Here is a 995,835-nt window from a genome sequence, read left to right as displayed (position 1 = left end):
GACCTGAGCCAAAATCAAGACTCAGACGCTTAACCAAATGAACTACCAGGCATCCCAAGAGCAGAGTCTTTTCACCAAGGAATTTGTCCTCTCTGGTTCCTTAGAGCCAGGGTCAAAGGCTCCATGAATGACAGAGACTAGCAGTACCTTTGTGTCTCTTGTGCTCATGGAGATTGAAAGTTGCATCAACCACGCTAAACAAAATTGTTTGCCCTGTGAAGTTCATAGCTACACATTCACTCTAAGAGGGGCTTGGTATTTTTTTAAATAAAAATGTAGTTTTTTAAAGAAAAAAAGGAAAATGAATATACTAGTATGTTATACCAAATGGCATTTTGGTTAAGAATCCCAACTCCATAATCAGAGTATTTGAGTTTGGTGGATCCTAGATCCATCACTTAGTAGGTGGTATTTGGGCAACTTAACTAATCTCTTTAAATCTCATATCATATGAGATATTATTATTATATTATTATATGAAATCATATGAAAATGAGAATAATAAAAATCTTTTTAAAATAAAAATATATATATTTTAAATTAAAAAATTCACAGCATGCTTAGGAGAAGTAAGAGATAATTATATAAAGTACTTAGTCCAGAACTTGTACATAGAAAGAGAACAGTAATGTTAGCTTTTAATAACAATATTCATCCTCCAAAATGCCAAAGTTAGCAAACCCACTGTAGGGTCGAATATTTTTTATAAAGTACAGGCTGAAAAAAGAAAACCACAGAATCCATTTTCAGTGTCTCTTACACTGTGATCTTTTAAGACTCTTATTCTGCTGCTTTAATTCTTTGTGTAGATAGGTTTGTCTTGATAGACTTAGTCTATCAGTTCTAATGGTGATTTAATTAGTATAACATTTATTAAAAAACACTGGCTTAATAAATGAATTTTCTATCATTAGCAATAATATGTTAAGTTCCAGGCCTTCTTCTGTTAAGAGGTATGCAGATAAGATGGAGCAAAATAAGGGGACAGGGACAACCAATGAGGGAGCCAGGGAAGATGGTGAGCCATCGAGGGAATGGCATCCTCCAGAGGAAAGACACAGGGAAGATCAGTGAGCTTCAAACATTTGAAATGTTGGCCTGGAAAAGATGCCTGTTTGTTAGGAGCCCACCACGAGTGCTTGGGTCCAATGGATTGAAGGTATAAGAAGGCAGATTCCAGTTTAAAAGAAGGAAACATTCTGAATGAACAAATCTAATCAGGAATGAAATGAGCCCTGTTCGGGACTGGAGAATTCTCCAGTATGTTTTTGAACCAGTGCAGACATCCACTTGGCCATGTTCTGGAACAAAGGGTGCAAGCACCAAATTGATGATTGGAAGAGTTGACTTCCAACAAAACCTGAGAGTCTGTTTCCAATTAGACTTTTCTCCCTAGATCGTAAGACACCTAAAGAACTCTCTCAGCCCTAACTGAAGTATTCCTGCAGGGTGCCTGGCTGGCTCAGTCAGTAGAGAGTGAACTCTTGATCTTGAGGTTGTGAGTTCAAGCCCCACACTGGGTGTAGAGATTACTTAATGATTAAATAAACAAACAAGCAAACTATCCTTCTAGTTTCTATTAATTCTGGAAAGCTAACGAACTTTAAAGTAAAACAAACAAAAAATCTAAGAGGGTAACTTGGAAAGTATCCGAACATCTAGTACAATTATACTCCACTGAATCAGACACAAGGAAAGTAATTAGATAGGCCCCTCTTTCTATTCTTCTGTCCTCTTAACTCCCTAATATTTGAAGATTCCCACATTTGTCCAAATGTTGGGAGACATAACTAAGTAATGCTGAGGAGACCAAGCTTTGGAACCAGACAGACCTGAATGCAACTTCGAATTCTTCCACATACTAACTATGTGACATTGAAAAAGGAGCATTGCCTCTCTGAGCCTTACTTCCTTTACCTGTAATGAAGATAAATTTTATTTCATGCAGATTAGAGATGATGGTATAAAACATTTATCAAGATGCCTGGAACAAAATAAAGGGCAGTAACCATAACTATTGCTTCACTCATTCAACAAACACCTCCTGAGAGTTATCTATATCAGTCTTTGTGCAAGTGTATCGAGAGGTGCTGTCTAAACTTTATAAGCATACGATAGCCACGAAGCCCACAGATACCACTGCTAATCAGGACCATAAATTGTAACTTCAGGGGATCTGCAATACTTGTAATCACAGAAAGGTGACCTCTGGGACAGCTCTGATCTACATTTTATAGATCAGTGCCTTGAGAGGAGCTGAAATCCCTCCATCCAAAGCCTCTCTCCCCAAATATGTCTACACACATCATCTCCTTTCACACTGAGTGCTATGTACCCTCCTCGCAAATAAGAGCAAGGGTGCTAGCCTGCCCTAGGAACTTTCATTCAATAACTCTTGGAATATCACATTGAAGCACCTCTTAGCCACTGAGCATTCTCAGTCCCATTCGGATATGAGTATACTCAGCAAAGTGGGCAATTTACCATTCTGAACTCACTTTCTCCATTAATCTGGGGTTCTGGAAATAGTTCTGAACCATAACTGGTGGCAAAATTATGCCAGTGCCATACCTGGAACTAGGCAAAGAAACAAAAGACATTAAAATGCAGTTCCACGTGGCTTGAGGCACTGTCACATTAATGATGGTGAAAAGAGGGGAAGAGATCAGCAGGCAAATGGGGTTGGTGGATGTCCTCCCAAGGTCAAGGCAGCTCAGGAGGCTGGACCAACAGTTGCAAGAACAATGGTTGGGGAAAAAACTATGCCTGAAGGCACAACCTGAATTCAGGGATCTGAAGACAAGAGAAGAATAATTTCCAATGTGAAATGCCTACCATTTGTCCCAACAGCTATGCCACAATGGGTCCCTACAGTGCTGATCCCACCAGGAGTCCATTTCTAGCAAACAGCCCCCCAAACTAAAAGAATTACATATGTATGTATTAGGCTGGAATGACCAGTCTTCCTTAGGCAAGAATAACTTACATTATATAATACCTCTCAGCCTTCAAAATGATCTGTATCACAGCCATGCATTTTTATTAATATTGTCAATAAAAATGAGAAAACTGATACTTAACACATTTAAGACAAATAACTAATAAATAAGTAGAATCTGGTTTCCAGAGCAGCTCTTCTGACCCCAACTCCAATACTTGTTTCTCTAAACAACTGCCAATTTTCTGAAAAGGACTATTCCCACCAGCATATTCTGCTATAAATAGGACAATCCATCTGCAATGCAAATAATCATCACTAAATTATCTATTCAGATTTCATAAGCCTCTTTTTTTCATTAAAGAAGAGTACCCTATACTGCAAATCCCGAGTGGACAGCTTTCAGAGCTGCGAGAAACACCTAGGACAAGCCTGTCCTTTCACTGAGGAAACTGAGACTCAGAAAGGTCAAGAGGCATGCCAGGTTGGACCCAGAGAAATAATAATAGAGCTAGATATACAATATTCTAAATATTTGATGACACCACCAAAAAGCCTTCAACAGAAACAAAAACATTTTCAGTGTTTAGGAAAACTCAGCATTCATGTTAGGAGGTTTTCCTGAGCACCCTCTATGAGGCCTATCTACATTCTGCAGGATCTATTTTGGAATGGGTAGAGATATACGTTCCTATCTACCAATATGTCACTTTCTACTTTTCACCCCATTTTGAGAACAATTATGTGTTCAAGGCTCATTAGAAATAGGTACAAATCATTAAACAGTTCCAAATATGTATGTTAAAATTCACCCAAATTCTATCCGCTGATATTAGGGCCTCTGGTTTCCATCCGACTTCTTTACAGCTCTTGTCCTGGGTGAGAAAGGACATCAGTGTACACCATGGGGATTTGGGTTTCAGGGGGTGACTGTCATGTTTCAATGATCTTACTGATTACCAATGAACTTCACCATTGCTGGTTAACCTTGCATATGTTTAAAGAAGTGTTTTAAGCAATGAAATCATTTGGCTTATTGGAAATTATTAAAGTACTAGTAGAAAGAGAATATGTCCTAAGAGTTACTTAAGAGGCAAACCATGAGAGACTATGGACTCTGAGAAACAAACTGAGGGTTCTAGAGGGGAGGGGGGTGGGGAGGATGGGTTAGCCTGGTGATGGGTATTAAAGACGGCACGTTCTGCATGGAGCACTGGGTGTTAGGCACAAACAATGAATCATGGAACACTACATCAAAAACTAATGATGTAATGTATGGTGATTAACATAAAAAAAAAAGTTACTTAAGGGGCACCTGGGTGGCTTGGTCGGTTGAGCATCGGACTTTGGCTCAGGCATGATCCTGGGGTCATGGGATTCAGCCCTGGTAGGGGTTCCCTGCTTCTCAGGGAGTCTACTTCTCCCTCTCCCTCAGCCTCTCCCCCTGCTTGTGCTCTCTCTCAAATAAATAAAATCTTAAAAAGAAAAAAAAAGGAGTTACTTAAAAATTGTTTTAACAGTGGTGCCTGGGTGGCTCAGTCATTGGGCATCTGCCTTGGGCTCAGTTCATGATCCTAGCACCCTGGGATCGAGTCCCACATCAGGCTCCCTGCTCGGCGGGAAGCCTGCTTCTCCCTCTCCCACTCCCCCTGCTTGTGTTCCCTCTCTCGCTGTGTCTTTCTGTCAAATAAATAAATAAAATCTTTAAAAAAAAAAAAAAAAGAATTGTTTTAACAAATAACCACTATACCATTTCTTGGGCTAATTTTTACCCTATATGTTGGCTTCAACTTTATCTTTATGCTAATGACTCTGAATTCTCTAGCCTCACCTCTCATCTTAATCCCAAACTTAAGGCCTGTATATTCATCTAACTATTGGACATTTCTACTTGGAGCTTGCACTTGGTTTTTTAAAAAATAGATGTCATCACCTTTCCTTGCTAACTGGCTCTTACATCCCCTGCTGGAATTACCTCAGGGATCAGCCCCACCCCTTCTCCCAGGCACCACATCCAGAAGGGGTCCTTTATTTCTTTATTCCTTCCTCTGTTCTCCACTTGCAGGGAGTCACCAAGCGCTTTCACATTTGTCTCCTACATCTCTCTGTGAAGTTGGTTCACACTACTCTATTCTTGGTGCAGGTAGGTCGCTTCATCCGGATCACTGCAGTATCTCCCTCCAAGTTATCTTGGCTTATACTCACCTTCCCTCATTCCACCGGCCACACGGGCCAAAACGGGCTTTCTAAATGCAAGTCTGATTAGATCACTGTGCTGAAGTGTCTCCCCAGCATCACAGCGTTGCATACAAGGCTCATCTTGGCCTGGCCCTGGCCCGCCTCAGCAGCTTCCCCCATTACCATCCTCCCATCCTTATCCTTTGCTCATCACTGCCCCATAGCCCTTGCGGCTTCCCCGCTCTGCTTGTGCCCGCGTGCCAATGCACGTGCTATTTTCTCTCCTCCTACAGCCTTGCCTCTCACTTCCCTGGCAGACTTCCATGTATCTTTCAGGACTGATCTAGTGCGGGACTTTAACTTGACCAGCATCAGAGAGCAGAGCACATCCTTCATTCACTACAAAATTTCCTCCTGTAATGCTTTTGTTTTGGTTTTTGTATTCAAAAGTGTGAACTCTAGTTAAAAATATGCTTTACATTTTAGAATTCCAATTCTAAAAATTGCTGTAAAGCCAAAAAAGCCAAGGAGTATGCACAGGACAATGCTTCTATGCTGGTATTCTCCTAGTCCATGTCCTCTAGATCTAGAACCACCTAAGGAAAGGCTCAGAAAAGGATTAAGGCCAACTATGTTTACAGGCTATGAACAGCCATTCCCAGTGCAGCCCCGTTTCCTTCTTATGTAGCAGAGGCTCTGGAAATAAATGTTTCTTCTTTATAAGGCTCTTACTCTTGACATTTTTCTGCAAAGCCTGAAGACCTAATTAAAGGCTCTTTGTTAAGCCTCACCCCAAACTATTTTTAGATGAAAAAAAAACTCATCAACTCGGATAAGAACTGCTTATAGGACCCTTCTCTTCAGCCCTCTTGCCCAGCTGAACTAAGCTTAACAACTTTCTTGACTAGGACAAAAATGAAAACCCAAGAATAGAGTGGATCAACCTCACCTACACAAGATACCAACAAAACCTAGAGTAATGGTATAAATCTTACTATTAGCAGGAATATTTATTTGCTGTCTGGCATGGTTAAGGGCACATGGTATCTAGGCTTTGGGCCACTTGCAAAATGAATTAAGTCAATTTGTGACAGTGAACATAAATAAAATCAGAAAGGTAAAGTCCTCTGAAAAAAATAACATAGGGGCGCCTGGGTGGCTCAATTGGTTAAGCATCTGCCTTCGGCTCAGGGTCATGGTCTCAGGATCCTAGAGTCGAGCCCTGCATTGGGCTCCCTGCTCGGCGGGGAGCCTGCTTCTCCCTCTCCCTCTGCCTGCCACTCTCTCACATCTCTGTCTCTGTGTCAAATAAAAATAAATAAAATCTAAAAAAAAAAAGAAAAAAATAACATAAAGGAAAATACTTCATAGCAGGTCATGACTTAAGAGTTTAAGATTTAAAAGTTGGTGAGGGGGCTGCAAAATACTACGATTTGTCTGGCAAATCTCAGAAATAAAGATTGACATGGGGAAAAAAAGCAATTCACAAAGTCCTTCTCCTAGTTCAGGATGACATATATGGCCCTCGGTGATCTGGCCTCTTGTCTACTGATGGCCTTAGTCATAGAGTGGTAACTGGATGCCTAGCCTCCGCTGCAGCTGGGTGTGGCCATATAACTATATTCTTCCAAATGGAATTGGAGAAGTGATGCATACTACTTCCAGGTCAAGGTCTTAAGTCACTGGCTGGGTATGTGTTCCTCCATACTTTTTCTTTCCCTGAAGCTGTATCGAAGTAACTACAATCCAACTGTGACCATGCAGACAAGAATAATACTGATGCTACAGCAACAAAAGAAAAAGGCCCTGGAACCCTGAATGATCCTGTGGAGCAGAACCACCCCTTTGACTGAGCCACTCATCTTGCGTTATTAAATAAAAGAGAAAGAGACTTCAAAGTTCTTTTAGCTACTGTATTGTATAGTCTCTTTGTTACAACCTTCTAGCTTTTACCTAACTTATTAATAAGCACACCTATCCAGCCTTTTCCATTCCTCCTCATCCTTCAAAAACTAGCTCTTCTGTGGAGTGTTTCTGTGGCACCAGAGCATATCCATGCCTCTTTTGAGTCTCCACAGTCCTCTGTTCTCACATCTATGACAGCGCTCATCACAATTTATTATTTTTTAAATTTTATTTATGTATTTGACAGAGAAAGCGAGAGAGCACAAGCAGGGAGAGCAGGAGAAGGAGATGGAGAAGCAGGCTCCCCGCTGAGCAGGGAGCCCGATGCAGGGCTCGATCCCAGGACCCTGGGATCATGACCCGAGCCGAAGACAGCCACTTAACCATCTGAGCCACCCAGGTGCCCCACAATTGATTTCAATGGCTTGCTTACCCTTCTGCCTCCCCTAAAGTACAAACTCTTAGAAATCTGAAGGCAAGAATTCATCACATGCTATGTTTTTCACAATGCATGGCACAAATTGGTAGCTTAATGAATTCTAAATGAATAAATCCAGTTGGAAATATCATACAGACTTTCCTCGTGACTGACGGTAAAGAACAGTTATTGATATACACATTTGTCAGCTCACAGTCAACAGGAGTCATGCTGCTTAAGCATTATAAGAAAGGTTTGAGTCTTCTTCAGAGCATGGCCTTTCTCTCAATTAGAAATACAAGTAAAATATAATGGTTGCCTCATCTAAAAATCACAGTTCAAATATATAGGAGAAATGAAGATTTTAAAATAACTATAATTAAATGGAGGAAAGAAATGGCAAAAAATAATCTTTGATAGATTACATGAGCAACAGTTATTTAATATTGATCATTTTTATTACTAAGATTAATATGATTATCCATGATAATGAGTTATAGTAGCTTTGGCCTTCTCCCCAATCAATTACCTTTTCAGTTTTTGCAATTGACATCAAGAAGTAATATGAACTTTACTGCTGTCTAACTTCTGGCATGAATGCCAATGATACCAATATTGGCTTGATCTAAGCATTACTCTGGATTTCACTGCCTATGAAAAAAATACTGCACAAAAGCCAAATATAAGAAGTATATCATGTTTGCAGACATATGAAAGAGAGGAAATTGAAGATGAGGCAATGTGACTAAATACTATGAAGATATTCCTTTGCATATGCAAATGCTTTATCAGAATATTTTGTGCCTTACAGACATATATTTCTGGATTTTTGTAAACTTCCATCAGTCTATTTTATTATGGTAGGACAACAGATTTTTAATTTTGAACTCTTCTGAAATTAACTGAAAACAGGCCTTTAAAATCAGTTTATATTTAATGATCATGTGCTGTGAAGTGCTGCTTCTTTTTTTTTTCAAACTCCAGTAAAAGTTAACAGCCTTTGTCATGTTGCTCTTTCTGTCTTAGGAAGAGAAGTAAACAGGTAAAAATCACAAGTAATCTTGACACATGTATTCTATTCATTATAACAATTAAATTTACAGAGTTAGGGAAATGCTCTGGAGAATCTGCTTCCTCAAGTTTGATTTGGGTTGAAGCCAAAACATTTCAGCTTTGGTACTCAGGAGTATTATTTAGAAGATAAATTGCCTGATATCAGATTTTGGAAAAGGTAGAATTACCATCAAGTCTTGTTACACAACAATTCATTGGAGGGAACATACCCTGTATTATTCAGTTTTGCTTATCATAAAAAAGGATTACTACTAAGGAGAATTTAATTGGAATAAAATATCACTGAATTATAGTTTAGTGCAGTATTTCAATAACAAATACACCACCTCCTTCTCCTGAAAAAAAATTAAAAAGTTTTATTTTGAGGTTTGGCCATACCACTGGAATGTAATATATATTTAGAAATGTGTTCTTATCATAAATCTTTTAACACTAAAGTAGACTGTACCAACTAATAGAAGAGCCTCAGTATTGATCTCCACTTTTTGAATGACAAAAATGGTTTCAACTTTCAGTATGGCAATTTCTCAAAAATAAATTTGAGTGGAGGAGATTACATTCAACTAAAACTACATCATGAAGCAGTAGCAGCAAGGTAATATAAAGTACTTTTCTTGGTTATATTTGAGATCTGTACATATTTTTCAGTTTCTTTCAAGGTCTTGATTCAACAAGATTTATTAGCACTGTCTTCTTTAAAGGAAAAAAATGGCCCTGTATAAAAGTCTGTATTTTTCTGTCTGTAGAACCCACATTTCTGTACTCAACTGTCTCAAAATAACCACTGTGAATAAAAGGCTTTTCTTAAGTTGGTTAAGCTGAATTACCATTGAATTCTAGCCAAGATTTACTCTGTTCGTGGAAAAACTCTTAATAGGAATAGCAGACCTTCAAATTTGGACTTTAAAATTGGAATGCTAAAGTGTGATCAAGAATACTATTAATGCTGAGACCAGGTTCACAATGGGTTCAGTGAAGGGGCATGGTGAAGAGCAAAGCTAATAATGCATATAATTAAATAGGATGGGGTGGAGGACAAGAAATACGTCTCCGTTCTGTTGATATTTTGGCAGAGGATGGTTTTATTTTGGCAGGGATTTTTCACATCATTCTGAATAGATAGTGTTATGTTAAAAAAAGATTTTCACAAAATGACCAAAAAAAAAAAAAAAATTCCTTACATGCCTGGTGGGTGAGCAAGTAGGACTTGAACCTATTTGCCCTTCTCGTCATGGAACATATCCATGCTTGGTCATCATAGGTGCTTCTAAAAAGACAATTCTACACCCAGGATACAAACATCCATTTCGTCAGTACTTTTTTTCCTTCCGTGTGTGATTTCTAATTACTTAGGCAATCCATCTAGTTGAAATATCCCCACAGGTGCCATGATGAAGCCTTAATACAACAGGAATTGTCCTGTGGAATATCAGGAAGCCCCCAGAGTCAAAAGTTTCCTTGGACAAAGGACCCAAACTTTTCCTCTTAAAAAGATGTGGAAATATATGAGAGTACATGCTCTATGTTTGGTATTTCCTTCTTTTTGGCTGATGTATCCCTCAGGTATCCTGTCATTTTTTTTTATTTACGCTTTAAAAAGCACTGTTTAATGTGGCCACAGAAGAAAATGTGACATATTTAGAAAAAGAACATGACAGTTTGTTGAGGACTTCCAATTTGCTAATTCAAATAATTCCAGCTACATCCTATCATGAAGAAATCATCATCACCACAAAATCACTGAGTCTTAGAGGAGTCTTAGTCAAGGTTTGACTGTATGTCACTATATTCATAAATATCTCCCTGTATTCAATACTCCCTGCATTGAAGTATATATGTTTATGCATTTATAAACATAATTCGTCTTGTACATAACTGACCTGGAGCTGTCCCAAGACCGCACATTATAATCACTAGATATTTAGATAGAACAATGAAAAAGTCACTAGAGACTGTCTTCTTAGTATGTAAATTTTAAAGGAATTACTTCATTTGAGCAATTAGAACACATGAAGAGCCTATGATATGTCTCTACCTTTCAAGTTTGGATGCTAATAAAAGATCCTCAGGGATGCCTGGGTGGCTCAGTCGGTTAAGCATCTGCCTTCGGCTCAGGTCATGATCCCAGGGTCCTGGGATCGAGTCCTGCATCAGGCTCCTTGCTCTGCGGGGAGCCTGCTTCTCCCTCTGTCAGCTGCTCTCCCTGCTTGTGCTCTCCCTCTCTCTCTCTGACAAATAAATAAATAAAAATTAAAAAAAAAAAAAGATCCTTACCTCCTAATCCACCACAATAAACTCTGGACTAGCAGTCAGCTGACTTGGTTCTAGTTCAACCACCAGTGCAGCCTTGAAAAACGATTTTGTGTCTTGGTTTCCTGTTCAAGAAATTGGGACCAGCAACAAGCCCTGGCTGTCTACCAGTGTGCTTAAGAAGGTCAGAGGCATGGGGAAAATCGCTGGAAACTCTAAGTTCTGTGCAAATGTAAAGAGTTGTTATTAGTGCTATAATTACCTAAATCTGCAACTGGAAAGATGTTAAAGATAATCTCATTCACTAACCACATTTTACAGGAGAGAAAACCAAAATGATGAGAGAGATTAGAAGACTTTGGTAAAGCACACTGCACTGGAAGTAGGTTGTATTAACACTTCCTAGGGCGCCTGGGTGGCTCAGTTGGTTAAGCGACTGCCTTCGGCTCAGGTCATGATCCTGGAGTCCCGGAATCGAGTCCCGCATCGGGCTCCCTGCTCGGCGGGGAGTCTGCCTCTCCCTCTGACCCTCCCCCTCCATGCTCTCTCTCTCATATAAATAAATAAAACTTAAAAAAAAAAACACTGGCAACAGGTTTCAGTAGCTCTTAATAGGCTGTGTAAAGAAGTTGTTGACAAGGGCGCCTGCGTGGCTCAGTTGGTTAAGCGACTGCCTTGGGCTCAGGTCATGATCCTGGAGTCCCGGGATCGAGTCCCGCATCGGGCTCCCTGCTCGGCGGGGAGTCTGCTTCTCCCTCTGACCCTCCCCCCTCTCCTGCTCTCCCTCTCTCATTCTCTCTCTCAAATAAATAAATAAAAAAAATCTTTAAAAAAAAAAAAAGAACACTTCCTTAGGACTCGAACGTTCTTTCCATGATTCTACTCCACTTACGGAGTGAAGTAATAAACAAAATCATATATTCATTCATGCCTCCTTATATGTTGATGGATGTGTGTGTGTGCGCATGTGCGAAAGCCGCGTCAATGATGCAATCGCCATTATATGGATCACTGTGTGGAGAGTATGTGTCCTTCATTAGTAAACAAATTTCATTTAAATAGCACTGACCAAACACACATAAAAATGACTCATTTTATATATGAGGGTTTTACAAAGTACACCAAAATCTACTGTTACCCTTATTTCATGCCAAGTTATTTGGAAAAATTCCAGGCTGACCCAGCACTTCATTCATCCTTTGATTTCTAGTCTGGTAAAGCCAAGTAAAGCAATTCAGCTAATTATACATTCATTTTCTTAGCACGCATCAAAACGCCTATTAGTTCCTTGATACAATAAATTCCTCCATGAAAGGGCCTCCTGAAAATGGCTGAAATGCTATCCTAAGATACTTCTACTTCCCCCATTTCAGTTACAGAGTGATCAAAAGGTGAAATATTCCTGCAGGGGACTACCACTCCTTCCAGTAAGTCAGAATCCTAACAGCCTAAATCTGGAATTTCATTAGTAAAATCCACTCCATCGAAAAGCAAGTATTTGTCAACTAGTCCTTCCTTGTGTTGTAAGATCTTATCATCCAGTATTCAAAAATGTTTCCTTCAGAAAAAAAAAAAGAAATAGAGCTTCACCTGGAAAAAATAATAATATATCAACAAATAGAACTCTATGGAGAAAATAAAGGAAATGTGTAAATATACCTCGTGTCTCTTCCCCCTTCTCTACCAACCCAAACTTAGCCAGAAAAACACAAGGGCCTGATTGCCGGGCCCTAGGCCCCTGTGTGTACCCTGCACATGTACCGTGCCTGCTATTGAAAGTGTTTAATAATAGAGGAGCTTGCACTTCCATGTAATTCATAATTAGAAGACGACTACAGCTGCATTATTTAAAATCAGGCCTTTGTTATCAGCACCAGTTTTAGACAGAAGCTGAGACTCATTTGTGAGCTGTGGCAGGCCCAGACTGTTCAAAGCAATTGCTGTTCAGCATGAAAGCTGCAATGGAGGTCACAGAACAGGTCAGGAGGAAAGATAGTGTATCGATTTCACACCAGGAATAGAGGCAAAGAGAGGGCCCACGGTTGCTGCATGTGATGTATTTCACTTCAGTTTAAGGCACATTTCATTCCAGTCCGAGAGGGGGTGGGGGGCAAAGGGCAGCGGATTTCACACTGAATCATGATGAATTCTGGACTCGTGGATTCCAGTAAATATCTCCTTCCTGGCAATAAGTATTTCTGTAGCAGAGTGAATATAATGGAAATTAGGCTTCCATGGGTAGCAAGGATGTACCTTAAAAAAAGGTAACCATGTTGTGGGAGGTTCATTTCCTTCACTTATTAAAATGTCATAAAAGCAGACGTGAATGCCAAAGCATAAGATGACAAGCTCTGCAGAATGACCTCACATTGAGCATCATTTAGGTAGTCAAAATGATGCTACAGATCACTCAATGAAAGAAGTCGATTCATGGAAACCAGCCTCTCAAAAAAGAATTCTTGATCATGGCCTCACGGGTAAATCTTTGAAGTCACACATAGGATATTGATGGCATCCAAAAATGTCACTTTGTGTTCCCATGGCTGCACATGGACTCTTCTTGTTCCTCACCTCTGAAAAGCCATCCATACTCAATAAGATCCAGGAATCAATCTATAACAAACTGCATCCTGCTTCAAGTTGTCCTAAGATAACTAGTAAACTGTTTCCAATAAAATGCCATTAATTTATGACAACGACCTTGTATTCTGCCTTGACTGTGACCATCAACATTTCCCCACCTTCAAAACTTACATCAGTTGGGTGAGCTTAGGAAAATAAAATAGCTGCTGGATGTTTATGATGCTAAAAAACTGGAAACAGGGCTTCCTTGTATTTGCCTTCCCATTGGAGAAAACTGATTTTCCCATGTGTGAACTCAACACATAGTACAGCTAACCCAAATGCAACCAGCTAGTGTGGAATATAATTTTCTTGTGATGATAACAGCATTATCCCTTTAAAAAATACTAACTTTGCTATGCATAGTATGTATATTTCAAACATTATTTTTGGAACACTTGCTTTTCCTGTTCAGAAACATAAATATTTTCTCTTTTTGGAAAACTGAGATTTTATCAGAAAGAGCACAGGGACATCCTCTTAAATTATTTATATCATTTCTCCACCTAATCATTATTTCTGTTAAACTGATACCAGTTATCCACGCAGGCCTTTCACTGCCTCTTCTTCCTGCATGCCTCTTGTTTGTTATTTATAAGTGAGGATCAATTTGCTATTTGCCACAGAAATAAAAATATGGCAAGTAAGGCATATATCTTGATAGATTCTTGAAATCATTCCATTCGTTCCCAAGCCTCCTTCTTTAAGGGGTTTAAAAACTGAGAAAGAATTAGCACACTCCCTTTTTATCCGACTAAGGAAAACTAAGAAGCTCAGATAGGGAGAAATATTAGAGAAGAGGAAGAAATAGATTCCCCCCTCACCCCCCCCCCCCCACACACACACGAGTGAAGCTAACAAATAAGAAGAAACTACCCACGGGTAGGGAAAGTAGATGGAAATCAAGTGACATGACCCTTCCCAAGACCAAACTGTCTCCTTTGAATCCAATGTATCAAAAAAGTCCAAACATCCAAACCAAAAAGTCCACGGGAGTTCATAAGGATAATCAATCCAATCGGTCATCTAGGAAGATCAGTTTAATAGAGTAAAACAACTGAAGTAAAGAGTAATACAGAAACTTGCCATTAAAGTATTTCTGCAATTTAGCTGATGTGTCACCATTTCTCCGAATGGTTTCAAGGCATGAGACCAACTTTTCTAGGCATTTCACAGAAACTTTTGTTATTGGAAATATATCTTTTGGGAATCTTGAATATATACAGTAGGACTCATTTCTCCAACACATATTTTGGCTAATATATCATCTTGAGAAGTTTAGCAACATCCCAACCACCTATCTGAATATACAATATGAATTTAGAAAGGATAGATGTTAGCCCAATATGTATTCGAACTCACAAACATACTGTTAACATTTTTAAGCCTAATTAAGGTAGCTCGTTCGCATATTCATTCCTGAGACGATCATTCTTGGCTTCTGTTTTGATACTGTCCCCACTCTCTCTGCACTTTCAATCAGGAACCATAGTGCCGAAGTGCATTCTAAGCAAGAGCACAGCAGTTCAATCTCCATACCAAAAAAAAGCCCAAAAAAACTCCCAAGCGATAAAGACGGTGCTTAGTCACGAGTACCGCTTTAAACTGCAGCACCAGTTCATAAGATGGAGATAGTTTTTCTGCAATATAATAAAGATGATGCCTTGAGTAAGATGCCCACGTGTGTATGCAGGTAACCCCTTGACGGGTCTGAAACAGAACAGGGCAATTGCATATTCTCATGTACTTTGTTCAACTCAGGTACCTGAAAACATCCATTCTTTCTGCATCCTTCAAAGATACTCTTCTCTTTCTCAACAAGGTTTGATTTTTTTTTTTTTCTGTGTTTAATGTGGAAGTAGACAACATTATGTCCTTCCATGCTATATGACAATCAAGGCTAGGAGTAAGTTTGCTATGCCGTGAGCTTTATTTCACTTTATAAATCTTCAAGTGGCCTTTCAGAAAACCTCTGCTTCAGGTGTTACACACCACGGTAATCGATGTTGTGCCACCACATTGTCCCAAGCTTTATTTTGACCCTGGCAAAATGATAGAGTCCAGGAATTCTGTGATCTGTACGGCTCCTATTGGCCTTCCCCCCCCCCCCCCCCTTATATCACCTTTAGGCATCCACTACTCTCTTTCTGGTTAAAGGTCTGTATAGTATCAACCCTGTAGAGTCCCAAGCAGCAATACTATCCTCCCTCCTTCCTGGCTGACCTCCACCATCACTTTGATCACTGTTCTTTGTGAGCACTTTGTCCTTCCCAAGCTGCCATCACTTATTGTATATTTTACTAAAAATTAATCCTCCCTCTTCAGAGAACTGGCCCAGAACTCATGGCCCCTGAGCTCCCTAGCATTACTGAAGCCATTCTAGAAACTTCAGTAAGGATTACAGCACCCTGCCCTCCCCATCCTCTCACCCCGCAGAATTCCAACACCTCTGCTTTCCAGAGTCCCTTGCTTTGGAAGCAGACTTGGGAAAAGATGAAGAATATGGCTATGGCGTAGCCCAGGGATCTCTTCTCCCAGACATCAGTAAAGGCCACCAGAGCACTATAAGTTGTGCATAAACTCCCCCCAGATTAAAAAGGAAATGGCTCCCAGGGCAGTATCAAAATAAATTAGGAAAGCATAAGGTGCTTTTGTTTTTGTTATCCTACTTCTCTGATCTTCCTTCAGACCAAGAAACTAGCCTCCCATATCACAATTCTATGAAAACCACATATCCACAAGGAAGTGATCAAAAAGCATGGGGGACATCCATAGAGGTAAAAGTGTCCCATTTACCCAAAGCCCAAGAGTGCTGGGATGCTGCTAAGAAGGGTAAGGCGCAAATGGTACGAAGAGAAGAGCTCATGTCAGTGAAGTCTGTTTACCCTTAAAGCCATATTGGTAGCCCAGACAATTCTAAAATGTCCCTTGGCACTCTCTTGTGCAAAGTAATTGGAAAATGCTGCCCCAACTGATAAAAAGCATTTCAAGTTTCTGCCTAATGTCTGTTATATATTTTCAAAGCCCTGAATGGCAACAAAGATTAAAACTAGTTCTGAAATAAACAACAAATATTTATTGAGCAGCAACGAAGAGGCACTCTGCTGGGACTCCAGGGGATTTGAAGATGTATAAGACTGAGCTTACAATTTAGTTGGGAAGATCAGGCATGTGCACAGTAGAGGTTAAGCTCTAACACAACATGAAAATACTTGAAATGTCAAAAAATACCAGCAAGGGTTTCCATCTCGGGGTGCAAGGCTGTTATTCTCCCAAGGCAAGTTCTAGCCCCATCAAAACAGACAAAAATCTGCCTTCAGGTAATAATAACAGATAAAAATAAGTCAAAGAGATCGCTGCCAATTTTAAAAATGTCCTCAAAAGGCCCTTGATTTTTGCTTGCCCATTTAGTGAATATTATGTACGTTTTAAATAGATAGTTTAGTCGGCTTAATTTATATGCAAAATTCACTAAATACATTCAGAAAATAAGACCAACTCTTTAAATGATGCTCTTTCATTAGGTGTCTGCAAAATATCAAAATAAATGATCAGTTCAGTCATTAAGTAAAAGAAAGTCATCTAATCAATGTGATTGGCATTGATTAAAACACAGCAACCAGCCTGACTTTTTTTTCACTTTTCTATGAAATTGGCTTCTTATAAACTGACAGACGATCTTAAAAGAAAATAATAACTTTGTTTCAACAAAACTTTTCCAAGGAATCAGAATTGCTGAAGTAGGCTCAGAAGACAATGAGCAAAGTGCCCCAAAGTGTTAACCTTTCACTGGTCCTGTGGTCTCTTTAGTAATGTCATTATCTAATCCTGGCCTTAGTTCTCTTATTCAGGAAATAAGATCATTGAGTGAGATGTTTCTGAGGGCCCTATAATCTACAATTGCTCCAGAAAAAGAGTATCTGGTGTTACCAAATTAAATATAATTACTTTAATATTTATAGTCAAAACTTTCTTTGAAAATATCCATACCATGCCCTAAAGTGCTTTTCACTTTCTTAAAATAAAATTATATATACATAAATGCATATATATTCTGTAGGCAAATATATTAACATTTTAAATGCCTAAAGTAACCACTATATAGTAGCAATTTCATAGTTTTACATATTAGAAAACCATCTTTAACTTTATTTTCCAGTGCACCACCAAGTATAGACAAAGTTAATCACATTTTAATAGAATGAGCATAAAAAGACTCAAGGATTTATTTACAATGTTACACGACCTTTTTTGCAATATTTAAGATAAAATGTTCCTAAAAATTCAGACTGTTATTCCTACTTTAGAAATACTACTGTAATTTGACTCCTGATTTCATGTAATAATGTGTAATATTTTCATCGCTAAATTCTATAATTCTATAATAATGTCCTTAAAGTGAAGAAAGCAAATCAGAAATAAACCTGAACCCCACATTGAAAATAGCCCTTCACTCAAATTAGAAGAAAAAAATTCCATACACCTAGCACAAAAAGTACAATTAAACACCACTATTTTTCCTCAGGGTGACTGATTATTGATTTATATAATCCTCATTACTTCCATTTATTATAACTTTGTTTTGCTATTTTGGTTTTAAATAACATCTCCAAATATCACTGGATAAATGTAGTGGTACAGTATGCATAAGGCTCAAAAGCTAAGGGTCAGTGGACAACTGTGACTACAACGGTAATTTGGGTTTTTATTTTAACAATTTACTACATATTCTTAACACATTACAGGAACATCAATATGCCAACTATGGGGACAAAGGAATAAATATAATCAAGGCTTGACATTTGGCCAATGTTAGAATGTAATTGAGAGGTAACTGGTATAGCTGTGGACTGTAAATATGGAAGGTATCATTATTATATGATGTATGATGGCTCTTAATGGGAGAGAGTGGTCATCAGTTAAGCAAATGAACCATTGGGCACAGAATAGATGTGACACCGTGGGTATGATCTACTAATTTTCTAATAGGCAATGGACATTAACTGGTTCACAGATTTTAACGAGGACATATACAATATGTAGTACATATGTGTGAACAAATAGGTCTATATATTTATTTGAGTGAAATGAAGATATTAATATAATACAACTGATTAATTTTACTTCTACATTCCATCGAAATGTTTTCAGATCTACACTTGTTTGTCTACACAAAGAGACTGGGCCAAATCACTGCTTAGAGTTCCTGCTTGATTTGATAATATGACTTGGGTATCAAGAGATTACAGATATGCTGAACCTATTTCTGGATGAAGAAAGGAACAAATCATAATTTCTAGTGTGAACCAAAGTTTGAACTTGGTGCCAGTGAAAGTTTCCGACTCAGTCACAAGATCAAATGGGAACTTGAGTTTGTCTGTTTAGGATCCCCAAGAAGCAGACAATGAAATAAAGATTTGAGTGCAAATCATTTATTTGGAGGTGAAGGAAATACTGGAAAGCTGTTGGGGAAGTGAAAAGCAGTCAATAAGGATACAAAATCAATATGACCACTATGGGCCACTAGAGCTTAATCCCGCCAAGGAACTCTGGGAGCCAGTGTAAACTGCACCTCAGGATTACCCCATCCACGTGGTGAAGAACCTGGTGGACTAACATACCATCTCCATCAGTCACTGGGGACTACGTTAATTCCCTGGCGAGGGCTGCAGTAGCCAGAGAAATTCCTGGAGCAAGGACGCTGGTAGTTGGAAGTCAAGTTGTTGACACACATCACATGCACTGTGATGTTCTAATGCACTCAGAAGCTCCACTTATAAACCCACAGACATGCTGCCACCCTAGTGAGGGCCTTTATTTCCTTTTGCCTTGAATGTTGTAAGCACTTCTAACTGGTCTCCTCATGCACCTAATCTCTCCATTTCAATCTCTCTGGTGCACCACTGCCAAATCAACCTTCCTAAAACATGGTTCCAATCTGTCATTGCCTTGCTCAGAACCTCCCAGTGTCCCCTTTGTCTGCAGAATTAAGTCAAATGTTTCAGGCAATCCTTTTCCGGTCACATTATGTGCTGTTCTCCTGCACTTATCTTGTATTCTGGTCAATGTGAGCAGTGACTACTCATCTGAATACACTTTTGTCCTTGCTTACATCTTACTCTTCACCTGGGAAGGTCTAGACCTCATCACAGTCGATTTCAAAGGGTGACTAAGGTCAACTATGGTGACAGATGGTAGCTACACTTGTGGTGAGCATAGTACAATGTACAGACTTGTTGAATCACTATGTTGTACATGTGAAACCAACGTAACATTGTGTGTCAACTTAGACTTCAGTAAAATAAATAAATAAAAAATAAAAAGATGAGTCTCTTTCATGCGGGCTTCCCTTACACATGCACCCCCCCTTCCGTACTTTCACAGCATCTGATTTCCTTCCTTACTCTCGAATCTACTGGGTTTGGGATTATGTCTAGTTATATGCAATAACTGTCTACATTCTCAGCTCCATGAGCTCAAGATCAAGATCTTTATTTTACTCACCTTGTACCACCTACCCTATCTAGAAGAATGCTTGGCATGCAATAGATGCTCATAAAACAGGTGCTGAGCTGGACCTATGAATGGAGGAATTATGTCATGAAAAGAGAACTGAACCCGGAGTCTGACATCTAAGCTGCAGTCATAACTAGGCATGTGACACTGACGTTCACTTAGCCATTCTGCATCTTGGTTGCCTCACCCATAAAACTGGGAAATGAACTACCCTCTGCCACACAGTTCACAGAACTAACTCAAGAATTAAATAAATTAATGAAGTTGGTTTGATATTTTTCATGACAGGACATCACCAGTCATTGGTGTTAGCAGAGTGAGGTACTATCCCTTGAGGTGATGATGGAGATGACTCCAATCCACTATACCGGGAGTAGCTGCACCAGTAACTGTCCTGACTGTGCTTTTTCAGTTCCAGCTCTCAGAAGCAATGCCTGCATGTAGAAGTTGACTAGCCGGGGAGAGGGATCGGTACTTGAATTTAGTTTGGAGCAGAGTCTACTGGCCTCATATGGAGACTGATAAAGGATTCTGACCTCATGAACACCATGCTTCAACCAAAAACGTCAAATAGGCATTTGTGTGCGTATATAAGTATTTTTGTACATATTTAAAAGAAAGAAGAAATTCGTAACACTGGCCTGCTTATCTACAGTATATACATAGATGATGTTCATAGGATACGCTTTGAATAAGTGTACAGATAAAATACAGGCATGTCCTCATCCTCCTCTTTTCTAAACGGCACACCCCAACTTTATAGGACAGTCATACACTGGCATTGACACACCTTTTAAATATTACTAAAAGGCTGCCTTTCTACAGTGTATTAAGCAGCTGCTTGCATATGAGTATCTTGTTGTCCAGAGTGACAGCTGTATTTTCGCCTGTTTTGACATTGAGTCTGATCTGGGTGAATAGCTCATATCCATTAAAGTGCTATTACAACACTGAATGACTGCCAGAATACTTCCTGATCAATTTTAAAAGCCAGCTAGCTGTCATCATCTAATCGCAACAGCAAAAAACAAATCTTTGGGGAATAAAATGAGATTTTTAAACATTTTTAAGGCAGTGTATTAAATATAATCCCTAAAAACTGTTTGAATAAGAATAATAAGCTACAGAAATGGGAAGGTGGAAATAATATTTTCTGTACTTTGAAACCCCTTACACTTGCATATTGGCAGGCAATCTCAAATACTCCTTAAATTTACCATTTCGACAATCACTGAGTTTGAACTCCTGCCATTACATAACTTAATAAAGCAGCTCTGAAAACAATCACCACAGAGTGCGATTGTGCTCACCATTAAATTTAGTTCTATAAAATTTAAGACTGAATTCAATCATCTCTCTGTCTTTGCTTCAATGGTTGAAATCCAAGTGTTGGGGTTTACTTTTTACTTTTCTCAGCAGCCAGAAAATATGCATATTTTTAAAGCTACAACGCTGGTATTTTAGATCTGCATTTATTAAGCACTGTCAAAGGGAGGTAGAACTCACTGAGACAGTTAAGACCACTTGAATCATCAGTTTAATTGGGGAAGTCTGATTCAAAGTTGTAATTCTGCCGCCATTATACTGACAATATCAACAAATACATAATGTATAAATTGGCATAATCCATTTGGAGGGCAAATATTTAAAGGACGTCTTTTTTTTTTTCAGTACAATTAATCATTTGGGATGGTTTCTTAATGGGCAGTGCTCAGTTCTTCTCATTTTGGTTTTAGCAGTCAGTATTTTCACACCACGATTATGCCAGTAACACTTACTCACAATTTGGAGTGGGCTTTCCCAACCGCAGAAAGGAAATGACCCAACTCCGTCTCATCAGGAGGCTCATGGTCCTCAATTCCATCTGGGACCTCAGAATCAGAGAGTCTGAACCGAAGGCTAGAAATGCTACCTTTCCAACTCATGTTTTATAGTGTGATAAATAGTAATATATCGTATTTTTAAAATCCTTCAGAATGCACGTCTCCTTAATAAAAGAGAACCATTAATGGAAATACTGGGCCGATAAAAAATCATTATTCTTTTTGGAGATTCAAGAGCTCTCCTGAGAAACTGGAACCTATGTAACAAATAGCTTTCTCCAGAATGTTAGATGATCTCCTTCACTTTTGATCAAAGTCTCCCTTCATTTTTACTTTAAAAGACTGTCTTCACCTTTCGATTCATTTTTAAATATTAAAATCGATGGTTTTCTAAGAAACCAACTCTATCATCTTCTCTGCTTCAAATGTCAATGCTCCCCATTGCCTAGAGGAGAAAGTCCAGTCACTTCGCCCAGCATACCATCATTTCAAGCGCTGCACTGCCAAACTCTTGTGGCTCCCTCAGTCCTAGAGATCCCTCCGCCTAGCCCCTCCAAGCACTTCCCTACAACCCCGTCCCTCCAGGCCCTTCTGCAATGCTGCCTTTGCATGTGCTATGCTCCCTGGCTAAATGATTTTCTGATCCCTTCCACCCAGTCCAACTCCTATGTCTTCAAAATACCGCCCCTTCACCTCCGCACCTCCTCCGTGAAGCCATCTTTGATTATCCCAGGTGAATGTATTTCTTCCTTCCTTGGTGTTCCCACAATACTGGCGCACAACAACTCCAGGCCGGAAAGTATAAATGACATGTTAGTTATTTCTCTATCTATCTGCCTATGTTAACTGCCAGAGATACTAGGTTCTGATGGGAACAAAATAAAGTCAATTCCACAGAGTCCGAGCTTATCCCAACTAATGAAACTTATCTCACATGGAGACCTCAGCATGAAAAGAAGAAGAAAGCGGCAGCTGAATGATGTTTCTGGTATCAAGTTCACTTTTGTGTTTATTTTGCGGTTTCACTCACTTGTTCTTTTTTCAATTAGCAATAATCGCGCCTCGGATAAACCTCATTGGCTACAATACTGCCACTGCGCAAAGCTCACTTGTTCTTTTTTATTCTATTATTCCTACCACCGTGCAAGCTTTTTGCTTATAAAGTGGAATATCGAAATCCATCTATCACAGTTTAAATATAGGGAATAGCTGGGGTCTAGTTACAAAACACACCCCAGAAACGACAAAATGAAAATGTCAATGGATTTGAGATTGAACTGCAGAAAAGACCCAATATTTTTCAAAGCTACATGTCATTCCTAAAGGCAAAGCTCCTGGTTACAAGGTATAACTGTATTCTGCCCCTTGGAGGCAAAAACTAAGTGTTCAAAAAAAACGAGAGTAACTAAGATTCACTACAGAGACTGAAGTATAACTTACATGATGGTCCAATGCATGAGCCGCTGATGTTTACCCCCAATAAACTTCTTAAATTTGTAAAAGAACAAGTGACAATTTATGAGCAACCATGCATTGACTGAAAGTCGCCTAGGTTCTATTAGATTCAAAACTCATGACCATGGATGTGATTTTTTTTTTCTTTTAGAGGTTTAACTATACTTTGGACAGTACCGTGTGGTAGAGGCGAGAAGGCACTGGAAAAGGTTGTAACTGAGGTCAGCTATTTGTGCCAATCCCCATTTCCTTCATATCCAGTCCATGACTCTCAGCACAAGTTAGTTCAGCCTCCCCACGTACTGTTAAAAATATGTATATTGCTTCTGGGAAATCTACTGCCCCTTGTAAATTCACATATTAAAGGGTAGCATAGAAGGGAAAGGAATCTGTAATAGAGTCATTTATAGCCAAGCACTAAATCATATAATACAGAAAACAAATGTAGATGGTTTGGAGGGTGGGGGCATATATATTACCTCTCCTCAATGAACATTCATAAAATAAAATGGGATCTCCAAGCTGCCAAAATTAAGTGGACACTGAGCTACTAGAATATCAAAGACCAGGAAATAAAAAGAGAGAGAATGAGAGGAAGAGAGACCCACTTCACCTAATCTGAGTAAGTAGTTAACCAGGTATTCAATATTTGAGAGCTTTTTAAGATAAAATTCTTTTTGGACAATCCTGAAACTCATTACACTAATACGTATCTCCAGAGGGAGAGAGAGAGAAACCTATAAAAGGGTGGGGGGGAAGCCTGGAAAATCAGGAACGAAATGAATAGACTACACTTCTCCAACTCAGCCAGGGATTCCTATTCCTCCTGACTTGGTGCCCAAACACGTCTTTCTCTGAACTTCCCTGCTATTTTGCCAAAAGAGAAAACTTATTTTCCATCTCTGTAAACCCCTAGGAGAGGAGGGAGCAGGAAGACTACTCAATTCAGCCCAAGAAAAATAGAGCCCTTGTGCATATGTCCACGTGTCTGGCAGTGACCCGATCCCCTGCCAACGCTGGTGGTCCGGGCTGGAGGCTATGATCTGACCTAGGACTAGGAAGCATTTTGCTAACCTTCCTTCACTGGGTCAACTGGAGAAAATGATACTCTTAACAGGCAGGAAGGAAGGGCATGAAGCACATCACATTTAACACCACCCCTTTCCCTGAGCTGGCAGGTCCTAGAGAGCACCTGGAATTTAGCTGCTAAGGATTAAGCCTTGTGTAATGAGAGAAACAGCCTCCGAGGGACAGAGGGAAAAGGGAGGAAAACAGTCACAGGGAAAGGATGAGGAACTCGGAGCTCTGGATTCAAGAAGCCAAACCTATTTTCATCTACATGAAATGTTAAATAATAGAATCAATCAATCAAAAAGGTAAAAGAGAGACTAGACATATATTTACACTGGCTGTCTGATGAGCTGGTATACTACAGCTAAGAGGAAGACTGTAAGGTAGACATGAGTCAACTGGGAGCAAGAGTATGCAGAAGGATAAGTCCACTGTGAGGAAGAAATAAAATGGGGACAGGTAAGATGACAGATTTAGATTCTTCCTTAGCTCTTCAGGAGAATGTGAAAACACAGCAAGAAAAGTACTATGGACTGAGAGGAATAAAAAAAAATGGAAAAAAATCATTTAGACCATTGTTAGTATGTAGGCTCCATTAACAAACAAGTGAATTCTGCCCAAAAAGTCACATGAACAGATGCTAATTGAATAGCTACCATGAGTCAAAACTGTTCAAGACTGTGAACACAATAAGGACCATAGAGTCCTTGCCCTCTGAAAACTTACATGCTAGCTGAGAAGGAAGACAGTTAACATATACTTAAAACTAAGCAAGATAAGGGGCACACAGAAGGGTCAGATCCAGGCTTGAAGTGTCTGAGAAGATGTCCCAGAAAGTATCATCAAGGCTGAGAGCTGACAGTTGAATAGGAGCCAGCCAGAGGACAAGCAGGGAGGAAGTGCTCTCTGTTTGCATTAAATAGTCAGCTGATATAAACAAATTTATTTTGATTTGGCATATATAGCTTACTACCTAGAATCAAGATGAGATCTGGAATCTTATTCCTTTTGGAGTAGAACGAGTCTAGTCTGATATTAGCCAAGAAAGTCTTCAGTGAGGATGGGACTGAGGGTTGAAACATTTTAAATAATCAAATTCCATATATCTTTTTTCCAGTATTTTGTCAGTTCCTTCCTTGCAGGGGATACCACTCAGTCAATGTTTAGACTATATGGTTGGGAGTAAAAGAGGTTAGGCAGAATAACAAACATTTATTGATCAGCTACTATGTGCTTCATGCCTGGGATCTTACAAGTACTATATACTGAATTCTTGCAACAACCTAGCACAGCAGATCTCCATATTCTCATTTTTCAGATGAGAAAACAAGACTCAGAAACTTAAAGTGCTTTATTCAAGGTCTCATAGAGACCTTTTTTCAAGCCAGTAAGTGTCAAAGCCATGATCCAAATCCAGATTTGACTGATCCCGAAAACTTCTGCTCAAAACCAATTAAGCTTGCTGCCCTCTGTTCTCTAAAATCTCAGTGATCACTGCAGCAGTAGCAGCCCCTCTGTGCTCTCTTTTTTCTGCTAAGCTTCTTATTTTATTTATTTTTATTTTTTTAAAGATTTTATTTATTCATTTGAGAGAGCGAGAATGAGAGAGAGCAAGCACATGAGAGGGGGGAGGGTCAGAGGGAGAAGCGGGCTCCCCGCTGAGCAGGGAGCCCGATGCGGGACTCGATCCAGGGACTCCAGGATCACGACCTGTAAGCTTCTTATTTTAAAATCTATGAAGACACATACGGTATTTTTATTGATGGGCGTAAAGACCCATTTCAAGAGAGCCTTAATAAATTTAGAAATGTACCAATAGGTTAAGAATAAAGTGGTTTTGAGAACATAGCTATAATGTGTATTTTAAAGGTAAAACTACATCAGATTTACAATTTAGATTTTAAAAACTTATTATAAGAGCACTGCATTCTATAATATTAAAAAGATGAATTTTCTCCACGTTTGATGTTTTCTGCTTATAAAATAACACATGTTCATTATGAAGAGTTTGAAAACCACAGATGAATATAAATAAATAAAGGTCATCATAATCTCAACATACAGATTTAGTCCACGTGAACATTCTGGTATATTTCTATATTCCTGTATGTGTATCAATGTATGTGCTTGTAATTTTTAACTAAGATCAAAATTGTGAATAATGTTTGGAAACTGACTTTTTTCATTGAATACTATATGGTGTTTCCCTACAACCTCATAGTATTCAAGAACGAGATTTTCAGTGAATGAATTACATTCTTATCCTATAGACCTGTACTGTCCAGTATGGGAGTCACAAACCACATGTGACTATTTAAATGTGTCCCACCATTGTGTCCTGTCTTAAAGATGTACGGAGTTACTCTTCTAAAAACATAGTACAATATCTGTTTTTCCTGCAATTTATCCACATCGTGAATATGTAAGAGCCAAATCAGTGTCTTACTCATCTTCTCACCTCTGCTTTAGTGTCTGACACATAGTACGTGTTCAATAAACATTTGCCGAATTGATCTGAACATATGCCTGTCTGAGATTTACAGGGTAATAAAGGCAAGGCTACACATGGTAGATTTTTGTATAATCTATAAATATATGCATAATAAACACATCTGACCTCTCAACTTTAACATAAATATTGTAAACAAACACAATGTAATATTCAAGACAAAAAAGCTCATATGTGTTAGTAATTTATATCAAGATCAGGAAAATGTTTCCCTAAAACCCCAAAACCATTGAAGGATTTAAATGTCTAATATGAAAAGGATATATTCTGAATATTCTTCCCATCCACTTTACCAGGGCCACATTCAGGTTATTATAAAACTACAGAATCAATCCACCTTTAGAATGCATTTTTAGAATGTAATAGGAATGACAATAATTGTTAACAGCCTACAGATCTATTTCCAGCAGCAGAAAGCATCAACATATGTATGAAAAAAGGTGATTCTGACTCAAAGTCAAATTAGGAAATAAGATACATAGAAGAAATATGGAGATTAGGTCACACCTTCCAATGAAAAGAAATATTCATTCCAAAAGTGATGTCATGGGTCAGCTTTGAATCCAAGTGTAAGGTTAACATTTTGTCTCACTGGAAAAAAATGAATTTGACCTTGTAATATTTACATCACACAAAAACTACCACAGACACATTTCTTTCTGAAAGCCTTCAGATTGCTTCTTGTCAAACCGTCTGTGTCAGAGATGTGAAATGTGATCTTAACTGGTAGCCATATTTGATGGTGACAACCCAGGAGACAGGGCTGAAAAGGGTTTTAGTGTGTCCTCTTTTTTTTTTTTTTTTTTCCTAACTTGTGTTTGCCACTATTTTTATTATGTCTGCCTGGAAGAGTACAGATGTCACTGAGGGCAGCTCTTGGATAGAATTGCTTCTTTTTACAAAATTGTTAACAGTCTTGGATTAAAAATTTAAAGGCAATATATTCCGTTTGCACTCAGAAAAGCAAAGTCACACACCCCAACTGTTGACTAAAACACTGTAACTCACTGCAAAGCAAACCCAGAAGAAAAGATTCTGAGCATGACACTGGCAAATAAAATAAGGTATCATAAGAAGTCTATTTTGATGAACAGTAATAATAATATAATATATTCTTTATTCCTTTCAAAACTGATCATTAATTATGGGAAGGAAGGCATTGCAAGGTTTATTGATACACACTGATTAGACTATGAATAGTGTTTTCTTATACAAAAGTAATATTTTAAAAATCTCAGCAAATGTGGGGCACCTGGGTGGCTCAGTCAATTAAGCATCAGACTCTTGATTTCGACTCTGGTCATGATCCCAGGGTCCTGAGATCGAGCCCTGCATCGAGCTCCACGCTCAGTGCAGAGTCTGCTTGAGATTAGCTCTGTCTCCCTCTGCCCCTCCCCCTGCTCGTGCTCTCTGAACATAGATATCTTTTTTTTAGACAGATGTTTATACATATATTTAAACACATAAATATATACTTACTTACAGATAAAATGCATAAATACATAGAAAAATCTCAAAGCATATACATCAACTATTAATAGTGGTTACTCTTGGGAGTGGGAGTAGGACAGATGGATAGGGAGGGAGGAAGGCCCGTATACTTTTTACATTATATGCTTCTGCCTTGTTTGAATTATTTGTAATAAGGACGAATTATGTTATGATAAAAAATACGAAGAAAATTTTCATATAAGGACCAGGGTTTGTAGAACCTGTGTAACTGCTTTAAAATATGTCCAGTGATTACACTTCTTTTTAAACATCTCTGAAACTGTGCCATTTCTAACAACTTTAGTGGAAATGCCTTGTAGGATATTCAAGAGGCTTATATATACTTTTGTTTCATCTGCAAGACTTATGCTGCAATGCATTCTTTAATTTATTTTGTATTGAATCCTAATCTCTATCTTCATTATTTTCCTATAGACATGAGAAAATTTATGCCTTGTATTTTGGAAACCAATATAAATATCCCTATTAAAGGCCACACTATACCTATCAAAGGTGATTTCTCTGACATGCTTAAAATTTGGTAAATGAGCAGAAGGCTACAGAGAAGAGGCAGCTAGCTGAATGAGGTGGGAAAAGTATGGGGCTTGGGTCTGACAGACCCCGGTTTGAATGTCAGGCCAGCTTTCTGTAACTTCTGGCATATCACCTAACCTGTGGGATTTCATTTCAGTCCTCATCAGTGCACTGGGGAGGATGATACCTGCCTTGATACGTAATTTCATGGGTAGCCCTTTATATGCATAAAATGTGTTCTTAATAAGTGGTAACAATGATCGTGTATTACCCCTCCTCCTACTATGATTATATTGTCCTTTACGACAAGAACCTAAGTGGATAATGCATGGCACACAGTCGGTATCACAAAATACTACATAATTTACTTAATATTATTATGTATGAAATTGTGTGTAAAGACTAAAGGACTGAAGGAACTCACAGCAGAGACCATAACACGAGGGCGAAAATATTAGGGATAGTGTCAGTGAGAAGAGACATCACCTTTGTTTTTAAAAAGATAAGACTGGGAAGATTGGAAGGCTCGCAGAGTGGGGCCACATGGGTGAAAGGCATTTTTATGTGAAAATTCCTGGATACTAAAACTCTGTACCTATGTCTGGAGGCTGGTTTTGACCCTTGGGCCCTAATTTGTGACTCCTGACACACAAGAAATATACATATTTGGAGAAAACCAGAAAACTGCTCTCTCAGGTGAGGGTAATAGTAAAACTAACTACCACTTTCTGAGCAACTGCTATGTGCCAATTACCCTCTGTGTCTCAATTTCTTTGTCTATAAAATGGCGATAATCGGGTTTTTTAAATTGAAGTAGAATTAACGTACAATATTAGATTAATTTTAGGTGTGCAACATATTGATTCAACAGTTCTATACATTACTCAATGCTCTACCACTCACCATCTGTCACCATAGGCCATTACTGCAATATTATTGACCAGATTCCCTCTGCTGTACTTTTCCTCTCCGTGACTTATTTATTTGATAACTGGAAGTTTGTACCTCTTCATTCCCTTTATCTATTACACCCATCCCCCACCCACTTCCCGTCTGGCCACCACCAATTTGTCCTCTGTGTTGTAGAGTCTGTTTTTCGGTTTCTTTGTTTGTTTCTCTGTTTGTTCATTTAACAGTTCTCAATTCAGGGAAAGCACTGAGAACCTTGCCCAAGACTGGTGCTAGTACTCAAACATTGGCTTTGACTTGGTCATGAAAACAGGGATGGAGTACCAGGCCCCGTGGGATGCACCTGCCTTTCATGGTATCATCTACTCCTCACATGAACCCTGCAACTCACAGGGCAACATATGGGAGGGAGGAGGTGGGCGGAATGGAGTTGAATAGAAAAACATTGGACTTGTTAAAGTAATCACTGTGAAAGGTTTGGGGGAGACCAGTATTTCAAAAGGATTGGTCCAGCTGGAGCAAGGTGGCTGGGAAGCAAAATTGGCACTGAGATTCTCATCCAGACAGTAAGGGGTTTAGGGACAATTCCAGGCATTAGAGATGGATGCAAAGAAGACATCTCTGATCATTAAAAGGAGGTGGGGGGAGACAGGATTCTTGTCATTGTCTGTATAGTCCAACATTTATCATAAAGTGCTTAAAATGTGCCAAAAAACGTGTTGATTTTTTATGCTATTTCATTTAACTATCTCAGCGTTATTCTGGGGCAGTCACCCTTATCATTTGCATTTTGCAGATGGGTAAACAGGAGCTAAAGTTTACAGTACTTGCCCAAGGTCATACAGCTGGTCAGCAGTGGGGCTAGGATTTGAACTCGGATTTGTGTGATCCTAGAACCAGCATACTTGGCCTCTAAACTCAGCCAGCTCTCACATGGCTATACTTCAGATGATAAATTTGCTGTCTGGTTGTAAAAATTAATTGATATTGTTTTTTTTTATTCTTCAGAATGCACCTCTTTGGTATCTGAAGTTTTACCCTGTACTAGATATTGTCACGGCATATCCATTTTTGAACAAAGAACGCAAATCCAATTGCCAATCATCAATATTTTGCCAGGGATAATGTTATCAACAAGACATCTGAAAAAATGTGTCAAGGTATACAGATAACACCCGTGATGTTATTCATTAAAATAATGATCACTCCTTCTTTTCATTGGGTCCAGATTTGTAACCAGACAGAAGAGAGACTCAGATAAAGGAAAAGCAAAAGAAGTTTCTGTACAACAAAATAAAAAGTTAATTTCGTGAAGCCAACTGTTTTAAACAGGGTTGTTTTGGAGACATTGTTCATATCTACTCAAATAGACCCCAGCCCAACCAAAATGTTCATCTGTCACTCCTAACTGATCTTTTACAAAGCCTTAGACCATTGTTTACAAAGGGAATGTAGGTTATTACAGTTGTTGCGCTCCAAATGAATATAGATTTCAATCTCAGAATGCTAGGAGAGGACTTGCATCAATTACACAGAACATCAGAGTCATAATGCAAGTTACCTAGTTCCAGTGATGCACAAGGCAGATCAATCCTTCACTTTCACACACCTTTGAAGATACACCAGCCACCATGAGCTTCCTTTAGCTGACCCTTAAGATAAGCCAGGCAGTGCAAAAGAGTGATAGAAAAGGAAACCATCCCCAGTTGTTAAAAAGCAGAGGCTACTGGCTACCATCAGAAAGCCATTATAATTACTCCTTTTCAAGTGGGCTGTGTGTTAATACAAATACAAATGAGGGGGTAAAAAAAAATGAAGCCCTAATGACAGCATTATGAGGGGAGGTTTCTTCTTTACATTATTTATTTATTCAATGGAAAATTATTTGGCAATTATGATAAAGCAACGAGATGACAATGACTTTCCTTTGAATCACTAATTAAAATGCTGATTGCCTGTGGAGTGAGATGTGCAGTTATGGTCAAACAAGAACTTTCATTGTGCTAAACAGCTTGGGCTGGCCTGACACCTGGGTAGGGAGGGGAGGGTATGAATCAAGCACACTTCACTACTAAAATCAGACTCATTTTTATTCAGCAAAATCCTAACACAGCGTTATGATTCTGGACAAGATAATACTGTGACCAGTAATCTTAAGAGATTTTTTCAAAGAAGGAAAATCCGGGTTCCAAAATGAATAACCGTATGAAGTCTAAGAGTATATTTGATACATATCAAATAGCTTTTCATGTGAAAGTTATTTTTTATAAGTTTGCACTTCTTGTGTTCTTACATTTCTCTACAAGCTACCTTTAGGTACACACAAATGTCAAAGAAATGTTACCTTCTTAACTCAACATAAGTGCTCTTTAAACAGACAATTTCTCTTCAATAATGGAAGAAATGTCTTACAATTAATCGTGAAGAGGAAATTGCTTTTCTTGTAATGTAATGAATTCAGTGCTTTGAATTTTAGTAACTAAAATTATGGTTTTCCCAATAACACTGAAATAGTCATCTTTTTCAAAAATGAAAAATATATTTCTTATATTTACAACTTGTTTATGTTCTTAAAAAATCAATTAAATTCATAAAGTTAAAGGAGAAGAGGTGCCTTACACTAGTAACATTTATCGTTAGGAAATGCATTATTTTGAAAGATTCGATCTCTCACCGAGCAATAAATTCTTAGATCACAAAAGAATGGAGAGGTCATCTACCCCCATCTAACTTAGAAATTCCCTCCACAGTATCTCTCAGAGAATCCTGCCTTCACCAGGACTTGGAGGAGATGATGTTTACCACCTTGAAAGGCAGACCATCCCACTTCTGAATGTATCTGAAGGTCAGCAAAAATCTAAAGGTCAAACTGGCCTTTCCATAACTTCTACCCCTGTAACCAATTCTGGAATACCACAGAATCAATCAATCCCTCTTCCAAATGATCCCTTCTAAATATTTTAAGACCGCTATCCTGCTTCCTTCAAAGTTTCTGCATTTCCCAACTTAGGTTCTTCCAGCTAGTCCCGATGTGCCTTTGTGTCTATCCTCCACAATCTGCCCCTTTTAACAAATGTTATGAGGAAAAACAAAATAATGCATTATAGATGTGGTCAAATTATCCAAGTGTAGGAAGACTGACTTCTTTTCTGTCTATATTTCTTTCTCTTTTTTTTAAGATTTTACTTATTTATTTGTGAGAGAGAGAGAGTGTGAGCACACACAGGGGGAGGGACAGAGGGAGAGAGAGAGGGAGAAGCAGACTCTCCGCTGAGCAGGGAGTCTGATACAGGGCTGGATCCCAGGACCCTGAGATCATGACCAGAGCTGAAGGCAGATGCTTAACCGACTGAGCCACCCAGGCGCCCCTCTGTCTATATTTCTAAAGTCATGATAGAAGTGTGGATCATATTTATCTCTCAGTCAACTAAAACCTCTAGATCAATTTTATACCAAAGATTTTTAACTGAAGTACAAAGTTTATGAACTTCACATCCATTGCTCTTCCATTCCATTTCCTTAGTCCATTATTAACCCTGAGGAAACCCATTCCTTTAATCTTTCTAATGCTTAGTTTCCTTGTTTACAAGATGCTCCCACAGCAACTTCTAGACAGGTACCAGCTACCATTTGCGAAGTATCTGCCAAGGGCCAGGCACAGTGCTGAGGGCCCTATGTGCACCACACACACACAGGCACTATTGCTTCCATTTCACAAATGAAAAAATGAAGGCATGGGGAAATTCAGTAATTTGCTCAAGGTCACGCAACTAGTGACGGGGCCAGGGTTTGAGTTTAGGCCACCCTTAACCACCACATCGTCAGTGACCACACTTCTTAATTTTGAAACTTGTAAAACTTTAATAAACGGACCCACGATAAAATTGTTGAACAGAGCCAGATTCAAACAGTGTCTCTTTATAGATCAGCATCCAGTTTGATTCACTTGTCTTTTGGGACTATTATTCAAAAACCCATGAATCCCTCATCACACGGTGTATACATCCATGAAAAGACCACAATTACGACATAAGATACAATCTCAGGGACTTGCACAAACTAAGATAAACCAACCCTTGAGAATTTCCCTCATCAACAGATTCAGTAATCATATTTTTTAGAAAGGAAGTGAGGTTAGCTTGGCACCCTGGCTGACACCTAATGACTACTGTCTTTTCCCAAGCACGGTCAACTCATCCATTTACAAGTTCCCATCCTGGAATGGGTCTAAGTTTAGGCATCCACTTTATTCAGAATATCAGGATACTGATTCATTTCTTCCTTTCCTGGTTTTTCCAAACATTTCCAAAAGTAGTTCCCCAATCCCAACAGAAAATATCTTTAATACAATGGATGAATCTGCACCATCTTAAGACAACCTAGGAGCTCATTTAGAATCTCTACACCTACTTCAGGTTTTCAGGCTCCTTTAGTTATGGTTGTGCTGCCATTTACAATTTGAAAAATCATTATCCTTTACAGAGAAAACAGAAATTAAATAGAATTTTGTAGCGTTTCTTTCTCTTTTGTTGTTTTTTAACATTATACCATCTGTTCCAAACAACGCAAATCGGCAAATATTTACGGAGCACCTAGAATGTGCAAATATATTTGATGAGAATGAAGGAAACATAAAAATGACAGTGTGGTTTAAAAACCTGGAAGGAAAGTCATAGAGAGAGACATGGTCAAGCGTAATGCAAAGAGAACTGAACACACAGGAGAGCAAACAAGCTGCAAGGGATCCCACAGGGGGAGTGGTCAGTTAAACAATGAGCTACGTCTTTTATTTTCCCTCTTTTTATGTTTCCAGACATACCTTTAAGTCCTTCTTCACAATCCTACATTTTACAAGTGTACTTTGAAAACCTGTGCGTGGTATTTTTTGGGTGACCACTCTCTTCTCTTTGGAGTCATCTATTATGTCAGGACATTATTATTAGAACCTCCTGTACCAATAGCTCATCTTCACTCAATCACTCTTTCATTCTTTCATTTCTTCACTTGTTAAGAAATGTACTGGGTCTACTAAATACCAGAAATTCCTTTAAAGTCCTGAGTCGCTGAATCACACCTATGATATTTTTAGATTATTTACTATGGGCCGAGTGATGCAGGACCACCGGCCCTCAATTTACAGAGCTAAAATCTTCACTTGGATTTTCAAAGATCTGCTCCCTGAAGTCTCAGATTACAGTTCTATGTATAGTTTTCACTAGCCCATTACTCCATTGTGTCCTCAACTATTGGAGGGATTTTTTTTAAAGACAAATCATATTTCTTTCAGAATCTTGGCAGTTCATCTATAGAGATGAAACTCCCCAGGATGGCTACCGCAATGACTGTTTTATAATCTCAATAATTAAAGCAGCATCTTAAAGGTGACCAACTACTATTAATTATTTCATCCACACCCAAATGTTTTCTTTTTTTTATTAGAGGGAGGGACAGAGAGACAGAGAGCATAAACAGGGGGAGGGGCAAAGGGAGAAGCAGACTTCCCACTGAGCAAGGAGCCGATACAGAACTTGATCCCAAGACTCTGGGATCATGACCTGAGCCAAAGGCAGACGCTTAACTGACTGAGCCACCCAGGTGCCCCCATGCCCCAATTTTTTTCTACTCAAATGTGTGTTTTGCTGTTTCTGGTATTTAAAAATATTACTTAAGTACTATTTTCATTTTCAAAGTAATAGATGCTTACAGTTGAAACATGAGAAAATATACAAAAGCAGGGAAAAAAAAGAATTAATCAAAATTTTCCTGCCTGGAGGTATTTTTTTTAATATTTTTTGTGTATTTCCTTCCTGAATGTATGTAGACATGTAGATATGTGCTGGAATATGCACATATGTGTTTATATATACTTATATATCCTGTGTGTATGTGTACTGTTTGTATTACCTATGTAATATACAGTGAATCCTCGCTGTATTATTTTTTTTTAATCTGTTTCTTGCAGGAGAGAAGTCTTTCCATTGTAGTCCTTCCCCTTAATCCTTGGGCCAAGATTTGCTCACAGCCCTTATGCCATAATTAATTTTCATCTTAAAAATCTATAGCTAGCATAGTGACATTGGACCATATTGACTTCTTCCCCATTAATATGCCCTGCTATGGTTTCCAGAGAATTTCCAGGGTCTTCAATCAAACTTCTTCTTCATTAGTCAAGTTTTAATTCTATGTTTTGCTTATTTTGTTTCATTTTCTTCTCTTTATCAGGCTCAAATTTCAATTTAAAGCCCTTTGGGCCCTCATAAGGAGCCCCTTGTCCAGCCCATTCTTCCCAGACCTGAAAAGTGGAAAAACTGGTGAAGACACTATGTATATCTCAAGCCTTATAAGTCTGCATCCAGAGCTTTGGAGACACATTCTCAGGCCCTTCTCACCACCTCTCCTCAACATGCATTCATCAACCCTCAGGTTCAAAGAGATTTAAGAGACCAGCCATTAGTTCTAATTTCCTCACTCCGGGAATATGATGTATCTCTCATGAAGTCATTTCAGGTCTACCTACCACCTCTTTCCACCTCTCAAGAGAGACCACCACACTGTCTGGAGTCACGCTATGAGATTCCTCCATGAGCACTGCTCACCGTCTGGCACAACACAGAACAGTGCTTCCTCAGAAGGCCTGGCCTCATGCTCCAGGAGACCACCTCACATCTGCTGCACAGCTTCAAAGGGACAGAGCTGCCTCCTCTCTTCTATGTGGAATCAAATACCTACACTCACCAACCTCGTGATGTTGGATTATTACTGCCCTTGGATCCTCTTTTCTTCTGTGAATATCTGTTCTATTCAGTTGCCCTGGTCAAAAAATAATCTAAGAATGAGTGGGGCGCCTGGGTGGCTCAGTCAGTTAAGCGTCTGCCTTCACCTCAGGTCATGATCCCAGGGTCCTGGGATCGAGCCCCGCATTGGGCTCCCTGCTCAGCAGGGAGTCTGCTTCTCCCTCTCCCTGCCCCCCCCACCCCCGCTCATGAGCGTGCATTCTATCTCTCAAAACTGCAAAAATAAATAAAATCTTTAAAAAAAAATCTAAGAATGAGTATTATCTCCCAGATATCTAGAACACTAAACCTCTCCATTGCCCAAAAGTGTATTCACTAAAAAGAACAGATATGGTTTTTTATTTTAATATACTAAGCTGTGACTATACATCAGTTAATCATTTAAGATATGTTACATATCACATTAAAGAGACTATATTAATAATGATTTTTATTGGTATGTGATCATTTCAAGATTAGTTCAAAAGAATGGTGTGTAACATTTCATTATACTTTTTATATTTGAGCAGTTTATTTTTAGTTAAGGATACTAATTACAAACATATCTCTATAACTTTAACAGGAACAAAAGGGAAACATATATCTCTACAACTATTATTTCTCTCTTTTTTAATACTAAAATCATGATGTTACGAAACACAATCCTTAAACAAATAACCTACGATTCCCTCTGTCCCTTATCTGTCTCTGCCACAAAATGTATATTCACATCCTCACAAAAATAACATGACAGTGTGCATTTTAATATTACCCAAAAACTAACATTTTCCCTTTTTTCCTATTATAAACAAAATTATGGGGGTAATTTTTTTTTAAATATTTGCTTTTCTGATTTGAGTAATGGCTTACAGGAAATAAGCAGTAAGATCAACTCCACTGATCCTGTACTGAAGATGTTTCACATTGATTTTGTGTGTGTGTTTCACTTGAATGTATCTAGGAAAATGAAAACGGTTTATTTCTTATTTCAACTTTTTGTGACATCTCCATGTTATTACTAACATGAAAAAAAAAAACCAACCAAAATTCTAGAAGACAGCTTGACAGTATTTATCAAAATTTAAATGCATATTCTATTTCTCTAAATTTACCTAAAGCAAATCTAGTAACTGAACAAAAACACAAATGCAAAAACATATCCACAGAATTGTTAATAAAAACAAAATATTGAAATCAGGTTAAACACCCACTAATAAGGAACTGCTTATATGAAACACTACGCAATTAAATACTTTGCAACTATAGAAAATGATGATACAGAGTGATATTATACATAATGTTAATTTAAAATACAGATTCAGATCCATGTGTAACAGTAAAATACAATTTTTAAAAATGTATACCTATCGATGTAATAAAAGTCAAAAGTTACCACTAAAATTTTTTAAATGGTTATATTTCTGTAAGGTAGGATCACAAGTAACTTTGTCTTTAAATGTCTATGCATTGTATGGCATACCATGTGCATGTGTTTCACTTATAATCCAAAAAAGACAATAAAAGCTCCCAGAATATAAGATTTGCCTTTAAAATCATTATCTTAAATCCAAAAACTAATTAAATGAGCAAAACACAGGATTCTGAAGCCCATTTGAAACATTTTTCCATAAGAATACCAAGTCTGTCTAATTTAAAACATTTATAAGGAACCTACTATAAACATTTCAGAACTAGAGAAATATACAAGGCAACCATGAGGGATAAAGAGATCCAAGTATTTATGATGTAACAGCAAACAAACAATTTCATTAGTTTTATAAAGAAACCCTCAAATCTGATTTGCATGTATTCTTTAAGTATGGATATTCCAACTGAAGAAAACAATGCTTTTTCTAACTTCTTCTCCTCATTTAATCAGTGTATCTAATCAGCAAGGGGGCAGAAATCCAGTGGAGTAGACCATTAGAATCTGCCAACCCTCGAAGGTACTGATCATTCTGAGTCAAAAAACCATTCATTCCCACCACTTTCTTGGCCTTCAAGAACGGTTAGATAGATACCATCACTTATGGTACTGATCAACAAATTTAGACTGTGAGTTCTGCCATGCTTGGCCACTGTTTATATATAAACATGTTGATCAAAAGATACAGCTTTGAGGTTGAAAACATCATACCTTTTTCCTGATAAGAGTTTAGTCTGAAGATTTTCATATGGTCTAAATCTAAAAAGTGAAACTCTCACTTAAAAGACTGATAACATATCCTCTTCTGAGAAATGTGGCCCTAGTATTGAACAAGTTATTAATTCTCATTAAACTTTAGTTACATTCCACAAATACAGCATGCCTTTATTGAAATAATGATGCAATATTAGAAATTAAATATTTAGAGTAGATAGCCACTAAAGACTGTTTAATGCAAGGAGGGAGCTCAGCTCTCCTCTTCTATACATCCCTACTGACATTACTGAGAAGAGAAACACATCAAAACCTATATCAAGTGGTAAGAAAACTCACAGTGCCTCTGTACCATCAATGACCCTGTGATGTAATTTTCCTGTGCAGAGGCCTGGATGGTGGATGCAGACCATGGGAAGGAAAGGCAGGCATGGCCCAAGCCCCCAGCCAATCTGAGGGGCTCTCCTTTCTATTGTACATACTGGGATCCTGCATAAGCTCATTTGGAGAAATCAGCCTATTTCTTGAAGGGGGGTAGGGGGTGGAGAACAAAGAGAAAAAAGACCTCAGGCCTTTCTCACCTAGAAACTTGAATTCTTGATTCATCCCTGCCACAAGGGAGGAATGAACCCTGGGCAGGCTGCCTCAACTGTCACAGCATGCAACAGAAGTAACATTAAAGTGAAGAAAAGATACCAAAAACAAAAACAGAAAAGGAAAGAAGAGCATAATTGGCCTAATTCAACTATTTTCCATGCATCGGTAAGATACAAAGATTTAAAGACTACTGGAAAAACAAGTAGGAAAAGGCAAGGTCTGGTTTCTTGTAATTGATGAACATACATCTTCCTACATAAATTGGCTCAAAGTTAGTCTAAAGGAGAAATGGCTTGGACATTTCTCACTTTGCCTCCCAAAATGTTATGGGTGTTATTTCTTTCAGAAGGCCACTGCCCCTTAGCAAAATACAATATATACACAGTTAGATCTCAACGCGTTTAAGAGGGGCTCACGCAAGCTCTCTCGCTTGGTTATGATCCACATCTTCGGGGCAGCTCTCCAACCTGAATGTAAATAGAGACACTCCTGCTAACCCGGCAACATGTCCCTCATCACATTTCAGATGTATCCAGCAGAACAAATGTTGAAGCAATCATCTAGACTGACTGTTTGATGGTAAGTGATAACAGTTTTTTATTTATTGGACTCGAAAATGTTATTGAGTGTCTACTATATCCCTGACACTGTTGTATGGATTCTCTCACTGTCTCATCTGCACAGTACAGTCATTAGTCCCATTTTCTGATGAAGTAACTAAACCACAGGATGAGCATAATAAATCTTAGGGATTGTGTTGTCCGGTATCTTTATTTTATGATGGAAAAAAAGTGAATTTTGGGGTTTACTCGCTGTCAGAAGCTGCAGTAGACCGTGGTTGTCTTCTGGGTTGGCTTGACCTTAGAGGTTTGGGGTTTGAAGTCACAGAGCTAGTGTTTGCCATTCACCAGCTAAACGTTCTTGGGGAAGTTATGTTACCTCGCTAAGCCTCGATTCCTCACCTGTGTGATGGCGGGAAAGAGTTATACCATGGCCTTGGACTTAGTGAGGATTGAAAAAACTGTAAGAAACACTTAGTATCTTCCCTGGCATAAACCTCCCGGTCAAAAAAAATGTGACCCTCGTATTATTACTACTCTTGTTAATGCTACCAACCCCTCCCCTACCAGGAGCATCGGCGTTGGCGTGATTGTTGCTGTCACCATCATTATGACTACACCACGCTCCTAGCCAGAAGAGATGCCTAAACTTGCTCTCCAGCTCACTGTCATTAATCACAAGCTCCCTCCTTCTTACAGTCTGCCTTCCTACCTCCCCAGGTAGCCAAACTTTACACTGAGGCCCAAACCAAGGCACAGCTCTCTTAAGAAGCTGACCATCAACTGTTCTAGCCCACACGGGTCCCCTGCTCTGCTGTATATATTTCTGGATTCTCAAGTGGGTATCTGAAATGTGATGTCTGTTGGCATTATCTAGTTTTCCTTATCCCCCAATGAGGTGGTTTGCTTCATCAGGAGAGAGGCAGTCATTCACATTTTTTTTTTTTATGTCACCTACTTCTCTAATACAGTAGTGAAGAGTTCATAATAGGTCTGCAACAAATACTTGCTAGATTAAAAATATAGCCCCTTCTCCACCATAAATGAGCATCTTTTTGCTTTATACCATCCCTCCTATGTCTAGGCTCACATACTATTTTAGTTCACAGCAGCCACATTTTAAAACAACATGACTGTGATAAATTGAGGTACACTGGCATCAAATGCTCACCTATTTCACGTGAGATGGTGGCACGTTACAAAATTCCTTTCCCTATAGAAGTGTGACACGAGCAGAAATGTAAATTCCTCACTGACCATAACATGGACATACAGCTCATAAATTGCTGCCCACTCTGGTGGTCAGTCTACTACCTTTGCAAAGTTACTGAGTTTCTCGAATTTCATAAGGTTCAAAGATTTTCTGGAGATCCAAGGGCTACGCAATAAATAAACCCATGCCCGTTGTCCTGGAAAGTGGAATTCTTACCTAACATTCATTTCCCATAGAACCCTCAACATTATAAAGGCTGTAAATTTTATTTGCTCTAATTTTAAACTTGCAAGTTTCAAACTTAAAAATCCTCATTCTTGGGCACCTGGGTGGCTCAGTCGTTAAGCACCTGCCTTCGGCTCAGGTCATGATCCCAGGGTCCTGGGATCGAGTCCCACATCGGGCTCCCTGCTCGGCGGGGAGCCTGCTTCTCCCTCTCCCACTCCCCCTGCTTGTGTTCCTGCTCTCGCTCTCTCTCTCTGTCAAATAAATAAATAAAATCTTTTTTAAAAAAATCCTCATTCTTTATCCTGTTTCAGAACATAAACATCTGTCTAGCATTTTTTCACATGCCATTCTCTAATGTCATTTTAAAATTTGTGGTTTCACATTCTCACACCCCTAAACCCGGCTCCTCCAGAGAGGTAATCACTGTTACCAAGTCAGTATATATTCCCCTAGAGCTTTTTTCTATAAACTTCCAAACACACATCTGTATCGAGAGGATATGCAGTATTCTTTTGTGACTTGTTTGTTTGGCATAAATGGTGTCATATTGTACATACCATTCTCTAACTTGCGTTTTTTATCCTTCAAGATAATGGTGTTGGGGAGAAATTTCCTTGTTGGTAAAAATACTTGTAGCTCATTATTTTTAATGGTGCAGGTTTCCACAATTTATTTGACCAGTTCTTTATCGGTGAACATTTAGGTTGTTTCCCCTTTTTGCTATTACGAATAATGTTGCAGCGATAATCCTTGCCAGTACTTCTCTATTGTTCTCTGACATTCTATTAGAAAATATTTTAATTAAACATACATCCTAATAATACATAATTCCTCAACAAATGATATGATACAAGGGTTGGGTTTTTTTACTTAACTAAAATAAATTTGAAATAGAGCTTTCATCTGTGGTCCTATTTAATTTAGAAACCTATCGTCACAAAACAACAGGTGTCGGCAATCCCATCCACTGCCTGTTTTTGTAAATAAAGTTTTAATGAAACACAACCGTGTTCATTCTTTTCCCTACTGTCTCTCACTCCAACAGCAGAGCTGAGTCATTATGACCCACAGAGCTAGAAATATTTACTTTCTGTCCCTTTACCAAAAAAGTTTGCTGACCCCTACACTAGAATATGAAGTAGTCTTCTTCCTCTGGAAGCTTTTTCTATCTACACAAAGTACAAGTTAAAGGATCAGTTTCTTTAGGTTTTAAGTGTAAGACCTCTGTAGTGGCTTGCAACTACAAGACAAAACCCGTATCTGCTGAACAAAACAGTATCTCTCTGAATTCCACAACTGAAAATACGCCACATAAAGCCATATCTGCTTCTGGTCTTGTTTTGTTTTAAAGATTTTATTTATTTATTTGACAGAGAGAGAGAGAGAGCACAGCAGGGGGAGTGGCAGGCAGAAGGAGAAGAAGGCTCCCCGCTGAGCAGAGAGCCCGATGCGGGGCTCGATCCCAAGACCCCGGGATCATGACCTGAGCCGAAGGCAGACGCTTACCCGACTGAGCCACCCAGGCGCCCTGCTTCTGGTCCTTTAATAACTTTCTAAAGATAGGGAGTAAATGAATTAAATTAGGGATTCCACTTAAAACAGCAGATGCCCCTAAGCTTGCTGGTGATTCAGGTTGCCACAGTGAGGCAAAACGTTGTAATGATTTACCTATTATAGCCTAGTATCATTTACTAATATTTGTGATGTGGAACGAAATCATGGAGTGAAGCCGCTAGTGATTCAAGCCAGTGACATAGGCTTCTGGGCTCTCCTGCACCCTCTGGCATCTGGGGTAGTTGCACCAGGTGATATCAATATAATTCCCAGTGCTCACATTCTGTGGCCCCTGCAATTCATCTTTTTTTTTTTTAAGATTTTATTTATTTATTCATGAGAGACAGAGAGAGAGAGGGAGAGGGCCAGAGGGAGAAGCAGGCTCCCAAGGAGCAGGGAGCCTGATGTGGGACTCGATCCCAGGACCCTGGGATCATGACCTGAGCCGAAGGCAGATGCTTAACCATCTGAGCCACCCAGGCGCCCGCCCCTACAATTCATCTTAAAAGGAGGTACTTATAATACGAACTCCATTTACTTAAATTAATACTTAAAATCACCACAACATTCACTGACCCTATATTATGTTGTTGCTGACTGTAAGATTTAGGTTAAAGTTGGAAAACAGATCCTAACAAATTAAAAAAAAGTCCTAATTTTAGTTTATTTACTCTTTGCTCAGGTCCAATGAACCAGTATTTACAAAGTTATTTACTAATAAATCTACCACTTACTTAAACAACATGAGGAGACCCAAAGCAGGCACAGATGAATTTGCTCTTATTGGAAATATGTTTTATTTTCAACTCGACTGTCCAGACTGTGCCATACTTCTAGAAAAAGGGCATCATGCTCCCAGTGTTGTAAACTTTAAAGGCTTTTTCAGCGTTCCTCATTATGAAACTTTACAGAAACTATAAAGAGGGTCCCAACAGTTGTACAAAGGATTGAATTCCCATTTTGTTCTTCCCTACACAGAGAAAATAATGGAGAAATAAGTCTACTGGTTCTGTTTGATCAAAAATACTAGCAATAATGAGTTCCCAATCATTTGCTGACTGACAGTTGACAGACATTTTAGAGACCTCTTTTGGTGACCTGATTTCTTAGTCTCTCAGATGACCAGGTTGTGGTAGCCCAGGGTTGCCCCTCCCCCCAGCAACTACTCAACAAATCAGTGCATTAGTTTGTTGGTCGTACTCTTGTTGAGTAGAAAGAATAAAGAAAGGGGAGGGGGGGAATACTGCTTTTCTATAAAATCTTAAGCCTAGAGTGGACCCAGGACAACCAGGTTTATACGTGGTTGTCCTAGTCTAATTATTAATAACCCCCCACTTTCCCCTCCAAATGTCCGCAGCTGAACCATAAACCAGGTGGTGGCCCTGTTTAAGCCCAGCCTTTCTCCCTTCAACCATGCCTCCTCCACTTTTCTCCATCTCTTTTTGGAGAGTCCTGATTAGGAAAGTGAAGGGAGAAAGAGGAAGCACAGGAGTAGAAAAGGCAGTGGACAGTGCTGGCAATTGCAAGGGCTCCCGAAATCCAGAGGACAAGAGGAGATGAAGGAGTGGTAAATGATATAGAATCGGGGGAAGTACTAGGTCAATGTCAATGGCTCCCCACAGTGTCAGTCAACCAGCTCAAGGGGAATGAATGACAGGCTTCCGAGGCTGGCTGTCTAGGCTGCAGAGTTACGGGTTGTGGCAAGGTTTCGGTAGGAAGACTGTACCAGGAGGACAGCTTCCAGGAAAAAGCTGGAAAGCCTGAAGGACGGTGTGGCTGGGAAGACTCCTCGGTGCTGTCCTTGATGCTGATGTTGGAAACAACGGGAGAATCTCTCTGAATCCTGATGACCCAATAGCCAAGCAATGTTCAAGGAGCAGTTGCCTTCACAATTCTGAGCTTTCCATTGTCTTTAAAGCTAGAACAACTCCCCCTGCAACTCCAGTCTATTGATCCTCTCCTTTAGATTAAAAGGTTCCCTCTATTTTCTGACATAGGTTATTTCAGAGTGAATTTCCTCTTCAGGAGTGTCTTTCCTAGTTGGAAAACATTGTCTGGCAGGGGTTCCAATGTTCTCAGCATCTGGAGACCCTCCTCTCAAACCTACCTGTCGTATTGATTGTCATCAGCTAAGTACTGCCACATGACTCATGTTCCCGAGAAATGGCAATTGCTATTCTGAGTGATCATCGAATAGCCATACAAAAAATGCCTATTATACAAATTACTATTATAATCATTGCTATCGTAGAGCTAACAATTACCGAGTGCTATGTGTCAAGCCCTACTCTAACTGCTTCACATTTAATCTTCATACAACTCTAAGACTGGTGATATTATACCCATTTTACAGATTAGAATCACTGAGGTGAACTGATTTGCCCCAAGTCACATGTTAATAGGTGGTATAACTGGGATACAAACCATAAGTAATCAGGCTCCACACCCTACCCACTCAACTACTTTACTACAGTAACTCTCTTACACTGAACTCCTCTGAAATTCTGGGGGCAGGTGGGATGGTCAAATTTAAGAGACCACAAAATCAAACTGCCATGACCCAAAGTAACTCCAGTAAATCACATACACTATTCTTGAATTTTCTCCTTAAAAATTAAAATTAAAATGGAAGGGGAAATGCTTTGGATTTTCCCATATTCCTATAAAGCAAATCATAATCTTAAATCTTTCAACTGTTACAAAGCTTACCCTGTGTAAATCTTACTTGGATTTCTTCTAAACCAAAATAACCGCCAAAATATTCAGGGAAGAGAGCTCATGATGGTGTTATATTCCTTTCTGTATGCTTCATTTAGACACCTACCAGAGTTCCCTTCATGGACACAGAAAAATCTTAAACTGTCTCTATTTGATTGTGCTTGCCGAAGGCATTAAGTCCGATCCACCATGTCGCACCTCAGTAACTCGACACAGACTAGAAAATTCTTACAGTCAGCTTCCCCGAGGGATTTGTTAAGTTTCACATGCATTTAGTTGTGCAGTTGGCCTGCTCAAATTGATAAACTTGTAGCTAAATTCTTTCTGCAGCAATGGGCTGTTGGGCTTTTTTTTTTTTATCACTAAGAGAATAAATATTGCAAAAGGAGCTGTTACTATGTGTTAGTGTTACCCATTAGTTTTTAACATAATTGAGCTTACATTCCAATTTCTCAGTAACTGATAAGTATTTATTTTGTGGATGTGGTTGAAAGGGATTAAAAAGAGCTAATACTGAAATATAGCAAAAAAAAAAAACAGAAAGGAAATTTTGATGTCTTAAAATGGAATAGGAATGAAAAGGAATGAAAAAAAATTATGAATAAAATTATTATTTTTATTAGAATTCCCAAGTTGCTGGGATACCCACCTAATGCAGGTGAACTCTTGGCTCTATGCTCAGTAAAGTCAATACCCAATGCAAAATGGGTTGACTTAATAAAAACATACTAAGACTATTTGGAATGCAAACTGTCAAGTGGTGACTTAGAAAACTATAGGTTTTTTTCTTCCAGCTTTTAATTCTCTTCTGACTGTGCTTCTCAATTCCTGGAGCTGAGCATCAGCTCACTTCTTATCAACTTTCACCAGCATGTGATCTTATAACACACTTTACCAAGGCTTGCCCCACACCACCTTCTTCTTCACAGATGACTGCAGGTGAGAAAAGCCACGGACAACTTCGGTAGCATTTTGCAAATTCACTCTCATGTCATACATGGGGACTCTGCTATTTTAGACAACATCAGTATGTGTTAAAAAGTCAGCAAGTTTACTTTTATCAATTTTAAAAGTCACCACATCAGTGCAGTGTCTCTGCTATTTATTTTCTATGTCCCCTACGCCTATATTATCATCGATTCATTTACATATTCAACAAACATGATAAGCATCTACTATGGGCCAATTATTGTTCTATACCCTTAGAATAGATAGTGACCACATCTGCCCCCATGGAAAAAAATGAACAAATAAATAAATGTGCACTGAAGAAAAAAAATAAACTAAGGAAATGGAGAGTGAAAAAAAAAAACTATTTTAGATAGGGTAACCAAGAAAGCCCTCATGATAAGGTGACATTAGAGCAGAAACCTAAGTAACTTTAGGATGGGAATCATGAATTATCTGAGAAAAGAGGAGTCCAGGCAAGTGCAAAAGCCCTGAGGTAGAAACATGTAGGCACAGTTAAATAAGCAAGAACAAGGGTGGTAAAAATGCCACTAAAGAGTGAGCAGGGGAATAAAAAAATGCATGGCCTAACAGGGCACACTAATATTGCTAGAAGATTTTGAGCAAAAGAGTCACTTGTTCTGATTTTTACTTTGAAAGAATAATTCTGCCTTCTCTGAGAAGAACAAACTGTGAATGAATGAAAGTGAAAGTAGGGGACTAGCTGTCGGGTGGGGTAACATAGTGGCTTTAACACAGCTTGCTACGGTGGCAAGAAATAAACGGATTTGGGATATATTTTCAAAGCAGAGTTGAAGAGATGAGCTGAATGTGGAGTATAAAATAGATGATTCAAGAATAAAGGTGATGAACTAGATGTGGACTATAAGACAACGTTTAAAGACGACTCCAAGGACTCAGATCTAAGCAATCTAAATTCTTCACAAGTAATGAGAACATCTGTAATCCTATAGCTCCTTACTACTATGCTTTATTTTTTTGACTAGCATTAATAACTATATAAAAAGTTTAAATGATTTGCACAAGGTCACAAACCCCCAATGACGACAAAGTCAGGACTAGATCGTCAGTCTCCTAATGCTGCAGTCAGAGTTCTTTAAAGCATACGATCCTGCCAATGTCTGCAGAACATCTGCATTGGAAAGTCCTGGTGCAACTTGAGACGGAACTTGGAACTCATATTAAATCAACATTACAGGGGCGCCTGGGTGGCTCAGTCAGTTAAGCGGCTGCCTTCAGCTCAGGTCATGATCCTGGAGTCCCGGGATCAGGCCCCACATCTGGCTCCCTTCTCAGCGGGGAGTCTGCTTCTCCCTCTGACCGTCCCCCCTCTTGTGCTCTCTCTCTCTTGCTTTCTCTCTCTCAAATAAATGAATAAAATCTTTAAATAAATAAATAAATAAATAAATAAATAAATAAATAAATAAATCAACATTACATTCAAATTATCACTTATTCCCAATTTGTTCCAATCAGTATGATGCTATCTGATTTTGTGGGAACCATCTCTCCTTTGCTCTCTGGGTGTCAATGACTAAGTGACTTACTTTTATGTCTACAATGCTTCCTAGGAACCTTCCGATGTCTGCCTTGTCCAATCCTGTAGGGAACAGGGCCCCAACATTGTTTACATGACACTGCAGTTCTTTGCTTTAACTCCATCTCCAACATTTTGTATTTGTCTATTTTCACCTTGACAGGATCCTACATACAATTGTGATCTTCTTCACTGAGTAACTTTTGATTCTGGTTCTCAGAAGCCACCAATGTCTCCCAACTGCCTCTTGAATCAAATGAGAACTCCTATCCAAATGATTATCTTCACACCTAAGTACCTTCATCTCCATTCCATGTGTTTATTCAGCAAGTAGGTACTGAGGAATTACCTTGTGCCCAGTTGTATATTAGGCCCTGTGGGAAATTATAAGACATATGACATAATCCCTGCCCTTATGGATCTTAACAATCAATGAAGAAAGACAAAACATGCTCACATCAAACAGTTTTTAGAGCAAAACAAGGCTGTATGTGACTAAGGGCCCACCGGAGTGAGTGGAACATGCAAGTAAAAGATTACTAAGAGCCAATGTGTTTGTGCAAGGCTTTAGGAGCTGGGGCTTGTTCCCAAAAAGTACAGATTAGCACATTCTCCAGGGGAAGCTCCTATCTCCAGGTGGGAATTAGATCCTGTAAATTCAAAGACTAATGAGACCAGCCTGCCTGGAATAAAGCCTTCTTGTGCTCAGGAGTCAGAAAGGAGGCGGGAAAGGAGTTAGAAGCAGGGTAACAGTGAATCTTCAAGGATAACTGAGGAATTTGGGATTCATCCTCACACCAAAGGGAGGAAAAAGGATTACTAAGCGAAAGAGTAGAAAGATGAAAGTGATTGTTTATCTAGCAGCAATACTGAGGGCGGAATGCTAGGTAGGAAATGATCAAGCCAGTCCAATCACGAGGAGAGGGGGTCACTGACAAGAGTGTGCAGAACATGGATGAAGGAAAAAAAGAACATACTGAAGAGGCATTCTGAAGGAACATTGTTAAATATACAAAGTAAAGAAGAAAAAGAAGTTAACAGTGACTCCACAGTATCATGTTAAGGTAATGAAAGAATGAAGAAATTGTTGATTAAAAAAATTACAAATAACAAAGTTAGGAAAGAAGGGGGTTGGTGAGTGAGGTGATGGCAGGGCATCTAAGCTCACCAGGCAAATTAAAAAGAACAAAGTAAATTTTAGGTGAAAAATAAGGATGTGATCTAGATTTGGAGGACACTAGCATAAAAATGATAGCAAGAGACTACTCTGTATTTTCCCAAACTCATGCCTTTTTTCTCCTGGGCACCCACCTAGATTACTTTCCCCAGCCTCTGACATAGGGGCATGGCTATATGCCTGCTTTCTGGTCAGCAGAATGTGTGTGGGGTTACTTCCAAGCTGGGCCCTCATATTCTTCCCTCAGACTATCCTCCCTTTTCTGTCCCTTTCACCACCTGAATGAAATACTCTTAGAACCTAGAAGACTCCCAGAACATAGAATTTAGCTGGAAGGAGCCTGGAACCCTGAATCAATGCAAAGAATAGAGACCCCACCCACATGCAGATTCCAACTGGATCTGATGGAAGAAGCAACCTTTGATTGCATTAAGTCACTGATATTTGGGATTGTTTGTTACAGCAGTTAGCCTACGCTAAGGGTTTCCAAAATAAATCTGATTCTTATAAAACCTCAGCTGTTCAAACAAACCTTACCACGGTCTACCAAAAGCCTGCCTACTCCCTCTGTTTTCATTTATTTTACTCATTTCCATTCATACTTCCTATAATGATTTCCCCTACCCTAATCCTTGTCCTTCCTGTCCTTCACATTTTTGCCTAAGTTTCACATCCTGTATTGAAACAATTCCTGACTTACCCCGGCTGACAGTAGTCACTGAAATCATTTTCCCAACCCCACAGCACTTGTGCAAATATCTCTATCCATCTGTAACTGGTTATGACTATGTTTTTATGTTTATTTTATCTGTTACGATGTATCTCCATTTATATTTGTTCCATTAGATTATAAACTCAATATGAACAAAGATTGTGTTTCCTATTTCCTTTGTAATTTCCTACATGCCTCATATATTGCCCTACACTGTCAGTGCTTCATAAACTCAACTAATTGAAGTTCGAACCTCTACTCATATACTGGCACCAGACGTGTAACAACTCACAAGATCCGGGTCTATAACATAAATAGGGGCACAGTCTTGTGGTGGCACCTGGTTTATCCAGCGTCATCAAGGAAGGAGCTGGTCCACAGAGTGAAACCTGGCAGTCAGATCCAACGCAGCACGGGAGAACACAGAGGCTAAGCAACGGAGCACATTTAGCTGGTGTCTGAGTCTAGTGGTAAATGTGGTAAATCTCATTTCGGCAACAGTCATTAAAATAGCGATATTGTTGTCATCGTGATGCAGTTGGGACGGATGGCAGCTACGCTCATGGTGAACGGAGCATAATGTATCAACTTGTCAAATCACTAAGTTACACACCTGAAACTCATGTAACGTTGGGTGTCAATTACGCTTAAATAAAAAAATATATATTACAATGGGAAAAGTAAAATAACATGGGATTTGACAAGAGATAAAGAAAGTCAGTTTCTACTAGATATTTGGTAGCATAGAAGTTCAAATTGATCAAAATTGGTTTACACATGTCTGACCTGGACAACAACTGGCAAAAATATTTTAAGTCGGAGGCTGCTGACACTCTCCAGAAACCACTAGACCCTGTTGCCACAACTCATTCTTTAAAACTCAGCTGTGGGGCACCTGGGTGGCTCAGTCAGTTAAGCGTCTGCCTTCAGCTCAGGTCATGATCCCGGGGTCCTGGGATCCAGCCTGGCATTGGGCTCCTTGCTCAGAGAGGAATCTGCTTCTCCCTCTCCCTCTGCCGCTCCCCCGCTCACTCCCCCATCCCACTCATGCTCGCTCTCTCAAATAAATAAAATAAAATAAAATAAAATAAAATAAAATAAAATAAAATAAAATAAAATAAAATAAAACAAAACTCAACTATGTCATGGCACCAGTGCCACCTCCTCTGTTCCCCCCAGCAGAGTGACGGTTTCCCTCCTTTGTGATACCGCGTCATTTTGTATAAACGTCAATTACAGCATTCATCACACTGGGTGGTAACTGTGGGCTTTCCTGTTTGCTTCACCCCAACCCACTGCCAACACTTTGGGACAAGGACTGAATCTTACTCCTATTCAAAGCTCCAGAGTAAATGTGGTGATTGTAGCACGCTAAGTTGCATTATTTAGGATATTTTTTACTACCAGCAACAGAAGCTCATTCTAAATACACTTAAGGGGGGAAATAAAAGGAACCAAGTAGCAGTAAGGATAACTGGCCTAGGAAAATATATCATTAACAGATCTTCTCCCCAAAATATGTCATTTTTTGGGAGCACCATTACCAAAGGTAAGAGGCTTAAGTTAAAATTGTTTCTTCTCCAAAATATCAAAGGAAATAATTCTTAAAATATATCTGCAATTACTAGAAATAAAAATAGTTCAGGATGGAGACTTACACTGAATAATCATTTACAAAATGCAACTGTATTTGACAAGAAATATAACATTTATAATAATCCCCATCTCATTCCTCACAATACTCTTATTATAAATCAAGGGATAGAACAGAAGTTCAACTGGATTTTTTCTAAACCACAGTCAATAATTGAAATTAAAGAAGCAAATATTAGTCTTTAAAAATAAAACACAGGAGCCACCTTTGAGTACCTACTGTGTTCCCTGCATGAGGAATACAAACATGAAAGAGGCAGGAACACCACTAACCTAGATACAGCACCATGCAGGCTGGGGTCAGGTCTATGACAGTAAAGAGGGGGGAGGGAGAATAGCAATCATCCGGTTAAATGGCAAGAGTGGGGAATATTTCACAGAGGAAATTCTGGTATTTCTGTTCCTCCTCAAAGGATGCAATTGGGCTTTACCAAGGGAGAATGGCATAAGCCAAAGCTGAGAATGAGGAAAGTACACGGTATTTAAGGAACAGCACCTATTCCCATATGGATGGGAAAGAGAACTTCAGTCTGCACATAAGGGGGAGCCAGTGAAAATCTGTTGTTGCTTTTTTAAGTTGAGGTGGAATGCACACAATATAAACTTAATCATTTTAAAGTGAACACTTCGATAGTATTTACTGAATGAGCTGTGCATCCACCATCTCTATCTAGTTGTAAAGTATTTTCATCACCACGAAAGGAAACCCCACACCCACTAAGCAGCTGCTCCCCATTCCTTGCTTGCCTTATGCTCTGGCCACCATCAAGCTGTGTTCTTTCTCTGCAGATTTACCTCTTCATATAAATGGAATAATACACTATGTGACCTTTTGTACCTGGCTTCTTTGACTTGGCACAACATTTTTGATGTTCATCCATGTCCATGTGATACCATGAAGTATCACTACTTCATTCCTTTTAACGGCCAAAGGGTGTTTCATTTTAATGCATATACCACAATTTCCTTATCCATTCATCTGTTGATGGGCATTTAGGCTGTTTCCACCTTTTGGCTATTGCAAATACTGCTGCTATGAACATGTGTGTACTTGTAATTGTTTGTGTACCTGTTTTCAAATCTTTCAAGTAGATACCTGTAATTGCTAGGTAACTTTGTGATAAACTGCCAAACTGTCTTCCATGGTGGCTGATATATTCCCATCAGTGAAAGTTTTTAAACAGGCCATGACATAGAAAGAACAAAGGCAGTTAAGAGGCTATTCAGTTACCTAGATGAAAGATAGCAGTGCCTTAGCTAGGACCACAGTGATGGGACACAGAAGTAGAGAGAATTAAGAGCAAACAGGAAGTTATGTACGGAAGAGTCAGTGGTGACTCCTAGGTTTCTATCTTGAGTAACTGGATGGATGGTTCAACCATTAACCAGGTTACAGAACAAGAAGGAGAAAGCCCTTAGTGAAGGCACAGAGTTAGAAGGGCTGATTTACAAGAGCCGAACATCTACCACAGATGTTCAATGGGCCATGAGGAATTCTGATCAAGTGATGAGGCTGAGTTTCAATGTAAGTTTAGGAGTAATGGAGCCAGAGCATAGTTGAAGGAGATATACAGAACAAGGTAACTCCAGGAGAGATTTAGAACAAGGAGAAAAGAGGGCCAAGGAAATCAGTTTGGAAAATGTTCACATTCGAATGCAAGGTGACCTAAGAGCATGATTGTGAAAAGGAAGCAGAGGAAGAAAATAAATGGGCATGGCTGAAATTACAAGAGCCAAAAATGAGATGTAAAGGTTCCTTGTTGGTATCTCCCCACCCCTCCCCCCAAAAAGGCTGGTTCCCAATTCATGGTTGGTTTTTGCAGGAGTGAAAGTACTCAGCAGGATTTCTCCTATTCAGAATCATCATGTACTGAATGCCTCCGGTGCCTGACATATCTACATGCATCATCCTGTTTAAAGCCACAGAAGCCCTGTGTGAGTATTATTGCCAATTTGCAAGGGATAACCTGAGGTGTGAAAGGGTTACATAATTTGTCCAAAACCACACAGCTAGTATCACAACGAGGGTTTGAACCTACACTCTGTCTACTGTGCTGAGCTGCCCCTGCTTCAGATTCCTGTTGAAACATTCCTCTTTCTTTCCTGTCGTTACAACATCTTCCCAAGACTTACTTGCTTCCTTAGTGAAATGACAATTATTTCAAGTAGAGAATCTTGATTCAAGGAACTCAAGGTGCTTAAATGTTTGAAACATAAATACTAGGATGGCTATTCAATTTTTTTTAATTTTAAGGCCCTAATAATAAATAGTTATCTTGCAAACTTCATCAAAAATTAGTTTCTTTTTATATGAAGTCATTGTTATTCAGTCCAATTACATTTTTTCATGGAGGAAAAATATTTTGTACTCTAGTCTATATAGAAGTATTGTATATTTAGTTACTGTGGTTTTGATTTTTTTTTTTTTTGAAGGAGAGGTATGAGTAGCATTAACCAATCTTAACTCTTTGTTGACAGGGTATTAATTCATTATATCTCGGGAGTCAGTTTACAAGAATCTATTGTATTAGATGGAAGAGTGAGGTGCCATAGAATCCCAATATAATTTACATTTTTCCTCAATACTATGCATTCAAATACAAATGTAAGTACTTTCATATTTATGGTATCCACGGAATTCATAATATCATATCTCAAACAAAATAACAACTAGCTATCCCAGTCCATCACCTTTACCTCCTCCCCCCAGCCCCGAACCCCCTCAGAGCACCCAGCCTCTCTCTCTATCACCTCTTTTACTTAGAAAACTCAGAGGAAGATATCTCTGCAAACTTGCTGGTTCTCTTTCCCTGGGGCAGAAGGTAATTAATTTGACTTAAAAATCCTCCTCTTCAAATTCCTTCTGGGCTGTGATAAGCTAAGATACTGTTTATGTAAACAAAAGTGCTTTATTAAACAGAGTATCTGATAATATCAGAAAGAACTAAAAAGAGTCTCATGCCACGATTTTATTAATCAAAATGTGACTATATCTATGAAGCCATGAAGATAAAACCGTCTTTAAAAAGGTAAAAATATTTTAACTTTCTAAAGCTTTTCTTTCTTTTTTAAAAACTAACTTCATTCAAAACCTAAATCATATTCATCGAAAATAAATTGGAGAGAATAATTAATTTATGGTGGGAAATAAAGACCACAATCTGTTGGTGAAGTACAGAACTTCCGCCCGTCAAGTGGAAAATAACCCATCGTTGAACTAATAAAAAGCACAAAATGGCTAATAAATGTAACTTTTGCCATATGTGATATTAAGTTCAGGGGCCATTTCTAGGTCCAAAATCATCTTTCCTTTTTGTGCATTTGCTTACGATTTCCTCTTATATTTCTTATCTCCTGGATCACCTGACCTTACACAAAGCAGGGAAATTGATTGCATTTGATTATATTTTCCTCTAGCATTTCTCACCTCCTTGCATTTCCTGACCCTACACTTCAGCCACTTCCTTAAAAGTTGTTTTTGTTTTTTTTTTTTTAATTTCCTTTGGAGTCTCTCCATTCTTACTACTCTCAAACCTCTAAAACTGGTCACTCACAAACCTACGTCTGCATCCCTGTGCTCTCACACAATTCATAAGCAACATAGTCCTAAGAGAATTATCATTTTCTTTGCCAAACTATCTCTGTATCTCAGTCTACCTCTATTGATTATTGATATTGCCATTCTTCTAGTCATGCAAAACTTTGGAGTCATCTTTGCCTCATTCTTCTCCTTCATGCTGAATTGTATCCTGACATGTATATTTCATATAATCTTTCCCAATAAAGAGAAATCATTAGTGCCTTCATATGATCTTGATATTGGGCTTGGAAAATGCGGTCACCACACACTGTGGCTCCCTACTTTCCCCTACTTCTAAAATGAAGATAACCACAGCAACTCACCTCCCAGACAGCCCCACGTCAGGCTCTGTGACAGGTACGGCTCCAAGGCTGGGGACAGGCAGTGAGTCAGCATTTGCTGACTCAGTTCTAGACACTGCCTGTACCTGGGGGCTAATCAGCGGCACCGTCCAAACACCTGGAAATTAAACTGCTCTATGAAATGTCTACTGTAACAATAACTAATAAATGAGAACCAAAAAAGGCCAAGTCATTGTAAAGAAACAGCATGACTTCTCATCAAGATTTGTTAATGACCTGACAACCTAAAGAAAGACTATGATGCTCAGAAAGGGATGCCTTAGCCACAGACACTACTTAGAAAACGAGAGCACCAGAGATCAATGCTGAATGTTCCCTTCATGGAGGAGCTGCCTCAGTTAACAGACTTGAGCAATCCTGTCCTCCTGACCAGTCTATGGCCAGCAGGCAGCGCCAGGCTGTTAGTCTGATTCATCCTACTCCCCCATTCTGATCCCATGCCCACTGAGCCCCTTCTCAGTGTGATCTGCTCTCCCTGCCGGAAAAGAATGTGAGGGTCTTGCTAAGACAAGCATTCCATCTGTGTGATTGTATTTCTCATTGTAAATGAATAATTTGGCATTCTGGTTCTATTAGCCTCATGAATGTGGTTAACATGAGTCCACTGGAAAGAGAGGGATCTGCCCTCTGAGTGCTGACAACATCAGACTTCCGGGCTGGCCTGCTGAGTGACAGAGCCCATGCCACCACCAAATAACCAAGGCAATGAATGTCTTACTGTGAGGCTCAAGGGGGGATGCAAAAGCAAGTATTTTTTAACTAACCCTGAATGATACCCTGTAATGTGGAATATCGGGAATGGCACTTGCAATTCAATCAAATTGCTTTGAACTAGTCATGGGTTATGATCTGAATGAGGCAAATTAAGAGATGAAAAGTAATTATCATCAAAAATTTTTGTCATCTAGTCTTTAAATGAATGATGTGTGTTATTTTATAGAGGGCTAGAAGGAAGAATTCTACCTACATTCAGTCTCTACTGCCCTTGCGAACATATAAACCAGTACCTTGTACAGCTTCAAAAGACAATGCTTCTACCATTGCTGAAAAACCATGGCAGATGGACAGAAAGCTAGAAATCAAGGCTACGTTTGCCAAAGGGCCAGATACACCTCAGCCTGAGGACCTTGATTCGTCCAAAGGGAAAGCCTCCAAGGTAGTCTTAGAAGGAGACATTACCCCTGGAGTCCAGATTATTTCTTACATAGGACTCAATTTTTCTAGAAGTACAGCCCCAATAACCAGGCTGGCTTTTCAGGGGGAACATGAATAATAGCAATCCTTATCACAAAATGATCACAAATATACCACTATAGGGCCATTTACGACCATCTCACTGATCCTGACAAGCCTCCAGTAATAAATCTCACCAAGAATAAGCCTTGAGTCTAAATGGATTAATCCTCCACCAACTTATAAAAAACTACACTCATTCTTAGTTTTCAAGTTTTTTATTGGTCACTTCTCCTCACATCTATTCTTCTACCTACTGGGTTCACCCATGAGTTGCCTTCCATTGTTATGAAGAAATGCAAAAAATAGGCAATCAGGGAAGAGGAAAATGTTAGCATAGCACTCAGACTAATCAACTTTAAGTGCAGGGTTATGTATAGTCACATTAACCTATTTGGAAATTTTTATGCAACAAAAAGAATTGTTTCTGTGACTTCTACTTTTGCTTTTATAATAATTAGAATGCTTTTTATCTTGCTGTATGGTTTTAAAATAATTACAGCAAGTCAATAATAGTCATTTAAAATGTAATGAATTGATGACTAATCTACACATCCATTCAGTCATTCAACAAGCATTCACTTATCAAATACATTCAATTATTTTCATATTCTGGATTTGTCTACAAATACTTGAGTTTCTGCCACTTCACATTTTAATGGAAATCCTCAGTCGCAAAATGTCCAAAATAGGACTCATCATCGTCTGGCACAAATCTGCTCCCTTCCCTACATTCCCTGTTTCAGGGAATAAAAACACAAACCGATGACTCAGAAACCTTTGCTTATCATGACTATCTCCTTCTCTCTCACCCCTCACATCCCTCCAGCAATTAATTTCTATAGCTTTTGCCTCCTATAAGTTATGAAGCCCATCCCCTTTCGCACTACTTTGATCAGGGTACCATCTCTCGCTGGGAGGACCACATCACCTCACATTGGCATCCCCTTTTTCTGATCTCACTCCCCATCACCACCAGAGCTAGTTTTCTAAAATTCACATCTAACCAGCTCACTCCCAAGCTAATCCTTTGCAGCTTTCAGTTTAATTCAAACCACAGGCACTGTGATAGGAAGTATAAAATAAAGTTCCAAATTCATTGCCCAAAATATAATTTTAATGATTTCCCAAACTAGAGCTTTTCAACCTTGTTTCCTGTCACATGACCAAATGTGTCAGGTTCGCAACAGCCAATGTAGATTTCCCTATGGCCTTTCTGCCCCTGTGCCTACAACGTCCTTCTCCACTTAATCTACTTGCCTACTTCTTGCTTTTTTATTATTATTATTATTTTTATTATTATGTTATGTTAATCACCATACATTACATCATTAGTTTTTGATGTAGTGTTCCTTGATTCATTGTTTGAGTATAACACCCAGTGCTCCATGCAGAACGTGCCCTCTTCAATACCCATCACCAGGCTAACCCATCCCCCCACCCCCCTCCCCTCTAGAACCCTCAGTTTGTTTTGCAGAGTCCACAGTCTCTCATGGTTCATCTCCCCCTCCAATTGCCCACCTTCATTTTTCCCTTCCTGCTATCTTTTTTTTTTTAACATATAATGTATTGTTTCAGAAGTACAGATCTGTGATTCAACAGTCTTGCACAATTCACGCGCTCACCATAGCACTTACCCTCCCCAATGTCTATCACCCAGCTACCCCATCCCTCCCACCCCCCACCACTCCAGCAACCCTCTCTCAGTTTGTTTCCTGAGATTAAGAATTCCTCATATCAGTGAGATCATATGATACATGTCTTTCTCTGATTGACTTATTTCGCTCAGCATAATACCCTCCAGTTCCATCCACGTCGTTGCAAATGGCAAGATTTCATTCCTTTTGTACTTCTCTCTTATCCTTCAAGATTGGAAGGCTTCCCATCCCCCTGACATCTACTCCTGAGCCTCTACAATGAGTCTGGTGTCCCAATTCTAAGGCAGCACCAGAACATTTCGTACCTGCCTCTTTCACAGCATACGTTACACTAGTTGTAGCTGTTGCTTTGCACGCATCTGTCTCCACTACTGCCTCTCCTCCCAGGGAGTCTGGCAGGTCCTAGATGACAGATCTCAACCTCCAGGGTCCTCATGAGAAAGATACCACATAAATACAAGATTTTCTCATTCTTCTCATATAATACCAGACCAAGCAAAAGCCTGAATCCTAAATGGGTATATGGAGTAGTCAGATTGTTATCCATCATTATATCTTAATTAATCACTGTTAATATATCAAGGTGTCTGTTTCTATACTACTGACATAAACCAGAAGGAATTACCTTTCACAAATTTTTTTAACTAAGAAGATGAAAGATTAAATAAAATTATCCTATTGACTCTTTTCTTTGACAAAGGTCTGCTATGAACATGCAGAAAAGCCAGGCTTATAGAATTTTTAAAAAAATCATTTTTTTCAGTTAAATCATCACCAGATTAACTATGCTAAATGCTCAGCTAGAAATTTTTTCTGTTGTTCCCAAATTATCCTGAATGCTATAAACAGTTACCAAATCCTTGAATGTTTTATAACGTACCTACAAAAAATGCAAGCACAGTTGGCCCTTAAAACAACACAAAGGTGGAGGTGCTGACCCCACACACAGTAGGAAATCTGAGTATAACTTTAACTCCCCCAGAAACTCAACTACTAATAGCCTACTGTTGACTGCAAGCCTTCCTGAAAACATGAACAGTCAATTAACACGTATTTGGTATATGTATTCTATACCGTATTCTTACAATCAAGTAAGCTAGAGAAACGAAAACATGATTTAAAAAATCATAAGGAAAATACATTTACAGAACTGTACTGCATTTACTGGAAAAAAAAAATGTAAAGTGGACCCATGCAGTTCAAACCTGTGTTGTTCAAGAGTCAACTGTAGCTACCTATTGGAGAGAAATTAATTAGTGAAAAATCTATTAGAAGGAAAGTCAAAGAGGCCATGACTACTGAGGAGTAAATGTCTTCAATCCACAGTTCAACTGGAAAACTTATCCAGAAGTGTATCAGAATTATTTGCTTTATCTTCGGTACATATAATCTTTCCCTTATTTTGTTCTCATATTGAAGTCTCTATGTTCTTGCCCCGAGAAAAACATATGGCCAAGAAGCATAAACGAAAGGTCTCTCCAGTCTCATCATTTTCTTGTCATTACTAGAGGCTCAGTTTCCAAAAAGCACACATAAAAAGTAGACGGAAGTTGCCTTTTGCCAGCCTCAGGCAACTCGGGAGACTGCAATGCCTAGTTAAGTGAGCAGACCCTCCCCACAAACTCCCCTTTCCTACTCAAGAGGCATGCACACTTTGAACTGCCACAGGATACGGTGAAGGCACTCCCTGGCCTTGCTGTGCCAAGTCTACGTGACCCAGTCCATCTGGTCCTTTCCTTACTGTTTGTTTGCCCTTTCCCTGCAGGCAGAAATCATTTGATCCATGAACACTTTTCTTGGTGTAAAGTTTTAGCATCTATTACTTAATGGTTGTTAAAGTAATTAAACAAGGATGCCATTAGCCTGGGGTGGCAAGAATGTCTTGGTAGCTACCTAAGTAAACCAAAACCTAAGCCAGAGTCAAGCTCTAGAACCCAACAGAGTGAAACTTAAGAACAACCAATCACCAACGGCCAACTTGGCTTTCCCAAATAAGGCACCAGCTTAAGCAATAGCCAACCAAATAATTTCTTTGCTTTGTTTCAGCGTTCTGCTCTACAAGAACCTTGCCCCTAGCTCCTGCTGGTGGAGCGCTCCTAACCACCTTCAGTTTGGTGCTGTCCAATTAGAATCGACATATGCTCAAATAAACTCTTGAAAATTTTAATGTGACTCAGTTTACCTTTAACAGGATTAAAACTTTAAGCCATAACTGAACAGAGATTTGCAATACTTAAAGATGATAATTTTTAAATATATAGTCAATAAATCACCAAAGCAATGACTTCTTCAGTCTGATTTGAATATTTTACATATTGGCATTTTGATATATTTTTGTGAAATTGTACTTGATAAAAATTTTCCAGAACTTCCATTTTCTATTGATGTAGATAGAACTAAAAGTGGAAATTAATAATAATATTAACTTTACTAGGATATTGATAGTTTTTTTAATTCTTTTTTTTCTATTTCTCTCATAGATTAAGCCATGACAAAGTATTTGTTATTTTAATTAATATCCACTTTACCTAAGTATTGGAAATTTTATGGAAATACTCCAAATTAAGCCATGGTACTACTTAAGAACAAAAGAAATTAAAATTATTTTGACATATAATCATTTATTAATCTTATAAATTCATAAAACTATACTGTCTAAAATCAAAGATGCAGTACTTAAAATTTACAATTTTAAGTATGTGCTTTTTACAAAATTTACAACTTTATGCTATCCTACTGTTGTTATTACTATCACTTGTTTCCTAAAGACCACAGGACATCTTCTGTTTGAGGAAAAACACTATGTTACTAATGCTCAAAATCCAATTCCAATTTTAGTGTGTCTCTGATCCCTGGAAATAACAACAAACTTCTGTAAAAGTCTACACCTAACTTCCCCCTCTCGGGGAATCATCTTAATTTTTTTAATCCATCCTGAAAAAATGTAACATTTTTTTCAAGCAGCTGATGCTTTTGAACATGCTGGACTGGGCTGAGCATTCCTTCGTCCTGATGTCATGCACCAGCATTTGTCTCAGAAGACATCTTTTGTAGTTGTAACCAAAAGGCAAAAGAAATCAGAGCTGTGAACAGGGAGAGAGGGAGAGAGGAGGAAAATTGCTTAGCCCAATTCACTAAAAAGAATTCCGACACAAACCTGTATATTTTTAGTCACTCAACTTGCATACTTTAAAATAAAGCCTTCTGACTTTTGTAAGGTATTGTGCATATTTTCACACTATTGGTTTTAAAAATACTCTCTGCTTTATGGTAATGTGTCACAGGGAAGTTAGCTATAGTTTCATGAAAGACGTTTTCATCCCTGACTGGCATCTCCTCAATAGCTGGGGCCCAGGCACACCGCTCTCTTCCCGGCAAGGCCCTCTGCGCTGAAACAGTGCAGCATTCATAACTTATTCTCAGCACCGCGGGGCAGCTCCACAGAAAAGCTTCTCCAACCTAATGGGTTACATCACTGAAAAGTCTTCCATTTGGCCTAGGTGAAAAACATGAATGCATGCCTCATTCATTTCTCCACCTTAAAAAATATAATAAAGTAAAATCATATCCACCCTAAGCTAAAGACCCCCATTCCCCTAGCCCAGCTCAATCAAAGCTACAATACTCCTCTTACCGAATCTTATTTAGTGGTACGGCTAACTTTCTAACCCTACCAGTAAGCTACAAAACAAAGTTTATAACTGTGCCTCTACTAAAAATGCCCAATAACATCCCCAAAATAAGTTAATTCATGAAGAAGCCTTTGACTGGTGTTTCGCATTGCCTTTAGGTTTAAGTCACATTTAAAAATATACTTGACACACAGTAATGGAGCCCAAAACCTCATCCTCCCCACTGACATCAACACACATAAACCAATGCACACAGAGTTTTCCCGTTCTCCTTTCTCCATACTTTCCCTGATGGTCAAAGGAAATCAGCTGCATCCAAATCTTTTCAGTGTGCTAAATAGCCATGAACCTTTGGAAGGTAGACGCCCCATAATCTATCCAAAATGTTTTCAGTTGCAGAGAATCCGCTTCCCTGTCTCCTCATTAGAGCATGCCTTTTAAGGCTGAACCATGATGAATGGCATGAGAACACTTCTATCTTATTCTCAAAACGCAGGTACATAGTAACCCTTGGGAAAAAAAAAAAAAAAACCATTACTCATATTCTGTTCTCTAAACAATACAAATGAGAAAGGGCAGCGTATAGCTGGTGCTCCAGGCATGATTTTTAAAAAGATGCAAAACATCCAAAAACACAGCTGCACACAGGCTGCAAGAGGCATACAAGTGTTCTGTACTGAGTTCAGAATCCTCACAGCGGCGTCTACGCGGGCTCTCAGGACTGCTGGGACAATGACAGCAGCTCCCCATCCTTACCGCTGTCTGTATGAATGACAAGGGAAAGCCATGTCAATTATGAAGAATCGTGGACTTTATGACTAACGACTCACTCACAGCCATTTATATCCTTGATCGTGTAAATCCATCCTCGCTCACCAACCCATGACATGATAGGACTTTATAGCTTCTTCCAAGCTATTTCCATGCATTAGGAAGAATCAACCTGCTGCCATCCATATTCAGAATCTGAATCCTAAACATCCTTGTGAAATGCTCACAGAGATCGACTATTTGCACTCCTAGAAGCCTGAGATCTCTTTTTCTGCCTTCTTTTCACCTCCAAAATGTGTCCTTTCTTATGAATTTGTGGATTTTGTTTCATTTTGTTTGTTTTTCAGACATAATCCCTAGCTGGCATACACGCCAAAAAAAAAAAAAAAAAAAAGATATCTTCCTCAGAAGTCTATACTGAGAATTCCAAAAGAAGTTCAATTCCCTAACTAAATATAACATACATTTGGGCATTAAACTCTTCACAAAAAACAAGCATTAAGCATTAATTCCTGAAACACTAAAAATCCCAGTTTGCATGGGAACAGCCTAACATCAATAAGGCAGACTTGTAATAACCAAAGATCCCTTTACTAGGTTATATGTGTGGTATATATTTTTGTATGCTGTAAATTTCTGACTTTTCAAAAATATTCAGTAGCCTCTAGACCATTGTAGCTGTACCTCTCTCCTCCAAGACACATCACTGAAGCCTCCCTAAATTGAATATATAAAAACCACTGTTACCAAGCCCACATACAGGATTCCTTTCTTTGTTCTCCATTTCTTTATCGATATATATTATTTGCTTGTTTGTCTAAGTCTGAGTATAAGCATATCTTGCTGAGGCAGTATTCTGGAATGTCATGCCCAGATGGCCCTCATAAATATCAAGTAATAATCATTACCATAATTTAAAGAACTCCCTTTATGAGAGAATAGATACAATTTGGCCCTCAGATTCCTTACATCTTTATGCACATTACACCCAGGATTTAATTGGTTGGCAAGGTAGACATCAAGTCAGAAAACCTCCCTTGATGTAATCGTCCTTAACAATTAAATCAGATATTGCACTTTTAGAACACAGGAATGACTAAACCAAAGCTGTAGACTTGGTGGCCAATCCTCCAAAAACCCTTTTAAAGCAAAAATTCACAGAATATTCACATGACTAAGGATAATTAACGTCAACTGTTTCCACCCTACAAGAGAAAATAGAGCTTCTGTTAAGAATGAACAATAAACACATTATTTTGGGTCCATTGTTGTTGTTGTTTTTTTTTGAAACAGTTCCTATCTCTAAAAAATACATGCAAACACAACAGTGTTCCAGCTATCCCAAGGTTATCCAATTTGCTGATAATGTTAGAATACATTTTGTAAATATTAGAAGAAAATAAAAACGTGTTTTAAATATTATTTCCATTTACAATACAGCATAAGAAAGGCTTATCAAAAATTGAAACATAAGCATGTAGGTAGTCAACTTACATGGCCACATCTCCAAATAAGGGTGACAACAAAATGTTGATAAAAGAACACCAGGTCTCTGTTATAGTTCATCTCTTTCTTTTTTTGTATCTAGTCCTTTGTGAGCACTTTCAGTTTATACAAGTACTAAAAATTGGCAAGGTTTATATAAGGGCATCACTGACTCCATCCAAGTGGAAGATCTCTGAAGATCTTTGGAAGACTCCTCACTCTGATTCTAATTCCACATGAAACTCTAAGATACAGCAGGGATTAAAGTCAACCAAAACTAAGATTGAGCCTTTATAATCCAGATCAGGGTTACATCAAAACATTATCCAACTCACTTTCAGAACACGGGGCAACTTACAATGCATTATATATACTGAATCACTGAGTCTAGTCAGTCAGGCTTTCATTTTAAACCATGTTGTATTAAACAATTTTTCTTCTGAATGAGCTATTCTGCACTACACTTAATAATACTATTTCATTTGATAAGCTTTGATACACTACATATAGTATAGCATCACTAATTTACAGCCATCATTGGAGAAGGAGGAAACCCAAAACACATCCTATAGTTTCAGCCAAAGATTTAAATTTATCACATTGGCAAGGACTTTTGGAATGAATACTGGTATACATATTTTTTCATTTATAAAGGGAAATTTTGCATTCAAGATCATTGTTGGAAGAACAAAATTAAGGTAAAACCTACAATGCCAGGGATAAAAGTGTTCATCTCAAAAATGAATGATTTAATACGAGTGTCCTGCTCCCTCAATATACTGGGAATATATACATTTAAATAAATAAATCCATCAATATAAAGCACCCACACACAAATTTGGTGGAGAGAATTTCTCAAGAAAAATACAAAATTTCACAAGGAAAAAATTTTCAAGTTTGTAAGCCCTACAAAATACTCTAAAAACACAGAACTTGAAGAATTCATTCATCTTTGATGGAGAATATATTCACTATAATAACTGGCTAAAGACAGGGAAAATACTTCCATGTAATGGCAATATGCTCTTCAAACATCCAGTTTTGTATGTTGGGATTTGTTTTTCTTCTTTAATTACACCTAAAAAATTGTCCTTTCACCTTCATTTAAGATCATTTATAATTCCATTCCATGCTGTGAACAGTTACAAATGGCCGAACCAGACACACATCATTTCTGGCACAGCCTCAAACTTTTAAATTTGTCCTGTCACTACAGAACAATAACGGAAAGCTGCAAGTTACCCACAGCTTTACTTTAGCCGATAGTTTCAACTCTGCCTCCACCCTCTGAGTGATATTAGCAGGTGGGAAACTGAATGATTTTGGTTTCACTTTCTTTCTTCTCCTTTATCCCCCGGTTAACAGTAAAAACCCATTGACTGGTTCCTATAAAGTAGTGGTTAGATGTAAGGGACCAAGTACACGGAACTCAGGAACAAACTGGATTTGGGAAGGGGAAGGTTGTCTTAAATACTGCCAAGTATTGAGCATATCTAACAGAAGTAAAAGCACGAGGTGAGATTAATTAAATAAATAAGAATTAATATAAGAGTTAATATTTAAGGAGCACATCCAGAGAGAGACATTATTTTAAGGGGCATCCTATTGGGGAATTTGGTGGTGCTGGGTCGATACCTTGAGAGAGGAGAAAGAAAAATACGGCGGACACTGAGGCAAGCCATGGGAAGCAGAGATGAAACGTAAGGGGCCATCAGCCTAGAGCTGCTATTTGACACCCTAGGAATGAATGAGATCACCCAGGGAGAACGTGTGAAGGGAAGAGACACTGGCCTGGGATTATTTGCATCTGTGCAATGAAGAGTTGCGTGTGCTTTGGTCATGCCCATCAACTCGGCGTGCTGCTGAAGCCCTAACTACAACTCCAACCAAGAAGGTGAAATAAGATGCGTGGCACTTGGACACCTGAGAGACACCGCTACGATACCGGAAGGGGATCCTCCATGGGTTGAAAAAAAAGAACACAGGAGAGATTTAGTTTTTAAACAGTCAACTTTCTGCGAATTTTTCTAATCAAAAAGAACGTGTTATTTTTCAGTAAGAATAAAACTATAGTCTGAAGATGTTAATGTAACATATCATTTAGTTTCTCAGCAAAAATATTTACTGCATAGAGATACAACTGTGCTTCCTATGTACCCCGTTAAAAATAATTAAATGGCTGCCACATTTCACCTCAGAGGTGGATTCATTTCCATATTGGACTCAAAGATCACTTTCTATAAAGTAGTCTCAAGATGCATGTTCCGTTTACAAAAGCTCTTCAGATGAAAGATGTTTTTGCAAATGCTAAATATGAATTATTGTCATCATCATCATTTTTATTGTGCTAGGCATGTGAATGGATTTTGCATCTGGTGGCTCTAAGGTTTTACCACAGCAGGGTGGCTGGGTTAAAATCTAAATTCCTAATGCAATACTGTAATACTTTGAACCATAGTGACATCCAAGAGGGATAATGACTTTCTGATGAAGTGAGCAGCTCCTCTGTGGTAAGAGGAGAAACGCCAAACCTGGAACCGGGTGCAAACTCACTGCTAACTCCTGACTGGAAGTGGATAATAAATGGCTGCAAGCATTTCTTAGTTCTCCCGTGTGAACCTCCAACAGCAAGAACCACTACAGGCCACAGTGCCGAGGAGCCTAACAATTTGAAAATGTGTGTGTGTGTGTGTGTGTGTTTATTGCTAAAAAATTAAATTGAAATACTATTTTCTAAATACCTTCCACAACATAAGTGGCCTGTATCTTCTTTCAAGACAGAGTATCAGTTTATTTCAAATTTAGAGATACTGGCCTCGATTCAAATTCATGGCAGTTATAGAAACCAATGTTCCGTGCCTTGATTCAGGTGGCAAGCATTAAATCTTTTTCCGGCTGTCATGCAACAACAACTTTAATACAAATTAGCACTGCCAAACTCAGTTTCCTGGGCTCAGAGGTCCTTGATGCTACTCCGTGAATTTTATTCAGACTTTCACATCAACGGTGCTCTTTTGAAATGGTAGCCTCTGAGAAGAAAAACCTAAACAAAAATACATTCTATTCTCAATTCAGTATTCTAATTTACAACTCACTACAAAAAAAAATTAATATCTCCCTTTTTTGTTATTCTGATTAATGTGAAACTTAATCATTATGTCATACAAGAGGATATTCTTAAATGCAAATTCCGTTTCTATAACTGCAGTTCCCCCTTCAAGCTGTTTACATTGACTAGAGACCTGTCAATCAATACTAATTCAAAAAATACAGTGCTTGTGTTACTATCTCATGGTTTCTGAGTCAAACCTTTCCAAAGCTCACAACCATGGGAACAACAGACCAAAATAAAAGAGTCACCTCTTCTCACTAGATAGGAAAACCCAATTAACTCTGAACCTGACACTCCAAAACAACTTTGGGATGACTTCCAGCAAGGAAAGATCCGTCAGAGAAACAATATTTCAAGCTAGGAACGGATGCTTCTTGTTTCTCAAATTGGTTTTTAATTAAGACACCCCAGGGAAAAACGTAGTGATAAAGTAGTTAGTTTTAGCTTCCAGGTCTCTGGATATGTGATATGTTCAAAACCATGATCCTCTGGCATAATTTTAACACTCACAGAAACTCTATCTAGCTGCTTAAAATTGACATAATAATATGCCATTTCTTTCCTTAAAAAAAAAAAGTTTCTGACAAGTCAATTGGCATGATTTTAAACCTAAATTCACCTCCTCCTTTAGAAGCTTTTTTTAAATAACCACTTCAAAGCCCACAAAATGGGCAATGTAACACAAAAAAGACCCCATTCCAAACTTTGGTTAAATAGTTTTACTCTTTCTTGACCTGAAAAATCCAGGATCCACTATGTTTAGACTGGAAACAAAGTCTGAAAAATGTAAAAACAAAGAGAAATTTGGGGAAAATGTGATTCTCTGAAATGTTCATTCCACCATGATGATTTAAATACCTAAACAGAGCAAATTATGCTAAGGTACCTTACTATACTGCAACTCCCGGGCCCAGAGAAAGAGATGTCACAAATAATTGCCCACAAATGTGTATGTATGGTCCTTTTAAATGGCCTTAGGGATTGTAAAGTACAGGAGAGTGGCATCAGACAGCGGCTACTTCCTACTTATGTGATCTGCCACTGAAACCACTCTCTGAGCCCTAGAGTTCTAAGTTATAAAATAACAATGGTGCCTACCTCAAGAGAGTTTTGCAAGTGCTAAATAAGAAAACAAGCCTAATTCAGTGATACATATAATATGCACTAAATAAACTGCAAGTTCTGAACCTTATTTAAACATAGCAGCAATCAGGGAAGCGCACATTATATTCCCATTTTACAGAATAAGAAACTGGGACTCTGATAGCTCAACTAGTTTGTTCAAGGGCACACAGGTTTTAAGTGGCAAAGGCAGGAATAATGTTTTAGGAACAAGGAGCAATAAGCAAAATAATAATAACATTAGTAGCAAACACTTATTGTGTACCTACAATGTGGCAGGCACTATACTAAGCTCTTTAAGATGTTAATCAATGTCATCTTCTTAAGCACCCTACCTTAAGTATCTCCATTTTATAGGTAAGGGAAAACTGAGGCTCAAAATATGTGAGCAATTTTAAGTCACTCGGCAATTACCTACTGAGTTCTTAAAATATTCCAGGTGTGGGGGATATAAACATGAGAGGATAGACAGGATTCCTAACCTTAAATCACACCTAGACAATCTTAAAAAGTTGTCACCTTAGGGACTGAGGAAAATACCAATCTAAAACTGAATCTAGTCATTATCTGACACTTTGTGGGGAAAAAAAATAACCGACCACTTGAAGACCTTTTCTTACTAATCCATGCAACATTTCTCTAGTACACAAAACACTGATCATTTCCATTTCACAGAGGAGTAAAAAGAAATACGGAAATATTAACAGTCTTGGATCTATGGAATAAAAACATGTTTTAAAGGTGCAATTAGAACATTTCCTAGGGATTGGAACACAGATACCCAGTGAGCCCCTCCAATGCCAGAAGCCCAGTTTCCTCCATGAGGTATCTGGGATGCCCTCCATCCACCCAGCATCCTAGTGCCCAGATCTATACACAGCTGTTAAGATTTATATAGACAGGACGCCTGGGTGGCTCAGTTGGTTAAGCGACTGCCTTAGGCTCAGGTCATGATCCTGGAGTCCCTGGATCGAGTCCCACATTGGGCTCCCTGCTCGGCAGGGAGTCTGCTTCTCCCTCTGACCCTCCCCCCTCTCATGTGCTCTCTCTCATTCTCTCTCAAATAAATAAATAAAATCTTAAAAAAAAAAAAAAAGATTTATATAGACAGACTCCATTACCTTCTTTCAACCTCCTTGCCTGAGACAGAAGCTCCCAGCCAGTACCAGCACTTTGCACAACTCTAGGGGGCACCATTCACCTCAGATACAAGGGAAAGTATGCTCTGTGAGTTGTACAAGGCATGGCCATGCTCCCAGCTGTGCATCTGGGCTTTTCCTTGGGGTAGGATACGATGTATTTGTTTTCCCCAAAGTGGTCTAACCCCACCCCAACTCACAATCTTACAAAGAGTCAAAAGCAGAATACATCCATCCTGCTAAACAACACAGTCTCGCACATCTGGAATCCAGCCTCTTCAATGTACTAGCTGAATGACTCACCTCCCCAAGTCCCCATTTCCTCGTCAGTAAAGAGGATAGTAACAGTAGCACCCAACTCATATGGTTATTGTCCAGATTAAATGAGATAAGAAAGCACCCAACACAGTGTCTGGCATCTAAGGGCTCAACAGTGGTCAGTCCTATTCAGTATCATTTTAACTCCAGTTTTGCTATTCCTCTTCAATTTACCCAGATTCAGCCAATAATACTTCCGAGAAATACCAGGAAAAAGTAGCACTAAAACAAGAAATAAAATTTTTAAAAGGAAAAAAAATTTTTTTAATGAGATTCCAGACTAGATTTCAGACCTTCAGTCATGGCACGTGGTCTGTGGCTGCTAAAAGAATGACAATATTGACAGACACTGCTCAAATTTTGCAAGCCAACAATTTATGTGGGTTTTTTCCTCCTCTATTGACAATTCAGTTGAATAAATAGATTAGGGGTGTGTGTGTGTGTGTGTGTGAACACTTGTGAAAAGTAATAATAGCCTTATATCTAGAAATACCAACTAGAAGAACCTGGGATAGAAAATCATGGCCTCTTTGGATCCTACCGTCTGTTTCTTTTCTTTTTTTTTTTTTAAATATTTTTTTTTTTTAAGATTTTATTTATTTATTTGAGACAGAGAGAATGAGAGAGACATAGAGCACATGAGAGGGGGGAGGGTCAGAGGGAGAAGCAGACTCCCCGCTGAGCAGGGAGCCCGATGCGGGACTCGATCCCGGGACTCCAGGATCATGACCTGAGCCGAAGGCAGTCGCTTAACCAACTGAGCCACCCAGGCACCCCCGTCTGTTTCAAAGCACAGGAAATATGAGGTGGTAAAATCTTGGTACCAGCTCCAAATAAGGGAAATGAAAATTTTACTTAATGAATTATACTCATAAATATGGTGACAATTGGTGTTTTTGGCTGTTGTAATCTAAAAATATCTTTAAAGATATAATTACATGCAGTAAAGACAATGCCCTTTTTTTTTTCAACCTTGAAGAGAGAGATACGTAATAGGAAAGAATCCTTTGAGCACAGAAGAGAAGGGGCTAACCCCAGGTTTAAAGACAAAGAATGAGCTGTCTCTAGAAAATCCACATTTAAACATATCCACTCTTGAGTCTCTGGGTGTGCTCTGATGAGACGGCAAGCTCTGCAAATGGCTGAAGTGATCCATAACCTGAGAGACTGAAGTTACTTTGATTCTTTTCTTGATTCCTCGGTAAGGGTTTGTTTAAATGAAGGTGTTAGATCAGATAATTAACCTTAGTACACAGATATTTCTACCTGACATAAATTGTAAAGCCCTTCCCTCCTCTCAATCTTCTGGTATGCTCTGTGTTTATGTATACACTAATAAAAGAAGCAATGACTAATGTCGATATCTAAATGAAAAACAATTAAGGAGAGAGGTATGGATTTGGGTCTTGTAAATCATTGAAAACAGTCATCTCTAAACTTCGATTTTGCCTCAGTATCAGTACAACATTTTCTAGAGTAGGCCTTTAATATGTATGTACCTATCCATTTCTAAATTATAAATTTGTACAACAGTGCAAATGCAGCATGTCCATTGCAAAACACAAACAAGAAATAAATTTTAAAAGGAAACATTAAAAACTGAATATAAGTAGAATTCTCATTATTTCCTTCCCAAACCAAAATGGGTCTTCCTACAAAGCACCTGCAGTACACATGTCCTATTTTAGAGACCCCTGATTTTAAAGACCCAGAGCAGGTGAGACACATGAAGACCTACTGTGGGGGCTACCACCTCACTGACTGTCTACATGAATGTTTCTTAAACTGGAGTCCTGGGGCCACCTCCCTCAGAACTCTCTGAAGTACCTATAGATTCCCAGTCTCCATTCCTGCCTAACTCAATCAGTAGCCCTGTAAGCCTTACCAAGCTGCCCCCACCAAATTTTTATGCACACTATTGTTCAAAAGCCACTGATGTACACCAATCACAAGAGGCTGACTGCCTTTCCTTCTTCTTCATTGTGGTCCCCAAGGAAGCCAGAAGAAGAATCTAGGGTTAGAGCGGTTCAGGCAACACACCTACACCCCTACCACCACAACCACCATAACAACAGCACAAAAAAACCTCCACTGTGCCCTGGAGGCCCACGTCCACTGAAACAAGTCAGCCTGAGAATCAGTGCAGCAGGCCCCTCCCCCAGAAGACCAGCACAAACAACTCTCTGGAACCAAGTCTACTGATCCTGGAGTGCTGCAAAGCTTCAGCTCTAGGGGAAAGAGGATCTAGCTTCCTTTCTTCTTTTAGGCTTTATTTTCTTTTTTTCTTTTCTTTCTTTTTTTTTTCAAAAAACCTCCAAGGAAGAAAATCACCTGTAAGAGGTAAAGATGCTGTCAAAAATGTAGAACTGTTTGCTGTTGTTCTGTTCTATTAATTATAGGAGCTTTCGATCCTCCATGATCTGCTCCATTTGTGGTCTTCCTTTCCTACAAAGGACTTACATTCCTCTACCAAAAAAAATTATAAAAATCTAAAAATTAAAAAATAATAATAACTGATGGGATACTAATATAAGAAATGGTGAACACCTTTTGCTCCATCCCACTGGTTCAGTGATTTAAAGGTAGCAAAGAGGCTTCTTTATAAATCTCCTGTGTTGACAACATCAACAAATGTGCCCCTGACCATTTGAAAGAAATAATGGAAACAGGTCTCTTCTAGAGACTGGGAGGGAAAAAAAAACAACCACCACATTTTCTCAAAAGAAGATAAGGAATCACTCAGCTGTTAATAGAAGTTCTCCAGGCTGGGACTATTGAAAGACTTGGTCTGGAGAAAAAGGTTCTTGATTCAAATACCCCCCATCTTTTAGAAGTCTTTCATCATTCAGGTGCTTGTTGCAGAATAGTATGTCAAATTTTGCTAGTATGGTACAGCAAAAAAACAAAAAACAAAAAACTATTCTACCATAAAGTCTAGAGATCATGATTAATTATCTACTAAATTCTGACAGATTACTCTTTATTGATCAGACATCTTTCTGTATTTATTCTCATTAGTAACACTAAAGAAACCCTACTTCAAAACCTTCTTTAGTTTGTTCTTTTGTGTTTTTGATTTTGCTTTTTTTTTTTTTAATGCCTTTCCAGTATAGTTTGTATGGTACTATGGTAATTAATGGTGCCCATGTAGCATTGATCTGACCAATGATATGTAAGCAGAAGTCAGCTTGGAACTTCTGGAAAAGGCTTTGCTTTTCTGATAAAAAGCATAAAGTGGCCTCCACTAGCTTCCACCCTTTCTGCCTTGAGTAGCTATAGTTACCTTCTAACCACAGTGTCTTTGGTTATTAAACCAACAACCCACCTCTGTAATTCTTATTATGTAAAAAAAAAAAAAAAAAGACTAATCTTTGTATAGACTGCCACTAGCTAATTTTTCTTTTGTCTGCAGAAAGTATCTCTTTACTGATATATACCTTCTTTTTCTTCATCACATTTCCAAAATCAAATGTCACCAAACACCTGAATTATTCGTACTCTTCTAAACCACTAGAACACTTAATCTGTGTGGTATAGTTGTGGCCCTCATCCTGTTTTAATGTGTGATTACTATGACTATTTCCCCACTGGAAGTTGAGGGCTGAGGTCCTGATTCATTCATCTTGGCTCCCCCAAAAGCACTTAGCACAGTGACTAGCAATCATAAGTGATCAGTTTAATATTTATTGAATGAATTTACTGATAATAAAGGATACCTCCTTTGTCACTTAGACAATAATAATTAAACTCACAAATTTATTCATGAAATGGCTCCTGCTGGAGATTGTATATACTCTATCTCTATATAACCATTCACTCATTCAATCCTTAACGTTAATTTATTAATCTATGTGCAAGGCAATATACTATGTGCCAAAGGAGCAGAAATCCATTTGATATAGTTCTTGACTTCAAATAAAGTAATTTATTGTAAAAAAATAAAAATATATTCACTTAAGTTATGCCCTATGGCCTATTTCAGATGTCAATACTTGAAAGGGTTACCTAATCTAGGTATCCCTGCTGTAGAAATGACATTCAAAATTCAAAACACACTGTTGAACTACAAACAGATTTTATTTACAAGCAATTCCAAACTTACAAACAAATGAAATTCTAAAAGTACATTTTTATAGGAAACTTGAAAAATTTTTCAAACTAAAAACTTTCAGATTGTGGTCAGGCATCTCATCAGCCCTAGATGACTGTTTAACCTTAATGTGGCAGAATTATGAACAAAATATTCCCAGCATGAACACTGAGTAATTGAAAAAAGAAATTTAAAAAAATTAAGTCAACTCCACTCTATCCCACTCTTTGTTTGAGTCTGGAGTTAGTTCAAGGCAAAAAACTTCAAACAGATGAATGTGTTCTTATAATTTTTCCTCCTTTTAAGTCTTCTCTTTCCCAAATACTTAGCTGAAAGTGCCTTCCTTCGAATCTTAATGACCACATCCCTTCCTACATCACAGAAGCCCCGCCACCCACACCACCAACAAAACGACTCCCTTGCCCACCTTTACCTGAGGTAGAAGAAGGAAGGCAATGTGATCCCATTGATTTTCAAGGGTGCTTTCTGTAAGTATCTACCTTGTAAAAAGAGAAATGTGTGCTAACCCTAATGTATCGAGCTGCTGAGTTTCCCTCCCAACAAGGTGAGGTGAGCGGTTCAGGTAAAGCAGAGCAGCAACTTCCCACTGTGGGGAGGAGGCTCTCCTGTGAGCAAACAAGGCTGGAATGAGTGGACTTTGACGGTAAGCTACCTTATCCTAATCCTTCTATCAATCCTTCTAACCATTTCCCATTCCTGAACTCACAGTTCTCAAGGACCTTCTAAAAATGTATTTTGTTCAACAAAGAAATATGAAGGATCTACTATGTGGCAAAGTGCTGCTTTTTACCCCTCTCTCTACAGTAGACACAGAAGAGATTTTAATAAGGGAGAGAGCAATGGGAGAACAGGGCAACCTGCCGGATTTATTATGGGTCATTTGAAATTTGGCAACCATCTGTACTTATAGGGTTGAAGACTTTAATTAAAAAAAAACATGATTGGGGCGCCTGGGTGGCTCAGTTGGTTAAGCAACTGCCTTCGGCTCAGGTCATGATCCTGGAGTCCCTGGATCAAGTCCCGCATCGGGCTCCCTGCTCGGCAGGGAGTCTGCTTCTCCCTCTGACCTTCCCCCCTCTCATGTGCTCTCTCTCATTCTCTCTCTCTCAAATAAATAAAATCTTTAAAAAAAAAAAAACATGATTACAAGGAATTTAATGTAACTGTGCTTTCATGCTGCAGACTTCAGCAAAGACTGTGTGTGTGTGGGGGGGGTGATGTGTGTGTGCATGTGTGTTTGTTTCATTGAGCAACCTTGATCTTTAGGAATCTTCAAAGGAAGTAACAGGCATGAACTATTTTCAGTATTTTTTTTAAACCTAAGAGAAGTCTTACACTTTTTCCTAAATAAGGTTTGACAAGGAAACTAAAACATCAAGTATCTTTGATTTTTAGCTAGTATGATACTGGCAGTGTTTTACTACACATGATATCTTAGGCTGACCAACAGTCCCACTGGTAGACATCCATCACTAACCAATAAAGAATGCTAAGACCTAAATATATCTCTTTTTTTTAGGATATACAGATATTTTAATGAAGTATAATTAACATACAGTGTTATGTGAGTTTGGGTGTACAGTGTGATGATTCAACAATTCTATACATTACTCAGTGCTCATCACAACAAATAGACTCTTGAACCCCTTTATTTCACCCCCCCACCGACCTTCCCTCTGGCAACCACCAGTTCGTTCTTTATATTTAAGAGTCTGTTTTCTTTTTTTTTTTTTTTTTTTTTAAGATTTTTTATTTATTTATTTGAGAGAGAGAGAATGAGAGAGAGCACATGAGGGGGGGAGGGTCAGAGGGAGAAGCAGACTCCCTGCTGAGCAGGGAGCCCGATGCGGGACTCGATCCCGGGACTCCAGGATCATGACCTGAGCCGAAGGCAGTCGCTTAACCAACTGAGCCACCCAGGCGCCCCAAGAGTCTGTTTTCTTGATGGACCTAAATGACTAAAATAAGTCAAAGACTATTATACCTATGATTTCACTCATATGTGGAATTTAAGAAAGAAAAAAAGAGAAAGACCTGAATATATCTTAATAAGTGTTATTTACAAGATTAAAATATTTTGAAATTTGTTTAGAGGGGACATAATAATTTGAGTTGTTAGTAATGAAAAATTTGGAAACCATGATCATGGATTTCATTATAATATGAACAAACTGAGAAAATATAATACATTTCAGGAAAGTTCACAAAGATATTAGTCATCAAGGAGGCAGTCTGTATAAAAATGTGATCTGAAATGCAGCTTCCAAAGTATTAATTCTATTTTGCCTGCTGAAAGTTATAAATAGTATTATTTTTAGGTTATTTACTTTCAGCCTTAAAAGTAGGCATGTTTAATAAATATTGCCCCGGGGAATTGAAGGTAACATTATTCCTGGCATATAATTCCCAGTCCCACTTTTTTTTTTAAAGATTTTATTTATTTATTTGAGAGAGAGAATGAGATAGAGAGAGAGAGCATTAAAAGGGGGAGGGTCAGAAGGAGAAGCAGACTCCCTGCTTAGCAGGGAGCAGGATGTGGGACTCGATCCAGGGACTCCAGGATCATGACCTGAGCCGAAGGCAGTTGCTTAACCAATTGAGCCACCCAGGCGCCCCTCCCAGTCCCACTTTTTAAAACTTATCCATTTCATAAATGAAGTCTTGAACAAAAGCTATATTTTTGTTAGAGATGATGCGCAAATGGTAAAACTGTAAAGAAAAACACGGAAATCATTTTCACCGAAGTCCAAATCAAGGTAACCACGGGGAAGAGAGGGAAAGCACAGCTCCAAGTGGTCATTTCTGGGATGGTGCTATCTGTCTTACCCAGCATAGGTGTAGTGATAGCAAACTCCAGTACCTCAGAATGTGGCCTTACTTGGAAACAGGGTCTTTGCAGATACAGTTAAGGTCATCAGGGTGGGCTCTAATCCAATATGACCACTGTACTTATAAAAAAGAAAAATTTGGGAGAACACCATATGAAGATGAAGGCAAAGACCGGGGTGATACATAGAGAAGCCAAGGAATGCCTAAGATGCCTAGCAAACCACCAGAAACTATGAGAGGGGCCTGGAACAGCATCTCCCTCATAGCCTTCAGAAGGAACCAACCCTGTCTACACCTTGATCTTGGACTTCCATCCTTCTAATTGTGAGACAATAAAGCCCTGTTATTTAAACCGCCAGTTTGTGGTGCTTTGTTACAACAGCCCTAGAAAACGGATAGATAGATAGATAGATAGATAGATAGATAGATAGATAGATAGATAGATAGATAGAAAATGAATACACTAGGGTAATTAATTTTTATAATTATTTTAAGACTGTATACATATGTTATATGGACTTTTCCGAATATACGTTTTAATTAACAATGAAAAGTAAAAAGAAACCCCATTCCTTTTAGAGATGTAAGAAAAAAAAACTATGAAACTGCACAAGGATCAAAATGGACATATTAGAAATTAACAAGTCAGGAAAGGACAGATGTTGGCGGGGATGCGGAGAAAGGGGAACCCTCCTACACTGTTGGTGGGAATGCAAGCTGGTGCAGCCACTCTGGAAAACAGTATGGAAGTTCCTCAAAAAGTTGAAAATAGAGCTACCATACAATCCAGCAATTGCACTACTGGGTATTTACCCCAAAGATACAAATTTAGGGATCCAAAGGGGTACGTGCACCCCAGTGTTTATAGCAGCAATGTCCACAATAGCCAAACTGTGGAAAGAACCAAGATGTCCATCGACAGATGAATGGATAAAGAAGATGTGGTATATATATACAATGGAATATTATGCAGCCATCAAAAGGAATGAGATCTTGCCATTTGCAACAACTTGGATGGAACCGTAGGGTATTATGCTGAGTGAAGTAAGTCAAACAGAGAAAGACATGTATCATATGACCTCACTGATATGAGGAATTCTTAATCTCAGGAAACAAACTGAGGGTTGCTGGAGTGGGGGGTGGGGTGGGAGGGATGGGGTGGGGAGGGTATGTGCTCTGGTAAGCGCTGTGAATTGTGCAAGACTGTTGAATCTCAGATCTGTACCTCTGAAACAAATAATGCAATATATGTTAAGAAAAAAAAAAGAAGAAGAAGCTAGCAGGAGGGGAAGAATGAAAGGGGGGAAATCGGAGGGGGAGACAAACCATGAGAGACTATGGACTCTGAAAAACAAACTGAGGGTTCTAGAGGGGAGGGGGGTGGGAGGATGGGTTAGCCTGGTGATGGGTATTAAAGAGGGCACGTTCTGCATGGAGCACTGGGTGTTATGCACAAACAATGAATCAGGGAACACTACATCTAAAACTAATGATGTAATGTATGGGGATTAACATAACAATTTAAAAATTTAAAAAAATATATTCCCAGGGAAAATTTAGTGCTCCGATCAAAATGTGCCGTACCTGGATTGCCAAGCCTTAGTAAGAATAAAAGAATATAAAATATCTCACGAATGACTTTTAATATGGAGTGCATGTTTGATTTGTAATAGTTTGGATACATTAGGTTAAATAAAATATATTATTCAAATTAAAAAAAAAATGGACATATTAGGTTAGGACTCCGGGCTGGAAAATCAATGAAGTCATGGAGCTTGAGGGTAATAGAAGCAACTCAAGACAGTAACAACAAAACTTTAAGGACTGACATTTTGCCTTTCCTCAAAAGCTGAGAATTTTTACATGTTAAGTTAACCTATCTCTAACCTAGGATAAACTAATAGAAAAGGAGCAAAATGAACTTCAGTTGCTTTACTATTAATGACCTTTGATTCTTTTTATCCTGTGCTTTGAAACTTTCTTCCAGGTTTATAAAATCATTTTTTTTTTAAGATTTTTTATTTATTTGACAGAGAGAGACACAGCGAGAGAGGGAACACAAGCAGGGGGAGTGGGAGAGGGAGAAGCAGGCTCCCCGCAGAGCAGGGAGCCCGATGCGGGACTCGATCCCAGGACTCTGGGATCATGACCTGAGCTGAAGGCAGTCGCTTAACCAACTGAGCCACCCAGGCGCCCAAAATCATTTTTTATTAATGCCAGTTATCTCAATGTGTTTTAAAAGTTTAGTCCCCACTATTGCAAGTGCTAAAAAAAAAAAAAAAAAAACAGTTTAAATTTCATCTTTCATTCAATCTACATGCTTGTGTCTCTTTGCTCTTCTCAATTAGCCTCATTATATTAAATTATTAGTAACATGGATGTCTTTTTACTTATTTAGTTATAAGAGGAAATCCCACCTGAAATTCTTTTCTGAACTATGGCAGAGCACTAAAAACTAATTAATTTTAATGCATCTTTTCTTTAAAAGTGTTTCTGAAAATAAACATACTTTCATCTACTCATCTACTAATTCTACTATCTACCATTTATTTTTCATTGCCAGACTAGAATTTTTACAACTAGGATCTCGCAAGTCTACAAGACTAATACTCATCTTATTTCACAGATAAGAAAGCTGAGATTCAGAAGTGGTACAGTGGGAAACAGGAACATTCAAATCCAGCACTATAGTTCTTCCATTATAAAAATGGCTTTTTAGTCTGATATAACAAATTCCATCTAAACCTACAAATTCAATTCAACAAAATCACCAAGTGGTATCCAAGATTGGAACAGGATTTGGTTCAGACTTTTTTTTTTTAACTACAATTTTTGTTAACACAGTCTGGGCAATATCTCCTCATAAAAACTTTGGAACATCACTGGTACATCTTTTTCCTAATAAAATACTTATGGTAATCAGCCTCCCGGATGGTTCCCACTAATTCCCCACCTCCTAGTATTTCATACCCTTGCTTAGTTCCCATCCACACTGTACCAGGGTTGGTGTCTATGTCCAACAGAATATGGCATGACATTTTCAAGGTTCTAAAAGACTGCAACTTCCATTTATAGTCTCTCCTCTCTCTCTCCCTCCTCCTCTCTCTCCCTCCCTCCCTCCTCTCTCTCCCTCCCTCCTTCTCTCTCTCTCCCCCCATCCCTCCTCTCCCATCACTCACTCTGATAAAAGCCAGCTGCCACTGTAATGACACTTAGGCAGCCTAGGGAGAAGTCTAAGGTGAGGAAGGAGACTTCCAGCCAACAGCCAGTGAGGAACTGAGACCTGCCAATAACCATGTGAGCTGAACCATCTTGGAAGCTATACTCCAGCCTCAGCACTTGACTGCAATCTCATGAGAGACCCTGAGCCCGAATCACCCAAGGAAGGCATTCCAAGATTCCTGCCCCTCAGACACTGTGTTAGATAATAAACGTTGTCATACAGTGTACTGGTTATAAAAAGTAATGTGATTTAAAACTTGAAACTGTACCATTATTAAACTTTATCGCTGGATTTAGGAACAAGTAATCCATAATTATATTTCAAGTATAAAACTGGTAAATTTATTGACTTAATATAGTTTAATCCATATATAAGACACCAACCTGGATCATCTTGAGAATTTTTAAGACCAATGGTCCAAATCAAAGCATTTTATGTACATTTACATTATATGACACATATACTAAGAATTTTTTAAAATACTGTTTTGTTAGACTTTCACAACTACCATTTCTTTATGCTTCTCTAATTCTACCTTTTAAAATATACAAACTCATCCTCTGGCCAAATAAACAAGCTCCCTGATTTACAATAGAGGCTTCTATTAAATCTTTATCATTTCTTCTACTCATATAGAATTTTAAATGTCTTCCCTGAGATACTTTTTTCACTTCTATTTACAGCACACTACAAGTACATATGTAACAATTGGCTTTTCTGAACTTAAAGAAATAGTCAGAATAATGGGAAAAATTTGGCCCATTTCCCATAATATATATGGTATATCACATAGGAACCTTGGATCTGGGGCCCAGGAGCCCTGGGCTAGAATCTTGACTATAAAATTTACTAGCTGTGTGACCTCAGGCAATTTACTTAACCTCTCCGTACTGTTGCATCCTCATTTATAAGATGGCAACAGTAACACCTATCCCATAGGGTTGAATAGGGAATGAATAATGCATAATACATTCTTAGCACAGAGTCTAGCATATAGCAAGCACTAAATCAATGGATGTTTGTCATTGTTTTAGTGTGGTAAAAAGTGAAACAAAGAGCTGAAGAAAATTTCCCAGTTGGGGCCAATATTGTTTTGAATATTATCATTTAGTCCATATTCAATCATTATTTTTATAATGTGTGATCACGTTGGAATATGTGTTTTAGTGAAGGCAAAGTAATTATTCTTTGAATATAATTTTCAGGTATATCAAGGAAGAACAGACAGTGAAAAATGGAATCTTCTGTTAATGACTGGCATCTCAGACCTCTCAAACCATAGCTTCTCCCCAGTCTATTTTTCTCTTTTTCTGTAACAGTAACAAGAGTCCTAAATACTGAGCGTGGGGATTATTTATGTCATGCAGTTGTCATATTACTTGGTATTTATAGAGAACTTTAGAATCTATAAAGCATTTCCCCATGCATTATCTCACTGAATCATTTACTAAGTTCTAGTTGAATACTGAATATTAATTTCAAATGTAAAATTAATTCAAACATTAAAATGGAGAGCCCAATCCTATCTAACTTCAGAGTTGATCACAGCACTAATGACTGTTTCTGTCTCTTAAATGATTCTTCCAGGGGAAGAGCGAGATGAGCTGGCTGGAAGCTACAGGCCACCAAGTCAACAAGTATAATTCAAGTCAGTAAGCAGAGAGTCTATATATCCTCCTCAGTGTCAAGTATATAAGTCACACCCACTTGACGCCCTCCCCTTGCAGCTAGTACATCACTGAGGTAAAAGGAGATCATTCTTTGAAAAAGCTGGAGAACCCAGTTGCAAAGTTTCTTCTCCCTGCAAATTGCTCTGGAGTAGCCTGGATCCATTATCTTTTTTAGCGCCCATTATTTCAATTTAATGCCCTCATCTGCTGTCTTCTTTCCACTTGGCAAAGCTCCTCTTATCAAATGTTACTCTGTATTTAAAATCTGGAAGTTAGCTAATATGGGGCTTATTACAGCAAAGAGAAAAGACCGGTTTTGCCATTATTTATTTGCATTCAGAACTGCTTGTGTGTTTAAAGCAACTTCTTTGGCCCAGAAAGTGTCATTTTTATCACTAAATTCTATCTAGACTTTCTTCAGGATCGTCATCTATCACCACTAACAATGAGAAAAGCCACTGGGTACTCCCCATTTAAACAATAAATAGCTCTAGAAGGAAAGGAGATGAAGGGGTCTTGAATGAGAAAGAAATACGTATTTCAAAATTGTGGTATTCCACAATTCCTAAACTTTAGTATATTCTTAGACTTCCTATAATGTTAGTAATCTATTTCTTGTTAATGCTTGCACTTAAAACAGTTTCCATTTATAAGCACAAACTCTTCTCATTAAGATAACATTTTCATCATTTATTAATGTGTTGTTAAATGGTTTGTCTAGTTCTACCTTTAGGATGATGTTATTTCTTGCAGTCTGAAATAAATCAGTAGTGCCTAATAGTTTCAAAATCCAGTTTTAATAACTCAAACCATAAAAATCCAGGCTTTATATTTTTCAATTCAAACTAATATTAATCAGCCAACTCATTGTTTTGGGCATCCTCCTTTACAGGTAGGAGGACACTTCAAAATATCTCCTCACCATCGTGGCTTCTCCTCCCTTTAATCCAGCTAAGGCCCTAAACTCAGACACACACACATACACAGTTTCTCACAGCAACACACCACTGTACCAAAATATTTGTTTAAAAAAAAAAAAAAAGCTTTCTTTTTTTCTAATTGCTCCTTTTGACTCCATAACCGCAAATGAAAATTATTTGAGGGGTTTTATATTTGTGTTTGATTATCTGCCTAAGAGGATTTTAGCTGATGTTCTCTGCAGGCAACTGAGTATCATATGCTGTTCTGTATCTGAACTTCTGAACCATTCTCAACTCTTTTACTTTTTATTCACCACTGAAATGTAGCTTTCTAAAATAATTTAAGTAAGACCACGACTGATTCGAGGAGAAGACTTGGCTCCTCATCCATAAAATGGATTTATGATCTCTTCCTCAGAGGGTTTCTGAGGGAATTAAATGAGATAATGTGTGTAAAGCTCTTAGCACATTGCCTGAGATACAGAAAGAATTCAATGCATTTGCCTTCATCATGATGATGATGATGACCCTGATGGTGAGAATGGAGGGTGTGGCCACATAAGATATCAGACAATACCCACACTGTGAATAACTGAAAGGCATCCTCAATTTGAGATATGGAGCAATTTATCACAACATGTTATACAGATTAAGTATGAAAGAGAGCAGAACCAATATAAGATGGCAGCACTACAATCAGATATGAATTCACATTTTTCAGAGAAATGTTATTAGGTTTCAAATTACTGGTAAAATATTACTTTGGGTTTTAAATGTTTGTTTCTATAATGGAAATAGACACAAAATATTTACAAGTTTAAAAATATTTATTTCAAGAACTGCCATGAAATTACCATTTACGTGGGGAATTAAGCAGCACAAACATTTCTCTAAATAATTCCAGAGGTTGGTGAACATGTTTAAACACATATGCTGGGAAAACACAATAAATCAAAACACAAGACACTGCAGTTGTGGTTCTTAGGATTAAATTAAGCTGTCTTATTGCAGGTTTTCATCTCCTACCATGTCTTAAAGAATCATTATTAAGTTTTATGTGACTTTCCTTTTTCCTAATTCCACATTAAACATGTAAGTATACATGTTGTATGAATAAAATTTATGGGTAAGAAAGGATTTTATTCCATAGTAAGGGACCAAAATTATGTTTTAAGACCCAAACAATGTATGACTACATTTGACTGATAGAGTAATGAGGAAAAGCCATTTTTATTATTTTGGAATTAATAAAAGCTATAATAGTGCATAGAGTAACTGCCCCCCCCCCAAAAAAAGTCTATAACTTGATATTCCATTGTGGTGTTCCTGGTGATTTGTCTAAGATCTCTCAGCCAGCCACCATTAGGGCACAAGAAGAGATATGTCTCTTTAGTTTCCATTTGTATTTGAACTGATTCTTCTTATATTAATGCAGAATTTTACTTTTATTTTTCTCATGTTCCAAGAAATATAGAAGGCTATAAACATATAATAAGCTATGGCTTCTCCAATAAATACTGTCTTTCCTGCTTCTCTCCTAAACTCATTACATGAGTTTGGTAATGACTGTAAAGAATATTTAAGTCAATGAAAAAAAAAAACCTATATAAATACAAAAAAAAGCATGAAAGTAAGAAAACCTTCTTGGATGATCTTCCTTTTAAAGTTTTTCCATGTGTTTGAGGACTGCCTTAAAACCAGTATATTCCCTTCCTTTCCAAAGGAAACATCATACATGGTGTGTCCTTTAAGTCCTTTAAGTAATAGTCATAAAATGCTTATGCTGGTTTCCATAAGCTATCTGACTATTTGCTCCTGTAAATGTAAACATGGTTTTCTAAAGGGTTAGCTTATTGCAATTGTACAACCTTAACACTAGGCTCAAGGTCATCACTCATCTTTGGAGTCTTTATGTGAACTACAGTTAAAGCACCCATGTACAAACACAAACACAGACACACATACATACACACACATTAAATAGCATGCATCCCCTGTCAAAAATCAGGCCAAGTCTAGGAATAAAGGATCTGTGGTTTCTGGGGCATAAGAAGCAAAAGTTTAGGAACATAAAAATACGAGGTGTCCAAGAATCAGTCAAAATAACCAGTGTGTCTGGAAACCAGAAGGTCAAAAGAGAGATCAGAAAGTCAGAACAAATTTCAATGATCAAGGCAGTCAAGAGTCTCTGTGTCATAGTTTGACAGAGCAAGATAACAGTATCACCATCAACATATTATCACGAGCCACTTCTGGGGCCACCTTTCCTACCCATGTATTTATTTATTTACCAGTCCCTTATCTGGAAATATAATATATACTGAACACATACTATGTGCCAAGCACTGTACAGTTAAGTTTCAGGTCCCTCTGAGCTTGAGGTGCCCAAGCGACAACTGAATGGCTGTGCCCAATACACAGCTGTGTGTATGGGTTTAGCGATCAGGAGAGATCCCGGTTGAACACGAATAAATGTTGTGCTGTCAGCATCTCTGTTTCCTTTTACAAGTCCATGGGCATGTATGGCAGATTCCTGTAGGGAGTACAGAATGAGATGAGTAGACAACGAGGCCAGAACCCTGAACAACAAACAGAGATGGGAGAAATACCAGAAAAGCCCAGCATCACAGATGTCAAGGGAACAGAGTATCTCCAAAAGGAAGGGGTGACCAGTGGCGTCAAATGCCGTCAAGAGATTATGGAGATAAAGACTGAAAGTACCTATTGGTAGAAGCTCACCTCAGGTTTGGAGGTATACAAGGAAGCAGAATACAGTTGGCTAAGAAAAACCGAAGATGATGGTAGGTCCGTGGTGTAAGAAAGAACGTATTAACATTTCTGGAAGCACTTCAGTTATGGGGGCAGGGGAGGAGAACTGTCATTTTAAAGAACTTATAACAAGAAATAAAAATCAAAGTAGAGAAGAAGAGGGGGCACAGTTTTTTTTCCAAAAAGAGAAATAAACCTCTGAAAATGGAAACAAATTTGAAAATGGAAAGTCTCAGCTCAACTTTAAGGGAACTGAAGTATGTTTAAGGAAATGCTGAGTGAGTCTGAGATAAAGGAGTATAGCAAGAGTGGCCAGTATGTGACAGCTAAACCAAACACCCTTGTGCTGAGCTAGGGGTGGGGAGCAGGAGTGTAACCACAATGATTCAAAAGCTACGGGTACCACATTTAGGCAACAAAATGTCCTAACCTATAAAATCAGAGAAAATGAGAACTTCCCTAAGCCAATAACGCTTAACGTGATGTTACCACCAAATCCGGGATTAAGAAGTGCACATTCCCCAAATTGACAGACAGAAGTCAGTCCAAAGGATGAGGGAGTGACTTGGTGAAACAAAACTGAAATTTCTGCAGCTTTCAAAATTTCTACAAGGGACAAATGTAATGTAAATACCTGGAATAGAAAATGAATGCTTATAATGAGCAACACTGAAAGATACCAAAGATGAAATTAACAAAGTAACAAATTCAAATGTTTAGAAAATTAAGATAACATGTCAAAGAGCTTATTATTAGTATGTGTCTGACACATAAAAATAATGCAATAAACAGCAACTGTTAAGATATTACTATTAAAACTATAAGGCATATGTGTAGTTTTTTTGCTCAAATTTTCCAGGTAGAAAAGCACAATCCAGAGATAGTCTGTTTTTTCCGGAAGAGAGCAATCTTCCTAAATAGATACTGGATGTAGAAGACCAACTTCATTTAGAGCTGGGAAGCCAGAGTGGATCTGGACAAAATAAATAAAATCATCATCATGCCAGGACACCACACCAAATAGCCATGGATGGTTATATGTGTTTCTGCAACTCAGTGGAAAGTTTTTGCCCATTACACTGACTTTTCATTATTAACACTGAACAGAATTTCTAACTGTGTTATAGGGTAAGGCTCTGTTTCTATTTGCACAGGGTGTGTGTGTGCATGCATGTGTGTGTGCGTGTGTTTGAACGTTTAAGTATATGTATCAACATGTCAGATGTTATTTTCGTTTCAGAGAATTGGATGTGTTTCTTTACTGGTATATTAATAAATTTGTAGTTAAATTTCATCCCCAAAATTATTCAAGACATATATCAGTATATCTGAATATGGATCATATGCATCAAAGACAAAATTTAGTGACTACAGGTAATAAACTTTGGAGAAAGTGAGCAATGTTCAGAGTAAAGAGAGAAAGGAATAAGTATATTTGAACTACTGATCCATTCTTTCCCTAGAGTCATTAATTATTTCATTTCTTTATATATATTAAGTTCAAGCAAGTTTATCAACTTTTATCCCTCTACTGGTTTGTAGGAAAGTGACAGTGTTCACTACTATTACTCAATCATGGTAAAGAGCTAAATTAATCATGGTTATTCAGTGTATCCTTACAGGAGATTTTCTGTGCAAAGATTTTTGTTATAGATACTATGTACACAAGGCCACGTGATGACTGAACCAGGCTATTAGAGGAGAGATCCCTAGAAAAATGTCAATTCTTTTTGTAACCTGTTCTCTTTTACATGATTGGATTTTTAAATTTTGGTCTAATCAACTTAGGTTATTATAGGTACAATTTTGTGAAATATAGAAATAATGGAATTCAAATTTTATGAGATTATAACTATAAAATGGGTTTAATATCATTCTTTTTTCAATATCTATTTTTTTATTTTATTATGTTATGTTAATCACCATTCATTACATCATTAGTTTTTGATGTAGTGTTCCATGATTCATTGTTTGCATATAACACCCAGTGCTCCATTCAATACATGCCCTCTTTAATACTCATCACCAGGTTAACCCGTCCCCCCACCCCCCTCCCCTCTAGAACCCTCAGTTTGTTTCTCAGAGTCCATAGTCTCTCATGGTTCATCTCCCCCTCTGATTCCCCCCACTTCATTTTTCCCTTCCTGCTATCTTCTTTTTGTTTTTTAACATATAATACATTATTTGTTTCAGAGGTACAGGTCTGTGATTAAACAGTTTAATATCATTCTAATTAGAAATATTCCATTGTTCCAGAATTCATCTATTTGGTAGTATCATTTGGTGGTAAAGAAACTATCAGTGGTATATTTGGTTCTAATTAAAATTTCTTGGTTCCTTGGTTAATGGAGAGTTGTGACACATCTTAAAATCATTCTCTGTAGAGTTATAGAGTTATAGTTTTACTATAATCTTCAGGTAATCCAGACCAAACAATGTAAATAATTCAGCTTTGAAATTTTAGAATACACTAGAAATTTCTAAGCATTGGTAAAATATTCATAAATGTAAAATACTTAATTTTCCCTATTAATTTCTTTTTTAGATCAGAGATCATGAGGTATGCAAAGTATAGTTGTAGGTTTTTGACAGATATGGGGACTACCTGGGATGAAATGTAAATATGCAGTAGACATAATTAGAACTGGCATTCATTCCTTCATTCATTAACTCTGTTCCAGAGTTTCACCCCTGGGTGAAATCCCTGGGCATGCACAATGGGGGACAATGATTTCTTCCCTTTCAAAGAGGTCACAATCTATGTAGAAAGACAAATACCCAAGAAATTATAATTTATTTCTTCATCATCCATCATTTTGGTTAATGGTCCTTTATACTGGTTACGGATATTTAGAATTTTAACAATAGATTCTGATGATGAATCTGCTGTCAACAGAAAGACGATTTCTATATTCCATTGTCACTCCCTCAAGAGCATCTTCCGGTTTGATATTTTAGCATGATCTTCAGATATTTTATTGACATTTATGTAAACATCTCCATTGCAGAGAATGAGTATAGAATGTATCCAACAGAGAATATTTGGGCCAAAGTGGTCTTGTGAGCTATTAGATCATGTTTTGGTCATTAAATTATAATATCATGGTACTGTTAAATCCTATGGGATAAAAATGAGGCTAAAAGACTGGAAAATGGGACAGCAAAGTGCCAAGTCACTGGGCATTGATTGGAGGTGACCTTCTAATTTATAAGTGGATCAGAATTGACCAGAAACCACTGTCATTTTAACCAAACCTTTTAAGCGTGCTATATCAACCAATTACGGTATATACAAAAGTGCAATGCGATGCAAAAGATAGGGATACATTATGACCCACGCCACCATAACTCACAACATGTAAATCTATTCACAACTGAATGTTATAAAAACTATGCAGGAAATAGAAGTAGAGATTTTAACTTGCTAAATAAGATCATAATCTCCTTGTAACAATCTCCAATGTACTACTTTACCACAAAACTAGGTATGACCTGTAAACCTTTGGTTGACTTGTTTATGTTGTCATTGTAATCACTAGCTTTACAGAGATGGTCACTACAAAATCAGAAGGTGATGATTCAGTATAATGTGGGGGTACAAAAAGATTCAATACCTACAGGTCCATGGCAGGTATTAAAAGGCAATGTGTAAGAAGGGACCTATAGTATCAGCTGGGCCCATATGGGGTAAGGACTCGGGGACAGCTAAGGGAAAAACATTATGAGGCAGGAAGGTGATGTGGGAAAATGGAAAAGCCCCAGAAGAAAGAAGAAAAATAGAAAACAATTCTTCAAGAGTCAGAAGGAAGCTGGCATGATCAAAGAATGTCATCTCTATCATGTAGTAAGTCAAAAGACTGAGGCTTAAGTCCAGTTCCAAATCCTTACTGTGACCTTAACTATACAGTGGAGATATTGACAGAACCTATCTTACTGAGCTATGGAGAAACCTAAATGATATAATGCAAAGACACAAACTGAACTATCAACAAGTTAAAATTTATGGATAGGGCGCCTGGGTGGCTCAGTTGGTTAAGCGACTGCCTTCGGCTCAACTCATGATCTTGGAGTCCCTGGATCGAGTCCCGCATCAGGCTCCCTGCTTGTCAGGGAGTCTGCTTCTCCCTCTGACTCTCCCCCCTCTCATGTGCTTTCTCTCTCTCATTCTCTCTCTCAAATAAATACATAAAATCTTTAAAAAAAATTTATGGATAAATAGAGCAAACCAGGAAGAGAGCATACTTACAAAACAGGACAAAAATCAACTGTGATAAAATATAAGTCATGGGAATGTTAATATATTAATGTTAAAAGGACCTATCCACTACTGAATCAACTAAACCTATGTAAGATTGATGTACTACATCATATGCCATTTTGGAAAGCTTACATATTTGGAATCTTTGTCATTTTCTCTCAAATAGTTGGCTTCATGTTGCATTAAGCTCAAAGAAACTTGAAACTACAGGACAATTACATCACTACATCCTCTCATCCTTCTAAATAATCACCATAACAATGGTGCAGACTGCTGAGACATAAGTCTCTTGCATTTCTGCACATCTTGTAGGCAAGGCACTAACTACCCTTTGTACCAGACTATCTATTCAAGTTGATTTGTATAAAGGACAGCCTTGGAGAGTAGAGCTGGTGTTTCTCCCTCCAGAGCAAAGGGAAGACATATTTACTGTCCATTCTAAAAAATTCAGGTTCCCTAAGTTCAGCATTCCTCTTGTAACACAACCTATTACATATACAGGTATTACATGGCCCTCTTTTGTAAGAACTGATGATCAGAGAATTGCCTTAAATTCTGATACATTGGCTGCTGCTAAGGCTGTAATAAACTTTTCTGTCTCCAATCCAAGGATAATGTATCTTCTACCAATATCCATTAAATTGTGGCAGGCTAACTTACTAGTTTGCAAGTAGGGTAAAATCTCAGGCTCTTCACAATTCTCAACACAAATTTTTCAGGGAAAATATACCCCCTTAAGTAACTGATAAAAATATATGAATATGCCATTTCAGGAGACTCTTCGGATCCCCTGAAGCCCATTTACTGACTGCTATAACGTTATCGGACCATGGGTTTAAAAATCCCTGTATAAGTCAGGAGAGGCTATAGTCAGAGCCTATCAAAAGTCTGCGTGACCATGTAAGGAAGAGATGCTGCCAGCAAATGAGTAACAGCAAAATACAGCTAGATGGTAATGTGTGCCCTTGGAACAGGACTCAGTAAGTGAGCCTGACTACAGAAGAAGCAGGACAGGGACTGGCTCTTTGAAGTCTCTTGTGGTTTGGTTCAACCCAACTCTAAAGACTTGATGCGGATTCCTTTCTACAAAGACCTCTACGGCCATCTATAAATTCCACATTTAAATCCTACTTCGGCACTGAGCGGACACTTCAAACCTTAGTGTCACAACATACCACTCAATTCTCAATTTCTTTACTTGGTGGTAGCTCTTCACCACAGTGAGAGACTTTTAACTAGATTTTTTTTAAAACGTTACCAATGAAAATATGTACAGCACATGTGTTTAACCCAGTTCATGATATCTGCCCATTTTCATACTCAATCATGTGAGAAAACTAATGTATCATTTCTAAAACACTGTCACCAGAAGATAGAAAATTGTCAGAAGAGGTATTTCAAAGTGTTGACTAAGGTATCTCTTGGGAAGGGGTATATATGTGTGATGTGGAGAGACAGGCAAGGGCACATGGAAGATTCTCCATGTTCTAATAAATTGAAATTTTGGTATTATTGCCTCCTTTTAAAAAATGAAAACAGCTTCATTCCTAAATGTAAATTGTTCTAATCAGATTGATCTGCTAACACTTAACCAACATTAGCTCTGAGAAACTACAATCTTGATGCATGAAGACGGACAGATAGGAATTACAGAAGAGTGTATACCAGGCTATGCTTTCTTTGTTAATTTTCCTGGGTGTTTTCATAAGAGAAAAATGGAAAATTATCTTGTGAGGAACAGAGTGTTTTTAGGAAAAAATATTTTTATCAGTGGTGTTAAATTATCACTAAGTATAAAATAGGTTTAGGGGATAAAATGCTCTTAAATCTACAGATAATATATAAAACATAGGCATTATACATAGAGAAGTTAGGCAAAAAGGTTAATTATCTCAGAAGAATATACCTGCAGTATCTATTAATGTCACTAATTAGAAACTTTCAAAGGAAATAATAAATGACTAAATGATATATGTATTTAAAAGTCTTTAATTTATTAGAAGAAATCTTATCCAATCATAAATATTTAAATCTGTCTATACTACAAACACCAAATCAGTTCACCTTTATAAGTAAGAGAGAAGAATTAGAAGAAAGCTCCCTGCCTGGGTGGCTCAGTCTGTTAAGTTATGCATCTACCTTCAGCTCAGGTCACAATCCCAGGATCCTGGGATCCAGCCCCACATGGGCTCCCTGCTCTGCTCAGAGTCTGCTTCTCCCTCTGCCCGTCCCCCTGCTCATGCTCATGCTGTCTCTCTTGCTCTCTCTCAAATAAATAAAATCTTTAAAAAAATTTAAAGAAAAAAGAAAAACAAGGTTAGAAAGAAAGAAATAATTGTTGTCGTTTGGGCAAATAACTCACTACAGAAATTTATTTCTTTATAAATGTTTTAGGACTACACAAAATTTTCAGAGATTAGTTATTCCCCTAAGTGCTCGCCTGTCCATCAAACATTACATTGTTAGCTTCCTTCTTTGTGGTATATCATCTGGTTTTCAAATATTTCCAGAGTTGCTCTACCGTCTCAATTGAATTTAACCAACAAATGTATTTATCGCTAAACACTTTTAGTGTTTTCCTTTAGTGCTACCTTGAGTCATGTGCATAATATGTCACTTTAAAATATAATTTAATATAGCCTATAGCTTCCACTGCAATGTCTCTCTGGACATTCTTGCAATAAAAAGTTTCCGTTCAAAGATGTTTTTGTGGAAGAAAAATATTTCAATATCCAATATTTTATTGATTGAAACCTGCATGACAAGCATTGCATTTGATCTAAAAACCGTAATAGTTTCATAAATAAGGAATATTTTTAAGTACTAACACCATTGGGGGGGGAACCATAGACCTCAACTCATTATTTTGTATCATATATCCAAATAATTCAAATCATGTAGTCACAGATTTTTGTAGCTGGAAGGAAATGTTAGCAACTGAATATACTAAGAAACTAAGGCTCTAAATGGTTAAAGGACCTGTGTAGAGAACACCTTCCTTTAAAGATAATGAAACCAGTGACCAGGATTTAGGCCATTACCTGTTGTTCTACTGGCATTCAACCAGCAAGTGACCGATGGTACTTCATAATGTGCTGCCCTGACAATCTCGATCTCCATGGGCCCTGTGTTAAGTATATATCTATTACCAAGGAAGGGAATTCTCCTTGCTTTCTGCCTGCCATTTGTTGTAGACCAAAGTCCATACCCTTTGGTACAGCTGTACTTTAGAGCTCTCTACTGACTTACACTCTAAGGTATTTTAGTAGCAGTCTAATATCCTGTTCCAGGGAGGTTACAGTGTTACTATTACAGTTAATTCTTACAATATACAAAACCACATTAGCGGAAGGATGGTGTTACTATCATAAAAAAGGCTATGCCCCAATCATTTGTTTAAGTTTCTATGCAGCTACACCAATATTGTGCAGAAACAGGCCTTGGGAAACTCTTAATTTCTGAAGACAAATAAAAAGATGTGCAACAGTTCTTTGCTTTTGGTAAAAATGTTCTAGCTTGTTAGTGGTTGTTTGTGTCAAATCCGAAATGACTGCCAAAAGACACATCTAACTTTTTACAGCTATCAGCTTCCCCACATGAATGGGAAGGAACCCATTTTATTTTTTAAATGATTCTGATTTTCTTGCCCTAAAAACAAAAAAATAACATATGAGATTAAACCCTATGTATGAAACCATGTACAAAAGGAGTATAGGTTGTGGGGAAATATGCTATCATAATGTCTTCTGCTATCTGTGTTGCTAACTATAACTCTTGCATATATAATTCCATTATACTTTTATAATTCAGGGTTTTGAAAATGCTTTTGAACCATTAATATATTTTCCTGGTTAAAATTCTTTGAGATGTTCCTAACAAGAGTCTTAGATAATGAATTTGGGCAAACTCTGGAACAGTCTTTACAGTATTATCATTCTCATTAATTTTCAGAACTACCCACTGTGTTGAGATGATTGTCATGGGCCTAAGACTTCAATTTGGCTAAATATTTTTGCATATATTTCAACATATAAGTAACTAACAGATGTTTAAATGTTAAGTTCATATGGAAGAAATGGTTAAATGTGTTAACTCTAATCTCATGATTTCTTTGCAACACTAACTCTTATTTGACTATTTCTTTATGTATTTCACAATTTCCTCTATGCTTTGGTCTACAATGGGCCAATAATTCCAAAATCTCTTCAAAGATAACAAAACAATCCTTTAAAACATTCTGGAATTTAAGTCATTTATGCATGTATAATATTTAACATATGTAGCATCACTAGTGTTTTGAGAGAAAACCTTAAATAGTAACTCAAAAATTATTTTTATAAAATATGCAGAGTTCATATAAAGCCTAGGACTGTACTTTTTTTTTTTCAGTTCTTTTATTTTTACAGAAAGAGAATTTTCCATTTATATTCTTATTTGGCTTTAGCAACCTGATATAGGAGACTGCCCTAACCTGCCAGAAAAAGATGGGTAGGAAACTAAAAACAATATTACTTTTAAGAGAGGTAATGCAGCACATAGTTCCATACTTTCATCCGGTTTATTATTTTTTTTCTTTGCCTTTTTGGTTATCTCTGAAGACTGCTTCTGTTCCCATTGTTTCATCCTTCAGCATTCACATATCACAGCAATAAGTATTTCATTACTGGTTTATCTGTCCAGAGGCTTGAGAAGCGGTAACAATTAACCCTCCCTTCACAGTGATTGATACAGGCTTTGCTTTCAATTTGTTCCACTACACAGATCATGAAATTCTGAATGCAATCATCCTCATTGACCTACACTTTCAAACACACGGCTACAATGAGACGAAAGTAATTATTAAAAGGAACACTGGACTACTGAGATCTGAAACAAAGTCTTTAAAAAAATCTGTTAGATGACCTTCTGGTGAAATTGGCAAATTTTGATGTTAAGGAAAATGATAGCTTTGTGTCCCTGTCTGGAAATATTCAATGCAAGCTGATCAATGTATATTACGGTGATTGCACGGACTACAGTATATACTCAGGAAATGAAGAAAGCCATTTTAGAACTGTTACAAACAAGAGTTAAACTGTTAACATTATAGCTTAATCTAAATTTTTTTTCAAGGAAATCAAACTTCCTGATTTGTGTAAAAAGAACAAACAGAGACTACAGCAAAGAATGAAGGTTGGAAAAGCAATAGCTTCACTTTATAAGAAGAGTTACCTACCTGAGTCCTACATCTACCCTCTCCCCCTCCCTTTAGATGAAGATTCACAGTAAGAAATGAATACATTTTTCACAAAGTCTGAAAAATAGCTTCAAATAAATATTAATCTACTGCAATCGATATATATGAGGGATGGAGAGGGGCTAGCAGGACAGTGGTGACTACAGAACTATATTAAAACAAGGGTTGCAGTTAAAGAAAATCAGGGCGGAAAGCAAGGCAGCAGGCCTGAGGCTCTAATCACAGAACAGAGTGATGGAGATGAACCAATACTGCATGGATTAGCAATGAATTATTTTGAACCATAATCATATGCCTGCACAGAAGAGAGGCAAAAACTAGCCATTACTCATAAACTGATCTGCTGATTTCTTCGGGGGGGGGGGGAGGGAATGAGAATAAATTCATATGCTAAACTAATTCAGAATAATGAAAACCTAAAGATGTGGTTACACTTCAAGTAACATTCTATTTTTAATGTCTGCCACCTACCACATAATATAGGGTGTTTAGAATATAAACTGTAAAGTGCTTGGATTTGAGTAGGTTTAAACCAACCATTTCTTCTAAGATTAGGATGGGATATAGCCACTCTACTCTCTCCCTATTCTTCCTTGGCCAGTAAAACTGTTTCTGGGCAACTTTAACATGCCCAAATGTAAAATTTTTGAGTATTTGGTTATAAAGAAGCAACAGCAATCAAGAAATTAATTTCCTTTGGATCACCTAAAAAAAAATCATACCAAATGAAGATTCAATTGTTAGAATTAATTTTGTTAGGAAGAAAAAAAAAATCAAAACTGCTGGTAGCAAGAGATTCCTGAGATTCTTATGAACAGACTGTTTAAATGAAGAGCACTTTAATCAGTAGAGGAATCCTCACGTTTCTAATGTCTTGCTGTGCATTCTGCAGGTTATAGGAGCAGCTGGTAGAGGTCATATATCTTTTGTGAGCATCCCAAAAAGGCTCACTGCCAGACTGTTAAATTATGAATAAGCAATGAACAAAAGAATGCAGATACGGTGGTGACAAGATAATCCAAGCAAATTTATCTATGACAAATTTCACAGGATTAACAAATTACATTTACACAGAACAATAAAAATGTGTAAAAAAAAAATGATGAGCCTACTTTTCCTTACAGCATTAGGAAAACAAAAAAGTCACCAATTCACTGCATATATGTAAATTTAACTCAATCTAAAGTAAGACATTTATAATATGTTCAAGATATCTTTGTAACATTTTTGCATTTTAGGTAGATATAATAAAAGCATGGTAGATCTGATTTATATTTTATATATAAGTTATGTTGTAAACAGTATACATGTAGGTGTTACATACAAATCATGCAGGGTATACAGAATCTTGTGCAATAAAAAAAAATCATTCCATTCATATATGAATAGAATATATATGTTTTTCAGAAATAAATTCTGAGGAATAAATTCTTTGTATAGGAAAAATACTCCCTCAATCAGTACAATACATATAGTTACTAAAATACCCTTGTCCTTTGATGTCTCCATTTTCTAGGACCAGCGAGACAGGTTCTGCAAACAGTTTCAATCATTCCATCCGCCCCTACCAAAATACCACACTCTTTCTGTGTAAAGTGCTCCTGAGTGAAGTTTAGAACTAGTATCCTTTGCTGTGGTGTTACCATGGTGGAAAGGAAAATTCGTAGATTGGAGGGAAAGAGGGTGCCAATTTGAGCTATATTCACATAAAGATGACCCTTAATCCAGTATTACATTTTTCTTTATAATAAAATTCTTCTTGTAAATCTTACAAATGAAAAAGCCCCTGTCTATCAGAAGTAATGGGATATAACTGAAATGACCTATGATTTCATAAGTGGTCTTAAAATGCTATGTGGCACTACTTTCAAAAATATGTGATAAAGATTTAAGCTTTAATGTTATATATAACCTAGGTACCCAAGTCGGAGCCCTTTAATTCTGCATTAGCATACTGATGATAATAAAATACTGTAATCAGTAGTAATTTCTTTTAAGATGATCTGAATGCTATTTTAAATTTTGTAGCTTATTTTTCACTTATACTTCCTATTGACTGCTGCTTTTTATCTTCAATATTTTAGCAAAACATCTCTCTAAATGAGCCCTTTCCAGCGTTTTATAAGGCAACCTATTCTTTATGTAAACAAGAGATTTTCTGAATGTAAAAGTAAATATTTTATTAAAATACACAAGCAAAATACTCAGTTCTTTCAAGCACAAATACTTAAGCACTGCTTATCTAGTCCTTTCAAGGTCTGGAATTCCTACTATACCTTTTTTTTTTTTTTTTTTAAGCTATGTGGTTGACACTATTACATCCAAAAACATAAAGATAAATGCGGCACACTTGTCTACTACCTCAAATCCAGCAGACATTCTACAATGAGCAGTCATGGTGTCAGATGTTACAAAGTTTCCCAAAGTACAGCTTTTGTCAAAAAACTGTTACATGCCAGACCAACCCCTAGGATTCCTGGCCTTAGAGAAATTAAAATGTTACCAAAGACTCTCCCTTCCTGAAGACGCCAGAAGTGTCTTGTGTGCCCACAAGGGAAGAGGGACTAAATAATGAGAACTTATCATTTATGTATTTATTGTGGTCCATTTTTAACAAGTTTTTAATTAAATGAGTTAATTAATATATGTAAAGCCTTTAGACTAGTACCTGGCACATAGTGCCATATAAATGCTTGCTGTCATTATTAAAATGCCAGATAATTTGGCAGGAGGCCAACTTGTATGAGTCCTTATATATTTCAAAAGACAATATCCAGAAATACACTTAAGTACCAAAGTGTGTTATTCAGAAAGTCTGTGAGGCTGTTTCCACCCACTCAGTGGCAAAACTATCACAAAATAAGAATGTCTCAACTGTAATCTTTAGACAAACTGTGGCGCACTCTGAGGCATGGATAACAGGAGCGGAGGAGGTCCTGGAGTACTTCATGGTCTATGACCAAAGAGGTGTGTGTATGCAGCAAACCGATTCTTTTTTTTTTTTTTTTTTTTTAAGAGAGACAGAGAGAGCACAAGCAGGGTGAGAGGGAGAGGGAGAGGGAGAAGCAGACTTCCCACTGAGCTGGGAGCCTGACGTGGTGCTCGATCCCAGGACCCTGGATCATGACATGAGCCGAAGGCAGATGCTTAACCATCTGAGCCACCCAGGCGCCCCGCAAACCGATTCTTCTAAAACCATTCTGTAACAAATCTTCCCCGAAGTACACATAGCTGTGGAGCTCGCCCACAAAACCATGGGAATGTGAAAGAGAGAGGGAAAGTCATTTAAACATGAATTCTTCTTCTGACTTTATGAACATTGCATTTCTGAAGTTCTGCAAACATCTGACAAACGACCAAGAAGCAGAGACCTAGGTCACTATCCGTAGTGCTCGGGGTCTTCCTGCCACAAGAGCTCTCTGGCATCAGTGCAGAAATCCCTGGCTCCACAAAGTCCAAAAACAGAACACCTGCACACTGCTGTTAAAGGTACATTCCTACAAAGAAGAAGGTAGCAGGAGGGGAAGAATGAAGGGGGGGAAATCGGAGAGGTAGACGAACTATAAGAGATGATGGACTCTGAAAAACAAACTGAGGGTTCTAGAGGGGAGGAGGGTGGGAGGATGGGTTAGCCTGGTGATGGGTATTGAGGAGGGCACATTCTGCATGGAGCACTGAGTGTTATGCACAAACAATGAATCATGGAACACTACATCAAAAACTAATGATGTAATGTATGGGGATTAACATAAGAATAAAAAAATTTAAAAAACCAAAAAATAAAAATAATTAAAAAAAAAATTTTTTTTAATTTTTTAAAAAAGGTACATTCCTACAGAGACAAACCCAAATTCAGTCCCTAACTCTATTACCTTCCTTGGGATGATTAGCGTCTCTTTTCTTGATCAAAAGTGGGGATATCAGCACTGGCCTCCCAGGGCAGCGGGGAGCCATTGAGAAAACTACTGTGAGGTCTTTAATACAGGGCTCGAAACACGGCAGGACCCAATAACCATTGATTATTATCATGTGTGATCTATTTTTAGTTTTTGAATCCCACCAGAGATTGTTTCTAAAAATCGTCTATAATTTCACTTACATTTATGTGGCATCGTTTCGTTTCGTTCTTTCCTCCAAGAACCTCTAATCAGTTTATAGTCATAAGTTATAATATTTTACAACCTGGATACCTACACTCCCCCTCCCCCCCCAACACTAAACTAACAGAAGCCCAAAGAGATAGAGAGCCTTATTTATATTTCTATGAATTCTGCACTTCCTCCTCTTGCAGAAAAGGGCGTTTTCTGACTCTCTATAATATTTTGCCTGTCTAGTATAAGAACAAGTCTATGACCAGAGCAACTGCTCTTACAGAGTATTCTGAACTACCATCTCTGGCGCAAGTCATGATTGTCCGTAGTAGAGGTTCAATAAATAAGGCTGAGTGAGTGAACCAATCAATAATTATACTCGAAGGCCACGAGCACTTTGGGCCATAGTAATATGTGATTTTCATCTTGTGTCTCATGATTTTATACACAAGACCACAAATATTCCAATTAATTTACCAAAACATTACGCTCTAGAAATGTATACAGACAACAACTTCAACTGCTGTTTAATCTTGTTACTACCCTAGTCATTTCAGATACAGTAGTAATCACTTTACTCTTACTAAGCTATGTCCTGCTTATGCACTGTAGTATTACTAATATTACTACAAATTATTCTAACTATGTAAGGTTCTATCAAACTTAATAGTGCAAACATCCTATTCACACTAATGGGGCCCAGAGCAGTAAAAATACCATTCAGTTACAGTTGGTTTATTACACTGCCCAATGAGGAAAAGAGCGGGGGGGGGGGCACTATTTACTGTGAAAATACTAACATCATTAAACGCAAAGCAATGTAACTGAATTTTTACATAAGTTCTAGAAGTAAAGATTTAAATATTAGTACGGATCATAGTACAGATTTAAATATTTCAAGTTTCATATCTTCCATTATGTGCAACTTTGGTAGCATTTAAATTTTAAAATTAATATTTAATCAACTAAATTTTCAACATACCAACTCTAACTTTCAGCCTTATCTAGTGTAAACAATTAAGGAATGTCTGTAAAACACCTGAAGTTAGAATCTTAGCCTATGCAATGCAAAATTTTTAAAAAATTTAACTCAAATGATGAAATGTTACCCGGTAGAAAGAATGGCCATGTAAACATAATAGGAAGGGCCAGTTCTCCTCTCATGTGCTCTTAACTTTCTTTAAATTTAGCGAGCAGCATTCTGCAGAGGAAAGAGGATTACAGGAATGCAGGAAAAATAAGAAAAGAGAAATAGAGTATCTAAGGTTTACATTGGGGTCATTATTAATAGTAAAGCACTTAAGAAAGTTCATAGGGAAAAACATTACCAGGAGAGGTTTAGAAATATTTGTGACATATCCCCCACAAATATCTCACAAAATACAAAGCTCTACAGCTTTAAAAATAACTAAATGAAAGCTACACTGCCTAAATCCTCCCCCAACAGTGTTGCTTTACAAAAGCACATATCTATACATCTTGTCATAGAAAACCTCACCACAGAGCAGGAGATCCTGGACATCAGGGCCCATTTCAAACAGACACAATTTTCACATGCCCCTGGATTCCATCCAGACTAAAATCTGGGACACAGTAAAAGTACTGAGGGGTTCATGGAAACTCCGGCATTCCCATAAAATAGCTCTATTGCAGGTAGGGGCAACCATTGTGTAGAATTTCAGGGGAAAATCAAACTTCGTATCACTAAAACTACCAAACCGATCCAATGCGTAGATTATATTTAAATCACAATGCAATTCTTATCAATTCATTTCACATCACTTTTAGTCAAGTAAAAGTCATATTTTTAAGAATATGCAAAGATACAGGGACCAAAACTACTCATAATACCACTAGTAACTTTTTTTTTTTTTAACCAAAAGTATCAAGTAATGCTGATGTCAAGTTTGCTTCTTGTAACAGATCAAATCTAGTAACTGGCACATTACAGATTTGGAGTAGTTATTTGTCTCTCAATTCATAAACCAGAGATTGAGAATATAGAAAGATGTTGTAATGTGGGAGGGTCCTACATAATAAAGGTCATTATAACTCCTGGCTCCAGAGCTATACGATCTAATATCCTCTCTGGTGCTTCTATGATATGCCCATGCATTACAGTTCTTGTTGACAGTCTGTTGCCTTGGAAATATTTCATTATTTCAGTTTTTCCATTTGTAGACCCTTGGCCTTGTGATACGAAGGCCATCCTATTTCATATTTTCGATTATCATTTAAGCAATCTTGTGGAGCTATTTATATATAAGAAAGTGTTAGACAACGCATATCATCATTTATCACTGTGTTTAAGCTTACAATGTATAAAGAAATACCTCCAAAAAATATTCTCCACCACCACCTTCACTTTTAAACCAAAGCCCTGTACTATGGGAATATGCTTTGCAAACCAGCATGGGCACATCACATGCTTGACACTTCTATCTGTCTAATTTTCTTGGTTATACATCCACATAGTGGAAAAACTCTGTGGTAGTGCTACATAATTTGCAGCCTACTGGAGTTTAAAGAAAAATCAAGCAAGTTTAAATACACAAGGTTTTCAACTTGTTCTCTCAGGCTCTCAGGCTCTTTCTATGTGCAAGAGTCAGAGAAATTTAAGCAGTACTAAATAGTAACCAAAGACATCAGTAAGAAAAAGCTTCTTTTTTTCCAAAATTTACTCTGTAAACATTATTAGAAGGAAATAACTTTTGTACTGTACTACTAAACTCAGGTCAGATATTTTATAAATTAACAAGACCACTGAAAAAATATCTCTTTTTCTTTATAAGTTTGTGATTACTGGTGTATTTGAAAAGCAGTAGAGAGTAGTGTCCATATATGCCTTTATGAAATCAATGATTCGGAAACCATTTTGTAAATAAATGGGAGGATATCACCTAAAGCATGTCCACAGAAAGTCATCTTTTATAAACATATTTGTGTTCAACTGTTACAGAGAAATACTACTACTAACCAACAAGTCGCAGGCACAAAATTCACATAAAGGTGAAATTACTTACTTGAAGCAAGTAACTATGACAAACAACCCCCTCCTGAACAAACCATCTGACTTTCCATTTCTCATTCCAAAACCAAATCAACTAACATGTGTCATGTTTACCCTTAAAGTGTTAAGAGCATTTAAAGCCCTAATAACAAAGTGAACCCTCGGGACATAAACCAACTGTTTGGGTAACGGGCCAAGTTTGTGGTTTATTCCTGTGTGAAACATTTAGTTCATAACTCCTTCTTTCCCGTATATTGCTCCTTGGGGCCCCCTACCTCGTTATTACTCCTCCCTCTCCCTACAGGTTAAACCTTCTCAGATCCAACCTTTAAAATGACAGCATCCGAGCTGAACAAGAAGATGCTATTAAAGGGCATTAAATTAAATACAGTATATCCTCCTACAACTTCAATCAGAATTTCAGACCAAGTGTTATTTAGTTCAGCTCTCAAGTGAAGCAGAATAACAAATCGTGCACTTTGATTTACCTTCTTCGAATGCCAAATGGAGACAGGTGATAAAGAACGCGCTCAGGCACAGGCTATGAAGTTTCCTCTAGAAATTAATTCTATCTTCAAGATTCCTATCTCAGAAAGATTCCCAAAATGGCACACAAATAGGCCTCTGCTAGAGAGATTACTGGGGCCATCCCAGTAAATACATTCACTACCAACAGAACTGGGGAAGGAGGACGGGTGGAAGGGAGGAAGGAAATCAATTATAAACCTCTGATCTGAAAAGGTATTCATCACCATGTTAAATAAAAAATAATTATTAAAAGACCTGCACAGTGCTCTGAAAAAAATTTTTCTTATCTACAAGAGCAATGTACTTAATATGTGAATTCTTCATAAAACACTGAATATGCCTTTTAGCTAGTATGAGTTGTCAGACAGTTAAGGCTATATACATTCAACATCTTTAAAAATTGGATCATGTGTGATTTACTTTCAGGTATAGGATTTATATAGAAATTATCCAGAGTTTAGAAATTCGTCAATTATGCACCTACCTAACAAAATTTTTCCCTTAATCCTGACAATCCTGCTGAAGGAAACAAGCAATAGTGCAACTGAAGCTTTCTAATGAGTAGTTTGTCTTAAATCTCTGTCTACCCTCTTCTTGATGTAAGCTATAGGTTAAATGCTATGTTGTATCAAAAAATAAAACCTCCTATGTGATAATAATTAAATCTTGCAACTACTATGAACTTCCCTCATCTTTTTTCTCAAGTTCACTTACACCTATGAGGGAAGTGGGGGGGGGCATATATCTAAGAGCATTTGTTTTCCTCTTGAGGCAATGGGTAACATTTCATACTTCCTACTGAGCATTTCCTCTTCGGAGACAGAAAAAGATACTTTGCACAAACCAATATGCTATATGCAATTAATGTCATTAACGCTGCCAATTAATAGCAAATAGGATTCCAAACAAAGTAGGCTGGGTGGACAGCAGGAGGGAAAACCACGTGGGGCGGGGGGGGGGTGCTTAGTTACTATGCAATCTAACAATGCCATTCACGTAGGACGGTTAAGTATATTTTGAATACAAACTCCCTTTCCCTTTGGCTTTAGTTTAACTAACTTCAAACAGACATGCTCGGCTGAGCCCCTTGCCTGGATATGCAATTCTCACCAGGAACTTTTTAAAACACAGATCCCCAAACAGTAACTAACTGGGCATAGACCGTTCCAACTGTTGGCACATTTTGAATCTCGCTGTTTACTCGCTAATTTGGATTTGAGGGTTTTCTTCTTCCTTTTTCTTTTTTTTCTCCGGGGAGCGGGGGAGTGGAAAGGAGGGCAAGATGAGAGCAAAGCGGGGCAAAGCAGGAGACCCACAACTTGCCAAGGCTAAGGGCGCAGCCGGGGCGGCGGGGAGGCGGCGGCCGCGCGCCTCTGTCCTCCCGGCCCGGCCTAGCTGCTCCGCGCGGAGACAGCCCCTCCGCGACACATTCCGGGCCTGGCGCGAGCTCCGCTCCCCGCCCCCGGCCTCCTCCTCCTCCTCCTTCTCCTCCTCCTCTCCTCCTCCCCCTTCTCGCCTGCCTTCCCTCCCCCTCCCCAGCCTCATTCCTTCCTAGAGAGCAGCTGCCAAGGGACCTGCGGCGGCCCCGGGGATCCCCCGGCCCCCCACCCTCACTGCTGTTCCCCGTCACACAGCAGCCCCTTCTCTTTTTTGTTTCTCTTTTTTTCTTTTCTTTCTTTTTCTTTTTTTTTTCTTTTTCTTTCTTTCTTTCTTTTCTTTTTTTTTTTTTTTTTGTCAGCGAGTCACTCCATTCGCCGAGCCGAGGAGGTGCGACTGCTCGGAGAGCCTGGCGCCGCCGCCGCCGCCGCCGCCGCCGCCACCGCCGGAGCCCGCTCGCTGCCGCAGCCGCCGCGGGCGGACAATGCGCGCGGGGACCGCGGGCGAGCGCCGAGCCGCAAGCCCGCAGACGAGGTCCCCGTGGGCTCGCGGCCCAGGAGGCGGACTGCGGAGCGGGCCCCGCCACCTCGGCGGCGGCGGCGGCGGCGGTGGGAGCAGCCGCCCCGGCGGCAGGTTCAATAAACAGAAAAGTGTTACCGTTCTCGCCTGGAAGGATCCTGCTGAAAGCTGGGCTTGGTGGGCGCCATCTTCCTGCTATTTTTTTTCCTCTCTTACTTTTTGCCTCTCTCCCCCCTCCCGGGGTGGGGGGCGTGGGGAGGGCGGGGGGTGTGCGTGTGCGTGGGGTGGCGGGAGTGAGTGCGGGCGTGCGCGGCGCTCAGCGGCGGCCCGGCGGGCGGCGGCCGTGGCCCTGGCCGTGGCGGCGGCGGCGGCGGCGGCGGCGGCGGCCGTGCTGCTGAGGCTGGGAGGCCACGGAAAAGTAGTGGGGCCGGAGCCTCGCCGGCGGCCGACCGTCCCCTCGCGCCGCCGGTGCCTCTCGCCGCAGGTCGCCGCCTCCTCCGCCGCCTGCGCCTTCTCCTCCCCCTGCTCGCCCGGCGCCGCCGCCGTCCATGCGCCGCAGAGCCCCTGCGGCCCGGGCCGCTTCGGCTCCCGAGACAAGCCCAGCGCGGAGACAGGCGACCCGCGGCGGCGGCGGCGGAGGAGGGGGAGGCGGCGGCGGGGGGAGGCTGCCGCGCGGCCCCGCGGGCAGCCCGGCCCAGGGCCCCGCCGCCTCCGGGTTCTCACCCTCGCGCGCCGCCACACCCCCCACTGTCGCCCCCCACCGCCGCCACCCGGAGCTGGCCTGGTGGCAGGTGGGGCACACACCCTCTCGGCGGGGGGCGGTCGGGGCCTAGGCCAGGAGGGGCCGGGAGGGGGAAGACACGCAGGGGGTTCCCAGCTTGACCGCTGTGAAAGTATTTCTGGGCATTTTCCAGCTGCTTTGCTCCAGAGCGCTCTCTCGCACGCAGACACACCCCCCCTTCTCTCTCCCCGTCTCTCTCTCTCTCTCTCTCTCCCCTGTTTCTCTCTCTCTCTCTCTCTCTCTCTCCCCTGTTTCTCTCTCTCTCTCTCTCTCTCTCTCTCTCACTCTCTCTCTCGTGAGGGACTGGGAAGCTCGGCTGCCAGCACAACAACGCCACTCAGTTGCAGTTTCGAACACTTCCCTTCTCAGGAGTATCGCAACCAGGGAGAAAGAGTCAGAGAGGAACTGGGAGGCCACGGGAGCGGCCTCGGACAGGACGCCGTCCCGGGAGCGCCTTCTGAGACAGTGGAAATAAACGCGGGTGGGAGTGCGATGGCCAAGCCAGCGAGCCGCGAGAGCCCTGTGGGCGGGCGCAGCGGCTGCACAGGCACCTTAGGGCTCCGGCGCTCGCTCTCACCAACGCTTCCCGAGCTGGAACATCTGCATTATTCACGCGCATACGTATCTGCAGACCCCGGGGTTCACAGGTGAATCCCCAGGAGTTTCAACGCAGTTAGGTACGAACGCCTGTCCCCACTTGGTTCCTGGGACCTGGGACCGGAAGACTACGGACTCTGGGATCAAGCTCTGTCGTTTCCCCCATTTTACAGCTCAGCGAGGCCTAGAGAAAGGGCCACTCAATGAAGGGCAAGTGCTGGAATCCCATTACCTGGGTAGACCCTGGTCAGAGCGCCCTCTCCACTAAACCACTCTGCCGGGTGTGGGCAGCTTTTCAGGCAGAGACTTGGGTCAGTCATATGTCAACCAGGAAAGCAGAAAGGACTCCCAACGCATTTCCACTTTGAATAAATGAAAGAGCCACACAGAACGCATCAGTCCTATGTGAGGCTTTGCATTTTACTTTCAACTTAAGAAAAAAATAGACCTGAAAAGGGGTCCCCTCCGGTCCTACCGTTCCAGTAAAGTGGGGCCGAGAGTTGGAAACTTTGAAAACACAAGTGTTTTTTCGTGGCAGAGGTGTTTAATCTGCGTGATGGTGTTTGAGTTCTCTTTGGAGTACACTCTACAGGTAGAAGATGAGAGTGATTGAAAAATGAACTGAAGTGGAGAGTATTGAATACAAGATATGCATGTGCTGGCAGGGAGGGGGGAAAGTTGCCAGTTGGAAGTTTTGGCTCCAGGACAGCCAGCCTAGGGCGTTTCTGCCCAAAGATGACAAATGAGAGAAGCTGTGTTCTCCCAACAGGCCACTCTTGCTTGAAAAGCACCCAACTCCTGTCACTCCTTCATCAGACTCCCAAAAGCACTTAATGCAAAAAGATATTTCAGTAAAATGATGTGTCACCATTCACTTTAGCAAACATATCCAGGTTTTGAAGTGGAAACTAAGTCTGCCCCTCATAGCCTCTAAAGCCTCACATGCTAGTGGCCTGGTGATGTAGGGCCAGAGGACAGGGGACTCATGACTCAAACCCTCCCTTAAGCATGGCTCACTCTCCAGTCCCCAAATTAACAAAAATTAAAGGCAGTAACAGGTGTCATCATATCTGACTAATGAAACCAAAGAAAGCTCCATTTTTTTCACAGCCGGCACCTTCTCTTCTGTCAGTATGACTGAACATAGAGAGGAAGGAAACAATATATCCCAAAGGCTAAAGTTTAGAGTTGATTATTTTTAAAGCTTTAGTCTTTAGAACCACAGTGGGATTCAGAGACTTGATAAAGTAGCCCAAATTCAAAGATGAAGGTGGAAGGCATCAGTGGAGTTTTCAGCGCTGGAGGGGGAGATATGGAGGATTACCCCTGAAGGCTCCTGACGTATGGGGGAAATTGGCCCTGGGAAGATCTTTGTGGTGAAGGACACCAGCACTCTGAGAGCAAACGTAAAGGCTGAAATTTCAGGACCACCTCTTATGCCCAATTTATATCTTTTGGATTTGTTGGAGGTCTCTGAAATTGTCCACAGGCCATCTGACATTTCTGACCCTTGACTCCCTACTTCACAGACCATACTATTGTAATTATAGCCTGCACTTCCTAGTTAAAGTGACCGCCAGATTATATTGTCATTTAAATGTTTTGTAGGTGACAAAAAAAAAAAAAACACCTTACCTGAACCATGAAAAGGAAAAAAATCTAATTCTTTTCTAGTCCTTTATGTTTGAAAGATTCCCAGATCTTTTGTATTAAAGGTTCTTGTAATCACTGAAAACCAGACTAAAATAATTTAAATTAAAAAATCTCTTTGACCAGAAATAGCCTGTTTTTGAGTTATTTTCAAGACTCTCTTTTTAAAACTTCCGACAGTACTCAAAGCATATAATGAAGTCTTCTACAGAATATTAGCAGTACTGGGCATCAACTTGGAAAACACTCAGTGTGTTATGCAAAATCTGCTCTGGTCGCTGGGCCATTGGTTAGAAAGCACAAAATATGGCAGTGATAGATTATCTTAACCTTTTCAGTTTAAACACTGTTGGTTCAAATCAAAGGTTCTCAAATCAATGAAGTTTGAAATACAAGGTAAAAATAGGAACTGTTATTTGAATTATGCATTGTGTATTTTTAAGTTAAATGCCATTGGCAAATCTCTCAGATATTTAATCGTGTGCAATCTGGGAAACACAAATATTTAATTTCACACTTTCATGTGTTCTTTTTTCTTCCATCTTCTATAAAACTGAACCCCACAAATGGGAAGCTTACCTTTCATACTACATTGTCAGTTTTTCTCAGCACATTGTTGTGGATTACATTTTTTTTTTTATAAAATCTTGGTAGATCACAACTTGTCCTTAAGGAAAAACTTCAGGTTTCTAGGGCTGTTGGTGGTAGTATCCTCCCCCCATTCCTTTCCTAATTGAATCAAAGAACGTCTACCAATTCAATATCACAACTATATTTTATTAAAAATCTATAGATGTTTGGGAGAAATGCAAACAAGTAATACTTCAAAACTTCCTTCTCACCCACCTAGCCTAACTTTGTAAAATTTGCTTCCTAACTCGCATCTCTGAATCTTACGCATTTGCATTATAATGCATTTAAGATGAATACTTAACAGCGCCGAGGAGACTCGGATTTCATGCTGTATTTCCCTGTAGTAACAGGTGACATGATAACACTATTATGTAGAATTGCAAGTCTACAGCTACACGTGAAAATCGTTCCTATTCTGTTTGGAAACAAATGATTAATCAGCCTCCAGTGATCAATCGCCCCCCCAGGCTGCCCGTCAGCTCGGGTTCGCACCCGGCAGAGGCAGGGAGAAAATTCCGCGGAAGGGGACGGGGATCCCAAACTTTGCAAAAGCACCTTGTGCTGTGTCTAAGACTTCGCAGCAACTCCTAGGCTACGCGGGGCTGGGGTTCTGGATTTGGGGCCAGGCGGAGGGCAAAGGATGATTTCACTTCGCCAGTACACTGGAGTGCCTTTCAATCCGAATTGAGAATTTTTTTTTCTTTCTCATCTGTAGAACGAGGAGCCAGCAAAGTGAGCCCTGACGATGTGCATGTGTGTTGTAACGCATAAAACAGGAGGCAAAGTGAGTCCCACCCCAGCACCCCGGGGCGGGGGGCACTATCCCAGCCCAGGCGGGACTACTCACCGCTGCTGGTAGGAGGTGATGCCCTGGACGTTCTGCGGGGTGCCGTTGGCCGCGGCGCCGGCCCTCCCCATGCCCGCGCCGGCCGGCACCCCCGCGGCCGCCCCGCCGGCCGCCGCGGCCGTCACCTGCACGCTGAAATCCGGAAAGATTCGGATCATCGCGGCGGCTTCGGCCCCCGGGCGCGGCGGCTCTGGGCGAGAGCTGGCGGGGGCTCGGGTTTGGGCTCCGGCGGCGGCAGCAGCAGCAGGGCGAGCAGCGGCGGCGGCAGCAGCGGAGCCAGGCACCAGCCTGCAATCCCATTAGTGAGCCGCGGCCACTGTGCGCGGCGGAGAGGCGCTTTGATGTGCGCGCAGCGGGCTGGGGTGGGGGGGCCGCAAGCGCTAGGAGGAGGTGCGGGGGGCGTGCGAGGGACTTGCAAACAGCAAAACGTGTCAGGGTGGGGCCTTTTTTCCCTTTTGGGGGGCGGCGGTGCTCCCCCCTCTTTCCAGGATGTTGCTCTCACTGGCTGCTCCGGCTGCGCGGCGCGAGCCCAGCTGAGAGAAGAAGGGGAGGGGTGGCGGAGGAAGGATGCACCGGGAGGCTTGGCGAGGACTTGGCCGGTGCAAGGGAATGACGGGCAGCGGAGGGTGCCTTTCTTTCCCGCCCCCTCTACACACACACACACACACACACACACACTCACACACACACACACACCCCGCGCACTTCCGACCCAAAGTGCAAGACTGAGGCGCGCGCTCTCCCCTCTTTTCTCTAGAGAAATAACCACCATCCAAGCGGGCTCGCGCCTCCCGCGGCTTCCAGCAACCTGGACTTCAGCCCGCGTGTGCAGGAATGGGGGCTCAGAGCTTCCCCTCCCACCCGGGACCCCTCTCTGCCAGTCTTCTGCACACCAGGCAGTGCGGGGGTTGCCAACTGCAAGTTGGACTACTAGAGAACTTGATGCTTATCGAGAAAGGATGGTGTGCAAAGGAGAATGGGGGGGGAGGGGGTCGGGCGGAGAAGCCGCTTTTGTGCAATGGAGAGTTTGTTCCCTTTATAAGAAGGGACTCTCCTCGCTCCTGGTGGGCGGGCAGGTTAGTCTTGGACAAACTTGTGAACTGGGGACTGTAGGTCCATGCAGAGAGATCCGGGTGTGCCCCTGATGACCCATCTCTATACGCCCTTTTCAAACGTTGAAACGAATAAATTAGCAGCCACAGCTGAGGCGAACTCTGCAAATTCCAACACCAGGGAAACAAAAAGAGAAAACACGTGCATTTATTTCCTCGTGTCTCCCAGTTACTTCTCTGCATTGTTACACTGGTATTTCTTTAGGGGATGAGGAGGGATGCTTGTGATTCGGGCGCGCCTTTTTAATGACAACTTGCACTTCTTCTCGCCCTACTAGTGGGTGGGGGCGGCGGGAGCGGATCGTTTCCCCCACCCCCTGCCCAGGACCCCCTGTTGCCCCACTTCCTCCCTCTTTCTTCCGGCTTGCGAGCCGGGACGGGAGTTGCGGGGCAGAGGCGCAGCCCCTGAGCGACGCGGGGCTCTGTAGGGCTCCCCTCCTCTTACACGCTCCCACCCGCGACCCACTATGCTGGTGCTGATGTGGGTTTCCCCAGCTCGTTCTCTCCTTTCCTCTCCCCGCGCGCCGAGGCCCGGGCCCGGCAGCCGGGGGACGAGTGGCCGCCGCGCCCGGCGCACGAACCCAAGTTGGGCTCGGCGGAGCGTGGTGACCGCGGCCGCGCCGCCCCGGCCCTCGGCCAATAGCGCCTCGCCGGGCGAGACACCTGCTTAACCCTTTGAGCCTGGGGCGCAGCCGGCCGGCGGGGACCCAGAGGGGCAGGGCCGATTGGCCAGAAGTTGCCAAAGCCGTGAGCGGCACAGACCGCTCAGCCTAGCGTTCCCGCACGAGGTCTAGGGGCCAGACGCCTGCCCTCGCCGCAGAGCTGGACGCCCCCTTCCACCCTCCTGCCTCTCGGGAAGCAGCCGAGCGGCACAAAGGCCGGTCCGCGCCGGGGCTGCGTCCCGCGCTTGCCTAGGCAATCTCTGCACTCCCCTAACCCGAGTCAGTTTCCGGAGGAGCCTCCCGCGCCCGGCAGCCGCAGGGAGACAGAGGGAGGGAGCCCCAGCTCTCGCTGGCCGGGCCCACGGCGCAGCTGCGTTTCCATTTTCCTCTCAAAGAAAATGCTTTGGACGGCAGATAATACCAGGAGATATGAAACTGCTTCGTCCCCCACATGTTGCACGTAAAAAGAATCGTAATGAGCATCTGTGGCGTGTGCTAGGGATCCCACGAGTTCGTTGAAGACCTAACCGAGGTCCTGACTCCTTCTCTCCTGGGAAGGAGTCATTTTCTAGTTTAGCGGCGTTTCATTCGGAGATACTTATTTTTCAAAGGCCAAACTCAAGGTCTTAGAACGGGATGAGGGGTGGCTGTTGAGAGAATGGAGGGTCTGAGTAGATGGAAAGCCGCCTTGTAAGGATCTGGTCACAGATGGGGGTCACTGTCCCACACAGAGCACCGCCGCCAGGCGACGCGGGTTGACTTGGGTCTCTGCGCCTTCTCCTCCCCACCTCTCATTCTCAGGGCCGGATCTGAAGAGAGAGATCTCAAATACCATCCGTTGACTCTAAAGCTGGCTTTCCAGTTGAAAGAAATAGGAGTTCCATGGCAATTCTCGAGAGGTCAGGAATGTGTTTTAGGGATTTGGAAAAGTTCTCCTCTGACTGCATAAGTCAAGGCCGGCAGTACTACAGGCCAAAGGAAGCCAAGTAAATGGCCGATGAATGAAGCTAAAAATGAACCCAGATCCAGGCAGTGGCTTTCTATAAAATAGCATTTGTCTGAATTTTTGGCCCATTGTGGGGTGGTGCCGTGCTTGCCACCTGATACCTAGGTCAAACAGTTGATGGAGGCTTCCAGCAAACGGCTCCAGCTTCCATATGTACTTTGACTCCAGTAGCATGATGCAATATTCCAAGCTAGATCCGGTTGATCCAGAGGCAGTTCCAATGCGCCAAATGATGCCAAAGAGGGTTTCCCCTCTTTGGCCAAAAGAGCAGACTTTTTAGAAAATTACTTTCCCTTTTAAAGTCTTTCTGCACAACCAACAGGGAGTTATATTTGTAGACAATATCACAGTTCTTCTTTGTTTCAGTACAATTCTATGGATAAAAAAGACCAGCGATTATATTTTATTGACTACTTATTTTACAGAATAATTGGTCTGGAAACATGTGGCCCTGCTTTGCTTCCCTTCTGGAAGGCATGTTTTTCTTGGAAGTTTAAAGGGCAAAATTGTCCCAATAGAAAGAATATGTGAGATCTGTTGTTAGACATTAAGACTAGATATGCTGAAGCTCTCTTTCAATTATACTTTATATTATTAAAAGAGAGTTTAATGAGCACATTCAACTTCAAAGTTCCAAGCTGTCAACCCCATATTTAAGAGAATTAATATAGCTCCTGCCCTCCAGAAAGTTTTTTTCCTAAAATAGAAATACACAGAATACTCAAAGAAGACTTACACCGTAGGTTACCTTAGAATGACTATAAACGTGTTTCAGTATTTTGTCCTTACATGTGTAATTCCAGAAGTTTGGTTTGCATGCATGAGAGACAAAGTCCTTATTGGATCCGCTTATCTGCATGTTCATTAAGGACCTTAAGCAAAATATAAGTTTATTCGCTCATTAGTAATTCAGATTTCATTACTCTTTCAGTTAAAATCTTTACATGCTGGCAGCTATTTTGAAATATTTTGAAAGTTGCTTTGGCACTCATCCAATGAAAAGGGTGCCAGTTAACATTAACCTGTATACTTCCTCATCCTGTATTCTCCTCCCCACGAAAATCTACACATTAGTGTATGTAGAGATCTAGAAAGAATTTTATGATGTTTTAACCCTCAGTGCATGCATATGATATATATACAGCTACCACAATTACATATTTACATCTTCATCCTTGTTGTCAGTGTACAACTATGATTTTTGCTCATATGATAAAATATATACTGTCTGGAAATTCATTTCCATATACTTAAATGGTTTGACTTTGAATTTTCACTACTGGCTGTCAGAAGCTACCAATGACAGGTAGGAGAGAGGAGTTACAGAGCTTGATTGTATCTCATTTTGCTTTACTTTGGTCAGATACTTAAGAGGAAAATAAAACAGTGCATAGAGATCAGGATAATATAAAGCAAAACAAAATAAACAGAATGGAAATACTATATGTAATGAATAAGGTAAGAGATGTTTTACTATGAAAGGTTGAGTGTTTTATGAAAGTGATCATGTTGCAATGAGAGATTTTTTTTCTATTAAAAAAAGGAAACCTCATGTGATAATTTACAACAATCTGTGAGATGAGTCTTCATTGTAGGAAGAGCCATGCACTAAAATTAAGATCCCTCCATACCATGGGAAAGAGATTTTACATTCTGTAGAGGTGTTAAATATTTGATTTAAACAATTTTCCATCTTTGCTCCTCAATCCAAACTGAATTCAAGCTCTTACTGCTAAATTTGCCATGTTATTAATACGCCCTCTAGTCCGTTCAAAAGGAAGACCATAATGTCAGGGGAGAAAAAAAGTTACATAAACTTGGCAATATATACTTTCTTGATATTCCAGAAGAGAAACTAAGGAATTAAGAGAGAATATCTAATAAATCATTATTTATAATATATGTATGTTCATATATAATATATACAGAGAGTACTGAGGATTTTTCACATTAATACTACCTATATCAAATACTGAATATCTCAAGCTATTATGCTAAACTAATTCTCAGAGGACATTATAGATATATAGCTAGAAAGAGAAAAGATTTAGTTAAGAGAGGAAATCCTTTAGCTATTTTTTGAAGTCAGCAGCAGGCAATAGGGGAGGAGGAATTGTTTTTTGTTTTTTGTTTTTTAAATAGGGTCACCTGGGTGGCTCAGTCCGTTAAGTGGTTAAGTGTTTGCCTTGGCTCAGGTCATGATCCCAGGGTCCTGTGATGGAGCCTCACATAGGGCTCCCTGCTCAGCGGAGGCCTGCTTCTCTCTCTCCTACTCCCTCTGCTTGTGTTCCCTCTCTCCTTGCTGTGCCTCTCTTCATCAAATAAATAAAATCTTTTTAAAAAAATTAGTGAGAAAGGGTCTCAAATCCGTTTTTTTTTTTTTTAGTTACAATATGCACACATTGTGGCACCTGTTATTCCAAAGCATCTGCCAATCAATTGACTCTAACTAAAGCTAAATTTAGACTTAAATGCAAAATAACCAGGTACTCTCAACATATACAAAAGCCTAATTTGTCTTTAGACAACAATCTTAAAATTTGCTTTTATTTTTTTTTTATGATTGTGGGTTTGATTTTGGAGTTGAAATATTTCTAATCTTTAGGAGACAATTTAAAATCTACCAGTGATCATAAAGGAGTTACAAATGTTGGTTCTAGTTGTTTCTTCTATTACTTTCAGCATGATTGGAACTTGCACGAAGTCACAAAGTGTGAGTTGGTACTTGTACCACAGATCCAGTGACCCATGCACTTTTTTTATTCCAGCGAAAATTATACCTAGTGCCAACTGGAAATTTCATTTCTGTTTGACTTGTTTCCTTCAGGTAGGCATACGTATATAGCCAATGGAGTCTTTTCTTCACTGAATTTTTTTGAGTCTTCACTTCAACTGTATTATGCAAATCTTCCAAGTGTTAACACATTTCATTGCACAATATCAAAAAATCACATTTATTAAGATCACTACCAAACTGATCAGTAAAGTCTTTACATACTGGGAAGCTGTCAAGCTCACAATAGCAAATACAAGTTTCCTAAATACTAATTTTCACTTGGAATTTCAAATATTATTATTGGCAACCAAATACCATCAGTTGTACCTTCAAAGTGATAGATGGCATTTTATTCATTTTCAAGAAAATGTCTGCTAAATACCCACATCTGAATAACCATCGTGTGTCACTTATTCTTTCAAGTATAAATTGTGCTCCATGAAAAAAATGGCTACTTCAGCTCATAACTCAAGGAATGGCACAAATATTTTTTTTTGAGAGAGACTTATAAATTTGCAGCAGAAGTGCTTTATGTGTACTTCCCATTTCATCGGAAAGAATATTTTAAAGATATGTGTTTAAGGGTCCAGACTGAATAAAGTTAATGATTCTTACTGCTTCCTCAAGGACATTCTTCAATAATACTGGCAGCTTTCGACTGTAAACATGTGGCACAGAAGAACACAATGACTACTAGTACAGCTTGGTGCGGTGGCCTTGATTCATGCTAACACCATTTTACTCACCATTGCTTTGCACCATCAATTCAGATGCCCACAGTGAAGAAGGCAAATAGCGTCTTAGTATTATTGTAAAATAGTGTGACCTCATGGATACCCCGAAAATGTCCTCAACCTACACTTTGAGGACAACTGCCTTAATAGTAAGCAAGTCTCAAGTTGTAGTTATTATGACCGATAAATAAAAGGAAAAGATTAAACTCTTCATTTGCTGTATTTTTTTAAAGAGAAAATACACTTTGCAGGTATGTGTTGCTTTGCTATCAAATCATGAATGGATTATTATGAATATATTAGCATTTTGATTTTGAATAGAACTCAGAAATAGGTACTCTGTTTTCTCATACCGTTGTCCAGGAAGTGGGCACAGTTTGGAGCAAAGCAATTCAAATACTTAATGATGAAGATCTGGGACCAGGAAATTAATTCTCCCTCTATTCTCCAAAAAAAAAAAAAAAAAAAAAGAATGAGAAAACAAAAGCCAGAATGACACTCCAGAAGGATGGAAAGATGAAACACACAAGGAGCTAGATGAAGTTCCATAGCAGAAAGACATTTTCCATTATACAGAAACTTAAAAGGACCACTTGTGGAGGTACTAAGCTTCCCTTACTTGGAAGTATTTTAGCAGAACAAGATGACCACCTTCTAAGAATTCAGATAAAGAAATTTTTCACTAGGGGTCTGTTGGAGTCAATGTCCCTTAATTTCATAATTTTTATAGATATAATCTTTAATTATATTATCTCTATACCACAAGCAAAACATCATAACACTGTTTTCTGAGTGTTGTACAATCTTTCTAACATGGTTTACACAGGTAATCACAAATACTTTATTTATTGTTTATCATTATTCTTTATTCTTTATCATTATTCAAAGTCTTCTTCAAAATGAAAAAACTGAGTTATTGTGAAAATCAGCTTCATTTTATCAAAACCCTCAATCCAGAAAACAAAAGGAGAAAAAAAATCTGTAATTTAAGTATTTACAGTAATTAATTTTGTTTAAGTACCCTGGACAGCTGCTCAAGATACAGACCAAGTAGGAAGAGGTAACTGAACTTTTGAAGTTAAATCATTACTTGTTATTAGTGATTCATAATCAAAGGCATATCTCAAAGAGATGATAAACTACTGGAGAATTAATCATTTAATATATAATTTAAAATAATCTTGTTCAAGAATTGTATCTCCACTGTCAGATATATACTTGATGAAAGTTCCAGAAGAAGTAGCTTCTTGGCTAACTTATTTACAGAGACAACTTCCCAGTGTTTGTGCCTCAGGGGAATCAAGAAAGGATGTTATCAGAAATGTTATCTGTGTATCTCTGCCCAAAGCTAAAACACTTAAAACCCTGCTTTAATTTTACTTATTTTGACTGAGAAATCATCCCTCCTAAAAAGTGATTTGTGTGGTCAAAGCCAAAGAAAACTACAGATTTGAGGAAGATTCATTAACAATTATATGAGGGAAAACATCTAAACCAATTGTTCAAATTTGAAAGTTTTGCCAGTCTTATTTAGTTTTATTTTGGAGAATGATACAAAGTATCTTCACATGGAAATTGCCTTGTTGCCAAAGATCTTGGCTTATTATGATTTCCTCATCTTTTTTTCAAAAAAAAAAAATTGAACATTATAGAAGTAAAACAAACTGTATATGAAAACACTTCAGCTTTGTACAACAAAAACCAAAGTTAATAATTGCTTATATCAGGTAGAAGTATTTCTCTCTCATGTAAACATTTGGAAGTAGGTGGTCCAAGATAGATGTACCCGAATTGTCATGCAGGGACCTGGGCTCCTTCCATCTTGTTTCTCTATCATGCCAGTGCTGTCCAAGATGATCAGTTACCACATCTACATTGTACACAGCAGGATAGAAGTACTGGAGTTAAAGGAGAGAAGGGTATGGATCTTCCTCATAAGAACATGCTTTAGAAGTGACACATACTACCCTTACATTTCAGTTGGCAAAATTTACTCACATGGCCATGAATGGCTGCAAGATAAATTGGGAAATGAAGTCTATATTATAGAGTCATGTGGCCAGATAAAAATCAAGAGTTCCACTTCTGTAGAAGAAGGAGACAGTCCAATGCAGAAATCCACTTGACATTAGGAGAGAAATCCAGAGAAGTAACTCTTCATTGAAGTTTATGAGGATTAATACCCAGTAGTGCAATTGCTGGATCATATGGTAGCTCTATCTTCAACTTTTTGAGAACCTCCATACTGTTTTCCAGAGTGGTTGCACCAGCTTGCATTCCCACCAACAGTGTAGGAGGATTCCTCTTTCTCCGTATCCCCACCAACATCTGTCCTTTCCTGACTTGTTAATTTTAGCCATTCTGACTGGTGTGAGGTGGTATCTCATTGAGGTTTTGATTTGGATTCCCCTGATGCCGAGTGATGTTGAGCACTTTTTCATGTGTCTGTTGGCCATTTGGACATCTTCTTTGGAAAAATGTCTGTTCATGTCTTCTGCCCATTTCTTGATTGGATTCTTTGTTCCTTGGGTGTTGAGTTTGATAAGTTCTTTACAGATTTTGGATACCAGCCTTTTATCTGATATGTCATTTGCAAATATCTTCTCCCATTATGTTGGTTGTCTTTTGGTTTTGTTGACTGTTTCTTTTGCTGTGCAAAAGCTTTTTATCTTGATGAAGTCCCAATTGTTCATTTTTGCCCTTGCTTCCCTTGCCTTTGGTGATGTTTCTAGGAAGAAGTTGCTACAGCCGAGGTCAAAGAGGTTGCTGCCTGTGTTCTCCTTTAGGATTTTGATGGACTCCTGTCTCACATTTAGGTCTTTCAACCATTGTGAGTCTATTTGTGTGTGTAGTGTAAGGAAATGGTCCAGTTTCATTCTTCTGCATGTGGCTGTCCAATTTTCCCAACACCATTTGTTGAAGAGACTGTCTTTTTCCCATTGGGCATTCTTTCCTGCTTTGCCGAAGATTAGTTGACCATAGAGTTGAGGGTCCATTTCTGGGCTCTCTATTCTACGTGCACCCCGATGTTTATAGCAGAAATGTCCACAATAGCCAAACTGTGGACAGAGCCAAGATGTCCATCGACAGATGAATGGATAAAGAAGATGTGGTATATATACACAATGGAATATTATGCAGCCATCAAAAGGAATGAGATCTTGCCATTTGCAATGACATGGATGGAACTGGAGGGTGTTATGCTGAGCGAAATAAGTCAGTCAGAGAAAGACATATATCATATGACCTCACTGATATGAGGAATTCTTAATCTCAGGAAACAAACTGAGGATTACTGGAGTTGGGGTTGGGGTGGGAGGGATGGGATGGCTGGGTGATAGACACTGGGGAGGGTATGTGCTATGGTGAGCATTATGAATTGTGCAAGACTGTTGAATCTCAGATCTGTACCTCTGAAACAAATAATACATTATATGTTAAGAAAAAAAGAAGAAGAAGAAGATAGCAGGAGGGGAAGAATGAAGGGGGGTGGAAATCGGAGGGGGAGACGAACCCTGAGAGACGATGGACTCTGAAAAACAAACTGAGGGTTCTAGAGGGGAGGGGGGTGGGAGGATGGGTTAGCCTGGTGATGGGTATTAAAGAGGGCACATTCTGCATGGAGCACTGGGTGTTACGCACAAACAATGAATCATGGAACACTACATCAAAAACTAATGATGTAATGTATGGTGATTAACGTAACAATAAAAAAATTTTAAAAAAAGAAGTTTATGAGGATTAGTTCAAACAGTATTTATTTGAAACCTACTTAACCACATTCTGAAGTATTCACCAAGGAAGCTGATATGCATTCTGATTGCCATTGAAGCCAAAGAGAAAGGGATATAGGAATAAAATGTGATTACATTTTTTCTTTTTTTAATGGGAAGATGACACATTTTTAAGAATTCCAGTATAATAAGAAATTTTGTACTGTGAGGTGTAATTTTCATTTGATCCATGGCTTAATAAAACCTAGACAAAGGTGCAAATATTATTTATTCAATAGCAATGTGATCAACTATTGTGCTTTTGACCCATATTCAGAATATGAGGGAGGGGTATCAAGGACTGAGATTATCCCATCACCATGTTCATACTTTGTAGGATTTAGAGGGAACAAGGACTTTAGGAAGTCTCACCCATACCTTTCATTGAGGGAACAGCTGCAGGCACTCAACAGTTTTAAGAATGGGAGAATCTGCTTTTGGTATCTCAGATATCCTTACCATCTGGTTCTGCACAAAGGCAAGATACAGCTATAGAATAACTTGCTCCCCCCAACCATTCCCTACTAAGACTCTCTTACTTCCAATGCAAGCTTATTTTGAACTTTTCTCTAAATTTCAATTTTCTTTTTCATTGTTACCATTTGAAAGTTATAGAGAAACTCAGATAATTAAAAATGGTTTAGAAAGGTCCATATTCTGGAGTGTATGCTAAGGGTCAGGAGAGGAAAAACTTGAGCCAGAGCACCTGGATTTTAACACGGCCAAGGATTGGAGGGAAATTACTTAACCTCTCAGGGAAGAGTTGCTTTCATTCATTTCCTCTCAGTGATGCATAAATTTATTTCAATACTCCTTGAGCACCTACTATATGCCAAGTATTCTTTTAAACAGTGGGCCTACAGCAGAATATAAAACAGAGCTGCTGCTAATGGAGCTTTCATTATAGGGAAGAGGAGATAGCAATACATGGGCATCTGTAACAACTGGAAGAGCCAACTTCATGGGACTGTTATAAGGATGAATTAAGGCCAACAATAAAGTGGTTAGCCTAGGTCCTGGCATGCAAACATATTTCTAAGTGGGAACTATTACTGATGATATCACATGGATTTGGGAATAGCATGAATCAAAAAATTCGAGTTTGCAGTAATAGTCTAAAATAACATGCCTAGTGGGGCACCTGGGTGGCTCAGTCATTAAGCGTCTGCCTTCGGCTCAGGTCATGATCCCAAGGTCCTGGGATCGAGCCCTGCATTGGGCTCCCTGCTCAGCGGGGAGCCTGCTTCTCCCTCTCCCACTCCCTCTGCTTGTGTTCCCTCTCTCACTCTCTCTCTCTGTCAAATAAAATCTTTAAAAAAATTAATTAAGTAAATAAGTAAATAAAATAACATGCCTAGGGGCACCTGGGTGGCTCAGTCAGTTAAGCATCTGTCTTCAGCTCAGGTCATGATCCCAGGGTCCTGGGATAGAGTCCTGCATCGGGCTCTTTGCTCCGTGGGAAGCCTGCTTCTCCCTCTCCCTCTGCTGCTCCCCCTCCTTGTGCTCTCTCTCTCTCTTAAAAAAGATTTTTAAATCTTTAAAAAAAATTTTTTAAATAAATTAAATAAATAAATACATAACATGCCTAGCCTGCATTGAAGGTGTTATTCCTGGGGCGCCTGGGTGACACAGTCAGTTAAGCAACCGACTCTTGATTTTAGCTCACGTCACGATCCTAGGATGAAGGGATTCAGCCTGGTCTCGGGCTCCTTGCTCAGTGGACAGTCTGCTGGAGATTCTCTCCCTTTCCCTCTGCCCCTCTGTGCGTGTTCTCGCTCTCAAATCAATCAATCAATCTTAGGAAGGTGTTAATCCTATTATCTCATTTTTATTTGGTTAAAAAAATTCTGTAATAGCTAATGAAAAATAACCTCACGTTAAAATATTTTGTACCCCTCCTTTTTTATTTCTCTGATTTGTCAGAGTAAAATGTATTTTTTAAAAAAATACCCCAAAAAGGGGCGCCTGGGTGGCTCAGTCGTTAAGCATCTGCCTTCAGCCTAGGTCATGATCCCAGGGTCCTGGGATCGAGCCCCGCATTGGGCTCCCTGCTCCGCGGGAAGCCTGCTTCTCCCTCTCCCGCTTCTCCCGCTTGTGTTCCCTCTCTCTCTGTCAAATAAATAAAATCTTTAAAAAAAAATACCCCAAAAAACTAATAGTGTTAAAATGGATAAAGAAATGAAAATGAAAAATGAATATTTCTTGATTATGTGCTGCTAGGTGGACGCTGTTTGGCATTCCACACACACACTTTCTTTGAACCTGTGCAACAATCCTATAAAGTACCTCTTATTAGCCCCAGGTTTACAGATGGAGAAACTTCTAAATTTCAACAAACTCCGGTAAATACTTGAGGCAACTAAAGAAAAAGAAAGGCAATGAAAATAGCTTATGGTTTTCAGTTGCCAGTTATTTCACAAATAATTGGCCACAAGTATTTTTCCTGTAAGACACAAAGGAACGTATTGTCACCAATGAGACTGAGAAGATAAATGACAATTTTTATATGTTGCTAATTCATTGTCCTAAAATATACCAGGATTTTTTCCTTTTCCTATTAAATTCACTTAGGGTTATAATTTAAAACAGTTATAACACTTCAATTCAATTAGGAATGCTCATAGGTATTTTAAGAGTCTTTTTTTTTTCTATTGGGTAATGGAAAGATTGTATAGATTGAGAATTCTCTAGGTATGTTCCGAAACAATCTTCATCATCATCATAGAAACTGGTTAGAAAGGCAAATCCTCAAGCCCTACCTATTGAATAAAATCCTCTAAGAGTGGGGCCTGGCAAGCTGTGTTTTAGCATGTCTTCCAGATTATTGTGGTGTACCCTAAAGTCTGAAGATTACTAGTGGTGTCCACTAGACGACGTCAAGGATAATTACAATACTATCTTTTTTTCTGGCAAGAGTCTCTCTTCTTAGCCTAAAAAATTTATGTCATTAGTTTCCTGCCCTGAAAGAAGAAAGTAGAAAACAAGACATTCCTTTATAGACTCCAAATTTCAATACATTTCCAAATATCACCAATTTGGGAACTGTGCTGATAGTAAAACGGGAGCAAATATTTCAAAGACAACTGAAGACCGATTCCCTTTCTAAATTCTTCTGCTTCCAAAAGAGTAGGGAATATATTGCAAAGACTTAAGATCCTGAAAGCACAGAAGGGAAAACCCACAGAAAGAGAGAATACAGAGCCCTCACAAACGTGCTTTAGAGACTTCCTTTCCTACCTAGAGGGCCAGAAGGAGCAGGTCCTGTTCCATATGTAGGAGGAGGCCAGAGAGCGGGATTGGTTTGTTAAAGCTGTCATTGAGATTAGAGCTTCCTGAAGCTCCTGTCCTAACATCAAGTCAATTTCTTGCTAAACTCTTTCTCATTTTAAATGGGAAAAAGATTAGGCTGTTGAGTGCTTGGGGAAAAATATAAAACTGGCTGGTAGGCAAGCCTTCTTTTTTAAAAGAAAAATTCTCTCAGCCTTCTGAACTCAAAGATAGCTTAATAAAAGTTACAGAAAAGTCTAGAACGAGTGGGAAAAAAGTGAGAGGGTAAGAAAAAGGAAACCAGATCCCTCTTAAAATCAGTGTTCCTTCTCAGTATTGGTGGAAAAAAAAAAAAACAAAACCCTTCAAAGTTCTACAGCAGTACTGTTGAGACAGAGGAAGAAACTAAAAAATAATTCAAAATAATATTTGGAGACTTGTACTTCAGGATATGGTGGGAAACACAGGACATAAGGATGCAAAACAATGCTTGACAAAGTAGCCCTAGTTCTCATACATACACTTGTCCTTGTGTGGTATGGATGCCCTTCTCACCATCTCCTTAGCAACTCCTTGGGCAGAGACCTGTTGCAAAATATAATAGAAAGGGAGCAAAGAAGACTAAATTGTATTTTCCTACAAACATAAAAAATAGTAAAGAAAGTGTTCCAGGAGCTGAAATTATCACCCAGTCTGTTTACCGCAGAGCTTTGGCTTTACAGTAGAGTTCTAGAAAATGAGGCTATGGTGAAAGTCACCGAAGCAAAGTTCCCAGAGTTAGTTTCCCCGGGTGCTGCTGAACATGTTCCATGAACTAAGCTGGAGGAAAGGCCAAGTGATCTTGAAACAGGTGGGCAACGTAGACTTTAGCCCAAATCAGGATTTTATCAACCTATTTCGTTAGTTATTACTCACTGGGAATTAAATGCTAAGATGAAGATAGGAATTTGCAAGAGGTTTTAAGGGGTGTGTGGGATGGGGATGGTAATAATGCCCATGAAAAATCAAGAGACAGGAAGCAGGATTTGGTAAGGAAAGCCCCTAGACCAGGAGGATACAAATCTGAGATTTGTGAAAGGAAAGTGGGGCGGGGGGGAACTGGTCAAGGAGAGTCTTTTTTTTTTTCTTTTAGGATTTTATTTATTTATTTGAGAGAGAGAGAGAGAGAGAGAGCACATGAGAGGGGGAAGGGTCAGAGGGAGAAGCAGACTCCCTGCTGAGCAGGGAGCCCAATGAAGGACTCGATCCTGGGACTCCAGGATCATGACCTGAGCAGAAGGCAGTCACTTAACCAACTGAGCCACCCACGCACCCAGTCAGGGAGAGTCTTAGACTGTGAAAAATGGAGAGTTAAATCATAAGTCAGAGGAACCCCATGTTGTCAGGCCCTGGTTGACCCACATTGCTCAGTTACCGAGGACCACCAGGGAAGAGTGTGGTCTTGGTTCAAAAGTTGTGCCATATTCCAGAGGCACTGTCCTGGAGTCTGTCAACCATCTTCATTCCTTGAAATGAACAGCAAGTTCTTTCTGAGGGGAGATCCAAGCAGTACATTTCTATGGCGGCCACAGGCCACCCTTGTGCCATCTGGATCCACTTCTCCATGTTTTTACAGCCCCTCCAGGACTCCTGTGGGTCTCTCTTCCTAACATAAAACTACCATCCTTTTTGCAACTGGTGTTCATCATTGCCCTTCTGTACTCTTCATTTAAGTTGTCCTCAGTTATCACTTCTCTGGTCTTGATGGTTTTTCAAAAGTGTCTATTTCTCTGCTGCAGATAGCTTGGACTTTAGAACCCCAGGGTCCTGTGTTGAGATTCTCCAAATAGGATTTGCCATAAACTCCACTGTATCTTTTCCCTAACATCTTCAAAATTATGGAGTTGCCTGATCATATGGTCCAAGCAGCAGGGCAACTTGCACATGCACTCTGGACCTGCTCTAGAGCCTTGCCCCCTCATATTTGGGCTGAAGCAGTATTCCTAAGTATGGAATGTGTTGCCTCCAGAACCCAAAGCAACTTACCAGGCATTGTGCTTCTTTCTGTGCTGTAGGGTATACAAGAGGCAGTAATTTGTATTTTTTTTCTGCTTTGTATGGGATGTCCTAGCATGTCTCTGACTACTGAGTCCTAAAATATTACTGATATGATGAGACCCTATATCTTCATGTGGCTATTTCCTGTACTCTGGAGTACATGTGCCTTACCAAGACTTTCAGTATGCTAGCCACCTCTTATTCAATCTGCCTGATATGCATAATATCCTCAATGCAATGGATAAAGTGATATTCTGAAGGATACTGGATGGTCCAGATCTCTTAGGACTATATTATGACATCATTTATATAGCCCTGGGGCAAAACTGTGAATGGATATTGTTGTCCATCCCAGGTAGACCAAGGTGAACTTGTTCATCTTTTTTGATTAGGATAGAAAGTAACAAACACATTTGCCAAATCAAAAGCTGCATGTCTTGAGGTTCTCACTAAGGTGAAATTCTATATTCCAACAGAGTACCCCTAAGTCAATTAAATCTCCTTTATCCAGTCTTATATTCTGGTTCCCTTGGTCCAGCACTTTCAAAATTCAATCCCAGGGTACTTCCCCAGCTTCTGCTGGAATACGCTTACTAGATTTTGTAGCACATTTAGGATATGATTGCTTTCTCTATTGTCAGGCTCAGCACATCTCTGACTGAATTATGCTAAGACTTGATCCCAGTCATCAGTAGGACAGCCAGAAGTGCAAGTGGCAGATTTCAGGAGAAGCCCCCCAACCCCCCCCCCCATTGCCTTGCTAGGAAGAAGATTCTGCAGTGCCTTTGCACATGGGGAGAGTTCTAGCTCTTAATAGGATGGACCAGCCCCTATGCAGTCTCTGAAGGTTCAGAGGTTTGGGGAACCAAAATCTTTAGGGGGATCTACTCTGATGCCCCCACATCATATGTCAAGCTTCCTGATTTTCCCAGCAAGTGCTCTGATCATGAGACTTGCCTCCACTGAGCAGTGAATCATCCAAAGCTCAGTGATTCTAACTCCAGAATTTTGAGGGTTTTGTTTGTTTTGTTTTGTTTGTTTTTTTACTTTTTCTGTTTTCTTCCTGCAGAAGGTAAAGGCTGCTTTTGAAGATGCCAAAGAGGTCCCCAGGACTTCTCCCTTAGTTTTCTGTTTGGTAATTGCCCTTAGCTTTTCATCATTCTTCTCTAGTGTTTCAATTCAGCCCAATGACAGCAAGCCAAATGCACTGTCCTTATAGGGCCTTTACTCTTCACCCAGCTCCTACTCAACATTTTTCGAAGTCCTGAATCATTGTTGCAATCAGGGTGTTGCCCTCTACCGCCATACTGTCCCAGGTCCACCCCCCGCCCCCGCCCACCATGGAAGTTTCAGAAATGGAGTACCACCTTGTGCCAAGGACTATGTGTGCCCTGCTTACCACCCAAGGTGGGGGTTCTCATTGCCAGATAAGTACTGAATAATCCAGGCCCAAAGCCTATCTTATCATTAGCTCGGGCCTTTCAGGTTGGCAGCTGCTGAGACAGAGGTAAGAACGGTTCACCGGGAGAGCTAACACCTGTGAGAGGTAAAAGGGAAGAAAGCAGGAGTGGGCAGGGAAAGCTTCCAGATGAGAAGTGACCCAAATTGCAAAGTTGCGAGGGACACCTGTTATTCTTGTCTGTTCGGCATCCACTTCCCCTGTTCTGAAACTGGACCTTGGTTTCCTTGGAAGAACCACTACTCTCTGTTCATGTGGAAATGCCCCACCACCCCCACCTCCACTCACCCCTAACACCCCCAAGAGAGGTCACTCAGGACTTCTGCCAGAAATAAAAGTTTTTCCCCCCACGGGTGTTGCTTGCTGTAAAGATGAGGTGTGCTAGAGTCAGCAGGGAATGCCCCCTGAGGAGAGCCTGCCTGGGAATGAAGCCAATCACGGGAGCGCAGAGCTGAGAAAAAACTCGAGAAACTGGATTTTAATGATACAGGTGGAGCCCTTGGAACCCTCCAGACTTTGAGACTTAGATCTACTCCTGGACTTTTCGGTTTTAGGAGCCAGTCGAGTCTCTTTTTGGCTTTGGGCTGTTTGAGCTGGATTTAGTCACTTTCAGCTAGAAGAGCCTCCACACAGAAATGTTAGAGAAAGGACCGCACAGTGGCGTAAGCCATCAGCCTCCTTCGTATGGGCTCAAAAAGAGTCCTTTAATGTTAGAATTAGCACAGAAGTCACACAGCATCCAGTTCCAATCCGATGCCTTCCAAAAGGAGGTGACACAAGCTGAGTGACTTACCTAAGGTCACAGAGCCACTTGGTGGCAAATCACATTTTGATTCTGTCTTCAGTTTCTAGGCCACAGCTCTGTTCACTGTAACACTCTGTCCCCTGAGAGACAGGAGATTACACAATGTAATTCATAGAACTCCCAGAAACAGGAAAAGAAATTAATTTATAAACAATAGCAGTCAGCTAATGCTAATTTAGTATTTAATGCCAGTAATCCTGGATAATGTGGCTATTGAAGAGTAGTTACTAACATGGGCTTCCTACTATAATTTAGCATTACTTAAGTGAGAACAAAATCAAAATATGCACTTTTGAACAAAGTGTGAAAAATGTTTAATCCTTATTAATTTTTCTTTTTGTGACTTGCCTCAAAATGTTCCTTTTCTCGGGCGCCTGGGTGGCTCAGTTGGTTAAGCGACTGCCTTCGGCTCAGGTCATGATCCTGGAGTCCCGGGATCGAGTCCCGCATCAGGCTCCCCGCTCAGCGGGGGGGTCTGCTTCTCCCTCTGACCCTCCCCCCTCTCACGTGCTCTCTCTCTCATTCTCTCTCTCAAATAAATAAATAAAATCTTTAAAAAAAAAAATGTTCCTTTTCTTTGTTCGGCATATTTCTATTCTTTAGAACTTCCGTGTAAGACCTGGAATGTTGTAAGATGAAAACCATTTTGGAAAATTCACATGAACTTTTTCTAGTGCATTGTTGTTTACTTAATTATTGTAAAGAACTTCAGGGAGACTTTGCCAGTTTCAGAGGGCCTCTACCTTGTTGTTATAATGTATTCTGGGAGCAGCATTTTTAAAAATCAGCAATCTTAGGTTTTAAAGGTTAAATTAAAAGCTAAATTTTTGAGTGATGACTGTGTCCACATAAAACACCTTAAGGAAAAGGTGAAACATTTATACATTTATGAGTAATTGATTCTTTTATAATTTTTTTATTTTCTAGAAAAGGGCTCATAAACCATCTGGGGATTTCTATTTCGGAGAAGATTTATTTGTAGGTTTTCATTTGTTTCACCTGGGCATTATATTATTTTAATTTTAAAATATATTTTGGGTTTTTTCATATGCCAGATTTTTTTTTAATGTTTTCCAGGTTTTTCTAAAAGCAACATTATGATCAATCACATGCTGACTGTTTACATAATTAGCTTAATGTATCAGTTTTACACACTGCAAAATGGAAACAGAGAGGAACAGACCAAAATTAAACAAGGCAACAAAGAGAGTGTACTCCATTAAACGCACTCCACTTGGCAACTCTCTTAGCTTCTATTTTTTTAAAGATAAATTTGATTTCAGGAAATTCATCTATAATATTCAATTTAAAGCCTCAAGTAGTTCCATGCAAATCTTTAGATTCAAGATGTCATAATTGCAAATGGATGCACTTGAATTGTATGTAAAAGTGCCATCATTGCAAACATCTAGTTAAAAAATATATTGATGACAAGAAAAGCAAAGAAATGAAAATTGAGCATATTAATAAGAAAGGAGGAAAGTTGTATCTCAGTATTTTGCTACTAAGGAAAGCCTGATTTTTTCGTTTTTTGCCTCCTCAGATTCAATAAATTCATTTGTACATCCAAGAAATACTCACTGAGCATCTCTGTTCATCCAGCACAGGAGTTACAGAGATGGACGGAACCAATCCTGATGCCCAAGGAGCTTAAAGAATCAGGAAAGCTAGATGCACGAACAAATGGGTAAGGTGCCATGTGAGAAACATTGCAGTAGAACTTTGTGATGATAGACGGGGAAACAGAGATGAGAAGGTGAAGGTGACCTAGACCAATAGAAGGGAGGATAGGAAAAGACTTCATGGATGAGGAAATCAGTAGGAACTTAACAAGTGTAGAAGAAAAGGACATTCCAGGTCAGCAGTTTCTTGCAGACAAATGAGAGAATGTATGTCTCATGCAGGGAGTAGAACATAGGCAGAGAACAGCCAGGGTCTGTGGTGGGACGTGGAGGTGAAGCAGCAAAGCAAAATGAGCAACAGGAGAGAAACTCAGGTGTGCAAGACAGGCAGGTGCCAGATAGTGAAAACCTTGAATGCCAAACTATGGATCTGAATTTCATCTCATTGTCCATGGAAAGTCATGAAAGATGTTTTTATTTTATTCTATCAAGTTTATGGCATGATTTATAATATAGAAAGATGAAGTCTGCAAGATTGCAGAGGATAGATTAGTGGGGAAAGAGACTGGAACCACAGACCATCTAGGAAAACTGTTCCAATAGAAAGTGGTTTGGTACTCTGGAAAACAGTATGGAGATTCCTCAAAAAGTTGAAAATAGAGTTACCCTATGACCCAGAAATTGCACTACTGGGTATTTACCCCAAAGATATAAATGTAGTGATCCAAATGGGCACATGCACCCCAGTGTTTATAGGAGCAAGGTCCACAATAACCAAACTATGGAAAGAGCCTAGATGTCCATCAACAGATGAATGGATAAAGAAGATGTGTGATATATATATATATATATATATATATATATATATATATATATATATATATATATATACATACATACACACACACACACACACAATGGAATATAATGCAGCCAATCAAAAAAAAAAAAGAAATCTTGCTATTTGCAATGATGTGGATGGAACTGGAGGGTATTATGCTAAGTGAAATAAGTAAATCAGAGAAAGACAAGTATTGTATGATCTCACTAATATGAAGAATTTGAGAAACAAGGCATAGGATCATAGCGGAAGGGAGGGAAAAATGAAAAAAGATGAAACCAGAGAGGGAGACAAACCATAAGAGACTCTTAATCTCAAGAAACAAACTGAGGGTTGCTGGAGTGGAGGGGGGTGGGAGGGATGGGGTGGCTGGGTGATCGACATTGCGGAGGGTATGTGCTATGGTGAGAAGTGTGAACTGTGTAAGATTGATGAATCACAGGCCTGTACCCCTGAAACAAATAATACATTATATGTTAATTAAAAAAAAAGAAAGTGGTGTGGTGATAAACGCCTGGCCTGGGGGAATGCAGTGGAGTCGAGGAGACAGGAGTGTAGGTTGGACAAGGGGTGAAGATCAGTGATGTTAACTAAGGTAGGAAACATGGTGAACTGGAGAGGAAAGACATGTTGGGATTGGGACATGTTAAGTTAAGGTGCCTATGGGTATTCAGGTGGGGCTACCTGGTAGAACACTGGAATATCAGTTGCTGGGCCTAGCTGAAGACCAACATACATGGTACAGAGGGGAAGACGGGCGATTGAAGACCACTCAAGTCTTTCACAGCTATAAACCATGGAAAGTTTTTATCATAATTGTCTTCTGGATGGCTATAAACACACAACAAAACATTGTTGCGTTCATATAGCTCTCATTAAAGAATAGATGCCCAGAGAAAGCAGGTGACATGACTCAGCCAAACAGCGGCTAGGTGGTAGAACCCAGAATCAAACCCAGACCTCTAGGCCAGTGTATGTTACCAGACAAAACCAAAAGAACTGTGATGTCTGAAGTAATTCATGCGTCCAACTCTCTGGGCCCTACCTTCTTCATCTGCGAGAAACTTTTGGATGACATGGTCTCAAAACCCCCTTTGACTCTACAGTTTCATTATTATGTGCCCCATTTGTGAGCAAAACCTCATTCTGGTGTACCACATCCAAGCTGAGCGAATCTGAAGAAATCACAAATCCACCGAAGCCCAGTTTTGTCATTAGGACAAATTGTTAGGAGGATTTGATGATTGTGGCCGTGTGCTTTTACATTTATCACAGTGGTCTTTAAGAAAATGCAAATTAAAACAGCATGAGGCCACTACACATTGTCTAGCGTGACTAAAATGTAAAGGACAGAAAAGACCAAGGGCCGGCCGCCCTGTGGCTCAATTCTCAGTCACTGCCAGTGAGGTTGTAGACCAGTACAACCATGGGACTGAACACAGTGTGCATGCGCTGTGACCCAACATCTCCTCCTTAAGGAGGTACCCAACAGAAATACATCAACGTATTAACCAAAAGGCATATACTAGAATGTTCATGCAACATGATTTGTATGGACCTGTGAAATAATAGAAAAATATATATATATTAATCTCTGCCCATAGTTCCTGGAAAAATGCTCCTAAAACCCTTGTAATTTCCTAAATGATAAGAGCCCTCAGAACATCTCTTGTAATACTTGGTCTTTGTCCCCAGACCCTAACACAGGGTCCTAAAACCCTTGCAAATTCCTAAGTGGTAAGAGCACAAGGAGCATCTATAGTTCTAATGAAGCAGCTCTGGGTGGGCCCCTGGGTGGGCTTCTGAATAGGAGGCTGGTCACCAGAAATAACAAAGCCCTGATTAGAAATGGAATTTTCAGCTCTGCCTCTCCCTAACTTCTCCAGAGAGGGAAGACGGGCTGAAAACAGTTAATGACTGATCAGGCTTACATGACAAAGCTTCCATAAAATCCCAATTGTGCAGGCTTTGGAGTTTCCAGGTTGGTGAATACATCTACATACATGGAGGGCGATACACCCCAACTCCATGGGGACAGAAGTTCCTGTGCTTTGGAACCTCCCTTAAGCTGGTCCTATGTATCTCTTTATCTAGCTCTTCATCTGTATCCTTAGTCATATTCTTTAATAAACTGGTAAATGTAAGTGTTTCCCTGAGTTCTGTGAGCTAGCAAATAATCAAATCCAATGGGGAGGAAAGAAGTCATTGGAACCTCCAATTTGTAGCCAAGTTGGACAGAAGTTGTGGGTAACCTGGGGACCCACTACTTGTGATTGGCATCTGAAGTGTGTGTTGTGGGGGCATCTGAAGTGTGAAGCCTCATGAGACTGAGCCATTAACCTGTGGTATCCAATGCTATACCCAAGTAGATAGTGTCAGAATTGAGTTAAATTGTAGGACATCCAGCTGGTGTCACAGAATTGCTTGGTGTGGGGAAAAATCCCACACGTATGGGGACCAGAAATGAAATGTTCTTTGTGAAAGTAAAAGAGAAAGACACAGGAGGAGAACTGTAGGTTTTTCCAAAACAGAACCCCAAACTAGAAATTGTCCCCAAATTCATCAACAGAATGGATATATAATTATAAATCAAGGCATATTCAAGATAGAAGGAAAATGAAAGAACAATAATGTACAACATGACTAAATCTGACCAGCAAAGGTTGAGCAAAAGAAGTCAGACACAAAATAGTACATACAGAATGTTTCAATTTATAGAAAGTTCCAAAAGAGGCAAAACTATTCCATGCTGTTGGAAGACAGGAAGAAGTTACTCCTTGAGGTGGAAGAATGAGTAGCTTTAGGAATGCTGATAATATTCTGCTTCTGGATCTGAGTGCTGATTATATAAGGATAGTTTGTAAAAATTCATAGAGTTCTACACCCACCATTCTTGCATGTACCTTATACTTCAACGAAAGTTTAAAAACTCTTCTCAGTGTCTAACAATTATTAGCATTCTCTCTACATAAATATTTACTTCTAGATAGACTGTTGATTTTACTATAAATGATGCCTTCTAATTATTTTCATCTGGTAGAAGTATGTCCTATTGATTAGATCACCATGCTAAAAATAACAGAGTTTTATTAATTAAAAGACTAAGGCAGGAAAACCAATACTTAAAATTAGATAATCTTTAAATGTAACACCCCTGAGAGGTTTAAAGCCATGGAAACTAGGGAGAAAAGGGGTGAAAAAACTGAGTTTCAAATACTGTGACGGTATAAAAAAAAAAATCCAGGTTTTTTTCATAGAAGATTTTAGAGAAATTTAGCATATTTTCTTTCAACCATAGTTTGTATAAAATGAGAGAACCAAGATGGGAACAACTGTTTGTCATACTTGAAAGAATGCTTAAGGGGCGCCTGGGTGGCTCAGTCGTTAAGCAGCTGCCTTCGGCTCAGGTCATGATCCCAGGGTCCTGGGATCGAGCCCCGCATCGGGCTCCCTGCTCGGCGGGAAGCCTGCTTCTCCCTCTCCCACTCCCCCTGCTTGTGTTCCCTCTCTCGCTGTGTCTTTCTCTGTCAAATAAATAAATAAAATCTTTAAAAAAAAAAAAGAAAGAATGCTTAAAATTTGTTAAGTAAATTAAAGTTTGAAGATTAGATGTAACAGTACCTAAATCTTCTAATTCTCTAGCCCGTTTTCTTTGTCCAAATTAAAATAAAAAAGGGTTTAGGTTTGAAATCCCGTAGGATTTATTCCTTTATGCTACTTTCTATTTCCAACCCTCTTTTGAGGAGGGTTGAGGAGAAGAACCCTCCTCAAAAGCTTTATTTTAAGTTTCTTGCAAGAGACAAATTGTTTGACTACAATACATTGAGAAAGAGGAGACAATGCTGACAGAGGAAGTCCCACAGTAGCCCACAGAGAGGGAAACCAACAAAAGATAAGAAATGCAGAAACTTACTCTTTTTAATTTTAATACAGTCACTTTCTCTCAGCCATCGGTTCTCCTCTGGAATGTGTATCATGCATGTGTTGAAGGAAAATTCTCTTTAGCTGTCCTCAGATTCAATGGCCAAAAGGCTGGTCAGGGCTGGGGGGTGGGGGGGTACATTTTTAACAACTTAGTTTTATGGGGACATAGACATGGCTTCATATCTAAACGTGAAGAAACCCTTTGGCTATGGCTTCTGGTGGGTCTCTGAGTTGATGAGGACATTCCAGTGCTACCCCTGCTCCTTCCCATACCTCAACCTCTTCCCCTTCTTCCTAACCCCATGGGCAGAAGCCTTAAGGAGTATTTTCCTTTCCAGCCTTTATTTCACAAAAGCCTCATTGAAACAGGATTCTCAAATAACACCCACCACCAGCCTCCTACCATTGTCTAGCAGAAAAATACCAATTAAAAGAAGAAACAAGGTTAATATAAAAATTATAGCTTTTGGAAAACCGACCACTAATTTTCAGTTTTAGAGGAAGTTGGGAAATGCAAGCCTGGGCGAATAGGAAATTGCAGTGTTAAGGAAGAAATGAACGAAGTTTAAAGTAAAAAAATCACCAGTACCAAAAAGTAAAGCCCAAGGGAAAAAAAAAGGTCAAAAAAGAAGGTGACAGATATGCTGATTAAAAATGATCTTAAAAATGAGTTTCTTTTGAATATTAAGTGGAAAAATCCAGAGTTTGGATTGCCAACTGTTTACAAAAAAAAGATTATTCAGAAGAACTACATGACTTAAACAATAACATCTTTCAGATTTTGCTGGAAGATTGGTAGATAATATGAAATTTAAACTAACATTTGGACTTTGTCCATTTTGTGCTCAGTGAAGACATTTTTGGCATGCTATTTAAAATATTTTCGTATCAGTTTATCATTCCAAAATACAGTGAAAACACACACATCTGCAGTTGTATTCTGTAGTATAAAGGAGAAAAATGGAAAAGGCTAAGGCCATTTTACCTTATATAGAAATAAATAACAATGCCCTGTATCCACTTTGCACTTATTTTCACCCTTTAATGTACATAAGATACAATTTTAAGAAATTATTTGTAAGAGCAACATCATCATGAAGACTTGAGCAAGTTGCTTAACCCCTGCCATGCTTTAGTTTTCCAGGCTAAACCACAGAGACAACAGGACAACCTATTTCCCTGGGTTATTGTGAGAATCTGAACACTGCTAAGTACTGAAAACTGCTCAGGATGGTGCATGCGTGTGTACCAAAAATAAAGAGAAAAAACCCAAAATACAAAAGTGAAACAATACTTACTGCTTATTGAATTACCAGCCATTGAAACACTGGTAACTGCTAGAAACAAAAATACACAGAATATGTGACAAAGACCATATGTGGCCTGCAAATCCTAAAATATTTACTATCTGGCCCTTTACAAAAGTATTCATCACTCCTTGCTCAAATAGATCATCTTAACTACAATAGACAATGTTTATTAAGCGTGAGTAATATATATGGAATGCTAGAAATATTTAGATTTTTCTCTAGGGTTACATAGCATTTACTAAGATTAAAAATTGATTATATAACCAAATTATAATTTCTTGTATAAATTCAAATGTCACCAAAATATTTATCAAAAAAAACATATTCTGAATTATGTCTGATGCCAGCAAAATGTTGAGTCAGGTTTGTTTTGTTGTTGTTTTGCTATTTTTTTTAAGCCTGGCCTATGAACATGGTCACCAGGCTAGCGAATGTACATAGATGTGTCAAGAGTATTATTGCCAAAATAGGGGTGCCTGGGTGGCTCAGTCGGTAGAGCATCCAGGTCTTGATCTCAGGGTTGGGAGTTCAAGCCCTGCATTGGGTGTGGAGCCTACTTTAAAAAAAAAAAAAAAAAAAAAGAAGAAGTAGAAGAGTATTATTGTATTATTGCCAAAGTAACCTCATTCAGGGCTGTGGTGGATGCCCAACTCCAGGGGGAACAAGCCACATTGTATTCTATGGGTTATGTTTAGGGGTGGGCTTGTGAGCAAAAGACAATATGAATGAAGCCCCCTGAGTTGAGCAACACAATGGTACTGACCCAAGCTCCTTTTTCAGTGGAATTTAAGTTGGTAATAGGGAAAATAATTCACACAATGTATTTCTCTTTTGATGGAATTTTTTATAAACTCCATCTTGATAACTTCCTATGCAGAAAGAGAAATAAAGTTTAGGTAGTAAAAGAATAATCTGGAAAGGTTAGGTATTTTTTCCAGAAATATGCCAGCTGGTTGGGGGTCTTTGCTGCAGGAAGAGTGGCCTACCATTTGACAGTCATGTGGTCCACCAGGAAAGCCCAGCTTAGTTTGAATCAGTGATCTAAAGGAGGACAAAGAATCCTTATGAAATTTGCTAATGATGTAAAGTTGGGAGGCCTGGAGGATGATAGACCTGGTTTCCAAATGAGCAGTTTACCAAGGACTAAACCTAAGCAAAACAATCATAAGAGAAATTGCTCTTTTGCATTAAGAAACTCTCTAAATCACGACTTGCTCAATATCAACATACATAATTGATTTTTGAACCTAAATGTACTTTGGGTTCAAAAGACTCAAGGAATTTTAAGAAGACTGGGGTAAATATGGAGAACAATAGTTGTCCTTAAATATTTGACTTTTCCCCCTTTTTTAAAGTAAAAGAATATAAATTTAATACATGCTTTTTTTCCCCCAGAGGTGACAATGTAAGGCAGGATTTACCTCAGAAGTTAAAAAACTGAAGGGCTTACAGCCAGGTTTAACGCACAGATGTGTTTATTTAATCTACTGCCCTTGTCCACAGTGTTTTCTCTAACATTTCGGAATTAGTTATCATGTTAAAAAACGACAGATTTCACAGAACTATCTAGATTTTTGGCATCTCTTGAGTCACAGGAAGACTTGGCAACACTGGCCCCTCCCTTGGCTGGCGTATTCAGCTGGAGCAGAGTAGCACCCACCAGGGGCCACAGTCCCCACCACTCCCTACTGGGTCACAGCTGGCCTGCTGCACTCACGTGTATGTACAGGTGTTGGAACTTACATAACTCCTGCAAAATAAAATGATGAAGAAATTCTTTAAAAACACAAAAATCTGTACCCAAAGCTAGTGGGTTACCAGAAGAGAAGTTAAGCTTTCTATCATGGAAGGCAGCATTGTTGAAACAGGTGGGCGTGACTGTTACAGTGAGGATTCTTGTATGGGGCTGGAAGTTAGGCTAGACCAATATTTATCAAATTCCTTTTTTTAAAAAAAGAGATCTACAGTGTTGTTTACTTAAATTATCTTTATTCTAATGACTCAAGCATCCACAGACATAAAATTTGTGAGTTAAGTTCTTATGTTTTATCTCTGACTTATATAAATCCCTAACAAATATTTATTTATTTTTAAAGATTTTATTTATTTTTATCTTAGAGAGAGAGAGAAAGAGCATGGGAGTGGGGGGAGAGGCAGAAGGAGAGGGAGAGAATTGCAAACAGACTCCACACTGGGCATGGAGCCTAACTCGGGGCTTGATCCCATGACCCTGAGACCATGACCTGAGCCTAAATCAAGAGTCAGATGCTTGACTGACTGAGCCACCCAGATGCCCCCAAACAAACATTTAAATTAAATTCCAAAAATCATTGCTGTCAAACATCTACATAAAAACCTTAAAAAACAGTCAAACTTTTATGTTTCCAGATTTTTATATTTTCGTACTTTAATTTGAGTGTTTATGATGTGTGGACACAGACTATATTTATATTTCATCACCAACATAGTTTTGGATCAACACTTAGGCACTGAATTTAGTTGAAACTAAATTTTAGGGTGATTCCCATGGTCCAAGATTCCCATGAAGCTAGGTCATTCACAACCAACATTCAGAAAAAAACATGAAGATGATCCTAATTATGCCAATTTATTCCAATCATGAATTTTCAAGAGCTGGTTTATACTGTTTGGTATTCAGGTGCCCATTCGTAGGTTCCTTTTTCAAATGAAAAGCTCTGACTCATTGAAATGAAGTCAACGGGTATTTGTAGTAAGTACTTAATGAGTGGCCACCACTGTCAGGACAAAAGATGTATAAGATAAAGTCCTCACTATTAAGGAGCATACTCCCTCTTGAAAGACAAGTCCTAAACAGAAGAAATAAATAAAAATAATAAAAGCAATTTATAACCAAATATACTAAAGACTGCTTATACAATAGACATTTGAGGAAGGGAAACATTAATCTGCACTGATGTAATTTGTGGCGAATGAGTAGAGTGTGGATAATCCAAAGGAGGGGAGAGATATTCTAAGTAACAGACACAGGATGTGCTAAGGAACATCCTCCCACATTAAGAAAAGTTTGAGGCATGTGTGGGTTTGTGAGAAGCTGGATTACAGAGGTCCTAAATACCACTTAACGTTGAAACCATAAGCATTCCATTAGTTATCAATGAAAGGGATTGCATGAGGTAATGACTGTGACAGCATCCTGAAGACCAGCCAGGAGACGAGTGCTCTGGTATCAGTGGGGTGTAAAGAGGACTCCTCCAGTAGGCAACAGAAAGGAAATTACAATTTATTTCAAAAGATGAACGCACTGCATTTAGCCATGGGTTGGGGCAGCAGGATGGTGACAAATCAAAGAGAAATGCCATGGAAAACTTGGAGGACTTGGAGCATGCTGGTGTGCTGACACAAACAGTAGGATGAACTCAGATTAGAGCCTGTTGCATTTCTTTTGATATTATTGCCCCAAAGGGTGGAATTAGCCTACAGGGAGGTGGGTTCGTTTTTATTCAGAGACAGAACGAAAGAAAGAGATTGGTTAAAGGTACAAACTTGGGGGTGGAAGTAAGACAGGTTGAGAGGTCTTAGGCTATAACATCAGTCTCTCACTCTTTTTTTGTTTCCTCAGTGAAGTAGGAAGCAAAGCCGTCTATGGAGAACGAGTAATAGGGCTAGGGTGGAAGCATGGGGAATGTGGAAAAGGCATGTAAGGAACGCACTCATCTAGAAATTCAAAAATACACAAATAAAATAAGATTGCTATTTAAGCAGAGATGAAATAGTACAAATTGGCAGCTGAGACTGATATCATGGCTTTGAGATTTTTCTCTAGCATCCTTTGATAAGAACCAAGGATACAGAACCAAGAAAGTGGACTGTAGGTGAAAGAGTCATGAGATTTTGAGGTAGCATCTTGTTTGTTATTGACATGATTTGTCATTTCAAGAAGTCGAGCCTAGGTAAGGAAGCAAATAAAATCAGAATTGCTTAGGTATGGGGTGTGAAAAAGGGAAGTATTGAGGGCATAAGGAGAACAAAGTGAAGAGCAGAAGGAATGAGCAAACAAACGGATTATGTATCAAAAACAAACAAACAAAATTCCTGTGTTCAAGATGTACAGGGCTGGCAGGCCTAGGTGATAGTGTGGCTGAGCCACGGCCGGCTCAAAGTTGCGTGATGCCTAAAGATGAGGAGTTTTGAGACCAGGAAGTTATAGGGTCATCCCCGTCTGTACTGGAGCTGTGGAAAATGGTGACAGACACAGATTGTAGAGGAAGACGAGGCTTTAATGCCATTGAGGAGGTTGGAACAGCATCCTGGTGGCTGGAAGTTGAAAAGAAGGGAAGGGAAAGGGTAGTTTAGGGAGGAGAGGTGATGGATTCCAGAAAATTAGTGACTGGGTAAAGCTAGAACTTTAGTGCTCCAGGTGCAGCAGTGTTTAAAGAAGTGGTTGCCCCTTATTTAGAACACTCCCTGTGCCCCTCTTCCTGTCCCTTTTGGCCACAGCTTACTTCAGAAACTGCTGCAATAACCACCTTCACCCAGATGTAAGCGGACGGCACCCCAGCTCAAGCACACCACACAGCCCTTACCTCCTACCCCAGGGCCTTTCTGGCAGTAAAATATGGCCCTCACTTACACGCAATCCAAAAATAGAGGGAATTAACTCCAGTTAGGACGATATTTGTCCAACACTTAGCTGGCGGATACATGCTCCCGTCTTCCATCCATCGGGCAAACAATTCTGAGGTGCTAACTATAAGGTGTCCCACATGGATTGCTCTCCTCTTGTCTATAGCAATGATCAGTTTGATAAGGCATCTTTGTATTGGCTCTCCCTCCTTCCTGGGGTCACCCATCCCAGGTCCCCACCCTCTTCCCTGGGACTGCTTCTTAAAGTATACCAATTCGGGCAACTGGGTGGCTCAGTTGGTTAAGTCTCTGACCCTTGGTTTTGGCTCAGGTGGTGATTTCACAATTGTGGGACTGAGCCCCACATCTGGCTCCACACTGGGCACGGAGCCTGCTTCAGATTTTCTCCCCTTCCGCCCCTCCCCCACTCACATGCACGCTCACTCTCTCGCGCATGCTCTCCCTCTAAAATAAATAAATAAAATCTTTAAAAAAATAGTTAAAAAAATATACCAACTCAGTGCAAGCCCTTGTGGCAGACCAGCTCTGTTGGAGGAATCTAGGACCCTTATCTGTAAGGAGAAGCCACTAAGTGAGCAATAAGGAAGTTTTCATGGTCAAGTAAAAGTCAATTTTCAGTTAGGTTGAGGAGGAAGGAGCCCTGAAAGACATAAGAGAAATTATTATAGAACATGAGTTTCAAAAGAATCTTCTGGGTGAATGGATGGGTGGCAGATCAGAGCTAGGGCAGAACTGATAGAGATGAGAGCGTGGAGGAGAAAAGAGGGAGGTGAAATATGAATCATATATGTAAAATAATTTCCTCCATGCTAGAAAATAAATATGCTAATAACCATGAAGGTCACGTTTTAGACAATCGTATTTATTGCTATAGCTTTGCATTTGCCTTTATCTTCATTTGTTCCACCCTGGACAGAACATCAGACAGTCTAGCCTGCTGTATATTTCTATTTCTTGCCAACATGCTGATGTCATCCTCTATCCAGCCCTTAAAGTCCTTTCAATTCACATTCACATCTTTTGTCTTTTTCTGGGTGTCTAATTTACTATAGTTTCATTGAACTTGCTTTTCCCTAAGTAGGATACATGGTCAATTCATCTAAGAGAAAATGTCAAGAAACAAACTAGATGTATACACAATGATACCATGTAGTGATCACTGGGGAAAGTCTTAAAAATATGTATGCATATACAGTAATTTAAAAATATATACATAAAAGCACATAGTTCTGAAAGATCATTAGATTTCCAGAGAATTTTTTTTTGTAATATCACCACGAACCTCTGCCATATTCCCTGAACTTTTGAAATTTGAACCAATAAATCTCAAAATATTTTGAGTCTCTTCTGAACTGAAGTTTGTCACTTTTAGACATCCTCGGTTTAAAATTTTAGGTTATAAGAGGCATTGGTCAGGAGTTAGAACAAACAGAGAAAAGACATCTGTTGTTACTTCCTGAACCTGCTGAGTCATGAGCCATGAAGACCCACCAGACCCGTACAGGATAGCAGGCCTGGGAGAAGGGCCGGCATATTTGACACTGACCTGAACCTTGAATTGCTGTTGCTTAGAAAGAGTTCACAAAGGAGACACATTTGTTTTGGCATCATAGAAAACTGAGATCAAAAGACACCTTTCAGGTCATGGGCTCCCCATTTCCTGCCAGTCTTTTATGGCCTGTTCTGTTTTTTGTTTTGTGTACCCTTCATCCTCGCCTTAAATTTCTTCACTGATGACCCTTTATGAAATTATTTCACAGTGTAACATTATGGATAAAATTCCTTTGTAGGTCTCTTGCCAACAACAATTCTAGATCTGGTCTTTCTAATGCCGAGAAAAGTTTTGCTTGTCCTGTTCCCTGACACTCTCCTCCCACCTGCCCACGTTTATGCACATCAGGATCCTCTCACTCCCATAGTCCTGGCTTCATTCCTATCCACAGCGTGTAGACTTTTCCTTCTTTATCCAGGCTCTTTCAATTATTTCTGCTATTTGTTTTTTAATTCCTCCTACTTTACCTCTCACCTTACAATGATGAGGGAGCTTAAGCTGATTTTTTTTTCTTAAATATAATTCATCACCCCCTCATCAGAGTTAGTGATGGCACTTTAAGTTATGGATTTAGAAGCACAATTCAAAAAGCATAATCCTCACCATCCAACAGACTCTAATCCACAGAAACAGTCTTATTAGGTACCCTCCTTCCTTTCTTGAGTAAGCTTTCCAAAAGCTACTTGGTCATAGCAGTGCTAATGACCGAGATTAAAATGTATTTATTAAGCATGCATTGGCAGGCGCTTACTAAGCCCCATATAAAACAAATTACTTTTAGTGCTCTGTCACTAGGAGTTTGAAATCTAAGATCACCCATATGTACAGCTAGTGGGAGGAAAATGTAGTATTTTACTAGCATCTATTGATATGAACTGTGTTACATAGTAGGCTTGGGCTGTCTTCCATAACTAACACATTGATTTGTCTTGTTGTGGAGGAGGGAATCCCCCCTACCCTATGGCCAATCCATGGGGTTTAATTGGAGCTGATCCATGCCCTCCATCTCCCAACACACACAAACATATGCTTACACACATTCACACACACATACACACACACACACAGACTCACTCACATTGGAGGTAGAGGACACCTGACTCTGGCCTGGCCATTCAGACCATTCTGAATGTTTTGGCAATGGGACTGTGATAAAACTCGGTCCAATGAGACTCAGTCCTGGGACCTTTGTCTTTCCAGTGAAGTTGCTGAGAAGACGGCATATAAGCTTAGAACTGTTGGTGGCCATCTTGCCAACTCTTACAAAGAGTCTTCCTGAAGGAAGCAACATAGAGGAGAACAAATCCAAAAGATGGAATGAGAAATCAAGTCTGGATGACATCCTTGGAAAGCCAACAGATGGTCAGATTTTTACTGAAGCCAGTTCTAATCCCATACTTTCCAATTACGTGAGTCAGTATATATCAGCTTTAAGCCAGTTTGGTTTGGGTTTCTGTCATTTGCAGCCGAAATGGTCCTTACTCATGTATGCAGTTTGCTAAATAACCAGTTTGACCAGACTTTTTTTCTTTTCTTTTCCTTTTCTTCTTCTCTTTTTTTTTTTTTTTTAGTAATCTCTATGCCCAACATGGGGCTTGAACTCATGACCCCAAGATCAAAAGTTGCATGCTCTATGGACTGAGCCAACCAGGCACCCCTTGACCAGACATTTATATCATATCTTTTGCATTCTAGCACTTGTTAAAGAAAGATCTATATGCCATTTGCTTCAGAATCACCTGGAATGCTTACAAAATGCGGATTCCTAGACTCTATCCCAAACTTCTTAATCAAAACCTATAAAGGAGGCTTAGACAAGCCTCATGTTTGCCAAGCTCCCTCTGGTGATTTTATGCACATTAGATTTTGAAAAACACTACTGAAGTCATAAATTTCGATTTTATCAGCACAGATCAACCAGTTTTTATCAAATTGACTGGTGACTCTAGTCAAATAGCAATTCTTTTCAAATAATTGATCATCAGATTTTAAAATGTCAGCACTGATGTAGACAGAAAAAAATAGTAAATACTTCAGGGCACGTGTGAGGAACTGTCACAGGACTTACAAGTTTAAATAACTGCAGAAGTTCCTTATCACATTTCACCTGTAATCTAAGTGGCCATTAGAAGAAACAGATAAGGGAGGAGGGGAAAACGAAGTAACTTTACCTTAAAGAGATACAGGAATCGGAGCAGGCCGTAGTAGAGACCCAACTATTCAATGTCTCCTTTCTTGTCAGATGTTGAATGAACTTCACACCTCCCCACTATGGCACTAATTCCCCACACTTGGATAATTCCTCACTTCCCAGAGAGCATTAGTTCACTGGAATGTGGTTTTCATTTCTAAGGACCCTATGGATCCCTCTGCTTCTTTGCACCTTTTCTATTACATTAAAATGCACATGTGTTTAATTAAATTTTTGAAGCAGACATGTTGAAACTTACGAGATTCACTTCCAAATCAGTTTTAAAGATGTGGGGGAAAAAGATGGAAGATGTGGGAAAAAATCAATATGAATCTGTCAACTGATCCATTGATAAACATATTGTGGTATACACTCAGCAAAAAATGTGGAAAGAAACATTCATTTACTTAACTATAGTGATGAATCTAAAAACATTAGGCTAAGTAAAATAGTTCAAATACAAGCAGAGTGCATATTATATGAATTCTATATGAAATTCTAGAAAAGATAAAACCACAGTGAGAGAAAGTAGTCAGTGGTTGCCTAGGGCTGGGAATCAGAAGGCATCTACTACAATGAGGCTCAAGAGAACGTTTTGGGGTCATGGAATTGCTCTATGTTTTGCCTGTGGTGGAGGTTACATTAGTGTATATAATCACCAAAATTTAACAACTGTGTACCTCAAATGAGTGAACTGTATGCAAATATTCCCCACTAAAACTATTATGAAAAACTGAACTTTACATGGAATGGGAACCGAATTTATCAGGACAGGTGAAGTAGGACCCAAAGACAGCCATGGGGAGGCATGGGCTGAAGTCCGGGAAGACTGTCCATGGCCTGGAGAAGTAGTCAGGTCCCAGCAGAGGAAGGACCTTGGAGGTCTAATGGGGAGGGGAGGGAGTCTCTTATTCTCTATTCTTCACTCACTCTTGTTTATGTCACCTACTGGATTCAGGGCCACAAGTGATCAGAGCCTGAGGAGGCTCATAGTTCTATCTAAAGGTGATCATGGGAGGAATGAGGCCTTTTGAATTAGCTCACTTGTAAGAGGATATCAACCTAGAAGGTAAGGACCAAGAAGGGCTATAATAGATGAGCATAACTCACAGAGAGCCATCCCAGTGGTGTGCAGCTAACAGATGTTCTGGGAAGGAAAAGAACATTGCCTCGTCTGGGGAATGTTCATCCAGAGACCAGCAACCTTTTGTTGCAGTATAGTCCCCTTGGAATTATTTGAAAGATGTCCGCAGGTTATTCGCCCAAGACACAAGTTCTAAACAATTTATGAGTGATAAACTAAAGGACACTAGTAAACATCCATTGAATTAGAAAGTTAACCTCTGGAGGGGGAAAAAAAAAAGCTTTGTAAAAAATAGGGAAAATTGCTTCTGAAAAATTGAGGGCATTTAGCATGCAAGCTTGATTACAACCACTTTACCTCAGACCTTCCCATTGAGAATGGAAGGCTTTCTTTCTTTCTTTCTTTCTTTCTTTCTTTCTTTCTTTCTTTCTTTCTTTCTTTCTTTCTTTCTTTCTTTCTTTCTTTCTTTTTCTTTCTTTCTTTCTTTCTTTCTTTTCTTTCTTTTTTTTCTTTTCTTTCTTTCTTTCTTTCTTTCTTTCTTTCTTTCTTTCTTTCTTTCTTTCTTTCTTTCTTTCTTTCTTTCTTTTCTTTCTTTCGAGTGCTTTCCCATAAATATCCTGTCTGCATGCTGAGGGAACAAATGAGAACAATCGAATTCTGTCCATTTCATGAACCCCTTAAAAATAATAGGGTGCCCCCATCAGTAGTGTTTTATGAGCCAAAGGATAGGTTTGGGCTGCCAAGTGGGTAACTTTCTATTTAAACCCTAATTTTCTCTTTTACTCATTTGCTGTCATAAAGCAAGTGAAATTTGGCTTTTAAAAAAAGTGGCAACTCATGTAAAGAAACTATTAGAGGGATTATTAAAAATCCATAAATTACATTAAATTTATAAAAAGCTCTTAGTGCCAATAAATAAGTCATGTCCTTATCTAGACACATTCAAACTGGGCATCCATAAAAAAGCACAAGGAAATGAAAAGTTCAAATGGAAGAAGAATCACTAGATGAATTACTTCATCCTAAATGTTGCAATTGGCTCCTTTTACAGGAACAATTTTTTTTCCAGAGGTGATAAATGCAGAACCTCATCAATCTAGCTCTTTACCCTTGGCGGATACTTGTCTTTCTTTATGCATATTTTTTTTTTTTTTCTCTTTGGCTCCAGACACAAAACAGAGTATCTTTGTGATCCAGGATTTGTTTGAAGAGATTTCATCTGGAAAGAAGTCAAGCAGGGCACTAGCAGGGGAGCTCTTACAGATTATGACCTGTAATCTGGTTAATACTCTGAAACACAAAGATCCAAATGTTGGGATAATACTACTTCATATGCGGCCATGTGCCCTGCCTCCCCCAGCCCCTTTGGAAGTCATCCCAGACACTGAGAAGAACCCAGCTTGCACATGCTGGTGAAGAGGGAAGAGAACATGGCAGGAATGGCATTTATTCCAAATCTAGCGTAGAATAATCATCCAATAATAGGATTCACGTATTCTGCTATTATTGCCACAGGAATCTTTTTTTTTTTTTAAGCGTAGGATGTCATATCCGTGGTATCCTTGATAAAGACAGGTGGTTGGGGTTGAATGTAAGGCTCCATTTTCACTCAAATATTTGGGCTAATCCTTCAAGTTTTCCTTTTTTCCCTGAAAGGCTACATAGAACCAATGTTTACTATATCCATTTGGAGACCAGTAAATTTTAATTTGTCCTCTTTATGGAGCCATCTGCTGAGAGTAAATTTTCAGAGCGTCTAAGTTAAATTGTAAACATGTTTTCTTGAAACCCAAGAAGTTTCTACAAGATTCTAAACGAATATCATTTCTCTATCTAAAAAGAAAGGTTATTTATTTCTCAACTCAGATTTGATGTTTGTTAGGTTGTATAGATTACAAACAGATTTTTTAATGGCCACTTAAAAGTCCTAAGGCATTTAGGACAGATGTTTTGAAAATAATAACTGCTTGTGAGAAACCAAATCTCCAAAACTCTGGTTTTGTGTAGGTCAGTCTCTCAACACATCCACTTGCATACACATGCCCTTTGTCCATAGGAATTAGGCATCCTGACAGTCATTCCCCAAATAAATAAAGGCCTGACCAAAGAACAATCTACATGCAGAAACGTTAGTGGAGGAAGCAAACCCCAAGCCCCTAGTTCCTATGGGCACCATCCCTTTGCTCCCCAGTCAGACATGGGGAGTGACTTATTTAGAGGAATGCTTCGTCCGACAAACACATGAGAGAGAAGTCACGAGTCCTCAGAAATATCTATCCACCTGTTCTTCAATGGAGTCATTGTCCTCTGACTCTGTTCCCTCTGGCATTGATGCCGCAGGGCGGAGAGATGGACGAGAAGCTGGAGTGCCTGTTTCTGCTGGAATAACACTGGAGTTCCTGATTCGCGGTGGGTGAAGTGTTCGCGGACTAGTTGTGGAGCCAGTCTGTGTTTTTAAAAATACTTCCAGAGGGGCGCCTGGGTGGCTCAGATGGTTAAGCGTCTGCCTTCGGCTCAGGTCATGATCCCAGGGTCCTGGGATCGAGCCCCACATCAGGCTCCCTGCTCCACGGGAAGCCTGCTTCTCCTTCTCCCACTCCCCCTGCTTGTGTTCCCTCTCTCGCTGTGTCTCTCTCTGTCAAATAAATAAAATCTTTAAAAAAAAATAAAAAATAAAATAAAAATACTTCCAGAGAAAAAAATAAATTTCAAATTTCAGTCAATTGACTTTTATACCAACTCTTAGACTCCACTCATAAATTGGGGGCTTCTGGGATTATTCTTCTGAGGTCAATTATTTGCTGTATTGGCTGAAAAACTGAAGTTAGGCAAAGTAATTTCCTCAACAGATTCGGAGACCAAAATGACTGGAAATTCCCAGACACGCCTACTCGGCACATTATTCATCTCATTCAACCTGCACGTTGTTATTTTGTTCATATATAAACGGACTTGTCAAAAAATGAGCCAAAGCATTGTTCCAAGTGAAATTTTCAGTGCGAACATTTTTTAAAAGTCCTTTTGGGCAGGCAACACAGTAGATTTTAACTCTCCATTCTTTCACGACTCAATGGAAAGATCAATTCTAATACCACCTTCACCATCCCACAGTGTTCAAATAAACCTCATTTTAAAAACTATGTTTTGCATGTTTTTATGCCTAGTAAGGTAGAGAAGAAAAAGAAAAGGGAAATAGGGTTCTTTCAACCTGAAGATGCATGGCTGATTTAGGCCCTTGGGAAGTTTCTCTGCCCTGTTTTCTCTATTTATTAACCCGGCTTCTCAATGCATTTTTACCATGAGATTTTTAAAAACAGGTTTTTATTTTAATAGGGAAGTACAGAATGAAATTTAAGATATAGTTAACACCTTTCTGGGATAGAGCAAAGTGTTAATGCAAAATGAACATACGTTAGAGAACATGTAACCTTTCCCAGGATGAACTTCCCACATAAATCCTCACCTTTCTCTGGAGGCTGTGAGACAAATATCTAGGCTGTCAAAATTGGAAAGCTTTTGATTACGAGTAATAAGGGGCCTGGGGCAAAGGACATAATTTTTTTATACCGTTGTCTTCATTTGTAAAATGAGAGTAATAATATCTTCCTGTTCTACAACATGGTGAAAACGAAAAAAAATTTTTAAAGTTCCAATTTTGTAGAGGTACACTCTAACATCTCAGTCTTTTAATTCAAACCCCACTGGACCATTTGACTATGACTTTTAAATGCCTGAGTAGCTGAGCTCTATTTCTTTTGCACGTCCAAACCTTTCCCTCCACCCCTTTCTTTTAATCTACAAACTTGTTAAGTTCTACCATTTAGAGTATGATCACAAGTTCATAATACCCTTCCATTGTACATCATTTGATTTGATCCTTATAGCAGCCCTGTGAGGTAAATCGTGGTGTTTCCGGTGAGAAAACTCATGGATGAAGAAGCTGACATCTTGACTGAATCTCACAAGCAGGAAGCAGCAGAGTTCCGCCCTGAACCTAGGTCTGTGGTTCGACTGTCAGGTAGCCCATGAAGGATCATGGTGGGACACAGCTGGTTCCTCATCAGGGAGAAGGCCATGCTTTTCTTTATCCCTCTTGTTCTCAGAGCCCCCTTAAAGCCCACCAGATCAGTGGGATGAGGAGTTCTCAGGTTGGGATATATGTGCGTGTGCGTGTGCGCGTGTGTGTGTGTTTGTATGTTTGTGTACCCAAATAGAATGCAGATTCTGTGGAGGCGGCCAAAGAATTTTATGCAGCTCAACTAAGAACTGCTAATTGTTAGTCCTTTACCTTATTTGTTCCAGATATTTTTTTCAAATGATCAAATGGGGAATAGGAGCAGGAGAGAATGAGCCAGAAAGAAATGCCAGTAATCACGGTGAATAACAGTCGTAGGGGGAAAGTGACAGCTCAAGGCTTTATTGTTGTCATAAAAGTGGAGCAGCTTTAGAGCTTTAAGATGAGCAAATCTCTGGGGTCTACGGCCACCGTGGTTCTAATAGCACAAGAAAGGGTGCGTTGGTATAAACAATAACAAGATTTATGGGAGCACAAACTGCTGACTATTGACTCTGATTTTGAAGAGAAGAGAAAAGAGAAAGCAAAACTAGACTGATTCTCGTTATGCCCCTATTTATGGGACAGTGAGAAACTTGACTGATTCTAGTGGACATTAACAAAGAGAAGGCAAGCAACTGATTCAGATACCTTAAGATTGTAGTCAATAGAAATAAAATGAAAAAGAGACAATAAAACAAAAAAGCTCTTGTGTGGCTATTTTGCACTGAAGGTTTCCAACCATTGAAAGGGACTGAGAGTGAGTTGGATGGGACAGTTGTGTACTCAGGGGAACAAAGACTTTGGAATCCTACTTGGTGGAACGATGAAACATCGATCCTAAAGTGGCTACCAGTGGAAAATAAAACTCAAACATGCTTTTATTCATGGCTTGTCCTTCAGTTGGTAAAATTTATCTGAAGAAAAAAGACCCAGGTTTTGCCTCTTCTGCTTGGACTTGACTTTTAGCCCATATTAATATGTGAGGGATCCCACCTCCTCTACCTTCCTCCCTTCTTTATCAATAAAAAGGACCTTAAACCAGACTCTTCTTTTCTTTTCTTTTTTTTTTCCAGTTTATTTTAAGGTAGAAGAGGTACTTTTCTACTCTGGAAACTTCCCTTTTGGTTTTATGACTACTATTGAGCTATCACATTTTGGACTCATGGATTTATATTAACAACCTCATTAACTCAGGTAGGTCTTTTCAGTAACAAAAGAATGCTCCTTATTACATTTGCTTAGATGAGAAGTACATCTTCTTAAAAGCCACAGGATTATAAAAACAAATATGCAGAAAAGGAGTCTTTGGCCACAGAAGGGAACTTAACCAAAGTGCCATTAACAGATCTTAATAAAAGAAAAATCAGGCTTAAAATAGAGAATTGAATACTTGAACACAAGATCTACTCCTCTAATCTGGGAATTTTATGGCCTCCCTAAAGGAAAGAGTATGTGGTCTGTTAAATCTGATCATAAAATATCTCCTTGAGACCTTAAAATGTAATGTGTCGCATGTTCAATCCTTTCAGTATGGGCCAACGGCATAGCTAAGATGTCAGCCCCCCAGTTTCTAGACAGTCCTTCTGGTATTATTGTCACAATCTACAGCCTTCAAAAAAGGGTGGAAACTATAAAGCAGAGGACATAATACAAATATTAAGATAGAAATATACTGTTGGTATATATTTATTAAACATATTTGAATATCATATCTATATATCTACTTTTCTAGAAAAGGCTTGGAAGGATACAAATCAAAGTCTTAAGTGGTTATCTATGGAGACTGAGATTGGTAAGAGGCAGCTTTTACTTTTCATATTGTCCATTACCATTACTGTATTTCATTTTTTTTTTCCAAGGAGGATTTATTGGTGAAATTTAGCAATTAAAAATAAAGTCAATACAGCCTCTTTTCTAAAGTATGTATAAGCAAGAGGAGACATTTAAAAAATATCTGATAGTCTCAGTTTCAGTGCACAAAGCCAATTTTGGGGGTGATCTTGAGGCTAAAACAGAGATCATGATGTTAGGAGGGTTATTTTTATATTTACCAGAGCAGCTCTGTACATTCACTAAATCATCCTAATTTTTTATTGCCCTTGAGATGCATTTGGAATCAAGCAGTCAGCAATTATTTCTGCTTCAGGAAAATAAATGATTATTCCAGGTAAGCAACTGATCCATTACTAAGAGTTCATCCCAACAAAAGAACATTTGAGAGTATCAACTCTGGGTTGCATGTTACAAATACATACTCTGATGGCTTGGAATTGGGAATTCATGCTCAAAAAGTAGAATAACAGCAAGATTTTAGCTTTTCAGCGAGATCATGGGCAATTCTATGCAACTTTGAAGGTTAGAATGCTCTGGGCATAGAACTCTGTATCCTGACACGTGCAGTGTCAAACTGAACAAAGCCTGTGGTTAAACAGACACGGGGGTTTTATTTGTGAGAATGGAGACCATAACCAGACTGCAGTTAGGTTTGTTTGCAAATGTTTTAAAAATATGTTGTAGAAACAAGGGACCCAGTGCTGAGGTGCTCAGGTGAGGAAAGGGGGACAGTAGAGTGAAGGGGGGCTGGGGTTGGGGGTGGGTGCTTAGAGCTGTTCCAGCCGATTTCCTAAATCGAGGCACTTATAAAAGTCGAAGAAGAGAAGACCAAGTTCACAAAAACCCCAGAAACTGCAGATTTGTAGAAGAGACAGCCTCTCTAAAGCAACTGAACAAGGAGAAAAAGGGCAAGAAAGAGATACTTCAGAAAGCCAGACCTAAACTAATGCTTTTTGCCCTACACCTTCACATTTACACTTAACCTAAAAAGATTAAAATATCATAATAATTCTGAGATTTCTGGCTCTCAAGATTTCCATTATGACACATCAATAAAGCAAGGCAAGGTGACTGAGAAAGAACGGCCGGCTTTCATTTCCTGCTCATTTGAAGGTCACTTTTGGAGATAAAGATTATATTTTTGCAGAACCAGAGGATACACGAACATTTCTAGAAACTTGTAACATCAGATGTTCTGAACGAGCGAAGGAAAATGAATGATCCTATTAAGATACTTCTGACCATAAATCAGAGGTGTTAAGCTCTGACTGGCTAACTTCAGCTTCCCATTTGACTCATTTGAAAATGGGACTGATGTGAATATAGATTGAGGAAAGATGCTCAGTACCATTAGAGGTGGCTCATAAGCTACTACCCGCCAGTCTCCGATTGAAATACAGTGTGCCTAGCACCCGGAGACAAATATTTGCATCGTTTCATTGTTAAGTGACTCTGTACAAGTAGCAGAAAAATGGGTGTCGCGCTTGTAATACACAAGGAGTGCTCGTGTTAAAACTCACGGGCTCACGGGCAAGAGCGGCGAGCGATTTATTAATGTCGAGCGCTTGGGAAGGCATTCTCGTTTTCACGCTGACCCTTCTGCCATTTTCTTTTTTCTTTTTTTTTTTTTTTAAGATTTTATTTATTTAACAGAGAGAGACATAGCAAGAGCAGGAACACAAGCAGGGGGAGTGGGAGAGGGAGAAGCAGGCTTCCCACGGAGCAGGGAGCCCGATGCAGGGCTCGATCCCAGGACCCGGGGACCATGACCCGAGCCGAAGGCAGACGCCCAACGACTGAGCCACCCAGGCGCCCCCCCCCCCTTTTTTAAGATTTTATTTATTTGACAGAGAGAGATACAGAGAGGGAACACAAGCAGGGGGAGTGGGAGAGGGAGAAGCAGGCTTCCCGCGGAGCAGGGAGCCCGATGCAGGGCTCGATCCCAGGACCCGGGGACCATGACCTGAGCCGAAGGCAGACGCTCAAGGACTGAGCCACCCAGGCGCCCCCCCCCTTTTTTAAGATTTTATTTATTTGACAGAGCAAGCGAGAGCAGGAACACAAGCAGGGGGAGTGGGAGAGGGAGAAGCAGGCTTCCCGCGGAGCAGGGAGCCCGATGCAGGGCTCGATCCCAGGACCCGGGGACCATGACCTGAGCCGAAGGCAGACGCTCAAGGACTGAGCCACCCAGGCGCCCCCCCCCCTTTTTTAAGATTTTATTTATTTGACAGAGAGAGACACAGAGAGGGAACACAAGCAGGGGGAGTGGGAGAGGGAGAAGCAGGCTTCCCGCGGAGCAGGGAGCCCGATGCGGGGCTCGATCCCAGGCCCCTGGGATCATGACCTGAGCCGAAGGCAGACGCTCAAGGACTGAGCCACCCAGGCGCCCTCTGCCATTTCCAAAAGCATCTGTTCCTCCCCCTGCGCCACTGTTACCAGCCCTCTCCCCCTCATATTCTTAGTGGTATTTGGCTTTGATCCTCTAATGAGCAATGCTCCTGCCGTCTCTTCTGAGGTCTTAGTTTCCAGGGACTTTTTTCGCAGAAAGCACGTGACGGTCTGGCACTCGCTCATGGGCAAGCGAACAGGCTTTCTGAGCCTCAGTTTTCCCATCCGCAAAATGAAACGAAAACAATCCTTATCCCAGAGGGTTGTTTTGAGGCACAGAATGGGGTCTGTTCACGTGAATGAGACACCTGGCCCCGAACAGGGTGGCCGACTTTGTTAGCCTCCTGCGACTAAGAAGACAAACGCCTTGACAGAAAAGATAGAAAGTGGCGCTTACCTTTGCCTTCCCAGGGCTCCGCTCGGTGTCTGGCACACGGAAGACACGCAGTAATGTTTGCTTCATAAATATTGCGTAGAATGTCCTCTATAAATGCAAATCCGCCAGCCATGTCAAGGGTCAGCCTGGGCAGGAGGCCGGGGGGCGACGGGGGAGGCCATCAGAATAGCTTGAGAAATGTCACCAGTGAATATCATTGGTTGAGGCAAGTGTTCCGGGGCTCGGGGAGAGCCTCTGACTGCCTCCCTCTGAACGGGGTGTCATCGCCTGCCACGTGCCACTAATCAACACAACACGCAGAGCAGAACATTAGAAGCAGCTGCTCAAGGACTTTGCAAATATCACTTCTCCTTAAATGTCAGATAGCGGCATATATACTCCTACTGCGAAGTACAGAACAGAGACACCCAGGCGTAATCTTTATATAATTTTTATTTTATTTTATTTATTTATTTGGCAGAGAGAGGGAACACGAGCAGGGGGAGTGGGAGAGGGAGAAGCAGGCTCCTGGCTGAGCAGGGAGCCCGATGTGGGGCTCGATCCCAGGACCCTGGGATCACGACCTGAGCCGAAGGCAGACGCTTAACGACTGAGCCACCCAGGCGCCCCTAAGACAGAGAGAGACACAGCGAGAGAGGGAACACAAGCAGGGGGAGTGGGAGAGGGAGAAGCAGGCTTCCCGTGGAGCAGGGAGCCCGATGCGGGGCTCGATCCCAGGACCCCGGGACCACGACCTGAGCCGAAGGCAGACGCCTAACTCTTAACGACTGAGCCACCCAGGCGCCCCCCCAGGCGTAATCTTTAAAAGGAACAGAATAAGTATCTGATATTTTCCAATGTAACTACCACAGGCATTATGATTAGAGAAGTCATATATGAAAGTACTCATGAGGCTCATGATAAAAAAGTACCCTAAGAACTAAATAATGACTCAACCTACACATTATAATTTTATCATCTAGGTGGTTTCTTGAACTTGGAGTTGTTGGGAAATAGAAATATTTTTCATACTTAGAGTTTAAGTGATAAACTACAGTCCTTTAATACTAACATATTTTAAAGAAAGAAGAAAAATATATTCCAGTAAAATTCTATAGATTTTTTTATAAAGACTTTTTTGGACAAGTATATAAAATTCCAAAAGAAACACTTCAAATTAAGCAATGACTTCACCGAAAACCCACAGTTCATTCATTTGAACTGAGATTTCTCTTTTTTTTGAGTAAACAAAAGATCAAAACATTGTGTTATAGAATCCAGAAACTCTTTCCATCTCCTAAAAAATTTCCAGAGAGGTTACTCTAATTTTGTTTTGACATGTTTTTGGTGTTTATAGGGATGACTTTTGCACCTAGGTAAAAATATTGTAGTTTGTAAGGCTTTGGAAGTTATTTGTTTCTTCATTCAGTGACAAGCCAAGATTTTCTTTTTCCACAAGACTGTTTTCTTTATTCGAGTCAGAAAATTAAATTTCAATAATTAAAATGTCAAATATTCATGGACATTATTTGGTATAAATGTTAAAAATCACAAATGTTTGAAAACTAAGTTCGTCAATTTACCATCCATGAAAGTATTTTCAAGGTCTTTCAAACTTCATTAAATAAAAAGGGTATTCTGTCTTGTCTTTATCAGATACTATGTACTTAATTGTATACTCTAAGTGTAATGTTCATAGGTTCCCACATTCATCCATTCTTTCATTTGTTTAAAACAGGCAGGTTTCTTTGTTTATTTAAACATTCTACAAATTTTTGTTGTTTCCTATAAAGCCCTAAGCTCTGGATATAATTATGTACAAATTCCACAATACTTCCTGCCCTCGTGGGTCTTACAATCTAATATGGGAGACAGACATTAATTTTTCAAAAGTCACACAAGAGAATGATTGCAAACTATGACAAATGATTTAGAGAAGATGCACTGGGTGCATTGAGAGCATGAAACAGGGGACCTGACCTTGTTTGTTTGCTCAGGAAAGACTTCTCTGAGGAGGATAGCTAGACTGAGGCATGAAGATTACTGGTCATTCACAATGGAAAAAGCTAGAAGTGAATGCCAACTGGTTGGCCTAGTCTGAAAAATTGAGAAGAATCATTCTACTTTGCAGTAAGTAGGAAAAAAGGCCCTCAAAGCTAGAGACTTTGAAGGAATGGTTCTCAACCCTGACCCCACTTGGGGAGCTTTAAAAAAAATACCAGGGCCCAGGCCCCATCTCTAGGATTCAGCTATATTAATTCTGGGATGGAATTGACTGTTCTTTTTTTGTTTTTGTCTTTTTTTTTTTGTTTTAACTTCCCCAGATGATGCTAAAGCATAGTGAAAATTCAGAGCTACTGCCTAGGGAGAGCACGGCTGGAGAAAAAGTCTGGGATTAGGCCTTGTCAGAACATCTGCATGCCTTGTTAAGGCTTTTGGTCTTTACACCAAGAGCAGTGGTAAGCCTTTGCAAGATCCTGTGACAAGTGGCTGTGCCAATGTAATGGCAGCTGACACAACCAGTGGCTTTAATGAGAGCAAATTAACAGCTTTAGTGACCTGGATTCATTTACTCATTCATTTAGTCATCTTTCCCTGTGGAACAAACAGTTGACTGAGATATTAATTTGTGTTTTTCCCTCCTGCATTTCTTTCTCTCTCACCACTTCTATAGGGTAACCTCCCTTGGCTCAGAAAAGAATTTGGGGTAAATGCTCTTACTCTTCTGCACAAGTTTCTTAGCACTGAAGAGATTATTTTAGCAGTCCTAGAGTGGAAGCGAAGAGATGCGGTGTCTGCAAGGATCAGTGTCAGCGGGGGCCAGAGGACATGGAAGACCTCATGTGAGAGTGGAATGGGGTCACAGGTGGTGATTTGGGAGGCCCCCGGCTGAGGACGTGGGGGTGCTGAAGAGTTGGTACGTATACCCGCCCCCCTTTCCAAGAGTCAGTGCTAATGACCTCGTTATTTCCCACCATCCATGCAGGATCTGGGCTTAAGGTTGAGTTTAATTTGATTTAAAGAAAATGTAGACATGTGCCATATGGAAGACACTGCAGTTATGGTTGCCACTTCCCAATCTCTCTATTTCATTGGACCATACATGGTGAGCACATGTATGTGGTGGTCATCATGCTAGAGGCCAGGAATAGAGTAGTGAGCAGACTAGTCCCTGCTTAGAGCTTCCAGCACAGCGATGAAGACAGACAAGGTCTACAATTAATCATTCTGTAAAGGGAAGCCCTGGGGAGAAATCCGCAGGGATGGTGAATGTGCAGGGAGATCAGTGATACAGAGTGGTCCAAGGTGGCCGCGCAAGAAGGATATCTGAGCTAAAGGAGCCAGAAGGGTCCAGAAAAGAGGGTGATGGAAGGAACTGGAGTTGAAAGCATCTGGCCAGCCAAGCTGGCTGTTTTTTAACAAGCACAGAGGAGAACAACGTGAGGTGCCCTTTTAGAGGGTTAGAGTCAGATCATGTAGGGCCTGAGGTAGGGAACCTGAGTTTGGGCAATGGGAAGACGATGAAAAGCTTTAGAATGGGCTGACCCCTGAACGCTCTTCACGGAGGGCACTCCCAGCGGCTGAGACAATGGGGCCTTGAACGGGGAGCCTATCTCCGTGTCCATTGGAAGAATATTTCCATCATCTTGAGAAAGTTCCCTGATGTCAATTCTCAACCCCGCCAGAGGCAATGGCTGTTGTAGATATTTATAACCGTGAATTAGTTTTGGTTAATCTTTAAACTTCACATAAAGGGAATTGTAAGATCTGTTCTCTTTTTTGCCTGACCTCTTTCACTAAACATAATGTTTTTGAGTTTCATCCGTGTGGTGTGTGTAAGTAGTTCATTTCTTTTTAATGTGTGCTATTCTATTGTATTCATATACTACAATTGGTTTTTCCATTTTCCTATAGAACATTTAGGTGGGGTTCAGAATTGGCTATTATGAATAAAGCCGCTATAAGCAAGTCTTTTTGTGGACAAATATATTTATTTATCTTGGGCAAAGACCTAGAAGTAGAAATACTGGGTCATGAGGTAGGCGTACGTTTAAGTAATTGCCAAACATTGTACATTTTCACCTGTCAGGTATGAGAGTTCTAGCTGCCCACCTCCTTTGCCAGTATTTGGCATTGGCAGACCCTTTCATTTAAGTCATACTGGTCACAAATGGCATGTCTCGGTAGTTTTAATTTGCACTTTCCTGATGTCTAATAAACCTTCACGTGTGCTTATTTGCCATTTGTATATTTTCTCTTGTGAAGCATCTATTGAAGTCTTTTGCACCACCACCCTCTCCTTTCAAAATTAGATTGGTTGCTTTCTTATTTTTGAGTCTTCAGAGTTCTTAAATATTCTGAATCGAAATCTTTTATCAAATATATATTGCAAATATATTCTCCCAGTCTGTGACTTACCTTTAATCTTCTTAACTACCTTTTGAAGAGCAAAGGGTTTTAATTTTTATGAAGTTCAATTTTTTCCTTTATAGTTCCTGCTCATCATGTCTTAATGCAGAGATCTTTGCATAAGCCAGGGCCACTAATATTTTTCACCTATGTTTTCTTGTAGAAGTTCTATTGTTAGCACTTATATTTGCTCCTTCTTTTTTTTTTTTTTGATTTTATTTAAATTCAAGTTAGTTCATATATAGTGTATTATTAGTTTCAGGAGTACAATTTAGTAATTTATCAGTTGGATATAACACCCAGTGCTCCTTACATCAAGTGCCCTTCTTAATGTCCATCACCCAGTTACCCTATCCCCCCACCCACCTACCCTCCAGCAACCCTCAGTTTGTTTCTTAAAATTAAGAGTCTCTTATGGTTTGCCTCCCTCTGTTTTTATCTTATTTTATTTCTCTTTCCCTTCTTCTATGTCCATCTGTTTTGTTTCTTAAATTCCACATATGAGTGAAATCATATGGTTTTTGTCTTTCTCTGACTGACTTATTTCGCTTAGCATACTACACTCTAGTTCCCTCCACGTCATTGCAAATGGCAAGATTTCATTCTTTTTGATGACTGATTGCTTCTATGATACATTTCAAGTTAAGATTCATTTTGTTTCTTTTCTTTTTTTGAAGCAGTTACAGGCCCACTCAGATTCCAGGGAAGAGCAGGGAGCCCACCTTCCAATGGAATAATACTATTTACCACTGTGTGTGTATGGTTACATAACATATTTGTGCACCAAGTGCCTGAACTGAAATATCTGTTGCACGCCTAAATATTTTAGGCTGATGGTTGCACTTTATATTATAAATTTAAAAGTATGTAACTTGAAAAAAAAGTATATAACTTGAAATTTTGATAGAAAGCAAATTAAGACATCCAACTTTGCAAAGAGCAAAATTTCCCATAGAAGTATATGAAGAAAATTTTTTAAAATCCCAAAACAAGGTCTTTTATCTTAAAGGAGATAACCTAATAAAGGATATTAAAAGACTTGGAGAATATAAAATTTGTCTCTTTTTTTTAAGATTTACTTATTTATTTTAGAAGGGGAGAGAGATAGACAGTGTGTGTGAGCAGGGAGGAGGGGCAGAGGGAGAGGGAGAGAGAAACACAAGCAGACTCTGAGCTAAGTACCAGGCCCCGACGCGGGACTCCCTCTCATGACTCTGAGATCATGACCTGAGCTAAAACCCAGAGTCGGTTGCTTAACCGACTGAACCACCCAGGAGCCCCCAAATTGGTCTATTTCTTTATCAAATAGTTGTTGAGTATGTGCTATGTGCTGCACTGAGCTGAGCTTGGGCACTGAAAGAGTTCACTGCCGACAGTCCCTGTCCTCGATGACTTTACAGTCTAGTGGGGAAGACTATCACGCAAACAAACAACACCTTTTAGGACAACTGCGGACTGCAGGTGTAAGACCTCTACAGACTACTTAGGAGGGATACCATGTAGTTCCATCTAGTTCACTAGGATGAACAGTGGGCCTGCCATGGGAGCCAGCAGGAACCTCTGTGTTCTAGGCAAGGGAAGGCATGTGCAAAAGAGAAAATTAGAAAGTTTTGAGATGGCATGGCATGTTTGGAGCAGGAAGGGAGCTCTTGCTGTGTAAAGTCTGCCATAGGCATCTTTTCTAGTCCACAGGGGTAAGAGAGCCAATGCTTTCTGACAGATTCTTTTGCTCTTTGATTTGGCACTTTATCCTGAGGACATCGAGGAAGCTACCCCCATCCTCTTATGCCAGTAGTTAAGGATCAGAAGGAATCAGACATCCTGCAATTACCCTGGAATGTGGAATTATTCTAGCATTTCTTTTAAGCAAAATATTGGTGGCTAAATGTTGGGGTTAAAAAAATACTTTCCAAGGAGAGTATCAAATCTACATTTATTATTGTTCACCCTGCCATTTTTCACATGCACACAGAAATTCTAGAGAAATTCTTCTAGAGAAGTTGCTGAAATTATGTAATAGTGATGGCTGGACAGTTCAACATTGCTATAGTCCAGTTAGTCAGGGGAATGTAAGTCTCAATCTTAAGGGTGAGGAGGAACCTGATACCTCAAAATATGGTTTTCTTTACCATCTGCTAAATATATTTGAGAGAGCATTTAAATCAAATTTGCATATATTTGTAAATGAACAATGCTAGGAAATTTTGAAGAAATATGTATTTGAGTTCTATTTATTGAGAAATGGCCAGCTAAGTAAATTGTGCTGGAGGTAAACACAAAAGAAAAGAACATGGAGCTTTCAGGAAACATTTTTATACATGAAGGAAAAGCTATGATGAAGACATTATTCTCAGGAAATAATCCTAAATTCATAAGGGAGGCGTGTTTTCAGTGTTTTCTTTGAAGAAGCAACAACTTTAATTTGATCCAGATTTGATGAATATTTTTCTTCTTATCAGCAGGAACAAATAAATAAATAAATACACAAATAGTGACAATCTGAGTTTCTCTTTAGGCAGCTTCCATTTCTGGAGCTCAGGCTGCAGAGTCCTCTGAGAGAAGCATCCTCTCTGCACTGTGCATTCATCACTGTCATGGTGCACGGTCATCACTTACAGTTTCAGAAAAGTTTCTGAAATATTCCCTTTTTTTCTGCCCAGGCAATATTAATAACACTGATAGAGTTTTCCACTGTGAAATGGATATTTATGGCAATGAAAATAATTTGCCACTATCAAATATCTGAGGGACTCTCAGGAGATGCCACCCAAAGACATTCATGTCCACGTGCCTGTCAGAAAGGAACAGAAAAGGAAGTTTCCGGGAAGGCGTTCATGGCCTGCCTGGCAGCTGAAGCTGTCAGGTTTGGTGTCAAAGTGACTTCTCCCACTCTCCATGTTTTGTTTACCAAGGATTACTCTTTTGTTGTCACAGAATTACACTTCTATAACTTCGTCTTACTGAGTTCTGGGAGATGCCATCTTGCTAAGGTGGACCAGTTGGTGGATAGAGGAGAAAACTTCTCCTGCCTTATTAAAATATCCAGGTGACACTGGATTTATAGCAACCCCATATGTAGGTTCAAGCATTCCAGAGATTAAAAAATTTCAAAACAACCAAAATTTCAGAAAGTTCAAATTAGCAGCTACAAATTAGTATGTTTAGATGTATAAAGTTGTTTTATTTTGTTTTTTGGCAGACTGTGTTGGAGCATGCCTGTGACTGGATATATCCTATATGGTATTAGATTTGGAGATATTGCTACTGAGCACCATGCCAATATTGGATCTTTTTTGATTCCTAGTTAACTATTCTATATGCAAGAAGTCTAACAAACACTATACACAACAATAGCCGTATTGTTAGGAAGTCTAGCACCTGATCATAACCAGGCTCCTCGGGTGTCAGTTTTCCTGTTAGAAACTCCAGATTATTCATAATGAAAAACTCCAGGGAGAATACAGGAAGATGAGGCCTCATTTCTATTTTCTTTACCTCCTATTTTAAGTTATTAGCAAGATATGGGCATTACAAGGAAAAGAATGCTGAGAATTACAAATATGAGGCTCTCAGATTAAAATCTAAGAAGTGTGTTCTTGGGCAGGTGGTCAGGGACAGGTGAGACATCTATGATGGTAGAGTGGGCTCCCTAGAGAGTGAGAATAAAAACTTAAAGAGTAAGGGAATATTTCCTGATGCTTACTTCAAAGATTGTTCAGCAATTTGTTTCAGGTGTCGAGTGATTCATGCCCAAGGTAGGTAGATAGATATATAGGCTTTGAAAAGATTGAGTTAATCTGCTTTTAGTGTGTACAGCTAATTTGTACAGTTCATCACTGAAGCACTAAATGATGGAGAGAACAGTTGATTGTAGGTTAGTTCTGGTTGATCTTTGAAATCCTTGGTTGTCAGCCTGTAAGATGGTCTCCTATGATCTTTGCCTCCTGGTATTCAGGCCTTTATGTAGCATCCTCCCACACTGAAGTATGGCTGGTCTATGTGACATAGAATATGGCAGAGGTGGGGCGTCTGGGTGGCTCATTCGTTAAGTGATCAGAGTGATCTGGACCTGTTAAGTGATCAGGGTCCTGGGATCGAGCGCCACATCAGGCTCCCTGCTCGACGGGAGGCCTGCTTCTCCCTCTCCCACTCCCTCCCCCTTTGCTTGTGTTCCCTCTTTCACTGTGTCTCTCTCCGTCAAATAAATAAATAAAAATCTTAAAAAAAGAGAGAGAATATGGCAGAGGTGACTTCCTGGGCTAGGTCATAAAGGATAATGAAGTTTCTATCCTGTTCTCTTAGATCATTCTTTCTGGACAAAGCCCATGACAATGTCTTGAAGACACACAGGGGGCCCTAGGGAAAGGTCCATATGAAGAAGAATTGGTCCAATGGCCAGCACCAACTTGTCAGCCATGTGAGCCACCTTGGAAGTGGATCCTCCAAGATCAGCCCAACCTTCAGATGACCAAAGCCCCAGCCACTATCTGAATTAACCTCATGGGACACCCTGAGCCAGAACTGCCTAGCCAAGTGAGTCCAGAATTCCTGATTCACAGAAAAAAAACAAAAAATTGTTTCAAGGCATTAAGCTTTGTAGTAATTTGTTACAGAAAAGTAGACAGCTAACATTGAACTTCATCTCCCATCTGATTTCTCCAGGTTACTCTAGTTGCCTCAAAAATACCTAACCTTGGAACCCAAGACCCACTCAGGCCTTGTCTCCTTGTGGTTTGCTAACTATTTGCCAAAGTCTACTTTCTTCAACGTCCTGGGTACACAGCTAGACTAGATCCTCCAGCCTCGTTAGAGGTTAGGTGGGGCCATGTGATTATGTTCTGGCCAATGGAGTATAACTGAAAACCTGGCTCATAAAACTTCACTAATGTGCTCCCCCATGCTATTTTTCCTTTATGCCTGATTGGGATGCAACTCTCAGAGTGGCCTTTTAAGTTCTGTGCTGAAGATGGCCTTGCCACTGTCAGCCCAAGTCTCTGAAAGACTATGTGGAGCAACGTGGACGGTTTTGTAAACAAGAACTGACCTTCGTTTTGATGCCACAAAGCTTTGGGCATCTATTTGTTACACCAACCTAGCCTATTCTAATCTACTCAGTGCCTTCCAGACCCTTTCGGGAAACTTTACCAAATCGTTTTCCTTGAAAAGTTTCCTTTCCTATGTACTATTTCTTGAAAGTTAAGTTCTCTCATAAACTGGTAAACAAATCTGTTCTAAAAGGCTCAACGAGTGGGCCTGTATTAAAGTTTGAGAGCTACAAGATAACATATTACAATTTAACAAGATCTGCTGACAGATATATATTAAATTAAAGAAGCAACTCCAAAGAATTTCAACTTAGCAAGCTAATGAAATAGGTTTGGGAGGAAAGACAGATTTTGCATGACTCCAGTCACAGCATGCAGGGACCTTCCAACATTTGGAGGATGTTGGTGCTGAATTATAATGTATTCTCAGAGTTTTAGTCTGGTTGACTCCAGGGAAGATGAAGGTTTGTCTTTAAGCTTGGTGGGACACCACATCGTTAGGTTTGTTGTTTCTGGAGATTAGTGTTTGTGCTAATTTCTCATATATAGTTGTGGCTGAGCAATTTTAATCCTCAAATGTTTTCCATGTCCTTTAGGCATCAGCAAGAGAAGAGGCCAAATACAGTGATCTGAAGGTGTGAAGTTTTGTGGCATACTAAGACATTGAGGAAGATCCCACTATGATGTGATGAAAGCATTTTAGTTTTAGTTTAGTTTTTTGTTTGTTTGTTTTATGAAAAGGAAATAAAAAAGAAGACAGGAAGGAAGAAAATATCCACATAATGTTGGTCACACCTGACCAATTGAAGGTTATGCCAACTAAGAAGAGATCATGCCAGCATCAGATTTTACCAGATACTTGCCTTCATGCCTCCTTTTACAGATTTCCCCCCAGTCCCCATGTAGCCAGAGAGATGAGACTGGAGAGTATGCCATGTTCTAGCTCCTTCATATCTGCATGTAGTAACAGAGCAGTTTAAGACTGTCTCTTATGGATAATAATACTAGGAAAACATTTTCTATATAATTGTGTCTTAGCCTGGGTTCCCCAGAAAGCAGAGCCCCAGCTACAAAGCCTATGTGCAATTCCTTCATTAATCCCATACAGTCCTGGGGGACAGAGGTGAGGGCAGGCACATTTACCCAATGGTTCCATCAGCAAAGAAGATACACAGGTGGCAAATAAGCACATGAGAAAACACAACATCGTGAGTCATTAGGGAAATGCAAATTAACGTTACAGTGAGATTCCACTATAACATATTGGTATGGCTAATATTAAAAGATTGGCCATCCCAAGTGTTGACAAGGATTTGAAGCAAGTGGAACTCTGATACACTGTTGGTGGGAATGTTCAATGGAATATCACTTTGGGGAAATGGTTTGGTGGGTTTTTGTAAAGTTAAGCATTCACTTACCATATAACCCAGAAAACCCTCTTCTAGGTATTTGGAGAAAAGAAAGCATCTTCACAGGAAAACTTGTACACAAATGTTCATAGCAACTTTCTTTAAAATAGCCAACCCTAAAGTAACCCAAATATCTCAGTGGGGAAAAAAGAATAAACAAACTGTGGTAAATTCATACTCCTCAACGATAAAAAGCAATGAACTTCCCTCACACATAACAACACGGATAGATATCAAAAACATTATGATTAGTGAAAAAAATCCACATCCAAAAGCATACATACTGTGTAATTCTCTTTATATGACATCCTATAATAGGCACAGCCCATCTATATTGACATATTGTTGCTACATAGGCCAGGAAAGTGGGAGACACAAAGGGACACACCCTTCCCCTGGAAGATCTTATAGCTTAATTGTAATAGTGGAGGTAGGGCATATAATTTTTTTAAAATTCCTTGAAATGTAAATTTAAAATGGGTGTATTTTATTTTAAGTAAATTATACCTTAATGAAGCTGATTATCTTAAAAGATTTTGACTCAAATGGGATTTTTTTTTTACATTATTAAAACTAAAAAACTAAAAAGTATCTTGAAAAAAATTTCACTATACAAAAGGAAGCTTTGCTAAAGAAATAAGGACATAGCCTCACGTTGAAGAATTACGTATTTATTACACAAAACGTGATTTCACTTACATGTGGAATCTAAAAAAACAAGTAAATGGACAAACAAAACAAAACAAAAGAGATAGAAATTCATGGAGAACAAACTGGTGGTTCCCAGAGGGGAGGGTGTTGGGGAGGATGGACGGAATAAGTGGAGGGGATTAAGTGGTCAGTCTTCCAGTTATAAAATAAATAAGACAAGGGGATGTCATGCACAATATGGGGAATAGAGTAAAAAGAATGGTGAAGAATATCTAATGACATTTGAAAATGATCAAAATGAATTTTTAAGGGAAAAGTGTCACAGAACTATATGTGAATTGCGTCTCTCTTTAAAATTTTCAAATCAGCCCTCATAGCTTGCAAGTCAATTTCTTTTGTGCTTGCCTTCTCCCTTATATTTTTTTTAAAAATCTTGGCAGAATGCTTGTTTAATTGTGAGGCCTTTGCGTAAATTATTATGTTGCTCAAGGATACATTTTGTCCCTGACTTTATATTCATAATTGAGAAGAAAGAAGAACATAAATACATAATTTGCTTCTTCACAACCTGGGAATAGATCTAGCCACATGAAGAAATACATTTTGCAGGTGTTTTTTTGTTTAACAGAATTGAACCAAACCAGGCACACTGAAAATACTAAATATTAAAAATTTGGTATAAATAATAATGTGTTAAAAACACATTTAGGTAAGGCTTATTGTAATTGTGCTATTTTCTTTCTTGAAAATTAGAGTTCATGAATTTTTGCACAATACATGATTTTATCTCTAAAATAATTATAAACATTCAGGAGAAACCATATTTGACTTTATTTCACATTTGGTCTAAGATTTTTATCATTTTAATTGTCCTTGTGGTTATTTGTGTGTCACAGGAGCATTCCACACCCTAAAAGTTAACCCAGTTTTCTTTAATTGAGGGAGTAGAATCAGAAATGGAGTCCCAGGGCAGAGGTTGGGAGGGAAATTGAATAGCAGCTCCAGTTAGGTTTCACAGAGTTAAAAGTACCAATGATCTATTATAACTCCAGGAATGAATACTCTTACTCATAAAACATTTTAAGAATTGTCTTACTTTGCTCAAAACACCTTCACTACCTCCCAGATGTCAACTAGATTAGAGTCTTCGTTCTGTGTATGGAAGCCAAGGCTTTCTATGACCAATCCCCGGTTCCACAACTTACCAACAATGACTTTGGGCAAGGTACATTTTCTGTCTGAGCTTTGAGTTTCTTAGTTGTTCCTAAAAAATACACAGGGAGAGTAATGTCTTGGTCATAGATTTGTTGTGGGAAATAAATGAAATAGAACATTGAGCACACAATATGCGCAGCATATAGTGGACTGTTTAATAATGGAAGCTATTCATTTTTTGTGTTATTATTATTTTATTTGTTTGTTTATTCCCCTACTGGGTTGTAACTTAAAGGATCACTGTTGTATTTATTTTTATTTTTCTATTGTCTAATGAATGGATATTTATTAAAGACCTATCATCGCCGACATCATGCTGGGTGTTGAGGCTACAGCGGTAAACAAAATGAACATAGCACGAGTGCTTAGGTAGCTCTCAGCCCAGTGGGGAAGAGAGTCAATAAATAAGAAATTCAAGGGGAAAATAGCTGATGGGGGATACTGGCATGGAGTAGTGGGAAGGGAGACCTAATTTTGGTAGCTGTTGTCATCAGAGAAGACCTCCAAGAGGTGAGGTTGAGACCTGAGAAAAGAGTTAGTTATCATGCAAAGAGCTGAAGGGAAGAGGTCCGGGTAAAGGCAGAGTCTGGGCTACAGGCCAGGTTTAACAGAGCTTGGTGTGTGAATGGGCAGAGAGAAGGGGCTGAAAGTCAATGAGTGAAGGAGAGACAGTCCTGAGATCTGCCCCTTGTTTGTATCATTGATATTGTTACTTGGGTTGGCAATGTTGGAAACCTACATGATTACCCTACATGATTATTGACAAGTTTAGGATGCCAAAAATGACCTTGAAGTGGGCACTCAGCTATTTTGCCTTCCGAAGTCTGAAGTCAAAGACAAATAGCATATTTTGTCTGAATATGAAGACCCAAAGAAAAATTTAAGGCATCTCTACTTACTGCCATTGTTTCTGACAATGGACTCCTGTTTTGTTATCATTAGTATACTAATCCCTGGCTGGTTTTTCCTTCTTTTTAAAATTTTCTGTATTCCTTCTTTAGAATGCTGCTTCATGGGAGTTGGGACGCTGTTTGTCTTGTTCAGCAGTGTCTCCTGAACCCAGAAAAGCACCTGGCATATAGTGGGTGCCCGATAAATGTTTGTCGAGTAGATTGGGAGATGGATGGGTGAATGAATACTATGGTAGTACAGGCAAGAAATGATCGTGGCTTGGACTCTTGCAAAAGAAATGGGGAAAGAAATAGATTTGTTTTGCACACAGAATCAACGGCACTAGCTAAGGGATCAAATGCAGGAGATAAGAGCAAATTATCAGGGTTGGTTTCCATGACTGTGGATTGAGAAACTTTTGTATCTTCAATGTTTAGCATCGGGCTTAACACATAGGAGGTGCCTTAGAAATTTTTGTTAAAGTAATGTATTGACTTGAGCTTGGACTTGAACAGATTCAATCAGTAGCTGTGATATTAAGAAGTACCTATGGGCATTATGGACAAAATTTCCCCAAATCTGTGCCGACCACTGATGCTTGATGCACACATTCTTTTCTCAGTGGCTGAACTACGCAGGCTACGGCTGCTGAATGGTGACTGCTGAACATTACTGAGACACAAAAGTATGACTGCTATTGCTATCATTTAACTTGTGGTTTCAACCAGGTTGCTGTAAAGGTAAGTGGTTTGCAGTTCCTCACCTTCTTCCCCGGAGAAAAATGAAGAACGCTAATTCAGAAAAATATGGCAAATATTCCAATTAATTATTGGAACAGTATCTGAACCATGAAAAATTCAGTTTCCAAAAGAGGATTAAAAAAGAGCATACGGCACTAATTGTCATAGAGTCCTCGTTACGTTTTATAGATTTTTCATTTTGTAAAGCAGTGAATCATTTAAAAGAAAAAGTTATGCAGCAATTCCAGCGAAAAGTTAAATTAATACAGACATTAGCCCAGGCTCTACGCATATGATGTTGGCAGGCTACACAAAGCTCTTGTTCCTGTGGACGCCACACGTGGGAAGACAACCTCCCAATTTCTTTGCTACGAAAGTCATTTACTAGAATGTGAACCCTGATGTGTCCTTGTCCCCGGAATTCATTATGTAGGCTTCATGGGCTTGCTGGCCCTCCAATTAGCCAGTTTTCCTGGCTGATTTTTTGAGAAAGGGACAAAGCTATTTGAATGCAGCAGTATCCTGCACAATATGGAGTCTTTATCACGTTCCCCCTGTCGATGATTTTACAAATAATGATGTGGAGAGCACAGGGAAGATAACCATTCCAGCATGTGGCCACCAATCATCTCTTATTGTTTTCAAGGAATGGGCAAGTGTTATTCTACACTTTGGGTCAAAAGAATTTTTTAAAAATTGGCTGGAGTCCTATGCACGCGTATGTAGAAAAGTTTCATTTTTAGAATCAACAAAATCGACATCCCCGCTCTTAACTGACCTCACAGCTTCAAATGCACACTGCCTGAAATGAGTCTGAACCAAGGCAAGCCTGCTCTCCTTCCCCACCCTCCCTGCCTGGCTCTCAGCACTTTTCATGCCCTTCGGGGACAAGCAGGGCAGCAAGGGTAGTGGGAAAACGACAAGCTCTGAAGGGACCAGCCTGACTTCACGGCTCGGCTCAGCCCCACGATTGCTGTTGCACCTGGGGAAAGAGGCTCGTCTTCATCTGCGGAATGGGCTTCATGATCAACGCCGGGCGACGTAACAGGCAGTGTGTGCATTAGAGGTACGTAGGAAGTTGCGGCCACGTCATGAGTGATCACACTGGTCGTTGTGGCCTCACGGCACCCCGAGTTGTGCATTTGTCAATAGGACTACCTTCCTTTGAATTTCACACTGTGAGACTGGCTCCCATTCCATAGATCACACGTCTCCCTGCTGTTCCTTGTTCATTCATTTAACAAGTATGAACTGTGGGATGATTATGGGCCAGGTCCGACGTGAGTCAAGCTGCTTCGGAAATCTCCCTGCCTTTTGGAAGACCGTGTCAAACTGCCTTTTGGTATTTTGTCTTTAAGTCCAGGATATCCTCTATTTAAATAGGTATATTCATTTCAATATTAACCCATTTGTGGAGTGCGACCCCTTTGGAAGGCCTGGTGGTAGCATTGACAGAACGGCATAGAGACCGCTAGGACTTTGCAATCTGATAGTCGATGCAGTTGTATGCAAAGTAGTTCAAACAAGTAATTTAATAAACACATTCATAATTTAGGTCTGGAGTATTACAGTTTACTATCTCTTGGGGGAGGCCATATAAGACTTGAGGAATCATAAAGAAAAATAAATGTATATAGCATGTCCTTCACTTGTGTAAGATTACAACTCTAGACATAAAAATATACCATTTTTATGTTAAGTAGAGTGCCTAAAACAGTTAAGAAATAAATGTCCATTTTCACATGATAGTGTACGGATAACTGGTACCTTCAAATAGTATATAAAATCTCATCTTAGTCAAAAATTATAATATTTTTCCCCACCTAAGTTTCAGCCAGAGCTACTGAAAACACAGATGGAGAATGCCAGGGAGTGGGAGCCCACAGGCTTCGAGCACAACTGCTGGAACAGTGAGAATTTAGGAATGTAGCAGAGGGTCCAACGCTTGGCCTCCCGGGGGAAGCGGGGTGTTTGCCCAGAAGCAGGTTGGAGAGCCTGTTGACCCAGCAGGATTATAGGGCAGCAGAGGAAGCCAGGAATGTGTGCAAGGCCTAAACTCATGGCAGGGGAATATCCAGCCTGCTCTGGGATCTAAGGGTAATTAAAATCCCATCCTGAGAGGAGGGACCCAGTCTTCTGAATGCTCAGAATGCTATATGGACTATCCCATGGTTATTTATTCAATAATAATTAAGTGCCTACTGTGTGCAAAAACTCTATGCATGTGGGCATTTGACATGGCCTTAATTCTGCTTTTATTCTCCTCAAGAGAGGCCACTGGCAGGATCTCGTTGTTAGGGAAAGAAAAGTGCTCTATTTGTCATTTCCGAACTGAAATGCTTCCATCAACCTTGAATTACAGGAAAAGTCTCCTATACTTAGCCATTGTTTGCATCATCATCGTCATCATTATTCTAGGCTCCTGAAAGAGAGCCGAGAGTGCTTCTTTTAATGCCAACTGTGATTTGCATGTTCATAGAAGGTTTGAAGTTTCAGAAATTAAATGTCGGGGTGTAAAATTTTCTTGAAGGAAGAAAGTATGATTGCATCGAACTTTCAAAGTACAATCAAAGTCTAAAGGAAATATAATTATTATTGTCGGTTTATCACTTCAAACATGTTGTTGTAAATGTCATTATATCAGATGAGTTTGGTAACAGGTTTTCCATTTTGCACTTTATTTGACAAGGTGATTCATTGTTTAGTGCAGTTTAAGATGTCAGTCCTTCTGGAAGGAATTGAACTGAGCTGATGTGCATAAGAACATTCTTCCATCCAAGTATATGATTAAAGAAGGGTTAGACTCCTGAAATAGTGTTTCCCAACTTGCTTTGAATAAGTGTAGTTTCTTTGTCGAGATAGAATTTATCACAGCGTGCTACATCTGGGAAAGTTATGTACATAGCCTATCCATGCTGCCTACTGCTCTTTGTCTAGCTCTAAGCCTGTGGAAGGTGATCCTACTTTGGATAAGTTTGTCTGCATCATGGAAACCTATCTAGTAATTGAAATTGTGTACTTTTGTTTTTGTTTCAAATAAAATATTTCACAATAAACCAGGATAATAGAGCAAACACTTGGCTCAACATTACTGCATGTCGTATTTGGATTAGTATGTGCTGGTCAGCCAATATTAGACATTTTACAACAGAGCATCTAGCTTTTGAGCACCTAAAGGGAGCCAGGTCCCTTTTTATTTTTATTTTTATTTTTTTACCATTTTGATGATGCCCAAAGCATTTCCTTTTTTCTTTGTTAACTTCCTATATCAAATTCTAAATAAGAACACAGGATCTTCAGAATAAAGAAAACCATTTGTATCTCTCTCTCTATATATGTGTTTATATATATATATATATATATACATACACACCTACAAGGGGGACAGCAACGGGGCTAATTAATACATTATCTATCATATTCAAAGCACTTTTACAAATTATTTGCATTCTTTTTATATAATCAAGTGATCTAAGGCTTTGAAAAGATAGGTGATTTGCCTAAAGACATACAAGTGGTGAATGGCAGAGCTGGGATTTGAACAGAAGTACTGTGACTCCAATGCCCAGAGCTCTTCCTCTACTGTGTGTATGTCCAAAACATACCAAGCTTACCCCCTTTATAGCAGTTTTTCCTATGGGTTTTACTGCTTGCCTGGGCAATACCTATACTTATATATAGTATCTGTTAAAATTCTACTTGTTTTTTCACTCAGGGTCTTGTTTTAGGAGCAGTTGTGCATATCAAACAAAAGCTGTAAGACAGAACATTTCTTTTCTTTCACCCATTGAAATACATGCTGATTTCAAGAAAAGTCAAACCGTCCCAGGCCTCTTAGAGGGAAATACAAGGGGACTCCCAAATACCTTCCAAATCACATTATTTAAAATTAATTAGATAGAGGGTATTGTGTGATAGAATTCCTTGTTTAAATTGAACAGCCATAAAAAATAGATAGATTAGACAGATAGATGATAGATAGATAGATAGATAGATAGATAGATAGATAGATAGATAGATAGATAAATTGAACAACCTTATGAGATACAGTGACCAGCATTTGAGAGTGTAAAATAATTGTGATGTATTTATGCAGTTGCCATTAAAAACTGACTGATATGTCATAACTGAATAACATCCTCTCCAATCATGAAAGCAGAGGCAGACTTGACATCATGTAGACCTGAGGTTGAAAAATTTTCAAGGTCTTTCAGTTCACTTTGAGGATGGGTAAATCTAGGCTAATTTTCAGAGCTTGTAGCCCTGTCTCAGCTCTGCTGGTTGGAATGGAGTCAAGACACCAAATTTTGGACCTGCTTGAGAACTTAGGTATCTCAAACTAAGAGAAAGGTTGTGGTGGCTTCTGATATATGTTACTGCACTGGAAGTTTTGAACTTGAGGTTTGTTTTTATCTGATCATAGGTTTCTTGGTTTATGTTACTATGAATAAAACCATCCCTGAGTAAGAGGGTGTTTCCATCGTTTAAATTTTAAAGATTTCATTTATTTAAATACTTGAGAGAGAGAGAGCATGCGTGCATGAGCAGTGGGTGGGGGGCAGGGGCAGAGGGAGAGGGTGAAGCAGGCTCCTCCCGAGCAGGGAGCCTGATGCGGGGCTCAATCCCAGGACCCCGAGATCATGACCTGAGCTGAAGGCAGACACTTAACCGACTGAGCCACACAGGCGTCCTGTTTCTAAGTTTTTAAAAGGTGTGTCTGTATGCATATGTCTGCCTACACACACCTATCAACAAACACACACTTTATGGTTTTTAAATTCAGTAACAGAGTTAAAATAGTCATCCCACTTTCTACATAACACATTGCTCAGCAAGCAATAGAGGCTTGGAGAGCAGTGAAGTGCTTCATCTCTGATGCATAGGTTCAGATTCCAGCTCTATTTCCATGCTACTTCTGGGACTTTGGGAAATTATTTAACTTCTCCCTCAGTTTTTCCATATTTAAATAGTGCCTATTGCATAGTCTATATGAGTTCATAGTTATAAAGCACCTAGAAGAGTATTTAGACACATGATGAGTGTTATTTGCTTAATAAATAAGGTTTTTCCGAGAAGCTACATGATTATGCATCACCTCCCACCTGTTAGAACGGCTATCATCAAAAAGGAAGTGACAAATGTTGGCAAGGATGTGTAGAAAAGGGAATGCTTGTACGCTATTGGTGGGAATGCAAACTGGTGCAGCCACTCTGGAAAACAGTATGAAGGTTCCTCAAAAAATTAAAAATACAACTACCATATGATCCATAATGATCCACTTCTGGATATTTATCTAAAGAAAACAAAAGCACTGACTTGAAAAGGTGTGCATACTATCCAGCCATAAAAAAGAAGGAAATCCTACTATTTGTGGCAACATGGATGGACCCTGATACATTATACTAAGTGAAGTAAGTCAGAAAAAGACAAGTACTGTATGATCTCACTTATTTGTAGAATCTAAGAAACAGAAACAAACTCATATAGAAAACAAATTGGTGGTTGCCAGAGGCAGAAGTTGGGTGTAGGGGGTGGACTGAATGGGAGTCAAAAGGTACAAATTTTCAGTTATAAAATAAGTAAACCATGGGGATGTAATGTATAGCATGGTGACTATAGTTAATAATACTCTATTGTATATTTGAAAGTTGCTAAAAGAGCAAATCTTAAAAGTTCTCCTCACAAGAAAAAAATTTGTACTATGTATGGTGATGGATGTTAACTAGACTTATTGTGGTGATCATTTGACAATATATACAAATATTGAATCATTATGTTATACACCTAATATGTTATATGTCAAGTACACCTCAATAAAAAACACATGACCATAATGGATTAGAAAAAATATGCTTAGAAGCATATTTTGAGAAGCATTAACTCTTTTGAAGTTATACTTGGTCCTTTGAAGGAGATAATCAGTACAATTTGAAGTAGAAGTCAACTTTAATGTGAATTGGCTTCCACATAAGGGTGATTACAGAAAGAACCAGAATAATGGATATAGTGCAAATTGGTCTGACCATTATTATTCTGAACTACTGTTCTCAGAAACAGTAAGTAGCCATGGTCAAAGAATTAATCTGCTTGAATCCAAGACCAACCCTGGACAAGTTATCTAATGTCCCTGAGCCTCTGTGTCTTCATTTATAAAATGGAAATACTAATATCTACCTGTTAGGCTGTTGTGAGAATCAAATGGGATAAAATTTGCCAAGACCTTTTAAGTATTGTGGCATCTGGGTGGCTTGGTCAGTTGAGTGTCTGACTCTTGATTTTGGCTCAAGTCATGATCTCAGCTCAGGTCAGGATCTCAGGGTCGTGGGATCGAGCCCCAAGTTGGGCTCCATGCTCAGTGGGGAGTCTGCTTGAGGATTCTCTCTCTCCCTCTGCCCCTACCTCCCCACCCACCTCTCTCACGCTCTCTCTAAATAAATAAATTTTAAATAAAAATCTTTTGTTAAAAAAAAAAGACCTTTTAAGTATAGTGCTTTACTCAATGGCAGCTATAATTTATAATTTGATTATTTGAGTCCCTTGTTCACAGTTTCTCACCTGTTTAAGTGTAAATGGCATCAACTGACCACTAACAATGAAATAATACATGAGAATGTCAGTGGACCACAGTAAGAGGTAAGTAGCCAATATGCATATAGGCAGTGATGGCCAGATGTTTCTGGAATAATTTGCCACTTTTTTATTTCTGTATTTTTAAAAAATTTGGTGAAATCACAGTGAATTTAAAGAACCAAAAATTTAAAAAGGAGATAAAATATTGAGGAAATAGGAAACTGGCCCTGTGAAAAGAGATAGAAAACATTGACCTAATTTACCCAAAGAGACTGACAAGTGACTTACTCAAGGTTTTGAAGGATAGTTTTTATGAGAACGTTGACTTTCATTTATGAGAAGATAAAGGAGCTGACTATAAGTGGCAGAGAGTAAGGTGGCCGACATAGAGACTGTACAGGAACGATTTTCCTGCAGCAGAACAGTCTTTGAACAGACTTTAGAAATCTTCAAACATACAGTAAACAATCACTATCTTGGATATTTCAGAGTAATTTAATCTAAGGCCTGGGAATACAAAACTGGACCTGCTAAGCACTTTCTACTCTAAGATTTGAGTTTATAAACTTAAGACCAGGGCTTCCCAAATTTGGTTCTGACAGACACCAGAATATGGTGCTACTGTTGTGCTAAGGTTGGATCTTCTCAGTCCCCATGGCGGCCCAGAGGGCCTATCACCATGACCAGCTTCCTTCATTTACTCTGGAGTATGAGATGATCACTTCTTATGTAGGTCATGAGGTGAAAAATACAGGAAATCCTTGACTAGGTTGTGTAATGTACTGAAAAAAAGCTGGTATCTACATACAAATATATTATCAATCAACTGAAAACTTTTTGGAGGCTAAATATAACTCCCCAATACACACATGGAAGCCACAACAGAAATGAAAAAAATTAAGGAATTTACAGTCTTCAGACTCTGGGAGTTCTTTAGATTTTAGAGGAACTTAGATTAGAGGAATCCAACTGGAACATTACAGTGGCTTGGCCAATGTGACAAGGTCTGTAACTTCATTTCAAGTGCTGATGGAGCCCATCCATTTTCAAGATCTGTACCTTGGCAATCCAGAGTGATAGGATTCCAAATTTTCTTGACTGAAGGCCAAAACCACCTCTTGAGTTAAAAGACACAGATCACATTCATCACATCCTTTGACTTTTTGCTTCTTTCTTCTGAGTCTCCAAACAGTATGGTTAGGAACTTTATTTTTGAACACAACCAAAGTAGGAAATATTATTCACCTATCTATTCATTTATCCACTATTTATTGTCTATTTATTCATTCTTTTTTTGAACAAAAGTTTAACAGCACTCATATATTTATAGAATTACTGTTCAAAGCTTTGGATGATCCGATATAAAAGAAAACTAATTGGGCCTATAAGATATATGTTAAGATAACTATAGGAGAGTATATAAGAAGAGGCATGAGGATAGATTGAGAAATAGGTATGGATAATTGAAAGGGAGAAATCAGCATGCAGAATATATTTCTGAAGATAGAATGCAGTCTTTCAATCAGTTAGAAGCATTTTAAGACTTTTCATGGAACTTATTGATTTATCATTGGACATTGAATCCATAAAGAGGCCTAAGTGTATGATCTCAACAGAGGTTCAATGCTTATAATTCTCTCTCAGGGCCGTTATTGCTGAACGACATGGCACAAATTAACATGGACAGAAAAGGCCTTCTTTTTGACAGATGAGATGTCTATTTAAAATGGCATAAAACAGGGCTGGATCCCAAGTGCCCCTCTTTTAATTTTATAACTAAACAAGTTGGTTGTTTTTAGATGACCTAGCCACAGCAAGACAAGTACCTCTCATGTGTTGATGACATGCCTTCCTATTTGGTCACAGAAGTGGTTTTGACAAGCAAGTCAACCTAGTGGCCAACTTATGTCAGGAAAAGCCACTAAATATTAATTCTCCTAAGACCAAATGATCCATTTTGGCAGGCACACTTTGACATCTAAATGGATAATATTAACCTGATCTGCTCAACTGATTGCCATATGTAGTGCCTTAGGATCACAATGTGTGATTTACCTGGTTAACCCTTGGTATGCAGTTGGTCTCAAAATTAAACATTTTACAAGGTCATGTTAAGGATCCTCTACGGTCAGGACAGATCTTTGGTACTTCTTATCCTCAAAACCTTCCAAGGTGGGCCATTTCTTTTGGGCTTTATGGTAGAGAAGTTTGGCTTTGCCATCGATTTGTGCAGACATTAAAATGCTTGGTGAGAATTGCCCTTGATGTGTTTGAAAGTACTCAGTTAGCTCACTGTTGTCCAGAGGTAAAATGACTCTCCATTAAGATGAAAATATCAGGCAAGTCCTTTTATCTTCACAAGGAAACAGCATCTTTGCCATCCACACATCAGACCTTTTTTCAATCAGAAATGTGGACTACCTGTGAGAGAACAGGATAGCATTTCCAATTTTGAATCGTCTATTATTCATCTTCTGTCAAAAGCCTGGCTGAAACTACTGATACTTAGAAGAGATTATCGAAGGAATCCACCGTTCACTCATCTGGTAATGGGTATTAAAGAGGGCACATTCTGCATGGAGCACTGGGTGTTATACGCAAACAATGAATCATGGAACACTACATCAAAAACTAACGATGTAATGTATGGGGATTAACATAACAATAAAAAATTAAAATAAAAACAAAAACAAAAGGAAGAGGAAGGAGGAGAATTGTAGGCTTCAGAAGTCAAAAGAAACATGGCTTGCAAGAAAGGTTCCAAGGGCCAGATTCTTCTTTGCTGTCCAGTAGGATTATCATTTCCTGAGGAATCGCGATTGAGCAGTTTCGGAGGAGTGGAAGGGGCAGAAATAAGACTACAGAGGGAGAATGAATGGGAAGGATACACTAGCATAAAACTTCCAAGAATTCAGACGGTGTAGGCTGGAGAGCTATGATGGTAACATGAAGGGAAAGAAGGGTTGAGAACCGAGCTGTGGCTAGACTCTACAGTGCCTTCTGAAAATGATGAAAACTTGACCCTGGGTAGACATACTCCCACATGAATGCTGGCGTGACTTGGCCAGAATACTGGGTGGATTTTATGCTGACTGGCCCCTCTAGCTGGGCATCTTGCTGCAGTATACAGAGGCACCACTCCTGAGAGAACGTGTTTGATGGCAGCGGATAGTTAAGCATGTTTCTCGGCCCAGGAAAAGTTTCCAGTTGTTGGTGGGGGTAGGGGTGGCACAGAGGGTAATGAAGAGACAGGGCGATAGGGATAACTCCTAAAGGAAAATCAACAGAAGCCTGAAATCATGGACTCAAAACACAGCTGCTCTTAGACAATAAACAGAGCAGAAATGGCCATTTACACCAACACCTTACTTAAAAAAAAAATCTCTCGTCATTAATCCTTACACATAATATTGGCATGAATGTACTCCAGACCTCCTTTTGTAGTAACAAAAGGGCTTCAGAAAAGTTGTGACCAGTGAATGCCATATAGTTACAAAAAAGATTGAGGCAGATCTCTGTGAAAGGATATGGAGTGATTTCCAGGGGACAATATTAAATTTAAAAAAATCAAAGGCAAAAGACACAGTAATAGGTTATCTTTTGTGCTAGAAAAGAAAATAAGAGCGTATACATATATCTGCTTATTATTACAGAAAGAAACAAAAGACAAATAAAGCTGAAGACAATGAAACTGTGGAATTACAAGGCTGAGGGGAAATGGGCTTGATGGGCTGGGGGGAGGGGGTAACAGTGTTTTGAATATAACTTTTTATGTAGTTTTGACTTTAGAAAGCATGTTAATAGTCTGCACATCCAAAAAATAAAATTCAGTCAGTAAGAATGGAAGAAAAACAATAACCTAAAACTGAAAAAAAATGAAAACAAATGAACTTAATTTTATTTTAAATGAATGTCATAACTGAAGGGAAGAAGTAAATAAGGGGAAGAAAAGAAGGAAAGAAGGGAGGGAGAAAAAGCAGGAGGAAGGGAGAAAAGAGGAGAAAAATACATAGGAACTTTGAAACAAAATATTTAAACAAACTCCATATTGAGCAGAGTGAGGTGTGTAGGAAGGGAAATGTGGGGATGGGGGAATTGCAAATGAATCCTGAACTCTTTTCAGGAGGCTGTTTATTATAATGGTTCTGAAGCAATTTCTGAAACTATTTTAAATATATTCCATTATTCAGCAAGTGAGTAAATGTATTGATGTTGCTGGTATCCAGGGTTGTCATGGTGGAAGAAGGGAAATACAACTATGAAATCGGAGCAGTCAAGAATCTTGTGGGATAGATTGAAATTGGAGGAACTGGTGAGAACTCCTGATTTCTAAAATAAGTAAACATATGTGTATATGCATGTTTGTGTGTGTGTGCATGCATATGTATGAATATGCTATTGTGCATATATAATTTTATGTATGTATACATATATGTGCATGCACATTCATGTGTTTCCTAGCTTTGTTGGATGAAAGCATCAAGAAGCAAAGACAGCGGGCGCCTGGGTGGCTCAGTTGGTTAAGCGACTGCCTTCGGCTCAGGTCATGATCCCGGAGTACCGGGATCAAGTCCCGCATCGGGCTCCCTGCTTGGCAGGGAGTCTGCTCCTCCCTCCGACCCTCCCCCCTCTCATGTGCTCTCTCTTTCTCATTCTCTCTGTCTCAAATAAATAAATAAAATCTTTAAAAAAAAAAAAAAAAAGAAGCAAAGACAGCCCCAAAGACACCTAGCGCTCAGATCTTTGTCTCTAATGCAGTCCCTACTAAAAAGAACCAAGGCTCTGCAGAGAAATGGCTGATTAAAGGATTGGAGCAGGTAGGTACAAAATTAGACTGGAACACTTTATTATACCAGAAAGTAATGGATTGCTTAAAAGATTCATAAGAATTCAAGAGCTAGGGGCACCTGGGTGACTCAGTCGTTTAAGCGTCTGCCTTCGGCTCAGGTCATGATCCCAGGGTCCTGGGATCGAGCCCCGCATCAGGCTCCCTGCTCAGCGGTGAGGCTGCTTCTCCCTCTCCCACTCCCCCTGCTTGTGTTCCTGCTCTCACTGTGTCTCCCTCTGTCAAATAAATAAATAAAATCTTAAAAAAAAAAAAGAATTTAAGAGCTAGATTGAAGAGGCTTACACTAGCCAAACCTGGGACAATTTCTGTACCAAAATAATTTAAGTGCAGTAATGAATTATAAATAATGGGGAAATAATTCATGAATTTTTATCTACAGTAAATAAATAAATAGGGGGAAAAGAAGGGATCTAACTTACAGGGGAGTATCAAAGCCGATTGGTAAATGGTAGCATTGGAAAATCATAATTTTGCAACCATCTTGGCAAGGAGCAGATTAGACAAGAATTATCCATGAATGCTAAATATATGGAAAATTTTGAGGCAGAGCAGGATATTCGCTGGCTTTAAAGTGTTTCTCCACAAAATGATCAAAATTACCCTTAGTAATGGGGGACAGATGCACTGTGTGTCTCCTGATATGATACCCCAAGAAGGACAGAACACCAATATTCTTATTGAGAATGCATGGCTTCAATCTAATCATGAGGAAAGATAGATAAACACAAAATGAGTAATAATGTATTTTTAAAACGGGTTGGGAGAGATCTATTCTTTGTAATTATCAATGTCATAAAAAAAAAAGGCAGGGGAAATGTTTCCAGATTAAAGGAAGCTGAAGAGATATGACAACTAAATTCAATACCTACTTCGTGTACTGAAGAAGGAAAAAATGCTATAAGGGATATTATTAAGGAAACTGACAAAATTGGAATGTGAAATGATATCAATATAAACTTTTGAAGTTGATAATTGTACTATGGTTATATAAGAGAATATACCTATATCTGTATTAAGAAATATACAATGAAATATTTAGGGATAAAAGGCCATGATGTATGTAACTTATCTTCAAAGAAAGCAAAAACACTAATTTGAAAAGATAGATGCACTTCTATGTTTACTTCACATTATTTACAATAGCCAAAATATGGAAGAAACCCAGGGTCCATCGATAAATGAATAGATAAGGATGATGTGGTATATATATATACAATAGAATATTATTTGGCCATGAAAAAGAATGAGATCTTGCCATTCGTGACAACACGGATGCACCTAGAGGGTATTATGCTAAGTGAAATAAGTCAGGCGGAGAAAGACAAATACTGTACTATTTCACTTATATGTGGAATTTAAACAAACAAAAGCGAACAAAAAAACCCCAAGACTCTTAAATACAGAGAACAAACAGGTGGTTGCCAGAGGGGAGGTGAATGGGGCGATGGGTGAAATAGATAAAGGGGATTAAGAAGTATGAACTTCCAGTTATAAATAAGTCATGAAGATGAAAAGTACAGTATAGGGAAGATAGTGAATAATATTGCAATAATGTTGTATGGTGACAGATGGTGACTACATTCATCATGGTGAGCACTGAGTAATGCATAGAATTGTCGAATCAGTATGCGCTACTGAAACTAATATGACATTTTATGTTAATTATACTTCAAAAATAAAAAAAAATGATACAACAGAGTAAGATATTAACAATAGGTAAACCTGGCTAAAGTGTACTATTTTTATTTTTGCAATCGTTTGTAAATCTGAAGTTATTTTATTATAAAAAGTAAAAAACAGTTGAAATTGTTATTTTAAATGTTTATAATTAAGGGTGTTGCCAGGGTGAAATCCAACAAATATGATCCAGGAACTCTGCTAGCTTAGTAAATATCTCTTGAAAGATAATGAGAAATTTTGAGATAAGTTTTTTGGAAACTGAGACTTCAGTATTTACTCTTAAAGCGAGAGTACCTTTGGGCAAAAAAGACCCATGGGAAGAAAAATCACATAAAGAATGCTAGGAATCAGCAAATCCCACATTTTCATTTCATTAAATTAAAATTTAAGTTTTATTTTATAGAATTGTCTCTCTCTACCACCTCTCTCAGATATGAACAAAATACATGGAAGGGAAATTACATCTTTTAAAGTATTTATTAAGCAAAATGTAATGATAAAAATGTATGTGTCTACCAGAACATTAATCTCATCCTTCATGATTAACTATTGCGCTTTTCTTCCATCAGGCTCGGACCTTTAAGGTGTTCCTGTTGTGTGTGTTTTTAATGCCTAAATTTCTGGAAAATGTACAGAGGTCATAATGAGGCATAATTATATACAATATATAATTTTCTTTGGCCTTTTTCAAGTGCTAATTTAGCTATCATTTCTTCCTATAGAATTTTTATAAGAATTTTTTTTTAAAGTGAAAGTCTTTCCTTCAGTTTTGGCATGAATTATATGTTTAATAAGTAATAAAGACAGGAAATTTAGCAACGTGTGTGTGAATGTTAAGTGAACTCTGTAAAATAACTCCTTATTTATCTAGATGGAAAACAAGTTTCTGAAACAGCATTTTTCCCTCCACACTCTGCTCTTAACGAAAAGGAAGCCAAGAATAACTAGCCTAGCTCTCTTCCTCCTCAGTTTCCTTATTGTAAAATGGGTATCACCAATTAGCCCTGGCCTGAACGTAGTAAGCACCTGGGTGATAATGAGTTATTTTATTATTATTTAGATTGATTTAAAAAATAATATCCAGAGTATGCTTACTGACCTAGCCAGAGTTCCTGTAACTTACTCATTTACTATACCAAGCAGTAATTGGTAATCGCTATGGTGATGCCAAATCATCAAAGATTAAATTTTGTTTAAAAATGTTTGAGTTGGGGGCACCTGGGCGGCTCAGTCGTTAAGCGTCTGCCTTCAGCTCGGGTCATGATCCCAGGGTCCTGGGGTCAAGCCCTGTGTCAGGCTCCCTGCTCCGCGGGAGGCCTGCTTCTCCCTCTCCCACTCCCCCTGCTTGTGTTCCCTCTCTCGCTGCCTCTCTCTCTGTCAAATAAATAAAATCTTTAAAAAAAAAAATAGTTTGAGTTGCCAGTAAGTCACAGGTGACTTAAATAAGCAGACCCTTCGGTTAACGAGAATATTCTGGTTTACAATCATTCCAAATCAATTAGAATCTGTTTTTTCTTTTTAAAAAATATACCTATTGAAATTATTTCATTCCTATTGAAAATGCCTTAGTCTTTAAATAATTAGTAATTTTACTTTCTAAAAAATGTTTCTACATACAGTCTGCAAGGAAAGACATTACTGGTGAGAGAGTGATCCTGAACTTAGAAAGTTCTAGAAGTGTTTAGGAGAGAGCCAAAACGGGTGTACATGTAAAAAAAGAACTGTTTCCTGAAAAGTTAAGGAGCTTTCATTTTACAAAACCTTGCCATAAGCATCATTAGTCATTTGAGATCAGCAGGGATAAGAGAACCTATATGAAGACTGATTTGATTTTCACACCACTTTAATGACAAGATAAATTTTCAGCAACTTGGATTTCTATATAAAAAGACACTTTAAAATAAATGAAACATATTTGCAAGCAAGCAAACACACACACAGAGGGAATTACTTGTTTTGAATTGCTGACAGTGTAAGTAACTTGATCAACTAATAGAACAAGACTAATTCTATAAACTTTAGTGTATTTTTTATAAACCAGTTGTTGGGGAATATTGGGATTTAGAGAGGATCTTTTGCGTTTTTATGTTCCTAATACCTTCTGTCATTTTAGTCCTTGAATAAATTTTGCTGAATAATGTTTGTTTTATGCCCGTAATGGTGCATTTATTTACAGGGAGCTAGGATGGGTTTTTAATGGCAGGATAAGTGTAAGGACAAAGAAATATTTAAATAATTTTAGTGTTTCTTATTAAATCATGTGTTTATTAATTTTTATTAAATTGACAAAATCTATTATTGTACGTCTTGATGGTGTGGAAAAAACACCAAATTACACATCAGTAATCTTTTTTCAAATTTCCACATAAAATGAATGTAGAAGGGAGAGAGAGTAATGTCACAGTCTAATAAAGTTGACGAATATGGCGGCTTCCATGGTAGAGACACAAAAGGTTTTGTGTACATCTGGGAGATATTGATGTTCCATATCTGATGCTTCTGTAGTTAACCAGGGGTGAAGTTATCTGGGCTAACTCAATAGTATCGGCCATTTCTCCAATGTAAATGTGAGGCCAAATTTTGTTGCATTTTACATTTGCTTCCCTTAAATTCAGTTTTTTAAAGAGCGGACTCACCAGAAAGCTTCAGTTCTTCATCATTGTGGAGCATCCAAGGCTGTACATCCATGCACAGGGGTGTCGATTCTCTTTTCTTTGGAAATCCTTTCCCAGGTTTTGGGGCACTTCTTTTCAACCAAGAGAGCACAAGCCTCAGTGATTCTTAAACATGATGTCATAAGGGATTTATAACCAATAATAAGGTACCAATATTTAAAAATAATTTTTAGGGTGTCTGGGTGGCTTAGTCCATTAAGCATCTGCCTTCGACTCAGGTCATGATCCCAGGGTCCTGGGTTTGAGCCCCACATCAGGCTCCCTGCTAATCAGCCTGCTTCTCCCTCTCCCAGCTTATGCTCTCGCACTCTCTCTCTCAAATAAATAAAATAAAAATCTTTAAAAAAATAATTTTTTAAAGTACAAATTAGGTTTGCTCCAAAGCTATGCATAGAGTAATGTCACTCCATTCAGCTGCATTATGATCCCCTTTATGAGTGGGAGAGAAGTGTTGCGGGGAGGGGTCTTTCCTCACTGGAAATTATGAATCCTTGGTAAAAGCCTGGAAGGGCCACACACATGTATCTTCCAACTTGTGTGTGTTACAAAAGAAAAGAGAAGGAGAAAAGTTGCTTTATGTAGGCCGTTTTACTTTAAAACACAAGTACAAATAATCTTTGCATGTTTTCTGCTTTGGTGAGGGCCCATCAGTCAAGGAACAGAATGGTCTCAAGGCATTGGCCAAAATGCCTTTGCTACAAGAAACCATAATAATTTGGGCCTGATGGGGTGCCTGGGTGGCTCAGTCATTAAGCAACTGCTTTAGACTCAGGTCATGGTCCCAGGGTCCTAATCGAGCCCCACTTCGGGCTCCCTGCTCAGTGGGAAGCCTGCTTCTCCCTCTCCCACTCCCCCTGCTTGTGGTCCCTCTCTCACTGTGTCTGTCAAGTAAATAAAATCTTTAAAATAATAATAATAATAATGTGGGCCTGACTTGCACACATCTTTGTGTTATTTTACTCTGAAAATGCAACTACATAGCAAGTCTCATGTTTAGGGGCCATTGCTATATGAAAAGTATGTGGTTGCTTTTTAAGGAAGAGGAAGTGGCTAAAAAAACTTCCTTGAGTGTCCCCTCCATAAGCATGTGGCAGTGGGAGGTGGCAGAGCTCTCGATGGTGAATTAAGGGGAAAAAGTACTAAGGATGGTTACCTTTTGAACATCTTCCATTCAATAAGAATGCCCACCTGTGGCCACAGCAAGGTCTGTGGTGAATACTTATTTCCTTGACAAATTCAGATCATTAATTATGACCGGCATGTGGGAAATGAAAGTGTATCTTACACAATCAATGACCATGGTTTTTACCTTTGGGATGAAAAATAAATTTGAAAAAAAACTGGACTCTTTGAAATGGCCTGGATTTAAAAATGCTTTAGAAAAACATTTAGAGAAAGGATTCAGTTTATCAGTAAATTGAAGTGAGTTTAGGTTATGTCAATTTTCCTGATGGTTCTGATTGAACTAATGACTTAGTCTGTAATTGACTAACCCTCTAAATCAATCAAAGCCAGGCTGTAATAAGTGAACTAAATTTAAGTCCTTAAACTGACGGTGGATGTGGAAAAATCTTTAAGTGTATGAAACAAGGCATACTTCATTTTACTAAAGGTAATATGAAACTAAAATTGAGAACTCAACAAAATCTTGAAAGCAAAAAATAACGATGGCAGGTGCTAATACGTTACATTGATTTTGCAAACGGGAGTCCATCAACCTCTAACAAAATGGTGTCAGAATTTAGAACACTGTAGACCAGAAATAGGAAGGTTTTTTCCGTAGTGGACCAAAAATATTTTTGTAAGTATTTTAGGCTTTGTATGCCACATGGTCCCTGCCTCAACTACTTAACTCTGCAGTTTACAGTGCAAAAGCAGCCATAGACAATATGTAAACAAATGTGTGTGGCTATGTTCCAATAAAACTTTATTCATGGACACCAAAATTTGAATTTCAAATAATTTTCACACGTCATGAAATACTCTTCTGTTTTTTTTTCAACCATTTAAAAATGCAAAAACCATTCTTAGCTCATAGGCCAAACAAGAAAAGGCGGTGTGCCAGATTTAGTCCAAACTGTAGTTTGTTGACACCTGCCTTCAACTACTAAAGCATGCGCTGTAAGAATAACTTGTGAATTTCAAGACACATCGAGAATGTCAGTGATTCATTCATTCTTCATTAAAGAGTAGCTATTGAACACAACACCTGTGCACTATACTTGACAAAAATGTTTACCCTGAGTTGAATAATGAAAACAACAACTGGACACATCCAGATTGTGGGTCATTCTATAAAACTGGCCTGGACTTTCCAGAAATGTCAGTTATGAAAGACCAAAGAAAGAAAGAATAAGAGTATAGGGAAACTGTTCAAAATTAAAAAGACACAAAAACTAAAAGCAATGCATGATTTTTGTTTGGATCTGGAATTAAAACAAACACAACTGCAAATGGACATTATTAGGGCATTTGGAGAAATCTGAATATAGATTTGATATAGATTATCAGATATTGTATCAATGTTACATTCTTTGGGTGTACTGTAGACTTGTAGAATAATACTTTTGTTCTTAGATGATGTAGGCTGAAGCATTTAGATGAAGTGTTAGGATCTGAAATTTAATTTCAAATGGTTCAACACAAAAGTGTGTGTGTGTGTGTGTATAGAGAGCGAGATGAAACTAATGGGGTAAAATATTAACAATATACAAATCTGAGTGATGAGTATGCAAATATTGTACTATTCATTCAGCTTTTATATAGGTCTGAAATTATTCAAAATAAAAATTGAAAAATGTATAGAAAGAAGTTGTAAATTTAGTTGGTTCAGGTAAAAAAATTTGAAATATAAGAATTATACAACACTTGAAAAATCAGGTATTCATCAAAATTCTAAAATAATACTAAACTCATTTGGAGATTAAAATAATTTGACTCCTAAGAAATAGCTGGATTATTTCAGTGTGTTTTGATAGTTACATCTAATTTGTTCCCAGGAATTTTAGCATGGGTAAAACCTAAGCTGGATGAGCCGAACACAACAAAATCATCAAACTCAGATTCTCAAAAGCCCTGAATTTAGATTGTTTTGTTGTTGTGTAAGATGCATATTTATTCAGTGACCAGAAATCTGAAATTTTTTTCTGTAATTAAAATTTTCAGATACAAAAAACATTTCACTTCTAGTAGTCAGACCCAGATAATTCTGCATACTATTTTTGCTCATTAGGTTTTTGAAAATGTAGAGAAACTAGATGGAAAATAAATGGGTCATCATTTAATTTGGAGAGATCACTCTATTCAAGGACATGAAAGGCACTTTCACAAGAAAAACTGTAAACCCTTTGCAGGCAGAGACTATGTTCTAGTTGCCTTTGTATCTCTCATGCCAAACACAGTGCCTCACACAAGTAGCCACTCAATGAATATTTGTTGAATGACTGAATAAATGCATAAATAAATGGGGGGGGCCCTGCTTTATATGGAAACAGGTTAGGTTTGGATGTGATATAAGGAAAAGATTCAAGATGACTCCGGCACTAGACTGGGCCACTAAAGGACATGATGGATTATTTATTTATTTATTGAAATTTACAATAATAGAATAAACATATATCTTGAATATATTTTTAGAGAAAACCACTTAAATATTCAGATATTTTTCTACACATATGATGATAAAGACAGTTCCTCATTTTCAAGGATTCTGTCTGCTAACATTCACTCAGGTTGAAATGGATCTGAAAATCATGACAAGTGAAGGGCAGTTGAGGGAATAAAGAACAGAAATCACAGCAGCTGGGAGAAGACGAGTAACTGGCCTCAGTTATCTTCAAGGGTGCCATGAGAAAGAAGGGGTAAAAATACTCTGAGCAGCTCATCAGGACAGAACCAGAACTGGGAGCAAAATTAAAGGCAGTGGGAAGGGAGCATTATGTAGTTTTTAGCAACCAAAGAAAGTACCTTCTGACAAAGACACACACCCAACCATGGGACAGCTTGCCTTAACAAAAAATGAATCACTCAGTGGAAGGTGTAGGCAGAGTTGGTGTGACCATTTTCAAAGATGACTGGGGAGGTGGTGCCCACACACAGCAAGAGATGGAAGCTATCCCATCCCTTCCAACCAGAAAAAGTACTGTTCAATATAAGTCATTTTACAAATTCAGTGTTAATATTAAGTAGGTAGTTAATAAACAAATATTTGTAATACCTCAAGGTCTTCAGTGAGCATATAACAGGTAAATGGAACGTCATGGTCAGTTTGTTCCAGTAGATGTAGACCTTGGCATTACCCAAGGAAAACTGAGGTTTTCTCAATATGTAAAATACTACCATACCTTAACAGAGATCCCAAATGCTCTTAGGTGTTTCAAAGACTCTAAGATTCGTTCTTTCTCTACATCTCGGGCCACTATCCCTGTGTCCTCTCTTATTTCAAGCCCAGCTAATTTTCTACAGCTGCCTCCTAATGAGCCATTTATCTCTAATCTCTTCCCCCGTAACCATCTTGACCATCACTCCTAGATGTCTGCCTAGAATTTCTTTTGAACTATTACTACCTATTCAAAAGCCTAGAATGATTAATCAATTTAGAAATATGTACGGAAAAGATTAGAAGACACATAACAATACAAATAGTTATTAGAATGGTAAAATTATAGGCTAGTATATTTTAAACGTTCTTGGTGTTGTACTAATGTTCTAATGATAAATAAAATCAGGTGCAAAAGACTTTCCTTACTACCTGCCATATTACATACAAAAGCTCCAACTTAACTTTTTAAAAAAGACTCCTCATTCAGTCTCCCTGTTTACCTTTGCCCACTATCCCTGCAATAAAACTTCACTCATTTTCTATTGTCTAACTTTCTGTTCCCTTCGAGCCCTTCTGTTCTGCCTTATCCCTCTTTGCTACTTCTGTCTTTGTGCCTCTTCTACCACTTTGCTCTCTTCTTTGCCTGCAGGACACTATATCTCATTTGTGTGTTCACCACATCCGTGTTGTAGGTAAGCCTCCTGAGGGCAGGGCCTTTGTCCATCTATGCATCTCCCACGTCTAGAATAGTCCTTGCAGATAAAATGTGTTAGTTAACTATCAGGTGAATGAATGATTGCATTACCTATTTTCCTAGTTGTTTATGTTTTAGTGTATGTCTCTCAAAATGAAAAGGTACATGGCACCCATACTGCCTAATTCAATACTTAAATTCAGTAAATTTTTATTGAATACCTACTGTGTATCAGGCACTTTAGTAGGTGTTAGGATATAAATTAAAAACTGCATTTAAGAAGAGCAATAAAGACCAGATGGAATATTTCTCAGCTAATTTCTTTTAACACAAAATAAATACACCTGAAATCTATAGTCTAAGTCAAAATAGTCAAATTTTCTAGACTTTACTATCATCTTTCTAGCAAACCCATTCAAAAGAATTACATAAAATAAATATGAGACTGACTAGGTAGCCTAAAGCCCAATATTAAACCATTAATGAGAAGTAGAAATAAAAAATCTAGGATAGGTTCTTATTGGCTTAGGGGAACTGGCATTTAATCATTTGTGTTCCAAGATCTTTATGGTGATCAGAAAGATTTTGAAAAGCACGTGTAGTTTAAGTAATTTTAAGCTTCTTATGCAATATCGATATTTTGGAAGCTACTACGTGTTACAGTTTTTCCAGAATCAGATGTAATAATTTGGTAAAGAACACAGGTAGAAGAGATCACTGATTTTCCTTTTCCCCCAATAAACTATGTTTATTATGCCAATTTTAATTACCATGCAATCTAATGGTTTAAGGCTTATATTTTCCACATCACTAGACATCATAAACATGAAAGCATTTTATACTGTCATTATACATCAATGTTTGTACTTGGTTATACATATATACAGAAATTATTCACACATCTTAACCTTGCTATTTCCTCCTTTCAAACCAACATAATTTTACCGTGAAAGCAGCTTTTTAATAAATGGTATAAGAAATACAGCAAGGCACACATTTTTAAAAAACTTTTTTCTCATTACCACCTCAAGAAGCATAAAAAACAAAAATGTTGTACATAATTTAACAGTAGAATGTCACCAGTTTATAATATACAACACCATATAGTTGTTTCTTGAAGTGCTGCATAGATAATTATTTTTAAAATAAAATAAATAAAATGGCGCTTTTAAAAGTTGCTTAATTTTGAAAGAAGGACCAGTGTTTCTTCTGTATGCTGCAATCAGAACAAATGTTGGCCTTTTAGGTAAACCTCTTTCAATAAACATAGGCATCATACCATAAAAAAAAAAAAATCCAGATTGAAACATGGACTTGGTCAAGTACCGGCAGGGGGTCATTCCAGACAGGTGAATGTAATGGACCATCGATTTGGTGGACTGCAGAACTTTAAAGAGTAGATGGGGAGGGAGGAGGCAAACGGAAAAGTCTCGCTGGAGAGGCGGGGTTGGTAGAGGTAGCTTGGGACAGGAATCCGTGGGAAAACGAGCAGCTTTGCCGAACTTCAAAGACAATCACCTAAAGAAAACCAGTGCACAATCCAGATCACAAGGCTCATGTGGACAAATCGCATTCGGAGGGAAGATTCATCTTGGGAGAGGTCAATGCAACAAATGGCAGTGACGTGATGAAACCACAGACTAGCCCAGGGTGGGATTAGGAAGCCAGCCCTGAGTTACAGCCAGGCTTATCTACAAGAAACAAAAAAGGGATAGGAAAAGGTATCAGAAATGTCTGTTTCATTTGTAGAACTGAGCTCTTTGAGGAAGCCTGCCATTTTGGAACTACCTGCTGATATGCTGAAAAAGGATACATAAAACATAGTGATTTTAATAGCCCAAGGTTCATATTACTGACAAAAATGTTTCAGAGTCAATTGAAAAATACATTTTTTTAAAAAAAAGACATGGTTTTAAAGAAAACAAAAAAAATCATCAAGTTTGACCTTTTCTCTGGATATCATCTACTCTTCTGCTTGTGAACTCAGTTTTGAACGCTCAGGATAGCTTCAAATCACTATGAAAATGTGAGGCGGTTGGTGCCAAGCAACACAGCCAGGTGGCCCCAGTGATTCACAGCCTGAGAACCTGGACCCTCAGGTGGTTTAACCTTTCCCTCAGGGACTGTGTGTGTGACAGTGGAACTGAACAATTCCACTATTATATAGCGGTGAAATATGCATAGCTTTGCTGTAATTCCAAATGTTTCAGCCCCTTGCCAGTGAAAGGATATAACCTGGGCTTCTAGCTTGAATATGAATGCATTTCATTTAAGGCCTAGACGTCCTGTGCAAGTAAGAATGACTCAATTATTTCTGTACATCTTGATGGCTCAGATACAAATTTGTTCCAAACTCAGTCAGTTCTGCCTATGTCTAAGGGGTTGAAAACAACAAGTTGGATGTGAAGAGCAGCTAAATTCCAGGGACAGGCAGTACAGGATGCAATTACTTTAGGTCTTCTGACCAGCTCTCAAATAAAGCAGGCGTTTGCTTGTCTGGGTTTAAACCCGAGTTCTGATGTCTGATGTCAGGTTGCTTTATTGTCTTTCTAGAACTAAATAATCTCATTCTCCATCTTTCTCTTTCTCTATAATCTTGTAACCTGTTTACAAGCCAGAAAAGCTTCAGCAAATGTGGTTTGGCTGAAGTCATAGGAAGTTGGGGAGAGAAGGCAGGTTCTCAAGAACAGGGAGAGATAGACAGGAAGAGATGGAACAAAATTTGGTACACTCAAATACTGCAGTAACTCAAAAACGAGCACGGTGCATTGTTCAAATGAGGACTTGACTCACTTGAAACATGGACACTGAGTAAGGAATCCTTAGATGAGGCAAAGCTGGTCTTACTAAATGCCAGTATTTAAATTCTCTCTGGCTAATCAATTCTTTCAACTTGGCCCACTTGGAAAGGGGCAGGCAAAACTGATTAAAGCACAGATCTGGGGTGTGTGTGTGTGTGTGTGTGTGTGTGTGTGTACGCGCGCGCACGCGATGGATGATGACCAATAAAATCTTTGTCATTTAGCATGGCAGAGCTAGTTATTTAGAAGTGCTGGAAAATTAAAAAACATTTCACATCCACCAGAACCTTGACTTACTAAAGTGATTTTAAAGGTAAATGTGATAAGATTACACTTGCATTGATTAGTGAAAAATTAATACACTATCACCAAGAGTAGTTTCTTAAACCTGCTTGGCCAGCTTTGGATCATATTAAACATTTTGTGTCAATCCAACTAAAACAGAATAAGAATTTATGTTGTATACATGAGAAATATTTGCTCTTAAAGTTTTCTCAGTTTGTAATGACTGAGTAGGAGCAATTTTACTGTGTATGCGTATACTTAAGCATGCAAAAATACAAGTAATTGCTGAAAATCTAAAATCTATGAGATACCAACAATCACATTTGCAGACCAATAAAACAGGAAAAGCAATGGAGCTTAAAAGTTCTGAAGGACACATATGCATCCTAAGTAAATACAGCCCCTCCAACACACACACACACACACACACACACACACCATACACAGTAAAACAAAACTGAAAACCAGAGTAAACCAAAAAGGAAAAAAAAAAAAAAGTACACACTGGCTGCATGTGATGAGTTAAATTTTTATACCATAGGATTTATCCAGCCTGAAGTTTACGGTTAAATCATTCACCAAAGATCAGAGGCTTATGATGAGGATTATGAAGAAATAACTGTCAGAATACAGCAAAAAGATTAGTGCAAAGTACATCTCTTAGGCAGGTCCTAGGAGGCACTCCAGACATACATTATGTGCTTCCTCCAAATTAAGCAGAAATATCTGGGTCTATCCAGTTACCTTTCCTTTGATGTGATTTGCTATAACTGACCTCTCTATTTTGGTAGAAACATGGCACATAAATGAAAATAGTGAAAAGCACAGCAGTGTGCCTAGAAATCAGTGCAAATGCATCCTGCGTCAGACCATGTTTAAAACTTCAACAGTTTCAGTGGGTTTTTAATTAGAACAGTAAATGAAAAACCTCAAAACTTTTTTGGAAAAAATTCTTGGTATGGTTGCAGACTGTAGCTGGTGTTCCAAGTTGTAGCTCTTCCAGATGACATAACTTCATCATCTGAGAACTTATTTCTGGAAGAAAAAAAAAAAAGCCCAGCAAACTGAATGCAGTGTATTTTATTATTCTGATAGAGCACCCCAACTGATAGTTTTGAAATTGCTTTAAAAAGTAGAGCTTTTGGGTGCCTGGGAGGCTCAGTCAGTTCAGTGTTTGCATTTGGCTCAGGTCATGATCTGAGGGTCCTGGGATCAAGTCCTGCATCGGGACTCGAGAAGTCTCTGCTTTTCCCTCTGCCTCTGCCTCTCTCTCTCTCTCCCTCTCTTTCATGAATAAATAAATAAAAGCTTTAAAAAAATAAAAAGTAGAGCTTTTTTCCCCCTCTTTTGTATCTTGTAGGAAGAACAATGACAACAGTTAAGCTTTTATAGACATAAAGTCTCATATTTACCAAATAACTACTATGTATTCCTGATATTTAACACCAAAGGCATGTCAACTTTTGAGATTAAATAACTTACCCTGGTTGGTAGTATTTTAACAAAATGTAAATATCTATGCCCAGGTACCCAGTGCTAACGACGGGTGAAAAATTTAGGCATCCAGATATTTGGTGTGCGTGATACAGAAAAAACTGAATAGGACCAGTGAATATGGCTATTTAAATGGCCCTTGGCTGATCACAAGTCACTTGGGGGCGATGTGAGTTCTGCGGAAGTAAAATCTGGCTGCATCTCCCATTGCCTGAGATAGGGCCAGGAACCACCTCTCGGGGGCTCAACAAAATACCGCTGACTGGCAGCTGGGCTAGCTGATGGTTTTGCGTTGTCGTGCCTGTGAAATGTGAGGGCTTGCGCCGATCCAACAGCACAGCATGTTCACTTGCCCAAGTCCAAAGATGGAGCTGCTTATTGTTTACATTTCGATTCTCTAGCTATGTCATGGACAGAAGAAACTCCCAGAGTATCTAAAAGGGAAGGGTGCGGGACCCAGGGGCTTCATCCGTGCCAGCGCCTCTGGAGCTCCGGCCCTCAGCATGACCGCTGACTTGAGGGTCCCAGTCACACAGTATCATGCCCCGAGGGGTGTTGCTTTCAAGCCTTTATCCCCTTGCAGAAAACAAAAATCAGCCAGCCTCCACCAGCCCTTCTGCGGAGCTTGGATGAGCCAGCAGTATAATGGGTACTAATAGAACTTGTTTAGAAGCAGCTTATGGAATTGCAGTTCCTCTCCCTTAATGGTCAGCTCTACTGCATGCTGATGGAGAATGTGATTATAGGGTGGACATATTTCACAGAAAATACATTTCTCTCTCTCCTACTTTTGTTCTCACTTGCGGCCAATTGTAAATTGAGTCTGAAACATAGAAAATTAGTTGAGCTATATTAGTAAGTATGATGTCTTTCTTCAATTTTGCATACTGAGTTTATTTTTAGGGTATATATATGGTATATATTTCCCCCCTCCCCATTTCTAGCAGCTCTACACAGAATCACACATTTTAATGAGCTTAGGGCACAGGTGTTGCAGGAAAAAAAATAATGATGTTTGCCATTCATCTTTCAAATTAAATAATGTGTTTTTAAATAGTAACTTTTTTCATAATACATTATGGGAACAACATTTATCTGTCACATTTTAAAAGATGTATTTGTAATAAATGTAAATTACTTTTAGAAAATCAGTAATTAGGCTCATCAAAAAATAAACAATCTGCCACAAAAAAGATAATCTTTAGCATAGTTAAGTATAATAACTGTTATTTGAATAAGTTAACAAATTAGGGTAGATTGCTTCTGTAATTCATTTCCTATAGCACGAGTTTAGGCATTACGGCATTAAGCTTCTGGAGTGGGGGGTGGAGATGGCATTCGGCACCTCACACTTGGGTGAAATACAACTCTCACATTCAAAAGCTCAAATTTTCTTCTTTAGACTTGATTGAGAAAGTATATTCATCACTGGGGCTTAGAAACGGAAAATAACAGAATTTTTGTGTCACTTTTCAAGCTATATCATCATCTCAGAATTATCAATCAATAGCTGTCTTATTAAATATGAAGAGTGGAATGACTTCCTTAAAAATTTTGATGGAAATCAGCCTGTCACCTTCAGGCAAAATTCAAAAATTCTGTTTTTATCAAAACGCCATTAACTTGTCATGTATTCTCTCTGCATTTGCTTTCTGGGCCTCTTCTCGGTCTGTGTGTGGATAAATAAGAGCCTCTTCTTTAACATCAACTTTCCCCTCCTGTTTGAATCCTCAGCCTTGGCCATGATTAGGAGCTGTGACAGCACAGCCTTCCACTGGGGAAGCAAATGTGATGATAGTTACATTAGACAGAAGTATAAAAGGAAGGCCCAGATCAGGAGATGCAGCTTTAGCCTATCATTGTTCATTTCCAGGCACTGGAGGGAGCGGGCAGCTCTGTGTGCAGGAAACTGAAGTGGGGCGCATTGTCACTATGCGTGCATTTTGATCAGAGGGTATAACTGCAATTGGGAGAACCTTTTTTCCTCCCTCACTGGAAGAATGTGAGGTCCTAAATTACTCGGCTACTTCCTCAAATTTTGTATCCTTGCCAGAATGATGTAATAAGGATACTGTCACTAAAAATGTCACTTGTGCCGGTCTCTCTCCCTTTTGCCTCACAGTTACTTGCGTTGCTGGGAATGTTTCTTCCACCTAAATGTCTTATTCAGATAAATGTCTGCCGTGACCAGTCATTCTGACTAGTCTTCTCCCCTATCGTGGCACTGCTGACTCAAACTCATCATTGAAGTACATATGGATATATATGAAATTCATGTTAAAAATATATTAAGAATATATATTAAAACCTGAGGAGCATACATACCTTTCAATGAGATGATTTTCATGCGTGGAGAGGGTTGCATTCTACCTATGCATATTTTTATGTTGTTCTTCATGAAGATTTAGAAGATTTTCTTCACAGGTTAAAGTTTTGGGGTTGGGAAGCAATGCAGCCTTGTCTTTTGGCTGCTTTGCCTTCCAGGAGAGTTCTGGAACTCCAGGTTTGGCTGCAGCAGTGTTACGTTCTTCTGGCATTCCTGATTCACCTGTGTTTTCACTGCCCAGCCTTGAAGTGGTTAGCTCTGAGCTCTCCCCACAGATTGCAGCTTGGGGTAAACCATCCGCTTCCTTTCTGACGTCAGATTCTTCCTGATGGGGAGGACTCGCAAGAGCCACCATGCGTGCCTCCTCAGCTAAGAGAGAAGTATCGCTGGACTTAGGGGAGCCTGCTGCTGCTTGTTGGGGCACAGCAGCCTCGCCAGAAACGGCAGGTTCATTTGGAGGAGGGCCAGAGAGACAGGGCTCGTCTCCCTCCGGGTCGTCCTCAACACAGGCCTCAAAGAAGCATTCAGGGTCCTCCTTGTCTTCTAAGCCAGAGTCGGTAATGTCCAGTGGCAATGGAGTGTTGCTCTTTTCTTCCACGTAACTGGTGACCTCGCCACAATCACTGTCATGAGAGGAGAGAGATAAGTAGGAATAAAAGTCCCCTTTTCTCAGCTGGATGGGCCGGTGAGAATGTTCCAACACCTTCTCCTTGATCTGACTTAACGAGGCAGGAGCAGCTGCCTCATTTTCAGGTTGAGACTTACTTTTTAGGGCTGTTGAAGCCATGTCGATGATTTCCTTAACAAAGTCGTGTACGGAACAATCCTCAGCATCTTTTTGATGGAAAACATCTGGCTCACAGTCACAACAGGAAATGTTGTCACTGACAGAAACATTCTCCTCTATTTCATTTTGTTCAAGTGCTAGGCAGCAACGAGCGGATTTTCCAACCACACTTGGTGCATCATTAGATGAAGATTTCAGTATATCAGAATCCTGTCTGTTGATAACTCTGGTTTCTGAAGGCAGCTCTGGGCAAGACTTCTCAGTGGCAGTAGAAGCAGTTGTTGAATTTTCAAAATGGTGGTGGCTTTGACATTTCTTTGGACGATGTCTAACAGTCTGGGGAACAAATTCATTTCCAGCAATATTTGCATCATCTGAGCTATCCATAAATACTTTACGCTTACAATGCTCACTGTCTGAATTCTTCTTCCCCGTTGTACCAAGATTTTCTGGTTCCTTCAAAATCCCATTCTGTTTGTCTTTCTGCCTTTCTGGAGTGCTTTCAATATTGCCATTTTCCATGTCAGCCACATATGGGTCTTTATTAACTTTGAAAATATTTTTCTTATTCTCACCCTTCATCCCTAACTCATGGGTGTGGGATAAACTCTTACCATTTCCATTACTTTCAGAGAGACATTTTATGGAGCTGTTTAGTAGAGCCTCAATGTTCAGGGTATCAGAGGGATTGGTCATCTCACTACTACTTACATCCTTACTGCCCTTTATTTCATCACTGAGATTGCACCTTCTCTTATCTTTTGTCAAGGAAAACTTTGGTCTGATCCACGTCTGCAGTTCATTCTTTATATAGTCCAGCCCTGACATCAAGTTGCATTCTTCATAAATTTCATCATCTGTTGCAATACTGGAGTCGTCATCCTCATCTTTGATGCATAGCTCTTCTTCTGTCAAGGTGAGGGTAGAGCTAGAAAGGAGGTCACTGTCATCTTCATCATCAGTGCAAGCAGAGGTGCAAGAGACATTAACAATCATGCTGACATTGACGTCGCTTTCATCAGCCACCGACCGAGTCAGGCGCTTCCTGAATGATGCATTTGATTCCGGGATCTTGTTCTTGTGTAATACAATATCCTCTGAGCAAAGTGAGAGCTCATCACTGCTGCTAAGTTCTGTAAGAGACGCTGGCGAGTCTTCATTGATAGAAGATGCTATGTCCAATGATAGCTGGCCAGTAAAGGACATCTTTTGGGAACTGCTTTGGAGAGTCATATCAGAAACACTCCGCTTTATCTTTTGCTCCGAAGGGCTCTGGATATTCTCCAAACGATTCAGGAGATCTAGTGTCCTTTTACTCAGTTCACCAACTGAGCCACTGCTCACGCTTATGTCCCCAGAGCTGTGACAGCTAAAAAGATCCTCATTGCTTTTATAGGATGTCAACCAACTTTCTAAGGAAGTGCTTCGCTGGAGGCTGTCACCACCATTTTTAAGGATGCCCAATCCAAATAAATCACCCCCTGGAGAAAGGGACTCGATAGATGAACTGTGGGATAACAGGGAGAGCTGTCTGCCATTCTGCATGCCAGTGAATGTCTTCTCTACATCACTACTTTTATATGAATTTCGATCCATTTCATGGGATGCACTTGCCAAAAGCCTTTCATGGGGAGGTGCATCTGGTTGTAACTCTGTAGCCTGATGTTTAGATTTGCAGGACTTTTTATCAAAATAAAAACCATGAAACAGGGGATCCTCCACATGTGCTTTTTCACTTTGTGACTGTTTCATTATCATTGGTAATTTGAGTTTTGAGCCTTGGAGGTAAGAGTAATCATAAAACGTAAACACATCATGTTTTCCTTGTAATTCTTCTCCCAAACAATCAGGGGTATATTTGGTAACACTGTTTAAATCTCCAACTTTTCCATTTACACAACCCACTGGTGAAATGGATGACTGAGAGCTATTTGGAAGCTTAATGTGTTCCTCCTCATCTTTAAATTTTTGCTTTAACGCGTTAACAGCATCTCCCATTTGTGGGTCCAGGTGTTCAGTTTCAGGGTTACTTGGGGACCCATCTACCGCATTGAGCAAGCACATTTCAGAGTTGGTAGTGGTTTCAGTGTCTCCTTCACTCATGATTCCACTCTCACTGCCTGAATTCTGGCTCACGTCACCTCTATGGCACGGGCAAGGCTTTACCAAATTGGAACCTCCTACAAGGTCCGGCAAAGATTTGGTGGATGAAAATGAAGAGTCTTTACTGAGACTCTTCGTTAAAACACTAGGCTGTGTCACGCTGGTGAACTTTGGGTGGTTTTTCAGAAATGGCATGTGGTTGTCCTCATACAGTTCAACATTGTGGAGGCTGTAGACTTGGTAAATGTGTGGACTGGAGGGGGCAGTGATACTCGAGGCATACTGAGATCCCGCATGGTCACCTGCCTCTTCTTCATAACTGGGGTCCTCGCTACCTATCTCTTCAAGCTTTAAGGAAGGCATGACAGGTTGGGGTTCTTGATCAAGGTCATTTGAGTCTTCATTCAAACTAATTAACTTGTTACTTATGTCAGTTTCATCCCATTCCAGGGCATCCTCATTTGTCCCATTTAGATCCATCAAGCCAGGATCAATCACATTCAAAGTCTCCTGTGTAGGAGGAAGGGGAAAAAAAAGAAGAATTAGGGAATAGGAGCATGAACATTTCGTCCATTCAAAATCTCTTGGAAGAGTCAGGAAAGAAATTTGCCCCCAAGCATGGATTTGAAAGATAGCATAATTATCAGCTCTATTCTTCTCTGGAATAGCATCCAAAGTTATTGAAATGGGTTTTTCTATCAATAGTAATTTGTCACTGAAGGCAATAATGTAGATTAAAATGTAAGATTATTACAGTCAAGTTGTAATTTTTGGAATTAATGATTTCCTATTGATTCTTCTACATTTTTAACTTGGGATTGGGTGAAGATAAAACTGTCAGGTAAACGAAGGTAAAAAGAGCCTGTGACATCTTTAAGGCACATTGACTCTGATACTCTTAGTTCTGCAGTCCACAGTGGAATACCATCTGCAGCCATAAATGGCAGACCCCCATAGACTCTTCTATGCCTGGGCTTTCCACTTGACACAGCCTTTGCCTTGGGCAAGTAGAATAGACTTATAGCCACCTGCAGAGGCATGCATGGTCAGAGACCCTTGCTTGTCTATCTTTTCTTCTGCCTTCCCTTTTGGAATTTGGCCCTCTCCCCAGTAGACCCAAGATAAACAACACTTGACTGGTTTCCTCACCTACATCTTACTGGACCCTGAGTCTTAGGCCCCGGTTCTCTTAGTCTCTCTCTCACTTCCCCAGTCTCTCCCTATGACAGAGATTCTACTTTGATCTTGTTAACTTGCCTCACTCTTGTCAGTCCTTTCCCTATTTATTATAAGCAGGAACCCTTCCCTCCAGCCCACCTCCAGCCCTAGAATAACAACTATCTGAAGACTTTCCTGACTCTCAAGTTTGACTCAGCCCAGCTTCTCTTACACTGCACTCTGCATACTTGGGATCCTTGATCTTTCCTTGGACATCCTCGTTTTAACTTGGTTTAGGTAGAGCTTGACACATTATTCTGGGACACAGTGGTTGAATGGGTTCCTGGACTCTGTCCAGATTCCCTCACCATCCTCAACTTGCTGCCCAGCTGTCCTGATTCATGCTAGAGCCAAGAGAGGTGATAGAGATATGCAGGCCCTGACAGGCTCATCTACAGACAGAAACTCAAATAGAACTCTGCAGCTCAGCTTATGTTTATGCAGGGTAGTCAGGCAGATAAGCATGGCTCTAGAACTATGCAAAGTGGTTGAAATGCTGATTTTGCTGCCTACCAGCTGCGGGGCTTTGGGCAAGATGCTTAACTTTTCTGAGTACTGATCTCTTTGCATCACTTGTGAAGGGGGCTAGCACTAGCAATCTTTTGAGATAATTCTGAATACTAATAAGCTAATGCTTGTGAAGGGCTGAGGAGGCAGTCAATATAAGGTAGCTATAATTCTCAAGGCCTTGAGTCGATTCATAAAGGGTTCTCTCTGCCTACCTTCTCTCCTTCTTATCATTTCTTTCAATTTGTCCTAAAAACCATAAGGGATTCATGACATGGTAGGTAGAGAGAGATATCACACAATATGAATAGGTCAGCATATCTGCATTACAATTCAGAATTATTTGAACAGCCTGGTTGAAAAACAGGCCATGATGCTTTTATTCCTCAGTAGTGGGGAAAAGGCTTCACCAGCAACATATTCACAAAACTTTCCCAAGAAGCCCTCAGTCCTTCCTGGAACTAGTAGTTAAAGGATACCACACAACCTCATTAAGGGTAAAATACCCATTAGCACTTTATTATACTGGATATGTAAGAGATTATCTGTATAGCCTACTAAAGTTTAAGAGTCCAGTTACAAAGTAAACATTAATTAAGGGATATTTTTAAATTTTATGACAGAAATCTTTCATGCTGCCAATGTTACAGCAGTTAATCTAGAACACTGGCAGTCATCATACTCACTTGGGTATGGAGTACATTCACTGTGATGAATTTTTATTAGGATTTCTGTTTATTCTTTGCTTGCTGATAAAGGAAGTACTAATGACCGGTTAGTATGGCTAATGAATGTTAAAATCTTCAGCTGTAGAAACAATCAATCAGTCTAATCAAATAGTGTATTAATTTCAAATACTATCTTGCCTGACACCAGACTCTGAGAGTGCTAATAAATAATTGAACTGGTCTTTCAGAGAAGCTCTCTTTGTAACTCTCTGGTTGACTTCAACATTTAGCAGCACGGATTTTCTCTGCGAGTCCCAAACCCAGGGGCTCACACTAGATGCAGGAATTGTGCCATCTGGGTGTGCGTCAGGAGCTTAGCCCAACGGACGCCTATAACTTGGACTTGTCTTCCAGGACACATTTTCTGACCAAATGCTGCCCTTTGTGGCTTTACAAATGCAAGCCTCAGGAAGTAGAAAACTTACAGTAGCACCTAAAAGAACAAATCCTTTGCTCAACTAGTAGTTGTAGTGGAAATTTTCCATAGGAAAAGATGAGACTTTTAGATGTAATATTGTTTTTTCCCCTCCTTAACTCTCTCTTCCTATACATCTCTTAAATTTATTGCAATTGCTGAAATTTTTTGTATGTCAATTCCTGGGACTATCTGACAAGATCTTTTAGAAAATCATTCACTTTGCACTTTAAGTTTTACATATGAAAGAAGTGCTATTTGTTCTGCCCTCATTCACTCCCTTCTGTTGTGGATTAAATTCTGTCAATATTTTCAATAAAATCTCCATTTCCTCAAGATTTAACCTCAAACATAAAATATCCCCTGGGGGCAAGAAAATACGGAAAGTTCCAAGAGGAAGGGCATTGGGATATTTATATAACTAAAAAGTTATCTTTGAAAGAAATGATATGTATATAGAGTGATGTAACTTGCAGGAAAATTATTTGGTCGAATGCTCTCTTTGATGATAGCTCAGCAGCCAGTAATGCTCAAGCTAATTAACCATTTGTTGTTGTTGTTTTTCTAGAGAAACTGGTGCTTTTTTAAAAGGCACAAATGTTCTTGTCTTTGATAAAGTGATAAATCAAAAATGGATTTAGACAAAATCTAAAAATATTTGACCAAAACCAAAAGGATGCTGAGTAGTCCATGAGGTTCCAATAGGAGACTGCAATTCCAGAGATAATTCTGAATTAAATTAATTTGTGTGAGGCTCTTTCATTCATAAACTTGCTTCATTGGTGCAGAATTTGGCCTAAACCTAAAGTCTATATAAATAATTGCACACACATACACACACCCCTTCCAGATCTGCTCAAGAAACAAGTGGAATTAATTGGTGCTGGGTTTTTTTGTTTGTTTTTTTTTTTTAATTCTTAGAAGCAAGTTATTTATTTCAGCACAATATATACAGAGAAAGTAAAAGAGGCTGGAGAAAAGATGAATGATGAAAGAATCAAGATTCCAATTGTAGCAAGTAACATACATCAGAATTAACTTCCTTCTGTACTTGTATGGCTTTAATTGAATTAGGTCTCCCAGGACTGCATTTCTAGGATTTTCTTAAAATTATAGGTTAAAAAATGGGTTTTTATAAGAGATGAGAAACCATTACCAGCTAAAGTGTGGGGATGAAGGAACCTGACATCATATAAAACACCCCAACAGAGATTTGATAAAGCTACCTCTAGATTCCTTTAATTTCCTTTAAAAATTTGCATCTTTTGAAAAAACTAAAGGAGGTCAAAAAGATCAGCATGAACTGAACTGTTTCAGTCGAATTTCTGGTGCTCTAAATGGGCAAAACCATTAGGAGGTCTTGTAATTTGTGTTCCTCCTATTTATTCCAGATCCAGGAGTTTATTAAGAAGCACCACTTGCAAAGTCTTGGGAATAGAGATTTATCTATAGACAAGTGGAATGTAACAAAAACATACAAATAAATAAAAATGATAAAAACAGAAACATGATTAACTGTAATTGAGTAAAGATCTGCGTATTTACCTTAGAGCAAAAAGCAGGCCACATGGAAGTTTGAGATGGTGGACAGGAAGGAGAAATAATACATATAGATCAGGGTGGGGGAATCAAATTAAACAAGGGGAAATTCCAACTTTCATATATTTGCTCTGTTTTTCTGATGCAATTATTTTCTCTTGCCTCCCCCTCCAAATCTAAAACCAGAGTTACTGAGCATTAGATGCAAAATTGTTTTCCTAAATTTGACTTAGGTGGAAATTTTTTAAAAACAAAAACAACATCAACAACCATAACAAATTGCTAGTTCTCAGAAAATGGAAAGACAGCTTTTAAGAGAACTCAGAGTTTGTTGTAATCTGCCTCTTTTAGGGGCAGAGATAGATTCAGAGTTAGATGAAAAAGAAATGGGATGAAAAAAAAAATGTTCACTAAATGTTTATCAACCATTTGGGGATTTAGGGCAGAAACTCAAATAGATCTGAGTGTAAATCCTGGATCCCCTCTCTCACATGTTAGCTCTGTGGTCCTGGGCAAGTTATTTAACAGTTAGTAGTTACTTAGTTCAACTATTTAATAGGCCTCAGTTCCATCAATTGTGTATCCAAGATAATCACAGCACATTGGGTCTACCTTAGGGAGTGTTGGGACCTTCAAACGAGAAAACGTATGTCAAGTCCTATGGGATGGGGGGGAGGCAGGGGGTTGGCACACAGTAGGCGCCAATGACTGGCAGCTATCAGCATAGATTCCCTTTGCTGAAGTGGGACAGGACTGACAATTAAATAACCATAACTATGTTTGCATGAAGACTGGTGGCTGGTTGACTAATCTCTTTAGGACAACCACATGCATGGAATTTAATGAAATAAACATCAATTAGATCCCTTACTCACTCCCACTGCTGTAAATGGGGTGTGGGTTTGTCTTTGTCCTGACTGGGCTTATCCCTTAGGAATAACCAGATGAGAAAAGACACCTGCCCAGCTCTCAGCAAGGCCCATAACTCAAGCACTTTCTATTTCCTGAAAATAATCTTTTTTTAAAAAAAAAAGGCAGGTCCATTGTCTGTGAATTTCTATCACAACTGACACATGAGAGCAATCAAATCCTGCTCACTATCTATCAGATTGACAATAATGTTAAAGTAACTTGTCTCAGCTCAGAAAATGCTTTGAAAGTCTATCTCACACTAATGATCAAAAACTGTTCTAGTGAATGCTCTTTTTCAATAACAAAGCTGATCAGAAACTCAAAACAGACAAGTAAAACCCAAAGTCATCTCACAAATCTCACTAAAATGAGTACTGACATGGACATATTTCCTAGTCTTGACGATACAGACATTTCTGAAATAGTTGAAAATGAAAAATCCATTAGATGTTGTTTTAAAGTGAGTTTAATAATAGCAAAAATTGCCTTAGTTCTCAACAGGGCCCAGGGACAAAAGAGAGTCCAATATTAAGAATCAGGGGCTTTCCTCCCGATGTAAACTCCACGAGGGCAGGGGCTTTGTCTGTCTTCTCTCCACTAGAGCCCCCAAACCTGAAACAGTGCCTGACAGAAAGCAGGTTCTCAAAAACCTTTACTGAGGTAACTGCATGAAGAAAGACTTGGCTGTGGTCTCATGAACTATTGAAGAGATCTGGGGAAAGGTCCCGAAGTTACATTCTGCCATGGTGAAACTACCTAGAAAATTTCTGACTTTCTAGCTGGTGCCACCTCTCAATTATAAAAGCTAGTATCCTCAAAAACATTATGCTCAGTGAAAGCCATAGAGAAAAAGTCACATGTTGTATGGCTTCATTTATATGAAATTTCAGGCTAGGTAAGTCCATAGAGACAGAATAAAAATTGGTGGTCACCAGGGGCCTGAGGGAAAGAAAAGGGAGGCAATTGCTTAACATTTGTGGGGTTTCCTTTTGGGGCAATGAAAATGTTTTGGACTTAGATAGAAGTGATGGTTACACAACACATGAATGTACTCCATGTCAGTGAATTGCTCACTTTAAAATGATTAATTTTATGTTATGCTAATTTACCCCAATTAAAAAAAACAGAACAGGCACCTGCGTGGCTCAGTCACTTAAGCATCTGCCTTTGGCTCAGGTCATGATCCTGGAGCCTTGGGATTGAGCCCTGCATTCGAATCTGCTTCTCCCTCTCCCTCTGCCTCTCCCCCCACTTGTGCGCGTGCTCCCTCTCTCTTTCAAATAAATAAAATATTTAAAAAATAAAATAAAATAAAATAAAATAAAATAAACAAACAATCTAATAGGAGTCTTCAGTCCTGTTGAGTTTCAGAGCCTGTAACACCATCAAACATAACAGGACTTCATCACTCTATTGAGGAACTTGCTTATAAAAATATTACAAGAGGGGCGCCTGGGTGGCTCAGTTGGTTAGACGACTGCCTTCGGCTCAGGTCATGATCCTGGAGTCCCGGGATCGAGTCCCGCATCGGGCTCCCTGCGCGGCGGGGAGTCTGCTTCTCCCTCTGACCCTCCTCTCTCTCATGCTCTCTGTCTCTCATTCTCTCTCTCTCAAATAAATTAAAAAAAAATATTACAAGAGATAATATTTCTGAATTCATTTATATCTCAGTGCATATATTATCAAATAAAGATAATTTTTTATTACACACTCCTTTGGTCTGTGCACATGCTCATCATTCTCAGAAACGCTGAAGAAAAGAGCATGCCGTGTGTACCACTTCTCTTGGTTCAACTTCATTCGTTTTGATGCAGCCAGCAGTCTCTTGAGGAGGGAGGACTGGGATTAATAGAGCCCTTATTTGCTGGGATAGTCCAATCTCCTTTGACCTTATTTTACTGGATTCCTCTGTAGTATTTGACTCCATTTTTCTTGAATTTTTTCCTCTTTTGATTACTTTGATGCTAAGCCTCCTCATAAAATCCGTTTCAGTTGCCTTTTAGATGACAGTATGTCTCACAGTTCTGTCTTGCCTCTTTTCACCCTACAGACTCCCCTGCCTTGAGTTTAGCCACATTGCTGTTGTCTATTATTTTGCAGGGTATATAGGCTATGTTGAAGAGAAAGGAACTCAAGAGAAAGTTTGGGGGGGGAGGGGGACATTGCAAGAAGAGGGAACAGTAAGAAGCAAAGGCACATGGGATAGAGCTTTATGGGTACTTTTATAGGAGGGAAGAGCAACCAGCAAACGAAACAAACAGCAGGAAAATCCAAGTAGGACTGGTATAATATTCTGGGAGCTGAGAGAAGGGGACATTTAAAGCAGTGGGTGCTTAAGAGTGTCAGAACAGTAGAAAAGATAAGGAGAATGGGAGGTGAGGGAAAGCCACCGAATTAGCAAGAAGAAAGTCATTTGTAACCTTAGAGAGGTAAGGTCCTAGAGGCTGGGAGGTGAGGAAATGAGCATCGGATGTGTCAGCCTGAAGGAACCCCAGATCCACAGTAAAACTGCTGTTGAAATTGGGAGCCCTGTCCTACCAGGTGCTCTTCACCACCTTTCTTGTCCTCCAGCATCAGTCTTGGAAGGGGAATAGAAGTGGAGCGACCACGGAAGCCAAAGAATGTGCAAGGTTCAATAAACAAGGTGATCATGAGGCTGTAGGAAGGAATTCCACAGACGAAAGAAGGATCCATAAAATATAAGCCCTGCTTTCTTTCCTTTCTGCAACTTCAGTTTCACTGGAGAGCCTGCCCCACAGGAGGGCTATTTAGATTAAGAAGCAATATGTTTGCGCCAATCAATTAAGGACATTTAGATATTGTCACAATCACTAAAGAACTCGTAGGTGCAGTAGCCTCAGTGTTGGTAGTACTAAAGCCACGTAGCAATAGTCAGACGCCTTGCTCCAAGCTATGTTGTCCTTAAACACATTAATTCTTGTACAAATCATTACTTGTATCTCTTAGGCATCCACTGTGGAAAAAAGGTACCTTCCCACCAAGCTCTGGAGTGTTTTACCAGAAGTAATTAGAAAAACCATCTTACTATCATTGGTAAATAAATTATTCTGTCTTGACTGTTGCATTATATGCAAACATATTGACACTTTCATCATAGTCACAACAGACTAAATAGGAAAATTACTTATTTTTCTCTTCTTCGTCCCTATTTTGTTTCCCTGAAAATTTTTCCCCAGAGTTTCAAGAAAGTAACTAAATTCAGAATTGCTTAAAAATGAATCAAAAAGAGAACTTAGGAAGAAATTTTTAAATAAAAGAATGTCTTTATCTGACCTCTTCAGTATTATAAAGAACGGAAACAAATAAAAGGAAGTACAGAAGAAACATAACTTCGGTAAAGTTGTAAAAACCCAACCACAATAAAATGGTGGCATTTTCTACACTCTAGCACGTGGTAAACCTACTTGGATGACAATGACTGGAACCACATGTCAAGTCTCGTAAACAACTTTCTTCCCCCTAATGATAACATCTGGCCTCATTTTTCTGGCATTGTTTTAGCTGTTTAGTGTTTGCCTTTTGACAGTCAGGACTGACATAACATTTGAGTTTTGTGCCTCTGGATGTTGTTTTTGCCTCACCTTTGCCTTAGTGAAAAGTAGACTCTTGTCGCTCCTTTATAATAAGGATCTCCCATTAATAAAAACCTGCATTTTTTAAAACCTACGAGCACATTCGTAGTAAAGAGGAGGTGAAAAGTGCTGTCAACAAATGAAGTTTCCTAGCACACAGGCTTCTCTGTGACATAGACTTGGGTTTCCAAGTTCAGACTGAATTTTAAGAACACGAGATTTGTGGCATGCTCCTGAGGTAGCCTAATGTATAAGGAGAGCCTTGCCAACATGCTGAGGTCTGCCTGGAAAGCCAAACATCGGATAATGCTCTTTACAAAGTACGTATTAGTTGAGAGAATTGTGTGTCTTTTCATTCTCACCATTAAGAGCCAACACGGTGTTATTATTGTTCTTAATTGTTTGCTCCTCTCAGATAAATAGGGTGTGGGTGGTTTCGTTTTGGTTTTTATTTTTTTTAATTCTAAGACTGTGATTACAACGCAATGTTCGGAGAAAAAAACTAAGACTAAAATGTTGGCCAATTTTGATAAACCAGATTATCAAAAATGGTACATATAATTTTAGTCTCTTTTCCCTCCCAATCAATCAAACTTATCTTGCTTTTCTGAGTTTATCATCTGATTGGCCCAAGGTTTAAGATGATTAACAGGCAGCTCATCTATGATTCACTTTCTTATGATGGCTTAACCCTTGTTTCTATTATCTGATTTTATTTCATTTGATTTATACCTTTAATAGACTCCTTTAAAGGTAATTGCTTTCAGACTTAGGGAGAGCTAAACATTCTCAGAATTGCTAGAACATCTCCCTGGCATTGTCACTATTCCCTCCATAAAAGTGATGAGAGAGTATACAAGTTACACTTGATTCTGGAAAAGCTGCTTGAAATTTCAGGATGAATTTTCCTATAAGGTAATAAACATCTTTGAAGTAAGTTTCCAAGAGATTTTATACTTTTGATTCCTAGAATCCTTAGACACGTTAAAAATGCAGAATCCCTGGGGGGATTTTTCTTTTTGCGATCTCAAGAAATATTAAGGATCCTAAGATCCGATTATATTTAAAAACTGTCTTGATTGCAATAGGAGCTCTGGTCCTGGTCTCTCATGGAGGAGGCACTTGAGAGTTTTGAATGTTGGAACATTAATTCAAACTGTAACCCAAATCAAAGGTTCCCAAGTCAAAGACATATAAATTTCATTCTAGAGAAAAAATGATCTCAAAATGTGAATTCATTTTGTAAATTAAAAAAAAATAAAAAGCTATATTAGAGGTTTAGGGTCACCTTAATCCCTTAAAATCCTTTTGCAAGGCAAAGGCAAAAATAACCAAAAGTAACTCTAAGCCCCAAACCCTTCAGATAGGGATCCTTAAGATGGCAATTTAGAGAATATGCTGAGTTTATAGTCCAGGGAGGCAAGACACCAACCAGCCGGTGGAGCTAATTACCTGGGCAAGACCTGCTGAATTTTCTACTCTAGGCACTCGACAACAGTAGCATTTGTGACTTATCCCTGCTTTGTTTGCAGCCCGTGCATGGCGTAGCATACGTTGACTACATAAACCTTGACTGCTTTTTTTTTTCTTTTTTCCTTAATAAATAGCAAGTAATCAGGGTACTATAATGTAGGTGACCTCCAGCTCTTACCAAATCAACAATATTTTTCAAAGGTCTACTTTACACAAGACATTCTCCTGGCAAACATCACCGCTGCTATTAGGAAGCGTGGGGAATACATGGAGAACTAGAGATCCCTTATGTTTATCTGCAGATAGGCTCCATACCAAGGTAACAAAGCATGATTTTTTTCTCCAAATTTAAAGTCCCTCCTCCCACCAAATTAATCATTTTCTCTCGTTATTTAGCAAAATCACTAGATGAGCTGTGACTCCATAAACTTTAGGAACTCATTTATTATGTTGCCTGATCAGACCTTGCATTTATTTACACAGTGTACCCATAAAACCCAGCTTTCATTAGTGCTGGGGAGGAACAGTCCTGCTCCCTACGCTGGGGAAGGTGAAGCTAGAGAAGATAATTAACCATGAAACAATAAGGAGGCTTGCTGGGTAAGCAGTAGTGTGAAAACAGTTACTACTCACAAAAGAGGGGAAATTAGCTTGCTGGATAAAAAAGGAAGTGTCAGATTGAAGACTGAAAGGCCTGCCAACAGAAGTAGATAGCTCTATGCATCATTAATGAAATTTTTTAACACTTAAACGCCACAGCTGTCCACATTTAAATGCATGTAAATGCCATGTGTTTCCAGAGATTAATATGCATGTTGAAATATTTCTTTTCCCCTTAAACTTCGAGATGTTGTCTCTGTCTGTTTCATTTCACCTACTTTCTCTCCAAGAATAAAAATGCACCAGCTCTCTCAGCATTGTGTCCTCATTTCCAAAACCCACGTATGCCGAGCATCCCCGAGATGGGCAGCACGCTCATTATATTTTAACAAACACATTATTTTACATTCATAATACCGATATTTTAGTAAACAGAAAGTTTGTTTTGATTTTGCTGCTTCACAGAGTGAAGACTTACGATGTGCGTTTCCTTTCAAAACTTCCTCGTGGAGCATTAGTGCTCCCGAAGCAGCCCCATTTTGGCAGAAATTCAGTTCTGTGAAGTGCCCAAAGAAATAGAATAAACAAACACTGCTCCATGCAGCTGGTAAGATAATTTACATATTACTGCACACCAAACATGAAGACCTGAATATGGATTAGAGCGCCGGTGATGACACAAATGTCATATAGATAAAGAGAAACAAAATCCAACACATCGTTGTTTATTTTGCCACTGCTACTGTAGGAGTTCCTCTCAGAAAGAAAAAAAAATACAGAGGAACTGCTTTTGGAAAATTGGATTCCCTTCCCTCATTTGAAGTGGCTTCTTTCAGACCGTGAAACAAGAAAAAGAGCAAAAAGGCCTGGATCCTTTGGATCCCTTCATATTCTGTGCTTTTGTCTTGTGAGTTCAACCGATTGCAATTATGCCTCGATTTGAATGACATGGGTTAGTCATCGTACAGGAATGACCTTTAATATACAGATACCTGAATCCCTACCTCGCCCTCGTGCCGCCCTTGATAATTCTGGCTGAGCGCATTGCTCTTTAAGGCAGGTCCAGTAGGCCATCTGGGCCCATTAAAGCTCTAGCTGGGAACATACCACAGAGTGGACAGAACTTGCCTAGAGTCCTTAGCTAACTTCTCTTCTCTCCTCATTCCTGCACATGCCGATGGCATGCTTGCTTCAAATGAGTTGACCCTTCTTGTTCATGGCTAGATGTATGGGCATCCTAGGGAGGAAGGGACAACTCTAGATATTTATTGCCATAATAATATGGCAACCTTTCCAGTTCTTGGGGATGACAAGAGCTATATGAAGAGCTAAGAAGGTAACAACAAGTGATGATGGTGACAAGGTGAGGAATAAAGAGAATGCCAGATTTTTTTTTTTTTAAGATTTTATTTATTTATTCATGAGAGACAGAGAGAGAGAGAGAGGCAGAGGGAGAAGCAGGCTCCCAAGGAGCAGGGAGCCCGATGCGGGACTCGATCCCAGGACCCTGGATCATGACCTGAGCCGAAGGCAGACGCTTAACCATCTGAGCCACCCAGGTGCCTGAGAATGCCAGATATTTTTAGCTTCCACCAAATTAAAACTTCTTTATCCCACATTGGACAAGGGTGACTTTTCTTATATGCAAAAACTGCTCTTGAAATGGGATTATTTTAGGAGCTTCTAGTACTTTAATATTTAGAAGTAATTGTCATGATACTTACTTTCGCTTAAGTGTAAAAACAAGGGGAGAAATCAGGGCCATGCAGGAGAATCTAGCTGGTTAGATATCGTTAAAGTTTAATAGTCAAGGAATGTTCTTTAACATTGAAGAAACAAATCATTTGAGAAAGGTCAAGGGAGTTGGGAGTTATTTTACCTGGTGGGGGAAAAGGCTATACAGGGACTTATTTTCCACAGCATTTGGAAGGTTACCATGACTAGGACAATGAAAAAGTTCTCTCTTTCCAAAACTCCAAACTCAAGAAATGGAATTACACTGCAGCAAGAAAAAGAAGGTGAGACTCACCAGAAGGATTTGCTATTGAAAGGGCAAATAAACATTCTCATAGACTCCCATGAAAGCTTGTGAAAAATCTATCCCTAGACTTTTTTAAAGACAGAAGGGAGAACAGTGTGGTTCAGGATAATCCTACATACCACTTCTCAAACCAAGCTTCCTAAAATAAATCCTTTCATGGTATTACTCCTGTCATTAAAAACAAAACAAAACAAACCAAACACCAACAACTTTCAGTGGCTTTTTTCTCTTCTAAATTATTCTGACTGACTTTTAAGGCATTCTATAATCTGGTCATATAAAAATGACCAAAATTTAATTTAATGCTTCCAAAGCTGACCTTCACCACAGTAAATGCCCCATGAATATCCCCTGCTCACTCATGTCGCCATGCCTCTGTTCATAGCAACTACTCAATAAATATTTTCTGAATGAATGAATGAATGTGGTTTCTATTGCCCTCACCAAGTCTCCCAAAATTCAGTCTTAAACTCCTCTATAAAGATTGATCTGGATACTCTGCCCTCAGCGGTTTCTCTCTCATTTGATTCATACACCAGTGATAGAATCATACAATTTAGTATTGACATTTGTTTAATCATTCAACAAATGTTCACCGAACGCTTACTGCATAGTACGGCCCAATCACTGAGCAGATAGAAAGGTGAACTGAGCACAGACTCACCTCTCAAGTATCTTGCAGCTTTGTATTTAGTTTTGTAATTGGTGCTGTCATTTTCAGCTCAAACACAGATTGGAATAATTATTGTCTCATTTATGTCAATATTATCTTACTATCGCTCCATATAGCTTGCCAATTTCTTCAGAGTGAAGATCATGTCCTGTTGTACTTCTGTGTAGATAAATCTCTGAACAATGCTGAGCATATAGTAGGTACTTAAGGTACTCTTGATTATGTACCAATAGGTTCAGTCCCTTCCAATTCCATGACCCAATGTAATCAGACAACAAACCTTCCTTGCAAATAGGTAAAATATTCAGAATCCAACTCTTGCATAATCAGCAATGATATACTGATGGTACTATGACTATGGGAAGAATATTTAACCTAAGTTAAAATACCTTTGGTTTTTCAGACTTAGGGCCTATGGATTTGCCTTTACTATCTTGCTTTACTATACTTTTCTATGCAAAAATTTGCTTTTTCAATATTGGTATTTCAATTTTAACCCCCTCAATGACAAAACAAAATCTTTTCTTGACATTCAGCAAACTTAGTCATTTATATGTTAAAAAATCATAAACACAAAACTCTAGTGAAACAACAGACCTATAATATTAGACCTGAATAAAAAAGAAAAGTAGAGTAAATCTGATCTTCCTATAGCAGGATAAGAAAATTATTTGACCCTACTGGCATTTTCAATTAAATGTTTTCTCTTCAATCAAAATTTAAATGTGACTATTGCTTCAAGATCACCGGGTTGGTATTAAGGCTTAATACCTATTATTTCTAGACCAGTGCTTCCCAATCTTTTTCAAGTTATGACATATCAAAAATGCTAATATAGACTTGCTTACCAGGAAGGAAGGAAGAGGTGCCTCACTACAGAAGGCAAATGGCCTGGACTCCTCCCAGGCCCTGCCCAGCATCACCCCCTCTACCCCTCCACCAGGCGGGATGAAGGTTTCAATATCTTAGCTCACCTCTAACTAATTCAAGGTACATGGATGGGAAGCTATACTTGACATAAATATAATTAGAGGTTTCTTTGATTGGGAAAGCCATGAATATATGAGAAGGTGGAGAAGTGGGTCAATGAAGACTGAATTAATGGCAATTTGATACAGGAAGAAAAAATAAATAAGTAGACTAAAGAAAGTTAATATGAACTTTGTAGACAATGTCATTCATTCAACAAAATATATTCAGCAAATTCATTCAGCACATATTTATTGACTGTCCTGTCCTGAATAAAACAGACAAGTTTTAGTGGGTAAGATTTACCTAGTGGGTAAGATTACAATCTGTGATAAGATATAAGAAGCGAACTTGATCTACTCCAAGAGGTCAAGAAAAGCTTGCCTGAGGAAGTGGTTCTTCCCCTGATTTGTGAAGGATAATAAGAATTTTCTGGGAGGCAACTCACAGCATGGTGAGTGGTAAAGGCAGAAGGAACAAGGCTCTCAGGCAGGAGGAACATGCTGCATTTGGGGGCCTGACAGCAGGTAGTGGGTCTGGCCTGCAGAGACAGGATATGTGACTGGAAATAAGTCTGCAGAAGCAGGCAAAGTGGAGTGATCAGAAGAGTGTTTTTTAAAAGATTACATGGGCTGCAGGCTAGAGATCAGACTGGAAGGGGGCCAAAACTTGATGGGAGGAAGACAACTTTAGACGTTACTGCAGTGATACAGGTAAACGGAATAACTAACATTTCCTGAGCACTTTCTCTGTGCCACGTAATATCCTAAACACTTTATGAGAGATGCCAATAGCTCCGACTAAGGTGGCGTAATGTTAGGGAAAACTGGATGGACTTCAGAGCTCTTTTGAAAGTAAAACTAATGGGGCGCCTGGGTGGCTCAGTTGTTAAGCGTCTGCCTTCAGCTCAGGTCATGATCCCGGAATCCCGGGATCGAATCCTGGGATCGAGCCCCGCATCGAGCCCCACATCGAGCCCCACATCGAGCCCCACATCGAGCCCCGCATCAGGCTCCCTGCTCTGCGGGAAGCCTGCTTCTCCCTCTCCCACTCCCCTTGCTTATGTTCCCTCTCTCACTGTGTCTCTCTCTGTCAAAAAATAAATAAAACCTTAAAAAAAAAAAAAAAGAAAGTAAAACTAATAGGATTTGAAAAACATTTCTAAAAAACATGATTTTAATGGGTTTAAATATTCCAACAACTTACAGTTTACTTAAGTACATATTATAAATCCCTATTGTTTCCATTTATGCTTGATTTTTTAAATAAGACATGATAGACATATTCATATAAATGGCTCAGATTATTTTCTGAGAGTAAATTTGAGAAGAATAAATACTAGGCCAAAGGGTGTGACAACTTTTAGGATATTGATAAGTAGCTAAACACGTAATTATGCCAGCTTGCAACCCATTCTCACCTCTCTAACACGGGAATATGTCATTAATTTTCCCTCCTTTTGATGGGTAAGAAATAGCAATTTACAAACTATGTTACTTTGCATTTTTTTCATTACTAATTGGATTGGATATTTATTCATGGGATTAGTAACCATTTGTATTTATTACTTTGTATTTATTTATCATTTGATCATACCCTTTGCCCATTTTTTGAGAATTTAGAACTAACTGGATGGGCAATTATTAGGGCAAATGGTTTATGTAGTGTGAAAGGATTTTAATACAAAATGGAACTGGAGGATAGAGACTGGAGAATCTCACACATTCTCCCTCAGAAGAACAGAACTTAGGAACTGAGAAACTGATTTATCTTAAATTCCTGACTTACACAAGATTGAGACTTATCTCCTGATCAATGATCTGCCAAGAATCTCTCCCCATCCTCAAGTCAATGAACTTATTGCTTGGACTCTGGCTGGACTTCCCAACCTTTATACTCTTTGCCTATAAATACAGCTCACCCCAAACCCTCCGTGGACTCACCTGTAGCTTGCTACAGCATGCATTTCCTGAATTACAATTCCTCTGGATTCCTGAATAAACTCAATTTCTAGTCATTCGAGCTTGCCTCAGTTTACTCCTTACTTAGGTTGACAGTAGTCAGAGTGGGGCTAGTATATGTGGCTTGGAAGTTTATGAACTCAAATTTGCAAGCAAAATGGAGCTACAACATATCCTTGTTCAGGGGGATAACATCATTCCAATGGTATTTCTGTCAGTAAAGCCAGACAGTGGTATGCTGAGTGACTAAAGAGGCTAGTTGGAAATCAACACACTGACAGGGAGTCTACTCTAGCCATTAAGCTGTGCCAGGAGTGGACTAAAACTAGGATGGTGAAAACAGAAAAAGGAGAGTGTGACTTTTCATCAATTCGTCACCCCCAAACTACTCAGGAAATAGAAGCCTACATCCAGCCCCAAACCACTTATACCAACAATAGTTCCATTTCTACAGATTCTCTATCAAAAAGGTCCGCACTCCTTCGGGAATCACTCTCACTGCTTTTGGGCTTACTGTTCATAGCCCTTCTGCTTCAATCTAGGTTTGAAACTCCTCTGCTTGATCCTATCCTGCATCTTAGATTTCTCTTGGATTTACAGCCTGCAGCCTTGGATCAGGTTTGCCCTTCTACTGCAGCTAGTACTAAACTCCGGAGCCCTAGTTTGGGTTAGAACACTTCATTTCTTATTTTTCTTTCAAAGATTTTTTATTTATTTATCTGAGAGAGAGTGAGAGAAAGCGTAACAAGGGGAGGGATAGAGCAGAGAGGGAAAAGCAGGCACCCTGCCTGAGCAAGGAGCCCGATGTGGGGCTCGATCCCAGGACCCTGAGATCATGACCCAAGCCTAAGGCAGATGCTTAACCGACTGAGCCACCCAGGCACTCCCTAGAACACTTCATTTCAACTAGTGCTGAGGACTTCTGATTTTAGCTCTGATAGGTAAAGAGCTTTGGATGTTGTCACTCCTGTCTTCAAAAGAAGGAAAAGCTAAACAAAGTGAAGGCCAGTGACTTTTCTTGTACCCATCCAAGCACTGAGGTTGCCAGGAAAACTGATATTCTGAAATCTTAGAAGCAGGCAAGTCCAGACAATCACAAATGAGATCTACTTACTGAAAGCAGAAGCTACTAGAGCCATAACTGGTTGGAACTCCTAGCTTTCCTGTCTCCCTGAAGGGGTAGGAAAACTAAGAAACATTTATAAAGGACACAGCCCAAGGGCACACGCTCACTAAAACTGAGAGTTAATCTTTTTTTTTTAAGGATTTATTTATTTATTTGGAGAGAGAGAGAGCGTGCACGAGTGGGAAAGGCAGAGGGAAAGGAAGAGAGAATCTGAAGCAGACTCCACACTGAGCAGGGAACCCAATGTGGGGCTTGATCTCATGAGCCTGAGACCACAACCTGAACTAAAACCAAGAGTCAGATGCTCAAGTGACTGCACCACCCAGGTGTCCCAAACTGAGAGTTAATCTTAAAATTATAAAACACTTCTCCTCCCCCGCTCATTATCTACACCACATAGAGTGCCAGTAGAGAGTGGATTACAGCTAAAAGAGTGGCAAAATATCTGAAGAATTCTTAGGAAACCTCAAAAGCAACAGAGGAGATAAACACAAGGACACTAAAGAAGTTTTTAGAAAGAAGGAAAATTACATAGATCAGAAACTTGGATCTCTATAAAGGAAAAAGCAATGAAGAAGGAATAAATGAAGGTAAAATAAAATCATTTTTCCTATTGTTAACTGAGCTAAAAGATACTGTTTATCTAAAGTAGTAATGGAAACAATGTTTTGGGAAATGAATGGCAGTGGTGTTATAAGGGATAGCAGGAAAGAATAGAGAAATCTCTTGTTATAAGTCACTTGCCCTACACTTGAAGGCAGGCTTGGATTAGTTTAACATGTGTCTTGAAAGTTCTAGGACAACCACTATAATTTTTGATTTGCTAAAAGAGAAGACAACATGAAACGATACAAAATGTGCCATTTAAACTTTAAAAAGCAGGAAAACAAGGAAAAGAAATAAAGAACAAATGCAATGAATAGAAAATAGTTACAAACATGATAAATATTAATCCAATTATATTAATAATCACTTTAAATGTGAATGGTCTAAGTACTACAATTAAAACAGATTTTCAGAGTAGATAAAAGAAGAAGATCCAACTATATGTTGTCTACAGAACTCCACTTTAAACACAAAAATTCAGAAAAGTTAAAAGAATGCCAAAAGATATACTATGCTAACATCAATCAAAAGAAAGCTGGACTAACTTTATAAATTTCAGACAAAGCAGACTCAGAAAACAAGGAAAATTATCAGAGATAAAGAGGGGCATTACATAATAATTAAGGGATCAATACCCCAAGAAGAAGCAACAATCCTAAACATGTACGCGTCTAACAAGAGGACATCAAAATGTGTGAGGCAAAAACTGATAGAACTGCATGGAGAAACAGAAAATTCATTACTATAGCTGGATTTCAACCAGTGGCTGAGGACTCCACTTTAGCTCCATTCTTTCAGTAACTGATATATCAATCAGGCAGAAAACCAGTAAGGATACAGCTGACCTGAATATCACTATCAAGCAACTGGATCTAATAAACATTTATGTAAATTTCACTCAAAAACAACAGGATACACATTCTTCTCAAACTTACATGGAACATTCCCCAGGGCAGACCATATTCTGAGCCACAATATACATTTTAACAAATTTTAAAAAACAGAGATCATACCTACAATGTATGTTCTCAGACCACAATGGAATTAAACTAGAGATCAGTAACAGAAAGTCAGCTGAAAAATCCTCAAATATATGGAGATTAAAAAACACATTTCTAAATAAGACATGGATTAAAGAAGTATCAAGAGAAATTTTTAAACATTGTAAACTAAATAAAAATAAAAATACAATTCATCAAGATTGTGAGATGCAGCAAAAGTAGTGCTTAGAGGGAAATTTATAGCATTAAATGCATATATTAGGGAAAGAAGAGAGATCTAAAAATTAATAAACTAAGCTCCTATCTTAGAAAACTGAAGGGAAAAGAAGAGCTATCTTAGCCTAAAACAGAAGACATCAATTAAAGTAAAAATAAGAGAACAATAGAGAAAATAAAATCAACCAGTGCTGAGAGGGGTGTGTCTAGAATTAATTTAACTGGTTTAGGTTTGGCCAATTCTGGCTGGAATGGAGAAGTTATGTCAACCATGGAATCTATTGCACAAGATTTCCTCAGCTACTACTCACTTCTCTTCCATTTGCTCATGTGTTTATTAAGTAAAAAGATATTCATTGCCCAGTATGCCAGGCAATGTATTGATTTCTAGACAATTACAAAGATAAATAAGACTCGGTTCCTGTAATAAATAATAATAACAGCTAACATTTATTGACTCTGAGGCAGCAGTTGTTCAAAGGACTTTGCAACTATTAATTCATTTAAACCTCACATAAACCGAGGTGGATATTATTGTCTACCTCCATCTTATAGATGAAGAAACTGAAGCATAGAAAAGCTAGAAAATTTGCCATGATCACAGTGCTGCTAAGTGGGAAAGTCTGGGCTAAGCTCTTGGTCACGGCATTCCACTGCAATACTCAAGGAAAGGAAATTACTCAACTTCCCTTGAAAATCTACTCTTGTTTACAGGAAATCCTTACACTAAGGACACGTATCTTATATTTAACATCAACCCCTTCAACTTTCCTTCTTTCTTCCTTCCTTCCCCTCTCCCCTCCTTCCTTGTTCTCACTGAGTGGAAACAGGAGAGAGGGAATGGAGAGCTGTGTATAATGCACTTTCATACATTTGAAAAAAATGGTAAAGAATTTATGAAAGAAAAAGAAACTTCTTGGAAATTATTTTAAAAGAGCTTTTTGGTATTTGAAGCTTGGCTAGAAATTCTCTAAAGAAGAAAGCTGTTTTTTGACATGTATAAAGATCTTTTAACAACCATCTCTCTTGTAAGTAATTAAGTACAAGTAATTACATAATTACTTGATTATGTAGCAGCACTAAAATTTTACAGGAGGTTTTTCACTTAAACTCTAGCCTTATAAAAATAATTGCCACAAGTCAAAATTATTTTCTAAATGCAGTAATTCTTTCTGCCTTTAATTTTTTGAGGGGGGTGGGTGGAATCCAAGTCTATTTTTGTTTAGCAACCAGAACCAGAGAAATACGTAATTTAATAATGTGTCATTGTGTTCAGACACTGACTTAAAACTTAGAATTAATCTCCAAGTTACAATGGTGAGAAACACTTAGATAGGAAATGAAATTATAAGCCAAGGCCACTTTCTAGAGAATTTCTTTGGTCATAAATTTCTAAAACCATCAGTCATATTTGGGTGAGAGCGCTCTATTACTTTAGTCACAAAGAGCATTCTAAAATACTTGGTTTCTCAAAGCACATCACCAAATAATAAGATTGAGAGATAGAAAAAGCATTACAAATAAAGACTCACAAAACATCATTTTATGCAAACTCTGCTTACAAGAAACAAGCTTGAGTAACATATTATGTAGGCAGGCCTCCCTTCCTTCCCTTCCTTCCTTTCTTCTTTCCTTCCTTCCCTCCTTTTCTTTTTAAAAGTGAGCTATCTCATCATTGCAAATTTTCTCAAGTTCTTAGAACTCTAATTAAAATGTGGTAATTGGTTATGTTACCTCAATTACCATGATGCATGGACATTGATGCAAAGTGTCACCAATTGAGTCCCTTGGGTGTTTTACCCTGGGGCCATCCCATTTATTGTGGCCTTATTATTTTCAATTATGTGGCTAGATGTGTTGCATACTTTCAAGGCCAATAAATGTGCAGGGTTTTCTGAACTCCAGGTTCTGTTTTCAATGCTAGAGCTCTGGAATGCCAGGGCAAAAAGAAAAAAATAGGAATTTTTTTGTGAATGAAAACATAAAATCCTACATCCACTAAGGAGTCAAAGGTACACTTGCTAAAATAAAGGTATTTCAAAAGAATACAGATTGTTTTCTGTTTAAAACATCTGAAAAGCAAGAATGATTTGTTTGCTACTGATAACTACTCCTCCTAACAAGGAAAATAGTGATGGGACCATTCAGAGACCTTATATGAGGAGTTAGGGGAAAAAACTGAGATAGAAAAGATAAATTTTAAAGGTTTGGGTTTTGAAAAGGGCTAAGCAGAACTGCACTGGGTACTGTACAGGCTTATATTACAAGCATTATAGTATTTTACAGAGATGGGTCCCAGCATGAATGTGAAGGCAGGATCAATCCAAAATGGTTGTAGTATACAGTGTTGCCCCATGGGGACACCACTGGTGTTTGTGGGGAAAAAGCCATTGTTTGTTCAGTGCACTGTTGTTGTCCCCCACGTGCATCCATTCAGTGCTAGTGGTGTCTGCAGGAATGACTCCTGGACATTTCTCCACAAAACTCTAGGAGTGAATTAGAAAATTATTTGGGGACATCACCGATAAATATAATTTGACACTATGTCAAACCAGTTTCATTTCCTGAGTATGATTCCCGTGTCTTCACAAGGTTTTATTTTTTAAAAAATCACACTCTCAGATTTCCAAAAACTGAAGAAAATCTTCTATCCTTTTGCTTATTGGTTTATATCTTGATTTCCGTTGAGTGTTTCCAAATCGGTACAACATTTGTTCAAATGTTGCAGGTGACAGAGGAAACTAAACTGGGAAAGTTGTAAGAGAAAGGAGGAATTGTATTGCCCAAAGACCTCTTATTTTATTTTTCAAAATTTTTATTTTTTAATTGAAGTATAATAGACATACAATACTATATTATTTTCAGGTTTACAACAGTGAATGACATTTATATACATTAAAATAATCGCCATAATAAGTCTAGTTACCATCTGTCACCATACAAGGTTTTTAGAATACTGTTGATTATATTCCCTATGCTGTACATTACACCCCCATGGTCTTATTTTATTTTATACCTGGAAGATTGTACTTCTTAACTGCCTTCACCAATTTTCCTATCCCCTGCTTCCCTCTCCTCCGGCAACCACCAGTTTGTTCTCTCTTTCTATGAGTCTGTTTCCATTTTGTTTTGTTTGTTCATTTGTTTTGCTTTTCAGATTCCACATATAAGTGAAATGATACGGTATTTGTCTTTGTCTAATTTATTTCACATAGCATAATACCTTCTATCTAGGTCCATACATGTTGTCACAAATGGCAAGATTTCATTCTTTTTTATGGCTGAGTAATATTCCATTCCATATATGTTTGTGTGTGTACACACACACTTCTTTGTCTATTCATCTTTTGATGGACACTTAGGTTGCTTCTGTATCTTGGCTATTGTAAATAATTCTGCAATGAGCCTAGGGGTGCGTATGTCTTCCCAATTAGTATTTTCTTTTTTTTTCCAAATAAATAACCATAAATGAAATTGCTGAATCATGTGGTAGTACTATTTTTAATTTTTTGAGGAAACTCCATACTGATTTTCATAGTGACTGTACCAGTTTAAATTCTGACCAACAGTGCATGAGGGTTCCCTTTTCTCCACATCCTTGCTAACATTTATTTCTTGTTTTTTTTATAATAGTCATTCAGACAGGTGTGAGGTGATATCCATTATGGTTTTGATCTGCATTTCCCTGATGATTAGTGATGTTGAACATCTTGTCATGTGCCTCTTGGCCATCTGTATGTCTTCTTTAGAAAATGTCTATTTAGTTCTTCTGCCCATTTTTAATTGGATTTTTTTCAATATTGAATTGTGTGAGTTCTTTATATAACTATTTTGCATGTTAACCTCTTATCAGATATATCTTCTCCCATCCAGCAGATTGCCTTTTTGTTCTGTTGATGGTTTCCTTCACTGTGCAAAAAAGCTCTTTAATTTGATGTAGCAATATTTGTTTTATGGCTTTTGTTGTATGTGCCTGAGGAGATAGAGGTAAGAAAATATCACTAAGACTGAAATAGCCAATAGCTATTTGATAATAGATTACTTACGCCTATGTTTTCTTCTAGGAGTTTCATGGTTTCAGGTCTCACATTTAGGACTTTAATCCATTCTGAGGTTTTTTTGGTTTTTTTTTTTTGTATATAAGAAAATGCTCCAATTTCATTGTTTTGCATGTAGTGGTCCAGTTTTCCCAACATCATTTATTGAAGAGAGTGTATTTTCCCATTGTATGTTCTTGCCTCCTTTGTTGTAAATTAATTGACCATTTAAGTGTGGGTTTATTTCTGGGTTCTTTGGTATGTTCCATTGATCTGTGTCTGTTTTTGTGCCAGTTCCATACTGTTTTGATTACTATTGTTTTGGAGTATAGTTTGAAATCCAGGAGGATGATACTGCCAGCTTTGTTCTTCTTTCTCAAGACAGCTTTGACTCTTCAGGGTCTTTGGTGGTTCCATACAAATTTTAGGATTATTTGTTCTAGTTCTGCAAAAAATGCCATTGAGATTTTGATAGGAGATTACAGATCTTTTCATTGCTTTGGATAGTATGGGCATTTTAACAATATTAATTCTTCCAATTCATAAACACAGTAATTTTTCCATTTATGTGTGTCCTTTTCAATTTCTTTCACCAATGTCTTAAAGTGTTCACAGTAAAGGTCTTTCATCTCCTTCATTAAATTTATTTCTAGATATTTTATACTTTTTGATGTACTTCTAAGTGGCATAGTTTTCTTAATTTATCTTTCTGGTAGTTTATTAGTGCAAAGGAACCTAACAGATTTCTGAAAATGAATTTTGTATCCTGCAATTTTACTGAAATCATTTATTAGTTCTAATAGTTTTTTGGAGTAATTGTTAGGATTTTCTATAGATAGTATTATGCCATCTGCAAATAGTGACAGTTTTATTACTTTTTTTCCAACTTGGATGACTTTTCTTTCTTTTTCTTGCCTAACTGTGGTGGCAATTCCAATACATTGTTCAATAACAGTGCTGAGAATGGGCATTCTTCTTTGTTCCTATCTTTCCTGAGGAAAAGACTATGATGGTACCTGCGGGTTTCTCATTTATGGCATTTATCAGGTTGAGTTATGTTCTCTTTATACTTACTTTTTTGAGACTTTTTATCATAAATGGATGTTGAATTTTGTCAAATGCTTTTTCTGCATCTATTGATATTATCATATGAATTTCTTCCCTTCATTGTGTTAATGTGGTATGTCACATTGATTAATTTGCAGATGTTAAATCATCCTTGCACCCATGGAATAAATCCCATTTGATCATGATTTATGATCCATTTAATGCACTGTTGAATTCAGTTTGCTAATATTTTATTGAGGATTTTTGCATCTGTTCATCAAGGATATTGGCTGGTAATTTCTTTTTCTTTTTTTTTTTGTAGCATCTTTGTCTGTTTTTTGTATCAGGGTGATGCTGGCCACAGTAAATGAGTTTGGAAACATTCCTTCCTCTTCAATTTTTTTGGAACAATTTGAGAAGTATAGATAATAACACTTCTTTAAATGTTTGGTAGAACTCCCCTGTGAAGCCTGGACTTTTTTTTTGTTGGGAGTTTTTTGATTACTGATTCAATCTGCTTGCTAGTAATTGGTCTATTCAGATTTTCTATTTCTTCATGATTCACTCTTAGAAGATTGTATGTTTTGAGGAATTTATCCATTTCTTCTAGGTTTACTTTGTTAGTGTATAATTGTCGGTAGTAGTCTCCTAAGATCCTTTGTATTTCTGTGGTTGAACTTTTCCTCCTTCATTTTTTATTTTATTTATTTTGGGCCTCTCTCTTTTTACCTTGATGAGTCTGGTTATAGGTTTATCAATTTTGTTTATCTTTTCAAAGAACCAGCTCTTGGTTTACTGATCCTTTCTTTTTTTGGATCATTTCTCTATTTCATTTATTTCCATTCTAATCTGTACTCTTTTCTCTCTATTAATTTTGGGGTTTGTTTTTACTTTTACTAATTTCTTTAGGTGTAAAGTTAGATTGTTTATTTGAAAAACTTCTTGATATTTTAGGTAAGCCTATATTGCTATGAACTTCCCTCTTAGAACAGCTTTTGCTATGTTTCATAGATTTTGGAGTACTGTGTTTCCATTTTCATTTGTCTCAAGGTATTTTTTGATTTCCTCTTTTATTTCTTCATTGACCTATTGATTATTTAATAGTATGTTGTTTAGTCTCCATGTGTTTGTTTTTGCTTTGTGGTTTTCTTCTTGTAATTGATTTCTACTTTCGTAGCATTGTGGTCAGAAAAGATGCTTGATATGATTTTAATCTTCTTAAATTTATTGAGACTTGTTTTGTGCCCTAACAAGTGGTCTATCCTGGAGAATGTTCCATGTGCACCTTAAAAGAATATATTCTCCTGTTTTTAGATACAATGTTCTGTGTGTATCTATTAAGTCTATCTCGTCTAATGTGTCACTTAAAGCCAATGTTTCCTTGTTGATTTTCTACCTAAGTGATCTATCCACTGATGTAAGTGAGGTATTAAAGTTCCCCACTATTACTGTATTGCTGTCAATTTCTCCCTTTATGTCTGTTAATAGTTGCTTTATATGTTTAGGTGCTCCTACGTTGAGTGCATAAATATTTACAAATGTTATATCCTCTTGTTGGATTGACCCAATTACCATTATGTGATGGTCTTTATCTTTTACTATGGTCTTTGTTTTAAAGTCTATTGTTTAATATAAGTATTGTTACCCTAGCTTTCTTTTTATTTCTATTTGCACAGAATATCTTTTTCCATACCTTCATTTGTGGTCTTTGTGTATCTTTAGATAAGAAATAAGTCTCTTGTAGGCAACATCTAGATGGGTTTTGCTTTTTTTTTTTTAATCCATTCAGTCTCCCTATGCCTTTTGATTGGAGAATTTAGTCCATTTACATTAAAATAATTATTGATAGGTTTGTACTTACTACCATTTGTTAATCGTTTTCTGGTTTTTATAGTTCTTCTTTATTCCTTTTATCTTCTGTTGCTTTTCTTCCCTTGTGGTTTGGTGCTTTTCTTTAGTGTTATGTTTGGATTCCTTTCACCTTGTTTCTGGGGATCTATTATAGGTTTTTGGTTTGTGGTTACCATGTAGTTCATATATAACAACCTGTATATATAGCAGTATATTTTAGGCTGATGGTTGCTTAAATCCGAACACATTCTAAAATACTATACTTTTACTCAACCCCTCCCCATGTTTTATGTTTTTGTCATCATACTTCACATATTTTTATTTTGTGTATTACAAAAATGACTAATTATTATAAAGTTGATTTTACTTTTGTCTTTTAACCTTCACATTAGTTTTATAAGTGGTTGATCCACTACCTTTATTATATAATTGCCTTGACCAGTGAGAATTTTGTCTTTCAGTTATAGCCTTTTCTTTTTGCTTAAAGAAGTCCCTTTAGGTGTACCTGGATGGCTCAGTTGGTTGAGTGTATGATTTGTGGTTTCAGCTCAGGTCATGATCTCAGGGTTGTGAGATCAAGCCCTGTGTCAGATTCCGTGCTCAATGGGGGGTCTGCTTGAGATACTTTCCCTCTCCCTCTGTCCTTCCCCCTGCTTGTGCATGCTCTCTTAATAAGTAAATCCTAAAAAAAAATTAAAAAAAAAAGGGTCCCTTTAACATTTCTTGTAAGGCTGGTTAAATGGTGACAAACTCCTTTACTTTTTGCTTGGCTAGGAAACTCTTTATTACTCCTTCAATTCTGAATGATAACTTTGCCAGGTAGAATAGTCTGTGGTATAAGTTTTTCCCTTTCATCACTTTGAATATACCAGGTCACTTCCTTCTGGACTGCAAAATTTCTGTTGAAAAACCGGCTGATGGCCTTATGAGGGTTCCCTTTTATCTATTTGTTTTTCTCTTGCCGCTTTAAAGATTCTTTTCTTTTATTTTTAATATTTGACATTTTAATTATAATGTGTCTTGATCTAGATCTCTTTGGGTTCCTCTTGCTTGAGACTCTGTGTGGTACCTGAACCTGGATATCTGTTTCCTAGGTTAGGGAAGTTTTCATCCCCTTTCTCTTTCTCTTCTCCTTGTTGGACCCCTATAATGCTAATGTTAGTATACTTGATGCTGTCCTAGAGGTCCCTTAAACTATTCTCATTTTTAAAAATTCTTTTTCCTTTTTGTTGTTTTGACTCTGTGATTTCTATTACTTTGTTTTCTAAGTCACTGATCTGTTCTTCTGTATCATCTAATCTGTTGTTGATTCCCTCTAGTGCATTTTTCATTTTAGTTATTGTAGTCTTCATCTTTTTTTTTTTAAAGATTTTATTTATTTATTTGACAGAGACATAGCGAGAGAGGGAACACAAGCAGGGGGAGTGGGAGAGGGAGAAGCAGGCTTCCTGCTGAGCAGGGAGCCTGATGTGGGGCTCGATCCCAGGATCCTGAGATCATGACCCGAGCCGAAGGCAGACACTTAACGACTGAGCCACGCAGGCGCCCCTGTAGTCTTCATCTTTAATTGGTACTTTCTTATACTTTCTATCTCTTTGTTGAACTTCTCACTGTGTTCATCCATTCTTTTTATTTTTTAAAGATTTTATTTATTTATTTGACAGAGACAGAGAAAGTGAGAGCAGGAACACAAGCAGGGGGAGTGGGAGAGGGAGAAGCAGGCTTCCCGCTGAGCAGGGAGCCCGATGTGGGACTCAGTCCCAGGACTCTGGGATCATGACCTGAGCTGAGGCAGCTGCTTAATGACTGAGCCACCCAGGCACCCTGTGTTCATCCATTCTTTTCCTGAGTTGGGTGAGCATCCTTATGACCATTACTTTGAACTATTTATTAGGTAGACTACTTAGCTCTATTTCATCAAGTTCTGTTTCTGAGGTTTTGCATTATTCTTTCATTTGAAATATATTCCTCTGTCTCCTCATTTTGTCTGACTCTCTGTGTTTGTTTCTATGTATTAGGCAAATCAGCTACCTCTCTCAATCTTGAAGGAGTGACCTTGTGTCAATGTCCCATAGAGATCAGAAGCACAATCCTCGACTGATCACCAGACGCCAGTGCTCAAAGGGAATCTCCTATGTGAGCTGTGTGTGCGAGGGGAGTGGCAGAGGGAGAAGCAGGCTCCCCACTGAGCAGGGAGCCCAACGTGGGACTCGATCCCAGGAACCTGGGATCATGACCTGAGCCAAAGGCAGATGCTCAACCACTGAGCCACCCAGGCATCCCTATCCATTCATCAATTGATTGACACTTAGTCTGCTTCCATAATTTGGCTATTGTAAATAACGGTGCAATAAACATAAGGGGGCATATATCCCTTTGAATTAGGTTTTTTTTTTTTTGTATTCTTTGGGTAAATACCCAGTAGTGTGATTGTTAGATCATAGGGTAGTTCTATTTTTGATTTTTTGAGGAACTTCCATACTGTCTTTCCCAGTGGCTGCACCAGTTTATATTTCCACCAATAGTGCAAGAGTGTTCCTTTTTCTCCACAACCTTGCCAAAACCTACTGTTTCTTGAGTTTTTGATTTTAGCCATTCTGACAGGTATGAGGTGGTATCTCAGTTTGGTTTTGATTTTCATTTCCCTGATGCTAAGTGATGTTGAGCATCTTATCATGTGTCTGTTGGCCATATGGATGTCTTCTTTTTTTTTTTTAAGATTTTATTTATTTATTTGAGAGAGAGAGAATGAGAGACAGAGAGCACGAGGGGGAAGAGGATCAGAGGGAGAAGCAGACCCTCCCTGCTGATCAGGGAGCCCAATGTGGGATTCGATCCCGGGACTCCAGGATCATGACCTAAGCTGAAGGCAGTCGCTTAACAACTGAGCCACCCAGGCACCCCATATGGATGTCTTCTTTGGAAAAATGTCTGTTCATATCTTCTACTCATTATAAAACCAGATTTTTTTTTTGGTGTTGAGTTGTGTAAATTCTTTATATATTTTGGATACTAATCCCTCATTGGATATGTAATTTACAAATATCTTCTCCCATTCAATAGGTTATCTCTTAGTTTTGTTGGTTGTTCCCTTTACTGTGCAGAAGCTTTTTATTTTGATGAAATCCCAATAGTTTATTTTTGCTTTTGTTTCCCTTGTCTCAGGAGATACATCTTGAAAAATATTGTTTCAGCCACTGTCAGAGAAATTACTGCCTGTGGTCTCTTCTAGGATTATTATGGTTTCACTTAGGTCCTTAATTCATTTTGAGTTGGTTTTTGGGTATGGTGTAAAAAAGTGGTCCAGTTTCATTCTTCTGCATGTAGCTATCCAGTTTTCCCAACACCAAATGTTGAAGAAACTGTCTTTTTCCCATTGCACATTCTTGTCCCCTTTGTCAAAGATTAATTGACCATATAATCATGGGTTTATTTCTGGGCTTTCTATTCTATTCTATTGATCTATGTGTCTTCTTTTGTGCCAGTACCATACTGTTTTAATTACTACAGCTTTTAAAGACTGTCAGAGCAGGGATATTTATGGCAGAATCCCAGACTTTATTTCCAAATCAACACCCAGAAAGCCTGTATTTGCAACACTTCTGAAGTCCTTTTCCATCTAAAGTCATGCATATATTAACTGTTAGGTCATTTTCCCCTTTATTTTTGTCTTTGGATTACAGCAAACTCAAGAAAGTTTTACAAAGAATTTATCCTATTACTTTTAGAAATACTTTCAGAGTAAAAAATATGGAATGATGATGTATGATGACTTTATCCAAAGCATTTCATTCATAAAAATACATGCTGAAATCTAAACTTTATTATTCAAACTTTTCAATTTTTCAAAAGAAACTATTTTCCTCTCAAGTTTTTTCTTTTTTTATTCAGTGATTTTTCATTGTTTATTTTTTCCATATAATCCCAATACTTAACTCTATCCATGTATTCCTTCCAGTGAATCCAACTCTTTCTTTACATAAGAGCCAAAGGATAAGAATGCAGGGAAGCATTGGGTTTACTTTCAAATGGAATGCTCTAACTAAACCTAATTTAGCTTGAGTCTTTAGATCTCTAACATATCATTCAAAAATTCTTAGGAATGACCAACTAATAAAAAATAGTATATTAGCAGAAATTACCGTGTTATTTGTTTATATGATTCTTCTTGTATTCAATTCAAAAAAGAATTCCAGGAAGTGGGGGGAAGGTGAGGCAAGATATTATATCAATAAACCTTTTAAGAGCTGTGAAAGAGCTTAAAGTCCTAGAGTCACGTATGCATGGATCCAGATCTTTTTCCTCCGCTTACTAGTTCTATGACCTTGGGTAATTTACTTCATCTTTCAAAAAGTTAGTTTCTTCATCTACAGTTCTTACAAAGATTAAATGAGACAATGGATGAGAAATGGTAACTCAGTGACTAAGACAAGGTTCCATATTGCTAGCACATAACATAACAGCCCCATCCTTTTAGTGACTGACACTTATACCACTTAGCTTTTTAGAGGGATATTTGACAGACTATTAAAAAAATTAACATGAGAAAATAAAATAAACTGAGAAACACATTTCCTCACAATGTATGACACCTTGTTTTAGCAACATTGGGTTCCCTTGAAGGAACTGGTCTACATTAGACTGAACCTGTCTGGTAAAGGTTTATTGAGATGACATTTGAAAAAAGAAATATGACATTGACTCTGGAGCCAAAATACCTAGGTTTGAATGCCAGATCAGTTACCATACACCACTGGAAAACTGGCCTTCTTAGTACAAATTTCATGTAAGTCAGGAGTTTCTTTGAAGCATGTACCCTCAAGTAGTTATAGCAAATGTTTGAATAAGTATCAATGAAATATCAGTGGTCAACTAACTCACATGGAAGCCCAAATTCTCTCTTCTTTATTTTTTTCCTAGTATTTTGAAAGGGAAAATGCTTGCTTAGTTCTCTTTTTCAAGGTTCTCCATAAAATATTACTGCTTTTCCTAGACCAGTTAGATACGGTTAATTTTTGGCAATTAAAAGTTCTTCAGGGGTACCTGGGTGGCTCAATTGGTTAAACATCTGCCTTCGGCTCAGGTCATGATCCTGGGGTCCTGGGATCTAGTCCCGTGCCCAGCCTCCCTGTTCAGCGGAGAGTCTGTTCTTCCCTTTGCTCCTCCCCAGGACTCATAAGCTCCCTCTCTGTCTCTCTCTCATAAGTAAATAGAATTAAAAAAAAAAAAAAAAACCAACTTTTTCATATATCACCTGTGATAATGAAGAAATTTGATCCACAATTTCCTACAATGTATTGGAAAAGTGGGATGACCTAATTTCAAAATCCAATAGGCTTGATTTATATTTATAAAACTCCTGCTAATTTACTTAATTAAAGCAATAGTGGATGCATATGCAACATTCATATCATTAAAAAAGGCTTCATCTTAAGGAGAGAATTTAGAATGCGGATTCAGGACACTGACTCTGGAGCCAAAATACATAGGTCTGAGTGTCAGATCAGTTACAAACTAGCTAGGTAACTTTGGAAAAGTCGCTGAAACTTCCTTTGCCTCAATTTTTTCTTCTGCAAAACTGAGAAGATAATAGTACATATATCTTATGGTTATTAAAAGTCTTAAGTGGGGGAGCTTGGGTGGTTCAGTCTGTTAAGCATCTGCCTTCAGCTTGGGTAATGATCCCAGAGTCCTGGGATCAAGCCCCACATCGGGCTCTCTGCTCAGTGGAGAGCCTTCTCCCTCTGCCTGCTGCTCTGCCTACTTGTGCTCTCTCTTTCTCTGTCAAATAAAGAAATAAAAAATCTTAAAAATAAATAAATAAATAAAAGCCTTAAATGACTGATCTCAGGATCTTGAGATCAAGCCTCAGGTCAGGCTCATGCTCAGCGTGGAGTCCAGTTAGGACTCTCTTTTTCCCTCTGTCCCTCCCTGCCTGTGCTCATGTGCATGCTCTCTCTCTAAATAAATAAATCTTTAAAAAAGTCTTAAATGACTTAACATGTAACAGAAAAGGCCCTGATACCTATTAAGTGTTATTATGTTAGCTATTATTATTATTCTTGTTGTTGTTATTTGGTCCTTCAGAAAAGTAATGCCCACCCCCCTTTTTTTTTACTTACTTCAAAGCAAGGATACTCACTGTCGGGCTTCCGGGTAATCTGTCAACGCATTTGTAATTACATGTAAAATTCTGTATATGCCCATGTATTTTTTAAAGTTTTATTGAGATATAATTGACATAAAATAACTGCATGCTTAAAGTGTACCATTTTATACATTTTGACATTTGAATACATCCACAAAACTATCACTACAATTAAGATAATGACTATATTTATCATCCCCAAAAGCTTCCTCTTACCCTTCATAATTCCTCCAGTGGTAACAAAGATTTTACCCTATAATTTTTTCCCTTTTTTTTTTTACATTTTACAGTTCAGTGTACGATCCACTTTGAATTCATTTTTTTAGTATGGTGCAATGCAGAATTCAATTTCATATTTGTGCATATATTCAATTGTCCCAGAATCATTTGTTGAGATATTACCCTTGTAATTGCCTTTGCACCTTTGTCAAAAGTCAATTGACCATTTATGTGCATCTCTATTTCTGAAATATCTACCCTATTCCATTGATCTATTTCTTGGCCTTGACATTAATGCCGTATTCTCCTGACTACCATAGCTTTATTATAAGTCTTGAAGTCAGGCTGTGTAGGTCCTTCAACTTTATTCATCTTTTTAAAAATTGTTTTGGCTCTTCTAGTGCTTTTGCATTTCTATATGAATTTTAGGCATCAGCTTATAAATTTCTACCAAAACATTACTAAAATTTGCATTTAATTACATTGACCCTATAGATAAATCTGGGGCGAATTGATTTCTTAACAATATTGTGCCTTCTGATCCATGAACACAGTATAGTTCAACATTCATTTAGTTATTTAATTTCTGTCAGGAATATTTCGTAGTTTTCTGAGTATAGGTCTTCATGTATTTTGTTAGGTATATCCCTAAGTATTTCATGTTTTTGCTGCTATGATAAATGATACTGTTTTTTAATTTCAATTTCTGGTTGTTCATTGACAGTACATAAAAATACAATGGATGTTTGTATATTGGTCTTGTATTCTATAGTCTGTTAAAGTCCTTTACTAGGCCTAGGATCTTTTTTTTGGAGATTCTATAGCATTTTCTACATAGATGATAATGGAGTCTGTGAGTAAAGATAATTTGGCTCCTTAACTTCCAAATGGCATGTCTTTAATTTTTTTTTTTCTTGCTTTATTGCACTGGCTAAAACTTCCAGTGCAATGTTGAATAGAAGTGGTGAAAATGGACACCCTTGCCTTGTACCTGATAATAGAAGAAAAGCATTCAGTCTTTTACCATTAAATATGTTAGCTCTAGATTATTTGCATATGCCCTTTATTAAACTGAGAAAGTTTCTACTTTATTCTTAGGTTCTGAGTTTTTATAAGGAAAGATGTTAGATCTGATAAATGCTTTTTCTGCAACCACTGTTATAATCTTAGAGTTTTCCTTTCTTAATCCATAAATATGGTGAGTTACACTGAATTTTTTCAAATGTTAAACAAATTTGGCATTTCTAAACCTCACACTGTCATGATGTATTATCTATTTTATAAATTGCTGATTTCCTTTGATAAAATTTTGTTAAGAATCTCTATCTCTATTTATGAGGGATATTGGTCTGTAGTTTTCTTATAATGTCTTTGTCTGGGTAATACTGTCTCAGAAAATGAATTGGGAAGTATTCTTATTAAATTTTTCTGGAAAATTTTGCATAAAATTAGTACTATTTCTTCCCTAACTATTAGGAAGTATTCACCCATAAAGCCATTTAGGCCTAGATTTTTCTTGTAGGGAGGTTTTTGACGATGTTCAATTTATTTAGCAGATATGGAGCTATTCAGATTGTGTATTTCTTCTCAAATAAATGTTGGTAGCTTGGAACTTTCAAGTTTTTCTCTTTTTTATCTAAACAGTTGAATTTAATGGCATAAAATTATTCATATTCCCTTCATATTCTTTTAATATTAGTAGGATATGTAGTTATGTCTATTTGGTATTCCTGATGTTCATAATTTGTTTCTTTTTTCCTTTCTTCATGATCAGTCTTGATAGAGCTCTCTTCTCAATAAGACAGCTTTTTGTTTTATTGATTTTTTCTCTATTATTTTTCTGTTTTCAAATTCAGTGACTTCTGCTCCAATCTTTGTTTCCTTTCTTCTACATACTTTGTATTTAATTTGCTCTTCTTTTTCTAGTTGTATAAGATGAAAGCTAAGATCATTATTTTTTTTTATTCTTATGTTAATCCCCATACATTACATCATTAGTTTTAGATGTAGTGTTCCATGATTCATTGTTTGTGCATAACACCCAGTGCTCCATGCAGAATGTGCCCTCCTCAATACCCACCACCAGGCTAACCCATCCTCCCACCCCCCTCCCCTCTAGAACCCTCAGTTTGTTTTTCAGAGTCCATCGTCTCTCATGGTTCGTCTACCCCTCCGATTTCCCCCGTTTCGTTCTTCCCCTCCCACTACCTTCTTCTTCTTCTTTTTTTTTTCTTAATATATATTGCCTTATTTGTTTCAGAGGTACAGATCTCAGATTCAACAGTCTTGCACAATTCACAGCACTTACCAGAGCACATACCCTCCCCAGTGTCTATCACCCAGTCACCCCATCCCTCCCACCCCACCCCACACTCCAGCAACCCTCAGTTTGTTTCCTGTGATTAAGAATTCCTCATATCAGTGAGATCATATGATACATGTAAGATCATTATTTTAATGGCAAATTTTTGTGGCACAAATTTTAATATTGTTTTCTATTTCTATTCAGTACAAAACACTTTATAATTTCCCTTTTTCATTTCTTCTTTGTTCCACGAATTGTATATAAGTGTGCTATTTAGTTTCCATATATTTGAGGATTTTATCAATATATGTCTTTTATTTATTTCTAAACTAAGTTCATTATAATCAGAGAGCATACTTTGTATGATATGAACCCTTTTAAATTTAAGACTTATTGTGTGGCTCACAAAAGAGTCATTTTTGCTAGATGTTCTGTGTACATTTGAAAAGAATCTACATTCTTTCGTTGTGGGATGGGTTGTTTTAAATGTCGGAACAATTTGGTTTATGGAGTGTTTATGGTTTTTATATTCTTACTGATTTTCTGTCTGCATGCACTATCAATTATTGGGGAAAGCTGTTGGAATCTCTGTCCAAAACTCTGTATTCCTATCTTCTTCCATTTGTATCAATTTTTGACTTGTGTAAAGTCTGTTATTAGAACATAAATATTCAGTAGTGGTGTGTCCTCTTGATTAATTAGCATCTTTATCATTAAAAAATGTCTTTCTTTGTATCTTGTAATATCTTTGCTCTGAAATCTAATTTGTTAAATATTAACAATTGTGTTAGCTTAATGTATATTTTTCCATACTTTTAACCTATTTTGTTTTTATACTTAAGGTGGGTTTATTATAGGCAACATATAGTTCAATCTTGCTTTTTTCTTTTAATCCAATCTGACAATTACTGCATTTTAATTGGGGTTTTTAGTCCATTTATATTTAATAGAATTACTGATGTGGTTGGTTTAATCTTCCATCTTGCTTGTTTCTCTTTGTAACACCTGTTCTTTATTCCCATTTTTCCTCTTTTCCTGCATTGTGTATATGGGTTTTTAATGATTTCATCTTGCTTCCCTTGTTGGACTATTAGTTATAGTTTCTCCTGTTTTTAGAGAGTCACAGTATATATTTTATCTTTTCAAAGTCTATTTTTTTTTAATTTTTTTTTTTTAAGATTTTATTTATTTGCGAGAGAGAGAATGAGAGACAGAGAGCATGAGAGGGAGGAGGGTCAGAGGGAGAAGCAGACTCCCTGCTGAGCAGGGAGCCTGATGTGGGACTCGATCCCGGGACTCCAGGATCATGACCTGAGCCGAAGGCAGTCGCTTAACCAACTGAGCCACCCAGGCGCCCTCAAAGTCTATTTTTAAGTGATATTATTTTTTCTTCCTTCTTACATATTTTATATATAATACATAAATATATTTTATATATAAAATATAATTTTACTTCTTTTTTGCATGCTAATTGCTTTTGACTAGATGTTAGATAATAAAAATTTTACCTGTTGGATCCTGGGTACTTGTATGCCTATAAGTGTTTTTGAGTTTTGTATCAGGATGCAGTTTAATGACTTTGAAAGAGTTTCATTCCTTTTTTTTTTTTTTAAGGTGTATTTATTTATTTGAGAGAGAGAGGGAGTGGGGGGAAGAGGAAGAGGGCAGAGGGAGAAGGACATAGAGAATCTCAAGCAGATTCCCCAGTATGGAGCCTGAGGCAGGGCTCGATCTTAAGATCCTGAGATCATGACCTGAGCCAAAATCAAGAGTCAGACGCTGAACCAACTGAGCTACCCAGGTGCCCTGAAAGAGTTTGATTCTTTCAGTTCTTGCTTTTACAGTTTTGGGGCAAGACTAGAATGGCATTCATTTAGTCTTAATTTTACTCCATTACTAAGGCAAATCATTCTTAATACTCTGGCACATGCCCTGTGACTATGAGGGTTTCTCCTGAGGCTGATGGGAAAAGGAACTATTGCCAGCTATGTGTGAGCTCCAGGAATTGTTCCCTGTAATTTTTTTGGATGGTTCCTTCTGCTTAAGACCTGAGAAGATCCCTCTGCAGATGTCTACAGCTCTCTCTCTGTAGCTCCCTCCTCTCTAGTACTCTGTCCTATAGCAGCTTTAGCTGCCTTGGTCTCCTCAGACTCCCAGACCTGTCTCTTCCACTCAGCGAGACTGCCAGGTTCTGCACAGACTTCCTTTCTGTACACTGTGCCCTGGAAACACTAGACAGAAATGTGGGTAACCATCGAATCACTTCATTCATTTCACATCTCTTCATTGCCTCATATTCAAGGTTAAAAATTGTGATATTGTCCAGTTTTTTAGTTGTTTCACATATGAGGGTAAATCTGGTCCCTTACTTTATCTTGGCTGAAAGTGGAAGTCTGCCGATGTATTATTTTAAGCGGAAGAAGGCCTACAGCCTTCATCAGGGAGTTATGGTCTTTTCACCAAAAATCAGGAAACACTGTTCTGAGTGGATTTATAGATTATTGGTAGGGATTATTGTTGTTAGTATGGACTGTCTTACACATCTTAATTTTCATCTATTGTAGGAAGTGATATTTAAACTGTTAAAGTAATAAAAATCCTGGTTCTCTACAATAAATACATAATAAATTTGGAATGCTATTTTGGCAGATGGGATGACTTCAGGTAATACAAATGGGTAGTACTGTCAGTCAAGAAATGGGCCTGAGTCAATGAAAGGTGTAAAAGGAAGAAAGTTGAAGTTTCTTTGGCTCACAAAGAAAGAAGAGAGGAGACTAGGGGGAAAAAAACAACATACAAATCAAATGAAAATTAAAGCTTGAAAAGTACGGACAGAGATCAATTTTACAGGTAACACACACACATAAACACACAAAGTAAGTCTGGGTGAAGAATTTAAATATATGAAGAACAAGTGTAATGTCAAATAATTATGCAATTTCAAAATCTTGATAAGGGAGAAAGATGTTTTTGGGAATTTAATACAAGATCTCTTGCTTTCTTGCAACTTTTAAAAAAGAGACAAATATATTCATTATTTACCTAGTTGGGGTAATAGAGAAGTCTGTTTGACATTTATACACTTACCTGAATTTTTCTGAATATAATGGGAAGGTTTTCCATATTTTTGTCAGTGTTAACTATAAGAGGGAAGGCAGTAATTACCTGTGAATATTACCTAGTCTATAGTTATTTGTACATTTGTATTATCTTTCTAGCTATGCTTTTTCAGAAGGGGGAAGGGATCTTATTCACTTCTGAATATCTAATATTGACTACTATAGAGCATCACATAGAGGAAGTTCACTTATTTAACAAATACTATGAAGTACCTATTAAATCCTAGGTACCACGTGGGACTTTAGGAATGCAAAGGTGAGCAGAAATTGGCTATGTGGCTGCTTTCTGCAGACCACTGGAGAAGACTAATAGTAATCAAATCATCACACAAACAAATATAAATTGAACAATAAGGAGCATAGCAGTGCATGTATGATTAAGTGACATCTCTTATATAAGCTATTTCCAAAGTGACCAATGAAGAAAATTCTATAACGTGGTGATTGAATCAGAGCTTCTAATTCTCAGTATCAGAACCTAGCCCACATTTTTAGAACCCACTTTATCTAATACTTCATACAGAATTTCCCTAAGAAATAACTTTTAAAGAAAAGAGTATACCACAGGGTACTTCACATCATGTTTTAGAACTTGGAAGCATTGTCTCTATCAGACAAAAAGAAAGGTCAGAAGGTTTCTTCATGGTCTCATGAAGGTGAATATTCTTATGGAAATGTAACAGTACTCAAAGCTATTTTGTGGGAACATGAACACTGATAATGAATATAGATATAACTCTAAACTAAATGCCAGAATAAAACAAAATTTATGAAATAAAGCATGTACTCACTCATTTACCAAATATCCATTAAACATCTACCATGTGCAAGTATGTCCCAGGCCTTGGAAACCTAGCAGTGATAGTCCCTGTGCACACGAAGGGGGTGGCATGAGGGCGGAGACATATGATAGAAAGCAAACAGACTACTCAGAGACTTCTGATTCTCTGTATCAGCAGCCTCCCACAATGGTCAAATACTTGCCTGCCCATCAAAGCAACTTGGACTCTTTATCTAACCAACAGAGATCAGAAGCAAGAAATATCTCCAACTTAATGAAGTACCCTGTGCTTACTGTATTGTTGGCGTTAGTCCCATTCTCTTCTATCCTTTTCTTGACAGTTATTTTTAACCTTGTTTACACAGAAGGCCGTATTTGCTACCTCCATCATTCTAACCAACCTACACATTCAGCAGCTAACTTAAAGAAAAGGGGAGACTTTTCTCTATCTGCAATTTATATCTACTTCTATGTATTATCTTGGGCCTCTAAGAAGTAGCCAGGGTTTTAAAGTGAAAACTTACCTTTACCACAGAAGCAGGATAAAAATGTCTACATCTAGTCCACAGAGATCTAGTCCTATATCCCTGATCATATGATTTCAAATAAATCCCCAAAGAAAGCCATTTTTGTCTCCTCCAAAGCAGTTTGAATGCTTCCCAAATGTCAAAGCTTCTCCAGGTGCAGATGGTTTTTATATAAGTTTTATTATGGTCACTACCATGCTTAGAGGCTTCAAACCATAGAGTAAAAAATAACCTCTTTTGACCTTCCCAACACTCAAGAAAGAAAGAAAGAAAGAAAGGAAGGAAGGAAGAAAGAAAGAAGAAAGAAAGAAAAAAGAAAGAAAGAAAGAAAGAAAGAAAGAAAGAAAGAAAGAAAGAAAGAAAGAAAGAAAGAAAGAAAGAAAAAAGAAAACAAACACTCCAGCTAAATAGCTTCAAAACAAACAGGTCATTTCAAGAAAAGACATCCAATTATATAGACTCTGATTACTGGTAATAACTTGGAAGTCTTAAGAAATTTAACAACTTCAGCTCAAAATAATTAAACTGAACTGTTAAGGATAAAATCACCACCTAGACTCAACATAGCTACAGATGCAGAAAGAGTAAGAAGGCTTACTGATTCATTGTCCCTTCTGTTGCCCGTCCCCAATGCCAAATGAATCAGATAGCAAATATTAACGCTTTTTTAAAATTAGAATTCATAGGAGAAGGCTTTTTTTTTTTTGGTCCTCTTTTTTTTGTAGCAAGATTATTACATTTGATTTTTCAATTTTGAATCTTGGACTTTTCAAAGACATAGAACTGATAACATAAACACATAAGAAAAACTTTCCATTCCATGTATGTATGTACTTCATTTATGTAAGTCAAACATGAGACTTAGGCCTTCAACTAATGGACATTGACTTCAAGGTCATTTGAGGAATGTAAACATTTTATCAATAAACCTCTTCCCTTAAGGGTATGAAGGTTTTCTGGACAAGGGCTTGTTCTATATTATTATTATTAAACAAGTCTGACTGTCACATTTATTTCTTTCATGTAGCAACAGCTTGAACTTACAATTAACTTGGAAAATTCTTAAAAGGGATCCCTACCCCTACCTTGAACACTGCATTAAAACTCAAAGAGGAAACTTGCTACCTCTCAGCAACACACCTCTATCAGAAGGAGCTCCAAGAAGGAACAGTGGAGTTTGTTGAATAAATAGTGTTGACTCATTATGTAATGAAAAGGTAAGCAGTATACTTTGTCTTTACCTTATCTGTAAAGCATACACATTGCTACATATGCTTTCAGAGTGGAAAGCCACCTTCTAACAAAATCTTCATGGGGTATTGTATGATTAAAGAATATCATTGGTGAAGGAATGATTGAAGGAATTAATGGCTTAGTTTGGTAAGATTAAGGGAAATCTTCATGTGATTTTTTTGAAAGACAGTGAGATACACTGAAACACTTCTTATTAGTAGGCAAATAAATCTCTGTGCTATGACAAAGGAAGTTTCATTGAGTGGTCGAAGATACCTATCCCTTTAGTTTGCAAAACCACTTGTAAGATGAATACATTTTCCAAGCCCTGAAATATTTTTTTTTCTGAGAAAAATTAGAGACCATTATGCTTAAAAGAAAAAAAAAATCACTCACAGACTCCTTTCCCATCTTCTTTCGTAGCCGTGTTTGCCACTGGACAGCTTGCATGACAATGGCTTCCCACCTTCTTTCGAGATTTACAATGATCAGTTGCATGGGCTGGTGGTCTGCGTTCAGATTGCAAGTCTCCCGGTCATCTAGAAGATGTTGGCATAATCGCAGGACGGAGGCCACTCCACGACGTCGCTGCTTGATTTCACCACAGAGGGACTGCAACAAAGAGAGGGATCGATTCATGGGTGTTTATAGAGCAGAAATCCCTAAAACATGAAACGCCTTCTTCCACCATAATTTCAAATTGTAGTGATATACTTGGCAATGAACAATAAGACAAGAAGGGCTCTGGTTGTCTTTAGATTGGAGACTTCCTATTGATACTCAACTAATGCCAAAGAATTTAGCTGCATCCCATTCCTCTTCCCTTTTTATACTGATTTGTCCATCTAAAATGCTGGGTCCCACCTTGACACCTAGATGATTAACAATTTATAACTTAATGAAATAAATCATGTAGGTCATGGGAATGCCAAACAGATTGACATGCTTTGGAAACACAAAAGATAGAAAAGTTCCCCGAAAGGACATGGAATTTTCCCAAATTTACTCCTAGATTTTTTGGAGCCAGAAGTTCAGTTTTCTACTGGCTGGGAAAAAGTTAAATAAGATTGCCAAGAATTTTGATATATAACATCTATTATTGGGGGAAAAAGGGATAAGCAACATTTCTCTTCCAAAGCTTGATTAACAAAGCAATAATGTTCTGAAAACAGAAATTAGGATACCGGATTATTATTGCACTACTTGTTGGTTGCTGTTTCCTTTAATAGACATTCACACAATTTAAGAAGGATATGCATGCATCAAAATAGCATTTTGCCCCCAGAAGCATTTGTATTGCTGCAGTGACCCTAAGCTGAACAATTCAAGCAAAATAGTGGGTACACATGTCTAAATATATTATATCTTTTCTTTGCCTATGGATAGTGTGTAAGTGATATTCTAATTTGAAGCCTTCAGGAGAAATGATGATTATATCCACAAACATCACTGAATTACTAATCTCCTTCGACTGCTACAATTGGACTGCTCTAACAGTTAACAGATTGCTTATTAATCAACAAGGGTAAACAAGACAATGCAATTTCATTTAGTGCGAGAGTTTTAATGCCTAAAAGTATCTGTGCTTAAAATGTTAATCTAGATAAGGCTTCATTAGAAGAAGTCTTAAAATGATTAAGTGCAGTTCATTGAAATGTGCACAGAGTGGTAGTAGATCAGCAGGTGGACATTTCATACAGATGTTCTGCTTATTGATATAATACATGCTATAGCCATTTAAATGACCCTAACTCAGTAATAGCTGAAATTCTATTATTTCTGTAATGAGAGAACACTGTACCTTTAATATTTCTGAATTTTAAATAAGGTGAATGACAAATACCCAAACCTCTATTTATGGCAAAATATGACTAGGAATTTTATTATTCAATTTATACCAGTGCAGCATTTTTAGTTATGTTTCCTGAACTTACCCTTATTTATTTTCCTAGCATTCATTATCATTTTCCTACATAACTCCTGATATAACCACTAGGTCTGACAAATTTCTTTACTGATGCTATTCATTTGTTCAGTGCAGAATGAGGAGGAAACCTCTGGATATTCAAAGATAAAACTTGAGGGCCGACTAAAGCAAAAAGCATTGTTTCCATCCCCTCCTCCAATACAGCTACCTCCCCACTCCTAAATGCATTCGCTCTCTTTCTCTCTGTCTCCCTCTCCCTCTCTCTCACACACACACCCTTCAATTTCCTCTCTTGCTCTAGAACTTGAGCAAGTCAAACTATCAAGCCAAATTAATTCCTGCCAAATTTCGGTCCATATTAACACTTCAAAATAATAATGTAGCCAACTGAAATTGGTTGAAGTGAGTCTTGTGAATAGGAATATTGAGGATTCCATTTTTCATTTTTGTGTTGCTATAAATTTGTTTAAAATACAGGGTTAGGAAAATCAAAAGTGTTATTTCCATGCCATAAAATGGGATCTTGCAAAACTCTCTTTGCAGTTGACTAGACTAATAACTGCATTCCTCAAGCCAGCAAAAAGTCCCAATGTTTCTTAGCCAAGTGAAAATTTGCCAGGGACAGCACTAACAGTATGTGTGGGGTTACAATGGCCTCACTGGTAACATTTACAAAGTAGCCCAAATGGGCTTCATTCACCTCACAGGCACTTTCAAAGTTCTGAAACAGGACATGTGAGATCACTAGGGGAAATTTTCATAAAGGTCATTGGCCATAATTTTTTTATGAGTATCTAGAATGTATCCAGTATTTAAGTAACCAGATGATCCCCAACTCACATCTTAATGTGAGTCAGTCCAGGTAGTTTAAAAACCATGAAAGCTGTTTTTGACATTCAGTATCAGATTTGATGGGATGTTAACATTCACTATCTAATTTTTGGATCTTCACAATCTTACAATTTTTTTTTACTTTAAATATCCAAAGAACTTAGTCTATATCCTGGATTGATAATTTATCCTATATGCACACAGGGAAATAACACTACTTTGAAAAGGAGGTGAAAATTGAGAATTTTAAATGGTCAACATATTTTTTGACACTTTTTTATATCTAGGAGATATAACTGATAAAATAACATTCTTCTATATATATGGGTTTCCATGACAACCATTAAAATATACATATTTATAATCACAAACACATACTAAATAAGGATTATTTATTTATTTATTTATTTGAGAGAGAGAAAGAGATAGAGAGCATGAGAGGAGGGAGGTTCAGAGAGAGAAGCAGACTCCCTGCCGAGCAGGGAGCCCGATGCGGGACTCGATCCCGGGACTTCAGGATCATGACCTGAGCCGAAGGCAGTCGCTTAACCAACTGAGCCACCCAGGCACCCCAAACACATACTAAATAAAACCAATGCATTTGCTGGCAATGTTTCTTAGAATCAGTAGCTTACATTATTTCCATGATAAACTATGCACAGAGAAATGTTAAATATAACTATACAGGAACAAGTAAGTATTGTAACTATTTCTAGCTTACATTTTCAGAGGAAGGTACTTTAAAACAGAAACCCAAACTAAACAATCTAAGACAGACGCTGAAATAAGATAAACTCATCTCTGTCTCTCAGACCTCCTCAAATGTACCCTACACTTTCCATCTGCTAGGCACTGTTTCAGGCACTGAGGCTTCAAAAAGGAGCAAGTTACTGCTCCTTCTCTCAAGGAGCTGAGAGTCTGTGGAAGGTGGATGATACAAGTAAGTGTGGTAATGAGAGTAATGAATGTAGAGAGGGACAATTTAACAGAAGTTCGTGCAAGTTGCTATTGGAGGAGTTGGTGAAATCTTCAGGGAAACAACGTTGAGCCAGATGGTCTAAGCTGAATGGTTGCAGTTCTCAAGACAGAAGGGTCGGGAAGCAAGTGTCCTGGGGCTATGGGGGCACCTAGAGTGTCAGGGAGAAGAGACAATGAAGCAGCTGGACGGGAAGTAAGGAACAGAAAAGTTTGGAATGCTTTTCATTATTGTCAGTTTGGAAGCATTTTCCTTGATAGCTCATGAGATCATGTTGGTTCCCAAGCATAGTCATATTGCGTTCACAGAAAAGTACAGAGATAAGAAGAGTCAAAGGAAATCTAAAAAGAAAGAGAAAATCTCCACTAATGATCAATATGTCTAAGAAAGAGATTCCAAATGCTTTTGTATGTAGTTGTCCTCTTATTTGGTAACTGTTAGGCAATTTCTTCTTACAAGACTACCTCTGTTAGTACAGAGGTCTTTGTCTTGTATCACTTCAGAATTCAGTTGTTGGAATATGGTTTGGGTGTGCTGCATTTAAATTTCTGATGAACTTTTTATTTGCTTTATTTTACATTTCTACTCAATTTCTTCATGTTATTAAAAAGGCAGGTTGGCTATGAGAAATGTTCTAGAAAAGTAAAATTTTAAATTTCGAAGTCAATTTTTTTTTCTTTTACAATAATCGGATCTCCAACCCTCTAAACATCTTTTTGGACATGCTGCAATAGCGTTGCCAACAGGCGGGAGGTTTTTATATCACACTTATAAACTGTCAATCTGGTTTTCAATTCATCAATGGTGATGCAAAGGAGTGTTTTTGGTTTATCTGGGGGGTTTTCTTTCCTTTTTTTTTTTTTTAATGGGGGTTTTTCTTTTTCCTCTCCTTTCTCTGTCAACCTTTTTGACTGTTTAAAGCACTCTATTATTAAGCCAAATGTGATGTGACATCACTTTTGACACTGGCTTCAGTTTAACACTATGAAAGGTAAGACTTCCAATATTGGTATTTTATTTTTCATTATATATTAAACATAAACATATATATACACACACACACATATATACATATTGTACAACATGATTATAATTTTCTTGCATACCCATATTCTTGACATTAAACAATAATGTCATCTACTATCACAAAAGGATATAAATAAGTTTACAATCAAAGAACTATAGACCAAAACCCAACTGTACAATAAGTAAAATGTAAGAACCAAATAGAGAAAAGAGAGGTGAGGAAGAAAATACAATTTTAAAACTACCAAAACTAAGCATATGTTAAAAACAGAGAGAGAAAAACTCTGAGAAAACTCCAAAGCAATTTGTCTCTATATATCTTACATAATTATATTCAGCAGGTTAATGTAACATCATTAGGTAGGTCAATCTGAACAAAGTGATAGGACTTCAGGTGATCTGTCAACTAAAAACCATTTACAAAGCAATGCCATTTTTAAAGTCAAACATAACTTTATTTTCTATTTTTTTTTTTAAAGATTTTATTTATTTATTTGACAGAGAGAGACACAGTGAGAGAGGAGACACAAGCAGGGGGAGCGGGAGAGGGAGAAGCAGGCTTCCTGCGGAGCAGGGAGCCCGATGCGGGGCTCGATCCCAGGACCCTGGGATCATGACCTGAGCCAAAGGTAGACGCTTAACGACTGAGCCAACCAGGCACCCCTAAACATAACTTTATTTTCTAGATTAATCAATTGTTTAACAATATCTATTGAGTATGCCCTCTCTGTGGCAAGCACAGTAAAGAAGTTTCAACCTGCAAATATGGATACATACCTGCCTTTGATCTAGTTAGAGTAAGGAAATAACAGAGAGAGGGGAAAAAAGTGAAAAAGACAGGCAAGTTCTTCTGGTTTAAATATTCACAAGTAAATAGCTCCATCTCCTGTGGCAAGGGTTTCCCACACTTTTTCAAGTGTTTTTCTTCTTTTTTGCACTTTCGGTATTTTACCATTTTAATTTCATGAGGCGGGCAGTGGTTTTCTCTTCATCTGCTACCTGTGACTAGATGTGTGGAGCAAAGGTTCTCAGAGAGTGTTCCCCGGGCCAAGCAGCATCAGCCTCACCCATGAACTGGGAAATGCCAATTCTCTAGTGCCTCTCCACATCTTCTGAATCTGCAGCTTGGGGATAGGCCCCAATGAGCTATGGTTTAACAGACACCACAGGTGTTTGTTTGAAAACACTGGCCTACAGGAAATGGAGGAACTTTGTTTTACAGATAAGAGAATTAATCCAGTTGAGCAGATTTTTTTTTTTTTAGAAGTATAAAATGGAAGTTACAAGTTCTAATTCTGAAGTCACACTGTTAGCCAGGTGCCTAGAGACCACGCCCATTTGGTGATCAGTTATTTTTTTAATTGTTACTGAATTACTGAAAGAAAATGAATGAATGAATCAATCAACGAATAGATCTTTTTGACTAGAGGTATCTTTATATTATTAGTACTTGCTTGATGATCCTCAGGAATTTTCAATGTAATTATTAAGAATGATAATAATGGGGGCGCCTGGGTGGCACAGTTGGTTAAATGTTGGACTCTTGGTTTCAGCTCAGGTCATGATCTCAGGGTCTTGAGATCAAGCCCCATGCTGAGGCTCCGTGCTGAGCACGGCATCTGCTTAAGACTCTCTCTCCCTCTCCCTCTGCCCCACTGCATTCTCTCTCTAAAATAAATAAATAAATAAATCTTAAAAAAAAAAAAGAATGATGATATATTAGGTTCTTTGAATACCTATTTGATATTTTTATTTTTTATTAATTTTATTAATTTATTAATTAATCCTTTTTATTAATTTTATCAAATTAGTCACTTAGTAATGAATGATTAATACACATGGCATTGTGCTAAATTAAATAGAAGCTTCTCTCAGAAAGTGTATATAGTGAAACAAAACCATGACGATTATTTGGAAGGCACAAGGCATCAGATGCAGGGAATGTTAATGCTGCAGCCATGGTCTAATAAGAACATACAGCAGATGGGGAAAATGAGAGGCAAGACTGTACCTCTGTGAGTCTTCAAAAGACGCTTTTAACTAGTTGATTCGGGATTATTATTTTGGGGCAAGGTTGACAGAGATCATATGGATAGTATTTCTCATAGTAATAAATATTTATTAAGTATCAATTAGGTGCCAAACTCCATACTTTTCATTATAGGATTGGAATTGGTAAATAAGAGGAATATAATAAGATGTGGTACCTGTTTTTAAGTGCCTGTGATTTGGCTGTCAAGAGAAGACTCTGCCTCCTCAAAGTAAAAAAAAAAAAAAAAGGCAAAGGTTTTTGATAAGACCTAACCCATCAGGTTGTTGTAAGTTTTAAATGAAGTAAACACAGGAGTAAATCTTCATTACTTGTGGATAGGCAATGGTTTTTTAGATAGGACATCTAAAGCAGAAGTGACTTCTGACTTCTTAGGCAATGATTTCTTGGATATGACACCAAGAGTACAAGTGACTTTTGGACAACTTAACCAAAATTAAAAACTTTTGGTCTTCAAATGACACCATAAGAAAAAATGGAAAAACAACCCACAGAATGGGAAGCAATATCCGAAAATCATGTATCTGATAAAGGATTTGTATCCAGAATATATAAAGAATACTTAAAATTCAGTAATATAAAGATAAGTAACCCCATTTTTAAAATGGGCAAAGTATTAAATAGACATTTCTTCAAGGAAAACATACAACTGGCCAATAAACATATGGAAAAATATTCATCGTCTGTAGACATCAGGGAAATGCAAATCTAAATCACAACTACATACCACTTCACCTGCACTATGATTTTAGCACTAGGCTAAAATAAAAAAGACAGAAATCACAATATTGGCAAGGATATAAGGAAATTGGAATCCTCATGAACTGTTGGTGGGATTGTAAAGTAGTGCCATTCACTTTGAATTTTATTTATTTATTTGAGAGAGAGAATGAGATAGAGAGCATGAGAGGGGGGAGGGTCAGAGAGAGAAGCAGACTCCCTGCTGAGCAGGGAGCCCGATGTGGGACGCGATCCCGGGACTCCAGGATCATGACCTGCGCCGAAGGCAGTCGCTTAACCAACTGAGCCACCCAGGCACCCTCACTTTGGAAAATAGTATGACATTTCCTCAAAAAGTTAAACATAGAATTACCATATGGTCCAGCAATTTCTCTTCTAGGTAAATGCCCAGAAGAATTGAAAACATACAACCATACAAATATCCATAACCACATTATTCATAATAGCCAAAAAGTAGAAACAACCCAAGTATCTATCAATGGATGAGTGGATTAAAAAAATGTGGTATATCCATACAATGGAATATTATTTGGCAATAAAAAGGAATAAAAGGGCGCTTGCCCGGTTCAGTCAGTGCAGCATGTGACTCTTGATCTCAGGGTCATGAGTTGTGAGATTGAGCCCTGTGTTGGGCTCCGGCTCAGCGGGGAGTCTGCTTGGGATTCTCTCCCTCTTCCTCTGCCCCTCCCCCCATGCTCTCTCTCAAATAAATCTTAAAAAAAAAAAAAGTAATGGCTATAAAATTCCCTAGGATGGAGTCATAACTACAAACCTATAAATCTCAGTCACCAAATAAGACATTCTGCTATATGATAAAAATAATACAGTGCTGTTTTTAATATAGCTCTCCTACTTCTAGAAATATCATAAAACATAAACAGAAAAGTATACATAGAAGAGCATGGATGTGGAAAAGGAGTTGAAGAAAATGTGGAAATTAAAGAATGTTAGTTAAGTCTAATTACTGCAGTGGTGAGTTTCATTTACCATCATATACATCTTATGAAATTGTAATCTATTGTGTTGTTGGTGTCAGGAGAAAAATGAGAAACATGACCTATCAATGTACTTCATGTACTTCACCAAAGATCATTCTAAGTTGGCTATATGTATATGAACAAACACAAAATTTTTAAAACATTATGTTCTCCTCAAATATTTAGTCAAGGATTTACTTGACTGCAAAATAATAACCAACAACCATTGAAGCTTATTAAATTGCTAGTGTACTATTCTGAGTATTTTCTTAGTTATTTTTCACTAATCTCATACATTAATGACAAACATTATTTGTGTATTTCTGTCTGCTATGTATTTTGTTAGGTATTTTATATGTATTGGCTCATTTAATCCTCACAACAGTACTATGAGATATATATTATTGCCATGTGCCTATTTTACAAACAAGGAAATAGAGACAGAGAGGCTAAGTAACTGACCAGAGCTAATGCAGCTAATAAGGATGCTAACCCACGCAACCTGAATCCCAAGCCAATTCGTAAAAGCATTATCTACATTTCCTTTCATAAGAGAGCTGAAGAGGCTTGTAAAATTTCTCCATTTTCAGACTATTCTGGTCCCTGATTTCCAACCAGATGTGGCCATAGCCATAAAATTACTGTTTAAAACACAGCCAACAAGTTCTTCAGTATACCTTTCAGGGATCTATCTTATACCCATTTCTAGGCCATTGTTAAAAATTAGTAATCTATGTAATTCTTAAACCCAGGGTGGTTGTGATAGCAGAGATGGAAAAAATACTAATTCATTCACTGAACAAGTGTTTATTGAACACCTATTATAATGGGCACTGTTCTGAGTGTTTGAGATGCATCTGTGAACAAAAGAGATGAACTTTCTACCCACAAGGACCTCACATTCCACCAGACAGTGGAGGATAATCTCTCTTCTGAGAAAAATGTAAGTTATATAAATAATCAAAAAGAGATTGAACAAAAGTAGGAAACATTCATTAGGCAAATGATCATCCAAGTTTCCAGCAGCGGGTCAGCAGATCTTTTGGTCCTGATGACTCCATTCTTGAGCCAATTATGTGCTTACCTTAACCATATCTAGTATATAAGTATTGCAAATAAGACTTTCCAACCAGGAATTGTAAAGAGGTAATTCTTCAAAACAGCAAAAAAATTAAAATACCTCAAGTGAGGTATGAATGATGACATCTGCATATTTTAACTGATTCCAAACTTAAAAGACAACATCAGCCGATATAGGAACTCAGCTCAGTTGCAAACCCTGGGACTTAATCTATATTGAAGCTAAATATTCTATAAGCATTCAGTGAAGTGCAAAAAATAGCAATTGAAAAATGACATGATTAAATGGCACGACATGCAATCATTTGCTCTCAATTATATCAATGTATCTTCTTCATTTCTAGGAGTCAGGCAGAAATATTGTTTTTTAAATGCCTCTATTAAATTGGTCACCAATAATAAAATAGATGAGAGTCCTAATAAGCTCATTTACATAACATACATCATACACTACAAAACTATTCTCTCCAAACAGTTTTGCTCATATATTTGTCTCCTGGTTGTCATGAGTCTTTGCTACATTAGCAGATTTCAAAAGCATAATTCTGCCTTCAGAACCATTTGTAGAAAAACGTTTATGAAACTTTTCTAGTTAACCCTTGGCAGGATCCTTATTGCTAATTATGGAAAAGGTATTGATATAATATCTTGGCTGTCACATTTTATTATGGTGATGGTAGAAGCAGAATCTAGGTCTGACATTTTGGAAATACCATCTAATTGCAAGTTAGAAACAGAGAATGACAGTTTTAAGTAGATTATAACTTCTTTCAAAATAACAAACTGGTTTATTTAATGTAAAAGCTGGATTTTAAAAATAGCATTAAAGACTCCTGAATTGGTTTACCAAGCACATCTCTATCAGCTTCTTGAAGAAGGTCTGGGATGTGTGCCAAAATAGTTTCAAAACTGTACATGACAATATAAGTCTAGATTCTAACATCAAATGATTTCTTATAACCATTTAAAATCAAAATATTTCCAGTGAATACTTCTATTTTTTAAGAAAAATCATCTCCCCTCTGTTCATCTGGGCAGCAGACGATTGAGGTCCAAAGACCAGTCACCTTAACCTCCAGTCACCTTAACCTAAATAACCTGACCTTTGACTTAGAAAAAAATCTAACTCCTTGCAATCTAGCATCCTCACCAATGAAGCTGAATCATTAAAGGCCACCAGGACTACTAGTTAATACTGCAAATTCTTGGATGAATGGTGTCATCAAGGGAAAAGCTAATCATTCTTTTACAAACACTCATTTGATGTTTTAATTGTTTGTACTTTCATGTGTTGAAAATTTTTAATTATATTTGGAAAGGAGTATTTCTATTTCTATTAGCTATTTTTTTTAGCTGTGGACTAAAATATAATAACCATTCTAAAATTGCAGACCCTCACTGTGTTATTCCATGAAAGTTGTTGTTATCCCTGTGTGGTATTCTTTAATTTTTTTTGTGACTTTCCCTCCATTAGGTTAAGTACTTTTAAATATGTTTGTTTTTAAGAATCAAGCTCAGTGGTCATGTGCTTAGTTCATATTCACATGTAATTAGTAATTTGTTATATACTTCCTTTTCTAAATTAAAAACACTATTAAAATTCCAGACATACAAAACAATATGAAGATTAAGTTACTCTAAAGAAAACTGTAATAGCTTACAGATTGCTTGTATCATTACTAAAATGCCGGTATCTATTACAGAGTCTCCCTGGAATAAAGAATGCACTTTGGCAATAATCTTTTAAAAACATGTCCATTATTGTTAAGATGCTAAACTAGTCTGCAATTATAGGAAGGTAACTTTTAGCAATAAGGGGGAAAGAGTGCTGGATATAAATGCAACTTAGCCATTATACTACAAAATACCTTTTCTTAAAATTCCACAATCACTCTTTTCATAAGCAGATAAGGCATTAATTGCCATTTATTTTTACATTATTATATTTTCAAATCTATTTACAACACCCACTGTGCTTTTTATCTCTATTAGATTCCATGGGAATCATTTCAAAGTAATTCTGGGGAATGAATAAAGGTGATTTTCCTCCTCTAGATTATCTGCTGATCCCAGCTACCTGAACTCATCTGTGCGTTTAATGAATGTTGGGTATTCACCGGCCAGGTAAAAGGAATATTCAGGACAGTCTTGAGGAGAGAAAGAAAAGAATTCTATGTGACAAGGTACAGCACAATACACCCATTAGGCTAAATCCATAAGAGAAGGATCATCGTAAAGATCATACCCGGAGAATGAAATAGCAAGAAAAAGCAAGGAAAAAGAAAGTGAGAGAACACAGAAGCAAGGATGGCCTAAGAGGAGTTTCCAGGGATAGTGTGGAACACATAGGAGAGGACAGATTATTGAACTAAGTGGTTTCATGACTCACTCAGCTCTGTTGCATGGTATTTTTCTAGCTCTCTCATCTATACACGGCTGACTATTCCTTACCCCTCTCCTCTATCAAACCCTATTTTCCCAAATTTATCTCTGAGTAACATATTGTTTATTTCCTATGAAGCCACCCTTGGAACTTGTTAAAAAGCTCAGAGTGTTACTTGAAGTATAACAACTAGGAATTGGTATTTTAGGGAAGTATTCCTGTTATTCCAGAATCCTATAGGTGGTAAATAAATGAATTCAAGAACACTTGGGACACAATAAGAATGCAGGAAGAGAGTTAGGCTTTGGGGAATAACACCACTAAAACGGAGGAAAATGATACTAGGGACAAAAAGTCAACACTGGAAAGACCCTTCTGTTCACTTATCTACTTCTTCCTGACCTGGAAGAGACTGAGGTATAAACAGCTCTAAAACTTTGTATTTCTGACTTTATTTTTATAGCATCTAAATAGGGCATTTTCTTGTGAGTTTGGATCACTAGGAATTTGCTTCTTAGCTCTTTCCTTTGCTTCTGTGGTGGAAACCCAGGGCAACTCTACTCCTTTTCACCAGTTTTCAGTATTCCCAGATGTGCAGTAATACTAACTACACTCTCAGGGTCATTTAGAAGTTTAACTAACATATAACAGCAAAACACTCCTCAACCATTATATTAGGTAGTAGAGAGATGCTGACTAAATATTAGCCAACTGGTAAACTGCTATGATGATTATTTAGCTCAAAGCAATATTCCAGAATCTTGTGAAAAGGAAATATAATAAGAACTTCATTCTTTAAACATTCCCATAGCTAAAATATAAAGCAGAGTCCAGGAGAAATTTTTGAGAGCATTTTCTTGAATAAAGTTAATTCTCATTTTAGAGGATTCTGTTTTCATTACTTCTGAGACACCACATCTCTCTCCTATTTGCTCCCTAAAAGATGACCGAATATACTGGGGGGTAATGCCTTCATTCATCCCAACTAATATTTTGGCAGCAAGGTAGAATATACATCATCTGAGCATGAAGGTGTTCCAGTTGAACATCTGAGAAGCAACTTGGATTGAGGGAAAAAAACACAACTTAGAGTCTTCTCCTAGTTTGGCAATAACTAGTTGTGTGATCTCAAGTAAATCATGTAACTTTTATGTGCCCTCAATACCCTTTCTCTACAATGCAATGATCCTTTAGCTTTTAAGATCTTCTGGCATCAGATTATTACATAAGCTTATTCTGTTAAGTGATAGGAAAAAGATCATGTGGTGGTCTACAATGGACTTGTAAAAAAATAGTAAAATACAACTCTGAATATCTCTCAAATCAGTTGCAAGTTGACTCTCATTTTCTCTGGTGAAATTCTAGTGGTGAAAGAATAATTTCATTTTGTCTATTATTTTTATTTATTTTCCTTTCACTGTCCTGAACTGTAGGAAACTACTTTAATTGGACAAGTGTTTTGTTGTAGTCATTTGTATGAGTCAACCTTGCTTGGCCTCAGATTCTGCTCACATATTCTGTTCATGTTCTAACATCTTCAAAATCTAACTCCAAAAATCTTTATAGTGAGAACCACTAAGTAAAGCACACAAAATTGAAAAGTTGACTTCCATTGTTGCTTTCATAAAGCTGTGAAGTCCGTTGCACCAATGTTTTATTGAGAGTTAAGATGGCATGGTTGAATGGATATCCATTGGCTCTCTTGCTGGTAGTCTTGGCTGTCAGATAAAGGAATGAATGGGTCTCAAAACATCCTTCCAATTCCTAAAAGTCATTTCTTTGTCATGACAGAAGGGCAATAGAGAAGAACATTTTGAGAAAAGGAGGAGAGCATGAGGGGAAGGAAGAACTTGATTTACCACCTATCCTGCACTTCTCAAAGGAACTTCTAAAACCAGACCTGCTGATCCATTTTTACACTTATCCTCATGACATTAAATTCAAAAAGAAAGAAAAATATCCTTGGGGAAGAGAATGAAATATTCTAAATGTATAGGATATAAGTTAGGATTTAATCAACAGTTTAGAGCATCAATGAATTTAAGAGAGATAAGTTAGGCTATTTTTTTCCAGATGGGAATAATGATTTATGCCTCCATCCTATCTTAGAAAGGTTTTGGGAGGATTAATGAGCTAATGTGTCTAAAGCTCTTTAAGCTCCTCATATGGAGGTACAACATAAACAGAAGGTGAAAATGAGAGCAAACTCAACACTGAGTTGAACTCCTGAGAGTAAAGCCCCTGGAAATGAGAAGCTGTTGCAGGTCAAGATGGTAAGTCTCTGAATTCCAATACCAAAGGAGCCTTGGTTTATTGTCATATGTCTTTTTAATACTCTTTAAAATAGGACTTCATAGTATTAATAAGCATTTCTACATTTCCTATTAATCACAATGTCCCTTGTAATGATCATTTTTTATTTCTACTCACCAAATGAGATAGGCTTAAAATTGAGTTGTGAGAATTGCAAAGACATTGGTATTAACTCGTATGAAATCATTGGTTTGGTATTATTGGACTATGGCCTGGATTAGGATTCAGGAAATGTGGGCTGCAATCTGGCTCTGGTTGGGTGGTCATTTAATATATCAGAGACTTGGTTTTTTGTTTTTGTTTTTTTCCTTTGGAATAAGAAGGTTGAGCTAGCTAAGTGATCTCAGGTCCCGTCTCATGATAAAGTCTGCAATCGGCTAGAACTTCTTGAGTATCTAGTGACTCTAAGGTACATTGTCTATGGTACTATGAAGGGTATGCAAAACAAATATTTTAAGATAGTCCTACTTTTAAAAAGTTTATACTCAAAACAACAATGACATATCACCACATATCTATTAGAATGGCCAAAATTCAAAACACTAACACAAAATGCAGAAGAGGATGTGGAAAAAGGACTCTTATTCAATGCTGGTGGGAACGCAAAATGGTACGAGCACTTTGGAAGACAATTTGGTAGTTTCTTACAAAACTAAATATATTCTTTTTTTATTATTATTATGTTATGTTAGTCACCATATAGTACATGATTAGTTTTTGATGTAGTGTTCCATGATTCATTATTTGCATATAACACCCAGTGCTCATTACAACAGGTGCCCTCCTTAATACCCATCACTGGGTTACCCCATCCCCTCACCCCCCCCCTCTGAAAATTCAAATCAAAGCCACATTGAGATACCTCCTTACCCCAGTTAGAATGGAAAAATTAACAAGGCAGGAAACAACAAATGTTGGCAAGGATGTGGAGAAAGGGGAACCCTGTTACACTGTTGGTGGGAATGCAAGCTGGTACAACCACTTTGGAAAATAGTATGGAGGTTCCTCAAAAAGTTAAAAATAGAGCTATCCTATGACCCAGCAATTGCACTACTAGGTATTTACCCCAAAGATACAGTTGCAGTGAAAAATTAAACATACTCTTAATCATACAATCCAGCAGTCGTGCTCCTTGGTATTTACCCAAAGGAGCCGAAAACTTATGTCCACACAAGAACCTGCATATGGATATTTATAGTAGCTTTATTCATAACTGCCAAAACTTGGAAGCAACCAAGATGTCCTTCAGTAGGTGAATGGATTGATAAACTATGTTATAATCAGACAATAGGATATTATTCAGTGCTAAAAAGAAATGAGCTATCAAGCCATGAAAAAGACATAGAAGAATTTTAAATGCATATTACTAAGTGGAAGAGGTCAATCTGAAAAGGCACATACTGTATGATTCCAACCATACAACATTCTGGAAAAGGCAAAACTATGCAGAGTAAAAAGACTGCAGAGTAAAAAGACTGCCAGGATTTGGGGCAGGGGGCTAGGGGTGAGGAATGAATCTGCAGAGCACAAATTTTTAGGGCAGTGAAAATACTTGGTATGATAAACCATAATGACAGATACACGTCATTATATAGCTGTTTAGACCCACAGAATATAAGCATCAAGTGAACTGTAATACAAACTATGAACTTTGAGTGATCATGATACATCATTGCAGGTTCATCAGTTGTGACAAACGTACCACTCTGGTGGGGGAAGTTGATCATGGGGGAAGCTGTGCATGTGTGGGGGTAGGGAGTATAATGGGACATCTCTGTACCTTTCCCTCAATTTTCCTATGAACCTCAAATTGCTCTAAAAGAAACAGAAAATAAAAAAAAGTTTACACTCTAGTTTGTTGCAAAGACACATAGATTCCTACCTATACACACTAGGATAACATTTAAATAAGCACAGGCCTCTAGGCACATGCACATACTATTCTGTTCACTCTTCCCCTCCTTCACTTCAGATCTCAATTCACTCATTCTAGGAATTTCCTTGCCCCTCCCCAGGACACTATGTTAATTCCTACCACATTCTATTCTATTTGCCTGTTGACTTGTTACTATCCCCCTTTAGCCTGTGTGTTCCTTGGAAGAGGACAAAGGATGGTTCACCCCAGTACCCAGCACAACACTTGACACAGGTATTTGCATAAGAGAAAAGTACTGAATAAATTTAAAATATCCTTACCCACACTCCCAAATAATCTTGAACTTATTTCTCTTTTTAGTTACCAGAACCCCGCTATCCTTACACATGTTCTATTACTTCCAATGCTTTTTGTTGAAGATTCTTTTCCTTATTTAAAGGGGACCTGAAGACAGAAGCAACAGCATTCCAGGAAGAGAGGGGCTCTTAGTGGGAGAGAGTCTTGAGAAGGCCTTCTACTTTTGCATCCCTACCAGCATAGCAGTTCCCAAATCCTGTCATCTCTAACCCAGAGGTCTCTCTTAAATCCAGCCTCTTATCTTGCACTCTAATTGCACTATTTCAAGTCCCCAGGACTTATCACCTGAGTTACAGAAGAGCTACCTTCCAATGGGGCTTTTTCTCTCAGAGCTGATGAACACACAACTCTGTAAGACCACTCTCCTGCTCTGGGACACTGAAGATGCCCCCTTAGCTTGCTTTCAACCTCACCTGATATTAGATATGTAGGTGCCCCATGCTTCACTATCAACAGACAATTTGCTATCCCTTGTATATGGTCTATATTTTTCTCATTCTGGAATTTAAATAAAACTAAGGGGAATCGAAATTTTCTGTTTCCTTTTTGTCTGGGCCTGAAATATTTGTACAGGAAGCCACTTACAGAATCTCTCAGAGGACCTATCTTAACACTCAGCCCCAGAAAACGGAACTCCCTCCTTAAGAATAAAGAGACACAGAAAAACCAACACATACACTAACAGACACTGTAGTTCAAAGGAGAGTCCAATCTGAACACTCAAAGCAAAAGACTAATACACTCCTTTTGAAACAGAATTAATACAAGAGAAGAGAAAACCTTAGAAAATTTTAATCCATTTCTCAAAAATATGCACAGAGATATTGCATCCATGGCACCAAGGTAGGAACTTCTAAAAATGAAACAAATTAAGATCGGCAAAGATTGTACAAAGATGAAAAGAACTTTTGGTGAATTAAAGATTGCAATGAAGACAAACTACAAAATTAGATACTGCAAAACAGCCTTGAAAATTCCACCAAAAGTCCCTGTTAAAGAAGTGGAAATAAAAATACATTTCTTTAAGTGAAGGAAAGATCCAGCCAGGGGACTCAAAATGTACAGAATAGGATTTCCAAAAGGAGGGAACTAAATGTATGGAGAACTTGTGATAAACAATAGGTAAAATTCTCTGATGTAAAACAGAATTTCAAGTTTCAAAAGCAATTAGGACTCACCAAGTCCCCAGCAAAAGAAATAAAAAGAGACCAGCACCCAGTCATATACAAGTGGAAAAACAAGGTTACTACGTAGCAACAAAAATCAGACTTCTCCTTTGTAACTATAAATGCCAAAAGGATCATTAGCAGTTTTGATGGTCAAAGGTTATACTCCCCATGGCAAAATTTTATATTTGGCCAAGCTACTGTTTATATGCAAGTTCAAGCAAAATACATTTTTAGACATGCCCTTGCATGTTTGGAGAATATACTAAGAATGTACTTTTCCTATAAAAATTATTAGAGGACAATATAACAGCACTAAGAGTAATTTTTGTAAGAAAATAGAAAACCATGGTATTAAAAAAACTGATGTTGAGCAATGAAATGAGTATTATGAAGAATTAACTCTGAATTATTTTTCATATTCTTATGAAATACAATGCAAACATCAAAAGAAATTATTGCAAGTATGAGAAAGAATGTAATTATATTAGTAAAGTAATAATAATAGCTAATAACTAAATCCAAGATTATATCAACAAAAATGGATAAATAGGGTAGAGGATGCAGAGAAGTCAATTTCTCATTTTAAAAGTGGCATCAGTAAGAAGTCAATTCATTGTTATTGGATATAAAGGATATGTTTAAAAAATTCCAATTTACTAGGGTAAAAAGGAACAAAACAACATGTCTTACAGCAAAATATTTAAACAAGACCACAGTATAGGCTTCATGCATCGCTAACACTCAGCCCAGTGCCTGCCACATGGTAGGTGTCCAAGAAATATTTATTGAATGAATAAATGAATGAACATGATGAAACAAAAGATCAGCAATCTTAATCAAGAAACTAAATGTGATGGGCTTCGTGCTTTTATTAAAAGATATAGATCTTCAGATTTGATTCGAATACAATTTATAAAAAATTCACCTAAAAAAATATGCTAAAAAATTGACAACAAAATGACAGGCAAGGATACATTATGCCTTTAGATACATCGCAAAGAACTTCAAGGCACCTAATATATGAGAAAGGAATAAAGCAAGGGCAGAGTCTCTGATTGTAGGGTCTCTGGTTCATTGTCTTAGATTCAAATCCTCCATCTCTTCACCCTGGTCATTAATTGTATATGTACGTGTGTGTGTGTATATATATATATATTTTTTTTAAGATTTTATTTATTCATTTGAGGGAGAGAGAAGCACAAGCAGGGGGGAGAGGCGGAGGGAGAGGGAGAAGCAGACTCTCCACTGAGCAGGGAGCCTGATGCGGGGCTCGATCCCAGATCCCAGGACCTGGAGAACATGACCTGAACTGAAGGCAAATGCTTAACCATCTGAGCCACCCAGGCGCCCCACTGGTCATTAATTTTAACCAAGAGTTTTCTGTATTCTGCTTCTTACAGACTTGTACGTTTGCTTGTCATCACCATGCCAGCAATTTATTGGTATAGTTCTTTCTACTTTTAAATCAATCAAGTCCCAATGATGTATAAAACAACAAAATCATATATATTAATGTTACCTGTGCCACCATTCTGATTGAAATTCATAATTAGGAAGACCTTTTCTTTCCCATTTTAGACCAGCATCTCTATTCAAATTATAAAGATACAATGTTAGAAAGGAAATGGGTACAAAGACAAAGTTGGCTACTGTAGCACCAAAGGCAATAAACTTCGGTTCCAAAGATGCCTTTGTCCTTCTAAAGCATCATTCTCAATGAAGTAAAACACGACTCCTGGTACACAATATGGGCTATGTTTTGGGAGTTTTGTGCCAGACCGAAAGGGTTGTTTAGAGGAATTAAATGGCATCTATAATTGAATAAATTTATCAAAGGAAAAAGATGCCTACTACAGAGTCACAGAATGCTAGAGGTGAAGGGAATCCTTTCAAATCAAAAACCAAATTCTTTTTATAAAAAAAGAATATCAGCGGGCGCCTGGGTGGCTCAGTTGGTTAAGCGACTGCCTTCGGCTCAGGTCATGATCCTGGGGTCCCGGGATCGAGTCCCGCATCGGGCTCCCTGCTCGGCGGGGAGTCTGCTTCTCCCTCTGACCCTCCCCCATCTCATGCTCTCTCTCTCTATCTCATTCTCTCTCTCAAATAAATAAATAAAATCTTAAAAAAAAAAAAGAATATCAGCAAAAAGAAATTATTTACCAAGATCACATAGCTGGAAATCCTAAATCATAATGTTGCCAACCAACATGACCTAGTGAGGGTACTCAATAAATACCATTCATTGGTAAACTGTAAAAGAATAATGTTGTACTAAAGTTACAGAAGAGGACTGACATGGGTCTATCTCATGACCCTGAGATCATGATTTGAGCCATAAATCAAGAGTCAGATGCTTAACCAACTGAGCCACCCAGGCACCCCTGTTATCCCCATTTTTAAGATGAGAAACCTAGGGCTTTAAGGAAGATCATGGATTAGAAATAGGTAGAGCCACTATAAATCCAAGCATCTTGAACCCATTGGTGTAAGCCTGTTCACTATTATGGGTCAGATGCACTGCTCCCATCCTATGCTTCGGTAAGTGGAGAGCATGGAGACAAGTTTGCAATTCTGTTCTCCCAGTAGCTTCCTAACCTGAGTTTATTAACAATAAAAATAACATTAAGTAATGTTAAGAAATCAATGAAGAATTAGGAATAGAAACATTAATCACACTGGTTTCAGAGCCTAAATGCAGTTCTGTTGATTTCCTAAGTAGCCATAAAGATGGGTGAAACTTCTCTCATCTTTCTAGATTAGCATTGCAGCCTTTAATGTCCATGAATCTGGTTTAACTGATAGCAGTAATACAAATGACACATATGAACTGAGTACACAGCTATATCTTTGTATCCTCAACTCATTCCCCTTCATAGAAACCATGCAGCATCTTCTTCTAGTAAAAGGTATGCTCAGAAAGAATTAGGCCACTGTTGTTCCTTTTTATTTACTTTAAAAGGCTGCACTGGGACTGCCTATAAAAATTTCCTGTGGGTCTTCCTACCACCCCCAGATGGTAGTGTATATAACATTTATTTAAATCTATATTTGAATTTAAACCTTAACCCAGTCAAAATTTTTTAAAGGCAGTTCTGGATTGTACACAGTTACTTAAAATTACTAAAGTGTTAGATGATGGATTTTTTATATACGGTGGGAAAAAATATCTGATAAAAGCTGAATTCAGTACTTTCTTTTAATGAACTTACTTGGTTAATATAATAGCTTTTTTCAAAAAAATTTATCTAAGACATATAGAAAAGATTAAATCCTGTCTGATGTTTGTTGATTTTGAAAGCATTCGCATGCTTTTGTCACAGCCAGATTGAATCACTATAATTCTTTGCAGCTTTGCCAACAACATCATTACGAAGTTTGTAATGGCTCCAGGACAGAGCAACGGGGATGATCCCAGACCTGTAGGAACCATGGCTTCCTTTCACTTATTTGAAAACTTCCAAAATATTCTCTTCTGTCTTAAAAATACGGGTAGTAGGGGACACAGGAAGTGTGATTATTTATGGTGGCATTTGAGATTGGTTATAGTGGACACGGGAAATTCCCTCTAAATGTCTTGGCTAGACTGGTCCAATTTTTTACTTCTGGAAATTACACAGTGAGATTTGGGAAAATATTTCTTCCAGCATGTGAACTGTGTTTAGCTCTTTTATTTATCTCCTTTTTTTTTTTTTAAAGTAAATTAGTGATATTTGTTTTCAGAGTAATTACTTAGTAATGCTGCACATTTAATAGTTAATTTGACATCCTTTTAAAGACTCTACCCCCAAAATTTCGATTTCCAAGATTTATTTTGTTTTTTTTTTTTTTTAAAGATTTTATTTATTTATTTGACAGAGAGAGACACAGCGAGAGAGGGAACACAAGCAGGGGGAGTGGAGGAGAGAGAAGCAGGCTTCCCGCTGAGCAGGGAGCCCGATGCGGGGCTCGATCCCAGGACCCTGGGATCACGACCTGAGCCGAAGGCAGACGCTTAACAACTGAGCCACCCAGGCGCCCCGATTTCCAAGATTTAAAACATTGACTCACTGACTTCCTTCAGCTGGCTGTCAAGTATTCAGAAATGGGATGAGGAACAAAGTAGGCTACAAGTTAATGTGTTTTTTCTCTTTTCAGAAACAGATCTTTGACCTAGGGACTGTTGAGTCTACAAAGGAGAGGCCAATTCTGGAATAGACTTACTAGGTCTGACTATTGGCTCTGTCATTAACTACCTGAATGACCTCAAGCAAATTACTTCAATTTTTCCTGCCTCCGTTTTCTCTTCTAGAGATACGGGATAATAAAATATCTGCCTCAGGATGGTGGTAAGGATTAAATAAAGAAATGCAGGTAAAACATTTAGAAACTGTGACTGACATCCTATGAACACTGGGTAAGTGTTAGTTGTCATTGTTCAAATCGTTAAAGATCGTTTTGTTCCTCCTACTGCAGTTCTAGCACGGTCTCCTTTCTCAAAAGGAGATGCAGATGGTAGCCATTCCCATGTTTATGATAATTTTTGTAATCTAGAGCAGGGTCAGGAACCAAAGGCCTGAGAGCCAAATCTGGCCCACTGCCTGCTTTTGTAAATAGTTTTGTAAATTAGCTTTATTGAACAGACTATATTCATTCATTTACATATTACTGGTGGCCGCTTTTCCACGACAGCAGCAGAGTTGAGTGATTGTGGCAGAGACTGTATTAGCCGGGCTTTTACAGAAAACGTTTGCCAACCCTTGATTTAGAGGACAACAAGGTTTCAACGTTTATTTTGAAGGATCGGTGAATGACTGGCTGGGAGAATACTGGAATTTGAACCCACAGACCATGGCTTTTGCTCTGTCTCTGCTGCTACTGCTGCATGGATTCGAAGAAGCCATGTTGACTTTTCCACCTCTCATGTTCATCATTCATAAAAATAAATACAAACACCCATAAGAAAGTGACCATATTTTCACCTTATATAATTAGTGTAAGGTTTCAGTAGACTAGCTTGGATAAAAGTGCTTGGTCCAATTTAAATTGCTAACCAAATGCAGGGTATTAATCATTGCCGAGCTTACCAAATCTATTTCTCTCATTCACCTCCTTGATGACACAGCCTCTTGGCAGCTCTAAACTTGTCCTTCCCGGGCTGGTTCTGGGCCTGGTCCAGTGTCGCAGACTCTTTGAGCTGTATTGAATAATTTCTCCCCAGTTTGAGTCTTTAACGAATTTGGTTATGGAATACAAGGAACGTAGGATTAAGCAATTATTTTCTCTTTGAAGGGTCATCATTAAAGAGTAGTGCTTTCCAGCCAGTGACCTTGAAGCTGCACACAATAGCTCTAAGGGGCCCTTTGCCAGCTGACCTCATTAAATCTCTGACGTGCTCTCCACATTCGATTGTAATGGGGACGATTCTGCATTTCTGTCCCAAGGGTCTTAGGTTCACACCTTCGAGTGTCTCCGCATGCTGGGCTTTGACTCTTTCTTTCTTAGGTAGGATTTTGCCTTGTGTCTAGTCCCATGTTTATCACACTTACTTTCCTTCAAGAAAAAGAATACATTCCACAATTGCTTTTCCTCTTCTTCTGAACACTTGAGATCCTGATCCTTTCTTTCATCCCAGACTAAACTCTAAGAAGGAAACAGTTGTGCCTACAAAGTGATAGGTTGTCCTTTTTAGACGCAGCACCCTCCCACTCCTTTCTCTTGGGTGGTGCACCCTAGCTTATCTATCACTACTCTGGGGGCATATAAAGGAATTCATTCTGTTAAAAGCCTGAGATTTTAGAGAATGGAGAATCATAAAGCTAAGTCCTGTGGGTAGAGCTTGTCTGCAGTATGACCAATGACGGCAGAAGACCTTTGGGAACACACAAGAAGAGGAGCAATGTGGCAAAGAGTTCCACACATACAGGTTCTCTAATAAATCTTATCTGAGAGGTTTTGTCTCTTAGAAAGGCAGAGGGGATCTGGCCTTTGGATTTGTGGTAAGCAAAAAGTTTTTATTCTGCATATGCTTATTATCAATTATGATTTTGGCAGGTTATAAACATTATGTTACATTATTATTATATTACAAACATTTGGTTTAATTCATCCAATGAATGTGGTAATATACAGAACACTTGATTAATCATACACTGAGCACTAAAGAGTAAAGCGTTCAGAAATATTTAAAATTCTGGCGAGGAAATTCCAACAGACAAGCATACAGCTTTCTTACAAAACAAAAAAGAAGTGCCATCATGCTAGACCCCCTTAGCTTATCTGATCAAACTCCTCAAGGTCAAAACTTTAGAAGGGACTGAAGTTTCAAGTGATAGAGAAAAATTACCAGGGCTCCATAAGCTCAAAAAAAGTTGGAACATTTCAATTTAAAAACTGACACATGGCAAAGAAGTTTACACTGATACAGGATAAAAATGTAAAATAAAAACACAAATATTTTCACCTCCCAAGATCTTCAGTAGCCGAAACTATTTGTATCCTGGCCAAATTGCTGAAGACTGTGACTGATAAACCAACCACAAAGAAATAGTGACATTTAATTGTCTCGTTTTTCCCTTTGAGTCATCCAGCACTGAAGGGCATTCAGTAAATATCAATAAATATCAATTTTGCATAGTAGTTCAGAGGCTTTAGAGTCAGACAGCCCTGGATTTAAAACCTAAATCTACCACTCATTATATGTGGCCTTAGACACACAAAACCTAACCTCCATGTGCCTGTTTCCATAGACACATCCTGCAAAATCAAGATCCTAGTACCAATTTCATAGGTTGCTATTAGAATTAAATGAGATACATGTATATACTCACAATGGAATATCATACAATTGTCAAAATAAGTGAATTACAGCCATCCTCAATGACATGAATGAATCTTGGCGTTATAATATTAAATGAATAAGGAAGTCTTAAAAGATAACATGCAGCATGATTACCTTTTAATAAAGTTAAAAACAACTAAAATAAAAAATATTCTTTCCTATCAACGGAAAGCAAGGGCACAAAGAATATTGGGTTCATGATTATCTTAGGAGAGGAGGGGATGGAATAGGGCTGGGAAACCATATGAGGAGGTGAACATTATCATCAAGGTCCTACCTTTTTTGGGGAGGGGTAGAAAAGTCTCTGTATTTATTATATTATTTTAAAAACAGCTAACTACACAAGAGTAGGCTATAAAAGCAGTTAGTTAATGAATAGTGACCCCAAAAACATAAAAACGCCCTAAGAAAAACAGTCTTTGAAAAAAAGAAATAAAATAGCAAAAAGCATGTGATAGTCCCTGGTAGTTTTGAAATGAAAATTCTAGGATTATTTTCAGGCACTAAAATGCACATGGTAAATAATGAATTAGGTGTAGTGGATATTTCCACAGTGGCTAGAAAGTATTAGCAAATGACTAGGACATCTAGGGATTATCTAATGATCTGAAAGTCTAGAGACTTCTCTCTGTCTCTCCTTGTTTCTGTTTCAGAGACTGTTGTATTTGTTTCTAGGATAGCTGAAAATCATGTTGATGACCCTATACAAAGCTTAAGCATAAAGCTAATGTCTTTTGGAAGCATCAGCAAAATTAATGCAGAACTGCTTGTTCTTCCATTTATAACAATAACAAAAGTGGGAGGGGGGTTGCTTTTAAATATCTATGAGATATGGGGGTAGGCAGGTATATAAATAATTGTAATAACAAACTTCCTGTTATTGTTTCCAATTATTATGTAACATTTTGGGGTTTATAATATTAAGAGATTTCTATCCCTTAAATGAACCATTACAAAAAGTAGAAATAATAATTCATGTATGTAAACTCATAACTGTGTGAGATAAATACTATCACTATCCCATTTTATAGATGAAGAAATTGAGGCACCAAGGGATAATACAAGAAACATGACCAAGGTCACACAGCTATCTGGGGCCATTAACTGGTTCACTAAAGCTGTGATATAGATACTATAAAGAAAAAATATATTTCACATCATCCAGCCTACTAATGACCAGGATGCTTTATAAGGTGCATGTTTTGTTCAAATAACACAGCGTTCAAATATCTGAAGACTCCATCTCCCTGCAATGGGGGTGAGGGCAAGACAAGTAGAGATGAAATAAGAAATCTTCTGGATAGGCAGGAAAACCCATTTGCCTTGGGAAGAGGCTTTCATTTAATTTCCAGTTTGGTCTTGTCAATTCAATGGCAGAAGAGGAGGTTTCCAAAACAATCTGTAGGTGTGTGATGCAGGCAGTTTATTGGGAATTATTGTGGTCTTACCTTTGAGGGCTCCTCCTCCTAGGCTGTGCAGGTGAGCAGGTGCTTGTCTGGCAGATGGAAGGTGAACCACATGGGACTAAATTCTCTGACTGACTGCTGGAAGATTGCAGGGCTGCGAGGGGATGGCGGGGCATGGGGTGGGGTGTGAGGGGGATGAATAAAACCTGGTCCTGTAAGGCTTTGCAAAGAAACAGTTGCTTGGTCCTAAAAAGTTCTTTCCTTCTTGGTTTTCCCCTTTCTCCTCTTTGAGACCATTCATGCCAGAAGGTTTCTTGCCACCAAGTTCTTATCTTAGAACCCCAAAGCCTCAGACTGACCTCAGAGCCCAAATAATCACGGCCTTTACAGGAGGATTCAAGTAGTACAGGCGAGCACAGGCAATAAAAGAAAATACTTGGATTCTAAACTGTTTTTGAGTAGATACTGCATAAATCGCGGAAACCAATGGGGTAAATGCTTCTTCTTCATGGACGCACAGTGAACACGCACACAGCTGTGTGGCTAAGGCTGGTATTTTTCTACGATGGAATATGCCTATAACGGAGGAACCTCTTTCTTCCCTCCATAAATAGTTGATTCTCTCATATGTAAAAATTATGTTTCCTTTTGTTAGCATTAATGGTCTTCAATTAAATCACATGCTTTTATCATATCAATTTATGGAAGTATTTTTAGCCACATTATTTATGGAACATTTAGGTCTGCCTTTCAAAGTCCTCAGTAATCTGTAGTGTTTGCTGGTCTGCTTTTAATTTATCAAAGCCCTCCCTCCACAGGCATTGCACAAAACACACAAGCAGCAGTGATTTCCCCTATACAATGTGTATTTGATAGGCTTAATGTTCATCTTTATCCACACACAGACGTTGGCATACAAGAAATGTAGAGGGTGTCTATAAATCCAAGGAAACATTTAAGTGCCCAGTGATACATAGATACATGGGTATCATACTTTATGTACTTGATAAATATTTCGTCCCTACCATAAAGAAAGCTTTTTATCAACTTTGATTGTTTTTTTATTACCTTAAAGTATTGCAGTTGTTTCTCAGCATTCATTGTTCCTTCCTTTTCTTGTCTCAGGCAGGAATTGAAGATGAAAAGCTCTGTATCTCTCAGCCACCCTTTCAGTTCTTTGATCCTGACCTCCAGCTGCCTCACCAGGTTTCCGCTTTCGGGAGAGAGCAGGTCACGTGGACCAGACCCACTGTGTCCTGCCATTGTGTCCTGGATCTTCTGTCCTAGGGTTTTCTAACGCATCCGATGAAAAACAAAAACAAAAACAAACAAACAAAAAACCACCACCAACAAAAAAACAAAAACACAGATTAGCTTCGGTACCAAAAACATTCCACAGTTTGGTTAGTAACAAGAGCCTCCTGGAAGGTGTCCAGCTGCACCTGCCCCCTCACCATGGACATTCAGTTCAGATTAGCTCATTGTTCCATTTAGGATTTTTGAATTCCTGAGCAGCGTGTGTTGTTCTGACTACCACTAGAGGCTTAAGAAGACCTCATTCACTTATAATTTCCTTTAACAGGAAGGAAAAGTTCACCATGGTCACTGATGAAAATTCATTTGAATTCTCATGACAGGAGTTTACAAGAAAATATTCTCTGCGTAACATTTTCAGGAGATAGAAGTCTGAGTTTAATCAATATACTGAAGAGGCCAAGAGTAGATTATACATGGAGAATTAAATTCCTTTTTTTTTTTTTTTGGTTTCATAAAGTACAATTTCCCCAACCGTATGACTGAGGGCCGCTCAGAAGAGGCAGCTTCCTTGGTGCTATTCTTGCATTTTACCTGACTTAGAAATTGTTCAACCCCACGATGCTTCCCACTCTGCATTTCTGGATGCTAGACTTTCTAATATATGTGTCAAATTCAGTCCCAATCCACTATGCCAGAAGCCTTCTTACATTAACCACTATGGCATGAACGTGCAGCTGAGAGGGATTTTTTTTTTTTTTTTTTTTTTTGGTGGAAAACACTCTGGAGAATCAGTAGGAGTTAATCTATAATGATGAATTAAACCTACAGAAATAAGCTTTAAAACACAAATAAAATTAAGTCAACAAACATCCATTTGCTGTGTAGTGTTCTGTAAATAGTATCTTTAGGAGATCCTAACAGAAAAATAGCCTTTCTTGGCAACACCCTTGTATTTTCATGGCGCAAATATTGATAATTTGAAGACCCTCCGTGGAATCCAGATTTAGCTATTGTTTTTATGCTGTAACAAAAGTAGCAGCAGGAGGTGAAATCAATGCCCTTGGAGGGTAGGGTCACAAAAAAGAATTTATTGCCACTTTTTTGTTCTGGAACAGTTTGCAATCATAAATTCTTCATAAACAGAATACTTCAGAGAATGGTCCGTCTTCATAAATATACGACAGAGGACATCAATTTCATTTAATTCACAATTTGTGTCAGCACAGCAGATGCCAATGCCTGCCTTGATAGGGTTGTTTAATATGCAATTGAGACAGAGTAATATGCAGCACAGGGGACAAAATTTCACAGATTAAACTGTACGCACCACTGACATTTCATTTTAATGTATTTCCATCCACACTGTTCACCTTAGATGAAAGTAATATTAAAAACCATATCCCTCTATTTTACTATTGTTAGAAGTTAAAATCCTTGTCTTTAAATTTTGTTCATGCCAATTAAAATGTAATCATGCCAATTAAAGCAGGATGCCTGGTGGTGATGGTGTGGCAGAGGTTCTGTTAAAATCTTCCCTCTACCCTTCTCTCCCCCTAAATCATTACAGAGCTCTGCATATTGTCCTCAAATGGTATTTTTTGTCAAAATGGCAACCCTTTCTCAGGTGTCTGACTCACAACGGATAGCTAACTATTCTGTCTCTTTATTTGGATATTACGTTGATTTAAAATTTTCGTTGAGGAAGCAACATACAACGACATCACACAATTTTCAAAAAAGATGACTATCAGTTACTTATCAAATTAGAAATAGGTATGTTAAACTATAACATAAACTACTGCTCTTTCTATCAAGGACATAAAGTTGCTGATCTCATCTGTTTGGTGAAACAACCCCTTAAAAATGTCTACACGAACCACATTTCTCCTGCAGGAGATCAATGAATTCTGTGGAATTTACTAGGTTCCAATTGAAATCACCATATTATAAAGCGGAGGCCATTAATTACTATTAAAAAGTAATGTTCCAGTAGGCCAGAGGAAAAACTTCCAGTGTTCTAAGTTACTTTGCACAAGGGTAGAGTGTAGTGAATTTAGATGAGAAAGCAAGGATTTAAACTTGCAGTTTTTTAATCACCTAGATTAAGTATGGCAAAACTGAACACTGGCACTCCTCCAAGTCATCTAGGTACACGGAGAGCTTTTTATTCAAAATATTTTTGGAGTATTATTTCTTTAAAATAAAAAAAAAGGCAGGAAATGGAAGGCATGCAAAATTATGCTCCATAACTGACACCACCCATACTTTGCTGTTATAATTAATCATTTAAGTAATTGACAAATTTAGCTTACCCTTGATTTGAAGTGAAGGCAATTTAGGAGAGAAGCTGATGAAAAAATACAGTTTAACCTCTCTCTCTCAGCTGTCTTCCAACAAAAGGACAGCCCTGTCTCCTGCACAGTGCCATCCTGGTCTCTGGTTAACAGAATCTCTATATTGCCTTTTTGCCAGATTCCTGCATCTCAGTCTTTGGCTGAGACCCAGCCCATCATTGCGTGAAATGAATTACATGAAACTTTTTTTTGGGGGGGGGGGCTTTTGTTAAAAGTGAGCTGGAAATTGGGGCACAAAACAAAGGCCGATTTCATTCTGCAATTCAGATTTGGGTCAGATTTGCATTTTTGTTTTGGTGGCTTTAGTGTGACTTGAAAGCTGTAGTGACAACTCCACTTTTCATCTGAAGGGTACAGTAAATAGTTAAACAGTGGATGTCTCTAACATGTACCTTCAGAATAAATTCTATTAACATTCATTCAAGCATGACAGTCAGTGTATATCAGATAGACTGTATTATAGTTGACTTGGTGCATACCCATAATACATGGCATATTTTACTTACTTTTTTATGTATTAAAGAACCAAAATTATTAAAATCTGAGAGGAGACAAGCTCAGAGTAAAAAAAAAAAAAAAACCAACAGAAGAGGAAAAGCAGTGTTTTTCCCTCATAATAGCATAAATAGCTTGTTTGAAATGTAGGTAGTGAATTGAAAGAGAGATACTTGCGCTTCAAATTAGAAATCAGACAGATAGAGTACTTCACTACACAAAAAATGTACACATAACCTACAAACAGTAATAAAAATGCAAATACCCCAAGCAGTTCCCATTTTTCATTAATTGAATCCACTTTTTCAAGGAGATCATTTGGTAGTAAAACGCCACCTTTCTTCAGAGCTTCAACCTTACTAAGCAGCTCCGTCTTTTTCAGGTCCCTGATGGACATTTCCACACTGTATCGCTAAAACGAGAAGAGAGGAGAAGTATCATTAGGGAGACAGGTGTTCTTAGAAAATCTTTGAGCACAGAGTTAGTGATGCTCATGGGTGTTAAAAGTTTTTGTTTCCAATAAAATGTCTGGGGAGGCTAAGCCTAAGGACCTTCAGAAGTTGAGGAATATTGCTGAAATCAGTCCAAATATATATTACTCACACATACATAAACATCCAAGGTATTCCATTTAGTTGACTAAGATTTATGTCATTTTATTTTTTTTTTAAAGATCTGAAGATTTATTTATTTTATTTTTAGAGAGACAGAGAGAGAGAGAGAGAGAGAGCAAGAGGGAGAAAAAGCAAGCAGGGGGAAGGGCAGAGGGAGAGAATCTTTCAAGCAGACTCCCAGGTGAGCGAGGAGCCCAACTCGGGGCTTGATCCCACGACCCATGAGATCACAATGCAAGCTGAAAGAGTCAGATGCTTAACTGACTGAGCCACCCAGGTGTCCCGATTTATGTCATTTTAAAGTAAAGTTTACACACACATTTGATCTTTAATTTAAAATATTCCAAATAGGAAAATACCTGGTCCAGGGAGATTTAATATTATAGTTGATTTCGGTCAATACTTGGCTCCAGAGTGCTGCCCATCTCTCATCTCTGCCCCACAAAGGACTGGTGGTAGAGGGTCATACAAATAAAATGATCCCTAAAGATTGAGTGACCTTCCTCCTTATCCTGTAAGTCTCCTGAATTCTCAGTTAACACTCCCCCCACCCCCATTTTTCTTTTACTTAAAAACTGCATGGGCTTGGGCGCCTGGGTGGCTCAGTTGGTTAAGCATCTGCCTTCGGCTCAGGTCATGATCCCAGGATCCTGGGATCGAGCCCCGCATCGGGCTCCCTGCTCCATGGGAAGCCTGCTTCACCCTCTCCCACTCCCCCTGCCTGTGTTCCCTCTCTCACTGTGTCTCTCCCTGTCAAATAAATAAATGAAATCTTAAAAAAACAAAAAACAAACAAACAAAAAACCCCAAAAAACTGCATGGGCTTGAGAAGAGGTACATATAGAGAAAAAAGAGCAAACCAGTGCTTTGGAAATGTTTACAAATCTATGCTTCTTTATTGATTACCATAAAATGTCCCCGAACATCACAATTGCCTACAGACACTTCTCCCCCCAATATACATTGTATTCTAACGAACTGCCGAGTGAGTCTCTGCTAAAAGATGTTTTGCTAGAGATAATCTAAGTGCCATTTAATATGGCAGTTACTATAGTGATTCTCTTCAAATAACTCTATTTGGATAACTTCATAGTTAGAAAGCCTTATATTACGAACAGCTATAAATGACTCTGGCTATATTTTTAAAATGTACTACACATAAAAACACCTCTGAGTAGAAAACTAGACTCTGGTTAAAATATTACACATATTTTACAACTTTAGCACTTTTCCAAAATATAATGGCAACCCCCCAGTTTCTTCTTTGAGGCGCGTAATTGGGGCCACTGAGGCCCTTGGTAGTGTTGCTCCTTTGCTCTAACTGAGCTAAGACAGCACCTTATCAGATCTAATCAGAAAAGCTTTTGTCTGGGCAAAGCAGCAAATCAGCCAAGTTCAAAACATGCCCAAGCATGTTATTTACCCTGAAAACATGGTATTATCTAAGATTCCAAACTAAAATACAATTGGAAGCAGCTTAAAGGAAAAGAAGGTTTGAGATCCTTATTTTGCGTAATAGATCCTCAGCATTTACGTGCATATGTTTGCATACTTTTAGTTTCAGATTTTAATCTTTCATTTACACTAAACATGCACATCATTTGTATTATGTAAACTCCTCCAAATGTTAGTCATTTGTGGATCACAGAACAAAATGTTTTAAATGAGGTGATTTAAAGCATTTCATAGTATTAATGAATGTTGATCAGGGTGTCGAAGCATCCAAAATTACATGAATATGCATCATGAAAAAAAATCAAGGGTTGTTTTAGAGCTCCTCCAGAATTTGACCTGTGATACGTTGGAGATTCTGATTGCATTTTCCAACGCCAGGCAATTACCAGGACCCTGTCCCTCCAATACTTAAAAAAAACACTGGCCACTCGAGTTTTCTGGACAAAACACTCAACAAGTATTCTAGAAACCTCGATAGTGTTTTATTTATCAGAGTGATGATTGAGGAGAGGCCAATCTGCTTTATGTAATCAGATTCCCATCTAAAGATGATGCTGCTGACAAAGATTTACGTAATTAATTTGGTAAGACTTCTTTGACATAATATTGGGGAAACCAGAATTTCAGGCAGGCAGAAGAATCTTATTCAAATCTTTTGCTCATGCCACGTGCACTGACAGAAGGAGTCCTCCGGCTGTGCCACCTGGGAGCAGCCTCCACCAGTTATCACTGTCACTTATGACAAGCTCATCCCCTCTCTTTACCCCAACTTTTAATGGCTCCCACACAGCAGATCAGTCAAGACAGAGAACAGTTTAGATTTGTCCCATAAAAATGATAGTCTTGTAATAATAAAAAAATATAAAAAGCAATTAATTTAATTTTAGACATAATAAAATAATTTTCCCTATGAAATGTGGCACCAGTAGTCACTGCAACGGCTATTATAAAAGGTTATTACGCTAAAAAAACCTTGTCTTTAGGTATGCTCCCTGTCATGTCACCGTGTAACCTACTGTATAAATAGCTTGATTAAAGATGTGATTGATGGACAGTGCCTTCAAACTATAAAAGCTAAGAGAATCCAGCTAATTGTTAGGTGTGTTGGTATGTGCACAAGAGGTACTTGAATGTCATGTAATTTAAGGCAAAAATATTTATTTTAATTTTTGAGGGACTCTGAAGGTTGAATCTGATGTGATTAGGACCTCAAGTCGTATATGTATGTAGCGATGCCAGAGGGTTGTTTATGTTGAGGCTCAAGGTGTTTTGCTCTTCTCTCCAACATCTTTCCAGAAGCCTTAGATGGGGAGAATCAACCACCAGCTCTATCAGTTCTCAGTCATCCTATCAAGTAGGGCTACTTTGTCCTGTGGTGAGAAGATAATTTAATCTTCATATTCATTTCACCCACAGCAGTAAGTGAGCAGAGGCTGCCCCATTGTGTCCTATAGTCTGGGGATATTATGATAGAGACTACTCTTCAATAGCCCAAAATGAGATTAACAAAGTTAAAGTCAGATGGCTTTTCTTGAGTGCTAAGGTAAATAAGCATCCAGTATTTAATTTCCCCGCAGCACCTGCTGTGGGCCTCTCTGTCTAGTCAAAAATAAAATATACTCTATTGAAAGGGCATATTTACATTATTAAGTGTATTTGCTTGGCCAATTCAATTTTGACTAATGAAGCCTCCTAATAGATACGTGAATGATCTAAATTAAAGACACAGGCCACTCCTATCCTAAATGCCACTCCTGTGTGTACAGAAGGTATGTAAGAACACTTTAAAAACAGAGTTAAAAATAACCACAAACACTAGCTTGCTATTTTAACCAAAAATTAAAGAAGTTTTTAGAAATTCTTATTCAGTGCTTACTTTTTAAAAACACAAGTGCTGAAATTGAATTATAAAACAAAGCCAGTAAAAACAGGGATTTCTGAAGTAAATATAACTAGAAATGTATAAAGACTTGATTGAGATAACTTTTTTGACAGTTATGCTAAAGGCTCTTTTCCCTCCTAAAATCTTTTTTTTTTTTTTTGTTAAAAATCACACCAAAAATTCTGCCCAAATGGAGACTGGAACAATGCCTTGAAACAGTGTTAATTGTCACCATGGAAACCAGAAGAATAAGCCATTTTGAAACTGGTATAGAAGGCACACATTGAGCAACTCAAGCATTTTTCTGCCTCCCTCAATGTTAAAGAACAAGATGCCTTGTCACTGTGAGGTCAGAGAAAGAAAGCATCATGAAAGGGTTGTAGATGCTCACTGTCTAGTAAATAAAAAAAATAGAAAATAAACTACATACAGCTAATGCTATAAGACTCTACCCAGTGAATCTTTTTGAAATAGAAAGATCATCAAAAGATGACCAGGATGGGGGGATGGATTCCACCTAAGCAAAACTTCAGGGCTATATTATGTGAACCTTGCCCCCAAAGCTCCCTGGGAATTCTGCTGTTGTAATAAAACTTCAGAAGAGGAAAGAAAAAAGGCAGCATGATGGAATTCAAAATAATGCTCTAAAAGCACACAGAGAGATTAAGACATCCATTGTAAGACTTTTGTATGGTGCTTCTGTTGGTTATGCTGAAAAGAGACCAGACATTGCTGAGCAGAGAGTGAAGTTTGGGCTACGAGAAACACAAGATTTAAACCAAACAATTTCCTTGATTATTAGAAAGGGCTGTCCAATTCTGTGTCTTCAGGGTTGGAGTATTTACATCTTATGCCATATTTTAACTGGGCTTTACGTGACTTTCTATTAGGAAGAGTTAAAGCAAGGAAAAGATCTAGTTATTAGAATAACAAGTGTGAGTATCTCTCCCAGTGCAAAGTAATACCGCAAACACCTGGCTAGCCCGCATAATCCCCCTTTCTAGAAAACTCACAACAGAAAGATAGAGAAAATACAGCAAGGGAAAAAAAAAATGTATTTTAGCCTATTTACAAGAAAGCATTATGCTAGAAATACACCCAAACACCAAACTACTGGAAAACTATACATGAAAATACGCATTTTTGCACAAAACTGCAGTGATGTGTCTGTCTGTGACTCCCGTATTGTGCTCCCTGGCTAGTGTTTGCCCTCCTCGGGCGAGGCTTCATGGTGGCCCCTCAGCAAGTCCATGCCTAATGCCATTCAGTGGTGAACAAAGAGTCTTTTTATATGAAAGTCCAGGGTCCACGGCTCAGCTGTACATGCCCCCGAGTGCAGGAATCTGCTAGAGGCCAGCGCCATCTCTACAGAAGCTCTTACGCCGCCCCCCATTCCAGGACACCAGTGTCTAGCCTCTCACAACACGCGGGATGCTTCACATGGAGCCAATATCACCAACACTTCAGGAAGATGCGCAAGATGGAAGAAGGCTCACGCCCAAGACAAATAATAGTCGTTATTTCTTACAAACTCTTTGTATTTTGCCATTAGCAATTTATGGCGAATAATTGCACAGAGAAATTATAAAGACTCCTACAATTGTCCTTGTAAATTAATAATAGGCTTTCTTGATTGGGATAAATTTGCTGCTGAGCCTTTGGAAAAATTAAAAAGTGCAATGTCATTTAAAATTGCCAGAACTCGCACAGCAAATTACATCTGAGGTTAAGAATTGAGTTTTACCCCCTCTTCTAGCTTATTCCATTTGCATGATCTGGAAATCACATTACATTGGCCATGTATTGTTAATTGGACATAGATTGCATTATCTTTAATATAAATCAAACTACAAATATTAAAATGAATTGCAAATTCCCTAATAGAAGATCATAAAACAATCTTTTTTAAAGTATCTCCCATTAATAATTTAATTCCAATTATATCACTCAGAAAACCTAAGTAGGAAACCTGGCAACTTATTTCTCCAATCATTTCTTTTACATAACAAATACCTAAGCCTTTGAAAATAATACCCAGGGCAGAATTCACTGTTATAGAAGAAAAATAAAAACACCAAGAACTGAAAACTTTTCATTCTGATTTCATGTAAAATACTGCATAGGAATACCAAGCCTGCCTGTCTCATCCCTTCCCTACCCACATCAAGGGTGAGAAAGAAGTCTCCACAGAAAAGATTTAACTAAGTTCCAGAACTATTGTAATCTTACTCTCTAAAATTATAAAATTGATTATTAGGCTTCTATTTATTTTTTAAAAGGTTCTCTAGCCCCTTAGATTTCCCTATAAATCTGCTATCTTTCTGAAGCCTTTGCATGGCCTTTAATGAGTTTATATTAAATATTTAATACTGTTTAGGGCATATCCACTACTACCCAAAACAGTTATATTCCCAGCAGTCCCACTGTTTCAGGCAGAGGACTTGATTGATCCTCCTAGCCTGAATTGAGTAGAATGAAAAGAAGCAGTTGGAAAATAGCAGCAATCATTTAATGCAGATGACCTCTGACAGCCTCGCAGCTCTTCTATCTGAACAGAAATTTGCATGGGGTCTCTGTGCAGAGGAACAATGTAACCTAAATGGTAGACAATCTTTATTCTAATGAAGTGGGTGTCAAGGTCAATGTAAAACTGCAATGATAAATGGTGCACCACTAGGCAAGAGAAGTTGCATGGGCATTGTAGTGCTTTCACATTAATTGAAGACTGAAATGCACTGCGTGAAAAGCACAAGCCTCTCTTTTCACCATAATGTGTTAATGCGCCAATGCCGAAATGATTTCTTCAAGATGTTTGCCTGTTGACACGTATCTTATTGCAAAAATAATGCAAATGTGGAATTATGGCAAAAAATGGACTTTTTTAGAATTTAGCTTTTTCCTGGAACAGAATTACAAAAACCTAAATAAAATGTCCCCGAACAACATCCTGACACCTAATGTAATTCCTTTGATCCCCTTTTCTTTTCTTTTTCTATTTAGACCTGTCTTTAATTAGTTTCAACCAGGCAACCTTTATGGACCCCTTCGCTGGGTACTTTTATACTGAGCTAACCGTAAAAGAGGACCGAGGAGAGGAGAATCATTCAAATATTATTTTTTCTTCTCACTTCTAAGTTTTCTGCTTAGTCTGCAGTTAAGATCTTCAGGTATTGTTTGTCCTGAATGAGAATGTATGAAAAGCCTATGGTTTGTAAAAGAAAATAACTATTTTCTAGTGTGAGAAACTAGAAAACTATAATCTGGCCGTTTGACATTGCCAAAATGACTATACAGCAATAATTACACCATTTCTTCAGTTGATCTAGCAATTTTGTGGCAGCCAATTTTTTCTGTTATATAAAAATAAGGACTGTAAGCTGCTTTAAAAAAATCCTGATCTACTTAAGCCTGTCGAGGGGACATTGTTTGCTAATACACTCATTAGCAACCAAGCATTTTAACTTCATCAATTAAACAGGAAATGGAGTTGCACCATTAGTTTCACAATTTGCTAAAATACTGATAAGAGCATATTACGAACCATTTGAGAAACATTTCCAGGCTCAACCCATAATATGTCATAAACTCGATGCATTTTTATGGTTGACATTTTTTTTTTTTTTCTGATTCCGGTAGATGTAGCCACCTTTCTAACACTAAGCTTCCTGCTACAAATAGATTTTAACAATGGAATTACAGTTATACTCATCAGGAACGGTCTGCGGGTCTTTCAGTCTGTAGTCTTGGTGACTAGGAGGCTATTAGTATGATATACTAGAAAATAAATGATATTGCTGGTTTGCAATTCTGATGGAAAACAAAGTGTTTCAAATAGAACTTAAAATTCCTTAAATGGTAATTCAGAGGGAAAAAAAAATCTCAATATGAAGGAGGATAGTGAAAAAGAAAAAAAAGTTACTGATGAAACTGTTTAAAAAACTGTACAGCTTCATCTGTGTGTGATTTGTCAGGTCTGAAGCTTTGACGTGCCCAAGGGGCAGACCCCAGCGGGGAGTAGGCTGCCGAGCTAAATAGCTGTGAAAGAAGTCTTAATGTAGGATGGAATTCAAACTAACCTTGACATGACCTCGGGAAAAATATGCAAAAAGTAAAATGAATGCACTCTGCAAGATACATCCTAATTTTGTGGTGGAGCTGGTTAGTTTTACAAACATGAGACCTTAAAAGAAAAATAGAAAGCTAGTAAAAGGGGCAAACTTTGGAATTCAGGCAAAAAACGTAAGCAAGCATGATGTGTTACTGTGAAGGCATGTGAACCATTTGGAAAGAATCCAAATAAAAACCCACACCGAACAATATTGTTGTCAGCCTGTCTATTCAGGAAAATTGTTTTTTTTTTTTTTTTTTTTAGGTTGAATATAAATGACACAAAGCCAAGATTACATCACTGCATTACAAAGTCTGTTGTGGTTTTTAGCTGAACAAGCCCCATGGATCTATTGGTTTAGGACAGTAATTCAGTAAGGAGGTTTTAATGTGTTATTTTTCCTCCAGTGACAATAAAAAATAGAGGAATTTAAGGAAAAAATTTCGTGGGTGCTCTCTAGTCTATCTCTTACTTTTGATCTGTATTTGATAAGCCAGGCTCACATTTTAGTTGATGCACTGAGTCTTGATTTGACTTTATTATAAATTTTGCCTGTTTTGAAATGATCGGCTTAGGAGGAAGGCATTTGTTCTAGGTCCCTGGCCAAGAACTGGCTAACTCACTGGATATATGGAAATTTTAATTGACTGTCAACTTGTGTAGAAATTCAATCCTAATACCTTCTCAATGCAATTTTGTAGCAATACCAGTTATTTACTACACTATTAACCAGATTTTAAACATAATTAAATTGCTGAGAACATACACACAAAATCTAATGACTTAAATCTCTACAGCAAGGATGTGAATTCCTAGATCAGGTATATTAGATTTTCATAAGCATAAAGTGAGCAGAAGGATGCAATCATTTAGAAGCACAGAAGTACAAGGAGTTTTCCTGAGAACCTGTTGAACAACATATGTAAAGATCACGGTTTCATGGATATGTTATACCACAGGGCTCTTTTTTGGTCTAGTTGTACTCGATATTTTTATTAATGATACATAAAAATAAAATATGTATATGGCATGTTGATTGGATTGCCGGGTTATACTAATCTCAATGATCAATAAAGAATAATAAGTATTTTAGTTCAGAGATCAGGAATTCAAATACATACAAGGTGGCCGTATACTCACAAACTGGCTCTCTGGGGGAAAAAGAAAAAAAAGAAAGCCCCGATTTATAGTGTTCGCCGATTTCCCTGGTGTAAATACTCCAACCATGGCAGATTCCAAACTACCAAAGGTTGCTACTGCTGGCAAAATTCCTGAGTACTGAATAACCAATTCTTCTGAGCCAGGACTAGCCAGCTCCAGTACCCTACTGCCTGGCGGCTAATGGAAAGAAGGTGAGTCGTGCACAGGTAAGTCATCCTTTTTCACGCTAACTGTTGCTAGTGTCTTGGAAAAAGAGAACTGTTTTCTCTACTAAAAGAAAAACAATGCAAAAATGTGAGGATTACTAACATTCAATCCCAGTGAAGGGGGAAAAGGGAGAAGTAGTGTGGATTGTGGAGGGTAGGAGAACACAAGTTCCATCTACAAGGAGCAACCACTACTCAGCTCTGCCCACTGTTCTCTGTTGAGAATATGGCTTCAATACAGCTTCTATATGAACAGGGATACATGTTTAAGAGAAGCCAGAAATACATATTTTCAGGTGAAATCTCCTAATTTTTATATGTTGAATTAAAACTTTTTTTTAACACTGTACAGGCCAAACTATGTCTCTGAGTTGGATCTGATTCATAGGCAACTGCTTCACAATGTGTATTTATGATGATACTATTCTCCAAAGGGAACACAACATGCTAGCAGAGTAGATTAATCTAAATAGGAGATATGATATATGTCAAGCCTGAGATAATAATTTCCCACCAATTAAAAAAATAAAAATACAAAAACTGCATCAACAACAGAAGTAAGTAGGCTTCAACTGTCTTTAGGTTCAATGAGTCAACAGACAGTGGAAGGTAAATATAAAAAACGAAATACGATTTGGGGCTGGATTGAGACAAACACAGGGTTATAAATAAGAAAAGCAACAGATCAGTTTGATTGTGACTTACTAAGCCCAAACCTGCAGTCCTGGTTCTGGTTGGGTTCCATTTTCCAAGCGGGGCTTCGACAATGTCTAAAATGTCCAAAGGAAAGAACTCAAGGAAGGCAGAATATTCAACACTTCCCCAAGGAGCAAGCTGTTGAAGGAGCTGAAGATATTCAGCCAAGGGTAAGTAAGAGTTGAAGATGAGAGAAGAGAGGGAAGGACATGTTAGCAGACTTGGAAAATTGGAGGACTTTCAATAGAAAATATTAATTTCTTTCATCTGGTCTCAGAGGTCAGGCAATGGGATCAAAGGCTGAAGAACGAGTAGGAGTGGAGCTTGGGCGACAGGGAGCTCCCACTTACCACAGGTATTCAGGTAGAGACCAGAAGTGTACGTGGTTGGGAGGTTTTATGAGATAATGAGGCCCTGAATGAGGACTGGCCTAGAAAATAAAGTTTAAAGTTCCTCTCTGTTTTAGAAAGTTGAGCTTCTTTGGGCTCACATCGCCAAATCAGCCATAACAATCATATTATTCTGTGTATAGGAGGAATGCCAAGACCAAAACACACCACGTCAAGGAGAAGCCACCACTTACTGGAACAAGACTCACATAGAAGATTCTCATGTAGAGAAACCTAGGAGAACCACAAGGGAGCAGAGATACAACCACATAAAATGTAAGCTATACAATCAGAGTTCAAGATAGGACTCTGAAAATGAGAAGAAAAGGCAACATTAAATAAAAATCCTCAAATCATCTTCAATCTGTACTACTTTAGGAAAGTATTTCATTGAATTTGAGATATTAAATGAAACCTTTTGGGTCCTTTATTTTGGTAAATATTTTATGGGAAACCTCTATAGAATTTATGCAGTTAAGTCCATATTTCAACAAGGTCTTTCCGGCAGATTTGTTTTATAGACATAAACTTCACAAATGGCACTCTCAAAAAATTTCTTCGATCAATACAGAACTTTCTCTAACAGATTGAAGAAATGTGTTATAACCTTGCTGCCAGCAGTGTGGGCATAATGGCAATTTCTCCTCCATGCTATGAAACTCCATGGTTGTGCTATATTATGTTGAAAATCTGCACATCTCAATGGGTTTTCTGTGCATTCCAATGCACTTCAGTGACGATGTGGATCGTTGCCATAATACATCATGACTGTTCTAATTACGGTTTCATTATGATGCACCATATCAGGGCTGTCGTAATGTCATGTCAGCACATAGTAAGAATAGTTATGCAATTATGTAATATCCGTTAGAGTACGTAGTGTAGGATGGAAAAAAGACACGAGGAGCAGCAATTAATGTAATGGAAACTCAGTTTTCTCCTTTAAAAAAGTTTCCAATTTAGAAGTATTATTTCTTTTGCTTTCCATCCTCTGATCTAAACAGATGCCTTGAAACACATCTATTTTTGTTTCATTGGGTACTACTTTATAATCTAATGGATTTTTTTTTAAATAAAGCAAAATAAGACGAGAAAAAGGAAATTCCTGACTTTAGCTGTTCTCCACATGTCACAGAAGAGTGAGATTTACCTACTATATACTACAAGAAATCCAGTAAAAATTTGAGTGTAGTTAATTAAAGCCCACTGAAGGTTTACTATTATGCAAACTTCAAACACAGTGTCACATTCTTCTATCTTCCTTGATCTCTTGTGTAGACATAGAACTTATTTTACCCCTTAAAACTTGACCAGCTATATCTTAAATAAACTATGATCATGAAGTGAGACAAAGCATTGATATCCATATTTACTTCCCTAAATTATGACCATAAATATACATTTGCCTTTAGCCTAGCTGCCAAAATATGCCCAAATATGTATAAAAACAGAAATCTTATTATCTATCTTATATTTGAAGAATAAACCCAAGGATGAGGGCTATTCCTTTTTTGGCCCATCATGGAGTACCTTGAATATTTGAGGTCTTCAGTAAGCACTGAATCAATGAATACTTTTTCAAACTAAGCCTAAGCGATACATGAATTGCTGTTTGTTGTTTTAATATACAACCATGGGAGAATTTATATACCAAAGCTTACCCCATATCTCTATAGCAGAATTATAGGCTTGTTCAGTGCAAGTATTTATAATAGAAATGCTGATGAAGCCCAAACCATGGACGTATACAGTTGTGCAGCAACAGCCATTTCAAATATAGATATATTTTTAGCATTAGGAGGCACCAAGTTTGTTTAAATCTGGACTTTTTTTTTTTTTTTTTACAATTGCAAGTAATGTTAATAGCACACTGTAAATGTTAAGGCTAAGTGTGCAATGTCAAAATAGATTGAATCTCTCTGAAAATTGGAAATTCAGGCTTTTCAAACGTAATCCAGATGTTTGGCTTTTATTCAGATTTCAAGAAAGAGGGAACTAATATGATATAAAATTCATACATGCATATTTCATTAGTGCCTTTTGTATCGCTGAATTAAACATTCTGAAACGTGCTTTTCCCAAATCACAGAGTTTTAAACCAAAGCAGTTGCCAAGATGTTACGCACCTCAAAAATAATGCCAAATTAATTTCATAAGGAAGAGACGATATATTTCTCATGTTAATGCTGTTGATAGTGTTTCTTCAAAGAGAATATCTTGCTTTCTCTTTGAGGATGACAAGAAAAAATGAGAGGTAGAACACTGTAGCCATTGTAGTTTATCAAAAAGATACTGCTGCAGTACACTGTGACTTCAGAAATCTATGAGAATCAGTGGCCTAAATGAAGGCTGAGAGCACAACCCCCTCCCGCATAATGTCATTATCAAAAGCTATCTTTTCAAGTTTAGGGCACATGGGCATTCCTCAGGGACTGTGGCCACCAGCACTGAGAAACTCACCATGATTATCCAGAACTCACCATGTTTTAGGTTTTAAGACAGAGCCAATCAAAGCATTTCCAGAGTTGTCCAAAACACAATGGAAATGCCATCATACCATTATATATTCACATCAAGATTTTTTTCCTTTGTAGTGTATTTTTGACTTTTTAAAGGGTTTTTACATCTATAATCTTAATAGAGCCAAAATGCCATGGAGTTTTTCTTGGTGAATGCCCAAATCCCTGAACTGTAAAATATTTGATGCCTTAGGCCACTTTTTGAGGGTACTCTGGTACCTTCACATCAGATAGGGATGAATGTAGTTTCAGAATTAGATTATAAGTTCCTACATGGAGTGTATATGGTCAGGGATCATGTGCTGTTCAATCTTTATCCATAGTTAACTCTTAGCATTATGGGTTAGATGCAGAAGTTGGAAAATACTTATTCATTTGAATTTCTCCCAGATAAAAGACCAAGTGAGCCTATATCAGCGGTTGAAATATATGTCCAGTATAGTATTAGTACACAGAAATGAGTGGCATGTGATTGCCTCCATTTATCTTTGAACTTCATGCTCAGTGAAAAACTATTTGATCAGAACCCCCAACACAAAAATATCACTCTCAATTTTTAGACAGAAACTGTGAACAAAGTTAATTGTTTCCCATGGCCAGGAATGGTTAACCTAAGAAAAGCTTCTATAAAATGTATCAAAGAAAAAGAAGACAGAAACCTTTTAAATATTTAAGGACACCTTTTAGGAATTCAGGGTTTTCTCAGAGCAATGATATTTGACCAGGATGCAAGAGGTGGGTCTAATTTCCAGTTCCAACACCAATCTGCTATAGATTTAAAAACCTTTCTGTTCTAGCCTCTTTTTCTTTGGTTTCTTTGGGGATACATGTCCATATTTACTAGAAAGAGATCTTAAGAAAATAAATTTTAGAGATTTCAGGCTTTAAGCTCTGTTGCTCCAGCATCAGAAAGTTTGACTGTCATTTCAACGGATCGTTTTCTTTTTTGTTCTCCTATGGCAAGCCCATGGGGAAAGTTAGTAATATCACTTCTGTCTTACAGATTGGAAATTGATACATAGAAGCTAAGTGACTTGCCCAAGGTCAGTAAGATATCACTAAAACCCAGAAAGAGAACTTTCAGGAGGGATTTCAGTTTAGTTTGCTAGGTCATGCTGTCATTTTTGGAAATGCATCTTTAGATATCAGTCCAGAATTCTGAGAAAACTGGTAGGCCCCGGGAGTATAATGTAAATAAATAAGGTCAAGAATATCATTCAAACTGACTTTGGAGTGGTCAAAACACACTTGAGAACCCCATCCTTGGAGCATCTATGGCCAGATTCATTTTGGTGTTAAGTTCATCCTCCAAACCTCCACAGATTTTTTTAGTAGCTTGAAGTTGAGGCTAAAAGGGCAGACAGGCTCTCACTGACAGTCATACCTGTTGTTCAGAAGAATGATGGCTCACAGTTTAAAGAAGCTCTAGGTTACAGATGAAAATTTATTAGCATAAACTAAGACTATAAAGAGCAAATGCTGGTTATGATAAGTGCTTTTGAGCATTTTTCCAGCTATGTAAGGGAGTCTGCCATAAACATTCAAGGACGTTTATTAGAATAGCTCCATCAAAGAGAAACACAGTGTGTGTGTGTGTGTGTGTGTGTGTGTGTGTGTGTGTTTGTCCCATCACAAGAGTGATAAAAGTCAGAAAGAGGAAGGAGGAAAGATTTAGAGAACAAAATGAAGGAAATACACAGATGGAGGGAGAGAAAGTAATAAGAAAATAGGGGAAGTTACAAAAGTTTCACCAGATAGGGGCAACAATAACTAGTCCACAGAGAATAAATCTAAAAACTACATAAAACTAGAGAATATTGCAGAAGAGGAAGGAAATCACAGCTAGAGAGAAGGTTTTCAGTGACTGGTTCCCCTGAAATAATTGGATGAAGGAATATGATACCGATGACCTAAAAATTAGCATAAGGGCGCAAAAATTCAGTAAGTGGAGATTGAAACAAAAAAGCCCAGAAGTACCAGGATGTGGCCATTTAGTGCAGCTTATAGCCATAACAACAGATAATTGCTCAAGAAGAAATAGGTGCAAAACCTGTGATTTTGAGGATTTTCTCTAAGCACATCAATAGGGAGCCCCTTCACTGGGCACCACTTTCTCTGTGGCTGTTCCTTCTGCCTTTGCTCTATTGGTGGCTTGCTCTATTGAGGGAAGTTATTTCATATTTTCGTGGTCATCCCATCTGTAAAACAGGGACAATGATATCCTCACCACTTACCCACCACAGACGTTTTAAGAAATAAACAGATCTTGTTTGTGTGAAATTTCAGATCTCTACGTAAAATGTGCCATTTTAAAACAAAGTCTTCGATTTTAATACATATGACTTGTAATAAGATAATGTGGTCTGTGGCCCATTTGCAAGTTAAGACCTTGTATTTCCCATTCCTTTTTATTATCTGTCTTAGAAATAATGTATTGGAACTACTGTCCACATTAGAGAATAAAATAGGTCACAATGGGGAGCAGTCATTGAAAAGGTAAACAATATTTATATATAACACATATCACGTATACATATTTATATATAATACATACATATTAACTATGTATATATAGTCCTCATCTTTTAGAAAATATATCAATAAGGTGTTACTATTTTTCTCTCCCCTTAATAAAGGGAGGAGGGAACATGCTGGTATTACCTAGTAATACTACTTCTCAAAACCTACACACACATAACCATTTGATCACTGGGTTCTATAAACATGGTGACAGAAGGACCCATGCCAAGCATTTTAATTTGTGAGTCAATGAGATTCAAGGAGTTTGGCAAAAATAAATAAATAAATGAAAATAAAATATATGCCTGGAATCAGATTGCCCATTGTTAAACTTTGCTTGCATTGCTTACTAGCTGTGCACGTCCCTGTGCCTTAGTTGCTCATCTGGCGATAATACTAATACTTCTTTCACAAGGTTGCTGTGAGGATTGGATGCGCTAATATATGCAAAGATCCTAGAACAACTCCTGTTACATAATAAGCACTAGATACAAGTGTTTGTTCAAACTTGATCCAAATGTTGCCTGCTAAGAAAATATGACCTTTGGCATAACTTTTCTCATCTCTTTTATGCCATTAGTATGCATATTTATGTATATAATTTCCCTTCACTACATGAAACACTGAATCGAGAATTCAATGTTCAATGGACAACAATCTTGCCTTTTGTTGACTTTCATTGAACACATGGATGAAAGCCATTAGGAGGTGCTGCTGATTTGCTCCTCTTCTCCAATGTATCTTCCTGATTTGGATAAAGTCCTAGTCATGGGTCAAACTAACTCCTAGATCTGAGGGCATCCCCCCACACACACACAATGTTGTATTCTTCTGCAATGTATCTACCTCTGTATCTTCATTCCACTTATTTAAATTCTATGCAGCGATGTCCAGTTCAAATATCATTTCTTCTTATGAAGACATTCTAAGAAGACCAGCACTTATTTTTTTTTTTTTGGTACCATACATATTTGCTATCTTTGCTATTATTTCATGTTTTTTGGTTTTGCTTTTCCAAATGGGTTATAAATTACTGAAGGAAAATGATAATCTTCCTTTTATTTTGCTTTTCAGAGCATACAGTAATCCCTAACAGATGCTTATTGCCACATCTTTACGGTCACTAATAACAGCATCATTTCTTCTCACTTTTCCTGACTTTTAAAGGTAAGATTATTAGACTGTTAATTCCTAATATGTATTAGACATGAACATGAGACATGTGAACATATATTGAAAAATATATATGGTAGGAAATGTTTGTGCTTAGGCAAACAGAAAGCAATGCAAATTTCATAAATTATTAGTTGAGCTTGATACTAATTAGTGCAGTTTGTAAAGTGGGAAAAAACTTGTAATCAATTTTTCCCCAAGCAAGTATGAATCTGCCTTTAACCAGATAGCTCTCCAGAGAAGTAGCCCCAGTAGGGAATTTGGAATTAGAGAGATTGCCTGTCACTAGGTCTCCCAGGGTAACTCTGAATTCAAACGTGAGCCTGTTCTTTACCAAAATGCCCTAGGGACAATTCTGGTCCTTTCCTCATAGACAGCTAAATGCCTTTAGCAGTATTTGCCATGACATCCAATGTGACATTTCAAATACAAACCAGTGATGTGCATATCGCAACTCAAGCAGAAGGTAAGAACAGGTTGTTTGTACCATATAGAATGACCCGTTTTCAATGGAAATATAAGTGAATATATCTGTCCTATGCTGCAAAGAAATCTGAAGAGGATTTGATCATTCTGCCCAAAGAAAAAGGTAGGAAAATTAAAATGTGTAGAAAATAAGACGTCAAAGAGAAAGCTAAACTTCCATGACAGATTTAGCAAGACACTGTTCAGAATCCAACTGAAGTTATCTACTACTGAATAAAAGTAAAATGTAAAGGAAAGGGTCTAAGAAGGCTCATAAAATTTGCATTTACGACTACCACCTGAAATGAACTAAAAATAATGTGGCATTTAGAAACTATACGCTTTTTTACGGTAGCTTGCCACAAAATTATATTTACCCATGCGTTTGTTTCCATAGCCTTTGAAATCGAGTTCCTAAAATTCCGGTTTTTGCCAGATGGTTCCTAGCCAAACCAATTACTAATTGGAATAACCTTTGATTTTTCACCAGTGAGAGAATCTTGAAGTTGGAATGGACCTTTAAGCCACCCAGTCCATCCCCTTGGCCTTATAGATGAAGAAGATGAAATCTGAGAGGATAAGAGTCATTGCCCAAGGAGAATCCAGCCTCCTTCTCCAGCACTTTATCACACAGCTTTCTAATCTTCCTTGCATGGCACTGGTCTTTAGCAAAGCTCAAAAATAAGATAAATGAAAATTCAAAAAGAAAATTTAGAGAATTAAAAAACAAAGAAACTGGGGTACTGATCTGAAGTCCACCTATGCTCTTCAAGAAATTAACATATGGAGATCTGAGGGGCAGTGGCCTTTGTCTTTCCTGTGGAAGCTTCAAGATTAATTAATCCTGCTAGGACACAGCTGAGAATAATACTGAGTCATGGTAATCCTCTTACGTGATAGCCAAACTTCTTTTTTAAAAAAACTACTTTGATGTAGGTGTGAGTATGCATTTAAATATTTTTATTTTGTTTTTACTGTTTTAACTGTTTCTAACCCTGATTTAGAATTCATTTTCTAAAAAGGTCAGTGTGAATTTATGTTTCAGGACCAAACATAAAATAGAGAGTGATTTCAGAGTAGCAGAGCCACTGGAGAAGTGCTACTAAGAGCAGAATCACAGCCAAAGTTGAAAGAAATGCATTAGATCCATTTTCTGCTTTCCTTTGGGTCCCACAAGCACAATAGAGTATAGGAGGCCACCTGGTGGTGAAATGAACCAATTAACCATTTAAGGCTATATTGAAGAGCAAGGAAACTGGGCAGACTTTGGGTTGTTACAGGAGGAAAACTAGAACCTTGGGCAAAAGAATAATACTCATCAGGTATTATTGTGATACAAAAGCCAGAAAATTGAACTGGAAAATCATTCAAGTCTGTAGAATAATGTATATTACTGAAGAGTTGTCATAATAGTTATTTATACAAGGGACTGGTGAACTTTTTCTGCAGAGTCAGATAATTTAGGCATGCTGGCCATATGGTAACTGTTGAAACTACTCAATTCTGTTACTGAAGTATAAAAACAGCCACAAACAATACATAAATGAATGTGCTTGGCTATGTTCCAATAAAACTTTATTAAAAAAAAATGAACGGGCCATGGGCTGGATTCGACCTTCAGGCTATAGTTAACCCCTGAGTCTGTATTTTGTCTGGAGCTATTTACCAAGCACAAGGCTGAACCCCTTATATACATTACTCATGGAATCCTGACAACCTTTCAAAGTGGGCGTTATCCCCATTTCACAGGTTTGAAAACTACAGCTTAAAAAGTTTAAACAATTTGGTGGAAAATGTATTATGTTCCTTCTAACATAGAAATGCTTTATGTAGCCTCATGACCATTTTTTCCTCTGTGACTACAGAATTCTGTTCTGACTCCCCCTCCCATTTATCCTGCAGAGGCTGCTTTTGGTTCTTTCCATGGAGACTTTGCTCCTGTTTCTCCATCTTGCGTTCCTTTGAAATGTTGTTTGTCTCTTACCATCTCTTTCCCCATCACTTCTTTTATGTTTAAAAACTTTATGTCAGTTTTCATAACAACAGATGTAAGCAAGCATGAAAAAAGACAAAAGCAATGTATTAAAAATAGATAGCCATATATACAACAATAAGCCAAGGAAACTGTCATACTGTATATGCTCCAAATGGAATATGAGCCAAAAACATGAAGCTCACTCTTACATAAATAATATATTACGCATCCACTGGGAGAAGCAGCCCTGTCCCTAAATGGGAGGAAGATTTTTTAGCCCATTTTATATCATTTTCTCTTCCTTTTCAAACTTTTTTTTTTTTTTTTAGGTATATGATGTAAGTCATACTATCTCAGACAGGCCATATTCCTCTTCCAAACCATCCATGAACTATTTTATCAACTGTTAATAAGAGAGAGTTGAAAAACCTGATGGAGAAATCCATGGAGCTTGGTAAAGCCCCTCAAATATATGGATTTACCAGCGCTATCTCAGTATTAGCATATTTTCTCCTACAACAGAGGATAGAAGTGGTTTCAGTTAGAGTATAGACAAAACTGATATAAAGGACTTTTAAAAGATTTTTTAACTTGAAAAGAAACCTGCAAAAGCCTGAGAAATGTGACTATATAGAAAACAGAAAGAAGAGGTTTAATTACCGAGCATGGATTCTGGCCGATTTGACAATTACACCTAACAACAGAAGGGATTTACACTAGATACAGGAAGACTTTCAGGGAAGGGAGAGTTGTTAAACAGTTTAATGGGAGGCTGTGGAATTTCCCCTGGAAAGATCTTTAATGGAGGACAAATTCTCTCCTATCTGGAATGGATAAAAACAATCTTTGAAAGAGAGGAAATGAAATGAAGGTCCTTATGAGGTCACTTGCAGTCCTGAAACTCTAGGTAAAATTCTCACTTCCCATGGAAATAAATAACTGTATAAAACCTCTAAGAGATTCACTCTGGAAGATTCAGGAGAAAACACTCATTAAGCAGGCAATTTAAATCAGAAAGTATTTATCGAGTGCCTGATATTACCTAGCCCCGGGGAGATGTACGCCCGCAGCAGAGCACAGGTCTGAGCAGCAGTGTTGGACAATGGACAGAGAACACGATTATTCACTTCAGTTAATTTAAAAAAAAAAATCTTTGAACTCCAATCAGCTTTCTGGAACTGTCTATTTCCTGAACTTGGTGAGCTCAAAAAATCCCATAAGAGCTGGCTGTCACATGAGATTTCTGGCATTACTCATGGTATCCGTGGATCTTTTTGTAAACAGAAAAGGCTTCTGACAGTGTTTCCATACTTCATCTCTTTTTCTAACCCAAACTTGGATGGACGGAGCCTCTTAAACTATCATCAAAACATGGATTATAAAATGCTAGCCAACTTTGAGTTATTTTGCTATATTCCCATGCTGCAGAAAAAGAATTCAATTAGCTCAACTCTAGAGATGCATTTATACTTAAGTTTTAATGAACATGAGGATTTTTGTTAATGGCTTGTATGAAATCCAGTGACTCACAGAATGGATCTTTAGCATCAGCAGGCAGAAGAGACTGAGGAAGAAGAGAGAAAAAGCACACAGAGAAGAACGTTCTTCACACATATTTTCAAATCTCAACATGTCCCAGCCAAGGAAAGCTGAGGAGGAAGGACAAAGTTCAATGGGAAGACAGTGAACCCAAATGGATGTCAAGGACCTAAATAGGGGCAAGAGGTGAATTCATCACAAATCTTTATGAAATTCTAATTTTAAATGATACATCTTTTAGCTTTTTCTTAATTGCATAAAATCATTGAAGCTCACAATTAATGGCTAAGTTAAAAATATAAATGACCATATATGAGGATTATTTTTAAAAACTATGAACAGGGTCACTTTTTTTTTTTTTTAAATGAAAGAGTGGGAAAAAGTTTCAAAATTACATTTTAGCTTTCTCCTGACCTTACAGCGGTCAGCCTTAATTTTTTAAGTTGCATATTCTGAATTAGCTAGCTCTAGCTTTGGAAAGAGGAGTCAGTCTTTTATACACCATCCATCCACCCTCATCACGATGGATTTGGATTACTTCTTACTGTTTTTCTCACCTCTCTCATGACTACCTTTTTAGACATACATACTCCTCTGAGGTCAAACCTAATTTTCTACAACAATTATGTCAATAAACTTTCCCATTCACTATGGTACAAGAAAAAAAATGTGCTGATAGTCCTACCATGTCTAAAGACTGTCCATGTTCACCTGCATGTATTGTTCTATTTTTAAGTTTTACATTTGCATGGTACATGGTATTAGTTATATGTGTAATTATACTGTCTACATAATCAAGAATGCACCAACAGGCGCCTGGGTGGCTCAGTCGGTTAAGCAACTGCCTTCGGCTCAGGTCACGATCCTGGAGTCCCTGGATCGAGTCCCGCATCGGGCTCCCTGCTCGGTGGGGAGTCTGCTTCTCCCTCTGACCCTCCCGACCCTCCCCCCTCTCATGCTCTCTATCTCTCAGTCTCTCTCTCAAATAAATAAACAAAATCTTAAAAAAAAAAAAAAAAAAAGAATGCACCAACAAATAGTACAGTTTTGCAGATTAGCCACAGAATTATGATGATTAGTTAAACATTTTTGTACCATTTGTCTCAGACATGGGCATCATGATCCTTCCCTTCCTCCCTCCCTCTTTCTTTTCCTCTCTTTCTCCCTGACACCAACCTGGCTAAGTCTGAGTACCCCGAATATTAAGAACTGCACTTAACACACTTCGGTTTTTAAAGGAGAGAGATTGTTGGTTTTGTTTTTATATCCAATATAAGAGAAGGCCGTGAAGTTTCAGACTGAATGACCACGGCATGAAAATAGGGTTGTTTTCTTGCAAAAGTAATGAATTGATAGCATAGTTCTGATCAGTAGGATTTAATTAATAGCTTATTAAATAAATCTGTTTGAAAAGTGTTTCTCAATATGTATTTATTGGGTTTCTATTATGTGCCAGGTATGGCACTGGGCGGTGGAGATATGGCAATAAACAACACAGACACGAACCTTGCCCTCCTGGAGTGTGGAGTCTAACAAAAATTATAATCATTCATTCTCACATTTGGTCCACAAAGTCCAAACCTACCATCACTATCAAAAAGTATGCATTTAATTATAACGAAGTACTCATGGCTAAATTATCCTCAAGGAGGGCTCTCTTAGGGAGGCACCTATGAATACTGACGGAGTAAAACTATTATAATGAAGGTAGCAAGATTGAATATGCCAAGACTTATAACATAGAAATGAGCTCCAAACTGAAACTTGGCATATATGAAGGAAGTTTGTATAGTTATTTACATATGCATGATTTAAATGTCTTGGGACTACCAGCATATTTGGTCCAAGGAATCTGGTTTCATCCAAATTCAATCCTTATGAAAGATTTTTTTAACTAAATGAGTTAATACTTTGTATATGTGTATACATGTGTCGACACACATAAATGTGTGTGCATAATCACGTGTGTACATGTACCCCTTCCACAAACTTCCTAGTTTTCAATGGATAAAATGAGATGACAAGGGAAATATCACGAATCACAAATTTTCTTTAAGCCAATGTCAATGAGCATGTAGAATCAATTACTTAGGAGAGCGGCTGAAATAGTAAGTTCAGGGCGCCTGGGTGGCTCAGTTGGTTAGGCGACTGCCTTCGGCTCAGGTCATGATCCTGGAGTCCCGGGATCGAGTCCCGCATCGGGCTCCCTGCTCGGCAGGGAGTCTGCTTCTCCCTCTGACCCTCCTCCCTCTCATGCTCTCTGTCTCTCATTCTCTCTCTCGCAAATAAATAAAATCTTAAAAAAAAAAAATGAAATAGTAAGTTCAGAGGAGTTACAGGGGCATACAGATGTCCTTCTGGAGAAAGGCACTGTGGTCTAAAAAAGTTTAGAAGAAAAATTAGACTCAACCCCAGAAGCATTAGCCAGCTTGACTCTTTTCTGGCTTCAGTAAAAGAAAATGCGTATGTGGGTGAGTGTATGTATGTGTGTGTGTGCATGCGCATGTGTGTGTGTGTGTGTGTGTATGTTTATGTTTTGTGTCTTATGTAAATGAACGACGGTTCGGCAGGAAGACCACTGCCTCCCTCTTAGCTTACCCCAGTGTGCCTCATTAGGTACAGAGTGTCGCAGAAGTGCCTAGTTTAAGAATGTATGAGCTTCGCAAATGCCAACATTATTAAAAATATGCTTGGGAATGCCCTTGTTTCTGAGAACTGAAATTGCCTCCTTGACAGGACTGGAAAATGGTTTTTCTGCAAATGATATTCCCCTAGAGTATCTCTCCATGGGGACCCTTCTTTAGTAACTCCCTTTGGCAATAACAGGATCCATGAGGTTGAATCTTCCTAGGGCAATGCTGTCTTTAGTGCATCTCCCCCCCACCGCCCAAAAAAAACATAAATATTTTCAGCCTTAGCGTTCTTGAATCTGACAAAATACAGGAGATTCCTGTGAGGCTCCACATGGCAACACTCTCCTAGGGTGCTGAGGTGCTTAAGAAAGTTTGAGGGTTTTCACAGAACAGCCTGATGATTGGCTAAAGAGTAAACCCAAGTCCATCATGTTTTCTCTGCTGATGTTCCATTTAATATATAGGAACTTCTTTCTCTCTGGCACAAGAAGCTCATGCAGAGGGAGGAAAATGCACTTGCAAGAATTGTGCCTCTTGTAGAGAAGAAGATATGGGGCAATAGTGAGCAGGCAAGTAGCATGTGAAAGATTGTGGGCATTAAAGCCAACCAGATTGGGTTCAAACTCTGATTTATTTACTTATTTCTTGTGGTAGCTACTGATAATAGCAACAACTCTTTCTAGCTTTCTGCCTTTCAGGCATATAGTAGGGATGCATTTCCCCATCAGCTTTGGAGTTAGGTGGGGCCATGTGATTAGTTCTGGTCAATGATTTGGAGAGGAAGTTATGTGTTTCCCTTCCAGGTAGAAGGTTTAATGTCAAGAGGGTGACCCTCCAGAACTCTCTTTTCCCTTTGCCACATTGAGGGAATATTTAAGAGGGTGGCTGGCTCATTAGTCTGAGTCCTGGAGTAAGAACAATACCAAGCAGAGCCCATAGCCAACCTGTGATGGATGTGTAGTATGTGTGAGCAATAAATCTTTGTAACTTTAAACCTTGGAGATTTGGGGGATGTTTGGAATCTCAGCAACCCCTAGCCTAACCTGAGAAACTGGATCTTTGAGGCTAGTCACTTAACCTCTCTGTGTTTCAGGCTCGTATCAATGAAATGGGGAAAATAATCCAGGATCATTGTGAGAGCATTAAATAAGATCATGTGTATAGGGCACTAACACAGTCAAAGAGTAAGATTTGGACAATTTAGTTTTTTTCTCCCTCCATCCTACTCCTATCTCATACCACCCCCCCCACACACACTTCCCTTTTCTAGATTTCTTCTCTCTACCAATTCCATCTTCCCTTCCTAGTGCCCTTCCATTTAAACAAAATGTTAAAATTGGCATTTAATTCAGTATTATTCTCCTACCCCCTGAGAATATCTGCATCCAGTAGAGTGCATTCTTTTTATCTCAACGAAATGAATCTTAAGGATGGGATTTAAGGCAGTATGGACATTTAGTGATGGAAACAGTTGGGTTGGGGAATTCCTAAGACTCCAAAAATGATGTCCCTTGGACAACCACAAATCTACCTCTTTCTAAAGTTAGACATGGTAGTGAGACAAGGACAAGAAAAAAGGGGGTTAATGGGTTTATCTGAGAAAGTACTATGGTTAAGCTTTTCCCACCCAGGGTTTTCTGGACTATTCTGAACAGGTACCAGGGCTTCTTTTTTTTAAATATGGAACGCTTCATGAATTTGCATGTCATCCTTGCGCAGGGGCCATGCTAATTTTCTCTCTGTCATTCCAATTTTAGTATATGTGCTGCCAACAAGAGCACCAGGGATTTTTTGGAAATAAACAAAATACTATCTAGGTACTCTTCTAGCTCCACCTTCCTGTTTTAGGAATAAATTGTAAAAACTAGAATAATCATAAGGACAAAATACGTGGATTCAATAGTATATCTTACACAGTGGGTTATGTTATGATATAACTTATGCTGTAAGTCATGTGATTTAGTGTCATAATTATGATGTAGTTAGGATAACCAATGCCTTCCCAATACAGGCAGTTACAGTTATGACCACCAGTACCCTCCTGATGTAATTACATGGAACATTAAACCTAACATTTATCCCTTTTATATCAAGACCCTTTTGTCAATGATAATACTTGGTTTTCATCTTTAAACTTTGGTAGTCCTTTTTTTTCCAACAAAATAACTCCTAGTTCATACCATGTAAAGTGTAATCACACATCCTATGTTTTTTTTTCTAACTACAAAGCACATTAGCCCAAATATGAATATAACCACTAAAGATAAGTAATTTAAAAATAGGCAATGCTAAAAAGTAGGTGAGGGACATTTCCATGGACTCACTGACCTAAAACATACCACATAGTATGGAGCAGATCTGGAGCCAAAGGTGGTAGTGAACCTAACAAACACCCTTTCTTATAAGTCGTTTAAGTGTTCCTCCAATTTATGTTATAAAAACCAGAAAGAAATCTCTAAATATGTGGGGTGAAAGCCAAATCTCTCAGCTTAACACAGGAGGGAAATACTGCACATTCACATCTAATTAACTAAAAGTCGTTTTTCAAAAGTTAAAGGCTGAAATTTTTGCAATTTAATCCGAAATTTTATTAGCAAACTCAAATGATTATCCTGATTGCAATTAATACAAGCTCCCAAACAGGTCAACTCATTTAAGTGCTATCTGTAATCATTTGGATTTTAACATGATGGTTATTACTTGTTACCCTGAAACCAAGCCGCGCAATGAGATATTGATTACTTTTAACCTTTAGATCCAAGGATTCAAGAAAGGTCAGAGGAGGGGAACACTATACCTTTCTTGGCTGGCAAACGTATTGCCTTCAGGAGAATTCAAATGATTCCCATTGGCCAAGTAGATCCAAGATTAGTTTATTCGCTGGGCTGACAAGAAATGATGATGCTTTTAAAAATAACACCCAGCACGTATTTAGTGAAGTGTTACATTTATATAACCAGTGGCCTCAAGATGTGCTTCACGTCGCAGCAACTCTCGGGCTGTTAACCCTTGGACAAGTTTTGTTCATGGAAACATCTTTGCTGGGAGGAGATACTAAACGCAGTGGCTTTAATTGGAATAAACTCATCTCATTAAATTCCCTTGTGGGTTCCAAAAGGCTGAACACAATCCCTGGCCACTGCTGGCCACTAGCATTTCTTTGGGTTTTCTTTTTCCGTGACAACATTTAGAAATATTTTTCACATTTGTGCCACCGAAAAGCAAGGAGTTCTTGGTGGGGTCCAGCAGAATGACGGGCAAGGGAAACGTAACTGTTATGTGTTAGATTAATTTGCAGAACACTTGGCATTATTATTGCCAAGTCGTCAGATTGTTCCAAGTTGTTCCGGAAGGTTGTTATTAATAGTATGTTTTCTGAGCAAAGTTCTGTCTACTTTTGGAACTGCATTTCTGTTGCCAAGGAAACTCCTTTAAGCACCGTTTTCCAGGAGCACACTGCTGCTTTTGTTTGCCACTGTCCTATTCATATCATCTACGTAAGCGTTTTACATGCTCCAGCCCTCAGTCCCAAATGTTGAAGCGTTAGCCCATTTAAGTTGCTTTTTCAAACACAGCGTATGCCTGCTATGATTTTCCTCTTTCTCTCCCCCCTTTTCGCTCTCCCTCTCCATCCAAAGCCCCTCTCCCCCCGCCTTCTCCCCACTCTCCCTCCAACACGCCCAACTCTTACTATTCAAGGTTTATTTCTTTTAAAACAGTTGCAATAGGGGAGATAGTTTTCACGAGTTTTTGATAAATTAACTTCAATTTGAATAATAATTCCATAGGTTGTAGCATTAGTCCTTCAAGTGTTAATTATCTTTTCACTTTAAAATTAATGTAGTCATTTCCTCCTGACTCCTCTACCCCACTTATTGAAGTGCTGAGGAAAACATGTCATTGAGTCCTGAGCCAGCCCTGTTGTTGTGATTAAGCGTGGTCACATGGCCCATCTCTGCCAAAAGGAGGGCCCTGAGAAAAGGTGACAAAGACAGTGATTTCCTGTCAGCAAAGAGTACGACAGGGCTGTCTAGAAGTGATGCAAATGAGGGGAACTTTCCCCACGGCTTGTTTGATCCACTCTCGGCCAGAGCAGGCCAGGCCAGGGAGAGAGGGAGCCGCACAATACCGCAGAGGCGGCCCAGAGAGCCAACGCACCTTCCGGACAGTAGCTCACCCGCCAGAGACAAAAGCTGCTGGAGGGCCTTCCCTTCCTTGCCCCTCTGCACACAGAGCCAACTATTTCTTGGCTTACTATTCTCTTAACATCCTTCTCCCTCTCTTTTTTTTTTCCTTCTTAAAAAAGAGATTCAAATAGGCATTATAAGCTCCAGCAAAAGCGGCACTTCCTATACTGTTCAGAAACCACATCCATCTACTTTTTCTTCTAAGCATTTTCAGGGTGAGTTTTGTCCTCTCTCAAGAAAGAAAGGAAAAATATATGCAGTTGTCTTCATAAGCAAACATGGATTCATCAAAGCTCACATTAAGATGACAGTTAATCTAGGACTTTGTAGCTTTAATAAAAACGGAACAACAAATTCATTTCTACAGAGCAGTGGAGGCAGCCTAGATTTTCCTATTCTGATCACTTTTAAAAGGATTAGATAATGTTATTTGAAATATTATAATGATTTTAAGCATATTCTTCTTATCTTAATGGAGTTTTAATCTAACATACAATTAAGCTCTACAATTAATCTACTGAGAAAGAGGTAAAAAATTATCATTAGGTTCTTATGCCTGATATATCTGGTACATTTTTACCTTGACTGCTTCAATAACTAGTAATTTGCTTCATTTTGGTACTGAAATTCCAACCTAAGGCCTAATTAACAGAATTTAATTTTTTAAAAAGATTTATTTATTTAAGAGAGACAGACAAACAGAGAGAACACAGGGGGGCGGGGAGGAGTGGAGGGAGAGGGAGAGAAATCCTCAAGCAGACTCTCCACTGAGGGTGGAGCCAGACATGGGGCTCGATCCCAGGACCCTGAGATCATGGCCTGAGCTGAAATCAAAAGTTAGATGCTTAACTGACCGAGCCACCCTGGCGCCCCCAGAATTTAATTTTTTGACACATACTTCTATTCTGTACACCAACATGTAAATTTTCTTAAAAAAAATTTTAAAAAAGGTAATGGATTTTCTTCTATTTTAAGCCCAGCTACTACAACCTGGATTATGAACCAGCCTAGTATTACATTTTTAGGAGCTTACGTTTAGTCATAAAGGTATCAGGCCACATCTGTAATTATTTAGATCAATCTGGTCCAGAACAAAATGAAAGAGAACTATTGTAGAGGGTTGAAATTTGTGAATTTATAAAATATAGGGATAGTGGGATTAATCTGTTTTCTGTGATCGGTTCATAGCCATGACAACATCATTTTGGCATCAATAGTTATAAAATAACAACTATGCTCCATTTTTCTTCTTTTACACTACGTTTCTTATTCCCCAGAATTTCTAATCCTATTCCATACTCGTTTCTTTTAAAAAGTCATAATGCTTATTTTTTAATACATACCCAAATTCTCTAAAAGTGACATTTTCTCCTTTAAAATGTATCCCTTTCTCTTACCTGTTTTTTTTTCTAAAACAATTCTTTCAGTGTTTAGTTCTCTTTTGATTTGTTTGTATTTGTTTTTTTAGCATTTTCTTATCTATTCATTCATCTACCCATGATTTTAATTTACTCTTTTTGTTTTTAATTCTTTTAGGTTACTCATTTTTGTTTGGTTAGCTGTATATTAACTAATTTCAACTGTTTTTCTTTCTCTTCAAGGCTTATATTTCTCCCTCACTTTCCTAATATCCTCTTCTTTTCAAATACATAATATTGATGTCTTCTCTTATTAATCCCACCTGGCCAAACTGTCATTGAAAGGAACCACCTCTGGGTGGGTGAGAGCTGTGCTCAAAGTCTGTAAACATTACCTGGCAACAGAGTTAGAGGGAAATAATTAATTCACTTGTTAAAAGTATTATGTTTAGAAACTTACTTGTAAGAAATATTGTGGTTATTTGTTTCAGAGGTACAGGTCTGTGATTCAACAGTCTTACACAATTCACAGCGCTCACCATAGCACATACCCTCCCCAATGTCCATCACCAGCCACCATATCCCTCCCACCCCCCACCACTCCAGCAACCCTCAGTCTGTTTCCTGAGATTAAGGATTCCTCATATCAGTGAGATCATATGATACAATCACAGACCTGTACCTCTGAAACAAATAATACATTATATGTTTAAAAAAAAAAAAGAAGAAGAAGATAGCAGGAAGGGAAAAATGAAGGGGGGGAAATCGGAGGGGGAGATGAACCATGAGAGACTATGGACTCTGAGAAACAAACTGAGGGTTCTAGAGGGGAGGGGGGTGGGAGGATGGGTTAGCCTGGTGATGGGTATTAAAGAGGGCACATACTGAATGGAGCACTGGGTGTTATATGCAAACAATGAATCATGGAACACTACATCACAAACTAATGATGTATGGTGATTAACATAACATAATAAAAAAACTAAAAAAAAAAGAAATATTGTGGTTAGACATTTCTCTACCATGCCATTCTAATTCCTTACATTAAAAAAAAAAACCTAACAGAAAGTGTTTTCATATCTAAGTATCAAAATAAACTTAATTTCTTCAAAGGAAGTGTAATTTTTTTTCTCATGGGAAATGTAAATTTTGCAACTGAGCACATTTCCTTCTTTGCTTTTACTACCAGGAAACCCAAGGTGTAATTTTAGCATCTTTAGTAAGTGCATAGGTCCATACAGTCTATATGCCTACATATTAACTCTTCTCACTGAAAGAAACTAGTCTATGCATATTTTCCCCAATTCTGATTTGTATTCATGTATTAAAAATATTTTTAAATGTTTCCTGTGAATTCTTATAAGTCACCTCAAATCCAGAGCAGAGTAAAAAAATCGAGTTAGTCTGTTTAGTGAGCATTGTGTTATGCAAAAATGAACGGTCCTTTTCCATTCGCACACCGGACATATTTGTTTAATACTTATACCAACAGAGAAAGATAGAGGACACTTGCATTTTTCCCATAAAAGCAGAACTATATGAGAGGAACTAACCCTCACAATGAAATATAAAACCTTCTGTGTAAATTAAGGGTCTTAGTTAAAATGGGTACTAATGTTATATAATTTTTCAGCCATGTTATTTTAACCCCTTAGAAATCAGATAAGCTAATATTTTATTGATGAGGAGCAGCTAAGCTATCCTCTCAAGGAACAGATCTATAAATGTGGTGTTTTCATGAGCTTCATACTCCCTGAAAACAGCTCTTGTTCAAGTATAACAGTAATCACCAGACCGCAACTTTTGAATTTGGCCCTTGAAATTAACCCTTGGACTCTGGAACCCCACACCAATCCAGGATCACTAGGGGCTCTGTCATCTGTGCTGTGTAGGTGGCAGAGAATGGGCACGGGAAGGGCAAGGGCTCTGCAGCAAGGGAAGGAGCCCCTGACTGGGCACAGCTTCCCAGCAGCCCGCAGTCAGCTGTGTCTGGCGCCCAGGGCAGGACAGGAACGGCAGCAGCCTGAGCAACAGTCTCCCCGATCCTGGGGGTGCTTCTAGGTCACTCAGTCTATGAAATTCATAGGACGGGGGAGGAGGTATCTTGAGCTTCCCTGAGCCCAAGAATAATGCCACCTTTGATCTGTAGAACTGAAAAAAAATGGAGCTTTTCCTTTGCAAGTGGGTTTTAAATATTTCTCCATTAATAGTTAATGCACATGCAGACCAGCGGAGTGACAGCTCCCTGTGATTATGAATTCTGGCTTCGTAACGCCAGTCCAAATAGGAGCTGAACTTTCAAAATCACGGTGGTTACTTTTGACAAATTAAATTGTCCTACTTAGGAAGGTAGGAGGCATGAAGAAAAAGAAAGTGAGAGAGTGGGAGCAGATTCTCCTTGGAGGTGATTCTCAGATTGAGGAAGAAAAAACAAGAAAGAACTACATTTGTGTTTTCTAGGCTGACAATACTGCCAGTGTGTATTAGAAAAGAGCTACAGAAAGTCCCCGCTCAGACGTTGGGCAAGTGGGCCAGACAAAGACGGGAGAAGGAAAGACACTGGCAGGATGGCTCCCTGTCTCAAAACAAGGAGAAAATATGTTTAAGGAAGTGGTCATTTTTAACTATGAATCAGGGTGCTCTTAAGACCCTGCTGTTGAAAATTAATTAGAAAGAAAATGGTCTTAAATTCCTAATGATCAGAAAATAACAAGAAATGGTTTACACAGAAAATCTACTTTGTAGCCCATCGCAATGTTAAGGTTCTAAATTATGTCAGGTGGTGTCAATGTATTCTTTGCCTGTTAAATCTAATTCTTTTCCTTTAAGAAGTCCCTGTGGTATTTTGCTGGTTTGGGGTAACCAACATATCACAATAGGTGCTCAACTCAGGAGGTCTGCTGAGTGAATAGTCTAAGGTATTTATCTGTAGTTGCATAGCTAGGAGTTAAGGCCAGATGATTTTCTAGCAGAGACTAGAATATAAAATAAATAGGTAAAGTCAGGCAAGTAGTGCCTGATGTTGAAAAGGCTAAAAAAATCTTCACTCTCATTGACTAGCATCTTATTATACTTTCTCTAAACCAACATTTCCAAATGTGGACTTTGGGGATCAACCTAAGTATGTGTAATGCACGTCATGAGTCAGGATCTGGACATGACTATCTATTCCAGGAAAGGAGGTGAGTGATGAAATACAGAGAGTCCCCCAAGGAGAGGAGAGAAAAGGTTTTGAATTCTACGGTAACAGGAATTGTGCTTCCGTTCTGGTCTACAGCCCCTGGGATTTTACCATCACTCAGCTGAAGGTCTCTCTGAAAGGTTTCACCTTCATTCTTTATGATAATACCAGCGATCACAAACTTCATTCTCACCCCTAATTTTTTAGTATATGTGTTGCCAAAGCGAGCACTCATCCTTAATTTTTGAACTCAATGACTGTTAATTCAGTATCAGCTATGTAAGGTGTTTTGCTTAACAACATATAAAATCCAAGAGCAAGGCATTTTTCTTAGTGTTATAGAAGTATTTTATGAAAGGAAGATGATGTACATAGGTTGAGCTGGACTGGGAATGCCATGAAATGGGTTGGGCATCCTGTTGAATGGTCTCGATGACTAGGGAATGTGAGTAGTAAATGCCCCGCAGGGGAAGGGGGAGTCCCACTGGCCAACAAAAAATGGTTTTGTCCCAAATGTCAGTGGTGCCCTTGATGATAAATGCTGACAGAGCACTGGTATCTTTCAGGGACAACAAGTTTAAAGATTAAAGTCTCAAATGGTATGGAAAGCCGAGGAAGACGTGGGGACCAACTGAGAAGTGCTATTACTCAGGGGTTTCTGTAATCAGTAGGCTCCAAACGCCCCTGCCCCAGGTCATCAGTTCAGTTGATTCCTGAAAAGGCACATTAGAACAGAGGAATGAGACATGGAAAATGTTGACCTAACCTGAGAATCCCTGAGGATTCTAGACAAAGACCTGAAATTAATCTTCCTCCATCAATTTTTCTAATTTGGGAGCCACCCCAAGTTCTAAATGAGTCCTCAGTCAATATCCTCAGGATTGCTTTGGAGGTTACTAAACCTCTGAAATACTGTGGGGGCTTGTGTAAAGAAAGAGTCTACAGACCTGTAGCTTTTGCCCTTGGTGTGTAGCTCAATCTCCAATTTTGCTTATAAGCCAAATGCAAAGTTAGGGCCAGTCTCATTAACTTAGCTGGGTTGAGCACCTCAGAGCAGAAAGATGATGACAGGACGTGAGTCACAAATGAAGAACCCCAGTATGGAAAATGTTTGGGAAAATATTATAATCCAGGAGTACTAAGTGGGTGGAATAATGGCCTTCAATATGCCAGAATGGGAATTCTTAGGCAGAGCACTTATAAGGAAACCACAAGAAAAAGAAGACTGACTTCCTATTAATTGTGATGTAAATTATATGGATGTGATTTTGACAAAGAATAGCACTGTTACTGAAAAAAAAATAGTGGTTTATGTGCAAAATGCAAAATGCATTAAGAAGAAAAGAAATGTTATTTGGCATCATGAGTGCAATAAAATCTGAGATAATGGCTTATGGTTAGTTAACTTTTGTATTATTTTTTTTCTGTTTCGTTCGATTTTTAATACTTATTAGGAATGAAACTAGTATTTTTATATCAATAAGTTACTAAAGATTAATGAGCATTTTTCATACGTAATTCTCGATCCTGATATGAAATGTGAAATCATCTCGCTTTGTTTACATTAGATGAAGACTGTTATTCCAGACATGTTATGCCAGAAGATATACTGCATAGTTCTGTTGTTAATGTGGACAGCTGTCCATACAGGAAATAGCTAATAGTCAATAAACTTGCTTAATGTTAGACAGAATTCTTTAGGGAATAAAATATCACCATTTGCTGACTCCCTGGGGAGCTTATATCTTCTCTTAACCAAGACGATTCTCAGGGGACACTAATTAAAGTCAACCAGACCCTTAAAAAGTATAAATAAAGATCTCTCTTTAGAGAAGGTAAAAGTTAAAATAACATATTTAGGAAAGGTAACTTAAAACGATAAAAAAATGAGGAAGAAAGAAGACAACTTTTATTTGACCTTGAATGTACTTCTTACTCCATAAGAAATTCTTAAAAGCTAGAGGGTAGTTGTTTCTTGTCATTATACTGTTGCTGATTCTGTGGTTAGTTATTAATTTTATTTTTTATGATTCACAATCTGCTCTTTGAAATATGCCATATGCTCAAAGCAATTCAAGGATGACAACTGTCAGAATTACTCCAATAAAAATTGCCTAAATGAGGAAGATTTACTGCAATCTGATATTTCAGTGGAAAGTCCCTCTACCCTCCCCAACAGCTTTTTCAGACACTGCGCATCTTGCAACCATTTTTTCAGTCAAAATCACATAGCTGTTTTGTAAGAACTTCTAAGACTATTTAAGTAGAATTGGTAAAACATATTAGGCTAAGGGTGAATTAGCAGACATGGGAAAACAATATAGATAGTTATTAGATGGACTGCCTGCAATCAATATATAAGTTCCAAGCCAGTTTTCTTAAATCACATGCAAATGTACTGACTTGATATGACAACGTCTGTTCTGTGTATCACTAATAAACATGAAACTGAACAAGCCCCGTACTCTGGAAGTAGCAAGCCAAACTGAAGGCAAATTTCTTTTTTCTCTGGAAAGATCGGAGAGGTGGACAGAATCCACCGAGTGCTCCAATGAAAACACATTTTGTTAAATGTTACCAGTCCATTTATCCTTCATTTTGTTTCAGTCTATTTATTAATGCGGTTTCATTTATTGCTATTCATCTTGGAGATAAATCTTTGTCCTTCTATAGAATTACACCAAATAGAATGTGATAAAGGGAACTTTCTTGCAATTATGATGTCGGTGCAGCCTGTCAGCACACAAGGGATGGAAATGAGTTTGGGGACAGGGAAGGGAATTCTAATAGACACCATGATACATACAATGAACGCAAAGATATCCTGAGAGAGAGAGAGACTTGTCAGGCTAATCAGATCTTCCACAGCAAGGTAAAGGCAGGAAGGGTAGCTCTAACCTTGTAAAGATGCTGCAGCTGCTCCTCTGACATCATCAGGTCGTGGCTGTCCATCACGAGGGACTCCATGTCAATCAGCCAATCCCAGAGCTCCTGATATTCGGAATCAAAGTCCAGAAGCCTGAAGATAAGGCACAAAATGTATTATGCATAAATACAGTGTAGTTGTTAAAATCTCATATTAGAATAATATATTCTTGAAAACCCATGATGTTCCTAGGTGATACCTGTAAAAAGAGAAGGCAAAAATTCTCTGTGTGGCTCCACGGTGGGCAAAATAGAAACTCAAGCCTGTGACATAGCATTTCTTAGATTTTGAAAACACAACATGTTATTCCAGTGCTCATACCTGAGACATATCGTGACTATTTCCATTCACTAACCCTTTCTGAGGATTTACAGCACTTGAACCAAATGACTACTACTCTCCTTGACGGAGAGCACCGCCATATTTAACAGACTGAGAAATGGAGGGTCAGTGCCTTGTGAAAGGTACACGGGTCCAGAATTTGGGGTCAGAATAGCCCCCTCAAAATTCAAACCTCTTTCTTGTCCACTAGATTTTCACAGATGTCGCATCCGAAATACATTTATGATTAAGAATACTAATTCAACTAATTTCTCTACAATGATCACAATTTATTATCAGATCTGAAATATCATTTTCACTGGGAAATGACTCAATCATTTATTTGTCCCTCTGCTGTCTATCTGCCTATCTCTGCAAACATATATCCTACATTTATTGTCATGGATGAGTAGCCAGCATTTCAGCTTAACACTCAGAGATAGGCTTGAGTGACTCTGGTAAGCCGGGGAGAACCGGGGGCAGATCCAGTATTAGACAGGTGTTCCCCACAGACGTGTAGGAAACAAAGGTAAGGACAGGAAGTCAAAACAATGAATCTTTGAATAGCCAGCAATCATTAAAATTCAAAGGAGGATCACTATGGTTTTCAACAAAATAAATCATTAGAATAAGGAGCTTAAAAGGATTAATGTGATTCTCTATTGAAAGTCTGGTGAATAAGTAAAGCCCAGATTCTTCTTAAACACTGTGATCAGAAAATGAAAGTGCAGGATGAAAAACTATGACTTTGTCCTTCCCCCCTAAAAAATCATCTCCCTAAAAGGAACCCACATCCTTGTCAAACTGTAACTGAGCAAAACCCTATCAGTGCCAATGAAGCAGCAGGCTCAAGAACGAATCTGGATTTATCAAGTGAGTATCTTATTACTACCTTGTTCCTGTCCCTATACATTCAATGGCTACTTTCTACGAAAATGAACATCCACTTGTCATAATTTACAATTTAATCTTAATCGATCTGTCAAAGAAAACTTAAGGTGTGTCTGGTGATAGAGGAGACTAGATCTAGGACTGTCTGTTTTATTTTAATTACCTTACCATAATTATAAAGATTATTGATTAACACCATAAGGATCCAGGGGCAAGGATCGTCATTGGCTGACGCATAGAACTGACATTTAACTGAATGCTGATGCTGGGCACCAGTGATGGGACCAAAAGCTTCAGCAAGGCTATGGTGGCCTAAAGCAGGGTTTCTCAGATTTAATGTGCACATGACAGAGATGAGGATTTTGTTGAAATGCAGGCCCTGATTCAGTAATTCTAGGGTGGGGCCTGAGATTCTGCATTCTTGGCAATGGGCAATGCCGCTGGTCACAGGCCTCGCTTTCAATAGCAAAGTATTCCAGCATACACGAGAAATCTGAAATAGTATCCCATTTCAAAATACTAAAAAACAAAAACCACCATAACAGAGACAGACAAACCACCAAGCTTTCTTTATTAACTCTGTGAGCGACTAATAAGGAATGACTAACAAGCATTTGCTCACATGACAAGGACAATCGTTTAGAAATACTACCTGAAATATGGTCATCATTTCTCTCTCCTTGCACCCTCCCACATTTTAGCCACAAAGACAGGGGAAGGCGCGGGGCACCTGGGTGGTTCAGTCGGTTAAGCGTCTGCCTTTGGCTCAGGTCATGATCCCAGAGTCCTGGGATGGAGTCCCGAATCAGGCTCCCTGTTCCACGGGGAGCCTGCTTCTCCCTCTCCCTCTGCCACTCCTGCTGCTTGTACTCTCTGGCTCTCCCTATCTCTCTGTCAAATAAATAAGTAAAATCTTAAAAAAAAAAAAAAAAGACAGGGGAAAGGGGAACGTCACCCCCCAAATTAGGGAAGTATGATTCTGGGGAATAGTAGAAACAGCAAAGGAGAAGTAAAGGGAAAAGCTCACCCTTGCCATATCAGTGGATTTAAATAAGGAAGAAATAAAGGCAAGAGGAGCTCATGCTAAGATGTGGATCCTTCCTCCTCTTGGACTAAGACCCGGAGAGGAGGTACATGAGACAGGTTGAAAGGAAAGTCAAAAGCACCAGGATATCAGCTCCATTTCCTGCTAGGAAGTCTGGGAAGAGACTTCACCATAACCTGGAGTGGGGATGTTACAGTCAGAGAGAACTTTGGTCAGGACTCCCTTTGCTACCTGTTCTTTTATCCCCTCGATGAGGACACTGTTCTCTCGCTTCCCACCCCCCAAGAGGTTTCTGGGATTTCACCTGGTGAACCTGACAGAGGTGTGGCCATGGGAGCAAAGGCACACTGACCCCAAGGAGAGGCAGGGGGAGCTCTGAAGCCAGACCTCAGAGAGTTGGCAGGGTCAGTGAGGGTTAAGTTGAGGCTTAGTCAGCAGGAAATACCTCCTGACCAAGCCAAGAGATAACAACACAGCCACAGCCCTCTGTGGGGGACAACCTCAGAATATTAAGGGCAAGATCCATTTCAACGAACCCAGCCAGTCCCTATCCAAGGGCCACGGTGAGCCAGGGGAACTCACCACACCCCAGAATCACAAGGTCATGTAAACCCAGATGCTCTCTTAGAAAAAAGAAGGGAGAGAAATAAATCTGAAAAACAGCATTTACCCCAAGAGGTAGCTCCCCAATGACAATATTCATCTACTAGGGGAGGCTACAAGCACTGTGTTGAAGAGCCTGGCCTCTGATCTTAAAGCATTTACCGGGAAATTATGTGTTTACAGTGTTTCATAAAAATCACCAATCAGCAAGGAAAATAAAGGGGCCTGTTTTCTTTTCCATATGTGTATAAAGAAAAGAAATTCTGATTAGGACCAAACAAGTCAAGGGTAAGAGGTGAACTTATCTTTGCACGTCTAGTGCTCAGCATAGCACCTGGTGAATGATGATGAGTGAATGTAGATCATGAAGCCACAGACCTTTAGTGGGGCAGGAGTGACTTCAGAAGAGCAGCATGCGGTAGAGATAATAGTGTCTCCTCCCCAAATGCCAACACCAGCACAACCAGTGCCACACGGATAGGCTCTGAAGGGGGGGGTTGCCTTCGAGTCCACGATAATGGTGCATTTGTTTACTTCAAGATTATGTGCAGTAGCTTCTTGATTAAGGTGAGTTGCCCCACCCCCCCATTCCTTCCACCTCTTCCCCTTTTCTACACTGAAAATTAAAGGAGACTGAAATAAACCAAACATATATACGGGATGGTAAAATGTTCAGAACCATGGACATTTTTTCACTGGCTCCTTACCACTCCTTTAAATCTACAGAGCTGTTCCCTCCTATGATTCCCCTTAGCAAGGGACTTGGAACAAAAACCCATTTCTTCTAATTAAATGCACCTCAGCTTTCTTTACAGGGAGTCTACAGGGAAGACCCACAAGAGGCAAATGGACCTAACACAGATACTCACCCTTTCTTCAGTCTGGTCTATTTTTCATTTTAGCTGAGAAGTATGTAGGCTTGAGTTTGTTAGCTACAGTAAATGCTTTGGTTTCATATTTTGCTTCATTAGTATAGAATCGACAGCAGTGTTTTCCAAACAACAATTCTCATAAGGTCCTAATACTGAAGACAAAAACACTTCTTTTAAGCATTTGTGCCTGATTTCAGATTCTTGGCCACGTGTTAATTCTCAGCTTAGAAAAGACCTCAGAACTTTCCAAATTTAGGGAAATCAAATATGTAACTCCATAGCAAATCACAAACGAATTACTAGAATTTCTTTGTTGGTTCTTCGAAAGCTTCTGAAATGAATGCAATTAAATGTGCTCATTATTTCAGGAAAATTCTTAGGTAAGAAAGTGGTTTACTTTCTTATGCTTACATTACCTGCAAAGGTGTGCGAAGTGTTTTTCAAGTGATTTTGTGAAAGACAGAGTCTTCCAGGCAAAGCGCCAGCTACTATACACAAAAACAGAGAGGATCATAGATGAGTGAATTTATCAAGGGTAGCACAGAACTAGTTAACAGTTTTATATCCCTTTGAAGAATATGCTGATTCTATCAGCGGAATTCAGAACGAGGTTGTTTTTTGAATTCTTGGTGACAAAGGCCCTAGTAGTCTCTCTTCTTAGAAGAGAGAGAGGGGCAACTGAAATTGTGGCAAGTGACTCACAATCTTATAAGGGATATAAATATGGGAACTACTCTTTTGGAAGGATTTTCCTCATAAAATTTTCTGTTAGTTGTGTTTCAGTTGGTGTTAACTCATCCACTCAAATATGTAATCTGTTCGATGTTCAAAGTTCTCAAAGCGTATCTTTTCAATAACCTATGAATCTGGTATATTCTCTATGAAAATGTTACAAAGCAAACTCCTATGTACTCTAGGAAAGTGTTATAAAGCAAACACATCACCAAAATGGTATTCATTTGGATACTTCTCCTTTAAATTGCCATATACTTGATCTTAAATGGGTCACAATAAAAGAGTTGGACATTCTGCTGTCGGTATAATATTCCCATTTTAGGAGGTTGAAAAGCTTATTCATGTTATGAGGAGAAACAGCCTTCTAACTCAAAGTCCATCTTCATTAGACAAGTACAGAATTATGAATGTTTATTTCACAGAGAATTTAAGAGAGATGCAGACAAAGCTATGAGAAATAAATGTGCAAATTTTCTTTAGTGTTTTTTTCTAAGTTTGGGTTAACTACTCCGGGTAATTGACAAAAATATTTCCCAACATCCTGTCCACCATTTTACTCTGTCTTTTCAAGGTTACAAAAAGATTCCAGGGCTTTTCACCGCAGAAATAAAATACTAACAAGCTTATTCAGTATCATTTTTCTGCAGATTGGATAGCAATACATTATTTGTAAGGCTAGCATAGTTTAAGAAATAATCCTTCCTCTAAACCCTGATGGGAGTTATGTTTGACTAGCTAAGTGTTTGAATACATAAATGCATTCAGCCTTTGGTATTTAAAGTGAGCATCATTAACTCAACATTTCAACTTAAACTTTGCTTAAAAGATAAAGTTTCACCCAAGTGAAATCAATGGGAGGTGTGTGTGAATATATGAGGTTTCAACTTGGCCCACTGAGGAATTTTGATTAAAACAGACAACCAAATGAAGAAATCATCAAAACAGAGTAATTATTGGTTGAAGAAAAGATAACACTAAAAAGTCTTGGCGGTTTTTCTACCTAAGTCTCAGTAACATATATTTGGGAGCATGTAAGACTCCATCTTTCATATGCTTTATGGTTTATTTCACACCAACACATCTAAAAACACAAGACGGGTTCCTAAAATACCAGCTTGTCTATAGCGGGACTTCTATTAAATGATCCAATTTTCCTAGCTTCTTTAGCATATTGATTCTTTCCCCAAATATTCACTAAGTGTTCACTGTTCACATTATTTGCTCAAGGAAGTTTGCCTCTGCTTTTCAAAAAAGACACTAAAGGGAGTGGTAACAAAATCTTGTACAAATATGGTTTAAGTATGTTACTGAAGTAAAAGACTAATCATAGATCCGAATTTCCCATCACCCTTCACTCCATGTGGCATGTAAGCCCAGAAGGGAGATGGAACAGGGGCACCTGCCCCAATCATAATATCATTAAAGAATAAAATTTAGCTTTCTAGACATGGAATCTGATACGCCCAGTTGCATGTAGAATCCCTTTCCACTCTAAACATATTAAAGTGTGGACACTAATTTATTATTTTGAATGAAAATTCATGAGCGACTTCCTCATGAGAAAAGCAGCCTGCCTTTGCCATTAATAAATAAAAAGGAATATGGAGTTCTTTCCAGCAGTAATTTTCTCCACTCCCATTTATGCCCACATACATGTGAAAATGCCTGAGAAAAAGAAAATCAACTCTACAAATTTGTTAATGATTGGCCCTACTTTCTCATGGACTCATGGGTGGCCTGTCCATAAACAGTGGTTACTGTAACAAAAGCCATAGGGCAAAACAAAATTCTCATCTCCAAGGTTAGAAAATATCAATTAGAAATATCAATGTAGATTTCTGGATGTATTTGGAGGATTCTGTTAGGCTGTCAGGAAGTCAAACCCTTATCTAACTTTCCAGATAATATAATACACTGGACTAAGTTCCAGCCAAAGAGCTGGAAAACATTCTGAAGAATTTAGAATCAGAAGTGATTCTTACACAAATAGAGGGACGATACAATGCAAGAGATGATGTCATTTTAAAAAAAGAAAAGAATGAATCTTCCTGTGTCACCAGTTGTGTGTTAGAGGGAACTGGATCTACACAATCTGTTGGCACAGTGGGGTGAGTTGGGCAGCTTACCCACCCTACGCCTCACTGGTTCTCAAAGATTTAATAGGCAATAGAGAATATTTACTCTTATGGTTAGGTTAGGGCACGAAGTAAATAATCTGGAAATTATTCTCTGCCTCCTAATCCCTAACAAAATCCTGGTAGCAGAATTAACATAGAGAGCCCACCTAGAATGATTTTGTTTGTCTCCTCCATCGAGGCCAAGCCTGCCCAGAGAGTGCTGAGCTCAGACTACAAGGTTTTAGTTACTTGTAGGACTGCTCTTACTGAATTATGCTTTGACATCACTTCCTCAGCCTAGGTTTAAAAACTGCCTTGGGAATTCCATTTCTCTTGTAGGGATGTACTATCACAGATGCTGTCTTCTCCTTAAAGAGCTACAGGAGAAATTCCTCAGGCCTCAATGGCATAAGAAGTTGTGTTTCCCTCGATTTATACTATTTCTAATCTTAGGACACCATGAATTTTCTGATAGAGGAGACTTTTTTTCTTTTCTTTGGTATGGAAAATTGAGAGCCAAATCAAAACTCCTCTTGAGGACATGCAGAGAATATGCATTTGTTTTCTTACACAGATTTTACTTTTGCTTAACTTACTTCAGTCAAATATTTATCTTAATTTATTGTACATATTTTTGTAAGTTGACTCAAGTCCTTTGTTAAGTAGATGGGGAAATGAAGAAAGGAATAAATTTTAAAAGAGAAGTGTTAAGCTCTGCCCATTACGATGAGGTAGATTAGATTTGTCTTTGGTACCCTCCCATTGTCCCTGCTAGCATCTCTCTGTCTCTTCAATGGGCCTCATCAACTCTCCAAAGCAGTACAAAAATTAAGATGGAAGGGAGATACACCTATATATATCTTTATTAGTTGACTTTATTGTTAACTTTGAAGTAGTAGTTCCCTAGAATGTATGCTCTGCCTCTCTGGTTTGCCCTTTGCTAGATACTGGCATGGATAGCATTAGATCACTCAAGTGGAGGGCTGTCCAGGTCTAAAATTAGTTTAATGTATTTGCACATTAAAAGGGTATAATATTGTGACTCCAATGAATATATTTCTACTGGTGAGATTTTTTTTTTTTAGCCCAGAAAGACCTATTTTAATGATTGCATAGTACCCAGAATCAGTCATCCAGAAGGTAGCCACGTACTTCTTGCTCCTTTTGACTGCATGCTGTTTGTGATCTTAGTATTTAATAACATCAGAGTACCAAAGATGGAGCGAAAACAACATGAAATGCACACCGATCAGCTATCCATTAGATTGAGACAGGACAAGAGTCAGAGGAAGAAAGTAGAAATTCAGGGTGAAAATGAAGTTTCTTTGGGTTGCCTAGTGATTTATCTGTGAGAGCATTCTCAACGTGAGCACAAATGAGAGACAGCACTTCATTTTATGGCTGGTGTGTACCAAAAAGAAGACATTTTATGTAGCAACATTCCAAAAACACCCATTGGGCACAAATTCAAAATGCTCATTCTGTGTGTGTGTGAGAGAGAGAGAGAGAGAATACAAGTAAGCATCTATGTTCATCTACCTGCGACAGCGATATTGTTGGCACGGTGCTCAACAGAAAACCGGGAAGATCACCCTGCAGCAGTAAAATCCAGGGTGATTATATCTCTTCTCAGGTGGTTAAAATTATTCAGTGTATCTTATTGCTTAATTAACTTAGAGAATCAAATTTGATCTTTAATCAAACAATAGTTTAAATAGTGATGTATTTGTTTTCATTTGTCAAAATCATTTCCCTTTGGCAATGCTTTATACATATCTGTGTGTGTTTTTTCATACCAATACAGAGATGCTTCTTTTTCTGAAGGAAAATGGACTCATCTTTCCTGCCAAACTTAATCTTTTGTCTATTTAAAAGTTCATTTAGTTCAGCCTATTGTGCTTGGGAATTATCTATATATCCTGTTTGTATTTGGGAGTAAAATTTACACCAAAACCTTGCATGGTGAGGAGTGAATTACTTGTATATTCTTAGATACAGGGCATAAACCTTGACTATGTCTACATCTGTAGACATTGCCCGAATTTCCCCATAGCCAGAGGAAGCTTAGCATATGGCCAATGAGACTCTCTTCTAGAACTTTACCACAGGAGTATAAGTCCCTGAGAACTCGCTTAGTATTCCCTCCTGATCCCAGGAAGCAGAGTCAGGAAAGAGCTCCATGCCCTTCTGCTTCAATAACATCAAATTATTATTTATAGTAACTCTCAATACACACACACTCGCACGCATACACACACACCCTCCCTACACAGTTACTGTCTTGTGGCTGAAATCCTTACCTTCCCCCTACCCAACCTTTTTCTAATAGCTAATATCTATGCACCTTTTATGAAAGCTCAGATATTCCCTCCCCCCCCATACATCTCCCTGATCAGGCAGACCTCCTAAGTACCCCCATAATACACTCTATCTCGAATTTTACCCACGTTTCATAAGGATGTATCTATCTGAGCATCTTTGTCTTTCTCCCTCACTAGACTGAAGACTATATAAGTTTTTTGTATCTTTTCTATTCCTAGTACCTCATACCACTCCCTGCAACATAGTAGTTCCTCAATGCATATTTCATTAACTAATTTTTATATGTCTACTACATTATAAATATTTTAGATATTTTCTTATTGATTATTTTATTTCTGTGCTACAAAAAGTATATGGAGTAGGGGGGTAGCGGGATGAGAAAAATAGGTGAAAGGGATTAAGTGGTACAAGCTTCCAGATATGAAATAAATAAGTCACGGAGATGAGAAGTACAGCATGTGGAATATGGTCAATAATATTGTAATAACATTGTATGGTGATAGGTTATAACTACACTTATTACGGTGAGCACAGCTTAATGTATAGAATTCCTGAATCACTATGTTGTGCACCTGAAACTAATATAGCATTGTATGTTAACTATACTCTGGTAACAAAAAATAAAAAATTCAAGAATATGAAGTACACTGGGATAACTATTCCCATTTTACAGACAAGAGATATTGCCTCTTGAGGAAGTTAAGTGTCCCAATCAAGGTCACATAGCAAAAAAGCAGCAGAATGCCAACTTGAACTCCGGTCTCTAATTTTTAATCTAGGAGACACTCTCTCCTCCTTTAAAAAAATTAGACTAGAGAGAATTCATGACTATCCCTAAAGGTAAAGATTATTTGTGTCGTGGGAAGCAATCTGAGCAGTCCTAATTCACTCTAATATCTAGGATCAGAAGCTTTTACCTGCAGCTTTTAAAAAAAATTTTTTTTAAAGATTTTATTTATTTATTTGACAGAGAGAGACAGCGAGAGAGGGAATACAAGCAGGGGGAGTGGGAGGAGGGAGAAGCAGGCTTCCCGCCAAGCAGGGAGCCTGATCCGGGGCTCGATCCCAGGGCCCTGGGATCATGACCTGAGCCAAAGGCAGATGCCCCTAACAACTGAGCCACCCAGGAGCCCCTTACCTGCAGCTTTGGGACAGAAAATAATAGGTGACTGTAGCCTTAAATTCCTGCCAATCAAGATACTACCTGGAATTCTCAATGATGGAGTTTTTATTTTGGAAGACTTGTTTAATATAGCAGGAAAGATTCCAACTGAAAGCAAAATGTTCGGATTATCCATACTTTTTTCAAACAAACATTCCTTAAAGATAGCGTCACGTCCATCTGGGTGAGGGAGTAGTTTACCATAAAGTAAGTTCCTACCTCTCTCAGCCTCTGCTACCCGAGAGTTATCACACTGTCCTTGTTCGTGGTTGAGGAGCCCCAAACATTCCTGAGCTCCAGACCTGCTCCCTGGGCATTTCCGCTTGGATGTTCTACAGACCATGTAAAGAGCTATGTCTCCAACACTCAGCTTCTTTCCCCCACTCCTGCTCCTCCCCTTTCTTCCCCACCTCAGTGAGTGACATGTTCATCTGCCAGAGTGCACAAGCCTGAACCACGGAAGTCCATTCTTCAATTCCCCCTCCTTTAATGCCCCCTACCCACTTGGTGCCCAAGGCCTGTCTTCAACGTCCTTCTTTCAGTTTCCATTGGAAACTTTGAGTTTCCATTGCTATGGTCCTAGCTCAGGCCCTATTTGTCACGTGGATGACTAGAATAGCATCTTGATGGAGCACTGCCTATTCTTGCCCATGGCAGTCTATTCTCCACACCACTGCCAGCATATCATTTCAAAACTGACACGCCGGGCAGTCTTTACTGGTACTAGAGGTTTGTACATACTGCTGTGTCCGTGGGAAGCATTCTCATTGTCACTTCTGGCCCTGAGGCATATTCCATGACACTTCTGGAAGATTTTCCTGATTTACATCCATCTGCCACACACTGTGTCCCATTGTCTCTACATCCCCAGTACAGCCTGCACCTAAAAGTTGTTCAACAAATACTCAACGTTAAATGACACAAAAGTCATTTGAATCCAAATCCTCCCATTTTCTTTCTCCTCCCTGAACTACAGTTAGAACATCAGAATGGCTCCTTTCCCTCTCTTCCTCATTCCCCTCACCTGATGGGCCATCATCGATTCTTTCTGGCTTTAGTCTCCAATTCAGTCTCTACATTCTCAATTAATTTCTCAACTAAAATCTTCACTGACTAAAGCAGTGTCCTCAAATAGCAGCATCAGAACCACCTGGAGGGCTCATTAAACAAAGGTTGCTGGTCCCCAGATCTAGACTTTCCAATTTAGTAGGTCTGGAATGGGACTAAGAATTGGCATTTCTGACAAATTCCCAGGAGATACTGATGCTGCTGGTTCAGAGAACACACTTTGAAAACCACTAGTAAAAAAGGTTCTCAGCTGGAAGTGGGCATTAGAACATATTTATATCTTGGCTCAGGCCTGCCTACTGATGCAGAATTTTCAGTGGGGTGGGGCAGGAAGGCATTTCTCGGCTTAAAGGCTCCTCGGGTGATTCTGATGCACTATCCTGGTTAAGAACCATGAATTCAATGATTAACTCCAGGAGCAGGACATCACCTTCTTCACAAGCCTTATTTTTCACATGCACCCAACTTGCCATTTTGCTTTCCAGTCACATGGAACCACAAGGCAGCCCGATGATTCCAGACCTTCGCTCCCTCTTTCTGAGCCCCAGATCACTTTTAGCTACTCATTTGTGCATCCATTCATTCACTGAGCATCTAGCACACACCAAGGACCAGATGCAGGGCAGAATGTGGTGAGCGTGACACATGCAACTTGGCCTCATGGAGCCTACCCTGTTGCTCTAAGCTCCTCTAACACCCTCTGCTTCCCCTTTTCTCTCATTTCCCAGGTAAATACTGGCTTACTGTCACACTTCCTTGCTGGACGGTAAATTTCATGAAGGCAGGGACCGTGGTCTGTCGTTGGAGGTGCCCAATAAACATTTGTTCAGACTAAACTGAAAAGCTCTTCCCCTCACCCAGCCTTCCTTCTTTCTCTTTTCTTTGAGTATAGTTGACACACTACCTTACGTTAGTTTCAACTTAGTGATTTGACAGATTTATATGTTATGCTATGTTCACCATAAGCATAGCTACCATCTGTCCCCTTACATCACTATTACAATATCACTGACTGCATTCCTATGCTCTGCTTTTTATTCCTGTGACTTACTCCATAATTGGAGGCCTGTATCTCTCTTTCCCCTTCACCCATTTTGCTCACTCCCTCTCCCCTCCCCTCTGTCAGTCATCAGTTTGTTCTCTGTAGTTATCATTCTGATTCTGCTTTTTGTTTGTACATTTTTTTAGATTCCATTTATGAGTGGAATCTTACGGTATTTGTCTTTCTCAGTCTGATTTATTTCACTTAGCTAATACCCTCTAGGTCTACCCATGTTGCTTCAAACGTATGATCTCATCCTTTTCTATGGCTGTATAATATTCCATTGTGTATATATGCCACATTTTCTTTATCCATTCATTTACTGATGGACATTTAGGTTACTCCTCTGCCTTGGCTATTGTAAATAATGCTTGCAATACACATAAGTAAGGATATACAATGGGGAAAAGACAGTCTTTTCAATAAATGGTGCCAGGAAAACTGGAGAGCTACATGTAAAAAAATAAAACTGGACTACATTTTTTTTTTTTTGAGAGCGAGAGAGTCGGGGGGAAGAGTAGGGGGCAGAGGAAGAGAGAGAATCTTAAGCAGGCTCCATGCCCAGTGCAGAGCCCAACACGGGGCTTGATCTCACAACCCTGAGATCATGATCTAAGCCAAAATCAAGAGTCGGATGCTTAACCGACTGAGCCACCCAGGTGCCCCAAAACTGGACTACTTTCTAACAGCATATACAAAAATGAATTCAAAATGGATTAAAGACCTAAATGTGAGACCTGAAACCATAAAAATCCTAAAAGAGAACACAGGCAGGCAGTAATTTCTCTGACATCAGCCGTAGCAACATATTTCTAGACACATCTCCTAAGGCAAGGGAAACAAAAGCAAAAATAAACTAGTGGGACTACATCAAAATAAAAAGCTTTTGCAGAACAAAGGAAACCATCAGTGAAACAAAAAGACAACCTACTAAATAGGAGAAGATACTTGCAAATGCTCTATCTGATAAAAAGTTAATACCTAAAGTATATAAGGAACTTATGTAACTCAACACCAAAAAACCAAATTATCCAATTTTTAAAAATGGGCAAAGCACTTAAACAGACACTCTTCCAAAGAAGACATACAGATGGCCAACAGACACATGAAAAGATGCTCAACATCACTGATCAAGCCTTCTTTCAAAAATTGTCTCCACAGTCCTCTCTCTGCTGTTTTTCCTGATCTGCTCCAACTCCCCCCCCACCACAGTCAGAATTGAGCTCTGCCTTCCATGAGCCACAGCCCCTACCCCATAAAGACTTCTAACTTAGCACTTGGGATCCTTTAGTCTATGTTGCTTACAAACTAGCTCCTCCTACCAAACTGTGAGCCTCTCCTTTTGGCCTTTAATCTCTGTACTTCCTATTAGTAATATTTGGCAAATTAATGAAGTTGATTTTGTTTTCACTTAATCTTACTTCCCAATGTTTTTGCCCAAACTTCCTTGTGGCTTTAATGAAATCTCCTTAAGACTCTTCAATTTCTCCAGAGTAGAAAAATATCATAATTTAATTTCATACACTATGGACTATGCACAACGTAGGATTCAGAGGAAAAAATGTTTATCAAGAGTCTGAATGAAATCCTCAGAGAGAAGGCAAAACATGCCTTGATGAACTGTCCACTGCATTCGGACCCAGGGCTTGGCACTGAGGTCTTAGCTCCAACTTAAACAATCATCCTGGGCATGCCAGTCACCCAGCCATTTTGCCTCCCAGTTCTATCATTTATAAACTGAACAAAAGACATGCTTTGTGATCGACAGTAAGTCTTGACAGCAAGTAGGATGCTACTTAATGAATTAAACAGCATCTCTGAAATTCATTTAAAAAAAATGAAATCAGACAACCTCTTGATAGAAAGAGGTGTCAGGAAAAGAGATGGTTACACTTTACAAAATACACAAAAGGGAAGTATTCTTGACAAACTCTGCCCAGGCCGTTGTGCCACTCACACAGTAGGCCTTCAGGGAATATTTCCTGGGCGAAAGAAACAAAACAATCTGTAAGTATTTCATTTAAATTGGCAGGCATGAGAAGCACCAATCTGCTCCCACGGAGAACCATCAGTGACTCATGCATTGCATGTCCCTCCTGGAAGCCAGTTTCCCCGCTTTGCCATGCTGAAGCCTATGCCAAATGTCTCCCATAGGTAAACAGCTCTGTTACTAGTGCTCCCACGGCCTCACATACACTCAGGGAGATCGTTCTACCGCACGTACTCATGACCGTTAAATGCACAGTTCGTAGTTATATATAAGCTCTGTTCTATCACCTTGACACCCAACTTGTCACCAAGCCAGAGAGGTTAAAATTCACTTCTAAGCAATACTGTGGTTACGTAAACTTCCTAGAAATTTAAGATCACATTCTACCTAGCAGCTGAGTCTTCCCTGGAGTAGCTTATACATTTTTTCAGCCACATACTCTTAGTATGCATGTAGACATGGGGAGGAAATAAAAATATATGAATTGCGTCACCAGCTTAATTTTCTCTTTAGTGGATTGGATGTGTGTATATGGAATGAGGACCCTAGAAAGTCCACACGATTCCTTCTGTTGCTTATTGGAAACAATGCTCATTCTATGCAATAAAAGGAATGGTTAATGAAGTTTATGTATCATTGGAGCAGATAATTTTACAAGGCTGTGTTCTTAAGGCTCCAGAATTAAGGATTTGACTGTGGGAGCAGGGAGTCTTGGGGGCAGGACACCCCAGATAACCTCACCCACATGCATTCCTCCAACAATGCTTTTCTGTATGTAAACAGAAAATAGAAAGGAGTATATGGTTTTTGTCCTTAGTATTAAATAGCTGCCTTTTCCTCAGCACACTCTTAAATTTCTGCACAATGCACAGCCTTCAGCACCCCAAGGAGCATAAACAAAGGATATCAGGCAAGTTCACCTACTCCCACATCACAGAACAATGCTTGTTGTTAACTAAGCAATTCCCAGGGCAAATGTATGATGTGTAGAGCCCAGAGTAAGTACTCAGGTTGGGTCCTTGGAATCTGAGGTCAGAAGCACGTGGTGCCCACTCAGTCCCCAGGGCTTTTAGAAAACATGAGAATGTGACCTAAAGTTTGTGCTTGCATCTACACCAAAGACTATTTAGGCATTGAGAGAAATTAAAGCACATTAAAGCCTCAAAACAGCTTATTGTTCATGCTCCAAGATTTAACCTTTTCCTTCTTATTTGCTGCTATGCTTTTCTTCTTATGAGTACTTAGGAATGTCTGCTGAATCACCTAAGATAAATCAAATATATACATAACGTGTCTATGTATAAAATAATCCTGCTAGAGCAGCAAATTATATAGATTTAAAAATTTGAAATTTGAAAAGTCCATTGCCATTTCCTAAATAGAATTATGACTCTTAACCTTTCCCTGGATTCTCAGACCCTGGGTTATATCACAAGACAGAATTTATAATCGGTACTTAATTTGTCCCCAAATATCTGTAACTATAAGCACTTAAAATACAAATGCAAACAAGTGCATGAAAAGATTTCTTTCCTCCTGACTTTTCAGGGAATATTTTGGCTACAGTCACACCCCATAGGTTTATATGATGCTCTTTAACATGTAATGGAACTTGGGGGAACAGTTTCTCCCCCTTGTTGTCTGGCTCATGTATAAAAGTGAAATAGGTTACTGTTTCCATTTTTATGAGTATACTATTATTAAGTCATTAAAATAATGAAATAATTAAATTTACTCTTTAATGTTTTTTTTTTAATTTATTTATTCATGAGAGTCAGAGAGACACAGAGAGAGAGAGAGGCAGAGGCAGAGGGAGAAGCGGGCTCCCCGCCTAGCAGGGAGCCTGATGCGGGACTCGATCCCAGGACCCTGGGATCATGACCTGAGCCGAAGGCAGACGTTTAACCATCTGAGCTACCCAGGCGCCCCTAAATTTACTCTCTAATAATTACCTATAAAATAATAGAATTGAACCAGGAAAGACAGAAAAAGGAAAAACTATATATGTATACATGCACAATATTTGCATAACTTTAAAGCCATTTGGAAATACCTGAATGCATGAGGTAATTATTTCATAGTATGAGAGTTAGTATAAGGTAAATACAGCCACATGTCTCGGGCTGAATGAAACTGGTGGGTCACCAAAGTTGTTCGGTCCTTTCTCGTACCATAGGCAATGCTAGTGCTAGTCTGTTATTCTAATTGACTTTACGTGAAGCCAACTGGCTAACCCAGGGTCTCTAAAGAATTATTAAATATCTACGTTGTCAGGAAAATTACGTGCTACCAAATTTCCAGTGAGCTTTTGATATTCTAAAAGTTCCTTGGATAGACTTTAAAATAAGTGGTAAAGTTTAAAAAGGGGGAAAAACACGGAAAAAAAGATTTATGAAGAAGAAAGACCAACACCATGGGCACAGTGTAGTCCCACAAACACTCCTACCAACTCTGCTTTGAAACAGAGATTTGAAACTTGCAAAAAGGCTGCTTTGAAAAAAAAGAACCACCAAGTTAGGACATTCTGGGTTAGATGACAGGGACTGATAAAATCCACAGTCTTCCATTCTCACACAAATGCAACAGGACATACATGCCTACTCTCCCGAGCCTCTCCTGGTCTGTTTGCTAAGGAGGAAATGCCTGCCACACACCCACCAGTGGAGAATCATCGAAAAATAGAGATTAGTGACAGTCAAACAACAAAAAATAGCTCCCTACCCATTGCCTCCCACTGAATGAACTTTGGACATATCGGCAAACTCTTCTTTCCTCTTACTGCTGCTGGTGTACTGCTCACTGTAGAGCTTGAGGGACATCTGCTCAACAGCATCTCTTTGTGCTTCCAGGTAGCATAGTTGAACCTCAGCCTGGAGAGAGAAACAAAGAGGAACTGCTGTTAATCCAGAAGGAATGCATTTCAAGTGATGTGTAACAACTCAAAGAATGGGAATTGTTCACATCATTATACTGCTCCTTTTTGGGTTGGATTTAATGGGATCAGCTGGGCATAGTACAGAATTATATTTTAGATCTGAATCTTATAAGTTCCTCCTTAAAATACGACCTGAATAAATGAACTCTCAGAAGACTCAGTAAATATCACCAAATATCCCTGAGATCATAATACTGTATGATGGGATTTTACATGAAAATTTTGTGAAATTCCTTAATAATATTCTTCCTCATATTGCCACATATGTAACATTTATTTTTTAAAGATCTCCCTCCTACCCATACATTTGCATGGACACATATTCTGAACGTTTCTCATTATCTTCCCTGAGAAGAATAAAAAAAGCCTAGTACCAATTGTAATAGATCTTTAGTAGTGACAACAGACTTCCTTTATTCCTGTATTATTATCTTAATTTTAAAACAGAAGGAATACTGATTTTGCTTACATGTTGGTTTGAATTGTTACACCTTTTAGAGTTAGTTGGGGCTTACTGTAGTAAAGAGAGGTAGTAAGTTCACCATGCTGTTTTCTATCAAACCAAGGCCAAAAGAATGCTGAATGATATTTGGCATGGAAATGTATTGAATAAATGCTTTATTTATTGCAGCTGTTATGATTCCTGTGGCTTTAGGGTTCCCCAGAACACCAGATGAGACCAGGAATGCTTGCCCATGGTAACGGGGAGGGAGAAATGCTGAGTTCGTATGCACTGTGGAGCAAAAGAACTCTTCTTTCTTTTGGCCCTACTTCACTAAATCCAAGCACGTCTGTTCACATTTCTGATAAGCCTTAAAACTGCTACTTCTTTCTAATTTAATTGCATATTGTGTTAAAAGCAGTTCTGGGTCAGCTGTTGGGTAGTTGCCAGAATTCTATAATGTTGAAGAAAAGCCAAGTCAGACATGACCTTCTGCTTTTTGTGAGCCACCCAAGGCCTTTTGCCTCATCTCTGGCTTTATAGACTTGACCATGGAAGAAAAAAAACCCCAAAAAACAGTGTTATAAAGTGGCAGCTGCTTAAAAGAGCAAATCAGGACTCTGTAAATGAAAAGGGTGATTTATGAAATGTATGATCTCAAGCCATTCTGGAGTTCCTATGTTGTTGCCTTCTACAAGCAGCTAATTATGAATTCTGTAGACTATGGAGGAAGAACTTCCAAAAAATGTGAAAATTACTATATTCTTATCATTGAAGTTTCAGAAATCAGTTAAAAACTGTAATCTGTGTTTGGTTCATGTGAATTTTTCTTGCCCAAACTAATTAGTAACACATAGTCAAAGAACTGAAAAACAATAATCCTCCCAAATGCCAACCCTTTTCTACCTTTCCCCTCAAGACTGTATGGATAATGTGGAGATCATCCCACATCAAGTATTCTATTGAAAACCCCATTTGAATAGTGTATCTCCACCATTCGGTGCCAAAACCCATGTTTGATCCCTAGAGGTTCTCATTAGTTTTTAACCAACCTAAGGCAACAAGCTGGACCACTCCTTGTTCTGGATAATGATCTCACAAACGTGTGCCACTGGTCACAAGAAGAGTCATCAAGAGTGAGGTCAACTTAATGTAGACATCACTACGAGGGAAAAATAATTGGAACTCATCCCTTTGAGATCCTAGGCCGTTTCTGTGTACAAAAGGACACACCTCTCATATAACAGGGATTCATGGAAAAGAGTCCAGAGAACAATGCTGAGAGCAACTTGAAAGATAATTAGTCACCTTATGAAAATGATTGAAATGTTTCAATGTAAGACTTTTATTGCACAATATCTCAAGGCATTTGACATAGGAAACTTCCCTGCACTAACAAAGAGATGAATTAGATGGCCCAAGTCTTTCCTCTCCATCTCGATTTCTCTCTCTGCTTTCAGTGATTCATTCTTAAACGTGATGATAAAAATAAAACCAAAGTAGTTCCTTCTGCTAAGGTTGAATGGCTTTGCCAGTCTAAATCTCTCTACAGACTGGTTAAATTTTTCTCATACATTATATCTTAGTCTGATGATAAATTTTTAGGAGGAAGATTTGAAGAAAATACACTTCTTTAAAAAATAGTAATACTGGATCTCTGACTAAAAGGATTTTATTTATTAGCACTTATGATAGTAGTGGACATTTCTGGACTATATTTTACAAATAGTAGCTCAGTTGATTAAATAACATTCCTGCTGTGTTATCAGCAGAATTGGCAACTTACTCATTAAGGAAAATAAAAAGGAATAAAAGAGAATAGATTCAGTGACAGATCAGTCTGTTACTTCCTGGTCAGAGAGGCCCAGGGTGCCATCAATGGGAGTAGGTGTATAAAAAGAGCACTGTGGATGAGTGAAACAGATGAGTTGGATTTGAGTCTTTTGGTTCAAGGGACTGTTGGAATACTAAAATGAGATGTTCAGTAAGCAAGTGGAAATATTAAGCCCGATATATAATCCTAGAAGCAACAGTTGACATTAGGAGATGAAATGAGAATGCGATGGGAGAGCGTAAATGATGACAGAAAGAGGATCAGCTCTCACTTATTCTACTCGAGGTCTGCATTACCCCTTGGCTGACCTAATGTGATGGATTCTCTACCATTCTCCCTCTTTCCTTCCCCACCATCCCCAAATCTGTTTTACAGATGCTTCATTGATTGATTTCTGAATCATAGCTGAGATCACTGGTTATTGTGGCTTCAGGGCTTAATTCTGGACTGCTTTTCTTTATTTATACTATTTTCCATGGCTTTCAATGCAGTCTATGTAGTAATGGCTTCCAATCTTCTCCTCTGAGCTCCATACTTACATATCTAACCTAACCACCTGACATTGCTACTTGGATTTATTTTAGGCAGAAGAATTCAAAACAGAACTCTCAATTCTCATCGTCACCACACCCCCCAGGACTTCCTGTACTTAGGTCTTTCCTTTCAAGCAAATGGCACCATGTGTTGCTCAGGTCAGAAAACTGAAAGCCATCTTTAACTCCTCCTTTTCTTATTTCCCAGCCATTTACTCTCTAAATTTCATTGATTCCTCTCCCAAAATGTCTCTCTAGTCTGTCTGCCCAATTGCATTCCTGCCAGCCTCGTCCAAGCCTTCATCCCCTTTCCCCTGTGGTACAACAATTATCTTCTAACGTGCGTCTCTCCTCATCCATTCCTGCCCCTCCAACCCTCCTTTACAGTGGCCACAGTGGTTTTTATAAAACATAAGTTGGTTTCATACTGCATTCAGACAAAAATAAAAAAACAAAACAAAACCCCAAAACTTCCATGCCCCAAGAGATTTGGTTCTTGCCTACCTCAGATGTCATTTTCTACTTGTCTCTGTCTTGATTCACCATGCCCTGTAATCCCTGCCTATTTTCAGTTCTTTAAACAGCTCTTTCCTGTCTCAGGACCTTTGCACATATTATTCTCTTTCTCTGGAACATTCTCTTACTAATGTCTTCTCGTCTTTCAGCTCTCAGTTGACATTTTATCTCTCAGAGAGGCCTTCCCTCACTACCCTATCAAAGGTAGATTCACTCTATTTTTTTTCTTTTTTGGAACAGTGTTAATTTCCTTCCCAGAACATAACACAATCTAAAATTCTTGTATTTACTGATTTATGCTTTTTCTGTCTCTGACTCCAGACTCCTAGCTCCATAATGAGGCTGTGTCTGTCTATCTCCTTTGCTATTTTGTATTCCCCACACCTTGGCAGTATCTGGAACATAAGAAGGGCTCAGGAAATAATTGTTAAGCAACTGAATTGTACATCCATACCTCCATCCATTTATTACTCATATGTTCATTGAGCCTTTATCATGTGTCAGGAACTGCACCAGGGACTGTGGGTACAAAGAAGAATAAAACAAGAAGGGACTACTTTTCCCAAGGGACTACAGTAGAGTGGAGGAAAGAGTTATGCCAATAGATAGCTACAAGTATGCCAAGTGAAATGAATGTGGGGGAGGATGGGAATTAAAAAAATAATTGTCTGAAAGTAAGGAATGGGCAATAAAAGCTTGAGAGGGGTGGCATCTGAACCAGATCTGGGAGTATGGGTAGATTTTGTCAAGTGAAGAAGCAGATAGATTATCTTTATAGGCAGAGTAACTTGTCTGTTCAAAGGCCTAGAGTCATGAAAGGATGCGGCATGTTCAGGGAATGGTGGCTGGAGCTTTGGGGCATTTGGATGAAGAGTCTAACAGTGAAGGGGATAGGCTGTAGAGGATGTCAGGTTAGGAAATTTGGATGCTATGTAACAACATGCCAGCAGAAGATGTCACTGTTTCCGTGATGACCTTCATCTATTTCCATCTCCCTTTTTCTGTCATGGCAAGAGACTCATCTGATGGGTTAGTCCAAATATGCTCATAATGCTCCTACCTCCTGATATACTTTGAGAACACTGCATTGAGAAGGGAATCAAATTTCCATCAGGCCAGTGTCCCAAATAAATGCCTAAGAGGTTCTAGTAACTTATACCTCTAGTAAACCTTTAATATAATGTTATTGACTGAGTCCCCCTCCCTCCCAATTCATACGTTGAAGTCCTAACCCTCAATATGACCATATTTCGAGATAGAGTCTTTAAGGAGGGAATTAAGATTAAATGACATCACAAGGGTGGGGCCCTAATCCAATAGGAATGGTGTCCTTATAAGATGAAGAGTATCACACAAAGAAAAGGCCATGCGAGTTCACATCGAGAAGGTGGACATCTCCAAGCCAAGGAGTGATGCCTCACCAGAAACCAAACCTGCCAACATCTTGATCTGGGATTTTCAGCCTCCTGAACTGTGAGAAATAAATTTCTGTTGTTTAAGCCACCCAGTCTGTGGTATTTTGTTATTGCCATCCTAGCAGACTAATACTCATAATAAAGTTAGAAACACTGCCTTCTCATCTGAGGTTGAGTATTATTCCTCCACTGCTTATCATTAATAGCATGCTTCCCCCTTTGTTTTATAAGCACCTAGAGCCTAAGTCACTAGGGATACTCCTCTTTAGATACAGACTACAAATTAATAACTTAATCAGAACATAAGACACAGTGTGCTAAAATATTTCATTTAAATTTGGCTTTGTATGTGGTGATCCAAATTCAATAACCTTCTTTGGGGCCTGAATAATTACTCACCCATATACTTCCCCCTGATATGGTATCTAATAACAAAATAGCTAACCCGTGATAAATTTGGGGGGTTAAATTCCCTAACAATCTTGAGGGATTAAACACATAATTACTTTTATAATCACATATAGACATATCCCTTACCCTGGTCCTAAAAAGCACTAATTTATTTAAGAAATGTCAATTATTTCATCATCACTGCATGTTCCAGCCTCCTTTTCTGGGTAAAGTATCCTGAGAACATTAAAATTAATTTCACTCTTTCTTAACTCATGCTGTTAGAGGTCTGTCTTCTCATTCACACTGTACTTCACAGCTTCCCACTATAGCTACCTGCCTACTTGCATCTGGGTCCACATCCTCTTCCTTCCCCCCTGTTTCTGTGGAAACTTTCCATATTTCTATCTAAGACCAATTCCTTCACCTGTGCACCAGACCTCCTCTTATCTACATAAAGATGATCACTTTTGCAGTAAATTGCCCTTCTTTCCTGCATCAAGTTTTTTTCTCTCCTCTGTATTATTCTCATCAGCACAAGCACATCAGCCAGAAAAATGCCGTTGCTTTTCCCTTGGTGAGGAAAAAAAAAAAAAAAAGGATAGATAATAAATAATCCCTAGATATCAATTGACACTGATCTATCCTCTTGCCAAAGCCCCATACCTCTGTTCTCTGTTACAGCAAAATCACTTTTACATACACTCTCTATATTCACCATGTCCAATTCCTCTCTCATTTTCTCTTGAACACACTCCAATCAGGCTTTTGTCCACATTCCCCATGCCAGTGGTCAGCCGTCAGTCCTCAACCTATCCTGACCTGCTCCAGCAGGGCTAGCAGGCATGCCCTAGGAGCACTTGACCCTGTGTGCAAGACAGCTCAGGCCCTAACCCCCCTCAGGTCTCCACAGAAATGTCATCTCCTCTTTCAGGTCTTCTCTGATCTCCTGCTTAAAAATTCAACTCACACCCGCCTCCCCCTGCAATCCTTATACTCCTTCATACATATTTGCTGTATCTAACCAAAATGTGTTACTTATTTTGTATTGTTCATCTTCCCCCAGTGGATTAGAAGCCTCATGAGGGCAGGGACGTTTGTCTATGTGTGTGTTGCTGTATCAAGAGCACCCAGCACAGCACAGGGTATAGGACAATCACTCTATAAAAATTGGTTGGATAAATCCTACTGAGTTTGAAAATCTGAAATGGCTTAAAACGTACAGAGACATAAAACAGATTGCTTGAAGGCTGCGGCAGCCGCAGCTTGATTTCTGAAACTCTGGGCTTTATTCTCACTTAGAAAGGAGGCTATTTTTTTCTTGGACAAAAGAAAATTATTGAAATATGTATCTTGTTTTCTTTTCTCTAGGAAAAAAAAAGGAGAAGATCTTCTTTAATTCAAGAATCACTTGATAATGTTTTATTCAGCTAACAGAGTGATCTTTTTTAAGATTTTTTAAAATTTATTTATTTGAGACAGAGAGAATGAGAGAGAGAGAGCACATGAGAGGGGGGAGGGTCAGAGGGAGAAGCAGACTCCCTGCCGAGCAGGGAGCCCGATGCGGGACTCGATCCAGGGACTCCAGGATCATGACCTGAGCCAAAGGCAGTCGCTTAACCAACTGAGCCACCCAGGCGCCCTAACAGAGTGATCTTATATGTCATATATTATATTAGAAACTAACCAGGACAGTCACACACATATAGAATGAAAACTTTAGCTCTTGTCTTCATGTGGTAATCTTCACAATGCATTTCAAAACAAGTTTTAAGTCTTCTGGGTAGGAACTTGTTTTAGCTTAATAAAATCTGATTTCTCATTTAAAAAAAAAGGAGGAGTAATTTAAGCTTTTGGAGGAGACATGAACAATGCCATAGTTTGTTTCTGGAAGAGTCCACAGTTAGGAAAATCCTTTATACAATGAGGGGGGTGAGAGAAAGAGAAGACTGTATTTTTCTGGTAATAACTTTGTCATTTGGAAATATATTCCTACTTTTACTACACAGACTTCTCTTAACCTTTGATGTAGTATCTTTAAGCACACTCCTTTTTCTCTTCCTTATATATTTACTATGACTTCTCTCCCCGTACCACCCCCCCACCGCCTTGTATCCCGTTCATGCAACTGGCCCAGATTGCCCCTTCTTCTGGAAGCACCTACAGGTCTCAAGACCCCATGGGTCCTGACAAGGACTTCCAGGGTTGGTGAGAATCTACACTTGTGAATCTCCATGATTTTGTTTGGTAGAGCTCCCCATACTCCTGGATTTAGAGCTATCACCTTTACAGTGCTACTGTTTTTTTCTCCCCCTGCTCAAGATCCTGGTTGTTTGGTACATTTTTGCCTTTGTCATCATAGTAGGTGGTTCATAATTTCCTTTAATAACTCACCTTTGGGACTGAATTCAAAGTGTATCTCCTTTGAGGAGGGTTTGACATAACAGTATAGAAGAATCCTGAACTCACTTCCTCCCATGAACACAACAAATATACAGCTACATATGGAACAATTTCATCTGAAAAGGACCTGAAAGCTAACTGAGCAGCACTTCCACGGCAAAGGATAAAAGGGCCACATTGAGAGGGGTGGGATAGGCAGAGACACAGTCTAGAAAGAAATCTCATCTCAGGTGCCGCTGATGAAGGAGAATTGGAAGGCAGGCAAGCAGGGACAGGAGGCCCCTGCCCTAAGAGGAAACCACCCTCACAAAGATTTTATACCACCCTGGAAGGAACCCTCCACCCTTTCCCATGTGACAGATAGATGACAACAACCTGATTAGATGATAGGCACAGGGAGGGTTAGTCAGATTAAAACAGCCTGCCCATGGGCGCCTGGGTGGCTCAGTCGGTTAAAACAGCCTGCCCACAAATCCATAAAAACCCCTAAAGCCCATAAAACCTCTTGGGTTCCCTTCCTCCTCAGTAGCTTTGTACTATCACTTTGCTATTGTTCAGTAAACCTTGTTTTGCTGCCCACCACTGTGTCTGGTTTTCCTCTTCAATCTTCAAAGTGATGTGACCAAAAACAGCAGGCACCGATAGAGGAAAAACCCTGTAACACCATGACCCACAGTCAAGAGGGATCTCATAATATGAAGCTTATCCCCAAGGAGCAAGGGGTTTTGACACCCTAGCCATTGGGAACTGCAATGGAGACATGAGCCCCTAAAGTGTCTGGTCTTGAAAACCAATGGGACTTACTTCTAGGAGAACCATAGGGCTATAGCAAATGTAAAATCTACTCTTTTTTTTTTTTTTAAAGATTCTATTTATTTATTTGAGAGAGAGAGAATGAGAGACAGAGAGCATGAGAGGGAGGAGGGTCAGAGGGAGAAGCAGACTCCCTGCCGAGCAGGGAGCCCGATGCAGGACTTGATCCCGGGACTCCAGGATCATGACCTGAGCCGAAGGCAGTCGCTTAACCAACTGAGTCACCCAGGCGCCCCTAAAATCTACTCTTAAAGGGCCCATGGACAGACCCAGTAGCCTAGGGACCTAGCACAAAAGCAACAGTTTGAAAGGCACCTCAACCATAAGGGAAGGAAATTCATTTGTTAATATTAAAGTGTCTTCCAGAAAGGCAAGAAGCTGTTAGAATTCTCTCTGAGGACAAAAGCACTAGTGGGCACCATTTTTGCATTCTGTTTTTGTCTTATTGGTGTTTGCCCTGTGGAGGTACATTTTCATATCACCTCCTAGCCTGCTAGCTCTGGTGGGAGTGCCCACCCCCAGTAGCTGCAGCCATGGCCAGCCTGGCTGAACACACTGTCCCCACACACCACAGCCATGAGTCCTCAGGCACCATAGCAGGGCTGGCTGAGTGCTCTCCCCCATGTTTTCAAGTCTCACTCCACCCCACCATATCTGGTGGGAACATGAAACACACACAGGGGATGCTCCTTGAGCATCTGGCTCTGGTGGCCAAGGGGAATGTATTTCTGGTTCCCATACATCTGAAACAATTGAATAGATAGTCTTTGGCAGGCTACCACCCCCAGGGCACTACACAAACACAAGACTATAATATACCTCCAGTCTTCATGTAACAAAGCCCTATCTTCTTGTCCTGGAGCTTCAGGCCTGAGGGGCAGATTTTAGGTATGCCATATATCCAGAAGCTACAGAGGTACCCCCAGGGAACATGGGTGGGAAGATACAATAATTGCATCCTCCTTTGGTCTCACCAAAGCTTGCTGATACCTCCCAGAAAGGTGCTTATACACATATCTAAAGCCATGATACTTGCAACTGCTGCCCAAAGGATACCTCCAGATCTCCTGGTCTAGAAATCAGCATGATTACAGACCCACAAGACTGTAGATATTTAAATATCTTAAAAGATGCTGCCTGAAGTTCTGGCTTACAATTCCCTAAAACTAGGCACTGTCTTAGATCCCTCCCTTTGGAACACTGAGAGGTTTTCACACACTCTTAATAGCAGAGAACTATCAACAACAAATCAGGCTACTTAGATAATCACAAAAGTCTGAGAAACAACTAAAAGCTAGAGCAAAATTGGACAATAAGTTCCATCACCTATACAGGGCCATTCCTTCAAGACTTGGAGAGGTGGCTGTTTCATCTAATACACAGAAACAAAAACAGAGAGTCAAGCAAAATGAAGAGACACAGGAATATGTTCCAAATTAAAGACCAAGATAAACCTCAGAAAAAGACCTTAATGAAATGGAGATAAGTAATCTACCTGATAAAGAATTCAAAATAATGGTCATAAAGATGTTTAATGAACTTGGGAGAATGGATGAACACAATAAGAACTTCAACAGAGATAGAAAACATAAGAAAGTACCAAACAGAACTCACAGAGCTGAATAATACAATAGCTGAACTAAAAAATACACTAGACAAGTTCAACATCAGACTAGAAGAACTAGAAGAGAGGATCAGTGACCTGGAAGACAGGGCAGTGAAACTCACCCAAATAGAACTGAAAAAGAAAAAAAAAGAACTTTAAAAAGTGAAGATAGCTTAAGGGACCTGTGTGACAACATCAAAAGGAATAGCATCAGCATTATAGATGGAGAAGAGAGAGAGAGAAAAGGGGATAGAGAAGTTATTTGAAGAAATAATGACTAAAAACTTCCCTAACATAGAGAAGGAAATAGACATTCAGGTCCAGAAAGCATAGAGAGTTCCAAATAAGGTGAACCAAAAAGATTTACACCAAGAAAGACTGAAATTAAAAATGCCAAAGGTTAAAGATAGAGACAATACTTAAAAGCAATAGGAGAAAAACAACTTGCTACATATAAGGGAGCCCCCATAAGGCTATCAGCTGATTTTTCAGCCAAAACTTTGCAGGCCAGAAGGGAGTGGCATGATATATTCAAATGGCAAAAGGAAAAAACTTCAAACCAAGAATACTGTACCTGGCAAAGCTATCATTCAGAATTAAAGGAAAAATAAGGAGTTTTTCAGACAAGCAAAACTAAAGTAGTTTATTACCACTAGATTGGCCTAACAAGTAATAGTGAAGGGACTTCTTTAAGGTGAAAAGAAAAGGTACTAACTAGTAACAAGAAAACATGTGTAAGAAAAGCTCTCACTGGCAAAAGCACATATATTGTAAAGGTAGTAGATTACCACTTAGAAAGCTATAAGAAGATTAAAACACAAAAGTAGTAAAATTAATTATAACCATAATAATTAGTTAACGGATACACAAAATAAAAAAATGTAAACTAGTATATCAAAAACAGAACACATTGGGGAGGGGAGTATAAATGTAGACTTGTCAGAATGTGCTTAAACTTAAGATGCTATCAACTTAAAATAGACTGTTACATACATAGGATATTACATGTGAATCTCATGATATCCACAAAGCCAAAATCTACAATAGATACACAAAATATAATGAGAAAAGAATCTAAAGAAAACAAAGAAAATCACCAAACCACAATAGAAGAAAGGAACAGAGAGGAACTACAAAATCAACAAAATGGCAATACATACATACCTATTGATAATCATTTCAAATATAAGTGGATTAAATTTTCCAATGAAAAGACAAAGAGTAGTTGAATGAATAAAAAGAAAAAGATCAACCTACATGTTGCAATAAGACACTCATTTCAGATCTAAGGATACACACAGCAAGTAAAAAGCTGAAAAAAGATATTCCCTGCAAATAGAAATAAAAAGAAAAATGGTGCCACTGTACCTATATCAGAAAAAATAGATTCTAAGGCAAAGACTGTAATAAAAGGCAAAGAAGGCCATTATATAGTGACAAAGGGGTCAATCCAACAAGAGGATATAACATTTGTAAATTTTTATGCACCCAACATAGGAGCTCCTAAATATATAAAGCAAATATTAAAAGACCTAAAGAAAGAAACTGACAACAATAAGATAATAGTAGGGGACTTTTAATACCACTTACAGCAATGGACAGATCATCCAGACAGAAAATCAATATGGAAATATCAGCCTTAAATGACACATTAGACTAGATGGACTTAATAGATATATACAGAATATTCCATCCAAAAGTAGAATACACATGCTTTTCGAGTGTGCAAGAAACATTCTCCAGGATAGATCATATGTTAGGTCACAAAACAACTCTCAACAAATTTGAGAAAACTGAAATCGTATCAAGCACCTTTTCTGACCATAATGATATGAAAGTAGAAATTAATTACAGGAAGAAAACTAGAAAAATCACAAATATATAAAGATTAAGCAACATTCTACTGAACAACCAATGGGTCAACAAAAAAATCAAAGAAGTCAAAAAATACCCGGAGACAAATGAAAATGGAAATACAACATACCAAAATCTATGGGATGCAGCAAAAGCAGCTTTAAGAGGGAAGTTTATAGCAGTACAGTCCTACCTCAAGAAACAAACAAAAAGAATCTCAAAAAAACAATGTAACTCTACATCTAAAGGAACTAGAAGAAGAAGAACAATCAAAAATCAAAGTTAATAGAAGGAAGGAAATAATAAAGATCAGATTGGAAATGAATGAAATAGGGACTAAAAAGTCAGTAGAGAAGATCAATGAAACTAAGAGATGGTTCTTGGAAAAGATAAACAAAAATGACAAACCTTAACTAGACTCACCAAGAAAAAGAGGGCTCAAATAAATAAAATCAGAAATGAAATAGGAAAAATTACATCTGATACTACAGAAACACAAAGAATTATAAGAGACTACTATAAACAACTATACAACAACAAATTGGACAACCTAGAAGGGATGGATGAATTCCTAGAAACATACAATTTTCCAAGACTGAATCATGAAAAAATAGAAAATCTGGATAGACCAATTACTAGAAAGGAGATTAACTCAGTAATCAAAACTTCCCAACAAATGAAAGTCTAGGACCAATGGGCTTCACTAATGAATTCTTCCAAACATTCAAAGAAGATTTAATACCTATTCTTCTCAAACTCTTCCAAAAAAGTTGAAGAGGATGGAAAGCTCCCAAAATCATTTTACAAGGCCAGCATTATCCTGATACCAAAACCAGATAAGGAAACCACACACAAAAAAGAAAATTATAGGCAAATATCCCCAATGAGCATTAATACAAAAATCTTAAACAAAATGTTAGCAAACTGAATTCAACAATACATTAAAAGGATCATACAAGATGATCAAGTGGGATTTATTCCAGGGATGCAAGATAGTTCAACATTCACAGATCAATCAATGTGATACGCCACATTAACAAAATGAAGGGTAATTATCATATGATCATCTCAACAGATATCAAAAGGAAAAACATTTGACAAATTTAGCATCCATTTATGATAAAAATTTTCAACAAAGTGAGTATACAGGGAACACATCTCACTATAATAAAGGCCATATATGGCAAACCTATAGGTAACATCATAGTCAATGGATAAAAGCTGAAAGATTTCCTTCTAAGATCAGGAACACTATAAGGATGCCCAGTCTCCCCACTTTCATTCAATATAGTATTGGAAGTCCTAGCCACGGCAAGTAGGCAAAAAAAAAAAATAAAAAAATAAATAGAAGGCATCCAAATTGAAAAGGAAGAAGTAAAACTCACAATTTGCAGATGACATAATACTAGATATAGAAAAGCCTAGAAACTTTACCAAAAAAAGTATTAGAACCAATAAATGAATTTAGTAAAGGCGCAGGATACACAGTCAATATACAAAAATATGTTGTGTTTCAACATATTAATAATGAACTGTAAGAAAGAGAAATTAAGAAAACAATCCCAGTTACAATTGTATCAAAAAGAATAAAATACCTAGGAATAAATTTAACCAAAGAGGTGAAAGAGATGAACATTGTATGACACTGATAAAAGAAACTGAAGAAGATTACAAATAAAAAAAATCAATCAATCCCTGGAGGTATCACACTTTCTGGTTTCAAACTATACAATAAAGTTACAGTAATCAAAACAGTATGGTACCAGCATTAAAACAGACACATAGATTAACAGAACAGAACAGAGAGCCCAGAAATAAACCCACACATATATGATCAATTAATTATTGACAAAGGAGGCAAGAATATACAATGGGGAAAAGACAGTCTCTTTAATAAATGGTATTGGGAAAACTGTAGTCACATGCAAAAGAATGAAAGTAGACCATTATTTTATAGTAGACCATTTATTTATAGTAGACCATTCACAAAAATTAACTCAAATGAATTAAAGACTTAAATGTAAGACCTGAAGCCATAAAACTCTCAGAAGAAAACATAGGTGATAAGTTCCCTGACACTGGTCTTAGCAATTTGGGTCCTTTTTGTTTTTGTTTTTTGGATATAACTCCAAAGGCAAGGGAAAAAAGCAAAAATAAACAAATGGTCTACATCAAAATAAAAAGCTTCTGCATAGCCAAGAAAAGCAACAAATGAAAATGAGAAGGCAACCTACTGAATGGGAGAAGTTATTTTCAAATCGTATATCCAATATGGGGTTTAAATCCAAAATAGATAAAGAACTCATACAACTCAACAACAAAAACAAAAAACCCAATTAAAAAATGGTCAGAGGATCTGAACAGACATTTTCCCAAAGGGGACATACAGACAGCCAATAGTCATATGAAAAGATGTTCAACATCACTGATTATTAAGGAAATGTGAATCAAAGCCACAATGAGACATCAGCTTATACTTGTTAGGATGGACCAGACAAGAAATAACAAGTGTTAGAGAGGATGTGGAGAAAAGGGAACCCTCATACACTTGGTGAGAACTTAAACTGGTACAGCCATTATGGAAAACAGTATGGAGACATCTCAAAAATTAATAATAAAACTACCATATGATCCAGCAATTCTGCTTCTGGGTATTTATCCAAAGAATACAAAAACACTTATTTGAAAAGATAACATGCATGACTGTGTTCACTGTAGCATTATTTACAACAGCCAAGATCTGGAAACAACCTAAGTGCTTATCAATAGGTGAATGGATAAAGATGATATGGAATATATATATACAACAGAATACTACTCAGCCATAAAAAATAATGAAATCTTGCCTCTTGAGACAACATGGATGGACCTTGAGGGTATTTTGCAAGGGAAATGAGTCAGACAGAAAAAGACAAATACTATATGATTTCACTTATATGTGGAATCTAAAGAACAAATGAACGAACAAAACAAAACAAAAGCAAACCCATAGATACAGAGAACAGCCTGGTGATTACCAGAGGGGAAGGGGAAAGGCAAGAGGTGAAATGGACAAAGGGGCACAACTTTGGATAGTAAGTAGACTTACGGTGGTGATCACTTTGTAGTATATACAAATATTAAAGTATAATGCTGTATACCTGAAACTTACCTAATGTTCTATACCAATTTCACCTCAATTAAAGTGCATTCCCCTTGTGCAGAAATGAACTCTCTAAAGATATTTATTATTAGCTACATTCTGGCTAAACACAAATAACATTTGGCATTATAGCAGATGAGAATCTCACGTTGTTTTTCAGTCCTGTGTGCACGACTAAGTGGAATAGCAAAGCCTCCTTCTCCTACAGAATTGGAGCAGGGAGTCACAGGACTAAGGAACAATGTATTTTTTATAGTAGAACTGATCAAGGGCCTTCATTTATTCATTTGACAAATACATCTTGACAGGGTTATGTGTAAGATATTGTGCAATTACAAATCTCGGTCAGACATGGTGCCTGCCTTCAGGGAACCTATAACTTAGAATTACAGAAAAATTACACTAAATAATAGGAGCTAAAATATTCACCTAAGGATAAAACTAATATTACACTTCAAAAATGTTGACAGAGAAACAGTAAGTTTGTTAGAATGCTCTTTTTATCATTGGATAAGAGGGTTATAAAAGTATTTAAAAATATAAATATTTTCCCATTGTTAAAAATTAAATATACATCAAATATTTAACAAGTGTCTCAAAGCTACTTCAATATTATACTCAGCAAAGACTACTGTATATACTAATCTTTGTACATTAGGATACAAAACTCCTATGACCATATTGGCAGCTCCAGAAAACCTAGCCTTAGGTTCCCAAGGTTTATTTACATTTACATTCATGGATACATGGATAATCAAATCAGACAACTGCAAAAGATAACTGATTTAAGTGAAAAATATTATATCTTTAAAACGTCATCTTTATTTCTACTGACTTGATGCTGTTTGCAAGTCATTAAAAACATTCACGATGGGGCACCTTGGTGGCTCAGTCAGTTAAGCATCTGCCTTTGGCTCAGGTCATGATCTCAGGGTCCTGGGACCGAGCCCCCGCAAGTCTGGCTCCCTGCTCAGTGGGGAGTCTGCTTCTCCCTCTCCCTTTGCCCCTCCCCCCACCCCACTTGTGCTCTCTCTCCCTCTCTCTCAAATAAATAAAATCCTTTAAAAAAAAAATTCATGATAATGTTTAGGAAATTGCATTTTAAAGCTATGTCCTTAATGATATTTGTTAAATGGTAAGCATTTAAACAAAGTGGAAAAATTAACATGAATGCTAATTTCATTATGTATTCTGCATTTGTTTGGGTGTAAAGAAAAATGTCTCCTTCCTCCATTTTAATGAAAGATGAGATGCTTACTAAAAACAACCACACCTCCACCCAACAAACCTAAAGAACAAATATATCACACAACCGCATTTGTGGAGAGCCTTATCCACCACCATCCTCCTCTTTATAATGCAAGTAGTTAAAATCATTAAAAATTCGGCATTTTATGTCATGAGCTACAGTGGGAAGGGAGTGTGATTACACTGTGTGGACTGGAGGGGATGATTAGAATTTTGATGTCTCTCCATTACTGTTTCCTTAGCAAATCTCTGCACAATCACACGGGCATCAAGTCTGTGTCTATATTCTCGGGCTGCGCCCTTGTTCCCATCTTCCAAATTCCACTACAGCAAATCTTTATTTACTTTCTGTCAGAAACTAAAAATTAAAGATGTATAATGTGAAGATACAATCTTAGCTTCTCTTGCCCTGCAGGACGGGCAGTTCCTTCCCAAGTACAATTATGCTGGCAAATACTGCTATTAACTCTGTGACTACAACGTGCACTCCAGTTCCTTTGAAATTTTATAAAATAGTTGTCCCGAGATGGTGATAGAAAGGAAGGAATGAAGCAGGAACAACAAGAATTACTTTACATATGAATAATAACAATTTAGTTATCAAAACAGAACTGAACAAGTGTGTCTTTATACTGTTCTTTTAAAAATTTAGCCTCCTACGGTTCTAATAATCAGGGCCCGTGGCTCAGGAATGCACGGTAGCACTCAGTTCGGTGCCTATATCCTCATTTCAAAGAGAATCATTCAAACCGACATCTACCCTGTCAAGAATCTCGACTTTGAGCTGCTAATGTAGAATAAAAATCAATATAAATTTTGATCATTTGATGAATATTTACTTCTTTCTTTAGTGTTTGGGGATTTAGAATTGAAAAGTGCTGAATCAAGTCATTTTATTTTTTTGTGTTTGTGCCAACACCAATTTACTACCCTCCAGAAAGTTCCTGAACAAGATGTCTCAGGTGGCACGTATGTTGGTTTTTCCTGTCAATCATAACTGTATGTCAGTAGGGAACCATAATCATTTCCCTTTCATACTCTTAGTGTTCCAAAAAGGAATATTTTCATTACTTTCCTGGAAAAGGTAAACTTTCTCATTTAGACATACTATTGTAAGCCTGGGTGTCTGTTGTTTTTGGCATTCAGCTGAGCTTAAATTGATACGATCTATTAAAAGTTAAACACTTTATCTTAGGCTCCAAGGGTTGTGCACAATAAATAGAGTTTACAAATGTATTCCTCTATAAGCCACATTCAGTATCACCCCCAAGACAAAGAGCTTTTATAAAAGCTTCCATCTTCCTCCACATGTTTTCTGAAAAATAACAAGAAAATATCAACTGATTGCTCTAATCAGCAGAATGACTTCACAATAAAGATTTCCCACTTTTATTTATAAATGAAACAAAAATGCACTACAGACCAATGACTCTAAAAGAACGTGGCAATTAAAACGTGATTCCAGTGTAAGCCTATTTATATGAGTAGAGGAGCATGCCACCATTTTATTATGATACTTTGATACATATACAACAAAAGCTTACTATTCTTGCAGAATGTTTCCATTGTGATTTTTAAAAGAATGGTCTTTCCCAATTTGAAAAAGAGTAAACTAATTGCAAGCACCAAAAAGGTAAGCTAGTCTCATTTAAAAAAAAAAATAAATAAAAAGGGTGCTGGCTTCGGCAGCACATATACTAAAAAAAAAAAAAAGAAAAACTCCCATATGCCATAATGGCAGAATATTCAATATTAAGGAAACATTTTTGATGGTTCCTTATAAATTAAATAAAAATGGCAGCAGCTGCCTCTCCCAAGGATGATATAGCCCTGGACAATCACTAGACATTATGTAGACAGATGTTTTAAATAAAATAAGTATTTAGATTGCTAGATACCTTGCTATATATGAAGGCAATTATAGGATGTCTTTGTTAAATTACATTTTTCATTTTTGTGAGGGGAAAAAAGAATTGTCCTGGAAACAGTACCGACAGGAAATGATCCTATATCTAAAACAGCTGGAGACTGTAACTAATATAAATTTACTTGAAAATAAAAATGCTGTGTGTCTCTGGAGACATGCAGTAACATGCCATAAAAACAGATGAGAATATAAAAGTATTTAAAAGGAGGGAAAATACATTGTATCTAGATATCATATTGAGATGTGATTCACTGATAAATGAAAAATATTTAAAGATGAAGAAAAGAAAGAGAATTTTAAAACTTATAATAAATATTTTATTTAAAACCACATTTTTAGGGAAAATCAAAATATTTTTCCAGGAAAAACCCTGTGTTTTTCAATATATTGGTTATTAATCAATTTATTAAAGTTATAATAAAAATGTAAAGGAAGATAATTGTGTTTAGTTAGGAAATTCTAATGGAAGCCAAGATGCTTACTCTGAGTAAGACAAGGACCCAATATTGGATAAGAATATTCCATTACATTTCAAAGCCATATGTAACAGCCTCCACACAAAAGCTCCCACTATGGGGGCACCTGGGTGGCTCAGTCAGTTAAGCATCCAGCTCTTAGTTTCAGCTCAGGTCATGGTCTCATGGGTTTTGGGACTGATCCCTGACTTGGCTCGCAGGAAGTCTGCGTGAAGATTCTCTTCCTCTGCCCCTCCCTCTACCCGCTCACATGCACATATGCTCTGGCGCTCTCTCTCAAATAAATAAATAAACCTTAAAAAAAAGCTCCCATTATTTTTGCCCATCCTCCCATCCGCTTTTGTTAGCTATTGAATTGAAAGGATATCAATATATTAATTCATTGTAAATATTCACAGGCATTAACATCGTAACATGTTAGTCATCTCCAAGCTCATAGATTTCAATGTTCTTCATTTCTTTGCATAAATCTACAAGATAACTTTAAGAAAGTTAACTTTAAGATAACTGTAAGAAAAGCTATGGATGAAAATCTATTTTCACAGCATGGGTGAGGAGAGCCTGAAAAAGACCTCCGAGTCTTGAATGTCACCTCCCTCATCTATGCCTAAGGCTTACCCTGCTTCTTTTCCTAGGGATCTGGGTATCAGGCAGGAAGAGATCATGTGAAGCTGGAATTTCCTATGGGGCCCCAATCTGCACAGCCAGGGAAGATCACAGAGCCTTAGAAGTTAGCTTATGCATGGCAACCAAAAGGGAGACCCAATAGGAGGAAAGTGGAATGAGAAGAATAAAGACAGGGAAGAGCAAGGATAAAAAACAGGCATGTATATGAGTATGAAAAATGGTAATCACAATAGTGCCCACAGAACCCGAAATGAAATGTTCTTAAATAAAATCTTAACTTCAATAAAATTATTTTGTAGGCTGAAGTTGCAATATCCTCAAAAATGAAACTCTAGAACTCAAACTAAAATTCAAAACATATTTCCTATAGACTGAATATTTGTGTCCCCCCCAAAATTCATATGTTGAAACCTGATCCTCAATGTGATGGTATTAGAAGGTGGGGGTCTTTGGCAGGTGATTAGGTCATGAGCTTTCAGAAATGGGACTAGTGCCCTTATAAAGACTCCACAGAGCTCCCTTCCCCTGCTGCCATGTAAGGTCACAGTGAACCAGGAAGTGGATTCTCAACAGACACTGAATCTACCAGCATCTTGATCTTGGAACTTCCAGCCTCCAGAACTGTGAGAAATAAATGTCTGTTGTTTATAAGCCACCCAGTGTATGGTATTCTGTTATAGAAACCCAAACCAATTAAGATAATATCCAATAATTCTTCCCTCCTTTCTACAAGCTCCCCAAATATTAAGGAGCTACTGGGGTTATTTTCTGGTGAATCTAACACACACACACACACACACACAAAGGCACAAAACTCTGTTACAGTAGTTCCCATACATTCATATCATCTTTATGACTACATAGATTGATCATCATCACTGCTGCTTAGAGCTCATAAAGGTTGGCTTGTTGCTTAGTTGTTCCTGAAAATGCTCACTAGTTCATTGCTATTATATCTGGAGGAGACTGAAAAAAAAATACAAATACATATTTTTTTCCTCTCCAATGACTTGATACGTACACATCAGGCATAGTGCTATTCTAAGTTCGGGATAGATGAAAAAAATTATATCCTCCTGCTTTCTTCTCACTTTTGCTTACCTCAATTATGTCTTTTCCTGCTCTTTATTTTAGGATCAGAGTGAAAAAATTAACTATTGTTATCTCCTAAGCCAAAAGACTAGTTATATAAGGATTCCTAAACATTGCTCTATCCACAGCAAATTTCTTTTTGTTTGTTTGTTTATATTGAGATATAATTGACATACAACATTATATTAGTTTCAGGCATACAACATAATGATTTGATATTTGTATATACTGAGAAATGATCACCACAATAAATTTAATTGACATCTGTCACCACACATAGCTACAATTTTTTCCTTATGATTAGAACTTTTAAGATCTACTTTCTTAGCAACTTTCAAATATAAAACATAGTATTATTAACTGTAGTCACCATGCTGTGCATGGTGTGCAAACTTTTTATTGAATTATAAAATACATATAGAAAAGTGCCCAAATCTTAAGTGTATAGTTTGATGAATTTTTATAAACTGCACACACCCATGAAACCAACACCCAGTCAAGAACCAGACACGGCTAGAACCCCACAGCCCCAACACTCCCTTCCTCCCACAGCTCCCGAAGGTAACCATGGTCTTAACCACTTACTACCACAGATTAGTTTTGCCTGTTTTTTGTATTTATGTAAGTGGAATCACACAGAATGTGCTCTTGTGTGCTTGGTGTTTTCACTCAAGATTCTCTCATTATGTTGTATGTAGCTGTAATTCATTAATTCTCATTGCATGAATAGATCACGATTCATCCTCTCAGCTGTTGTTGGACATTTGGGTTGATTCTATCTTTTGGTTATTGTAAGTAATGCTGCTCTGATAATTCTTACACATGTCTTTTGGGGAGAATATGCATGCATTTCTGTTGGGTATATATCCAAGAGTGAAAGAGCAAATTTCAACAAATTGCTCCATTATTATTTCATATTTCCATTATTCTGTATTTCCCCCTTGTATTGACAACATAATGGGAGGTGTTAGATACTATGCTCAAAATCTGTTTAAGAGAAAGATCTGACCTCTGCCTCAACTGGTATATTGCAAACATATCTCCCCTTGAATACCAGAGTCTTCAGGGGCCTGCCTTATCTAGTCTTGACTATCCATCACTCCTGAGCTGCTCTCATCCTTGCCCACTTATTCTAGCTACGCTAGGCTTCTTTGAATTCCTTGAATGAGCCTAGTGTCTTCTCACCATGAACACACCATTCCCTCTGCCTAGAATGTTCCTCCTTTCTTTTTCATATGGCTGTCGCCTTCATATCTCCTTTAGGTCTCAGTTTAAATGTACTTCCTTTCCTGATCATCTCATCTAAATCAGGTGCCTCCTATTATTCTTTCTCTCAGGTCTTATTTATTTTCTCCCTAATATTACTATATCTTAAAATTATATTTATTTGGCTGAATAACTTCTTTTTGCTTATTTGCACTCTTGCTTTTTCTGATCCATATCCCACTGAAATGTAAATTCCACAAAGGCAGGGACCTCATTGTTTTTATTCATAATTGTATACCCAATGCCCAGGAAATTGTATACTGAACGAATGAGTGAATGAATGGGTTGTTGAGTGTAGGCTCATGAACAATCTCAGTAGGAGGCCTGAAAAAGAGGTGATGTCCTAGTAGGAAGCAGAGATCTTTGGCAAGTGCTGGCAAATACCTGAAGTTGCCAATCTGAGAGGTAAGATATGAATGGTGGCATTCAAAAGATTTTCTGAGCTGTGGCAGGATAAATACCCTGAAAAGGGATGCTTTGACTAACGTCTCCTGAGATTCCTTCAGCTTAAGACATAGATTGGGATTGTCTATGAATTTCAAACAGGAAAATTTCTGGTGGCTTAATAGCTCCATGCTACACATTTTAATTTAAAGTGATGACGTTTAATTTTAGCAGGTCTCTATGACACTTTCACCCTGGAGATAAAAGACTCAGTTGAGCTCAGACATGGGGAAAAAATATCACATTCCAGGCCACAGTGAGAAGCAGAATTTTTAAAGTCATGGGAGGGAAGAATAGTTGAACAACATATAACAGGATAGGAAAGTTCAAATCACAAGGAACCAAGAGAAAATGAAAATGCTTAATAAATGGTCAAACTTGCTAAGATGAGTTTACAAATCCAAAACCCATCTAATTAGGCTGTCAATTATCAAAGGGGAGAGGGATGGAGCAATTTACCTCTTGAAGTGCCAAGAATTTTTTTTTTGAATTTCATTTCTTTCATTTAGGATGGAAGTCTGAAGTATTTCATATCCAGAAGAGATTCTGTGGATGACTGTCAAGATATAAACGCCAATTATAATGCAATTATACTTGCAGGTAGTGTTGGAGCTGCTCATCATCACATAGAATAGCTTTAGGCCCAGTGATTTTGGAGTTCTTGTTTCTCATTTAACAATATATGCCCTCTACTGTATCCTCGCGATTCTTGACGTGACAGCCTCCAGTAGCTTGTCTTATCTTTCACATGAAACACTAAATTAAGCTGAGAAACTACATCATGAAAGTTGTTGTAAGTACCAAAAACAACAGTTAAGTAGCCTCAAAGTAAGAGCGTAAGAAGTCTCATTTCGTAGGAGCTTCGAGGCTTTGAATTTTTAGCAGTGTTTGGTTGTTCAGGTATTTCGCTTAGGTGCTGTAGCTTATTTAATAAAAAAGCTGACCATGTAAGTTAACATCTGGAGGTATAATGATCAAGATTTTTAGAAAGAACCAAGAAGGAAGGAGTTCTGTGCTTGGGAGAAAGATATGTGAGCTGCATGGGGTTTTTCATAGTCGTGGGCAACTGAACCAATTTTTATTATGAAGTGACATTACAACTATTTTGGTGATCTGCTGTTGCACGTAAGACATATCACAGGAGTAGCTAGGGCCCCATGTATTTGAGTCATTATACCTTCTTACTAGCCAGCTCGTTCAACATTCAACTGCCTGTATGATTACCTTTCCCCTATGATGGCCTACATGACAAAAGGCCTCTCTGTGAAGTTTCTGTGGCACATCTTCTGTCCTATCCCTGTTCTGGTTTAAAATTCAAATAATGACAACAAAGAACAAAAGCCTTTTCGTGGTTGCCATTTTCTTTAGAACAGAATTCAAATGTCTTAGAATAGTACTGAAACACTGTTCATAAGTGGATCCCTCTATGGGGGAGGGGGGGAGTGAATCCAACTGTCCCCATACCCTCTTTGACTTCCTTTTCTGACAAATAGCAAATCCCACTTTTACTCACATTGGACGAAGCCATGTCTCCCAGGTACGCAGCCTTTCCATCTCTGCTTCCCAAGCTTTACTCCATCTCTGCAACTCCACATCCCACACAATCCAACTGGTCCAATAACCTTCCACTCCTCTGAGTTTCCTCAACATATGATATGCCCCTCTATTGTAAGACATGTATCTTTTCCCACCTTTAGATATTCATGATTCCTCCATCCTATTAGGTTTTAAACTCCCCAAGAACAGGATGTGAGCCAGATTTATTTTGATATCCCAGGTTCCTGACACATGGCAGATACTTAGTAAGTACTTGCTAAATGAATGAATGAGGCAAAGAGACAGTCTGGTACAGCTTGTTTCTGTATAAAAATAGCTGAACATATCACTTTAAAAACCCCTTTACAAATCTGGAGCAGGAAAAGAATAAAGTGAGCCTGGGACATCTTGTGCCAGAAAGCAAAGAAGCATTCACTGACTAATGGGATCTGTCAAAAGGATGTAAGAGCCATCAAGATGAGGCTCCTTTTGGCAAATTTGGGACAATCTAAGCATCCTAAGAAGAACTATTCTAATTGATTGTAGCATATTGAATAAATAAAATCAATCTGTAATTATACTCAAAAGAGAGAATGAAAAAAAGTCTCCCTACTAAAGGTGACTATTACAGCAATTCCTTACCACAAAACTTTGTAAGTAAGGAGGACAAACAAGGCATTTCACTTGCTTTTTAAAAGAAGAATTGTAGGGGCACCTGGGTGGCTCAGTTGGCTAAGCATCTGCCTTCAGCTCAGGTCACGATCCCAGGGTCCTGGGATAGAGCCCGGCATAGGGCTCCCTGCTCAGCAGGGAGTCTGCTTCTCCCCCTCCCTCTGCCTCCCCGGCCCCGCTCATGCTCTCTCTCAAATAAATAAATAAAATCTTTAAAAATAAATTAAAAATATAAAAGAGGAACTGTAGTTCATCTGAAGTCGAAGAGGAAGCTTTATAAAAGAATAATACCAGGTAAAAATGTGAAAGAAATAATAGAATTAGAAAAATACCATCTTACAACCCTCAAAGAAATAACTGATTCCAGAAAGAATCATCCATGGATTCTAAAACCATTAAGCAAACTTTTAATGGTGAACTGAATATTCACATGATGTCAAAGCACTGCCCCCCAGATTGCCTGCTAATTACAAGGGAAATCTCTCCTGAAGGTATGTAAGCTGTCGCCACTTTATCGTCACAAATAATGGACAACCTGATGAGATGCCACAGGAAGAACACTTGCCAAAAATGTTTAGCCTTATTCTGACAAGCTTCTGGACAGAATTTACAGTTTACAGGAAATAGGGGGTAGAGGAGAAAGTTACAAGACACTGTGAGGAAACAATCAGACAAATCTAGAACATAAAACATTTCACGTGACGATTCACCTGTGTCTTCACTTTGGTATTTAAAGACTGCTGGGACTTCAGTTTAAGTAGATTTCCAAGACAGAAAGAAACATGTGGGAATAAAAGACGACAGAAAGAACAAAGTCATTTTTATATTGGCATTAAATGCACTGCTGTCTTCAATATCTTACTTTGCAGCTTGAGGACTGGCCTTAAGAGAGAACCATATTTTTTTAAATGATAAATATCTTGCTTTTAATCAGAATTCCATACCCAAAAAGAAACTCTCCACCGTTTTATTGGACATGTAAAAAGAACTATAAGATTTTATATTTACATAATTATATATTTGTGTTTTATAGTTCCATTCCAAATAATCTATTTTCCTTGAAACAAGTATTGATTTTGTTGTGTTATTTGACTCTGTCTGCATAGTAACAGGTTAACTGGATGTGGTGGTTCACTTGTGTTAGCTCACAATTCACTGGGTATCTGAGTAAATGCCTCAATTATCAGTGAGAATGGGATATTGATACTTTTTGATAATAAATTACACTTATACCTTTTCGGCTTATGTGATTTCACATACATTTTCTCATTTGATCATTATAGCAATCTTATGCTGTGCTTGGGTAGATCTGGTATTATTATCCCCACTGAACAGATGCAGAAGCCAGAGATCAAATAAATTAAGTTTGTCCAAAGTCACATAGGTAATGAAAGGAAGATCCAGGGGTTTCTGGCTCCAAGTCCAGTGCCCCCTCTACTACCCATCTCAAGTATCCTCTCTAGCCACAATCTTGCAGCCATGATGTCCAATCCCTAAGCGGTCCCTGACTAAGGCAGATAAAAGAGCTGGGCTGTGGCTCAAAGTCCCTGTGTAAGGTATACACATCCGTCACTTTCCTGCAAGGCTCAGTATACCTTGTCTTGTGATTCTTGGACTCAATCAAAAACAAAACAAAACAAAACAACAACAACAGCAAAACCCTCTCTGCTCCTTCACCTCTAGAAATGACACTGACTATGAAACTTTCGTGGCTAGGTACGACCACCATGTGCTCCTTCTCCGCATACTCTGTCACCTTGCCCTGGTACAGCTCACCGTCCTACCATCTTGTCACTCCTTCCCTTCACATGTCCAAGGTGTGATAAGCCATGCCGCCGTACCGTAAGGATCTTTTTCTTGGCCATTCTGTGGGTGGTTCCCAATCAATGATAATTTGTTACCATTACCATGATGTACTAATATGCAGGGTTCATAGGGGTCCTGTGGTCACAGAAATTTCAGGCTGGGGTTGCCGTACATGTTGAGCCCTTGTTTATGTGCCATCCTGACTCAACTAGACTTGCTCAAGTCTCCCCTCTCCCATTTCTGGCTCCTCACTCCCTCATCCCCTCCCACCTCCCACCTCTCCCTCTGTAGCTGGATTCCACCTGACCCTCTGCTCACAGCAACCTGCCTTTTCTAAAGAGGACATTGAGCCCTAGATGTTTGGAGAGTAAGGTGGTCAGACCCTGCTTATAGTAAATTGTTCCATTCCTTGTTTGAGCCTGGGTCCCAAGGGCAGGACAAGCATACAGTCCAATGGATAAGGGGGAAGCCAGACAAGGGAAGATGGACCTAACATTTATTGAAAGGCTGTACTTTGAACAGTCTGGTTTAATCCTCTAAGTGATCAGGACAGCAACTGGTAAATTCATGGATTCCCTGGCACTTACTCAGATTTCTCTTTCCTTTCCAACACGTATAGGCTTGCATATCCCAACACAGGTCTTCATGGGGCAACTAAGGGCTTGTCTGGTAACCTGTGAGATAATCTGCCCTAATCATGTAGCAGGCATCAGTGGCCTTTGTCTCCCCAAATTCTACCTAGCAGCTCCCTAGGGAACATTGTCCTCACTGTTCCTGTTCTATCGGAAATAATATGTTCCCAAAATGAAATGTCACTCTCTATACGGTGAGTCCTGACAGAGAGGTTATGAAAAGTTCGGTGACCCCTGTCAGAAAGTGGGGGAGCAAGCAAGAAGACACAGACAGTCAAGGACAAATGGCTGGAGTGGGAAAAAAATGAAGAAATATATAGAGAGAAATAGCCAAAAAGCCTTTTATATTTCATCTAGGTTCCAGAAAAGTCATGAGATAGTAAATCAAGAAAGAGGAATGGGGAATTGAGTCATTAAGTAGTCCACCTTCCTCACTCCAGTTTAATTAGTGTTTCCATATTCTCTATGAACACCTAACCTTTCCATATACCCTCAAAATCCTACATTTTAAATATTATTCATAATTTGGTGATGAATCAAATTTCTTCCTAAAGTGGATTCCAGGCTCACTGAGCGGCTCACAGACACCTTTAAAAAGTGGGTTCTTATTTGACACTTGGGGAAAAGCAAATTAATTTTCTATAGTTTTTTTCTGTAATTTTTTCACCAGGCTCTACAGTCACTTATTTTCAGAATTCCCTCAAATCCCTGAACTCAAATGTAGTGCTCCATACAACTCCTTTCTCCCACCACCAAAACACTGAAGTCTCTTTCCAGGCTTTTTGAGTGATTGCCTCACAATTAGGAAAAGCCCAGCACACCCGTTAGGTTGTCACTTCTTACCAGATGTTTTTCAGCTGTTCCCACTATCTTTCTGCTAATACTCTGCCATCTGCCACCTTAATGGTGCCACAGTGGGGAATGGATGCTTTGGTGACTTTGTTCTCTGAGTTGTAAAGACCTGGCCCATTGCCTCATCCTGGGAAAATCTGATCTGCATATTTGTCATGTTCCTCCAGCCAGTTGCATTTATTCCACCTACTAAATACCCAACATGGAACCAGTTGTGACGTGAAGTATGGGAGCTCTCACGATCACATCTAAGCCTGCATTGCTCTTCATTAATGGACACATTCACATCTCATTTCTAGTAATAATATGTCCTGCCATCAGGACGACAGCTGACATATTCTTGCTCCATCAATACTATTCCTATTTACCTTAAAAATAATTTTTTTTTACACCAGCTTGCCAATAGCACATCAGGATAGTAAACGGTGCCTTTTATATCACCTTGTCGGTTATACGTTACACATGGAAATCTTATGCTCATTTGATATTCTCCACAGTTGAATGAAGACAGATCTGCGCCCACTGAGATCAACAGTCAGAGTCAAAGTTTGCCAAGGAACACCAGTAACTGGTACTTATTTCCAGGAGCTGCAAATCAGTGTGTGATCTATTTGTGTATACTTATGGGGGAGATTATTGCTTCCCCTATTATGTAGAATAATGGAAACTATTTTTTCTGAAACTATGATTATACTAATTAGTATGCTTATCAGTTCTCCTGAACTTACTCTTATGTTTGCTGAAGACCTAATAACAACTATTTCTATTGGGTCTTTGGAAAGGATTATGAGCTAATGGTGCTAACCTTTTTGACATCTAGTATAATCATAGTTATCAAAACAGGCTGGCTTCTCAGGTGTGCTGGGCCTTGTAAGGGAGGAAGACAAGGCCTTTAAGGAGCTACTAGTTAGCAAGGGACACAGACTGTAACAAGTAAGTATAATATAAGGCAGAATGGGGTAAAAGAAGAGCAACAAACAGGAGCTGATCGTATCCTTGGAATTGGAAAATACTTTGTGGAAGAGGTGTTGTTTTCACTGGGCCCTGGTGGATGAACAGAATTTGACCAGTAGATAAGAAGTAAATATAGTTAGGCTGGAAAAAGAGTCTCTATAAATTCACCTACCAAGCTCCACCATACTTCATATAATCACTGATATTTTGCACCCCTAAGAGTGTTATTTAAGTTTTCAATGCAGTTAATTGAAACCCTACTAGATGCAAATCAAAAGTTTCAGCCTTAATTGAGATATTTTGAAAATTGAACCCATTGCTTCAGGCAGGTGCTACATGAGATTCCATTAATATAGGTAATTAACATTAGCCTCTGCTTTAATTAACATGCACACTTTAATTAGCAAAGCATTAACCAACATTAAAAAATCTGATCTTCATGCATCACAAAAAACTGCAAAGTTATGACTACTATGTTATTTTTCTCCAAGGTTGTAAATCACAAAACAGCGATCAGTTTTGAAGTACACACCAAATTTAAAATATTTAACAGGGAGATACATATAATATGAGTGAAATCTCTGTTAAAATGAAAAAAAATGTTCTTTAGAAAATACGGAGCCAAAAGTTTTCACATTTTAAAGATAAATTACATTATAATCTTTCAATGATCATTTGGAGGGCAGACTTTGACTTGAAAAAAAAAAAAACCATAGATTGTCACCTTTCTTTCTTTCTTTCTTTCTTTCTTTCTTTCTTTCTTTCTTTCTTTCTTTCTTTCTTTCTTTCCTTTCTTTCTTTCTTTCAGAGAGCGAGAGAGAGCACGCACATGCACAAGGTGGGGAGGGGCAAAGGGAGAAGGAGAGACTCTCAAGCAGCCCCTGTGCTGAGCACAGAACCTGACTTGGGGCTCCATCTGAGGACCCTGAGATCATGACCTGAGCAGAAATCAAGAGTTGGACACTTAACTGACTGAGCCACCTAGGCGCCCCTGTCACCTTTCTTATACATAATAAACAAATGATTGTAATACAGTTAACATTATCAATGTGACTACCCATCACCTAACCTCTTCTTATGCTTCCCAGAGACCAAAGAAAGCATCTGCTACAATGCCATTTAATACTTGCGGTCTCAATGTAGCAGGCATGTCATTTTTATTTTTTTATTTTTTTATTTTATTATTTTATTATGTTATGTTAGTCACCATACAATACATCATTAGTTTTTGATGTGGTGAGCCACGATCCATTGTTTTCGTGGGCATGTCATTTTTAAAACAATCTATGTTGCCTTGCTTTATCTTAAAGATCCAAATGTGTTGGAATAGTTTATTGTCATCCTACCATGGGCTGGACAACCAACAATTAATTATTAAAAATGCATTTTTGTTAAATACAAAACTGACTTTCGTGGTCTTTCCTTAGTATAATCAGCTGGATGAGCCAATTTTCAAGTACTATTAATACTGAGCCCTACCTTTTTTAAAAATAATTGTAATGAAAATACATGGAATAAATGGTAACACACCACTGTATTCTTTTGTCCCAAGACATGTTAAAATTATAGGAAAAAAACACTGCAAGCCTTTCAAAACACACACTTATATAAAAAGTGATCATATTCTGATTAAGAAAAACATCCATAATATTGCACAAAATTAAAACAACTAAGTCCCCACTTATCCTCTACTGTGTATAAGGCAGTATTTTAGACACAGAGAAACCCAAGTGACCATGATAAAAAGTGTCCCTCATGAGTTTACATTTAAATTTGAAACTGAAAATACCAGACACACACAGCCATTGTGATAAATGTGGGTGCAATGAGAAAAGAGCTAGCAGGTTGCATTCATAGATTTGTAGGCTCATTTGCTGTGTTAAGCAGATACTACCATCAAAACTGCTTGCTCCTGGTGACTTTAAAGAGAGTTGGGCTTCTCTCCTGTTCCCACCATTGACCCCTTCACCATAGCCTACCACAGGATCGGCATGAATCAGTATCTTTACTCTCTGAACTCCTTTTCAGCTGGCAAATTAGGAAATGAGTATTTCTTGGGTTTGCAAAGCCCTTCTCCAAGCTGTTAGAGTGAATTCCTTGGCCCTTTCTCCTGTGGCAAATCAGGGCCTGGGCTCCTGAGAGACCATGTGGGAACATTCTTCGTGGATCAGTGCTGAGGGCAGTGCCCTGGAAACTGATGCAAGGGCACCTCTCAATTTTGTTGAAACACATGTGAGCCTTTCTGAAGTTATTCCTCTATTCTAGAGATTATATTATGATAAAATTCCTTCTATGGGGTTGCCATATCAGTATTATCCACATTGGGCCCACTAAATTTACTTGGGCTGTTAGGGAAGTTCAAGGAGGAGAAACTGAAGCCACAAATGCTGACTTAGAAATGTGTGACCAACCCTCACAAATATCCCTTCTGGTGCTAAGTTCCAAGGATCTTTAGAGAAGGCCTTCAGCGATGTCAGAATAGACCCACAGCATCAAGCACTGAGCCATTTATTTAACTGCATATAAATATTTAAGACAAGTGAGTTTGCTCTCCACTAAATTGATTTATTCTCCTTCACTCCAGATAATGTTTCTCAGACCACCAGCTTTACAATCAGCTGTGGATTCACTAAAATGCAGATTCCAAGGCCCAATTAGCCTCAAATGAATCCTAGTTTCTGGGGGTGGGTCAGCTTTAACCAGCACTCCCAGGTGATATTTACTCAAAGTAAATCAGAAGAACTTCTAAGAAAAAGAAACCAGTTCCTTTTTCTATTTATCATATTACAGGAAATGGTCATAAAAATAAGCAAAATATTCCATGCCTAATCTCACAGCTTCCACACAGATTAATATGAGAGAAAAAAAATAAATTTTGAAGGGGAGAAAGATTTATTAAAATAGAGTCACTTTTGACAATTAGCAAAATTTGATGGGCAGATAATAAAAGTCACATAAAAATAGAAAGATTTATGTTCACTTTGAATATATTTTTATAGTCATCTCTGCTGTAAATATTGCTTCATAAATGCATTTTAAGTATGGAGTTTTCAAACACATTTCTTTAAAAAAGTCAACTTAAAAAACAAAACAAAACCAAAACCAAAACCAAAAATCAAAGTTAGCTCTGCTGGTAGAATACTCTACTTTTATTACTTTTACTTCACCAATAGATGGCTAAATCTTTATCATGTTTCATGTCAACCAACTCTTTATGATTTTTACTGAAATAACTAAAAAAGAGAGACTTGAGAGAAACAGATTTATCTTTAAAAAGACATATTTAAGATATATTGGCTTTCTTTAGATGTCTGATTGTATTCCCCCTAACACGATCATCATAAATCTGGGAAAATATAGTCCAACTCACCTACCTACACAAAAAGGTTAGGTTAGCAGAAAAGGTTTTCTTCAGTCTGATTCCAGTCTCCCTTTCCAATCTTATATCCCATTACTTTCCACACAACCCTCTTCCCTAGACCATTGTCTACTCATTACTGGTTCCAAAATAGGAGCTTCTTACCCCTGTGTCTTTGTAAGCAACATTTCTCTGCATGATACACCTTCTCTAGTCTGCTCTCTTACTTACATAAACCCAAAAAGTCCTCTAAGACACCATAAACACTAGTTCCCCAGTTTTAACCCTTATGCTTCTATTCTTCCACTATGTATCACAGACCACCTTGCACTGCTAATGACCTAACTGTTCAGGTATGTGAGCCTTATTTTCCTAACGAAATCATGATCTCTTTAAAGTCAATATCCCGGAGTCCTTAAAACTCTGCCTCACACATCAGAGTTACTCGAAAACTTGATATCAACATTTTAAAAGATTTACAACAACGGGGTGGGTGGTGGTGAGAGGGGGAGAGGGTGGAGTGGGGAGTGAATTGGCTGAAGGTGGTCAAAAGGTACAAACTTGAGTTATAAGATAAATAAGTCCCAGGGATATAATGTACAACATGATGACTGTAGCTAACACTGCTTTATTGTGTATCTGGAAGTTGCTAAAGAAGTAGGTCTGAAAAGTCCTCATTACAAAGAAAAAAATTTATAACTATGTGAGGTGACGGATGTTAACTAATCTTATTATAGTAATCATTTTGCACGCGTGCACATGCACGCACACATATATAAATTTATGTTGTACACCTTAAACTTATACAATGTTACATGCCAATTACATCTCAATAAAACTGGAAAAAAAGTATAGCTTAAAAATCAAATCAAATCAAATCAATCAATCAATAAAAGATTTACTAAAAGATCCAGTGATGAAATGTGCAAATATGCTATATGGCTTTTAAAATTATACATTACCTTGTATTTATCCCACACACACTTCTGAATGATTGAAAATTACTTTGGGGAATAACTTTTCTGACTGCTTTTTATTTTCCTTCCCCTTCTCTTTCTTCTCCCCTGTATTTTCCCTTCCTCTCAAAAATGAACAATATTTGGATGAATAGGAATTACCTATTGAATTGAATCATATTCAGTTTGATATAATCAGGGTAGATTGTTTGGTATAATCAGGGTAGAAAGTAATAGAGAGAAAAGAAAGGGTGATAATCTCCCCCAATTGCAACCAATTCACTCTTTCACTCTGCCCCATTCTCTCTCTCTCCTCAGAGACTGAATCTAACATTGTTCAGATAAAGAGTACAGGGTCTTGTGGCAAAACATGGCAGAATCAGTGGGATACTTTGGCCCATCAAAGAATTTGTAGGGATCTTCTAAAAATCAAACAGAACCATACGTGAGTGGTTTACAATGCATGATATAAATTGAAACTTGAATTGTTCTTAATTGAACATTAAATAGTAAGTTTTATGGTGAAAGCATAGTGATTTTTATGCTTATCAATTCATAAAATATTTTATTACAAAAGGGTCTTTATATCTTAATTCAAATTAAATTATTCAAATAAAACACATTTTTCTGATGAGAAAGTAATCTCCGCCACAGTCAACTATTTCTTAATCTGCTGCATATCCATGCTTTTCCTGATAGTTATTTCTCTTTCAATAATCAATTTTACCCATTGACACAGTGTTTCTATTGATGAATTTTTCTGAATTCAACTCCTCAGTTCGTATTTTCCTCACCAGAATATTTTACAACCAAAAGTGAAGTGTTAAACAAGATTGAGATTGCAAATCCTACATACATCATTTTGTGAATTTATAGAATATGACTTTTCTGTATCCTTTACATATTTTATAAAAATAGCTGTTTAATATTTTTAATTGTGTACAGGTATCTTCCTAGAAGACTATCAGTGGAGTATATCTCGTTCTTAACTAATAAGCCCACAGAATTGTGTTTTGCTTTAATTTAACTGGTATGTTGCATTTGTGATTGGGTTCCTCTCCGTTCACTTTCTCATAGAGGAGAAAATTCTCATTTTAGTCGATGCCTCTTTATTCCATGACAGAACATCCCCTAGGGGAGCCCTTAGGGTATGAAAAATATGCTGTGGGACTGTGGCAGGAAAAGAAACCCCTGAATGTCAGTGGTGCAGGCTTCAGAGCCCAACTCTTGTGAAACTAGGGTTTGTAATGGCCTCACAAAGTCCCCCAGCCACTTGCGAACGACATACCAATATTAAATTGAGCATGACATTTTTTGAAAGAGGAAATTACATAGCAGATATATAGCTGGTAAAAATTATGGGCATTTTATAGGGCAAAGTCTGATTTTTAATAATGATCTAAAATAATGACTTTTAAGTTTGAGCAATTAGTAAGAGTTTAAGGTACAATGGTTTCAAATTAGACTTGTGCACATGGCAGAAGAACCCAAATGGCCCAAGACAGGGGTCTTCTGATTTGCTACTATGAGTCTGCACAGGTTTTTAATAGGCAGAAACTGGATATTGCCAATCATTCAACTTGCATGGACATGAAATGGTAGAAATTAATTATTATGTTTTTCTGTTGAAAATGCTATTTCATGACTATAAACAAAATGAGGCAATCTTTTGTTTGGTCTAGTTTGCTAACACAGAGACCACAGAAAGCAAACAAACAAATACAAACCTGCTACTTAATACTTAACAATTTCTTCATGTTCTTTGAGATAAATATAACTATACCCATTTTATAGATGAGGAAGTTGGTACACAAATCTTATTTATAGATTAATAAAAGGAAAAGGAAAGAAAAAGGGCCAAACAGGATAACTAAACCTTCAATGGTAGAATACCTAAATGGAAGCCAGATATGTACCAATTAATACAGTGACTCTTCTGCACTTTAAATGCTGGAACACATAGAGTTGCATGGGAGAAAATCAGTGAAGTATTTAAAAGTTTGAGAGATGTGCATTCAGAAAGAGGAATGGGGAGAAAATATCAAGTGAGGAGAAAGGCTGAACAAATTCAGAGCAGAGCAGTTGAGTTTTAGCTTGAATGGAGAGTAGTCTTCCTGACTGGAAATGAAAAATTAATTTGGTGTGATGGCTGGAAGTACCTTTAAAGAAAAGGCAAAATAACTTGGATTTAATGCAATGGGGAATGATTACAATGCATGGAATTTCCTTCTAGGAAAACTTTCTGTGTTTTATAAGGATCAGAAGGCAAAAGAATGCTTAAAAGTAATCCAGCTCCATGATATTCTGGGTTTCTAAGAGAAGGAAAGACAATCAGGTAAAAGGCTGGTGGAGTCATGTAGACATAAACAGATTAAGGCCTAGGCTACTGGGACAGCTGGGGAAATAGAAAAGTATGATTCCAAAAGGCCTCGTCAAGGAAGATTCAGTAGAAGTTGGTGGCTGATGGTTCCCATTTGGGAAATAAACAGAGAAGAAGAGTGAAAATGGCCTCTGGTATCTATTGCTAAAGGCAGGACTGGCAGGGTACTGGCAGGGTAATGACAGAAAAAGTAGAAAAGGTTAAGAGCTACATTTAGTTATTATGGAAAGTTTTAGGTGTCAACACCATATAAAACTGGCAATCTTCTACAGGCAATTGAAGATGGAACTGTAGCATGAAAAGTGGGTGAAGACTGAACTGAAGAGCTACATCTGAACACCACCACTTATGGTAGTGGTTGACTTATCACAGATGATGACTCCTAAGAGAATATTTACATAGAGAGACTCAGAATGGACTTTGAAGATAGTCAAAGGTGGGAGGATAAAGCGTAGTCAAAAAACAATGAATCTAAGATATAAGGGACCAAAAGGAAATTGCAACGATTTATTGTTTATAATCTCTGTAGGAAGCAGATCTTCCACAGTACATGAAGCTACAAGGGACCCCAACACAGACTGACTACACTCTCCGTAACATTTAGATACCACACCACCACCATTCAAACAACTGAGAAAGAGTGATGAATCTGTTAAACCCATGATCCTTGGCGGCCATGAGACACACAATCGAACAGGCATGGACACCTTGTTTAAGGTACAGAAAGTGGTTGGAAATGTGGAGGAATGGACAAGGCAGACACTGCAGAAATGTGGGCACTGGGCACCCAAGGTGGGGGCCATTAAAATATGTGGAAGGACAGAGAGGAGCTACTGGGGCAAATTCCTATGACTGGTCAGTATGACAAGCATCACATAACCTATGCAAGAGCCAAGCCTTTCTGTGTCCTCATAGGGCTATCCCTAGTTGTTTCTATGTATTCCAATCAAAGTTAAAATAATTAGGTATCATGGATAATTTTTTCTTTAATACGTCTCTCTTTATGGCTTAGAACAAGCAAAATTTACAACCCTCTTTGGTAAGTCACAAGGATTACATTTTAAAGAATAGGAAATAGAGGAAAGAGAGCTCTTGGAACTACCCAGCCTAAACCAGCCTTCCTAATAGTTTTTGTTATTTTCTTAAAGTATTAAAAAATCTATGAACAGTCTAGGTGAATGTAAAACAGGCCCAACAATGCTGCTTTTGCTATTACTGCATCTTCATGGGGAACCCTGGTCTGATTAAGACATATTTGAGCTGGTAAAGGATTTCTGTTTTAGGTGACACAGATTTTTGTAAATTAATTGTACTTAGCATTTAGAAGTTAGACTGGATCACCAGTATGTCTTTAAAAGGCAAACTTCTGGGGCACCTGGCTGGAGTAGTTGGAGGAACATGCAGCTCTTGATCTCAGGGTCATGAGTTCGAGCCTCATGTTGGATGTACAGATTACTAAGAAAAATAAATAAACTTAAAAAAAAGAAAAAGGCAGGGGCGCCTGGATGGCTCATTTAGTTAAGTGTCTGACTCTTGATTTTGGCTCAAATCAGGATCTCAGGGTCGTGAGATCGAGCTCCACATCAGGCTCTGTGCTCAGTGTGGAGTCTGCTCTCTCCCTCTCCCTCTGCCCCTCATTCCCCTGCTTGCGGGCTCTCTCTCTCCCACTCCTGCTCTCTAAAATAAATGAATAAATATATTTTTTAAAGATTTTATTTATTTATTTAACACAGAGAGAGAGCGCACAGTAGGGAGAGCAGTAGGCAGAAGGAGAGGGAGAAGCAGGCTCCCCGCGGAGCAGGGAGCCCGACACAGGACTTGATCCCAGGACGCTGGGATCATGACCTGAGCCGAAGGCAGCCACTTAACCAACTGAGTCATCCAGGTGCCCCTATAAATAAATAAATAAATATATATATATATTTAAAAAAAAAAAAATATATATATATATATATGTATATTTTTTTTTTAAAGGCAAACTACCGTAAGGTATACTGGGCTTCTTACACAGTACAAAGCTAAGGTGCCGCAAGATGAAGCACTGCAGAGTAAATTGCATATACTTGTCTGCATTGTACATGACTAACATTAAGGGAGTTTCATTTTAGAAAAGAAGAATAAGACCCCAATAACAAGCTACCTTTTAAACTCTGACATTTATGGCTATGAGACAAACCCAAATCTACAAAATTATAATAAAACCCCAAACCCTAGATAATTAATTCAACATCTGTGTTAAAGAAAGAAAGAACAAGAGCCCTTCTTAGGTTCCATTTTTAGAACTGATCTATACAAAATGTAAGCTGAGTGAGCTGCTTAGAGAAACTCGGTGTCTCCAACAAAGACAAGGAACTTTTTTCTGCAACACACTTTCTGCCCTCTCTTCATTTGTTAAACCGACTTAAAATCATTTACCAAATCAATCTGCAAACCTAGCTTAGTGACCAACCAGCTCTTACTTTTTAATATTACTTTTATGAAATCCAGGTCACTTCAAAAAGGGGTTATATAAAATTAACCATAAATTATCTAAAGTGATTTGTTTACTATTGCATATTTGTTCCATATTTGCATATTAAATTTTCAGACTGCTGAAATTTATATTTAATTAATTCCTATTTATAAAAAAAGAAGAAATAATGCATAAGACTTGCTGTAAAAAAAGTCCAAATGTCTCTTTATAAGTGATAAACATAAAATAAAAATAAAATTACATTGGAATCTATTGTAGCCTTTCAGTTCATGCCTTAGAAATATAAAGATATTTGCAGAAATTTAATGAAAACTTTGCAGCACAATTAAATGTAAAATAAGTTTTCACATGCATTTCTCCTGTCAATTGGCATACATAATAGAAAATGGTAGAGAATAGGTTAAACAGTCTAAAAGGATTTTAACCTTAAATTTGACAGAAGTTAAATGGCTGTGACATTGGGTTCTTCTGCTTTATTCCAGCTAGTAATCCACCCTCAAAGTTCCTGTCAGGTAAATGACCTTGTATTTCATTAACTGATAATTAAATGGATTTATTCCACTAACGGTTTTAATTAAAATGCTAGAAATATTGATTACCCCTCTCATCCTTATTCCCCCAGATGAAAAAAAGGTTTTAGGAATGTTTATTTAGAGAAGACAGAGAATTAAATTAGATTGAATCTCTATGAGACCCGAAGACTGGTTCTTTCATTTCTGCTGCTCAAGCAGAAAAAGGTTTCAATTTTTTGATGTTTGATTAATTATTTTGAAATCCATTTATGCTTACCTTGGTGTTTAATTAAAAATGTCATTTTTAGCATAATTAAATTGGCTATCTGTGGAAGACTAACTTCAAACTTATATTTTAAAAATGCAATGCCTTTTTTTTTTTTGGTAAAAGAAACTTTTTAGTTATTTGCTTTTTCAGTAGAGCTACTGCCTCATGAATGAAAAACTAAGGAAAGCTGGAGCTTAATTGGATTTCCTACATTTGAATATTAGGCCACATATGCTTATGACTAGTCTAGGTTTATTTGGCTGTGCTCTTTAATCCATTAGTGATTCATTCATTCTAACAAATACAGAGTATGCTCTTCCAAATGCGTTGGATTTCATAGTGTTTACACTGACAAAATGTACCTCATAAAAGCTGTCTTCAGCATGCCTGGGTGCTTTTCTACAGCACTGATTCAAGTAAGTTAAGATACAGTTTCTACTGTCAGTTCTGTCAAAGCACATACAGGCAATTGGAAAGCATTTTTGCTAAACATCAGACCTGATAATGACAGAGTGGGAAGTGTAATAAACAGGAAAGGAAGACCCGATCCTTCTTGCTTAAGGCAATTGACCAAAAGGGAATGCGCTCATATGTGCTCCTCAAAAAGGCAATTCTAAAAATGATCACCATTATTATTTATAAAACAGTGCTAAAAAACTAATTTCTCCAGAAGCGAAGAGTAATTCATAAAAAAAAAAAAAAGACAACCTGAGAGGTAACTAATGGAAACCAAATTCTGACTCAACAATGAGATATTTTGTTGTAGCTTTTAAATCCAAATCCAGCTCAAATCAACACATTTTCTAAAATGTCTATTTTTTTTAGCAGCTCCTTCCAAATTCTTCCCTAGCTAAGTTTGTGACTTCTTGTATAGCTCTGGTTTGCTGAAGACACAGAAATGGGAACACATGCAATTCTCATGCTTATGACAAGGCTGCAAGAAGTGATGGGAGGCATTTGTATTATTTTGAATGGAAAGACAATAAAGCGGAGAAATACTGATCCAAAGACTTTAGATAAATTCCTGTTTTGGTGCACTTTCATATCTCATGATTTGGGTATCTGTTTGTTTTTAATAGCCTAAAGGTATACCTTTTAAGGATGCACTGACACACTTTCTCTTTTGATGGAGAAAGGCAAGTGTACTCATGCTGATAATATAATTCTTTTAATTCTTCAAGTAACTCCAGAAGGGTTCTTGAATATGTTTGTGCTCTGAATAAAAAGGCATATTTCGTAGAGTTGGGCAGAGTGGATTCGTGGTGGCCCAATGCTCCATAGACATCAAGTTCTGAACTTTAATTGCTAAAATGAATACCTATCTTCCAGCACTCATATCCCTAAATTAACCTAGGAGTGCCAACATTTACTGGCTAGATTTTAGCAGTGTAATTTCAACTGTGTGGCTTTACTCAAAGATTGTTATAAGTCATTGATACATCTTCCTCCTGGCCAAAGCTTTTACCAGACAGCTTCATTCAAAAAGTGAGGAGGCCACTTAAAGTCAGCTCAGACTTCCTAAGAAAAGGTAAGAAAAAGGGCTGCCCATCAGCAAAAAAAGAGGACTAGAAAAACAAAAGTGAACAGGATTCCAAAGCTTAGTTGTCTTACCAGTAAAAAGGAAACATATTTGGTCATACACCTCAGTTTTCTCATCTAGCAAATGGGAATAATGCCAAGGGAGAAGGATCATTCCTTTCTGAAAGCATTGGCATCTGCTTCACTGGAAGTGAAGACCAATGAACACCATTCACAAAATGATATTTGAATCAGCAGTTCAAATTTGCATAGAAGAACAAAGACGCAGAGATAAGAGAAATTGGCCTGAGCTACTACACTTTAAAAATGTCAGGTTTCATTTTCATAATAATAGAAGCAGGGTTTTTCATAATATCTATCGTTTCTGGTATTTAAACAACAACCACTTGTCAAGATTGCTGATAGTCTTAGCACATACACCTACTTTCTTGACTACTGTTTTGGGAGATAGTGACTTGGTACGCCCTCAGATGCATATGGAAATCTTTTCAAGTTACTAATTTGGTTTTAGCACCTTTCCCATGAACTTTAGGAAACTAGCCAGGATGAAGAACTTTATTTTTATCACGGATATATGACATATTTTAACCTGTCTACATACAAAAGTAGCGCTGTTAACAATTGCAACTTTCTTCAAGTATGCTATGAATCACTGTATTCCTTTTCCCTTTTTTCATGCACCATTGCCACTATCTTACCTTCAGCGGTTTTGCTAGATTTCAATGAAGATGGAACTAGAGGGCACACATTAGAATTTTATATCAGTTCAAGAAGGGGAGAGAAGAAAGACATATGAAGCCAGAATGACATTCATTGAAGGTTCCCTAGGGAAGATAACACATGTTTTTGTCTCTCACCTGCTAGGCATGCTAAATCAGTGCAATGATAAGCTAATTTATGAAATATATTTCATTGAAACCTGGACATCTTTACTGTTGCTAGTTTAGCCATTAGAATTTCAGAAATAATGGAAGCCTAATTTTTAAAACATAGAAGACGTGAATTCTCTGTATGCAGCTTAAGATGTCTAACTAAAATAATTGTTAACCATGCAGGTGCTTAGCCTAAACTCAGATTCTCTACCTGTGCCTATCTGAAACTTGTCACACCAGTGTTGAATGCCATTATTTTTCATTACAGTGTCAAAGTGATGGGGCTTTGGGAAATCCAAATATATATAAATAAGCCTACTATATATTATTATATGTGTTTTCAGATGTACCACTGTCATTTAGCTCTTTAAATGTCTTGATGATGCTTTGTAACTCAATTGTCCAAACTTGGCTTCTTCCCTGCTTTTTTAAGACCCCGTCTTGACCCATTTTTCTTCAGAACTGACTTTAACAAAGCTTTTAGGCAATCACAATCAGAAGAGTGGGCATAGAAATGAAAGTGATGACTCAAGCAGTGTGTGCTTCTATGTTTCCAGGTAGGCACCATTAAAATACCATCATGGTAGCCCCTGAAACCAACCCTGTTTTGTTAGCAATAGAGCAGATGGTTTTTCACATAATCAATGCCTTCTCCAAGGAATGGCAAATTAAATGTGGATCAAATTAAGAGCATCTAAGCATAAAATTAGAGTCAAAACAAGAATTTCCCATTAAAAAGTGCTATTCAGCCTTGTGTGATATTTTTTGAAGACTCCTTCTCCCTGCCATGCTTGGATCCTCCTGCCAGGTTCCCAAGAATTGTATACAAAGAGTGTCTGCCTCCCTTACCATCGTCTTGCTCCTCTCGCCAGACTTCTTGAATTCAACACAGCCTTGTTTGAGGCTCAACACGAGTGAGCTCCTCTGTCACCCACACCAAAAAGTGCCATCAGGGAGTGTACAAGGCCATTTATAAAGGAGATTGTTTACCCACAAGTATATTGTCAATCAGCAATGATGGGAAAGGAAGTGCAGCAAACATTACTGATAGCTTAATGGCATTTAAATAAGATACTCAAGGTTGAGGGGCACCTGGGTGGCTTAGTCGGTTAAGCGGCTGCCTTCGGCTCAGGACATGATCCCAGGGTCCTGGGATCGAGCCCCACATTGGGCTCCTTGCTCAGCAGGGAGCCTGCTTCTCCCTCTCCCTCTGCCTGCTGCCCCCCCTGCTTGTGCTCTCTCTCTCTCTCTCTCTGTCAAATAAATAAAATCTTTAAAAAAAAATACTCAAGGTTGAAAATTTCCTTAATGCCACCTTGCTCTTTTAATGGTACACCCCATAGGATGAAACAGGTTTTTTTTGTTACTATGCATAGAGATAAATAATTGGGTTTTTAATTTAATGACCTGGTTCTCCTTGTACACAGAGTCAGAATTTAAGTAAAATTTAACCTTTCAAGATCAGGTTACTGTCTAAAGTAAATATTCTTTTTCTTTAGCTAGATAATAGTACTACCCCAAGCAATGGACTGACTCATGTTTTACAGCAAAGATGATAACAAAAGATTTAGGATTGTCACTGAAATGAATCCGTAACTGAGAGGTGACTGGTTTGTAACTTTTGTGCTTGAATGATCCATTGATTACAGTAAACACACCTGTTCGTCTGTCAAAGACCAGAAGCATCATGGCATGACAGCTTTTTAGGAAAGGAGGGCCTCTCTTAACAAAGACAGAAGCGAATTTTATTGGGATATCATGTGAAGAACTTGAGTGCTCTGCGTAATGAATTAGGGAGATTAAGTGAAAAGGCTAAAAGATAATTTATATATTTAGAGACACACAAATGTTTCAGGCTGTGACAGTTGCTGAGTAGAGAGAAGAGAGAAAAGAAAACAGGCAGAGAGAAACAGAGAAGCTGTGGGATTAAAAAAAAAAATCTTGGTCCCCACAATACAATAAAGAACTAAAACAATCCAAGACTTGTTATATAGACTTTGTGCCATTTTAAAGTAAACTAGAAAAAAATTTCAAGTACTTAAAACGCTTTTTACTTCCTAGGCCAGTAGAACTCTCGGGAACATCTTGGAAACAAAACCCCTTGGGCAGTATTTACAGACAGATCAAGGGAATGTCTCAAGAAACCAGCACTGTGTTAGACTTCCTTTGCTCCAAGGTCACCAGATGAAACCCAGCCAGCTTAGAAATTCCTGACAGCTCTCCTCTCTGACGCTGGCCTAGAAACACTTGAGAGAAGAGAGAAATGACCTTCACAGAAAGAGCCACTTCTCTGGACATTATTTGACAGCCTTTGGAGGGTAGCAACTTCCCATCCCTACCACCTCTTCAAGTTCCTGAAGTGCAATCCCAACTCCATCTGAACTGAAATCTATGTAGATGGTTGGGCTTACAATGACTCCGTATCATTCTGTGGTAAAGAGAAGATCGCCAAACAAAATCAGACCACTTAACATCAAATGATCTGTCAGAAATGCTCTACTCCAGGGAATGTCTCATCCTCAAAGGTCTGCAACTGAGTAGCTTTCATAAGTTAAAATTATGAGCTCTCTCTATGTGTATACATATATATGAGCATCTATTAATGTAGGATTCATTAATATTTCAGAATGTCAGGTGAATATATCTATGAGAAACAAGGGAAAGAGGTAAATAACCAAAGTCAGCATTATGAGAAAATTCAAGGCTATGAATTGAATCCTATGTGAAGGTGAAGAACCATGCATTTTTCATTTCTATTTCAGATGGCTTTGGTTGGGCAAAGAATGAAGACTAAGTACCAAGTGCATTACAGCTCAAATGTCCATTTATGTAAAGGCTATGTCTTATTTTTATGTTTCCCCTGATGACACATAGTTGGCATAAGGCAACACTATAACCCTTCTTCAACAACACAAATGTCTGGGTAAAAAAAAAAAAGGGGGGGGGGACGTACTTATGAATCAGGAGGGAGGAAAACAATTGGGGGGATGCAAAGAAAAGCAGGAGATAAGAGAATGCAGGCAGAAAATGAAGAAGGCAAGATAAAGAAAAGGAGAGAGAGGCAAGCAGGAAACACTTCTCTCGACATAATACACATTCTTGTAGATGGGTTTTACCACTGATTCCTACTTTCTACTTTCTGATTTCAAACACTCATTAGGACAACACAATGGTAAGAGAGTCCCTTTCAAGAGATCCAGAGCATTAATCTTCCTTATTATATTTGTTTCAGAGCTGTACTGAAACGTGCACATTTGTTCTAGTTGCACTAGTAAGTCTCAATTTATCCTCTTATTTTGTCATGAAAACTTCTTTTATCTTAATGAAAAAAATTCTCATACTATGTGAACTTTAATTGTATTGCCAATTTCCTTGTCATACTGTATTCCCATGGTGGAGTATTAACACTGATATACTTTAACTGTGCTTCATATATAAATTTATACACACTGAGGCATATGCATTTTTTAATGGGATTTACCTGAGTAATGCTAATAGGGAGCCACACATGTAAATCCTTGTGCATCGAAATGAAAATATATCTCTACATATTCTCAAATAAGGTTTCTTGGGGGTTCATTTAATGTTTGTGGGGAATTCGTGTATATTTGTAACCAGTTCTAATCACCTGGAGCATTTGGAGCATCTGGAGAAACTGGAGCATTTTTTCAAACGCTCCTTTCTGCGGTGAGTGAATGGAACAGACTATGTTCAGATTTGTTGCTTTCTTCAAAGCCCATCTCAAAACAAGATGCCTAATTTTAAGGACATTTTCCTCCTATTTTAAAAAATAAATCAACTTTGTGGAAGAAAAAATACATAGCTGCCAAGTATATATAAGTTCAAAAGTTTTTCTATTGCCTGAAATAGAGATGCAAGAAATTACATTAAAGTTTTAAACAGAAACACAAGTTTTCAGTCGATGTAGATAAAAATCTATTAGAGATAAAATTGTTTTGACAAAAACTGTGTAAATACAATGCCACTGGCTGCAAGCCTATTATTGAATGCAAGTGGAAAATAAGAATAGCTCTCCTGAAGGGGCATTGCTAAAGTGACACAAAATAAACACAACCATTTCAGTATAATTTTTCACATTAATTATGTTCTCTTATCGTAGATGTATAACTAGCCAAGTATAACAACAATAACAAGATAGCACTGAAGTTATTTTGCAAACAGGAAAAAGCAAATAAAATCATACTGATATGCTAGTTATTAGATTACTAGCCTTTTATCTTGTGGAATAGCTTCCCTCAACAAAAAGACTGTATTAATCATTTCTGTTCCTCCAAGTAAATGATATTGCATTTCTGGAAAAATAATGTTAATAGCCTTTTTCCTTAAAGATACCTTCATTTATTTGCTGATTTGCCATCTCCAAATCTCCAACTACTAAGAATATTTTCAAAAACAACTTTTTGCATAAGAACGTTGACTTCTTTTTTTCCCTCTCTCGCCAGGCTAAAATGTAATACCCTAAAAACAAAATGTTCCGCACCTTCTTTAATGGAAACTCTGCACTGTTATTTGCAATTTTATCAAGGATGTACCTATAGATTGCATCCTTTTTAGTCTCCTCAAATAACCTCTCCTTTACCCAAGTTCTAATTGTAGTTCTCTGTTTATCTCTCACTGAGTGGAAGTTAGGGACCACACTGAATTCAAGCAATGGATGGTGTTCAAAGTTTGTCCTCAGAAGGCCATCATTTTTGTCAGGTAATCTTAGAAATAACTCCCAAGTTCAACTCCAATATGTTTGGTTAACGTATGTCCTTCAGGTTTTCAACCCAAAGACAGTAAAAGTTCCCCTCTTTGCCTGGAAAGTCCTAGCTTTCTGATTTTCTTTATTGTATTGTATATTATTGTATATTCCACTTTGTCCACTTACCTACTTTGTATTCTTCCCTTTCCTTCAGACTTACCCTTCTGTGCACTGAGCATGCCAGATTTAATCGAATGCATACTTGATTATTCATTACCACCACAGAGAGGAGATGGGCATATTTTTTCTTTATTAGTCCCAAAACATTATTTTTAGTGAAAATTCACAAGAATCTTCCAGGGAGTAGGGGAAGAGTAAAACTCTTTCTCCTGCATCTCCCCTAAAAGTGGTATCCGTGATGTGCCTTGAATGAAATTTGAGGATTCTGTGGGTAGTTCATCCAGTGACAATAGTTTATGAAAACATAGTCATCAAAGGGAAATGGCAGCAGCTAATGATTCCTTACTATTTCACAGCTTTAGATTTTTGTTTGTACATTTGTTCATACACTTTTGTTTGTACATTTTTTGACCGTACATTTATGTAAGAGTCCCATACCGTTACTACAATAAATTTTCTGAAGTAGTATTTTGGTGTCATTTCTAAGTCACATTCTTTGAAGCTTAGCATTCATAAGGTTTAGAACCATGGTCTCTTGGGGGGATAATAGGATATTAGAATATACCACGAGATGTGCCTAAGACTCTCAATCAATTGAGGGTTATCTGTGAGGGCTAATGTGAACACAGACAAGAGAGAGTTGGTCTCTATTCACAATGTGAAGCATATTGAATAACTAACTTATTTTAAGGACTGATTAGAATAGATGCTTATGCTTTCATTTTACATATGTAGATATTTATAAATTGTTACAAAAAGAAAATTGTTTCTTTTCATCTCCCTAAGTTAGTTATGAGGAAAATACAAAAGAAATGTTGCGGAGAAAACTGGAAAGACATGGACCCCAAAAAGAAATAAGAAGGCTCAATCCTCTCTAAGGCCTAAATCAAAGCTCTGCAGTATTTTTAAATATTTTTAAATGTTTTTTTTAAAAATGATTTAATATAGTGAGTTGAGATACATTACATTAGATATAATTAGACCTAGACAGGAAAGGTGGTTCTGAGAAGCTAATGAAATATCATTAAGGTTGAATATAAGATTGTTGATTAGGATAAAGCTAATCCTGATTAGGATAAACAAGATAGGAGCTAGAGATCTTATTTTTCCTCTTATTTATATATTTATTTTGTGAGTAAAGAAGAGCTATGCTACCTCACCTTATTGGAAGGAAAAAAAAAGAATATTACCATTTTTACATTTTGTTAAAATATTCCATCATGACGATAATGTCTTTTCCACTTTATTTTTGGGAAAGGCATTTGCCTTGAGATGTATCTATATTAAGGTAAAAGATATGAATACAAATTGAATTTACTTGCTGTATATTATGTCTTCATGGCAAAGGAGTACTACAAGGCACCAAGCAGTCTGGCTGCTCCTTCCCTCCCAGACCTCACCCCACACCAGGGCCCTTCTAGAAAAAGATTTTCAGTCCCTCATTCCCTTTCCACCTTTGTCTATTTAGTACCTAGTCATTATTTAGATCTCTGGTCCATTCTCATTCCTTAGTGAACACCAGCTTGACTACTCTGACTAGATCAAATCAACTACAAGTTCTCCTAACACTCTGGACTTCTCTCTTGTGGTATTTTTCATAGGTGCAATTTTATTTTCATTTGGGCAATTATTTGATTACATTCCATCTTCCTCAAGCCTCATGAGGGGGCAAGTCCCCATCTGGTTTTGCTCACTACTGCTTTCCCAAAAGCTTAGTGTGGTTCCTAGCTCATGGAAGGCACCCGATAAACATTTGACAACTGAATGAATGAATGAACAAATACATGATCTTCACTTTGTATCAAAATGGTTGGCATTGTATGGACACAAACAATCATTGGTTCTAGTCATGAGATAGATGAGGATGACTGTAGCGTCCTCTCTGTAAAAATTTGATGTATACTTGAAACCTCTTCTCCAAGAGTAAATATCTCAGTTCTTTGAGCACATCAGTGATTAACCACAAACCATAATTTCACGTACATTCATGCAAAAACAACTTAGGTATTTCTGGATCACTTACAATTCCTTTAATCATCTTTGGGTCTTATCTGTAAGCATCGATACATCATAACACTGACATATTGTGAACTATTCAATAGCATTTAAACATTATATATTGCATATATGTAGTTCTCACAGATGATGGCAGGGAAGCAAAGTAAGTCCAGTCTATATAAAGCCATCTAGACTTCGAAATTTAGAGACTGCTATTGCCATATTGGGACCAAAATTCCCACTGAAGCACAGAAATTCATAAAGCATTTCATATTCTTTAGTTGCTCCTTCCTCTATACTTCCAGAAGAGATCATTTACTCCTTCACTTTAGCCAATATTTTTGGCTGGCATTATAGTTATAATTATGTGTATCATTAATTTTTTCCTTATCTATAACCACCTTAGGAATAGGAACCAAGTTCTGTTCATTGAATACCACCTCCAATACTCTATCACACCAACAACCATGCACAGTGCTTTGGTAGTTAAAACACAACATATGTGTTTTAAATAGAGGGGAGGAAAAAAAATAAAGTAAGAGAGAGGGAAGGAGGAAGCAAGGAAGAAAGAAGGAGGTAGATAGAAAAACTGGTCTTTCCATTAATGATACCATTTTGCTTGGATCAAGCCATTAGATAATACTGACTGTTTGCTGGAGTTGTTTTGCATAAACTCAACAATTTTTAAGATTTCACCACAATATACAATCACCTACTGATTAGATTTTCATTCCTTCTCACGATCTCTCTCCCCTCAATTATCTGGCTGAAATGCTAATTTACAGTGAAATAAGCAAAATGTTGGATGCAGAAGAGAAAAGGAAACAAAACGGAAACATATAAAACACAGAGTTAAATATATTGTCTATTAGGCCACAGGCTGCTGCCACCCTCCAGTGCGTCTGCCTGTATCAGAATGGAAGTTCAGGACCAGTTAATTCTACCATGCTTCTCATCCTTGTTATGCTTCACAACTACTCAAGAAAGAAACCCCTTTTTCTGTCTTTTCACCTAACCCTCCAACATTACTGCTTTCAACTCCTTTTCTGCATATCTTCACCATCCCTTTCCCCAAAAGTAGGGGCTGCTCATTCTTCCCCTCTCCACTCACCATAATGTGAAGAGAGATAGTCTTTGTGTTCCCCATAGCCTTTTCCAAACTATTGCGCCTTTACCCGAATTTAAAAACATGTCCCTTTAGGGGCGCCTGGGTGGCTCAGTTGTTAAGCATCTGCCTTAGGCTCAGGTCATGATCCCAGGATCCTGGGATTGAGTCCCACATTGGGCTCCCTGCTTAGAGGGAAGCCTTCTCCTCCCTCTCCCACTCCCCCTGCTTGTGTTCCCTCTCTCGCTGTGTCTCTCTCCGTCAAATAAATAAATAAAATCTTTTAAAAAATAAAAACATGTCCCCTGAGACTTATCTTGAATCTCTGTGTATGGCCCATTACTCTTGGATTTTTCCCATTCATTAGTTGAGGATTATGGCACCTGGCTCAGGATCTTTATCTCTCCCCCACCCCAGTCTGCTTTGGAAAATTCCATTTTACATGAGGGTGACTCTTCCCACATTCCAGTTCCCTGACTTCTTCAATTTTGATAAACTAACCACTCTGCAAACCACTCCCATAACCATATTCTTGCCATATCTAGAATGTAAACTCCCATGTCCCACTTCCCTGACCACTCTCTGTCTCTCATTGTTAATGCATTTACTCTTCCCAGACGTGTCTAGAGTAATTATAATCCCTGCCCATATATCAGCAATCTTTAGTCTTCCTGTTTTTTCCAACCTAGATCTCAGAGTTCATTATACCAACCACCTCCTTGCCACTATTCCCTGACTCTTGACTCAACTGAACATAGTCTTATATATGTTACAAATAACCCCCCAAAAAACCCAAAGCAATAAAAGAAAACCTTTATGTAACATCGCCCTGTGGCTGTGATCTTCTTTTTGCCCTATCCTTTCACAATCAAACATCTTATTAGAGTAACCTGTCTTTTCTGCAATTCTTCACTCTGAATTGTTCTTAGACTCACTACAGTCTGGCTTCCGTCCTCCAGGATCCCAGTCCTTCCTCCACAACTACCTACCTCAGAATACACTGCTTTTCACCCACTGCCTCATCCAAAGCCAGCAGTTGTCTCTGTTCTCCCTTCCCCCCCATCAGTTACCAAATTCCACTTATTTACTATGATGTATCATAAGTTAACATCCATTGAACTTATGTTATGTTCCAGCCCCCATGCTAAGTGCTTTATATTTCATCCTCACAACCCTGTGGAGTACACAGTCCTCTTATTCCGATTTTATACATATGAAAAGTATAACTAGAGATGATAGACTAGGCCAAGATCCTTCTACCTCCTAACCATCTCTTGGACCCATCTTCTCTATTTTCCCACTGTCACTGCCTTGTAGCAGCTCAACGAGAGGCTCCCTTCCTCACTGCTTTTCCTTGCTCTATTCCATGTTCCCCATCCGTGCTCTCCACTGCTGTCAGAGACTCCTCTAAATTTCATGGCTTAAACATTTCCACAGGTGCCCTTTAACTGTTACAGTAGAGCTCAGTGGTCATACTTATCACACAAGTCCGTTCATGGTCTGCCCCTTGCCTGCCTCCCTGTCCTCAACTCATGCCACTTTCTTCCTCCCCTACACCCAAATGGAATTACTTACTGTTCCCTAACAGTGTCACACTGTGGTTGCTGCACGAAGTATACTTGCATCCAATGTATTTTTATTCAGTCTTTAATAAGTCCCTGCATGGGAAGCTTCGCGACACGTGGTGTAGACACCTTTCTCCACCATTGTGACTTACCACATTGCACTCACAGCATGGAGTTACATGCCACTTTTTCATGCTCAACTAGGAGTTCCTGTAGGGCTGACAGGACTGTGGTCTTCTGAACTTTGAACCATCAGTTCTACCCATAGTGCCCATCAATATAGAAGAACTCAGATAGTTACTTCTCAATCTCTTCTTTCTAATTTAGCTGTCCTGATTTGAACCCACACATCAAAAGAATGTTTTTCAAATTCTATCATACACCTAAAGAAATGTTTTTATAATTTTCCAAGTGCAAAACAAATGATGTTTTGATAAGTTAACACTCCTAATGAATATAGCATCCATGAATTTAGAGTAAAACAGAATCCATTTGCTTGTTTTGATGGGCAAGTCATTTGATTGCCAGCAATTATGTTATATGTGTATAGATATTTCTGCACATGTACCATTTGCTGCATTTCAAAGTCTGCTATATTTAAAGGTATAGAGATTTTTGGTTTAAAATGTCTAACAGATACAGGGACACCTTTATTTTAAAGAATTTTTAAAATAAGTATAAAACATTTCTGGGCAAAATACAAAGTCCTTACAAATACTAGTCTATATACAACTGAGCAAGAAGACAACTATTTGCATGTAAATCAGTAAGCTTAATGGTGGATTTCAGGTCTCTTGAGAACTATCTAACATAAAGCAACGAATAAATTGAATGGTACCACACTGTTCTCACAAAAGCTAATACACATGGCTTTATAGCACCCTGTTCTTTGAAGTAATCGCCTCTTCTACCATTATTTGGCTTAACATATATATTCCTACAACTTTCACATATGTATTCATACTTTTAAAAATTAAGTACTGTAATTAATCACCCATTTTCAACATTCTTTATGTGTTTAGCAAAATTTGTCCAGAGAAACACAATCATTTTCATATAAGAATATTTGACATTCTTTTCCCCCCACTATACTTATCAATACCTTGAACGTAGCCATTGTCTATTTCTATGGGTATTCTTCAATCAGATTTTGTTCCTATTCATTCATCTCTCCTAGCTCCTCGCTCTAAGACAGCTTCCTAGCCACAGCCTAATTAATAATGGAGTTCTCTGTTGATGGTGGTACTTTCTAAAATTACTTTCAATTTAATAATTACACATGGATCCGTGATGTGTTTGCTTCATGTGATTCCTTTTTTTTTTCTAGTGAATGATACAAATTAAAATAGACAATAAAACATCAAACACAGGGCCCTCATTACTTATGTTGTACATAACTTACATACACCTTAAGGCTTGAAGCAAAGACTTTTTACTCTGACCGTGACTCATACATCAAGCTTTCTATAATTCCCTGTTATTCACAGTTGTATAGAACTGGCAAACTGCTTTTCCATGCCCCATTCCCTCACTAAAATAAATTGACTCCCAGAGTTTCCTGGAAAGGCTGTAACTTTATTTTCCAATCTGAAAACAATTAATAAAGTACTCAGCGGTGAGTCCCAAAAATACAAGACAACTTGGCCTTGGCAGGACATACACTTCATTGGGCTAGGAATGATTTTCCCTTTCAAATCCTCCCTGACTAAACTCAGTAATATTGAGGTCACTCTTGAGCCCCACTGAAAACTGACCCTAACCAATTGTTATGGCTACATGATTCTTTCAAGCATGGGGTGTATTTAGGAAACTGGATGATATGGCAGATGTCAATCATTTTCAGAGTGGTCTGAAAATCAAATCATATTCTGTTAAAACTATGGCCATTTCTACACTGAATCTATCCCTACACCTTCAGCTCCCCTAGATGCCTAGCTCTTAAAAAGAATAACCTCAACAAGAGAATTACTATTAATCAATTAGGTTGGGTAGCCATGATGTCTTCAGCCTATAGAAAGATACAGAGTAAGCTTAACTCATCACTGTTTTCAAAAAAGCCTAAAATTAGGAGGAAACAGTAATGCGTAAGTAAAGACAGTGCCAAAAAATTCTGAGGGAAGACTTCAAAGAGAAAGTGAGTTTTGAACTCAAACTTGAAGTTTGTTTAAAACAGATAAATCTGGGACGCCTGAGTGGTTCAGTCGGTTAAGCGTCTGCCTTCGGCTCAGGTCATGATCCCTGGGGCCTGGGATCGAGTCCCGCATCGGGCTCCCTGCTTGGTGGGGAGTCTGCTTCTCCCTCTCCCTCTGTCACTCCCCCTGCTTGTGCTCTCTGTCTCTCTCTCTCTGACAAATAAATAAATAAAAGATCTTTAAAAAAAACAAACAAACAACTGAGATAAATCAGAAGAAAGAAAATCATTCCACATGAAAGCAACAACATAATCCCAGTTACCACTTACTGATCATTTACTATGTGGCAGGTACCACACTGAGCACTGTACGTACTTAACTTTGGCTAATAATACTACAGCCCTGTGATTTGGGTACTTTTATTATCCCCATTTTGCAGATAAGGAAATTGAAGCTTAAATAGCCTACGTAACTTGTTCAAGGTCACCCAGCTACTTGGTGGTGGGAGCAGGGTTTCCTCCTATGCTGTTTCACTCCAGGAGCCACTCTTCATCACTATATTCTACTGCCCGAAACACAAGTGCAGAGCTTTGGGGGCAACGAGGAAACTGGCCCAACTAGTAATGGAAGCTATATGCAGTAAAAACAGAAAGGAAGTTTGCCATATGAATTAGACTGTAGGCTGCCTTAGAACTAGAGAAGGTTTGAATTTGAAATAAGGAGCTATGGAACGTCTGTGAGCAAGAGAGCAGCATTAGAGGAAGACAGAGCTGGAGAGACATGCAGAGGCACAGACTGGTCTGGTGAAGCTGGGGAAATACTTAGTCAGGCCTTTGGTAACTGTATTTGGTGAGCTTTGCTGCAGTAACAACCTCCAAATGTTGGGGGCTTACAAAAACAAATGTTTACTTCTCACTTACAATACATGTCTGCTAAGGACGGCTGTGAGTGAGTTGTGAGTTTTCTCCATCTGTTTTCTTCATTCCTGAATCCAGGATGAAGAAGCAGCCCTTATTTGGACACGCAAGTCTTGAGGCAGAAGAAAAGAGTGAGAGAGCTGACAGAGAGACACGCAGTGGCTCTTAAAACATCTGCTCACTTACCACTGTCAAAAGCAAGTCAAGTGGCCAAGCTTGGGCTCAAGATGGATGGGGCAAGGGTGCATCTTGCTCCACAGGAGGCCTGCAAGTCACATGGGAGTAGGCAAGGGTGTATAATCCTCTTACAGGAAAGGGGAATGAATCATGGGAACAATAATGCCATCTACCAGAGGAAGCCTGTGCTCTTTAAAGATGCTGTCACTATAAATTAAAGCAGCAGACCGAAATGAGTAAACTTTATAGAAGGGGGTGAAATCTCTTGTTCTCCCCAGATAGAGGGCTCTGTCTTGAGGAGAACAACTGCTGTTCTATTTCCATATTTTCTGATGTAAAAGCCTTATGGTGTATGATTTTATCATCTTGTGCCTAAAATCTGTCAAAGACTGAAAAGTGAGTCAAATATAGTTTATATGAATTGATGGGGTGGATATGAATCCTTTATATTGTGTTTCATTACAATTAAAATGAAATTAAATCAGAAAAATAAACAGAGAAAGGATCCAGTTAACATGTGTCATACCTTCTTGATTTTCTATTGTAGATGGCATTACAATTAAGATGACTTTACCTGCTGACTCTTTGTGGCTGCTGACCTAATAAAATATTCTAGTTGGACACAAAATGTATGTGGTACAAATGAGTGATAGTTAAGAATGACCTAATCTAAATACATTTTGGTGCTAAAGAAGTTGCCCCCAAGTATGGAAATCATTAATGCAAATATAAATGATGTAATGGTATTCTTAGAATGAGTTGTCTCCAAGACTTTCTTTGGAAGTTTTGAAACCTACAAAACTGCAGTCTGAATCTTAGCTTTACACTGTCTGTTTGGTTTTCTTGCTCAAATTTGTTGTCCCTACTAGTCCTTTATAGCTCCCAAGGTCTTTCCAAAAGGTCACTGTTTCTCTGGTCCAAAGTCTGGTTCTTTGATCCCCTTCCCAGTTCCCCCATCAAGCACTCCTGTTTGGATTCTTATACATGGATGTATTTCTCTGGAAATTTACCATTTTATCTGAGCACAAAGTTTGCCAAATCCGGAACATTCCCATTAAAGATCAGTCTTGTCTGATTTTCAATTAGAAAATGGTCTCTCTCTCTCCTTTCTTGCAATCCTACCAAATCTTTTAGGGGAAGCCCAAGTTTTCCCAGAACACAAAACTTGAAAGTTTGGGGAAGACGACATAGTGGGATGTGGGGTAGATATTAAGTACTTGATAGGTATTTGTAGAATAAATTGACAAATGGATACATTGACTGATTACTGTAGAAGTTATGCCCTTCCTACATAGCAAAAGCTCCTAAACGTTCATTCAAAGACATTTAAAGCGAATACAGTATGTGTTTTTCATATAAGATATTCAATAAATATTTGTCATTTAGCAGGCAAAGAGGAGAAAGTATGGTCAATGGTTCATAGCAGAAAAGATGTCCAGTCACATCACCTCCCACCTCCCCCATTTTTTAAAATAAAACAAGCATTTAGAAGCCCTGGGGAAAAGGAATGAATATAATAATGAAAATTCTACCTCTAGGAAGAGAAAGTTGCCTCACACTCCATCACCTACAATGCCATTTCCTAAACACTATAGAATGCTATCAGAATGTCATCAAGGTCTAAGAAGGCTTCTTTTTTGTATTATAATGATCTAGTACATATAACCATATTTATAAAAGAACACTGACAAACCACAGCATAACCACATCTGCAGTATATTGCATTTGCTTTCTAAAGACCTTTACCCAAATTGACAATCGAAATGCTGCTGTAAATTTTTAAATCATTTCAAACATCTCATTTATGTGGCAAATTCAACAGCTTATTCTAAGGCTACTTTCAACAGAGTAACTCAAATCATCTTATGAGCTACATCTTATTGGTGAAATGCTGGAGTGCTGGGTTCAATCATAGCAACAAACTTTGAAGCACTAGAAGAATGTGAATAGAATACCATCTTTTCATGCTGCAATTACGGCTCTCAGGAGATCAATAAATGTATTTCTCCCACTTTTGTACAACTGCACAACTGTAATAGATAGTGTTTACTAACTCTGTTTTGCTACATTTATAAAACCTATTTAAAATCTAACCAATCTCAATCTTAAAAAATCATAAACTATTCAATCATGAAATCCAATCATGAAATCATAAACTATCCAAGAAAGCATTCCGAAAAGTGGAAAATTGGTAAATATAAAACCTGTCATTATAACATCATGAGCTTATTTGCATAAGCACAGAAGTGTGCTAATCTTAATCTTACACACAAACATAGGGTACTTAAAGAATAATTTTCTAAAAATAACACGGTAAACAATAGATGGGATATTTCAAGCACAATGTGCGATTTTAGTAATATAAACATGAGAACAAAGCTCCCTAACAAAATGAAATACTATTTTGAAAAATGAGGCATGGAAAGCATTTTTCTTAATAGAAAATATGAAGTATAAAATATCGTGATTTAATTTAAACCTCTCTAGGTATAATCAGTGAATTTTGAAAAATTCACCAAAATTATTGGCAGTAGAAGAAAGACTAGAAGGAAATATTACACAGAAGAATGTCAGCTATCCTTACCATTCAATGATAAGAGAGTTGTGACTTTATTTCATTTTTACTGTTGTCTGTAGCTTCCTGGTGTTCCTCAATGAACATCCATTATTATTAATATTAGAAAGAACAATGCATCATTTAGAATATTAGAGGAACTAACCCCTTTGAATCAGGAAAGGGTTACACTGTTAAGCAGACCTTATACATTCTATGTGGGAAGGCTTACTTTTTACTTCAGATTTCAAAGAACACTGAAGGCTCACATTATCAGGTTATAATTTCACTCTGCTGGAGTTACTGCTTGCATATAAATCCTAGCAGGAGACATTAGCTGTGATAGGGATATTTTCTCTCTGATCCAAAAGCATCTTGCCTTTTTCCCTGAACTATTGTAAAAATTATTACAAAAATGTCTTGGAAAATAAAATCAATGCTGATACCTAAATCCACTGCATTAACAGGTTTTTTCATCAAATTCTACAAGTAATGCATTATATTGCTTTTCTTTTCCAAAACAGCAACACGAGGTAATTTCCATTATACTCTTTTTATAGTTGGGAAAAAAAAATCCTTCATTTTCTAAATGTTAAACAATACAATAAGCTGCTTGCTTATATTCTCATCTGGGACCTTATTTCTAATTTCAATTTAAAGATGGTTTGAAGTAAATTAAACGGGCCTATTAAACAAGATCTTCTCAAAACCCAAGTTTAAAATGAGATGAGATCTTCAATTAAGAATTTTACATATTATATTGTAACAACATTATTTAATGGTGACAGGAAGAGGCAGCTGAGAACTGCAGCCTCAGTTTGCATACAGGAAAAGAGAAATCCACATATTAGAAAAATAAATTTCTGGCTATTACAAAGAAATGGCCTATATTCACCTAGCAATTGGAAAGCACTTTTCTTTTCCTTTCACATCAAGGTCATTCCAAACTAATTACTTTGTTTAGTCAATGTAATATGGCGGAGGATGGTCATACTTACTAAAGATATCATTTCAAGGTACTGAAGAAGTTTGGTGGTGTTCAGAAATCTAGGATCTAGGGGCGCCTGGATGGCTCAGTCATTGGGCGAGTGCCTTCGGCTTGGGTCATGGTCCCAGGGTCCTGGGATTGAGCCCCACGTTGGGCTCCCTGCTCAGCGGGGGGCCTGCTTCTCCCTCTCCCACTCCCCCTGCTTGTGTTCCCTCTCTCGCTGTGTCTCTCTCTGTCAAATAAATAAAATCTTTTAAAAAAAAAGAAGAAGAAGAAGAAATCTAGGATCTAATCCTTACTGCTGCCTAACAAATGACTGTTTGCATGCAACTAGCTCACTAGAACACGTCATAACTTTACATATATGTTCTCTGATTAGGAACAAAGCTTAGGGTTATCCTCTTACATTTACAGAAAAATCCCACTTATAATACCTGGAAATCCAGAGATGTGGGGCTAGCTTAAGAGCATACTTCTACTGGATCGTGGCGGGAAAATTGCTGAATGGCTTTCATATTGAAAAAAATGTATGCCTGCTTTTTTTCATTTCTCTCCCTTTTTTTCCTTTTTAAATTTTTTGAGAAACTACTACTTCAGCAAATCACATAGTTACGCTGTGTTATGATGCATGGTGTTTTCATAATAATGTGACATGTCTAAATGACAAAACACTGGCTATCTACCAAAAATGTAAAGTAGTTTAAATATTTTTCCAATGGAAAAAAGGCCATTATTAATTTCTTCAGCAAATTTCTTTACTGTAAAATGGCAGCCAACCAACTTAACACCAAATCTTCACAAAGTACAATGAAACAAAGGGTTTTAGGTATGGACGATTTTGTTTATGAAATTGTTCACTACCCACAGCTTCTTCCTTCTTGGCTCGAAGAGGTAAAATTATGAACCTTGAAATTGCTTTATCTCCCCTTTGTTCCTAGAGAAGGAGCAATAGAAGGCTCCCTCCCCAAACTGCACATCCCTCCCTCTTTAGGAGATCTGAACTGCAGGTGATTGGATGTTTTTATTTAGAAAACAACTTATTTATAAATCACGGATGGCTAAAATCTGCCACTGATTCTCCCTTTTGTGTGGCTCAACTTACATATTTTAATAAATGTTTATTGTATTCTGACTTCTCATAGGTACTGCCACTGTAAAAAACAAACAAACAAAAAACAGTGACACACAGATGTGTGTAATTATCAAGAGAGATGAACTTCCTTATAATTTAGAAAGGAAACAAAAAAATAACTCTCCTATTTTGGGGCAAACTTTTTCTATTTTTTCCCCCTTTAGTTGGACACCAAGGAAAGAAACAGAAAGGAAGAAAGGAAAAGAGGAAAGAAGGGAGATGTATACTGTGTTTTAAGGGCCTGGCATATGTACTCAAACCTAGCCATATAGATGAACCCTTTCAATTTGGAAATAAGAAAAGCAAAAAAGCAAAAAACTTCCTTCTGTTATTCCCTCCTTTTTTTCCCTTGCTGTGGTCCACGGTGAAATTCTTTCTGGGAATCACTCACCCAGCCCTAATTCTAATAGAAGACTTCAGAGCAGTTTGTGTCTAATAACAGCTCTGTGGAGGCCCTTGAAATTCTAATAAAGAACCATCAACCTATCAGAAGAACATGTAATTTTATGTTCATTACTTCTTGGTGCCCAGCTGTAGAATTTGGATGGTTGCACCTCAATTAAAAGTTGAATTGAAGTTAATATCATTTAAATAAAAACTTCAATAAAAAGTTAAAAGTTCTATTCTTAATAGCATTAATACCTTCTAATGACTGCTATGGTCATTACCACCAGATAACTGACCTCCTTGACCCTTTCCTGACTGAGACACCTTCTTGTAACACAATTATTTAGCAGTAATGAGCACTCGATGGGAGATTATTGTGTAACCAAGCACCTTGACTTACCATTCTCAGTCATCTCCATTCTTCGACAAATGTTGCAGTTTCCCATTACAAGATTTTCTGTTTCTAAAAGAGAAAGCTGGTCCGTCTCCACATCAACTCCTCCCACCCTTTGCCCTGGAGAGGTTTATCAGATAATTGTTAAAAGCCTTAAATGTAATTAAAATGGTATAGAGGAGGTCTACTGTTCATGCGTAGTGACTGCTGCTATCAAGGACCTTAATCTCCACCATTTGAGACCACTCTAACGAAAAAGAGGGGGGAAAAATGAATGCTTAAAAAAAGATGTTAAATGTGGCTTTCTAAATCTCTTTCCAACTGGACTTTGCATATGGTGCTAAACTGGAAAATATGGAAGACAAAAAGACGTCCAAAAGGATGATTTCAACAGGAGAGACTTCCACAAATCCTTTAAGAACTTCATTTCCTGTTTTCCCTTTCCTGGAGACTTCCATTAACTGGGGGTAGGGCCAGAGAAGAAAGGAAAGGGACACTAACCCAATTTTCTGTTAAAATAACATCCTAGTAGGCTCAGTTTCTGAAAACATTGGGAAATTCTCATTTCATAATGTATCTTATTTTAGAGCACTGTTAAAGGAAAAAAATTAAACTTACACTGCTCTGAAACTTTATATTTTAATTAAGAACAAATCATGTTGATAGAAAATAATTCCGATTTTTGTGGCAACCCAATCTCATGCCCTAGAAAAACAATATAATTCCAAATACTGATGAATAAATAACTAATTTTCTTACAAGTGAAACTGGGCTGCAAACGGAAGTTAGGCAGTACTGATGTATGAGATACCCCTAGTTCAAAGTTCATTTATTTTATTTCTTTGATTTTCACCGTGAGTTTTTTATTGCAGTAGGAGATTATTCAAAGAATGAAGACCAGATAGTCTTCGATTCCTCCGAGGACAGACAAGAGGAACTGAGCATTTGATGGCACTTTCAGATGTAAGCAAAAGAATTTGTTCACAGGATTTTTCCACTAATTTAATGTGTTGCTCTGAGGAGTCATATAATCTCTTTTTCTATAAGTCTGTCAGACTTTAGGTCTATATTGCTTTAGGTCTATATACATGTCCATAAGCTCTGAACAAAGCCAGGAGACTGAATAAAAACTTCAGCTGTTATCAGCCTAAAGGTCCAGTGATTCCCAATCCTTCCAAGATTAAAAAAGAAAAGAAGAGATATCATTCACTCATTCACCAATAAAACAGTACCTACTAAATCCTGTGTAAGGTATTGGTACAAAAACAAAGAGGAAAGAGGTCTAGTTCTTGCCCTCACAGAGTTTATAATCTAGCAAACAACAGTAAGACAGAATGAAATATATGAGAAATAGGTGTTGCTTCCCACAGAAGCAACATGCTGAAGGGATGTAACAGATGTGATTAATTCTGACTGAGGGAGAATTAGGACGACCCTAACGGGTGGAGTAAGATTTGAGAAGGACTCTGAAGAAATTCAGTTAGGATGGTTAGAGACAAGAGAAGAGCACCCAGCCCGAGGAAACAGGCTTGGACCTGTGGTAGAGGGTGGCATTGGAGAAGTGGGGCTGAGAGGATGGGCTGTGCGACAGGACAGTGAGCCCGGAGAAGTGATTTGATGCTGGATAAAGGAAAATTTTGAGTACTTCATTAAGGAGTTCAGATTTATTTGTGCCAAGGCTTTTGAGTTGGAGTTTGATGTGATCCAACATGTATTTTAGGAAGTGGAGTGATCAGTATCCAGAGGTAAAATTGAAGCTGAGAGTCAATGCAAAGTCCTTGAGATTACTCAGCCTTGGCACTGTGGCTGAACACGGAGAGACTCAGGGTAGGGTGGGCACTGCCCACATTCACTACAGGGTTAGAGGCAAACAAGTCAGGACACCCTTAGAACCTCATCTGTAAAATACAAACTATTTGCAACTCCCTGATTCTATCTGTGGGAAATCAGATTTCAAGATTGGTCTCAGCCTGATCTTAATCTGGCTGGAATGAGAAGGCCTAGACCAAATGAGTGGGTGTAGAAAGGAGATGAGATGTAAGAGAAAAGCACCCCTATGGCTCAACCAACTGCTAGTGTTCCACTGATGTGTAAATAAAGGCATTCTTGACCAATCATCCTTGACCCAAGCTGGGAAAACAAACCAAATTAGACATTTATTTGGCATTATATTGGGCTTGCTATTTAGTCCCTATTGGTCTCTATACATATTAGACCAAAGCCAGGCCCAACTACAGTCAACTAAATAGCATCCGGAATGACCCATGAAGGGCTGGTAAAATAGCCTCCTTTTGGCCGAAATGGTTGAAATGGTGCTTGACTCATGTCTTTCCGGTAGATGCCCGAAAGCAGGAAGAGCAATGTTCCCCATGCAGCTGGTGCTCAGGTATGACCACAGGTGAGGCTTCCATAGACCAAAAAGAAAAACTGTCAAGCAAACATTTTTACTACACTGAAAGAAAATGGAGTAAGAAGGCGTTTTTTTTTTTTTATTTGTATAAAATATATTGTTCTTCCAGGCTGCAGTGAAATAGTTTCTATTTAATTGCACAGAAATCCTAAGAAGGTTACAGCAGTGAAACATTAAAATTCTAAGGGCAACTAATAACATTAAAACTTTATAGCCCCAGATAGAATAATTTAGACAAAAACAACATGAACATATGTTTTGTGTAATAATAACAAACATTTATAGCTGTCAAGAGAGAAAAACACAGGTTTATGCACACCTTAATGGTGTGCATGGGTGAGCATGAGTATATTTAAAACATAATATATTACAAAAATGACAGCAGGCATGGCTCTTCTGGGTACTATGTTAAATCAATGAATAAATTACCAAAAGTGAGCTGTGGCTGTTTGGATGTGTAATTGAGCTTAACGTATGTAGTGTTATTTCAAAAGAAACTGTTCAAGGAGTTTCGAGCCCAATCCACTCTGCATCTATCCTAGGCAGTTTACAAATAGCAATAAATGAAACCGTTTCACAGTAGGAAGGAAGTTTAGTTATACACATTACTTAAATGGAGGAAAAGTTAATTTTAATATGCTTTGCAGGAATTGAAAACAAACTTATAATAATTTGCTTATGTTCACCAAACTGGAAATTGAATTGTTAATATTTGAATTTAAATTTATTTTAATTATTCACTGTATGACTCACAAACCCACTAGAAATTATCTGTTCAACTTAAAACAAATACATATACAACCCTTCATAAATACATGTTTATTATTCTACTTGTTTTAATTACATCATTTGAATGCCACACTTTTTCAAAAAATTATTAGGACTACAGAATATGAAGTAAATTTTAAGCTTGTTTGTGTTAACAAGTTAGTTAATGGCAATTGGTAATAACTGTGCTGCAGACAAAGCCATTAATGTGATTTTTAGAATAAAAATAACTTCTCATAATTTTCTTTCTAATTATAAGGTTGTTTGTCTTACTTAGTACTCTACCACAGTTTTATGAAACAGGGAAAGAGGTGTTTTCTTCTTTTTCCCCTGCCTGTTTTTTCTGGCCTTAATCATCTCATATTTTTCTGTAATATATAAAATGCTGTGACCCTTTTACATAGAAAAGCTGAGACAAAATTCCCTAAGAATTAATTCCTAAACCATTTGAATTACAGATCTTGCCAAGTAGCCAAAAGGGCCACTCAACAACTGTAATTTCTTTTGAGGGGACTGCAACTTTAAGCAATTTAAAGTGTTATGATGGGCTTAGGTAACAACCATGCTGACTCCTTATTTTTCATTTCTTTTGTGTTAATAGGGTCATTATATCATGGCAGATGCAGGATGCAGGACTGTCATGTGTTTTATGAAAAGGAGACTATTTTTCTTGAACAGCATATTTCATCTGTCCTATTAGTCCCATGCTTGGTCATCATTTATAGCCACCTAATACAACAAGTATCTTCCAATGCGCTCCACAGTTGTGTGGGGCCCTGGACTCGTAAACCCGGACTCGTAAACCCAGACTCGCTTTTCATTCGCACTACACAAATAGCTTCCTACTAGCACCAAAAACAACTACATTCAGCCTGCACTTAACAAAGATCTTTTTATTCAAAATCACAATACAATGAGATAGGAGGCCATCCTCTGCATCTTCACCGCTACTTTTACTCACTTTGCCACTATTAACTCACTTCGCCACTCTACTCTCTTCTCTCCAAATTTTGCACAAACCAACCAGTTGACTGACTCTGCCAAACACTAATCCCCCAGGGTTTCCAGGCTTCTGTGAGCAGATGATGATTAACACAGTTGGGGCGGTCGGACGCAGACAGAGAGTGGAGACCACTTAGTGCTCAGTGCTCGTTAGGAGACCAAGATGCGGAAAACACTCGGAAATACTGCTTTATGAGCTGGGAGTTTAAAGACCGGGCCATATATGCTGAGATAGGTAAAGCTATTGGAAGAAGCTCCTTATCTTACCCTCTTCGGAGTCCTCTCTGTCTGTGACTGTAGCCGTAGGTCTCTTACCCCTAGGGATGGATCCCACAGAGGTATTGCTGACAGGTAGGCAGCAAGCATCAAATACTTTGCAGAAAGAAATTTACTGAGGCTCCTATGGGTAAGGCCATAAGAGCCAGAGCCTTTCCCTGACTATATTCATTTTAAGCAGCCCATTTTCCTTTCCTAATTTAAACTGAGTCTTACAGAATTAATGGTCAAGGAATGGGGGAATGTGCGAAGTAAGAAAGGGATCAGCAGCCAAGTTAGTGTTGAATCAGCAGCCAACTGGCATGTTTCAAATGTTGCCCTATGAATACTAGACCTACCAAGAATTAAATACTGAACATGGAGTCATGGAAGCAATTTACTATAGATCTCTAGATACGTGTTAAAATCTTAACCTCAAAGACCCTTGACAAGGTATAATAATTATTTCCAATAACAGTAACAAACATTAAAACCATAATTAAAGAGTTCAGATCCTGTACCTTTTATTTCTCAGAAGCTAGTCACCTTAGGGTATAATGCCAGAGTTCAAAAAGTATTAAGACGTCACACATTGAATCTGTGGGATCTACAAGGCAAGTATTTTTGCACTGAGGAGGAACCCCAGGCATCCCAGGATGCTGTGTGGAAGACATGGCCTATGCTGGTTTTTCTGGCACCTTAACAGCTCCTACTGCTACCATCTCTGCGATCACCCAAGGTCCCTGTGTTGTAAGCATATGGTGCTGAGTACAGTTGCCTTAAAGTGGCTCTTTCTAGATTCAACTTTCCATTTTCCTTTTCATATCCATCCACTCCAGTTGTGGGCTCAGTTCTTGCTTCCAGCTGTGTTTTTGGTTCTCATGCCCACCTTCTCCCTGGATGCTGTGATTCTCCTTCATTGCATGTCCCACTTAAAGCTTCTCACTTTAGGGGCACCTGGGTGGCTCAGATGGTTAAGCATCTGCCTTCAGCTCAGGTCATGATCTCAGGGTCTTGGGATCGAGCCCCGCATCAGGCAACCTGCTTGGTGGGGAGCCTGCTTCTCCCTCTCCCTCTACTGTTCCCCCTGCCTGTGCTCTCTCGCTCTGTCAAATAAATAAATACAATCTTTAGAAAAAAAAAAAAGCTCCTCACTTTAGCACAGACCATGGCTCCAGCCCCCCACTCACCAAGCAGGAGAACAGGGAGTCAGAAGCCTACCCTGGCAACAACTATAGGAGTTTATGTATGAAATATCTCTGATCTTCTTAGCAACCATGGATGAATTAGTCAACCATTCAACTCTGACAATACATTCATATGTATCATTCTTTGTTTGCAGGTGCAGAAAAAGGATTCTCTTGATAATCCTTGGGGATGGTACCTTCCATTTGCCTACTGCTTATCTATATAGAGGCTTATTTCAAGCTCTCAGTGATCAAATTCTGAAATATATTTCTTTGTCCCTATCATTATTTTAAGTCCCAAAGTCAGTTCTTTCCCAATTCTGAAAATTATTGATAAAATCAGTCTTGGAAAAAACTTCCTAATTTATTTGCTTCTCCCCTCCAAAGCATATCAATCACCATGCTATCACTACTATATTACATGATATATTCTTATTATAGTTTGTTTAAAATATTAACTTTACCAATTCAACATACCTTTTCCTTTTCATCAGAACTATTTTAAGATATTAACAAATTATGAAGTACTAAGTAGCTAAAATGAAATAGTAGAAACTAAGTAGTTGTACAGTGGTACATACTTTCCTTCAACAACTTTCATAATTTTTATTAAACTTAATGGAATTGTCAAGCATATTTTATTAAGAAATGATAATCTTATAGTGATTATGAGAAACAGGAAAATAAAAAAAAAGAGATACATTTTATTGAAATCACACACTTGATTGTCCTTCCTGAGAACTCAAAAACAATTACTTAAATTAAAATTAAGTGTTTGAAAATTATAGTATTGTACAGCAGCCACACTTTTCATTAATTCACAACTTGTATGCCTAGGGTGTCAGTGAGCTAACTAACTCATAAATAACCCTGCTTAAAATGTCAAAAAAGGCAAATTTCCAAGTATGGGCCTAGTAGGCTGCTTTATTTTTCTTTTTTTTAAATTGTGAAATGCAAAGCCATAAAAGATTTTGCATTAAAAAGATACTTCACCATAGTTTTATATAACTGGCCTAGATTCCATCATATCAATTAAATCAATTGAATCTATATAACTTCAGAGTGTAGATCAATTTACAAAACTGATACAAATATTTAGAGGACTAACAAATAAATAACCTAAAGAATCCCCACATAATATGAGGATTTTGATTTATTCTGTAAATTTTTTATTCATTAACCAGCATTTTTTGAGAGTAGTCTTTGAGGGACATATGCTGAGCACTACAGTCTTCAGAATGAACAAGAAATAGTTTCCCACCTTCAGAGAGCATTCAGCTTGAGGAATATCTCTTTTTTTAAAGATTTTATTTATTTATTTAAGAGAGAGAGCATAAGTAGGGGGAGGGAGGAGGGGCAGAGGGAGAGGGAGAAGCAGACTCCCCACTGAGCAGGGAGCCTGATGTGGGGCTCAATCTCAGGACCCTGGGATCATGACCTGAGCCAAAGGCAGATGCTCAACCGACTGAGCCATCCAGGCACCCAAGGAAGATCTTTAATACAAGATTCAAAGACAGAATGTGCTAAGTGCTACACCTGAGGTAGAAATACTCTAGGCACATTCAGGAAATTGACAGTCACTCTGACTCAGATGGGTCCTGGGTGGGAGTGAAAAGGACAGAATAGGGGCAGATGGGCAAAGATCTGAGGAGCAGAATGAGAAGAGCAGAGAGAAAAGACATGTGGCTGTAGCAAATGAAAACAAAGGAGACTCAAAGGGACAAAGTTAGGAAGGAAGGAATTTGATAGGTAGGCTATGGAGAACCACCGAAGCATTCTAGGTGGAAGAATTACAGTGCAAATGGAAAAGAGGCAAGAGAGTCACTGACAAGGTCAATTGGGAATCTAGTTTTAGAACTGTGCCCTGTGTGAACTCCGAGTTCTGCAGAGGTCGGGGTAGGGAGGGCTAGAGAAGGCTCAGGCGGCAATAAGCAGGGTGAAAAGCCTTGGGGTTCTGAGTCAACCAAGAAATTCCACTTTGGTTTTCTCTGTTTGTGTGTGTGTGTGTGTGAAAAGCATCTTTTATTTTATTTTTACATTTTGGCTTGTTTTATATGTTGGGGCTATGAGTAAGATTTAGTTTGAAATTAATTGGCTAATACTTTTTTAATGAAAACCACCAATCAAGATCACATGTTTTATTTACAGACTGGGGAGCTGAGACTCAGAAACTGTTTGATTTGGTAACCAAGAGGTCATGAGTGAACACTGATGAGGATAGTTTCACTAGAGTACCTGTGGCCAAAGGCACCAATGTAGCCATGAGTTGAGAAGCGGTTTTAAAAAAAGAGATGATGGCTTAGCAGTGAGGAAAAAAAGAAGTAAAAGTACTTTGAACATGAGCAGGTAGAGAAAGATTCAAAGTTTAGAATACTCAGCAGCTGGTAACAATTCATTAAAACAGTGAATTTGTTGCTTACAATTTGTGTGCCCCCAGTAACAGAAAATCCCAGCTCCACTAAGAGAAGGAGCCTAAACAAAGAAGGAAATTGTCAAAAATGCTGAAGGTAGGATGGCTCCAGGGTTGGCTAATTCAGCTCTTCAATGATATAAAAAATCCACATTTCTCCTCTGCCATCTTCGGCATATCAGCCTTGACTTCAAGACAGCTCTATGCGTAATGTGACAAAATGCCACAGCAGTACAGCTTCATGTCCTTGTGAAAGCATCCAGAGTCTGAAAGGGAGTCTTTTCCTCTTACTAGTCTCTTCCTACAAGGAAAAAAAAAACTTTTCCAAAAGCCCTGCAGAGACTTTTCTTCATACCTCACTGCAGAAGGACATCAGTTGGTTGTGCCTCAACAAATCAGTAACATGGAAGGGGAGCCCTCTTGGTTGTCTGACAGACTGTGAGTCACCGCCTGGGCTGGAGAATACGTTCCACCTCCCTGAACCACACAGTACAGAAGGAGGGCAGTAATGGCTGTTGGTAAGGCAGTCCACCTGTCTGCAAATGAAGCCTAATAAGCACTGTCTGATGCTGCTGTTGATGATTATGTCAATAGTGCATCATCCCCAACCCATTTCCTTCCTAGGAGGAGAAGTGTGCCTATACTTCCCAATATCCAATTTTATCACTTATGGGAAGAAAGAACTATCGATTACCTAGGAAAAGTATGCACAACAAGAGTTTCTATTTTAAGGGATTCATTGAAAGAAGCCACTGTGAGACAACATCTGCTTAAAATGCAGGATTTCCAAAGAGATCCTATCTTCAAACTCTGTTACCTGATTCCCCTTTTGTATATTTGCCAAAAGAAAATAGTCGTTAAGCTTTTTGTGTACAACTGACACTAAAAGAATCTGCAGACAACGATAGAAGATGCTATTTGTCAAAGGTCTGGAGCAGAAATACAACTGAAAACTACGATACAATTGGAGAGAGCACAAAAGTAATTACAAAGGAAGAAAACCACTCAGAGCAACAAATTTACCTTTATCCAATGATACCTTTGTTCACATCGCTGTTCTCTTTGTCCTGTGTTACACCATTAATAATTCTTAGCCTTCAACCAAAAAAGGGGGTGGGGAAATTTGCCATTACTGATTAACAGTAGTAGTTACTGAAGTTAGTTACAAAGTTCTCCCCTATCAGGAAATGAGATGATTTCATTTCACTCTAAAATGCAACAAAAATTAATAGTAACACTATTTAAGGATAATTTTAAAAAATACATTTTGTTTTCCATTGAATCATATTACTCTAATTTACTTGAGAGAAAAAACATCATGATATAAGAACTTCATTAATGATAATGGGTAGTGGGCCCAGAAGGTCACCATTTTAGAAATAAATATGTAACTCTTAAAAAAGTTTGCGAAGTAGAGAAACAATAAGTCAAAAGCAGGGGGTAGTGAGTATAAAGCACTTGCTAAGTATACAACAGGTCAGGTTGTGGACTCTCCAAAGTCTTGAATAATGGGAAAAATTCCAACACATTAAGCAGTTGGCATCCTACAATAGTCAGTATCACTGATATTATTGAGCCTCCTTAGCATTGGAATCATGAGTTTACATCATGTGGTTATTCACTTACTTTCAGCTAAGAAAGAAAGAAAAGCTTTGGGCATGAGGGTCTGAAAAAGAGAAAAGAGCTGAGACAAAGAGGAGTTTTTCAAAATTCCTCATAATTCAAAATACATAGCCCTCAAATTATGGATGAACTTTAGAAGGTTCAAATAAGTACTGATGTTCATATATATTAATTTCTTTCTAGTCCCACAACTGGACCAACAATTCCCATCAGAAATTATTTAACTGGTTTTAGCCAGATGGAACTACCCAGTGAAATTCAGTATTTCCCTCCATCTATCTAATGAAAGCCAGAAGAGGCATCAAATGAATGACAGCAGGAAAATAAATTTGACCAAGCTGGTTTGGAAAAATGCATGAGTGTGTGTTTTATGGAGACTCTGTTCCAGAGAAGTGATCCAGGTCATTTTACAGAGCAGAGCTCCTCAACCCTATGTTTCCTCCAAAGGTCCAGAAGAGTATAAACTATATTATGTTAGCTAAACCTCATTCATCATTTACTATAAGCATGTGTATGTACACAGATTATAGTGCACCAAATATAATATGTCAGAGATTAGACTTTGTTAGTGATTCAAATAGTGGTATGATCCAGTTCTGCCCTCCCAGTTTACGTCAATTGAGAGACCTTTACCTTTTCGGGTTCAATCTCACCTAATCTTGTTAGAGAGCTTTAGAGCAGACTACAAATTTCATCAACCAGTGTGCTGGTCAGATGGTAAGTTACATTAGACGCTTTTAGTCCTTTTCAAAAGAAGCAACTCAGAGTATATTCTCTCAGCAAGTCTGTTTAAATAGATTTTTTAAAAAATCTAACAACCTATTATAACAATTAACCAACTAGACCTGAATCAAGAAAGTACAAAAGTAATAATAAAATCATGTTTTTTTTTCTTTTTTGTGGCATAAATTACTAGTTATTTTAGGAGAGATAGGTGAAATGGCTCTTTTAAAGATTGTCTTATTCATAATAAAAAGCAAGAGGCAAAGCAAATGGGAGAGAATTGTAGGAAAAAAAAGAGAAGGTGATAAGATAGAACTGTGCTAAGATAAAGTATCATGAAAGATGAGAACAGAAAGTGTAATTCTGTCCTTAGCTTTAATAAGAATATTCTATATCAACCAATTAAGAATAAAGTACATTTGTAGCCCAAATAATGTTTAAAGTGCATACAACAAAGAAATTTAGGGTGTAAACGCCGCCCTGAGGAGTTTATAGTCATGGGGCATAATCACCTTAAAAGTTAACTATAAAAGATATAAATGGAAGTTCAAGACAACAGTGGAAATGGTGTCACAAGGCTGTGTGTGATTAATCACCAAACATGTTCTACAAATAGTAAATGCAATACAGTCTAGAGGAGATAGCAGTCACTTAGCACTGGAAAATTATAGGAAATCTCTATTGGAATGGTGGGATTTGAATCCCAATCTTGTTCTCCAGTCCCTCCTCACCCCAACCCTCTAGTCAACTAATTGTCTCACTGACTAACCACATTGAATTGTCCTTCATTCTAAATCCTTCGGCTTCCTACCCTCCAACCACCCAATATTTCTTCTTTCTCTCCTATCTCAGAAGATACATCCTCCCTTCCTGAAACTCACAGCCCCACCTGATTCACTTCTCCCTCATTTGAATCATTGTACCAATTCACCTTCCTTCTTGTCTTTCTTCAAACTATCTTCTTCAACTGTCCCTTTTTAACTAGTTCTATTCTTTGGCCTATAAACAAGACAGTGTCCCACTTATTCCATGAAAAGTCCCTTTGGTGGAACCCTCACTGGGACAGTGTAGTCTCAGGACCCTAGGGGTCACAGGAAGACCTGGTGTGCCTGAGTGCAGCAGAGCTCCTGGGTATTGGGGCGGGGAAGCCGGGTGCAAAGACGGAGCCAAGGAGCAGGCTCTCAGCTCGGGGTTGCCATAAAATGTGATCCACGGCACAGTCGGGCCACTGTTCTTCCAGCAGGGACCCAAAAGGCAGCAGATCCAGGGAGACTCCCCTTACTCCCCCGGGAGGAGCATTGTGGGAGTGCATCACAGGGATCTGCTGGGTTTGGTGACTCCACACGGAGTCAGGTGCCAGAGATAGAAACGCTCGGTCACAGGCCGGGTGAGCACAGAGTGTAGTCGGAGACCAGGGAGGCGGGAGTGATTGCTTTTCTATGGGGGCACACTGAGGGGTGGGGCCCCAAGTTCTTGGCTCCTCCAGGGCAGAGATTGGGAGCCTGCCATTTCACTCTCGTCCTCCAAAGCTGTACGGAAAGCTTGCAGGGAACAAAAGCTCCCGAGAGCAAACCCGAGCAGATTACTTAGCCTGGACTGGCAAGGGCAGGGCAATTCTGCCTCCGGCAAAGACATTTGGGAAACACGGCAACAGGCCCCCCCACCCTGAAGATCAGCAAGAACAGCCAGCCAAGACCAAGCTTCCCGATCAATGAGAACGGCAGAACTCCAGCACTAGGGGAATACTGCACATAGAATTCATGGCTTTTTTCCCATGATTCTTTAGTCTTTCAAAGTTAATTTTTTTTTAACTTGCTTTTCTTTTTCCCCCTTTTCAACCAACATCTTATCAATCCCTTTTTTTAAAAAATCTTTTTTATTTTTCATTTTTAGAGTCATATTCTATCCCTTCATAGTAGTTAACCTTATTTTTGGTATATATATATGAGTTGTTCTCACTTTAAAATTTTGGGATACAGCTTCTTCTAACAGACCAAAATATACCCTAAATCTCTAGTGTATGGCTTTGTTCTAGTCTCCTGCCTGATCACATTCTCTCCCCTTTTTTTTTTAAATCCTCTTCTTTCTTTTTTCAACCAACTTCTTATCTATCAATTCCTGTTATAAAATCTTTTATAATTTTCATCTTTACACTCATATTCCATCCCTTCATCGTATTAACCCTTATTTTTATACATATATAAGTTTTTCTTTCTTTAAAATTTTGGGAGGCACTTTCTTCTAACAGACCAAAATACGCCCAAAATTTAGTGTGTGGCACTGATCTATGCACCAGCCTGATCATATTTGATCATATTCTGTTTTATTTTTTTATGTTTGCTTGTTTTTATCTTTTTCTTTTTCTTTTTTCTTTCTTTCCCTTTCTTTTCCCCCAGTTTCAGGTCTCTTCTGATTTGTTTAGTGTATATTTTTCTGGGGATGTTGTTAACCTGTTAGCATTTTGTTCTCTCATTCATCTATTCTCCTCTGGACAAAATGACAAGAGAGAAAAAATCACTTCAAAAAAAAGAACAAGAGGCAGTACCGACTGCCAGGGACCTAATCAATATGGACATTAGTAAGATGTTGGAACTAGAGTTCAGAATGATGATTTTAAAGATACTAGCTGGGCTTGAAAAAGCATGGAAGATATTAGAGAAACCCTTTCTGGAGAAATAAAAGGACTAAAATCTAACCAAGTCAAAATCAAAAAGGCTATTAATGAAGTGCAATCAAAAATGGAGGCTCTAACTGCTAGGATAAATGAGGCAGAAGAGAGAATTAGTGATATAGAAGAACAAATGATGGAAAATAAAGAAGCTGAGAAAAAGAGAGATAAACAACTACTGGATCACAAGGGCAGAATTCGAGAGATAAGTGATACCATAAGATGAAACAATATTAGAATAATTGGGATCCCAGAAGAAGAAGAAAGAGAGAGAGGGGCAGAAGGTATATTGGAGCAAATTATAGTGGAGAACTTCCCTAATTTGGGGAAGGAAACAGGCATCAAAATCCAGCAGGCACAGAGAACCCCCCCTCAAAAATCAATAAAAATAGGCCAACACCCCGACATCTAATAGTAAAACTTACAAGTCTCAGAGACAAAGAAAAAAATCCTAAAAGCAGCTCCAGAGAAGAGATCTGTAACCTACAATGATAGAAACATTAGATTGGCAACAGACCTACCCACAGAGACCTGGCAGGCCAGAAAGGACTGGCAGGATATATTCAGAGCACTAAATGAGAAAAATATGCAGCCAAGAATACTATATCCAGCTAGACTGTCATTGAAAATAGAAGGAGAGATAAAAAGCTTCCAGGACAAACAAAAACTAAAGGAATTTGTGAACACGAAACCAGCCCTACAAGAAATATTGAAAGGGGTCCTCTAAGCAAAGAGAGAGCCTAAAAGTAACATAGACCAGAAAGGAACACGGACAATATACAGTAACAGTCACCTTACAGGCAATACAATGGCACTAAATTCCTATCTTTCAATAGTTACCCTGAATGTAAATGGGCTAAATGCCCCAATCAAAAGACACAGGCTATCAGATTGGATTAAAAAACAAGACCCATTTGCAAGAGACTCATTTTAGACCCAAAGACACCCCCAGATTGAAAGTGAGGGGGTGGAAAACAATTTACCATGCTAATGGACACCAAAAGAAAGCTGGGGTGGCAATCCTTATATCAGACAAATTAGATTTTAAACCAAAGACTATAATAAGAGATAAGAAGGACACTATATCCTACTTAAAGGGTCTATCCAACAAGAAGATCTAACAATTATAAATATCTATGCCCCTAACATGGGAGCAGCCAATTATATAAGGCAATTAATAACAAAAGCAAAGAAACACATCAACAACAATACAATAATAGTGGAAGACTTTAACACCCCCCTCACTGAAGTGGACAGATCATCCAAGCAAAAGATCAACAAGGAAGTAAAGACTTTAAATGACACACTGGACCAAATGGACTTCACAGATATATTCAGAACATTCCATCCCAAAGCAACAGAATACACATTCTTCTCTATGCCCATGGAACATTCTCCAGAATAGATCACATCCTAGGTCACAAACCAGATCTCAACCAGCACCAAAAGATTGGGATCATTCCCTGCATATTTTCAGACCACAATGCTTTGAAACTAGACCTCAATCACAAGAGGAAAGTCAGAAAGAACTCAAATACATGGAGGCTAAAGAGCATCCTACTAAAGAATGAATGGGTCAACCAGGAAATTAAAGAATTAAAAAAATTCATGGAAACCAATGAAAATGAAAACACAACTGTTCAAAATCTTTGGGATGCAGCAAAGGCAGTCCTAAGAGGAAAGTATATAGCAATAGAAGCCTTTCTCAAGAAACAAGAAAGGTCTCAAACACCCAACCTAACCCTACACCTAGAGGAGCTGGAGAAAGAACAGCAAGTAAAGCCTAAACCCAGCAGGAGAAGAGAAATAATAAAGATCAGAGCAGAAATCAATGAAATAGAAACTAAAAGAACAGTAGAACAGATCAACGAAACTAGGAGCTGGTTCTTTGAAAGAATTAACAAGATTGATAAACCCCTGGCCAGACTTATCAAAAAGAAAAGAGAAAGGACCCAAATAAACAAAATCATGAATGAAAGAGGAAATATCATAACCAACACCAAAGAAATACAAACAATTATAAGAACATATTATGATCAACTATATGCCAGCAAAACAGACAATCTGGAAGAAATGGATGCATTCCTAGAGATGTATAAACTACCAAAACTGACCCAGGAAGAAATAGAAAACCTGAACAGACCTATAACCACTAAGGAAATTGAAGCAGTCATCAAAAATCTCCCAACAAACAAAAGCCCAGGGCCAGATGGCTTCCCAGGGGAATTCTACCAAACATTTAGAGAAGAATTAATACCTATTCTTCTGAAACTGTTCCAAAAAATAGAAATGGAAGGAAAACTTCCAAACTCATTTTATGAGGCCACCATTACCTTGATCCCCAAACCAGACAAAGACCCCATCAAAAAGGAGAGTTACAGACCAATATCCTTGATGAACATGGATGCAAAAATTCTCACCAAAATACTAGCCAATAGGATCCAACATTACATTAAAAGGATTATTCACCATGACCAAGTTGGATTTATCCCTGGGCTGCAAGGTTGGTTCAACATCTGCAAATCAATCGGTGTGATACAATACATTAATAAAAGAAAGAAGAAGAACCATATGATCCTCTCAATAGATGCAGAAAAAGCATTTGACAAAGTACAGCATCCTTTCTTGATCAAAATTCTTCAGAGTGTAGGGATAGAGGGTACATACCTCAATATCATAAAGGCCATCTATGAAAAACCCACAGCCAATATCATTCTCAGTGGGGAAAAACTGAGAGCTTTCCCCCTAAGGTCAGGAACACAGCAGGGCTGTCCACTATCACCACTGCTATTCAACATAGTACTAGAAGTCCTAGCCACAGCAATCAGACAACAAAAAGAAATAAAAGGCATCCGAATCGGCAAAGAAGAAGTCAAACTCTCACTCTTTGCAGATGATATGATATTTTATATGGAAAACCCAAAAGACTCCACCCTAAAACTGCTAGAACTCATACAGGAATTCAGTAAAGTGGCAGGATATAAAATCAATCCACAGAAATCAGTGGCATTCCTATACACCAACAACAAGATAGAAGAAAGAGAAATTAAAGAGTCCATCCCATTTACAATTGCACCCCAAACCATAAGATACCTAGGAATAAATCTAACCAAAGAGGCAAAGAATCTGTACTCAGAAAACTATAAAATACTCATGAAAGAAATTGAGGAAGACACAAAGAAATGGAAAAACGTTCCATGCTCATGGATTGGAAGAACAAATATTGTGACGATGTCAATGCTACCTAGAGCAATCTACACAGTCAATGCAATCCCTATCAAAATACCATCAACTCTTTTCAAAGAAATGGAACAAATAATCCTAAATTTGTATGGAACCAGAAAAGACCCCGAATAGCCAGAGGAATGTTGAAAAAGAAAAGCAAAGCTGGTGGCATCACAATTCCGGACTTGAAGCTCTATTACAAAGCTGTCATCATCAAGACAGTATGGTACTGGCACAAAAACAGACACATAGATCAATGGAACAGAATAGAGAGCCCAGAAATGGACCCTCAATTCTATAGTCAACTAATCTTCGACAAAGCAGGAAAGAATGTCCAATGGAAGAAAGACAATCTCTTCAACAAATGGTGTTGTGAAAATTGGACAGCCACATGCAGAAGAATGAAACTGGACCCTTTCCATACACCACACACAAAAATAGATTCAAAATACTTGAAAGACCTAAACATGAGACAGGAGTCCATCAAAATCCTAAAGGAGAACACAAGTAGCAACCTCTTCGACCTCAGCCGTGGTAGCTTCTTCCTAGAAACATCCCTAAAGGCAAGGGAAGCAAGGGCAAAAATGAACTATTGGGATTTCATCAAGATAAAAAGCTTTTGCACAGCAAAAGAAACAGTCAATAAAACCAAAAGACAACTGACAGAATAGGAGAAGATATTTGCAAATGACATATCAGATAAAGGGCTAGTATCCAAAATCTATAAAGAACTTATCAAACTCAACACCCAAAGAACAAATGATCCAATCAAGAAATGGGCAGAAGACATGAACAGACATTTTTCCAAAGAAGACTTCCAAATGGCCAAAAGACACATGAAAAAGTGCTCAACATTGCTCGACATCAGGGAAATCCAAATCAAAACCTCAATGAGATACCACCTCACACCATTCAGAATGGTTAAAATTAACAAGTCAGGAAAGGACAGATGTTGGCGGGGATGCAGAGAAAGGGGAAACCTCCTACACTGTTGGTGGGAATGCAAACTGGTGCAGCCACTCTGGAAAACAGTATGGAGGTTCCTCAAAAAGTTGAAAATAGAGCTACCATACAACTCAGCAATTGCACTACTGGGTATTTACCCCAAAGATAAAAATGTAGGGGTCCAAAGGGGTACATGCACCCTAATGTTTATAGCAGCAATGTCCACAAGAGCTAAACTATGGAAAGAGCCAAGATGTCCATTGACAGATGAATGGATAAAGAAGATGTGGTATATATATACAATGGAATATTATGCAGCCAACAAAAGGAATGAAATTTTGCCATTTGCAACAACATGGATGGGACTGGAGGGTATTATGCTGAGCGAGATAAGTCAATCAGAGAAAGACATGTATCATATGATCTCACTGAAATGAGGAATTCTTAATCTCAGGAAACAAACTGAGGGTTGCTGGAGTTGTGGGGGGTGGGAGGGATGGGGTGGCTGGGTGATAGACACTGGGGAGGGTATGTGCTATGGTGAATGCTGTGAATTGTGTAAGACTGTTGAATCACAGACCTGTACCTCTGAAACAAATAATACATTATATGTTAAAAAAAAAAAAAAAGAAGAAGAAGAAGAAGATAGCAGGTAGGGAAGAATCAAGGGGGGAAAATCAGAGGCGGAGACGAACCATGAAAGACTATGGACTCTGAGAAACAAACTGAGGGTTCTAGAAGGGGGTGGGGGAATGGGTTAGCCTGGTGATAGGTATTAAAGAGGGCACATACTGCATGGAGCACTGCGTGTTATACGCAAACAATGAATCAAGGAACACTACATCAAAAACTAATGATGTAATGTATGGTGATTAACATAACATAACAAAAAATAAATTAATTAAAAAAAAAAGTCCCTTTGACCTACAACCTTACTCTCATCTGGCTGCCAGCATTCTGGAAGTTTCACTGTTGAGCTTGTAGATTTCCACTTAATCCCAGTTTTAATACGGCATCCTTGCTCTCAGTTACTCCAGACATTCCTCAAGGTTCTATCATATTTCTCCTTTATTCTCATACAATAGTCCTTTCTTGTCACTATCAACTTCCAAGGCTACAGCTATTATTTCTATTTTGACTGCCAAAGTTCTGTCCTTAGCATTGAACCCCTACTCCAAGCTTCAGGCTCGCATTTTTGACTGAATATTGCACATAATATATAGATGATTTTCAGGCTTCTCCTATTTCTAAATTATTGTTTTCAAACTTTTTTGCACCTTGGAATCATCTGCAGATGTTACAAAAATACCTGTGCCCAAGTTATATACCCAGATACTCTTATTAATTGGATACCAAGGCCATTATACTTAGCTTTCAAAACTGCCCCTTATCAAAATGTGCCCAACCTCCGTAAACGCTAACATGATTCTCCTAACTGCTCATGCTCAATTCCTTTGAGTCACCATTAACTCTTCCCTCAGCAGCCCCCCATTCTCCAGATACCAAATCCTAATATTTCTTCTTCTATAATATCACTTCTATTTTTTCTTTATATTATCACAGTTATTGCTTTACTTCAGCTGCCTCTAGTTATTGTACTAGATTCCTAATTCAGTCCTTTCTCCCTCATCCTACTTCTGCCATCTGTTTTCTGTGGCTAAATCCAATCATTAAAAACACTCACGGCACACTAGTAAAATAGAAAGTCTTCAGCTGATATTCAAAGTTCTCCATTATATATATATAAATATATACACATACACATAGACACCCTACGCTTGAAAGAGCCAAACTATTCACTGTTCACCACTCTCTAGATGTCCCTCATGTATTCTCTTTTCCATACTTTTGACCATGTTAGTTCCTCTGTCTGGAATGCTCGCCCTCTAATATCTTCCTACTAACAATTTATCAGAATATTAGAGGGCTTCACAAAATCCATTTTCTCTTAGGGGTGGGCGGAGCCTTCCCAGACCCCATCAGATTGCACTAATGTCCCCTCCCCCAAATTCCCTGTCTCTATGTGCCTTATTACAGGATTTATCACACAGCCTGCCTTAGTTTAGAATTACATATGTGCAAATCTGTCTCCACTGATGGGCAGTGAGCAAGGAGAGGTACAGTGTCCTGTCCAGAGGTATGACATCACAGTGTAGTTACATATTCAATATTTATTGATTTTAAGGATGGATAAGAGCAGTATAGATATAGAGAATATGAAAAGCCCTGGGCAAAAAGAAGAAAAGAAAAGAAAGGGGAAAATGCATTTGGAAGATGGTGAACTAACTAGAAGATTTATGAAATGAAACAGTGCATAAATCTTCACTAGGCAGGTGGAGTCAAATGACAGGGTAAGGGGTTTGGCCTTTACCCTGCCATGTAAGGTTTTTAAAAAGAATGAATAAGCCTGAGTATCTTATATATGTTTGGAGCTGAAGTTCTTCCATCAGTAAAGTGAAAATGATTCTAGGAGTAACAAATGCTAGTTCTGTTGGGAGGAAGAATGAGGCTATCCGGGTAAAAGGCTTGACACAAACCTAAAGCATAGTAAGCCCACTCTAAGTGTTAACCCCATTAACAGAGTCTGTTATACACACACACACACACATACACGCCAAGTCTATACAATAATATCTAAGATGTCAAAAGTAAAGAAAGCTTTTCTGACTTTGATTTCCAGAGCTAGAAAAGGACAGAATGAGAGAGAGAGACAGAGACAGAGACATACAAGCATAAATGTCCAAGAAGCAGACTTGGGCAGTTATCTTCTACCATATTTCACTGGACACATACTTCCTTCTTTTATCTTTCTCTTTCTATTCCTTCTTTTTCCTTTTCTCCCCTCTCTTTTCCTTTGTCTTGGTCTCTTGCTTTAGGCTTTCCTTTTTCTCTCTCCTGTTACTCACTCAGCAAGATCCAGGGCCCGGCTTCACCCTGCAGGGGGCAATACTAAACAAGTGTTGGCCTCTGCAGACTAACTAGAAAGACGGGAAGCCACCTCACAACCTTGTGCAAAAACGGCTTAGAAGCTGCTGTAAGATGGCTCCCTGGGCTCCAGCCCAGCAGGACCTCCAATCTAGTTAACGTTTCCTGAGAAACATTAACCCTCATTTAGGCGCAGGGGGAGGTAAGACAGGGAATGTTCTGTGAGTCCTGGTGGCAAAGAGCGCTACGTTTATTACCGAGAAAAGATCCCCATTTCCGTTAGCACCAGCACCACACAGATGGCTACGCTCCAGCGGATTTCCAAGACGGAAAAAGCAGAATGTGGGCATCTCGGTGCTTTTTGACCTCACTGGATGGGAGAGATACTCTCGGTGCGAGAACAGTTAAACAAACGTTTGGAGGATTCAGGGTGGTGAGTGCAGGTGTGTGTATATTTGAAAGCTGCTGTTTTATAAGAAGTCCTAGGTGACTCAATAAACACAAGAGCCAGAGCAGAGTAATCCCGTTAGCAGGGCTCTCAGCTCAGACCGCTCCCCTGCCAGAAACAACACATTCTGGGAAAAAGGGTAAATCACACACTGAGGTAATTGTTTCACACCTTCAAAGAATTTACTTATTAATTTAAAGTGTTTTTGGAAGCAATTCTGTATCTTGCCTTCCGATTTGCGCTTAAATACTTATGGATTTTTTTTTTAATGTTGACCTCCACTATGGATCAGAAAGTCTCTCTTAATGTTTTTACTATATATATCTTTAAAATCGATCAGGCTGAGTTACGAAATGTGAGTTCTGCCAATACAAGAGGGCTACTTTCCATTGAATGTAACTTTGTATACAATCCCATGCCTCTTTGCAACTCTAGGTACTATAGATTCTGAGATTAGGTACTTCCTTGACTAAAGGGGGAAAAAAAAAGACTACCTCCTCACATCAATGACATTTGTCTCTGTTGACTAGAGACACCAAAGAATTTCACTCTGATTTTTGCTGAGCCAAACACTTCTACCCTCAAGGCCACCACCAGCAATGGAAATATAGTGTGAAAAGTTAAGATAAGCTGTGGTCTCACATATCATATAGACCATGATAGGGATGCCCATTAGCTATCCTTTGACCTACTATATATTTTTATCATCTCAAATCTTTTTTTCAGTCACCTTACTAGAGTGGCAGATCATTTAAAAAAATTCCTCATCTTAGTTCCACCCATACATCTGATAATATGCAAATTTAAGTGCCTCAAGGAGATTAGAGGAACTATCTTTTATTTGATTCTATCATAAATTTAGTACCTACAACTGATCTTCAAAGAAATAACTCACTTTTGTTTCTGTCTTTCAAAAACACTCTTGAAGAAAAGCTGCCCTTCGAATAACAAAAAAAGCACTATTGAAGAATCCACAGTAGAAGAAAGGGCTCTCCCTAGGTACTGCATATCAGGACTATGTTTATATAGCTGAGCAGAAAAGGAACTGGATCAGATACTGGCTTTGAGGAAGAATTCGGCATGAAAGCAATGGAATTGGTAATGCATTGACTACTCATTTGCTTGCATCAAGAACCACATTCCATTTCAATCTGCCAACATCCTAATTAAGATGATCGGAATCTTGGGTGATCTATTATTCTAGATCCGAGATAGCCCAATTTACATTAGACAAGATGTTAGATTGCGTGCTTACACTGAGATGATAAGACCACTGAGCATGTCTTCCCTCATGTCTGGCCCAGCACTGGGCAGAGCGTTCTGTCAGCACTCAATAAATAATGGCCAGGCCTTTGCCTGTTGTCTCTCTCTCTACCACTTCAGGCACAATTTAATCTGACCACATCATTTCTGGTTCCTTTTGACACATATAGCCGTGCTCCTTTTTGCATGAGGAAGGCAGTTAAGTCTCTCAAGTAATTCTACATGCATGCGTCCATGTATGTGGGACTGGCAACACATAAATGCAATTCCCATTCATTACTTCAATGTTGTTTCTGAAGATCTTATATTAAAGAACATGTTACCTACATAAGCTTTTGAGCCAGAAAAGGAAAGAATACAAAGACAGCGCCTTGGAAGCATCAGGATCAAATTCCATTCTAGGATAATAATGTCCAGCTGCAGCATTACCCAAGAGGCACTATAGAATACAGAGAAAATACTCTCCAAATCAGCTTCTTTCTCCCCGCTTCAGTTAAAGAAAGTTACCCATAATTAATTATTTTTAAAGATTTTATTTATTTATTTATTTATTTGGGGGAGAGAGAGAGTGAGAGAGCACAAGCAGTGGGGTAGGGGGAGCAGCAGAGGGAGAGGGAGAAGCAGACTCCCCGCTGAGCAGTGAGCCCAACATGGAGCTCGATCCCAGGACCCTGGGATCATGACCTGAGCCGAAGCAGACGCTTAACCAACTGAGCCACCCAGACGCCCCAGAAAGTTACCCATAATTTATTAACATAATACCAGGTTAACACTCAGGTGTCTGATAAACACACAAAAAATGTGTGTTAATATTGGACTTGCCCTCCCTAGATGTCTGAATAAAGCCCAGGTAGCCACGCGTATGTCCCTTCTTAGCCGCTATCTAAAACTGTCATTTGTAAGGCTGAGCAAACATATTTAAGATATGTTCTTAAGCTTGCTCTAAGTGCTATTGTTGAACAGATAACACTGATAAACTTCATCCTCTGAGAACCATTTCCAAAGGGATGACAATCTAAGACGTCAATCTAAGAACCTCAAAGAAGGCAGATAAATAAGCACAACCCTGAAGTTCAAAGCACCCAACCCTCTGTCTCCTTTCACTAAGGAAATGAAGATGTTCGATGGAACCTAGGGTAGGTCACCCTTCTGGTAGCTGTAAAGCTTTCTGAATTTATAATAAAATCTTCAAATATTCTTTGTGCTGGAAATTTATGTTTCTTTTTTTTTTTTTAAGATTTATTTATTTATTTGACAGAGAGAGAAAGAGCAAGCTTGGGGGGTGGCTGGCGAGGGAGAGAATCTCAAACAGATTTCCTGCTGAGCATGGAACCAACACTGGGCTCAATCTCAGGAGGCTGAAATCACGACCCAAGCCGAAATCAGGAGTCGGATGCTTAACCGACTGAGCCACCAAGATGCCCCTAGAAACTCATCTGTTTCTTTAAAGAGGACAAAGGAACCACTGTCCGATTATAGTGATGCAAAGTTTGAGATGTCACATTTGGGACATCCTGGCCTTGATTCTAAGACGGCTGTAATGATGGCTGAATAGGTGAAAAGTAAAGAAACAGAGAATAAGAATATCTTGAGGCAATGTGCAAAGTTTAAGAATGCTTTCTTGCTTTCACAATTTTTGTTTTTTGCCTTGAAAGGTCAAAAAAAACGGGGGGGGGGGGATGCAGCCTTTCTTAGGTGTGGGATGTTTAATGTTTTGAAATCCCTCCAGCTATACACCATTCAAAAATTTAACATACTGAAAGCCTAGTTTTAGCTGATAAACTTTAACCAATCTATCTTAAAATAAAATACATAATTACAAGCATATTTTCAATTCTTGGAAGTGAGTGTTGAAGCTCTATTTCTAGAACTGGTGAATTCTGTTCTCTATTTCCATGTATAAAAGATCTCACAGTCCTGGGAAAACACTTTTTTAAAAAATGAAATACAACAAATAAGGTATGCTGCCGAGTCCTAGGGGAGAAGTTTCCCAGAGTCTTTGAATTTCCTCCTATCCTTCTTTACAAGATTTCTAAGACCAAGTCCTTTTCTGCAGTCTCTCAAACAAGGTAAAAAAGAAAAATACCCCCTAGATATATTCTTTAGATTTTCTATTATGCTTCTTAAGTTCCCAGTAGCTTCTGAAGTAAACTTAAGATGAATTCTGGAGTTATTTTTTTTATTATGTTTTAATTTTAGTTCTCTTTTAGGTCTAAGATGAAATAGATGATCATAACTAATATGCTTGGAGATGCATTTCGTGGCACAATTTGTACATGACCTATGCAAGGTCACGTCAGGAAAGAGAACTGACATGATAGATAACAAGTCGAATCCAAGCTTTTAGTCTTGGACAATTTCAGGGTAACCTATTTAAGCTTGCTCTATTTCGTGCAATATGGCAAGAAAAGTTTTTTTTTAAACAGTACATAGTAGATATATGGTCTGTATAGGGCTCTCCCTCTGGTTTGGATAGTGTCAATTACAGATATATGAAGAATTATTGCTCAAATCACTGACTGATTTTATTTATTTATTTATTTATTTTTGGTCACATCGTGAGCCTCGGTGCAGACTGTGGCAAGCCAGCCTAACGCTTGTCCACAATAAGGTCCCATGTTCCAGCCACGCCACGCCTTTTACACCTCGAGGTCTCTGCACATGTTTCACACTGACAAAAACCCTTTCCACCCCTCATTTAAAACATCAACTCCCCTGTAAATCTTCCCTTCTCATCATTTTCATGCTGGCAAAAATCCTTCCCACCCCTCACTGAAAACATCAACTCCCCTGTAAATCTTTCTTTTGATACCCCCAAACAGGGTTCATTATTTCCTTCTCTGTGTATCATAGTGCTGCATACTTATCTTAAGTAGAGTATCTATCAGATTCTATTATAATTATTTGTTTACTGTCTTCACCATCAGAAACGAAAACTTGTACATATACCCTTATCTGGGATTTCTCATGTGCCAGGCACTGTTTTAAGCACTTTAGATATGTCAACTCTTTAATCTGTATCACAGTCCTTTCACGGGGAATATTATCACTGCCTCCATTTTACAATGAGGAGGCTGAGACACAGAGAAGTGACGCCGTTCTCCCAAGGACACACAGCTAGCGAGCGCCCGGAGTTGAACTTGGGCAGTCTGACATCAGTCCGAGTCTGAGCCTTCCCTAATGTTCTTTGTGTTTGTGCCACAGGCAAAGGCAGGCAGGTCATGGATATTAAACAGATACAAAGAATAATCATACCGATTTCGCCATAGTTCCCTAAGTTTAAATTAGAAGTGTATTACCTTTGTCTTAAATGGATTTCACCTTCACCCTTGACTACGGAAGAGTTCATTTGTCCAGAGAAAATCCAGCCCAGACTGGGGAAGAGAGAGCTAGTTGAAAGGTAGAAGGCCTGGGGTTTTGCTGGCTCTGCCAGGTCAGAGTCAAAGTCTCCGCACCTCCCTCAGCTTCTGCGGCTGCCAAAACCTACAGAAGCCTCTCCAGGAGCTCTTTGTAGGTGTATGACTCTGCACACACAGCGTAACACAGAATGCTTGACATAGAAATAGTATTAACGAAGAACACTTAGGTTATTCTCTGTAAACTGATGAGACTCGAGGAAGGCACTTTTATCTAGGGGATGATTCAAACAGAGAGGTTTTTGTCATTGTTTCTTTAGAAGCGAGGCACCCAAATCGTTAAGAACCAGATGTATTTATTCTTCCTTCTGACCTTTAAATTTATATCTCAAGTCCCCACAGATGATTGTCACCCATTTTACCATTTAAATCACTTTTTAATTCTTGTATTTTATATATATTCTGTATCTTTCTGATTAAAATTTTTACTCATTGTAGAGATTTGGAAAATTCAGAGGTATCTAAAAGTATCTAATTGCATATTATAGGACTGTCCCAATGTTTTAAAATTCTCTTCTAAAATGTTATTTTAAATGGCTGTATAACCTTTCATTAGGATAAGATGAACATGATTTAATTAAACAGTCCCTGTTTTAAACATTTTGGTTGATATCAATTGTTTGCTATTATAAGCAACAATGCGACAGACTTTCTCTCATGTTGTGTGAGGACCCTGGTTGTATGAGAATTGCGTAGCCCTGCAGGAAAAAGGCCTTCTTAGAGACTATACAACAGTGGTTCTCTGGGAGCTGGTGGAATGCAGATTCTGGGACCCCAGCCAGGAGGTTCTGATCTCTCAAGGCTGAGCCTGGGCAGGTGCTCCTCTTTTTGAGAAACGCTGATACTATCTCTCCTTGGATAATACTTTCTCTTCTTCTGGTTACTTCCTTACTCCCTTCTCAATATTAACCCCCCACTCACAAAATGAGCTGATTTCTAAGTACCAAATTCAAATTGGCCCTGGCGAAGAGAGCTACTCATTTTTAGCCTCAGTCTTTTATTAATTTAGGTGACTGCTCCATCTCTGCAGTTCCTCGTTGGCACCTCCCCACCCTGACTCCCACTTACCCCGCCTCCACCCACCCAGGGTCCACACCACAGCCAGGAACAGCTTTTTATGCTGCCAATCAATGATGTCATTTCCCTCCTCACTACAAAACCCTCCCCTGTGCTACCACAGGCCACCCAGCTTCCCTCACACCCTCCTTTCTCTCTCTCTCTCTCTCCAACTGCACTGGCCTGCTCATAGAATGCTGCCTCCTCAGAAAAGCCCTCCGTGATACCCCGATCTAAATCACTTCTCCAGCCCAACCTCTGGCTGCTCCCTTTTCTTTTCTTTCACAGCACATCACCATCTATAAAGGCACGATTAGTATCCCCACTTCACCACTAGATCCATGAGACTGGCCCTGAGACTAATTATTCATCACCAGCATACCTGGCTCTGAGCAGCACCAGTAAGAGGCAGTACTCTAGGCGGCAACCGACATGGGCTCTGGGGTCAAAGGGCTAAAATTCAAATCTGAGTTCTGCTACTTAGGACCTGTGTGACCTTAGGCAAGTTACTTAACTTCTCTGTGCCTCCATTTTCTCCACTGGGGATTATATGGGATCACTGGATAGATTTGTTGTGAGAATTACATGAAAGAATCCACAGAAGTGCTTAGAACCACATCTGGTACGTAGAATGCACCCAATACAGGATAGCTTTCTAAAAGGAAGCAATCAGTATGCTTTGTTAAATAAATAGAACACAACAGACTTTTGAGTTGCGTCTTTTCTCATCATCACTGCCCCACACCCCAGCCGAAGCATTAGCCCCATCAACCTCCCTGCAGCCTGCTCTTTGAGAGGGCTCTACTTCTGCCCTGAGAAATCTGCTGAATACATTCTCCCTTCCATATTATTAGTTCCAGCTTTGATCCTTTCGTCACGTCACTTCCTAAAATGTGTGCTCATGTGCCAAGCCCCTGCTCTTCCTTCCTTTGAGTATTTCCTGAAATGTGACCTCCTCCGAGGAGCCTTCTTTAAGTGGAACTGAGCTCATCATTCCATTCTCTGTTTCCAAGAAGTAAGTTAAAGGTTGTTGTTTGAGGTTCCAAAGCTATAAATCTTCTGAGCTTTTCCCTGGCTGCATGGTCTCACCATTGCAGGGCAGGTGGGGTTTCTCCTGAAGAATGTGAGTCTAAGAAGGTAAAGGGTTTGCTTAACTTGCTCTGTATACATTTCACACAATGCCAATCCGCATGGATGCTGAATAAATGTGACTTGATGATGATTTAATTACTTTGTCCATGCCAGGAATAGAAACCATGAACTCTTAAATCTGTTTCCCCCCACATTGCAATATGTTTCGATGCTGAGTCTATTATGAGACTGGTTTTCTGCATGTACTTTCACAAAAGGATAAATACAAAAGAAAGAGAAATTACATGAAAATATCAAATTAATAAAATTATTTTCCACATCATGAGTCCAAAGATACCTTTAGAACAGCAGTGCATTGTATCAGTGCTTCATTTAAAGTTTAATTGCATATGCTTTACGGGTTATTTTGTAAATCTAAAATAGATAACCAAAGCATGTCAATACTCATTTTTAAAGTACTTGTTGTATTCGGTGCATGCACCATTATGGAGAACTTACACTCAGAGCAAAAAGATTTGTAGCGAAGCATATGACCTTCTTCCCACTACAATGACCATCCCCTAATTAGGCAATGCATCTGATAGTCATTAACAGGAATGAGATAATGAATCACTTTCTCTCTTCTTTGTTAATTTGCTGTAACCAAGCGGCTAATGGATGTCAGAGCTGAGTGATTGCACTGATTATAGTGATTTATAGTTGCAACAAAACAATTTAAAACCATTCTGATTATTCATGTTAAAGATGCTTTATGTTTTGTTTACTAAATGTTTTATGTCCCCCTTCCTCATACCCCTAAAGTATGGTCCCCCTCCTACTTTGCCACTTTTGACAAAAAAAAACCTCTTCCTGGAAAACTTGAAAGTTGTAGCCTTTTTTTTTTATTGTTTTAAACTAAGCCATTTCATTTTGTTTATTTTTTCTCTATATATATCTATATATCCAAATAGATATATAGATATAGATAGATAGATGTAGAAATAGATATACAAAGTTTACCCAGTAGAAACAAAAAGCCTTAGGGGTAGAAACAAAACTTCAGTGGTGCCTAGTTCAAAAGAAGACAGAAATGAGAGGAAATCAGGCAAACTTCAAGCCACTTACCTTGGGGCTTCCAGTCCCGTCCTCGCCCTCCACAGACACATCAGTAGCCAGAATCTCAGCTTTGATGGTATCCAGAGCCCTGAGAATCCAGCTGTGTTGTCGTTTGATTTGCCTCTGCAACTCCTTCCACTGGCTTGCAATCATCCGCAGCATGTCCTTCAGCCCTTCTCCAAAAGGAGGGGAAAACACAAGTTACAGACTTGACTGCATTTTTTACCCAGTATTGTCTTTTAGCCAGTAAATTAGATGAATATTTCAAATAGTAAGCGTAATTTTAAACAACCCTTATCATCACCTGCCATATAAGCATTTGTCCCCAAGGAGAGGGGCTGGGGATTTTTGCCTTCACATAAGGCATAAGGACACAAAAAAATGGGATCACCACATAGATGCATGGTTGGGGAATCGACTTAGCTTCAGTATATTGACTAAAAAAAAATGCATGTCGAACAAAAATCATGATATGTAAAAATTACTAACGCTAAAGCTTCACATTTCAAAGAAAAGGCCCTGTGTATCTGTGTGGAGACTCCACAGTGATCAGAAAGATGTACAGAAATAGGTGAAGTGAATTCGATGAGGAATATAGTAAATGGGCCAGAATTAAGACAGCAGTCTTTTGCGTTAGCATGTCCGATTAATGCCGCTCTTCCCTTATTTAGCTGCGGTAAGCTCAAAGCAAGAGCCAAATTATAATTCATCCTGTCTTATGGTCTTTTACTACCAGGATAAGTATAACCAAATGACAAAACTATTTTTTATTTATAATCTGTTCCTCATAAATACATTAATACTGGGTAAGAGTTGGTTTAAGGCCAAAACTCTGCTAATGCAATGACCAGCAGAAAAACATGCAAAATGTTCATGTGTGCGGATTGGCAGGGAAATAATGGGATATATCTAGACCGTCTGCCTTATATCTGTAATGATATCTATAAGTACCCTAATGCATATGCATTATAACTATTGGCACAATTCTCATTCATTATCTTAATGTTATTTCCAGAGCACCTACATCAAAAAGCATGTCAATGTGAAGTTTTCAGGAATGTGATTTCTATTGAAACTCGGGTGAACGGCAAGCCCAAAATAAAATGAGCAGCCCATTTGGAGGCAGTATTTCATCTTATAAGCATCACAGCATTGTATGCGGTATATGAAACATTTATAAATCTTGAAGGTCAATCTGATAATGTAAATATTAATAATACATAAGGAAGTGAATATATGCAGTAATTTACAGCAATGCTTCTTCACTCTTAATAGTCTGGAGACATAAAGGCTTGCAATATTTCAGGAGGATTTACCTGCTTTGTGAGATGCAATAAGCTCGAGAAGTTGGTGTCCTTCCTCCTCCACAGCTTCCTTGAGAGCACAATGACTGTCTACATTCAACTTAAAACTCTGCAAGGAAAAATATGAGCATCAAACCCTGGCAAGGCAGTTAAACATAAAACATCCATACAAAATGACTTGCTACTTTTTATCAAGAACCACACAGCCCAATTTACCCAATAGACAAACTAATTTGCAATACTAAAAGCTATTGATATTTGGGATCTGGGCTCAAAATGTTTCCATTAGATTAGCAGAGTGCATCTGTTTGGAAACAGCTGACAAATCTAGAAATTCATTAGGTTTTTATGAAAAGTCACATCCCGTAGGCTGTATCAGGAGTAGCAGTGTTCTATAAAATACACTGAATTTCTACCAGCACATATGAGCTCTTTTCTTCACTTTTTAAGAATGTTAGTGATAGCACTATTTATGAAACGATAAAAAAATTGGCAGCATAAAATATATTAGCCTTATGTGCATATATATATAAATCCATTAATAGAGTAAGGTTTGGATTCAGCTGTTTCTCAGATATCACACAAACCAGGGAATATCAAGGTGGATTGAGGTGCTGTACTGAGGAGTCAAATGCTTCCTAAATCTCTGATTTTTAAAAGCTTATTTCTTACCAATGTGACTCTGCTTGAAAAATGAATACATCAAGCACATCAGGGGCATTTTTCACTCACGACATTCATCCAAAAACCAAAAACCGCTGGTATGACTGAATCCCAACTCAGAGCCACTTCTTTCAAGAAGCCTTCTCGATTGCTTTACATGGAGTTACGTACTCCCTTCTCCCTGCTCCTTACATGTGTTTCTACCATAGAATTTATCATCTGTATTCTGCTTTATTTCTATACTTGGCTACCAAATTATAAGCAATTTTAAAGAAATGCCAGTTTCACATTCATCTCCAACTCATGTCACACACAAGATGTTCAATAAATTTGCAGAAATAATGGATATCCATCGAAGTGGATCAATAGCACTCTCTGAAGGGAGAGCCTTCCATTTAGGTATTTCAAGAAACACAGGTGGTTTTCCAGATTCCCCACCTCTGGAATGTTAGAAGGCATTCCAACCATAGGAGGTCCAGTGGAGAGTAATCATAGTAACCAGTCTGTTGAGTCAATGGCTAGTCTTCAGGGCAAAAACCGATTCCTTCAGTTGACTAATTAGAACACAAATTGGAAATGCTGTGCACCAAACGTTGGCTTCTCCATGACGGAGCTCCAAAATATATAACATATTCTGCTGTCACTGAACACTCATTGAGCACAGCACTAAGCTTGGTGTTAAGAATATTTAACAGAAGTTCATGATACAGACCCAGTTGGAATGTAATTTGGATGAGGTTAAACCACCAAACATTGTGAAATTAGGTATCATTGTATCATTCATTCATCCATTCATTTAGAAGCCATGCATCGTGCCTGTTCTGTACACTGGACTGAGTAATACTGACTTAAGGGGTTTAAAAATGGTCTCTGGCATCAAAGGGCAACTAAACATGTTACTAGGAGAACAAAGTACAGCCTGAGTCATCTTGGATTTTCAGTACTGAATCTGGGCTCTCTTTTTCTTAGTCGAGGAAAGGGGGTCTTCTTAAAGCTGAGAAGAAAAAGCAGATTAAAAGAAACTGGATATGAAGGAGATAGGGATAGACGGATCAGACCATGAAGTATAAAGATAAGAATTTTGACTAAAAAAAAATTTTGACTCCAAAATGATGAACCATTTCATCTGACTAGAGGCATAAGAAACAGTAAAGTTTTAGCCAAACACGACAGAAAGAAAACAATATTAAGTTTCCCCACAGGCTGTTGACTCTTTCTTGTATTGTCCTCTTTCAGCTACAGGTACATGATTGGATAAAATAAAGTATGGCAAAGTATGGGAAGCCTAATGCTTCTGGTCAATACAAACACTATGAGATCTATGAAAAATTAAATATTTATTTATATATTTATATTTTGGCTACAGGTACTTTTTGCCCCTGCAGTAGAAATCCTCAACTCTGAAGCAATGCCATGTGGAATAAAGTTCATGTATGTTTCAGGGAGAAGGGACAAGGAAAAGAAAAACACTTGAGATCAATGTGAGAGTGCCACAATTTAGGAGGAAACCTGTCCTAGAGATTTCCTTATAACTGTAAATTTAGCCTAGTGCTCTCTCTGATTCTCTGTTTACTTACAACAGACTTGTGCTGAATGGTTAGTAATCATGAGCTTCTGAAGAGGTGCATCAGGCCTATGTCTCAGAGCAAAAGAGAACCTAAGGACCTGTGAGTAGGTTGGATAATTTGACATAATTGAAGCCAAGAGTATAGAATAGATGCAGCTGGGTCTGGTTCTGCCTCAAGAGGATGTGGAAGCATTTGATTAGGAAAGTGGAAAAGATGAGGTATTCATTATTAGGAAAAAGATAAGCTGATAAGCTTGATGCTGTAGAAAAGACCCATTTAATATACCTATTATCCAAATGGTACAATATTGCTTGATTTTCAGGTGCACCTATTAACCATTAATAATATCAACTAAGGAATTCACAATGGGCCTCTGAGAAGGCAGCCAAACAGGCACATTAACAAAATTGTCAATGAAATTTCTGGCTGCCAAAGGATTCTGTAATAAGCTCTCCCCATTCTGCCCCCACCTCTTCCTTAGGGAAGGAAGCTTAGATGAAAGGGTTTTATTTTCTTTCTTCTTCTTTTTCCTTGAGCCTGATACTTGGACACATTTCCATTCTTGTGCTCCTAACACAATCCCTCAGTGATGCCTTATATCCCTCTGCAACATCCACAGCATTCCCTGAAAATGCACAGCATCCTCTGAAGAAATAATTTATGGCAACAACATTGCCATAGGTGGGTACCACATTCCTATGTCACTGATTATGTGAAATTCTTTAAATATGAGTAATCTGGGTTCTATGAGACACCAGATCTTTTTTAGTGTCTTTAAAGCAGCATGCAATTAAACATCTAGAGATGAAGAGAAGAACTAAGGAAATGGAAAATACAGTGACTGAGACAAAGGACTGGATTATCAAAGAGATGATACATCAGAGGCTGACCAATGGGTATTTCCATACCTGCAATCTCTAGCTTCACCAACTTAGATAGATCTGGGTGCATTACTCCTTGGCAGGATCGAAATTTGGGTAAGCACACCGATTGTACTTTGACCATGATCAGACTTTACAGAACAGATAAAATACTACACCTAATCCTATTCTATTCAAATTTCTGAAGAGCCCCATTTGATGGGAGTATGGTAGTCATGTGGACACAAAATGGAATCAAGGAAATGTATGCCTTGGTGGACAAAACTATGACAAAAGTGAAGAATGATGACTCATGAGGACTCATAAGAACAGCTATGGATCTCCTGGTACAGGAAATAGTGGGAAAGACCATACTCCATTCAGAGGCTTAAGGATCCAAAGTGGCTCAGCCTTAGCGGCATTGTATCGTCAACACAGACTTTCAATCATCCAATGAAATACTGTTAATGTCTGCCAGGTCCATTGAGGTCCATGAGTTTTGGGATGTTGGTGAACAATCAAAGAGGACAAAAAAGAGTTATTGCATCTTTTCTGGCCAATTTCAGGTTTTTTTAAGGGTGTAAATTAATAGATATTTACTGGGCAGTCTTTGCCAGGCTTAGAGATAACAAAAGGTAATAATACACAATACGTAATCCTGGCACAAGCAGCAAATAGTCTTTTGAGTAAAAGAGATTAAAAAAAAAAAAAAAAGCCAGTAGCCTCATATGACCCAGCATAGCATAAATGTGGAATTAGGATTTGGTGTCTAATAGAGAGTGGTGGGACCTTAAGCAAACTGAAGAGTAATATGCCCTACCCAACGAGATTTTTTTTTTTTTAATTAAAGTATCATGCTGGCCAAGTAAAACCAAGACTGTGGGCTGTATTCTGTATGAGTGTGGTAAGTGCTGGATAGGTGCTGTGGGATCCCAAGCTGGGCGCCAGGTTCTGGAGAGCCTTGCAGGGAGCTTGTGGAGAAAGGACGAATTTGTGTGCAGGCCTGAAGATAGCATTTATTGTAGCAGGAAGTGGGAAGCCACAAGCAGCTTGGTGTGGTTGGGACAGGGCATTAGCAGGAGAGGTGGAAGCTGTGGCTATATGTGGTCATTAACTCCAAGGGCCATGAAAGAGTCAGGGAAGAAGATGCCAGCAACACTGGAGAGGGACGGGTGCAGTTCTGTGTTCTAGAAAGCTCTCTCTGGTTGTTGTGCAGAGTTGATTTTAAAAGGGCAGACTGGAGACAAGCAGGCCATTTAGGAGGCTGCTATGGTAATACAGGCCAGATGTTTCTGCATGCTCACAATTTTTTTAATTAAAAAAGGTATGCTTTTCTTTTAAATGAATGAAAGAAGAAAAAAATGGAGAAAATCTTCTGTCTTTTTAAGTTTTTCTCAGTATGTGAGAGCAGTGTGTGCCAGAATTTAGTTCTTTGGCTGTTCTGATGATAAATACCAGAGGTTATTAGTCAGGAGTCTCCCAATGTGAAAGACATATTGAACTGATGAACTTTTACTCCCACTGTCATTTTAAAGAGATGGTATATATGCTGATGAATAAGGCACTTGATGACACTTTTTCTTCACACAAAAGGTTTTTACTACCCTAAGAAAATGAAAACTTGCTTTTTTTTTTTTACAAGGGCAGGAGGAAGAATGTGTGTTCAGTCAGAAAAGCAGAGGCTTAAAAAGTCACCTGCTACCTGCCTCGGGCCATCTCCACCCGGGCTCCACTCTGAGCCATGCTTACACCATCCCATTTTCCTGCAGGGGCTCTTGGTGAGGAAGAAAGCCCCGAGCCCCTGGGTCACGCCTGGCAGGTCCTCTTCTCCTCTCCCCAATGCCATCGACAGAGGATGATCATCTGGTCCTCAAAATATAACATATAGGGCACCTGGGTGGCTCAGTTGGTTAAGCGACTGCCTTTGGCTCAGGTCATGATCCTGGAGTCCCGGGATCGAGTCCCGCATCGGGCTCCCTGCTCGGCGGGGAGTCTGCTTCTCCCTCTGCCCCTCCCCCCTCTCATGTGCTCTCTCTCTCAGTCTCTCTCTCTCAAATAAATAAAATCTTTAAAAAAAATAAATAATATATATATAAAATTACCTTGCAAATGCCATATGTGCCAAGAATTGAAAGATTTTTATGAGTAAACAGTTCTTTGTTTAAGAACCTCCTAAAAACTTGACAAGGCATTATACAGCCATTCAAGTGAAGATTATGAAATCACATGAAAAACACACAGAACGTATTACAAGCCCCAAAAACGAAGATTCAGGATTGAGTCTGTGATGGCGGCACAGCTATGTAAATGAATAGTCCCAGTGCACAGAAACAGAAGACCGCGGGGAAACACAGCAAAATGTTAACATCATTTGCGCAGGGTAGGACTTGGAGTTAACGTAGTCTGGTCTCATGGAATGTGTTCTCAGTGCTTCGGCTTTCTACAACGGAAGATGAAAATACTACTACCTTCTAGGTTATTGTGAGAATTAGAGATAATGATTGTAAAGCACTGAAGCAGAGCCCGCAAATAAGTGGGACCAAAGAAAAATCATTACGACTTTTAAGTTCATTTTCTCTCTTTTCCAAACGTGTTCTGTAGGAAATGGTACTTTATGGCGACTTCAGGTGACAAGGAGCACTTACTGCTGAGGCTCTCTGAACTCTGCAGGTGCAGAGAGCGCATTGTCTTTGCTTCAATGTCACCGCCCAGCACAGGCCTGCCCACAGGGGGCGCCCAAACATAGATGCTGCTATCTGAGATTTGGAGCAGAGGCTGCGAGGACAGAGAGGTCAACGATTTGGGGCTTCCTCTTGCCTCAAGTGCGTGCTCTTGGGCGAAGCATCTAACCCTTCTGGGCTTCTGTTTCTTTATCTACAGTCCAGGCATTTGGACTCAATATTTTCCAGTCCTTGGACGCGTTGATTTTATCTTTCAGCCAGACAGTTCAGGATAGGTGGCTTGAGAGACTTTTTATTTATTCTAAACTAGGAAATTTTCAAAGGGGGAAGAATCCCAAAGGCCATCTAACCATTCATCTACCCCAGGGCAGCTCTGTCCCTCAACCATCCCGGGCAGATGTGGTCATTCTATTTTTAACTATCTCCAGGGAAGTTTCTTCTAACTTCTCATCCTGAGTCCACAACATCTCAGGAATTTGCAGCACGAGCTTTCCTCTGCTTCAGATTCTTTTGCCAAGTCATCTCTCCAGTGTGGGAGTTGGAAATCAGAAACACTGTGAGAATACGCCAACAAAATCCACACGTCCAATCAATCATCAAGCCCTGCCAATTAATTTCTCCATCCTCAACCCTTCCATATTGACTAACACTGCCTCTGAGTCAGGCCCCCAACATCATCCCTTGCCAGGTTGACTTTGACAGCCTTTGGTCATAGCCCCTCAAAACTGCATTTATTCCTTATTTGTGGCATGCCTGTGAAGGCGCAGGCATTGTCCTAAGCATGTGGGATGTGGCTGTGAACAAGGTAAACATAGCCCTTGACCTCACAGAGCTCACAGTTGAATGGGGGGTGGAGGATGTGCATCTTATAAAGAGGCAGTTGCAATTGACTGTGTCAAGGAGGCCATGACATCTTGTGGGTGCTGGGGTCAGCAGGGACTCTGGAGCTGGATGGCCTGGGTTCAAATCTCAGCTCCTCCATCACCCACCCACTGTGTAACTGTGGGGAACCTCTGGGGACTCAGTTTGTTCAACTGTAAAAAGGAAGAAATGTTAACGCCCACTTCATGAGATTGTTGTGAGGAAGAAATGCCTTTTTACCAGTAGAACACAGCCTGGCATATCATAATAGCTCAATAAAAAACACTGTATCACACAGAAAGGCCTGCCTCCAAAACAACTCTGAAAAAGATGCTCCTTCTCTTAAAGTCCTCCAATAGCTTCCCAGTAGTGTGGGATAATGTCCAGCCTCTGGCATGACCTACAGAGTCCTCTAAAAACCCGAAAAAGTCCGCTTCCCAGGTCCCACGTCTGTCTTGAAATGCACCCGAATTGCTTCAAGTGTCCAGTTTATGCCAGCCATCTCGCTCCTCCGAGATTCTGCTCTTGCTGGTACCTCTGGTAAGGACTGGTATGGACAGTCCTCCCCTTCCCCTGACTAACCCCTGCTCATTCTTTAAGATTCATTTCAGGGGTCAATCTCTCTAGCAAGTTTTCCCTGACTTTCTTCTATCTTCCCGGTTTGCACATTTTCCTAAGTATCCCCAGTACCCGTGCAGAGCTCAAACTGTTACTTGCTACCATGTTGGATAACTAACTGGTGATGTGTGTGCTTCCTAGCCATGAGCTCCTTGAGTTGCTTCTCACTCATTTTTGAATCCACAGTGCCTGGCACACAGAACATGCCTAACAAATGTGCAGGGAACAAATAAAGATTCATACCAAAAACCTTCCATGTAGCTTTCAGACTGCCCATGGCACTTTGGGAGATGTTGGTGCAGTCACTCTTCACTTGAAAGTGGTTGATAAATTCCCCAAATTTTACTCAGTGAACACCATGTAAATGAGCTGTCATGTTCCTTCACTTACAAAATTACTTGCCAATTACACTTAGATGATCCCAGTGTAATTGCCATGTAAACTGTACTCTGGCTGAGATAGCCCAAATCATCAATTTAACTTTACCCTCTCATCATATGGTACTTACCACATAATTAAATAAATGGTCAGCCACCACCACAATTGTATATGTCCCCAAACAAAATGAAGTGGCTACATTTGTCACTAATTTATCAGTTATGACAACATGCAACACACCTCCAGGTATAATATCAGAAGCTTAAAAAATTTAAAAGCACTATGTACTCTTGAGAAACAAATTCCAAGTTTGTGATCAAAAAGAGAAGCATTATAAAAACTTTGTTTTCCTTAAAGAAGAAGAAGAAGAAGGAGAAGGGGAAGGAGAAGGAGGAGCAGAAGCAGAAGCAGAAGCAGGAGAAGGAGAAGGAGAAGGAGAAGAAGAAGGCGGCAGCGGCGGGCACTAAGATATAAAGACAAAAAATCCTCGTTCCTCCTAAGGAGACTTTCTTCCTGAAACCTCAGATAATAAAAACATCTCCAAGCATTTGAAGGTGAGTTTCGCTCTTCAAACAAATCACAATTTCTTTCAAATAAACAGTTGCATTTTTCCTATGTGTGGAAGGCAAATGTATTTTACTGTGGTTGACATTCTTTCCTGATTGACTTGCTAATACTTCATGCAAGAATTAGATACATGGGAGAGACCCTAAATGCTGACAGTGCCTCTTAGTGACCACATTTTCACTTGCTTTTCTGGATGCCACCTCCACACCTAGCACAGGTAATCACATTGACTTCCCAGCATGGCCACATTAGGCCAAACGGATTTTCAAACAGAGGTTCTGTCTAAAGGGACCATTTGACTTCCAGAACACACTGCTCTGAGGCTCTGATTGAAAAAGAGGTCAATGCTGGCCCAAATATCACTCTGCCCCCTGCAGTGGAATAATTGATGCGCAGCAGCCCCTCCAGATGTGGAGTCACCGAGGTGATGGATGGATAGAAGTATATTATTCACATGTACATCTGCTAATATACAGGTCCCAGTGCAAACACCAAGACTTAAGAATATTATGTGGATTTAGGAGAATCCCTGAAGGACTCCACTTCCATTAAAAATTTGTTTGGCAGCCTGGGGCAGATCTATTCCAACTCCCACATGCTTCGTGCATTTGAGAGGGGGGGAACCAAACTGCTTTAAAAATAAATTTAATAAATTTTGTAATGTCAAATCATTAACATCCTGTCTAGTCATATCGTCTTCGTATTTTGAAAGAGCAACATTAACCTGTGGAATTTTTTTGGAAACCTTTCTAATATCAGAGTTAACATTTTTATTTTCCTTGGGTTTTCTGCCAAAGGGAATGAATTACATCCTGAAAACAGGCGAAAATATTCCAATTTTTTCCCTCAATAGGCGTTTCTCTTGTCACAAATACACCAGACAATACCCAGAAAGCTCTGTGACCAGAGTCCATTTTGGTTTGGAAATAGTAGAGGAAATAATTTAACTCGCAGACATTCCCAGTTATGGTTTGCTGGTTTACGATACTAGTTATAATTTGCTGCCTGTGATGGTTGCTCCTACAAATGCTCATTCATTCATCTAGCAGCTATTTTTAGTACCTATTATGCACTTGCAAAGCTGGGTGTCAGAGGAGACAACAAAGAGACCCACAAGCCATCCCCTCAAGTAGGTGACAGTCTGCATGGATAGGCAGAAATCCAACCTCTCTAGGGACACCTGAGCTTCTCAAACCACATATTCTTCTCAGGTCTCCCCGGAAAATGCTCACGATTCCCCCCCCAAATGAACCAAGTATCCTCACCTACAACGTGTTTATTTGATCTTCACAACAATCATCAGTAGCTTTAACAGGCACTTTTCTGTGTCAGATCTGTTTCAAGCCTGAAACTCTTACCTTAATACCACTTATATTGAGTGAACTGCTTCAAGATTCCAAAATTCCATGTGACACAGTAGGTAAGTCGGATCCGCACATGGGTCTACACAGGAAGAGAGGCGGGAAGTGACAGCACCCTGGCTCAGGTGAGTTAGGTCACGCACTGGCTTCTGTCCATACAGGCTCCTGCAGCCTGTGCTGGAAGTTTCATGGTACAAAGCCAGTCTGCAAACGTTCTCTTCAGCACTTAGCCTATCACTGCCCTAAGTAGGAAGTGCTTAATAAATGCAGTGTTTCCCTGGCACCCTAATTTAAAACAACGATTCCATCCCCCAAACAGCAATAAACAAAATAATAAATTGGTGAAATGTTTAGCAATTTTCAATTTTCAAACAATGATGAGAACTGCTGGGTGTCACGGCTCACGTCCTCAAACTGAGTCAGGCCAAAAGTATATTCCCAGGTGCTTTGAACGGTTCAGGAATCCTTTTAAACTGAAAACCGAAGACAATACTATTTGTCTCCTAGATGTACGGAATTAGTTCCAGGAGCCAAGGAACAGGGTCCAGGACTTCCACATGGCCAAAACAAGCCTCCCGTCCCCATACATCAACATCAAAATGCTTGCATGCTGATGAAGGCCCCGCAGAGCTTTCCATTCCCCAGCCACCAGAGGAAGTAACTCAAGTCTGGGAGTTGAGTATTTTAAATCCCCCAAAGAGAAGTAATGCTTCTCCCTATGAAACTCTCAGCTATTCACCTTAAGCTGATGGGAATCAAGGGGAACAAGCAAATGGAACTTCAAAGCTCCTACGAGGCCACCAGCCCTGCTCAGCTTGGCTGAGGGAAGTGGCGGCCAAACTCACACAGCTCAGGCTTTTGAAGTCTAACCGACTGCCTCCCATTAGCTGAGCGATACAGTCCCTGCAGTCCCGTGGCAGCCGCTGGTCTTGTGAAGCTCTGCCTTCTTGGGCCAGGGCTGCCTATCATCTCAGCAGAGAAAGGTAGCCGGGGAGAGGTGGGCGCCGCCGGGAAGCGTAAAAAAGGAAAGCCCATCATCTCTTAACTTTAAGCAATGAAAAATGGAGCAGAGGTGGAGATAGGAGGGCAAGCAAAAGAAAACCAGCTGAGCGTATTTGGGAAAATTTTCGTGTATGGCTAAAAACTCTGTGAGAAGTATATTGTTTTGTTTTTTAATGAAACAAATGAAAGCTATTTAATAAAAAATACGATATAACACAAAGTTCTAAGAATATAGATGATAAATGCATGAAAGTATCTGTATGGCGATTTTGTTAGCCAGGAACATTACCAGTTTAATCCAGTCTATCTTTATAAGTACTTAGGGTAATGACACATTAAGGAAAAATTTTCAAACCCTTCAAGGGTACCAAGATTAGGAGAACTGTCTGCAGGATTTAGGTGCTTCTCTGCCACCTTGTGGTAGCCCCCTCAAATTGCAGGTACCAATCCAAAAAAGAACAACGAAGTTGTAGAAGGTGGGCTTTAAAAGCTACCCCTATAAACACATACTCAACCTCTGTGCACACATAAACATGGACCCTACTAACTTTTCCAGACCTGTAGCAAAAGCTGTCCCTAGAGTATGATGGACTTGCATTACCTGGGGGCCCTGAGCTGCTGCTAACAACAGACACTAATGAGACAAGGAGGAGACTTTCAACTAATGTTTAAAAAAAACAAACAAAAAAAAAAAACACCTGAATGCTCACTGCAGTATTATTCGCAAAAGCATAAATAAGGACGTGGCTTAAATGGCCATCATCATGGGAATGATTACATAAATTGTGGCGCATCCACACAATAAAATATTAAGGAGCTGCTAAAAGTAAAATGGGTAGTAGATCTTCATGTACTGACAGAAGGATGTCTGAGATATCTTTAGATACAAAAAGCAAGTCATTGAACATTTAAAAATTCTTAAAATGTATGCACTTTTACATAAAGAGGTCCAAAAGGATAGAGAACAAACTATTTATGCAAGTTATCAAAGGGATAGTAAGACTTTTCACTTTTATTTTTACCCTCTTTTATATGGTTTTAATTTTTTTCCAGTGAATACAATGTTTTCCTTTAACTAGTTCCATAATATCAGCGGCTGCATGAAAGATGAAGTTTCCTTCACCTTCAGCACATGTCCCCCATGGTCACTGAGCTTTTGTAACATCTGCCCCCTCTTTCCCACGTAAATACTCCTTGTGATGTTCACATTCCCTAGTTCCACATACCCCCAGGTGGCCCTAGAGCTTCAGTCCCACTCTACACAGACAAGCTTTCTGCCAATTTTCACACTCTTCAATACATTCAAATCTCGGTCAGATCTGTGTCAGCTGTGGGGTGGCAGGCCTTGCTGTGTTATTGTCCAAGAGGTTAGTAGCCTAAGGGGAGAGTAGGGAAGATGAAATAGACCTTGGCAATGAGGTTTCTGACCATTCAAGAGAGAACATCAAAAAGAGAACTCTGATCCATCCCCCTCTCGCTAATCTATCCACTCTCCTCTGTTCTCACCTACCTTCCACCTAATCCTGACCCACAACCTCTCCAGTTTTCTCATGGTTAGACATCACTTCATCCATGCATTCCACAACAACCTCCCTGATCTTAGGCTTGTTCCACCCATGCCTAGGTAAGCAAGCTCCCTGGAACACACTGGTCTTTCTAGACTAGAATCTGAACATGCATTTGACACAGGCAGAGATCTGTTGCCTGCTTATCAGCCAGGCCTTGATGTCTGTTGAACCCTGGGTTCCTCAAACTGTTGAGATATCCATGTTCTTTTGGAACAGAATCCCCCTCTTAACATACTTTCTATTCACATCATAGACCAGGGACTCATTTCCTTAATATATACAAAACTCCCATAAATCTTGAAGCAAAAAGCCAGTGACCCAACAGAAAAAATAGGCTAAGAATATGAGCAGACAGTTCTCAGAAAAGAAATACAAATGACTCCTAAAAATATGAAGAGGTACTCAACTCCACTTAAAATACAAGAAATACAAACTAAACTACAAGATGTTATTTGTAACTGTCAAAGGGACAAAGATCACCAATGTGATAACATACTTCATAGCAAGGATGTGTAGACGGAGGCATTCTCATGCCCTGCTGAGTATAAACTGGTACAACTGCTATCAAGGACAATTTGGCAATACATAAAAATTGTAAATGTGTATAACCTTTGACCCAGAAATTTCACATGTAAGGTATTTACTCCAAGGATATACTTACAATGATGCAATATGATGAATACCCAAGGATATTCATTGAGGCACTGTTCATAATTTTTAAAAAGACTGCAAAGAACCTAAGTTTTCATCAATAAAGAACTAGTTAAGTGAATTATGGCATATTCATAAATGGAACACTGTGCAGCCATTCAAAAGGATAAAGTAGTTCTACATTTACTGATTCTGAATTATTGGTAACATAAGACAAGGGAACAAAGTTAAGTACACATATGCATTTGTTTTCAAATACCTTGAATAACTCTGAAAGAATATAAAGAACCAAGGAAGACTGGTTGACTCAGAGGAAGAGAATCAGTAACTGGGGGGACAAAGGTAGGAGGCTTACTTTTGAGTTTCTACCTTTTTACTACCTTCCTTTATTTACCTTTAGAATTTTGTGTAACATCCATATATTCATGAGTCAACAACAACCACCACCACCACATCTTAAAAAACAGATAACGCTGTCTGTACCAGCATATCTTTCAAATGTTATACTCAAATCCATTTTCCATTATGCTCATAGTTATTCTTTCTCTAAGCCATGGACCTCATCCAGTTAATCGATGTCAAACTGACCCTACCCCAATGGAATTTACAGTGGATTCATGTCATTCTCCTGTTTTAAAATAAAATCAAACCCTCAGAGAATCCCTTTGTTCCCAGAGAAATGTTCAACCCATTAAAAAGACATTCAATCTCCTTCACCATCAGCCCCAACCTGTAAGACCCCAACCTGGTCTCAGCCACACTGGATGGCTCACCACATCTCCCTTACCTGCCCATAAAATTTCCTCCCATCTTCTCTCCTCTCCTCTCTATCCAAAAAATTATATATGGCCTGCAAGGTCTATATCCAATTATTTCTTTGAACCTTCTTTACTCTCAGGAAGAACCAATGAAACTTCTCTCTGTGCTCCTAACAGTACTTGGCTTATCCTACAAGAAGTTTACTGCTCAAAATTATATTACATTTATCATGCACGGCTCTATAGGGGACTACATTTAATCTAGGTTATCTCCCTTAGATTGCAAATCCCTGGAAGAAAGAAGCCAAACGCATTCATCATGTATTCCTAGCACCTACATAATTGCCTGGCATCCACAAGTGCTTGATATACATGAACTCCTCATCACCATTTCTCCCCATGTTTTCTCATTCATCAAACTGAATTAAGAGTATTGTTCCTCCAACGCTATTTCTATGTGACTGGTTAATGTTTGCCCAATATGACATGGTACTACCTATGCAAATTTATCTCCCAAGTTTAAGCCAGGCCCCTGTGCTTAGTTCTTCTTCCCAACGCTTGCACAACTGTCTGGAGTCAGCTAGACTTTGCTTTCTCCTACTAGATATCTGATTGGCTATAGATGTAAAAAAAAAACAAAAAAAAAAAAAACCTGCTGGTTTGTTTTCCTGCAAGTGGTTTTATATGATGTGGCGCCCATTTGGTGAGTTAGGCATGCATAAAAACTACTTGGGAGATCAGAGTTATCTTGTCAGAAGCAAATATGGATGCGGAATGAAATCTCTAGAGGGAGAAGTTGCTGTCCTGCTCTGCTGCTTTACTCATAAGTACTCTCACTCTGAAGATATTATGAATTCTTGTAAAGGAAAACAGCTAAATAGTCTGCCCAGAACTATTTATGATGCTTCTGTTTATGATGCATCTAGTCAAATGTAGCTTTTGGTGACTTCTGTTTCTTTAGCCACTAAGAAAGGTGATGAGAGAAACAACCTAAATGTCCGTCAACAGGTGAAAGGATAAACAAATTGTGATAAATCTATACAATGGACTCTTACTCCGCAATCCAAATGAATAAGCAGTTGAAACACGCAACATCAAAATAGGTGAAAGAAACCGGGGGGTGGGAGGAGATGAAAGAGAGAGAGAGAGAGACAGATGACAAATTTTGTTTGACTCCATTTGTGTAAAATTCTAGAAAGTACAAAATAATCTTCATAGTAACAGAAAGCACATCAGTGACTGCTTAAGGGTTAGGGAAAGGCCAGGAGGGAAGGGAGGAAAGAATTACAAAAGAGTCATGAGGAAGCCTTTGGAAGTGATGGATACATTCACTATCTTGACTGTGAAGATGGTTTTATGGGTGTATGCATTTGCCAATTTGTCGAAACTTGTAGATGTATATATTTTAAATATATACAATTTATTGTATGCCAGTTATACCCCAATAAAACTGTTTTAAGAAGAAAAGTAGACAGAGGTGAGGAAAAAGGGAATCTGTCCAAGAATATATGTATACAATACTGTTTTAAAAGTGGTTTTCGAAGAAGAGGGATGCTCAGTACTCACAAAATACCTTTCCAGAATGACATTTTCCTGAGAATGTCATTTTCTAGGAAGACAGGAATTGTATTTTTGAAAGGAGCATCCGGGTTGCAAGCAGATGATTAATTATCATGGAAAATCATTGATGTATCATCGCAATTTCACAGTATTTCTTACAGTTAAAATAAAGCTTCTTCGTATCTCTCATAAAGGTATTGTGAAGCTTTAATTGATTTGTGTTGGTAAAAACCCTTGGTTACCGTCATGGAAAATAATTGAATTAAGTATCAAAATATAAATGTACAACTTTTGTTATTGTTTTTATGTTTGTTTTTCTTTACAATAACAGGGTGCCAACTCTTCTAACCCGTTGTTAAACCAGGGAAGACACTGAAGTCGGGGGCTCGCATGTCTGTTGATTTAATGTTAAATTATAGAATCTACAGAGGTGTTTAAAGAAACTCATATAGCTATCTCTGCATACTGGATAATCTTGTACATACCACTCGCCCACTCAGTAAGGAGCAGTAATGACTTATGCAAGTTCAATTCAAGGATATAAATCTCCGGGCTTAGTTGTATACTTTCTTTATGGGAAGGCAGACATTCTTTTGCCTTCTTTTGAGAAGAATAACTTAATATTAACTTAGCACCATAGTAAGGAAATACAGTAAAAAATATAAATGACAGTATCGATCAAGAGGACAATGTAGACATTGTCCTCAGAGACACAGAGTAACTCAGTTTGTTGGAGAGACATTTAAACAACAGGCTATATCTAGAGTAACAGACACTGTATGCAGCTCAGCAGTGACTTAGTAATTGTCCATAGTAAGTATCACTGCTGATCCATGCACACTACGTCTTCACTAACTGGTAGCCAGTATTATTCATAATTTCAGAAGTCAAAGTTGTGATTGCAACTTAACATTCACTGAGCAGGTCTGGAGAGCAGAGTACCTCACTCTTTGCAAAGCAGAGATAAAGATGTTCCTATGTTATCTCTCTTCCAACCAATACAATTAGACATGATAATAGAGAAAACTCATTTCAAGAAAGTGTTGATCATTAGGCAACAACAAGGTTATTCTTTAAGAGATAAACATTTTAAGGACTCTTAGCTATGGATGTAGCATAGAGACTCACAGCAAAGGGGATGGTGGGGTCCACGTTTTGGATGAGACTGTAACTATGAGGCAGGTTTATGTACATGCAATTCATTATGGGCAGCTGTAAAGAGTTTGGCAACTTATTAAGGCTAGAATACAGTAGTCACAGGCTACATGTGGCAATTTACATTTAAATGTAAGTTAATTAGAATTAAAAATTCATTTCTTCAGTTGCTTTAGCCACATTTCAAGTGCTCAGCAGATGCGTGTGGCGAGTGGCTCCCATGTTGGACAGTGCAACCTTGAATATTCCATTCTCACAGAAAGTTCTAGTGAATAAGGGTGGGCTAGAATGAGGCAGAGGCCAACACAGGGATGCTAAAGAAGGAACTCTGTAACAGGGACTTGAGAACGACAAATGTACAACTGTTTACAAAGAGGCCTCGTTGCTCAACTCCCAAAGAGAAGCGAGACCCTAGTTCATACTCTCTTAGCCTGGCTTTCAACAAACAACCTAGAGTTAAAGCACTCTTTATGTCCTCATGCCCTCTGGGACCTCAAAAACTAAATGTGTATTTTCCATAAAATATTAAATCAGGAGAAATTAAGACAGCACACTTAATGTGAAATAAAGTTCATATACTCCTGTTTAAACACAGATTAGAATTTCTGTCAGAACAATGCCAGTGAAAAGTTGACATTCTAATTAATACAATTTACATTATAAAGCACTGAATATCTTTATCTTCCTATTATGAAATGCCCTCTTTAAAAAAAAAAAAAAATCAAGGCTCTACTGAATAGGGAATTGAGTACCAAGGGCAATATTTAAAAACCCATGTACAAGAGAGGTGGTTAGGGTCACTGGCATTTTTACACACCATCCACCCAGGTCTCTAAAAAGGGAAGCAATACACTCATCCTCTTACACATAGTTTTGTCATCTTTTATCATCCACAAAACTATTTTCATGCAGCAATAGGATTTTGAGGCTGTTTTACTTGCAATGATATAAAACATACTGCAAACCGCAAACACCAAAAGCCTAACACCTCCTCGCTCTCCTTCCCCTCTTCTCCCCTGTCTTCTCCCTCTCTCTCTCATCCTCTCATTTAACATCACAGGGAACCGTCAGGAAACCTGTGAATTTGCACACATGTAGGACTCCCACACAATGTTTATTCAATCCAAATTCTGAGTGTGTAAGAGGGGCAGAAAATCAACCCCACAGTTGGGTACCCAAGGATTCGTGTTCATTGCCTTTGTCAATTTTATGCTATCGGTGAAAGGAATAAAGATGAGATCCTTAAAGCCTGAATTTTCATTTCCTATGACAACGTGCTTTTTCTTCATGCTTTATCACACTCCACTACTTGGTTTCCACCCCTTCATAATTGATATCGGCCATTTGAAGCATTCAGTAAAAACCTCATGAGGTTCATCAAATGTCCCCCAGTCTATAATTCTTGCTTCTAACATATTCAGAAGCATATTCATCCAAGTATTTTCAACTTCCCCTCCATGGTTTTCCCTGTGCACAGGGACGAGTGTAATGACAGTTGTATTAATTATATGCTGAAAAAATCACATAGCAGCAAAAATGATGGAGATCATCGTTTTAAATATTTTATTAAAATAACCCAGTGTAGAACAGATAATGTAGACCCTCTTGATAATGAGAGGTTCATTAATTTTACAAGAATTCTAGAAAGCTTAGAATGGTCATCAAAATTATCTCTTTCATTTATTTGTTTTTTCAGAAGCGGAAAAACCTTCAATCATAGCTTTAGAGAACAAGAGTCGAGCAAAATTTCTAAGGTATTTTTAAGTTAATTACTTACCTTTCTGGGAAAAGTTTTGAAAAAAATAGCTTGAAATACGAAGGATTTAAATTTCATAGTATATTACTTGAAATGCCTGTAAATTTTCAGCTTCTGCAGTTTACCCCATTAAAACTTGGTTTCATTAGCATATAATGACTTCTGATAAATAAAATTGATATTCCCCATAAACAAACAAGCAGTGCATTAAAATACTTCCATTACAAACAGCAAAAGTAACACAGTCTTGCCTACCAAGTGTGTCTCCAGGTACAGCTTAAGGCCATCCGTCTCTGCTTTAGGGGGTGTCCAATTCTCAGTGGTTTCCATGGCTTCATTTAACCACTGAATGAATTCATCCAGCTTGTTTACAAACCCCTTTGTGACAGAAAAGAGAAGGGGGGAAAAAGGACAAGAAAAGCATGTTAGTTGATCATTTCTTTAAAGCCAATCTGAAAAATTCCAAACCTCATGGAGGATAAAATTGATACCACTGCCTTCCCATTCTAGTTCCACACTGTGGAATGGAATTTCCACTGTTCCTGACACTGAAATCTATCAAAATAGAAAGACATTGTGCATGACTCCCTCTCAGTTTTTCCCTAGGAACATTTTTTTTCTGAAGAATTTGGATTGTCAGGTGTCTTTATAAAGGTGTCCTCTGATCATCAAAACATTTCTGGTGTCTGACAAGTGCCCCCTCACCAAAAAATCAGGTCAGGCCTGTGAGGAGCACTCCCTGGCTTTGGGGATAAAAGCATTCCCATAAAGATGGTGTTCTTTACTCAGAAACCAATGGAGTTGAGTTGCCTTAACTGAACTACAAATCTATTTTTAAATCACATAAGTGTTTAAAGGGATGTGGATGAGTTCTACTGACAGCCCAACTGTCTGTGGCTGAGCCTGGGTTCTTAGAAGCAAGGAACGGCAGACCAGGTGGGATCAATGAACAAAAATGTAAACACCTGACTCTGGGTGTGTCCGGCACATAAAGAAATATTCTTGGCTAGGAAGCACAAATAACAATAATCTTGCAATTTTTCAAATAGTGGTTATAAAAATTTATTGACCATTTAAAAGAACACATCTGTAGAAACGGAAAATGTTTTGAAAAAAATGAAAGCCCAGCTATGAACCTAAAGGAAAGAAACGGGGCTGGGCGCTTGATTTCCACGTCTAGGTAAACAGCACCACCTGGAGGTCAAAATGAGCAAGGACCGGCTTCTACATTTGTACTCGCTGAAAGGGCTTGGGATGCTATTTCCCTATTACACTTAACCTGTTCTTCAGATTTGCCTTTTGATCAATTTGGGTGATAATCACACCCATCCTTTTGAAAACCTACCCTAATCAGGTTGTTTTGGTAAAGCCAATAAGAAATATCAAGTTAGGGTCTTCTTAATTAGAAGCTAAGGCCTATGCATTTGCAAATGGCTTGTCTGGGAACCAGGAGGTAGTTTAACATGCCTCAAGTCCTAGCCTCCAACCCCAAGCTAATGACATTACTGAGGTTCCTTTAGTCATCACTCAGAAGTGTTTCTTCCAGGTGAGGTGAAAAACATACCCAACAGGGATGGTTTCATGAATTTCACACGACACAGTTCCCTACCAAATGCATTTTTCCGATGATCCTCCCAAATCACCCTTTTCTCTAATTTTCTCATATTGTATTTTGTTCTAAATGCTAGGGATCCATGCCAAGTAATTCTTTTTGCCCTTTCTCATATATTTAGGGTATTGGTTTGTCTGCTCTTTCTCCTTGTCTGCTCTTTCTCCTTTTCTGCATACATCTGAGAGTTGCTTTGTTTTTCATTTCCTCCCAAATACTTGAGTCTTTTAACACAGATGTTACGTCAGTTTCACTTTTTTCAGTCAAGCCTCCCACCTGTTTAAAACATCACTCCCCAAGTCCCTCTTTCTGGAAGACTGCCCACGACTCAGAATACTTAAGAAATTCTTATCTGACTCGAGGTTTACCATAGACCCCTACAGATGTGTACAGTAAATCTGTGAGCAGAAACAAGGGTAGAGTGTGTTAGAACTGAAGTCCTAATTCTTGATTCTCTCATAATTAAATTCAGTGAAAAATTAAGATATTCTTTGTTGGCCAAATGGACTTACAGAAATATCATCTACAGAACCTCATCAGAATATCAGAGTCTAGATGGTTGATAATTGTGAGATGAAATGGTATTTTACATTATTAAATAGTATTTACTATTGAATTTGGACTTCAGTGGTTTTTATCTGTAAATTGGTTTGAGGAGAAAATTAAATCAGGAAGTAAATTATTTTGGAGACTACTGATTAAATCCAAGAAGACAAACAGTAAAAGATGTTGTCTGAAATACAACCAGTTATATACTATTTATTATCTTCTCTTCCTCCAAAAAACAAGCAAACAAGACAATGTGATTGCATGGATACCTCACGACAAAAGGTTAGTCTCGGCCAAACAGTATTAAACAATGTGTGACGGCCTTTCTAATGGAACCATGATTACAGAGTTAGCTGAAATCCATGAGATGCAATTAGGCAAACTCATGGGACCCAGGTGAACCTTTCTGGATGATCTCTCTGCATAGCCTAGCCAGACAGCAAAACCAAGGCTGTCTGACACAGAGGAAACAGAGGTCCAGTCAAGGCTTCCCTCTGGGTCTCCTCTGAATTATATCCCTACCTCACCCATTTTCATTTGTTGCACTTTTTCTCAACTCTTTTCTTGCCAGTGCTAAGAAGTTTCATGCATCACAATAGAAACCTGGAAAATCCTTGTAATCTTATAATAAAAAGCTAAACACACCTCCCTCTTAGGGAGCTCTTAGCTTTCCACCTCCCCTCCTGTTCACATGTGTAGCCACAAAAATACAGAGAGAAATCATAAAGGCAAATGACACTGGGGTCCATCCAATTCTTGATACCTTTGTCACCTGTTGTTTCTCCACTTTTCCCAGTCCCTTTATGTGTTTACTGGCTCCAGCGTTCTGTGTCGTGGACGGTGTACTAGCTCCATATCAGGAGATACTCTCCTTACAAAGACCAACTAAGTGCCACTCAATATACCGAACCACACAACGTGCAGGAGAACTCACACTGAGACGCATACAACCAATATTTGATGCTAATTTTTAGAAACTCTGCAAGAGTCCTTGTGGTGTGAATGAAGGAAAATGAGGTGACATACATAACAACATAGGAAAATGGGGAAAAATACAAAATTTTATTTATTTTAAGATACAGGTCAAGACCTAGCATAACAAATACTGGGCACTCCTTCACTTTTTTAACCAATATTTATTAGGTGCCTACTCTGTGTAAAGCATACTGCTGGGCATTGTTGGGAATAAAAAGAAAAATATCACTGCAGCAAAAATCTCAGCAGAACATAAAGCATGTCTCAGCACTGGCCTACGCAATTCAAGTAATTTTAATAGTCGAAAAATTTTGACAATCAATAAAAGATTTGGAATATTCTCCTGGATTCTTCTGTGAAATGTATTCTGCCTGCATCAGAATTCTGTCTGTATCCAAATTTGTTCTTATTTTTAGTATTTGAACCATCTGCATTTGTTTCTCTAATATTTTGAGTTTACACTTACTTACGCTGAGATTCCAAGATGACTATAAAACTCAGATTTCCTTCATGACACAATCCAATGCTGCATCGCACTACATGAAAGCACATTTTATGCATGTTCAACTCACCACTACAGACTGAACTGCATCTCTGAAAGGCCGCATTCTAGCCTTCACTGTTCAAACTCCTGCCGAAGTATCTTACCTGCTTAGTCTCTCTCCTGTCATTATTCGATCACCAGTTTTCTGGCTGTCCCTTTCCGCCCCTTCTTCCATTACCCTTCTCTGCCTCCCGCCAAGCTCTCCAGGGGCACACTGAGTGGGACTCAGTCCACAGGCCCCTGTCCTCCCAGGCCACCCATTTAATTGTATCCTTCGGGATGGGTCCCTGACATATTCATAACTGACACATGTTTTGAGAGTCTGCAAACTCTTCACTGGAGCCAAGACAGGATTAGACACCCAGAAGAAACCCTGGCCATCCAACGTGTGAGAGAGAACTGCCCAGGCAGCCTTGTTACCACCCACTGAGGGCACACTTCCCACTTTCAAATCATTTGCTTTTTAAAAATCTTACTTTTGTCAATCAGAGAAAGACATGTATCATATGACCTCACTGATATGAGGAATTCTTAATCTCAGGAAACAAACTGAGGGTTGCTGGAGTGGAGGGGGTTGGGAGGGTTGGGGTGGCTGGGTGATAGACATTGGGGAGGGTATGTGCTATGGTGAGCGCTGTGAATTGTGTAAGACTGTTGAATCACAGACCTGTACCTCTGAAACAAATAATACATTATATATTAAAAAAAAAAAAAGAAGAAGAAGAAGAAGAAGATAGCAGGAGGGGAAAAATGAAGGGGGGAAAATCGGAGGGGGAGACGAACCATGAGAGACTATGGACTCTGAAAAACAAACTGAGGGTTCTAGAGGGGAGGTCGGTGGGGGGATGGGTTAGCCTGGTGATGGGTATTAAGGAGGGCACGTATTGAATGGAGCACTGGGTGTTATATGCAAACAATGAATTATGGAACACTACACCAAAATCAATCAATCAATCAATCAATCAATCTTACTTTTAAACTTTCTAAAGCATCAATCTCTTTAAAGACTAAGCAGCACAGTCCAAGTACATGCAAATGCACACTTTCAGGTTTGTAAAAAATGATTTGCTAGAGCCCTCACCTGGTTAACATATATTTGAAGATTCTATTCACAAGGAATATTTACCCCTGAGTCTTGCAAATAGCTACCCTCTCATGACAGGTTAAGAATGCCCGTTACTTCTTTTATTTTCCCACCCATTTCTCTCTACAACAAACCTGGTTTAGTTAAACACAAACTGGAGGTTGCCCTCCTCCAGCAAGGCTGTCGTGTGGAGCAGGACTAAGAAGGGCGTGCCTTCCTTGTGTCAGGGATGGGACCAGAAGCCAGCATTACATTAGGAAATGGGACATGGTCTCTGCCTGACAGTGTTGAAAGCCTAGGGGATCATTTTGTATAGGATTCCATGATTTTCAGACTACATTGAAAACGAAACCTATTTCTCTAAGAGGGTAAATGGGGACGTCTACAACAGGAAATAGATGCCACGCTGTCACAAGTGTGTGGAATGGTGCTGATTCTGGTCATTGTACAGATGAGGAAACTGAGGGTCAAAGAAAGTGAGTGAGGAGTTGGGGCCCGAACCCACATCTCACCCCACAGTCAGTTTCTCTCAGTGCACCACACTGACCTCTAGAAATAGTATTCTCAGAGACATGCCATCAGACCCAGATGAAAGAGAAGCAACAATTCTTCCCAGCCCTACAGTCTTGGCACTGAGGCAAAATTCTCTAAGCTCTCAGTCCTTCCCCTTCACTATTTTGTGCTCGTTTTTCTGAAAGGAGATCTTTGACAAGGCCAGATGCTTAACAAGGAACACACACTTTTTTTTTTTTTCCAAGCAAAAATCACTGTAAACTTCACTTGTAATTCATGGAAAATTTCAATCCAAAATGTAAAGAAGTTACATGCAGGAATTAGCCAATTCTAGCAGTGCCTCAATTACAGATGAATGTGACTCAGTTTAATCACAGAGAAGATGACCCTTGGTTCTCAGGAGTTCAGCCAAGGACCTCAACTGCTAATTTCTTTTTGTGGTTAGAATGTGTGTATGTGTGTGTGTGTGTGTGTACGCCTTCAGAAGGATTCTTATTTCTCGGTGGACAAAGAAATCAAGCATGATGTCTGACCTCATCTAGATCAAATTAGCTGCCTTCAGACACGGACCTACTGAAGGGCATCGAAAAAGTGAACTATGTTCACTATATTTATGGAAAAATTGTTCAGCCTCTGCTGTTGAATCTTTTAAACCTTTATTAAAATGTGTTCTCCCCTTTCTTAGTATTCCAAGATTCAAAGATTCACTGAATGATCTCATCTGAACAATGCTGGCTGAAACAACACGTAATCCTCAAAGTGCACTCACTCTGTGCCAGGACCTTTTAAAAGTATTTTATATACAATAGATCATTTGAGCTTCATACCTAACTTCATGTGAGGTAGGTAGTATTGTGACCTGTTTTACAAGTGAGAAGACTGAGGCTCTGAGAGCTGAGGAGACCCGTTCAGTACCATATGGCTAGAGGGTAGTGGACTAAGAGCGTGAATCCGGACAGCCTCATTGGCACCACATGAAATCATGAAAGGCCTACAGATTTAACAATTTATCTAAGTCCCTAGCAGAAATTAGAAGTTGAAAAACATTTAAATGAGGATTAACTGTGGGGGGCAGGAGAGGTTATATTAAAAGAGAAAAAAAAAAAAAACAACATTCCCATCATGAACCAGTATGGATATTATTAAGAGAACAGTTGCTACAACTCGACAAACTGAATTTGATTCCAGGCTCCATCCACCTCTTACTAAGAGCATAAAGCAAATGAGCTACTTAATGTCTCTGAACCTCATTTTCTTCATCTGTAAGATAGGGACTGTAATATCCATCTTGGGTTTACATGAGGATTTCAAGAAAAATACATGTTTTAAAGCCTGATGTAAAATGAGGGCTTGATAAACGATTTTTTTTAAGATTTTATTTATTCATTTATTTGAGAGAGAGAGAGAGTGTGTGTGTGCACCTGCAAGTCAGGGGAGGAGCAGAGGGAGAGGGAAAGAGAGAATCAGACTCCCCGCTGAGTGTGGAGCCTGACGCAGGGCTCGAGCCCACGACCCTGACATCACGACCTGAGCTGAAACCAAGAGTTGGATGGCACTTACCTGGCTGAGCCACCCAGGCGCCCCTTGATAAATGATTCTTAAAAATCATTCCTAATTAACAAGCTCCAATTTGATCTTTTATCTCATTCACTCAGAAAGTTTTGATTATTCACTAAGCACACAGCACTGTGCTAGGCCACAGGCGAGAAGGATCAGAAAAGTCCCCACACAGCCACAAGGTGAGAGGGGCATGCAGAGGAGGGAGACGTGACTTCTGTCTCAGGTCATCAGATGAAAGAACACGGAGGCGGCAGCTCCTAAGCCTGCAGGCCAGCAGGGATTTCCGTATCTCCTTATTCCACCAGAAGGTCTGAGGGGGATCGCATTTCTCCACTAATAGCCAAAAGTTTAAGAATAATCTGGCTTAACTTTTCAAAACAGGCCACATGCTTTGGAGCCGATCTTTACATTAACAATGGCTACCAACGAGTTATCGCAATCCTCTTACCCGATGCACAAGGAAGCTTTATTTAGGCTCTGATAACTGGAAAAATTAGAACTCCATTTAGAAGCAAAAGTATGCATTGAAATTTTATACGTGTATTTACCAAAATATATATTTAGTCTTCCATATACACATAGTTCCTATATGAAATGCCTAATTTAGATTTTTACACAAGAGTAGTCAAATGCAATTTACCTTTCCTAACCACCCATCTATGTACTTAATGTGCCACTCAAGACCCAGAGGCTCAAGATAAAAGGCCAAGGACTTAAAAGAGGTGCTTTGGATTCTACCACCTCACACATTTACCCATGTTCCTACCCACAAAATCTAACACAGTGTAAGTAATTGACAGAAGGGAGGATATGGTGTGTGCTTTTAGGAAAAAGATTGAAGAGAAAATGAAATGGTTTAAGGCAGTTTTAACTCTGATGCCACAAGAAAACTGAAATACTGAAATGTTTTACGAAATATTTAAGCTTCTTTTCTAAAGGTTGAATGGGATGACTTTAGAATATAAAAATATTCCTGATAAAATTATCCCAGAATAAAAATAAAAGGCTGTCAGTTGGAAAGAGAGAGCACAAAAAAAAAAAAAAAAAAAAAAAAAGGCATGGAATGGTATTATCTGAAACCGACCAGGTGGGAAGTTCTATTCTGAACTCAGTATCATGTAGAAAGGATAAATTGAGCTGATTCATCATCTTCGAATACTGTTGACAGTAGTTTAAACTGGGAAAAGAAAAGCCCAGAAAGATCCCTGATTCTCACAATGGGAAAGAGCGTTCTCCAACAAATCCAGAGTTTAGGTTCAGTTGCTCCCTATTGGTTTATAAAAAGAAGTAATCAACAAATTTAAGGGCAAAACAAGATCAAAATGCATTATCATCAAAGTCTAATAAAAAAACGAATGAATAAAACAATTGGGAATAAACTGGAACAGATAACAGGTCAATATTTATGGAGCACTTATTATGTGCCAGGCACTTACTCAATTCTTACAACAACACTATGCTACAAGATTCCCACACTGTCCATTTTATAGAAGGGAAAACTGAAGTACAGACGAGCTCGAGTACTTACACAACTGTGACTCTTCCACAGGACTAGAGCTGGGGATCCTCCCAGGGAGTCAGGCTGCCGCAAAGCTTTGCTCACTTACTCTGAGGGAGACCTTGCCTCAAGTACCCCAGTCCGCCAGAGGCACTGAATGAGCACATCAGGTCACCTGCCTTTCTCACCAGACTTATTCCCTTGAGGTTCCCAGAGAGAAAAAACAAAGGACAGTAACATCCACTGTGGCGCATTCTTTTTTTTTTTTTTTAAAGATTTTATTTATTTATTTTGAGAGAGAGATACACAGCGAGAGAGGGAACACAAGCAGGGGGAGTGGGAGAGGGAGAAGCAGGCTCCCCGCAGAGCAGGGAGCCCGATGTGGGACTCGATCCCAGGACCCTGGGATCATGACCTGAGCCGAAGGCAGTCGCTCAACCGACTGAGCCACCCAGGCACCCAACTGTGGTGCATTCTTGTTTCCCAAGCCTTCGTGAGAACTCCAGCCCATGCCACCCAGCTTCACCCAGTCCCGTCAGAGCCAAGTCCCCACACTCTGTGCTCTCTCTTTTCAGTCCCCCTTTTTCTCCTCCTTTCTCGACCACTGTTTCTCTTTTGCCTTTTTCTTCTCTTTCCTCTTCTCCTAGTCCCTCCCTTCTCTCAGTCTCCACTCCTCTTCCCATTCTTTTGCTCGCCTCCCTTCCTCTCCTCTTCTCTCTTCCTGTTCACTCTTTCGCTCTTTGTTCTACAGCTTTCGGTCTCCCCTGACTTAATCAGCTGGAGCTAATTAATCACTTTTAATAAACATTTCCCGACATGTCCATAAAGTTTTGGGGCTGCTCAAAAAAGGGGCTGCTCCTTGACACTGAGGTACAGAGCTGAAAATGCTGTTATAATCCTGTATTTAGATTAGCTCTAAATACTTTCCTGATTAGTAAGACCTCCTTGCAAATCAAATATCTGGAAAAAGAACACATATGGCTAGACGGAGGTGTTTATAAAATGCTAAGATTATTCAAAAGATTACCTGTGATTGTTGAGTTGTTATTTATCTAAATATTCTCAACTTTCTTTAGGGAACAGATAGCTCTTTAGTAATAACAAAGTTATTATTTTTAGGAAAAAATTAGAATTCCACATGGAGAGTTTATCATAATGAGTGAACAAGAAAACAGCCAGCTTTAGTGAAAGGCATAAGAAATTTTCAAATGATATGTCCAACAAAGGGTTACTATCCAAAATATATAAAGAATTTATACAACTCAACACCAAAAAAAACAAACAATCTGATTTAAAAAATGGGCAGAAGGGCGCCTGGGTGGCTCAGTTGGTTAAGCGACTGCCTTCGGCTCAGGTCATGATCCTGGAGTCCCAAGATCGAGTCCCACATCGGGCTCCCTGCTCAGCAGGGAGTCTGCTTCTCCCTCTGACCCTCCTCCCTCTCATGCTCTCTGTCTCTCATTCTCTCTCTCTCAAATAAATAAATAAAATCTTAAAAAAAAAAAATGGGCAGAAGACCTAAATAGACATTTTCCCAAAGAAGACATACATGTGGTCAAGAGACATGAAAAGATGCTCAACATTACTAATCAGAGAAATGCAAATCAAAACCACAATGAGATATCACTTCACACTAGTCAGAATGGCTAGTATCAAAAAGTCAAGAAATAACAAGTGTTGGTGAAGATGTGGAGAAAAGGGAACCCTTTTGGTAGGAATGCAAATTGGTGCAACCACTGTGGGAAACAGAATGAAGTTTCCTCTCAAAAAATTAAAATTCGAAATACCGTACGATCCAGTAATTCCCCACTACTGGGTATTTACCCAAAGAAAACAAAAACACTAATTCAAAAAGATATATGTACCTCTGTTTATTTGTTTATTGCAGCATTATTTACAATAGTCAAGATGGGAAACAACCCAAGTGCTCACTGATAGATGAACAGTTAAAGAAGATATGGTATGTATACGTGTATTTAGGAATATCCCTCAGCCATAAAAAAGAATGAGATCTTGCCATTTGTGACAACATGGATGGACCTTGAGGGCATTATGCTAAGTGAAATAAGTCAGACAGAGAAAGACAAATACCATATGATTTCACTCATACGTAAAATAAAAAAGCAAAACAAAGCAAAAACAGATGCATAAATATGGAGAATAAACTGGTGGTTGCCAGAGGGAAGGGGGTGGGGGCATGGGCAAAATGGGTGAAGGTGAGTGGGAGATGCCATTTATGGCTTCCAGTTATGGAATGAATAAGTCACAGGGATGAAAGGTACAGCACAGGGAATATAGTCAATAGTATTGTAATAGCATTGCAAGGTGAAAGATGGGTGTTACACTTGTGAGCACAGCATAATTAGGTATAGAATGGTTGAATCACTATATTGTACACCTGAAACTAATGTAACATTGTGTGTCAATTATACTTCAATTAAAAAAAAATAAGTCATGGAAACAAAAAGTACAGCACAGGGAATACAGTCAATAATATTGTAACAACGTATGGTGACAAGGGTGACTATATTTATCTTGGTGAGCACTGAGCAGTAATGTACAGAATGGCTGAATCACTATATTATACACCTGAAACTAATATAATGTTGTATGTCACTTATATACATCAGTAATAAAGTTTTAAAAAGAAGAAAATTGCCACCTTTCTACCCAAAGAACTTCAGGTTGGTGAGTCAGTAAAGAATAGAAATTCAACTCTACTGCACTATCATTAGATCCAAGAAGGCAGAAAACAGTATTATCTAAATGCATGTGCTTGGAAAGGAGAAAGGTTTTCATGAACAAGTCTACAAAAGACCCTTAGGACCCATCTAGTTCAATGCTCCCCATTTTACAGGTGAGGAAACTGAGGCTCAGCAAGATTAAGTACTTGACTGATAACACACACCCAGTACGTAGCCAAGTCAGAAAAACTCAGGGGTTGTGTATTCAAAATAGAGCTTGAATTTTAAAGTTTTCAGAGACATCTTTTGGATAAAATTCCTAGAGCTCAAAAAAAAAAAAAAAAGGACAGAAATAGAGCTTTTAAAACTAATACAAAATTTCAGAGTACTATTGGTTTAGTTAATTGTGTATACCATTTAAATTGGGTAGCATTAGGCCAAGTCAAGTAAAGACTAAATTGCCTTTTTTTTTCAAACTCCAAGTGTATGTACATACACATGCACATGTATATATTAGGTTCTTAATTCAAAAAGTATTGAGAGCTTACTATGTATCAGAAACTGTATTAGGGCCTGGAACTCACACATAAATGACACAGACTTCTCTCTTACAGAATTCAGAGCGCAGTAATAAAGAGTGTGGTATGTGTAATAACATAGATCAGCTGTTCTCAAACTTTTAGAACTCCTTTAGACTATTATGAATTATTAAGGGCCCCAAAAGGCTTTTGTTTCTGTGGGTTTATAATGATAAATATTCACTTCAGAAATTTTAAAAATATTTATTAATTCACTTAAAATAACAATAATAATCTATTACAAGCATGTTAACATAACACATTGTTATGAAAAATAACTGTTTTCAAAATGTTAGCTGTATGCAAATCTGGTTAACTTCTGGCTTGATAGAAGACAGCTGGATCCCCATTTCTACTTCTGCATTTAATCTACTGAAATATCATATGTCATATAGCCTCTGGAAAACTCTATAATACACAGAATGAGAGTGAAAAAGGCAAACATCATTTTAGTATTAATATGAAAACAGTTGACCTTGTGGGCCCGCTGAAAGGATCTTGGGAACCCTAGAGGTGCCCAAGGTGTCTGGGAACCTCTGTTGTAGATGATCCCAATGTTCAGGAGTCAATGGAAAGGCATTTAACTCAGTCTTGGGCATCGGGGAGGGCTTCTGGGAGGAAATCACAACAAGCTGAGCCTTGAAAGATAAGTGTAAATGATTCAGAAAAAAAATAAATAAAAGGGCACCGGGAGGAACAGAGAAAGACATTCCTGGCAGATAAAGTCTGAGCGAGAACAGCTCATTCTGAGAACTCTAAATAGCTGAGCATGGCTCACACTCTAGAGGCAAGTAAGGAAAAACTGAGAAATGAGATTGGAGGGTCTGACAAGGAGCCAGACCACACATAACACACGCTGGTGTTGAGACTTTATCCTGAGGACAAGGTAGTGGTCACCGGATTTCTGAAGCAGTGTAGAGAGTGAATGGCTGAGTGTAGGGCTGAGACCAGAGAAGCCAGTTAAAAGGCTGTTACACTACACCCTGAAGTAGTCGGTGAGGGTTGGACTCAGGCAGCAGCAGTGGGACATGGAGGAAACGTGTCAGGCCACAGAGAGAGACAAGTTAAAATGGACAGGACCAACTGGATGTGAGGGAGGAGAAATTTGTTAGAATCTGAAATGATTGCCAACTATATGTTAGTTGGAGGTGCCATTCTCTAAAAGATGCAGTAAGAAATTCAGAAGGAGGAAACAGCTTGCAGGCAGATGATGAGCATGGTATTAGGTATTATGAGTTTGCTTTCTGACCTCAGCTGAGGTATGGAACAAGAGAGAAAGCAACATACAGGTGGTCTTGGAGGCCATAAGCATGGATAAGATAACCTAGGGACAGTGTATAGGGGCATATCCACTGTGCCTTCTACCTTACGAGGCCCCAGAGTGCAATGCACTCAACTTGCTTCACTCCAGTCCCTTATCCCCTGTCTGTCTTAGTGATTCTCGACCCTGGCCCTGCCTTAAAATCAACTGTGAAACGCTTTACACATACACCAAATTCAGAGAAGGAGAATCCGCTTCAAAGTCTCTGAGGGCTACAACGATAAAAAGCCAATAGCTGTGGAGCACTAGATACGTTTTAATGTTGATCACTGAAAAAAGTACTTGCTGCCCCTTTGTGACAAGCTTGCAAGATCTGGCATAACCAGGAGGCAGGATGTTCTCACAGGAAGTACTCTGGACTGGGGGACGCAGGTTCTGGTTGCAAAATGAGGCCACCGAGCTGAACAATTTCTCACGCCTTTCTGACTGCTCACATCCGTGGCTCTTGCATACAGAGCCTCCTTCAAAGCTATACATGTTCAGATAATTCACCTTCTCTCTTAGTTAGACAGGAAACTGATCTTGGTGACCTTCACGTACTCTCCCAATGTCTCCCGCTCCACTCACCATGTCTCCCCTTCAAGATCGAGCTCAAATGTCCCCTTCCCAACAAATCACCCCAACCTATTCCTGCCTTTCCAAGACACTTTTTTAATCTTTCCATCTTCAGCAATCAGGGCTTTGAGGGATAATTGTAAACCTACTGGAGGCCCTTCCTTTTTCTTCCTGTAATATATTCTAATGACCCTCCCTCTGGTTAAAGAGTGTTGTGGGAATTATTATTTATAAGCACATAATTATAAATAAATAGTGTAAATATGTATAAATACAAATTATAAATAAATAAGTACATATTATTTATAAGGTTGCTGTGTGACAATATTATAAACTAGAAGCTTGTTTGTATTTGTCTGAACACACATACACAGCATAAATTCCCCTACACAAACTTCCTAAAATGTCAAGAAGTACATTAACTAAAATTATTGGGCCAATTAGAGAAGAATTATCTCTAATACAATATAAGAATCATCTGTCAAGATGGGAGGCCCAGAGTCTCACAGATAAGAGAGGTGTAAAAATCTAGGGCAACCAGCATGGTTCCCAGGAAGAGGGAGAAAAGGTCTTAATCATCGTAGGTGGGGGTCTGAAGCGTCATAATGACCAAGACAGCTGAGGGTAAGAGGAGAAAACAGGGTGGTGACATTTGATCCCCAAAGGCTAAGTGTAGGGCTGAGACCAGAGAAGCCAGTTAAAAGGCTGCTACAGTACAAGGAAGTAGTCAGAAGTAATCGTTGGTGAGGGCTGGATGGAGGCAGCAGCAGGGGACCTGGAGGAAACGTGCCAGGTTACCATCAGAGGGACCTATATGGGGGAGGCTGCTAAGGCCTGACCCCCTCCCCTCCCACATCAATAATAATAACAACAACAGTCACAGGAGCTAACATTTTTTGAATGCATACTACAGAGCAGGTGCTAATCTCAGCTTTTTACACATTTTAACACATTTAATAGTCACAACTCTTATGTGGCAGATTACACTTTTAACCCTAGGAGGAGGGAACTGGGACAAGGCCAAGTCACTTGGTGGAGACAACATAATATTCTCAGCCACCCTACTCTGCCACCATCTAGCACCACAGAAGCTCCCTCACCTGTTAATACAGATGGCTCCAGAACTCTCTTCCTCCCAAACGCACCTTTTCCTTTGCCATAGAGTTCTATTTGCTGACTATTCCTCTTTTTGGCACCTTGAGCAAGGCTACTACTACTCTTGGGAGTTCTTTCCAGCTATATTTCCCTCATACAAATGTGTCTCTAGAAAGAGGAATGGGCACAATATAATTTTTCATGAGTCCTATATCCCATGGAGAAGGCCCTGGTCAACAGTCTCTTGAATACAAGGGCATGCACCAAACAATATAAAACCAAAGATGTAGTAAAGATAGGATAAGGAAAAGGGCTTTAATGAGACTTTATATTATAAGGGTACAAACAGTCTTCTCTATGCTATAGAAAATAAAGAAAACAAAACAAAAATACTTTTGTTAATTCAACTAATCAGCTTTATTTCTATATGGTAATGGGCTCCGGTAGGAAGAAAGGGAAGAGTACTAGATTGTCAGGTGTGTCATATGCCCTTCTCTCTCTGTCTGCCCATGTCTCTCCCGCTCTCTCTTACACACACACACACACACACACACACACACACACACACACACCTTTCAAGTGAGTAGTGCTGAATAAAGTCTCCAGACAAATCAGAAATATCAGAGCACCACCTCTAAGTGGCACCTCTCCAGTTTGATTATCTTCAAAACATTAAAAAAGAAAATATCAACAGCTTCCTCTATTCCTAGATAAATAATGAAGCTAAATGGTAAAACCATTGGCTTCCTAAAACGTAGTGCACAGGACTGAATCAAAATGAGAGACGGAAAGCACATGGGCCTGAGTTTACAGGCAGCATCTTTCCTGCATAAAGTTGTTTATCCGCCATGCAAAACTCAGGCCAATCATCTTTATACAGTAATATCTACAGCCTCAGCCATAGTAGGACATCATGAGTGACCTTGACACAGAACCCACACTCTTGGAATGACTTCCCCACCCCCCCGCCACATTGAACAGAGCACAAAAGCAGTGCTGACAGGTAATTTTAAGAAATCACAATGGTAAGTCTGCCAAGGTGAGTGTTTCCTATCTGCTTCATTTAGCTGACCTTATTTGCTATAATTTCAGGCTAATCCATATCTAATTCTTACTGAGTTACTTGCTTGTTTACCGTCACCATTGTCCCTGGTCTCTTGGCATCTTACAAACTCTAGCCAGGCCCCAAATTCCTCTAGGATGTCTGGTTCTTGTCATATTACAGCGCTAGGAATACAGCATGAATAATGTCCTACCTTCAGGCTCACTGATATCACAGCCTCACCTTCACTTACCATTAGGATCTTCTAAGGAGCAGGCACCCAGCATCCCGAGGAACAGAAAGCCAGCCATGTGGAAGGGATATCCTCCACTGTGTATTTCACTGAGAAATGGCTGCTTAGTCATTGCCTCATAGTCAATCCCATACAATTTCCAAACTAAGAAGTATCTCAGAGGTCATCCACCTCACCTTCTTTATGAACGTTTAGTTTTCAAAACTGAGGCTTGAGAAGTTAAATTTCCAAGGAAACAATGCTACTTAGTGGCAGAATGAAGATTCTTATTCTAGTTCTTTCTACTAAAGCTGATGATGATTACCTGGATTCATAGACGAAGTCACACTAATGATAAGACTAGAATTTATATAGCCTTTAGAGTTTACAGTGAGCCTGTGTTCTTTGTAATTGCAAATAATAATCTATGCAACAGCATGATAATTAACTAACAAATTAATATTCCATTTTAAAGATTAAGAGACTTAAACACTAAACTTTTAAAGACTTATCCAAGTTTTCATAATTAAAAATGTGGGGGGTTGTGAACTGAGCCCAAATTTCCTGCCTTCAGGTCCTATACCCTTGAGTAAATGACCAACTTCTTTATGCCTCTCCATCCTCACTGGTAAAATCGGGATACAATAGAAGAGTGTCTGTTTCAAAGAGGGATTTTTTTTCTTGAGAATTAACATGCAATAATGTGTTGAATGAATAAACATTTTAGTACCTTGACTGAACGTTTGTAAGTGGGCCATAAATATCAAGATTTTGTTTTGTTTTGTTTATTGTTACCTTTCCAAAGCAATACAGGGGCATGACTTCAGGCTTAAGGATGAAGAAGAATTCACTAATATTCTAAGAATTTTTTTAGTTGAACTTAAAAAAAAAATGCAACACTCTTGATTTTCATCATCACAGAAATACTTCCTGCCAAATGTAGTTAGGCACTTTCATTATCTTGATGCTACAAGATATTGTTTAATCATAACCTTTCCTTACTAAGAAAATAACAAAGAACTATTTTTGTTTAATGTGTGAAATTATAAACAAAAAAACTGCACCTCTTCCTTATGCATTTCAGAGGCCAAAAACCAGATGCAGTAACTGGATGTAGCCTCACGGTGGTGCTAAATCATCGTGATAAAGCCTCAGGACCCATCTAAGGCTCTGGGGAAACCAGAGTGACACAGGACTGAAACATTCCTAATGTATGAACCAGGAAGGAATTTGCTCTGGATCCCCACAGTTCTTTTCTACCAACCTTGAGCAATGACCTTGGCATACTGTCTCAACGAATCCATTAGCAATGTTAACTCACAGGTTTCTCCTGGCATTGCGACAAACAAAATATACACAAAATATTATTATCCTTAAAAAAGTGTAGCCTGACCTTTAAAAATGTTATGTTCATTTAGAAGTCTCAGTTTGGATTTGGGCAACAGAGTTTGCATATAAGATAACATTTACCTTTGCCCCATTCACCCACTGTGTCTCTTTTTTTGGGGGGGGGATTTTATTTTTTTAATTTAATTTTATTATGTTATGTTAATCACCATACATTACATCGTTAGTTTTTGATGTAGTGTTCCATGATTCATTGTTTGCGTATAACACCCAGTGCTCCATTCAGTACGTGCCCTCTTTAATACCCATCACCAGGCTAACCCATACCCCACCCCCTCCCCTCTAGAACCTACCTCAGTTTGTTTCTCAGAGTCCATAGTCTCTCATGGTTCATCTCCCCCTCCGATTCCCCCCCTTCATTTTTCCCTTCCTACGATCTTCTTTTTTTTTAACATATAATGTATTATTTGTCCCACTGTGTATCTTAATTTCATATGTCTCTTGGGACCATTTGTTAAACTCCTTTACATCTCTCAGCCCCCAACCTCAGCTTGAAATCTCAACTCTTTTGACCCCTTTCCTCCAACTCCTTTATTTTTAAAAAGCCAAACATTTTTACTGATTTGTCCTTTATAACATCTCCCACCTCTGTCTCTTCTATTTCCTCAGCTGGCTTCTAAACTCACAGTTCGGACCCCTTTACATGTCCAGGCTATTTGCAATAACCTTCCAAATTAGCCTCAGAGCACTAGCTTCCAACCTTGACTGCACATCGTAATTGTTTGAAGAGCTCTTAAAATTACCTGCCTGTTGAGATCCTGATTTAGTTAGTCTGGGGTGGAACCTGAGGTTGGGATTTTTTTCAAATCTCTTCAGTAATGATAATAAGCAGCCACAACAGAGAACCACTTTGCAAGTGGTATATCCGGGCAAGTGCACCACAATCAGATTAACCTTCTTAAACTACACCAACTCGCTGGGCCAAAAATTTTCAGTAGTTTCTCATCTTCACAAAAACTGCAAATTAGTGACTTGCAGGCCAAATCTATCCTACATATGTGTTTTATTTGGCCTGTTTTAAAACTGTTTAGACCCAACATTTTAAAAATTGGGAGATGTGACATAAAACCTGGCTTTCCTACTTTTTTAAGACTTGTAAGATATTGCCACACAGGTCCACATTATAGCACACAATCACTTGCCTTTAGACATGGTATTTACCCCCCAGTTGTTCAGTTCCCGTCCCTCCCCATTTGCCCCTGGCTGGGTGACTCATTCATGTGATCTGTCTGAACTCTTAAAGGCATTTTAGTTTGTAGCTCCTGGTCTATGGGGATAAAGCTCAAATTGAACAATAAGTTCAATCCCTCCCTCGCTCACTCATTCATTTATTCACGGATTCATTGGGCAGGTATTTATTTTGTGTTTGTACTATGCAAACCCTTGGAATTCAAAGTCCATCATACTTTGGCCCTACAACAAACTATTCTAAGCAGACGTCTGCCTCCCAATGTTCCTAGTCTAGAGGCTCATTTCCCAAACTCCTCTGCAGTTAGTATGTGCAACTTCCAGGTCAGATCTGTGAGAAGAAAGCTGGCTGCTCTCCACTTCCCTTCTCTGGTGAGCTGGAATGCTGACGGAATGGGTGAGCCACAGAAAAGCAACAGCGAAAAGGCTCCTGGGGGCACCTGGGTGGCTCAGTCGTTAAGCGTCTGCCTTCAGCTCAGGTCATGATCCCAGGGTCCTGGGATCAAGCCCCACATTGGGCTCCCCGCTCAACTGGGAGTCTGCTTCTCCCTCTCCCACTCCCCCTGCTTGTGTTCCCTCTCTTGCTGTGTCTCTCTCTGTCAAATAAATAAATAAAACCTTTAAAAAAAAAAAGAAAGAAAAGAAAAGAAAAGGCTCCTGGATCCCTAGATGACCTCTTTCCTGGACTGTCTACCTATCTGTTGCTATTTTTTAAAAAAAATTACTTCCATTTTATTATATTTTGGGGTCTCTTTGTTTATAGCAGTTTAGCATATACCCCCAAACACCAAGCATCTCTCTTTACTCTTTCCCAAATATACCTTAAATATTCTTGCTCTCAACCTTGGTTTATGCCAAAGCGTCTGTCATTAACCTTCCACCTCCTCATCTCTGTCTAAATTTTACTCGCCATTCAAGACCCAGGTCAAGTAGTCCCTCTTCTGTGATGCTTGGTCTAGCTATACTTGTTATTATCTGCCTTCCTCTACTCTGCCAGTGTATGACTTTCCACTTGGTATTTACCAAATATTATCCTATGTAATAAGCACAGAGCCTTGAATTAATGTTGTCACAGCTCTCTCAAATTCTAAGTCCAGAATCTAAGACAAAAATTTAGATTGTGCATGGTATAAATAAAGAAGAGTATACAGAGTTCCCACACCATCCTATTATATTAACCTTTTGGTGAATAATCATCTGTATTATCAACACATGTTCAATTTGTGATCCTTTTGGACTTCTAAATCTCCCAATTTTAAGTACAAAGCTGAGTCTTCCCAATTGTTTAAGAATTTGTTTTTTTCCTTAATATTTAAACTGTTTCACAACAGTGAAGTGAACTGAGATCTGTTTCACAACAATGTGAAATCTTTCTTTATTCTTGCATCTAAACAATTCCTCAACTCTCTTCATATGTATTTCTAAGACTAAGCAGTGCACTAAAAGGAACAAGTTCAAGCGTGAATGGTGGTGAAGAGTCACCTAATAGTGCTCTCATATTTGGAATCTGAGAATCTCTAGGACAATATTAGAAGGAGAAAGTAGAAGATGCTCTTGGGGAAAGAAAAAGGGAAAACAGAGCCAGAAAGTGAAAACTATCTGGTCCAGAAAAAAATAAAGAAAAAGGAAAAGGAGAGAAGATGTAAGGAAGAGAAGGAAATCAGGGACAAGAGGAAGACTAGCAACTGAAGGAAAAAGTTATCATATGGAAAAGGCACATACAAAATGAAATGGCAGTGATAAACAGTGGAATCCAATAACCTTAAATGCTTCCTATCTGATAAGATGCTCTTAGGAGATGATTATCAACACCTAAGAGCAAACTACTACTCTACCAACTCTGGGAAAACTGGTACATGGGTGGTATAAAAAAATATCAAAAGTGAGTGAGAATTGAATTTATGGCAGACCTTGACTATATATAGTTGATGGTAAGTTACTTTGGGGCTGAATAAAGAAAGATAAAGCTGTATTTCAAATGAGATTTACTCAAATCTCAAATCAAATAAATAATGCCCAGATTAGACTTTTTAAAAAGAATGACTCCAAGTGTTTTTTTTTAAGGACAAATCCCAGAAGATGACTTGGCTCAAGTTATGAAGCTGTGTCCTATCTTATGAGAAAGCCTGGGGTGAGATCCTTAAAAGATGAGAAGTAATCACATTGAGATAAAATAAAGGAGAACTCAAAGACCTAAAACTGTAAAACTCCTACAAAAAACATACAGGAAAATCTTCATGTCATTGAACTTGGCAATGATTTCTTAGTTATAACACCAAAACCGCAGGAAACAAAAGCAAAAATAGACAATCAGGACTCTATCATACTTAAAAACTTTTGTGCATCAAAGGACCCATTCAAGAGAGTGGAAAGGCAACCTACAGAATGGGAGAAAAATCTTTTCAAATCATATATATAATAAAGGGATATACAAAGAATATACAAAGAACTCCTATAGCTGAACAACAAAACATCAAATAGGCCAATTAAAAATGGACAAAGAACTTGAATATTCCTCCAGAGATGATATACAAATGGTCAACAAATGAAAAGATGCCTCAACAATACTAATCATCAGAGAAATGTAAATCAAAACCACAATAAGATATTATCCCACACCCATTAGGATGGTTACTATTTAAAAAAAAATTGTCAGCAAGGATGTGGAGAAATTGGAACCTTTGTACACTACTGGTGTGATTATAAATGGAGCAACTGCTATGGGAAATGGTATGGAGGTTCCTCAAAACACTAAAAATAGGGCGCCTGGGTGGCTCAGTTGGTTAAGCGACTGCCTTTGGCTTAGGTCATGATCCTGGAGTCCCAGGATCGAGTCCCACATCGGGCTCCCTGCTCAGCAGAGAGTCTGCTTCTCCCTCTGACCCTCCCCCCTCTCATGCTCTCTCTATCTCATTCTCTCTCTCAAATAAATAAATAAAATCTTTAAAAAAAAAAAACATTAAAAAAAGAACTACCATGCGATCCAGCAATCCCATTTCCAGATACATACCCAAAAGAATTGAGAGCTGAGTTTCAAAAGCTTCAAAGAGATATCTGCACACCTATGTTCATAACAGGGCTATTCACAGTAGCCAAGAGGTGGATGCAAGCCAAATATCCATCCACAGATGAACAGAAAAACAAAATATGGTATAGACACACAATGGATTATTATTCAGCCTTAAAAAGGAAGCCTGTCACATGCTACAACATGGATGAACCTTGAGGACATTACGCTATGTGAAATAAACCAGTCACAAAAAGACAAATACTGTATAATTCTACTTACATGAGGTACCTAAAGTAGTCAAATTCATAGAAACAGAGAGTAGATTGGTGGTTACCAGGACTGGGGGAGAGGGAGGAAAGGGAAGTTTCTGTTTAGTGGGTACAGAGTTTCCGATTGGAAAAGTTTGGGAAATCTGTTTCACAACAATGTGAATATACTGTTTTTTTTTGTTTTTGTTTTTGTTTTTTGAGAGAGAGAGAGAGAGCATGTGCACTCAAGTGGGGTGTGGGAGGGGCAGAGGGAAAGAGAGAGAATCTTAAGCAGACTCCACGCCCAGAACGGAGCCCGATGCAGGGCTCAATCTCACAACCCTGAAATCAAGAGTCAGATACTTAACCAACTGAGCCACCCCGGCACCCCCAACAATGTGACTATACTTAGCACTAATGAATTGTACACTTAAAAACAGTTAAAATGGCAAATTTTACACTATGTGCTTTTTATCACAATGAAAAAAAGAAAAGGAAAAGAAGAGAACTCAGGACAACATGCTACTTCTTTAATGATTGCCATCATCAGTGTGGTATCATTGGTGTGTCAACATACCAAGTCAACATACCAAGTCAAAATGAGGGTAAAAGATAGGACAGCTTCTCTCTGGACCCATTTTATCTCTTGGAAAAAGAAATCAGTGCCAAGTTAATCCCAGGACCAAATCTCTCTACAATCACATTACTCGTGATGGTATCAACCAGTTCAGTTTCACTAGATTCTCAAAACTAATTTTGATGTAGGAAAAAAAGCAAACATGGCTAACAAATCAGGACAGTTTGATTCCATGTCAATAAAAAACATGAACACCTAAGTAGATAGGTAGTCCTTGGCAGGTTTTAAGCCAGAAAGTAGAAAAGATCTGACTTAGATTTTCAAGGGAACTCTAGGAACTCTTCCTTTATCTTTATAGGAGACTGAGCTGCTTTTAATTTTTGAAGGGCCAAATGTATTTCATGTGCTGGGATCTGTGTCCTTGCTTCATTTTCCTACCTGGTTGTTGGTATTTTTAGTAGTTTCTAGGAGGTAATCTTTATGCTGCGGGAAAATTAGTCCTTTGTTCATAATATGGAATGTAAATATTTTTCCCAATTTCTCTTGTAACTTTGCTTACGGTGTTTTTTTTTTTTAAACCTTTATTGTAAAATAAAACACATTAAACTGCAAAAAAAAAAAAAAAAAAAAGCAGCCTTTGTGCTGCTACCACAGACTTGACTGTGATTTTTAGTCTAGTTACAAAGAGCAAGCACTCAGCTAAGTAGCTGCTGCACTGATTTTGAAATAACTTATGTGCAAAGACATCCTTAGCTGGCACCAAATAAGTTTTTAAAATCAGGTTACAGATGTCCTGAAGATAAAATGCTAACAACAGCTGAGTCACTGAACTACAGTGGAGATGCCATAATCTGGCATTTGAAGACTTTGGTTGCTGGAGAGAAAGGGAAGCAGCTATGTCATGTATCCATCAACTTGGTACCAATGAGTCCAACCTAATGGAGTAATGTCTTCCAGGCTGAGCTTTGAGAACTTAGTGTGGGCAGGAAGCCTGTGATGTGAGAAGTAGACATTGCACGATATCCCAAAGGACAGATCTCCTGAGATGCTTCACTTTGGTGGCACCACGCTGCACGCATTCTGCCAGCCCCCCTAGGAATCACACAGCTATTAATCTGGCATCAATAATTACTCACCCTGGACAGGTGGCTACTCGCTAGGCAGTTCATTTCTATTCAGGTCGTGAGGAAGAAGTCACACTCTTCATTTACTAATCTAGTAATGGTTTGTAGGCTTTCTAAATAGATTTGATCTGCATGTGTGATTATGGTCTAACTTCCCTGGCATTGGAATATATCTTTAGAATCCTAGCTCTTACACTAGCAGCAGTGTGACCCTGAGCAAGTCATCAGCATTGGAGCCCCAGATTTGTCATCAGTAAAACAAGACCAATAACAGTTCTTTCATAGGGCTGTCATATAAATTAAATGATAGAACCTGTATCAGAACCTGGCACATAGTAGATGCTGATGAGAAATCATTTCCCTTCCTTCTTCCATACTCTAGAGCAGGGATCAGCAAATTTTCTTCTGTAACAGGTGGTAAATATTTGAGGCTTTGCAAACCATCAGTCTCTGTCACAATGACTCATTTCTGTCATTGCAGCCCAAATGCAGCCAGTGGTGATGAGTACAGTTGTGTTTCAAGAAAATGTTATTTTAAAAATTAGGCACTGGGCAAGCTATAGTTTGCTGATCCCTATTAAAGCACATAAGACACCACGCACTAAGTTAATCTTTCATCATTCTGTTTGATTTCATCTGCTCCAGACATGCCCTCTCCTCCTTTCTCTTCATTGCTTTTACCCCATTTCTTGACTGTTCCACAACAAATGGATCTAGTTCAATGGTTTGACTATTTTCACTTTTAATTTTAGGCCTTGAGAAGCCCCCACTGGAGGTGAACACTCAGATTTGAGAACAACAGGTTCTGGGAAAATCAACCATATTTGAGCAAAATCCCCTCAACTCCCACTGAGAGATTGGGAAAGGAAGAACCCCTAGGAACTCACAGAGTTAATGGAGGAATTTTTATTTGTAGAGAAGAATAGGCTGTGACTTGTTTCTCAGGTTTAAAAATACTGCTTAATAAATATGTTTGCATTTGCTTGTGTATGTGTAAAGAACTTCCTACAGGACATATAAACTAAAACAACAGTGATCACCTTTAATGTGGTGGGGCCACAACATGGGGAATGAAGAGGAGACAAAGGTTTTTACTGGATATTTTTTAAATATTTTATTTATTTACTTGAGAGAGAGCAAGTGTGAGAGAGCGAGAGTCTCCCTCTCCCTCTGCCCCTCCCCCCCTTGCGCATGCTCTCTCTCTCCAAAATAAATAAAATCTTTATTTTATTTATTCTAAAGATTTTATTTATTTCTTTGACAGGAGAGAGAGAGAGAGAGTGCAAGCAGGGGGAGCAGCATAGGGAGAGGGAGAAGCAGGCTCCCCACAGAGCAAGGAGCCAAACATGAGGCTCAATCCCATGACCCTGGGATCATGACCTGAGCCGAAGGTAGACACTTAACCAACTGAGCCACCCAGGCGCCCCTGGATATTTTTAAACATATATGTTTTTAAGCCTTGTGAATATATTATATATTCAAAGAAATTAATTTTCCTACAAAATAAAAAAAAATTATACAGAAATCTTTTCACATTCACAAAACCAGCCCACTGTAAGAAAGACTCCAATGTGAGGGGTGGGGAATGATGGGAACCTAAAAGGTGTCTAAGACACTTGTCACTCAGGTGTGATCCCAGGGATTGTATCACAGCCCCATAAAGTCCCTAATGTGATGGTGGGCTTTTACGTACCTTCTACCTTGTATTCTGTGTGACTCAGAGAAGACGGGAGAACTTGGTACATGAAGGGAGGAGGAAACACACCACTCTCCATTTGGAGGTACATCCAGAAAGCAGGATGTATTCCTCAGTGTTTTATAACTTCTTCATATCAGGCCAACATTCTTCCCATGGATATCCACACTCCCTCCCTTCTTGTCTCAGCGTGTGCCACATGTATACATTCTTCCCAGCCACCTCAAACTCTCTAATCTTTTCTAAATGACACTTTCATTGGACTTTACTTTCAACTATCACCCTTTGCCTCATATTGCTCTCAACCCAATTCCTTGAGCTATGAATGATTCTCTCCCTTCTTAATCATCTATAATCCAGCTTCTACCTCCACTCTTTCATTGAGTCCATTTTTCTCTATGGCTCTCATTGACTGTCTCAACCAAATCTAAAGGTTGCTTCTTTTTCTTTGTTCTTATTCTTCTCCATTTACCTTTTGCAGAGAACAAAGCTAACGTCCATCTTACATCTCTTCTCCCCCCACTTACTTAACACCCAAGAATCCTCTCTGTCAAGTGGACCTCTTCCTTGTTCCTGCCTCATAACTGGGCTACAACTTGAGTCTCAGTTCCCACCCCTCTTTTCTCCATCTATCCTCATTCTCTCAAGGAATTAATCTATTCTCAAGACTTTACCTAGTGCGAAGGGTAAAGCACATGGAGCACGTGACTTATTAGCTGGGCAGCCCAGGAAAAGTGATTTCATCTCTCTGCACTCAGTTTCATCCACTCTAAAATGGGGATTCATTCATTCATTCAACAGTCTTTACTGAACACTTACTATGTGCCAGGCACCATTAGAGGTACATTAGATTCATTAGCAAACTAAACAGATAAACATTCATTCCCTCACAGAGCTCCCGTTCTCTCAGGGGGAAATAGGAAATATACTAAAACAATAAGCATACTAAACAGAATTATATAAAATGACAGAATACAGTGAGAGCTGTAGAAAAAAACAAAAAGGGTTCAGGTTATACCTTTTATTTTTTTAAAGATATATGTATTTATTTTAGAGAGATGGGGCAGAGAGAGGGAGAGAGAGAGAACGCTGATCTCACAACCCTGAGATCATGACCTGAGCGGAAACCAAGGGTCAGACACCTAAATGACTGAGCCACCCAGGCACCCCATGGGTTATTTCTTTTAAAAGGCAGTCAGAGTAGGCTTCCCTAAGAAGTTAATATTTCAGCAGGCTCAAAAGAGGTTAAAAAAAATAAGAGCATCTGTTGGAAAGAGTGCAGGCAGAGAGAACTGACAAAGATCCTCAAGGCATGGGCATGCCCAGCTTGTTCTAGGAACAGCAGAGGCTGCTGGGAATGGGGTGAGGTGAGCATGAGGAAGAGCAGGTAGAAATCAGGTCAGAAAGGAAGTCAAGGGAACAGTCTTTGTAGGGCCTCTGAATGCAACAGGAGCTGTTGCAGGGTTTTGAGCAGAGGGGTGATATGATCTGATTCATGTCTCAAAAGGATCATTCTGGCTGCTGTGTTAGAAATAGATTGTAATAGGAGCAGGATGGGAGCAGAGAGACCAGTCAGGAGGCTAGCACCAGAGTGGGAACACTGGAGGGGGGAGAGAAGTGGTCCATTTTGGATAATAAAACCTACCTTGTAGGGCTGTTTGAGAATCGTATGAGAAAATTCCTGCAGGTAAAGTGCCTAGTAGATGCCTGATGCAAAGAAGATGTTAAATAACACCTTCTCTTATTATGTTCTATTTGCAGGTAGAATAGGTTCTCTGGGTCACTATAGGCAGATCAAAGCGAGAGTGTGATATCCAAGGTCAGCTGACCTGGGGGTTGGCAGCTGCCCCACTGAAGTGATAAAGGGAGGTTGGACTGACCAAGGGGCTTAATCTTCGTTTAGCCTTTACTTCATATCCCAACTCCAGGACAGTGTTTCCAACTGCCTACAAGACACTTCCTCTTAACAGTTCTATCATATGATCAGTATCAATGATATTGATCAATGATTGATATTGATCAATGATATTGATCAATGTATCAATTTTTTTAATTTCCTGCCTCCCCTCCACCTCTAGCCAGCTATGCATCCAAACGTTTTCTTCTATTAAAGATACACCAGTCCCCAGAGGCTGGACACTTGGCTTCATCCTTGCATAATAATGGAAACAAAACATGCTACCATTGGAAGCTGGTATTGTAGCCACCCTCTGCTTAAAACACCTCTATTTACAAAAGAAAAAACAAGGCCCAGAACAAAACATGATTAGCCATGGGCCTCTCTAGGCTTTAATGACTGAGCAATGCTTGGACCCAGTTTTCTGGATGCTTCCTTCAACAGCCCTCCCAACCCGTGCCTGTCCCACATCACACAGTCCCTCAGATTGGCTGCCACAGACCAGTTCTCTCTGCCCTGGTCACCATCACAACTGCCATGACCTCCTTCCTGTTACTGTCACCTAAATATTCCAGAAAGCCTACTGGCGGCCATGACCTACTCTGCTTTCAGTGTGCTGGCTCTGGGTTCAAACTCTTACTCTGTGATTACTAGCTGTGAGGCCTAAAGCAAGTTTCCTAACCCTGTTCTGCCTTCGCCTCTTCATCTGAAAAAGTCCTACCTCCCCCCAGGACTTAAATAGAATAAGGCCTGTGAAGCTCTTATCACAGAGCCAAGCACGAAATTAGAGTCCAAGAAGCATTAGTTATTGTGGGTTTTATTACTAGTCTCAGTCACTTGCAGAGAAGTTGCCATGGGTGCCGGGTGAACATATTCTAACTGCCTTGTGCTGGCCTTCAGGGCCTTGTAGCCACCAGGTCTATTATATGTATGGGAACTTTCGCTGCTCTCTGTTCACAGACTTTCCAGTCTGGACAGCTCTCTGTACCTCCCACCCCCCATAAACATGCTCATTCCCAGATCCCTCCTCTGTGTTTTGGTTTATGCTCTTCCTGCCTGAAATACCCACTGTCCTTCTCTCTGTCTTAATCCTGGCATTCCCTTCAAAACTCCACCAAAGGTTCGGCACTTCACAAGAACTTCCCAGGCAAATCCTGACTCCACTGATATCACTTTTTTTTTTTTTTTTACAATACTACAGTATTTACATGCAGTATATATTGATCACTTTCTTACTGAGGCATGGGCTCTCGAGCAGGCTACCTGGTCTCTCTCAGCCTCAGTCTCCTTATCCATACAATGGGGTTAATATTAGGGTTGTTGTGAGAATTGGATACATACATTCTTAGTAAACATAATCATTAATATGTGTTACCATTACATACTGACATTAACTTTTCCTTGGTTTTACACACCTTCATTTTCTTCCTTCAGGTTAGCCTGTCTATGTGTGCAATACTTAATCTAGTGTCTTAAAATCACAGCTTAAATTATGGAGCTCAGTCCTGAGAATTCTGATGGCTGTCCTCAAAGATTTCATCTAATAATCCACTCTAAAAGTACAGATTTGGGGCACCTACTGGCGGGTGGCTCAGTCACTTAAGCGAACTGACTCTTGATTTAGGCCCAGGTCATGATTAAGCCCCACGTTGGGCTCTGCGCTAGGCGTATAGCCTGCTTAAGATTCTCTCTCTCCCTCCCCCTCTGCCCCTCCCCCCTCCCCCCATTCTATTCCCCCATTCTCACTCTCTCAAAAAATGAATAAATAAAAGTACAGATTTATCCCAAATATCAACTCCTCATCTCAGAGCCCATGGGCAGTACACAGTATAGGAAGCACAGTTATTAGCCAGGGGCCTCAAAAAGGAGAAAGATTGGAGAAAAACAAAGATTTCCCCCCAAAATTAGAAATATCTGGTCTATTTCTATAGGGAATTAACATTGGGAATGGAAAGCTCTTCTGGGGTTAGAACAAACAAATAAAAAATCAGTGAGGATGACAGTATTGTATTCGAGTACTCCTGAGGTACTGGTGTGTGCTCGGCTACCATCCGACCTTATTTTGCGCTCCACTCAAAGGGCCCACCATTCGTCAGGAGCCATGTTAGGTGTGAGCAATATCAACAGAGATTCCTACACCAAGCAGGGACACATGGAGCTAATGCACTGACAATGATGCATAATCTGCCACAATGCAGTGATCATTATTGTTTCCTCTTTTCTTCCTTCAAGGAATCAGGCTTATCAAACATGGCAGCACTTCTTATAATGATGATAGGGAGGGACTGACCTTTTCCCAGCATCACTTCCAAAGATCAGGTAAGAAATCCTGCAAGTTAAGAAGACCACCTTACCTCTATTTTTTCCCATATGGCTTCATAGTTGTCTTGGTGTTGAATATCTTGCATCAGTTTCTCAATTAAAGCAGACTTTGTGGCAGAATGGCTCTCATTTTTCTCAGAGGATGCAGCTCTCTCTGACTTCTCATCGATGTATTTTTTCATACCAGAGAGAGGCATGCACAACTCCTCATCAGAAAGAATGTCACTCAGGGGCCCCGATTCCATGCTCTCCCCCAGGGAAGAGGCTATGTCACTGGATGAGCTCGGAGACACTCTGCCTAGCCTCGTATGCTTCTTCTTGACGTGGTATGTTGGATAGATCTCAGAATCCGAGTTCATTTCAGACAGTTCCCAGTCATCAATATTTTGGATGGTTTCCCCTCTGGGTTTCTGAGGCAGAAGCTTTGTTAGGTTCTCCAACTTCAACGCTAAGACTTCGGTCTGCTTCAGATGAGAGGGTAGTGCTAGGTATTCATCAGAGCCATACCAGGCCTCCACCACTTGACCATTCCTGGTGACGTGACTTGGCGAGGAGGAGTAACTTTTTTTGCTTTTGTTTTCTGAAAGAAGGGGTACTGGAGACACGACGTTCTCTGAGCCAACAGAGCATTCGCTACTTTGAGTAAAAGGTGGTGAACTGGATGTTTCTGACTGCACTGGCAATTTGGCCTTCCAACTCTTCTTATGACATGGCTCGGGTGAGGATGTGGAAATGGAATCTGTTTCTGGCCCCTCTACGGCCTTGGGAGTACCTGAAGGAATTCCACTGGGCACAGCTGAGCTCCTCATGCTTTCAGCCTGCTTGCCTGAACCCGCTCCACATTTTGGTGTTCGGCACAGAGGCACCTCTTCTGGGGCCTTGTGTGGCTTTTTAAGTCGAGGTTTCTCTTTATGGCAGTCACTAAGCCTTCCCAGGCTGGAGGATATTTCCTTCACGTGACTTTTGACGGTGTTTTCAAGATTCCCCTCCCCCACCTTGTGCAAACACTCATACGACTGGCTGGCAGCAGAAGGGCTGTTGGGATAGGAAGACTGCAACACCAGACAAAGCTTGGATCTGTCGGGAGGATCCACCAGAGAGGGGGTGCTTCTGCTCATCTCAGGCTTGAGATCAGCCATCTGCTTCTTTCCATCAGTGCCTTTCAGATTATTCTTAAAAGTTTCCTCTTTAAGGAAAAGCCCTCTTTTTGGCAATGTGGGCTGCGTGGGGGAGTCCTCATTGTAATTAAAGCAATCTCGGATGGGTCGCTTAGGAGTTGCATTTTCACAAGGCAGAGGCTGTTGGTTCTTTGTCCCAAGTTGGAAGGAGGAACTGGATTCTTGCTTCACAGGCTCAGGAGGGTGTTGATCGGCATTTGTCAGAGCTTCCCCTGAAGATGACGTCCCAGGCATTAAGCCCAGTGGCTCCTCGACTGTCAAAGCACTGTCTTCCTCACATCCACCTTTGTCATCTGCTGAAAGAGGTACTTCAGATGCCTCTTCACTAACTGCTTCGCTGCAGTTGGAAGGGATGGGGTCGGTCACCACCGTGAGTAACCCAACACTTCGGATGAGCTCGGGGAACTCCTTTTCCATCTCACTGTAGCTCCAAGAGTCAAAGGGTTTGGTTTTGACCTGGCTAGAGGTCATGTCACCTAGGCCACCGAGCAAATCCTCACTTGGACTGTAGTCAGACAGTTCGAAAGCAGTAATACCACAATCCAGAGACAAGTAATTTTGAGAGCATTTGATAGTTAACTGTCCTGAGTCATCCACTTCTGTTAGAGAATCAAGCCGGCCCTGAAACAGACAAGGGCAACAGTTTCAGTAAATGCTACATCCATTACACTCAACTGCTATTCAAATGAAATCTCAGCAGAGGCCACCGTAAAGGGCAAAAATGCAGCAGTCTCAATTGCTTCTGGTTTAACATACAGAAAGGCATATTAATCAATTATATTGCTTTCTATAGTATCCTGTTCTTAAATATTTGGGGATTTTTCTTTAACCTGGAGAATAGAGGCTTGATAGAAATGGTCAAGGTTGAGCCAAAAATATCCATTCTTGCCTAAACTTTCCAATTTAAAATAGCCCATAGTTCATTTAATAAGCATTTCTAGTGTGATGCCTTAAGTAATAAAATTCTGTGAACAAAGTAATATAAGAGTAAAATGTCCATGAACATCTGCCTTGCATATTGCTATCACTCCAGCACTGACCACAGTGGCTGGCTTATAGAAGATGCTCAATAAATATGTTTACGTGGTATAATTAATTACACTAAGTCTGTCATGTTAACTTTTTATTCACAAATCACAGGAAGGTGAACTACGGAATTTGCATACCTCACAGAAACAGTTCAGAACCAGCTTCTCTTTGTACCCACCCTTTTGAAGATAAACACAGGTAATCCTGGAGAAAAGTAATGAATATCAAAACTTACCATCTTAGTCCCTGTCCCCTCTCTTTGCACGCATTTTTCTCCCCCTCTTCCATTTGTGTATGTTACATACCAACTGCCTCCCTCCCTTGTTATTTATAATTCAAGGTAGGCCAGTCTGATTTGAAATCCCCCTGTGCTAAAAAATAGCTTTACAAGTAAGTATTTTTAATTTTTAATCTTTGACTATGTGATGAAGGCTTTTGTCTCATCACTAATGCAGTTTCTTTTTTAAAGATTTATTTATTTGAGAGGAGGAGGCAGAGGGAGAGAGAGAACCCTCAAGCTGACTCCCCACTGACCATGGAGCCCAACTCAGGGCTCGATCCCAGGACTCTGAGATCATGACCTGAGCCGAAATCAAGAGTTGGCTGCTTAACTGACTGAGACTCTGGGGCACTCATCACTAATGTGGTTTCTAATATCACACAACAAATGGGGAGATTTTTGATTAACGATTTGTTTAAGACAGAAGGGCCCTGGAATCCTTTTATGCCTACCAGCTAAGGAGATCCTGATCTGATCTAGCCCCTTAGGAGATGAAGGAAGGAAACTGAAAAGTGAAGGGTCGTTATATCCCCAGACCTTTCTTCTACTGGAGGAGGAAGTGGGTGAGCAAACTGAATCGAGAAGTCATGTGGTTGCTGAACCCTGTGTCGTTCCAGCCAGGTTATCTCAAGATCTGGCCACTCTGGGACCTCACACTGGGTTTTTGTTCATTTGTTCATTTCGCTTTTGGAAATTTTCTCTCCCTTCACACCTTCACCTTGCCTTTACCTCCTACTCCCCTCAATGGTACTCCACAATATCCAGATAAAGAATAATAATAATAAGCCTCATTTAATTTTTCTAAACTTTAGTTTCCTCATGTATAAATGGGGATGGTTGATTACTACTATTACTTTTTTTTTTTAAGATTTTATTTATTTATTTGACAGAGAGAGAGTCAGCGAGAGAGGGAACACAAGCAGTGGGAGTGGGAGAGGGGGAAGCAGGCTTCCTGCGGAGCAGGAGCCCAATGCGGGGCTCGATCCCAGGACCCTGGGATCATGACCTGAGCTGAAGGCAGACGCTTAACGACTGAGCCACCCAGGGGCCCCACTACTATTACTTTTTCATTTAATCCTCACAATAACTTTCTTCTGGGGTCTGTACTATTGTCCCTGTTTTATAGGGGACATATTAGAGGAGCCTAAGCCAAAAGAAGGTACATAACTAGCATATGGCCTTGCACCTAGGGGCCAAACTAGGCCTTAAATGGAGGCTTTCTGACCCAGAGTCCACACTCTGACCTCCGTATAATAATTTTCTCTGATTCATTGGATATGATTTCAAATAGACATACCCCATCCTCCAGTTTGTACTCCACATTGCCACATTGTAAAAAGTAACCTTGGGGCGCCTGGGTGGCACAGTCAGTTAAGCGTCCAAATCTTAGTTTCGGCTCAGGGTGGTAAGATCGAGCCCCGTGTTGGGCTCCATGCTCAGTGGGGAGTCTGCCTGGGATTCTCTTTCTCTCCTTCTCCCTCTGCCCCTTTACAAATTACAAACATGATGCTTAAAGTCCTTTATTAACTTCCTGCTGCTGGGTTAAAATCCCCAACCCTTCCAAGAACATGTAGAGGCCTCTCTCAAGCCACTCTCTCCTCCCCAGCCACAGTGTTCTCTTTATAGTTTTTGAACATAACGAGTTCCTTCTGCCTCAGGGCTTTTGCACATGCTATTTCCCTCTGTCAAAAAAGCTTCCCACTTACAACATCCCTTAACGAGTTCACTCTTACTTACCCCTCAGGCCTCAGATCAAACTTAACTTCTTCAACATTCCAAACTCCCACCTAAGTCAGAATTTTTTTCTTATAAGCTCTCATAAGACTATGTTGTTCATTGGATCAACATAGTTTTATGCGAGCTTATAAGAAAAATGATCTCACTGTTATGAGGAATTCTTAATCTCAGGAACAAACTGAGGGTTGCTGGAGTGGTGGGGGGTGGGAGGGATGGGGGGGTTGGGTGATAGACATTGGGAAGGGTATGTGCTATGGTGAGCACTGTGAATTGTGTCAGACTGTTGAATCACAGACCTGTACCTCTGAAACAAATAATACATTATATGTTTAAAAAAAAGAAGATAGCAGGAAGGGAAAAATGAAGGGGGGGAATCAGAGGGGGAGACGAACCATGAGAGACGATGGACTCTGAAAAACAAACTGAGGGTTCTAGAGGGGAGGGGGTGGGGGGATGGGTTAGCCTGGTGATGGGTATTAAAGAGGGCACTACTGAATGGAGCACTGGGTGTTATACGCAAATGATGAATCATGGAACACTACATCAACAACTAATGATGTAATGAATGGTGACTAACATAACATAATAAAAAAATAAAACTATGTTGTTTTAACTTTAAGCATTTACCTCAATCTGTAAGTAAATACTATTGTGATTATTTGATATTTGTTTCTCCCATTGGTTTTAAGCACCACAGGAGTATGAATCACATAGAAAATGGTTGACTTAACAGAACACTTGCAACACTTAGCATGGTGGTATGCATAGAGTAAGCAATCACAGATGTATCTGTTGAATAAAAGAATGAATGCATGAACGAGGACGTTTTGGAATGTAACTCTATGACTTCGTGTAGTTTCTTCCTCTGATTATGTAGTTTTAGTTGACTCTAGTGATTAAAAGCCCAAGTTTCAGAGTCAAATGTGACCATGAGCCAGTAGCCTGATGTCACTAAGCCTCATTTCCTTCATTTGTAAAAAGCAAATGACAAGCCATGTCAAGGGTTGTTGTGAGTCTTAAAGGAGTTAATAACATGAATAGGTGCTCAATAAATGTTCCCTCTTATCACTTATTATATTATTACTTTTACTAATCAAGTATATTGAGGGGGCAAGTTTCATCAAAATGAGAGGTATCCCTATGCTAAATTACACTTCACAAAAATGGGAAACTAGTATTAACTGCCAATCTCAGTAAAAATTATCTAGATGGAATTGTATGGCTTTTATGCTTCATACCTGGACCAAACCCTTTAAATAACAAAGTCAGAAGCCAAAACCACCAAGGAATGAGCCAGCCAAACAAAAGTCACACTTTATGCAATTTTTAAGAGAGTAATATGGAACCTCTTATTTAAAAGCAGCTTGTAGGGCGCCTGGGTGGCTCAGTTGGTTAAGCGACTGCCTTCGGCTCAGGTCATGATCCTGGAGTCCCTGGATCGAGTCCCGAATCGGGCTCCCTGCTCGGCAGGGAGCCTGCTTCTCCCTCTGACCCTCCCCCCTCTCATGTGCTCTCTGTCTCTCTCATTCTCTCTGTTTCAGATAAATAAATAAAATCTTTAAAAAATAAAAAATAAAAAATAAAAAAAATAAAAGCAGCTTGTATTTATTTAAATTTTTAAATTTGGTTGTTCAGTACTCAGAACCTATTCCTTCACACAATCAGTATTATAAATGATGGTTAAGTTCCCAAGCTATCCCATAAGTTGGTATTTAAATTACTAACTACAGCATTAAGGAGGGCATGTGTTGTGATGAGCACTGGGTGATATACGCAACTAATGAATCGTTGAACACTACATCAAAAACTAATGATGTACTATATGTTGGCTAACTGAACATAATAATAAAAAAAGAAAAGAAAAACAAAACAAAACAATAAATAAACAAATTACTGGCTAGTTGAAATTTGGATTATTTTCTATCATTTTTATCATAAAAGTACAGCACTGCAGCTACTTAAGAAAGGTGAAAGAGGTTTTAAGTAAAAGTGTTTCTATGATGGGTAGAGAAAAAGAAATTTGAGAGTTCAGGTAAAAATTAGACCCCTACAAGTGTCAGTCACCTGTTTCTCTAGCCCTGGGAAAGTATTTGGTGTCCACCGTGATGGTCACAGACTCCTAAGATCAGGAATACTGTTATGCTTGAAAATAACTGGTACTCAATAAAAGATATTAGATGAATACATGGTGTGAGACTACATTTCAGATAATAGGGTATGGCTACATTTTCCTAAGTCTTCCCCTGAAGATCCTTTCCCTAGCCAGTCTTTTGTTTGGGAAAGAAAATACCATACTCAAAAACACTTGGTGCCCCAAAGGGAACCCTCTCGCATCCTGTTCCCAACCAGGCCAACTATTTCTGTACATGGCTGACTGTCACTTAGAGGTAACTATTTTTAATAAGACTGCATTTTTAATGTGGAAAAAATCCCTCCCTGAAAAACAAAACAAGGAACAGCACACAGCGTATCATTTCATATCCTAAAGACCAAATGATAAGCATCTACCCATGCAGTGTTTTTAACACAGTTTGTTATTAAGAACATTCTTCAAAAGTACTTTTTCTAGATTTCACCATGCAATTTAAAAAAAAAAGAAAGTTCTGGGCGCCGAGTGGCTCAGTCGTTAAGCGTCTGCCTTCGGCTCAGGTCATGATCCCAGGATCCTGGGATCGAGCCCCACATTGGGCTGCCTGCTCAGTGGGAAGCCTGCTTCTCCTTCTCCCACTCCCCCTGCTTGTGTTCCCTCTCTCGCTGTGTCTCTCTCTGTCAAAAAATAAATAAAATCTTAAAAAAAATAAAATAAAATAAAAAAGAAAGTTCTCTGAAGTATCTCAGAGGAGATGAATAATAAGTTTCATTTCTTAAAATATTGCTTGGTAATACTAATATTTTTAGCCCCGTGGCTTTGTTCTGGACCACTGTCCCAGACAGTTTTCTAATGCACGCAAGTAATAGTCTCAGGTGGGTAGAGGGGTGGGGAAGAGTGCACATTGTTTTTACAGTCCTTTTTTACTTCAGAAATATCACATTTAATTGTGAAGGGCCATTAGCTGTGTCATGGCTGCCTAGCACTGTGTCAACTCAAATGTACCTCGATTTAATATGCTATGAAGCAGTTTCTCAGATGAAGCTTATGTTTTATGGAGATGGTAATTTATTCACTTTATTGCTGGCTTCAATCTTCTCTGAGACATCAAGGAAACTCTTCCCCCACTTCCCCAATTTGAAACAAAATTTTTGCTTTGTTCCTCACCCATAATTAAGTTAACTGAAGCTCTAGTTCCAAACGTCTTCTTAGATCTTTCTTCTTTTAACATTACATTTTGCTACCAACGAATATGAGATAATATTCATAATTTAGAGACTTGAAGATCTCCTTATTAAAACGCCCCCAAAGTTCTATCAGTGTCCACTGTTACGTCAAGGTCAGTTTTGTACACTGACTTAGTGTTCTTACTGAGAAGAGAGTTGGAAATAGAATTTTACTGTTTTAATCATGGGTACAGTAAAAAATGTTGTATGCCCCCCCCACCCCTTCCTCCCCTAATCTCACTACATGGTGTTTGTTACACTTCAGCTACTAACATATACATTCACAGACCTCTTACCAGAATGCCACCCCCCCGCGTCTTTAGACCACATGAACTAGATTCTTGATCCGATTCCTTGTAGGCCTACCATGTTGGGATTCTATGGTTCTGGATATGTTCTGGAGAGCAGCAGTAGACCGAGAAGAGCAAGTAATGATAGGAAAATGGAAAGCAAAGCAAAGTTTACTTTCTGATAGGCAAGGGGAAAAGACACAAAAATATTTTAGTATGTTTTATTTATACTATAGTCATTATTTTTAAGAATCTCCATTTTCTACAGGCTAAAATTATAAGTCAAATGAATAATTTCCAAGATAAATCCTAGTCCATCAACCTGAAATTGTATCTCCCTCTTCTATCCCTAAAGTAGTGATTATCTGCATTATTTAATTGAATTCAACTCATGAGACTTTTATTTACAATGATACAAATAAGGCGCTATGGGAGATAGAGATGATTCTAATCTGGTACCAACACTCATGCAGTTCGAATCCAGCATGTACTCTGTCATGATATAAATGGACCTATGACAAGGGCTCGTAGAAGAACACACAAAGTGCTTCGGGTACATGCTCTAGAAAGACAAATGCATTCCCACAGAGAGGGTAAGTATCATGTGGGCAAAGTGCTTACTTAGCACACCATCTGGCATATGGTAAGTTTTTAATCACTGTTTGCTATTGTGTTCATATTATTAACAGTTACTACCTGTGTGATTTTACCTCTCTCAACCTCAGTCCTATTACCTGATAGATGGAAACAATATCATCTGTGAAATAAGAATACCAGCACCTTCCCTGCCTACCTCCCAGAACTGTTTTGAGGAACTAACAAAAATATTAAGATGATTCCTAAGATGTATTATTACTCATCTTTGAATGCCTAGTGTCGTATATATAGTAGGAAATCAGTAAATATTTCGGGGAGATAGAAAGGAAAGCAGGAAGGAAGGGAGGGGTGGAGGAAAGGAGGAAAGAATTACTATTATTACAATAGAGCTCGATTAAGAGCTGGTTTTTTTGTTCTATTTAATTATTCCTAGATTTATGTCCTTAGGTAGTCACTTAACCTCTCTCAGATTCAGTTTTTCCATCTATAAAATGGAACTATTTTTAATATCTCTTACACTCCTTACTAAATGAAACAATAAATATAAAGTATTTATCAAAGTATCTGAAATATGAAAAATTTCAGTACAAAACATTTTTTACACCATGTTGAGCTTTGCCCTATTTTTTTACTTGTTTAGTTGGTTGGTTTTGCTTTGGCAAAACATTTGCTAATTTGCTCACAAAATATGGCCTGCATCATGTTTAAATAAAAGAACTAAACTTATGCATTTTGTTTTTGCAAAGACAGAGAGAAAACTTGCCACTTTTTCAACTTTCCAACTTATTCTTTAATGTGGCTCAGAAACTCAACTAACTTACAAAAAGAGAAAATGAATTCACTTTCACTGGAAGGACATCTACGATTTCAGTTTATCAGCCTGTTTTATGCCATTTCCCTCTTCATTCTATAAATCTTTAATAGCTTAATGTATTCTATAAAGCTTAGAATTTTATCCTAATTCCTTTCCTATTTTCCACAGTCCCAGTGTGCTTACTGGCAGAAACAAATACAACCAAGCAGTCTTTGAAATGTTCTCATGGAGTCACACTAGAGGCACAAACAGGACCAGGTTTCCATATCTTTAGGAAGGATGGTAATGGAAACAGTGCTTTAATTCATAGAAAAATATCCACAAAGCAGATGGCTAAGAATCCACTGTTCTTTTACCCTTCATACAACATATTCTTGCATATTTATGACAGAACTAAAGAATTTCAAATATGAAAATGCACAAAATTGTTTCCAATCCAATCTGTAAATAACTGTTGAGCTCACATTGTGAGAACCATCATGGACACTACTTAATATAAACTCAAAACATAGAGCACTGGCCAGTGACAATTAGTTAGCCTCAATGGCTTTTCATGGTTACCTGGGCTAACCATCTCTTGAATGACCCAAGGTCAAATCAGTGCATGATGAACGTATTCCACAAAACAACAACGATGATAACAATAAACCCTAGCATATTGCTATATCTCCTGCTCTACAACAAAGAGTTGGTGATCAGTAAATGGTTCTTTAATGAATAAATATGTAAAATGAACTGGTTTTATCCAGTGATTTCTTATGCCCCCTTCTAGGAGTAGAAAGTGGGCAGATCTGATGACTGATCAATCCTGGACATTGGACAGAGCCTGCAGGACACATAAGGAGGAACACTAACAACAACAAAAACATATATAGATTGGGGATGGCAGGTAGATATCTAAAGAAGGAGCTCTTCAGAATTTAGATCTATCTTTCCCAGTTCTCATCTCTACCTCATCGGTGTACACCTCATGAATACCACATTTAGGGCAGAGTTGGACAGTTTGGGATTCTTTGTAGTCTCCCAGGACCACCAGAGTCCCAGTCAGGGCCCCTCTAAGGATCCCATCTGGGAGGAATGGCATCTGGGCACTAACACACACACACCCACGTATTCATTCTGTGATTAAAAAAAGGACTCTACCAAAGTCTGTATCACCTCCCTCACTGCCACAGTAACAGGAAAAGCCAAATGAAAATAAAGAACATAGGGCGCCTGGGTGGCTCAGTTGGTTAAGCGACTGCCTTCGGCTCAGGTCATGATCCTGGAGTCCCTGGATCGAGTCCCTGGATCGAGTCCCGCATCGGGTTCCCTGCTCGGCGGGGACTCTGCTTCTCCCTCTGACTCTCCCCCTCTCATGCTCTCTCTATCACTATCTCTCTCAATAAAATAAATAAAAATCTTTAAAAAAAAAAAAAAGAAAACAAAGAACATAAAGCTAGAAGTGAGCCCAGTAGCTTTTGATTCTCATAAACTTCCAGGGCCTGTGGGGAATTTGCTAAAGCAAGAGCATCATTATTACGAAAACAATAATTAACAAGTATAAATCATTTATGAGAATAGGCACAGATTTGTTTTGTGTTGTTAAAAATGTTGGAGCCACTGAAACATTAATTAATACTGAATTATGCAACACTCATTATAAGGCCTTTTAATCTTATTTATTTATATAAATAAACTTCCAAAATATATTGTAAACTTCTACAATATATATTTCATAAACTTCTACAGTATATATTTTCCACAAAACCAAGGGTAGGACATGAATGTGGAAGTCAAGAGCCAAGGGACTATATATACACACACACATTCTATGATTCTATATGCCATATCTATCTAGCTATCTACACATACACACACACACACACACACACACACACTTGCTTAGTTAGCACAATGCTTTGCTCCTATATATGTCAATTTTATGTGGGATTAGGAGAGTTCACTTGGATTCAAATTCACTGTGTTCATTCTTTTCTCTTTTAAGATTTTATTTATTTATTTATTTATTTATTTGAGAGAGAAAGTGTAAGCAGGAGTGGGAGGGAGGTGCAGAGTGAGAGGAAGAGGGACAAGCAGACCCCATGCTGAGTGTGGAGCCCGACACGAGGCTCAATCTCACGACCCCAAGATCATGACCTGAGCTGAAATCAAGAGTCTGATGCTTAATCGACTGAGACACCCAGGTGCCCCCACAGTGTTCATTCTTTTTTTTTTTTTTTAAGATTTTATTTATTTGAGAGAGAGAATGAGAGACAGAGAGCACGAGAGGGGAGAGGGTCAGAGGGAGAAGCAGACCCCCCCGCTGAGCAGGGAGCCCTATGTGGGACTTGATCCCGGGACTCCAGGATCATGACCTGAGCCGAAGGCAGTCGCTTAACCAACTGAGCCACCCAGGCGCCCCACAGTGTTCATTCTTAAGCCATGCATCAAAAGTGACAACAACAAACTCTTTAAACTACTCTTAATATGAGTACAAAAAATCCAAATACATTGGTTGTGTAAAATCCTAAAGCTCATTTGACTCATTGCATCCAGAATAGTTTTTTCAAAGCATGAATTTAATCATGCCAATTCCCCTAACAAACTCTCCTGTTGTCCCTAAAATAAAGTCCAAATCTTCTAATATGACTTTTCATCTTCATAATCTGACCTCTCCTTCCCTATTAGTTCAAACCCTGGTGCCTTGAACTTTTTGCTCCAGTGTTGTCTATAGCTCTCTGAGCTTCTTATTCTCTTACTTCTGGATCTTTGATGAAGCCATTCCTTCTGTCTAGAACCTCTATTACTCAGTCTAATCCTGCTTCTCCTTCAGGTCCCAGATTGGACTCACTTCTTTTAGAAAAGCTTTCCTGTCTGAGTTAGGTGCCCCTTCTCTGTCCTCCGGTGGCATCATGTGGACTTATCACAATCTGCCCTTAATGTCTGTCCTTTTGTCTTTATTGGGTACTAGACTCCTTGAAGGCAAAGACCACATTTTGGTCACTATTACATTCTTAGCACCTAGTGCCTAGCCATAGTAAGTGCTCAATAAATATTTATCGAATAACTGAATGGGGAACAAGAAGCCAGGTTAGCACCAACCACGATGGGTGGTATCTGTGCAAACTATCAGGTGTGAATTAACTCTGGTCTAAAGTTTTATTCACATTAGAAGGGCCCTAGCCTCCGGTCACTATACCTAGATTCAAAGCCCAGCTCAGGACCTGATTATTTACCTACAAAGAATTCCTATCCCACATCTCTGAACTGAAAACATTCTCCAATGGTCACACTTAATAGCACGTTACTTGGCTTCAAATACCCACCTCCTTTGTCTCTTCAGAGAAAGCTTGCAGAATGTCCGTCTGCCTGGTGTAGTTGCCATTGGCATCCTGCAGACCCTGCAGAATCCGCTCCCGCAGAACCAGCACGGAGACTCGGAGCTGGTGCCAGAGGAGCTGTACGGCATGGATGTCCACAATCACATTGACGGAGTAGGACAGCAGCTTCAGGGAGAACTCCGTTTCAAGAAGCGCATGGATTTGCTCCACATGATCCGAAATATCTTCACAAATGTCCTGCAGTAAAGAAAAGCAAAATACATGAAGACTATTTAGCCTTATTCTAGGGACGGGGGTGGGGGGGTGAGTCACTCCTTCACTTGACACCAGTTGTCAGGGCCCCCAGGTCAGGTAAACCACATGTCGGATGACCTGCCTTTGTTTTAGATCAGATACCTAGTGGCAGGCCGTATTCCTGGGCACTGGCCCTTCAGTGCACACAGCTAAGTTGATCTTTTTGTAAAACAGAAAGGTGCTACTATTCTTTCTGATTTAATTATTTCACTTTGAAAGTTTAGCCAAGGTGAGAGGTCACCTCACAAATCCACTCTATTCTCTTTATTTACTGTTTGTTTGGGATCCTGGCAAGGGAGCCAACAGCTGTTTTCTGGGCTAGTGGTGAGCCCCTCTGAGCGCACAATATCTCAGGATAGATGCATCATCCAGATACTGAGCAGGAAGAAAGATGGGCTAGAATGTGTCCTTCATGGGAACTCCCAACCATTCTCAATGAGCCATGGGGTCGCCTTTGGTGTAAGAGACAATTGTCACATTTTCACAATAACAGATTTTAATATTTAAATTCATAAGGAATATCTAAGTTTCAACCCACACTTTGTAATCAGAATCACTCTTTTCTTAAACCTTTCTATTTGAGTATAGTCGACACACAATGTTACATAAGTTTCAGGTGCACGACATAGCAATTCAACTTCTCTAAATGTTATGCTATGCTCACCACCAGTGTAGGTATGATCGGTCACCATACAGCGCTATTACAATATCATTGACTATGTTCCCTATGCTGTGCCTTTTATCCCTGTGATACTTATTCATTGCATAATTGGAAGTCTGTATTTCCCACTCCCCATCCCCCATTTTACACATCCTCCCTCCCCCCTTCCCTCCAGAAACCATCAATTTGTTCTCTATATTTATAGGTCTGACAGAATTACTCTTAAGAAAGAAAGCCAGAGCAAAATAAGTCAATCAGAGAAAGACATGTATCATATGACCTCACTGATATGAGGAATTCTTAATCTCAGGAAACAAACTGAGAGTTGCTGGAGTGGTGGGTAGGAGGGATGGGGTGGCTGGGTGATAGACACTGAGGAGGATATGCACTATGGTGAGTGCTGTGAATTGAGCAAGACTGTTGAATCACAGATCTGTACCTTTGAAACAAATAATACATTATATGTTAAAAAAAAAGAAGAAGAAGAAGAAGTTAGCAGGAGGGGAAGAATGAATGGGGGGAAATCGGAGGGGGAGACGAACCATGAGAGATGATGGACTCTGAGAAACAAACTGAGGGTTCTAGAGGGGAGGGGGTGGGGGGATGGGTTAGCCTGGTGATGGGTATTAAAGAGAGCACGTTCTGCATGGAGCACTGGGTGTTATACGCAAACAATGAATCATGGAACACTAAATCAAAAACTAATGATGTAATGTATGGGGATTAACATAACATAATAATAAAAAAAATAAAATAAATTAAAAAAGAAAGAAAGAAAGCCAGAAAAAACCCAAGGACAAAGAAAGATAAAAATACAGTTTAGTTTTTAAGACTTGGAAATTTTAAACAAAAACATTATTAAATCAAAGTTTCAATCTTTTCCACACATACTATTAGGTAGGCAGACTTGGTGTTTGATATATCACTTGTCCTTATAATTTCCCAAACTTTCATTGTGCTGTCAGAGGCCCCAGCATGAAATGGGTAGCATCAGTGGTAATATTTACTTGAGCAGTTTGAGTCCATTAAGCATCAAAAGGATGTATATGTCAGCTAAAAGTACTCAGTGATTCATTTTTAGTTATGCATCAGTGATTTTTTTTAAATGGGGCTTTTATTTATGATTTTTGTTAAGGCTAAAATTTTAGGATAACATTTGAGGTCTGAGTCCTATCATGAGTATCCAGTCATTCTGTGCTGGAAACATAACCTTTCAATTTTATATAATTCAATTATTTATTTCTAAAGAAAAACTAAAATGGAATCTGTATTTACTGTGTAATAGTAGGCTAAAAAAAAATCTATTGAAGAATGATGGAAAGTTGTGCTGAATTTTTAGTAATAATGTGTAATTCCAATAAATGTTCCAATATTATTTCTTAAAATTCAAGAACTAATTGGTGATAGTTACATAAATTGGTGGTAATAATCTGATACAGATTAAAAGTTCAAAGGGATGTTGGAGTCCTAATTAGGTAAAGTTCTTACAAATGTGGCCCATGAGCACATGCAGTCCAAAAGAGAAGTGGGGCAAAACTCACATTACCTTATTAACCAGTACACGGGAACCACTCACAGCTAGATTAGCCAGTCTCCGCTGCCCTTCGGCACATGACAGCGGGTGTCCACTGCTATCATCAAATATTCCATATTGCCTGAGTCTCAACGGATGCCTGCTTGGAGCATCTACTCTATTTGTCCCCTACACCTCTTATTCCTGATACCTCAACCACCATCCCAAAGCAAATGTCCTGTATCCTTTGCCCTTTTAGGATGCTCATTTCTATGTAGTACTGTGTTACCTTGGGAAACTCTCTTTCTCCCACTGCTGATCTCTTCCAAATTCTCTGTACTTTCCTGGCTAATATTTTGACTCCATTGTAAAACAAACAAACAAACACGCTACTTAACTTTTTCATGGAAGAGTACATCTATCTCCTGCTCTTACCCAAAGCTGACTCTGTCCAAGGTTCCTGCTTCCCCCACCACCCTTCCAGTGAAGGCTGTTCAGTCTCCTAGCCCTCACCTGAGAGATGGGAAGCAGAAGGCTGATAAGGGAAGGGCAAGCCTCACTGCTTCTTTACCACTTTCTGATCATTTTTCTTTTGCCCTCATACTAACACCCTTTGTTTCACTAGGTGCCTGCTGTCTGCTAAGCCTTCCCAACTTCCTTCTTCATTACTAGTCTTCTCTTTCACTCCTCCACACTGAAGACTGCAGTGGCTCAGTTTTCCTCTCCATACCTAGAAGACCATTATCTTAGGTACTTCAGTATTCACACTGATGAAACAACCAATACCCTAGCCTCAAATGCCCTTTACTCCACAACCCTTAAGACCTTCATACATAATCCCCTGGGATAACTCTCTGCCATAGCTCTACTTTGAACCTTGTCATCACTCCACCTGTGGAACAATATCAGAAAGTCCCCTATGCCACTAACCTCTCTTTGTCTGACTTTTTCACTCCCATTCTCCCACTACAGGTGCTCTTCAACCCCATCATGGCCACCAGCCCCATTTTTCTGACATACCAGCCCCCTCCTAGCACAGCCTCTACAATGATCACTTCAACCACTCCCTTGGCGGTGTTCTCCACTTCCTCAAACTCTTTATTTCATAATTTGGATTTGTTAGTATCCATCTCCTGGGTCCCACTATGATCCTGCAGATGCAGAATACCTTATATACATAGGAGAGGAAAAGGTTTGGGTAACTTTTATGCCACCTGCTCTGAATACCCAAATAGGCATTTCTCAACCACACCATTCCCACCCTCCCCTACAGTATGTTATATATAATCTTGGCACCATGAAAACTACATGCCATCACTCTTCTTACACATAATTTGGCTCCTCCATGATGAATGTAGGAACTTAGTCAGAGCCAGGTCAGGGGTCAAGATGGCCAGGCAACTATCCAGGGGCACTGAAGCAACAACGGTGCCAGTTAAGCTTTTCACACCCTCCTCCTAACATATCTGTGAAATATAAATTGGCCCTGTACCTACAGAAGCAGATGGCCCCCAAGGAGAAAGAAACATTCTCCCCACAAGAGCTGACCTCCCTCTATTGAGTGTTTTGGCAATGTGCATGTGCAGTATCTGCTGAAATTCTGACACTAAATAACTTTCTGGAGTCTATACAGTTATTTATTTTTATGCCCTCTACTCTGCTACCAGGTGTCTGGTTTGACAAAATTACATGCACACACAAATTGTAGAACAAGAACTGTAGAAACCTGAGTGTCTATAAAGGAGATAAGATCAAGAAAGGGATGAGGATGTTGAAGATTGTATGAGTGACAGCATGGAACCCTTTCCAGCATCAAGGGGAGAGATGGCTTAGTACACCAGTATATCTTCTATAAAGTAAGTTATTCCTGGAAATTCATCTTTCATAATATTAGCCTGAAATTATCCCATTTCTCCTGTTCACACCTAATTCTGGTCAGTATTCCTATCAATTTCAGCCCTTCTCCCCATTGTTATCTCTACCAGACCTTTCTTCTCTGACCTTCAGATTCCTCTCCTGACTCCCAAGTATGCCTTAACTGGGACAAGGTCATGATGGACAGATCCACCAGTCCAGACTTCTCTCGTTCTTAAAATCCCAAATTCAGTCTATTGCTCTTAAAGGCAGCTCTCATCTCTTGTATGCCATGTCCACAAACAGAGAGCTAGAGGACTCTGGGACTGTGTGGAGGTTGGGGAAGGCAGATCCAGAGAGGGGCAACCACGGATACCAAGAAAAACTGTTGTCCTTCAGAAGTGTGCCTGGAGTTGGCCCTGTTGTCCTATTCTGTTATGAATACATGAAAGCAAGTACATCTAACTTCCTATAAATATGGCAACAAAATGCTGTTTCCTATAATTATGAAGATTTCATCATCATCGTCAGAACATAGCTTCATTCCCAGAGTTTATATTTTGGTATATGAATGTTCTCCCCAACTAGAGGGTTGGTTCCTCAGCGCCTCTTCATATAGTTAGTGGCTATCAATAAGTTGGGCACTCAAGAATTCTGATGTGGATCTTACTTTAACATACTAACAATGAACAAAAACTTAACTTTTGCAGATAGACTTATGTAGTTTTACTTTTCAATATCATCAGTTGGTATCAATTACTTTAGCTACTTAAAATCTCCCATAATTCTATATGAATTTCATTCATTCCCTTATGTCTTTTCCTCTGAGAAAAGATGTTCTCCAGCAAGCCCATTTAGATGAGTAAATCAACAGACTTCTCAAAGAATAATAAACTTTTAAGTTGAGGATAGTTTTTAAATGTTCTTCAAGCAATAACATTTTTTTTTAAGATTTTTTATTTATTTATTTGAGAGAGAGAGAGAGAGCACATGAGGCGGGGGGGAGGGTCAGAGGGAGAAGCAGACTCCCTGCTGAGCAGGTAGCCCGATGCGGGACTCGATCCCGGGACTCCAGGATCATGACCTGAGCCGAAGGCAGTCGCTTAACCAACTGAGCCACCCAGGCGCCCCAAGCAATAACATTTTTTATAGATCCTCAAATTGTCCCTGGTGCAACCCATAATTATTAAGGATAGAAGGATAATGTCTTTAGAAATTAGTCACTTCTGTTTTTTTCAGTGAATATGTGGAGCACCCACTATGTACTAATCCATGCACTGGGGATACAAAGTTGAATAATGCCAGTGCTTGACCCCGCCATTGTGGAGCCCCCTGCCAGGTAGGAAGGGGCATGTAACCAGAAATCATAATTGGGAAGGTAAGTGTTCAGTGAGAGTACACAAATGAGGAGGAAATGACTGTGCCCATGGAGGAAAACAGGAAAGGAGCAAGAAAGCTTTCCTAAGGAAGTAAAGTTTGGGTCTTGAAGGAGACAACCAGGAGGATGAGGCAGAGAAGAGCATTCCAGGGAGTAGCAGGTGTCAATGTGGTCTCCCTAAATATGGACTTGGGGTTTGGCACTGATTTTCCTTAGTCATACCATATTATACACAACCCATAAAAGAAAAAAAATTGATTTCATCAAAATTTAACTAAAATTAAAGATATTTTTAGGGAAAAGATAAGTTACCAGGAAAATATTTGCAAATCACCTATCCAATAAAGGATTTATATCCAGAATATCATAGCTCCCTCTGATCTATGGGAGATACGTTCCAAGAACCCCAGTGGATGCTTGAAACAACAGATAGTACCAAACTCTATATATACTATGCTTTTTCCTGTACATACATTCCTTTGATAGAGTTTAATTTATAAATTAGGCACAGTAAGAAATTAACAACAATAATAAAACAGAACAATTTTAACAACATGCTGTAATAAAAGTTATATGAATATGGTCTCTCTCTTTCTCAAAATATCTTACTGTATAGCTCTCACCCTTCTTCCTCCTATGATGTGAGGTGATAAGACACCCATGTGATGAGAAGAAGTGAGGTGAATGACATAAGCAGTGTGATGTAGTGTCAGGCTACTACTGACCTCTTGACAATACATCAGAAGGAGGATCATCTGCTTCCAGACTGCAATTGATCACAGATAAGGAGGAACTACTGTATATAAAGAATTTTCAAAACTCAACAGTAAGAAAACAACTAATCTAATTATATACTGGGCAAAACACTTACACATTTTACCTAAGTGGGTATAATGATGGTTAAAAAGCACATGAAAAAACTTTCAGCCTCATTAGCCACTAGAGAAATGCAAATTACAACCACAATGAGATACCTCTATATACCTATTAAAATGGCTAGAATAAAAAATTTGCAATAATACCAAGTGCTGAGAAGTTCCAGAACAACTGGAACTCTCCTACCCTGCTAGTGGAATGCAAAATACCGTAGTCACTCTGGAAAACAGGTTAGCAGTTTCTTACGAAGTTAGAGATACACTACCATAGGACCCAGCAATCCCACTCCTGAGTGTTTACCTTAGAGAAAGAAAAGCTTAGGCACATTCACAAATGAAAAGAAGCTACTCATACTCACCAAAACCTAAATGCCCTTCATTGACTAAATGGAAAAACAGACTATAGTACATCTACATAATATACAACAAATGGGGGGGAAATCTACTGATACATGTAACATCCAGCACATGGCGTTCACACGCTGTGGCGTTCACAATCACTCACAGCACAAAATGCACCGAATACATTATGTTGCCAACTGGCCACTTCGCTCAACCTTTCTGACACACTGTGGCCTCAAAACTGCAGCTGCTGCTGCCTATCTTTGAAACAGGAATCTCCTATGGTTACTGAGGCCGCTCATACAAACACTGACCTGAGACTGTTTACAAATACACTCTAGCTGGTTGGGCATTTTTCTTTTAATTTAGTTGTTGTGTTTATGTGAGAGAGGTGACTTTTCTTTTCTTTTCTCTTTTTTTTTTTGTAGGATTGTTGTATATTTTCCAGTTGTAACTTGTTTTTTTCTTGACAGATACAGTGCTTTTATGTATTTAACCAGTATGTTCAGTTCTCACCAGCATGTGATAGGGATGAGGGCACCCTTCCTGTGAGCTCTAATGCTTCAGCTCCTGCAACTTGTCCCTGGGAGACGATCTGTTCGTTGTCTCATCATAAGGCCACCATGCCCATGCCCATTCTCAACCATTCTCGAAACACCTGGAAGGTTTTCTTGTGAAATGATAAATATCCATGGATCAACATTCTTCCAAAGTGGCCCAAACTGCCAATCTCCAGACTGTGTGTATTTGGAGGGAAACCTACCCCTCCTGCAACTTCCTCGCCTGGGTACTAAAGCAATACTTGGCACCTCAGTTTCATGAAGTCCCATAAATACAGTCCTTCCCCTTCTCTCTGCTTCTTGCTTCCCCATATGCAATCCCCAAATGAGAAAACACAGAAAATCCCCCCGATACCTACAAGCTGCTTCTCCATGGGAAAAAAACAAAAAACAAAAAACCAGTAATTGGCAGGCATTTCTCCATTCATCTAAAACCCCAAATAATGTTCTCTTTTTCTTCTCCTAAAAATAATTTTAATGTTTCTCTCAAAACATTCTTGACTTATATTTGTGTAACTACAGGACACATTCAAATGGTTTTTCTAAGAAACTATGAATTAAAGCCTGCTTTTTAAAGGACAGTCAGGCCTCCTTTACTTCCATTGTTTCCCTATAACAGTTTCAGAAATCTCAAACCCTTAGCTTAACCAGTGCATACCATTACATTTAGAAAAATATAAATTACATTTACAAAAAGTTTTCATGATCTAAAGTCGGTAAGAAGAGAACTAAATTTTCTGTACATATTCAAAGTCTTAATGGAAAACGCCATATCATCATGACTGTTCATTTTGTTTACTAGGAATTGTAGAAATAAATTATTAAAGTATCTTTTACCCATATGCTCACCATATGTGTGTGTGTTCACTAGAAAAAGTTGAGAAGAAATTCTTACCTAATACATGGACTTTATATTTTAAAATACAGATCAAGGGAACACCACAGTTACTTGGTTAAAAAAACACACAAGTGAGCCATTTTTTTTTTTTTGCCTTGAATTCTTTTTTTTTTTTTGTAGTTTTTAATTTTATTATGTTAGTCACCATATATCATTAGTTTTTGATGTAGTGATCCACGATCCATTGTTTTCGTAAAACACCCCGTGCTCCATGCAGTATGTGCCCTCCTTAATACCCATCACCGGGCTAACCAATCCCCCCTCCCCCCTCCCCTCTAAAACCCTGTTTGTTTCTCAGAGTCCATAGTCTCTCATGGTTCATCTCTCCCTCCAATTCCCCCCCCCCATTTTTCCCTTCCTTCTCCTAATGTCCTCCATGTTATTCCTTATGTTCCACAAATAAGTGAAACCATATGATAATTGACTTTCTCTGCTTGACTTATTTCACTTAGCATAATCTCCTCCAGTCCCATCCATGTTGAGGTAAAAGTTGGGTATTCATCCTTTCTGATGGCTGAGTAATATTTCATTGTATATATGGACCACATCTTCTTTATCCATTCATCTGTTGAAGGGCATCTCTGCTCTTTCCACAGTTTGGCTATTGCTGCTATGAACATTGGGGTGCCTATGGCCCTTCTTTTCACTACATCTGTGTCTTTGGGGTAAATACCCAGTAGTGCAATTGCTGGGTCATAGGGTAGCTCTATTTTTAAATTTTTGAGGAACCTCCACACTGTTTTCCAAAGTGGCTGTACCAACTTGCATTCCCACCAACAGTGTAAGAGGGTTCCCCTTTCCCCACAATCTCTCCAACATTTGTTGTTTCTTTCCCTGTCCATTTTTGCCATTCTAACTGGTGTAAGGTGGTATCTCAATGTGGTTTTGATTTGGATTGCCCTGATGGCTAATGATGATGAACATTTTTTCATGTGTCTGTTAGCCATTTGTATGTCTTCTTCAGAGAAGTGTCTGTTCATCTCTTCTGCCCACTTTTTGACTTGATTATTTGTTTTTTGGGTGTTGAGTTTGAGAAGTTCTTTATAGATTTTGGATACCAGCCCTTTATCTGTAATGTCATTTGCAAATATCTTCTCCCATTCTGTGGGTTGCCTCTTTGTTTTGTTGACTGTTTCCTTTGCTATGCAGAAGCTTTTTATCTTGATGAAGTCCCAAAAGTTCATTTTTGCTTTTGTTTCACTAGCTTTTGGAGATGTATCTTGAAAGAAGTTGCTGTGGCCGATGTCAAAGAGGTTACTGCCTATGTTCTCCTCTAGGATTTTGATGGATTCCTGCCTCACATTGAGGTCTTTCATCCACTTTGAGTTTATCTTTGTGAGTGGTGTTGGAGAATGGTCGAGTTTCATTCTTCTGCATGTGGCTGTCCAATTTTCCCAGTACCATTTATTGAAGAGACTGTCTTTTTTCCATTGCATGTTTTTTCCTGCTTTGTCAAAGATTATTTGACCATGGAGTTGAGGGTCCATATCTGGGTTCTCTATTCTGTTCCATTGGTCTGTATGTCTGTTTTTGTGCCAGTACCATGCTGTCTTGGTGATCACTGATTTGTAATATAGCTTGAAATCGGGCAACGTGATGCCCCCAGCTTTGTTTTTCTTTTTCAACATCTCCTTGGCGATTCGGGGTCTTTTCTGATTCCATACAAATTTTAGGATTGTTTGTTCCAGCACTTTGAAAAATGTCATTGGAATGTTGATCGGGATGGCACTGAAGGTATAGATTGCTCTGGGTAGCGTAGACATTTTAACAATGTTTATTCTTCTGATCCATGAGCATGGAATATTTTTCCATCTTTTTGTGTCTTCTTCAATTTCTTTCATGAGTGTTTTGTAGTTCCTAGAGTATAGATCCTTTACCTCTTTGGTTAGGTTTATTCCGAGGTATCTTATGGTTTTTGATGCTATTGTAAATGGAATCGTTTCTTTAATTTCTCTTTCTACAGTTGCATTGTTAGTGTATAAGAAAGCAACTGATTTCTGTGCATTGATTTTGTATCCTGCCACATTACTGAATTGCTGGATGAGTTCTAGTAATTTGGGGGTGGAGTCTTTTGGGTTTTCCACATAAAGTATCATGTCGTCTGCGAAAAGAGAGAGTTTGACTTCTTCTTTGCCAATTTGAATACCTTTTATTTCTGTTTGTTGTCTGATTGCTGTTGCTAGGACTTCTAGTACTATGTTGAACAACAGTGGTGAGAGTGGGCACCCTTGACGTGTTCCTGATCTTAAGGGAAAGGCTCTCAGCTTTTCCCCATTGAGGATGATATCCGGGGTGGGTTTTTCATAGATGGATTTTATGAGCTTGAGGAATGTTCCCTCTATCCCTATACTCTGGAGAGTTTTAATCAGGAAAGGATGTTGTAGTTTGTCAAATGCTTTTTCTGCATCAATTGAGAGGACCATATGGTTCTTCTCCCTCCTCTTATTAATGTGTTCTATCACATTGATTGATTTGCGAATGTTGAACCACCCTTGCATCCCGGGGATAAATCCCACTTGGTCGTGGTGGATGATCCTTTTAATGTATTGTTGGATCCTATTAGCTAGGATTTTGTTGAGGATTTTGGAATCCAAATTCATCAGGCATATCGGTCTGAAATTCTCCTTTTTGATGGGGTCTTTGCCTGGTTTGGGGATTAAGGTAATGCTGGCCTCATAGAATGAGTTTGGAAATTTTCCTTCTGTTTCTATTTTTTGAAAAAGCTTCAGTAGAATAGGTATTATTTCTTCTTTGAATGTTTGGTAGAATTCCCCAGGGAATCCATCAGGCCCTGGACTCTTGTTTTTTGGGAGGTTTTTTTTTTTTTTATTCTTATGTTAATCCCCATACATTACATCATTAGTTTTAGATGAAGTGTTCCATGATTCATTGTTTGTGCATAACACCCAGTGCTCCATGCAGAATGTGCCCTCCTCAATACCCACCACCAGGCTAACCCATCCTCCCACCCCCCTCCCCTCTAGAACCCTCAGTTTGTTTTTCAGAGTCCATCGTCTCTCATGGTTCCTCTACCCCTCTGATTTCCCCCGCTTTGATCACTGCTTCAATCTCATTACTGGTTATTGGCCTATTCAGGTTGTCAATTTCTTCCTGTTTCAGTCTTGGCAGCTTATCAGTTTCCAGGAAGGCCTCCATTTCATCCAGATTGCTCAGTTTATTGGCATTTGGTTGTTGATAATAATTTCTAATAATTGTTTCTATTTCCTTGGTGTTAGTCGTGATCTCTCCCCTTTCACTCATAGTTTTATTAATTTGGGTCCTTTCTCTCTTCTTTTGGATAAGTCTGGCCAGTGGTTTATCAATCTTATTAATTCTTTCAAAGAACCAACTTCTAGTTTCGTTGATCTGATCTACTGTGCTTCTGGTTTCTAATTCATTGATTTCTGCTCTAATTTTAATTATTTCTCTTCTAATGCGTGGCTTAGGCATCGTTTGTTACTTTTTCTCTAGTTCTTTAAGGTGTAGAGTTAGTTGGTGAATTCGGGATTTTTCTATTTTTTTGAGTGAGGCTTGGATTGCTATGTATTTCCCCCTTAGGACTGACTTTGCAGTATCCCATAGGTTTTGGACCGATGTGTTTTCGTTCTCATTGATTTCCATGAATTGTTTAAGTTCTTCTTTGATTTCTTGGTTGATCCAAACATTCTTGAGCAGAGTGGTCTTTAGCTTCCAAGTGTTTGAATTTCTGCCAAATTTTTTCTTCTGATTGAGTTCCAGTTTTAAAGCATTGTGGTCTGAGAATATGCAGGGAATAATCTCAGTCTTTTGGTATCGGTTGAGACCTGATTTGTGACCCAGTATATGGTCTATTCTGGAGAAAGTTCCATGTCTGCTCGAGAAGAATGAGTATTCTGTTGTTTTAGGGTGGAATGTTCTGTAAATATCTATGAGGTCCATCTGGTCCAATGTATCATTCAAAGCTCTTGTTTCCTTGTTGATTTTCTGCTTAGATGATCTGTCCATTGCTGAGAGTGGAGTATTGAGGTCTCCTACAATTAACGTATTGTTATCAATATGACTCTTTATTTTGGTTAACAGTTGGCTTATGTAGATGGCTGCTCCCATGTTGGGGGCATAGATATTTACAATTGTTAGATCTTCTTGTTGGATAGACCCTTTAAGAATGATATAGTGTCCTTCTGTGTCTCTTATTACAGACTTTAGTTTAAAATCTAATTTGTCTGATATAAGAATTGCTACCCCAGCTTTCTTTTGAGGTCCGCTGGCATGGAAGATGGATCTCCATCCCTTCACTTTCAGTCTGGATGTATCTTTAGGTTCAAAATGAGTCTCTTATAGACAGCACATGGATAGGTCCTGTCTTTTTATCCAATCTGCAACCCTGTGCCGTTTTATGGGAGCGTTTAGGCCATTCATGTTGAGAGTGATTATTGAAAGATATGAATTAATTGTCATCATGTTGCCTGTGAAGATGTTGTTTTTATAGATTGTCCCTGTAAATTTCTGTTGTAGATCACTCTTGGGGTCTTTCTCCTTTTATAGAACCCCCCCTTAATATTTCTTGCAGGGCCGGCTTAGTGGTCACATATTCTTTCAACTTCTGCCGGTCATGGAAGCTCTGCATCTCTCCATCCATTCTAAATGAAAGCCTTGCCGGATAAAGTATTCTTGGCTGCATGTTCTTCTCATTTAGTACTCTGAATATGTCTTGCCAGGCCCTTCTGGCTTGCCGGGTCTCTGTGGATAGGTCCTGACGTTATTCTGATGTTCATCCCTCTGTACGTAAGGAATCTCTTCCCCCTAACTGCCCTTAAAATGGTTTCCTTGGTTCTAAGATTTGCAAGTTTTACTATTACATGCCGGGGTGTTGGCCTGTTTTCCTTGATTTTAGGAGGGGTCCTCTCTGCCTCTAGGACTCGAATGTTTGTGTCATTCCCCAGATTAGGGAAGTTCTCAGCTACGATTTGCTCAAATACATTTTCTAGCCCTCTCTCTCTCTCCACTCCCTCCGGGGTTCCAATTATTCTGACATTAGAATGCCTCATGGTGTCACTTATTTCTCTGATTCTATTTTCATGGATTCTGAGTTGTTTTGCCCTGGCCTCCTCTTTTCCCTTTTTATCTATTATACTGTCTTCCAGATCGCTTATTCTCTCTTCTGTCTCAGTTACCCTAGCTGTTAGATTATCTAGATTGGATTGGATCTCACTGATAGCATTTTTAAGTTCTGCCAATTCACCTTTCATTTCTGCCCTTAGAGACTCTATGTTGCCATTAATTGATTTCTCCATTCTAGCCATTGTCTTCACAATTGCTAGCCTGAATTCCATCTCTGACATCTTGGTTATATCTGCATCCATTTGTAAATCTGCAGCATAAGTCATAATCTCTGAGTCTTTTCTCTTTTGGGGGCTCCTCCTCCTAGTCATTCTGTTGATGGGTGTTTGAGGGAATGTATAGAGTCCAAATTATTGACCAGAACCCAAGCAAGATGCACTTGTTTTCTTGGGACCTTAGGGTTGCTGGCCTCTTGTTTTCCCAGCCTGTCTTCTGCGGGAGGGGCCTGCCGCGCTGTTACTCAGGCAACCCTGTTTGGGCCGAGTTGCCCTGCGCCCTGTGGCGGGGGATGGGCCCAGCGGGAATCAGTCTTTGGGGCTTTTGTTCTCTGGCGCCTTCCCCTGGCGGTTTTCCGTGTCTCTTCCACAAGTCAGAGCAGAAGAGACCGTTTCCAACCCTCTGCCTCAGAGCAGAGAGCACAGTCTGTTCTTCAGTGAGCTCTCCAGGCCACACCGTCTCCGTTTCTATCCATGCTGCTATAAACTGCAGCGGCCTGGGTTGTGCGCCCCTCCGCAGCGCCCCCAGTCCTGCCTCCAGGTCGGGGCACGTCTCTGCCCTTTGTGCTTCTAAAACTGCTAGCCGCTCCCAGATCGCGCGCGCGCAACGCCTCCGCCGCTTGGGGTTTCCACCCCCGGGGGTTGCAGTTCACCGGCGGGACACTGCGCACCGGGTTTCCATCTCGGAGGCTGCAGTTCGTGTGTGCACGACCGTCGCTCCGGTTTCTGTCCTGGGGCGGGGCGCTGCAGTTCACGTGCGCGCGACCCCACTGGTCTGGTTTTCCACCCCGGGGGCTGCCCTAAGTCCTTTCCCGATGCTACCGGTCTGCGAGTCTGTGCCCCATCCACAGCGCGCCAGGCTGTCGCTCACTGGTGGTGTAGGATCCCTACGTCCAGGCACCCTCCTGCCGCCATTTATCCTCCGATATCCGCCCTTAGAATCACGGCTCCCCGCTTCGTACCTCAAAACCAACTGCCTGCGATATTCTGTTTGTAGCGATCCAGATCTTCTTACATCTCAGGCTGGTTTCCTGGGTGCTCAGAGTGGTCTGGTAGATATCCAGCTCAATTCTGGGGACCAGTTGAAATAGGGTCCCCTACTCCTCCGCCATCTTTCCCCTCTCCCTCCAAGTGAGCCATCTGAACTAAAACTTGCAACTTTATGTAAGAACTTCCTACTGCAGAGTCATCTTCAGTTGATGTTCAAAACTGTACTTTCTCCAAAAGACACATAGATGTTTCTATGACAAGGTATTTTATTTCCCCCAAATTACACTGCTCCCTCATTTTTTTCCTTCCTTGAGAAAACATACTGTCCTAATGGTCCTAATTTCTTCTTTGTCATATTGAAAATGACCGTAATGGGAGGTTAGGAGGGATGCTGAGACTTTCTTTGATCATCCCAGCACATACCTCTCTCCAAAGTTTTAAGAACTCGGGGGTATAGCTCAGTGGTAGAGCATTTGACTGCAAAGTTTTAAGAACTCTATGGTTACAAATAGTGGTTATCCAAATCAAAACCACATTGAGATACCACCTTACACCAGTTAGAATGGCAAAAATGGACAGGGAAAGAAACAACAAATGTTGGAGAGGTTGTGGGGAAAGGGGAACCCTCTTACACTGTTGGTGGGAATGCAAGTTGGTACAGCCACTTTGGAAAACAGTGTGGAGGTTCCTCAAAAATTTAAAAATAGAGCTACCCTATGACCCAGCAATTGCACTACTGGGTATTTACCCCAAAGACACAGATGTAGTGAAAAGAAGGGCCATAGGCACCCCAATGTTCATAGCAGCAATAGCCAAACTGTGGAAAGAGCAGAGATGCCCTTCAACAGATGAATGGATAAAGAAGATGTGGTCCATATATACAATGGAATATTACTCAGCCATCAGAAAGGATGAATACCCAACTTTTACCTCAACATGGATGGGACTGGAGGAGATTATGCTAAGTGAAATAAGTCAAGCAGAGAAAGTCAATTATCATATGGTTTCACTTATTTGTGGAACATAAGGAATAACATGGAGGACATTAGAAGGAAGGGAAAAATGGGGGGGGGGGAATTGGAGGGAGAGATGAACCATGAGAGACTATGGACTCTGAGAAACAAACAGGGTTTTAGAGGGGAGGAGGGAGGGGGGATTGGTTAGCCCGGTGATGGGTATTAAGGAGGGCATGTACTGCATGCTGCACTGAGTGTTATATGAAAACAATGGATCGTGGATCACTACATCAAAAACTAATGATGTAAAAAAAAAAAACAACTAATGGTGTATTATATGGTGACTAACATAACATAATAAAATTAAAAAAAACAACAAATAGTGGTTATCCTTTTAATTGCTACAATTTGGAAAGTGTGAGGACTGAAATGAGATTTTTTATGTGCAAATGATTTTGCTGTTATCATTAGCTACAACTCATCCATTTCCCTGACGAGACTGTACCTGTCTGGATGCAGGAAACTTGCCTTAATTGTCTATCTATAATGCCACACGGCTAGAATACTGCCACACATTTAGTCAGTGTTCAAAGGATGTTTGTAGAATTAGATTCAATTGAATAAAATATTGTTTTTCACAAATCAAATTGAAATCTCTATAAAGCAAGTACTAGTCTAGGTTCCTCCCTGAAGTGCATCCACACTAATTGGCACTCAATTGGCAAAAGAAAGCCAGTTGGATTCCAATTGTTCTGATTAGTAGAGCTGCTGAAAAATCATGTAGGTTTGGGAAAGTAGAGAGGGTTACAGAAAGGAGAGGATGAAGATGCTAAATACAGACTTGGAAGCCTTCACACTTCCACTTTCATACTCTGAAAGTCTACTTTGCCTTCGACTGAGAAAGGACCAGCAGAAAGCTCTATCTGGTCATACCTGCCCATATCCAAATCTAGATTGTTCTTCTTCTCATGATTTGAATTTTCTTGTTGTTGTTGTTAGAACTGTTGCTTAAAAACTTCAGAGGATTCGGGCACCTGGGTGGCTCAGTTGGTTAAGCGACTGCCTTCGGCTCAGGTCATGATCCTGGAGTCCCGGGATCGAGTCCCACATAAGGCTCCCTGCTCAGTGGGGGGTCTGCTTCTCCCTCTGCCCTCTTCCCTCTCGTGCTCTCTGTCTCTCATTCTCTCTCTCTCAAATAAATAAATAAAATCTTTAAAAAAAAAAAACTTCAGAGGATTCATTGATTGAAATATCACATTAAATTCCTAATCCCAGGCTCTCACTTATATGAGAGGCAAAAAATCCTGAGCGAAAAAGATGAGAAAAAAATTGACAATTGCTATTGCACGTTGGAGAAAATGGGTTTTTTGTTTGTAAAGATTTATTTATTTGAGAAACAGAGAGAGTGCAAGCGGGGTAGGGGCAGAGGGAAAGAATCTCAAGCAGATTCCCTGCTGAGTGCAGAGCCCAACGTGGGACTTGATTTCATGACTCTGGGAACATGACCCTGAGATTATGACTTGAGCCGAAATCAAGAGTCGGTCACTTAAGCGACTGAGCCACCCAGGCGCCCCAGAGAAAATCATTTTCTAACTGGGCTATTTGCTTAGACACACTCACAGACGGTGTTCTACATGGCTCAGCTAGATAAAGGTTCAACATCTAAGTGCACTCACTAACAAAAATCACAGCTATGGTCTTGACTCTAAACTGCCCATTTGGAAATTGCTTAGAAGATCTATACTTCCCACATCTTTATAGAAGTAATTTCAGGTAGGGGCACCTGGGTGGCTCAGTCGTTAAACATCTGCCTTTAGGTCAGGTCCTGATCCCAGGGTCCTGGGGTGGAGCACTGCATCAGGCTCCCTGCTCTGCAGAAAGCCTGCTTCTCCCTCCCCCACTCTCCCTGCTTGTGTTACCTCTCTTGCTGTGTCTCTCTCTGTCAAATAAATAAGTAAAAAATCTTAATTTTAAAAAAAAAAGAAGTGATTTCAGGTAGATATGGACCAAAAAGTCAGTGGTGGTTCTTACAGTGTAGTGTGCTTGTTAATCATGTAGATTCTGGGGCTGCTCCTTTGAAGAGAGATGGGACCAAGAGATCTGCACTTTCTTAAGCACATAGTGGCCATGAAGCCAGTGGTTCTCAGCACCACACACTGAAAAACACTGAGCCACATATGGATCATCTGGCTAGGCTGACTGGCACTGAAAGGGGAACTATGTACAGAATTATAAAAAAATAAACCTCCCAGCACCTTGAAAGGTAGCCCACCTCTGACATTACCCACATGTATCTACAGCAGAACTTATATTCTTTTTGCCCCAGAATATGATTTTCCACAACTTTATTTACCCACTGCTGACCACATTGTGCTTATCTTGAGGACAGCGTTAGGTCTGTGGACTTGTTTAACATGCTTTTTTTTTTTTTCCCCTGTTTTTTTACACATATAGAATGAAACAGATATGGGAAATCACACAAAAATATATAGCTTACTAAATTATTATAAGACAAACATCCTTGTAACAAATATCTGGGTCAAAAATTTTCCAGCCATATGCCCCCTTCCCATCATAAAACCCTCTTTCCCTGCAAAAGTAACCACTACCCTGACTTGCATAGCAATCACTTTCTTCCATCTTTTTCTGATTTTATTACCCAAGTATGCACTCTTGGATACTATAACTTCCTTTTGCCTAGTTTTTCATTTGCTATGACCTTTAAGTCTTTTTAGATCTACAGATTCCATCTATATTCCTTTTTCATATAATTTATCTGTTGAAGATCCTGGGGCATTATATCTGCAGAGTTTCCCATAATTGGGATTTGTTGATTGCAGTCACCATGTTGGTTCCTCTGTCCTCTTTACTTCCTACAAACTGGCAGCTGAATCTTGAGGTCTTATTAGTTTCAGGTTCAATTTCTTTAAGTACTATTGTGTTCTTTTAGCAAGAGGCTTTTACCTTTGGTTTTGTTCTTTTTTGATAGTTGATGATATCCACTGTTGTGGTAGTTGGTGCTCTGTGCCTAAGTCTATTAATGCATTGGAGGTTGCAGAATGATGTTATTCTATCATTTTGTTTTCATTTAATAGCTGGAATAACTTTATTAGAAGATGCTTCCCTTATCAACTATTTATTTACAGTGTTACAATTCATACAGGAAAGTCAAGATAAATGCTTGATTCTTAACCCAGTTTTCAAGATAATGAATTGCTTTTCTGTCAAATCAGAAGGTAAGCACCCATTTGGTTTACTTAATATCAAATACTCATTGACTTAGACATATGTGATGAGTTTTGATTCATTACAACGCTTAATATTATTGAACCTCAAAATGCCATCATTAGCTGGTGGGATCCCCTTCAATTTGACCTCAAGTTGATTATTCTAGTTGTTTTTGAGAGCTTCCTCACTCATCCTGTATATTTCCAGACTTAAAATTAGCCATTCTTCTAAAAAGCCTTGGTTTCCTTTAATGGGAAGAGTTTTTTCAGACTACCATCTGGGTAATAAGGATGCTCATTACTACTGGATTAGTCATTGTAGGTTTTTTTAATTAACAGAGACAGAAAATATTAATATTTAAAAATAAAACCACTTGTGAGATCATAACTGGTATTTCCAATTCAAATTCATGACTATAGTGGTTTTATCTAATATCTTCTATACTGCATCAGTTTCTCCTTTCTTCCACACCAAGAATCCTGGTTCTCAAGAACCAGGGGGGATAGAATTAGAAGATCCCACAATTACTCATTTGTTTTATCTCATATCACACATATGATAGTTTCAGGATAATAATACTAATACTACCCTAATACTACTAATAATACTACTATTAATACTGGTCCTGAAACAAATGACTAGGTCAGGCATTTATGAAGATACCTGGCCAAAGGTATTTGTTACTGTAGAAGAGAGCAGGGTTACCTTTGGTTTGTCTTTAACTATTCTTTTTTTTTTTTTTAGATTTTATTTATTTATTTGACAGAGAGGGACATAGCGAGAGAGGGAACACAAGCAGGGGGAGGGGGAGAGGGAGAAGCAGGCTTCCCCATGGAGCAGGGAGCCCGATGCGGGGCTCAATCCCAGGACTCTGGGAACACGACCTGAGCCGAAGGCAGACGCTTAACGACTGAGCCACCCAGGCGCCCCTGTCTTTAACTATTCTTTGAGAGAACAGAAAATACACCCCAGTCTCACATTCACCACAGTTCACATTATATAGATGAAACGTCTAAGGGTTTTGTAAGTTCCTTTATCATCTTCAAGGCCTTTCTAAAGGGGGAAAAAAAAGCCCCAATAAAAATATGACTAAGAACCACACCACCACTGGTTCTCTGGGGAAGGAAAAATGTTTTGGTTTTAGAAGGCATTCCTTGAGAGCCTTCTTGCCTTGGCAGACCCTTCTAGTCTATCCAGTCTCTGCAGACCATCAGAGAATATGCATAAGACAAAAATCAGTGAAGGAAGTAATCAACAACACACCAAAGAAACTGCACCATTACATGCACTCTAGTGCTAAGCATGCCAGGTTATGTACTTTTTTCTTTCCAGTATAACAACTAAAGGGCATAGAGTGATTCTTATTCATTATTAGTTTAAGGCTATCCAGTGATAATAAGTCTTCTCTTTAAGCAATGGGCTGTGAGGCTCTTTTTACTTACCATCTCGCATGGCCAAAGTTGTACAATTTACGGATTTGCTTTGTTTGCCAGTGGTCTATATGTCATTTCTGTCTATTTCTATAAGATCTGTCTTCCTTAGGAAATTCCTATGTGTCAAATGCTTCATTTGTCTATTTGCTTTCTAGAGTACAGCACCACATGCAAATAGATTCTTAATACATGCTGATATTGGTGATATTGAATTCACGAACCATGAAATAGAAGCTTGAAGATGATCATGAGAAAGAATAAATGAATCACAAGATGTATCTAGATCATTTTGTAGCAAGCTGAGTGTCAGAAAGTCTGAGTTCTTGGTCCTGGTGTGTCCTGACTACCTGTGTCCCAATAGATCACTGAGCCTCAGCTCCCTCATCTATAAAGACAGTGCTGGATGGATGAACTCTACTTTCAAGCTCCAAGATTTTCTTTTGTTTTCTTTCTCTTTTCTTTTGTGTACCCCTCCCACAATGCAGAGTCTGAGCTTTAGTTACCCAGAAACTGCTGTGTATCTCTGAAAATTCTGGTAAAATGACTGCTATTTCCTAAGAGTAGTAGAATGAGCACTAGATTGGGAATCAGGATACCTGAGTCCCACTCCTGAGGACATTGGAAGGTATCTCTACAGCTCTTACCAGTGACCCTGCCACAGGTTCTGAAATAACAGTGCAGATCCCCATACTAGGCAGAGGAGGAAAGATCTATGGTTCATTCATAATGAAGGCCAAGACCTCCACCTTCACTCCAGGGTTAATGTCCTGAGGAGCCCTTTGGTTGTGTTTTCCTTAGTCACCAGAGTAGGCTCAGGCTATTACTCTTCCCCATCCTGTGTCCCTCCCACCCCAATCCTGCCTCTGGCAAACACCACACACACACACACACACACACACACACACACACACTTCCTTGAGGCTCATTTCCATCTGCCTAAACCACAATACGCTCTCTTCATTTCAGTCATTTAATACTTCATTTTCTAAAAAATCTATCAGTACCTTTTAGCAATCTAGATTTGCTTATCTGAGGTGGGAATTTTCTATTAACTCTCTTGAAATTGTTAAGCATTTCAAGTTATAAATGATCTTTTAGGTTCATTTATAAATGCTTTCTCTTCACCTATTCATAAGTACTCTTTATACTGGGATTAAAAGGTTAAGGCAATGAAAGCCTTATTTGGGATTTCACTGCTGACTCATGATGTGACCTTGAGCTCGTCAACCTCTTTCTTAGATGCACTCTTTATATATTTAGATCACTAAGACCATGGCAAAGCTTCTAAGGATGCATTTCTATGTCTTCCTCCCCCATATAAATATCCACAGCAACTACCTTGGCTGTTGATTTGTATTTAAACTCCCACAACATGACTATTGGGAGCTAGCATTATAGACACAAGTTTTTGGATCTCACATTTGAGAGTCTAGAATAGGAAATGAAACCTTATAGGATCAGAGTCCTGTGAAGAACTAATTTTAGGGGCCATGAGTAAGATCCTGCAAATGAGGTAAAATAAATCCAAATTCTAAAGCTCCAATGCTATCCTTTCATGTAGGGCAGATGGTAATGCAAGTCATCAATTAACCTCCTGGATAGCTCCCATTGCCTCCCATTGACCCAGTAATTTCATTCCTAGGAATCTCTCCTAAGGCAAGAATGGATTTACCTACTGAAATGCTATCACAGAGTTAGTTGTTTATAATGATGAAAAAGTCTACCAACCAAAAAAAATCAAAAGAAAGGAGATTGGTTTTTGAATCACTGTACTGTACACCTGAAACTAATATAACACTGTTATGTTCATTATACTTGAATTTAAAAAAAAGGCGATTAGTTTAACATGATGTGATGTTTCATAGAATGAAAAAGTACACGGATGCCAAAAATGACGTTGCACAATATATTTCATAGCACTGGATGTTCAAGACACATTGTTAACTGAGAAGAAGTAAGTTATAAAAGAGTTCTATAAGAAATGATAGCTATGTATACTCAGAGAGAAAGAACTAAAAAAGATGTCAAAGCTGTTGATAGTATTTTCTGTAGGTGGCAGCATTACAAATGATTTTTAATATACTGTTTGCCTGTATGTTTTAAATTTTCTCCACTATAGATTCATTTCTTTTGTATAAAAGAAAAAAAGTAAAAGTGAAACAACAACAAAGATGAAGTCGGTGTCCGTAGCAAAACAACATTCAAGGAGTACAGGCAAACTATGCAAAAGTAATACAAAGTACAATATCAAGGTGACTGAAGAAGATCAAGGTCAAAGGAACAGGATCCTCAGACTCCCAGTATTCTTTTTGTATAGAGAAACCTTCACTTCATCCATACCCATTATTCTCTTAGGTACTAACATTAATCACTGTTATTAAGACTTTTAACTCTGTTTTTGCTTGATTACTTTTTTTAAGTTTAGCAGACTTGAAATAAAAACATGGGTGAGGGAAAGACATTCAACATGAAATGAGTGGGAACAAATTACTCATCATCTCTTCCTCTTAATTTGATTGATTTGTCCCAGAGTATGGCTGGATAGACCATAAACCCTCTTCTACATTTTCATATAAACCCACAAGCAGGGGATGTTTCTGAAGACAGATCCTACCAACTGATAAAGTAAGATCTTGTTTATCTCCAGGAGTGACCCCCATTCCCTAGGACTCAGAATCTTCCACTTTCAAGCTACTCCAGCCTTTGAGTAATTACCAGAGAAGTGAAGACATTTAAAGGGAATTCAGTGCTCCCTTGGGGGCACACTTTACGTAAATAAGTAAAAGTTCAGTCCTTCACAAATGCTAGGAATTATTGAAATAAATAATTCTTGCTAATTGATTTATATAAATGTTTACCTCCACCAACCCAAATAATTTGTACTGGTGGATTTGTTTTGTTCCTATGCTCATCCCTTCATCCACAGAATCAAAAAGAGCAAAATGCATACACATCTAACACATTTATGGAAAATTTAATGCTGAGCATCACAGCCCAAATTAAAACATAGAATTCAGCTTATATCTTAGTTTAAAAAATCCATTTTGGTATTTTGCCTGCTCCATGCTTGACTGACTCTCCATATTACAACTCCTCTTCAGCAAGCACCAGACATACAAAGCGAGACAAAAGTTATTGAATTCCAATAATGTGGTTTTAAATCTACTCTCATTGCCCTTTTCCAGAGGCCCCTTTGGGAAATAAAAATGGATCAGAATAACATATCTGACCATCAAGTGCAGCAACCATCCATTATTAATGTCCCAATGACACATCAAAATGGAGGACGAAGGATCCATTCACACAGTCCTGTAACACCAACTCAGGCTCCTCAAAGGACCTTACATTGGAAATCAGGAACCAGCTAAGAAATAAATTTGATTTCAATGAACTTTCCAAACATCCAGATTAATTTTACCTATAAAATCATTTTTAACCTCATTGCTTACTTGGATTGACTATAAACTTAGTGAGGAAGAACTTTCTGATTACACACACAGAATTCTATTCGTACCTAACAATGAGCAGGGTTTCAGAAAGCACACAAAAGGAAAAGCAGGACAATAAATGAGCTCGGGGCAAGCACAAATATCAACTGAACCTCAGGTCATTCCTTTCAACATTTAATCCATGATTAATAATCTCCTGTCTATAGTATCCTAAGTTTTATGCTCCTCTACCCCAATTTAACTGCAGGCAGGAACCATCTTATGAATGTCTAGTGAAAAATCAGATGTGTACAAGTAAGTTAATAATGAATAATAAAATTAAAGAAACAAAACAAAGGGGCAAATGAGCTGGCGATATAGAAAATATGAATAAGAAAAGACTACAAGAGAGATTTACAAGGATAACATAATTTATATTGTTTCTTTATGATTTAGACCTTATGTACTTTCCAAAAAAAGGAGAGATTGAGGGTGGCTTACAAATAATAAGGCATACTATTAAAGGTAAACAAAAAAAAGCAGGAGGGAGAAAGATGAACAAGACACTTAAAATTAGATAGTTGCTGCACTTAAGCATTCAGTTAAGCACTATGGAAGGAGAAAAATGCGTGGCCATAAGTGGATGGCTGAAGAAAAAGACCTGCTGTGGGAAATGAGAGACATAAAGGAATTATCAGTAGTTAATACATGAGGGTAACAGTAGATGATTTTTGTAAGTAGAGTGAACTAAGACCTGGAACACCCAAACTGGGAAGATCTTGCTTCTTGAGAATTGCATCATGACATCTAAATGAAAATAAATCAGACTTTGAGCATGGCAGGCAAAAGCAATTGAGAGAGCCTGGTGCAGAGACACCCAGGCTGGAAAGGGCTGAATTCAAATCGGAGAGGGAACACTGACAAGGAAATTCCTAAGGAAATTTAGCTCTGGAACTAGTGAAAAGTGGACTCTAATTAAACTTTACCCTTTTTGCTTGTCCACTTACACTACACAGAGGATCTGTGTTCCAGGACTGCTCATACAAATGTCAGGAAGGTTCTCACACTCCAAGCAGAGGGTTGAAGGTATGTGTAGGATGATATGGTCCAGAGGGACCTCTTTTTCTCCTTTCTCCCTCAGGTTGGTGCAAAGGTCAAGACCGTCAGCGACCCTGAGGAGTCTTCAGCATCAAAATGCGCCTGGCTGTTCATCACAGAGCAACAAAGAGTGAGGACTTGATTGGCTAGCTTGACTCTAGTGGTTTCCCTCAGCCAGAGCCGACATGAAAAAATAAATGGATGCTTCTTTGAAATGGACATTCTGTCATTATATATATGTTCAGGGCCTTGAGGCCATCTTGACATTGGAAAAAGCAGTTAAGCACCTACTTATAATAGCATTCATTTGCTATAGAAAGAATAGGCCTATTTAATAGAAAATATTGGTACGGACACAGCTTCAGATCTATAAATAGGCAACATAAGTGACAGAACAAAGGCTGAAAACAACTATGTGAGTAGAAAGCAAAATAAGTGCACAAAAAATACACTGGAACATCTCTGGGGAATAGGTTTGCAGGTAATTTTTTCTTCATATATGTACCCATATGTTTATTTATCTATTACAATTTATTTTAAGGAACAGGAAATACTTTTTCAAAAAATAATAATTTGGTGGTTTTCTGCTGGCTTGTTTGTTCTTTGGCATATACACAAAGAACTTGCCTTTTAAAAAGAGGAGGCAGTGATGAGTGCATTCTAGCAGAAAGACATGGTTAGGACTAACCGTGGGAGAAGAGCTGTTCGGAGGGAGGGAGAAATAACACAAAGGCTTTTGTCTATGGGCCCAGGAACCTAAGTGATAACCAGCTCCAGATCCTCATTTAGGTGCTCTGCCCACAAAGATCTTACAGCCAAATCCTCACCCATGGACTCACCCCAAAACTTCCTTTAAATGTAGCCAGAATACATTTTGTTTTTCAAACTGTGGGAGGTCAGCTGCACTGCAGGGCAGTTGCCAGTGTTTATGGAATGACAGAGATTTCCGGGAGAGGCAACTTCAACGGGAATAAAGGAGTGTCAAGTAACATACAAAATCGACACCAGGCTGGAATGACCAGCCCTCAGAAGGACTATAAAAAGCCAGCAGAGTCTCAAGTCTCATCAGCAGGACTCTCTGCCTTGGAGCTAGACTGCATCTGGGAGTTCTGACCAGTCTGGCTGCCAGCCAGCAGGCAGTGCCCTGATCTACCCTAAGCAGGAGGCTGGTGTCCCAGAACCACCTCTCCCTTGGGTAAACACCTGGAGGAAACATTGGCCAAGACAGTGTCGTGTGTAACTGTGCAACCTCCACTTCGCTTGCATAGCCACTGGGGGGTTTTTTTGAACTTCATTTAGAAATTAGTTCTCAACAAGAGGTAGTATGAGCAGTTCATTGCAAAAAAGTTAGAAAAGACAAAAAATTAACCACAGGCGTCTATGGCCACACCACCCTGAACGTATCCTGATCTCTTAGAAAAGACAAAAAATTAATCAGGGTCCATGTCTGTATTATTTATCCCGAAAGCCCAAAACATTGCTTCATATATAGTATGATAAATAATCCATAAATAATCACTGAATAAAGAGGACTTAAATAAATCACCAATAATCCTACTCTTTATACAAGGTGATAGATAGCTTTCTATTTCATATTCTATATTTGGGTTGTTTTTCCCTCAACGGCATATCATTGATATTCTTTCATGTCAATAAATATGTTTCACAATTCTTTATAGCTGCATAGTATTCCATTTTATCAAAATACAATTAGAAAAAAATGCAATATTTTTTAAACCAATATTCTGTAGCTGGATGTTTGGCCTTGGAGTAAACATTACTCTCTTCAAGGCACAAATACCCTATTGGTCAAGGACAAATTCTGCTGATTTTTCCTCTTGTTAGAATGTTAAGAATAAAGAATAGAAGCATTTTCTGTCTTACTTGTCACTGGATCCCCAGAACCTAGTACAGTTTTTTATTACCAATAAAGAATGAATGAATAATGACTCTTGCCTTTCCCCTTCTTTTGATTCCTATTTCAAATGCCCTGCTCCCGTCTGAACTATCGGCGTAGCCTCTGAGCTGGTTTCCTCCCTCCAGGATGTCTAACTGCCTTTCCCAAGGCAATCATCCCTTGATGAATTTTATACTAATAAATGCCCCTTTAAGTATGTGAGAAATTTCCCCTTTTGTTACATGATTCCCTTCAGAACAACCTTAAAGGCTCTGCAATGTTGGGATAAATTTGAAAGTCCTTTTTTTTTAAAAAGATTTATTTACTTATTTTAGAGAGAGAAAGAGAGCAGGGGGAGAGGGAGAAAGTCTTAAGCAGACTCAGTGCTGAGCGCAGAGCCCAACGTGGGGCTTGATCCCATGACCCTGAGATCACAACCTGAGCTGAAACCAAGAGTTAGAAGCTCAACCAACTGTGCCACCCAGGCGCCCCCCCAAAAGTCTTTATTCTAGTTCATCAAGGACCACCATAAAAGAATCCTGGGTTACTTTCAAATAGGAAGGTGCCTTCGAGAGTTTTCAGTCTGAAATCACCATTTCACATCTGAGGTCATTGAAGCTTCGAAGGTTGTGTGACTTGCCAAGGATACCTGGCAGAGCCCAGATCTCTGGCCTATGGACCATGGCCTCTCCTTCAGGCCGTACCACCTAGCTCCCAGTCTTCCTTGCCCGTTTCATCTCCCATCCAGATTGACAGGAGACAGTGTCAGGCTCTCCCTAAAATAAGCCCGACTCATTCTGGCTCTTGTCTTTTGCTCACAGCATTACTGTTGCCTAAACTGTCCTTCTGTCCTGCCTCTGCATTCAGTCGAATTTTTTTCAAGGCCCCGTTCAAGCCCTGCCTCCTCTACAATGCCTTGCACCAGCCAAGCTGAATTATTTGTCCTCTGATCTCCAACGGCATTTGCCTGCCCCACTCATTCCAGCACTTAATTATACATTGCCTTGCAATGGATATTTCACAGCTGAGCGAAATAGCTTGCTGCATGTGTAAGAAGGAAAAAAAAGGGGAGAAATGGAAAAAACATTACAGTGTACTGAGCCAGCCAATTACATTCTGATACTGGAACACACCACTTAATAAGCACCACCATCCAGACATTGCATCTTGATGTTTTCTTTAACCCTTTCTTGTCTTAAATGTAGACCTTAATTTGAGGCCAGTGTTTCTGGTTTGCTATTTTTGAAGTCTTCCACCTTAAAAGCAACATTGTTTTTTTCTACTCTGAGGCACTGGATGGTAAGGCCTTTGAGGGGAAGGACTGCAAGTTACTTATTTTAGTATTCCTACAAGACTACAAATTTTTGAACAAGTCTGGTTAGTTTTCTATAAATAATTATACAAATGCCCGAGGTTTGCTGTGCTGTCATCCCCTAACTGACTGATACTGTTGACAAATAACAAGCAATTGCTGAATCAACAGACAATACTGACCAAGCTAGAAAGAAGATGATTAAGAATTTTACTTAATAACTTTGCCAAAAAACAAACAAAAATCCTCTAATACAGTGAATTTACCTTATGATAGCCCCCAAGGTCTCTTCCTGTTCTCCAACTCCGAAGAAACACTGCTTTTTAGTCATATGACTAGATATTTTTTTATTTTTCTTGAGGTCTTCCTAAGAAGTGTGTGTGTGTGTGTGTGTGTGTGTGTGTGTGTGTGGTTATCTATGCACACACAAAGAGGGGCTTTCTTTAAGGTAAAATAACTACAGTGAGATCTACATTATGAAAGACAGTTAGAAATGCCATAAAACTGTTATTTTTGATACATTGACGCACAGGTTTGGGTTTGAATGTATGTATTTCTGAATCAGGGGCTGGGTAATTGGTAGATTCACAAATGCATTGATGCATGAATACAGCATCTCTACCTACTGGCCAGCAAGTCAACATGTGTCTAGATACATACATATGCTCACAAAATCAAGGCCAGATTTATAGCCATGGCATGACTGAGATTGGGCCTGGAGGGATACACATTATGTGGAAATGGTAGGGGCCTATCTCTCCATAATGGAACATTTACCATAGTCTTTATAGTCCCTTTTTATTTTCAATTTCTACACCATGGCAGAACAAAAAGAACTATGACTTTTGTTTTGCACTCTACAGAGCTGATTCAAAGTTCTTAGGATGGTTCTATTAAGTTTCTGACAGTTATAGTCCCTTCTGTTCACCAAATTTCTAGAATTCCATTTTAGGAACTGCTTGTAGGTCAAGTTAACAAGTTGCATAATAAAATGAATATCATATTTTCAATCTATTTCTTATTTTTGGCCAAAGATTAATACCCAGTTTAATAACCCTGCTTACTTACCAAATACTTCGCCCTAAATAATATTTGCCTGTTTTCAAAGATGATTTTACCTATGTAATGTCTGAAAATTAAGACATAAATGAGGACTTTCAAAGAGTATGAAGGAGTCTCCGAAGATTTCAAAACTCAATTTTTAAACTACTGTGTATATTATTAGACTCTGATTATGAAAAGGAGTATATTTGTTACAAATACCTTATGACTGATCAATGGAAAAATTCATATTTATATGTCTCATAAACAAGATATACATTTACATTATGCATGTAACATAATGCCTTATATATAATACTCAATAAATATACTTTTTCAATAATCATTCATAAAGACAGGATCAATATTATTGATTTTTCTTTTTGCCTCAGGCTCTAATATGGCTTGACACAGCACTGTTATTGATTCTCTCTTTAAGATTTTGGTATTTTGTTCACCATGGATTTGTCTGCTTTAATTTTAGTTTTTAAAACTACTACATTAAAGGAAGCCTGGGTAGCTCAGTTGGTTAAGCATCTGTCTTTGGCTCAGGTCATTATCCTGGAGTCCTGGGATCAGTCAAGCCCCACATCATGTTCCCTGCTCAGCAGGGAGTCTGCTTCTCCCTCTCCTTCTGTCCCTCCCCACGGCTCATGCTCGCTCTCTCGCTTGCTCTCTCTCTTTCTCAAGTAAGTAAATAAAATCTTTTAAGAAAATACTACATTAAAATATTTTTTTGATTACTAAATTTTTTGTCACCCTCTTAAACTTTGTTCCTGGGGCAAGTCCTCACTTGCTTCAACCTAATCTCAGCCTGCTTTGGCTAATCCACTGGTGTGAGGAAGATCAGAGATGTGAAGCAAAACCTCCCATGCTAAGTCAGGCCACCACCAGCCAATCGACAGACATGTGAGATAAATAAATGCTTACTGCTATATGCCACTGAATTGTGGAGTGGTTGTTATGCAGCAAGAGTTAACTGATAGAACAATAACAAATATAAGTCCATACAAATTAAGTATTGGGGGATAGTGGAATGTAAGAGCTATGACTATGTTATTCAAATTCTGCTGTTTTTCTGGAAAAATTAATTATAGTAGATTATAGTATTGATCTCTAATAATCAATGCTCCTCTCTTTAAAAAGATTACACTTCCTTATCCCACTGATACCAGGTTTGGCCATATGACTTGCTTTGGCCAATGAAATGTGAGCCAAAATAAAGCAGCTGGAATTTTAAGAGCTATGGAGTAGCTCTGTCATCACTCTTTCCTTTTTGACTTCAGGAGACCAACATCTCCCAGATGGAGATTCTCCTTCAGCCTGGTCCCAGATGACAGACACTGAGCCGAGCTAAGTGTCGGCCTGTGACAGGCATGTAATGTGAGCAAGAAATGCACCTTGTTGTAGGCCAGGATGATCTACAAGTTGTTAGTTGCCACAAAATAACTTAGTGAAAGCCAACTGCACCAGAAAAGCAACTACTGGGAAGGAAAAAGTAAGCCTACCACTACTCAAAGATGATAGGACTGTTTGCTTAAAAAACTCCAACAAACAAGAAAATTTAATCAGATAGTACAGTAAAATTAATACCTAGAAGTCAATACTTCTCATATGTACAAATAATAAGCTCTTAGAAGCTTTAACTGAAGATTCCATTAACGATATAGAAACAACAAAGATAAAGTACCTTGGAATAAACCTAAGAGAAATGCGGGAGACCTAAAGGAAGAAAACTTTAAAATACTACTGAAAATATTTTTTTAAAAATGAACAAATATGATAACAAAGCATGTTCTTGAATAGGAGGACTCTACACCACTAAAATAGCAACCTTCCCTAAGTTATTTTACAAAGGTAATGCAATTCCTAATACAAATAACAAGTTTTTATTGGGGAAGGTGGGGGGGGGTGGAGAAAGGGGATGGAAGTCTAATTCTAATATATAAATGGACAAACAAGAGGATCCAGAGAAAATAACAACAACAAAATGAGCAATGAAAGCAGACTAGTCTAGCAAATATTATAATAAAAGTCTCAGTAATTAAAACGGTGTTATGCTGGCACATAAATGCAGACAGACAATTAGAAAGAATAAGTCCAGAAATAGACTCAAATACACATGGGTATTTGAGCATGTGAGAAAGGAGGCACCTCAAATTAGGGGGAGAAAAAAGTAATAACCAGGTAAGTATTTGGAAAAAAAATTAAGTTGAAACCCCTGTGTACCTGGATAAATTGTAAATAGATCAAGGATTTAAATATAAAAAATGAAAATGTAAAAATTACCAAGAAAAATAAGTAAATGATTTATAAGCTTAGAGTAGAGAAGACCTTCTGGATTCAAATTCCAGAGTCATTAAAAGAAAGATAAACTTGACCACACTGGAAAAAGAAAACTTCCACATAGTGATGAAGAAATACACCTTAAACAAAGTCAAAAGACAAACAACAAGCCAGAAAAAAAATACTGCAGTTCATATCCCAGGGCTTATCCTCCTACTCAACACCAAGCTCCTACAAATCACTAAAGAAAAGACCAACAACACAACTGAAAAACAGGCAAAGGAAATGAACACAGTTCACAGAAAAAGTAATAGAAACAGTCCTTAAACATGTGAAAAGCCGCTCAATCTTTCTCATGGTAAGAGAAATATAAATTTAAACAATACCAAAATACCATTTTTCAGCTACAGGATAAAATTCAAACATTGGCAACAAAAACTTGGCAAAAGTGTAAGAAATAGACACTTTTATGCATTCCTGGTTGGAGGGTAAATTACTGCAACCACTGGGAGAGAAATTTGGTCATTTCTATCAAATTCCAAATATATATACACATTGACTTGCAATCCTACTTCTGAGAATTTATGGCTCAAATACATTTGCACTTTTTGTGGAATGACTTATGTTCAAGCCTACTTACTCCAATACAATTTGTAATATCTAAAGACTGGAAACAGACTAAATGTCCATCAGTAGGGGACTAGTTAAGTAAATTATGGTATACTCATTCAGTAGAATATTACACAGTTATAAGAAAGAATGATGATGATAAAAAGGTTCTATATTCTGACATAGAAAGATCCCTATTAAGTTTAAAAAACAAGATGTGGAACAGTGTATATAGAATAATACAGGAAGAAAATAAGAATATATATTCATGTTTCATTATAAATGCATACACAAACTCTGGAAAGATCATTCCAAAAGCCAGTAAGAATCAGTGCCCACCTGGTTGGCAGAGGGAAGGGAGGAGCTAGGCAGAAGGGCTAACCCTTCTATATTAGAGGATGGAATGGGGACCTTGCATTATATATCTTATTTTTAAATTTTTGAACTTTGTGAATGTATTCAAAATATTCAAAAATTTAAGACAACAAAAACCCTAAATCAGTTTGCTGTGGGTAATTTAAAGCTAAAGGGTGGTGGTCTAATGATATTGTCTTCAATAAAACCTGCCCTTGATGGACATTTATAATCATGTTATAATCAGTAGTCCATGGAGAACCATCATTCTTTACCACTAGTCTGCTTCAAGCAATATTATCTCATTTCTCCATCTAAAAAATAAAGCAGCTTATCCAAGCACTTCAATTCAATAATTTCACCATTAAGAACACTTCTGTTACTATTCTTCTAAGCACTTTTAAAAAGCTGAAAACTTCAATTGAACAGACTGCTCATTATAACATAAAATGCAATTTATACATTGATTGAAATGGCTTGATGAGGACCTTAATAATCCTTTGCTTTGAACGAGGAGTTTCAGTACACGGAAGGAAAAGGCCCACTCAAAATGATAATGCAGTGCTCAGAATAGTACTATTACTTGAACCATTCAGTAACAAGGCATATTTGCTTCATTATACAGGACTGCCTGTCATTTTCCAAAACAGTGGTAATAGAATACTGTCATTAAGTCATAGAGCAGCGTAGGAGAGCCAATGAAATAAAATATTACAACCATCAGGTTTTCTCAAAGAACTATATTTATATGGACAGAATTAAATAGGAGGCTGAGAAACATAGGGGAATGAAAAAAAAAAATGAGGGAGACAAACCTTAAGAGACTCTTAACTAAAGAGAACAAACTAAGGGTTCCTGGAGGGGAAGTGGGCAGGGGATGGGCTAAATGGGTGATGGGTATTAAGGAGGGCACTTGGTGTGATGAGCACGGGGCGTTAGATCTAAGTGATGAATCACTAAATTCTACCCCTGAAATGAACATTACAGTATATGTTAACTAGAATTTAAATAAAAACTTGAAACAATAAATAAATAAATAAATAAATAAATAAAGCAAACAAAGGACCAACAACAATAAAAATGGCTGTCTGAGAAACAAACATAGGGGAAGAGGCAGGGCAGTCTGATGGAAGAAACATCACTCTAGGGAGTGAAGGCCTGTATTCTACTTACATTTTCCCCTTAACTAGCCCAGCGTTTAATCTGACTGGGCATCAATTTCCTGGATTGCAAAGTGTGGTTAATAATACCTTATCTGCTGTGGTATAGACTCTGCAATGTGCTCACCAAACCCATTTCCTTTTCCTCCTGGGCACAAGGTTGAACTACATTTCCCAGGTGTCTCAGTCAGTTTAGGTGGGGGTCACATGACTGAGTACTGGCCAATGGAATGTGGGTGGAAGTTAACTATTTCATTGCTTATAACCCAAAAATTTCCTTAAGGATCCTCTATGCACTCTCTTCCCTGTCTGCTGGCTGGATTCAAAAGATCCAATAGAGGAATCTCAAGTCCTAGAAAAATGGCAGAGCCTCTAGATATGCACTGTTCTCTATGATAGCACTTGAAATGTAGCTAGTCCAAATTGAAATATACTTAAGTATAAAACACACACTGGATCTTGAAGACTTAATATAAAAGAAGAATTTAAAAGTAACTTATTAATAATTTTATATTGACTGCATGTTGGAAAGATACTATTTTTGACAAATCGGTTACATAAAATATATTATTAAAATTTATTTTACCTGTTCATTTCTACTTTTTTTTTGATATGGCGACCAAAACATTTAAAATCACGCATAATTCACATTCACAGTTCATACTATAATTTATTGGACAACACTGCTCAAGATGTAAGGAACCTTGATCCCTAAATGACTGCACAGAGCAGAACTGCCCTGCTATAGTGCTGTGTCATCACCACTCCAGAATGTACTTGCAAGGACAAACTGTGAGGCTCACCCCTTGCTCCTTTGGGAGTGCATCCTAGTGGTCCCTGTATGCATACCTATTCCAGCTGAGACAAAGAAAAAAGAGATTTGATCACACCAAGGGTAAACAGGATGGGGGAGGTGTATCTTATGACATGATGGTGGCTATGACCATCATAACTTTAGATTCCAGAAACATTTGGCAAAACTGGTAAAAAAAAAAAAAAAAAAGGATAAACCTTGGAGGATACAGAGACATTTCCCCACAGGTGGTGATTAGCACTGATCAGTCCTATTCTCCTGTCCAAATCTTTATCATTCTAGCTAGCACTAGCACTCACACTGACAACAACTTACCAATCCTGGGTAGACACATTGTATGGATGCAATTTTAATCATTGGCACCTGTGCAACCTGGATGGTATGTGTGCCCTCCTTCCAACCAGGGACTCAAGAGGAGAATATGCAGTGTTCTAGAGTGATAAAAGCATAGGAAATGGTAACTGGTTGAATATTATATTTTCCCTCTTTCCTTGTAGTAAGAATCCTTCAGACATATTGCAATATTCATGTTCACAAAATATTAATAATCTTATCAAGGAAATACTGTGTAGCAATCTGCCAAATTATCAAGTCATGGGATGTGTGGGGGTGCCCAATTCTCCACAAAAATTGCTCAGGTTTCTGTAAGCATGATCACTGCTAAGAATAATCTGTTTATATTTCCTGTTTCCTGTTGATAATTCCATGGATCAGGCTGATGAAACATGTTAGTGAGTTTCCCTACCTCTTCTTCTCTTTTTTCTTAGAAGACCTCATCTAAGTGGTTCAAACACAAAGATACTAAAAGAAGCAAAAATCTAAGTCTCAGGTATTTCTTGGATATGTCCATTACAGTTAAACTTTTATAGATAATAGCTAAATATAGATATATTGTTTCAGTTCATACAAACACAAAATCTTACTGAAAAGCTTTAATTATTTTATGAGATACATATATACTTCCTGAGCAAGTTCTACTTTTAATAATAGATACTTGGTATAAATGAGGATTTATCAACTGTAGTTGTAAGATTTTTAAAGTTAAAAACCATGTAACAAATGAAAATTGTGTGGGTCTATGTCTTGCATTTTAAGTGATTAATGCTTCAAAAAATTAAGCATGTCAAAGGTAAAATACTCATCATTTTTAGTTTGATAATAAATATGTAATAATATTAAATATATAATAATACAAATCTGATAGTAAATTTATGCAATATCTCAAACATCATATAATATATGAGTAGATATTTATTTAATATTACTACTACTGTGTCAAAAACTGTTATCCAAGTTCTATTCTAAGCATCAATATCAAGGCTATGTATTATCAACCACATTCATCTTCTGAACAGGTCAAATTATAATACATAGAGACCTACCTATGGAAGCCCCAAATCAACAACCTTAAAACCTGAAGCAAGGAGCAGCTTTCCTAATTGTATAAAGAATGATAGTCCTAAATGGGTGAATAAGAATGGAAATTCCTTCTTTCTCTCTCTTTTTTTTATACCAGATTTTATTTTTGTGCTGTGAAATATGGTTTGCATAGATACAAGTTTATAAATCATAAATGCCCATCTTAACAAATAATCATAAAGTGAACACACACGTAATGACCACTGGGCTGAAGAAACTGAACTTTGCTGACAGCCAAGATGTTGCCCATATGTCCTTTTGCCTAGAGGTGATCAAGCCTATTACTTTATGGTAATCACTTCTTGTTTCTTTGTTACTGTTTTAGCTAGTTAGTACGCAGACCTAAATAAACTAGTTTAGTTTTCTTTTTTCTGATCTTTATATAAGTGAAATCATATAGTATGTATTCTCTTGTTTCTTTCACTTAACATTATGTTTGAGAGATTTTTTCATATCTTGGGTGTTGTCTATCATGAGAAATTCTTCAATACACAGAAGAATACACAATTTATACATAAAGTATGAAGAATAATAATAAAACGAGCACTTACCCATCACCCAGTTCTAGAAATTTCCCTTATTTCTAAACTGGGTTTACCTAACAGTTTCTAACATGCTTTGACAAGAAAAAGAAAATTTACCAACTATTACTGACTTGGTAGTTCAAATCGTCTGAATGTCTTTACCAGGAGTACAACCAAGCCAGCCTGACCTGCCTATGCTGTTCCTTGAAGTTGCCCTGCCCTAGCTGGCAACTGAAGCTAATTTATTCCTGTGGCCAAGCTGCTGAGGCTACACTGTATGGGAAGGAACAAGGCATGCATAAATCCCACCCAGGGCCTGAGATGATGGAAGCTGCTTTTCGATGAACTCTGTTCTCAGTACACAAAAGGCTGTACACACAAAATTATTTTGCTGCTCTGGTTTCAGTCCTATAGGCATATCACGATAGTTCATTCCTGTTCCCTGAAGATGCCTCCCCCCAGTTTTGACACAGAGTGTCTTCTGGTGACAGGCACTTACTTTGGGTGATATCCAGCTCATGACAGGGCTGAAGGACAGCTCCCATTTCTTCCTATAACCTCCATACACAGAGGTAAATATTCATTTAACAAATATTTATTGAACTCCAAGAGTGTGTAAGGCGTGCCACGAGATAATATGTGGTGCATGGAGTATGGTAAGTAGAGTGAAAGTTCTAGTAAAAACCCAGTCATGGGCAAAAAAATTAGTCACTGAAGACACACTGATGAAAAAGTAAATGGTAAAAATCTCTGGAAGAATAAAATAGGATATACATTACAAAAGAGTTGCTACCCTTTGGGAAATAAGTTAATTGATTTATTTTGGGCTTTTACATCCTGAGAGATCCTGTGAGGTCGAAGGGTGCCCTCTTACACACCACTCACACACTGCTGCACCTCATCGTAGGTGTGCAAAACCCCACAATAGCCTCCTTCCCTGAATACAGTAGCTCCTTAAGGGCAAGTGTTCATTCTCAAGTTCCCAATGGGTGACATATAAGAGGGGTGGGCCTCAATAAATAACTAGTAAACTAATGAATAAATATTTACTACCTGAAACATCAGCCTCAGCCAAAACTTAAAAGTTTAAAGATAAGTTCCCTTATGGAGTTTTCCCTTAATATAAAAAGAAGCCATGCCTTAAGAAGTTGATATACACGTTAACTTGATTGTTGAATAGCTCTAGGGATTCTAACCAGATAAACATTCTTAAAAAAAAAAAAAAGTATCTACAAAAGGTGGAGCATTACATGCATGACTGGAAAAATGGTTTCCATACCTAACTCAGGGGTCATCTGCTGTTATATATTCAAGGACAGATATTTAGCCAGCACGCAGCGGTGAAGCCACACCTGTTGCTTGCTGGCATCCATTCTGACTGGCCAGTGCCCACTTCATGCTACATGTTAAATATATAAATATCATGCATTATACAGAAAGAAGGCTCCTTACTATAAAATGACAATCACATAACAGTGAAGATAGGATTCGCTGTAGAAACCCTGCCACTGGGAAGACAGAATTGTAGAAAAACATCTAAGAAAATTAACAGTGAATTCTACTTACACCTTAATTAGTAAGCTTAACATATTAATAAGTAAAAGAGTTATACAGTTTATTTTTACATAAATACCTTGGAAACTTCCTAACAGAGAAAAGCCTTTTAAATAAAGCTGGAGTGGCTATATTAATATCAGAAAAAGTAAATTTCAAAGCAAAGAATATTACCAGGGATAAAGACAGTCATTTCATAGTGATAAAAGGATAAGTTCATTAAGGGGACATTATAACCCTAAACATCAATGTATTTTATGAGAGAGCTTCAAAATACATAAAGCAAAAACTGATAGGACTGCAAGGAGAATTAGACAAATTCAAAATTAGAGTTGGATATTTCAATACCCCTCTCTCAATAATTGATGGAACGAATAGACATAAAATCAGTAAGTAACTATAGAGAGAGAATATTTGAACACTAGCAACCAACTTAACCTAATTGACATTTTAGAATTCTCTATCAAACAACATCAAATGCCTACAAGCATTTACCAAGATAGATCATAATCATAAAACAAATCTCAATAAATTTTAAAAGATACAAGTCATAAGAAGTATGCTCTTTGTTTACAGTGAAATTAAGTTAGAATAATAAAAATGATGACAAAAAGATCTCTGGAAAATCCCTAAATAGGTGGAAAATAAATAATACACTTCTAAATAATCCATGAGTCAAAGAAGAAATCAAAAAAGTAAATTAGAAGGCATTTTAAATGAATAAAAATAAATACACAGCATATAAAAATTCTTATGCTGCTGTTAAAGCAGTCTTTAGGAGAAACCTTGTAGCACTGAACACTTACATAAAAAATAAAGCCTCAAACAATGACCTCAGGAAATTAGAAATTAGAAAAAGAAGAGCACTGAGACAGCACACAGAGAGAAACCCTAAATTTCTAACATACATTTGGTCATTGCCAAGCTACTACAGGATGAACCTTCTCAAAGACATCCCAAACCCTGCTAAATATCAACCCTCAGCCATTAAGGATGTATGCCCACAGTCACCGGATCTGATAAACACCGTAGGTAGCACTTGGCAGAGACATTAAGTTCCATTTAAAAGACCAAACAAAGAAGCTAAGGATTGAAAAAAAAAAAAAAAAAAGGATATAACACATACTACCAGATTTCTTCACAGGAAGTGACCTTTGATGATCATGTTTTTAACAAGATAGCTCTCATACTTGATGAGACTATTTGACTCTTGGTACTATTGTTTTGGGGGTTAAGGCTAAACTTGCATTAAAATGAGTTTATGTTCATTAAACAATTAGAACAAACCATACAAAACTGCCATTTTTATGTCCAAGACTGTCAAATATTGGCAATTTTTTATTGGTCAAACTAGTAATTCCTGAGATTGTAATAGATGTGCTAGGAAAGCCACAATATCACAGCTTTTCATGTTTATTAAATTGACATAATGCACAAAGACTAGGATAATATTCTTTTCTATTTTAATTTTTTAATTTCTTAAGTTTCAGACCATGATCCTTATCTCCAGAAAAGTCTTTCTCTAGCAAAGGCACAATTTAAAATCCAATATATCCAGTAGGCCACTCCCAAATCCTACCACACAAAACACCCTTCTAGAAACACCCAAAAGTCTTCATGTGATCATATACATATACATATATATTCCTTGATAATGAAAAGGCAGGTTTTGCTCCTGAGAAATGTATCCTAGTTTATACAATGTCAATGTACCTCAATATAGAACCTGATGGGCAAAAAGAACAATCAAAGCATAATTTAAGTTGTGACTTCCTCTTCATTTTATACATGGATTCCTTCAAACTGATCAGCTTTCCAAGTACGTATTAAATCATTCCAATTACAAAACCCCATTTCCACATGTTTCAGAAATATGTCTGTCATATGATATGAGGTATATATGTATAAATTTGAAAAAAAAATGCTGGATTAAATAACCCACTAGGTGGAAGTTCCAAAGCATCATTTACAGAATTTATAGACTTATTTTATATGCCAGATACTTGGAAGCCAAAACTAAATCTGATACATTATAAGGTAGGTCAACACTGGAGTAAGATGAGCAACAATACAGCAGCATTTTATGTTAATTTAACTAATATGGGGCACAAACAGAAGGCTAAGTGAGCTTATTTGGAAAGAGTCGTGTTGATTTTCATCTTAGCCTAAAGATAAAACCCAGATCTTACTAAGTGCTCTTAAAATACATGAAAACTACACTCAGAGGCTTAACATTTTCTACCATCATTTCTCACAAATATAAAAGCCTGCCTTTTGGAGCTAGAATCAGGGAAGCAAAACAGAAAAGAGGAAGATAAATTTTAAAGAGGCGTTTCTCCACATGCCAGATAAATGATACTTTGTATGAACCCCATTAGTTTCCCTTATGTCCTAGAATTTTAGTGCATTTGAGTAAGAACATGAAGACTTCCATTTGGCATAATGCCAAGGTAGGGATTAAAACAGTGCCCACCAACAAAGGCAAGCTGCGTGCAGGAGAGACACTTGAGACTCTCATGTCCAACTCTGGAATTGAACAGTTTTATGATCTCTGTCCATCTTATAAAGAATTCCACGTAAACAACAGCCTACCTGAACTGTGAGGCAAGAAGAGGTCCAAAGTACCAGGGGGTCCTACACAGAAGGTCGAAATTTCATGTCCCTCAGCCAAGCCATCCACTTCTGTCAGTTACTCCATAACCCACAGACAGGTTAAAGCAGAGCACAGATAGTCCAGATCTTGTAACTCAAGCAGATTTGGTTTTTAACCAGCTGTCACTGGCAAACCAGCTTTATGAACAGAGAATATAAAACACAAAATAGAACTTTCTTTCCTTAACCTGAACACTGACAGGCTTTAGGCCTAACTGCCTAGAAGTTATGAACTGTATAACTATAGTAAGGTTTCATATCCTCAGTCCCTTAGCTCCCAGACTGCTAACTGGAATTCCAGTCCACATGTGCCCCCTCACAATGAGCAGGGTTATTTTAGGCACTGACCTAAGTTCTCAGAGAATGTAAGCTGATGGCAAAGGGGTGTCCAGTGTGTCAGTTGCTTGGTTATAACAGAAAGCTCATTCGAGAGGTTTACAATCTGTGTGCAGCACTTCCTCGATATCCCACCACACGGGTTTTTACTTTAGCGAAGGAGAAACACAGAAATGATACATCTATCTTTTAATACCCACAGAGAGCTTAGGCCCATCATGAATAATGATAATTCAATAGAAGCATGCAAGTGACTTGGGCAGTTTTAGAAAACATAAGTTCTGACTGGCAGTTTCTAGGCACATAGTACACCAGTCCACAAGAAGCCCCAGTAAAAGTAAACTAACTGCCCAAAATCTTATCAAGACTCTTCACTCCCTTCCAGGCTCGCATAGAGAAAGCTATAAATACAAAAATACTCTGAACATTTTTCATAACTACGAAAGTTATTTCCCCTTTAGAAACTGATACAGATCTACTAAGGCCTTGTATTTCTAATAAACTACTCCACCTACTGGTTAATATGACTGTCTTGTAGACACATATCTCATGGGAGAAATAACCCAAAAAGAAACGGTAGAAGGAAATTGCATTGTGCTTCCTTACCGGTGAGTTCCTCCATGAAGCTCTGAGCATTCTGACTCCCAGAGGCTACATGGGATAAACTCACAAAACTTTCAACTTCCTCATCAGCACCCTCCTTATCGTTTCCACAAAAGTCAGGACTAAAGGAGAGGGCTTGAATTCCCGGGAGGAGGGTGGATAAAAATTAGATAAAAGAAAGAATTTCCTGGGTTGGAGATCTGCTGAGAATCACTTATAGACAGAATTTGCCAAACTTCATTCTGAGAGAAGCTTAAGTAAAAGGGTTGATAAATCTATTAGGAAAGGTTGGCCATAGTCTCCCTAAAGAGACACCAAATCAGATGAAGTCTGTGAGTCTCTCTTCTTGCCTTCACTACTGCTCTCTTAACTTCTTGACAGTCGGCTCAGTGGTTACCTCCGGAAGTCTCCTGACTTAATGTCCCCTCCTCGATGCTCCCAGGCTCTGCTACTGCCTAACGTCTTAATGGTCTTGTTCCCTCCTTCCCGGGTCCTCAAAAAGGGAACTCTAGTTGACGGCTGTTGCCTCAGGTACATTTTTGCAGAGCTGGCTTAAAACAGCATTGGGCCCTTACCAGAGGCAATGAATGTTTGCTCAATAAATGAATTCTGGGATGTTACAGAATCACTGGAATACCCAGGGCCTGCTTCTGGGTTCAACAGGCTCCTCCTGCCCTACTCCCACTCTCCTGAGATACTGTTAAGTCAGGATGACCAGTAGTTCGAAGTTGGCACAATGGACGTCATAGAGACTTCTTCATTAGAAAACTCAGTGACTGATGAGGGAGCAAATGAAGAGCTGCATGTGAAATCCTTAGTAAAAATGTACTTAGAGTCCATTGCTAGCTCCAAACTTAAGCCAGGCCTGCTGGAGTCAGTCAGTTCCAATGAGAAGTGAGAATCCACCTTCCCAACGGCAAAAGGCTTTCACACAGTTCCCTCTCAGACATGCAATTACTCTATTTCTTTAACACCCCAGCTCCCACTTCCTTGAAGCTGAGGTTCTTTCCTTTATGGTGATAATACAAAAAGGGAAGACACATCCAGCAGTTCAAAACAACTCACAATGTGGAGGAATCACAGACTATGGCTACAAATTGGGGGCACTGAACCTTTAAATTCTTTGAACACGTTTCAGAATAAGGAAAAAAGCATATTTACTACTAGAAGTGATGAAAGTTATTTAGACCACTAGAATATGTCTTAGGAGTTAGTATTTTCACTACTGGTTTTTATCTAGAATTTGATAGTATAACCTGTGGCAATTTTTTTTTTTTTTTTTTTTTTTTTTTTTAAGAAAGAGAGAGATCTACATAATCCTAGTTCTGTGGTCAGTTATATCTTGGCAAAAAAAAAAAAAAAAAAGAAACATGTACTTCGCAAGGTCCCATTTTTAATTCTCATTTAAATAGGTGTCCGCTCTTGCCAGCACAAAAGAAGAAAGATGATAAAATCAAGATTTTTCTGATCAGAACCAAGTATTAACATCAGTCTGGAAAGCTATGTTTTTGTGAGAATTTATATGTTCTTCAGAGAATTTAAGAAGCATTTAAACATAATTTTCCATAAGTCTGGCACACACCAAAAGTTTTTATGTATAAATATGTACGTGTATATAGACATGCCTTGGTAAATCTCTGATGCCTTCAGACTGATTCTTGTACATGCAGAAAAGAATACAGGCATAGAAGCATTTGACAAAGTTAGCTGTAAGAAGGATTCTTCTAAGATTCCTATAAGGGAAATGTATTTTGTTAATGGCTGTCATTGGGAAACATAGTTATTCATTTAAATATAAATCAATGTGTTGTTAAATATCCATTATATATTAAGCTCTGTGCTTAGCTCTTGGAATTTTAAAAATTAAAAAAAAAACCAACAAAACAAAACATGGCCCCTGTTCTCAAGGATCTTAGAATCTAGACAGATAATAAAAAGTAAATAATCACAGTGTTGTTTGAGAAGCACGGTGATGGTATCTGCAGAGGGTATCATGAGAACAGGAAGGAGAGGAGGGGTACCTTATTCAGAATAAGAAAGCTAGTCAGAGGAGGGGAGGCAAAACCGAATTCTAAGAACAAGCAAAGGAGAGGCAGACCTGGTTGGGGGAAAAGCATTCCAGGAAGAAAAAGCATCCTGTGGGAGGACCTGGAAGCTGGAGAGTATGAGGCGGTTTTGATGAGGGAGCTGAAAACCCCTCAGCACGAGAAGAACCCAGCATGCAAGGGAGAGAGTGAGCAGAGAGGCAAGAAATGGAACCAGAAAATAAGATAACACATCATACTTCAAGCCAGCCCACAGGAAGGGATGGCTAGGATCGTAGTTTACAGTACACCTTAATCATAAGGTGCTTCTGTGGGCCTTCAGTGGTAGAGGACTGAAATGAAAACAACTGAATTAAGTCATGATTTAGTTTCCCATTTGAGTCATGAATCCATGTGGATAAAATCGTTGTCACAAAAAAATTACATAATTAATGTTTGATATTACTCTCTATGTAGTCTTCACAATGAAATATAGATGTTATTTAAACATAAGCTTCATTTTTAAAGGGAAACATAACACATCTTAAGGCAATGATTCAGAATCACAAAATCGTAGGAGTTGGAAATCTTCTGGTTCAATTTCCTCTTATTGTAGAGGAGGAAACATAGGTGCAGAGAGGTTGTCATTTGCTCCAGTCATGTGCTAGGAAGGGACAGCCCCTGTACAAGGACAGAGGTCTCTGAGTATCCTACAGCACACGGTGCCTGCCTTTAGCGTTTGCTGGTGGGGGTGGACAGGACAGATACGTATAACATATACAGTTTTATCCTATGGCCTATAGGGAGCTATTGCTGGATTTTAAGCACACTAGCAAAAGCTTGAGTGAAATTTGTATTCTAGGAGGATCGTTCCTTGTTTTGATAGGAGAGTGGGAATAACTCAGAAAAAAGAATGATGACAGTTGGAGCTACGCAAAGGCAGTGGGGATGGAAAAGAGTGAACATATTGTAGAAATAATAGGGGGATATAACAAACATGATTTGGTAACCAGACGGACATGGTGGGTGAAGAAACAGAGATGCTGAGCATGAGTAACTCCTCATTTCCAGGTATGGGTAACTGAGAATCCTGGAGGAGGTGTATGGTGGGACGCACATGAAGTATTTGTGGAGAAAGGAGATGCCACCTAGCCTTGAGATGAGCGGAATTAACCTGAGATCCGTGGAGTGACAGATGTCACAGCCAGATCACCTGCACATCCACGGGGTGCTAAATGATATTCTTGGTATTTGAGGTAGTTGGTGCTACCTTTGTTGCTCCCTGAGGCCTGGACCTAAGTTATAATCCCTGATACTACTATACTTTAATAGTACCTTAAACTTCTCTTTTATATCATTTCTTGATTTCCATTTCTGGTTATGGCAGATAACCCTATGCAGAAAAACCATGTCACTGAAAACAACTAGACACACTGAACAAGAAAGAATCAGTTTGGGGGCGCCTGGGTGGCTCAGTCGTTAAGCGTCTGCCTTCGGCTCAGGTCATGATCCCAGGGCCCTGGGATCGAGCCCCGCATCGGGCTCCCTGCTCCACGGGAAGCCTGCTTCTCCCTCTAACTCTCCCCCTGCTTGTGATCCTGCTATCACTGTGTCTCTCTCTGTCAAATAAATAAATAAAATCTTTAAAAAAAAAAAAAAAGAAAGAAAGAATCAGTTTGAAGGCATCAGAGATTTACCAAGGCAGCTAGGATTTGAGAGTCTAACATCCCACAGAGAATGGAAATTCAGAGCCATGATGATAGTTGGCACCATCTTCCCCCTCAAGGCCTTTGCAGATTTGTAAGCAGAGCTAAGAAGTTGAAAAGCTGAGCTGAACTTCAGCAGCTTTCAGTGCTCGAGACACAAAAACTGGAGCTCAGAATCTACTAAGGAGAAGGAGCACTGGTAAAAATCCAGTCTTTCAGGGAGAACCTCTAGGGGACCACTCCAGAGTACAGGTAAACCAGAAATGGACCAGTCCTCACAGATGAAGACAGCAATACATAAAAAAGGATAATAATCACGACAAGTTGGATTCATTCCAGGAAAGCAATGTTGGTTTAGAGTTTGAAAAAGAAATTTTTAAAAAGCATATGATGATCTCAATACATTCAGAATAAAAGCACATTCACAACAATTTAAAAATATGAAAAAGGAAATATATACCGATAGGAATATAGGAAGACTTGAACAGATAAAGAAAAACACTATGTGTTTGGATAAGAAGACTCAAGGTTATGAAGATGTTAGTTTTTGCTAAATTCTTCTCTAAATACAACAAAACCCTAAAATAACCCAACAGAATTTTATTTGGTACTAGACAAGTTGATTATAAAATTTAAGTGGAAAAATAAGCCATAAAGGCAGAAAAATTTTGCAAATATCATTTTCAGAACTTTTAGTTGGGGGTAGATAGAAAACCAATCAGATAACTAATGAAACATATTATAAAACTATAATATATAAAGCAAGTGGTACTTATACATGAATAAATAGACAAATGGAACAGAATATAAAGCTAGAAATAGAAATGTGATGGAATTGGCATCAGTAGGGAAAAGATGATTTGTCCAACAGATGTTTAAAGACACTTTAATCTTTGATTTATTAAAAAAACTTGCATGCCCATGTTTTTAAGATGTACATCAGGATAAATTCTCCAAGAAAAAAGATTTCAAATGTAAAAAAATCAAAACTTAAAAGTATTGGAGGAAAATACATAAAAATATTTATAATCTCAAATTGAGGAAGACTAAAGCACAACACAAAACCTATAGAGAAAAAATTGATAAACTCCACTGCAAAAAAACGTTATACTTCTCAATGAAAAATAAAATATCATAAACAAAATTAAAAATATAAAAGGCAGACTAAAAAAGTATTCAAATATTTACAGTATTTTCTGTAAATAAAAGAGCAATGACCCCAACAAAGTTTATTAAAAAGGTATTAGTAAAGATTATGTAAAAGGGAATATAATTGTCTTTTTTTTCTCTATCAAATGTGATTTTTATTCAACTGATAAGCACTTTTCTACAGTTGCACCTGTAGAACATCATGTGGCAAAAACAGGAGTTTTTTTCTCTAGACCTTTCTTTTTCTTTTTTAAACCTTATTAAAAATGATATTGGTCCTAAAAATATAAAAGGAAAGAAATTAAAATTCACACATACACACCAACACACACACACACACACACAAACTGTATGTTATCAAAAAGTCACTGAAACACATTTGGTTATATAAAAAGTCAAGTTGGGTGCCTGGGTGGCCCAGTTGGTTAAGCGACTGCCTTAGGCTCAGGTCATAATCACAGAGTCCCGGGATCAAGTCCCTCATCATGCTCCCTGTTCAGCGGGGAGTCTGCTTCTCCCTCTGACCCTCTCCCCTCTCATGCTCTCTCTCACTCTCTCTCTCAAATAAATAAATAAATAAAATCTTTTAAAAAAAGTAAAGTCCCTTTTCTTGTACAAGGAACATTGAAATTTGTTGGTGTTGATGGTGTGGTTTCTTCCTGTAACCAGACCGATGGAGGGAGGGGAAACAAAGGGGCAGAGAGTGGGTTTTATTATTTTTCAACCTGCCTTCCCTACTGAATACTCCTTATTTGTCAAGAAGAAAAAATCCACCTAGCTCAAGAGGCAGTGAAGATGAGGAAAGAAACATGAGAAATGACCACCTTGATCATGCTCTCCCCCCAGCCCTCCTTGAGCCCCAACTTCTTCAAACTGAGGCTAGGACTCCACCCCACCTTAAGAGTGCCTGGTCCCTAGGGAAAGAGATGGACCTGGGAGAGGAACACAAAGCAGGAACATGGAGATTTCACTCCCCCATCCACCTCAGCTTCAACAATAAAATTAATTTAGTACATTTTATACCAGGAGAAAACTGCCATGGGGAAAAGAGCCCCCAACTACAACAGTTCCAAATGTTTGACTAACACAACTTTGTTACAGTGAAGTTATTTATATAAAATATAAAGTCAATTCAAATATTGTTCAATTCACCTCTTAAGAGCAAAGCAAAACAGGGGTGCCTGGGTGGCTCAGTCGTTAAGCGTCTGCCTTCGGCTCAGGTCATGATCCCAGGGTCCTGGGATCGAGCCCCGCATCGGGCTCCCTGCTCCGCGGGAAGCCTGCTTCTCCCTCTCCCACTCCTCCCTGCTTGTGTTCCCTCTCTGGCTGTCTTTCTCTCTGTTCAATAAAGAAAAAAAAAAAAAGAAAAACAAAACAAAACAAAAACCTCAAACGAAATTAAAAGTTTTAAGGTTCATCTGACAGAAAAGGCAACTTTAGAAATAGGCCATGGAGGAGGAGGGGGGCATAAAGGAATAAGGAATAAGAAAGGGGCTGCCCCAGAACTTACCCACACTGCCCCCAACCCCTTCTGTGGCTATCTCCACTGCTGCCAGAAGTACAAGGAATGCTCCACCTCGCCTGGCACCTCCTCCCTCACCAATGGAACATTTCTTGGATGACTCAGCTCTCTACTCAGGCCAGCCAGTGGCCATATCCCTAATGCAAGTACTCATAATTCAACCTCACTCAGAATAAAAGAATTGAAAATTAAAACTACATTGAAACACCATTTTCATTTATCAGATTAGCAATAACAAAGAATTAGTGAGTATTCATGTTGAAAGAGGCATACTCATATCTTGCTGGTGAGAATGTAAATTAGTACAAGATTTATGGAAAACAATTTGGCAATATCTATCAAAATTACCCACATAAGTCATATACCCTTTGAGCAGCAAATTATGATTTTAAAAACTCTTCTCCTGCAGGTATACTCATAATAGAAGACAACATTACAAAATTATTCATTGCAGTATTAGAAATAACATAAATGCCCATTAATAGAGGACCAATTAAATAAATTCTATGTATAGTGGAAAACTATGTAGCTGTTAAAAAAGAGTAAGACAGTTCTTAAACTCTGATATGGAATGTTCTCCAAGAGACATTATTAAATGAAAAAAAAACCAACAATATGTAATGCATTTATATAAAGTTTGCAACATTTGCATGAAAAAGAAAAATGAATAATCATTCATCCATAAATAGAACCTGAGTATATTTTCTATGGCAAGTACTTTTCTAGGCTTTTGGGATACAACAGAGAACAAAAGAGAAAAAAGACAGATAAGTAAATAAAATATAGCATATGTGAGATAGTAGTAGGTGCTATGAAGAAATCGAAAAGCAGAAGAGGGGGACTAAAGGATGCTAGAGTGATAGTGGGGATGCTGCTTTATACAGAGTGGTCAAGAAAGAATCTCTGATTAAAGTGATATTTGAACAGAGATTTCAAGGAAATGAGGACTGAGACAGGAGGGTATCTGGGGGAAGTGCACCCCAGGAAGTCCAAAGAGCCAGTGCAAAATCTCGGGAGTGGGAGCATGCTTAGTGTACTTAGGGAACCACTAAATAGAAATGAAGAAAGGGGAGAGTGTAGGAGATGTAGCCAGAAAAGTTGGCAGTGGGAGAAGGAGGGACACAGAGAGCCATTGCAAGACTTGAGGCTTTTATTCTGAGATGGGAAACCACTAGAGGATGTCACTGTGGCTTCCAAGCAAGCAGACTCTAGAGTGCAGATTAGTGTGCAGGAAGTTTCTCGGGGAGTGCTCTTGGGATGAACTCTTTTTGTTTTTAAGATTTTATTTATTCATTTGAGACAGAGAGAGAGAGCATGAGCAGGGGGAGGGGCAGAGGGAGAGGAAGGAGCAGACTCTCCGCTGAGCAGGGAGCCCAATGCAGGGCTCCATTCCAGGACCCTGAGATCATGACCTGAGCCGAAGGCAGAAGCTTAACTGACTGAGCCACCCAGGCGCCCCTGGGATGAACTCTTGAGGAAGAGGAAGGACACAAGCAGGGTTGGGGAAAGCTGAGCTACGATGCAGTTTCAAAGAATGTATCAGCCTACCTCATGTGGAATTCTGAAACAGAGACTGCTCTTCAGTCTGCCCCACGTAAGAATAAGGAAGCCAAACCATTATAGCCCCACAATGAGTTCCTAAATAGACCCTAAAAACCAAGATTGCTGTGAGTTCATCAAAGGGTGGGAGAAGAGGAATTGGAAACCATAATCAGAGACAATTTTCTAAGGATTGCTGCTGTAAGGCGAGCAGAGAAATGAGGTGGTAGCTGGAAGGGAATATACAAGTTGAGGAAGAGTTCTTCCTCAGACTGGGAGGTTGTACAGCTTGTCTGTGTACTGAAGGGAATGATGAGGCTTGTATTTGTTCTGGAAGTATTTATGTGAAATTGAGAGCAATGATTGCCTCTGGAGAGGGGAACTGAGAGGCAAGAGAATAAGGGCAGGAGAGAGACGTCCTTTTTAGTGTTCACCATTTTGTATCTTTGCATGCATTCTCTAATCACAGTCAATCAACCAAGTGGAACAGATAAAGCAGATCTTTAGCATACTGACACAGAAAGAGATCCTAAAATGTAATGTGAAGTAAGAGTTGGTTAAATAACAGTAACCAAGATGTTTTTAAAGTTACATAACTATGAATATAAATACAGACTAAAAGTCTTGAAGAATATATGTCAAGTTGTCAACAGGGAGAATTTTCACTTGTCTGTTGTCTGATTTTTTTACAACAATCTTGTATATCAGAAAAATATATATATCATATTTTAAAAGTACTTTTATTCTACATGAATCTGTAAATATGAACTAATTCTCTTTGTGTTAAAGCAACCAGGAAACCAACTAAATACTTTCTTGGGCCCCTGGGATCTTCAGGCATAAGCAGATGGGGGCAGGGGCTGAAGAAGAAGAAGAATCAGACCTGGGCTGATCAAGTAAAAGTGTATTGAACTCTGGTTCCTGAGAATATGTCTGGCATTGCTTTACATACCAAGCCTTACCTACTATTACTGACATGAAAATTCAAACAAATGGTAAATGCAAATAGACTTTTTAAAAATCTTCGGGCTCCACACTAGTTTATACTAAATCACAAAACCGTTTCTTCCTTCCTTCAAAATAGCTATGTGAGTCACTTTACACAAATAAGTACAAATCATGGAAAGAAATCCAACATCAGAAAGTATGACTGACTATGAATCGGCACCTTGACTATGAATAGGATACAAATGTTTAAGAAGAAAGCCCTTTGAATACTGCACATAGTGCCATTATTTCAATCATAAGATGTCAGGGCTTAACACAGATCTTCCATTAATGCAAGAGCCACATAAGAGAATTCACTATTTAGGTCAATTGTGAATTTCTTCATCTTCAAAGATGACTCCAACAGTCTCTTACTTTGGAGCTATGATTTTTTTCACTCAACCTGGAAGAATATAGTTCAACTTCTTCTTTCTTCTAAATATCTAACAGAGTAGCCATTCTTTCTCTCTCAACCAAGCAGCTAGCTGCCTATCATTTGTTTGAATTAAGAAACGCAAATTTATTCACAATGCACTCCTCAAAGAAAGACCATTAAGAGACAAACTCCGGGGCACCTGGGTGACTCAGTCAGTTAAGTGTCTGCCTTCGGCTCAGGTCATGATCCCAGTCTCCTGGGATCGAGCCCCTCATGAGGCTCCCTGCTCAGCAGAGAGCCTGTTTATCCCTCTCCCTCTGCTGCTCTCCCTGCTTGTGCTCTCTCTCTGTCAAATAAATAAATAAATTCTTTTAAAAAAGAGAGAGAGAGACAAACTCCAACACTAAGCTCCAATTCTCTTACATTTGCAGAAAGACTGTTTTTTTCCTCTCACAGTTCAAGGAACCCTGCAAATCCCAAATTGGCCTCACAAAGCATGAACCATCACAGTTCCAGCATAATGTAGGTAAAGAACTCTACAAAACTCTTAGTAATTAACTTACTAGAGATTTCCAAAGCACAAGAGTTGTGAGAAAAGATAAAAATATGAGCCCATCTATATGATACAGAAAAATGTTTAGGATACAATACTAAGTTAAAGAAACAATGCATACCTCAATTATCCTGAAACTGAAACCAGACAAGGATACCACAAGAAAAGAAAATTATAGGCCAATATCCCTGATAAACATAGATGCAACAATCCCAACAAAATATTAGCAAACCAAATTCAGCAATACATTAAAAGGATCATATACCATGATCAACTGAAACTTATTCCAGGATGCAGGATGGTTCAACATCTGCCAATCAATCAATGTGATACATCACAGTAACAAAACGAAATATAAAAATCATCTTACTAGATGCAGAAAAAATCATTTGACAAAATTCAATATCCATTCATAATAAAAACAAATGGGTATAGAAGGAATGTATTTCAACATAATAAAGGCCATGCATGACAAGCCCACAGCTAACATCATATTTAATGGTAAAAAGCTGGAAACTTTCCCTCTAAAATCAGGAACAAGACAAATGTCCATTCTCACCACTTTTATTCAACATAGTATTGTAAGTCCTAGACAGAGATGGGGTGCCTGGGTGGCTCAGTCGGTTAAGTGTCTGCCTTCGGCTCAGGTCATGATCCCGGGGTCCTGGGATCGAGCCCCACATTGGGCTCCCTGCTCAGTGGGGAGTCTGCTTCTCCCTCTCCCTCCGCCTCTCCCCCACAGCTTGTGCTCTCTCTCTTGATCGCTCTCTCTCTCAAATAAATAAAATCTTTAAAAAAAAAAAAAAGTCCTAGCCAGAGCAATTAGTCAAGAGAAAGAAATAAAAGGCGTCCAAACTGGGCAGGAAGAAGTAAAACTGTCACAATTTGCAGGTGACAAATATAAAAACCTATCCATCAAAAAACTTTTAGAACTAATAAACGAATTCAGTAACATTTCAGGATACAAAAATCAATACACAGGGACGCCTAGGTGGCTCAGTCATTAAGCGTCTGCCTTTGGCTCAGGTCATGATCCCAGGTCCTGGGATCGAGCCCCACATCAGGCTCCCTGCTCCACGGGAAGCCTGCTTCTCCCTCTCCCACACCCCCTGCTTGTGTTCCCTCTCTCGCTGTGTCTCTCTCTGTCAAATAAATAAATAAAATCTTAAAATATATATATATATATATATATATATATACACAAAAATCTGTTGTATCTCTATACACTAATAATAAATTATTGAAAGAGAAATTAAGGAAACAATTCCATTTACAGTTACATCATAAAGAATAAAATAGCTAGGAATAAATTTAACCAAGGAGGGAAATACCTGTATATCTATAAGACATTACTGAAAGAAATTGAAGAAGACACAAATAAAGGGAAAGGTAGTCCATGCTCATGAATTAGAAGAATTAATATTATTACAATGTCCATACTATCCAAAACAATATACAGATTCAATGCAATCCCTATCAAAATTGCAATTGCATTTTTCACAGAAATAGGATAAAAATCCTAAAATTTGAATGGAACCATAAAAGACTCCAAGTAGCCAAAGCAATCTTAAGAAAGAACAAAGCTAGAGGCATCATGCTCCCTCAGTTCAAACTATATATAAAAGTTATAGTAATTAAAACAGTATGGTTTTGGCACAAAAACAGACACACAGATCAATGAAAGAGAATAGAGGGCCCAGAAATAAATAAGTATATAGTCAATTAATTTACAACAAAGGTGCTGAGGATATACAATGGGGAAAGAACAGTCTCTTCAATAAATGGTGTTTGGAAAATTGAACAGTCACATGCAAAACAATGAAACTGGACCACTTCCCTACACCACACACAAAAATTAGCTCAAAATGGATTTAAAGACTTGAATGTAAGACCTGACACCATAATATGCCTAGAAGAAATCGTAAGTGGTAAGCTCATGGACACAGATTTTGGTGATGATTTTTTGAAGCTGACAGCAAAAGGAAAAACAACAAAAGCAAAAATAAACAAATGGGATTACATCAAACTAAAAAGCTTCTGCACAGCAAAGAAAACTATCACCAAAATGAAAAGGCAACCTACTGAATGGGAGAATACATTCACAAATCATATATCTGATAAGGGGCTACTATTCAAAATATATAAAGAACAATAGCAAAAACAAAAAACACCAATTCAATAGCAAAAAAAAAACACCAATTCAATAGCAAAAACAAAAAAAAAAATCCAATAAAAAAATGAGAAGATCTGAATAGATATTTTTCCAAAGAAGAGAAACAGATGGCCAGCAGGTGTATGAAAAGATGATCTACGTCATTAATCATCACAGAAATGCAAATCAAAACCACAATGAAATATTGCCTGACACCTGTCAGATTAGCACTAGAAATAACAAGTGTTGGTGAGGATGTGGAGAAAAAAGAACCCTTGTGCACTGTTCATGGAAATGTAAAATTTTTCAGCCACTGTGGAAAACAGTATGGAGGTTCTTCAAAAAATTAAAAATAAAACCATGTGATACAGCAATTCCACTTCCAGGCATTTATCCAAAGAAAATGAAGACACTAATTCAAAAAGACATATGCAGCCTCATGTTCATTTCAACATTATTTACAATAACCAAGACATGGAAACAACCTAAGGTTCCATGGATATAGGAATAGATAAAGAAATCATGGTATATATATGTACACACACACACACACACACACACACAACAAAGTATTATTCAACAATGAAAAAGAATGAAATCTTGCCATTTGCAACAACATGGGTGGATTTCAAGGGCATTATGCTAAGTGCAATAAGTTAGACATAGTAAGACAAATATAATATGATCTTTCTTATATGTGGAATCATATATATACATATATACATATGTATAGACACATATATACATAAAAATATATATACATATATATAACTAAGCTCACAGTTACAGAGAATAGATTGGTGGTTGCCAGAGGCAGGGGATGAGGGGATGGATGAACTTTTTCTGTTTTTCCTTTTTAGTTTAAATAAATTGAATTTTAAAAAAAGAAACAGTATAGGGGCACCTGGGTGGCTCAGCTAGTTAAGCATGGACTCTTGGTTTCGGCTCAGGTCAAATCTCAGGGTCATGGAATCAAGCCCCATGTTTGTTCTGCACTTAGCAAGGAATCTGCTTGAGATTCTCTCTCTCCCTCTGCCCCTCCCCCTCTCTAAAATAAATAAATACATCTTTAAAACAAAAGAAACAGGGGCGCCTGGGTGGCTCAGTCGTTAAGTGTCTGCCTTCAGCCCAGGTCATGATCCCAGCGTTCTGGGATTGAGCCCCGCATCGGGCTCCCTGCTCCATGGGAAGCCTGCTTCTCCCTCTCCCACTCCCCCTGCTTGTGTTCCCTCTCTCGCCGTGTCTCTCTCTGTCAAATAAATAAATAAAATCTTTAAAAAAACAAAAAAACAAAAAAAAACAAAAGAAACAGTATAAAATTGTGATGGAGTCTGAGTCTAATTTTTTACACATGTAAATAAAAACTGGAAAAAGGAAATACATCAAAAATGGTAATAATGCCTATCTCTAGTGGGCCATAGATTATTTTTATTTGTTCCTCATTTTTATAAGAATATATATTATCCATATAACCTTGGGGGAAATAACAGAAGTTATTTGTAAAAGCAATTGTATGCAATGATAAAAATAAATGAAAATGAGAAGTAGGTGTTTACTTGGTATAAGCCACATGTTCCTAAGTCTAAACGAGATGGAATTCTTTCTCAGGAAGCATTCTCCCCATATCCCTGGAGGTCCTTTAACATATCAAATTCTCATAGGACTGGGCAGCTCCATTCTCCCCTCTCTTCTCCCAATATATTTTCCTCAACCCCCTCTAACTTGAGCCTAGCTCCTTCTTCCTAGAAACTAATTTTATTCTGAGCCAAAGAGAGCAACATAGTAGAAATCAGGAATTCTTGTGGTGAATGGTGAACTCCATTACACCAAGGAGGCTTGTTTATGCTTCTCTTATTTCCTACCTTAATCCAACCATTCTCTCTCCTCTAACCTGTGTGGCCAGGCTCTATACATCCCCATCTCCTGCCTAAAAGCCAAAGTCATCTTTCTTCATATAGAGTCATCACAGTGTAGTGTGTTGTTCTGGGAGCTCCCCATAAAATCTACCCTGGTGTTCAACTTCTTTCCCAGACCTGTACCTTCCGCAAACATAGCTCAGGCTAAATCTAGTTTTCCACATGCTAATTATCTCTTCCTGGCATCAAATTACATTTTTGTGTTTTTTTGATGGCAGAGATCTCCTCTGATGTGTCTTCCATCTCATTTGGCTTTCCCCCTGCAACATTCGGTTAATCCTCGTCACCACAGCCTGGTAGCTTAGCTATTGCTGTCTCACATCTTGACTCCAGTTGGAGCTTGGAATTTTCCTCCTCACTGTTGATTTACTTATCTTTCAGTCATCTGGTTAGCAGAAGGACCTTCATCTCCCCGACATCTATCCCTTGATTTCACAGATCTGAGTGTGATGTCTTCTTGATGGCAATCACACAGGGACTTGACTTGAGGGTACACATACACACGTGTGTGCATGGGTGCGTGGGTGCAGTGCTCCTTGGCAACAACATTCACTGATGTTGGCTCTTAATCACTGAATATGAAAACTCAAGACTCATGATATGCCTCTTGACTCAAGTCAAGATATGCCTTTACTCCTAACTAAGTCTTAGAGTTTGCTTTTGGCATTTAGGGGTGATGCCCAGTAGGTCTGGCAAGCCATGTCAAAGATTCACTGTGGATGCTAAATCCCAACCAGGCAATGGCTTAGGAGAATCTAAGACTCTCATATGAGGTACATTTATATAGCGCTTACTATGGCTAGGCATCATTCTAAGCATTTCACAGATACTACTGAATTTCATGCTCATTGCAATCCTATGAGATAGATGCTATTATTATGGCCATCATTTTACAGAAAAGGAAGATGAGACACAGTGAGCTGCTTTGCGTAGCCATGTAAGAGGCAGGGCTGGAATCTGGACCCAGACAGTTGGGCTCCAAGAATCAACTTCCTTAGCCACTACTCTAAATTGCCTCTCATTTGTAGCAAGATCTCTATAAATAAAACTGCTTTGTTACTGAAAAGATCTGGCTCAATTGATTTGGGTGACCAAAGTAGTAAATATACCACAAGGTATTTTTGCAAGTCTGTGATACATACTAGTCTTGGAATTGTGGCACTAAATTAGTTTGTCAGGACAGACACTTAACACAAATGGAAGCCAAGTTGCCTCGGAGCTGAGCTCCGACCAGCCAGCTTCAGCCACTCCTTGGGAGAACTGTGAACCCCACCCTCTGCTTCCCTCTTCAGCTGCTTCTACTTATGGAATTTTTCTCTCCATTATTTTTAACTCTGGGATTCAGAAAGATCCTCAACTTGGTGCCCCACATCTAAAGGTTTCATCTTCATGCAACACAATTAAAATATGGCTAGAAAAAATTCTGTCGATGAGAAATAAGGCTAACATCCAGGATGAGACCTACATTGTTATATAAATATCTTAATACAATGTATTTTTGAAGTGATTCACATAAGCAAAGCTCAACTGAAACCTCTTACAGCCCCCATTTTGCTGTTTGCTCTTATGTGAGTAGAGTGAGCCGGCTCTGGGACCTCCTGAATAAGACGGCACCACACAGGGGCACCTGGGTGGCTCAGTCGGTTGAGTGTCTGCCTTTGGCTCAGGTCATGATCTCAGGGTCCTGAGATTGAGCCCCAAGTTGTCATCGTCGGGTTCCCTGCTCAGTGGGGAGTCTGCTTTTCCCTCTCCCTCTGATACCCCCCCCCCAATTTGTGCTCTCTCTCTCTCAAATAGAATCTTAAAAAAAAAAAAGGCACCACACATTTTCCCCCCTCCCCGGGCCTCTCAATCATTTCTAAGGAGTTGCTTCTCTAGATCCACCCTCCTTCCCTGGCCTTCTGTTGATAACCCTTTAAAAACTAATCACTACAAGAATGTTAAGTGCTCGAGGTCAGAATTTGTGCCAGTTTTGTTCACTGCTATGCTAAGAAGAATGTCTGACAAATGGCAGGCTCTCAATAAATATTTGCTGAACTGATAATATCACATAAGGGACTAGAAAATATAGCATATAAATATGTTCAAAAACCATATATTGAACTTCTGTTTCAGCACAGAAACAGGGAAATTTTAAAGCACTAGGTAGATAATAATTACAATGTTGCATAGTTAAACGTGGGCTTAAAACGTTTTTATGGGGCCTTCAAAGAGCTAATAACAATTTCTGGCTGCAGACTTGACTCACTGGATTAAAATCAAGGATTCGGGGGAGCAGGCTGGTTGCATGCTAATGCTACAAAACACAGCTGGTTGGGCTTGCATCTCCTCATGCAGAAAATTCATCAGGATGCTTCTTTTGAAGTTTCGCTCTTCATAGAATAGTCAGCATACCTGCCTTCAGTCCTCCAAGACGCCTTGCCCAAATGCCACCTTCCAAATAAGAACTGATAACAAAACATTCACTAAAAATGATAAATTGGGGGAATGTCTCAATTGGTTACAGTCAGTATGAAGGCAGAATGGGGTAGTAAATTAAAAGAGCGAGTCTGGAGACAGCCTGAAAGTTAGTCTCAGCACTGCTGTTAACAACTTTGATTCCTTGGAAGAGAAGCAATCACTGTGCCTCGATTTCCTCATTTGTTAAGTGAGTTAGGACTAGGACCCATGGCACAGGATGAGGATTAGATGTGATAGGACATGCACAGCACCTGACATGTAGTAAGTGTTGGATGAAGCTTCATTATGGTCATTATACATTCATAAACCACTAAAAATAAAGTATAAAAGAGTACTATACAAAGATTTCCATCCCTTGTATTACAATCATCAGGTTATAGCTCTGGGTTCATTCTCAGAGAGAAAATTTAAACAAACATAATACTTCCTATGTCTCAAAAACATAAAATTGAGAATAAATGTCCTAGAGCTGAGGAAGTGAACAAATGCATACTTCTTTCCCAAATGAATGGAAACAGAGTTTTTATCTAAAAAGTTAATACATGGGGCGCCAGGTGGCTCAGATGGTTAAGCGTCTGCCTTTGGCTCAGGTCATGATCCCGGGGTCCTGGGATGGAGCCTCCCTGTTCTGCGGGAAGCCTGCTTCTCCCTCTCCCTCTGCCGTTCCCCCTTCTTGTGCTCTCTCGCTCTCTCTGCCAAATAAATAAATAAAATCTTAAAAAAAATTTAAAAATTAGAAAGTTAATATACTTCCTAAAGCAAGGAGCATAAAAACAAATTTTTCTAATTAACACAGAGATCTGGAATCAGAAAAAAAAATTTGGAAAATGAGTGAACTACAAATATGAAACAGAATTTTTAAGAGAAGTCTATGACCAAGTAAGCTGGAAACATTTTCCACAAAGAAAACTTAAATCCTCATCTCCCTCAGGAAGAAGTGCTAGTTTCCTGCAAGATGCAATCCCTATTTCTTTTCTGTATGTAAACCATAAGTTAGCCCCATCTGGAATTTAGTTTGGTTACAAATAAGTATGTCTGTCAGTTTGTTTACCTTGAAAGCTTTTCTCTCTCCTCAGAGAATTCCAAGGACAGTTGTCCTTAGAATCACTCAAAAGCATTAGGTTGTTTGTTTTAAATCAGAAAACTTGTGTATATATGCAGAAGTCGAATCGTGTGAAATTACCTATTTTTAACTGCCTTTGACCTACAAAAAAAGCAATTTCATACGGCTCCATTTCAGTTGTCGCAAATGGCATGGATGTTGTCTTGGGGGAGTTGGGAGGTAAGGAAGTAGAGGGGTAAGAAGAAGCAAGGTATTTCTCAATTAATTTTGACTTCACCTCTTGAGGGTTGCCGTGTCATAAGCCCAAACACTTTGTTGAGGAACTGGCACTACTTCGTGTGGGTTCTCTTACCACTAATGAAAAATGACAGAGAAGCTCAACGTGGACTGCGGCAGTGGACCCATCACCCGACCGTGTAAGAAGGTGGCAAGGCAGCGAATCACTAAGGATGCTGAGAAAACAACAGCTTCCTGCCCACTGTGCTGGGATGAAAGCTGCGTATGTGGCAGATGAACCAGCTGTTCTGAGAAACAAGATCAGGCAGCTACGGACCACGTAAAGCACCTAGATTTCCAGTCCCCTCCCCTGTGATCCACATCCCTTCAAATGAACCTTGTCCAGGCAGGCTTACTCAACAGTTGCAAAACACCTGGATTACGATCCTACAGGAACACAAGCAGCAAGCCGCTCACCCCACTAATGAGGCATTTCAAGCTCTTCTTCCCCCACCCTCCTCTTCCTTGCCTTCTTTCTGGCTGCTTTGGAATTTTCAGGAGAGGATGACAGTTGAGTCATTCTGAGAGCGAGCACTCTATTTTCTGGCTTTCCTAATTCGAAAACAACTTGTTATCGACAATTTCACTTGGCTTTCCATTTTCTAATTTTCAAACGCGCGATCCCGCTACTACCTACGGCACGTGCACCCTGGAGACCGTGTGAGCAGCCTGTGAAGCGGGCTCCCAGAACATCACTGCCTCTGAGGACCAGCCCTCCCTTCCTCCCATCTTCACGTCTGCTCCCCATGCCCACTGGCCACCAGAAGCAAAATAAAATACCATTCTACGCTATCATCTATATTATATTGGAATTATTGTTACAAAACTTGTAGTAATAAGTAGTCAGTTATCTTAGAGAAAGTAAATGCAGAAGATAGAAACTATTGCCTATATTACAATTCCAATGTTCCACAGGAATTCATGTTTCGGCAAAAACATGTGTTTGAGAGTGCTTCTGGCCTCAACTTTAATCATTCAAGAGAGGAATAGTCCAACCAGTTTAAACTAGCTCTTCACTCTTTGTAACCCATGCGGCATTCCAAACATTTCTAACCATTAGAGTTACACATTTTCTCTCTTTTTTCCCCCCTTTAATACAAATAGCCATTATATTCCATTTTCACGACCTTTAAATCCCCAATATCAAATTACCCAGCTGTTGTTTCAATCTCTCTCAGTTGCTAGGAGATGGAGATGGTGGCAGACCAGACCAATTTTCTTCAACACAGAATTGCAAGTTGACATAAGAGAGAACGAAATTCAGCCAAAGCACAATGAGCCCGGCAGTTGGCAGCCAGGCTGTGTGTCTTTTCACACAGCTGCAGGAGACAGTTGGTTCAGAGAACCTCCTTGCCATCTCCCTGCCAACCTCACTGCCATGTTTTCATGCCTTCTCCACAAGGGCCCTCAGCAGAGAGGCATTTGCATGTGCATCGCAGGGGTCTGTCTGCTATTACACTGCCTGTGCTGGAGTTTAGTTCCATGGCTAAAGACCATGATCTTTTCTGAACCAAGCCCTCCAATAACAGTAACAAACAATAATCATAATATAACAACAACATTAATAGAGAAAACACTCTAGTGAATGCCATGGGGAGCATTTATACTCCCCCACCACTTCTGATGGAGGTACTTATTCTCCCAACTTCCAGGAGTGTTGGCTGCTTACTGCTCTCTCTGGTTACTGCCCTCAGCTGCCTCACTCAAGGTCATGTCCTTCCCTGGCAGTCTTCCTTAGAGCCAATACCTGCTTGGGGCGGGGGGGAGGGGAGTATAAAGCCTAGCAGGGAAGGGGTAGGGACGCCGCTCCATGGAGTCTCCCATAGGAATGACCGAGGTCTGTATCACAGCTGCCCTGGGGTTCAACTCCTCCCCGCGCTTGCTCTGCTGCCCCACACCTCTCACAGGTGTTCTATCAAACATGCCAGAGCCTCAGAATCTGCTTCCTAGGAACGCAACTGATGATGACAAGTACATTATCAAACCTCTAGTTTCTTTTAAGGAACAATCTAATGGGCTTCTATATATTGAAATCTGAAAGAAATCTCATAAGGACTATTTTTCCTGGCTTACACACATTAACTGCACCAGCACGGAAGTTGTAACCCAGGATGACTGAGACACTGCAATATCTGTGCTTACTCAGAGGAGTCCAGTGACACAATGCCCAGTGTTTCATTCTCAGCCAAACCCCAGTCAGGGGGCAAAGTCAATAGAATGACTATAAAATGAGGTAGATGAATAAAGACAGTTTATACCCTGGATGGGGGTGCAGGTTTCAATCAATGCAAAGTGTGCAATGAAGACATTAGCTACAGCCCCACTAGGGGGTACAGAATTTCATCTACTCAAACCGGGTGAGAGAATGTTGAAAGAGTTTACAATAAAAATTGAATAAAGGTAGGATACATCCCGGACACAAGTGATGCATTGGGTTGTGAAACCAAGTCCCAGCTAATAGCCACAGACTTGGATTGCCCCACTGGCAGGGAAGACTTCAACTATATGCAAAAAGGTTCAGCATGATAATCTATAGTTTCAGAAGTAGCACCCGGGTCTTCCATCCTGGTCCACAGTGTCTTATTGCACCAGTCCATAACTGGATTAAAGGACTGGTCAGGAATCAAAGAACTTTTGCTTCCTTTAGTTATGAAATGAGCATAAAATACTAGGAAATGTAGAAATAAGTATACAGATGATGGCACAAGCCATGATACTTTGGGCTAAATTTAGTAAATTTTGTAATTACAGAGGTAATTTGTGTTTATTATTTAAATTTTTTGAAATGTTTTAAAGAATCTGAAATATGATATTGCCTTGAAGTTTTTTTTTTTTAAAGTAATCTCTACACCTAATGGGTTCGAACTCACAACCCTGGGATCAAGAGTCACATGCTCCACCAACTGAGCCAGCCAGGTGTCCCTGCCTTGAAATATTAATTTGAAATGTTTGATATCAGATGTGATTTTAATAAAAGCATTTGATTACATTTTTAATATAAAAGAATCTACTTTATCATAGTTGTAAGTTTGGTTTATTACATTTTCTAATTTGTCTACGCGACAGGAAGATTAGTTAGGTTTCTAGGTCTGTCCTATTCATCTAAGGTGTTTGAGATTATTAGAAAACTTAAAATGTTTTAGGAATGTAACTAAATTTGTGAATGACACTAATTTGTTAACTTATGAGCTAACTGAACATTAATCAAAAAACAAATGGCAGTGACTGCTCTTGTTTTTATACTAAACTTACTAGATGTATCAATAGAAGCAAGAGAAAGAAAATTCATGCTTCAGAAAAATCAAGCTTTTAAATTTTCCACTCTAATAATAATACAATTTCTAAGTGTTCCTTCCTACCTCAATTGTCAGGAATTATTTAAGCCTCCCCGCCTTGTTGTCTGTTCAGACTATGAATCTTTCGAGCACAGCAAACTTTAATTTAAATATTTTGTTAGCATTTCATGCTCTAAAATTTCAGAGTTGGCAGTTTTCCTCTCAGCTGCTTGAAATGGTTCCCTGTTTTTGTTTCCCAAGAGATGAAGCTGATGGATCCTGGTAGGAAAGGACTGTGCCACCTGATGTGAGTCACCACAGCAGGGATACAATTTATTTGAAATAAGTCATAAGTCAGGCAAGACAATCACATAACTTTTTCCAAGAATAAAATATTATAAATCCAAAATTATAATTAAAGTCCTTAGTCTTGGTTTGATGGCCGTTCAGTCTTTGGTGAGGGGGGTGTTTCTGAAACAGTGCTTCTCAAATTTTGATGGCACATGAATCACCTGGGGACCTCGTTAAGCTGCAGGCTCTGATTCTGTAGGTCTGGGGAGGGGGTAGGGATCCTGCATTCCTAACAGGTTCCCAGGTGCTGCCTAAGTTTCCAGTCCATAGAGCACACTGTGAGTAACAAAATTCTAAAGGTCAATACCCCCGCTGACATTTTGTGGCTTTTTTAGCATGAAGATTCTCTGTCAGCGGTGAGAGTGATGAACCTAATATGGCATCACTATATTTGAAGGAATTGATGTTTCGCCACTTAAAGATTTGTTTGTTCAAAGAGCAACTGATGTTAAAGCAAGTCAGTAATTTCCCAACATCTACAGGCTATTTCATTAGGAAGTAAAAGAGGAATAGACACTATTAGGCTTAAAAATGACAAAATATGTCAAATATGCCTGTCAATAAATATGTCACTCTGATCCTTAGGTAACTGAAGGTATAATCCTCCATTTTGAAAACAAAACATAATCTGTATTTCATAACTTAGAAACATCTCTGAGCAGCATTTCTTTGGCTATCAGGCTAAGAGGATGCTTTGGGTTTCTGTTTCTCTAGCCAGGTGAGAAGCTAGGAAAGCTGGAGAGAGTCTGTTTCTCTATCAACACTAGGTGGCGCTACAATACAAGTAAACAGTAAATGTAGCGCCAACCTCTTCCCTTGCCCGGATACAACTCTTAATGACTTAATCACTCAACCTTGTCTACTTTCTTACAGATTAAGGTAAAAACTGATCTTCAGTTTATTCTACAGATGACTGGACATGTTTTAAAAGTTTTCTACTTCTAGGAAATGCTCTAGGAATCTACTGGAAGCTTAATATGTCGCAGAACCTAATAGTTTTTTCAATGTATGAACATTTGTGTGCATGTATTTTCCAGTTCTTAAGTTACACGGGAGGATCTTAATGGTCACAAAGTTTGTGATATATTGGCATACAAAGAAGGTTGTGAAAATCTCTTTCCTTGGAGATCTTTAAGAGCAACACAAAACCCTCTATTGATTTCCTGGATTAGTTTCGTAAGTCTGCTGAAGCAAGTTGTTCAACTTCATCAAACAATGCCTAGAAATTATTTCCTGGCACAAGGTCTCCTGGCAGGACAGGAAAGCACTTCCCCAAAGCTGCATGAGTACTCACTGCAAATCCCATGAGTCAGGGAGCAGTGACAAAGCAGAGGAAGGCTCAGCAAGTTTTCTAGTTGGAATGCCTACTTAATACCTCTTCCAAAAGCATCACTGTAAGTTTCGGACAATCTGTTTTACACATTCCCCTAAGCAAAGATTAATTTGGACTAAACCTGTCTATTATTCATATCTTATTAAGAAACACTTTAGGGGCACCTGGGTGGCTCAGTCGTTAAGCGTCTGCCTTCGGCTCAGGTCATGATCCCAGGGTCCTGGGATCGAGCCCTCCATCAGGCTCCCTACTCTGCGGGAAGCCTGCTTCTCCCTCTCCCACTCCCCCTGCTTGTGTTCCCTCTCTGGCTGTGTCTCTCTGTCAAATAAATAAATAAAATCTTTAAAAACGAAAGAAAGAAAGAAACACTTTGAACAAATGCTCTTAGAGCAGTACCTCAGAAATAATGATGTTGATAAAGGTGGGATAAGATTGTTAGAGCAAAGGGGGCAAGTCCAGTTAGAATACAGGACACTTAGTGTTTGGCAAGTCTCTGGACTTTGTTGTGGTGGGAGGAGAGTTTTGATCAAAAGAAAACATGAGGGTGTGGAGTATCGGGGAGAAAGAAGGGGGAGATAAAGATGGGAAGTGGGAGGACAGTAAACTCTATCATAAATGAAAGTCCTGTTTCGCAGTTTTACCTTTGGTCATGACAGCCCAAGAGTGTGACTTACCAGAGACCCTTCCTAACACTTGAAATGAACAAGAGATGACATCCTGCACATCCCACAATTACAGGGTGCCTATGCACAGAGATGTAAACTTGAATGGACGAGGTCCCTGCCCTGACCAGGTGGGCTGACTTTCACTCCATGAAAGGGCAACACATCATCCCACAAGGCTACGGTTATTCATTTCCTGGATATAGAAAGCAAGGCATACAGGGATGAAAACGGAGCCCAAAAAGTCAAAAGGCATAGAGTAAGGAACATTTTTCTCATGAAACTAGCTCTTCTTTCATTTCCTCTTCACTGATGTCATCCGTAAATATTAATGGGGCATCTGCTTTGTTCAAAGTGCCAAGTTTCCTCTCTTACTAATATTTGAATAGAAAAATCATTAAGTCTTTCTAGATTCTAAATGCTCTCTTTTAGGTTCTTATCTCCTGAGGACTGCATTATGAGAGCTCCTTTTGTGGTTCAGTTTCTCAAACTCACCTGAAAACTCTTTGAAAGGGAGGTAGGTGATCATTAGGGTGAGAATGAGAAAGAAGGAATAATATTGACAGCAGAGCCAGGAAGAAAAGGACCGCAATCAGCTGTTGAAAAGTCACCTGACAGATGGAGAAAGACTCGGGGGAAAAGAAAACAGCAGAAGAAAAAAAGAAAAAGAAAATAGAAACTGGAGGCAAATAAAACAGAGAAAATTTCACACGTAATGAGCGAAGGAAAGAAATGGAGCGGTGAACCCAACACAAAGGTGCAGTGCCTGAAGGGAAGCTGAGGAAACACTGGAGTTCTCATCGAGAAGTAAAAAGTGTGACATTGCAGGAATCACAGACCAACTTCTTGGGATTCTCACTTCTCCCTCACTGCAGATCAGAGTCCTGGCAAGAGTAGCCCAAATAACCAAACAAAAGAGCCACCTCTGCTCTTAAGACAGCTTGGTTTAGAGGAGAAGAGACAAGACATAGTGTGAGAGGATCAGGATTGGATTCCTGATTCTGACACTCTCTAGTCACACATCCTGGGCTAAATGATCACCCCTTTGTCTCCATTTCTTCTCCTAGAGAATGATAATGCTTCTGCTACAGGTCTGTGAAAAATCGTACAGAAATGTTCACCATTCTATGTTTTAAACTTAACAATGGAAAGATTCAGACATTCAAAAGCAGAGAAAACAGGATAATGAATCCCCCCATGAACCCATCACCCAGCAATAACAGTTACCAACCTTGGCCAATCTTGTTTCACCTACATTCCCACCTACTCCTGCTGATCTCACGTTATTTTGAAGCAAATCCTAGACATGCTGTCCTTTCATCTAAGTAAGATTTCAAGTACATATTGCCAAAAGACAAGGACTCCTTTTGTTAAACACAACCACAATACCATTATTATACCCCTACAAAAGGTAATTCCTTGATATTATCAAATATCCAGTGTCTGTATTTCCTCAGTTGTCCTATAAACATCCTACTTGCATAGCTTGCATTTTGAATCAGGATCCAAACAAGGTCCACACAATGATTGGTTAATATGACTCTAATAGGTCCTTCAGTCTATATGTTTTCTCTTTCCGCCTCTCTCTCTCCCACTTGGAAACTTCGTTGTAGAAGCAGAGTTGTCCAAAAGACAACCGACACTCCAGAATGGGAGAAGATATTTGCAAATGACATATCAGATAAAGGGCTAGTATCCAAAATCTATAAAGAACTCATCACACTCAACACCCAAAGAACAAAGAATCCAATCAAGAAATGGGCAGAAGACATGAACAGACATTTTTCCAAAGAAGACATCCAAATGGCCAACAGACACATGAAAAAGTGCTCAATATCGCTCGGCATCAGGGAAATCCAAATCAAAACCTCAATGAGATACCACCACACACCAGTCAGAATGGCTAAAATTAACAAGTCAGGAAATGACAGATGTTGGCGGGGATGCAGAGAAAGGGGAACCCTCCTACACTGTTGGTGGGAATGCAAACTGGTGCAGCCACTCTGGAAAACTGTATGGAGGTTCCTCAAAAAGTTGAAAATAGAGCTACCATATGATCCAGCAATTGCACTACTGGGTATTTACCCCAAAGATACAAAAGTAGGGATCTGAAGGGGTACGTGCACCCCAATGTTTATAGCAGCAATGTCCACAATAGCCAAACTGTGGAAAGAGCCAAGATGTCCATCGACAGATGAATGGATAAAGAAGATGTGGTATATATATACAATGGAATATTATGCAGCCATCAAAAGGAATGAGATCTTGCCATTTGCAACGACGTGGATGGAACTGGAGGGTATTATGTTGAGTGAAATAAGTCAAAAAGAGAAAGACATGTATCATATGATCTCACTGATATGAGGAATTCTTAATCGCAGGAAACAAACTGAGTGTTGTTGGAGTGGGGGGTGGGGTGGGAGGGATGGGGGGACTGGGTGATAGACACTGGGGAGGGTATGTGCTCTGGTAAGCGCTGTGAATTGTGCAAGACTGTTGAATCTCAGATCTGTACCTCTGAAACAAATAATGCAATATATGTTAAGAAAAAAAAAAAAGAAGAAGAAGAAGAAGGTAGCGGGAGGGGAAGAATGAAGCGGGGGAATCGGAGGGGTAGACGAACCATGAGAGACGATGAACTCTGAAAAACAAACAGGGTTCTAGAGGGGAGGGGGGTGGGAGGATGGGTTAGCCTGGTGGTGGGTATTGAGGAGGGCACATTCTGCATGGAGCACTGGGTGTTGTGCACAAACAATGAATCATGGAACACTTCATCTAAAACTAATGTTGTAATGTATGGGGATTAACATAAGAATAAAAAAAAAAAAGAAGAAGCAGAGTTGTCTGTCCTGTTGAGTTTGACATTTCACACAGTCTGGGTTTTGCTGATTGCAACCTCATGGTATTATTTAACACTCCCCCCTACCCTGTATGTTTCTTGGAAATTAATAGTTAATTAATCTTGATCAGATTCCAGGCTTTCTCTTTTCCTTTTTTTTTTTTTTCTTGGCAAGACTAACTCATGGATGGTATTCTACAGTTTCGTCAAGAGTTGCATATGGTTGTCTTTCGTTCTGTGATTTTTATCAGCTAATGAAAATCATGGCCAGCAATCCTCACACAGATGTTTCTCACGTTATTCTGATAAGCTAACACATTCTCCAGTAGACTCCTCAGTAACCACTCAGGAAACAACATATCCTGGGTTCTTACAAGTTTGTCTGTGACCTTTACACTTGAAGTGCTATTTGGCTAAATACTTAGTTCTCATTTTCTTTCCCAAGTATCCTAAATATGTTACTCCATTGTCCTCTGGCAAAAAAAAAAAAAAAAAAATCAGCTGACAAAAATCTAGTGACAATCTGATATTCTTTCCCTTATCAATGACTTGGTTGTTTAGCCTGAATGACCATAGGATTTTTTTCTTCTTTCATTTTTTCCCTCCAGTAGTTTTTAGTTTTCTGAGTCGATTTTTTTCTCATATGCATAGTGCCTTTCCAACACGCAATTTTAAATCATTTAAAAATTTATTTCAAGAAAGTTTTCATGAAGTAGAGATGTTAATATTGGTTCTATTCCACTGGTTTTCTAATTATGATCCATGCTTATATTTTATGCTCTTATTTTAGTCAATTGCTTTTGGCTCAACTGGAAATATTAAGTATCATCTTCATATATTTTGTGGGCATATCTTTCTGGCATGCTTTTATTGTCTGTGAAGATGTTATTCTGCTCCTTACTCTTTTTAAAAAATAGTAATTTTGTATAGTAATCAATCTTTTCTGTTGTTCATTTTCTGTATTACTATTATGGCTGATAATAATACTCTTAAAGACATTTGCAATCACAAGTAATATAAGAAAACTTACTTAGAAAAGAATATATAAACTAAGTATAGCATCATCAACACATATAATTTACACAGCTTCTGTTTTCTGTGGAATGTAGGTAACATTATTACTGTCCTTGAAGTTTATAAAGTCAGTATTTATCCTTATTTTACTCAAGAAGAAACTGATACAGCAGAAATTTAAAAGGTTCACGTTAATGGTAGGGCAATATTATAATTCTAGGCTCGTAATTACCAGACTATATAAGAAGATATACATAATTAGAATGAAAATTCATTATTCTACCCTGAAGAATTGGCTTTTTCTAGGTAGATTTTTCTCTGCTTAGGGTTTCTTTTTAAAAATGAAAGCAAATTTGATATATTTCTGATTGGTAATACAGCTTTAGGGTAGGAAAAGAATTACCATCTTGAATAAGTTAACTTTCTTTTATATACTTCCACGTATTTGTCAAGGCTTTTCATTCACACTACACTTGCTATCAAGCAGGCAAATCGAAGAAGATGTGACTTTGATCACTAGAGAGTATCTGTAGCAAAACTGGTAGCATCCCTAAATCACAAAGTAAATATTTGTGAGTTGCTAAAATGATGACCAGGTCAGCCTTGCAAAGTTGCCTGGGGGGAGGGGCGGGGGGGGAGGTTTCAGGCAAGTGAATGGACGAGAAAAGCTTTAATTTTCTATTTTGGCATAATTTGGGTCCCGATTATGTAATTAAGGATTGTGGCCTCCAACAGAGATGAAAATGCCAACAGGAAATAATTCAGAAATGTCATGTTGATGACGTAGGTAAGAAGCATGTGGTCTTGAGACCAGGCTCTCTCTGCGCAGCTTCACCAGGCACCTGAGCTTTATCAGAATGTCAGCCCGAGCAGCACACGGGGAAGAATTTCCAGTGTGGTCATCACACAAATATCCCTCCGTTTAGTTTCACTCTCTTGTCTACCACTGTGTTGAGATCCTAAAGATCCTAGATTAACAGGAAGCTTGGGACTTCTGAATTTTGCCGGCCCCAACCCAGGGCTGAGAGTGAGGGGGAGGGATGTGTTCTCACCATATGTGCTATATAGAGAATTTTCAATTAGCCATGGCAAGTTTCTAGATTTGAGCGGCCTTCACTCCACACCGGGGCCATTTGAGGGCCAAACGGAGAAGCCGGTAAAATAGGGTTCAGAATCCTCATGACCTCACCTGATACTGCTAAAAATGCTAAAAATGCCCATTACCAGGGGAACTTCATTCCTTCCCCTCCCCCACTTGATCAATACCTACCTCTTCCATAGCGAATTTCCTCAAGCCCTACTCAGTAGATTAATTCAGTGGTTCTTCAACCTTATCTTCACCAAGAAACATCTCTTGTTAACTCTCATTATATCTTATCCTTTCCCACCATAAACTCCATGTTTTGAAAGACTGCGCTTGTTGGACAAGCTAACTATATTTAGAAATTATTTTTCCATGTTTCCATTTACTCAATGACAAATACAACTGCTTCTCAGAGCTCCCTGACCAAAATGAGATAAAATGTGTTTGTTAGGGCGCCTGGGTGGCTCAGTTGGTTAAGCGACTGCCTTCGGCTCAGGTCATGATCCTGGAGTCCCAGGATCGAGTCCGCATCGGGCTCCCTGCTCAGCAGGGGGTCTGCTTCTCCCTCTGCCCTCTTCCTTCTCCTGCTCTCTGTCTCTCATTCTCTCTCTCTCAAATAAATAAATAAAATCTTTAAAAAAAAAAAAACGTGTTTGTTACCTCATTGGCTTGATAGCATTTTAGACAGAAGGCAATAACAAATGTCAGTCTGTAAAACCATATAATGTACAACTATATATAAATGTACAATTTCCATTAGGCTTTTTGAAGTTCTCCAAGTAGTTTAAAGAGTATCATTTATTTGGAAATCACAGGTTGAAGATCACTGATTTTCTTCATATTAAATTATTTCTCTTAATGTGTTATTCCCTTCTCTTCGGTAAGATAATATCTTTGATTAAAATGCATATAACTATTAGTACTAAGGAAGTAGCAAGTCCATTAAAGAGTTATATTGAGGTCCATGGACATGATCAAATTCTCTGACTCTTGTCATGACCAGTCCTGTTTGCCACCTACAGACACGTGACAATTTGAGGTACTTATTTTGGAACAGATAGGCTGACCCAGCCATTTACAAACATTATTAAACCACAATATAAGCTTGGTTAATTTAGATTTCATAGCCACCGAGGTTATTTGTTTCAATATGAGAGCATAATTCATTTTGAAAGGCTGCTATCAGCTCTGTATTTTTGTTATTTGATATTAAAACAAAAAAAATCTTGCATGTTTACTTCTGAAAAAAGTTGTATTTGCTGATTTTTTTTTACATAGTATTATATATTATAGCTTTTTACTCTGTATTTTGGTTTTTGTAAAAAAGAAGAATTTTAATCTCTACTTTTTGCTCTTTTTAAAGTTAAAATTGAACTACATTTCTGGGAAGTAAAGACAATTTTCCATTTTGTTCTTCATTTTCAAGGATTGCTAAATTAAATACTATGGCACTATATGGCATTCAAAGACTGCTCATCATTAAAATTAAACCATGGTGAATATGGCTTTCGTATAAAGCACTATGATAAATATTTAGACCAATTTCCACAGATCCCAACAGCTTTAGTTACTTTATATCTACTTTATATTATTGTATCTATTTTATAGTAAAATATTCTCATTCATCACATCATAAAAAAATGTTAATCCTTAATCACTTTTAAATTTTTGAAATTCATGTATATCACTCTTCTCTACATGTGCTCCTCCACCACTAAAAAAGTGGAAACAAAACAAAACAAAAATCCCTAAAGTTTTACCCTTAAAAAATGACGAAGTAGAGGTGCCTGAGTGGCTCAGTCAGTTGAGCGTCCAACTCTTGGTTTCAGCTCAGGTCATGATCTCAGGGTCGTGAGACTGAGCCCAGCTCCCCGCTCAGTGAGAAGTCTGCTTGAGATTCTCTCCCTCCCTCTCCGTCTGCCCCTCCCCCTGCACTCTCTCTCTCTCTCTCTAAAATAAATAAATAAATCTTTAAAAAAAAAAAAAAAAAGATGAGGTAAAATCCCTTCCTCTGTCCCTTACTCTCACCAAATGAGCCACTCCAGAATGTCCTGCTTTCACTCATCACCCTCTCCCACCAACCCATTTTATGTAGGCAGATGGACAGTCAGCAAACGCAATCATTTGTTGGGATTTATACTTCAAGTATTTCTAAAGTAGGTTGGGACAGGTTACAAATGTTATGTAATTAAAAAATAGGACAGCCCTGACAAAAACAGATCAGAGTCTCTTGAAGGAGATAAAGGGGACAGAGATTATAAAGCTCATCATGCTTTTCCCTAGGATCAACATCACAAAGGAAAATCTTGGCGTGAACCAGTTTTGCTTCAATAAAAAGGAGAGGGCAAGCAAATTTATTTTCAAGAAAACTTCCTGGGAATTTTAGTAAGCCATGTTTGATGACTACTTGGCAAGTACACCGAGACACTATTCCAATGGATAATTCTCATATCCACATCATTCAACTGCTGCATATTCAAGAAAAACACTATTCACTTGCTCTATATTCAAGAAAAACACAAACATTTAAATGAAAAAAGAAGGAAAGCAATTGAACATAAGGAAGCATTTATGTTGGGAAAAATAACCTAATCCATTCCAGATCTATAATTATAGGCCTTTTTAACTATAGCAAAAAGAAATGTAAAATAAAAAACAGCTCTGTAAGTACCTAAAAATGTGTATTATCTGCATCTTTTCATCTCACGTAAAAAAATCAAGTTTTCACTGTACTTTTTCTCTCTATTGGTCTGTTCCAGCGAACCATTAGTCATTACACTGTGTCGTCTCATCTTCTCCTGCTTTATATTAGCAAGCACTAGACCAAGTATTGGCTTGAATGGAAAGCCCTGCGATGTGGGAGTCAGGCATGGCCACGTGAGAAGGCATGCTTTGCCCAGAAAACTTGCCAGTCTTCAGTTCCTGCAGAAGGACAAGCACTCTCACTGAGTTACAATCCAGCAGAGGACTCACTGAGGGGGGTCTGCCCTTTCTAAATTTAAGAGTTCTTACTGTTTCTTAGAAGACCCAGACGCAAATAGGAAGAGAGCCATCAACCTTAATTTCTCGGTTATTTATTGCTAGCAGCTACTGGACCGTCAAAAAAAAGTCAGTGAGAAGAGAAATGCTGAGGGAGGCAACCGGGCATACACACCGAGGGAAAGGACTCAGAAGGCATGTTTAGACAGTGTGGGGAGGACCGGCCATATGGCTGGTTTTGCAGGCTGATCAAAATCTTCCACATAACTTGAAGCTCTCTGTACTTATGGTTTCTTATGTAAAGTCATAAAGTAAATGAAGGTATTCAGTTTAAATTTCAGAGATGAGCAAAGACAGAGACTCTGAGAGCTTCCTCAATTTGTTTCTAAGTAATGCTGTCTAACTTAGATGCCATTCATGAGACAGATTTGATTTGTAATTTGGCTTACTGAGTCTGTTAGAAAAATTCTATTATCAACTAAATTAATTTCAATAGCTTTTTTATTTTTCAAATAGCTAATAAGCATTTGGCAGCCCGACTCTCAAATAGCCCAGTTCGCCTATACAAGCATTTATTTCAAGAATAAATTTCTAGATAAATATTCGTTATCAAACTAGATTGCAACTGACTTAACACTTCATCTGAGGGACAGTACAAATCCTGCTGCCTCCTGCCTATATCATTTAGACCTGCAGGCTGTAGGGGAAAGGACTCTGCGTGGAGGATCAGAAGACTGGGGTCTAACCTGGATTCTGCCCTCGTTAGCCGTGTGAATCCAAGAACTCATTTAACTTCTCTAGGCCTCTCCTTTCTCATTTGCAGAATGAGGACTGGCGTAGGATGATCTCTCAGGTTTCACCCCACTCTAACATTAACAAAGATTATCTCACTTCTCTAAATGTCTCTGTAGGGAAAATCCTACCTTTATACTGATATACTTATATGTACTATAATAAATGATGTTTCTGAGGCCAGAGGTCCCTTTCCCATGATGTGGTCTTCAAAGGCATGTTCTCTCAACTGTTACCACCACCATTATTCCTTATTTGGGGCATTAAACTAGATTGCAGAGGATTAAGGGTCCCTGACTTCCATCTTTACAGTCAACAGGTAATTTAATAATGTAAATATCATACAGTAGCACTTTCCTTTTATTCGTTCAAAGTATTCACACATTATTTCATTCCTAGTAACTACTCAGTAAGACAAGTGTTATTATTCTTTCTACTGTGAATAGAAAAATTAAATGTGACTTAGAGAGGTTAAGTGACTTGCCCGAGTAGATCTGAATGTCCCCCTCACAATCAACCAAGAGAATGTTTACTGATACAGCATCTGCACGGAAGTTTCTGCAATATGCACCAAAACATAAAACAGGAAGAGCCTTAAACAAGCAATTCAAATTTTAAATGTTTTAGACAAGTACAGAAAGATACATGCTCAAGGATAATAAACACAACACTTTCTGTTATGGAGGAAAAAAAAGAAGCAAGCTATACATCCATCATTAGGAGACTAGACAAATCAATTCAGTCACGTCCAGGCCGTAGATTACTAGGCAGCATTAAAAATGATAGCATAGAGCTACAGTTAATTAAATGGAAATATGGCCACACTCACCCTTGAATTAAGGAAAAGGGGTGAAGAAAGTACAGGTTAAAACATCGATCAGCACTGTCCAATAGAACTTCTGTGATTGTGGAAATGTTCCATGCTGTCAAACACAGTTGCCGCTAACAACACTTACGATGTGGCTAGTGAGGCTACGGAACTGAGGGTTTTTTTTAAGTTTCATTCAATTTTAACTAAGTTTAAATAGCCACTGTGGCTAATGCTACCATGTTGGACAGCACTGTAGACAGTGACGTTTAATTGATGACTATGTGTTACTTTATAATCAGAAAAAAAATAGACAATCTTGTGTTTAAACATCAAACCTGCGCCTAGAAGACAACGAGAAGACACAGGAGTAAATTGCTCCACAGCAGGTTAATCTGAGGAGCTGCCGTGCCTGCAGCATGAGAGCAGTCTGTGTTTCATATGCGTGTTTCCCATACCTGAGCATGATTCTGCTAATTTGGCAAGTTTCCTAGACAGTGGTTCACATGAGCAAATAAAGAGCTTTATGCCAAGAATGCTATGCCCTTTGTGCTGGTTCTGTAGAACAGACCAGAAAGAAAGAGTGATAAATGGAAGGAAGCAGAAAACAGAAGCTAGAGCATTGAAAGCTGCGCCCGATTTTTTGAAAGGATGATAAATTATTCAACTAACTGAATGGATTTGTAGTGTTTAGGAAGTTCATGTTTTCTACTTATGAATATTGATTACATCAATATGTACTGCAGAACAAAATACCTTATTTTTTTATATACCAGCCAGTATAAAATTTAGTCTTAGATGTATCAGACAAACTAGCTAAAGGTTAAAGAAGGGATGCTTGTTTGTTAGTTCACAGGTATTTCCAGATTCCAATCTATTTGCAAATCTAAAGCAACATTTTTCCCCGAGTCAACTATTTTTTTTTCCACTACTGGATTATGAGACACATAAAACATCACTTTCCTCATTTGTGTTTTTCTTAACACTGTGCTATTATAAACAAGATATGTAAACATATTCATATAGGAGACTTTTTTCCCTGTATTTGGAATTTAAAGATGCCTTCTAAAAGACCAAACTGGCCCAAACTGTAGCATTCTTTTTTAAGATTGATTTATTTATTCCAGAGAGAGAGAGAGAAAGCTCATGCAAGCATGGGAGTGCAGGTGGGAGGGGCAGAGGGAGAGGGAGAAAGAGAGAATCCCAAGCAGACTCCCACTGAGTGTGGAGCCCGACTCGGGGCTCCATCTCACAACCCTGAGATCATGACCTGAGCCAAAATCAAGAGCTGGGCACTTAACCGACTGAGTCACCCAGGCACCCCAAATTGTAGCAGTCTTAATAGTAAAACTGTAATTAACCTAGGTCCTCAATTAACTGGATCCTCCCCATATTCCACATTTTAGGAGAAGAAAAATCCCCGAAAAGGACATTGAAGGAAGAAGAAAACTTAAGCATAAATCTCTTACTATATCTAAATCTACATTATTTTGTAAAAATGATGTTCCAAGTCATAACCTCAAAAGCTGCAATATCTTTAATCCTGAAAAAGATTTAGGTAACGTTCACTATTACACACTTGAAATTTGGGAAGGAAGCATGCTAATATACCATAGAACATTTTTCAGCATAATATAAAATCAAATTTGTTTTTTATTTCATTCTGTTGACTAAAAATGTCAAATGAAATATGTCCTGCCCCTTGTAGGCCTTGTTTATTAAAGCTATGTTTTATTATAGAAAAGTGTATTATAATTGGAAGTATATACAGTTCCCACAACTCTAACACACAGAGACATACACACTTTCGTCAACTCCCCCTGCCAGAGTCACAAATGCAGCAAGCAGTGTTTGGACCGGGAAATAACCATAACCAGCACTACTGGCATTTAAGTAACACCTGAGAGACCTCCAAGTTCTTCCAAAGAAGGACCTTACTTGATTTTTACAATAGCCTTCAGACATAGGTATTTACAGGTAAGGAAATTAAGGCTCATAGAAATCACTGAATTGCTTGGAATCTAACTTCTAGAGGGTCGCAGAGATAGGAGCAGAACCAGGCCTGCCATCTCCAAACTCTGGGGGCTTTCCACTCTGCCTCACTCCCAGCACTGGGCCAGCAGGAAGGGGGAAGGCATGAGGGCAGGTGACAAGTGATTGTCACGGATTTGAGAAAGTCCCATCCCAGCATTAGTAAGCTGGTTGATACTAATGAGGCAGTAAGTGTTCACTGTTTCCAGCGTGCTTCTGAAATCTCTGAGGCAGCTTGAACTAAATGGGCCACTATCAAAAAAAGGGACCAGCATATTCCAATTTGCCCTTTAAATTCTTTTTTTTTTCCTTCTTTTTTGCCCTTTAAATTCTAGAAGATAGCCTCAACCCAGTTTTCAGAATATCTTCAACTGTCTAAGCAGTGCTTAGAATCTAGCTGCTTCTGCTTGGATGAGATTAGTAGTCCTGAAGCCATATGACTCAAGGTAAAGATTGTCCATCCACCAGTAAGGTCTCTGTCTGAAGCCTTTCCCTTCCCTCTAGTCTTTTATGAGCCCAGAACTCCTTCCTCCACAAAAAAACCATTTTCTGAGAAAGCCTCTGGTATGTATTCTTGATGCAAATGTAAGCCAATACATTTCTTATCCCACTGACACATTTAATGCTTTGTCTGCAATTACGGAAAGAAAGCCTTTGTGGTGGGCATATTCAGGCATTGCAGAGCAGGCTGGGAAGTAAATTTTTCCAGGTGAAGATCTCTCCTGCAATCCCACCATCTTTCTGGACTGGGAGGTTCCCCAAAGCCCTTGATGTTCATGCATGTGAAAAAAAAACTAAGCAAACAAGAACCCAGGAGGCTATTTTCTACTAAATATGACTGTGGAATCAATTATGTGTTTTCCATCTTTCCTTCTCCCTCTGAATCTTCCCATTCTGAAATCAAGAAAGAGTGAACTGAAAGAGCAGTATGATATATACTACAGGAGTCAACTTGGAGTGCCCATGGATGGGTTTCAAAGGGTCTCTTGAAATAGTATGCAAAATATGATGGGCATGTGTGTGCAATGTCTTGAGAAGACAGTTTACAGTTTTTATCGTATTTTGAAAGAAATGGCTAATCTAAAAATGGGTTAACAGACTTCAGAGTTATAAAGATTTAATTTTTATTCCTAGCTTTACCATTTTCAAGCTATGCCACCTTAGGCAAGTCAATTAACCTCTCTGTGCCTCAGGTCTTCGACAGAGGTCTAGGCGCTATTGTAAAGATGAACTGAGATAATGTATGCAAACCATTCTGAGGAAAGCAAAGCATAAATGCCAGGTAGCTGGTTAGTATTATTATTAGCAGAGTAAAGGACTTGAGGAACTTCAAGAGCAAACAAGAGTCCCCGTCCAGATGCTGCAAGAGAAGAATGGAGGAGCAGAGCCACAAACTTGGCAGAATTTACAGCTTGTTCTGGGTGTACAAAATGTTAGGACTGGAAAGAGCCCTGTAGTTCCTTCCTTTTACACATGAGGAAGCTGAGACCCCAAAAGGCAAGCACTGTCACATCATAAGGTTAGTGACAGAATGTGGGCACCAGATTCGGGGTCTACTCCAGGCAGGTGAAAACAAAGAGAAGCTGCCACTGAGGCATGGTTGTTATCCAACTACAAACAAAAGCCATTCAGCCTCACCTGATTTATAGGCGCTTTACCTCCCTTGCAAGAGGACCTTTGGTCCTAGGCGTCATAAATCAAGATGTCCGTGTATTTCATTTCTAGTTCCTCCCCCTGTGCTCTCCTTACTGCAGGAAAAGCAGGGTATGAGTAGATATCGGACTGATTTATGTCAGCGCACCTATTTTAACCTCTGAAACCAAGACTCGCATTCTAGGAGGTATTAAAGTGAATGTCATGAGGGAGCACACTCCCATACCAGCTCTCACGTGGACAGAAAATGGAGGTGAATGAATATTAAGCTGTAGATTAAGCTTGGACAAGTAGTCCAAGATGGAGAGATTCATAATGCCACTTCCTCTCAAACATGAATATGTGTTACACTGGAGATTTATTAGAATTAAACTGATAGGGTGCCTGGGTGGCTCAGTTGGTTAGGCGACTGCCTTCGGCTCAGGTCATGATCCCGGAGTCCTGGGATCGAGTCCCACATCGGGCTCCCTACTCGGCGGGGAGTCTGCTTCTCCCTCTAACCCTACCCTCTCTTGCGCTCTCTCTCTCACTCTCTCTCTCTCTCTCAAATAAATAAATAAAATCTTTAAAAAAATCCATTAAAAAAAAAAGGATTAAACTGATAAAAGACTTGCATAGGACTCAAAGATTTAATTTGGCCCAAACTTTGGGTTATATTAACTGGAGTGTCTTGTCTTTGAAGGAACTTAGTTAAGGTTACCCATCACTTCATTCTTATTAGGAAAAACGTCAAATTCTTCCCTGAGTTAATTCCAGCAAAATTCTGCTTGTTTTGACCAAGACTTAACCCCAAAATTTCTGTGAATAGTTATCCTAATTTAAAAATGCTTATGAATACATTTTATTATTTCACTGAAATATCCTTGGGAGATTATGGTTTCCCTGGCATGCTAATGCCACTTAGAGCAGAAAGGAAAGTTAAAAATGATAATGTGAGGATTCAGTCAGTTGGCTGACCAAAAATGTCTTCAATTTTACACAGAGGAAATGGGAGAATTTTCCCTTAAAAAACTTCTAGACTTGTTTGAGGAAATTAGAAAACAAAATATGAAAAAGCAAATAAAAATGCAAGATAACAAACACTGGCGCTAAATTATGGATCAAGGGAATAAATTCTGAGCAGCATGGGCTGAGAGCACCCAGTAAGGCTTTACAGCAGAGAGAAGAGTTGTGTGCTAGGCCTTGGATCACTGATTTTAAGTTCGATGTGGAGGAGAATGGCTATGAGTCTAGAATTTGTGTGGCAATGTCCAGCAGGGGTCATGATCTAAGGGAAACACAATCACCGGATTTTTTTACTCTCTTTGACCAATAAATCTACAAAAGTATCAATAAAAGACCAAGTGAAACAAAATAACTTAAATTTAATGAGAAATAAAATATACTACATTCACTTTTTAAAATAAAAGTGGAGACCATAAAATTATATTAAATAAATGCACAGTCTCTATAAAGCCTTGTGCCTTAAGCAATTAGTAAATTTGTTCTGGAAACCTGCAACACATTTATGGGACTGCATTTTAAAATATGTCCTGAATTTTAGAATAACCACATTAAACAGTTATGAAATATTCATTCTTATTTATGGTCCAGTGGCAGACAAAAATTATAATTGCTTGTAGATCTGTAGGAAAAACTAAGTCCAATTATTTTAAAACCTAAAATAAACAACAATAACAAAACAGAGGTCCACCAGTTCTGAGAAGAAAATTCACTGGGTTTTCTAATATAATACATTTTACATACCTACAACTTAATTTATAAAAGTTTAAAAAGAAATACTATTTAAAAAATATAGATACCTCAGGTTTATAACTAATTAAGAAGAGATACATATAAATCAAAAGAAGCAGAAAAAAGAAAAATGAAAGGAAAGCACATAATCATATGCACACAAAATAATGTCAGTTACTGAATTTATCATGCAGAGTTTAGATTCATTTTGGTTTATCTAACTCATTACTCATTGTAGAACACCAGAATCCAACAGATAGGTATATATACCCCAGGGAGAACTACTCGAGTTAACACATTTAAAGAAGAACCCAGCAAATCATCAAGTCTACACAGCTGTTTAATAGTTTTTTGCTGTAACAGTGACAAGATAACCCACTTACATAAATCCTACATTTGTCTACAAAATACAGTACAAAAAAAAAACCCCAAAGAAACTAAAATATCTCAACTTTGAATGTCTCCTTGCAGTAACTACTCTTTAATGATACCAAGTTTTCATTACCAACATGATTTACATCTAAATGTTCATTGATGCATGACTTTTAGAATTGCAAATAGTGTTTTGAGGTGAGGCTCTTCCCCCTAAGTCATCCCTAAAGTGCAAAATGTCCAGGATGTTCTGTCAAAGGTCAAACAAAATGAAAATATGCATGCCCTCAGATTTCCATCATAGATGTGGGAACTAACTCTCCCTCAGTAAGATCTGCTAATTATTCACAGGTCTAAGTAAATTGGTTTCCATTAGATCAACAAACTAATCAAAGGAAATGTATTTCATGCTAACATAAGCTATATATTAAGCTCGGACAAGTAGAGAAAACAGGATTCCTCATAACTCAAATTGAAGACTGTGTCTACCACCATGCTACAGTGAACACCATATGAAAATATGGGGAGAATCTACAGAAGGGTTGACCAGATTGACCTTCAAAATGGTTTCACCAGATAGGTGACCTTTTAACTGAGATTCAAAGGATATGCAACTATTTTCCCAGACACAGAATTTTGGGGTAAAGAGTGAGGTGATTTCCCAGGAAGAGAGAAACCATGTTCCATTCATGGATTTCTGAAAGGGCCTGGCTTTTTAGAGGTGCAGGAAAGGAAATGTCAGAAGACACAATAGGCCAGCTGGGTCCAGACTTGGAAGCAACTATAAGCGATGCCCAGGCATTTGGACTTTATCTGGGAGGGCAGCTGAAAGCTAAGGGAGGTAAAGCCTGCACTTAACCTATTTTTTCAAACAACATTTCAATCCTAGTTATTTCCAGGATGGGGGCCCAGAGCACGCATAAAGGAGGTAGTCTTCTATGTGGTGTTATTTGAAGAAATCTCTCCCCGCCTTGTCACTAACACCTGACTCCCACAATTACAGAGATGGATGCCTTTGGCCAGTGTGATAATATTCCTTTGCAGAAGCAAAAGTCTGAGCTGTAGTCACTGTTAATACTGTGGTTTATTACTTTATAGGGTCTTTTAATAGAAAGTAGGTTTCTAGAAGAGGGGAAACTGCAAGAAAGCACTGAAGACTTTCTTCATAATTTGCCTAAGGTCAGTTTCCCTCCTTGTGAACCAATTCTCCAGTAATTGTTATAACCCTTCCCTCTTCTTCAGGAGAAGAGCAGATCACTTTCCACTTTCATTTCATACATTCCTTTTCCATTTAATGATGTATTTGGCAAATTTGCCTCATTCAAATAATGAAGAAAATTGGTGCATTAAGTTATCACAGAACAATGCAAGCAGCTACACAAAAAAGCCCGCTAATAACAGCCACACGGCTAAAACGAACACAGGAGAGATTTCTATTCTGTTCCTTTTTATTCTATTCACATTTATACAAAGAAATACAGCCCTTAGCCCTAACACAAAGTGATAATAGACACAGCAGTTCAATTTGAGTCTGATAAGGGCAGATTCAGCCACAGAATCCCAGTCACCTCTGACTCCCCCCGCGGCCTCTCTGGCCTTGCATCAGCCACCTGGTCTGATGGACTTTTTCTTGTTTCCACCTTCCACCACCCGAGCCAGCCACCATTTGTCATTTACCAAATGGCCTCATAGCTGTCTCACATCTCTCCCCTTCCCAGACCACCAGGCACATACCGCAAACTCATCCTAAGACACAAGTTTTTACCACAGGGTTTCTTTGTAGATGTCTTTATGACTACTGAATCAAGCCCAGACTCCTCTGAGGCATTCAAAGTATTTATGGTCCTTCAAAATGTGTCTCCACTAACTCCAATAATATATATCATTCATCATTCCTTGGCTTCAGGGAAAGAAGCCCTCTGTCTTTCATATTCAAAGCAACCTTTGCTCAAGCTATCTCCCGCGCCTATACAAGGCAACCATGGATAGTTGTGCAGGTGGTGCACTGCACAACTTCAAAAGGTGACATTTATATACAGTCTGCACAATTATAGGTGGGCAGCCCTGTGCCTAGACTTCTCTGTAAAATAATTTCTAATTCAAAAAGCTGTATGAATTACATGAGAGAGAAACATTTACTTTATCTGTGTTCAGTTTTCTTCCATTTATAAAAAATTTAAGAGAATAACATTGATACATTTAAAACATATGGGCTGGTATCTGGTATGGATGTATTCCCTTCCCTCTCACTGTTTTTACTAACTTTATGAGGTCACTTGAGAAACTGAAAAAGTTCAAAAAAGTCATGTAGGAGTCTTTGCTCCTAAATCAGTTACTTTAAATCTCTGGCTGTCTTTTTGGGAGGAATGGGAGAATGCACTGACCAAGTGAAATGTATCCAAAAGCCCTTTGCTCAGAATCATCTTCCAGGGGTTGTCAGCTCTAGCCTGCATTGGAATCACCTGAGGAATCCTTAAAATGACTGATACCTAGGTCTAAACCCAGATTCTAATGTAGCTGTCTAGAACATGGCCTGGGAAGTGGGTTTTTTAAAAGCTTCCAAGGAGATTCTACTGTGCAGCCAAGGATAAGAACCACTATCTCTATACATGCCATACCTAGAAATCATTTGATTTCTTAACATTTCTTTTTTTTAGGATTTCATTTATTTATTTGACAGAGAGAGAGAGAAAGCTAGCACAAGCAGGGGGGAGCAAGAGAGGGAGAAGCAGGCCCCTGGCCTAGCAGGGAGCCCGATGTGGAACTCGATCCCAGGATCTGGGATCATGACCCGAGCTGAAGGCAGATGCTTAACTGACTGAGCCACCCAAGCACCCCCAACATTTCTTATTAAAGATGTCCATCTCTTGTTCCACCCACTTCCATGTTAGGATACTAGCAATTCACACCTTGATATCATTTCACTTTAGTGAGATTACATGTTTTCCTCTTTGAGATATAAAATTTTGAAGGGGCAAGATAGCAGCAAATAATGAAGAGAAACAAAAAACAAAAAAAAACAAAAACAAAAACAAAACAAGTTCTCTCCCTAGTTCAGAATAGCTATGAAAACTCCTACTCAAAGGGACCCCAGGATTTCATTTACATCCCACTTCAAAACCCTCACATTCCTACTGGTGATGAATTTAAATACACACAGGTTGGATCTTCTTCTTAATTAAAAAAAAAAAAAAAAGAAAAAGAATGAACCCCCACCCTCAAATCCATTCATCTTAAACATCTAACACAAGAAAACCAGAACTTATTGTCTTATACTTTATAGCCACCAAAATTTCTCACACGTCTAGAAGGGTGTGAGGCCACTGCACTGAAATAGAAAAAATATTCAAATTAAGACTCAAAAAGCATGGTTTGACTCCTAAGCTGATCAGCTACTAACCTTTCTAAGACTCAACTTCCTCATCTATGATAGGGAATTATGGTAAGGATTAAATACAATATTGTAAATAAAAACTCCTGGTACATATCAGCCATTCAGGGAATGCTACAGAACTGAAAACTCTCTAGGCAAGGGAAGAGAATTAACTCGTGTCCTGCCTCTGATGGACTGCTCCTACATACATCTAACCTCCTGAGACCATAGAAACTGATGACAATTGTTGCTCACTGATAGTTCATGCTGACATTATTTTATTTTTTTTCATTGAAGTATGGTTGACACACAATGTTATATTAGTTTCAAGTGTATGACACAGTGATTCTACATCTCTATGTGTTATGCTATACTTACCACGAGTTTAGCTACCATCTGTCACCATAAAATGCTATTACAATACCATTGACTATATTCACTATGCTGTACCCTTCATCCCCATGACTTACTCTTTCCATAACTTGAAGACTATACCATGCTGACATTAAACCCATTTTTTTAAGTAACAAATCCCAGTAAGACTTCTCTAATCAAAATAATGCATTTCTTCAGACTTTTCTCACTACACTCACTTTCAAATCTTTTATATTTATTACATCTCTCTAAACTCTGTTTTCATGGTTTCTTTCAAACTGTGAAGTCTATGATAATCCTCATTTTCCATGCTACTATTGCTAATTAAAAATTATATAGATGGGGTGCCCAGGTGGCTCAGTCAGTTGAGCATCTGACTCTTAATTTCGGCTCAGGTCATGATCTCAGGGTTGTGAGATAGAGCCCTGCATCCAGCTCCATGTTGGGTATGTAGTCTGCTTAAAATTTTCTCTCTCTCTCTCTCTCTGCCCCTCCCCACTCTTCCCCTCTTAAAAAAAAAGATTACACAGCTGGGCAATCTGGTAGACTTATTGGGATACATTGACAGTTAATGTGCCCATCCTGAGCTCTAAATACATCAGTGCATGCGGCTAAGGTTCATGCATACCCAAAGATTTTCCATAGGAATATGTGTCAGAAGCTACCAAGGTTAATTTTCCCACATCTTAACCATGAGTATTCACATGCATAAAACATGTGCTAGATCTGAGACTTTTAGATCGCCTCCCAAAATCATGATGAAAATATATTAACCATTCAACAATCAAAAAGTATTTATTTAGCACACTTTTTGGTGAAAAAACTTTTTCACCAATAAGCACCATACTGAAGCCACACTCCCAAACACTTGACAATGAGCATCCAGTTTCCCTGAGAAAATACCTTCTAAGGAATTCACATCAACCAAAAAAGAGATTCCAGCTACAAATCTGGGCTTTGGGAAAATAAAAACAAATTAACATCTTTATATTTATCAACAGAAAACTCAGCTTTATTTTCCAGTTTCCTGGGATTTGGAACATGCTTTGGGGTTGCCAATTTAATGGGCATTTCATGTGAGTTCTGTTCCCATATAAGTACAAAAAACAATGATGTTGGAAAAATTAGTACCAGGTTACATTTACTTGCATGATATGTTCCAAAATTAAAATATATCAAAGATACTGAGAAAAGTTGACAGTGGTCTAAAGCAATAACTACTATCCTGTCCTGGCCTTGATTTGGAGAAAGGCATAAATTTTACCCCATGATCCAACATATATATGTAATATATGTATATACCTAACCAAGTTGCACAAACAGTATTTATCCTTACTTCAAGTAATTCTATTTCATTGTTTTAGCTCTTTAATTCCTTAAATTGATTTCACAACACACTAATGAATTGAGAAAACAGTGCTGTTCTTGGAAAATAGCGGTCTAAAGGGCAAAAAGAAAAAAATATCTATTCTTCCTCCCAAAGAAAGATATTTGTTCTTCAATCTTAAATTGGTACTTACTTAACTTTAACTTAAGATGTGTTAGAAATCAGAAACTGCCCGAAGATGGTAAAATTGAATGTTTTAGGCTGTAGCCCTTGGTCATATTAAGACCAGAATCCTCCAAGCTCCAAACTGTTGATGTCAGAATTTTAGTTTCATTCAGAGTTCCTTTTATCGAGATTTTCTGAGAATCCTAGGGCATATTTTAGATGTGTCCAGGAATCAACCCTGGCTGTTGCTCACCGTCCTGGCCAGCAATCCCCGGACTCCACAGCTGCCACTTTGGTAGACCTCTGCCACCTCAAGCATAGCTCAGCTAGTTATGCTCCAGCAGTGGAGGAAAAAACACTCTTTCCTCTATACCTGTTGTACAAGGGGAGGGAAGAACTCCAGGCAGAGAGTCAACTAAGATGGGTCCTCCAAGTCACACTCACAACCTCCTCCCCTCACTGAGTCCCCATGCTGCCTGGCTGGGGGCTCAGGATGGGCTCCGGGGCCAGAAATACACTTTACCACAAACTCCACTCCCCCCCTCACCCATATTCCCTCCTGCACTGGGACAGACTCCTTGCCCCATGATGAGGGTGAATTCTCTCCCAAGAGCTCCATCATCCCAGGACTCCCACCACTTTCAGTCCATCAAGCCCATCTGATATGCAAACCTCAGCTATAGATAGGATTCAAGCCATTTTCCCAGCAAGCCCTCCAGACCCCATGTAAGTCACTGGGTATCTGGATCCACTCCAGATGTCAGGCACATCTCAGTCTGGATACAGCCCAGTCGGAACATCTCGTAAACAAAGTCTCTGTTTAATGTTCTAACTTTGAGAACCAGGCCCAAATTGAAGAAACAGACACAAACTTTTTCTGGAGGTGGCTGAGAATACAATTTATCTAAAGTGGGTTATTTGGGGAGCTGATTCCGGCTAAGTCACATTAAAACTTCTATTTGTCATGTAGCCATATAATTTAGCCTATGCTAGTTAGTCTAAGCCTTGCCTCTTCCCTGTCATGTTTCCAGGAATACAAATAATATTCTAAGAAGACTGTTAATCAGAAAGCAGAGGTGCCAAATTTGCCTATTTAGTATCCAAATGAATTTACCCAGACGAGAAGTCTCAGTTAAAGTCAAAATCTTGTAAGGTTTTCGGTCTGGTTTTCATACACAGCACAGCTTCTGAATCCAAAAGAGAAGGAGGAGGAGAGGGGGAGTTTCTAAAAATGGTTCAGCTGGCTTCTCATAGTTCTTACTAAAGAATATCTGGAAACTAAGAAGTAAAATATGTGGATGACATTTTCAGCTTAAAAAAAAAATTGGAGGGGCGCCTGGGTGGCTCAGTCGTTAAGCATCTGCCTTCGGCTCAGGTTATGATCCCAGGGTCCTGGGATCGAGCCCTGCATCGGGCTCCCTGCTCAGCGGGGAGCCTGCTTCTCCCTCTCCCACTCCCCCTGCTTGTGTCCCTGCTCTCGCTATCTCTCTCTCTGTCAAATAAATAAATAAAATATTTTTTTTAAATGGGAAAACTACGTAGTATAATATATTGCATCATTTCCATATTTTAATCTTAAGGTTAAATGTTTTTATTCACTCTCTACAACAATCACTTCCCCACCCCCCAACATGGGAACTTTATAATAGTGCTTTGTAGTTCATACTGGGGGTTACAATAAACTTCCCCTAAGAACTTGGAAATAAGGTTGGTAAGTGTAGCCTCTGATGAATAAACTTTAAGATCAACATAATGACCAGAAGATAAGCAAAATTACCTTTAAAGAAAAAGAGTGTTCAAGTCTCAAAGACCTAAGCATATGCATATGGAAGAAAGTCATTATCAAAGAAGGAGTCAGACAGAAAAGTGGGGAGGAGGAGGAGGACCAGGCACAGCCACTTACAGAAAGAAGTCACCTGGACCCCCCAATTCCCACCCCATGCAGATTCTCCTATGCAAGATCTCCAAGATTTCTGAGCTGCTCAGATTCTCCCTGATGAGAAAGTAACACCCCAAAAGTACTTGGGCCTTGATCCATCCAATGCCTCTGTCCTAATTCAATCCCCAACAAGCAGCCTTCCTTATGTGACTTCCAGTGGAAGCCCTTCTATGAGGAGAGAAGACACTGACCGTACAGACTTGGACTTAACCACAAATGTGAACTGAGCCCCTATCAAATGCCTGGCTCTTGTCTTAGGCAACAGGGATAGAGTGGAGAATTAGACATTTGAGGTCACTGGGGCTAACACAGACAAGTAAACAAATAAATAAGATAATCATAGCTAGTTATAAGAACCATTAATTAATTAATTAACTGAATAATGAACTAGATAATTGCTGGGAAAGGGGATGGGTATTTCAAGAACAAGGGTCAGGAATAGCTTTTTTGAGAAAGTGACATTTAACATAATTGTTAAAATGTCCCTATTACCTAAAGGAATCTAGAGATTCAATGCAATCCCTATCAAAATACCAATAGTATTTTTTACAGGATTAGAACAAATAATCCTAAAATTTGTATGGAACCACAAAAGATCCCAAATAGCCAAAGCAATCTTGAGAAAGAAGAACATGGTTGGTGGTATCATAATGGAGACTTCAGGATATACCACAAAGCTATAGTAATCAAACAGTATGATTCTGGCACAAAAACAGACACATAGCTCAATGGAACATACTAGAGAGCCCAGAAATAAACCCATGCTTATATGGTCAATTAATCTACAACTAAGGAGACAAGATTGTACAGTGGGAAAAAGACAGTCTTTTCAATAAATGGTGTTAGGAAAACTGGACAGCTACATGCAAAAGCATAAAACTGGACCACTTTCTTATACCTTACAAAAAATAACTCAAAATGGATTAATGACCTAAATGTGAGATCTGAAACCATAAAACTCCTAAAAGAAAACATAGACAGTAATCTCTGCACATCAGCCTTAGCAACATATTTATGGATATGTCTCCTCGGACAAGGGAAACAAAAGCAAAATTAAAGTATTTGAACTACACCAAAATAAAAAGCTTTTGCACAGCAGAGCCTAAATTCCTTTGGAACTTCCAATGTGCCTGGAGCTTTATGAACAAGAAGAAAACAACAGGAGATATGGTCAGAGAACCAAACAGGTGCAGAGCCACAGGAAGAGATTTGGGTTTTATTATGGCCAATGGGAAGCAAGGGAGTAACATGACCTGATTTAAATTTTAAAAGATTCCTTTGGCTCCTGTGTGGAGAATTAAGTGCAGGGTGGTAGAGGAGGCTCTAAAAAGAACCCAGGCAAACAGTCATGCAGCCTGTCTAGGGCGAGAGCAGTAGTGTTGGGGAGAAGTGAATGGCTTTAGGTCATATTTTGGAGATGAGCCACGGGACTTCAACAAAACAAAAAGGCAACTTACTGAACAGGAGAAGATATTAGCAAATTATCTATCTGATAAGGGGTTTGTAACCAAAATATATAAATAATGTATACAACTCAACTCCAATAATAATAATAATAATAATAATAATAATACAATTAAAAATGGGCAGAGGATCTGAATAGACATTTTTCCAAAGGAGACATACAGATAGCCAACAGACACATGAAAAGATGCTCAACATCACTAATCATCAGGGAAATGCAAATCAAAACCACAATGAGATATCACCTTACATCTCTCAGAATGGCTAAAATCAAAAACATAAGAAATAACAAGTGTTGATAAGGATAAAAGCAATCTGTCATGCACTGATGGTGGGAACATAAACTGGTACAACCACTGTAGAAAACAGTATGAAGGTTCCTTAAAAAATTAAAAATAGAAATGCCATTTCTATTCTTTGGGTCTTGACCCAAAGAAAACAAAAACACTAATTCAAAAGGTATATACATCCCTATGTTTACTGCAGCATTATATACAATAGCCAAGATAGAGAAGCAATCCAAGTATCCATCCATAGATGAATGGATAAAGAAGATGTGATGGGACGCCTGGGTGGCTCAGTTGGTTAAGCGACTGCCTTCAGCTCAGGTCATGATCCTGGAGTCCCAGGATCGAGTCCTGCATCAGGCTCCCTGCTATCAGCAGGGAGTCTGCTTCTCCCTCCAATCCTCCCCCCTCATTCTCTCTCTCTCTCTCACTCTCTCTCTCAAATAAATAAATAAAATCTTTAAAAAAAAAAGAATAATATGTGGTATATATACATAATGGAATATTACTCAGCCATAAAAAAGAATGAAATCTTGCCATTTGTGACAATATGGATGGACCCAGAAGGCATTATGCTGAGCAAAATAAGTCAAAGAAAGACAAATACCATATAATATCACTTATATGTTGAATCTAAAAAACAAACAAGCAAACAAACAAAAACAGAGGCTGAACCTATCCTGAGCATTTTCCAAAAGCACTTTTCAACTGATTTTTTTTTTTTAGGATCTAACCTTATGTTTATTTTTATTTTTTTATTAAAATATAATGTATTATTTGTTTCAGGGGTACAGTCTTACACAATTCACAGCACTCACCATAGCACATCCTCCCCAATGTCTACCACCCAACCACCCCATCCCTCCCACCCCCCTCCACTCCAGCAACCCTCAGTTTGTTTCCTGAGATTAAGAGTCTCTTATGGTTTGTCTCCCTCTCTGGTTTCATCTTGTTTCATTTTTCCCTCCCTTCCTCTATGATCCTCTGTCTTGTTTCTCAAATTCATCATATCAGTAAGATCATATGATACTTGTCTTTCTCTGATTGACTTATTTCGCTTAGCATAATACCCTCTAGTTCCATCCACATCATTGCAAATGGCAAGATTTATTTTTTGATGGCTGCATAATATTCCACTGTGTGTGTGTGTGTGTGTGTGTGTACACCACATCTTCTTTAACATTTCATCTGTTGATGGACATCTTGGCTCTTTCCATAGTTTGGCTATTGTGGACATTGTTGCTATAAACATTGGGGTGCAGGTGCCCCTTCAGATCACTACATTTGTATCTTTGGGGTCAACTGATTTTTTAAGTTCTATGTCCACACGATGATAGAGAAGACCATGATGACAAGACAGAGCAAGCAATGTGAAAGGGAGTGTGGGGCACAAAGACAAGTTAGGTGAGGGTAGCTCCTTTTTTTGTATGTTTGCCCTTCACCAAACACAGCACAACCCCTGCCCAACTCTCTCCTAGGCTTGCACCTCCAGATGTTAGAACTTGGCTGCGCCTCTGCCTGACTGCTTGATGATGATTCAGACTCTGCCAGGCAAAGATAGAGGAAGAAAGTTGCTAGGCAGAGGGAACAGGAAAAGCGCTGAGGCCAAGAACTAGCCTAACATTCCTTTGGAACTTCCAATGTGCCTGGAGCTTTATGAACAAGAAGAAAACAACAGGAGATATGGCCAGAGAACCAAACAGGTGCAGAGCCACAGGAAGAGATTTGGGTTTTATTATGGCCAATGGGAAGCAAGGGAGTAACATGACCTGATTTAAATTTTAAAAGATTCCTTTGGCTCCTGTGTGGAGAATTAAGTGCAGGGTGGTAGAGGAGGCTCTAAAAAGAACCCAGGCAAACAGTCATGCAGCCTGTCTAGGGTGAGAGCAGTAGCGCTGGGGAGAAGTGAATGGCTTTAGGTCATATTTTGGAGATGGAGCCACGGGACTTCTGGATAGACATATGCATGGGTTGGGGAGTCATATCTGGGCTTGGCAAGGTGCCGTGCCTTCCACTGAAATTAGAAAGATATGGGGGCAGGAGGAATTAAGAGCTTTTCAATAGGCATATTTGGTTTGAGATGCTCACTTAAAGACACAATTAGAGATGTCAGTTAGGCAGCTGGGGTTCCTGGGAGAACAGGGATAGATATATAAATTTAGGAATTATCTGTACCTGTATGGTCCTTAAAGCCATGGCATTCCCATCCCTGTGATGGTTATTTTTTATGGAAATTAATAAACTGAGTTATGCACCAAGGCAGTAGGAGCCAAGGTGGGACACCCCATGGCAGAGGGCTGGCCTTGCCCAGGCTGGGCCTTCCCCTCTGCTTTGCCACACCCCTTAATTGAGAGCCCCTTCTACACAGTTGTTTTGTTGTTTTCACATATAAAACATTATGCCCAAGTTCCCCTTCTATTTTATGGATCAATGTGGAGATCTAAGAAACTGACATCTATTTAAAAATCTTTTAAATGCATCTAGGTGCTTGACTGAATAAAGAAATATTATACAAAAAAAAGGGGGAAATTAAACCAAGCAGATTAGGAGACCAAAACTAAATCCTTGTATAGATTAGGCCTCAGTTCACTGACCAGAGTTCATTGACTTTGGGCTCAATGCAGAAGGGCTCGATTATTCCAGAATATTTGAGAACATAATGGAAAATGCTGGTTAAGTCACTTGATGAAATAAATTGAAAAAAAAAAGTAATGACAGAATCCCTGAAAATAAATTAACATAAAACAATTTCAATTCATCCCTTTAGCAGTCATTGATGAACTATTATGTGATTACTATGCTGAATTCCTGCCCTTCTGGGGCTCCTCTTTCAGCAGGGGAGAGAGACCACATTGTGGAACAGGGCAGGATGGAGGCAGGGACAAAATGCTTTTGGACTAAGGAGAGAGGATGACAGACAGTTCCAAGGAGAAAAAGACAAGCAAATCGCCCTAGAGGTGATTTCTCGAACACTAACCATAACCCTGGTTAATGATACCAAAACTTTACATGCCAGTTTGAAATTTAAATTTAAATTTGCATGTATTACTGATGTAATTAAGTTAACAGACACATTCATGTTTTTAGGAGCCCTTAGCAGCATGTTTAGTGGAGTCTTCTCAAGATATTTCCATTTCCTGCCCCCCAAATTCTCCTTTAATCTTTTACCATCTTTTCTGAGTAAATCTGAGAGATTTGGGGGAGCAATAGTCAATTTTCCTTACAACCCCAAACCCTGTATTTACTTACTTACTTATTGACATGTAAGTGCACTTAGGGGGAACAGAGGAGAGGAGAGGTGAGGTGGAGCCCCCTTACTTCCATTTCACTCCAGCCTCGAGGAGTGGGAGAGCTGCTCCTTTGATTAAAGGAACCCTATATCAAGGACTGAGACACACCATTTCCTGTTGCCACAGTGAAGAAACAGCTCGGCTTGCACTGAAGCTGGTTCCTGGCCATCTCTCTGTTACCTTTTTGCAACTTCTACTTCCCAAGATCCTGTGGAAAGACCACACAGGCCTGCTCAAGCTGGGAGAACCCAAACACCTTGCTATTCTGGCTTTGTTTTCTCTCTCTCTCCCCCCAATTCTCTTTTTCCCTCTCTTGGACACTCTCTTCAATGCGGCAGCTGGGCTCAGGACCTGTTGAACCAGCCTGAGAAGGCTACGCCAGCCATGCTCTAGGCTTTGGGGAACATGCTCTCTCACCTTAACTGCCCATCCTCTCTTCTCACACTGATGGCTGCAGACTACAAACCATTTAAGTGTTAAGATCCAAGAATCTGTTTGGTCTTTGGTTTCAGATCATTTAGGGTGCATGAGCTTAGGTAAAAGAATTCTCCTTAGGATCTCATCTAACTCACTAGAAATTTCCATTAGGGTTTGGGGCCAATGCCCAGACTGGCTATAAATCTGTCTTGCTTTGCTGGTCATTAACCTGAGTGTGTGTTTGCCTCAGGGACCTGGAAGAGAGGAATGACTACGACAGAACAAGATTCACTGTGCTTTGGGGTCCCTAGGCCAAAACCTTTAGTAATAGCACTCTTTACTAGCACCTCTATTTCATTATTAACAAAAGTCAGGCTTTTCAAGGGCTCTAGAAGCCACAGATATTTTTTTACATCTGAACTCTGAATGAGTTGTTAGAAAAGCACCTTTGTTCTGCATGATGCATTGTACCTGGATGAAAGGACTCATTCTAAAAGGAGAACACCGCCCTTCCCCTCTCATGCCAGGATCCACTCTTTGCCACAAAGGCGGCATCAACTGCAACAGAAGATAATAATCATATACCATACTCACAATCACAGCTCAGTATGATGTTTTACCTGCGAGAGTCTTTTCATTAAGCCTTTTTATAATACTTTATTCTCAAAACTGATTTCTATGACACTGCACCAAAATGCCCTTCTCTTTCCCTCCTTCTCCGCATTATCCCCTAAGGTCAGTTTGATTCTAGATGATCAACCCATGAAGTAAAATCAGGAAAGAATGAATTCTGCCCCTGTGTATCAAATCTGCTATTCTGTTTTCCTTCCTGGAGGTTTCCTCATTGCAAGTTACAGAACGCAGGCTCCAGGTGCTACAACCTTTTTCAGACTTCTGTCTAGCATGGACCTAAGTCCAGAGACCTTCCTTACCTTTAGCTGAACTAGATGCACATCCACATGCTTGCTGTCTGAGTCCTGCTGGACTGAATAGGTTAGGTCCCGGACCCTCTCGGAGGTCATCCGGAGCCAGGTCTCGATTTCAGGTAAGTGGAGGACAATCTTCCAGTCAGCCCCGGTATGCAATGGAGGGGGCTTTTCATACTGCTGGTCAGAATCCATGTCCTTCATTGCCTCTCCTCCCTCACCCTCCTCCACAGTGGGTGTCAAGTTGATGGCCATGGGTGAAGCATCAGTAGCCATGGGATCCAGGTCCTGTGACCTCAGTGGGGAAAGTGTCACGCTCATGGTTAACATGGAGAAGTCTAAACCTCACTTCTTTCCAAAACAGCTGAAAGGCAAGAGGAAAGAAGAAAGCAGGAAAGAGTCAGACAAGATTGCCAAATAAAGAAATGATACTTCGCAGAAGAAACAGGATTTCTAAATTAAGCCAGATTTCTAAATTAAGAAACCATAGCTCATAGCAAAAACAGAAGGAGGTGTTGTGAGTTTCTACATAGTAGCCCCAAGACCCAGCATATAATAGGAATGCAAAACCATGTGGTATTGCCTACCTCACCATCCATTCTCTCCTCATTCCTCACTAATAAAATTCTGATTTTCAGCTGTGCATATTTCTGCAAGAATTTAAAACTACATTTCCTATCTCCATGGCTTCTAGGTATGGCCATGTGACTAAGTTCTGACCAAGGGGATGTAAGTGGAACTTTTGTACAGAATGCTTGTAGAGCTGCGTAAAGGGAGCTGACTTAATCAAGGAGGGGCCTTCTCTCTGCCCTTCTATGTCTCCCCCTTCTTCTAGCCTGTAATGTGGGCTTGATGGCTAGAGTTCCAGTTGCTATCTTGGACCAGGAGATGCTCTGGGGTATGCCAGTAGAGGAAGGGAGAGCAAGGTGGTGGGAACATGGATCCCACAGGTAACAAGGAGGTACTGTATCAGTCCTCGCCTCTGCCCTGAACTTCTCTTACTGAGAGAAAAACAATATCTGGTTGTAGCCACTATTACTTAGGGCTTTTCTACTATAAGCACCTAAGCATCATTTTGGCCATTATAACCAATACATTCAATACATGGGATAAGCAGAGAGGGAACATGTTCTAATTAACAAAAACACTGAGCTGAATTCAGGGGAGGTTGCTCCTTTCTACGATATGTTATGTAAATATATATCATGTAGTAATTCCAAACATAAACTTTGCCAAAAAGTATAAATCATGTGGGTTAGTATATACAGTATATCTAATTAACTCTTAAATTACATTATTTGGCTATATTGAAATTTTGGGGGGCTTCTGGGATTTCAAGAGTAATAAATTGCTGTGAAACATACAACATTAAAATGTTAACTAAGAGGCACCTGGGTGGCTCAGCTGGTTAAGCAGCTGCCTTTGGCTCAGGGCTCAGGTCATGATCCCACGGTCCTGGGATCCACGAGGCAGCCCCAGGCGGGCTCCCTGCTCAGTGCGGAGTCTGCTTCTCCCTCTCCTTCTGCCCCCCTTCCCCCACTTGTGCTCTCTATCTCTCTCTCTCAAATAAATAAATAAAATCTAATAAATAAATGAATAAAATGTTAATTAAATATATTTAAAACAACATAAGTGTAAGTAATAATAAAGTTGATAAACTTAAGAGTAAGCTCATTTACTAATGTAATGATCTAAGCTATATATCTTTCTTCTAGAACAGTTTAATATAAAATAACTTTTAGGATCTTGTACTTTAAACATTTTATAGAAACATTATTTTTAGTTTCAGGAGCAGGTTCTTCTACTCGAGGTAATGGGTTTCTTTTTCTTTTATTAGATTTTTCTGGTTCTACACTTTCTAGCTCCCTTCCCCAAAGATGAAAGGTGACTGAACAAAATATGAAATTAAATGTGGTTATCAGAAAGTAGCCTGTATTTCTTAGATTCTTAATATTCACTTAGTAACAATAGCAAAATTATTTTACCTACAAAAATAGAGGTGGGGGGAAGCTCCTAATTTTACCAGGAACATGTAACTTTCCATACAGAAATGGGCACAGAGAATAAAAAGACTTACTGAATTGACAGAAACCTTAAGAATAAGTTATTCTTATGATATATTATTTCAGAAGCCTTCCAATGCTGCAGTGTACTGCCCCCTCCCGATTTCTTGTACATTTAATTTTTAAATTAAATGATAAGCAGCTTTATGGACGAATTTTTGAAGGCAAAGTTATTTGCGAAACTAAAATGTCATAAAGTAGGTTTATCACTTTGGTACCTGCCTTAGGGAATGGTTTTAGGCTTCAACTCAGCAGCTTTCTCCACCTGATTGCAAGAGGGACAAATCCATACCCCACATTTTTAACCACACTTGCATACAGTTTTTTTAAATAATACTAAACCTGGCTATTTTAAAAAAACCTGTTAAGAGATATCAGAACTCCAGGAGCAATACAACTCCAGGAAGAGTGAGCTACCATACTATTTATTCATATCCTGGCCTCAGACAGGCTCTGGTTCTGATTTCCCAAGCATTTTTAAATTTTTAATCAATCCACTGCTCTCTGGGGGATCTGTTTAGAATCACAGTCCCAGAGAAGGCATCCGATACACAAAGGTTAATAAAGATTTCCCGTGGAAGGTCACAGAATTGGTGATAAATGAAGACGACACAGGTGTTACAGTGGCTACCTCTTCTAAGAAACCAGACTCACCCAAAATCAGAAAATTAAATGCCAGGGTAACGTACAGTGAACTGTTTCAGCCAAACCCACTCACCCACTCAGACACCCAACCCCAGATCCCTCCCAAGCTCCCTGCACAGCTGAAAAATGATGCGTGGTCATTATGTTTTCTCTGAAACTCCTAAATCAACATAGGGCCTTCTCTGGAAGATACATCCTACTGTAAACTAAAGAACATACTAAAAAATTGGCTCAAAGCAATTTATGTGCCAACATACAACACTCCCATATATACCATCGGGCTGTGCACTAACCAGGCACAGGGCAGTTCTGTGTGGGGCAAGAGGCTCCACATTTTTGGGTCTCAGTTTCCCCATAGGTAAAATGACAAAATTTTTGGACTAGATGATGACTGAGATGCCATCTGACCATAAGAATCTGTGGGTTATTTATCCAGAGATCTCAAAGCCATTGGAAGCATCCTGCCTGTACTGAGAACTCTGTAGACACTAAGTGCTGGCCCTCCATTTTACCAAAGCACATGAACAGCATCAATAGATCTGTCCTACTTAATGGAAATAAAGTAGTACCATGCAAATGCCTTTTGTAAATTATCATTTACACGTTATGTGTCGCTAATTCCTCCCAGAGAAACAAATACATGAGACCCTCTCCCCTTACAGTTTGAAATTAAAGACTGACGATAAAGACGTGGTTATATGTGTAGAGGACACACAGAACAAGATAAAAATATTAAAAATGTAGCTGGTGTTCATCACACATGAGTAAAGGGTAAGGAAAACTTTCAATCAAGCTGCAAAGCAAAATTTTCCTGCATCTATAAAATTTCAACATGGACGTGAGGTTTCCATATTTAACTGACCAGACTGGAAACAAGAGAATTTCCATATCTCAGAGAAGTAAAGCAAAGCAGTGCCCTACTGAACAATTTCTGTCTATTTTCCCTCTCGTATACTTTTGCCACTGGGAAAGGAATATCATATGTGTCATAACAGCATAGCAAGCCTGGAAAGTGGCATAAAATTGGTTAATTATCTATTTTCATGGAAAGTAATTACTATAAACATTTAATTTTCAATTCTAGTAGCACACATTTAATGTACCATCCATGGATAACCAATCTCTACTTCTGATTTTCACAAAATCACATCTGATGTCAGAGATAAATTTATAATTTAAAGGAAAACTGCTTCATATCTTAGAGACCTATAGTAACAATCTTTGTGTATATTTTCCTGCCCCTATAAGGACTACTCAAGCTTGCTTTCCCATCAAATTAATTACTCCATTTGAATGCAAATAGCAGGAAATTCAGCACAAGTCTATTATATGTTCTTCTAAATACCATTAAGTTTTGTATTCTTCCTTTATAAAGCATCTTGCGAAAAGATTCCTTCCCAGTCACAGCGAAACTTTCTTTTAAAGCCAGCAGACAACTTCTGATGATGCAAATGAAAGCAATGACCCAGATGTATACAGGTGCCCACCCACTTCCTCAGGTTCCAAAGGTGTGTGACAGGGGTGATCAACCGGCTTTTTTGGAACCCAGTGACCTCCCCTTCCCCTCCCCCATCAAATGCTTAGCTGTGGCCACCTCTCCAGCATTAGAGATAATACCATCTTTATCCCAGCGGCTGTTAAAAATACATAAATCAAATCCTTTCCTTTCCACAAATCCAAAGAAGATTCAACATTTAAAGTACAAAACCTGCAAGCAGTAAAGATTTTAAAGCTTTTTTTTTTTTAATTTGTAGGAGGGCTTTTCCCAGAATACTCTATTTCTCATCTTATACAAACAGAAGAAACATACCATGAATTGCTTACTAACAAGGATTGGTTCTGCTATCTTCCTGACAGTCCACAGGTTTTTATTTGAAACCTGATGTGAGCAGAACGCATTTGACTAAGTCACATTTAAATCAGAGAGTGTTCTTCGACCAAGCTAGGAGACAAAACATGCAGCTACACACCCATCAAAGCTGCCCACCTCTTTCTCCCTTCTCTTGTCATTTTTCCCTCTTAAATAAAAGAAGTGAAAAGCCGGAAATCTGCCGCATGTACTCACTGTAAATGCTCTTGTCCCTAAAGGTCCTTCAGGATTAAGCGTCTGGCTCCTCCTTCTCCACCCCCCTCGGGTTCTCTTCCTGTGGCCAAATAAGATAAAGGCTGGTATCAGGGCTGCTCCAGTCCAGCAGGACACGGGCGAGTCTGTAGGGCACCAGCTTCCTATGCGCTCCGGAGCCTAAATCTCTTACACAGAGAAGGCTACTCCGCTGTCCCTATTTGGAAGCTTATGTATAAGCTCCAGGCCTGTGCAGTTAATAGTTAGGTCTTTTGCAAACAAGCCGTGATAAGTGAGCAGAGAAAAAGGAGACAGTTGCCAAGACAAGGATCACTATGGAAAAGAGTGTCCGGGTGGACAGAGCACATCCAGTCATGGTCCAGAAGAACCAAGATTATGTATCTAAAAAACAGAGCAATGCTAAAGCAGAATAAATTAATAAATTTATAAATAAGTGACTAGCACTACATTAACATAACCAGCTGACAAAGCCAATCTGAAGGAAATAGGTTCAAGTTCCCTCTCCTTTCTTAGGAAGAAACTGTTCTTTCTAAGTAAGAACATCATCATGTATATAGTTTGAGAGGCAGTTTTACCATCCATGTAAAGCAACCCCAAACCTAAGTACTTACTCTCAATCTTTCTATGCTCTGCTTACTCCCCAAAAAACAAGTGAGAGACTAAAACATAATTCTAGCCAAGGTAACAGATCTGCTTGCTACAAAGCACATATTACAAAACTGAGATAGAGAAAATTGTTAGGCATCACTAAGTGTCCTTTTTTCCTCCATCTTCATTTCTTTTATATTCTCATAATCATTCACAGAACCTATTCATAGAGACAATGAATTTTGAAAGGGAAGAAAAAGTTCCACTGGAATGTTTTCATTTTTGTCTAAGGTTAGCTCCCATGCTTTGACTGCATTAAGGAAAAATAAATAAGAGGTGTACCCTGTATCTGATTCCAGCATTCTAGAATCAGGCTCTGCAAAGAAAACACAAAAACAAGTTTAATAAATTGCTGAATTAAATGTCATGGCCTACCTAGATGAATGAGGCTCTAATTCATCTGGTTTTAAATCTTGTGGCCTGTGTATCTCCCTGGCCTCTTGCAAGGTCAAACACTGGGAAACTTTAAATAGCTCTAAGCTTTTTAAAGAGAGGAGCCCAACAGTTCCTGCCAAGTGGTAAGTTAGATTTTTACTTGGGGGGAAAAAGAGAGAGTGGTTTTTTGTAAGATGCTCCTAAGGAAGTTTCCATAAACACTGTCTGATTCCTTCTTCTCCTCAGCCCTCTACTCCTGGCCCCAAGGCCTCCAGCATTCACCTGGAGTAACAAGGTTTAGTGAGATCACTGCCATAACCCGGATTAGTCTCACTTTCTAATCCTCCTGCCACAACAGAGCAGCCTGCAAGCAGATTTTCATGAGAAGGACTTTAAGTGATGGGGGGTTGGGGGGGCGACATGTAAATAGTGGGGCCTTGACAGATTTCTGCAATTAAAAAGATTTTCTTGGTGTTATCACTGATGTTTCCTCTCTCTCTTTTTTCCCCTTTAATATGTCCTTTGTGCATGGCTGTGACCCCAGGCAGATGGTTGATTATATCCGGCTAATCACACAGAGACCTCTCCCAGTCTCCCTTCAATCATTGCTAACTCCCTCACCCAGAGCATAGGGACTTCTGTCAGCCGTAACACACCTCATCAATCATCTTCCTTCCTCAGCCTCTCCTCCTTCCCCCCACCCCACCCCCACCCCAGATTATTTAAATCCTTCTCCTGTGGCACAGACACCCAAATTGACTCCTCTAGTCACCATACTTCCCATGTTTTCTTTCCCCCACCACAGCAGTCGGTTCCTGTCACTCAGAGATTCATTTGGCTATATCAACCAGTCAGCTGCAAATGGTGCCCATGGTCATGAGTGTGCAGACCTGGATTCAATGATGAGTGTTCATATTTCTTACTCCCACCCCAAGTTGCTAATAATCGTCTTTAAGCATTAGGCAACTACCTTTCTGTTGTTCAAGAAAATGTCTTGAGAGGAAATGGACTGTAAAACTCTAATCCGTAATCTACACAATTGTTGCTCTTGTCAATGCTACCAACACAAAGAAAATGAAACAAGATTCACTTCAAATCAACTGACATTACTGAGAATCAATTTTATATAAGGTGTTATGGGTATATATGACTCATTATGTTTGCGCTCAAGGAAATTATAATAGGGACAATTTCCCTCCCTCCAACTCTCCCCCCACCCCCGCATGCAGGCAGGCACACACACTCACCCACTGATACCTATTACACAAGCAGGATATGAGCCAAAAAAAAGCCCTGTGAGGCTCCAGTGGATTGGGGTTCATCCTAAATGAAGGAAAGATAAGGAGGAATATTTTCTGATAAGGTAACATTTGAGATAGGCTTGTAAAAACAGGTATGATTTAGATGGGCAGGGATAGAAGGGACATGGGGAAAGAATTCCAGCCTGGGGGTACATCTCAACACCAAGAAGTTGGGAGAATCATCAAATAATTCAGCAATGAGAGGAAATGGGAGCTTGCTTTCCTTTAAGCATTTTGGAATTGGTAGAATCAGGTACCTCTGGAAATGGAGATGGAAGACTGTAGAGTGAAGAATTAACTTTACAAAAAGAAAAGTCTGACCTTCGTCCCAACTCCGAGGAGGTAACCAGAAACAGATAAGGCTCCAAGGTAAGTTGTGGACATAAGAGTACTGTGAAGGCCATACTATGGAGTTTGGAATGAACCTCACAGGGAGCAGAAACTCCAAAAAGAATGTAAATGAAGAGATATAGGATGACAGTTGTATTCTAAAATGGAACAGGAAAATCAATGCACGTACTCTTATTTACCAAGAAAATGAAAGGAGAAATCAGCATTAGGAGAGGATCAACATCCTCTTTTCCAAGTAGATTTCATTAATATAAAATGTAACCTTAAAAACTCTTTCTAGACCAAAAAAAAAAAAAAAAAAGGAGAGGAGATAGATAGAGGGACAGGGAGCCTACAAATCTGACTTTCAGATCAGAGTGATTAAAGGAGTTCTGTGCTCTGTCCTACCTACTCCATTAAATATAAAAGGAATTCTCCATTTTTAGTTCTCCATTAACCCTAGTATCATAGATTTGAAGTGGAAAATTTTTAGGGATTATTTTATGCAATGTTGTTACTTTCTCCTGTTCTAAAATTATTTTTAAATTAATTAAAAACTAATGCATATTAATTCAAACATTGTAAAAATAGACAACGTTGAAGTTAAAAGGTTCTCTTCTATTCCTATATTTTCATCCCCAGTCAATAAGTGATAAAAGGCTATTTATCTTTTGTGACCTCGTTATGTAAAGTAGAAAGGAAATGAGCCCAAGCACTATTTATCTTTAAAGATTCTGAAGCCTAAATTAGTTGGTCTGTATTAATGCAGCAACATATAAGTGTTTGCTAACTCGGTGTTTATTTACCTGGTGCTAATAGGTATTCTACAAGAAGTTGCTACTGACAAATAAATTGAGAGTGTTCTGTGATTTCTGGTAGAGATAGCAAACTGAATATATGTATCTAATTTTGCTTCCTCTAGAAATCCCACTAACACCACTGAAGAGGGTTTTTTTATTTGGGATATTTTCTTATTTTTATTTATTTATTTATTTATTTTTTAGTGTTCCATGATTCACTGTTTGCATATAACACCCAGTACTCCATGCAGAATGTGCCCTCTTTAATACCCATCACCAGGCTAACCCATCCTCCCACCCCCTTCCCCTCTAGAACCCTCAGTTTGTTTTTCAGAGTCCATAGTCTCTCATGGTTCGTCTCTCCCTCCGATTTTCCCCCCTTCATTCTTCCCCTCCTGCTGTCTTCTTCTTTTTTTTTTTCAACATATAATGTATTATTTGCTTCAGAGGTACAGATCTGTGATTCAACAGTCTTGCACACTTTACAGCACTCACCATAGCACATACCCTCCCCAATATCTATCACCCAGCCACCCCGGGATTTTTTCTTATTTTAATATAAACACTCCAAAATGGGAGAAAAAACAGTTTTGGAAACTGAAAATTAGATGAACAAATAATAAATGCCTTAGCTGACTCAAGAAAGCTAAATCCAGGGGCACATGGGTGGCTCAGTCGGTTAACCAGCTGCCTTCAGCTCAGGTCATGATCTTGGGGTCCTGGGATCGAGCCCCTGCTCAGCGGGGAGTCTGCTTCTTCCCCTCTCCCTTTGCGCCCCACTCCCCCCGCCACCCGGCTCCTGCTCTTTCTCTCTCTCAAATGAATAAAATCTTTAAGAAGGAAAAAAAAAAAGCTAAATCCTAAACCAGCAGAGCAAAGAACAAAGAACCAACCTGACTTTACTTCAGAATCCTTTAAGCATTTTGGAATTGGTAGAATCAGGTACCTCTGGAAATGGAGATGGAAGACTGTAGAGTGAAGAATTAACTTTACAAAAAGAAAAGTCTGACCTTCGTCCCAACTCCGAGGAGGTAACCTCTATATCTTAGAATTTCCAGAATGGCAGGAGTATTTTTGTTATTTATTGTGGGCCCCTCAGACCACTCCTGACAGTTTATGCTAACAAGGTTACTCAGGATGGGGACTAGCCAGACAGAAAGACCAACCATGTAATTAGAGGGCTTGGGCTTTAAGCAACCACCAGTGCAATCATTTAATCAATCATACGTAAGTAAGGAAGCCTCAATAAAAACTATGGACATTGAAGCTCAAGCAAACTTCCCAAGTTGGCAAAACTCCATGAGTATTGTCACACATCAATGACAAGAGGGCAATGCATCCCTGAGGATGTGGACGTTTTGTGGTTGGAATCTTCTCAGTCCCAGATTCCACCCTATATGTTTCCTCCTTTGGCTGGTTCTGATTTGTATTCTTTTGCTATATTAAACTAAAATCACAAGTATAGTGCTTTCCTGAGTTCTGTGAGTTGATCTATCAAATTATCAAATCTGAAGGAGTCTATGAGGACCCCCAAATTTATAATCAGCTGGTTTGAAGTAAGGATAGCCCTGAGGACCACTGAACTTGCAGCTGATATCAGAAGTCTTGGGCAGACTTGGCAGCCTTGGAGGACTGTACCCTTTACCTTGAGTTCGGCTTAACTCTGGGTAAAGGGGCAATAACACATTGAGATTAATTTTGATTGAACAATGTTTAAAAATAAGTTAGAACTCTAAATCTTTCCTTACTTTGTGTTGCTGGGTGGTTGCTCCCACCCCCCAATTCTGGCAGAAGACTGGAGGTTTATTCTCCAAAAAGGATCAATCAAAAGGTCTGTGGACTTGGGGACAGTCATCAGTTGAAGACAGAAGTACCTTGAAAATGGTGGAGTGAGGGCGCCTGGGTGGCTCAGTTGGTTAAGCGACTGCCTTCGGCTCAGGTCATGATCCTGGAGTCCCGGGATCGAGTCCCGCATCGGGCTCCATGCAGAGCAGGGAGCCTGCTTCTCCCTCTGACCCTCCCCCCCTCTCATGTGCTCTCTGTCTCTCTCATTCTCTCTGTCTCAGATAAATAAATAAAAAAAAAAAAATCTTTAAAAAAAAAGAAAATGGTGGAGTGAGTTAACAAATCATTCTGAGTGCTGATACCCTCCTTCCTGCCAGTCCTCTCTCCTAACTTGATTCTCCAAAGCCTTTACCCTCCAGTCAAGAGACTAGAGATACCCCTTCCAAGATATCTGATCAGTCCAAGAAGACAAGATAATAAAATTAGCACATCCAGATCACCCTACAGTGACATTCACAGTCAAAAGTCCTGTCCACATATTCAGAGCATTCATTCAGTATCCTAGTCTCCTACTTATAAATATGATCAGACACTCAAGGATTAGCACAGATTTAGGGAAAGGTCTAATATGGATAACAGGCCCAGAGTAAGCAATAAAAAACCTCAACCTGGGGGAAATAGGTTATGCAAGGAGAAGATGACTTGACTGAAAAAGAAAGATTATCAGAGATAAGGGGTGCCTGGGTGTTTCAGTCAGTTAAGCATCTGCCTTCAGCTCAGGTCATGATCCCAGGGTCCTGGGATGGAGCTCCACGTCGAGCTCCCTGCTCAGCAGGGAGTCTGCTTCTCCCTCTACCTCTCCCTCTGCGCTCTTTCTCTCTCTCAAATAAATAAATAAAACCTTAAAAAAAATAAAACTGTTAAAAAAATTATCAGAGATAAAATACTGTATCCATAAAACAAGAATGTTGTTTTAAAAAGAAATATTTTTGGAACAAAAAAGAACTTTGGAAAAATAAAAACATGATAGCAAAAGGGAAATCTCAATACAATGGCTGAAAATTAAGTTGAGAAAATCTCACAGAAAGTAAAGCAAAAAGATAGACAGAAATTAGGAAAGAAAAGGTAAGATAATTAACAACCAATGTAGGAGGCCCAACATTTGGAGAACAGGAGTTCCTGAATGCAGAAGGAAAGAGAAAGGAAAATAATCATCAATGAAATCTTTTAAGAAATAGAAGGACATGAGTTTCTAGATTAAAAAGACCCACCTAGTGTTTGAAAATAGACAAACACTAAGGCACTTTATTTGGAATCTCAGAATATTAGGGAAAATGAAATTTGGGTAGAGGCATATACAAAGAATCATAAATTAGATTGCTTTGGATTTCTCAACAGCAACTCTGATATTGTGATTTATAATAAGAAATATATTTTTGGTCTATGTCCTCATTTCTGGCAGAGAGCTCCTAAGACTTGGAATTTCCTAAGCACAAAGCAATGGGAGCATCTTTTGTTATAGCAGTTGGCCTTTTGTCTTTGGTTCCCAAAATAGCACCAGAGCCATAAAGGTGAAAAGAGTACATTGTTCATAACAACCCTTTCAACCACACCTGAGTTTATGTTAATGAGGTGACTTTTGGAAAGCCCTTAAGGATGGGGTTGCTTGCCAGAGGAATCAACCATGATTAAAGGGTTTGAACTTTCAGTCCCAGCTCTCAATTTCAGGAAAGAAGATAAGGGCTGAAGTTGAATCAATCACTAATGATCAGTAATTTAATCAATTATTCCTATGTATGAAGCCTCCATAAAAACCCAAAAGGATGGGGTTCAGAGAGCCTCCAGATTGGTGAACAAAAACACATCCACAGAGACAGAAGCTCCTATACTCAGGACCCTTGGGGACCTCGCCCTATGCATCTCTTCATCTGGCTATTCATTCATATCCTACAATATCTTTTTTTATTATTATTTTTTAAGATTTTATTTATTTATTTGAGAGAGAGCATGAGCAGGGTGAGGGGTAGAGGGAGAAGCAGACTCCCTGCTGAGCAGGGAGCCCAATGCAGGGCTCGATCCCGGGACTCAATCCCAGGACTCTGGGGTCATGACCTGAGCTGAAGGCAGATCCTTAACTGACTGAGCCAGCCAGCGCCCCTCCTTAAATATCTTTTTGTATTAAGCTGGTAATCTAGTAAATAAACTGTTTTCCTACATTTTGTGACTAGCTCTAGGAAACTATTGGGACTACACTGAAATAAAAAGGTTTTGTACATCAAAGGAAACCATCAACAAAAAAAAGGTGACCTAAAGAATAGGGGACTATATTTGCAAATGATATATCTGATAAGGAGTTAATATCCAAAACATATTAAGAACTTCTACAACTCAACACCAAAAAAACCCAAATAATCCAATTAAAAACGGGGCAGAGGACCTGAATAGACATTTTTGCAAAGAAGACACACAGATGCTCAACATCACTAATCATCAAGGAAATGCAAATTAAAACCACAATGAGATATTACCTCACACCTGTTACAATGGCTAAAATAAAAAACACAAGAAATAACAAGTGTTGGTGAGGATGTAGAGAAGAAGGAATCTTCATGCACTGTTGCTGCAAATGCAAACTGGTGCAGCCGCTGTGGAAAACAGTATGGAGGTTAAATTAAAAACAGAATTATCATATGATCCATGTAATTCTACTACTGAGCAGTAACCCAAAGAAAACAAAAACATTAATTCAAAAAGATGCACCCCTTGTTCATTGCAGCATTATTTACAATAGCCAAGATATAAAAGCAACCCAAGTCTCTAACAATAGATGAATGGATAAAGAAGTGGGGTGTGTGCGTGTGTGTGTGCGCGCACGCGCACGCACATGTGCCTGTGTATATAATGGAATATTACTAAGCCATAAAAAAGAATGAAATGTTGCCATTTGCAACAACATGGATGGACCTAGAGTGTATAATGCTACATGAAATAGTCAGAGAAAGACAAGTACCATACGATTTCACTCATATGTGGAATTTAAGAAACAAAACAAATGAAAAAACAAAGAAAGAAGAGACAAAGAAAAAAAGCAGACTCTTTTTTTTTTTTTTTTTTTTTTTAGAGAGAGAGGAGGAGGGAGAGGCAGAGGGAGAGGGCGAGAGAGAATCTTAAGCAGGTTCCATGCCCAGCATGGAGCCTGACTCCAGGCTCAGTCTCAACCCTGAGATCATGACCTGAGCCAAAACCAAGAGTCAGACACTTAACTGACTGAGCCACTCAGGCGCCCCTAAAAGCAGACTCTTAAATACAGAGAACAAACAGCGAGGAGGTGGGTGGGGGAATGGGTGAAATAGATAAAGGGGATTAAGAGTACACTTACCTTGTGAGCACTGAGAAATGAATAGAATTGTTGAATCATTATATTGTACATTTGAAACTAATATAACACTGTATGTTAACTATGCTTGCATATAAAAAAGAAAATACTCAGGAAATAGCCATACCATTCTATTGTTTGGAGACAGAGGTCAGTACCAAAAAAAATCAGTTAAAAGATGAAAAGTGATTGTCTCTGGAGAACAGGACATGGAAAATAAGAGGGTCTGGAGATTGCTGTTTGTCTTAAACCTCCGAATTACTAGACTCTTAAGTATTTGTTTACAAATATAACACTTAAAAATATCTAGATTAAAAAATAAAAGTTTCTTAATTGCAGGGCAGGGCTTTAATACTCTCAAATACACTGAGCATCTCTACATAGGGGTGCATTAACTCCCAAACTCATTTGAGTATGAGAATTATTATTTTTTGTATTTTGGTAGAGAATGTCACAAGATTGGGTGGGGCACTTGATTAAAATACTAAGTTTAAAATTGTGCCTACCCATCTCCTAAAACACCATAGTTTTTAATCCAAAGTACTTATTATGACTCAGTTCAATAAGGTTTTCATTCAAATAATCCCTTTAAGAAAGAGCTGCTTCCTTGAACGAAATCTGATCTCAGGATAAAATCCACAGGTGATTAAGTGATCAAGTTGAAGGTGAGATTATTTTATTATTTGTTCCACAAGTAGATATATTCTGAAGTGAATGACTTTTATTTTTGAAGACAACTGAATCAGAGTGAAATACCAAATAACGACTTAAGCCAAATCTTTCAACTAATATTACATTTGTTTTTGCTGTTCAGGCTGCAACATGAGAACACATCAAATAACTACCCATACTGCTGTTCTTCCATAAACAGAAGGCATTTTACGGGTGATGAACTCTCATAAAGACCAGGATTTTCAAAAGCATTATTTCCTATTCACTATTATTTCCTACTCACCCTAACCTCCCAGACATGCAAAAGGGATTTTCTTTACAAAATTCTGATGTCAGATTAAAAAATACTAATGGGGGATGGCAAAGGCTCTTCATATCCAAAGATCTGACGTGATCAGAGATCTTCCTTCTGAATGTCCTTTATTACAGAAAGAATAATTAAAGGTCTGGCACCATGTCTGCTTTTCAAAGAAACACTTTCAGTGGGCAGAATCTTATTTTTTTTAAATATATTACAATGGTTTTGCTTAAAATGCATCACATTCATTAAGTACTGTCAAACATTTCTGCCCAACCAACCATCTAAATTGAAAGTGAGTGACTGATAAAATATTACTTGCTCTGACATGAATTAGTGTTTTGAAAAATAATTCCTAGAACAAATAAAAGTTGCATATCATGGACTTTCAAAGAAAAATAAAATACATATTTTCCAGTGAAAAGTAAGACTATAAGCTCATAAATATTTTTGTGCTGTGTATTCTGGTAGATGATAAAAGGATACGGCACAGACTAGCTTAAGCATAAATTCACCTTCATTGAATTTTTGTCTTTTTCCTAATAAATTATTTATTCTCTTGCTTAATGAAATAAATAGCAATAACAGAAAATGCTAAGTAAGGGTTAATGACTTAAAGGCCTCTAAAAAGAACCCAGCCGATCCTTCATCAACTCTAGAAAATTAGTTATAAACTAAATATTGCTAGATGCCTTGCCAGATCTTCCTTTCAGCAAAGACAGAAAAAAAGTGTTGGTTTTTTTTTTTAATTTAAGGCACCCCTCTAAATCACAGGAGTACAAAGCCCAAAATGCCGAACATTGTAACAGACTAACCCATACACTCTCCTCTCTGCCATGAGAGTGCTAAAGTCTAAGCCAAAAGCTAAACCCTCCAGCCATTTGATTTTATCACTCACCACTAACCAAGTCTAGCAGTGGTGCGGAAGAAAAGGAGGAGCAGGTTCCCAGACACGTCATCATTTTCGAGCCTTTCACTTCTGGCCCTACTTAGGTAAGTCTTCAATAAGCTCTATAATCCACGCGCATGAGCACCTTGCTTTCATCCAAGAGTGATTCAGATGCTTAAAAGCTGTCTCCTCGGCTTTTTATTCTTATTTTTTATATCTTTCTTTGTTAGCAACAGTTACAACTGATGTGACACTCAGAAACCACTGGTCCTTCTCCAATAGGCTCTAGAAATCATCCGTTCATAATTTTTCAATTAATGCCTCAGAATCATATCATACATCACATGACAGAGCTACTTTTGGTCTTACTAAGTCATCTGCAGCCAAATACAAATGAATCTCAGACAAATTCTGCTTGTCATAGCTTCTATTCACTGTGGCCTTTGCCCTGATCCTGTCATTGTTAATAGTTCTGTATGACTCAAACACTGATTTGGACACTCAAGGTCCTTTGAATGAGTTTCTTCAGTAAGAAATGTTACTTATGCCTGAAAATGAACAATCCAGAATATTTTATTAACATGCAGCTGACTTAGTTTTTAAAATAAGAGCATTTGGAATGGCCCTTTAATTCAGCTGGAGTCTAAAAGGTAAGTTTTGTTTTATTTCATTTTTTTAACATAATGTAAAAACAGAAACAGCTGACAGAATATGGTTTTCTTCTTCTACCATAATGTGCAAAATAATATGCAAATTTAAAAGAAAAGAGATTTAGATGGATTTATAAGGAGTTAGAAGACTATATTAGCCTGACAGTTTTATGTACACTACAGTTTAAGAAAAAAAAAAATGTATTTAATGAGCATCTCACTTTGTTTGACACTTTCCTGGGTAGGCTGGAAAACAAGTTAGTCAACACTTGTTGACCCTTTCCCCTCCAGGAACTTCAGGTCCAAGAAAGGAAGGAGTAGCAGCTTCTATGTGTACTTAATTCTCAATTGAACTATAAGGAGAAATAGGCTGGAGAAAGTTGATCTTGACTATAAAGAGTAAGTCTCTATACTTTTTTTCCATTTTTTTCGTTTCCCCAGCTCCACTGAGATATAATTGACATGTGACATTGTGTATGATTACGGTGTACATGCTGATCTGATACACATATATATTATGAAATGATTACCACAATAAGGTTAGTTGACATATCCATCAGCCTATATAATTACAATTTTTTGTATGTGGTAAGAACATTTAATATTTACTCTCTTAGCAGCTTTTAAATGTACAATATTGTTAACTATAGTCACTATGCTGTACATTAGCTCCCCAGAGCTTATTCATCTTATAACTAGAAGTTTGTACCCTCTGACCAACATCTCCTCATTTTCCCTAGCCTTAGCCCATAGCAACCACCATTCTACTTTGTTTCTATGAATTTGGCTTTATTTTAGATTCCATATATGAGTGATACCATATGGTAATTGTCTTCTCCATCTGACTCATTTCACTTAACCTATAAGGTTCATCTATGTTGTCACAAATGGCAGAATTTCCTTCCTTTTTATGGATGTATTATATACATATCACATTTTCCTTATATATTCATCTGTTGATGAACACTTAGGTTTTTTCCATGTTGTGGCTACTGTGAATAATGCTGCAATAAACATGGGGGTTCAGATATATCCTCAAGATAGTGATTTTTTGGAACTCATGTGCACTGTTGGCGGGAATGTAAATTGGTGCAGTCACTATGGAAAACAGTATGGAGGTTCCTCAAAATTAAAAATAGGGGTACCTGACTGGCTTAGTCAGAGGAGCATGTGACTCTTGATCTTGGTGTTGTGAGTTTGAGCCCCACATTGGGTGTAAAGATTACTTATACAAATAAATAAAAACTTAAAAAAAAATTAAAAATAGAACTACCATTTGACCCACAATCCCACTTCTGGGTACATATCCAAAGGAAATGAAATCCCTTTTTTTAAAAAATTTTATTCATTTATTTATTTGAGAGAGAGAGCACAAGAGGAGGAGCAGAGTGGGAGGGATAAGCAGACCCCGCACTGAGCAGCAAGCCTGATGTTAGGCTTGATCTCATGACCCTGAGATCATGACCTGAGCCAAAATCAAGAGACCTGATGCTCAACTGACTGAGCCACCCAGGCACCCTATCTTCTTTGGAAAAAATGTATAGTCAAGTCCTCTGCCCATTTCCAATTGGATTATTTGTTTGTTTGCTTACTGCTCAGTTGTAGGAGTTCCTTACATATTTTGAATATTAACTCCTTATTTGATACATAGTTTGCAAATATTTTCTCCCAAACCATACGTTGCAAAGACTATCTTTTCCCCATGGAATATTCTTGGATTTCTGGTCAAATATTAGTTGACTATATATGCATGTTTTTATTTCTGAGCGCTTTATTCTATTCCACATAGTTTATGTGTCTGTTTTTGCATCTACACTCATCAGGGATATTGGCCTTAAGTTTTCTTTTCTTGTAGTGTCCTTATCTGGCATTAGTATCAGGGTAATGCTGACCTTATTAAATGAATTTGGAAGTGTTCCTTCATCTTCCATTTTTTTTAGAAGCATTTGAGGATTGATGTTAATTCTTCTTTAAATGTTTAGTAGAATTCACCATTAAAGCCATCTGGTCCAGTACTTTTCTTTGCTGAGAAGTTTTTGACTATTGCTTCAATCTCCTAAGTCATTATTGGTCTGCTCAAATTTTCTGTGTTTCCTGATTCAGTCTTGGAAGGTTGTATGTTTCTAGGAATTTATCCATTTCCTCTAGGTTATCCAATTCATTCGCATAATAGTCCCATAGTAGCCTTATGATACTTTGTATTCCTGTAGCATTAGCTGCAATGTCTCCTCTTCCATTTCTAATTTTGAGTACTCTCTCTCTCTCTCCCTCTCTCTTTCATTTAGTCTAGCTAAAAGTTTGCCAATTTTGTTAACTTTTCAAAAACTGACTTTTAGTTTCATCAATTTTTTCTATTGTCTTTCTAGTCTCTATTTCATTTATTTCTGCTTTAATCTTTATCATTTCCTTCCTTCTGCTAATTTGGGTCTTCATTTGTTATTTTTCTAATTTCTTGAGGCATAAAGTTAAGCTATTTTTTTGAGATCTTTTTTCTCAATGTAGTCATTTATCACTATAAACCTTCCTCTTGGAGCTGCTTTTGCTGCATCCCATACATTTTCATTTGTCTCGAGATACTTTCTTGATTTCCTTTTTGATTTCTTAAATTTGATCCATTGGTTGTTCAGGAATGTGTTGTTTAATTTCCACATATTCTGTGAATTTCTCAGTTTTCCTCCTGCTAATGATTTCTATTTTTATACCACTGCGGTTAGAAAAGATACTAGATACAATTTTGATCTTCTCAAATTTGTTAAGGCTTGGTTTGCAGCCCATCGTATGATCCATCCTGGAGAATGTTCTGTATGCATTTGAGAAGAATGTGTATTCTAATGCTATTATATGGAATGGTCTGTATATGTCTATTAAGCTCCTTTGGTCCATAGTGTTATTCAGGTCTGTTGATTCCTTACTAATTTTCTGTCTAGATGGTCTATCCAATGTTGAAAGTGGAATATTGTAGTCCCCTACTATTACTGTATTGTTTGCTATCTATTTCTCCCTTCAATTTGATTAATATTTACTTTAAATATTTAGGCATTCAAATATTAGGTACATATATATTTATAATTGTTATATCTTCTTGATGAATTGAGTCCTTTATCACTATAGAGTGACCATCTTTACCTCCTTTGACAGATTTTGACTGAAAGTCCATATTATCTGATGTAAGTACAGCCACTCCTACTCTCTTTTGGTTACCATTTGCATGGTGTATCTTTCTCCAACTCTTCACTTTCTACCTCCATTTTTACTTAAAGCTAAAGCGAGTCTCTTGTATGCAGCATATTGCTGATCTTATTTTTTTTATACATTCAGCCACTTTGTGCCTTTTGATCGGAGAATTTAGTCTATTTATATATAATTATTAGTAAGTAAAGCCTTAATATTGTCATTGATTATTTTCTGACCATTTTTTAGTTCCTTTGTTCCTTTCTTCCCCTCTTACTGTCTTCCTTTATGATTTTTTTTGTAGTGCTTTGCTTTATTTCTTTTTCTTTGTCTTTTATGTAACTACTAAAGGTTTTTTTTCTTTTGGTTACCATGAGGGTTACATAAAACATCTTATAAATATAACAGCCTATTTTAAGCTGATAACCACTTACCTTCAACCTCATCAAAAAGCTACACTTTCACTTCTCCCCCAATATTTTATGCTATTGGTATCACACTTTCCATCCTTTATACTATATATCCATTAGCAAATTATTGTATCTATAGCTATTTCTAATATTATTTTTTTAACTTTTATTCTAGACATTGGGTGTTATATGCAAATAATGAATCGTTGAATATTATATCAAAAACTAATGATGTACTATACATTGTCTAATTGAATTTAAATTTTAAAAAAGAAAAAAAAACAGCAACCCCCCAATATAAATAAATAAATAAAATTGAATCAGGCCATCCTAAAATAAATAAATAAATAAAACTCATTTTTATTCTAGAGATAAAAGTGACTTACACACCAGCATCACATTATTTGAGTATTCTAAATTCAACTATGTGTTTACCTTTACCAGTGAATTTTATGATTTCATGTTGTTACTTAGTGTCTTTTCATTTCAACTTGAAGTACTCCCTTTAGCATTTCTTGTAAGGCAGGTCTAGTGGTGATGAACCACTTCAGTTTTTGTTTGTCTGGTAATGTTTTTATCTCTTTCATTTCTGAAGGGCAGTTTTGCTTCAAGGCATAAGGGTACAGTATTCTTGGTTGATAGTTTTTCTTTCAGCACTTTGAATATATCATCCCATGCCTTCCTGACCTGTAAGATTTCTGCAGAGAACTCCACTGATGGCCTTTTGTGGTTTACCTTGCATGTGATAAGTCATTTTCTACTTGCTGCTTTCAAAATTCTCTCCTTGCTTTGACTTTTAACATTTGATTATAATGTGTCTCAGAGTAATCTTTGGGTTGATCTTGCCTGGGGTCCTTTGAGCTTCCTGTAACTGAATGTCCATATCTCTTCCAAGATTTGCAGAATTATCAGCTATTATTTCTTTCTATAATATTTCTGCTCCTTTCTCTTTCTTCTCTTTCTGGGACTCCCAGGATATAATGTTCATTTGCTTGATGGTGCCGATAACTCATATAGGCTTTCTTCACTCTTTCTCTTTCTTTTTCCTTTTTGTTCCTCTCACTGGCTAATTTCTAAAGATCTGTCTTTGAGGTCACTGATTTTTTTCTTCTGCATGACCAAGTCTGTTGTTGAAATGTTCTCTTAAATTTTTCAGTTCTATCATTGTATTCTTCAGCTCCAGGATTTCTGTTTGGTTCTTTATTTATTTATCAAACTCATTTTGTTCATGCATTGTTTCCATGATTTCATTTAGTTGTCTATATGTATTCTCTTGCATTTCATTCAAGATGATTTTTTTTAATTCTTTGTCAGGCAACTTATAGATATCCATTTCTTTGGGGTTAGTTACTACAGCTTTATTAGCTTCCTTTGGTGGTGTCATATTTGCATGATTTTTTATGATCCATATAGTCCCACACAGACGTCTGTGCATTTGAAAGAACCAACAACTTTTTCCGGTCATTAAAGACCAGTTTTAGCAAGTAAACACCCTCTGTTGTTTGCTCCTTGGGTTGATGAGACTACTTCCAGAATCACGGAGGTGCTGGATTGGAGCTGGTTATGAGGCTGTAACCGGGTATGCAGTAAGATCCATGGTTGTTAGGCTTGTTACCAGGGTCTTGGGTAGGTGTGTACTGTGCCTGGTCCCTGGGTAGATGGGACTGCCTCTAGTATCTTGTTCAGTAAGGTGGTGCTAGGACAAATGTCCACTTCAAGGTTCACATCTGGGTCCTGAGAGGGGGTGTATTCCCATGTCTGTGGCAGGTGTGGCTCCAGCCAGGACCCTGGGAAGACTACTGCCTGGTCACTGGATGAGTCCTGAGTGGATAGGACTGGCTCTAGATCATAGCTGAAACTCAATCCACAGGGCTGTTTCAGGCTCTACAGCTAAGATTGAGGTCTGCCCCTTCCTCTGGAAGCATAAATAGGTATGTCTCCCATCAGGTCCCTGAGTAGGCTGGATTGGCCTCTGACTAACTAGAGGAGCTAGAGCCAAATGTAGTGCCTTTTCAGGATCTCCTGAGGGGCAGACATGGGGCTCTCCCACCTGTCCCAGTGCCAGCTGGGCTACTTAAAGATTGTACCTAGAAGCACCTAGAGCCAAGTTTAGGGCCCTTTCAGGATACTCTGAAAGTGTACAAAAGAATCTGCTCCTGGTTTCTGTGCCATCAGAACTACTGACACACTGAGTCTGTGAGGGGGCTGGAATACAGGGTCCTTTCAGGATCTCCCAGGGCATAGACAGGAGTGTCTCCTACTGGGACCCTGACCCGCAGACTGTGGAAGACTGGCAGTCTATGGCTGTGAGGAAGCTGGAGCCATGTATAATAGGGCCCTTTGAGGGTCTCTGGGGATACAGGTAAGAGTTTCTCCTTTCCGGTCCCTGTGCCAACAGATTGTGGCTAGCAAGTGGTTAATGCCTGTTATAAGGCCTTTTCAGGATCTCTAGGGGCAAGATGGGAGTATCTCCTGCTGGGTCAAGTCTCTATACTTTAAACCACATTTATCAGTCTACACTACAAAAAAGAAAGGCTATCACTTCACAGGGTTCTTACAAACTTACATTCACATTTATATATTAAACCACACACACACACTTAAATATAACAAGGTTTATATTACAATAGGATCTCAGTGTCCAGGAAAACCCAAGTAAAACAATGTACTTTTACTAGAGAATTTAAAATATTTATCTTTATGAGGGCGAAACATTTTAAAATAGCATCTTGGGTGAGACTATGAAGCAGTCACTTGAATTAAATAACACTGGTTTTCATTATTCAAAAAGTAGCCAAAAGTCTTAAAATAACAAAGGCAATTCTTAAATAGTTACTGAGTATGCTCAGTTAAGGGACTGAGATAGGCACACACACACACACACACACACAAATCATTATCCTAAAAACCTTCGGAAATGCATGGGTATTACATACAATAACACTGTAGGATGAAATCATCCAATGTCTAACAGCGGGTCTTCTATACCCATATACTACATTATACCTCTGAAAGAATTCATCACCATCCTACAGATTTAACCTCTTCTTCTTGTCTTTTACTTTTTCCAGTATCACTGGTTATTTCTGTGTCTATGAAATATTTAAGGAGAAAAATATCCAAAATCTTATTCTTAGGTTATAATTGAATCAATCACCTCTATTTGAAACTATCCTTGATCTTAGCCAAAAGGCCAGAAGCCATCTTCTATTGAAAACCGAACTGAGAGGAGGAGTTTAAAAAATACATGAAATAATTACTTCTGCTTCACACTAAACATGCATCCAAATTTAGTTATCTGAACAAAGGCAAGTTCAGCTCAGTAAGTGGATTAATGTGGTAAGTTATTCAAGGTCATTATCTCCCTATGGTAAGACTAAATTAGAGATCTGAACTGCGCAGAAGTTTTACTGTGGTCATTCTCTCTTTGTAAAGTGGCTGTAAAGTGAAAAGGTTTCAAATTTTTCCTCAATTCATTATGTCATCTTAATAAACAATTCTTTGAAAATAAGGATAAAAATATATCAATATTCATTCAGCTGCACAATTTCACAAGGTGAGTTCTCACAGTCAGCAGAACAAAATGTTCTGAGTAGAAGACATGGAAATTCCACATGCACATCCAGATCTCAGCCAGAACATCATTTCCCAAAATGTGGTCCCCATAATACTGGTCCTGTGAAGTTCTTATGAGAAAAGGTTTGGAGGTTGAACACATCTGGGAAACACTATTTACATACTGCTCCTCTGGGAGATACACAGCACACATTTGCTCCTAGGAATCTTCAGAAAGAAATTTCTTAATTTTGTTTAATTCAGTGTTATCCAAATATTTTCTGCATTAACAGAACTGGTGCTCCTTTGGGAACACTTTGGAGAATACCGCTCTAGAAAACTCCAAGTATCATTTGTATACAAAAAGAGTATGGATTCCAGACTTCATGCAGTCAAAAGCAAGAAGGCTTTCCTACCCTGCCTCCTGGCCCTCTGACTTCCACAGTCCCTGCTCTTCCGTGCCCAGGCGGACCCAACCTTAATCTATCAATATTAAAAGGAGGAAAAAAGTGAAAGTCATGCTTAGCTTCCCATTTTATTTACCTTTTAATCTCAACTCTGAATTTCTCATTTGGCTTTCGGTAAGCTTATATCCCTTTCAGGAGGTTCCCAGTTTCACATTGGAACCCTTCATCTGGCATTCTAGATTCTGGCTAGCTAAATCTATGATTAACTTCTGACACTGGCTATCGCCTGTGTCAGTGCCCAGGTTTTCCTTTTGATCTTCTGCATAGGCTCTCAGTTTAGGTCTCTACTTTGGGCTTATCCTTCATCCTTCTGCCTGTGACAAAATCATTAAAGGCAAACCCCAAACTGGGAGGATGAGGATGTGCTCCATAGAGAAAGAGAAATCCAACACTGTTTCTTGCAGCTTGGATTCACCCACCAGTCAATGAAGAAAAACCTGAAGAGCTTCTTCTCTCCTCAAGACATAGTGCTAAAAGCTGTGGTGATGGCAGCAGAAAGCACGACGACAGGGCACTTCACTTTGAGTTATGTTTCAGGGATGAGTTGGAGCAGAAAGCAAGGGAGAAATTGGTGGTTGAATAACTGTGAGCTTCCCCCATCCCATGGCTCTATATTACAAGGATTTAAAAATGATTTGCCTTGAAAACATCTTCTTTGGCCCCTGTGACTATCTCTTACTTGTTTAATGATATCCTTATGTGGTATTTTGGGTGATCAGGACATAATGATATCCTTATGTGGTATATTTTGACCAGGGCAAGAAGCTGTTAAAAAGAAAGGTAGGCAATTTAAAGCAGTATACCTACTCTTAAGGACCTCTAGGTAGCCTGCTCAGTAGGAATCCAGGAGACACTGCACCTAAAATGGCAAGTATAGGACTGATTGCCCTATTTACAAGAAAAACCTCCAAAGTCAAGATTAGGACAAATAAAAGTGCATCATCTACACCTACTCTCATCCATCCTACCATTTCTTTATTCAAAGGCATTTGTATTTGAAATGTTAAGAAATGTAGGACGAGACCAAGGCAGGTTACAAACCCCATCAACCCTGGCATGTATCCTTGACGATCTACCATGCACCTGAGCACATGGGCATATGTTAATTCATTCTAGGGAGATCATTTCCTGGTGACTTGAATAATGACTACTGGAAGCTCCTTTGGAATACTGAGCAATGAGTTTTTAGCTTCACCTCCTAAGGACTCATTAGAGACACAAAGGGAAGTGAAGAGTAATTTTCCTTTGGTTATGACATCTGATAAAAGTGGAGTCCCTGCATATTTATAACCCATATTTATGCAGACATAGCCTTACCCAAAGATGCCTTTCCAAGTTGATGATATGAAAGGGGAGAATGGTTGTGTGTCAATACTATGTATAAAACCTATGAGGTATGTCACATTGTCAAGGAAATACGTCATGTCATTTAATTTACTTCTAAAAAGATGCAAAGAAGATTATAAACTCCTTAAAAGCAGGAACTATGGGACACAATTTTGCATCCTACATATTGTCTTAATCAGACCCTTCTGCAGAGCAGGCATCTGATAAACACGTACTGAATATATGGGTCAAGGAGTGAGTGAGTGTGAGTGCATGAAGGATTCAATTAGTGGGGAAATAAAGGCTTTATATGAATAAGCTGGTAGACAATTGTATGCTACATACTAAGTAAGTGGCAGGTTCCTGGGTGGCTCAGTCAGTTAAGCATCTGTCTTTGGCTCTTGTCATGATCTCAGGGTCCTGGGATCGAGCCCTGCATCAGGCTCCCTGCTCAGCGGGGAGTCGGAGTCTGCTTCTCCCTCTCCCTCTGTCTCTCTCCACCTCTCGTGTGCTCTCTCTTTCTCTGCTCTGTCTCAAATAAATAAATAAAATCTTTAAAATAAATAAATAAATAAATAAATAAATAAATAAATAAATAAAAATAAGGGGCTCTGAAATAAAGACAAAAAAATCTAGAGAGGCTAAAAGTAATACTGAGAAATGTTTTATTTTGTTTTCCTTTTAGTAACAGGGCAACTATCGAGGTAGCACTCAATCTGGACTTTATCTCACAAAAACCAATACTCAGTAAACCCCTTCTCTTACTAGTGGTTGGGGGGTGGCATTTCCTGGTATAGCAGACAAATGGAGAAGCCAGTATTACAGAAAACATATTGGAGAAGAAAAATGATTTTATACTTCTGGTAAAGACAGAAAGTCACATGCTCTCATTAGCCTCTGTTCCCTCTTAAAATCCTGCAAAAATATCACTAAAGGAATTTTTTCAAAACAAAGAGAGTGAGAGAGATAATAATGACAAAGAATTTTAGAAACCAGAAAACTGGGGAAAAAGTAACTGATTCACCAGATCTGAAAAAGCTAAACCTGGCAGTGGGGAAACAGAGTCAACCCAATTTATATGTGGAGCCCCCCAAATGTCCCAGAATTGATGATATCTCATTCCCCTGACAGTGGGGTGTGATGGGCCTAAAAACAGGATAATTGCCTGAAGGCCAATTTAAAAGCTGCTAGAAGGGCGCCTGGGTGGCTCAGTCGTTAAGCGGCTGCCTTCGGCTCAGGTCATGATCCCAGGGTCCTGGGATCGAGTCCCACATCGGGCTCCCTGCTCGGCAGGAAGCCTGCTTCTCCCTCTCCCACTCCCCCTGCTTGTGTTCCTGCTCTCACTATCTCTCTGTCAAATAAATAAATAAAATCTTAAAAAAAAAAAAAAAGCTGCTAGAATCCCAGATACCCTCTCTTGGGAGAGAGCTTGTTTGGAGGTTCTAGCAGGGGAGCGCAGCTACTCGTATACCCTTGACCGAAGAACGGTCCTCCTCTATAGGGGAAGGTCGTCCTCTTCGACCGAGCGCGCAGCTTCGGGAGGGACACACATGGAGCGGTGAGGGAGGAAGGGGACACCCGCCTAGCCAGCCAGATCAGCCAACCCTGGCGATCAATGGGGTGACAGATGTCGCAGCCAGATCGCCCTCACATCCTCCAGATACCCTCTCTTGGAAGTCTGCCTCTCTGGAGAGAGTAAAATGGAGAGTCTCTAGACGAGAAGATACCAAATACAATTGAAGGCAAGGGTACCTTACCCTAAACTGAGGAATTAAGTCAACATATACCTATTGAATGTTTAGATCTCATCTGTTCTTCCACTCAGGTCCCACTCAGCATGACCTTGACCCTCTAGTCAAGAGGTTGGAACCTGATCAGATCTGAAGGAAAGACCTATAGATATTGTTGGGAGGTGATATTCTTTTGGTAAACAGGCCATCTCATACCCATAGCAGGATTATTGACATTCTGGGCCTGATAATTCTTTGTTGTAAGAAGCTGCCCTGTGTATTACAGGATGTGTAGCAACATCTGCGGCCTCTACCCATTAGATACCAATAGTACTCCCACCTTTCCAGTTGTGACAATCAGAAATGTCCTCAGATATTGCTAAATGTTCCCAGGGTTGGGGTGGGGGGTTGTGGCAAAATCCCTCCTGGTTGAGAACCACGGCCTTACAATGAGGCTAACAGTTGACAGGCCTCTCCCACATGCTCAGGGCTTCAAATCAACTCCTTAAATATTACATGAAATTATGTATGGATGAATATAGATACACTCGTAATTTATGATTAAATTATCTAATCATTTAGTATGGTTTAGCTCTTCTCAACTAAAATTATTTTATTCTTTATAAGATCTAAACTTTAAACAAAACTGGGGCTCCTGGGTGGCTCAGTTGTTGGTTAAGCGTCTGACTCTTGACTTTGGCTCAGGTCATGATCTCAGGGTCATGATCTGCACTCAGTGTGGAGTCTGCTTGGGATTCTCTCCCTCTCCCTCCTCTTCTGACCCTCCCCCTGTTCATGTGAGTATTCACTCCCTCGCTCTCTCTCAAATAAATAAATAAAATCTTTAAAAAAATAAACTTTAAACAAAACTTCCTAAAAAACACCGTCTAAAGTTAAAAGTATCCTAAAAGAATTAAAAAATAAAACAAGGAACTATTAACATTGTCTACCTATGAGAAATGAATTGGGCTTTACTTCCCAAAATTCTAAATAGTTTCCTCTTTCTCACTCAAGGAACATTTATAACCGTAATCATCATCACCATCATCACATTTTGAAAATCTCACCATACCTGATCAAGAGAGGTAAGTCAGGTAGATTCTCCTGAGGATATCTCTAAAGTTCTGGTCTTCTTGTAAGAGATGAGCATCTAACATCAGTTTGAACATTAGAATTTTATTACCTTTCATACTATTTACTAGTTTTAATGTCAGTTTCAAATCAGAGGAGGAAGAAAACCTTTGTTATTATGCTGTGTCAATATGTGAAGTACATTTTGCATATAAAACCTTTTTATGAGAACCAAACAATTTCACAGTAGAAAGGAACCTCAGGAGCCATCTGTCAACCTCCCATCCTAGGAAGAAATCAGCACTTCAAGGTTCCTGCCACATGTTCAAGGATAAAGGGCTGCCATTTTTTGAAAAAGATGGTTCAGTTGTGAATCAACTAGAAGGCTATCCAAATTTACTTTTATAACTTTGACCCATTGGTCTAGCCTTTAAAGAAAAAAAAAAAGTACTTTTCTCTCTAATCCACCATTTTTGGCTCAAGATTTCTGGGCTCCTCCCTCATCCATGTAGCTTTCCACCCCCAAAATATTCCTAAACCTCAGCAACATCAAGAAATGAGGAAGCAGAACAAGCTTCCTAAGCCATCTGACAGAGCATCCATTCCATCAAAAACCTTCCTACTTTCCTAATTCTTTTCAAACACAGCCAGAGTCATCTAGGTAGTTAGCATTTTCAAAAGAGAAGTCTTTTTTTTTAAGAAGAGTTTTATTTATTTATTTGACAGAGAGAGACACAGCGAGAGAGGGAACACAAGCAGGGGGAGTGGGAGAGGGAGAAGCAGGCTTCCCACTGAGCAAGGAGCCCAATGCGGGGCTCAATCCCAGGACCCTGGGATCATGACCTGAGCCTAAGGCAGACGCTTAACGACTGAGCCACCCAGGTGCCCCAATTAATAGCCCTAATTATGAAAAGAGGCTAAAATCAAGTTATACTCAATTTACTTTATTCTCAGGAAAAACCGCAGCAGATGCCCTAGTTCTCATTCCTATTTTTAGACATGCTCCTCGTCCGTTCAAACGAAAATCAAATGAGCTCCCAACAGTTAAAACCATCACCAAAATCTGTTACTCTGAACACTGAAAACTTTTTAGTATAAATATTGTTGCTAATATCTGAGATCTTTTCCTTTCTTGTAATCATTTTTAGGTTTTTATCCCAATTCAATTCAATCATTTCAAAGTTAATTTGCAACTGATACAATGACTACTTTTACAAGACAATGCAACATTTGAAGATTCACTAAAATTTTTGTTGTACCCTTCAATAGACTTCTGTTCTTTCCCCTTCCTTCCCTATTCATTTCCACTTGAATAATCCTGGCTCCCAGTCACCCAGTCTTGGAGAAGATCCTGCTCCCCCTCCCACTCCCCATCCCTAACCAGGGTGTGCCAAACACTAATTTTTATTCATGCAGTGGCAGTTCCTTTCTTCTTAGTTTTTCTACCTCCTCTGTGTTACAGTTTAAGGGGGTTACAAGGCCAATGATTTGTGCAAGTAATAGAGGATCCTGACACAGTTCAGAAGGATCCTACTCCTCTGGCACTTTTCTGCACACCATCAGGCAGTAAATATCATCTGCAGGCCAGCGAGGAACTCTTTGCAGGACTTTGGGCTGCTTCTGGTACCTTGGCAATTAACAGGCATTAAAACCAAATATTTTACCCAGATTCATCCTACCTACCACTATGAAAGCCTCCTCTCCTCCAGGTTGGTATCTCCCAATCCATAATCCTAGGAGATTATGTTTGGTTTTGTGTGTTTGTGGAGGTTGGCAACAAGAGTGGGTTCTGTGCCATTGCTCTGAGGTTACCTGGTAGCATTTGTTAGAGTCTTTAAGTCTCAAATTCTGGGTTTCCTAAAAGATACTAGGAAGTGAAATGAGAATGTGAGAGAGATCATAAAAAAGTAGAAAAACTGAGAGAATCTCAAACCACCTCACCAACATACAGTGACTAGTCAGTTTTTGTTGCTCTGCAAAAGGGCGCACTCCTCTGTGCACGTCAGCCTCCCCAGGTGCTTCCTCAGGCCTGGCCAGGTGGGCGATGCTGCTGTCCTCACCCTCGAGGCTCTGTGAAGACTGAGGCTCTTCTCTGTGTCTGTGTGGGGATCTCCTTAGACACAGCAGAGCTGGTGAACTGATGCTGCCCAGACCCGAAAACAGTGGGGACTGAACCGTTTTTCTAATTCTCTGAACATAAACTTGGCAGGAGGTTCTTTGAGTTACCAAGCAACTGAACATCTGACATGAAGCCTTTAACAACGTTTTCCATAGATTACTAAAAGTTCCCAGAACAAATTCATGTCTGGTCCAGTGAAGAAAGAAGAAGGAAACAGAAGTAGCCAAGAAGGGGGTGGGGAGAAGAAAGCCAAGAGAGCAAAAAGAGCCAGCAGATCCTCAAGACATGTGGAAGCAGGAAGAAAAGGAAAGCAGATAAATGAGAGGCACTTGGGTATGTGGAGACTCCAAAAAAAAGAGAATATGTACATAGGGTACAAAATTATCCCCCAAATGGCATTTCCTGAAAGCTCTAGGAAGCAGTCTTGCAGCAAGAGAAGAGCTTCTAAGGCTTTCATTTGTTATATAGAATTATGGGAAATCGGAGGGGGAGATGAACCCTAAGAGACTATGGACTCTGAGAAACAAACTGAGGGTTCTAGAGGGGAGGGGGGTGGGAGGATGGGTTAGCCTGGTGAGGGGTATTAAGGAGGGCATGTACTGAATGGAGCACTGGGGGTTATACGCAAACAATGAATCATGGAACATTACATCAAAAACTAATGATGTAATGTATGGTGATTAACATAACATAATAACATTAAATTAAAAAAAAAAGAATTATGGGTCCCTTCCTCCATTTTGTTATCATCACTCCACTCAGCCACTCATGTCAAGTACATAGCTGTCACAAAATCTGTAATAGGAGGCTAATGTTCCTGACAACCTCATGCAGACAAACAAAGAGCAGAAAAACAATGGGAAGGAAACAGCAAGGGAGTAGGAGCTCACCACCTCTGGCTTAGAAAACTCTCAATCCATCCCTGAATGACCCGGGCAAGATGCCTTGCTGCTGTCCTTTGGGATCCACTCCCTACCCAACCCCTGGCATAGGCAATCAGGGGGGAATTATTTGTGGATAATTTGAAAATAATAATGAACCAACCAAAAGTCAATCTGCTTTATATTATTAACATTATGGCTAACTTCTAAAATGAAGAATGGCTGCAGTTTTAATAATATGTAGGTAGGCCTCAAATTCTCATTCTCTCTCTCTTTTACTTTTAATTAACATTATTTTCTACATGGAAGTTCATTCAGAAAGTTTCCAGTTACACTGTCAGCCCTGACACACAGAGACCTAGCTACAGGCATTCCTTTCCAGACCAAGTTCAAAGGGTCCAGAAGCACACACAAAATATTTTACTGAATTTGAATAACTTTATAACAATTAATAACATTGTACATTGCTCTTTTTAACTATTAATTATATTTCTTGTAAAGCTTAAGGATGAAATCAAGAAAACAATGATTATGACGGATTATTTACATGGTTATTATTGAAAAAAATTCTGTCCTATATGGGAGGAGGTGGAGTATTAAAAATTATCTGCTCCAGGTGTCTGAAATGCTAGGTACACCATTACGTCTATGGAGCACACAGAGGTGCCCTCTGGCTTCCAATCGGGTTCACAGAGGACCACTAGTGTAAATCAGGAAAGAAGAACGAGATTGGGGTGTTCATGTCTTCCTTTCCTTGTAGGCTTGCCCCATCTGGCAATATCCTTTGACTTTTTCCCCCAGATTAATTGAGGTATGACTGACAAACAACGTATATGGGATGTTTTGATATATACATATACATTGTGAAATGATTCCCTCAATCAGGCTAATTAACCTATCCATCACCACATATATTTACCTTTTTTTGTATGTATGTGCTAAGAACACTTAAGATCTATTCTCCTAGCAACTTTCAAGTATATAATCCAGTATTATTAACTACAGTCGCCATGTATATTACTGAAACTTTTTACCCTTTGACCAATATCTCCCCATTTCCCCTACCTCCTTGCCTCTGGCAACCATTGCTCGACTCTCTTTTTCAAGGAGTTCGGTTTTTTTAGATACCACATATAAGCAAGGTTGTATAGTATTTGTCTTTGTCTGGCTTATTTTAATTAGCATAATGTCCTCTGGGATCATCCAAGTTGCAAATGGCCAGATTTCCCTTTTTTTATGACTGAATAATTTTCCATTGTATGTTATTCTGTCATATCACATTTTCTTTATCCATTTATCTGTAGATGGACATTTAGGTTGCTTCCATAACTCGGCTACTGTGAATAATGCTGCCATGAACATGCGGTGTATATATCTCTACAAGATAGTGATGTTGTTTCCTTTGGATATATACCCAGAAGTGGGATTTCTTGATCAAATAGAACATCGGTTCTATTTTTCAGTTTTCTTGAGGAACCTCCATACTGTTCTCCAGAATGGCTGTACCATTTTACATTCTCACCATCCTCTGACTATGGCCAGATTTCAGAGCTCCTATCAGAAACTCTTTCCACAAAGCTGGTTCTCAACATTCTCTCCCTGTCCCTGTCCCTCTCCCTATTCCTCTCCCTCTCCCTCTCTGTTTCTAGATTACAATTACTGCTTATTTCTTTTCCCTGTTCAGACCCAGGGGTAGACAGGCACCGCCCTCACCCCTTAGTAGCCTAAGGATAGTACACTACCCTTGTCATTTCTCTATATCCTGCCGACACCTTTATAAATTTAGTTTTAAATTCTGAAGTTACCCAGTTTGTAAGTATCAACTATTTCCTGCTAAGACCTTGACTAATATATATTCTTACTCCTCATAACCCCAATTTCCATCATTATCCTAGACCTCAAATGGAAAGTTTTCTCCTCCTTAAATATGCATATTCTAATTCCACCTGCTCCCAATCCTAGGAATGGAGTAGTTGATATTAGTTGTTTAATTACAGTTTCAGAGTTCAGGGAATAGTAGGGGAAATATCACATAATGGGCACTAGGCTGAGGAATCTCTGCAGCACAGCCTCTACATATCCCTCCCTTCTCAAATGTTTGCTAGTCACCTCATAAAAATAACACTGGAAAACTGTCTCATTTAGTACAACCCCTACCTCCACAAAAATCACTTCATTATTTTTCTGCTTCTCTCAAAAATGCTAACTAAGAACTCACCAGTCATACAATCTCTACAAATAAATGTATATATTCTGGGATTAATCAAAACCTTTTATCAATTTAAAAGGGTTAATCTTAAAGCTAATAGAAAGGATTAATTCCAGGCAGTACTGATTTCAATCTGTCTGCATCCTTTGCCCTTCATTTTATCTATTTCCCAGTTAACAGCAACTAAAATGATGGAAAAGACACTACTAAAAGTTTTTCTTAGAATGAATATTTTTGTTAATATTTTGTTAATATTTTATGGGGGGGAGGCATAGTTATGAAACTCAAAGGAACTTGATTTTCTCCCCCTTAATGTTTAAAATGGCTTAAATACTTTCATAGTATGAGAACTGGACCTCAGAGTGCCAGGCAAACTCCAGCAAGAAAACATAGAATTATTTCTGGCACAGAGTAAAACTACATAATTTCTGCAAAGCAATTCATCAATTTGTTCTGATCCTAAAGTGATTCCCTGGAGAGAATTTGGTGGTGGAAAGGGCCACCGAAGAAGACACAATTACCATGGCTTATCTGTACTGATGACAATGAGGTAAAGTTGAACAACAAGAGCTATAATAATAGCGAAGACATCATGCTTAGTATGTGTGCAAGGTACTATTTTAAATACTTTATAGGCATTGACTCATTTAATCCTCAGGGCACCCTCACGAATGAGATTGCTATTACTATTCCCATTTTACAGATAAAGAAACTGAGATTCAGAGAGTTTTAATAATTTGTCCAAGGTCACCCAACGAGTAAATGACAGAACTGGGATTCAAGTGCAGGCCACCTGGCTTAGAGCCCTTACATCTAACCACCAAGGTATACAGTCTCTACTAGAACTTAAGGACACAGTCCTTTCAGTGTTATGCAATTAAAAAAAAAAAATCAGCTTATCACAGCACATGATTTCCATTTAATCTCTGCTTCTCTTTCAGGAACAACAAGTAAAAATGGGAACTGAGGCATCCCAAGAGAACTCCTAGGCATCTGTGAGGTCATGCACATGGCATTAGGACCTAGGACCAGGAAGAGAAGAAAATGAGTAAATGAGTTCAGTAATTCTCATTATTTAGGAGGAAGTCAAAAACTTCTTTGTGAATCTGGACAACTTTGATTTCTCGCCTCAGAAAATATTTACTTTGCATTTAATTTCAGGGAGTCTGCAGAAGCCCTAATACCCATCCATAGGCCCTCTGTGAGAAAACTCTCTTCTTGGATGATTTCTGAGTCTACAGTGCTGTATACTTCATAAGAAAAAAAAAAAATCAACCAATGAACTAATACTTATTGAGTGTATACTACATGAAAAACATGGTGCTGAATCTTGTGTGGAGAGTGTAAGAAAAGATAATACACAGTCCCTGCCTTCAAAGAGCTGCAGTTTGCAAAGCAAGATAGGATAAGAGTGGGGTGATTAACTTCTCTGAGTGCTCAGAAGAAAGAAATATTACTTCTTGCTTGGGTTGTTAGGCCAGGCTTCAAAAGAAGACTTGGAATATGATCTAGCTACAGACATGATTACAATTGGAGAGGAAATGGAAAAGGCATTTGAATCAGGAAATGAGAATTCTTCATTTTAACACTTGCCTAGATCTGTGGGCTTAAAAATGTAATTTAACACGAAGTATTATATATTAGCTATAATTATTAAGAACCTTATTTTCCTACCAGATAGTGTGTTTCATGCAACATCAGTACCAATTTGCTCACCTCGGCCCAGCTCTCTGCTGGAAAGGAAGCCCACAAGTGGAAATCCTTGGCCTTCCAGCTCAGAAGCCAACTAGGATGTGCATCACACTGTTAACTGTGATAAGGATACCTGTCAATAGAAATTAGCTGGAGGCTTTCAATTCATTTCCCTGTGGCCAGAGGAGCCAACAGATAAAAATTTATTTTGATTCCAAGGTGGCTTTGTATCTCATTAGCAATCCCGTGAGCCCCTACTCTTTTCATCCAACTGTCAACAGTCCTTGATGTTCTGAATAAAGAAGCTGCCCAAACTAGGATTAAAGGGGGGGCGGAGGGAATCACTGTTCCTTTTTTCAGACTCCATGTGGAGGTGCTGAGCTGGCTCAACTCTCTAGAGAGCTCTCTTATTTTCTTTATAATCCTGGTCACGATTCAGGATTCAGGCACTTGCATCGTGTGGCCTTGATTCCTGCTACAATTCTTTCCAGCAAAAATGCAACCCAGAAAGACAAGGGTATATTTGAAATTCTGGTAGAATCAATGTGGACTTGGTTGGGAAATTCTAGAAACGGGAATTAAAGCCTCAAAGAAGACAGATTAAGTTCCTAATTAGCTAAGGTTTCCAGAAAATAATAATGTATAGAAATAGAACACAAGCAAGTAGACATCCAGTAAAACTGTCATCGTGCATTCAACCAGAAATGGATCCTGCAGTCCCACATGTGCAAATGAGAGGCAAGTTTGGGGCAGTCACCTCCTTTCGAGGGCTTCACAATTTTGACAGTGTTATAGCACATCCCCAGAGGACTAGGTGGAGTAAAGTGGAGAAGGAAGTTTCACAGAAAATTAATAGTTCAAGAAAGGAAATGAAGGCATAATTTAAAATGAACTCAAATACTTTAGCATGCTATAGCTGGGTATGGCAGAGAATAAGACAGCATACCCATGTGATAGCTGCATCACTTAGAATATTTGGAACTGTCAATAATGAGGAAACTCTGACTCAAACTGTATTTAAAAGTTTTTTTTTTTTTCATTTTTGCATTTACACAATGTCTCATATAATGAAATAACAGAGGTAGAGCAGTACCTAGCCAAGGAGGAGCAATCAGGATCCCAGCTCTACTGCCCTGGGAGTCTCTTGGTTCTGCTTCATCCCCAGGATGAAGGCAAGATGCCTGTGGCGGTTCTAGGCATCGTGTCCTGATGCAATGTCCAGAGGAAAAGCATGACCAGCTTTTCCTGTCTTTCCTCAGGATTGATATAACCTCTTCCAAAAGCTCTCAGCTGACTTCCCCTCACATCTCAGATTTAGATCACACGCCCATTCCTAAACCAATTACCAGTGGGAAGAATAGGATTACCATGACTGGTTGTCAACGTGTGGTCCCCAGACCATCAGCAGTACCTGGGAACAATGCAAACTATTAAGACCAGCTCCAGACTTCTTGAATCAAAATCTCCAGAGTTAGGGCACAGCATCTGTGTTTCACAAGAATTCCAAGTGATTAGGATACACTCAAGCTTGTAAATCACTGGTTTAGAGTAGAAAGAGTATTGGATTATCAACCACCATGACCAGGACACCAGAATCAGCAAATGAGGCAGATCATAACCATTAAGATGACTGAACAGTTATATTCAACTAGCATTTTTGAATGCTTGCTCCATTCTAATTTTTTTTTTACCTACACTATATCTTTCACTTTCCACAGCAATTCTGTCAGGTATTTTTGTCTCCATTTTACAAATGAGGAAATGGAAGCCCAGATAATTTAACTTGTCCAATTTTACATAGCAAAGTCAAGATCTGAACTTAGGTCTTCTGATTGTCAATCTAGTTTTCATCCTATTATGCCAGAACTCACAGGTATAGGTTACCCCAGCCCATACCCATGTTTTAGAGAGGCTCTAAATTCCTTGATATTCATATTTAAATAAAGATTGACCAGAGAACTAGCCTCAAGTCTACAGTCTTTTTTGGGTCCTGGAATTTTAAGGAAATTCCAGGTTGTGAGACCTCCTTGCTCCTTAGGGTCCAGAGTCAACAAGGCCTCAAGAGATGGTCCAGAAATACAACAGAGACTTTTTTTTCTTTCTCAGGAATGGAAGGGAAACCCCAAAATGGCTCAAACAAAGAGAAATCTGCAAAACAGGTACTCAAGTTTCTGTTACTCCGGAGGTCATTGCCACTCTCAGTAACAAAGGGCCTTCTTGTATAAATGACACGTAGGGTGATCCACAGGGTGGGGCAAGAGAACTGAGATTCTTGTGTTGAACCAGGACCCCTGAAGGACTTTATTCTAGGGCAGGTAAACCAGAAAAAAATCTACCCACAGAGGAAGGAAACAAGGAATCTTCTCTATCTCAGGCTGAACTCTGAGGGCAAAACAAACTTCCCCCGGTAATTTGTAAGCCCAGGCCTGCCTTCATCTGGGTCTGAAATACACATTTACATTACCTATAAGGGCAGGTAAATCTCAGAGAAATTAACATCAAAACTGTTTCCAGATGTTACGGTCCCTGAGGTCCTGGCTGAAGGAACAAACAGGAAGTCTCTTTGTAAAGACATATTTACGACTTAGGCCTTGAGGGGTTCTCACAGGTAACAAGAGCTCACAACCCTAAAGCACAATACCTGAACAAACGTGTCACCATGGCCAACAGTCAGCAGAAACAACAAGTATGAACTTCACATAACAGGATTATCAGAACAGGTTAGAAGACAAGTAGGTTTTAAATTATTTTTAAAAGTAAAAGAAGGAATAAAAATATGAAAAAGGGACAAGATACTATCAAAAAAAAAGAACCAAGCAGTTTTGAAAAAGACACAGCAGGGAAATTTCCAACTTCTGTCGTTCTCAACAAGAAATGTATGACCTCACTGAGAAATCAGCCTTGGGTGGAACAAAGGAGCTATGGAAGCTTACTGCTCCATAAAGCATTTTGTAATTTGGGTATCTAAGCAGGGAGTTCCCAAAATGCCCAGCTTTAAATGGTATTCAATGCCCACCCCTACCATGACACGGAGAGATTTGTCCCTGCCCCCTGATATAACACGGTGAAAATCGGACAACAGTTAAATGACTGGCGAGGATATTTTTGAGAATGAGGAGGGAACATTTGATGAAAAGCTTTGTAAAATCCTTGCTCTGTAGAACCTCTTTATCATATTTTAACTTTGGGGACTTAATATTTATATTTTATGGTTATTTCCCAACAAAGGCCAACATTTCAGAAAATACTAAACTCAAACCTCTAATTATCTAAGTGAGTCTTCTCTGTCAAACTTATTCCAGCTTTTTGCTCTGACTCCCTAAATGAGTATTTCCTTGAAATTTTATTTCTAGTAACTTGTGGAAGTGCAAAGGGAAGAATACAAATGTGCAGAGTACCATCAATTTGCACCAAATAAAAATTCAATTCCAGGGGCACCTGCGTGGCTCAGTCGTTAAGCGTCTGCCTTCGGCTCAGGTCATGATCCCGGGGTCCTGGGATTGAGCCCCGCATCGGGCTCCCTGCTCAGCGGGGAGCCTGCTTCTCCCTCTCCCACTCCCCCTGCTTGTGTTCCCTCTCTCACTGTGTCTCTCTCTGTCAAATAAATAAAATCTTTAAAAAAAAAAAAAAATTCAATTCCAGTGTTGGAGAAATGCCACTGTGAAGGCCTGCAAGTTTGGTAATCACCACAAATTTACTTATTCAAAGAGACTGCCCCACCCCTTCTTCTGGCTAGACCCAGCAGAAGCCCAAAACCATGGGAGAGGCCTGCATCCATCTGTGGATGGCTGAAAAGCACAGGAATTGCTCATCAAATCTGACGTTCCTGTCTTAATCCATTCCTGGCTACTCCTTCAGGTTCCTCTCCACATTTCCAGCATGTGTGAATCACTTGGCAAAACTTGCCGCCAAAAGAAATGCAAAGGACTATCTAAGCCAAGAAGCCCTTGCCTGACCGTGCGCGCCTCAGGGTGAACAAACACCTGGTTTGAACAAAGGCTTGGAGGAAGTAGCAACTCCCTGCCAGGGAGAAGGCCTCATGTCTGCTGACTGCCGATTTCCTTCCATCACATTTCAGAGGCAGAGCCTCACTGCACTTGGGACCACCAGGAGGATGCACTCCCAGCCCTTGTATCAACATTAATTATGTTCCTGCCTTAAGAAACAGTTACTTATCTGATGCAAGCTACCTAAAGGGTAGAAAAGTTCTCTTATCTTAGAAGGTGAGAGTTTGTTATCTGTCTGTAACACATAGGTCTGCTTTATTATAAACCTGGAGTTGATGTTATCTACAGAGGGAGTAAATACTTGAGGGCAAAGGCAACATTGCCAAATCAATAGAGCAGCATCAAAGATTTATTTTGTGGCTAGTATGAAAAGTAGAAGGCGATAGTTGATTATAGTTTTCCTATTCACAAGCCTAAAGCTTCAAAGACCTCAGTGCTGTCATTTCCCTAAAGAACAAGTTGCTGGAGTTTCTTAGCAACTAGGGGAGCTCTTATTTACATGATCACCTTCCTGGGTTAGCTTTAGACTTCCTCATGTATATCATACCTACACTTGCCTTAAAACATCCAACCAAAAGAGCCTGGCAGGTAGCACTTTCCTTCTGGCAAGTTAATCAAGTGTTATTGAGTGCCTACAGTGTGCTTAGATCTGTGTGTTAAATCCTACGGGGAACAAAGATATTTATGTCATAGATAACCTCATTATGAAGTATACAGTTTGTTTAAGAAGAAAATCATGTTTGGGCGCCTGGGTGGCTCAGTCGTTAAGGGTCTATCTTTGGCTCAGGTCATGATCCCAGGGTCCTGGGATCGAGCCCCGCATCGGGCTCCCTGCTTGGCAGGAAGCCTGCTTCTCCCTCTCCCACTCCCCCTGCTGTGTTCCCTCTCTCGCTGTGTCTCTCTCTGTCAAATAAATAAATAAAATCTTTAAAAAAAAAAAAATCATGTTTTAATCACTTGTCCCATTATGTGGGTTTACCTGCCCAACCTGTTTTGAAGAGCTCAGTGGCTCCCCCAGGGACAGATAAAGCACCTTTTCTGGCACCATGGCCTTGCCTACCTCCCTTGACTATCCTGGCAGAAAAAGCAAAAACTTGGAAGTCTGAAGTAGTGGTTCTCAAAGTGTGGTCCCTGGGGCCAGCAGCATCAGCACCATTGGGGAACTTACTAAACATGCAAATTCTCAGGTTCCACCCAGAGCTTCAGAAACAGAAGCTCTGGGATTAAGTCTCAGCAGTTTGTGCTTTAACAATTTCTTCAGACGATTCTAATGTATGCTCAAGATTGAGAAGCACTGGTCTAAGGGAACTACTTTTTAAAGACTCTCCTACCTTCCAAACTATCTTGCATTGTTTCCACTTTCCACCTATTCAACACTTGGGTTAAGTTTTGTTGTTTTAACAAGTTATGACACTTTAACTGGAATCACAACAGACATTTATCAACTAGCTTAAACAATGAGAACATTTATTGGCTCATGTAACTGGAAAAGTAGCATGAGGGCAGGTTCCATAGTTGACCTAATCCACCAGCCCTGGCTTGGTTTCCCCAGAATGCTATTAATTATGCCATCCTCTAAGGGTGAATGTCACCTTCGAGCTGCCAAGGAGAGGACAGGAGCACTTCAACCTCACAGTTGCCCACAAAAGTGTCTAGTGCGAGAGAGAGAGCTCAGTTCTGGAAACTCTCACCAAAGAGTGAAGGAAAACCTTCCCAGAAATCATTAGCATACCTTTCCTCTTTTATCATGGGTCCAATTAATACAGAGTCATTCCTGAACCAGTTGCTGGCAGAAGGATGGGACTGACCAATCAAGCCTATTCCTGCATCTGAGGTGGAGTCAGTTTCCCTGCCAACCACCCCTTGCCCAGACACCTGGCCGTGTAGAGGGAGGGTGGATGCCAAAAGGAAATCAGGCTTCAGCTAGGGAGGAAGAAAGGAAAAATGATTGATAGGTAGACTACTCCAAGTCAGCTCATTTCCAAGAACATGCTGTTAGGAAGGAAAACCATCTGTTCTTGACATGGCAGTTAAAGCGAAACATCATGAAGCTGGCTAGCCAAAACCATAAACTCCATCCCTTCGCATTGGATGGCAATTAGTCTGGAGTGAAATTTATCAAATCTCACGGGCAAACTCAGAAGTTAAGTAAAAAAAGAAAACTATTTCCTTTTTGTTTCTTCTCCCATCATTCTCCCTCTTCCTCCATCCCCCAAAATATAATAATTATCTATTGAATAGTGAGATCTTTGGCCATTTCCCCAGTGCTATGAATACCCATTATAGATAATGAATGACATATTTCACTCACAAATAATGTGTCCTGGAGCTATTTCCATAGCTTACCAGACAACAATTAGAGCAGCAACTCTAAGCCAGGCACAGTGTTAAGCAAAGGGGGTACAATGATAAATAAGAGTGGATCCTCATTTCTAGAACCCACAGTGAAATGGACAGACAAGTGAACAAATGAACACAATACAGGTGCAGTGGGCAATAACAGATGTGTGCCCATATTATAAATGTACTAGAGACACCAAAGCAATGAACTCCATCTGAGATATGAGGGCTGGAGGTGATACCCTGGGAAGGTTTTGAAAGATAAATAGGGGGAGAAGTAGAAGCTTCTGGACAATCTTCAGAAGTCAACACAGATAACACAGCATAACAGAGCATTTCCTCTGTATAACAAAGCAGCAGACCTCTTCCTGGATAGAATGTTCCACTTCAGTGGGGGGTTCAAGGGCTGTATCTATCTGTTTTTGAGATATCTTGAAAGTAACTTGCTATTAATAATAAAGTACTAGACTATGAAATTAACTTACTACTTAATAAGTGAAAGCAGGTTCAAGGTTATCACTATACTCCTATTACTATCATTTGCATTCTCATGTGCTTTCAGAAGTGGAGGAGAAAGCGGATAGAGTTATATTTAGCCTGCTGGGATAGGATGCATCCCTGAGATTCCCATGATTGTCTATAGTGGGCATGAACAGGATCTGGTCTGAGTGCCTGGTGGGAAAAGGTAAGGAAAACAATTCTAGGTTAATGCTGTTAATTTCTGAGGTCAACTCCTAACTTGTGGTAAGCAAGGCCCCTGGAAAGGAAACCAAGGTGACCATGACTTGCACCAGGATCTACTCTATAATGAATGATGCTATTTATCAGACACTTGATTTTTTACATGAAAATTTGTTTTGCCCCACAATTTTCCAGAGACCATGGTCTTTTTTCTCCTTTTCCTTCAGTTTCTAAGAATGGCAAATACAGAACCTTTAATACGAAATAAAACTGTGTCCACAGGTCAGGAACTGCTTCTCTGACTAAATGATAGAATCCAAATTAAAAAAAAAACAACAAAAAAAAAACCCAACTATGTTTCAGTTGACTAGGAAAAGAACCAAAGGTCAACCCCAAAAAGACCCATGCAATAAATAAATATGGTGCAGCCAAGTCCAGCGATATCTGCGTGTGTGTCTGTGTATGTGCTTCTGCATTCAGATGTGGAGAAGAGAGAGGGAGAGAGAACTATTATGTGATGTGGATATAAATTTCTCGAAGAGTAGGTGAACTTGGTTTCTGTTTGCTCTGTTCGCCAACATGCTTGTGACCCACATTTGCTATGCTCCAAGACTTTTTATTTTACCCTTTTCCAGACTCTGATGTTCCATCTCATCCTGTAGAAGTACAGGACCAAAGGTCATACTCTATTCCCCTGCCCGTGGTCCCAGTTTTTGGACCTTTATCTCCCTAATGGTATAACACATACTTGACAGACTCCTTTGGATTTTTAAAACATTTGCCTCAAGCAAGCAGAGAGTATATCCCCTGCGGGTGACACTCAACACATGATGAATGCTCAGTCAAGAAAGTAGAAAATGACCTTGGAGGAGCATCAGAAAAATTCCTCTTGAAATATCAAATGGCTTTCAATTTTATTTACTGCTCAAAGATCATCTTAATGAATGTTATACTACCAGTTGTCAATTTCATACTTGAAAAACCAAAATTCATGCACCTGTGTTAAGTATAATCATTTAACATGACTCTGTAGATGAGAGTACTTGATGGTCATTATTGATTTTAAATATGGAGTAACTGAAGCCTGGGGAACCTGATTGAAGGTAGATACTTTCTACATGATTTCTTTTCTTTAAAAAATTTTCTTTCCTTCCCACCACTTAATTTCCACACTCCCATCCTATTATTCACTCATACATTCAATTTTGTGAGTTACAGTTAAAACAAAGAACTTAAAATACATGACAAATCTCAAGTGTTTATGAATATATCTATTTCTTTAGAGAAACAGCACTCTCTTCCTTTTTTATCACTATCAGTCATATCCAGAAATAATAATAGCCAAGAAGAGGACTAGAAACCATATTTGCCTTTAAATCTCCCCCTGCTACAATTCTTCGTTTCAGTTTTTTAAATTTCAATTTCGTTTCGATTTCAAAACGATTTTAACTTTTCATTTGAATTTACAAAAGAGGTGCAAAGTAGTACAAGGAATTCCAGTACACTCTTCACCTACCTTCCCCAAATGTTAACCTCTTATACAACCACAGTAAAATTGTCAAAGCCAGAAAATAAATATTGATACAATACTATTAACTAAGCTATAAACCTGATTCAAATTTTGCCATTTGTCCCGCTAAATGTCCAGTCTGGGGTCCAGTTCAGAATCACACAATGCATTGATTTGTCATGTCTCCTCCAATCTGGGACAGACAGTTCTTAAGTCTTTCTTTGTCTTTTATGACTATGACAATTTTGAAGACTATTGGCCTGTTGTTTTGTAGAATGTCCCTCAATTTGGATTTGTTTGATGTTTGCTCATTATTAAAGTCAGTTTATGCATTTATGACAAGAATACCACAGAACTGATATTGCACCTTTCTCAGTGTATCCCAGCAGGAGACACATGATGTTAATATGTCTAATTACTGATGATGTTAACTTTGATCATTAGGTTAAGAAGTATCTAATAGCTTTCTCCACTGTAAAGTTAGTATTTTCCTATTGAAATTAGTAAGTATTTCATGGAGAGATACTTCGAGACTATGCAAATACTTCTGTCTACTAGTTTTAACATCCATTGATGATTCTTGCTTATAGTGATTTAACAAATGATAGTTTTTCTATTTCCATTATTTCTTCTATATTTATTAATTAGAATTCTACCATAAAAAGAGATTTCCCTTCTCCCCATTTATTTATTAAATTTAATACTATAAAATCATGGATATTTACTTTATTCTATGAATTATAATCCACTACTATTATCAATTACTTGTTGCTCCCGAATTGTTTTCTATTTGGCTAGTGGTAGCTCCTTCAAGTTGGTTCCTATACCCTCTTGGCGTGTCCCAATCATTTCTTGAGCATGTCTTTATTTTCTGACATAATAAGATGCTCTAGGCTCATCTTGTATTTTCTCTGCCTCAGCCTTGAATCAGCCATGTCTCTGAGGAACTGAAGTTCCCCTTTATTTGAGAAAAGGTATTTAGAAACCAAGGTCCAGGCTGGTAGTGCTCATGGCCACTAGGTTTTTATTGCTTCTAGGCCCTCTCAGTGGACAGAACTAGGAAATATGCATATACTAAGCCATGCATACAAAATTATAGCTATTTCTATATATCTTCGTGTATATATTAAAAACCACGTGTTCACAGGGCACCTGGGTAGCTCGGTCGGTTAAGTGTCCAACTCTTGATTTCTGTTCAGGTCATGATCTCAGAGTCCTGAGATCCACCCCCGCATCAGGCTCCACACTCAGCGGGGAGTCTGCTTGAGATATTCTTTCTCCCTCTCCCTCTGCCCTTGCCCCCACCCTCACCAAAATAAAGAAATATGTCTTAAAAAAACCCACAAAACATGTGTTCATATTGATACATCCAATTCCAATTCATCATGGGGTCATTCCCTCCCTCTATTTACATTTCCTTTCTCTGACAGCAAGAGACTTGGTTTTCATTATCTACAATGTGTTTATTTATTTGCTCTAGAATACACATGAAATCATTTCAAAATTGTTAACCCACATCCCTATGAAAAAATAAGCTACTAACCAGAGAACATTATTTGTGTGTAGTTCTTTTGGTTTTTGGCCTTGTAATATATAGTCAAAAACTGTTTCCCAAAGTTACTTAGGTTAATTCTTTCCTTCTCCATCCCGTTTACTGTGGTTAAGTTATTCATGTGTAACGTTAGGTTCATTTGTTACCACTGTATTCTGTTTGGTGTTTCTCCACATCCGGGATGATTTTTTTGAGTAAGTGAAGCATTAACACGGTTCTAAAAGTCAGAACTATACAAATATATATATATATTCAAAGATGCTCCCCCTTCATCTCTTTTATTCCATTTCTATTCTTCCCCCTCACACACACACACATTTTTCCCTCCTGCCTTCTCCACATAACCAATCTCACTTGTTTCTGGTTTATCCTTCCTGTATTTCTTTTTTCACAAATGAATCTTTTCTTATTTGCCTGAATACAGTAAATAAGGAGGGCACGTGTCGTGATGAGCACTGGGTGTTATAAACAACTAATGAATTATTGAACACTACCTCAAAAACTAATGATGTACTATATGTTGGCTAACTGAACATTTAAAAAAAAAGGAATATAGTAAAACAGAACTAAGGAAAAGATTATAAAGCAAGGCTACATGAAAGGAAGGTAGTGTAAAAAATGCCCTGGAAATTCAAAAAGGACACAGTCCTATCCAATGAAATGATTAGAGACATCAGAAAATTTTATTATTGAACAAATGGTTCTGATTTTTTTTTTTTTTTTTTTGCTAAAGAAGTATAGACCTGAGAAATAAGGTAAAAGGAGAAAGCACTTATTTGTGGTGGAATATAACATAACAGATGATTCTAAAGTCCTAACTCTACTCCAACAACCCTGACTCTGATCTTGTCAATACATAATTTCATCATCACTAGAAAACTGTGAAAAAGAGCCCCCAAGAACCAACAAACTACAAAGAAAACAAAAACAAAAGAAATAGAAACATTGCTGGAAAGCAAACGGAAGGACATAAATGACAATTTGACTTCCACATAGTCAGCACTTTCTGTGGCCTGATGATCATTAACATAGACAACACATTGTTCACAGAGGCAGTTATCCTGAATCACTCAGTCCCTATCACAATGTTATCTTTTAGAAATTATCTTTCTTGGCTCTCAACCAGTGTTTATCAACCTTTTTTATATATCGGTGCCCCTCAAGAGCTGTTTTAGACCTATTTTTGTTACTGCACCTCACAAAATTTTACCACCACAGATGTACTCTACATGTACTATACGTATACTTGTACTTCTTTTTTCTTACCCCACAAGAACCAATTTTCACCCATTTCACCTGCTCCTTTTGAGAATGTAGACCCCAGATATTCTCCGTGATGCCATTTTCCTGTTTAAAAGCTTTCCATCTCCTTGGGGCATCTGGGTGGCTCAGTTGGTTAAGCATCTGACTCTTGATTTCGGCTCAGGTCGTGATCTCAGGGTGGTGAGATCGAGCCCCATGTCAGGCTCCCTGCTCAGCAGGGAATCTGCTTGAGATTCTCTCCCTCTCTCCCTCTCCTTCTGTCCCTCCTCCCACTCATGCTTCTCTCTCTCTCAAATAAATAAATCTTATAAATAAATAAATAAATAAAAGCTTTCCATCTTCAAAATGAAAAGACATGAGAATGAAATGAGTGTCAAAATGCTGAACGACAAATAAGGAAAAGTAAAAGGAACACAAATAGCTAACCACTGAAAATAAGGAATAAACTATAATTCAAGTATAAATCAAGAATAAACAAGAATAGCTTTTATGAATTAATAAGACTCCATAGCAGTTGGAAATGGCTACCTAGGAAAGTTAGCTGTCTTTGATAATGCTAAACATCATGCTCAACTATTTTTTTTTTTAAGATTTTATTTATTTGTCAGAGAGAGAGCATGCACAAGCTGGGGGAGCAGCAGGCAGAGGGAGAAGCAGACTCCCCACTGAGCAGGGAGCCCAATGCAGGACTCAATCCCAGAACCCTGGGATCATGCCCTGAGCCAAAGGCAGACACTTAACCAACTGAGCCACCCAGGCAAACCCATGCTCAACTATTAAAGAAAACTATCTTCACTAATGATAAAACTGCAGTTGCACTTTCCAAGGGCAAAAAAATACCAAATGTTCCAGCTTTGAATCATATTTAGCTATGTTACTCAGAGCCTTACTATCAGAGAAAAGTTAACAAACAAGACAAAAAACAAAAACTAAAACAAAAACAAAAACACCTTTTGCCAGATATTTTAAGATTGGACCTACAGAAAGTAATCTGAGAATAAAGAACTCACATTTCAAGAGGAGTCATGTTGGTCTTTTTCTATGAAACAGTAAAATTAAGAGATTTCTATACTCAGCCAGCCTGAGTATAGAAAAAGTTATGGGGAATTCAAATCTTGGGGGTCATTTCCCAATAAAGTTGGGGAACAACATTGAGCCTTTCCCTCCCTACTGCCCCCATTTCCCTAGAAATAAATGCTGAGGAAGAACTGGCATGATAGGATTTGTGAAATTAAAATAAGAACAGAATTGGAACAGAGAGAAGGCATGTTCATTAAATGCCAAGCAATTTCATGAAGCTCATATATTTATTTCTCAAGACTACCCTATGAAATTATATTTCACTTCATTTTCAGAGATGAGGAAAATATGGCTTAGAAAGGTAACCTAACTTCCCCTAGGGTCACACACAGCTACATTATGGAACATGGATTTAGATCCCCAGGTATATAACTCCTTGTTCAGAACATCGTGGGTCCAGGACCTTGACATAGTCACCTACTGCCTTTTTTTACTTTCTGATGCCATTTCTTCCTACATTCTCCTCATTCTTTCTTCCTTAACATATAGTACACAAAACCTGCATATCTTGATATTCCCCTCATCACCTCCTTTTTTCTTTCTCTGGTTAGTGTCCCACTGGACGGGGTTGCTCCTCCACTTTCAGATTCTATGAAATACCTGAAGGATCAGGTCTTTCTTGCAATTCTTCTGGAGGAGTCTCTGAGGACACATGCCTGCTGGTTCCTCATTGTCAAGTGCTAGTCAGTACAATAATGCTTTGCATCACATAACTTGGCATTTTTTCTTGCTTCATTTCCCTTTTACTCTCAGTCTTCACTACCTGGGTTTGCACCTTCAAGTAAAGCACCTGAATTCTTATCTTGGGCTCTGCTTTCTAGAGAAACTAAGCAAAGACTCTTATATTTAGCCTTAAAGTATTTAGTATTTTTATTCAGTGTTACATTGAATTTTTTTAAAATAGACTTTATTTTGGAGCAGTTTAGGTTCAGAGCAAAACTGAGCTAAAGGTACAGAAATTTCCCATGTACTCCCTGCCCCCACATATGCCCAATCTCTCCCACTATCAAAATCTTACACGAGAGTGGTACATTTATTATCATCAGTGAATCTACACTGTCACATAATTATCACCCAAAGTCCATAGTTTCCATTAGGGTTCACTCTTGGTGTGACATACTCTATGGGCTTTGACAAATGTATAATGACATGTATTATACAGTACAGTTTCACAATACTAAAAATCCTCTGTGTTCCACCTATGCATCCTTCCCTCCCCACTAACCCACAACAACCACAGTTCCTTTTATTGTCTCTATAGTTTTGCCTTTTCCAGAATGTCATATAATTGGAATCATATAGGATGTAGCCATCTCAGATTGACTTCTTTTACTCAGTAATATCCTTTTATCTTTTCATGGCTTGATAGCTCCTTTCTTTTTAGCATGGAACAATATTCCCCTGCTGGTTGTATCATGGTTTTTCCATTTACCTACTAAAAACCATCTTGGTTGTTTCCAAGTTTGGGCACTTATGAATAAAGCTGCTGTATACATCCATGTGCAGGGTTTTGTGTAGACATAAGTTTTCAATTTGTTTAAGTAAATACTAAGGAGTGCAATTGCTGGATCATATGGTAAGAGTATATTTAGCTTTGTAACAAACTGCCAAACTGTCTGCCAAAGTGGTTGTACATTTTGCATTCACACCAGCAGTAAATAATAAGAGTTCCTATTGCTCTACAACCTCATCAGCATTTAATGTTGTCAGTATTCTGGAGTCTGGTCATTCTAATAGGCAAGTAGTAGTATCTCGTTGTTTTAGCTTACAATTCCCTAGTTACATACGACGTTTGGCATCTTTTCATATGCTTATTTGCCATCTGTATATCTTCTTTCATGATACGTCTGTTCATTTTTTGGTCCATTTTTTAATTAGGTTGTTTATTTTCTTATTGTTGAGTTTTAAGAGTTCTTTGTATACTTCAGATAATAGTCCTTTATCAGATATGTCTTTGCAAATATTTCTCCCAGTGCTATTGTCTTAAAAGTGTCTTTTGCAGAGCAGAAGTTTTAATAAAGCCCAGCTCATCAGTGCTTTCTTTCATGAATTGTGCCTTTGGTGTTATATCTAATTAATCATCACATACTCAAGGTCATCTAGGTTTTCTCCTATGTTATCCTCTAGGAGTTTTATAGTTTTGCATTTTACATTTAGGTCTACGATCCATTTTGAGTTAATATTTGTCAAGAGTGTAAGGTCTGTGTCTAGATTCTTTTTTTTCATGTGGATATCCAGTCATTTCACCATCATCTGTTGAAAAGAATATCTTTGCTCCATTGTATTGCCTGCACTCCTTTGCCAAAGATCAGTTGAATATACTTGTGTAGGTCTATTTCTGGACTCTCTATTCTGTTCCATTGATTTGTCTGTTCTTCTACCAATTCCTCAGTGTCAGTCCTCTTTTGTTCTTCTCCTTCAATATTGTTTTGGCTATTCTGGATCTTTTTCCTCTCCATATAAACTTAAGATTTAGTTTATCAACATCTACAAAATAACTTGCTGGGGTTTTGATTGTGACTGCATTTAATCTACAGGTGAAGTTGGAAAGAACTGACGTGTTGACAATATCGGGTCTTCCTATTCATGAACATGGAATACCTCTCCATTTATGTAACTCTTCTTCAGTTTCTTTCATCAGAATTTTGTACTTTTTCTCTTATAGATCTTGTACATATTTTGTTAGATTTATATGTAACTATTTCATTTTGGGCATGGTATTGCATTCCTAGTTTCAGATTATTCATTGCTGGTATATAGAAAATTTACTGAATTTGTATACTAACCCTGTATTTTGCAACCTTGCTATAATCACCTATTAGCTCCAAGACTCTGTTTGGGATTTTCTACATAAACAGAAGATAATAATATCATACACAAAGACAGTTTTATTTCTTCCTTCCCATTCAGCCTACCTCTCATATCCTTTTCTTGTATGATGGCATCAGCTAGGACTACCAGTACAATGTTGAAAAGGAATGGTAAGAGGCGAACATCCTTGCCTGTTCCTGATCTTATCGAGAAAGTTTCTAGTTCATCACCATTAAGCATGATGTGGGTATAGGGATTTATTTTTTTGTAGATGTTCTTTATCAAACTGAGGAAGTTCCCCTCTATTCCTAGTTTGCTGAGAATCTTTATCATCAATCAGTGTTGTATTTTGTCTGCATCTACTGATATGATCATGTGGTATGTATTGTTGGGGCACCTGGCTGGCTCAGTCAGAAGAACATACAACTCTTGATCTCAGGATGGTGTTCGAGTCCCACATTGGGTGTAAAGATTACTTAAATAAATAAATAAAAACTTTTTTAAAAAGTATTGTTATAACAGACTATGCTTTTTAGATACCTAGTTTGTTGTTAAACTGAAAAACTGGACAACTTATGTCAATCTATTCTCCACTTAGATTTGTTTTAAACAGTAAATAGACCTTAATGTTCTTATTTCACCTTTATCTCTATTGAAAAAAATCTTAAGTGAGAAAGAAAAACAGCCGAGTAACATCCCAAAGATAGTAATTTTTATGTGCTTTGTCACTCTCTCAAAACTTGGTTTTGATTCATCACTAAGGTTACCCCATGCTCCAGAATGTAATGCTGAATACTGCCACAATGACAAATTTTATTCCCAGGCCACTATTCTGGATTAATAAACACATCCAGGTAACAAATCAAGAAGTGTACTGAAAAACCATTTGCCAAGAATAGCATTGCTTCTTAGTTAACACACTCAGTACAAAGCATATTTCTAAATGAAATGTTTGTTTATGTACATCCACATATTTCATTTTCAGTCACACATTAATGTCACATTTGAGAATGAGGAGACCTTTTAAGAAATGAGTTTTACTTTCTATAATTCCTCAGATCCATTCCACACAATGAAATACAAAACAATCATTTTATATGGTAGTAAATTATCTAAATTCTCTGATGTAGAATAATGTCTATGACATATTGTTGAGTTAAATATGCAGATGACAAGAGACTTGCACTTTGGGCAATGAGGGATTAGCAGAATCCAGAATTACCTTCCCACCATAAACAATAAGAAAACTGGATAAAATATATGACAATTGTTTTCAACAGGGCTGGGACCAAGGTGAGGCCAGACAGGTGCTTAGGGTGCAAAATTTAAGAAGGCACTCCTTTTTAAAGGCCAATCGTACACTTGCATGAGCCTGAGAGTGAGTGCCTCTTAAATTTTGTGCCTTTGGTACCTCTTCTAAACCTGGTCAAAGCCCTGGTTTTTAGCCATTGGACCATAGACAGCAACATGATTATGATTCCTGGAAAAAGGAAGTTAAATGAAATCAACACTATAGTAGGCCCACATTTCTGCCTGGAGTCATATTCCAGACCATACTGCAGGGAGAGGAAACCCAAAAAGAGCTGGTGGTCTCACTGAGTTAAGGAGACAGAAACTGGAGTTTGGAGAGGGCACAGCACCTTAAATTGACAAGAAAGAATACAGAAAAGAGGAAGCTAGAAAGAGAAAGAGCTCAAGAAAAGAGTAGAAATCTCCTTGAGTTTTTGGCTGAATATAATCTGTGCATGCACAGGATAAAACCCTGCAAGGCCAGCCAACTTCCTAGGAAATAACAATTAAAGAGAGTTGCAAGCTAAACAATTCCTAAAGCTCACACAGAATTGGGAATCATTCTGATTCCCACGAGGCACAGTAGAGAAACTTCCTTCAATATATAGGGCATTCATAGAGACTCCAGAAGAGTCATACCCTAATAGTATGGCTAAAATACCCACAAAGTAATTGTACCCATAAAGTAACAGTAGACTGCTCCAGACCAGTACTATAGCTTATAAATAAAACTCTAAAACGTTGAAATGGTTTGCAAACCATCTAACTTCTTCTAGAGAAAGCTTGAAAACCTTTAAAGAAATATGACAAAATCCAACACACACAACGTAGAACTCACTGGCTGGCATCTAATCAAAAACAGTAACAGAAAATTTTCTCTCTTACAGAAAATATACACCTACAAATCCCAGATAGTCAATACCTCTAAGCAGAATAAAAGCAAAGAAAACCATAATCAAATTGCAAAAAAAAAAAAAAAAAAAGTTAAAGAATAATCTTAAAAGTAGTCAGAGTGAAGGGGCATCTGGGTGGCTCAGTCAGTTAAATGTCTGCCATTGGCTCATATCATGATCTCCATGATCTCTGGGTCCTGAGACTGAGCCCCACATAGGGCTCCTGCTCAGCAAGGAGTCTGCTTCTCCCTCTGACCCTCCCTCCTCTCGTCCTTTCTCTCTGTCTCTCTAGAATAAAAAAATAAAAATCTTAAAAATAAATAAATAAAATAAATAAAAACATAAATAAATAAAATAAAAGGCAGGGATTAAAAAGTAAGACCCAACTTCATGCTGTCTACAAGAAATTCACTTTAAATACAGAGACAAAGATAGGTTAAAATTAAAAGAATGGAAAAAGATATACCATGAGAAATCTAAAGGATCTATTTCAACATCAAACAAAGTGAACTTCAGAACAAGGAATAACATCAAAGAGTAAAAGGGACATATGATAATAATAAAGGAGTCAATTCATCAAAAGGATATAACAATCCTACAGATTTTCAAACTCCTAACAGTTTCAAAATACAAGAAGCAAACACTGATGGAACCAAATGGAGAAATATCCTCTTTCACAGAATCTTTTCAAATCTTTTGCCCATTTTTATTGGGTAATTTTTTTCTTATTCCTGAATTGTTAAGAGTTCTTTATATTTTCCAAAACTCATTGAACTGTACACTTAAAATAGGTGTATTTTATTTAGGTAAATTATACTTCAATAAAGTTGATTTTTTTTAAAAAAAAGAAAAGCTTAAGTTGGAGGTATGATTAAGTTGCTACCTGCCTCTTCAATTCTTGGATTCAATAAAAGTGATTTAAAACTTAAAGCAGACTACAAAATAAGATGTACAGTGTGATCACATTCATATAAAAATAAATGTGTGTGCATTCACATGTAAATATGCCCAGACAGACGCTAAGAAGGAAGTTCCCCAAATATTTAAATGGGTTTTTCTCAGGTCTAAAACCGGGGTGAATTTTACTTTGCAAATTAGACTTTTGTTAGTGTCAGTCAATGACAACATCCCTATGAAGGTGTCTGTATGGGAACTGCTGCCCTACAAATATACTTGCCCTAAAGATCTACTTATCTGCACACAGCTGACAGGCAAAAGACCAACACTAGATTAAGACTGGAGAGTCAATACGATAAATCTCAGACACTACCAACGTTGCCTCTCTCTGCAGTTCATTCTCAACTGCCTTCATCAAGATGCCTTGTGCTCTCCTGCCCGCTCTCTTCTCTTAGCCAGATGAGTCAAGATATGAAAGATACCAGCCATATAAACGTATTCCTTTGGTCACCACAAGCAAAAGTCCAGACTAAAGGTCTATTGCTGCAGATGACAGTGTCTCTTCTCACCAGAATTCTCTTCCAGGACTAGGACCCCATCCTGCCCCATCACAGACGGCCTGAGGAAACCACCTTCCTCAAAATCTTTACCTCAACCTTGTTACCACAGCAGAACAGGTCAGCCTCTCCTGCCTTCACCTTCAAACTCAATTTCAACCAAGCCCTTTCTTCTGGAGTCTCTCAGATATTGTCAGTTTTCTGGCATATGTGATGTATGCACACATGTCCTGGGTTCAGTAGAAAACCCACAGAATATAAGGCAGAAGAACTGTGTCCCATCCCTTTTTGCCACTGATCAGCTGGTGAGCTCTGGCAAAGTCACTTATTAGCATCACTGTACTTCAGTTCCTGAGTCCGGGAAATGAAAAGCTAAATTGAGATCTTTTCCAGCTCTCATGCTAGAATTCTAGAGATATTTTCTGCTCTTTAATGACATTCTGGAATACAGCCAAATTCCTCCTGTGGCATATCCTAAAGTCTAGTATATATATATTTCTGTCTTTAAAAATGCAGTTGAAATGTATCCTCTTCATTTTCAGGGACACTGTTGAATAATGGGGCCAATTCTCAAATCAGAAATTAACGTAATCCAGCAGAAGGTGAAGCCTTCAGATAAATTCTCTGTCTCTCTCAATCTCTCCTACCCCCATCCCCTTGCCCTCATTCTGCCCACCCCCATGCTTTTCCTTCTGTCTACCTCTTCCTCCCTCTCTCCGTCTCTCTTTTCTCACTCACAGACGGCATGAGTAGAGCAGCACAGCCAACGATCAGAAAGCTAGTAAACTTGCTGAGATATATCTGCATATAAGATTCATGACAAAGTCATTTACTCATGAATACTAATTTATGCTGATTTAGCTCACTCAGAATTGAGTTAAGAGCAATCCCCATGTGGACACTTGTGGGCTGTAGCCCAGGGGTGTCATACAGAATCAGTGACTTCTTTGTAGAGGAGGGGGCTTTAGATCAGAATCCATTGAGAAGTTGCTTTCTTCCCAAACAGAGTCCAGGTGGATCATACAACCTCTGTCGCACCTACTCAAAGGTCAGAGAGAAACTGGTTCCAAAGAACATGCTTTGGAAGAAAGCAAACCTCTTAATAAGCTAGATTTTTCACATATTTGTACAGAAACCTGTAGGAACAGAAATACCTAGAGCATATATATGTATGTATATATATATATGTATACACCCACACTATATACACAACACATACACACACCATATATATATAAACTTCCAACCACTGCTGGTAAAGACCCTGCAAGTTTTTCCCACTTGGTAATAAAAGCCTAGGAAGAAGGCAATAAACTCTCCAATGCAGAGACAGAAAAGCTATAGACTCAAGAGCAACACATCAGAGAAGAAGATCTGAATAAGACAAGAGCAGTGATACTTGAGTCAAGGAGTTGTGCCAACTTCCTAATCAGGAGGCAGTGGAAATCGAATATGAGAATGATGCCTCATGTTATTTGTCATTTGCTTTAAATTAACAGTTAGCAATCTGAAGTCCTTTGCACTTAATCCCTTAGCTGCTTTCACAAAGTTCCCAGTAAAGAGCCTGGTCATGTGTCATTGAGGAAAGATATCTGGGTAGAGTTGGTCCCAGAGAACAACTGTAGAACCTAGACCCATAGTGCAAAGAAGCAGCCCCTTCTACACTGGTACTAAATAAGATCTACTCTCCGCTGGGTGTGACATGTTCTGTACTACAGCAAATGCAATGTTTAAAAAGATAGAGGCCACATTGTGAAAACATCTACGCTACCTAGAGCAATCTACACATTGAATGCAATCCTTATCAAAATACCATCAACTTTTTTCAAAGAAATGGAACAAATAATCCTAAAATTTGTATGGAACCAGAAAAGACCCCGAATAGCCAGAGGAATATTGAAAAATAAAAGCAGAGCCGGTGGCATCACAATTCCAGACTTCAAGCTCTATTACAAAGCTGTCATCAAGACAGTATGGTGCTGGCACAAAAACAGACACATAGAGTAATGGAACAGAATAGAGAGCCCAGAAATGGACCTTCAACTCTATGGTCAACTAATCTTCAACAAAGCAGGAAAGAATGTCCAATGGAAAAAAGACAGTCTCTTCAACAAATGGTGTTGGGAAAATTGGACAGCCACATGCAGAAGAATGAAACTGGACCATTTCCTTATACCACACACAAAAATACACTCAAAATGGATGAAAGACCTAAATGTGAGACAGGAATCCATCAAAATCCTTGAGGAGAACACAGGCAGCAACCTCTTTGACCTCAGCCACAGCAACTTCTTCCTAGAAACATCCCCAAAGGCAAGGGAAGCAAAGGCAAAAATGAACTATTAGGACTTCATCAAAATAAAAAGCTCTTGCACAGCAAAGGAAACAGTCAACAAAACCAAGAAACAACCAACAGAATGGGAGAAGATATTTGCAAATGACATATCAGATAAAGGGCTAGTATCCAAAAATCTATAAAGAACTTATCAAACTCAACACCCAGAGAACAAATAATCCAATCAAGAAATGGGCAGAAGACATGAACAGACATTTCTGCAAAGAAGACTTCCAAATGGCCAACAGACACATGAAAAAGGGCTCAACATCACTCGGCATCAGGGAAATCCAAATCAAAACCTCAATGAGATACCACCACACACCAGTCAGAATGGCTAAAATTAACAACTCAGGAAATGACAGATGTTGGCAGGGATGTGGAGAAAGGGGAGCCCTCCTACACTGTTGGTGGGAATGGAAACTGGTTTAGCCACTCTGGAAAACAGTATGGAGGTTCCTCAAAAAGTTGAAAATAGAGCTACCCTATGACCCAGCAATTGCTCTACTGGGTATTTACCCCACAGATACAAATGTAGTGATCCGAAGGGGCACCTGCACCCCAATGTCTATAACAGCAACGTCCACAATAGCCAAACTATGGAAAGAGTCCAGATGTCCATTGACAGATGAATGGATAAAGAAAATGTGGTGTATATATATGTGTATACACACACACACACACACACACACACACACACACACCATGGAATATTATGCAGCCATCAAAAAATAAATCTTGCCATTTGACATGGATGGAACTAGAGGGTACTATGCTAAGCAAACTAAGTCAATCAGAGAAAGACAAGTATCATATGATCTCACTGATATGAGGAATTTAAGAAACAAGACAGAGGATCATAGGGGAAGGGAGGGAAAAATGAAACAAGACGAAACCAGAGAGGGAGACAAACCATAAGAGACTCTTAATTTCAGGAAACAAACCGAGGGTTGCTGGAGTGGAGGGGGGTGGGAGGGATATGGTGGCTGGTGATGGACATTGGGGAGGGTATGTGCTATGGTGAGTACTGTGAATTGTGTAAGACTGATGAATCACAGACCTGTACCCCTGAAACAAATAATACATGATATGTTAATAAAAAAATAAATAAATAAATGGTATGAGATTGATGAAAAAAATAAAAAGATAGAGGACACTAGTACCAGGTAAAAGAATAATAATAATCTTAGCGAAATAGAAGTTCCATTCAAACCAATGCCATCAAAAGATAAAGTTCAAGAAGAATTCCTTTCCTTCTATGGTCATGTGACCTGACCCCCTGGGCTTCAAAGCTTGATTCAGAGTAAACATTTAAGTAAATGTCTTCAATCTGCATAATGGCTGCTTTTGCCCCACAGCTTCTCAGGCCCCCTTCTTTCAGGGGTATCAGGAGGATACAGGGGATTTCTTATCAAAGATGAAGTCCTAGAGAGCCCCATTACAGGTGAAGTTCCAAGAAAGTAGTCCAAAGCTATTTCTCATTTCAAACTTACTCCTTGACTAATGCCAAATAAACCACAGCATGAAATATTCATTAAACCCCCATTAATTCCATAAGCATCCATTACTATAAGTGGAATCCATTTTTGCAATTGTGACTCTCGTTATTAGCATAAGCCATACCCCTTCACCCATCCTAACCCACCCATTCTCATCCCCACCCCCTGGCATATACAAGCAAAAGTTTTTAAAGTTTAGGCACATGTGGCACTTTGCCAGTGACAATCATGCACCCTAAAACCCAAACAAGTAAGAATAATGTGAACTTTGTTCTCCCCTTTTCAGGGAGCTCATTAAAGGGTAGGGTTATACAACCACAAAACAGGCTAAACCAGTTCCTATTAAACCAGTTCATCAGAGGTATTGTTAATAGCATAAGGAACACCAGCCTGGGGCCAGGAAACAGAGGTTCTGCTCCTAGTTCTATCACATATTTGACCTCAAACAAATCATTTCACCCCTCTAAAATTCAAGAAGTAGGGTTGAGATTCTCTCCATTACCAAAAATTCTATGATTCTATGACTTCTTATAGGTAGCCATTATCAGCTACCCATATCACTAAGCAACAGTAACAAAACATGAGGTGACAACCTTAGAATTTCTCAGTTTTCCTTCCCACTTCCCCATGCGGATTCGTCTAGAGGTATTAAAAATATCCTAAATACTCTGCAGATGAGGGCAATGCAAGACACAGAATCTGTACCGTAGAGACTCTACCTATTGCTCGGGTATTGTGAGAATTAACATAGTCTAGAAAGAAAGTCCTCCTCTCTTTATTCTAGCAAGAATGAACACAATGACTAGATTCCTCCTGGGCTAGAGCCTGGTGTCACAAGTTAAGGGATTTTGCTCCTCCGTAGCGATTCTCCAAACCTAAGCCTTTAGTTTGCAGGGTGCTAGCTGCGATTCAGATGCTCCTAATTCCAGCACTGAACACAGTACTGGTGGCCACTTGCTGGTCATGAACTAGCCCCTCTACAGCCTACCGCTGGTCACTTATATGCACAATGGTAAAGGAAGAGAACATGAGGTGGGGGAGGTGTAGAATGGCAAATGAGACAGGCAACTGGTGGTGGGGTGAGGAGCTGCATTTCAGCAGAGCTCAAATTCTCAAGGCAGCAGATACAGCAAAAGATACTCATTTTGAAAATCATTCTTGAAAATCCATTAGGAAGGCACCACATTACAGACTGATACTTGGCCACTCAATAACACTGTTTTTCTCCATGGTTGGAAGAGTTCTTTTTCTTGGGTTATGCAAGAGATGAAAAAGTTGGCTTGCATTCAGGAGTGGTGTTTAACCCAGAATCGCCCTTAGGTCAGGGAGATGCTCCACCCTGGGGGGAATGAGGGAGCTGAGATCAACTGAGGAAAAGAAAAGCGTGTCTCCCATCTCAAGAGAGTTCTCCAGCAGCCCGAGGCCTATTGAGTGAATTAGAATGTAGAATGAGGGCGCCTGGGTGGCTCAGTCGTTAAGCGTCTGCCTTGCCTTCGGCTCAGGTCATGATCTCAGGGTCCTGGGATCGAGCTCCACATCGAGCTCCACATCGGGCTCCCTGCTCCGCGGGAAGCCTGCTTCTCCCTCTCCCCCTCCCCCTGCTTGTGTTCCCTCTCTCGCTGTGTCTCTCTCTGTCAAATAAATAAATAAAATCTTTAAAAAAAAAAAAAAAGAATGTAGAATGAGTCACAATATTTAAATTTCTTTCCAAATGCTCTGGGTTGAATTTGCATATGGTAATTACACATGATGTAACTCCACTCTATACTGTCACCAGGCAGGCATACTGGATTTTCTGGGACTGGCCAAATTCAGTCACTGCCTCAGAATATGTGATAAATGATAGGTTTCAGAAACTACAGTCATTCTAGAAAATGATACAGGCCCTTGAAAGATAACTCATTCATTTTTTCAATCTAGAGTAAGAAATGACATAGTAGGGCGCCTGGGTGGCTCAGTTGGTTAAGCGACTGCCTTCAGCTCAGGTCATGATCCTGGAGTCCCTGGATCGAGTCCCACATCGGGCTCCCTGCTCGGCAGGGAGTCTGCTTCTCCCTCTGACCCTAACCCCTCTCATGTGCTCTCTCTCATTCTCTCTCTCTCAAAATAAATAAATAAAATCTTTAAAAAAAAGAAATGACATAGTATCTCGATGTACACTGACACACTCAGACAGACAAACTCTTGTTTCCTATTAAAAAGCATTCCATTCCTGTGGCCAGAATGCTAGATATTGGTATTTTTGACAAACAGTTCAATAACAGATATCCTTTTAAAGTTGGTTTAGGATAATTCTTTTTTTCTGCACACCTAAATATTTTGCTGATCCTTGAAAGGAGTTTTATCTTCAGCTTCTCTCCCTACTCTTCACTGAGAAAAGAAAAATGTAAAACCCTGCTCTCCTGTGTAGAATCTCAAATTTCTATCTCGGAGTGGCACATGATCTTTCTAAAGCAGTATTTTTTTGAGCAGGGGTTGTGGCGTTCTGGGGCCATGTGGTGATTTCTGCGCTGGTGGCAAGAGGGTGAGGCCAGCGGAGATACCAAGAGCACTCAGGTGAGGGCAGCAGCATCCTGTGGACTCTCCTCATTCCAGCCGCCCCACCACTCCCTTCTCAGGGAGCCGCAACCAAGTCACTGCATCCTTCCCTGTTGGGGTAGCTTCCGTCCCAAGCAAAGCAAAGCCAGCGGACCCTTCCACCACAGGCAGTGAACCCCAGCAAGCAGCTATCAAGGGCCTGCTCTGGACACACTCTGAAACCAGCACTTGAATCCTGCCATGCTTTTTTTCTGACATGAGATGATGAGACTGGACACTGAGGACACCATGCCATTGGTCAGCAGATTTTCTAAACTGGGGTATCTATAACATTTATTGAGCACTAACAATGTGCTGGATGTTACACTAACCACTTTTCATGAAGTAGCTCATTTAATCCCTCCTACAATCCTAGAAGTCGAAATAATTATTATCCCCAAATTACCGAAGTGGAGACGAGACCACCAAAAGGAAAATGCAACCTGTCCAAAGCAAGGACATGACGGAACTAGGACCCGAGCTTTGATGTTTGACTCTGCAGCAGGTGCAAAGATGTCCTCACCTCAAAGCCTCCCCGTGAAACCCCACCCTCAGACACAGGGGTAGACTCTTGGGCTAGAGCCTGGTGTCACAGAACTGCAGAAGCAAATTCCCAGCCAATGACTTAGCTGGGGAGAGGACTCGAGAGCGTTGGTATCAGCAGAAGTGAGGCAACTGGAACAGCAGCAAAAAGCAGAGAGAAAGGAAATAAATGTTTGTGGAGGACCTGCTGGGTGACTCCAGCCTTGTGGGGTGTGTATTACGAAACCTCTTTTCACATACAAAGACACTAAGGTCCAGAGGGTTAAAAACCAAAGGTTAGTTAGGACCCCATAGAGCTGCAGATGAGCAGGTATGAGCTTCACCCATCTGGGGAAAGGGAAGAGATGAGACCCCACAGCTCATGGGACTCTGGGCCCTGCACAAGTGAGGATCTGGGGGCAGAGTCTGGGGAGGGAGACTGATTAAAAACTGAGAGAAGAACTTGAAGTCGCTTGGGTAGACATGCCACTGGAGGATGGTTTGAGCCAGACAAGGTAAGTTAGAAAGGAGGGAGGGACAATGAAGCTCTACCTCCCCAGCCTTCCCTCTAAAGCAAACTGTGCTCTGCCTTCTACTTCCCCCATCGCTCTGCCTCCAGATCGGTCTTATTTTTTTTTCTCCTCCTTTAATTGTTCAACCAATGGAACTGAAGCATACTTTTGTTTTATTTTTTAAAGATTTTATTTCTTTATTTGACCGAGAGAGACACAGCAAGAGAGGGAACACAAGCAGGGGGAGTGGGAGAGGGAGAGGCAGGCTTCCTGCGGAGCAGGAATGCGGGGCTCTATCTCAGGACCCTGGGATCATGACCTGAGCCGAAGGCTGACGTTTAACGACTGAGCCACCTAGGTTCACCTGAAGCATATCTTTTTTTTGTGTATATATATTTATTGAATATAGCCAGATGCTCTCACTCAATTTTTAAATTAGTTAAATGGATAATTTCCTATCTCTATCATTGCCCAGAAACATCACTAAAATTAAAACCAAGTTTCTCTTTGTAAGTAAGTGTATCTCAATGACATTTTCTACATTTCTTTAAAAGAAAAAAGGTTTCTCATTCCTATCATAGATTAGGTACTTTGGCTGCATGTTTCTTCCACCCTATTATTTTTTAAACTAAAACTTTGGGGATTTGTTTGTTTGATTTATAGGTCCTGCCAAAAACACTAAGAAAAACTCTTCTGTAGGAGCTCTTAACTGAGATCCTCCCAGAAATCTTGAGAAGTGGAGGGTCTGAAGCAGATATCTGCTGTCTGTACCCCCTAAAAGTGGTTTTAATGATCAGGAGTTACTTTTCTCATGTAACAAGAACTCTAGCAGCAGATGATTCTGGAGGTGATGCAAGGGTTTGAGGACATCACTAAGGACCAGAACTTTCTGTCCTCCTGCTCGATCATCCTCGGTTTGCAGGCACTGTTTTTCCTTATAAGTGAAAAAAAATTGTATACCTTTTCTAACTGCATGCATCTTGAAGGGAGAATCTGTTAAAATGTTTTATTATTTTTACACTGGGGAGGGTATGTGCTCTGGTAAGCGTGGTGAATTGTGCAAGACTGTTGAATCTCAGATCTGTACCTCTGAAACAAATAATGCAATATATGTTAAGAAAAAAAAAAGAAGAAGAAGAAGAAGGTAGCGGGAGGGAAAGAATGAAGCGGGGGAAATCGGAGGGGTAGACGAACCATGAGAGACGATGGACTCTGAAAAACAAACCGAGGGTTCTAGAGGGGAGGGGGGTGGGAGGATGGGTTAGCCTGGTGGTGGGTATTGAGGAGGGCACATTCTGCATGGAGCACTGGGTGTTGTGCACAAACAATGAATCATGGAACACTACATCTAAAACTAATGATGTAATGTATGGGGATTAACATAAGAATAAAAAAAAATTTTTTTAATGTTTTATTATTTTAATGTCTGAACCAGCATTTTCAATAACATAAAACAACTTCAAGCCCAAATGTAAGTGAAAAAGACTTCTCAAAATCTTCATTCCTTCATTCCTTCACCAGATGTTTACTGATCTGTACCTGATGTCAGGCAGGCATTGGGATGCAGCTGGAGAGAGAAATAAACTATAAACTGCACCCTCCAGGGACATTCATTCTCGTGCAGGAGACAAACATAAAAAGAGATCATTGCAGGTCACCCCGCCAAGCACTGTAAGTGAGGAAAGAACAGAGGGTGGGACCCAGACAAGGGGCAGGTGACTGCCTGAAGACAGTAAGGAAGGCTTCACGGAAAAGACACTCCACCTAATCTGGAAGGATACATAGACATTTGCCAAGTGAATCAAGCAGCATTTTCAGTGGCAGGAGCGATGGATTTACTGCATAGAAAAGGAGCTGGAGAGGCAGCTCAGATTATAAAAGGCTTTAGATGCTCAGCTGAGGCAAACGGGGGAGGTTCTTAAGTCTGAGAATGATGTGGTCAGCATCAAATTCTAGGAAGATAACTTGCAACAGTGGGAAGACAAGTTTGTACAAGGAAGCGACCAGCGAGGAGGCAGCTGTAGTCATCAGCAAGATGTGATAAGGACTAGACCAGATGGTGGCAGAGAGGAGTGAAGAAGGTAGGCAGATCATGGATTTCCAAGGTGGACATGACAGGATTTGTTAAATGATTAAAGGTGGAGTGACAAGGAGGACACATTGTCTAGGGCAATTCACAGATTTTCAGACTAGATACCACTAGATGCCACTCACAGAGATTAAAAATAAAAATCTTGGCACGGGCTGCTGAGCTCAGCTTTGAGGTGTTGAGTCTGAGGCCCAGAGAGATGTCTAGGTCAAGATCCAATCAGAGATGCAGAGCTCAAGCCTGCACCCAAGTCATCGATGTGGGTGCCCTCTGCTCCTAGGAGGGGCTGGCATTATCAGAGGGGGCCACAGGGGAAAAGAAAAGAAGCAGGCAGAGGAGAGGAGACACAGGAAGTGAGGAACAGGACAAGATGAGGGGAGAGAACAAGGACATGAGAAAAGGGGCAGTCTTTGTCCCTTTAGGAAAGGCATAAACCTACCTCAGGCCTCCCCAGTCTTCCTCAAGTAACTATGTGTAAAATAAGAGAGCAGAATAGAAACAGAACACGTGATCTGCATCACAGAGGACAATGGGAAGCAGCAAGGAAGAGACAGGAAGAATGACTAATCAATTACTTCCCTATCTTGCTCCAAAGTATTTAATGGTAGGAGGAAAAAGAAAAAAAAAAAAAGCTAAGCAGTTTGAAGTAATTTCATACAGGAGAAAATAATCCTTCACTCTTCAATTGTCCTTGAAGGAATTACTCTATTAGATAATTATTAGTTTTGTTAACTGGAAAATTCACTTAGGTAAAATAGCATTTGTGAGAGTATCAAGATAAAAGAATTATTTTCATTTATAAATATTCATTTTTCTCCAATCATGTTAAATGAAAACACCGTCCTAAAAAAAAGAAACTGGTCTGGGTCACCTTAATATCTTTATAATACTGGAAAATGAATCAAACCATTTTAAAAATCACATTGTTATGGAGCCTAACAGACCATGTACAGGAGGGCAATCGATAAATACTCTTTTTTGGTGATGATTAGGCTGGTCCCTCTTCCCCAGCAGGCACCCAATCCTCAGCCACTTTCCTCTCTTCCAGGCACAAGCTCCCACTGACTTCAAAGGAAGTTTTAAAAATGGATTAAAGCAAAGATCATATATTGACTTCAAAAGGAGCAATGAAAACACAGAAGATATTTCATAAGGGAGGGGACGGAGATGGAAATTTTGTTCCTCTTACTATTTCATGCTTAATGAATACCATCAGCATTCCCTGTACATTCAGCCAAAAGTGTGTTTTCTGCCCTTTGCAACACTTTCCAATTTGATGACATCATAATAGTTGTTCACTCTAAAAAAAAAAAAAAAAAAATTCTAATGCTTGCTCTAAATATTTCAGTATTTTTTTTAAAGATTCCCAGCAAATTTATTTATTTGAGAGAAAGACTGAGTAAGAGAGAGAGAGAAAGCATGAGCAGGAGGGGAGAGAGAGGGAGGGGGAGAAGCAGGTTCCCCGCTGAGCAGGGAGCCCGATGCGGGGCTCGATCCCAAGACCCCAGGATCATGACCTGAGCCGAAGGCAGATGCTTAACTGACAGAGTCACCAGGTGCCCCAATATTTCAGTATTATTACAGGGATGATAATGTTTTCTCCCTATATGATATGGTGGCCATGACAATACAATTTTGTCACAATACAATATTGCCATTTTAATTGTATACCATAATGTTACTATGGAAAATGATGAGAACTACTCTTGATAGCATAATGCTTTTTTATTATACACAGCCAGATCTGATTCTTTGGTTTCTCCTCCTCTCCCAAATTGCATATCATTTAATAGACTAAATTTAGAACTTTATGTATAAGTGGCCACCAGGGCTGCTGTCTCTCTGAATGATGATTATTAATATACTACCACCACATTAACATATGCAAATTAAAATAATTCACTCTTCATGGCATTGAAGAGACTCTGAAAATAAAAAATATACTCCAAGAGGGTTTGCCTTCTCCATAAAAAAATCTGAGATTCATTCTGAAACAATAATTATGATTAATCAGGGGCTCTTAAACAAGTATTGTGAACTAATAAAACTCCTACAGAGCCCTCTAAACTCACAAGGATTCTGGTATTCTGCTCCAGAGGTAGGACAGCCAGCTAAAAAACAAACAAAACTTGAATGCAGCTGGAATTAATATGTAGGAGGAAAGTGGCCATTTCACTCAAACGCTCAGGTCTTTGCTAGGTATCTCCAGGCTCCTGTGACTGCCTGTGCTCATGGCTGGCCTGTTCCCTCAGTATGACTCACCATGACTTGTAGACACATTCTCTTCCTCTCTCTCTCTCTCTCTCTCAAACACACACACACACACACACACACTTCTATATGATTTAACCACACCTGTGTCCCTCAGTATGACTCGCCATGACTTGTAGACACATTGTTTCTCTCTCTCTCTCAAACACACACACACACACACACACACACTTCTATATGACTTAACCACACCTGTGTCCCTCAGTGTGACTCACCATGACTTGTAGACACATTCTTTCTCTCTCTCTCAAACACACACACACACACACACACTTCTATATGATTTAATCACACGTGGGAGTTGTGAGCCACATGATGCAGAAAAGAGTGTGGGAGGGAGTCAGAGAAATCTCTACTCTAGTCTCATAGGGAACACAGAGGATGACATCGCTGAATGTGCTATATAATTCAAAGGAGAGAAAGATGAGACACAACATCACATTTGATTAAAGTCCATATGAGGATTCACAAATGAAATAACAAAACCAGTGGGACTACTGCCAACAGTAAGTCAGAATGAGCAAAAGAAATAATTGTATCAAACCAGTAAGGAAGTTCAAAGAACATAGGATGCACTGATCTAGCTAAGAAATCCAAGTCTGACTTTAAATTATAAGACCAGACACTGCTCAAGAAGAGTGGTATTTCCAAGATCTCATGGTATAATCCATAGGCAGTTAGGAGAGGAATAACCAAAAGTGTTACCTTCCTCAGTTTACTCAATTAAACCCAAAAGCAAACAGTTAAAATAAAAACAAAAACTGAAAATACACATTCTCCTTATTCTCAAATAAAAGTTTGGTTTGAGTCTATTTGCATTCATGTTTTGTTGGAACAGATAAGTCCTTATAATAGAAAACTTTCATTTAAAAAGAAACAGTACTAATTTCCTCTGTATTTTGTACATTTTATTTATCCACAAATAGACTCTGACAGAATAATTACTGTATGAGAGACACTGCGGTAGGTCCCATATAAAACCTCAAAATAAAATTGTTATGGGCTCCATTCTCTCGAGCCATGGGATGGGTACAGGGCATGAATAATGATATGCATTCCCACCAACAGTGTAAGAGGGTTCCCCTTTCTCCACATCCTTGACAACCCTGCTATTTCTTGTTTTGTTGATTTTGGCCATTCTGACAGGTGTGTGCTGATGGTTCACTGCAGTTTTGATTTGCATTTCCCTGATGATAAGTGACAATGAGCATCTTTTCATGTGTCTGTTGGCCATCTGGATGTCTTCTTTAGAGAAATGTCTGTTCGTAACTTCTGCCTATTTTTTAACTGGATTATTTTGGGGTGTTGAGTTGTGTAAGCTCTTTATATATTTTGGACACTAACCCTTTATTGGATATGTCATTTGCAAATATCTTCTCCCATTCTGTAGGTTGCCTTTAAGTTTTGTTGATTGTTTCCTTCATGGTGCCAAAGATTTTTATTTTGAGGTAGTCTAAATAGTTTATTTTTACTTTTGTTTCCCTTGCCTCGTGGGACCTATCTAGAAAAAAAGTTGCTATAGCTGATATCAGAGAAGTTACTGCCTGTGTTCCCTTCTAGGATTTTTATGATTTCAGTTCTCATGTTTGGATCTTTAATCCATTTTGAGTTTATTTTTGTGTATAGTGCAAGAAAGTCATCCAGTTTCTCCCTTTTGCATGTAGCTATGCAGTTTTCCCAATCCCATTTGAAGAGATTGTCTTTTTCCTATTGGATATTCTTTCCTGCTTTGTCGAAGATTAACTGACCATATAATTGTGGGTTTATTTCTGGATTTTCTATTCTAGTCCATAGATCTAGGTGTCTATTTTTGTGCCAATACCATACTGTTTTGATTGCTATAGCTTTGTAATATAACTTGAAGTCCAGAATTGTGATGCCTCCAGCTCTGCTTTTCTTTTTCAAGATTGCTTTGGCTATTGGGGTTCTTTTGTGGTCATTTTTCACTTTTTATACTCTCCCAACCCTGCCTTTGCCCTCCACTCCTCCCCTCCCTACATTCAGTTGGTCAATTGATCCACTGATTCCATTTCTGGATAATCTCCTGAATTAATTGGTACCATCACTCAGGCTCTCATCGCATTCTTACCATCTCTCATGGTACCACATAGGTGATCAAACAAGTACAGTAAATGTTAATAGTATAATCTGATGGTTAGTTATTCAAGCACTCATTATAGAATTATTTCTACTTTGCTATGTTTTTTTAAAATTTTTTTATTAACATATAATGTATTATTTGTTTCAGGGGTACAGGTCTGTGATTCATCAGTCTTAAACAATTTGCAGTGCTCACCATAGCACATACCCTCCCCAATGTCTATCACCCAGCCACCCCATCCCTCCCACCCCCCTCCACTCCAGCAACCCTCGGTTTGTTTCCTGAGATTAAGAGTCTCTTATGGTTTGTCTCCCTCTCTGGTTTCGTCTTGTTTCGTTTTCCCTCCCTTCCCTTATGATCTCTGTCTTGTTTCTCAAAATCCTCATATCAGTGAGATCAGATGATACTTGTCTTTCTCTCATTGACTTATTTCACTTAGCATAATACCCTCTAATTCCATCCACTCAACTTTGCTATATGTTTAAAAACTGTTTATAATAAAATGTTGGTGGGAGGAGAACTGTGAAGGCTCCCTATCATCTAGGGGATAGCATCCAAACATCTTAGGTGGGCCCTTCACAATCTGGCTCCAAGCGACCATACCAGCCTCTCATTCTCCCTGCAATTTGCATCCTATGTTCTAGCCAAATGGAATGAGTCAGCATCTCCTAATGTCTTATATACTCTCCTGTGGCCAAGGCTTTGTCATCCTTTGTTACCTTTGTCATCCTTTTCTCTTTGTCAATGGAAGACCCTTCCTTTATTTCACTATCTGGCAAATGTGTAAGTGTTCTTAACAGCAGCATCTCCTCTGGGATGACGTCTTAGAAAAAATTAGCTTACTGATATATCTATCAGTTATTGTCAAGCTGTGGTTGGTGGTCATGTATGTACTTTTCCAAAATGCACTAAAAGCTTCTTAATAGACTATGTCTCAGTCTTTATATATATGATACCCAGCATAGTCCCCAACACATTCTAGGCCCTCACAACATGTCTCTGAATTAAACTGAATACCAGACTAAGAAGTGTGCTATTTCTTTTATGAAGTTGTCAGTTGCTGTCTCTGGCCTTTTCCTTCACTCAGTAGTGATTTGTTTGTCCTCTGTCCCATATAACAGTTATCCTCGTTACCCCTCATCTCTAACCAGAGATAACTATGGTTATCAGGATGTACAGCTGCTATATTTTAATCCAAATGGGATGCACAGATTTCAAGTCTATTTTCTATAATTATGTAGTAATTATTTCTTTTTTAAAGACTTTTACATCAATATATAAGTGAGGAAAAGCTTACTTACAACTAGCTGATACTTGGTCTATTCCCAGAAGGGCTAACCATGACCTTACACACACACACACACACAAAATAAGTTTTGAAATGGAATTTTATGTTATAAAGAACCAGAACCATCAGACTCTGAAAGATTAAGAAGTTCCTCAGAATTTTTACTCAAGTTTGTATCTAACCTTCTCATCTTTCCCTAAAACTTGACAGGCAATGATTAGCAACACCACTTCAACCCCTTACTTCATTTCCCTTAATTGTTCTGTGTTCTCATAAGAAACAGTCTCCAAACTACAAAAAAATCTCTCTTTTGGAGTTCCTAATCCCTCCTTCCACTGTGTTCAGAAAAATTATTGTCAGTTAGTGAGTCAATGCTTGATTCCAAAACCCTGAGACTTGCCATTCATTCCCTTTACTTTGTCTCTAGCATCCAAAAACCAAAAATGTGATTTTTAACAACTGCATTTATTATAAAGAAGTTTTACTATCGTGAAAAAAATATGACTATATCCAGGTTCACTGTGATGGCATTTCATTCGGATGACTAATATTTCTTATCTATTACAAACACTACATCTGATCCACTAAATTTGCATTGGTCCAAGGTTCAATGGACTAAAACATCCCCTCCTCTGTCTGCCAATGGTGTATGTCTTTACAAAAATCTTCAGTAGTGACTCAGAATTCCTCTACAGTCACAGAAATCCACAAAGGACCCATCAAAAGTAAAAGAAAAATGTTAACAACATTTATAAAATGGTTATGATTTTCATTTGTATAGCAAGCGTTCCCTGGCTCTTGGCCTGTTAGCCACTCCCTTGGCATGCTAGCCTCCTCGGAACCACATGGATCCTTCTGTGTGGCAATCTGTCTGTTTATCCCCTCTTCAACAGTGGGGGTGGTGGCAATTCTATATCCCCAGGAGATAGTACAGTGCCAGGAACAAAGCAGGTACGAAAGGAAAGAAGGCAGAAAGGAAGGAAGAAGAGGTAGGGGTTATAGCTTTTTTTACTGCTTATGATGTCTTTTAGGTCACAGAAAACAAGATCAGCATTTACTTTTAGGAATTCAATAGTTAATTTCCATGTTTCTGAAGTTCCCTTGCTATCGTTTAATACATAATCTTCGGCTTCTCAATATTACTCGTTAAACTAGCAAATAGCTCCCCTCAAAAGAAATCAACCAGAGTGAGTTTAAATAAGATGATTTGTTGACTCAGTTTTGCACCTTCAGGAATTGACTGAAACTCAAACCAGGAGTCATCATGAGTCGCTCCTTCCTTACACTTTCCTTCCTTACACAAGGAAAGAGGATGCTATCATGGAACATCATGGACTAGAAGACCTGATGAATGAGGCAAATCCCTCCAGTACTGAAACAAACCTGCCCAACTCTCTTCATGCCAGTAAACCCAGAAAATACAAACCCCAAACATATCCCTAACCACTTACTCATCTGTTTATAGTTTGAGAGCCTTTATAAGAGTAATATTATTTTAGCTTTAAGAGACTATCTTCCCTTTCCCCCATCATTTAACAGTGAAGTAAAAGATTTATTTTATGCAAGTTACTCAGTCCTTCTTCCATTTCACCAGCATTAATAGAGCCACTGGTTTCCTCCCTGATCAATCAGTAAGTTATTTATGGCTAAGCCTCCAGACTGTGCAATTAGAGACACCACAGAACTCTGCTAATGCCATGCATCAGGAACAATTCTACTCTGCAGGAAATCAAACTCAGTCATTATTTGGGTTCACTTCTGGTAATTACGCAATTAAACAGCACTTTGCATATCTAGCATGTTCAGCAACAATTTTTATAAGCATTCCTCATAAGAACCTGGAGCAACACCATCAGATCAATAGCATAATCTTTATAAGACAAAAAATGATGGTGGCCAGGGGCCAAAAAAGTCTTCCCCTTCCGTGTGGAGGCGATGTCCCTCCTCTGAGGGCAAGCACCAAGTTGTTTCTCCAACAGCAGTTTCTGGTTTGTGCTGTTTTGTCCACAGTCTTTCAGTCTTTTACTAAGTCCCCTCTTGATGGATAGCAGATATTTCAGAATGAATATGCCATGTATCATATGTTCTGTGGCCAAAGTAGAACAAAACATACTGGCTTAAAAATAATGGTCATGCAATGGCCTGATGGTAAGCCGCTCTAGGGGGTTATGATTTAAGGGAAACTTACTTAACGAAAAAGAAAAAAAAAACAGTGAAAACAACAAAGAGAATTGTTATTTACATTCGGAGTAAGTCAATGCTTAAAATGGATTGTTCTCTCCCTTACTTATGCAAGAAAAGATTCTTTTTTTTTTTAAGATTTTATTTATTTATTTGAGAGAGAGAATGAGAGACAGAGAGCACGAGAGGAAAGAGGGTCAGAGGGAGAAGCAGACCCCCCGCCGAGCAGGGAGCCCGATGTGGGACTCGATCCCGGGACTCCAGGATCATGACCTGAGCTGAAGGCAGTCGTTTAACCAACTGAGCCACCCAGGCGCCCAAGAAAAGATTCTTTAATTCAAAATTCAATACACATATTGTGCAGGTGATGGTTAATTTTATGTGTCAACTTGACTGAGCTAAGAGATGCCCAGAGAGAGCTGGTAAAACATTATTCTGGGTGTGGCTATCAGGGTATCTATGGAAGATATCACCATTTGAATTAGTAGACTGAACAAAAAAAAGATTGCCCTCGCGAATACAGGTAGGCATCAGCCAATTTGCTGAGGGCCTGAATAGAACAAAAAGGTGGAAGAAGGACAGATTCACGCTCTACCTGAGCTGGAATATCCATCTTCTCTTGCCCTCAAACATCAGTGCTGCTGCTTCGAGGACATTTTAACTCAGACTGGCACCTAGACCCTCAGCGCCCCGATTCTCAGGCCTTCAGACTTGCACTGAATTATACCATCAGCTTTCCTGGTTCTCCAGCTTGGAGACAGCAGATTGTGTGAGTTTTCAGCTTCCATAACTGTGTGAGCCAATTCCTATAACAAATTTCTCTCTCTCTCTTTCTAAATATACATATTTTTATTTACACACATCCACATTTTTATTTACACATATCCAGTTCTTTTTCTCTGGAAAACCCTGACATAGTACAATAACCATAAACCAACACTTGAAAGGAAAGGAAACAACAATCTCAGGATCAAGAGGACATTTATTATGAAGAAGTCTTATCCAACCAACGTCCTCCCACTTCTTTGTTTTTAAATGTGTTTACTGGACAAGCAGTTCAGAAAAATTTAATAGATGTATATGCTTATCTAGATTCCATCAAGAATTTTGACTAAGTTGGTAATCATGTGGACAAGGTAATAGGACCATAGGCAATCAGTAACAGATCTAACGACTTTGTCTAACAATTACTGGCTTCTGGGTCCTTATCAGTCTGGAAGAAGGTTTTTGGCATTCATACTGCCATACTGCATTCACTGTCCCTTGCCTGTTTTGGACAACAGGTCTGTCCATCTAAGTGTTTCTCAGATCCATCCACTTCCTTCTACCTCACTCCACACCTTGGCACCAGTCCTGGCTATCTCCCACCCAGGTCCCTGCAATGGCCAACATCTGCCTCCATTCTTGCTCCCCTCCAGTCTTTTCCCCACATTTTAAAAGAGTGCCCATCTTTTCTATTTTTGCCCATTTACACCTATTGTTCCACATGATTATTATTAATACTTTCATTCTCAAGAGTGCCCATCCCAATGGGTGAAATCAAATACCTAACTTTGAACAGTATAATTCTAACTACAACACTCCTTTGCTTAACTCTTTCACAGTGGCTTCCCCTTGCCCTTAGGGTAAAGCCCATACTTCTCCAACCAGGCTTTTTGACTTCTTAATACCCACTAAACTATAAATACCATGAAAGTGGGGATTTGTTGTTGTCCTTGTCTATTTCATTAACTGCCATAACCCAGAACAGTGGCTGGCACATAGTAGATGCTCAAACGTGTGTTGAATGTTTTGAATGTTGAAGCTTTTAAGGGGCCCACAGTCTGGGCAGTGCCTCTGTCTCCTACTGCATGCATCTCTGCCTTTTCTTCACAGGCTAATCTTCAGTTGGATTTTCCTACGTTCAGTTCCTTTCTTACCTCTAGGCCTTTGCAAATGTTCTTCCTTCTGCCTGGTACATGCTCCTCCATCAACCACCTCGACGTCTCTCATCCCCATCATCTCCCACCCAATTCCTGTGAAGTCCAGCTTTAAAGTCACTTCCTCTGGGAGGCCTTCCCCAGCCTGCTAAGAAATATCCCCCAACTATTTGTGTACACACCACTCATGCTTTTGCCAGGCTAATCCTCCTCATATTTTCCACTTATTTTTGCACTCACTCGCTCATTCTCTCTCTTTCAATTTCCTAGCCTGTTTGTTCCATGATAACACTTACACATAGTCCCAGCACCCAGGCACCTACTACAATTTCTAGTGCCTGGGAAGCAATTAATAAATTACTGTTTAATTAATTAAAATAAACTAATGTGATCTTAAAGGTACAGTATAAAGATGAAATGGTATGACAGTCCTGCAACGGATTATGTTCAGGCCTGTGTACCATATACTAATGGAAGCAAAGTCCCTCTCTGCTCAGGGAAAAATAATCAGGAGGGTTAATAGACTGTAAAATGGAAACTGAGATAGTTCAGCCTAGAAAAGAGACATGGAGGGAGGCAGGGAAGGAGGAAACAAAGGACATGAGAACTGCCTTCAAATTTCTAGAAGATTAAACTATGTTTTCGAGGGCCCTGGTGAGATCAGAGAGAGGAAGTTAGAGGGCAACAGATTTGGGCTTTTTAGCAGTCAGAGCTACCTGAAAATAAATGTGCTGTCTGTGAGGCAGTGAGTTTCCTTTCTCCAGCAGCATTCCACGATAGGCAGACTGTGACCTGGTGGGGATATGAAGTTGGACTACATTATTTTGAGTCAGAAGTAGCAAAGAAGAAAAATTGTAGAAATTGAAGCAGCTAAGCAGCTTGGTCAAATTAGAAGGCAAGTCCAAAAAAGACTCCTACGCAGACCTCACTGAGCTAGCTGGGAATTCATCCCTGTCCCCACGCATTATGCCTGTGAAGAAAAATAGGCTTGATCAGGTGGGACAAGAAGGAAGGTTTAATGAGCAAGATACTAATGGTCATACAATCGCTGAGGAGAAAATTAAAATCATAAAAATATGGCTGATGGCAATCCCTTCCTGTTTAAAATACAATAAATAGGGGCACCTGGGTGGCTCAGTCATTAAGCATCTGCCTTCAGCTCAGGTCATGATCCCGGGGTCCTGGGATCGAGCCCCACATCGGGCTCCCTGCTCAGCGGGAAGCCTGCTTCTCCCTCTCCCACTCCCCCTGCTTGTGTTCCCTTTCTCGCTGTCTCTCTATCAAATAAATAAAATCTTTTAAAAATAAAATAAAATAAATAATACATACAGATACTGGAATCACTAGTCAACATTTAATAAAAACAAACAAAAAGAAAAATCTGTTCACTTTAATTCAAGGTGAAAAGAAAGATCTGATCTTTTTCATAATAAATATCTAATAACACTTTTCATAATCTTAACTCCTGAGCAATTAATAGTTTTAAAAACAACCGGCAAAGAGATGGAGTTTTTGACCACTTAATTCCATCAATGTGAACACTACTGACAATTTCACATTCTTAACCCAAGCTTCTAGTTACTGGTATGAAAGCGCATGTCTTATCAGGCTGAGTTAAGATTCCAGGTGACAAACTGATGACACTGATCTCTGTTTAGAAGGCCCTTTTGTTTTGTGGACTTAGTGGGGCAGGGAAGAAATTCCTGCCAGAAAGTCTGAAGAGGTAGCTGGGACTCTGGTTCAAAAGAGCCTGTCCCAGAGGAGCGGGGCCACCATTCCTAGGAGGGCTTCCAAAAGACCTTCTGAATAATTCATGGTTTGATTGGAGCGGCCCAGTGCAGGGATTTTTAGAATGCCCTTATGTGTGGCCACCATGCAGGCTCCTTCCAAGAACCTACTCTGGGAGCTTTGTCAAGAGGGAGGTCAGGCTTGTTTGTAAAGCAGCCCAGTGTGGTGTGTCTCGGAACTTCTTTCCCCCAGCCTCCTCTGAGCTGCGCTATGACCTCACACAAACCCTTGTTTCTCTTAGGGAACAAATTTGAGATTTGAACACCTCAATTTTCATAATTAACATTTTGATTAAACAGACCACACAGAGATGGAAATGCTTGTTACAGCTTTGATGACCAACACCACTTTTCCACCACTACTCCCCAAACACACACACACACACACAGCATTTTTTTAAATTTTATTTTATTTAAATTCAATTAGGCAATGTATAGTACATCATTAGTTTTTGATATAACGTTCAATGATTCATTATTTCACACAGCATTTTCTAATCCAAATGTAGAGAGCAGAAGATGTCACTCTCTAGTTAGAAGAGAAACACAGCAAGAGATAAAATATGCAATGCCAGTTAAAGTCAACATTCTGAAAGTGAAAGGGCTTGGTTGTCAGGACACACTGTCTTGATCTCACAAGCGTTTTCTAAAGACCTTGGACTGAAGTCAGAGAGTATGTGCCAAGGATCACAGCCATTCCCCCACCCCACCCACAGTCACTGTGGTGTGGGAGAGAGGCTATCAGCATTCAGAGGCAACTGTGACCCCAGAAGATGCTGCCCCACAAAGAATTAACTCCTGGGGGTCCCTGGAATCAAGTTTAGTTCAAGTGCTACTTTCTAAGTGAAAGAAGACTTGTTAGCAAATAAAAGAATGAAGGCTGGAGATCAAACATCAGGCCACTGCAAATGGGCAGGAGCAGAACTGGGAGTGATGACATGAGGCTGAGCAGAGGTGGCTCTTCATGGAGAGGGGCAAACAAGGAAGCTTAAGTTGACAGGGACCAACAGATTGCTGTTTGATGTGTGTGGTTTTCTTTACATTTACCTATTTTCATGGGAGGGATTTTGAGCGTGTTTATATGTGAGGAGAAGAGTCAGTGCAGAAAGAGAAGTTTAAAGATACAGGGAATAGAGAGGCGCTGACCAGTGGGCAAAGGCCCCAGGAAGGGCAAGTGGGATAGACTTACTGAAGACAAGACAGGGACACCTCTCCCCTAAAGAAGGAGGAAACTGTGAGTGTATATGGTGGTACGGAAGCTGAGGAGTTCCTACTCTATGATCAACAGTTTCTTGGTGAAGGTGGGGGCATGGTATTCCCCTGAGAATGAGGAAGTAAGGTAGCAAACAGGGGCTTGAGGTAAAAGTGTGGACTGGCGCTGAGAAGACAGGGGAAAGGCTGCCCAGCAAGACTGCCAGATAGGCCAGAGTCCCTCCTGACACTCAGCCTGGGTACAGGTGCTCTTGGAGTAGCACCCATAGGAGATCACAGGAGAGAGTGGGGTCTCTGAGAGCCAGAGAAGCTGGAGGAAGCTGTTCAGGGAAAGGATTGGAATCAGTAGTCAAGAGAGTTAACCGACCATAAAAGGCATACATTATATGGTCAGTTCTGAAGGAAGGCTCGATGGATCCTAGGATTGTCAGTAAGTTCTGGTGAGATATCAGACACTCTTAATGGCAGGTGCCCCCATGAGTGCTCTGCAGAAGAAAGAGTGAGCTAAGTCCCAGCATGAAGAAGCAGCATGGAAATGACTACTGAGCTGCAGAAAACTTCCGTCTAGAGAATCTCTCTCCCTACTGTCCCATTACTTTACCATTAGATAAGTAACTTCATTGTCCGGAGATGATTCACTTGACACAGGTACGGCCATCATATAACTTATGCAATCGAGACAGATAAAAGCAGGCCAGAAGCAATTAGGGAATGGGAATGTGGTGTTGCGTCCTGTCATCAGTAGCAGAGCCTAATGCCAGTCAGTCAGGGAGTCAGGCCTGGGCACTGGGAACAAGCCTAGCTTGGTTCCCTGTACTAACCTGGGCATATGACTTAGACTCTTTGAGGATCAACTTCTGCATTTGTGAAGTATGGTGTTTGCCCTAGAATCTAGATTATTTTCTAAGCTGTTCCCTGATTCTATCATTCTTTATAATTTCACTTTAATTTTTCAAAGATTTATTTACTTATTTGAGAGACGGTGCACACATGTGAGCGGGGGGCAGGGGGGACCCAGAAGGGGGCAGAGAGGGAGAATCTCAAGCAGACTCCCTGCTGAGCATGGAACCTAACAAGGGGCTTGATCACATGATCCTGAGATCATGACCTAACCCGAAAACCAAGAGTCGGACACTTAACTAACTGCACCACCCAGGCGCCCCCAATGTTAATTCTATTTATAACTTAAATGCCTGATTCCAGAGTCCAACCATCTCTGGCAAACTAAATTTACCGCTTAGCAATGAACAAAACAAAAACATTCTGATTGGGTCCCCAGTGCGACTGTCATGATTTGCTTATTGTATTATCATCTCGAAAAGTACTTTTCGCAGTTGGGACTTCTGGAATATAAATTGTGGGAAATGATTCAAAGAGCCCCCTCTTCACTTTTCCTTTGGAATGAAAATCTTATCTCTTTTCCCTTGAAATATCAATACTTCAGTGGGGGATTGGGGAGAGAGAGAAATGCGTAGTATCAGAGTGGAGAGGAGAATAGGGTCCAAATAAATAAAAGGTTTGAAATACTGCCAGTGTGAAAGATCAAAAGCAGTTATGGCTATTCACCCTAGCCAGTGGGATAAGTAGTTACTTAGACATTTGCTTAAATAATCCCACTCTCTTCTACCATCACCACCATCACCCTTCAATAGATGGGGTGAGGGTCGTGGAGGGGCACTGATTTTACAGTTACAGACATGAAGTTGGGTAAACCACTCTGCCTTGCCCACCAGGCAGACTCTACAGTCTACAGTCCAGTCAGATTTTCCAAGGGCTCTACTTGTGTTAAAATATAAAGGGAGGGCTTCAATGGAGACCTCTCTGCATCCGCTTCTAGAAGAATCTTTGAGACTACTGAGCCACTTCATTTCTCTTTATCAGTTTATTTCCCTCAAAACCTGCCATGTTCTCACACTTTCCTTTTCCTACTCAACTTTTATAAAAAACAATTCAGATTTATTATCTCTATATCCTCACCCCAGTGTAGAGCATTTTCCCACTACCACACTTCCTGCTTCTCCTGTTCTTTCTCCTACCACTCACCCCAGAGATATGATGCTGAGCAAAAGAGACATGGACCCTGCCCTCATCCCATTTACAATCTAATGGGGTAACCAGCCATTTCATTTACAATTCCTCCTCTTTCATTCTTTTTTTAACCTATCAAAGGTTACTTCCTCACCATGGACTAGCCACTGCCCTCTTATCTCCCTAGTAACCATCCATTCATCTTTTCGGTAGAAGCTCAGATGGTACCTCCTCTGTAAAACCTTTCTCTACTGTAGTGGTTGGACTTAAATGCTTGTTTTCCCATGTTCCTTTAGCATTTAGTATATAATCAATGTGTTATTGACAGGGGTTGTTGGTTGGTTGCTTCTGTCTATTCACTAGGATAGTAAATTCTTTGAGAGAGGAGATGATGTGTTTTCTCTCCGTAGCTCCAGTTCCCAGAAGAGCATGGCATCCAACAGCAAACTAAAAAAAAGAGTTCTATCTAGTCTATATCTCAGCTAATAACATTCCATTCCTTCAGCCATTCACACTACAAACCTCAGAGGCATCTTTGGTTTATCCTTTTCTCTTCCCTGACTCCACCAAAGTCTTGACATACATACCTCCAAATTACTGACACTCTTTCCCGCTCTCCAATCCCACTGTCATAGCTTCATGCCAGCCTTTGTCTTTTCTTACCTGGCCTATGACAATAACCTACTCACCACTTTCAGCCCTCCCACTACTGACTGATCTTTCAAGTTGTTACAAAAATGATTTTCTAAAACACAGGTCTAATTATGTGACTTCTCTATTTACTAGGATAAAGTCTTAACTCCTGAGCATGGCTCCAACTCACTTCTCCAGTCCCATGGACTTACCTGCCCCAACTAGCCATCTACGTACTTGACACTCAAGTCACATAAAACTGGTACATGCCATGTTTGTTCCTGCTTCCAAGCTTTTGCATGTGCTAGTCACCCTACCCGGAACGCCACCAACACCAGTATGTTCCCTCTCCTCCCCCCCACTCCCCACACACAACCTTTTCCTAACAAATTCCAATTTGGGATAAAAGCCCAGCTCAAATGTCAACTTCTCTCTGAACTTTTCCTAAGTCTGGAAAAATTCATTTCTTTCTCATACTGCACTCATATTACTATGTTCATACCCCCAGTTATAGCACTTAATGTGCTGTATTTTAATTATATCTATGTAACTGTGTCCCCTACAATATTGTAAACTTTTTGGTACCCAAGACATATTTTATTTATCTCTGTAATACACATAGCCATATAATGCCAAGATATAAGAGGTTCTAAATAAATGTTTTCACCATTGCTGAAGATGACTATGGAGTCCACATGTTTGGAAATATTAGAAAAGAAAATACAAAACATTTAGCCTGAATGTTGGGGGCACTCTCTGGTCCACAGACAGAGGAATAGACTGGATAAACTGTTAAGGATGCTCTCTGTTCAAGTCAGATTCTCATAGCATTTACTGAATACAATAGGCCAAGCACTATGCTAGGTGATCTTTTAAATCAATCATCTTATTTATTTCTCACGACAGACCTGTAAGGCAGGCAAATTATCTCCTTTTCAGTGCTGGAGAAAGAGAAGCTCAGAGAGGAGAAAAGACTTGCCCAAGTTCCTGTAGTCAGCCAGCCAGCAGCAGGGACCCCTTCTGGTGTGCAATTCAAAGATAAGTCTGCATGACCAGAAGTGAGCCTTCTTTAAGCACTGAAGCATAGCAACACCCCACTGGCCCCAGTGAGCGGGAAAGAGCAATCAAAGGATAATACATAAACGACAGAAACCAAATGATTTTCCCAGTAGTCAAGTGAGCTCTGGTCTCTGTTGAGATTGAGCCATATAAAGTGTAAAGCTTAATAAAAACTAGTAAGAATTCAATCCTTATTAAAAACTGTAGCTGGAAATATCCCCTACTGGAAGGAAAAAAATCTCAGAGCCAATGAGGAAAACTCTAATTAGTCCCTCACATCACACTTTACTCAGCAGAATTCAAAACAAAACTCTAGATGGCATCCCTGTAAATGGTCCAGTGATTCATTAGTTACTGTGCTTTGAAACAGCTGCCAACTCAGCTGTTTTGCTGCTTTCTCTTCAGTGCTGGCCTCGCTGGCGTCCTGGCCAGTGCTTGTCACCCCAGTCCCTTCATCCTCAGCCCTTTAGAGCAAGACCCACCCTGGATTCCCTGATCCCATCGGGTTCCTCCCCTACCAGATCATTACTCATCCTGTGTTCTCAGCCTATGATGACCTTCTCCAGCTTCTCAAAAATACATATTCAATGGCCAAAGCTGAAACAATTTGATCAATGTAATAAATAACTACAATGCTGAGTTATAACCTAAAGCATAAAATAAACATCCATGAGTTATACTGATGTAAACAAATGACCGAACAAATAAATAAATGTAGGAGTGACATTCCTTACCAAAAGGAATTCAATTATTAATTCCAATTAATAAATGTATAGGAATGAGGGAAATAGGAAATCATCATTATGACACCATAGTAATAATTGTTACAGGCAAGATTCATTGATAAACACTAAAATCAGTGTGGAAAATGTTCAGGAGAAGAAGGATATTTGCATGGCTTCAAAATGCCATCTCCCAAATTTACTAAGGACTGTGATCCTTTTAACATATGCCCACAGATTTTTGTGATAGACCTCCCTCCAAGAGGTGAAGCTCAAGTCCCCTCACCTTGAGCGCGGCTGAACTTAGTGACTTGCTTCTAAGGAATAGAGCATGGGAAGAGAAAAACAATAATTTTACTGGCAACCACCACCTTAACCATGTGAGCAAGGTTAAAATCACCAGGAATCAGCTGTGTGGATATATGAGCCCTCTAATTTATGAAATGAGAAGGGCACATCACTTTTGTGGTATCCTCCCCCCAAATCCATAATCTGTTATGCAGGAGAAAACACCAGACAGACTCAAATTGAGGGACAAATTTTAGAAAATACCTGACCACTACTCCTCAAAAGTATCCAGGTTATAGAAGACAAGGAAAGACAGTGAAACTGTGAACCGTCACAGACCAGAACAGACTAAAAAGATGATGACTAAACACAATGTGGGATCCTCGACTAGATTCTGGATCAGAAAAGGGGCACCAAGGGAACAGATAGAAAAATCTGAGGGAAAAAGTCTATAGTTTAGTTAACACTAGTGTACCAATGCTAATGTCTTAATTTTGATAAATATATCATGGTTATGTTAGATGTTAACATTAGAGGAAGCTGGGCAAAAGGCATATGGGGACATTCTGTATTATCTCTGCAACTCTTTTACAAATCTATAATTATTTCAAAATAAAAACATTTTAAAAGTATGCTTTTTTCTGATTCTTACATATATTCTATACTTCCATTTTTCTAAAATAATGATGTTTTCCTTTAAAGATCATGAACAAACAGAAACATTCATTTCTAAAGGTCACCTTCTTGGAAAAGGTTCCTTTCAAGAGGGTAAAATGCTCCTTCTGTTCCGCTCCTGCAGGATTTTATCATTCAGAAACTCTGTTGTAGCACTCAGTTCATCCTATTTTATTTTATAGTTGTTAATGTGTCTCTTTTTGGCAGCTCTAAGGAGGCAAGAGGCCTTTTAATCCCACCGAACACTTAGAATCCAATGAGTGTCAGCTGAGTTACTGTCATGGCCAGAAGCCTCCATCCATCCAAGGCCAGTTCCTGAGCCAACCATAGCTTACAGACCAGCCTGCCAGCAGCTGTTTCTCCAGACCTCCTCTGCACCTGGGGCCTCAGCAGGTGTCTGTTCTGATGCAATGTTACCAGAACTCTCAGACCAATCAGTAGCAGGACAATTTAAATCTCTACCATCCGGGTCACTACTGAAAATATAGCCTGTATGATCATCGATCCTTACCTAGTGCTTGTTTTGTACTGGTCCAGGCATCTTCCCATCTAACTCATATCTCACAGCTTCTCTCCTTTTCCACTGTCCCCTGGGGAACCCCATTCACCACTCCAGCTCCGAAGTAAACAAGTTCCCCTACAGCCTGTACCTATCCTCAGAATGTTCTACTCACCTCCCAACTTTACTGGGATCATAGCTCTCCTGCCATGCTGGTCCTCCCAAAAGGTTAAAAACTAGAATATGCCTAAAGTAAATTGCTCTGGCTCACTGCATACCAGGCCCCCACCGAACACACAGGTCAGAGAGCAAACCTAGAGGGAAAAAACAAGGGAAACAAACTATATCCAAATTCTTTTAGATCCAAAACTTCATTATTTATGAGAAAATAAGCAAGGGTTCATTTGTATTCAGAGAACAAAATAGTTTGCTGGCTACATATGTTAAGCATCAACCACAGGATTTGCACGGGAACAGGGATTCCAAATTCTAGACTAAGGAAGTATAAAAAATGACAAAGGTCAAATACTGGCCATAGCTTCTGGTACTTTACCATAAACCTAAAATTTGTACTTAGAAATCTTGTCCCAGAAGGAAGTTGGGAACTGAAAGTGGATCCTTGTGAAGCCACAGTTAGTGCTTCAGAATCCTTGAGGTTATACTTTTCAAGGAAGGTAGGCAACAGCCTAAACTCAGCACTTTGGGTACCCTCTTTCAATTCTATAGAAGACAATGGTCTGGATGTGGTCTGAGAATCACTTGGGTAATTGTTAATTGGTAGCAAATCCACATACCAGAAGAGAATGCTAAATACAGTCCTATAGCTCAAGCTGCCATATACACCACAATGCAGGCTGTCCATTGAACAAGGGTGCCACTTCTGGGCCAGGGGGTGGGGTTGGGGCAAGCATATCACAGATTTCCTAGGTGTGGATATCTATTAGTTCAGTTTTCCAGAAGATGGCAGGAAAGCACCCTGTTCTAATAAAATCAGTCTATGTTGACAATTTCCTAAAGGTGGAAGTAAAGTGTTTTAAGGAAGGGATGTCTTGTCCTAAATTGCATATAAGTGCCATATGGACGAGCAGCGGCCGTGGTCTTACTGCATGCTGTAGGACTGCTTTCCCTTCAGTAATTCTGTGCCTAAACTCTTAAATGTCAGTCCATGAATAAGGACCCACAAATATTCCTGACTTTTTGGCTATTTCTCTAAGAATTTCCGCTTGCAGTAAATCTAACCAGAATTCAGACAAACACTTGTAAATATGGGGGGAAAAGAACAATTTCATATAAAATCATAATATATCTAGCTAAAATAGTACCTTAAACAGACATGTTGACTGAGCTTTTATATACAGAAACTCACACTAGCTTTTAAAATGTCTACAGTTTTGCTTTCCCTACACTACACCAGTTCCTTGACCTAGTTTCTCCACTAAAAAGGTCCAATTATGTTACACAGTGAGGCTAAAATTTTGTCCTAAATTTATAACGGAAGAGACTCATTAAACATACCCTAAGACAAACTTATTCTCTGTGTGAATCGCATAGTAGTGTTTTGGGGTTTTTTAGTAACACTAAATATGTCAACAAATATTTGTTGGGAACAACGGCTATATGGTAAGATCTCCTACTCCTGTATGCTAGGAGCTAGAAATACATAAATGAATAAAATATGGTCCTTTTCCTCAAAAAATTCACATTTTAGTGGAAAAAAGAAATATATGGATACATGATTATAATTCATGCATTATGAACTGGTACAGTTGACACAGACATAGAACAGACATAGAACTAGAGACATACACTAGGTTCAAGGATGAAAGGAGGAGGGAGGGGTCAACTGTATGTGAGGCATCGAAGAAGCTTCAAAGAACTTGTATCAGTTTGGGTCCTTTTGCTGTAAGCAACAGAACCAATTGTCCCACATAAGCAAAAAGAACTATACTGAAGGAATATGAGGCAGATCACACACTCCAAGGAAAAACTGAAGAATTCACCCCCAGAAAAGACAGGAAAGGAGAATGTCCAGGGGGATCAGGGTAGCAGGAAGATAATGCCACCATCTGCCACTCCCCTGACTTGCTTGTTTGCTTGGCCTGACTGGGGGTCCTGTGTCCACTCCTGGGGCTGAACTCCAGAGCAGAGCACCTGAACCGACATTTACATCAAGATCCACAGAGGAAGGGCAGCTCCCAAGAAGGGGAAAGGATGAGAGGTAAGCAAAAAGCAGATGTCTGCTTTGTCGGGGCGGGGGGGGGGGGGGTCTCTCTGGCAACCTGAGCAAGAACAGTTTTGGTGTAAGAGGCATGGAATCCAGATTGCTTTAGTCTAAGAGCTAATGTGAAGTGAAGCAGGATACCGTACCCTGTTAAAGAGCTTGACTGTGAGAAAAGAGACATGGAACATTAGTAGGAAATAAAGGTAGAATCAAGGGAGGGTTTGGGGGTTCTTATTTACTTTTAACCCAGAGGAGACGTGAGCAATTTATAGACAGAAGACAAAGCCAAAGCAATAGGAGAAGTTTACTAGCTGAGTGAGACCCAGAGGGTGGATTTATCTGGAACAAAAAGAAGTAACTATGGTCACTCAGCATGTCAGGCACTTACTGTGCCAGATACCACACTAAGCTGACAGACCCTGCATTATCTTCTAATACTACCAGGTATGTACTATAATCATGCCCATTCAACAGACTGGGGAATTGAAAATTAGGTTTTAAGTACATTGTTCAAGGTCACACAAGCTACAGTGGCAGAACAGGAAACAGGTACATTTCTTCCTGATTCCAAAACCCATGCTTTTTTTTTAAAAAAAACCCATGCTTTTAATAGTATTATGCCTCTTCCTATAAAACCCAGAGAAAGTAGGTTAAGGGGGAGTATATCAGCTTGTAGATTTGTGTCAGGGAGGTAGGACATGGGAATAATTCCTAACATTTAGCTTCACTTTTCTCTGCAGGATATGCCAGCCATTGGTGGAGAAACAGGAGGTTAGGAATGGCACGGTGAGTCTGACCAGTGAAGGACCATTAAAACATGGGCTGAGAATGGGAGAGAAATAGGATAGGAGAAAAGGCCTGAGGAGCGTGCTGAAGACCCTCCTACACACTCAAACATACACACAGTCCCCCAGGGTTGCACAGGAAACAGTGCCCACGGATGTGTAACTCTCTTCAGCTTCTACAGCAGGGCTATCCAGCGTGGGCAGGAGGCACTGCAGCATGATGCTTACGACAGAACCATACTGAAGTCCCAACTCGGATCGTGTTACAAGAGGGGTGAAAATAAAGAAAACCTTATTCAAATTAGTAATTTCTCTGGCTCTGAGCTCAGATAATCAGGTTACCATTTTACCCTACCTGAGCTAGCAGTAAAATAATGCTTTTAAATTTACATATGTATTCATATATACATACACACACACATACACACACACATACATACACATACACTAACAGCTTCAGTTATGGATACTAATCCACCTACAAAGTTATGACCTAAATGTGGTCAACGAGCAACAGCTTTCTTACTTCTATTTTTTTTTAATGATGAACAGCTTTATTTTCTTGATCTTTGTTTCTTAAAAATCCATGATTACCAAATACTATTTTTTAGAGCAGAGCAGGTAATAATCTTGGGTAATATGACAAAAATTTAGAAATGCCTAAGACTTATCTATAGGATACATCTAAAAGGCTTAAAGATAAGAGGGGCACCTGTGTGGCTCAGTCAGTTAAGCATCTGCCTTCGGTTCAGGTCATGATCTCGGGGTTCTGGGATCGAGCCCCGCATCGGGCTCCCTGCTCAAGTGAGGAAGCCTGCTTCTCCCTCTCCCTCTGCCCCTCCTCCCGCTTGTGCATTCTCCTTCTCTCTCTAATAAATAAATAAAATATTTAAAAATAAATACATAAAAATAAAATAAGGTAGACTTGATAGTTAATGCCCCTATGGAAGCAATACTCTTACGAACATTTAAAAAAGCACCTGGAAAATCATTACATTCTGTCTTGAAACCAAGTCCATGATTTAGTATTTAGTAGAGAAGAAATAAGTCACAGGATAGGATGAAAAGCAAGATTCCAGTTACACATTTTAAAGTATGTATGTATAGATCATAGAAAATATCAGGGAAAAATTATGCCAAATTATTAAACTATAGTCACTTCTTGGATTGGAATGGGGTGGGTTTGGAGTTCCTACTTAGAGAAGAAAGGAATTTTTGCTTTTCATTGTCTACAATACAATACTCTGATTTTTTAAAAATAAGTCTGTATTACTTTTTAAATTTTTTTCAACTATTTTATTTACTTATTCATTTATCTATTTCAATAAACTTTTTATTTTGAAATATGAAATAATTTTAGATTCACAGAAAAGCTGCAAAGATAGTGCAGAGTGTCCCGTAATACCCTCGCTTCCTCCACTGTTAATGTCTCATATTATAAAAGTACATGTGTAAAACTATAAAACTGATGGGGCACCTGGGTAGCTCAGTTGGTTGAGCGTCCCACTCTTGGGTTTGGCTCAGGTCATGATCTCATGGGTTGTGGAATCGAATCCCACATGGAGCCCTGCTCAGTGGGGAGTCTGCTTGAGATTCTCTCTCTTCCTCTCCTTCTGCCCCTCCCCCTGCTTGTTTGCTCTCTCTCTCAAATAAATAAATAAATCTTAAAAAAAAAATAAACCTATAAAGTTGATCTTGGCACACAACTATTAATTAAAATCCACACTTTATTTGGATTTTGCCAGTTTTTCCATTAATGTCCTCTTTTGTTCCAGGACCCAATCTAGGGTGCCACGTTGCATTTAGTTGACATATCTCCTTGGTCTCCTCTGGTCTGTAACAGTTTCTTAGGCTTTTCCTAGGACCTTGACAGTCCTGAGGAAGAGAGGCTGGCTACTCTGTAGACCCCCAATCTGGGCTTATCTGATGTTTCTCTCATATTCCTACCAAAATTAGAATGATCTTATGGGTTTTGGGAAAGAGTACCCTGGAGATGAAGAGCTCTTATCATCACATCATATAAGGGATGGGTGACACTGGCACAATATCACTAAATGATGGTAACCTTCATCACAAATACCATCACGTGGTATTTGCCAGGTTTCTCCCCTGTAAATTACTTTTTTTAAAAAAAAGATTTTATTTATTTGACAGAGAGAGACACAGCGAGAGAGGGAACACAAGCAGGGGGAGTGGGAGAGGGAGAAGCAGGCTTCCCGCTGCACAGGGAGCCCGATGCGGGGCTCGATCCCAGGACCCTGGGATCATGACCTGAGCCTAAGGCAGATGCTTAACGACTGAGCCACCCAGGCACCCCTCCCCTGTAAATTACTATTGTTCTCTTTCCATACTCTGTTCCTTGGGAGTGAGTCACTAAGCCTAGCCCACCCTAAGTGGGGTGGAGGAGTGGGTTAAGCTCTTACTCCTAGACATAGGAGTACTTACACACATTATTTGGAATTCTTCTGTAAGGAAAATGTGTCTCTTCTTCACTGTTTATTAATTTATTAAATTATTTATTTATATTAATATGCACTCATGTATATTTATTTTATATGTTGGATTATAACTCAATACTACATTATTTACTTTATTGCTCAGTATTCTAAATCTGGCCTTTAGGAGTTCTTTTGGCTTGGCTCCTTTGACATACCCCACCCTTTTGCTTTGGGGGCACTTCCTTACTTTCTCACACCGCACGATGTTCACACTCATCTTAAATTTTTCTCTGCCCTAACCTTAGCATTAGCCATGTCTCCAAAGAGCTCTGATTCCTTCTGTTGAGGAAGCGTGTTTAGAAACCAAGATCTGGGCACTGAGTATGTCCTCCATTCCCTTTTAATAAATTTACTGAAGATTAAATAAGTTACTATATGTGAAGCACTTCTTAACATGGAGGCTGACACAGAGAAAGCACTCAAAAATGGAATAAAAACCATTACTATTGTTATAATAATGATGACAGTGATGATGATGATGCACATTTTTAATAAATTTGGAACTTCTAACTCCTAAACCCAAATCGTATCCCTTTAAGTCATTATATAAAGCCCTAATAGGCCCACAGATCTTTCTATATTTCTGAGGCTCAGGACTATATAAGGCCCTGGCCCAGGATTTGGCATTTTCTGGCCATAAAACATTTTTCTTCCTTTCCTAGAATCTACACAGAGCCATAAAATCAAAGGACTTCTGTGGAAAAAGATAACCCTTAATTTTTAAGTTTTTAAGTTAAATGAAACCTTTCGAGGGCATTTAAAAAACAATCATATACAAGTCAAATACATATATATATACAAGTCCCATATAGAAGTAAAACTCACTTTGGATCTAGAGAGTACAGTTTTGAAGTCCTGCCCAAAATAGCTCTTGTTTTGAGATACTGCAATGTCATCAGTATGGAAATGGCTATTGTCCCATTAGATCTGTAAAAGCCCCTTCAAACAATTCCTGTTCTGTCAAATACCAATGACATTGTTCTTATTGAGTAATTGGTATGAGAGAGTCCCTTTTATGAATCAGATAACCAATAGCAAGGGTTCAAAGGGGGTGCCTTCAAGGGGACCTCCACCTCAAGTACTCTGGCCAATCAGAGTGGCCACCAGGAATCCTCTGGGTGTGAGAATCAGAGAAATGTCCTGGGAGGTTCTGTGAGGAGGACCCTGGGATCAGTGAGTAGGCTCAGGACATAGAGTACACAAGAATAGCAAAAGACCCGGAGCCATTGGTACCTTTCTGGAATTACCTGGGCCCTACCGAGTTGCTGGGTGGGGAACACTGTGGAAAACTCACTCTGGTTTAGGACGTATCAGAAGCTTCGTAAGGTCCAGGGGGAAAGTACTGCAGTAGCAATGCTAGCAGATAAAAGGAAGCAGAAATTCCGCAATCTGGCAAAACAGAAGTTTTTCAGTATCCACATTCTTCTTACTAAACAGTCTGGGTTTCTATTTGGTTTTGGATAACTTTTTTCATTTGGGGTTATTCTTTCTCTGTCCCAGGCCTACGTTCTTCTGGCCAAGGCTAGTTGACCCCTACCACAGGCTGCACCATCTAAAATCCCCTAGTGCCTGTCTAGCCTATTTCTGGTCTGGACCACCTTGAACTCCTCACTTTTTTTTTAAAGGTTTTATTTATTTATTTGACAGAGAGAGACACAGCAAGAGAGGGAACACAAGCAGGGGAAGCAGAAGAGGGAGAAGCAGGCTTCCAGCGGAGCAGGGAGCCCAAGGTGGGGCTCGATCCCAGGACCCCGGGATCATGACCTGAGCCAAAGGCGGACGCTTAACAACTGAGCCACCCAGGTGCCCCTGAACTCCTCACTTCTGCTGTTGGCATGGTCCCACCCAGGCGTATCCTCTAGCCCTTCATCTCCACCTTGCTGTCCAGACCAGCCCTTGCCTTTGGGTCATGGCCCTCAGAGGCCAGGAGCCTTCACACAAATGTCCTCCAGGCCCTGGAAAACATATTCCAATTTCCTTGAGGCAAAGAGTCGTAAGGGTCAAAGCAACCAAAGCCACCTTTTGGGAATGTAAGCAAAAGCTCATAATTCTGGTAGGGACTGTCTTTCCTCTCCTCAGAAAGAGTTATAGGAGGGACCAGGTCAGCAGAAGAGGTGGATTCCTTATTTTCTACTATTGGTATATTACTATTAACTAAATTTTAGACTTTATTAAAAAGTGGCCAAGGGGCAAAGGGTTCAATCCCAGGAGGCCAGCACCGGAAGTACATGTAGCCAGTGCACTGGTATTACAAAGGAAACATGGGATTGAAAGTCATTTACACCTGAGTTCAGTGTTTGATCCATCCCTCACCAACTAAGATACTTTGGAGCAAATCAAAGATCATAAGCTTCAGTGTAAAATGGTAACCCAATGTTACAAGATCTGTCATGTACTTTAATACACTTCAGTATAATTTTATGACAATTTAAGCTTCATTTCTACGTGTAGTCAGCTGAAGTGGTATCTGGAATATACAGTCCAGGGGTATGTGCCAGCTAGCATTATATCAGAAAAGGGATAGCCTCAGTATTACCTTAATAACCAGTTTTACCATCTAGCAAGTTGAAAGTTAGAAGTCGATTTTCCTTAGTGAAATTAAGGGTATTCAAGGCATGCAAATTAGCTAAAATACTGCAGAAACACTTGCAAAGAGAAAGGACAAGAATCCTCGGGTACACCCCTTTAATGCTGTCCGAGGCTCAATCCCTAATGTGTCCTTGTCCATAACCATTGGTTTAAAAGAATTTCTGATTGCATGATACTTACTAAACGATGCAGTAAAGCTTTTACTCAATATACGTAGAACTGCATGAAGTTTTAGCACGGGTCTCACACGTGTGCGCACTCATTACAGCGTGGGCGCCTTTGCCAGGAAGAGCTACGCCAACAGGCCTTTCCCACTGATGCTCTGGAACAGTGGTCTGCAAGATAGGGGCTCACTCCATGGAAGACACAAGGCAAACCTTTAGGAGTGTGAAGAAAATATTAGGTTTTCTGTTCAATTTTTGTTTCATCCTTTTTAATTTTCACTTTTGTGTATGTTTCATAAAATATATGCTATATTAATATGAGAGGGCTTAGATATTTTTTAATAGATATAGATGTTGATCAAAAGAATTTAGAAACCTCCAGTTAGAGCATCCATGGGAAGAGAGGAACACACCTTTCTGCCTCTTGCACTATGTATTTTGCTGAAGGCTGCTGAAGCAGTGGTCTTATGCTCAAATGAGGTGCACATTCTCTAGTGAAATAGCATTTATGTCCAGCCCACTTGCTCCTCCTCAGTCTTTACAGGACTCAGCCCTGTCCAGGGAGTGACCGAGAAAGGATACCTCATGACCCACATCAAACTGGGCTCAGAATCACTCCACCCTCTGGTGATTAAGGCTTGTTGTAGCTGACTCCTCCTCTCCTGGGATGAATTCTCTTCAGAAATCTCTTCTGACTTTGGTGCCAATATACTCTGCTCACTGATATGGCAAACTATCAACTCATCACAGACACAGGGCAGACATTCCGTGGACAGACGCAGACCTATCTGGAACTCAGTGATGGAGGCAATTCAAGTGGAGAGGCTCCAGGCTATACCACAGCTGACAGGGTAAGGAATATTAACCTTTCGTTGCCAAATCACATAATCATTTCCAAGACAAAGCTTTACCTGTACCCAGAGAACCCCTCTAGGCAATTTCGTTCCCTGACAGAGGATGCATAAGCCTTGTGTCTGCTTGCATATTCAACATCTGTGGGGAAAATGTGAAGTTAACTGTATAGAGTATTTTAACAATGAGTGTGTAACAGACTGTGTGAAATGAATCTGTATTAGAGAAGTAAATGCACACTTTAAAATGTGGAATTTTCCTTAATGAGATTAAGAGTTTTAATGGTAAATTTTATTATTCATGGGGCCCCAATACATTTTTCTATAGAACATTCTCCACAAATTAAAGGAAGCATAAGGAAAATAAAATTTGATATATAAATATTGGTCATGTAATGTGACTGTTCCTGTCCAATTTAGGGGAGAAACAGGGTTGTTGGACAAGATTCTGGTAGCAGACGTATTTGACCACTGAAATCCCACAGGTCTGGGACAGGAACATAAATTCTCCCGTAACAAGGCCTGGCAGTGAGGCTGCTCGTCAGTTAGTCCTCCTCCCTTTCCATTAAGAATAGCTGTAGCCTCTACTTACCACTCCTCAGAATTTCCTGCATCCTAGGCCCTGTGCTAGGTGCTCTGTACACATGTCTAAACTACACAATCCTTGACAAGGCAAGTACTATGAAAAAAGCAGACCCCCGAAAGGCTAGGAAACTTTCCTTCAGCACAGAGCTAGTGTGTAACTGGGATCTGAACTCAGAAGTTCTAACGGACCCCAAGCCCAGTTCACCAACAGGGAAAAAAAAAAGGTTGCTGCTTTGTTCTCCTGTGAACATTCCTGTAAACAATGCCAGTGTTGTAGGTCACAGAGTTAAAACTGGCTCCTGTCCATTGAAATTAATTCAGAAGACAAATGAGAATCATGCCTGCAAAAAAGAAATTCTGATGCTGAAGTCAGCAGTATGTAATCCTCTTGAGTCAGGATGTAGTAACTTTATATCAACTTTTGGAGGTCTCTGATCAGATAAACTTTCAAAGTGAAAAAAAAAATAGCAAACTCTTTCCATCTAGAATAACACCTCTGTTTGTTAGAGTCCCTATCCAGTGCTTACACTGTGAGTTTTCTCCCCTCTTCACCACAGTACACTAGCCATAAGGGATACCTGAGGTTGCCCTGGACATAGGTTTCAACAGAGCTCAGAAAGTTCAGAGCACAGTTAGAAAGATCATGGGGATGGAAGGGGCTTCCATGACAGAATGTCTAATAATATCAGGTCTTTGGTTTAGAAAAGGGAAAGCTAGGGCGCCTGGGTGGCTCAGTCATTAAGCATCTGCCTTCCGCTCGGGTCATGATCTCAGGGTCCTGGGATCGGGCCCCGCATCGGGCTCCCTCCTCAGCAGGAAGCCTGCTTCTCCCTCTCCCACTCCCCCTGCTTGTGTTCCCTCTCTTGCTGTCTCTCTGTCAAAAAATAAATAAAATCCTTAAAAAAAGGGGGGGGGGGAAGCCAGGTGGTCAGGGAGCATGACCTAAACCTATCACAAAATAAAACAATTATTTGGGGTTTCCTCTAAGCCCATTTTCACCAAATCCCAAAGAATTAAAAACCCTACAGGACTTGGGTCTGGGAGCGGAGAGATGGAACAGGAAGCTGAGGATGATGCCCCATCTCTACCCTGAGGGACAGATTGAGGCAAGGCTTTATTCCAGACAGAGAGTTCAGAAAGAGGAACAAGTTTGGAATGGGGAAAAGGATGAGATCATTGTAGGTATGCAGAGTGAAAGTACTCGTGGAAGATTCAGGAGAAGACATACAGGAGGCAGGAGAAATAGAAGTCTGAATCTCAGGAAAAAAATAACCAAAGCCTAAAAATCTGAATTCATGAGTCATCAGTACATAGCTACAGGATCAACAAGCACAGGAGCATCCAGAGAAAAGGAGGAGAGCTCAAGATTTGTCCCTTCCAGTCTAGGTCTAGACTCAGGTCTCATGGGAGTCATTTTAGACTAAGTAAAATATTCAACTTATTTATGTAGTAGGCATTAAACATATAGAGCACTTGTGAACATTTAATCTCTATGACATTTTTTTAGCTCAATTTTACAGAGTAAAATTTAAAATCTATTTGCTCTATTTACGTACAACGTAGTAGTCCATAGTTTTCATAAAAGCAGTTTCCTCTCAAAAAACAAAACATAAAAAGGAGAACAGTTGAAGTAAATTTGCAGATGCCAGATAAATTATGGAATTATTACTCCAGAGATAGTTATCTGAGGATGACATGAAAGACAGCTTTCCTGTTCTCCCTCAAAATGTCCCTTAGTAACCTTGTCAAAAGCCTACACTGTCCTAGAGGATAAGATTCCAGAAATTGGCCCCTTCTCGTAACCATTTCTCACTTAGTCTGTTTAGGTCCACTTGTTTGTTTTAATAGCTGAACATTTAGATACTTATGATTGAAGGAGTACTATGATGGTTACACTGTAACAGTATCATCACCAATGACTGAGTGGGAAGCATGTAACAGGCATCATTCTGAGAATCATGGACATTCTCAGCAAGCTTATGAGGCAGGTGTCAGCAATTCCATTTTACAAAGGAAGAAATTGAAACTCAGCGAGGTTGAGCAACTTGCCCAAGGAACATTCTAGTGGCAGAAAAGCAGAATTCAATCCCAGATCAGTCTTTCACCAAAACCTCTGTGTATTCTTTGCACTATTTCACTTACTCATTTAAGAACTAACTTCGGTTACTGAATTATAAAAATAGTAAAGACTTACACTGCTATGATAATTAACAAGTTACTGGGTTGAACCACATGAAACTGCCAATGTTTGGCCATTTTTGACTTACAAAAATGGAAATGCCATATGATTTGACCTTATAAAAGTACAAACACTGGTATTTTTTATGAATGTCTGGTACAGCAGTGTGACTTTCTAAAAAGATTCCACATCCAGTAGGAGGGGTAGAGGAGAACCAAACATTTCACTCATCTCAGTAACAGAAAATACATGTTATGGCAAACAAGAGAAAGAACAAATATAAAATACATTATTTGCAAGATAAGGAAACTGTTAAGAAGTGGGTTGTAAAAGACAATAATTTGCTTATGTAAGTGAAAACGTATGCATTGACCACAGATTAACCACCAAGACTACTGTGAAACACAAGCTAATGAAATATACAAGTGTGAAATTTAAATAGTGTATAAAATTAAAATATGTTTTCACCTACATGAGGGCACTAAGCAAATTTAAAATATTCTATGGAACACTGTTTTGGAAAAATGACACGACTGAACAATTGAAAGGTATGGAGAACCCTGTCAGTGAGGCATAAAATATTAGAGCTAAAAGGAAACAAAAAATCATTTAAATTTAATCCTTTTGTTTTATTGTAGAGGAAACTAATATTTAGGAAGATTATGTCAGCAGATACTAAAACTCAGGTTCCTTATTTCCAGCCCAGGGCTCTTAAAAATAGGTCAGAATAAGATTCTATTTGAACACAATAATAACCTTGTTGTATTTCAACTGGCCGTGGCATGTATTGCAGATGAAAAAAATTTTCATGAGGCATAATTTTTATCCTGTAGCTTGATGAGGTTGCTAAAGCAAACATATTCAATATGCTTCATAACCATAAAATAAAAACACTATGAGTTTTAAATTTTAACAGCATTACATTTTCTTATTCTGCCTGTTATTATCATGGTACAACCAGAACACAGCCTTCTCCCAGGATGTTTTTCTAATTACTTTTGGATATTGTTTTGCCATTTTACAGAGAAAGGCATTCTAAAAATAGGATGCTGTCAAAATGGTTTGAATTTCAAGAAAAAAAAAAATCTCACACCTGCTCTCTGAGAAATACTCAGTTCAAAAGCATGACATTTAGACTATGTCTTTAGTACAAAATTCAGCTATAGATATCCACTGCTAAAAGACAGTTTGCTTCTAATTCAACATAAATGGCAGAAATCAGCTATCTTAATTATTCCATTTATGAGGCTGTATGTTCTGGTCAAACAACTGTATTGCTATGTGCCTGTGCTTTGCTTTACTTCTCATTAGAGCATTTTATTTTTTTTTTAAGATTTTTTATTTTTTATTCATTTGACAGAGAGAGACACAGTGAGAGAGGGAACACAAGCAGGGGGAGTGGGAAAAGGAGAAGCAGGCCCCCCGCAGAGCAGGGAGCCCGATGCAGGGCTCGATCCCAGGACCCTGGGATCATGACCTGAGCTGAAGGCAGACGCCCAATGACTGAGCCACCCAGGCGCCCTCATTAGAGCATTTTAAATAGCAAAAGAGAAGGATTGACTGCTATGGCTTATCATTCCCCCTATCTGGTCTTTTCCCCGGAGATTCTTTCAGTATCCACCAATCCATCAATCTGAGATTTATAGCTAAGAATTCATGGTTTAAAGAAGAATAAATAACTGTTTCTGAAGGAGACTTGAGTTCACTAAAGAGAGATAGAAAAAAAACAACAACCAATAGAAGAATCGATGCATCTTTCAAATGACCTATGAAACCCTAGGTCCCTTGTAGAAACCTGTAAAGTGGAGGAGCCCATAAGAATGGCCTAGGCAATATCTGTGCTTTCAATGGAAAATTTAGAATAATTGGATGGTGCATAATAGCCTAACCATCAGCCACAAGGGCTTCTTGGCATTCGGATATAGAATAGTAAGAATCACTCAAGGAGGGGCGCCTGGGTGGCTCAGTCATTAGGCGTCTGCCTTCGACTCAGGTCATGATCCCAGGGTCCTGGGATCAAGCCCCGCATCGGGCTCCCTGCTCAGTGGGAAGCCTGCTTCTCCCTCTCCCACTCCCCCTGCTTGTGTTCCCTCTCTCGCTGACTCTCTCTGTCAAATAAATAAATAAAATCTTTAAAAAAAAAAAAAAAAAGAATCACTCAAGGAGGTTTAGAACCTTGCAAAGCATCACTGCAAAAGATAATTAATTTACTACCTATCCAGTACAATCATATTGCCTCCCTCATAGGGTTATGTAGACTCATTCATTCTTTTTTTTTTATTTTATTTATTTATGAGAGAGATTGAAAGAAAGAGAAAACACAAACAGGGGGAGGGACAGAGGGAGAAGCAGATTCTCCACTGAGCAAGGAGACCAACATGGGGCTTGATCCCAGCACCCTGGGATCATGACCGCAGCCAAAGGCAGCCACTTAACTGACTGAGCCACCCAGGCACCCCAGATTCATGCATTCTTGAAACAAATATTTATTGAGCACCTACCATATGCCAAGCACTATTCTAGGAGCTAAGGAAACATCAATGAACAAAACAGACAAAAATCTCTGCTCTTGTGTAACTTGCTTTATACTAAGGGGAGATAACGAGAAAAATGTTTGCAGAGGATGATAAGTGCTATGGGGAAAAATTAAGCAGGGACAGGAAATTAAGTGAAATAATATATGCGCATAGCACAGTATAAGCATTTAAAGTATATTAAAGGCTTTTCCTTTCCATTTATGCAAGCTCTGAAAATTATTTCCTTGGTTTCAGGATTGGAGTTGAGAAATTATATTTCTTGGGAGAATATTAATCTTATCCCACTACTCCTGAGAAGTGAAATAATAATAACTTTCATTTATCAAATACTTTGTGCCAATAACATTACATAAAAGTACTTCATTTCATCCTATAAAATGGATATTCTCCCCATTTTATATATGGGGAAAATGACACTCTAGAAAACTCAAGATCATAGGTCTAATAATTTTATGTTAGAGCTAAAATTCAAAGGTAAATACACCTAGCTCCAAAATCCACCCTCCTGGGCTCTGTTCTCATTTAGTGATTAGGTTTAGGGTATCAGCAGATAGCATGATTCAAGAAGGGAGATCTAGCTATTGCTTCCATGGGACCAACTGCCCCTGTCCACCTCCCCTACCACTAATCTCCTGCACAGAGAGTATCAGTCTATATACATATGTGTAAATTTTTGGATTTTAGGATTCCAAAACCCAAAATGGAAACCCTCATTTGGTGCAAATTATTGTAAAAAATCACTTTAGGTTTGGTAATATGACATTTCCATCACCATCTGAAGTTCTAGACTATCTTTGAAAAGGGACATTTTGTTTTCTCCTCAAGCTGGTTGACAGGACTCATTTTACTACTTGTTTAGGTTTTTTAATCCTATGTGGTGTTTACACAAGGATAGTGTTAAATCTAACATGTAAGAACCAGAGAAAAACAGCAAACCAAAGATCATGATTTTTGTCATATTCTTAAAGAATAAAAAAAAAATGAAAATAAAATGTGGGCTTATTCACAATAAGCCTAATAATATTAACCAGAGCAAAGAACAAAAGGAAAAACCCTCTAAATAACAAATAACATGGTGAAACATGTCTCTTCCTAAGCTGGTTATGTTACCTTTTTCTTGGTCCTCTGCCTCTTAGCCTATTTCCTTTTCAGGTTAATTAGCCAAAATTCAAATGTTTACAAGCCATGTTATCAATTATTTATTACTAAGTTAGTGAAAACCATATATCTCAATTCACCAGTCTAATTCTTTGTTAGTTCTCGAAGCAATCATTACTTCTCTGAGCCAGTTTTAGAGGTTGTTTTTATTTGTTGCCTGTATTCTCAGATCTGTCCTTTCTCTTCAAGCAGCCGCTCCGCTGAGACAGGTCTTCCCCTAGAGTGTCCGAGAAGCTATGTGCCCCTCCCGGTCGAGGCCGAGGAAAGATGCATTGCTGTGGGAACTTGCTGTGGTGTCCGCCTTCTTTCTCACCAGCCCCTCCCTCCTTATTTTCCTTTATTTTCAATTGAAAATGCAATGTAAGAATAACACTGACGAACAAATTTTTTTAAAACTACATCCGCACACCTGTTTTCATTTTTGCATATAGTCTTCTACGACACAAGGGCCTATTTCGGCTATTTCCAGTTGATGCCACACAGACTGCCTACAAGGGTGGCTAACATACATTTTAAAGAGTCATTCCCTTTTACTTCACACACACACAAAAAAAACAAAAAACAGGTTAAATGGAGTGCAATATATGAATTAACTACTAAAGCTAAATGTAAGCAGATTACCTCACAAGGGGAGCTGCAGTGTCACTTGGTGTTAGAAGGGCTATTTTTTTTTTAAAGATTTTATTTATTTATTTGAGAGAGAGAGAATGAGAGAGAACACATGAGAGGGGGGAGGGTCAGAGGGAGAAGCAGACTCCCTGCCGAGCAGGGAGCCCGATGCGGGACTCGATCCTGGGACTCCAGGATCATGACCTGAGCCGAAGGCAGTCGCTTAACCAACTGAGCCACCCAGGCGCCCAGAAGGGCTATTTTTATGCTAATGTAACGGGAATACACTGTGGCAGGGGAGCTAGGAACCTGGGGGGCTGCTGGTAGAGAGGATTATGGTGGGTCCAGAGCTATCCCAGAAGGTGACAGTGGTAAGAGAGAGACTGGTGGGATAGAAACGAACTATGAGCACTAAGAATTGAAAGAGCTGAATTAAAATGAAAAAGTAAAGAAAAAAAAAATTGAAAGAGCTGAGAGAGGTACAAAACAATGATTTTGAGTGGGCTAAAGTAAGGAGTTATTTAAGAAAAAACATTTAAGGGCACCTGGGTGGCTCAGTCAGTTAAACGTCTGCCTTCGGCTCAGGTCATGGTCCCAGGGCCCTGGGATCGAGCCCCACATCAGGCTCCCTGCTCAGCGGGAAGCTTGCTTCTCCCTCTCCCACTCCCCCTGCTTGTGTTCCCTCTCTCCCTGTCTCGCTCTGTCAAATAAATAAATAAAATCTTAAAAAAAAAAAGAAGTATACATCTCACTGGTACCTGAGTGGCTCAGTCGGTTAAGCGTCTGCCTTCGGCTCAGGTCATGATCCCAGGGTCCTGGGATCGAGCCCCGCATCGGGCTCCCTGCTCAGCGGGGAATCTGCTTCTCCCTCTCCCTCTGCCCCTCCCCCAACTTGTGTGCACACACTGCGCACCTGCTCTCTCTCTCTCAAATAAATAAATAAATAAAGTCTTAAAAAGAAAAAGGAAAAAAAAATTAAATCAAGGAATTGAATGAAAAGAACAAAAAATGAGGGCAGCCTCGGACATGCCTGGAGCTCCATCTCAGGGTACCTCCCACGCAAGGGAAGAACTAGTCGGGACTGTCTGCAAGCAGAGCCCTGACAACAGGATGTTAAATCTATAACAAGCTCTCCAAGTAACAGACACGTGCGTGCCTTTGGTTGTCCTAATTTGTAAAGTGTTTGTTCCTTCAGCACATGATCTTATACAGGGTAGATGTCTGACGCGTTTGTTGATAGCTGCAGAGCGAAATTATCTAACGCAGCTGGTTTTACGGCTTGTACGATGGTGGCCACGGTAGGCATTAGGATTGTTACAGGGTACATGGTAAGGCCATGAGTCCTTGGGGCTTGATCCTTAGAGAAGACTCCAACACCCCCAGTCCTCTAAGCAAAGGCAAGAGCCCCTTATGTATCTGTCAGGTTCTAGTTTACTTTCCTCCAGCCAAAAAAAAAAAAAGAAAGTTACCTTTTTCCTGTGCAGCAAGTGCCATCCTTCATTCGTATTAATTCTCTAACAATTCTCTGCACATCTGTAGATTAATACAGCCACTTCGCACCATAACATGAAGGGTCAGAAGGCTTCACATAATATAAGGTTCAAGAGTCTGTCACCAGCATCTCATTATTACGAAGTAATGGTGGATCTAGACTTACAACCATTAGCATGGCTAGAACTGCCTTGTTAGGGAAGGGTTCATTATAAATATTGACTGTAATTCCCTTTTTAATTAAAAAAAAAATGTGAGCTCTTCTTGCAGTAGTATAACTTCAAATTATAGGCCCCCAGTCTCCTGGAGAGAGAATATTAAAAAAGGATAATGTTAAAAAAAAAAAAAAAAGCCAGCATAAAAATGTTGTATAATTCAAATGAGAGTTAAACAAAGAAGTGATAAAAGTAATCAAGGAGTAAACAAAGGGCGGGAGAATAAATACAAACAATGAACCACAGCATGGTTAATTAGCTTGCTTTGCAGATGTGATTTCTCCCTTGAAAGCAATGGTAATGACAAACAAGCCTAACTTACCAAATATCTTCAGGTATAATGTAATATGTCCCCCACTGCCTATAAAAGAAACGCCACTGAATTACTGTGCATGGCACTGAATTTACCATGGATGCCTCTAAGTTACGATGTATGGGGTCTTTGCTCTGGGTTGTTTTGACAATGGTACTTTAGTTATTTTAAGCTCTACAATTTCTGTTTGAATTATTCCAGAGCAGAGGTCTCAAACTCAAGTATCTGCAGGGCTCAGGCAGTAGCAGCTGGGGGTAAATGGATGGGACTGGTGGGCAGACCCTGATGAACTGGAGAATACTGCTATGTCAACTCTTGCCAAGTGAGCCACATCACCTAATTCTTAAAGAGAAGCTTGGAATTCAAATTTGTATGTCAACTTTTTTATATCAAAATGGCCACACAGGACTGGCTACATAATTTGCAGGGTCCAGTGTAAACTGTAAACACAGAACCCCTTGCTCAAAAATTATTAAGGGGGCACCTGGGTGGCTCAGTTGGTTAAACGCCAACTCTTGATTTTGGCTCAGGATATGATCTTTGGATTCTGGGATCGAGCCCCTCGTCAGGCGCCATGCTCATAGGGGAGTCTGCTTGAGGATTCTCTCTCTCTCTAATAGATAAATAAATCTTTAAAAAAATTATTAAGAATTTCAAGATGGGGGCGCCTGGGTTGCTCAGTCGTTAAGCAACTGCCTTCGGTTCAGGTCATGATCCCGGGGTCCTGGGATCGAGCCCTGCATCGGGCTCCTTGCTCAGCGGGAAGCCTGCTTCTCCCTCCCCCACTCCCCCTGCTTGTGTTCCCTCTCTCGCTGTCTCTCTCTGTCAAATAAATAAATAAAATCTTTAAAAAAAAAAAAAAAAAGAATTTCAAGATGAGGGGGGCTGTCTGGGTGGCTCAGTTGGTTGAGCCTCCGACTCTTGATTTCAGCTCAGGTCATGATCTCAGGGTTGTGGGATTGAGCCCTGTATCAGGCTGCACTCAGCAGGGAGTCCGCTTGAGATTCTCTCTCTCCCTCTGCCCCTTCCCACTTGCATGCATGTGTGCACTCTCTCACCCCCTCTCTCTCTCAAATAATAAATCTTAAAAAAAAGATTTAAAAAGATTTTTTTAAAAAAGGATTTCAAGATGCCCCTCCCCCCAAAAAAGAAGAAAAAAAAAGAAAAGAATTTCAAGATGATGACAGCAGAACATTAAATCCAGTGTGGACCCTTCTTAGCACAGGCCCTATGTAAGCACAGGTTGCAAGGCCAGGAAGCCTGACCTGGAAGTATATAAAAGAAGCTGCAAGCCACGTTGTGCCCATGAATTATCTGGCTTAAGACCCTGTTCTAAAGATTCCACATTCTCTCCCCATTTGTTTTTGTGACTCAAAGCACCCAGCTTCAAGGTGGCTGGAAGAGTCTGAAGCATGACCTCTTGCTGAAAAACAGACAAAAACATTGCTGATGGCTTACGAGGGAAACAAAGTCTCTCCTTTGTCCTCACCAAGTCTTAAAACCAGCTGGGGGATCCACCTACTGATAGGTATATGCTTTCGGAGAAAAAATCTTTTTCCTTACGTATCCAAAATACCTAAAAGTCTATTGCAATGACCAAAGTCCTGTAAGAAAAGTGATATTCCCCTGAAAATCCTTCCCACTCATGGCCCACTTACAGAGTTAGTATCTGCAATTGCCATCAAAGAATAGTAGTCAATCTCCAAGTGATGGCCACAAATCAGACACACCTTATATATGTATGGATATGTACCTGAAAATTTTCAGGAAGTTTTATGAAATCACAATCATAGTTTTAAATCCATGAGATAGTATAATTGTTTAAAGAAATGCTCCCCATTTAAAGTGCTGTGTGTAAGGCATTCTAGGAGGCATGGACAGGCTGCTCATGGCAGGAGGTGACTGGTGCTTGTGTCCATGTGCACATACCTCCACCTGCACACAGCCTAAAACATTCAATTTCGAGGGCTCTCTGGACAGTGCTTAAAAGTGAGAAATATCTTTTAGGGGCGCCTGGGTGGCTCAGTTGGTTAAGCGTCCCACTCATGATTTTAGCTCAGGTCATGATCTCAGGGTCGTGAGCTTGAGCCTTGCATCGGGCTCCCCGCTTGAGATTCTCTCTCTTCCTCTCCCTTTGCCCCGCCCCCTGCTTGCACTCTTTCTCTAAATAAACAAAACTTTTTTTAAAAAAAGTGAGAAATATCTTTTATAAAAATGAAAAAAATCTCTCCTTAACTGATCTGTCATATACATTTCATATTTCCATATGTCAGGTTCATGTCAATTGAGAAAGACATGTATTTTTTGGTTGGTTACAATTATACTTCCCAAAACAGCTTATACCAACAAAAGGCTAATTGCGATATATGTTTTGTCTATACCCAGCACTATTCTAATCCAAACCCAAACAGGGAAAAAAAAAAAAGTTATCATTTGACGCAATGATTTTACCTCTACATGTAGACCATATACGCATATGCAGCTATACATATGTGTAGAAATAATGGGTTTATCTATTAGCAAGTGGAACAGAACTAAATAGAAATAGTAGTACTATAGTACCAGAGAGAATAAATTATTCCACTATAAATTTTTTTTTTTTTTTGACAGAGAGAGACACAGCGAGAGAGGGAACACAAGCAGGGGGAGTGGGAGAGGGAGAAGCAGGCTTCCTGCGGAGCAAGGAGCCAGATGTGGGGCTCCATCCCAGGACCCTGGGATCATGACCTGAGCTGAAGGCAGACGCTAAACGACTGAGCCACCCAGGCACCCCCCACTATAAATTTATTGTTTATCTTTGTCTCCCCCTCTAGAATGTAATGGGGGAAGAGATTTGCATCTGTCTTGTTTACTGCTATGTTCCCTGACATTGCCCGGCACAGAGTAGATACTCAGTAATACTTGTTGAATTGAACTGAATCCATAGGATCAAAACAAATTATAACTCACTGATTCTAGAAATGGAAATAGGAGGAAATCAGACACACGTAGCAGGTCTACCAACTTCCCTAACTTCCACTGCCTTTTTTATTCCCTAATTAATAATCTAACTCATGTAGTCACTGTACCCAGTAACTCTACTGCTTTCATATCAGCCTCTCATTTCTCTAGCTCACGCAGACACAAGCTTGGGCCTCCTTGGAGCAAGCTGGGACAAAGGTTAACTTCTTCCCCGAACCTAGAAAAGGCTAATGAGCTCCGTGGAATGATATTTCTAAGTATTCACCATACCAGAATCAATATCAATGTGCTGTCAGTGTATGCATTAGCCCCATAGTCAAACAAAGAACAGCCCTCAGAGCCCACTAATGATGCTGGGCATGGAGAGCTGGGGATGGGCAAGATGATGCAGAGATGACTGTATCAGCTGTCCTCAAACACAAGGCTTCCAGGATGTTGCACAATCCCGGCATTCTGGTACTTTGTCAGAGATAGGCAGCATTTGGATTCAGCCACTGAGATACTCAGCAAAACAACTCTCTTTTGATCTTCTTGACCCAAGAGATGGATTTGGAGTACGCCTTCTGGCTGTGAGAGAACTCTTCTCTTCTATTCCTCACCTGGTATTACCAGGGAATGCAAATGTCTTAAAGTTAGCAGAGTACTATATATGTAGCTGATAAGACAGGTACAACAAACTTGATTCATTACTGACCTAGGTAAAACCTGCTTTTAGTACAATTCCATCATGTTCACACTCATTCATGTAGCATTTCCCATATGCAGATTCTGCTAGAAAGATGTGTCGAGCAAGGGCAGTGGCAAAAGTTCTGAGCATCAATTCCACATTACTTAAATCTCTAGGATCAGACAAGGACCTCATCAAAATTCAAGCTCTTCCCTGCAGTAAAATTGTAGTTGGTGTCATAAATGGGATTTCATTCCACATGAGAAAATGTGAAATCTGATTTTCCAATTAGAATGAGAAGGGTGGGGTGAGTGTGATAGAGTAAAGATGACCGATCTGTATGGTATATACAGTTAAGATGTCGTAAAACTAAGACATGTGTGAGTAAGCATGTGGGCATCACAGTCAAATCACATTGGTTTGGAATCCTGACCCAATCACTTATTAACTATATGACCTTAGCGAAATTTGTTAACCTGGCAGAGACTTGGTTTCTGCGAAACATGAGTATCACTTAATCTTGTAAAGTGAAATTATCATTCTCTATCTCATAGTGTCATTATAAGGGCTAAGTAAGATATATACACGATGTTAGGTCCAGTGCCTGATACATAATAAGAACTAAATAAATGATAGCTGTGACTGTTATTTTGATTACTATTTTTATCACTCCCACAAATAATTAACTCCTTTGCAACTCTGTAATTCAGAAAAAAAAAAAAAAGCCATAACCAAAAGCATGGAGGAGGTTAACTTCTTGCGAGGTTTCCATGGTGGAAACTTGGCCACATAGTAAATATGGTCTTGATGATCTTTCACTCATCACTGAGAAACAAAATTCTCTAAATTCTAGAAAGTTTCAGTGAAACACCACTAAATGCAGCCATAGAGCAATCTCTCCCTTCCCCCATACACACACACCCCCCCCCATCCAACCCCTTGGGGATATATTAAAACTAAGGCAAGTGAACTAGCCTGAGCCAGTAATTAAGACACACAGCTAATCAGAGAGCATCACGGGCTGTGGCCCTCTGCAAAGAAACCGAGCATTAGGATGACAGCTCCCATTACTAGGGCTTTGTTCTCCTGGAGCAAAAAGAGCACAAAAGCATAAAGTTGGAGAACTGTAACCGCATTTTGAATAGTTGCAGGGGGGTAGGGGGGAGTCACAGTTTCCTTGGAACAGAGAGGATAGTCCACCAGATAACTGCGTCAGCCCACACCCACCAGAGCCTTCCCCACCCTCAAAGCATGACTCCACTTTTTCTAACACTGCCCTTAAGGAATCTGGCTTCTGCGACTTCCAGTAATTGTACAAATCACCCATGATGAAGCAGCTAAACACACTGTTAGACAAAAGAAACAAAAATTAAGCAAATAGAAAACTCATTAAAATGCTGCCTTTGGTTATTTTTGCTCCTAACAATTCATGTTACCAAACAAGTCTTTCTTCATTGCTTTTCCTTGGAAGTAATACTTTAAAAGAATTCTAATGGGCACTGAGTGATTTTCTCCAGACTCATAATCCAGCAACTAGAACACTGTCCCCTCCCCCATCTCCATCTAGGACTCCTCCCTGTCACCTTAGAGCTTCTGACTTAGCTGCGTTCACACCCAGCAGTCCCAGCAAAGCTTTCTGTTCACATTATACAACAAAAAAGCAGGCAATGAACAATTCATGCTCCTAAGTGCTTGCAATAAAACAGGCTGAGCTGACCTCTCCCATCCCAAATAGCTGCATGTCAGTCACATAAGCTTAAAGGACAGAGAGTAGTATGTATGTGATGTGTATAAACAAACTAATTAAAATCTAAGGTCTCTCATTCCAGCTAGTGCCTAATGGGACCAATATGATCAAAAAAAAAAAAAAAAAAAAAAAGAATCACTCCAAGCTGGCTAAAGGTATTGCTCTCCCTGCTTCTAGGATACATCTCTTTTAGGCTCAATAAACAGCCTAAAAGAAGAGGAACTTGGGGGTTGCCATTCTTTCCTATAAGACTTCTCAAATAAAAACTATCAACTCAGCAGCACTGAGCCAAAAGACCACTCCCTGATTCCAAGTGGACATATTGATCAACTGAACTGACATGTGCCTCCTCCTTTCTCTCTCTTAGTAGCAATCAGCTGCACCAGGAAAATCCATTTCATTTCCCAAAACAAAAGGCAACACACTGCTCCTTATCTGACATTGTCAGGCCACAGTTTTTAGGGGGAAAAATACACACACACACACACACACACAACGGAGATGCCTAAGAAATAGCTAAGAGTTGAAATGAACATGATACATGTTTATCTGGAGTTTCAGAATTGAGTTGAGGCTATGACTAAGCCCAGAGATCTGTATTCCCCACAGTCACTGAGAACCCTGTTATTTATTCATCTTACCGGATTCTGGCTAAAGTTAAGAGCAGCACCACGGGCACTTCCAGGGGCTCTCCTCAGCGTTACCCTTCACTGCAACTGCCGCAGAGAGCAGACTTGTTACAAGTCCACCTGCAAACAACTCCGGCTATTTTAGAGACTAGCTAGAGATGGGAAAATATCGTGGCAGGCTTTCAACTAACTATGAAGGACATGGGTTGAAGGACTACCATATAAATCAAAAGGCTCAAGTAATTTCATTTGGTTTGGGTCTTCGTGCTTTTAATAAATTCTGTGTTAAACATGCAAGAGATCCCCTTTCACATCAGGGTTATGTCAAATGCTTATTCAGCATTTGTTCCTTGCCATGAAGAAACTGAAACCTAAATGAGGTAAATACTAAATTTCATACTGTAAATCACTAAATATTTCAAAAATCACAAGAGCAAATAGGGGACCAATTAGCTCTGTCCCATAAAAAAAGAAATCTCTATCTTTACAATGCTGAAATACCGTGAACTCATTTGAGAGCCTACTTGGGATTTTGCAATAGAAATTATCTTATGTTTATGAAAAATTCTATGAGAACACCAAAAATAACAGGCAGAGATGGAGCAAGAATAATTCTATGTATTATGATTCCTCTATGACTCTTAACAGGCCTTTGTCTTAACCCAGCAGCCTGAAAAACAGATTTAGGTAAAACAGCCTTTTCTCTAGTCCATTTTAAGCAGACAACATCCCCCCCATCTCTGCCTTAGCAGACACCGACTAACCAACAAAACAGCCATGCAATTAAGGCCCAGACATTCAACACTCACCATCTCCTGCTCCCACCGTCTCCTTTTGATGTTTACAGCACATCTGTAGGATGCAATACTAGGAGATGCCTTGTTTGACCTGCTGCATGATGCTGTGACATCAGTTCAGATGATGCAGCTCATTATGGGAAAGACTGCTGTTGCTATGGCAACTGGGATGTGCTAGGAATCCTTGCTGCATTTCCAGTGGCGCCTGAGACAATACGGAAGCCCTGTAAGAAACAGACGATATGCAAAATGTAGACCAAAGGAAGAGGATCCCTCATTGGACTAAAATCCATAGATTTAAAAGGGATTTCCCTGAAGGCACATGTGGAAAAATAAAAATTACTTCCTACTTTGTTGTTACACATTTAGGAGAGAATAAGGTTGGGGGGGGGAGAGATAGAGATTTAGTACTGAGCAAATAAAAACAAATGCACAATGTTTTTCTGTTGGGCAATTTGATCACTTCTTCCTCTCTGGACAGCATTATGATAGCTTTTTAAAAGTTAATAAAAAGAATTTTTGTTCACTTGTCAAAAACCGAAAGAACAAAGCAGTGGGCAGGAAAAGAATTAAAAATGGAATATAAACAGCTAAGAAAGTGACTCTAACTCTAAAGTAAATAAGCTTTAATTCTGAAAACATGGGCAAACTCCCACCAATAAAGTCTGCCGTGATCATTTCCCCTGATGGACACCGACCCACAGGACCTTTCTTGTGCAGCAGAGCACTAGCTCTCACTTGAGCATGGACGGGGGCATGCAAGGAGGATCTAGGGCGCACACCACACCACTCTCAATTTCCAGGGGCCCATCCCTTGGTCTGCAGAGAACCTTTCCTACTCACAGCCAAAATGCAAATCTTTGGGGGGACCAAACCTGGTGGCTGGAACAAGTAACCAACCTGCTAGAACTTCTGAAGTCACTGACATTCCGAACACAGGGGCTCTGTTTTCCTCCCTTCAGGGCAATAAGACACACAGGAGGAAATTACTCACACCCCTCCCCCCACAAAAGCTGCAACTGTGTGAAAAGCTACATTTAAACAAGACACAGTGAGGTATTTCCCCAATGGATAAAAGAAAAGTGAATTTAAAGCAATCACTCTTTTCTAGTCCTGTGCAGAAACAAATATTATGTGGTAAGAATGGAGATGGTGGGGGGCGGGGAGATGGACAGAGCAGCCATTTCTTGCATATTTAATACTCTTAGACCATGGATTGAGATAGAATCAAGCTGAACTCCACCCACTCTATCTTCAAATTCTGGGGAAGAACAACATTCTAAAAGCCCAAAATCTAACAGGACAATTATGTTGTCCTCGCCAACTTGAGATTTTAAATGGCACTGTTAGCTAACTGCATGCGGGACGAGGAGATAGAATGGCAGAAGGAATTCAGGCAGTGCCCTGGTAAATAAGGGCTGAAGAAATTGCCTGAGAGGTGCCAAGATCCTAGCAGGGTGCACCATCAGCCATTCACAGAGCAACCCTACCCTGGAAAGGAAGCTAGGATTGTTCTTGTTTCACCTAATGAGGACTTGGGAGACCAAGTGCAAGAGGTTGAAGCTGCCTGCCCAAGTTACCCATGATCTCAGTCACTGACACCCACCCTTTATCTTAGACCACATGCTACACCAAGAGAAGTAACAGGCAACCACTCCAGGAAACACAGTGTTAATGCCAGTTCCTCCAGTAAGCATCTGTGTGCATTCAGGCTAGTCAATTAACCTCTCTGGACCTCAAGTTTTTCATATGGAGAGGTTATTAATAAATAATAACCATTCATGGTTATTATTTAACTAATAACCATGGTTTGCAAGTTTTGCTAGTGGTTGAACCCCTTATTCTAATGATATAGTCCAAAGCCAGGTTGCCCTGATTGAGGGGTGATAAGAAGCCCAGAGCCACGGGCGCCTGGGTGGCTCAGTCGTTAAGTGTCTGCCTTTGGCTCAGGTCATGATCCCAGGGTCCTGGGATCGAGTCCCACACCAGGCTCCCTGCTCAGCAAGAAGCCTGCTTCTCCCTCTCCCATCCCCCCTGCTTGTGTTCCTGCTCTCGCTATTTCTCTCTCTATCAAATAAAAAAAAAAAAAAAGAAGCCCAGAGCCAAAACTGATGAACCCTTCTCAACCCCAACCCCTTACTTCATCTGCTCTGAACTGACCCAGGAAGGCACCTCTGAAGAACTCCTCAGCCTCTGAGAAAGATGGAATGAGTCATGGGTCTAGAACAATATTACTGGCCTTTCCAGAGCTGAAATCCCATAATTCTGTAAAGAGGAGAGAGCAGGGTGGAATCAGGTATTTCAGACTTGAATACAGTTTCTCAAAATGAGAAGAATCTTGTCAGTCTCCTTTACCAAAAGCAACTCATTTGTTTGCTGGGAAGAGATGGATGGCTCATCAAATCTGAGGCCATACCAGACTTTTAACAACCTGAGCAGGCTGAATCATTAGCCCACAAAATGGCCCAGATCAGGTTTGAAAAAAAAGGCGGGGGGGACCCATAAAGCAGAAGCAAATCATAAAGTGTTTTCTTGCCTTCTGAATGGACCTATAATCGTTCACTTTAGACTTCCCAGTGTTTTATTTTTCACTGTTACATATCCCCACGTCACGGGTTGTTTTGAGGATTGCATGCAATAATGTATATAAAAGCATTTGGAAACCAGAAGCACCATAGAAATGTCAAACCTTGTTACTATTGTCATTAATAGCCCACTCACCCCAATCAATGGAGGCTCAACTGTACATCCAGCCAGATTCTGCACTGTGGACTCAGATGGTTAGGAAATGGCTTGCAAAGTCTACACAGCCACCAAGGAGGGCTTACTCCTCACCACTCACTTCAGATGAGATCAGGAAAGGTAATGGACAAGGGATACTCTCAGTGGACAGAGCCAGGGCCACAGGCAACAAAGAACAAATGAGTTTCTCCCAGAGAACAGAATCAAGGCCAGAAGAGTGAAATGAGTCAGGGAGCTTCAGACCTGAATGACTAGAAGGATTTCAGAACTGCTGTGGGTTAGGGACCACCATATGTCTCCCGTTTTGCCTCTGACAGAGACGACTCTGCATCACTGAAAAATCCTGGATTTTCAACTGACATAGTGACTATGTGGGACTTTAGGTAGCTTCCTTGGGATGTGAATACATGTTTGCTGTAGGGCAAAAGGGAGAAAATAAATATTTGGGATTCAGCAGAACAACTTGTGACAGCTACTGGGATTGCTCACCAACATCCATGTTTTACCTCTTCCTCCTAGGTACATTCCCAGTGCCCTTACCTGTAGGTGGACCTTGGGATTGGTTCTTACCAATGGAATGTGAGTAGAAGTGAAAAGAAACACCTCCAAAGAGTTAAGAGCATGTGTGCCTTCGCCATACTTCCGTCCCTGCTAGCTGGATGCAAAGTATCTAGTGGAAAATTCTGAAGCCCCACACAGTGGATGGGGTCCAGGTCCCTAAATGACAATGTGCTAGAACCATGCTCTCCCAACCACCCACTGACCCACATGGAACTGTAATGAGTGAGAAATAAACTTTTACTATAGTAAAGAAATTTGGGGGTAGTTTACTACACACAAATTATCTATTTATAAATAAATATATAACAATTTAGGGGCTCCTGGTTGGCTCAGTCGGTAAAGCACGCAACTCTTGATCTCAGGGCCCTGAATTCAAGCCCCATGTTGGTCAGGGAGCCTACTTAAAATAAATTTTTTATAATTGTAACAATTTAATAAAATAGAAATTAAATAACTTCATAAAATATATTAAAATTATAACATGTATTGTTATTGATTATAAACTTACAATGTTAAAAACAGGTTTCCTAATTACAGAGCTTCTCAGAGCCTTTAATATGCTGATATGCATTGAGATCCTCTCATGGGGAAAATATTCTATGTACTATTTCCCTAACTTATTTAGCCATAGAATTCTTTTTCCATGGACTAAAGTTCCACTGGCTGTCCATCCATAATGGGCTAGAACCCCCCCTTAACCCCTGATTTAGTCTGGAGGCTAGAAGAGGAAAAAGTGAAACTTCTCTCATCTCCAGTACAACAGTCTATTTGTAGTCTCTATTTGTAGTCTTTCTCTGCCATTCTGAACTGGCAAGGCAGAAATTGGTGGTGGTATTGTAGACAGAGCAACATTTATACAAATGTTCCCTCCTGGCCATTTTCCCCTACTTAAAATTAGGAGTTGTGTCCCAAATTCTTACCATTTCAGGAGTAGTAAATGAATCTTATTTCCAAATCATCAGCTCATGATGTAAACATACATCTTGTGTTTGTATTTTAGGGGTTTAAAAAACCCTAAAGCTGGGCGCCTGGGTGGCTCAGTTGGTTAAGCGACTGCCTTCGGCTCAGGTCATGATCCTGGAGTCCCTGGATTGAGTCCCGCATCGGGCTCCCTGCTCGGCAGGGAGTCTGCTTCTCCCTCTGACCCTCCCCCTCTCATGTGCTCTCTCTCTCTCTCATTCTGTCTCAAATAAATAAATAAAATCTTTTAAAAAAAATAAAAAATTAAATTAAAAAAAAAAAAAAAACCCTAAAGCTATTCCTGGAAATGTGGCAAGCCTGCATCCCTTAGTGTATCATGTTAAAATTTCTGGATCTGAGGACTGTTAGTTGTTAGTTAGCAACTGTTAATTGGGGAAATACTAGTTGATTTCACAGGTGAGCCTCTGAATTACCCTGGCTAAATATAATAATGGTATGTTCCTTTTGTAGTCTAAATGGATGTGCCCGATGACAGGTGACCTTCTATGTGGTGATTCAGGGTCTCTGTCTTGAGGTTTCACCTTCCTCTTGAGCCTTAGAGACCTGGGCATTCATTGGGCAGATAGAGATGGCATAGGGAAGGTTATTATGGGCCAGATCTGGAAGTATGCTTCTTCACTTCCATCCACATTCCATTGGTTAGAACTCAAATGACCACACATGCTGCAAGAGAGACTGGGAAATGGAATCTAGCTTTGTGCCCAGGAAGAAAAGGAAACAGGCATAATAAACAGTCATCCAATCTCTGCCATATCATGATATCTGGAATCTGAGCCTCGTTTCAGGCTGCATTTTACGTATGTGTCTGCAATACCACCCGTGGGTCTTCTTAAGCCCCAGTGAACATCCACACACACAAGACTATCACAGCCAACTGGTCAGCTCAGAGAGTTTGCCATCAGGGCAGCATCAGGCACTACTCTTCTGTCAGAATCTTGTGGCAATCCACACAGTATCCAGGAGCTACTGTATCTGGCCCCGAGGTGACAGCTCAAGAACAATGAGTAGAACACAAGCAAGTTCAAGAGCAACCAGCCTTAAAAGCATTATTCCTCACAGGAGCCCGTATCTTTGGAACAATTTCACAGATGTAATTTTCAGGGTTCCCCCAAAAGGTATGCCCAATTATAAGAGTCACTGTGCTCAGAAGAGCCCCAAATGTTGGCTTCCTCTCAGGATTTATAGTTATCTCAATCCAGACCAACAAGGGCTTACCCCTCATCACTCACTTCAGAGGTAGTTGGAGAATACAATGGATGGTGGGGAGGGGACCTCTTAGAGATCCCCCAGGGTTAGGGTCATATGCAGAATGGACAAACAGCCCCTCTTAGAGAGCACAGTCAGGGCCAGACCAGGGAAATTCTCCTACCTCAGGTAGTCATTTTTACTAACCAAGGGCCATTTTTACCCTAAGCAATGTTGCCTAGAAATATTATTGACATTTTATCATTTTCAGGTTTCCAGGGGAACAGAGCTACAGAGCTAACCAAAGGGTCAAATTCTCTCACAAAGATAAAGTGTTTGGCTAATCCTCTACCAAAAATGCCCAATTCTACTTCAAAACTGACCTTCGCTCACAAAACATACAAGTATTCAAACACTCCAACCACATGCTTATATGACCATACACCCATGCTGCCCGTGGATGCTGCCTCAATCACTATATTTTATATACTTTCTGAGATATCCGGAGGCCAAAAATATTTGGACACCAAACTAGAGTGGACATTTGTGGCTCTTACTGTTAGAGGCTCAGCATAGCTTCTACTTTCTTTAGATAACCAGGCAAAGCAAAAATTCTTATCTAAAGATAATTAATCATTGGTGATCAGAAGAGAACTTGCAGACATAATAATGAGATATAGAAGCTCAGTTATTGGGCGCCTGGGTGGCTCAGTTGGTTAAGCGACTGCCTTCGGCTCCTGTCATGATCCTAGAGTCCCTGGATCGAGTCCTGCATCGGGCTCCCTGCTTGGCAGGGAGCCTGCTTCTCCCTCTGACCCTCCCCCCTCTCATGTGCTCTCTCTCTCTCTCATTCTCTCTGTCTCAAATAAATAAATAAATAAAATCTTAAAAAAAAAAAAAAAAAAAGAAGCTCAGTTATTATTGTTGTTACCTGAAGTCTGGATTTATTATTTCCAGACATCACCTCTTCCACATACTAGGTGGGAATCCAATTAAAGGAATGGAGCATGTGACTCAGTCTTTAGCCAACCAGTTTGTTACATTCCCCTGACCTACAGACATTAGTTAGAGATGAGTATGGGACCCCACTGAAGCCAATGAGATGCAATGAGACGTATTAATAAAAATCACTGTTGGCTCCTGGTCTGAAAGTGAAAGGATGTCAAATTTGAAGCTGCTTGCCCATTTTGCATTCATGAATGAAGAGCTGTCTAAGGATAAAGCCAACAAGACAAAGAGCAGAGCTGAGCTGAGTTGGTGAGACCGCTTGAGCCAGAAATCAGCCCTACTCTGGCTCTGTAGATTGTAAGAGCCAAAAGGTCCACTTTTCTGCTTCAGCCAGTAACTTTGGGATTTCAGTCACAATCACAGAGAGACCTAACTGGTCTGGAGAGCCACTAGAGACACTGTGGAAGGTGCAAGTTGGCACCATTGGCACGCAGCTTCCTTGGAAGGGAAAGAAAAGGTTGGGTTCTAAAGTGTTGAACCTTAGCAATGAGACCCCTAAAAGTGGTAGGATCAGGGCCTGAACTGGCAAGATCGCACCACAAGGAAGATGCAAAGCATTATCTTATCTCCTGGACATTCCCCGATTTATGACAGTGATCTCACAACCCAGTCAGCCTGAGCCCCATTCCTCTGTCCTTTCCCAGGGAAAATTCCCATCGGTAAAGGCCAAAAAGCCTCAAAAAGTCCAGGAAAAGGGGGCGCCTGGGTGGCTCAGTTGGTTGGGCAGTCGACTCTTCATTTTGGCCCAGGTCGTGATCTCACGGTCGTGAGATCAAGCCCTGTGTCGGGCTCTATGCTCAGCGTGGAGTCTACTTGAGATTCTCTCTCCCTTTCTCTCTGCTCCTCCCCTCTCAAAATAAATGAATAACAAGTCTTTTAAAAAGCCCAGGGAAGGCAAATTAGATCCCAAATGAACACCTAGATTTGGAGACCTTGGGGTGATTTTGTCCAAAGAAACTGGCCCAACCAGTTCAGAGATTTCCCTGACATCCTTCTGCATTTAAGATTTTATCTTGCCTGACTTACAGAGTTAGTATGGTTTGCTGCTTCACTTAGATTTAACTCCAAACACAAACCTTTGACATGAAACCAAACGGCTTTAATGTGTGGGCAGAAGCACAATTGTGCAGCTTTATGTAGGGAAAGGAAAACATTCGGGAGCAACATATGAAACATTGTATTTCTGGGGCTTTCTTATTTTAGAATTTAATTTTTTCATAGGTCTTAATCTTGTCCATTTTGCATTCATGAATGAAGAACCTAAGAATGGATTCTCACCACACATTGAATCTACCAGCTCCTTGATCTTGGACTTCCCAGACTCCACAACTATGAGAAATCATTGTCTGCTGTTAATAAGTTACCCAGTCTATGGTACTTCTGTTCAGTAGCCCAAACAGATTAAGATACCCAGCTCTTCAAAAATCAGTTATGTTTCTATATACTAACAACAAAGTATCCAAAAAAGAAAGTAGAAAACAATCCCATTTACAATAGCATCCAAAAGAATAAAATACTTAGGAATAAATTTAACCAAGGAGGTGAGAGGCTTATACACTGAAAACTACAAAACACTGATGAAAGAAATTAGAGAAGACACTAATAAATAGAAAGACAGCCCATGTTTATGGATTAGAATAATTAATATTGTTAAAATGTCGATACTACCCAATCTTCAGATACAATTCAACCCTTATCAAAACTCCAATGCATTTACAGAAATAGAAAAAACAATACTAAAATTTGCATGGAACTACAAAATACTACAAATAGCTAAAGCAATCTTGAGCAAGAAGTGCAAAGCAAAAAGAGGCATAACACTTCCTGATTTCAAACTATCTTAATATAGTAATCAGAACAGTATGATATAGACATAAAAATAGACACATAGATCAATGGAACAGAATAGAGAAATAAACCCATGTATATATGGTCAACTAATTTTCAACAAGGTCACCAAGAATACAAAATGGGGAAAAATAGCCTCTTCAATAAATGGTGTTGGGAAAACTGGATATCAACATTTAAAAGAATGAAACTGGGCCCTTATCTTACACCATTTACAAAAATTAACTCAAAGTGGATTAAAGACTTAAGAATAAGACCTAAAACCATAAAAGTCTTAGAAGAAAATATAGGGGAAAATTTCCTTGATATTGTTCTCGTCAATGATTTTTTTTTATATGACACCAAAGCATGGGCAACAAAAGCAAAAATAAACAAGTAGGACTACACCAAACTAAAGTTTCTGCACAGCAAAGGAAACAATAAGTAGAAAATGTTTGCAAACCATATATCCAATAAAGGGTTAATATCCCAAATATATAAGGAACTCTTACAACTCAATAGCAAAAAAATAAATAATCAGATTCTTAAATGGGCAAAGGACCTGAATAGACATTTTTCCAAAGAAGATATACATATAGCAAATAGCAAAATATAAAAAGATATTCAATATCATTAATCAGGGAAATGCAAATCAAAACCACAATGAGGGGCACCTGGGTGGTACAGTCAGTTAAGCATCTGACTCTTGGTTTTAGCTCAGGTGATCTCAGGGTCTTGGGATTGAGCCCCACATCAGGCTCCAAGTTCAGCACCTCTCTCTCTCTCGCCCTCTGTCCCTCCCCCCCCAGCCTTCTCTCTCTCTCTCTCTCTCTCTCTCTCTCTCTCTCTCATACACACACACACACATACACACATACAAGTAAATTAATAAATCTTTGAAACAAACAAACAAAAAAACCATAAAGAGATATCACCTCCTACCTGTTAGGATGTCTATTATCAAAAAAATGAGAGATAAAAAATGTTGGTGAGGATGTGGAGAAAAAGGAACCCTTATACTCTTATATACTGTTGGTGGGAATGTAAACCAGTACCACCATTATAGAAAGCAGTATGGAGGTTCCTCAAAAAATTAAAATAGAGTTACCATATGGTGCAGGAACCCCACTACTGGGTATATATCCAAAGGAAATTAAATCAGTCTCTCAAAGATAGCTGCACTCTCATGATCATTGCAGCAATATTCACAATAGCCAAGATACGCAAACAACCTAAGTGTCCATTAACAGATGAAGGGATTAAAGAAATGTGGGAGATATACATATACATATATATCTGTGTGTGCGTATTTTATTATCATTATCATCATTACTATTATTATTATTATTCAGCCATAAAAGAGAAAGAAATCCTGCCATTTGTGATAACAAGGATGAACCTGCAAGGTTATGCTAAGTAGAAAAAGCCAAAGAAAAATACTGTATGGTATCCCTTATATGTGGAATCTAAAAAAAAAAAAAAAAAAAAAAAGCCAAACTCATAGAAACCGCGGAATGGCGGTTGCCCAGGACTTGGAGGGAGATCTTAGTCAAAGAGTAAAAATTTTCATTCAGTACTATGCACTTGAAATCTGCTAAGAATGTAGATCTTAAGCATTCTCTCACACACACACAAAAGTAATTTATGTAGGTAATAGGTGTGTTAATTAACTTGACTGTGGTAATCATTTCACAAAGTATACATACATCAAATCATCACATTGTACACTTCCATATCTTACAATGTTGTCAGTTATACCTCAGTAAAACTGGAGGGAGAAAGGAAAACAGTAACAACAACAAAAAGACATCCAGATCTTGTATGGAATTTGGCCAAGAAATAAACCTTTTTCCTAACTAATATAAAATGAAAATACTTCAAGGCCTGTTTTACTTGGTGTGTTGGCTCTTGGCTCAATGTTTTAAACACCCAAGAAGTGTGGTATAACTGTAGACAGTGACCGCTGTGGTCAGTCAGCACTATAATAATGTGTGGTTAACATTTTGAATTGTTAGTCACTTGCTGTAGAATGCCACGAATACGCTACACCAGATGAGCGACACTGAAGAAAAAGATGATGCCCCAAGGAAAAATGAGCCAGCACCATTTATCTACATGGGACTTCAAGTGGTGATTTTGAAAAAGGTAAATACCAACACTCCCCCACCCCCAAAAGAGGCTCCACTCTGAGGTGCTACTTCTGATCGCTGGGTAGGGCTCCCGTGCATTGGTGGGTTCTGAAATCCATTTGGAGTCCTCTTTTGCAGGAGACAGCTTTATGAGTAAATTTTACTCAGATGGTGGAATTTGAGGAGAATCCAAGTCCCACCTGCCCCATGGTCTCCCTCACAAACCTGCTCTGGCTCCTAAATTACCTCAGGATTCACTCCACTCAGCTGGAAGCTAATGAATGTTTTGGAGGAGAGGTATCACCATCTGCCATCAGTAACCATTGATACCTGCAAGGTGGTGCATGCTGTGAGACAGGCACTAATCAGACTAGTGGGAAGACAATTAGGTTGAAGCCCAAACATGAACTAGCCATGGGAAATTGGCCAAGTCACTTAACCTCTCAGATTCCTCATCTGTAAAATGAGGAATAACTGTTCTGCTTACCTAATACCATTATGAGAGTCTAAGAAGTAAAATGCCACATTTGTAAGTGCCTTAAGAAAGAGGGAAAGGAGGAATGCATAAAGGGGAAGGGAGAAGGAAAAAGAAGGAAGAGAAAAGAGGAAAAAGCGGGGAAAAGGGGAGTAAGAGGGATAGGAGAAAGAGGAAGAGAAAAAAAGGCAGGGAAAAGGGAGGGAGGAGGGGAAAAAATGGGAAAGAAAATGAGGGAAAGCAGAAGGGGAGAAGCAGAGAGAAGGAAAGGGGCAAGAAGAAAGGTATGAAGTTGTAAAAGAATGTATGCTCTAGAACCTAAACTCCTCTGTAGGCTCTATACTCACCTAAAGTGTATGTCCTTGAGCAAAGCATTTATCCAAGTTTCATTTTGACCCCCTTCAATTCTTTGCCCACCTCTCTCCCCCCACCTCTGGCAATCACCAATCTGTCCTCTGTATCTAAGAGTTTCATTTGTTTATTTTTTAAGATTCCACATACATGTGAGATCATACAATATTTGTCTTTCTCTGACTTATTTCAGCATAACACCTTCAAGGCCCATCCATGTTGTCACTTCCTGGAAGAGGTAAACTCTGATGGGGAAGAGAAGAAAGCCCTAGCAAACCAGATGATACCAAGAAGACAGAGATGGAATCCCTAAGCCCCCAGGATAGACAACCCTGCATCATCAGTGGAAGAGAATTGCTCTTCAACCAGAAATATCCACAGTGGATTATTAAATGAAAAGAAATAAGCCACTATAATATCTGAACTATTACATGTATTTTTCAAAGCCTCCCAAATTATTCTAGTGATCAGTCAGAATTGAGAACCATTGAACTAAATAATTCACATGTGAATAATAGAGAGTAAATTTGTTGCACTATGTGAAGTATAAGTGTATATAAATGTACATCAAAAATCACTACAAACTTGCTATGGCTAAAAGAGGAACTTTTGAGGTTTTTCTACTAAGAATGACATATTTGTAGTGATTTACACTTTCCTTGTTCACTTGACTTACAAAAGATGAGAGGAGTGTGCAAGATAAGGCTGGACAGGGAAACAGAAGGAAAGGATCTTGAATGTGACTTAAAGAAGTCTCCATCTGGGAAGGAAGAGGGATATGGAGCCACTCATAATTTAAACTAGGAAAAGGCATACTCTAAGTGCTAGTTCTCTAACAGAGTTTCCAAATATTTCCTTCTTATCTGGCTTCCTAGAAATGGGCTCTTCTATTAATCTATAAATTGTTATATTTCTCCCATTTTTCATTGTATCTAAAAGCTACCTTTTAAAAATACACTCTCAGCCTAGGAGGCGCCTGGATGGCTCAGTCGGTTAAATATCCCACTCTTGGTTTTGGCTCAGGTCGAGTCTCATGGGTAGTGAGATTGAGCCCTGCATTGAGCCCCACATTGAGCCCCAGTTGAGCCCCGCACTGGGTTCCAGACTCAGTGGGGCATCTGCCTGAAGCTTCTCTCCCTCTGTCCATCCCCCACTTGTATGCATGTGCTCTCTCTCTCTCTAAAATAAATAAATAAATCTTTAAAAAAGAAAAATAAATAAAAATAAAAATCCAGTCTCAGCCTAAAGTACTAAGGAGGCATATACAGAAAAGGTATATAGAGTAAGGCATTCAAATATTTTAGTCAAATGTGAGCTACTTTTTGAGAAATGAGGAAAAAAGTATAATAATAATTATGCTTATAATAGCTAATTATGTGACAGGCACTGTTGGAATATGTATTCATTCATTTAATCTTTAAAGAACCCTGGGAGAAAAAAAAAAAAAAGGCATCCTGGGAGACAAGTACTCATTCTCATTTTACAGATAAGGAACAGAAGTACCCAGAGTTGCCTAAGATCTTGCTGCTTTAAGTGGCAGAGCCAGGATTCAAACCTAAGTAGGTAGACTCACTACAGAGCTATATCCTTAACCTCCAAGGCATAACATATAATCCTCAAAATGTTTATATTTATATCTGGAACACAGACCCTCCCTCATTAACACACCTTTTTCAGGCATCCTACCTTCGCCACTTTGGTTCCCCAGTAGCAGCCCAGAATTCAGCCAGCAATGGAAAAAAGAGGAAGTGCTCACTCCAATAATCCACAATATGTGAGCCATGTACAGATCATGGAGAAGAAACTGTGCCTTAAAGAGCTTCTAACAACTCCTTGCAGTTTAGAGGCCACCAACTACAAACATCTTGTCTAAGAAAACTTGGTACAATCTGACACTGGTGGGCACAGACTAAATTTTCAATAAATTCTCATTGAGCAAAGCAATACATACATCTCCCAACTATTCAGCCACCAGACCTGACGTTTATTTCTGTTCTACGATGCCAATGCTGCTCAGGGGGCAAAGGTGCTATGAAGACAATGCTGCTGATCAAAGTGAATACAGCTGCACAAAGTACATGGCATGGCAAGTATACAAGGAAGTACACAATCTTCATAATTGCTAGACCTCTTGTCCCCCTGGCTGAATTTTCAGTCTCTGGGCCTGTGGTAATTTGCACGGTTACTTTATAAATACAGAATCAGTAAAACACTGTTGCTCCGCAGAGAAGCAGAACATCGCCTGGGAATTGGGAGTCCTGAGTCTCAGTCCTGGTAACCAGCTCTGAGGGTCATTCATAGTCTCTGTGTATCAGTTTTCTCACGACACAGGCCCTGCTATTTCCGGACACTATTATAAAATCGTCCCAAAATAATAAAGACTACAGGCCAGCCTAGTGAAAATGGAGTAAGTTTTAGAGCCTGAGAGACCCAAGTTTAAATCCCAGCTCTGTCACTCACTAGCTGTGTGATCATGGGCACATTACTTGCCCTCCCTGAACATAGTTTCTAGATCTACCGAGAAGGGTTAATAGTAAGCCCTGTCTCTTAAGATGCTCAGATAATTAAATGAGCTAATTATGTAAAGCATCTGGCACATATTGGTGCTAAATAAATGGTAACTATTGTGCTTGCTTCCCAGCCATTATTTCTCAGGGTAGTCTTATATAAATTAGAAACATCCTGAAGTCTTTGACAGTGATTTTTTTTTAAATTCCTACAGCATCTAGCACAGAACTGACCATGTGGATGGTGACTAGCAACAGCAACACAAGTACTAGCACTAGATCCTGCCACTACTAGTACTAGGAGCACTAGCAGCAGGAGGACCGGCCACAGCAGCAGCAGCGGCAGTTACTGTCAGAGCAGCAGGTAGTGGGCAACAATAACAGCAATAGAAGACGAAAAGAAGAAGTATGGGGGAGGGGGAAGGGGGAGGGGAAGGAGGGGGAGGAGGAGGGGGAGTGGGAGAGGACGGGAGATGAAGGCAGGAGAGGAGGGGGAGGAGGAAGGGAGGGGGAGGGGGAGGAGGGGGAGGAGGAGGGGGAGGAGGAGGGGGAGTGGGAGAGGATGGGAGATGAAGGCAGGAGAGGAGGAGGAGGGGAAGGGGGAAGAGGAGGAGAAGGGAGAGGAGGAGGAGGGGGAGGAGAAGGAGATGAAGGTGGGGGAGGAGGAGGGGGAGGGGAAGAGGAGGGGGAGATGAAGGAAGGGGGAGGAAGAGGGGGAGAAGGAGGAGGGGAGGAGGGGGAGTGGAGGAGGGGGAGGAGGGGGGAGGAGGGGGGAGGAGGGGGAGGGGAGGAGGGGGAGGAGGAAGAGGGGAGGAGGGGGAGGAGGGGGAGGAGGAAGAGGGGAGGAGGAGGAGGAGGGGGAGGAAGGGGAGGAGGAGGAGGAGAAGGGCAGCAGCAATAACAGCAGCAACAAGTTCAATGCTCTCCTCGCCTGTTCTTTCTTATATTATGGATTATCTATCCCTCTACCAAGAAGATAAAGTCTCCCATGCAAATAAGCACTGCTCTATCGGCATTGGGTCAGTAAGAAATTGGACAAACCCTGCTAGCTGAGGAAGCTCAAATGTTAAGGGATGTTAAATTCTCCATACTAGTTTCTCCATACTAGTCCTGTAAGTGGTCATCTCCATTGGTATTAGATGCAGCAGCTTTATGACACTATCAAAAGGAGAAGATACTAATGAAAGAAGCTGGCAGAAGTTTGAACAGAGCAGTGACATTGATTCATTCAGTACTTAAAAAGAAAAGAATTCTGGGCACTTTGATATCAAACTTTAACCTAGGTCAGAACTTCCTTCTCTGCCCCTCAAAACTCCCAAATCTTAAGAGACTACAATCCTCCAGGTTCAATGTCATGCTTCAGGAGTCAGGCAAAGAACACAAAGGCCCAGATAACTAGCTGCAAGAGAGGTCAACATTGGTCCTGGGTACCCTGGAGAAAATGACAGAGATTGGGAGAATGACCAGAGGGAAGCCAAGAAAATAAACTTAAAACACCTGATGGGTTCCTCTACCCATCCTCACAAGCAAGAGTTTCTTTCTGTGGTAAAGATTTTAACCTTTGTCTGAGAAAGTAACCAAGAGCACAGATGGGCTGGAATTTCCTCTTCTACTACATTCCTTTTTCTGTGCATGGTTTCTCTTGGGGAACATGGAGTAGAAAGTTTATTTAATAATATGTACATGGGTATATGTTTAAAAAGAAAACAACCACATAGAGCCAAACATGGGTAAAGCTTAACCATGAACCACACATAAAGAAACACTCTTTCAATAACAGCAGTTCCAAAGGGGAAAGACATATCCTCTAGTTAGCAAATACATGTATGAAAATACTACCACACCCATCCAAATAACACACATACAAAACTCAGAACAGCCAAAGAAACAGAGCACACCAAAATGACAACACACAGTAAAGCAAACATCCTAATGGAATAACTTAAAGGAATTAAAATAAGATATAATAAAGAAGACTCTGACTTACCACTACTGGATAGTATTTTTATTAATGTGCAGATGAGGAACAAAAATCTGCCTTCTGAGAATAGTCAGAAATCCTATCTTCTGTACAGGCCTGATGAGCTCCCCACAACCCAGCGTTTTCCTCTTTCCTCAGCAATAGGAATTCAGAGGTCACAAAGAAGGTTCCATTTGGCTGAACCTCAAGGGGAGGAGCAGTTCTACTCAGAGCTCTCTGAGCAGATAAGACAATGGCTAGAAAGCTTGGGTCTCTCCCACTCTGCAGGCAACATACATGGGTAGTGATCTTGGGGATGGTGCTGGAAGAAACTGTCCTCAGAGCAAAATCTGTCATCGTTATCTCATTACCAGGTCCCCAAGGTCAGTCAGGACTCACAGGTCTTAAAACTTCCCTTGGCTCCTCCAGGAACGGATTTCCTGATTCTAGATTCCTAACTTCACCAAGTTCAGTATTTGCCAACAGTGGGCCTCAGCTAGGTAATGGAAAAATACAGACTCTGGTGACATCAAAAGGTTGTGTACTAGCAAATATCCACCAAATGGGGCTGAGAGTGAGCCAGAATGAATACGTATGTATAAGAATCTGAGTTAGTAGTTTTGTTTTCAATCTAGTAACATGTCATAGTCAGCTTCATTGGTGGCAGAGACTTCCTCATCCCTTTGGTCTCAAAGGCAGCAGAAGCCCCCAGAAAACTGGGGGCAGGTAGTGGCAGGGCAGACAAAATGGAGGAACCTAGCAGAAGTGGAAGCAGAAGCAACACAGGGGGTGGGAAGAGGGAGAACTATGCCCCACCTCCACCATGAATTTCCACTAGTTATCTGAATGATGAGATTTGCAGTTACTTACTAGCTTAGGCTCCAACAGAGTGCTCATCCCTAAAATAGACCTAATGGTAACGCACCAAACATTCTGTAAACTCTAAAGCACTACATAAATGTTCCTTGTTATCTTTATTATTATTACCAAAAAGATAATACCCAGACTCAACCATTTGGAAATTATATTTTACTCTTATTTGTTGTTTTTAAGCTATTAATGGTCCAGGCAGTTTCTTCATTGAACTTTAAAACACTTATTAGTCATGTCAAATATTCTCCATAGAAATCCTAGACCAATCAATAAATGAGGATGGCAGGAGAAAAAACACTTTTAAAAAATTTGTCTTTCTCTTCAAGAAACATACTTTCCATTACTAAAGAAAACAATTACCACCCAGCTTGAGGTATTTATATTTGGTTGACTTTACCAATATTCAAGGCTATTCCAAGCAACCAGGAGTCAGTTTTTTCATTATAGCTATACGACCTGGAGGGTTACCTGAACATTTCTGGCAGTTTTAGGATACTTTTAGTTTTTTCCTTTATTCCAGCCATCATCATTCATAAATACAGAGGTCTAGCCTCAGAGACTAAAAATATTGCAGTATGTGATTCGGTACCAGACTCAGGTGGTGTAAGTATAAGGTGAGTTCTGGCCATTCCTAAGATTTTCCAAGCCTTGATGGGTAAAATCTGAAGGGAAGGGGTAGTGGAAGGGAGGCTGCCATTTAAGTGCTGAAAGCAATTCTATCTGTCCAGATACAAGGAACTGAATTCCCTTTGGGGTAGGCAGATCCTTTGTTTTGGGGGAAAAAAAAAAAATCAAAATGCATCCTTGGTTACACCTACCAACTTTTTTTAAAGAATAATGTGAAATTATGTAAATCTTTCAAATTTAAAATATAAGAGAGGGGGGAAAGATGGCGGAGGAGTAGGGGACCCTATTTCAACTGGTCCCCGGAATTGAGCTGGATATCTACCAGACCACTCTGAGCACCCAGGAAACCAGCCTGAGACGCAAGAAGATCTGGATCTCTACAAACAGAATATCGCAGGCGGTTGGTTTCGAGGTATGAAGCAGGGAGCCGTGATTCCGGGCAGGTATTAGAGGATAAAGGGCGGTGGGAGGGTGCCTGGACGTGGGGATCCTACACCACCAGTGAGCGACAGCGTGGCGCGCTGCCGATGGGGCGCAGACTGGCCGACCGGTAGTGGCGGGGAAAGGACTTTAGGGCAGCCCCTGGGACAGAAACCCAGAGCAGCAGGGTCGAGCATGCGAACTGGGAGCGGCTGGCGGTTTTAGAAGCACAAAGGGCAGAGACGTGCCCCGACCTGGAGGCAGGACTGGGAGCGCTGCGGAGGGACGCACAACCCAGACGCTGCAGTTTATAGCAGCACAGATAGAAACGGAGACAGTGTGGCCTGGGGAGCTCACTGAAGAACAGACTGTGCTCTCTGCTCTGAGGCAGAGGGTTGGAAACGGTCTCTTCTGCTCTGATTCGCGGAAGAGACGCGGAAAGCCGCCAGGGAAAGCCGCCAGAGAACAAAAGCCCCAAAAACTGATTCCCGCTGAGCCCATCCCCCACCACAGGCGGGCAGGGCAACTCCCCCACCCACAACAGGGTTGCCTGAGTAACAGCGCGGCAGGCCCCTCCTGCAGAAGACAGGCTGGGAAAACAAGAGGCCAGCAACCCTAAGGTCCCAAGAAAACAGGTGCATCTTGCTTGGGTTCTGGTCAATAATTTGGACTCTATACATTCCCTCAAACACCCATCAACAGAATGACTAGGAGGAGGAGCCCCCAAAAGAGAAAAGACTCAGAGATTATGACTTATGCTGCAGATTTACAAATGGATGCAGATATAACCAAGATGTTGGAGATGGAATTCAGGCTAGCAATTGTGAAGACAATGGCTAGAATGGAGAAATCAATTAATGGCAACATAGAGTCTCTAAGGGCAGAAATGAAAGGTGAATTGGCAGAACTTAAAAATGCTATCAATGAAGACTGCCAAAATAGCTCAGTGGGAGAGCGTTAGACTGAAAAAAATGCTATCAATGAGATCCAATCCAATCTAGATAATCTAACAGCTACAGCTAAGGTAACTGAGGCAGAAGAACGAATAAGCGACCTGGAAGACAATATAATAGATAAAAAGGGAAAAGAGGAGGCCAGGGAAAAACAACTCAGAATCCATGAAAATAGAATCAGAGAAATAAGTGACACCATGAAGCATTCCAATGTCAGAATAATTGGAATCCCGGAGGGAGTGGAGACAGAGAGAGGACTAGAACATGTATTTGTAAATACATCTGTATTTGTAATAGTAAAACTTGCAAATCTTAGAACCAAGGAAACCATCTTAAGGGCAGTTAGGGGGGAAAGAGTCCTTACGTACAGAGGGAGGAACATCAGAATAACGTCAGACCTATCCACAGAGACCTGGCAAGCCAGAAAGGCCTGGCAAGACATATTCAGAGTACTAAATGAGAAGAACATGCAGCCAAGAATACTTTATCTGGCAAGGCTTTCATTTAGAATGGATGGAGAGATGCAGAGCTTCCATGACCGCAGAAGCTGAAAGAATATGTGACCACTAAGCCGGCCCTGCAAGAAATATTAAGGGGGGTTCTATAAAAGGAGAAAGACCCCAAGAGTGATCTACAACAGAAATTTACAGGGACAATCTATAAAAACAACGTCTTCACAGGCAACATGATGACAATTAATTCATATCTTTCAATAATCACTCTCAACGTGAATTGCCTAAATGCTCCCATAAAATGGCACAGGGTTGCAGATTGGATAAAAAGACAGGACCTATCCATGTGCTGTCTACAAGAGACTCATTTTGAACCTAAAGATACATCCAGACTGAAAGTGAAGGGATGGAGATCCATCTTCCATGCCAGCGGACCTCAAAAGAAAGCTGGGGTAGCAATTCTTATATCAGACAAATTAGATTTTAAACTAAAGTCTGTAATAAGAGACACAGAAGGACACTATATCATTCTTAAAGGGTCTATCCAACAAGAAGATCTAACAATTGTAAATATCTATGCCCCCAACATGGGAGCAGCCATCTACATAAGCCAACTGTTAACCAAAATAAAGAGTCATATTGATAACAATACGTTAATTGTAGGAGACCTCAATACTCCACTCTCAGCAATGGACAGATCATCTAAGCAGAAAATCAACAAGGAAACAAGAGCTTTGAATGATACATTGGATCAGATGGACCTCATAGATATTTACAGAACATTCCACCCTAAAACAACAGAATACTCATTCTTCTCGAGCGCACATGGAACTTTCTCCAGAATAGACCACATACTGGGTCACAAATCAGGTCTCAACCGATACCAAAAGATTGAGATTATTCCCTGCATATTCTCAGACCACAATGCTTTAAAACTGGAACTCAATCACAAGAAAAAATTTGGCAGAAATTCAAACACTTGGAAGCTAAAGACCACTCTGCTCAAGAATGTTTGGGTCAACCAGGAAATCAAAGAAGAACTTAAACAATTCATGGAAATCAATGAGAACGAAAACACATCGGTCCAAAACCTATGGGATACTGCAAAGTCAGTCCTAAGGGGGAAATACATAGCCATCCAAGCCTCACTCAAAAAAATAGAAAAATCCCGAATTCACCAACTAACTCTACACCTTAAAGAACTAGAGAAAAAGCAACAAACGATGCCTAAGCCACGCATGAGAAGAGAATTAAAATTAGAGCAGAGATCAATGAATTAGAAACCAGAAACACAGTAGATCAGATCAATGAAACTAGAAGTTGGTTGTTTGAAAGAATTAATAAGATCGATAAACCACTGGCCAGACTTATCCAAAAGAAAAGAGAAAGGACCCAAATTAATAAAATTATGAATGAAAGGGGAGAGATCACGACTAACACCAAGGAAATAGAAACAATTAATAGAAATTATTATCAACAACTATATGCCAATAAACTGAGCAATCTGGATGAAATGGAGGCCTTCCTGGAAACTGATAAGCTGCCAAGACTGAAACAGGAAGAAACTGACAACCTGAATAGGCCAATAACCAGTAACGAATTGAAGCAGTGATCAAAAACCTCCCAAAAAACAAGAGTCCAGGGCCTGATGGATTCCCTGGGGAATTCTACCAAACATTCAAAGAAGAAATAATACCTATTCTACTGAAGCTGTTTCAAAAAATAGAAACAGAAGGAAAACTTCCAAACTCATTCTATGAGGCCAGCATTACCTTAATCCCCAAACCAGGCAAAGACCCCATCAAAAAGGAGAATTTCAGACCGATATGCCTGATGAATATGGATTCCAAAATCCTCAACAAAATCCTAGCTAATAGGATCCAACAATACATTAAAAGGATCATCCACCACGACCAAGTGGGATTTAGCCCCGGGATGCAAGGGTGGTTCAACATTCGCAAATCAATCAATGTGATAGAACACATTAATAAGAGGAGGGAGAAGAACCATATGGTCCTCTCAATGGATGCAGAAAAAGCATTTGACAAAATACAACATCCTTTCCTGATTAAAACTCTCCAGAGTATAGGGATAGAGGGAACATTCCTCAAGTTCATAAAATCCATCTATGAAAAACCCACAGCGAATATCATCCTCAATGGGGAAAAGCTGAGAGCCTTTCCCTTAAGATCAGGAACACGTCAAGGGTGCCCACTCTCACCACTATTGTTCAACATAGTGCTAGAAGTCCTAGCAACAGCAATCAGACAACAAACAGAAATAAAAGGTATTCAAATTGGCAAAGAAGAAGTCAAACTCTCTCTTTTCGCAGACGACATGATACTTTATGTGGAAAACCCAAAAGACTCCACCCCCAAATTACTAGAACTCATCTAGCAATTCAGTAATGTGGCAGGATACAAAATCAATGCACAGAAATCAGTTGCTTTCTTATACACTAACAACGCAACTGTAGAAAGAGAAATTAGAGAAATGATTCCATTTACAATAGCACCAAAAACCATAAGATACCTCGGAATAAACCTAACCAAAGAGGTAAAGGAGCTATACTCTAGGAACTACAAAACACTTATGAAAGAAATTGAAGAAGACACAAAAAGATGGAAAAATATTCCATGCTCATGGATTGGAAGAATAAACATTGTTAAAATGTCTATGCTACCCAGAGCAATCTATACCTTCAATGCCATCCCGATCAAAATTCCAATGACATTTTTCAAAGTGCTGGAACAATCCTAAAATTTGTATGGAATCAGAAAAGACCCCGAATCGCCAAGGAGATGTTGAAAAAGAAAAACAAAGCTGGGGGCATCACGTTGCCCGATTTCAAGCTATATTACAAAGCAGTAATCACCAAGACAGCATGGTACTGGCACAAAAACACACATACAGATCAATGGAACAGAATAGAGAACCCAGATATGGACCCTCAACTCCATGGTCAAATAATCTTTGACAAAGGAAAAAACACGCAATGGAAAAAAGACAGTCTCTTCAATAAGTGGTGCTGGGAAAATTGGACAGCCACATGCAGAAGAATGAAACTCAACCATTCTCTAACACCATTCACAAAGATAAACTCAAAGTGGATGAAAGGCCTCAATGTGAGACAGTCCTAGAGGAGAACATAGGCAGTAACCTCTTTGACATTGGCCACAGCAACTTCTTTCAAGATACATCTACAAAAGCTAGTGAAACAAAAGCAAAAATGAACTTTTGGGACTTCATCAAGATAAAAAGCTTCTGCACAGCAAAGGAAACAGTCAACAAAACAAAGAGGCAACCCACAGAATGGGAGAAGATATTTGCAAATGACACTACAGATAAAGGGCTGGTATCCAAGATCTATAAAGAACTTCTCAAACTCAACACCCAAAAAACAAATAATCAAGTCAAAAAGTGGGCAGAAGAGATGAACAGACACTTCTCTGAAGAGGACATACAAATGGCTAACAGACACATGAAAAAATGTTCATCATCATTAGCCATCAGGGAAATCCAAATCAAAACCACATTGAGATACCACCTTACACCAGTTAGAATGGCAAAAATGGACAGGGCAAGAAACAACAAATGTTGGAGAGATTGTGGAGAAAGGGGAACCCTCTTACACTGTTGGTGGGAATGCAAGTTGGTACAGCCACTTTGGAAAACAGTGTGGAGGTTCCTCAAAAATTTAAAAATAGAGCTACCCTATGACCCAGCAATTGCATTCCTGGGTATTTACCCCAAAGACACAGATGTAGTGAAAAGAAGGGCCATAGGCACCCCAATGTTCATAGCAGCAATGTCCGCAATAGCAAAACTGTGGGAAGAGCCGAGATGCCCTTCAACAGATGAATGGATAAAGAAGATGCGGTCCATATATACAATGGAATATTACTCAGCCATCAGAAAGGATGAATACCCAACTTTTACCTCAACATGGATGGGACTGGAGGAGATTATGCTAAGTGAAATAAGTCAAGCAGAGAAAGTCAATTATCATATGGTTTCACTTATTTGTGGAACATAAGGAATAGCATGGAGGACACTAAGAGAAGGAAGGGAAAAATGAGGGGGGATGGAATTGGAGGGAGAGATGAACCATGAGAGACTATGGACTCTGAGAAACAAACAGGGTTTTAGAGGGGAGGGGGGAGGGGGGATTGATTAGCCCAGTGATGGGTATTAAGGAGGGCACGTACTGCATGAAGCACTGGGTGTTATACGAAAACAATGGACCGTGGATCACCACATCAAAAACTAATGATGTATTGTATGGTGACTAACATAACATAATAAAAATTTTTTAAAAATTTTAAATATAAGTATCTGTTTGGTGGAGAAGATTTTCATTTTGGGTTGAGCTTGAAATAGTCTTTAGAGACACTTTTATCTTTTTTTCAGACAGGAGCTATCTAAGGATAAGGTTCCCCTAAAGGGAGTGGATAGTCCCAATCCTTGGATGAGACAGAGACTTGGACAAAAAAAAAAAAAAAAAATAGGGACTGAGAAAGCCTTAGACTGGGAGCAGAGGAATTTCATTCACTTTCCAGGTCTTGGGGGAGGTATGCTTAGATTCTTATGAGTAGACATACTCTGAACACTTTAGGGTATGGTTAACTGGCCTCTGCCATACAAAAGTATGCAGGAAAACTAGGAAGATGGACAATAGAAAGGCCCCTGAAGGTACCATAGAGCTACAGATTCTGAAGTTAGCAACACTGCTATGGACTGAATTGTGTCCCCCCAAAATTAATATATTGAAGCCATAATCCTCAATGTGACTATATTTGGAAATAGAGCCTATAAGGAGGTAATTAAGGTTAAAAGATATCAGGGGGGAGTGCTTATTGGACAGGATTAATGTACTTATAAGAAGAAATACCAGAGGGCGCCTGGGTGGCTCTGATGGTTAAGCGTCTGCCTTCGGCTCAGGTCATGATCCCAGGGTCCTGGGATCGAGTCCCACATCGGGCTCCCGGCTCAGCGGAGAACCTGCTTCTCCCTCTGACCCTCTCCCCTCTCATGCTGTTTCTCTCTCGCTCGCTCTCTAAAAAATAAATAAAATCTTAAAAAAAAAAAAAAAGAAGAAGAAATACCAGAAAGTTTGCTTGCTCTCTCTCCACCATGTGTACACACAAGAAGGAAGCTATGTGTAAATCAGGAAGAGAGCTCTCACCAGGAACACAATTGGTCAGCACCTTAATCTTGGACTTCCCAGCCTCCAGAATGGTGAGAAAATAAATCTGTTGTTTAAGCCACCTAATCTATAGTATTTTATTATGGCAATCTGAGTCAACCAAGACACACACCTAGTAACTGTTTCAGCATTCTTCTGGTATTGTATTTTTCTTTCATTATTCCTCTACCTGAAGTAGTCTTATTAAACCTGACAGTCTAGCAGATCTTCCTAGTATTTGAATGCCTAGTATACTCCAGGCACTGTGCTAGGCAAAGGAAAACAATGATGAATAAGATAGACATAGTCACTACCCTTATGAGTGGTCTAGAGAGAAAGATAATAAACAAATAAATATATGGAAAATTCATGACAGTTGTGACAAGCTCTATCTTGCACATATGAGAGCATAAGGCAGTCTCTGCCATGCTGTACAGAACTAAAGGGAGATCCTGCTCTCCAAGTGGCAGAGCATACTACAGAATAGACCAAGATCAGTGTGGTAATGGGGACAGCCATAGCCTGAGAAAGACCAGAGATGCCTGAGCCACGTGACAAGATGGGACAAGCACTAGCACAGAAGCTTGCTAAGGAGACTGGAACACTAGACTCAAAGTCCCATGAGGGGAGTGACCATCTCTCTCTTGTTCGCTGCAACCATCCCCAGAATCTAGCATCCCTTGGTACACAGGAGACCCTTAATCAGTATTTGTTTTTGGATGGATGGACGCAAGTGACAAGACCATAGGGGAAATCTCAGAAACAAATAGGGGATAATCTCAGTGGACTACAGTTCTATACTCCAGTATATAAACATATTGTTGTAATAAGAGTATAAATAGAAAGTGACACAGGGACACCTGGGTGGCTCAGTCGGTTAAGCGTCTGCCTTCAGCTCAGATCGTGATCCCAGGGTCCTGGGATCGAGTCCCACATCGGGTTCCTTGCTCAGCAGGGAGCCTGCTTCTCCCTCTACCTGCCCCTCCCCCTGCTTGTGCGCTCTCTCTCTCTCTCTCTGACAAATAAATAAACAAAATATTTTAAAAAGAAAAGAAAGTGACACATTATTACAATTCTCAAGGACATTCTAGGAACAGTGACTACAGATTTGTTTTGGGGACCATGTCAGAAATACTCTGTAATAAATATCTGTTGTTTTTGTCCAACAGCCATTTCCCAAAGTTCCAAGAGATCCAAAGTTTCCTTTGAGAAAGAGTATCCAAAATTTCCTTTGGGAAACCACCCTCCACTATTCTCCAGTCATGTGGTTTCCATGGGATTGACTCCAACCCTAGTTCCGGGGGGGAGGGGTCCTAATTGGCTTAGAATAACAACATATCCCATCCGTGCGGCTACACTGATTCGTTCCAGAATGGCACATAAACTAGTCAAAGCCAAGAAAACATGTTCAGTCTTCCTCTGGAGTTGGTAGTGTGAGGATATGAACCCACAAAGTGACCTGGTAAAGCTGACACCCAGACAAAGCAAGCCTGGAGACAGATCCCTGTGACAATATTTGAGCACTGGACCCAACCATACTGGAAGCTTAGCCCGCCTGTGGACTATATGTGAATCAGGACATTCCCATCTTACTGAAGGCACTTTAGGTTTGTTTTTACTAGCACTAGTAATCTAGAGAATCCCAATGGAAGATTCCCTGCTTACCCTGTCCTAACTCTCTTCTGGGCTGAAGCAGGTTGGGTCATAGAACCAGTGGGTCTCCTCACCTTAAGCTTCTCCACAAAGGCTGCTGGGATTTCTCTGGCAGGTCGCCACAGTCATCCTGGCAGCAGTGAAGGTCCTGGGAGAGTTCCCTTTGCCCTCATGATTAAGGGCTGCAGCTTACAACCTGCTCTCCCTGCATCTGTTTCTATGGCAGGAAGGCAAAATGCCCAATGTGAGATAGATAGGAAAATCCCTGGTGTGAAGCTCAGAGTTACTGATGCAATAACATATTTCAGCTGTGTCCCTTTTTGTCCCCATCTCATCAGTATAACAGCTACTCAAAACCAAGAATGGGGAACCTCAGGGGCTCAGTGGAATTATAGAGATAGGGAGCATGGCCCCTGAAGGCAGAGGGGCAGTTCTGACTCTTCCCACACTGCCCTGCAGCCCAAGATTTGGCAGCCATGGCTCTTTGCTTTGGTTTCCCATCACAAGTCTCCAGCACCAGCCACAAACCTATGGCCATAGGATGCTCTGAGCTGAATCATGTCCTCCAAAATTAGTATGTTGAAACCCTAATCCCCAATTTGACTGTATTAGGAAACAGGGCCTAAAAGAAGGTAATAAAGGTTAAGTGAGGTCATAGGGTGGTCCTAATCCAATGGGACTGATGATGGACAATAACTGTCCTGTCTTACTCTACCCCACGTAAAAAGAGATAGTCTGAAGGCCAACCAGGATGATGAGTCACCGCTGAGGGAAAGTGAAGTTGCTGGCTTAGAAAAGAGGAAATAGTGGTTTTCAAATAGCAAACAGGTGCAATGTTGAAGATCAAGCTAACCTTGTTCCAATTACCTCAAAAACTAGAAGATCAATGGAGAAGGAAAAGGTAAAGCTGGTTTCAGCTTAATATTCCAAAGCTCCCACAAAGGGTCACCCAACAATTGAAAGGGCTGCCTCATTGTGCCATCAAGCACCTTATTATTGAAGCTAGACAAGCAGAAGCTGAATAAGCATCTCTCAGAAATATCAAACAAAGGGCACCTGGGTGGCTCAGTCGGCTAAGCGTCTGCCTTCAGCTCGGGTCATGATCCCAGGGTCCTAAGATTGAGCCCCACATTGGGCTCCCTGCTCAGCCGGGAGCCTGCTTCTCCTTCTCCCTCTGCCTGCCGCTCCCCCTGCTTGTGCTCTCTCTCTCTCTCTGTCAAATAAATAAATAAAATCTTAAAAAGAAAAAAAGAAATATCAAACAAGTAATTCTCATTGTGGGGCATAAGGTTGAGCTATACAACTTCTATTTCTTCTTCCAACTTTATGATCTCATGAATCTATGACTAATAGATAATAATTAGGAACTAGGCTATTTGTTTCAAATCCCAGCTCTGTCACAAACTGTGTGACTGTGAACAAGTTACTTCCTCATCTGTAAAATCAGGGCACTAAGAGTGTCTTCTTCAACTCGTGGTGGTTAAATGAGTTCGTATATATAAAGAACCTAGAACAGCACACAGCCCATGGTAAGCCAGTAAATGCTAACCATTGTTATTAATAGCTGAGTGACAACTTTGTGCTCAGCCTTATTACAACTAAAGCAGGATACAAAAATATATGCATGGCCCTGGTCCTCAAGACTAATAAATGAAAGAAGGAGCAAGCAATGATAGCTACCAATCTTTCAGTTCCTAGTACAAATTGAACACTTTATATACATCGTCTCTAATCTTCTAGCAACCAGCAAAAGAGGCATTACCGTTCCTATTTAAAATGATAGAAGCCAAAATTATAGGAACAAGTAATTTGCAGGCAGTTATAAGGTGACAGGAGAATTCAAATCCACCTTTGTCAGGCTCCTAAGGGGAGTAGGCTCTTTTCATTCTAACAGCCATCTCAACACATGTCTGTTCCTTTTTATTACCTAATTTCATCTTTGCCACAGCCTGTGAGTAAATAGAGTAGACTCAGGGCACCTGGGTGGCTCAGTCAGTTAAGCATCTGACTCTTGATTTCAGATCAGGTCTTGATCTCAGGGTCCTGAGTTCAAGCCCTGTGTTGGGCTCCACACTAGGCATGGAGCCTACTTAAAAAACAAAAACAAAAACAGAATAGACAGTATCGTGTGGGAGTTGAATATATAGGCTCTGGAGTCAGGCAACCTAAGGTCAAATGGTAGCTCTGTCATTTACTAGCCCTGACATTCAGTAAATTACTGAACCCAGGTCTCAGCTCCTTCATTATAGAATGAAAAGGTTGATAATAGTACCTATACACAGAAAGAACCTAGCATAAGGTTAATAGTAATGAGGTGTTAGCTATTATTCTCATTCGCATTGATGAATAAAGAAACTGAGGCAAGATGCACCTAGGTGGCTCAGTCGGTTAAGCATCTGCCTTCTGCTTGGGTCCTGCTTCGTCCTCTCCCTCTGCTGCTCCCCCTGCTTATGCACTTTCTCCCTCTCTCTCTCTCTCTCTCTATCAAATGAATAAATAAAATCTTTAAAAATAAAGAAGAAGGGGCGCCTGGGTGGCTCAGTCGTTAAGCGTCTGCCTTCGGCTCAGGTCATGATCCCAGGGTCCTGGGATCGAGCCCCACATCGGGCTCCCTGCTCCGCGGGAAGCCTGCTTCTCCCTCTCCCGCTCCCCCTGCTTGTGTTCCCTCTCTCGCTGTGTCTCTCTCTGTCAAATAAATAAATAAAATCTTTATAAAAAAAAAAAAGAAGAAACTGAGACAAAAAAAAGAAAAAAGAAACTGAGGCAAATCAGTCAAAGAACGTACGTTATCTCTCAAGTTCCTTATTCCTCAACCATTTCTCCACGAGATCATATACTTGTATTGATACGACATGTCAACACTTCTCTTCTAAAATAAAAGACTACAGGGGCGCCTGGGTGACTAGTCGGTTAAGTGTCAGACTTTGGCTCAGGTCATGCTCTCAGGGACCTGGAATTGAGCCCCATGTTGGGCTCTGCACTCAGTGGTGAGTCTGCTTGTCCCTTTCCCTCTGCCCCTCCCCCTGTTCATGTTCTCTCGCTTCTCAAATAAATAAAACGTTTAAAATAAATAAATAAATAAATAAATAAATAAATAAATAAATAAATAAATAAATAAATAAATAAAATAAGACTACATATAATATCTCCACAAACATGAATATTCCTACACTAAGCTTAGTCAAAATGATTATATTTCTGCTACCTCTGTTGAGCTCAAATATCCAATATGTTTTAATGCTAATGACTCAGTCTTTAACCATAACAAATTAAGTCTGTGATCATCCCTCTTCTGCCCACCCCTCCCACATCACTCAGGCAAAGAAGGCGCTCTCTGGTCCTGTGTCCCACCATAGCCACCAAAGCAAGAACACTGCCAGGCCTCAGCCTCTGTGCTTCCTGCCCCATTACAAATCTGGGTGTATAGCTGTTATAGAAATGCCACTTGTCTCACATCTGGCTTCCATTTTCTTTACTTAATGGTCATGTTTTCACTTTGTGACACTTCCAATGACCACTGATGGACTTCCAAATAAACTCACCATGGGCAAGCATTTCCTCTTGGTAAAACTCTTTACCAGCCCAACCCTGATTATCGTCTTCTCCTTACTACAGCTTCTGATGGTGACAAACACTCATTCCCCGCTCCTACTGTGGCTTGGAGACCAGAATAACAGTCCTTGAATTAACATAAAATAATTTTTTAAAGGAGGCAATTGGAGACTGACAGTGTCTTTTCTCATCTCTCTCTCTCCCTGACTCCCAGATTAGGTCTCTGACCACACTCTCACATGGATGGGGTTTCTACCAGCCTGAGAATCCCAATTCCATGCCAAAATATGGCTCCCCCATATGGCAAAAAGGTCTGCTGCCATGGGACAGCTGCTAAGCTGAAGCTAACTCCTGTTTGGAGCACTTATCGCCCGGAGGGTGTCACCTCCAAGATGTTCAGGGCTCCATCTCTCCCTCCCAGCCTGCCCATTAGGCTTAGAAGCAGGCATGCAGCATAATCATCCGTGCCTCTCCTGGATCCCTGAGGGGAGCCCCCTCTTCTGGGTGGAGCATCTGTCATATGGCTACCAGGCATCTGGTTTTAAGCAGATTTTTGTTGAGAGGTGAAATGCTGCCAGTATTGTACTGTTACCCTTCCCCATGGGTATACATCCATCAGAATAAATGATGAGAGTAGATTAACCCATCAAGGATCTGCGTCCCACCTGGTTAAAATAGATTATTTGGATCCAGAGTCTTGAACTTTATGTACTAGGGATCCCTTCCAAGGTTAAAGTTGAACTTTATGTACTAGGAATCCTTTCCAAGATTAAAGTATAGGGGAGCTTGAGTTGTTATTCATAGTTCATATTTTTATCTGATTATGCCCCTACACACACACCCACTCATGTTTTGCAACCTATAGTTGGTTTCATTTTTTTCCTTCATTTTTCTCCATGTCCTTGTTTGTGATATGGAAACATTTTGTACTGAGGTCAAGAAGGCCATCTCCTCCCCCAGCATCAGAAAATGCCAGCATTGGAGAGCTGGAATATAGTACCTGAATCCAAGTTTGTCAGAATCCAAAACCCCATTGTCTTAAATGCATCAGTATGTATCTCTTAAGTATAAATGACTGTGTTCATGTTCAACCACTAAAAAATGATTGTAACTATGCATACATAAAATGTTAACATTAGAGGAAGCTGGGTGAAGTGTATATCCAGTGACTCAAGGATCAATAAACAGGCTTCATATGATTTACTCACTGTCCTTTTCACCTCAGATGCTAATGAGTCTAAACATTGCTTCTTACTAAAATGAAGTAATGACTTTAAAAATTGCTGTCAATCCAAAGATCCTTCTCAGCTAAACCTGTTAAGGTTATTAATTTCAACAATATTAAAAACTGCAATTACCCACAATGCCACATTCTTATAATAATTATAGCTCACCTCTTTGGAATATATGCCCAGAAATCTCATACATATTATGAGAAACTGAAATAGTAAAATATTTTAAGCTTTTGATGATAATGCCTACTTCTATTCTAATAACTGCAACACATTTAGTTATAAATGAAGCCTTTCAATATATAAGTTCTATGTGTTGACCTACCTTAATCTTTTCAGACATTTATTGGACTGAAAAGAGGACACAGATCTTTCAGAGGACACAACTGAACAAGAGAGTGACAACCATATATATAACTTTGCTTCTCCTTTTCCTGCTACCACCTTATGTGTTTTCAAAGGCATGTTTTAGAATCCTGCCTTTCTGTTGGGAATGTTCTCTTTTTACCCTCCTTATGGCACTCCTGGGTCTCTCAGCTTTGACACCCTATCCTGGCCAAAGGCTGGCACGTCGATAGTCTACATCTGACCCTCTCCGCAAGGAGATGGAATATTGGGCAAGAGAGGAATGGATGGAAAATAAGTGGAGCTGAGTCATTCTGACGGAAGCTAAAGAGACTTTCATGAGCTCCTCGGACTGAGATGCCTGGAGATACCATAGCTTCTATACTTGTGAGATCTTATTTTCTGTTATTGTGTGAACTACACAAATCTATTCAGTAAACTTTATTTTTCTTTTCATAATAGTCAGCTTCTGTTACAAGCAAACTTACACGTTCAGAACAGTATATTTGGAAGGCATCTTAGAAATGATCTAATAACAATGTTCCTTTACCCCTGATCATCGCGTTGCAAGTGAAGAAAGTAAGCATTTTAATTTGTGCTTAGTCTTGCTACATGGAAAGTCAATTTTTTGCCCTTGATAATAACAGCACTCTAGTGTAAACAGTCTCTGAGGGTTTGCCCACAAATATTCCACAAGATATTGCTATTTAAAAAAAAGAGCTTGGGCTCCTGGGTGGCTCAGTTGGTTAAGCGACTGCCTTCAGCTCAGGTCATGATCCCAGGGTCCTAGGATCGAGTCCCGCATCGGGCTCCCTGCTCTGCAGGAAGCCTGCTTCTCCCTCTCCCACTCCCCCTGCTTGTGTTCCCTCTCTTGCTGTGTCTCTCTCTGTCAAATAAATAAATAAAATCTTTAAAAAAATTAAAAATTTAAAATTTAAAAAATTTAAAAAAGAGCTTGCCTTAAAGAGTTATTAATGCCATGAACTAGCTCTCTCTCTAAATGAGACCTAACTATAGAACATTAATACTTCCATAGCATTTCCTATGACTGAAAAGAATTAAAGTACAGAGAAAGCACCTTTGAACCCTAGTTTAGAGTAGCTCATTTAAATTAGGAGAGACTCACTGCTATAGCTAAAAATCCACAAGGTTCAGTGGCTTAGTACATTAAAAGTTTTCTTGTTCACATCACAGTCCAATGAGGGCTATGAGAAGGACTCTGCTCCACAAAGTTATTCAGGACTCAGGTTTCTTTATCTTATAACTCTGATCTCTTTCAAGTCTTTGAATCTCTCCATTTAGCAGTCAAGCAGAGAAGAGAATGGGGTTTGCCCATGGGAGATGTTTACAGGTCAGGCCTGGAAAAGGAGTAGTCACTTTCATTCATATTCCTCAGGTAAGGAAGGCCACACCTAGCTGCAAGAGAGGTTGAAAAATAAGGTCTGGTTTTGGGCCTCCAGTGGCCTCTACCACAAGCAGCAAACTCCTTGACTTGAAAGAAAGAAATCTGAGATTAACTTCTTTAGTGAAATTTACTTCTCCCTAAATACAGAGATTACCCTACTTGAATTAGCTACCCACAATGTGTTTTTTTTAAATACTTTGTTTTAGGGGAACTTGGGTGGCTCAGTCGGTTAAGCATGATTTCAGCTCAGGTAATGATCTCAGGATCATGGGATTGAGCCCTGCATTGGGCTCCACGCTGGGCATGGAGCCTGCTTAACTTTCTCTCTCTCCCTCTCCCTCTGCTCCCCCCAGTCAAGCACATGCAAGCATGCCACCCACCACCCACCCCCTGCTCGTGCATGCATATATTCCCTCTCTCTAAAAAAATAAAATACTTTGTTTTACAATAACACAAGAAGAGCACTAAAATTATCTTAGTAATCCAGACATGCAATATTTGTTTCTTATTAAGAAGGAAAGCTAAAGATTTTACTAGGATATAAAGGAAGTTGAATGGGGCGCCTGGGTGGCTCAGTTGGTTAAGCGACTGCCTTCAGCTCAGGTCATGATCCTGGAGTCCCGGGATCGAGTCCCGCATCGGGCTCCGTGCTCGGCAGGGAGTCTGCTTCTCCCTCTGACCCTCTTCCCTCTCGTGCTCTCTGTCTCTCATTCTCTCTCTCTCAAATAAATAAATAAATAAATAAAATCTTTAAAAAAAAAAAAAAGGGAAGTTGAATGATTAGGCCTTAAATGAAGAAAGGGGCTATCTTCACAAAACGAGTTTGGTTTTGCCTGCCCCGTGTCTTTTGGGGCATCCCTTCAATATAATCAGATCGGTAAAAAGGGTGAGGGCCAGAGAATCAAGACTATAGAAACTCTAGTGTAGTGGTCAAGAAATCACCAAAGTAAACTGCAATTTTCTAACTGTTGGAATGTGATCTATGTGAGCACAGTCCTGGAGTTAAGGAGCAAGAAGGACCCTTTTGAAAAGCTAAACTTTATGTCTTCTGCTGGACTCTCCCAATCCTCCTCCTCCATTCCTATTCTCAGGCACACTGACACCAAACCGGAACCTGATCCATGTGTACATTATGGGATTAATTGTTATGTGACCATACTCTAACTGCCATTGTCAAAATAGTAAGATCCTTGTTCTCAATCTTGTGTCCTTCCTCGGGCTTCCCATGTGCCAAGGTGAGGGCAAGCATCACTACAAAGAGGGGCTGAGGTTTGCAGCAAAGAGCAGCAAAGAAGAGCAGTCTCTTTTACAACCTAAACACCCCAGAGTATAGAGCACAGTTGCCAGGGGGTATATGATGTTCCTCACCCAAATAAGGTCATTGGCCCTGGTCATCTCTAAGATCTCAGGTCTGGGATATCCCTAGTAAGGCCCCAAGTTCTTAATGCCTTACTCCTGGCACAGCCTGTCCTGAAGAATAAAGCCCTTCAATTCTCATGTTTCCTAATGATTATCCATAGCACAATGGCTTGGAGAAGGAGGAGAGGGAGGCTGTGGGAGGGCGGGCCCAGCCAGCAGGTCTGCTTTAGAGGCAGCCAGAAGACAGGGCTGGCAGAACACTCAGAGACTGCTGCTTTCCACCAGGGGTTTTGCTGACCAGAGATCAGAGCGACACTCGAGAAGGCAGCAGCTGTGGCCAGAGACAACTACTCTAACTCCTTTTTAGCTAATGAACTGGAAGAACCAGGAGGGAGCCAGGGAAGAATGGCTCCCCTGGGGCATGCAGAGAGGCCTCTCCTTCCCCGAATTTTCCATTTTTAATTAGGCTTGATGGTTTGGTCAAGATAAGCCTTTTCAGATAAAATATCATACTGAGGAGGGATGCCCTATGCTTAATTCTTCAGATCCCTCAGGATCTCAAACCCAATACTTGCCCTGATTGGGCCTCTTGACTTTATTGTTTTGAAGGAGCAAAGAGGAAAAGAATAGGGTATTTTTAGAGCATGTCTTTTATTTCGAAAGAAACACATGATAATTATTAAAAGTTGAGACATTTTTGAAATACTTTAACAGAGAAAGAAAATATGCACCCATAAACCTACATCTCCAGAAGATAGGAATTCAGTGTTTGTATTTAGTTTTTTTTTTTTTTACAGACATACAAAGAGATCTCTATGTGTTATTTGTACATATATGTAGATATTTAAGATAAAAACTTATTATATATTCTTTTGCCACTTGCTTTTACCTAGTTACTCTAGTGATTGGTCTCATTCACTTTAATAGCTAAATAGTATATCATTGTAAGTTTATGCTTTTATTTAACCAATATGCTCCCAAAACAAATTTAGGGCAAGTTATTTGAATGATTTGGCCATGAAATAAAACCACTATAGAAGTTTCTGGCTAGGTAAGTTAACTGTTTTCAAAATCTAGGTATGTGGTATGTGGCTATGGAAGTAGCAGGCATGATCATAAGCCAAGAATCCACCCAAAAAGAGAAAAAGCCATGAACAGACAAATCATTTGCACAATTTTACATTCAATTTCTAATCCTCGAAATTATTCACAATTACAAAATACTAACTTCTTTTAAAGTAAAAATCCTTTCTCTCCATGTTTCTATAAGAAATTCAGTCCTAGGTGATTCAGAAACTAGAAATGGAACAGAATCTATATGGAAAGAAGCTAATATTCAGTGCCACAGTCTTCATAGCATGAAGTGGTGGGAATGAGGAAGGTCCCTGGCCTGACAACACTTCTCTTATGCAGATACTAGATGTCTCTGCCCTGGGCACTGGACAGGGGTGTCAGCAGTGTCCCTGCCCTTGGATGAAACATACGAAAAAGAGAAACCCAGAGCTGTTGCTTCTAGGGGCCAAAATTCTGCAACTCACACAAAATTCAACCCCTCTTCCCTCCCCAGCTTCCCTCACTCCATAAGCAATGGAACAGGTCTCTATCCTCACATTCCTAAGTCACTATTGTGTTCCATTCCCCCATATACGTTAGCCTGGATCCAATTCTAAACTGGTATGTGTGGGTAGCAGAGGTTGGCATGGTAGCTTTTCACATCACTGGAGCCAAGTGTCAACATGGAAGAAGAAATGGTTGTGTTCATTCTCATCCAAGCATGTTTCAGTCTTTGTAGACCATAAAAAGTGCTAGCTGGTGTTTGAACAACAGGGCAACAGAATAGGGAAATGTTTTATGAACATGTTTGGAAAACAGCAATATGAATTTATGTAGCCTTAAATATTTACTTCTACTCACAAGTTAAATTTTTTTAAGTGGGGTTCAAAATTAATGATGTCTAAATATATTAAAGCTCTGTAGTAATTGAAAATAATAGAACAAAGAGTCAAAGAGAAGGAGAAGGAAAGGAAACTTCCAAGAGTGGGTAGACTGGTTTTGAATAAGATTATTTGGGCAGTCAGCTCTTTTCTTCATTTTCAAATTAGAAATAAGATACAAAGAATTAAGTAGCTTCTTGGAGGTGATATAAGAATAATATAAGAATTCTGATAATCATGGTTTGTTGCAATAGCTAAGTTTAATATGGGGATTAATAAGGAGAAGGGTATTTTGAATGTCATCAACAGACATCAATATTAGCATAAAAATGCTAATATTACAGTTTATGTATATAAATACAGACTTTACCAATAATTCGCTTTAAAATAAAAGAAAAACAAAAAAAGAAAAACGTACTGTTCTATCAACATGCCCTTTTAAGTAGAATTAGTATTTTTGACGTAGAGTCGGATTAGATAATCCCTCTCCCTAAGAGGAAAATGTGTGAGTGTGGGTGTGCATGTGCATATATGTATGTGCAGATACACACAAACGCACCCTACCATCTTATTTCATTTCAAATCAATGTACTAAAGCACATTCTTATAGTAGATCTATAACAAACACTACTAAACACTACCAAGGAAACCCAAACTTACTAGGATCCGTCTTAATTTTTTTTTAATTAAACAGCAACCCCAAAAAATGGGCTTTGGAACCACACAGAACCATGTTCAAATCCTGGCTCCACCATTTGTAGTTCAGAAGACAAATGAGTGACCACTCTAAGGCATGTTTTTCTCCATTGTAAACTGGAAAGCTACTCCCCATGGGGTTATAATGTCAATTAGTGAGATGAGGATACCTAGCGTGCAACAGACAAATCTTAGGCATTCAGTAAATTTGATTCCCTTCCTTTTAATTCAAACATGAGTGATCTATGCAAAAATGCTTCTAAGCTATTCCTGGTACTGTTAATAAACAAATGACTAGGGGCGCCTGGGTGGCTCAGTTGGTTAAGCGACTGCCTTCGGCTCAGGTCATGATCCTGGAGTCCCAGGATCGAGTCCCGCATCGGGCTCCCTGCTCAGCAGGGAGTCTGCTTCTCCCTCTGACCCTCCCCCCTCTCATGTGCTCTCTCTCTCTCATTCTCTCTCTCTCTCTCAAATAAATAAATAAAATCTTAAAAAAAAATAAAATAAAATAAACAAATGACTACAGTTAATAATGCCCAAAAGTATAATTTAAACATTTTTTGCTAATATTTGTCTTATGAGACCATTAATCTGAGTTAAGGATATAGCCACTTAGCCTTAAACACTGCAATTGGCATTTATCAACCAAGAGAATTTAGACAGAAGGAGTTTTGATATCCTAACCATAATCTTTCAGTCTAGTGACCAAAGGGGCACCTGGCTGGCTCAGTCAGTACAGCATGTGACTCTCGATCTCAGGGTTGTGAGTTCAAGCCCCATGGTGGTGGTAGACTTTACTTTAAAAAAAAAAAAAAAATTAAATTAAATCTAGTAACCAAATAGCAATGCCAAACCCAAAATGGACTGCAAGTAGTATTATTACAGGATAATATATGGCTCCTGTTCATTGAAGAGAAACAAATGTCTTAGGAGTTTGTTTGCAAATCACTGATAAGCCTTAGATAGCACACCCTCTGACATCACACATAAAATATAAATTGTTAAACTAACCCTGCCCCTTTTCCTCATTCTGCTGTCAGAAAATGACACCCTTATAATACAGGCCCCTAATCAATGGATATTACCAATTCTTTTTTTTTTTTTTTTAGATTTTATTTATTTATTTGACAGAGAGAGACACAGCGAAGAGAGGGAACACAAGCAGGGGGAGTGGGAGAGAGAGAGAAGCAGGCTTCCCACGGAGCAGGGAGCCCGATGCGGGGCTCGATCCCAGGACCCTGGGATCATGACCCGAGCCAAAGGCAGACGCTTAATGACTGAGCCACCCAGGTGCCCCTGGATATTACCAATTCTAATGTTTAAATCTGCCAGTGCTCCTAAACTGGAAAAAGTCCAAATACAGGGAGGAAAATCCAGGAAGATCAATAAATCCTGAGTAAATTAAATACTAGAGTCTGAGTAAGATGGAGTCAACTTTAAATAAAGACCAGAGACAACAAGAATTTTTGGTCCATCCTTGTGGGATCCTGCTCATGCTTGTGGTTCCAGCTCATTCCTGCTCTTCTGCAGTTTGCACTTTTCAGTCATGTTTCCTTCCCTGTCCGTTCTGTGTCCACAGGTTCCACCACCAAAAGTGAGATGACAGTCTTTCAGAGACTGCCTGACCAGCTCCCACAATAAAATAAGGTCACATCCCTGTAACTAATCCCTTTGTGCATGTATGTGTGTATCTACACATATATATATCTGTATGCATATACATACATATACACATCTGTATATATACATATATACCAAGAGATTTGTTCCAGGCCTGTGACCTTCCATAACTGTGAGAACTAGGGATTTAGTTATATCCTACTATATATACATTTCTTATATATATATTCCTTTGATTGAAACCTGACTGATAAAACACCCAAATACTTAAAATATATTGATACGTTTCTTTCTTTAGATAGCTCACATTTTTTTTCCCGCTCTTTCCAAAAGAGAAAGAAAAAAAGCACCATGCTACCCTCCAAAAAACTCTACAGCACAAGCAATACCTCTCTTGTGCTCTCATGCTCCCACTCTCTCCTTCTGTTATTAGGCCATTATCAGGGTGACACTCTAAAGTATACCCAAAAGCAATTTTCCAAGTCTTTCTTGTTAACAGAAACTCAATTTGATTCAGGTGTCAGAGGCCTACTTGCCTCCTGCTGGGAGGCTGGGCCCTCCTTATCTTCATAGAACACATTTTGATTAGCCAAAGCCAATCATAGTCATTTCTTTTTCTTGCCAGTGATTAGGTTAGGAATGGGCAAGTGACAAAATTCTAGCCAGTAACATGATTGAAGATGACTGTTGCAGGCAAGGAGGCTCTAGGCTATTTTTCCCCCTCCTTCCTAAAAGGGAACATAAGTAATAGACGGCCCCCTTTCCAGCCTGGAGTTACTAATCAGCTGACCTTAAAACAGAGAGATTATCCTGGTTTATCCAGGAGGGGCCCAATGTAATCACTAAAGTCCTTAAAAATGAAAAAGTCTGAAGAGATGAACCAGAAAGAGATTAGACTATAGAAGAAAGGCACAGAGAGATGCAACGTTGATGGTTTAGAAGATGGAGAAAGGGAGCCACAAGCCAAGAAATGTGGGCAGCCTCTAGTTGCTAGAAAGGCAGGGAAATGGATTCTCCCATAGAGCCTCCAGAAAGGATCACAACCCTGATGCCATCCAGATTTTAGGCAAGAGAGATTCCTGTGAGATATCTGACCTATAGAACTGTAAGATAATAAATTTGTGTTGTGTTAAGACACTAGGTTTGTGATTTGTTTCAGAAACAATAAGAAACTAATACAGCCACCTTTGACTACAATGCTGATGTACCCGAATTCAAGAAATCAATGGCAGGAGTAGAAAGTAGGAGAGATCTGGCTTCCCCCTGGAGCCTTACTTCATCCACACTTAGTATTTTCAAAATAATTACTTAAGTAAATGTAAACCACATTACTATGCTAGTGTAACACACCCACTAAACTCTGCAATTATGTATTGTTATGTCCAATTTTGAGCATCATGTTTGAAGAGAAACACCTGCAACTAGATTGCTCCTGTGATGCAAGAACATCCAAGAACCCTGAGGATGCTCACCTTGGAGGAGACCTGAAGGAAGGTGAGAATATCTGCAAACCTTATGAGGTTGTCATGTGTAAGTGGAATGAGATTGTGTTCTCTATGGGACAGATTATACCCATCGGCAGAAATAGAGGAATGAAGTTTCATTACAATATATGGAAGAGTTTTTGTCATTGAGAGATGAAAACTGTTGGAGGGTGCTGCCTTTGAATGTAGAGCACTTGATGTCACTGAAAGGCATTCCTAGATAGGGTGGGTCTCAATTCTCTTCTAAAATCCCATCTAAGGCTCTATTGATTTTTTAAGTGAGTTTTTTGGAGAGTAGCATGGTGCCTACCATATAGTAGGCACTCAATAAATATTTGTTGAATGATTGAGTGAGGTGGGCTTGGAGGCATAGGTCACTGACTGCAAAATCCATCCACTTCACAGCTTCCCTATGTTGATGCTTTGGTAGGTATTTCTGGCCTTTAGAAACAGGCCTGAAAACACTATCAGCCCAATTATCACTAATAAATACTTAATATCCAGGCAATACAATGAATTCTTCTCACCCTAGTCTTTCCACAACCTACAGAAAGCAACAGAATTTATTTTGTTACTCCTCAGGTGGTTTCAGACCAGTGGTACATCACTTCTAGCTATTCATTCTGTGCAAACCTGTAAGAGAGACAAAACAATGAGTTGCCTAACAAGTAGTCTTTGGTGGTGATGAGGTTGAATAGTATCTTTGTATTTGCCCCAATGTTAGGAACCTTTTCAAGACTGCCATCTGGCCTAAACCAAATGACAGTGCTGGTTTCTTGGCTGGCTCAGTCTCCAAGCTTGTTATGCCCTTTTGGTTTCTCTAAAATCCAAGGCTTGTCCAACTCAGAGTCAAAATAAGTAGTTACTTACAACAAAGGCTTGCGGGGGTTGGTTCGTTGGTTGGCTGGGTTTTGTTGTTGTTCTTTTGGGTTCAGACATTACCCTTAACTCCCTTAGATTAAATACTACATTGTACTTTCCTATTTTTCTTTAAAAATGCAGATAGTCTAGTTCAGAGCAGGGGTGAGGAGATCATACATTGACCCCTTTCCTGAGGCTTGGAGGTACTGGGGCATCAGAGCTCTGAGCACCACAAGGAGAAATGGAGAAAAGACTGAAAAGTAGGAAAACAAAGACACCCTGCACTATTGAGAACCACAGGGAGCTCAAGGCATCTCCTGTGGTGTCACAGCTTGCTGAGGAACAAACTTTAGAACAAATTTAGCTAATGAACAAATTCGAGAAATTCAATGAATGAACTCTCCTTAGCTGTCGGTTTCCCTCATACTGGCAGGTCTTGGTCCCAGAACCATTCTATACAGTGTGACTCTGTTCCCCTGACTGAACCAAGAACAGACACAAGGGCTAAGCTGGACCAATTAGAGTTCATTTGCTAATATTTGAACTGAAATAGTGACAAAGGAAGAAGGGAAAGACAGAATGGCTTAGTCTCTTGGGATGCCTCATCCAGTTACAATGAATACAAACTTCGGACATGTGGGCTGGCCATCTTGTACTTGCCATGTAGATCAAAGGGGCAGAGTAAATAGGCCTATGGACAGAATGAAGCAGCCATGCTGCCAAGGGGCAGCAATGAAAGTGTCAGGATGGTTTGCCATGACTGATTCTAGGCCCTCCAGAGGCCTGGCTACACTCTTGCTCCAGGTTACTTGAGTAACCCCTGTTATCTTGAAAGTTATTTTTTCCTTAGCTTTTTTTTTTAAGATTTTATTTATTTATTTGAGAGAGAGAGAGAGCGTGTGCACGAGCAGTGGGGAAGGGCAGAGGGAGAGGGAGGAGCAGACTCCTATTGAGCAGGAAGTCCGAGGCAGGACTTGATCCCAGGACCCTGGGATCATGACCTGGGCTGAAGGCAGATGCTCAACCGACTGAGCCACCCAGGCACCCTTTTCCTTAGTTTTTTTTTTTTTTTTTTAGAGAGAGAGGGACAGAGGGGGTGAAGGGGGGGAGGGGGAGAGGGAAAGAGAGTATCTTAGGCAGGCTCTGTGCCCAGCAGGGAACCCGACACGGGGCTCGATCTCACAACCCTGAGATCATGACCCAAGCTGCAATCAAGAGTCGGATGCTTAACCAACAGAGCCACCCAGGTGCCCCTCCTTAGCTAATTTTAATTGGAGTCTTACTTGCCACCAAAGAATCACAATAGTACACACTTGTGTACTATTTTAATGTGTCAACTTGGCTAAGCTGAACTATATTTTCTAGAATTTGCTTTCCTGTATATTTCTGATGATAAATGGCAATAAGAAAGATTCCTGTGGGAGATCTGGAGGGCAGAAATGATGCAGCAGCAATCTGTAACTCCCACAGGCTGCTGTTTATCTTTGCTGGCTCACCTCATTATCATTAAGCAGCGGCTGAGCCTAAAACTTGCTCTACCTTCCCCTGGATCTTCCTTTTTGCTTCTCCAACTCCTGGGCCAGATGTGTGTATTTAGTTCTGTGATGAAGAATTCTAAACATTACTTTTATCCATATATTATTTCATCCTGGTGATAACAGGCCCATCTTCCCAACCTATGGAGATCACTTTGATTATCTGTCATTCTGTACATTGGCTACCTAAGCTTCATTGTAGCTACAATCACACCCCTGTCTGTCCTTCCAATACCTTTCTTCTTAATACTCCTTGGGGCCCTTCTATCTTCTAGAAATCTATTAAAGGCACTGGGTAAGAATGGAATGAGATCTAATATATTAATGTGCTGTCCCTACCCTATACATTTAAATAAGTGTGTCTGAAAACAATGGTAGCCCAAAGGAATGAATTTTGCAGAAATGAACACTTCAGTCCTCAGATCAGGCTTGGGAAGGAGAAATTTTAAGGTCAAGGGGGCCTTAATGTAAGTGGCTGCCTCGCCTGGCTACTCTTGCGGAAATCTTTGGCCGTTGCACCAGGAAATAGGAAGCCCCACCTTCTCTCATCTCTTACACATGGCAGACATTCCTCACCCTTTTCTCTTCCTTTCTCAGAGAACTACAAGATTGTGAGGTCAGGGGAAGTGTCTGACTCGTTCCCAGTCTTCTCCCCCATATCTCGCATATGCCCGGCACAAGTAGTTACTGGATGATAATCGCTGTTCTTTGCAACATAAACTTGCACGAGGCCCACTGTGACACTGAGGACTCAGGAAATCCTAGCCAACCCTAAACTGCAGGATAAACACCACCCTGCAAGTCCTTAACAGTGGACACACTGCCACCATTGATTCATAACATTGGAGAATAAGAAAGGGAGGGAAGAAAAAGAAGGGGGGTGACTTACTCCTGTTTATCAAACCTACAGTTACAATTTAAAACTATAGGTTAATCAAATATATTATGCTTAAGCCCTTTTAATTCTGAGTTCCTGAAAGTAATTTAAACTAAAATGTACCACCTGAGAAAGTACGCATAGTATGTTAACTGTTTAAGAAGGGAACAGAAGAGGGCACCTGGGTGGCTCAGTCAGTTAAGCATCTGCCTTCAGCTCAGGTCGTGATCTCAGGGTCCTGGGATGGAGTCCCACATTGGGCTCCCTACTCAGCAGGAAGCCTCCTTCTCCCTCTGCCTGCCACTTCCCCTGCTTGTGCTCTCTCTCTCTGTCAAATAAATAAAATTTAAAAAAAAAAAAAGGGAAAGGGGGGCGCCTGGGTGGCTCAGATGGTTAAACATCTGCCTTCAGCTCAGGTCATGACCTCCAGGTCCTGGGATTGGGTTCCACGTGGGGCTCCCTGCTCAGCAGGGAGTCTGCTTCTCCCTCTTCCTCTGCCTCTCCCCACTGTTCCTGCTCTCTCTGTCTCAAATGAATAAATAAAAGGAAGATATGAGATAGGTAGATAGATATCAAGGTGGGGGGCATCTGGCTGGATCAGTCGGTGAAGCATGTGACTCTTGATCTCAGGGTTGTGAGTTCAAGCCCCACATTGGGTGTAGAGATTACTTAAAAATAAAATCTTAAAAAAAAAAAAAAATAGAAAACAGCTACCTATAGAGGCAGGAAAGGAATAAAGTGGAGAGGACAAAGATAAAAGCTAGATTTCTTTTCATATATCTTGTTGATTTGACTGTAGAATCATGTAAATATTTTATATCATTATAAAACAAAATTACATTTTAGAAAGCAATCCTTTTAAGCTAAGAATCCACACCCAAAAAGCTGTACACTGTATGATTCCATTTATATGACATTCTGGATAAAAGCAAAACTACAAGGACAGAAAACAAATCTGTGGTTGCTAGCAACTGGAGTGGGGGCTGACTACACAGGGGCTCAGGGCAATTGTGAGGTGTGATGGAACTGTTCTCTATCTTTGTTTTAATGCAGAGTACATGATTTTATGCTTTTGTCAAAACTTGCAGAACTATACATTTTTTTAAAAAAGGATGAACTTTATGGTATGTAAACTATACTTTAATATAAAGAAATATTTTTTAAAATCCTTAATAATAAGAAGCCAAAACACTTGACCGTATGTCCAGTTGAGGGTGTAACCACCACAATATATCATTCCAAGTGACTTTAAAACACAGTAATGTGCCTGGTCATTCTTTTGGCAATATGCCCTCCTTATAAAAAGAATGGAAAACAATTTTTACCTTTTTCAACTAATCATATTGTTTAGTGTGTGTTTAGTATGAAATAAGGAAAAAGAGTCATTAAACCGGTTGGTGTTAAGGACAGAAATCTCAATGTAGGAGAAAGGAGGCATGGATGTAAGATCAATGAAATTAAGTAAAAAAAACAATTTTTTGGAATTAGAAGTATCAGTATGAATTCATCATTTATCTTAAATATTTCCTATTCTGTCCACTGAAAAGATCTAGAAATAATGACCAAAGTGGGAATGATCTGCACCTGTAGTACTCTGGTAGTTATCTCTAAAATACCTCAGGGCTGCTTGGAGAAATGGCAGATTCAGTTCCGGAGCAGGAAATGCAAAAGACAAGCCCAGAACAATTTGTTACACCAAAAAGAAGTCAAACACTATTAGGGTTGCATCTAGAGGACCCAAGAGCCAGCCTGAATGCTCCCACTGGCCAAATAATGGGAAAATTTAGGTGCCATAAGGATAATACCTGCTATGGATTAAATATATCACATGTGTTTAAATCCGTAAGTTCACAATGATACTAAAAAAGCACGAGTCATCACTGGAGCATGCTAGGGAACCATTTCCTATCTTTAAAACTGATAAATAAAGGGGTGGGGGGGAATCAAGTACCTTTCCTGCCTTTCCTTTATGAACCATACCTCAGAGAACCCTAGTGGTTGCTAAGGGGAAGAGTTTCTGTAAGCTGGAAGTATTCCAGCTAATAAAGGAAGAAGTAAAAATAGAATATCCTCCTTGGGAATGCTTTATGAATTAATGTATCTGGAAAATAATTGTCAGTGGTTGCTAACCTCGCCAAAGGGAAAATACCAGCCATTATGTAGCTCCTACCGGAGTACCCAACACAACAACTTACCAAGTATTTAATCTGATCAACCACTAAATTTAACCCCAAATTTATAGGAATAACAGGGTGCAGAGAGGCACATTCATCAACACCATAAAAAGGCAATCAGCAAAATAAAGACTGTGGGAAACTCCTGATTACTTCAACAAAAAAGACTGCAAGGGAAAAAGAAAAGTTGGAAGTGAAGCCATAGATTAAAAGAAATTTAAGAAATGTAACATCAGTGATTAAGCCTTATTTATTTGGGGGGTGCCTGGGTGGCTCAGTCAATTGAGCGCCCAACTCTTGATTTCAGCCTGGGTCATGATCTCCCAGTTGTGAGGTCAAGCCCTGCGTTTGACTCCATGCTGGGCATGGAACCTGCTTGAGGGTCTCTCTCCCTCTCCCTCTTCCCCTCCCCCAGCTCACGTGCTCACTCTCTCTCACACACAAAATAAATAAAATCTTTAAAAAAAAAAAAAAAGGGGGCGCCTGGGTGGCTCAGTCATTAAGCATCTGCCTTCAGTTCAGGTCATGATCCCACGGTCCTGAGATCGAGCCCCGCATCGGGCTCCCTGCTCCGCAAGAAGCCTGTTTCTTCCTCTCCCACTCCCCCTGCTTGTGTTCCTGCTCTCACTCTCTCTCTCTCAAATAAATAAATAAAATCTTAAAAAAAACCTGATTTGGATCCTGATTCTAACACAGTGCTATATATAACCAGTCAAGGAAATGTGTAAACATGAGATATTAGATGGTATTGACTACTATTTTTAGTCTTATTGTTTAATTATTAATATAATTAATTTTTAGGCTCTGGTGATACTGGTGTTACATTTATTTAAAAAGAGGAAAGCTTAACATGTCTTTACAGATGATATGCATATTTAACATTTGCTTCAATGGGACGCCTGTGTGGCTCAGTCGGCTAAGCATCTGTCTGCCTTAAGCTCAGGTCATGACCCCAGGGTCCTGGGATCCAGCCCCAGTCAGACTCCCTGCTCAGTGCAGAGCCTGCTTCTTCTTCTCCCTCTACCACTTCCCCTGCTTGTGTTCTCTCCTCTCTGTGTCAAATAAATAAACAAACAAACAAACAAACAAACAAAAAGATTTGCTTCAAAATAATTACTGGGAGGGTGGGGACAGAAATAGGTAGGGTCTGCATGAAACAAGATTGTCCATGAGTTGATAATTATTGAAGCTAGGTGATGGGAATGCCAGACTTCATTAAACTATTCTATTTTTTGCATATATTTGAAACATGTAGTTAAAAATCATAAATTTAACTGTGTACTATAAAACATAACCACCTAAACATACAATGTTTACTGTTTCAAAAATGATAAAGGCTTGGCTTTATCCCTCATAAGGAGGAAGCACAATCTGGATTTATTTTGAAACTTATAGGAAACAGAACAGAATCTATCATGATAAAATGCAATTATCAGTTAGAGGTATAAGCCTGACTTCTGAGAAGGGAAAACCTGTAGGTTAAGAGGACACAGGAACGTTTCTCATAAATAAACATTTCATGAAATGGTATTGATCACTGGAAAGTAAATGCGTTTTTTAAATTATTTTTATTTTGGGCGCCTGGGTGGCTCAGTCGGTTAAACGACTGCCTTCGGCTCAGGTCATGATCCCGGGGTCCTGGGATCGAGTCCCGCGTCGGGCTCCCCGCTCTGCAGGGAGCCTGCTTCTCCCTCTCCCACTCCCCCTGCTTGTGTTCCCTCTCTCGCTGTGTCTCTCTGTCAAATAAATAATAAAAATAAAATCTTAAAAAAATAAATAAACAAATAAATAAATTATTTTATATATATATATTTTATATATATATATAATTATAATATATAATATATAATTCACATACAACACAATTCGCCCATTTAAAATGTACAATTCATTGGTTTTTAGTATATTCAAACATGTGCAACTATTATCACAGTCAGTTTTAAAACATCCTCATCACCCCAAAAAGAAGTTCTGTACCCATTAGCAGTTATCGCCCATCTGCGTGCCCACCCTCCTGCCACCCCAGCTCCAGGCAACCACTAATCTGCTTTCTGTTCTCTGGATTTACCTACTGTGAACATTTACTATAAATGGAATCATACAATATATGTTCTTCTTTTTTTTTTTTTTAAAGATTTCATTCATTTGACAGAGACACAGCGAGAGAGAGAACACAAGCAGGCGGTGTGGGAGAGGGAGAAGCAGGCTTCCCGCCGAGCAGGGAGCCCAATGCGGGGCTCGATTCCAGGACCCAGGGATCATGACCTGAGCCGAAGGCAGACGCTCAACGACTGAGCCACCCAGGCACCCCACAATATATGTTCTTCTGTGTCTGGTTTCTTTCACTGTTTTCTTTCATGGTTCATCCATGTTGTTGCATTGTCAGTACTTTATTCCTTTTATTGCCAAATAATATTCTATTTATAGATATAACACATTTTATTTATCTATTCATCAACTGACAGGCACTGGCACTGTTTCTACCTTTTGGTTCTTATGAATAGTGTTGCTATGAACATCTGCATGGTTATATGTTTTCTCTTCTCTAAGTGTGGAACTGCTGGATTATATGATAACTGTGTTTAAACTTTTGAGGAACTAGGAGACTGCTGTTTTTCCAAATGGCTGCGCCATTTTACATTCCTACCCACAGGGTGCAGAATTACAATTTCTCCATATCCACACTAACACTTGTTAATATCTGTCTTTTTTATGCTAGCCATTTCAGGGGGTAGGAAGTTATATCTCACTGTGGTTTTGATTTACATATCTAGAGATGACTTTTTAGTGTCCAGAGAAATCATTTTTATTGAACCTTTATTGCTCAAAGTAAGGAGAGAAGATCCTTTAGAAATGAGGACCAATTGTTTATACTTCAGAAAATAGTAAGATGAATGCTTTTTTGTGAGGGGACAGTCAAGCCAGTTTTCAGGAATAAAAAGCATATTAAAGATAAATCCTATAAAGAAAAGGCAAAGAGCATAAGAAGATAGGGCAGTTATATTTTTTGGTCATATTTTGACTGATAATTTGATACTAAGCATTACGTTGAATAAAACCTTTTAGTCCCAGGAACTGTTTTTTCAACTAGACCATGTGAGAATGAGCAGAAAACTCCTGAATTTAACCAACCAATTAAAAAAAAAAAAAAAAAAGAGCGGAGGAAGAAAGGTGGAATTTGTGTTTTGAAACATTTTTTATTAGAGTTGAAACTGACTAGCCTTTCATGGAAAGAAGACACCACCAAAACCCTCAACTTGGCTAGAGAAGGGCATTCTAAAGACATCATTGTAATGTCTTGGTATGCTAAAAAATTGGAAAAGGATAAAAGGATCTGGAGAGAAATTTTTAATTGAACATTTGGAAAAACAATAGGTTTGAGGTTCCTCAGAAAGTTAAAAAATAGAACTACCCTACAATCCAGCTATTGTACTACTAAGTATTTACCCAAAGAATACAAAAATACTAATTCAAAGAGATACATGCACCCCCATGTTTATAGCAGCATTATCACCAGTAGCTACCTTACGGAAACAAACCAAGTGTCCATCAACTGATGAATGGATAAGGAAGAGGTGGTGTATACATACAATGGAATATTACTCAACCATAAAAAAGAATGAAACTTGCCATTTGCAATGACATGGATAGAGCCAGAGAGTATTATCCCAAGTGAAATAAGTCAGATAAAGATAAATACCATATGATTTCACTCATCTGTGGAACTTAAGAAACAAAACAAATGAGCAAAGGGGAAAAAAAGAGACACAAACCAAGAAACAGACTCTTAATTATAGAGAACAATCTGATGGTTACCAGAGGGGAGGTGGGTGGGAGGATGGGTAAAACAGGTGATGGGGATTAAGGAGTGCACTTGTTGTATGGAGCACCAGGTAATGTATGGAAGTGTTGAATCACTATATTGTACACATAAACAATATTACACTATATGTTAACTAACTGGGTTTGAATAAAAACTTTTAAAAAATTGAACTTTGGGGAAGCCTAAGAGATTGAGTTTAACTGGAAGAAGGTAAGTTGTCTAATTAGATAAATAAATGGAACAAAAGTAAATAACCCAAGACCACCTGATTTTAACATTTTGAATGTGGCACTTAATTTTTTTTTCCAAATTAAGAATTTTTATTGGATAGTTCTATGGAGTTTTGTTGTTGTTGTTGTTGTTGTTTTGGGGTTTTTTATTATTTTTTTCTTCCAAGTTTTTATTTAAATTCAAGTTAGTTAACAAACAGTGTAGCATTAGTTTCAGGCGTAGAATTTAGTGATTCATCACTTACATATAACACCCAGTGCTCATCACAACAAATGCCCTCCTTAATGCCCATCACCCATTTAGCCCATCCCCCCCACCCACCTCCCCTCAACCGTTAGTTTGTTTTCTTAACTATAGAGTCTTTTATGGTTTCCTCCCTCTCTGTTTTTATCTTATTTTATTTTTCCTTCCCTTCCCCTATGTTCATCTGTTTTGTTTCTTAAATTCCATATATGAGTAAAATCATATAGTATTTGTCTTTTTCTTACTGACTTATTTCGCTTAGCATAATACACTCTAGTTTCATCCAGAATGGGGTACTTAATTTTTAAGTAATCTCTATGCCAATTGCGGGCTTGAGCTCATGACCCCAAGATCAAGAGTCACATGCTCTACCAACCAAGTCAGCCAGGTACCCCATCAATGTGGTACTTAAATAAGTGAGGCTAACATGAGAATATGGACTAAGCCATCTAGAGCCCCCCAAAAGAGGAAGCAAACACTGGAAAATCACAGAAGTGTTTATATACTCTCAAAGGAAAATTAGAAAATAAAACTTACAAAAATGAACCTACTAGAGGCCCTGAGAGAAAGGATATTGGGAGCATCTTCCTAGAGCAAAAGGAAAAATCTCTGACATTCTGCTTGGAATCACTCTATCAATGCACCAATGATAATTCAGAAAGAAGAAGGTTTGGGGTCACCTGGGTGGCTCAGTTGGTTAAGCCTCTGACTTCTGATTTCCGCTCAGGTCATGATCTCATGGGTGGTGGGATTGAGCCCCACGTCAGGCTCCGTGCTCAGCGTGGAGTCTGCTTGAGAGTCTCTCTCCCTCACTCTCTGCCCCTCCCCCCACACATGCTCTCTTCCTCTCTCTCAAATAAATAAATACATCTTAAACAAAAAAACAAAGAAAAAAAGGTTTTGTGTCTTCCAGGAAGAAGACAAAAAGGTCAAAGGAGAACAAGATAGAACTGAAATAAACATCCAGAAATGTGAAAGAAGTTTTCTGAGTAAAGAATCTTCCTGAGGAACATAATATGAACTGAACAGCTCTTTGAAATCTATTGAAAGATTTCCCAAATACACAATATCAATGGGACCACAAAAAATTTTTAAAAACAAGTAAGTTAACTGTATTTCAGAGAGAAGAAAGAAAAGTAACATGATGATGTCTTTGAAGAGAAAGGCCAAAGAAAAGAAAAAAGCCTAGGGATTGGGGTATACTCTGAGAAAAACTTGATTTACTCAAAGAAATGTTGAGGTGAGCTTTTAGCGCTTTTTAAAAGCTAGTTAGAGGGATGCCTGGGTGGCTCAGTTGGTTAAGCATCTGTCTTCGGTGTGCGTAGGGCATGGTCCCAGGGTCCTGGGATCAAGTCCTACACCGAGCTCCTTGCTCAGCAAGGAACCTGCTTCTCCCTCTGCCTGCCGCTCCCCCTGCTTGTGCTCTTTCTCTCTCTGCAAATAAATAAACTCTTTTAAAAATTAAATAATATCTAGTTAGAAAATAGAAAATAAATCTGGAAATTTCACAAAATGATAGCAGAAGGAAATATCATATGAAGAAAACTTTTTAAAAGATTATCTTGGAGAAGAGAGCGAAAGAACATCAATGAAATCATCACATTAAGGAAGAAAGTAGCAGTTCTTTTGAGGAAAAAAATAGAAATTAATTAAAACGGAGAAACTGATACTTTAAAGCAAGTAATATTTGTCATTTACAGGTGGAAATATAGGTGTTTTTCTTAAATCCTGAACTCTTGACAATGTTTATTCTTTTCCTCATTCAATTATGTACAAGGCTTTTTCCCCTCTTGCAGAAGAATTTTTAGCCAAAAGAGGTATAAAACAATTTCCCTCAAAGTCCTGCAATTAATACAAGGTAGACAATTCCTTATATTTCTGTCCTATTCAGGAGATTCTGAGAACTCTGATCTCCATAAAATGGAGAGAATACTCATCTTCACAATCTAGACTAGTATGCAGTAGGCACTCAACAAACATTGAATAAATGAGGAAATGACAATAGAAATATAGACATGTGCCCAAAATACTGTTTTTCCCTTGAGACAGCACTCAAGATTTCTAGGTCACGTCAAAGATAAAACAGCAAGAACTATTTTTTAAAAATTCAATTAAATAAAACTCAAAGCCTCTCAGTCACAGATCTACTTTTAAATGTTACATCTTTTGACAGATCATAAAAGAAATTTCAGAGAATTAAGTTAAATAAAACTATAAATACCTATTATCTTACTTCATAAGACTATGAATAGGTTACTACCTAATTTAGTTTTTTTTTTTTCACTGCATTCACCAGCCTTAGACGAATCCTATTTAAAGGCTTCTTTTTGCATAAATCTGCCAGCAGCACTTTTTATTTACAAGTTTTCATGAAATTGGCCTGGAGGTAGTTAGGATTAGTCAGAAACATGCATAATGACCCTAATTTTTCATTAATAGAAACATCACTGCATTTTAAAATAAGTTAGTCATTATAGTCCAGATAATGACATCTTTTTCATGAGAAATCTATACTGTTTGGTTAGATACAGGGCAGGGGAGGGAAGATTTTAAATCTACATATGATACCTGACATAGGTTTCAACTTCCCCTCAAAAAAAGCCTGCTTGGGATTAAATGAAGCACCATAAATGTACCTGGCCCTGTCACCACCCCCAAGCACCTCTTGCTTTATTTCTATATTAAAAAGGGGGGGAAGGATGACAAAAAAAGATAATCTATGACATGAATTTGTCTGCTTCTAGCCACAAGACTCAGAGGCCTTGAAGGCAGAGACCAAACATGATTCCTCTTTGATACAGTGCCTGACACAGAATGTTTTTGATATTTTTTAAGTGAATGAAGATTGGTAGTTGGGGGTACAAGATTCAAACCAGAAATGAAATTGTGGAGGGATTTATTGTGCTACCAGACTATGGAGTTTAATACTCTATTCTGTTTCCTATCCTGGAAAGCCAATTCCTTCACCCAGCAAACACTAAGCATCTTCTAGGACCCCAGCACTGTTATATTTCTTGAGATACATCAGAGAGTAAAACAAAAATCCTTTCCCTCACAGCCTAACATTCTAGTGGAAGGAGACAGATAATAAGAAATAATTATAATAATCCATATCCTATAGTAAGTAATAAGTACTGTAGAAAAGAACAAAATAGAGTAGGTTAAAAGGGATCAGGTACACGGGGGTAATGACTGTGATTTTAAGCAGGGTGGTCAGAGTAGGTTTCCTTAAGAAGGTGACATCCAAACAAAGACTTGGGAAAAGTGAGACAATGAGCTAGGTGGGTATTTGGAGGAAGGGTAGTCGAAGGCAACAGCTTATGAAAAGGCCCTTATGGGGCAGGAGGCTGGCTGCTTGAGAAATAAAGGTAGGTAGCTAGAGCAGGATGGGCAAGAAGAAAGGAGGTCAGAGGAAGGGGAAGGGGTTGGAACACGTGTCATCTGGGCCTATGTAAATGCTCTGGCTTTTACTCTAAAATAGAAATCCTCTGGATGACTTTTGATCCAAGGAGTGACATAATATGACTCACATTAAACAAGATCCTTCTTCCTGCTCTGTTGGAAGAGGCTGAAGCAAACAGATCAACAGGGAGGCTCCTGTAGTAATCCAAATGAGAGATGATATCTGTATTCATTTGCTGGGGCTGCTGTAACAAAAAACCACAAACTGGATGGCTTAACTAAAAGGAACTTATTGTCTCATCGTTCTGGAGGCCAGAGGTCTGGGATCAAGGGGTCAGCAGGGCCATGCTCCCTCTGAAGGCCCTAGGCAGGGGTCTGTCCTGGGTCTCTCTCTTGGCTTCTAGTAGCTTCAGGTGTTCTAGGCCTTGGACATGGCCATCTTCCCCTGTGTCTCTTCACATCAAGGAACGTGGTAAAGGTAAAGAGATGTAGTCCGATTCTAGGTAGAATTTGAAGGTTTGGTCACAGGCTATGCTGACAGATTGAATATGGGGAGCGTAAAAAAAGAAAAGAATAAACAAGGAGCCCATGATTTTGACCTAAGAATAGGAGTTGCTGCCATTAAGATAGGGAAGACTAGAGACAGAGAAGTGAGGTGGCAGCCATGGAGAGGTGCCATTCAGATCTCCCTGCTGCACAGCATGTAGTTAGCTGCCAGTCTCCAGCAGACACACTTCCAGGCTTCGAGACATCATTCAGGCCAAGGCCATGAGCTCCCAGCACCATGCTCAGCCAGTGACTGTGCACAGCAGGGGTTCCAGAGTGGGGCCATTCCTGCTAGGGCAGGAGGCCTCTAAGGGCAATCTTTACTCTGGTTCCTTATCTGCCTGCTGAGATCTTCTTAGAGCTATGCTGAGTCTCAGGCTCTTCCTACCCTTCCCTCCTTTCTTCCCCCTCTCTTTTCACAGGTTTCAGATTGACGGTGCCATCCAAAGGCTCTCCCTTCTACTCCTGCTCTCACTACCCTTTATCCTTCACAAGTATCTCTCCCTTTAAGTCCCTTGCACTCCCAATTCCTTCTTGGTATCTTACATCCAGAGAACATGAACTGACATAACCAGTAGCAAGAATGGGCTGAGAAGGCAGGCAGTAAGATAGGATTTTTGAACTGCACCATCCACTTCTCATCTGACAAAGAAGAACATATCCCGAGTGGTTGTGGGGCATGGATAGTCCCTGGCACAAGGTGGCGGGAAAGCTACTAAAGAGTTTACTGGTAGTAATATGGGAACACATCCCAATGGAGGGGAATGCCCTTACCAGTAAGATTGAGACATGTGAAAGGTAAGGAGGGAACAATGCATAAAAAGGACAGTAGAGTTGGTTGGTTATTATTAAGTTGTACTGCTCTGCAGGGGGATAATGAACAACCTGACAGCACCTAATAATGGTTAAAGATTAAATATAAAAATCAGAAAATCTTTTTGGTGGTTTACAAAGAGGCCCTTTTCTCCCATACTGGAAGGGTAGATACAACTGAGGAGAAAACCGAGGACTAAATAGTTGCAAAGCCTCAAAAACAATTAAATGCTTAGTCAAGACAGGTCTATTATGCAAAAGTTCTAGCTGGAAAAACCTGGGAGCCATACGGGGGCAGCTGGGTTACAGCCCCTGAGGATTATGGCTCTCCAGACTCCCCTCCAGAGATGGCCCACTGCCCGCGTTAGGAGTGAGCACATGCCCCACGCAGAAAGGCAGCACAGGCCACCTTCACGAGTGGCCCCACCTTGTCCCCTGGCTGCCAAATGGATAACCAGGGATAAATTCCTGCATGATCGCTGGTGACAAGCTAGAACTGGTCAGAGAGGCACTGTAAGAATTAGCCAGCATGTCCTGACAGCCCAGAAGAGAACCTCTATGGCTGGATTTTGAGGGTGCTTGATCAAGGGGGGAGGAATAGGAGACTGTATAAGCAAGAATAAATTGACTTGGGGGCACTCTCCTGGGAAATGAGATTTAACACTCCGGCAAGGACCACAGGGAAGAGCAAACTTGCTATTAGGGTGGCCTCTAGAAGCCTGGGGAGGAAACTTTAGCCTATGCCTAGGAAAGCAGAAATGCTTGAGTTACCACAGCAGGCAACAGAAGGCAGGATACAGAGGCTAAGGGAAGCAGGCATACTGGAGGGAAGCAGCACGACTCTTGAAGGTGGCCTCGGCTACCTATGGCAGAGAGACCCTCTGTAGCGTCTCCCTGCATGGCGGATGTGCCTGCTCCTAACAAGGAGCACTAGGTCATCTCAGCATCACATGTGGCATTCTATGATGCCAAATGGCCCACCAGAGGATTCTCTTTCATGGAGGACCCAAGAGGACACTTCATTTACAAAGGCTGTCAGGAATTTACTAGTGGGAAAGGAACCAGCATCACTAAGAACTTTACTGCTAGCTCTCCTCTGGAGGCCATACCCTAGGGTACCAGAGACAGTCACAAAACTTGGCTTGTTGATAGTGATAGGGCTGATGGGTCCTCACCTAGAGACCAGGTGGCAGCACAGAAGCTGGAAGAACAAAATTACTACAATGACTAGAAAAGCTAGAGGGGCAGTTGGCTGGTCAGGGACTAGAAGGAAAAGATACCAGAAAATCAGAGACAAAAAGATCCATGTGAATGGACTTATAGTTGTGAGCATGAAGTGTAAAGATTTTTGTGTCACATGTTAATGCCCATCAGAAAACATCTACCATGGAATAGGCACTAAACGACTAAATAGGCGAAATGACTTGGCAGTTGACATGAGTCAGCCTTTATCATTCACCACCTTGAACACATAAGATGGGTGTGTACCCACAGTGGCAGAGATGAAGGCTATACCTGGGCCCAAAGCATGATTCCCACTTAGCAGGGCCAATCTAGCTACCTCCATCTCTGAATTTCCAACCTCAGAGATTAATGTTCTTCATCCTATATGGCACTATTCCTCAAGGAGACCAACTGGTCACTTGGTGATGAGTTGACACTGTACCTCTTCAAGGATCAATGATTCGTTCTCATCAAGTAGACACATATTCTGAGTGTGGGTTTGCTTTACTATCTGCAGAGTCTCAAACAGCACCACTATTCAGGGATCACAGTGTGCCTATTTCAAAGACATGGAATTCCACAAAACATAGCATGCAACCCAGGAATGCATTTCAAAATGAAGGACATGTGGTGTTGATCCGTGACCATGGAATACACTGGTTATATCACATACTGCACCAGCCAGAAGCCACTGGCCTGATAGAGCATTGGAGTGTCCTGGTCGAAGGTTCAGCTGAAATACCAGCTTTGAAGCAATTCTCTGCAAGGATGGGGTGCCATCGTCCAAGACGCAATATAGGTAATAAATCCATATGGCGCTGTATTTCAGTTGGAAGAATTCATGAGTCTGGGAACCAAGAAGCAGAAGCAAGAGTGGCCCCACTTACTATCATTTCCAATGACCCCCCCAGGGGGTCTTTACTCTAGGCTCTGCAGGGTTATTAGTCCCATTCCAAAAGGAAGTGCACTCTGCCAAGGGACACAGCTTTCTTTGATATCATATGAAAACCTGCGAAGTGCAGAGTCCACCATTCTCTTTTAGTTTGGGATTTAAGACATAGGCAAGACATCACCAACTACACTTCTATGGCTCATGATTGGACAATGTGTGTTACAGAAATTGCATGCTTGGGGTCCCCTGTACATGTGGTCCCAGCACTACTTAATGAGGCCTTGGGGTGCAAAAGGATTATCCTCTGGCTTACCTGCATGCTGCTTACAAAATTACCCAATCACTTAAACTGACTTCCTCAAGGGCTGTTTCCTGTAAAACTCCCAGGTCAGTGAGAGATCAAAAGAACCACCTGCTGCCTGGGTCCAGGGCTGAGTTGGTTAATGAGTCACAGTTTATCTATTTAACTCTTCCCCATTTGCCAGATGTGAGTGACACTACTTCCCTCTTGGGAAGCAGAAGAGGAAACAGCACCATAAAGAACATTGGAGACTAGACATTTAAAATAATGAATGTGGGCGCCTGGGTGGCTCAGTCGTTAAGCGTCTGCCTTCGGCTCAGGTCATGATCCCAGGGCCCTGGGATCGAGCCCTGCGTCGGGCTCCCTGCTCGGTGGGAAACCTGCTTCTCCCTCTCCCACTCCCCCTGCTTGTGTTCCCTCTCTCCTCGTCTCTCTCTCTGTCAAATAAATAAAATCTTTAAAAAAATAAAAAATAAAATAATGAATGTTTGCTGTAATGAATGGAATGTCAGAAATCATATTGTTTATATGCAGTGGCTAAAATGAAGGTCACTTTCTCTGTGGTGAATTAAAAAGTAAATAAATGCTGTTTGACGTGTTTAGGAGAAAGAAGACAGGATTCTGACCACACCCTTCCTCCTCTAAAATTTTGTGATAGTTTGTTGTGCTGGGTAGCTGAAATACTTGAATTTTTGAGGAATAGGAGAAATTAAAGTTAATTCTCACTAGCTCACGGAATCAAAAAGAAAGAGAAATGAAGAGCTTAGATATCTTTTCTCCTTCCAAGCAATAGTACAGTCAGGCATTTAAGGCACCTTCCTTAAGGTAAATTTCACACAAACATGATCCAAAGTACATGTGTTCTACAAAAACATTTCTTCTAGAAAATTCATAATCAACAAAATAACAAAAATAACAAAGGATTTAAAAACAGTAGCAGTCAGGGGTTGGGGGGTGGAGAGGAGAGAGAGAGATAGGGAAGCAAACCATAAGAGACTTCTAATGAAAGAGAACAAACTAAGGGCTGATGGAAGGAGGTGGGCACAGGGATGGGCTTTAAGGAGGGCACTTGTTTTGATGAGCACTGGGTGTTATATGTAAGTGATGAACCACTAAATTCTACTGAAACTAATATTACACTATATGTTAACTAACTAGAATTTAAACAAAAATTGGGGGGGAACAAACAATAGCAATCCAAAAAGTTATTTTAGAATAAACTGTACCGCAAACAATTTCATTTATATAGGCCTAGGGTTGGAAAGAGAAGGGTTAGGTTCCTAAAGATAAATGCTTTAAAAGCTGGGGAGTCTGGACAGTATCCCCAAAGTTGCCATTTACTTGGCAATCAGGTACATTCAGTTTTTAAGTCAAAGCCGTAACTATGGTATGAAGGAGACAGTTGTTGGTTTTAAGGTCCTTCAGTGGAGTTTTAATTTCCTGGAATACAAGGGAGGAAAGTTCAGGCCAACCCCGCCTGTCTTTTCTGAGAGACGGCCAAACCTTAGTGACGATCTGATTTGGGCAGCCAAGAAGTCTTAGTTTTGATCTTTTGTAAGGAGAAGTTGGGACTCTGCCCAAGTCAACAGAAAGGGGAAGAGGCCGGGATGGGAATAAAGACTGAGATGATGCCTGCCTACACACTGGGTAGGCATGTCCAGTTTGAGGCCTCTGGCTTGCCTGTTTAGGCCTTGAGCCATTACTGAGTTACTGTTTATTGGGGCTTTACAAAGACCTCACATATTCACGTACAGTGTCTCTGTCATATTGTTTCAAAACATCTTAGAGAGGGTCTTACCAGGGACAGCGGACCCTAGCTAGAGAGCAGGACCCTGTTGCAGAACTCTTTCCTGGGAGGTCTAAATCAACTCCTTGACTTCTCTGTATGCTGGACATCAAGGAGGGTAACTGGGCTGGGAGTTCAGACATAGACAGCTAGGTTCAAATGGCCTAGAAGCGACTTTCTCAGTAGCATATTACTGGAGAGGTAGTATGGTGTAATGGTTTCAGACACGGGTCATGAAGTCAGAGCTGGGTCAGTTCCAGTTCTGCCACTTACTAGCTATATAAATTCCAGCAAGTTTTTTAATCTCTGTAAGCCACCATTTCCTCATCAGAAAAAAAATAGGTAAATACGTACCTCACGAGAAAAGAGATGATATATGTAAAGTGCTCGGCATATAGTTAGTGGTTGACATCTGTATTATCCTTATTACCAACAGAACAATGAATTGCAGAAAAGGGAGACAGGAAGGTAACTCCTTATCTGTGATTCTGTTTCCCAAGTTGTATCACAGGTGCATGATTACTATATCCATTTACCTTAATGCATATTTGAAAGACAAATGAGATGACAGGTGTGAACCCCACTGGGAATGAAATATAAGACATTTTATATACATATATATAGTTATTTTAGAGAAGAGAGAGAGAAAGAGGGTGGGTGGGGCAGGGAAGGGCAGAGGGAGAGGAAGAGAGAGAATCTTAAGCAGGCTTCAGGCCCAGCCCAATGAGGGGCTCAAACTCATGACCATGAGATCATGATCTGAGCTGAAATCAAGAATCAGATGCTTAACCTACTGAGCCACCCAGGCGCCTCAAGATAGTATCATTAAGAGAAGGCTATGAGAGGCGCCTGCATGGCTCAGTTGGTTAAGCAGCTGCCTTCGGCTCAGGTCATGATCCCAGGATCCAGGGATCAAGTCCCAATTGGGCTCCTTTCTCAGTGGGAAGCCTGCTTCCTCTACCTCTACCTCTGCCTCTCCCCCTGCTTGTGCTCATGTTCTCTCTCTGACAAATAAATAAAATCTTTAAAAAAAAAAAAATCACCTTTAAAAAAGAGAGAGAGAGAGAAGGCTATGATTTGAGGAAACCAGGTTATGGCCTTGACATTTGATTGCTCCCTTTTGGAAGTATTATTCCTTTAACTCTACCTTTTTGCTTTCCAAGTCTCCTATGACATCGGAGAATTCAGATTTTCAACTGCCATTTAGTTACATACTGAGATTTTAAGATTCAGGTAATGATGAAATCTCATAAGCTCTTTTAGTCAAGAAAATTTAAAAACAAAACAAAACAAAAAAAACCCCTACCAGGTGATGAAAAATGAAGCTACCATATGTCCAGACCTTGCTGAGTTAATAAGCAAAATCATAGCAAACTTCAATCTAGTCACCTTCAATCTAATTTTATCAGAAATAAGACCTCACCCCCCCCGGAAAAACTTACTCTCTTACCAAAATTCTCATTTAAAAGCTAACAATCTTGCAGTGTTTTGTTGTTTTTGTTGAAAAAAATAATTTCTACAGTGTATTGCTTTTCCTTGAAGATAATATACACAAAGTTCTAAATATTTACCAGATGATAAAGATCTACCAGGGTTTTCAGCCAAGTTTCCAAAGTTTTATGAAATCACTTCTTGGACATATTTCTAACAATCTGGCCCATGATAATTTAACGGGGGAGGATTTTTCCACCTTCTCCGCATGGCCTTTAGTTCATAAGCCTCTGTGTGTGTCCAAATGTCCACCCTGCAATCCTGAATGTCCTTGCTCGTTCAGAAGCAGCTGCTATCAACAGATAAATTTCCAGAAAGTTTATTCTCTGGGAACGTCTCTTTCCAATGAAGACACCACATGTTCTGGCTTCAGTACAAACTTATTTTCTCGGCCTCTACTTACTCAGATCTCAACTATCTGCCCTCTTAACAAAATATCTTCTCAGAAATAAATTTCAATTCAGTTTTTGTACACTAGCAATTTTCAGTTCAGGTTCCATGGAGTCAAGTACCAAGCCCACCTCAATCAGAGTAGCTCCACTTTTATTGTTTTCTTTAAGCTTTATTATTTTATTTGAATTAAAACTTTCAAACACTTTGGGAAAATAATTTACTTTTCTGTAATTATAACCTTTAATGAAGAAGAAATTTTCGTTACTTCAGTTACTAGAATCTTTTAAGTAATCATAGATTTAAAATGTCATATTCCCATTTAAAAATCCTTCAAAAGTATTATATGCCTCTGAGAAATTGTAAGAAACAGGGAGGCGAGACCTCCACATCCTGTCCCAGTTGCCTGGAGGGTCTGACTGCCAAAAATCTAAGTCTTCCCCCTGGGAGTGCCACATACATATCCAGCCAGGAAGGTCACATTCCACTCAGAACTCCAGAGGAAGAAAATGATCCAAAGGGGTGCGAAACCAGGCCAAACATTCACTACAGACGAAAATTCATCTATAAAGTAGCGACCCAGTTAATGAAGAGACATTATCCTCATTCTACCACACTATTATTTTTTGCGTTTCTATGTGGGTCACAGCACAGAAAAATCCACGGAGAATTTGCCAGGGAAAATATGGAAGTTATAATTGAGGATTGTTGACCCCACTTTTCCACTCAAACTGTCACATGAAGGGAAAGGTGAGACCACAGGGAGTAACAAAACCACATTTGCCCAGACATTGGGATTTCATAGACAAGAAAATGTTTTTAAAGAATTAGGGAACTGACCTATAGTTGCTTTTTCTTTTGCCAAGAAAATATATGTTTAAAGTGATGACTCTCAACCATTACCATCATTTTGTAAAACACCAGAAAGTAAAGAGATTAATCTCAGGAAAAAAGGGCATTCCTTTCCTCAGTAGGTCAGCTGGCCCTCTTGTACTGACATCACAATGAAATGAGCCACCCTGGTCCCTATTCTGAATTTAAAATTTTGTTTTGTTTCCACTTAACCAGGGAAAAGTACTTCAAGGCAATCCTAGTCAACACACTGGGTATCCAGAGGAATGAGGCCAGAGGATGCTCTGATTCGGGCTCCCAAAGCAGCCTGGGTCTGAGGCAACTGGCCCTGAGCTCAGCAACTGGTGGGGAAATCCCCGTGGGACAACTCTAGTTGTGAATTAAGGTTATCCAACAGAAATCCAAGTGCATCATGGCAATTTATGAGCTTTGCTGTTCTCTGCCCAGCCCTGGGAGAGAGATTGGAGGAGCCAGGAATGCACGCACTCCTCAGTTTTGCCAGTCAGCTTTCCAAGCTTGGTGATCCTTTTCCAGCAGATGGCAGAACACACACATAGAAAACTCCAAAGCCACCCAAGGTTTCTGCCTCTCATTTGGTTCTGTCTTGTTTCTTTAAAAGCTGGCCATGAATGAGAAGAAATTTTGCAGATAAAAAGCCCCACCCACATTCCATCCCTGAATCCTGTTTACACAGGGCTCTGCTCTTCACGGAGAGGCTGGGACTCTTTGCAAAGACAAGGACCACAAAGTCAAGAAAGCCTGACCAGTAAACTGCAAACATCAGGATAACATGTTCTAGCTGTTAGAGAGCCCTGCATACAACTCATGCATTTTTTAAAATTCCTAAACCCAATCAAAGTTTTCATTCATCATCACATGTGTTTACACAGGTAGATAATAGTTATGAATTACCTTTTCTAAAAAAGCCAATGGCTTTTATATTGCCTTGTTCCAAGGACAGAAGTCACATAAGTGACCCAAAGGTATTATACAGTAGGTCAGAACAGCCAAGAAAACCAAAAGGGTATCTCTCTACTACAGTGTGTTTTCACAAAAGCAAAATCATATTTCAAGCTGAAAAAGTATTTCCTAAAATGCACTCTAACTGAATATTTCAGGCACAATAGTAAGTAAGTAGGTCACTTGCTCTCTAGGATTCAAAGAACATCACCCTGTGGAACTCCATTTCTATCCTGAACAGGAGAGTTAAAGGAAAAACACTACAAAACAAGAAATTCCATCCCACGAAGCTCTTTACAGCAGCAGCTGCAGCTCAGGTGTATGATCTATGACCAGGAGTTCCGCAGATAATTTTCAAAACTTAATTGACCTATGAAAGTATAAGGAATCGTGCTTCCCCCCAAATCTGCAACAACCACATCCACACCACCACCCTCCCTTTTAGGCATTTTCTAGTCAGAAACTGGACCCAGGAATAAATGCCCCAGAAACATTCTTTAAATAGCCCAAATTTGATTGTCAAACCACACTCCTTCTCCACGCTCCCTCTTTTTTCTGTGTCTAATCTGGTCCTGCTCCCACCCCCAAATAATTATGCAGTGTTCTCAGGGGTGCTTCATGCTCCTCCTGGATGCTATCTGCCATGCAAAATAGGATGTTCGAGCTAGAAAGTATCTGACAGAGGAATTAATACGGCTGCGCCTACAGATGAGGAAACCTCAGCCCTGAAAAATGGACTCCCCAAGACCACGCCTTGCCAGTGCCAGACTTACAACTCTACCCCTCAATAGCCTCGTCCCTCGAAGTCTTGTTATGTTGTTCATTCTCACCAGACAATAAGCGTGGGGCCACAGCAGCTGGCTTCATTATTAGTTCTCTCAGAAAGCACATCTTTAATGAACGAGGGGTTCGAGTTTAGAAATTTCAGAAACGACCGGTTGGGGCAGACACAATTTTGAGCAGTAGGTACTTTCCACATCCTCAAGTCACATTCTGCCTGGAAATAAATCACACTTTAAAATGTAAACATAGAGAACTGAGCTGTGGTGACCTGCCCCTTAGCAACTGTAAAGAAGGTAAGCTTCACGAGGGCAGGGACTCTGTTTTATTCACATCTGTATCCCTAAAACCTGAAACAGAAACTGGCACTGAACAGCAATAAATATTTGTTAGATGAACAAAATGAAGGAAGGAAGCATCCTTCCTCCCTTCTCTCTGTAGTCCATCTCTACCCTGCTTTTGCTCCCTGTTGTACCTAAGTCTAGTTCCTTTGATCAAAACTCTGTTGTCAGGTAATACCTAGCGATCATTTATACGCTAGAAGCCTTTAAGCTGCTGCTTGGAGTGTTTGGAATTTCAGTTTTACTCTAAAAGAAAGCTTTGGCCCCTCTGCAGGCCCAGGCTCAGTCAGCAGTGGAAAGCCTTTGTGGCCAGGCCCTATCCATCCTCCTCTCCACGCAGGAGGCCAAGCTTTGAATTCTTTCCAAGAACGGCATATTGTTCACAGGAACAGCTCCCTTCCCTAGTGACCTGATACACTCCTGTGGCTCCCCTTAGCTTTCACATCTTCGTAATATAATCTAAACCCCTCTCCTCCTGCTGTCCCTCTCTTCCTTGCTCAGCTATCAAAACCTAGAAGACACGCCGCTGTTGCATATCTAGGCTCAGCCGTACTGTTGAATAAATGCAAGCCGCCTGTTTCCCACAGCTCACTCTGTGAAGACAGAACACCTCAGTGCATTAACCAGGAGCCCCTCCTCACCCTGTCACACACTAGGGGGTGCTGTTGCTATATACAGATCCCAGGAACTTGAAACAAGGAGAAGGAAGTGACAGAGCTTTCAGGGTCCTGGGAGACATTTCTAGTTGGGCCTCTTGAACGGCCCTTCTGCAAAGTTCCTCGGAATCAAAGACCATCATACCCCTTTGAGCTACATAATTCCAGGGTAAAGCTTACACATGGTGCGATAGAAAGGGAGGGCTGAAGATGTCCAAACTAAAGGTTTTACTCTATGACTCATTTAACACACAGGCTCACATAACAGTATTTATGACAACTGCTGGACATTCATAATTAACCCTCACTTACCACTGGAGAGGAAAATTCTGTTTAGACAACCAAGTGGCAAACACTGTCAGGCAGAATTAAATGTATCAGAGGCAACCAGAACAGCCGGGAAACACTTGAGTTTGTCCCTGCTTTTCACAATCATCCTTCCTGGTATGTGATGTCTAAGACTTCATACACAAACAAATGAATATCAGCCTCTCCCAGCCCCCAGCTTGGCTCTTGCACAAAGCTTGCGGGCTGCCAGAGAAGCTTCTCTGGCCTCAGTTAACTCTTTGCTTGAATGACGGCGGACCTGCACTGCAGGAAAAACTCTTCTCAGACAGCAGAATGCCTTTTCAAACTTCTGAGCAAACCATCATGACAAAGAGTATTTTGTAGGGTTTGCAGGTTTTTTAATATAAATTGAGAAAAATGTATATTTGAAAGAAGTTCTCTGAATGAGACTCACACCTAACAGTATGAACATTAAACATTCCCACACAGAGAAGAATGGATCTGCACCAAGGGAAATAACTCTGGTATTAATCCAAGGAGAAACAATCCTCTCACCCTCCCCCCCACCCCAAACTAGGGTTTCACACCCTTTGTTGGTTCACACAAATGCTAATGAGCAACAACTCACCAATGCTAATGACTAGAACTCTCTTTGGCTCCAAAAACAACCCAGCCAAGCTAGAAACTTGAAGAATCCCAAAGTGGTTCAAGAGGGACTCAGCCAGTCTGAGGTACCATTTTAGGGCAAACAGAATGGTTTCCTTTTTGCTCTGAACTCTATTCCTAAAAGGGACAGAATCCCAACTACAGATGCATCAGACTTTCAGACAAAATGCAAAAAATTTCTAATCCCAGCTTTTTGCAACAACTAGCCTGACATTTCAGGGAAACTTTTAAGAAAAGGGGCTCTCAACCTAATTTCTGCTCTCACGTAGCCAAAAGACACACTCCCATCAATTACGAAGGCTGACTACTGCAGTATTACTTAACCAGGACCCTTAGGGAACAGATCAGAACGGGGAGGTTGGGGGATGTGATATGGGGTAGAGTTTGAAAAAGCCTTACTCTGAGAAAGCCCCTCTGAATTGTCCCCTAGGGGCACTCTGCTCAACCCCATTGGAAATCACTAAGGTTAGCACCGTTATATGCCAATGACAGCACACAAGGGGGGGAGGTCAGCACGAGACACACCAATACATTCAGTAAGGTCCTCATAAACAATGGGTGAGCATTTCTGGTCCTAATCCCTTGAAGTTTTATTCTTTAAAATGAAAAACACAAAGACAAACCCTTGTACCTGTTGCTATCCAAAAACGTTCATAAACAAAATGCTAGTTGGTTTGAAAAGTAATAGCATAAAGCAAGTTTTAATTTAACATTACCAGTTACATTTTTTGAACTGTGTTTTACCATCAATCCCGTGATTTCCTAATTCCAACTGTGAAAATGACATCTTGCCTCCTTAGTAAATTCAGCAGGGATTTCAACCATGTTTGCCCATTAGATTCACCTGAAAAGACTGAAAAGTCCTTCCCTTGACACCTCCTTAATGGACTGCCATTTTTCATCGGCTCGGGTGAGACCTGGGCATCATACTTCTTTAAATTCCTCAGGTGCAGAGCCAGGTTGATACCCCTGAACTGCTGTAGCCAGGCCCACCACTGGAATGTAATTAACTGCCTTCTTTGAACTTTCCCATATCTGAATTTTATTCTGCAAAATGAAGTTAATCAAGAGTCCTCCCATCTGAATATAGGGAAAATAAAGCTATAATCATAAAGAACTTTGTGGTAATGAAAAAATAAAGTAGGTACTTTGAACTTGATATTTGAAACCAATTGTGGGCACTGCTGACAAAGCCCCAAGATGTTGATTGAGGTGGTGGGATGATACTCCAAATATGCAACAAATTTATAATATGAGGTAGAAATATATTACATCTCTTTTCCAAAGAATTTATTGCGTTGCAGAAGTTAGCATTAAATTCAAATGAAGAGGCAGCAGAGAGGGAGAAGGGATGTGAGAAGGTTATGTCATGAAATCTAAATGCAGATCCAGATGGTGGAGGAGAGGTTTAAATCCCTAGTCCTGTGGTTCAAACACAGCAAAGACACCTGTGAAAGAAGTAATCAGTGTCAAGGCCACCCTGCCTGCCTCTCCTTCGCTTCCCCACGGCCAGCCCCACTCCTCCCTGCACAGCCAATGGACCTAGTAAGGCTCCTGACGGAAACCACTCAGATCCCCTCTGCCCTGAACGGTAGAGAGCAGACAGCCACTCCGTGCCGGCAGAGGTTATAAGGGCACATAGATCCTGGTGGGGCCTAAAACATCACTCAGCACCAAACGAGATCCTCGTAGAGAATCAATACACTAAACCCTAGAAATTGGGACTCTCTCAGTCCCAACTTGGCTTCAGAAGAAGAGGCCAAGTGGCCCCCTTCGGATACACAAGTTCTGAGCTTGCAAATTTCACCTTCTTGGGAACCGAGAATCACAGACCCGCTTGGCTGGCAGAGGATGGCACATCTCCACTCACACCTACAGCGTCACCATGACAGTAACACAGCTGGCTACGTAAGGACAAAACATAAGAAACACCTTACATAATCCAAGACACACAGGTGACTTGCATGGACCTGTGTTGGAATTTCACACCGGCAAAAGTCTCTAGCTCCTTCCAAATGTATTTTTAATGACCTAATTTGGTCAGGATTTTGGTGATACAGCTTAGCAACCGGCACAAAGTAACTTCCCTAGCCCTTCCTGCAATACACCCACAACCCCTGTTTCCACTCTTTTCTCAACCCTTCTAGTCAGGGCAAACCCCAGTTTTCAGTTTCCTAAATGGGGCCTGGGCCACCACAATGATTTTTCACGCAGTCATCTCAAATTCTTGCTTCTGGAAGACTGAAGCAGGCTTCTAGTAACCAACCAGTTATCAAGCACATACTGTGTTCTAGGCTCTTATCTCAATTTCGTCTTCACAACAATTTATAAGGCAGATGTATTATCCCTATCTTACAGATAAGGAAATGAGAGCACAAAGAAACTGAATAACTTCTGTCCAAGGTCACACAATTAGTAAGCAGTAGAGCAGGCTCTGAACTCAGGTTTGTCTAATCCTAAACTCATGTTCTTTAAAATAATAATGGAGGGGTCCTTACATAGCACCATGTGCCAGGCACTGATCTAAACACTCTTCAAATCTAACTTACTTAATCTGCACAACGAACCTAAGAGAGAAGCACTATTTTTACCACTGCCATTATTATGCAGATGAGAAAACTGAGGAACAGTGAGATTCAACAATTCTTAGAGTTTCAAAGTTCATAATTGATAGTACCAGGATTCAAATCCAGGCAGGCTATTAAGTATTCAGGCCTTAACCACAGTACACACTGCCCCCTCATTTTCCCTGTAACTTTCTGCATTCATTCATTCAAATGTTACTTAGGCCTATTTAAGCACTTGACATCTTGCCAGGTATCGCAGAAAGAGAACCAGTATTTGACAGTTTTCTTCCCTCAGAGGGCAGCAGTAGTCTAGGTGGGCAGAATCAGCAAAACAATGTTAAGAAAGAAGGTCGTTGCCAGAATGTGAAGCCAGGTATGGCCTGCTTGGGACAGCAAAAGGACTGGAGAACTGTAACAGGCAGGAGGACCTGAGCACGGCGAGTGAGTGGAATTTATAGAGGTGGAGAGAATGATCCAGGAAGGGGGAATAATGTGAGCAAAGGTAAAAATAAGGAGGAGGACTGGGGAGAAGGGAAGGACCCCCCACACACACACACACATACAAAGCCAGACTCTACTGCTGTTTTATGTATTCATTTTCTCATTTAACCCTCATGGCAGGCCCATAAGACAGCCTCATTTAACAGATAAAGAAAATGAGGTGTAGAAAGTCCAACAGCTCACTCAGTCACACATCGGTCAACGAACAGAGCTAGGTTTGTCTGCTTCTGATACCCCTTCTCTAAACCGGGAGCCACTTCACACAGGCGAACACAAACTTATAAGGCCAAGGAATCAGGCAAAGCACCAGCAGGGCCAGGCAGCATCTAACCATCCTGATTTCTAGACCACATAGAGCAACTGGGTCTCTTTATCTTCCTCCCAGCCCCCAGGGGGGTATGTGCTTTTTCAGTGTCGAAGCCTCTTCCTGTGTGTTCCCACTTCAAACAAGCTCCCTTTCTATAGACTGACATATCATGACTTGCCTTGTCCAAATATAGAGCAGGCCTCTAGAGCCAGTTGAGCTCGCCAGGGAAGGGCCTGGCTGAGGACAAGCTCTCTGCTGTTGGGGCCCCCTGGTGGAGACACAAACTAGGCCTGGGGGACCTCAAGGAACCCCAATTCAGACCCAACAGTTAGGAGGGGGAAAAATGGAGATCCAGAGAAGGAAGGGGAGGGAGTGGCTAAAGGCATTTCCTCACCCCACCACAAACAAAACAACAAAACAAAACAGAAAAACCCCAAGCTCCGTAAAAGTGCTTTGGCAAGCAGAGGTCTGAAATTCCTGCAACAGCTTGGAGAGGAGGTAACTAGGGTTCTGCCTTCCCACAGAGTCTGTCTGTAGATGCCGGTGCTAAGACTAAAAAGAGCAAAACTGTTTTCTTAGCAAAGTTCAAGCTTGACTCAACTTTTGTGTTGTTAGGATGGGGGTACGGGTGGAGGGGCATCTAAATGTGAATCATCAGCTCTTACTCAGCAACCTGGGGAGGGCGATGTTTCGGGAAAGTACGCCTTCTTGAGACCTTGGATTTGCTCTCTTTCCTCTGCAGGAAAAGCAGGCCCTGATGTTATAGCACCCACCTACAGCTTCTTACAGCATGCCTTTTACGGCACCCACAGCCTATGATCGGAACAGAGGAGTCGTGATGCTTCTGCCAGTTTTCCCTTAGGTGGCCCTCTACCCAGCCTTGAAGGAGTAGACCCAACCAGAGCAAAAGAGAATCCGCTATCCAAAGAGTAAAAGTAGCACCCATTACATCACTGTCAGAATGTTTAAAATGTATATCAAGATCATTATTCATCAAACTTTCCTTCTGGGAACAGATATAGCCCATTACTCTTTCTAAGGCCAAAGGACTGCGTGTCACCTTCCATTAATATTTCCCTGTCACTCTTCAGTTCCATTTCCACCTATCATCACGTTAGACCACAGCCAAAAGACATGACTTTTAAAAAATGTACTTACCTTAATGTGCGCATAGTATTTATAGGTCACTTTCCCTACTGGCTACTTTTAGTGCAGCTGTAAAGTGTGTGAAGAGGATTTCTTCTCGTTCTCTCTGGTATAAGTAAAACCCTCAGAGGGAGCAGAACCTAGACATGTTTAAATAAAACAGACCAACGACCTTGGGCTCTATCATTTACACAGTAGTGGTTGGATATGCTTTTTTTCCCCCCCAATCTAGGATTTATTGACCAAAGTAATGTGAAGTATTAGGAACCTAGAGATTGGATGACTTAAAGGTGAAGAAGTTGCACCATTCCTTCTTTTTTTACATTCTCTCTTTCCCCAAGCACGCCTCTGTGTTTGCCTCCTATCCCTCTAACCACTCATGGTTAGGTTTCTTTATGCACCCTTCTAACTCTGGCAAGCCCTTACATGTTGGTATTTCCTTGAACAAATTCATCTACTCCCATGTCTACATCATTCTCAAGTCTGTACTTCAACTGATATCTCTCTTCAGAACTTCAGACCCAGGGAGCCTGGGCGGCTCAGTCGGTTTAAGTGTCTGCCTTCAGCGCAGGTGGTGATCTAGGGGTCCTGGAATTGAGCCCTGCATCAGGCTCCCTGCTCAGCAGGGAGTCTGCTTCTCCCTCTCCCGCTGCCCCTACCACTCATGTGTGCTTGCTCGCTCGCTCCCTCTCTCAAAAAACAAAACAAAACAAAACAAACATCAGACCATTCGTCCAACTGCCAACTACACATCTCTAGGATGTCCCACAAGCTCCTCAGACTCAACATGTAAAAAATTGAACTCATCATCTTCCCAATACCCTTTTATTTTGCTCTGTTCTCTGTCTTGTTGATGGCACCACTTTCTATCATTGCCCAATCAGAGACCTTGGAATCCTCCTTCACTCTTTGCTCCTCCCCACCCAAGGTCCCTCACATCCAATCAATTTCAAGAACTGTCAATTCCCTCTCTTGAATCCAACCACTTTTCTCCACTCTCACTGCTACTAGCCTAGTACAGGTTAAAATCATCATTTCCCAAATTTGAGATATCTACCAACTGGTTCTCCTGTCCCTACTTGAGTGCTTCTAATTCATTTTTTATGCTATACCCAGTGAGCTTTCTAATATTTATATCTAAGCATGTCATACCTCTCACTAAAATCCTTCTGTGGCTCCACTCTGCTTTTAGGATGAAGTCCAAATGCCTTAACCAACTGAGGAGACTCTGCATGACTTGGCTTCCATATACTTTTCCAGCCTCATCTCTCACCAGAATTCCTTCATGTTTCATGTTCCAGCCACAATGAATCTCTTTGATCTTCAAACCTGATGTTTTCTCTCCTGCCTCCTAGCCTTCCTGGAATCACAGAATTATGTAGACAAAACAGACTGAAAAATACCCAAATCAGGGCTTTCCACCAATTTCATCCCTATCTTTGGGAAATTCAATCCAATTCAGTGAACATTTATTGAGTGCCCACCAAAGGAAAAACAGTACCTTGACAGCTGCAAAGACACTTACAATGTGTAAGACATATTCCACGCCTTTGGAACTTGCAATATCGTTGCTTCTCTTAGACCTGAGTTTAAAAGGTCAAGTCTCTGAACTTCAGTTCCTTTCCTCAAACTTAAGTTCAAGCCACACAAAGAAACTATCTGTCCCCAACACACTTGGCTTGTGCTTGTATTCACTTTCACCAGAATGTTTCACCCCCTTCTCTACCAAGCCAGGGCCAACATATCTTCTTCCTATCTCTACACTTCAAAGAAGTCCCATCTGGCTGTTAATGCCTAGATTACAAAACTCTAAGTTTCTGTTGGCTTTTTCAGCTGTTGCTTAAGTTACTCCAACTGGTATTGATCACCCAGTATTCCCAGGAGCCAGAAACCCTGCATTTAGTAGCTATGTGGGGTATTAGATTTTTAAGTTTAAAAGACTGGGGTTCAGAAAAGGAGTAGGGGGAAGAGCCATCCTGAAGAAATTTAATACCCAGCATTTTTGGGCACCTGGGTGGCTCAGTCGGTTAAGTGGCTGCCTTTGGCTCAGGTCACGATCTCAGGGTCCTGGGATCGAGTCCTGCACCAGGCTCCCAGCTCAGTGGACAGCCTGCTTCTCCCTCTCCCTCTGCCTGCCTCTCTGCCTACTTGTGCTCTCTATTTCTCTGTCAAATAAATAAATAAAATCTTAAAAAATAAATACCCACCATTTCTGATTGCCCCTAGTCACACACACAGCAAAATGATGGAGCTAGGTAAAGAACACCAATCTAGAATCAAAAGACTATATTCTACGTCTTTGCTGAGTTAGGAATGTGATTTGATGATGGAGACATGATCTCAGTGATAGTTTTCCCTCTTCTTGGTAGGAAGATGACTAGAAGGCTTCATATTACTAGAATTACAGAAAGGTATCCCCTCTGGGCAGACAAATGACCAAACATCACCCCTTCCTCCTAACTGGAGGCAGACTTTGTACAGAGCATGTGCTGCATGTCCCCATATAGTTGGCCCTGTAGACACCTCAATGCCTTCTAAAGTCATGGCTATCACAACATAAATGGAAAACAATTTCTCATGCTTCTCACCACTTAGCCCTGAACAAGAGGGCATCTACTTTCCAAACAGAGAAAGTTATTATAATATTGGGGTGCCTGGGTGGCTCAGTTGGTTAAGCGACTGCCTTCAGCTCAGGTCATGATCCTGGAGTCCCGGGATCGAGTCCCGCATCGGGCTCCCTGCTCGGCAGGGAGTCTGCTCTCCCTCTGACCCTCCCCCTCTCATGCTCTCTCTATCTCATTCTCTCTCAAATGAATAAATAAAATCTTAAAAAAATAATAATAATAATATACTTTGTATACTTCCTCTCTATTGGAAACTCATGTGAAGTTTCTTAATGCCTTGAACTTTCACCATCTGTCCATAATAGCCAATCCTGACCCACCTACCCCACCCCCAATGAGGCAGAAATTTGGATTGTTCTCACACACAAATAGAATTCCTGGCAATCAGAGTTTTACCCAGAGGTAGTAATAAAGCATTATCATCCCCGGCTGACCAGAAGCCCACTGACTACCAACAGAGAGAAGCAACATGAAAGTGTCAAATAGGGTACGAAGCATGCTACAGCTGGGTTGAAACACTAAAAAAATAAGGAATAGGAGGTAGAGAATCAAGTGGCCATTTGCCCCATGTCTTCCTCCCTTTGGTTTTTTAGGCTGGTTTGATTCCTATTTCAAGGTAGGGCACATCCTATTTGAATCTGGTTTGGGAAGCAACTGAGGATTCTGGGTGCTTCTTTTAAGGCATGCCCTGGGCTTTAGTTTAGCTGAGTGTTCCTAGGTTTATGACACCTTTCCTCCCACCTAACACAAAGCAGGTTTGTGAGTATATGTCAAACAGCAACAGTAGTAAGCAACAGAGTTAAAAGACTGGATGTGGTATCAACCCTATGCTTCACCAGCATCCCTAGAGGCCTGAAGATTCAGCCGCTGTAGTAGCAAAACATCCCCACAGGACTGTACATGGAGTGACCTTCCTATCTTCCACACCTTTGGCATGGCCTTGTTACTCAAAGGACATTAACCCCTGCATTCCCTCTAAGAATCTGTCAGTGAGTCTTTTTTTTTTTTTTTTTAAGATTTTATCTATTTATTTGACAGAGAGAGACACAGCGAGAGAGGGAACACAAGCAGGGGGAGTGGGAGAGAGAGAAGCAGGCTCCCCACTGAGCAGGGAGCCCGATGCGGGGCTCGATCCCAGGACCCTGAGATCACGACCCAAGCCGAAGGCAGATGCCCAACGACTGAGCCACCCAGGCACCCCTGTCAGTGAGTCTTTCAGACAGCATCAAATAAGGGAATTACTGGTTTACAGGCCAAAGATCTTTATTGAGTTTGGAAGCATTTATCAATTACCTCCTCTGTGGGAAACAATGGGTTTAGAATTAGGGTGTAGTAGGATAGGGTGAAGAACGGCTTGAAAGAGGAGAGGCACAGGAAGCTTCCCCTCACAGGAACTTAAAAATGGGGAAAATTACACAGACATGAAATAAATAATACAAAAGAGGGGCAGAACCCAGGTATCTAGGGTTATGCTTGCTCAAAGAGAACAAAATGTGTAACTGGCCATACCATCAACACCTCTTAAATGTTTTTCATTCCTCTAGACAAAAACCTTATCATACCTGCCAAGGAGAGAAACTACAATAAAAAGAAATATGCTCCTTGGGGGAAGATTTGTTTATAGTCTTTTGCTATTCCCAAGACACAGGCCCTGAAGCCTATTTTCAAGGTGAGCTGGGTTTTGATGTGTATGAAGATATGGCCAATAAGACAGTAAAATACCCAAATAAATCAAAAGAATTAGGAAGGCCCACTGAGGCAAGATTATGATGCATCCGCTGGCAGGTATCTGGGCTCTGCAGCATAGAGCTGCTGATCCAAGTGGATGCCCCAGAACCACGTGTCCCTAGGGCCTTTTACAGCCTGGGGAGACAGTAATTGCAAGCCTACCAGGAAGGTCTGTGAAACCAACTGCAGAGCTCCCCAGCACACTGCATCAAACGCCATCAAAACTGGAGACTTTGCTGATAAGAGAAGTGTTGCATTAGACAAAGTGACTCAGGAGACTGCAAATCCTTAGTCAGACCCACTTCAGCTTGATTGTAATTCTTGACTCCAGGCCTAGTTCTGAAAGACATCAAACACGGAGGGGAAAAAGTCTGAGAAAAAATACAGCTTATTCCATTTGGAGCATAGAGAATGAGACATGTAACAGATGGAATGGGGAAGGGCAAAGGGCTTAATAAAATTCACTACAGGATTAGGTGTTTATTTGATTAAAACCAGCATATGTGGGGCAGAAGCAGAACAAAGTGACACTGCTCTGACTCATCCTGCTTCAGGGTGTGCGGCCACCGCCATGCAGACAAGACCAGGAGGAAGCCACAGACACAATCCCTGCTAAGAAGCATCGTAATTGGGGAACTGGACTGTGAAGATTTTGCCTTGCTCTTTAATGTCATGAAAGTCTTGGCCACAGATACAACAACTCATCTGGGATAGAAACAGAAGAGCTCAGTTTTGTATCCTCCATGCCAAGCACAGTGCTGGACAGATCAGTGCTTAATAACTGTGCTTTGATTGAGTCTAACCTCTTCGTTATATCCATGAGGTCTAGAGGGGTTATAGCTGCATTAGGTGACTATGTATGTCCAGACTTGCCAGATAGTCCCAGTCTACCCTTGGATCAGCATAATCCGTACTGCCCCCTTTCACTTGCAAAAAGGTATCAGTTTGGACAGCAATTATATTTTACCTTAGGTATACAGTCTATCACCAAAATGAACGTTTTCCACTGATTAGATGATCACAAACACACAGGGGGCCCCTCACTTTTTCCATCAAGTAACTCCTCAGTCCTTGCAGAACCTATCTTTGGGGGACTGTGTGAGGCCCTTTTCTCTCTAGTCTCCCTTTCTATCTCTCTGCCTATGTCTCCATTATTCTTCCATCCCTCTGTTTCCCTCAAGTCCTGTCTAAACCCCAGGGGCGGGGGGATGGGGGGTTTTGGTGAATCAGCTTCTCTCTGTCCTGTGAGTCCTGGTTATTTTAATTCCTTCAGAGTCTCAGAGGGACAACACTTCTAATGCACCTTTCCTTGCTAATATTCACCACCTTTCATAGCCTGACTTTAATATACTTTTGTGCTGACAAAGTCTCTTTTTTCCTGACTTACCAGAGACCCCTCTAAGAATGAGTGATAATGAAGAGAAGGAAGCAAGGGAGGAAAAAAACCCTATCTTACTACAAATAAATAAATCAACAAATAACTTGAATGAGGTCCTACACATGGGCAAGGAGATGGACTCTTAGCCTTGTGGATTTTTCTTATCTTCCAGAAAGAAATAACTGAACTATGTGCTTGCTTTTTAAGCAAGGAGTCTGATTTATTCCTGGGACTTGTATCTACTTCTTTTTATTCAGCATAGTGTTTACACCAGCAGGATTCAAGAACAAATTCTATTTTGTTCAAGATAAATCATCATTCACTTCAGGAAGCCCCAAACCATCACAAAAATAAAGACAAGTAGGAGGAAAAAGGAATGTTAGTAAGAATTGGATCCATTAATGAGTTTGGGATTTTGATATTTTTTACGTAAATTGTTTTCAACCTTTCTCTTAGACCATGAGTGGGGGTTTATTACCTGGTGTGTAAATTTATGAGCTTCAGGCACCATTACTAAGAAGGAAATAATAGCATATCTATAGCCTGTGTCTTCATAAAAGGAAACAAGAGACTCACTTGGCCATATCAGATGCAGGACTAAATTAGGAACCTTACAAAAATAAACTCAACTCCACATAGTGTGAAGTTAGAGTCTGAAGACACAGATTGGAATCCCATTCTAACCATTCCCAGCTGTATGGCCTTGGAAAATCTCTTGGGGCCTCAGTTTCTCCATACAATGAGGGGCTCATGTGCTTAAGTTCTACCTATCCCTCAACGTTTGAATGGTATCAAACGTTCATTCTCTCTCCTATTCCCATGTCCCACTACTTATCTTCTAACACCCCAAACAGAAGCCCCTTGGATCTCTATGCTACTTCACTGTTCCCATCTTTCACTGGATCAGATGCTCTGGATTATATAACTTCATCGGGGGGATTTCTGGCAAACAAAAACTGCCTCTGCTCACGGTACCTGGCTGTGCTTTGACTGTGAGCTCTCTGACCACAGCAAAATATCTCAGATCAAAGGGTCCATCTGTCTTTAGCTGGAAAATAGAACTTCAATAACTAAGTTTGCTACAACTTGGCCAGCTGAGGGTCACCACTGAGAAATAAATTACTCAGCCTTCCAAGTCTCTCCTGAACCAGGGTGTGTTCCAGGGATTCAACAATACAAGTTTCAATCCTTGATCCTCCTTGGCAAAGAATGTTATTTCATTACACCTGCCTAGAAAGGTACCAACATTCCCTGACTTGCTACTGATACTCATTGATTCAAACCTGACTCCAGACATGTTTGCTTACTTAAAAGAACCTAAACAAAGCATCTGTTACTTATTTTCCCTTAGTGAAAGAAGAGTTTGCAGGATCTTCTTGTAGTGACCCTTGTCAATCTCATTTAAAAATAGTGGTCACAACTTCGGCTCACGTCATGATCTCAGGGTCCTGGGATCGAGCCCTGTGTCGGGCTTCCCAGTCAACAGGGAATCTGCTTGTCCCTCTCCCTCTCCTTCTGCCCCTCCCCATGCTCATTCTCTCTCTCTCAAATAAATAAATAAAATCTTTGGAAAAAAAAATAGTGGTCACAATTCATCAGTACCCTCTGCCTATGAAATGAAAACACCCTTACATAGTCAGATCCAGGGACCTTAAACCCCATTTGGATATCTCCTGAAAGCTCCCTCATAATTACCTCATGGAACTGCTGGAACCAGGAAATGAGATGATACATGTGAAATGCACAAAGCCCACAACACGATAGGAACTCTGTTTTTTTTCCAATGGGTGAGAAAAATACCTTAGAGCAGGTAGCATTGCAAGATGATAGAGGGAAGGATTACTGTAAGTGGTAAAATGGTAGGGGTAAGAGAGGAGGAGTGGATGCACAAGTAAATAGAAAAGTGAAACAGATGTGTAATAAAGCAGGGGCACAATGTAGGAAAGTTCTCCCAGACTCTGGTTTCCCAGCATCCCAAATGGCCACACTCATGGAAACCTGCTTTTCTGGTGGGTCTCAAGTTCCATCCTCATTACACAGTCTATAATCCACCTACAGACTTCCACTCCTGCTCTCTGAATGCCACAATCATAAGAACATACTTTCTGCTCCCTCGTTCTTAAGTGTAATTCCTACATCTCTCCCATGGTGCCAATGACAGTCATATCCCTGCATTTGATTTCTCTGGTCTGAGTGGAAACAGCCACCAGAGATTCTCTTTTATAGATAATTTGATAAATTTCATGATGTTGGAATCCATACCCCTTTAATTCTCTAGGAATTTTGTCTATTGCTGCTCTACCATGTCCAAGGGCCCATGGTTGATATTTTTTCATAGCAATCATGAAGGCATATACAGACTTCCAAATGCTCTCAGTGCCTACGTGAAAACAGCTTCCCACACAAGGATGAACTGCCCTGTTCCAAACATAAATGCTGCCCTCCTGCCCACCGCCCCCCGCCCCCGGCATTGGTAAACTGCCTTGCCTAGTAAAATGCTTCCTAGGAGAGCAGTTCATCAAAAGCCTCCACAATTCTAAGTCTTAGCTTTGCTAGGCTGACTCCCTGACTCCCATACCCTGGCTGTAAGACAGATTCCTAATGGTTCCTGAATCTCATCCCCTTGTTCCTACTAACTGGGTTCAGAGACAGTGGCTAGCACAAGACATTCCTGAGAATGTGACTTCTAACCCAAATCTACCAAACACATGAAACCCTTGGACTGAACTTGTTCCCAGTCTCTTTTCCTTGATTTTCTTTCTCTCACTTCCTCCATCCTTTCCATAATTGCTGCTTTTCTTCCTATTACAGATGAGCCTCTGCTTCCTTCTGTCATCTCCTAAGCCTCTCTGAAGGAATTCTCTGGCAAGTTTTGGCAATTATAAAAAGTAGAAAGGATGCTGAGGATCAGTCAAACAAAATCAAACAAACAAGCAAACAAAAAAAAAAATTAAGAAACTAAAGGAAGTATGCATTTAGTTCTAGAAACCACTGCTTCTACGTTATCTTACGCACTAGCATAGATGTGTCCCTTGAGAAGGAGTCAAGCTATAAGATTACTTAATACTGAGTATATCGGCAGCACTGCAAGGTGACATTTACCATGACTTTCCCGTACCGAGGGCTGGATTTCCAGCAACTCCTTCCCTGGGGCCAACTTCTTATAGCTTTATGGCCAGAAATAGCTGCATAACTTGGCAAGATGGCAGGGTGGGGAGGGAGGAATTAGATCCATGCCCAAGGTGTCAGTGGCACTGTGCACAAAAAGCTGGCCCATGGAGGGAAGAAAGGCTGGGACCTGCTCTGGCCACTTGGCAGTTTGAGGGTGTCACTAGTTGGAGAAAATATCTGAGGCCTAACCCATATAAAAGGGGAAGCCTGGTGCCTCATCTGCCAGCTCTACACTGAAATAAGGAAGCCCAGCCTGTGGAGCTTCTTCCAGCAGCCAGTTGGGTGGTACAACAACTTGGCACCAGGCCCTAACCCTCCCTCCATCATGCCCGGTGGAAAAGGATCCCCAGTATGGGGTTCAACAACACTCTTTCTCAAAGGGTGGCAATCAAGGGGTTTACAGCCTGACCATCTTCTCCAAGGTCATGAGAAACCTACAGATGCATCCATGTATGGCCAGCACAGACTATGTATAAATTGGAAGGCCCTCACTCTGGGCGAATGCAGCCCTGTGGATGCACAGCTTGGCTGGAACGTGGGCATGATTTCTGCCCCCACTGCTTCCTGTGCTCAGGTATAATGCACCACACATAGCCACACAAAGCTTCCCCATCCCAATAGCTCAGGGGCTAAAACTAATTAGGTTCAAGATAGAGTGTCAGAAAAGGTGGCAGGTATCAAGTCTGGGTCAGCCCAAACCAAAGACAGCCTTCTCACACCCCTCTGTGCACTGGGACATCAGTCTGTGCCAGGCTAGCTGAGGACAGAGATGTTGGGAGGAGCAAGGGTGGAAGGAACATGGTAGCCCTGCCGGAATTCACACTCAAGCCAGTCATGTCCTGCCCTCACTTAGACACAGCCCCTGAGACCCAACTCACTCCTATTAGCAGGCTCAGTCATCACCATCTGTCTCTGAGAAAAATTACCAAGAACAATTCATGCTTACTTCCTCTGAGTGCAAGGGGAGTGTGAGGATTCAACAATGATGTAAGGTGTGAAAAATGGGCTGAGCAGTACAGTCACCAATGAAAGAATCAAAAGGAATAGGAGAAAGCTCTCAGATCAAGGTGGAATGGTTCCTAAAAGAAGCGGAATGGAACCATACCACTCCTACCACAGCTCCAAATATAAATAGGTAAAATGTAAAAAGAAGATATTTAAAAGGGGTGCTCTAAAGCAAGGTAATGATCTCCTTGGACCCAACTGATTTTAGTTCTTGGGGATTCAGGATGATAGAGACGCTCTACACAAGGCAGGTGCCCTGAGCCAGGCTTACTGTGGGAAATCAGGGCTGCACCAGTGTTCCCCACCCACCCTACCCATGACAGGAGAGGTTCTGCAGCTGCTGCCTGAGGTTAAGCCTCCCTCGATGCTACAAACCTAAGGAGATAGGAGGAAACCAGCACAATCCTGAAATCAAGCTGATGTGAGTGAGGGCCTGATCAAGGCTGTCCGTGAATGCAGGGACTGGACCTGTGACCGATTCGGTAGCACACAGGGCAGAACTCTCCAACCACCCATACCATACCTGGTTCTGAACAGGGGTCCCAAGGGATTTGGGGTAGAGACAACCATTCAGGGAGGGATGAGTGAAGAAATAGGGAAAGACAAAGTGAGAATCTCTCAATAAAAAAAGACAACTAATGAAAGTCAGCCAATGTTGCAAACGAAAATAACAGAACAATCTAAAAAGTGTTTATGTATTTTCAGAATCCTCAGAGATAAAGGAAGGAATAACATTCATTTAAAAACTCAAACAAAAATAGGCACAAATGAAATTAGAGGAGGTGGAGGAAATATATAATAAATGAAAAATAAAGAAACTGAAAAACTTAATAGATGAGATCACCTCAAGTCTGTACACACTCAAAAGAGGATTAGGAAATTGAAAAATTGCACTGGGAACAAACCACAGAGAAAGAGAAAAAAATTATGAAAGGGCAGTTAGGAGACCTGGAGAATACATTGAGAAGTTTTAAAATACATCTAGTCAGTTCTACAAGAGCAAAGAGTTAATGGGAGACAAGCAATATTCAAATGGTTAGTGGCTAATAATTTTGGGGAACTCAAGAAAAAAGTCCACAGTTTAAAAAAGGACTCTGAGAGGCAATGTGAATCAATAAACATAAATCCACAACCATAGTGTGTGGTCAAACTACAGAGCATTATAAAAGTTACTAGAGAGAAAAGACAGATTCCTCTGAAGCAATGACAATTAAACTGACAATAGATGTATCATCAGCAATAATCAATCCCAGAAGAATATGGAGTAATATCTTCCACATACTAAGAGAAAATAATTACCCACCTTGAATTCCATACCCAGCTATTCAGGTATAATAGACTAAGGGAGCTTACCACCCAGAGACTCTCACTGAAAAAACAAACAAACAAAAAACTAAAGAATGCACTTAAGCAAGAAAGAATCGAGGACAACAAATATAGAAACTGACAAAAATATAATAAGGTTATACTTAATCCTTAACCATAAAAATAAGAATTATTTTTGGTTCATCTGTAACCTCAGGTAGCACTGCCCTAGGTAATAAATAGACGGCAAATAAAAAACACAAAATAAGATGACAGAAAGAAGTCCAGATATATTATCAATCACAAAACTGTAAATGGACTAAGCCCAGAGGCCAGCAAACTATGCCTAGCAGGCCAATTACAGCCATGTGCATTAATTCATTTATGTCCTGTCAGTGGCTATTTTTGAGTAGTTATAACAGAGATACATATATATGGCCCACACAGCCAAAAGTATTTACTATCTGGTCTTTTATAGTAAAATGTTACCAATCCCCAGATTAAAACCACTTATTAGAAAATGGGATAAGAGTGTAGATCAGTTTTTTAAGATCCAAATAATGTTATTTATAAGAAAACATAATTTTATTTTATTTTTTTTAAAGATTTTATTTATTCATCTGAGACACAGAGATAGAGAGAGAGGGAAAGAGAGAGAGAGAGAGCATGAGCAGGGAGAGAGGCAGAGGGAGAGGGAGAAGCAGGCTCCCCACTGAGCCAGGAGCCCGATGTGGGGCTCGATCCCAGGACCCTGGAATCACCTGAGCTGAAGGCAGACGCTTAACCATCTGAGCCACCCAGGCACCCCAAGAAAACATAATTTAAAAAAAATCACATCAAACGTATGAAAATGAAGAGATAAAGATATGTCGAGCAAATATTAACCAAAAGAAAGCATACTTAGCAATATTAATATCACACAATATAAAAATTAATGCAGCAGCATTAAGACAGATGAAGAAGTATACTACATAAGGATTAAAAAAATACCATCCTGAAAAGATGTAACAATCTTGAACTCATAAGCACATAATTATATAAAACAAAAGTGACAGAAGAGAAAGAATACTTTTTCAGAACTATAAATACAGAGGTAAATTTTATCACAAATCTTTCAGAAACTGATAGATCAAGCCAATAAATTTTAGTATATTAAGGAAGGTGCAATAAGGATATATAAAAGCTGTGATTCCCAATGGAGAAATGGGTGGGGGTTTCAGAACCACCTGAGGAACTTTTTCAAATAATACCATCTACCCAGCGAGGAGAAAAGGGAGAGATATTTTGAGAATTGATTTAGTACATCTCTGTTACTGTCAGAAAGAGGGGTCTCCCTTAGGGGTGTGATGCTATGGTGAAAAGAAGTTGAGAACTGTCTTTCTCAAGGGGATGGACAGGGGTCAACCTCAATGATACATGCTCTAAAAAGAAACATATGTTGACTTATCAAGTACTTAAACCATCTCTAACATGAGCTTCTTTATGGCTACCAGAGACACCAAAGGACTGGAATACAAAGAGCAAAAGATCTATTAAGAGAGTGACCAGCTATCTCTCCAGAATTTCTGGATCATGGTTTCTAATATTAAAACATGTCAAAACTTTACCTTAGTAGACTCAGTTTAACTAAATATACAAACTGCTCAAAACAGGAAATATTTTTAAGGTGTTCAAAACAATCTATATATTGACTTAAAATTTTGGCCATTTAGCTTTAGGGGAATTTCACCAATAGGTAGTATATTAAAAGGTACTCTACCTCCTCTAAAAGTTCACTGAGCAAGAGAAACCAAATTTAATCTAAGGAAAGCACCAAAGGGAAGTTTATATCTGTGATAAAATAAAATGTGTAGAGTCCTCATCCAATCAGTCCATTAGTCCACTTGGTTTCCTCCCTAGCCCTTCTCTATGGGAAGGGATTTATAATAATGTAGTCAATATATCAACAGTCCCCTTCAACAAAGTGGTTCTCTATCCATGGAAGTTTATAATAAATATATTTTGAGAATACATACTCAAAGGCAAGAGTAAAAAAACTGTGGACTAGAGGCACTATTTCAGAGACTAAAAATACATAATTTTGGAATAGTGAGAAATGTAGTTGATAAATAATATAAAATATTAGGGAGGGGCACCAGAGTGGCTCGTCAGTTAAGCGTCTGACCCTTGATTTTGGCTCAGGTCACGATCTCAGGTTTGTGAGATCGAGCCCCGCGTTGGGCTCCATGCTGGGCATGGAGTCTGCTTAAGATTCTCTCTGTCCATCTCCTTCTGCCCCTCCCCTCCTCTTAAAAAAAAAAATATTAGGGAGAGAAGTTCAGTTCTGATAAGGAACACAGAAAATCACTACTTATTCTTGAGTAGGTGAGTGGCATGATAAAAATGATGTTTGTACAAAACAATAGTCCACTATGTGAAAGAAGGATTAAAGAAGAAAGAGATAAGCCAGAAGCCTTTTGGATAGTCCAGGTGTGAGTTGGTGAGGGTGGGGGTTTTGGAGGAGGGGCCATAACAATGAAATGTAACATAAATGAAAACTGAAAAGGAGACAATAGGACTTAATGAATGACTAGATAAGAGAGAAGAAAAAAAAGGAAGGAGGAGGAAGAGGAAGAAGGAAAGAGAAGAAAGATGGAAGAACAAAGATGACAATGATTACATTTTAAAAGATTTTATTTATTTATTTGAGAGAGAGCAGAGCGAGAGAGAGAGCATGTGCATGAGTGGGGGTGAGGGACAGAGGGAGAGGGACAAGCAGACTCCCCACTGAGCAGGGAGCCAGATGCTGGGCTTGATCCCAGGACCCCAAGACCATGACCCCAACTGAAGGCAGACACCTAACCAACTGAGCCACCCAGGTGCCCCAACAATGATTACATTTATAAAACTGGTCTGGGAATGATGACAGAGAAGAGAAATCTCTATCTATTCATGGAAGGTTAGTTTTAGGCTCATTGAACCTAAGATAAAAGAGAAAAATCAGGTCAGCAGCTGGAAGACAGAGGGATTCCCAGTAGCCCACAGAACCCTGCATCATAATCCCTTAGGTGCCTATTAAAATGCAGATTCTAGGTCTCCTCTCCAGATCTACTGAATCACAATCCAGGAATCTGGATTAAATGAGTTGGGGGTGGGAGCAGTCCAAGACGGTAGTGTAGGAAGATTCTGAACTCATCTCCTTCCACAGACACACCAAATCTACAACTACATATGAAACAAGTCCTTCTGAAAAAGAACTGAAAACTAGCTGAACAGCTCCTCCACAATAAATGATAAAAGGACCAATCAAGTGGGGTAGGAGCAGAGATGCAGTCTTGCCAAAACCCCTACCTTCTCTGCAGCAAGCCACGATGGGGAGAGGTCTCAAAAATACAGAGCTTCTCCTGGAGGAGTAAGGGGTTTGTGTCCACATCAAGTACCCTTGGGACCCACACCAGAAAGCCAATCCCCAAAGAATCTGGCAGGGCTTTCACTTAAGGGACCAAAAGGACTATAGGTAACGGAGATTCTTCTTTTAAAGGACTTGCATGCAGGGGTGCCTAGGTGGTTCAGTCAGTCAAGGGTCTAACTCTTGGTATCAGCTCAGGTCTTGATCTCAGGGTCTTGATCTCAGGGTTGTGAGTTAAGGCCCCACAATGGGCTCCACACTGGGTATGGAGCCTCCTTAAAAATGAATGAATGAATGAATGACTTGCATGCAGTCTTACCCCAGGACTCACTATAACAGCAGTAGTTTGAATAGTGCCTGACGACATGTGAGGAGATTCATTTGCAAATCTTAAGGCATCTGTTGGAGGGACAGGAGACAACTGGGACTCTCTGGTAGATGCCATTTTTGTACTCTCTATCCTCCTAGCACAGGTAGGTGCATACAGATGCAGCACCATCCCACTGCCTTGCTAAGTCCACAGGGGTAAGAGGTTTCAGCACTCCTGTTCCCTGTTCCCTGGTTGGGGCTGGCAAGCATAAGCAGTCACAGCACTGTCATGCTCCCTTACTAAAGCTGGCAAGCAAGGGCATTGCAACACACCCCTGCTTCCTGGCTAGGGCCAACCAATGCAAGTGTGCTGGGCATTCTCCCACTCCCTTGCTAGAGCTGGCAGGTACACATAGACAAGGTACTCTCCCACTCTGTAACTGAAGCTGCTTGCACATGCAGTCAAGGCATTTTCCCACTGCCTTGCTGAAGTCAGTGAGTGTGCTTCACCCCTTACACTCTCTAGTTGCCTCACTAAAACTGGCAGACACCTGCAATGCACACAGAGGATGCCTCTTGATTGCTCAGCCCTGATGGATGCTCGCATTTCTGGGCTCCACAGGACTGTAACAATCAGAAAGACAGTTCTTGGCAGACTGCTACCTCCAGGGCATTTCAGAGACAACAGATTAAAAACCTGCCCTGTGAAAAAGGCCTATTTACTTGTCTTAGAGCTTCAGCCTGAGGGACAGGCTTCAGATTTGCCACACATCTAGAAGCTACAGATGTGCCCTGGCAGACACCATCCTTGTGTACTTCCTTGGCCTCACCATGGATCAATGATACCCCCCAGGAAGGAGCTTATACACTCATCTGGAGCCCTGATTTTCACAACTGTCACCAGGAACACCTCTAGATCTCCTGGTCTGAAGGCCAGCAGGGTTTAAGATTGTGACTCCACAGGACTGTATATATTTTTATACTTTAAAAGCTGCTGCTTGAGTGTCTGGCTTCCAATCAGCCCCAAACTAGGTGCTAAATAAGATCCTTCCTTCAGATCACTGACAAGTCTTGACCCACCCTCAACATCAGGAACCTATTCAGAATATATCAGGCTACACAGACAGTCACAAAGGTTCGAGAGACAACCACGTGCTAGGTCAAGGTTGAACGATAAGTTTCATCACCTACACAAGGCCACTCCTTCAAGACTGGAAGAGGTAGCAGTTTTGCCTAAATACATAGAAACAAACACAGAGAGTCAAGCAAAATGAGGAAATAAAAGAATATGTTCCAAATAAAAAAAAATAAAATAAAATAAAACCTCAGAAAAGACCTTAACGAAACAGAGATAAGTAATCTACCTGATAAAGAATTCAAAGTAACAGTCTTAAAAATGCTTACCTAACTCAGGAGAAGAATAAAGGAACACAATGAGAACTTCAACAAAGAGATAGGAAATATAAGAAACTACCAAATAGAAGTCCCAGAGCTGAAGAACACAATAACTGTACTGGAAAATATACTAGAGGGGTCAAAAGCAGACTAGATGAAACAGAAGAAAAGATCAAAAATCTGGAAGACAGGGCAATGGAACTCACCCTAACATAGCAGCAACAAGAAAAAAAGAAATTTTAAAAAGTGAAGATAGCTCAAGGGACCTATATGACATCAAACAGAATAACATTGACATTATAGGGGTTCCAGAAAGAAATGACAGAGAGAAAGGGGCAGAAGATGTATTTGAAGAAATAATGGCTGAAAACTTCCCTAACCTAGAGAAGGAAACAGACATCCAGGTCCCAGAAGCACAGAGAATTCCAAATATGATGAACCCAAAGAGAGCCACACCAAGACATGTATAATTAAAACGTCAAACATTATAGAAATAATCTTAAAAGCAGCAAGAGAAAAACAACTTGTTATATACAAGGGAACCCCTATAAGATTATTGGCAGATTTTTCAGCAGAAACTTTGCAGGTTAGGAGAAGTGACATGAATATATTCAAAGAGCTGAAAGGAAAAACTTCCAACCAAGAATACTTTACCAGGCAAGGCTATCATCCAGAATTGAAAGAGAGATAAAGAGTTTTCCAGACAAGCAAAAGCTAAAGGGGTTTATCACCCCTAAACTGGCCTTACAAGAAATGTTAAAAGGACATTTTTAAGCTTAAAAGAAGTGGCACTAATTAATAACAAGAAAGTATATGAAAGTAAAAATCTCACTGGCAAAGGTACATATGCAGTAAAGATAGTATATTAATCACTTGTAAAGCTAGAATGAAGGTTAAAAGACAAAAGTAATAAAATTATCTAACACTACAATAATTAGTTAAGGGATGCATAGAGTAAAAAGATATAAAATGTGACACCAAAAATATAAAATGTGGAATGGTAAGTAAAAATGCAGTTTGGGAATGAGTTCAAATTTAAGTGGTCATTAACTTAAAATAAAATGTTACATACATAGGATGTTATATGTGAACCTCATGGTAACAATGAAGCAAAAACCTACAGTGGTTACAAAAAAGAAAATGAGAAAGGAATCTAAAAACACTATAGAAAGTCATCAAACCACAAGGGAAGAGAGTAAGAAAAAAAGGAAAATAGAGTAACTACAAAAACAGCTAGAAAATAATTTTAAAAATGGCAATTAATACATACCTATCAATAATTACTTTAAATGTAAATGGACTAAATGTTCCAATCAAAAGACAAAGAATGGCTGAATGCATAAAAAATAAGACCCATCTATATGCTGCCTACAAGAGACTCACTTCAGATGTAAGGATACACACAGACGGAAAGTAAAGGGACAGAAAAAGATATTCTGTGTAAATGGAAATGAAAGGAAAGCTGGGTAGCTATACTCATATTAGATAAAACAGACTTTAAAACAAAGACTGTAATAAAAGATAAAGAAGGGCAATACATAATGGTAAAAGAGTCATTCTAACAAGAAGATAAAACGTTTGTAAATATATGTGCATCCAACACAGGAGCACCAAAATATATAAAGCAAATATTAACAGACCTAAAGGAAGAACTGACAGCAATACAATAATAGTAGAGGGACTTTAGCATTCCACTAACATCCATGGATAGATTACCCAGACATAAAACCAATAAGGAAACATTGGCCTTAAAGGACACATTAGATCAGATGGACTTAATATATATAGAACAGTCCATTCAAAAGCATCAAAATACACATTCTTCTCAAATGCACATGCAACATTCCCCAGGATAGATCACATGTTAAGCCACCATAAAAGTCTCAATAAAACAAGACTGAAATCATATCAAGCATCTTTTCCAACCACAGTGGTACGAAACTTGAAATCAGTTACAAAAAGAAACCTGAAAAAAATCACAAATATGTGGCGATTAAACAACATGTCACTGAAGAATTACTGGGTCAATGAAAAAATCAAAAGAGAAATAAGAAAATACCTAGAAAAAAATGAAAATACCATACCAAAATCTATAGGATGTAACAAAAGCAGTTCTTAAGAGGAAAGTGCACAGTGATACAGGCCTATGTCAAGAAAAAAAGAAAAATCTCAAATGAATAACCAAACTCTACACCTAAAGGAACTAGAAAAAGAAGAACAAATGAAGCCCACAAGTAGTAGAAGGAAGGAAATAATAAAGATCAGAACAAAAATAATGAAATGAAGACTAAAAAGACAATAGAAAAGATCAATGAAACTAAGAGCTAGTTCTTTGAAAAGATAAACAAAATTGACAGACCTTTAACTAGACTCAGCAAGAAAAAAGAGAGAAGACTCAAATAAACAAAATCAGAAATAAAAGTTACAACTGATACCACAGAAATACAAAGGATCATAAGAGACTATTATGAACAATTATGTCAACAAATTGGACAACCTAGAAGAAATACATACATTCTTAGAATTGTATAATCTTCCAACACTGAATCAGGAAGAAACAGAAAATCTGAACAGACCAATTACTAGTAAGGAGATTGAGTCAGTAATCAAAAACCTCCCAACAAACAAAAGTATAGGACCAGACAGCTTCACTGGTGAATTCTACCAAAGCAATCTTGAGAGAAAAGAACAAATCCAGAGGCATCATGCTCCCTCATTTCAAACTATATTACACAGCTATAGTAATCAAAACAGTATGATACTGGCATAAAATAGACACATAGAACAATAGAACAGAACAGAAAACCCAGAAATAAATGATCAATTAATTTACAACAAAGGAGGCAAGAATGTAGAGTGAGGAAAGGACAGTCTCTTCAATAAATGATGTTGGGAAAACAGGACAGCTACATGCAAAAGAATGAAACTAGACCACTGTCTTACCCCATATACAAAATTTAACTCAAATGGATTAAAGACTGGAATATAAGACCTGAAACCATAAAACTTAGAAAACACAGGCAATAAACTATTTGACATCAGTCTTAGAGATGAATTTTTGGATCTGACTCCAAAAGCAAAGGCAACAAAGGCAAAAATAAACAAGTGTGACTACATCAAACTTAAAAGCTTCTGCACAGCAAAGGAAACCATCAACAAAAATGAAAAGACGACCTACTGAATGAGAGAAAATACTTGCAAATCATATATCCAATAAGGGGTTAATATCCAAAATATATAAAGAACTCATAAATATAACAGCAAAAAAACAAACAATCCAGTTTAAAAATGGGCAGAGGATCTGAATAGACATTTTTCCAAAGAAGACATACAGAGAGCCAGCAGGCACATGAAAATTGCTCAACATCACTCATGATTATCATTAACTTCCCCCAAGGTGAAAACAGATCTTACCTTTCTCATCTTCATCATCTATTTAACAAACACAACTCAAATATATCCAACTTTTAGGTTTAAAAAATTGATTAGGAAATATTTAAACAGGTGCCTAGTATTTTAAGCTTTGTGGGGGGAAAAGGGCGATTGGTCCCAAGTGTGCTTTTCCTCCCAGTTACATTGTTTCCTTTCCAGTATTTTATTATTGTTTTGTTTTGTTTTGTTTTTAAAGGAGATGGGAGTTTACTGAATATATTGCAGGGGAGCGGCAGGTAGGAGAGCAGAGGAGAGACTCTTGCCTCCATACCAGTATTTTGAAATGCTCCTAGTTTCCAAGGTAACAGGCAATGGATATTGGGTTTTATTTCTTCCAGTTTAAGAGTTGTAGGCAGGTACTCTTCAGGATGAGTGAAGGCTTCTGAGGCAACAAATACCCAAATGCTCTTCTTGAATTAATGACTAAAAATGTACAGTCACTGAAAACCTTAAAGTTGGAAAAACTTCTCATGGTGACAACAGCAGTTTACCCACTTGTAGAACTTTGCAATACACAAGGCACTTTCCTGAGCATTTCTCACAGATCCTTCTGTCGATCCACAGAAGCAAGCAGGACAGACATTACTATTATCTGCTTCACAGAGGGTGTGGGTTGTCCAGGGGGTGGAGCTGGGATTTTAACTCTGACCATCAGACCCAGGGATCTTTCTGTGATACCCCAAACATACAAGTAATTAAAAAGAGATTTTTTTCCCTCCTTAGAAATAAATCTGTGAGGAAAATTTGATTGATAAATGTTTTGCTTGCAGTTTACATTGTCAAATATTACAATGAGTTAGCCTCAGTTTTTCTGGTAGAATTGAAGCTTAAATTTCCTGGGACAATGAAAGCCTTTGGCTTGTGTGAATAAACAGAATTGGTTGGGGGAACGAAACCACAGTGTGGATAAGGACATGGGAAATATAAATGCTTCATGTAGCTGGGGTCTTGGTATCAGAACCAAGCTCCTACTCACCTTACAATCAGGGATATAAAAACCATTCCTAGAAGCAGCGAGGCTGGCCCAAAGAGTCCAGTGTATATGAGGGCCTTAAAGAGCCTCCTGAAGGGGTGAAGGCTCCTAATAGGACTCCAGGGTGAGGGGTCAGGGTCTGGGTGTCTGCCCTTCAGATTCACTATTCTGGGACGATTCAGGACTAAATGCTAGCCAGAAGTGGATGAGATACAAAGAGAAAGTTAAAACAAAGAATTATCTCACTGACATCTTCCTGAGACCCTGAGAACCCAAGGCAACGCTGCTTTGTGACACTAATTGGGCTAAAGATGTAGAAGTTATTTCTGAAATAGCCCCTGTGTCAAGCAGAAGCCATTTACCGTGGAGCAAATGGAGTAGAGTCAGGAAATACTGTGTTCTTACAGTCGTTGCAGCTTTTTTGTACATGAATTCATTCAGAAAGTATTTATTGAGATCACATGTTATGACAGGTAGTTGGGAAACAGCAGTGAACAAAACAGATGAAGTCTTCTTACTCTTTAGAAGTTTTATCCTAGTGGGAGAAGACAGAAAACAAATAAATTGTGTGGTGGAGACAGTTGCCATGGGAAAAATCAAAGCAGGAGAAAGGGGATGTGGCTTTGGAGAAACACAAGTTGTGCTTCTATTTTAAATGTTTTTATAAATCATCAAAAGTCCATTTGATTAATTTTAGTAGTTTTGATAGCAGAGGAACACTTCATAATGATAACGGCACCAATTCCTCAAGAAGACATAACAGTCCTAAAAGCATACATATCTAACAACAGAGTTTTACAATACATGAAGCAAAACCTGCTGGAACTGCAAAAGGCCAAAGAGAGAACTCCACAATTACAGCTGGAGATTTCATCAGTCCTCTCTCAATAAATGATGGAAGAAGAACAGAAAGTCAGTAAGGATATACATGATTTGAACATTACCAACTAACTTGACCTTGTAGAACGCTCCAGCCAACAACTGCACATTGTTTTTCTATGCACACGAAACATTCACTAGGGCTATAAAACAAGTCTTAATAAATTTAAAATAACTGAAATCATACCACAAGAGAATTAGAAAAAGAGCACAAAGATACCTAGAAAATCCAAATATTTGGAAACTAAAAAATAAACATCTAAATAATTCATGTGACAAAAAAGTAAAAGGGAAAGTAAATATTCTGAACTATATTTGAAAACGTGTTTATATTAAATATCACATTAAAATTTGTGAGGTACAGCTAAAGCAGCTAACATCGCCTAGAGACAAATTTATGGCTTTAAAAGCTTCTATTGGAAAATAAGAAATGTTTAAAGTTAATAATCTAAATTGCCACCAAAAAAAACTAGGGGAAAAAGAGCAAATTAAATCTAAAGTCAGTAGAAGGAAGAAATAACAAAGAGCAAAAATCAATGACATAGAAATGAACAAGCAATAGAAAAAAAAATGAAACCAAAAACTGTGGTTTTTTATAAAATAACAATAAAATTGATAAAATTCTAACCAGACAGATCAAGAAAATAAGACTGAAAACACAATTATCAACATCAGGAAGGAAAGAGGAGACCTCATTACAGATACTAAGGAGATTAAAGAAAAATAAGGTAATATTATAAAACACTTTATGCAGCTCCTTTAGGACAAAACTAGTATTTTTCTTGGAAAAATACAAGCACATACAGTTATATTTCTCTGAAACAGTTCCCTCTCAGTGTAGTCTACACCATTTGTAATAATTATAACTTTTAACCAAAGTAATTCCATTCTGCAGAGAAAACTGAGAGTGTGGTATAAAATGTGAATTGTCACAGCCCAGTATTTTATCAGACTACCAGAGTTCATGAATTCATATAATACAACTTTCTACAATTGCTAATATCCCCTACACAACTTCTCAATGTGGCAAAAATGAACATGTTCACGAACATGACCCAAATACATCATCTTTCTATAGTATATAGAAATACGAAACAAAGGTATATGCAAATTTAGATTTTATTTATTTATTTGAGAGAGAGAGAGAGCACGAGACGGGGGAGGGTCAGAGGGAGAAGCAGACTCCCCGCTGAGCAGGATGCCCGATGCAGGGCTTAATTCCAGGACTCCGGGACTCCCAGGTCATGACCTGAGCCAAAGGCAGACACTTAATCTCTGAGCCACTCAGGTATATAAATTTAAAATTATGCTTAATAATTAATACTTTATTTTTTAACTTTTTTTTATTATGTTATGTTAATCACCATACATTACATCATTCGTTTTTGATGTAGTGTTCCATCATTCATTGTTTGCATATAACACCCAGTGCTCCATTCAGTACATGCCCTCTTTAATACCCATCACCAGGCTAACCCATCCCCCCACCCCCCTCCCCTCTAGAACCCTCAGTTTGTTTCTCAGAGTCCATAGTCTCTCATGGTTCGTCTTCCCCTCTGATTTCTCCCCCTTCATTTTTCCCTTCCTGCTATCTTCTTCTTCTTCTTTTTTTTTTTTTTAACATATAATGTATTATTTGTTTCAGAGGTATAGGCCTGTAATTCAACAGTCTTACACAATTCACAGCACTCACCATAGCACATACCCTCCCCAATGTCTATCACCCAGCCACTCTATCCCTCCCACCTCCCACCACTTTAGTATTAAATCTTATTTAGAAATGATGTAGGTATCCAGTGATTTTCCATTAATTAACCCAATTTAGTACCAATCCAAGATTTTAAGTTACTTAGAGCTTAGACATTTATCTTCAGGTTGACACACTACAGAACATAATTACTAATGAAATAAAGTTCATCAGAATAAGGATCAATTTGGTCAAAAGGAAATTTACATTTTTCATAAGCAAGCATTAGGTAGAAGTAATGCTATGTTATTTGATCAGTAAACCTGTATATGTTTAGAAAAACATATCCAAGTATAATAAAAATGTACACTTGTATTACATATAACATCGATAAGTCACCAAAAAAAATAGTTTTTATTAAATCAAATTGTTAAACTAGTTTGCCAAAGATTTACCTAAATTATACAAACTTAAATTCTTAAAATGTTTCTGAGCTGGTTTCTTTTAAAATACTTTTTAAATTTAGCACTTCTTAAGTTCCATTTTCTTATTTTCTGAGAATTATAGAAATATATTTACATAAGCACTTATCTGGCAAGCCAATCAGAATAGGGCTCCTTTAATTTAGGAGATTTTATAATCTAATTTATTAATACCACCTAGATTTAGGAACACATTACACATTCATACAACGAGGGAAAGACCTTTCTGAATTATAGATATGATATTCACAAAGATTCAGAGTTTATAGCTTTAATTCCAAAATTCCAGTTATCAGTCAAAAGTAAACACAGAAGCACAAAAAAATTTACTGGTTCAGATTATCAGAGAGCTCTTTTCCTTTCTAGTGGAACACAACATTCTTAATTGTTTTGAGCCCAAACAGATGAATAGGAAAACAAAACTAACAAACTAGTTTCTCTGTTGTCTCTCACCAACAGAGACTAGATCTCTACAAATCCTTAATCCATACAGAGAGCTCACCAAAAGGTCAGACTGTAACACTGAATTCCTAATCACTATTACCAACAGTGGGCCATGATTTATTGCTGTAAGCAAAACAAAGACAAACCAAAAAATTAATAGAGAACAATATTAAAATTGGAAAAAAGAGAGACTCGGCAAAGTTCTACTGTCATTTTAAGAGCCCAGAAAAGATGTATCTCAGTTTTTAAGTACCCCACAAAGCTGTACTTACATGGTAAAAAGTATACCTTTGTTAGGTGAATCCATTGGGCATCTCAATAGAAGACGTACAAACTGTTAAAAGACAATTAAAAATATATATATATACATATATACATATAACATACATTTATTTAAAATAGATCAAAATAAGAAATAGCGATATCCCGCAAGGCCGAATTTCACAACACCATATACTATAGACATCTTCCCAAAGTGCATAATGTGGACGGTGGGTTTTCTAATCCTGCCATTTAAAGGAATGTTCTACATTTGAGTTTTAATGATTGGAAATGTGTTACAAACAGCTCATCTTTGTAACTAATTTGTGTGTAAGACCAGTCAATTGAATCACTTGGCCTATTCAGACACAAGAATACTGAAAATGGCAGAATTCAAAGAGGAACCCAGGAAGCACTGTTCAGATGACACTCTAGACTCACCCCACCACGGTATGGTGAAGAGCTTGCCAGAAGCCCCTTTTTCAGTCCTTATGAAGAGTTTAACTTTAAAACAAAGAAAGTGCCCATACTTGGCAGGGTTCCTGCCTGGTGTGTATTTTACAAGCCTGCAGTATTGAGAGGACCCAAAGGGTGACACTGTTCAACATGAAGTCTGAGGTAACTGGTTCTTAAAATACCTGGAGCACAGAACTGCATCCAGAAATTACAGCTGGGAAAAAGGAAAAGGGTGGGAAAGACCATTTTTTTAAAGGAAGGTAAAAAATCATGCCTTTCATACAGATATAAAATGAACATGGATTAAAGGTTTTATTGAATATATTAATCAATGAAGGTAGATGTTGTAACCACCTCAAAGGAGAAATAAAAAATCACAAATCTGTATGAAGTAAAGGAATGTTGAAATGAATGTCTGGACAAATTTTGCAAGTCTATTAACAAGAATTATTTTGCACTGCTATCAGTTATCTACAATTTACAGAGTTTTCACTGAACTGGAATCAGAAAACCCTGGAGGGTATTCTCTGGAGTCTAGACAATGGAGCTGTCCACCTGGGCACAAGTTTTTCCCATACAAGGGATACCTCTCCCCTGAAACCAGAAGACAGGAGAGAGAGCATGTGTAGTTAGGTAAATTTGTAGTAAGGACAAGAAATTAAGGAAACTCATCTCTGATAGTCTCTCTTGGCCTTTTTTTTCTTTCCCTTCAGTGAAAAAGAACATGAGGTTATCTGCTACAAATTAAAGGAACTGGTTGCTGTGAAACGAATCCAAGCATAAAAATATCTCACATCAGCCTTACCACAGTGACTTGCTCATTTCATTTAAAGAAGCCTGTGAAACACAGATAAGTCATCTGGGAGATACGCTGGATCATCCTTTTAATGCCTTGGCACAGGCTAATCCTCTGGACACTGTAAGAAGTCAGGTTTAGGAATCTATCACTAGGCAAGTTTGTGAAACAGGGCGCTAGCGTATTTTACTTTATGGGGTTCACTAGCAGAGCCCTGAAGAAATAAAACCCAGGACTGGTGAGTTTTGAAAGATCCTTGGAGTTCTTTCTAGGTGAGACATTTAGGAGAAATACTAAGAAGTACTGGGCACTCAATGAGTGCAAAATGAGGGAAGGAGGAAGAGCATAAAAGGAAGGGAGTAGCAAAGGAAGGGGTCCGGTGGGGAACTCACACAAGCTTCACCTGAGGCACAGTGTGTCTGATGGAAAAGAAAGTAGACAAGAGCAAGAAAGAAGGCAGATGATAAGCCTGAGGCAGATCTGTGAAGGCTGAGAGCTCACAGTAGAGAAAGAGGAAAGAAACAGAGGACAATCAAATCAGAACTTTCAGGGGAGGGCTCTGGCACTATATATATATATATTTAAAATTATTTATTTATCTATCAGAGAAAGAGCGCAAGCAGGGGAAGCTGCAGGCAGAGGGAGAAGCAGGCTCCCCGCTGAGCAAGAAGCCCAAGGTGGGACTTGATCCCCTGGGATCATGACCTGAGCCAAAAGCAGACAACTAACCAAGCCACTTTGGCATCCCTGGCACTGGTATTTAATAAGTTCTTGTGGAGATTACAACCTACAGCCTAGGTTGATAACCACTGTTCCCCAGCTGGAGTTCACCAAGTAAAGCCCATCATTGATGCTGTGGTTCTAAGGGATTCATCTGTTCCCTACTCAAGAGAATGTGAAGATTTTGGTTGAATTTCTTCTTTTTTATTAGAACAAAATTTCTGAAGAGAAAATGACTTGTGGTTTTTGCCTGTTTCAATTGTGTCATATCACTTTCTGTGGAGAAAAAGAACAGGTAGACTTTCCACTTATCAGTGTGTACTACTGTTGAAGTCAAACGAGAATCCAAAAATGTGGTTGTAAAAATAGCAGGCTTAAAGTCTTTACTCTTTTCTTTGTAACGTATTACTAATACTACAAGTGGTACAGTGGAAAGAGCAATGGGTTTGACCTCAGAAGATGACAGAGCCACTGACAGTATTGCCCAGGGACATCATGACACACTTATTTCAGCCTCAGTTTCCTTCTCTGGAAAATGAGATACTACATCTCTTTGGATCTAAAATTCCACTGAATGTAAGATACACCATAGCTTTATATACCACTAAAGAAGGACAGATATTATTTTATTTCACTGCTAATGTAAATGGTTGGAATTTATTATGACAAGATTTTTGGTAATAAAGTTCAAATGTTCCAGAATATAAAAATAAAACTCGTTTTTTCTTATTAAAAAATTCAATGAGCTGAGAAAAATCTTTTCCTTTTTCTCAACAAATAAGTATTTTATTATAGTCTAATGCATCTCCCCAAAAGGGAGACGCAAAGTTATATTTTATTTTTTATTTTTTTAAAGATTTATTGATTTATTTTAGATAGAAAGAGAGAGAGAGTAAGAGCATAAGCAGGAGGGGCAAAGGGAGAGGAAGAGAGAATCTCAAGCCAACTCCCACTGAGTACAGAGCCCAACACAGGGCTCGCTCTCACGATCCTGAGATCAGGAGTTGAGCTGAAACCAAGAGTCAGAGGCTTAACTGACTGGGCCACCCAAAGTGATATTTTAATTTGTTTTTGTAAAGTAAAAACTTTTAAATCAATCTCTCCTAAAATCAATTTGTTAATAATCCCTACTGAGACTTTTTTTTTTAGAGTCAAATCTTAACTGAAGATACAAAAGATTATCTAAATAAAAGATTATCTAAATAAAAAACCACCTCCCTTTTAACTTTTCTGTATGACTTCCAAAGATGTGATGAACAACACTATCTCCCCCTAAGAAAGTGATTGGAGATCTACATATGCCTAACCAGTGATAAGAGCAAGAATTGCTTTTGTCAAAATGTAAATATGGGATCTTAAAGATTTTTTTAGCTTAGCAGAAGTGTTTTTAGCTTAAAAGAATAGTGTTAATGTTGCACATTTGTACTGTGAAGACATGAGAGTAATTATAAATGCATAGGTGAACTGGATAACTGTGTTCAGTTAGCGAGGTATGCAACTGTAGATGGGAGGAGGTACAGGGGAAGAACAAGCAGGAGGAACAAGACTGTAGGGGAACACAAGAGTTTGGAGAAAAGGACAACTGTGTAACAGAAATAAGACTAGACTAAGGAAATCTAAGATGTTAAAAATCTGAATGTCTCTAACACTGGATGAGTCCTACTGGATGAGGCTTTCAATAAAGGGATAGCCTGACAGAAAACAACATTCAGGAAATAGCCAGAAACACACACACACACACAAACCCCACATCAGTCTACCTTCAAACAGGAATGAGGCTGGGTGGAGCTATTTTTCTTATCCAACTGATTGTACACAAGAAAGTGTGACTGAGGGGTATGTGGTGAGGGAGGTGGGACCTAGAGACCCAGCACACAGGACAACATTAAATGGCTCCGGAAGAGCCTCTCAGCAGTCAGGAAACAAAAACACTACATCAGTCTGGCCTAAAAATAATTTGTTAGCGCACTTTAAATTATGGAAAGGATGGAATGATCCGAAGATTCAAACAACATCCACCCTCTTCAATCATTTCTTTTCCCGGTCTTATTCTCTCAATTTTCTTCCTTGGGGCACAGAACTTGGGACACCAGGCGCCTTGGGTTTAGGTCCTTACAGCTCATGAGCCATGGATGAAAACCAACCCCACAAGCGAACCGCCAGACCCGCTACCTGGACAGCGTTCATCACTGTACACCAAATTGATCCAATGAAAGATTTCCGGGCAACTATAACGGAGGGTCAGACTGATGACCTCCCCCGAACCCACTGCTTCTGCCAGATGTTACGCACCTTACGCTGAGATGCAGTAAGAAGTAACACAACCTACCAATGAAGCCCGCACGCCGAAAAAAATGGAACCAGGATCTAATTAGGCCTTTGCAGCTAACTAAATTTTCAAGAAACACCGACGAAAGAGACACAAGTTAAACAACATCATCGGTAAGAAATGAGCCAAATGCAAGAATTGTTCCGGTCCACGGGGTAAATATCCCGTTTCGCCAATGAGTCCGTGGCATGAACAGAAATGGGAGTTAGGAAGAGGATAACAGAGACCCAGCGATATCGCGACCAAATACAATGTGGGACGGGGTCTCCGTAGGTACATTTGACAAACGAACAATGAAATGTACCTTTGAAACAATCCGAAATTTGAACGGAGAGTGAATATTAGGTGACATTAAGGAATTACCTTAACTATTGGAGGTGTGATAATGGCGGGTGATTATTATTTTTTTTTTTTAAGTACTCCTCGTAATAGTTTAAATGGGAAACGTGCTCTAAAAGCGTGGGACCGCCCGGCCAGCCCTCTTCGCACCACGGCGGCCTCACGGCCCGCTCACACCCCTCTCGCCCGGCCCTCGAGGTGCCCTGCGCACTGGCGCTTCCGCCGCGCTCGCCACTCCCGGCATGCTCCGCGGGCTCAGCGCGACGGCCGCAGGGCCCACAGTCCCAGGCCTGGGTCCCGCGAACGGCCCGTTACCCAAGGTGCTCCGGGCGCGGCGCTCATTTGCATATACCAACCGACAGGGGAAACTCGGCAGGTCGTCCGGCCCAGCCAGCGTAGCGCCAAACGTGCGAGCCTCGTGGGTGGCTCCGTGTCACCCCAGTTCCCCAAACGTTCCGTGGTCACCGGGGAGGCGCACGCTTCGGTCGCCCTAACTAAGAGAGGTGAGAATCCGCCGTGCCTTATATATGTGGTGGGCGGAGGCTGTAGTGTGCTCGCTTCGGCAGCACATATACTAAAATTGGAACGATACAGAGAAGATTAGCATGGCCCCTGCGCAAGGATGACACGCAAATTCGTGAAGCGTTCCATATTTTATGCAGCTCCTCCAGTAAACTGCCACTCTACGGATTAAGCACCAAAAATGGTTTTTGGAAAAGTCGTTCCGGAGGTCTGTTGCGACTTTCATTAAGCATTCCCTCTAGCAGCTACTAGCCCAGCACACCTGCGAGGTTCTCCTGGCCTTCCGCGGAATCCTCCCTCCTTGGAGATGACACTTGACCTCCACGGCCCCCGGGCATCTTCATGGTTGCCCGTCACGTTGCAATTACTAAGTGACCTAGGCAATCCTGGTATCTGCATCCGAACGCTCGTTCTCATTCGTTAAAATCTGTTTTGGGTTTGGGCAATCAACTTTCCTCTTAGGCAAATTTTCCATCACAGAATCCGTCTGATTTAGGCAAACCAGCATTTCTGAGTGCTCCTTAGATGCCAGGTGAAAACAGGCATACAAAAGCGGTCTCAGAAAGACTCGTGAAAGCAGATCCGAATGGGCTTGACGCTTCTAGCCAGTGCACTTAGTCCTGGAGCTCTAGGATCCACAGGCCACCGACATTGATCTCATCCGGTGTAACCGCTACTCCTTGGTAGAAGTCCCTGCTTTAATGCAGCTCGCAGTGACACAGAGCGTTTACACTCAGGTCTAAAACGACCGATGAATGTCAGTCACATCGTAGGCGCAAGAAATGTGCGCTAATGTTGCTTCCTTCCTTTAACAAGGATTCATTAATTTAGCCATAATTTAGCAATTTAATAACTTAGAAGTGATTTTGTAAGGATTCATGGACCAACTCATGTGCTAGTGTTCTACTACCCAACAGAGGCAATACTCTTGGCGCCTCTGGAGTTTATGTTGTTGAGGGAGACAAGATCATACGTTAAGTCTATTTCAGAATTTCTCAATTCTGTAAGGAAGCACAAGTTGACATTTTCCATTTCCGAGATATGTACAAACGACACGTTTGCACATATATTTCCACGTGCAATTCAGCTTCTTTCACAGGCCATAGACTGCTCTACAGGAATATTTTTCTAGTAAAATGTCACAATTTCATTATTCAAGTATTTCGACCGGTACCGTTTCCTCAGAGCTACTCGGCGAAGAGTGGCAGTTCACTGGGGGAGCTGCATAAAATATGGAACGCTTCACGAATTTGCGTGTCATCCTTGCGCAGGGGCCATGCTAATCTTCTCTGTATCGTTCCAATTTTAGTATATGTGCTGCCGAAGCGAGCACGCTACGTCTTCCGCCCACCACATATATAAGGCACGGCGGCTTCTCACCTCTCTTAGTTAGGGCGACCGAAGCGTGCGCCTCCCCGGTGACCACGGAACGTTTGGGGAACTGGGGTGACACGGAGCCACCCACGAGGCTCGCACGTTTGGCGCTACGCTGGCTGGGCCGCGACGACCTGCCGAGTTTCCCTGTCGGTTGGTATATGCAAATGAGCGCCGCGCCCGGAGCACCTTGGGTAACGGGCCGTTCGCGGGACCCAGGCCTGGGACTGTGGGCCCTGCGGCCGTCGCGCTGGGCCCGCGGAGCATGCCGGGAGTGGCGAGCACAGCAAAAGCCTCAGTGCGCGGGGCGCCTCGGGGGCCGGACGCGCGGCGGACGAAGGGGCCGTGAGGCCGCCGTGGTGCGAAGAGGGCACAGGCTGGCGCGACTGAGGTCTCCCTGAGGGCTTGTGAATCGGTTGACTTGCTGAGCCACCGGGGCGCGGTGTCGAGCATGGGTCCTCCAGTCAAAGTATGTATGTAACGTCACCGATATTTCAGCCGTGACACAGGGGCCTTATGCCAGTTCCAGAAGACTTTGTTGAAATAAGCTCTGCGTCCAGCCCTCCGGGAGATGCCTGCCAACAACCTGACCACTCCTCTCGGAACACGGAGCGCCACTCTTTAGTTTGCCCCGGGCTCAGTGAGCACCTGCACGTGTCTCGTGCCTGAGTCCATTCTGCGCAGGCGCCACAGGGAACCGGGACGGGCCTGCAGAGGAGCCCGGATGGGTGGCCACGCCCTTCACAGGTGTCTTCCTCCAAGGTCGTCTGGGAACCCGGCCTCCAACCCGCTAGAAGACTGAAGAACGCGGTTAAGCGCACCTGTTTGACCTGAAAGGTGGATTCGAGGAATTACACTGTGAGAGTTGGACTGGAGAATCATTCTTGTACTTCCTTACACTTCCCGCACCCTAACCCTAGCTCTGTTACGACACAAACACTCAGGACAGACCTACTTGCAGGGAATACTGGAATGTTAGTATTAAATATTTGATTTTAACTAGTGCAGGGACCATACCGCTCAAGTCACAGCCTTGTGTATTGTGAAATGACGGCCACCGGTGAAAGCCTCTGGTATTGAAGTGGTTACAGTACTCTGTAAAATGAAGGACATAGGTTTGCCGGCATTGTGTTAAAATGGCATCCTTAATAAGGAATATGGTATATTTACATATAATAAGTGGAGTTTTGCTTTTTCTTCAGTCCGTGATCGTCCTACCCTTTCTCCGAAAATATGACACAATATTTTGAAGTAAAAACCTGAGAAAGATCAGTAATATTGAGAAGTTTTTAAATTGGTACCCAATTTTATGTTGTATTAAAAGAAAGTAGTGGGAAACCCTGTGAAAGTTTCTGGTATTGCTGGGACAAAAATAGAGAAGAAACAGCCTATAGAGATTATTGGTAAACCTATCTTTCCCTTTGTTTATTATTATAATCCTTTTCTTTCACAGCTTTTGAAAAGTAATAAAAACACTGTGTTCCTCTCCCCCTCAAAAAAACTAGGCGAAAACAAGATGCCTGTTGAGTTAAATTGCCCAATTACAAATAAAATATGCTTTGATATATTTCTTCTAATGGCTTGTCTTTCCAATAAGCCAGTTCTGATTTCAAAGCTATTAAATAGTAAATTGATGTTCAGTTGTAAGATTTGAAGAAATATATAAAAACCTTTTCATGTTCTTGCTCTCTTTAGAAACCTTACAACCAAACAGTTTATTAACGGTTACATGGTTACAGGAATCTATAATTGGAAGGATGGTCAGCGTTCCAGGGTCATGAACTTGAGGTCTCTACCAGTTGTAAACTCCTTCAGTCAGGCTACACTGCAGGATGACCACGTTTAAACACTTTATATTCTAAAAAAAGAAGTGTTGACGTATACAGAACAAAAAGTTGTATCTTCACAAGAGATCAGATCTTTTGGGAGAAAAAAAATCTTTATAACGGCTTTAAATTATCAGATGTCATGGCACTACTGAACAATGCGCTATTAAAGAGCTAGAACAGAATTTCTCAGGCGACTTATGTTTGACCCCTTTTAAAGCAATAAATTCTCTTTAGACCCCTAGTATTGCTGAAATTCTATTTATGTTGTTGTTGTTTAAATATGTATAAACATAAAACTGGGCATAAACTCCTTACTCTTACAGCTGTTATAAACTCTAAAACCAAAGCAGATTTTCAAATTAAATACAAAACTACAAATCAATGCAAGCCAAATTAACATTAATTTATTGCAGTAGATGATGTGTTTGGCTGAAACTAAATCACCATTGTTGGTTTTGATAGGGGAAAGATGTAGCCTCAGGTTCAGTTCTATAGTCTGTTTCTGTGTGGTGACAACTGCAGAGAATACTAATTCATGTAAGTAAGCTCTGAAAAAAACAACCTTTGTTTGCAGCCAAATTACACAGATTATACAAATTATACAGAAACTGGAACATACATTTTTTTCTTATTTTAACATCTATGAAATCAGGATACAGTAGACGGGCACTGACAGTCTATGAAATAAGGTAGTTCAAGAAAATCAGGCCTCATACTTAACACTCTGCTAGTGAGAAATCCTTGAATGCCAATATATTACTTGATGAATCTAAAGCTGTATTATTTATTTCAACAAATGGAGTTAGCATAATAATATAATTGAAATCAGCACGAAATGTATAATCAAATTTTGCTGAAATTTGAAACAAGAAAATATCCAAAGTTAGTTTTAAATTCTTAGAAATATTTTTTAACATTTTTGTTTTACTTCAGTCCTGACTCATAGACTGTTGAAGATAAAGACAGAATTAGGCCTCTCATAGTGTTTTATTGTATATATGCTTGGGACTATATTGGCTAATATTTCAACAATTGTTGGCAAGATAGAAAAGAATTAACAGAGAATCTGTATAATCAGAAATGCCCTCTCCCCCCCAAAACAAGGCAGACAGGTTCCTACAGCAAAACAAGTCTGACACAGATATCACAGGCCTTGTGGTTTTTCAAACAGGCTCAGCACTATGTTTGCCATGAATGAGGCTTGAGAATGCAGAGTTTCACAGAGGCAATTAGTATCTCATTTACACCATTTCATAATTGATCATAAATCAGATTTTATTATTATTGCTTCCACTCTGTTTTCAATTTAGAATATTCAAATTGCCATTAAATCTTTATTTGTATAGAATGTCCTGAAAGCATTTGGCTTTCACTTGGTACAAATACATCATTTATATTGTTTAGTCTGCCTCTGTTCATTTCCCATTAGCCTCTACAAAATGGCACATTACTCAGTGGCATGTCATTTTCATGATGTGAAATCAAAGTATTGATTTGTTAAAAACATAAGAAACTAAAATCTTGGTCACTGAAAATGCTATTTATATTATCACTAGGAAACAGAAACTTTGCCTTCATAGACAACATAAGTATAGTGGCAGGCACTGGCCATTGCTACCATTTAACTAGCAAGACACAACAACCAAATATCAGCCGGTTATATAAACTGTCACACTGATGGTCCTTTAGCTCAGTAAGATGAAATGGCAAATGTAAATGCAAATTCACTTTGGAATCTCATGGCAACTTATTCCAATGTGTCAGATTCTGCTTATTTCAATATTTTAATTTTCCCCCCAAAAAACAGTTTCTTTTAAAAATCCTGTAGAAAATCCTTTGACCCTTAAGAATCTGTCTGAAGACTCCAAGAGATTCCAACAAACTAAAAGACAACCTACTGAATGAGAAAAAATACTTGCAAATGACATATCTAATAAAGGGTTAGTATATAAAGAACTTACACAAATCGACACTAAAAAAAAAAAAAAAAAAAAAAAAAAAAAAAAACAAATAATCTGATTTAAAAATGAGCAGGGGGTGCCTGGGTGGCTCAGTTGGTTAAGTGTCTGACTTTGGCTCAGGTCATGATCTCAGGGTTCTAGGATTGAGTCCCATATCTGGCTCCACGCTCAGCCGGGATTCTGCTTCTCCCTCTCCTCCCCGCTTGTGCTCTCTCTCTGTCACTGTCTCTCTCAAATAAATAAAATATTTTTTAAAAATGAGCAGAGGACATGAATAAACATTTCTCCAAAGAAAACATGCAGATGACCAATAGACACATGAAAAGATGCTCAATATCACTCATCATCAGGGAAATGCAAATCAAACCCACCATGAGATATCGCCTCATACATCTCAGAATGGCTAAAATCAAAAACACAAGAAATAGCAAGTGTTGGCAAGGATGTGGAGAAATAGGAACCCTCATGCACTGTTGGTGGCAATGCACACCGGTGAAGCTGCTCTGGAAGACAGTATGGAGGCTCCTCAAAAAATTAAAAACAGACCTCCCTATGATCCAGCAATTGCACTACTGGGTATTTACCCAAAAAATATAAAGACACTAATTCAGAGAGGCCTGGGTGGCTCAGCTGGTTGGGCGTGTGACTCTTGTTCTCAGCTTGGGTCTTTATCTCAGGGTCATGAGTTGAGGCCTGGCATTGGGCTCTGTGCTGGGTGTGGAGCCTATTTAAAGACACACACACACACACACACATACACACACACCAATTCAAATGATACATGCACTCCTATGTTCATTGCAGCATAATTTACAATAGCCAAATTATGGAAGCAGCCCAAGTGTCCATCAATAGACGAATGTATAAAGATGTGAGATATATAAAAATACACACACACACAATGGAATATTATTCAGCCATAAAAAAGAATGGAATTTTGCCATTTGCAACAACATGGACAAATCTAGAGTATAATGCTAAGTGAAATAAGTCAGAGAGAGACAAACACCGTATGATTTCACTCACATGTGGAATTTAAGAAACAAAACAAACGAGCAAAGGTGGAAAAGAGAGAGACAAACCAAAAAACAGACTCTTAACTATAGAGAACAAACTGATGGTTACTAGAGGAGAGGTGGGTGAGGGGATGGGTGAAATAGGTGAAGGGGATTAAAAGTACACTTTACTCGAACTCTGAGTAATATATGGAATTGTTGAGTCGCTGTATTGTACACCTGAAATGAATATAACACAGTATGTTAACTACACTGAAATTAAAATGAAGTTTAAAAAAAGAATTAGAAACAGAAAAGGTGGGAGGGGAGTAATATTTACTGAACACCAACTACTTGACAGTCATTAAACATAAAAGATTGCATTTCATATTTCCAGTTATTCTGAGAGGGACCCCTGGGTGGTTCAGCTGGTTAAGTATCTGCCTTTGGCTCAGGTCATGATCCCAGGATCCTAGGATTTAGCCCCACAACAGGCTCCCTGCTCAGTGGGGAGGCTACTTATCCCTCTCTCTCTCTCTCTCTCTCTCCCTCTGCCTCTCCCCCTGCTCATGCTCTCTCTCTCAAATAAATAAAAAAAATATTTTAAAAAATTATTCTGACAGGTAGAGATTATCCCATTTTGTAGCTGAGGAAAATAATGCTCAAAGGAATTATGTGCCTTGCTTAAATTCATATGGTAATAAAAATAGATTGGGGGAGAGAGCATTCAAACTCAGGATCCTGAGAATCCAAATCCATGCTGCTTCTATTATTCTGTGATTTGATTTAACATTAGAGATATCATCCTAATATAGCTTTAACCAGGAAAATCTTTATGAACTCTTTTGAAATTCTTGGGCAATCAACGCAACAGAACATGAGAAGATAAACTATTTCAGTCAGCTCTAGGTTTAGTGTTCCTAGATTATGAAGGAAAAAAATTCAATCCTCAGACCAGCTCACTTCCATCTTCCAAAATGCTTGTGGGCTACCTTTTTTAGACTCGTGAAGCTTACTAATGAAATAAAAAGTAGTACAATTGTTGTAATCAGAAAATAAAAACAGGAAAAAAGACCCGCAACTATAAAAATAATAATAATAAAATGACCCAAGACAGAGCTTCTGTCCCCATGTTGTCCTCCATTAAAACAAATGATTCAGAATTGTCTTTAGTGTTCATTTCTTTGATAAAATAAAATAATAAAATGTAGTTCTTGAAAATAATTGAACAAAATAAAGAATAATTCATTATTTGAATGCATGTTTTATCAACCAAAATTGGCCAAATAATTTTCGTTAAAGAATCCCAGAAGTTACACAGAGTTCTAGCATTTCTGAGAGCTCCTAAAAAGGTAGGTAAAACTTGAATGTTGTTTTTTAAGCATGTGAAAAAATCTAATTAGAGATGGAGATTCTAAAAGAAAACAGGAAAACATTTTTGCAACTATGGGATTATTAAAGATTTCGAAGACAGGACACAGAAAGCAGAAGCCATTAAAAAATTGATAACTGGACTTCTTCAAAATTAAAAGCTTCTGGTCATCAAAATGCAACTTTTTTAAAAAATGGGCAATCCAGAGACTGGGAGAAAATACTCAGGAAAATGTCACAATCAAATATCAGGAAAAGGATGTATATCTCTAATAAATCAGGAACTCTTACACCTTGACAATAAAGAGAACAAAAACCCAAATAAAATATGGGCAAAAGACTTGAACAGACACTTCACTCACACACAAAAGATATATAAATGGTTAATAGGCAAATAGAAAGATGCACAATGTCATTAATCATCAGAGAACTGGTAGTTAACACACAATTATTACTATTTCACACCTATTAGAATGGCTAAAATTTAAAAGATCGACAATACCAAATATTGGCCATTATGTGGAGCAACTGGAATTCATACATTGTTGGTGGGAGTGTAAACTTGTTTAACTTTCAGATAATTGTTTGGCATCTTCTTACAAAGATAGACATACACTTACACTGTGACTCATCAATTCCACTTCTACATATTTGTCCAGGAGAAAGTAAGGCATGTGTCTGCAAAGATTCATCTGAGAAAGTCTACAACTGCTTTATTCATAATAGTTCCAAACTAGAAATATTCCAAATGTCCATCAACAGGAAAATGGATGAATTTTACAAATTTCAAATGAATACTACTCAGCGATAAAAAAGAACACATTACTAAAAAGCACAACAACCTTGATGCATTTCACAGGCATACTGCACAAAAGAAGCCAAACATGAAACGGTACATATTGAATGATTCCATTCATATGAAATTCAAGGACAAGCAAAGCTAATTTAATAGTGATGGAAATCAGAACAGATGTTGCTTAGGGGAGAGGGGGAAATGGGGGATTGACTAAAAGATGGTATAGAAGAACTTTCTGGAATGATGTAAAATTCTATTATCTTGATCAGTGTGTGGGTTACATAGGTATATGCATTTATCAAAACATATCAAGTATACACTTGAGATGTGTGCATATCTCCCTTATAAAGTATACTGCAACAAGACAGCATGCTTCAATGAAAAAGAAGAAAGTATGAGTAACAAAAGAACTGTTGCTGAAATCTCATGCTGAAGGGCTTGCTGCTTCTAACCAGTGTAGTATGGTTCCTGGAACTTTATACTCTAGCTATACTCCTTTACTAAACGTATCAATTCCATCTAATAACAGGGCATTTAGTAAAGCTGATGGGTGTTGCCACTGTGGAGACTTCATCAAGTTGATTTCAGAAATATCTAAATATACTTCAGTATATTTCACGACACTTCAGTGCACTGAATATTTTTCAATTTATATTAATTCCTTCATGCAATAAATATTTATTGAGCACCTATTTTGTTCTAGGCAATGTTATGGGCTCCAGAGGTACAATCGTGGCCAAGTCACTACACCCCTTGCTTCATGGAGTTTCACTTGAGAGTGGAAGAGACAGACAATGACAAAGTACACAAATAAGTAAATGAAGTGATGTCAGGTGGTGATAAATGCAATGAAGAAAATGAAATATTCGGCCACATTTCATTCATTTCTGAGAAATCATGTGTGAATTACGTATTTACATGTCAAATTACATGTCATGTTCAGCTCCAGTATGATTTCAAAGATCAATTTCTGAATGTTTTTGTTCCCACTATGTGATGAAAACACATTTTCCAAACATGAGAACATGAAGCCCTATTTCATCCATGCACATTTATGTACATTTTAATTTTCTCACACACTCTTTTAAAAAGGACAGATTGACAATTCACCAGATCATTACACACAAATAATAGAGCATATGGACTGTGCATTTAAGTAAAGTACTCCACACTGTTAAGATCCACCATCATAATTTCACTGGGAACTCCCTTTCTCAAGGCCTTAATATTTAAGGACTTATACTAATAAGTAACTGGGATTTTTTTTTTTTAAAGATTTTATCTATTTATTTGACAGAGACACAGTGATAGCAGGAATACAAGCAGGGAGAGTGGGAGAGGGAGAAGCAGGCTTCCCGCTGAGCAGGGAGCCCAATGCGGGGCTCGATTCTAGGACCCTAGGATCACGACCTGAGCCAAAGGCAGACACTTAACGACTGAGCCACCCAGGCGCCCCTAACTGGGATTTTTTTTTTTAACATACTAGCTTGAAATGACCCATGAAAATCAGACTACATACCAACTGCTCATTCATCACATCAAGCATGGTAAAGAGACTAAAAGTTTAAGACTCTAAAGGTCTATTCTCATCTAGGACCTTGGAATTGTTTGAGAGTCATGCAGTTGAGCCACAGGATCTCACTGGTTTAAGCATGTTACCACACAACAGTATTGTACTTTTGATCCTTTAAAGGTTATTTTGGTTCTCATAAGTGGAGGACCAGAATGCTAGCCATTAGTGTTTTAGCTTTGTCTGACATTGATGAAAAGCTAAAACTGTAGTAGTCTCAACTATGGCAGATCAATCCTTGTCATAAAGCCACCTTTTGCAAATCCAGGTAGACCTGTGCAAGTCAAAATGTGGGTGAGACTATTTCCTATCTTCTAGTTTCTACAGTGGTTTATACCATTTTGAGAAATGGTGTTATCTTTCATTAGCAAACAAACCCTCTCAGCACTTTAGGAAAAACAACAGGTGACAAGCATCGTTAGTCGTCACCTGCGTAGAGTCAGGGACCGTGCCAGGAGGGAGCGTGCTCTGCCCAGTACCTTGCTGGCAGACCTGGAATCCGACCAGAGAGTGCTGAATTGCTCATTTGGGCTAATCTTCTAGCATCCCCTCGTTACCACACAATTCAAATGGAAGAAAAACCTTTTCTGATTGTCAGCTGAGTTTACACATGATGAAAATCTATATTTATGTTCATTCACCTTGCAAAATAACGATAGTAACAGTGACGATAGCTCTTGAGAAACCATGGAAGAAGCATTCCAGTGAAGGCAAGCAACTAAAGAGAAAGACAGCTGGGGCTGCATAGTCACCTGAACAAAGAATAATTAAGAATCAAAATAATCATTTATATAAATAGTAATATTAATGAGTGAAAATGGACCCCTACAATTTATAATAAAATTGAGTTTTATTTTTTTCTGCTTTATGAAGATATATGCACAGCGTTGGTACTCATGGGAACAGTAAAACTCAATTAATTTTATCTTTTAAAGGCAGGGTTTGGGGTTGATGGCAGAGACAGGAGAATGCCTGCTGATTAAATCTTGCACCATGCCTTCCAGCTGAAGTGTTTTATGCTCTAGAAAATAATTCCAAATGACCTTTGGATGGTGTGTATAATGGTATGTGACATCATCCTAAAATGACTCATCCTCCTGGTTCCTTTTTCATCATTTGAGGCACATGGTCAGTAAGGACCTCTTTTCTATAGATCACATGGCTCTTAACCTGTGAGGTTGTTAGGAACACGTGCTTCCGGGTAGGCATATCTGGATTTCATCCTCAGCTGTGCCATTTACTAGTGTGATCCTGGGTTAGTTCTTTGGTTGAACTTACCCAGTTCCTTGAACTGGAAATAATACCAACCTCATCATGTTATTGATGAGATTAAGATTAAGAAGATTAAGTAAGATTAAGAAACGATATATGAGGGGCCCCTGGGTGGCTCAGTTGGTTAAGCATCCAACTCTTGATCTCAGCTCAGGTCATGATCTCAGGGTTGTGAGAGAAAAAAAAGATATATGAAATATGCCTGGCTAATGAAAGGTACTCAAATAATTACTGGTTCATTTCTCCTCTGCTTCTTTCCCTAGGCCCTATCACACATGGTTCATATAATCAGTTATCTGTATATGTCTTACTGTTTACCTCTCCTTGGACTGTAACCTCCTTATTAGGGAGGATGGCCTGTCATTCATCTTTGAGTCTCCTAGAGCCCACCACATAATGCCTTAAACAGAGTAGGCACTTGGAAACTATATATTCCATTTTACTTCCTGTAACTCAGCAGACACTCAGCAATTTAATGAAATAAAACCATAGTCAGAATGCCTAGTGATGTTTCTTCTCTCTAGTAGGCTGGCTGCTTTTATTTTTAGATGTGTCTTTCTGGAGCATTCCCTTAGACTGATGGCCTTTTACTTCAGGTAGACAGTCTTCCTAGGTTGGATGGGCTGTTTTCACGATTCAGCTGAGGCTTCGCTTTTGTCCTGAATTAGTCTGTGACATGTACGGTTAGATGAGTTTTCCAGTGAAACAGGATGAGCCCAAGGAGTAAATCCACCAAACTATTCTATTTTTTGTCAACTGAACATCCAATAGCTGCAACGTACAGTACAACTGGCCACATACATAATATATAAAACATATATATTACATTTTTAATATGACTCATGAGAATCTTAGTGCGCCCTAAACGTGTTCAAATGTTTTGATCCGGGAACCTGGGTGGCTCAGTTGGTTAAGTGACTGCCTTGGGCTCAGGTCATGATCCTGGAGTCCCGGGATCGAGTCCCACGTCGGGCTCCCTGCTCAGCAGGGAATCCGCTTCTCCCTCTGACCCTAACCCCTCTCATGTGCTCTCTCTCTCTCATTCTCTCTCTCCCAAATAAATAAATAAAATCTTAAAAAATAAATAAATAAATAAAGTGCTCTAGCTTCTTATGGCATCTGGGTGGCTCAGTCGGTTAAGCATCTGCCTTCGGCTCAGGTCATGATCCTGGAGTCCCTGGATCGAGTCCCGCATCGGGCTCCCTGCTCAGCGGGGAGTCTGCTTCTCCCTCTGACCCTCCCCCATCTTGAACTCTCTCTTTCTCCTTCTCGCTCAATCAAATAAATAAATAAAATATTTTCTAAAAAGGCTTTGATCCAGGGGCGCCTGGGTGGCTCAGTTAAGCATCTTCCTTCGACTCAGATCTCAGATCATGATCCCAGGACCCTGGGATCAAGTCCCTGGGATCGAGTCCCCCCTGCTCAGCGGGGAGCCTGCTTCTCCCTCTCCCTCTGCCTGCCTCTCTGCCTACTTGTGTTCTCTCTCCCTCTGTCAAATAAATAAAATCTTTTTTAAAAATGCTTTGACCCAAGGAAATTTATTTTTTCAAGTTCTCCACAGATAAAGTAAATGCCAATTATACAAATACTTTAAAGAGGGAAATTCCAATTAGTCACATGGGGCTGTGCCTTGTACACTTTACCTTGGGGAAAAAGTGTAAGTAAATCAACAGTCCTCGAATATTGTGAATTAAGGGCAACTTTCCTTTATTCTTCTCTTTCACCCTTTGACCAAGACCATGGGGCTGTTTTGAGGATTAAGTGAGCTAAGTATACACGGTGCCCAACTTAGTACCTGCCACACAGGATGGGCTGAAGTGGTCACAGCTGGGCAGCCTGATGTTGCCATTTGAGGGACAACCTAAACCTGGGTTTCCCCTTCAGGAGAGAGGACAAAATGCAGGAAGGAGTTCCCCAGTCCCCTTCTCTCAGAGTCCACAGGCATTCCAAAAATCTTTGACTCAAAATACTGTTTTCACAGTAAATTTCATTAAGAATATTACCTTGAAAATACTACCTTGAAAAAAAAAAAACAAAGTGACTACTGTATCTGGAGGGGAGAGAGCACCCAGGGGTTTCCTGGGAGCTGGCAGTGTTCTGGATCAGAGGAGTGGCTACCTGGTGTGACTTTATGATAACGAAACTATACATTAATGTTCTATGTACTTTTATATACATGTGTCATATTTCAATGGAAAAGGTTTAAAATGAGATTGTGTGTGTGTGTGTCAAGAAAACAAACAGAATTCACTAATCTTTCCCATTTTTCTTTTGACTGTTTATCCTTTTCTTAATGGTGATTTTATTTTTTGGATGAACATAAATACCTTATTTTAATGTAGTCAGTCCTTTCCTTACCAGGAAAAGATACCTGTTTGGGTCCTGTTTTAGAAAATTTCCCATGCCTCAAAGTCACTAAGATATTCTCTAGAAACTTTATTATCTTACTTTTCATATTTGGATATACATTCTACAGAAAATGATTTTTTAGTGTATGGCATGAGGCAGAAGTCAAGATTTGTTTTCCATACAGAGACACACAATCAACCCAATGTTATTGATTAAACAGATCATTCTTTCCTATTGACCTGCAATGCTACCTTTCTGCATGCCTTTGACCTTACAGTTGTGGGTCTCTCTTTTGGTTCTGTTGATCCTTTGTGCCAATACCACACGGTCTTAATTAAAAATGTATACTTTTTGAGAGGCAGTGGAGGGCAGGAGAGGTATCCCAGGCAGGAAAGCTGTGCAATATATGGATATAGTTTGTCCATGTACAGAATCCAGAGGCAACAGCAAAATAATTTCTTAATTGTCAACATATTGAATTTACCTTCAAATGCTCTACTGAGAAGCCATAGTTTCTGTTCACTAGAATAAACACCCTTTATCCTTCATTTCAAAAGATGTTTCTATCCATAAGGCAGCTGTGAGACATCTGCTCTAAGATCTTTTATTCTAGTAAGGGTAAAAGTTTGATGGATCCATTCACTCCCTCTTGCCTAGGCCCATACATTTATAGGCAATGTGATCGGGGCTGGGATAAGTTAAGAAGCTTCTGCAAGAAGGAATTTATGTTTGGCCTCAAAAACAACTCATCCCAGTCAGTTGATCAAATTCAGTTTTGCTAACCATGCAACCATTTTTTTTTGGCACAAATCTTGCTTTCTAGGAGTCCTCCCCCCTTTTACTGGGGTAGGTACCCTTTTTTGAGCCCCCACATTCCCTGGGGAAATTGTCTTCAAAGTTCTTATAACGCTGAGCTGTAATTGTCTCTTTACTGATCTGTCTTCCTCTCTAGATCATGAAAACCTTGGGGATCGTGTCTTAGTCTTTTTCTTTTCTTTTTTCATCTCTAGTTCCTAGCACAGCACCTGAACAAAACTGACATAATAGAACTGCATATTTGAACAAAAGAATTAATTTCTGACTCGATCTGTCATACACATTACTGACTTAAATAAGGCTTCATTGATAATATTTAGCCATGCCTGGAGATTAACTATTAATGCACAGATCTGAATTTGTGGTGAGAAGTTTGATAGTACAATTAAACTGAATATCCTGGAAGCAAAACATGAGAGAATATTGACTATTAATTGTATAATATGATTCCTGGTAACATGAAAACCAGATACCCTGAGGAACTCAGTGTTTCACACATATTCACACACGCACATGCACAGAGAGAGAGAGAGAGATGGCTAAATCTTATTTAAAAGTCTCCATCAATGCAGAGCTGAGCTGGCAAGAAAGTTACCTCCAGATGATGAGCATTGGGGATGATAGCTGCCTGAAGCATCTGACAGTCCCCAGTGGTGTAGAGCTTTTGGCATTAACTGATTGCATGCAAGAGACAGGAGACAAAACTGAGGGCTTATGTAAAGTGGCAAATCAAAAAAAGATATTGGCATATAGTTGAGACTCTGAAAAGTGTCATTCTATTGGAAGGATGAACTTGGGGCAGAACCCCTCCACATAAAGAGAAATGATTAGGAAACATGCCAGTGTCAGCTTTATTTCTGAGCACAGTGAGGAAAGCATTCTCTTGAGGTTTCTCCTAATCACACATTCACCATCATCTGGGTACAAGCCAGAATTCACATTAGATAAACTAAAATTATAGTTTAAAGTGATGCCAGATTGTAGTGACTTGTTTAAAAAGCTATCAAGAGTATGCCCAAAGAACAAGAGACTAAAAAACAAGATCCAGAGACTAAAAAAAAAAAAAAAAATCAGGCTGATCTGGAAAAAAAAAAAATCAAAGGCAACATGTAAAAATGAAAAGTGTAATGAAGATAAGAAATTCAATAATTGGGTTAAATGTCAGATTGACCATAATTAAAGAAAGAATTACAAAAATGGAAGATAGAATTAAAAATCACACAGAATATAGCACAAAGTAATTGTGATGGTTAACTTGACTGGGCTACAGAGTGTTCAAGTTAAACATTATTATTGTGTGTGTCTGTGAGGGTGTTTTGGGATGAGATTAGCATTTGAATCAATGGACTCAGTAAAGTAGATTGCCCTCCCCACGTGTGTGGGCATCAGGCAAGCAGGTAAGAGCTTGAATAGAACAAAAAGCTGAAAAGGTAGGATTTGTCCCCTTCCTGCTTGCCTCTTTGAGATGGGACATTGATTATCTCCTGCCCTTAAACTGGGATTTACACCATTGACTCTCCTGGTTCTTTGACCTTTGGACTCAGACTAGAATTACATCATCAGCTCTCCTGGATCTCCAGCTTGCAGATGGCAGACTGTGGCACTTCTCAGTCTCCATATTCACATGAGCCAATTCTTCATAATAAATCTCTTCTTCCTCTCTCATTGTCTCTCTTGATCAATATAGATATAGATATAAGTGTATCTTATTGGTTATATATAGAGAGATGGATAGACAGGTCTTATTGATTCTATTTCTCTGGAATGCTGATGAATACAGATATTAAAACTTATGTAAAGTTCTGGAGGCTAGAAATCCAAGGTGAAGGTGCTGTTGGTTTCTGGTCCCCACCAGAAATATATATAGCTGCCTTCGCTCTGTTTATGGGCACAGAGAGAGAGAGTGAGTTCTGGTCTCTTTTCCTTTTCTTATAAGGACACCAGTCCTATTGGATTAGGGCCTCACACTTTTGACCTCATTTAACCTTAATTACCTCTATAAAGGCCCTATTTCCAAATATAAACATACGGGGGACTAGGGCTTTAATATATGAATGTTGGTGGGACACAATTCAGTCCATAACAATAGTCCATAAAAGTAGGTAAGACTAGATAGAAGGGGGAAGAGAATATTCAAAGACATGATGATTGAGAACTTTTAGAACAAATGTTCAGTAAACTTAAAAAATCCAAAGCAGCATAAATGACAAGAATACATGCTTCATACATCATACTAAAGCTACAGAATACCAAGGGCAAAAATAATGTTAAGGGCAGATAGAGAAGATTATCTACAAAGGAACCTCTATTAAACTGACAGCTGATTTCTCAGCATCAATGACATAAAAAGATAATGGAATGATATCTTTAAAATCAACTGTGAAAGGGGCACCTGGATGGCTCAGATGGTTAAGCGTCTGCCTTCGGCTCAGGTCATGATCCCAGGGTCCTGGGATCGAGCCCCACATCGAGCCCCACATCGAGCCCCATATCGGGCTCCCTGCTTGTCGGGGAACCAGCTTCTCCCTCTCCCTCTACTGCTCCCCCTGCTTGTGCTCTCTCTCTCGCTCTATCAAATAAATAAATAAAATCTTTAAAAAATAAAATCAACTGTGAACTTAGTAATGTATATTTAGTGAAATATTTTTTAAAATAATAAATACAAAATAAAGATATTTTCTGAGAAACTAAGACTGAGAATTCTCACTAAAAGAAGTCATACAGGGACGCCTGGGTGGCTCAGTCAGTTAAGCGTCTGCCTTTGGCTCAGGTCACGATCCCAGGGTCCTGGGATGGAGCCCTGCATCGGGCTCCCTGCTCAGCAGGGAGCCTGCTTCTCCCTCTGCCTGCAGCTCCCCATGCTTGTTCTCTCTCTCTCTCTGACACATAAATAAATAAAATCTTAAAAAAAAAAAAAGAAGTCATACAGAATATATTCCAGAAGAATGAAAATGAACCCAGAAAGCTCTGACATGAAAGAAGGAATGGTAAGCAAAGGAAATAGTAATTATGTGAGTAAATAAAACCAAATGTTTACTGTATGAAGTAATACTGGGAGTTAATTTATAGGGCTATATATTAAAAACAAAATACTGGAAAACAATAACATAGGTAGGGTAGGGCTGATCAGAATTATAAAGCAAACCTTCTATAAACCCCTGTGGCGATCCAGAAAAGGATAACTGCACTGGTTAACTTTAGAATTTGTTTAAAAAGCATGTGAAATTTTTGAGAATAACACTGAAAAAATAGAAATAGACAAAATTTTCCAGTTAGTAGAGGAGGAGAAATAAAACAAAAAACTCAGTCAAAGCCAAAAAAAGGCAAGAAACAAAGAGAGACAAAGAGAGAAAGTGGAGCAAGTGGAAAACACAAAATAACATGATAAAAAGAAATTCGAACATATAAATGGTTACAAAAAATATGGTAGAACATTCCAACTGAAACACAAAAACTGCTGCTCTAGGATAAAAAGAAATCCATCTCTATTCCATTTACATGATAAATATCTATAGTCTGAGATAAAGTTTTAACACAAAGGTTAGAAGTGAAAGATTAAAGACGTGCCTAGCTGGCTCAGTCAGTAGAACATGTGACTCTTGATCTCGGGGTTGTTAAGTTCAAGCCCTACGTTGGGTATAGAGATTATTTAAAAGAAAATCTTTTTAAAAAACCTAAAACAGTAAAAGATTATCTTTTTTAATCTTGGGTACAATTCACATTGTACTCTACACATTTTGAGAGAGAGATACCCAGTAAATGCTAACCAAAAGAAAGCAGCAGATCTGTATTAATAAATAAAATAGATGTTAAGGCAAAAATATAGAGATGAGAGACATTATAAGATGATAACGCTATCCACCAAGAAAGTTTAACAATTATGAACTTTTATGCACCTAATAAAGGAACTTTAAATTATGTAAAGTAAAAATAGAACTTTAAGGAAACACTGCCAAATTCCATGTCATATGGAAGATTTTAACACATTTATTTTAGTAATTGAGAGCAATAGATCCCCCTAAAATTGGTAAAAGTATTAAAGATTGAAGCACCACAATTTCATCGGTTTAGTATAATGGACATGTATAGAATATGAATTGTACCCAAGAATTAGAGACTCCCTATTCTTTCCATATGCCTATAGAAAGAAAACTCATACTGTCCATAAAATAGATCTCAACTAATTTCAAGTCAGTGTTATTAGAGAGACTATGATCTCTAAAAAATTTAATTAAATTATAAATAATAAAAAAACATAACTATAAATATTCTGTATATAAAACATTTAAAATGCTTCTGTTTATTTCAAAATGTGTAGAGTACAGGCAATGTGCTACACACAGAGAAACTTGTGACTTTAAATGCATATTAAAGAAAAGAGAAAAACGAAAAATGAACAATTTAGGCAACCAACGGGAGAAATGAGAAAAATAACACAATAAGCCTAAAGAAAGTAGAAGGAAATAATAGAGATTAAAAGTAGAAAATGAAATAGAAGACAAAGACATCATAAAAGAACCAATAAAGCAAAAAGTTGATTTCTTTGAAAATACTGATAAAATTGATAAACTTTAGACAAGACTAATCAAGACATAAAGAGAAGAGGCATAAACAAGCCATGTTTGGAATGGAGCGTGAGGGACATTACAGATAAAGCAGGAAATAAAATGACAATTAAAAAATATGAATGACTGTGTTGATAGACTTAAAAGTTTAGATGAAAAGAAAAACTCGGGAAAATATCAGTCACATCAGACTGATATGATTACAGAATGGCCTAAATTGGAAATTCACTAAGAAGATTCAGGCTTATACCAATCAGGGGTGATTTTTTTTCGATGATCCTTCCAAGATTATTTGGATACCTCCTGACCAAAAAAGGGAGGATTGTCTAAATTCTCGAATTTCACGCTAAGCCTGGGATGGTATGGTGAAAGACAAATTAAATATTATTTAAATAAGGTGGGAGTGGGGTGAGAAAGGGCTAAATATCAGCACCCTAGCAACCGTGGAAGGTAATATGAAGTGTGGAATTATATTAGTTCTTATTAAAAGAATGCTCCTACCGCTCATTTTTGTTTATTATTTTGTGTATCAGAAATTCAAGCATCCGGTGATACAGCATGAATTTTGGAGTTGGAGTTTTTCCCAACTTGATCAAAACTGGAGTAATAGCATTGCAGGCTCCCCAGTCCAGTAAGAACTCGTAACACTACGGACTTCTTCAGGTGACTGAGAGTTTCCACCACCTTTGTCCAATTAACAAATCAAATGACTGAGAACAGATGAGACTGTGCAAAACCATGGACTCTGAAGTTAGAACAACCAGGGTTCAAATCCACCACAGAGTTAGGATGATCTTAAGAAAATTACATTTAATATATGTGCGTCTCATTTTCCTCAACTGCAAAATAAATACGGGATTTTTTTATAGATGTACTCAGCCCAGTACAAAAAGTGTTTTTATAGAGAGCCTTTATTGTAGAGTCTGTAGGTACTCCATAATATAGTTCTTATCCCAGATCCCTTCTCAGTGTTGATGGGCAAAACGTATTTCTTTCTTTTTCTTTTTTTTTTTTTTTTAGATTTTATTTATTTATTTGAGAGAGAGAGAGAGAGGGCATGCGTGCACACATGAGGGAGGGGAGGGGCAGAGGGAGAGGGAGAAGCAGACTCCCCACTGAGCAGGGAGCCCAAATCAGGGCTCAATCCCAGGACCCCGAGATCATGACCTGAGCCGAAGTCAGACACTTAACCAATTGAGCCACCCAAGCTCCCCAAAACATAATTTCTAAGTGGATATAACTCATATACATTGAAAATGCTTCTCCTAGGATGTGGCTTAGGAAGTTTTAAACACCCTAATCTTTTTGTTTGGACCAAAATGTTCAGTTTTGAGAAATTTTGCATTTTTGACTTATCATACTTTCCAGGGGGGCTGATTAGCATTTTAAAAGTCTGGGTTAGTATTATAAAAGAGAATGTCTTTCTTTGAAATGGCTGTAGAAGAAGACAACAGAAGACATAAGGTCAATAGTGAAGTGGTTGGCTGCCCACCCCAATATGCTGCCCTACTGGTGTCTTGCTCATGTGTATAAATATATGAAAATAAACTCCTGTGAACTGGCTTGCTTTATACCTTTAGAGATATATTCCCCTAGTGGGAAATGTATTTTCCATGCAAACAACTGACGTCCAATATTCATATTTGACAAATTAATCTTTGACTATATATTGATATCAAGCTATATTTAGAGTCTAGAATTTCTTGGATGGTATTTCTCAGCATCGATGTTTTGGTTCCTTTTAAATTTTTGGACCTGACCTATTACTGTGTTGTGAAATCACCTGCTCTGGAGGACTGCAGTGATGATTAGTTTGTTATGATCAATACTGAAAAAATATGTAGAAAATGTTAGAGAGCATTATATACAGTAAGGGATATTTAGGAAACTTTCACATCTGTGTTAAATGTGTGAGTGTGGACGTACACACACACAGTGGGTCATGATGTCAAGAGTATTTCTTACTCTGGATCTTGGTCAAAATGAGAATGAAGGCTGCTGTCCCATGTGAACTGGTGGAAAGGTATGGGGCAGAAGCAGAGGGTAAGAGTCTCTCCTGGTTCTAAAATCTGAGACCACACAGCATACCTCACACACACACACACACACACACACACACACACACACACACACAACAGGCAGTTCCTAGTGTTCAAGTTTGTTTTGTAGGTCAGTTTTTGAGGACTCAGAATGCATCGTGTAAGAGAAAGACTTATTATCAAACCAGCCTAGAAAATCATTAACATAACATAATTAAAAAAAAAAAAAGCACCTTCTAAACCTGATGAAAAGAAAAAAGAAAATCTTTAACCGGTCATGTAGTATAGTCATAGTATACTAAACACCCCAAGAATTATGTGTAACAATGCAATCCTTTTCATTTTATGAAGAAAGATACTTACTCAAGTGGAGTAAAAGAGACCTAACTTGGTTGCCACAGACCTGGTGATGACTTTGAGTAAAGTAGTCATATCTCTGGATTCAGCTGTCTCAGGGGTGAAATGTGGAGGATCTTTAAGGCTTCTTCTTGCTCTGCAGTATGAAGATCCAACATTTTCCTTAGTGTCCCACCTTCAGCCCTACAGCAGAACAGTTGTGGGTGGAGGGAATAGCACAAAATTCACAGTAAGAATAACCTGCCCAGTCTCTGGCTCTATGACATTGAGCATGTCACCAAATCCCTCTTGGCCTCCATTCCCTCATCTGTAAAATATAAATAATAACTTTCATCTCTAAAGGATTAAATGTAAAAGCACCTAATAAAATACTCAATGTTTCCTTCTTTACCTCTCCTCTTCTCCACCTGCCAGGTTGTGGAGATGGACCTTTGCTCTCCAACACCCTACTTCTGCTCAAGCTGTGACCCTGTAGTGAGTGAGAGAAGGGGCTTGGTGGAGGGGAAGAGCAAAAAAGAAGGAAGAGGGGGACGGGGGGAGGCCTGTCCCAGCAGAACTGAGGGGAGCTGGAGAATCCTGCTTGCAGGGGAATCTCTCCAGGGCCTGGCCCTTGATGCCTCCCCAGCTCTTTCCTCCTTCAGGACTACCCCACCCCCCACACCCTGTGTCTGGGCCATGACAACCTTGCAGTAGAAGGAGTACTTGGTGGGAACAGGAAAGGGAAGGAAGGATCCTAGCTGCAGTGCTGGGGAGGGTCTCTATGGCAGCCTCTATTTTCAAAGGACTGAGTTTTTGTCGTCTCCGTTCTACACCCTCAAACAAAATAGAACAAACAAAAGCAAACAAACTCAGCCTCTCCACAAGAACCAGTGAGCAATAGAGATTTTTATTGGTCTCAGTGAGAGAGATGAGGGAGCGAAGTAAAGAGGTTTACCTCACAGTGCGCATATTACTGGTATGACAAAAGTCCCCAGCAGACTTCCAGGTTCTTCTCTGAAAGCTCCACCGAGACCACCGACCACTTGGTCTCCTTCTCCCCGCTGGTCTCCATTAAGGCCGCCTTTACCTCTCCAGGGCCTCTCTTCACCACTCTCCTTTTCTGAGACAAAGCATTTTAGTTCCTCCAATTTTGTTAACTCAAACCTGTATCGCTTGACATCATCCTCAGTGAAAAAGCAAATAAACTGCTCCTGTCATCATGAATCACTCTCTTCAGAAATTATAAATAATAAACCATTATCTTTCTTATCACATTTATATACATGTCTGAAAAATCATTTGTTGGTGGCATATTTGGTTGACATTGCACATCAAAGATACATGCTGGAGGAGGAAAGGGATGTGGAATAAGAAGAAGCTTCAAGTATCTAAAAAGTACCTATGAAAAGCTGATAGCAAGTCCCAGATGGGTGTAGTGGGGCTGGTGGGCTATTGATATAGGAATGAAGGAGGGCATATTCTTTGTAATCGTCTCAACCTGGACAACTCCCATGCCCAGACTATTACCTAAAGTTCCAGCAAAGTTCCATTACCAAATTAATCTTCTTACAACATTTATTTCATCAAGTCTTCATCTGTTAAACAATGAATCCCAATTCCCTTTAAAGGGATGGAGAATCAGGCTTGAGGATCAATTTCACCTGTTGCCTATTTTATAATAAGGTCTTTAAGGACAGGGACTGGGCACCTGGGTGGCTCAGTTGGTTAAGCGACTGCCTTCGGCTCAGGTCGTGATCCTGGAGTCCTGGGATCGAGTCCCGCATCGGGCTCCCTGCTCGGCGGGGAGTCTGCTTCTTCCTCTGACCCTCCCCCCTCTCATGCTCTCTCTCTCATTCTCGCTCTCAAATAAATAAATAAAATCTTAAAAAAAAAAAAAAGGGCAGGGACTAAGTGATACTCATTTAGGAGCTTACCCTTACCCTTGTAGGTCTATCATGGGGCCCTTCAAATAAAAGGCAGCCAAATGCTGTGTTGAACTGGGTAGACTTTAATATCATAAATATGCATAAAATGCTTTTATAAATAGCTATTTATAGAAACCTAATTTTAATTAAACATTTTCTTTACTATTTTCTACCAAGTTGTAATTCAGTTTATAATATAATCTTACCCCATTATATGATTACAGAATGCCATCATTTAATCCTTATGGGACTAGAGCTTAATACAGAGAATGCTGTTGGAAGGGCTTTCTCTTGAAACATGGCCCAGATTCAAAATGAAGCACATTTACACTGCTATCAATGGCATTAGCCATGAGTCCGTTCTTATATCTACTCTCATTAGTTAGTACTCTTCACTCTTTGCTCTCCCACAAAAATCCTGAGTTGGTTTTTTTTTTTTATTTCCAATATAAAATACATTTCTGACTCAAGAAACTATTGCCTAATATGTAGAATCATCAATTTGGCCATATTATAAAATATTTTTGGATAGTGATACTTTAAAATTTTACTTGTATTTAACTAACGTTGCTATTCTGGACTGGGAAAATAGAAATTAAAGTGCCGGGCATCAAGATTTGAAATGTTCTTTTAGCAAGGGGCTGGGAAGTTTACAAGACAAGGATAAGAACAAAGATGATGAAATTAAAATTTGCCCACCTTCAGGGTGCCTGGGTGGCTCAGTCAGTTAAGTGTCTGCCTTCTGCTCAGGTCACGATCCCAGGGTTGTGGGATTGAGTCCCACATTGGGCTCCTTGCTCAACAAGGAGCCTGCTTCTCCCTCTGCCTGCCACTCCCCCTGCTTGTGTTTGCTCTCTCTCTTTCTGACAAATAAATAAAATCTTAAAAAAAAAGAAAAAGAAAAACTCCTTCTTTAAAAAAAGAAAATGTATCTTTTCCAATCAAAATAAGTCACTTCCCCTTCCAAAGTGGAAGTGGGTGCAAAATACTCAACATGCCACCAAGTGGATGATTTGTCTCCTTTAGAGATGGTACTGGGGACTCACTGTTGATCTCTGTTGCTGGAAATCTGGACAGGTTGGACTTTTGGAAGTGGTGTAGTTAGATCAGACTTGGGAAGTGAGATTATGTTGTTAAGCCTGTGCATAGCCTCCACCCTACCATCTTAGTAACTCTGTTTGTATACTCATTGTGCCAGCATTGGATAGCTGATGATAAGCCTGGCTGATATTAGCCAGTCAAGTCATTCTGGCTAATTGGTTGTTTAGTGCCTCTCCCATGGTGTGTGCTCTCTGGTGAGAGTTAACATCCAATACAAAGATCTTCACATCTTGTGCCCACTCCAGGAAGTCCATCCAAATGTCTCTCCCCCAGACATCCTTGTTCCTGAAAGTCCAGTCTTTATCTTCTCTTCTTTCCCTTCTGATCATTTGCCACTGCCCATGAGTCTGTATGTATGCAAACTGAGTTCCTTCTCTTTCTATGAAAGTGGATGATCAGGTATACTACTGAATCTCTCTGCTCACCAAGAGGATATCCTCTCATCACTGTTTGTTAAGGCCATGCCCAAGTGAAGCTGAGGTGAAGCTATAGGCCATTTTTGGTTTGTAGCCACATTCCAAGACTATCCACTTATGAAAGAAGCTTAGATTTTTTCCCTCTTCCATCCGCTGATCATAAGGGACCCTCCTACAGAGGCTGTATTAGTTTGGGGTCTTGGGGATGCAGACACCAAGACAGAGTTGGAAATGCAAGATATTTATTGGAGGTAAACCCTGTGAAAGAGAAAGAGAAGAGGGAGCCAGAATAAGCAGAGAAAGCCTGTCAGACCAGTAGCTTCTGGGTGGTGTGAAACAAGATAGAACTAGTGTATTCCGTGGTCATGGGCCCACTCCTGCACCTCTTTTACTGTGAAGTAAATCTCTGCATTGGATGCTGTATTATGTGGAATTTCATGACTCTTGACCAGGTACTCTATAAATCCCCAGATTGTGATGCTGCATAGGTTCTGGGGATGGGAAAAGGCAAACCCATACCTGGAATTGCTGTCTATTCTTGTGAGAATGAACTGTTGGGCCCTTCCAGAGGACCATATGTATATAAGGAGCCAATGTAATCAATATACTACCAAGTCACTGATTTATCTCCTCAAGAAATAGTGCCATACTGGAGACTCAGCCTTGCTATTTCTCACTTACGAATTGGATATTCAGAATAGCTGAGTCAGCTAAATCAACAGCCAGGTCAGCTTTAAATGGGAGCTACGCTATTGTGCCCACGTCTTCACAGTGACCACTCTACTCATGAGCTCACTGTGCCACTGGGGTAATGGATGACTAAGGCTGGCTGATATCAACTGGTGAAGTAATTTCATCCATTTGGTTGTTCAGTCTTCTTCCATGGTTAATGCTTTCTGATAGGCATTATTATGGAGTATGAAAAAAATACTCATATTTCATACCCAATACCATAATCCCAGCTATATGCCTCAACCCTGGACCTCCATATCTCTGATGTTCTAGTCCTTCCTCTTTTGGGCCCCTCAACCAGCTTGCCAGGCTATTCACCACTGCCTGTATGTCCATAGATTTTCTCACTTCAGATTACTTCTACAAAAATGACTGAATGACCAGGAGCACCACTCATAGTTCTACCCATTTGGAACATTTTCTTATACCACTGTCTTTCAAGACCACTCCCATGGGTGGTTATATTGTAGCTACATCTATTATCAATTTGTACCCACTTACTGAAATATCCCATTTATAAACCATGCTTGTGTATTTTTTTTCTTCTCCTTCAGCTGGTCATAGGAGGCCCCTCTTCAGCCATAGATGTGAGCTGTGGTGGGTAATACAAGGAGCTGAACTACTTGCTTAAAACCTTCCTTGTGCTTTCTAGTCGCTCGGGTATGAGCCCAAATATAGTATTTCTCTCTTATAGTAGATTGCTGCTGGGCCTGCCCATCTTTATGAATTAAGGGTCTGACAGAACCCACTCATTATGGGCAGTCCCAGATGCATGGTCACTTGGTGTCCATGGTTGCTTGTTCCTTTCTCTACCAGAGCCCAGGAACATGCCCGTAGCTATTTCTCAAAAGACATAGTAATTTATATTCCAGATGACATAGCTTTGCTCCAAAACTCCAGGGACCTGAATTCTAATCATCCCTTAAGACTTTTCTATAAACTCTACATTATATCTTTCCCACTATTGATACCTCCAACACCATAGGGTCTACTGGATAGTATGGCCCAAGTAGCAGAGTTGCATATACCAAAGCCTGTACCTTCTATGGAACTCTTTGCTATTCGGACCACTCGGAAATCTGGCAGTTTTCCCTGTCACTCGGTATGTGGGTCAAAGCAAAATTTCTAGGTATATAACAATGGTTCTAAACCAGCAATGATTTTGCTCCCCAGGCACACTTGGCAGTATGAAGCAATTTTTTATTTTCATGACTAGAGTAGGAGGAGTACCACTGGCATCAATTTAGGTAGAGGCCAAGAATACGGCCAATCATCCTGCAATGCACGATACAACTCCTAAAGAATTATTTGGTCCAGCAGTGCCAAAATTGAGAAAATCTGGTGTAAAATATGTTGCCTTCAGAGCATGAAGCCTACCAGGTGCTGTGCTTCCATGGGATACAAGATGCAGCAATTTTCTCTTATTTTGCAGGGAATATCCAGACTGACCACTAGACTCCTAAAAACTCTACTGAAGTGAGAATTCCCTGCTCCTTATTTGGTTTATCTCTTTCATCTGGAATATATTATCTTATCAAAGACTCCAGCATACTAGCTATCTTTCAGTTATCCTGCCCGATCAGCATGACATCAATAGAACGGATCAAAGTGATGTTCCATACGATGTCCAGACACTCAAATCTCTTCAAAATGCATTATAGCAGATGTTAAGAGAATTGACATTGTTTTAAGGTAAAACTGTAAATGAATACTGTCTGCTGTACATGAATGCAAAATATTTCTGATTCTCTTTCTTAATTGGATATAGTCTCATTCTTGCCAAATCAATGCCCACATAATATGTATCACAAGACTTACTAATCTGCTCTACAATGCTATCATGTCTAACATAATAGCTGTTATTAGGGCTTCTACTTGGTTGAGCTTAGTAAGTCTACAGTCATTCTTCAGGATCCACCTGGTTTTTTTCAGGAGCCAGACTAGTGAATTAAATAGAGGTTTGATAGAGACTACCACACTTTGCATTTTTAAAGGTGGCACTAATCTCTGCCACTCCCATTTCTGGGATGAGATAATGTATTTTCTTTACTATCTTCGCTAAAGGTTGAAGATAGGATCATATCTTGGCTTTTTCACTATATGAGAAATCTTACTCCACAGGCCAAGGACCACATGAGGGCTAGTCCAATCACCAAGTATGTCAATCCTAATTACACACTTAGGATCAGTCAAATAACCACTATGGGGGTCTGTTGAAACAGTGTATCCACTATAAGCTGGACTTTGGACAGAGTTCCTCTTGTTACTTGGCCCCGATATACCCCCCATCCTAACAAAGGGGTCTTAAGGCATCAAACATCAACTCAGACCTTGTGTCTAATATTCCTCAAAATGTGAGATCCTCCATTTTCCCCAGTGTACAATCAATCACCTACCTAAATAGCCTAGGCCATTTTAGGAAATTACAAGGGAGATCTTCTAATATATACTTGCTGGGATATTGTAGGGTCTTTCCTCCTAGAGATCTGTTCACATTTTAGTGAGTTGGTTCTGGGTCTGAATACTGGCTCAGTTCAGGGAACTGAACAAGGGATTTTAACTTTTATTGGAGAGGTTGCCCTTGGCCTCTTGCTTCTCCACACTTGCTCTTTAAGAGTATTTTAGATGTTAAGTAGCACCATCATTGAATGTTCATCTCTTTTGCCCAGAGGGTAGCCATGTTCTATTACCTATCTCCACAATTTCCTGGGTAAGCCTTTATGGCTATCTCTCCAACCTTGCAGGTCATTATGGTAAGTATGGCTCTGTGGCTTCTGGCAGTTGAGTGTGCTACCTGCTTTGAGATGCCATCATTCCTATTGCTATGAATGAGCTCAATTCTGTGACCACCTCTCCTACTATCATCCCCAGCCTGTGGATGAGAAGAACCACCAATAAACACCCTGTAATACTGGTGTCCCTCTCATAAAAACATTCCTGACAGTCAAGGGGTACCTGGGTGGCTCAGTCGGTTGGGGCTCTGAATCTTGGTTTCAGCTCAGGTCATGATCTTGCGGTTGGTCGTGGGATCTGAAGCCCTTAGCACGGAGTCAGCTTCAGATTCTTTCTCCCTCTCCCTCCCCCACTGTACTCCCAGCTCTCTCTCTCTAATAAATAAAATCTTAAAAACAAACAAAACAAAACATTCCTCATTCTTATAAAATGCAAGGCCACAGGGTCTTTCTTGGTGAATACAGAAATGTCTAGCTCCTAATATCTGTCCACACCCCCTCACTACTTGATCATTGGCTATAGGTGCCCAAGAATAGTATGTCTTGGGTTTAAATGTCGTAGTGAATTCTGAGAATGCAGCAGCTGAGAACGTTCAATTGACTGCAATCCTAGAGGCAATTCTTGATTTTTTAAGATTTTATTTATTTGACAGAGAGAGGGAGAACACAAATAGAGTGGCAGGCAGAGGGAGAGGGAGAAGCAGGCTCCCTGCTGAGCAGGGAACCAGACATGGGGCTCGATCCCAGGACCCTGGGATCATGACCTGAGCCCAAGGCAGCTGCTGAACTGACTGAGCCACCCAGGCGCCCCAATTCTTGAAAGATTTGAACAGTGCACTTCCATGGCTGCCATATGGACAAGATTTTTAACTGAGAAAGAGACACTAGGGCAACAGTAGTTGATGAGATAGGAGGGAAAGGACTACTTGCTTGTGCAACTTAATTGGATCCTCTGGCACTCATGCCCAATCACAGATGTACCACTTCCATCTTATGATAGATTGCTGCTGGGTGCATCTGACTTTATGACCTGACAGATCTGACAGAACCTACCTTATCTTAGATAGTTCTGGCCACATGGTTTACTTGATAGTCATGGTCATGCTCTTTTCCAGGGTGCAGAAGCATACAAAGGACTTCTTGAACCGTATATAATACTCTATAGGAGATGGTGTGGATTGCTCCAAAACCCTGAGTCTGTGTTGCAATTCTCCTGTTGGGGAATTCCATAAACTCCACATTGTCTTTTCCCATCACAGATTCCTCCAGTACCATTGAATGTGCTGTCATAGGGGCCTTTCTAAAAATATAGGCACTACTTACTTCTTTTCAAACCTCCTCACAACTCATATCTTCTTAAAGATTTACTCTGTGCATTTTTCTTCTACTTCATTAGTTTTTATTTTTTTCTCCCTGCTGATAATTTAGGCTTCCTAATACATGAATTCAAACTATGAATTCTGTTTATATGTATGCAAAGCCATAAATCTCCACAATTCAACATACCACAAGATTTGATGTTTTCATTATCTTTTAGTTCAAAATATTTCCATTTTTTATTTTCTTTTTCACCCACGAACTTTTTTTTACAAGTATATGCTTAATTTCCAAACATTAAGGGATTTTCTTATCTTGCTGTTAACTTTTATCTTATTTTTAATATAACCAGAGAACAAACTCTATATGATTTTAATCTTTGAAATTTGAGATTTCCTTTGTGGTTCAGCATATATTCAATTTTGTAGTAGTTTCATGTAATTATCTACAGTTATTGGGTGCAGTATCTAATATGGGCCCTTTATGTCATGTTTGCTTATCATGTTGAATCTTTGATACCTTTACTGTTATTTAATTTGCTTATTCCATGTGTTAATCTACTTGGATAATGGAGATCTAGCGCTCCTTGTATTTCTAACATTTGTTTTGGCTTTATGTATTTTAATGCTATGCTACTCGGTGCTTACAAATTTAGAATTGCTATCTCTTCCTGCTGAATTAAACCTTTATCATTATTAAGTGTTCTCTATCTCTAGTAATGCTTTTTACCTTACATTTTACTGTCTGACAGTATATGGCAACATCAGCTCTTTGTATTTGCATGATATGTCTTTTTTATAAAGTGCTTTATACTTATCTATTGACATAGTCATATACTTTTTCTCTTGTTCTATAAATGCACATTACAGTGACTGATTTTTGAAAGTTAAACCAATTCTGTATTTTCCTTTTAACATCTTGCTAAACATATTTAAGATTTTTCACTTATATACATAATAGTGCCCTATGTCATTGTTGAATTTACTTATCAAGATTATGTTAACCCCATAAAATCAATTCAAGTGTTTCCTTTTTCAATTCTACTAAAGACATTATAAAAATTTTGTGCTATTTCTTCCTTATTTAGTAAAATTCACCAGCAAAACTATATGGGCCTATGAATGCATGTAAACTTTGAAGTTATAAATTCATTTTAGTAGATATCAAACTATTAGCAATTCCTACTCCTTTCATGTAAGTTTTAATATGTTGTGCTTTGGGGGAATTTTTCTATTTCACTCAAAGTTTCAAATATATTGACATTCATTTGTTTATAATACCATCTTTTTCCTTTTAATCTTTCTGTATCCTTATGATTTTTTTTTTTAAGATTTATTTATTTATTTATTTGACAGAGAGAGCACAAGTAGGCAGAGTGGCAGGCAGATGGAGAGGGAGAAGCAGGCTCTCCGCTGAGCAGGGAGCCAGACGTGGGGCTTGATCCCAAGACCCCAGGATCATGACCTGAGCCGAAGGCAGCCACTTAACTGACTGAGCCACCCAGGCGCCCCATCCTTATGATTTTTGGTGTGGTCCTTGTAAATGTGATTTTGTCATTTTCTGAATCCAGTCTGACTTCCCATATCACTTATTTAGAACATTAATTTTTCAAATTCAATGTACTTAATATGTTTGGATCTAAATGTATCATAATATATTTTGTCCTATTTGTTTCCTTTTCTCTTTTTAAGCATTATTCCATTTTTCCACCTTTCCATTGGCTTCAATGTTACACTTTTTACTTAACATTAGATTTACCCACATATTTACCATTGCTGTTGCTTTTCGTTCTTTCCTACATATCAACACTCACCTGGGGATAGTTTCATTCTGCCTGAAAAACAGTCTTCAGTATTTCATTTTAAGAGCATTTTCTACTTCATCTGAAAATGTCTTTTACTTTTATTCTTAAAGGCTTTTTTTTTTTTTGCTATTGAATTTTAGGGAGATATTTCACGTTGTTTGGCTTCTAATATTTTGATTGGGGGAAAGCCACTTGTAGTCTAAGTGGTACTCTTTCGATCCTTTTTCTCTTGTTGCTTTTGTCTAATTCTCAGTCTAATTTCAGTTTTATTTTTATCTGCTTTGGTATGTATTTTCCTGCTTTCCGTTGATTCACAGCCCTTTAATCAATTGTTTATGGTCTTGATAGTTGTGGAAAGATCTCAGCTATTATCTAGTCATATATTGCTTCTTACTATCTCTACTCTTTCTGGAAAGTTCAATTAAATTTATGATAAGACTTTCTTCTTGGGGCACCTGGGTGGCTCAGTCATTAAGCGTCTGCCTTCGGCTCAGGTCATGATCCCAGGGTCCTGGGATGGAGCCCCATGTCTGGCTCTCTGCTCAGCCGGGAGCCCGCTTCTCCCTCTCCCACTTCCCCTGCTTGTATTCTCTCTCTCGCTGTGTGTCTGTCAAATAAATAAATAAAATCTTTAAAAAAAAAAAAAAGATTTTCCTCTTACTATACTTTAATATTTTCAGTTCTCAATCTTTTATTCTATTTTGTATTAACCACTTGGAATTCATGAATTATATTTTCAGCTGTGTCTAATCTTCTATAAGCCAATCCTTTGAGTCCTTAAATTCAGCTAATATATTTCTGGGTTCTTTAACTTCCACTTGGTATTTTTCTGTGCTTTTGTAGTCATCTGCTGAAATTCTTGACATTTATTTCCTTGGGCTTAGCATATAGTCTGTGTTGTTAGTTTTAATTCATGCTGTCTGTACACATCTTGTTATTTTGTGTAAGACATCAAATTTGCAAAACTGTAGAAACACTTTGAGGTCTTGAAATCTAATTCCTGCCCATCTAGAACTATAGAAGGCCATCAGAAGCATTATTCAGATTCTCAGTTACCTCCTAAATAATTGGAGGCCAAAAGCAGGTTTATCTATGTTGCCATTTTTTTCTCGCCCTATTGCTGGCTGTAATCCTTCACTATCTTGTTAGCTCCTTCTTTTTTTTTTTTTTTTTAAAGTAATCTCTACAACTAATGTGTGGCTTGAACTCATAACCCTGAGATCCAGAGTTGCATACTCTACTGACTGAGCCAGCCAGGAACCCTGAGCCAAGCCAGGATCTTGTTAGTTTTTCTGATGGTCTTCATATTGATGTTTTGAAGCAAATTTGTCCATTTTTTCCCTAGGTATCCTAAGCTAGAGGATTGGTCCAAATGATATTACCTGGCATTATTATAAATGGAAATACCTTCTTGTTATCATGAAATCCCACTTACATTCTAACTATATAGGATTTTGACTTTCTGTAAGGCAAATGTAGCATAAGGGTGGGAACTGTGGTAAAAAAAAAATAAACTTGTATAACTAAGTTTGGCTCCTTTCCTTTCAAATTTCATGTGTTATGTTCACATAAAATGCTTGATTTATCTTTCTTTTTTGGAGGGATGGCCCTTGGAGTTATCTACTGTGCCAATTTCACTGATGTCATTTTATAATTCATTGTCAAATGGTAAAGCAATCCTGCATCTTTGGTCATAGCATATTATCCTTTTTGTATATTGCTTGTTTCAACTTGCTAAATTGTTGGTATCAGGGTAACACTGGCATTATAGAATTAGATGACACAATGTTCCTCTTCAATTTTCTTGAAGAGACAGTAGAAATAACATGTGGTGAGTTAATGAAATCATGTTTATAGCAGCCAAAGAAATGTGTGCAGAGGAAACTTGTTGAAGACTATTAGCTTTTTGGTGAGAACAATTGCTTAGTTTAGAACACTAGGTAACATCCATTTAAAAACAATGCAAAGAATTCCAAGTGGTTTTCCTTGAGTCGCAGATCTTACCAATACTGCTCAGTTACTATCTACTCAGTCAATGCTGAGTTTGAACTGACTAAACAACCTCTATGGATGTTTTGTGAACCAACCAAAGAAGGTTGAGAAAATGTTCAATACAACCTTAAATAGAATCTGTTCTTACAACTGATGGTGGTAAAATATAGGTGTAGAACAGAAAGCTTTGTTGGACAAATTTATCAAGCTCTTGCAATGTAAAGGCTTCAAATTCATGGTTATTCATTGTATTATTTAACAGCAGGTCCTTTACAGAAAATATTTGAACCTATCATGTGTTATTAAATGAGCAGTATCAATGGTGGACTTCATCAATTTTTACACATCTATCTATTATAAATTTCATGAATTTGTCAGGGCCAGGATTTGAAATTTTTCTGAATTAGAGGACCCACCCCAACCACCATTACTGAACACTAAATTGTTTTCAAAATCAGCTTATTGTTGCTGACTTGATGTTTCTCATTGAATTCAACCTAAAATTACAAGGCAAAGCAGTGGTCATTTCATGATAATTAACATTGAATCACAAGCAAATCTCAAGTTGCTTTATACATTTTCTGTACTATTAGAAATTAAAATGAAAAAAAATTTTCAATTCCAAATTTGTATTAGATGTACTTTGCAAGCTTACACTATAATTTTAGCAGTTTTTGACCTTGATGGACTTGCAAAGGAAATTAATTTTAAAATCTATTTAACCATGTGATTGTAGAATTTCCACACAACCTTTAATTGGAAATGGTTAATTTGTAACATAATGACATTTAAAATTTTTGTCAATAGAAAATTTTGTTTTTTCGTGTCTACGGAATATCCTTGCTTTTAGCCTCCTGGGCTACAAAGCATAAAATACTTACCATCTCCTAATGTAACAGTTTGTCAACTGTATTTCAATAAAAAATATATTTACCAACTGACCCTTTATAAAGTTTTCCAGTCCACATCCTAATCAAACTGGCAAGTTTTTCCTATGAATTATTCCTTAAGAAAAGTGCAGTAAGATGCCCTTTCCTCAACACATTCTCAGATGTTCTCCTCAGAATTTTTCTCACAAATATACCCATATAATTTCTGAGATGCATAAAATCTATAATGTGCAATTTCATCGGATTCTGTGAGCTTTCTCACTTTAAATATAGATTTTGTTTCGTTTATGAATTCTGATATATACTGCAAACTAATGCCAAGGCCTCTCCCCCACTAAATGCACCAACAGTGACTCAGGTACTATGGTCAGATCAATCTGTTGGGGAAGGCCTAACACACACATACACAGGCACTTTTTCTCCTTTGTCAATCTGTTGATGCTGCTGTGGTATTTTCTGGAGAAGCTACTATATGGTCAGTACATTCTCTGACATGTATTTAAAACAAGATTTCTCCATGAAGGTGCTCTTATTTTATAAAGTTTCTCCGCTCCAGTTAGTTTTCTGATACTGAAATTTAATCTAGCACTTAGTGTCTTCCTACTCACTGCATATATATGGTTTCACTCTGAATTTTCTGATACACTTGGCGTTGTGACTTGGAAATGAAGAAAACGAACTGTGCATTCATAAGATAGCTCCCCAGTATGAACTTCAATGTGCAACTGTATGAGTTATCTTTTGCTGTGTAAATTACCCCCAAAACTCAGCTGCTTAAAACACTTAACTACATTTCTGAGGGTCAAGAATCTGGGTTGCATAGATCTAGTTCTGGTTATCTTGTGAGGTTTCATTCAAGGTGTCAGCTGGGGGCGGAAGAATCAGCTTCCAAGCTCATTCATCATTATAGAGTGGGTGCCCAAGAGGGGAAACCATAGTCCTTTATAATCTAGCCTTGGACATAACATACCATCACTTCTGCTGTTTGCTACTGGTCATACAAGACCAATCTTGGTAGAATGTAGGGGACCATACAAAGACGTCACAACACCAGAAGCCAGGGCATCAGGGGCCATCTTGGGAGCTATCACTCAATAAGCCAGTTTGACTTGAGGCTGATGGACTTTCAAACGCAGTACCTAATACAGTCTCTCTCCAGTACGAAATTCTGATGTACACAAGAATTGTGACTTCTGGTGAAGGCTTTTTCACAGTCATTGCATTCAAATGACTTCCTGGCAGTGTGGATTTTCTGAAGTGCAACCAAGACTTAACAGATGAAGGCCTTTTCAAATTTCAGTACGTTCATGGATTTCTCTCCAGTGTGAGCATTAGTGCTATGCCTTTTGGTAAATGTCTCTACATATTTAATGCATGTATTAAGATTTTTGTTCTGAATGGTTGCAAATATTCAACCATTGTGTGTGACTTGAATTTCCCAGTTACCATGTTTCTTTCCAGTACGAATGGTCTGATGTTCAAATGGCTTCTGAATGAAGACCTGCTTACATTCTGTACACATGTAATTCTTATGAATTCTTCAAAGGAATCTAAATACTGATTGGTGGGCAAGGTCTTTCTTACTTTATTTCATGTTGGCCTATATCCTCAACTCTATTTTCCACAGGAGCCTGAAAGAGGTTGGGCTGTCTTTTAAGTTCCGATCAGAGTTGCTATTAGAGGTGGGTTAGTCTCAAGACTGAGCTCTCAGGCTGTTTTCATCTGAGACACCAAAACCTACAAACCTTGTGGGTTTTAGAAGGAACTTGATTCATTGATCAGTCTCTCAGGAACTACAGTTGGAAATCTCAATGACAACAGTAAACTCTCTCGGGACTACTTCTGCTTTCCTCGGTTTTTATTTATTGAAGGCCTACTGGTGATGAAGTACCTTACCTTTTGTCTAGATCCATCTTTACTCCAGAAGGACCTTTTCTTTGGCAGATACTGCTCCCCCTCATCCCCATACTGCCAGCATTTTAAAGATGTCATTCCACTGTCTTCTGTCCTTGTTGATTTCTATTGAGATATCAACTGTCAGTCTTATTGGTGCTCCACTAAAGGTAATTAAAGTGTCTTTTCTCTAGCTGCTTTAAAAATAAGGCCCGTCTTGGATTTTCAGCACTTTGCCATGGGTATCTGGGCATAGTTTCAAATATTTAGCTCTGTTTAATTGGTATTGGCTGAACTTTAATTCGTGGGTTTTCATCAATTTTGCAAAACTGCTTGCTAGCCATAACCTCAAGCACTGTTTCTGCCCTAATCACTCTCCCCCGACCCATGACTCCAAAGTACATGTCAGACATTTTGAACATATCCTGATATTATCCAGGGAAAATCTTGTCTTCTGGTTCACTAATCTTTTCTTCTAATGAACAGTTACCTCATCAAAGGGAGTTCTCTCCCCCCTTTAAGTAGGCTCCACACCCAGCGTGGAGCCCAGTGAGGGGCCTGAACCCACAACCCTGAGATCAAGACCCAAACCAAGATCAAGAGGCAGACGCTTAATGGACTGAGCCACCCAGGGGCCCCTCACCTAGCAAGTTAATTTTTTTCACTAGAGGTCCTTTCAAACAAAAATCATTCCTTGATGAAAAACTTCACTATTTCATGTCAACCCTCTCCATTTTCTTTCACATTAAATCAGTTTTTTAAAAAGTCATAGTTTTACACAACCTAGATAATTTGGATTCAATCATACATTTCTTCTCCCTCTTACCTGTCATATAATTTTCTTGCTTCACACACCTAGTAATCTTTAAACTGTGTGCTGGATATTGTGTATAAAAGAACTGTAGAGGCTCCAAGACAATTTCTTCCTCTTGAAAAGGGGATCCCCCTTTGCTTTGTTAGGCAGACTTTTGGTAAGATTTAGCCCAAACTCATCCCTGTGCCTAGAGTACAAGCCTAGAAAGTTTTTGGTTGAGAAACTGGGTGGACCTTTGCTTCTTCAGCCTTGAAAGACTGCAAGGGATTCAGTTTCGCCTTTGAGAAATTTTCAGTTTAGCTTTTTTGCCCAAATTTCAACATAGAACGTAGAAAAACTGGCTGTTCTTTTAAGGCTTTCAAGCCTCCAATTTTGTCACTCCAGCCCTATGCAATCAGTAAAAGCACAGCTGATTGCTCCTTCCCTAACATGGCCCTTTACCTGGGCCAAATCCAGATGCCCACACTAAGCCAGCTTCTACAAAGTAAACTGGAGTGTAAGAGTTTGTGATCTTCCACTAAGCTCTGAATACTTCTCCCCTCTATACAGGATTGAGTCTAGTGTACACCTCCTTTCCACATCACATTGTTGCCTTTAAAAATATGGCTTTTGAAAATTATCCTGCCTAATAGAGTGTTCGATGGTTGTGTTATTGACCTGAAGTGAGCTACATCCTCTCATGTGAAAAACTGAACCTCTACAGTGTTGGTAATGCAAATAATTAAAAGTGGTAGAAAAAATGGTGACTTTTGGAAAACTCGGAATATATAAATTTACAACACTGAACACATTCTGCAGTGCAAATCACTCTATATCCTCCAATTCCTTTTATCATCAGTTTCCTGTTTCTTTGATAGAACCTTTTTATTCACAAAGAGTTAAGGGGGAGAAGACATTTTACAGTTGAATTTGGGGTGCCTGGGTGGCTCAGTTGGTTAGGCGACTGCCTTCAGCTTGGGTCATGATCCCAGAGTTCTGGGATTGAGTCCCGCGTCGGGCTCCCTGCTTGGCGAGGAGTCTGCTTCTCCCTCTGACCCTCTCCCCTGTCATGCTCTCACTACCCCCCCCAAATAGATAAAATAAAAATAAACAGTTGGATTTTCTAAGAAGTAACAGTAAAAGTTTCCTTAGTAATATGCCCAGATCTTTGCCATTAAAATGTTTAGTTTTGACTGGTTTATTACAACTTATGGTCATAGAATTGCTCAGTAACTATCAAGTCTTCATATTGATACAAAGTTTAAATTTGAATGCCAAGGCTTATGAACCCTTCTCATATGAACTTTTTTTCCCAGAAACTCCATTTTGTCTTCCCCAGATGGAATATATAAGCACATAACCGGGAATAAATCTCTTAATCTTGCACCTCAGAGATGTGTATAGTTGGATGGCTTCTGGATAGCTTAACTAGTTCCCACTAGTGATTCTTTGGAAACCATGGCTATAAAGAGAAAAATACTCAAAAGCCAGCACATTCTTAAAACTTCTAAGGTTATTCTTAGTTGAAGAAACTTGCTTGAATTTGTCTGAATTAAGATTTGCTGCCTATACACCTCAGATGGCACTTAAATAGACTAAAAACAGCCAAAAAGATTTCAGAAGCAGAAACTTACATTTTGAAAAGAGTATCCATTAAATAGTGGTCGCATACTTCCAGATCTATTATAGACATGATTTTGGTATTTTAGGGTTAGTAAAAATATTAATCATTTCAGTAATGTCAAAATTTACTTAAGTATGCTCACGATTAATGTATAGTTTGTAGAGATGCAATGACCACCACTAAAAATATTACTGTAAGGGGCACCTGGGTGCTCAGTTGGTTAGGCATCCAGCTCTTGATTTCAGTTCAGGTCATGATCTCAGGGTTATGGGATTGAGCCCTGTGGTTCTGTGCTCAGCGGGGAGTCTGCTTGAGATTCTCTTCCTCTCCCTCTGCCACTCTCCCTGCTCTCGCTCTCTAAATTTTTAAAAAATATATATATAGGTTACTTCAAGTCATCTTTAAGAATAGAAGGCGGGGCATGCCTGGGTGGTTCAGTCGCTTAAGCGTCCGCTTAAAATGTCTTTTCCCCCTTAACTCTTGGTTTTGGCTCATGATCTGAGTCATGGGACTGAGCCTTGCATCGGGCCCTGCACTGGGTATGGAGCCCGTTTGGAATCCTCTCTCCTTCTGCCCCTCCCCTGCTCATGCTCTCGGTCTCAAAAAAAAAAAAGGCAGCGAAGCTGTGAAAGTAGTTCAATTCTGATATATACAATTATATCACCAATCTTACACACTGGATGTAATGTTTTAATAACTTATTATGATCTTTTAAAGAACTATTCCACATAGCTCATTTATTTTATTACAACTAAAAAAGATAATACCCTTTGGGAATAAAGGGTGCTAAAAGAGAGGACAATTATCATCACCCTCTCTAAAATATTACTTCGACCTATATTATTTGGAGTTAATCTATCGTAATTATTTCACATAATTGGAAACTTGGAAGATTGAATTTTACTATCTATCTATGCCAGGGATCATCTGGTCAGCTGCATCTTTTCTGTAGACACAGTTTTACTGGAACACAGTCATGTTCATTTATTTCTATATTGTTTATGGCTCTTTTTGCACTACAACAATAGAATTGAGATCATATGGTAAGATATCTACCATCTGTCCTTTGACAGAAAAAGTTCACTCACCTTGATCTACACCATGAAAATAATAATTTAAATGGATTTTAAGTAATTTACAACTGCCATTTTTTTTTTTTTTAAGATTTTATTAAGTAATTTCTACACCCAATGTGGGGCTTGAACTCACAACCCTAAGATCAAGAGTTGCATGCTTCACCGACTGATCCAGACTGGTGCCTCACAACCGTCATTTTGTAAAGAATTGGATAAAGCATTTTAGTTTGTATTTGAAAAAGGTATCACTGGTAATGGTTTCTCTCTATAAACCAAAAACATTTAGCAAACTGTACCTTTGAGCACCAACAAAGATGAAAAAGCTGAAAATGAAATTTCCAAGAAGTAAATTTGAGAGAGTATCCAAAGGTTATGTTCTCTCAGATAGCTTGGGTTTTTGTTTTTAAAATCTTTTCACCTGCATTTAAAATAACCTTGGTCCTATGCTAATAACAGCAGCAAGGATAGTATGGAATGCTTCTAATTTTACTTATCATTTTAGAGTAATAAATATAAGGTGGCGTCACTGAACAACTACAAAGACATTTATTTGAATAAAATGAAACACCAAAAATCTAGAGAAAAGGGAAAGAAAACCCAGAGCTCCAAATTTAAAATGGGTAAGCTCTTTTAAAAACTGGCAAGCATCTAAAACATATTAAATGATTAGGACAAAACATTCAGTTCAAGGTCACAAGAAAATGATCTTGTGAGTAGATACCTAATTACAAGTAACTTGGATGATTTAGTGAAGCAATGAATAAATAGGTCAATTGTTAAGCCTACATCACTTGTATTAGAGTAAGATTTAATACAGAATAGAAATAAATCTGAAAAAACAGGTCACAACACTAATAGAATCTTAACTAAAAATGAGGCAAACTTTCAGAACAGGAGAGCCATTATTAAGTTGTTCATCATTTTTACCATGTGAGGCAAATAAAATTGAACAGAAAATCTACACTGTGGGAATATACAAATGTTCTTCCCACAAACTCCATGACAACTACTCAGTGTGTATACTGCAGGTCTTAGACTATTTGTAAAATGACTAAACCTAAACTGCTAGCACTGCATTTTTATAATTTTATACATTAAACTTAGTAATGACCGAAATCTTAATTTTGACTATCACTGATTAGCTTTTCAAAATCGTTCCTATTGCCTGAAAGATTTCTCTAAGACTAATATTCAATACTTTAAGATTTAAGTGATAACTGTGGATTCCCCCCACCTAGACCCACCTACCCACAAAGAAATAAAATATGGGGTGGGGGGGATAAATGGAATCACGCTGATAGGATGATGACAAGGTTCAACTGAGGTTAATGTTTTGTCCAAAGTTCATTAATTAGATTTTAACTACTTTAAAAAGATCATGGTACCTGGCTATCTAATGGCTGGATACTGGGCATCAGCTATTAATGCTTGTACAGTTTGCTCAACTATACACAGATGTTACCATAAGAAATCAATTTTGAAGAATAATTCCTTCTCCTATTACATCTTGGAAAATTTTATTTCCAGATGTTTGATAAATTGAAAGGGCTGCTGAGAATTCCAAGAGTTCAAATACAATAAAAAAATTAAGACCTATAAAGCACTGAAACAAATCAGAAATTGTTCAACCTAAAAATTAATTAAAATGACTGAATTCAAGATAAACAAAAAGATTAAAGTCAAACAAACTTTACCAGATCCATAGGTTCTGAGAACATACATCCATAAAGCTGGGCTTAATATTCATAATCCATGAAGAGAAAACAAAAGTATATTCTTCAATGTCAGCAGCTCTGCTAATAAACTAGAATAGGCTTCAAAATCTTTCCAGGAGCTCAAAAGAATGTCTAGCCGCAGCTCAAAATTCAGGTTCAGGTAACAGCTGAGTCAGAAATCTGAGCAATCCATCTTTTCCTGAACATTTAAAAACTGAATCTCCACCAGTACGTATGCATCCAAAACGAATTTTGGATCTCCTCTCATGGTATAGTAAAAAGCTCAATAATATAGCTCCCTAATAAAACTTTCATCATATTGACAAATTTATTTTTATTTTATTTTACGCCAAGAAAAAAGGCTTTTACCAATGAAATGGTAAAATTAGAGGCAACTATAACTTAAAATTACATAGCTTCTTAATGTTTTATTCGTAGCATTCTTTATACAGAAGCTTCACTGATATTTAATTTACTGCAGCATCCTGTGGGTGAAGCACAAAATTACATTAATTATAAACAAAGAAACAAAGCACTTCTGACTTTTTAAAATTATATATATATATTTATATCCAGTTGACAAATAGCATCACATTACTGTATAAAAAACTAAAAATCACCATGGAAGCTAAGGCCTAAATTCTTATTTCAATTGTTCCCTTTTGTTTATATCTAAGAGATATTAGAAATTAAATTCCAGTACCTCAGAAAAAAGGTCTACATTATTTACACACAGTATGGAAAATAAAAGATGCTTTTTGGCTAAGTTAGATTGCTGTTACCTACAGTATATACAGCGTAAATTTTAGGGGGGAAAAAGCACTACTAAACAAATACTATTTCAAATGGAAATGTATTATGCCTAGAATTTTGTTCTAAAATTATTTGTGTATCCTAGTGTCTGTCTGTTGAATAGAATTTGTCTTCCAATAAATCTACTAAAAATTTGAAAAGGAGTACCACTATGCTTCTTTATATTGCTAATCTAGACACTGTTGAGTACAATATTGTAATAACTATAAGCACTGAAGCTTAAATGAAACAATGGCAACATGTGTGAGGATGGAATTTTATTTAAAATTGTAAAATATAATGCCTTAATATTTACCCATAATTATGAGACTATCTAATATTCTTTTCATCCTTTAAGTCTCATTATATAATATGTCCCTAAACAGTGAAACCTTCCAGTAACTTACCAAAGAAAAAGTTTAATTATATTATTCTGTTCTTAGAATTATTTTTCTGATAATTAAAAACATATCTAAACCCTTGGCAAAAACAAACGCAATCAATTCAGTGTAACAGACTGAGCTTTAAACTGTACTTTAATTTTCAATTAACTGTAACCTACAGGTTAATTGAACCAAATTTAGAATTTTAAATGAGCCCTACAAAGGTTTTCAAATCAATTATAGAATGCATAGAAAAGTGGAGGTAAGTTTTGGGGAAGGTGTAAGGTAGTTAATGTGGAAAATGGTAAATGCTAAACAAAATGGTACTAAATGTACATGAAAGTTAAATTAACATAGTATAAAAGAGAATAGCTTAAATAAACTGGGATTCACATATTACAATAGCAAAGTCATGACCAAATGAACTGAAGACAAGAACAGTTCTGAAAATTCTCTTTTCAGCCTACTTCCAAAAGAAATAGTCAGGCTTTTTTCCTGTACATAGTTTTGAGCTTTGTCTATACCATATATAGTAGAAAAATAAATTCTTTAGCAACCTAGAAACAGTTTATAAAACTCTTAAAGTTTAATTTTCTTTGCCAGACATGCCAATGTTAAACTGACAGCTATAAATTAAAGCTATATAGACAATAGGTTATTAAGTAATATAGAACAAGTTAAGAATACTACATTTACCGGATTTTTCTTTTTAAAAATTACTGTACTTTCTTAATTCCTGTGTGCTTTGCAATAGGAATAATAGGGACTTTGTTTTCTTAGAAAAGATAATAACACATAAGAGTATAACACAAGTAAGATAATTTATAATATACATGTACTTCAACAGCAGCCTGGTTCATGTTGACATCTTGATTCTGAAGTTAAAATTAGAAGTATAATACCTAGGACATAACAGTTGGGAAAGACAGTATTTATTTTAGGGAAAAATGAGCAAATCAAACTCTTAGGAGCCTTGAATCTCAAAATCATCTATTTACTATAATACACATAAGACAACCTTAAAATTGCAGTATGAATGAAGATTACAACATGGACCAAAGAATTTCCTCTTCCTACAGAAAAATGTAACCTAACAATGAAAAACACAGCATTTTTTTCTTTCCAGAAAAAAATGGCATGGTTTGATAATAAACGAATTCTGAATGAAGCCTAAAAATATTTACCTATGCCACCTATTCTGAAATTTTTATCCATAATTTAGTGTTCTGGTTGTATCTTCACTAACCAAATGTTTAACCCCCAAAGCAGCAGTCATTTACAGCCAATCTGGTACCAACGTCAAAAGAAAAAACTGTTTTAAAAAATGGTGCAAAAGCATTTTGATTTTAGTACAACATATCACAGAAAAGAATATGAATACAAGTTTGCAATTTTATATATACATACTCCAAAGAGGCTGTCAGTACCCAAAGTATTTTTATTGCTATATTAGCAATGGATTTTTGGATATGTTTTAAAGGGCCACATAAAAATAGATTCAAGGAACAGATTAAATTGAAGTCCTAGATTAAAATGTTTGGTTTAAAGAATTTTCTACAACAAATTTCATGTTTATGTATGAAAAGTTATATAACCTTATATGAAAATGTCATGAAGTATTTTCTACACTATACTAAATGTATTTCCCAAGAGGGAAAAAATTAAAATATCTAAAATATATTAGATTAAGATTACAAGACCATCATAGATCTTTTGAACATGCATCTGTTTACAGAATTAACAGTATACAAGATGTTTATTTCATTATGGACCATAAAGAAATGAGCTGGTGACAACTATCCTTTGCACAACATTATCAACTCACTTTAGCCACAAGTATGTCCTTGGTATGCGTGTACAAGAAATATGTTCATTTACCCCTCATCAAATCATCCACAGGTTTACTTAGAAGATGAAGGTGCAGAAATAATGTTAAGTGTATTTTTCTTTCTTTCAAACAACATCCCAAGCATGGCATAAGTAGCCTGAAATTATAAAATACTTAACTGGGCTTTTTGTTATCTACACAGATTGCTAAAATGTAAATTAAATTGCCCAAATTAGCACACCAAATAACAAAATCAGCCATAAGGCAGGCTGAAAAGCATTAAATGTTTCATATATGTGAGTTTTTAAATCATTTAATTTCTATAGAAAAATTTTATTCACAATATAATGTGACAGAAAATGCCACAGGAATGATATACTGATTGCAATAAGGTTGCATGCAACAGCAGCTTTGCATTTTATAGCTATTTTTGTTTATAAAAATTAAACTTCTCCAGTCATGCTTATCACATGGTCTTAGATTTGTAATGTAAGTGAGTAAGGAACACCATATAGTTCAAAGAGAAAATGTTTCATCATTCTGAATGTGAATTACCTGTAAGAAAAATCAAGTATACTACTAAACCCTGAAACATGCATGCCTAGATTTGCTTTTTGTCAATTTCAGGCTGTCTGCAATCAATTCCTACTTATATAATACCAAGAGGATCTGTCTGTAACTGTGGTTGAATCAGCTGAGGTTGCAAGGGTGGAGGCAACTGAAGCGGTACCATTGGTTCCACCAACTGTCCTGGGTTTGAAGGTGGTGGAGGAGCCACAGTGTTCACAGTTTCTACAATTTCTCCATTATAAAAGAAAAACTGACACTGCTGAATGAACGTTTCAACAACAGATTGATGGATCTTAGTGGTAGACAGAAACTCTCGATTTTCAAAATCGGGTCTCATCAAGGTTGGCCAAAAACAGATGGATAAGTTGTCTGCTGTCATTAGGTTGATTTTATTTTGCTGACTAACCCTGAAATTATGATAGGAAAAAACAGTTAGAAACCAATCAAAATTCATGACAATTTAAGTATCCTAGATCTCAGATGATTTAGTTTTAAACCTTTTATCTTAACTTCAAATTTAAAACGTTTTTCTTCTTATACATTCTAAGATGTTCAACTACATTCCAGTAACAGGAGACAGCAGTAAAATCCATTTCTTAGGAGAACCAAAGATAGTCTTTAAAAAAAAAATTGTTGTACCCAGCGGTTTATAATTTACTTAGAGAAGCCTCCTTAATTTGTGTGGGGAAAAAAAAACACACACCTTTTTCTCAGAGTAAAGAGAACACGTGACAAATTTTAATGAGTTTCTGGTAACAGAAACAGAGAATTCTAATTGCATATACAAATTCCTTGACTATTACGAGAGATGAAGAGACAACTATGGTATGCCATCTCTTTGAACCTTGGAAAAACCAAGCTTTAGAAAAATTACTCTATCATAATGCCCCAACCAAGAGGCTTTTCAACTTACAAAAAAATTAGTTTCTACTACTGCAAAAAATAATTTTTTCAATCATTAAGTATTTGTACCTTGCTACAAATTTAATTTGAAAGACAAAAGTTCACAGAAACACATTCCACCTTAAAATTCTTAGGATTTAATAATAATTTACAAATGATCGATCATACGTTATTAACAGATTTACATCTAGTTCTTTAAATATGTGAGCAAGCACTTCTATCATTATCTGTAAGAAACAAGAAACATAAGAGGCAAATCTTGAATTATAACTCAAAATTATTAAATTGAGAAAGAATCTTAGCTGACCCTCTTATTCCACACATAAAGAAATAGCCCAGTATGCAAGGTAGTGGGAAAATCTCATAATTAAATTTGCACATCAAAGTATTTTAAATATAAACCAAAGAATCTCCTCTCCCCAACCATAGGAATTGCTCATCTGAGGTAAAATATGTGCCTTAAATATATGTGTTCTATGGTAAAAGTTATTACTATCTGTTAAGAGTCAAAATTAGAATATTTAGAATAAAATTAACCTTCTGTTAAAATATAGTGGGCCTAGTCAGGTGTTTCTATGCAGTAGGCAAGTATAGATTCTAAGAAAAGAAAAAAACCTTAAAGTTGAAAGACATGAGAGTATGGGCATCAGGTCTAATTGCTGGGTCAAAAATTGTAAAAGAAAGGTTCCAAATAAGAGATGAGGGTGGCCAGGGAAGGCTTCTTTGAAGAGGTAATGTTTGATGTATGAATTAAGAGTGATGGGCATTTGGGGGCACCTGGGTGGCTCGGGTGGTTGAGCGACTGCCTTCGGCTTGGGTCGTGATCCTGGAGTCTCGGGATCGAGTCCCGCATCGGGCTCCTTGCTCGGCGGGGAGTCTGCTTCTCCCTCTGACCCTCCCCCCTCTCATGTGCTCTCTCTTTCAAATAAATAAATCTTAAAAAAAAAAACAAAAAACAGTGATGGGCATTTGGTAAAACGGTAGGAAGGGTAATTCAGTCAAAACAATGGTTCTCAACTTCAGTGTCTATCAGAACCTCCTGGAGGGCTTGTTAAAACACAGACTGATAATTACCTCTGGGGTGGGACCTGATAATTTGCATTCCTAACAAGTTCTGAGGTGATGCTGCTGCTGCTGCTGGTTTGAGGACTGCATTTTGAGAACTGAGGCAGTCACATTAAGATGTAATGACAGACAGGCACAAATTGATACTTTTGGTTAAGTGCTATTAGTTTAATACAGTTACCTGATGTGTACTTGGGGGAAATGGAAAAAAGGTATAACTGAAGAAGTTAGAACCAGACCACTTAAACAGTTTTTTCTTTAGGATATAGGATGTTATTCAATCAGAAAGATATATTTATAGAAAGATCATTCTGATATCAATCAAAGGAGGATCAAGAGGAAAACTGGCATGGAGAGAGCTTAATTACAAAGAAACTAGAGTTACCTAAATGAGAAATGATAATGGCTAAACTAAAGCCGTGGCAGAGGAACAAAAAGGAAAATAAATGAGGAGAAAAAATGGATTTGACACAGTAACTCACTGAATATGGAAGGTGAAAGAGAATATAGCAAAAGAGTAACTCTATGGATTAGTTTTTGCAATTTGTCAATCATCCATTATATATTTATTTCTCATTTATTTCCTATACTAGAATTTAAGTTCCATGAAATGAGTGATTGCTTTATTCACGTGCTATGTCCCTAGCCTTTGTAAGAATATCTGGCACACAGAGTTCCCATTACAGTCTATACTTAACTACAGAGTCCTACTACAGTCCTTTTAAAATTTAAGTCTGATGATGTTATTTCTCTGCTCTACTCTCCAGTGGTCCATCTACCATTAAGAGTAACTGGCATGCAATGCTATTTTCATTGAGACAAAATCTAATTCCCCACATCCCCATAAATGTCAGTTGAAGTCAACAATGTGCTTAGTGACATACACCCATAAAGCAACTTCCTTATCAGTAAAACATTTTGAGGATTAAAGCTTTTAAGCCTACACTCTGTGTGAATACTGTCCTATATGACCTCGCACTGTCTCTCTTCCCTTTCTGACCTTACCTCTTAACCCTGTCTATCCTTCTCTCTACTGGAATCACGAAGTCCTCGGCTATTCCTCAACCCATCATATATGCTTTTGTTGCGTGGCTGTATTACTGAAGCCAAGCACGAAAGTGTCTAAAATAATACTGATTGTGGGCTAGCACTGTGTTTCTTTGAACATGCTTTTCCTTTTGTCTTTTTTCCCTATTCTTTTAAATGAAGTACAATTCTTACTTCAGCACTTTAATCTGGCCAGACAATAATATGTTCACAAACCATCCTTACACTCCATATTGGGTAAGTTCTGGTAGTACCATGTACACATCTGTTATCATATCAAAAACCACTTGGTATGGTAATTTTCAAAAGATGATATTCCACTAATTATATGTTAATACTAGTATGCTGGTATTTTCTCAAGGAGGGAGACTTCAGAGAACGGTTACCAGAAATGTTAATATAATTTTATACTACATTGAGTGCAAAAATAAAACTTTAAACATTGGTTAATATTCTCTTTTAAGAGGTACAAACTGAAATATACTTAGGTTTTAGCACTGGTGTAGTTAAAAAAAAACCCCAAACTTCAGTTCATAAAGTGTCACTAAAAAATATTATGAATAGACTTTTGAAAAAATAAGCACAAATACTAATAATTGTTTAGTCCCAAGAACAACTTTGTGAGGTGTTATTTTTCTCATTTTTTATAGTTGAGAAAATGAAGACTTAAGCAAGGTAAGTAATCTGCCTACAGTCGCAGAATAAAAATGTTTCAAAACCAAGCCTGTTTGACTCAACAGTCTGAGCTTTAAGCTATTATACAATACTTTCACTTAAGAAATGGCATTGTGAGTAGTATCATTTTAGAAAAAAGAATAAACTTCAAGCTTAACATACTTAGGGCTTTTAATACAGGATTAATGTCCTGCATTTCAGGTTAACAGTGTAGATAATAAGATGAATTTAAGTTTCTGATAAAAATTTCACTGTGTGGGCTATATCCAAACAAAACAGGCAAGATATACAAAAGTAACACAGTGTGATACAAAAAGCAAATGAAACAGTGGTTCTACTTATAAGATGTGTCACTTATTATGTGACACTGACCATATAATTTCCCTCTTTAAACTCAATTTTTCCAACTTCAAATAGGTTGATTTGGTTAATTATTTAAGAGTTATTTCATACCTAAAATTCCAAGATTCTACAGAAGAGAACTATTAAAGAATAACAGTAATAAAAAACAGGGGAGATGTACCTATTATACTATTCATGTAATCATTAAATGTACTAAAAGAGTCATACAACACCTTTCTTTAAACAAGTTGATGAAATATCTTAAAAATCCGGAAAAAATAGAACCAAAATTGAACTGTATGTTTAAATTAGTTTGCCTCCTTTTCTCTCAGAATTTATCAAGTCTGAAGTTTGAATGAAATTTATAGTGCATTTGCAAAAACAAAAAATAAAAATACCTGTTTAGATGTGTTATTACATATCTAAATACATCATAGTTTACAGGATGAAATTTCTTAACAATTTCTTTCAATGCATGAAGACGTTCTGTTTTATCTGGGATTTCTGTAAAATTAGAGAGAAATCTGTTAAAATTCATACGTTTATAAATATTCGATAAAGCTTCCCGGTTTGCTTATTGTAAAAGATAATGAACAATCTTTTTGAAGCACATTAGGATAGGTAAACAAAAACAAAATATTCTAAAGAACCTGCTAAATACATTATCATCTATTACAACAGCCTTTCTGCAAATAAAGCTAATCAGAGGTCTAAGTGACTCGGAGACAGTGAAAAAAAAAAAAATACTGAGTAAGTATTTATTTTCCTACCTTTTTCAAAAAATGACTGAAGACACGAGGCCAAAGTTAATTTGACTTTAAAAAATTTAAATACACGTTTAATACCATACACAGGTTAATATTTTACGGAAATACATTACAGATACATTCATTTGACGAGTTCATTTAATTTTCTTAAAAAGCCTTTGAGTTTGAATCAAAAATGTAAATCTCAAATTTCTAGTACAGTGACCTTCAAACTTCTAGAAGCACTGAGTCACTTGAGAGACCAGCTAAACCTAAGTATTCCTGGGGAATACTCCCGAGATTCTGATTTTATTTATTTGGAGGAAAATACATTTAAGAAAGAGTCTTATAAGCTAAATTTTTATTAGCTACATGTTCTAGTGCGAGACTGATTTTAACACATAGCAATCAATATATAAAACCCACCATCATCATCCCTCTCCAAAAAAGGAGGCTTATAACTTACTTGCTGCTTCCAATAACTCTGGATGAAGAGAATATGGAATTAAAGGGTCTGGCAGATCTGCAAAGAAAGCTTTAAGAGCTCCAGCTACAGCATTTACTGTTACTTCCATTGATACTAGACTGATATTATGATCTACAAGACAAAAATTTAAATTTAAATTTATAAAATAAAATTCTGATTTATTGTAAGAGAAGTAAGCTAAACAGGTACTTGTAGATCCAAATTTTTAGAATCTTCTCATCAGCCATGTTTCTTTACAGGGTGATACATCCCTCCCCCACTGTTTTAAGTTTGCCTGACATAAGGAAAGAGAGAACCAAGCAAGAAGCATCTTCTATCACAACAAAAAATGCTGTTAGGCTTATTAGTATGCTGAAGAACATTAAGTTTTCACTAACATCTATCTTTTAAAATATTTTGTTTATATAAGCTATTTAAAAAGGCAATAAGAAAACAGACAAAAGACAGGAATTAAGCACACAAATCTGAGTTACACCTTCTAATTTATGCTTAATTTTTTATATAAAATACTTTTAATTTCAACACTTATCAGTGAAATTCTGACTAAAAAAAGACTGGAAAATACTAACGATGTATCATAAGGTTAATCTGCTATTAAAAGAATCAATATTTTCCTTTTACAAGTACAATGGATACTTTTGATGGAAAATGTACAAACACAGACCAACAAGAGAAAAAAATTACCCCATACCTAGAGACAATCACTGTTTATACTTTATTTTAGCATATTTCCTTTCAGCTGTTTCCCACTTATTAAAAAAATAAATCAGACAAATCATACATTTTATACTGGATTTCATTTTTAAGGCATTACCTAAGATCATTAAAATTTCACAAGCAACTTTTTAACTTTTCTGTGTGCTAGATAACATTTAATTGTAATATAACTGAAAAGCTGAAAGACTAGTACTAAGAACCTACATATATCCTTAACCCATTATTAAACTTTTGCCCTAAATAGTTTTAATGACCACAAAATATTCCCCCAGATTTAACAATATACGTAATATTTTATTACTGAACATTTGGATTTCATTTAAAAACATTAAAGATACTATGATAAACACTTTTATATACTAAAGCTTATTTTATTAGGCTACATTCCTTGTAACTAGCTATCTGAAGAATATTTAATATGGTCATACAGAAAACTCTTCATTATCTCATTATTCATCACAGTTCCTCTAATCACTCCCATTCTAAATATGAAAAAGTTAGGATTAAGAAAAATTAACTCCCCTATGGCACAAAGACAGTAAGTGGCAGAACCAGAAAATAAAACCAGGCAGTCTAATTAAAGAGGCCTAGTACTGACCACTACCCGTTCCTTCATTATTTTAAGGGAAATTGCACAAATCTGGTATTATAAAGTTTCAGTTTATCCAACAAAATGTTTTTAAAAAATTAAGTACAATATATACAATATACTTTTAAAGCAAGGAAAACACACACACCACTCAACAACTGACATTTTACCATTTCAACACACACAAATCTACATTATTTTACATGGTTATCTAGTAGTCTGCTTATAAGCACAGTGGGTAGGCCCTCTCCTTTTTAAAAAATTTCAGACAATGCTGCAATGACTACCCTTTCAAGTATATCTTTGTAAGCTTACACTAAGACTTTTGTAACATAAATATTTGTAAGTGGAATTTCTCTAGCAAAGATACCTGAATTTTAATAGATATACATGAATTGCCTCTCAAAAGGCAACATACCTGCTTGTCTATACTCTATCAACAATCTTTTTCGCTGATAATAAACACATAAAAACCAAATCTTTTTGCTTTAATATTTATATCTACAAATCATAGAGACAGAGCATATTTTCATAAACTTGGTTGGTCACTTTCTTCTGATGTGAACTGCTTATCTAGCTTAGATAATATTCCATAACTTCCTCAAGTTTATAGTTTGTCTCCTGATTTTATGTTTTATCCACTATCTCACACAGAATTTTTACATTTTTATTTTTTTTTTGACATGTCATTAGACATTCTTTTTTTTTTTTTTTTTTTTAAAGATTTTTATTTATTTATTCATGAGAGACAGAGAGAGAGAGGCAGAGGGAGAAGCAGGCTCCCAAGAAGCAGAGAGCCCGATGCGGGACTCGATCCCAGGACCCTGGGATCATGACCTGAGCCGAAGGCAGACGCTTAACCATCTGAGCCACCCAGGCGCCCAGAATTTTTACATTTTTAGGTAGTCCAATTTATTATCTTGTGTATGCTTTCTAGGTTTCGTATCAAATTTAGGCCTTTCCATACTCTAAGATTATAAAAATATTCACTCCTTTTTCTCCATAATGTTCAGTCTTCATTTTTCGTATTTAAAACTTTGATTTCTTACAGAATTTACTCTGAGTAGGGAACTGTTTTGTTTTTATTCCTAATGGTTAGTTGGCCCTACAGCATGAAATAAAATTTTAATTGCATCTTTAAATAAGTACTATCTCTGCTATACAAAGATGCTGGTATGTCATAAGTCAATTTATTATTGCTTTTCTAATTCTGGCAATGGATTTATAGCTTTTCTATTTCCTGACTGTGGTATTTATTCTATCACATACTTCTAATCCTGTTTCAAAACTCTTTCCCTTCAAAATCCCACATCCTTAGAAAATCAATCTTCCCACCATGAAATATCAATAAGGAAAATAATTTTAAAATGATTTTATTTTATATGCCATACCTTGATCAAACTGCTTTTGAATATTGTCTTGATCAGTTTTGTTCCCACTAACACGGTAGAGTCCTTCAGTACATAATCCTAAAAGAAAAAAGAAATATACAAGCTTTTATACATACATACTTATCTACAACAAAAAATATACTTAAGTTTATGTACATCTTAGTGACTTACAAATATATGGTGGTAAACTGTTAAGAATTTAATTTTTTTGAGCATTTCTTTTTAAATTCTCAATGGACTACTTTTTCTGTTTAACCATTTAGGACACCCAGGTTCCATGCAAAATGAGAAGACAAGTTCCTCCCTATTTCTCCCACCAAATACAGCTAAAATTCCTGAGCATAATATATAGAAAGTCAAAAGACTGGTAGAGAGAAAGTAAGCTATCTAAGGACCCTGGAACTTGAAGAACAATAGGACAGTGAGTTCTCTGGGTTTTCTTTTTGCCTCATATATACTGGATTGGGCAACAGAAGCCTGCAACCCAGAAATACCACTCACTAAGCACAGGCAAAAAAGAAAAACTAACAGAAAACCAACCACAACAAGAAAAACCTGCTTTCTCTAGTGAAATATGTGGCCTTAGAAAGCAAAACAAAACAAACAAAAACAAACAAAAAAAGAAAGTAAAACAAAACATTTTTTATTATAACTGCCCTCCTCTAGCCAAAGACCATGAAACCCACTCCTCACATATATCAGTTGTGACCAAGTAGGGAGATTAGAATTCCACTTCTGCCCAGCAGTAAGAAAGGCACCCCTTCCCCTCCCTGGAATGTCACTAGAGGTGAATGGAGACTAGATCCTGACAAAAGAGGGAAACTACCCTCCCCACCATGGCAGTGTCAGTAGAACCCTATGGAGACCAAGTAGGGCATCCGGACTTCCATCCCCAACTTGAAGTAATGAAGCAGCTCTCCTTCCCTGCTTGTGCAGTGTCAGAAGAGGCCTACTAAAACAGAAGATCCAAAATCTCATAGCATAATATCCAAAATGCCTGGGATACAATAATAGGCTAAAATCATTCATCATACCACAAATGAAGAAAATCTCAACATGAATAAGAAAAGACAATTAACAGACACCAATACAAAGGCGTCAGTTGTGGAATGAGATGACAAGGATTTTATTTTTTTATTTATTTATTTTTTTAAAGATTTTATTTATTTATTTATTTGAGAGAGAGAGAGTGAGAGAGAGCACATGAGAGGGGGGAGGGTCAGAGGGAGAAGCAGACTCCCCGCCGAGCAGGGAGCCTGATGCGGGACTCGATCGAGGGACTCCAGGATCATGACCTGAGCCGAAGGCAGTCGCTTAACCAACTGAGCCACCCAGGCGCCCTGATCTGACAAGGATTTTAAAGCAGCTATCATAAAATATTTCAACAAGCAATTATAAATACACTAGGAACAAAAAATAGAAAGTTTCAGCAAAAAATCAGAAATACAATAAGAACTGGAAATTTTAGAACTAAGAAGTAACAGAACCAGACAGACCTTGAAGATAAATCAATAGAAATTACAGAGTCTAAACAACATAAAGAAATTATACTGGAGAAGAAAAAAAAAAGAAAGAAAGAAAAAAGAAAAGCCCCAGGGACTTGTAGACAATAACAAAAGATCTAACATTTATATGTCACTGGCCAAAAGTCTATAGCTATTCTCTATGTTCAATAGGAAGTTCCTCAAAGCATTCTAAAAGAAACTCAATTTGATAAGGCATTGTACTCTTATTGTACTCTCGTTACAGGAGTAACAACAACCACCAATACCACCACAACAACAACAAAAACCCAAAACAAGTAATCAATGAAAAAGGAGATTATTTCAAACATTCCTTGACCAATGTCACAGCTTTTGCACGGGACAATGTATTATTAATTCCTTCTACTTTCCTACCTAGTTATTAGAATTACTTTAGTCTTTTTTTTTTAAGATTTTATTTATTTATTTGACAGAGCAAGAGATCACAAGCAGGGGGAGTAGGAGAGAGAGAGGGAGAAGCAGGCTCCCCGCTGAGCAGGGAGCCAAATGGGGGGCTTGATCCCAGGACTCGGGGAACATGACCTGAGCCGAAGGCAGACGCTTACCTGACTGAGCCACCCAGGCATCTTAGTCTTTACAAAGAATACACAATAGGAAAGAATGAAGTTTATCTCATGCTGGAGGAAAAGTTAATATTCAGAAATCTATGAACATAAAAGGGAGCAAAAATCCAATGACAAAGTTTCATGGCTAAAGTTGTATTTTTAAATGTTATAAAATTTTACTGACATAGTCACAACAAGAATTATTCTGTAATGAATGAAAGAAACCAGTCACAAAATAATTTATTTTGTATGATTCCATTTATATCAAGTTCTAAAACAGGTAGTACTTACTTATAAGTGGGGGATGGGGTAATCAGAAGAGGTTATCTTGGGTGGTTGGAAAACTAATTTGGGAACAGACATAAAGGATGATGAAAATGTTCTGTCTCTTGACAGGTATGTGGATGAAACAGGGGTATGCATTTGTCTCAACTCAATCTAAGTGTACCCTTAAGTTTGGTGCACTTCACTCTATGTAACTGGACCTTAAAAATTAAAAACAAACAAACAAACAAACTGGGAGCCACTTACTGAACTCTACTTAATAGGTTTCAAATCTAGGGTGTAATGGAGACTTTTGCACATTCCAGACTTGAGCAAATTAGTAAATACGCGGAGAATAAAAGGAGCAAGGATTCCCACTGTTGGAGAAGGAAATTACTAATAAGAGGAAATAGAATTAAATGTACGTTGTGGCATTAGACTGAAATTGAAAGTAACAGCAAAAATTCATGGTTTTTAATAGACTGCTAAAGAAGTAAGTACAGATACATACAGACATATATTTCTGAGCTTTCCTAGCCTTTTCTGCTAAGATGGTCCATAAACAGCCCCAATATTGGTTTCTAAATACCATTCTTTACCGAAACAAACCAGAGCAATCTGGAGCAAAGGCTGATGCCAAAGTTCAATCAGAAAAAGTATAAGCCAAGCCTGGTGCATCTTGTGCCAGAAAACTGAAAAAGTACTTAGAATTATGGGGACATATCTTAAAAGGACACAGAAGCCATGAAGGAGACTAAGTTACAATGATCTGAATATCAAAATATATAAAAACATTAATGGATTATAACCCACTGACTATATTAAGGATGAATGAATCCATAACAATATAAACAAAAAATTAATAAATTAAAGTTTTAACTTCAGTGATGAAGTTTGGTAGATATAGCACCAAATAATCAAAATTAATAACACCTATATTGGGGCAAACTGACATTTTGTCTCAACAGATATGATGTACTTAAAAAGACATATCACCCTGGTGGTATTTCTAACAAAAAAATGTAATTCAAATCTAATAATGAGGAAGCATCACACAAACTCAAATTGAGGAAGAAAGAGTAGTTCATTTGTATAGTGAAATGTCAACCAATAACCACAGGAGAAATTTAAAAAATCAATGAAGGGTGACTTGGTGGCTCAGTTGGTTAAGCGGCTGCCTTCGGCTCAGGTCATGATCCCGGAGTCCCAGGATCGAGTCCCGCATCGGGCTCCCGGCTCGGCAGGGAGTCTGCTTCTCCCTCTGACCCTCTCCCTTCTCATGCCTTCTCTCTCCCTCAAATAAATAAATAAAATCTTTTTTAAAAATTTTAAAAAAAATCAATGAAGACTAAAACTAGTGGCTAAAGGTCTGATGATAATTTCAAAAACTCTTTTGAATTAAAGGGGTTTTAAAAGACTAAAAGAACACTAAATGCAATGCACCTAAATTAAATTATATCCTAGACTGCCCCTCTCATAGAGTTAAATGGCCCAAAATGTCAATAATGCTGAGGTTGACAACCACCAACATAGTGATAAGCATTTAATATTTCTCGCTAAATAAAAATTTTAAGGTACTTAATCATACATGCTAAAAATCTTGCCTTCCATTCACTAATAACTAAATGATGTACAATAAACAAACAAAAAACACCCCTAACTCACTTACCTAGATGTGAATTATCAAAGTTTAACTTGGACTTAAATCACCCGAAATATCTATCGTGGGCCTTCAAACAATAAAGGCATTAGAAATCTATTCCAAAATTCCAAAACTAAATATAAAAGTTTAGAAATTTTGAATGATAACTTTTAACCAAGTATCCTCTTTTTTTTCTTTTGTTAGAAAAGTACCTAACCCTTGTGCTGTACAAAGTTCTTGGTATCTGAAAATGGTCTATCTGAACTGCTAATACAGGATATAAAACAAAGAGTTTCACAGACTGTTTCTGTACACCTTCGGGTTGAAATAATCCTAAATCATAAAAGAGATTACAAAGTAAGGTATGTAGATAACCCATAAATTAGAAAAATATGTCCATGGGGAATGGCATCAGTAAGAGATGGAGATGGGAATTTCAGGGCTTGGTTCCCCCCAGAAAAGCAACTAATGAGCTGTCAAAAAGTGTCAGAATCAATTTTTGCAGAACTCTGAAATCTGGTAAAAAAAAAAAAAAAAAAAAAAAAATCATCACAACCACTAAAAGGCTTGGTGAAGAAAGCAGCTTCTAACTGTCCATCTACCATACCCCTACACTTCAGATTGGCAACGACCATAATGATGCAGCCTGTGCTCTGGGCAAAGATTGCAAGTGCCAGAGGGAGCAACAGAGATCTTATTCTCAAAGAAATGTGGTGATAGGTTTTCACCTGTCTCCCAGATGAACAGCACAAGGGCTTGCTTGTGTTTCACTCAACTTGAAGTGTCCCCAGGGGTGAGGTACTTTCACTGGCATTTAAAGGCACAAGTATTAGCTGTAGCAATTTGGAGCAGGAGACAACAGTCAGGACAAGCAAAGGGAGGGAAAGCCTGTGATGGAAGATGTTGGCATGGGAGACATTGGCAGAATTACAGCTTTTAAAAAGCTCCTACATAATACTGGGGAATCAAGAAGTCCACATGCATGCCCAGGGCTAGATACATCCTCAGAAAATGCCTGACAAGATTAGAAACTTTCATCTCTAGGCTGACCACAGGCTCTGCTCAAGCTGGAAGTGAAGGCTCAGGCAGAGTTATAAACGGCTTGGGTAAGTGTTGAAAGAATGCCCCAATAAAATCTGCAAAGACTTGGAAAGGACTTTTTCCAATGACTTTCAGGCATTTAAACAAACTGTCAAAACACTAGCTAACCACTAATCTAATGGGGTACAGACGTCAGTGGCCACAAATGACAAAAAATACACACTTTACAACAGTATTTTAGGAAAGTCACCAAACCAGCAAACATAGCCAATAAACAACAACAGAAACCCTGCTGAGGAGGAGAATCTGATTTCCAGAGATACCACAATATTCAAAACCCCAAAATACGTTTTCAACAACATTTTAAGAGACATAGAAATAAACAATATAGTACACCCAAGAAACAAGAGAAATAAACAGAAACTGTTCATGAGGAAACCCAGTCTTTGCATCACACAAAAACTTTAAATCAACTGTTTAGAAAAATGCATTAACAAAGAACTGAAAGAAACCAGGAGAACAATCACAACAAATAGTGAGTACCAATAAATAGATAAAAATTACAAAAAGAACTAAAGAGAAATTCTGGATCTCAAAATTAGAATAAAGAAAATGAAAAATTCACTACAGAGGGGCGCCTGGGTGACTCAGTCAGTTGAGCGTCTCACTCTTGGTTTTGGCTCAGGTCGTGATCTCATGGGTCATGGCACTGAGTCCTGATCAGCAGGGAGTCTGCTTGAAGATTCTCTCCATGTGTGCGCTCACAAATCAATCAATTCTAAAAAAATTCACTAGAGAGGTTTAAGAGCAGATTTTATCTGCAGGTAGAAGAAATAGTGAACTTAAAGACTGGTGGGTTGAGATTATCTATTTTGAGAGAATGAAGAAAAATGGACAAAACCTAAGAGATTTCTGGGGCACCATCAAGTTTACCAACATATGCACAAGGGCCTTCCTAGATGGAAAGGAAAATATCTGAAGAAATAATGGCCAGGGGTGCCTGGGGGGCCTCAGTAGGTTGAGGGTCCAGCTTTTGATTTGGGCTCAGGTCATGATGTCAGGGTTGTGAGATCCAGGCCTGCACTGGGCTCCATGCCAGGAGCTTTTCAAGGAATACTTGTACATAAATCTTCATAAAAGCACTATTCACAAGAGACACAAAATGTAAATAACCCATATAGCCATCACTGGATGAATGGACAGACAAAATGTGGTATGTGAGGAGTGACTGCCTGCATCATGGGTACAGGATTTCCTTTGGAGAGATAAATATTTTGGAGTTAATTAGAGGTGAGGTTTACACATTATGAATACACTAAATGCTACTGAATTGTACACTTTAAAGTGGTTAAGTTATACGTTATGTGATTTTTACCTCAAAAAAAAAAAAAACTCAAAAGCTCATGTGGGGAAAAAAAATCAAAATTGGTGGTAGTATATAAACTTATTCAAGGTAGATGTTACACAATTAAAAATGCATTATTGGGGCACGTGGGTGGCTCAGCTGGTTTAGTGTCTGGACTCTTGGTTTCGGCTCAGGTCATGATCTCATCAGGATCATGAGATCAAGCCCTGAAGTGGGCTCCACACTCAGCACAGAGTTTGCTTGAGATTGTCTCTCTCCCTCTGCCCCTTCCCCCACTTACACGCGCTCTTTCTCTCTAATATAAATAAATAAAATCTTTAAAATACATTCTTACTGCTTGACAGAAAGATAAAAACCATGGGGAGGTACATGGGTAAGTAGTAGTATTAAGGCAAAATCATACTTCAAGAAAACTGCACAATGCAACATGCATTTAGACAAAATAAAACATTCTATATTAATCAGTTATTTAAAAAATTAAATTTGATTATTTGGAAATGCTAAATCAACAAACTGGTCAGTACAGTATGCTATGTTATACTCATCAGATTCTCTGAGAATTTGGAATTGGGGACTCAAAGATATCTGGTTAGGCTCAGCATGTAATTCAAACTAAGACATAAAAATATAGGATGTGTAAATAGACAAGGTAAGTCTACAGAGAGAAAAGGACACAGAAAAACAGATGATACTACTACCTGGATTCTAGTCCACTGGGGACAGAATCTCTTGGCTTCCAGAGATAATTTTCCTTTCAATTAAGTGTATTTTTTGCATTTGGTTTCTTGCAACCAAAATTAGATTTTTTTTTTAAAGGTTTTTTTATTTATCTGACAGAGAAAGACACAGTGAGAGAGGGAACACAAACAGGGGGAGTGGGAGAGGGAGAAGCAGGCTCCTGGCTGAGCAGGGAGCCCGATGCGGGGCTCGATCCCAGGACCCCGGGATCATGACCTGAGCCGAAGGCAGACGCTTAACGAGTGAGCCACCCAGGCACCCCCAAAATTAAGTTAGATTTTAACTTTATTTTTTTCCTTCTAAGCACTCAATATTTTTAAGTAGAAGACACATTTGGGGGTAGGGAGACAACTGGATTAGAAGCAGTAACAGTGTAAATGTGATTAAAAAAAAGAGATCTTGATATGGTAGTGACACTGGAAAACAGACAGAAGAAAAATACTACTAAGAAAGGCTAAGGCTGAGCAATTAATAGTGTGTGGGCACGAAGGGTGAAAGAGGAGTCAGATTAATGAAATACCTTTGCCCAGGTAACTGGGAAAAAGAAACTGGCACTATCAGAAAAAAAGGAAATCAAGAGAAGTGGCTTGGGGGAAAATGAACTGAATTTTAATCTTAAATCCCAAGATACCACATCCAAATAGAAAAGTTCAATAGGCAGTCAGGAATAAAGGAAAACGCTGGGGTGTGAGAAAGAGATCTAGGAGTCATTCTCTTAGATGTGATGTCCCAAGCCTAAAACAAAATGTGTAACAGATTATATGCATAAATGAGATGAAAACTAAATGAGACAGCTATATCTTATTGAAGTGTACTTATTCACAAATGCAGAAAAGATATGAACATATGGAGACGTACTATGATGTGTTTTGATTTGAAGCAGGATTTAATATTCCTTAATACAACACCTACTATGTGCAGTGTATTAGAATATGCATGTGATAAAAGACATAAAATACACTGTCCCTGATATGAAGCAGTATGCAGTTCAACAGGCCAGTTATTTTGAGTCTTGAAACAATGGATGCAGTAACATGTCCATCAATCTCAAGCTGAGTATAGTGCGATTTTTCATATGGTAAAAGCTTATAAATCCAGACAAAAAATTGTAAGAAAATAAAAGTGCAGACCAGTATCTATTATGAACAGATGCAAAAATCCTCAACGAAGTATTAGCAAATTGAATAAAAAAAAATGTTTAAAAAAGATGATGTACTACGACCAAGTGGGATTTATCCGAGGTATGAAAGGCTAGTCCAATATCCAAAAACCAATTAAACAATCCATTAAATCATTAGACTAAAGAAAAATTACACAATCATACCAATATACAGAAAAAGCATCTGACAAAATCCAACACTCATTTATGATAAAAACTCTCAGCAAACTAGGAATAGAGGGGAACTATCTTAATATGATAAAGACTATTAAAAAAAAAACCTACAGCAAACATACGTAACAGTAAGAAACTTGAATCAGGTATAAGGCAAGGATGTCCCCTCGAACCATGCCTTTTGACAGTATACTATAAATCCTTGCCAAAGCAATAAAGCAAAGGAAATCAAAAGCATAAAGATTAGGAAGAAAATCTTTTTTTTTTTTTTTTTAACAAATCACACGATCATCTGTGTAGAAAATCAACAGGTGAAAAATCTAGAACTAATAAGTGATTATAGCAAGGTTGCAGGATACAAGGTTAACATATGAAAGTCAGTTACTTTCCTTATATACCAGTGAACAAGTGGAATTTGAAATTAAAAACATAATACCATTTACATTAGCACTCCCCAAAATGAAATACTTAAGTATAAATTCAATAAACATGTATAAGATCTGCATGAGTAAAACCACAAACTGATGAATAAAACTCAAATCAAAGAACTAAGTGAAGAGATATTCCATGTTCACAGATAGGAAGACACAATATTGTCAACATTGTCAGTTCTTCCCAACTTGACTTACAGATTCAATGCAATCCAATCAAATTCTCAGCAAATAATTTTATTATAAATATCAACAAACTGATTCTAAATTTTATACAGAGAGGCCAAGACTCAAAAGCAAATACAATATTCGGAGAGAAGAACAAAGCTGGAGGACTGACACTTACCCAACTTCAAGATTTACTACAGAGCTACAGTAAACAAGATGATGTGGTATTAAGGAAAACATAGGGAAACAGATCAAGGGAACAGAACAGAGAACCTAGTAACAGATACCTATAAAGTCAACTAATCTTTAACCAAGGAGCAAAGGCAAATACAAGATAATCTTTTCAACAAACGGTGAAAAGCTATGTATCTGCATTAAAAAAAAAACCAATCTAGGTATAAACCTTACACCCTTGACAAAAATGAACTCAAAATGGGAATATAAATCTAAAAACTAAATGACTCAAATATAAAACAGAACTATAAAATAAGTAGAAGATAGCAGTAGAAAACCTAGATAACCTTGGGTATGGTGATGCCTTTTTAGATGCAACACTGAAGATATAATCCATAAAGGAAATATTGATAAACTGGACTTCATCAAAACTAAAAATTTCTGTTCTGTGAAAAACAGTATTTTGAGAATTAGAAGACAAGTCACAGACTGGGAGAAAATATTTACAAAAGACATATCTGATAAAGGACTGTTATTCAAAATATACAAAGAATGCTTAAAACTCAATAATAAGAAAACAACTCCATTACAAAACAGGCCAAAGACCTTAACAGACACCATAAAGGAAGATAAACTGGTGGCAAATAAGAGTATGAAAATATGTTCTACATAGTATGTTACTAGAAAACTGCAAATTAAAACAGTAAGATACTACTACATACCTATTAAAATAACACTAACAGGGGCGCCTGGGTGGCTCAGTTGGTTAAGCGACTGCCTTCGGCTCAGGTCATGATCCTGGAGTCCCGGGATCGAGTCCCGCATCAGGCTCCCTGCTCGGCAGGGAGTCTGCTTCTCCCTCTGACCCTCCTCCCTCTCATGCTCTCTGTATCTCATTCTCTCTGTCTCAAATAAATAAATAAAATCTTTAAAAAAAAAAAATAACACTAACAAACTCAAATGCTAGCAAGAATGTGGAAAAACAGGAATTCTCATTCACTGTTGGTGAGAATGCAAAATGGTAGACACTTTGGAAGACAGTTTGGCAGTTTCTTACAAAACATCTTCTTACCATACCATCCAGCAATTGTATTCCTTGTTATTTACCCAAAGGAGTTGAAAACTTACATCCACACAACAATCTGCAGACTATGTTCATAGCATTTTAATTCATAATTGCCAAAAGTTGGAAGCAACCGAGATGTCCTTCACTAGGTGTATGGATAAAAAACTGTAGCACATCCAAACATGGAATGTTACTAAGTGCCCAAAAGAAGTAAGTTATCAAGCCATGAAAAGACATGGAAGAATCTTAAAATGCATATTACTAAGTGAAAGAAGCCAATCTGGAAAGCCTACATACTCTGTGATTCCAACTATATACCATAGAAAAGCAAAAAGATGGAGAATAAAAAAGATAGCTGCTGCCTGGGGTAGAGGAAGGGAGAGTGGGGGAGAGATGAATAGGCAGAACACAGAGAATTTTTAGGACAGTGAAAATACTCTGTACGTTATTATAATATGGATATGTCATTACACATTTGTCCAAATCCATAGAATGTATAAAACTAAGAGTGAACTCTAAAGTACACTAGGGACTTTGGGTGATTTTGATACATTAATGGCTGAACATTGGTAAAAAACGTAGTGTTCTGGTGAGTGATGCTGGTAACGTGGGGTGGGGGTGGGGTTCATATGTGGGAGCAAGGAATATATGGGAATATATACCTTCCTCTCAATTTTGTTATAAACCTAAAATTGCTCTAAAAAAATAAATCTATCTATATATCAAGCTTATAAGGATGAACTAACATTGGGATGCCTGGGTGGCTCAGTCTGTTAAGTGTCTGCCTTCAGCTCAGGTCATGATCCCAGAGTCCTGGGATCAAGTTCTGTATCGGCTCCTTGCTCAGTGGGGAGCCTGCTTTTCCCTCTGCCTGCCGCTCCCCCTGCCTGTGCTCTCTTTCTCTGACATATAAATAAATAAAATCTTAAAAAAAAAAAAAAGGGGGGGGGGTGAACTAACATCAATGCAGTAAGAATCTTCGGGCAGTGTTAAATAACATTTTAGGCAAAGGCTATTACAGGAATAATAAAGCTAAAGGCAGTATTTTCTTTTCTTTTTTCAGTATTTTCTTAATCAAAAACAGTATCTTATAATTCCACTGGGGGGGTGGAAAAGATATGTTTATTATTTTGTCACTAGGGCACCTGGGTGGGTCAATCGGTTAAGCGACTGCCTTTGGCTCGCTCAGGTCATGATCCTAGGGTCCTGAGATAGAGTCCTGGAGTTGGGCTTCCTGCTCAGCCGGGAGTCTGCTTCTCCCTCTCCCTTCCCCCCCCCTCCAGCTTGTGCTCTCTCTCTCTCAAATGAATATAATCTTAAAAAAAAATAAAAAATAAAACATGTCACTATATTTCCCAGCCACAAAATCTTTACTATTTGAGAAAAAATAACAATAGCTCTCCAATCTTTCATTTTGTTACTTTCCTTACTATAATGATTAAAAGTTCATAAAGAAGGGGTGCCTGGCTGTCTCAATTGGTACAGCATGCGACTCGATCTCAGGGTCATGAGTTTGAGCCCCACGTTGGACACAGAGATTACTTAATAAATTAAAAAAAATAAAGTTAATAAAAACATATTACATATATCATTTTCATCCCATGTTCAAAATAACTGACGAGAGGCCTTATGTAAAAGATAAACAAGCTTTGAAAAGTGAAATGACTTTCTCAAGGTCACACATTGAACAAGCTAGGGTAATTAGTATGTCACATTCAACAATGCCTATTTTTATTATGGTACATACTTTCCACCACTTCGGGTTGGACATAGAAAATTCACATCTAAACATTTTTCTGAAAAAATAAAAATACAAGCATATAAAAATGTACATATAAAAGGATAACTGCTAGCATTGAATGTTTGGAGACTTATGTTCAGAAATACAGGATAACTGAATAAACCACAACTATAATGATGTTAGAATATGGTAAGTCATAAAAGGTAATTCCAAAGACAACTATCTTATTGCATGGAATGATGTTGCTCATATACTAAAACTATTATAAAACTATTTTTAATTATCCCCTTTTGAAAAAGCTATGTATGTTTAAAGGTATATTATATATGGTAAAAATATATACAAAAAGAAAACCTTAACTCTTGATCATAATAAAATCACAACTCATTTTTCATTCTACCTCTTATGGACTTATCTGTGCCTTTCTTCTTGCTATAATGAAAGAGACAATTCCTTTCCTTAACAACAATAAAACAACTCTCATCAAACGTCATCTGTAAGCAGTAATGGTAAGTGGAGCTAGAATCCAATTGTGTGACCTCAGATCTGTTACTTAATTTCTCTGAGCCTGTTTCTACTTCTGTAAAACAGATACAGTAACTGTACATACAACTCATTCAGGTGTGAAAATTACATGAATATACAAAGTTATTTTATATCATACTAAAAATTATTGTACAAATAGTAAATATTCCATAAAAGCTGATTATTATATTAGCAAAGTATATTATTTCACCTGAGGAATAAAAAGATTAAGGGCTAGGGTCTCTTCAGACTTGCACATTTATTTTCCTGCAGGAATTTCATCATTAAACAAGAGATCTATGTATACATCATCTGGTTGTCAACCACAAAAATGACAGTTTCGTGTTTCAATTTAACTTAAAAAGGAAGCATCTGAAATAGCTTTCACTTAAGAATAGTCTCTTTCCAAAGAAAAACCAGAGATCATCTTACACATTGTGTATCACCTTCATCCATTATTATTAAAATGCAAAACCTGTGTTTTTATGATAATATAACTTAGTGGGGCTAAGCATAATGCAAATTATTCAGTTGCTATACATTTAAATTATTATTATAAGTCTCACTGGAGCACATATGTCTCCGTTTTCTCATCTTTTGCAATCATCATGCAGTCTTTGTGTTTGTATGAAAAACAATAAATGCTAACTGTAGTTTGGAAAATAAAGACTGAAATATTATTCATGTATAACTAATGTCACAAGGACAAATAATCAGTTATTAGGAAAAAACTGTTTAAACATTCATTAAGTAAGGACTTACTCATATGTGCCACAGCCATGGATTTTAGGACCTAGGGGTCCCTACTCTCATGAAGATTATCATCTAAGGCAATGATGTAAAAACAAATGACGACAACAATAACAAAAAAGCATTACTTAAGACCGAATGACTAGCTACTTAAAGAAGATAATGTTCCTGCTAAAAGATAAAAATATATTTCAGAGCCAGAAACGATAAAAAGTATTATTATTAATATACCAGAAAACTTCAAGGAATTTCTGCTAGACACAACATTACTAAAACTAAAGAAATTCTTTAAGAGACTAATTTATAATTCCTGGTTTCTCTGGTTTTGAAGGTGTGCTATCTTCAGAATCTATCTAGGCATTCCTGGGTTAGAGTCTTTGCAATTTTGCAGTATTTTTTCCTACATTTTATAGTTTTTCAATTTCCTGATTTGTTGGCGGTGCACCTCCTGCTGCTGATAATCTTATTTTGCTCTTCCAATTTGCCAATGATGTGGACAAATTTGAACTCTTGTACACTGCTGGTGGAAATATAAAATGGTGAATCCACTGTAGAAAATAATTTGACAGCTCCGCAAAAAAAGATAAACAGAATTACCACGCGACTCAACATTCAACTCCTGGGTATCTACCCCAAAGAACTGAAAACAGGTACTCAAAACAAATGTTTGTATATGAATGTTCACAGCAGCAGTGTTTACAATTGCCAAAGGGTGGAAACAAACTAAACGTCCGCCAACTTATCAATGAATAAACAAAATGTGGTAAATCCATACAATTACACATGCTACAACAAAGATAAATACTATGCAAAGTAACAGATACCAGACAAAAGGTTACATATTGTATGATTCCATATATATGAAGTATTCAGGGTAAGTAAATACACAGAGACAAAAAGCAGCTTGGTGGTTGCCAGAGTCTTGGGCCAAGGGAGGAAAAGGGAAAGGACTAACTACTTAATGGGTATAGTTTCCTTTAGGGTGATAAAAATCTTTGGAACTAGATAAGGTGGTGGTTGCACAACACTGTACATGCACTACATGTCACTGAACTGTACATTTTTACATGGCTAAATTTTATGTCATGTGAATTTTATCTCAACAAAAATGTTTTTAAAAGTATCATTCTAAGTCACCTGACTTCTTCATATTCAGTGCTGATAATGATGCTTCCTTATTAAAATTTTTCTCCTCTCTGGTGTTTTTGAGCCTACTCTTTTGTATAGCCTATTTGCACTGAACTTTTCTTCTCACTCTGTATATTCACCCTCAATTTCATCAACACATAGCTTACACTGATATCTATATAATGACAATTACCAAAATCTTAAGATTAAGCCATTTCCAAAGATCCATAGCCATACATTCAATGGAGTCTTGGGGCTTTTTATGGATAACCCACAGGCACCTAAAGATTTAACATGTACATAATATGAATCCATTATCAAAATGCCATTTCTGCTTTTCATACTTCAATTTCTGTTTTCATTAATGGTATACCTACATTTACCCTACCAGCAATATGAGGAGCATTTTTGAGTCCTCTTTCAACCTCATTATCTATCAGGTTTATCATACTAATTCCTGAGAGAAGCCTATCATTCCCTTTCTTTACAATGTCTCTCCTCCACATTGCCTTTTTGCCTACCTTAAACTTATACTTCAAGGGTCATTTCCCAACTTTACCTTAGCACAACTATTATACAGTACTATTATACAAATTGCTATACGGACATCTGATTCCACCATGAAGGACTTAACTGCTATGCTATGGAAACTGCTCTCCTATAGTAAAAAACTAAAAACTGGAGTAATTATATAAAAAAGTTTTCAGACATTGAACAACAGTGATCTATGGGGGAAAAGCAGCAAATTAAGTTAAATTGTCTGAATTACAGTGCCTGGAAACAGTTTTTAGACAGTAGTGCAGAGAGGTGGAATCCCAAGAGAGCACAAAGGTCTACCAGAGTTGAGAAGGTAGGAGATTGGAGTTCAGAAAGGATGAGAAGGTCAAAATCTGTGGGGTAGAATACCAAAAAAGAGGGAGCGTTACACAGAGAAAAGAGCCTCAGAGATGTGCAGAAACGTCCCTGAAATCTTTGGTTGAATACTCCACATGTATGAGAGGAAACTTCCTCAGTCCAGGGCAGAGAATAGTTCAAATTCTATTCTCAAAGACCTTTTAATATACAGGGCTTTGGGTCAAGTCCTTATGTTATTTTAGCTCTATATAAACAATAAAATGAAAGCTACTCTGGATCCACCAAAAGAAACTTACATACAAGCCTAGAAAGTATCAAAGTGATTCACAAATAATTAATACATGACAAAACAAACTGAACACTCTTTAAAAGAACACCAGAAAACTCACCACCTAATACTGTAAAATTGAAAATGTCTGACATCAAATCAAAACCACCAAAAAAGCAGAAAAGTTACTCATAATTAGGAGATCAACAGAAACAGATCCAGAAATGAAATATGGCAGAATAGTAAAAAAGGACTTTAGAACAGCTATTACAATTTTTTTAAGTATATTCACAGATGTAAAGGAAAATACCAAATTATGCGTAGAAAAACGACACACAAATAAAAGAGACTTAAATGGAACTTCTGGATTTGACGGTATAGAAAAAAAATCAGTGAACAGATATACAGTGTAATCTAAATGATACACAGAACAAAAAAAAGGCTTAACAAAACACACAGCCTTAGTCTTAGTGAGCTGTGGGACAAATTCAAGATGTCTAACACACATGTAGTTGGGAGTCTACAAGCAGAAGTACGGTGAAATAAGAGGGGGAATAAGATATTTCAAGAAATAATGGCCCCAAATTTTACAAATTTGAAAATTATAAACCAAAAAGATGCAAGAAGCTCCAGAAACCTCAAGCACAAGTGTTTTTTTTTTTTTGTTTTTTTTTTTTAAAGCACACACTAAGGAACATTTTAAATAAAACTGCTAAAAAACAAAGTAACTTTAAAAGCATCTGGGAGTTGAGGGAGAAAGGAGAACACATCACATACAGAGGATAAATATATCGTGCTTAGACAATGGAGAGCTGCATGCAAAAGAAGCAAGCTGTAACCTTTTCTTGCACCATAGACAAAAAAACTCAAATGGATCACAGACCTAAATGTAAGAGCACTAGCACCATAAAATTCTTAGAAGAATATACAGGAATAAATCTGTGTGACCTTGGATTGGGCAAAACCTTCTTAGACATGATCCTATGAACACAGTGAAAAAAATCTTTAAAAACTGGGCATCATCAAAATTTCCAACTTTTGTGCTTCAAAAGCACAAAACATCAAGGAATGTTTTTTAGGAAAAAATTTTTGCAAATCATACTTAAATGCAACTTGTATTCAGAATATATAAAGAGCCTTTAAACTTAACAGTAAGATAAATAACTATTTAAAAATGGGCAGGGGCCCCTGGGTAGCTAAGTCAGTTACGTGTCTGACTTCAGCTCAGATCATGATCTCACGGTCCTGGGATCGAGCCCTACGAGGGGGTCTATCTTCAGTGGGGAGTCTGCTTGAGGAAAATTTGCATAACATCATTTGTCTTCAAGGAAATGAAATCAAAGCCATATGAGGTATCATTCCACATCCACTAGGGTAGTTATAATAAAAAAAAAAAAGGAAAATATTAGCAAAGATATGGAGAAACTGGAACTCCTATATATTGCTGGTGGGAATGTAAAATGGTAGTTACTTTGGACAATAGTCTGGTAGTTTCTAAAGAATTTAAACATAGTCTACCATATGATCTATCAAATCCATATCTAGGTACATACTCAAGTGAAAAACATGTCCACACAAAAACTTATACAAGAATATTCACAGAAGCAATAGTCACAATAGTCAAAAAGTATAAACAAGCCAAATGTTCACCAATGGAAAATTATTCAGCAATAAACCTGAAGTACTGATAGATGCTATAATATGGATGAGCTCTGAAAATGTTACATTAAAGAAGCCAGTCACAGAATACCAGTACAGTTAACTCAATAGAGACAGAAAGTTAAGGGTGGGTGGGTGTGGGTAATAGGGAGTGACGGCTTAATGAGTATGGGGGGTCCCTTTGAGGTTAATGAAAACGCTCTAAAAATAGGTTGCACTGATGGCTGCACAACTCTGTGAAGATACTAAAACACCACTGGATTGTACATTTTAAATTGGTGAATTGCAGAATATGTGAATTATATTTTACTAAAGCCATTATATAAAACGATTTATAAATCTTTCTTCTGAAAGAAAATATCTCTCAAAAGTGATAATTATCTGTTTAAAGCAAAAATTATAAACATGTATTATGATGTTTAAAACATACTGTAGAATTATAAGTCAATGGAACAGAATAAAACACCCAGAAATAAACCCACAATCATACGGTCAATTAATCTTCAACAAAACAGGAAGGAATATCAAATGGGAAAAACAGTCTCTTCAAATGGTGCTGGGAAAACTTATCAGCTACATGCAAAAGAATGGAACCGGACCACTTTCTTATACCACATTCAAAAATAAACTTGAAATGGATTAAAGATCTAAATATGAAACATGAAACCATAAAAATTCTAGGAGAGCACAGGTAATAATAATGTCTTTGACATCAGCTGTAGCAACTTTTTTCTAGATATGTCTCCTCAGGCAGGGGAAATAAAAGCAAAACTAAACTAGTGGGACTTCATCAAAATAAAGTTTCTGCACAGTAAAGGAAACAGCAGCAAAATTGTTCTGAAAGGCAACCTACAGAATAGGAGAAAATATTTGCAAATGACATATCTGATAAAGGGTTAGTATTTAAAATATATAAAGAACTGATACAACTCAACACCCCAAAAAACAAATAATCCAGTTAAAAAATGGGCAGAAGACATAAACAGACATTTCCCTAAAGAAGACATACAGATGGCCAACAGGCACACGAATAGATGCTCATCATCACTAATCATCAGGGAAATGCAAATCACAGCTATAATGAAGTATTACCTCATATCTGTTAGAATGGCTAAAATCAAAAACACAAGAAACAAAAAGTGTTCATGAGGATGTGGAGGAAAAGGAACCCATGTGCACTGTTGGTGGGAATGACAACTGGTACAGCTACCCTGTAACAGCATGGAGGCTCCTCAAAAAGTTAAAAAAAGAACTACTACCCTATAATCCTCAACTGCACTACTGGGTACCCAAAAAATACAAAAACACAAATTCAAAGGGGTACATGACCCCAACACTTATTGCAGCATTATTTATAATAGCCAAATTATGGAAGCAGCCCAACTGTCCACTGACAGATGAATTCATAAAGTAGTGATACAGATGTAAAATGTAATATTATTCAGCCATAAAAAAGAATGAAATTTTGCCATATGCAACACATAGACAGAATTAAATGTTAGGCAAAATAAGTCAGAGAAAGACAAATAGCATATGATTTCACTTATATGTGGAATTTAAGAAACAAATGAGCAAAGGGAAAAAAAAAAAAAAGGGAGAGACAAACCAAGAAACAGACTCTTCACTATAGAAAACAAATTGATGGTTACCAGAGGGGAGGTAGGTGGGGAAATGGGTAAAATAAGTGATGGGGATTAAGTAGTGCAGCACTTGTCCTGAAGAGCACTGGGTGATGTATGGAATGGCTGAATCACTATACTGTACACCTGAAACTAATATAACACTGTATGTTAACTATACTGAAATTTTTTAAAAATTGCAGAATTAAAATGTACAACAATAGAACAAGGGATGGAAGGTTAAATATACTCTTACTAGGTTCTAAATTCTACATTATAGTGGTGTAATATTTGACAATGAGCTGTGATTAAAGATATGTATTTCAAATACTAGCATATCACTAAAAAGACCTAAGACAGATATAACTGATAACCCAAATTTGGGGTAAAACATAATTTTTAAAATATTCAATTAATCCAAAAGATGGCAGGAAAAGAAGAAAAAAGGAATAATAATCACATGGACAAAAACAAAAACAAGATGGGAGATTTAAAACCTATCATATTGATAATTAAAAACCAACGATCTAAGGGGTGCCTGGGTGGCTTCGTCAGTTAAACGTCTGCCTTCAGCTCAGGTCATGATCCCAGGGTCCTGGGATCAAGCCCCGCATCCGGCTCCCTGCTTGGTGGAGAGCCTGCTTCTCCCTCTCCCTCTGCCTGCCACTCTGCCTACTTGTGCTCTGTCAAATAAATGAATAAAAAAATCCAATGATCTAATAAACACTCCATGAACAGAAATGAATTATCAACCCCAATGATATGCTGCTTACAAGAAGCTAAACTAAATATAAAGATACAAATAGGCTACAAGGATGGAAAAGATATACCACACAAACATTACTCAAGGAAAATACCACTGGCTATGTTAATATTACACAAAGTAGACTTAAGAAGGAATACTATAAAGCATAAAGAGAATGCTTTATAATTATAGCTCAGTTCATAAAGCAGACATAATCCTAAATGTATATGCAACTAAAAGAATTTCAAAACACATGAAGCAAAACCTAACAGAATTAAAAAGGAGAAAGACATATAATCATGATGGCAGATTTCAAAAGTATTCTATAAGTAATTTAAAAAAAAGTCAACAAAAAAAATCAGGAAGGATCTGAGACTTCTTAAAGAACGTCACGTGATCTAACTCCCATTTAAAAAACCCTTCACCCCAACAGCTTAATAAAACATTCAAGGTCCCACGGAACATTCTTCAAAACAGAGTATATTCTGGGATATAAAACAATCTAAATAAACTTACAGTAAAATCAAACTGCTTGTTTTCCAACTGCAATAGAATTAAACTAGAAATGAGTAACAAAGATATCTGGAAATTATTTAGAAATAAAATACTTCTGGGAAGCCTAGGTGGCTCAGTCAGTGAAGCGTCTGCCTTCAGCTCAGGTCACTGAGCCCCACATCAGGCTCCTTGCTTGGTGGGGAGCCTGCTTCTTCCTCTCCCTCTGCCTACTGCTCCCCCTGCTTGTGCTCTCTAATAAATAATAAATAAAATCTTAAAAAAAATAAAATAAAAGGGGCGCCTGGGTGGCTCAGTCGTTAAGTGTCTGCCTTTGGCTCAGGTCATGATCCCAGGGTCCTGGGATCGAGCCCCCACATTGGGCTCCCTGCTCTGTAGGAAGCCAGCTTCTCCCTCTCCCCTTGCTTGTGCTCCCTCTCTCGCTGTCTCTCTCTCTCTCTCTCTCTGTCAAATAAATAAAAATCTTAAAAAAATAAGGAAATAAAATACTTCTAAAATAACCAATGAGTTAAATTAAGAAGAAATCAAAAGGGAAATTACAAAGTATTCCAAACTGAATGCAAATGTAAACATATCAAAATCTGTGGTATACAGCTAGAATAATGCTTAGAGGAAAATAGTTAACATTAAATGTTATAGTAAAGATTGGTCAAAATCATTAACCTAGGCTTCTACTTTAAGACACTATAAAGCCAAATGAAGCAGAAAAAAAGAGAATTAAAAGAATTCACTGAATTAAAAAACAGACAAAATACAGGAAACAAAAATCAATAAAACCAAAAGTTGGTTCTTTGAAAAGATCAGTAATACTGATAAATATCTCATGAGGGGGAAAAAAGACACAAATTAGTGATACATAATCAAAAGAGAAGACATCACTACAGATGCTATAGGCATTAAAACACTGATAAGGAATTTTATAAACAAGCTTATGCCACCTTGGATGAAATGGATAAACTCCTTGAAAGACACACAAAAAACCAATGCTTACTCAAGAAATGAAAAATCTGTAAAGCCCTGTATCTACTTAAAAATTTTAATCCACAGTTAAAAACCTCCTCATAAATAAAATTCCAGGTCCAAACAGTTTCACTGATGAATTGTACTAAAATTTAATAAATATTACCAATTCTGTACAAACTTTTTAGAAAACAGACTCAAGTCTGTGATGCCAGTTTTACTCTGATACCAAAACCAGAAAGAGACACTGCAAGGAAAGAAAACTATAGACCAATATCCCTCAGGAAGCAGAAATCCTTAACATTTCAATAAACTGAATCCAGCAAAATATAAGACAAAATGTTATGCCCAAGTGGTATTTATCCCAGGGATGCAGTTTAGTTTAACATTTGAAGATCAATTAATATAATTTACCATATAAACAGACTTTAAAAAGAACCATATGATCACCTCAACAGATGAAGAAAAATCACATGACAAAATTGACATCCATTTTGGATACAAGGAAACAAAAATAGAAGGGAATTTCTCAACCTCATAAACAGCATCTACAAAAACCCCCAACAGCTAGCTATCATTATTATACTTCATGATGAAACACTGCATGCTTTTTGGGGGATGAAAATGTTCTTTATCTTGACTGTGGTGGTGTTTAAATGACTAGAGTTATCAAAACTCACTGCACAATTAAAATCGGGTGAATTTCACTGTATGTAAATCATCAGTGAAGTTGAATTTTAAAACTACCATAATGGCTTCTTCAAGGTTGTTTAAAAAGTTTAGTCCTTTATTTTTTTTTTTTTTAAAGATTTTATTTATTTATTTGAGAGAGAGAATGAGATAGAGAGAGCACATGAGAGGGGGGAGGGTCAGAGGGAGAAGCAGACCCCCTGCCGAGCAAGGAGCCCGATATAGGACTCGATCCCGGGACTCCAGGATCATGACCTGAGCCGAAGGCAGTCGCTTAACCAACTGAGCCACCCAGGCGCCCAAAGTTTAGTCCTTTAAACAAGGCCTGTTGATTGATTATTAACAGTAAAAGGACTGCTCATTTACACCACTATGTCTATGGATCTCCAAACAACAAAGTACGACTTTTAAATATAAGTATCTGATATATATTTACATTATAAGTAAAACCTTCAAAAGATGGTTGTGCTACAAGTGCATATTGAGAATTCAATACTGAACTCAAGCAACTGAGAATTTTCTGCTAAAACGCATCAGCATTAATCAGTAAATCAAATACACTACCACTACCACCACACAAGAACTGGGCTTTATCTTGTATATGTTCTTATGGTCTTATGGTACCTCAGTACACTTCTAACAAAGCACTTAAATATATAAATTACCTGTCAGTTAACTGAATTAATTCAAATTATGCTAAGAATTGGGGTAGAATTTCATTTTATCTTACACTTGGAATTCATTCATTTTCCTCATACCAAATCACTCAACTCGAAAATATTCAAGAAAAATAAATGTACAAAACACATTACTTTATTATTTTCTAATTACTAAAGAAAAATACTTCCTAATTCCTCAGTCATATCCATAAAGCCAAATTATTTACTAAAGCAAATGAGAGTTCTTTAAGCTCAAAGCAGAAAGCTAATATTTTAAGGACCTTTGCACTTCTACTATGCTAAAGACGGATAGAAATATAGACAAGAAATTTGGCTAAAATACACTTTGCTGAAGGAAAAAAACAAATGATTAAGAGTATATCCAGGGGCGCCTGGGTGGCTCAGTCGTTAAGGGTCTGCCTTCAGCTCAGGTCATGATCCCAGGGTCCTGGCATCGAGCCCCACATCAGGCTCCCTGCTCGGCGGGAAGCCTGCTTCTCCCTCACCCACTCCCCCTGCTTGCGTTCCCTCTCTCACTGTGGCTCTCTCTGGCAAATAAATAAAATCTTTAAAAAAAGAGTATATCCAAATGTAGGCTCTATAAATTAACACTTATTAACGGAACAGGGAAGATATAGGCTATTTCAACTATAATACTAGTGGATAATAGTTATTGTCCCATATTCTACTCCTTTATTAAAACTTAAAAGTCAGCACTTCTCACCAAAAAGACAACCCAACAGGTATAGAACTGTACATCCAAGTAAAAATGAGCTTGACATTTTAGACAGGACAGATATCCTAGTTTTGTCTTTTAAACAATGCTTATTTACCAAAGAAGATCATTAAGAACAAATAAAGTTAAGATGGAATTAGTTCATGTTTTCAAACTATTACATTTTGTAGTCCATTTAATTACTGAGGTTTCATGATTAACTCATGTTTTTAAATGCACATAAACATGATAATATTCTACCTTTATTCCTCAATTTTTACTAGTCCAGCCCTCAGATAATAGTTACATTGGACAAAGTAAACATGACACAGGCTGGTTTTCAAAATAATGAGGCTATCTGCACACTCTTTAAAAATACAACTCAAGGGGCGCCTGGGTGGCTCAGTTGGTTAAGCGACTGCCTTCGGCTCAGGTCATGATCCTGGAGTCCCGGGATCGAGTCCCACATCGGGCTCCCTGCTCAGCAGGGAGTCTGCTTCTCCCTCTGCCCTCTTCCCTCTCGTGCTCTCTGTCTCTCATTCTCTCTCTCAAATAAATAAAATCTTTAAAAAAAAAAAAAAAAAAAAATACAACTCAAACCATATAAAACACATCAAGATAGTGCTGCTGAATAAACAGTAACATCTCAAATAAGAAGCCTTTCATACATTTATAAATATTGTTATGGAATTTAAAAATTCATGTGTAAAATGGGTAATAAAAATAGTACTAGACTTAAAAAAAATTGAAAACTTTCAAATTATCTATTTAAAATCATAACTATGATTAAATAGTAGCATAATTTAATAATCAAGTTATTCTAAATTCCGGAATAAGGGAAGTAACATTTTAGCATTCAACATATCCATTTATCAAAAAGAAGTCCAACAAAAGCATTAATGGCTAACAACAAAGCTTATCAAGTATCTGATAGTTATGTCTAGAGTTAATACTCAAGACAATCAATCCTAAGGAGAACTATACACCTCTTTCAAAACTTAGCTTTTATGAATCATGAGCATTTGACAAACTGTTGGTATAGCAAAAGTGAACTTTTAAATTAAATCTCTTGCAATAATACTTCTATCCTACCTGTATCTTCAATAAATTCCACACATTTTTCAACAAATAGTGGTATGGGCTTCTCAGCTGTAACCAGATCCTGGAGGGGCATCCCAAAGTAATTACTTTCCCAATTTCTACGTGTTGGTGGATTGAAGTTCTTAGTTTTCTTTTTCTGCTATAAGAAAACATATTCAAGTTAAAACTATTAAAATTAATTTTCTTCAGAATAACATTAGTACTCAGCAATGTAAATACACATATTTTGCATCAAAAGAAGTATTTAAAAGCCACATCCAACCTAAACGACCACCAATATGGGAATCCCATTAAATTCTGCTAGAAACAACAACTTGAGCAATGGAAAGAAACAAACTGTGAACAGAGAAAAAAACTGACTAAAATGTTCCTTTTGGAAAATAATAGGAAACTAGATAGGTAGGGAAATTAGAAAAGATCATTTTTCAATGCCAACTCAAAGGAAAAGCTGGGAGTAAGCAATGCTCAATTCAGTTTATGTGTAGTCTACTAATTCTATTTGGTCTTTGGGGCAGGTCCAAGTGAGGTTTTTGTGCATAGCTATATTTATAAGAACATAATATAGCTTTAATTATTGATTATACTATGAAACATGATAATATTCTACCTTTATTCCTCAAATTTTACTAGTCCAGCCCTCAGATAATAGTTTACATTGGACAAAGTAAACATGACACAGGCTGGTTTTCAAAATAATGAGGCTATCTGCACACTCTTTAAAAATACAACTCAAACCATATAAAACACATCAAGATAGTGCTGCTGAATAAACAGTAACATCTCAAACAAGAAGCCTTTCATACATTTATAAATATTGTTATGGAATTTAAAAATTCATGTGTAAAATGGGTAATAAAAATAGTACTAGACTTAAAAAAATTGAAAACTTTCAAATTATCTATTTAAAATCATAACTATGATTAAATAGTAGCATAATTTGTCCCTTATTTTCCCAGTTTCTTCCTATCTACTGACTCTATTCCTTAAATGTTATGATAGGTTTCTTATGTAACAGATAAAACAGTTTCACAATAGTAAAAACAAAATGAAATACTAATTTTCAGAGTTTAACTTCAATCTAGCACTGGGAGAAAATGGGTTCTTAACCAGGGAGTGAACATCTCAAAAACCTAAGGAGGTACTGTCTAGAATTCAACTGCTGAGGAGATTGAGTCAATTTTTCTGGAGTAGGATATTTTAAGCATTTCCAAAGATAATTCTATTATACATTCCTAGTTGAGAATCTCTACAATATAGGAAGATGAGTAAATTTTCAGAAATTCAAAGATGTTAGAGCATTTTTATTGTTCCCTTTTCAGTTTATCTACAAATTTATTTTCTCTGATAAATCACAAAGCTATTCAAATTTGTCATAAGTACCATTATTAATTTGTAAATAGGATAAAAGCATACCATTTCTTTTCAGAAAAGGGGGGGAATAAGAGAGGGAGGGCAGGAGAGCTTTCTATGCCTAAAGTAATACCCATCTTAATTTCCCATTCTTTCTGGAGGAGTCTCTCCTTTGGATAGATCCCCCATAGATCCCCCAATGTATTCTTCCAAGTCTCCAGCTATCTTGAATAATTAACCAAGTCCTTTCTTCATTTCAATTTCAGGCTGCTCCACCCAGCAAACTTCCAGAGCTCATAAAATCCAATTTCTTAATGCTCTCAATGATATGGATTATATACAACCCTGATATGTACAGATCACATATAATATAACTAGGTCTCTGGAATGTTGCCAACAAAGCACTAGAATGTTTGATCTGGCTCAAGACCTAAACCCACCAAGTCAAGTAGTGTGGATCCTTACTCCTTAAATAATCCTTCCACAACCACCACCACCACCACCGCCACCACCACCACCACCACCACCAAACCGGAATATGCAAGGAAGTGGAAATGAAGACACTTAGGTAGGATAGTGGCTGAGTCCTCTTTCTCAGGAACATTAAGGTGCTTTCTAGCCTGCAAACTACCAGCTGCAAAATTTGATTAGAAAACTGAAAACTGAGGCAAAGATGGATGTTATTTCATTAAAGAGATAATACAGCAATGAAAAAGATTACACTTAGATAGACTAATGAAAAAAGCAATGCCTGGCCTATGACAGAAGCAACAGGAATGAAATGATAAAAAGATCTTAATAGATCTTTGCCACCTAAAGAACATAGTTACAAGAAAAGTAAGCTAGCTGGTCCTAAATGTTCCAGTCAACTTTTTTTTTAAATTTTATTTTATTATGTTAATCACCATACATCATTAGTTTTTGATGTAGTGTTCCATGATTCATTGTTTGCGCATAACACCCAGTGCTCCATTCAATACGTGCCCTCTTTAATATCCATCACCAGGCAACCCCCTCCCCCCAGAACCCTGTTTGTTTCTCAGAGTCCATAGTCTCTCATGGTTCGTCTCCCCCTCCGATTCCCACCCCTTCATTTTTCCCTTCCTACTATCTTCTTTTAACTCTTAAGAAATCCTTTTTTTTAATACTGCCTTTTAGGAATCAATCTAAACTCTCAGATGACTCTGAAAACATTCCACCCTTATCCTTGGGATCATAGGAAAGAGGAAAAAAAGAAGTGTAAACTTTAGTTAGCACTGAAAATACTTGACTAAAATTGGGAGGGTGAAGACAAGGAAATAAAATAAGGTAGATTCTCTGGCTTATGCTCAGGGAACATCTCCCAAGGTCTATAAAATTACAAGGGCAAATTATTTAATTCTGTGGTTATACCAAGATTCAGGGCTAGTAATCTAAGGTAATGAAAGGCTAAGTGCCTTGTAGTATGGAATTTCTGGCAAACTCTAAAGGGATAATTTACTAACAAAGAACTGCTCTGACAGCTCAAGTCATATATATTAGGAGGGGAAAAAAAAAAGTTTTGTGATTTTATAAATTTTTATTAATTTTTCTACTAACTGGCACTGATATGAAAGAATATTCTTTTTTTTTTTTTAAAGATTTTATGTATTTGACAGAGAGAGACAGCGAGAGAGGGAACACAATCAAGGGGAGTGGAGAGGGAGAAGCAGGCTTCCTGAGGACAGGGAGCCCGATGTGGGGCTCTATCCCAGGACCCCAGGATCATGACTTGAGCCAAAGGCAGACGCTTAACTGAGCCACCCACGAGCCCCTATAAAAGAATATTCTACGCAGAGTAAGTTTGGGATTAGAGATTCCTATATTAGCTTTTATGATGAATAAAAATGTATACAATCTCTTTTTCTAATAGTGATAGTTCTTAATCATCAGAATTCAGGGAGTTCTTTTAAAATATGTGGATTTTGAAAAACTCTACATAATTCTGATATACATCCCTTAGTTAGGAGTTGCTGATCTATAGCTATACATATTTATACCAATTCAAAATGAATTTTTTAGGTTAAACTAAGATTAGATGATTACAACTGCTATAAAATGCCATCAAGGTTCTCTGAAACGCAAGAAAGGATGAGGAGTATGGTTACTTGGTAATTACTTCCATAACTTTTGAAGAAGCATTGTCAGAAATGGCAGCCCCCAATTAAAAAATTATGCCAGCAGGAAAACATCTGATTTATGATAACCCAACTTTTGATTCATACTTCAGTAACACTATCTTTATTTCTGCTTAAATGCAAATGCCCAGTCTTATTTTTCTGGCTACTCAGGCAAATCTCATGTCATGTCAGCTGCAAATGAATATCCACAGTAAAATAAGCATCCTGTTCACAAATAATGTATACAGTGTTATCAATTAAGTGTTCAGCAGACATTAAAAGCTACCATTAGTATAAGAAAACAGGATCAGGAAACGGTATGTAAATAGCTTTCTAAAAACTGCCCTCCCAATCCAGTAGTATCAGCAATACAAGGGAGGGCATCTAAGCAACATCCTCAAATAAAATACTGTAATCAATAACACTGAAAAAACATACCTCAACTGCTTCTTTCGTATTGAACAAACTGAAGAAAAAGAGTAGTTAAGGAGGCTTTCAAAGAGCCAATCCAGGAAACAAGAAAATTTGGTATTCTCTCAAAGAAATGAGACAACAGGAAGCAAAATGTAAAGAAACTGGAGGAAAAAAATTCATTAAAGAAATCAAAATCTCTTCAGTAAGATTCCATATAACTGTAAAGATCAGAATAAAGTGAAAAAGAGCATCAAAGTTCCCCTTTACTGTATGTATCATTCCCTATGACACGTTCCAAAAAATACTCTTTTGCTTCCATTTTAAAAAGAAGTCTCAATCCTCCTCTCCTTAGCTATTTGCCCCATAATGCTACTCCCTTCTGCAAACTCTGCGAAAGTCATATATATATTAGATATTTCCAATTCCCTCTTTTATGTACTTAAATTAGTCTATCACCCTCATCACTCCACTAAATCTGTTCTTATTAAGGTCACCAATGATTGTTTTGCAATAGTTCCCAACTTTCATCTTACTTGACCTTTCAGCACTCTTTCTTCACTAGACTTTGAGAACACCACCTCTATTACCTCACTCACTCTCCCCTTACTAGTCTCCTCTGCTGGTCCCTCTTAGCCATCCTTGTAATGCTGTGAAAACCCCAGGCCTCAGTCCCTGACCATCTTTTTTTCTCAACACCTACCCACACTCTTCATCTTGTCATCCATCTGCTGATAACCCAACACTTACAGCTCAGCTCTTTTCCTGAACTCTAGACTCATTTGAAACATTCTACTGGACATCTTCACTTGAATGTCTAAGAAATGTATCTTTAACATGTGCAAAACTAAACTACTGATGATTTCCTTAAAATGTTCCCCAACTGCAGCCTTACCCATCTCGCATGCTGACAATTCCATCCTTTCATTTCAGTAGCTCAGGCTAAAAATCTTGGAGTTATCCTTGATCCCTCTTTTTCTGTCATACCCTACTTCCAATTATCAAACAAATGTATGAGATATAGAATCTAGCTATTTAAAGCTATCATTTCATACATCTACATTATTACATCAACTGCTCAATCCATTCCCCCCCTTGTTCTACCACTATCCCCTCAAACCATTCTCAATAAAGCAGCCAGAATGACAGAGGCTCCCTACATAGCAGCCTACAAAGCCATATATAATCAGCATGCCTAGAACTCTGCCTCTTTGTATTCCGACTTCATTTCCCTCTACTTTCTTCATCATTTACTCCTTTCCTCCAGCCACATGGCTTACTTGCTGTTTTAACAGTCAGGCATGCTCCTGACTTAGGGCTTTATTATATTGGCTGTTCGCTTTACCATTTCAATGAGACCTATAGTGACTACCCTATTAACAACTGTAATCTTAATCCCTGTCTTCTAGCTCCTGTCCAGTATTCCCAATACCTTTTACTGCTGTTTCTACCTACAAGACTACATTCTTTACTTATGTATTATTATTTTTGTTATTATTACTTGGTGTCTCCTACTACAATTTAAGCTCCATACAAGGGCAGGGATTTTTATCTGCTTTGTTCATCAACATACGCCAAAGATCTGGAATACTGCCTATAAAAAAGAGCAAAGAACCAAAGTATTTGAGGTCTCTTGAAATGACGAATGCCAATATGTAGATTAAATGATCTCATCATGTACTAAAAAAGATAACAAACAGGAATGAACCATCAAGTTACAGACCTATCATATTCAACTCAGTAAGCTTCAAAGAATCTTAGAATCATCCAAGCAGAAGAAATCAAGAACAAACAGTAGAGGGAAAGTATCAGGCTAGCTTTAAAGTTCTCAGGAAAACTGGGAAGTCAGAAGACTCATCTATAGGGATATTCATAGGAAAGAATTGTCAAGAATTCTTTACTTAGCTAGTATGTCAATTTGGATGTGCATAACAAGCAACTATAGATTTTTTTAAAGTTCTCAAATATGTAATACTAAATGCACAAACTCCTTCTGGAAAAAAAAAAAACACATGATGAAACATCATTGATAATAAAGAGCTTATATGTGGAGAATTTGTGCTATGGAAGAAAGAATGAACATTTTTTTATAGTTACACATAGAATTAATTCTAAATTACCACGGTATGGCTATATAATAAAATAGCATCTATAATTTCGTGGCTCAAGCTACAAAATGTAAAACTAATTTGATAATAGGCCAAAACCAAAGGCCTCAATATACCCTAAAAGAGAAGGGGAAAAAAATAAGAGATCATGTAATTATGCTAATGCATGACCGAGTATCATGACAAGACTACTGGGAGAGGTAAGAATGATAAACTGAAACAGAGGTTCAAAATATATTTAATGATAAATATAAGCAGCACACAAACTGTTTCTTCATTTTTCTTTCTTACATTTTTTTCCCCCGACTGAAGTGGAATAAAACAAGACTAAAGCAAACTGAAACTTACAAAAATAAATATAAACGGAGTAAGATCAACTAAAGAAGATTCTCAGACTTGGTACAAAACTAAACCCAACTAGGGGGGCCTGGGTGGTTCAACTGGTTGAGCATCTGCCTTTGGCTCAGGTCATGATCTCAGGGTCCTGGGACCCAGCCCCAAGTTGGGATCCCTGCTGACATGCTTCTCCTGCTCCACCTGCTTGTGCTCTTGCTTGCTCTCTCCTTCTCCCTCTCAAATAAATAAATAAAATCTTTAAAAACAAACAAAAAACCTAGTGGACACCTGGGTGGCTCCGTTGGTTAAGTGTCTGCCTTTGGCTCAAGGCATAACCCCAGGGTCCTGGGATTGAGTCCCACATCGGGCTCCCTGCTCAGTGGGGAGTCTGTTTCTCTGCCTGCTGCTCTCTCTGCTTGCGCTCTGTATCTCTATCTCTGACAAATAAATCTTAAAAAACAAAAACAAAAAAACCCTAAACCCAACTAAACACATGCCATTTAAGCAAAGGGACTCCTAAGAGTTGAAAATAAAAGGATAGGAAAAGTAATGACTTTTATTATTTTTTTAAGAGCAATGTTAAATTGGAGTTACCTTCAAGGCAAAATGCTTTGAACTATAGAGTTACCCCTATTCGCTATCCCTTTTCTCCTATAACATTAATTTTTCCCTCCCCTGGGCCATTCTTCTGAACATATCAATACTCTCTAATACTTGTCATCTTTAAAAACAAACATGAAAACCCTCCTCTGATCCCACGTTGACCTCTAGCTATTACCCCAATTCTTGCTTTTTAAGTTTTTAATGACAGTTAATCAACATAGAATGTTATACATTAGTTTCAGGTGTCTTGCTCCCTTTCACAGCAAAACTTCTTGGACGTGCCATCTATATCTACTATCTACTTTTCACATCCCATTTACTCTTCAACCTACTTCCATCTGGGCTTTCTCTTCCATTCTATTTAACTGCTTGTCAAGATCAGATACTTCTACACTATCAAATTAAAAAGAAACATTTCTCTTCACCCTTCTTGAGCTCTCAGAAACATTGTTTCCTGACTACTAACTTTCCTTAACCACTTGCTCTCTTGGCTCCCATTTCATTACTCTTTGCTCAAAGGATTCCTTTTTCAGTTTCACCTGCCAACAACCCTTCCTGGTTTACCCAAACTCAATCCTGAGCCCTCCATTCTTCTCTCACTGTACTCTACACCCTTAGGTGAATTTATCTAATCCCTAGTTTTAAATCCTTTAAATCCTGATACCTCTTTTTCTAAGTACCAGATTCATACACCTAACTTTATACTTTCACTGGGACCTTGACACAGGATAAAAAGCACAAAATAGATGTCTTGATTTTCTCTGGTCTGAAACCTTTCACCCTTAGTTTTCAATATCTCAGTAAATCTACCCAGTTGCACAGACCATAAATCTAGGAGTTGATCGTGATTTTCCCTCTTCCCTTACTCTCCACAGCAATTGCATAAGAAGTCCTGTTGGTATGATTTCCAAAATATTATGTAGAAACTGCCCACTTTTCCCCTTTTTGGCACCTGTACTGGCAAAATACCTAGCACATGATAAACACATGTTCCGTAAACACTAACAGAAACACACAAAATTACAAACAGGAACCAGAGAAAGGCTTTACCATATAAGATTTGTTAATAAATACACAAAGTACTGTTTGTTGGTTTATTTACCAGTCTATGGAAAGTTTCATTATACCAAATTCTTCGTATCTATGGGAGTCACTATGTAGGTATGCCTAAACTTAAGCATCCAAACCTAATAAAATTAGGATTCATACAAAATAATGATTACACATCATAAAATTACAAGAAAAATTAAACAGCCAACTCTATGTGAATTCATTTGGATATAAGGTGATGTACCTTCTTTTATTAATTTAAATTCAATTAATTAACATATAATGTATCATTAGTTTCAGAGGTAGAAGTCAGTGATTCATCAGTCTTATATAATACCCAGTGCTCATTACATCACATGCCCTCCCTAATGTCCATCATCCAGTATCCCACTGCCCCCTTCCCCTCCAGCAACCCTGTTTTGTTTCCTATAGTTAAGAGTCTCTTACAGTTGGTCTCCCTCCCTGATTTCATCTTATTTTATTTTTCCCTCTCTTCCCCTATGATCCTCTGTTTGTTTCTTAAATTACACACAGGAGTGAGATCACCTAATTGTCTTTCTCTGATTGACTAATTTCGCTTAGCATAGTAACCCTCTAGTTCCATCCACACCGTTGCAAATGGCAAGACTTGACTTTTTTTAAATGACTGAGTAATATTCCATTGTGTTTGTGGGTGTGTGTATATACAAACCACATCTTCTTTATCCATATATCTATCAATTGACATCTGGGCTCTTTCCATAGTTTGGCTATTGTGGACATTGCTGCTATAAACACTGAGGTGCAAGTGCCCCTTCAGGTCACTACTTTTGTATCTTTGAGGTAAATACCCAGTAGTGCAATTGCTGGATCACAGGGTAGCGCTATTTTCAACTTTTTGAGGAACCTCCATACTGTTTTCCAGAGTGGCTGCACCAGCTTGCTTCCACACCAACAATGTAGGAGGGCTCCCCTTTTTCTGCATCCTCACCAACATCTGTCGTTTCCTGACTTCTTAATTTTAGCCATTCTGACTGGTGTAAGGTGGTATCTCATTGTGGTTTTGATTTGTATTTCCCTGATGCCGAGTAATGTTGAGCCCTTTTTCATGGGTCTGTTGGCCATCTGGATGTCTTCTTTGGAGAAATGCCTGTTCATGTCTTCTCCCCATTTCTTGATTGGATTCTTTGTTCCTTGGGTGTTGAGTTTGATAAGCTCTTTATAGATTTTGGATACTAGTCCTTTATCTGATATGTCATTTGCAAATATCTTCTCCCATTCTTTCGGTTGTCTTGGTTTCGTCGACTGTTTCCTTTGCTGTGCAAAAGCCTTTTATCTTGATGAAGTCCCAATAGTTCATTTTTGCCTGTTTCCCTTGCCTCTGGAGATGTGTCTAGCAAGAAGTTGTTGCAGCAAGGTCAGAGGTTGCTGCCTGTGTTCTCCTCTAGGACTTTGATGGATTCCTGTCTCACATTTAGGTCTTTCATCCATTTTGAGTCTATTTTTGTGTACGGTGTAAGGAAATGGTCCAGTTCCATTCTTCTGCATGTGGCTGTCCAATTTTCCCAACACCATTTGCTGAAGAGACTGTCTTTTTTCCACTGGGTATTTTCTCCGCTTTGTTGAAGATTCGTTGACCAGAGTTGAGGGTCCATTTCTGGGCTCTCTCTTCTGTGCCACTGATCTATGTGTCTGTTTTTGTGCCAGTACAATACTATCTTGATGATTACAAGCTTTGTAACAGAGCTTGAAGTGCGTAACTGTGATGCCACCAGCTCTGGTTTTCTTTTTCAACATTCCTTTGGCTATTCGGGGTCTTTTCTGGTTCCATACAAATCTTAGTATTATTTGTTCTGGCTCTGTGAAAAAAGTTGATGGTATTTTGATAGGGATTGCACTGAATATATAGATTGCTCTAGGTAGCATAGACATTATAACAATATTTTTTCTTCCAATCCATGAGCATGGAATGGTTTTCCGTTTCTTTGTGTCTTCCTCAATTTCTTTCATGAGTGTTCTATAGTTTTCTGAGTACAGATCCTTTGCCTCTTTGGTTAAGTTTATTTCTAGGTATCTTATGGTTTTGGGTACATGGGATCAACCCCTCATATTCTCTTTCTTCTGTCTCATTGTTAGTGTATAGAAATGCAACTGATTTCTGTGCATTGGTTTCTGTGCATCCTGCCACTTTGCTGAATTCCTGTATGAGTTCTAGCAATTTTGGGGTGGAGTCTTTTGGGTTTTCCATAGAGTATCATGTCATCTGCAAAGAGTAGAGTTTAACCTCATCTTTGCCGATTCTGATGCCTTTTATTTATTTCTTTTTGTTGTCTGATTGCTGAGGCTAGGACTTCCAGTACTATGTTGAAGAAGAGTGGTCAGAGTGGACATCCCTGCCGTGTTCCTGACCTTAGGGGAAAAGCTCTGTTTTTCCCCACTGACTATGATATTCGCTCTGGGCTTTTGTATATGACTTTTATGATATTAAGGTATGTTCCCTCTATCCTTACACTGTGAAGAGTTCTAATCAGGAAAGGATGTTGTACTTTGTCAAATGCTTTTTCTGCATCTATTGAGAGAATCGTGTTGTTCTTGTCCTTTATTAATGTAGGGTATCATATTGATAGATTTGTGGATGTTGAACCACTCTTGCAGGCCAGGAATAAATCCCACTTGGTCATGAATAATCCTTTTCATGTACTGTTGGATCCTATTGGCTAGTATCTTGGTGAGAATTTTTGCACCCATGTTCATCAGGGATATTGATCTGTAATTCTTTTTGGTAGGGTCTTTGTCTGGTTTTGGGATCAAGGTAATGCTGGCCTCATAGAGTTTATAAGTTTTCCTTCCATTCTGATTTTTTGAAAAAGCTTCAGAAGAATAAGTATTAATTCTTTAAATGTTTGGTAGCCTTCCCCTGGGAAACCATCTGGCCCTGGACTCGTTTGTTGGGACATTTTTGATACCTGCTTCATTTTCCTTGCTGGTCATGGGTCTGTTCAGGTTTTCTATTTCTGTTTCAGTTTTGGTAGTTTATACATTTCTAGGAATGCATCCATTTCTTCCAGATTGCCTAATTTGTTGGCATATAGTTGCTCATAATATGTTATTATTGTTTGTATTTCTTCCATGTATTTCACTGATTTCTGCTCTAATCTTATCTCTATTCTCCTGCTGGGTTTAGGTTTTATTTGCTGTTCTTTCTCCAGCTCCTTTAGGTGTAAGGTTAGGTTGTGTATTTGAGACCTTTCTTGTTTCTTGAGAAAGGCTTCTATTGCTATATACTTTCCTTTTAGGACCACCTTTGCTGTATCCCAAAGATTTTGAACAGTTGTGTTTTCATTTTCATTTGTGTCCATGAATTTTTAAAATTCTTTAATTTCCTGGTTGACCCATTCATTCTTTAGTAGGATGCTCTTTAGCCTCCATGTATTTGAGTTCTTTCCGACTTTCCTCTTGTGAGTTCTAGTTTCAAAGCACTGTGGCCCGAAAATATGGAGGGAATGATCCCAATCTTTTGGTACCAGTTGAGACCTGATTTGTGACCCACGATGTGATCCATTCTGGAGAATGTTCCATGGGCACTAGAGAAGAATGTGTATCCTGTTGCTTTGGGATGGAATATTCTGAATATATCTGTGAAGTCCACCTGGTCTAGTGTGTCATTCAAAGCCCTTCTTTCCTTGTTGATCTTCTGCTTAGATGATGTGTCCATTGCAGTGAGGGGAGTGTTAAGGTCCCCTACTATTATTGTATTATTATCGATGTGTTTAATTTTGTTATTAATTGGCTTATGTAATTGGTTGCTAGGGGCATAAATATTTACACCTGTTAGATCTTCTTGTTGGAAAGACCCTTTAATTAGGATATAGTGTCCTTCTTCATCTCTTATTAGTGTTTTTGGTTTAAAATCTATTTTGTCTGATATAAGGATTGCCACCTCAGCTTTCTTTTGACATCCACTGGCATGATAAATGGTTTTCCACCCCCTCACTTTCAATGTGGAGGTGTCTTTGGGTCTAAAATGAGTCTCTTGGAGACAGCATTTCTTGCTTTTTTGTCCAATCTGATACCCTGTGTCTCTGATTGGGGCATTTAGCCCATTTACATTCAGAGTAATTATTGAAAGATATGAATTTAGTGCCATTTTATTATCTGTAAAGTGACTGTTTCTGTATATTGTCTCTGTTTCTTTCTGGTCTATGTTACTTTCGGGCTCTCTCTTTGCTTAAAGGATCCCTTTTAATATTTCTTACAGGGCTGGTTTAGTGATCACTAACTCTTTTAGTTTGTTTGTCCTGGAAGCTTTTGAACTCTCCTCCTATTTTGAATGACATCCTAGCTGGATATAGTATTCTTGGCTGCATATTCTCCTCATTTAGCACTCTGAATATATTATGCCAGTCCCTTCTGGCCTGCCCAGTCTCTGTGGATAGGTCTTCTGCCAGTCTAATGTTTCTACCCTTGTAGGTTATGGATCTCTTGTCCCGAGCTGCTCTCAGGATTTTCCCTTTGTCTCTGGGATTTGCAAGATTCACTTTAATATAATGTCTATGTCAGGGTGCTGATCTGCTTTTATTGATTTTGGGGGGGGTGGGTTCTCTCTGCCTCCTGGACTTAAATGCCTGTTTCCTTCCCTAGACTAGGTAAGTTCTCTGCTATAATTTGCTCCAAGTACCTTCTGACCACCCTCTCTCTTTCCTCTTTTTCTGGGATCCCAATTATTCTAATCATGTTTCACTTTATGGTATCACTTATCTCTTGAATTCTCCTCCTGTGATCTAGTAGTTATCTTTTTCTCAGATTCTTTATTCTCCATCATTTTGTCTTCTGTATCACTAATTCTCTCTTCTGTCTCATTTATCCTAGCAGTTAGAGCCTCCATTTTTTATTGCATCTCATTAATTGCCTTTTTGATTTTGACTTGATTAGATTTCAGTTCTTTTATTTCTCCAGAAAGGGATTCTCCAATGTCTTCTCTGCTTTTTTTCAAGCCCAGCTAGTATCTTTATAATTGTTACTCTGAACTCTAGTTCTGACATCTTACTTACATCCATACTGATTAGGTCCCTGGCAGTCAGTACTGCGTCTTGTTCTCTTTGAGTGAGTTTTTCCGTCTTGTCATTCTTACAGAAAGTGGTCATTTTTCTTGTAGAGTTGCAGCTATTCTTTTCTTAGGTCTCTGGTTGTGTTCAGAATGATTTGATAGCTATCTAGCTGAATTCCTGGTACCAGACGAAACTAAGGTCTCCTACTCCTCTGCCATCTTGGACTATCTGCTAGTGTTTGGTGATGCACTTCTGATAGTGTGTAGAACTGAGCACTACGTGCATAGCATCATTCTAGATATTGTGCATGATCAAAAATCAGTGGAAGCAATGTTAATGCTCTCAAATATACTATGGAGGAAAAAAACTAGTATGTGATTAAATGCCAAAATAATTGGATGCGAGGCTTAAAACCAGACTTCAAAAGTTAGAACTTAAAAAGGAAGAGAGGAGGTCAGGGATATTTCAGAATTTAGAAAGAATCTGGTCTGTATCTAAACATTTGGGTCCCTACCATATGAAAACATAAGCACTCAGAAATCACTAGAAACTGCATTTATTGCTTACTGTATATTAGGTACTTGATAATATTACATGTATAATCTTAACTGTCACAACAGCTCTGAGACTGCTACTATTCTGCATCTATTTTACATCTATTTCCATATACCTGTAATGTACAGGAATTAACAATGTGGGTAGAGATGTATGTAAGGGCCACATTGCCAATGGGTTTAGGCAGGTCCCTAAGAAATTTGAACTTTATACAGGGGCTACAAAATATATTTTACAGGAAGAGAGATTAGGCCCTTTATTTTAGTATTATCCCTCAGAAAGCAACATAAAAGAATAGTCTGAAGCAAGGGTAAACAGGAGACACAGAAACTTAAGTTACTGCACCACCTACGCTAGTGAAGCTATGGAGAAACGATCCACCACACATTCCTAGTGGGAATCTAAAATGATATACACACTCTGGAAAACAGTTTGGCAGTTTCTCATAACACTAAATATGCAAATACCAAATGACCCAGTAATTGCACTGTTGGGCATTTATTCCAGAGAAATGAAACCTTGTATTTATATAAAAATATGTACTTTATGGTTCAGAGCTACTTCATTCATAATAGCCCCAAACTAGAAACAACAGATGCCCTTCAACAGGTTAAATAACTGTGGTATACCCACACCATGAAATATTATTCAGCAAAAAAGGGAGACAAACTAATGACTTATGGCAACAACCTGACTGAATCTCAAGGAAATTGTGCTGGAAAAAAAAAAGTCAATCTCAAAGTTGCATATGGTATGATCCCATTTATATAACATTCTAGAACTGGCAAAATTATAAAATGACAAAATGGAAAACAAATTAGTGGGTGCCAGGGGTTATGAATGATAGTAATAAAGGGGAGGGTGTGGTTATAAAAAGACAACGGAAGAGATCTGTTGGGTCATAGAACAATACACAAACCTACCCATGTGATTAATTGCATAGAACCACACACACACACACAAATGACAAGTAAACCTGGGGAAATCTAAGTTAATCTGTGAATCGTGTTAATGTCAATACCCTGGTTGTGACATTGTACTAGTTTTGCAAGATGTTACATTTGTGGGAAACTGGGCAAAGGGCGTATGAGATCTTTTGGCATTATTTTACAACAGCACGTCAATCTACAATTATCTCATATTAAAATTACTATTTAAAAAAAAATCATCACAATAATCCAAGGAAGAAGTTATGACAACTTCAACTAAGACTGTGACAATGAAATGTATCAACGTATTTTACAGCAGAATAAAGATCAGCCAAGTAAGATAAACAGCAATAGCATGTGGCTTTGGCCCACAGTAGCTCCTTCCTGAAAATACATTCTCATCCAATCATGATAAGGAGAGGGAAGTAAATTCTATGACCTATGAGGAAAATCCTGTCTTTCATAATGAGCAGGTACAAATATGTCTTATATGATTGACTTCTAGAATCTCACAGGAATTTCCCTAAAGACCACATTCTGTTACACAGGGTTTCTCAACTTCAGTATTATTGACATTTTGGACTGTATAATCCTTTGTTGTGGGAGATCACCTATGAATTGCTAAGATGTTTAGCAGAAACCCTGGCTTCTACCCAAGAGCTACCACTAGCTACTTCCTACCCCAGTTGTGACAGCCAAAAATGTTTCCAGACATTGCCAGATGTTCCCTGGAGGGCCAAACTGACCCTGGTTGAGAACGATTGTGCTAGGCTAATAAAAACAAGGACAAAGAACTCAAGTTTGGGAGATAGCTACAGATAGATTTCTGGAAAGTCTGATAATTTTAACTTTAAAAAAGGTCAATACATAACTCAAGATTGAGAAACATTACTGTAGGGAACGCAAAGATGAATGATAATTTTAACTGCCCTCAAAAACCTAATAGTGTAGTAAGAAAAAACTTATTAAACTACAAAGCGATAAAACTACTACAAAGCAATTACTTTAGATGAGAGGAGTAAGTATTACATCAGAGCACACACTTATATCCGTATAAGAAAGAAGCCTTTAATGGGAGCCAGGACTCCATAAAAAGTCTATAAAAACTATAGGTACTGACTGAGAGTCCAACTTTGGAAATCAGGGATGTTATGAAGGCTTTCACACCCTTTAAGCTAACACTAGGTGAAAAGAGGAAAGAGACAGTAACTGAGGGTAAATAAATGTGGTCTGGGTTCTTGTAAATACTAACAGACAAACTGGTTCTAGCACTGATTCATCTCTAAGATGCCAAATCCCTATAAAGCGTTCCAACATAAATTATCTACTTGACAGGTATTTTATTAATGTCATTAACAACTTCACCAACCAAAAAATAAACATGTAATCATCTAGAGAGGGTTCTAGCAAAACATCTAGCTATTCAAATGAATAATGGGTGGATTTCCTCCCAGTCTCCCCAGATATATATTTTTAAGTATATTCAACATGAAAATGGCTTTTCTATTACACCCAGCACTTCATTCTTAAAACCACTGATTTTCTCTTTGCTTCACAACTAATCTGTTAAGTACTTTCTGTTACTCTAATGATGGCCAATCAGAGGATCAAGAGAGAAAGAAAAAAATTTTCAGCGTCTCTTCCTCCTTCCTCATTATCAACAGAGATTCTTAAGCCAGAGGCCGCAGCTTTAGAAAGTATATGAAACCCTTAAAACTCCAGTAAAACTTTGTGCATGTACATTTTTCCAGGGAAAAAAACCCAAACCTTTCTTCAAATTTTCAAAGGCTAAGTCCACTTCCCCTGAAGCTCAAAACAATTACTTTGTACAAAGTATTCAAGATGTATTTTCCATTTGGACAAAGTTAGATACAATCACAAGATCACTTTTGTCACACACTTATATTTTGTTCTAAATATTGGAAATAACAAAAATTACTACTTTTAAAAAGCAGTCCTTTTGGGGCTTCTCTTTTCACAGTCATAAATTAAGCCCTATTTACTTGAGGACTCTTTTACAACATCAGCTGAGATGACAAGAAAACATTACGGAGTTAGAAATCATAAAACTATACCTATTGTAGAAAAACTCTTCTAGGACTAAGTGGGACAATTTGTAGTATGCCAAATTTTGGAGTACATAAAACTGACCACCCTAATAAAATTACCTGTAAGTCTTGGAAATAGTAACAATTGTCCATTGATATAAAATTATAATAAGAATATTCTAAGTTACAGGATAGTGATTCCTTGATATATTAATATATTCTAACATTTATAATTAATGTGCTGCAGAAGAGTGATTTCAATATTTGTGGTATGTCAGTTTTTGCGAGACATTCAAAATACGCTGCTATGAAAGCTAAGAAAGTTTGAATAGAAAGCCATACCAAAGAAATTTACATTCGCTTTTAAGTTAGTGAAAACAAGCACACCATTTAAATTAAGCCCCATTAGAACACAGGAGTAAAATAAATATACTTTAAAAACTGACCATCTAGTTACATTTCAATCTGAATTTGAAAAGTACTATATCATGGTCAAATGGACAGTACGGAACAAGTTCAAAGAAACAGAAAAATATAAACAGAAATACTCACCTTATATATCCATACCCATATAACACCATAAATTGATGTACCCAACATCAGAAATGCCACCAACTTTATGAGAAATTTTAGAAACGCCATAACTAATCAATTGCATAGACCAATTTAGCCAATTAGTAAGAAAGCAAGTGAAACGGTTACTAAAGAACACCTCACCAAATGCTTTCCAACTGAGATTAAAGATATGAAAGAACCAGAAGTTTTGCTAAATCTTGTTGAAAATATAAAATGTTTAATTTTCAACAAAATCATTTTACTAGATTGAATTACTTGAGAGCAGAGCCCACAACCAATTCATTTCTGTATTCTTAGCTTCAAACAGTGCTCAGGCACAGCAGACATTCAGTAGGATGCTCACTGAGTAAAATCATAGTTTCCTTAAGTTAAAATAAATGGTAATTACTAAAAACAAACAAACAAACAAAACCACCCACATAAACGGTTCTTTTGTCACCACAACAAAAGCTACATACTCATACTGACTTCAACTGACAAGAGTCAACATAACATACCAGGCCATAAAAATTAATTATAAATCTTGCTTGTAACAGATATAATGGTTTTCATCCCTTAGAAAGTACCCCAATTTGGGGGAAAGGCAACTTCACCCAGAGCTCTAGGGATAAAGGCTCAGGCCCTACATTCAGTATCATAAATTTTACTCTGGCCAGAGTTTACTGGTTAGGAATGGATATAGGACCCAACTCAAGGTAAACAGGCTGGGAAAGATGCTGACTGAGGAGCGTGGGAAAGCAACCTTCTCATTCTTCTGAACATACTGCTTTTACAAGAGTGACCCACACTCTTTCTTCCCCAAGGAAATTCTGCAAGACAATGATGGATCTAACGGATACTCTGTCAACTGACAAGAAATCTAACCAAGGTACTCTCCCAGAATAGGTAAAAAACAGAAAATCTGAAACTTTCAAGCAGTTCAAGACTGTTAAATGACCTTGCTCACTAAACAAAGTCTACCTTTACCTCCATCTGTATCTGATCTGCAAGTATTGTTCTTTCTACAGTAAGCTTTTTAACATCCAACTTTTATTTAGCCTTAATTATAAAGATTTTCTCTCAGATGTGAACACTGACAGTCCATCAAATAACTGTCAAGAGGTTAAATGATATACACTAAAAATGAAAAGCAAACTTACCCTGTAACTTATGCATTCTGATACAGACAAACAACAGTTCAATACAGACATAGATCTCATTACTTTTGTATCTGGAATGAACAGTCAGAAAATTTTGGTCACCACTGTTTAAGAATATTTTTAAAAGGTATTTTACTTAACAAAGACTGAGATTCTAGAAGTCAGAAGTCAAATAATTCTAAACCTAAGATTTATTACATTCTAAATGATCTACCATACTAATTAATATTAGGGTATCAATCCACTATTTACTAATATCAAATTAACATTTTGTGACTCAATATATACATATAGACATCTATCTCTGCACAGTTTGTTTTGAAGGTAACATACCTATTTTGGTATTCTTCCCCAAACCCTGTTATAGTGGCTACAGCAGTAGAATCTTCTAAGACATTATCTGAGAGTCAGGTTTAGTAAGAAGGAAGCAGTAAAACAGAGAAAAGAATATGGACTGGAAGCAACATTTGAAAATAAAATAGGAATTGGTAGTCACTAATATAAATAAGAGAAGGAAAAGATTCAGGACCTAGAAGATAGAAAAACAATTTTAAAAGAAGCTAAAAATGAAAAATCATAATACCAACTTACTCTAATGCACCATAAAATTCACCAAGTATCTTACTATTTCCTGTCTGAATCAAGCTAAGAGCACTGAAATAGATACTGAAGAGAAACTAAACTAGATTAAACACACTTATACCTCATTTCATCGAATGTGTGTTAAAAACCGGCAATTTTATCAATACAACTCAAATTTCTCATTCAGTTCTTCCTCTTAAAGCACTTTCAAACACCTGCAGGTTATGAAATCAATTCAGCAGGTCACAACCAGCAGCCCCTCATTTCACTGTAATGGACTAGAACATCAAAATAACATACACAGTAGCAGCAAGTATTATTTTTTGAGATTTCATTTATGTAGAAATATTTATGTGTATGGTTTAAACAAAACAATTCCTATGGGTTGCAATCAAGAAATGTCATACCAGGTTTGGATTTCATAACTAACACTAAACTCATTTTGAAATATAAAGGACAATCAAGTGTAAAGCCTTCTTTGAATGACAAGCCCAGTTTAAGAGAAACAGATCTCTGAGCCTTCGTTAGATGCCACTAGGGTCCCAAAGTTAAGATTTTCCAGGTGTTAAGAAATCTGAGTAAAGATTCCTGGACTATAGCTCCCATCCTGGAATCAAAGAATGAAGGTAAACAGAATGACCCTTCCTCTCAGCAAAGAAAATGCATAAAGTCAGGTTCAGAATTCTTAAGAGTATTTAATTTAAAAATAAGTCCAGAAACGAATCCAGCATAATGGGACAAAGGACTGTTGTGAAATACAGCCAGAGTATACAGGGATATTTCAGGCCTGATACATACTACAGTAGCATTTATTAAGTACTGCTACATGCCAAGCATTTGAAACACATAGTTCTGATTTCTACCACAATTTCAAATACTATAATCACTCATTTACAAGTGAAGAGATCAGCTCAGAATGAGTTAAGTGTTACTATTATTCTTTACCTACTGTTCTTAAAGATCATCTCTACTACTACTTGGCCATTCAACACTGGCAGTCCCTCAAGGCTCGCAGGCACTCCTCTGTACTCTCACCCTAAGTCAATTTCATCTATTGCCACCTCTACTTCATTGTCTCCTGAATATGTATCTCCAACTCAGACCTCTCCTGTGAGGAATGGTATATCTAACTGCCAAATTGACATCTCCACTTGAACTCTAAAGCCCAAGTTTTAATTCCCACTCCCCAAATCCAAACCTGGTAAATTTCTAATGTTCTACATCATATACAGCATCATCACTGTTGAAGCTGCATAAGCTAAAACCAAGAAGGTATCTTTCATATCTCATTCACCATCCTCACTCTTCCCCCACACAATACATCATCAAATCTTAGGGATTTTAAGTAATCTCAAATCCATCTCACTTTCTCCACTGCCACCATTCTCCCTCCCCACTACAACTACTCAAAGCCTTCATCATGGTTTATTTAGACTACTCTAGTATGCCAATTAGTCTTCCATCACTCAACCAATTCTCCACACTAAAACCAAGTGATTTCAAATCCATCCACTGTCTAATTGCAAATTAAAGCTAAATAACAAAAACGTCTAACAGAGCTAAAAAGGTCCAAGTCTAGGCCCAACTCTTCCTTGAACTACTCTCTCCCATAGAACAAGTGTCAACAAACTATGGCCTAGGGACCCAGTCCAGCCTGCTGCCTGTTTTTGAAAACAGCCATACTCATCTGTTTACATATTGTCAATGGCTTTTTTGGTACTGCAACAGCAGATATGAGCAGTTGTAACAGAAGCTGTATTACCTGCAAAGCCTAAAATACTTATTATCTGGCTCTTTACAGAAGGTATGCCAGTACCTTCATTAGATTAATGACCACCCACAGTGTCCTCTTTAAAGAACATATCACATTCCCTTTTACAACATGAACACTATTCATTCAGCACTAAATATTCTTCCATCCACCCAACTATTCCCCTAGTTAAGTACTATTTCTTTTTTTTGAAAGATTTTATTTATTTATTTGAGAGAGAGAGACTGAGAGAGAGAGAGCATGAGAGGGGGGAGGGTTGGGAGGGTCAGAGGGAGAAGCAGACTCCCTGCCGAGCAAGGAGCCCGATGCGGGACTCGATCCAGGGACTCCAGGATCATGACCTGAGCCGAAGGCAGTCGCTTAACCAACTGAGCCACCCAGGCGCCCCCCCTAGTTAAGTACTATTAACCCATCAGATCTGACTTAAAATGGTACTTCTCAGGGAGGCCATTCCTTACTCTCTAGACCAGCATATCCCAATTCAGATTAGCCACACTCCAAGAGCCCCATATGGGTACCATGTTGGAATAACAGCTCCAAACCAGAAGACTGTATGTTTTGAGGTGCTCTATTCAATTCCATTGGTCAATGTGCCTATTTCTGTGGCAATACCAGTCTTACATGCCAAAGGTTTACATTATCTGATAAAATAAGCAAATATAACCATCACCACCACTCCACCTCTGCCCTTCTTCAGTGTCCTATTCTAGGCTCTTTACTTTTCCATATACGGGTTAGAATCCGTTGTGAAATTACCTGAAATTACACTTTGAATGAAACACTGAATCCAGAGATCAGTCTGAAGAGCAGTGACTTCTTCATCATACACTATATTCATGGATAGGAAGGCACTAGAGTTCCCCATTTATTCAGATCTTTTTCACTGTCTTTCAATACTTTTATTACCTTTCTACATAGTGGTCTGCACATGTTAAAATACCCCAGGCACTGGATAATCTACCATGCTTTTTTAAGTGATACCTTCTCTATTTTTACTAGTTCTTTATTGCTGATATATAGAGATGCAATTGACTTTTGGTTACTGTCATATATCAAGCTATTTTGCTAACTTTTCTATCTACTAATAATTTATTTGTAGATCCTTTTCGGCTTTTACATAAACTATCACATCAGCCAATAATGACAATTTTGTTTCCTCCATTCCAATATTTATGCTTTTACTTTTTTCCTATCTTACTGCTTTGAGTAGGATCTCCACATAATACTGAATAAAGTGGTGACAGTGTGTACATTATCTCATTCCAGGTTGAAAAAAGAATCCATTTTCCCATTTAGGATATTTGTTGCAGATTTCACTTGTTTATCTGTAGATACCTTTCTTCAAGTTAAGGTTCTCATCTGTTCACAACATAGTTTTCTATGCATTTGTTAAATTATAAAGTGCCTTTCATATATTGTTGTTGCATGTTTTTTGCTATTACATGGCCAAAATCTCTTACCTAAAACCCTTGAGGAAAACAGGTTTTAGAATTTGGAAATTTTTAGACATTAGTCATAACATACAGTACAAAAAATGTCAATTATGTAACCCCATTAAATTGCGGGTCAGTACTCTTGTTATTTAAATACACTAATATTTTTGCAATGAACTGTACAGATATTTACTCTATATAAGATAAATAATGATTAAAAATAGCCTCAAATCAGATTCTGCCATCAAGAACAGGTCAAATCAGATTATGCTGCAAAGTTAAAACAAAAACAACTTGGTTTTCGTAAGTTGTTGGATTTCAAAATTGCAGTCAATGGTCTGTGGATCTGTATTTTATTTAGAATTCTTCCATATACACTCCTAAGTAAAACAGGACTATAATTTTCCTTTCCTATACCATCCTTGTCTGGTTCTGAAATTAAGACTAGAGAACTTCAGAGAATGAATTAAATTTTTTTTTTAAGATTTTATTTATTCATTTGAGACACAGAGATACAGAGAGAGAGAGAGAGAGAGAGAAAGAAAGAGCAGGGAGAGAGGCAAAGGGAGGGAGAAGCAGGCTCCTCGCTGAGCCAGGAGCCCGATGTGGGACTCGATCCCAAGGCCCTGGGATCATGACCTGAGCCGAAGGCAGACGCTTAACCATCTGAGTCACCCAGGAGCCCCCAGAGAATGAATTAAAGAATGTATTCTCCTGCCTTCTGTTTGCTGAAACAGTTTGTAGAACTGAAATGACCGGTTCCTTGAAAAGTCTTCTGGAAAATGATTTTTGTGCAGGACAGAACTACTACAACCTATTTAATAGTTACAGGATTATTCAGAGCTTTCTTGTCTAGGTAAATTACATATTTTTAGGAGTTAATTTTGTTTATACTTTCTAATGTCTTGACATTAAATTGTTGACAGTATTCTATTCTTTTTAATCTGATCTATAATTATGTTTCCTTTTTCATTCTCAGTATTTAATTATGTCTTCTCTTTTTTTCTGATCAATCTTGCAGGATATTTATCTATTTTTCTAGCCTTCTTAAAGAATCAACTTACAGCTTTACTGATTTCTCATTTGGTCTCTGTACCCCTATAATTTTAAAACTGAGTATGTAGGGGTACCTGGCTCAGTTGGTAGAACATGTCACTCTTGATTTTGGGGTTCTAAGTTCGAGCTTCACATTGGGTATAGTATAGAGATTACTTTAAAATAAATTCTTAAATAAATAAAAATAAACTGGGGGTGCCTGGGTGGCTCAGTCAGTTAAGTGTCCAACTCTTGATCTCAGCTCAGGTCTTGATCTCAGGGTTGTGAGTTCAAGCCTCACACTGAGCTTGGTGCTCAGCATGGAGCCCACTTAAAAAATTAAAAAAACAAAAAAACAAAAAACCCTGTGTATGTACATCAGCTTCCCACCTAGACTACGTGACATCAATCTCTTCCTTACCTTCAACCTGAAGTCCAACACAACTTTCCCTGCTCCTCTGGTCTTGCTTAACTAACTGTTTTTAGATTTAAAACAGCTCTTCAGTTTAGTAGATTTTTATAAATGCAATGCTATTTCTCAATACCCAAATAAGGGCAGTTTTGTATCATCTCTCACCTTACTTTAGTCACAATTTTATGCCCCTGTACAAATGATTCTCCCCACCTAAAATATCTTTTCTCCTTCTTCAAAGCCAATCAAAATATCCAAAAGTGGTGATTTACACCTTTCTCTTCATGAAGTTTTGTGAAATTAACTCTACACACTCTATGGCAATCTGTCTAGAGTCTTTTAATATTTATATGTAAACAATACTATCGCACAATAGTGTATTTACTTTTTTATTTAACAAATTTACCAATGTGTCAGGCACGGCTGTAAATAAATATGAACTGATTTCTCAAAGAAGTCCTAAGAAGTATGATTATCTCTATCTTCCTAGTTGGAAGCGCAGAGAGGTTACGCACTTACACTTAGTAAGTGGCATAGCCTGAATTCAAATCCTAGAAGTCTAGCTCTAGACCATGTGCTCTTAACAATTACACTATGCTTCCTTAAACTGCTCTAGTAGTACTTTCTTAACACTGCCCCAAGCACAAGGTACGATCTCTCAAACTACCATTTAAGCTCTTTAAGGAATGCATGTCTTCAACTTTTCATATCCTTCAACAGCTTTCTGTACAGACTTTAAGTGTTTAGCAGGTTTTTAATGAATGCTTACTGAACTGAAACATGAGAGGACAATTACTGAAGTCCAGATGACACAATGAAAATAATTTTTAGGCAAACTAAGTTGCACTAAAGTGCTCCAGCCTTTCTGTAATGCTTAAAAAACACTACCATGGATAACTGTGATATAATAAAAATAAAACAAGACAAAATCAGAGAGGGAGACAAACCATAAGAGACTCTTAACCATAGAAACAAACTGAGGGTTGCTGGAGGGGGGGATGGGGTGGGGGGATGGGGTAACTGGGTGATGGGAATCAAGGAAGGCACATGATGTAATGAGCACTGGGTGTTATATACAACTGATGAATCAATGAACTCTACCTCTGAAACATATAGTGTAATAATACACTATATGTTAATTAAATGAATTTAAATAAAATAAAATTAAAAATAATAAAGTTAGTCTTGGAGTGAGCTATTTCACTGTGCATATATACAAAGCCATAAAATATAACTGTGACACAAAACTGTATCTATGAAATTTCACTGTAAGTATCTATGAAATTTCACTGTAACCTATGTTTATCTTTTTAAGACCACAGGTACAGAAACCAAACACTTAAGTGACACCTGATTTAAAAATTACTTACAGATGTAAAAGCTTCTAAAATACAATTTCTCCAATTTTCTTAGAATTCAAGTATAATACATGAATCTAAAAATTAAAGCAATGTTATACAGAAGTGCAAGGAAATTCTAAAATAGCTCTAAAAGACAACTGAAACTACTGAGTTAAGGCAACTGAAAGATTATAAATACGATTCAAAGCCGACTCACCACTTCGAAAGAAGTGAGGAAAAGATGGACACCAAATGGAAAAGAGGTATATTTAAACAAAAGATTGAGTGGAATCAAATATATGAACCATTTCCAACTGTGAGGAAGAGAATCTAGGCCCATTTTTCTCTGTGGAATAGTAATAAAAATTAAAGACAAATTGTAGTCAGTAACTTTAAGATGAGGTGATTGTAAATACCACCATTATTTTATGTACCTCTAAAAAAAGGAAAGAATAAAATCCTGTGTTAATTAACATATGTCATCAATTACTAGACATATCCAGATTTAGGAGCTATAAAATAATAAAAAAAAAAAACCTGCTGAATTTTAGAATCAATAAAATGCTTATCTTCCTGAGCTTATGACAGGGTTACATCCCAATAAACCCATTGTAAGTTGGAAATATTAATTAAAAAAGCACTTAATACACCTAACATTCTGATCACACTTTAGCCTAGCCTACTTTAAATGCACTCAAAACACATTAGCCTACACGTGCGCAAAATTATCTAACACAAGCCTATGCTATTAATAAAGTGTTGAGTATCTTATAATTTACTGAATACTGTACTGAAAGTGAAAAACAGAATGGTTGTTTACCCTTGTCATCATCTGGCTGACTGGAGCTACAGCTTACAACCATTGCCCTGCATCACAAGAGAGTATTTATACTGGATCTCCCTAGCCCAGGAAAAGATAAAAATTCAAAATTCTAAGTATGGTTTCTACTGAATGTGTTATTGCTTTTGCACCATCATAAAGTTGAAAAATCCTAAGTCAGGGACCATGTGTGTAGTTAAGTGACTACATAAGACAAATCAGGTATGAGGAAATTTAGTTCAATTCAAGGAACATTATTAATAAACTAACTGGAATCAGAGGCTGTGCTAAAATTTCAGAATATAAATACAAATTTGGCTTATTCCTTCCCTGCACAGCGCTCTTAGTTAAGAAATTAACACTAAAAGGAGGAGAGTAATAAATATCAAGTCTTCGGAATACTCATGTCTTCAATCTAGTGATTCTATTGCTATACATTTATCCTAAAGAAATGACTGAAAAGGAACAACTTTTATGCATATTGGCCACTGCAATAAAAAATGATAGCAAAATTTAAAACCTGGAAGCCTAATCACCCAGTTTTAATACAACTTGCTCAATGGAAAATGTAATGACTAAAAAGTATAATCAAAATACTATGGAGCAATATGGAAAAATACAACTAAGTGAAAAAATAAAAAATATATATACACTTTTGTCCAAACTAAATAAAATTAGGAAAAAATGGGAGAAGATATAAAGAAAACTAATGAGAAGGATGTTCGACACGTTCAAAATCTGTTTTTGATTACAGATTGTATATTAAATAATAATACTGTATCATCATTAAATTTCTTGATTTTGGTACCTGTACTGTTGCTATTTAAGATAATGCTCTTATTCTTAGGAAATAAAGTATTTAACAGTAAAAAGAGCCCAACATCTCCAACTTAATCTCACAGGGCTCAAAATGAATAAACCCCAATAAATACCCACACCAAACAGATCAACGAAGAGGGGCAAAATGTAAAGAGCTGGTAAATCTCAGTAAAGGGTATAGAAAAGCTCCTTTTACTCTTCCTGCAACTATTCTCTAAGTTGAAATTTTAACAGAAAGTTACCAAAACAATTAAGTAGACTTACAATCAAAAATGGAAAAATAACACACACACAAAAGCAATTTAAAATGGAATGACTGTCAATGCTTTATCTTCGTTAATAAGCAGTAAGTAGTATTAATAACATAAGCAAATTGAGAAAAAATGCTCAAGTTTTTTTGGCAGTGATAAAACGTGTAGGGAGGACTAGTGATAATGGGTTGAGTATGAAAGATGCCAAAGATATTTAGCTAGTAGCATGTGTTGAGAGTACCTGTAGTAAACGTATTAAAACTATGGACATAACTGATGAAGAAACTATCAATATAGAGAATAAAAGTCTGCTGAAGGCCATCTTAAAACCATAAATATCTTGAACAAAGTTTGTGCGCACTCAAGAGTCAAAGAGTACTAGAAGTGAAGGTGCTAAAGTACCACTGTGATAAAGATCTAATGAAAATTATTAAATACAACTTAGCATACATATTTAAGTTTTTAGTACTTAATACCATCAGGTAAATTACTATCTACTGAAAACAGATATTGCTATTTAGTCAGAATGCTACAACTCAAACTTCAGAAACTTTTCTACATGTCTTTAGGCAAAACACCACCATCCACAAAAGAGATTCCTAGAACTATTAGTAAATTTCCAATATTACAAATTATAAGTTTGACTATATTGTTAATATCCTTGAATGAGACAGGTATATCAAATTAATTTTGCAAAACTGATAGGTCAAAGAAGGCAAAAAGATATAAACGGAATGCTTACAAACAAAAAAGCAAAATCACTCTATAACTGGGTTTCTATTAGGAAAATAAACATATTCACCTAGAATGATTATACTGAAGAATATGAATTCAAACTTCTACACTAAATAAGGCACAAGTAAAAGGCAATCTAAAAAGTAATGAAAATAATTCACCCTCACAAAATATTCAGAAAATTAAAGAGTTGCTAATTATATTTAATGAATGACACAAGGTATCCTAAGTTCTCAATGATGTCAAATTCATTATCTTAAAAAATTTAAATACGTATTTTAAAAAGCAAAAACAAACATCTTTATGAACATCACTTACTATGAGTTAAACTTACCTTTTTATCTTCTTTTACTTTGTGGGTTTTCTTCTTCATTTTCTTATCATCTAACTCCTGGTCTGAAGTGATTGCAGGATTATCAATACCACCTTTCCAAGTTTCAACAGGAGAAAGAAGTGGATCTTCCTCACTTCCACGGTGTCTTCCTTTTCTTTTTGTTTTAGAAGTGGTGAAAGCCTCATCATCACTTGCATCTGAATGTGTTCTTCTATAGTATGACTTGGCTTTACTAAACAGGGTTTTAGATTTATATTTGTATTTTGAAGGCCGCCTTTCCCCATGACTTTTCGACATTCTATCAGAAAATCCATTTTCTTCATCTCCTTGGGTGTTATTTACAAATGAGTTTCGAATTTTAATAATGCGAGTCTGACTATCATCTGGGACAACATACACCTCTTCAGAATAGCCCTTCTGTTTGAAAATTGTGTCAATGGGTTCCGCATAATTATCTGAAGGATCTGTATCTTCAGGATGTGCCAAAGGCACCCGGGAAGTCTGTTTTCTTGGATTTTTACCGATACCAGCTTCAATTGTTTTTACAAGGTTTGGATCCAGTTTTTTCACATTTGTCTTAGGTACAACTGGTTTAGGTTTAATAGGTGGAGGCACTTTATGGTTGCGTTCATGGTCATGACAGTTTGGGGTGCTATGAATAGGATATTCATTTCCTTCTAAATCTAATCTGTATCTAGAACGGTCACTAGGTGTTGGAAGCAACTGTACATCATCTCCAATCGGGCTATAAGGAGGCGGTGCTTCTGTATCATCATCTGAATCAGGGTAGTTGTTATATGGAAAACAGTCTCTGGGAGATGGTAGAAAAACATCCTCACTTTGATGGGTTGATTCCCTTGTATTATCAGATAAATAGGAATTTTCTATCATATTTTTTTTCTCTAGAACATCACTGAAAAACAGTGTAAAGACCTCAGTTTGCCGATGATACTGAGATAATGAATACAGTGCTGTAAATTTAGCAGTGATCTCAGTTGCAATGTGTTCTCCTTCAGTCATTAATTCCTTGATGGCCTCATTTTCAAAAAAATCTGCTTGGCTGTCAGTAACTGCCACCAGCTGTACAGGAATGGTGTCCTGAACTTCTGATAAAAATGCTCGAAGCATTCCCATTGACGCTTTCCGTTTGGCAGAATAAACTAATATATACCCATGAACCAGCTCATCTTTCCTTACTCCAATTGAAGAATGGTATGATAATATTGTGATCTGTATTCGCCTCCTTTTTTCACCAATGATTTTATCAAGCATTAGGGAATTATTTTGTCCAGCTTGAGCAGCACTACAAGAATGAGAATCAAGGAAGGGTGAAAGAATAAGATCCACACTAAAGGGATCACCACACATGGCACACATGACAATTCTCAGGTCAGCTTCTGATACATCCTTACTGATGGGAACTGGACTCACCACATCTAAATTATGTTTAACTGATTCTAATACTCCTCTGAGAGCTTGCTTTATTTGGGTTTCATTAAATTTACGAGGATATGTACCAGGAGGTACATCTACAAAAGGGCATTGTAACTTGTTTGCCAATTGTTGCCCTTGGTGCCTGAGAATTGGTAGATTCTTACTCATAGAATCTCTCTGATTAGCCAGAATTAGAGTAAATGGAAGATTAGCCATGTACTTATCTTTTCTGATCTGAGAAGCTTCAGTTCTTATTTTTCCAATAAATTCCCCAATAAAATTCAATGACTCAATGGAATTAAATACACAGAAGCACCCATGTGGTTTAAAGGCGGCAGTCCACAATTGACTTAAGAAGTAAGGCGACTTGGCATCAACTGGCCGAAGATCAAGTTCATAAATTTTTCCATCTAAGGCATACTCATCATCAGTGGATTGTGTTCTTATCTCATTTGCTAGTTCTTGAGCAAGGCCATCCTTCCCTAAAATGAAAAGGTTAACTTTATCTATACTGGTACTATCATGATACAACCGTAAGCGGCCATGATCCAACTGCAAAAGACTACTAGCAAGTAACTGCTCCACTTTAATGTCTGTACAATTTTGGCCACTAAGACAGGTTTCTTTAGTGGGATGATAAACAAACCCTATGTGCTTAAGTAGAAGAGATTCCCTATCAGGTGCAAGTTTCTGTAAAGCTTTATATCTAGGTTCTTCACTCAAAACTGTATGAATTTCACTCATTTTATCTGAACTAGGTGTTGCATTAAGATCTAAATCATAAAAAAGTTCAGAGTGCTCAAAAAGCATTTCCTGAAACTCTTCTTTGGCTTTTTCAACAATTTCTCGCTGATGCCTACCATACACCTCTTTGCTATCAGCCTCAGTGATATATTTGAAGGCTTCATCCTCCATAACAAAGCACATAACTTCTTCCCACGGCTGCCCAGGTGAAATGAACTGAATTTTTTCCAGAGTCTTTTTGAATTTTTCCTTCATTTCTACCCTTCTCTTCTCTGATATGAGATGTTGTACATGGTTCTGATAAACTTTTTCAGCTTCTAAAGTGCTCAGGAGGTCAAATGGGATTCGTCTATCATTAATTTTATCTATATGGTCAGTTTCATCCCAAGGTGTTTTTTCTAGCACCACAAAACATAACTGAAAATCTGCTCTCTTTTCCATTAACTTCAAAGCTTCTGACCAATTCAAATGTTCAATCTCTTCTAGGTTTGGCAAAAGAGTGTTAAAAGCTCTTGGTAAAGTATTTATATATTCTTCTCTCCTTTTTCTTATATGTTCCTGTTTAAGTTGTTCTATATGTTTTGAAAATGTATTTCTGGCCTTTCTTGTTCCCTCTAAGTTGATGTATTCTTCATAATCAGGATGATTTTTTAATTTATTACTAACAGTTTTCCAAGTTGCATGATAATCTCTCACAGTCTGCACAAGTTTTTCAAACTTATCTGTTGCTGTGACAACAAGTTGTCGCTGTGTTTTATAAGCATCCAGATAGGGAATAATTTTAGGCTTGCCACGAGTTTTATCCAACATTTGTACCAGTGCAGTGAAACATGTCTCAATGTTGACATTAAATCGTGCTGATGTTTCCACTACGAGAAGGTTCTTTTTGTTTGAAGCAAATGCCTGAACTTCTCTAAGATAATGATCCACGCATTCATCACATTTAGTTGCTGCTATTATTACAGGTTTTTTTGATTTTGATAGTTGGACAAAAAGATTATTCACAAATTTAAGTTGATCATCAAACTTCCTATTGCATCCCTGACTCACATCAATGCACAGTAAAAATCCGTCTACATTGAGCTTCCCTTCAGGCATTTGCTTCTGTTCAAAGTCTTGTTCCAAGCCCAGCTGATCAGTGCAAATGTACATTAGTTTTTCTGCTGACTGCAATTTAGAGGCAGCTGCACGTTTTATATATGGTTGCAAATTCGTACTCCGATGAGGCAAGAAAGTCTGGTCATCAATGAACTCTGTTTGTTCAATGACATGAATTTTGCATTCTACTCCATCTTCACCATTTTGTGTTATGTCACCCCAATACAAAAAGTGATCATTGTTTACTACTCGTCCTCCGAAGTCAATGGTGCTAAGCACAGAAGTATGCTCTGGGTAATATTCATCTGCTTTTGAGCGTACAAATCTATTGCACAAACAAGACTTTCCAACTCCACAGTTACCTTTGTCTTTTTCAGTCCCAGAGAGTCCAACTACACTGATAGTATAGGATGGGGGGCGAGGCTCTTTGTTTTTTGCCATCATAACTCTCTTCTCATGTCTCTACATTCATAAAGAAAGCCAGATATACTTCTCATTCTGAAAATAAAATCATCTCAAAATACAGATCCCAAAGTTCAGAACTATATTTGGTTCTTTGTATTTCCCTCATTTCTGTGCAGAAAGGTCTTCAAGATCATATGGATCATCTTCCTAGAAAGAGGAGAAAAAGGACAAAACTTAATCACGAATTACACTTCACATTATATACACACTAAAGATATTCATAAGAAAGAACTATGGACATTAACAACAAATATTACATGTATTTTAGGAAACCACCATAAAGACTGTTAATGATTTACTGTTATAAACGCAAGATGACTTCAAAATTTAAAACAAATCTAACAATTAAAATAACTACACACATAATTTAAGGTAATGTCTCAGAAAATTTAAAATAAGCCCCAACTAACCAAATGTACATTTTGTCTCTAGTCCTTCCTACAAGTCTGAAGAAATAACTAGTCTTTCCCCCTCCCTCAATTTTCCTGCCTTCTGTGACTAGACTATGTTGGTGATAATCAAATGTACTAGTTGCCATAATGACTCCCTCACAACTTTCAAAAACAACCTTTCTATTACACTGTTCCTCAAAGCTTGTTCCCTAATATGGAATCTCATATAAATTTAGGAAGATTTTACAATTAAATAAAATTTTTCATAAAGTTTCAACACGCTCCTGTGAAATCTATCACATTTTATGCCCCAAAACAAATTTAAAATATTCAAATACTTCAAACAGGAAAACAGACATGGACAGTTAATACAAATATTGAGAGTATTTAACTAGACCAATGTTTCTCAAACTATCAAGGTGGAGGATCAATTTTTATTTCATATCTGCAAGTCCAAATTTGCAAGACCCAATAAATGAAATTTTTTAAAAAATCTAAACCCCAATTAGATTCAAGAGACATAAAATTACTGTCTAACTATTTCTAAATGTTCTTGATTTCTATATTCATTTCCTCTCAAGAGTAATTACAAAAAGCTCATGGACCACATTTTGAGTAGCACCAAGCTAAAGAATTTTGAGATTGTATATTTGAGACAATCTTTGAGAAATATTTGATATACCAGCAACATGAAATAACCTTGAAGAGTTGCATGTAATTTAATTTAGGTTATTTACGTGAAAGCAATCAATCAGTCTTTTATAGAAGTTTTTATTTTTAGATTCTTCACACTCTTTTGAGGTTGAATTAAAAGTAATTCATCATTTCTACCACATCAAAATTTCACAAGACAGGGAAAATACCAAGTCGTGTACATCAACATATGTGAAAATTATCTTCAATCCAGACAAAATAAAGAACATAGAAAAAAAAATAAAGAGGTAACAAAGGAACCATCATTTGCCCCCAAATACCTGGCTTCTACACTGACCTCAACTGCAAGTAAACACCTATTCAAATTATACATTTACTATACTAACAACTAATGATTAAAGAAATTGTTATTATAATTTAAAATTATGACTATTATTTCTGGTAAAATAATATTAAAAATTAAAATTTCAGATTTACTTTTGTATTTCTGAAGTGTATTCTATTAGCCTCAACTACAAATATTAGTAATACCTGCCATATGATATTCAAACAAAGCATTATTAGATTCACTTTCACAACAAAATAATCCTATGTTGAAGGAGCAACACAAGTAGAAAACCATGAATAAAGAGAACTGACCTCAAAGCTGTTATTTATGAGTTTTTGACAACAGTAAAATTGAAGCCACTTGTGTCATGGTTTCCCCCATCTATAAAATGGGGCTGCTTATCTATACAAATTAAAGAACTAAATCATCTTTTTAAATGTTAAGTGCCTAGCAAACAAAAAGAGTTTAAGAAGTATTAGAATTCTGTATTAGTTTGATTCTTGGAACCAGTGAAGCTGTCTAAAGATTTTTTTTTTAAGATTTTATTTATTCATTTGAAATAGAGACAGAGGAAGCACAAGCAGGGGGAGAGGCAAAAGGAGAGGGAGAAGCAGGCTCCCCGCTGAGCTGAGACCTGGATGCAGGGCTCTATCCCAGGACCTGGAGATCATGACCTGAACTGAAGGCAAACACTTAACCATCTGAGCCACCCAGGTGCCCCGCTGTCAAAAGATTTTTTTTTGTAAAAAATGACGTGATCAGACTTGTGACTTAAAAATATTTATCTGGCAGCAATATACACAATAATTAGAAGTAAAAGAAATTAGGGTAGTCCCATCCAATCCTATTAACTCTTTTTCATTAGTAGAACTTCTAAAAAATCTTAATCTGGTTAAATTGGGTAATTGCACCTAGCACCACGTTTAACTTTCTTTACCTAAACTGCATGAAAGAATATTTGTATTTACTGATAAGAAAACAAAGCGAATGAACTGGATAACAAAATCATACACAGTGATAAAAAGGCAAAATGAAATTAGTTCATGAAAACAGCACGATTCTACAACAATTAAGAAAAAAAGTGAAAACACAGTAAAACACAAGGTCTACCCTTCCTTCTTACTAGAAAAGCAGAAAACTGCAGACAATAAGCTTTAAGATGTACATCAAAAGAAAACATACCTAGTGATTACTCTGGGGAATTTTCATGTTAAACAATATGAACACTAGCACTACATATAGCTCTTTATTAAACAAAAATCTATTCTAAAAACTAAGAGCAATTCAAAGACACGTTAAGACTGTCCCCTGCCTTCCAGTTTAAGAGACACAAAGTTAATAGAAAAGTTAACATTACAAAGTCCTATGAACCTGAGTATTATAGAAAATTCTTAACTACAGACCTAATCCCTTGCCTTAACAGTCACTTCTTTATTCATTTCTCATATATGCTTATTCCAAACACATTAAAAGAAACATTCCTGCTCTCCTACAGCATATACCTCAGAATACTGAGACACCTATTTTAAGTTATAGAGTATAAGCAGAAATGAAAACACTCATCATAAAATGTATTTTAAAAGTTACAGAAAGAAAAGGGCCTTAAAATTAAATGAAGATGAGTGGAGGCATGAAGTTATTACCCTTTCTGGAAGCCTTTTTATCTAATGAGAAATAAAACGATTATATTGAGGATAAATTTTAATACTGAGGTTTCAACATACATCCTAATAAATTTGATAGTGGCAGGCTCTGAATCATGAATATTAAACTTTAAATTAAAAATGAGGTAACTCTGTGTGACATTTATGGTTTTCACACCAAATTCACAATAAACTACCAATTAGACACTGAGGAACATCCATGTTCTTCTTTCAGGAAGGCTATCTCCTGGTTATTTTGAAATCAGCTCCAGAGCTTATGTCATGAGTCACTACAAAGTGATTTTCAAATGGTGGTGGAAAATTCTTTCACCTACAGGTGGTAAAAAAGAACACTGGACAAATAGTTGCTCTCTCCCTCCAACTCAATCATCAAAGCAGTACATGCTTTATCTGATTTACAAGTTTACTTAACTCAAAAGATCTTTTAAAAATTTTTTCCCAAAGCTTTAATATTTTAAAAAAAATGTTTTCAGAGTTTAAAAAAACTTGAGAAACCAACAGACTAGGGAAAAAACTGTCATCACCTGTCCTCAAAAACATTTTGCTATTTGTATGGGTGAGTATGGTATTACCACCTCATGGGAGAAAGAGAGCTTTCATGAGTTTGGCTGTAACAGGTTATAAGGGCATTTAATTTCAGTCACCTGGATAGTTTATACATACATGAATTATCCACTGGCCCTCAACATCCAGGTCAAAATTACTGTCCATTAACTAACCAAGGTAGTTTTTCTTCTGCACTGATAAAAAAAAAAAAAAAAAAAAAAAAATCCCCTCTTTTGTGTGTGTGCTCCTAGTAATAAACTAATGGCCAATATCTATATGCAGGCTATTCGATTTATTTGAAAATTCCTTTCAAATTTGTTTAATGATAATATTTGATTATGTTGATCCATACAACTTTCCAATTTTTGATGTGACTTTACTTTTATGTAACTTGTTCTCATTTTCTCCTATTTTTACCCTTGAAGAAACCATGACAAAAGTAGCAATGATCTATTCAAAGCCATCCAGTTAAAAGGAGTCTCTGGATAACCAATCTTTATTTTCTTAAGCAGTAGTACTGCTTTTCAACAGTTTGCAATGTGGTTTCTTTTTTTTTCTTTTTAAGATTTTATTTATTTATTTGCTAGAGAGAGAGAAGGAGCAGGGAAGACAGGGCTAGAGGGAGAAGCCAACTCCCACCGAGCACAGAGCCTGATGTGGGACTCGATCCCAGGACCCCAGGGATCACGACCTGAGCCAAAGGCTGACTCTCAACCAACTGAACCACCCAGGTGCCCCAGCAATGCAGTTTCTCATTCTACCTTTAAGTTTAACTTACAACCATTTCAAGGAAATGTTTAGATTAAGTACCTTCCCAGAAATTAACAACAATGTATAATTTGAGTAGAACTACAGTTGATGAGAATTGGAGGGAGAGGGCAACTATCTGCCCAATATTCTGTTGACTGGTCCCTAAAATTGTCTTAAAAATGAAGCCATCTATGACTGAGTTTTCTAAGATATGTGACTAAACCATTCAAACACAACATGCTCCTTTTAATGGAGTTTTAATAACATGAAGTGACTTTCTGAAAGAAAATTTTTCAAGTTCTACAGGGAATCTAGGAAGAATCAATTCTTAGTAATTCTGGACTTAAACCAAAATTTGTTTTGTACCTTCTCACAAAGCTTACATTCATAAATAAAAGCTATAATTTTAAGATTCTATACTTTAAAGTTACTATACTTTGTCAGGAAATTCCTGTTGGTCCTATCTTCAAAATATATGGAGAATTTATCACTTCTCATTACATTTATTGCTCTAATTCTGACCCCATCCACCATCATATCTGGCCCCAGATTATTCCAAAGGCTTCCAGACTAGTTTCCCTGCTTCCATTCCTGCTCCTCTTCCCCTGTCTATTACTACCAGAGCAGCCAGAGTTTCTTTTAAACATTAAGTCAGAGCTTCCCATTCTTAGGCCCAAAACCTTCCAGGGGCTCCTAAAAGTCACAGTCAAATCCTTTCTATGGAATACTATAAGATCTATCTTCTCCAACCCTATCTTGCTCTCTGACCTACTCTCATATATTCTCCCATTCTCATTCTGCACCAGTCACACTGAGGAACACCGTTCCTCAGCATGTCTCTGCCTTTACACTTACTTTTCCTAATAACCCCCAAAACCCTCCTTGCCTCTTAATTCCTATGTTACTATACAACTTATTTATTACTTGTCATTAACTCTATCCTTCTCCCCACCCCAGACCATATTTAATAAAGATCCACAAAGGCACAAATCTTTTATTTCACCAATGTATTTCAAAAGCCTCCAAGAGTGCTTCCTATGTACTTGCTACTCAATAAATCCATGAGTCCTAACAAATATTAAAATCAAAATGTTCTTAATTCTTTGGCCAAAAAAAAAGAGGAAATCACATTATGTTTTCTAAATAAGCACTGTACTATATTAATCTAAAAGGTTTTCTAAAGCTATTAATGGAAGGGCGTGCGGGTGACTCAAGTCAGCTGAGCGTACTGGTTTCAGCTCAGGTAGTGACTTCAGGTTAGTGAGATCAAGCCCCCGAGTCGGGCTCTGCGCTCAGCACAGAGTATGCTTAAGATTCTCTCTCCCTCCTTCTGCCCACCCCCCTTCATGCTCTCGCTAAAATAAATTAATTAATTTAAAAAACTATTAATGGAGGAAATGCACATGCATTTCAAGGTCCCAAAAAGTCAAAAATTAAGCATCAGAATGAAGACTATGATCTATAATATATTCAGCCAGAATAACCATCTAGTTTTTGTTTTTGAAACATTTTTTAGAATCACAAATATTATAAGAAATTACACTTTCAAGACCTAATTACACAGAAGGATCTTTGTAGTTACATGTTCCATCTTCTTTAAGTCAAATAAAATATCCCCTATATAAACAAATATTTGAGAAAAGACAGATCCAAGTCTGAAGATTTCATATATTTCAAAATTTCAGGCAATCTACACTAGCTTAATAAAAGTATCAAATGAATTACTAAAGATGAATATGGTACAATATTGATATAGTATTACTTTTCTTAATGCTGTTCATTCTCAATAACAAATTTATCAATGCTATGAAAAATTAGAAGAGAAAAGCCATTTTAACATACATGATAACTAAGTAAAAACAATGTAATACCTGTAGAAAAGTCAATTATATTCCATAATATTGTCTTTGACCAAGTTTTCTACCACATAAGCACATAATCTTAAGGCTGAATGGAATGCTAAATACAGCATTCCTATGAACCGGTCTTTACACAAAACTATAATCAAGTGAATGAAAAGAGAATCTATTAAAAATTTCAACAACTTACATAGTGACTAAATAACCTGAAAGCATATCTTGGTAGGATTCAGGATTAAACTATGTTAGGATAGAGATTTTGTTCTATTTTTTGGTTGTAGTTGTTTATTTGTTTTACCATATTCCCATCACCCTGAACAGTGCCTGATACACAGTGGGTACTCAAATATTTGATGACTAAATGGGTCAATCTCCATACTCAGATCCTAAACCACTAGGCAATCTTGAAGTCGTATTTGTAGTCAAAATTAAAAATTACAACAATGCTATGGGCCCAAAGACTATCAGTACAGCAGTATATTCTAATATAAAAGTCCAGAGTTTTTTTTTTTTCAAGACCAAAAGTCTTGTCAAGACAAATTAGTTAAGCCTGAAGGCTCAATGGAAGTACTTCCAGGAGGGTCCAAGTAGGCAGTACTTTGGGAGCACCCCAAGCCCTACTCAACAAAGACAATTCTGCTTTTATTCATTTTTATCTTTTGATATTTCAAGTATTTATTGTTTGAAAAAAAGTTTCACTGCATAAAATATTTAAAAGCCAATGACCTAAATTATTTCCAAACAGATTAACTACCCTATTATTTAATGAAAACTATCTTCTAACGTGTTATGTCCAAAGCCTTGAAGTTATTCTAAACTCTTTCTAGACCATGTCCTCACTCTGTGATGAAAACAGAAGAACCAAAGGTCATTCCATTTATATCAACCTATGTAAACAACCCACTAAGTATTTACTGTGCTTAGCTACTATCTGAGCTTTATGTCAGAGGTTTTGAGGGTACAAAGGTATAGTATAGGGAAGTCCACTAAGCTAGCGCTATGAATATGGTTCACCTCCCTTCCAGAATCTGAGGTCTTCTCACTGGAGAACAGAGAAGTAAGGGGAAGGTCATGATTTGACATTCAAGATTATAATGCTATAACAGAGGAAAATCAAAAAAACAAACAAAAAAACAGAGGAAAATCATTATTTTCATTATACAAAATACGTTAGGTAAGACTTAACAATTTTCTTGATGGGAACATTAGAGGTTGGATAAGAATCTCAGGAACACATATAGACTAAAAAGAAGGTATAGATTGAAAGAAAAAAAAAAAAGGCTCAAAATAAATTCCCCCCAAATTTTTAAAGAAACTTTATGGCACCATAACTGAGAAGACAAAGGCAATGTGCTATACCATGGAACTGATAAATGCAGTAAGAATTCAAAAACATGAAAGATCAGTGCAAGTTGGAATAGATCAGGGTTTGGAAAACTTTTTCTGTATAATGGCCAAACAGTAAATGTTTTAGGCTTTGCATCTCATACAGTATCTGTTAGTAACTATTCAACTCTGCTGTCACAGCACAAAACAGCCATACACGATACTTAATGAATGACCGTGGTTGTGTTTATGAACACAAATTTGAATTTCATATTATTTTAACATATTGCAAAATATTATTCTTTCAGTTGTATCTTCAACCATTTCAAAATCTAAAAAGCCATATACAGAAATAGGACAGAAGGCCAATCTGGTCCAAGGACCATAACCTGCAGACCCCCGGAATAGATTAAGTTTCAGTGAGAATAAAGGATTTGAATCAACTTTGTAAAATAAACTGGATTTGAATTTCAAAAAGTCATTCCAGGTGTGTGATTAAGGTGGAGTGGTTGAGCACAGTTGCATGCTGAAAAGTAGACTTACTATTTTGTTTATTTCTGAAGATATAAGGTATGACTATAGGAGGTCTTCAAGGACAAGCAGGAGTTAGACCTTGTAATAAGCAATAAGAAATCATTATAAGCTAGAAATGGAATACAAAATTAGATTTGCTGAGGCACAAAGCCCAAAGGATGGACAAATCCTGGAGGCTTAAAAGCACCTGAACTACCACAGAATTGAAAAGAAAAATCCAAGAAAAAGAATTTGGTGACTGGCTGCTAATTTTAAGAAATAAAGACAAATGAATCAATGTTTCTTAACGAAAAACTAATCAGTTTCAGCAACAGATGGTGGTGTCACTTGAGTTTCAGGTGACAGTATTTCTAAAGAGAAATGAAAATATAGAAATGAAATGAGGCAACATCAAAATCAGTAACATAAATTTCAAGATCATAAACTTAAAATTATTTAAGAGACCATTTAATACTCTTATAAGAAACATTTAGTTACTTAGTTAATAAAGAAGAAATCTGGATCTTTCAATTCCCCAGATCATAGAAATGCTAATTTTCCACTAGTTCTCCAAGCAACCAAAATAAAAATAAGTAAATAAAAAGAATTATTATTTGGTTCTGAAAAGGTAAGAAAAGGTAAGTATGGAAAGAAACAAAATTTTGGATCAGGAAGAATACATGATCAACAGGAAGAAAATTAACAAACTATAACAACCAATGTACAAGTTTTTCCAAGGTTGCTAGTAACGCCAAATACAACAAAGAAGATAAAGAGTAACACAAGAATTATTTCACCAACACTCCTTCTATTAACCTTGTGTTAATACTTTTCCCTAAATCTTTCAATTTCACTCAAAAGGTACAAACTGATGCTCTTAAATTTTTACCTATTTTCCCCTCACCAGCCAATCTATCTTCACTTCCCCGTGCTTTTGGTCCACAGTGTCATTAACTTACTTGTCTTTCTTCTTACTCATCGCAATCTTCCCCAACTTCTAAATCTTATCTCCTTTATCTAAATTCCTTTACACTGATTTTAAAAATCAGTATGTCCTGCCTTCTATATGGCTCTTCTACTCTATCTTGAGCTGGTATCCAACCATTCCTAAATTGTCAAGCTCTCTCCCCAAGAAAGCTATAAGCTCTTCTAAGGGAGTAATATTTTATATTTCCTTGTATTATTCACAGTGCCCTAGCTGCTCAATAAAATACTGTTCAGGAACAAAATAGGCTAAATCTAGTGTGAAGCTAGAAAAATGAAAATTTACTTTTACCATTAACTCTTCATGATGAAAAAAGCTTGAGAATCTAACCAACTGACACACACACATCATATTTTAACCCTAAAATTACGAAGTTATACATAACTCTTATTCCCAAGTAATAGTTCTAAGGAGTCAAACACAAAGACATGACCAAACATTAACATCTATTTTTACTGCAAATCTAAGGTATTGTGGACCGTCAACCTCCAAAATACAGTGAAAAAAAGACCAACCTTGTTTACCATCTCTCTTATATTCAAACTCCTATTTGCAGTTAATGCATCCAAATTCAAATGATTATTCTGTAAATAATTCCCAAAGAGCACCTGATAGAAATAGTTACCTTTTCTGCATTTTTTAGTATTTGTACGTACTTATTCACTCCTTTATAGTTACTACCTCTTCAACTAAAGCTCAAGCTACACAATCTCTATCTTGGTATCTCCACGGCCAGGCACACAGTAAATGCTAAATAAAGGTAATACGAATTAATGAATTACAAAGCAGAGGCTTTAAAAGTTTCCTTTATGCGCAGATTTCTTTTTTCAAAGAAATTCTTATATTCAAGTACAATACATTTAACAAACAAAAAAAGCAGCTGCTGGGTTGTCAGAGGAAGTCTCAAGCCATCCAGGAAAAATCCGTTAAGTGGTTCAAGCAACAGAGTTTTAAAACCAATTAAATTAAAGTTCACACTTAAAAATTCTTAGCACTGAACTATTTTTCTTAATTTCTAATATAGTTGTTCCTGGTTTGAGAAAATGATTAACTACAGCCTTCATTTGAACAAACAGGAGCTTGATTACTCAAGCCACCAAATGATGGATCACTTTATCAAGGTTTCTTCACCATTCATTATAGAAAACCAAGCTCCCCTGGTGTACTTTAAATGTATTTTACAAACATTTTTTAGGAACACAGATATTATTAAAACCTAACACCATATAACACTTCTTGAGTAAATTATATTACCTGCATACCTTCTTGGTGTGCAAAGAAAAAAATCAGGGGTCTTACAGCTCTACAGAGTTTTTAAAATAATTTGTATAGAAACTAGTTTGAAACTTAGCCACCAAGAAATTTTCTATTATGCCATTTCATACTAAAAGGTAACACTTACCTTACTTAAGACCTGCTAATGTTGAAAAAAGTTTAGTGGAATTCTGAGACAGAACTTTTCCTTCAGTATTAAAAAACTGAGTCACAAAACTGTTTTCTAACCACAACTTCAATTCCAAAAAAATGAATGCAAATACAATATTTTATTCCTTTAAAAAAAAACCTTAACTTTCAAAGTCAAAATAATTATTTTCTCCAAAAGAGTAAGTGTACTGAATATGCTTTTCAAACAGAAAAAAGTGTATGTGTGTGGAGGGATTTCAAAGCATTTTGGAGATGTGAATTTAAGATACTAATTTTGCAATACATTTTTTAAATTGCTAAAGTAATTTAAATGGGGTGGGGTACTTAAAAATGACAAAGATAATCAGATTTCTGTGACAATTCTTTCTTATAGCGAAGTGTAACCCACCCATTCCCCAAAGCCTTTGTAAGGAACGTACACAAAGAATGGTAAAATAACAACACATGCTGAGGAGGGTTAAAAAAAAGTAGCTTGCACAGGACAACCAAATCAATTGTTATCTAGTCATCTGTGTCCTTCTAACTAGTCTGCTTTAAGTCAATCAGATCAACAGCCCAATAGCACCTTTCTTGAGAGTTAAATACCCAGGTATATCCAGCTTTTCAATCATGTATGTTTATTCATAAAGTGCTTTAAGACCTATGCAAGTTTTTGGTGATCCACACTTAACACTCTTTTCCTCTGCTCTACTACAGATAGGGGAAACGAGAGTCAATTTGAAAAGGATAGATGAAAAGGCCAAAAGTGAGAAAGCAATTTAAAATGGAAATAAAACCTTAATCTGCAAACTGTCCAGTAGGTTACCTACATAATATGTATATCTAACACTACTCATTAAGAATACAGTTTTATCATACTGAAGTCAAATAAACTGGAATTGACAGTAAAACATCTCCAAAACACATTTTGCTAATGTATCTTAACCAAGTATTTTTCCACATAGTTGCATCTGGATCAAATTTTTGCTTAAAGAACCATTTTAAATGGAGATTTTGAGAAATACTTCCTGAAGTGAATGCAAATGCACTGAATGCAAATAACTGCCCCCCCCCACTTTGAAATTGAGTATTGGTTTTGGATGTTTAAAATGAAGACGGCAAACCCTCCCCTCCACACCCTTCCTCAACACCTGTAGAAGGCAGCAAAGGCAAAGAACAGTAAATACAACGACGCATTCCACCGTTTTACACTTCACTATTTTAAAAAATGGTACTGTTTCCTATCTATCACAGAGGAAATAAAGCAAAATTTCGTTAGGAATTTAAACTTAAAAATGGGCGTACACACAATCTATATGCCTATTTTGGTCTAGGTTTAAAACACTTAAAATTCCCATTTATTAAGCATGAGCCCAAACTGGATTTCTATCATATGGCAAAAGTGTAAGCGTCTCCCTACAACTTTCTCGGAATTTTACCAAACGTCCTAATAGTTTGCCTTTACTTCCGAGCACCTTTCGGCGCCAGCTACACCCAGTCTCCACCTCACCCGCATTTCTAATAACGCTGAAGAGGGAGGGTGTGAGGGAGTATTTATGTGTGGATAAGTGCGCGCGCGCTCCCGCGCGGTTCCCCGCCCCCACCCCGATACTTTTCTTTAGTGGAAACAGAAGAAGAATCTAGAGGTTATTCTCGCAAAAACTCAGTATCAAAGCCTCAACCCAGCCGCAGTCAACCGATAAGACTCCGGGTTTTGGTTGCGCAGTGCAACTTCTCACACCCTACCCCGAGCTTTCGCAGCAGATGGGAAATTGAAGAGAACCCAAGCAGGAGTGGGGGAGATCGGGAAAAAGTGAAAGGGCCGATCCCCTTGAAAGGCGCTTAAGTTTGCAACGAAGATTGTGTTTCCGCGAATATGCGCCCACCCCCTCCCCCTTCCAGGTGGAACTCGTTAACAGCAGCAACCCAGCCAACAGACACCGCCACCTTCCCTCCCCACGTACCATCGGAGAGCAGGGCAAGTGAGGGCGGCGGGCGAGAGCGGACGCCTGGCGGGGCCGGCGCGATCCCCGGCCACCACCAGGCCTCCGCCGACCCCGGCCGCGTCACCTGTGGAGAAAGCGCCCCCTCCCCCGGCCTCTCTGCCCTTCACGCCGACCGTATCCCCCCCGCGCCAGCCGCTCCCCGCTCGGCCTGCGAGGACGGAGCGCGGCGCCAGGCTCCCCTCCGTGGCTGCGGGGCCCCAGCGCCTTGAACTGGTTACAACCGGCGGCGGCTACCGAGCGGGGCAGCCGGTGGCGGGAGGGTCCCGGTCGGGGAGGGGGAGAGCGGGCAGGCCCAGAGGAGCGGGGATCTCAAGGTCCTACCTAACACCGTCGGTCTCCTCCGTCTCCTCCTCAACGGCAGCGGCGCCGGCGGTGGCGGCGGCAGCGACATTCCTGGGGAGCGCTCCCGCCGCCGCCGCCTCCTCCTCCACTCTCTGCTCGCCTCTCTTCCCCGGCGCGCTCACCAAGCGCCGCGTCCCTTCAGCCACCTCCGCCCGCCCTCCCAACACACACGCCCCGAAACCTTAAGCCCTACAGCTCCCGCGGCCGGGTAACCCACCCTCCCACCCTCCCTCCCGCCACCAGCGGCGGCCCCGTCCCTCCCCCCTTCCCCTGTGCCCGCCGCCGCGCCGGGCTCAGTAATGGCGGCCACTCGGGCTCCCTCGCGCTGACGGATCTCTCTCCCTCTCTCCCGAACTTTACCTCAGCATCTCTCCCGGCGCGCACCGCCGGAACGCACGCGCGCGCGCGCAGCCACACACCCGGCCGGGGGCGGAGCGGCGGCGCAGCCTCGACGGGGCGCGCGCGCGCGCGCGCGCGCACCCGCACCGTCCTCCCCACAATTCCCCGCCCCCGCCGCCCTCACCTCGCGGCTCCTCCCGCGCCGCGCGCCCGGCCGGGCCCCGCCCCTGCCCTCGTCTCCGGGGAGCCTGGGAAGGCGCGAGCGCTCGGGCCGGAGGGAGGGGAGCAAGCGCGGGGCCGCGTCCTCGCTCGCGTCCGGGCTCCCCCATTGGCTTCTGCCCTTCCCCCTTCTTCCTCCGCCTCTCCCACCCATTGGTTCCCTCTCCTACTCCATTCCTTCTCACCTTTTCCCTTTTACCCATTGGCGTGAGTATTTTTCCTCAGCTTTCCCCTTTCTCCGTATTCTCCTCCTCCGTCCCATCCTCCACGCTTTAGCAGCTGCAGATCATGCAACCCTGAGCGCGGTCGTCTCCGAACCTTCCCTGCTTTCTCCCTTTCCTTCTGTTCCGGTTTCTGGCTGAAACTGAGAGCAAACCACAATACTGCAAAGGAACCTGGTATTGTGTTAGCCGTTGCAAAACATCGCACGGGCACCGAGAGATTCTCGATAAACCCCCCTACGGTCTCTGAGCATTAAAGAATTCAAGGGAGAAAAATATGCGTCCCAGCTTGTTCGCGGGGACATGCTCTCATGTCTACTCCTACGTATGCAGCCAGTTTTCCGCCTGGGGATCGCTCGCCAACTACAGACATCACCCGCCCGGGACCTGGTGCCATGCTCACCCAGAAGGCAAAACTCCAAGGGAGCAAGAATCCCTTTCTCCGTCCACACCGCACGGTCGCTGACAGGCCCGTGGTTTATTTTGTTCTTAATGGAAGTTAAGCGAGATACCAAGATTTAGGGGCTTAGGGTGGCCCCAAAGACGCCGGCTCACACCAGCCCAACCTTAGGAACCAGGCTTTTATTATCCTACCTTAAGTATATTCAGTATTTTTTGAGACATGGAAATTTTACAAGTTTGGGGGTACACCGGGCTTTCGGTGTATTTCTTTTCCGAGCATTGGTATTGAAAGGTGGAGGAAAGACGGACGGTAGAAAAATGCCTTTCTTTTTACCATTGAAGAAACTGATGTCTTGTGACTTTCCCAAGGTCATCAGAATCGGTCTTACAGAGAGGTCTTAAAATTAGTTGCCAGCAGATAAAAGAACGAGCAGAAACATAAGTCTACCCCAACTTGTTAAGTCTAAAAGAAGTAATTTGGGGGAGAATTTCTCTTTGGGGAAAGATTTGTTTCTTACCTTGGAAACAGTTCATCATCAGTAAAGTTAACATGAAAAATCTTTTAAGTTCCAGTTATTCTTTATTTCTTATGTTACATAAGGTACTGAAGTTAGCCAAGGTTGCTTTTTTTGTGTTATAATGATGCAGCTGCTGCCAACCAGAAGTACATTTATGGCCTGTTGGTAAACTAGAAAAAACAAAAACTGCCTTTTGGTAAAAATCAGAAAATATGTCAGTAAATCTATCACAATATTCCAGCAGAAGTTGGTTCTACACTCCTGCCCCTCTACCGTCCATATTTCTCAAAGGTAAACTTAATAGACAAAGCAGAAGAGACATGTTTAATTTCTTTATGTCTCTTACTCCTCCCTAATTTTAAAAAGGCATCACTGAAATTCCTTACTCCAGCCACTTTCTTGCATCTGAATGGTACCAAATAGGTTAAGTAGTTAAGGTCTGTAGGCACTTCTTTCTTTCATTTACAAACCATAGGCAAGGGAAGGATGCAAAAGAAAACTTGCAATCAAAGTAAATATAGAGAGGAAGGAAGAAAAGGAGAGGAAGAAATTGGGGAAAGGGAGTGGAACCATCAGTGTGAGGTCCTAATGCCATAAGTACCCATACCCCCTGTGCAGGTTGGAAAGCTCATGCATTTAAATGCATTTCTTGACCTTTGTACTAAGAGTCTTTAAAAATACAGTAAGCTGATTCAGTGTCACAACTTTGAAATGTTAAGTGTTATAGAGTGTCCACCCTAAAGACACTTTAAAAATTACTTCCTAAATAATCAGAAATTTCATAACCATGGACATGTATCAACATAAACCCAAGTCAAATAAATCAGGTCTTTTAAAGGAAGCATCATCATATAAATAAGGTGAAAATTACACCTTCTTTATACGATGATGCTTCCTTTAAAACGACATGATACTAAAGAATCAAGACATGATTCTGGAGGAAAAACAAGACTTGAAATGTCATATTCTCATAATGAAGACCCAGAAAATGTAACAAACAAAGCCATGATTTTCAAAGGATAATTTTCGTAGCTGACATTACTGTTAGTCCTCCCACATCATCCATCTTGACTTAAGGGGTCTGGAACTTTAAAACTTTGCTCCTTATCAATACTAACAGTCTAAAGCTGCTTACCAGTATGAAAAAAATTAACAGATTTTTATTGTTTTTATATTACTTGCTCTTCTCAAAAAATAAAACATACACTTTTATGTACAAATAAAAATGTGAACATGGGAACCGGGGGCCAAAGTCCTGTGCTTGAAAATGCTCAGATATCTACAAATAAAAGGCAATAAAGAGGAAAAAATAAAACAAAAAACAAAGAATAAGATGGCATCGTTTAAAGTTGATCAGGAACCATGCCTTCAAAGAAATGGCTTTAAACATGAGGGGCACCTGGGTGGCTCAGTCATTAAGCGTCTGCCTTCGGCTCAGGTCATGATCCCAGGGTCTTGGGATCGAGTCCCACGTAGGGCTCCCTGCTCCGCGGGAAGTCTGCTTCTCCCTCTCCCACTCCCACTGCTTATGTTCCCTCTCCTGCTGTCTGTCTCTCTCTCTCCGTGTCAAATAAATAAATAAAATCTTAAAAAAAAAAAAAAAAAGAAAAGAAATGGCTTTAAACACCCACCCTCCCCACCCAAAAGGACAAATCTTGAAAAAATAAGTAATGTATTCTTTACACACACACACACACACACACACACGAGAGAGAGAGAGAGAGAGAGAGAGGGAGAGATGGAGTAACTATTACCAAGCTCTCTCAGATCATCTACTCTTCTTATCTAAAATAAAAAATTTAAGCTCTTGATCTGCTGTACTGGATAATTAAAATTACCCGAAGCTTTGTTCGTCATTTACTTTGAAAAAATTAGCAGAATGAGATTTTGGTCAGGCATTTTAAGTTTTTAATTTAAATATTCTCCACAAATTTCTAGTTCTTTAACACACCCTAATAAAGTATTAATATGCATGGACTTTCTAGGATCAAAAGAGATGACAGCCATAAATGTTATCAAAATTCCAGCTCTACAATATTTCAGATGTTGGATGTGATTTGGCTTCAAAAGAATTTACCCTCTAGAAGCAGCTGCACCCCCTGCTGGAAATCTCTAATCATAACTACTTTGGCTTTTAAAGCCTCAGCCAAGAACAAATGAAAAGCCAAACAAAGGGCCTTTGCATTCATAATAAAATTGACCAATACTTTTTGCCTGTCTGATACAAGACAGGCTTCTGGACAACAAACTACTTCAGAATGTCACCTGATTACAGACAAAATACACAAAGAAGTTGGAGAATAACAAAGGCAAATTAGCTAAATAACCAAAGCACTGAACAATTGTTTATTGTGTAATTTCCTATTGAATTTCACAACTCATTTCTACCTCCCACCTAACCCCCACCTCCTGCCTAGAATTCTCTCTTTCTCCCTGTCTGATACAGTGAGGACTATCAGGTGGACAGAAGGCGGAGTAAGATGGCGTGCTATTCCCTCAAGTAGGCAAATGGTGATACACCCAATAACCCCAGTAACCATTCACTGAGTTGGGTGCTGAAAGACTTTCTCCAAATTTGTTATATGGCTACCAATGATATTTTCAGCATAAAGAAAAGGTGCTAATTATGTTTTGGCTGTTACTGTAGAAAATATTTTGACCAGAGTTAAGGTAATTGTGAGCATGGGACTGGAACAGTAGGAAAGTAATGTATTGACCTTCCTGGCATTTTATTCCACAGAGCCTTGTTCTGTTGATTTTCCAGAATTGTATTTTCAGACTGAAATCCCAAAGATGGTATCAGAGTCTAGCTTCAAAATGTCATGTTCTTGCCACTCTGGTCCTAGGACATAACTGAAATAATGAAAGCAGAACTCTATTTTTGAATAATTAGTATTTTATAAAGATTATTTGTAATGCAGACTCCTTTTAAAGGGATAACAATTCATTCAGGTCCCACCAGCACAAATACTTTCGTTAGACAAAAATCTTCAAGTTATTTTCTCTCACAAAAGGAGGTATTATTGGGCCATCTGGACCCTCCATTGAGTTTTTATGAAAGATCACAGCTTGAATTTAATCAACCCCAATAAGGTTAACCCCACGAAGCTAAAAAATAATTGCAGAGGTTGCTAACTGAATTCTCTCTTTGAGATTGTTACCACTGTCGTTCGTAAATCATTACAATGGGAAAGAGGAACTCGTATTGCTTGACTATTTAACCATAAGAACATAATTTTTGTGAATACCCCTCATTCCTGCTCTCTTTAGGCCACATTTGGATTGTGAACCCCGCTAGGTAAGAATCGCAAATGAATGTTTGGCCCTATACAATAACCAGAACATGGCTAGTAGAAAGTTCAATGAATGTTTGATGATAATAATAATATGAAACACTCTAGGTTTTATGGATTTCTGTGGATTTATTACTAACAGAAGGCTTTAGATTATATTTTGAAATACTAGCTGAGATAATCACTTTGGAAAATACAAATCATTTGAAGAAATCGCTGAATTTGCCTGTGAAAGTAAAGTTAGATGTCCTTCCCTGAGCGCAACCCACAGTTCTCCACGTCACATCTCTCTAAAAGGTAAACATGAGTCACTAGCAAAAATAACTGTGGATCTGAAACATCAGGGAACATTGTAAAGAACTGGTGCAGATTAAGAGTTTCTGAAATCAATGAGAAGCTGTCTAATCACTTCACAATTAAGGCTTTGTTATTTTTCCCTATTATTATAAGCTGTAAATAGATGATAAATGTTTGCTTTGCCGATCCATGCTTCTGCATTTTCTTCAAAAAGCCTCTCAAATAATAAAGTGGTTTTTCTAATTGGACACACAACTTCTTTCAAACACATATATTACATAGTGATGGATAATAATACTCTTGTTTCGATTTGGTATATATATATACCATGAAATATTATGCAGCCATCAAAAAAAAATGAAATCTTGCCATTTGCAACGACGTGGATGGAACTAGAGGGTATTTTGCTGAGCGAAATAAGTAAATCAGAGCAAGACAAGTATCATATGATCTCACTGATATGTGGATATTGAGAAACAAGACAGAGGATCATAGGGGAAGGGAGGGAAAAATGAAACAAGATGAAACCGGAGAGGGAGACAAACCATAAGAGATTCTTAATCTCTGGGAAAAAACTGAGGGTTGCTGGAGTGGAGGGGGGTGGGAGGGATGGGGTGGTTGGGTGATGGACATTGGGAAGGGTATGTGTTATGGTGAGGGCTGTAAATTGTGTAAGACTGATGAATCACTGACCTGTACCCCTGAAACAAATAATACATTATATGTTAATAAAAAAATTTTTTTAAAATTAATATTCTTCTTTCCCCAAATAGGCTTCCAATCCCTCTCTTCAGCACAGTCTAGCACAGGACTATAGCATATGCTTCATTTATTTCTAGCTTTAGTACCCACAAGTAATTCTATTTTCTCCTTAAAAAGTATTTACATTAGAAATTCTGACATTTTACAAACGTGGTAATAAAGTAAAAGTAAAGCAGCAAAAATTCATAACGTGTCCTGTAGATCAAATTCTTGTAAAACTACATTTAAATGCAGGCAAATATTTAAAATATTTTAAAAGTATAGATTTTTGAGATAGAAAAATATCTATATTGATTTCTGTGGGGAAAAAAATCAGGCTACAAAGAAATAAAGGTAATATGATTCCATTTTTGTAGAAAGAAAATGTATTGAAAACAAGATGACAATATTACTGACCAACATGTTAGTAGAGATTTAAGCCAGATGGCCGGATTATAGCTAATATTAATTTTCTCCCTTTTGCTTTTCTGTATTTTCTAATTTTTTACAACAAACATATTATTTCTTGTGCAATAAAAATTTGGAGTATAGTGGTGTTGAAAATGGAGAAATAAAATATATAAAGCAGGATGAGGTAAACTGTCTTGAAGCAACTGCCTATCACATAAATCTATTTTTTTCTCTTTTATTATTTCCTTTCTTCTCTCTTTTTCCCCCTCTTACTCCTACTTTAGATTGTTTCTTCTTTCTTCCTTTTCTACTTTTTGAATCTCTATCTGCTTTTCCTTCTCTCTTAATTATCTCTTGGGCCTTTTACAGGCCACCTTGGGCATTGACTGCTTCCATCTGAGCAATCTCTGATGTAATGGAACGAAATGGTCTAGGTAAACATATTATTGCCACCACTGGATTGTAGCCTGTCTTTGATGACTTTTTTTTTTTTTTTAAGGCCTTACAGACCAAAATATATCAAAGAACATATATTTTGTTATATTTAATGACTTTATTTTTAATTATGTAAATCTGCCAATAGTATTGCCTATGTTGCTGGTGATCTCATGGCACAGATTCTATTTTTAACCTGTTTCTACACTAAGACTCTGTTCAAAAGCTTTCAGGTATAGACAATAGATAGTATCTCTAATGCTGGTAATGCTGATCTGATCTTTCCACATGCTCTGGTATTCCCCTTTGGACCACAAGGATTATGATAAAATGTATTCCATTTGGATGGTTTCCTATGTGGATTTGCTGATACTTAGGTTACCTTTGGCTTCCATCACCCCAGGGAACTGAAGGTTGCTGTTTTAAGTCTGGGCATTTATCTTGTAGCACTCCTCTTCACTACATCCTCCTCAAAACAATACAATCAATTACCAGTTTAAAGAAGAGGCCCAAATGGTCTTACTACAGTGCAAAGGAATGCTGGGGCACAAATTCATCTGCAGTAGAAAGTCCACCAAACTGGGAGTCAAGAGACCTGAATTTGTATCTCAGGTTTTGCTTATTGTGTGACCTTCAGAAGTCATTGAAGTTCCCTGAGCTGAAATTTCTGCATCCACAAAATTGTCCCTTTGCCACTCTGACATTATTAAGTTTGAAATTATTTTGCAGGATTAGTCCAGGAATCAGGCTTCACTTTTTCCTGGTTCACACTTAATTTAACACCCACCCATACCCACCACCACACCCAGGACAAAGCTGTTACTCTAGGCTTCCTTATCGGTTCTGTCTAGGGCCATTACTTCGTCTCTCCCTACAAAGAGAAAAAACAAAAACAAAAACAAAAAAAACCTTCATCCTGATGAAACTAAGTTAATTTACATTCATCTAAAACTCCTTCCTAAAATCTATTTCGTTAGCTTTGAACCTCTGGATTTCCCAGAGCATACCTGCCCCATCCTTGTTACAAGGTCATCTTCTCTTAACCTTCTTTGCCAAAATGTCACCCTGTGATTTCTAAGACCACAGTTCTTTATACTCCCACAATGTATTCATCACTTTGCATACCCCGCAAGCAGTATAATCCAGAGCATCCAAGTAGCCAATACTGGGTCCCAACAATCTATGTCTTTTCTCCCTTGTGTCCAGGTAGTCAATCCTATTTCCATCTTCAGCCCCAGACAACCACTAATCTTCTTTCTCTCAGGATTTGCCTATTCTGGACATTTAATATAAATGGAATCATACACTATGTGGTCCTGTGCAACTGGCTTCTTTTACATGCTATTCCATTTTTGAGGTGCATCCATATGTTAGCATGCATCAATAATTCCTTCTTTTTTCATTACTGACTAGTATTCGATTATATGGATATATCACATTTTGTTTATTCATTCATCAGTTATCTTGACATTTAGATTGTCAATACTTGTTATTGTCTGTCTTTTTTATTATAGCCATTCTAGTGGGTACGAAGTAATGTTTTATTATAGTTTGAATTCACATTTCCCTGATGACAAATGATGTTGAGCATTTCTTATGTGCTTATTATCCTTTGGTATCTCTTCTTTGATAAGATATCTATTCAGCTCTTGCCCATTTTTTAATTAGGCTCTTAGCCTTATAATTGAGTTGAGCCTCATTGGATCTTAAATTCTTGGATTGAATTTTCCGAAAACAATCTTTAAGATTTTTTTCTTAATGCAATAATGACTTTATTTTAATATTTCCCAATACTTCCCAAGAATCACTTCCTTGCAAAAAGTTGGAAAAGATAAAATGTCATTGAGTAAAATACTTTCTCTTCTAGGGCATTCTTACAGCCAGTTTATTTATTTGGCAATACATTGTCTTCTAGGCTTTCTTTCCCAATTTCTCCTTATTCAAACAGGATAGCTTCATGCCAGTTATCCTATTTGATTTTGTTGTTAGAAAGAGAATATTCATTCTATCAGAAAAACTGGGTGAAGAATTATTAAACAGTGAGCTTCCTGATCCAGAACAACTAGGATCTCAATAACGTGAACCTTGAGCAGGACTTTTGAGTCATTCCAATCAAAAGTGAGTAACTACAACAAATCTTCTTCTCCTTGGTGCCTAATTCAGTTTCAGTTATAAGTATTTTTGAAAGTGAGTTAACTCTTTTAAGCCAAAGGAGTATAATTTTACAGCACTTCAAAGTGAACTTTTCATTTGATACCTCAAAATACTGCCATGCCTTTTAATATTTTGCAGTGCAAGGCAACTTCTTGGCCCCAAAGAAATCATGTGCCACAGTGATTTAGGGATTAGAAAGAAAAGAGGCTACTACAGTTCCAATCCTGCCTTCTGATTTACTATGTGTACATCCACGGTGTGGCCTGTGGGTTCATGTTATTGTGGTACGCATCCCAAATGTCATCCTAATTCTAATAAAAGAGCCCTGGCTTTGACAGTGTTCTATATGTTCACCTTGTATTGGAACAGGCTGCTGACAATTCTTTGAATTTACCTTAGGGTAAAACTCTTCACCTTCCCCCATCATCTCATCAGTTAAGTCGCTGTGATCTGCTGTCACAGCCCACCATTCAGGTAAGTATTTTTAGCTAAATCATCACAATAATAGGTATTTGCAAGGATATTTTTAGATCAGATGCTACCACATACACCTGCAGCATAGAGGGAAGACTTGCCTATCAAACTCTCCTAAGTCATAGAGAATAAATACCCTAAGTTACTGAGATGAAATGTCCTTTAAAAATAGAAGAGTCTTCATACAAAGAGGAAACACTTTAGGAATGCTGACAATCTAGAGATCCAGGAACCTCCTTAGTCTCATTGGCCCTATGTCACTGATCCAAATCTTATTTGGTTTTAGCTTTTAGTTTAATTTGGCTGAGAACTCTTATTATTTGAAAGTGATATTATATTAACTGTAAGTTGGTTATAGGGTATTTTTAGTTTATTCCCTATTATTTTGTATATGAAATATATTTGGAGTTTGATGTATTCTGAAGATTCAGTATTATCCCAAATTTGTTCAAATATAAAAAACATATGAATACATTTAAGTATTAAGTATTAAGCCCGGGGAAAATATATATAAAAATATTAACAGTAGCTACCTCTGGGTAATTTTCTGAGAAATATTTTCATCATATATACTTTTTTATATGTTCATCCTATATACTTCCTCATATATACTTTCTCATATATCTATATACTTTCTTAGAATTTAAAATAGAGGATTTTTTTTTAATGCTGCACATACTAATTATACCTTCTCATTCACAACATTTCTTAAAATTCTACTGACTGGCAGAATACAATGAATGGGTGTTCTGAAACTTAGGGAGACTATCTCTTTGAAATACTATTTTGATATATCCTCTCATTCAACAACCATCAATTTGTACCCACTATGTGCCAAAGATTGTTCATATCAGAAATATAAACATGAAAGTCATGGTTCCTATTTGCAATGAGCTCATTTTCATGTCAGGATTGTATCATGCCCTAGAAGTAGGCCCATAGTTTGCATCTTCTAACAAAGAGCAAATAAGTTTTTCAATCTCTATTATTCTATAATAGCTTCGTCATTTGCAATTTCTCATTTTAAACATGACAAGCATAGACAGCTAGGTAGGTAGGTAAGTGGGTATGTGGGTAGATAAATACATAGATAAACTGCTGAAGAATGACAAATTTGAATGGGCAATAATTTCTTCTTAATCAAGTTAACCAACTAACTTGCTCAAATTACTTTTGTGTAGGATTTTTCAGGCTTACATTCTGAATGTTAGAGGCACTTTGAATCAACTCATTTTTCTCTTCTATTGTCAATTTTGTAGTCTTGTGGCTTTGTTTTTTACAGTCTTTAGGTTAGTGCCATACCACCAAATGACATACAGACTGTTCCAAGACTGAGTGAAGTCTTGTTTTAACTGGCATATAACTGTTTTTATTTGGGTTTCTGTGGAATTTGGAAGTCTGCAACTCATCCAAAATAAGGGCATTCCACAAATTCCATTTCTTAAAAGCCATCCCTCCTTCATATAGTGTTTCCATTTCCTTCAATGTAACTAAACTTTTAGCAGGAACATTCCCAAAAAAGTGAGAAATGAAGGTTTTTTGGGTTTTTTTTTTTTTTGAGAAAGGGAGGTGTTTTAAGATAAGCAAAGCAGAATTCTTACTCAGCAAATCCTTTTGGTAGTATATTAATAGTAGCAAAAGGAGGACCAGTAGTAATAGTAGTATAGAAAAATAATTATAATATAGTTAAACACTTAAAGCACCAACCCTTTTAAACACATCTAGAAAATTCAAGAGTTAAAAATGTCATTTTGTACATGTATTAGTTGATTCAATACAAATAATAGGCACAATTCTTTAACAATGTGTGTTTTTCTCAAATCATTTAAATAAAAATGTTTTCCTGGGTTGCCAAATTTTTAGCCTAAAAATCTTAGTTTTTCTTTTAAATGCAAAAGTTTATTTGGACTCCAACCACTTCAAATGCAAAGAGACACAGGAACAGAATCTGCTATGGGAAGGAGGCCTTAAGTAAGACCTTGGCTATTATCCCACGTAAGATTACCCCTGTGGCATCTTGTTTCCTGAGAAATAAAGCGTAAGGCAGCTCCCCACATACATGGGTCAGTCTCTTTTGATGTGCGGTAAAACTCATTAAAGTTAATGGGGATGAGGCGCATACATCAAGGCGAGCATGGAACCCACAGAATATAATAGCAGAGGAGACTCTGAGAACATTCTGACTGTGAATGAGCAGTTGGTTTGTTGAATTGTAATAAGGGCTGTGTTCCGGGTCCTCATTTCATCTGGGAAAGGCTTGGCATATTTTCTCAAACCCTGCCTTTGTGCAGACTCATGGCAGAGTGTTTTGTTCTAGGGATGTGCTGCTCACGTCTACTCGCAGAGCACAATTCAATACAAATACTTTAGAGTGTGCTACTTTGTGGGAAATAGGCTCCATAAGAGTTGAAGTAACTTGGATTCTTTTGCTTGAGAAAAGGAAAACTACTCTGAAGCATATAAAGAATGCAGTGAAGAGTAAACAAAAGGAAATGAGCTTACACGGCCATAAGGTTAAAAAGAAGAAAGACCTGACAGTGCTGATTGTCAAAATTAGGTACCCATAGGGTTTTGCAGGTTTCTCTAGAGATGTTTAAAAACCAGAGAGAGGGGGGGTGCCTGGGTGGCTCAGTTGGTTGACTTTCTAACTCTTGGTTTTGACTCAGGTCATGATCTCATGGGTTGTGGGATCAAGCCCTGCATTGGGCTCCACGTTCAGCGGAGAGTCTGCTTGGGGATTCTCTCTCTCCCTCTCCCTGCCCCCACTCACATGCACTCTCTCTCTCTCTCTCAAGTAAATAAATGAATCTTTAAAAACAAAACAACAGAGAGAGTCAGGGGTGCCACTGGTAAGTCAGGATGAAGTGCTAGGTAGATATTCCTATGATAGTACTCTTCTCAAGGGAAAAATGCCATTAAAATAAAATGTTCCATGTATCTTAACATGTGTGTAAAACAAGGAGATTACCTTTCATTTGACATGAGCGTATAGTAACTAATGCCCCAGTGGCATGGGGTACATACCAGTATCAGAGTTACTATTGTCTTCTATTGTTTCATCAGTCTCAGACTCATGTTTTCATCAATACTACTGGTCCTCTGCTCCCTCAGTTCGTATTAATAATAGTAACAAATAAAGAAATCATTATCCCTTTCCAATTTTTGTGACATTTTGAATCATTACAAGTTTTTTTTTTTTTTAAGATTTTATTTATTTATTTGAGACAGAGAGAATGAGAGAGAGAGAGAGCACATCAGAGGGGGGAGGGTCAGAGGGATAAGCAGGCTCCCTGCCGAGCAGGGAGCCCGACGCAGGACTCCATCCCAGGACTCCAGGATCATGACCTGAGCCGAAGGCAGTCGCTTAACCAACTGAGCCACCCAGGCGCCCCGAATCATTACAAGTTTTAATAGAGAGGAGAAGGGATATTGTGTTGTGGTTCCCAAACTTCATATTCACTTCAAAAATTTTCAATGATTTCCATGTGATATTTTGTATTTTGAGAATCTGTTGATGAGACAAATACAAAATGACAACCAAAAAAAACTACCATCAATTTTTTTATCATTTTTTGAAAAGATTTTATTTATTTATTTGACAGAGAGAGACAAAGCGAGAGAGGGAACACAAGCAATGGGAGTGGGAGAGGGAGAAGCAGGCTTCCCACAGAGCAGGGAGCCCCATGCGGAGCTCGATCCCAGGACCCTGGGATCATGACCTGAGCCAAAGGCAGACGCCTAATGACTGAGCCACCCAGGTGCCCTTTATCATTTTTTTAAATGAATGTATTTTGTTAATCCCAATGGCATATATACCTTTGAAATATTGTACCTATGGGACACTATGTGTTAAGTTTCCAGACAGTGTTTGGCATACATATTCAAAGGCCTCTAAGAGAAATAACTACCCAACCCTAGCCAAGGAGATCTGGATCTGCACTACTTCCCTGAACACATGAGTAAATGTCTTCTCTTTTTTGAACCTTAATTTTCTTATCCATAAAATAAGGATGTTGGACTAGCTGCTCTTTAAGAATCCTTTGAGCTCTAAAACTTCCTTGATTATATCAGGTCCTTTATTTAACAACCATATGCAACTGGATTTAAATGTCACACGTGGATGTAAATGTCAATGTGTGGCACTATTAATATGCTTTTCATGCTAGGGAAGTTGTTCTTATAAAAAATTTATCAATATTCCTATGTGTTTATGTTTAGTGAACCCATTATAAATATCCAGCTTGCCTATTCTTAAATACTGCTTTATTTTTCATATTTCATTTAGTCAATAGATCTTCAAAACTAGGTTTCAACATGTTTATCCTTATATTATAGATGGAAACAATGAAGTCTGTCCAAAGAATCACGTAGTAAGTCAATGACATAGTTTACAATGGAGGTGTCATTAGGAGATTATTTCTGCAAAGAATGCAAAAAGAATCTGTTTATGCTCTCTTCACAGTAATGAGTAAGTTATTGAAATAATCACTGTAGGTGATTTTCTTCACCAAAATTATCACTGTCTTAATTACTGATGACTATTAACTCAGTATTTTTCTAGTTTATGCTATTTGATTGGAATTGATTAAAAGATTATAATGCAGCTATATCTGGGTTTATATGGTTCTCAAATGTTGAAGCTAAACTCTCCCTTAAAATAATTAATATTATTGCTTCTGTAAATAGCATTTTCAGGAAAATTTTGAGAGTGAATGAGTTAGTGGAATTCTATTAGGAGCTGTCCTTAGTAAATTTCAATAAATACACTTTTAAATTTTAAAATATCAAGTCACATTTTTAAATATATTTTTTACAGATTTTATTTATTTATTTGCCAGAGACAGAGAGAGAACTCGAGCACAAGCAGGCGGAGTGGCAGGCAGAGGGAGAAGTAGACTCCCCGCTGAGCAAGGAGCCCAATGTGGGACTCGATCCCAGGACCCTGGGATCGTGACCCAAGCCCAAGACAGACGCTTAACTGGCTGAGCCACTCAGGCATCCCCCCCAACTTTTTAAAAAATATATTTTTTTTCAAGTCACATTTTAATGTTTATATACCTATTCGATATATTTACTTTTCTTCAGTAATATGATTCTAGTGTTATTTTTAGTGTTTATTTTACACTTCTATGTTTTTCCTGAAGTAAGTTTATATACAAAACGAATACACCCTTATATACAAGCATGCACATATAAGTGTCATGCACATATCTCTTCCTCTTCTTGATCACCTAGAACTCTCAGTGGATATTTTAGGTAGCCATAGGAATAACTTTTATTTGTAATTGCACCATCATTTTAAAGCCTCATTACTGGAAAACATTTTGTTTTAGAATACTGGAAGTCTAAAAATAAAGAGATTTCTCCTTCAAAAAACTTGGGGTAGCCAATGTTTTAAGCACAGCTGAGCTCTTAATGGACTTGGAAGAAGAGTAGCTTTCAATTTGGAGCAAGAGAACTCTGTCCAGAACAAACCAGTACCAGTCTAACAAGGGTTTACTATGTTTACATTTCACCCAGGTATAAAAAATTCTGAGTAAGAATCTAAGAGGTCACATCAAGACAAACATGATAAAGAGACAGAGGTTTAGCTGTCAGTGGAAAGGAGGAAAGTAGAGCCTAAATCACAAGGAACTAAAACCCAGAAAACTTCTGTAGAGCCAGGGAGTGTAGCCCTGAGACTTCTGTCAGCTCTACTCTTCCTTCTTTTTATCCTCCTCATCCTGAATGGAGTAGAATGACAGGGCTACATGGCAGGCCCCTGAAGGGGTTGGCCACATTCAGAGTCACTCTGCTGTGTGGATTTGGATGCATTCAGGGAAATTGACTCTGCAAGCTGGAGCCAGCTTTGCACTCTTGATTCAGCACTTGCGAATTCAAGGCTGCTGAGCAGTCTCTTCATAAAACTTGCCCAGGATTGCTTGGCAGGGTAAAGATCTTCCTCAAAAATACACTGATTAAGGAATGGTTCCTATACAGTCTGGAAAGTGCTGCATGAGATAAATAAGGGCAAAAGGGTGGGGCACCTGGATGGCTCAGAAACTCATGAGGGTGGGGCACCTGGATAGCTCAGTCAGGTAAGTGGCTGCCTTCTGCTCATGTTGCTCAGGTCATGATCCCAGGGCCCTGGGATGGAGCCCTGGGTAGGGCTCCCTGCTCAGTGGGGAGTCTGCTTCTCCCTCTCCTTCTGCCCTGCTCCTGCCCCTCCCCCTGCTCAAGCTCTCTCTCGATATCTCTCTAAGTAAATAAAATCTTAAAAAAAAAAAAAAAAAGAAACTCACAAGGGTTTTTAAAAATCGGCTCTTGATTGGCCCCTGCATGATGGGAGGACACAAAATGGGAATCTAGACACAGACAAAAAGTTGAGAGACACGACTATAGTTTCAAGCCTAAAAAAAAGTTCAGAAATTAATTTCAGCTTTACATAATCACACAGGAAGCAATTAAATGAAACAAGACCAAATGCTTGTTCAGAAATTAATTTCTATGCTAATCTTGAACCCTAAATTTTTGCTAATCCTGTTTCAGTTTAGTCACTTTTACAAAAGCACACACCATGTTTACCAAACACCACTGTTTAGCAGTTTTCACAACATATTTTGTTTTGATACAGGTCTTGTCATTCTTGCCCTCAACTTACAAATTAAAAAAAAAAAAAAGGCAATCAAACCTAAAGACAATCACACACAAATTTTGGAATATTTCTTGGTACAAATGCCCCTGAAAATTAAAATTTTTATAAATTAGTTTGGCCCAGTCCAAATGATCAGAGGTCTCTACAACAAACCTCTGGAATCACTTCCATTGGCTAAGTAATAATCCAGGAGATTACCAAATGATGGATGGACAAATGCTGTCATGATGGCTTTTGACACATTAATGAACGCCAAATCATGTAGTAGTCATTTTCCAAAGTAAGTGGTTATCACCCCTACACAAAGACTTTAAAGATTCTAAGTAAGATGATTATTGCTTTAACATGGACTGAAGAAACTTGAGAGGGACCGCTAACCCATCTTTCTTCCTCTAGATCGAAATACATTTATGACATCTAAGGACAGACTATTTTCCCAATTGGTTTATTCAGTCAGTTCATTCATTCACTCATAAACATTTATTGAGTGCTGGATATTATGTTTGGTACTAGAGATATGAAGAAAAAAACAAATCCCCTATCCTCACTTTAATAGGGGAGACAAACAGAACCCTCTCAAATTATAGTGATAAGCATGATAGAAGAATGTTCTCCCCTGGGAGTGAGGATGTAGCAAGGAAGGCTTTCAACCAGAGCTTGAAAGAGGAGAAGGAGCTGCAGTGATGGGCAGAGTCAGAAAGGACCAAGGAATGGGCACATGTGCAAAGGGCATAGAGAGGGAAGAGTTTGATTTGATCATTCCATTCTCATCAACCATCTTTTCTTAATTACAAAAAAAGGTGAAAGAAACTCAATAGGAATCTTTTGGAAAGACAGATGATGTGTGTTTACACTAGATTACAGCTCAGAATTTTATTGCTTCAGGGCAAGAGAAAGGAATCAATGGCCAAGGACTCCTTTTCCACTTAAAAGTTTCTGATTTTTGAAGCTGCAACACAAACTTAACAATAAAGTGATAAGAAAGGTCAACTTTCGCTTGTGACTATAGTAGTCAGGATAGGTATGGAAGGGAATTGGGAGAAAACAGGAGGGAGTCCAAGAGGCATCATCAAACAACCCATAAAAACCATCATCCAATATAGCCCTAGCTCTTCAATCCTCTTTAAACATTATTCATAACCTCCCGTTTGAGAGGCTGTGATATATCCCCATTCATAGAAATCTCCATTACCTTTTTAAAAGTTAGCTCAAAACATGACCCATATAACTGTAGCCTACATTCCTCATTTTTAACACTTAAAAATTCAGAATTCTTAGGTGCTTCCCTTTCTTCAATTCAAGGGAAATAATGGAAACATTCAGGTCATCACAAAGACAGAAATAAAACAAAACAGAAAATGTACATTAAATTTAGCAGAAATCATTTTGTAGGGTTTCAGTAGAACTGGACTGCAATTGTCTAATACGCTAAGAAGCACTTCATCCCATATTTGTCTGCCCCACCCCTCAAATCTATGACATGAGATAATTTTTTTTACGTGACTACCCATTTAAATAGTTAAAATCTCCCTAGATGTGGCACACGATAAAAATCAATATAAAACTTAAGCTGAGGGGCACCTGGGTGACTCAGCTGGCTAAGCATCTGCCTTCGGCTCAGGTCATGATCTCAGGGTCCTGGGATCGAGCCCTGCATAGGGCTCCCTGCTCAGTGGGGAGTCTGCTTCTCCCCCTCCCTTGCTCCCTCCTCACCCCCACTTGTGCACCCTCTCTCTCTCTCTCTGCCTCAAATAAATAAATAAAATCTTTTAAAAAAACTAAAACTGGATTCAACTTTAAAATGAATCTTGTTACAGTGAAAACCCAAATATCACATCATTAAACTCCCTCATTAAATTAACATTAGTAGCACAGTCTTTCCTTTCCCCCCTTGTTTAAGAAACTAAATCTTCTTTGTGTTGACATCTCAATATATTTGAAGGATCAGTTAAAGGGTAGAATTCCAACCTCCTGTAAAACAGAGAAGAATAAAAAATAGCAATGGTTACTAACTGTTGTAATAGATTGCTCTCAGTGGCAATCAAAAGAGAGTGTGCTCTTTAACAGGGCAATTCTACTTCTAGGACTTGTCTATGGAGAGATAAATAGACAAGAATGTCCATGGCTATATTATTTATATTATAAAAAAGGGAAAACAAACTTATTCTGATTAAAAGAGGAATGGATAAATCAATTATGTTAGAACAATGGTATGGAATACTATGCAACCATTAGAAAGGATGAGATCTATTTACATGTACTAACATGAAAAGATCTCCAAGACAAATTAAGTGAAAAAAGCATGTTACTTAATAAAGCATATGTATATAGCTGGATCCCATTCATGTGCAAAAGTGTATGTGTATGTACAGTACCTGTATCTATACATTTGATACATAGGAAAGGTTGGGAAGGATGCCCATCTCTGGAGGAAAGCAGATAGAATGAGTGGAAAGGGAGTAAGGAGATGGCAAAGAGGAATTTGTTACTTATGCTTTTCTGTTGTTGACACTGGTATGATTAAAACTTTTTTAAAAATTAAAAAGAGAACAGTATTTACTAACTGCTAACGAAGAGAAAAGAACAGCATGCAACAAAAAGCCTAAAGTGAAGAAAGTTAAGAGCCCCAGTACACATCAGAGAAAGGGTACTAGAAGTCTATTAGAGCAGACTGAAAACTATCTTGGTAGCGGCTTCTTGTTCTTTTCTTGATATCAGATAAGGTATTTTCAAACAGTGAATTATGTAACCCCAAAGCATAACATCTCTGATTGGTATGCACTGTGACTATATACCGTACAGATTGTATCATTTCGTAATATGTGTCAAGCATGTCACTAAAAAGGCATGAAACATATGCTTTTTATCTGTGATAAATCACCTTGACTAGGTCACAGAACGACTAGATTGCAGACTGCAGGGTTTTCTAAGTGCCACATAAGAGCCCTGAAACATGGTGACGCTCCTCATTTTGCTGGCATAAATGACACATGCCATCAAAATCACAGCCCCATCTCACATTCGTCACATTTTTGACAAGCAATTTTCATTCAGTAATGTTTGTTCATACGAAATGCCATAAAACAAAAGGAGATATATATCAGTCTTTTTCATTTCAAAAGTATCAAAGAGTATTCAACTATACTCTTTATAATGCTGGTAATTTAGAGTTATTAGAATTAATATAGTAAAACATAAATACTTAAAACACAATAACTTGAATAACTATACAGGGATTTTTGTCCCATGGTACTCATGGCATTTAGTTCCTTTCTCTTCCCTTTCTTCTTGTTTTTCTCCTCCCATCCTTTCTTCCTGCCTTCCATAATTATGTATTAAACACCTGTAAGGGGTCAGTGTGTTGGGTGTTAAGGATCCAAAGATAAGTATGACATAATTCCTGCCTTGCTTGGGTTTATAGTAGAGTAAGGTAGACCCATATGCAAACAGGACAATCTGAATAAAAACATGGTGTTGTAAACAAAATCCTGATGAGAAAGAACTAACACTTACTGGGTGTCTACTACACGCAAAGCACCATATTAGATGTTTTATATACATTTTTCATTTAACCTTCAAATTTAATCATACTTTCACATAAGTATTTATACCTTCTCTTTTGCAAATGAGGAACTCAAATTGCAGAAAAAATAGTGTTAAAAAATTTCAAAGCATCTGAGAAATAATCAGCAGTGCTATGAATGGTGAATTATAAACTTGGCTGGATTAATTGATTTGTCAATACCTGCTCCTGCACCAGAACTCAAAAATCTTGCTACCCACTGCCAAAGCTCAACTTTTAAGTGAACAGAAAGAAGTGGGCTAAAATAGACCATTGCAGTAAAACACAGTGTTCAGGGGCACCTGGGTGGCTCAGTCATTAAGCGTCTGCCTTCGGCTCGGGTCATGATCCCAGGGTCCTGGGATCGAGCCCCGCATTGAGCTCCCTGCTTGGCGGGAAGCTTGCTTCTCCCTCTCCCACTCCCCCTGCTTGTGTTCCTGCTGTCGCTATCTCTGTCTCTGTCAAATAGATAAATAAAATCTTAAAAAAAAAACCAAACACAGTGTTCATTTTTAATAATTGGGTATTGAATTTTAAGTAGATGACAATAGTATTATTTGATTAACAATTAATTAGAAAAGAATTGATAATTGGGCAAGTGAATTTTCCTGGAAATAAAAGTGTTGACACTATATACAGAAATGGAAGATTCTAGAACTGCTATTGAATGGCCTATCTGACTTCCATTTTACCAAGTTTCTTTAATTTCAGTTTATTTGTATTCTTAAAATAGGAGATAATTTTTCTTCTCTTTTTGGGGACAGTATTGGCTCAGTTTCTATAGCTAAGAAATACCTAGAAGACTTTAGGCTGTGTCATTTTTTTTTTTTTTAAGATTTTATTTATTTGACGGAGAGAGCAAGAGAGCACAAGCTGGGGGAACAGTAGAGGGTGAGGGAGAAGCAGGTCCCCCACCAAGCAGGGAGCCCAATGCGGGGCTCGATCCCAGGACCCTGGGATCATGACCTGAACCGAAGGCAGACGCTTAACCACCTGAGCCACCCAGGCACCCCAAGGCTGTGTCATTTTTATATATTACATCTAGTAAACTTTTTTGGGAGAGGAGAGAGCATGCATTTTATAGCTGGAGTTTGAAACTGAAGGTTTCAGGATACAAGAATATTAACTAAAGTATGAAAGAAAAGACAGTTAATGAGCCTTCTTCATAAATACAGTTTAACATTGTTTTCTTTGTTAATGGATGAATGGTAACTTGTTTCCTTCTTTTCTTCTAACAAACATACATTAAATACCTACTATGTTTCAGGCTTTGTTTTAGGTAGTGGGGATATAAAAATGAAGTGGCTCACAGTCTAACAAAGACAAAGACCATGTTCCAGGCACTGTATTCTGTGCTTTACATAGATTATCTCATTTAATATCTGAAATAACTCCATCAGTTGGCACTAATATCATCTCCATTTTGCAAATGAAGACAACAAGGCTAATAGAGGTTAAGTACTTGCCCAAAGTCACACAACCAGAAAGTGGCATTGTTATGTGTCTTTGATTTTTAATTACTACATGACATTGTTATAATAAAGATATAAACAAAGAGCTATGGGAGCCAGAAAGGCATAAAGGAAAGTGACTGATATGGCTTCAGGCAGTCCAGAGATGATTTATAGAGGAGATATCATGTGAACTTTACCTTGAAAGAAGGAATAGTGGATATTTCCTAGGTGGAGAAGAATGCATTCTAGAAGGTCATTCTAGGCTGGAAAAAAAACAAAAACAAAAACAAGATATGCAAAGGCACAGAGGTGTAAAAGGGCATGGCAAGGTTGAAGAAACAGATCAGGATCAGCAAGAAGTGAGTCAACAGACCTAGAGCTAGAGAGGAAGTTTCACACGCTTGAACAAGGAGCTTAGGCTTTATCCTGGAGGCAGCAGAAAGCTAAGAAGGGAGTGGAATAAAAAAGTGTGTGTGTGTGTGTGTGTGTGTTTAAGATAATGCTTTTGTCATAGAGTGGGCTGGAGTACAATGTCTACCTGTAACTGCAACAGTGTATGGGAGAAAGAATGGGCTGCCCTGAGGCTTGTACGTGATTTATAATAAGAAATATATATTTGTTCTATGTCCCCAGGCCCTGACACAGGGCTCCTAAAACCTCTGTAAATTCCTGAGTGACAAGAGCACTGAGAGCATCTTTTGTTCTAATGAGGTGACTCTGGGTGGGCTCCCAGATGGCTCCTGGTTAGGGGCTGCTTACCAGAAAGACTAAGCCAGGATTAGAAGCTTAGAAGTTAGGGCACCTGGGTGGCTCAGTCAGTTAAGCATCTGCCTTCGGCTCAGGTCATGATTCCAGGTCCTGGGATTGAGCCCCACATTGGGCTCTCTGCTCCACGGGGAGCCTGCTTCTCCCTCTCCCTCTGCCTGATGCTCCCTCTGCTTGTACTCTCTCTCTCAAATAAATAAATAAAGTCTTTAAAAAAAAAAAGAAGCTTGGAAGTTTCAGCCCTCCCCACCCCCACTTCTCTAGAGAGGGGAGAGATGTGCGAAATGGAGTTAATATTTGATCATGCCTGTATGAGGAAACCTCCACACAATCCCAATAGTATGGGGTTCAGATAGCTTCCAGGATGGTGAACATATCCCCATCAGGAGGGTGATGCACCCCATGTCCACAGTGACAGAAACTCCTGAATTTGGGATCCTCTCAGACTTCACCCTAAGTATCTCTTCAGCTGGCTGTTCATCTGTATCCTTTATTTTTTTTAAAGATTTTATTTATTTATTTTATTTGAGAAAGAGGGAGAGAGAGAGCTGGGGGAAGGGCAGGTGGAGAGGGAGAGAATCCCAAGCAGACTCTGAGCTGAGGGCACGACCACAAGATCATGACCCAAGCCAAAACCAAGAGTTGGGCACCTAACCCACTGAGCCACCCAAGTGCCCCATTTATCCGTATCCTTTATCATATCCTTTAATAAAGTGGTAAATATAAGAGCTTCCCTGAGTTCTGTGAGCTGCTCTAGCAAATTAATTGAACCCGAAGAGGGGGTAGTGGGAAGCTCCAACTTGAAAACAAGTCAGACAGAAGTTTGGGGTAACCTGGGAGACCTACTACTTGAGACTGGTATCTGAAGTGGGAGCTGTCTTGTGGGAGTTATCCCTTAACCTGTGGGATCTAAATATTGTCTCCAAGTAGACTGTGTCAGAACTGAGTTAAATTACAGGACACCCAGCTGATGTCCCAGAGAATTGCTTGTTGTAGGGAAAAAACCCCAAACATTTGGTGACCAGAGTATCAGAAGTGAAGTGTTCTGTGTGAAAGTAAAGGAGAAAGACACAAAAGGAACAACTGATTTTTTTTCCTTGATTTCCTCTAGTTCTGGGCTGTGCAGGTATTCAAACTGTCTACACTGTGCAGGATGCTGAGGGGGGTTAACGAGACCAGGTAATAAGAGAAGTATATGCCATGTTAATGTGCTATGCATTTTTACGTATATTAACCACTTGATCCTTACAACAATCCTCAGAAGTTATTTCCTTCTTTATTTTGTGGAGAATTCTGGTTGCTAAGAAAGTTATCAAAGGTCATACAGATGATCACTGGCAGAGGTGGAATTCACACCACTCAGGTTTGTCTTCCTCCAAAGCCCATGGCCCTTCAAAGAGGACACACTCGAGGACTCTACAATTTATTTAATGGTTCCATTCATTCAGTTTGCCTTCACTGAATTTAAATAAAGTGCCTTCAAGAGCCAAAGTGTTAAAGCAGCAGAGAGAACAAAATAAGGGTCACATAGCAAATCTATAAAATACAGGCCTAGTTGGGGCTCTTTTTAAAAGCATGCTCTATACTTCACCTTTGTTGGCATACTGCCATTCTCCTAAAAGGGAATTTTCTAAAGATGCATGTGTCATTTGCATTTGTGGTTTTGGAAACTTCCCAGAAAACTATGATCGGAATAAAAGGATGTGGTATTAAGGTAAAAATGACACTTAGCTTTACCTAGCAACCCAACTTCCAGAATTGAGGTTATTACTAAAATGACTTTGAGTAGGCTTTAGGCATTTAGATGTACACACACACACACAGACACACACACAGGGTATCTTTTTAGAAAACCCAAACTTGCCTGCTGCCCTTAGGCCCTGTTTATAACATCACATTCCAGTGACTAAATGGCCTTGCTATCATATAATATCAAAATGTGATATAAAATATTTACACTGTTGTGGCAAAGTGCCATTAGACTTGTTCTATCATTCATCAAGTTTTACAAACAGATTGGAAAAGATAATCCACATGGTGCAAGGGCTATATAAATGTTAGTTGCTACTGCTGTTGTTATCCATCATCATTTTTGTTATTTTCCCAACCCAACCAGTCACCAGCATTAGTACTATCAGGAATAGACCCTAAAACTATTTGGAGGGTCTACCAGTAGTAGGAATCTCATATGCCTTTGACCAAAGAAGTATCTTCTTTTATCTGAAAAAGGTACTCTTCAGATAATCAGGTTGACTCAACCAACCCATCATCCTCTTACCAGTTCCCTCTCCCATTTCCCCCCTTCTTCTTTCTTTTCTTCAACAAACATTTATTAACTCTCATAATTAATTCATCCGTTTATTCAACAAATATATACTGAGTGCCTACTCTATGCCAGACCTGGTTTCAGGTGTGGGATTAGAGCAGTGGATAAAGGAGACAAAAATACCTGCCACCAGAAGATGCCATGGTAGTGGTTCCATCAGGCCACACATCTCAACCAGATCATCTGTCAGCCAGGGTTCAATATCAGATGTCCTGTCAGGACCCAAGCCCGGCAATGGGTAAGGAATGGGGAGACGAGGGCCCCTGAGTGGCTCAGTCGGTTAAGCGTCTGCCTTCGGCTCGGGTCATGATCTCAGGGTCCTGGGATCGAGTCCCACATCGGGCTCCCTGCTCTGTGGGCAGTCTGCTTCTCCCGCTCCTTCCCGCTTGTACTCTCTCTCACTATCTCTGTCTTTCTCAAATAAATAAGTAAATTATATATATATAAAAGAATGGGGAGACGAAAACACCAGGCCTCCAGACAGTTGACACTCCCCCCTCCCCCGCCCCTGCCCCTCACCCCTCTCTCCTGCTGGAGTCTGACTACATACCAACATGGTCAAGAAAAATTTTCCTTATTGCTACACTCACTTTTGTGTGATGCTCTGTGTGGTCACCAGCTCTGGAATCTCAGTTCCCATAGCTGAGGCTGTGCTCTCCTTTCCAACTAGTGGATGCCTAACACCAAGCACCTAACACTTAATACCAAGCACCTGACACCAAGCCCCAATACAGAGCCTTTCATGAGGAAAACTCTAAACAAGTTGAAAAACTGAGGGCATTTTACCTGAAAATCAAGACTCCCGACCACAGGCTCTGCCAGGCAACTTACCCTTAGGTCCTGTACTGAGGAGCTCTGCAAACTAGGAATCCATAGATACACAGTCCACTTCTGTCAAGCTAAAAACTCCTGTCAGCAGTGCCTGAAGGGCATGACCAGGAAGATGGAATCTGACCTACTTCATACTCCGGCTCCTTCTAGGTAGGATCTTAATGAGTTTTGTTAAACCAAATCTTCTCAGTTACCCTAAAAAACCAAATCAAAATGATTCATGTAGAAATGTCCCTTTATCATGCAGTGTTGATTAAAATCACTTTTTCTAATGAGGACATGTAAAGTTATCCTTTATGAGAGCAGGAACCGAAATGATCTAAAAAGTAGGTAAATTAAACTCGGAAAACCAAAAAAATGTTCTTTTGGCCAGTGATTCAGCCTCTTTCCCTCAAACCAAACCTTTTACTAAAAGTAATAACATCTGAGGAAAATGGATGCTTTCAGTCAAATTTCTTATTTTCCCTTTCTTCCTGGTGGAGGTGACTAATGAACAGTGAAATAGCCAGAAGGTAGGTGGGAAACCACAGAGGAGAGGGGGAGGGGCAAAGGACAGGAACAATCCACAGATGGTAGCTAGGTCCGAAACAAGGTAGAATTTCGTGTATTGCCACTTCGCAAGGTGAGGGAAGAGGCATGGAAAACACTAGGCCCAGTGCCTGCCAAGCATTTTATATCCATTATCTCTCAGCAATCCTGTGAGGGCTGCATTATTCTTATTGAAAGAAGAAAAACTGGAGGCTCAGAGAGTTAAGTAACTGGCCCAGTGCCACACAGCAAGATGGCAGAGCCTGGATTGGAAACTAAACTCAAAGCCCTTCCCTTTCACCACAGGACTCCTCTGCACTACACCTTAGAATCCACTGCAAAACATGCCACCTTTCTCACATGGGAATAATTATGTTATTATGACAAATTAAAACATACTAAATAAGATTCTAGTGAAACATGTAGGGTATCACTGGTGCATGGAATGCAACTTGTAGCGTATAGAAACATTACCTAGAGAGCTTGCTTAAACCGCATATTCCTGGGTCCCATCCCCAGAAGACGGAGTTTCAATAGGCCTGGATAGAGTCTACATTTTTACCAGGCAACTAGGTTAATTAATATAAGTGGTCCTTAGACCACACTTTAAGAAACAATGTCATCAACCTTACCCCAAACTGCCAAGTCTCAGTTTACTATTCCCTTGCCTTGTCACGTGCTTTATTCTAAGATAGATAGAGGGGCACCTGGGTGGCTCAGTTGGTTAAGCATCTGCCTTCGGCTCAGGTCATGATCCCAGGGTCCTGGGATCAAGCCCCGCATCGGGCTCTCTGCTCAGCGAGGAGCCCGCTTGTCTGTCTCCCTCTGCCTGCCACTCTACCTACTTGGGCTCTCTCTCTCTCTGTCAAAAAGATAAATAAAGTCTTAAAAAAAAAATAAGATAGATTCAGCCATGCCATAGTAGTAGTCGTCTGGTATAGTGGGGGAAAAACAAAACAAAAACAATACTGGTGAGAGAGGCCTTGGTGGAAAACTCTGTTGCTAACTAGTTGGGTAAACTCAAACAATGCCTTTAAATGTTGTGGGACTTCTTTTCCTTATTTGTAAAAAGGAGAGTTTCTAAAATCACACATCTATGATTTCATTTGGCCGAAGCAAGCCAATTTTTAAAATGATAATGATCTATAAAGCCTAAACATTTCAACGGTGAAATGAAAGAAGCAGAGTCTATTTTCTTTATAAATTTTATATCAACACAGTGTCTCCAAATATCATGGGTTTGGGGGAAGGGAATGGAATCCAAAAATAAAAGCAGGTATTACTTAAATTATATTTTTAAGACAATTCAGTTGTTTGCTTAGCAACCAATTTCTTCAATCAGGCAGTTGCATCTGTACTAAGAATTCCTCAAGTATATAGTGTTTCTAGTCTTAGAAAGCAAGTTGTTACACAATCATTATTCATTCTAATTTTCAGTAGCATCTTGAAGTTCAGAGCTATTTTGGGCTTATTTTTAAAGAACTAAAGACACCCCTTAATTTATATCAATACACTTGTGGATATTGAAACTACAGGTTGAAGAATTGCTGATTTATATCTTGTTTTAAAGTGCCCAGACATGAGGGCTCCTGGGTGGCTCAGTCAGTTAAGTGACCAACTCTTGATTTCGGCTCAGGTCATGATCTCAAGATCATGAGATTGAGCCCAGCACTGGGGCTTGGCACTGGGCATGGAGCCTGCTTAAGATTCTCTCTCCCTCTCCTTCTGTCCCTCCCCTGCCACTCATGTGCCCTCTCTCTCTAAAATGCCCAAAGTGTGGCTTATTGGATAGTTAGTGTCCGTGGAGACAAGCTCAACAAGTGAAATGGGTCACATAAATGAAGACACAAGTTACAAAAGAGAAAGAGGAGCACCAGTGAAATGGCTATGGTTCTAACTCACCAAGGAAAATCATGACACAAATTTGCGGCACTTTCAGAAAATCATGCAGATATTTACCTCCTTGTTCCATGACTTCTTAACACCTTCCTGGGAGGCATTAATTTGCTAGCTCAGCCTAGTCTAGTGACAGAACTTGATTACAGAGAGATAAGGAAAAGGTATATTATTATAGGAAAAATCTGAATCACCAGAAACAAAAGAAACAATTTGCTCAATTATGAACTAAGTTGAGATGCACTACTTATAGCAATGTTGAGGAAGACATTAATTTCACATTTAGATAATGTGTAATATTTTCTCCAGCATTTTGCAGTATAATTTAACAGCTCTTATTTTAAAAACGTACTTTTCAACTCTATTGATGTTAGTTTTATCTCCAAAGCTTTCAATTATACCACATTCCCAAAAGCATCATATTAAGTAAACTCACTGCATTCATAATCTCACATAGCCTGTATAGCATAGTAGAGTCACTTAGGGAAGTGTTCTGAGATTATTTTGTGTGTATCGTAAGGATAAATACTCCTTTTCTATGTATTTTCTAGCTATTTCTTTAGCACGATCTTGGAGAGTTCATAAATTGACTTTGACTTCTCCAGTTTATGATTTTGTGGCATCCAAGAAAGATAGAATGTTTTCTGCTGCAGCTAAGGAGTATAACATTGCTACAGTCTATTTACTTGTATTGCAAGGTAAACTCAGGAGTTAAAATGAAAAGGTTACTTTTTTAGGTCAAGAATTCTAAGGAAAACAATTTTTTTATATTCCATACTAATCTTTAATAACATTCATAAATGTTATGACCTAAAAAAACCAAAGTAACTTTTTTTGTCCTGGCTTTTAAAAAATGCCAGCCAATAACCTCTAATCCACACATAACTCAAAATAGGAACTCCAGAACCAAACCACTGACAACCCATCGAAGTCCAGGTGGGCACAAGGCTATGTAGGTGCTCAAGAATCTTCCCCCTTCACATTTTACTACAACTTCTTCTTTTTTTTTTTTAATTCTTAAAAATTTTATTATGTTATGTTAGTCACCATACAATACATCTTCTAAAATGAAGAAAACAGTTCTGTGAGCCTGAAAGGGACCAGTGGAACTCCAAGGCTCTCTCTACCAAGACAAATGAGAAGAGTATGTATGTCCCTATTGGGCTAGGGATGGCTACAATCATGATTTTCAGAAATTGTCAGAATGCTAGTTGGCCTGCAAAGTTTGCATTTACCTAATTTCTTAGAGTCTCTGGGCCTACTTCAGTAACTTTGGGTATAATTATGGTGTAAGAATATCCTGTCAACGCTGAGAGAAACAAAGATAGGCCTTTACTGGAAATGTGTCTCTTTTGTACCTAAAGAGTAAATAGTTTTTTCTAGAATTGTTTAGGCATTCAGAATCTGGGTAGGCTAAATAATTTTCAATAATAATTCCAACTAATAATAATTCTGAATAATCCCAGTGTCTGAAAGGCCAGAAGAAGGAATATCAAAGTAGATAAATACTTACTGGCTGCTAAAATTTATCAAGAATTTGACACGAATGATCTCAGTCAATCTTCATAATAATCCTTTGAAGTGTGTACAATTATATATTTCATTTTACAAATGAGGAAACTGAAGTCCAAAGAAGTTAAGCAACTTGCTTAAGGATTCATAGCTGGTAATGGTGGGCTAAGAATTTAACCAGGCAGCAGAGTTTCAGATCTGACATGTTTAAACAATATGATATACCACCTCCCAGAAGGCCTCTTTTGTTTCCACAAGGTCCAGCTCTACAGTGGTTAGCTTGTTTCTGCCTACCTGTTATTAGTTGCCAAGGTAATGAGACAATCTCTAAGGTAAGCAGTGTAAAATGTTCAAATGAGATTTAAATGAGGAACTTACATTTTTATTTATGCTACATTGTGCAGTACTAAAGGGAATTTATTTCATTCAATACTTCAGAAACCATACTATTAATTTGGGAATCTGATACTAGCATGGAAGACTTGCCCTATACAATCTGTTATTCTTTCAATAGGAATGTCACTGGCATTGAGAATACATTTAGGGACACGGAAGCATGGCTTCTTTGAACACACTCCAAGTGACAAGTCTCCTTGCAAGGCGTTGGGGAAGACGGGGCAACTCTTTACCTAGAATTTGTGGGATGTGGCCATAAGAGAGATTGAATTCTCACTCCTGTCACTGTGACTGGGAAAACCTCACTGCTTAGAGGAGTTCCTTGGAAGGAATTTGTTGACCACTCTAAGCCTGGGATGTCCCAGCAGCACCTCGGCAATGGATCTTTACACCTCCCCACTCACCTCTAGGGGCTGGTGAGTTCCTCAGCCCCAGTAGAGATGCTAAGAAATCCTAAGAACCTGTGCAATCTCTATGAGTTAGGGTGCACAGCTGAATAGTGCACACTATTCTCTTCCCTTTCTATTTTGAGTTGTAGGGTTCTGTGTTATCTGCACTCACACAGATCTTCATGCCTTTGGAATGACAATGATCAAGTTCTCTTATCACCAATTTATTCAAAGCTTGTGGTTGAAACAGACAAAGAAATTACTGGAAAAAGTTGGAAAGTCTAAGAAGGTTTTAGTAAATTATATAGTATTTAGTTGCCTAAAAGTACAAGTGCCTTTTCAAAAGGCAGCACGTCCAAATTTGTAATTACACTCTTACTGTTTAGACACAAGTTTATCCTATGTTTTACAAAACGTTTTTATTATTTCCTTATCTGACAATGGTTATTCGTGACCTTGTGGTCAGATAAGAAGGTTGGGCAGATGGTACTTTCAATTTAAATGGATTTTTATGCCATTAAAAAGAATGTTTGCTCTGTCTAAGAAGAGTATTGACTATAAAAGTCACAGGCTCCGGACTATTTTCTGTGGGATTTTTCCACTATCCTTCCAATTAGTCAGTCAATGTAATGTTTCTCTAAACATGATCATTTATTTTTCTCTGGAGGGTTTCCTTCTATCCCGTTCAAGAAAGATGATCCTGGAAAGTAAAGAAAGCTTTCTTCACCTCCCAGTGCAATATTTATGATTAATTGCAGCCCATCATAATGAATGACAAAAGAAAAAAGCATTCAGTTTCCTTGCTCTTCTCATATAAAAAAGCATTGAGAATACATTTAGGGACACGGAAGCATGGCTTCTTTGAAAAGCATTTGTTGCAATTTGAGTCCCAGCCAACTTCCATTGTTTAGGCAATAACTAGTAAAATTATACCCATCACCAACAATCATAACAGAAATTATATAATTGCAATTTAGACCAATGACCTTATACTTGTGAAAATAGAATGTGGGGTATTTAATTGCATAATGTGGCACTACAATTCTATACCTATAAATTCAAGGTTTTCATATTAGTTAATTAATTTATAATATCCTGTACCTAAACATTCCTGAAGGTGATAAAATTATGTCAGCTCCATAAAATATCCAAATAGCATCTTACTTCAAACAAACTGATGCATATCAAAAATAAGACTTCCACTCTCATATAAACGACTTCATATATTTCAGAAATTTGGGAAGACTTTGCAGCAAAACATGTTCAAATTAGACTGTTTAGGGAAATTGGTCTGTATAAATTATTGAATGATTAAAACAAACCAACATCTTTTGCAACCAGAGAAATGCTGAATCTGTTCAATACTTACTATCAGTAGAGTTCACCTTAAGAAACAGAATGGGTGATGCATACAAAAACAAACCTCGACTTGGATGCTCTGCATCAACAGAACGATGAATAGAAGACTCTTCCAGCACAGTAGACAAATTTCCCCTTTAATAAGCAGCCAGGAAAAAGCAATATTTCAATGTTTGCTTTCCTTCCTCTGAGGGAGAAAGTTTCACTATGACTTATTTTACTTCCTTTTTATTCTGTCCTATTTTCTTGGCTCTCACAGACAGCTCCAGTAGCAACATGACAATACCACTTTGGACTTGCCCAAAGCGCCTTTTCTCTAAAAGTCTCAGCTGTGGTCTATGCGAGGAGAGTGTAAAACAGGGGAAACGATGCAAACATTGAAGTTCATCCTCTCGTGCAAACATTTTGAGAGACCCAGACCCATCTTAACCCAGACTGGGAATGAGAGACAGTAAAGCAAAACAAAACCCAAAAATAGCTCCTCCCAAAGTTCATACTTAGTGTCCTTGAGGCCTTTGGCAAGATTTACCATTATCTTGAACTCTGTCTCACATATAAAATAAAGCAATGCCATTTTCTTTATGAGGATGTGAAGAGTAACTAAATTGCATTTTCTAAAAGAAAACTTGGAAAAAACCCAGATTTTGGAGTTCTAAAAGTAGGCCTAAAGTGGGTTCCTAGAGCATATTAGTCTTGAAAGCATTTTTTCCTGGAGTAGAAAACATTCACATTTCTATTTTTTAAAAAAACTTAAAAACTTATTTGTCCAGGGAAGATATACCTCAAGCAAAATAAAACAAAACAAAAACACTTCAGAATACAATTTATTAAAAAGTTGTCGATGTTCTCTTCAAGTCTATGTATATGCATAGGTATATCTACATCTATATCTATCTATACAAGTGTTGTTTAATAAAAGAAAAATAACTTACTTCAGAAACATCAGAGCTGTCAGTTGTATATTCAGGTTATTTAAGGTAACTATGATACGACAGAAATTTTGGACTCCCTAGGTCCCTGATGAGTAGCTGCATTTCAGGGGTCTATGTTCATCCCTTTGCTCTCACCATTTATAATGGCCTTCCAAACTTAGAGCAGTTTTCTCTTCATATTTTGTCAAGATGCGAATAGTTGTTTTCAAAGTTTATCAGCTAAGAGTTGGTTTGTGTGGGTTGGAAGTTTCTCATTCCAGGTTTTGAATTTAATTAAACTGAAACAAAATACACATAAAAACTATTTATTCCTCCACCAAGAGAAAATAGAAAAAAAATGAACGTCTCGAAGTAATCAGAAAGAACTTTGCAAACATGTACATTTTCTCTACATTTAAAGAAAATATGAGTTTTCAGAAAGAGACTACAAATGAGTATATATGGTGCCATTCTGTTTTGTTTTCAAAAATATACATATGCACGCAAGTAAATTAAATACAACAACATATGTAACATATGATAGTATATTATGGCCGGTGAGATTTATCCTGGGAATGCAAGGCTGGTTCAACATTAGAAAATCAGTCAATAGACTAAAGAAGAAAAATCATATGATATTCTCAATATTTACAAAAAAGCGTCTGATAAAATTCTACATCTATTCATGATACTTTTAGCAAGTTAGAAAATGAAGGAAAATTCCTTAAACTAATAAAGGGCATCTACAAAAAAACCTACAGCTAACATCATACCCAATGGCAAAAGAATGAATACCTTCTCCCTAAGAACAGGACCGAGGTAAGGATATCTGTTCTCACCACTCCTATTCAACATCATACTTAAGGTCCTAGCCAATGCAATAAGTCAATAAAAAGAAATAAAATGTATATATTTGGAAAAGGAGAAATAGCATTTTCTCTATTGAAAGATAAAAAACACATCTAAAGATACTCAACATTAGTATAAGGAAATAAAAATTAAACCACCATTATATAGCACTACATACCTATTAGGTGGCTTAAAAAAACCTTATCATACTGATCAGAGGGCTGGTCAGGATGTGGAGCAACTAGAACACTTATACTTGCTAGTGGACATGCAAATGTGATACAGCCACTCTGAAAAAGAGTTTGGCTTCCTATAAACATTTACTTAACATATGATCCAGCTAACCCATTTCTAGGTATTACCTAAGAGAAATGAACTTATTTTCCAGTGATTTTCTTCAATTGCTAAAAACTGTAGACAACTCAAATGTCCTTTTGGTGAATGAAAATACACTCTGGTACATCTATAGAGTGAAATATTACTTAGCAATAAAAAGAAATGAACAACTTATACACACATGGATAAATCTGAAATGCCTTATGCTGTTTTCTTTATGAGGATGCGAAGAGTAACTAGATTGCATTTTCTAAAATATGAGGAAAGGCAGACTCAAGTAGCTAAATCCTGTATAATTCTACTATATGACATTCCAGAAAAGACAAAATGATAGGAATAGAAAACAGATTAGTGGTCACCAGGGGCTATGGTTGGCAGTAGGAGGAGTACGGGCAGCAAAAGGAAATTTTTAGGGTGATGGAATTGTTCTATATCTTAATTGTACTGGTTATCACACAACAGTGTGTGTTAGCCAAAATTCATAGACCAGTACACCAAAAGTGTGACTTTTACTGTAGGTAAATATGATAAATTCAAAATGTGAATTAACACACACAAACACAAAACATAAAAACCTGCATGGATATATACCAAAATACTGATGGTGATTATCTCTTAGATATGGTATTATGGGAGATTTTCACTTTCTTCCTTGTCCTCTTTTGAAATTTAAAAATTATCCCCAATCAATATTTATTACTTTTGTGTCTAGGGGAAAAATAAGATCTTACTTTGTCATCTGTTGAATGTCTGTTTGTGGAGGCCTCCTTGATTCCAGTCTTCCTTTCTTTTTCCCCTTCTGTCCTTTGTCCTTTATTTTTTAAAAAATTTAAAAAATATTTATTTTTTAAGTAATTTAAGTATTTATTAAGTAATCTCTACACCCAGTGTGAGGCTTGAACTCATGACCCTGAGATCAAGAGTCACCTGCTCTTTAGACTGAGCCACCCCTGTCCTTTGTCCTTTATAACAGAATGTCCAGTTCAAGAAGCCGCAATAATTGCCTAATGCCTACTCAAGCAACTCCTACCTACTTGGCGGCCTTTTGAGTCTGTTTCTGATATAATAACAATAGGCAAAGATTTAGTGAGACCTTATTATGTACCAGGCACTGCTAGGTGCTCCACATGCAATAGCTTATATAATCCTAGCACAATGATCTTAAATGATGTACTTTTCTTGTCCTCAATTTATAGATGCCTATAGTTATAAGCTAACAAAGACAGAAGAGCAACGATACCAGAATCTGCATTCTCGACCACTGCAGTGGAGTGATATGGTTAAGAACCATGGCATCTGGAGGAAAGTTACCTGGGTTCTAAAGCTTGGCTCACTATTTTCGAGGTTACAGCCTTGGGAGAAATTACATAACTTCCCTGAATCTGTTTCCTGGACATAAAAGGAGGATAACAGTAGTAACCATACATCAGTTGGTTGTGAGGATTAAGTCGTATTACACATGTGAAGTGCCTGGTACATGATAGCTGTTCCGCCTTCACCCCACCCTCCTTCCCTCACCAGCAGTATTTTTTCCTCTTCAGCTCTAGCAGGACTCTTCAGCACCCATCAAGGTGATCTCCTAACTGTTCAGACATAGCAGCAGGCTCTTCTTGCCTTCATGTCATTGGTTTATTACTCCCTCAGCCCAGAACATCTCTTCTCTTCCACTCTCTGCCTTACTCTAGCCTACCAGGTTCAGCTCAAGATCTCCTTTGTCCAAGATAACATTTCTTTATATACCTCCTTATGGGTGGTCCCTAATGGTTTTATGGGCACTGATTTTTGTCTTCAATTAAAATGGTCATCCAGGGCACCTGGGTGGCTCAGTCGTTAAGCATCTGCCTTCGGCTCGGGTCATGGTCCCAGGGTCCTGGGATCGAGCCCCACATCGGGCTCCCTGCTCCGCGGGAAGCCTGCTTCTCCCTCTCCCTCTGCTGTTCCCCCTGCTTGTGTTCCCTCTTTCGCTGTCTCTCTCTCTCTGTCAAATAAATAAATAAATAAATCTTTTAAAAAAATTAATAAAATATAAACCTTTGGAGCACAAAGTTCTGGAAACCCAGCCATGCATAACATAGTGATTACATAGGAAGAACTCAATTGAGTACTTATGTTTTGCTTTATTGATTCACCAAGAGTATTCACATTTGATGGAAATATTAATGTAAGCAAGATCATTTGATCTAGGCTACAAAATACTGACTGATTAAATTATGCATACAATTTCAACTTTAGTTTCAAAAGACCAAATTTACGAAGAGCCCAGCCTATCTTCCTTTATAGGGAAATGAAATAATTACTCTGTCAATGACCCCTTCAGTTAGGAGCTAATATCCTTTACAGCACCTTCAATTTGCAGAATCTTAAGTTGAAGCTGCCTGTGTTAAGCAGTCTTTTGCAAAACATCACCTAAAATAATTGTCTTAAAGTAAAAAGATTTCTTTGTGCTTGGCCAATACTGTCCTGATAACTTGCAGTATTTCAATAAAAGGAAAATGCATATATTCACTTTATTTAAAGGTAAAGAATTAAGGTCAAGTGATTTACCCAAGGTCACAGTTGAGCACTACTATTGGATCCAGTTCTCTGAGACAACTGAGCCCTTATCTTACTCTCTTCACTGAATCCTAGAATTCTAAATAACTCCATATCTTTAAGGCATTTTACCCCCACTAATGATGCCACTTATTCTGAGTGCGTACAATTTGTAAGCTCTCTCCAAAAGTGGCAAAAGTCGAGGCGATGTAACCACCCCCTTCCCCCACCACAGTCATGTAAACATCTTGGCTCTATCCCAGCTGAGTCACTGCCACAGAGTAAAGGACTCTCAAAAAAGTCAGACTGAGCTTAAACCATTCCACTAAAGCTGCTGCAGAGAAGTAGGTCATTAAGAAATAAAACATAAAATTAGCGAAACAGCATTTTTTCCACCATATGCTAAGAGGTTTCTCCAAATGATAACACACGCACAAAAATCCATACATCAGACAGGAAGGCGAATTGAGAAAGTGGCTTCAGGGATGGGTTGATTGAAATACTCAAGCAAGAGGAATTGCTTTTTGATAATTAGATTTGAGGAAATCTTTCTTTCTTTCTTTTTCTTTCTTTCTTTCTTTCTTTCTTTCTTTCTTTCTTCTTTCTTTCTTTCTTTCTTTCTTCTTTCTCTTTCTTTCTTTCTTTCTTTCTTTCTTTCTTTCTTTCTTTCTTTCTTTCTTTCTTTCTTTCTTTCTTTCTTTCTTTCTTCTTTTTTGTCTGCTGTGACTCCACTGTTTTGTGTATTGCAGAAAAACATAAAATTCCAAGGAGATAAAGGTCTTTCTCCACATGCTTCTTCTCTTTGTGCTTATATCCAAAACACAATGAGGACTTTCATAAAATTTCTCTTATCAGGCTTATTTGCCAAATATTTTCAATGTTAAAATGGTTCAGTATTTCAACCAAACTATAGTTAAGACTTGAAGAAGAAAGTTATTCCAGGGTACATCATCATTAACATTCGAAATGAATAAAAGGGGGATAGTGTGCGTTTCAACAAATGAAATTAGCAAAATGAAACTGATTTTATATTTTAGGCAGTCCCTGATAGCCTAGCTCCTGAAATCATGGCATAAATAATGGCCCCAATTATTAAAACTGAGAAATTTAACAAGGCACAAGATCAAAGTGCATGCACACTGGGTTAATCTCACACTCATTCAGTCACAATTATTAAAAAATGCTTTCAGCTAAGCTTGCACTTTGAATTCAAGAGGATTTCTTAACTGACAGCAAATTTACAGCCTCTCCTTATTGCAGCAAATTTGCTTGACTTTTGGTCTTTATGCTGACATTTTGATAAACTAGTACTCCAGTCCCATCGAGAACTATCATGATAATGATCTATGGCAAACACTCACAAATTAAAAAAAGGGGGGGGGGAGCAGAGATAACAGGATAACATGCAAGTCTCCAACAGCAGAAAAAGTAATCAACAGTACCAACAAAAACCTTATTGGCAGCCTCTCTGCTTTCGTCCATATTGCAATCTACTCCTCCCCCTGCCCCCATCCCCTGGGAGGTATCCTGAATCTTTTCATTAAAGAGATTGGGATGGGAAGCTAGGGAGAGTCAGAGGCAGAGGACATAGAGGCAGTGAGGAAGAGATAGGGAGAGGAAGAGACCAGAGACAGGGAGAGAGACAGAGAGACAGAGACAGAGAGAGCCCAAGACAGATGACATGGAGAACAGGGCAAGATGGAAACAAAAACCTCTAAGTTAGAGCTAGTTGGTATTAGGTTAGGCATTGAGTTTAACAATCTATTGGAAAGTTCCAAATAAGAGTGAAACAAAGGTGGATGCACTCGGCTTAAATGGACTTGCTCAGTGTCACAGTCATAATTTCCCTGACCTTTCCACCGCATTGCACCCCAGTTCATGTTCAGGGGCTCTCTTTTGAGCATCATCCAACCGTGGTATTTTCATTCAGGCTGTTCCAGTTGGATCAGCTGACGGAAAGCAGAAAATACTAATTTGTAACCTCTAAGGTTTTGGGATCAGGAAGTTATTTTTCATTTGAAACTCAACTGTCTGAGCCACTTATCCCCTGATACCATTATACAACACAGCTACTCAGGTTCTTCTCGGATCCTGACATTTCATTAATTACTACCAGAGAAGATCACCTCCGACACCTGTATTTGTCAAAACATCCTCTTCACCAGTGAAGTAGGAGGTAGGAGATATTATAGGATTAACTGATTCTGGAGGATTGACAATATGAAGCAAGAGTCTGTGTGTTTTGCCTTATATCACATGACACTGGCCTATTTGTTACACACAGCAGAAGACGCCGAGTATTCCAGTGAACTTCATTTCTAAATGCAGGCCAGTAACATTAACTATGCTGGTGGTTCTCAAACTCTAGTATGTATCAGAATTACCTGGATGAAAGGGCTTGTTAGAACACACACTGGTGGGCCCTCCCCACCAGAGTTTCTGACTCATGTGGGGACCCACCTTGAGAACTCAGAAATCCCAGGTAATTTAGGAGGGTAAGGCTATGGGGGGAACAAATAGGTTCACATATGCAAAGAGGTAAGAAGATGCCTCCTCTAGACCAGCGCTGTTTAAACTTGAGTGTGCCTATGAATCACCTGGGGGTCTTGTTAAAATCCACATTCTGACTGCGTAGGCTGGAGGGTTCTGAGACTCTGCATTTCTGATAAACTCCCAGGGGATGGTGGTGCCACTGGTCCAGGAGCCACACTGAGATTCTACATTACCCAGGGCACTATGTTTCAAAGTGAATCCTGAGGACTGTCCATATCAAAATCACAGGGTTGACCGGGGGGAGAAGTCATTGCCCTTAGTGCGGAGTTCTGGGCCCACCCCAAATACACGCTGTGTCTAGGAGGAAACTCTGGAAGTGGGGCCCCAGGAATCTGCAGGTTGAACAAGTGTTTCTGCCAACTTCTACAGACTGAAAACAATAGACTGAGAGCTGGGGGTGGGGAAAAGGAGGGCAGGAAGAGGGGGATGTCAACAGGGGGTATTCAGTGATCAGTATTTCCAGGTACTGATTGCCAGGGCCCATAGCTATTTTCTCTCCTTTATTCTATCGCCCGTATTTTGTTGGCTGTTGGTGACATCATCAGAAAAAGTAACTGGGATCTTAAAAGAAGGGGTGAAACACCTAATGGCTTATTTTTGCTCTGTATTAGCAAACAGTAAGAAAAAAATGGAAACTATAGGTTACATTTTTTCAATTTTCCATAAATTTAAATGATTCCTGCTCTACCTATCTCACAAATTATTATCTAGACATCTTCTGTTAGTAGTAAGTGAAAAATGTTTCTGAAATGATTACTTAATATGTTGCTAAATCCAGGAGACAGCAACTGTCTGCCAGCAAGTGCCATATTGAAGTTTCCTAAACACTACAAAAAAAGGAAATTATTTACAGTTAGCATTCAACATTGGCAAACAAGTCATGCTATTAAAGATGTATTTGCATATGTTATATTAAGAGGCATGCAAATGTATGTGCAAAATGGGCATAATTAATCATTTCCACCAGTGATGAATATCCCATTTCCAATCTTGCCGTCCAACCCCTCCTTTCTTTAGAGCACAGATGTGTGTTTCTAACCTCCTGGGATCCCAGCATTAGTGCAATACCGTTTCCCCCAACCCTAGCTCCTACAGTTAAAGGACTGAAACATGGGAAGTAATTCCATGTTCTTATCCAAAGACTAAGCAAATAAACTTTGAAAACCGTAAATAGGGCCAGTTGTTTTTAATCCTAGTTCTTATTGTCAGGAACGTCTAGAAAGCTTTTCAGAAGTTCAGATTCCCTAACCACCTCAAGATTCACATTCAGGAGGTTTGGGGTAGGCCAGGAAATTTATAACTGTCTAAAACACCCTGGGTGATTCAGATGATCGGTCAGGATTGGGCACTATGGGCATATATAAAAGAGCTTTGGACAGAATGAGGGAACTTTGATAATAGTTATTATTTTTGTTGTTAACCATAAGTTTTGTTAATATTGAGTTCTTCCTACATATCCGGCATGTTACTAAACATTTTACGTATATTATCACTGAATCATCATAACAACCATCCTCTTACAGATGAGGAAACTAAGAGTTGGAAAGGTTAATAATTTGCCTAAAACCAGAGATAGTAAGTGGCAAAGCAAGAATTTGCTTTTATCACTAAGTAGTGCATGAGTCATTTGAGTAGTTACGTGAGTCATTTAAGTCATTAATTTTTCTCATTTGGACTGAGGGATGTTGGACTAGACACTAGATCACTTCTAATCTTCCTTCAAGCTCTAATGTTTATTTGTGGAACTGAATTGAACCAGAAGACATGGTTTTCGGTCTTCTGGAGCTTAAGATGTGTTGTCAGACTCCCTTGCCCTCCTTCCCATGTCAGGTTTAAAGTGCGTCTTCATCAATGGTTCCTCATTTTCTATGGAGCGAACACTCCCTCACTGTCAGCCCCAATCCCTCTCTTGAGTTTCATCTCCCGGCACCTCGGGGCAGAATCCCAACCCTCCAGCTAATTAATGGGCTTACCAGCTCTGTGCCCTTGCTCACAGTATTCTTTCTGTCCCAAAGCTTTGTCCTTCTTGGTTGCTTGATGGACCAATCCCGCTCACTGTTCAGAGACCTCCTACATACCGACTCCTTTATGTAGGCATCCCTCTTTTCCTGGTCAGAATTAATTTGTTCTTTTATGATTTTATTTTGTGTTGCAGGTAAAGTGAACTTCAGTCCTAGCTCTCCGGCAATCTCAGTTCCAAATATTCTATCAGTTTATCCACATAAGCACGGCAGTACTTGGCAGTCTTGGTTTAGACAACATGGCAACTGTAGTTAGGGCATATATATCCGACTAGGGGTGTGAACTGTTCTCCTATTGGTGAGATTCTAGAGGGCACAGGCATGTGCCGAATCTGTTTGACTTTTCTCCCATCCATAGCCATCCATCCATCTGACCCTCCATTCCTTTATTTTCTTTCTTTATTTTAATTAACTTTTAAATTTTAATACCAGTACAGTTAACATACAGTGTTAGTCTCAGGTGTATAATGTAACATACAGTATTATATTAGTTTCACGGATTCAACAATTTATACATTACTCAGTGCTCATCATGATAAGGAAAATCTTCTCTGTAGTTAAGGGTCTAGGGTGGCTCAGTCAGTTAAGTCTCTGGGTCAGGTCATGATCTCAGGGTCAGGAGATCAGACCCTGCAGGGGGCTCTGTGCTGGGAGTGGAGCCTGCTTAAGATTCTCTCTCTCCCTCTCCCTCTGCCCATCTTCCTCACCCAACTCATGTGCTTTCTAAACAAAGAAACAAATAAGAGTCTATTTCTTAGTTTATCTCCTCTTTTTTTCTTTGCTCATTTGTTCTGTTTCTTAAATTCCACATATGAGTGAAATCATATGATATGTGTCTTTCTCTAACTTATTTCGTTTAGTGTTATACTCTCTAGCTCCATCCATGTTGTTGCAAATAGCAAGATTTCACTTCTTTATGGCTGAATAATAATCCATTATATATATATATACCACATCTTCTTTATCCATTCATTTATCCATAGACACTTGAGCTGCTTCCAGAATTTGGCAATTGTAAATAATGCTGCTGTAAACATAGGGGTGCATGTATCATTTTGAATTGGTATTTTTGTATTTTTTGGGTAAATACCTAGTAGTGTGATTGCTGGATTGTAGGGTGGTTCTATTTTTAACTTTTTGAGGAACTTCCATACTGTTTTCCCGACTGGCTGCACCAGTTTGCTTTCCCACCAACAGTGTATGAGGGTTCCCCTTTCTCCACATCCTCGCCAACACCTGTTGTTTCTTGTGTTGTTGATTTTAGCCATTCTGACAGGTGTGAGGTGATACCTCATTGTGATTTTGATTTGCATCTCCCTGATGATAGTGACATTGAGCATCTTTTCATGAGTCTGTTGGCCATCTGTATGTCTTCTTTGGAGAAATATCTGTTCATGTCTGCTGCCCATTTTTAATCAGATTATTTGGTTTTTTAGTGTTGTGTTGTATCAGTTTTTTATATATTTTGGATACTAACTATCAGAAATATCATTTGCAAATATCTTCTCCCATACAGTAAGTTGTATCTTACTGTAAGGGAGAAGTTTGTTTCCTTCATTGTGCAGAAACTTTTTATTTTGATGTAGTCCCAATAGTTTGTTTTTGTTTTTGTTTCCCTTGCCTCAGGAGACACATCTAGGAAAAGAGTTGTTATGGCTGATGTCAGAACATTATTGCCTGTCCTCTGTTCTAGGATTTTTATGGTTTCAGGTCTCACATTTATGTCTTTAATCCATTTTGAGTTTATTTTTGTGTGTGGTGTAAGAAAGTGGTCCAGTTTCATTCTTTTGCATGTTCCAGTCCAATTTTCCCAAAACCGTTTGTTGAAGAGACTTTTTCCCATTGTATGTTCTTTCCTCCTTTGTCAAAGGTTAACTGACCATATAATCATGGGTTTATTTCTGGGTTTTCTATTCTATTCCATTGATCTATGTGTCTATTTTTGTGCCAGTACCATACTGTTTTGATTACTACAGCTCTGTAATCTAACTTGAAGTCTGGAATTGATAGTTTCAGGGTTTTTTTTTCAAGATTGCTTTGGATATTCAGGGTCTTTTGTGGTCCCATACAAATTTTAGGATTGTTCTAGTTCTGTGAAAAATGCTGTTGGCATTTTGATAGGGATTGCATTAAATTTGTAGATTGCTTTGCATCCACTCATTTATTTGCATATGTGTCAGTTTATACAACCCAAATTTAAACTGCCTCTACTTGGCACAAAATAGACACTTCAATTTTTGTTGAATTGATATTAACTGATTTTATGTGAATTTCTGCTTGGGTAAATCTTTTGCAATCAGCTTCTTCTCCACCACCACCCCTGCCACCTTGAATAAAAACTATTTCTTCTGAGGAAGTAGGTAATGAAGTATCAGAGGAATGATAGCTATAGAAAATGAATAGAAAGACAAAAATGTTAAATTTGATTAGTGCTGGCTATCAGCATAATAAAAGAGACAAAGCTGACATTGTGCTTTGGTTAAAAGACAATAATGAAGGCCAAGCTCCTCAGTTGGATCTGTGCCCAGCACTGCCTTTGTAACAAGCCTGGAAAAAGATTCAGACAGCATGTAATCAATGTGACCTGTAAGACTAAATGAAGGTAAGCAAGAGGCCGTGTCCTAGTCAGATCAGGCTCCTAAAACAAAATACCATAGACTGGCTGGCTGATAAAAAACTGAAATTTATTTCTCATAGTTCTGAAGCAGCAAGTCAATAATCAAGGTGCCAGCATGGGCAGGTTCAGTTGAAAGCTCTCTTCTGTGTTGCAGACTGCTGACTTCTCGTGGTATCCTCACATGGCAGAGAACTTAGAGAGGAAATAATCTCTCTTGTGACTCATATAAGGGCACTAAGCCCATTTCTGTAGGCTCCATCCTTATGACCTCATCTAAACCAAATAACCTTCCAAAGGCCCCACCTCCTAATACCATCACAATGTGGGGTGTGGCTCTAACATACGAATTTTGAGGAGACACATTCATTCCATAATAAGCCACCAATATATAGGTCCTCAGGGCCAGTCATCCAACCCACCACAAGAGTTGGCAGCATTCAGGGAAAAGAAGTATAGTAGACTTCCAAAAGGAGATCTGTATGTTTGGACACCAAGAGAACAAGGTACATAAAGAAAAATTTTTACTTAAATCTTTTCATAGTCATTATTGCTTGGCACCTTGGGGAAACTTTCAGACTTCCCACGGTCTTCTTAAACATCGATTCTCTGTGCTCCCTGACTTTGTATCTGCCCCATTAACTACCATATTGTGGTTTGCTCTGACTTTATCTGTCACTTACTTAAACTGAAAGCTCTACAAAGAAGACAAGGTATAATTCACTTTGGTGTTCCCAAGGCCTGGTAAAGACATGAGAATTCCTCAATATGTTTGATGGATTAATAAAGGGAAAAATTAGCCACCTGTACCTATTACGGGTAGTTCCTTTTAATGATCACCTTTATAGGCTTGTAGAGTGGGAGGTGTTCTGTTTGTGTCATCCTGATGAAAAAGTAGGCTATCTCAGACTAGAGGTAGGCTTTTGACCCCCGGGGCGGCGGGGTGGGGGGGCTGCTAAACTTGGTGACAGCAAGGTAGAAAGGATAAAAGTGATCAAAGTGTAGGGGGTATAATTGCACCAAATCCCCTCTGAAATAGAACACCAGACCTTTACTATCCCAGTAATTGCTAAAAAGCAGCTACAGTTCTGATTTTATTCTACTAGGACAGGAAAAGTTTCTTTTGCAAGGGTTTGTTCTCTTTTTCCAACTTTACATGAGTATCCAAAGAATTCTTGTATAGGTAGCAAATGGCCTCCTCCTTGTGCACGATGAGAATTACAGCTTAACATTTACTTCCTCTTAACCAGGGCCCAGGAATCCTGAATCAATAATTTCAAAGACCTAATGAGATGGCCTTTGCTTCATAAGTGTTTTTCTATATCTTACTATCCATATGCCCTGCCCTTTTCTTTTTACAATCATCTGCAATTAGTTTTCCGTTATGACCTGTTTAGAACAGAGGATGCATTTCCCTTGATCATCTACTTGAATATTGTAAAATTATTCCACGTTTGATGAAACCTTGGTTATTCAGAAGAGGTTGTTCATAGGTGACCATATTTTCTTGTAGAGAAGTTTTTGAGGCTTGCCTTAGGGGTTAATGATGAGTCCTATAAGTGTTAGGGCTTTTAATATTATCCCAGCACAGCTTCCAACACATTTCAAGTCACCTTTACTTGCATCTCAGTTAGAAATCAAAGATACATGATTCCTGCTTCATCCCTATTAAATGATATATTAAAAACAATAACAACAGATGGTGTTGGTCAACACATTGACTCTCTTGCTCCTTTTTCTCTACTCTTTCCTTTCCCTAGTGCACACCTAAAGAGCATGACCCCACTGAATGTCAGTGGAAGTAAAAGGCACTATTCTTCTACAATTCTCTGATATTTTTTCCTAGATCCCAACGCCAGTGGGGATGTGGTTCTAAAGGCTTCAGATGATTGAGGTCCCATCTTTTTAAGATTACCTTGTGTTGTTATAATTGTGACCCTTTACTGTGAAAATTTACCAAAAAAGCAATCTGTTTTGTTTTTGTTTTTTTCCATTTTTCAAATCCCATTACTTTGTTGTCTAAAGATAATAGTGTGTGTGTGTGTGTGTGAGAGAGAGAGAGAGAGAGAGAGAGAGAGAGATGTTTCCATCTACTGTGAAGATTTTATGTGAACTATAACTCTCTCAAATTCCTTTCGGCTGGGAAGTTTTAGTCAGATTAGATCTAGATGAAGTTTTAAGAGAAGTCTTTCAATGGTAAAAATAGCAAAGCACTTAAGAAAATGTTATCTACATACAAATAGTTCATACCTTCAAAGGATATTTCTTATTTCTAATATTCAACCATCCTGACCATTTCAATAGGCCATACACAGAAAGTATAATCCTCCTTTCCCTACTTTATTATTTCTGATAGTGATATCACAGACTGAAGGATCATTAGAATTAGGCCCTGGATTTTTTATTTTCTTCAAAGGAAGCTGTCAAGATAAAGTATATGCTTTTTAAATCAGCTTATCACTGATAAGTCACTCCTTAGATTATTAAAGTTGCAAGAACTTCCACAACATCATTTACTTTTTATAGAGAAAAAAATTAATTATTATGGTAAGAAGAGAATAATGCAAGCCTATTCAGAGTTGTTGAAAGGCATAACTCCCAATACTTTATGCAGTACTTTGCAATACTGTCACTTCTCAATCATTTGAGTTCGGAATCTCTGCCGTGTGTTTGAGCAAAATCTTCTGCTGGCGCTTGTCTCATTAGGGCTGGAAGATCCTTCCTCCAGACTATCTGGTGTGTTGTCTCTCAAACTGGCATTTTGCAGGGCACTGACCTTCAGGATGGTGGAAGAGACAATAGAGCAGAGTGGTTGAGATCATAGCAGTTATGGGCATGAGCTGAACATGGATCAATGGCAAAGTATGTAAGAGTCCCAGGACACCAAGTATTCCAATGCTGTGCACCTGATGTCAACATAGTTCAAGCAGACTTTAATGCAGATACAGTCCTAGTTCTGTCCTTTCTACCTCTATGATTTTAAATGTTACCCTCGCAAATCCTCAGCCTTATTATTTATAAGATGGGCATAATTTTACAAGTTCCTGTCTCATTGGTGGTTGTGAGAATAAGATGAAATGATGCATGTCAATTTTTTTGTTCATGTATTTGTTTATTGCCTTTCTTCTATCTTACCTCCAAGTAAAAATCAGGACTTTGTCTTATTCGTGGAGGTATATCCAGTGCCAGGAACCATGTAATACACATAGCAGGAGCTCAACAGATACTGTTTTTAAAAAATAAATGGGGGCGCCTGGGTGGCTCAGTCATTAAGCATCTGCCTTCAGCTCAGGTCATGATCCCAGGGTCCCGGGATCAAGTCCCGCATCGGGCTCCCTGCTCAGCAGGAAGCCTGCTTCTCCCTCTCCCACTCCCCCTGCTTGTGTTCCCTCTCTCCCTGTGTCTCTCTCTCTGTCAAATAAATAAATAAAATCTTAAAAAAAATAAATATATAAATGAATTTTGGGCACCTGGGTGGCTTAGTTGGTTGAGCATCTGCCTTCGGCTCAGGTCATGATCTGAGTCGGGTCCTGGGATTGAGTCCTGCGCCAGACTCCCTGCTCAGCTGGGAGCCTACTTCTCCCTCTCCCTCTGCCCCTCCCGCCCGGCTGCTTGTGCTCTCTCTCTCTCAAATAAATAAAATATTTTAAAAAATAAATGAATTTTTAAAAATATGATAAATTCTTGGCATGATTCCTGGCAGACAGTAAGTGCTTAATAAATATTAGAATAAAAACCTACTTCTATGAGATGTTTTTTCAAATAAAGGATCTTGTGTAATATATATGATAAAGACTCTGAGATAGCCATTAGTGAAGAAACCTGTATAACTTCATTAGTTCCATTTACCATCTTGTTTGGGCAGAAAACCTTTTCTTCCCAGCTCTACCTGTTAAATGACATTCTGCAACATTACCGTTGGACACATGTTGGGAAATAATGAGTTAGTCCAGTATGCCTATGTTAGAAATAAGGAAACTGAGGTCCAGATATTAAATGATTTGCCTAGGTCAAGTAGCCTGTAGCAGCAATTCCAGAATCAGAGGGAAATATTCCAACTCCCAGGCCTGCATTTTTTCCCCCAGCCCAAGTGAGCAGGGGCATGTGGGCAGCGACATTGTACCAGAAGATATGGATTCAAGACCCATCTGCGTTTCCCAGCATTGAGGTCTCTATCAGACACTGCTGGAACCCCTTCTCCTATCCTCTCCTCCCTTTAATGGGGCCTCTTTGATACCTGAGCATGGTGTACCTCCTACAATTGGTCCTTATGAATGTGAAACCTGGAAGTGTAGGGGTCTTACCCACCCAAAGGGCAACTCTTGACCAATAGGAATGGTTACTCTTGGGTAAATGCTTTCTCCTTCTGTCCCTCAGGCAGATAATTCCAGGTGCATTCTACGTGTCTCCCTTTAGGGGCCCCGTGCGATGGCTCCCAGTTGCCCACATCAGTGACACAGTCCCCGAGTGAGTAGCAGTATAGGGAACTCTTCAAATTCCTAGCTTCTGTCCTTTGCAGTCTGTCTGTCTTTTCCCAGGTGTGTTACGCTTTTGCTTACTACTGAAAACAGCTGTGTCATCTCTCACGAGCCCATTAAACAGGTGCTGGGTTTCACACCAAAGGTGGCCGCGATTCAGCAGGTGGAGGCATAAAATAGGAAGTGAGATCTAAACATAAGTTGGACTAGAATGGAGGCCGCTAACAGATGAGAGGTGCTACTAGGCTCAAAGCTCTGCTGTTTTTTCCTCCTGAATTTTCAAGAATTTTGAGAAGGCATGAAAACACTGTGTTTACAAACATACTCTGGGTTTATGACACCTTCTGGTTTTTCTGTTATGCTGAATAAAACAAGGGAGCTGTAGTTGGTGTGGGGAAGGAGTGAAATCGAGATAGTTACAACAATCCCCTAACAACATTGGGTAACTTACCAGGGCATGAGAGGTTCAAGCTTTAAGCTTCTCATTCTGCTCTTTATATCCAAGGCAAGAAAGGGAGGCAACACAGCTGTATTAGACTGTGGAAACAAAGCCCCAAGCATCTCAGTTTATTTCCTGTTCATGTAATAATACAGTGCAGGTGCTCCTCTTCAGCAATTAATTTTCTTCCGTGTTATGACTCAGGGACATGGGCTCTTGACGTTGTGGCTCTGTTGTTCCCTGAAGCCTCGTCCCTGTCATCTGCATTCAGCTGGCAGAAGAGAGTATGGAGAGGGTACTCTGCTCACAGAAAACCAAAGCTCATATTCCACTGGCAAAAATTGGTCCCATGGCTTCCCCTAGAAGCAAGGAGGTTGGGAAATGTAGTGACCAGCTAGGGCAGTGACTTCTCAGCAACAAGTATGTTCTATGGAAGGTGGAGCATGAGTTGGGGGGAGCAACTAGCCATCTCTACCACAGCGGTGCAATTGTCAAGAATGCCGGTTCTAGGGTCCAACGAGTCTGGATCCAGACCCTGGTTCTGCCACTAGCTAGCCGTGCATGTGGGCATGTTATTTCACTTCTCTGAGACCTCGTCCTCATCTGTAAAATGAGGATAATGGGAGAATCTGAATCTCAGAGTTGCCATGGGATTGAACTGAGATCATGTACACACACTCTTGTAACTGTGCCTGGCACATAACGAGCACTCAGCAAATGGTGTTTTTGTCGTTAACTATGAAGAAATGACACCATCTCACTTAGTGAGTTTTCTATAGTTTGCAAGAAACAGAAACATATAAAAGTTACCTCGCTTAATTTGAATTTATTTTCTAAGAGATACAAGGGCATAAAAAAGAGCAGGAAAAAATCTGAGCAACCACACAGCCAGCTTCTTAGCATGAGAACATTGCACAGGCGAAGAGAAGGGCTTCACTTGTGGAACAATAGACCTGGAAGCCGAAGAGTACCGCTCAAGACGAACACTGGCTGACCCACCCACAGGAGTCAGCTCTTTGCTGGTTCAGCATCTCTTTTTTCTGCCACTCCTGACTGACCACTCTGCGCGTCTCAGCCCCTCCTTGTTTCTTCTCTGAGCTTTTCTCTGTGTATCGTGGCTTCTTTGCCATTATATTTTCTGTAAGTCTCTGTCTATGTCTTGTGCTCAGACACCCTGAGAGGATCCGGTTGTTAGATAGTCCTTTTTCCAATAAAGGGCACCTGTCACTGGCCACAACCCAGAGCCAATCCACCTAGGCTTTTGATGGCTGTTTTTGTGCCTACTGTGAATGTCTGGCTCAATCAACTGTGTCTATGGCAGTAGGAATACAGCATACAAACAGGGTGATCTGGTACAAAAAAATGTTTCATGCTTCCTTGTTTAGAAAGGAATAGTGGTTGAAGCTGGCACTCAGAATATCAGGAATAGGGAAAATCATTAAAATGTACAGTGGCAAATAGTAATTTCTTTGACATCAGCATAGAAACATTTTCTAGATATTTCTCCCCAGGCAAGGGAAACAAAAGCAAAATTAAACTATTGAGACTACACCAAAAAAAAAAAAAAAAAAAAAGCTTTTGCACAGTGAAGGAAGCCATCAAGAAAACAAAAAGACAACCTATGCAATGGAAGAAGATATTTGCAAATGATATATCCAATAAAGGGTCAGTACCCAAAATATATAAAGAACTTATACGACTCAACACCCAAAAAACAAATAACCTAATTTAAAAATGGGCACAAGACATGAATAGACATTTCTCCAAAGAAGACATCCAGGTGACCAACAGACACATGAAAAGATGCTCAACATCACTATCATCAGGGAAATGCAAATCCAAATCACAATAAGATATCACCTCACACCTGTCAGAATGGCTAAAATCAACAACACACGAAGCAACAGGTGTTGGCGAGGATGTGGAGAAAGGGGAACCCTCATACACTGTTGGTGGGAAAGCAAACTGGTGCAGCCAGTCGGGAAAAAAACAGTATGGAAGTTCCTCAAAAAGTTAAAAATAGAACTACCTTATAATCCAGCAATTGTACTACTGGGTATTTACCCAAAGAAAATGAAGACATCATTTTGGAAATACACATGCGCCCCTATGTTTATTGCAGTATTATTTAGAATAGCCAGAACAGGGAAGCAGCCCAAGTGCCCATCCATAGATGAATGGATAAAGAAGAAGTGGTATTTATACACAATGGAATATTACTCAGCCATAAAAAAGAATGAGATCTTGCCATTTACAACAACATGGGTGTACCTAAAGGCTATAATGCTAAGTGAAATAAATCAGAGAGAGAAGGACAAATACCATATGATTTCGCTCATATGTGGAATTTAAGAAACAAAAAAAAAATGAATAAACAAAGAAAAAAGAGACAAACAAAAATACAGAGAACAAACTGGTGGTTGTCAGAGGGGAGGTGGGTAAGAGGATGAGTGAAATAGATAAAGGGGATTAAGAGTATACATTTATTGTGATCAGCATTGAGTAATATATGGAATTGTTAAATTATTACACTGTTTACCTGAAATGAATTTTTTTGTTTTTTTTTTTTTGTATTTTTACTTTTTTTTTTATTATACTTCAATTAAAACTGTTTTTTCACTGGTGAAAATCCTCAAACATATTATCTGCCTTTAATTTACTATGGATTAACTTGGCTTGCCAAATCTTATGAAGGAGTGCTTAAAGACATTTTTAAAATGAGACTGTTCTACCTTTAATTTGGTGTTTTATTAAATTAAATGCATTTCTTTAGAGAGAGAGAGAGAGAGCAAGCACAAGCAGGGGAGGAGTAGATGGAGAGGGAGAAGCAGGCTCCCCGTTGAGCAGAGCCCGATGCAAGGCTCAATCCTCGGACTCTAGGATCATGACCTGAGCTGAAGGCAGACACTTAACTGACTGAGCCACCCAGGCGCCCCTAAATGAGTGCTTAAAAGCGAAGTTTTAAGGTCAGTTCACTTAACTGGTATCCCTGGTTGAAGTTTGTCTACATTTACCCATCTTCTATACTGCCATCAGGGTTCCTGTCCCCATATCAATCTGATTATTCTACTTTGCCTGCTTAAAAATCTAAATTGATTCCTTTCTATCTGTAAGTAAGCTCCAACTTCTTCACCTGGAATACCAGGCCCTCTAGACACTGCCACTCATGACTTATCTTCTACCTTCCCCTCTACTACCCTTCTGCCAGTGACCCACCACACTGGATTTTCTCCATTCTCTTTCACACTTTTGGACCATGTATATGCTATTCTCTGCTAGGGATTTCGTTCACTACCCCATTAGCACCTAGCAAATACTGATTTATCCTTCAAGGTCCAACTTCTCTCTCAGGTGTTTTTCTGGATCCTCCAAGACTCCATCTCTCTCCTCCCCACCCCCTACCCTCCTATGCCTAGGTGAAACCAGCTATCTCTTTACCTGATTCCCGTAGCATGTAAACATACTTCTGTGGTGATGTTTATTATTTTACATCCTGGTTATCCAAGAGTTAGTCTCCCAGGCACACAGCTGTGAGCCTCAAAAGCAGAGAACATGTCTTACTCATCTTTTACATTCCCAGGGCCCAAGAGAACATCTGTCTCATTTAGCACTCAATGCCTGTTTGTTGAATTTTATTGGAATTCAAAACCCTGATACCAGAGAGGAATCTGGAGCATGAAAACAAAATCTACTCATTCTTCTGTGTTTCCTTTTACACAGTATTTTATGTCTCAAGGGTCATTTTATGGGGGACCACACTTAGTCTATTCTATATAGTATGAAAGAGAAGTAAATCTATGTTTTCTATAAAGTCACCTAATGAAAGCTTCCATTCTTATTTAAAACCTAGGAAAAGTAGATTATTTTTAAAATCATGTGATCCTCAAACGTTCTCTCTTACGCATTTTCTCTTAATGTAAGTGTCATCATCAGGGGAGTAATGAAGCTACCGAGGTATGTTAACTGAAGACATGAAAAAAACCACGTTTCTCCACATGTGGACACAGACCCTCTTTGAGTTTTTGAAAAGTAATTTCTTATTACTAGACCTCTTTTTTTTTTTTTTTTTTTTTTGCGGGGGACACTTGCACTTTGGACTCTTGCAGAGAAGTTGGCATTTGGAAATGTGTGTGGGGCTGGTATGAGTGTCACAGTGGTCAGAGGACCAGAGGGTGCTCTGGCATTTAGTGGGTGGGAGCCACAAATGTTAAACACCTTGCAATGCATGGGTCAGTCATGCAAACCGAACATTGTCCCATCAATGCCAATAACCTCCAGTTGAGAACCACTGAGTTAAGGGATATGTTAAGCCCCCAAGTTGAAAACCATAGAGTTAACTGTTGATATGCTTTAAGCCTTTTTTTTTTTTAAGATGAGATGAGAGCAAACCATAGGAATCCAAAAGGAAGCTCCTGCCTTAGTTTAAAGACTTCTGATTTAAAGAAAATTCAGTTTTTCTTCTGTGCATAAAATATGGGCTTATATCACATTCACTGGAAACAGGAGACTTCTAAAAGCATCCACGAGAAAAGCAGTTAGCATGCCCTCTTGCTTGTGAATATAAGGCAGAATAATGGAATAAAATGGCCCTTCCTTTGAAATGCATTTAATTTAATAAAACACCAAATTAAAGGTAGAACAGTCTCATCCCTATTACAAAATAACCTGCAGAGTGAAAACTGAAACATGCACAATTTCATTAACCTTCCATTCATAAAGCATAATGTAGGGAAAATGCCATTTTAACATCCTAGTGAACAAGGCTATTTCCATGCCTTGAGAGAGCTTTACATATTAACATTGTCAGTGTAGAAATGATGTGGAGGAACAAAATCTCAGACAGACAAAGCACTGAGAAATATTTCTCCTTTTAATCATCTATTTTTTTGGATGAAGATATTTCCTTTTCATATAGTGTTTTGTCTGCTTTGTTAAATATTCTTAACAGCATACGGAAAGCGTGTTGGTTGTGACTTAGTGATATTTATCAGATTTGGGGATTGTGTTAAATCCTGATCCAGGGTGTGTAGAATCATAGAATTTCAGAACCTTGCAACATCAAAAAAGATCACAAGAATCAAGTTCTCTATTTTGCAGATAAGGAAGCTGAGGCTCAAAGAGATTAGGGACAGTAGAAGTGATGGCTCGCTCCAAGGCCACAGAGAGAAAGCAGCAGATCTGGGTAGGTTTGCTTTGGAGCTCTAGGCGTCTTCTAGTTACAGACTGTCTTTAGTGAACCTTTATTTATTTTCTGAATAGATAACGACAAATCAAAACCCTGTTCATTTTACAGCATTCCTTAGCTGTTAGTACCAACACAGTGAGTTCCTGACAAAAAAAGAGACAGAGGAATTGGGGCAAAAACAAACAACCATGCAATTTACAAAATTGCAAAACATATCCACCTAACATTTGAAAAACATGTCATATTTCATTAAAATATTGCACTACATTCAGCTATAGTCATTGCAGAAGGATGCAGCATCATTTACCTTCTCTGGCTCTAACGGGTTGGCACAAGGCAGGCCCATCCTTTGGCACCCACCCCTTCCTCCCTTCCACACATGTCATTTGCAAATAAACTGTGCACCTAACATTTGCTTTGTACAAGTGAATTTTAAACCCAGGAAACAATACAATATATTTTAGTATATTATAGCAATAGGCTTCAAGTTTAATGAGATTTGGATCGAATGTAGCAATTTGGAAGTCTCTTCAAGCTTATTAAAATGAGATTCTACCCAAATTTACAATAGGTACAATAACATTTGGAATGTGGCCATGTCTTGCTTAAGAGAGGCTTTTTCAGTGGATATGTAAAGCAAATTGCTTATGTAATATTCTCCTCTCCTTTCCAGAGTTCTAGTCTATGACCACTGATCCTGGAACAAAATGTCCCCATTTGACAGGTATTGTAGCATTTGGGTAATTAGCTTAAAATGTAGCTGATTTGTCCTCCTGCTACTAGCCCCGAGGTGACCAGTGTCTGAAAGCTTGTTTTAAAGCCATTCAACAAACAGGAAGAACCACACCTGTTGCATGTGATTTCCTCCCCATCAAATTAGGATGAATAATTTATTAAGAACTGCTTATGCACAGACACTCTAGTGAGTGGCTGAGAGAGAAGATTGTTGGCTGCTGGTGTTTTTGCTATTTCTGGCTGTTCTTGAGTGGAAGCTCCCCACCCCCCCCCCGTCGCACCCCCCCCCCCCCCGCTCTGCCCCGTGGCAGTAAGCCAAAAAGCCCTGTGACCCCAGACTTTCATCTAGCCCTTAGTGCCCCAGAACCTTTCCCCTATGGCAAAGGCCATTGTTTCTTTTGTAACTGTGGCAGACACTGTGGGTTGGCTACTCAATTGACCTTCACAGCCCCCATCTTTCTATAGGTTGAAATAGGCAGATGTTCCTATTCCCTGCTCCCTTGCAGCCAGAGTGGTCACATAACCCAGGTTTAAACTATAAAGCCTAAGGCAAAGTCTGTTGGGGGGTGGGGGTGGGGGCTTCTGGGAAATCGCTTCTTCCCTATTTGAGAGGTGGTTTGGCACTGCAAGGGCTCCAGTTCTTGTCTGTGAATCCCTGATAAAGTTAATTATACTCTCTGGGCTTTGGTTTTTCTTATCTGCTGTAGAATTAAATGAGTCAACACATATAAAGTACTTAGGGTAGCCCCTGACATATTGTAAATGCTCAAAAAATTTAGTTACAATTATAATTAATAACAAGTAGAAGGCTTATGATAAATATTTCTGCTAGCTGCCTTTGGAAATGGCTTTGTGAGGTCATGATGCCTGGAGTCATGGCAACAATTTTGTGACTGTGAGGGGAAGATCAAGAGAATCACAGACTCTAATTCTATCCTTGCATTGTGAAGATGCTGACCCAAACCTGCCTAGCTCAAGGTTTTCTTCAGTAAACAATAGATACTCTTAACAGTGGATATTCTGCTGCTATCTGCAGAATAATCCCATCTAATACTGTCACTATTAACTCAACATGTAAGCTCTGCTGTCTTGGCCTCCAGCTGTTCTCTTGGCTTTGCTTACCATGTACCGCTTCCTCCTCTGGTGAAAACCTTTTAGGATGTTCCCTCCTAACAGTGTGTAATGGATTTTCTTTAATCTGCTCTGGGAACTCTCTTAAATAGACTGTAGGTTTGATAACAGCCTCCTGTGTGAGAATCAGGGTTTAAGGAGGGACAAGGGAGTTATTAACTCCTCATCCTACTTCTGAGTAGGATCTAACTGTAAAATAGGTAGGTCCTCCTTGTTCCTGTAGGGCTGGCCCCTGCCGGTAAATATTTTCGTGAGTCGCAGGGGTCCCAATCTGGCAACCTACAGGCTGTCTCTGAGGTGGCTGTAGGGGATCTCCTCAATCTCCAGGCATCATAGCATGTGGGTTCTGATGGGAATCCAAGGCCACGGCACGTGTAGATGTGGACAGGAGAATTGAGTGGTGCCTTGAATATCACATGATGCTTCTTCGCCAAGATCACGGTAGAGCTGCCCCACCTCTGCTCCCCCAGTGCACTTAAATTTCTTCTAGCAAAGTTTGTTCTCCCTGCTCTTTCATTTTCCAGACCACTCCTGAGAAGACTGATCTGAAAAATATTGAAGGCAATGATCTTATAGAATGGCAGAGGAAGGAAGAAACACGAAAACAGCAGCTCTGGGACTCACTCTTCTCTAGACAATTGGCTTCTTGCTGGGTGCCTTATATCTATGTTTCTATACCCAACTTTGATGATAAGCTCCTAGGGATTTCTCTCAGTCTGTTCTTCACTGAAACCACTGTAAAATCACAGTAAAAACAAGGATAATGAAAAGAAGGTCACTTTGTACCCCACCTGGCTTCTAGAATTAAATCCAGCTCGGGTCAGAAACAAGCCATGGGACCCAGTTGCTGTCACCGACCATTAAACCTCAGTGAAATTACTTTCAATATTTCCAGTGCATTTGTAGATGATTTTTCTGTCATATAAAATTCAGAATGAGGAGGAAGTTTCTCTGGGGAAATTTAGAAGAAAGAAAGGCACATTTATCTATTGCCTGGGTCTGTTTTCATTTTTTAAGCACATCAGTGTATTTATTATTTGGCTAAACACCCACAAGGTGTCACATGTAAGGATCGACACATGGCCATGGGCTACATTCTCAGAAGAGACTGGACCCTCTGGAAGTCAAGGTAAATGATTTGGGTTATTAAGGTGTTGGTGAATGAATTGCCCCAGCTCTTCAGCACCCTGTGTCCTGCTAACTCTCAGGACGTGCTTATTCAACGTACATAACAGACATACTGCCATGCACATCGCTGGGGGATGGCCCAGGGCTCACCAGGGACCTCGGTTCCTAGAACTGCCAGAAACAGAGCAATAGAAGCTCCTTCATGGCATTTCCACCCCCACTGTGTCCGACTTGCCCAAGCCCCCTCTCCAGCTAAACAAGCCGTTTCCCCTCCAGTGCTTCCTGAGTCCTTAATCCTTTTACTGAGAAGCCAGAAAAAGAGGTCAGTGCAAAATGGGTGTTGCAAAGAAAAACCCTGGGTCTCTTTTACCCAAGAAAAGCAGAGCATTTCTGAATTCTGGCTCTGAGACAGAAAAGCCCTGTCTCTAAGTCCCTGCTCATGATGACTGCCTGCAGACTTACTGGAAAGTATTCCGGCTGATATTAACTGCCGTGATCACGTATCTGGGGAGAAACACTTTGAAAGTACCCAGAACCGGTGGTTTGGAAGCAAGGAGGCCAAGCAGTCTACTATCATTATGCGTTAACTTTAAATGAGAGAATATAAGAAAGCTTTGGGATATGTAGAGTCTTAGGCGTTTGCCTTGTACTGTGCCAAGTGTTCTTATGTTCCGAGAACTTAGACACCAGGAGGGAGACAAGACCATTCTATGCAAAATAAATAAACAGTTAAGGGCTTGACTGCGTGGTTGTATAAATAGTGGGGTGTCAGCTGGACCTGAGAGAGCACTGGGACTGAAGCTGTCAAGGGCACTTGGTAGAGAGGCTGCAAACTCATGGCTGGGGCTCTGTCAGGGAGAACATAAATTTAGAAAAGATCGAGATACGGCAACTTGTTTTTATCCACAAAGGCTATCTGTGTGGGTCAGGAATGCAATCAAACAACTTACGTGGGTCTGGCTCAAACTTCGTACTTAGTTTAAGATATGATTTATAGCTTCAGACACCTATAAACACAAAGATACTGCAAAATGATTTGAGTATTTAGAACAAAATTGAGAGCTGGTTTTACTATAGCATGTGGCTATATAGGAACTAATGTTTGATGGCTTCTTCTTCCTACAGAGATTAATGAGTTAGGACTTCCATTTCCAGGAAACGTATGTTCATGGTTTTAGTCACCTTCTTGCTAGAGAGAAAATAGGAGGGAACTGCATTCATTCCATCCATGGATTTCGCTTTGTCTGGATTCCCAAAGTAATGAATGAGTTTTTAAGTAGCAGTAGGTGAATTCTTTTTTGCCTTTTCCTGACATGTAGATTACCTAGGAGGAAAATCTAGCCAGGGGAGTATTTAGGGAAAAGAGTACTGATGCCTGCAATTTACTTTGAAATGCTTCAAAAAATAAGATGGATTGCTGGGTGGATACAGGGATGGATAGATATGTAGATATGTGAGAAAGCAAGTCTAGTAAAATAGTAATGAAAAAAATCTAAGTGGTAAGTATAAGCCTGCTCGTATAAAATTATTTTAATTTTTATAATAATATGGTGGGGGAAAACTGAGGTTACCCCACCACATAGACACACACTTTCATCTAATAGTTTAAGATCATAATCTGAAAGGACATAGAAAAAGTAGCCTGGGGTGCCTGGGTGGCTCAGTCGTTAAGCGTCTGCCTTCGGCTCAGGTCATGATCCCAGGGTCCTGGGATCGAGCCCCGTATTGGGCTCCCTGCTCGGCGGGAAGCCTGCTTCTCCCTCTCCCACTCCCCCTGCTTGTGTTCCTGCTCTTGCTATCTCTCTCTCTGTCAAATAAATGAATAAAATCTTAAAAAAAAAAAAAAAGTAGCCTGGACTAAGTCCTAGAAATGAATGAGAAATAAGAATTGTATATGTGATTTTTTAAAAGGAAAGCTCAAATCTATCTCTATCAGCCAACGTTGATGTCAGAAATTCCCCCATTAGAAACACAGTCTTTTGAGTTAAGGGGTTATTCCATAAAAACTTCCTAGGGTTCTTGGAGGACTCCCAGATTAGGCTCCACTAGTAATTAATACTCAAATGCAAATCTTCCATTTCCAAATAACTTGTAGCTAAAAAGATTGGGATAAAGGACACAGAAAAGAGAACATAACACTGAATGTTTTAGAGGAAGAGTGCAAGATGCTGAAAGAATGTCTGCAGAGGCATTAAAGATCAACCTCACCTTCTTACCAGGCTGCCCTGGGCCAACAAATATCCTTATATTAGTGTTTGTTGCTCTTGAATTCTAAATAAAAATTTTCTGGAACTCCAGTGGAGATACCCTGTGGCAATTTAAAAAGGCTTATAAACTACTCTTCTATAGCTCTTACTACCTGATACCAAAGACTCAAGTCCAAATCATATCTCCATAGTGAACACTTGGAACCATGGACTATTTATCTATGGCTAGGCTTAAACTTTGACTTGTCTTTTTTTTTTTTTTTTTTTTTTGTGGAGGGGAATATTTTCATTTTTGTATGCCTATCTATTTTTCTATCATCAGAGACACACTTTCCTTAGCCTGGATTCCTCAGAAAGCAGAGCCTGAGCCAAGGGTTCATGTGCTACAATTTTGTTAGGGAAGGTTCACCAAGAATCAGGAGTGAAGGACAAGGGAAGTGAGATAGAAAAGGAGATAGAACCAATACAAGAAAGTCTTTTGAGCTGGTCACCAGTGAATACAACTAATTATTTGGTATCACAGGACCATATTCCGTGGAGCCATGTAAACAATGTCTCAGGAATGTCCCTTTGGGGGAGAAAAGGGGAAGAATTTATCACTTGCTCCCATATCCCATTGGTCAAAGCTTCACTCTATAGAGTTAATTTTTGTGCACACCTAGGTGTGCATGTGTAAAGGTTGCTGTGAAATTCTATGTCTATGTCTTGATATCAAAGAAGTCCCAGAGTAACAGGTGAGCTTTGCGCAGCATGGGTGTGAGGCAAAGCACTGTTAGGCTATGCCTTTGTGAAGCTGCTTGCTGTGGTAAGAGCCTTAGCAAGAGACAAGTGAAGCCAAGAGATCCAAAGTGGTGGCTAAGAATGGTCTGACACAGGGGTGTCTGGGTGGCACAGTTGGTTAAGCATCCAATTCTTGGTTTTGGCTTGGGTCCCTGATCTCAGGGTCTTAAGATCAAGCCCCGTGCTCTGCACAGGGTCTGCTTAAGTTTCTCTCTCCCTCTCCCTCTATTCCCCCAGCCCCCTTCCCCATGTGTTCGCTCTCTCACATGCTCTCTCTCTCTAAAATAAATAAATAAGTCTTAAAAAAAAAAAAAGAGAAAATGGTCTAATGCGGTCCACCCCGGTACCAAGCAGCTTGCTTGTGCCCTCTGTCATCTGGCTCACTTAATATACTCTGGAGCCTCTGTTTTCCTAAGAACAAGAGGCCCTCACTTTCTCCTTGAAGGGCTGAGTCTAAGTCTGAGTCTTCCAAGTCTTCCCTGATCTGAATCTAGTCAGTCACAGAGTCTCCCTCAAGGTGGTAGCAGTTGAAATTTCCAAAAAGATCCAAGGCAGGAGGGTTAGTGAAATAAGATGCAGTCCCCCAGTTGTAGCGGGTCCTAAGGCCATAATTGCCATTCACCAGCTTCCTCTTCCACCTCCTGCTTTAGATTTCTATCACTTTGGCCAGCAGTTTGCCACCGATGGGCACTGCATTTGCCTCGTAGTATAATTGAGATCTGTGCCCCCAAGGGGACTAAGGTCTTTATTGCTTTGCCTTTGGGCTGTGATTGCTATCATTACCCATTTTCTCTGGATGCACCAAAATACATCCTCGTGAATCCTGTGCATTTCAGAGGTACTCTTCTCTGCTCACATTGCACAAAGCAACTACAGCTCCTCATAGCCTTCAGTACTGCAACTCTTTCTTTGCTTGCTGATCCACCAGCCAAAGAAACCCAAAGTAACTTGGTAGCAGTTGCAGTTTCAAGTTCAGTGGAAGCCTTACTGTGACCTCTGGGCACCAAGGCCTCTCAACCTGGAAAATCCTGTTTGTAGGGATGGAAAACACAAATTCCATAAGGAGGTTGCTGAGAGGGATGATGAGAGAGGCCATGCTCCTTCCCTAACCCACTCATATGTTGTAACTATTAGGAACATAACACCATATATTGGCTGATGGTTCAGCACATATATTGAACACCCAGAGGGGAGTGCTTCAGTTCTGCAGGGTATTTTCCCCAAGGTGGTGACTTAGCTGAGGCTTTAAGAGCCCATTCTCCCATTCCATTAGCCTGGCTGCTGCTTGATGAGCAGGCACATGGTAGATCCTATTGTCACACTTCTTCTGTTGTTGCCGTAAAATAGGTCTCTTGGTCTTAGGTAATGTTGAGAGAGCTACCACATCAACACATCAGGCATTCTGAAAGGCCTCAGATGGTTATGCTGGTGAAGGCACTTTGGGAAGGGAAAAAAGCCCATACGCAGAGTATCAATTCCAGCAAAAATGAATTACTGCATGCCGGGGTAAAAGGGACCAATATAACTGGCCTGCCATGAAGTGGCTGGCTGGTCTCACTGAAGAATGACATCATATCAAGGAACTGGTATCCATCTCTGCTTCTGCCAGTGCTAGTAGATAGAGCAGCCTTGGTAAGGGAGAGCCCATGTTCCTGGGCCCACGCATAGGCTCCTTCCTTGCTACCTTGGTCACTCTGTTCACGGGATCACTGCATGAACACAGCTCAGGAGAGACACTGGCTTACATCTGTGGGATAAATCATCTGCTCCCCTGGTGGTTGAAATCCTCCTCTGTTGTGGATGCTCTTTGGTGATCATTACTATAAGACACAGAGATCTGCACACTGGATGCCCAGTCCCATAGGTCAAGCCACATGTCTCTTCTCTATACTTTCTTGCTCCATATGATGAAACCGTCTTCCAAGAAACTGTATAAACTACATCTTAGAGATCATACATTGTATTGGGATGGGAGGGGAAGATGGACCAATTGCTCCCCCACTGGGGAAGAACTCTGGTTTCCTAATGGTCTAAGATTTTAACCATGGGATTGACTATCTTCTATCTCTAGGTTGTTGCTCATGCAGGGACACCTCGTTGGGTCATATGCCTGTGCGTCAACAGGGAAGCCCCGGGAAGAAAGTGAATGGCTTGCAATGCAGTCGTGAGGCTAGACAGTGTCAGCCACTGGAAGTCCATGAGAGCCCGTGTGGAGCTTACAAGTGTTAAAATGGTTGGAACAAGACAGGTAAGGCTGAGAACAATCAAAGTAGAACATAAGTGTTTGATACACCCTTCAAAAGCATATTTCCAAAGAAATGTGACCCAGCTGTCTACAGGCTCTAGGAATCAATGAAGCAATTTTGTCCTTAATATAGAGTTTTATTGGATTGTAGGACTCCATCTGCATCACTCTCTCTCAACAGTCTCTCACCCTGGGGGTATTCTCGGGAGTCCTGGGGAGATGTCTCAAGGGTTCTTGAGACTCCTTCTGGGTCTGTGCTCATTGTGTATCTCTACATGCACCCCCTCCCCAGTACTGACAGACTCTGCCCCTGCAGGCTGATGGCCCTGCTCTGCTCTGAAGGCAGAGCCTTGCCTTGACCACCCAGTGCATTGCCACACAGAAAGGAAATGGTATTCGCCCCAGCGTTATGCTCTGTTGTGGGAGAAGCCTCATCCACAGTGGGGTTGCTTGGGCTCTGTGGTGTTACCAAGTGTGGTGGCACTGCTTTTCCAGGCTTCTTTGGTCTTCTCTCTAGGGTAACACCCAGAGAGCTGGGACAGGGTGGCTGCTTCCATGCAGCCATGCAGAACCAAGAGTCATTACTCCTTTTAATCCTGAAGTCCTATTGCCAAGCCCAGCTTGCTGGGCCAGAATTTCTCTTTCCCTGAGGATAAATGTTCTACTGGGGACTGCACAGACCTTGGACTTTCGTGTTTGCTACATCTTTCTCCTCCAAATCCCTTTCCTCCAGTTCACTGGAGCACTCAGTTCAAATTCTTTATCCAGGAGGTTCCCGAGGACTCTTATCAACCAGGACTACTCCTATCTACTACTAGCAGATTTAAAACTGAGGCCTGAGGAAATAAAGTGACTAGTCCAAGGCTATACACTAGTTAGTAGCAGATCCTGCACTCCAGCCAGATTCCTAATGCCTGTTGGGCAGGCATTTCCCCCTCTATGCCCTGCTCGGTAACAAGCCTTCTCCTTTAGGTGTCTTTTTACTACCATGTTACATGAATGTCTCCCTCTTTAATTTTGAAGTCTACTGTGCCTGAGGTGATCCAGCCTCGCTCCTTGAGAAAGGCTGCTGAAAACAGTATTTATACCACCAGATTTTAGTCATTCTCTTTCTTAGTGACATCTCTGATGAATTGGTAGAAACACTGCTGTCTGAAATGTTTCTAAGTCAGCAGCCACCTCTTCATTTCACTAGCTATGCTAATTTTAAGAAAGACAAAATTATGGAAACAATTTGGTTAGAAATGTCATAATTTTTGCTTCTCTTCCTCTTACCCTCATCCTTCTCTCTCTCTCTCTCTCTCTCTCTCTCTCTCTCACACACACACACAATCCCCAACAACTATTATTTCCTGCACTCAATAGGCTGCAAAGGAGCTTAAGAAGTTGTCTAGATTGTTCTTCTTGGACATGACCACAACCGGGCATCCTAGATACAGGCAGAGTTCACTGTACAGAGCACTCCTCCTTCAAAATTGCCCTTCAGTTTCTAATAAGTCTCACTAAGAGTGAACCTACATAAGTACCCACCACTGCCAAGCAGTGTGTGTGTGAGTCAAAGGAACCAGAGAAGCCCCACTGCTCCTGGAGGCCCACAGTGCAGACAGAGAAGGCTACAAAGGGACCCACAGCTTCATTTTCTACATGCATTATGCTGGGTTCTTCATCAGGGAGCTTTTTCTGGGAGACAGGCCCCAATAGCCACCCCTTCCAAATGGACACACGAGGCGTGGCAGGGAGCTTGCATGTGGTACAAGATTCTCTGGATTCATCATACCATCTCCTTATCAAGAAATCTATCCTTGGGGTGCCTGGGTGGCTCAGCCGGTTAAGAGTCTCTGCCTTTGGCTCAGGTTGTGATCCCGGAGTCCAGGGATCGAGCCCCGCATCAGGCTCCCTACAGGGAGTCTGCTTCTCCCTCAGCCCTTCACCCCGCTCGTGCTCTATCACTCTTCCTCTCTCTCAAATAAATAAATAAAATCTTAAAAAAAAAAAAGAAATCTAACCCTTCAGAGCAGAGGCTGTTCCTATTACTTTTCATTGACTAACGCAAAGAGGCAGTGGAACAGTATCTCTGTTGACCCTTAGCTTTCTCCAGGCTCAATCATTATCCCACGAGAGGCACATCTAGCCTCTTACTCAATGCTGGCAGCAAATGCTATGAAGTCCACTGAGCAGACTTTTATTGAGAACACCCTATCTACTGTGCTCTTGGTAATATAGACCGGGCACTTGAGAAACTTATGATCAAGTGAGAAAGACGCTATCACTAATGATGATGGTGACAATGATTAGTATATGCCAGACCCTTTGCTAACTCACTTCATTCCCACATCAACCCTATTAAGTATTATTATCTCCAGTCTTTATTCATGAGGAAGCTGAGGTTCAGAGAGGTTAAATAACTTGCCCAAGGCCACACAGTTAATTAGTGACGGAGTCAAATGAAAGGCCATGATGTAACCACTGTGAAAAAGTAGACAATTTCAGCAGAAGGTGGTAAGAATATTAAGGAGGATGTACACGCTACCTAGGGAGCACAGAGAAGTCACCTAACTTAGTCTGAGGCATTACAGAAAGCTTCCCGGAGCAGATGTTCTCTGAGTGGCTTCAGAATCCGCAATCTGTAGTCCAAAGACAGAGTCGCTAATGCAGTCACAAAGGATAGGCACCATCTCCACCTCTGTGGAGGCTTGTCGAATTTCCACCCACTTTTCCATCCTCCATATTGTGGCTGGACATGACTTGCCCAAACTCTCGCTGGTCCCGGTACCAGCCTCTTATTCAGAGGGAGTATATCCTTCTTATGCTTCTGCCCTCCTCCCTCCCCAGTTCGCTTGCTCAATTCCTGTACAGTCTAAAGCAAGTAAGAGAGTTGGTTGCTGCCTCCCTTTCACCATTTAGTGAACCCGGGTGGCAGGCGAAGAGAATTAATGCATTGAATCTGAATATATCTGGAATGGAGTTACTCCATTACAAACTCATTGTGTCATACTTGAACAATATAAGGATTCTTTCCTTCTCTCCCAGAGCCCACAGCTGCAATATTTCTGTGCTGCTTTGCAGACTCTTATCAGAGTTTTAATGAAGTGTAGTTGGTTTGAAGTAAAGTCCATCGGTTCTCATGAAAATAATTAAATTTTGGTCTTGCTCTGCATATTTAACTCTAAAACAGGTCTCAGGGCTCATTATTCTGAAAACAGTAATTTATTTTCATCTCCAAATATTAATTGTGCTGCTTATTTTCACCTGATAGAATGATGAGCTCATTATCAAGAAGGGTTTGCCCATAGGAAACAACTGATTACAATGATCTAGAAACTGGTTGCTCAGAAAGAATTTGAAAGGGTCGGACACTACGATGTTGTGGGGTCTTTGGCTAGGAAACAAGGAAACTAATTAGCACACATAATCCTACTGACATTCTAAGGCAGCCCACTATGGCTATTGGGGTGTTTGTAAAAGATCTGTGGCTTTATTTTTTTTGTAGCAGTAATCACCAATTATGAACACAGGGCTGGGGAATTACAAGGTCTTTTTGTCCATCCTCTAATCTCCAATTACGCCTATATGTCAAATGGGCAAGACCATCTTTCTCTCAGTTTAAAGACTGCCAATAGTTTAATTTCAGGGGCCTGGCACATAGTAGCTTCTCAGTAAATATTTGTTGAATGAAAAACGAATCTGAGCGCCTCTTGTCTTTCCTGGACCTCCTAGGAGTGATTTTTCAGCTAAGCTTTCTATTGTAGACTCCAAGACATTATGTAATTTTTCCAACCATGGCTTAAAAGGAGAAAAAAGGAGAAGGAAGAAAGGAAGGAAGGAAGGGGAGCTATCAGGAGAAGGTGAGGGAAAAAGGGGGTGGGGAAGCAGGAGGGACAGAGGAAAACATAGGAGAGAGGGAGGGTGATGGAGGTTAACAGCCTGCGGAGGTGGGTGAGCAAGCGTCTAGTAAGGCGCTTAATGGCCTAATAGCAGCTTTCAATAGCTAGGGGCTAATCGAAAACAAGTGATATGACCTGGTAGTCTCAGTAAATGGGAGGGAGAAATAGCCCCTTGGGAAGAATCTGGGTTTGTGATGGTTAAACAGACTGAATAAAACAGGTGAAAAGAAGAAGAAGAGAGAGAGAGAGACAGGTGGGGGGAGGCAGGGAGGCAGGAAGGAAGGAAGGAAGCCCTCCAATATAAAAAATCTATAGTCTCCCTGGAACCTTCACTTTCACAGTGATAAGAAAGGCTTTAGTTTCCAAAAGAGACTTTTCTAGAGCGAGATCCTAAAGTTGTCAGGCCCACAGGTCAGAGTGCTGGTTGTGGGAAAATTGAGCCTGCTTATGCCAGAAAGCAGAGCTAACTAATTCAGATAGTACAGATTCTTTCTTTCCTTGTTAGAAATTTGGCTCATTTTACCACTTTCTATATCAGCCAAGGCCAAGATGACAGTTTTACGTGCCCTGCTCAGCAACTTAAAATGCTTCATTATCAACAAGTTCTTCACTATGTCTAACTTCTCTCTCTCTTGCTTTAACACAAGTTCCTTTTTTCCTCTCTGTCCAGACTCAACAGACGAGATTAACTAGTGCCTATCTTCTGTACAGTACATTCCTTCATACGCTTTACTGTTAGGTCATTCATTAGCCATCTCCCCCCAAGGAAGGCTTTGAAAAATAACTGAATAGATAATGAGACCTGATTCTGCTGTCTGCCTTTTCCTAACACATCCTAGTGCACAGTATCATGAACCAGCCATGGGGAAGAGAATCACAATAAAACCATTTCAGACTGTGAATTAACTGCACATTTCTTTAACATTTACCCAAAGTATTGCACAAAGATTAACCACTTAATCTTCCAAGCATTTTTAGAAGATTCATGAAGATCAAGAATTATCACCTCCACATGAGGGAAGAAACTGGAATGTGCCTTTTCCCTGCTGGTTATCAACGCAGCTAGGAAACCCTCCAGTGCCTGGATTTGAGCTTTCCTGCCTTGCTCACGGCCTAAAAGGTTCTTCTTGTCTCCAAGTTAAAAGTCCAGAAAAATATCAAGAAAATCTGAAAGCCTCAGCCACGAACAGAAACTAGTTTCCAGTCTCCCTGTTGTTCTAACACTTCCCTAGGCCTCCCGATTCACTCCCCCAGCACCCACACTTCTCACCCTGAAATTCCCTTTCTCCAGAGAAAAGCCTTGCAGGAACTCCTCTGGCCACTGAGGTGGTTCATGACAATAACTTTCTCAAAATTTTCCATTGGGCATCAGCTGCTCTTTAAGTTCAAGTGAAGAGAAAGGTCATCATCTTTCTTGCTGCTTAAACTGAAGCATGACTCAGAAGAACAAACAGCAAAGAGATGCCGTTAATCCCCACATTATTTTTTAATACCCCACGTGGTCTCGAAGGCCCCACATAACAAGATCCAGGCCTAAAGTGAGTCTGTCTTTCCTTATGTAACTGTTTACCTTTGCACAGACTCTCTAAGCTCCAGGACGTGCAGGTGGCTGCAGAAAAGGCACCACATTCCTTTTTCCTCATGCTGGACAGAAATGCACCAGGCAAGGCTGGCTTCCTCTGGGGTCAGGGAAGCAGATGGCCAAGCCCATGTTAGAGCAGAAAGTGTAGAGCCAAGAGTATGGGCAGACTTCTCATGAAGGCGGTCAGAAAAGGTGGTGGGGACGGAGGGGAGATGAAAAGGCCCTATCCCCAGGCAACACTCCCTCCCAGGCCCAAGAGCATCTGTGAAATTCCATCAGCGCCCTTGTCCCCTGGGAGAAGACCACAAACCACACACTGAATCATTAACAAGCCAGTGGGAATTTGTTCACTGGGGGGCTGGAGACTGTAGAGGTTCCCAGGTGTGCCAACCGACTCTGTTCCCAATGCTGCTCATGCCCTGTGGAAGAATATGTAAGCTGGAGCCATGCAAGGAAAGGGAGCAGGCAGCCCGGTCTTCTCTCCTTGGTCCAGCCAGTGGTTTGGAAGACTCCATGCCTTGTTTCCGCTCCCTGGCCTACTGGACTCGCACACCTTCCACACACACTCAGAACTCTGCTGCTCTTAGAATGCACACCTCACTATCTTGACCTAGAGCTCTAGGTTTTCAGCTTGGAGTTTTTTGCAGTCTAGTGTCAAAATAGGTCAACAGAGTCTTGGCTTTGGTGCCTTGGCAATTCTGAGAGTAAAGGCTCGGTTTTAAAAAAGAACAAAGTGGGGCACCTGGGTGGCTCAATCGGTTAAGTGTCTGCCTTTGGGCCAGGTCATGATCCCAGGGTCCTGGGATCGAGCCCTGAATTGGGCTCCCTGCTCCACAGGGAGTCTGCTTCTCCCTGTCCCTCTGCCTCTCCCCCTGCTTATGCTCTCTCTGTCTCTCTCAAGTAAATAAATAAAATCTTTAAAATAAAATAAAAATAAAAATAAAAACAAAGAAAAAAAAGTTGATACCTGCCCAGCTACATTTTGGGTGAGTATGGGTAAACCTACCTTTACCCTGTTAAATGTTAGGAGGGTCCTGAACAGGCTGCATGGGCTGGGAGCATCCTTTATACACCCCAGATTCCTAATCATACAGTGTCCCACTGGCAACTTCTAAAACATGGAGTGTGAACTCTCTTTCCTTGGTTTTAAGGCTAGAATTTCAGAAGTGATTTCAAATTTAATCACCCCGTTCTCATTTTCTATAGGTTCTGACATCCCCCACCTGGAAATGTATCCTCTGTCTTTTGGTGGAATGCCTCCCAGATTTTGCCAAGTGGCTCAAATGACATTTCCAACTAAAGGGGAGATTAACTTCTTATTATTCCATCCAATAAATAATATAATTATGTATTATTAATTTATTATTATTAATCCCTTAACAGTAACGGATTGAGAAACACACTCATGATTCTGCTCTCCTGCAACCAAGTTTTTCAAGGAATTGGCCAATTATTCTTCTGGCCAGGGTATGTCTCAAACACTTGTATTCACATTCCTCATTTGGGGCAAGCTCTCACTATCTCAACTGCCATGGGACATCAGGTAATTATCTGGGCCATTCAGGCAAAATCTCACTTGTGTCTGAATCATCTACGTTAATTTAGGGACAGGCTAGAATTCTACCTAGATACTTGTCTCCACATTCTGTTTTACTTTGGAGACCTGTCTTCTTAGATACAACTGGAGTCTCACACATCTCTCCCCTGGGTTACCTGCACCAATGTGGTAATATGAAGTTGGGCAGGACTTAGATTTTTCGTTCTTTTCCTTCAATTTTGTCTCAGTTTCTATCCTATTTTAGGAAAGGTGGAAGTTACACATCTTTTTTTATGCCCATTTTATGCCCGAAATGAAAAAGGAAGAAGTTAATGACCAAACCTCCATCCCAAGAAATAAGGAGCCATGTACCCAGTTCCGGTAGACAGAGGATAAATAAATCAAATCTTCTTAGAATATGAAATTTTCTCCAAAGATTTGGGGATTAGGACATACAAATTTTTTAAAGACTATTTATTTGAGAAAGAGAGAGACAGCACGAGTGGGGTGAGGGGTAGAGGGAGAAGGAGACTCCCCACCGCCAAGCAGGGAGCCCAATGTGGGGCTTGATCCTGGGACCCCAGGATCACAACCTGAGCCGAAGGCAGACACTGGACCGACTGAGGCACCCAGGCTCCCCCATATAAAACAATTTAATGAATAATTTAATTTTATAATAAAAGAGCAATATATCATAGAGTATAATATTTTTTACATAAAAAGTGGAGAGAGCGCAACCAACTTTTCCAACTTCTGTGAGTGTTCAGCTAAATGCCGGATTTCCAGGGAGTTGTATTTCCTCGCTCCTGCAGGCAGAATCATTTGGGAAGCACATCGTGCTGTATCTAACAAAGAAAAGACTACCTGCCGCATCAGGGGCCGAAGGCTGGCCCGCAGCGGACGTTCTGTTGGAAAGGGCTGACCCAGGCACCCTGCTGTGCAGGCGGGTAGCGCGTGGCTGGAGCCCAAACGAGCCGTTTCTTTCCTCTTGCTGTAAATAAACCCCCACTGTCTACCCATTGCTAATGCTTCTCACTTGACGGTAGTTATGAGGCCATTAGTAAAAACAGGAATCTGCTCTTTCCCCATCTGCATATTGGACAAGTCCTATACTATTTAGCTCGGGAGGCCTGATAAGCAGCCAGCACAATCTGCCCATTGACTGCTGGCCTTCTTTCCAGTGCCGAGTCCCAGAGTCTCCCGGCTTAGACTCTTATTTTGCATGTCTCTAGCTGTCCCCGATTGAATGCTTTTCAGTCGCACCTGCATGGCACTTGTAAGAGAAGAGAAAGGGCTCCCTTTGAGCTAATTCACACCCCCGGCCCTCACACTTGTTCCACTCTTGTGTGTCCTGGGGAATCTCTAATTTGAGGCTGAAACATGTTTAAAGAATGCTGTTTTCATGCACGCACAATGCACTGTTGATTTTGACCCATACTCCTAGGAACATGCTGGGTACTTCCCTTGTACTTTTCTTTCCCAAAGAAGGTGGCCTGGCCGTGATAACGGGGCTCCATCTCCTCCTCCTTTCGGGTGGCTCTGAGGTCAGCTATGCCCACGTCCAGGCCTTCAGGGAGTGTGCATAATAATCGCCTCTGGATTTAACATCTTAACTCTCTCTCTGGATTTGGGTCTCCCTCTGTGGATTTTTGTGCAGAAACTTACTTAAGACATGAACAGCTCACTGCTATAGTCCCATGGGGGGTAAACACATTTGAAAATTATTATCATGATGACAGAATATTAGATGCCATGATGAATTAGGAAGTTCAGATGCCAATTTATGATGCAGTGAGATTTAGAAAGAATTAATCTCATAATTGTTGCTACCAGAATTTCTTTCGTGAAGAGAATTGACTGCTCAGTTCCATCAGGTTAGGGACTGGATCTCTGTCGCTCCTCTTTGAATACCAGCTCAGCAGTGGGCACAGAATAGGTGCTCAATAAATATTCGTTGAAAGAAAAAGAATGCAGATAAAATATACTGATGAACCATTTAGATAGACTTAATATAGCACCTGGAAGGACAAGGCAGAACAAAGGAAAAATCAAATGGTTATGCTGAAGAAAATGGAAGCAACTGGCTTTTAAGAGGTGAGGGAAAGGGCAGTGCAAGGGTGGAACAATGTTTCAGGAGGCAGGAGCAGAGATATTGAAGCTCAAGGATGTATTAAAGTCAGTCTGGGGCCCTGAACATGTGGTTCTTGATCTCCAGGTTTTGAGTTTGAGCCCCACATTGGGTGTAGAGATTACTTAAAAATTTTAAAAAATCTTTAAAAAAATAAAGTCAGTTTTAAGTTATGTTTCAGGGTTATAAAATCCCTCCATCTGCACATATTTACATAAAATCTATACACACAGAGGTCTCGGTTTTAATTTTTTTTACCTGCTTTGTGGCAAGCAGTGAACAGTGCTGACTGTCATGAGTGGGAAAGTACCAAGTGAGCAAGCACCACACACATGGCTGGTCAGATGATCGAGACACCATTTCACCAGAGATGCCACCTCTTCCTTCCTCCCCTCCCCCACATTCCAGGAGAGCTTGGATTTGTTGAGTGCACCTGTGCACATGAGGAATGGGTTTCATTTTGATCTCCAGTGACATCTAAACATGATAAAGAACAACCACTGGGCTACCTACTGGATTGGTACTGCATATTGCTCAAGACCTGTTTTTTCTTTCAACACTTCCCATTATCTTCCTCTCCCAGTTTTTACGATGCCTTGAATAATTTCACTATCATGAAATATAAGAGAACGGTTCTGCTAAGAAGAGGAAAAGAAGCAACAAAATGAGAAATCAGTTTATTCCCATTATGTCTCAGAGATATTTGGGCAAGGAATTATCACCCATGAGATCTATTATTGCCCTCGGTAAGACCCAGCTTAGTATAGGTAGAATGGCTTTTGGAAAATGCTTGTTATCTTGAATCCAAAGTAATAATTAATCAGTGTGAATCCAAAGTAATAAGTGATTAAATATAGGAGATTATGATAAAATCTAAAACTCCAGATGAGAATTGTTAAAAACAATCTTTCACGTCACCTAGAAATGTCCTTTTCCATCTCTAACCATCTCAACCACCATGACGGATTAACAAGATTAAAACAATAACTGTCTCTACCACTGACTATGATAATAGGTGTCCTTTATCATATTTCTTCATTCAAACTTAAAAGAAATACAGTTGATTGAATTTGAACTTGTAGGAAATTTGCATACCAAGAGATGGCTTAATGTTAATGGTCTCTGAAATTGTTTGGGGCTTTTCCCCAAATTCTCCAAAGATTTCTCCTAGAACAATATCCTGGGAGATGAATGGGGGAGGGCAGACACTTGGCATATGAGTAATTCACACTGGCATATTACAAACTGTGATTTCTGCTATTTGTAAGAAACTCTGGAGTTCTTTGATGCATAGAAATGTGTCATTTTGAACTTCATCTTAATGTGGCTTTGTTGTTCTCTACTGCTCTGGTACTCAATAGCTTTCTAGAAGTGATAAACTCTTTCTCTATGAAAAATAACCAATGTGTTTATTGAAGATTGAAAAGGTGGTTAATTCACGATGTGAAGGAACAGACTTTTGTTTGAAGTGTGGTTCTAGAAGACCCTGAGTTTCCCAAAGTACGGAACCTTTTCAAATACTAAGTTGTCTGCTGGTGTCGAATGCAAGACATTAAGATTCAGAAAGAATAATTTTCTTTAACAACAGTTCTTAGCTCACACTTTAATATAGAGGCACAGTATAGAAGTGACATCATATTCAGGTTCTATTTCCCACTCACCCATTAGCCAGTTGTGTAAATTTGGGACCGTTACTTCACCTCTCTGGTCATTGTTATTATCACTATTATCATGACCAGCATTTACTGAGCCTTTAACTATGAGTTAGGCATTGTGCTACGATTTTTACCAGATTATCTCATTTAATGCTTGCCACCACCTGATAGAGTGAGCACTATTATTATCCGTAGAAACAAATCATACTGAATAATAACAGTTAACAGTTATTGAATGCTTATCATGGGGGATATTATGCCAAGTGCTTTACATGTATCATCTCATATAATCTTCATAATCCTCATAGCAATGAGCTGGGTCCTATTAAACTTCTATTTAACAGTTAGGAAGTTGTGGTTTAGAGAGGTTCGTTAATTTGTCCAAGATGACACAGCAAGTAAGAGATGAAGCAGGATTTTGAGTTAAAAATTCTCTGACTCTGGAGCTCAAGATCTTAACCACTAGGCTCTACTAGGTATATAGAGAGACCAGTCATCCTGAAAAACACACATCTGTGTACAGATGTTGAATTCTTTGTATTTATATAAGTGCCCAGTGCTGACAATATCCTGTCAATAGTCATTATGTCACAGAGATGGTATTTACCATGGGGAGGGCCAGCCCTTTAAGACATTTCGTCTATAGTAATTTTCATGGATCCAGACTCACTTCATGTGGCTTCCTAAATGTGGCTAACAGCAAACACTGAAAGGACAATTGGTCGAGGTTCAGGTGGTAGAAATACTATGGAGTCCGAGCACATCTCTATACAACTCTAGGTGGCCCACAAGGGATTGAATTTGTGCCTTGGTTCACATAAGCACTGCATTCCATCCAAAGAAACCAATTGCCCTCATCAAATCCCAAGTGTTATCTTGAGTAATTTCATTTTTTATACCCTAGTAAACAGATGGCAAGAATCTGAATTTCTGACAATTGAGCAAACTTTCTTTTTACCTCCCTTGGCTTGCAACAAGAAAGGAATCGAAAATAAAAGCTCACTGGGACAAGCAGAAGGCAGATTTCTAATGTAGATTAAACAAACTCTACACACACACACACACACACACACACACACACACACAGAGCAACCAACAGAACAGCAGAGACAAGAGTGACCAGTGATTTGTCTATTATGAGAGCAGAGTGGGAGATTTGATAATACTTCATTTTCATGCATTTGCTTTAAAGGATCACAGGTCAACATTTAGACTTCACAGAAGGCACAGAAAAAATACAGTCTCTTAAACTGATTGTAAATCTGAGGAGCAGTTGTATCCAAATTATAGTTATTAATGTTATTTCTGTCTCTGGAGGAATGATAAATTACATTCAAGTCCATTATTAGCAGAGTTATTATGCATTTAGGAACTTAATTTGGGGACAGTTTTGATTTTCTTTGGAAGAGAAAAGGCAGACTCATCTTTTGGCTGAACCATGACTATTTTGGGATATAGTCTGATATCATCTTCTAGAGAGACAGAGAGAGAGAGAGACTGGCCAAGTGTCACTCTGGTCCTCCATGGGTGGTGCTGATGAAAAGAGGAGGCGTATGTAGGGGATTTGTTCCCAGCTCAGCTTCATAATGATACTCTTTCTTTATCTGCACTAAAAATAACATTTGAATGAAGGAATTGGGTCACCTGGTGACATTTTTGGTAGTAGCAGTATATTGGGGGTAGGGGTGCGGGTGGGAACGCCTTGATGCATTCATGCAGAATTGCACACATTCAGTGTTGGGTTTGTAGAAGGCATTTCCAAAGAAAGCTATGAAAATTCTGCATTTGCACCTCCTCAAAGCACAGCAAAGAGGGCTGCATTTCTGGGACATCTTGGGGGTACTCCCTCATGGAGGCAGGGGCTGAAGCAGATAAACACCACTTTCAAGTCTCATTTCAATCCTGCAATTCTGTATCTTTTCCTAGGTGATACACTGGCCCTAAGAAGTAAGCAATCACTTCCTCTCTCTTAATACGTTAGTTTCATTTTCCAAGTATGGAAAATACAAGCTGCAGATCATTCTAGTGTCAGATGGCTGAACTGAAATTTGGCGCCTTTAAAGACAGAAGACACTCGTATCCTAAGTTTTGATTCCAGGACTTTCAGGAAACTTGGCACTTAGTAGAGTTCAATAAAGATGATTATAATGAATGAAAGATAATAATCTGAAACTTCTTACAGCCTCTCTGATGCATCCTCTGCTGTTTGCACTCTCACGCATTCAGCCTAGCCACTCGGGGCCCTGGCCAATACTTAGACATACCAAGCACCTGCCTCCTTCTGCATTTCCTGTACTCTTGGCCTAGAACACTTCCCCCATGTATTTGTGGGACTGGCTCCCACACCTTCTAAGAATGCCACCTTATCAGTGAGGACTTCTGTCAGTTCTCCCACCACCATCCTATTCTCCACATTCTTCCATTCTACTTACTAGAATCTGATATAGTGTATAAAGTGTGTAAGTTATATTTATATAACTTATTTGTCATCTTGATCCCTCACTTGCACGTGACCCCACAGGAACAGAGGCTTTGTCTTGTTCATTGCTGGTTCCTCAGAGATAGAAGCATTGATTGAGAGAATGAACAGATTTTTCTGTTAGCACTCCTCTAGCTGAAAGGAATAGACACTTGCTCAAGCCATCTCAGGTAAAGGGGTTTTACCTTAATAAGAAGGAATGGCACAGAAATCTAAAAACAGGAGTGTTGGGGTTCCTTGGCAAGGCAGGTATCCGAGGGGAGAGAACTAGAGGGAGCCACCATGACGTCAATGGCAAGGTTGGGAAGACCATGACTCCAGCACTCCATCATTACCACACTTCCGTCCTGCTCTCCTGGATTCCAGATGCCCTCAAAATACCCAAGAGTACCGTGCTGACAGCTCCAGTTTTGAGCTTACTGCTCACCTCCACCAGCTCTCAGTCTCAGATGACCCACAGAGGAGTGTGATGGTCTCAGACCATCCTTTAACGCCAGGCCAGTATTTCCTGAGTCTCTAGCTTTTTGACCAGTTGGGCCAGTGTCCTCCCCAGGTCTGCTCACCTATGATGTGACACAGGCAACCTGTGGGATCCTGTGGGATCTGCTCCCCATTCAATAGAAGTCACTCAAGGGGCAAATGCAGATCAGGCCATTGACCTCCCAAATACTCTCCTCCTCCTCCTCCAAGAATGCTCTTTTGTCTCCTACCTTTTAAAGACAACAGGAGGTGAATTGCATCTTTTATTTGTTTGATCGACATTTTTAATCAATTAGTTTAATCCAAAATTGCCTTAAAGATTATGACATGTATTAGTTTAACGTCTCACACTTCACGTGGAATCAGAAATCACACGGGCATTCTTTTTGTTTTGGGCGTCAGAGGCAGATTCTAGAAGGAATCTGACGAGTGTAGCTGGTGTGGCAGGTCCTGCACCATTCCTGGGCAGAGAAGCTGTCACAGACAACTGACCAGGAACGCTGTATCTAGGGGGTTTGTTCCTCTTACCAGTCAGTCCGAGAATGGCTCGAGCTTGGGGAAGGGAATATGCTGAGATGGCTAAATTCAAAACAAAGGGACCGACAGGAGACAATTATTTTGTGTGGCTCAGATGCTGGAAACTAAGGCTCGTGAAAGATGTGTGATTAATCCCTCTACATGTCCTCTTTAAGTATCCTCTTGAGCCCAGGATTTCTTTTCCTTTCTGGTCTCAAGATTTTACTATTAAGAACCCTAACTAAGCTGAGGAGACCTGAGGCCCAGCATGGACCCTGATGCTGTGCCTGGGAGATTATTGCCCACCACATTCTGCTGAAGGCAGGCAGCCGTGAGTGATGGGGAAATGACCCTTACAGAAGCCCAGGAATGCATTCAGCCGGTCAGGTCATGTCACTCCTCTGCTCAGGGGCTGTCCGTCTCATGCAGAGGGAAAGCCAAAGTCCTTACAATGGCCTACAACTCTCTATCTGCTCTGTCCACCCCCATTACCTTTTACCTACTCTCCTATTCCTTCCCACCCACCCCCACTCTGCTCCAGCTACAGGGACTTTTGCTGTCCTTAAGTGCACCAACAGGCTCCTGCCTAAGGACCTTTGTTCCATCTTCACCTTCCACCTGGATGCTCTTCTCCTATATACCCCCAAGGCTCACTCCCTCACCTCCTTCAACTCTTTCCTCAAATCTCACTTCCCAGTGAGATCTATCCTGGGCACTCGGCTCATCACTACTGTCTAAAATCAGAACTGCACCCTTTCAACACTCCCAATCCCCCTTACCTTTACCATCAACTTACTGGTTCTATTTTGATTAATTTTAATTCCACTAGAATGTAAGTTTCATCAAGGTAGGAACTTTTGTCCTTTTTGTTCAGTGATGTATTCTAAGCACCTAGAATAGTGCCTGGGTCATAGTAGGTACTCAGTAAAATTTGTTGATTGAGCCAATTAATAACCTTTTTAAAAAAAAAGATTTATTCATTCGAGAGAGAGAGAGAGTACACTAGCTAGCACATGTGTACATGCAAGGTGGGGTGGGGGCAGAGGGAAAGAATCCCAAACAGACTCCCTGCAAAGCCCGAGGTGGGGCAGGGTTCAATCCCATGACCCTGAGACCCTGATCGAGCTGAAATCTAGAGTCAGACACCCAACCCACTGAGCTACCCAAGTGCTCCGAGCCAACAGATAATCTAATATTTTCTAATCCAATAGTCTTTCCCTCAGTTTCAGAATCTACCTCTTACTGAATGTGCCAGGAATCTGACCACATCCTTGGAGACTCTGTGCCAGTATGTTAGAGTTTATAAAGAAAACTGTGGGAGAAACTGCCCTCTCCCCAGGGGAATCTGAGGGAGCCCAAACCACACCCCAACTTCAGCTGTATGCTCTGCGCCAAGAATGACCTCTCTGAGAGCAGATAATCCAGCATCAGACTGTTCAAACTCTTGCTTTTTTTCCTTTCCCTTGCTTTGTTTTTGCATCATAATTATTGGCAAAATCTACATAACTTGAGCATAGGGGTGGGGGGAGACATAAACCTTAATAACACTGGTTTTCCAACTTGCATAAAAGATCTGGCAGGAAAAGAGATTGAAATATTGGCAAGAAATAAGGATAGAGTTGGTGTATTGAGTTATCCCAATTATCTCAGATAATGGTACAATTATATCATCACCTCTGAGGAGGATGAAAGGAGAATATGAAAAGGCTATGATCTGCTCAGTTTCTGTACCCTGCCTGCACACCACAGGCATATCCTGCATATCAAACCCCTGGAAGAAGACCGTTCAACTCACAGATACCCAGTTCCCAGCTGTTGCACACTGAGGAATCCTGTCAAGGTCCCCAAGGCCCCATCCCTTTTGCCCATGTTCCAGGAGAGATGACTGTGGTCAGAGTCATCATAAAGTTTAAGTATATATGAATCATAAATAATGACGAATAACCACATTATAAATTTTGCAACGCTTGTTTCACAGGGCTAAAATTTATACCTAAAGATATTGGCAATGAAGGCTTCCTCTACCCTTTTAAGACCTCAGGATACTTAGCAATAAACAAAGAAAGGAAATACCCTGAAGAATTTATTGAGGAAAGTCCTTGACCAGCCACACAGTCTGGAGCACTCTTGATGTTGGCTCCCAGTGTGATGCACGGATTCTAACTTCACCTTCCAGGAGTGTTATTTCGATTATCAAGTCGATATCTCAAGGAAAGGGGTGGGAGGAGGAAAATTCTCATAGGAGACCAGAGTATAGACTACATCTCTGAGCTCTTCTTTAGAACCTGGAGGTTTGAGGTATACTTTCAACTCCTCTCTTGAACACAGAGCCATTCACTAACATAGAATAGATATCCACAATTTTTTTCCAACTATCAATTTTGTGGGTATGCTTTATTTTTTAAAAAAAGAAGTCAAGCCTTGCTTCTCTCTGCTCCTGCCTAGTCAGAAAGGGATAAAATAAATGAAATCTGTGTGCTTTATAATGACCCCTTGGGTAACACCACCTGTCCCTCACACTGGGCCAGTGAGTCTATTTGCAAAGCTGATTTAAAATGAAAAACGAAATGTAGTGAACAAGCTGTACCCCTCTGCCCTGGTGAATGTTTTCTGAGTGAAGTTTGACCAGCCTCAAAATTCTTCACAAATTCAAGAGGAAAAGACATTAGGCTTCTAAATGGCCTGGATCAGGTTTCCATAGTAGCTTGGTTAGACAACAGACCTTTTCCCAAGAGTTATGCAGATCTTGTCAATAATGCTGGTGCAAAAACAAGAAAGCCAACAATGGGGTCTTGTTCATTTTAAGCTGAGTCATGAAAATCATGCACTAAAACCATCCATGGAGAAAGACCTGATTGGTAAATCTAATAGCCAACTTGGAAGGAATTTTTGAAAGGAAATGTTACCCTCTGTATCCTGAGAGGCATTCAAAGCAATGAGAGATGGAAGAAAAATAATTTGACATTGCTCTTCTCAACCTCATAAAACATTTTTAAAACTAACTCATTATCATAATTTATAGCAGGAACTAGTCTCTTAAGTCTCAATGGACAGTCTGTCTGACATCATAGTCCCATTTGTATGATTCATTTTTTTAAAAAGCAATCTTGCCAGACCATTAAGAAGTAAAACAATTAATTACCTTTATGATAGTTGGTTGCCTTCTGGCCCCTAGTTTTTCTCTTCAAGGGGAACATTATCACTCATGCAGTCTTGCCTGGTATTTCTGCCAATGCATGTCAGAATACTGCCTGCATATTACCCATCCAAAACATGCAAAATGAGGCCCTTATTTCACCAACCATGCAAATTTAATACTATTCCTGTCTGTGTTGCTTACAGCTCTGTCTTCTACTCCAGGATCCCTTTACAGCAAAGCAATTATTCAACCTGACCTGCACTGCCATTACACCAAATGTCACCATTTATCCCAACAAATAGGAAAGCATTAGTTAAGGACAGAGCTGGTTTCACTGGTGCTCTCTCAAAGGGGACAGTGAGAAGGCTTTGGTGATGCAGAGCAAAGGATCAGGAAATGACTATATTCCTTCTGAGACTCTTATCTTCAACCACTTCCAAGGGAAAGTCAAATGCCATCTAAGTCCAAGAGAACCTGGCTTTTGTGTCTCTACCCCCTCCTTCTCACTTTGCAATCTTCACAATTACAGAAAAATCTCTCATTAGATTCTCTATTGCTTACTATAATCATTATGGCAGCAATTGCTGGGCAGATTTGCAATCTCTGATGTTTTACCACAATGAAGATATTAAATCCTCTTATAAACATGATCTCATTAATTCCCATAATAATACTCTGATATGAAACAAGGATCAAGACCTTCAATACACATTCTCTTTACAGACAGGGAAAGTCAGCAAGGTGCTGGGAGGCCATAGGGAATTAGCTAAGCTGGGATTAAAAGCTAGTGTTCTGATTCTCATTTGGTGCTAGTGCTGCTATAAGTGATTCTACACTTAGAGGCACAAAATAAACAAAATACAAAAAATAAATAAATGCGGGGCGCCTGGGTGGCTCAGTCGTTAATCAGCTGCCTTCGGCCCAGGTCATGATCTCAGGGTCCTGGGATCGAGTCCCACATCAGGTTCCCTGCTCAACGGGAAGCCTGTTTCTCCTTCTCCCACTCCCCCTGCTTGTGTTCCTGCTCTCGCTGTCCCTGTCTCTGTCAAATAAATAAATAAATAAATAAATAAATAAATAAATAAATCTTTAAAAATAAATAAATAAATAAATGAGGATCAGCAAGGATGGAGTAAAAATAAAAATAATTCCATAAAGTTTTAATAGCATTTCTGTAACTTTTGACTGTGGCTCTTTGCCTAGAGTAGAACATATAAAACCAAAGGAGAATAAGGCAAGAGATTGGAACCTTGAGACCACACAACGTGGTTTATCCTTTGACACAGAAAGCAAGTAGAGAAGAAACCTTGGTAACCAAAGGAAACACAGTGCAAGGTTGAAGCTACTGGTTTATTTTTAAAGATTGCATAGTATGAACTACAAAGGAAAATTTTGAGGCATGTGAAGACCACCCATGTTCTATTCCATTCAAATACAGTTTTTCCTTTGAGATGAACCTTAAATATCATCTCCTCCATGAAGTCATCTTTGATTGCTATAGGTCAGAGTAATTTCTATCTTGGCTGACCTCCTACAGCACTTTTCACCTAAACCATGTTTCTAGTTAGAGCATATGTCATTGTAAGGGGGGAAAAACAACTACTAAAACCATCTCAAGAAGAAAGAGAGCTCTTGAAAGTATACAGTGGACTATTATAGAAATTAAATATGAGAATCACAAAAAAGGACTTAGCTAGAAAATTGTTGGGTAGGAATCTATTTTTCTCCCAGCCTCTGGAATATTTATATTTCTCTCTCTTGCATCTCTCTGAAGACTGTTCACCAATGGTTCTTACTTCTCCAGATCCACAACTTGGCCATGAGTGTGACTTGCCTTAGTGCCACCTCCATATGACTTTACTTACCAAACATCCACTATGATCAGAACTGCAATCTCGGAGTCTTTTAATTCAAATTCTGAGAGGGAAATGTCACTGGCTAAGCCCTATGTATAGATTGGTACCCTTTACGTCAGATATCCAATCCTGGTCCAACTTTTGTGACTGGGTGTGGGGGATGGCTCATATGTGAGGCAGAGGTTCTCCTGCAGCTGGAAGGGGATGATAAGTCAGGCTTGTCTCATCTATTTGTTCCCACAAGTCTTAGCATGTAATTGTATTCTGCCTTGCCTTCATATTTAACTTGTTTTCTATTATGAGACTTGCCTTTCCTGGTACAGTAAAATCTTCTTGGCATTAGGGCTTTCCTTTATTTTCTTTCTGCCTCTTTCAGGGCCTTGAAAATTATCAAAATATTAGTTGAACTGATTCTACCATTTTTTAGTAGATACTAAGTACAAAATGTAAATACTTCTTAGCTATTTGATAAGTGAATTAATAATGGTATATTTTCTGATTGCAATATCTGTTAAACATTCATTAAAGAAGACAGAAAATTGCCATATTTTTCTTTATAGAAGCTTGATCTCCTCATTGGCAACTATCACATGCAAGCATTTATTCTTTACTATATTTCAAAATGGTTTTAAGATGACGTATTCAGAGACTTCACTGTCTCATAATGACAGAGTAACTGATACCTGACTTGTCTTCCTACTGAAATAAACTATCACAAGGAACAAAACACATGAGGCAACTGCTTTTAGGCAAAGAATAACAGGCAGCATAGGACTGTAATTCTTGAGAGAAGGGAAGCATGAGATGAGCCCACAACTGCCTTGGGCACATTCCTGCCCTAACAGAGAGATGGAGACAAAGCAGAGTAAGCAGATAAGGCAGACATGGTTTGGGGCTGCTTAAACAGTTGGAGTATGTGGGTTCAGGCACTAGAGAAGAACCTGTGCAGAGAAGAGCTCCCAAAAGTCGGTGTGGGGATTCACCATGGATCCTGAGCAAGGGTGGATGGAGCTGCACGGCACAGGGCAAGACTCCAGGAAGCCCAGCAGACTGACTGCTGCAGGGCTGAGAGCTGAATGGTACTACCAATGGTAATGTCAGAGGTTATACAATCACTGGCAGATATTGGAGTTCTGGTCTAGAATCCAGTTGAGACCCAAAAAAGACTGCTTTAGGAATATAGTTCCTACTTTGGAAATAAGAACCTCAGGAATAAGGACCATATCACAAAGTAAAGGCTACAACTAAGACTAACCTCAACACCAAAATAGGCCTAGTGAAGAACAAAACTGAGCCCAACAGAACCAAAAAGAATCTACCCATGATTTAATTGCCCACAAGAATGGAACTCAACACTCTTTAAACTCAACATTCAACACCTAATCCAGGGTCTCTTTAATGAATCATCCATAATGTCCAGGCTACAGTAAAAATTTACTAGTTATGCAAAGAAAAAGATAAATACTACCCAAGCTAAAGAAATAAAGAAAAAATAGAAACAGAACCCAAGATGTTCCAGATGCTGAAATTATTAGACAAGTACTTCAAAGGAGCTACTATAAACATGTTAAAGGATATAAAGTAAAAGATGGTCAAATAAGCACACAGATGGAAAATCTCTGCAGAGAAATAGAAAATATAGATAAGAACAAATAAAAATTCTAAAACTGGGAAGTACAGTATCTGAAATAAAAATGATTAGTAAACTTGAAGAAAAATAAATAAAAATTACCCAATCTGGAAATAAGAGATAGGTTAAAAAAATGAACAAATCTCAGTAATCTATGGGATAATCATGTTAGGTAACATATTACAAAGTCTTCCATTAACCCAAAATTAGTCAAAAAAGAAGGAATAAAAAACATAAAAGGCAACTAGAAAAAAAATGAGATGGGAGACTTAAAACTAATAATATTAAATGCAAATGAACTAAATATTCCAATTAAAGGGAGGGATTAAGAAAGAATGCAACTAAATACTGTCTATAAGAGATCCACTTGAAACAAAGACAGAATTAGCTTAAAGTAATGTAAACTTTATGTAAACAGTAAGCACAAAAAAATGTAACAGTAAGCACATGTAAACAGTAAGCACAAAAAAATTGCTATGGTTTATTGATATCTTCAAAATAAAGAGTATTATCACAGATAATGGCCTCATTGGGAGTTCCGTACAATACACTCACTGAGGAAGAGCAAACTTGTGCCTGGTTTATAGATGGCTCTGCACTATATGCAGACACCATCCAAAAGCGGACAGCTGCAGCACCATAGCCCCTTCCTAGGATATCACTGAAAGATAGCAGTGAAGGGAAATCCTTCCAGTGGGCAAAACTTCAAGCAACACACCTTGTTGCTTATTTTGCTTGGAAGGAAAAATGGTCAGAGGTATGACTCTATTGTGATTCATGGCTATGGCCAATGGTTTGGCTGGATGGGCACAGACTTGGAAGTACCATGAATGGAAAATCAATGACAAGGAAGTCAGAAGAAGAGGTATATGGATAGACATCTCTGGATGGGCAAGGAAATGAAGATATCTGTGTCCCATGTGAATGCTCACCAAAGAGTGACCCCAGCAGAGGAGGACTTTAATAATCAAGTAGATAGGATAATGCTTTCTGTGGATACAGGTCAGCCTCTTTCCCAGGCACTCTTGCCATTTCCCAAAGAGGTCATGAATAAAGTGGCTATGGCAGCAGTGAAGGAGATTATGCATAGGATCAGCAACGTGAACTTCTACTCACCAAGGCCAATCTGGATACAATTACTGTTGAGTACCTAATCTGCCAGCAGCAGAAACCAACACTGAGTCCTTGATATGGCACCATTCCCTGGGCTGAATAGCCAGCTATCTGGTGGCAAGTTGATTACAATGAACAACATCTATCATGGAAGAGGCAGTGCTTTGTTCTTACTGCAATAAATACTCTGGATACAGATTTGCTTTCCCTGAACGCAATGCTTCTGCCAAAACTACCATCCGTGGACTTACAGAATGCCTTATCCATCATCATGGTATTCCATATGGCTTCTGATTAAGGGACTTACCTCACAGCAGTGGGCTATGTGGCAATGGGCCCAGGCACATGGATTTCACTAGTCTCACTGTGTCCCTCATCATCCTAAAGCCGTTGCCTTGAAAGAATGGTGGAATGGCCTTTTAAAAACTTAGTCACAGTGCCATCTAGGTGACAATACCTTGAAGGGCTGTGGCAATGTCCTCCAAGAAGTTATGTATGTTTTATATCAGCATGCAATATATGGCACTGTTTCTCCCACAGCTAGAATTCATGAATCTCAGAATCAAGGGGTGGAAATAGGAGTAGCACTACTCACTATTACATCTGTTGATCCACCAGTAAAATTTTTGCTTTGATCTCTCTTACACTTTCCTTCTCTATTGATCTTAGTTCCAAAGGGAGGAATGCGTCCACCAGGAGACACAACAATGATTTCACTGAACTGGAAGTTATGACTGCGATCCAGCCACTTTGCACTCATGTCTCTGAGTCAACAGGCAAGAAGAGGGTCTGTACAGGCTAGAGTTTTTTAATCCTAATTATCAAGGAGAAACTGGGCTGTTACTATACAATGTATGTAAGGAAGTATGTAAGTTACATACAATGTATGTAAGGTCTGGAATACAGGAATCCTTTAGGGTGTCTCTTAGTACTACCACGCCCTGTGATTGAAGTCAGTGAAAAACTAGCAACTCAATTCAAGCTGAACTGCTAAAGTCCCAGACCCTTCAGGAATGATGGCTTGAGTCACCCCACCAGGCAAAGAACCAAAGCAAGCTGGGATGCTTGCTTTAGGCCAAGGAATATGGAAATAGTAGTTTAAATGATGTTAAAAGGTAGTTATAAATATCAGCTATGACCATGTGACCAGTTGCACATGAGGACTGTAATTGTTATATTTCTTACTTATTGTGTTATATAAACATGTTTATGTATATATAATCTAATAATTTGATATTTTTGTTTTTTTCCCCTCTCTTATCGCCATATCATCCAATATAAGATGTACTAATAATAGTTAACTTTACATCATCATATCTGTTATAGGATATTAAGAAGAGGAGTGAACATTACTTAAGACCTTTGCATCCTCTTCTGGAGAATGGGTCAGTGTGTTTTTGGTTATGTACAGGATAGTTGTGTCATGTTAGGCAAAAGTAGGGCTTTGGTATTGTCTTTATTTGGAGGTTAAGTATGATTTCTGGAGATGTGTATGGGTGCCAAGTTGTCAAGAGATAGATTGTGACGATCAATTTTATGTCAATTCTACTAGGCAATAGTCCCCAGTTACTCAATCAAGCACTAATTCTAGGTGTTTCTCTGAAGGTATTTTGTAGATGTGACTAACATCTACAATCAGCTGACTGTAGTAAAGGAGATTATCCTCAATAATCTGGGTGGGTCTGGCCTAATCAGCTAGAAGACCTTATGAGCAAAACTGAGGTTTCACCGAAGAAAAAATTCTGCCTGTGTATGAAAGCTTCAACTCCTGCCTGAATGCTTCCAACCTGTCCTTTTATTAAAAAAAAAAAAAAAAAAGATTTTATTTATTTTATTTGAGAGAGAGAGAGAGACAGCATGACTGGGGAAGGGACAGGAACTAGCAGACTCCACACTGAGCACAGAGCCCAATGTGGGGCTCCATCTCATGACCCTGAGATCATGACCTGAGCTAAAACCACATGTCGACGATTCAGCCAGCTGAACCACCCAGGCACCCCTAAATGCCAACCTGTCCTTCGTGATGACCTATCATACAGATTTTGGACTTGACTAGCCAGCACCCACAATTTTATTTTATTTTTTTTTTAAGATTTTATTTATTTATTTGAGAGAGAGAGAATGAGAGACAGAGAGCATGAGAGGGAGGAGGGTCAGAGGGAGAAGCAGACTCCCTGCCGAGCAGGGAGCCCGATGCGGGACTCGATCCCGGGACTCCAGGATCATGACCTGAGCCGAAGGCAGTCGCCCAACCAACTGAGCCACCCAGGCGCCCTAGCCAGCACCCACAATTTTATAAGCCAATACCCTGCAGTATCACACACACACACACATTCCTATATGTATATACACATATATTTATCTAACTAGGTCTTTTTCTGGTGGAATTCTTTTTTTTTTTTTTTAAAGATTTCATTTATTTATTTGAGAGAGAAAGAATGAGACAGAGAGAGCATGAGAGAGAGGAGGGTCAGAGGGAGAAGCAGACTCCCCGCCGAGCGGGGAGCCCGATGCAGGACTTGATCCCAGGACTCCAGGATCATGACCTGAGCTGAAGGCAGTCGCTTAACCAACTGAGCCACCCAGGCGCCCTTTCTGGTGGAATTCTAATGGATACACCTAGCTCACTTCTTGTGAAGTGAAGCTCAACTCCTTTTCTGAATCCAGAAGAATGCTGATACCAATACTTGACAATAACATATAAGAAAAGAAAATTATAGACCAATACTGTTCATGAATTACAGACACAAAAATTCATAATAAAATGCTAACAAATCAAATGCAGCAATATAAAAATTATTACAATACATCATGGCCAAGTGGAGGTTATTCCCAAATGAAAGTTGGCATAATATTAGAAAATCGATCACTGAACTTTATCACTTTAACAGAATAAAAGAGAAAAGCCATATCACCATCTTAATGGAGCAGCAAAAGCATTTGACATTCCACATTCATCTGTGGTAAAAATGACCACATTGCACATTCATCTGTGGTAAATGAGAACTACAAGGGAACTTTCCAGAGTGTGATAAAGAGCATCTATAAAAACCGACAGTAAATTTGTTAGTAGTGAAATATTGACTACATACCCCCTAAGAATGGGAATAAGGCAAGAATAGCCATTCTTAACACTTCCAGTCATCATTGCACACAGGTCATAACCAGTGCAATAAAGCAAGAAAAGGAAATGACAAACATAAAGATCTGTAAGACAAAGTAAAACTCTTTATTTACAGATGGCATGATTGCTTATGTTGAATGGCGACTCTACCACTTGCTTTGTGGTAATAGCTTTGTGATCTTGGACTAATTACTTAGTATAACAAACCTTATTGTCCCCATCTGTAAGATGGTGATACCAAGTATAAGGATGAGATGAAATAATACATGTAAAGTGTTTAGCACCATGTCAGGCTCATGAGATATTAGCGTTGATAATGATAGTGGTAGTAACTTAAACAATCAAGGAGTTTATCCAGAGTTTTAACTTCTCTATGCTCCATTTCCTCATCTGTTAAATGGATAATACTATAGCCTACCACAAAGGATTCTGTGAGGATTACAGAGCAAATGTATATAAGTGCTTAGAACATTGCCTGACACAAAATAAGTGTCGATAGCGTTATGTACTTTTATTATCATTTAATTATATGTTCCACGCTAAGAATAATCCCATATTTTTAAATTGTTCTCTAAGAAACCACCTTAAAAGAAAGGATTTGGGATTCAGTCTTCTTGGTGAGAAACATAGCAGAGCTTCTCTAGAATGCTGAAGTGATATGTAGCCAAAGAAATTTAATCAGATTCAATAAGGAGTTACTGAATACCTGTAATACTCTATACCAGTCACTGCTAGGCACATTTATGTATTTTAATCTCCTCTAATCCTTAAACTAACTTTTGGGTGGGTACTACCCTCAGGCCCATTTTATGGGAAACTGAGACACAGAAAGATCAAATAATGGGCCCAAAGACCCACTGCTAGTAACTGACCAAGTTAAAATATCTTTTCAAAGCCTCCAAGTCCCAGCATTCTGAGCGTTTCTTAGTCATGTTCAAGACTAAGCTCCGAACTAACCTCACCAGCTTGTATTTATTCTTTGTGTACAGATAAAATTAGTTAGTCAAAAGCATTTATTCTAAATGTCCAAATTAACACTGCAAGTGTGTGTCAAATGAATCCAAACTGTTGGGGGGCGGGGGCAGGAAGAGGGAGGGAGAAGGTATCACTCCATTCCAAGTATTTTGGATCAACACCAGCATTTCTGCCCCAGTCTTCTAGACTCTATGCCATGAGGAAGAGAAATCAGGGCGTATAATATATGGAATCTCACCAAACTCCATGCCAATTCTTGCCAGGAAAAAAAAAAAGCAGCAGCTAAAAATGTAACCTATGCTGGATCCTTACACAAAGTCAGCCTTCATTACTTACTGCTACATGTTGGTCTAGAAGAAATATTTCATTAACTACACTCTTGCTGTAGATTTTATCTAGTTGCCATAGAAACTTTGGAGGAAAAGCTTGTTTTTAACCCTTGGACTAGGTTTGCCACCCAGCTTTATAGCTCTATTTAAAGAGCCCCCTTGTTATTTTAAACTCTTCCCCTTCTGCTTGCCTGTTTTCCCTGTGAGAAAGCTGGACAGGACCTGATCATGACCTTCAAACTGCCACTTACTGTGATCTTGAAGGCCCAATTTCTGAGAGGAGATGGCAACAGCCAACAGTGCTTTTCTGTGTTCATCTGCAACATGGGCTCTGGTCACAATGGAATTTTTTTAAGCTGAAGTTTCACTTCATTGCAAATAAAAATGAACTCTTATTTCTATCATACCGCTACCAAGCAAGCTCCCCCACCTAGCCCAAGTCTTCACAAAAGGCATCACGAGCCCCACCCAACTCCCCAGACAGCCTCTAAATTGGAAGTGGATGGTTTCTAGACGCCCTGAATCCTTCTGTCCCCCCACATTCCCCTGCTCACTGCTCCTGGGGTTTCTTAATACATCATCAGAGTTGTGTTGATCTGCACAGCTTTCACTTCCCCAAGGGACGTACATGTGTATCTCAGAACAGAAATCTAGGCTCAGTTTACAGCCCATGGGCTCCCAGGATATGAACTCCTGCCTGTCTCCATGCTGGATGACATCTTTCTAACACTGTCCCTTTGTTCTCCTGGCTGAGAGCTCATTTGGTGCATATGGACTTTCTCATCTGGTTACAATTCATTCTGATCTATAGGAGAGAGGTGGGTGTTGGACGATGGGTTGTATTTAGTGGAGTCAGTTAGGGCCTGGCCTTGCTCTGGTTTGGAGGGAAGGTGGAGGGTTGGATGCTGGGCATTTGGGGATGTTACAAAACGTAGCCTGTGGAGGACAGAAGATTGATTCCAACCTCTTTGAATTTTGGTCGTAGATGGAAGTGTGGTTGGGTACCATGGCTGAGAACAATTTCACATAAATAACATACTGCTTTTGCCAAAGCAGATATGGTCTCCCAAAGATGAAGTGGAGGTAGTAGCCTCATCTGTGTCCAGATCATGACTGCCACTCCATGGACTTAGCCTCTCGAGGTGAAGACAAAAATTGAGTGCTATGGTCTACCAAGGAGATTGAAACTGCCAGGTAATTCCACCTTGCAGGAGGGCCACCCACTCAGAACATCTTGTTAGAGCTTTCATGGTTAGGGAGCCCCAGAGAAAGGCCTGGATGACTCCCACAAGTAGAGGGAAAAAGAAAGATTCATTGCAACCTGTTCTGTTCCTGTGGTTACTAACAAGTGAGATAAGCCAGCTCATCAGTAAAACACTCCCTGGAGATGAAAGGGCTTCAGGGTTGCCAAGATAGGCAGTCTTGCCCTGGTAGGAAGTCCAAAGAACAACTGCGGCTGGGTGGGTGTCTATACCTGGCTCTAGGCTGACACACTCCGGGTGAGCCCTAGATGTGGGCAAGGAGGAATTTCAGTTGCATCTATGGGCTACTTTGAGCTACAGACTCCTTGTCTGTCTCATTTCTGAGACAGCAAAGCCCAGTACATAGTAGATGCTGAAGAAGTGTTTATTAAATGTACACCAGGTTGTTTTTTGCTTTGGGGGTTTTTTGGGACTATAGATCATAGATTTCTTTCTTTCTTTTTTTTTTAATAATAGCTTTATTGGGATATACATCATATATTATGAAATTCACCCCCCCCTTTTTTTTTTAAAGATTTTAGTTATTTATGTATTACAGAGCGAGCGAGAGAGAAACAGCATGAGAGGGGAGAAGGTCAGAGGGAGAAGCAGGCTCCCTGCTGAGCTGGGACCCTGATGTGGGACTCGATCTCAGGACTCCAAGATCATGACCTGAGCCGAAGGCAGTCGCTTAACCAACTGAGCCACCCAGGTGCCCGAAATTCACCCTTTTAAAGTATATAATTCAGGGGGCTTTAGTCTATTCACAGAGTTGTGCAATGATCACTACTATCTAATTTTATAACATTTTTATCACTTCTCTCAAAGACTCTGTACACAGGAGCCATCATTCACTATCCCCGATGCCTCAGCCCCTGGCAACCACTAAGTTACAGTCTGTCTCTGACCACAGATTTCTGACCAGTGCATTCAACAGATTTATGGACCTCTGCATAAGCACACAAGCAAAATTTCTACCCAGGTCATGCTCTTCAGAAAGCATTCCTTGTGCTATCCTGGTTCTAGCTAATCCAGTCTCATCCTTTCTATCACTTAAAAGAACAGATGGCTTCAGCCTCCTCCAGGCCAAGGCTGAGTCTCTGTATTGCCAAACATGTTGATGAGCACTGAAATTCAGCCCAGAATCACAATGAAAGCAAATGTGAAATACCTGGACATCGCCAGAGTAATTCAGGCATGTTCTCGTGCTTTAGCGCTATGTAGCCACTGCGTGGGTGATCCACTCTTGGGCACTAACTCTTAGCAAAAATGGAACCTGGGACATGCCAGATCAGTGATGAGAGGTCAGGCCTGGTCTGAAAAGATAGCATTGAAGGTGGACAATGGAGCCAGCCATGGGAATTCACATGAGGAGGCACCAAGTGCTGTCTTAGGATGAAGCCTCAAACCTGAAGCCCAGGGATGTGAACTTGCACTGGGAGCAGGGGGCTTAGCCTGAAGATCAAGCCCAAGGCAGACGTGGTCCAGGAGCTAGGATGGGCGGTCAAGTACGGAACACAGGAACTGTGGAGGCTGAACAGGGTGTTTCCAAGGACTATTGCCAAATAGCTTGTTGCTACCTCAGTCAGATTTATTAGCCCAGTTCAGCAGTTTTTGCCTGGGAGCATTTTAAGGGCACCACAGGTTCTTTGACACTGGGAACTGAGAATCATTGATGGATAACAATGTGGAGGAGGTTTGGTCTTCCTTTAACAGCTTAACCTCTTTAGAAAATGAAAGTTGGTGAAAACAGTTCTCCAGTTCTAAGAACATCATGGCAGCTTCCCTTAGAGAAAGTGGTGAGACTGTATTCTATCTATGGTCGGTGGTTAACATGGCTTTTTCAGGCTAGAATGTGAGCTTCTTGTAGGGGTTGTCCATGTCATTTTCATTTTCTGTCCCAAGTGCCCAGCAGTGTCTGGCACATTATAACCACTCAATAAAGATTTATTTAGTGAGTAAATAAATTTCTAGTACCTGTCTCCAAAAAAAGATATGCTGCTTCTTTTTTCTAACTTCTCAAAGAGATAGGAGAGAAATAACTGTGTAAGATTTTCCCCAGAATTCACTGGCAAAAATAGTACCTTTCCTCCAAAAATCACTGTATTGGGCAGGGAAAATTATGATAAAATGTAAATCACTTCTTAAAATGTGTGCTTTTAAAATATGCTACTCTTATTGGGAGAAAAAATGGTACAGCACATCCAAGAGGAAGATATGTGAGCTGAATAAAGATTAAAAAAAACAAAACAAAACATAACACAACACTTGATGTGAAGCCAGAGAAACGAGCTCTTAATGCTGATGGAGAGATGGCAAATACCTTGCCTGCGTGTTGACCCTTTTCCTCCCATGCTCGTGGCAGACAGTGCTAATCAAGGCTAGGCTATTCTTTCCCACCAAGCTGAGGTTTAACTTTAGAATTCTTGCCAACACTGTATTTCATGCAGTCATTACTGGGTGGTTGGTGTTGATAGACATAATACAAGCCATTAGTCCTGGCTGAACTAGAACACAGGAAGGACAGGGCTGTGAAAGAATGTGAGGTCATTTACAGAAGACAAGAAGGGGACATGGGTGGAGCCCCAGTGGGCAGCAGAGATCCTTAGTCTGGCTCAAGCCTTCTCTGCAGGTTGGTGGGTGCCTGCCAACAGTCTCAGCCTAACTCAAGGAATGCCCTGAGGCTGGGTCTGAAACCCAGACAGAAAAAAAAGGTCCTGTTTTCTAAGAAACCCAAGAAGCTAAGCTAAGAAGTGAGGTGACTTGGCAAAGTCTGTTACCCCAGGCCTGAGTCTAGAGAAGCAACCAGTTTACTGGAGGGGGGAGTGAAGTAACTCAATTCTGCACCAGGCTGAGGGAATAACTGAGCCTGCCCAGGAGACATGCCTCAGCTACAGGCTGCCTGGACCCCAAGCTCCCCTGTCCGTGTGGAAAATCCCAATGTTATCCAGTTGTAGGGAGCAAACTGCATCTGCCCGTGTTGGGGGGTGACAGGAAAACAAGGAAGGAAGGACTTGTTTCAGAAGTGAAGGGGTGCTCTCTGAGGCCCAGGCAGCCGGTTGGAGGAGGACCCTTTCTTCTGTCTTCCCAGGAGGGGACAAGAGACAATTACCTCGAGCATAGCCTTTTGTTTGGCATGCTTCGCCTCTCTTCATTGCCTAGCTCTGTAGGGCATGGCCTTCAGTTCCTCTTTTGAGGTGGAGCAATGAAACCTCAGACAGGCTACATGATGAGGTCTCTGACATCCAGCGAGGCAGCTGGGATCAGCCTTTAGGGTCTTGTTTGAGACCGCATTTCCCACTGAGCAGCGCTGACTCACATGGGCTGAAAGGAGAGAAAGCCTGATGCCCGACAGCTCCCATCCTAAGGCTCCCATCCTAAGGTAATCAAATGACCCCCAAGAGAGGTGGGCGGGAGGAATGGCTATGTACCTAGTCTGAGTTTTCCACAGCCTTTTTCCTGAGAAGGTAAACACATTTTCTGGTCTTATGTGGAAGGGACTCAATACACAGTTTTTGATGATGAGAATATCCTTCTAATCTGTCTGTTTGGCTGTGGATCAGAAGAGTCAGCGTGCAGGCTGGCCCACCCTTTCTCAGGCGCTGCGAAGTAAGTCAGGAAGACTTGGATTCCAGCGTGAGCGCTTACTAGCTCTGCAGCCTTGAGTTATTACTTTTACTCTCTGAGCAACTGTACCTTTAGGACGCAACTAATCACTTCTTAAGGGCTGGCCTGAGGATTAAGAGCGTATGGAGACAGCGTGACACATAATAAATGATCGATAATGCTAAATCCATCCCTCCCAGGCAAAGATGGAGGCTGGTGTTTCTGGCTCCTATAAAGTAGGCAGCACAGGAAAAGTCAGCGTTCGAGCGGATTCTGGACTCCTGGGTTTCCAGCTATCCAGGCCAAGCTCTTTCCAGGCTGTCTCACCGGCCTGCAGGCTCAGGCTGGGGGTGAAGGGGACATTCGGGACAAGGTACCCGGCAACTCAGCAGGCCCAGCGGACCCTGCAGCCTCCGGGGCCCTGGCTCCTAAGTAGAGGCAGGCAGCCGTGGGCTGCCCTCGGGGCTGCTTTTGGGTTCGTTTCAAATGAAGCACAACTTGGAGAGAATTAGAATCATTTTGTTGGGAGGTGACAAAGGCAAGAAAGTCTGAGGGGGGAGTTGGAAGTAAGGAGAGCTGAAGCAGCGAATGATACCTCAACGGCGATCAGTCACCAGGGGATGCTCCAGAAGGGCACCTCAGCTAATGGCTCCACGGAGCCCCTTCCCAGGTAAGACAGCAGGAGCACATCTCCGAGTCCTTTCCCAATCTCCTCCCCTTCCTCACGGGGTCGGGTCTGCTCTCCTCTGCCGCGCTCAGCATCCGCCAGCTTCCTCAGCCAAGCCCACAGCCTGCCAGGAGGTCAGGTCCAAAACACAACTGCAACAGCAACAGTGAAGGCTGAGCAAACAGCCCTGAAATGATGATGAAAAGCTGAACCGGGGGAGCAGGCCGACTGTCGGGGAATGACACCAGAACGATAAATCAGGGCAACAAGTCCCCAGGTTCTCCAGACCGGGAACTTAACCGGGAGTGGTGGCTACTCTTCCTGAGCACATTCTGGAAAAGCGGCACCCTTTCATTTAAATACATTCACGTGATGGTTGTTAAGACCGCGATGAAAAGCCATTGCGGCAAAGCGGGAAAGCAGGACCGGAGGCCCTAGGGAAGGCAGTCAAAGGCTGACATGTTTTTAAAAAATCATTCTTCCCTAGCAACTACTGGTAGTCGTGCCCTCTGGGAAGCCTCCAGCACAGCCTGGGGGCTTTGTCCCGAGAGACTCAAAACTCTTGCAAGGCAGCAAGGGGACAGGTCCCCGGAAGCCCTGGCCCCGGCTGGGACTCAGAACTGTGGTGCCGGGAGGTGACCCTCCGGGCCGTGCTTGGGGCGTGAGCAGAGGCTCCACGGGAACACAGCCCCAGGGAAGGGAAGGTTGGCCCGAAACGGGGATGAGGGGAGTCAGCACAGCACGAAGACCTCCGAAGCCATCTCCTTCCTCCTCGCAAGCCATGCAGCCCCTGGTCGCAGGCTCCCAGGGAGCAGCTACATGTACCTTCAGAGGAACCAGACTTCTAAGACCTCGAAAGAACCTGGGGTACCTCCAGCTGAGGCGAGTCTGCCATTTCTTTCCCCAAAATGTCTTCTGGTTTTCCTTTTCCTCTCATCATTCTCACATCACTCTAGCCCAGGCTGTGTTATGTGTCTCTTGGGGGATAACTGCCATGGCTCCTAGGTGGCCTTCTTGGCACAGCTCTCTCCCTTCAGAGTCTTCCTGGGCCGATAAGACCTTTCTAAACGACTTTCTGTATCATGAAATTCCCTACATCAGATTTTATGCTGATATCCCGGGATGCAGTGTCTGGTGCTCAGACCCCTCTGTCTGGCTCTCCAAACCCTCCATAATCTAGCCCCAGCTTCTACAGCTCATGGAGAAGCTGGCCTTTCCATCCCAGCGAAGCTGGGCTCCTCCCTGGTCCACGTTCACACCAGACTCATCCTCACCTCCATTTCTTATTCCCCCCTCCTGCTGTGCCCTCCTCACCCTCTCTGCCTAATCAAATTCTACCCCTCCTTCAAACGCAGCTGCAGTTTCATTTATTCCTTGCCCTTCAGGACTTCTTAGGCCCCCGTGATCTCTCACTCTGAACTTCCGCTGAAGTCAGTGGTTCAATGTGACTCTTGATGAGATTCTGATTGTCTAGCTAGTGTGCAAGGGATTTGAGAGCAGGGCCACTGCTTGTACCCTTCAGTGGGAACCTACAGAACCAGAAAGACCACGATGTTCACATATAATAGGGTCACAATTCATGCTTGTTGGCTCTACAAAGTCCAGGGTGACCTTGAATTACAGTGAGGTCATTCATTCATTCAATAAATGCCCATTGAATAGCTACTATGTGTCACAATCGTGCTGAAGATTAAAATGTGAAAAAGACAGGCATGGTCCTAGGGGAACTTATAGAACAGTGGAAAAGATAGTTAAACAATCAGTTATGATACAGACTAGCATGATGATGCTCTGATAGGAACAAATAGCATGCTATGGGGGTACTGAATGAGGCCAACTCACCTAGTCCTGGAAAATCACGGAAGGCTTCCCAGGGCTGGTGTTTCTTAAAATAAGACCTCCTCGAGTTAGCTGGTGAAGGGTGTTAGAGAGAATGAGAGAAGATTAGTTTAAAAAAACTGAAAGATTTAAAGTAGCTTGATCATTTCTCAGAATGATACCTTGGTTTTCCTCTATTTACTTAAAGGAACGTTATGCCAAAAAAATTATTCAATGATAATGATCTAAATCTATTAATCTATCCACCCATCTACTGTATTCTTAGCCAAGTGTACACAAGTCCTGAGTACTTGCTAGACATGGTCTAGGTGGGAGTATGAGGATACAGTTTTTATAGCAACTCTAGATTTTCATTCTTAGCTGCCTGAGATGTTTGGAAGAGAGTTGCTTACAAATAGAGGGTGGGGAAGAAGGGGGAGGAAGGAGGGATGGAATGGACTCACGCACCCTATTGCTATTCATAGCATTTCTTTTTCAACCAAAACATGGGAATAATCTGACTGCCAAGCTATTATGGATGAAATGAAGAGACTGCCTATGTACAAATCCGTATTCCCTATTACTGAGATCCAAAGGGCAAAGGCCCAACCCAGCTGCATTTTCACATGTTTAGATCAGCAGGGTAGTTCCTTGGACAGAAAGGCAGCAAATTTACACATCACCCATTTCTCAGAACGGAGTCACAGCCTGGATGTACTGGCATTTTATTATGTGACTTCTGGATGACTTATTTAATATTGTCTCATTAAATTTTAAAGAACACAAGTGGTTTTACAAATAAAACATGGGATTCCAGGGTGCAAAAATGAATGGTTAAATCCAACTAATATTTTTAAGTTCCTGAAGGAATTGAAGTATGAGGGCTGTGTGTTTATGCAGGAGAAGAGATAATATTTTGTGACCGAATATTCTCCCAGTCACGCTGAGACCGTCCTAGCTGGGGACCTCTGGGCACAGAGGCTTGGTGTCTCACCAAGCTCTATCCTCATTTGTCCCAAGTACCGCCGCCTTCGGTTGCTGTGTGGAGCAATGGCTGGACCTCAGCATCTCATGCTAAGTATTCAGGGCACAAACATCAAACTCCTCTTTGTTGTCTATGGTGAAAGGCTGAAGAACACACCCAGGACCCTGCAACTCTACCGACTGGCTTGGAAACAGGAAGGCTCGGGCTGTGGTATTCAAGCACATTAAATGGCCGGCATTATCCGGAGCCCCGCAGCCTGAGTTCATTGTCTTGCGGGTCTTTGACGCCGAGTCAGCTGGAGAAAGGCTGGGCGTAATTAGCCGGCCTAGTGAAAAGGGCTTTGCTCGCACCACATGCCTGGTTTTTGTCCTCAGAAGAGGGTGTGAATCTGAGAAAGGGTGAGCCTCTAGGGAGATACATTGGTGAAGAATTTTGAGGCTGTGTGGCTGGCTATCTTGTTCCGGTGACTTTCAGGTGGGGAGGAGATCTCCAGTCAGAATTCAGATTTAGGCCAGGACATTTACCAGGGATAGAATCTAATGGAATCCGGCCGCTGACAATTGTGCACAGTGAGCTGTGGGCTCCTGTGTTGGGGGAATGAGATATAGTTTTCTAATAAATTCTTCCCAGTCTATATGAGTTGTTTCCAGGTACTTAAATGACTCAATAACTTAATTTTTCACTTTAAACCATGCTCTGTACAGGAAACAAGGCTGACATTATTAGGATTTTCAGACTTTAGATATGCCTCTTCCGGCCAGGCTAGTTTCAGACCCTGGGGTAGCATTGCAGAAATATTTCTTATAAATGATAATAAATAACCCACACTGTTCTTTGGAAAAGCAGAATCAGTCTTTTCAATGGCATGAAAAAGCACTGCAATGAGGAAAATATGGAGGTTTTTAGCACTCTGTAGACATAAATACAATCTCTCTGAGTGGAGGGTCTCCCACTCATATTGCCAGCTTCCCTTTGCCAGACCGTAAGTTTCCTCTAATTCTTGGGCCCTTTAGCTTGTAATTTTTTGAACAGCCAAATATATTTCCTTTCACGAGGAGCCTACTAATCTGAACAGGCTAACAAGCTTCCCGTTCCCCCTCCTTCCTTCCTAGTGTGATCGTGGTCTCCAAGCTGACTCTGTCACCCATCTCAGCGGTTCCGTCCCCTGACACACTGGAGCCTGGCTGTGGAGATGCATCCTCAGAACTTGGGAGCAGGCTTGGCTGTGCCGAGACCAGCTGTGGGGATTTAACCATGAGAAAACTCAGGACTTCAGCATTTGAACAGAACCTGAAAGTCATTTGTTTTGATGTCCTTCTCCACCAGTCATTTCTCCTCTAGTTGAAATCCTCACTGCTTTCTAAGACAGCTTTGCATAACAGCCAGACATCACCAACTGCCATAAAGATCTCCCACCCCTAACCCCAGGGGTTCTACTTCAGTCATCCCATTTCCCTTATGTATCCCCAGTGCAGCCCTCCCCACAATGATCATAGCTAGTTGTTTATACGTTATATCGTTTTTTCCTGCCGAACTCTCGAAGGCAGGAGCCCTGTCATATTTATCTTTGCATCTCCATTTTTGCTGACAAGCAAGAGTTGAAAAGAAAGGGGCACCTCTTCTAGCTTTCCCTTCAGCACTAATTCATCTCACTCTATCAGTCAACCAAAATAATCTATTTAGCTATTCCGTAGTTCAATCCACATTTCTCCAACCTGTTTGAAAAGGTATCATGAAAGATCCTGTCAAGTAGCCTTCTAAAACCCAAATGTATTCCCCTGGTCTTTGGGTTTAATACTTCAATTTAAAACATGGAAATGGGGTTAACTGACTGGGTGGCTCAGTCGGTTAAACATCTGCCTTCAGCTCAGGTCATAATCCCAAGTTCTGCACTGGGCTCTCTGCTCAGTGGGGAGTCTGCTTCTCCCTCTCCCTCTCCCTCTGCCTCTGCCTCTCCCCTGGCTTGTGCTTTCTTTCACTCATTCTCTCTCAAAATAAAATCTTAAAAAAAAAACATGGAAATGGATTTCATTTGTGTTATTTCTTTTTAGTGAATCCACGTGAGAATCTGGTAATCATGTCTTCCCTCCCTTTCTACATTTTAACAAACTATTTGTTAGATAACGCATCTTAGAAATTTGTTGGTGGTTAATGTTAACCAGTCAGAAGTTTCCGGAATCCACCTCTGAAATGTGGGGTAAACTTTATCCCTCTGATCTGTGGATATTCATTCCTTGTTCAAAGATTGTTAAAACTTGTTCCTCAAGCATATCTTTAAATTATTTTCGTTCCCTGGAAAGTAATTTATTTGCTCTCACAAACTTGAATGTATTTCAAATGACCAGCTGCTCTCAATATGTTTGTCCCCAACCAGGGCTTCGTCCCACATCTCCAGGATGTATCCTCGCTGATAAAGGAAGATGAAAAACCAACTCATTCCTGCCCACTGGGATAGTGTAACTCTGGGATGGGGAGCGTGGTGAGAGTCTGGAAGAGAGCCAGCTATTGGCAGAAGTAGATTTACCATGAAGCTAATGAAGTTCAATCTTCAGGGTCCTTCACTAATTGTGTATTCTTTTTCTTAAAACTGTTCTGCCAAATTGTGTAACCTTCAAAGCACAGATACATGGATCTGCCCTTGGGTCTTGGGTAAGCTCACGTATTATGCTTCCACTGAAAGTGTTCTTATAGGTATTGCAAATAACCAGGCTATCAAAGCAAGAAATGAAAATATAGGGGTGTTTTATAGGCTAACCAGAGGCTTGAACTACTCAGTACTGATACCATAATTTCAGCAAGAATTCAGGAAATTCACTTAACCTCATTGTTATTTCACTCCTAGTTGACACTCATTCAGTGTTGACCCACTATGGCTTTACCCCAATTTAACAATAATTTGATAAATAAAAGTATTTGTTGACATACATATAAAACAGAAGAATTAACCTTTCAGAATGAGCATTTATTCAGTGAAGGGATTGATTTAATGAATGAGTACCAAACAAAGAAAAAAGAATGTGTAAGATTTATAGTTGGGAGAACAGACTTCTGAACACAAGCTAAGAAGCAGCAGAAGCTTGAACATATCCCTTCATCCTCATCAGTCTTAATTCCCCTCTGGAAAATGGAGATGACAATACTTCCTGATAAAGAGATTGTGAAATTGATACCATACATACTAACATACTTTGTAAACTGTGGAGACAATCTATAGATGGATGGTGTTATCTCCTCAAATCACCAAAATTGATTGATTTACAAAAATTTAATTTACACAAACTTTTTTTTAAGAATTTTTTTTTTAAAGATTTTATTTTATTTGATAGAGACATAGTGAGAGAGGGAATACAAGCAGGGGGAGCAGGAGTGGGAGAAGCAGGCTTCCCGCGGAGCAGGGAGTCCGATGCAGGGCTCGATCCCAGGACCCTGGGACCATGATCTGAGCCAAAGGCAGACGCTTAACGACTGAGCCACCCAGGTGCCCCTACACAAACTTTTCTGAGTGCAAGCTGTACATACTATTGGCAGTCATGTAGCGCATGAGTTAAAAATTTGTCAATGACAATGCAAATATCAAGTACTATACAGATCACTATCAGTTTAAACATCAATAAAATATCTTACCTTAAGAGTAAAATATCTCCAGTCCAGATTCTGCTTTTTTCCATTCAGTACAGTAGAAATGTTGGGAATTATATTGGAAGTTCAGGATCAATAGACTCGTTATCCAACATTGTTATAGGATAACTATTCCTTCAGTTCCTTCTTTTAATGTGCTCCAGAGTCTAGGATATTTTGCTGATACTCCCCAGCCCAGGAAAACATCTCTCTAGATTTCCAGAGTGCTTGCACCTGAGGGTTCTGTCCGCTTTTGTTCTCCCCATAATAACACAAACTTCCAATTTGAGGATGACTTTCCATTCAGAAAAACAACCCTTGGACAATAGTCTTAGGTTGCCCTTGAGTTGCTTAAGCTCCTACATGGCAGAAAGATTTTTGTATCTGTTTCCTTTCAGAGGTCGCTGGAAGACTCGGGAAGACTTCAAGCCTCTCAGAGATGTCCGAGCACCTAGGTTGAAGGATCGATCTGTTGAGGTGGAAGGCTATTGCCTAACTTAGCTTAGCTTAGCTCCGCTTAACAGCAATTTAAACATAGATTCTTCTCCTCACAATCTGTTGTTCTACAAGGAGGGCCTCATTTCACAAAATTCCATGCCGAGTGGAGCTTCCAGGCTCAACAGAGACAACTGCATTCATTACCACCAGCTCTTTCAATTCAGAGAGGAATCCTGTTTCAGTTCATTATCTCTCTGAGTTCTGGCTTCATCAGTCTCCATTAGGAAGTACGTTGCCTTTCTGCCAAGAGGCACCGAAGGTGAGTGGCCCAGTTCCCTCCAACAGGTGCCAGGAGCCTCCTCCTCGCCAAGCACTCCCCTCTACTGCTCTGTCTTCTGTAGGCCAGAAACCCAACTTCCCTCATTAGGGAGAATATGTCTCTTCTGAAATCAGCTCTGACACACAGAGAGCAGACAGCATGTTCTTTCTGTACCTCCCTGTTCCCTTTCCTTCGTGGCTGCGGCTCCTATAATCCTCCATCGCTGCCACTGGGAGTTGGCTCACCTCAAATACAACTCTGTTCCCCAAAAGGATACAGACTGGGTGTTCAACCCCCTTTCTCAGCATCTCCCGCTACTAGTGAACCTATGGCTTTCAAAGAAGGAAAAAGGAGAAGGAAATAAGAAATCAAGGCCAATTTTGGACAGTAGAAGGAAGCGTGAGGCAGACAAAGAAGAAAGATGTGGGGTGAGAGTATTAGGACATGGGGGCACCTGCATGGAGTCAGAAACCCTTCCCAGGAGAGCAGAGGCACCCAGGCCCATAGGCCGAACGTACCATTTAATTGGCATGAAAAATTAGTCTCAACAATCCTTAGTTTTATTTAAAAATCAGTAAGATGGAACTAAAACACATTTATGTTTGTGCACTGGTGAGGTTTTCTTCTACCTTCACTCTTGTCATTTCTTTCCCTTCTCTGAGTTTAGTAAAACAAACAAAAACCCAGGCCCTGGGGCGCCTGGGTGGCTCAGTTGATTAAGCGACTGCCTTCAGCTCAGGTCATGATCCCGGAGTCCTGGGATCGAGTCCCGCATCAGGCTCCCTGCTCAGCGAGGAGCCTGCTTCTCCCTCTGACCCTCCCCCTTCTCATGTACTCTCTCTCTCTCTCTCTCTCTCATTCTCGCTCTCTCAAATAAATAAATCTTTAAAAAAAAAAAACAAAAAACCCAGGCCCTGTGTAGCATAAAACATCAAAACCGTCAAAGGAGACAGTGTACATGAACAACAAAAAGATGTGTCTGTTTTGTAGACTCTCACCTCTGAAGGATCTAAAGTCCCCTTCATACCCCCTCAGGAGGTTCTTCATGTAGCCCCCTACACGATGGAGGTGGGACCAGAACCTCCAAGATTCGCCATGCACTTGAGGGAGCAGACCCCTGTCCCCTCAGATCTCTCCACCACCTTCTTACACACCAGCCTCAGTGCTGCCTTCATTCCCAACAGCCAGCACCTGCCCCTCTTGGAAAGGACCCTCAGGCCTGCACATGGACTGTGAAAGTGATTGGGAATTTCCATCTTGGGGAGAAAGGTAGGGTTAGGCCTTAACAATCAATAATTATTGATTGCAGGGGTGTCAACTATCCAGCTCTCTGTCTGTCCTTTGCTGACAAAGAAGACTTTGAAGTAAGACCTCCTCTGTCTCCTACAGCAACTCTGTGAGACTTTGCTTGATACTTTTCTATACCCCTCTTCCTGATTCCACTCCCCACCCCCAAATTTTTCCAGGGAAGGTTTCCTAATAAATCACTTTCACATGATCCCTCATCCCAGCAGCTGCCTCTGAAGATCCCAACCTAAGAGAGAGAGAGAACAAGCCTCCAGCAGGCGGGAGGGCAGGACATGCAGCAGGGGGATAAGAGAGAAGGGCTTGACCTAGAGACTGAAAGGAGACTGATGGGAAAGTAAAGAAACATTTTGTACCATCTTCCAGTTCCCTTATATCTTCTAATAGTAACTGTGTGTGTGTGCATGCACACACGTGTGGGTATATAATTTTCCTTTTTCATTTCTGGTAAAGGACTATATGGCACGACCTTGGGATATTATAGGCATAACTAAAGAGATGCATGTTATTTTACCCTAAAATGTATTTTCTTTATACTTTCCTAATTTTGGTGACAACAAAACAGCTTTGACAGGAAATAAAATAAAGGAAAACACAGTTGAAAGAAATGATATTATAGGAGCCTCCAGCAAAGTAACTGCGGGATATGGCAGGAATAGGCGGTGGGAATGAAGAGGCATCTCCTTTCTGGTTTCACAGAGGTACCTATTTGATCCTCTCCCCCCCAGTTCTGAACTTGAGGGCCAGGCCCATTTCTATCATGGATCTGAGAGTCTTGGCTGAGACTCTTAACCTCTGCATCTCCTTTCTCCCTCTGTAATATGAATGACAATTATGAAACTAGCATCTGTTACATCTTGCTTTCAAGATGCCAGTGCTTTAAAGTTATTAATATTTAACCTATGCAACAATCCTTTGAGTAGCTATTACTATCTTTATTTTACAGACAAAAAACCAAGGCACAAAGAGATAACAGAAATCTGCACAGTTACATGAAAAAATGCTTAACATCACTAACCATCAGGGAAATGCAAATCAACACCACGGTGAGATATTACCTCACACCTGTTAGAATATCTAATATCCAAAAAACAAAAAACAACAAGTGTTGGCAAGGATGTGGAGAAAAGGGAACCCCTGTACACTGTTGGTGGGAATGCAAGCTGGTGTAGCCACTCTGGAAAACAGTACCGAGGTTCTTTAAAAAATTAAAAATAGAACTACTCTATGATCTAGTAATTCCACTTCTGGGTATTTATCTGAAGAAAATGAAAGTACTAACTCGAAAAGATATTGGCACCCCCATACTTATTGCAGCATTATTACAATAACCAAGATATGGAAACAACTTGTGTCCATTGATGGACAAATGAATAAAGAAATTGTGGTATATATATATATATATATATATACATATATATATATATACATATACATATATATATATACACACACACACACACACACAATGGAATATAATTCAGCCATTAGAAAGAAATGAGATCTTGCCATTTGCAACAGGATTGATAGAACTTGAGGGCATTATGCTAAGTGAAATAAGTCAGAGAAAGAGAAATACCATATGATCTCACTCATATGTGTAATCTAAAATAAACAAACAAACTCATAGATACAGAGAATGGAATGGTGATTACCAGAGGTGGGGGTTGGAGGGTGGGCAAAATGGGTGAAGGAAAGTCAAAAGGTACAAAATTCCAGTTATAAGTAAGTCATAGGAGTGTAACCAACGTATAGCATAGTGACTACAGTTAATAATACTGTACTGCATGTTTGAAAGTTGCTAAGAAAGTAGATCTTAAAAGTTCTCATCACAAAAAAATTCGTAAGTAGAGTGACAGATGTTTAGACTTATCGTGTGGTGATTTTACAATATAATCAAAATAATTAATCACTATGTTGTACATTTGAAACTAACAAAATGTTATATGTCAATTATTCCTCAAAAAAAAAAAATGAAACAAAATCTGCTTTTCCTACTTCACATATTGTGAGGAAGAAACAAAATAATGTATGTGAAAATCCTTTGACAATTCTAATGCACCACACATGTGCCATACAGTATCCTCATTACTCTTGTAACTAGTAGTGACCACATTAATAGTTGCTATCCGAGCTACGGACCTATCCATGTTATAAATAATCCTCCCTAAAGGTCTCATAATACTGAAAGCCTATATTCCTGGAAAGGGTATAATGGGGCATTGTTGCCTGTAGAATATGTTTACTTGGAGTTTACAAGTTGCTTTCTGTCTGTGGTGGGGAACCTCAATTTGAACATAACGTCTCTCTCTAGTATCTAGTTGTATCTGAAGGATGAGCAAAGCAGGCTAACCAGGGAGCTCCTGAGGAGACCTAAGAGAGGAACTACAGAGATGGCTATTGGCCCTGCCCTTAGCATCTGCTTTGGGTTGAAACATAACAACAAAACAGCCTTTGTTAGGGCATAGAACAGATCCTTCCCTCCTAGCCCTCAGAATGAACCAACCCATAAACTTAACCAAAATTTGGAAACTTCACAACATTGGTGGAAGAAATTGAAGATGACACAAACAAATGGAAAGTTATTCTATGCTCATGAATTGGAAGAATTAATATTAAAATGTCCATATTACCCAAAGCAATCTACAGATTCAATGCAATCCCCATCAAAATAAGCATTTTTTTTTTTTACAAAATGATAACAAATAATTCTAAAATTTGTATGGAAATACAAATGACCCTGAACAGCCAAAGTAATTTTGAGGAAGAAGAACAAAGCTGGAGGTATCACAATTCCAGATTCCAAGATACACTACAAAGCTGTAGTAATCAAAACATATGGTCCTGACATAAAAATAGACACATAGATCAATGAACAGAATAGAGAGTCCAGAAATAAACCCACAATTGTCTGGTCAATTAATCTATGACAAAGGAGGCAAGAATGTACAATGGGGAAAAGACAGTCTTTTCAATAAGTGGTGCTGGGGAAACTGGACAGCTGCATGCCAAAGAATCAAATTGGGCCACCATTTAACACCACACACAAAAATAAACTCAAAATGGATTAAAGAACTAAATGTGAGACGTGACCATAAAATTCCCAGAAAAGAGTACAGGCAGTAATTTCTCTGACATTGGTCAAAGCAACGTCCTTCTAGATATGTCTTCTAAGGCAAGGGAAACAAAAGCAAAAACAAACTACTGAGACTACATCAAAATAAAAAGCTTTTTCACAGCAAAAGAAAACATCAAGAAAACAAAAAGGCAATCTACGGAATGGGAGAAGATAGTTGCAAATTGATATACCCAATAAGGGGTTAATATCCAAAATATATAAAGAACTTACACAACTCAACACCAAAACAAAACAAAACAAAAAAACCCCAAACAAGCAGATTTAAAAATGGGCTGAGGACCTGAATAGACATTTTTCCAGAGAAGACATACAGATGGCTAACAGGCATATGAAAAGGTGCCCAACATCACTAATCATCAGGGAAATGCAAATGAAAACCACAATGAAATATCATGTTACATCTGACCTGTTAGAATGGTTAAAAGAAAGACAGGACAAGAAATAACAAGTGTTAACAATAAGGTGGAGAAAAAGGAACCCTCATATGCTATTGATGAGAAGGTAATTTGGTGCATTAACTGTGGAAAACAGTATGGAGGTTCTTCAAAAAATTAAAAATAGAAATACTATATAATCCAATAATTCCAATATTGGGTATTTACCCAAAGAAAATGAAAACACTAATTGAAAAAAATGCACCTCAATGTTTATGCAATGTTTATTGCAGCATTATTTATAATAGCCAAGCTATGGAAGCAACCTAAGTGTCCATTGATAGATGGATAGATAAGGAAGATGTGTATATACACAATGGAATATTACACATAAAAAGGATGAGATCATGCCATTTGGGATGACACAGATGAATCTAGAGGATATTATGCAAAGTAAAATAAGTCAGTTTGAGAAAGACAAATGCCACATGATTTCACTCATAAGTGGAATAAAGAAACAACAAAACAAATAAATAAGCAAACAAAAAACCAGAATCAGACCTATAAATACAGGGGACAAACTTGATGGTTGCCAGAGGGAAGGACGGTGGGGTTTTGGGCAAAATGGATGAAAGGGAGGGGATATATAGGCTTCTAGTTATGAAATGAATAAGTCATGGGAATAAAGGGCACAGTGTAAGGAATATAGCCAATGATATTGGGTTTTTTAAAAATATTTGCTTATTTGAAATAGAGAGTGCTGAGGGGAGGGGCAGAAGGAGAGGGACAGAGAGAGAATCTCAAGCGGACTCCCCGCCAGTGTGGATCCTGAGGTGGGGCTCAATCCCACGACCCCAAGATCATGACCTGAGTCAAAATCAAGAGTCAGACGCCCACTGGCTGAGCCACCCAGGCGCCCCTATAGTCAATGATATTGTGATAGTGATGTATGGGGACAGATGGCAGTTATACTTGTGAACACAGTATAATGTACAAGCTTGTCTAATCACTATGTTGTATACCTGAAACTAATGTAACATTGTGTCAATATATTCACATTTTAAAAAATTTAAAAATTTAAAAAAAAAAAAAAAGGACCCAACCCTATCAACACCTTG

At 39.0% G+C, this 995,835-nt stretch overlaps 2 protein-coding genes, 3 non-coding genes and 1 pseudogene across 13 annotated transcripts; 1 reads left to right on the top strand and 5 right to left on the bottom strand.

The window, feature by feature from the left end:
• Nucleotides 1-22,754: 22,754 nt before the first annotated feature.
• On the bottom strand, nucleotides 22,755-22,830 carry LOC123862531 (U4 spliceosomal RNA; annotated as a pseudogene).
• A 161,633-nt stretch (nucleotides 22,831-184,463) lies between these two features.
• Nucleotides 184,464-685,243, bottom strand: AKAP6 (A-kinase anchoring protein 6). Of its 3 annotated transcripts, XM_064570937.1 has the most exons (16): nucleotides 685,072-685,240; nucleotides 669,331-669,542; nucleotides 567,472-567,550; nucleotides 562,705-563,062; nucleotides 469,087-469,338; nucleotides 456,571-458,337; nucleotides 427,486-427,608; nucleotides 409,236-409,332; nucleotides 407,929-408,092; nucleotides 320,123-320,271; nucleotides 303,206-303,326; nucleotides 268,512-268,658; nucleotides 265,209-265,433; nucleotides 238,608-238,823; nucleotides 194,476-197,876; nucleotides 184,464-189,261 (listed from the first exon to the last, which is right to left on the bottom strand). In XM_064570937.1, the coding sequence occupies exons 4-15, from the start codon at nucleotides 563,026-563,028 to the stop codon at nucleotides 194,517-194,519; spliced, it is 6,945 nt and encodes a 2,314-aa protein (XP_064427007.1). In that variant the 5' UTR covers nucleotides 563,029-563,062; nucleotides 567,472-567,550; nucleotides 669,331-669,542; nucleotides 685,072-685,240; the 3' UTR covers nucleotides 184,464-189,261; nucleotides 194,476-194,516. The 3 variants fall into 3 exon arrangements, with proteins under 3 accessions (XP_064427007.1, XP_064427006.1, XP_064427008.1); XM_064570936.1 differs by lacking the exon at nucleotides 567,472-567,550 and having other exon boundaries at nucleotides 407,929-408,095; nucleotides 685,072-685,243; XM_064570938.1 differs by lacking the exons at nucleotides 562,705-563,062; nucleotides 567,472-567,550 and having other exon boundaries at nucleotides 407,929-408,095.
• Nucleotides 293,256-293,362, bottom strand: LOC123862556 (U6 spliceosomal RNA). Its single transcript, XR_006795260.1, has one exon. It is a non-coding gene; the product is annotated as a U6 spliceosomal RNA (small nuclear RNA).
• An 82,895-nt stretch (nucleotides 685,244-768,138) lies between the features above and the next one.
• Nucleotides 768,139-768,245, top strand: LOC123862546 (U6 spliceosomal RNA). Its single transcript, XR_006795250.1, has one exon. It is a non-coding gene; the product is annotated as a U6 spliceosomal RNA (small nuclear RNA).
• Nucleotides 768,246-769,336: 1,091 nt separating this feature from the next.
• LOC123862545 (U6 spliceosomal RNA) lies at nucleotides 769,337-769,443 on the bottom strand. The gene has a single exon (XR_006795249.1). It is a non-coding gene; the product is annotated as a U6 spliceosomal RNA (small nuclear RNA).
• Nucleotides 769,444-809,178: 39,735 nt separating this feature from the next.
• ARHGAP5 (Rho GTPase activating protein 5) lies at nucleotides 809,179-889,926 on the bottom strand. Of its 7 annotated transcripts, XM_064570934.1 has the most exons (8): nucleotides 889,460-889,666; nucleotides 872,971-876,858; nucleotides 845,160-845,307; nucleotides 820,929-821,006; nucleotides 818,211-818,342; nucleotides 817,397-817,502; nucleotides 814,647-814,804; nucleotides 813,201-813,373 (listed from the first exon to the last, which is right to left on the bottom strand). In XM_064570934.1, exons 2-8 carry the CDS (start codon nucleotides 876,688-876,690, stop codon nucleotides 813,345-813,347), a joined length of 4,371 nt encoding a protein of 1,456 aa, XP_064427004.1. In that variant the 5' UTR covers nucleotides 876,691-876,858; nucleotides 889,460-889,666; the 3' UTR covers nucleotides 813,201-813,344. The 7 variants fall into 7 exon arrangements, with proteins under 7 accessions (XP_064427003.1, XP_045756637.1, XP_045756638.1 ...); XM_064570933.1 differs by lacking the exons at nucleotides 814,647-814,804; nucleotides 889,460-889,666 and adding an exon at nucleotides 889,841-889,926 and having other exon boundaries at nucleotides 809,179-813,373; XM_045900681.3 differs by lacking the exon at nucleotides 814,647-814,804 and having other exon boundaries at nucleotides 809,179-813,373; nucleotides 889,460-889,662.
• Nucleotides 889,927-995,835: the final 105,909 nt, after the last annotated feature.

This window comes from Mirounga angustirostris, unplaced genomic scaffold (genome assembly GCF_029215605.1).
Source record: "Mirounga angustirostris isolate CCGP_5_RB_7025 unplaced genomic scaffold, mMirAng1.0.hap1 SCAF_9, whole genome shotgun sequence".
NCBI classification, from domain to species: Eukaryota; Metazoa; Chordata; class Mammalia; order Carnivora; family Phocidae; genus Mirounga; species Mirounga angustirostris.
The sequence above is the reverse complement of the archived record's forward strand: the minus strand, read 5'-3'. Positions and strand labels throughout refer to the sequence as shown.

Coding starts and splice junctions, on each gene's coding strand:
- AKAP6 (XM_064570936.1), bottom strand. CDS start 563,028: ATGTTAACCATGAGCGTGACACTTTCCCCACTGAGGTCACAGGACCTG. Junction 458,338..469,086: donor TCTCTGAAGAGACAAAGGAG/GTGGGTATTTGA, acceptor TGTCTGTTTCAG/GGCCGGCTTGATTCTCTAAC. Junction 408,096..409,235: donor TATTGCATCTCACAAAGCAG/GTAAATCCTCCT, acceptor CTCCTTTTGGAG/AAGGGCTGAAGGACATGCTG.
- ARHGAP5 (XM_064570933.1), bottom strand. CDS start 876,690: ATGATGGCAAAAAACAAAGAGCCTCGCCCCCCATCCTATACTATCAGT. Junction 845,308..872,970: donor AAGTAAAAGAAGATAAAAAG/GTAAGTTTAACT, acceptor GTTTTCTTATAG/CAGAAAAAGAAAACTAAGAA. Junction 818,343..820,928: donor TCAAAAGCAGTTTGATCAAG/GTATGGCATATA, acceptor TTTGTCTTGTAG/ATCATAATATCAGTCTAGTA.